At 40.4% G+C, this 1,153,433-nt stretch overlaps 20 protein-coding genes, 3 long non-coding RNA genes and 1 other non-coding gene across 61 annotated transcripts in view; 12 read left to right on the top strand and 12 right to left on the bottom strand.

The window, feature by feature from the left end:
• KMT2E (lysine methyltransferase 2E) overlaps window positions 1–12,534 on the bottom strand; it is a 53,785-nt gene extending 41,251 nt beyond the window's left edge. Inside the window, 2 exon segments of the mRNA XM_015885824.2 lie at window positions 3,399–3,458; window positions 11,202–12,534. The gene's annotated coding sequence lies outside the window, so the exon portion shown is untranslated.
• Window positions 12,535–13,479: 945 nt separating this feature from the next.
• On the top strand, window positions 13,480–37,329 carry LOC107325534. Of its 2 annotated transcripts, none has more exons than XR_004306056.1 (2): window positions 13,480–14,271; window positions 27,099–37,329. It is a non-coding gene; the product is annotated as an uncharacterized LOC107325534 (long non-coding RNA). The 2 variants fall into 2 exon arrangements; XR_001559711.2 differs by having other exon boundaries at window positions 13,480–14,422.
• Window positions 37,330–61,484: 24,155 nt separating this feature from the next.
• Window positions 61,485–281,138, bottom strand: LHFPL3 (LHFPL tetraspan subfamily member 3). Of its 3 annotated transcripts, none has more exons than XM_015886410.2 (4): window positions 280,510–281,138; window positions 133,316–133,552; window positions 92,312–92,339; window positions 61,485–64,027 (listed from the first exon to the last, which is right to left on the bottom strand). In XM_015886410.2, the coding sequence occupies exons 1-3, from the start codon at window positions 280,976–280,978 to the stop codon at window positions 92,323–92,325; spliced, it is 723 nt and encodes a 240-aa protein (XP_015741896.1). In that variant the 5' UTR covers window positions 280,979–281,138; the 3' UTR covers window positions 61,485–64,027; window positions 92,312–92,322. The 3 variants fall into 3 exon arrangements, with proteins under 3 accessions (XP_015741896.1, XP_015741814.1, XP_015741725.1); XM_015886328.2 differs by having other exon boundaries at window positions 92,292–92,339; window positions 280,510–281,137; XM_015886239.2 differs by lacking the exon at window positions 92,312–92,339 and having other exon boundaries at window positions 280,510–281,137.
• Window positions 281,139–328,427: 47,289 nt separating this feature from the next.
• ORC5 (origin recognition complex subunit 5) lies at window positions 328,428–386,882 on the top strand. Of its 2 annotated transcripts, none has more exons than XM_015885609.2 (15): window positions 328,428–328,525; window positions 329,384–329,567; window positions 329,824–329,916; window positions 331,419–331,616; window positions 333,908–333,982; window positions 336,255–336,366; window positions 336,714–336,844; window positions 339,729–339,777; window positions 340,293–340,383; window positions 341,812–341,861; window positions 343,461–343,573; window positions 345,539–345,586; window positions 352,944–353,054; window positions 382,618–382,730; window positions 385,199–386,882. In XM_015885609.2, exons 2-15 carry the CDS (start codon window positions 329,457–329,459, stop codon window positions 385,242–385,244), a joined length of 1,341 nt encoding a protein of 446 aa, XP_015741095.1. In that variant the 5' UTR covers window positions 328,428–328,525; window positions 329,384–329,456; the 3' UTR covers window positions 385,245–386,882. The 2 variants fall into 2 exon arrangements, with proteins under 2 accessions (XP_015741095.1, XP_015741016.1); XM_015885530.2 differs by having other exon boundaries at window positions 328,435–328,566.
• On the top strand, window positions 337,925–337,995 carry TRNAG-CCC. Its single transcript has one exon. It is a non-coding gene; the product is annotated as a tRNA-Gly (tRNA).
• A 26,262-nt stretch (window positions 386,883–413,144) lies between the features above and the next one.
• On the top strand, window positions 413,145–664,212 carry RELN (reelin). Of its 3 annotated transcripts, XM_015884245.2 has the most exons (65): window positions 413,146–413,492; window positions 453,033–453,143; window positions 483,974–484,109; window positions 514,561–514,631; window positions 523,102–523,134; window positions 524,117–524,195; window positions 530,917–531,013; window positions 535,738–535,789; window positions 549,348–549,444; window positions 551,476–551,716; window positions 563,508–563,653; window positions 568,286–568,437; window positions 571,021–571,133; window positions 572,178–572,386; window positions 573,160–573,288; window positions 574,357–574,466; window positions 576,760–576,826; window positions 577,771–578,004; window positions 578,622–578,783; window positions 582,866–583,102; window positions 588,493–588,685; window positions 591,200–591,312; window positions 596,059–596,196; window positions 596,807–596,993; window positions 601,130–601,335; window positions 602,540–602,711; window positions 603,070–603,270; window positions 605,839–606,074; window positions 607,855–608,012; window positions 608,958–609,165; window positions 613,917–613,993; window positions 615,567–615,725; window positions 617,029–617,217; window positions 617,456–617,729; window positions 618,818–618,958; window positions 619,050–619,227; window positions 620,722–620,806; window positions 621,717–621,899; window positions 623,217–623,388; window positions 623,482–623,584; window positions 626,108–626,337; window positions 629,872–630,092; window positions 631,171–631,318; window positions 635,059–635,317; window positions 636,591–636,840; window positions 638,010–638,178; window positions 640,701–640,841; window positions 642,192–642,369; window positions 643,585–643,778; window positions 644,736–644,992; window positions 645,233–645,387; window positions 646,203–646,417; window positions 647,045–647,222; window positions 647,917–648,092; window positions 648,470–648,576; window positions 648,996–649,238; window positions 649,712–649,887; window positions 651,435–651,508; window positions 652,179–652,340; window positions 652,692–652,849; window positions 653,679–653,898; window positions 654,893–655,090; window positions 655,479–655,577; window positions 660,165–660,170; window positions 663,079–664,212. In XM_015884245.2, the coding sequence occupies exons 1-65, from the start codon at window positions 413,264–413,266 to the stop codon at window positions 663,173–663,175; spliced, it is 10,389 nt and encodes a 3,462-aa protein (XP_015739731.1). In that variant the 5' UTR covers window positions 413,146–413,263; the 3' UTR covers window positions 663,176–664,212. The 3 variants fall into 3 exon arrangements, with proteins under 3 accessions (XP_032298227.1, XP_015739731.1, XP_015739809.1); XM_032442336.1 differs by lacking the exons at window positions 660,165–660,170; window positions 663,079–664,212 and adding an exon at window positions 660,035–660,164 and having other exon boundaries at window positions 413,145–413,492; XM_015884323.2 differs by lacking the exon at window positions 660,165–660,170.
• Window positions 663,628–671,032, bottom strand: LOC107324934. Its single transcript, XR_001559597.2, has 3 exons — window positions 670,512–671,032; window positions 666,102–666,201; window positions 663,628–665,750 (listed from the first exon to the last, which is right to left on the bottom strand). It is a non-coding gene; the product is annotated as an uncharacterized LOC107324934 (long non-coding RNA).
• SLC26A5 (solute carrier family 26 member 5) lies at window positions 670,439–707,377 on the top strand. Of its 4 annotated transcripts, XM_015884532.2 has the most exons (20): window positions 670,460–670,568; window positions 671,323–671,373; window positions 687,061–687,274; window positions 688,783–688,922; window positions 692,568–692,678; window positions 693,237–693,418; window positions 693,899–694,063; window positions 696,044–696,196; window positions 697,331–697,413; window positions 697,508–697,655; window positions 698,253–698,366; window positions 698,711–698,788; window positions 699,489–699,584; window positions 700,803–700,909; window positions 702,027–702,096; window positions 703,076–703,168; window positions 703,873–703,995; window positions 704,470–704,682; window positions 704,963–705,017; window positions 705,562–707,377. In XM_015884532.2, the coding sequence occupies exons 3-20, from the start codon at window positions 687,120–687,122 to the stop codon at window positions 705,702–705,704; spliced, it is 2,229 nt and encodes a 742-aa protein (XP_015740018.1). In that variant the 5' UTR covers window positions 670,460–670,568; window positions 671,323–671,373; window positions 687,061–687,119; the 3' UTR covers window positions 705,705–707,377. The 4 variants fall into 4 exon arrangements, with proteins under 4 accessions (XP_015740101.1, XP_015740018.1, XP_015739933.1 ...); XM_015884615.2 differs by lacking the exon at window positions 671,323–671,373 and having other exon boundaries at window positions 670,439–670,568; XM_015884447.2 differs by lacking the exons at window positions 670,460–670,568; window positions 671,323–671,373 and adding an exon at window positions 676,291–676,318.
• Window positions 707,378–707,817: 440 nt separating this feature from the next.
• On the bottom strand, window positions 707,818–713,719 carry PSMC2 (proteasome 26S subunit, ATPase 2). Its single transcript, XM_015885306.2, has 12 exons — window positions 713,506–713,719; window positions 713,367–713,404; window positions 712,576–712,657; window positions 712,307–712,406; window positions 711,484–711,615; window positions 711,027–711,099; window positions 710,789–710,884; window positions 710,404–710,568; window positions 709,828–709,915; window positions 708,829–709,031; window positions 708,186–708,282; window positions 707,818–708,102 (listed from the first exon to the last, which is right to left on the bottom strand). The coding sequence occupies exons 1-12, from the start codon at window positions 713,573–713,575 to the stop codon at window positions 707,945–707,947; spliced, it is 1,302 nt and encodes a 433-aa protein (XP_015740792.1). The 5' UTR covers window positions 713,576–713,719; the 3' UTR covers window positions 707,818–707,944.
• Window positions 713,720–713,852: 133 nt separating this feature from the next.
• DNAJC2 (DnaJ heat shock protein family (Hsp40) member C2) lies at window positions 713,853–729,757 on the top strand. Of its 2 annotated transcripts, none has more exons than XM_015884889.2 (17): window positions 713,853–714,008; window positions 715,573–715,763; window positions 716,070–716,145; window positions 717,122–717,220; window positions 719,428–719,569; window positions 721,208–721,288; window positions 721,908–721,973; window positions 723,413–723,504; window positions 723,601–723,722; window positions 724,347–724,496; window positions 724,787–724,875; window positions 724,966–725,035; window positions 726,338–726,522; window positions 727,800–727,900; window positions 728,643–728,750; window positions 729,361–729,515; window positions 729,639–729,757. In XM_015884889.2, exons 1-17 carry the CDS (start codon window positions 713,951–713,953, stop codon window positions 729,711–729,713), a joined length of 1,860 nt encoding a protein of 619 aa, XP_015740375.1. In that variant the 5' UTR covers window positions 713,853–713,950; the 3' UTR covers window positions 729,714–729,757. The 2 variants fall into 2 exon arrangements, with proteins under 2 accessions (XP_015740375.1, XP_015740463.1); XM_015884977.2 differs by having other exon boundaries at window positions 713,895–714,008; window positions 715,662–715,763.
• PMPCB (peptidase, mitochondrial processing subunit beta) lies at window positions 729,688–736,912 on the bottom strand. 2 transcript variants are annotated; one of them, XM_015885103.1, is made up of 13 exons: window positions 736,780–736,912; window positions 736,042–736,182; window positions 735,613–735,699; window positions 734,940–735,069; window positions 734,365–734,563; window positions 733,637–733,716; window positions 733,030–733,142; window positions 732,358–732,501; window positions 731,722–731,885; window positions 730,499–730,584; window positions 730,331–730,419; window positions 730,072–730,147; window positions 729,688–729,976 (listed from the first exon to the last, which is right to left on the bottom strand). In XM_015885103.1, the coding sequence occupies exons 1-13, from the start codon at window positions 736,867–736,869 to the stop codon at window positions 729,912–729,914; spliced, it is 1,464 nt and encodes a 487-aa protein (XP_015740589.1). In that variant the 5' UTR covers window positions 736,870–736,912; the 3' UTR covers window positions 729,688–729,911. The 2 variants fall into 2 exon arrangements, with proteins under 2 accessions (XP_015740589.1, XP_015740672.1); XM_015885186.1 differs by having other exon boundaries at window positions 731,722–731,882.
• An 8,474-nt stretch (window positions 736,913–745,386) lies between these two features.
• Window positions 745,387–774,871, top strand: NAPEPLD (N-acyl phosphatidylethanolamine phospholipase D). Of its 7 annotated transcripts, none has more exons than XM_032442334.1 (5): window positions 745,387–745,501; window positions 765,897–766,203; window positions 770,024–770,670; window positions 771,640–771,754; window positions 773,605–774,871. In XM_032442334.1, exons 2-5 carry the CDS (start codon window positions 765,910–765,912, stop codon window positions 773,728–773,730), a joined length of 1,182 nt encoding a protein of 393 aa, XP_032298225.1. In that variant the 5' UTR covers window positions 745,387–745,501; window positions 765,897–765,909; the 3' UTR covers window positions 773,731–774,871. The 7 variants fall into 7 exon arrangements, with proteins under 7 accessions (XP_032298225.1, XP_015739158.1, XP_015739477.1 ...); XM_015883672.2 differs by lacking the exon at window positions 745,387–745,501 and adding an exon at window positions 755,412–755,621; XM_015883991.2 differs by lacking the exon at window positions 745,387–745,501 and adding an exon at window positions 755,628–755,908.
• A 1,263-nt stretch (window positions 774,872–776,134) lies between these two features.
• On the bottom strand, window positions 776,135–782,737 carry ARMC10 (armadillo repeat containing 10). Of its 2 annotated transcripts, XM_015884115.2 has the most exons (6): window positions 782,337–782,734; window positions 781,591–781,739; window positions 780,498–780,632; window positions 779,246–779,422; window positions 778,268–778,339; window positions 776,135–776,957 (listed from the first exon to the last, which is right to left on the bottom strand). In XM_015884115.2, the coding sequence occupies exons 1-6, from the start codon at window positions 782,500–782,502 to the stop codon at window positions 776,703–776,705; spliced, it is 954 nt and encodes a 317-aa protein (XP_015739601.1). In that variant the 5' UTR covers window positions 782,503–782,734; the 3' UTR covers window positions 776,135–776,702. The 2 variants fall into 2 exon arrangements, with proteins under 2 accessions (XP_015739601.1, XP_032298226.1); XM_032442335.1 differs by lacking the exon at window positions 778,268–778,339 and having other exon boundaries at window positions 782,337–782,737.
• Window positions 782,738–782,794: 57 nt separating this feature from the next.
• Window positions 782,795–850,051, top strand: FBXL13 (F-box and leucine rich repeat protein 13). 2 transcript variants are annotated; one of them, XM_015882634.2, is made up of 21 exons: window positions 782,795–782,902; window positions 785,722–785,825; window positions 787,263–787,353; window positions 788,016–788,083; window positions 789,700–789,854; window positions 791,064–791,173; window positions 791,610–791,705; window positions 798,076–798,171; window positions 799,441–799,576; window positions 815,409–815,461; window positions 816,807–816,907; window positions 819,918–820,047; window positions 824,056–824,154; window positions 824,485–824,602; window positions 824,765–824,927; window positions 827,222–827,341; window positions 828,355–828,481; window positions 836,217–836,300; window positions 840,955–841,089; window positions 843,333–843,496; window positions 849,767–850,051. In XM_015882634.2, the coding sequence occupies exons 1-21, from the start codon at window positions 782,828–782,830 to the stop codon at window positions 849,921–849,923; spliced, it is 2,382 nt and encodes a 793-aa protein (XP_015738120.1). In that variant the 5' UTR covers window positions 782,795–782,827; the 3' UTR covers window positions 849,924–850,051. The 2 variants fall into 2 exon arrangements, with proteins under 2 accessions (XP_015738120.1, XP_032298222.1); XM_032442331.1 differs by lacking the exon at window positions 787,263–787,353 and having other exon boundaries at window positions 782,813–782,930.
• LRRC17 (leucine rich repeat containing 17) lies at window positions 805,473–820,176 on the bottom strand. Its single transcript, XM_015883077.2, has 4 exons — window positions 819,988–820,176; window positions 811,863–812,734; window positions 807,971–808,126; window positions 805,473–806,831 (listed from the first exon to the last, which is right to left on the bottom strand). Exons 2-4 carry the CDS (start codon window positions 812,614–812,616, stop codon window positions 806,428–806,430), a joined length of 1,314 nt encoding a protein of 437 aa, XP_015738563.1. The 5' UTR covers window positions 812,617–812,734; window positions 819,988–820,176; the 3' UTR covers window positions 805,473–806,427.
• A 1,082-nt stretch (window positions 850,052–851,133) lies between the features above and the next one.
• On the bottom strand, window positions 851,134–883,627 carry FAM185A (family with sequence similarity 185 member A). Its single transcript, XM_015883193.2, has 8 exons — window positions 883,185–883,627; window positions 878,921–879,030; window positions 877,406–877,498; window positions 872,922–873,060; window positions 868,616–868,657; window positions 862,131–862,226; window positions 859,900–860,034; window positions 851,134–852,786 (listed from the first exon to the last, which is right to left on the bottom strand). Exons 1-8 carry the CDS (start codon window positions 883,567–883,569, stop codon window positions 852,671–852,673), a joined length of 1,116 nt encoding a protein of 371 aa, XP_015738679.1. The 5' UTR covers window positions 883,570–883,627; the 3' UTR covers window positions 851,134–852,670.
• Window positions 883,628–883,657: 30 nt separating this feature from the next.
• Window positions 883,658–944,075, top strand: CCDC146 (coiled-coil domain containing 146). Of its 6 annotated transcripts, none has more exons than XM_032442329.1 (20): window positions 883,724–883,741; window positions 885,964–886,049; window positions 889,776–889,942; window positions 914,941–915,023; window positions 918,354–918,563; window positions 925,598–925,655; window positions 926,162–926,338; window positions 926,955–927,028; window positions 928,387–928,614; window positions 929,362–929,548; window positions 932,731–932,826; window positions 933,338–933,508; window positions 934,646–934,734; window positions 934,829–934,993; window positions 937,032–937,256; window positions 937,871–938,099; window positions 940,574–940,702; window positions 941,103–941,240; window positions 942,355–942,603; window positions 943,558–944,075. In XM_032442329.1, exons 3-20 carry the CDS (start codon window positions 889,787–889,789, stop codon window positions 943,759–943,761), a joined length of 2,868 nt encoding a protein of 955 aa, XP_032298220.1. In that variant the 5' UTR covers window positions 883,724–883,741; window positions 885,964–886,049; window positions 889,776–889,786; the 3' UTR covers window positions 943,762–944,075. The 6 variants fall into 6 exon arrangements, with proteins under 6 accessions (XP_015737610.1, XP_032298220.1, XP_015737538.1 ...); XM_032442328.1 differs by lacking the exon at window positions 883,724–883,741 and adding an exon at window positions 884,372–884,389; XM_015882124.2 differs by lacking the exon at window positions 885,964–886,049 and having other exon boundaries at window positions 883,658–883,741.
• On the bottom strand, window positions 896,436–902,565 carry FGL2 (fibrinogen like 2). The gene is made up of 2 exons (XM_015882966.2): window positions 901,851–902,565; window positions 896,436–899,022 (listed from the first exon to the last, which is right to left on the bottom strand). The coding sequence occupies exons 1-2, from the start codon at window positions 902,461–902,463 to the stop codon at window positions 898,316–898,318; spliced, it is 1,320 nt and encodes a 439-aa protein (XP_015738452.1). The 5' UTR covers window positions 902,464–902,565; the 3' UTR covers window positions 896,436–898,315.
• LOC107323954 lies at window positions 922,585–941,174 on the bottom strand. The gene is made up of 2 exons (XR_001559383.2): window positions 941,074–941,174; window positions 922,585–922,687 (listed from the first exon to the last, which is right to left on the bottom strand). It is a non-coding gene; the product is annotated as an uncharacterized LOC107323954 (long non-coding RNA).
• On the bottom strand, window positions 944,005–987,363 carry GSAP (gamma-secretase activating protein). 4 transcript variants are annotated; one of them, XM_015882336.2, is made up of 31 exons: window positions 987,192–987,363; window positions 984,852–984,925; window positions 980,776–980,832; window positions 980,049–980,118; window positions 979,617–979,682; window positions 979,411–979,499; window positions 978,929–978,998; window positions 978,198–978,247; window positions 976,911–977,015; window positions 975,964–976,023; window positions 975,271–975,314; window positions 973,253–973,338; window positions 968,997–969,074; window positions 965,679–965,756; window positions 965,154–965,246; window positions 963,683–963,900; window positions 963,315–963,384; window positions 962,527–962,609; window positions 961,944–961,997; window positions 958,347–958,472; window positions 957,878–957,933; window positions 957,460–957,491; window positions 956,015–956,076; window positions 954,398–954,493; window positions 950,951–951,021; window positions 950,331–950,425; window positions 948,947–949,066; window positions 948,012–948,085; window positions 946,274–946,378; window positions 946,072–946,165; window positions 944,005–945,191 (listed from the first exon to the last, which is right to left on the bottom strand). In XM_015882336.2, the coding sequence occupies exons 1-31, from the start codon at window positions 987,274–987,276 to the stop codon at window positions 945,091–945,093; spliced, it is 2,562 nt and encodes an 853-aa protein (XP_015737822.1). In that variant the 5' UTR covers window positions 987,277–987,363; the 3' UTR covers window positions 944,005–945,090. The 4 variants fall into 4 exon arrangements, with proteins under 4 accessions (XP_015737822.1, XP_015737988.1, XP_015737900.1 ...); XM_015882502.2 differs by having other exon boundaries at window positions 948,024–948,085; XM_015882414.2 differs by having other exon boundaries at window positions 979,626–979,682.
• Window positions 987,364–1,014,023: 26,660 nt separating this feature from the next.
• PTPN12 (protein tyrosine phosphatase non-receptor type 12) lies at window positions 1,014,024–1,071,843 on the top strand. The gene is made up of 18 exons (XM_015882843.2): window positions 1,014,024–1,014,330; window positions 1,039,520–1,039,628; window positions 1,042,852–1,042,928; window positions 1,043,787–1,043,882; window positions 1,044,570–1,044,608; window positions 1,045,345–1,045,416; window positions 1,046,858–1,046,917; window positions 1,048,590–1,048,732; window positions 1,050,153–1,050,219; window positions 1,050,794–1,050,871; window positions 1,050,970–1,051,068; window positions 1,057,616–1,057,701; window positions 1,064,858–1,065,822; window positions 1,067,223–1,067,300; window positions 1,068,283–1,068,371; window positions 1,069,010–1,069,040; window positions 1,069,827–1,069,943; window positions 1,070,511–1,071,843. The coding sequence occupies exons 1-18, from the start codon at window positions 1,014,232–1,014,234 to the stop codon at window positions 1,070,570–1,070,572; spliced, it is 2,367 nt and encodes a 788-aa protein (XP_015738329.1). The 5' UTR covers window positions 1,014,024–1,014,231; the 3' UTR covers window positions 1,070,573–1,071,843.
• Window positions 1,071,844–1,077,842: 5,999 nt separating this feature from the next.
• RSBN1L (round spermatid basic protein 1 like) lies at window positions 1,077,843–1,122,410 on the top strand. 4 transcript variants are annotated; one of them, XM_032442338.1, is made up of 9 exons: window positions 1,077,843–1,078,594; window positions 1,087,984–1,088,097; window positions 1,101,363–1,101,623; window positions 1,101,942–1,102,006; window positions 1,110,298–1,110,435; window positions 1,110,633–1,110,775; window positions 1,112,092–1,112,259; window positions 1,116,253–1,116,361; window positions 1,116,450–1,122,410. In XM_032442338.1, exons 1-9 carry the CDS (start codon window positions 1,078,015–1,078,017, stop codon window positions 1,117,086–1,117,088), a joined length of 2,217 nt encoding a protein of 738 aa, XP_032298229.1. In that variant the 5' UTR covers window positions 1,077,843–1,078,014; the 3' UTR covers window positions 1,117,089–1,122,410. The 4 variants fall into 4 exon arrangements, with proteins under 4 accessions (XP_032298229.1, XP_015737162.1, XP_015737238.1 ...); XM_015881676.2 differs by having other exon boundaries at window positions 1,101,363–1,102,006; XM_032442339.1 differs by lacking the exon at window positions 1,077,843–1,078,594 and adding an exon at window positions 1,083,808–1,084,194 and having other exon boundaries at window positions 1,101,363–1,102,006.
• Window positions 1,122,411–1,125,505: 3,095 nt separating this feature from the next.
• Window positions 1,125,506–1,129,654, bottom strand: TMEM60 (transmembrane protein 60). Of its 5 annotated transcripts, none has more exons than XM_015881309.2 (3): window positions 1,129,532–1,129,629; window positions 1,128,876–1,128,925; window positions 1,125,506–1,126,157 (listed from the first exon to the last, which is right to left on the bottom strand). In XM_015881309.2, the coding sequence occupies exon 3, from the start codon at window positions 1,126,114–1,126,116 to the stop codon at window positions 1,125,712–1,125,714; it is 405 nt and encodes a 134-aa protein (XP_015736795.1). In that variant the 5' UTR covers window positions 1,126,117–1,126,157; window positions 1,128,876–1,128,925; window positions 1,129,532–1,129,629; the 3' UTR covers window positions 1,125,506–1,125,711. The 5 variants fall into 5 exon arrangements, with proteins under 5 accessions (XP_015736795.1, XP_015736874.1, XP_015737025.1 ...); XM_015881388.2 differs by lacking the exon at window positions 1,128,876–1,128,925 and adding an exon at window positions 1,128,729–1,128,838 and having other exon boundaries at window positions 1,129,532–1,129,626; XM_015881539.2 differs by lacking the exon at window positions 1,128,876–1,128,925 and adding an exon at window positions 1,128,729–1,128,811 and having other exon boundaries at window positions 1,129,532–1,129,621.
• Window positions 1,129,655–1,129,878: 224 nt separating this feature from the next.
• PHTF2 (putative homeodomain transcription factor 2) overlaps window positions 1,129,879–1,153,433 on the top strand; it is a 53,960-nt gene continuing 30,405 nt past the window's right edge. For 2 of the 4 annotated variants that reach the window (XM_015881088.1, XM_015880838.1), the window contains exons 1-4: window positions 1,129,879–1,130,011; window positions 1,142,461–1,142,537; window positions 1,152,387–1,152,443; window positions 1,152,839–1,152,850. In XM_015881088.1, the coding sequence (XP_015736574.1) occupies window positions 1,142,493–1,142,537; window positions 1,152,387–1,152,443; window positions 1,152,839–1,152,850 (114 nt within the window). In that variant the 5' untranslated portion in view covers window positions 1,129,879–1,130,011; window positions 1,142,461–1,142,492. Of the gene's footprint in view, window positions 1,130,012–1,132,474; window positions 1,132,621–1,142,460; window positions 1,142,538–1,152,386; window positions 1,152,444–1,152,838; window positions 1,152,851–1,153,433 lie in introns of all 4 variants that reach the window. The other 2 variants (XM_015880919.2, XM_015881007.2) reach the window with 2 other exon arrangements.

Raw genomic sequence — 1,153,433 nt, 5'->3', positions numbered from 1 at the left:
ATACATTTTCCTACCAATCGTCCTTACCAGTCAACATCTGCCAAATAATGTCTACAAAGTGGAAAATAAGAAAGTAGTAGCATATTTTAGGTATCTCAGGACTTTAGGATTTCATCATAGAATACTTCAGGGTCTCTGTAAATGCTGGACAAAATTGCAAGGATGAAAAATCTAATCAGAATTCTGGCTATTTCAAGAGAAGAAACAGCACTAATTTAAGACAAATAATTTGGATTATACATCCATGCACGCAAATTTACCTCAAAATCTTGATCGAACGCCTCTGCAAAGATTAACACAAATTATTATCTCTGTTTTGTCTGCTCTGCATCTTCATAAGGTCTGTATACAATACCTACATAACTGGGGGAAAAAATAAATCATAACTTTCTAACCTAAACTCAGTGTCCCACATCCTTTAACTACAGGCAAAACATTAAGAACAATTTGCTGGAGCAAGGTTTAGGTTTCAGAATATACGCTGTGCACATATTGAGACTCTTCTTTGAGTGGCATGTACAAATCTGAGGGAATTAAACCGAAGCTTACTGGAACAAATGAAATTGCTGGGACAAAGTTACTTATCTGCACAGTCAATTCTATACCCCTTACGGGCCAAGGAACAGCAGGAAGGGTAGAGAAGAGTTATCATATTTTGCAGACAAAATTCAAACATGAAATACTCAGACTAGTTGTATGACAGTCTTGAGCCAAGCCAGATCTTTCAGTTCGACTACCACATGATGCTGATCTGGTTATAACTTTAAAGTCAATTTGAATGTAAAAGCAAAGTGACTATACTCATATTGCATTAAACCGAACAACTCCAGCTTCTGCTCCCAAGAAAGAATTCATCCCACTGTCTGTTCATCTTGGCTCCACACACTCATACAGGATCACTCTGAAACTAACTACAGGTTTTCACAGCAATGGGGATCTTGACAGCAAGACACAGAGACCGACAAGACAGCATTACTTTCATATCTCCAGTGCCTTGTGCTGACATCAGTGTAATTTGTTTACAGAAGACGTCTCAGGTTAACAGAGATGATCAAGAAACATTATTGTTTGATTTTCTTACCACATCAGGAAAAACAATCTCTATGGTATGCTGGTGCCTGCCTTCCCCTCAAAAATATTTTCTTTATAAGCGGAGGTAGATAAAAGCATTTCTGAAATGCTGGTACTCAATGTTAACACTCAGAAACTCAGTTAAGGGTCTTAAAATTGAGCCTATTGAATGTACTGCCAAAAGGCAAACAGAAAGCAGCAGAATTTAGAGGATAAACATTCTGAAAAGTCTCCTATACATAAGTTATTATGAGTTGATTGAATATGCAATTTGAACATTTTCTTCCCCCCTCAAGCCCAATTACATCATATGCTCATACATGTTTTGCAATTATTAGCAAAAGCAATTCTTGTCATGCCTGCCTTCAGATTTAGAGGCCAACAATTTTAACCTGCAGTCATGGGAACCACCCTTCTCACTAAGAAGTCAACAGGAACGTACCTAGAAAACGTCAATATGCCATTTACCTGTGCTTTAACATCATCTGTGCAGGAGCAGTTTCTAAATAACAATGTACCTATCATTAAAGCATGTCACAGCCCACAGATTCAATGAGGAAAACGTCTGTCCTGAACTGTCACCCAACCAACAGCTCAAGAACTTGAGCATCCCTACCTGCTGCCCTGTCTGCAATCTATTTTGTTTAAAATCAATTTTCTAATTGGAGGCACAGGGTGTTACTTTTTATCACTGCTCTGAGCACTCCGACATTAATGGAATACACTAAGCATGATTCAAATATGTAAAAGTTAACTATAGCATGTGTATATACACATACACGCATGTATGCATCTACACACACACAGAGTAATCTGGAAAAAAAGACACAGCATATTTATATACACAGACTAAATACAACGTATCAAAGCAAGTGGAATATTTATTTATTGCTGACTGCTTCCAAGGAGATAACACATCTTTAACCAGACCTATAAGCAGAATACATGAATAAATGACTAATCTTGCCCACAAGGAAGTTCCTTCTCCATTTCCCCCCCCAACAAGCTTCACCATAGTACAGATTTTGCTCAGAGATTAGGAGGGATATCCAGCTCCCAGGCATTACATCACTGAAGCTGCAGTCAGAAATAGTCACACTCAGAAACAGCTTCGACTTCAAATTCAGACAATTGCTGACTGCTGCTCTCTACAGTAACCTGATAGAGAAAGTGAGCAATCTATTTCAAATTTAGAACAAGACAAAAGAGGGTAGAAGGTAAAAAACCTAACAAACAGTAAGAAAAAACAGTAGGCACACTCAGATACAGTATAAACAACAGGGCACCATTAATGACCAACACACAGGTATACGAACAATTTGTTCTAGAAGAATCTGATTTCCCATGCACTTGTAGTCTGCATCAAAACATATAACATATCATAAGACCTCATGTTCTCTATATCTCACAGCAGTGTCCTCTTCCTTATCTTCCTCTCCATAATGTGAGCTAGTCTTGGTCTTACCACAAGCCCTTCAATTCCTTCCTGTGGCAGCCACACTGACCTACACATTGTTAGCAGCCAGGTCCACCTCAGCTCCTTCTCAAACGCTGTCATGCAGCAAAGAAGCAAAACATCCAAAAATGTACCTGTGCCGTTGGTTTGGAGTCATACACATGACAATTGCCAGGACACAGAACAAGTAATGGCTAATTATGCTGCTTTTCCTTAATTCTCCCAGGACAATGCTCATAACTGTCCCTTCCCAGTCCCCTCAGGATTTTCACTGAGATTCAACAGTGATAAGTTACTAAGTGCATCAAATTGCATTCTAAAGCTAGTCAACATTAAATCAACTTATTAAAGAATCGAGGCTTTTACAGCCAAACTACTACAGCGTAAGGCTGCTCTTCGTCCCACTTGGTTTTTAATCCAGCCACCAATACAGTCAAAGCATATGAACATCCTGATACAATGAATGCAAAACTTTACAATCAAAGACCTCAGTCCTGATTAGAATGACAAGCTGACTTCATAAATCAATCTTGATTTTGGGATACAGAACAAAGAAAACTGTCACTTCCACTGGACTTGGGATTCGTGTAACAAAAACTTGAGTCTCCATCACTGAAGTATCAATTCTGCAGTATGCAGACCATTACTTCCATTACATCAACTCTGGGCAGTGGAAATAAGGCTGTACTTTATGAACTCAGTATAAGTCCAAAAGCAGTCTGTAAGCCAAAGCTTCTGCCATATGACCAAGGGTTTCTGGGCTCTCCCCCCACCTTTATCACCCCATGCAAGAGCACTGCTCTTGTATATTCATAAAGAAGTGATGGTACTTATGCCAGTCCATTAAAACATATGTAAGACTTCCCCTTACCTCTTCTCTCTCTTCACTCCTTCTTTTCGTCTCTCAGTGGAAGTTAAACAAAATATGGGACTAGGGAGAGAAAAAGAATGAGTAGTAAAGGGGAAACAAAGGCAAATGCAGTTACAGAAAGAGCAAGAACTAATTTACTGAAATCTACCACAGCAACTGCAAGCAGAAGCAAACAGAAAACAGCATCATTGTACATTTGTTCTTACATTTACAGAAAACCAATCCCCCAAAATAAAAATGAGCTGCCAATCATCCAGTCTGCTCACTGAAAACTTGCCATAATTCTTAAAGTAAACCAGGCTCAGAAAGGCCCAGAAAGGCCCACCCACTTGAGCATTAACTAGTATTTGAAGGGAAGAGTCAAGGAATTAAAATATACAGGAATAAAAGCAGAGTGCGAAGGAACTCTAGAATAAAAACTACTTTTTGCTAACAATATTGCTTACTGCTTTGAGAACCATGCACTGATTTCAGCTACGTAACATTCCAGTGTTGCGCTGTAGCACCACAAGATATAAAACTCAAATATTAAAAAAAAACTCATAAATCAATTTCCCTGGTAAAATATTTCACTTTTAAGTCATTATTCGCATCATCTGTCTCCCTGCAAGCATTTTTCTCCATCTAATGGAAAATAATTGTTGATTAAACATGCAGGCATTTTTATTTATTTATTTTTTTTAAGTTACATGAGGATTCCTTAGGAAAATAAAATCTAAATCTGTTCCCAGAAGCTATTCTTCATTGTTTCCAGATACAAAGTGTTTCTGCAGGTATGTACAGTCCTTTTTCCACACACATACTCTGTAGGCAGTGTCCATAGGTGTAAGAGTGAACTGAACATAACTGTACAGATAACAGCGGGTCAGTCAGGAGGGCTGAACTCTAAGGGCCACTATTTCTCATAAGAAGGAAGTCAGGCTTCTGGACAGAGAGGGAAAGCGAGGCTACAAATACATCCACACAACAGTCAGTGGCTCAGTCTTGGCATTTTGCTGACATTACAACATCAAGGAAAATAATTCCTTTGTGTTTTCATGCTGCACAATAAGATTTGGAGGCCTACTATTAGATATCTACAATAAGTAAACTGCTAACAGTTTTGCGAAGTCTGACATCTCAGCCAAACTAATTACTATTTTGTTTTCACTGAGATAGATTAGAAAAAGAACAACAAAAACCAGTTCCCCCGTCTTATCAGTGACATTTGACTCACATGACCAGCACAACAGCGCTTCCACTTTTAATTCTGCAAATAGTTCGTAGACTTTCATCTGTCTGCTGCACTCGTGCCCAGGAACCCAAGCACAGGCCAGGCAAAGTAGCACTCTTCCAAACAAACCTTAATTCTTTCCAGTAGATAGAAAATCCTTTTTACACAATTTTAACCCACAAGTCAACCTGGACCGTATTTCCTGGCAACAACCTGGCAATATTCTGATGTTCTTTGCTGAGGTTTTGGGAGGGAGACGGTGGGGGGATGGAGGGGGAGATGACTACATCATGTTCCAGGACAGCCACAAAAAACATCAAAGTTTAACATCAATAATGAATAAAACCCACTTTATTTTCAATTGCAATCACCTTGCAAAAGTACACTGACTGATTTGCGTTAAGAAGTTCCACGCTTGTACCCTCACAGAGTTGTTTTCAAATAAGACCTCGGAGTGTATTTTAATTGCAGCAACAAAGATAAGAAATACATAATGTTGGAACAAACACAGCAAAGAGATTCTGCCCAGCAATGGCAGCACAGAATATAGCTTTCATCTCTGAATACTACTGCCACAGAGAGGAAATAAAGAAGATGCAGAGCTTCTTTTAATGCTTCCAGGGAAGAGAATGTAAGTGACTGGAAAGGAGAGAGCAGAGAACAGATGTCTGAATGTTATGTATGGTTTTTTTTTTCATCTTTAATCAAGGACAGTAACACAATTTTTGGTAATGGATATTAAGATTCCAAACAAGCCTTACTACTCCATTAAAAAAACAAACACAAAAACCCTACCAACCAACTCATTGCAAGTTCTTCACTAGGAGAGTGGTTAGGCCCTGGAACAGGCTGCCCAGGGAGGTTGTGGATGCCCCGTCCTTGGAGGTGTTCAAGACCAGGTTGGACGGGGCCCTGGGCAACCTGATCTAGTAAAGGTGTATGTTTGGTGGCCCTGCCAGGCAGGGGGGTTGGAACTACATGATCCTTGAGGTCCCTTCCAACCCGGGTCATTCTGTGATTGCTTTGGTGAGACACCTGAAGGAGTAACTTATCCTTACAGACAGGAAGATTGCTATTTTAATTGTTAAGTCAATTATGTATCATGTTAGTAGTAATTCCTTCACAGTTCTACACCACCTTCAGAAACAGATCGAGGTGTAATCTCACCATACCTTCCCTCAAAAAAACTTTAAATAAACTTGTAATTCTCAAGCTTTCACCTTCCGTTTCAGTGGAAATACCCCAAACATACTTCATTCAAAAAAGTTTCTTTAAACCAACAGTTAAGGCAGGATTAACTGTCTAGACTTGGAATATCAGCTGCCTTGTGATACTGAAACACAGTCCCATTATAACCATACGAACCAGGAGTTTGATCCTTTGTCTACTCAAGGCCAAATAAGAGCATCACCCTCTGTGGAAGGAAAAAAACCCAACAACGTATCTATAGGCACAGTCCTATTACAACAGTTAAGAAAGAATGAACACTGAATAGGTTTAAATATTCGGAATTCCTCCAGTTAAAAGATCCAACCCCACATCCCACATACAACCTTAGTTCTCATTCTGAAAATAGAGGACAGTCATTTAGCCATTTTCCATATCACGTATTCATGAAAAATCAACAGCGTGTGAGAGATTATAGGTCCTTCTTTTAAAGCTGCAATCCAAACTACAATAACGTCATTAAAACCTACTCATGTAATACCTTCTTTGAACCTGACAGTATTTCTTTCTAAGATAAAGATATGGAAGTGAATGATTACCTAGATTATGGGGGCATAAAACAATACACAGAATGTGACTACAGATGAGAATAAACTTAAAAATCTTATCTGAGCCCCAAATGTTACATTTTAATCCATACATCTTCCAAAAACTGTTAACCTAAAACTAGGATCTCTCTTATTTTGGCATTCCATCCTAGGCCTGATTTGCCAAAGTGCTGGTCCTTCGCAAGCCTCACGTAAGGTTTACAACACTGCATGTTAATCTGAGCTGCGTACAAACTATCACATGAAAGGAGAGATAGCACTCCTTCAATAAAACATGCAAAACTAGAACATTTCACTTGCACAGGATGCAATCTGCATGCTACCGCCATCATTCTTCATTTGGGCTTTTGAAGCAAACAACTTCAGTGGACACCAATTTACCGCAGGTCTTACAAACATTTTAATTTACAACAAGAATTAACAGATAAAACATTTAAGTCAGATGTTAGAAAATGTACTTTGTACAACAAAACTCCCTTCAAAGACTCACAGGCAGCCTCAATTATTAAAATCTTCTAACAACCTGCAGAGCTTCAAATGCTGCCAGTTTCATTAAGGCATTAAGATTTGCAAAAGGAAATAAAAAATAATCTCAGTATCTGCTAGCAAATATATGAAACCTTGACAGGGTTTCTTTTAAATAAGCTCTTTGTTATGCCTTAAAGGCAACAACCGTTTTGTCTTTGAACTTGATTATAGCAGGTTTTTTTTTGTAGGTCACGAGCAGAATTTTGGATCCTGAAAGAGATTAGGTCAACTTTGCAGGGTAAAGTTCTTTTTAGTGAGCAGATGACTATGAAACATTCACCGTGCACCCTTAAAAAGCTTTAATCCACAATCAACACTGTAAATAATCCAGAACTTGAAATAAGGAACAAAAAGTGTTTTTCTTTCCTTCCTTAATCCGCATTCTACATGTGCTGAAGCAGGTAAGGAATCTCAGTTAAAAAAAAGAAAAGGAAAAGAAAAAAAGCCATATTTCACTCTTAGCAATAGATCAAAACTACTACTTGCACTGGGGAAATATTTGAACACGGTACCTGCCCCTAAACACTGTCCAACAAAATTTGCTTTTGAGAGGAATTCACAAATGACCGTTTGTATGGAAGTCACAAGACCAGCAGCATAGCTGGACTTGCTTAGGATCACTCCGGAACTCTGAATCGGCTTTTATTTTATATCCACATCACTCTGCTCTATTTTCTAACAGTTTTATATGAAAATGGCAGAATACTTTCATTACACCTTCATTTATATTCATCTGTTTAGAGCAATGGCACGATTCAATGGTTACATACATCATACCTCAGCTAAATCCCACAAGCAGCCCAGCTAAAATTAAGGTTATTCTTAAATCCAACTGGGATCTTCCAATGGTATGGCCTCCATCCAGCATGACGCCCATTACTGTACTTCAGTTGTGTGCACTGAAACCTAACCAGAGACGTGAGGTAATGGAACTCCAAACAGTGATCTGAATTTTCATACTAAAAGAAACTTCCCCTAAGAGCAGCTTCAAAACTCACTATTTTTTTCCTCTCTTTAGCTTCTGAGATGGCAAAAAGCTCACCCCAAATGCACACAACTCTGACAGTTGAGCAGATTTTTCCTGCAGATAGGAAAAACCCAAAGACAGTTGTAAAACCACTTGTGTGACCCCTGCGTTATTTTAACACGTTACAATTGCTATTGTAACAGAACATCTTCAAATCGGAAATCTCTTGGAAAAAATCAGGTTGCAAATCTTTTCCCAGAACTTTTGTCAGTTGGCACTGGGGAACCTCTTTGATGAATATATACCTGAACAAATCAACATCAATGAAGGTCCAAAATAAAGCTGGAATTTCCTTTCTGATGTCTCCTTAACCAGGTCTGTTTTCAGATGGCAGATCTGTTTTACAAATGGAGAAACTGAGTCACAAAGTGACTCACTACAACACGTACAGAAAACTGGAAGACCTCAAAATTCCCAAAAAGGCCTCAATGCTTACAAACCTCAATGCTGAGAAATTTTATTGTTTGAAACCTCATTGCTTAGCATCCCAAATGCTTACAAACCTCAATGCATAGAAGTTACGTTTATTCCCATTTCTGAATTTCATTTTTCCCCCCAACAGTACGTTCTGTGAACTGCACAGAATTGTTTCTTTTAATGTTAATCTGGATTGGACATCTGCCCAAGAACATGACTGAGGCCATGAAACAGAGCAGCGCTGCCCTCCAAGTTGTAACGTTAAAAAAAGCAATCAAGAGAACACCTCAAAAGAGGAAATAAAAAAGGCAAATGTTTTTTTCAAGAGGCTCATACCTACAACTCCTCAGAACCATATCCATGGCCCTTTTAATAAACAGAGAGTAAGACGTGATTTAATATAAATAAATAAATAGAATTTGTATAATATGAGGAAGGTATCATTGGGAGCATGCATTGTTGGCCCAGTAACGCCTCGCTTGGTGGTTGGAAACACACAGCTTCTGGCCTCAAAGCACATGAAAGGCAAGTGTTAACAACACCAAAAGCCTTCCCACCTCACTGTCCCACTTCAGGTGTATCTTAAACCCGCATCTGCGCTGTGATACATGTGAGTAGTATCTAAATTAAAACCCTTCAGAGACTGAAGACGATTTTGCCATTTCAGTACTTCACTTTTGATTGTTTCAATCCAGAAGCTTCTAACGCGATACTGGAATATGAGCTCACACCATCAAACCGAGGGCAATGTTAAAGAGAAGCATACAAAAAACAAAAGCGACAAACACCAATTTCTGTTCTGTCGTATCTGGTTGAACATCCAGTTTGTAGTCTTTGTATCAAAGCACACTACAGCAAACAGCAAATCCTTGTGACTCCCCTTCCCCCACCCAAACGTATTTATAGTGGTGATACTAAAAGGTTCGTATTTCATTTTGGAAAAAAATTAGAGGTTAGGAATTGCACTTTCACTCAGTATTTGTACACGTATTATCAAACATAAATTTTATATAGGAATATACGAATTAAAGAAAAAGCCTAACAATTAGATTGCACGGTTGCAGGAGAAACTCCGTGTCTTAACAGAGTAACAGGTTATAATCCTGCATGCATTATTTCCCCAAGTATTAAGTTCTTTCAGCATTCCCAAATGATGAAGGCAGGGGATTACCACCCCAACGTCCAGCAAAGGTATTTCCTGGAAGGTGAACATGACGTTCACAAACGTGATTCCACCCAGAATTTGGCCGACTGAATTAGTGATCTGGATTTCCTTAGGTTGACAAACATTCCTGCTTTTAGGTTGGTAAGACGATGGACGGACACACGGTCCCCATTGCAAAGGCAGGAGCTTATCCCGATTACTACACGGGCAGACGCAGCACCTTACAGCAACCCATACACACCCCTCAGGGAAGCACTCCTGCCTCCCTTCCACCCCCCGCTTCCCCGACAAGAGTGGTCTCGTTCACTTGCCTTTCACACACATAACCAATAAAATTAATCAGCTGGAACACAGCATTTTTAAATTGCGGTAAAGTCAAGAGATGCTTTGTGTGTTATTTGAAGGGAACGGGCTTTTCATTTTAACAGAATAAGGCTGTAATACGCAGCAGACAAACGCGCTGCATGGGGTGTGGAGGACCCGAGCTGATTAGATTACCACAACATCAGCCTGAGGCCGCCATTTTTAGAATCTCTAAAGGACAAAAGAGGGAAATTAAGAAATTTACTCCACATTTTTTGAAAAGTAACTTTAAAAGTATGGTCATTGCAATCAATTAATTACGCATTATTACTACGGCCGTGGATATATCTCTCTTTTCTCCAAGCAAAGCCCTCAATAACTGTAATGTTTCATTATTATTCCTTCAATATACTGTAAATAGATTAAAACGAACCCAGCACCGAGTCCCTGCCCTCAGCGATAACGTGTGCACCATGTTAGGGACATCCCGGCTCCTGGCCACCGGCCGTCCCTAATGGCCGAGTAAGGGGGGAATACAGGACCCTAATAACCACGCTATATTATGTTTCTCTACCCTATTTAGAGCTGTACGGTGAGCCATTTGATTCCCCCCCTCATAAGTCTAGAGGGATAGGGGCTGCTCCGACAGTATTTATTTCCTTATGACTAAAATCCGCCAGCTTAGGAAGGCAAGCGCTGGCTACAGGCACTGAAGCAAGAAAGGGATGCGCCAATATCACTACTCACAACCCCGAGAAAGGGGGTGGGGAGAACGATCCCCTTTTAAATTGGCACAGAAACTCCTGAGGACAGCTTCCCTGCACCAGGTTACCCAGGAGCAGAGATAGGAGCGGGGGTCAGAGGGGAGGCGGGGGTGTGGAAGGCAGGAAGATTAGGCCTACAACGACCATTTTAGTGTCACAAAGCACAAACATACAGGATGGAGGAAGAGGAGAGATCTCCCTGAGCTTCATACAACTCGATACGCAGTCCCAATAACACACAAATCCCTTCTTAAAACCCACCCGCCCCAGGAAGGTCTGCCTTCACGTAACAGCCTCTCCCAGCTCTTTTTCCAAGCATAATGCATAAATCTGGCAGAACTGCCAAAAAATTCCCCTCAGCTCCTCACAGCTCCACTAACCCGCCATATTCACAAGCTATAGCGACAGTCTGCCATTTTTTTTTAGCCAAACCCCACAAAAAAAGAAAAACGAACGCGAGGCAACTCCGGGCAGAATCTAAACCCGTCGCAGGGGCAGCAGCCCCAGTGAGTGGGGCAGGGAGCCACCCCTACGGCATTCAGCCCCTGCTCCCAGCCCCCTCCCCCCCCCAGCACCCGGCAGAACCGCGGTGGCAACGAGCACGGACTCACCTGGAATGGTGACAGGCCCACAGCAGCACCCCTCAGCCGGGCCCCCTCCTATCCCAGCCCGCTGCAGCTGCCCTACTGCGGAGAGCCCTGCCCTGGGCAGAACCGACCCTCAGCACTCTGCTAAAAAGAAAGAAAAGAACGGGGAAGATCCCTCCTCCCCCAGCACCAGCTGAGTGCTCGGCGCCCGGCGGGGTCCGGCTGAGAAGCGCCTCTGCCTCGGGACCTGTGTACAAACCCCGCTGCCGCCCCTGCTCCGTGTCTCCCTCCTTTCAGCCTCCTACGCTCCCTTCGATGTCACTGCCTCTCTCTGGGAAAATGGCGTCCGCTCTCCCCTCCCTCCCCCTGCACGGGGCTCACCCGCCCCGCCTAGCAGGGGCAGGGTTACCAAGGCGAAGCCAAACAGCCGCCATTTTGCTTGTGGGCCGGTGCGCGGGCTGTGCCCGCCGGGCGCTCAGTGTCCATTTTACAACAGCTCTTGGAGCCTTAACAGCAAACGGCGGCGGCCTGGGAGCGGCCGGGGGCGCGTGGGGAGGGGGAGGAACGGCGACAAGGGTCCGGCGGGCGGCCCAGAACGCCGGCGGGAGGATCGACTCAGAGTGGCGTTCTGTGGGGCGCCGAGCTCGGCCGCTCCCCACAGCCCAGCGTCCTGCTGGCGGCCGACATGACGCTCAGCTGCGTCCGCTCGTCGCTAATCTCAAACAGGGGGGTAAATGTTCCTCACGGAGCGCACCAAGAGCCGCATGGAGTTGGACTGGGGGGGGGAAGCGGGAGGTTCGAGCGGGCCCAGTGTCAGGGCTCGGGGGCTGCGGTGACAACGCTCACGGCGTTCGGGAACCGCGCTCGTAGCCCCGATAGCCGGTCCCCGTTCTCCTGCAGGCAGAACGCCGGGCTTTGTGCGCACCGGGCGGGCTGCTCCCCCCCGCCACGTCCCCTCCCCGCTCTGCCCGGCCTCAACCCCTCCGGCGCAGTGAGGGAGGGGAGGCGGCGGCTGGGGTTTCATTCGACGCCCACCAGGGGCTGAGCGAGCCTCCTTCAGTGCGCAAACGCGGGGCACCGGATAAAAGCGGGGCTGGCAGCCGCTGCCCTGCCTCGATGGAGCCGCCACACGCGGGTGACCGGAGAAGCCGCCCAGCGGCCACGCCGTAACCTAAAGCGTCCCCCCGCCCCTCGGGCAGAGCTCGGGGCTCTAACGGGTGCTCTGCGGCAGGAGGGAGCCGAGGTGAAGGGATCCGCTCGGACGCAGCGGAGGCGGCTGTGGCGGGGCAGTGAGCCTGAGGGAGGAGGGGGGGGCGATTAAACGTCTTGTGACATGGCGGAGTCTATGGGTATTTTTTCCTGTCTAACTCTCCTGTGCGTGTGTCTCTTGTTTCTCTCTTTCTCTCTCTCCTCAGGGTGCTTGGCCGGGGCTGCTCGCTCGGGTTGTGCCTGTTGTTGCGCGAAATGGCGGCCGGCGGCTCGGTGGGTTTAGTCGTCGGTTTTTTTTTTTAATAGGTTTTTTTTTTTTCCTCCTTCCCCTCCTCTTCCCCTCCCCCACTCGTGCCTCGGCTGCGGCTCCGCAGCGAACCGCGGCGGGCGCTGAGGCGGGAGGGGGAGAGGGGGCGGGCTCCGCGCTCAACCAATCGGCGGCCCCGCCGGGCTTCACGGCGAGCCCCTATTGGCTGCCGCTGACATCATCCTGCAGCAGGGGCCGCCGCAGCCGGGCAGGGTCGGCGCTGCCGGGGGAGGTTGGTGCAAAGGGAGAAAACGGGCGCCATGATCCCAGCGCGAGGGAGGACGGAGCGGGCGGGGGATCCACGGCGACATGGAGAGCGGGAAAAGGCCGCGGCTCGTCCCGCCTTAGCGGGGCCGGGAGGAGAGGAGAGGAGCGGGGGAACAGAGAGAGCGGGACAGAAAGAAGCGGCCTGCGCCGGCTGGTGTAACTGCGTCAGTCCAAGATGGCGCAGGGTCTCCCTGGAGAGGGAAGGGAGCCGCACGTCCGCCGGAGGTCATGTGACCGCGCTGCATTCCTGTGGGCTTTGGCTGCCGCCCAACGCGGCTGGAGGCGGCGTCGGCGCTCGGGAGCTGCAGCTTCCCCTCCCCCAGCGCTGCCGTGGCCGCGTCGCTTCCCCTTCCCTTCCCCCCCGTAACCCCGCGCGAGGGCGTAGCCGCCGCCGAGGAAGGTTCTCGTCGCTCTCCTTCCTCCCCGCCCCTCTCCCGGGTGTAGTTGCGTTCTGGGGAGGCCTCCATCCGCCCCGCGCCGCCGTAGCGCCCTCCTGGGCCTCCCCTCCCCGATGTAAGTCAGGCTCCGAGTAACCGAGCGGAGGCTGTGGGCGCTGCGCTGTGACCTCATGCCAGTTGTGCGGCGTTGTGACGGAGCGTGTGGCACTGGGGGGGCTGAGGGAAGGGCCGGAGCCTGCTCACATTGTGCTGTGCTCGAGCGGCGCTGCTGGGTGGGAAAGGCAGCGCTGGTGTTCTTTGTGTGCTGGTGGATCCTGGAGCAACGTGGCACGCGTTAGTTAGGCCGCAGAGAGCCTGCACTGTGAGCACAGGGATTTAGGTGTGTGTGTGTAGGGAGAACGGACCTGTGGCATGCACGGACTGCGGGTGGCCCTTGTCTTGCTGCAAGGATTTGGTATCACTGGTCTGGCCTAGGATTTCATGGCGTTAAAATATACTTTCTGGTTCTGTATTTTACCTCAGGGTTCGGGGGGAGGGAGTGGAGGGGAGCGTAAAAATGTACATTTTCCAATTCTAACCCGTCTTTCTTAGCAAGGAGTGCGGCACATTGTACTGTTGGGGTGCTTATGTTTTCGGAGCAGTTTGGTGCTGGTTCCCACATCTCATTTTCATATGGTACGACATAAAATCAGCCTCTGCACCTCACCCAGCAAACAAACGTAACGGCTAAAATTGCTGAGGCAAATGATGGTGATTTGTTACATTTAGAAATGCTTGGCAGCACTTTTCCAGATCTTAATACGTTCACTGGTCTGGTTTGTTTCTTTTCTGTGCAGTGGCAACCTGGTGGGGCGTGAAGCTTGAATTTCTGCTGGCTGCGTTATGTTAAAGCAACTGGAATGGAAGTTACTGAGTATGTGACTAATGTAGAAGAATCCTGTACAATAGACGCTACTTAATGTGTTACATAAGTAACGTGAGGTGGAGTCTGGTTGCATAAGAAGCGGCTGGGGATGGGGAGCTGCTGTACGCAGTCTGTATGAGCTGCAATTAGAGCCTGCAGGGTATGTGTGCCGGGGAGGGGAGCAGTGGGCTTGGGAACATCTGATAGTGCTACATTTTTCCTTTGTACCAGGAAAGAAGTTGAGGCAGTAAGAAAGGATGACAGTGCGAAGCTTTTTAAAGTTAGGACTCTGGTCTGAGCTTAACTGCTGTGATGTACAATGTTGCCTGAAAGAAACCCCCCTTTTTTTGAGTGTCAGATGGTGGCTGTCAGCTGAGCCTTGCAGCAGCCGGTTCTGTGGAAGGTCCTACACAGAGCAGGATTCTTGCTAATGCTATTCAGACAAATGAAGCACTGGCAGTAGTGTTAGGAGGAGGCCATTGGTTTGTTGACCAAACATGTAAGTGACTGGATTATTGTTTCTTCGTGTGTAGACATACTGTAGCACAAGGTAAATAATCCCTTTGTAATAGAAACTTGTGGAGAAGCTTCTAGAGCACAGTGATTCTTAGGAGATAGAACAGATTTTGTTCGGAACCTGACATGAATATTTCCTTGAATATGTGCTTAGTGGAGAGCATTAATATTAACTGAAAATGACGAAAGACACTTTCCTACTAAATTAGCACTTGCATTTAGGCTTCCGTTCTGTGATTCCAGGGTGGGGAGCAGTTACCTATCTCACTGTAAGGGAACAATCTGAATAATTACATTCTTACATAAATAGCTTATATAGAATACTCAAAAATCAAAAGTTTCTCTGCGGTGGAGACATTTAATTCCTAAAGGAACCTTTTAGGCAGCACCTATTGATACCAGATTTTGTTTGAGGGATCAAGAGGTGAACTTTTAAGGAAAGCTTGTTGCAGAAGTGCTTGGACTCTGGAGTCTTTATGTTCTTATGGGACAACAGAAATGAAGGAATATTGTTATAATAATTGGTTTGAAGGCAGTCTTGTTAGCTGTTTTCAGGGAAGCGCTGGCTTCTTTGACAAGTGGTAACTCTGGTGGTGTTGGTGGTCTTGAAATGATGTCTGTGATGTTTTCTGAAATGACTTCTGCTGCAGATGAATAACAGCAAATGCGCATTACTGCTTTGAGGCAAACCTATGGGAAGGGGATTTGCTTGAAGGCCGGTCTGTAAGCTGTGCCTTTATCTGGAAGGTACAGGAAAGGAAGGGAGCTGTAGGAGGGGGAGGCGTTTAAAGAAAGGTTTGTATTTCTGGTAGCCAACCAGAGGGAAAAACAATTTCTATTTCCCTTTCTTCCCTTTTACTGAGGACGTTTCAACTGACTGTGTGTTCTCCAGCAGTCACACTTGTGGTTCTGCCTTGCTGCCGTAGCCTGTCTGTGCATGTGTACGTGGTTTGTGCTAAGATCTGTTATTTAAACAGTGCTGTTTACTGTGCTAGTCATACAAAGACTGACAAGAGTTCAAGGGTACGTAGAGGAGAAGGGAGAGGGGATATGAAGTGTAATGTATCCGAGAATGCATTAATGCCATAGTTGAAACGGTTGCAGCAGTGCTTATGCTGAAAGATGATCCGGTACCTCTTCCCAGCTGTTCATTCTTGCTTCTATGCTGCCCTTTTTTTTTGTTTGTTGTAGTGGCACAAGTGTTCATGTGGGAAGTGGCACAGGAGAACAGATTTAGCGTAAGCCTGATTATAATGGATCAGTTTTTAATGTGAACGTTGGCTGCGTGGTTTCACAAATGCTTCTGCAAGAACAGGAAGAAGCAGCTGCAGGGCTAAAGAACAGAGATGTGCGAGCTTTACCTGTATGTTTGTTTGGTTTTTCCTTATTAAAGAGACAGTTCTTAAGGAATCGAAGGGGTAAATCCTAAAGGCGCTTTTAGAATCAGAATCGTTTTTGCTTAAGGAGTTAGGCATATTAAAAACAAACAAAAAAATAGTATGTAAGGCATTACTAGGTTGACCTGCAGTTGTAGGACCTGCAGGTGGCAGGGTCATTACAGATGCATCTATAGGATAACCTACAAAAATGGCTGGGATAAAGTCGGGAAAGCACAGAATTCCTGTTAAGAGTTCACAGGATTTTGGACTTAATGAGCTCATTTTATTGGAACAGTGTGGAACTTGAGGTGGGCTTTCTTGCTCCTGAAGTGGCTGGTAATCTAATAACTGGACTGTTCGATGAAGAATTAATTGTACTGGAAGAGTTCTAAGCTAATCTTTAAAAAACCTTGTGGTCTCAGTGGGTCACAATAGTCTCTTATCAAATTAATATGTGTTAATTGCTTTTATGTCCAGTGACTTTCTACTGAGTAGAAACCAATCAGTGTCAACAGGCATTTCCACCTGGATTTGGAAGGACTTTTTGAACAGCAGCAGGACAGGAACATCCTTTGTATGTGCAAGGTAGTGCTCTCACTTGATTATATACTGCTAGCCCAGAAATTTTGTCAATAATATTTCTTTGAAGATGCTGAAAATCATCAGTAAGTGGATTATTCCTCACAAGGTACAAGTGGGGTAGGCACAGCAATGGTTCTTTCTGGCTTCTAGGAAGAAAACAGGGAAAATACTGCTGCTTATTGAGAGTTAGGCTGTGCTAGAGTGAGGAAATTACAGAGCTGTAAGGCTCCAGGATTCCAGAGCTGCAGCTCGTGGTGGTCCTGTCACAGGGAGACCAAAGCAAGTACTTCTCTCGTTTGGGAGCTTTGGGAACCAAACAAAACTTCTGTACTTGTGTGGGTACAAAGTGTTGCACCAAATGGGCTCCTTATCTCTGCTGTGACTCCTTGGAATAACTTGTAGGGAGGGAACTTCTTTCAAGAGAGTAGGGAACAACCATAGGAACAAGAACTCAGTTTCTACTCAGTTGACCACTCTTGTGGTCAAGTGTGAAAATACTGTTTAGGGCTGCTAACAGCCTCGGCATCTTGTTCTGTCTTGTTCCTGCCCTCCCTGATTAGATCACTGTCACGTGGTCCCTTACATTTAAGTGAAGTGAAAAATGAACTGGAGCTTTATAGTTGTGCTGCTTTTAGTGTAACCTGAGCTGTAGCTTTGGTTGGTCTTTTACCAGGATAATTCTCTTCTCAGCACTGAACTGCGGTTAGTTGTACTGCTTCATTTTGGGTCATAATGTTTGTACTGCTGTCTTATCTGAGATAGGAGGAGTCACTCCTCCAGGAAAAACAACAGGCCTTCTGCTTAAAAGACTTCCTAAGAGCACGTGTTTTAATATGTTTGTACCCCTGTAGTGATTTAGAAGGCTGCTTTTTGACAAAATTAAACTGTTGCTTTTGTCAGGGTAGTACTGCACACTGAATTTGTCCCATGAGCTGTGTGCCATTATCTCAGTACTCATACGCTGGAGCAAGCATATCGTAAGCTTATAAAGGCATGCTGGGCAGTTGTGAGATCCTATTTTTAAACTGCTTCTGAGAAACACTTCTGCCTACTGTCTCTACACAAGCATAGGAAAGAATATACTTCATCGAGGAGCCATGGTGTCTGGACTCAACTGACAGCGATTTTTGAACTTGAAGTGTCTCCTCTTTAGAAGAGATAATAAATTTGAATCTGTGCTCATTTCTGCTGGGGAGGGGAAATGACCGTAACTAAGAAGTAGCGGCAGTGGGCCTTTAAGTTCTTGGCTTCGACGAGCTGTAGCAAGAGACAGATTTGTGGTACCTGACAGACTAACCAAACATGAAGAAGAAGAAATCAGGTTGTCAAATCACCTGCTTTGCTGTGCTTAAAATGCAAGAAACGTTAATGGCAGGAATGATTTTGGTGGTACCTCTTGTGATGAGTCTGGAACGTAGCAGGTTTTCTTAGCCTGCTGCCAACTTATGGAAACTGTATTGCTGTAAATCTGTGATAGTACCATGTCACACCCTTACGTTTTCATTGAGTTTTGAAAACTGCATAAAAATGCAGCTAGGCTTTATATGCAAGCAAACTAGTTTTTTTAAGGCTTTTCTGTTTCCCAGATCATCTACTTAAGGCTAAACCTGAAGTATACACACTGAATGTAGGTGTTCAGCATTCTTGCTGTAGCACTGAGGGAATCCTGAAATTGAAGGACCTTTTTGGGGCATGTGTAGTATGTTGTTTGGGGCAAAAATAGGGGATATGAAGGAAGCATTTGGATTGTTGTGTTTCTTTTAAATTTAGTGAGCAGGAATATTTCAAATGAGGCTAACTACTATGAACAAGAAGGAAAAAATCATGCTGCTATAAGGTGGATTATAGAGAGCAAATTCAACATACTGAATTGTGCATGTCTTACAGCTTTTTCATCAGGTGACTCCTAAAACTACAGTTGGTACTGTAGACCTAATTAATGGGAGGGAATGGTTGTCACAGAGTATTATTAGAACTGTATCCTGAAGTCTATAGTTAAGTCTGCGCTATTTCTCAGAGCTGACTGTGAGTAATTCTGTTTAACTATTTTTTCTGGAGCAGGCAAGCTGCTCTTCTGCCATTTCCCCCCACATATTGTGCTGCAAGTATTGGCCTTGCAAGCAGCTGTTAGCTATGTTGGTTTATCTTCTTTTTCAGTTCAGTGCCATAACTCCTTGGTAATCGTGTTCAAGTAAACAGGAGTAGTTACCTGCTGTTCTTCAAGTAAACAGGAGCAGTTAGCTGCTGTTCTTCTTGGTGTTGGTTATGCAGATTCTGCCTTCTAGGCCAAAAGCTAGAACATGCATGGGGAGCTTTTTGTTAAACCTGTTCTAACTTCATTCTGCAGTTAGCAAAGCAAGGTGATGGGTTTTGGGAGTACGACACTTTTTACTGCTTATGTAGCTTTACTTAAATGTGTCTTATCATTTTAGTTACACAGTGATGCTGCAGCAATGTTCCAGCAGCTCTACCCACTTCAGTAACTTGGTGAGAATATTCAGGCAGCACTCAGGGCCTGTTCTGTTCACTTTAATGGCTCTGCTTTATCTAGTCCGATCAGAACTATAGGCCTACATCTCAAACTTTCCGCCTGACTAACCCTTCGATGTATTTTGTAAGTAGCACAGCACAAAGTTAGTGAAGATCAGACTGTCTGTAGTTGCTCATATCTGGATGTGACCTGCTGGAAGGGACTTCTGCTTGTCTTTAAATGCTACATAACATATGGATTTGTCCAATAGGCAGCCTGTGCATTTGACAGGAAGTGTCTTATGCTTCTCCTTTTTGCTTGAATAGCACTGAACAGCAATTATACACTGATTGTGCTCATTACAAGTAAATTCCACATCCTGTTTAGAATAGGATGTACATATGAACAAGCACAAAACATCTGTTGCATCTTCCTAGAAATAGCATTTTGCAAACTTAGATATTTCAGCTTCACAGCTGTTCAGACACTGTTCCGTATTTAAAATTCAAAGCATTTAAAGGTTGTGTGAAGTAACAGTTTAGAATAGGAAGCTCTTTTTTTCTTGTTTTCGAGCATGATGTAAAAATACTGTTCTGGAGTTGGTTCTTCCTACCCTTCTGGATCATCAGTCCATTCAGTGGTGTTCTCCACTCCACGTGGAATAGCAGACAGCAAAACAAAAGAAAACCCAAACAAACCTGGACTGGTTGTTGAAAAGTCCAGCAGACTGTTCTGTTTCTGCACCTTTCTGAAACCCTACATTGAATCTGATTTTTGGATGTGCCCAGTTGGCCTTGGAGCAAATAAGAGGTTTTACTGCTGTTCAGAAACACTTTTACTGTAGGTCTTAAAATGGATTCTTGCTCTCCTTGTGATATGGAAAGTCAATATGAGATGCTTTGTTGAACTCAGATCCCAAACTCAGTTTTTCCTTTACATTAGTTTAATGTGTGAGCATTGATATTTAGTTTTTTTGACAGTTCAGTTAAGCCAGAACATGTCTGATGTATTATTGGTTATAAGCTCCATTGATGTGTGGAATATTCCCTGTTCAGAGGAGGCTCCTGGCCTTGTCTAATGCAGGAAAGAAAGGATGAAATGCTTCTCTTGAAAGCAAACTAAAAACGTTGTTGGTATATGAAAGATGAAAGGGACAAAAGCCTGCATGTCAATACACATGAATGTCCGTGTTGACTAATTATGGACTGCCAAAGGGAGGATGATGAAGGCTTCTAGAAGTTAAGGCATCTGTTTAGAGGAAAGAGTGAAAGTAGGGATGGGTTGAAGCAAAGAGTGTGTTCCCAGTGTGAACTGGAGACTTGTTAGAAACTAACAAACCAAAAAAAACCAACAAACACCCAAGTGAAATTTCTCTGTCTTGGGCAGACAATAAGCAGGCCTAACCTGTACTTCTTGAACAGCATACAGCTTTTAAGTACCTTCAGGCTATGTCTAGAGTAAATCGTAGAATCGATTAAAACAGAAGCACTGTATGCAAAGGCAGAGTTTTAAATGGCTGAAAGAGTTTGGAGGAGGATCTTCTCTGTTTGGAGCACATCCCTATTTCAAGCACTTGTGCTGCATTGTACATTACATGATTACTAGTTGTTGTGTAACAGCAAAGCCTGTTCTTTTTATTCATCTTAGGGAGCTTGTGAAGGGAAACAGGTTGGGGTTGTATTCAGTTATAACTTCCTTTTTGTTGGGAGCTCATATCTGAGCTATCATGGATTTCTAGCACTTAATCTGCCAGGTGGAATAACTTGGTTTCCTGCCCATACAGGCAATTTAAATAAGCACTGGAGATAGGGAGCAACTTGAAGCCCTCTTTCCCTGGGGTGAGGAGGGCATTTCTTGATGATCTTCTTCCCTTGTTTTCTGGGTGGGTGCAGTTAGGTGTGCTTTGCCATGGGGTTAGCTGGTCTGTAGGATGTAGGATCTACTTAAGCTTTTTATTCTCAAGTTTAAGGACTCTTAATTTCAAAATTTAAGATAGTTATGTTGTCATCTGAATCACATTATTTCTAAATATCAAAGAAAAGTAACCAGACTGGAGACTTAAGTTCATCAAAGACCTGCAATTTTAGGTCCAAATTCCCACTTGCCTGCCAGACTTCTGCAAAATCAGCTCACAGGTTTCCTGTGCAGCGAATGGATAGTGTGAGGTACATAGAAACCAGCTGAATGGAAAGGAGGAAGATTGGCCAAGAGGAAACAAAAAGGGGAGGTGTTTAATTAGATCTGTGTTTTAGTTTAAGGGCTGTTTAGAAGCTAGAGACAAAACTGTCTCTAGTATTCTGCAATAGTAGATGCTCTAACCAGATCAGTACCTTTGTTACGTGCAGATGGGATGATGCAGCCTCTAAGTATACCCCAAGGTATTGTATGTGCTATGTATCCCTCAAAATTGTCTGTAAGATATAAGCAATCACTTGTTGTTTACTAGTCACAGTTTGTAGGAATTTAGCTTATGTTTATGGATAGAAGTCATGGAAAATCTATTCGGTGGCAGCAAGCTGCATGTGTTTTTCACTCATACTGTTTGCATTAACTTTGGGTTCTCTCTGGAGTATTGTACCCAGCCTAAATACAAAGGTGTTCGTTTTCTTTCTTGTCCTGTGTGAAAGAGAATCTGCTATAACTTCAGATTTTCTTTTTTCCCTTTAGTGCAAGAGGTGCCTGAAAGGTGAAAGTTGATGCTTGAGTCCACAACAGAGTCCTGTCATTCACAGTTACTGCTTAACTGACTTCTCAGATATGAACAAAAAAAAAAAGGAGCCGTAGTTTAAAAACGTAACAACAAGCTCATCTCTGCCCTCTGAGAGTAAACTTTCCTGTGACAACCTCCTGATCTGTTTGGATAAAGAGATTCTGGGCAAAAAGCAAGACTTCTGTGATTGTTTGCCCAGAGTATAAATATTTCATGCTTCTTTGAGTGCTTGTGTGGCCTAAATCTTGCAGTGATACCGGCTCAGCTATTAGGTTTGGGGACCAGGAAAAGTGCTTGTTTCCTGTTTTCCCTTCTCCCAGAATCTTGGTTACCTTTAACAAGGAAGAAAAATGCAGCCCACAGCTGCTTTATCTGTTCCAAATGAAGAACGCTGGCAGTCTGTCCTCACCTGTTGTGGCAGGAGTAGGACAGCATTGCAGTTATATTGCAGTACTCTCAGTGTTCTGTTTTCCAGCAATGCAAAGGCATCGCACTTCTCAACTAAAATAAGAATGCAGCTTGTTTGTGAATTATGCATGGTTTCTCCCAAAAAGTGGTTATTACAACTCATAACTAGATCTTCTTCTCTGATTGTTGACTTTGGAATATCGATGCTGTGCACAAGCCTGAGCGACGTGAGAAATCAGTGAAACCAAGTGTCATGGTATCCCTTAGTATAATGTGACTGGGTGTAGGTAACAGCCATTAGTGTGTTTGTCAGCTGCTGCTTCTCATCCATAGCTACAAATTACTTGTACATGTGGGAGTGATTTCTAGGTACAGGTAACAGCGCCTGTTCAGTCTGAGCTATGTCAAACTGCTTCCCTTCTGTATAAAAAACAGCACACCAAAAAGCCTCCACCAACAACCAAACAGATCTTAATTGCCTGCTTGAACTGTAGCAGTATGAAGAAATCCATGGTAACCCCTCTGATTTCCTGCTAAGGGAGAAACCTAAATGAAAAACTGTATCCTCCTACCTGTAGTTGCTGTTTTGAAAAGTAAAACAGTGTAATGACAGCTCTTGTTGCACAAGTTTATTGGCAGTGGTACATGGGTGTTAAAATTAGTGAGAGAAGAGTTTGGGGTATTGTGTTGATGTGATATTTGCAATCAAAGTGCACGTACCCTTAGTATTAACAGTCTCTCTTCTTGACAAGTCGATCTGCAGCAATCCAACTAAGGTGTGAAGCTTCTTGGCACTGTGGAGTGTGTGCAGAAGAGGCCTGGGATCACTTGGGCAAGAAGCAGGTAGTAGTTTTGCTGTGGAGAAGAGTCCCTGTGTGTGAAGCATAACTAGAAGCCGTAGGCTTGTCCTGGTTACGCTCCTCTGCAGCTTCTGAGTGTCACTAGTGGATATAAGGGATCTTTCATTTCAGTGTTAGGTGTATTTTCCACGGCGTATTTTCCTCTTACGCAGCAGTGCTGGTCATGCTCTATTTGGGGCTGTTGGTTTGCAGTTTCATTTGGGGTTTTGTTTCACTTAAAGTTTCGTTTTGAAAACTGGGTAGATCTCAGCTGCTGCCTGTGATTCTTTCTGCCAGAGTAAAAAATGATCATGCTCTTATTGGCTGCTTTAGCTCTCTATAGAAGGACACTGACTGAGAAAATGTTGAACTCCAGGAAGAAATGTCTGCTTCCTCAAAGACTTACAACCTGTTGCATCACTGCTTAGGCACTGACAGTAAAGCCTTAATCCTCTGGATCTGACTCATGTTAATTCAGTGTTACAGAGGCATGGCACTGTGGTCACTGGGCTACTGAGATTTCTAAGCAGTTCTGCTTTGTTCAGATAAATGTTTAAATTGTAGATGAAAACCAAGAAGGTTGTTGTTAGTTGAACACTTCCTACAGGCATGTGGTTTTAGGTTGCTCTGCAGTTCGTGCCCAGTGGCAGTTTTAATGTCTTTATGGTAATGATATAAGAAGTTAGTAATAACGTAACAGCTGTGTGAACGCCTATGAAGTGTGACATGAGTATTGACTACCGCTATCGAAAAAGATAAAAAGGCAACATTAAACGGTGTGTGTGCTACAGCAGTAAATCACCTGAAGGGCAGTGGCTTAAGTCAACATATGTGCCTTTTAAGCTGTAGGATCTGCTACTGCATCTGCTTCTGTGGGTATTGAAAGCTCTGAATGTAAGTGGGGCTGGTAGCACCACTCATGTTGTTCTGAGCTTTTTAGCTTCCCAGAAATCTTAATGATGAAGTTCCAGGTGCTGTGTTCTGTTTTCGAAGGCAGTAGAATCTGAGCAGGGGAAATCATGCTCCATTCTTGTTTACATGCTATAGAATAAAGGCTGTTGCTTATGAGAGCTTACCAAATGTTTTCCAGGCTGTGATCCTCTCATGGGAAAGAGTGTATCTAAGTAGTGGGTGGGGTTTAAGAAGCTTTTATTTCAAAATGAGCCTTTCACAATTCCTGATGCTGGTCAGATTATCCATACCTCAGCTGTATGAAATAGATGCAACTTAGCCATGTGTAACAAAGTCTTTTCACACGTATCTCTTGCAGGCTGGAAACAGCATTAACTAAATCTAGAAGAGACTTAAGTGAATTCTTCATATAGTGGCACTCAAGACTACTCTAAGCCGAATGTATGAACGTGTGCTGCTGCTGTTAATCATCTCTAATTACTATAATGTGTAGGCAAGAAAAGAAGCCACTTGGTTCAAAAGGTTTTTTTTGATGGAAGATCAATAATAAGCAGGAAACTAAGTGGTAGGTTCACGTATATGCATAACAAATAAGGGTGAAGGGCTGCATTAAGGGAAGGAATTGGTGAGATGATGATTTTGAACAGAGCTAATCTGGAAGTAGAGGGACAGTTTGTGAGGAACTCCCTGCAGCAACTGTGAGAGAAAAGTGAATCCTTTGGGGGGACCTGATGAGATTGTTGTCATATAATGGCATCAAGAAGTTAGTGCAGAACGCTGGGCCTGGAACCATAGAATTGACAAAAACATCACTAAGATGGTTGATGGGATTGTTTGCTTGGCCTTGAGGCTGGAGGTGTCATGGAGGTGATGCTAGTTGGAGGAAAGAACTCTGTGTCGGTACAGTAAAGTATGGAGTGATCGGAGGACTGAGCTGGTGGTGACTGCCAGCTTGCCTTGGTGCTGGGATGCTGCCAGCTCTCTTAATGAGCACTAACTGGGAAGTGGAGTGTCAAGGCATGTTGTGGATGTAGGAGGCAATACCAGTTTATGGCATTGCCTAAGCTGCTCTTCTCTGCTCATGTAGATTACTGTTCTGACATCAAAGCTCAGTCCTTCGTCACAGCGGTTGTGTTGATGGATACTGGGAGCATGCTCTGAACAAGAGACTGCTCTGCTCAGTCGATAGATCACTCTTTCCCACACCTTAGTTTTTGAGATGGGGCCCAGTGTAGACCCAACTGCAATCCCTCAGAATAGAAGGGAGCTGTTGTATGTTGTAGAACATAAACCTTCCAAGCTCTACAGAAACGTTTATTTTATTCACTTCTTTTCCAGCAGTGTAAGTGGGTTTTCACACATCACATCAGTGCCTCACATCAAGGGCTTAAGTAAGAAATTAATTGCTAGTTATTAATGAAGAAGGGCTTCAGGAATTTAGTCATTTTGGCAATCGAAGGCAGAGATAGGGGGCAAAATCTCAAAGGCGTATTGTTAAATATTTACCACAAGATGCTATTAGTTGTAGACTCATTAGATGGTCACAATTTAACGAAACTATTTCTAAAGCAAATATGAAGCAGGGTTTGTCCTTTGTTTATAACTTGACAAGGAAGAAATTAGGCAACAGCATGTGGCTTGTAATTATGAACTTTGTAAAACAAGAGGTCTGGTTGCTCAGGCAGCCTGTTCTGATACTTCTCAACTTCTTACTGTTTGATTTTGTAGTGTTACAATAGAGATGAGCTGAGCTTGATTTTCTGCAAATGTTTCTTCTGAGCTTCAAACATTTCTCACTTTCATTTCATGGGTTGAAACAATGCAATTAAAACAATGAGCTTAATGACTGAGCAAGTCTTGCTTCATCCCCCGCTCCTTTCCATGGTAGCTCCAGTCCTTCACAAGTTACTCGTAATGCTGGCAGAGAAGCTGCTGTTTACAGCTCAGTCTGATGCTTTTTGAATACAATCTTCAGTCTTCTCTAGCAAATTAGAACCAGATGGGAACGGTAGGGAGCAGAATGGAATTCAGTTCTGTTCTGTGGCTTGTGATGTTAACAAAACTCTTAGGTTTTTTTTTTTATTTTATTTTATTGTTATTTTGGCAAGAAAATGGCTGGTAATCCTTCTGGTCCAATCACTGTAATGTGTAGTTTCCTTCCAGCACACTGGGCTGTGTGCACTCACTGAGATATGTTGCTTTACTTCCACCAAAGTGGTGGACTGTGGTATGAGCATATTACGCAGATAGTTTTCTCCAAGTAAAAGGATCAAGAAACTGTACATCCAGACAGAAAAGTGTTTTCTCTGCTCATCTGGTGCTACTGATTCTGAAGCAAAATGCCTTTTGCAGCAATAAGTTTTTTCTCTTTCATCCTTTTCTCCCTTACGCTCCCCTGACTTAAAGTACTGGAAGCAGTAAAGGAATACAGACTGGAGTTTGATGAGGGAGATGGACTCCGTCCCACCAAACTTGTAATGGTCATGGGATCTTCAGTGCGGACAGGAAGAGGTTTTTTTCATGTAGCTACTGCTGTGCTGCTTACTCTGGTTGGTGCACTCTCTCAGGAAGAGATGCAAGCTGGTGAATCACAGAAATGACACTTCCTGTTGGGCCATGGGGATTTTCTTACAGCTTTCCCCTGTGTAGCCACCGGAGCTGGTTTAGTGCAGCCTGTGTGTCCAGACAAGAACTGCTCGGAGACAGAAGCCAAACAGTTATGCATAGACTGTAATAGTTTCTGACTCAAATTGTGTGATAATTGCAAAAATATTGTAGGGTGTGGTAGGAAGTGCTGTGTCTAATGTTGCTGAATATCTGTCACTTTGTAATTTGCCTAGAAGAACACAGCATGCTAATTCTAATTAATGTACAAAAATGGGGGAAAGGTTTGTTCTTCCCTCATTGTTTGGAACCTGTTAACGTGCAAGAAGTTGTTTCAGCATGCTGGAGTTGTATTGGTTTATTGGTTTTCTTCCAGTTGCTCAATCTTAAACTCCCTTATTTCTAATTTCCTACAGAAAGAAAGCCTGCATGCAGGAGAGAAAGTTAGAACTTCAGAAGGGTTACTTGGGACAGCAAGTATTGGAAGCAATGGTAAAGCCTCGAGTTACTATCACATTTCACTCGGAACTGAAAATATGTAATGAAAAAACATAGTTTAAAATAGTTCGTATCAACTGACTGTTGTGAGATACATACCTGGTCTTAAGCAGTTATTCTTAGAAACGTTCCTGACAGTTTATTACAGTACTGTATTCTGGTGTTACAAACAAGACTTATGGTGTTACCCAAAACACACTTGAGAATGTATGAATACCCGGCTTCCTTGGTGATTGTTCTTAATAAACTGGGTGTCACAGCTTCAGGAGGTGGACAGACAAGAAAGAGGTTGGTCATGCTATCAGGCAGATAACTTCAATACATGAGATCTTTGGAAAGAATAAACATAACTGATGCTGGTTTTTGTATTAATCCATTCAATTAAATCTTGTATTTCTGTAAAGCAATGGCCTGCTCTGCAACGCTTAGAAATATCAGCCTGCTGCTTTCTGGGAAGCATATTCCCCCGGGGCTTAAGTTCAGGGCTGAGTCTAAAGACTCTTAATGCCTTTATTGTGCTGTCTCTATGATACAACACAGGCGTTTGTGATGGAAATATTTCTGTGGTCAAGTGGAAGTTCTTTTTTTTGGGGGTGGTCTGTTAGATAAATGGGAATGCTTTTGATATGAATACAGAAGCTTTCTGAATGTGGAATAAAGAAATGATGCATTACTCCTGCATGCAATTTTGTTATTTCTCATCTGGTGTCTTTTTACCCCAGTACCAGGTGTGAGCTCTGGAAGAAGAATCCTTCCTCTCCCATGTTTTAACCTTTGCTGTACTTGCTCCAGCCCTTGTACAGCAAAGTGTTTACTGTGGTTGACTGTGTTCTGGTGCACATTTGAGGAAGTGAAAGAGTTAATGCGGGATTTGGATTAGAGGACTGCCTGGATTTCTCAATGTAGAATCTGACGTCCAGCTTCCAAAAGAGACCATTTCATAGGATAATCTGTTTCCCAGTGTTTTGAATGCAGGTATTACCACTGCCTTTTGAGTCTTCCTTTCTGTGCTCAGGTGATCCTAAAACATGAGCTAGTATGTAAAGCACTGCCTGAAATGCAGTCCTCACACCATTTTCAATAGGTAGAACTAATGTTTCCAATCCTAAATAAAGTTCTTGTTTGGATGAAAAGGGCTGTCTGTTTTAATTAGATACAGTTAAGGTCCGTGTACCTCATTTGAGATACTGAAATTTTTTTCACATATTTTTAAATGAAAATATTCCTTAATGGTGAATGACAGCCATGTAAACTACTGCTAGACTGTGAGTATTTGTTGGAGGAAAAGCATGTTTTCAGAGTGTGGTTTTTGGACTTCCAGACTGATTACACAAGCTCAAGAAGGCCCACCCCACATCCTGTGTAGAAAGCCAGTTCACAGAAATGCCCATTGTTCATCAGGATTATAAGTCACTGTACTTTCTGCCTAGTCCCTTTTTCAAAGCACTATATGGAAAATCTTAAAGTAAACGAATTTCAGCAGCTTAACAAGTGCTTGGTCCTGCCAGGTACTGAGCACTGCTCATACTGAAATGGAGGGAGGGGGGAATAAACACACTGTCCTCTCTGGCTAAAAAACAAAGGTGTTGTGCTGATTAAAAACAGCTGAGGGTGTTTTATTAGTTCTGTGAATCAATTGATAATTTACGTACTTTGAGCCTGAAAGTTGTGGCAGCCATGCCAGTATTTACTTTCTTGGGGACAGGAGAGGAGCTACAAGGAATGTAGTTTGCTATAAGCCTGGTAAATTTGTCTTGGCAGTGCTTCCTACCCGCTCACTTGCTAATGTAGAAGGAGGATGGGGTGTCTGGATCTCACACCCCACACTGCTGAGATCTATGCCACTGCCTCCAAGTTAACCAGACCTATCCATGAAGAAGGAACCTATTGACTACTTGCTCAGCACTTTTGTTTTTTTCCTTCTTCACCTAAACTATTAACGTGGAGAATATATTTTTGAAAGGTGAGGGGCAGTTTGATATGTTTTCTAACTGGAAAAAGTGTTTCAAGATAAATCTTAAATTTTATTCTGTGTTTTTATTTATATACATATATCTATTCTCTGTGTGTGTATATACATATACATATGAATAAAAACACCAAGTACGATAAACTTGGTAGAGTTCAGTATCTGTTTAGGACCAAAATATCGGTTACAATGCTGGTGAGCACAAGCCTGCCATGGGAATATTCAGGGCTGCATTGTGCTTTACAGCAGCCCTCTGAAAGGAATCACCTCTCTTCAGTTGTTGCCAGTCCTCCTGACTGTTCAGCATTCCCCAAACATGTGGCCCAGAAAATGGGATTATAAGGGAAGGCATTCAAGTAAACAGAAGTTCCCTCAGGACAAGATTTGCTTTCTCATGTGGAGCTGCTGCATGCTGCAGCCTGGCTGCTGCTGGCCCCATCCCTGGCCAGGGTCTGGCGCTGCTCCTCCAAGTGAGCCAGCTCTGATGCTGGCAGGGTGTGCAGCCTGCCCCTGTGCTGGGGGGAACAGTCTCCTCCTGAATAGCTGGCACAGCAGAGCCACTTCACTGTAGTTTTGGAAGGGCTCACCTGATTCCAAGTAAGGGGAGCTCACCCTTTCTGTGTCTTTTCTGTGTCTGCATGTAGCAGTAAATGTCTGGTCCCATGGTGCGGAGCTAGCTGCCAAAAATGTGCAGTGGGCTGTATCCAGCAGTGACTGTACAGTACTGCTGAAGTGGCCCAGTGTGTTCATGCAGTGAGTTCCTGGATAAGTGGCTGGTTTTTTACATTTGTTTCTTTGAACAACAGTTATATTGGTGGGTAATAACGCGATTATCTCAGTGATTGTGTGGTCCTGTCCAGCCTGTTTCTTGAAAGTGCTCGTCCTCAACCTCAGTCTGTAGTTTGAGCACTCTCGGGTTCTGTGTTGAGTCAAAACATTACATCAGCCTCAGCGAGGAGCATTCCCAGTCCTGCTCCCTCGTGGTCTGCATCTGGTGCTGGCCTTGCCAATTCACTCAGTGGTTTCTGCTCAGCAGGGTTATGCGGTGTGAGATATATCAAGTCACAGAGCCTTTGGACTTTGTACCTTTCAGCGTATTTTCTTTCACAATTAAAAATAAAGCTACAAATCTCAGGTGCCTTTTGTCCTTCTTTTTCTCCAAGAGATGTCAGTCACTGCAGTGATGGTTCCAGTGGTAGAAGTCAGCATGTGCTGACTGTGAGACTTCAGAATCTGATGGTCTTGTCTCAGCTTCTAGAGGTACCACAGCATGGAGACTTCAGTCTTCAGAGGCTACAGTCAGAAATGCTCCTTAAGACAACAAGAGTTCATCACTTCACATGCATGTGCTCCAGGCTGGCTGGCGTCACGTTGCTGATGGCCGTTAGTGGGGAGTGTTGATTTCGTGGTCTGTGTGGGACAGAATGCAGACTGGTGCCTCTGAGATTCTACATGTTATGTGTTTTTTCCATTACCTTTCTTCAGGGGTGACTGAAGAGAAACTGTTAGACTTGTTGCATTTGGCCTCAGTGTGAAGCTTTGAACGAATTCAGTGGTAAGAATTCTCAGTTTTCTGAAGAAACTGAAGCCTGCAACTTTGCTTTCTTGTTCTATACTGAGCAGCCCTGTGAGCAGAGAAGCCAGCCCAGTTCCTGCCCTGCTCAGAAGCACTGAGTTCATGCACCTGTGTACTCCCTACATTAGTCCAAACAAAGAATTATTTGCTACAGATTCAAAGTTAAAAATAGCCCTGCCATTTTGCTTGTTGCTAGAATGGGTTAACTTCTTTCCAAAGCATTTGAAATGTGTAACTCATTTATGAAATCAGAAGCGGTAAATTCAGGGCCTATAACTCACAACACAGATGACTGTGGAGTTGCCAGGAGTGACTGCACTCAGGAGTAATGTCAGCGTCACAGATGGGCACAGCTCACATGTCTATAGAGGGTCCTGTTTGCTGCGCTGGTGGGTATGCGGTGCATGAGAGAGCAGGCTGCCTTGGGGTAATGCTGGCCTACAGATGGGTCTACTGATGATTCTACACCTTTAATTCTCTTCCAGGTTGGAAAGTTCTGTACCAAAGTCTGTGTAAAGCTGAGAGCTGTTTGTTTCTCAACATATTTTCTATATAAATGAGTCGTATATTCATTATATTTCAAATGTACTAGTTAAAAGAACAGGATTGTTAGATCAGGTTTTCCAAAGCTTGAGATTAATTATATTTTTAATACATCCAGGTTTATAGGGTCTGCTGAATTATGAGGGAGAGTAATGACACATTTACCGTATTTTCCAAACATGAGGTAGAATGCATAGATCCAACAACAGGGAACTGAAAACGTCTTGTGAATAATAACAGCAACACCTGCTTGTATTTCACTTCATAATTTCTGTGTGGGGTTGTTTATGTTGTAGAAAATTATCTTTTATGAACAAGCTTTTGAGGGCAATGGTACGTTGCTAAGGCTGCAGCGTTTTATATTATGCTGTGCAGATTCTGTCTCGTAAATCAAAGGAGACAGATATCCATGACCTCAGCTCCAAGAGCTCTGTAGTTAGCATTGATTTAAATTAACATGGTTTATATGGGAAGGAGCTTTTTAGAAATCTTGGAAAATTGGAGTCTTATTCAGTGGAGGGCATGTGGCATTGAAGCACTGACTGGCTGCTGCCAGCTGCCCATTTGGCTTCAGCAGGTTGTGCGCTATTAAAACTAACTGAAACCTGCAGGTAGGGCATGCTGCTGAGTTAAGTGGAATCAACATAATTGCTTGGTAATAACGAGTTGTAAGCCAAGCAGATATCCTTACGGGAGTCTTTACCAATTCATTTCAACCTGTTCACTAATGTAGTGCATCATTTAATGATTCAACAAAGTTGATCATGTTACCCTGGTTAATGCGAGCTTCCTTTCCTCCTCAGTTCACCTAGATTGTGGCGCTGGCAGTCAGGTGAGAGAGTTCACCTGAGTGTGCTTATTAAGCAGGAAACTGATCACTTTCCTTGTAGCAGCCACTTGATGCTTTTTAGCTCTGAGTTGGCTTCTCATGAGGGTCACGTGAGTACCAGGGCTAGTGCAAGTGAAGCAGAATGGGGAACCTGCTGCTTTTTCAGCAGTCAGTGATAGTAGTAGTAGTAAAAAAAAAGAAAATGCAAGAAGTGCTGGTTAATATCACTGGCAACCAAGTAGAGTAACTCAGTGTGCAAACCCCAGCCAGTTTTATCTGGGTCATTAGACTGGTGTCAAAGTACTGAATTCAGTTTTTAGACTAAGTAAGACATTAGAAGGTCATCATCACCTTGGAAAAAACCTTCATTTTCCATGTGAAGTTGAAAGGCCCTGAGCACCCTCTCTGAGGACTGGGTTTTACTGTTACGAGTGACACTAGAGATTACTAAAACTGGAAGAAGTCAGATGAACCAATCACTATTTCATTTCTGTTTAGCTCAGTCGTTAGTGTTCTTGGCAGCGTTTCATATGTATTCAGTTTCAGTGGGGTTTTGCTTCCTGTCTTATTTATTAACATAGTGATGTCATTCCTGTGTACCGCTGTGGGGGAGCGTGGTTGTATGTTCTTCCTCAACCTCTGCAGGAAAGGCCTGGCCCTCCTGTCAGATGACTTTGGTTGTACTTTGGTGGGAGGGTCCCCTATTTTGTGACCCTCTGCATGGAAATGTAGAGCAGAGCAGGAGGAGGGGCCAGCAAAAGGATTTCATGCTTCTGTAGGAGAGACTTGTAGGACTGTCCATCTTCACCTCCTGTCAGTGAGCAGCCAGAACCTTTGTGATCCTGTGGGAAGGCAGGAATGGGCAGGGAAACCACCTAGCCCTGAAGCAAGCAAAGCAATGCAATCCAGGAGCAGGAGCGCCAGCTGTATCCCTCCTCCTTTGGCTGGGGACTGAGTGTGAGAGGAACATACTGAGGAGGCCCCATCTGCGTGGTGTTCTTTGGAGACCAGGAGAGCAGCAGGCACTGAGCAGAACGTGTGATTTGTTCCTCTGGCATGTCCTGAGGAGGCAGCAGGTGTGGGAGTGGTTTTTCCATGGGGATATCTCTGGGAGCAGGCAGGTCCCAGCACATCTGGGCAGGTAGGCTTGGGCCTGCTGCTCTTGCTGTGGCCTGAAGCGTGCAGCATGCACCAGCCTGGGCTGTACAACAGGAGCAGTCATTATGCAGAAAGCTTGAAATGATAGAAATCTGCATATTAAAATCACTTTGGAAACACTTCCGGAAGACACTTTGTCCCATTTAATCTTGTTGGAAGGGTCTCTTCCAGCATGAGTCATTTGCAGCTGTAGAGGACCCAGGGCAGAGCCCTCCTCTTCTTTGCTGAACAGGGTTGTCAGAGCTCCCAGGGTCAACGCTGGGAGAAAAATACCCTGATTCATTTCCCAACCAAATACACACAGGAGAACTCCCCACAGGGCTGCTGCTGGGGGGAGGGGGGAAGGAGGGAGTTGTGGCTTTGGTTTTTCAGTCACTCTGCTCTACATAAGCAACATTATGCAGCTCCAAGGTCCCGCCCAGAGGACTGTAACAGCCCATCTGCCCATCCCCAGGCAGCACACAATGGTGTTGATATGACTGTTGCTACAGAGGAAGTGGCTTCTGTTATAACCAGAGAGCAATCTGCCAAAGTCCACAGCCTGGGTAGCTGCCAAACTAAGTTTGACAAAAATACTTAACTTTGACTTTCATCTGAGCTTTCTCTGAAGATAATTCTCCTACTTCCTACCACTGATATCTCACTTATGCTAGGATTCTTATTTTTACATAAAATAGTTTATGCTTTTACCAAAAGAAAGTTAATTCACAACAGATTAAAATCTTTATCATGAAAATTGTGTGAAATGTTGTCAGTGCAGTAGCAGAACTGACGTTAGGCTATATGCAGCTCAAAGCGTTGCTCAAGGGCGTTTTTGTGCCCTCTGCCATTCCTGCTCCGAGCTGTTCCTGTTCTTGATCTGACTTGGACGCTGGAAATACTACAGGGGTACTACAGCAGAGAACACAGGGTGTGAAAGCCTTGGGATATTTGAGGCCTCAGGCGCCCCCTTGTGCCCTTTTTTTTTTTTTGTGTTGCAATGCCAGCAAATGCATGAGATGCAGGCTGCACGTACGAAACAGCTGAGCCTCAGCTGCACCATTGCGTGGGGCCTGGGCTGTGCTCTGGAACTTGCATCGTGCTCAGTGATAGTTTGGATGCTGGCAGGAGTGGCTGACACACCAGAATGCTGTGCTGCCATTTATTCAGCAAGACTTGAACAGGCTTGAGAGTTGGGTGGAGATGAACCTGATGAGATTCAATAATGGCAGGTGCACTTGAGTAGGAATAACCATATGCATGAGTACAGGTTAGATGCTGACATGCTGGAAAGGAGCTTCACAGAGAAGGACCTGAGTGTCAGCGGGTTGGCCATGAACCAGCAGTGTGCCCTTGTAGCCAAGAAGGCCAATGGTATCTTGGAGTGCATTAAAAAAAGCATGGCCAGCAGGTTGAGGGAGGTGGTCCTCCCCCCCTACTCTGCTCTGGTGAGTCCACATCTCAAGTACTGTGTGGTTCTGAGCTCCCCATTTCAGCAAAGACATGGAACTGCTAGAGAGAGTCCAGCAGAGACCACAAAGATTATTGAGGGCCTGGAGCATGTCCTATATGAGGAGAGGCTGAGAGACCTGGGGCTGTTCGGCCTGGAGAAGAGAAAGCTGGAGAGAGATATTGTCAATGCTTATAAATATTTAATGGACAGCAGTCAAGTGTATGGGGCCCAGTGGCAGAAAAAGGAGCAAGTTTCAAATGATTTTAAGATGCAAAAGCAATTGAACATAATGCATACAGTGTGTTCTGTGGGGATTAAAGGTGTAGCTTATTTCCGTCATACTGACCCTGAGAAGTTTTAGACTGGGCCACCTGCCAATTCCGTGGTGACAATTCTAGCTAAATAGCAGTTTCTATCAATGTACTTCTCCTGAGTTTGTTTCATATAGCAGTAGCTAGAATATTAAGCAAGAGTGACCATGGCATACTTAGCCAGGATCCATCTACTTCAGTATCCCATCTCCAGCAGACACTGTAAGTGAATACCATAATGAAAGCCTAAGAACAGGTCAAGTATAAATGCTTCTTTGTTCACTGTTCTCACAGCCTCTGACCATTTTCAATTCTCAAGCCGATTATGGGTTTTGTATATTTAGCAAACATTGAACAGATTACTTTGCAAGATTGTCTAGTCTTCACAACATCCTTTGGCAAAGAGTTCAGGAAATCAGCTGACCCCTGGATGAGGAGCCACCTCTTTGTGTTTTTTCTTTGTGTTGAACTGCCTGTTATCTTCAGTGAGTGTTACCTCAGCCTTCTGTTGAAAGAAAAGTGAGCAGTGACCATCCAATGCGCTCACAATTTTACAGTCCTCTGTTATATCCTTCCACTTGTCTCTTTTTTCAGTCTGAAAAGTCCTGTCTTATTTAATGGAAATTGTACTGTATCTGTAAATAATAAAATCTGTAAATATAAAATAAAAATCCTGACAGTTGCTTTGAGTCTTGAATTTCTACTGGAGACTGAGTTAAGGCTTTAGGAACTTCCTTATCATAACTTCAGTGTTTTACTTCTGAGTGCTAATGGTCAACTCTGAATACATGCAGGAGCAGGTATGTGCAAAGTTAGAATTGCTTTTCTTCCTGTACATCATTTTGCACTTAGCTCCATTGAATCCTACTTGCTATTTTGTGACCAGTTAATTCCTGTCTGGTCTGTTGCTCCTCATGCTCACTACACTGAATATCACAAAGCTGTCATAATCTTGTCCACCCCTTTTCCTAGTATGCTGAACCTGACAGCTCTATCATGAGTCTCCGAGGAGCTGTGCTGATGAACTTTGTTTACTGAGTGTGTGTTGACCAGATAGAAAAAGTTTTAACCACCTCTTCTGCCCTGCAAGGACCTTTCCTTAAAGGCTTTGTTATGGTTAGAAGCTGGCTGGCAACTCAACTATGTTTATCAACCAAGCCATTCTCATCCATGGACCTTATGAGCCCTTCAAAGAAGCTTGATAATTATTTAATGCAGACAGTCTTGGTTCTTCCAAGGTGTCTCATGTTTAATAATAGATGTTTAATAATTTTATTCCTTGTTAAAGTTTATACTACTTGCTGATAGGTGAAGTCACCAGAGATGACGAAAGAAACAGGTTTTTTGAGTAGTTAGACCTCTTGCAAAGTGCTGAGTGAAGCTCTTTAAAAGGCAGTGCAATTTGAATGGTTTGCATAGCTGAGATAGCTAATGTAAATGGATTCAGGAACAAATCTTAGCAGAATCAGCCATTCCCCAGCACAGGCTGTTGTCACTAATAATTTGATCAAAGCATGTGGATATAGTCGTTTTTTTTCATTACTACCTACTGTAAAATAACAGCAAAAAGCTCCTTGTGGCTGCAGAATGTAACATCTGTGTCTGAAAACCTGACAGTGTCAGGTCAGAGATGCAGCTGTTGATAAGAGATGATTTGCAGATCTACTCCAAAAATACCCAGTGAAAGACAAAATAAGAGGTAAAAAAAATTCTCCAACAAATCCAGCAACTTGGAAATAATTATTCTCTTTATGTTACAAGTCACCCAAATTATGGCTCAGTGAATAATGCAGTGACAGTTTCCAGAAGAGTGGCAGATGTTTCATATAATACAAGAATGCACTTATTAACATAGGCCTGTTAGATCTGTGTGCGCACAGTTTGTGTAAGAACTCACACTGATGAGGTACGAGGGCTACACAGTTTGTAAACGGATCAGTTCAAATTGATGCACTGTACCTCATTCATTGGTTGTTTTGCTTTGTGTGTATGCTTTTCTCTATAATACCCAGTAGTAAGTGTGACACAATTATAAGCATCATATCCTGCATTTACAGGAAGAAGGAAAAGCTGAGTGTGTACATAAATATTCCCTGCAGAACTGGTCTGTGTCAGTCCGTATTGTGCACTGCAGTGGTTAACTCTTCTTAAAAAAGAAGAAATGTTTGAATTCATCTACTTTCTAGATGAAAGGGGCCAACTCTGAGCTCTGACTATTGCCACATAGAGCTGTTGCATGCAAGATTATCTTTCCAGATAAACATGATAAGTGTTCGAATGAATTTATCAATAATCAGTGGAAAGGATGTCAAAATACAGTCTGTTACTGTATGTAAAATGTAATGGTCTTCAAAAATGTGTTTGTAAAGGAATTGCTTCGTTTGTAACCTAGCTGCAGGTCTGGCAACAGCTATTGAAGAGGTGTGGGGACGAGCTGAATAGATCCCATGCTGGCCAGCAGAGCTAGGAGACTAACTTCTCATTTCTAAATCCCTTTGGGTAAAAGAAGGAAAATGTTTTTGGACTTTTTTTCCTTTTTTTTTTTTTTTTTTTTTGTGCTTATGAAACATCAGGAGGTAAAAGCATTTGCTACAATGCAGAGTGCTGAATTTAAGCAGGATGTGAACAGAAGTGCTTCATTTTCTCTGAACACCACAGTCTCTCTCAGGACTCCCGTCACTATTGGCAGGCACATTTCTCAAAATCTACTTTCTTACAGCATCAGTGAAATCAAAGAATCACAGAATTGATGGGGTTGGAAGGGACCTCAAGAGATCATTGAGTCCAATGCCCTGCTAAAGCAGGTACCCTACAGTAGGTCACCCAGGTAGGCATCCAGATCAGTCTTGAATATCTCCATAGAAAGAGGCTGCAACCTCTCTGGGCAACCTATTCTAGTGCTCCATCACCTTTACCATAAAGAAGTTCTTAATGCATGTCAGTACAAAACTTACTCTCGTAAAGTTTTAGGCCATTACTCTTTGTCCTATCGCTACAGCCTCTCAAGCTACAGTACAAGCTATCTTTCATAAATTAATGATAAAAAGAATACTGACTTTTGACACTAAAAACTGCTTTTGTTGTTGTTTTTTTTTGTTTGTTCTTAGACAAAGTGAAACAACAAAGTCTCTTACTGAATTTGGCTGATGCCTGTGAAAGATGTTATTTGATTATATAAAGTCTTAGACAAAAGCCAGCTGAGAAAAGGAATGTCTTTTGTATACTCTAGAGTCAGTGTTATTTCCACGCAGTCTCTCAAAAGTGCACTGTTTTCTCTCCTGGATATTGCTTTTTTATATGTACAATCTGTGCAGTATCTAATGTCTTTGCAGCTTATCATTCCCCACCATCCTGGCATACATGACCTACTTCACTGCACTGACTCTAGTGCTCACGTAGATGTTACTCCGTTCTGGTCGAACACAAATCTTCTGTTTGCAGCATTGTATAATTTTTCAGCCAGATCCGTGGTTGTATAAACACCAGTGCAGACAGAAAGAAGCAAGTATGTTTGGCTGGGGATGGATGAACTCCTTTCATCATCGCTTCTGTTTTCAATCTTGACTCTGGAGACACATCCTATTCAATGATGTGATACAACATGAGTGAGTTAACAAGAGTATCACATTCCGTGGCATTTAGCTCAATAGAAAATCACTCACAAGCAGATACAATCAAGATAAGGGGTGCAAGAAGAAAGAATAAAGACAGCATTAATACATTTGTGTGAATTATGAATAATTATCTAATAATGTAGTCATTATTTACTGTACTTCCGGATTAGATACATACTCCCATTAACTGCATCAAGCTAAGTAACTCCTTTTTTTATTAGCACTATTCCCCCATGCCGTGTTTATGAGAGGATACATCTCCTCCTATTCGTGTCCTTTGCAAAACAGCCCCTTTGGCACAGTGTAGATCAACTAGCTTTTATGCATATATTCTCTTAGGAAAAACTAAAGGCGTAAACGAAATATTTGTTTTGACAAGATGCCTACTTTGATCATAAATCTTAAGGTCAGGAGATAGTAGTATGATATTATACTCACTGAGTAATACAATCTGTAGTATCTTTCTCCAGTGATTTCATCATAAACTCAGTCATTTCCCTTTGAACTGAAGTCTGTATTTTAGGAAAATACCTTGTCTTGATAGTACAGGGCCAATTTTAGCCACAGAAGAATTTGTGCTGTCATTCTGAAGTATTATTATACATCAAGGAAGAATAGAGTTTCTATACTAGCATTTGCAGCATTTGAGTGTAGATATGTTGTGCTTACAGTGCTTCCTTCTGGCCTGAACACGTGGGCTTTCCATTTTAGGAGAATAAACCCACATATGAATTCACGCATTTTTAGTGCCCCTCTGTATGTCTGAATGTTGTAGGAACACACAAAATGATTTTCTGTGACCATACCCAACCTTGCATCTCTGGCTGGGCTGCCATTTCAGACCTCTTCATCTGCTTCGGTTCTGGGTTGCAGTTAGAGCTGCCTGCTTTCTGTCTGCTGGGATGCTGCTTTTTTTCCCTGTCTCCTGCTACCACTGCAAATCTTTGTCCTACCTTGGGTACGTGGGCAGTGACTTCTGATGTGTCCTGCCATCTTCCTCCCTAAAGCAACTTACTTGGTTTTCCACTTAGCCTGAGTGAAGGATGGCTGTCAAGCTTGCTGCCCTGTGCCTCATCAGCCTGTGACTGATCAAAGACATGTTTAATGAGTTTCCCACAGTGTGACAGCCCCTGGGATTTACAGAAACAGCACTGGAGGGAAATGTTATTTTTTAATATGGTTGCATGACTTGTTGTGAATACTCTTCATTCTTACATGTATTCCGAGCTGTGCAGTACGTCTGTTAAGTAGTCTTTACTATCACAACACAGACAACCAGGTATGATTGTGGTGACCATTAGTTGGCTTTTTCTTTCATTTCTCCACCTTTCCTATCCTTTACTGCTGAACAAATGGGTGCAGAATGGGCTCTCAAAAGTAATGACCAAGCAAGAAAATAAAGCAAAGCATACCCTTCACTGGTAAGTTATTGCACAGTTGTCAAGTTATTCTTGCTTAGTACCTTGAGTAAGACCTGCTAAATAAACATATATTCTGTAAGGTCTTGGGGGATGGCTCTGAAGTTCTTCACTCTGGAAGTACTGTAAAATAGGGTCAAGAAAATGTGCCTCCTTGTGAGAGATCTAGGAACTCTGAAAAGAAAGATATTGGCTTCAGTTGAGCGGTTTGAGAATGCAGAACTAAAGAAATTTCACACCCCAGATAGATATAGAATTATTGCTACATCTCACTGATGAGAGGGAGTCTCCTGCCAGGCAACTCCGCTGACATGTTGGGACAGATGATTCAGCCCTGCAGTGGAGAATGTCGCCAGTGCTGCTTTCCTGGAAGCATCTTCACTTGCAGGTTTCTCATTGAAGAGTTAATTTGCTTATGGAAATGGATCAGTTGACAGAGCCTGGGGTGGCACAGCTACAGGCAGATTTCACTCTCACTGGTGAGGATGCAAAGCTGTAAGCAAGCCTAATAAGACCTCTGATGATTTTTCCAGTGAAACCATACCAGTGGTTGTCAGGATATATTAGGTAAATAAAGGTTGGTTATTCTCAGTCCTGTCTTACTGTTGCACAAGGTTGTAACCATCTTATCAGGAATGAAATGCATGAGGCATATTAAAGGAGGCAGTGTTTGCTATTCACTGGTGATTTGTTACAAATAAAAGCTTTCAGAAATGGTACAAGACAGGTCTGGCAGCAGTCAACTGACCTGTAATTCTAAGACTGAGGCAATATTTAGAGAAAGGAAGCAGAGTGAAGCAGAACTCAGAGCCTGTTCATTCCCATGAGCTTAACTGGAACTTGAACCTACTATAATGTGTGCAAATGAGATCCCGAGTATCTGAATCTGCTATTGAACTTTGCCCTTCTGGGAAATAAGGGAGAAGCCTATTTCTGTCAGAATCGGTTTTTTTCCTTCCATTACAAGAGACCAACCTTATCAATAGCACTGATGTTGAGATCTCATTATCTATAGGCATTCTTTCATCTCTTATTATTTTATGAAGGGTAATCTAGCTAGATAATTGTTGCAGGAAGTGGCTCTGTTATCAAGGCACTGTGGCCACACGCTTAACACCTGTACGGAAGTTCTGCCCAATTCTAGCTGCACAAACCAGTTTTAAGCCCGGTTTGAAATGGCTGATATTTCTAGAAGTCCTCAGGTTGCCTATGGCTGAAAAGACAGCACAGTCCCAATAGTTGCTAGAACGAGCCCAGCTGGTAACCATGATATAGGAGAAGCTGTGTGGAACGTGCACCTGGATGCTGACTTCACATGTGGAACAGGAGTTTGTTGAGCATCTGGAGTATCTGCTTTACTTGTCAGCCTTTCAATCTCCTATGCAAGAAAGAACAAACAGCGACACATCAGATTTGTGGGTCCCTATGCTGGCAGTTTGAACACTGTTCTGCATATGAGAGGGTGGAGTAGCAGAGTGATTAAGGGGTCCCCCGTGCTGCCAGATGTGCAAGTTTATGTCTTAGTTTGTTATTAGCCGCCATCCAAACCAGGTGAAAGTTATCTTTTGGGACTAGTGAAGTTAATTCCAAGGAATCTAGATGGTATGTTAAACCCTTCCTAATAAGGGTGTGGTTTACTACAGAAAATGAAGGGTCTTAGCCAAATTCACTTGATGGACTAGAGAGCTGGCAGACCTCTGAACTCCAGACTAGAGCAGTACCAAACCTTTGAAACCTCTGGATTCAATGAAACTTCTGCGTTGGTTTAGAAAAATAGGTTGGGCCCCTAATGTCATTAGGATGTTGCTTTATTTCCCAGAACTGACTCTCTTACATTAAAACTTTGAGCATGCCAACAGTTTTAGAGTGAGGAACAAACCCACAGTGATTTGCAAGTTGTGTGACTGCAAAAGGATGTTGCTTTCCTGGCTGCAGCGTGTATGCCTTGGAAAGTGTCAGATTTACAGGTATGGTAAGGCATCAGTGTGCACTGATTGAAGAATGTTCAGAAAAAAAAGGAAGGTTTTAAATTGCTTTTTCCTATGAGAAATTTCAGCCTGTCCTTTTGAAATATCCCAGAACTGCCTGGTTGCAAGAGTCATTTATTAGGAAGCCTTTAAAGTAGAATGAAAGTAAGAAATCCTATGAGAAAAACTGTTTGTTTCTTACATTGTCTCCACCCTTCCCTGGTCTGCCCCATATGCGTAAAAGGAAAGTCTTTTCAAACCCTTTCAATCTAAACTATCATCAGATGGAGCAAAAGGAAAGCAGAACTTGCCCCAGAAGCGTTCCCACACTAGAATGTTTTAGATGCTCCAGCCCCAGAGCTTTGGCTACCAAGAAGGTATGAGTATGGAGATGTTCAGGCTGTCTGTGGAGGGGTGGATCAGAGAGAGTCTCATGCCTCTGGCAATGTAGGGAACTATCTGACAGAGCAGAACTCCTGCTGCACTGTGATGCTGTGGGGACAGTGGTGGCAATAGTAGCTCACAGACTTCTTGCTTATTCTCTCTCCCTGCTTGCCCATTTCCATGCCATGGTGCATCATAGTTGTGGCTGTGTGAATGCAGTTCTCTATAAACTTACTGAAGCCTAGATTATTGTGAGAGCAGGGTGGGGCTGTCCTTTAAAGCCAGGGAAGCCCGACACTGATTTTACTTCCAGCAATTTACATTGTTTACCCTGAGGTGTTACTGAAGGCTGCAGGGCATGCAGGAAGACCAGAAGAGGAACATGGAGGTATGAAGTTTGTTGGGTTGTAGCTGCAGTTCAGTGTTGTCAAGACCAAGGGACTTGTATTAGAATTCCTGGGAAACTGAAAATCAGAAAGTCTGGTGTCTCTGTACTTCAGAGCAACTTGAGGGAGCTTAGGGGTATGCTAGATTCAGGTGGTAAGTTGTTGACTGAGCTCCACCAAAGCTGCTCAGTGGATGTGCTGTGTCACCTCTCCTCTTGAGATAATGTCACAGTGTTGAGTTCAGTAATGGGACTCTGAGGAAAGTTTAAATTTATGTGTGTGTTTATATATGTATATATATGTGTGTTCTACTAACTTTCTCTTGTCCTTGAGGACACAGAATGCATTCCAATTGCACAGTGTAATTGGGTCACACAATGACTAGGTGAGATAAAACCATCTCAAGTTTGTAACATAAGTTTGGGTTTTAAACAGATTGCTAAAAAAAAAGAAGTTACACTATTTTTCCTCTTACTATAACAAGTCAACTGCAAGGAAAAACAATTACCTAGATACTTGTTTTTATATGACATCATTAGAAAGAAAATGAGAGGAACTGCATGCCACATTTATTGTAACTGCATTAGGATCCAGGTAGATCTAATTTATATGGGGAGCCTGTTTCCATGTTGAGGAGAAAATTAATTTCATATGGCAGACAATTGAGTTACGAAGGCCTCACATTCAAACTCTTCTCCAACAGAATGTAAACAGGACACATTGTTTAATAGGATCAAACAGATAATAAGGAGCTAAATGATGGCAGGACTCATCAGTCAGTGACACGTACTGCTAGACCTCAAAGGATGCAAGTTAACATTCAGTAAAGCTGAAGGTTTAGCTTAACCCTAATACCTCTGCCTGTCTGGAGAGTGGAAAGAGGACTTAGAGGAAGTAAATTTATAAACCTTAAAGGTAAACACACATTTGTGTGGCAAATTACAAAAGCTTTAAGGTCTCTCAGAGATTTACAGATCATTTCCCTGCAGCACTAGAATTCCACTGTAATAATAATTTTAATATATATATATATATATATACTCTATATATATATACTGTAACCAACATTTGAGACTTAAAATTTGTGCTCTGTGGACTGACTGAAACTGCACAAGCAGGATATTCATGTAGCAGAATGGTGAAAGGGTATCCCTTTTAAATGCTCCATGGAAAGTGCTAAGCAGGCTGGAATAGTTCCAAAGTTTGTAGGTGGGATTGCTTTCTACAATTTACTCCATTATTGTCAGAGTGACTCAGCTGAAATTGTCCACAATATGCCAGACATATCTTACAGTCAGTATGTTTTTTCCTGGCCTTTCTTTTCTGTGGCTATGTGACCTTAATTCAACTAAATTTCTAAAATGGTAGGGTAAAGTGGTTCTGATAACAGCTCTGCACTTGTCCCTATCTAAACATGATGTAGACTCATCTGTATATTCAGGAAGGCAGTGTGCCATTGCCTTGTGTCAATGTTTTCTTGGTTAATCTGCTGACAAAAGAAAGATACTGCCTTCCCTGCTATTGGACTGAGCTCTATCTTCTATGCATGATGCTGCCAGTTGCTAAATGACCTTGAAGTATAGAAAAGCAACTACTGGAAGCCATGATGCGTAATTAAATCAACCAGCCAGTGAATCCTGTTTGCCTCTGTTTGGGGGAGCAAATGGACCATTTTCATTCTAAGATAGATTAGAGCTAAGTGAGTTTTGTGCAGATAAAAATTAAAGGTTTCCATGTGTATAACTGTAATCATCTGAAATCATCTGGCAAGATGGTTTCTCCTGATGTTGTAGCCCACAACACTTTTTAACAGAGTGCAGTTTGTGCTTCATGCCCTTTTATCTAGAATATTGCTTGCCTTAAATATGAGGCTTTATGAGGGTTTATTTTTTCAACAAATTCACTGGAGTTCCTGTAATCTCAATGGAGATTAAAATCCAATGCAACATATGGAATTGCAGCATCTTGTTTTTAGAGCAGTCAGTACCAGCTGTTGCAGAATAAGATTGAAGATCTGTAGAGGCCAAATGTGAAATCGTCTTGAATTCTGCCTCTGAACATTTAGACAGGGACTGAGCTGTAAAGCATGGGGGTAATTTTAAAATCCTGTCTAAAAAATGTCAGATACCCTCATTACCTGCTTACTTAACCAGTAATGGTTTGGATACTATAAATCTCAACACTAACAACTGACGAGGCATTTATAGGTTAACTGAAGGTGTCAGACTCCTCTGCTCTACCAAACCTTCCATTTGCAATTGTCTTGCTTCAATTTCATCATTTTTCACTTATTCAACTGTCATACCCTCCTGTCCTAAACACCCTCCAGCGTCCAGTTCTAGCTTCTTACCCCAGCAGTGGATGAGGTGTGTGTGTGCTAAATGTCCCCTGTCCTTTCCTTGTTCCCCAGGAATCCTGGCACAGTGGCTAAAAGGGAGACACTTTGGCCAGGTACCATTCAGGTCAGAACACTCATTTTCCCATAAGTCAAGGCACAGCTCTGTTATCTTTTCTTTCTGTATTCCTTCTAGATAAAATTATTTGTATGTAACATTATTTTCTTGTGTTTATATCAATTTTAACTAATTCAGTCTCATATAAATAGTTTATTATGCTCCTTAAGATGAAATAAAACATACCAGTGCTCTTTATTAAGTCTCCTTGGATATTTTACAATGTCAAAACAGCTGCTCTTTATGTTGGATGAGACAAATAGAACATAAAATTATGTAAGCACTTCATTCCTTTACATAAAAAATACAACACCAAAAAACAACCAAACAAACAAAAACAACAACCAAAACCCCCAAACAAACAAACAGTGGGATTTAGGCACAAAAACAACTCCTCAAGTCCTTGACCACTTTTATACACATAGGCCCAAGTGTCTCCTTTTCAGAGGAAGTTTCCTGAAACTTGGTTGTTCAGTTCTGGATTTGCAAGCCAAAATATGAGATTCCAGTTTCTACCACCCATCTCAAGGATAAGAAAGGCACTCCCTGGGGCAGGTAGCCAGAAAGTAACAGATAACACAGAAGAAAACATGTAACTTAACTCCACTTGTGCTAGCAAGCCAAATTATGGGGACTATGGTGATTATGTGGGGCCGCAGGAAAGAAATGAGTGGCTGAATTTTGAGTTACAGGAGGAAATAATATTGAAGATTCTCTGTTGCATAGGATATTGAGTGGCACAAGAGAACTATTGGACCTCAGGCTAGCACATTTCAAACTACTCATCTACTGACAGCATGTCATAACCAGACAAGAACAAAACTATAAATAACAGTAGGAAATGTAGCTACATCATGCCAAGACAGTGAGTCAGTCAGTCACCTGGTGCTTTTCTTAAAAATCGGGGATTTTGCCCAAATCCTACTGAAAATTGCTCCTCTACCCTTCTTTAATACCAGAGGGAGGGTATTTGGTTTATGTGTTTTTTCTTAGATTTTATGCCATTAGTTTGCCTGCCCACAGCATTTAACAAACATTTTAGCATCTTTATTAAAAATTAAATCTGTTTATTAAAATAAATTCCCTTAGAAATTTTTCTGCAAAACATCTCAGCCCTGTGCAAGGTAAAATTAGCACACAGGATAGAAAGATACCTGGAGACATGGGAGAACTTGTGCTGTTCCACCAGCCTGAATTCCTTTTGTCTTTAGACCTATGTGACAAATAAAATAGAGAAGGTTGCTTAATACTGATATGGCAGCATATTTTAATAGCAAAAATATGCAATATACAAGACAGTGTAGACTTAGACTTTCTTACCTTCTGTGACTTTTTTTCATTTCAGGCTTTTAAAGCACTTCTTTTAAAGCTTCTTATATATGAAGAAGTATCTTGTAGTAAGGTAAGTTTGGTCACACTGATAGATTAAACTGGATGTTTTAACTCACTTTGATCTGAGAAATCCACAAATAACTTACTTCCATGGGAATACTTTCTCCATGTAAAGGATGGTCGATTCACAGGGTCACCTCTCACTGAATTCAGGGTGAAAACTCATCTCTGTGGTCTTTGTAGTCCAGCAGGAAAGTAAATCTGTGTGGATAAATGTCCTGTGTAAACACTAATAAACTAAATAGTTATAGGGATGTTTCTTGGAGCTAAACCTTCTATACCAGCACAATGGTTCCTAGTCTTGTTTTGGCCTGAAGCAAACATGATCTCCCAGGCAATGCTCAGGTATGATTTGAGAATTAGCATATGCCAGGCCCCATTCCCAGTGGGCAGCCTGGTGAAACCACACTGCTTTGGAGACTAAGACTTCAATAGTAAGGGTGTGAGGCTTTCTGTGTCAGAGAATGGTCTCAGACAACTTTAATTTACTTTAGTACATTAATATTAATTTGTATACACTTTGCTACGGAGTGTGGGTAAAACCTCTGGGGAGAAGGGCATGCTGCTAGCTCAGCGTTCCCCCTGCCTCAGAGGGATGCTCTTCTGGCTTTAGTTGTTGAATGCTCTGCTGCTGCATAGGAGCATCTCAAGCATCCAAACACCTCTCTGTGTCTTCATTACATTGGCATAACAAGGTGGCAAAGGAGAAGGTGTGAAGAAGGATGTCCACTGTAGGAGTCATATCAATAGCAAAATGCAGAGACTATCAGTATTACCCTGCAGTGCTGGGTTTCCTATGGAAGCCTCTGCTACAGACAGCTCTTGGAGGGAAGGGAAACCTTCCAGAAGGGTGCAGAGCTTCATGCAGATACCCGCTGTCCTGTCCATCTGTTGGTGGTGACAAGCTGGAAGCTGAGCATCAACAACTGATAAAAAGACACTTATTAAGCATATTTCTGTGTTACCAGCAGGCAGTCGGGTGGGCTGCATTTCAGCTTTATTTTGTATTGATACATCCATCAGTACTGACTTTCAAAGGTTGGCACGATGGAAGACATGGTGGCATGGCCTAGGTAAGCACCTATATGCCAGGAGCAGAACCTCACAGCTGCACAGCGGCTGTTTTGAAACTAAGAACTCTGTTGAGGACTGGCATTTATTATGTAAACAAACCATCTTGCAGGCAGGTACTGGGGAAAACAAGATAATTGAACAGATAAGGTACCCGCATGGTCTTGAAAGAGTTGGGTTATGAAGAATGCACAGCTTCATTAAGGAGATGTGGGCTGAAGCATGTTTGAGCTGGTAACAACAAAAAGAGAGTTGGGCCCTGATGCCTGGGCAAACACCTGAGATCACTGTGCTCCTAAGGCAAGGCCTTGGAGCTGACAGTTCTGCAGCAGAGGGAGGCAGAACAGCAAGCTCTGCTCAAAATGCTTTAATTAAACCACAGGGGAGCAGGTGAAGACAGATGTTTCTCAGAAAGGTCTCACAGGACCTGGCTGAGGCATTCCAGTGGGCAGAGGTTCTTCAGCCAGGAGCTCTCTCCTGAGCGCCAGCTGTTGGCTCATTCCTTCAAAGGAGAAGTCAAAATGCAAAAGTGTTGCAAAAAAAACCCAACAACACAAAAGTACTTAAAACATGGTGTGAGGGTGGATTTACCATAGATGTTTCCCTTGGGCGGAATGCCCTGGTGAGCAGCTCCCTACCCAGGACACTTTGAAGGTCAGGAGGGAGCACAAGTCAGCTGCTTGCTCTCACCTCCTCATGGCCCTCCCTCCATGGAAGCCCACCATCACCCACCTTCACCTCCTCATGGCTCTCCTGCCATGGCAGCCCACCTTTGCCTCAGCACAGCTCCAGTCTCAGAGACCCCATTCTGCCAGGGCAGAAAGCCCAGTTTGGCTGGGCAGGACATCTGCATGGCCTCTATGGAGAGTTTTTCATACACTTATTATTTTTTAAGCATTAAATTGATTTAATGCAAACAGAGGCACAGAGAGCAAATGATTTCTCCGCATAAATCCTCTGTGTTCCTGCTTGTTTCCAGCTGTTCCCTGCTGTGGGCAAAAGGGTGCCAGAAGCTGCAAGAAGGAGATTTTTGAAGCTAATTATTTACTGGCTTATAGACTTTCAGGAATTTCTACCTGTCAAGTTTGATAAGAAAACCTGGCACTTCAATGAAAGCAATTAGCACAGCTTCTATGATGTGTTACTAAGTGATTGTGCAATTATTTATTTCCTGTAAAGTGACAGACCACTAAAAAGGGCTTTGTGTTTTCTGTCTGTAGATTATCAGGGTGGATGCAGTCACCGGGAGGATGGCAAGTAGGTGTGGGAGCACTACAAAGCCTCTCCCTACAACATTAAGAGGACATGTACTCTGCATTTTGTCTACTGTCCTCCACATCGTCCCTTAATTTTATTCAGTGATTATTAATCATGATGATGATACCTGGAGTCAGGTTTGTATTGGTGTTAGCTCTTACCCCAGAGAGGGACAAACACACCCTGTTGTGCTGGGTAGACAAGGGGACAGACCATGGATGGACTCATGTATCTGCTCTATTGGGCAGACTTGCTGGTGGAGGTGTCTGTGCTCACTATTGACGAAAGAAGAAATAGCAAGGCTCCATTTGCCTCCACTTAGAGGTTTCCTTTCCAGCTTATAGTGCTTCCTGCCAGGCTTGAAATCAAACCCCTTTGTATGCAGGAATAATTCAGTCCACCTCGAACCAGTTCCAATCCACTCTGCAGATGAAATATGAGAACTACTAAAAATAATCACCAACAGAGCAAGAAATAAATAATCCACGACTTTGTCCAGCGAGAAATACTTTCTGACTTGGTAATCAGAAAGTAATTATCCTTGCTGAAACTGCCTATGAGGTTAACGGTGCATATCTGATCCTGTCTTTGGGAGAGAATCGGATAGAGACTTTCTGAGGCCCTTTCTGGTATGACTGCAAGGATAGCACTGCAGAAACTGTATAACAAGGGAACGTTTGATAATTTGGACTTTTTTTTTTCTGAAACTCACAAACACTTTATAATTTTTCAATGCCAGCATTGAATTGTTACAACTCTTGGAAGCTCTGTGAAAGATAAAGGACAAAAGATAAACAAGGACCAGAAAGCAAATTTGCTAAAATGCTTTAGTCTAAGCAAATACATAAAATCTTTGAGTAATTGTGAGCCAGAAAATGAAGTAGAAAGGAAAATTGTACATGCTAAATAATATTTAGCTTGAAATTGGAACAGCTAATGTTTTTGAGAATGAGCCACAACATTTGAATGAGGTTATTCCTTTGAAAGAATACCTGTTATGTAAGTGAAAAAGAGGTGCTTTAAGGTCTTGAGGAAATTATTTAAATTGTTATGAAAACCCAAATACAAAAAAAAAAACCAACCCAGCTCCTGGGTCCTCTCAGGGCAATGATAAAGTGAGAAAAGTCTTACTGGGAAAAACAAGATTGCCACGGGCAGCACTGACCCTAAAGTCAATCTTGACACTTATTCTTAGGATGTTAATGCAAGAGTTTCTTGAAGCTCAGGTGGAATGAATAGCAAAAAAAGAAATAATAGATATGTATTTTCTGCATTCTTTCAGTGTGTGAGTGAGTGAACCTCAGCTGGGCTAATCCTTTGTAGCTGTTCAGGCAGAAAGCCAGACCTTTCAGGTGGTGAGTTACTGGCACAACAAGAGTTCTGGCACACATGCAAACAGGGCACTCCTGGGCAGGGGAAAGCCCAGAAATTATTGAAGTGCCCCATACTGCTCTCCCACGTGGGCTTTTTAAGCACCAAGATAAGAAGCAAACAGCAGGAAGGTAGCAGTGGGATTCCAAGAACCATGAGAAGGTGCAAAGAATGTGGCATGACTCCACTTAACTCACCTGGAACACAGCTTTACCTGTCTTAAAGGATAGGTTAAAAAAAGAAAAAGAAAAGAAAAAGAAGTAGGGAACTTTGATGTGCACGCACAGTAAAATTCGTATAGAGTTTTAATACCTCTTCTGTTCCATAGGCCTATCAGTGTACATCATTCCTCCATCCTCCCTCTCTCCCTCCTTCCCTCATGCTGACTAATCCTCTCATACTCTGCCATTTGAGTTCTCCTCTCTGTAATTGTATTTTTTTTTCTGTTTCAAAATAGTTGGAGCCCTTCTGATTTCCTTGCTTTGTTAGTGCATGTCCCTTCAAGTAAATGCTCCCTGACAGAGCCAGGCATTGGCACAGCACCATCCCTTCCTGTAACAGATTCTGCTTCCCTGTGGAATAGACCCTCTACTTCTGTGTATCCATTTAGGTGCCAGAGCTCACATGAGACCTGATGCTGTTGAAAGCTTCTTGTCCATCTAATTAATGCTCGCATATCAATAAATCTCTGCTCATGAACACAATGTGTATATCTGAGTGAATTAAGGTAATTTTTTTTCTGTATGCCATCTTCAGTTTTCTGTCTCAAATGTGTAGATGGTGCAGGTGGGATGAATTCAGATTATGAGAGAATGTTAGGTGCTCTCAAGTGAAAAAACAAACAAACAAAAAGCAAGCTAATGTCATCTTAAAAGCTAAGGTTCTTCCCCAAGAGTCTGTATCTAAAAATAACCCAATCTGAAATCATTATTTATACTCTGTGCTGCCATGAGTCACATAAAAACTCCAGAAAAATCTGAGCAGGTGTGTAAAATTTAGAATATCTCTATAAGTCAGATTGAACAGAAAAATATTTCCACCTCAACTGCCACAGAGCTGCTGTTTTGCTGTAGCTTCCCAGGACTGAGCTGAGATAATGGATCTCTCAATCTTTTACTTAACTTTGACGGCAGCAAGTGAGTAACACAAGCTCCAATGGGAATGCCATTCAGCTGGTGCTGGTCCATAACCAAACCCAGCCCTGCAGAAGGCAAGTTCCTTGCAGGAGGGTGGGGCTGCAGGGCAGGAAGGAGCTGCTGTTTCCTTTTCACTTGGCTAGTTGTTCTGTTCAGAGTGTTTGGCTAAAAGGAGAGAGTTTGGGAAAGAGAAGGGCAATTTAGACAGTTTGTGCCTTTGTGTTCTTATTGCATTTAAAAGCTGTATGCTGGTGAGTTGTAGCAGGAGCAGTTCAGGCTTGCCTGTGCCATAGTGAGATGGGAAGTGTGGGGAGAAGGTTGGTGATCCCTGAGGGATCTGCTGGGGAACCAGAAACTTGGAGAATTGTTTATGTAAGAAAATGGCATCATCTAGTTCAGAAAAAAGGTATCAACTCAAATGTGTGTGCTGGTGGCTGTGGGTAAAGGATATGGTTTGGTACCGTGAGGAGTCACTCCTCAGTTTTGAGGGACAGCTGAGAGAAAAGCAAATTATATCCCTTCACAAGTCTGAAACTTTTCACTTCACCCTTGTCATGCAGGTGACCTGGTGATTTATCTTCGCACCATCAAGGTGGCCTGTCATCAGTCAAGATCTATGTGTTATTTCTTAAATGAAAGCAAAAAGCCTGTCCTTTAACAGGAAGAACCAGCTGTGACTTCTTTCTCCAGCAGTAGAGCTAAATTCACCAGCCTGACAAGGCTGTGTTCAGCAACACGGGGGCAACGTCTACAGGCTCTGGCCCAGGGCCCCAGTTTGGAAAGGAACTCACTGGGAACCGTTCTGCCGAAATCTGGTGCGACTCTGATAAAATGGCCCAGCCCATCCTGTAAAGACTGTTACTCAAAAATCTTGAAATAATCACAGGGGAAACGACAGGAACTCAGGCCTCCCGTCCCACCCCGGCGAGACACTCCCTGTCTCTTTTTCCCTCCAGCCCACTAAGCACGCAAGGATCTGATGGAAAGGGCAAGAGTTTCAGCAGACCAGGCTGAGACAGAGCTGCCCCTGTGCCAGTTCCGAGGCAGGAGGGCAGCAGGAGGCTGAGGTGGGGTTGCAGCAGTGTGTTGAGTCCACACTAAACTTGTGGGAGTATGGAAATGTAGGATCAAGTTCAGGGATTGCAGTGGCAGGAAAAGGAGGAACAATTCCTTTGGCCTGAGTGACATTTCACTTATATGTGCTAGCTGTAAATCTTATCTGGAATCTTGAGAGGCTTTAATGTGGTTTTCCTCATTTACGTTTAAGAACACATCCAATTAACAGAAACACAGCAGCTGAAATGCCTGTTTTATAAGAGGGTGGGGCTGAGCAAACTAAAGATGTATAGGACGGGAGTATATCAGTGCCCGTTGATGAGGCTTTCAGCTCTGCTGTCCCAATCCATGTATCTCTTCTTTCATCAGTGGATTATATACAAAGGAACCACTCTTACTATTTTCATCAAGCAGGTGAAGCTGTTGTGTTTGATTTTTACCCTGTGGTTTCTGACAAGTCAGTTCCTGGTGAGACAGTCTGAATCGGGCTCTTGTTTGATATCAAGAAGGTAATGAGGCATAAGCTGTACAAACTGTACGTGCTCTTTTATATGCGCACAGAGTGGTGATCTGCGTGCATATATGGTGACTGTGTGGGAAGGGAAGGTTTGAGGAGCTGTGTTCCTTGCTCCCTTAGATTCACCTGGGAAAAACAAACAGGAAAACCTTTGATCCATGGAATTATACAGTCCAGTGGCAGGAGGATACAAATGGGAAGTCTGAGAGATGAGGTGCCCTCAGCAAGGCTGTTTCAAGGCATGTCAGGCACATACCCCCTCCTCCAGGTGTCCTGCTGGATGCTGGTGCCACCATCTCCCACACTGCCAGCCCTGCAGCCTCAGCCCTTGTCCCAGGCAGCAGTGGGCAGCAGGGCTTGGGTGGGTTTGCCCCCTGTACCTCTGCATGGCTCTGAGATTCATAGCGACATTCCAGACTCTGAAGAAGGCATCTAAAGCCTGTTCAGCCTGTATGGAGGAGCTGAAGTTGCCAGAGGGCAGGGAAGGGACCGCCAAGGGATCTGGACAGTCATGGGAAAAGCCATGGTGAGGAGCAATGAGCAGGCCTCGCTCCGGTCTGTGGGAGCCTGCACTCACTCCTGGCCTGTAAATGACTTGTGGCAGGAACTGTCATCCCTTGTGAGACACAGTGGGTGGTACCGGCTACATAAAATACATCTAAATCCCAGCTCAGTTCAGACAGTAAAACTGGCTTTAAGTGAAAACAGATTGAGACCAAGAGAAGAAGAGAGCTTTTTAGGCTTCAGACAGCCACCATTTAGCAGCTCCGTCCGGGCCTGTGTCAGTGGGCCACCCTCACTCCTGAGACCCAGTGCAGTGACGCAGCTCCTGTTTTAACTCAGCAGTGATGGGCAGCTGCAGCTGGGCCGGGAGCAGAGAGCTTTGCTGGCATAGCTTTGCTGGCATGGCTCTGCGCAGTGCCGCAGTCTGCAGCGCCAGGTCAGCGCCCGATGGAGACGTTGCCCCTTTTCAGCTGTTGGTTGCCTCTCCGATGCCAGGGATGCCCTGAGATCTGCTGTCAGATCAGGGCAGGCTCTGTGGGAACACGTTAATCCCCTTCAGGAAAGTTCCCGTGGCTCAGTTCAAATACCCAGTTTGAACTGGTTAATCTGACCCGGTCGGTCTGTCTGGCGGGGCACCGACACGCTCTGCGCTGCCGCGGGTGAAGGTCGGCTCTCGCTCAAGGGCGGTGACGGAGAGCAGCTGGTTCTGCTGCTTCCAAGAGAGACATCTGCTCGCAGCCTTAAAATCATTTAGCCCAAATCCCGTGCAGTTCAGGGCTGTTTCCTGTGCAGCTTTTAGTGCTTTTTGTCCTTCCTTAGTTTAAAACAGGACTTCTATTGTTTGTCTGGTGAGGCTGGTGAAAGCTAGGAGGATATTCCTCTTAAATTACCCCTTTATATCTGATTATACACCTGGGTAGCCAAGTAGTTTGTCCTAAAGGAGCAAATGGGGGGAATATGGGACTGTGTCTGAATTCTGCAGAGCGACTCACAGATGCCATTTTCGGCACGAGCTGTTTTTTTACTGCAGCACAGTTTATCTTCTTGCTCAGGAGAAATTTCAGGAAGTTGTGAGGAGCAAAAGGGTGCAGCTTGGCTTCTCATTGTTTTCATTTCTCCTACTCTTACGTTACACAGAAAAACAGGGGAAAAAATCCTCTCCCTGGGATTCATTCCCATGTTTCTCGTGAACTCCGAGTTCCTCTGCTTGGAATCAAACATCTACGAATTGAAAACTGAAGGAATAAAGAATGCATTGGGAAAAGACCGCGTTCGGTGCAGTGCACATTTTTCATGCTGGTCTGAAGTTTATTTCTCCTAATTCCAAAACATTTAAGGAATCTCACTAATATTTATGCATAAATAACTTTCCCCGACAAACAGCATCAAACTTTGGTGCTCAGGAAGATTCATCTAAAACTGTTTTCATGTAAAACAAATTAAACTTGGGAGTACTTTTTTCAGTCATCTAATGGTAAGTATCCTACATTCACATTTTATGCCCGATGAAAGCAGACTGCTTTATGAACTATTTGGAGGGCACTGGCAAGGGAACTATGTGTAGTCCCCTGCATTTGATTTAAGTAACCTTTTCCCTGCTGTAACTCCTCTTCCCTCCTGTCTGCTCTGCTGGTTTATGTGCTCATAGGAATCATTAGACTGAACTCTTTTTGCCAGGCCCTGGGTTGTATACCCATTTTAACTGACAGTGTATGACAGTCACTAGACTTCTAATGTGTTGGCAGTGAACTTCTTTCTGTCAGCCCTCTGATGGGCTTGGTAGCCCCTGGCAGCGAGGTGGAATGAAAAGATAGAGGCAATAGTTCCCTGTTCAGGACGTGGGTATACGTCTTGTGTTGGAGCACAAGGAGGAGGGGGGCGGTAAAGGCGCAAAGTTTTGGATGCTGCAGACAAAAGTATGGGTGCAGTTATTGTTGCCCTAAGTAGAACTGAGCTTCCCATAGATAAACAAGATCCAGAGTCTGGGGAACAAATGAGCACATTTGGTATGTGCTGTGTAGGTGCCCAGAATTGTCCTTTGCAGCCTGTGGATATTAGATAGAATTAGTAGTTTCACTGAGATGGACTTGAGAGCATGTGCCCTTCAAGACGGATGTGCTTAGAATGGTTTGGATTTCCCATGCAAATGTTGGGTGAGTTTCATGAACTAAATATGCCAGTCTACTGCAGGCTGTCCCCTATTGGCACTCCCCAACACACCATAGTACTGGTAGTAACCATATGGCCATAGAGTAAGTTGAATCAGCTTGCTGGAGTGGCTGACCATGCAGATAAATAAGTACTAGGACTGATACAGGAGAGGTGATGGGAGCAGGCAAGATTGATCCTTTGCACAGTAGCACATGCTTAGTTAAATAACAGCCAGCCCTGACACCACATGCTCAGTGATTTGGCAGGATTTTTAGCACATCAGATAGCCCAGGCAAAATTATGTCTGGGCTCATTCATTCGTGAAATTGGTGAAAACCTGACATCATAGAGGACAAATTCCTTTACATCCACCTGGTAAAGGGGACCTAACTGCGATACTGGGACTACTGCAGTTCTGGATAGGACTGGCTAGGGTGGACTAATCCCTGCATATATGAGAGCCAGGATCACCGAGACTACATGGATGGGCATACATGAGTACAGAAATTGCAGCTGTATTGAATAGTTCAGTTGCTTATCTTCTAGGTGAAAGTACTGCCCAGTCCCTGTAAAAGGATTATATTGATCTCTAATAGCTTCAGCTTACTGAGTAAATAAATGTTCCTAGTAACACATCTGCTACTGTGCTTCACTGTTTACTCAGACAGCAAAGTCTTGGGTCTTGGGGCTTAATCCCTATTGATTTTCTGTCAATTCCTTCTGTGATGACCCCAAATCTTTATTAAACTGAAGGAGATCAGTGTATTTGACTGTGATTGGCTCCTCTGGGGAACTTGGAGGCATTTCATCTAGCTGCCACAATCTGCAAATGATGAATGTTGGTCTGGGACTTTATGGGGCTCTGGTTTGCTCTGTCTTCAGAAATACTTCTGCAATACTCATTCCATCTGTAAAGTTTCCCTTTGCTTCCCTTTGGATTCAATAAACTTTTTTGCTTTAAAAGTCTCTTGTTGATACTAACCATCTGTTGTCTGGGGGGGGGGAGGGGGAAGGGAGGAGAAGACATAGGAAAGACAACTAAAGTAATGAATTGCGTGTCAGAAGTCTCATCTAAAATCCTGCCATAGAAGCATGCTGAAAAGGGAGCGAACAGGAGTAAGAACTGGGAAAACTTCTGCTTCAGGCCTTTGTGTGCTGGCACAGCGCCCAGCAGGCACCGCATTAGGCAGCTTGGACTGACAGCTTGTTTTCACGTCTGCATTGGCGCTTCATCTCCTGGCCTGGGACGACATCTGGCTGGCATGTTCTTCTCCACACCCCAGCAGAGGACTTGTCCTCTGGTTACCGCAGTTCTCAGCATTAAAACGTACTGAATCAGACTGCAAAGAAGCATGAGACTGATTTAAAAATAATGAGATTTGTGTATTAAGTTGAGCTTTGAGTTCTTTTTATTTGCTTTCTGGCTCAGAAACCTTTAGAATGTGCGATGGGTATATTTTTTTGCTTTTCATCACGATAGTGAATGTTTTAAACACACACACACAAAGCAAGAAGTCAAATGAAATAGACCCTTACCTTATAATTGAGAAATCCTGAATAAATGATTTGGGCTTTCACAATCATGTCTGTTATCAGCAACTTGCAATATAAAATAGAATAATGGGCAGTAATCTTGCCAAGAAGGGACAGGGAACATGGTGGGACAAGAAAAATGGAGAAACTGGAGTGAAGTCTTGTTGTCTTCGTGAGGCTGCTAAGTCCAGGAAGTAACAATAGTCTGACACTTATGGGCTGGTGTCCAGATTTTGGTCACTTTCTCTGAGGCTGGAAATATTCCCTTCAGCAGCAGAAAAGGAGTAATGGATAAACAGAATTCATGGTCTGGAAATGGACGCCAAGGCTTAAATGGAATACATCCACTTCAGGTACAACAAGTATATAACTCAGTACCAGCGACGAGTTAGCACAACAAGTATATTAAAATCTGACCTCTGTGCACATGTCTAACAGTTAAAGATCCCTTCCAACACGACTGTTCCTGTGATGATGTGACTCTGGGCCTCTAAAGGCACAAGCTTTAGTTTTTGAGACTTTTCCCTGCATTCCCTACATCCCTCACAGTACACTTTTGCTTACGGTTAACATATTAATGGCCTCCTCAGTCCCTATTTTGTTCCTCTAGGAGGAGGAACTTTAACTTCTCCCAGCCTGCAGCTCAGCAATCCATAATCTCATCAGATTATAGTATACATGGAGAGAACACCATCCACGATGGCCTGGTCCTCTAGTGACCATCAGTTTTCATGTTTTGTAGCCTCTGAAGATGCTAATGAGTTCCCATTGCATGACCACAACTCCTCAGTGCTGTGCTTAGTATCTTCTCATGGTTATTATTCCATCAGCCCTATTAACCCCTGCTGTTCAAACAAGGGCAGTCTGGAGGAATGCTGACTGATTGCAGTTGTCTGCTATAGCAGCTTGATATAGGAGAAACTGAAAGAACAGGGTCTGTGCAGCCTAGAGAAGGCGATGGAGGGTACGTATCATCAATGTCCACAAACATCTGAATGGAAGGGGCAAAGAGGACAGAGCCAGGCTCTTCTCAGTGATGCCCAGTGCCAGGTCACAAACTGGAACACAGGAGGTTCCTTCTGAACCCCTCCTCTCTCCTGTTACATCTCTGTACGAGTCACATTGCCCTATGGGCAGCTCTGACCCTGTGCTCCTTACAGCTTTGCTACCTTGCCTGTTTTTCCAATCTTCACCCTGCTGAGTCTGAGTGTTCCTTGAGCAGGGATCTGCCAGCCAAGTCGTTCTGCTGCGTGGAATATAAATCTTCAGGTGTGATTGACTGACAGATTCTTCTTAGCTGGCTGTCATGAAAGGCATCCCCTGGTGTTTCAGGTGATAGCAAGGCCTCCTGCCAGTTTCTTCATGTTGAGCTGTATGATCCGTGCAGAACACCTCTGTCCTCTGACCAAGCTTGAAGTGTTGTATTTTCTGCATACAGGATTTAATGAATTGAACAAAACACAAGTACAGAAATACCGAGAGAAGATGAGAGATGGGAAAGAAAATGGTGAAAATTAGCAACCATTGGGAAAAGAATATAAGAATGAACTGAACCCAAAAGCCATAGTTCTAGAATGACTGTATTCAGTCTGGTGTATGGATTACTATTAGGAAATCTACAAAAGATATATTCTACAAGGTCATGTTTATATGGAATTTAGAAAGAAAAATTTTAGGGAACGGGAAAGTGGAAAAAATAGAAAGCTTTTAAAAATCTATTGATGAAATTACAGGGTAGATAACAGCAGGACAAGGGGAAATGGTTTTAAGTTAAAGGAGGGAAGATTTAGGTTGGATATCAAGGGGAAGTTCTTTACTATGAGAGTGGTGAGGTGCTGGCACAGGCTGCCCTGAGAGGTTATGGATGCCCCATCCCTAGAGGTGTTCAAGCCCAGGCTGGATGGGGCCCTGGGCAGCCTGGTCTAGTATTAGACACCACCATATCTAATGTTGGCCCTGCATGTGTCAGGGGTGTTGGAGTTTGATGATCCTTGAGGTCCCTTCCAAGCCAAGCTATTCTATCCTATGATTCTATTCTACAGTAAACTGAGAGAAAAAGCCCATATGTGTGTCACTGAGTACACTGCAAAGCCTGCCATGTGCCAAGAGAGAAGAAAAGTCACGTTAACTGATTGTTCCCTGAGAAGATAAACAGGGAATTAGCGTCTGTTCCCCCCGGGGAATGCAGGAACCTGACCTGGGAAATGCTTTACAAACGTTAGGTGGAGTTCTGGTCCACATTTGTATATTCAAATAAAGCTGTAGAAGTTCTCACACGTTATGGCACCCCAGTGTAAGTTAACAAGCAGATTTTCCTCCACCTTCGAAGAGAGACACAGAAGAGACGCGTAACCTCCGCGCTGTTTTTCTTCCTTCGACCTCTGCAAAGGCAAACTCCCCCCGGCCGCCGCTAGGAGGCAGCACGACTCCGCGCAACGTGCCCGGCCGCCGCTCTCGGTGCCCCCGGGACCTTCCGGCTTGCTGAAGAATTTGTAATTATTTAATGCAAAATTAATTAAAGAATGTAAACGAGGGATCTCAAAGTGTATTACAGCAAATGAAATGAAATGAAATAAAGCCATGGTAGCAAGTAGCTCCCAGATTTTTAGGGCATCTTCTGGACTGCTTTCCTGGTGGCTGTGCTGAGGTTCACAGCTGGAGGTGGACCTGCCCTCCTGGGCTCAGTAATTGGAGTGCAGCAACTATAGGGACTATGCCAGAAGGATTTTTTGGTGTCTTGCAGGCAATTAGAGGCCACAGCTCCTTCTGGGAGTTAATGAGCACAGTGTGCAGCTTATGCCTGATTTCCTGGAAATCTCTCTCTCCTGCACAGACATTACTTCCCTTGCCATATTGTCAAGTAGAGAAGGTGTGTAACTGCCTGCAGAGGTGTTAGAGCACTCACATTATAAAACGTATCAGGCTTTTCAGAATGCAATATGGGGTAACACTAAGAAAAGTCTACCAGAGACACCTGGGGATTAGGAAGTGGCACTATGGTATCTGGTTGCTGCAAGCACTCAGGACTGTGGCTTTGTGTACTTCTGCAGCACTGGGTGAGCATTGCTCAAAGTGAAGGGAAGAGTGTGAGTTTTGAGGCTGCATACTCTACTTTTCTGCAGAAGTTTTGTTCTTGTGTGAAAGTTGCTTGTCAAATTAGTGATACAACACAGTGAGGATGTGATGTCAGTGTGGTGTGGCTGCAGGCATGGCTCAATGTTCAGTGTGTGCAGGTGTTGATGCTGCTGCCCCAGCAACAGACAAAGCCAATCCCCCCTGCACAGAGCTCCCTAGGAAGGAGAAATGGGTAAAGCTACTGACTAGTGTGTGAGAAAAAAGCCTTGTTACTTTGTGAGAACCAGCATGTATCTGGTTTTCAATGTAGAAACTACTCACTTTGTTATTGTTTTTCCTTCCTTCCTTCCTCAGCTGGCCGCTTCGCCGTGTAGGATACGCGGAATAGACCCTATGCAAACGCTCGTTCACCTCTCCTGCCTGTCCGTTCCGGCCTTCGCTCTGTCTTCTCTCCCCTCTGAGTTCCTAAACCTGTCCTTCTCCTCTCCTTCTCCGTCTTCCCAGTCTTCGCATCCGTCTCCGGTTCCTTCCGGTCTCTCCTTACGGTCCGTTTCTACTTGCGCTTGCCTGTCCACTTCCTTCCCTTCCTTCTTTTACCATGCCCCTTTCCTTGCCTTCTTCCTTCCTTCCTTCCTTCCTTTCCTTCCTTCCTTTCGCTTCCTGTTCCTTGCCTCTGTCCTTCCAATTCCTTGCCTTCTCTCTCCTTCCCTCTGGACTGTCGGCTTCTCGTCTTCCTTCTCTTCCTTCCTGGTCCTTCCTTCCTTGCACGCTTCCTTCCCTTCCTTCGCTTCCTTCCTTCCTTCCTTCTCTTCCTTCCTTCCTTCCTTCTTCCTTCCTTCCTGTGCCTTCCTTCTCTTTCCTTCCTTCTTCCTTCTCTTCCTTCCTTCCTTCCTTCCTTCCTTCCTTCCTTCCTTCCTTCCTTCCTTCCTCTTTATCTTCCTTCCTCTCTTCCTTCCTCCCTCCCTCCCTCCTTTCCCTCCCTCCTTTCCCTTCTTCCCTTCTTTCTTCCTTCCTTCCTTTCTCTCTTTTTCTTTCTGTTTTTCTCTCTTTCTTTCATTTTTGGCTGGTTAACTGCCTAGTTCTTAATTCCTTTTGAATAATCAGATAATCAGCTGAAAGTACTAAAGCTCTTAAATATTCTAGTACCTACAATAGGGGAAAACAGTAATCCCAACAACAGCAGCCGTTACCACATGTGAGCTGGAGAAAAGCACTATCACACTTTATTTTAGTATGCTACAAAATTCCTTGTTGGACTTTATTAGGTACTTTAATACCAAGCATACTTTAAAGTAACAAAAATTATTGTCGTTATTATTTTTACAGAAAATCAGGTATTCCAACAGTTTTCTTTACAGTTTTTTTTTTGTTGACTTAAAAAAAATTACAGTTGACAAGTTACAATGGAGTGTAATGGGAAAACGGTTACATTTAAAAAGGGAAAACATACTATTCATACTGAGCCAACATTTAGTGATGTATGTCCTTGAAAGTCTCCTGTTTGTATGGTACCTTTTGGTGGAGCTGTCCTGCTTGGGATGCAGGGTCTTGTGATGACACTTTTTGCAACGTTGTGTGTATTTATAAAGGACTTTTTCTTCACACAGTCACCATGATGCAAAACTTAGTGCTATATAACCAAATAAAATATGACAGAGAAACCCTGTTTCAGTGATTTCCGTCACAGCAGAAGTCCTGCGACTGCAATAATTTGGGGTAGAGGTAAACATAAGGAGCAAGAGGAGATGGTGATACAACAGCACATCCAAATAGCAGAGCTATTACTGAGATTATTACTGAGATGAGTGTGCGTCTGTGGGCCAACAGGATCAGTGACTGAAGGTGGGCTTTGCTGAGACACCACTGAGTAGGAACTCCTGAATGCACCCGGCCTTTGAGAATGTGCAGTTCCCAGCTGCCACAGGCTGGACTGACCACAGACTTAAAAACTTTTTGGTACCTCAGTGATTTCATACAGCCTCATGTCCAATTATCTGTTTTTTCCTTTGCATGCACTTCAGCGCAGCAGCAGGTGCTGGGATTGCATTTATGGGGGGCTGGTTGACTTGGGTGGCATTTTTGACCAGCTCTAACACCAGTCCTGCAGAGGTCAGGGTGTCTCCTACACACAGTTACAAGAGCAGATTTAGATTAAAACAACATTTATTTATATCTCTTTTTATATGCTCCCCAGATTCACATATAAATTTATTTGCAGCCATCCATCTACATCAGTGTTTGGTTTCTAAAATCAGCAGTGCCACACTGGTACCTCGGTGATTAGATAAGTTACCAAATTCCTTGAGTTTATTGGCTAGAAGATGATTTTTCAGTCAAAGATGAAACCAGTTTTCTGAGAAAACTGAATTCTTCTGAATTCTTGAATACTTTGTGTTGTGCAGCTAATCATTAAAAATCAGCTTTAACTCATGCTTTGCCCTGTCTTCAATGTATCATATCATTTAGGACTGACAATAGCAGTCAGTGATACTTTTAGCCATTTCTTCTGATACTCAGGAGAGGGCAGGAGGAGTGTGGGGCTGCTGCCATGTCATGAGGAGCTGCACTTGGCACTGGGTGCAGCGAGCACAGGCTGCTCTCTGCCTGGTGCTCAGACCCAAGTCTTTCTCAGTACCCTGTGTCTCCATCTGTGTTCTGCTCTGGGAGGAGGATGCCTGTTGGGCAGCCCCTGCGGATGGGAGCCTTGGGCTCTGCACACCCGTATGGCACAGAGCTGTCTGCAGTGGGCATTTGTTTGTGGTCTCTTCACTGACGTGTGGAGTTAAGGCCAGAAGGGACATTTAATCACCTATTCTGATTGGCAATAATGGGGCCAGATATCTTCCCTTGTAGTTGTGTGGCAGAACAGGGAAAAGAACAGAAATGCCTTTACAGCTGTTTAGTACATTTAAAGGGTAAATCACTTTTTTCTATGAAAAAAGAAATCAAATGCTTTTATTTTGCTACTTTAAACGCAAACAATTCTATGTTGCTTGGGAAATTATAGCATGATGATATTCAGTCAGACATATCTTATACTATATATGCTTCATAGAACTAGATTATAGGTCAGAAGTAATTTCTCAGTCTTAAATTTGTTACAGACATAGATTAATTGGAACACATATGCCGTAAAAATTGAGAAGCATTACAGTTTTAGTTAACTTATTATACACTGAAGTAAATGAAGTGCAGAAATGTAGCATTAAAAGTTATGCTTTTCCACTAGATGATGGAGACATTCATTGTCTATTTATAAATGCTTATTTAGGAGATGTCCTATCAGCTTCTTGGCTACTGGGATAGGAATAGTCTGGAGTTAACTGCCTCTCTACTGTGAAAGGTTTTAAAGCTCTTTGCTTTCTGTCTGAATAAAAAAAATGACATTTACAAACCTCCTCGATGCATATATTTTACATATGTTTGTCTAGCAACAACTACACCCCTTTGAATTTATTCCCCAAATGTGACTTTTCATGCATGTCTTCTGAATGCTGAATTCAGCAACAGTTTCTAATGAGCTGGTGTGTAATCCATGATTGCATTTCTCTTCTAGAAATCCCTTCCACGTCTGGCTGGTCTATGTTAGAAGGTAGCGTTTACCAATCAGGCGGTTTTGCTCTCGTCAGCGTTCTTCTCTCTCGGAGGCCCCTTTCCAAGCTTCTTCCCATTTTAATGTTGATGTACAAAAGCTGTTGTTCATTTTGTTTTGTGCTCATTCTAGTGAGGATTGGCTTAGAAGGACTGTGTAAAACAGAGAGAAAAGTTGGTTTACTGCCAGCCAATATAGAGACGTTCACACTGCGTGCACTTGGCTCAAGCCAAACATCTGAGCAGTATTTGCACACACTTCATTACTGGCATTTCCACTTAGCATGAAAAATGGCAAGTTTGGTCTTCAAATATAGCAATGATTTGTATTCTAGGAGTCTTAAATACCAGTTTTCATCAGAAATTAACACATGAGGTCAAAATAGTGGCATTGTTTCATTTAAATTTTGAATGATATGGAAATAAAGACACAATGTGTACAAGACCAGAACCAAATTTGCTGGAGGAACACAGAAATGCACATTTGTAACTGTGATAAAACAATATATGGTGATGCTGTAGGGAACGGTTGTGCTGTGCATGCCCTGTCAAGCCCTCAGGCGCTGCTTTGCGTGGTTGCATTTGGCTTTGACCAAAGAGTCCCAGTAAACTTGTAGCTGGCTCGTGTTCAGCCCAAGGGAGAGGAAGCAGTAACTCCATCTTGATGCCACTGGACTCATTCTAATGCAGTGCCCACCATAGGAGGCTGCTGGGATTTAGAACTTAGAGGAAAACACGGTTGTTTTTATAAAAATGAAAGAATGAATTTAACCATGGAATGACAGTGAATGAAGTGTTTCAGAACTAGAAGCTCTTAAACATATTGGAGCAAGAAAGCAGATAATTGATTCCCCCTGAAGTTATTCCCCCCTGGCCCTGCATCCTTGCTTCCTGCATCAACTTCCCACTGATGCTTGAATTGATGTCTTTCAAGCGAAGTTGATCCCGGCAGGAAAGTTCTGACTCCTTTTAGTCCACACATGTTCAGCATTTATTTATAATCCAGATGTATTTCACAAAAAAAAAAAAAAAAAAAAAGGACATTTTTATTGATGTTGCTGATATTAGGAACTAGGAAATAATAAACCATCCAAGAATCATAAGCATTGTTTCTTTTCTTATACAGTCCAAGGTTGGTGAAACAGAAAGGTGAGGAAAGCCATAGTTACATGGTGAGGAGCACATGTCCTTATATTGCTATGAGCAAGGTAAAACTAATAGAGCTGAAGGAACCATTTCACTTGTTTTTTAATCATAACATAATGTGCCTATGTTATGCAAATCCTTAGCAGTGTTCTTTGGATTTCCAGCAATACTCAGAGTTTGGATTGTAGTAGTGTCTGGGTTGCTAAGCCCTTTATTTATTCCTTCGATGAATTTTGCATACAGGTGTTACACACACAGAAATGACATTTAATAACTGCCAGAGGTGCCTAGCTGATAAAGCAGAAAGCAGTCATTCACATCCAACACCTTTCAGTCTGACTCGTACCACCCCATGGGCTCTTGATTGACTCCTTGCTGCTGCCTGGAAATCAGTTAATGAGAGCCATCTTTGTGAAAGCTCCATTGCCCAAACCACCCAGGTACACTGCTGTTAAATTCTCTATCTAAAGCTGTGAAGGACTGCCTGTTGGGCTGACATCCTGACAGGGTGTTACTTGTATTTGAGATGTTCTCTTAGGGAAGTCGCTCCTGTTGATGGCAGACCTGGGTTGCATCTACTCTGCAAGGGATTTACAGCATTTTAGTGTTCATGTAAATATTCAGGGACTCTCACACTGCTATTTCTTTGTTTTGAAGGTAAAAACAGACATTAAGATTTTGTGGTTGCTCCCTCCCAAGGTGTTGAACACACTGGATTTCATGGAATTAGTTACATCCTATTACCTTAAAGCCAGTTGGATGGTAAGTACATGGAAGAAGGCATCTTGCAAGTCAAAATACAATTTCTCTATAGCAGGTTTAACACTTCACCCCATTAATTATCATCAGCCACATTCAAACAATCTTCTTGCTGTTTATTTGACTGGTACTCTAGAAAATAGCAACTTTCTGAGCATTAATCTTTCATTGCTGTCTCCAAATACACTCAATCACTGTGGTCCCTCGAGCTATTGATCAGCTGGCATGTGTGGCTACACCAAAATCAGTGCTTTTCCAAATCTACATCATTTGGCAGGAGCCCACAGGTGAATGGACCAGTGGTTTCTCCCAGCACTTCTCCCACATTTCCCTGTGGGAAATGGTTTCAGAAGCATTCAGGAATTTTCTAAATGCTCTGAATGAAAGAACTCCCAGTCTGTTTTGCCCACAGAAGAGTCAGTTCATGGTTGCACAAGGGCCTTTCTAGCATCCAAGAAGAGAGTTTCAGGGTCACAGGGAGATAATGGTGGGAATGAACCACTAAACCAAAAGAATGGCATCTTATAAGAGACCCTTTCCAGGAAGAAGTACAAAAATGGATAAAGAGAATCGAGTCAGAATAATTTTGTTGACCTCTTGGTATCTGTGTACTTCTTACAGCCATAAACAACTCATATGCTGTCAGTCACAAGGAGAAACCTTGTGCATTGGCGGGCACACCGCAGACCTAAAGCTGCACTCCATGCTCCCAGTATCTGCCTTGTAGTTTCAAAATCCAATCTATTCTTACACTGCATTATGTTTTTCCTTTTTCTGCTGCTATATGTAGAGAATGACACAGAGCAGGAGAAAAATGCTGTGGGTGCAGAGAGGCTGTTTGGTTGCAGGCTCATTGTGCTCATTGTGCTATGGAGAAGGAGGGGGGAAAGAGTGGGATACATTACTTGGGGGATTTTTTTTTTTTTTTAATTTTGAAGATTTTTTGTGTGTTTTGAAGCTGTTATGAGAAGAAATGATAAAGTTTCAAGAAAAAAATGTGATTTTAAGATAAATTTGTTTGAAAAAAAAGAAAAAATAAAAGAAGTATGGAACGATTAAGTCCAATCATCTTGTGCCAAAGCATGAAAGGAGAGATATATTGGGAATTCAGGTCTGGAGCCCAGGGTTCAGCAGTCCCCCTGTTTGTATTCTTGATTTCTTCAAGTTCATTTTCTTTACCAGATGAAAGAATTGAGGAGCGTGTTTGGGAGGAGAGAGAAGATGGAAGATAGGAAGTGGGAGGTGGGCTTGGGGTGATATCTCACATAACATCAGCTCCCAGAGTCAGGCATTTGGGCAGGCACGGGAAACTGATTCCATCCTCTGATGGTTCCTAGCATTGGTGAGCACCTGTGGGCTCCTGCAGCACTGTAGACCATGGGAGGAGACTGGAGTCCATCTCAGGATGGACAGAGTGAGATGTGGGAATCCTGGACGATGGGATTTGTAATTGTCCTGTATGGAGACTGACAGCATGCATGGAAATGTGGAGAGAGAAACTGCTACCCACGCAGTGATGATCTTTATCCTGAAATATCAAATTATTAGGCAGTTGTGGATTAGTTGTTTGTAGCAGGTTGTCAGAGAACTCATGTCAGCACAGCTTGAGGGCTGGTATTTTTAGTCCTGCTGGGGCGTGAGGCTGAGTCTCAGGGCTGCCTTCATAGAGCAAGAATGGCTTCGCCAGAGGTGAGCTTAAGGCTTCACCTCCACAACAGTTGGACTAGATGATTTTAGTGGTCTTTTTCAACTGTAGTGATTCTACAGTTCTGTAATCCTAGAAGGGTGGAATTCATAGGATGAGAAACACAGCATAGGGGATGGTGGGCCTGGTGCAGGGGTGTAGGGTGCAGGGAGGGGGCTGGGCGGGTGAGTCAGGCTCACAGTAAAGAAATCTGTCCTCCCACTTGTGTTCCAGTTCATGCCATTGCCCCTTGTTCTGCCTCTGGGCACCACTGAAAAGAGCATGGTCCCATTCTCTTGACACATACTCTTTACATATTTTAAAGTGTTGATAAGATCCCCTTTGTCTTCTCGAGGCTGAACAGTCCCAGGTCTCTCAGCCTTTCCTCATCTCTCCAGCAGTTCCCTGTCTTTCTTTAGCTGGAGAGCCCAGGACTGGACACAGCACTCCAGTTGCAGCCTCATCAGGGTAGAGCAAAGGAGGAGGATCACCTTCCTTGACCTACTGTCCACTCTTTTTAACACATCCCAGGAAACCATTGGCCTTCCTGGCTACAGGGGCACACTGCAGGCTCATGACCAACCTGTTCTCCATTAGAACCCCCAGGTCCTTCTCCTCAGAGCTCCTCTGCAGCAGGTCAGCCCCTCACCTGTACTGATGTATGCGGTTATTCCTCTCAGGGTGCAAGACAGTACACTTGCCCTTGCTGAACCTCATCAGGTTCCTCTCTGCTCAGCTCTCATGTCTGGGCAGCTGGAGTTTGACTGCACTTTTTCAGTGCCAGTGTTAGCTTAAAGAAAGCACCTCATCCGAGTCTGACATCTTCTTTTCTTTTAACAGGATTCTCTTTCAGATGAACCTAGATAAAACCAGATGGCAATGACAGGCTCTGAAGCCCCAAGTAGAGGCTGATTTCAAGCTTCCTCCGCCAACCTGCCTAATCCTTGGCTCAAGTGGCCTTCTGGTTTGAAAGTGGCTCCAAAAGTACAACATATGAATGTGCATTGTGAGAAAGGCAGGAGGAGAGTGACAAGCAGAGGGAAGAGAGACCTATCCAAGAATAGAGGAACATCATAGTTGCTATCCCTGTCAGCTGTCAGTACCAGTCTGTGCTGATGGAAACATCCTGGGGTGACAGCTCTTCTGCCTTGCCACCAGCAGCTCCTGGGTTCCCCAGTGGGGCAGTTGGGGGCCATAACTGCCACTGCTCTGCTGCACAGCACTGAACAAGGCAGGCTGTGTGCCAAGGTGGGTGCTGGAATGCTGGGATGTAGGGACCAGATCCAGCCAAACAGTGGAAAGTGTTTTCTTCCATTTCAATATTTGCTCTGTGCCTAGTGAGAGAAGGAAGATTTTTATCATAATGAACAAACACAGCAAAAAAAGCCTCCTATTCTTTCTCCCAGAGAGCTTTCTTTTACTGAAGAACAGAAATTCAAGAGGCATCCGAGAGATGCTCCTTCCTCTGGTGGTTCCTTTCCAGAAGGCTCATCAATTTGTCTTTTGTAGTTGCTGATGTTGCTGGGGATTTGGGATGGCAGCCACGTCTCAGGAAAGGTTTGCTGGCATGGGGGATCTGGTCTGTTGATGGAAGGATGGAGAGGCTGAAATGCTTCCATCAATACCGCCTTTCACTTGAAGCAGCTTCCTGCTCCACAGAGTCGTAGGCTCAAGTCAAGCAGAATCAGTGTGTTGTTGTTCATCTATTATTATTTCCTCTGTGTGGTTTGCTGCAGTCTTTCTTTACCCAGATGGTCAAATAAATTGCTGTCACTGAACAGGAGTCCCTGAGCAGCGATTCCTAAACTCTTCCTGTTCCTTAGCTGTTGAATGAGAAAACATTGTACTTTCTTTGTATTCTACACATTTGCTGGCATTGCTTTTTAATTTCTTTCTTGGAACCCAGAGGATCTGTAGGTATTTTTGTTTGTTTTGTGAGTTTTCAAGCTGCGTGACCAGACTGCTCAGAAAGCTCCACATCAGCTTCATTTAAAAGCTGTTGGAATCTTTGATCTTACTTGTTTACTGAGAGCCGTGCTGAGGGCCAGGCCGTGTCGGAGTAGTACGCAGCCCTGAGGAGAGAGACCTGAAAACGTCTGGATTGTCAATGTATATTTGTCTGTTTTCCTCATTTTGTTAATAATAGATTGCTATTGAGCATTACTAGTTCTGTACGTTCCAGGAGTTGGCTGGTTCTGTGCTGGACAGCATTAGAAGCTGATGTCAGCGTACCTTCAGTACGGGAAAACAAATCTTACTGATGTTGATACAAAGCTCTACTTTTTCATGCTGAGAAATCAGAAAGGAGCCCAGAACCACCCTGTGGGGCTGTGAGCTTGGCTGAGCTCAGGGAGAGCTGCTCACCAGGACCAGCACCATGCCTAGGCTTAGTGATGTTCCAAACTCTGGTGAGGCCACAGCTTAATTGCTTTGTTCAGCTTTGGGCCCTTCACTACAAGAAGGAAATTGAGACCCTGGAGCATGTCCAGAGAAGGGCAACAGATCTGGGAGTGGTCTGGAGCACATCTCTGATGGGGAGCAGCTGAGGGAACTGGGGTGGTTCAGACTGAAAGAGAAGAGAAAGCTCAGGGGAGACCTTATTGCTCTCTACAACTGCCTGAATGGAGGTGAGCCTCTGCTCCTGTGTAACAGTGACAAGACAAGAGGAAATGGCCTTAAGTTGAACCAGGGGAGGTTCAGGTTGGATATTAGGAACAGTTTCTTCTCAGAAGGAGTGGCGAAGCATTGGTCAGGCTGCCCAGGGAGTCCTTGTTCTTGGTGGTGTTCAAGAACCTTGTGGCTGTGGCACTGAGGGATATGGTTTATTAATGGTTTTGGTTTTTTTTTTTTTTACTATGGCAGAAGAAACAGAGCTTGACTTTGTTTCAAGAGACTGTATTTCCCCTAATAATTTCCCACTTCATATAATGAGCTTTTCCCCCATTAGAAAGAAGCAGAGCTGTGACAATTTGCTGGCCATTCTGGCATGTTAAAAGGAAATTTTCTATGCATCAAATTTTCTGAAATAATTTGCTGACTATCCAATGTTATACTTCATTAAAACAACCGCAAGAAGTTCAGTGTAAGCATCTTGGAAACCATAGCAAATAATATCAGTGCTGGTAAATCTTTAATGCTGCAGAATAATAAAAGCTTTTAAACTGTCTTTTCTTTCTGTGAAATGAAATTTCCTCCTCCTTGGCCAGCGCAATCTGGGAGCAATGCACAGACCTGACCTGCAGCCTGCCCTACCTTGGTGTCTGTGGTACCAGGAGACATCCACCCTAAAACCTGTGCTCTTGATTACGTCTCTTGATCTTTAGCATATACGGGGACAAATGTTTCAGCAAAATGGAAGTTTCAGCAAGGATGAGTGTTTCAGCGAGTGCTTATTCATTTTGAGTGCAGCAGCTTTTTCCAGGTGCCTCTGACTGCAATCAAGATTTATATGAAACAAACATGAAACATATGCAAGGCTCATCACAGGGCTGTGTTCCCATGAGAAGCCATCACTCCTCACAGCCATCTCCAAAGCTGATGCAGTGTACGGTGTTTCCTCACCCAAGATAGCTCCTGCCTATAAGTGTGGAGAAAGCAAACACTGAACCAGGGCTGCAGGAACCTGGGGTCTGCATCCCAACCCCACTAATGAGCTGCCAGCATCGATCCACTTCCTGCCCTGCTAAGAGGTAGTTGCCAAAGTGTGTGTTTGCAGGAAGCAGGAAATTAATAATCTAGAGAAGCTTTAGTCCTAAGCTCAAAACCACAGCTTAATGGTTAGTTAAAGGCTTATTTGAGAATGACAATATTAATTAACTATCTATATATTCTTTGGGAAAAGAGGGGATATTTGGGGCCATGCATAATACACATGTATCCCAAAGCTATGTGGTTACATGAAAAACTCCTTACAGGAAGTTACCCTAAAATATCTCCATGGGGCTCAGTGAAATTCAGCTAGATTTGGGAATGGCAAAACAAGGATCTAAAGAGGAGGAGAGGCTTCTGGTGACCACCATCAGCCATAGAGAACTGCCTGGCAAGCAGCAAGGAGCACCTGAGACCTCCTATGTCCTGAGGGAACCTCTGGCAGCATCATTTTGCTCATCTTCCCTTTCAAGCTGTCCTGCAAGATTGCTGCAAAGCTGATTTGTGAAGGCAGAAATCCTGCACAGGGAATGAAGGGAGGGTTGTGTTGGGAAACTGCTGAAGAGCATGCAGGAGGGCTGTCAGGTTTGCTACAGCCCTGAATGGCGTCTAGAAGCCTCTCCATAAGAAGATGTGAATACAGAAGCTTAACTGATTGAACTTCACAGCAGGGTGGAGTCATAAAACCACCAGCCTGACTGGAAGGACTGATGAGGAGAGGAAACACCTCACTCACCACCACAAACCAACATCCAGTTTTACTGGGCTCCTCAGAACTCAGTGATCAGTCACCCTTTCCTCAATGACAGTTCAGCACTGCCCATTACGTAAAGGTGGCACTCATGTAGATTTTCTCAGAAATGAAAGTTATCAGTGAAAAAAGGGAGGATTTGGGAAAAAGACAAACTGAATGTTGTCTGTGCTGTTATACCCTCAGCAGCATTCACTGAGGAGCAGTGAAATTGTGCCCTTCACAGCACTATGAGCCCTCAGTGTGGGTGCTAATGCAGTAGCCTGCTGTGCAGCTCAAGCAAAGCTCTCCTAAGTGCTTTCTACCCTAAATAAGTGATTTTTGTCCAACGTTCCCTCTCATTTTCCTCCACCAGGGTATGGCACTGTGGTGAGTGCAGAGCCAGGACTGTCCTCTCCCACAGCCAAGGCTCAGCCGTGCCAATTGCCAGCACAGATGCCTCCTGCATTTTCTATCTGCTTCTCACTGAGACACCTCATAGGAGCTTAAATCCTAATGATGGATTTCTGCTCTGGAGTGACGGCTTGTGATGTGAGTCTGGGTTAATACATGTCAGCTGTCATCCTCCTTGTCAGTCGCTGCTGTCAGTGAGCAGTGGATAAGTAAATCTGTGATGATGAATATCCTAGAGAGAGCAAGGTTTAAATATTTCATTGCTTCAGACACCAAAACTTGTCATTTGGAGTCTCTTTCTTATGTCCTCTGAGATCACTCTGGCCCTGGAGAAGAGCAAAGGCTGTGTGGGACTCCTGAGAACTCAGCAGCTGTGGGACAGGGGGTGGCAAAGGCAAAATTCCCAGCACTTGGTGTGGGCTGAGCTACTACTTCAGTCCCAGTAAATGCAAAAACAAGCAGAAACTGAAGGAAAAAAGGCAAATCTTTTTCTTTTTTTTCATCATCTTCCTTGCTTCCCCTCTGCTGCTGAGCAGGGTCAGGACTACAAGCAACCAGCTTAGGTCAGACACCTCTGGTAGAGTGTTGGATTTCTCTGTGTGAGCAACAACAATCTGGAAGGCTTCAGCCACGGTTACAGTCTAGTAGGCATGGTTGTTACCAAAGTTGTGGGTCTCCAGTCCCTGGTGATGGACTTGTTGTTCATCTCTATGGCTTCTGCAGCACTCGGTGTTCCTTTGAGAATCATAGAATCACAGAATATCCCAAGTGGAAGGGACCCATGAGGATCACTGAGTCCAACTCCTGGCTTCAGTATTTTAGATACAGCTCTTTCTCAAGTCTCATTCATTGAAAAGAAGTTCTCTGAGCATGATGGTTGGAGTGGCAATGGAAAGTACACTGAAGTGTAGAGATATCCTTGGATTTGTCTTTGAATAATATGGCCAATAGTCCAATTGTGTAACACTATCAGAATTAGCCTAAGACATCTAAAGGATGACACCTTGCTATAAATTCAATTTATGACTTCTTAATCAAGGATAAGAACTTCAAAACGATCATGTCCACCTAGGGAGGAATTATTGCATGCACCAGTACAGGCTGGGGGATGAGCTGCTGGAGAGGAGCTCTGCTGAGAGGAACCTGGGCGTCCTGGTGGGTGACAGATTGACCATGAGCCAGCAGTGTGCCCTTGTAGCCAAAAAAGCCAATGGTATACTGGGGTGTATTAAAAAGAGCGTGTCCAGCAGGTCGAAGGAGGTGATCCTCCCCCTCTGCTCTGCCCTGGTGAGGCCTCATCTGGAATATTGTGTCCAGTTCTGGGCTCCCCAGTACAAAAAAGACAGGGATCTCTTGGAAAGAGTCCAGCGGAGGGCCGCTAAGATGGTGAAGGGCCTGGAGCATCTCCCCTATGAAGAAAGGCTGAGTGAACTGGGTCTGTTTAGCCTTGAGAAAAGAAGACTGAGAGGGGATATAATCCAGGTCTATAAATATCTGAGGTGAGGGGGGCAGAGTGGGGAGGCCAGACTCTTTTCAGCTGTGTGTGGAGACAGGACAAGGGGAAACGGCCAGAAACTGGAGCATAGGAAGTTCTGCACGAATGTGTGCAAGAACTTCTTTATGATGAGGGTGATGGAGCACTGGAACAGGCTGCCCAGGGGGGTTGTGGAGTCTCCTTCTCTGGAGATATTCAAGACCTGCCTGGACGTCTACCTGTGTGACCTGGTGTAGGGAACCTACTTTGGCAGGTGGGTTGAACTCGATGATCTCTGGAGGTCTCTTCCAACCTCTACAATTCTGTGATTCTGTGATCTCCTACCTGAGTTAATGCAAATTCAAATACTAGAAAAAAATCCAGACTTTCTGGCAATATACACTGAAAAAATTTGCTAAGATCATCAACACTTTATTGCTCTGAAGTGTTCTCAATGCCCTTCTGAGGGAACAGACAGTTAAATACATGCAGGTTTCTACCAGACACTTACATGTGAATGCTGCATGATTTTCCTTTTACACTTCTACCCCTTCTGCTACTCATTTAACCAAAGCATCCAAGAAGAAGGAAGTTTTCTTTAACTGTCCTGTCCTGTCACTCAACACCACTATGACCACAGAATATCCAAAAGAAGGAAGAGGAGCTGCCTGGAGGTGAGTTTGTTTTCTTCCTTCTCTGAGTGTCCCACAAAACTCATTGATAGCAAAGTCTCATTATTGACCACTAGAAGGCACAAAGAAGATGCAGTCATTCAGATTTTCGGTCTCCCAGGCTTCCCAGGCATTTTGCCCACAAGAGCTTTACAATAAAAGTTTTCTCAGTGCAAAATACCAATTTGTTGAGACTGAAGTTTTCTCGGGTGCTTCTTTTTAATCACATCAAAGATGTTATTCTGGGAAGGATGTGGAAAATGAAAGGAAATGCTCTGATAAACAAGTCCTTAGCTTCTTTGGGAACTGGCTTTTTTCCCTCTAACTACCTACAGGACCAAGTGAAAATGAAAACGTGTCCATTTTTGTTCCATGCCAGAAGAGAGAAGCACAATCCTGTCAACATTTCTCATGAAACAAAATCTTTGCTTTCCAGAAAATCTTAATGAGCCATGAATCCAACAAACAAGGGAGACCTGCAAACATCAGCTTCTGAAAATCTGATTTCTTTCTTATTTACCTTGTGTTTCTTGAAGGCAGGAGTTTTCTTGGCAATTATAAACAATAGGAAGGGTTATTATTTGAGAACTGATATTCAAGTTCAATGCAGGATTCACATGAAAAAGAAGACCTTGAGTATCTGCAGCATTTCTTAACCTGTAGGAAACAGTGCAGTCATTTCATCTTCATCCTTTCCTCCTTTTTATCTCATCTCATCTGTTCACTGTGCTTTTTATTCCTGGACAACAGATGAGCGATATCTTCCATACGATCATGCTCCTGTAAGTCTGTGGCTCCCCTGTCTCTGGTATTTGAGGACTCAGCAGTTAGATCCCAGCAGAGGACAGGTAGTACTCGTGGGTGGAACTTGCTGCTTCCCTATTATATAAAGCACCCAAATCAGTATTCATCTGTGCATTAAGTAGGAGCATTCTGCTTTTTTTCATGCAGGGGAAGTAAGTTTGTGCTGTCTTCTTATATCAAAATTGGAAATTTTATGAGATGCATTTCCCTCAGGACATGAGGAATAGAATTTGTTCCTTAATAACTAACCGATAGGTTTTAATTGCTTGCTGTACACTATTAACTGTTAAATTTATCCAAAAGTGTGATGCAAGCAAAAAAAAAACCTGCTTTACTTCCCTCTACTTTTCATCCATCAAGTCACTTCAACAACTTAGGATAAAACGTGACAGATGACTCAAGTCACATATGGCATGTCATAAAATATTGATTCTTAATGTTATCTCCTTGTGAAACACATAACTGCAGTAAAGTCTTTAATTGGGATTCCTTGCTTTTGGTTCTTAGAATCCTGGCTTAGGCTGCAGTCTAGTATTCTGGTTTGGGCTTGAAAGGTTGAAGCTAGATCTTTTAGTTAGATAGGTTTGATCTATTATATATATTGTATATAATTATTCCATTTTTAATGTGAATATGCACCCATTTCCCATTTATATAAGTCAATCTACTAATAGAATCGAATCATTCCTGCAGTCTTTGTGCTTGGTATTAACCACTGGGGCTACATGCTGAAGAGCAGTCTCACAGCATTTAAGAAACACTATGCAGATAAACTGCTATGAAAATCAATGCAAAACATGTTGGAAAAGCATAGTCTTAGGGTGGTGATCAGTGATTCACAGTCCAGCTGAAGAAATGTATTAGCTGGAGTTACATGGCAACTCCTCTTATGTCTGATATTGTTAAATGATTTTCATTGACCATTTGGATAAGGGAATAGAGGATCTCTTCTTCCATCAGACAGCCCCTGGGGCCGCTGTCCCACAGAGGCTGTTCTAAGCCAAGTGACAAGCGAGGAACAAATGCTCACTATTTCCCCAGCTAAAAGAAGGGCTGACCTTCACAGGGGCAAGGTGCTTTCTTCCCTGATGACTTACACAGAGGGCATCTCCACCGATGAGTGGAAGAAAGATTCCCCAGCCCTTATTTCTGTGCCAACTGCACTGTCTATTTTTAACTGCAGGCTCCCATTAGCATTTGTTTGCTAAAAATAAACATATTTCAAATGCAATTCATTACATAGCACATTAGGGTAAAGGCAATTTATGCTTCAGTCAAGAAGAAATATTTTTAAGAGACAAATTGGTTCATGCAAATATCTGTGTCTTGTACTCGGTGCACATGGTGCCAGAGGAGATGGTGCTCTGATTTCAGTGGGTTGATGGGATGGATCACAAATTGAGGAAGATGCTGAGGAGATCAGCTCAGCGTTTTCTTTTAACTCAATTAAAACTGTGATCATCATTATGTAAAACAAAACCAACCAAACAAACAAAAAAAGGATGTGGGTGAGTAGGTAGAAACAGCACAAGTGTAACACATGGATGGATATGGGTTTATTTTTGGGGAAGAGAAGGTGTCTTTATTGTACTGAACAGAATGGTGCCCTAAAACCTAAACTCCCCACACTGCTGCTTCTCACTTGCAGAACAGGGGAATATTACAGAGGCGCTATTTGAAATCTGAAAATGCCAGTGCTGAGGATTTTGAAGTGGGTGTAGATGAACTGCTGAGCAAGTTACTGCAGCTAGAAGGTGATCTCTGGTGGATCTGTCCTTCGGGAATCACCTTTTGAGTTAAAATACACAATCACAGAATCAGAATCACAGAGAAGCTGGACATAATCTCTGGAGATCAAGTCCAACCCCTTGCTAAAGTAGGGTCCCTGCAGTGGGTCACAGAGGAAGTGGGTCTTGAATACATCCAGAGAAGAAGACTCCACAGTATCTCCAACTTCATAAGAATTTTGTGAAAACAAGGTATTTTAAGCAGAACTTGTTAGTCCTGGTGGCACTGTTAGTGGGAGGGATTCTGGGGTGTGCAGAGAACCCCTGCTCTGAACTGAGACATGCAAAGGAACTGAGCCCCAGCCTCACATAACTCTCATAAGCACCCCTCTCTCCTTCCTGCTATAGTTCAGGACTAAAATAAAATGCCACAAATAACTCACAAGCCATAAAAAGACGAAAACAACTCACAGTCTTTGGGATACGTGGGGATAAAAGCAAAGCTTTCATTTCCAGCCAGCGCTGATGAGCGGGATTCGGCAGGTCCTGCAACACCGGGCTGGGCCGCTTTCACTCACTAGAGGGCAGTGCTGGACCTACGGTTACCATCTCCCTCATAGCATCACTGCTCATTCCAAACTAAGTGGCATTATTAAGAAAATTAATTAATGTTACTTGTAATTTAATTCAAAAAAAAATATAAAATTGGAGTGTTCATGAAAACGTTACTACATGTTCTAAATCAAAAAAATAATAGTTTATCAGATTTAGGATCCTTCATTAAACACCTATTTGGGGATAGCAGACTTCTTCTAGAAAAAAATCTCCTGATTTTTCTGAATAAGGTTCTTTTTTTGCTGTTTCTCCCCTATCCCCCCATACGGTTTCACAACACGCAGATGAAATACTTTAAATTAAAGCCCATTTTGTTTAGCCTGGGGACTGTATACATAAAACACTCCTGATGGTTCACAGTCATTGCTGTTAAATCTGCAAAACCCCGTGCCTCACCATCCCAAAATAATGTGGTGTCAGGATCTCAGCTGCTCACAGTCACCTGAAACAGAATGCAAAGGGGGAGGCAAGGGGTCCAGGTGTGCTTCCCACTTGGGTTGTGCTGCTGGGGGAATGCCACCTCCCCAGGTGCAGGGCCTGGCATCTCCCTGTATGCAGCTGCACAGGATCCCATTCTTTTATCTGCCCCACCATCCATGTCACCAATGCAGATGTGAAATGGCATTGGCCCCATTACCAATTGGTGGTGCTCTGGTAGTGACAGGCCTCCAGCTTCACACTGTGCCCCTGAACACAGCCCTTTAAGCTCAAGAGTTCAGCCAGATTTCAGTCCACCCCACAGACTGCTTCTCTAGCTCATACTTTATGAGCTTGTCAATGAGGATGTAAAGGCAAACAGTGTCAGAATCCCTGCTCGAGTCAAGATAAACAACTTCTCTTGCTTTCCCTTGTGCACTGAGCCAGGCGAGGCTCCCAGCTCTGTCAGCCCATGCTGACTGATCTTGATCACCTTCTTGGCCTTGGTGTATGGAAGTGGTTTACAGGATGATGTCTCCATCCTGCCCCCAGGGACAGAGGTGTCAGCCACACCTACAGCTCCCTGTGCACTCTGCCTTCCTGTGAGCAGCAGTTGCACTAAATGCTTTGTTTCTGGTACACCTAAAATATCAATGATTTTTCACAACATTTTTTTTGGTTCAGCTACGGAATGGAACAAACATTTTTCATGGTTTCTTCTCATTAAGGGAACGGCAATCTCTTCTGATGCCCCAGAAAGCAAGGCTTCCCCTCAGATTCTCCCTCATCTCCCCTGCCTTCTTGCTAGAGCCAGAGACCAGGACAGCAACCCAAGGCAGATGAGTCATCGAGGTGTTTCCAAACATGTGACCTGATGCACCACGGGCTCTAGGGGGCCACGTGGATTACAAGCAGTGAAATACAGGCTTTGCCCTCTCAGTGCTCCTTTCCTTCCTTCTTCATCCATCCCTGCAGTTCAACTACCCCTGTTCCCTCTCCTCCCTCAGTTTCTCCCCTTGTTTTGCTCCCTATGTGGGCAGGTGGGCACTTTTCTTTCATTACTGAGGTTTTTCTTTCCTATTTCCGTCACAAGTTTCAAGCTCTTCTCTCCTCATCTCCTTTTCATTCTCTTATTTTTTATTCCAAGAGGAAAAAGCAAGAAGCACCAGCATCCCAATTATTTATATGTAAATATTTTCCCCAGTTTTGTCCTGATTTAGCAAAACTCAGAGTCCTGCAGGAGCCAACAACAGTCTCTTTTATTCCCATCAGGCATCCTTGCAGCTTTCTTCTTGGCCAGCAAAGCAGTTTACGAGACCGACAGAAAACTGACATTCTTTTATCCCTGCTGCAAAACGTGTTTCATAATTCTTATTCTAAAATGTCTATGCAGCCTTAATCCCCCTAATATGTAGGGTTTAATATGTATAAAACGCCTGCGATGTACATCAACTCGGAGCAGAATTTCAATCTCCAGAAAGGCCGAGACCGAATTAAAGAGGAAGCACTGTGCATGGCAATGAGCTCATTTTGACGGGCTGAATTAATTTTAAATAATAAGGAAGTAATTTCCATCTCACTAAATGTCTGCGTTTTCCTGCAAAAATAAAGCAGTGTAGACAGAGAGGTACTCCTGAGAAATGAGCCTCGTACAGAAAAGTAAACCAGATAGTAATTAAAAAAGTAAATAAGTCATAATTGCAATTGTAAAAGGTAGTAATAAGTATTAATGCACTTCAAGCCCAGTTGCTTTGATTGCTTTATCTCATTAGCTTTATAATCAGAAAAATGTCATCATTTGAAGATCCGCAGATGTAAGCACAGACAAATACCTACAGCAGCCGGATCTGGTGTTGTGAGGATGCACAATCGTTTGAGTAGGAAAGGACTCTCAAAGGCCATCTAGTCTAACTCCTCTGCAATGAACGGGGACACCAACAGCTCAGTCAGGTGCTCAGAGCTCCATCCAGCTTGATTTTGAATGTATCCAGGGATGGGGAATCTGCAGCCTCCGCTGGATGCTCTCTGTGTCTCTCCTGCACTGAGGACTTTGATGACCTAAGCATCCCTATGCCTCAGGGGAGGGCTATAATCTCTCATCACCCCCACATCTCTCCTTGAACACCGAGTTATTTTCTGGGGGGAGTCTAGGCCAGGGGTGCCCATGTTTGTGGAAAAACCTGCTCTAGCATAGGTGAGCATCTGGCTCTGTATGTGGTTTGGGCGCAACATCTCCTTTTTATATGCAACATCCTGGTGGCTTTACCATGTACCAGGAGCTGGGACAGCCTGGCTCAACTTTAATCCTTTTTCCATCTGCTTTACTGTAAAGTCTCCTGTGAAATGCAGCTTTCCCTGTCCTGTAGGTGAAACTGGGAGAAAGGGAATAAAAAAATGAGATCAAAGATGACACTGTAGCCTGGTGACAGGGGCACTAAGCTGCTGGAAAGGTGATCTGACTTCCACTCTCTGCCCCCATTAATATTTAATAGTCATTAAATTAAAAGTCAGGAATATGTAGGATTAACTACAGGTCAGCATCCCCATACTTATATCTGAATGAATGAGATACTCTTTGTTTGGCTGGAAATAAGCTATTAGCAGTGAGCATGCCAGGATGTCAGCACCAAGCATAAATTTAAATGATTTAAACACTGTCTCCACAAGAAGACAGAAAAGTGAGATGGCTGCTCCAGGACAGAACTGCACAAACTTAAGCCTGATGAGTGCAGATACTCCCTGAGATCCAAAACCATTTGGCAAAAATCAGCCCTCAAAGCAGTGGTGAGGCTGGCACATAGAACAGTCATGAACAGCTTTTTGTATACTCAGAAGTAATGATCACAAAGCAGCAACCTTTGAGAGGTGCCACAGCCAAGCCCTGTGCCTCAGGAGGAGGATGCTTGGTGTGCCCACTCCCAGGCTGCTTTCTGCTTTGCAAACTTGAGTGGCTCCTGGCTATAGGGCTGCCCTGGGATATGCTGTGCCATGCCATACTGATGACACTGAGCTCATCCCCTCGTCCTAGGGAGGATGGAAGTGGGCTGGATTGAGGCCGGGTTCTTTGGGTTCCCCATCAGCTCTCCCTGTGCCTGCAGGCACAGCAGTGCAGCAACACTCCTTTCCAGGGATGCCAGTGGGCTTGGCCAGACATCTCACATTTCCAGTAGCTTCTTTTCCCATAGTTGCTAAGAGACCAAAGCAGTCCTCTCAGCTGCTAAAACAGATGTTTAGTGATTTCCTGCCCCTCCCCCCACACCCATCATAATTCTGGTAACGACAGCAGCTCTGAGCCCATGGGGGCTTTCCCTGTGTGGAGATTTGCTGGGCAAACAGGGTGCTGGGTGGGGGGTTTGACTCCAGAAGCATTTTGGGAGGGAGATAATGGGAAAGACTGCTTCCATGTGCAGTCATTGTCCAGCTTCCATGTGCTCTCCTTGCTGGAGCACCCACAGGGTGCCCACAGCTGGGAGCCAGTGAGGAGCAGCAATCCCACATGAGCTTACAATCATACAATCATAGAATTTTGAAGGTTGGAAAGAACTTCTAAACCACATAGTCCATCCATCAGCCCATCCCCACCATGCCCACTAACCACAATCCTCAGTGCCACATCTCCACATTTCTTGAACACCTCCAGGGATGGTGATTGATGCTGATGAAAACCCTTGGGAATTCAGTGATGAGGACTGGAACTCAGTGATCTTTAGGGTCCCTTCCAGCATAAGCCATTCTATAATTCTCTGATTTCTGCACAAATGGTTCCAGGAACATCTCTTGTTATTTCTCTGCCATTTTAGGATTTTTCTAAGTTCAGCTGTATGTGTTCACAATTAATAATGGGTCCAACTCAGTGGAGATTTGTTGTGTCTTGGAAATACCAACAATCAAGATACACAAATGCAGCTAAAACAACATCACAATATTAAGTAGTGTGTGTGTTTGCTAACTGTGCTGTGCTGACTGCCAGGGTTGGATGGCAGCTCTCAGCTCAGTGCCTGTAAGTCCCATTGGCTCCCTGCAGGCTTGGGTTGACTTTATTAAGCAGTTATGTGTCATACTTCAAAACTTCTTCCAGATTGAGCTGTAGCTAGGAGAAAAAGTTACAACTTCTCCTCTTGTAGCCTTGGTGAAAACTGTTCGTTGTATCACCTCATATATTTCCTAACTCTGGCAAATAACAGAAATAAATCTGGGCACACTTATAAAAGCTGAGATTTCTCTGCTCAGGGAAGGAATGAGGGTGGCAAGGACTGAGTGTTTGAGATGAGGAGAATGTTCTGCTGAATCAGTGCTGCTGCTCTGTGGTGAGATGTGAGAGATGGGGTGTGATTGTCCTGATATGAATACTGGGCTGGCAGAGCATGAGGGTGCAGAAGGGAACCAATTGCATGCAGCAGTATTCCCAGGTGAGCAGGTGTTCCCCAGGAAGCTGGGATGATGCTGGTAAGGGCTCATAAGGGTGGGAGGGAATGGCCTTATGTTGTACTAGGGAAGGTTCAGATTGGATATTAGGAATGATTTCTTCTCAGAAAGAGTGGTGAGGCACTGGTGCAGGCTGCCCAGGGAGATAATGGAGTCACTGTCCATGGAGGTGTTCAAGAAATGTGGAGATGTAGCACCGAGGAGCATGGATGAAGATGGGTATGTGGTTGAACTAGATGACCTTAGTGCTCTTTTACAACCTTAATGATTTCATGGTTGTATGATTTCATACCTGAGCTCAGTTCAGAGGCTCTATCAGCCCATTCCTTTTTTTCTGGCAGTGGATGCCTAAGGCAGAGCAGGGAGATCTCTGGGGGTGTATTAGAATATTGTGCTATCCAGCAATTTGCCTGTTGGTCTTGTGGAGTCTATCATCATCAAGAATCACTGACTGGAAGAACTTTGCTTATCCTTCTTCTATGAATACATCGAGTAATTTTGTGAACTGTTTTAGCACATCTAGTCTCAGGGAAATAAGGGAAGATGAAATCCAGGTTGATAGGACACGGCTGCCTGGCCTCAACCCACAGCCTGTGGCATGGTGTCAACTTCCAGGCCATCTCACTCACTGCAGGGCGAACCAGTGCTGACCTTACTTACTCCTCAGCAGGCACCATTCACCCAGTCAGTCATTAATTTTTGAAGACTGATGTGTGGTTACAGATATAAAGAAAAACAGGGCTGGTCCTCCAGCATGGGAGTTTTTGCGTGAGCTCCAAGATGACAGAAGAGGAGATGTTTCTACGGAGCATGGAAACAGTTATGACAAGCACATTTTGCTGCACCTTCTGGTGCTATCACTGACGGTGAGGAAAAATAGGAACAAGAGGATTTCTGATTAGCTGGGTAAATAGCCAAGTTACCTAATTGAATTCCTCCAGGCAGCTGCTATCCTTATCAAGAAACATGACTATCATTCTACAATGGCACAATCTGGGAAATCCTGCCAAATATATGACGCTCATTTTGTACTCCTCATAGCAAAATATTCATGTTTTTTTCCAAGATGTGCCTGTCTATCAGACAGCATTTAAAAACATATCTGACTGACTGACTGAGCTCCCAAAAAGAGGCAGGAGTAAGTTTTCAGTATGCTCTGATTAGAAAAAGAACTCCTATCCCAACACGTAGTAAGAGAAGAGTGTCATGCTCTGAGCATCACTAGAATGATGTACTTTTAGCCAAACTGGATGATTTTCCACTTGGGAAGTGATGCTCACTATTTACTGAATTAATATTAATCACCAGACCAGCACTGCCAAGAGTTACTATCTGGTTCTTAGAGTTTTCAAGGAAGCCAGAGAGCGGCCTGTGCTTTTGCTCAAGTGATAGTTTATAAACACTGCCTGTTACCTTTCATACAAAGGGCTCATCAAGGTTTATGTGAAGGGGGCAGCCTTTATAGGACTCGGTAAACTTTACCACTGTGAGTGACAGAGATGCTTTTAAAGCAGATGAGAAGCTCTGCATTTTTATAAGTCTCCAGACTGAGATCGTGGAGAGAGATTTATTACTAGGGGCATGTAATCTACAAATTAATTAAATTCTAAGCATGTGAATGGAGCATCATAACATTTTATACAAGCTATATTTAATTAGACTTAGAATGTACAATCATTGCTGTTCAGTTATGACTTGCACATATTTTGCAACATTGAAAACCTATCACAAATGATTTGACAATTTTTTGCTGCAGGACATAATGTCCATCATGGCTGCTATTGGTCAAATGGGATTTGCCCTTTCAAATGCTCTAATTTCGGATGTAATTTCTGTAGTATAATTATCCTGCCTATCTGGGCTCTAAAACCTTAACACCTAAGTTATGCACAGCACTCAAATCGCCAACCACTGTAAGCATTATGGGACACAGATGTGAATGAATTACCCCTATACACTGCCTGCATATATCATCAGTATATAACAGATAAAATAGTTGTACTCTTTTTTGTTTGTTAATTCTGATATGTAATTGCGAAGACTAATCTTCACTCTACAGCGATCCATTTAATCACAATTAATTCTTGTTACTCAGAAATCTTCGTGGCATCTCTGATCTTTCTAATCTGTTATCAGCATCGCCTTTAAGGAGACTCAAAATTCACTTCTTAATTACAAAACTCTTCAGAGGCAACTGACATCATGCAAAAATTGTCTGTAAATAACAGAGCAGAAATAAGGAGCTCAACTAAATGATCTAGGTTACAGTAACTATTTCTAAACCTCATATTCCAGCTTGAGCACCATAGGGTAAGGTGGAAATACTTAAAGAACGGATGTCCTCTGGATGGTGAGTTCTGCCTTACTTTGAGGTAAACTCATCGAGGATAACTTGGGCAAGAACAAGGCACTGACCTTTCCTCCAGCAACCCCACACATATTGTGTCTCCATGGGGCACTGCAGTGAGAGGGTATGCATCCGGTCATAAGGTAACACCTCTGTGCCAGAAGCAGGAGGAAGTGGGAGACCAAGGGAAGACCTGAAAATAGTGTAGATGGGCTTGATTCTCTGAAAACAGCTCACATCTGTGGAAAGCTTGAAAACTAATAGGATTTGAAGCTCATTGAGGTGGCACTGTGAGAAGAGATTCTGTGTCACACTGGGAAACCTCATGCAGAAGAAGGAGAAACAGAGAACCTGGAGTAAAGAAGGAGACAAACAGGAAGGCCCAGAAGAGTGGTTTTATGGAAAATTTTGAAAGATTGGGCCATGAACTTGACAAAGAAGATGAAGGTGAAGAAGTGAAAGCATTTAGTGTGCTGGGTTTTTTTTAAGAACTGAATCAAAGAATCAATTTTAGCTGTGACATTTTGAGGGAAGGCAAGGTGAACATCAAGAGGGCCAGAACAGAGAAGGTCACGAAGACTGAGGATATAGCTATCAGCCCCTACTGTGGGAAAAATAATAATGAATGTTTGTCTGTGGCACTGCAGAGGGAATTTCAGTGGGCTTAAATGACAGCATCAGCCTGGAAAGAAGAAGATGGTGAGAATGCTGGAAATAAAACTGAGGTTGTGTGCTGCCTGGATGTGGAAGATAATAGTTTTACCGACTACAGTCAAACAAGATAGATAGGCGTGTGAGGTAAGATAATGGGTCTCTTGTAGGTACAGCTGCATAGTTAAATGAAGCCATATGACATTGCAGTTGTGGAGAGTGGAGACTTCCCTACAGAGAAGGGACACAGATAACTCTGAAAGAAGGTACAGACTGATACAGATCCTAGGGCACTCGAGGTATTGTTCAGAAGCTGGCAGTGCTCAGGAGGAACAGTCTGTAAGATGGTGGATAACAGCTGCATCAAAATGTGAGGAAAGAAGAACACAAAATTAAGAGTATGAAGGACAGCTATGAAGGATTCAGGGAGTAGGCAAAGCTGGGATAGCTTTTAGTGGTGTCTCTGAATAGCCATCCCGCTGTAGCTCCCTGTATGAGTACTTTCTCCTTTCAGCAATGAAATCTCAGCAGTATTTGAGTTTTGGTGTATTTGCCCCCAGGGCTTAGCAGGTCAATGGTGCATATGCACAGATCCATGTAAGGTAATATGTGCTCTGTAGACACATGTTGCATTGCTTTCCCATCCCTTGAATATGTGCCTGGGATAAATCAGACACTTTAGTATCTGTGGACATGTGTGTTTACAGAAGAATCCAACCCCTCCTCTGCTGGCTTAGAGAGTGACTTTCCCACATGTCTGAGCAGAAGCAAATTTTACAGACTAAAGGGATTATGTGCTGGATATTGCACATACAACACACCGACACACATCTGCTGCCAGCCAGGGATAATTTGACCTGCTGGTTTTTGGGTGGTTGGGTTTATCGTGTCCTTCAGTCAAGCGCACAGACATTGTCCTACAGAGATCATACAATATTCAGCCGGAGGTGAGTACACTCCCCACAGAGATGTGCTATTGATAGGGAGATGTAATGACTTAGATGAAATCATTACTTATCCTTCCAGTAAGTCATGTCCTGATTTAGTAACAAATTCCATTTGTAGATCATATTGTCTCTGGTGAGTCTGCTTTACAGCAGCAGTGCAAACAAATTAAACAAAGTTTTGATATGCTTTTATCAAAGATTTGTCCCTAGTGTCCTTTGATTTACTTCTTAAGTTCTCCGCTGGCACGAACTGGATGGAAGCAATATTTTCTCCCATTCAAAGCCAATCTGAGCTCAAGCACCTCTGAGAATATATGAGCTCTGCTTTCAGAGCTGGCTTCGGGCATTCTGGAGAGTGACTGCGCTCCCCTTAATATATATTAGGCTGAAGATAACTGTATGTCTTCAATTCAGTGAAACTACTTATTTTCTGCATTTCATTGGCATCCAGATGGTGGTGCTCTTTGTGACCTGAGCCACTGCCAGAATCAGAACAACCTGCTGCCCTTTCTCACTGGTTGATGGAATCACAGAGGTGAATGCTCTCCTCGCCTTCAGACTCCTTTCCCTTTCTAGTGAAGACCAAATTCATGGACAGATCTCACTTACAGGGAAAGATTCCCTATTTTTCTATTTTTGTAGTTGCATTACAGAGGATAGAGATGGGAAAACCCTTTTAATTAGCATATACATCACTCAACGTCTGTTGAAGTTGGTTGTCTGTATCAGGAAGTATGGTTTCCAGTGAACATGCAGTGCAATGTGGAAAGGGAAAAGAACACCCTATTCCACTGGCAGCAGCATGCAGTCTTTGTCTCTAGTTTTCCAGAAAAGCATTTTCTGCTGAAAGTGCTGTGACTAAGAGATCTCACGACTTCTGGTGGGACTACAAAATGGAAATACATTTTAAGACTATGTTTTAAGAATATATTTAAGAACATACTTTTAAAGATGATCTCACTAGACAGCTAGAAAATCCATAATAGCCATTCACCATGAAGACAGTGTGTGCAACAGCATTCCCTGCTTCTAGCTCACTTTGCATATAATAATTTTCCAGGTTAATGCATTGTTAGGATAATACGATGCTAATGCTCTGTCAAGGTTTCTTCCCCTCTTGTGTGTCAGATTCTTTGGGCAGTCTCAGTGCAGAGGAAGGATACCACTTGCTGTCAATATGAAAGAAAGATTTTTATGGCAATGATATAAAGCGAATGCAGCCCCCATGACAGTGGATAACTTCTGATCATTTGGCCAGATGTGGTGAGAGGTTCAGCTCTGGTTCCTATGCCCCATGGTTCCTGTAGGGCTGACAGCATCCACCCAGCACAGGAATACCTGTGGCAGAACAAGCCTTGGATCTGCAGACACCAGCACAGCCAAGCCATGTGGGCTTCAGATGTGAACCTAACCTAACTGTCTTTTATACTGAGTGTGGGACAGGACCCTGCCCTTCTCTATAAACTTCTTCAAGACCTTGGTGCACTGATGGACAGTCAGCTGAATATGGTCCAGCAGTGTGCCCAGGTGGCCAAGAAGGCCAATGGCATCCTGGTTTGTATCAGGAATAGTGTAGTGAGCAGGAATAGGGAAGTCATCCTGCCCCTGTACTTGGCATTGGTGAGGCCTCACCTCGAGTACTGTGTTCAGTTTTGGGCACCTCAGCACAGGAAAGACATGGAGGTGCTTGAGCAGGTCCAGAGAAGGGCAATGAGGCTCGTGAAGGGCTTGGAGAATCAGCCCTGTGAAGAGAAACTGAGGGAGCTGGAGCTGTTTAGTCTGGGAAAAAGGAGGCTGAGGGGAGACCTTCTTGCTACCTTCCAGTATCTTAAAGGTGCTTACAGTGAGAGCAGGGCAAGTTTCTTCTCACTGGTGACAGGCGATAGGATGAGGGGAAATGGCCTCAAGTTGTTCCAAGGTAAGTTTAGGTTGGATGTTAGGAAACACTTCTTTACAGAAAGTGTAGTTAAACACTGGAATAGGCTCCCCAGGGGTTTCGAGTCACCATCCCTGGATGTGTTTAAGAGCCGTTTGGATGTGGTGCTCAGAGATATGATTTAGCAGAGTTAGGGTACTATGGTTAGGCTGTGGTTGGACTTGATGATCTTCGAGATCTTTTCCAGCCTGGGTAATTCTATGATTCTATGTGCTTCTTTTACTGAAAGATAATGGAGAGAGATGCTGGAAGCCAGGCTCCTAATCTGATGTGGGCAGAGCTGCATACAGCTGAAGGGTGAATGAAATTGTAGGGGGCAATTCTGATCAATGATGATATTCTGGGAACGACTTTCAGAGGAGTTAGCTTTCACGTGAGGGATAAAACTGCTGCAGGTAATAAAGAAAAACTAATCCTGTCATTTGCTCAGGATGATAAAACTGGAGAAGATAACTGTACTGAGCACTTTGTGAAAGATGGGTTTTCTGAGGCTTGAAAGGAAAGCAACCAAGGCAAAAGGGTTGCAGATGTGAGAGCATGGTGGGACTGGGGTATAACTCACTAGTGATTCTAAGCTGGAAGCACCAGAAAAAGGAAGATAGGCTGGTTTAGCACAAGGCTCTCAGCCAGGTGTAGTTCGGTTATACTCTCATGCTTTGAGAACACTAATTAACAAATGAATGGCTTTACTGAAAGCCAAGAGTATGAAGAAAATATGAAGAAAGGTTGAGGGAACTGGGCTTGTTTATCCTGGGAAAGAAAAAGTTCCAGGGAGACTTCATTGTGGCCTTCCAATACTTGAAGGGAGTGTATTAACAGGAGGGGGAATGGCTGTTTGCAGTGAAAGGACAAGGGGAATTGTTTTAAACTGAGACAGGGGAGGTTTAGGTTAGATATTAGAAGGACGTTTTTCACACACAGGGTGGTGACACACTGGAACAGGTTGCCCAAGTAGGCTGTAGATGCCCCATTCCTGGAGGCATTCAAGGCCAGGCTGGATGTGGCTCTGGGCAGCCTGGTCTGGTGGTTGGCAGCTCTGCACATAGCAGGAGGGGGGTTGAAACTGGATGATTACTGTGGTCCTTTTCAATCCAGGCCATTCTATGATTCTATGAAAAGCTCAGCAGATGATCTTTATACAGGTTGTCTGGCTCTGTGGACACTGTTGAAGCTGGCTGACTGCATAATGCCAACCTACACCCATGTGAGGATGTGCATAGAAGGGAGATGGTGACATTCAACAGCCTGCAGCAGTTCCACAGGTCTGTCCTCTCCTGCTGATGAGCTGGTGTCCTGGTGTCACCACTCATTGTGCAGGCCATCTGATGTGCTGATTAAATTCTGCAGCTGCAGTTGTTAACATGGATTAAAATAACACAATCATGAAAAAAAATCAGGAGATGACTTCAGGAGGTCATGCAGACCACTCCTTGTTCCAGGGCAGGCTAATTGCACTGATGGCACTTCTGATATGTTGTCCTGATTTGTCCTTAAGCCTCTACAAAAGTGGCAGCTCCCCTTCAGGGAAAGAAACATGATTTCAAGTACTACTGACCCCATACAAGTGCTGAAAGACAAAAATACCCTCTCTCCTTTATGGACCACTTCCTCAGACTTTTAAGATAAGAGGAAAGAGTTGAGGACATCCCTGTCATGCCAGGGATATCAGAGGGGAAACCAGGCTAGCTCCAACAGTGCCAGCCCATTACAGAGAGGGCCAAGTAAGGAGATGGCTGTCAAACACATGGATTATAGGTGTGAATAGGCAGAAGCATTGCACACATCATAGGCAGAAGCATTGCACACATCAACAGTTATCTGCCAGGCACTGGTGCCTAAGAGTCAGCTGGTGGGAGCAATCCTGCAATAGGAGGCCGGGACTGAGAGGAGGCAGTGGCAATCTGGGGGAACTAGCCCAGTTCAGGTAATGTGAACTTTGAACCAAGAGAAAACTAGGGGATGAAAATGAGAAGAAAAATGTTTATCTGAAAGCTATGGGAGGAGGGAGTATTTCTTGTCATAGGGGCACTGTGCAGCAAGACTTGAAGAGCTGAAGTGGCTGGCAATAGTAGAGGTCTACAGTGCTCCTGCGCTGGGGTCATAACTGAGCTTCAGAGCCAGACTGCTTGTGGGAGCTCACCCAGGAAAGAGAGGTGGTGTAATCGCAAAACAGTCCTTGTTTTTCTGCAACACATCCCCAGCATTAACTGTATTTGAAAATACAGCTTCCAGGCTTTTACAAAAAAATAATCTTACCTCTGTAGAGTCTTATCTTGTGTGCTCTACTTTTTCCCTAGGATTTAAGTTCACCATTGATGTTAATTAGGACTTCCTTAGCCTTGTTAGTCTGATGTTTTCCTTTGTCACTGAGGATAGAGAAGGTGACCTTGCTCACCAGGTGGATTTTCTCAGCTCTGACAGTCTAATCATTAGCGTCTTAAAGAACAGAGGTAGAGATCTTACATGAGAAAATTGGGATAAACCATAAAAACATCACATAGATGGTTGTCAGTGTCATTTGCCACAGCTCTGATAGTTCAAAAAATAATAGATATGTTTCTGGAGAGTCATTCTGTTCCCACACAACACCTGCTGTAACTCCACACGTTATAGTATAGTGTACAATGGAGTGAAGTGATGGTTTTGTGGCGTGATAAGAAAACACAGTGAATGCCTCTGAGTGTAGCTTGATAGCAAGAAGCTGAACTGGGCACACCGAGAAAAATAACTGACATCTTATTATGCAGAAAAGTGAAGCAGTGACCAGTGTATTGACCTTTGGTGATCTGGTTTCACACTATAACTTACAGCATAGTGAAAGATATTTTGGTGGCTTTACTGTACTCTCCACCAATGCAGACATGAAATCACATAAACATTGAAAAAATTAAGTTGAAAGGGATTTCTGAAGTCAGTGCAGTGTAATCTGTTCAAGGAAGATCCAGCTAGAGTAGGTTGCTTATGGTCATGCTTAGTCAAGTTCTGAATATCTCCAAGGATGGGGTTGACATTACTTTGCTGGGTAAAATGGTCAGTATTTGATCATATTCACAACAAAAACTCACAGTGCACTAAAAATATGAGTGGCAGCCCTGGGTGAACAGGAATCCAGACAAGGAATAACTAGGTTCTGCCTCTAACTACCAGACAGCACCTGAACACTCACGTGAATAAACGTATTTCAAGACACTGGTGTTACCTTCGTAAGTGTTATAAACACTAAGATTAAAAGAAATATATAAACACAGGAGAATATAATCTTTAGAATCACAGAATGGTTTGGGTTGGAAGGGACCTTGAAGGCCATCCAGGTGGGCTGGTTGCCACCCACTGGACCAGGTTGCCCCATCCAACCTGGCCATGGGTGCCTCCAGGGATGGGGTGTCAGTAACTTCTTTTCATCCCTAGCAGTCTTTTTTAAGAATACTGTGAAAATATAACATCCGTAATTCCAGCGTGGTACTTGTCTCATGAAGTAAAATGTTTTTTTTTTTGTTTTTTTTTTTTACAACAGAAGAGCTGGGACAAAGCATTCGCATTGCAAAGGCACAGCTGTGCGTAGCAGAGCCATACGCAGCAGGCAGCTGCACCAGTATCAAGCTTGAATTTTGGAGAAAGCAAACAAGGAGCTTCTGCTTTTCAGTGATAAGCACAGGAGCAATGTCAATACTGCTTCTGATCCATTTGGACGGAAAACTTAAATAATTCTGCAGCACGTTTCTGAACAGCCATAACCAATTGGGCCCTGATCCTCGCAGGTGTTTCTGAACATTAAGAATAACACACACGGCTTGCAGATTTGCCACTAAGCACTTGCCACAAGCTACTGAAAAAATACAAATTATTAAGACTATAAAAATACAAAGCTGGGAATATAAAAATCAAATGAATGCTTAAGCATTGCTGAACATGCTGCCTAACATCAGAAACACGAGACAACAGCAGAAAGCCATGCAACGTATTTGGGCAGAAGCGCGCAATCACTCCACAGCTCATCCCTTGGATGCCATGCTCACACTTACATTAGTCTGTGTCATACTACCTTAACTTGTTTTAAGCATTTCCATCATCTGTGAGGTAGGGAGGGAAAAACAGAACAGTTAAGGTATAATCAAATGAGATTATGCACATTGTAGAATGATTTGTAAACAATATTATTTGCTACAGTGGGGAGAAAGTGAATCATTCAGGTTTCTGCTGCTATTTAACCAGATATGGAACTTTCTGAAAGGCAGGAGAAATTCAGCAGGTTACTAAGGATGAAAGGGTAGGATTAACAGAGGGGAAATTGTGACAGAACTTCAATAAACGCAAAACAGCAAAGTAATCCTAAGGACTATTGTGTGTTGCTGATTTTTTTTTTGCTATTGTGTCAGAATCAAAACTCCAGGTAACAGTGGGCAATTTTAAGCACTATGTTAAACATACGACTTCAGAAGGATTTGAACAAAGGTGTAAAATTAAAACAAACCCCACAAGTCAGATCTGTTGAACACTTATTGAAATGAAAGATGAAAACACATCAGTTACTATGTCAGTAAATACAGATTTACAGAATTTTGTTGTCTGGATGAGAAGTAATAAAGATATACTACCTGACTCTTGTTGACCTGTCATTTTTGATTGTACTTCCAAAAACACTGGCACTGTCTGAAAGAACCCAACCTACCTGCAATGGCTTAGATCTGAAGGGCGGCTGTGGCTTGTGCTTTTAATTATGCACCCATGGAACTACACACTGGTGAGGTCCTGCACACCTGGTGCCCTGAGGAAGCCAACAGGAAACCTGAAGATACTTCAAGACTCAGAGCAGCGTACCTTCAGTCATGAACTCAGGTAATTTCTTGTGAGTCTGCAGAACTTTACGCAGCATTCTGTGCCCAGTGGGCACTGAAATCACCTACGAGCTAAAGGATTTATATCAAGAAAAAAATGTGTGCCTGCATCTCTGTATACTGCACTGCTGAGCACCTAAAAACCTGTAACAAGCTTGAGAGAAAGAAAAGAGGCTCTCCTGTGGGAGAAGCAGAGCAATAAATTGGGCTAAACTTCTGCTGTTCCAGAGGGGCCTCAAAAGAGATGCTAAACAGTCTCAGATCTTAAAGCAATCATTTCTCAACTAAAAACATAGCCCAGTGGTTCCAATATCACCCCCATATTGTTTGGAAAACAATTTAAGAATTTCAAACTGGACTTGATGTATGAATCTCAAATAGACAACAAAGAATAAGACATTTCCTAGCAGTTTCTAATGCAGAAGAACTGTAAAATAGACCAGTAGAGTTAGAAGGAAGTACCTACATGGAATGGTTAAACAACTGACACAATCCTGGTGAAAGTAATATTAACTTTTCTAAAGCTTCACAGCAGGCAGTAAGAAATCTATTTTTTTTAATACAAATCAGCTGGATTTCTGTCTGCCTTGGAAGCTGTGGCCGCACGTATACTGACACTGGATTGCCAACTAAAACAAGGAGTTGGACTGACTCCTACCTCTATCTGGGCAACGAAAGATGGAGCAGAGACACTGAAGGATACACACATTGGCTGATTACTGAGGTATAAAGCAAAACATCTATCTCATATATAATAATGGAAAACAACAACAAGAGGAGTAATAAGTAACCTGTGTTAGGTTGCTCCTTCTGCACTGTGAGACCAACATGGAAGCATCTGTATATATGTAATTGCACTTGGCTGCCTGCCTTCTTCCTATATATCCTGGACAGGTGAATGCAGGTTGGGTGGCAGCTCTTACAAGTCAGCAGCACCACAATGATTTGGTACACTTGGGAAATGTCCTAGGAAAACTATTCAAGCATGCACTGATGAAGGCTCCATCCTCCCTGGATCCTCCCTGCTTTTCCCCAGACACATGCACTTTCCCCAGGAATCCAAGGATGTTCTTGCTCCTCTTTCTGCCCCCCGTGACACACCAGCTGTCCAGCCATGCAATCCTACCCATGGGCACTATGGAGCAGGCCTAGGGGAGCCCAGGCTTTTATTGCCTAGGCTGAGGCTTGCCATCCTTGTGGAGCTGAAGACTTAGTTATCTCCCAGTCAGCACAAATACATGCAAGGGGAGCCATTGGGTCCATTCCAGCCTCAGGAACTTCCAGCACATGCTTCCAGCCACAGGCAGCTTCCCTCAGCAGGACATGTTCCTGCCAACACTTTAATCAGGCCAAGGAACATTTCCCCTCCATATGTACATAAGCATCACACAGCCATATGAAGAATCATTTCTGTCCCTCAACTGACTTGCTTTGCTCAGATGTAAAATTCTTGTCCTCCTTTTAGCTTCTTCTTGGCATTAGACTCAATGATCCTCACGTGTTATTTCCAACTCAGGATATTCTATGATTCTGTAAGTGATGTACCTCTCATTGTGCCAAAACTCCTGCATCAGTCTATATCCCAAAATACTGGATTTTATGCAGGCTAAATGCATACAGTTGGTGACTGTCTCCTATAGAAATTGTTCATAGGAACAATCAAGCACCTGGTGAACTGGAAAGACCAGTCCCTATTGTCATTTCTCAGGTAAAGGTACATCAGATACTGGCAGGCCTGAGGCCATCTAGGGATATGCCCACACTCATGTTTTGATTGGGATCAGGAGTATACTTCTGAGGTGAATTTCCCACCAACTATGCTTGTTCCAGCGGATAACTGGCTGATAACCACAGGGGCAAGAAGGAGGTTGGGTGGAATAATGACCTCCCTACACCGTGCTGCTGGCACAGACATGGAGCCTCCAGCATGAGCTGCACACCCCACAGCACTACTGCTAACACAAGCACTGCCTGGGAGAATCCTGCTGGCTTGACTGATCGTATTTAAATCAATGCAGTTGTCTATGTGAATAAAGTAGACAGACCTGACCTAAATGGCACTTAGTCTACCCTATTATTTGGTGCATAAAGGGACAGTGGTAAATATTTTGTCACTATTGTGAATTCAGAAAAAATCTATTAAAGTCACTGAAGAAAGTCCATACTTACACTGGCGTTACCAATTTTAGCATTTGGCTGTTTTTTATTTAGATATGTAAAGCAGCCTTACTCTGGAGCAAGTGTAAGGGGAAAAATTTGTCTTTTGGGATTGTTGAATATAGAGCTAGAGGAAGAAATAATCAATTTTGTGATAATCCCTTTCTTCTCAATGATCAATTTTTGCAGGTTACATATCTGTGTGCATTGCTGTTTATATATTCTTTTAACTTTGTTAATGTCGACAGTAAAATTCTCCATGACGTATATAACAAGTAATAAATTGCATCTAGAAATACAGATGATGTCTTGCCTTTGGCAACAAACATGTTTTAATACAACAGCATAACGTGCCATGTCTTCCTAATTAGCCTCCATCGATTAAACATGCAGATTATTCACAAAAAGCCTGACACAACTGAAAGCAAGGATAACTAATGGAATGGTTGTATTCCCAGAATCACATGCAATTCATCTTTACTAAGCTATCTGAGCCCCTATAATCTCAAAGTATTTATGAAATAATAGGGGGAGAGCTTTAAGTCAAGCATATTTGGTATAAAATATGTTTGTTCAATTTGTTTCTTACGATGAAATTCTATTCTTGATGGAAAAGGAGAGAGTTCAATGTGTTAATGCCACAGACATCTTGCAGCAAGACATAAAAAACACAGAACACTAGAAGTAATTTTTACAATACTGAGATTTTGTTCCATATAATTAAACATCTCAGTTCAGCCACAGAAACCTGTATCAACCTCGCCTGCCCTATTTTACACATCATAGCAATTAGAGAAGCACACTGTATATATTTAGACAAAGACTTCATGGCAGGAGCTGGTGATAGAGTGACTCAGCAAGGCATCATCAGAAGGTATTAGCAGCACTCAGGCTTTGTACACCCCTGGGAGGGCCAGACCTGTCAGATTAATACACGGGACTATTTTTGTATCACCCAGAAAGTTTCTGCCATACATCAAACTGCACTAGCTGCTTATTTTAGATGACAGCAATTCATATGCTTTACTCGAACAATAAAATCTTTAACGTTTTTTGGTTATGCACATCTACAATGAATCTTTCCTTTGAAGCATTTTTCAGAGGAAAGGTTTCTAAATGGAGAACATCAGAGACATTTTCATCAGACATTCCCAACGTACCAGTGAATTAACCACCCACGCACTAAAGGCAGGTAGCAGCCATGCTCACATGCTGATGCGGTACCAGAGAATATGCTGGGCACATACTCTGGGATGGACCAACATCTGGATGAGTGCCATGCTCTGTTGCACCCTGTGGGGGCTCAGCCCCATGCAGTGCCTCTTGGAAGAGTCTGGGCTCCTCAGCTGCTTGCTATAGGATCACAAATAACATGGCATTGAGATGAGGCCCTTTGGTAGTAACAGAATAATGCTACTTGTTCTGAGCTTTAGATGTGATCCATTATTTCTTTTCTTGATAATTCTTGAGAACTCTTTTAATTTCTATAAGCATTTTCCCTTCAAATTAGCTTTAAGAACAGCTGCAGCTATTGTATAGTCTGTAAATGCAGAATAATTAAATCTTGTCCCCTTTTCCTTCATTGGCTTTCTATGTCTGCGGTGAAAGATCTCCTTCCCTGGTCACAACCCTGGCATGTCACTAACAAAGCCCATTTCTCCTCCCTCTCCATTTCCTCCCTCTCCACTTCCACACTTCAACATCCTCCATCTCTTCCTCCTGCACCTTCACCACCATGATCATTCCAAGGCTGGAAGCTGGTTTTTTTACTTATCATGTTAATTTTTCACATTGCAATGGCAATCTCATCCTTCTTCCCATCCACTTTGTTTTTACTCTTGAAAACAGTTTGGCTGAAAACTGGTGATTTGCTGCAGGTGTTGTTGATGTTGGGTCATATGAATGGCTCATGTGATCCTGACTTGAGCAGCCTGGTACTGGGGGAGGGGCTGTGTTCTGTTTTAATTGCCTGTAAATATGCCTGTGGTGTTGGAGGGTTAGCCTAAAGATGAGCATTTCACTTCCTGCCTCCTTCCACATGCCTGCACTGGTGGGTCAGATCTCAACTATGAACATGTGAAGTTTTGGAAGACACCAGAGAGGTCCCAGTTTCTTCTCCATGGGTAGAATCAAGGATTTCAAACAACTTTGAAAGAGAGAGTGGAAATGGCCACAAAACCCAGGTAATTTCACAAAAAATCATTAATGTTCAGCTTTCACAACATTTTCCTTGAGTAAATCTCAGAAACGTATTGTTAAAGAGATCAGTTTTTAACTCTAACAGTACAGTGAAGTCATTCGGAAAAAGTGACATTGGAGCCATAAATAAAATAGAAGTGAGCTTTTCTGAGTCAGAGGCTGACTCTAAGCCCTCTTAGTGCCTTGATGCCACTGGATGTCTGTCTCTCCCATTGCCCTTTTGAGGTTCCATATCAGCTGTCCAACCTTGCTCACCAAAGCACTTACCAAAGTGCCTTCATTGGAGTACAGTCCCAGGTCACACTTGGTAAAACTTAGCTGTGTCTGCACACTGCTAAATGAGGATGAATTAATTACATGCCTAAAAACTTTTCTGGACAGACAGCTGCACCCTAAAGCCAGACCAATCTTCATTGCTTGAGGCTGGAGAGAGAAGAAAAAGGTGTTTTTCTCCTTCTCACATGCTGCCTGGGAAAACAGTGGACAGGGGGAGCACTGACTCTGTTTCTGCATCAGAGCAGGTGGTACACAGCTCTCAGCAATGCAGGAAGTGAAGTGTGAGGCTCTGAGCACTTGCCCTCATCCCTGGAGCACCCCCTGAGAGCCACCAGTAAGGCTGGCTGACAAGTGCGCTGCGTAGCAGGGGGTCTGCCGTGACTTTAATTCAAATGTTTGGAGAAAAGGACTCCCTGTTGGGAAAAAAATCTCATAAAAATATCCAACATTTTTTTGTGCAGGTACCTATTAAAATCACAGAATCATTAAGGTTGGAAAAGACCTCTAAGAACATTGAATCATACCATCCATCTACCACTAGTATTGTCCTTTAAACTATATTTTTAAGTACCACATCTACCCTTTCCTTAAGCACTTCCAGAGATGGTGACTCTACCTCCTCCTTGGGCAGCCTGTTCCAATACCTCACCATTCTTTCTGAGAAGGAATACCCAATCTGAACCTCCTCTGGTGCAAACTGAGTCTTTTCTCTTTTGTCCGAGTAGTAGTATACTAGGATAATTAACAACAATAATAATAATTACTGGCATAAAAAGCATTGTCCTTTTAATGAGAACTGGGTATTAAAATACTTTTAGTTAAGTGGCTCTTTTATGTGCAAAACATGTCAGGGACAGTGTCTAAGCCATGCAGTGTGGAGGTGCTGGAGCCCCCACTACGTCAGCTACTAAACAGCCTTTAAACCGTGGAACAAAAGAACCACGTTGTGTCTGTTCCTATAGGAACACATCATTTAACACCCTGGTAAAAGGAGAGACTGTATTTCTTACATCTTTTTTCCTGACAAAATCTTATTTCCAGAGAAACAACCGAGTTTAGACTTAATCAGTTTAATCACACATTCTATTTTTATCTCTTCGTGTTGTTATCATCAATGTGCAATATTTAAAATATCTATTCACAAATTTCTTTCTTCCTTCTCATGCATTATTTTTGCTTCTGAGTGATATGTAAACTCACCCGTGGTATTGGGGACAAAGATCTGTCTGCTGAAACACTACAGTTAACATAAATTTCAATATTTATTCTATGGCAGTTGGGTCAGGTCCCTTTTAGATCCTTTCCCTTTTAAGCTGTAGCTTTTGTTTCAGATCTCCCTGGACTTCCAGTATCGCTCACTGAAGCATGAGCACAGGGTCTCACTGCTGGAGCTGAAACAACCATTGGTTTTATTTTTAGTTCGGCAGCAAAAACCAGGAAAAAAAAAAAACCACACAAAAAAACCCCTTTCTATGAGCCTTCTGAAATGAAATCTGAAAATTTCAGATCAGCAAAACACATGATTTCAGGGACAGGTTATAAAAGTAGAGGAAAAAAGCCTGGCAGCACAAAGCGGAGAAGTTGGATGGCAGCTATTCTTCCCTGACCTGGTACTCAAAGGAAGGAGCGTTCACTGAGGTCAAAGCCACGCTCTGCTCCACGCAGGGATTTGAGCCAAGGCTTTTCTTTTACTGAAGATGTTCCCAAAGTCCAGCCAGAAGTCGCCTGAAATAAGATGTTCTCCAGCTCTCCAGTGGCAGCTATTTTACTTTTCATTGCAACAGCACAAACTCTCAACAGTCGCAAGGAAAAGAGGACGTGTTAGAAGTGACTGCAGCCTGGTGAGTATGGTACCGTTGGGTTTGTGCCTGGTGGCAATGACTATTGCAGCCCCTATTAAACCACAGGGAAAGAATACTTTGGTGGCACTTTTCCCCACGTTTCCTGACAGTGTGATGGATTAATAGGGACTTTCCTGAAGGGTAGACAGTGGTGGGTCCTCTTTCCTGGAGAAGGGGAGGGCTGGAGCCCCACATCCTGAATGTTCAGCAGTACATCTGGCAGAGAAGAGGGAAGCAAATACCAAGGTCCAAATTATCAGATAAAACTATGCTGAATTTGACCCAAATCCATAAATAATTGTGTTGCGACCCCATGTGGGATTTTTAATTAATAAAAGAAAAAAAGAACCAAATGCTACTGTTAAACACTGCTCACTATCTCTGAACATCATGTGCACTGAAATTGCCACTTTCTGTGACATCCTATGGCCACACACAGGAGGGTGTCATCAAGGTCTCAGTTGCACCCCTATGATCTCCTCACTTCTCTCTGAGCCAGACCAAACCTGAAGGACCTGCACACTAATACTATGTCACAAATCCCAGTATTTTAGGTTGGGAATTCCTGAGGCTGCACGTCAGCTCCATCGTACACATTATTATTTCTATATCTAAATCTTCTTTAAATATTGAGCGAGTTCTTTTCATAGCTGAGCAGTCACTCCAGCAAGTGTGGAGGTTGATTTACAGTTTGTACTTTGTACACTTTCTGTAGCAGAGCATAAAAATACAGGCTTACATCAAATTCATTCATACATGGACACATTCAAGAACAAATTAATTTTAAAGCACTTACACAATATATAATGATTCTATGTCATACCTTATAAATCTGTAAAGTAATTTATAATATAAAGTCTGCTTTAGAAGAGGGCTGCAGTAGAACAGATATGAGGGCAATTTAGACCAAAAATATCCTGGTGCTGTATTCCCCCAGATATCTGCAATTCAGATCTGATAGGAATCATGAGTAATCAGTTTCTAAAGCAAAAATATTATACAGGGAAAGGCTCTCATTACAATACCCACTTGCAAAACCAGGCTATTCTAGGACAAATTAAGTTTTCTAACCGTCATTGTGCAGCATACTAGATAAGGTGTGAGATTCAGATCTCAAACGAGTCTAAATCAGGAATCATGGATATGTAGGACTAGAATAAACTCATTTAGATGAGTACTGGATAAATTTCATGTGTCACTTCAATATCAGTGCCATTATTATTAACCTGAAGAGAGTTTCCACCCTGTCCACAAGATACTATGGCCATGGTCCTTCTCTTCTGAGCTACACAGCCCACAGACGGCAGCACTGCAGAGGATGAGCATCTTCTCTGCACCATCTGAGCATGGATCTCTCAGTGTCCCATCCAATGCCTTGTGTTTCTGGGGACCACTGGCTTCCTTCTGCTTTCTTCAGCACGCTCTGGGAACTGCAAACATTTCTGAGACCCAGGCACTCAAAGCAATATTGTACTTGTAAATTCCCCCATGCTGAGCAGTTGCCATTAGCAAATCACAGAATCGTAGAGCTGTTTGAAATGGAAGTGACCTCTAAAGATCAGCTAGTCCAATTCCCCTGCAGTGAACAGGGACACCTACAGCTATATCAGGTTGTTCAGAACCCCATTCAGCCTGATCTTGAATGTTTCCAAGAATGGGGCATCCACCACCTCTCTGAGCAATCTGTGTCAGCGCCTCACCAAACTTACTGTAAAAATACCATTTTCTTGGGGTAGGCAATCATCACAAATGTTCAAAGACAAGTAATGACCCAGACTCAACCCTAAGATGATCAGCTACTTCTCACCTGAAGTTGCAGGCTGGCACAGGCAGGATGGAGTGCTGAGCCTAACGAACTGGCAGCCAGCTGGTGTCACAGCTCCTGCTCCCTCGCACCTGTGTTTTTTCAGGGAGCAGTCTTGCTCTGTTCAAGCTGCAATTTCATGTACTAACAGTACAAGGAGTAAAATAAACAGCACTGGCTGAGAAGTTCTACCATGCTCCTCGTACCAGCACTCTCCCAGCTTGACTTGCATGAGACACTGTGTTAGCTGACTCTAATTCAGACACAGTGTAATCCCTCATCTTCTCCGGAGAAAAAAAGACATAATTAGATTGAGGTGGCTTCTAAAAGCTGCATATTTCAAATTCAAAACTGGAACATAATGCTTTCCTAAAATCCGTAAGTATAATCTGTGCAAAGAAGACTGAAGGAAAATACTGTTCTTCACTGCAGCCAATGTCTGACCATTCCTACTTCTCACACCAGAGGGAGAAAGGACAAGCTTAAACTTCCCACACTATGAATTCTAAGTTGTTTATAAAATGTGGTATAACAAAAGTCAGTGAACTGGGGAGAAACCTTGGTGACGCAGTGGCAGAACCCTCCCTGTGGACACACCAGTCATGCAGGATGGAAGAGCTGCTCCCTGATCAGGTTTCTCAAAAGCAATTAAGAATATTCGATACTTTTAAACTGATTTTAAATTGATTTTGTTGGATGTTTTCTTTACAGAAGCGTGTTTGAACTGGGTCCCCCATGAGCCAAAGGTCCTTAGGAACAGGCTGATCATTGCCAATGTTCTTGCAGCCTACAACTGCATTGTCGCTAGTATGCGTGATGGAGGAAAAGCCCTTAAGAAGGGTGCAGCAGTGAATGAAGAAGAAAGAGCTGAAATGGAACAGGAGGCAGATTTCAAAGGAACCTGAAGAAAGCTGGCATCCATCTCAGTGGGAATGCCTCAGGTCCAGACTTTACCTATTTCTGTATAGAAAACAAGCTAATGCTGCAACCTGCATAATGGCGTTATACAAAAGAAATCCTAAAAGGAGATTTGTTATCGGAAGTTGATTGCCTGCAGATGGGAAGCAGGAAGAAGCAGTGGGGTGCAGGAGGAGCCCCACTCTGCTTCTTCCAGCTGCTGCCCAGCAGCAGCTCTATTGAGGTGCATTCTGTTATGCATTTTGCTGAATGTTTTGCACACTCCCCTTTGTGGTTGCATATACATACCCACAGCCTTAATCATTTGGGCTGGAGTCCTCTGTGACTTCTTCCTGCCTCTGGTTGCATTTTTTTTTTCTTTAAAGTTTCAGTATAACAGTTCAGCAGTTTCTGAGAATCTGTATGATTGCCTAAGGAGTTCCTGACTTTGAGAAAAGACAAAACTCATCAGTTTTCCTGAGACTGTCACAGTAGTACTCAAATATTCAATAAAGAGTGTTTAGATGGAGTTTTTCTGATTTGCGATTGTGAAAACTAACCATAAAGATCTTGATAATTTAATGTCAGCGTAGACGTAGCCCACCATTGCACTACTACAGGGATCCAAAGTGCTCTGGGGCTATTTGTGCCCAATCATGTCAAGATGATGTATCATCCACTTTGCAGGGCCTAAGCTGCTCCATCAAGCATTCACAAAGCAGGAAATAATAAGCAGCAGTCTGCAGTGTAAGGGAGAGATGGGTGCCTAAACATGGGATCCAGGGAAGTCAGTGCAACACAGAAGGACCATCTACTCCAGATGACAGAAAATAGGAAGCATGGAACACATTGGAAACATAAGCTTGTTGAGCTCTGCACAAAATGCAGAGGAAGTACTCTGGCCTTTTGTGGCTGCTGGAGACCTGCTTATGCCTGAGAGTATTTTAGTGCAAACTTGCTGCTTCCTACCCCTGCATTCTGGGGAGATGGTTATTGTAAATCTTCCCTTTTGTAGTATTAAGGCTCGGGGAAACCTCATCACAGTATTCCAGTACTCGAGGACAGCTACAAAGAAGACAGAGGCTCTCTTCGGAAAGAGCCACATGTCATTCAGGGGAACCTTGGCAAGCTTGAGAGGTGGGACCATGTGAACTTCATGAAATTCAGTGAGGCCAAGTACATGGTCTTGCAACCTGTGTCAGGGAAATCTCAGACATGAATACAGGCTGCACAATGAGTGGATTGAAGGCAGGCTTGCAGAGAAGGCCCTGGGCAGCCTGATATAGTGGAGATGTCCCTGCCTAAGACAGAGGATTGGAACTAGATCATCTTTAAGGTCCTTTCCAACCCAAGCCATTCTCTGATTCCATGGAGAAGATGAGGGATGATGGATGCAAGTTGCATTGGAAGATGTTTTGCCTTGATATAGAATATTTTTTTTTTACTGTTAAAACAATCTCTGGAACAGCCTCCCCAGGGACATGGTAAAATCCTCATCACAGGAGACTATAGCCAAATTTGCCTCCTCTAGCCATGTAGATCTTCAGGTTAATAGTGTGCTGTCTGCAATTTCAGATAGAAGTGAAAGCTCCCCGAATATTGCCAAGTATTACTCTCATGCCTAAGTAAAATTCTGCTACAGGTAGATCCTTGCTGCGTGTGGATAAGGGAATAATCATCAAGCAAATGCCTCTGTTTGCACAGAAACATGCTTATTAACAAATTACATTTGTTTCTCAGTGTTAGCACTGTCATAACTTTCTTGGTGAATTGAAGTGGAGGTGTTTCTCTCTCTGGAACTGACTCTTTAATTGCACTGCTAATGAGGTAGGTAGAGTGCCAGGGTAAATAAATACACACAGTACTTGCTACTGTTATGGCTGGAGATTACCTCCACCTGCTGAGCTAACACAGCAATATTAAAGGCTGGAGGGTAGATAAACATTTTGCTATTGCCTCAGCTTTCAAGTTAGCTTATAAAAATATGAATTTATGTAATTAAAAAAGGATTTCAAGTTGTCTGACTTCATATTGCAGGGCATAACATTACCACTGTGTAGGTTATATAAATCCCATATGAAACAAAGATTAAGAACTACTAAAAACTAAGTTCTCTGAGCCCAACTTAACAACAAGCCACCATCATCAAGTAGGTGATTGTTTCTAGGCCTAAAACTATTCACTAGCAGTAGATGCTACCTTAGAGCATGGCTGATAAAACCTGTAGCTTACAGAAGAAATGTAAATATATAGACATGTAAAATAACAAAGAATGCAGCCATATGATCTGTCACTTGGTCATCTGGGTATGCTGTCTTTAAAAACAGCCAAACACAAAGTTAAAGTCCAAGAAAGGGGAAATATTAGCTGCTCTTTTTAGGTGCTGTTTTTCCTGAAAGGACCTAGAGGTCAAACAAGAAGATGAAACCTCAAGCCTTGTTGTAGCTGAGAAGGATAATGAGACCTTAGGTGGATAGATGTGGGTTGCTGGACAGAGGCAGCAGCTGGCTATCCTCTCCCTGGTAGTGTCCAGGCTAACATGCAAGTGCAGTGTGTAGCCTTAGTACTTGTGTTTCACCATGGAAGCTAAAAAACTGGGAGAGACACAGAAAACTGCAAAAGTGGGCCAAGGACTAGAGAAGGTACCTAATGTGAGAGAGAGATTTAGAAAGTACAATTTTTCTAGCTTATTAAAAAGAAAACTGAAAGATCTTGATTACAGTGAATAACCATCTTGATAGGGAAAAAGAGCCCTTTAATCTAATGGGGAAGGATGAATGGCTGAAAGCTGAAACTAGACACATCTGAAGAGGAAATTAGGCAAAACATGTTAATAGTGAGGGCTGGAAACAAGCTACTGAGGGAAGGCATCTGCAGTGCTTGAGAAAGATGGCATGATGCTTTTTTAAGGACTTTCACATACATGTATTAGGCCTCAGTCTAGTCCAAGATAGACAAAGCTAACTAAGATTTAAAGAGTAGTGATAAACCCAGTTGTCTCAGTCAGCACCTGGCTCTGTGGCCCCATGTGAGCTGTCAAAAGCTGCTGGGCCTGAGCAGGGAGAAAGGGACCCTGGTTTCTCTCTCACTTTGCAGCAGGATAGTTGAACTGGGATTTACCCCTGTAAGCTTGTCTGGCTGTTTCTTTGGCCTGCCTCCAAAATGCCTGGCATCACAGTGAGCCTTTTACTCATTTTTCTGTCTGAAACTCAGTGCTTTTTTTAAACTGAAACACATTTCCTCCCCCCGTTCCTCTCACCATCTCCCCATGTTCTACAGACATAAACAATTATATTTTTCCCCAGCATAACAACAGCATCCTTCAAATGCCTATTAGAGAGCTTCACCCTCACTTAGGTGGTGAGCTCAGCTGTGCACAGGCTTTCCATGAGCCAGTGCTTGCAGCCAGAACAGCCATGCTGCACTGCGGCTGAGCCCTTGCATCTGGCAAATGATTCCTAATACAATTATAATGTTTTCGATCTGCAGCAGGACTGAACTCAACAGGACTAAGATGCTCAAAATAAGATGGCTATGATGTAATCTGCAGTAAACCCAGAATCCCCATCTTCTTTGAAACTAGCTGTAGCTATTTTTTATTCTTTCATGCTGTCAGTCTCATGGCAAAACGCTGGCAAATATTAATTCCCACACTTGGCACTGCAGGAGGAATGGAACTGCATCACAGAATGATACTGCAGGCTTTAATAATTTTCTTTGATAAAATGCATCTTTTTAGAGAGAGAAAAGCTAAGCTGGAAATAAGCAGAGAATTCTAATATCCCAGCACGATGCTTCTAGACTTTTTCATGACGGTGATTCCCTTACTTAAAGATCACAAAAATTGTCAATCTCCATATGCTTTCTGTAGAACGAAAAGTGAAAATCTGAATGCTGCAAGGGTATGTGGCTGGAGCAGCTCCTGGAGAAGGCAGGAATGTGGTCTCTAGTTCAATTTGCAGTGCCTTCCGTTATCCTAAATTACATTTCTGGGAAGCTTCAGGATCTCAGCCCTTTGAGAAAGAAACTTTCAAATCGTGAATGGTTCCCAGTGATCTCTGCTAGTAAGGTGCAGATTACTGCACCTGGGCAGTAGGTTTTGCTCAGTGCTGAGCAGAGGAGCTGAGCAGAGCCCTGATGGTGGCTGCAGCTCCTCACAGGGAGTGGAGGGTAGCGCTGAGCTCTGCTCTGTGTGACAGCGACAGGGCCCGAGGGAACGGCACGGAGCTGTGCCAGGGGAGGGGTGGGAAGAGGGGATGGGGAAAGGTACCAGAGGGTGGTGGGCACAGAACAGTCTGCCCAGGGCAGTGAGCATGGCACTGAGCTGCTGGAGTTCAAGCAGTGTGTAGATAATGCTCTCAGTCACAGAGTTTGAATTTTGGGTGGCACTTTATGGAACCAGGAACTGGACTCAATGATTCTTCCAGTTCCTTCCAACAGGGGATGTTCTATGATTCTATAATTCTATGAACTTTTATATCATGTGATCTAACAACAATTAAACAAGGCCTGGCTTATGCGTAAGATAAAGAAATCAATAGAAAGGTCAGGATAAAACACCTGAAATTGTCAAAGAGAAATGGAGAAGTGGAAATTAATGACTTTTCATAGCAAAGAGCCTTCCAGGGCAACAACTCCTCAATAAAGAAAAGGAAAGCAAAACTTATGAAAACATTAATCAAGACACAAGTGAAAAGAAAATGAGGTGCTTTGGGGCATAGTGATGACAGGACATGTATCTATGGCAATAAAGGCTGATGGAAAAAGGAGAATAAAACAAAGACTATGTGTGGAAAAGGATGCAAGGGCTGCAGAACACCTACTCTGACAGTGTAGTCTCTTGCTATTACTAAAAGAGAAAATCAATAAACTGTGTAGGAAGAAAAGTTTATTAAATGATTGACTGTCCAACTGGATGCTCCTGTTGGCAAATACATTGCTCTGTGTGATAGATGGTCACCAGGGTCAAGATGTCATTCTCTGAAGTGATCAGGCTTCATAAAACATAGATTTGCAAGCAACAGAGGCAGTGGCGACCTGGTGGAGTTACTGCTTTCAGGTTGTTTTCATTTTTTTTTGCGTAGACACCAGCAGCATCACAGCGAGCTCCTGTACTGCACAGTGGAAGTGTTTCAGTCAGTGGGAGGATGCTTGTAGCTCTGCTGTGGGGTGCACCTAACCCTGATGGCCACTACCACCATCATCTGCTTGGCTTTTCAGCCAGAGGGAGAACCCCGGCGAACCTGGCAGTAGAAGTCATCTTGATACAGCTGGACCGCCAGCCCAGACAAATTGCCCCCCTCTAAGAGGAGAATGGACGTGATTTTGCCCTGGCCAAGCACCGCCTGCCCTTCTGCCTGCCTTAACCACTGGCTGTTACCAGCAGGTCCCCAGTTGCTTAGGCAAGTCTCAGAACACTGGTCGCCCCCTCACTGCACTGCCCTCACCCCACCCATGGGTGAGCTGTGCCTCTCAGGCAGGACCAAGATCTAGGATACTTATTCTAGACTGATGGAGTTCAAGGCTTTGAGGATGGGTCAGTGGTGTCTGTAAATCCCCAGCTCCCAAATGCCTCGTGTTTGCTTGATGTGGATTTTTATCTACTTAATTTGACCTCAAGGCAAAAGAAGTTTTTCTGCTTTTTCAGAGTTTAAGGTTGGGAAAAAGACAAAATGATTTTCACTTTTCCTGGAATAAAAAGTGCTCTATCAGGCTTGTGAACACTTGGGGCTGCTTTTGGTTCACTTCAGTCTGAGGAATGACAGGGGATCAAACTGAGCACTGGCCCCTTGACTGTAAATAACACACAAAAATACATTTAGAGATTGTTTCTCCTTCCCAAATTAACATCAAGAAAACCTTGTTGTTGTTCGTTGTTTGTGAGTTGAGGAGAATTTTTACATTCCATTGCATTTTTTTGCTTGCAATTTAGAAGAAAAACAAAATAATTATGTACATTAATAATAGCATGTAGACAGTAAGATAACCTCGAGGCATCTGAATCTGATACCTATTTCTCCAGACTGCAGTTAGCTTTTGAATGCGACTAGATTAAAATAGAGAAAAATAATGCAAACAAAATTTAAATGTAAATCCTGTTGTCTAAAACAAAGACCAAACAAACATTGACTTGTAAGTAGTTCTTATTTTCCACAATCAAAAATAATCTTTCTATCTCAAAGGAGTGCATTTCCAACCTTGAATAGTTAACAATATTCAAATTAGTTACAACTTAGGAAACTCTTTTTCTTCCTTAAGTCCTAAATTGTTTTATTCTAAAAGACAGTAAAATTCAATTTTATTTTGCTGTGCTCAAGCATCATCATCCTCTTAATACTCCACTTACTTAGAAAGAGAAAATGGAAGTTTTCTTTTGTTTCTTCTGGAGAAAGCTTATTTGCTTATGTCAGGGTTGGCAGGAGTCTCAAGAAGGGGAGAATATCTCCACTTACTATTTCTTTTCTTTTTTGCATTTTTGGTTGTGTTTAGAAGCAATGCTATTTACAGTCTGTGTGTATGACACACTTGTTGAGCCATGAGCAATGAAAAGCAGAAAGGTCAGCCGTGGCCTGACTCCCATACCAACCAGCCTGGCTGATGCGTGTTTCATAATTTAATGATCTGCTTCTTCAAGTACCAAATTTCCCCAGCTGAAAATCTTGCTGGAGGTAAGCTGACAAAACCAAAGACAGAAACCCAAGAAATATGGTTGAAAAACTTAGTTTCCAAATGTAGTTACATAGCAGGGATGTAAAAAAGAAATCATACAGTTACTCTGGAAGCAGAACCTTTCCAATTATTTGCCCACTCAATCATGTTAAATCAATCAGAGCTGTATGAAATTTCCTCAGTTAATAGGTCAAATAAATCACTGGGGCAGTTTCTCTGGAATTTGATGGACTTAATGCTGAAAAGGAAGTTTGACTTATGAAGTTACAGACAGTATTAGCTGACCAACTTGCTATCTGATCTGGATGTTAAATGGCAATGAAATATTAAGCAAGTAGCATGGTGTATTCCTTGAAGAAATTGTGTTGTGACTCTCAGGAATGAATAGGAGCAGAAGCCTAGTTTTAATGAGATCTGGGCAATCCAGAAGGTCCAGTCAAATCTGGCCAACCACATGGAGCAGAGGTGTACAATTGGAGTGTGAAGAAAGTGGGTCTTCAGATGTTGTCTGTGCATTGAAAATAGTTTGAACTATCACTGCCAGAGTGACAGATTAATTTAATTTTAGGGGCAAAGCAGAACTGACACTGATGGATGACCGGACTGCAGGAGGTGCAGAGAGCACCACAGGGCGGGTGTTAATGCCAGAATGGCTTCTGTGCAGAGAGAACTTCCTCCTCCAACACTGGTGACTCAGCAGAGGGCAAATATTTAAGGAAAGGTTTCACTCTGTTTAATTCAAAAGTTGGCTCCAGGAATTCATTTTGCATGAGGGTATGTCTACAAGATGCTATGAGCTCCCCTGCTCCATTTCTGTCCCTTAGAAATGCCCCACAGCAAACAGGGATCCCCAGGCGGAGTGCTGCATCTCTCCTTTGAAAAAGTGCCTCTTGAAATCTTTCATTTTTCAATTTTCTCTGCAACTATATATTATCAGATGCATTTGATGCCTAATTTAACTTGGTTTCCACATGTTCTTATGCTTATGAAATGTCTTTGTCATTCAGTGAAGCAGATGCAACTGCAAAATCTTGCTCTTAATTTCCAACTACTTTTCACATTTATATTTCTAAATCCAGGCCAGCCTACTAGACATACTTAATAATTTACTATTTTCAGCACCCATTGCCCTTTTCCAGAAGAGGATAACATGGGAGCCCTGCAAGGGAAAAGACTGAAAACAGCCAAGATCAAGAGCAATATCAGGTAAGTTTTTATGCTGTCAGGTATTTAAGTAAGGAAAGGAGAGTTCCAGCAGGAGGGATGAATTTAGACCATAAGCAGTGTGCATTCAGTGTGATGAAGTAGTGTGGGGTTGGAATCTTCTGTTCACATTGCTGGGAGGGCCTGAAAAGGAGCTGAACAAGAGGATGTGTAGGATGATTTACCGGAGGGTGCTGGAGTGGGTAATGAAATGGTAGAAACAACAAGAAAAGCCCAGCAGCAGTGACTGCAGCAATGCAGAAAGGATTTACACAGCCTGCCAGAGCAGGTTGTCAAGGTAGGACCTGGGGTTATGCCTACACAAGGAAAAGAAACAGGCCAAGTTCTGCTTTCTAGTCCTGAGGGCAAATGGTACACACAGTGTGTTCGTACACATCTCACTCAGCCTTGTTTCCTACAGGGAGCCCTCCATCCCAAATGACATCCTCTCTAATGCCTAATGGTTCTGACCCATGTCATATCACAGAACCACAGAATGGCCTGGATTGGAAAGGACCTCAATGACCATGAATCTCCAAATCAAGCCATATCCCAAGCCATTTCCCAGAAACTGGTAACCAGAATGAGCTGACCATGGGATGTGCTGACAGCACACTACTAGCCACCTAGACAGTGCTTCAGCCCCTTCCATTATTGCCATTATTATCCTTATTATTAATATAGTTGTACCAAGAGGGTCCAAATTAGAAGTGGAAGATATATATACCAGCAGAGTTCAGTTGGCTCTTTTCTGCTGGATGAGTTCGATGTGCTTTTGTGTTTCAGTTTCATGTATGCTCAAAGAAAGGTTGCAGTGTTCATTAATAGCTTAAAAGCTAGGAATCCAATCACAGTTAACCCTCTAGGTTCCTTTAAAAGACAGTGGATGAAAATAGGCATATTCAGATAGTAGTTCATCCCCCAGCTGCTTTGTGCATAACTCATATATTCTTAGCAATCTCAAGTAGCACTGGACAATTAAATGTGGGCACCTGAAGTGTGTCCCTCGAATGACAAGCTGAATAGCCTCTGCTTTCCATTGAAAAGTACTGAGTTGACAATCTGAGAGCTTAGGTACCTCACATGCATATGGGAGGTGTAGGTGCAATGATTCATCACTGTTATCCAGCATAGGTTTATGTTCTCTCATTTAGTGCTGTTGCATCTTTATTGTTATGCCTACACAAGTGAGGTTGAAGCTAACTCTGGCCCTGTTGCATGGAGCATGCTTACGTCTCCGAATCCTGGTGGTCTGAATCAAGGAGGTCTGAAGTTCCCACATTCTGCTGAAGAGCCAAGCACTAGCCACAATTCAAATCTGGTAACTTGTTGCTTCTGCTCAGGTCAGACAGAAAGAGAAGCAGTGCTGCTCCTGCTGTATGTGTGAAGTACCAGCCAAGAGAGACACAGCTGTCATCAGCTTACTAGTATGGTGTGCTTGAAACCAGCATATGAACTCCATTATTTGCCTGCTGAGTACTGGAGGCTGAAGTTACAGGGGATGAACTTTAGTCACTGCCAACAAAACACAGAATATGTGTTTGAACTGTAAAATGTGATTGAACTCTAAGAAATGAAGAGGAAAAAGAAACAACATCTTGAATAGAGCAGCCCTGCTGTTCAGGAAAGTAAAAGTAGAGAATGGAGTCAGAGATATGTATAAAAGGAGACACCAATATATTCATTTCAAAATAGCCTTATGGAGTGAATGAAAAATGAAACTGGGAAATGAACTGTAAACAGAACGAATTTACATGAAACTGAACAAAATGGAGACTCACTATCTTTATCTTGTGCCTTCAGGATAAAAAAAGAGAGCTTTGAAAAGGTTATATATCTCATGAAATACATCTACTGAGCTTCTAATGGTTGTGCTGCAGGTAGAAGACATTGCCTATCAAAGCATAAATAATGTTCTTGCTTTTTCACACTTAAAGAGGAACTGTAAAGCCTGTGAGTGGGTTTCCCCAAAGCAGGCTCACCCTGGAAAAACACCTAGTCAAGGATGGGAGCCTGTGATTAATTCTGCTTCAGTTAGGCTATTGATCTGTTGTGCTGTTAACATATACACAAGTCCTGTGGGCGCACTAATATCCCACAGTGCTTAAACCAAAATAAAGCAATAAAAACAAAACAAAAAAAAATATTGTTTTCCATGCACTGTATGCTGGCAATCATAGCAAGACTGCTCCTTGGAAAGGTGTGGAATAAAGGAGTCAGTCATGTTTCCTCTCACTCTGTAAATATCCTAGGGCTTGGAGTTCTCCCATCTTCTACAGATGCTCCTCAGTGAAGGAACAAAGTGACAGCTGCACTTTTTGCTGCAGGGCACCCAGGTGCTCTGTGGTTAAGACAAGGTATGTGCATGCCTGTGTTTGTGCTATGCTAGCAACTTTCCTTGCAAAACTTGATTGCACCACAGTAGCTACCAAAACCTTACCTCAGCCTTGTTTTTATCCTCTCCATCTTCCCTTATGGCACCAAATCCCATAGGCTGTATGTTTTCTGTCCAAAATTGTTGATATAATTCTGCTCTGTTATCTCCTTGCTATTCACATATGCTCACAACTGTCATATTTGGATCAAGTCCCTCCAATGGAGCACCAGACTAGAAAGTATCACAAAACAGTGGCTGAGTATATGGAGCCCCAGATGGTTTAACATTTACCTGTGGTATTCCACACTCCTATTCATTTGACAGCAAAACAGTGCCAAATAAGATGGAGAAGCATTTCTCTCATAGGACATAATGGGATGCTACTGTGATACATTTCAGCTGTGGTGATGGTGACACTGGGTCACCTCAGCTGGAGCAGACATTCAGGAACACAGCATGCAGGCTCTTGTGTGTCACTGGTGAGAATGCATAGCTAATGGAGGTGATGATGCTGAAAAATAGTGTTTTGTAGCTGAGAACTTGCTCTACCAAGCAGTGTTATTGTGCTCTTTGTATCTGTTGTAGTTTCCATGGAAATAAATAGGAGGCATTACTTTCGGAGCATAGTTTAATTGATTCAAAACATTCGCATAATTTCTATAATGGTTTTTAATTGTGCAGTTAGTGTAGAGACAGATAATCACGTAATTAGGCTATGTAATTACAATATGTAATAATATTGTAGTGTTGTTATACACATCCTTTCTAAACAGGAAAAAAGCAAGTGTACTATGCTGAAACCATAATTTGTGAGCTCCAGAGTGCCTGTATATATTTCCTTATGTACATCCCAGTTTTCCTTGAGCGATCCTTGTGGGATAGGACTGTTGGTGAGATATTGAGTATTCTTGGAAACTGGCTCTACTAAATTGTGTGGTACTGTTATGGAATGGTTGTGTTAAGGTAGGGCATAAAGACAGATGCTGAGGAAAGATGTGATTATAAAGCACACTTAACTCCTGCCTGCATCAAATGGATAATAATGTCCTTATGATGTGGCTGAACTCTCGGCTTCTTTGAGTGGAATTTAATGCTGACTTGATCCTGCAATCTTTAGTTCAATGAAGAAGCTCCCAGTGGCTTCAGCAGAGTATGCCTGCATTCCCTGCCAGGCTGTTCCCCCTCCATGAAGGACTTCAAGGCTCATTCCACCCTCAGAAAATCAGTGCCTTATTCTGCATCCAGCTCTGCCTCTGACCTGCTAAAGTCAAGTGTAGTTTCAGAAGTAAAGTGCTTGAATTCATGTACCTTTCTGAGACAGGACAGTATGTCTCATAAAGAAAGAATTATTTCTCTTGAGTTATGTCAGCTCCCAAGTGGATCAGACAATCTGTTCCATAATGCTGAAAAGTGTTTCACAACTCACAAAATTAAACTAAAATGGGATTAATAGCTGTAATTACTGACTTGTTTTGAAGAGTTCAAGTGAATGTCTCCAACATTCATCCACATTTCATTTATTTTAAGAAAAGGGCGGTAAATTCCCAAGCCAGACAGATGCTATTTGTTTGCGTATGAGACATTTTCCACCCCCAGCTGTGGAAACTGCATCAAAACTGTCACTGTTTTTGTACCAAATTAATGAACAGTTTGCAGAATGTATCATGACCTTGCTAGCTGATGGATGTGTTAATAAAGCCTTACTTAGATTTTGCAGAAGGATGACCTAGTTTCACTCACACATTGGCACTGCAGCTTTCAGTGCAAGCAGGTGCAACTGCTGGAAGGGGTCTGTGCAGCTACCTGGATGGAAGTCCGAAGTGCCTCATCTGAAACAGCACAGCTGGATAATACCTCCTTTGCAATTTGTAATCACAGAATCAGTGACTGTCACCAGTTCTAAGGGGCCCACAAGGATAACTGAGACCAGCTCCTGGCGTTGCATGGAACTGCACGAAATTCAAACCCTATGTCTGAGAGCGGTGTCCAAATGCTCCTTGAACTCCAGCTGCATCCCAGGGTATGGTTGGCCTTTTGGGCTTCCAGGGCACACCGTTGGATCAAATTTAATTTGCTGTCTATTGGGCAATGTTTGCTTCAGCCTGTAGCAAAGTGTCTGAGTCATGTTCTGCTCCTGGTCCACATGCAGCTGTGTAGATCTAATAGCTTTTTGCTACCAAGAGTAGGTTTTGCTCTCCCTTTCTCTTCTCCCCTCCAAATGTGCAGACCATGAGTTGTGTCATCACACTCTGAGTGTTGCTGGAGTCCGTGGAGCTCTCTGTGAGCTAACACAACTGGTACATATTCAATTTTTCTGGTCTGTGTGCTTCACTGTGCAGTACCACAGCCACAAAGCATGAAGACTGGGCTTGAATCAAGGGACAGAGGTACATGGTGAGGTGAGCAACAGAATGACCTTCATTTGGTACTAATGAGCTGTTAGACCAGCTCCAATACAATGTTCATCACTAATAAGACCATCCATGATAGCATCATAAGCACCTTACCATGCCACAACAAATTCACTGCTAATGGAGGCCATATATTTTGAGTGTATACAGAAGATAAATAGGCTTGTGGTCTATTATCCTTGTCTAGTTCTCTCACCAGAGTAAAAATTTACTTCTGCATTGCTGCTGTGTTAGGAAAAAGCAGCTTCTCCTCTCATCAAAATAAAAATAATATTGGTTAAAATGAATTGAAAATGATTGGTTTCAAACTATTCATATTTCCTTATCACTTAAGAAAATACAGATGGACTTACACATAACAGTCTCTGAAAACCTGAGTTTTCAAGTTTTCCTAAAATGCCAGCCATGAAGTCATCCTGCAGTGAAATCCAAGTGAATACACTTTGATGGAACTCCATTATTAGTGACAGACACTCATCCCCTTCATCATGGCACTCCAATGATCACAGCATGACCTATATGCTAAAGCGGAGCAGAGAAAGTGAGGAAACCTCTGAGTGAATGTGTTATTCAGTGAATTTATATCCCTGTTTTCTCTTGGTTTCAGTGTTGACAGGGTTTGATTTCTGCACGCGTTGTTCACAGGCCAATCTGCTGCTTCTGCTATTCTGATCTGCCCCATAATTTGTTTGCTATTCCTATTTGTTTTGAAAGGATGCCTCCTAAATTCCATGTGGCAAGAAAGTTTTTTTTTCTTCTAGATCAAACATCAGAAACTTTCAGAGAAAGGAGGAAAATACAAAACTTTGCATCTAATGAGGTGAAACCAGACAGATAAAACCTCTGCACACAGATCCTTGCAACCTTTTCTTTTGGCTGGACTTTCTTGAAGTGTGCTGTGAGTGAGCTGATGTCTGACATGAATGTTTGTAGCAAACGAAGACTGAAGTATCAGAGTGACTGCACAAATTTTACTTGTATACATCTTGGTGAGCACTCCTTGCTGCGGTTCTCAAGCAGCTCAGCCAAAAGCATTGCGACAGCAGCTGAAGTTTCACAACACGCACAGTCCTGCTGATGCTGCTGATCAATGAGATGCAGAGCTTTTTTTTCCCCAGTACAGCAGAGATTTGGGGGTTGCTGCTTGCATAAGTGAAAAAAATCAAAAGTCTGAAGCAGTCTAAAGAACAGAATCTGGCACCTTGACTAAAACAGCACTTCCTTTCAACTTTCTCAATTTGACAGACTTTTCATGAGAGTTATTTTTAACAAATTGTTTTTTATGGTAATATGCACTTTTATCATATCTTCCTCATAAGGAACTCCAACCATCTCAAAGCGTTAATTGAAAAATCCTTGCAGAAGATACTGGAGGCAAGCAGAGTGTGCCAAAGCCAATGCAGGATAGATGGGAAGACAGGGGCACAACACAGGTACGTGCTATGTCCAAAGTCATACAAAATAGACTCTCTTCTCCCCAGTCCTTTGTTCTGGCTTCAAGGTGAGGTCTGCTTCTAGCCTCCTCTCTTCTGCTTTTGGAGTGGATTTGAGGAGAATCATGCTAATACACTGTCCTTGTTTTGAGCACAGGCAATGGTATTTATGCGACCTCTGGATTGCTTCTCCCTTTCCTGCATGCAATGATATTTCTTTTGTTTGCAGATGGCTAGGCAAGATCTTGCTGGAGAAGAGTGTCAGCAAGGACACAAGGTTTTCTGTGTCATGCAAGGGGATGCAGCCCAGATAGCCCTGCAGAGATGCTTTTCTCTGAAAGGGCAGGCAAACCTGCAAAAGAGCATGGCCAGCAGGTTGAAGGACGTGATCCTTCCCCTCTGCTCTTCTACTGCTTAGACTACTGTGTCCATTTCTGGGCTCCTAAGTTCAAAAAAGACAGGGATCTCCTAGAAAGAGTCCAGCAGAGGGCCACAAAGATGATTAAGAGCCTGGAGCATCTCCTGTATGAAGAAAGGCTGAGTAACCTGGGTCTGTTCAGCCTGGGGAAAAGAGGACTGAGAGGGGATCTGATCAATGTTTATAAATATTTAAAGGGAGGTGGGAGGCAGATGAGGCAAGGCTCTTCTTGGTGGTGTGTAGCAATAGGACAAGGGGTAATAGTCTAAAACGTGGACATAGGTAGTTCTGTACTAACACTTATTTACAGTAAGGGTGATGGAGCACTGGAACAGGTTGCCCAGGGAGGTTGTAGATTATCTTTCTGTGAAAATATTCAAGGCCCGTTTGGATGCCTACCTGTGTGTCCTACTGTAGGGTCCTACTTTAGCAGGGGAAGCTGGGCTCAGCAATCTCTTGAGGCTCCTTCCAACCCCTGTGATTCTGTGAAATCCTGCAGGTCAACAGGGCTAATTAGCTCTGACTGCACTGCAGTAATGCAGTAATGCAGTTGTGTGGCTGCAAAGATCTAAGCCTTGCATCTGTGGGTGCTTACTACTTAAAGGGAACTATGCACCACGGTCTGGATGTACACACACAGAATGCTCCTTTCCAAGTGGAAGCAGCATCTCAGTAACAATTAGAGCAGGGAAAAAACACTCAGGAGTTGAAATGCTGGGATGAGGGCACATTCAGGCATGCCTTGTAAGTTCAATGCTGTACTGAAAAGCCTCACTGGAATAGCAGCCCATTGCCTCCATCCCTGGACCAAGCACGGACCTTCATGGAGCAGCATTTCCAAATTCCCCACCCACTGTGCTACTGTGTCCTTCCCTCCCAAGCTTGGGGACACATATAAGAGGGGAATACCCTACCACAAGCTAAGATGTATGTAATGTTTGTTTGTTTGATTTTGTTTGTTTGTTTCCCATTGGGTAACAGTAACGTTGCATTCAACCCATCTTTTTCTTGATACTTTGAGCTGGGGGTTATGATCAGACTGAAAGTCTCCAGGGTTTGTCTGCTGAAGAGAGGATAATGGGTATTTTCTTTTAGGAGGAGGAAACAGTCCTCACGTTTTCAGTGGGCACATTAAAGCAAGGATAACTGGACTTGATGCTGGCCTTGCTTATGCTGCTGCAGAGACTACAGTAACAGTCAGCAGGAGTTGGATGATGGTGATTTGCCTCAGACACTTCTGTGCCATGCTGTCTATGCAAGGTGCTGGGCATGGGCTTGGTGTCAAAAGTGGCCAAAACCCGGACAGAGCAGATAGGCACAGCACAGCCCCTGGAGCCCCAGTACAGAGTTGTTTGGCTGAATGTTGATGATCCTCCACTTTTTCATTGATTATAATGAGAAAAATGCTGCATCCTCTGTATTTTCTAGACAAGTTCTTCTCTATCTTTCTCTTTTTAAAAGGTAATTGTAGCAAAGTGCTGATTGATGGGGCTTATGAACACAGCTTTTTCTTATCTAAAAACCAGTTATACTGTGGGCGCTACTTGCCTAGTGCTCATTAGAAAGAGTTAATATCCATTTTCTGGAAGATTGAAGAAGTTCCCCAGGCACGGCCCATGGCCCATTGAGTTTGTCAGCTGCAGTAAACATCATGACTTCAATCAGTATTGTAGACTTTGTCTCTTGAAATCTGTCGCATAAGCCGTGGTAGCATTTGGCACATTCAAAATGTAATCTGCAGATGAGAATCGATTGTTTTGTATGCATCGACCTTCAGAAAAGTTTCTTACAGTGGCTGCTGCAATGATAGTATCTCCTAGGAAGATTACCATCTGTGGAGGCAGGTAGCTTGGTTCTACCTTGTTTATCTCCAGATGAACAAGGAAACAAATCTCTGAGGCACAGCCTGAGATCTTATCAGCCAGAACTTAATGGGCAGCTCTGGCTCCCTGGCACGTTTTGGGACACACAAGTTAAGCTTGTAGCAAAAGGTAATGGCCATGCCTGTGCTGCAGATATTTTAAAGTATAACTGTTATGTAAATAACCAGTTTTTCAGTTCTATGGCTGAAGCAAGCAGTAGAATAAAGTTTGGTACTGAATCAAAACAGATTTTGTACAGATTCTTTTGAAAAGTGATATCCCCATTTCTTCCTATGGTATTGTTTCCTTAAAGTTAATTCAAAATATTTCTTGAGCTACTTTTTGAATTATTTAGATGCTTGAATAGACTTTTTATTCTGCTTTAAATGAGCCCAATATTACAAAAGCAGAAAAATGGACTAATGGAATCTGACTGTCAATTAGCAGCTTGTATCCTCCTCCTGTATGTCCTGAGTAGAATCCAACTCCTTTGTCATGGCCTAATAACACTTCCATGGCAACACTGGTTCCACTAACGCCCATGTACCTTCTCTCAGTGATAGCTGTCTTATGGATTCAGATCATTCACTAGCACTTAAAACTGCCCTTGGATTCCTACGAGTTTCTGTGCTCCCATGCTCCCCGTATGTCCCAGATGTCCCTTCTCTCCCGCAGGACCCTTGGTTTCATTACATATTCCCTACCTTTTTATATACGCAAATACATACAGATATATATAGAATACATATAAATACTTGCAGTGTTTTTCATGTGCTCTGCCTAACTTGATTTAGCCTAAGAGCCAATAATGAAACAGCAGGCAGTGCAGTATATTTGAAATGAGATTTGTGCTGACTCGGCCAGCCAAATGCTGTAAAGCGCTGAGTCTCCTGGCTTTCCCTTCATGGGATCACTCATTAATGCTCTCTCTTTTATCCAGCCATTGATCTTCAGAACACTTCAGGGAGTTGAATGTTTTTAAGATGCTAAGCTTTTGTCAAGTTTTGTTGAAATTGCATGATGGGTTTAAAAGTTATTAGGGAAGAGGATTACTAACCAGGTGGAAAGATAAGCAACGTAATTCCATATGGAATTTTTTTCTGATGAAAAAATATGCTTTAAGATACGAAAATGAAATGAGCCAGCATAAAAAAAAATCCAATTAAGACACAGCATTACATTCAACATCCATCCATTAAATAGCTTTGTTTCTTGAAAGCTGTATTTAACTAGCATTTTGTTCAGAAAGAGTTCCATGCTGGGGTTCCTCTTGGTTTGAGATCCAGATGGTATCCAGTGTGCTAAAAGGAATCAATGAGATGTCGAATTGAAGTCAGACTTCTGAATTTGTTGATTATCTTCAGAATAAGATGTTGAAGAAGTTCTACTTCCCCGAGGACAGGAAAATATAATGATCAGAAATTCCATCCTTGCTACCAGCTCTGAAAGTACGTGAATTAAACCCCAGAAACTGGACATACTGAAAAACTGAATAGCTAACCACAAATTCACTGCTTTTCTTAGTTAAATGTGTGTGCAATGTGCAAGCATACGTCCTGCCACTGTGGTGCCTTGGCTCGTTTACCTGCCAATGTCTTTTTATAAGCAACAATAAAGATGCTATTCTGTAAGGATGAGAGTAGGGCCGGCCTTTTATTGCTATAAGCAACTGCTAAAGTACAAATTATTTCTTTAAATGAGAATGCAAATCAATTGTAATTGAATTACCCAGCTGGGAGAGTAGACCATTGAAGGAGGACTGTTTTTATCTTAAATATCTCATTATGGTCATTGGGAACTGGGAGCTAAACAGTTACTAGAAAATGGCAGACAAAGTAAGATTGTAATCACTAGAGACTAAATTTCTTGGACACCTTAAAGAAAGAAGTGTCAAATATAGGTTAATTCACCTAATTCAATAGATTTCAAATGCTTAGATGGAATGGAAATGCAGAGACTGCTGTACTTTCCAAGGCAGATACAAGTTGTTGAAAGTTAACCTTTGGCTCTACTGCATAGCACTGTCGAAATGCATCAGTTGTCTCCTAATGTATTCACAGTGCTCCAACCTTCACCACATGCTCATTCTACAAGGACAGCCTTGTCAGGAGCAAGCACTTACTGTTCTTCAGGGGAGACCTCGAGGTGATTCACTTTTTGGGTGTATGATATCCCACACTGACAACTCAATTTACAGAGAGCTGAATGACATGTCTAGGTGAATTCTGGGAATAAGTATTAGCTGTGTAAGGTGAGGTGTCTAAAGAATCTCAAACATATTTAACTTTGGATATGTAGATATATTCTTTATTAATCTCTGTTTCTTTCTAGTGAGAGTGTTTTTTAGTACAGGGTTAAGATCTATATTTTTCTGTTATTGGCATCTGTCTGCTATCAGCCGAGCAGAACCCAATGTTTTTTTTGGTTTTTTTTGTTTTTACATATTTCAGGTATCAGTCACTCTCTGGATTCAATTTTTGGTCATTTTTCATCAAATATGTGCATATAGAACTCAAAACTGATTATTTAGAAATGAAAAGTATAAAATATTTCAAACTGTCAAACCAGCATGTTCACAAATTTGATGGCACGATACATTAATGAGACTGGACAGGTGATGAATTACTGCATTTTTTTCTGTTGTTTAAAAAAAGAATTGGTCAGTCCAGAGTTCTTTGATATGAGAGATAGCTATAACAGCCCATGTGTACTTACTGCATGATAACATTCACCTCCTCTACCCAAGCAGGCTAAGAATGACAGTATCATAGAGTGTGCCATAGCAAGTATGGATGGATGTTCAACCAGCAAGACCACTTTCCATGACAAAATGAAGAGGGTGTTAGCTTGGTAATTTGATTGTGATCATAAGGTCAGGGTCTGATACAGAAATTGTTCTGAAACATGAAATCCAATCAGTTTATGCCAATGTATACAGTACCTAGCGGTTGGTTATGCAACATTTTTGTATCTAAATTGGTGTCTGAGTACAACTTCACCATATCTAACCTGTAGGAGAACTGGTTGATTGATGAGCAGATGCAGACTCAAATGCCAACTGCTCACTGGAGTATAAATGATTGATCTGCGTGTAAACCTGCTGATCTTCTGGCATTATTGTAAACATACAACTTCTAATCACAGAGCTTTTTTTTTATGGATTTATTTAAGATAAGGGTGTCAGTCCTCATCAGGAAAACAGTTGGGCTGATAGTTATATTAGGAAGATTTATTGTACTTCATAACATGTCATCTTTGCCCATATAACATCTACAGAACAGCAGGGAGAATACTTATAAAACTGAGGCAGAACATTAGAAGGTAGTTCTGCTCTTTTGATAGCTACTGCCTTGGCTTGGAAGTGCTGAGGCCACATGCCAGTGTATTCTCAGAGGTTTTCAGCTATCGTTTTAAATTCAACAACGAGATGCTGCAGGCTACTTCTGAAAGGGCACAGAAATGCAGCCTTAATACTAATACAATTTTTTATTTTCTCAAGGAAGGTTTCTCCTTAACCATTTACCATTACTTCTTTCCATTTGCCAAATCTAGCATTTCCATCCGGGATACAAAGCTGTTTTATTTTGTGGTTGTTCTCCTCTGTACAGCACTTTTATACCTTGCCAGCATGGCTTCTGTACTCAGTTTCCAATTAACTCTTTGACAATGTTTTCGTCTCCCTCATATTTGAAACACATTGACTGATTTCTAATACACTTCCACATTCTCTAGTAGACCAGTATTTATCTCTATAGTATATATGATGTCAGAACTTTATTGCTTTATCACAGTTCTATTCCAAGGGTTTGTTATTGTTGGAATGTTATGTTAGTTCTTCAAAGGAAATGTGGAACTATTTGATACATGTCAAACACCAAAACACCCAAAAAAGGGTTGTTTGAAGCTCTGTATTCAAGGATTAATTTAAGTGAGATTAGTGAACATTTAAAATGTATATGACTTACTCTAATGGATTCACTTTACTCCCACCCTCTAAAATTCGTATTGATTTATCAGGATGAAGGAAATCACTGCATAATCACATCCAACATGCCCAGTGGAAAAGCTCTGAGATTTTGTTTCAATATTCTACATAAGTATAAAAAAAAAAGGTAGTAAACTCTTTGCTTAAAGTGAGAACATTTTAGCTATGCCAGTGTAATCTGGGTTCTGAATTTGCTTTCTTTGAAGTAACCATTAAATAACTGAACTACTGCATTCTGCACAGTTTCCAGATGCACTCATTTTAGCAGGCATTTACATAATACCTATTTTTCTCAATACTTCTCCAATATACACCTTTCTTTCACATATGTTATTATGGTAGAAATGTAAAAGCATACAGCTGAATTACTGCATCTGTATTCAGGAAGCAAAATACTGTATACTTTAAAACTTCATCGTTGGCAGCAATGCCAGTGGATATGCTCAGTGTTTCAAGATGTTTGTCTACCTACTAGACCTTGCAAGTGGAAATTCTGTGTCTTCAGCTGTACCAAACAGTAGAGACTACTCATACAGCGAAGATTCACCTTTATGGACTATCCATGTGGAGTGGCAGCTTATGAAGCCCTTGGAAAATTGAGGAAGGAAAACAAAGAAAGACACAGGGAAGCACAGTGCCCTGACACTCTTTCTTTAGATAGTGTGGCTTATTGTGGGATGATTTTCTAACTGAATATGGTATACACATATAAAAGAAAGAAGTCAACACCTGTTCTCCTTTTCTTCAGATCTTTTCCTTTCCTGGGAGGGGAGAAGTGAGGAAGAAGGGGTAGAGAAAGGTACAACATCCAGTTTTTCTCCAGACTACTTGGAGCCAGTTCCAATGTCCATTTGATCCCTCTCATTTGCTATGGCAAAGAGGATCAAAGAAGTCTTCATTTGTGTCAGCAAATGGCTCATTCTATAAGCATGGCCTGATGGAGAATGATACACCATGGAGCAAGAAACATAGCCACACACTGACAGAGACCGTCTGGAAAGTCAATTTAACTTGAGCTGGAGTGGTGCTGGTGGACAGAAGGTCTATCAAGCATCTTGGCTGCAGAAAAGGAAACTGAGTAAAGTAGAGGTGTAATATCTCTTCTGGGTACAGCAGTTAAAACCACTCCTGGAAGAGTATTCAGCTCTGATTCTGCAGTTTAAGCAATGCTCATAAGGGGGATTTGGACTATCCTACAGCTTTTGTGATATCAGAGAGTAGCTTAAGAAACCACACTGAACTTTTCAGTCTCTATCAGGCAGAGCTGGTTCCAGTGTGCAGGTATTACACATGAACAACTCACTCAACCTGGAGGGAGTTCATTGGGAATATGAGGGCAGGACTAGGGGAAATGGCACTCAGAGCACAGAGCAATGGTCTGTCTTGTGTCAAATGCTTCCACCTAAAAGGGTGTAAGTACTTTGAGATGAATGACTGTGCAACTCATGCCATCTCATTATGATACTGACAATGTTTGGATTTACAAAACTAAGGTGAAAGTGGTTTGTAAAATCAAATGTGCAGTTGTATTGAGAATACGTTTAGCTAAATAGGACTGCAAGGAAAACCCTATTTTCAGTTATATTGTGTCTGTGAAGCATCTTTCAAACTAATATTCTTAAAGTAAGTGCATGAAAGTGTTTCTGGCAGCTGGAATGCTTGCATACCAAATGCTTGAAAGACAATACCTAATAACATGGGCCATGTGCTATGAAAAAAGTCATTTATATCATTTAAAAATACGAATTAAAAAACCCCTCTAGATACAAGAGGTATTAAAAACTGTGATAGACTCTCTCTGAATTATAATTTCACTTGTCATCGGTTGCATTCCTTTCTAACAAATGAAGTTACCATACACTTAAAGCAGCCTTGAGTGCAATGCTATTCATGAATATAATGTTTCTGTTTCCACTTGTACTGCTACTGACTGATACTGTACCAAGTAAAAATGTTCAGACAAGGCAAAGTAAATGACAAAGATGTTGGCAGCCAAGAACCCCATCTTTTAACCCCATCAAGCTTGGGTCTCATGAATCAACCCAGAGCCAAGGAAGTAAAATGCATGACCCAGGCCTAGGCTGCCCAGGCATACGGGATCAGTAGGAGTAATTATCCAGAGCCCACCAAGCTTGTCACTCAGGAGGAGATGACGGATTTAACAGAAAGCTTGTATCAACTCTGAAAGTGGCCCAGAAACAACATGAACAGTTTGAAGTTTCTAGAAGAAAGCAATATGAAAATCACTGACAAGAGGAATGCCACACTGCCAGAACCAACATGATCGAGCTTTTCCTTGTTACTGTAATAAGCTGCCTTGAATGTTACCTGTGACAGAAACCTGAAAGAGACAGATATCTCAAATATCTCATTAGTTACGTGTCTTATTGAGTATAACTCTGGAAAACAAGGCTATTTGCCTTGCTTTCATTTGGAGTTTTAGATAGCTCCTTATTCTAAAGGTTCTGACAAAATCCTTTGTTTCTGTTGACACTGTGATCACAAAGGGGGAGGTTACCTGAATTTATTTTCAGATGCCTTGTTTACAGATGGAAAGTTATCTTAGTTTTATGCAACTACTGAATAGGAGTCAAAACAAATTCACAGTAAAAATATGATAATGCATCTAATGACTTTTTAAACACTGAGAAAGATTTCCGAGAAAACTGCTGGAACTTACTTCAATGGGGAATAACTAGAGATCAGTTCTACAGGCTTCCTCTGTATACTAGAACAAGACATTAGGACTGCTATGAGCATATGGACAGTCCGGGAGGCTCTCTGAAGTGGTGGGTTGGAGTGGACAGCAAAATGTTCCCATAGATGAGTTGTTCCTCATTAAGTCTAGATTACTGCCATAAACCTGCCTTCATTATTTAGTCTGCACTGACACACTGGCCCAAAGCACTCATGCAAGAAGAACTGAGTTATAAGCTTTCCTGTCTTCCTCTGTTGTTTTTCCTAAAAAGATGGTCCCCATCAGCAGGGAAGGAGCATGGGTGGTGGGGTATGATGATCTTTCTATGTGACTAGCTCTAAACAGAATGCAACATGTGTCAGCTACTTCCCTTTTATATATCCATGCATCGAAAAGTAACTGATTTTTGTCCACATTTAAAAGCATGTTTTCTAATGCTGCTATTAGGCTTGGCACTCTCAGACTTTTGGCTGGCTGGCTCAGTAAATACAGTCCTTCTTGTAAAAGACCTGTGACACAATGGGCTGTGTTTCAAGTTAATAACACAGGTCTCCAAATCTGTTAGGCTTTGCTTAAACTTGTCCAGGCCTGCCACAATTCTGTTTCATCTTGTAACAGCACCTCCTAATGAGCTAATCTCCCATTCATATACACCATGCCACTACACTTTGCAATGCTTAACTGCTCTGTGGTTTGCTGCCCTACAGAATTTTCAAGCAGAGCAAAGATCCCATATACCGCATTGAGTTCCCCATTGTAAAGGGCTGACAGCATAGCATTTAAAAAGTGTTTCTAGCTAGCTTTTTGTGATCTAGGTGCCTTGAAGTCCTGATACTTGGTCCCTCATATCATGAGCTCATTAAATGTAAGGATAATTTCTTCAACTGAACTGTTGTATGCAATTCCATTCAGATTGTAACAGCAAGTGGGATCCATCTTTCTGAGAGACAGTTAACAGCTCACTGTGTTCTTCCCTCATTAATCAGTGGGGAAATAAGACTCTATTCGTGGTCTCCAGCTTCTTTGGTTAAGTAATTAATGCATATGCTTAGGACTAATTTTACTTTCTCATTATAGAATATAGAACTGTAAAGGAACAGTTAGATCAGCTGATATATCAATCAGCACCACTGCAAAATTGACCTTTATTTAATAAGGCATTTTAATCAACTTTTGACTTTTAGTTTTGATGTTTCATTTGACTCTTTTCAAGAGTGTCATCATTAAACACAATGGTAAAGTCATTCCCTGAAATAATACGTTATTTGGTACTTGGTTTCAGTACGTATACTTTTAGTAATAATATTTTCACTTCTAGTAATAATATCATCAATATTTAGCTTTCCTGCTTCACTTTCTATTTCTGAAACACAACATATATCATAAAAGTCATTCTCATTATCTACATTTAGAAAACTGAAAAATGAAGAAATCAAACAATATTTCAAGCTTGGTAAAAGGACTAGAAATCACACCTTGCTATCCTTGCTCCATGCTTTTCCCTTACTGCCACTCAACACTAGTATAAAAGTCTAAGTAACTTCTCATGTGTTCCTAAATGCAAAAGTATGTATTTTTAAATTAAAGATCTGGGAGTATTTTCTAAGTTCACAGTGAAACACCTTGACTTCTGGTCCCAATTCCCAAATTTCTCATCTCAGTTTCTACTAAAACCTCCAATATACTTCCATTTTCTGCCTGCCTTCTCTCATGTTTGAGATTCTCACATTTCCAGCTCTGCTCTCCAAGAAGTGTCCTACACAATATATTGAACATTGCTGTGAAGGAGGGGCTCGAAAACTCCTCTGACTGAAGCCGTTTTACTTTGTGTGATAGAATTCAATACATATTGGGCAAGAGAATGCATGACATTAAGACATTGCAAAGGAAGGTCCATGATTTGGATCCCATTACTGTTCATACAGTCCTTGAATGAAAGTTTATACCTTGGGTAGAGAACCACTGGCAATGCTACGAGGATCTTCTTCCAGGAGGTACAAAGTTCCTTCTGATGCTGATCACAGAGAACATTACATTTTTATATTTTATATGTAGTTGAAATCACTGGTGAATACTTGCTGTTATCTAGAGTTGGAAATTTTGGGTAAAAAGCTTCATAAAAGAATATGTTAATTTGGCACCTAGTTGCAGCCTTCAGTTGAAATCTATCTGGTACTACTTGCCTATCAAGAGTTTCTTCTAGATCACTGCGGTATGGTAGGATGTCATCAGATAAAGAAACTGAAAACTGGAACTAATTGCTGTGATGTTATGGTAAACAAACCATTTGTTGTTTGAAGCTGAAGGAGAATAGTGAACTCTTCACAGCTGTGACAAGGATTTGTTCTTGGCTGACACAGCAGAGAGTCATGTTTTGAAACAAGAATTAAGAGCCAGGAATTCCCAGCCTGGAACCCATGACTCTAGGCTTCAAAGACCCCAAATCTGCCTTTGAAAAGCAGGGTTCCTAAATATTTATCCTTTGAGGCAAGTCTATAAACCTTTTGACGTAGTTCCAGCTTCCTCTGGCCAGCTGCAGCCTGGTTGAGCACATGTGGTGGGCTGTCTACAACAATCCATCACACATCGCTCCCCAATGACTTCATCTCATTTTTCCATTCTCAAATGGAAATTCAAGTGGCCAAGTTGGTTCTGAGTTCAAAGTCACCTCAAATGTTTTGAACATAGAGCCATACTGAAGCAAAAAGAGACTGAAGTGGACACCTGTGGATGATCACTTTTGAGCTTCAGAAAAGAAGGACAGGAAGAGGCAAGCAGACACTAACATAAATGCCACTCAGAAAAATAGGGAACAGAAAACAGAGTAACAGATATGCTGTATTTATATTTGAACAAAAAGAAAAAGATAATTAAAATTGAAATGTACATATACTGACTTTTTGTGTGTCAAGAGAAGTGGGGTGTACACAACTTTACAAGAAAAGGAGCAATAGAATTTTTTATCAGATACAGAACATAGATACTGAGGAGTATGCTTAGTGTTCTGACTGGATTTGTAGTCTTTATTGCTAACAGAGGCTGCTGGCAACTCTTCTTTCATTGTAAATATAAGGGAAAACTAATATTGGGTATCAAAATTCAGATGTTTATTCACCTAGTTTTGAACAAGTTAACTTGAATATTCGGGAAAGTATGTCATGAGAACTACATGCTTCTAAGCAGGGCTTTGCAGTTTTGCAGCAGTTTGAACACATGCTGTGACCTGAGCTATTTTCCTTTCACAGAATGACTGCTGATGTACCCTCTGTCATATAGTACTTCAGTAGGACAAGCACACTGATGGCCTGTTGTCACTCAGCTCCACTGTCTTCTGAAGATAGTTTTCTGTTGCAGCTGAAACCATGTAGGCAGAATATTCTTGTTTACAAGGATAGTTCTCTTGCCAAAGACATACAGCTCTCCAGGAATGCTATTTTTTTCGCTCTTAGAGAAAAGTGCTTTGTCACTAGCAAACTCCTTCCTTCCAGTTGCTTCTGCCTTCAAGTATGTGTATTCTGCAGTAACCTCAGCACAAGCAAATGTACAGAGCTAGACTTCAACAACCTCTATTATGTGCTGGCAGCGCCAGAATGGAGAATAACCAGGGCACAAGTGTCAATAAACTGGTAAGTACTCTCCTGGGCATTCTGCACCATGCCCAGCTCTCTGCAGATTGGCTGCTGGGAGCTGTCTGGTGCAGTTTGGATCTGTCTGTCTGAATTGTAATCACTGTGAGGTAGATGAATCCTTCAGATCTTCCACCTAGCTGCCTAGGTCCTTTTAGCTATTTCAGCCATGGGCCTGTAACTCTGAGAAGTTTTTAGTGCAAGTTGCTTATCTGTGACCATATGGGCACCAAAGGTGAGTCAAATATCAAGCATACATACCTTGTAAAGCTGTTCCATCCATCAGAAAAGGCACTGCTGTCCACTAAGTGCACCACCACTTGGTCTGACTGGTGTTACTTAACTGGACTGTTTCTTCTGTATGTTCATTTATTTATCACACTTAATACAGACCAAATTACCACTTTCTACCATAAAAATAATTGCTTTGCACCTTCAATTTCCTTTGCAAACATTTTATTTCATCTCCTCACCCTTTGGGCAAAACTTCAGTTTTATGTCATTAAGAAGACATTAAGTTGAAAATGTTACATTCTGTCATTACACAAAGCATCGAGGTTTATGCCTGATGCTGATGGGGTTGATGAAGCTTAAAGCTAAGATGAATCCTGACTATTTTTGTTATCACCCTGAATGTCATTAGCTTAATAACATGCAGGCCTTTAGGTCATTCATTACATAAGACATTGCAATTATTTCTTATAAATTAAACGATGTAATACTGTTCTCACCTCTTCTTTTGCTAATGGCATAAACCTAAAGTGAAGGTCTTTTGGAAATACCTTTTTTTCTTCAAAAGGCAGCTTTTAAAATGAGGAAGGCACAGATTGTTGTGTAAAATTAGCATGATTAGGGAAATGGATTAGGTACAATGTAACCTGAAAAAAGGTCTGCTAAGCTTCAGCTTCAAGTGTGAAATTCACATGGTAGTTTACTCTCCAACCCCAGCAAATGAGAAATGAGAAAGCATTATTTCTATCATTTGGTGGAAAAGGAAACTTTCTTGTATGGCAAAAATTTGGATGTATTATCCCCTGAATAATTTTAGCAGTCAGATTCCTAATTTATGAGCATTCATTAGCCTATGTACATACACAGAACTCTAGTAATCAAAAGCATACAGCAGGTGGTAATTCACCATGGTAAGTCTACAGAGAAGTACAGCTTGCTCTTTTTTTCATCTTTTTCTCACCTTTTTGCCATCCTGTTGCATATTGTATGCTTCTAAATGTTTACTCATCACCAATGCTCAGAAGCAGCTGTGCTGCTGCATACTTGCTTCAACTTGCAACCCCCAGCAGCTCTCATTAATGAGACTGTGGGAGCTGATCTGCAACAAGTCCCCAAGACACAACTACCTGATTAAGAAAAGAGCTGCCCAGCTGTCAGATCGTTGCTTAATAATTCTTTCTTCTTGAGGATTTTTAAACAAATGAAAACAGTTGTAATTCTTACACTTAATTTATAATCTCTTCCCCTCTGCTGAGCTACTGCATAACACTGCTGTGCATGGAGCAAAGCCCTGCAGCAGAGGAAGTGCTGAGAGGGCAAGTGGAGTTTCATCTTGGTACAGTCGGTGTTGGTTGCTCCTCATATCCATTATTCCGAAAAGCCACCAAGAAACCACAACCTTCTCTTAAGAGGAAACCTTGCTCATCATGGACCAGAGGCTGTTCAGGCCTGTGGTCAGAGGACATCATCTCCATCATCAAGGTGGAGGATTTCCTGGACTCTCAGCCAGTGGATAGCCTATCACCATTGCTCATTGACAGTTCAGAGACATCTTTTTGCCCTTAGAGGACAGCAGCACTCTGGGGACTCCTTGAGAAGTGGATACTCGTGATCCAGCTGTGCTAACCCAGAAACAAGACTGCAAACAGATGGCGAGGTGGAAAGAAGAGATGGGTGGCAGTGTTCAGTGTTCATGACTGCTTCTTGTGAGAACTTTTTCTTCCCATTATAAGAGTGTCTGGGGAGGCTGAGGGTGGAATTACTTATAACCACAATTTTATTTTCTTGTCTGAGTAGGAGGCACATTAGTGATATTTGCATACTTCAGTATTTTCATACCCTGACCAAGAGATGCATGAGTACTTTGCATGTGGACTAAGCCTGGTGAGTGTTTCCCCAGCCTTAATGGAGCCAAAGGGGCACGTTTTATGAGATGAGTGGCAAATCTCTCACGCATGCATATTGTGTGCAGAGGGTACAGACAGGAGGTTGCTTGCCAAATCAAGGGCAAGCATTGTCTCTTATCTTTTGTAAGCATCTTCACTGCGGTTTGAAAGTAATCAGCACCCCCTCTACCCACAGGTCACTGCCCCAGACTGACCACCTGAGCCTGTAGTGACCACCAGAGGGAATTAAATGTTTGTGCCTTCTTGTCTCAGTAGGTGCTTCCCCAGCACCCTGAAAAGGTACTTAACTCTAGCCAGGAAGGAAGCCACAGATACCAAGGAGAGTGCTGGCCCTGTCTCTCAGTGAAGGTGCCAACCATGCTGCCCCAAATGCCCTGCCAAGAGTCAGCTCCTGCAAAGCAGAGAGCCTGTGTCAAAGCAGTGCCTGCCCTGCCCCATGTGGGAGATGCTGTTTGGCAGAAGCTTTTTGCGAAGAGGGAGATGTCATCTTTAGAAGGCAGGTTGTCTTTTTTTGCTTTTCATCTGAAGGACAGTTTAAAAAGGTGGTGGGTATTAAGCTTGACTATGAAGGACAAAATGGGTTGAGTCCCTCTTGGTTGAGTTCTGGTTTGCACTGTATCTAATGCTGTGGTACATTTCTGTGCTTTTTCTGAGGAAAATGAGCTGTTGAATGATATTGTCTGACACACTGAGGATCAAATGTTCTGGCAGGAATTTGTGCCAGCAATGTGAGAGGTGATGAGTCTCCTGAAGCCGTGTTTTGCTCGCAAGGTGCCAAAACAAATGAAGTTCTTTGATACAAACAGTTGTTGGGTTCACGAGCTTTCTATGGCATAGACAAGTTGAACACAATGCTGATGCTGAAGGCATTTGTGACATAGCTATAAATGTTTTTCTTATAAATCTTTTGATCTTCAAATACAGTTGAATTTTACCGTTGAAGAAAAGGGACACAGAGACTGTCTTCGAAACAAGTGCCCTCGGTATACCTGCAGAATAGATGTACATGGGCAATTGCAAGCAATATACGCTTTCCCTAACTCACAACGTTAGTAGGCTCTAATGAGGTCTGGAGCTGTATGTGAAGTTCAATCTTCAGGTCCATTTATCTTAGGGCTGAGTGTGCTGACTGTCTGCAAGTCAGCAGATTGGGGCCAGTGTGCTGGTGCTTTCAGATACATGGATAATAGTCAAGAGTAGGACTGAGACCAGCTATTTTTGTACAACACAGACTGCCAAACAGCTTTTGATTTCCAATTCAATACTGAAGAGCTTCTAATATCTCTGCTATTACTTGAGCAACAAAATTACAAAGGTGGTAGATGAGCTGAATGCAGAATCCTGCACTGCTGGACCTAGGGGAAAGTGATTAAATTAATCAGGGATCAATTGAAAACAGAGGTACTGCTTTGGCAGTTAGTAGTGAGCTTTGAGAACTGGTGGCCATGTGGTGTTGTGGGAGCTGAGAGTGTCAGCACATTCAGGAGGGATCAGACAGATTCGAGGACAACAAGTCCATTAAGAGGAGAAGGCAGGTGTGAACCCTCTGTGGTGTCTGCTACATCAGGTTCACAGCTATGGGTCCTGAGGTGCATGAGACCGCAGAAATCAGCCCAGCTTGCTAGTTGAAAGAAATACAATTAACAAAATCCAAGTTTCTTTTTCAGTCCTGCATCTGATCCTTGCTGTAAATCCACTAGTGCCCGCCAGTACAAACAGTACTAGTTCAGTGAGAATCTCCCAAGCCAAGCCCTCCTTCCTCCCTGTCTGCTGTGCTAATGCCATATTACTTACATACTATGCAATGCCATATTACTTACATACTATGCAATGCCATATTACAGTCATTCATATTACAATGCAAAATTCTAAAGGAACCAAATGAACAAATCTTGCATAGAGTATAGAAAAAGATGGAGACTATGAAATTTAAATGCTAACAAAACAACATACAAGTGGGAAACAAATACATCCAACCTACAGCTCATTAAGGATAAGTCACACATAATGCCGAAGTTATGTCAATTTCAGATTTTTTTGGATTTTGGAGGCTGAAAAGTAAAACTTCACCTGCCCCTTGCATTTCCTCTTTCCCAGCAAATTAGGAAGTTACCCAGCATGCTAATTCTTATGTATAAAACAAAATAAAGCAGACAATTATTTTAAAGCAATTACTCTTGAGGCCACCCAACAGTAGTGTTTCTAAAGTAGTCCTACCTTTGTTTTCCAACTTGAGCTCCTCTGCTAGCAAGCTGTCTTGTCTGTTGCCAAGCACAAATGCCAGAAATGAGAGGATCAGGGCATCCAAGATTCCAATAATAGCCAGGATATAAGCCCAGCGGACTGAACAAGCCCCCAGCGTGTACTTGTCTGTCTTTTCACCACACATCCGTTTTACCTCATCTGAATCCCAGCCATCGGGAAAAATCATACAACCCAGGATGAGACAGGCAGCTTGGAGAAAAAAAGAAAAGGAGAATGAGACCAAACTTTCATTTTGACAAGAACCTCACAGATATCATTAAAGCAACACACTTTTTCATCCCGAGCTTCAAAGCTAGTTTACTTAAAAATAAGTCACACAATTATATGCTGTGATGAAGTATTTAATATAAAACCCTGTGATATCACATCAACTTGGCACCTTGATTATTAAAAAGTTACATCCCAAGTCCCTAGACAAATATTGTACCTTTTTGCTGTAAGACTGAATTCTTTCTTTTGCTATGAAAGGCTCACACAAAACAAAAGATGAAAATGATTCTTAAATTGGACATTCAAAGGAAACACTGGATTACCCCTAAATGGTCAAGCAAACATGACAGAGAAAAATAGAGTAGAAACCCTATCTCTCATTCCAGGCTATCTAAGAGCTTGTAATACGCATAGGCCGCAGTCTGGTTTTTATATGTATTTTACTTTTCTTGGAAAGTCGGCAGTACCATTTTAACTGAAATATGTTTTATTCATAAGATTTATACTCAAAAACACAAGGAATGACACTGCTCTGCAAGGAAAAATAAGCTGTCAACATTGCTGTCAACTTCTGAACTGGCTTACCTGAGGAATCAACAAACGACATTTTGAACATGAAAAAGTGATGATCCTTTTAACACGGAGAAAAAGGTATGAGAAGCCTCTGCCCTCATGGAAAGCTAGCTGACATCAACTACCAGCCACTTTGGTGGGGTCAACTGAACCACGTAGGGGACAGGAGCAAAGGATGTGTGATTGGGTGCTCTTTTGTCAGCCTGGGTGACCACTAAACAGCTGACCTTAATTTTTAAAAAGCAGAAATTTGCTTTGACCCTTGGTTCCCAAGGGAACTGCCTTGCTGGGGGTTGAGGTGGCTGTTGTAGAGCAGACAAAATGGCATGACGGGCTTGTTTTATTCAGAAGCAATGAGCTCCTGAAGTAGTGCTGCTGTTGATTGCTGGCCAGCAGCTGCTGGGACATCCCCTGCCTGGCTGGTGCCAGGGTTGGGCCAGCAGGATCTCCTGTGCCCAGTCCCACTTTGGTCAATAGACCTCATGCACATCCCCAGGGGGCTCTGGAGCTTGTCACAGCCTCTGCTCCAGTGTCTTCTGAACATAAAATATGGTCTCCTCCTAGCACAAGGGAGCCACATTTCCTAACAGAGCAATGCACTTGAATGGTGCATGAATACATCCTGCTTCCTTAGTATGGTTGATGAGATATGATGGGTTCTAAAATGTCTTTTGTACATCTTATCATTACACTGGTGTGCTGTGTGCCATGTGCTGCACACACATATATACACATTTGTTAACATGGCACATACTTGCAGGTAGGTAGGCTAATAGAAAGTAGCACACTGTGTCTTTTGACCTTTTGAATAGTTACTGAAGCAGCTCCCAAGTTTGAAAACCATAGATTACACAAGTGGATTGTACAACCAATGGCTGCTCTGGGTTTGGGAACAGGAACAGGCAGTAATTCCACAACCTCAAAGCAAAAATATATCTACGCTGAATGGTGTGATGAAATACTGTAACAGAATCTCAGAGTGGCTGATGCTGACAGTGCCCTCTGTGTCCCCCTGCCCAACCCCTGCCCCAGAAGGGACGCTCAGAACAGGGTGCCCTGTGACTCAGCCAGGCGGCTTCTAGAGTTCTCCAAGGAGGAGATCTGCAGCCCCTGGGCAGCTGTGCCAGTGCTCAGCCTGCTGCAGAACCGTGAAAAAAGGCTTTTATAGCTACACAGCTGCCATAGAAAAGGTCTCAAAAGAACATCTGTAGAAAGCATCTGATGTAGGATAACACCTGCATATAGTACATTTGTGAAAATACAACACCTCATAATAATTTCAAGGACAATTAGGCATAGGAACAAGGACAATTAGGTAAGGACTGATTTACTCGGCATATGCAGGTTAGACAAATTGTACGCTGCCTATTGCTTTGCATTAACTCATTAACACCATTTCATAAGACCTTCCGAAGCTTTTCAAGACAAACAGTGCAATAATTTTCTTAAGCTGGCTATGCATAATTTCAAAGAGGTGATTTCTTGCAGTCAACACATAGGATTTGCCCTCCATTGTTGGGATCATCTATGAACTGATACATAAAATCTTCAGACTTCTGACATTCATAAAGAGGCCTGCATTTACCCACATAACTGTGGACAAATATTTATTATGGAACAGCAACTACCAAAGCCCCTTTATTTTTATCACTAGTCCTCAAAATGAGAGGAAGCTTGGTACTCAGTTAATGATTGATGGATGTGGGTTTTTTCTGTTATTTGTGTAAGAATAATTATGAACTACTGACATCTCTCTCTCTCTGTTTATTTTTTAATTACATACCGCATCAGACATACATTCTTAGCACTTCCTAAAAGTAATTCAACTTGGTTCTTTTCTACTTGTGCAATTAAAAATATGGCCCCCAATCTCAGGAAGTCACTATGCAGCCTCCCAGCTCCATTCCCAAGTTTTCCAATTAACTCATCTTTCCTGACTTCAGTTCCTTTGCATGTTGATATACTCCCTTAATTTCATGTCCTCATGTCAACTCACTCTGTCGGTTGCAGTTGGACTTCTGTTGGCAATAAGAAACACAGGTAAACAGTGTTTGGGGACTGGATCCCTTTGCATGAAGGCCAACATCAACGAGAGAATATTATTTTCTCCTTTGCCTATGTAGTTTAGGTACTTTCTACTAGATGACTGCTTGGTCAGTACTTCAGATGCAAGAGTCATACTTCACTCAGAGAGGTTAACCTCAAGGCTTTACTTGCTGAGGGAACATTTTGCACTGAATCCTTTAAGAATACAGACTTGCTCAATAATATGAAGCAGGTAATGATTCATCTATCAGCTACAAAAGCAAAAAAGCAGGTCTGAAATCCACCTACAGATCTACTTTGTATTGCAAGAATTTTCATCTTAATCTTTCAAAGGAGGATTAGAAGATTTTCTCTAGAAGGAAATTACTCTCAGTTTTATAAAAATTTGAGAAATGAAAACCATTTGATGTTGCAATTGCGGTTAAACTGCTAAGAGATTATTTTATAACACAGACACAGGTCCCGTATCTTACTTTGTCTGAAATTCCACTGACTCCAATGACATCATGACCAAAATAGAAATGTGAAAAAGGCAAAATGATGCACTGAAAGCTTGCCTACTGAATGAAAAGACTTAAATCATTGGCTCTTACAGGCTTTGTCGTTCAAATAAAGAAAAAACTAAATCTGTATTTGTTGAAGATGGACTTCTGTGTGCAAGCTGAATGCATTCCAGCAGCATCTCCTTCCCAAGCCTGTCAACAGGCCGCTGTAGTGGCTCTGCAGCTAATCAGGGCTTGGATGAGAAGCAGCAGGGGAAAATTGATAACAGGCTGATTAGTGTCATTGACACTGTTCAGAACTATTTGGGCAATTGTAAAACTTACAAGAATAATATCCACCTTGTTTTCCCTTGAGGAAGCTACTTGCAGGAATAGTACCTTCGTAGCGATGGCCCCAGACATCCCCCAGTCCTTTCTCTAATTCTCTTACAAGGTGAGTGCTAACAAATTGTTTCACCTATGTATTGAAGGCTGGTGAAAAAATAATTGCTAAACACTACGCAAGCATGCCTGATAAACATTTATTACTCTTGGTAAAAGCTTTTTTTCCCATATGAACCCCTAACAGGAACTGTCATACAGTTTTCCTTTACAGGCCTGAGTGACAAGTGAAAGCATTCATATTAAGCAGGAGAGCCCAGAGTCTTACCTCCTGGGATGTAATGATGCAGATATGACATTTTCAGAGATTGGAAACAAACCCTGAACTGTTTCTGGCACTGACATACTTGTGACCCTGACCAAGCTAATATTATCACAGCCTGTGCTCTGTGCATGAGCTCAAATGGCAATTAGCAAGCAAGTGGTTCATGATCCTGTTGTTGTGCCAAAGATGGTGACAGATGAATATTATATTATTGCATGGAATGAGATTCTATTTATAAAAAGGCTGACTGTTATACAGGAAACCAGTGCTAAGAGATTCCTGCTGGCACACTCCTCTCTCATCTTCATTCTTTTCCTGACAACAGACCCAATTTGCTTGTATGTAGAGTATGAAAATGACAGATTTCCTGATAAAAGCATAAAAAACCCCTGGAATTGGAATTACACTAGCCAACCTAGCCAACTATTTCCTTTCTATACCCATATATGAAAGAGCCTCCATGGTTCTAAAAACTGAAAGGCTTTTTCTTTTCAGATTTTTTCCTAAATGTTATTTACAAACATAATTGCTCGTTAAACTCCAATAAATTGAATAAATTGTTTTCCAGGCACGTTGGTGTGATGAAATGAAATGTAAGGTGAGGACCCAGGTGGAGAACATCTATTGGGACTGTGGAAACTCTTCAAGAGTTGCCATCTGGATCCCCATGGAGATGACACGACCTGTTCATTTGTGCCTTGAGCAGTCTGAAAATTCTTCCTCTGGCAGCAGGAAAGCTTGGAGGTACTCATATGGGGTTGCTAAGCTCATGGCCACTGTTGAGAATGACACAGTCAGTAAGCAACTAACATGAAATTCAAGAAGAAATTCAAGTCCAAGGATAGTCCCCTGGGTGAAGGAGCAAAGATTTTGTGTTAATCTTCCTTCAGAAACGACATGTATAAAGGAGACCTTGGGTATAGGAGACCGGACTAATTCTAATCGGAACTCAAATGCTATTAAGGCGTAAGGTGAAGCTTCAGCACTACCAGCTTTAGTCCACTGATTCTTTTATTTTGTTTCATCTAATTTGCTCATTTAGAAAAGCTTGAACATTCCCACAGGATTCAGTTTATTTACAGATAGTATTACAGGGAAGAAAAGGATTCTACATTCATGTGATAATATAAAAGACCCATCACGTTGTGGTCACTTGACTTCTTAGGACAATAATTTTGATGCCAAATCTGATAAGAAGATCAAGAGATATCAATACTTTCTATGCTATTTCAATACACAGAAGGGTGAAATAAAAAACACCGCCACATATTCAGTGACTGAACAGCAAAGAGAAAGAAAATGATATTATGAAAAACAGCAGTGAAATAGGTGCCACAGACAGGGAGGGAAAACTTGCCATGGCCTCGTGAGTTGACAGATAGCTGAAAGATATTTTGATGCTTGCTTTACACTTATACAACAAAACAGAAGAATTTGATCAATTATTGCAAATGGGAAGCTGGGTAACTGAAATATGTTTGAGCAACAGCCATCCCCAAAGACAGGCACTGAAGAGTGAGAGTTGATCAGAAAGGTGCAAATAATTGGAAAAGTCATATCAGATGTGTGGAGTGTGTTAAGTGAATATGTAAAGAGGAACAGCACAGATAGTGCAATCTCCTTCAATTAAGACCACTTGGAGGATGAACAGTAAGAGAAATTTTATTCTACCAAGGGGGGCTGTTTTAGATCTCAAGCGTTAGATTCATATATGGATAGAGATTTATTTTGATATTACAGACAGAAGTTCAACAAAGGGCTGTGTTATCATGAGACTCTAAGTTTTGATCATTAGGCATGATAATAAAGCTTTGAGATTAATGCATGTCTATGAATAATTCAGTTAATACAACAGCTGTCTTAGCTTGAACATAAAGATAATATAAGAATACCTCAGGTTTTATGTTTGCATGGCAGTTGACTCAGAAGTTGTATCCTACTGACTCTGTATGAAGGACCACAATTCTGGTGTTCCAATCACATTTACATGGAACAGGTATTTATAGCATCCTGTCCAGAACATATATGGAAGCTGGGGCTATTAATGGATACAGTGCTAATCATCATGTGGGCAGAAATTCCCTAGAAATGTCACGACAATGAATTGCTAACAGCTATAGCACAGGTAGATGACTAACTGGTGACAAATAGGTAAACTGAAATTATAGAACATAAATGATAAAAATATTCCCTTACAGTGCAGCAGGTGTGGGAGGTACTATAGGTAGAAGCCCAAAGGAAGGCATATGCCAAAAGTTACATTTATGCTGTGTTGCCTCTAATGGTGTTCAACAGCGCCTGAGATTTAGTAATTGTTTTTTCTGTTTTTGCTGCTGTTATTAGATCACAGCCAACTAATGCAGTTTTTACTTGGCTTTCCTGGTAAGAAGATTTACTGCTAAAAGTGTTTATTTTGAATAGTGCCATGGTGGAGTGTGACAGCCTTCTAATGTTATGTTAACTTCACTTTGTAAAACTTGGTCTTTAGCCAAACCATATCAAACCAGAGTGTACTGAATTGTGTTAACTTCAATTAATGAATAAACTCAATGTAAATATGTGTAGGCTACAGCAGACAGATGGGAGAATCAGTGCTATTTAGAATGGCATAGGCTAGACATAGCTTGATATTTATACAAGTAATGGTTCTTCATTTCTTCACAAGTTGTTCATTGAAGTAGTGAAGCTATTTTAAACTTGGTTTTGGTACCACCACCATCTGCTTCTGATGTTGTGGGCCAACAAAATAAAATAGAAAGCATTACTTTTGGAACAGCCGTGGTAGCTTGGCAGAAGTAAGCTGTGCTAAATCTTTCAAGAGAGGTTGAAACAAAGTAGAATAGTCTTAAATTAAATTGTCACAGCCAAAAATAACAGCAGAGCAGAAATGGACAGAGGCTGGGAATAGGAACTAACTTTTAACCTCATTTTTGATGAAGAGGAAGACAACAGGAGGACAATACTCTGATGCCTGATGGACATGAGCATTCAGAAATAGAAACTCCTGCCTCCGAGTCCATAGCAAAGCTAAGTTGATAACGAAGTGCTCAGATGGAAGGAATAGATCATCCAATCCCATGCATTGTTGCATAGAAATGCTTACAGTGCTGGTGCACTGAAGGATTTTATGATTACACTGCATAAACAGCAGAAAATGGATTCCAGAGAGGGGTAAGAGCTATTTAACTGGAAGGGCAGTCTTGGCACCTGAACAAATGGATGTAAAGTGTCCAGGAATACATTAAGGCTGTAAAGTAGAAGGTAGTTTTCAATAGTCTGGGGAGAAGTCTTGGCATGCACTCTCTGTGGCTATGGTCAGGCCAAGAAGTTTTAAGTTGTCCAAGTCGATGCTTTCAAATAGTTATTAAAAATGGAGTTTGATCCGTATATTAACAAAATATTAGGATGTATTTCTCTGTGAGGCTAAACTCAGCTACCTTGGACCTGTATAATAGCTTCAAGAACATTAAGGTCTGCTTTCCTCAGTCTTATGCCAGGTATTTTCAGTTACCAGGAACCTGGGATCTGGTGGTGCAGCCAGCACCTGCACTGAAGGCAAGTTCAAGTTTGAATGCTACGGACATTTTGCTGCAAAGCTTGAGATTTATTTTGCTTTGACAGTAAGTTGAGCAAAACTCTCTGCATAGATAAATCCTGCACTCTATTGAAGTTAGCAAAGCCTTTTGTTGCCTTTTTTCCCACCTGCATGAATCCATCTCTGCACAACTAGCAAGCTCACAACCAGCAAGTTTTCCTCATGCTGTTACTTCTGTAACCCTCAGCTTCAGGAACTGCTTGTCTTTCACACAGAACACCCAGCATCGTATTAGTAATGCATTAAGGAATCAGCCCACACGGACTGCTGCTTCTGAGAAACATCTGGTATGACATCCTGCTTGTGTTCCCAGTTACACTTACATGATCACTTAAAGGGATTTGATGGACACGACTGGAAAACAGGTTAAGTCACCCATCCACCTCAAGGAACAGCTGAGGTCAACAGCCAACGGCTGAATGAGCAACTTCAAAGCAACTACTTAGAGTCCCACCAATTGTTGTGCAGCCTCCGCTTCCCTGGCTCTCATGCCGTGAAGGAATCACAAGCAATTAAAACACTTGTGAGAGGAAATGAAATAAAAGGAAAGAAAGGAGAAAAAACTTTTCTGAGATGTGCTGTGCCTCATGCACCTGCTGTTGGTTAGTGGCCAGCCAGAGAAAGCTCTCCAGTGGAAGCTGGTCAAGGGATTCGAGTTGGTTGTTGGTGGGTGAGATAAATAGCCTCTGGCAAGGATCCTCTGCAGTAAGCTGAGATGTGAGCCCATGGGCACTGCTGCCTTCTCTGCCAAAAGCACACCTACGATTCCCAGAATATAATGCATCATGATGGGAAAGTGTGATCTAATGCTGAAATGAAAAGATAAATGTTTTAAATCTACCATTTATGAGCATCCAAACTGTTTCTGGGCACAGCTGTGCCATTTCCTTTGCCCTCACTTTGGGCTGTGCACTCCCTGTGTATGGAGTGAAGTTTCTGAGGAAGTGACTAGAAGGCAAGTGAAAAGATGATGTGATGCACAAAAGCAAGGAAAAAAGAAATAACTGAGTGCAACAGGGGGGAAAAGGGAAGGTTTTCCCTCTTTTCTTTTGTAAAATGCTTAAGTTTTCTAGAAATTACCAGCAGCTGACCATGTGACATACCTTTTTTGTCAAGCAGGAGCTGCACTCATCCCTTCTGAGATAGTGGCTCATCCTCCAAATATTAACACCTGCTTAGCATACACTCATTTCGTCGGGGCTGAAGGATCCCTGTAGTGTCTTCCACCAGAATGGAGATCAGCTCAGGAGGACCCTAGCCACCCCTTATGGAAGGTCCAGCTCAAAACTGTTCTCATTCCTCTCTCTTAGATCAGCAGCCCTCCCAGAGGCAGTCTGCACCTGTTCCCTGTCTCCTTAGAGAGTGGGGACCCACACCTGAAACTCAGAGCAGGGTATGGTATAGAAAAGATGGGACACAGTATGGATGCAAATTTGTGCTTCAGGTAATGCAAGGCTAAATGCCTTCAGGGAGTAACTTGGTATGTGGAGGAGATGGGCAGCTGGAAAGCAGTAGTAAGGGACAACTCTGTCTGAAGAAAGAAGTGGAATCAGCAGAAGGTAGCCTTGTTCTTGAGATGCGAATGTTAAGGTTTAACTAAAGCCACTACAGTCATTTACATCTGATTGCCAAAACACTGCTAGCCAATATTGCAAATGGACTGGCACAGATGCAAGACAAGCTCCAACAGATGATGAAGGCATCAACTTTGTTTAGTGCCTTCCACTGTCCCTGAGGCACATGCATATGTCTTTATGACTGCACAGCTTGTCATGTGCTATTCTTCACTTATCTCTGCTGCAGCTCTGCCTGATCTCCTAACAGCTTTGCTCGGGAGAGAAGAGAAATGGACAATAGGCCCTGAGACCACTCAGCCGCATTGCTTCTTCATTAAAGCTGACACTTGGCAATGGCACCTTCATGCCTCTCAAGAGCTGACATCTCACTGAAGCCAACAGCAGCAGAGGTCTCAGGGCAGCAGCATCTGTCCTGATGAGTACATGAGCTCTAGGTGGTGGGAGAGAGCCTGGAGGAGACATGTTTTCCTCCCTTGCCTTTTTCCTGGTAAAGCAAGAGTGTCCTTTTACCTAGGGCCAAGCCCATGAGGTTGCTGAACCTCCCAAATTCTTTGCTTTTGACAAGACAGAGCTGAGTAAATTTGACATCTCTGAAAAATCTCTGAAAAAAAAAAAAATAATCTTGTCTGGGTTTATGATATCAAACTCCAATACCTATTTAAACATCCAGTCCAGCATGTGTACTGTTCTGGTTCTACAATACCTTGATATAAAGCAGTCCTTAGTATTTCTAGCACAGCAAACCAGCAGGCTGGTGCTGATTTTCAATGCCGATGCCCAGAAGTTAAAGAAACTAGGTCTTTCTCCATTTAAAATCTCTGATATATGCCTATTAATATATTAATGCTAGTGATTTATGTCTGCAAAATTAAGATGTCTGTTCAGACATGGAAAATGCTGAGATGATGTGAGGCAAGGTGGCAATGTGAGGCGTATCTGCCAGTCCAAATGAGTGTGCATGAAAAACTGTGTACAAAGCATGAGGAGGCTGGAGAAAGCCCAGAGGTGCATGCTGCTCAGTAGCTCATCAAGAAGGATGAACCAGAAGGTGTGTTGTTTCCAAAGGGAGAAATCTGGCTCTACCAGCAAAAAAAGGAAGAAATTCCACAAGCTAATTAAAATACCACTGAATGCATAAGACAGCAAGTATTTCTATCAGCGAGTATTTCTATCAGTAAATTGCAAGCAACTGACATACAATGTAAGAACTACTTGAGCATTCCAACAAGTACATAGAAAATATAATGTTCGTCTTGCAAGCAATCCATTATGTTGTCATTCAAATGACACAATTGTTTTTAGATAAAAGTTTAGAGAAAACAAACGTTAGGATCTTAGTCCATTAGAATCACCACTGCCTGTAGTAAGTTAGCAATCTGTAATTCATGATTCCTGCATCTATTACTGGTGACACCGGTGAATTCATTTCTGTCTCACAGGACTCTTTGCTTCAGAAAGTGGTACTGTAAAGTGATGGGGATGAGAGCCCCTGACCTATGCTGAACAAGTGTTTTGAAAGTAAATCCAATTTAATTCAGAGTTCACGACATCTTCATTGGAAAGCTGTGGTTTGGGGACTCACCTTCTTTAATTTACTGACAAACACTGTGACCATGATTATGTAGATGTGGATATATGGAAAGTGGGTTCTGTAATTCTCTCCAGAAGTCCAAGTTCAGACTCTGAAGTAAAGGAGTATTTGCAGTGCCTGATTCAGGGGAAACACAGGGGCTCCAGAAATGTCCAGGAAAGCGGTCCAAGATACCATGCAGCTCCTGAGATATCAGAAGCTGTAAAAGCCATGGATCAAACCAGGAGTCCTTCTGCATGGATTCTACTTTTGGCATTAGAGACAATACCATGTTACAAACTGCTTCTTATTAAACCTCAGGGAAATAAAGATTGCAGAGAAAACCTCTGATTCATGCAGGAATATCAGCCAATACTTTTCATGTTAATTTTGCATAATTTAAAGAGTTGCATAATGTTTGTCTTTGAAAATTATCCTTTGACACCTCAAGATCCCTAAAAAAATACTTAAAGTTTATAAAAATGTGCTAACTGTTTGCTTACCATACTCAGGTAAGGCAAATATGGACTTGTTAAGATTAGCACAAATTAACACCAAGAGTACAGAGAAGGCTGCTGGTGAGGCATTCAGCTGCTCAGCCCTCAGTTACCTTAGTGCTGAGCCACTCAAAATAAGTTTTTCCTCATGGCCTTTCTACTGTGAGAATAACATTTCCCAACTTGGTTCATTACTACAGCATAAAGATTCACCATGCAGTCTTAATAACATATTAAATTCACGCTCACCCAGCCATGACCAGCTCAACGTGTTTTCAGCCTACTGAGAATCACATTTAACATTCATCCACACAACTGCTCAGACAATAATAAGACGTATTCTTGGTGAATGTTGAGCAACAAAGGCAAAGAGCTTCTCTCTGAAGCACAGCGGTGGCTGTTAGCCCACCTCTGACCATGCTGCTCTGAAGGAGCATTCGTATTTGGAATGCTGCATTTTAAATAAATGAATTTCTCCTGACTTCTCTATAGTCATTGCCTATGCAACACCCATGCTGGTTTCCAAATGCATCCATTCATATGCAAGTTTCCTTTTGACGCATCTGTGCACAAGGAGCATAATCCCAGTTTGGATGGCAGTTGATGACATGGTACAAATCAAGGAATCCTCTGCAGCAAGACTCTTGACTCTGTTTAGATGGGACTCTTTTCAGTGTTGCAGAAACCCCAGAGAAATACACATGCAGTGGCAGTGAAAATGAACTCAGTTGTGGGTATACTGATACATAACACCTCACTGATCAGAAAAGTTGCACTGACCTTGTGCAGTAGTTAAACTGGGCTGTAACAAAGTATTTTTGTTTGGGCTCATTATCAGAATTATTTTTCTTAGGAAGAAAATGCCATTTTAAGCTGTACTAGAGGTGTAACTATGGGAACAAAGTAATAAAGTCCTGATATAAACTTGCTGGAAGTCGTTTAAGTATCCAAGAATTATGCTGTCATGTGTTAACTTAAGTACTTCTGAAAATGGATGTATGAGATAGTTAAAAGGTGAGATTAAGGGCTGGTTCCTTGGAGCTTTCCCTTGAGCAATACTGGAACTCCTGTGCTGTTCCAGTACCAGCACAGTACCTTGCCTCTACCTGGCAAATAATTATTTTACCAAGTAAGAACTGTACTCTTCTTCCTGCTTAAGCAAACCATGATTTTTTTGGTTACGATTTCCTTGTGGCTAGGCATAAATACATTGCTAAAATTTAATCATTTTCACTATATCACACTGAATCTAACCAGCATGATCTGACAGCAAGCAAGTCTTCCCAGCAGATCCCCCACAAAGCATGGTATTTGGCAGAAAGGCCTGCCAATGGCCTCACTTGCTTGGCTTTCAGTCCCTCAGTATAGATTTGCTGCCCTTACATCCTTTGCCAGCCAAGGCTTCCCGCTGATGCTTTCCCTCTTGCCAGTGTCAAAATACCTCTCATTCTGCCAGTACTGAGGAAAATATTTCATCTGAAATATTTTTGCCAGTAAAGATAGCAGCAGGTCAATTCAGGCTAATCACTGAGAACTCCACCAGCTGAACACAAACCAAGAAATATTTCAGAAAAAACCTAGAAATTTACAATTTTTATTGAGATTCCCCCCATCCTCTCCGAGGTAGAAAATATGTAATTTGAGGCTTAGCCACAATAATATTTCTTGCCAAGTTTTCCAGAGGCAACAGCAAACTGACAGACAAGCTTTCCTGCACAGTGCCAGTGCTGGAACAAGAAGTAGACACAACACATGGCTCTAGAAACAAGATTTTTTTTCACATGCTTTGTAGCCTGCCCTGAGTCTTCCAGACCTGCCTCTGGCCTGGTCTCACCTGCAGATGTTCAGTTCACAAACATGCTCCTCCACAGGAGCTGCAGCTGAGAAGCAAACACTCACAGTAAGCTGGCAATGTTTGTACTCTGCACCTACTATATGTGCCTACATATGCTACAGCAGCTATAGGGCCTGCATGAAACACATATACACAAGAAAGAAGAGGGACCAGCCAGTGGAACTGCAGAGATAGAAGCTAATCAGTAGCTTGAATGATTTCACAGGGTGCTGATGGAGCAGTGAGTTTTGCTGTGACAGCTTCTTGAATAAAAAACCCATGAGAAATTGCATCTAAGGTTTTCCCTTGCCTTACTGCTTGTCAGCACTTTGAGATCTGCTCCCAGGCTCTCTTCTTTTCCTTTCTCATCTTCCACTCTGTTTAGCTTTTTTTCTTCAAGCATTCTCTCTCCAATCCCTCTGCCTTATTGCCTTAAGAATTGCCTTAATTCTCAGCTGAATGTTTCCACTGCTTCCTACAGGTATTTCTCTGTTGTCTTCCTCCCTGAACTCTTCAGTAAGATTTCCAGACTGATTGCTCCCTTGGTTCCATCTGTTGCTCACATTCCTTCTTTCTGTTTCTAGCGAGCTGTAGTTCTGCCTCTCCTGAAAAACTCAGATCTTCCTACTGGGACTTGGGTTTAGCAGTCTCTATTTAGGGCTTGCAAGGTTTTACACTTATCTGAATGCTCAACACGCCTGTAGGTTTGGGGCCTTGGCCCCCAAATGAACACTCCTTTGAATTATTAATGCATCAAAACAAACACATCCTCACGAACCTGCAGTGTATAGCGGTGCTAAAGACTTCATTGGCGCTATGCTGTTAGTGTTACATTTCAAAGAATTATGAAGGTTGGAAAAGACCACTAAGACCACCTAGCCCAACCATCAGCCCATCCCACCATGCCCACTGACCATGACCCTCAGTGCCACATCCACATGGTTCTTGAACATCTCCAGGAATGGTGACTCCACCATCTCCCTTGGCAACCTGTGCAACAGCCTCACCACTCTTTCTGAGAATAAACTGTTCCCAATATCCAACCTAAACCTCCCCTACCATAAGACCATTCCCTTTCGTCCTATCACGATTACCTCAGAGTGGAGGCCAACCCCCACCTTGCTACAAGGCACCTCAGTGTCCATATCCCCGGGCGGCGTGAAGGTGTCTGTGGGGATGCCTTCCTTCTACCAAGTCTCAGAAGTACTGCCCTATCCCAGCCCTGCCACTTACAGCACAGCACCCCATCTCTGCAGGGCAGAGCCCTTTGCTCATATATAGCTTCTTAGTGGTAGACTGTATCACTTCAAGATATATCAATTTGAACAAATTTCACTGTTCATGCTATTTTTTTAAAGTAAAAGAGCTTACTTAGATGTTAAATGAGCATATATTATTTACATGCAAGTACCATATGACTGTTTCACCTTTAAAAATCAACTGGCACGGGTAACCCAAATACCTCTACTGACCTCATCCTTCACATATCTATGTGTGATTGCATTGTTACCCCCTGTAATCCACAAAGCTCAGAGGAACATAACAGCATAAAAATACGTATCCCAGGTCAACATTTCTCCCTGTATTGCCATCATCACTCTCATTTCCCTACACTCTGTCTCCAGCCATTGGCAGCAGAAGTGAGCAAACAAGGTGCAAACATGCAGCAGCATTTTGTCAGGTTATTCTGCCAGTCTCAAACAATTTGTAGCTCACAGAGCAGTGGAAATATCTTTATCTTTAGTGGGACATCATGGTTTTTCCTTCCTCAGCTAATTGGCCAAGCTAAGTTGTATAGCCATGTAGGCTGTCAGTACCAACAACATCTTGAGGTAAAGGATTTTATAGCTCAGTTATCCGTCAGATGTAAAATAAAACACTGAATTTTTTCATCTTCATTTCATAGTACTTAAACCCTGTACTGGAAAATGTAGTGGACTGTACTCTTACACCAGACATACCTATGTACCTCCTGCTTTGATAGACCCTGTTCTATCTTTGCTGACGTCCTTTGCAAGGATGGAAGGTCCTGGTCTGTCTGTCCTTGTACAGGAGAAGTTCTCTGCTTCTCTCTGTTGCTCCCGTCTGAGTTTTCTCAGACCTGCTCTATTGAAGCATAATTTTTGTTTCTAAAATCCATGGTGTCTACTGTGTGCGCTAATTCAAAATTTCTACCAATTTGCCCAGGATAACTACTACCTGTGCTGTTCTGCTTTGAACCCTTGAAAGACTGATATCAAATTAACTGCCTCCCAGTCCTTTGGTATCAAGGCAGTTTTCAACAAGAAGTTAGGCTTTGCTGTTGAAATGTCAAGTACTTCATCCCTGTATTCCTTTAAAGTATTTTGGCATATCAGTTCTTGTTGCTGATCCTTCCAATATATTATCATTCATTTTCTCTATTTGTTCCATGATCTTTTCTATTCTCTTTTTAATTTGAAAAAGAACATCTGATAAGTCTCCCAGAAGGATGATTTCTGGTGTGTAAATTTCCTCGAACTCCTCCAAAGTCACTATGTATACAGAAGATATACATGTATGTATACATTTATTTACCTATACTCAAATATATACCTATTTTTCCTTGAATATCCATATCTTCTTTGAGATTTTTAACAGAGACTTTTCAGAGACTTCATACTTTGATCATCTTTCTGGACTTGTGGCAGATTTTGTCCTTCTGATGTTTCTTTTTTTCCAAAAGGATTAGCAATCTTTATGCCTTTTTCTAGCAGGTTTTGTTCTGTCTCATTATGCTTTAATTCAGAGTCAAATTGACAGAGTTTAAAGTCTTCTTTTCCTCCCTAGCTCCAGTGTTCACAGATTACAGTGGTAGGCCTAAATCTGAAGAAGCAATTTCAATTTGGTATGGACCCAACACTCCATTTGCTCTCGAGAAAAGTCATTGTGAATGTTTGCAGACTTCAAAGCTGCTGAACCTTTGCATTTCCCAAGATATATGGAAAAGAAAAATTAGTGAGTTTTCTATCCCAAACCCCATTACTGGAACTACCTTAGATTATGATTGCTGCTTTTTATCTCTGCTGATTCAGTAGCCATGCATTCAGTGAGTCACACTGGTAAGTGAAATGCTTACCTTAGAACATGGGAGAAATGATATATTTATTCCTTCTGGAGAAAATTATGCTATCTTCAAACGACACCTCAGCCTGATCACCTCTGGTGTTTAGGCATATTGTACAAGAACACTTCAGGGCCCAGTAATGAACTTCAAGCCAAGCACACAGTGTATCAGGGTTGTCAGCTACCATGATTTGATCATGAACCTCACAATGTCTTTAAACAGTTACTTTGATGTGAAGACTCTTATGTTTCATAAAAAGAAGTCATAGAAAATTTTTTTACTCAGAGGGCAGTGAGGCCCTGGCACAGCTGCCCATAGAGCTGTGTGTGCCCCATCCCTGGAGGATCTCAGGGTCAGACTGGATGGGGCCCTGGGCAGCCTGAGCTGGTGGGGGGCAGCCAGCCCATGGCAGAGGTTGGGACTGATGGATTTTAAGGTCCCTCCTAATGCAAGTCATTCTGTTATTCTATGATTCTATACATGAAAGGTGGTATGCAGAAAATAAATAAAAAACAATCCCTCAAATATTCTACTTCTTCAGAAATAAAGGCTTTGTGAACTTAAGCTGATCTGATAGAGGGATGTTTAATTTCTGAGACACTGAGTCCCACTAACCTCTGTGAGAACACCTGATGATTCTTCAGCCTTTCTCCTGTCAGACACACTACATGGATCCCATTGCACTTCCAGCCCTGTAAGCAGCCCCTGCCTGTAGCAAGCTCGTGCTCACTTGAGATGTACCTCGACCATCTTAATCAAGCAAGAAACTGCTGATTTTCAACAGTCACCTGCCTTTTTATACCATGAAATTGAGTTCCTTTCCAGCTGAAGTTCCTGTATACCTTACATATTCATCCCAATGTCTCTCAGTAAGATTTTGAGGCCAGGCCATTCAGAAATTTCCTAAAACTGAACAAAATTTAATTCACTTAATGTGCTCCTAACAATCAAATGGATCTGGATTAAGTAGGTAGGTAGCTGCTTGCAAGTGTAAAATGCCTACTGTTGTGGCTTCTTCCCACTGCCAGGCAGGGGACTGAGCAGGCTTCAGACTGAGCTTCCAACAGCATGACTTTCATTCATTGCTCTTTTAAAATGCAGCAGACCTCAGCTGACTAATTTCAAGCCCCATATATAACACTGTTTCTAAAGCTTTTATATAACTAGAAGTGTTTGAACACATGCCTTCTTCCTTTCTGAAATGTTAATCAGCCTTCTCCTGTCAGACTTCTAATTTGACGTATTTAAACACCCTGATAGGTTAATAACAGTGTCTAAGATCTCAGTGCTTGTAACAGCTTCCAACTCCAGGCAACACTTCTAGACGTATCAGTACACTTTACAGGCTATGTAGGTAATATTGTACGATTTGTTCAGGAAAGATTTACAGATTTATATTATGGCCGAATGATGAAATATGAACCAGAAATCTAAGATTTATAAACACATAGGAGCACAAGCTGAAAAGCTGTGAGCATGAAAATCATCATAAAATTTCCCCCTGTGCACTCCAGGTAGCATTCACTACTGGGATTATGCTTCACAGTGTTACACTCTGCACTTCAGTAATTTGGCTGAGAAGTTGTTTACTAAGCAAATGCACCTACAAACACCTCCCTCAACATCAAAGACTACAGCTTGGATATTTTCAGCCAGCCAACAGTACTGAGAATCCTGTCTGTCAAAATAAAGAAGCAAGGGATTTCTTTTTAACAGGAGGTACATTGCACTGAATAGCAGCTGGGTGTAATTTCTCCTGAATGTGCAGATATTGTGCTCCCATCTTTGCTCCTGCTGAAGTCATGTACAAAATCTCTTTTGATTAAAATGACACCATGGTCAGTTTCTCTGCACACCTTCTGAAGAAGTAGGGAGTTTGCTCTGTGAACTTCATATAGAGATTGTGAAAAGATACAATGGTTTTAGGTTCCTTGACTCAGAAATATTCAAAGCAAACAGTTATTTAAGGGAACATGTAGGACACCTTTGGTATTTGAGCATCTAGGTTCAAGTGTCAAATACACTATCCTGATCTCAAACACCGAAGCTTTGGTGGCTCTCACACAGGTATAGCCATCCTCATGTCCTCCCCATAACAGTACAGGGGGGTTAAATGCTTCTGAGATGCATTTGTTCTGTAAGCACAGTGTTAGCTGTAGCCGTAGCCAATTGTGGAAGGTACATGGTAGCACAACTGCATTAGTCTTCCTTAGACCACAACATAGATACATTTATTAGCATTTAAATGTGTGATTAGGATGCCTTTACATTCTCTGGTTTATTTTTCCTGTATCTACTGGTACTCTAATTACTTATACTCATCAGAGACTGAATATAGATATTCACTATGGTGCCTTAGACCCTTAGAAATGTAGCACTCACAGGAAAAAAGCCATGGAAAGACATAAAATTGGGGATGTTAGTTTTAAACAACTTAATCTCTGGGTCCTTCAAGCATGTCTGGTTGACCTGCCAAACTCCATAGCTAAATAAGAGGTACTTGCTTATGTTACCAAATAACACTGATATAATTCAGGGTTGTTTTATTTATTTATTTTTTAAGATCTGTTCAGTAATTCATTCTGACATGAGTAAGAAATGCTGGCACTTGTGTTGACAATGTACACAGAGATTAAGACAGCAAAATTGAACTGTTTACACTCCAATTGTAGTCAGTAGAGATGTAGTCAATACAACCAGTGGAGTCTAGGTGGCAATTCACCCATCAATTTAAAGTGTCAGATTCCAAGTGAACTGAATAACTCTCTGAGTTCCATCTCCAGGAGGAGTTACTGGACACTCAGTGCACATGAAGCCCTGCACATATGGGTATGTAAATCAAAGCATTCATGTGCAAGTTGCGTCCCATCTTATCTATCTCCATTGGCACGTGCATTGGAGCAAGTGAGGGAATAACACAGCTCTGACTGCATCTGAGGGCAGAATAAAATTTGGTCAAGAGAATGATAAACTGGAACTTATTTCTGCATATTATCTGAAACAGAACATAGGTGATTTTTAATTGGAGAAACTTTTTGAAGTGCTTTACACTTGCCAGTGAATTGGAAGACACTTCTAGAGCCTGCCAGGGTGCACTTCTTATTCTGATCCAGTGTTTCTAAAGTTCTTCTTCTGGTCCATCTAACACAATGTTTCTGCAGCATAAATCCAAACTGCATGATGTACCATACCTGTAGGTGAGGAAGGTCAGAATAGTCACGCATTACCATCAGCTCTGTCTTTAATTAGATATCTATTCTTCACCCTAAGAGATTTTGCCATGCCTCTTTTCTATCTGCCACTCTAGGGATTTATTTTTTCTTACTGTAGAAATAATAAACCAGAATCCAAGGTAGACCTTTTCTGCTGTAAATGAAAATAAATGCTGTGGTCCAGCTGTGTGAAATATGTTAACACTCCTCTGTTTAACAAACTGTATAGATGAGCAAGAGGTTGGATGCTGTTATGCTATTGATAGGCCACGAATATCCTAATGTGTAGCTATAATCATATTAGAAGGGATTTTGACTGTATTTCATTTGTAGCACTTACCTTATAGCATTGCCTTTTTTGATGGTTTACAATTTCTGAATGAATAATTATTCAGCATGTCTATTTAAAAAAGGAGGAAGATTAAAAATAAAGCCTACTTAAGCCTTCTTAAACACAACTGTCTTTATATCTTAAGAGTTCTTGGTTCCCTCAGCTGTTTCCTAAGTATTTCCATTTATACAGCAACCACAGGCAAATTCTGATCTCACACAGGGTAGTTACACTGCAGTTAGTCTCATTTTTTAAATTGAATAATGAATGTGCAATAAATCTAGTGTAATGTTAACAGAGTCCCGGCCACAGAAAAATGATCTGGCTGAAAGGAATTCCGAGATAGATTGCTTTAGAGACAGAAGATGACAGTTCATCTTATTCAGCCAAAGGACATTTCAGATAATTTTACTCAAAAATTGTATCTCTCTTTCTGGTCAAGGTGCTCTTAATCTGCAGGTAGATGCATCAAAAGGATTTTGGCCGTATCCAGTTTTTCATTACAAAGTGTGTGATAACCAGACAGATAATAAATTGCATGCTTAAACTCCTGAGTTAGATTGCAGTATCAACTTAACCAGATTTTAATATTTGATTTGGTCGAGTATACCATTTCTAGTATAGGCACGCTGTCCTGTTGCAATGTGTCTTAAAAGGAAAAGATTACTGCAGACATTGGCCAACTGTTTTTCTCTCGGCCACTTTCCAGAGTTTTGTGCCAGGCGTAGTTACACATGATGTGTGTCACTGTGGGCTTTATTTTAGTCTCCTTCAGCCTTGTTTAAATGCTCAGTTTGGCCACAAACAACCCCTTGCTTTAGGATAAGTTGTTTCCAACACTTAAAACATAAATACACTCTGTCTAACAATTCCAGATGCAGAAAAATCTTTGAAGTAGAAGTGAAAGAACTGTGAACTTTGGGTTTTTCTTCTTTAAATCTCCTCCCTTACTCTCTGGGTCATTAATAAGTATTACTTCTTTAATTAATATCAAAACATTGGTGGTATTTCACATAGATATTGGAGAAGAGGTAAACAATTAAACAAAATATACCAAAACTACAAGGATGATAAATTGCAACAGATTTTGAGCCCACAACCAGATTTCCTAATACTTTTTAACTTTAAATTCTCAGAAAGTGAAACTTTCCCCTGATAATCATTTTGATTTCTTTGAATGGGAAACTATGATTAGAAAATGATTTTTGGCTGTGAGCAACACATAGGTAACCCCCAGGAGTGGGATCTGAACAACGAGAAGCATAGAAAAACTGTTCTGAGCAGATGTACCCCTGATGAGAGTAGTGTGGGAGATTGTTCTTAAAACTGTAATTATATGTTCCTTACATCAGTTTCACTTTCCCACTGAAAGTATTGTTTTCTGTACACAATTCTTCTACTGATCAGAGGCGTTCTGTTTTCCAATTGGAAGGAATTATTTATTTCAGCAACAAATTGTGTCACTCCATTTGTCAAATTGTTGCTAGTTATTAACCACAATATTATCATTTGACTCCAGATTCAGAACTAGGAAACCGAAGATGACATTCAAGTAACGACTACAGCTCACCAACCACAACAGGCAGAGATGTTGGACTGCTACCAATGGGGCACTGTGGGCATTGTTTTGCCCGTAGCACATGCATCCACGTACACGTAGCTCTGTGATATATGTGCGGTGTATGCTTACTGACACAGTAACATCAACCTGTAGATTTAAGGATTTAGTGTTCCTTATGTATAAATGTTGATTGCTGGGCTATTACTGGCACAATCCTGTCATTACTGATCAGAACATAAAAGAACATCCTGATGTGGTTGATATATAAGTCTGGTGAGTTACTCAAGACATCTTCGTCTTATACTGTGAGATTGTGAGAAGTTTGCAAATTGAAGAGCTCATATATGATCTGAAATATTTTCATATAGATGTTCCAGTTAATGTTGTATGTGAAATAAATGTATGGAATACCCTTGCAGTTTATGTCATCTAATGGGAATTACAGATGCACTTGACTTCATACATCACTTCTGAGTTACTCACATTAGTGCTTTTCAAACGCAGTTTTGCACCAGACTTCAACAACTCGGAAACCTTGTTGAGTTACTGCCACTTTCTCAAGCATTCCTTTAGGTACATGGAGGTACTGCTTTCTAATATAGAAAACACAAACCTGAGCCAAATTTGCTCTTTGACTGAAAGACAAGAATTAATTCCTGTGTCTGCTGTGCTGCATGGCTGGCTTTCCTCCTGGCTGACAAAGTAAATGAAATCGGCCTTTGGTCCAACAAGGGTGGATACAGAATTAGCTTTGTCCTTGAATTCTAGATAGCTGCTTCCCTGTGCAGTGTGCTGCCAAGATGAAACGTGATGGCTGTTCACTGCCTGTTATTAAGCTGTTGATTAGAATGCAGGAATTGACAGCTGAAAATTGTACATAAGTCAGTTCATATGAGCTAAGCATCACTTGATTAAACAGCAAAATCTAAACACTCTGTGTGGGGAATAGAAAAATAGCGGTTTTCCCTTGTGTTGATTCATCATATTCAGAGCTTGTGAAATATGCAGTAGTTAGCAGTATGGAATATACTCTCACTTACTTTACTTGTCATTGAGCATTGAAATTGAAAGATACTTCTGCTCATCCAAAGACCTTGCTTCCTAGGGTTGCGTGTGGTTTGCTACACAAGGCGAGACAGACAGATGGTAAAAGGGAAAGCCACAGGGGTGGCAACAAGAAGATGATGGGATTGCTCAGTGGGGCATGCAAATGTTTTCGCATTTGTTTGCGAAAGTTCTCTTTTCCACTTTACATAGGCAGGGTAATAGAAATGAATGCTCAGATGGATTCTGAGCTGATTGCTGAGACTAGCCTTAGCAGAATGAGAAGGAGGAAGAATAGGAGATTCCCTTAACAGAGGTGGCTCTGTTGGAGAAGGCTTGTAAAAGAAACTCAGTGTATATCCAGAAGAACAGGGGGAGGCATGTGGGATGAAAGAAAAGCATAAATAAGTATTTTGCCAATAGAGGCGTCTCCTCAAGAACAGGAAGAGCTAAGTAAAACAGTAATGGGGAATATCCTGGCAGTATCATGGTTCATTTTTTTGATCAATGGAAAATTCCATTACAGACCAAAGAGAAAAATAATGGCTTACTGGAAGCCAGCTCACCATTTGGCATTATCCAGGACTCCGTTATATTATCCTGTATTTAACCCATGTATCATCATTTCTGTCCTGGTGGTTCCATCATTTCTTTTTTCCATGCTGCCTCATTCCTTTCATTTTCAGAGTTACAAAATCAAAATGAGAACAGTTTGCTTAAGATAATTAAAATATACTCTGTAAATCTGCAGACTTTCAACCATTTCAAACTTTCAAGATATTATTAGCATTTCAGTTTTACTGATGTATTAGTTTAAGGGCAGTACTTCAAATAATAATGTCCTGGAAGGATTTAAAATTAAGAGATTCAACACAAATGATGTGCACAGAGATACATGAGAGTTTAATTTCAAAATCCTTTAGAAACAGCTATTCACTTGTAATTATTTTGTATTAGTTTTAAGTTGCAAAGTGAAAATGTTAGTATTTCATTCAGAGAATGATAGAAAGTTTTTTTTGGGGGGGATCAGCAGAACAAGGTGTTATTGTTATGGTTTTGTGTCCTGTATCACTAGGTCTCAGATGCAACATCTTAATATCTCCAAGTCTCTTAACATCTTTCCTTCATGTTCTCTAAGGATAAGGATAGCATCTCCTTAATCCCACATCCTCTAACTGCCGACCAGACAAAAAGCAGCAGATGCTGTAAGTGGTTCTCAGCCTCATGCGTGCTAATTGTCCCTCACCAACCAAGCACGAGGGCAAACTGAGCAGTAGGTGACCACTGAGCTCACTGCCATTCTTCACCCAATGAAGGCTGTAAATTCAAACACATTTGTTAAACTTGAGTGTCTCAGGACATTAGTGCATTTGGGTCTCTTCTCTTGCATTAAATCTGACAGTATGCCCAAGTACAGAAAAAATTATTAGAAGGAATTGACAGACAGGGAGACAACATGGTCATGCACACCTCATTTCCAGAGAAAACCAGGCTAAAAAGCCTTGTTATACAGAAGAACCCATAAGGTATTTTTGTTAAACATCATACAAATCTAAACCAAAAGCTCTGTGTATCTCCTGCTTTATGTGGCACGTCTAACCAATTTTCATGTGTTTCTCACAGGGTCAGATGATGTTGACAAGCAGAATGCAACAGTCTAGCACACAAATAGGTCATTATTTCAGTGTTCAAGAATATCCAGTGGAGAGCCCTAGAGATTGGGGTTTTCTGCTTACAAAGCATGAGACATCCAGAGGATGAGTCACCTGAGACAGGTGTTGAGGACAGGCTGAATGAATCACCCTGCGGGTGTTGTCTTTCCCTGGTAATTACTGGGGAAAAGCTACCTTGTGGACAGCCACAGATAGGTAAAGGCAATTGCATCTAAACTGACTAATGTGGCTGAATTTTAAATATTTACAAATGTCTTCAAGGTACAGAAGGCTGTGTGTTACGAATGAAACAACTTTAATCACCTTTATTTGATGTGACCACTGGTTGTATTACTTACAAGGCAGCTTTTACCAGTAAGGCTCAGATCCTGTCAGCTGTACAACTCATTGGATGCCTCTTGAAAGAGAGCAATTACTGATAGGAGAGATTGCATTTGTTTCTACCACTGCCTCTTTGTTCCTCCCATTCACCCAGCTCTCCAGCTGCACCTTCCTCTTATCACAAGGACTAGAACAAGGTGAGAAGTTTTTATCACTTAATATTTCTCAGTACATGCTTTTACTAAATCTTTTTTTTCTTTCTGAAGAAAATGGAAATAGATCTACTCAGGCAAACATATATATTTCTATTAAGTAAATTAATCTCCATTGAGTTGAAATGGTTATTAATCAAGCAGGATATGCACGATGTGAACTGTCCCCATACTTTTTTGGATGTTTCTAGAAAGATTCTGTAATCACAGATGATTTATTCTTACAGACCATGTGTACAGTAAGAGATAACCCCAGCAAGTACATTCTGTCAGACTCCACAAACTAGGCAACATCTGAATGTAAATTCAGGCCACCATGGCTAGGCATGCACAAATTACTCAATTCCACTGTTCAGACTGCACTGGGGAAGGAAACAATTAGAGGTTCAGGCTTCTTTTTGGACTGGCAAGGGATGTTCCACATCTACATTGCAGCTTACATGTCAGATGGGAACCTGAACCTCTCCCAAGCCAAGTGCAGGTTGGTCTATAATGTGCAGTCCAGGAAAGTGCCATTTCTCAGAATAATGCTGACATAGAAAGCTTTGAAACTGGAAGCACTCTATCTTGTCAGTATGGACATGCACAGGGAAATCTGTAGTGTTGAGAAACAGAGATAATGAGCCTGGGCACAGCAATGGTCCTAATGTGGTTATAATGCAAGGAGCCAGCCAACACTTTGTGAAGCACTGGGCTCTGTGATACAGCAGAATTATGTGCAGAGACTGTGAGTGAGCAAGGGAAATCATCACATCTGCACTAGCGCTGGAGGAGAAGGTGGGGTAGAAGTATAAATACAAGAAAGTGCTTACACCTGCAAGCTGTCCCAATTGCTTTCCTGTAGCTGGCAAAGAGGAATCTGAAGATGCTTCTGAATCATTCCAACCTACTGGATTACAGATTGGAAAGCTGTCATCTATTATGCATTGCTGAAGCTGAAGAAACAACATGGAGTGTAGCTTATGATCACCAAAAGTAGATGTTTTGTGTCTATTCAGTTTATTCAATTGCCCTTGCTTAGGAGTACAAAGATGTAAATCAAGTATTCAACAATTGAATTTTGGTAACCACACTCACTTCTCTGTTGACTAACAAATACTCTAATCAATAAAAAATACAAACATGCACAGAGTGTAATTGCTGCCATTCTTGTGTAAGTTAATAAGGATGTGTTATTTTTACTCAGACAAAAGCTCACCCACCCCCTCTAACCTTTACCACAGCACAGAAGCAATAAGATGCTGTGTTAAAACATCAGCATCCACACCTGAATAACAGGAAGTCACTGTAAGCAGGGAAACTGAGCACTGACATGGACAGATTTTTATTTAAGTGTAGATGGAGAAGAAATGATTACTACAGGATACCGGCTTTTGAACAACATCAGTGCACTGTGACTTCAGTGTTATTTTTACTTGTGTGGAGATAAAGAGTTCTGGAGTAGGGGGAAATATTTAAAGGCAAGGACAGTACAGAGCTTCTAAATGGATCAGATTTGTTACAGTGAAAGGCTCTTTGTCACATTGTAATGGACAATCTGTGCTTGCCTGGTAAGTGTGTGGAGATGGTGCTTACTGCAGGGTCACCTGCAAACAGGAGCAGGAACTGTGCCATGGAGACTGCCTCCACAAGCCACTTTCCTTCCTATCTGTAGTCCTCAGATGTGACCTTATCAGGATGAACCACAGCCCTGCTGAAAAGAATTTGGTGGATGGAAGCTGGACATGAGCCAACAATGTGCCCTCAGCTCAGAAATGCAACTGTACCCTGGGCTGCACAAAAAACAGTGTGGTCAGAGACTGAGGGAGGTGATCCCACCCCTCTGCTCTGCTCTGTGAGACCTCACCTGGAGCACTGCTCCATATGTGGAGTCCTCAGTTCAGGGGAGACACAGACCTCTTGGAGTATGTCCAGGAAGGCCTCAGCAGAAGCCTTTTGTTGGTAACTGAAACTGCTTTGCAGGAAAGAGTAATTTGTATGGTCCTTGGCACTGTGGAAAACTCCAGCAAGATGTCAGCTGCTCAGTGACATCTGTCCTGCTTCATATAAAGGCATCCAGGAGCAGAGCTTCTGTAAGCCTGCTGTCTGAAACTCCATGAGAAGAAAGGAGCAAATCCAACGAGTGACTCATCCTTTATCAGAATGGCAAGATCCCTTTCTTGGAAGTACAGACTTCCTCTCTCTCCATTAACTATAGAGGAAGCTTAGAAAACCAACATGTACTGGATTAGTTTTCTGAAAGCAAATGCAGGGAGATGGCTATAGGCCTTTCCTTTCTACAGAGTAAAGCATCAGCTATTCAGCCCACACTGAAATACTTGGTATTTACAAGACTACACAGAGGACTCCCACAGCCTTTGCATTACATCTTCATTTTTTGGAGACTTTATTGCTGAAAGGTGCTCTTTATTGCGGCCTGTGGCAGTTGGCAGTCTGTAATTTAGTAACACTTATGAAGATGATAATCTGCATGCTAAAGGCTTTCTGCTTCATATGCCTCTTTATTGGATAGGTTAGTATATGGTTGTAAAATTTACATTACCTTGGAGGACCTTGCCTGTAGACAGCAGAACAAATGCTTCCTGGACAAAACAAGCTTTCCCCATTTTTTCTGAAGTGCTTGAACACTGATATTGCAGAATTTTCCAAAGAAACTGTATATTTGTGTCAACTTTAAACACTGAGAAAGGAGTACCATAGATAGAAGAAGTACTTGACATGGAACAGGAAGAAAGAAGTTTGGATTCCTTTTTAAAATCATTTGTGATGTTTTTCGAATGTGGGGACAGAGAAGGGAGAAAGAATCGTGGAGAAGAGCAGAGACCCTGAGCTTATAAAAGAAACCACGAATTATAGAATGGGAACATAAGATGCCACAGACATACCAGCAGATGCTGATATGTGATAGAAAGCTGAAGAAAGGCAACATATGAGCTGACAGCTCATTGCTTTTGCTGAGATTAGGCTTATTTTATTTTGTCTGAAAGTGTAGTTGAGATACAGACCTGTGTAATAGGCCTAACAAAGGGCTTTTACTATTATGTGTCCTGGCACCCAGGGAGCCAAGCTGCAAAGCTGTAGCAAACTATGGAAGCAGACACTTGAGAAGGGCCTGCAAGCTGTCTCTAGCACCAGGACACAAGAATTTGAGCCACAAAGTCTCAGCTTCCCAGGGGGATGCCCAAGGAGTTTCTGCTCCTTCAGGAGTGTGCAGAGCCCAGGCACCATGCCTGTGCCATGCTCAGGATGGTGGAGTGTTACGTGGCCAAGAGTTGCGACCAAGCACAGCATGGCTGTTAACTGGAGAGAAAGAAGGTGAAGGAGCTTTTGTTTTGAGACCTAATTCTTGGACATGGGAAATGTCTGCTTATGTAGATGGGCCCCATGGGGCTCCAGTCCCAGTGGAGGACTTTAGTTGCTGTTTGAAAGCAAACTATATTACTAAATTCCCTTGCTGCGAACACTCATTTCAGTAAAACTTCATAACTCAAATGTTTATGAAAAACAAACACTGGGAACAAGTCAGATTAAACTGAATGAGTTATTTGAAAGTACATACTGGCCAGAAATAATTTTCAGTAATATTTGACTAATTTCTATTAATTAGAGTAAGCTTAGATTTTCTCCATGAAAGGTAAAATGTCTTCCCTTATCCAGTTTCTGTGATGATAATGGGACCCAAATCTGGAAATATCTCCTTAGAGATAAGAAAGGTTTCTTTGTTATTCTCCATGCAGAAATGCATCTTGGTAAATTACTTATTTTTAGCTTTCTGTGTTCTACAGGCAATGAGGAGAAAAACAGCCTTTTTTCTTTCCCGTGTGAACTGCTAACAGGAATATCCTTTGTTAGCAATTCCCCTTGAAAAAAAAATGTGTAGAGGTAATTAGAAGAAAAGGTCTCTGAAGACTGAAATTCACTGTACTTCATACTTTCAACAACTAAAAGCTTGAAAGCATCCACCTTTATTACCAAGTTGTTCATTTTTTTTCTATCAGAACATTCTGAAAGTAAAGTAACAGCTGTGCAATTTGCCACCAAAAAAGATCTTTCTTCTAAATTAGTTACATTTTCTTTATTGCTTTATTCACCTCTTGTCTGCTAACTATACCTACAAAATCCAGCCAGTGATCAAATCTACTAAGTTCCTGGAAGTAATTGTGTGACATTTGTGGGTCTTCCATTGAGCTTCATGATGAAATTTACCCATCCAGTACCTGTTAATTGTTGATTACTGAACTGATCTTTTTAGACTGATGAATTCTCTAGGAGAACTTAACATATGTATTCATCTACCCAGGCCACCAATCAAGCTGGGGTTTATTTTCAATTCACATTTCATGTATGAAATTGGACCTTACACTTTTAACCATCTGCATTTGAAAAAGGGAAATTCAGACAATGTTTGTATGGATCAAAACTATAATATCTTCATAATGGAATATTGCAGTTTCCCCACAGAGAGTTATCTCTGTACTGTTGCTCACATTACTCAGTTGTTTGGATGTCTCTGTGTTTTCTTGTGCAAATTGTCATGCACTGAGTTGCAGCAGAGAAAAGCCAATCAAACATTTTTACAAAATACAAAATATATTCATATGCCACAAGATTATTACAGGAGCCAGAGAACCTGTGAGTCTGTTGGAGCAAAAACATCTCTCATACTTAGGAAGTAAAGGAGCCTTATAAAAGCAAGTTCTCATTCTTGCTGGTAGGAGCATAGCACACTTCATTGTCACACCAATCCCACAGCTAAATGGGAAGACATTCAGAAGAAAAGGAAAAAAGATCTCGTGTGACAACTGGACGTAGGAGCTCAAAATATGTGTTCATTTATTTTCTGATGTCACAGGAATAACAAGAACACAGTTTGAGTTGCAGGTAACTATGTTTCCTACTCACTATGCAGTGCCACTGCTCTGGCACTGGGAGAAGCCCAGTGACTCAGGATACACAGAACATGAAGCCAAATGCAGCACGTGGTTTACAGATAAGCAGTTAGGACTCCAGGCACCGAGAGCTTTCTCTCTATCACATTTAGCCAAAGACAGTGCAATATGGAGGGTTTGTGTCCAGATTCCTATTCATTTAAATGATATATTCTATATATTGTTTGTTAAATCAGCCAGGTAATTCTGAATTCAAACTGCTCAGATTGAGTAATCAGGTTGAATACAGGGTAACTAGAGAGCAACTATTTTGGTAGAGATTTCACCTATCACCTTCCTAGCCCTTCCACAACATTTGGAATTACACTAGGAAGTATAGAACAAGTCCATCCATTAGTGATGGACTCCACAGCTGGAATTCACTGTGATGTCAAGCATTAGCAGGCATATATTAGTGAGAAACTTCTCCTGCCAGGCAAGGTAGTAGAGGATCACTCAGATGGCAGAGAAGCACAGAATGCATTCAAAATCAAAATTAACAAGAGCTAAGATTTCATAAAGTGAAAATCTACCCTTACAGCTCCTCCTGTACAGCACATGATGGGTGTAATCTGGGCCTCACTCCTCAGAAGACAACTGGGGAGCGAGCTTACAGCATTCAGGGATACCAGCAAGAGGTAGGAGTTTTCCTGATAACCACAGATACACAACAGGAAACTGTGTTTCTTCCAGCCAAAACAAATCAGCTTTCAAGTCATGATCACTGCTTAGAATTATGAGCCTACTCTTTTTGGTTTTTTTTCTTTCTTTTTTTGCCTTTTTCTTTTTTTTTTTTTTCTCACAAACCATCTCATTAACTTGAACAGTGCTATTTCTATCTCTGCTTGGCTTACTAGGATGAGTAAGAGTTGTTGGATCAGGCTGTGTGTTTGGAGTGTGATTTTTATTTTAGGCGCGTGGGAGCAGAGCCCTGAGTTTGCACAGAATGACGCTGGTGTGAAATGCTGAGGAAAGAGCATCCATTGAGCCCTGTGAAAAGCAGATAAAGAAGTAAGTGAGAGAGAGAGAGGATGAATGGGCTGAATGATAAAATAGTCTCATAACAAGCCCCAGACATTTGAATATTTATTTTGATTTATTCAGGTTTTGATAGCCTCAAAGAGCACTTTTAAGTGCTTAATTTGCTTTGCTCCATTGATTTTAATTAATCTTGCTTTAGGCTTTCAAACTTGATGAGCATGGAAAACTTAGGGGCCAAAAAAGGGGAAAAGAAAAAAAAGAGGAGTGTGTTTCCTCACCCTGTTACATGCCTTAACCTCATAGCAATGATGGGTGCAGTGGGGCTATGCCAGCCCTGGGCACAAGCACTTACTAGCCAGGGCAAATCCTTCAAGGGGGTCCTTAGAGAGGCTCATCCATGTTAGAGCTGCTCACAGGGATGTGCAGGGTACTAAATTCGTCTGCTGAACTTAAAGTAGAAGACAAATATCTAACACTGAAAGCATCCATATAGGTAGAGGTCTCATTTCTACTGCAGCCAACAAAAAGCCAACTGCCTGTCTGCAGGTTCCATCACAGAAGTAGGAGGCAATGGGGTACCCAGTGTCACAGAAAGCTTTGGCAGTGGCTGATGCATCCAGCATCTACTGCTGTTAGATCATTTGGCTTGGGGAAGCAGCAGACCATCCTGCAATGTGAAGAAGTAGGGTTTCCTTCATACCCAAAGCCCTACAACACCCCAGAGGTACACTGGATATACAGACTTAACACATCTGTGTTGTGAAAGGCTCTGTGAGGCACAAGGACACATCAGTGGAAGAAAGAAATAAGAGACTAAATCTAGAGGAGTAGCTGTCTCCCTGGAAATGGTGGTAGCCCTTTTAGCGAAGTATCTTCCAGGATTTTTTAAAGGACTCAGTAATGAATAGCGACAACTGCAGCTTGGAGAAAGGTGCTGGCATCGAGTCTTCCTAATGAAGATGAATTTAACTAATGCCCAATAGTTAAGTGGTATTTAACTAGCTGTTAAACAGCAACTGAAGGATTCAAAGCTCTTGTTCCTTTACACAACCCCTCCAAAACTCTTGGTTCTTCAGTATCACCCCAGTGGGTAAGGCATACTGGGAGATGCAGGAAATCACCTCCAAGTGGCACTGTGGAAGGATATGCCAGCAGGGCTGGGCTGAGTCAAGGAGTTCTGTCCCATCATGCAGCAGGGTGGTAAAGGTCAGTCATCAGCTGGGATTTACATCCTGTCCTCCTAAATGGCAAGACACTGACCAGCATTAACTAATCGGTGATTAAATTGTTACGCAGAAGCCATAATTTGACATTTCTGACTTCTCTAATTGCTACTGTCTCATTCTGCATCTTGTCTTCCTGGGAAAAGTGATTAGAAGGTCATATGTTTTAGATAATCACAAGTTGAATCTCGTGCCTATGAATAAGCAACCTTAGATTTCTAACCTGCGTAATTCTGAATGAGTTTATCTGCATAAACAGTCCAAAAAAAAAAAAAATCCAAACAGAGGCCGTCATTCCATGGATGATCATTTAGTGTGTTATGAACCACAGCATGAATTCAGAGTCAGAAATATAGTCAATTTACAAAAAAATCAAAAAAAAAAAAAAAAAAAAAAAAGAGGAAAAACAATTTGCTTTAGAAAATGAAGGTATTGATAATGTATGTAAAAACCCACAAATAGATTAAAGTAATTCATTAAGAACATTAATTGGTTTCAGACTATCACACAAGGTAGTAATCAATCATTCTAATTAAAAGGAACCATGTGTTCTCTCACTGTTTTTACCTCAGCCCATCTTTTTTCAAATAGATGATTAAAAACATCATATTTCAAAGGTACTGAGTACAGTCTCTGTAATCTTTGTCAGAGAATTTCATGAAGTATCAGATGTCTGTCTGTTGTGAGAGCTTACTCAGGAGGAAACGAATCAGCTGACAACTCCAGTTGCTGTGCCTTGTGTAAAGGAAGAGAGATCTCCACCTCAAAATGAAAAGAAGTGAACTAAAACACCTGTTTCTTTCCTGGACAAACATAGCTTTTCATACACACATGGGCACATGCTGCCACTAACCCCCTCCCATATCTCTAAGGGTTATTAACAACTATCTGCCATGCTTCAGGAAGCTGTGCCTCATGCGTGCCTGCTGCTTGGCCCATGGAGATGCAAGAGATAAATGAGGGCATGTTCTTTCTAGTGTAACAAAAGTTCTGGAAGACCATAGCAATGTTCTGGAAAGAAATTTTAAAAAATAAAATAAAATAAAATAAAATAAAATAAAATAAAATAAAATAAAATAAAATAAAATAAAATAAAATAAAAAAGACAAACAGTAAAAACCTGGGGGCCTGGGGGGTGAGGAGCTTTAAGCAGCAGTCTTGGGAGTCTGCCACCAGCACTGGGTCAAAAAAAAAAAAGATGGAAAAGACTTATGGAAGCAGAAAAAAATCTATGTACTTCCCTATGGGGTATCTGATTAGAGATTCATTCTGCCCAGTCTGTTCTTCAGCAGTTGCCTATAACAGATTTCTAGGAAAAGAAGGAAAGATGACATAAACAGAACATATTTAAGGATATTTCCTGCATCTCACAGGTCAGAGGCTTCTTAAGCCTGAGGCAGCATTTAATTGCTTCAATGGGATTTTCATGCCATGCATTTATTCAGTCCTTTTCTGAATCATATAATGAGAAAAGGCATATTCTTTTTCTTGAATATAAGCTGCTTTGTTCTACAATTTACAAGGCAATCTACTACTAAAACAGCAGGAAGGAATAAAACATATTTGCACTTATAACAAGCAAGGAAACAGTTTTGCTACATTCATCAATGTGTTGCAGTCTCTTAAGATCAAAGAGTGCTGCAACTTGTCTTTCAGGAGCACAGGGAAGAATAAAACAACGGAAAATGCATTTATAAAGTGTCTATGTCCTCGCTTATAAAAGGTTCCTCCTGCAGCTGATCCCAGTACTTTAATGCTTAGATGGTATCTGCCTCTGTTTATCAGCATGAAATTTCAAAGAGTGCTTGGTTTCTGAGATGTCTAATGTTGATTTAATTTAAGATAAAGACAAGGCCGTAAAAGTGAGAATCAGTCAGCAAGAAAGGCGTAAGTCAAATGTTGTAGCAGGGAAGATTTTTTCAACTGTCCTTTTACTGAGTAAGAGGAACAAAAAGCAGATGGATTGGTCACAATAGAGATTCTTGCACTTAAACTGCTTCTTTGACAGAGAGATTCAGAAGGATCGTTTCATTTTTCACCACCCTGCAAGACAGTGGATGAAAATATAAGCAGTTGATATAGCTCAGTAGTACTTTCAAAAAGCCATTGGCAAAGTTCTGTACAAGAGGAGAAGTAAATCATCATGAGAAAGTGACATGGCCTGCAAACACTAGGATCAGGTGCATCAGTAAAGCATTGCCTCCTCAGTAGAACTGAAGGCTGCTCTCCGGTGTGCTGAAATCCGAAATTGAAGGTAGCCATGCTAAATACACTCATGTGTGAGAGAATTAGAAAAAACTGTATTTAGATTGATCAAAACTAGAGAAAAAACCCACAATTAACTCTTGAAGTGAGTGCTAATGTAGCTATGTTATGATGCTACCTGAGGAATACGACACAAGCAAATCTGAAAGAAATGGTTTGAGCTACTCTTTGGTATTATTCACTTGGAAATTTAATGCTGTCACAAAGAAAAAAGACCTCTGTGTGCTCAGTATGAATTTCCTTTCACAGGAGTAGTCAAAATGTTGGCATTCACAGAGAACAGAATAGAATTTTTTATTGATAATGTTCAAAGGTAAACAAAATTTTCAAATTTTGCCTTTATGAGTGCAACTGTTCATTTCTTGAAAGAATATAGTTGAAATAGAATGAGATAGGAAAGGGATGGCACAAATACTAATGGACATGGGGTAGTTAAGGTATAAAATAAGTTCTGTATTAGAGAGAAACTAAAAACCCTCTGGCTGTTTAGAGAGTAAGTGAACAGAACAGGACATACCAAAGATACTAAATGATTAATTACATGAAAGTCTTTCTGTTTCTTGCCCTTTAACGAGACAAAATCAAAGGAACATTTCAAGTATTTGGAAGGCCACATTTACCTAACTCTGAAACATGGAAATGTTCTCTTTTTATTTTTATTTTTTTAGAAAACAATGGTTAAATAACCCATAGACATCATTATTTCAAGGTATTACTGCAGCCAAAATCCAGTAGATGAATGAATATAAAACATTCATAGAACTGATAGTATTCACTGACCTTAAGTAGAATAAAATAAGCTGAGATATAAACTTTATCTTTCTAAGCCAGCTATTAACTTGACCATTGTAAGATTTTCAGTTTCAGGGCCCACCAGCAAGGCAGACCACATAATAGCATATAATGGCAACATGGCTGAATTAGCACAGAATTGAGTTTCAGTAGTGCAGTGCAGCATTTCTTGGAATACATTTATCATCTGTGATGGTGATGCAGTCCAGCTGCATCAGTGCATATATTCTATAAGGAAGAGGAGCAGTGCTGACCTCACATGAGCAAACTGTATCAATTAGAATAAGTACACCTCCCCAGTTCTGTTTTTCAAATTTGTCAATTAACTATTTTTTCTCCTAATCAAAACTAAGTGGCATTCCTCACTGATACAGTCCTCACCATAATACATTCAAAATACTTTGCAATTCAATTCTGAGCTCTAAAAATATGCTGTCTTCAAATGATCACATTTGGAGCAACCCAAATAATAGCATGGCTACAGTTCCTACCTTTTTCCTAATGCATTTTATTTTTCTTTTAATTTCTTTTCTTTCTCTCTTTCTCCCCACCCACCATTTTTGGGCTGGCAGCTAGCCAAAGCCATGCAAGAATGAATTGAAGTGTTGTGGCATTTAAATTATATCAATGCTGAAATGCAGAAAGGAATCTTTTTCTATTTTATTTCTAAATTGAATGCTTTCACAGAGAGGCACTGTTATCTGCATTACAATTTGAGAACTATATTAGTAAATCTTGAATGCTCAGAATTAGAGTATTCAACATTTTAGATGGATGGTTGAGCTCACCACAAAAATGCATTAAGATGAAGATATGGCTTCATTTAGGATGAGCATGAATTTTGAAGAACATCTGTGGTTCAGAAACATGCCTAAATTTCTTGGGGCACTGCCATGCAGATGTACGTTATCCCCTTAATTTTCAAAGTAAACCTTTTCAGATTTTCCTGTCTAAAAGCCATGCCTGCAGAGTGATTCTCCCAGTATTGTTTCTCTGTCAGATAGGAAAATATGTAAATGTCCACATTTACAAAATTATGGGAGCAGTCTAAAAATGCTGCCTGAGAGTAGAAAAGGTTCCCGTTTCTTATAAAGCATTTTATAAATGCACCAGTAATACTGCAAGCACATAGATATGGTGGAAACTTAGAAATGCTATGATCATGGAGAGATTAGTTCAATCTTCTGAGTACCTTAAAGGCTTTTTCCCTAGGTATACAATGATGCTGCAAACCCTCAGTACTTCACCATCATCCTTGTTCATTTTAGCTTTGATCTACTCTGGAAGGTTGTAGGTTTCACGTTACGGGGTTTGCTCTTGTTTGCCATTCCACATGTCTTTCTGATTCTCAGTCAAGGGGGACTGTTTCTGGAAGCACAGTGATTGTAGGGGCAGCAAAGGAAACATCTGCCATTTTCAGAAAACAAGCAGAATGAAGAAGTGCACTGAAGAGCTGTGTCTGGGGAAGATGTAAGGATTATGATGATCAAACAGTGTGATTTCCCTGTAGTAACTGAGGGTTGCTATTCAGAAACATGAGTTCCAAAAAGTAGTCTGTATTTTTGTTTTTCATTTGTAGGCAGTATTTGGTGGCAAATATAGAGGCAGCCCTTTACCTCAACACAATACAGAAAGATTATTCCACAGAAACATGGAATGAATTATAGAATTGTTTCAGTTGGAAGGGACCTTAAAGCCCACCAGCCCCTCCTGCCATGGGCTGCCTGCTTCCCACCAGCTCAGGCTGCCCAGGGCCCCATCCAACCTGGCCCTGAGCACCTCCAGGAATGGAGCACCCACAGCTCTATGGGCAGCTGTGCCAGAGCCTCACTGGCCTCTGAGTGAAGAATTCCTTCCTAATATCTAACCTTAATCTCCCCTCTTTTAGTTTAAAGCCATTCCCCTTGTTCTGTCACTATCAGACCTAATGAAAAGTCTGTCCCCTTCCTTTTTATAAGCCTGCTTCACAGACTGATTCCAGTCTAAATTATGTCACTCAGGTTCCAGTCATTATTATATTTGACCCAACTGGTAGTACAAAAGACAGGTATTCCTACAGTCAATACGGTAAAGTCAGGAAATGAGTATCGCAAAAGAAGTCCTTTGCCACTAAAATTATTATATTCATGAAATCAATAAAAGTTATCTGACTTGTATAAAATATGTCTCCAGCACAAGGATTATTTGGTTACAGGGAAGAAACTGACTCAGAAACATCTCTATGTGTAGCGAAGTCTTTTGCTCAAAGAAGCTAGAAAAAGGCTGAAGAAATCTGTGGATGAAAACCTGGAAAAGTTGAGAACTTCAGTGTGTAAACTTGAGATGAACACCAGAGAGATGTTACCATAGCTTTTAAAGACCCATCAAGACAGGGACCAGAGTCCCACCTGTGCCTGGGTAAGGAGCAAGGGATTGGTTCCAAACAGGGGACCAGCAGCTCCACTGCCCTCTCCCACTTCCACAGCAAGGGGCTCTGTCAGTATGTCTGGCCTTTTCCTGTGTTTTTGTTTCAGCATGTCTGTGGCTGATTTTCTCGTTGGTGGAACTGTGTACCTCGGTGCCTGACTGTGCACCTCCTGCCTTGACTGGCCCCAGCAGCACACCTTAAAAGTGTGTACAGCTCACCCAGGTCTCTCCCTCCCTGAATGTGCCAATGCACAGGGCAGTGTCAGATGCTGACATTCAGAACATCTTTTTTTTTGTACCTGTTGAGAATGTAGAAATACAAAACTTTTCCCCTTTTACTTGAAAAATACATATCACTTGGAAGGATTCAAGTTTGCTTTCCAGTTTAATGAAGAACCTTTTTTATTGAATTCTTTCTGCTCAGGATGCCCATTATGGAGCTGGTTAGATGTCTCTGGTGAAGACTTGATCTATTTGATCCTGACTCCCTGAGGATGAGGAACAGGTTATACTCCTTTGATCTGAAAAGGAATGATCCCATTTGTATACTCCTATCTACCTGTGACCAGAAACCTTGTCTGCATTTTTTTTTGCCACACCAGATATGGACTTATTTCCCCAAACAATTCAAGGGAACTACCCCCAAGAAGAAAGAGGTGGCCCTGCCAGGGTAAGGTTACAAGCTGTACAGTTTTTCTCAGACCTCAAGCCTCACCTCTCCATTCACCTGTTTGAGACAGCAGTTAAAAACAGTATTTTCACTTGCTTGTATCAGACACAGGAAGGAGAAAGAACTTGTCTGAGAGGTCACTGTCCTTGTGCACTCTTTTTCTGTATGTTTTCTGATGACAAAAAGTGCAGCTTTTGCTTTTGCTAATGGTATAACTACCTGATACCACCCCTGTGCAATGTGCCTGCAAGAGCACAGGCCACATGAGAAGAGCCTGAAGGAGCTAGGAATGTTCAGCCTGGAGAAGAGAAGGCTCAGTGGAGACGTTATTGATCTCTATAACTTCCTGAAGGGAGGTTGTAGTGAGCTGGGGGTCGGCCCCTTCTCTCATGTCATTAGTGATAGGACTAGAGGGAATGGTTTCAAGATGCGGCAGAGAAGATTCAGTCTGTACATTAGGAAATATTACTTCCCAGAAAGTGTAGTCAGGCACTGTAATGGACTACCCAGAGAGATGGTGGAGTCACCGACCCTGGGGATGTTCAAGAAACGACTGGATGTTGTGTTGAGGGACATGGTCTAGTGGGAGCTATTGGTAATAGGTGAATGGTTGGACTGGATGACATTTTAGGTCTTTTCCAACCTTGGTGATTCTATGATTCTATGATTCTAAGTATTTCTCTTATTAGCTGTGGCACTTCTAACCTGAGTGGATCCTGATGGTGTTGCCTGCAAAAGCACATGGAGGATGTGACTCATCATCATGTAGGTTCATTATTTGTCTGATTTGATTCTCTGTTAGTGGGGCAGACTGTTCTTTTAAAGCCTGACAACAGTTACAACAGAGCAGAGAAAGAGAACAATGAGGGTTAATGCAATGTGTGACTGCTAAGTATGTACCATGGTCCACAGGGATACACTGTTAACAGAATTTAAGGTGACTTCTGAAAGATGGAGATGATGAGACCATGTGCAAGAAATTCCAATCCATCTCCAGAAACAGGTATTTTTTTGTATTTCTTGGGGAGTCTCACAAAAAATCACAATATTTACAATTAATTTATATAATATAATATAATATTTACAATATTTATAATAATATTGTATTGTATAATATTGTAATACAATATTGTAATACAATAATATTATATAGTAATTATTATTATTAACAATAATTATTAACAGTAATTATAAACAATAATAATATTGTAATACAATATTGTAATACAGTAATATTGTGTTGTATAATATTTACAATATTTACAATTAATTTGGCCAAACCCTATTTTCTTCTTCCTCTCAACCATCTAATAAAAGATACAGAATATTGTTGAATTGCTGCAGAGACTGTGCTTACTTAATTAAATTGTAGATTAAATTGCAGAGACTGTGCCTTACTTAAATTCATCAATTACATCATAAACATTCTGCCTTCTAAGCAGTACTAATGGCATGCTTTCAGCTCTAAGATGTATGTGTAAATTCCATTTGAATGCATTTTATCAAATGTATTCTATCACACAGAGAACACACCCATTTTTTTTTTTTTTCCCTACAGAAATCTCTGATTTCCACATGGGTTACTTTGATTTAGAATGAATCTGCTCTTCTTTGTTTTGAGAATCATAAAGACAGAACTTTTTCCAATGTGTCTGACACTTATTTTGCTGTTTGGAGCTGAGAAGCCAAGAACAGAGAGAAATGTATTCATATTGAAGTATCAGGAGGTATCTGTCTTTGATCTTATTTTGGCTAGGATCAATGGTACCCACCAGCTTAATGACACCTGTGGCATTTATGAAGCGGGAATACTAGAGAGTCTTTTGCCTCCAGCACTGCTCTCTGATGCTATAAAATTCATAAGCTCCACACGCTACCTGGACCAGAAACACTCTGCTCTTGCAGTGTTAACAGGCTTTGCAGAAGTGCCAGACAGGAGTGAGAACTTCTGGAATCTTCCAGAAATTATTGAAATGCCAGAGATGTAGACAAACGAATCTGCAATTCTTACAGCCTTCTTTAAAAGGAAATACATTTTCTTCAATCAGGAATTATTGGGGTTCCCTATGGGAGCACCTAACTGAAATTAGCCCAACCATCTCACTCTAAAATTAGCCCAACAATCTTACTCTAAAAGGCTCCAGCCTGATGCAGTGTAACTGCCTGAAGTTATTAGATGTAGCAAGCTTCTTTTTTTGCCAAGATGGAAAACTCATATGTTAAGGATTATTTGTGATGAAAATCAATACTGAGTAGCCCTGCTGTTTCTCCCCAGCATCCCTCACTTTGAAAAAAAATTTATGATGAATGAATATAAACTTGATGTATGATTTGCCACAACTGTGGCATGACAATAACGAAACTTCTTATAATCTTAACTGGGAAATTTTTTGCCTCTTTACAGCTAGACTGTTGAAACGCAGTCATAGAGAACCTTAAATAGCAACATACAGTTCAGTTCTTATCCTGCATGCACCATATGATTTAGTGTCAGAGACAACACTGAAGTAATGGTAGGCATAACTCTGAAACCCATCCTGACTGTGAAACCTGTGAACTGATGGATGTTCAGGAGAGAGAAATAAATTAATATCTAAACTACTAATAAAGCTCTTAGTTCACTGAAAGCAAGATCTTGAAGAAAATTGAAAACTTACGTTGAATATTCTCTTAAATACCATTTTAAAATGTCTAGATTCGTTTTTAAAACTGAATTTAATATTACATTCATCCTCCCATGTGTTTGCAGTGGAAGAAGGACCTTGACTATATTTGGGGAAGGAAGCCTTCAGATGAATAAAGTTGTACCTCTTCAATTAGGTGCACTGGGAGTGATAGGGCAGCCAGGCTCGGACTAAGGCACTACTATACAACAAAACAGATTAATCTCCAGGTAAAGCTTATCAACAGACTTTCTGACTCCAAGAAATTGATGCAGGAGAAAGAACATATCTGGCAGGCAAGCTGTGGAGCTAATTACACAGAACACTGGCAGATTCAGAGGAGTGAGAGAGACATTCAAAGTCCTCAGCTTGGAAAATGGCGATGGGGGATAGAAAACATTTAGAGATAAGGAGAAAGACTGAGGAAAGAGCTGTGTCCTATCATTCATCTCCTATGTGCTAAGAAAGTATCTACAGGAGCAGCTCCCAATGGGCTGACCTGCAAACCACTTGGAAAAAGCCAGATTAATTGCCTCTGAGTGCACGGCATCATCACCAGGACAGCAGCCTCTGGAGGAGTACCAAAATTAGTAGGGGTGGTTGGGATCAACTGGAGATGCATAGCTTTGCCCTGGCAGGTCTTGTACAATGCCCCATGGCTTCCTACACTTAAGTAATTGATCCTAAATATCTCATTTACATATTTCCACTTTCTGGTGAACTTGGGCAGTATTCATGCTTGAAACCAGCTTGTGGTCATTTTTGCATCATACTAGAGTGCACATCTTCTATGGGCCCTACCTCCCTCATCTTCTGCTAATTACTTCCCAATTCATGAACTGGTTTCATCTATATCAGACAGAACAGCAAAGGTCTGTTTCAAAGACTACTAAGATTTACAGACTCTGTAGAAAGCTGCAGGGTACACTGAGGAGAGCCATAGTTCAGATACCCACAAGCTTATCCCACTTTTGAGTCTCTTGGCTGAGATGTGCAGTCAATGGTTGCCTGCATGTTGCCATCAAATTACTCTGCAGGAGAAGACTGTACATATATGCAGAGATAACGGAAAATCTCACAATAACTCAGTCATAAAGCCAATCAAGCAAGAGACATAAATCTGTAGGAAACTAGGCTTTGTAAGAATAGGTGCTTGCAAAACTGCTTGTTAGCAAATTAAGTTTTCTAGCTGTTCTCTACCTGCTGTTAACAGTCTCTGTGTGAATGTTTATTTTCTGCCTGAATCTGAAGGCTAAAACTGTAATTCAAAATGCTTGGGATAAAACAGCTATGTAAGTTCTTTGTGATGGTGTATTGTAGACTGAATTCTACCAGAGCATTCAGAACAATTTTTCTTCCCCTACTGACTCAGATGAGAGTTTCATCTATGCAAGACTTGATACTAATTGTCAGTAAATGAAGAATTGGTACTGCAACTCTGCAGAGAACTTTAGCCTCATGTTTAAAAGATGAAGACCTATGAGCATGGTCTTAACTGTGTGCTTAAGAGTTTTGCTGAACTAGGTTATAATCCTGAATTAAAACCTAAAAAGATTCTAATTTAAACAGTTAAAGAAAAAATACAGATCTACTTAGGTTACTTGGAGCTTTCCCAAAGCTAAGTCTGGCTTTAGGCCTTTGTACAACAAAGAAATACACAACATGTGCTCTTCACCATTGGGCTTGGCTTCATCTAAAAGGATATCTCATTCTAGTGAAAGGACCTCCTTCATTTGTGAACAAATCCTGATATACCGATGCAGACTCCTACTGACTTCCAAAAGCCAAACATTCTATGTCAATACTCAATGATTTTTGCTGTTGACCAACAGCTGACTACAGATGCTCCCTTAAAGACCAGAAATTAAAGCTTTTGTGCTCAAAAATAATCACTTTGCGGAGAGATAGGAAGACTTCTAAGTAAAGCAGGAGATGCTCATTGCCAAGTTGGAGGGGGGGAAATCATGAGGGTATAATTTTGAAGATCAAGTGAAAGAGAGACAGCTAAAATGTCAGATAACTCCTTTTGCAGATTAGCTTACTGTGTAATCTCATTCAGCTCAGTAGGAGTAATCCCGGTACAAGATAGCATTTCCCTCAGTTAAGAGTATCATTATCAGAATTGTTAGTCATAGATGAAGTTATGTAAAAAGAACTTGTAATTTCCCTTCCTTGCTAACTTTAAAAAATTCAAGGAAAGCTGTCAAAGGGTACTTCATCCAACCATTAGCTCCCACCGCAGCTCAGTTAAATCAAATGACAGATACAGAGAGTGTTTTTCTCATGATTACTTTAAAATAAGAGTCCGGTGTGATAATGTGAAAGCAAACTGTGCAAATATATGAAACTGTACATAATGTACATTGTCCTATAGAAAGCAAATTTTCAGATTATGCACATGTACCATTAAAGTTTCTTAGGATATACTTTAGGATCTTGCTAGTTCTTGATTTCTTCCTCAGTTTCTTCCTCTCTATATTCTCTGTAATTTAAATGGGAATTTTTAATTTAGTCTGAACTAAAATACTCATTAGAGTATCAGCTGCAGACAGTGGAATGAAAGGACCCGCTTCTGCAACACAAGATTTGCTTTGAGTTCTAGCGGAAAGCTCTATGTTGTTCTGCAGTATTTCACTGTATTTCAGACAATGGTGTTCTGCCATCTTAGCAAGGTTACAGTCACCAACAATCAGAAATCCAAATTCAAAAACCACAGAGGGAAAAGGCATCGCTATCAGATGTCCTAAAATGCATTCATTATGCACTTAACATCTATAGCACAAACCACTGTTTTCTCAACAAAGATTACATTTCTGCACTTGAAAAAATAAGGTAATGATGAATAAGATGAATAAATAACACTGAATGTCCAGATCTTCTATAAATGCGCAAAATCAGCCATTAACTTCTTTCTCAAACAATAGCTTGACATTAAATATGTGTTAGATGTGTGGAGAGATGCAATTACTACAAAAAGGATGTAACTATAGAAATGACTTTCTGTTGGGCTGTTGCTCCCCTAAAGATTCCAGTGGTTCCTTTTTTTTTCCCCGGTAATGGACCTGAAAGTTGACAGAAACATATTAGGCATAACAGAAATGCACCATTACGTAAAAACCTTGGAAAGGGAGATATGACAAATTTAATGGTCTAGTTCTAAACAGCGTAGAATCCCAGTGGATCCTCTGAAAAATGAGGCATGTTAATTGGCAATCCAGGCAGCAGAACGTGCCTTTCCAGGAATGAAGACTTGATCCAGATTTGAATTGTTTTTCTGTAAAAGAGGAGCACCTTAGTGAGGCCAATAGATGTGCGAAAACCAGTAAGAATTGGATCAGGGGGCCTGACTGTCTTACCCTTCCAGGAGAAATTCTGTGACCACAAATGCAAAAGTGAGAAGCTTGTTTCTTCTCTGGTACTGAAAAAAAACAAGGCAAAGGAAAATGGACTGGCTTATTCAAGATGAAATGAAGCATAGCATGGTAGCTTGTAGGGGAAGGGCAGCTTTCCCTCTAATCACTCATTTTGCTGCCTGCTTTTGGCATAGAGATGCACAGCTTCATTCTCTGTCAGTTTATGCTGTGAGATCTCCTACATTGAAATACAGCTAGAGGAAGGAACAATGGAAAAGACATGCTCATACCCTCGAGCAGTCTAGACAGAAATGAAAACTAATAAAAGCGATGATGATGTTAATAATAATATGGTATGTGAAATAACTACAGCTGACATATGATCTATTGATTAAAGTCTTTCATATGACAGGATGTCAGCCAACAGAAATAAGAAATCAATACCTAATTTAACAGCAAAGAACATATCAACCTTCTCCAGGACAAAGCGAGACTGTGATGTTTGAACAGAAACAATGTGGATTTTATTCTATTAATTTATTATTTTATTTATTTATTTATTTATTTTGAGCATTCATGTGAAAGAGAAAAGATTAGTTCTACTAAATAAAGCATTCCCTGAATTCAGCAGGGACGTGGGTTTGTCAGGTAACTGATGAGCAATTAGTAAGTCCAGACAAACAACATCTGTATTGATACATTTCAATGTATGTTCCTGGATGTCAGGATTTTGAAATAAATTGATATATTTCAACAGCTACGGACTCCAACAAACATGCATGTAATACATACAGCAAAGGCATGAAAGGGGGCATTTTGAAGGCTTGGATATTGTTCACAGACTGGGTGAAAAATGCAGATTCTATCTAGAAGGTTGGATGTTTGCCAGTAAGGCCCCAGTAGAGTATTACTCTTCCAAACTAATGCGAGTGCACTACCCTAGGGAGCAGATAGGCATGTTGAGTGTACCTCCTGGTGCCTGAGTAACAACAGCTTTCTGATCCAGGCTACCCTACTGACCCAGGCCGACAAGTGTTGCATGGAACTAGATGGTTGATGGTTGGGCTGGATGATCTTAGTGGTGTTTCCAACTTCTATGATTCTAAGATTCTATGAATGGAGAGATTGGAGAAAGCTCCCTGCAGATTAATATAATATAATGTAATATAACATAATATAATATAACATAATATAATATAATATAATATAATATAATATAATATAATATAATATAATATAATATAATATAATATAATATAATATAATATAATATAATATAANATATAATATAATAGAATATAATATAATATAATATAATATAATATAATATAATATAATATAATATAATATAATATAATATAATATAATATAATATGCAGATATGTTGAGTTGTTCATCACAACCAATTTTATTGAGGCAAATATTTTACTTGTTTTAGTTAAATTGTTGACCATTGAGTCCAAAGTTACTGGGATTCATAGAGAAATGAAGGGTGAATTCTCTGAATTATATCCTTATAAGGAGTCATACTGATGTTATTTCTCTTTCTAAGGAGAGAATAAAGAGATACAAATAAGGCTTGAATACAGCACAACAATTTGTATAACTACATGGGAAAGCTCTTCACCACAGCAGAAATATCACATTTTCATGCATATAAAACTGCAAGTGATCTGTAGAGAAAACAGATTCTTCACAGTTTCACCAAGAAAAGAGATTATATGTGCATTGTCATAAGAGAAATTTAATCATGCACACTCTCCATGAGTATTGCCACCATATTTTTATTTGTTGTTTTATCTTTGTTCTAACACTACTAACCCTCACGATAGTGTAGTTACTACCTGGCAGTCATAAGTCTGGTGGCCCTCTGGCTGCCACTCAAAGTGATGAGGATAGAGTGATGCCACCACATTTCTCTTTGTCCAGGCACGTCCCTGTCCTGACACGTAGAGCCCCAAACAAAGCCAGATTTCAGTTTTCTTTTCAATGGCTAGAATTAAAACCTTACGCTTTTTCTCCACTCTACTATACTCCATAATCTGTTTTAGCAGGTATACGATGCTTTTGAGAATTAATATTCAGATGAATTTTATCTAAGATTATGATTTATTACCAATACAGTGATCCTCTGAAAACACGTGCCCATTAGTGATGATTTCCTGTAGCCATGTTGACATTGTCAGCAAAGAGCCAAAGATCAAAAGAGTGTGAAAGCTAAATAAACTTTTAATCAAAAATACCAGAGCTAAAATTCTCTGGCGTTGCAGTTTGGGAAAATCCACACAGTCATTGGTAAGCTCTGTCTGTTCTCTGCTTCAAAAAGGCTTCAGTCTCCAGAGCAATAAATTGTTCACAAAAATAAATTAAAAAGCAGACTATAGAGAATTAATTAATTTATAATTTCAGTATGGAGAGATGAGGATAAAAGCTTAACATTATACAAGCATATGTTTTTATTATGCTGATTTTCGTAGCATATACAACAGTGAACTAAATTGTTCTTGGTTTAATCAATAAAATATATACATTCGAGCTCACATTCTTGAATAGATTTAAAGTTTTCCTATGGATATTACTGTTTTCTCTGCCTATCGCTACCAAGCATCACATCCAATTCATTACACATTCCCAGTGTTTGGTACTGCTGACTAATTAAACCCTACCATGTACCCTTAGGAAATGCAATAGTCCAGCTATGTAATAGACTCACAAGTTGTAAGGAAAACACCAGATCTTTTGGGACCTGGAAAACCTCCAATATCTAACTTGTCTTTTTTTCAACAACAAAATGACTACCTAGAATAACTGATAATCAGGTTAGATATTAGGAAAAATGTTTTCTCGGAGTGGAGAGGCATTGGAACAGGCTGTGCAGGAAGGTGGTAGAGACACTATCCTGGAGGTATTCAAAAAACATGGAGATGTTGCATTGAGGGATATGAGGGATGGGTTGATGTTTGGGCTAGATTATAGTAGAGGTCTTTTCCAACCTTGGTGATTCTATGATTCTATGAATGAATTCTCAACCTTTATCTCAGTTTTGTATCCCACCCAGCCAAAAACATGCCCATGTTCTGCCAGTTGAACATGGATGCCTCAGTCTCCTCCAGTGCTGGCCTTGAGAGTGGAAAGGCTCAACTCTGAAGGTAGCTTTGGAGCATCATCACCTGCATAATCATAGCTTGTCTCAGTGTTTTGTAGTCCAGTATCAAAGAATAATAGGATGGTTGAGGTTGTCAGGGATCCCTCAGTTCCTCTGGCCCAACACCTGCCCAAGCAGGGACACCAACAACAAGGTGCTTAGAGTCACATTCATGTGGCTTCTGAAGATGTCCAAGGAGGAGAGTTCACATCCTCTGCGCAGCCTATGCCAATGTTCTGTCACTATGCAGCACGGAACACTGCAGCAGGCACTGGTTTGACTACCAACAGACACCGGAAAGCCATAAATACTGAGGACATCCTTACCACAAAGTCTATCCACAGTGATGAAAGAAAGGCACAACCCAAGGACATTAAGACATGTAGGATTGCACTTTGCTTAATTCCACACTACTGTCTATTCAAGAATTTTCTACAGTAGTTTATGACATTATTCTTTTCAGGCATCTGGCTATTCATCTGTGGGATACAACCTTCTTCTGAGAATGTGAGGCAGTCATTCAACTCTGCACTGTGTTTCACTTGGGGCTGTCCAATTTGCCTTCCCAAAAACTGTCTGCAGCTCCAATGTGCTCCTTGGAAAAATAGTGCAAGTGCCGTAATACACAAAAGCCCAGCAGCACCATGTACTGCCTCAGAGATGTCCATGGTGGCATCAGGACAAGGGCGAAAGATGCACAATCTCAGTAGAGACCAAACTGAAACCTTCATGACACTGGTCACCACTGGGCTTTCTTCATGCACAGGTCATCAGGCTGACTGAGTGCAGTTATCACATCTCTACCGAAGCCCAGCCTTCACTCTGCAGAAACCAGCACCTGAAAAGCAATATGGGACTGCACAGTTAATAGCTGTCTCACTCCCAGGGCTCTGTGACTTTTAAGGACTGCTCCTGAAGCTATAAGATTTAAATATTTTGGACTGGGCCACACAGTATTTCAGCACAGAATGTGACATATCAGGAGGAATTTTGGGACTGGTATATATTATTTATCTCTCATGTCAATGGATGATTTCTTTGGCAGGCTTGGAAAATTTGTTCACTAAGTAGTGGGTAGAAAATACTAAATTTTTCCATTCAGAAGCTATCAGTTAATATTGTATATAATCATGTGCTGTTTAGTATTATTTTACATGAATTAAGTATTTAATTAAGATTCCTTGGAGTCTGAATTTCAAACATCAAAATTAGATATAACTATTTGACCCTTGGTGTGGATTTAAACCTCATGTGGCAGAAGAAACTGAGGAGCAAAGGAAAGCTGATGTTTTCTCTTAAATGTATGTTTTTAAGAAAGACTGATGCCAGAGGGTAAATCACAAGAATTTCTGTTTTAATTACCAAATTACTTCCTTGATTCAGCAAACAGAGAGACAGCAGAAGGAGCTAATCCCGGGGCAGGGCAGGGCTAGAATCAAACCCTTTCTGAAAATGAGAAATGGCAAGGCACGAAGTGTATGGGGTTTGCTTTCATCATAGGTTTAGCCCTGGGCAAGCCTGTCATGCACTGGTAAGCGTTAAAATAACCTGCATCGTGTTATACAAAGTGCACATGCTGTCGCAACCATGCACAAGTCGGAAATGAAACTGAGAAATTAATAAATCCATACCTGCACTGTGTCTGAAGGTATTGTAGAAACTCCCCTTCAGGGCTCGACCAGCACACTGAACTTTAATAACTCAGTGATTTGTTTCTGAGCACTATTTTCCAGTTCCAGCAGCTACCCTCTTCCATGCTAGAAATCTCCTAGTTAACCATTAACCTCTACTGATGTTGAGGTTGACCAGTTTTTCTCATAACGGATGTAATTGCCCTTTTCCCAAGTCAAAGGGGGGAATTGGCTGGATCCTCCCCAGTGAATTTTGAACCCTGAGGCACTATTTCTTGCTTGGACCTATGCTGATTGTCAGGACCAGATCTCAACACCCTTTAAAATGCCCTGGATGCAAGGTGACTCTCTCCTGAGAGATGGAGAGGACATGAGCAAGAAACATATGGACAAAGGCACCTCTAATCAAGATGTCTCTTCTTGATCATAGCAGGCCTTACACAATGGATCAGAAAAGACTTAAGCCTTTCAGGACATAATAGTTTAGGATTAGCTAAAGGGAAAGTAATGAATGGGAAAGGTATAAAATCCTACATGGTTTAGGATTAAGTTAAGACCTACTTGACTGCTCATTAACTTCGGTCTTTTCTAAAATAATCTCATGTAATGTCAGTGCTTAAAGCTGTAAAGCGATCTCACAAAGCTTTGCTCATCTATTATCCACATCAGTAGCAACTTTTTCTAAAGAGGAAGTAAATTAATGTTAGTTTTCTTCTCTCCCATGTTGAGAAAAAAGGGCTATTGAGCAGAATTTATGTGTGGGCTGGTGAACATCCTTGATAAAAGTAAAAGTCTTACTTTAATGCATTTACTATAAAAAATAATGAGAAATGAAAATCATTATGTTGAAGGCACTTATGAAAGAACACTGAAATCTAAAACATCCTTTAAAGCTGGTAAATTAATCGTTGTTTCTACAATACAGATAAAGAAATGGGGAAGTCTGTTGGTGACCTCTCTGCGTGACCTGCTCCAAAGCCACCAGAACAATGAGAAGAGCTTCTCAGGATGGTTTGCTCCATGAAAAGCCCTGTCTGGGAAGTAGGAAATCAAAGATGGACACTTCCAGATCTCATTTCTTCATGGACAGTTCTGTTGACATGATGGGAAGTGCTGGTATTCAGGCATCTCATGCTGTGTGATAACATCTGGAGCACAACACCAAACCAACCAGCACCTAAACTATAGCACAACCTCCTCCACTTCTTTGCTGAAGCAAAACACTGCCAGGAAGGAGTTGATGGAAAGCACCATTGAGGCTGGAAAAGGAGTAATTTCTTACTTGCATAAAGCATTTCAAGGGAAGAAGCATCAGAAATCTGGGTGTGATTTCCCATTTTTGGCTAAAACTTCTTCTCTGCTTAGTTTTTAAAATAATATTGTCTACAGAAAACAGCCACTTTTCACCAGAGTGTACATCTATGTAATAAGCTACTGGGAAATGATATGAGGGAAGATCTTGACCAGAATTATCGAGAGAAACAAACACAAGAGTTGCAATAGTGCTTTAATTGAAACCTGTAGCTCTCCATAGCACAATACATCAGGTGTTATTCAAGGCCAAACAAAGCTGGATTGTATTCAACATTCTGTTTCACAGCAATAGATGTCCTTACGTCACTTGCACAATGTAGAACAGAGACAGAGTATGATGTGCTCAGTTTGTCTTTTGGTTGCTTGCAAAACAACACTGTGAAGATCTGTGGAAGATCTGATAAAAGCTCTCAGGCTTTATCTTGGGAATATGGTGGAAGAAGAAAACCAACAACAAAAGAGTGGTCCACTAGGGAGGCAAGTGACACTAAAATAGCCTCAAGCAATGGGCCTGAGTTGCAGCAGTGGCACATCATCACAAGTTGGTGTTGCTTCATGACTGCAATATAGGATCTGTTCATTACCTTATGTCTCTGGAAATCTTCACTGTCAATGCAATTCCCTGCCTGCTGTGAGCTGAGTACTGCTGACCTGAAGAGTGCAGTATATGGTTACGCAGAAAGCCTAATTTACACCCTCACAGTTGAATAGCATAATCACATCTCTATGTAAACAGGATCTCTGCAAGGGACCCAACTGCCACATTTGATAATTCCTTCATACATGCAAACTAAGGATCTGAACTGCTGATGGGCAGCGATGCTTGAAATGTGAAAACAGCACATGAGAAGTTCAATATGCAATTAACCATAAAAGCAGCATTGCCTCACTTTTTGAGAACATTTACAATATGATGCCTGAACTTATTTAATAGCATGGAAGAGATAGCAACTGACATCGTCTCTCAGAGGAACAGAATGAACGCAGGAATATCTAAGTCACATACATGTGACAAAAATAGTAAGTTAGAAATAACAGTGGGCAGCCAGTTACAATTTGACTAGGCACCTCCTGCTGTCGGTGAAGATTTTCAGAAACAGAGAACAATTTTGAAGGTAGTTAGGGCAATCGAGACCTATTGTTCAAAACACACTGACTAGCCTTTCTCTGAAAGTAATGCCACTGTGCGGTGTTAATATAGGGCACCCTGGAACTGTGGCATCCTCATCTGTTAGCAGGACAAGGGGAAATGGTTTTAAGTTGAAAGAGGGTAGATTTAGGTTGGATGTCAGGGGGGAAGTTTTTTACTAGGAGAGTGGTGAGGTTCTGGAACAGGCTGCCCAGGGAGGTTGTGGATGCCCCATCCTTGGAGGTGTTCAAGGCCATTTTGGATGGGGCCCTGGGCAACCTGATCCAGTAAATGTGGAAGTTTGGTGACCCTGCCAGGCAGGGGGGTTGGAGCTTCATTATCTTTGAGGTCCCTTCCAACCCGGGTCATTCTGTGATTGTGATTCTGTGTGATTCTGTTAGCATTTTTTTGTGCCAGCTGCCAGAAGGAACAGCCTCACAAAGGTGTCTGCTTGTGCTGCCTCTCAGCTCTGGGTGAGACAGAGACAGAATGCCCATTGCACTGAAACCAGAGCATGATCTGAGCTTTCCCACCCCAAACTGTGTGGCTGTGGCATTATGGGACAAGGTTTAGGGATGAGATTGGGTGTGTTGGGTTGATGATTTATACTGGTGATCTTAAAAGTCTTTTCCAACCAAGACTGCATGATTCCAAGAACAGAGCTAGGAGAACATTTTACTATTTTTCAAGAACATTCTTTCAGGATTGTTTCATTTAAGGAACTATAAACTGCATGGGAAAAGACAGCTAAATCTCTGCCCTCACTGAATAATTAATCATTTCTGAAACTGCAAAAAAAAAAAACACCAGACGTATAGAAAAGGAAATCCAAAAGGTGGGAGAGCCTCAGGGTGAGAGAAAACTGTGGAAAAGCTTCTGTCCTTGAGAGTTCAAAACTTTGTGAGATAATCCAGATTAATCCATTCTCACCTTCTTTCTTCTTTTTCATATGTTTGTTGCCTCTCTCAATCTGCTGTCTGCTCTCTAGCAGAGCTGCAGCCTCAAAATCATCCATTTCTTCAAAATCTTACATGTGTGAGTTTATTTCGCTCTTCTGAATGGAAGTAAATGAATTTTATTTTCTTGGCTCACTCTTCCAATACCTTCTGCGTGGTCTGATACATTAATTCAGATTATAATTCTGTGCACTTTTTGCATTAATTCTCAACTGACTGACCCTCTTCATCTGTAATTATTACCATGAAGGTTTTGAATATCATTAAACTCTTCTCACCGACTGCATTAACTTTAAAAGGTAATTTGATTAATTCTGCAAACCACTGGTAGATGGAGATTTAACGCCTCATGGAATTTCTGCATTATCAGTATTTTGCAGCAACTAGATCTGAAAGATAAACAAAATCCTTGGAGACCAGATGAAAAAGGTTGGTTGTTTTTGTGAAAGATTTTAAGTAATTTTGTTAAGCTTTAAAAGCAGTGTTCTAAATTGTTTTTCCCAGAATTACAAACAGATCATTCCTCTGCATTCCCCTGCAGTACTGATTTAATAACTTTTCATTTCTGTGAAACGCATACATTTCCAGAGCTCAGCCAAAGGTTCTTCACTTGGGAAAACACAATGACTGTGAGGCAGCAAAAGTTATCAACTGATAAATTGTAGAACAATGTAGTCTGCCAAAATAGTCAACATGTAACGAATTCACCTAACTTCAGAACTTCGTGGAAACCGAAGAGGCATGCTAATGCTGTTTCAGTGACTGGTGTCACCAATCTGATGCTATCGTGTTTAAATAAAAGTGCCTGGGGATGATAATGGTGTAGAAGATGGTGCATATTGTTACTGAGCAGCAATGTACTGCATTAATGATCTGCTATAAGGAACTACAGATACTAATTCCCTTGCTGAACTTCTTTTCCTCCATAGCCATATCTGACTGCTGTGCTGGTAACCAGAACCTTTCTGCATGTGTTACTTCAGGGGAAGCAGAAAGATAGAAATATTCATTAGAATTTCATAAAAGTTAATAAAAGGTCAAATTAAAAAGACTGGAGTAGGAAATAAGGGCTACCTGCTTTCTTGCATGGCATGTATTGAAGAGCATGGCAAGGAGCATGTCATAAAATGAGAGGCAGCATCTACAGAATCTGCCTTGTGACCCACATCAGAGCACATCAGCTACAAAGACAAATGGTTAATCCAATAGGGCTGAGCTGCTGGAGAATGGATGAGATCAGAAGACAGCTGCTCTACAGGGAAGTATTTACACATCTGTCAACATTTCCATAGCATAGGCATGAAAAACATACTCTCTTCAGAGCTGCTGGCTAATGAGGGCACATACAAAGAGGGTCAACTGGTACTTGGGCAGTAGACATTGCAGAAGCAAAGTGTCTAGTCAGCCCCCAGAAAAGGCTCCCTACACTGTGTCTGGAAGGATTCCAGTAAGAGCTGTAAGGTTCTCCCTTGTTATGCTCTCATTTCTCACCATCCTTTCTTCCATCTGGGTGGCACACGGCAGACTGTTAAATGGATCAAGGCTGTAGATCTTTCTTGGCATGCAGCTGGTTAAGGAGGCAACATTTGCTTGGTTTGTTTTTGCTAAAGCTTCCTGCATAATTCAGTTTTTTGTTTTTTGTTTTTTTTTTTTTTTAAGGTTGTAGATCTTACAGGTTCAAATACATTCATCAGTCTGTAAGCTGGCTGTAGCAAGCACACTGCTAGAAGACTGGAACCCAACTCTCCGAAGAGTATGCTGTTGTATTTATTTCATATGTAGTTTATGGCTACTAATTGCAATAACCTCAAATGACCCTTTAAATTGAAAAACCTAATTAATGTGAGTCAAGGAAACAATATTTTGCTGTCTGTCAATGAAAATAATACAAACAGTGGTGAGAGGTTGCACTGGCGTGTTACTGTCCAACGTTCTACACTGTTAGTTCAGTCCCTAACACGGTTTTGCAACAGTGCTTGGAAACAGCATGGAGCTTAGCATGACATTCCCAATTCAAACAGCTTGTTAGATGTGGTCTGTTTTTGGCTGATGGGATAAATTTGTAAGTCCTGTCAAATCAGCTGGCCACAGGGCTATAGAATGGTGCTTGGCTCATTTTAGTTACTAAGCTGGATGCAGTGATTGGAGGACGCAATAAAGTGAACCGGTGATCCCCTTCAGAAGGACAGTCTGAAAGAAAGATTGTCCAGTATATGTTTCATCATCTACATTCCAAATGAGTAGAAGAATTTTATTTGTCTACCTTCGGAACAATTTGTTTGTCTCTAGAAAAACACTACTGCTTTCATGGAATCAAAGAATTCTTAAAATTGGAAGGGATCTGTAAAGGTCGTCTAGTCCAACACCTCTGCAATGAACGGGGACATTGGTAACTAGGTCTGACTGTCCACAGTGTGGTTCAGCTTGGCCTTGAAGGTTTCCAGGGATGGGGTATCCACCATACCTATGGGCAACCTGTTCCAGTGCCTCACCACCCTCACAGTATAAGACTTCTTCCTTATATCCAATCTAAATAAGCTTGAAACAATTTCCTCTTGTCCTATCACAACAGACTCTGCTAAAGAGTCTGTCCTTCTTCTCAAAACTTGTTCTTTCAGCCTAGTAGATTTTGTGGTTTTGCATATAAATTACAGAATTTGTTTGTTTAAAGGCTAGGTGTAAGTATATATTCAAGTCTTTCATGTCATACATAAAAGAAAAGAATCACAATAGTACAAAGTGCTGTGATACTATTAAACATTTATGATGTTGAGGTTGAAGCTGTCACTGAGATTTGGCTTTCCTCTCTCCCATTGCCAAGGTTCTGAGGACATTCCAATATTCCCAGGGATTTTGTTGCTCAGCCTCAGTGTCAGCTTCAACAGGCAGTCTAGTCTCAAAGAGAGTTGCAGGAAGCCTTAGCACAGGTCCCTGAGGAATTGCATTTAATCTGATCCTTTGGGAGTCTTTGTCTGTGTTTTTGACTGAGTTATGATGCAGGAAAGTCCATGCCCAGTCTCACAGCTCCCTGATGTGGACCCAGAGCTGCTGGTTTGACTCCTGTCAGATCCACCCCCATGCTACAGAAGCTTCATGTAGCAAAGTTTATTCAGCACTTGCTTTGGATTTCCTGGATCATGAGACCCAGGTGTGGAGGAAAATCCTGCTGATCTATCTGACTTCTGCTGGACTAGGTAAAGTAATGGGAGCACTCCTTTGCTGCCGAGATTGACGAGAATATGGACCTGAAGGGCATAAAAAAGGTACACAGGGAAGAATTTTTTGCCATTTGAAGTAGCAAAAGTACTACAAAGAATACAGTCAGGCAGGAAGTTTTTAACAAATAGAAGAAATGATTTTTTTTCACCATAGAACTAGTAATTGAATTGTGAATGGCACACTGCATAATGCTTTAGAGTAAAAAAGAAATAAATGAATTAGAAAAGAAGCTAGACAAGTTAATTTAAAGGATAAATTCATACAAATATTCTGATATTTTTTCTTCTGTTATAGAATACAGAGGGAAAGTCAGGCAAAAATCCAATTGTCATGTTTGTGTCAGGCAATTATTCAGTAATAACTTTGGCTTTTTGGGATAATGGGTATAAGTTGTTCCTCACAAACTAGCATTCTCTGCTGCTGTGGATTGCTTAGGAAAAAACACTGTGGGAGTGAATGCAGATCACCTGCTGAAGCATTAGGTAATGAAGCTGACTAAATGTGTGGATGCTTGCCCTGTGCACCTGCAGTTTGAAGTTCCCACACAAGCAAGTGGGACTCACAATGAAAGCTCTGATGATGAAAGCTCAATAACATTCAGACCTCTCTGTGCACTCCAGCCACTAGACCAGCCACTAGAAAAATCTCCACCCTTAGCCATCATCTGCATATGTTCAAACTGCATTTATGGTTGCTATTTCTACAAGACATAGAGTCAATTAAAGTCTACTAATGAGCCCTATTGTTAGATCAGTGCAGAGAGATTGATCTACAGAAATAAATCAAAATTTCTAACTGGGCACCTTGGCTTTGTTGTCAGCTCAGGATAAGGCAGCATATTATTCCATATTCCAAAAAAGAGTACCTTCTTCAAACTGTTCTTGTTACTTACTTAAATGTAAAAACACATCAATCACAACATAGCTGTGTATTCTGGAGCACAGCCTACTTAAGGCATTGAGAGAAATTCATAAACGTAGAGTGAATTAATCCTGACATCTACTCAGAAAGGTAAGAAATATCTTAAAGATCTCATTGTTGAAAAAAGCCAGTGATAAAGTGGCTTGCTGGGAAGTGTTCAGGTATTTCATGCCTGACTTTAAGCCCCATCTCACACCTGATCCCTAATGGCTCAATGACAGTTCTGTCTACAGGCTTCAGCATCTTCAGAACGTAGCATGTTATATTTATTTGTTTTACAATGTAACAAAAGCATAAGATGAACTCAAATCAGTAACCCAGAATGTTTATCACCTCTACACTAAAAATGAGAAAAAGTTCCCAAAGAGCAAACAAAATCTTCCAGAAGATGAAGCAGCAGTACACAGAGCAGTCAAAATGCAATAGCAAAAATGAGAAATACAAACATGGGCTCAAGCCCAGTGTAAGTAGTGCAAATGTTTAGTTTGCATGTGGACATGAACTGTATTTAGCTGCACCAGTTGTTTGCAGTGAGGAGGTAATGAACTCCTCCTGGAGCTGATGCCATGTTTCCTGTAAAATCAATATAGCAAGCCAGGCAGCACTGACTGTCCAGCCACTATCCTGAATGAAGCTGGAGGTCTCTGCTGAGGGCGCAGAGAACTGATGGAAAGTGTTCTTCCACCAGTTATATAGGTATCATCATGCTCTGAAGCTCAAGACTGAGCAAGAGGGCAAGAGCACAACTATGTCGATGGATCCCAGTAACTGAGACGCTTTCCAGAGATCCATCCAAGACTTGGTATTGTCCAACTCCAGGCTCTCTTGTCCAGCACAGAGCCCTAATGCTGGGCAGTACCAAGGACAGCGCCTGACTCAGAAAGGACAAAGTTAGAAGAGAATCGGGAGGGATCTTCCCTTCATTCAGAACTGAGCAGACCATGAGCACCTTGCTGGGGACCCAAGAACCTAAAAAGTGGCAGAAGTCAAGTGCTTGTTGGGTCAACACATTTATTGCTGGCTTTCCTCATTTTCCTCACTGTGTGACTTTAAGCATCTGTTCATGACTCCAGAGTTTCTTTCATAACGTTTTCTATCTCTGTAAAATCTGGCAATAAAATAGGGTGGGTTAATTTTTTCTTTTGTTAATAGATAATTAAACTGTCTAGAGATATCACACTGCAAATAGTATGAGTAGAAATACTGCCATTTAAGCTGTCACCTTCTCTCCTGTACTTTCTCCTCCCCATCCCCTTTCTTGAAGAAAGCAGCAGCTCCTGTCTGCTCTGCAGTCTGGGGCATGTCCTTCCCTCGAAGGGCCCATGGGCAGCTCAGATCTTCTCCAGTGCAGACAAGCCCCAGGCCATATCTTCAACACTTGGACGTGGTCTCAGCTGTCCACCCTTCAACCCTCCCCAACTTATTAACACACTTCCCAGAGGGCAGGTATCCATCCTTTGACTGACTGCTTTATGTGACCCTTGAAGGACTTGTACAAAAATTTTCAGAAAGATTTCTACCCCAGAGACACTTCACTCTCAGAATCATAAGAGAAATAACAAAGATTCAAAATGAAGAATAACTGCACCAGACCCTTTCTTCGTTTCCTCCAAAATTTGAGTGCTTACAGATTAAATCCGTGCTTTTATGCTCCTGGATTCCCTAAACACTATCTCTACTTTCATTTCCCATTTGCCAGCAAGTGAGCAAACCATCGCACTTTGTTCAGAGCTACTGTTTTCCTCATGACACAGCAATCCTGTCCTCATGTCACCTTTACAAGGTTCATGTTTTTCATATAAACATTATTATGGATATTATGTTATTATTTTGCTTTTTTAAATAGAAAAATAGGATCATAAAATTGCTAAGGTTGGAAAGATCCAACCCTCAATTCATGATGTTAACACATCAGCATGTTACTGCATGTTGCGTACAACAAATCCATACCTGCATTAGAAGCCATATAACAGCAAACCCAGAGTATGGGTGTGAGTTTGGGAAAAGTCACACAGTGCTTGTGATCCTGAATTTTTTTACACTCTTTGTGATACTGCAGCCCCAGGGGGAAGCCATGTACTTTTTGTTTGATAAAATAAGATTTTTATCATGTTGTTTTGGATCATCAATTTCCTGTGTCAGTGGAGTGAAACAGACCTAAGTCTTTCCTTGGCCTCTACTTCTACTATTCTGTAACACTTTCCTTCATCAAGCAAATTCTGGAAATACTGACACGTCAGGCATTTACAGACAAAAACTGTACTCTACATTTTCACAAATACAACATCACTGTCCTTAATTAAACATCCATTTTCTCTGAAATTCCTAATTTTTGAAAAAGGAAAAAAAAATGTGAGCTCCATAGAATTCCCCCCTGAGACACAGCTTATGCAGAAGTGTGATGCTCATGAGTTGTCCTCTAAAACCATTCTAGATGATACCCACAAGATCTGATTTATCAATATATATTCAGAAGAAGAAACAATAAGCACTTACTTCTTTTATAAGAAAAACTTCTTTGATAATATTTCTTGTATATCACTACAAGAACGAAAAAAATTGAAGTATGGACACAAACGTATTTAATGTTTGGCAATCAGAAGACGAAAGAGATTCAAATAATCCTTGTAAGAGAGATATTATTCAGGGAATCACTGGCAATAAGCAGAGGCACAAATACCTGATTTAATTCATACACAAACCCATCAGAAATAAATGCAGTATGTTGCCTTGGGTAAGAACTTGGCTGCACTATGAAATGACTGGAGTTAGACATCATCACATGTAAAACATAACTAGCTCCATTTATCTGTGCCTGGATGGCTGATTCAGTCCCACTCCAATGCTCATAAGCTGTTGCATTTTAACTACAGGTAGATTTTGATGGACCACAAACTGCTCCAACAAACCCTGAAAGCTTTTAATCTATACCATAGATTATATGGAATACTATTAAGCATAGTCTACTCTTTCTGAACATGATATACACATAAGATGGCATAAATACATGGAAAATAAAGAGAAAAAAATGACCTTGGGAAAGCTGGTTCCAGACACAACTCAGCTAGTCAGAAGTGAGAGCCTGAAGGTGATAGGGAGCATCTATAAACAAGAGTTGGCTGTATGAACACATGGGTGTCATGCTGTCATACTTATCTCTTCATATTTGAATGCTCTGAATGACACAGTGCTTCACCAAATACAGTAGTTTACCTTGAGAGCATGATTTTTTTTCCCCCTGAAAATTATGAAAAGAAACATCTTTACGTTCTGCCCCTCGCCAGTTACTGTTGCGGTTATAAGTAGGGTATTGCTATTTCTTAATGCAATGACTAAATGCAGTAGCTGTTGTCCCTTCACTCTTGCTTGAAAGCAGGGTAGCAAAAGTGCAAATCTTTGATTTCAGATCTCCCAGGCTTAGCCAATGGTGGAGTTGTTGTTTCAAAGACAAATGCAACCAAATTTGTCAGAATTTTGCCAGCTTTTTCAATGTTTTCCTTAGTGAAGTTTTGCCAGAATGGAGATCAGATTAAGTCTGAGGAAAAAAAGCACAACAACAGCTTGCTGAATTTTGTAGAAATCATATTTTTATTAGTTGTATCATTATTACAGAATTCAAACACACAGATGAGATCCCAATATAGATTAATTACTAACACAATAAAATATTTACAGCAGAGAAAAGTCAGTTAAGAACTTAGAAAATATCTTAAACTTCAATATTGTGGAACTTGTAAATGAATGTATGAACACAAAAATCATGTCTTAATTTAAAATTGTTCCTAATTTAAGTGTTCTGTACCTTTTAAATAATTTTTAAAAGTTAAATGAAAGCACAGAATATTTTAATAGTTTAAGAAGGTTCCTGGTTAATTTATTGGATTTATCTCCTTTCATTTTTGCTTTAAACTTTCATGCATGTGTGAGCTACTCCATGGATGAGGTTACAGGCAAGTTAACAAGGCGGAGAACAGCTCTTTTCTCTTGTCAGTAGCTTATTTCAGATTGCTCTGAAATGTTTTCTTAGTTGGTCCTCAGAAAAAGGTGGAAAACCTCCTGGAAGAGAGTGTCAGTGCCACCCTTGAAGCTCAGTGCCTGTTCTACTCCTGTTGTCTCCCACTGTTTTGTCCGTATCCTCAGTGCAATGGAGTAAGACTCTGTCTGCAGGGTTAGAAGATTTTATCTTTCAATTTAAAACTAATATTAGCAGTATATATCCACTGAAGTGAGAATTCTGTCAATGCTATACATCACGCACAGGATCTTCACAGGGAATGGCATTTTGGATGAGGTTTATATAATGGTTTGTACTCTCAATATTACCCTTTCATAGAGACTGACCATAACCTGAGTTTTCTTCCTGAATGATTTCCTAAACAGCTTCCACAAATCTGCTAAAGCTGTCAAAATGGGACACAAACAGTTTGAAGGCTTTTAAAAGCAGCTTGACCTGATCCCAGGGGAAAGCACAACCACGGAGCGGTGCTGGTTGTGGAAAGCCTCACACCAGCTCAGGAAAGGTCAGGAGTCTGCTCACACTGTTTCTTGATCTGGTTACTGCCTTCAACTGAAAAAAGAAAAAGTGGTATGGTCTCCTACAGAAAGCCCATCTACTTCAGTGAGTCTGGGGGCTGGACAGCTGCAGAGAGCAAAACCATTAGAATGTAGAAGCTCATGGCTTTTCAGTGGTCTTTGAGGGATAAGAGCCAAAAACCCTTATTTTCTTTTTCTGCATACCATGCCTGTGTCTGAAGAATAATGCAGCAACCTTTCTTTGCTTTCAGCAGTGAACTAATTATCCCCTCTTATCCCTTTTAAAAGGTTCCTTCACTGTGAGTTTCATTAGGAGTCTGTTAAAACAAAGATATCCATCCATCCATCCAGTGCATGCAGGAGACATTTCTGTGGTCTCAGTGGGGAATTTTTGACATTATTTCTGTAAATTCCACAGAAAACGAAACTTCAGATGAACTGAAATCATCCCATGGCTCCTGCATGGTGACTGCCACCAAAATGCTGCAACTGAGTGACAACCCTCCTGCTTAGGAGACAGGAAGGGTGATGGGTGAAAATACCATGACCAGGAGCACGTAGCATCCAGCACGACTCACAGAGAAGGCAGGATGGCTGCAAAATCTTCTCTCAACAGCTTCAAGATGGACCAACAGGACTGCAGGGCATGACAAACAACACATTTTGAGGTACTGACACCAGCTGGTGCCCAGAGATACATGAATACTCTGCATTTTTTCCACAGGTGATGACATCACCTTCTAATTCCAGCCAGGAATTAAACCTGCTGGACTTTGTCTCAGGTCCCAAGATGGAGTCCTTGGGAAGAGAGAGGCCTCTCTAGTGCCTGACCCATCCTGAGAGTTCCAACAGCAGAGAGAGAAAGAGAATTACACTCTTTGGCCTGTATCTCTTCAGGGATTGAAGGGTGTGGGTGACTAGCATGACAGCTACATCCAGTTCAGGACAAGCCAGGCAAGGTAATTCTTTATCAGGTTGACTTAAAAAATCCTAACCTGACAGCAGTAAGACATTTGATGAGCTACATCGTTTACCTGCTTTTAGTACTTCTCTGGATTCATTCATCCACTGTCTTCACTCACACTTGCATTACACCTGCTGGCCTTCATGCTCCATGTCTGTGCAGAACCCATTCCTGCTGTGTAGGGCTCCTTTGAACAACCCATAAGTAATAGGCTGTGGCAGAAACATGGTGCTTTACCAGGGTACAAATTACAGATCTCTGGGAGCATTTCTTTATGCTATAGAGATGAGCTCTCCACAGGCTGTGGGTGAACCTATATTAAGCATCAACCTCCCTGTGGCTGACTTGTGCCCTTTCCAGAAGTATGGCCTGATTTTTCTCTGCAGACAGCTCAAAGACCTTAAAACCACCTTTCAAAAGCTCCAAGGGGGACATTTCTGGCAGGATAGAATGAGCCTTGCTCACCTGGGTTATTATTGTGCTAGTAAGGCTCTGCAGGAAATAATGCTGGCTTGAAGAACCAAGGGGTTTTCCAAGAAGATGAAAGCAGCTCAGTCATTATCAGCTCCATTTCCTTGGGCTGCCAGCAGGCACGAATTAATGGTGCTATGCCAAGAGCTTCACATGGTTAAAATAACACAATCACAGACATACAGTCCTTTGCAACATGCACAGTCTGCACCTCATGTGGATCCTGTGCCCTGAGCTTGCACTTGCAATATGTACCATTGGGACAGACTTCACTGTAAAGTACACCCATGGGGGCTCACACTTCTGTAACTCACTCAGCACCCTTCAGCACCTCCACCGGGCTGGAGAAAGCAGGAAAATTTTGATGTTTCTCTTTACAGGTTGAATTTTTGTTAGCGCTGAAGAGTCCAGGCCAGTCTAAAGCTTTCTTAGTGATTGAAGGTGCTATAATATACTTGTCAACCTGCTAGCATAAGTGCATCTCTGAAGCTATGCAACTAATCTTTACTTTTCTAAAGTCAACTGGGAGCCATAATCTTAGGAAATGCGCAAAATTCATTTGTATTAAAGAAAAATTATCTATGCTTTGAAGTCCATCTTTTTTCAGTGCAGAATTTATCGGTTGGCCATATCTGTATTACTTATTTTTTCCAGAGATAAGCTTCAGTGTTTGCTTCTCAGGAATATACCACTCTTTTTTTCTATACTAACTCAGCAGCAGCTAGTTAGCAAGCTGAATGATACCAGAAAGCTGAACAGCATTTGAGTCTCAGAACAGCATGGTAAAGTGCTTTCTTCTTGGAAAAATGCTTTGATATTGAAGTCTGTTTTCAGAGGCACAGTCACAGGCTATAGTAAAATGAAACCTAAGGACAAGTGAGAAAACAGTGTTCTGGGAAGGGACAACATCAGGCAATGAGACTAAGTCCCAGGAATGAATGAATAGATGAAAAAAGCCTATCAAAAGCCTTGAATATGGCAATATTTTCCTTCAGACCTACCCTGTACAGATCAATATATTTGCAGAGGAGTTATTCAGGTGTTAGATTTCACCAAGAACAGTCCGATCCATTCACACTGCCTTTTGTCCGACTCCTGTAACAAGTATATATACGTATTCAAAAGGACTTTTCATTCTGCAGAAATACCAGAGAAAATTTAAAAAACAAGATTTGAGACTAATTGTGAGCCGCAGGCTTCCTCATCTAGACCTTAACATCAGTTGTATACTCTGTCATAAATACCACCATCATTTGAAGATTATCACCTTGCTTATTTTATTGTCCTTCACTTTGTACCTCCCCATGGCAACCAGAGCCCATTAGGATTGTGCAGTGGGGTGTCAGCCAGGAAGGTGGGTTAAATATTTTTGCAGCATGATGTGATAGACATTACTGAAGATAAAAAGCTAAATTTCTCTAAACTATCGCATAGATTGTGCTTCAGCTGTCAGGATGCTCTGCCCACATAGATAAGTTAACCACCAAACTCCACGATTTTCATATTTATCCTCCTGGAGAAGCCAGTCCAGGCCATTTCCAGGCAGTAATGCTGTGGATGATGGAATGACTACAGGAAACAGCCAGATATTCTTTGCAAGGATCAAATGATCCCCAAAGTCTGAATATGGTTACATTATGGGTATTCAGCAAGATGGAAATCAGAGGAAAGACTCATCTATGTCTCATCATGATTCACTGACATGTATCTTAAGTGCATTGACAAAACTGACTTTATAGCTTTGCCTTCACAAGGTCCTTCTTCAATTTATTTGTTTCCCCTTATTTTCTTAATGTTTTCCATTTGCTCCTATGTCCTTTCCTCACTCTTTTGTTTTCTTCCTGACTCATATGTACCTCTCCTTACAGTCCCACAGGAACCTCAGTTTCTATTCACTTTGAAGAAATACTCATTTTGGACTGGTTTGGATGGGATATATTCTAAACTGATTGAGACCCCTGAAAAACTGCATAAAAGCAAAAATATTCCTTAAAAAATATAGAGTGTAGGTACCAATTATGATCCTCTGCCCCATGAGCACTGATTATATCTTCCAGGAGGAGAATTCCCACAACCTTTTGCAGGGATTTGCAATTTTATTTGTTAAATTGGATCTGAATTCAGGGCGATTCTTTGTATAGAGACATAATAGAGCAAAGTCCCTGCAAAGAAGTTGGCAAAGGACAAGCACATAATGTGGAAATCTGTCAGCAATATCTGGTAGAATGGATAAAAAACTGTTTTCTCCATAGAGATTGTGCTGAACTTGAAAGAAAGTAATATTCTCAATCCTGATTTCAACCAATCACAGACAAATTGTTCTCTATTGCACATGATGTCCTCTCATCATCTTCTCTTTAGAGCAATGACAGTCCTGGTACAGCCCAAATAAACCTTCCACATTTTCCACAGAGAGGAATGACTCTCTGGGACAGACAAATTACATTTAGAGTCTGTACAGTGTTGAGTGCACCTATATCCGCTTGTGTCTCCTGACTTTGCAAGGCATTGCAGAAGAACCAGAGACAGATAACTCTGGGTTTTGGACAAAATTCACAGCATCAGGCACCCAAATGCTAGGCACTGCAGCACTTACATTAGAGGTGCCACTTCTTTTTTGTCTGTAGTCCAGACCTTTCATTACACTTGCTTCTTTCACTATTGGAAAAGTTTCTTCTAAGATTAAAATTTATCGCTTGCAAAAGTTCAGCCTTTAAAGGGTGATGATGTGTATTACCCTACTGACGGGAACTTTGTGTGTGTGTGTGTGTTGCAAGAGTAATTCATGAGTGGCAGGCCTCAGAGTTTTGGCAAACAATCTAGAAAGGTTTGAAGATTAATTATGCACATGTACAAAAGGTGAGAGACTGAATTTTATCTTACCAGTTCTGTAAAGAATATGCTTCCACTGTGCCAAAAAATACCCAATTAAAATCTCAAAAATAGATTTTAAAACAAGCATTAGTTCTGCCCACGGGTCAGTGCTGATGCTATTTCTATTCAAAGGCCTAGAAAATTTGCCTTAAAAACCTCCTGGAGATTAGGGTGTCTTTCTTCATGCACAATCAGAAGATTTCAGAGTACTTCAGAGTGGTTATGCAGAGGCTTTGTAATGGCTGTTCTGTGCACCCTCATACTCCTCATGCTGAGGAGTGGGGAAGCAGTCACCTTAAATATTCCCTTGAAAGTGACAGCTACAAACATGTCTCAGCTCCCTGTTACCAGTGTCATGATGCGCTTCAGGGCTGCAGAGATCTGTCTTATGTCCTGTGCCTGCTTCCTTAGCACCTTAGGGTTGTGGTGGTGCTCCCTGGTCAAATCAATTCTTGTTTCACTACATCAAATCAACATGGTTTCGATGGTGACTATGGTGAGTGGGTCACTCCTCCCCTCCTAAAGACATGAAATCTGGAATTAAGTCATCTGCGCTGGAAATTCTAGAAAATTCTTGACTGTTTGTGTATTTGGATTCAAGGATGGCAGCATCCTCATGCAAACAGCCATGACAAATGGGACCTGTGGGAAACTGTAGAAGTGGATGTGTGCGTGAAGATGCAGTACAGCTCTGCAGTCACTTTATGTTCAAGTTCCATGTAGGCCTTTTGTATTTCACGTTTTTACCACAAGATGAGCACCAAACTGCTGAACCCTGCTGAGACTGGAACAGTCATGGACACTTCCTCGCTCTGGGGAATCTGGTCATTAAAACTCAAGTGTTAGCAGACAGACCCATAAAAAAAGACGCAGTTGGACAAGGACATTTACTCGACATGGATATTGAGATTCTGTCTAAACCTCACAATGAACCCCTAGCTTTTACATGAATGTGGATCTACACATAGCAAAGCTAATCACTTCCAGACAAAGAGTGAGAGAAAGGAAGCTTCTGCAAGACAAAGGGTAAAGAGAGAGGATGAGGAACCAGCATGAGGAGACAACGTATGTATGAGAGAGGCTCCAGAGATCTGAAAAAGCTGTAAGCTGTACAAGTGGGACCTGAATATTGTAGAAGACATCAGCTTAAACTAAAAGGCTGCACTAAGGAAATGTTGGGAGCAGATATTTATAAACTGTCTTATGTCTGCATCTTGTAAATAAGGTCAGGTAAAGCCAAAGGTAAGGGATAGATTAGGTAAAATCAGTTTTGCTTCAGAGGAAAGTTTTAGTTCTAATAAAACACCATAGAATATTCTAGACTATCTAGAGCTGAAAAGGTTCCACAAGGATCATTGTGTCCAGCTCCTGGATCTGCACAGGACCACCCAAAATTCAAACACTAAGCCTGAGGGTGTTGTTCAAAAGCTGCATTTCTCTATGTTATATACAATCAGTGAAGACTGATAGTGTGTTATCAAATGCTGCCAATAGTCAGTAATGAAAATTGTAACAAAGACTGTGAAAGCTATTGGTGGATTTCAAGTGTTATCTGTTGTTTTCCGTTTGTTTATTTGGTTTCTTAAAATTTTAAACGAGAGAAAAACAATTCTGGAGGATCTTTCCCCAGTTTTCATCATTTTTATTCCCAACAGCAAAAATGATACGCTACAATGATTCTGTGAAGAATACAGAATAGCAGGAAACAGAAGAATAAGGATAGTGAGTCCAGAGGCCAGATATAATTTCAACTTCATAAGCAACAACCTTGTTTAAATTTTTGTAAGACTGATAATTACACACCAAACAATCTATTTCTGAATCTAACATCAAATCTTTTCACTTGGTGATAACTTCTATGAAACATGTCTAGAATGGTTGATCAGCATGACCAAAACTTGGGGATAAGACACATGTTCAAATACATGTTTTCCTCTGACAAATTTCTACATTAACTCAAACTAATTTTCAAAGAATGACTTTGCTGGTACCTGTTTCTTCCAGCGGGCATTATCTAATATGTATTTGCAGAGAACTGCAGTTTCTCCTATAAAAGCTACCATATCTGAGTCCTACAATTTTAGCGCGGGGATGAAGAAGAATTAGTTGCTTTAATAAAGTCTAAGATTTCTGAATTCTTTCAGAATAAATCATTTGAAATGCCTTCCTCAAATGGTATTTCCTCAAGACTTGCACTGTTCTTTGCAGCTATGTTTTGAGGTCCAATTGCTCCTGAACTTCAAAATTCTGTTGTATCTTTCATTTTGTGCACTATTTCCTACAGTATCTTAATTACTGTTCTTGTCTAAACTGGGATTATTGAGGTGCCTGGTAAGAAACAGGTTTTAGCTGAATCTCACTGCTTACTACTTATCAGAACACTTTCTAATCCTTGGTAGACTTACTCTCTGTAGTGTTTCATTGCTATTAAAGGACAAACAAAATTTGCTATTTCCATACTGCATGAAATGTTTTCTTACTTTTAACAGGGAATGATTGAAAAAAATACCAGAATGTTAAGCACAGTAGGGAAGTACATTTTAGAAGAGCAAGGGTAAGGGAAAGTCAGACTTGTGGTAAGCTTAATCCTGTACCTCTAAAAATCTCAAGCAGGAAGACTAAGACAGTTCAAACTCTGTGATCTGATCTGCTTTACTGAGATTTTTTTTCAGATCTTGGGGAAAGAATGCAACTCTGAGGTTGTCAGAATGCATTCTCCAACTTCTGCATGCCAGGATTCATAGTGTCTACCAGTTTATATCAGAAGACATAGATAAACTGGAGTCTGGGCCACCAAGATGGTCATGGCTGGATTATGTGCTCTGTGAGGAGAGGCTAAGAATCTGGGATTTGTCCAGCCTGGATAAAAGACAGCAGCAGTGAACTGAACAGCAGACCCCAGTATCTATGAGGAAGTATTCAAGGAGACAGGCACAGACTTCACATTGTGCACGTGAACAAGAGACAGTAGATATTAGCTGAAATATTAAGAGTATGTATAAAGAGAAATTTTTTCCCCATGAGGAAGTCAAGCAGTGGAGAAGCTGCTCAAAGAGATTTTGCAGTCTGTGTCTGCAGATATCTTTAAGACTTAGTTGGATAGAGCCCTGAGCAACTTGGCTTAATGCCATGATCTTACTTTGAGCAGGAGGTTGGACAAGAGACTTCCTGAGTTCCCTTTTAGCCTGAATGATACTAGAGCTCATCCTCTTGGATGAATTTCTACTGATTATAATATTTCTGCATGTCTGCATGGGTCCTTAACATGTGGAGTCTGAAATGTGTGGTGTGGATGGAGCAGGAATGTGGCCACAGTGGGAAGAAGTGTGTTAGGGTCCAACTCGTCAGGACTGTTGAGTGATTTCTATGCATGGAAACACAGGAAATTTTTTTTCTATGCATTGAAAACTTTGCACTTGAAACACAGCCAGAAAAGCAAGTGAAAAGTTAACACCAGCTGCAGTTTGTTTGTCCCCAGCATTCCCAGTGCATAGTAGGAATAAGCTCTGACAAGGTTACCCAGGGTTCACTGAATCAGTGAATTGGCTTAGATGGTTGCCAGTGTGGATCTAAGAATATCTGCCCTAAATTTTTTAGCACTCAAAATACTACAAACACTCAGCCCAATTGCTTTCCAAAGGGATTATTTCTCTCCATTGAAAAACAGCCAGCTCCACAAGGCTGCCTGAACTCAGTTATAGCCTGAGCCAAGTTGATTTTTACCATTAAATAATGTCTCTAAATTGCTTTGGGATCCATGGTTGACAGTTTTTATGAATTTGCAAAGAAGGGTTTAGCTCTGCAAAGACCGGAATCGTACAAGCAGTTCCTATTCAGTGATATCTTCTCTAATTTTCAAGGGGACCAAGGACATTTCTGTGTGACTACAAAGTATTAGATTACCTGACTGCTATCTACATTACTGTAAAACACGAGTAAGTCCCACAAAAAATAATGTCAACATGAAAATGATGAAATCTGAAAAATTCTTTTCATATGCAAATTTTCAGTTGTTAAGGAGTCCCAGGGATATTTAAGAATACTCCTGACAGGCAGACACCCTTGACTTGTTCTTAGGATCATGCAGTGATGAAGATATTTATAATATTCCTCACAAATTTCTTCTAGAACTCCAGCATTTTAAAATAAAAGCTGATTATTCATGCTTTCCATTTAAGCACAAAGCTTGTATTCATCTTACATAGGATGCAGAGATTCTCAGCCCTGGAAGAGGCAGCAGAAAAGGGGATAGGAGAATCTGGCCTTTAAGGGACATGTGGTGTCTATCAGCCATGTGGACTAATCAAACACTTTTCTCTCAGGTTTTCCTATTAGGCCATGTTTACTCCATCTCTGATTTGTCTGTTAAACTTTTTTGCTCTCTAGTAAAGTTTCTGGAAACAGGGCGCTGGAAACATGGCGCCCAAATCTGGACTGGTTACTCCAGTTAAGTTTTCACTAGTTTTCAATGGAACATTATCTATTTAATACTATATCATGGCTCTGCATGCCACAGATTTGGTTGGCTGTTTTGCTTATTTTGCAGGTGAATGAGCTGCTAGATGGTGCACAGACAAACCAGAAACGTGCAGCTTGAAAAAAGATGGACGGAGTTTAAACAAAACATTTAGCACTGTGTGGAGGGGAAGTCAATCAGGGAGTGTTCAAACAAAGCACTGGCAGACAAACTGGATGAGCTAGATAGTGTGGCTACTAGTAGGAGATAGTATGCATAGTGTATGAACAATGAAGTTACCCAGTCAAAATGTGCATGGGAGGAATGCATGAGATGATTTATATGAATCCCAACAGATGCATAGAAAGGGATCCAAGCTGTGCTTGGATTGGTTTCGCTTCAGACTGATGAACATTTGGGCTCAGCATTTCTGTTCAGACTCCTGTATAGCGCTCACCACTTGCCATGCAGTCTGGATAAAGAAATCCAAATGATGAGTCCAGCACCAAGACAGTTTTTTTGTGAGTAGACAGGTCTGCTACCTGTAAGGACTAGAATCTGAAACAGGATCAAAAGCAGCCAACTGTGCCTGGAGGGCAAACACTGCACTCATGGCACAGGCAATAGTACAGGTTGGAGCCAGTGGCTGCTGATAGGAGAGGAAAGCTGGGAAAAAAGTAACCAGAATTGATGAGTTAAATACAGCGTAATTCAGAATTTTTCCCCAGCCTGAATTTGAAACTTGTCCTTCAGCTTCTTTTAGTCTTTGTAAATTTAATAAGCACTTTCTTTAGTCACCAACTCATATTGCTGATGTTAAGACTGAACAGTTTTCGGTTCAGGACAGAGCCCTGTGTAGTTGCTTGTTGGAAATGACACTACTGATATCATTCTGTCAACATGGTTATGAAGCCAGACTAGATAATATCTTCTTCTTCACCTTGCCTTTGAAAACAGTATGCAAGACAGCACTGGAAGTCTTGCAAAAGGTACATGACACGTGCTTTCCTTCTGTCCACATCTATTGTCTTTGTTCTAGGAGGAAACTATTTTGTTTTGACATGATTCATTCTTGACAAATTGATGTTGGTTCTTTCTTGTCATTGTACTAACTCTCTGTAATCCATTCCAAACACATGAAAGAACTTTATAAATATATAAATGAATTAACTAAATATTTCCTTCCTAATCTTTAATGCAATCTACTCAGCTCATAAAAATATTTACGCAGAGGCACATTATTAACTTTATGTTTGTCTGATCCCTTCCACGTAAATGCCTAACATAGCTGCTCCCTGCACAAATTAAATAAGTTAATTCCTTGTAAAAGAAATTAAAAGCTAAGCTTTAATTTGTGAGGCCAGTCACTCACGGAGAATCCTGGAGTGGTCTTTCTCAGCAGCTGAGAAGGTTTTGGCTCCAAAAATTACAACTCTGATACTGTCCCTACATCTCTTTTGAATACATATTCAGGTGGTGAAAAGCATTTTAAATAATAAAATCAAGTACAATATTACACACCGAGGTTCATGAATCATTTTGGTGGACTTGGGGGGTTTCACGAGTCGATCTGCAAAGTACATAGGAAATATTTAATTAACCCATTAATTTATTTATAAAGCATTTTAAAGGGTCCTAGGTAGTTTATGAGCACGCAATAAAGAGAGAAATTAGTGTTAAAGTGGATTTATCAATTCAACCTTATCTCCAGAGAGAGGGTTTAATTAGCATATCTACAAAGTCTCCTGCTCTCTCTGCCATCACATCATAAATGTTACACTGTTCAGTGAGGTTGGGATAAGATGTAGTACTCTTTCTTAAGCATTTATAATACAGCAGTAAGTCATAGTTTGGATGCCAGGATGATGGGGCTTTGATAAATATAACAACATATTTTATGGTATCCCTGGCAGAACCTAAGAGAGATTACAATTTATACTGAAAACTGAAGTCAGAATTCTCATTCAGAGCAGAAGTCTTCGAGATAAATGATACAATACCCTATGGGTTTCTCACAATGGTTATTGATTGCACTGTATTAGGGAGTGGCGTCACTTGACCTTATGAAATACTGTGTACATTCAAGAGGCAATTTATTAGTTGTTTTATATATCATAGGGGAAAAAAAACCAAAACAACAACAACAACAACAACAACAAAAACTTGCCTACATTTAGACATTGCCTACCTTAAAATACTGTGCACAAATCACAGATGATATACACTGTCCCCTTGGTTTGCTCCTACATGGATAAGAAAAGAGAGTAGACCCACTGCAAGGAACAACACAGAGATACTGCTCTGTAGAGCACATGTGTATAACGCCCAGAATTGATCAAACAATTCTGTTGATCTCTCAGAGCTTTCAGCTCTTAAAAATGGATGTTGTCCCTCAGTAGAAGGACAGTGATGAGAGAAGGTGGTGGCTGGATTTGGGCACTGAGGCCCAGGCTGTGCTGAAGTGCAGTGACAACCACCTGCAGAAGACTTCTGGCAAAGAAAGGGCAGGGTTGGGTTGAGGTGGCCCATGTTGTGGAAGCAATATACAGAATGATGTTTCCCATCAACCTGCCCTAAGATCTGAGGAAGTTTAATCAGAATTCTCCAAAGCACTCGGATGCTGCATGAACATGAGGATCTGTTCTCCAGCCCTCTGCATAACTGTTGGCTTTGAAGAGAGACTTCCTGCCAAACCTTCCCATATTTGAAATTCACCATTTACCCCTGCTACGATGTTTTGGTAGGAAAGAGGAAGTCACTCAACAGACTATTATTCTGTTGCTGACACAGACTTTCAAAACCAAAATAAACTCCAGGCCTCCCTCCAACTTTCAAACCATTATTTTCTTAAACAGAGGAAGTATTTTGTCTTACATAATAACGCAAATTATAATTACGTAGTGCTTTTATCAAAAAACAACTAAACAGTGTTACTCACTGCCAAAGAGCTGGACAGTCAATGAAAACCAACACTGCCTATCATAAATTACTATTTATTGTAGACAAATAAACGACTGTCTTTGAAAATGGATCTACTTGTGTGGCTGGAGTTTAAAGCAGTGTTTATGGTAGCAATTTAAGCTCTTAAAATATACGCTTTAAAAATAAAAAATATACGCTTTAAAAATAAAAAGATCCATTGTAATGTCTCACAGCTGCATTTCTGCTGAGGAGTTTTAAATCATTCCAATTACTTAATATAGCCTGTAATTCATAGGCCCAAATAAGTTAGGTTTGTCAACCACTGGCTCAGATATATGTAATTGTTAAATTACGTAAACTTCATGTATAATATGAACCCTTCGTATATCAAAGGGCTGCCCTCAAAGTCAGTAAGTTAATTCTTACATGAAAAGAGCAAAACGATTCCATGTATCTGACTGTTTTTCTTACAGTCCAGTGTATTTTTGCATAGTCTGGGAATGTGAGTGAACAAAACAAGGCTTAGAGTGAATTAGCAAATCATGGGAAAGGAAAGAAAATAATGGAGGAACCTGTTGTGCTGTGTCAAGCCACATGTTGAAAGCCTGCACATGAACACTCAGAAATTCCAGTAAAGTTAGCAACTGTTGTATAGCTGAGTCACCACTTTGGCCAGTGCATGTAGACTCCACAGGCAGGCAAATTGAAACTGTATACTCCTCTTAGGCCTTTGGTAACATAAATAGTACTATTTAGAATATGAATGTCATTCAGAGGGACCTAGACAGGCTTGAGAGGCAGGCTGATGCCAACCTCATGAAGTTCAGCAGGAGGTGTGTCATTCAGCGAGACCTGGACAGGCTGAGAGTTGAATGGAGAGGAACCTTGTGAAGTTCGAAAAGGGCAAGTGCAGAGTTCTGCACACTGGGAGGAATAAACACATGCATCAGTCTAAGTTTGGGGGCTGACCTGCTGGAAAGGAACTCTGCAGAAAAGGATATGGGTGTCCTGGTGAACAGCATGAACAGCATGACTGTGAGCCAGCAGAGTGCCCTTGTGGCCAAGAAGGACAGTGGTATCCTGGGGTGCATTAAAAAGACTGTGGCCAGCAGGTCAAGGGAGGTGATCCTCCCCCGGGAGTACTGTGTCAAGGCCTGGACTCCTCAGTTCAAGAAAGACAGGGAAGTGCTGGAGAGAGTCTAGTGGAGGGCCACAGCAATGGCTGGGGGCTTGGAGCATCTCCTGCATGATGAAAGGCTGAGAGACCTGGGGCTATTCAGCCTGGAGAAGACTGAAGGTGATCTTATCAGTGCTTATAAATATTTAATGGCTGTGAGTCAAGTGGATGGGGCTAGGCTCATTTCAGTGGTGCCCAGAAGCAGGATGAGGGGCAACACATACACACTGTGACAAAGGACATAAGAACATGAAGAAAATGTTCTTTACTTTGACGTTGAGAGCCTTGGAATAAGCTGCACAGTAAACTTGTGGAGTTTCCTTCTCTGGAAATATTCAAAGCATGCCTGGATGCCTTCCTGTGTAGGGAACGTACTGTAGGCAACAAGCTTTAGCACAGCGTTGGACTAGATGATCTCCAGTGGTGCCTTTCAACCCCTACTGTTCTACAATTCTGTGTGATTCTGTGAAATATGATAATTTCTACATAGATCACTCCTGCCTCAAAAAGACAGCATCCCTGTAAATTGCCTGTGTAACAGAAAGGATTTCTAAGTGTGCCATAAAAAGTGCCATTGAAATTCAGCTTACATGAGAACTACTTTGCCCTTTGTAATGTTGATCAATGGCTTAAACTAGTAGTATGTGCTAATATGCTGGCAACAGAAAGGACATGTTTTTGGTGGGGAAATTTAAGGACTGTGGTGGTAAATAAAATTCTTATTCACTTATTTACAGATATATATATATCTGCAACAAGAGGAACCAAATGAAGCCTTTGCATGCTGTACCATCACCTGGCTCCATCCCTCTCCACATCCTTCTAGTCAAGGTACTTGGGTGGAGCAGTAGAAAGGGCACTGTATGCAGGAGAACAGTGCTGGTTCAGCTCTCTTGTCCTTACACACATGGGTCAGAGTCCACTCTTGTAGGCCAGGAACCTGCTTGCCTTGCACAAAGCAATCACAGAAGTTCTTCAAGATGATGGGAAATTCAGGTCAAGAACAATTTTATAAGTTCTAATGAGACAGATGGACATGTATTATTTTCACCACAGCATTTACAAGCAACTACCATAAGCAAGATCTGAAACTGCATTTCAACTTTTTCTCCAAACTGCATACTCTCATTTCTTGAATGCTCTTGAATCATTATGCACACAGGCTTTTTTCAGGTTTTATGCTATAATATTTGAACACTGGGTTTCACTGAAGAAGAGAATGAATTTCCAATTGGCATTATGAAATACAATAGAACAAATTATTTCTGTTGTAATAACAAGTTCTTACCAAAGTTTCCTTTGTGCATAAAATGCTTTACAGAATTTTAAGAAACACTTAATTTGATTAACAGTTTTCTACATTAATCCTTTGCTCAGTCATTCTCAAGAGCAGCATTAATTTAACAGTGCCTTTGCCAGGCTGCCTGCACGGACATGGATCAATATCCCAAAAGGCAACCATGCATAAGCTTTGATTTGTGACTTTATGATCAAGTAAGGAAGTCCATCCAATATGAATACTAATTGCAATATCCAAACCATTATGCTTACTTTTCTAGATTACAGTGTTTAAGATAGAGCTACCAACAGAGCTTAAAACCTCTTATTGCACTTTTGATATTACTTCTGATTATGATTATGTTTGAAAGTATTTTAAGACTTGGATGGTGTCCCAGTTTTTGGGCAGTACAGACCCATTCAGTCCTGGATGTCATTCTGGGTTTTCTAGCATACACAACAATAATGTGCAACCGTATCCTTTGCAAAAAATGCACCTCCACAAAGCCAGCCCTACTCTTTATTGATGGCGAGGGTAGCGGGGATATGATTCTTCCTCTTCCAAGATCCCTGCTGAACACTTCCCAAGAAGGAAGGGTGGAGGTGCATTCTCATCACATCAAATCAAATGACCTTTTCTGTTTCTCAGTGAATTGATAAGCAAAAGGGTAGTTAAACTGTGATTTTTCTTCCACAAAATGAGTCTTTTCACATAAGGAATCAGAAATGTATATTCACACAGCCAAACAGACATTACTAGGGCTGCAGGGTTTGTAATTGTTAAATTTAAACCTGTCAGCCCACGATAAAGAGAGTTCAAACCAACTCTGTTAGGTTAAGCACACGGTGAGGAAAGAAAATAATAGATGGTTGTTATAAGAACAGTAGGGAAAATGAAGGAAGAAATTAAAGAAGACCTGATGTTTGCAGAAGAGCATTTAGCTTCTTTACTGAAAAAGGCCTTGGGGAATATTTGCAAAACACAGATTAGCACTACTGCCACTGTGTGTGGGATTTTATTACTCAAGGTAACCTCCTTCTAACCAACATCTATTTAGTATTAAACTGTATTTCTTGGATGTGTTTAATGGTTGACAAAATAAAGTTATTTCAATTGACTTTTTTTGTTTGTTAGGTGTTGGAAAACCTGGGAGGTATGGGAATAGGGAGTGAGAGCGTGGACACACTGTGTCTGAATTTAATTCTTGGAGTCTTCTGCTGAGATGTTTTCCCATTTTATATTGTTCTAACACAGACAGAAATTTAAGCTGAAGCACATTAGAGATTGTAAAATATTACTGCAAAATGAAAATATTACATTTGTTTGCTGCAAGATTGTTCTCACACTACAGACAGCACAAAGGCACTCAGTTCCATGTCTGGAACCACCTGTTCATCTATTGCTGGATTTAAATAACATTTAAATGAGTTTACCCAAAATGATGCAAATCCTCGTGTAAGCATATATTACCCTGGTTTCTATCAGTTGCTTTTTAACATGTGAAGCTATTTAGGACATTAATTAGGTGCAACCAGGCTACTACTTCCTTCTGTTCAATCAGAATTGCTCTTCTCTGTTTTTCTCCTCTGTTTTTACTTCATGTTTTTGACTCTTTAACTGCCTTGCAGTGGCTCTTATTTTTTCCTCCTTCCCAGCATCATCTTTGGATTCAATTCTTCATTTTTTCATCATTCTTTCAGTTGCTCTTGCCAGTTTTTATTTTCCTACGTGATTTCTCCTCCCGGAATCAACTTCTTTCTCTCTTACTGGCCAGCCTCAAGCTTCTTCAATTTTCTTTCATTGCCTTTTCAAGGAGAATTCTGCCTGCACATTAAATGCCTTTGTCCCATCTCCATACGTTCTCCATCTCAGCTTACAGAGTGATAGACAATTGATAGTTAATCAGTGCCATTCGTCTCAGCTGTCTCATTTGCTTCAAATTGACCTCCAAATCAGCAAATCAGCTCCTCTGCTCAAGCAGACAGCTCTGGATGGATAGCTAGGGAGAGAAGTAGTCAATAAACTGAGCTTCATGGGCCAAGATACTACTTGCAGCAGAAAATAAAGATACTTGTAATTCAGAGGAGGAGAGGTAGAAGGGGAGGGTGTGACAGAATCTGCAGGCCATGGGACCTGTATGATAAGCTTTCCCTTAATGTGTCCCAGAAAAATGAAACTTTAAATCTGTAAAGCTCTTTAATGATTTGACTCCATATTTCAGTCAAATGCCTTTTTAAACTGCGCTATTTCTGGCTCTCTGAGCGCATACAACTTTTTAAAATGTGGAAGGGATAATTCAATCCATTAAGTTTTATTAGTAGACTTGGCTGAACGCCACTACGCTCAGTAATGAAACTAGCATGAAGATCATCCGTATCATGTAGTTCTGGTAGATAGCAGGGAAATTTCATAGATTGCTCCCTAAATCTTATTAAAAATACGACAGCTCTTCGGCAGTGCTTTCTAAAGTACTTGACCCTTCCATGGAGAAAAGTCAGATTCTTCTCTATACTTTCTGTTAGGTTAAAAAGCCCTGGGATCTACTGGAAGACAGCACCATTACAGAATACTATTTATCATCCTGGAGGGTGATTGCTCTGAACAGCAGCCTCAGAAGCTGGAGGTGAATGCTAGCTCACATGTTTGCATCCTTGGTCTACAGAAAGGAAGTACAAGTGTCTGTGGCTTCACAGATCCCTTCATTGAATTCCAATCTGAACTGAGACTATGGAAGTGCTCTTCTTTGGACAGAGGTGTGATTCACACTGACCTAGCTGTTACTGCTGGGGATACAAAAGCAACCTTAAAATAAAGTGACTCTGTTCAAATACACACAATGTTCTGCTGGCATGGGGAAGAGAAGCTGTAGTAGTAAAAACTGTTTGCAGTGTGTAAAGAAAGACTGCTGGTGTTAGTGGCCACTCAGGCTTTGCTCCCCAATTCTTCTAGCTCTGTCATTACTGCTTATTTATTTATTTATTTATTTATTTATTTATTGCTGCTGTATGAGAAACCCTCAAGTGAACTAAAGATTCCTGGAGGAATTACAGCCAGCATGTAGAAAGTTCATCCAGACACAGACAAACACTTGGAGTAGGTTAGCTCTTCTGGAAAGCTCTTGTTAACAAGTGGGCAATACGTTGCACAGAGGCAAAGAAATAGATCCTGAAAAACCGATCCATGCCTTCTAACATTCACCATGTGTACACAACAGGAATCATATCTTCAGAGCACTAATATAACTCAAGCAAGCTGACATCTTATGCTGGATATTTAAACATAGAAAAAGCCCTGCTCCTTATTTTGTCACCTAACATCCATTTGGGACGTGAGAGAAAGGACACCTGGAATCTTTCTCCTGGTGTAAATGAGTTGAAACATACCGAAGCATTATAAGCTTTCAAAACATAAATGAAGTGTAACATGGAAATATTGTTTGAGCTTTCCATCCACTGAGATAGGAGCTGTGGGTGTGGACAAATACCCAATGGAATGAACAATGCTCAAGTAGCAGTGCAGCATCCCACACACTCAGCAACGCCCTTCATAGGTCTCTGGGTGGTTCAAGCACTAAAAGACATTTAAAAAGGAAATTTTCCATGCAGCAGACTGGGTTGACAGTAATGAGTATTTGCAGAGAACAGACTATTGATGCATCTTTCTTACACATGTTTAGGTTTAGAAATCAATGATGGAGCCTGCATATTGTGTACCAACTGTTATTGTCTGTTTATTTGTATGAGCATCTTTAGACACTCATACAGCCAGACATGCCAGGCTGAAAAGACAGTAATGTAATGTCAGAACCAAGTCAAACTAGCATAAATAATTCACAGCAAACAAAACTACGTAGGTCTCTCTGAAAAAAATGCCTCCTATTTTTTTTCTGTGGAAATGACAACAAATAGCAAGAGCACAATAACACTATTTGACAGAGCAAAGTCTCAGCTACAAAACACAATTTTTCAACATACTCACCACCATCACCTATGCATTTACACTGGCAATGAACAAGAGTTTGCATGACATGCTCCCAAAAATACACACCAGCAGAGGTGACCCTCTGTTGCTGTCACTGCTGTTGAAATGCACCACCCACAACCTCACTGTACTTGCATCCACCGCTTGGTGTCCATAAACATTTAGCAAGCGCCAATGAATGTCAGTGGGTGCCACTTTTTCCACATGGAAGAATTTAATGACATATCTTCGCTTCATCCACACTTCCATGTCAGATGCCATTTTGTCAGATTGCCCTCCTGCTTCCATCTGTCACACAGCAACAAAATGTAATGTGATGCTGGCAGGAAGGTTAAACCCCTACTGCCATACCACCAACATCCACCTCTGCTGTCATGAGCCAACATTTAAAAATAAATAAATAGGAGGCATTACTTTCGGAGCATGGCTGTTAATCAATCATAACATAGTAGGGAGGAAAAACTTGGAGAACTCACAAAATCAAGCAGCTTTTGTAATATTTCCTATTATTGTGAGAAATTGCACTTCAAGAACACAGCCATTCATGCCTGCTGCAGTTCATTCTCAGCAGGTGTGCATGGAGAAAATCAGAGTAACCAATGCAAACACAGAACAGCAGCCAGCTCCTGCATTGGTCACCATGGGTTCGTGCCGTCTAGGAAGAGGCAAATACCACTGAAACTAATCGCTCCATCAGTTGGATCAGCACATTATTGAGTGGCTTCCTCAGAGATTTCAAAGCTAGTGTTGGTTCTGCTTGTTCACTGCTTGGCTCTGGGAAAGCAGCAAGTAACTCAGCCACTCAGCTACACTGCTGCCCATCCACTCACCAGCTATGCTGATGGTGTTACTCCTTACCCGTGAACTGCTTTAGCTGATGGAGCTCCCTCTCCAAAGCGACCAGAGTTGGAACCATCAGTGTTTTCTTCCTAGCTGTGGTGCAAACAGAGTAGGGCTTCTTCCCTTTAAAATAAATACACCTGTCACTGTCTCTGTCTTGCAGGGAGAATAAATGTTTTCAGCAGGAAGTTTCTTGTGCTTGGTTTCAGACCTCATGGCAATATTTTTTCTAAGCATCTGAACTTCAGGTGTTTTTGCTATTTTTGCTGGAAGAATGGAACGTGGAAAGACATTCTTTTAATACTGGAAAAAACACTTTCACAATGTTTTGAAAGGGAACAGCTGTAAAGCTTGGGGTGGGAAATCAAATTCTACCAGAGAACAATGTGCAGCCTTCAACTCAGTTAAAAATAACAATTAATCCTCTTCCTTTTTTTTGTAAGCGAAATCAGTAAGTTGACAGCATATTTTTCACACAGACATGGTTTGCTAATTGCGATGGTGAGCGATTCAGTTAGCTGCATTTATTCCTCAGTCTTCAAGAAGTATCTTTCTCACCATCAGTTTATTCCTCATCTGTCACTTTCTTACATGGTTTTATTGCATTGTCCACCCTTTGCTGCATGTTGGAAGTTCTCTTAAAAATGTATTTTTTTGAAGAAGTTCATTTGAGCACTTTAATGTTAATTATTTTGCAAAGTGAATAAACACTCGTGTTGATGGTGGTGTTATTACCATTATTACTGTTATGGAATTTGCATCAGCTGTTGCAGTATCTTCCTGCTTCTCAGTTGGATGATAGAGAATCATGCCATTATTTTTAGGCCCATGAGCAAAACCTGTGGAAATACCATCATTTTCAGGGAATGTGTTCCAGAAATCAAAGTAGGGAAAAAACTCAATGTGCAAAGCCCTGAAATATTCTTGCTCATCCATGCAATTGTGCTGCAGTGTAGCCACGCACATTTCTGCCCTGTTGTTGAGTGTCTGATGCTTTTGTGTTTCTTCCTCATTGTAAAAATGCTTCTTTTTGTCCTCAAGTTACATTTTCGTAATAATGAGAGAAACAGTTTTCCATGTTATAAAAATACTAACACTAAAGTGAAGTCTGCAGAGTGTCATAAAGAAGGAGGTTCCTAAACAGACAAACGACTACAATAAACTTAATCGCTGGACCAGCTACATACAGAGTACTAAGCTGGTTCATTTTCCTCTTCCAAAGCAATAGATCTCACCATTATTTTTCATTAATATCTGACTCATGGAGCTACATTACCCTGTAAAACTCAGCTTCTCCCATTCTCAACTTTGCTTCCATTTGAAAAGAGGGAAAAGAAAATATCTAAAGCAAAGAGTGATCATAGAATCATAGAGTGACTTGAGTTGAAAGGGACCTCAAGAACCATCAAGCTCCAACCCCCTATTCCCCACCACAGTCAGGGCCGCCAACCTCCACATTCAGTACTAGAACAGGCTGCCCAGGGCCCCATCCAACCTGGCTCTGAACACCTCCAGGAATGGGGCATCCACAGCCTCTCAGAGCAGCCTGTTCCAGCACCTCACCACTCTCTTGGTAAAGAACTTCCCCCTGACATCCAAACAGAATCTTCCCTCCTTCAACTTAAAACCATTTTCCCTTGTCCTACCATTATGTGCCCCAGACCTGGACACACTACCCCAGATGGGGTCTCATGAGGGCAGAATAGAAATGGACAATCACCTCCCTGTCCCTGCTGGCCACCCCTCTTCTGATGGAGCCCAAGATACCATTGGCCTTCTGGGCTACAAGAGCACACTGCGGCTCATCTTAAGTTTTTCATCCAGCAGGACCCCCAGGTTCTCCTCTGCAGTGATCTATTTTTTAGTTTTATTTTTTACAAATCTGTTATTATAAAATCTGATCTTGTTGCTTTTAAAAGTGTAATGATTTTAATGTTCACTCATACACCAACAGGGCTTGGCAGTCCTCAGAAAAAAATGGTATTTTTTGGAAAATAAACTATTTATCGGTGTATGATTCATCAAGGCATTAATTTTTTGAATGCACATCAGAATAAATCCCTAGAACTGTTCAGTACTGAAGTGTTTTGGCAGCGCATGATTTCATTCAACAGTAAATGTAGTTATGTATCTGAGTGCTATCAAGGGAAAGATGGATGATAACTTATGTTACTGTCAGAATTTTGGTTTGGTCCCTAAAATGTGCACAGGTACATTACATAGCTGGAAACAGAAAACACCACAGTAATAGGTCCCTGCCATTTCTTCTGGGACATGAGCGCACAGGGAAAATAGGACTGTTTATACAGTGGATGAGAGTGTGAGGGAAAGGCACTGTTGTTTTATTTGTTTGCTTGTTTGTTTGTTTTCCCCCCAAAACATTCTTTTTCCACATCTTCCTATTGTTTAGGGAACCACATGATCCGCTTCCTGCAAACTCGAGTCCAGTAATATGCATTTTAGGGGTGAAATTACATCTTCAGTGTTCTGCAGTTACTATGGTTACCATCCTACAGCATCCCTGCATGAACCACTAAAAGAAACACTGCAAATACAGATGTGCACATTTTAAAACAAGAGGAAAACCCTGACCTACCAAAAATAACAAAAGAGAGCTATATTCTACATGGTAAAAGAAGAGGAACTTACCTGTGGTCTTGTTCATAAACTCACTTGTATGGGCTTAAATAGTTGGAGTGTCATTACCCAATCTAGAATTGGGTAAGATGGATGAAACCTGGTTAATCCCCACACTTCAGAATTACCCAGCACCACAGCACGTCTGGGAATGGGAGGGCACCTTCTGCCTTTTTAACAGTAGGAAAGTAACTCATCACAGCAGTAGTCATGTTGGCTCCTAATGCCATCGTGGGCAGGCTGCCCTCCTCACAAGGATAGGTAGGATGTCAGGGGTTACAGTGAGAGCTAGAAGCTTTGGCCTGATTATGGATCGGGTCCACAGCAACAAAAGGTGGCTATGATTAATTCTGGGAGAAGTTATATGCTGCCATCCATGGATGAAATACTCAACATCAGGCCAAACCTTTTCAGGAACCCAAAGTTGTCTTCCATACTGAGTGCTCTTCAGGAACAGCTTGCTACCTCTTTCAGACCAGGACCCTCAGTCACACCATCCCATGCCAACTTCAGGAGTTTCTTCTCTGGCTGCCCCTGACCCAGACTACTAAGAGAGACTGTGGCTTAACATGGAGGTGTTCAGACACCTCACCCACAAACATGACTGAGCGTGATGGGAACAGGCACATTCCTGACCTTTTCTGCATCCTGAAACAGGGATGGCGGCAATACTCCTGGCCACAGTGGATTTGGAACATCCACCTGCATGAGTGATAGTTAAGCTAGTCCTTGGTTCATCCTTCTTTAGCAGGCACAGCAGATCTGCCCTGTGGGAGCTCTGACACTTAGTGGGACAGAACCAGAGACTAACTGGAATAGAGAAGGGGAGTAAAATGAAACCTGTCTCTCTGGTTAAAGTGCTTGGCCAGGGGTAGGAGACCAGAATTCTCACCTCTCCAAGAGGGCTAAGGCTTTATGTGACTGTAATCACAGGGGTGGAGGTGGGAAGCTTTCCTGAGAAGTGAGAAATGAGAGTTTGATTGCCCTGCAGGCTGGCTGGGTCTGTAGGCAGACTGGATACTCACAGTAATCACACACTCATCAACCATTCCAAGTTTAGATGAATGTGTATGTAACATTTCTAGGGAAAGATATCACTAACTGAAAACCTTGGTTACTGGGATTTGAAGGAACAACACAGAATTGAATACAGTTGTTTCAACAATTCAGCAACTAAACAGAAGAGAAAAGAAAGAAAGAAACAACAACCCTACAAGCAGAGTGAAGGTTTAAAAAAGCTATTAGTATTAAAAATGTTGAACTTGAGTATGTTGAACTTTAATAAACCAGATACCCCAGGGAATATATTGAGTTGGGAATATATAATAGTTGGTGGTCCACTCCTCAAGTACATAATTATCCACTCCCATAAACAAATAGACAAAGAACCAACTCCATTGCCACACCAGTGGCTTCCATTTCTGATGCAGGGTAATAATGCACTCACAGTGGTTGCTGATGTTGTAGAATAATCCAATTTATGTGAAAAATAAAAGCTAGTCTATTCACAGGACCTGATGGTGTCATTATCCTGCACCTTCTTACTCTTGCTTTTTCTGTCAGCATCGTTGTACTATAATTGACAGTGTTTTCACTGGAAAAAATAAATGCAAACCAAATACTACAACTTTACATTACATATTGAAAAACATTCCTAATTATTTTCTTCTATGTTTGTTGATTTGAGATTGCATAGCCAAGAAGGTCACTGCATTTCAGGGTCACCTTTTTATATCTGATCTATAAAGGTTGATTGAAAGCACAGCAGCATCTGAATAGCAAGTTCTTCCTCCAGAGTACATAGCAGAGGCGAGGTGAAATTTCAAGAACCAGCAACAAGGAAAGTTCTGGATGTTTCGGCTTCATTGTCCCTGTTCTTCATCAACAAATGATTGGCAGAGGGTGTTGTGAAATGTGAGGGAATAAAAGAGAACAAAAGTATGAAAATGCATCCTGTATTTCCCTGCACTTCCTCTGCCGTGTCCTTTGGACATTTCAAGACTTACCTTGGAAAAAGACTTTGCATAATAATATCTGCTATGATTAGATTTTTTTTAACCTTATATAATGCATAGAAGTCATGTGATATGCATTGCAAGAAGAATTACTTGCAATTAAAGTTTCAAAATGTTTCAGATTATAGGACTTCTCCCTCCAAACTAACAAAGCAACCCCACTAATTTTCCCAGAAGACCCACACTACAGCTCATTTAACCATAAGAACTCTCTTTTAAATTCCTTCCAAATACTTAGAAATTCACATCAACAACGATACCAGCAGTCCCAGGGCTACAAACAACTCACCAACGGTCAAGTGCTTGTCATCAAAGAATGGCAGCTCTGAGAGTGAGGTAAAAGCTGCTTTAGGAGGAATACAAAGACCAAGGACCAAGTATTGAACATATGTAAGAGATGCAGTGTGACGTGGACTTGCAAGCCAGTAAAGAAAGGGCAAACTGAAGTACGAGTTAGCAAAGAGAAAAACGATCCCCAGAGGATCTCAGAGGGAGAAGGAGAAAGAAATCATCAACACTGTGTGACTTGGCAGGCTGAGGAAGCTGTGAACCCTATCACTGAAGCCACTGACCACAGAACCCAGCAGAGCATTGGAAAGATAACACCAGAGAAATGGATGGTGTTGGAGAGTTCTACATATAATTTTAAGCATGCAGTTTGAACCTGTTAATATCATTGTAACTGTAGTAAAAATTCTTTCATTGGGTTCTTAACTTAAGTAGTCCAGATTCTTGGCTTTACATCTAAGGTGCTTTCCTTTGGCACCTAGAAAGATTTTATGTACACCAAACTAGGTAGGACTTCAGGCAACAAACTGTTAACAGTCACCCCGAGGTTATGTTACCTGTAGAGCTAAACCTGCTCCTCACACACAGCAGCTGTGCTCTCCTGGTGAAAGATCAGCATTAACTCTTCATGAATTCAGGCTCCTAGACTGCAGATGGACATGGACAAACACAGTATCAGGGTTCTGAGAAAACAAATGCCTGAAATAACAACAGCTAAGAATATGGGGCTTCTTTTTCGACAAAGGAGGCAGGAAAAAGCAATGAGACATAATCTAGGGTCCTTCTTCTTTCCCTTTTGCTGATTTATATTTGGCTGAACTGTATTTACAATTATTTATGTTCTCTTTGTACTTCTTCATGAAAAATAAGAATGTCCTTTGAGTACAGACCCAACTGCAATACTATGGCAGACTTAATCATAAAATATAGCTTTGCAAAACCTTCACCCCTGATGCAACTTGAGTGATCTTTTTCCTTTTTAGCAGCATTTATTCTACTAATTTAAAAGCTATTAAGCATGATGAAGTATTCACAGGCAGTAAACTGTAATTCTTAAGTCATTAGTGGATAGTTAGTGTTTAATGCAAATGTTAATGCAGTTTAAACTTGGTATAACCTTTCTAGACTTACAGTCATTGGCAAATAAAATGTTCATAAAGACTTCCTGATTGTATTTAGGTTATGTTTTCACATTAGGGAGTATTTCTGAGAAGAAAAATATAGTCAGCTGGATAGTAATATTAAATGCTGTATAAATGTTGAGAAATCCACAATTATGAGGTCAAAACAAACTTGGCCATATGTAATATATCAGTCTATTGGTGACACTTTGTATTTGAATCTACTCATACTGAATGTTAGTAGCCTCTAACCTCATTCTGGCCATTATACAGCATGCAGAAGTTCCACATTTAATGTTGAGTGCTCTTGTTTTGTTTTGTTTTGTTTTGTTTGAAGTAGTGACAAAAAGTATTCCTGTGGAGAACAAAAACCACAGCAGTAAATGTTGTACAGTTTGGCAAGCAAACTACCTTGGAGATGAGTGGAAAATGCTCTGTAACTTTACCAGAGGCTGCAGCAGAGCATTGCCAATAGCCTGAGGTGAGGGAAGCCCATCTATTTCTGTGCCTGCTCCTTTTATTAGAAAAGCGAGCTACATTTCCATTATGCTAAAATGTGCAACATATTTTGACATAAAATGTGGATCCGCAAGCCAAATAAATCATAAGTGCTTCCCAGTGCTGCACTGTGGTGGTCACAACCTGCAGCCCACAGCCCTGGGCAGCTGCCCCTGGAACAGGAATGGGTTTGATGGTAACCAGCCAGGGTGCTCTTAACTGAAAATCACTATAGCTTTTAATGCATTTTGTTAATGTAAAAACCTGAACTATAGAAGCTGGGGCACCAAAGTAAGAGTACTAATCTATATTCACACAGTCTGCCTCTTCCTCATCATATTACAAGCACAGTTCCAGCATTCAGAATATTCTGTTTGCTTTATTGAACAGATAAAGACTTCTATTACTGATATTTTTATGGTAGACTCTAACGGTGTCAGTCTTCCTGCAGGAGCAGAAGAGCCCTTTCAGGTACTTTTAATGACTATTACTGCATTCTCAAAAAACCCCACCGAACTCCTCATCCAGTCATATAATGGGGTCAGGATAAAGGTCTCAAGGAATAGTCATCAGGCAGTAATGCACAAGGGTTCATACGAGACCTTCAGGAATCTGGTGATACATCAGAGAGGAAGAGGTAGAAGGATGGGCTCTGCAATACTTGAATGAAGGACAGAAGCAGGGTAAATGACCCCATGGGATCAATAGAATCTTCTTGCACCTCCCTGACAGTGAATCGCATGCAGTGCTACGCAAAACCACCAAAATGAACTTCTCAAGTTTTGTATTGGCTGCTGAAGTCTGAGAGACACATTGGGTTTTTTGCTCATCAAATCAGGTAATGTAATTAATAGAACAATGGAAAAAAATAAGAATGAAACCTGAAAAAATATATCAGACAGCATGCTATCCACACAGAATTTGAAATGGACATATTACTGCTAAATTGCCATGCAGCTATTCTTGCGGCAGCACTCCTAGGCCTCCAGCCAGCCAAGGACTGCGCCGGTAGCGGTGGGTGGAGTGTGACGGAAGAGATGAAAGGTTGTCTTCCTTCTCAATTAACTGAGTACGAATTTAGAATAACCATGGTAAATCCTTCGAGCAAAATCACTCTGCCAGTCAATAGTCTACTTGCTAAGCATGAAATATCATTTATGAACACAATCTCTTATATATTTTCTTAATTCTAAATATGATGATATTTGTTACTGTTATAAAGGGAGACTTCATGCATCACAGAGTAGTGCTGACAGTCAGGAAGAAGTCAGGTTTCCCCCATGAGGAAATGTTTTCCCTTAAAACACTCAATTTAATTGTGCCCACAACTGTAAAAAACAGATTAGCTTGCTTTCATTTTGCAGCATTTGTTAGTATAATTTTGAGCCATTTGTCTGAAAACAGTACTCCATTTCACTGCCTCTTGTTCAACAAATATATTTGATTAGCAAGAACTATGTTGCTCCTGTGAAACTTAGAGCTGTATTTGGAATTAGGACCTTTTTTATTAGTATGCATTAAAATCTGCTATTGATCTCCTAGAAGTGCAAATATAAGTGTCTTCTGTAATGCAAAAACAAATTAGATTCTGATCAGGTTCAAAGTGTTCAATCAAGGACTACCTAGCAGCATTTTTAAATGAAATGCAGGTTGTGTTTGGCATTTCAGATCAGCTATTTGATTGAAAGTCAGGAAGAATTCCCAGCGATGTAGCATCTTTCTTCCTTTGCTTTCATCTAAAATGTATCTAGCATTCGGCAGCTGCATAATGTTGACATATTGTTTTGTTTGGTCCAGAGCACTTCGATATTTAATGTATGCTATGCTGGCTAACTTCAAAGGGACCACTGCAGTACATTATCTTAAAAAACATTCGTTAAACATTTTAAACCTAACTTCTTTATGGTTAAAGACTGCCACATTCATTAACAGAATGCAAATGTCTAATAGATCACCTGTTGTATTGATCCTCTTATGGTAATATTAGCTATCATAGGAATGCAGTGATCGAATATGGTGTAATGGTTTTAAACTAAGAAAAGGGAGATTAAGATTAAATATTAGGAAAAAATTATTTACTCGGAAGTGGTGAGGCCCTGACACAGCTTCCCAGAGTAGCTGTGGGTGCCCCATCCCTGGAGGTGCTCAAGGTTAGGCTGGATTGGGCCCTGGACAGCCTGGTCTTCTGGAGGGTGGCCCTGCCCACAGCAGGGGGGCAGAACCAGATGTTCTTTAGGGTCCCTTCCAAAAGAAAGCATTCTATTTTTCTATGAGATGAAGCTATAACACAGTGGTCTTCTGAGTCCTCAAAAAAGCTCAGGAAACCACTGCGCAAGGTGCTGTATATGGAGCCCTATGAGATAGACTCTGTCTTGAAACGCTTGTAATTTATACTTGAAAAGAGAGATGTAAGGAATATTATGACCCTTCTATCATATTCAAAATGACACAGGGATGTTTTCTTCTCCCAAGCTCCCTATCTGAGTAAATCACACTAGGCCTACAACAGCCAATGGTGAGAAAGGCAATTTGAGGATGCAGTTTATCTGATTTCTGCTTTAACAGAAAGCCATTCTCTTAACAGAAAATACAAAGCTATCTACTTTTGCCAACCCTAACAGTACGTCCTGTCTTTCCAGATGCTGTGAAGGGCACTCTGACCTCCATCTATACCAGCTCTTCTCAGACATGGGCACCGGTCTCATCTGTTTTAAAGGAAATCAGCGAGTCCACTCTGTGATGAAAGCCCAGAGACTGAGACTGTTGGACAACGGGCTATAATGAAACTGCATGGAGACAGCTGAGACCAAAATTCAGCCCTTTGGGATGCTTTTCATTAAACTGATGCGATTTTGAACAATTTGGCTTTGCTAGAGATATGCTCACAGCATAACACAAAGCCTCCAGGCTCAACACCACAACTCTGATGTGCGGCTTGGCACGCAGATATTACTGCAGCAAAATGATGTTTTCAGAGGTTTAGTCTGTTTATTCAGATTTAGACTAACTCAACCAAAAAAAAAAAAAAAAAAAAAAGCCTACGTGCTATTACAGCTAAAATACAAAATTAGACAGAACTGGCACAACATACTGCATCAAAATACCAGCAATTAACCTCCTGGTCAAGGAAGACCTCCAGCTGCAGCACACACCAGGTCCTCTCCTAGAAAGCCAGCTGATGCCTACAGGGACATCTGAACAGCAGGGTGCAGCCTCTGAGTCAACAAAGAAGCTGAGGCTACTCTTTCTGACTCAAGTGAATATCTTGTCAGGCCAGTCATTGCTCAGAGTTTACCATCCTTTTACAATAAATGGCAATTAAAGTTGTGGGTTTTTGGGGCACAGACCAAAGTGACACTGAGCTCAGTGTACCTCTGTTCAAAGTCCTCCTTCCAACCTGGGTACTGCCTCTTTTCTAGTGTTCCAGAGTATTTTTGCTGCCTTCTATCTTCCTAACTACCCATCAAAACTACTAAGAAGTGGACGTTAGCTCTCTTGGTGATTTGCTAGCATACCCCCAAAGTGGTGACTGCTGGCTAATAATACACCTTATGTCCATGAACTCGGTCTCCTGCAGCTCACTGGGTTTAATGGTTGTCTACTGCCTGTTTTCTTCCAGTTCTCTCAAAGGCTATGCATGGGACTGACAGGCAGTATTCTTGTGGAAAGACCTTTTGTGCAGTCAGAGGACACTTCTGCCCTCCAGCCTAGTACAGCTGTGAGAGCTCCTAACCTGGGTAGACCAAGACTGCAAGAAGAGCAGCACAGAGGATTATGACTCAGAAGCTGAACAAGAGGGAAAGCGTGTCTCATGTGCTGGCTGCTGAAGTGGTCACGTCAGCACACCCCTGAGTGGTGAAGTAGGAAGGAGGGATATGTAAGAAAATACAGCTTCATAACTGGTGAGTAACATTTCTTTTCTGTTGCCTTCTAATGCAACATGTGCTAAAGTCAGAAAGCGATGACCACATTGCCTCATCAAAAATAACCCCCTTTCAGCCCAACCTTTCTGAATGCTCTGGGATGATAGGAAAACTAAAGGACAATGATTTCTGCAAGTCCCTCTGAAAGGTCAAAGCACTAGAAGATTCTCCCTGCAGCTGACATCGCTTGCCTGCACCACACCAACAGCAGGTTCTGGTGGGACAGCACATTGTATTCAGTGCAGTTAGAGAGAAGCAACCCCTATCTCCAAAGTCACATCACTCTGTCCAAACAGCATGAGACAGATGCATCCCACAGACTTGGCAGGGCTTGGTATCACCTCTGTTTAACACTAGATGCTTGTTGCCATGATGCAGCACTGATGCTCTCCCTCCCATCCCCCTCCATGCTCCCAGCTGTTCCTACAGCTCCTCATCACCAACGTCACCAGCCACATCTGCACCTCGTGGTGTCCCTGACAAGCACACAGACACCAGCCCAGAACTTAACATTAGCATCAACTCATGCTCTGCCAAAACTGAAATACAATTCTAGCAGCAACTGCTGTGGGAACAGGATCCCACAGATCCAGATGTCTGCTTTGTGCACTTGCTCCTGGCTGCCGGGGATGAGGTGGTGGTGGGAGCCATGGAGCACCAGGCTGCTGGGAAGGAGGGCAATAAAGACAGGGAAGGGCCTAGAGTGCAAGATGTATGAGGAGCAGCTAAGGTCCTGTGGGGAATCAGGAGCCAGATTCAATGATGCTCATGGGTCCCTTCTCATAGGTGATATTCTGTGTCCTACCTTATGAGTATGGTATCAACCCTATTTTGCCTATATAGTGCCTACAATTTGAGTGAGCATCATTATTTAGGTAATAAATGATGCTCACACAAAAACTACTGGAAAAACTATCTTTTTTGAGTTACTTCAGAAATGCTCCAGCCTGTCTCTTAAAGGAAAGTGCAGGCTGCTGAAGCTGTCATGTTTAAACATTTTCAATTAGTTGATACACTAGCAATTTGCATGGTATCATCCTAAATAATAATACATATTGTGACTGAATTAATTTGGCAAGCAGCCAGCAGCTAATTAAAAACAACAACAAAAAAAAGTTAATTATGTACTTGTCATAAAATGTATGAAATGTACTCTATTTATGGCAAAACGTGTTGACTTTAAGTCAATCTTGATATTTACAGTGAATTAAAAGTTACCACAGAGTAGAAGTATTTATGTTGAGGATGAGTTCGCTGGAGGGGAAAACAAGAAAAGGAAGGAGGTGTTAGCAGTCTCAGGCTGGAAAGGCATGTGCTGGGCTGCAGAATCCCATTGGCTTCTCCCAAGTCACCAGCACAGTGGACAAGGAGCCAAGGAGGGGCAGCTGCTCTTCATCAGGTGCTAACACAAACAGGCAGACAATGTCTGAAAAGGCTCTGACAAGCTCTGACTGACATTGGTTGTGCCTTTGCAACAAGACCAGAGAGAAAACCTAAGCCCTGCAAACAAGGCACCTAGCTCTTGTGCTTTCTACACTGACATTTTAGACCAATCATAGCTTCAAACACAGACCTGTGTTTAGGAACAGACAGAACACCCGCTAGCAGCCAGGGATGTACTGCATGCAGAAACTGCATAATAAGACCCTGAGACCATGCAAAGGCTCCCCAAATGTGTGGCTACTCTTTTCAAGAAAGCTTGTACCAAAGTGAACACCTGTGGATAAGCAGTGCATACAGCAGTGTGTGGGCACTAAACAGACATTTAGACATAAACAGATTTATCTGCAGCAATCCCTGAAGTCCCTGTGGTGTGGAAAGGCATTCTTCAGCAGTGGAGGACAGGCCAACAGCAGCTTCAGCCAGGCAGTCTGATCACCCATCATTCTGAAGGGCATTTCTGCTCCTCAGTGACTTGCCTACATGGTAGTGTGCTCCTAACACAGAAGTAAAAAGAGCTTTTGTAAAACAAACCATGCTGTTCTTTGCTAAGACTCCTTACATGGGACAAAACCAGAGCGCAGTGCTGATAAGAATTACTGCATTGGAAAAGGGTTATCAGAGGATTTCCTCAAAGATTAATTTTTGGGATCAATCTCATTAGAGACTGTAACCAAAAGCAGAAGTGCAGTAATAATTTTCTGGTGATACCTAGTTAGGAGGAACTGTCAATTCAGAGGAGAACTGGGATTACACATAGTAATAACCAGGCGACCTTGAGGCCTGAACTAATAGAAATGGGTGGAAATCAATTGTGCAAAGTGCAAGGCCATACATCTGGGGACTAATAATGAGCACTTCTGGCAGAAGCGAAGAGCTCATCATTTGGAAATGGCAGAGGACAGACACTTGTAGACATCTAGAAGCATTGGCCAATAACAGCATCATTGTGTACAAACGCTGTAAGGTAGAAATGATAAATATGATTCTAAAGCACAACAGGAATATTTCCACAGAGATGGGAAACTCCCCACAATATTATGTATCTCCCCATAATATTATGTATGAAAGATGATTTCAAAGTGGATAAAGAAGTAGGACATTTAAGACATGAAATATTCAAGCACACGAAGAGACCAAAGGAGCATGGTTGGGTTAAAAAGATGATGGAAAGCAGATATGATAATCCAATTTAAATATGTGTTTGGTAAGAATTTGAATATGAATTATCAGGAAGGAAAAAAAGCTGGTTAAGCTAGAAGAGAATAAGAAAACAGATGGAAATAGGTGGATTACTAACCTATTTACAGCAAAAATAGGAAGAGGACTTCTAATCGATGTTAAATGAGTAGTGAGACCATTAAGCCAAGCACTTGGCTTAAGACAGATAGTTATACAGGTATGGAAAAAGTTGCATGTGACAACTGCCTGCAACTGTGGGGGGGTCTGGAAGTCCCTTCAGAGCATCTCTTAGGGCCTGAGGTGTCCTTCCAAAGCCCTGATTTCTGGTGTGACTTTTCCCTCGTTACTCTCTTGCAGATGCAACTTGCATCTAAACAAAATTCCCATGTTTATGATTCCATACAAAGAAGTTGTGTTGGGCTTTTTTTTCTGAAGGAGCAAAACCCCTGGCTTTCTGATGAAAGAACTTTACCATGTGCAGTCATTTTACTCATTCAGGGCATTTCTCCCCAATGTCAAACACAACAAGCCAGCTGGTTCCACCTCACACCCAGGTGACGTAAATGGATCAAATGATCACTGGTTCATCTGTCAGAGAGATTATTTAGCATTCACTTCTGGAATCCCAGAATAGAGGATATTCAAACATGGAGATTGCAGAACATTAGTGCAGATCCTCAGCTTTTATCATGATATTTAAACCCTGAAAATTCTCTATTGCCCATAACTGGACACTACCCCACAGTGACCAAAAAAAGTAGAGTTATTTGAAATTTTCTAAGCATATAGCAGAAAAGTATAATTTTCTGACTGCTATTATTACTAACATAAAGAATGGCTCTTTTTTACATGGTTACATGGTTATATGAAAAAAAAAACTTTTCAACCTTAACTTTAGTATATGTCAGGTGTTCGTCTTCCAGCCCATTTTGCCTCCAGAACGAGAACTACAATAACATAATATGTATTAAATCATCAAACCAAAAAACGTATCAGTATCTTGTGTTGTTGAGAGGTACTATACAGTACAATTTACAAGGTAATGGGCCTATTCATCATAGGCACATCATTCACTCTGCTTTCTCTGCTCGGATGATGCAGGGCAGGAATTTTGATAGACTATTTGTCCTTGATTTGATTAAAGGATGAAACATGGCTGGAAAACAAGAAACTTTGCCTGCCATTCTGAACCTCTGAAATACCATCCTTGTGTTGCCAGCATGGACTAGAAGTACTAAATATGCTGATCACAATATTATGAAATCAAACATTATACCCAAACCTCATCTTTTCTAAATTCTCTGTATCAAACTGAGATAAGAATCACACAGACATCAATTTATCTTCACATTTCAAAACTTCCCTACTTGGGCAGCAAGATAACTCCTGAGTTAATCCTGGACTCGGTGCACTTGGATCCGACTCCCTGCTGTGGCCCAGTCCCATGGGACCTTAGAGAGGTCTTTTAGGTTACAGAAAACGATGTGCTTCCAACCTCCCTCATGATCCTTCTGACTGCATCTACACCAAATCTCTCTCAACGTTTTTCATAATTAATGAAGATTGCAACACACATGGATATTGTGGAAATGAGCACCAATGGCACAGGCTTGTGCTTGTGGCCATGACAGATGATCAGCTGTGGGGCCTAGGAAGACTGCAGCACAATCCCTAAGCTGCACACTCTCCAAAGTGTAATTCTGTCCTGAAATATCATTTTGAATTTTCATTTCATGGTCTGCAGCATTTCAAGTTTCTCTTTCCATATTAAATACGCTTGTTTCGCAAAGTACAAAAGCAAACTTCCTTTCATAATCCTGTACCTTGCAAACTGAGGTCCTCACTGAAACCTGAGGACTGATCTGGAAAATCTCACAAACTGTCATCTAAAACATTTTAAAGGACAACATGAGGGTTTTTTTCCCCTTCTATCTCCCTTGGAGTGTCCTGATGCCAGGTCACTGTGTACTTCCAGTCCCAGCTGGCCCAAGAGTACTAAATAAGCTCTAGAGGGCATGTCTTCAATGTCACACCCTCTGACAATGCACTGGATTTGACCTCCTTTTTTTTTCCCCCAGAAAGCAGAACTGATCCAATCCTGTCTCTTAAAACAATAAAAGGTTTGTCTTTTATAAATGCAACGTCACTGTCATGCTGCAATGTGGAAAAGGCCACCTCATTTTCCTGGGGGGGTATCTGCACTTTGCTGCTTCTTTGAAGGACTTGCTGTGCCTTTCTTGTGCACATCTCCTCCCAAATCCTTTCCATCTCAATCACAAGCATTCGTTGCAGGCCTAAAACTGGTGTGTACAACTGCCTACAACAAAATAAAAGGTTGTATGGTTCCAGACCCACCACCCACTGGATCAGGCTGCCCAGAGCCTCATCCAACCCAGGCTTGAACAGCTGTAAGGATGGGGCATCCACAGCTTCTCTGGTCTGTTCCAGTTCTAGTGCTTCACCACCCTCTGAGTAAAAAAATTCTTCCTAACATTTTATCTAAAATTCCCTTCTTTTAGTTCAAAGCCATTCACTCTTGTCCTATCACTACCAGACCATGTGAACATTCTCTCTCCCTCTTATTTATATGCTCTCCTCAGGTACTGGAAGGCCACTATGAGGTCTCCCTGGAGCCTTCTTTTCTCCAAACTAAACAAGTCCATCTCCCTCCACCTTTCTTCACAGCTTCAAGCTGTGGTTGGCATACACTAACAAGAAGCAGGACTGCTGTATGGAAGGACTATGCTAAAGACAGCCCTGCTAAAGTCTAGGGATAAGACTGATTCTGAGCTCAAATGAGTTGTCCTAACAGGAGTGATGGCACACTGCTAAAGAAACAAGGGTGGTATTTGCGCATGCACCCTGTGAAGGCCTGCTCTTTACCATGTACCCCATTTTCCAGGCACTACAGGCACTGGTGCAAAGCCACATGCTGGCTGGTCAAAAGCAAATGTGCTCCATGTTGTGATCTGACGAGAAATGTCAGTCCATCAGATAAATAACGCACATTTTTCAAAGGATGTGCCCAAATGAATGTTTATTTGATGATTGCTTCTGAAGAGCATTTTGTACTAACAGCTAAATAGTATGACATGTTTGCAAAACAGGGTAATTATGGAGCCATCATATTTATTATTTTATGAGCCTGCCACTAAACAAGACAGACCTGCTGCAAGATTAAAAACCTGAATTTGTCCACAAAACAGTGGTAATCATCTCTGACTCCACCTACGTGTTCAGAACCATTGCAGGGGAACACAGAAAAGAGAACTGCAAGAGGAAGGACTGATAATTATTTTTTCTTAATTACGATTTGATCTTTTGTACATCAGGGGGATGAAATCACGCACAGATACACACACTCCTGTTCATCTGGTAATTCTAAATGACATGGAATTAAAAGCGAAGCGGTGAATCTCTCACTCAATATGCACGCACAATTCCCATTAAAGACAGTGGTTATTTTGCTGTAACCAGCGTGTTTTGAATGTGTAATGTCCATCACAGGTTTCTATTCAATTAGGTCTACTGGCAGCAAGACTTGAACACTAAGGAGGAAGGTGAAACGGAGGTTAAAACAACACACTAATTGCTTATGCGGTGTTTCTGGTGCTACAACATCTAAGCCTGGTCACAAACTCCTATCTCTCCATGCTTTTCAAATACACAATGCCCCACAGGGCAGCTGAGGAAACCACGTGCAGCTCCATACTTGTAATGGCAACCATGGAAATGAGGAGAATTTCTTAGCAAATGAAACAGAACTGGATGATTGTTATTTGCTCTCAGGACTTGGAAGTCAAAATGACCAGCAGGCTCCACCACCCACACAAGAAGAACACAAATGAGAGCCCCTCGGCTGCGGAGTCCCACACCACTGAGCTGTGCTGTACCACATCCCTTGTGTCATGGAAGAATGAACCCCCTGGCTCAGATCCCTTTGGCATTTATAGCACCCAATTTATGTGCATCAGCAGCATTTGGGGTTGTCACTCAAGGGGCAGTCTGCACTTTACCTGAAAAGAGTCATGCTGTGCTGGGGGAAGGAACAATGGGTGGAGATGAATTTTAATGCCATTTCTGGTATTTATGAAGTCCATTGAAAGAACACATGACAATATCTGCACCATCAGCTATTCTATATCACGTCCTGTCTCTGCATTGGTAAATACACCAGGGGAGTGTACCTGACACATGTCTTCAATAGCAAATCCGGTCCCTGATGATTTTGGGGGTAGCACAAAGCAGGTTAGCATCTGCAGGGCTGCAGGAGGATATGCCCACTCTGCAGTGATGCTGGGGAGAAGCCATCCTGCTCTGCAGAGACCTTTTTGCCCCCCAAATAACTCCCAAGCATGAATGAAAGCCTGGTGTGGTGCTACACTGCATCATGATAATGGACTGTTTGTTATTTTCTCACTTTATTTGTTGACATTTTGCTGAAGAAGTGTCGTAAACTAAACATATATTTTCCCAGCCATACCACTGTCCCTTAATTTTAATTCGAGGAATATTGGTTTATTATCCTGATAGACCTAATGTTATCCTGCTTCCTTCTGTAGCATTTTCCCAGACATAAAAATCAAGTACCATGTCACCAGAAATACACCCATCTGGAAGCTCGGAACTCCACTTTTTACTTTTGTAAAAAAAAAAACCCACACAAATAGCTGACGAGATCCAGCCTGCATGAAAGTATTTTCTTGGTTCCCACAGAAGGTGATAAGAAAGCAAAAATGAATACCTTATCTGTCATTTGTCTGCAGAACGTATTGACTTTATTGGATATCTTGTTATAAAAATCACAGGATTTCTAACAAGAATTACCTAAATTGCTCTGAAAGTAATGCCTCCTATTTATTTCCATGGAAACAACAACAGATACAAAGAATAACAGTATTTGATGGAGCAAAGTCTCGGGTACAAAACATTGTTAACATTTTTACCACCATTAGATATGCATTTTTGCTAGTGATGAACAAGACCATGCACACCATGACCCTTAAAGTCTGCAGCAGCGGACGTGACCCACTGTCACCACTGCCATTGCTGAAATGCACCACCCACTGCCTCACTGTGCTCACATCCACTGGTTGGTCTCCATAAATGTTCAGCAAGTGTCAGTGAATGTCAACGAGTGTCATTTTTTCTGCATGGAGGAATTCAATGGCACACCTTTGCTTCATCTGCAGTTCCATGTCAGATGCCATTTTGTCAGACTGCCCTTCTGCTGCCATCTGTCACACAGCAACAAACTGTAGTGGAATATTGGTGGGAAAGTTCAGCTTCTACTGCTGTACCACCAACATCCATCTCTAATGTTGTGGGCCAACATAATAAAACAGGAGCTATTACTTTCAGAGCATCTTTGGAGACAGCTATAAGCCCTGCTTCCACACCAGGATTGTGAAGACAGCAGAGTGTCACCCACTCTGATTTCATTTGTGACCCCGCTGCCTGGACCCACAGACCCAGATGACACTCCAGACACCACTGCCTTGGAACACTTGTCCTGTGGTGTTGCTGGCTCTCAGCATGGAGCTGCTGTTGACTAAATACCCTAATGCTGCCACACGAGTTGAAGGAGCCACCTCCTGTGCACTGATCTGTGGACAGGTGAGTACATGGACGTTCCATATGGAGTTCAAAGAAACAGAAGCGAAGGGGCAGATGGAAATTCACCCATTATCAAAGTGCAGTGGCTCTTCCTGGTATGTCAGGCCAGGAGGTACCTTTCATGTTCTATCACTTACACAGACAATCTCAGTGGAGTTGTTTCCAATCAGCCAGCTGTAAAACGGATTAGATTTGGTTCCAGTGCGTACTCATAAAGTTGTATAACTGTTTTCATAAGCAGCCAAGACAAATCACTCAACATTTGATTTCCTTTCATTAGAAGAGTGATCAGTCCTGGTGTCGAGCATTATATACTCAGTACCTTTCTCTGCAACACTGAAACTGTGATTTTTGTAAACTTTTCATAGGATTACATGATCACCATGGTGTAGATCCGATAAGACCAGGAATTTGATAGGGGAATTATGCAGAAGAAACATTCTGCAAAAAGCTCCTTCATACATCCTACAAATTTTGATAGCTTGACAAACAATTTCAAAGATAAGAAGTTTCCCTCTGCTCTTGAATATTTATGGAAAGACATAGAGGCTCAACACCCAACAAAGAATTAGGGTATGAGCAAAGCAGCACAATTCCCCTCTTCCTTTATCACCGGGGCCAATTCCGGCTGTGCAGGACTGGCTTCTTTGGCAGCATTGCAAAACAGAGGATACAGGGAAAGCACTAGAAATCCAAATCAAGGATTTCCAAAGATGTCAAATTAGGATTGCAATATAGTGTTTTGTGTGAGCACAAACCTCACTTGAGATGCACAAACAAAAATGCTGTGTTCAGATATATCCACACATAATCTGCCCTGTTCTGAGCACATTTGAGTTTATGACAACATAATACACACATTTTGTTGTAGACACAAGTAAATGTTTAGTAAGTAACCTAAACCCCCCCAACGACACAACCAATAAATCTAATTTAAAGCTCAGTGAGTACACTAATAAACTTTGCAGTACTCCAATGTCACTGTATGTGACCAGCCATGCTAAAATGTTACTATATGTGAATTTCAAAACTGAAAGTGAACTACTGTGGGCAACGGCATAGCAGGCTGATACAAAGCCATTATGATATACCATCTGTGCAAACGTCTGTCCATGAGCACATTTTATTTATAAAATAAAAATAATTTACATGGTGTGAAAGGTATAAGAAAACCTAGGAAATAATTAGGAATTAAAACTTGCTTTTATTAAAGGACAAACATTCTAAAACAAAAGTGCCTAAAAACATGTTTGTTAGGACAAGGAAAAGCACAACAATCTTGCACTGTAAATCAGTATCATTGAGATACAATCTTTTCCTAAGCAAGAAGCATTCTTCAGTGTCATGGGTAAGTAATAGTGGCTGCAAGTCAGAAGAAGTGATACAGGCAGGACGTGGCAACAAGATCCCCTACCACAAAGATAAGGGCATGTTGTGAAGCAAAGATAGGACTTTTTATATATGATCAATGATCTTTGTGGTGTTTTCCAACCTTCATGATTCTGTGATTTTTCAGAGGTTTTTGCTCCCCTCTGACTTTGGCACAATAGCTAACACAGGCCGTGGTAACATTCAGGAAGGACACCACAGTCTTCCTACATCAATTATGAGGTCAGCAACAAGGACTGAAGTTCTAGAACTACAGTTTTCTGTTAAGTATATTACAAAATTCAGGTTTTAGTAACCTGAGAGTAACAAATACCACTCCTTGTTTGCTGAAGTCCAGTGCTTTATTGCTGATATGGATCAAATAATGAATGCTGTTATGTTTCTAAGTGCCAGAGCAAGGAGATACATTTATTGTGTAATCAATCCATTACTTAACAATAGTCTGTTTCCATAATTTGGCTGAGTAATTTGTTGGCTTTTTTTTCCAGCTAACCCAACATCTCCAGCCCTGAACAGGAGAGGGGCATGAACTGCTCTTATCACTCAAAGCTAAGGCAACAAGATTTATTACCCAGAGGATCTGGGGATCAGCTGAGGGGTATGTGTTCCTCCCCATCCCTCTACAGACTCCTCCAGGAGTCAGCCTCCCAGCAGCAATCAAAAGAGATTAAAACCCTCTTACCTCCCAACTAGTTTTAAAAAAGAACTGCACTAATTGCAGTGGTTGGTATTGTAAAATGTGGAAGTGTCAAAAAAAACTAATTTCCTTTGCATCATCTGTTTTATGATTGCCCTGCACTCCCAGAGAAGTGAATGGGTCAGGAAGTGCCACTGTGTGAACAGAGGTTGGGCTTCCAGATGTGATGACAACAGTGCCGTCCCAAGGACATTTAAAACAGAACTGGGTAACTGTTTTATCAATATTCATGTTCCCTTGGAAATGAATCAAGACCAAGATAAACCCATATATCTGCAAAACGAAGCGTGCAAAGATATCAAAAGGACAGAAGATGCTCTCATAGAGCTCAGGTTCTGCATTTCCTCCCCAGAAGTAAAAGAGGATTTGCTTTCCCTCATATATATGGCTTCAGAAGCCAGTTCCTGTCTGGATAGAACTCACACAAGACTGTGTTGTTTCTGAATTAAAGCCAATCATTTCCTAGTCTGGCTTTGCTCCAGCCTCATCTCCATGATATGTCTGTGGGCTGAAGGCAGCTACACTCCTGCCCATGCCAGACACTTCCACGGGGAAGTTTCCCAGTAAGTGGCTGCGCAGCTCAGGAAGAAGAACTGTAGAGCTTTCTCACCTTTTTTAACTTAATTTCTGTGCATCTGCAAAAAGAGCAACATTCACTCCTGAAGATCCTGCTCCTGTTCTTCCGTGTTTCTCAGTTTCCAGTAAAGCAAGGAAGCTCCTTGCTTTGAGCTGACATTGGCATCCATTGGATGGAGCAACAGCCACAGAGTGCTGGTCTGGACCTCCTTACCATCTGCTGTCACTGTCAGAGAAAACCAATGTGAGCACAGGATGAATTGCAGGATGCTGACCTTTGAAGCCCGATGCAACCCTGGTGCTTCTTCTACATGCCCCTGGCAAGCAGCCAAGCTAACAATGTGCTGCTAATGATGCTGCACAGAGAGAGTGGGAAGGGAAGGAAGTGGGACCTGCTTTTGGAGCTCTGTATTCATTAATTAGGGGTACATGTAATTCAAACTGCGTTTTTTTATTCTATTAGAGACCAGAAAGGAGCTTCAAATTTGGAGTTAGATTTTGATATTTTTAAAGTGGAATATATGAACAAGGACTTCTAGCAAAGTGTCTCAGATACAAGACTTCAGCAATTTTCCCATTTGTTTATAGTTTTAATGTTTGACTGAGAAGAAATACTGACCAACAGACCCAAAGACAAATGGAGAAATGTTCAGAACAGTAATTTGTTACTTTTATGTTATCAAGCCTCTCATATTTCCAAATGATGGAGGTAATATTATAAACCTCTGCAATCAGAGAATTCTTTTTCGTATGAGCTACACGCTCTCCTTCTGCCTGCTAACATCTATTATTTTTACATGCACATTCAATGGAAACCCTTCTATGTATTTTAGGTTCCTCTAAAGCTACCCTGTAAATAACAAAGCTTTATGCTCTCCTTATTTTTCTCAACATTTTAAAATGTAACCAAGACTTTTTAAAGAGATGCCATTATGCTATGAATATTGTTCTTCATATGTGAGGATGTAAACTTTCAGACAACTACAACAACACCGCTGTTGTGCCTGCATTTTCAATAGGTCACATACAGACAGCTCAGGTAATTAAAGGCTTGTCAGCCTGACAGCAATCCCAGAGAAAATAATGAAATGGCTGAGAGGGACTTGATTAATAAGGAAATAAAGATGGCTAATATAATTACCGCCAATCAATGTGGGCTTACAGCAAGCAGATTTTGTCAAACTAATTTGATTTTTTATGGGGTTTCAAGTTGCTAAAAGTAACAATGATGGTATAATAGACTTCTAAAAGCTACTTTAGATGGTGCTTACTGCATGATGTTTTGATTAAACTGAACGACATAAAAATCAACACGACATAAAATTAAAAGGTTTAAAGCCTGAGTAATTGATAATTCATTAGGGAATTGTTCTTGAATATGTTTTTCCAGTGGGATTGTAAAGCTAATAGTTCTTAGCCCTACTCTTTACGTTTTAGCTCTGATCTGCAAGAGAACGTAAAATCATTACTACTGAAGATACCAGATGGGACAGAGATTGAAGGAGTGGCTAAATAACAAAGAGAAAGAATTAGCAGCACGGAGTGGATGGTATTGCTTTAGGAACTAACACGAACAACCAACATCAGCTCCAGTAGGGCCAGATGGAGACCATACTGAAGAAACAGGGCTCTCTTCTCAGAAAGAACAAATAGGAAAAGAGCCTGCGGACAACGTGAGCTTTTCAGCTGAACATTCATTTGAGTAAGATGTTCTGCTAAATGAATGAATGTCATCCATGTATGTGGATGCACCGAATGGCCCAGCAAGTGCTTACCTTAGCATTCGGTCCTGAAATACAAGCTCTGATGCCCACAGCCCAACACAGATGTTGAATAGCAAAAATAAGTTTAGAAAAGAGCCAAGAGAATGATGCAAGTATTGGAAAACATGATTCATACAAAAAAGGCACAAAGCGCTCCAGGTATTTAAGAACAAAAACTATTTGCTTGTAGCCCATGACTCAATGTGCTGAACACAACTTCAATTTAGCGGGTTCATAAGACATGCAAACATATCCAAGAACTGGAAACCGAATTTGGTTCAGATACACAATGTATACTTTTCATAGGGAGGATGATTTGACCCTGGAACAACTTTCCAGTTCTGAGATAGATGTCATGTTAGTAGGAATTTAATAAAATCACAGGATCTTTAAAAGCTATGCCTTATTTTAATCTGAGCACATGTGGCATGTGTTACCCAGGGGTTTCGGTTAGTTCATTATACTGTGTTCTTGGAGCCTGAGTATTTATCACTCTACAAAGTTTTCCATTTATCAGGCAAAAGTGCAACAGTGATGCAAATTTCCTTTGGAAAAAATAAATCCCTTTTCCTTTTTTCTTCTCCTGGAAAAGTTCCTACTTCGATATGAAAACCCCTTCAATTGTATTTCTTTTTCACCTGCTCCCAGAGTTTTAAGTAGTCAGTTTTAAACAAACGATTCTGAGTCCCAATGGCCAAAAGGGCTCAAAAGCCCTGATGAAAATGAGGACTTGGAGAAGATAAGGAGGGGGAATCTTATAAACAATTATAAATATCTAAAGGGAGGGTGTCAAGTAGATGGGGCCAGGCTCTTTTTGGTGGTGCACAGAACAAGAGGCAATGGACACAAACTGGAACACAGTAAGTTCCATCTGAACATAAGAACTTCTGTACTGTGAGGTTAACAGAGCAGTGGGAGCTGCCCAGAAAGAACACTGAGACTCTTCTGAAGATACTCAAAGCTTCCCTAGACACCTTCTTGTGTAACCTGCTGTAGGGAACCTGCTTTAGCACATTTGGACTCAATGATCTCCAGAGGTCCCTTCCAACCCCTACGATTCTGTGATTCTATGTGGCTTTTTAATAGGAAGCTGAGATAGTAATAGATGCTGTAGACGAGAGACGTGAGTTCTGATTCTTGCTCCCAGGCTGTTCTGAAAAAGACAGTTCTCCTAAGCAATTCTGGATAGGCTGACAAATGGTCACTCTAAAGCTTTAAGTCACTGCAGTGCTTGACTGGGTTTATATTGATAAACTGAAGATGAAATGCTTTTTAATCAATATTCTCTGTATTTGCCTTTTAACTAAACAATGTTTTTTGTGCATATGTGTATATAAGTGAAACTCATACTTTGAATGATAATTAGCAGCTGAAATAATTACCCCCAGTGCATTGTATCACTACAGAAATCACTGAACTGAGGAAAAAAAAAAAAAATCACTAAACTTTGCTATGTGACCTGCAGGAACTGAGCAGAATACTGATGGCTCACAGTATTCTTGCTCCAATTAATGACTAAAGAGAAATAGCTTACCTGGGGAAAATGACACTTTCCATTTAAATTAAAGATAACAATTTAGGGGAAACTCCAGAAGGCAATCAGCAACTGTTGTGAACTTTTCATATTTCAGAACTTGATCCTCAGAGGGGCCAAACCTCTATAACTGTGTGCTGCCTCTCAGGATCACATCTTTATTTTATGCTAAGTCCTCTTTCTCGTTCCCATTAAAGCCACTCCAAACCCAAAATCATGAGATAAAAAGGTAGTGAAAAAAGATATAAATAAAATGTGCAGTGCAGAATAAATTCACATCGAAATTGCAGGCCAAGATTAAAAACAGCTTCTGCAGAAGACTCATCACATTCACTGCCTTCCCTTTCATATCTATTTTTCTACCTTTATTCCTAGACTATTTACTGTTTAATAACACGTTCAAGGTCTTGCTTGAATGCTTTGATGCTTCTTGCTTGAATAGATTTTCTCAGGAACATACTCTATGAGCTGTATGCATTATGTTTGCTACGAAACATTTTTTGCCCAATATATTCGAAAAGAAAAAAACAACAGCAATTTCAGTCAAGTTTTTGGGACCATCCTTGAATTTAGTGCACCAAAATGTATCAGAATGATCCTTGCAGGGGTGAAGGGAAATTTCTGATATGTTTCTGATATATATAAGGACTGCTCTGAGAGTAATAGCTCCTGTTTTATTATGTTGGCCCACAACATCAGAGATGGATGTTGGTGGTACAGCAGTAGAGGCTGAACCTTCCCACCAATATTCCATTACATTTTGTTGCTGTGTGACAGATGGCAGCAGAAGGGCAGTCTGACAAAATGGCATCTGACATAGAAGTGCAGATGAAGCAAAGGTGTGCCATTGAATTCCTCCATGCGGAAAAAATGACACTCACTGACATTCATTGACGCTTGCTGAACATTTATGGAGACCAACCAGTGGGTGTGAGCACAGTGTTTGGTACCTGAGACTTTGCTCTGCCAAATACTGCTACTGTGCTCTTTATATCTGTTGTTGTTTCCATGGAAATAAATAGGAGGCATTACTTGCAGAGCAATGTACATTTATACCACAGGCCCATTTTCATTTATGTCACCAAGTTGCATTTCACATCCAGGCACATTCCATGTGTTCCTTACTTTGCATTAGTACAAATACTCTAAAAACACCCTACGTAACTGAGCAGCCCCATTAATTAAAAAAATTAAGAATGTTGCCCACGGAGTGAGAGTAAATCATAGCCCAGGAATGATTTCCTTGTGACACTGTTACTGATGTCTTTGTCTTATCAAGTTTTACTCCTACTGTGATTAAGGTTTTGTTTCTACAGCTCACAATGCAAGGAGATTTTATCCTCCTTAATTATTCCCAAGGATTTTTGTTTTGTTTTCACCACACTGGATTTCTGAATGGCTGTTTACTTTGTTTCTGATTCATTTCTCAAAGACACTTGAAAGCACATTTTTCGGAAGGCTTTTTTTTTTAGTTTCATTTTTCAGTCCTTTTTGGATGCTGTAAATATTTTTCTTTCCTATTGATTTCTGTCCTTTTTTCCTTCAACCAATGCTAATTATCTTACTGGAGTTAAATGAAACTTTTTCTTATTTCTTTTTGCCTAGCAGTTTTAATGCTTATATTGCTATTACGCCTCCATAACCTCTCCCACCCACTCTGGCAGCACTAACATTTCCACAGGAAAAGCAGTTACATTTGTTGAATTGTTACTTTAATTAAAGATAATCGTTTCTTTTGAAACCTTTATTCTTGTGTATTCCCTTATGACCTATAATGCTGATTACCCCAAGGTATAAATGACATGTCAAAAGCTACATTAAAAGAGGTCTAGGGTTGGAAAGTCGAGTAGCCCATAGTTAGGAAATGACAAAATAAACATATGCATAGATGCACTATTTGAGCTCTTCTTCACCATTTTTAACACAAATAATGGCAGTAATTAAACACAACAATGCATTAAACATGCAACAACAGTCCAATGTATTCAGCAACAGTCCTGTATTTACCTGTACAGTTTGCTGTGCTATCAAGTATTCCTCATAACAAGGGTAATTAATCTCAGAGACTTGGTTCACTTCGTTTGTTACAGACTTGGGCTTTCAAAGCGCAAAGGCAAGAATTCCTCCAGAGGCTTCAGAGAGAGATGAGAAAAGTAACAACTCTATGCCAACAGATGCACACAGTGAGTTTTATTAAGCAAATTACAAGACTCAATGCTATTTGGTGTTAATCAGAATGGAAGAATGAGCCGCAGAAAAATGTTACCTAAATCTTCAGAGTTGGTTTGGGGCTTTTTTTGTCTGTGGCAGATCTGGGGTGCCAGAAAAACCATTGAAACAAAGTGCTCACACTACACTTTGTGGCTGAACACTTCCCACCAGGAACCATTCTTACCAGTGCGCTTCATCAGCTTTACAAGCTGTGAGGAACATGTTTAGAAAACTGGAAGGACCGAGCTGGAAATAAACTGAAACAACATATGAAGCTACACTGCAAAGTAGACAGGCCCACAGCAAGGCCAGCAGCTGGCCTCACAGGGTGGTCAGGGACCAAAGCAGGGAAGTTCCATCCAAACTAAACTCAACTAAGAAGGCTTATGAGCTTTATCATCTTAACTTTTCAGAATAAAATTTCAGACTGTTAGAAATAAACCCTCCTTATGCTGGTCCTCCTCCTTAGGAGGACCTCAGGTCTCAGCATAAGCACATCCCAGGACTATATACAGACTGGGAGGAGCAATCCTTGAGAGGAACCCTGCACAGAAGGACCTGGGGGTCCTGCTGGATGAAAAACTTAACATGAGCCAGCAGTGTGCTCTTTACAAGGGTACATAATGGTAGGACGAGGGGAAATGGTTTTAAGTTGAATGAGGGAAGATTTTGTTTTGATGTCAGGGAGAAGTTCTTTACCAAGAGAGTGGTGAGGTGCTGGAACAGGCTGCCCTGAGAGGCTGTGGATGCCCTGTCCCTGTAGGTATTCAAAGCCAGGTTGGATGGGGCCTTGGGCAGCCTGGTCGAGTACTGAATGTGGAGGTTGGCAGCCCTGATGATGGGGATTTTGGTCCCTCTGATTGGGGATTTGGAGCTTGGTGATCTTTGAGGTCCCTTCCAAACCAAGCTATTCTATGAACCTGCCATCCAGACAGTCATTTTACAACCCAAATCCTATCTGCATGTTAAAGTTACAGTTTGTTAAAACACAGACTCAAAAAGTTGTTTCACAAAAATGAGGTGCCATAGGAGGGAGGTTGGAAAGGTTTTCCCAACACCATCCAAGCGCCTGCCCACTCTCCTCCCCAGGTGCTGCATTTTATTCCATAAATGATTAGTTTCCTTAAGTTAGTAATAATATGCAGCATAAATTTGGTTTGCAGTCTCAGCAGTTCTCACAACCATCTTTCCTGCTTCCTGGGTAAAAGTCTTAGAAGTGTCGAAACCACATGAAAAAAGCCTTATGACATGAGGCAGACAACTTATATGTATTTTATCTGCCTAGCCAATGAATATTTTATTCTAGATAGTAGGCTTTCCCTTCTGTGATCACTTCAGAAAACGAGAAATATCCAGTAATTAACTGCTAGATGAACTACATGTGTACTTAAAAAATCATTTTTGTAGTGGCTTATGTAGAAGATGAAAACTCTGAGCTTTGACTCCCTGCCTTCATCAGTATAAGAAATAACATTTCAAAGAAAAATCTACTTTACAGCTCAATACTTGGCTTAAATTAAAATTGTCCCAGAGAGGAGATGATGCAGAAGACACAACTTATATAAAATGAAGTAAAATGTCATCTAAGTAGAAGGTCATTTTATGTTGCACTTCAGTTTCAGATCATTTAGCAGACACACAAGATTTTTTTTTTTTGGCTAGTTGCACTATTAACTAGGCAAATAAAAGCTTTCTTAAAGATGTTCTTTGCTTTCTTTCCCTTTAAAGCAGATCTCTGCTAGAAAATTAGATCTCAGGGTGAGTCTAAAACGTTTAGATATCATTACACCAGGGATACAGACAGAAAATTTGAAAGTTAAAGAACAGCCAAAGAACTGAGACAAAGACCCGCTCTTTAGCAAGAAAATAAAGGGAAGGTTAAGCTGTTGCTTTTTTTCCCAATCTGGTAATAAGGCTGCAGGTCAATAAGTGTTATATATTTTCTGAAAAATGGCTCCAAGGAATTAACGCATTTGCAGTCTACAGCACTGGGAGGGGGATCGCTTGCTCAGATGCAGATATCAAAAGAGGGAATAGGTAAGGCTGAGTTTGCTAACTAGATCTTGTTAAAGGCAGTCAATTTGACAAATCAGACACTTCTGAGGTGCAATTTCCATCAAACAGCAGAACAAAGTGACTGTTCCCACTTACCTAGCTACATAAGAAACTCCAGATGGAAACAGCTTAACACCCATCTGTCTGGATGCACTCACAGAGCCAGTGGCCATTCTATTCAGCATACCATCACCATTATTTTTATTATTATTTTTTTGAGACAGTGGTAATTAAAAATCAAAATCTTAGAGGCAGAATTATTTTCCTGCGAGTCATCTAACAGTAAGTCAGTGCATGCTTCTACATAAGTATCTCTGTCAGACCTTTAGCAAAGACCTGATGTAATATACACATTCTCTCCAGATTTTACAGATTTTTTTTGACACTAGAAAAAAAGCGTCCTGTGCTTTTCCCACATTTTAAAACTGATTACAGCTCCTTTGGCCTCTGTTTAAGCTACCAATATCACTGATGTAATTACAACTTTCTGGAGTCTGACAGAACTCAGAATCCTACTTTGTAAATACTGCAGTAGAATTTCTTTTTCATGATACATATGTGAGGAGGAACACTGAAAAGCAGATACAAATAGATCTAGAATGTCTTATCACAGCCTTTTCAGTGATTATTAAATGAATTTCTTCCTTGTGATTTATCCTTCCAGGTAGATAAGTTGAATTTTTATCAGCTTTGATACTGTATTCATAAAACGTGGTTCAGTCCATTTCATTTGCTGCACTTTTCACTCAGTATATATTAAATTTTTCTTCACATTTAGATGACTTCAGCAGATTTTTATTCCTATACTCATATGACGAATCTCCTATCTTTGTGTCTTTCTAAAGACATCACTGTTTCCATCCTATTTTTCCTCCATCCTCCATTATCAAGTACATCAAGAGGAGGTTTCCTTCAATTACTACTTCGGAACCTTCTCTAGAACATTCTTTCCATCTTCAGAAACTAAGAACCATTACAAACTGAGTATTTTTTTTCCTGTGGGACTTGCAAGATAGTCAACAAATAGAAACAATACCACCAAATATTAGTAGTGGCAGTAGTATTTCCCTTCTAGATATTCGTTATTTAGAAATATACGAAGTGTCCTGAAATGTGAGTATTACCAATTAAAACATGCAGTCTTTTGTTCAGGATGGATCTATATGCTTTGTAAATATTTCTGATGTCTTCTGTGCTCTATAGTTAAAGAGAAATAAGATCCATCAGAATAATACTAACCTTGCTTTGTGTAATTTTCTGAACAAAAGTGAGAGGCAGAGATGATTGATAGTGTATATTCATCCAATCAAGAACGCTACTGATCTTCACTGAGGAAAAGAAAACAAAAAACTATGTTTATTTTCTTAATTTCTTACCTTTATACTTCTCTTTATATTGATTAGAAATTCTATCTTGCTTCTGAGGAATCTTCAAGTAATAAAAGATAAATGCCAACTAAAAATGCCAACAAGCTCCACAAGTTGACTTCTTTAGTTCTCTGTGCTTTTAGCACTTGGCTGTAAGCACAGTATACTTTACTATCTATGGACACAGTATTTACCACAGTATGGGGAAAACAGCACATTTCTTAAGTGCATTTGATAATATTACTGTTCTTTGCTACTCTAATTGTTATTTCCTAAAAAGTGTGAGCAATAACAGATACTACTGAATGTATGAATCACACAGAACATTATTATTCTTCTGAATTTTAAACTCCATTCCACAAAACTTTGGTAAACATAGAGTACCTATGTTATTTCCTCTCTTCCCAGATGCATGAGATGCAAACACTGTGTTATGTGCTTCTCTGTGTTTAGGATGAAGCTGCTGGTACATCTTACAAAGTAGAATTTACCTTCAAAATACAAGCAATTTACCTCTCTTTCCTTCACGACACATTAACACCTTCAAGATATTTTTCAGCAGACTGTCATCTGCACCTGTCTTATCAATCATCTTATTTTTGAAGGTAATACTAATAAGTACATACTAACTTCTGCTGAGATGAGTATCGGTATTTATTGACCCCAGGGTATGTATTTACAAAAGCAACCTGCAGTCAATAACTTCCTTGTGGAACAGTAACTCTTGACATTCACAGAAGTATGAAGACGATGCTGGGCGCATACACTGAAACCTCTCCAACTTATATTGCAACAGACTATAAACCTATGCAAAAAGTAGGTATGGTCTGTCAGAAGTTCTGCGCACAACAGTACAATACTTAGTTCTTCTTTAAGGGAAAATGCAAAACAAGCAACAAAAACAGCAGATCCTAACCTTTTTCCAGCCTCTGATTTTGGTAAGCTCTTCTATGGAGCTCAGTAGGATCAACTGGGGGGTGCTAATTTGCCTGTGCAAACAGATGTTCTCGATCTCCATGTTAATGAACTTGGACACAGCAAATAGTAACTTACTGACTCACTGCAGGAATGTTTACAACCAGTAGCGTAATCCAGAAAATGTACAACAATGTTTAGATAAATTATCTCCTCCTCAGCTAAAACAGCCTCTTCTGAATTGCTTCCATTGCCACCAAAAATATCACTGCCTACTACAAACTCTTCAGCTGTCACAATGAAGCCTTTTTTTTTGCTCACATTGGTCCTGATTATCACTTTGTCCTGCTTTGCTTTACTGCAGCTTTTCAAACTTCAGTTTGATACCTCTGGATTTACACCAGGATGAGCAAGGCTCCTCTCTATGGTTTGTATCCATCAGTAAAGCTCAGTGCTCCAATACAGTTTTATTCTTTCAGTCTCTCCAGTCTCCAGACTAAAAGAGCAAAACATACTATCTTAATCAGCAAAAAGTTTCCTCTTCTTACATCTTGTCATTTATTGTGCTTCTCATTTATATTCAAACCATCTTATTTATATCCTGATGTACAACTAAATTTTCCTCTGCGTTTTAAATTAAATATATCTGCCCACTTCTTTACTTTCACCATCTTTCAATTACTAGATGAGTCACTGTTTTGCTTTGCTTCCAGACGGATTATCTTCAGAACCTACTACTGTGTCTCCAAACACCTTTAGCTCTCCTGCATCCACCTTCTTGGTACTCGACCACTTCCAGTGCAGCTCTCAGTGTAAAATACTTCTTCCCTCTCAACTGGGGAAAGGACATTTTTTTTCTCCATCAGTCCACACTTGGCCTTTAAACACAGCTGGGCAAATATAAGAGCTGGTTGTGCCATTTGTCAGGATGTGGCTTGACATTCTCAAGTTAATTAAAATAGAGAGTATTTTTAAACTGGGTTAAACTTAATTGAAGTCAGCTACCACCACTCAAATAATTAAAGATGACAGAAATGCATCTGTCTAGTCAAAGTCTAGGCATGTTGCATAGCAAGAACTCCAAAAATTCCAAAAACAATGCTGAGTATTTTTGTAAGCAGGAAAATATGGAACCATATGGCCACACTTGGTTCAGGGAAAACATACAGAGGAAGAAACAGCCCTTGATCATGGCTGCATTGGATAATGAATGCAAGAGTAAAGCTCTGATAAACACCCCTAATACGAGCACTAAACATAAGCAAAGAACTCAGTAAACCTACTGCAAGCTAAGAGTTCTTCCAGCGAAAAACAAACAAACAAAAAAGACTTTGGTCAACCTGGAATGTGCCAGCAGAGATTAGCTACAGCAAGGATATTAGAAATCACACCCCGAACATCAGCTCTGAAAAGAAATGTGTGCCCTGGTGGCACAGTGGTAGCAATGCCACTTTGCAACACTGGGGCCCGGGTTCGAATCCCCCCTGTGGCGCAAGTGGTAGAAGTGCCGCTCTGCTACACAGGGGCTCGAATCCTGGGGGTTGGACTCAATGATCTCTAAGGTCCCTTCCAACCTGCACGAGACTGTGATACTGTGAAATCAGAGGGTACACAAGAGAGAAGATGGATGGCAGACACTGGATGCCCATTTGGGCCACTCTAAGGATTTATACTTTAGGAAGAGAAAGTGATACAGAATGGGATCCTTCCCTTTCTACTAGTTATGAAACTAGTTCCCATACATGAGAGGAAGAGGGTCCAGCCAGACAACTCCAAAGACATGGAAAATAACCACTTTACATCAGAACTGTCGAGGGTAAATTAAGAACAAAGAGAACTTCATCAGTAGCACTGAAAATTTACTGGATGAAGTGTCAGTGAGTCAGCATGAACTTCTTTAGCTGGGCTTGTACTTACTGGTGAGTATCAGAATTGGAAGCTCTGAGACGACATGCAATTTGTCAAGGGACTTCAATCCTTCCTAGTACTAGTATCCCATAATATGAAACAGGCTCTGCTGAGAAAGGCATAACATAACAAATGTTTATGATCAAAGTCCCTATTCTATTAAGGAAGCAGATGGATAAGAGAAGAAAGGTAAGGCATCAGAGCTGAGATACAGGAGAACCAGCTTGATAGTTTATGCTTTGTTTTACAAAAAAAAAAAAAAAAAAAAAAAAAAAAAAAAAGAAGAAAGAGAAAGAGAAAGATGAAAGAAGAGATCTACATTAAACACTGTTTTTCATTCAGTGGGGGTAAACAGATGAATCTTAAGCTGAGACTGAATTTTTACCATAAAGAGTTCATGTGATACCCAAAGTTCCTCTCTACTAGTTTACAAAAGAGAGAGCATTTGGCTTATGTACCAGAGTTTCTTTCCCATGCAAAACAAGGCATTTCTAAGTCCTATGCCAGTATGAGATCAAGAAGTGGCCAGGCTAAGAGAACTCAGAGCTCTTGCTCTGTGTCATTTATGATAGAGGACTTCTTCCAGCATTGATGGCCAAGATGTTTCTGGTTAATAGCCAGAAATTATTCTCCCAATCCCAATTCAGTTTGCTTGTAAAAGGGCAGTATGAGAATGACACCAGTACCCATGAGGTTTCCTTGTTAGTCAGCGAGGAAACACATACCTGAGCAGCCAGTCTGGTCTCACACAGAGCTCTGGCTAAGTCAAAACGTGGTAAAACAAATATTAGCTGTGGAGAAAACTAAACTATTTCAAAATGATTTATATCCTTTATTACAGATAGATGATGATCTGTAGCAGCTTCAACCAAAGAGGACACGAAAATGTGTCTTGGCAAGGTAAAGGAGACAGAAAGGATAGGGAATACCATTTTGACAGCTATACATAGGCTCTGGCAATGTATAGTGACGCTCCTGGCTTGGGCAACACACCTGCCATATCTGACAGGCTTACAGAGGGATTATGACATTGTCTGCCTCTCTCAGTTACTACATTATCTGCAAATGATAACCTAAGGCCAGCTAAAAAAATGTCTCTGCAAGAACTGAAATATTTAAAATTATTCTGAGATAAACTGACAATGGCTAATCTGAACCTGAAGCCAAAGAAGCAAAGGTTGTTCCAAAGTCAGTTTTCTGTAGGTATATTCTTAGCCAAACAGAAATTTCCTCTGATAGAAAGAAAGGAGGCTGTGCATTGAACTGCCCAGCTCTCCAAACATTCATGGATGTGTAGAGTTTTGTAGGGCTTTATTCCTATTATAATAAATTGCTTTTTCAAATAAATTATTATTACTGAAAAAAACTTTGTCTCTTAGATGAGAAGTAGGTTCTGTATCAGCAGACTGGGTTTTCCACTTTCCAAATTACGATGACCTTTGTAACTATCCCTGTCATAGCTCACTTATATTACCTATTCTTTTTCATAATGGATGGAATAAACATAATTTGGGAACTTAGCAACAATTTGGAAAAGCACTGACACAGGGATATGATGAGTTGAAGTGGATGGTAACTGACTACAGGAGAGTAATTCTACAGAGGAAAATCATTCATGACCTGAAACAAACCCCAGACAATGGGTACAGTCACAATCACTCTTGACCTGCAGAGGAGACAGTTTCTGATCAAGACTGAGCATCCACCTCAACAATACCTCCAACAGATTCTGTAAACTGAGGAGTAATTTGCTAAGTAGCAGTAAAAAACTGTACCACTAGGACTGTGCAACTTCACCCCAGCACCAGAAAGCAATGTTGGTGCCTTGTCACAATAGCCTCGTTTAAGTGATAGATTGCAAACACTGCCTTGAGTAGTAAACCAAAACTGATTTCTCAAAGGAGCAAGCACGCTCAAGAAAAAAAATGACCGTCTTCTCTCATCCTGTAATCTGCAGAAAGGGAAATACTGCTCATTTATCCACTGGCAATGAAGTGTGACCAGAAGAAGTTAGATGCTTCCTACCTACAAGGGCTCCAGTTTCAGAACTACCAATGACATTAAAAAACACAATGCAACCCCTTCCTCACTTCTCACAATACTGTCAAATTTTCTGCTTCAAACAAACAAAAAAATCACAGTTTTGGGAAAGTATAACTGGGTCGGGTTATCCTCAGACTTGTTTGATCTCAAAAGCAATTTAGTTTTATTTATACTTCAAATTTAAATTCTTAAACAAAATTCTTTATGTCCACCTGTTTAAAAAAATAGAAAATAAATTAAAAAAAACTACATGAAATTGCAAGCATTTCCTACCTGGGATGCCTGTGGTCAGTGTCCATAATCGGGCCTTGTTCCTGGATTCCCTTCACACAACTGAGAGTTTGTAGTACTACAAATTACATAACTGAAGTGTAGTATCTTAGGAAAGCAGTAGGAAGGAACTATGCTTAGTTATTCACTTGGCTCTTCACTGATCCTTGCATTGGTCTGTCCCTTTTTTGAGACCTCACCTTTTACCGCTGCAATGCTCTTGAAGAAAAAGAACAAAATTCCAGTTCTGCGTATCTGTTCTCAAACAGAAATACTAATCAATTGGACTTGACAGCTCCCTAAAGGTAAGTTCTCAGCCATGACAGTCAGGGTTATTTTCCAAGGAAATGGTTTCTGGGTTAGTATTTCTAGTTTCTGCCTCCTCGGATGGCTATATCTTTTCACTAAAAGGATGGAAACTGTATTTCCAATCATGATTAAATCCCCTGTGAAATATGTATTCACAAACTGAGCAGTTTTATCTTCCTGACCAGCATGTACCTTGAGATACGCATCAGCTCAGATGAATTTCAGCAAATGTGCTCCAGAGAGAATGCAACTAAAAGTTCTTTTGGTGTGAATAACAACAAGCACACAGAGCGCTTGGGAAGCAATTCCGTTTTCCCCCCAAAACCCACAGGAGTTGGAAGGTTACACAAACTTTCTCAGTGAAAAGAAGCAGCAGTCACAGATAATCAGTTTCCATCTTTTTTCCCAGTAGAAACTGGTGGTAACTGATGGTCAGTGCTGGGTGGCTGAGCCTGATAATCGTTGCTTTGCACAGATTCTGCCATTCCAGGTTTCATCCAGACAGTTCTTATCTGCACAACTGTTAGCTTTACTTAAACAAATTTTAAGAACACCCTACTGTTTTCTTTACTAAATATTTGATTTGAAGGTAATTAATATAATTTTATTGAGGACCAACCCTTGTTGACATTCGGTTTGCAAGGTGTTTCAAAATCTCAAGAAATAAACTGTGCTTGACAACTGTATAAATGGAATTAGCAATGTGGCAAACTGCATAATGAACTCATAGCCCACTCTGTTGAGCAAAAGAACACAAGACATCCAGTCTTTTCCCTCTAATACCAAAGTGCTAATGCATCTGGAGGTAGTAAGTTCTGACTGTGTTACACACACTTTCACTCAACCACACCTTTCAGAATTACGTTCAGATTTAAGATAACAGGAGTTCATTATCTGACACACTCATCACTACTGTTTGATGTCTTGCAGATAATTCAAACTGTTTTTAAAATATTCAGCCATGTCAATGATTTTATATAAAATTACCCAAGTCATGAATTGTGTATAATTAAGCTTTCTCCTGCCCGCAGCAGAAAGCTATTCAGCCCTAGCAGCAGAAATTATGATTGCAATTTTCAAGGTTGTAATGAAGTATAAGAATGGTCTTTCCCTTCTAATATTCAATGAAACCATACCCCTCCAAAGCAGCAAGTAATTATACTGTAGCTTGCTTTATTAGATAACTTACTTTAAGGTGGTCAGCAAATCATTCTACCACTGGCTCTGTAGCCAAAAAATTCCTTTCTTCTAGAAGAAATAGGCAAGCTCATCACCTAGATTTCTGGGGAGAAGAGATTTTCCCGTCCAACTGTCTTCCAGCCTCCCTGTTTCCAAAGTGCCTCTTCTACATGTAACTCACAGAATCTCCTTGCTTCTGCATCTTTTTTTTTTTTGCTTTAAAACAGAGTTTTACTGTCATTTCAAATTCATCTTGCTAAATACTTTTGTTTTCAATTCTAAGGCTCCCACTCACAATCACTTACAGGTAAAAAACAGATGAATTCAGATGAGTAATATGCACCGCATGTACATCCCAAGCTCTTTATTGTTTGTAGAAATGATTATCTGCCACAAAGTTGACAGTGTATCAGCCAACACAATATACAGAAAACTCATCAGTTACATTTGAATTGTTAGTAAAATCAAATGTTAAATGCAGATCTTTCACACAAAGAAAGCTGTAGATATTAAAATGTCCCCTTTTATCACTATTCTGTGGCTTCGTATAAAAGTGACAAAAATTAGCTGCATTCAGTAAAAACAGTAGGGATGGTTTAAACATAGAAATCTCTTGTTTGCTTTGGCCTCTCATTTCCTGGCTAGAGCTTATGCTACCTACCACTACTCAGGTTCTCAGGTCAAGGGATACAGCAGGCAATCATGTAAATGACTGCAGTACAGACCTTTTCTCCCATCTGCCTGCAAACAGAGAAAAAGAGAAATCAAGCTAGAAGCAATCACTGTTATTTCAGTCATCTAATTTATCTGGAGCTTCTCACATCTCACCATGACTGCAGCGATCTCACCTACTTCAAATATAGTCTCCGGAAAAAAAGCGGAGAGTGAAATAAGCTCAAAGGACTGTCAAGGAGCACATTGCATTGTCCTTTCATAAGTGAGCCTTGATGAAGATGTTAGTTTGTAAGTAGCAAGGCATTCCAAAGGAAAAATAAAGCTATGAGGCTTTTAGAAACCTTTCTGCAGCTCAACAAAAAAATCCATAAATGCTTATCATTACATTAGTTCTATCTTACAGCAGAAACAGGTTCAAATTGTTGTGATATAAAAAGATACAAATAATTAAAATGAGGCAAGTGTAATGTTGCAGAATTTACAACCAAAATGTACGCATTAATTAATTGTTGCATTTGGCTTTTTGTGGACATACCTGTGACATCCACAAGCCTTCATTCAGGCTTCAGTCTAATAGAATTAGATGATTTTTAGCCAAAGAAAAAGAAGTGAAAGGATCCACAGCCTGGTTAAGATAGGAAAGAGCAAGAGAGAACAGAAGACCTGGGGAAGCAATGTCCCTGATCCAAACTGGCTAAAGACTTCAACACGGTAATAAAGGTTTTGCAATAGACTGTGGCCAAGAATGAACACAGAACACTGGAAAGCTGAGCTCAGCCTGTCTGCAGTCAGTAAGGTCTTCTCTTAAATGGAATAATTCCCTCAAGAAAGATTTTGCTTGTGGATAGATTGCTGGATCTGGGCTATACTTCTGTGATTCATTTTTGCAACATGATTATTGCTGTTTCGCCCAGCCCCTTTTTAAGTCAATACAAGTGGCTCAGAGGTCTGCTGTCACAAAATTTCAAGGAAAGTTTAAAATAATTCTATGCGTAATGCTTGTGATTAAGGCACTGTCCTTAGGCTATATAGATTACGTGCCTGCTCTGTAAGGCTCTATTTTTTTCTTTGAAAACTCCCTAAGACTCATTTCTGCACTGATATATCTAAGAAACTTTGTCAAGCAATGATGCTGAAATAAGTATTGAAGTATTATTTTAAAAGCCACCTTTGGAAATACATTCTGTCCCTCTTGTGTATCTGCTGCCCGCTGACTTGAGAAAGCAAGCTATTCAGGGTAGGTACTGCTCATACCTAGCTCCCCCACTGAAAGCCCTCCTGGTGAAACAAAAGCAATGAATCACTGGGTTTTATAATCCTCTTCAAGCCAAAATCTTGCACGTCTCCAGGGTACAGCCCAGCATCAGTCAGGTGAATTCATGAACTGCATTGCTAGAAGAACTTCAGGACTTCCATGCCTAGGACAGACCATTATGTGCCACAATTATCACTTAAGTGGTATCAAAATTAGCTGAACATATGGGCCACATAATCAGACCAGCATTCATATTCATCATGTTTTCAAATGGCACGGGAAATGGGAGACTATTCCAATTAAATACCCTGTATCTGTATTCAGCCAAATAGAACAACATGAAATGTAGAAGATTATTAGGCTCCCATACTCCTTTTAAAACCTTCCATCTGATCTATTTATCAAGCCTATGGAGTAATAAGAAATGAATGGAAAAACTCCCCCAAAAATCCAACCTAAAGTCACACACCAATAGATAAGTCACTTCTGAGTTCCCCAGAGCCACCCTTAGTACATCTATTATGTCAGCAAATACAGTATATTATTTTTACCTGGAGTATTACAGATATTAATGTAAATGGAAAAGCACCAACTGAAACCAAAAATACTACCTAAACAAGTTAGAATAGCAGTGACTAAATCAGTTATTGAAAAACACAGCTGAACATGCTAATGAAATGGACATGACCTTGTGAGAACACTCATCAGCCACAATAGGATAAAGGACATTTTTCTTTAAAATTAATCTAACACAGGCTATGTTGCTGCCTATGTTATGATAGGAAAAGCTCCCTAAAATAGCCAAAGGCTGTAGCTTTCAGTCCTATAATTGCAGGTAATGGTACTCTCTCAGTGATCAAGGAAATTAATTTTCAGTGAGGAAAGTACTCACATTACTTTTTTTATTTTTTTTCCTTCAGAAGGAGACAGTAATGAGATTTTAGACAGACAAAATATGGATTACAGTGAGCTTTCATTATTATCCCCATACACAAAACAGCACTGCAATACGACACAATAATACCCACAGAAATACTTTGAATTCCTGCAGTGACCAGGAAGGACGGATATTGAATTTGGAAAAGTGTATGGGAATGTTTGGTCTATAATAAGGATTCATCCATTTATTAATGAGAACTGGTACTGAAGGGCTTCCTGTAAGTTCCAGAGAAGGAGGGAAAAGGATCCAAATATGATTAAAGAGCAATCATTGATACAATGCCTTTGGCCTTTTTCATTTATGTACTTGGTCTATTTATTCCCTCCATAAGGGGAAAACACAACAGCAGCCTTAAAATAGGTTCCTCCAAGCCATACACAAGGAAATTCCTTCTCCTTTCCTGAGTCAGCTGTGAGTAGTGGGCAGCACAGCAGCAGGCAGTGGGCACAGCACATGCTGCAGCTCAATTAAAAGCATACAAGGGACTCTGGTGGGCTGCCTCTAGTGACTCTGCAGCATGACACCCCCTTCACAAGCTGAGGTGCAATCAACACTTTACATTGGCTTTTAATGCTACAGGACTGTCTCGTGTGTGCTGTTAGGAGAGGGAATAGCTTTTCTGCAGAACTTGAAAGATGCGCACTTGTTACAATGTGATCAAGATCTTTGTTAAGATTTTATAGGAGGAAGTGCACCCTGAAACAGGCAACAGGCTGATGGTCGTGGCATCCTCTTGGTAAGGAGAAATGTCTAAGATTCATGAATGTGTGCTTTCAACCTCAGGGGAGAGATGTGATGGTGGCTGGTTGGCACCTCAGACCTCAGGCTGCTCTGGACTGTTCCCTCAGGTAGTTCTGATCCAGACACCTTTCCCACTGCTTTTTGTTTTACTGACACTGGCACAGTGCTACACATAGTTTTGATTCCTGCAAATCAGCATTTTGCAATGAAAAAAATCTTTTTGTTAACACTTACTATCAGCAATATGGATTATCTTAGAATCATTCCAGGAATTCAGCTCAGAAAACACCCCATTACTCCTAAGATGTTTCCTCTGATGAAACGGGAAACGTCTTTGCATACATCACTTTTGAACCAGTGCTGTCACTAAATCCTATAAGCAGAAGCCCTGGAAATGTCTCCACACTGCTGTTTACCACTGGAGAAAGCAATTGCAAACCTTTTATAACACGAACTGATAGCGGCCAGAATGTGAGTGATTCATGTAAATCAGCAACTCCCAGCCCTATCATTATGGATTAGGGATGTGAGATCCAGCATTACCAGTAGCATTTATAAAATGCAGAAAAGCTGAAAAGCCTCACCTCTTTGAGTCAGTCCCTCTGATAGCAGGCCAGATGCCCTAACATCTTGTCTACTCGAGCAGAGAGGACACTGCGGAGCACCATTAGTGGGAAGGTCTGTACATCTGAGTAACACTTGCCTATCTATAAATTCAGATGATTGCAGCATGCATTATTTATTTAGTTGTGCTACACGGTAATTAGCAGTGCTGGAGACTGGAGAGCTCAGTTAGTTTAGAGGTTAGATGTGCTCTGTCACAACACTGCTAACCCCCAGCCATCTGCCCCGAGATGTCAGTGCCATTTGCAAGTCTCTGTTGTGTGCTGCAGCAAAGTCGAGCAGCCATGAACCTGTATGCTTTTTAAAATGAAGTTCTTTTTCTCCTTAAGCAGACTTGTAATAGTCAACAGGAAGAAAACAGTATTCACATCCTAACATAAATAATCTGTAGCCTTTCTTCCATCACCTTTCACCACTTCTAGAAATTTGCTGGAAATGAATATATTGGAAACGGAGTCAGGAAAAACAATCAATTTTTGATTTGCAAATTGGATCTTCCCTTGAAGGCAGCATCTTATGTGCCAACTTTAAATGCCACTAACTGCAGAAAAAAACTCTTACTCTCTGAACAGGATGATTTTTTAATAGAACAACAAAAATTAAGGTTGGGCTCATTCTGTCTCAGCTGGACAGACCGACAGCCAGGCAACCACAATGGACAGTGGAATGAGGACATGATCACATCATAAATGAAAGCAGGGTGAATCAGAGATGCGGGCAGAATGAGTGAGTGGCTTGGAACCAGAGTGATGACATGAGAATTTTGACAGCTGAATGCAGTAAGAGAAAGGCTGGATTTCCACAATAGGTTGAACTGTAAGAGAAACAAAGTTCATCATGACCGATACAACAGAACAGGCACCCCGACCTCCTCGAACCTTTGAAAATTTTGTTTCTTTCCTGCTGGAAGCACACGCATCTGTAGGAAAATATAATCTCTTATATGGCAGTTAAGCATGTTCATACTGCAAACAACAGACAGATGCTGACATACTTATCAGAGACAGCTATCTCATCTCATACAGTGAAAGATCTTCAATGGCTTTTGTGCTGTCCGACCTTTGCTGCTGCTGTTTGTTAAGAGAAATCTGCTGCTTTCAGTAGCTGAGCCAAGCCAGGCATCTTGGCCTCATGCTTCAAGCTTGTGTGCAGCCCTGCCCTGAAGGGCCACTGAGACACCTTCCCCTGAGAAGAAGGGATGGAAAAGAGAAGCAGTGGGAAGAAGATCTCCAACTTTGCACACAGGCCAGCTGTTGTTGGCTCATTCATTCTATACAATGACAGGGCACAAACTATGGAGAGGTTCTGAGGTCAGTAAGCTTTGAGTTTCCTGCTCTGGAGCCCAGCAGGTACTGCACCAGAAAGTATCCTTTTCCTGATCCATCTCATCTGCTCACCAGCTGCAAAGCTTATTGGTTTTGAAGACAATAAGCTATTTATATAGTTTCCTTTGTTACCTTCAGGTCTTAAGGACAGGAATTCCAGCTCACCTCACTCAGAAAAAAACTGATCTCTTGCTTCTCACAGGTCTGAGTTCCCAGGTTTGTAGGCTTTGTTCCCATCCTCTCTCTCACATACACAACAGCCACACAAACTAGATTCTTCCCATCTCTACTCAATCCTACCATGTTTCTGCAGCGAGTCTTTCCTTACAGCCCCCTGCAAAGCCTTTGTTATGAATGGAAAAGCCATACACCTGCAGCATTCTGTAATCCAGATCTGAACCCAAAACTGGAAAAGGGAGTCATTTCTGGAGAAGCATTATAAAAATGTTTTGAAGTGCAGGTTGGTTCAGAATTTACATCTCAGCCCAAACAAACAGACTTCTCACTTCTCAATGCAATTCTGCACTGTTCTCCAGGCTCCTGCACTGAGGTGAAGTACCTTGTTCTTTGGGTATTATCCACAGACAGTCTGCTTCTCTTTTAGATGCTGTGCATTGGACTATCACAGAGTTCCCTGCCCCTCCGCATGTACAAGAGAGGACTGCCATTTGAGAGATTTCACAGTAACAGCCTTTCCATTCTATAGCTTTTCTGCAAGGCTATAATCAGCTGCAGCACAGAACTGTGACCTCAGACAAACCTGGATTCATTCCTACTTAAAAGTCACAGAAAGAAAGTAATTCAAGGAAAAGGTCACTCAGTACTAAATAATAACTCATCAAAAATACAGCACTGATTTTTTTTTTGTTAATCAAGGCTGTATTTACTTCCTAGGGTCACTGGCAGTGTTCTGGTGAATGCAGACCTCCCCAGGTCCAGGCAGTTTATAAGTGCAACATGGCTCCATTTAAAGGAGTGTTTGGCAGTCATTGCAGGGGTAATCTGCTTATTAAGAGACCACAGCAATGGCTACAGACCTGTGCATGCTGCAGCTTTCCCAGGTGACTCTGACCTAGTCTCAGAAAACATGTGTCTTCAGGCTTGGATTCTTGAGTCTAAACTCTTGACATTTCCCTGAATCTTAGTTTTCTCCTTACTAAGTAACCGCACTGCTGCCATTCTCCTGCTGAGGTGAAGAAGTTAATCCCATGGATGCTTGCAATGTGCTCCTACACTCACAGATGAGACAGTAATAGCAGTGCCTAGAAATCTTTCTGTTCCTGAGGGCCAGGAAGGTTTTTAGCTGGTTACATATCAACCTCTTGTTCTCCCTTAATAACTCCCAAGGAAACAACCAATATTGCTGTAGTCTATACAAAATGAAGCTATGGGTTATACCCAAACAAATCCATAGCGTGGCATGATATATCTAAGCACTTCTAAAAACATTAACTACCGTGTTTCTACAGCAGATTTGAAGTAAGCACATCTGGCTTAAATAAGGAGAAACTCTGTAATGTGCCCAAGGCCACAGTGAGTTTCCAAAGCACCGAAATTATGATTCTAAACTGGGAAATCCTCACTATTTGATCTGAGTGTAGGTGGCCTTCTTCTTAAGAGCTGAAACTCCACACGGAAGCAATTTCTCATTCCTACTCAAATTGCTTTAGCTATTTTTAGGTCAGATGAGTAGAATATGCATCATTTAGGATTTTTCAGGCATTTTTGGAATTGCTTCCTGAACAAAGAAAGAGATTCTTTTCACAAAAATGCATTCTCCAGTCATTCATCCATAAAGGCACTAAGACCTTTTGATATTCTTATAATCAAATCAAATAAAAAACCACTGAGTTAATCAGGTTAAAAAATCCAATTCTATATATACTTGGCAGCTATTCCTTACAAAACTTTTAGTGGGACTAAGTACAGTATATCAGAGATAGACAAGACCTAGAGCCAAGCTGTACCACAGTGAAGTAGAGAAAGAGATCAAGCAATTTGAAATGAGGACAGTGGAGTACGTTAATGACCACAAGTATCTCTCAGTGAGGTCTGGAAGAACATTCTCTAAAAATGGCTCTGTTCAGTCTGTGGAAATTGGTACGAACAGCCCTCCCAGCATCGCTTCTGGGCAGCAGAGCTTAGTGGCTGGGACTGGAGGTTGTGCTTGTGGCTCTGCTGGGGCTCCTGGCTGACATCCCCTCCTGCCTGTTCCTATTTAGGATATGAACTTTTCAAGACACAGCCATCCCTTTGTACCTCCTTTTGTATGCTGCTCAGCCTAGTGTGGCTCACATCCTGGCAGGACACCCTTATGTACTCCAGACACAGCTGACCTTCAGCTGTACAACTGGGGTTTAAGCATCCCACAAAAAGGTACCCCACAAAAGTGTACCCCAGAAAAGAAACAGAAACACTGTGCTCATGCATCCATGTGCTGTGTACTTACCCCTGGATTGCCTTGGGACTGCTACCCTATGCAACCAACCCACTGCAGGTCTAGTTCTCCCCCATACACAAATTCCTACCACTTTACCTACATGTTTGCTATGATCTGTAGTTTTGCATCATCCAGGTTATCCCAACACCCTCCTCACTAAGCTGCATAAATGAGTTTACCAGAACAACATCCTCTTCTTCATCCATGCTCTGCTGACTGCAAGGGATAAAAATCACAGTGTTAGTTTCCTGCAGTCACAGGAGGAATGCATGGCAGACACAAACCTACAGCTAAAAGCTTTTCTGACCTCTGCCATCACCAAAGAAGCAACCTTCCCTCAGGAAACATTCTTTATCTTGACAGGCAATAAGTTCCTGTAACTACTGCTGATTTCAGTAAGACCTGCCCTCTCGGGCATTTGCCACAAATTCTTTTGGTCAATTGGTAGAATAGTGTCAAAAGAGAGAAAAGACTTTTTGGAAAGAATTATACAGAGAAAAAAAGCTGGCAGGAGAGATCCGGAGAACAAAGGAGAAGTTCAGGGAGGAAGCAAGATATGAGATGTTGTCCTCTGCATCTCTGACATGTAAGCTTAGGCTAGAATGGATAATGCTGTTGTTTCCAGCTCCCGAAACTCCAGCAGCAGAGCCTTGTGGCCATTGCTATACATCTGAAATAAAAAACAGAGTGGACAAGGAGCCTTCCCAGACTGCAGAGTGCACCTGCACTGCTCTCAGCCATTGTCAGCTGTCTGTAGTGAGCAGAAGGCTATGATGCCATAGAGGAGAGACAATAGAGACAGAAGTTAATGTGTAATTAAATGTTCCAATCAGAGTTTCCCTTGCAGTATCACTCTGAGTACCCAATGAGAAGGATGTGCTTATCAGAAAACAGGAAGGAGTCACTGCTCTAATGAGCTTGAAAGCCTGAGTACAAGCAAAACTGGCCAATAAGCAGAAGAGAAGGAAATTCATTGATCACTCAGCAAGGCATATATATTTATCTATATATAGTTCAGTCAACTGAGGCACATCAGCTCCATGCTTAAGAGTGCCCTTCACAACAGCACTGCAGCAGAAACCAGTCCTGTGTGCTACAGTGCACCAGCAAATACTCAACAGCACCTCAGGAAACAAAGGAAGTCAGCCCCCAAAAAGCTCTCCCTAGGAATCTAAAAGAAGCAAAGAGACAGCACTACCTTCATCTCTCTAGTCAACCTGAAGTTCAGATATACATGCCTAGGAAAGCTATTTGATATCTTCTACATTTCTGCCCCATTTACAGCAATGGAGTGCAGTTTCCATCTTTGAGCAGAGTGTTTGGCTGGGTCACATACATGAAAACTTCCCAGCCTTGGAGCCCAGCAGCCATTTCATCTCTTTGCCAGTGAATCTCCTCCAACATAAAGCGGGGTGAAGAATAATCCCTAGCGAATGCTGGCTGCAGCATGGGATTTTCTGCTCCACTACTTCTGAACATCTCCAAGCAATCACTGGACAAACTGCACAAGTAAGGGGTCAGTGCCATCGTGAATATTTCATTTAGCTAGCACAACACAATCCATCTTAGAGAATAGAAAGGGAAAAAATAACTTATCAATTATTCTTTTACTCAATACCACTCGTTCTTCAATAAAATACTGCAGAGTGATTTCTCTTGCAATCAGGAGGAGAAAAAAACCTCCACTCTTGGCAAACTATTTTTGGAAACTGAAAATCTCATTCTGCTTTTTTTTTTTTTTTTTTTTTTTAATTCCTGCTTAGAGGAATTTTATGATAAGGATGTAAGCTTTGCAGCTTATTAGAAATTATATAATTAAGAAAAAAACTACAGGAGTTGGTTTTTTTCTACAGAACTTCACTTTTACAATCACTGCAGAGCCAAATTTATCTCTTCCAGGCAGGTATTTTCTCCAATTCGTATCACTTTCCTACATGCTGGCACTTAACTGTCCTGAACTTCCTTGTCAACACATTTACCCTTTCTGCCATTTTTTCTGCCCTCCATATAAAGACTCTTTTTTTAAGATAGGATCACCAAGCCCTGTCATTTAACTCAGATTTCAAAAGCATACTCCAATTAACAGGTTTTCTCTTTCAGGTTAAAAACCTGAATCACAGAATCACAAGGTTGGAAAGGACCTACAAGATCATCTAGTCCAACTGTCCTCCCTTTACCATACCTACAGAAAACCACTAAACCATGTCTCCTAGCTCCCTGTCCAGACGCTTCTTGAACACTGCCAGTGATGGCGACTCCACCACCTCCCAGGGCAGGCTATTCCAGTGCCTGACCACTCTCTGAGAGAAAAAGTTCCTTCTTAAGTACAGTCTAAACCTTATCAAAGAGTCAGCCAGCTCCTGGAGATCCGTATGTAAGCAAGAATGTCAGGCTAACCTTCAGAGTAGTAGACCGAACTCTGGAAATAAGAATCAGTATAACTTCAAATGGTAATTATTCCTTCCAAATGAACTAGTTGGCTTTTTAAAACATTTTATTTTTATGCAGACTTTTGTTTCTAGAAGGTCTCAACTCATGACTACTCATGTCTATTTGACTCACACTTCACAATCGGATTTAAGAATTCATGTATCATCAGTGGTTGCATCTGAGTTCATATTGTTGCTAATTTTGCTTTCAGCTATACAGAATACCCGCAGCCCTCATGATTGCAATGTGTTCTAGTCCTATGCTAAAGGAGTCACTGAAGCTATGGTCCTTCGCTCCTTTCAGCTCTGCTACTTGCAGAACCAGTGGTCCTAAAGAAAGCTAAGCCTGAATCATAGCAGTTTAGTTTTAGAGGACAAAAGAGTAGAGGAAGGGGATGTATTCTATTCTGGGCTCTGATAGTAATGTCAAACACAAGAATGGGCAGTCAGCAAAGCCTTTTGTCCTCAGTTGCTGAGGCTGAAAAAGCTGGTAGTGATAACCGTGCCTAACCTTATGCAGGAAATATATTGGAACAGTTGAACCACTACAAAAACACAAATTATTATTAGGTATTATTCTTACTTTGGGGCACTTTTGCATTCACAAACATTATGCACAAACCATTTACTAAATCAGCTCACACTACTGTTTTGAAATCATAGGCTGGAGGAGATAAGCTTAGTAGCCATCTCTGGGACATGAACAGAATGATCCTGCTTGGCAGCAAATGCTCACTGCATCTTATTACAGTTTCTAGCAGTATAAAGGAACAAATATTGGCATACCTAAGCTCTGTATAGCAATAGCTTGCTAAAACTCTACGGTGTGTGCCATCCAGCATAGCTGACCAATGGACATGTTCAGCCTAGAGTCTATAGACGTGTGAATTCTTTTTATGAAAAGACAAAGTCTCCCTAAGCACTTTCAGTGTAGGATGACAATTCACACCAAGATGCTGATGGTTCAGGCAACCCTCTGACTGGCACTTCATGCTGGAACGTGACATGGACCACAGAAGGAATAAGTAATCTCTGCTACATCTACCTACAAATTAATACATAACAACTGATACATTAAGTGAGATTATCGTTTACCTATCTTGGAATGACAATCTCAACAGCAAACAGTATCAGACACTTAGAAGCAAGAGAAATATGAAGTGTTTCTTCCCCTACCGTGCCATCCTTACTTCCCCCAATTCTGTTCCTCAGCAGGTAAGCTGGCCACAACATGCCAAGCAGTGAGTTCAACAGCGATCACTTCATCTCCTTTCTTAACTGTCTAATTGTCTTCTGAAGCAATCAAATCACAATCTGGGAGAAGTTTCTGCTGTTCAGACTAGAACACCAATACACAACAGAAACAGAACACTGCTCTGAAGAGCTAAAGTGCTTTCCAAGAGGCAAGAACACACCTTTCTACTAGTAGTAAGCTGCCCTCCCTGTTGAACATTTCCATCTCCACTTCCCAGACTCATGTGGAAACCCACAGAAGACAAGATCAAGTCATCTGGAGGTGAAACAAAGGCTGTCAGAGGGCTGCAACACTCACAAGCATCTCTAGAGGACTGGTACAAGCTGGGCTAATGTGAAACCCTCCATCAGGAAGAGCACTCCTTGCTGTGTTTCTTTATGGACAGCTGTTTTCCCTTCCTTCCTTCTTGTCACCTGTTAGCAAACAAATAGTCTAGTTTAGGTGCTGCTGTCACCCCAGTTACTCTTTGTGTAAGAGAGCTTATCTCACACAGTCACTATAGCTAAATGTATTAGGGGAGTATCCTGAAAGAAACCCTCGTGTTCTTCTGCATATGAACACTTTATCTACATGTATTTTAGGCCATAAATTGGAGATGACAGCAAAGTAATCAGGAGAGTATCATCCTGTGCCTCCAAATTCTCCTGGGCCTCCACTGATTATATAGGAGAAATCCAAGCAGACATGGAATTAAATCACTTCCCTTACGTTGGGCTAGCAGAAGCTGTTCCTTAAATGACAGATTGCTAACAGCTCCCTTAATGACATCACCCAATATGTCATAAAATTTGCTGCCAGCACGATGGACTTTTTTTTTCCCCAGCCAGAAGCATTCTCAGGCTGTAGAACAGAAGTTTCATTGACAAAATGTGGCTTGAGAAATAACCTTTAAAGAGTTCCAATGCATAAGGCAAGTGCCACCCAAAAAAACATTGAAGAATAAAGTTATACTTCTTGGCACGGCTTTCCTGGAACAGAGCCCCACGTCAGATTTCTCTTAGTGTCTGTGATTGAAATTATCCATCCACCATCTCTGCAGGTTGCACTAAACTCACAGCTCAGGAACAGTATCCAGATCTTTGCCAGATTACTATCTTTGGGTGAAAATTGTTATCTTCTTACTGCTTTCACACTCTTTGGAAGGAAACTCTTCCCAGGTGAGTATTAGCATTAGAGAAGAAACAGATACACTTGTAGTACAATAGCAAGGATTATTTACCTGGAGTTTCACTATTATCCCTTTACTTCCAGGCTCACATCAGTTTTTCTGCCAGAAACACAAGTAAAGTGACAAGCAGAGCACACATAAGGATGAACAGCCTTTCAGAATTTCTAAGAGACAATTTGCAGGTTTTTCTCTGTTCTTCAGACACCAGGGATTTACCCTGCAGCAGTGTACCACAAATTACTATATATTTGCTTTTAAAATGTTACAGTGAAACTCACTTCGGCAGCTACCAACCATGACTGCACAAAGGGTGCTTAATTACACATCCCTGTAATTCTGAGCTACCTGGTTTTCTCATGAGCATCTATGTCATGTCTTATACAAGAATTAGCTCAGATGAATAGGCTGTTTTCTAAAAGGACAAAGACTTTACTAAGAAAAATACTTAGTAAATAGAAGGAGAAAGTCTTCCCTCTTTATTTAGACTTAACCTAATTCCTGCTTTATACCGGAGAGCACTGAGAGGTTCTGAGCACTGGTCCTTCTGATCAAGGTGAGGTTGCCCCTCTCCATTTATTTGCAGAAAAATCAATGTTGGCTGCTGTTCCTCTAAGTCACTCGGCAAACAGATCCTCTTCTCTGCGTGTGCTGTCTTTCCTGCATGCCAGCATCTATCCATTCAGAAGCACATATAGTTGAACAACCAGAACACGTATAGGAAGGGAAACAGCGCAGTGCTGAATCTTGTGGGATCTTAAGGCTAGTGCATTCAGCTGAGTGGTCCTCAGATGTGGCTTGAATATCTTCGGTAAGCACTTCTGTTCTCTACAGCAGTTCTTGCCAACAGAAAACCCTTCAGCATGCCAGGATGCTGGGGATGCTGAAAAACAGGGGTTTGAGCAATCTGTCACTCATGGAAGTTCAGAAGAGAATTACTGCGATGGTACTCACTGGCACTGTGAGCAAATGAGCTATGACCTGTATTTCTGGATTTGCTACAGTTCTTTTTTGAAAGAAAAAGAAAATAAAAAACAGCAGTGTAGCACTCTGCTGAATGCTGAAATGATCAAGTAAATAAGATCTACAACACCTTGGTTATCTGTCACTCATTCCTGTCTGTATGACAACATTCCTTTCAAGTCCACTCATGATGGATGCAGCCTCAGTGCTTGGGTTCTTTAGTTGATGCATTTCAACCTATGCCATCTGCCTATGTTATCAAGTCACTTTGGTCTTGTCATACACACAAAAAGCCTGGGCTGGCTAAATGTGCTACAGTGCACATATTTCCAATCTGCAGAGCAAAAGGCTTAAAAACTGCCCATGGATTTCCTTCTCCAGCTCAGAACTGCTCTGCCATGATTGCAAAGCGACAGATGTCAAAACCCAGTGGAGCACCTCATTAAACACAGAGACAAACACACAAAATATGTTGTTTGAGATGACAACCCAGTGTGTTGATATACGTGTGCCACTATTTGTCATCCTACAGATGGTTGCTTACACTGAGGTACATCCACAAATATGTTTAACTTTGCTTTCCCCTGCTCTAGGCAGTCACCATTTCCCCTTGTTTACATTGACTCCCACTAAGACAACTTGAAGATCTCTGTGTTTTCACAAGGGTGAAGGGTTGTGTTGCTCAAAGCAAACCCACAATCTGCATGCCATCATCTCTGTGCACTGGTAATATAATAACCAATACCTGCGGAGCATTTTTTAAGGAATTATCTCACTCTTATTTTGCAGATGGGAAAACTCAGACAGGTGAAATGACTTACCAAGGTCACACAGCAGGCTACGCTTAGTACACAGTTGCTATTGTTGCAAATTGGCCAGCTCATCAAGCTCATGCTACTCACACCATTCAGATACAATTCAAACAGTAATTATTAGTTTTATTGCCATTTGCACTGCAGCCAGGGCTGGAGGTCACAGTCAGGATTCACCTATATTTGTCTCTGTGCAAACATAAAATCAAACACAGTCCCTGCTCCAGGGGGGGCTGCTGTCTCAGTAGGAACACAGTCTGGTGAGAACACAGAACAGTGAAAACGGAGGGAGGGACAGAGAATGGTGAAGTGAATGTAAGGTTTCACATTACTTTGGGTAACTGCAAAGTATGGAAACTTTAATACTTAAATAATTTAAGTGGCTAAGAAATATAAGCATGTTCCTGACAGCCATCTGCCTGGTTATTTACATAGCAGTTTATCTTCATAATCATATTTGCTCAAATACTTCCCTTTCACTCCTGTGGTCTTTGCTTACACTGACAGATGGAAACCAGATCCCAGAATTCACGCTTTGGGGGACTGACTCACACTGCACTAACCACAGACATACATCACACTGCACTTTCTATGGGATACGTTACAACTAATTTTACAACTCCTCTCTAATCTGCTGCAAGAGCACTTCTTGCTGAAGACCTCTTTATGTGATATCTGCTTAAACATTCTAGCATGTGACAGCCAGGAATACTAGCTACAAGCTAACAAAATCATTTCCCTTGTGCTAGCTTTTATTAAACTCTGTGGCAGTATAATCTGTATTAACTCCCACCTTACTGTCTGTTCTAATGTGGTTACATGTTAGCAACACATTATGCACCATGTAGCCATATAGCCAATCTTCTTTAGAAGACTTCACTGCATATAAAATTGGTTGCACAGTGATCATGTTATGTTTATATCATAAAGACAAACTTTCTCTCCTTGTAGAGTCACACTGGGTTTCATCTGATCGTACAGCAGGATATTGAACATTACAAGTGCGCAGCAAGATCTCACCATGATGTCATACAGTGTAAGAACTAATAGCTCTTCTAATCCTGAATGGCACCGACACGAGATTATATGCAAGAGTAAAATTGTTCAGTACTAAGCCAGGATTGCTGAGCAGTCCTTAGAAGTTAACCCATTATTTTTCTGGTGTGGACCTACCACTCAGTTATTCATTGTAATGTATTTATGTAACTCATGAAAAAGGAACCAAGTTTACAAAATAAATATTTGATGGCTGACATCTGTAATCTCAGACGGGTAAGTATTTTTTCTGCATTTCAATTAAGCCAAGCATTTAAAATGTTTCCAACCCATCAAAGCCAGAAGTTAAGCATGTGGATAAATCCTTTGCTCAGCTGATGCATTCTGTTGCAATAAATGGGCATCTTGCCATTGAATCTAACAAATTCTAGATCAGCACAATAATACCATAATGTACTCTAGAAGAGCTTGAGAAATCACTATTTAAATAGATTATGTTAGAGAACAAAAGACTAAGCAGTTCCTTGCTCCTGTTCTCAAATAGTTAAATCCATATACAAATTAATGGCCTACCACAATGCCAGCTGGGCATCCCCATCAAAAACAACGGCATTACAGAACTTACGTAAATATACTTACAACATTTCATTTCAGGCTATTAAAACTTTTCAGAAAATGCTGCTAGGTATGCATCACTACCTGCATTTATTCTGGTCTGACAGATACACTGAAGCTCAGCAGAGCTGAGATATGTAAATGATCAGAGCCTGGGTTTTTGTCCTATGACAAATGGAAGCAATAAATAACAACGGCTTTGTTTAGCAATTGTCAATAGCTATTTTGCAGCTCTTTAAACACTATCCACTAATCTTCTTCAGAATCGGGTAGCTCAAATTCCTTTATCACATTTCTGATACTTGAGATTTATAAAACCGGCTTTATTTTAATCCCAGGTAAAAACACATTGAGAAAGAACTGTGATTGACAGTATACTGCTAATTTAGAACAAAATACTTCCAGTAATCTCTAAACTCAGTGTATAAATACAAGACATAGGTAAATCTAAATTCGTGAAATTCAATATGTGAAAGCATAGCCTGTACGTTGACATTACGGTGTTGTATATCGCAACAGAGCGGATCAGAAAAGCAGAGCAGATGGTGCTTAGGACCTAATTTGCACTACACGTGTTCCAGAGGTTTCACTTTAGACCAGGTTTAGTCAGTCCCACGGGTGGCACGCACATTAGAGGTAGAAGTGTATTAGATGTACTTCTAGATGACATCTTGTTTAGTTCATTTAGGAAGAAATCCAGTTTGCATATCCTAAGGCAATGACATGAATCAAGGAGAGGTAAGCTGGGACAACTGGAAGATTTGTTTTAAAAATGCACTCCTGATCCAAACTAAAACACCATTTCAGTAACCCCGAGGGCTGGTTCTCCTGCAGATTGATGGCTGAAGCAGTTTTACATCAAGGTCTTTTACAGATAAGCCAGGAGTATAAACTAGAGTTTGATCCACTTGCCAGCATGCTGATGTCTAATGCCACTTGAGCTGTTCTGTTTGAGACATCCATGGGCAGATGAGAGACACGACAGAGAGCCTGTGGAAGACCTACGTCCTTCTGACAAAGCAGTCAGAGGTCAGACAGGATCCCTAAGGCACTCTAAGCACAGACAATTGGATGTAGACAACTGCCTGGAGGTTTGGCCTTTGCAGAAGGAGCGTGTCTCCATCAACCAGGATGAGAACTTAAATGTTTTCCTCTCAGGTTGACCTCTGCCCATATAGCAGACACTGTACTGCATCTGTACTGCTCCAGTCTCTCAAACTGTTTATTCCCAGTTTATTACAGCGTAGCAGTGAACAGAGAAAACTTATCTTCAAAATTATATCTTAACTAAAGCCATGAACAGTACTGAAATGCAGAGACACTTGTTTGGCCTTGCAAGAACCAGTTCAGGGCTGCCAAAACCTGTGATATCCTACTACTGCAGCCTGACAGGCCAAGACAGATCTGCACAGTTAGGTACCACTGTGCACATCCTCTGGCACATCCCCTGTATTGCCTGTATGCTTACCAATTATCTAGTGTCATACAGCTCCTCTGCCCCCATAAAATGGAGCTGTCCGTTGAAGCACACTTTACATTTTGTTCAGACCTGATTTTGGAAAAGACAGTCCTGAGGAACAGAAAAGAATTACACCCCTTGTGAAGAAACGAAGATGCAGTTCTATTTTTCCAGACAACCTCACTTCTGCCTTGGCACAATTCCCCCAACATACAATATAATTAAAACGAAATAAAACATTGTGTTTTGTGTTTAAAACTCAGCTGTTAAATTACCATCGTAGATTAATACAGAAACTCAGTGAATTCAGTGAGGCTAAATTTCAACTCAGATATTTGTATCTGCAGATCTGTCCCTGAGGGTGTAAAATCCTGATCAGGCATTTTTAAGTATGCACACTGCATCCAAAAGCTTTCATAGAAACGCACATGATTAAAAGTGTTTATGCTGAAGCTCAGAGGGTGCCTTTTTTCCACAGAGTTTATATAGAGTTGTTGGAAGCACTGAACACTTGTTTATCCCGTCAACAAAGCATTCCCTCCCCTCTATCCCCAGCTGGCTGCAGAAGGCAGAAAAGGAGGTAGAAGCAGCAAGGTGGTATGGAACACCACAAAGACAATCATTGAAATATCAACAAGATGCAGGCATTTTTTTCTCTTAACTCGGCTGCTCATGAAGACTGCTCGGGTAGCAGCACGGCATCACAAAACAGTTTTGTGAATGGAGAGATAACATGGGCTAACTTCTTTAAGAAACATGCTTAGCCAAGCTCTATCTCCGATGTGCCATAGAAATGATGATTTGTAAATGTCTCTTCCTAAAAACCTGTAAATGCAGGATATTTTAAAGATTTATTTTTCAACTACTCTCACTGTAAAACACCAGTTTCTACCTTTTAAGGAACTGTATTACATTTTCTTACAGGAAATTGAGTATCCAAGTCCTGTGAAAATGTTGAATGCAAAGGGAAAATGTGAAGCACATTACTGCAGCAGCTGGTGAGACTGTTTTGCTGTTTAGCAAGGAAAATCCTGGCTTCTTTGTTCAGAATAGTGGGCAGGAATAGAGCTACAGATGTTGGCTACTGTCTGTTTTTTATCCTAGAAGATACTGAGGTAGGATGTTAAAGAAATAATAATAATAACAAATGAGAATAGAATAGAATAGAATAGAATAGAATAGAATAGAATAGAATAGAATAGAATAGAATAGAATAGAATAGAATAGAATAGAATAGAACATTCACCTAGATGGAATTTGTTCTGAGGAATGAGAAATGCAGGAACAAGACACACTGTGACATACATCTCAACCTGTAACCTCTTCCCCACACTCATCTCTTTCCAGGGTACAGCTCAGTATTTTGCCAAATCCACTCCCATGAGAAAGCTGTTGAAGAGCCTTGGTGCTCGAGTAATTAGAGACTTTCTTTTAATTTCCAGGCTGAAGTGATTTATATCTAGGTTATATCCATTTGTTCTCGTCCCGCCATTAGCCACAAGTTTAAAATCATTATTTTTTCAATCTATGGTCCATGAACTCAGGAGGGGTATATAAACTACTTCTAAGAGAATTTTAAAATGTAATGAAGCAAAACAGACCTAACAGGATGTAATTTGCTCTAACAATGCTGCAGGGTATGCAATACCATCTCTGGAAAAAGTTTAGGAATCCACAAATCAAATAAAATTGCAAACCACCGGCACAAGCTGTTCCTTTGCCTTCCTCTTGTTTATTAAACCTCTGATAGAATTTCAGATAGAAGACACGGACCTTTTCTCAACATTTCTCTTTCTACACTAAAGACACCAACTTTTCCTAGGTATTCCTTGCAAGAAATGTCTCTGTTCTCATAACCACCCTGCTCAGCCTTATTGCAGCTATTGACATTTCTGACATAACTGGATGTGTTTTACCAGAACCCCACACTGCAGTCCCTTGCAAACACTGCCCTAAGTCAACTGGAAACACTTCATGTAATAAATCCCAGGATCACATATACCCTCTGTGCTACGCTGGGTCCTCACTGTCATCCTTTGGTGAGCTGATACACTCAGGTTCTCTCTTCACTCATTTTTATTCGCCCTCACCTGCATGGCCTCTCCTTCTGTACTACCAAGTCCGTGCAATTGCTGTCTCTTCTCTCCTCAAGGTCTGTGTGTTGTTCCACCTGCCCTTGTACAGAACTACGTGGGCACACACTGGACAACTGGTGATGTGTCAGTCTGGGAATCTGTGCTGCTACACCAGCTGGTGACACCACACCACCAGACACAAAATGTCTGACATGAATTAAATTAGTTAGAAAAGAGCATAAAGTCTTTCTCAGTAGTCCAGGTTTTACAGTTTTAATTAACTAACAAAACTTGCCTAACAAGCCCAACAGTCAGCAAATCATCTTGACTCAACTCCTCCTCCAATTTTACCTTTGTATTCTCTATCCATACACAGAGGAAGTCAGACCAGCAGCAAAACTCCTAGATGCCTAATGCAAAACCATATTTTTCTTGTCTAATGACCATGAATTGCAATTTCAGGATTTTTCTTTACTAATGTTCTAATTTTCCTTCATCAGTAATAGCAAGGCTAAATAGAAAGACACAGCCACCAAGTAGTAATTAACTTTCTTTAGAGGAACATAAAGCTACAAGGATGAATAATTTTATTGTCACGGAAAGTCTAATACTTCTCTCATGGAATTAATCTTAAAACTCTGAATTAACTGTTTGGGAAGCTACATTGAATGCCTCTGAAGCAGAGACTCAACACGCAACAGTTTTATAATGCGATGTTCAAAGACGTATTAATCAAGCTCTAGACACCTGGGGAAAATCTGAAATGAAGCACAGAGTCTACATCTGAAAGAAGGTTCATTAATGATTTTTGGGCTCATAGGTCACATTTTTGCACTCTCTAGGTCAAACACTTTCCTGGCTCAGTCCCACAGCATTCTGGATAACTTTTTGCTCCTGCCAAATATCTGTTCCAGCTAACTCTCTTCCCCAAAATTGTTAGGACACTCCAAGAATGGTTCCCAAGAGGTAGTTTCAGGTGGGAGAAGGTAAAAACACATAATAGAATGGCCACTGGCCATTGCACCAGCTGAGGCTGCAGCAGGGGCTGGCGCTGGACACACTTAATTTGCCAGTGTGGACACAGCCACGGTGTGCCTCTGCTGGGCTCCTACAAGCTGAGGAGATGTCCAGATAACAGAGCGCTCTGAACTTGACTTGGAAGGCTGTTAATCTCCACGAGTCCTAAAAGAGCACATGCAGATGCTTCATGCTCACATGCTGTCATCTGGAGTGTTGGAAAACAACCTCTCCAAGCCTCCTCTTGTCTACATCAAGAGACTCTGTGTTATAAAGGAGCTTGAGACGTGTTGGCTTTGCTGCAGGCAGGCCAGCAGCCTGTTCCTGCAGAGGAAAAGGCAGGAGGGTGGGCAGGAGGAGAACACGCAGCTCTGGCCCTCCTCGCTTCACCACTGAAATCTTCTCTGATCTTATGAAGCTTTGCTCTGTCTTATTCATGCTGCTGTGGCACAGAGTTTGTCATGACACAGTACTGTAAGACCAGGACTGAACACAGCCTAGGACAGCAATCCTAGGCACGTCACTCACATGAGATTACTGACCTCATTCGGTGAACTTCTATAGGAAAGCACATGATTTTTGACTTATAAAAGGAAGCAAAAAAATTCCTGTGGTTTCATAAACAGCATCTTCTAAGCATCTCAATTCAGAATGTCCATATTTGAACCCGTAAATACAGCACGTCTTATCTTTCTTCCCTATAAACTTTTCCTTTCTGAAAGGTAACCAGAAAAATAAGGGAAGAGGAACGTGTGACACCTCATCAACTGTCTGTAATAATTTATTTTAAACCGTTTATTCTGTAGCTCTCTCCCTCTGATGCAGTCTCAATTACTTGATTGAATAATATTCTCTGAAATAGCACATGATGTGCTTGTGTCAAAGAGGCTCTCCACAGAGGCCATCAGCTACCTTTTAAAATCAATGAAATTCATGAATCTGCATCTGGCTTCTCAAGGAGAAAATAAAGGAACCTTTTCCCCCAGTATGTATGACCTTCTCATTTTAAGGCCAGCTTATTTCAAGTTTTCTGTACCTCTGAATGCCGATGTGAAGATGGATAATATCTTTCTTAGAGGAGATAGATCTTAAAGTCTATTATATTCCCCTTCTTAAGGATTCCAGACTAATTCTCTCTTAGTAATTGGGATTTGCACACTGTTCCACACAGTAATGCACATTCTAGCTATCCACTCTGTCATGCTGCCACTGCATTTTTAACAATGCTGATAGCAAGTGATATTATCGAATTCTGCAGGCATCTGGGGCTCTCTCCTTGTGCACGTATTTTTTTCATTTCACATATCTGAGCAAAAATGCTTTTATTTTTCCCTCTGTGATGCTTCGTGGCTGTGACCCTGCCATTCTTTGCAGCTGGATCTTGTTAGTTTTCAAATACTGAGACCACACTGCCTGATCACACCACAGATTTTCCATTTTGATATGCTTGCTGTCTTTACGTTTGCAAGATCAAAGCTAATGCTGCTTACACCACAGTGCTGGGAAGGTTCACTTTAGAAAAGGTAAAAGAACTTTAGTGTTTGAAAGTCTAGCCTTGTTTTATGGTATGTCTCCTGCTACTGATAATACACGTATCTCCTCATTCTTGCTTCATTTCTTGTATAGCAATTTTCTTCATTAAACTTCTAGAAGGATTTACAGAAAGAACACAGCAGCAGCCTTATTCCACACTGTGAAGCCCCTTCTGCTGCAAGCAAGTAGAGCTAGACCAATACCAGTTGCTTCCTAAAATCTCATTCCCATTCCTTTTTCCCCAGCAGTATCTAAGTTCTCAGTTCACCAGACTTTAAGAAGTAAAATTATCCTCTTTTCAATTCTTCCATGGTTTCTCTCTTCCCTCTTTTGTTTATTTTTTCTTCCAATAAAATGGAATTTGTCCTCAAACTGCCTGGATAACTTCACACATTTCCTTTTATATCTTATCTTAGTGTTATCTTAGTGTTTCTCAGGCACTGGACCACAACCCCCAGGATGTTCATAAAAGGCACTCTGGGACAGTTAAAAGATGCTGAAATTTTTATTACACTCTAAAACAAAAAATATCTCTGCTCCATTCCCAAAACACCATTATCTCTCAAAATCAAGTTTTGCTATCAAATTCTCAAATCACTCATACAAATAAATGATACACACTTCTTAGATGATACATTTTACCCATGTTCTCTATAGAGACTGATGTGGATGTGTGACGATGAATTTCAGCTCAATTTGACTGATGGTAGAAAAAGCTGGTACGGGGGAGAGTGCAAAGGATCCCAAATTTCCACTAGCAGAAAGACAGGGAGAGTTTAACAAAACCAAGTGGTAGCTTGAGGACTTCAACTCACAAATAGCTTTCAGCCAGCTGTAGGACATACTGTGCCCTTGCCAGCTATACAGGTAAAGAGTCTGTGAGAAATCTGAGAGCTCAACTACAAAAATAGAACTGATATTCTCAGAGGAAGGGGATGATGGGATGTAGGAGAGAACTGGTGATGGTGTGGATAGAGAAAGAAACAGTTCTTTCTTTGGGGAAAGAAACAACTGTTAGGGATGCAGAGGAGAAGCTGAGCCAGAACATTTCTCCCTTGGTTCCGCTGTTCACAGAACACACCTTTTACCTCTATTTTTATAGCCAAAGCATGGAACTCATAAAACTTTTCCACAGAATGGAACTGAGCAGGCTGCACAGCCACAACAGTCTTTTCACCCACAGCTTCCCAATCCAACCCTCAGTTTTTCACCTTTCCAAACTACGCAAAGAACCCTCCAGCTCACCTCAGAACAGGAGTAATGCCCAGGCCAATATGGGAATGCCCAAGCTTGCCAAAGTTACCTCTGGAGCTGAACAGACAGAAGATCTTATTGGCAGCATGAATTCCCTCTGAGAGAAACAAGACTACACACCAGGCTCGCTTGAACTGCAGATGTCCTTACCGGCTTGATGAAACAGTCCTTTTGTCAGCAAGCCAAGCACCACAGCTGACTCCCTGCTCTATGCCCACTCACAGCTCCAGCACCCTATTTTCCCACCATGTGGGATATTTTCACTAACATCAAACTCATCAGCATTCTGCCAGAATTCTCTGCCAAAGGTCTGGCACCCATGGCTGCTCATCATTTCTAAATAGCCTCAGCCAGCTCACCAGGTAGGTCAGCATAAATGCTGAAACTCAGTTCAAAGCCTGCTGATGTTCCTGGACTTGCTTTCCTCCCTCAGCCTTCACAAACATCTGTCTTTCTACAGAAGAGGAACACCATGGGAAGAGGAGTGGGCAGGTACGGTGGTTAAGGACCACTGTTTAGTCTGACATATTAAATTAATGCTGAGAAGTACTCAGTACGGTGCCTCACAAGGTAATTTGCTTCTACCAAGTTAAACCACATCTCTTAGAAAGAGGGACTCAATCTTATCTAAAGACTTAACTGGTAAAAAAGACCCACCCTGTAAACATAACTTACAAGTGCAGCTTAAGTTACAAAGCCAGATGCCTCACAGCTAATGCAAATGTTCTGAACTTCAGATTCCAAACACAGCATTTGTCAAATTAAGGAACAAGGCACTACTTGAGATCTCCTCCTGTGGGTCCTCATACACCATAATCTGTCAATTTTTAATCTTCTTCTGAATAGCAAGAACACTCATCCCTTCAGATCTCCTTTCATTTACTTAAACCAGTCTTGAAATCTTTTTGTCTTTATACATGAAAGGGAATGATGTTGGAACTGGACAGAGTGTGCATGGGTAACACTGTGGGTGACAGAAAACCTGTTTTTGTCACACTGACGTTCAGGTACCACACTGGATTTCATGAATGCAGCAATGCAGTGAGAGCTCCCACTCAGATAATCATCTACCACAGCCCACAGTCCCTCTTCTAGTTAACTGCTTTCCATAATATGGTCTTCTATCAGTACAATGCTTCCCATGTTTTAAAGGAGTTTTATGCTACATTTGGTATTTTAAAACATGGGTTGCTCAAGCAAGCCCAGTGCACTGTGATATCTGAAACTGATTTGTGCCATCTGATAACTTCAGCAGCAGTTAATATACATTTCTGTTCTAAGAAACAAGAATACTTAGGAATTTGGGGCTGCAAACAACACCACTGTCTGACTCCCCGAGGCACCCTGCTCATATGCTGGCATGAGGCTGGGTTCTTCCAGCCTTCCACAACTCACCCCTATACCAACTTCCAAAAGACAACAGCAACAAAGGCTCTGAGCGCTTCAAGGTCAGGCCTTTTAAGACTCTTATGTAAGTCTCCTTGTCCTGCAGACTACTTTCAAATAAAAAGGCAAACAAACAACACAGCTGCCATGAAGAACTTCAGCTTTTCATTCTGAAACAACACTGTTTTAAATGGACTTCTAACCATGGCATGTAACCTCTCTCTTATATCTGCTTTGGCTCCTAAGAACTGAAAATCGGGTAATATGAAATCACTTTCTAAAGGAGTTCCAGGGAAAATGTGGATAAGTGTGGAAAGCCTGATATCTGCACTGTGCAAGTTGGTAACAACTCTAAAGGACAATAGATTTTGCTCAAATCAAGTAAGACAGAATGAACACAGCTATTTATTGTTGGGCTTTGCAAAATTAGAGTTCTCTGAAGAAGTCAAAACATTGGTGTCGTGGAAATGTAGCTAACAAAGTCCACTTGGATTTTGATAAATCTGTCATTCACAGGTCTTAAAAAAAATGAAACTCCCAGAGGATAAAAATAAATGTCCTTGCAAGGAGAAATAATTAGAAACAGATGGTAGGAGAATACTGTCAATTTTCAGAGTGGAGAGAGGTCACTGGTGGAGTCCTGCAGGGATCCGTGCTGGAACCTGGGAGCTGTTCACTTATTTATAAATGAGCTGGAAAGCAGGGTAAATAGCGAGGTGACAAAGTTTGCTGCTGAGAGTCATTCAGGGGAACTAAGATAGCGGCTGACTATGAAGAGAGATTTACAATACTGAGTGAGTAGGCAATAAAAAGGCAAATTAAATTCAGTGTAGATAAATAAATATGAGGTCATTTCTTTGAGGGGAAAATACCTAACCTCACCAAATGATGTGCTCCAAGGTGACTATTACCACTTCAGGAATGAAATCTTGGGGTTATAATAGGCAGTTCTACGAAAATACCAGCCCACTGCTCACTTGCAATGCAAAAGCAAGAATTAGGAATTAGTAGGAGAGGATCAGAGAATGAAAGAGAGAATATTATTATGGCATTGAGTAAACTGATGGGGTTTTTTGTGTCTTGAATGCTGCGTGTAGTTCTGGTTCCATCACCTCCAAAAAAGGCGGACATTGCAGGCTGGAAGTGGCACAGGCAAGGGCAGCAAGAATGAACAAGGGAATGGGACAACCTGAAGGCTAAGAAGCTAAAGATTCTGCAGGTCTGACAATGTAAGTGAGGGGAGACAACAGTCTAATTGAGAAAGGAACTGGGAAGGTGTTTGGGGATCCACCGTTCACTGCTTCTTTCAATACATTGTCCAAGGAGTTACAAAGGTTCAAAAAATGATTAGATAATAAATCATAGGAAAGAAATTCCGCCAGGAGCTTTGAAATACTCAGGCTTTGGCACAGGAAATCCCTGAACTGGAGTGCTGGAGGCAGGTAAAGCACCGTGAGGAAAAATTAGCTTCTTATACCCCTGCACTTTTGTAGCACTTACAGACAATCATGAGAGAAGACACTAGTCTAGACCGGCCTATGGTTTGGCTTGGGACACATGATTTAAGTTTCTTTGTTCAATCTTGGATTTGACTTAGGTATCTATTGAAAAACATTGGTATTATCCTACTCATCCGTGGAACATTCCTTTGCCTTTCTTTTTTTTTGCCTGCTTTTGCCTTTTCTGTAACTTGCAACTTCATAGCAAAGAAAAAAGTAACAAGAAGTGTCTAATGCAAAAATCACAGCAAAACCGACGTGTTTGTGTAACTTCTACATGAAGAAGTCAATAAAAGTATTTGTGAGCTTCCTTGCAAGCTTTAGATGCCAAGTATTAAAAAGAAATAATGCTTCACCTCTAACACCTTCGCTAAGCGCTTTTGCTCACACAGCTGCTCAACTTAGGTGAGCGTACATACAAGAATTCATACATATGACTTCGAAACATCAGAAGGGGAGAACCACAGAATCACAGAATTGTAGGGGCTGGAAGGGAACTCTAGAAATCATCCAGTCCAACTCCCCAGCAAAACAGGCTCCCTAGACCAGGTTACACGGGTAGGCATCCAGGTGGGTCTTGACCGTCTCCATAGAAGGAGACTCCACAACCTCTTTGGGCAACCTGTTCCAGTGTTCTGTCACCCTCACTATGAGGAAGTTCTTATGCAGACTTGTGCAGAATTCCTATGCTTCAGTTTGTGATCATTTCCCCTTGTGCTACTGCTACACACCACTGCAAAGTCTGGCCTCGTCCCCTTGCCTCCCACACCCTAGATATTTATAGACATTGATCTAAGTTGTCTTTTCCCCAGGCTGAACAGACCCAGGCCATTCAGCCTTTAATTAGAAGAGAGGTGCTCCAGAACCTTAATAATCTCTGGCCCTCCACTGTACTCTCTCCAGGAGATCCCTGTCTTTTTTGTACCAGAGCCCAGGACTGGACACGTTATTCCAGGTGAGGCCTCACCAGGGCAGAGCAGAGGGGTAGGATCACCTCCCTTGACCTGCTGGCCACCCTTCTTTTGATGCAGCCCAGGACACAGTTGGCTTTCTGAGCTGTGAGGGCACATTGCTGGCCTCTGTTCAGCTTGCTATCCATCAGTACCCCCCCAAATACTTTTTCGCAGGGTTGTGCTCTATCCTTTCATCCCCCAGCGTGCGCTGTTAGTGGGGGTTGCCATGACCCTGGTGCAAAACCTTGCACTTAGCTTTGTCGAACTTCATGAACCTCACCTGTGCCCCCAGCTGAAGCCAGTCTAGGTCCCTGTGGATGGCATCTCATCCCTTAGGCATGCTGGCCACATCCCATAGCTTGGTGTTATCTGCAAACGTGCACTACATCCTACTCTCATTGTTAGTGATGAAGACATTAAAGTGCATCCATCCCAGTACTGACCTCTGAGGGACATCACTTGTCACTGATCTCCATCCAGACACTGAGCCACTGACCACTACTCTCTGGGTACAATCTCGCAACCAGTTTCTCATCCATCAAACAGATGATATATTGTGTACCCTGACAGCATTAAGCACAGGGAAAAAAATAAAACAATACAAGCAATGGCAAAGGCATTAAGGAGTCTAATGTATGTTGTCCTCACATACACATAGGAATTCCTTTTGTTCTCAGATTTTTCTGCTTAATCATGTTATGGAGATGATTAAATGAAGACAGGGATCCAGAATGCATGTGCCCAAGACACTGTGCATCTTTTCCTTAATTAAAAACCACCTCTTCAAAACAAGAGCTAGATCATGCTGACAATTCACAATGACTCACGCAGTTGTGAATGTGATCGAAGTGTTTCTTTTAAAGAAATATGATCCTAAGCTATTATTTGTAACCCTAAATGAAGCATGACCCCATGTTGAAAAAGAACTTTTAGGGAGACTTAAATTTCATCAAGTATTACTACATGATCTAACTGAATATTAACACTGCTAAGGTATGAAACAGCAAGCAAAATCAAAGCCACTCTCACCCACTTGTTTATTTTACTACTTCAGGTTCAGTTTTGTTTCTGTACAATGCACATGTCACATACATGTAGTTGACATTACTATATCATTACCTGAGAGATAAGCATCGAAACCTTGCTATTGCTGCTTACTTACACTCCCCAAACAGGAAAACAATAACAGAAGCCAATCAGATAGCTTAGAGGAAGGCTATCAGAACTCATTAAAATTCCCTTGTGCTGCACATTTTGTTCCATGTCATACCCATGTCTTAATCCCATAGCTTTCTTCTTGAAAGGATGCAACACAAACCAATGCAGATTTTCCTTCCTTTTGAGGAAACTTCTTTGGTGTAACACAGAACAGCCAGGCCAATGCTAAATTAAGTTACAGCATACAGCAAACAACAAAATAATTCTCTATGAATAGGTGCTATTACTACAGTTCTTCCAGGGCATTCCCATACAAACAGGGAATGACAGACAATAATCACATGGCTATAAAGGTGTTCCCCTATTATTTTAATTGTGGATTTCAGTAGTTTGAAAAATGATCCTGCTACTGGTACAAAACTCCTTTTATTGACTTTTAATGCCAACAGCACATCTACCAGCTTCAGAGACTATGAGAATTCCATGTCATTTTGCCTGAAAATATATCTTCAGTGCTCCATCTAACACATGCATCATGATGTACCCTGGTTGGACTACCTGACCAGCTACATGCAGTGGTTTCGAAACATTATTATTTGCCTGTGCAGCAGTACAGTAAATAAATCAAATGATTTTTTATCTACCCTACACTAGCTTCTAGTGGCATAGAACAGTAGAACCCTGTAAGTAAAATATTATTCCTAATGTCAGTAAGTATAAGATAGCTGAAAACTGTGCTGTCCTACTGCATACAAGGCACGAACAGAAGAAGCTGTGGATGCACCAAACCAGTATATATTCATGCCATCTTTTACAGGTGGAGAAGTAGCTGAAAGCGAAAGTCCTTAACAGAGCAGAGGACACATCAGTGGTGCAAAGACGGAACACTTTGCTTTGCTTGCAGCCAACTGACATGGCTACATGCAATTAACAATGCTGTATTGAGAACACAGTAGCCACCAACCATAGGATTCCCAATGCAGAGATGAACCCAACCCCAACCTCTCACTGGCAAGGAAAGAAAATTTACTGATCTCAAGTGACTGCAGACCATCCCCCAGGTGACGAGAAACTGCACAGAAACTCAAATAACAAAAAAGAGCATAAAATACACAGAACACACATAAAAACAGGGGGAGATGGATAAAGCTTCCTCACACAAACCAGAAATTTCCACTAAGCCTCATGAACTAGGTGGCAATAAGCTGCTCAGGAAACGACTCAGAACAATTATTGCTCAGAAAATGAAATGAATGTAGGTCAATTTGGGGGACTGAAAAGTGACGGTGAGTCCATTCGGGAGACATTTTGCTCTGCCTTCCTGACAGCAACCCCCGAACTTCTCCTTTTGAGGGATCTATCGGGAAGACAAGCAGAAGTCATACTTTGACTTCAGATTTTTTTCCCCCCAAAATTATTCAAGAATTGATCTTTTCTATCTCACTGAAACTGATTTGATTGCTATCCCAACTCCTGAGACCGTTCCATCCTCCCTCTCTGCCTTTCCACTGCACACAAACTGCCACATCCCCACCAACTCAGAATGAAAGCAATGCTGAAGATGCGAGAAGGGATGTCCTGGTGTTCCCCCTCCTTTTTATCACGCGCTTTCCTCAGGGAGATGCCTGATGTGATAGGGAAAGTCAAACGAAGTCAGGCAACCAGCAACGGAGATGAGATTTTTGTACACTCTGAATGTACAGAGGGACATAAGCCTCGTAAATGGGGTGGCAGGACCCAAACCCAACCTCAGGCACGCGGACTCCAATGCCCTCAGCCGCCCTTCCAACCTCACCCCGAGCTCTCGCTCCGTCCCGAGCCCGGCGCTACCCACACCGTGCTCAGCCACCCCCACCTGCCGCTCCCACGTCCATTTTCTCCCGACCTCAGCAGCAGACCGAGCGCCGGAGCACGGGGACGCGAGCGCTGCGGGCGGGCCGGGAGCGCTGCGGGCAGGCCGGGACCGAGGGGCCGCCCGGGGCCACGGGACGGGGCTGGGGTCCCGGGTTGTGACGGGCGGCGCGGAGCCCCCCGGGCCGGAGCCGCTGCCCCACTCACCCGAGGTCAGCTGCATCCAGGCACAGATCTTGTAGACGGTGGCCGTGTTGCAGAAGAAGAAGAGGATGAAGCAGACGATGCAGGCGATGATGAGCATCATCGAGAGCCCGATGAAGAAGGAGGCAGCTTTGAAGGCTCCCGAGGGCAGGCTAGAGAAGTCCGTGAAGCTGCCCCGGCAGGTGAGTTCCCGGCTGAAGCCGTTGCCGATGCAGTAGTGGAAGAGCCCGAAGTAGCCCGCCTGCGGCGTGTCCACGCCGTCTCCGATCCAGTAGGGCTGGATGAAGCACACCACGTTGACGATGGCAAAGCAGATGGTGAAGATGGCCCACAGCACGCCGATGGCCCGCGAGTTCCGCACGTAGTTGGTGTGGTAGATCTTGGCCGCCTCCTGAGCCGGGAGCATCCCCGCTGCTGCCGCTCCCGCCGAGCCCGCTCCTGACGCCGCCGTCCCTGCAGCCGCTCCGGGCATCCTCGCCGAGAAGCTCCCCCCTCCCCTTCCTCCTCCTCCTCCTCCGCCCCGCTCACTCCTCTCGACGCGACGCGCTCCGCCGCTGCGTGCGAGATCCGAGCAGCCCCAACGCCGGGCTGCCGCGGCGCCGCGCCACCAACCACCGCCACCACCGCCAGCACCGCCGGCAGCGCGGCCCGCCGCCTCCTACCGGGGCTCGGCGCCGCCGGCCGCCGCGCACCGCCCTCCCCGCAGCCCGCCCTCCCGCCGCCGCCCGCAGCTCCTCGGCCGCCGGAGCCCCGCAGCCCTGCGCAACCGCGGCCCGCGGTGGGGATGTCGGGGCGAGACGAGGGATGGGGGGTATTTGTGATAACGGGCTGCCGGCCCTGAGGGCAGGGTCCGCCTGGGAGGGGGGCAGCCGGCGCTGCTCGCTCTGCGTGTCCCGGGGGGACGCATTGGGGAAACACCTTGAAGTTTAAAAGCACAGCGCTGCTCGCTTGGCTGTGGCTGTGGGGTGAGCGGGGGCGCGGGTGGGCTCGGCTCGTGTCTAAATCAGCCCCCAGCCGGGCTGAGGTACATCCAGCCCCAGGAGAATATCGAGGGATGCTTCCCGCTGCACGTGGACCAGGAGCGCCCTAAAGCAGCGGCGGTGCGGGGCTGATGCTCCTGGGGGCGGCGGCGGAAAAGCCGCTCAGCCGCTCCAGCGACTCGGGCCTGGCACGCTGAGCCCTGAACGTTTTGGCATGCGGCAGTAATTAGCATATATTAATGAGCAATTAGCATCTGGTAATAATCATTCATACTCCAATGACACTTGGATTCGCAGTCCCCGACCTATGCATTGAGCTGGAGTTAATAATAATAATTGATGGCGCATATATAGAGCTCTTTGAAGATTGCGCCCCTCGGGAAGCGCTGCAGCTGGAGCTCCGGGGACACAGGGAGCAGTAAGTGGGGCTGTGCGGGCCCGGAGCCGGCAGAGGGCTGCACGCAATTAAATATTAGCGCTGATCAGTCTTGGAAGTGTGGGAATTGTTCCCTCCGCCCCGCACAGTTTTGCTGCTCCTTCAGTTAAAGTTTGACTTTGAACACGAGCCAGCAGTGTGCCCAGGTGGCCAAGAAGGCCAATGGCATCCTGGCTTGTATCAGAAATAGTGTGGTCAGCAGGGCCTGGGCGGTGAAAAATTCTTCTCAGAAAGAGTGGTGAGGCACTGACATGCACTGCCCAGAGAGGAGGTGAAGTCACCATCCCTGGAGGTGTCTAAGAAGAGAGTAGATGTGGCACTGAGGGACTTGGAGATGGGTTGGTTGTTGGGCTAGAAAATCTTAGTGTTTTTTTCTGACTTTAGTGATTCTATGATTCTAGGAGAAACAGCCATGGAATGGAGGTCAGGGAGGGCTGGGCAAGGAGTTCTAAGAGCTCCAAGAAAGGAGGTGGTGAGGGGTACGAGTGGAATGAAAGGGTTGGGGATAGTTGGCCTGCGTGTATGCACACAAAGGTGAAACCTGGAGTCAGCATGGCAGAAGGAAGAGATGTGGAGCTGGGAAGGAGCCAGGAGAGGAGAACTGCTCTGCAGAATAAATGGATAAAGGGAAGTGAGGAGGTGGAAGTACTGAGAGTGGAGAAGTTGGAGAAAGAGAGTCAGATAAGAGTACAGAGAGAAACATGGGAGCCTGTCCGGGCAGGAAGCAGGGGAAGAAGGTGGGACTGTGCTGACATGCTGAATGTCGATCTGCCTGGGGGTAGCGAGGCCCTACAGAGGGATCTGGACAGGCTGGAGAACTGGGCTGAAGCCAATGGGATGAGGTTCAACAAGACCAAATGCCAGGTCCTGCACTTTGGCCACAACAACCCCAGTCAGAGCTACAGGCTTGGGGTAAAGTGGCTGTATGACTGTGTGGAGGGAATGGACCTGGGAGTATTGATTGATGCTCGGCTGAACATGAGCTGACAGTGTGCCCAGGTGGCCAAGAAGGCCAATGGCATCCTGGCTTGCATCAGAAATAGTGTTGCCAGCAGGAACAGGGCAGTGATTGTTCCCCTGTACTCAGCTCTGGTGAGGCCGCACCTCAAGTACTGTGTCCAGTTTTGGGTCCCTCACTTCAAGAAAGACTGAAGCATGTTCAGACTTCAAGATAAGACATCAAGGCCCTGAAGTATGTTCAAAGAAGGGCAACAAAGCTGTGAAGGGTCTGGAGCACAGGTCTTATGGGGAATGTCTGAGGGAACTGGGATTGTTCAGTCTGGAGAAGAGGAGGCTCAGGGGAGACCTTATTGCTCTCTACCACTTGAAGGGAGGTTGTAGTGAGCTGGGGGTTGGCCCCTTCTCTCGTGTAACTGGTGATAGGACTAGAGAGAATGGCTTCAAGCTGTGCCAGGGGAGGTTCAGGCTGGAGGTTAGGAAACTCTGCTTCTCCAAAAGAGTGGTCAGGCACTGGAATGCCCAGGGAGGTGGTGGAGTCACAAACCCTGGGGATGTTCAAGGAACATTTGGATGTTGTGTTGAGGGATGTGGTTTATTGGGAGCTATTGGTGGTTGGTGGATGGTTGGACTGGATGATCTTGTAGCTCTTTTCCAACCTTGGCGATACTGTGATTCTGTGAATGTTAGGGTGAGAAAGGAGGTAAGGTTGCGTGTGTCCAGGCAGAGGCTGTTCTGGGTGTCCTAGGACATCAGGGTGTCCTTCTCTGGTCTCTAGCACCAAAAAATGATACCTACTGGTCCTTCAGTTGAGTGCATCTGAATGGTAAAATGGTAACAGGTACTATTCTGGATGAACCTGAGTCACTCCAAATGTGTCCCTTGCTAGAACTTTGAATCCCCACTGCTGTTTAGTATTTGAAGTCTCTGTGAAGTTCACTCCCATCCCCTTCTAGTCTCCTCTCCTTCCAGCATTGATATCTACAGAATAATAAATAGTAAATCTTTCATCAGTTACTTCAGGAGTTTGAACAGCAGAAGCCTCTAAGTTCCTTCCAAGATAATTAACCCAGAGGTATCAATATTCTGTCACACAAAGAAGTAACACGTGTTTTTGTAAATGACAACTGGAAATATGAACACAACTGCAGAAGAGCTTGATCAAGATTCAAAACCAAAGGTTAAGAAAACGAAGAAAAAAAAAAAGATTATCTGTGCAATCCTTAATTGGTTCTTTCGTATTTGTTTACTATGATACTTTCTAATAACATAATTGCCTTTCTACCATCATCCTTGCTCACTTGTTTCACAGCACTGGCAGTTGCTACTTGATGAGAAGCCTCTCCTGAGGTTTTTCTTCTCTCCCTGCTCAATGTGCAGCCCAGATTTGCTTTTCTGCACATGGTGTTTGCAACTGCAGACAGGCTTAGGATGCTTTTTATGGTTCTTACCACAATTATATGAGTGCTTTGCGGCCTTGGAAAACATCGTGTCTCTGTGAGATATGATGCTTAGGATGCTGGTATATTCTGGACAGAACAGTTAAGGTAAAAGACAGCTGAGGATTCATTTCACAAAGCAGAGCTCCCATGGATTTATTTATTTATGTATTTATTTATTTTTTGTAGCACTTCTCCAAACGAGGCCTCAGTAGGAGCCACACTGAGCTGCTGCTCATCTACAAAAGGTTTTAAGCATCTTGCCTGCCAATGCACACATCCTGTCTGTGGCAGGAGCAGGGATAGTCTGCAGCTCTTCACAACAGCATTCATCATCTTAATCTTCAGAAGATTATCCTTTCTCTCCAACAACCCTGTTCATACTTCCACTATTTTCTTCTCCCTGGGAATTATCTGGGTCCCAGCTCTGTGGCTGCCATCTAGTTTCATCTAAAACAAACAAACTCTTAAACTGTGTTAGCCAAGATTTCACCAAGAGCTTCTTCAAAAGGTGAAGCAGGATTCTCATCAACATGATCCTTCTTGACAGCAGACACAGTGTCACACACCAAATAAGGCAGGATCCTGTTTACAAATTAGCAAATGAGCATGTAACACACAACAAAGGGAATGTGAATCATGTGGCATGGACAGCTCTTTTTTTGGCACATCCCATCAAGTACCAGACTTTACAACAATAATTCTATTTTTAGAAATGCATGTGTATGTGATTATAAAACATGTGAGCTTAAAGAGAATTTTTGCAATCTTTGTAGACCATACTTGTAAGCATTTTATCAAACCAAAGTGTGCTGATTGTTATATCCGTGTAGATCATTACACAGAGCAAAAAATAAAGGATATTATTTGCTTTGTATCTCCAATAAACTACTTGCAGCATCTCTATTTGGAACCTGTTATAGTATTTCCTGTGGTAGAGGAGTGGTAGAGAAGCTTAGGCATTCTATGTGTCTGGAGGACTCAGTGGAAGGACTACATTTTGTGGCAGGGACAACTTTTGATATGATACATAAGAACTACAGATGGATGCTGCTGGACCAGGGATCACATCTGGGAAGAAATGCACATAGAATTGCAGGATCAGAATTCTAGAATCCTCAACCTGTCTTCATAGGAGAAGTCCTCCAGCCCTCTAGTCATCTTCATGACCCTCCTCTGGACTCTCCAACAGCTCCGCATACTTGGTGTGCTGAAAGCCCCAGGCCTGGATTCAGTACTCCACATGGGGCCTCACAAAGGCAAGGCAGAGCGGGAGACTCACCTGCCTGTCCCTATTGATGCAGCCCAGAATATTGCTGGCTCATGTGAAGTCTTTCATCTACCAAAACCTTCAGGTCCTTCTCCACAGGGCTACTCTCAAGTTCTCCTTCTCCCAGTCAGTATACATATCAGGGAATGCTCTGACTCAAGTGCAAGACCTTGCACTTTGCCTTGTTGAATTTCATTAACTTTACACGGGCCCACCTCATGCTTGTCAAGGTCCCTTTGGACCACGCTACCCAAAGCATTTATGGGGCTTGATTATAGCTTGACTGGGTGCCAGTGTTGGTAACACCACAAAACATATGTCCCACACTGTGGTGCAGAACCAACCGCAGTGGTGGCTGGTGACAACCCTGAGCAGCAGTGTGGGCCTTGGGCCTGGCAGCAGCCATGCTGCAGAGGGGAGCAGCAGGCCCAGCGGGTGGCCTTGTCGCCATGACAACCCACAGTCTCGCCACTGTCGAGCCTCTGCTGTCGATCAAGAAGCATTAACTTTCACATTATGTCTTTTTTATTACTGCTTCTGCACATTTTGTCTTCCTTCTCTCCAGGGGCTCAGCTGTGCTGGTGAAATGTTCCTTCTCAGGGAGTGGGGAGCATCATTTCTTTCTATTTCAGTAGTGTTTGCAGCCATGGGAGAAACACAGCAGAGGGCTGGCTGGAATTACTGCTGTCGGTGTCAGGGAAACTGCCATTGCCACAACAGATTTGATCCAAAATGGTCCAATGTAGGTCTACCTTAAAATTAGAGAGCAGGTAACTTACTTAGAATGCTTTCCTTACTTCCCATGAATTTAATCCAGCTCCTGTTAGTGATAACAAAGTGATTCTTGCAGGGCATCCATGAATCATGGCCATGCTGAAGCCACATCCACTTTGGGATGCAGGACTAGATAACCCAAAATCTGGATAGGGAGTGTAATTGTCAGGAGGGCATCTATCCTAAGGCCCGCTCTGTACTGAAAGAATTGGCTGAGTGAAAGAAGTTATTTTTGACAGAGGGAGCTGAAAGAAGATGTGGTCAGACAGGGAGTGGTGGCTATAGTGACACAACGGGTATGAGGAAGGTGAGAAGTACCTCGGTTGTATGTGAAGCAGAGATTGAAAGGAACAAGAGGTCCTGCAAACTTGTAAAAGAAAGACAAGAGTGGAAAAAGGGTCAAGTATCAGAGCTCCTACTGGCAGCAAAAGACATGGAGTATAAATGATTGTGCTGAAATAAGAACAGGGAATGTGGGACCCCAAATCGTTACTGGCATGCAGGGGAAGAAGAAAAAAGCCCCCTCTGACACAGCTCTGCTTCCTTCCCACAGCCTGTGTGACTTAGAGGAGTTGTAAAACTGCTCTGAAACACCTTACGGTGAAAATAAAACACTTTATTCTCCCCAATTCTATCAGGTTCTAAGCTCTCCAGTTGCAGCCCATCAAGAAATGTTTCTTCTTTGGTCTTGCTAAGCTCTCCTACAATGCTGAGGATGTGCAGCACTGCCCAGTGCAGTGGTTTGCTATTGAGGGTTATAAGCAAGTCAGGTCGCTCTCTCACCATGCAGTGCTCTGCCTTGCTAGTACTTCCTGCTTGTCAGCACTGCTAATTAGCTCAGACAGAGCTTTCAGGTGGCTTGCTGTGTTGTGCCGTTCACACACGCCATCAGAGACTCCTCCTGCAATGATGGAAATTTTACCTCTCTTACTGTGGCAGCTGTTTGCCAGAGGGTCAGTAGCTTCAATACTAAAGGCGCTGTGAAATACCATGCTGCAGGCTATATCCTGTACATTTTCAAAGACAGCTGTGCTGTTAAGGCTGGTTTCTAGACATGTTTTTCCTATAGTAAAAGTTTAGTTAAGGTAAGTCACCTAGGCTGGAATTCACATGGAGGGGGAAATACATTACTATAGACCAGCCTAGTTTAGGATACGCACAAAACCTCCTCTGCCACCAAGACGCATTTAGGGTTTTCTTTCCAGATCCCCAGCATCACATAGGTGCCTGCAACTTTTCCATCTGGAACCATTTAACTGAAGACAACACTAATGCTAAATGTAACATTATGGAAGCTTTCAAAAAGTATATGTGCTAGTGCTGAACTACCATCTTGGTCCTTAGCAAAGCAACTCTAGTGCAATCAGGATGTGATCTATGGTGTTCTCCAGCAGAGAAGAATGTTTAAAAGTGTTTTAATTCACACCAGATCAAAATAATGTATTAATTTGTTCAACATTTGAATCCATCCAGATATATATTTCCTGTATTTCCAAATATGCCTTCTTGTGAGGCTAAACAGCAGATCATTCAGGATGTAATAGAAGGTAATTCTGATTTCCAGAATTTAAAGGCCAGCAGGACAGAAGCAGCCCAGTGACTTTACCTGAGTGGCAAGCCAGTTCCTAATTTAAGAACTATACAATAGTGAAGCACAAGTAGGTAATATTAGCTTCTCGACACTGATCTTCTCCAATCATAGATGCCTGTAATCTAATATATTTTTGGGAAAAGCAAAAGATTACCACTCTTCTAGTATAGGTATTAGGAACAGTGCAGACCTTTCTGATGTGCAGGCCCTGATCAATACTCAAATCTGCAGGAGAAGCTTGGGAGCTGCAGAGAGTGATTATCATGCTGCACAAGATGATATCGTAGCCTAGAGCAAGCATTCACCCTGGCACTACACAGCATGGTGCAACTAAGTCTGCTGTGTTTCCAGATGGATTTATGGTAAAATGGATAAACATAAGTGACCTGACAGTATACCAGCACTGTGACCTGAACCTAACTGTGGAAGGAGATTAAATGGGAAAAGCATGGAATTTATCTCATACTGAGTATCTCTGTAGCATAATGCAGTGCCATCCAGGGATATCACAGCTACTGCAAGCAATGTAGTCACATTAGCAGGATGTTAATGTGCTTAATTAGCCTGGATGACAAGCAGGTTATAGGAACCTGTGCACAGCATCATGCTTATGTACTTAGCCATTTAAATCTCCAGAGTGCTTGCAGCTCACTTAGGTTAATACCATCTAATGGATTAATAAGCATATAACCTATTTCATTGTTCAAGATGTTTATAACAGTGTTGAATAATAGCAAACCTAAGACAGATTTTTGTGGAACTGCTGAAGACACACACTTCAAGTATCTAAGTGAGGTAGGAGTAGCTATTGGTTTAAATGCTCCTTGCCACCTATTTGTGCATTAGCCTTCCAGTAGCTTTCCGTGAACCACATTTTCTTCACCTGGTTATGAAAATATTTCATAAGAGGGTATTAAAGAGATTTTTAAAGCCTCAAAAGTGCCAAGTTACAGGCCACCTATATCTTTGCCTTTATTCAGAGTTATTGTTATTATAATTATAATTTATATTGTTTATTTATTGTTATTATAATTATATTATTATTATTATATAAGTTGCATATAATAAGTTAAATTTGACTAGATTATTCCTTAATATGTCCATGTTAGGTGTTACTTATGCCTGTTCTATTGCATTCATTAAAACAAAACAAAAAAGAATGTCATTTCTATGTTTTTTCTAGCAAACATAGAAATTAAGGCTTGGCAGGCCAATCTGCAACTCAGTTCCATGTTCATACTCTTCCCATACCCTTTTCTAAACACAGACCTTGTATTCTTTATTTTTCTAATCTTTCTAATCTTCTAAAACTTCTCATCCCCCACAGACACCACGATATTGCCTCAGTCTTTTGACTGAAAGTTTTCCTCAGTAATTTCCACGAGCTCCCCTGCTCAACAAACTCTTAAGTGGCATCCAACCTATTCCTATTCCGTATCTGGACTCCTTATAACGATGCTAATGATCTTAACCGTATAAGCAAATTTGATATGTGTGGTGAAGAAAAACAAAGATTTCAGCACTGGTGTCATCTGTTATAAATTTTCCCTTTCCTCTGAGAGGCAGAACAGCGCTTGCTGTAGTCTCTTGGTCTTTCTCCTGCTGCTAACAGGGTTCCGGAATGTCTCCTTGTTTTTAGCTCCAGGCTGTTATTTGAATAAATGTTTCCTTCTTGTGTACTGCTGAAATAATCTTTGGCTCAAAAATGTCTCTGAAACAATTTTTCATTTCAGTGGTGACACAGGGGTAAAGAGCTGTTGAGTAGAGCCAACACTTTAATAGCTCTGAAAAAAAGTATCAAGAGTTTCACAGTGGGAAATTGGCAATAATACACACTTCTTGTATGAAGTAAGTGTGCCTACAATAACAAGGAAAATTAATGGACATAACCACTCTAATGAAGAGACTAATGAAACCAATGAGCAATAAACAATAAGAGTTAACACGGTGTAAGCTCTCTCAAACACAAATTTTTGCAGTTAAAGGGCACTGTGAGGGAAAGGAGATCACATTCTGATTCCATTGAAGGACACTGTATTGTGCTTTGGAATATTTTGTTCAAAATATGTCAGGTGGCTTGATTGGGCTTAGTACCAAGTTATTATGAAAACCTTTTGGAAGACAATAAAAATAATAAAAATCAATATTTAACCATGTGCAATCAATATTTATTCACATACCCAGTGGGTCCTTGTTAGATACAATTTTAATTAATTCATTAATTCATTCTTCATTAGCTGAAGAAGGCAATAAACGTTATGTTTATGAAAGTTGTAGTAGAGGTTAACTAGTTGTAATCACCACTAGCGGTAGAAAAAACAAATGGGAATTTACGTGAATGAAAATATTAGAAGAGATCATCTGGAGATAACCACAAATTACTGCTTCTGGCAAACATAGGTCTCCATGACAAAGGAGAAAGCTGTGGAGAGCACTGTGTTGGAAGAGAAGCACTTATTTATAGTGAATAGAGTTGTAAGAATAATTGATTTTTCTGTTTGGTGGCCAAACTGAAAATAAATTAGGGAAAACTAATATCCAGTCAGATAGATATATTGTTCCCTTTTCACATATTTCTACCATTTATTAGCACTAAACTTAGATCAATGTTAGAATGAAGCAGCGTAGATAAGAAAAAACAAGACCATTTCATTTTGAAAATATTGGAACAGAATGTTTCTGGTTGTTGTTGTCGTTTTTTCCCCAGTACTATTTCTCAAAATGAATTCCTCAGCTTTTGAATTGACTTTTGATTCATAATATATCTTTTCAGAGAACTGAATGTAATAGACTCTTCAGCAAAACACAGGTCATTACCAGTCACCCAGAACTTCTGCCTCCACACCATAAACTTGCAGTTGGTCTCTGGGATCTGTGTTTAGGAGAATCTCTTGACAGTCTGCAGGCTTTCTGTGTCAAGCAAGAAATCCCATTTGCTCTCAACAAAGTCCTACAGAAGTTAGCATGGGCCAGAGTGCCTGATGGATAGTATTGGCTTGGTCCTCACAAAACACCGGGACTGATGCTTTCCACTTCCCATGTCTGTACCTAAAGACCCCGATCAACATCTTACTCTTTCGAAAAGCCAAACTGCCAGAAATCCCTAATCACCACTATATGTATTTCCCAGATTGCAGATTACTCTTCTGTCTTGTTTCTAATCCTTTGCCTATTTATCAATGATCTTGTATAAGTTCTTATCATGGTCTACTGTTGTGTTAGAATTCTGGCAATGGCATTAGCCAGCTCCTCTTTTAGAACTGAACAAACAAAAGAGAATGGCGCTGGGCTAGTAACTCATCGCCACAACACCTTCTTACATTCAACATTTTCTTTAACAATTACCCCATAAAATATATCGGTTACTTTTTAATTCACTTTGCACCTGTACTGTTGCTACTGGATAGTGTTCATTTTTCAATCAAAAGGCCACACAATGGGAGGTTGAACACTGTATGGAATTCTCCCTATGGCACACAAATCTGGCCAAAAAAAAACCCAAAACGTTTTCCAATATTTTACCAGGAATTATTATAACATTGGCTGACCTACAATTACAATGGCCATCCATTTAGCATGATTAAAAAACGCCACGTGATCTTCAAGCAGCATTTCCATTTTTCCAAGATCTATAAAGAGAAATTGACATTAGTGGTTTGCAGAGTTTGCTGCTGTAATTATGTCGTCTCAAGGATGTTGGGAAAGTTTTGCAACAAATATAATTAAATCCTGATTCTTCTATAAATCAGACAGACTTGGAATTAAAGACTGCTCTGAAAATCACTTTCAATTGTTTGTAGTCAGCCCTTTTGTACACTTGGATTTTCATCTCTTTCTGCTTTCTCCCAGAATACTGGGTACAACACAAGGAATCAGGAGCTTTGAAGTCCCATCATATCATCTTTTTTCCCCCTTACCTTTCCACATTCTCTAAGTACTCTGTGGATCTCACTGTGAGTGCAGAGTTTCCCCTACCACCAAAGTCAATGTTGACAATAAGATGGATTTTTGTGCCAAATGGGAACAACAGTTAAAATTTTGAAATTCCATTGGAACTCAGTTCATGTGACCTTACTGAACTGTCCTGTTTTCACAAAATGGAATAAGAAAAATAGTAAACATAACATAAATTTCTAGCAGAGGTAATTATAAAGAATGAAAGGTAAGTAAGATCCTATCCCAATCTTGAGTCTTTAGAAATCTTCCTTTCAAATGTAACTGAAATTGATGTAATCTTTTAAAACTGCTTTCTGGAATTGCATTTCTAAGTGAAAACTGCTAAATTTTTATGTGTTTGCTATATTTTCTGCAAAATTGTAAACGTATGTTGTTGTTGAAAGTAACTGAAGAGACAGTGCAGCGCTTGTGTTCACAATCTTCTCTGCAGGAGGTTAAATGGAACCATTTGTCCACTTCTCTCCAAGTATGAAAACAGTTGTTTGCTAACCTGTAAGTTACAGAGCCTTTGCAAATCCGATCAGCTGCACGAAAGACTGAACACGGCGTGCCTTCCTTTCTCATGAGACATTTATGAATAAATTATGTTGCTCAAGTTGGCTGAAGATGTTTATCTGACACGTACCAGCACCTCTGCAGTCTAGCAGACATGAGAAGGAGCTGTGCCACACAACCCACCTTGCTGTTCAGTAGTTACATCTCCCATCTTCTTTGCCACCTGCAGAGCTGGCTGGCTTCCTTCTGTCTCTCACACATTTTGCTTGAGAATCTGCACTCTTTGCTGCCCATGCAGACTGCTGGGGCTAGAAGAATGTAGCATGTTCTTGAGACTATTTACCAGCAGTGCTGCACCAGAACATCCACCAGGCCCCAAACAGAGACGTGCACACAAAACCCCCAGCATTTCCAGCTTGCAGAACCATCAAAATTTCCCAAGGAAGGCACAGAGCTGATGTAGTAAGTTTTGACAGGTCAACAATAGACTTACTTTTCTCTGCCACTTTTTGCAGACAACTCATGTCCATGACCCAGTGGTTACCTGCAGACCACAGTCCAGCCTCAACAGGTTATAATGTTCTTAGCTTCTACCTTTGAGGAGCAAGCAGAAATCCCAACTGCTCTATTGTGAACATTGGGGTGCACCCAAGCTTCAGCATGCTAAACATCCTATCTATATCCCATAACAGACAGTCATATGCTGTACCTGAAACCTCTCAACAGAGCTGTCAGCTTACAGTGGCAGAGCTTAGGGAGCACTGGCTCCAGAACCATGGCCTAGTTAGACAGGACAGAAGAAGGATTCAAAACTGAAGTTGTTTACCAGGTTTCACACTGCACACAGAAGTTGTGCTTAGGAGCACAATGAGGCTTAAAAGCTTCCTGTAAGAATGCTGTGGATGGATCCACTTCTCAGTGTGAATGCCCTTGTTTCCTGATGAATATGCTGTTTGAGTATTTCCTCTTGCATGAGAAGGTAACTGAACCTCCTCTTGGTGCTCCTGTATTTTGTGCAGTGCCTGATAAAGCACAATTGTTGACATATAAAACATTTTGATTTAAAATAAATGTATACCTATAGCAAAAGATGGTAAACCCCACCCCCAACCCTCCTTACTAACTTTCACAAAGAAGGAAAAGTATCTGCTGCATTTATTCAAATATATAGAGAAGCGATCAAGAAAAGACTGCTCTTAGTTCCTGCATATCATATGACAGCAAAACAAGTTAATGTTTGCTCATCAGAAGCAAATTTGAGGGTATAGCAAATAAAGACTGAAATAACCACCTTTATTTATTTGTTTGTTTTTAATCAGAGCAGTTATTTCTCATTGGAAAGAGCAATACCAATAGGAGCTGGTCACTGCCATCACTGCCAGTTGCAGAATGACACCTCCTTGTTGAAGGACTTGTCTGCTCAGGCCTTCTGCCTGCTTCCCACCATCTCAACTTGTACTGAACAGACTGACAGTACTTCAGTATAATAATTACAAGTCTCTTAAATACTACTGAAAGTGTCCAACAGGTGCATTGTTACCAGCTGAACTGGTCTCTAGATATTTCATCTTTCTGCACTGGAAATCTGCAAAGAAGAGTTAGTATTTCAATTTTACATTTTATGGGATCAGTGTTTTGAGCAGTTCTGATCATAAGAGCTGTAAGCCATCTGAGCATTTGAATTCCTATTGTTCTTGTCAAATGCCTCAACACTGAATACAACAATTAAATCAATGGCATCTCCTTCCCGTAGATGCCATAAAATTTCTTCTCTGTCTTGACAAATAAACAAGAGAAGATGCTCTTTTTTTTTTTTTTTTTTTTTTTTTTTTTTTTTACATATTCAAAATACCTTTTTGGTATAAAAATACAAAAGTGAGTAAAAATCTTGAGGGCACCAAAATACGAATGATAAAGAGTAATGTCATTGCATTGGATTTATAGGGCTAGCATCATTAACTGCATTATGCCAGTAAAAGGAACAGTAATTTTCCATAAAGTCATTTCCTTAGGATCACTTCCATAGCGCAGTTTTACAGGGACTATAGACTCTGAAAGTCCCACTCAGAGAATTATAAGTTGTAATAATATAATTAGATATCCCTGAGACAGACAAAGCCTTAAGTCCAGATAACCATTTCCTGTGGTAGCTGGACCAACATTCATCACATTAAAAAGAAAAGAAGAAAGAAAAACAAAATTTTAATCGTGAATCTTTGTTTTAAAAGCAAATATTAAGTACTGAAACTTGAATTCCTGAATGTTATTTAATTTAGTACTGCACAGCATTTCATTTCCCAAGTTTAATTTATAAATAACCTACATTACATATAAATGATGGAGAACATCTCTAATAGATGTGATTTTGGGATGCACATGCAGGAGAAAATCAAATCAGAGTCTTAGGCAGTGGTTCAACTGGCATGTGTGATTCTTGTTCCCCAGTCAATGAAGGATACTAATTAGTTATAAATCATTCAGATAAAGGTCATAATAGCAATGAAAGGAAAAGACCGTGCTTCAACTTGAAGTATTCAACATCCCAAATATGTCTGATTAGGAAAGAGAAGGACACAGAAAGACTTGGTCAATAACTTCATACCAGTAGACAAAAGAATGAGATGATTCCCAGGCTAGGAAATGAAATCAGATTGGTTCCAGCTAGATCCTTAAAGCAGAGGCTGAATCTGAAGACTGTTTATTCCCATATCATAGGAAGCCCACAAGTAATGAATATCCTTCTAGACAAATAATCTTTTGAGTATAATTAATTTAAGTAAACCTTCTGCCCTTAACTATGCAGGTCAGGCAACTCCCACCCGGTTTTATAATGTAGAAAAGTCCAGGTTGGGGTTCACATGCTCTCTCTCAAAGAATGTATCCGCCTTCAAACACATTCTAATCTTTAATGCACACTTACATTTGAAATAGTATTGTTATATGTATATATTGTTATATGTATTATTAAATTAGTCATAAAGGTTCCAGGACCAGTGTGATTTGTGAACATTCCCCATCTCTGTATTGAATAAAGTTCATTTCTGTTTTTACTTTAAAAAGTGCAGGACAGGACTGCAATAGAAACCTACGATTGTCTCTTTCCAATCTTCATAAAATACTTCAAAACTTGAAGTAAAAACAGAAGAAAAAGTAAATAAAATCTTTCTAGAGTAAAGTATCAGCTTGGGAGGATTACTGAAGCCCAGCCTTGTTTGATACAATAAACTAAACTCACATGCAAAACGAAAAGACAAAACCAAAAGGAAAGATTACAGTTAAAAGGAAGAGAGAAAAAACTCCTGGCTTCATGTCTCTATTGCTTGTATTCTAATGCTCAAAACAGAATCATACAACAAAAATTCTCACTCTACCTATCCAGACCCAGCACTGCTGGGATGATACTGAGGGTGACATGGGATGTTTGCTTCCACTCCACTTTCTTGTTGGCATCCCCTGCCTGGGATGGCTCTCTCTTTTCTATGACACGAAATGCTGTAAGTCCCCAAGCCAAAACTTTCTAGACTGTGCACAAAACATCCTATTTGATGAAAATCCAGAGCTGCTCCCATCCAGAAGGTGTCAGCAAGTCCTGATCCTTGAATTCACAGTCCCTGAGTCCACACAACATCTTCATCTCAACTTCAGCAGTGGGCAAGTTTAGCTACAAACCAAGATAAATGGAAAAGCAAACGTTACCCTCCTGATTGCAAATCAAGCACTGGAAGGGAAGCAACAGCACTACCAACCTTCGGCATACTTGTCTTTGCAAGATTTCTCTGGGGCACAGAAGCCAAGGAAACAAATCAGCAGCACTGAGCTTCTTCAGCAATATCTCAAGGATCCAGCATCTCTCCTGCACTTTGGTCCCCCTGTGACAGTGACGGTTGTCGCGTTGCCTCTTGAGTACAAATGAAGTATCAAATGGTTTCCTGGGGACTTCACTTCCCCTTCCTCCTTATCTTTTAATTTAGGGGAAGTTAACTGTGTCACAGCTTTGATTAGCTCTTCTTCTCTCGGAGAATGCAAACATCTCTGGGCTCATCTGGGACCAGGACATATCTCTCTGCAGAGCCTCTACGCAACAATGATTTCTTATCTCTGCATTACCCTCCCAGGCAGTTGGACATGCAGTAGAAATCTTTCTGTTCCTTTTTAAAATATCCTCTAAAACACAGCAGATAAACATCTATTAATGGTGCAAAGCCCTGAAAAGGCTGACAGTACATGAAACTTCACGGGCTTTTTGCAACAATAATACTTGACATATTCACTTCAGGGAGACACAATTTGTTATTCAAAGTGCCATCTGCACACTGCTTTTCCGTCACATCTCCATATGATGTTAAGAAGGCTTCAGTACTTACATTGAGGCTGTATGCAGACTCCACGCAGTTGCTCCCTGGCCTTGGGAACATCAGTTCACCTCCGGCTGCCATCTCAGAGGTCTCCCATCACAGGTCTCTGTTATTGGGTGCCCTCATGTTTTGGATACCCTAGGGCATTTCACAATCTATTTGTAGGGAGCTGAATGAAGACCCCTTAATTTTCACTGATGCAGAAGAAACCAAATCAGAGCTTTTCCTGGCAGGTGTATAGAAATCCATCTGCAATTCATATCCACTCCCCCAAACCTGTGTTTCTGTAGGCCTTTATCCTGAAGACATTTACTTTCAGTGACTCTTATACCTGAATGAAGGAACACTTCAGTCACAAGAAAAAGTTCTTTTTCCTGTTCTATTGAATGAATTAGATGTGCTAATTCATTCAGGACTCTGAGGACCGATGTGCTCACTGGAGCTGCCACCGACAAAGCAGGAATGAGCTGGAGAAGCCGTCTTAGGTCATAGAACCTAACTTTAAACATTAGTTGTTACTGAAACTCTAGCTTATTTCTGTTTAACACGGAGCTGTACATTTTAAAAACCAAACCAAAGAAAAAGAAATGGTGATAGTCTTCTAATCATTAACAGTTATTTACAGTTCTACAAGCATTACGGTTCAGCAGCTCCAAGTCAGTTTTAAGGGCCCCAATTCACACACTTAACAACTTTACATCCAAACAATCACGTTATGTTTTAAAAGCACGGGCTTGATTTTTACAAGCTACTTGACAACTTAAAGATAGCATAAAATTTCCCTTAAGTTGCTCTTGGTAACATAAACCTTTGGTAGCATATAAGCATTAAGTAGGTTTTTGTGTTACCTTCCCTTTCTTCTGGCGTGGATCAGAGCTAAGCAAAGAAACACTGTTTCCAGTGATTTTGTTGGATCCATTGATTCAAGTAATGGAAGCTTCAAGGATCAATGCTGCCTGCTCTCATTTCAGGTGGCTTTTAGGCTGCTCTGCCTTGTGCTAGCAGGTGATACTAATAACTCTGGAGATAACCTTATCTAATATCTGCTTAAAGTTGTGCTGTCACTGACCTCATCAGCAGCCAAGAGCTGGAGCCAAACACTCAATCTATAGAGCAAATGGTGCTAAAGTAAGAAGCGGAGCAAATAATGAGGAATAATGCGGTCTGCTGCCAGAGGACATGGATCATTAGGTTGATTAGACCAGCAGATGGTAAAGGAAATTCAGTGTAGAATTCTGTAAAATAATTAGTTCAGTATCACAGAAACAGCCCAAGAAATACGTACTAAATTGAACAATCAAATGAGATCGGGAGCTTGTGTGAAAACAATAACTGGGATTTTCATGCCAACCAATGATTCAGAAAGAAAAACACACCTAATGCTGTACTGATAAAAGACAAACTACAACATGGTGATGTTTTTCTTACAAGACACTTGTCAAGCTCCATTTCAAATACCGAGTGCTACATCAGTCACTGCACACATCGATAGGTTATTATTACCTTGGAGTGGGTGCAGTCTGGGTCAACAAAGATTACAGTAGCTCTGCAAAACGGGTCGCAAAGAAAAGTTAAAGGAGCAGCGCTTCTTTTTATTGAAGTGTCCTCAAGAGAACACAGTGCAATTTTTTTTCAGGTTAAGATCTGGATCGATACAGTCAATCTAGTTAATGTTTCTAAACCAAAATGCATAGGAACGAAACAGCGAGCATGTAATTAAAAAGGGTGATGTACAGAATGAGTTATAGGAGAGGCTTTTTGGCATCTGAACTTAACACCACCGTATCCAAACAAAGGTGAATTAGTTATCTGGTCTCCTGAATAATAAATACTTTTTGAATAAAGCAGGGACTGGCCTTCTTACTCCTCAGAACAAGTCAAAGTCCATCTAATAGCTAATGATGACACTCACTGATACTGCATGGCTTACTCTGAAGAATTAAACATTAAACATGGGTTTGGGACAAACCCCAGGCATCAGCCTGATTAGTGAGTAACATCCATTGATCAACTCACAATCAGGTTCCCTGTCCAAGGGCTGTACATGGTCAAATATACCTTGTGCAAGTGTAGGAGAGAGCGAAGGTACTGCAGGTACTGCAGGACGCCTACAGCCACTGAAGCTCTAGGACAAAAACAAACAGAACTAGAAGCAGTGCTTGGTAGGATCCGGTCTGCAGCTGGCCCCGGTTTGAACACTATCAGAACAAATTCATGGGCTGTATCCGCACTCATCTGGTGCTCAGTGGGTGTAAAAAGACAGTGTCTCGTATGCTGGAAGGACAGAAGAATGCTGCGTAGGTGGAAATCTAGCAGGAAGACATGCTTAATAAAGCTGGCCCTTTGTAGCCTCACTGCAGTGACCCAAAACATTCTGGAGCATGAATTTGTGTCTAGCAAAGGGAGGCAAGAGCACTCAGAGCCCTTCTGCTGAAGGCAGCTGGGATCAAGGGATGATGAAAAGGGGAAGTTTCTTCTGAGCTGCTCTTAACTTGCTGCAGCTGATCCTGGTCTTGTCCTTATTTTGCAAACGTGGACTCCAGTTGAGGTCATTGGGTGCTTTGTGATGCCTCTCAGAGAAGATGCTTCTCAAAATATTCTCCACTGAGGCACAAGCCAGGCAGTGATGTAAGGGCACAGCTGGGTTTCTGATCCTGTGGGCTGATCAGCTCTGGCTTTGGCTTGATTAAAAATATCATGATGTAATTTATTCAAGAGATTGATAGGCACAGGATTTAATCAAGCCAAGTTTAAGGCAGCTCTGAATTCCCTGTTTGCACCTGTGTGGCACAGAGGCACCAATTCAGGAGAGGGGAGAATCTGTCCCATTGGCTGTGGAAGTACCCCAGCAGCACTTCAGTGAACCCCCTTCCTTCTCTTCTTCTTTGTACTCATGTTTCACAATGTTTGTACCTGGAAGACAGGTCATTTAATGAGGATCCCAGAGCCAAGAGAAGCTTTAGTATTGCCTTGGTTGATCTTCGTGTTCTCTGCTTCAGTTTGCAGGTTGATGTAAAGCCAGCTTTCCCACTTTGCTCACTGAGTATTTTTTTGGTCTCAGCTCTGTAGTCATGGAAATTAATTTAATAAAAACAGCACTACCAAAAATCAAATGGAGAACTTCAGGTTTGTTCAGAGAGAAATCCTTTCCATTTCTATGGCACTGCTATTATTATCTGCATGCCTTCGCTTGTGTTATTTACAGCAGACTCCTCACTGAGGGCTGGGGAGATTTAGGCAAAGGAACAACCCACACAGGAAATACATCACTTCACACACACTACTGAGAAAACTGCAGGTAATGGCTTGTATTTCTCCTGTTCAGTTTTGGCTTCTGTAGTGGGTTCTGTGACTGTGAGACTTAATCCACTAAGACTTTTATACGATTTAGTTTTGCATAAGCATATTTCTTTTTATATGATATGGACCAAATTCAGGCTTGGGTGAGCTACGTGCTGTTCCTTTTGAAGTCATTGTGCTATTAACTCTCACAAAAGTGACTGTAAAACTGATTTTGGTCTTTATCTCTCAGAATGGGCTCTCTGCTCTGAAGAAAATAAATACTGACGTATGGGAAATAAATAATGAAATTGTGTAAGTGTTCTCTGATTTATTCTTTGGACATTAAGATAGCCTGAACTCTGATTCTGGCAGTTCAGTTTTGCATAGTCCCATTAAAGAAGCTCTGTGCACTTCCAGTGAATGTTGCTGTTTAATGGTTCTGAACAGATGTGCAGAGAGCAATTCCTGTGGGTGCTTGGAGAATGGTCTCAGGATCCTCAGAAGGAACAGGAAACAATTATTTGTTTTCCTTAGCTCAGATGATTTGATAGTAAAAATATCCTCTATTTACACACCATTTCCTGTATTTTGAGTGGATTTAGGAAATCTATTGTATGTTAACCTTCAGAATTGTGTACTGTAACCTTCAGAATTGTCCCTTTTTCCCATCACTGCTGCCGCAGTCATCCTCCAGGTGAGGAGGAGCCCACAGATCCTTACCTGTTGTTTCCACACAGAAACCTGAAGATGATTGTTCATGTGTTCTCCACTCCTTGGTCGGGAGGGCTCAGTGCCCCATGGATGCTGGGATGAGGTGGGGGAGGAAGAAAGGACTTCACCATCAACTTCCCAAATCCATGGTGGAACACTGATGGGCCAAACCTGTACAATGCCATACCACTTTCCTGTTGAACCAAGTCTTCAAAGCCTATAGGCTGACCTTCCCATCATGATTTCCAAAACTCTGCACTGCTCCCAGAATATTAAAGGAAAGATGGGACTTACTGAAACAGTACTTCTGATAATATTTCCTACATAGGAAATAGAGATAAACCTTACTGAGCTCAGTAATCTCATTAAATAACACAAGGAATCATCTCTACTCATATTAGAGACAATTCAAATCTTGTAATTCACTTGAAGTTGTTAAAATTGTCACAGAGCTCATCTTTTTTCTGCCTTTCTGCACAAGTGTGACTTCAGTGTACTACAAACTTTGCGAAAGCAAAGGATGAAGGGTGGAAAAGATGAATTAATCTTCCAATCAGTCAAGCATCATAATTACTGTTAGTACTGCCATCTTCTGCAATTAGTACCAACCGCAAGTGACGTTGTACACAATCCCTGCTGTGAGAGAGGAAACGGTATTGACGTAACACCTCCTGGTAGGACTGCATTATGAGGAACTGACGTGGAAAAATATCATTTTATTTTATATAATATGGGATTAATAGAAAAACTGTGCACAGCTTTTCTTATTAAGGACCTCCACATCACCCTTCACTTCTGTGTAACTGTCCATTGAAATGCTTTTTTTCACATGTCACTTTAAGCATTGCATCTCAGATGGAGATGTGCAGAGCAAAGGGTTTGGTCTGGGGTAAGGAGGAATGTGAGCCACTGCTGTGCCCACCCAGGAGAGGAAGCAAAGCCCAGCACCCATGGGCACGGTGGTTCCACTAGTTCCAAGCTGCTGTTGTGAAGTGCTGAGGAATAATTGCTCTGGGATGTTACAAAACCAGTTGTCACTGAGGGATGCACAATTACTTTTTAATGGAGATGTCATGAATCTAGCTGACGCTCCACTGTGTCTACTGAACAGCACGTGGGGAAGGTGAAGGGGTAATAAATATCCGTGTGGAGATGATCATGCATATCTGTGGGATCTTATGAAAAATAACTGAAGATTCACTGCCTTCCCCAAAGTTTTATCTCTGATTTATGACTGGGAAATTTTTGAAAATCACTCTGTTTGACAAAGTGACACAAGCTGAAGGGATATATACACAAATAATTTCATTTCTAACTTTAATCTCCATATGCTTGGGAAAGGATTTCTCCTCCTTTGAGCAAAGCATCATCTGCTTCAAGCCTGAGGGGTTTTGACCTATTGCTGGTGCCCTCATCACTGCTCTTTCCTCAAGCAAATGAAGTATTTCCACCTGTGGCAAGAAAACAGTTTTAAAAACAAAGGATTCAATTTACTTTTATAAGACACTGTACATACATCATGCAGACCTTTGGAGGCACAATAATTGCAGCAAGGAATAGTGCTGTAAAATTTAGCAGTATGAAATCAGAGAAGACACAGGGCCAAAAGTGAGGGAAGTCTTTGGTAATAGGGAGGTAGAATGTGTGGCACAGCTGAAAGCTGTAAACAAAATAGGTTGGAGCACTCCTGAACTGTGATTTCGAAGGAGATTATGTGTTAATAAAGGAGGTGTATAACAGGCTACACAATAATCATGTTTGTAGCTGATATGACAGCAGCACTGAGCACTGTGTCAGGAAAGAAGGTACAAGGTGATTGCTCTTTGGTCTAAGCTGAGTCACAGCATTGTGATCAGTGGGAGTAAGCATAGAAGCATGCACAGATACCATCCATTAGGCCCATTTAGGGATGGTAAAATGGTTTGAGTGTTTTTGTAGCTGATAGGAAGCCAAGAGAGAATGTCCAACAGAGAAGTAAAGACTATACTGATAGCCATGCGGAAAGAGCAAATGTACAAACATGTTAACAGGGAACAGGAGGATGTGGTTTATTCTGCAGCAGATTGACAGCAAATTGTGCAAAATGCAGCAATTAGCAAAGATCACTTTCCAATGTGATTGACTCAAAGCGGTCAGCTTTTCTTAGGATGTGGCAAGGCATGACTTCAGAAGGTGATTGAATGTGGGCATTTCCCTTGCCAAACGTAATGCTCTTTTCTGGTTGCTCAACTTCAGGAAATGTTCCCAGTCCAGCCTGCAGCAAGGTTGGCGTGGAAGAGAGAACAGGATTTTCTGAAGAAGGCTTCAAATTGGCTATTGCCAGCAAGTGGTACTGAAAAGTGGAGGTGAAAATAGCTAAAATGATAAGCAATCTGTCCAGGTGGGAGGGGATGAGAAAAAGACACTAAGACACAGACTAAATGTTTTGATCTACCACATTCACTTTGTATTGCACTCATGCAAATAAAGAATTAAACCTCCACTGCACAAAGCAGTCCCTTTCAGAGAAAAGCAACATTTCTTGAGACAGAAGTATGGTATTCAAGTCACCACTAAGGACTTCAGGTTAATAAGAACATAATGATACTATTGTATAAATGATGAAAAATGGTTCACCTCTGTCTGGAGCCAGGAAAACCCATTAGCAGGTGGACAAGCCCTCTGACCAGCCTCATAGTTAAGTTCTCATCCCTAGAATAAGATGGATGGGGATGCAGTGCTACATCAGGAAGGATGCAAGAATATTTCCCCTGTTGTTCTGCAAGTGCACTCCATTAGCTGAAATGCTTTGCTCAATTTTGGCAGTTCCTTCTTTTGCCTTGGAAAGAACTGCAACCAGCCAAACCAAGGAGCCTATCTAACACTGAAGCAAGCCATGTTTGAGCTGGAAGTGGCAGATTTATGGATTACATGTTGCAGCTATAACTGCAGCAAGGATCTCCCTCTGAGCTGCCAATGTTACACAAAATCAGTGCTCACTGCAGAATAGGGAGATCTGGGTTTGCATTCTACTTCTGAGGACCCTGCTTTCTGCCCTACATATCCATGCTACTTCATCTATACCGTGCATATTTGCTAGAGAGCCAGGCACCATGGCAATTTCAAAATCAGATTTTCTTGTGAATTAAGGAGACATATGTGCTCTCATTTATGCGAGTGAAAGTTGGAGGGAATTCAAAGATGCGGGTTTGTCCCTGGGGATTCCCTGTTTATACATGTCTCAGCCAGGCAGGCTGTCACAGCCACAGTCTGGGAAGCGGCTCTCTGGATGGATTACCACTGCAGACGTCAGCAGTACAATTGGATTAGGTGAGATGTCTGCACACCTGCTCCTTTCAGTAACTGGTTCCTGGCACTAAACGACTCGGACGTGTCCTAAGGAGTTTTCCTTGTCATCAGACCTTTGACTTCATCAGACCTTTGACTTCTGGAGTAGAGGGTAGAGCAACCTGCAGCCGGGCCCTCAGAGGATGTGGAGACTGGCAGCCAGGGCTGTGCAATCAGAAAGGAACCCTGGCAACATGCAAGGATCCCAGCTCGAGAATACATCCAAACTATGCAAGACTTCTTTTCTCAAGGAGGATGAATAATCTTTGTGTAAACAGTTATCTGAAGGCTGTGGTACTGAAGACAGACAAGCTGACAAGCCAGTATTTATCCTTTTGCTTCTCTTCTGTAGCTTTTCCCTCCTCTTCTGTAGTGTTTCCCCAAATGTTAATGCTACAGAAATTCCACAACTCTGCTAGGAGAGGAACTAAATCTGTAATAGAGATGGTAGCCCTGGTTTCTGGATTGCTTCCACCCACCCCCAATAACTTCTGCCCGAGTCTTCCCCTTTGTTGTATCAGACTTTCTGTAGGCTCTATCATTCTCTCTTTCCTGGGGCATATCTTTCATCCTCCAGAAGTAAGATGTATCAGGGTCTCAAATTCATCTTTTCTTCCACAAAAAGAAATCTCTATACCAACTTTTAATACTCTTTTTCTTCTCCTGACCTCTATTTCTGAGTTGATTCTTCCTCCAGCAACTGAACTCAGCCCTCTGAAACCAGCAGACTGACTGTCTGTTTTTTATTCCTTATCTTATTTCTCATTTTTTATTCCATTTCTTCCATTCCTATCTCCTGTCCATTAACAGGATGCCCAGAAACAGAGAGAAGACAACTATGGTCTTTTTAGCTGCCAAAATAGTACCCCATATATTCATACAGAGTAGAGTCATCATAGTATACGAGACAATCATGCTGCTGAGAGAAAAGAAATATTAAAAATGTCATTAACTACATTGATAAATCTCTAATATTACAAATAAACTTGGAAGTTAAAAGGTGGAAGACAATATGGAAATCTGTACAGAATAAATGCTGTCCTGCAGTACTTACATCCAGTTGGAGTGTACTGGCAGTTGTGAGAAGACATGAATGTTAACTGTGCTCAACAACTGAAGTGGCATCTTCTCAGAAATACTTGGTAAGAAGCCCATAAATGTTTAGGAAAGGACTTTGTACAAAGTGATCAGAACAGTGAGAAGTCAACCAAAAAAGATGTTCATACATGGGCAAAAAATAGGCAGAAAGTTGGTGAAGAAGGGCAAAGGCAGAAACTGCAAGGAAGGTCAAGTGAGGTCTAAATTGTAATCAGGTTTAAGGAATGGTGGGGAGGAGGTAGAAGATGAGTCCATAGACTATTAGGGGCCCTGCTAAAATTATCACACCTTTGTGATACTTGTTCTGGTCTGTAAACATAAAATCAATCAGACTGGGCTGCCAGTGACACTGTGGTAAATAGGTTTTGAAATCTAATGAGAAATTAGATGAAATTTTCAACTTAAAGAGGTGCTAACTGCCACCACTGGGCAGCAAGTCATAACTGCAATAGCTACCTGATGGTTTCAAAAGATATCATGTAAGATACCAGGCCCACTAGAGAAACAGAGTGAACTTGGCTTCCCCACTTACAAGAGGTCTTGGCTGTGTGCAGCCAACTGATGGCAAAGCAACCCGCATCCACCCATGGTGCCTGGCACTGCAGCTTTTGAGTGCCTATGATTTCAAAATCAACAAAGGCTAACAGCAACCCTTCTGTTTCCTGTTTTCAAGCCTGTAGGTGAAACAACTTGACACATCTGTGAGGACTTTGAGGGAAAGCCAGAGCAGTTGAGTTTGAGCGGAAGCCAAAGCCAAGGCACTTTTCCTGTGAGGAGAGGCTGAGAGAACTGGAACTGTTCAGCCTGGAGGAGAGAGGATCACAGGTAATTTCACCAATGTCCATAAATACCCGAAGGGAGGGTGCAAAGAAGACAGAGGCAGGCTTTTTTCAGTGGTGCTTCATGCCAGGACAAGAGTCTATGGGTACAAACTGGAACACAAGAGGTACTGGGGTGTGATGGGGCACTGTCATAAGTTGCCCAGAGGCTGTGGAGTCTCCTCCTTGGTGATCTTCAAAATCTGACTGGATGCAGCACTAAGAAGCCTGCTCTGAGCAGCAGGTCAAAATAGAAAGCCTCCAGAAGTCATTATCAACCTCTACTACAAGGTGATTCAGTGGCTCTAAGATTTGGCAATTCACGACGGGTTTTTTCCTTCACATTTTTAATAGCTTTGGTTAGGAAAAGACAGGTATAACACAAATGTCAGCAAAATACTGCAGATGCTTAACAAAGGACAAAAAATATGGTTTTTTTTAGAAGTAAAACAATTTTCCCAGCTCCTTTTGGCATTAAGAAGAGCTAAGTTAGCTCGGTGCCATCATTTGATAGTTCTTTCTCAAAAGAACAGAAGTAATTCCAATTCAGATTTCTATCTGAAACACAAAAGAGTTGAATTTTCCTAGCTGAGTACTGATTTTAGACTGATTTTATATAAACAAGACTTCAAGAGAAAAGGAACATAAAAGAAGTTTTGCAAAACCAATTAACAAAATAACAGTACTTAATCAAACCTACACTTCAGTGTTCTGCAGTTCAAGTCCAAACTGAATTGCCTGATGCCAGCTGTGGGCAGCCACCCGCTGCCTCCCTGTATTGAGGCAAAGGAACATGTGGCCCAGAGAGGTGGTGAATGCTTCATCCCTGGAGATACTCAAGGTCAGGTTGGTCTGGGTTTTGAACACCCTGATCTAGCTGTGAAGGGGTTGATAATTGTTACACAGCTAAAATGGCTCCAGCTCCCCCCACAATCTGCAGAATGCAAAAGGGAACAGAAGACTTGGAGTTTTTTTGTTGTTAGAATGCAATAAACCTTTGTCAGCTTTTCTTCAGGAGGTTGTTCATTGTCTGTGTCATCTAACAGTGAGCTAACAAGCTCTGTACAGCAATTTAATATGTGCATAATATATTTCTCTAAGTACATAATATACTTTTATTTCTTTCTGTATACATACTCAAAACAAGAAGTAGTTCTTAAGCCTTCTCTATATCTGCACCTACTAACCAATTCCATATTTCCTATCATTTATGTTTGATTTTGTGCAGCAGGCCATGCCATCTAGTTTACTGCAGGCTGCAGATGCTACAGGTACTGTTGTTGCCGTGATGGATGTGAGTATCTGTAGGCAAAGTGCAAGCATTGATTTATGTGCAGATGAACAAGCTGTGCAGGGAGAGAAAGGCTGAAAAGATATTACTGTGACAGGTTCTGTGTGCATGACACGTGCAGACAGCACTGCTAGACACACCTGGTCACAGCCTTCCACTCCACTGTTAGTAGGGTGCTGCCTCCTCCTCTTTTTCCCTCTCTGCCTGTTCTCTTTGGGCTGAAGCAATCCTATCATTCTGCCATGTTTCATAAAGATCCCCCATCCCCAATGTAAAATAGTCTAAATACAGTTTTTAGCCTATATGCACACAAAAACAAGCTATCCTACTCTTTCTGGACACATTTTCTAATCAGACTTCTCATCTCTGAAGGTTTTATGGGGGTTTTTCTTGCCAAGCTCTTCCACATCAACTTCAAGCTGACTTAATCTCTGGCAGTCAAAGCTGCAGCTGTGTCCTGCAAGAACAGCCTCCTCACAGTGATGCTTTTATGAAGAAGCACTTATATTGCCGTGTTCTTCGGGGGCCACCAGATCTCATGCACACCAATACCCCATAGTGAGACCTTATAGCGAGGTTGCCATTGGCCTACACAATGCTGTGAAGAGATGATGTTCTTCTGTTGAAACCCTCAGTGTGGTCTGCATTAGGGACAGTTTCTTAATCTCTCACTTATGATAGCTTACATCGGGCTGTTTGCCATGAGCTGGGCTGGGCTGTCTTGATTCACCATTCTCTGCTGGCACTGTTCCTGTGATCACTAACTGGCCCTTCTATTTCGAACAGTGATTAGCTAGATATCCCTGCAGTGTCAGCTTTGTCTCATCACCTCATGTAAATTCAAGCTTCCTGACCATACTTAGAGCAGTAAGCCCAGCTCATATTTTAGCTCAAGGCTAATAAAGAAAGATGACTAGCTTCATCAGCAGAAGTATTCTCATGTGAGTAAGAAGCTGGCCTAAGATCACATCATGGCCCCCTAGGAAGCATGTACGTTACCAGCATCTGAATACAAGCAAGCACAGTGAGCTGGATTCTGGTAGCTGCTCATGGAGAGACTCACTCAAGGGATCTTTTTGCCACTCACTCTGACTGATGTTATTGCCTTCAAAATGACCTCAGAAAACATTTATTTCCTGGAAAATTGAAGGGATGTATTTGACTGTTACTGACATAGGAAAGTATGTTTATTTCATGGAATGCTGCTGTATGTAATGGATGGAATTTGCTGTTGTCATTCCTTTTTTCTCTTGTCTTTATGGATAGACAGCTGAATGAACATAGATGTCCAGACTTCAGGCATCCACATCTGAGCAAATGACCCCAGAGCCTCAGTAAAGTCAATAGAAACCTAGTCAATACAGATGATAGTGTGATTCATCCCACCCTAAAGCAGAAGCTTACTTCATATTAAATTAATTGCCCCTCCTATATTAATTGCTACTGACTAGCTATCAGTGGCCCTAGCAGGACCATAAACAGTTGGCCATATGTTGGACATGCAAAGAAACCCATCAGAGATTTCCCAATATCCCTGGGCTGTGCTGTCATATTTCATAGCCGAATGTCTCTTCTTTCCCCTGCTTGCAGTGCTCACCATCTCTTGTCTTTCCCTGACTTTGAGATCATTCTCCCCCCCCCCAGCAGTCTAACCTGCAGGACTGGGCTGTCTTGAGCTTGGTGAAAGCAGACTCCATTACCTCTGTTTAAGGACACAGTTTCCCTTGTTGATGTAAGCGTGGGGTTTGACTCTTCAGCTCCATGGGCCACAACAGCAGTTGAGAGCTCCACTTGCAGTGAAGGCACAAGGCTCCTCCTTGCGTGACCCATGTGCTTCTGTCCTGAGGCTGGAAGGCTGTGGGGAACACTCCAGCCCAGTCCATCAGCTCCCATAGAGTGACCTGTGGGCAGCATGGCCACTGAGATCAATCTATCAGGGCTCTTTTACTCTTTCTATACTAAAAAAATTTCTAAGGATTCAGGCTCTTTGGATTTTTGAGTGTTAACACAAGTCTACATTACATTGATTGGGTACATCTAATTTACACATAGAGTGTTACAGATTCAGCTATAATACAGAGCAGTGAGAAGTCAGGCAGAGAGCTTGTTTTTCTCTTCCAGCCATTTCATATCCATTTCTACTGACCTTTCTTCCTCAGCTTCCCAGCAGTCATTCTTTGTCTTCAGACTATATTTGATCACTCTTTACATGCAGCCTTGCATTTGATTTCCTTTTACAGAAACACATGTAACCTGACAGTGCAGATAGCTACTGCAATCCCAACTGTTTGTGCACTGATTTTTCTGTCTCTGAACTTGTGAACCATATTAAAAATTCAGAATCTATTGCGGTTGTTTCAAGAATTTCTGACAGACAGGTGAACATGATTTCAGAGGAAATAATTCCAGCCTTTCCTGTTCTCCCTTTGGCACTCCTTGGGATTGAGAATATTAAAAGTGAAAGAGAAATGGCACAGCTAAAGGGAATTAATGAGACTGAATGTCTTCTTAGCATGCAAGGAAACCACACTCAATTGAATACCGGTATGTCCTCATTAGTGATAAGCAAATCTATTTTGGGGTTATTTCTCTTGGAAGAACTATGTGAATTCCCCCCATACCAGCACAGACAACCTCTTCAACCTATAAAGGTCTTTCACTGCTTATTACTTGTTCTCACAGTACAGGCAGACAGCTTTGCAATTACTTTGGATTGCCTCCAAAGATTGTGATAGGGGGTGTATGTCTGCAACAAACTGCAAACTTTAGTCAACAAACATCCAGGGCTGTCTCCAGCAGAGTGCTGTGTGGCACTGCAGACAGCTCCTCAATAAAAGACTCTCTCCTTAGGTGCTCTTCACTAGATCAAGGAGGACCATGCTCTCTTCCCTCTTGCCCCATGCCCACGGGATGCATTTTGTTCCTAGTCCTGTAGGGAGGATTATGGCCACATCTCATGTCTTCTGCAGAGGTTCTTAATTCCCTCAAATGTCATTGACAAAAGTGGCAGCAATCCATTCCCAAACCTGTGTTTCTGTCTTTCCAGTGCCTGACGGTGAGGTGGGAGAGATGAGATCCAGACAGAGCTCCAAGAGACCACACGTAAGTGATCAGAAGCTGTTCTTGGGATATCTCAGATGTTCACTTGAGATCTTGGGCTTGCTACTTGGCAGATCCACCTGATCATATGTATCAGGATGAGAGGTGATGGCTTTCAGCTGTGCCAGGGGAGGTTCAGGTTGGATGTTAGGAAAGGCTTCTTCACAGAAAGAGTAGTAATGCATTGGAACAGGCTGCCTGGGGTGTTGGTGGAGACACCATTCTGGAGGTGCTCAAGAAACTTGGAGATGTGGCACTTAAGGACATGGTTTAATGGGCATGGTGAGGTGGGCTGATGATTGGACCAGATGATTTTAGTGGTCTGCCCCAACCCTAATGATACTTTGAGTCTATGAGTGTGCCATGCCTTCAGCCTGTCAATTACAGATGAACAGCATGTGCTCATGCTGCTCATGGCTATTTGCTGATATCACTTCCCCCTTAGGGAATGAACACACTTTTAGGGCAATTTCTAATGACTAGCTCTGTGCCTGCTGTCTCCTGGTGATGACTGAGGAATGAGAAGCACTTTTTCTCAAGTATTTTCTACTGATGAGCCTAAATTAGTTATCTCTGAGCCCTCTGCTGCTGTTACAGGGCTGGCAGATTTAGCTCTAAGCCTGGACCAGGCCTGATTTTAGTGAGTTGAGGGGGAGGCAAGGAAGACACAAACTTAACAGCTGCATTGCACTGCATGATGCCATACCTCACTATGCTACACTAATGGGTGTCACCTCACCAACTGCATGATCCCCCCTCTGCTGCTGCTAGCCCAGAGTTAGCAGGAGCATTTCTACACCAATCATCATTCCAGTGCCTGCAGCAGAGCCTGACTGTGCTGATGCGGCGGCACTCAAGCACATAGATAGGTCAGATCTCTAAAGTTCTTGACGTGGGAATTGCCAAAGGAATACTCTGCAGTTTTGTCAACAAATAGAAGAACTGGAGTTTACTGGAATAAATTTATTTAATCAAGTTTGGAAGCATCATAAATAACCATTTTCAACAGAAAAAATCATCATCAATCAAAGATATGTCTAATTTCTATGTGCACTTTGTATCAAGTACTTGAAAAAGGATCATTTTTTTTTTTTCTTTTCGGCTGTAAATTACTTGGAGGCACATGATGTACTTGAAATGCTGATTAGTGCAAAGGTGGCAGGTGCCTTCTTGCCCTTGCTGCACACTGCTCTAATTTGGGCTTTCTGCTGTTTCTACAGCCTGAATTAGGGCTGCCTCACCTCACAGAGGCAGGAATTTCTGGAAAATAAATGTGGGGAGAAGAAACCATCCCCTGGCTTCTTATCGGATCACAGTATTTCTCAGAACAGTGTGTTTTATCCTCTCAGCTGTGTCCCACCCCACTCCATGTTCCCCATTGTATTTCTGCTGGCAGGTTAATGGCATAAAACACTTCAAATCTTCTTCAACTCTGTTGGCATCACACAGTACTATGGTCTTCTTGAGTTCTATTGATTACTATAAACTTATTTTTGATGATCACAGCAGTGGATGCTTTATCAGTTTTTGTCCAGATTTACTCTTCACCATAACAGATATCTTCTCTGACAGGGATACAAAGACTGTACAGAGCATGCTTCAGCTTTCTGAAGGCTGTACAGCTTCAGCTTTCTGCGTTAAAGAAGAGCAAGGACAGAAAAGAAACAGAGGAGAGCTATGAGAAGACCCCAGCACTGTATTAGGCTGACCTGCAGGAAACTGAGGGGGCAGAGGGCTGGTCCCTGGATACACCAATCACAGAGAGCTGAACAGGGCTTGTGTCAGGGGACATTTGCTGAACGTGACTGCCACCCTGCTTTTACCTCAGCTTGCACTTTTAAATCCATTTCTGAGTCAAGTTTCTCTGTTGTTGTAACACTGATCAACAGATATGTGGGCATTATGTTACTCCACATCCCTGTGAAGCACCACCAGGCTGAGTTCCGTCCTGGGAGAGAAGGGTTGTGAATTGCTTTGATTTCCAGGGCTGGATTATTCAATTCTTTGTTTGCAGAAGTTACCAGCCATGTTATCTCCTGTACCCAGCTGACAGGGGATGCAGCAGCTCACATTCTCTTGGGCATTTTGTTGCTTCAGGAGGCCCAGCCACAGAGCCAAGGCCCCATGGGCAGCTGAGAGGACAGGGGTGCTGGGCCTTTCTGCTCTAAAATACACATTTTTTTCTCTCTCTAAATTACTTCCTGCTCTTTGTGGTGGAAAATATCTGTTGTTTTGAATATTTGAAAATAGTACAGAGCAGCACATGGCTAACACTCCTCAAAGTGTGGAGGACTGAAAGCTTGGCCTCTTGGTCCTGGAGCAACAGGGGAAACCTTGAGAATACTTCTGTATATATTATGATGGTGAGTTAAAAAATGGCTGTGGTGTCTCACTGAGGTACAAGCTATTTAATACAGCACAAAAATGCTTCCTTTTTAATTTTTTTTCTTCACATAACTACAGAAACAGCTTCTTCCTTCAGAGGTGTGGTTGGAAAGAGTGAAGCAGACACTGATGTGTGAGAGGCAAGAGCTGGGTGCCATGTATTGCCTTACAACTGGTCTGCAGTTTATGTTTCAAAGTTATCTTGAGATGATTCTTAATGCCTAGCAAATGACTTTCCTCCTGCTCCTGAAGTCTCGGACCTCCTTGTTGCAGACCTCTGAATTTTTGATCATGGGTGATTATCTATTTTATTTAATAGCCATTTGGCTCTATATCCTACCAGCACAGAAACCAGTGTTCTACATTTGAATGTGTATTCCTTATACACGAGTTATTAGAAGCAAAAAGGTGCAAAATGGTGTAAGATAAGAACTGCTAAGTGCCATGCTGGGGACCTTGTACAGAACAAATTTATAGTACAGACCAGGATGCTCGTCAGTACCTTCTTGGTGCTGTCTGTATTTTCTCTTTCTCCTCGCACTCTTTTAAAATCCTCTGGGTTATGTTTCAAAACATGCCTCTCTCTAAGCAGCTTGGCCTGCTTATAGATATCTTTTCTGTTCTCTGTTGTTACTTTACTATCTCTTGCTTTCTTCCCTGAGGACGCAAGGAGGAATTGAAAAGACTTTGAATATTTTTCATTTGACTTTCACTTGCATATTTATGCTATTGCTTGATACAGGAATTCAGCTCATAAGTAAGTGTTCCGCTTTATAGTTAGTGGAATTACACTGCCTCTGTGATCATATACAACTTAGAGATGATTTTCCAAACACCAATGATGTATTTACAGATACACGTTGTTATCCAATCCAACCACCCCTACAATGAGAGGAGGAATATCTCTCACTTTATGGATGAATATTCTATAGCCTCCAAATATCAGGGCCAGACATTCCTCAGAGCACTGGCATCCCTTGGGCAGGTAGAGAAATCAGAACAAAGATACCATCAGGGGAATAATGATTCTGTCAGAATAGACACCCACACATTCTCTTATACATCTACAGTAGGTTGCTAGTGATAAAACTGCATCACTTCTGAAGAAAACCACACTGGTCCATTCTAACTCCTTCTGATATAATTGCTTTGGGAACTGAAAGCAATGAAAGACAAACTATACTCCAAATATTTTCTGACAGCAAAGGTTTCTAATCATTCAGGAGAAGCGACAGGCATCACCATCTCCGATTATGCAGTTTCCGAGTAATCAAAACAACCCACTGGGGAAAAGAAGTCATTTCCCTCAGAGAGACACCTTAGTATCTTCTCATCATTTAGCGTGTACTGCTACATTTCCAAATTTATCTGGTGAAGAATACTAATGAACTTCCCAGAATACTTGTACCTACAACTCTGACAAGAGTGGTGTTGGGTTTTTTTATTTAATATATGAAGTAATGATGTGGCATATTAATGCATACTTTCGGTAGGAATGCCTTGAAAAGGATCATAGTTCAAGTGGATAAAATAAATAAATATATGACTTTTATTCTCTTGGTGTAGAAGTGAAGTTTGCTTTAATATCGAAGCATACTATTCTTCAAGCAGAAAATCTCTATAGAGAGAAACATGACTATGGAGAAACGTATTATTTCAAGCTTTCCATGACAGATTCAAACAGTGAGAAAAGTCTTCAGAAGAAAGTCAACTTCCAGGTGCCAGCATTCCACATCAGAGCCAACAGGGAGAGATGATATTTCCTACCTACAGAGACAAGGTGTATATAGAGAGGTTAGCTCTACTTTTGATTGCCTGATATAGATGGAAATAGGAGATCTTTCAAGCTTAAAAGCTCCTCAGGTAAGATGAAAAGAACATCCCTTTTACCCAACTTTCTGCTAGTGTCATAAGATATTGTCTTCCCCTCAAAGCCACACCTTGTGTATAGCCTTAAATCATCTCAGCTACCTTACTGTTTCAACATTTTCATACGTCTCAACATTTTACATCGAAGTATTGAACTCAAGTAAGTCTTTCTTAACTCTCAAACAATGGAATCCCCAAAAATAAGTAGATTCACTCAGTAGTGGATCTTAGACTTGAAGAAAAACAGAGCAGCAATATTTACTTTTCCAGACAGAGAAAACAACATGTGTTAGCTCTGAATATTCCCATTTTGTTTCTTGGCCTCCTGTCAAAGATGGGGGGGATGGAAGGCCAAAAAGCTCCAAAAGGTTCTACTGCTTCTGCATCAGGGATACAAGGATATTTCCCTCTCACCTGATGACCATGCTGTGTGTGAACCAGGGCTCTCTATGAATCAGAGCCACTAGGAGCCACACAAACATGGATGCAATGACTTTTGCTAGCACGAAAGTTCAATACACACAGAGGAAGTACTGAGTTTCTCCCATGTCCTTCAGTGGGAAATGAAGGTGAAGCCCAAAACACCCTATCACAGAGATCCTGGACAAACAGCTGTAGGTTTATGCAAATGCAACAGGTGTACTGTGAAACAGTGCCAAACCCAAATCCCCAGCTGGCTGCACAGCTTTAGGTCTCCTAGGGCGAGTTTTGTTCAAGTACTCACATAATCTCTTTTGCCAGTCAACATGACCTCCCATATACTTGCAGTCAGTGCATCTTATTATGCGTTTTGCATTGCTATTATTGCTCTCTTCAGATTATGGTAAAACAAAGTCAGCTAATATTCTTGCTCAGAGGCTGTTCAACATTCTTTTGCCCTAACACAGCATGTAATGCTGAGGGTTTGCTTAACTGAAACACACCTAGAACTTACATTAAAAATATGGAATTACTCATCCTTTAAGTGTTGTTTTGTTCTGTACTTCTCTGGAGCTGAAGACAGAACAGTCTGTATGGAGCTGTAGACAATTGAAGCTGAAGACAGAACATTATGCATCTGCATAAATATGCATACAAACGTCTGCTTTCCAATGCACATAGATAAAATAAATCCACAGGTAGGACTGCAGTTGTTTCCTTGGCAAAAAATCTTCTAAATACCTAATACCAGAAAACAAATATAAGAGAATAGCAAAGGCCCTTAGAAACATTCCAAATTCTTCATGGTCAATTAGTAAATGATGAACATTCCCTTGTAGCTGTAATACGTACCACAGATTTAAATTATTAAATGTGCAGTAGCAGTGAGCAAAAGCCTCCTCCATCTGGTTCACTGCTCTTGGAGACTCTTAGGAACAAGTGGCATCTGTGCATCTTGGGGGAAATCTGAACATTTCTTCAGATTTTTCAGACTTTTTAAAATCTAATGGTGTTGGGGCCCCTCCAGCTGCATTTGATAACATTCGGATAAGAGAAACACAGCCTTGTAGGATAGACTCTTTGTAAATTCAAGCATGAAAGTTGGATTAAGCAGGACTTAAAATGGCTATTAAATATTCTTGCTATACCCACCTGTTCTAATCTCTGGTTGTGTTCTTTGTGCTTTTTGTTCTGTGATGCTAACAGTGTATCCGAAAGAATGGGCTACCGCTGCTTAACTGTTGCTGCAAAGATTGGTGAATTATAATCTGCTGAGCCTGGTGAAGACTTCTCTTGCTGTGAGTAGAATGGAAAGTAGCCAAGGTTTCCGTTACAGAGATGATCTGGATAACACGTTCCCTGTAAAGAATTGCTGAAGATGTACACCTCATGGTGACAAGCAAGCAGATGACTGCTCTCAGGCTCACTTGCTTTTTTGAGCTCCCAGAGTGCTTCTCACAGCTGCGGAGATGTGCAGATGAAGACAGCATCCTTCTGGCCAAACTGCTACCAGGGCTTTGCAGGGAGGCTCAGATAGGACCATTGGTGTGACTGGGGCTGGAGGCTGGGCTCCATCCTGGAGGCTGAAGTTGGCAACGGGCATTTAAGTTGCTGAAAGAAATCAGGCACATTATTAGGTGAGGACAGTCAGTCTTTTCTCTCACCTTTTGCATTTCAGTTCATTTTAATTGTATTTGACGCTTAGTGCTTTGTATGCTTCTCCAGAGACTGGAGTGGATGCACTGACACACAATGGACAACAAAACCTGGAGTTAAAGGAGCGTGGCAGGGAAATCCCAAAGGAGATGGAGAAAAATTGAAGTATTTTCTCATAAAACCAATGCTTTGCATTGCTAATGATTCTGCCTTCTCTGCTGTGCCCAGTCCAAGTCTGTGTGGATGGATGGGTAAACCGAGACAATGGCATGGGATTTGGGGATGTAGTACATGATGTAAATGGCACAATTTTCAAAGATCCTTCTCATATTAATGCTAAATCATCCTCTTATGAAATAGTTCCCTCTTCGAAGCCATTGCAAAATGAGGCAAAACCAAGGAGGGTGGGCGCCCTGGGTAACCTCCTGCCTGGGAGGGATGGGGAATCCCAAGCATCTCATTGGATGGATGAGAAGAGAGGGGATGGCACAGTGCTAACAAATAGTCTCTGGTAGGGCACTTACTATAGCCCTCACCCTCTAAACAAGCAAAGAAACCCCCAAACCCAAAGAGCATAGCTTATTATCTGGAAAAACAGCATTAACACTTAGCGGAAAGAGCAGAGCAAGCTCTGATGGTTTCAGCAAGACAACATTAAGCTCATGTTTGTCTGTCAGCCGCAGAATTCACTGCTCCTTCCATGGTGACTTCAATCCTATTAAAACCTGCATTTGTAAGGAAGACAGGCTGAGCATAAATTTAGGCTCCTATTTTTGCCATCAGTAATGAGCTATATGAGCTTTTATCAGAGCCCTTACCTCTGCAGGAATATGTGGCATTAGTAACAGCCTAAGTGGTAGAGGCACGCACATTTGTCTTCCTTACACCACAGATACCTCCTCCCAGTGGCTTCCTTTACATGGGGTCTGGCAACTGATATGGTACATTAAAGCATTAGATGCTTTTTTTTAAGGCCATCACATGTGGTAATTAAATCAAACATGGATGAGAGTTACACTGTGAGTTCGTCGATGCATTTGAAACCACTGTGGTTCAAATACTGGGTGATGCTCATCAGTTCAAGCCAATTGCTTTTTCCAAGTTTGTTCTAGTGCAGGCTGTTCAATTCTGCAAAAATTTAGGTATTCTGGTGGCATTTAGGCATATGCTTTACAGTAAGTATGTGAATAGATCTCACTTCATTCACTAAAAATGAAGCATATGGCTGCTCAGTTGCTTGTCTGTAGTCAGATTTCCTGGGAGAAAGCCCTAGGACAAGGAGAAAGGAACATGAGGGAGCCTGGAACAGGCTGATCAGAACCCAGAGTTGAGGCAGGATGTTCCCCATTGATGGGTGGATGCTGTCAGTGTGCAGAAAGATGAGTAGCACTCAAGGCCCTGGAGCGATCCAGGTTAAGTCAGTTTTCCTCTATTCCAGGGGGTGAGAGCTGAGCTCAGTGCTCCAGTGTTGGGTGTGAGGAAGGCTTGGGGCAACACTGAATACAGCGGCACATTGCCTCCTGTCCTGTCTGGGTTCGTTAATAGTGACTTCAGTGTTAGCCTGGAAATACTGAGCAGTTGCTAAGGGGGCTGTCAGGAACCTGATTGCATTGTAAATGGTACAAAAGCAAAAGCAAAACCAACTACAAAACCACAAGATATTGGAATGCTTCTTACCTTTCCCTGTGTAAACGTAACTTGGGTGAAATATTAGCTTTCAATACTGACTTGGAAGTAGCTTTCTACTTCAGTGTGATGTTCTCAAAGTGTAACATGGCTTCAGGGTGACAATGAGAGCTCCCAAACTAATTTAATACCAAAGTAATAGATCTGTATTTTGTTTTAAACATGAAGCAAACATGCTTTCTTGAATGAAAGCCCCCTCATGATAAAAGTCATATCTTTTTAACACAAAGGCCGAGCAAATTTCCTTCACTTTTCTGGAGCTATAGACATGGATTCCTTGCATTATGAGTTAGGGTGGATGGAGTGACCTTATCCTGGAAGTTGCAAACTGTTCCTAAGGAAGCCATATGTGTGTTAGTGAGGCAGTACAAAGGACAAACCAGCACTCTCCCCAGAGGAGAATGGGAAAACAGCCTGCCCACGTGACGGAATTCTGTTCTCCTGTTCTGGGACTGGCCTTTTCTGGCTGCTATATGTGATGTGTGCTTGTGGGCCCTGAAATGATTTTAGTACAGGGACATTAGGATGCCTTTGTAACCCTGTTTTCATTCTCTTCTCTTTTGGGCTCCTTCCTGATTTTCTCAGTTCTTGTGGATTTTCAGGTTTTTTTTACTCTGTGGCCAATAGACTCCATCTGGACCAGCCCCAACTAACAGCTTCACTCCTGCCTCCTGATCTATGCCAACACACACTACAGCCAGCAGGAACAAAGTAGGGCCTCCTCTTCCTTTTAACCTTCTCCTACCTTTGGGAATACGCAGTTATTTATAATCCCGCCAGGTGTTCTAAGGAGGTTTCCTTGCAGCACGCGCTCTTCCTCTATCAGTAACTATGTATATAGATCGTAGGATTGTAGCCACAATCTGTACTGAGTATAACGCCCTTATTTTCTATTTCCTGATTGATCTCCATGCTGTTGAGTAGCAGGCTCCACCTTCCCAGTACAGCAGCCCGTGTGGTCAACAGTCCAAGCAGCTTCATTTTCACTATCACACCACCAGCCCAGTTTCACCCAGTGCAGAAACACAAGTAGGATATTCCCTTTTCCTTAACATCATCATGTTCTCAGGTAGGAAGGGGAAAAAAAAGGAAAAAGCAGCTCCTGGATTCACAAGCTTCTTCTAATGCATTTGTTGCATGACAGAGGATGCAAACAGATAGCAGTATGTGGCTGCAAACACCTCGTTTGTGCAGGGTTATGAAATCTGTTTATTTACTGTGGGCTGTCCACATGCTCTTTGCATTTAATACAGATTTCTTGGTGCTGTGAGATAGATCTATGTTTTAAAATCAGCTTTTGAGTGAAGAGGCCGTTAGGAAATTGACTGATTGGTATATTAAGAGCAGCATCTGCATCTCACTGCTTCCCAGACTGTCTCCTCAGTTACCTATCGCTTGAGGGAATGGTTCAGCATGCAGTATTGTGATTTAAGTAATATATAAGGCAGCTCTTTAAACATAAGCAGCAGAGAAGTGCCTATCAACTGGTAGGCAAAACGTGTCAGACATGCCTCTCAGATATTGGTAAATGTAGGGCTGAAGTCAGAAAGTGCACAACAGATGAAATCATAATTCACATTTTGCATATATAGTGCAGTGATATGAGATGATTTGAGTTGTGTGTATTTCAGGGTGCACAGTGCAAATCACTTGAGGCACCTGGTCTGTGTTGATGCTTTTCTGAGAACTCATTTCTCCTGGGATGTCACAGAGAAGTGCCATAAATACATTTGAATCTTTTTTATTTTATTTTATTTTATTTTATTTTATTTTATTTTATTTTATTTTATTTTATTTTATTTTATTTTATTTTATTTTATTTTTAATCCACACCTCAGCGCTGATCATAGGACGGTAAAAAAGTACACAGTAATTTAGCACAACTGAGTCTGTTTCCTCCCTCAGTCAGTGCAACAGTACTAGCACAACAAACAGCGGATTGCTGCAGCATTGCTCTGAATTGCATTTCCCTAAAAGAATTACAAAACTCACATAGCAAAATTGAAGTTCATTTCCATGTGTATAAAGCATGTTCTCTGGTAAGACTATCCTTGCTATTTTAATGCCACAGCTTTAGCTGTGAAGGACCAAAGAACCTGAAGGACCATAAGCAGAGAGGAGTGAGCAAAACTGAACATTAATTGCATGATAAAAACTACTACAACTCTATTAATCAAGATCATTCACCTACAGCAATTATATACTTACTAGAAGGTACATACTGCTGATTCTTAGAGCACCAGAAGGAAGTGCTCAAGAAAATCCAAGTGTTTTTCCACATTCTGCTGCTTCTGTTGTGAGAACCCAATGCATGAGGTCAAATCTGCTGAATAAATAAAGGCAGAGATGCAGAAATAAGGCTTCTTGTAAATTCTAACCCAACCAAAACCATATAATTGACCACATGACCAAGTCTCACTCACTGGAGGCTACAAAAAGCAATTGTATAAGATTTGGTTACCATTAAACTTGTAAATCTAGTTTTCTGAACTCTGCAGTGTGCTAGAATACAGTAGTCATATCAAACTGTCAACACAATTAACTGCTTGAAGTTTGAAGATAACTCTTAAAGACTTGATCAAAACCTTATTAAGTTACAGATTTTCAGTGTAATTCTAGGGTAGGTGAGATGGACTTATTCATAAGATGAACTGATACTTAATATGGTGTAAATTTAAAAAAAAAATAAATAAAAGCTTTGGCAGAATAGTTCTGTTGTATTTCGTATCTTGTTGGCCTGCAGGCACAATAGCACTGAAGTCTGTTTTGGGAAGCCCAGACATTGAGCTTTCCAGCATTAGTGGACGTACAGCTAATTTTTGTAGCGAGGTTTAACAGTGCTGATCCTCAGATGCAGCAGCTCACCAGACTCAGATGTTGGCACTTGTCACAGAGAAGAAGCTGGGCCAACTCTGTTGCCATTGAGCTGTGGAACTCAGGTCGTTGGCCACTGGGTGAAGTCTAGCATACAGATCATTCTTGCTCCACTCTTAGCTCTTCAGAAAGATGATGCATTTCAGCTTTCTTCTGTGAAAATGACTGAGATATGTCTCCTTGAATCTGTCCGAATTACACTTGTTTGAATATCACAGAATTAATATTTTCTAGGTCGAGACTATTTAACTACCACAATCTGAACTGTCATCAAAATGAGTTATATCTGCAATTATAGAAACACATGACATATCACACCTTTTGCTCATACTTGTCTCTGAAGTTGTGGATATGTCAAGATTTAGTCCTTTCTCACATATTATTTCACCCTGAATTCCAGCATAGTATCAGTACTCTGCTGGATGGTGCTCCATTCCTTTGCACATTTCCTTTGCATCTCTTGCATTTTTGTTATAGAGTGTTACAGACTGCTTTAGTAGATATCAAGATACATACTTCCTGAAGTAAAAAGCTAGTTACATTTCTGCTTCTTTAGAATCTTAATGTTAAAGGAAAGCACATAGGAAGAGCTGTCATCTCTGGTCAAACGGTCACATGAAACATCCCATGACATACAGCTGTGTCTCACCAAACCCATACAGAATGCTGTGATACCCTTTGACTGTTGTTTAACCACTGAAACTCACCATCAGTAAGATGAAGGACTTGAAAGCTGATCTTCAAAGAAGTTCTTAGAAGGGCTGTCTTAGGTGAAGCTGATTTATTTCAACTATTCACAAAATCACAGAATCACAGAATCACAGAATTATCAAGGTTGGAAAAGACCTAGAAGATCATCTAGTCCAACCATTACCGATACTTCCCAGCTAAATCATATTCCTCAACAATGATTGCAATGTGATAAAATAATCAAAAAATATTTGGCAGTATGGATCAAATTTAGACCAATTAATGGTTTGGCAGGCTAGAAGATTTTTAAGGGAGATTTCACAGAGAAACAATTCCTTCCACACTTGCTTTCGAATTATGGCAGTGTTTTGATCAAGCCACATTTAGTATCATGACTTGATTCATATACAGTTGATGTGGTTGTTACACCATTTTGACTTTGATATTTTCAGAATGAAACAGAATTCAGAGCATGCAATATCTTGATAGGTATGAACAAATAAAAGAGATATCAGCAGAATCCATATTGACAGAAAGGCAGGTTTTGGCAGCTTCATTAATTTCACACAGGAAACAATTATTCTGTGCTCAGCTTTTGAAATCATCAGCTGAAATGTCCTGAGATGAAAACTGTTTTTACTCATAGCTCAGAAAATCCTTCTTGATAAAAGATAATCAGACATTTTTTCTTTTCAATCTTCTTATCTTCCCTAGTGAGTACAAATACAGCTCCTATCTCTGCCCTATCTCAGTGATACAAACCTTCTCTCTTTCACGAAGTCCTTTTTGTATGAAACTAAAATTCACAGCCCCTCTCTCTCGCATCAATCTTTCAGAGAATAAACATCATGTTGAGTTAAAGGGTCTAAACTAGAGTTCTTGAACTTCATGATCTCTTTCTTGAATTTCTGTGGGCAACATCTTCATCCTGCTGGCCAATAGTAGCCCAGGCACCATCTTGGGTCTCCTTACTCTGAAATCGCACTTGCACTCAGCAAATGATTTTCATATACGTAGCCTATCACCACATACATCTTCTCACTCTTCAATGGGAAATATTACCTGCACCTCTGATCAGTTCATGGTGTCAAACAACATTGTCCTCCCAATCAATGTTTTTGTACTGGGAGCATATCTTAGTAAATATGGACAGAGGTGTCTCTACTCAGTTCCTCCTTAACACTTTTTGCTATGCTGCGTATCAAAGAAGAGGAAAAAATTGCAATAATTAGGCTTCTGCTACGCTATGACTGAAGCTTCTTGGGGGAAGGTGGGAAGATCCACCAAACCTAACGAGCTAATTATGAACTTGTGGCATGAAGCTGTATACTGAGGAGTAAGCAATTGCCAGACCTACAAACAGGGAAACAGACAGAGGCATGAAGGTGGAATCAGATCCTCAGCATATGATGTCATTGAAATGCTGCGTGTGGTTTCAGAACTGATCTAAATACCAGTCAGTAAAGAGAAAAGATAACATCTATAAGTGCATAAATTCTCAATGGCAGCACAGATTTGTCTTTACAAAAAAAGACAAGTTGTGCAGGTTAAGTACTCAAATGCTTTGCCAAAAACTAGAACTGTTATAAATGCTGACAATTAGCTCAAAAAATGAAGAAGAATGAGGTCAGTCCTAAATGGTCATTCACTGCTACACAAAGGTACTGTAAGGTAAAAAATCCTTATCTATCAAAGTTAGCATAGCATTACCCCCAATTCACGAATTCCTTATTGTAGTTGAGAGAAACCATATCCCAGTGATAAATATAATGAAAGATTACTACCTAAATCTATCTTGCATTTCTTTCTTTGATTTACCACTTACCAAACAGAGATCTTTTCATTAATACAGTAAATATGAAATGGGAGATTATTACATAATTGCAGTTAGTCTTACTGGTTAATCACTTTCATTTGACAAGTAAATTATTTCAGCTCCGTACAAACAGCAAATCAATTTTTGCCTACTGTCATTAACACTAATCAATAATTAATTATGATTGTTAAAAATTGTCAGCACAGAATTTTTCTGCTCTGCACTTAGTTAAATGCCAAATTTATTTTGCTGAGAAGCTGACATGAGACTGAGACAGCTGTATAGCCATGGAAAATAAGCTGAAGAAACAGCTCAAGCTGAGAAGGAGATAGGATTTCTTATTAGACTCAGTGAGCAGTCTATCAGCCAGGGTAACATTTAGCTGGGTTTTTTTACTATTATAGATTAAAATTGTGATATTATGTTTAGTTCACAAATGTGATGACACAGTTGCTGATTCCTCCTGCAGTGTAGATCTTTATTTGGTTTTCTATTTAAAGATTAAAATCATTTACGATTCTACAAGAATGTGTTGGGATCTGCCTCATAACTTACTGGAAACAAGAAAAAATAAAGGAAAGAAAGAAAGTAAAAAGAGCCTACCAACAAAAAGTCCAAAGCAAACAAACCAAACAAAAGCCAAGACAGGAAAGAAGCTGAGAGTGGTATGGCTTTAACTATAAAACAGTAACAGGCTCACGGTGAATGGTTCAGCAGTTACACACCCCAACCAAGGAACCGAAATATCTCCCAGCAGATTATACTCCATGCTAACGTTAATCCTGCATCACAGAGTGTGTCTGCAGAAATTGCCTCCTGGCATCACATCCTTCTGCAGAATGTTCTCTAACTGTTACCAGCCTCTGCTCAATGGTGCCTCAGGGTATGGGCAAAGGTAAAAGCAGGGTATTTCTCAGCACCATGGAAAGCTGAATATAAGAGGAAACAAAGTTTCTTTTCACTTACACTGGGATCTAGAGAGCTCCAGCCTAGCTCTAAACTGAGGGAAAGTTTTAGTAGTGGAATTAACTATGGAATTAATCAAAGAATTAAGGGGTCTTCAATAAAGCCCTTGTGTAAGCCACCCACAGTGGTACACCAGTTAAAACCTCATTTCATTCTATGATGCCGTGCTGCCCTTACGTTGCCCAGCACAGCTGAGACTAACTGCAGATTTGAGCATTAAGAATCTGATGCCATAGTTTTGCTTCAGATGATGCATGAAACATCATGATGACAGACTATGCATACCAGAAATGCACATCAAGTAACATTACCCATTAGCTACTCTCCCAGCCCAGATCCACGTGTTTTGTTTCTTACTAATTTCTTGTTAATTCGAGTGTCTGCTCTTGCAGACTTTTGTAAAGGAATACATATATTAATTAATACACTAATTTATTTGGAGAGATTGGTGCTAGGTCACCATTTTCCCAGAAAAATAAGTTGTAAAACAAACATTATTTGAATAGAGAATTAATGAAAATATAACTTTAAAGTAAAACCAGTGAAGTGAGTTTTCTTATTGGCAGTTTGAAGAAAGATATTTATTTACTCTTATTCTTTATGAGATTGTCCCTCCCCAGGACCTGGAGTAAATGTAATCATAGTATGCAACTGATTTCTGCCTGAGCAGCCAGCTGAAATTTCAGCAGTATTTGGCTATGATAATACTTCGCTCAAATCCCTTGGTGATCTTCAGGGCCAAGTGTCAGGTCCTGCACTGTGGACACAACAACCCCAGGCAATCCTACAGGCTTGGGGAGGAGTGGCTGGAAAGCTGTCTGATGTAAAGGGACCTTGGAGTACTGATGGACAGTTGTCTGAATATAAACCAGCTGTGTGCCCAGGTGGCCAAGAAGGCCAGTGGCATCCTGGCTTGTATCATGAATGGTGTGGTGAGCAGGATTAGGGAAGGCATCCTGCCCCTGTACTTGGCATTGGTGAGGCCTCACCTCGAGTACTGTGTTCAGTCTTGGATACCTCAGTACAGAAGGGACATGGAGGTGCTGGAGCAGGTCCAGAGAAGGGCAACAAGGCTTGTGAAGGCTTGGAGAATATGCCCTATGAGGACAGACTGAGGGAGCTGGGGCTGCTCAGTCTGGGGAAAAGGAGACTGAAGGGAGACCTTACTGCTGTCTTCCAATATCTGAAAGGCGCTTACAGAGAGAGTGGGGTTGGTCTCTTCTCACTGTGACAGGACGAGGGGAAATGGCCTCAAGTTGCTCTGGAGAAGTTTTAGGTTGGATATCAGGAAACACTTTTTACAGAAGGGGTTGTTAAGCACTGGAATAGGCTGCCCAGGGAGGTGGTTGAGTCACCATCCCTGGATGTGTTTAAAAACCATTTGGATGTGGTGCTCAGGGACATGATTTAGCAGAGGGCTGTTAGGGTAGTAGGGCTGGGTTGTGGTTGGACTTGATGATCTTTGAGGTCATTTCCAACCTGAGTGACTCTATGATTCTGTGAAACTCAAGATCATCATATATTTCTGCTTGCAAAATACTTTCCCTTAGATACTGTGGGAGTACTTCATCCACAGAATTACTGTTTTTCATATTAATGAGTTATAAATGAGAGCTTAATTACTGCTAATTGCTTGAAAATCCACTGTCGGCGATTATAATCACTAACGATTAGATTGTTAAGCATTCATTTTTGTCTATCTTTAGAAAACTTAATGAGACATTATGGATCAGATCCTCAGCTGTACCAGTGCAAGAGAACCTCTAACAGCTGTGAGCACAGCCATGTCACCATTGGTGTTATCCCATGGCACAGACATGGTGCCTGTTGTGCCTGGCCACCACAAAGCTGTACATAGAATGAGACATGAAGGAAATATATTGCATTCTTGTAATCCAATTCCCAGAAAGTTGTCTCCAAGGACTATTTCTCTGTGTGTCTTCTATTACAGTCTGTGTAGCATAATACCTCACCTTTCTAGTTTTGGAGAACGAGGAGGTGAGCTGATTTCTTGAAGATGTCTAATAACTCGTAGCTACAAATGGGATGTGAGCTTGTGCATAGATTTATCTACTTCTATATAATCTCATTTGACAGGAAATAATAGTTGTTAGGCTTCCTCTGTGTATTTAAAATGTGCTCTTACTGCTTTATTAAGAACCTGGCCATGTTTATGCAGCTGGTGCATACAGCCACTTTCACTAGGATGGCCTGCGGCAGAGTAGGTGCTCGTCAGCCAGACCAACGTTATTTGGTCCAACAGTCCTTCGCATTCATTAAAGATGTATTTCAATTATTCTCTTTTTAAAATAACACACATGTAAATCTATACTACGTGGAATAGTAGGCTTCCATCTGGGGAGAAATAAAGGAGTCTGCTTTTACGAGAGTATTGTACTGCAGTTAATGATCCTTCTTATTGAAGCACTGCACTTACACGATAGCTCTGATGCTGTTTAAAACTGAGAAGATTATCATTTCAGGGGCATTTCTGGCAAGACTTCTACAAATTCTGATGGCAACTAACCAATATCTATTTCATTTTGGTGATGCTTGTTCATATGAAAAACAAACAACGTTCGCAATCTCTTTCTTAAATAACCAAGAGTGCGACTCAGCATTAGTTTATTTTCTCACTCACAATACAGGGAAAGATGTTTGAAGACTTCTTACTATCAGTGGTTATAAACTATGTCACAATTTCTGTTATGACCCTTAATTTAAGCAGCTCCTCTCCTCTCTTTGATACCTGTTCTTCATCAAAGTTCAAATCCCATCCTTCTTTAGGATGTATCAGATATCCTTCAGCAGATTAAACTGCAATTACTTTAGAAGCTATTGTAGACATCTTTTTTCTTTCATTATTTAAGCTTTGTTTCTGTACCCTGGTGGGTACAATGAATCACTTGAGATCCCTCCGTCCACCTCAAAGAAAAATCACCCAGTTTATATTTTAAGTAGTCTCTGTCTGGGAATTTAAGTCAAATGGATGACTTGTCTTGAAGAGGATGATAACACTGTCCTAGCAAAGCAGGGAACATATGGGTACAGTAATTCCTTATACCACTTTAACTATCCTTTCAAGAGAATGTCTTTCCAGGGCAATAATTTCTTATCTTCCTGCTCTTTATGGGAGCCCTTTTCTGCACCTCTATCAGTTTAAAATGACTTTTCTGAATAGGAAGAGACTGCCAAGTAATAATCCAGATACAGCCTCAATGGCATAATGCACAACAGCATTACTGGTAAAATACATCCTGGAAAGACAGGGAAACAAAGAAGAAAATTCTGCAGAGCGTTTACACTTATAATAGCCTCTATATTGTATTATACTGAGCCTTATAATAGTCTCTATATTGTATTACACAAAGCCTACACAGGGTATGTATATGTCCGAAATGCAGTTCCATGTATTTACACGGTAAACAGCCTAATTCTGTACCTCACATGTTTATAAGTTCAACAAATCAGGAATCTCAGTGATATGAATGAAATCATAGAGTATTCTATTCCTAACAAAAGGTATTTTGTGTGAGATTAGAAGCTAAATGATGAAGTATTGTTGGTCTCAATTAATACCTAGTGTTGTAGAAGTGAGGCCATTCAATCCCCTCAGCCTCCACATCCCCCTCCCGCCTTTTCCCGCGCTGCCTCGGTCACACCGACGCCATCCACCGCCATGTCTCTACGGCGCATGCGTGCATGCTCCGCGCCTGCGCACTGCGCAAAGAAAGGGGGAGCGGTGGCGGCGTGTGTGATGGAGCGGGACTGAGTGAGGTGATGGTTGAACTGCGGCCGGGAGCGGGCCGAGGAGCGAGGTGAGGGGGGCGGGCAGGAGGGGAAGCGAGTGCTGAGGTGAGGACGTGGCGTCCTGTCCCGAGGTGCCCGCTGGGCCCGGGCTCTGCTTTCAGCCCCTTCGGTATCGTTACGGGAGGGGGGGGGGCTCTGTGAGCCGCTGTCCTTCTTTACTTATGTTATATCTTTACAGCAGTTTTAGAAGGTGCAGGAGAATGAGAACAGAGCTGTTCTTCTGTGTTTTGTAACTAAAATGAAGCCTTTCCAGGGAGTGGACAGTCAGACCTTCAATATTTCCTGACTTATTGCAGTCTAAAAGACTGTGATCAGTGTTACAGCTTTACCTGGACCTGATTGGTCTGGTAATTTAACTCCTACTATTTTTGATCAGTATTTCCAGACTTCATCATCAGATTGATTTTATTCATATGTTACTGCTGCTTTAAGCTTTAGTTTGTCCTACTTTCATGTTAACACCTAAAGGGCTATTATTTTGTTGTTCTTATCTTTCCTTATGCCCTACCTGTGCCCTGTTACTTGCAGATCCTAACTTACTGGCTGGCCTGATCTGTGACTGATCTGCTTTTCTCATTTTATTATCTTGCTACTTTTGAATGTGTATAAAGACAGATCAAAATATGTGTTTCTCCAGTTAAATGTGACCGTTCTTTACTATAGTGATTAGCTGATATATTGCATACCTTTCCATTTTTATCTGAATGTTTGCAATCTGCCATATGTGAAAATAGCCATATAATGCCTTATGTAGTAAAGCCCAATTTAGGCATGTCCTTTATAGTATATGACAGCAAATCATAATTAAAACTTTATATTTTCCAGATCACTTTATTTCTTATCTCCGCACCTCAGGAGGGACGTTCATGTTTAGGATCCTGACTACAGGAGCATCAAAATGCCTATTCTTCAACATCCAGCTTATCCACCAGCTACTCTCCTTTGCTTGGAAAGTTTGGTGCCTTGTCGAGAATCCCAAGTGTCCACGTTGCTGTCAATATTTGGAGAGGTAGTGCTTTCTATCTCGTGTTGATTCTTGGGACTTATTCTCTCAGCATTTCAGCAGTCGTGGTATCAATGTGATCAAGTTTTGTTTCATGTTAATTGATGTATTTTATACCTCAGTTTTGAAGATAACTCTTTTTTTTTTTTTTTGGTGGGAAAACTTCATTGGTAAATCCTCTGTTGCAAACAAACAACAGAAAAAAGCAGAACAAGTGTCAAAATAGCAACCATTTTCTTTTCAAACTTGTTTTTCTCCCCAGCGTCAGCAGTTAAGTTTTCCATCCATCTTTATCTATGGACATACATCTAGTGGGAAGACCTACGTGATGAAGACTCTTCTAAACACGTTACAGGTAAGTTTGTTTGCATTTGATACTGAATTTAGAGCTTTGTAATGGAGGAGTGATTAAAAGCATAATCCTCAGCTGTGTGTCTGATTTCCCATAGTGGTTTGTTTCCTCAGTCATTTCTGCCTTGGTTTTATTTTTTTCCCCCCTCTGCTTACTGTGAAATAGTATATATTAAGATATAACATATAGAAGAATATTTTTTTCTAAGAAAAGTTCAGAAGGGGAAGAAAAAGCATCCTATTCTTTTCCTCTTTCTGAAAAGGATTTAACCTGCAATGGGATCTCAGTGACAAGGGGTTACTTGCTATCTTGTAATTCTCTTTTAATTGTTTATTTGAACATTAAGAAAAAAACCAACAACTTATGGAAGCTTCACAAATGTAATTTTGGTGATACCTGAATGTCCCAGCAAAGTCAGCGGACATGTGTTGCAAAGCTGTTCCTAGCCTAAAATGTTGGGGACCGAGTGCTGGAGCAGCTGTGAGAGAAGATGAGTGACACTAAGAAGAGTTTTCTAAAGTAGAGTTTTACTTTTTGTTAACAAACTGATTTCAGTTCTGTTCAGTTGGGTGTGCGTAATCTCTTTAAATGTAGTCCCAAAAGCTTGAACATACTGTGCAGTCATTAGCATTCTGTGCAAAGGCTGCTGCCATTTGTCCTGAAACTTTTGCAGATTCAAGGAGATATGGTTTAGGGGTTTCCTGTAGGTATAGTAAAGGGAGGACGGTTGGACTAGATGATCTTATAGGTCCTTTCCAACCTTGTGATTCTATGATTCTATGAATCAACAACTTTTCTTCACAATAAGGAGCACACAAATGCAAAAGAAAATTCACATCAAGGATTCCTGCTTTCTAAGTAAAATCGTCTTGATTTGAAATTGGTTAATGTCATATAAATAATCACAGAAAATAAATATATATGCACATTTTTCAGATCTGTATGGAATATCCTGCACAAACCGACTTATTGTGTGTCTTATATAGAATCCTACACTTCATCTTAGGGTCATTTGTATGCAGTGAATGCCAAAAGCATTGAGTAATTTCTTTGAAGTGTGTGCTGCTAGCTTCTTTATAATACAAGTTTGAGAAGTTAATGCTATCCAGACACAGTGGTTTGTAATGGGTTATTTTATGAGACTGTAATGTGTTGTGATCATCTTGTCCTTTGATCAAAATGCTATTTGGTATTCCTTCTATGTTTTGCTATCAGAAGAGAAATTTTAAAACATAATTGGAAGGTACACCGCATGTTTTGTATGAGGATTTGTAGATCTCTCATCACCTTATGACTTGTGACAGTTTGACTGGATACGTAGGTAATTATTTGTCTACAGCGAGAGGTGGTGGTTGTTGTTTTGTTTATGCTCTCTATTATGTCAGCAGTGTTTGGTTTCTTTCAATGCTTCATATGGAAGGGAAACTTGATTGTGGAGTATTTATATTGAAAAAGCACTGTTCATAAAGTATAGTAATGAAGTTGGTTATTTTTATCCCCTCCAGCTCCCTCACGTGTTTGTGAACTGTGTGGAATTCTTTACTTCACGACTTCTTTTAGAAGAAATTCTCTTCCAGTTGCAAAACTATTCTTCTGAAACAAAACAAGCTTCTCATGTGCCTTGTGATACCTTCAATGACTTTGTGCGGCTGTTAAAACAAGCTCTTGCGAGTCAAAATCTTCAAGATCAAACAGTATATGTTGTAAGTAATTTGATTTTTGTGGGTAGGTTTTGTAAGTAGTTGCCGTAAATTATACTGCATAATTAAGTCTCTTATTATCTATAGAGAGGCTATATTTGTTTCATAGTTCTTAAGTCACAGCCAGGTACTTCTTCTTTGTGAAGAAGATAATTTCACAAATAAGAAGGCAAAAGCAGGAAGCAGGGATGAAGCACATTATGGTGCACACAAGTAACAACAATTTGTCGACTATTGTAGACTTAGTCAGAGGTCATACTAAGGAATTAAAATACACAATTTCCTCTATGAATGTTATCTTTAGACTGCTGCCCTTGGAGGCAAGGACTGAGGTTTTAACACTGAGATGTCAGAAATCCTGCAGTGATAGATTTGATGACATATTTAATTGGAGGAAACAAGCAGACTGCAGAAGAAAATATGAGAACTTAGATCACAGGTACGATTGAATCAGCATAGGACTTGTACACAGGAATTGTGCTAATCTAGCTACATTGACTAGTAAATATTTGCAGACATCATTAACAGCATTGATTGTGTCAACAGATGAATATTGAAATAAATATGAAGCATGCATTAGGAATTAAATAATTTGTTAAACGAAGTCAAATTGATTATTTATGAAAACATGAAAGTGATTCAAGATTGGAAGTTTGATAACCTGGGGTTGTCACTTTGTGTGTTTCTCAGACCAGTTGCAGAGCGCATTGCTTTGCTTTCTTGTAGTCAAACAAGAAGTTCAGAATTACACAGAAAATTCTACACTTTGTTTCACAGGTTATACTTAAGTATTTTTTTAATGGATATAAAAATATTGCATTTATGGAAAGGGATGCTAACTGGTGAAGCTCATGAAGTTGATAACTCCAAACCAATACTTATAATATATAATGAACTACTTATTGGTAATTAAATTTAATATAGAGACAAAAAAAAAAAAGTGGTATTGACATCTTTCAACAATTCCATAAAAACAGAATTTAGCATTAAAGCAGATTTCACAAAATATAGAGTAAATCCTTATTATTGATCTGGAAATCAGAATGTTCCTGAACAGTGGTTACAGGAAGCAGAGCATTAAATACTTAGAAAGTTTCAGTTGTTTCAGATAAATAGTTGCTGAATCAGAAGAATTAAGTATTAAATTAGTATTTCAGTTCTGTTCTGCTTGGGAGCAGACAGGAACACAGGAAAGCAATTCATGTATATTAATTAACTTGTGTCATCTGGGTTTATGATAGAACTGTTTAAATTGAGACTGATGGAAGACCAGTGTGCTGGTAACATCAACTGGCAAAGACAATTTATTCTATTTCACTTTGGTAGTAAATAATCTAATGTTTCAGCTTAATTAATTCACAGTGAATTAAGATAAATGTTGACTCTTAAGCAAAGGATTCTAAATGCTTCTGTTAACTCAAGCACGGGTGCTGTGTGCTTGTGATTACTTCCAAAAAATTAATTTATTCCTTATAACTATCTGAAATAAGTAGAACAGCTATAACTTCTGTTCATTTGTACATCTGCAGTATTCATCACTATCGAGAAGTAAGAATCTGCAGTTTTATTATTGCTCAACAATACGATTTTTTTAAAACTGCTTTTATTCTGCTGTTTGTTTCCCTATAGACTCAAATATTCAGTTGTGATGATCTTTAAGGTCTTTTCCAACCTGAGCAATTCTATGATTTTATGTTAGTGTTTCTTGTACAAGCTATACATACACCACATATCCATTATTACTACAGAGGGTTTGCATAAAATTCTGTAAACTTCTGGGCTATGAACTATGGTAAGAAAAGTTTATCTCAAAATTCAGTTGTATGAACTCTAGATGTTAGCTACTTGATGGTATTAAGTGGTAGCTCTTCATTATTTCGGAGTCATGACTTAATAGTGGTAAAAGACAGCTCTCCTACGGTGTGTTAATACAGAGTTGACACAGTACCCAGTTTTTAATAGAAAAATACTTTTGGAGAAAATGGAGATTTCACTGCTTATAAATGATATTACAGTTTTCTTGATCGATATATGTTCTTATTAATTCTTGCTACTTTTAGGTATAAGAGTGTAGCTTTCTGGAGGTTATATCTTTTGTTTGGTAGCCTTTCTGGAAGCACAGCTGAAACAATAATCTCTCAGATGTTTCTTACTTAATGTGACTTCCTACTTAGTTTCCTCTTGTCTGAGACCTATTGGTGAAATGTGTATCCAGCAGCTGAGAATGGATTTCAAGTCTGCTTGGGAGTTCAGGTTAATATTTTTAATGTGATGATCTCATTATTTTGTTATAGGTACTGGATCGAGCAGAACAGCTAAGGGAAATGGAAGCAAACATCCTGCCAGCATTTCTTAGGCTTCAAGAATTGGTGAGTATCTCAAGAAAACAAATGTATGATATGATTCCTACATTCAGAATAACCACACATGAGATATCTGTCTGTCTATGCTCATCAGGGAAAGAGATTCCTTAGGTTAGGAAAGCTGCAAAGTTGGTCGGTTTGTCTGTTTAATTTCCTGAAAATAAGCAACTGGCAGAGGTCAAAATTGGAAAGTAAACCAGAATTTAAATACTGGCAGGTCTATCTTATCCTTCAGTATGAACAAATAAGAGTGAAATTTAATAATACCTTCTGATAGAGATGCTGGTGCCAGAAATGTAGCAGCCTTTTCTTGAATCATTTTGTTTTTAAGAAGAATGTAACTTTTTTCTATACTTCGTTTAAAATTCTGTAATAACTACCTCAAGAAAGCAAAAAAGGAACGCTGTGGTCTATCAGGCAAAAGTTCAACACAGGTCCTACCTACTACATACTTTGTACCAACAAGAGATAAGTTAAAAAAACAGTCCTTCTAGTATTTCTGAATGTGAGTGTGGGGATTCTAAACCTACATCTGAGTCAGGCTGACTCAGAGCTCAATCAAACAGAGCGAGTTCAGCATCAGAAACATGGATTTGCAGTTCAAGAAATGTTTATTTTTCTCAGTTTTTTCCCATGTGAAACTTCAGGCCATTTCTTGCTGGCCTTTTCAGAACAGTATGAGCTATATGCTTGTGGCTGGACTTGTTCAGCTCAGCAGCTGAGAACGTGCTTGATGTTGACAGAAGGTTTTTACATTTCTACTGTAATCACACCATAGCAAGTGTCTGATTTGAAGTTAAACTCTGTATCTTATCCTCTTTCACTTCTGAACTATATAGTCGAATATGTCTTCTGTCCCTTGGAAGAAGTAAAACCAGGGTATTCTCTGGAAATAAATAGAAAACAAAATCAGAAAATGGTGGTATTTTGAAATGTCTGAACAACAGAATAGAGGGCTATTTTTTTTGTACCTCAAGAACTTGTCAGTAACCTTCTGGTGACACTCATTTCACTACTGACTGAATGAAGTCTCATTCAGAGCTGTGTTTTTAATCTGATAGGTTTTTGTGAGCCTTGTCTGTTTTGCCCATGTTGAAGAGTTTGCTGCCCTAGAGAAGAAACAAACTGGCAATAAATGAGGGAAGCATAGCCCCTAATGTTCAGGAACCAAAAAAGCATATGTTTTTTGTTTTAAATATGCTAAAGCAGCATCTTCAAGTTTAAAAGTGATCTCCAGATAAGTTTGGTAGCCTTTCCTAATGCTGATATCGACTTTCCTGTGTTCTGAATTGAGATGCTGTAAAACTCATGTGCAAGGAGATGAATGTCATAGGGGCAAAGTTCAGTTATCATTTACTTTCATGCTTAGGAGGCAAGGGTCTTCATTAGCAGTCAGGTATTTTGTGGAACAGGGCATCATTTGTGAAAATGGAATTTTTGATTTCTGTATGGGTTATGATAGAAAGTTGTTCACGTTTTTCATATTGGAAGGTCTGTCAGGAACTGAAATGGAAATAGCTTTTTCTTAGCTAAAATGGGTAGGAGGTCTGGGGAAGAAAATATAGAAAAGTGAGCTCATTAAGGGAAAATAGATGAATACAAGTAGAGAAACAAGAAACAAAGAATGTTGGTGGATATCATTTTAGCAAGAAGTGAAGGGGAATAGCACTTAAACTTTTCAAGTCATTCATAACTCACATTAAACGTCATTTTTAAACGCCAGAGCTCTTTATAGGTTTTTTCTGTAGACATTGTCTAGTTTGAACTACAAAACTGCAGCATTCTTTGGATGTAGTGAGAACTGCATTGAAGCACTGAGATGTGATACAAGGAAAGAATGGCAATATTCAAAAACCTGTTGTTCCTACTCTCCACCCGACCTTGAAAATAAAGTACTAGCTTGGTTTTAAAGAGATCTGAGCTTTCACTTGTTAACTCTTCCAATCTGCTTGGGAAGTCTGGGTTTGATTACCAATATAAATTGCTGCCTTAATTCTGCCATGACTGGATTGAACTTGGTATTGTTTAGTACTGTAACCCCAGAATGTGTACATGTCAATGGAATGGCAAGAGATGAAGATGAAAATCTTCGACTGTATGACTCTCTTGACTAGACTAGCCGAAGCTTTATTATGGTAGTGATCTGTTTTAAACTGTATATTTCATTTTTGTTTGCTTATTATTTTGAATAGAAATGTCATGGTATTTCTCATTGATGTTATAATATGTCATGTTTTTTTCTGTTCATCTGTTACTTTTTTTTTTCCTCTCCTTGTAGACTGACAGGAATGTGACAGTCATCTTGCTTAGTGAAATAGTATGGGAAATGTTCCGTCCAAATACTGGGTGCTTTGAGCCATTCGTCTTGTATTTTCCTGATTACAGCATAGGTAATGTCATTCTTGAATTGGCTTTTTGAGGTGGATAAAATAACACTTTGTCAAAAATTGTACAAATGTTTTTGACCATGTTTACCAATTTGCCTTTTTCTGATTCTGAAAAGCACGTTATGGAAGCACTTCTGGAAGGCAGAAGGCTATATTCATACTGCCTCTAAAATACTCATCTTTCTTCTCTTAGCAGACCATTGAAAAATTTTACTTGCTAGTTCTTTCAATTACAATGATTATTTTTATAACATTTGTTTTTAATGGGAATTATTTTTCTGCTTAATTTAAAATGTGTTCAGTTTTTAAAGCTGTTATTAGATTATCCAAACTTACTTATGTTTAAATAGGACACCTGCAGAAGATCTTGTCCCAGAATCATCCTCCCGAATATTCTGCGGATTTTTATTCTGCATATATAAATATTCTGCTTGGCGTCTTCTACATGGTCTGTAGGGACCTCAAAGAACTTCAACATCTGGTGAGACAAGCTCTTTTAGTTTTTTTGCTGTTGTTGTTATTGTTGTTCTTTGTTTATTTGCATGTTTCCTTGAAAAACTCTGGCAAGTCTAGATTTACTTTTGAATGTAGGCAAAGAGAAGATGTGTGAGGACAAAATGTGGTTTTCCTAAAGATGCATGACAAAAATTGTGATGGTTCTGGTGGCTCTAAAGGATTTCCTGTATTACACAGTGTCCAACCAGTCACAGAGAGGACAAAAACTGCATTAAAGGAATTCAGTCTGTATGTGATTCACCCAGCCTGGAATTCCTCTTTTATCTTGCCTGTACTGAAGCAATTTCACAGTATCAGAGTGGCTAAGAGGACTAAACTAAATATTTTCACCTGTTGTGATAAGGAGATATATCTCATCAAGTTTTTATGGGTACTTCTAAGTATGGTAGAAGCAGCTGTTGCAAATCCAGCAGTGTTTGAAGAACAGCTCTGTTATACACTTAGGTATAACAGTGTATCTAAGTAGTAGTTATTATTTTGCTCTTTAAACCTTCCTTACTCTTCAGATTCTTTTTGTATGTGGTTATGTGGATTTGAACTTTGCACGCTGCAGTTGTGGACTTTTGTTACTCTTAACAGATTCCATTGTATTTGTTTCCTGAACAATTCAGAATGTTCAGTAGAACACGAGACAGTTACTTTCGGTGTGTGACAGAAAGACTCAAGTGAATGATGTTAGATAACCATTGCATGTCCAGCTATAAGTTCTATGTTTTCTTATACTTATTAAGTGTAACTTGTCATCCAGCGTTGTTAATACTTCATCAGTATGGGAAATTTAACTTAAAATTTGAAACAGCTTCATGTACTTTTCAGTAGTAAAATTTCCCATTTATTTGCTTCCTACAGAGGATTTTAAGATACCTAAGCTGTTAAGCAGCAGCAGAAAGGTAGGGCTCTGTACAGTTTTGCATAAGCATAGCATATTAATTTGAATCAAAGGTCTAGAGAAGTTACAATTGACAGAGATCTGTTAACTTTGAAAGCTTTATACTTAGATGAGATTGTCTCTCCATCAGATGTAGTTTGTGCAGGGCCAGCAGTAGCACTGCTGGTGTAGTGGTATCATGCAAGATTCCCATTCTTGCGACCGGGGTTCGATTCCCGGGCGGCACAGGAAGTTTTTTTCCCTTCAGCAATAGCAAGGATTTACCAAGGGGAGGTTGTGCCTGACCAGCCTGTTAAGCTGCTATGATGAAACAACCCACCTGATAGATGTGGGGAGAACAGTGAATATTGTCTTTGTGGACATCAGTGAGGCCTCTGGCACTGTCCCCCATTGTGTTCTCATAGACGAGGTGTTAATGTATGGGCTGGGTAAGCAGAGAATGAGGTGGATCAAAAACTGGCAGAGTGGCTGAGCCCACAGGACAATATTAAGTGGTGCAAAGTCTGGCTGGAGACCATCTCCTCTCAATATTGGGTAAAGCCTTGTTTAACACCTTCATGATGGTTGGCATAGGTGATTTTGTAGGTCCTTTCCAACCATGTGGTTCCATGATTCTATGATTAATGATCTGAATAGTGGATAGAGTTTGCCCTCAGCACATTTGCAGATGAATGACAAAACTGAGAAGGCTGGCTGCCTGCCATCCCTCTACTCCACATGGTTCTGGTGAGGCCGTGCCTCAGTTGCTGTGTTCAGTTTTGAGTCACTCACTGCAAGAAAGACGTGGAGACCTGGGAGCATGTCCAGAGAAGGGCAGTGAAGCTGTTTAGGGGTCTGGAGCAAAAGTCTTCTAAGAAGCAGCTGAAGGATCTGGGATTGTTTAGTCTGGAGAAGTACAGGCTCAGAGGAGACAATATGGCTCCCTACATCTGTCTGAACAGGGGTTGTGGCAAGGTGGGAGTTCTCTCTTCTCCCACATAATCAGCAATAGAACTAGAAGGAATGTCCTCAAGTTGTACCAGAGGAAAGTTTGGGTTGGATATAAGGAAAAAGCACTGCGTAAGGCTGCCTGGGGAGGTGTCTGAGTTTCTATTCCTTTGAGATGTTCAAGAATTGTTTAGGTATGGTACTAAGGGACGTTTAGAAATGGTACTAAGGGACGTGGGAAAGCACTGGTGGTGGGTAGGCAGTTGGACTACATGATCTTGGACATCTTTTCCTTGTTAAGTGACTCTGTGATTCTCAGTATCTTATGAACCACTCCATAGTGCCTAGTATGACCTAGAAATACATATGTAACTATGCATGATTATTGATAAAATCTTCTGAAATGATTAAATGTATGTGTTGAAGACGCTGCCTTGAGTTCTGTGTGTTAGCACAGAGATGTAGAAAGATTCAGCAGGACAGGAGGCGAATGAGTTCTGAAGATTGTCATTTTACAATATTCTGTGTGCTATTTACTTGACCATTTCAGAAAAGCTCAAGATTAGATCCTTGTCAGAAGTCCCACATTTTTATCTTAAAGGAATTTGTGTGACTATATGGATGTGTTAGGACAGTTTTTAGTTCAGAAGTAAGCAACATGTACATGTTGAACTGCATCTAGACTCTATAGTTTACTTCCATTACTCACTTTTGTACTGAAGGCAAAGCTATTTTTTTAAATTCCATTTGTAATGTTTAGTTGTGTTATTTAAAAAAACTAAGGATTACAGCCTTTGAGTACAGAAAACAGATTTTGCTGCCAACAATGCTGATTATTTCAACTTATATTTAATCTGCAAGAATGTTGTGACACTTCACAGTACAATATTTGGAAATAAAACAGCATAATTATTGACTGAAATAATTGGTTTTGATTACAAAACCAATGAATTATATCATGTTCTCTGTTCTGTAGGTAGATCAAATGTATTGTCATACGTTCTTAATGTGTTGTACTTTTTACTTTCTGTAGGCAGCACTCAATTTTTCTAAGTACTGTGAACCAGTGGTCAGAAGAGAAGGTAAGCTTCTGTCTTAAACTTAAGCACATGCATGAGAGTGTATATGTCTTCCTGTTGACTTTCTGGAAGACTATTTTGACCCTTACTTTGTTAATTTTTCTGGTCACAGCAGTGTCACTTAGGCAAGTTGCACCCAATAGGTGACATTTGCAATAGAAGATTAAAGTTTCTGGTGTTGATGTTTTGAGAAAATGAAAGTGAAATACTTTGAAAACTGGCTACTCCCCTGTACAACTTTGTCCTCTCTCAAGCAGCAGCACTTCCACAAAGTAGTGACAAAAGTTATTTCTCTGTCAAGGCTCAGAAGAAAATAAAGTAGAGGTTCAGACTGTCCCAGAGTTCATCAGAATAGCCACAGAGAAACAGCCTTGCATCGTAGGATGTGTATGCAAATGCGTAACAGTGAGGCAGCATTTAGAGTCATTGTGTTCTGCCTGTGACTGTTGAGATGCTGTAGATGTGGTTTGTGTTCCACAAGTTAAACATTTAACAGAGTTTATTTTGACTTGGTGCAGCGAAAGAACGCGACACTCGTAAACTCTGGAAAAATATTGAACCTCATTTGAAGAAGGCAATGCAGACAGTTTACCTCCGGGAAATATCCAGGTAACCTTTGGTGGTTTCTTTCTCTGTTTTTGTATTAAACAAGCTTTCTCCATGAATATTTTCTTTGTCTCAGTGGACTTTTGTGAGCAGTCTTTCTTTTGTGCTAGATAGAATCTTTACTTATACTTAGCAGTACAGTGAGGTATTAATTGCTCTGTTTGCCTCAAATATTTGTGTATTCACTCAGTATTGATCTGTGTTAGTATCTACTTACAGTCTTAACTTTTTATATTCTCTAATGGTTCTTCTAATTACTGTGTAATCTAACATGATGATGTAAAGTAGCTTATTAATGGTTCCCAAATTACTAGTTTTCCTTCTTTACTATTTTTATTTTATTATAAATTTGAATTTTGCCAGTTTTTATTATAAATTTCCGCTTCTTGCGTAATAGTTCTAGGATTTACTTCTGCATATCTGTAAGCACTTGAGGAATAAAAATAACCATATTAATTTTTCTGGCTATAGAACTGTAATTACTCCTGGGTTTTCTTTTAATTTTAACTTACAGCAGTGGAATTTTGTTATATGCTGTTGTGCTGCCTGAACCAAGGTGAAAATGAAACTTTTTTCTACCTTTGAGGTAGACAGTGTATGAAATATTGGGTTAATAATTTGGTTGAACGTTCATTATGATTTGAGTATTACATCAGCTCTCATTAAGCTATTTTGTACGTTTTTAACGGCTCATGGCTGATAAGCCTAATATTTGATAATAAATTACACACAACATTTTAGCTTAGGGACTGTTGATGATGGTCTTTAAAAATGCAGTGGTACTTTGGTACTTGAATAAAATGTTATTGTTTGTAGTATACTAAGTGATAGTCTAAAACCATGACATGCTGATAATATTCCTCAGGGGAAATTATAAGGCAAAGATTTCAGTACTAAGTGAAACACCTACTTGTAGATGTTACTTTTCACTGTCAAAATGTTCATCTTGATTTTACTAAAGCTTCTCAGAGAAGAATAAAATCAGCTTTCTTTTTTCCCACTCAGACTTCAAAATTCCAGTGTGGAGTAATTACAGTGTTGTTCTTGTTAGGATAAGCATGTTAGGAATATTAAAAAATCGGAACTATCAATCCTTCATTCAATTTTGCTTTGTTTCAAAGCTTAAAGTGCTGTAGTCATTTAATGGAAAGGAATGGATATTTTATTATTAGTTTGTACTCAGTTTTACTTTTAAATCTTAACATAAAATTGTTTCCTGTATTATTATTATTTTCTGTCATATTATTGAAACCTATATTTGATATAGTAAGACTTGATATTTATAATTATTTTTTCATTCTGGCCTAGCTAGAATCATGTAATTAAACTACCTGCTTGGTATATGGTTTGTTTTTTTTCACTAAAAGATGATTTTATGTGGGAATAACAAGTATTAATTTACATATTTGCGTTTTGTTTTCTGTCTTTTAGCTCACAGTGGGAGCGATTACAGAGTGAAGAAGAACCTGGGCAGATTAAAGGTGCCAAATGTTGAAGCTTGTAATGTAAAATGTATACACTTCTGATTGATCGCTGTTATCTGATAAAGTGTGACTGGAATTAATGTGGACAGGGATACCTTGTGTTCAGTTACAGCTCAGGGAAGATATGTTTTCTTTGAGAAGGCCTTTTACAAAGGACTTTTCTCTCTTTTCCCCTTCGTATATCCTAGGAGTAATTTTTCCTATGATGCTATTTGGGATATAGGCAAATTTATTTTAATCTGTATTTCTCCATCTAATAATGCTAACTGCAAACCTATGCATGCCAGCTGGCAGAACAGTCAGTGAAGAGTGAAGTCTGTGTTATACCTGGTACATTGTACTGGTTTACCATATTCCTAAGCAAAACAGGTATCCTAGGACCATCAAATGCTGTTTACCAAGAGCTTAAAATGATATAGTATAACATGCTTTAAAACACTCAGATTTGCTGTGGGTGTAATTAAGGAGATGATGCGTGATGGAACACTAGCAGATCAGTTGTAGAAATAGACACTTCTTTATTAAATTGAATTGTCTGCATGTGATTTATTTTTTAGTTTGTTGTTCCATGTAATCAGTATGAAATACAAAACATTCTCATTTGTAAATTAAAGCTAAAACTCATAATTTTGTGAATACCTGAAAAGGAATTACAGGCTGTTGTCTGGGTTGCTTCTCATCACTCTGCAAGCTTTGATTCTCAATCTTTAAACATCTTTAATTCCTTCATCTTTATTTGCTGATGTTTGTGAATTAAGCCGTAAAGGTAGTAGTACTTTAAAGAGCAAGAAATGATTGAAGAAAATGAAGAAAGTACAAGAGGGACCTTTTAGTTGTCTCTTTACTTTGACAACTCATGAAGCAAGGTGGTTTGATGATTCTACGTGAGCTGTGTAAAAGAAACAACTGTGGTGACAAGAGTGAGGATACTTAAAAGGAAAAATTATGAAGTACATTAAAAAGAAGGAAGGAAAATACTCAGTAGACCGTACTACTTGTGTTCGTAATACGTGAGACTCTTATATTAATGAAGTATATTATGTAGCACGCTAGGTCAGATGTATTGTTTCAAGTCTTGTGAACATTTTCCTTTTTATAGAAAATAAAAGAGTAGCTAAAAATGGTGAGATGCTGAACTGTGGCTTGGAGATGCAGCACACATTCTGGTGTCGTGGCAGCTCAGTTTCTTGCTGAGCTGTATCTTTCAGAGTCTGGGTTGTCTGTTAATTTGTGCTGTTTGCTGGGATGGTGTCCTTGAATGGAAGTATCCTTGAATTATTTTTAGGGAGATCACACCTCAGTGGTTTTTGAATTGCTGCTGTTTTTAAATACTGCTTCTGAGAAAAGTCTATAAGGAGTTTGGAATGTGTATTTTGTGTAGCTTCATGCCAACATTCCTTGCCCTTCCCTGACTTTATATCCGTGGTAACAGCTTTGTCAAAAGAAGCCATACTTATTTATTTACAGGAGTACAGCTGGAGAGAAGGAAATCATATAGACTGCAGTATTGAAACAGGAGAATAGAAACCACTGTAATTTGAAGTCTGTGGATGTTCATACATCACTGAAATATGCTCTCAATTGTTTCTTTTACAGGACTTTCTGCACACGCACATGTGGAACTTCCTTACTACTCCAAATTTCTTCTAATTGCTGCCTACCTTGCCTCCTACAATCCTGTTAGGACAGATAAGAGATTCTTTCTTAAGGTAAAGGTGTTTTTGTTGATTTTTTTTTTCTTATACAGGAATCCAATTTTCAGCAGTCATGATTATCCCAGTTTAAAACTCTCTGACAGCTGAATTTTCTTTGTGTGTGAGGTGTATTTATTAACACGTGCCTGTGTACATGAATATACGGTATTCATGGCAGGTAAGGGTGAGCAACTGGAAAAAAAAAGAACATGAGGAGAAGTCTTTAAGAATATGCTTTTCTTCTCAAATGTAGACTGCGAATACATGTTTTGAAGTTTACTGCAGTTCCTAGTGAATGATAAGCTATTATGTTAATAGTTTAATGTTTCTGGGGCTGGAGGTTTTTCATCTTTCTGTCTAGTCCTTTATAAGGGTGTAGGTGTGCTTGTAGTAAGTTCTGACTGACAAATTATCTTTATGGGCATCTTTTGTTCTTTTTGCTTAACCAAACAATTTCATAGTAAGTGCTTTATATTCTAAACAAATGTTGTTGGCCAGATTTTTCTATATTAGTCCTGGAACACAAACAAGAAAGCCTACAAGAATCAAGTCAAGTAAAGCATATCGCCTAACGTGTTACATCTTTTCTTGCTTGTGATCACTGAACAACCTTCTCAATGTAATTTTTTCCTGTCTCTCTTTTTTTTTTTTTATCATTTCTGAAGTTGGTTTCCACTCTTGCATGTGAACCATACTGAGCTTTCCCACAGTAAATGCAACGTGAACTTCTAGGGTACTGACGCAGAAATGGAGTACCTGCTCAGTTGCTTTGAAACACCATTGAAATACTGAAATATACCGTATGGGGATGGCAGCATGACCTTTAAAATGCATAAAATATGCATTATGATCTATCACTATTATGCCATGTAACCTCAGGTTTGGTCACATTTCCCTCCAACAGTTTTATATTATCAGAGCAGTTCTCTTTTCAAAGACATAATAAAAAGATTACTTTGCTGACTATAAGCATGTGAGGTATGTGTTAACTGAACAAACTGCCTTTTTGTTTTTTTTGTCTGGCAAATTATAGAAATCTCAGAACAATATTAAGCTCTTCAAAAGTCAATCAAAGATTCCATGGTTACTGAGGTATTGACATGGTCAAATACTGAGCTCTATAAATGCTGAGTATGAGATTTTAATCATTAAAATGGACAGAAGATTCTTGTATTGGGGATATTTTTTTCAAAATTCATTGAGCATGCTAAGAAGATATACTCAGTAATGCTTCTTAAGGTAGTGGAAACACATGTCAAGTGATATTTTGAGGAATATTTATAATTAAAAAGCAATATTTGTATTTTGCCCTCTCATTTAAAAAACACGAACACTTCATATGAAGACTGTCATCTTCTTTCTTAAGGAAGCTCCTTTTTAAATTGTTTTTATTTGTTTGTTTCCCCTTTGTGTTTCTGTTTGTCCTTTTTCTCCTTCCACTTGAACTGTCTTAACGTTGCGTAGTTTGTCATTTCGCGACCTTTCAGATAGTCTGAATTCTGAAATGGAGGAGATAAAAAATGAAAATTCAGATGGGTGTATTTTTAAAAACCAAAGAGCCATCATTTGAACTTCTCTGGAGTGAAAACGAAATGAAAAATCTTTCTTTTCATGATATGATTGAGGGTTGGGGGAAGAAGGTAGTAATGAACCATATTAAAAACAGATTTTCATTTGTTCTCACCAGCTCTGGGTTAGATCAGAAAAAAATAAATTATGCATTCCATCAAAAAGTGTTAGAGTGTTGTTCTATACCACTTGGGACACAATGAAGTGTGATTTTTAGGACTTCTAGTAAGAAGAATTACTTAGCAGAATCAGAGCTATATATACCGGAGGCATAATAAAAAAGCAGAACTGTATTAGCATACTGCCAGACATAGCACATGATTCTTTCTGATTCATTTAATTTTGTCACTACAGTAAGAAGAGCAGAAAATGATTTGCATGTTGTGTTTGCTCTTGTCCATTGTTTTACAGCATCATGGGAAAATTAAGAAGACCAACTTCATGAAGAAACATGAAAAGGTATCTATTTTATTTTTCAAAGCTGAGCTTGGAAACAAAGATTTTCTTACTACTGCACTACTGATTTCATACTTTCATACTTTTTATTATTCTGTATTCTTTACTGTACAAACAAGCATTACTTGAATAAGTTACTGGTGTGTTTGTTTAACGTTATATACATTTCTGTATGATGCATATATTTTTATTACTGTACCATAAATTTGTCCTCCATATCTTTTTTTACAGCTCAGTGTGTTCAATAAAGCTGTTTAAAGGTCATTGTAGATTGGCTTGAGGTTGGAAGGGACCTTAAAGGTAATCTAGTTCCAATCTCTGTGTCATGAGCAAAGTACTCACCCACCAGCTCAGACTGCCCAGGGCCCCATCCGGCCTGGCTTTGAATGCATCCAGGGTGCCACTCTCTGAGCAAAAATGTAGATCTCCCTTCTTCTAGTTTAAAGCCTTCACTGTCAGATGGTGCAAAAAATGTGTCTCCTTCCTGCTTATAAGTTCCCCTCAAATACTCAAAGGCTGGAGCTTTCTCTTCTTCAAGCTAAACAAGCCCAGCTCCCTCAGCTTTTCATTGAAGGAGATGTGCTCCAGCCTTCTAAGGAACTTTGTAGCCCTCTTTTGGACGCATCCAACAGCTCCGTGTCCTTCTTATGCTGGAGGTCCCAGGCCTTGCTGCCCTACTCTGCACGTGGTTGCTTTTAGATGAATCATAGAATCAGGAGCAGTGTAGATAGTACTGAATCCATGCAGAAATCATCATCATGTCCTTCCTTCCCTGTGTCACATGCAGTGTGGGTGAAAAATTTAATTTGATAATTTCTTAGCTTAATAAAACTTCCTTCTGAACCTGCCCTCATTTTAATTTGGCCTTGCAGGAGATTAGAGTCCTTGATTCCCATTTCTGTAGTGGTGCAGATTATACTTAAAATCTGACTTTTAATTTTACTTCAACTGTTGCAGCTTTAAGTAGATAATGAAGTATACATAGGAATTTTTGAGTCTTTGAATACATATGTCCTGTACACATAGATGTCCATGACATCTTCTCTCTGGCATGTGAACTCCAGAGATCTTCTGGAGTATTTAATTATTTTAAGGGCTGCTATCTTCTTGAAATACACCCACATCTTAATTAGTTGATAAATCATTTTCAGGAGTGAAAGAGAGGAGAAATAATTGCTATACCTTCGACCAAGGGTGTTCTTCCTGCAGCCTCTGCGGGAGCAGTGTTTTATTTTATTCTCTCAGCAATAGGATTTTCAGCCTTAGTGATGAAATGGGAACAACTAAAGAGATGAGAACAGCCGGGAATGTGAAAGAAAGGGGAAAATAAGAGATTGAATGACAGAATATAGAGGTCACGGTCACCTCAGCTGTGCTGTAGAGCTTGTTCTGTGTAATTGTTAAATGCATTTATATCCGAATTTACTTCTTAGAGCTCAGAAGTGCTTCCGTTGATGATAAATTTCATTCATTTTGTTACTGTTCCTGCAGCATCAGACCATGCAGACACAGTCTTGGCCCTGTAGTCAATTTACATTTTTGTTGAAACAAAGTACTATTGAGTAGATATAAAAACAAAACAGGAAGAGGTACTGAGGTAAGAAGAGTAAATGAGGGTAGCTGACAAGATCCATGTAGTTATGTAAGCAAAATTAATATCCCAAAAGTTTAAGTTTTCAGTTACTTTTTTCTTTTTAATCTTCTTCAGATTAGTTCTAGTTTTGTTGGTTTTCCATTTAGCCCACTGCTGAAGCGTTGAGCTGTTGTTCACAAAGTGTGATGAGGTGTGGTGCATTTAAATAAGCTTGCTTTGTTGCCCACCTGTAAGTAAGTCTCATAATCAGCACAGCCCAAATTTGCAGATCTCATTCTTGTACCTTTGTTGCGTTACAAAATTAATGTTACTTTGAAGTTAATTAAATCTTTATAATCCTATACATCAAGTATACTGAACTGAAGGTATCTGCTATGTTACATTAAACTTATTGCAGGCAAGAAGTTGAAATATGTCTTGGGGAACGATTAGTATGATAGATCTTCGTAGAATTTCAAGAAGTCCTTCCCTTCTACAAGAGCTCTGGTTTTCTTTGTAGTTGACAAGTAAAAGGGCCCTTTCACTCCTAACAGTTGATGCTAGAAATTCCAATTTCTTGTAGGCCAGAGTCTGGTTTTGAAATCGTTTCAGGCACTGTTCCTGCAATAGTAGAGAAAAGGACTGCAGGCTCTATAGGGATCTTCCAGACCAGCATTTCTTTTACTGCCCTCTGACTTTTATAAATATTGCACAGAGATGCATTGACCTAGAAGTAACCTTGTGTATTTGATTTTACAGTGAAGGAAATGGAAATACAGAAATAAAAGATTGCATATGCAGTGTTACAAGTAGGGGCTGGTTTGCTTGTGTTTTACACACCAATTGTGTCTGCTTATGTACCTTTGCTTAGAAAAAAATTGTCTAGCATCATATTTAAAGTTCACATTCACTTAAATCCAGGTGGGTGCTGCACCTAAACTAGTCTCCTATAGACAGTGCAGAGCCAGTTGATGTGGGCATTGGAGTGCAGCGCAAGATTCATCTCATGCTAAAGTAGGTTCTGTATTGAATTGGATGAATTGCACCATAAACAATATTGATTAGATTTCTACTGGGTATAATGGGAGCTTAGGAAACTAGTTTGGCTGTACATATCCACTTGGCAGGAAGCTAACATTAGGTGAAATAAATCCTGCCTTAAGTGTTTAGGTACAGCCAGGCTGAAAATCTGGAGGCATTGCTTTCTAATTAGAAAAAGTAAATCTTTTGAATTCCCTGAGAGGGGAAAAAAAAGTGCCTGTATTTACCTTGTTGCAGATAAAAGCAGAATTGGTTGGGTTTCTTTGCATGGTTGATCTAGAACAATGTTTTTCCAGTTTAGTAAGTGAGATTTTTCCCAGTGAAGCTACTTTTGCAGGAGTATGCTTCTACAGGTGATCAGGTGTATTGGTGGTTGTTCTGCTTTGTTGGAGAAGGTTACCTTGACTTTAACCTGGAGTTTATTTAGTTATTTCCATCTCTAGCACGCACAGTGAGAAGTACAGCTCCATCTTTTAGGATATGATAAGGAAGGTTCAAAGTTCAGACAATTGAGGTTAGGAATTTTCACCTTTTTGTGCAGGTAATTTAGTTTGGGTTAAGCTTTTACTTTTTAAGAATGCATCTGATCCTCATTCTTGTTTGGTGTTGTGAAGCTGAGAAAGGCTTTGGTCATTTAAATGTTGGGAGTATGAAACTGCACAAGCACATGCAGTGACAACTGGGAAAGAGAATTATAGAATCGTAGAATGGCCTGGGTTGAAAAGGACCACGATGATCATCTAGTTTCACCCCCCCTGCTACGTGCAGAGTCACCAACCACTGGACCAGGCTGCTTAGAGCCACATTCGGCCTGGGTGCTTTTTGTAAGCCCTAAGCAAGAGCATGGAGCTTTGATAGCTCTAAAAACTCATGAATAATATTTCTGAATGTGGAAGATACCTTTCGTTGTGAAACGTTATGAGGATTCCGTTGGCTTTTTGCAAGTATTGTTTTATACAGTATTTTTCCTCAGCTCATTCCAGAAGATCTTCATAAATCTTATTCTTCACTGTCTTCTGTTTGGAAGAATTTCTGATCTGTTGCTGCTCTTACAGGAATTTATTTCTGCAAAAGAATTGCAGTAATGTGGAACTTCAGTAATGTTGAAGGATATGCTTCACAGAACTGCTGTGTTAAGAAGCAGAAGTTTAGGGGATGGTATATACAGTTCATATCTTCCACCTTATCTACATTCTGATTTGAGGGCTCTGTGCTAGGGTGAATTTGGCTTCTCTGTTTAGATGGTTTTAGAACAGTTTTGGTGACATACTTCTGATATTACTGCTTTCTGTCTTAGCTAAGAGATAGCTTTAGGGACCCCTCCTGGATTTTAGAAGCTAAAACATGTTTTGGAAATGTTCTTCCACTGAAGGAATGCATTTTCTAAAAGCCAGTGCCACAGAGGTGATGTTGGTATATTTTGGTGATGTTCTTTTCCAGAAGCATTTTAAACTATCTTCTGAAATTCCTCTTTAATCTTGGTTGCTTTGCTAGCTAGAATAGATCAATGTGCGCTGCAAAAAAGGAAGCTGAATGTATTTTGTTCTCTCTACTTCGACACACTTAAAAGGAAACAAGTGTCCTCCTTATCAGTCTGGGTTATGATTGATTACATATTACTGTGTATACCTGACAGTACTGCATGTGTAGAGGAGAATTTGTTATTATCTGGTTCTGTGCTCTATAAACTGTACTTTTTGTAAAATGGCTTACTTTAAAAATACTTAGAAAAAAACCTTTGCAAATCAGAAACTTATTTCTGTGTTTTCTTTTGAATTCACTGTTACTACATGCAGTAGTCTTCAGTGCCTAAAATGTCTTATTTTGTCTGGTAGCAGCTCCTAGGAGAAAAGGAGATGGCTTTGGGCTCAGCTAAGTGGGCTACTTAATTTAGGCAACTAAAGTCATGGGAAGTAGATACCTGCTGGGCCCTCATGCTTAGCAGTCTTTGGACTGCATCTGGAACTGTGTCCAGTTCTGCCCCGTCTCCAGTACAGGAGATCAGCGAGTTGACCAAGTTCATCCTCATGGTAGTCATGGGCTGGAGCACTTGACCTCTAAGGGGAGGCAGAGGGAAGGCCCGTCCTGTACCTGAGAGAGAAACACTGGGCATAAGCTGGAACAAGATGTTTGTATGAGATGTAAGAGAAAGACTTTTCACTCTAATGACAGTCATGAAGTGTCACTGGCTTCCTGGAGAGGCAGAGTGCACTCAGTATCCTTTGAGGTTTACAAGGCTGTGCTGATGTGGTCCTGGTTAACCCGTCTGGTCTCTCAGCTGACCTTGCTCTGAGCAAGAGGGGTTTGAATTGAGACCTGAAGCCCCATCTGTCTTCATGCTGGTAAGATCCCCACAAACCTTTTCTTCTCAGGGTTAAGCAGTTCAGCTCTCAGCATCCTCATGTGAAAGGAGCTTTGCGGCCTATTCAGTTTGTGCATAAATCTAGACGCCTTTCAGTACAGTAGCCACCAAAGCTCATGTGGTGTTCAGAGTGGATCTAGTCAGGCTGCATAGAGTGATTTCACAGAATCATCAAGGTTGGAAAAGACCTAGAAGATCATCTAGTCCAACCATTACCTGGATGTCTGTGGGAGGGTCCCTCTGACTCCATTGAGTGGATCTCTGGTGAGTGCAGTGGTGCAGACTATTAAATTTAGGTCTTGAAATCAGCAAGGTGAATCCTACTCTTACACTTTTCCACTTTGCTATGTAAAGAGTAAAGCAGTTTAGAAACTTAAGAGAACAGATGAATGGATGGAGAATTTGAATCTGTTACTGCTTAGCAACAAATTAATGCAGCAGTTCATACTGGTCTGCTTCAAAGAAGATTGCTGTTGGCTAAGTTCCTTAAATTCCAGGTGCTTATGAAAGATAGGAAAGGGATATGTTTAAGTAACTTAAAAGCAAGTGCACTGTCTATTATTTTTTGAAGATGAAGTTATGGTTTTGTCATTGTGACTAATCAGTGAAAGTGGCTTAATTATGTATATGAATTTAGTAGCTGTGATGAACTTTAGTCCTCATGCATATGTTCAGTGATATTTGGTTGTTGATGGTAAAGAATGCATTAGAGCTGTTTTGTGTATTCTTGTAGCAGTTATGTGAAAATCAGTAGGTCTGCATATTGGGTCTATATGGCTTGCTATTGTTCTTTGCCTGAAGTTTGGTAGATTCGTCTGAGTTCAGAAAGTCAGTTCTCTGAGACTATCAGCAGTGAAGCTTTAGTCTTAAATATAAGTGAACAAATCTTGTTGAACGGTGTGAGTGAGGGGTTGGATTGGATGACCTCCAGGCACTGCCAGAGTGCCTCAACTGTTCTGTGATTCTGTGGAATAATATAAGTAAAGTGTTGTCTTCAGCATCATTGTTTGACACCAGTTCTGAATCCATGAAGTTTAAATCTGGAGACATTATTGATTTCTAGAGAAGTTCATTATTTTAGAAAGTCTTAAATTGCCAGAAGAATGAAGAACTTGTCATAGAATCAGGTTTTTTTTAGAGCAGTGTTACCTGTTGTTTCAGTGTAGTATTCACAGGAGCCAGTGTATTTTCTGGTCTTACAGCAAGTTTTTACTCCACTGAAGGCCTTACATGAAGCACAGAGCAAGCAATTACAGTGCCCTTGGGTCCATAGTTTTCTTTATTGGAACTGACTAAAGTAAAAGCTATGACTCGGACACATGAAAATGTGATCAATCTTAATAGTGGAAAATCAGGTGATCTCAAACTATGAAAGATCTACTCTGTTGATTCACTATAATCATGTTGAAGACCATAAGGCTGCCTACCGGGGTGGTTTAATATGGCATTTAAGATGGAGAACTCTTGTTCTGAAACATCTGATGTTTTTTTTTCTGTAGTCATTTAGTCGATACTTTTCAGTTTGTTTTTGACAAAAATATGGTGAGAAGTAAAGCACTTCATGCTATTGTGTGTGATGTAAAATTAATGTGATGTGGCCTATTTTGGTAGGTAGTATTTTTGGTAGTATTAGGATTTCTGATTTCCAGCTGGCTTTCATAAGAACTTAATGCAACTGCCATCGGAACAGAGAAACTAGTGTTAGGTCTAAGAGAGGAGAAATCAGCTAAAATGAATCAAAGCAGATATGGTGATACTTTAGCAGAATCTCCTCATTATAAACATTTTCAAAATGAAACTATCTAGTAAAGCATTTGTTTTCTGTAGGGAAAACACCCAAGAAACATATTTAGAAAACATTTCCTGCAGATTTTTAAGAACTGCTGTGATGTGCAGTACTTGTCAGGTGATTGTGGATTACAGACTATAGACAACAGAATAAATCCGAACATTTTCATCTTTCACTAGCTAAAAAATTGTTAGTTTTTAAGAAGTCTAATGTGTCTTCCCATTATAAACTGAAGAAAACTATTGTACCTTGTCATAAAATCTGGTCTTTCCTCTTTAATCTATAGATCGGACAAGGTAATTTAATAGGACAAGTAAATCTATAAATCCAGTGGCAGGAAATTTGGCATCAGATTTTCTGTTATATATTCCCATTTATTGTGCAGTTTGAACTCTTGCCACGTTGACTAGAGCTCTCTGTGTTTTTATATTGATTGGAAAGCATGTATTTGTTTTCCATAATATATATGAGGCTATATATATATATGATTACTGTGAGTGATTATGCCTCCCTAGAGACTGAAAATTACAAGAATAGCATCTTCTGATACTGTGGGGAAAATCTCCTGGATTAAAAACTCTTGTTTGTTTTGCAGACCAGCAATCACCTCCTTGGACCAAAGCCATTTCCTCTGGACAGATTATTAGCAATATTATATAGTATTGTGGACAACAGAGTCGCTCCAACTGCAAATATATTTTCCCAGGTGAGTTCTTGTATATTGTGTGTGGAAGTTTTCAAAAGGTTTCACACAGATGTGTGTGGGGTTGTTTTTTTTTTTGTTGGCTCTTTTTTAAGTTGCTATTTTAATGGAATATGATAGAAAAATAAGCACATTATTAATTTAAGCTGAAGTCTCACAGTATCACAGAATCACAGAATTTTAGGGGTTGGAAGGGACCTCTAGAGATCATCGAGTCCAACCCCCCTGCCAAAGCAGGTTCCCTACACATAGTAGTATTTATCTATATAAGTAGCCATGAATACAAGCTTTATCTGTGTAGTGATCTGAAAGTTTATAATAGCTACAGTTTCTCTTAATTGTGGATTGTTATCTGTGTTGATTTGCTTGTTGGGTTCTCACTGAAGTCTCTTAGCCTTCTTGCATTTCAGTTTAAGCGTATAAGTGTTCTCTATCCTATGGACAGAATGAATCACTCATAATGTGTTACAGAAGTTGTAGTAGTCAAGATAAGAGCAGAAGGAGGAGTAAGGTCTTTGAAGGTGAAATATACCTGCTGTGGTATATGTATGTCATAGGGATGATACTTTCCACTTGGACTTACCTCCTTTCTCAGAGGAGAAGATTCAATTTCCCTTTTCACTAGATGGCAGCATAACTGTAGCATTGAGTGAAATGCAGTAAATGTAGGATTCTCTCTGTTCTCTCCAAAGCTCTGAGTTTATCAATCGTAAATATCTATTTATATCTAAATTAATTATTTACATCTAATAAATAATTTCCTAATGTCAGCTTAATTCTTTGAGCTTTCATGGCCACCTTAGGAGATCTCCCTTTCTGCTGCTTTCTTGCTTTCCAGTTGTGGTCGACTTTTATTTAGAAATATCTTCTACATACACTTGATAAGTCTCAAATTGGGGATTACTTAAATATGATGTTTGTTTTCATGCAGAGTTCTAGGAAATACACTTGAGATACCTAACCAGTTCTGCTGCGGTTTTAATCATCACTGTTCAGCATTCACATATGTTTAAGTTGGCAAAGTTCATCTCCCATATTTGCAGAGTAATCCACCACAAATAATAGACATTTTCAAATTAAGAAATGCAAGACCAAGTGAATTATAGTACTTTATTTAATCAGTGGTATGTGCATTTGTTAATAATGGTGGGGGCCTATGTGCTTTTCAGATGCAGTGGGCAGCTACATCTTCATGCAGCATTTTCTCTTGAACTCAGTTTAAGGTTATTGGTTAAGAGTTAAAGGTTACTATAGGATTTGAGGCACGTTACCTAATTAGACATGAACCTCAAACAAATCTGTTAATAAAAACATTTACTTTTCTGTATTTAGATCAGTGAATGTCAGCTTGTAGTCTGCAGCTCCCAGGGGAGGTCAATGCTTTACCTTTCAGAGGCATTCAGGAGGAGGCTCAAAAAAACACAAACCTCAAACAATTTATAGAACCATAGAATCCTTAGAAGTCCATCCTTTGGCTGGCTTCAGCCTTGTAGCTACTTAAGTGTTTCTTTGAAACAGAAAGAATTTGGTGATACTAATGTGAATAAAAGTACCTAATTTTGTGCAATGGTATCTATTCACTTTTTTTCTTCTGGCTGAAATGTCAGAGGTTGCCTGAGACAAAATGCTTTTCTATAAATGCATAGATTCTTTAATTCACTCTACTATGAAGTCTGTTGATCTGTCTAATGACACTGGATAGGGAAAGGGTTGTAAGTTATACCTTGACTGTTTTGGTTTGCTGCATTCAGTGCAATATATCTATTGATTTAAGACACAGTGTTGAAGCTGAAACTTAATACAGAGTCACAAAGACATTATCTCAGTTAACAGTGTTAGCTGATCAATGAGGATATAACTAGGGTTAGTTCAGTAAGAAATGAAAATGTGTCTTTCTTGTAAGGCTGTTAGAGTTGTATAAAATACAATATAATCCAAGAAATGTTTGGATTGGTTTCACTTGTGAACTGTCTGCTGTTGATCGGCCATATAGATACTTCTTGTATTAAACCTTTCTATCTCTTTTATTAAATATTTGAAGCCAGGTTTTGGTGATTTTAAACATGGAAGTTTCATTTTAAAGTATGAAATACTTCAACACTAGATGGCAGTGTTATCAAAGAATTGTTACAGTAATTTCATCTTCTTAAAATACACAGATAAAACTGTAAAGATACGTTGGAAGGGTTCTGTTGAATTGTAACTGTTGGGGCGAGCAGGTTGAAATTAAATTTGCTGAAACCAAAGTAAAGTATTTAATTTTTATTTTTTTTTTACCTCTCGAAACAGGTTTTGCATTAAATTTTAGTCTAAAATTCATTTCTAATGTGGAATAACATAGAGCAGAATTTTAAAGGATTTTGCAGTAGTGGAATTGTACTTCCACTTGAATAGCTTGAAACAGTTCATATTCCACTGATTCTTACTATTCTGAACAAGCTTCCAAATAGTTTTCCAAGTAATTATTTAGTAGCTTAATTACCTTACAGCATCTATATTTTTTACTGTTACATTGCCACAAGTTGTTTTTTGTCTTGTTTGTGTATAAAATAAGAGTAATTGTGCAGAAGTTTCAAAAAGCTGTAAATCAAACATCAGTCTTTTTAACTGATTCAGCTTTAATTTTGTGCTCTTTCATTTGGAGACCAAAAGGCTGTACATGAACCAAATGCTTATGAATTCTCCCCATGTGCTATCAGAAAATAGCATGCCTTGACTTTAAAGTTGATCAACAATCTCAGTCAGGATTCAAGGACTGGCAGCTGCTTTAAGATCTGCCATGCTGCTGATTTCTTGATGTTTCTTATTGCTTCTTGTTCCTGCGCATAATTTCTATTCATACCAAAATTGTGGTTATTAGCTTTTCCAAATGAAGCTTTCCTTGAGCAGAAAAAATGTCAGTGTTCTGCTCAATGCTTGAGTTTATTAACAGTGTTTCATTTTTACAAAACAGAATTTCAACTTAAAATTTCAGTCTTCATGCAACTTTTGCCTTTTAATGTTAATAACATTAATAATATTAATTAGTCATTGAACAATCTCATACTTTTTCAATCAGAAAGTGAATGCGCGTCTTTTAGCCGTGTGATCTTTACAGTTGATTCTTACTGTAATTGGGCTATATAAATCAGCTTCTAAAATTTGATTTGCCCCTGCCCTCAGTAATTAGCAGAGCAAACAGCACCAGGGAAAACAAAAAGATACAAATCTACACTTCTGCAAATGAAAATTGTTTCCGTTGCCACTTTAAGAGTTGAAAATTCTTCTGTGTTTTCTTTTTAGCATGTGCTATTTTTAAATAACGTTTTCACACATCTAGTGCAGAATTGTTTGAGAGGAAGCGAAGGTGAGGTTTTTAGACTACTGATATTGGAACATATGTGAATATTAGTCTTCTCCTCCAGAATATCCTATTTTTTGTTGCTGTTTTAGCAGTTCTAATTTATGTTACTGTTTTTTAACACATTTTGTGTTGCTGTTACATGCCACCAACTTGACTGAATTTGCTTGTTTTCCAATCAAGAGATCATGGAAGTTAAATCAGTGATTTCTGTAGCCATTTCAGAGGACAGGATCTTCAGCTGCCTTTCTTCAGGTGCACCTTTGTGTAATAATTTAGCAGATGAAAGATGATATTACCAGCATCACTTGTACCTCAGTCAGAGTTTGCACAATTGATGTGCATGCAATTAATTGGATGTATGGCGAGATTGAGCACGTGGCTGAAATATTTTAGTGGGAAAAAATGAAAGATGTTCAGCCATTGCAGTGGAGTTGTGTGCAGTCAGCGTTCTACAATAGCAGCAGAGTCACATATCTGGGTACACTGGTTGACGTTTCCTAGCAGCTCACCTTTGCAGCCCTAGGGAACCAGCAGGACCACGATTTGTGTCCACATGCACCCACTGTGCACAGCTGCAAGTGTGCATTGTGGCGAAGTGTAATTGCTACAGGATGGATGGATACCAGGACACTTTATGATATCTACCACAAGTACATATTGCACAGGTCTATTCAGTCTGGTTTGTAGGACAGTGTTTCATTTTAGATTTCTACTATTTAGACCGAAATACAGTGTTTTCTTTGTAAGAATGTGCATGGAATGTTGCATGAGTTATCAACATTTATTTAAATTAAACAAGCTTTATTTACATTAAGTGGGTAAGTGTTGTTCATTTAATATCACAAGTAGGTCTTTTTCTTATTGTGGATTATGTTGTGGATTGCTAGCCAAAATCCACCAATACTTTTGCCTCTACCGAAATGATTTTTCAGTTGCTTCTTCATATGAATTCTCTCAGCTGTTTTTCACATGTCCTGATTTCTATATCTTTTACTTTGCTTTGACTTTCTTAGAATCATAGAATCATTAAGGCTGGAAAAGACCTCTAATATCTAGTCCAGCTGCTCACCTTCTAGTGAAGTATGCTTTTCATAAAGAAGATTGCCTGGATCTACTTGTATTTGAGCTATGATGTTGCTTTTATTCTCTGAAACTGAACCATCTCTTTTGTTTTGCTTACTTTTGCATACTTCATAAATAGTAACACAACCCAGAACATCTGGAGAGGGGCCTATACAGAGAGATGCGACAACTTATCTCAGAGTATAGTAATGGCTGAAGTATGCTGATGGGTAACTTCACTTCTGCCTGCATTTCACTCTAATGCATTGAAGTTAAAACTGCTATGTTATTTTAAAATAGATTTGTTTTATGTTTATATTTCTATTTAAATAGTTATAATTTAGATGTATCTATAAGTAGTATACCTATATGAAAATATTGAGTATTACTTATATTCAATGTAAGTAGAATTAACTTAGAATTAATTTCTAATCACAGCGCATTTGGAAAATGAAATTTTCACAAAGGCTGTTTCTCTCTGTGGATATATAATGACGTATCTGCTATCTTATACTTCACAGCCTGCATTTCATTTAAAGATGTTTCTGATCTGTTTAATGCTGGATCCAAGAAAAGCATTTGAATTTCCTTAAGAGATCCGCGAACTCCTGAAACTAATATAAATATATAAGAATTTGGAACGGAGGTTAAAAATTAACATTTTCCAATTTGGCAAACCCATAAATGCAATTCCAAGTGATGCTGGTTACAGAGCAAGTGATTTTATCTAAAGGTGGAATAAGTCTACAGCTCTAAGATTTAGAGTAGTGTGTTAAGTACCAATCTGATACTGATCTATTAGAAATACATAAAACCCCTGATGTATATAGAACGCTCCCACCGGCAAGGAGCCAGAGGAATGTAATTTCCCTTGATTAAAATAGCCTTTCTTGAAGCATAGAATACTGTCAGGTTTGTTTTCTTTTTCCTTCCTTTCTTGACTGCCTCACATGGAGTAGATTAAGGAATAGCTAATATTAACGTATGTAAACTGGAACGGTTTATGGCAGTTTACCTACAAGATTTGTTTGCTTATGTTTTGCTAGCAGCATTCTTTATATCTTGCTATTTCGTATGATAATTTGTTATTTTAAATGACTGCTTTGTTTGTTGTTGCCTGCTATGGTAGAATTCAGATGGCAAGATGAGAGTAAGAATTCTGGTTTAGTTACCTACTTATTTGATACGGAGTTTGCTTTTTAGGCATGGCCTTTCTCAGACACCAGATACTCCTGTTCTGATCATAGTGCTAAGTCTGTTTATGCATTATGTTGGATCCTTTTGGTGAGACAACTTTGAGGAGTGCTGTCATTGTAGTGTTTCCCACTTGAAAGAAGTGTAATTGCTTCTACAAAGCTGAGATTGTGTTAATGTTTGAAAATACTCCCCTTTCCATTCTACACTTGAGAACTCTTGGCAGAACAAGAATTACTCTCTCTTTGCTCATTCAGCTGTTCCTGCGCGGTGTTCCAGCCTTTCTTGCTGTTGCAGGGTCTGCTCATAGGAACATTTTATGTCCAATCTGTCTGAAGCGTTTAGTTCTATGATGCGTGGGTTTCCAGAGGAAAAGGTTTAGTTAAAAATACATATTGTGTGCAGTATAGCTTCCTGTCTAATCATTCTAAAGATTTTTGCTTCCCAGTGTCCCAAAGATTGGATGAGTGAACATAAACTCTATACTCTGGGGTAGTTGTTGTTACTGGTAATTTTCATTACTGCTATAAATAAGCTTCCCTTTTTTTTTTTTTTTGCGGTGTCTGTGAAGGTACATATATATTCTGTGCTGGCTAAATGAGTATTATTCTTATATAACATCACTAACAGTTCTGTGTACATTCAGTCTCATGCAAGTTGTGCAACCCCTGCAGGCATCTTGTCCATATGGGCCCGTAATGTAGCTTTTTGATCCAGTGATGTCGTGACTACCAGTATTGTTAGAACAGCATGCTTCTCTGTTGGCAAAATTGCAGCTGTATTTTCTATGTCTTTGCTATATTACTGTTGCATTTGATCCTATCACATATGTTATTCTCTAGGTATATTATGCATCACATGCCTTATTTTGTTATATTTATGGATTAGGAAGTTTAATAATCTGCTGGTCAGTAATCTGTTCATTTTTAGTAGGTTTGGAAAGGTGGCGATAAGAGGTAATAAATAACTCAGTTTTTCTATTACTGGTCACCAAACTGATCTGATGGAAATTCACCACCTTAAATGGGAACTTGTGATGCATGGCATGGGAACGTAGGTTAGCACTTCAGCACTGGCTGTGGCAGCTTGAGAAAGCTTGCTTCTTTCAGGTGAGAAAGAAAAAGCATGACTTCTAAAGAATAGTCAGCTATTTGGTTAAGCATCAGCATGGCTGTGAATAAAAATAAATGTATTCCTAGTGCTTCATTCCATCTAGTTTTAGTTGGTGCAGAAAAGATCTTGTAGAGAAACTGATGTTTGAGCCACGCTCTGTTGTTTGACCTGCCTCGATCTTGTTTCATTTGGGGAGGGTATATTGTTAATGAAGCTTTACAGTTTCTTGGGAAGCTTTCTTAAAGTATTTTCTTAACCACCTCTGTTCTGCTCTACTTGAATTCTTTCTTCTTGGTAATTTAGGAAGAAAACTTATTTCTCTAAGGAGCTTCTGGTAACAGTACCCAGGTTTGCACTTCAGCNCAAATGGTTGTGAATTATTGAAAACCAGTTCAACAGAAGAAATTCTAGTTATGACAAGAGAGCCTACTGGGAGGGAGGGAGAGAGAGAAGGAGGACTTCAGATATGATTGAGTCTGAGGAAGATGAATGGAATTTCTAAATTTGTTCTGCCAGTGCTTTTAGTTAGAATAAATAAGAAGCTTTCTAGCTGTATTTGTTCTTTTTTTATTATTACTTTAGTAGCGTCTCTATAAGAATTTGCTGATTCTCATCAACCAGTAAGTAGCTATATATAATGCTCTTTAAAATCTGTTTACAATACATTTGTACTTTCCAAATATGATCAAATAAAAAGCGTGATTTTTGAGATAATCCTTATATATTCCTTTGTGTCCTCACATCATATGTTGTATGGTGTAAAATGGATTTTGTTGCATCAACCAATGCTTTCTTTGACTTCTCTTTTATCAGTGCATTATTTGTAAACAGTATTTGAAGTTTGAAATTTTAACTTATCTTTGGGAATGTGTTAGTGTATAAGGGAAGTAAATACGAATACATGAAAGTCGGAGCAGAGTCTGTCTCTTCCCAAACTCTGTCCTTTCCATCCCTTTCTTCACATGCTTATTTAGAAATGGGTTTCATGTACTTAATGGAACATCATTTAATGCTCCAGGAACAAATTCACACTGTGTTTACATCAAGCGGTTGCAGCTGAAGCTTGTTAGTGATTGCCTCCCAGATTAAAAAAAAATCTTCACTGTGGTACATGAACTCCTATTGTTTGGAGATAAATAATCGGCTCATCCCCTCTTTAGGGAAGAACAAAGAACATAATAGTACATCTGGTTCATCTGTTAAGACAGCAAAGATTAATTAAGCAAATACTGCACAACCTCGCTTGATAACATATATATCCAAAAACTGCTTGTATATGATAAGTTTTCTAATCACTTTCCTTTAACTGTTTACTGTATGCACATAATCTGTTCCAGAATTACCGTCTATTCGTCAAAATGACTTAGGATACAGCACTGAGATAAAGCAAATTGGAGAGTTAAGGTAGAGTTTATTACTTCTCTTGCAAATCTCTTGTATGATATGAGACTGTTGAACAGTTAGGTGACATCGTAAATGCTATTCATAAATTTTGTTGTTCTCTTTCTTAAAATTAACTTGGATGATTTCTTTGCTAATATGGATCACAGACTGGGAAAAGGAGCCATCTTCTGACTGAGAATTAGTATAGAACCTGGTTCAGTGAAATACAGAATTTCTGGACTAGAACAGGACTCAGGTCAAACATCAACGTAGCGTCCCCGTTTCTCCACTTCCTTGGTGACTAAATTATTTCTAATTCTGAGTTGAAGACTATCTACAACAAGTTTTATCTCTTTTAATTTGTACTGCCATTGTCTTTTTTTACCTAAATAGCTTTACTTTTTCCTTGGCATTTCCCTCAGCAGGGTTGTAAGGGCACAGATATTCTGACATGGTCTTCATTTTTTAAGCCTTAACTTATATATATGGGTCTTGTAGTTTTCTGCACATACAGTAATGAATACAAATGAACATAATTGCACATAAGTGGCACAAAAATGATTCACAATCACTGGTAGAACAGTTGACTGTAATGTTACCTTCTTTCTTCTGGTACTCTCCTCAGAATGGTTCTGATAAAGTCGCTGTCCTCCTCTCTTGTTTCGTGTGCTGTTACATCTCCCTGTCTAGATTATGTTCTCTTTAGGTTCTTACTCCTCATCTGTCATTTTACTACATGTTTTGTTGTATTACATGTGAAATAAATCTGTAGCATTCTGTCTGTACCAGGAGAACTCCAGTTTTTGATGTCTGGGAAGGTACCAAGGCTGTGTACTTGTATAATGATAGAGCACAAAGTAGCAAAATGATGTATTAAAGAATATGTTGGATCACACCAGTGAATACTTGTACTGTTTCTGTCTTGCCAACTGCAGTCAGTTCAAGCCACTGACTTTTACTTGACATCCCTCCTCCTCCTCCAAGGACCCTCTTGCTGCTTTCTATTCATTTGATACGGAATAGTGCAGCTTGAAACAGCATCTTGGATAAAAGAAGCAGCTGCATTACAGTTAATTTGAAAGGCAGGATTTCAAAATATGAAGCTTGACAAAAAAGAATGCCTCTTGATAGACGAGGAATAGTTAAGAATTGACATAATCTCTCTTCTCCATCTATGGAAATGAAAATTGACAAATACACAGGGGAAGTAATGTGGAAGACTGACAGCAGGTACATGTAAATCTGAAAAATATGGAAAGTTTATGTTACAAATGAGCATTACAAATACCGCTTCTTAAAACATGGAGGAGTCATAGAATAAGAAGCTAAAATGTCCTAATGTTGCTTAGACTTGCAAAGGTTTGATTCCATAAACGTGTTTTTTTTGTTTGTTTTTAAGAAAAAATCCCTGTGACTTGGTTAATGAACAGATGAATCTGCTGCTGCAAAAGTATTATTCTAAAAGCTGATAATAAGGCCAAATATCGAGAGGTACAATAGGTACTGTGCGCAGTCTCTGTCCCTGATCCTTGTGCATTCGTTTCTCAAAAGGTAAAGGAGCACAGAATGAAAATTAGATCTAATTAGATCTGCCTTCACTGTACTTTCACAGTACACACATAGATCTAAGCTAGTCAGTAGCATGAGTTTCTAGTTAATGGAGAGAACTGGTCATACAGAGAACATCACCTCATGCACCCTGCTGTAGATGTGATCTTCTGGAAGTTCTCTGATTTTGACAGTTTTTTATGTTTATTAGATTATAGTGACATGTGTCATTGAAGTACCAATTTACTCCATCAGCTAGAAGCTACATAGCTACAAGGTAAATATTTACATTTGTAGCTATCTTATATTCCACCCCTGAGGACTAAGAAGTCATACTCATATTTGGCTAGTAAGTACTTAAATATTCTGAATTACTCATAAAACAATAAAAAGAAACTTGCCACCAAATGCACTTTCTTGGTTGTCATGTTCCTTGTGAAAACTTTTGCAGAGCAGGAAAAACAGTTGATTTTTATAATCTACTGTTGACTTCATCGCTCCTGTGGATTGAGTTGTCTGGTTACACTGTAGTATACTTGGGGATATATAGTTACTTGGCTGGCAGGCTAGTGCCAGCTTTCAATTTGCAGAGCTGCTTTAGATTTATCTCTAAGAACAAGTGCTTAAGTTCTGTCTTTTTAATGCTGGGATTTTCCTGGTAGATACTTACTCTGCAGAATTCTGTGATAATGATCTGTCATTTTCCATCCCTGAATTTGTGTGTACCATACGTCTTTGAACCACGTTTCAGTAACAGCAATTGTAGCACAGCTTATTGTTTTGTGGAAAACATCAATAGTGATCTTTTTTGACATGAGAGAGCCAAATATGACAAGAAAGGTAGAATTTTCTGCTTCCATTTTGAAATATGGGGAGACTGGGTATAACCTCTGTGTGAGGAGCTTGTAGAAGAATTGAGGGGGGAAAAAAAGAGGCTGCTCATATATGAGTTCAGAAGGTTCTTTAGCGGTAAAATTTCAGAATGTGATTTAGCTTATTTAGAGGGGATTTCAAGGCACAGTTTAACAATTGAAATTAAAATTGAAATACTTTTAAGACATGCTTTAGATAAGCAGAATGTAGATGCTTATCTGCAAATAGGTTACACTAACGTATGATGGGGCGATTTTATTTCAATCTTATGAACTTCAATTACCCTACAGCTAGCCATGTGGAGAGTAAAAATATCACAGTACCAAAAATTTTGTATTTTAATCTTCAAATTAATGTTATCTCTTTTATTATAAGCCATACTCAATTCTAAATATGATTATAAACAAATATACTTTTCCCTTTCAAGCAGGGCCTGTGGCCAGTTCTTAGTAACAGCTCATGTGGCATGTTGATAGGTGTGTTTTTACATATATAATTTCTTTTCCACCTGTTCCTGTCCATATATATTTCTCAAAGTGTAACACAAATCAGGATTTTAAAAGTGAAGACCAGGGAGAGTATTAACTGGGGTTTTTAATAAAAGACATACAAAGAGAGATCCCTGTTGATTTAGTTTAATAATTGAGGACCAGGCGTGACCTTAACTTTTCCAGACTTCTTTATTTATTACTAGTAAATGGCCTAGGAAGATGTTTTGCAACAGATATTTTCTAGCCTGAAGTGACCTCTAATGGATGTGTAACACTGATGGTGCAGAGAAAAGCTTTTTAATCATTTGTGTGACTGTAGTACTTGTGAAAGATGCTAGACTGATAGTCTAGAAGGATGGATGACGGAAGTTATCTGTTCTGATTCAGTGAACAGGTATAGCAGTGACATCAACAGTGTGATTTCTCTGTGCTTCTTTTTAATTGTAACCTGAAAAATCTTTTATTTTATTTGTTGACTTGCTCTTAGCAGCATGAGATTCTGTAGCATAAAATACATCGGGCAACCAAGAGAAGTAGTAAAGGGGGAAGGATGAAAAGATGTAGTGACTGACTGGGGCTGTTGCAAAGTTATCTGGTCTGTTGATGAACTCATTTTTGACTCACTTTTTCCTTCCCTCCTTCTATACAAAGTAAACAGCATCAAGATCTCAAAAGTTTTAGTTTTATTCTGGGCATTTAAAAAAAAAAAAAAAAAAGTGGAGCCTGGAAAATAATAGCCAAAGACAGAAGTGAGTAATGTAAATAATTTCAATTTATTAGGCACTTACGTTTATAATGTTTTTAATAAGCTAAAATGTTAGTCTTTAGTACAGGTAATTCTTTTTTTCTGTGGTTGTTCGTTATGAACAGAGAAGGGAAATGTGAGTGTGATGTTTTATCAAAATGAACAACCTACAGAATAAATTCATATATTCAAACTAACATGCGTGAGTGGGAATGGCCCAATACAAAGCTGTTCAGAGAAAAGAAAATAATTGGAAGATACTAGCACTTGAAAAAAGATGTAGGCATGAAGAGTGGTAAAAATTAAAGGCCAGAAGGAAATGACTTGTGAAGAAAGATTAAAGGAAATGAACGTGTGTAATTATTACATATGGTTATCTGTGTGCTTGGCAATGCTCAGATCAAGAGGGATGATCCCTGTACTAATTTGGCTAAATAGCTACTGGGGGATGATGAAAATGACTAAAAGCATTTATAGCTTTCAAGTAGGAAGAAAGGATTCATTTTGAAGTCTAAAGGAGGTCTAAGTAGGAGTAATGAAATAAGATGAGGTGAAGCCCATCTTTGGATACTGTTTAAAAAACAAAGAAAGAAACAAAAACAACCACAACAACCAACCTAAATGTTGGAGATGCTGAAGTGTGTAATGCTCTCTGCTGAAGTTTTGGGTAGATTGTCCCATTACGTGAGCTATTTGAAAATTCAGTGAACAAAGAATTTGTAAATAAACTTGAGAAAAGAATTCGGTGTTGGAGGGAGAAGAGAGGATGATTACTTAATAGATACTTTCAGTCTAATTTCTATGATATCACTTGGTATAAATTGACAGTATAAGCCTTCTGGTGTACTACTGAAACATAATTTATGTAAATTCTTTTTAGAATAGGCATTAACCTTCATCCTTACTTCAGTTCTGCATTAAATCTTGCCTTTGATACAGTAATCTTAATTAAAATGGAATATTTCATGATTTAACTCCCTCTGCATCCTGAGTGGAACAGTGCTCTTATCTGTGTTACCTATAGAAGTGCTATCTATATAAAGGATCTATTACATCAGTTGATAGTCTTGCTTACGGTCATATTCGTATAAATAAAAATGCTGAAACTCAGAGGTTTAGCGTATTTTTAATTTTATTTTATAACCAAATATTAAAAAGCCAGTTTTACAACTTTTCCTGCAAATTATGTTAGGAAATATCTTAAAAATAAGCACTCTATTTGGTTATCCTCTAGGATAACCAAAAAATGGCAGAAATGAGAAAGATAAGTATTTGGAGATGTGATGTCAATCACTGTCACATTCATAGTACATAGGTAGTAAGAGGAAAAACTGCTCATTTTGATGATAAATCCTAATATGTTTTAAATAGGAAGAAGTTAAAGTTGGAAATCACGAGAATAAAAGTTTGCATACATATTTATCATCTGGTTGTTGGTGGTGGTTTTTCTTTTGATTTTTGAAAAGATGGGCAGATAATTTGTTTCAGTTATTTCATAATTGAAACAAATATATAAAATTTATATAATATATATAATATGTATATAATTATATAAAATTATTATTTTCTGTTTTAATCTGTAGGTGCTTACTGTATAATCATGGCTGAATACGCTGTATAAAATGACACATGGTTACTGTCTGAAATAGTCTTTACTGAGTAGCTGACTTTAGATAAGTCATGGTTTCATTGGTGAAATGTTCAGATATGACTTCAGATATGTTTAGGATTTGGATGACCCAATATAAGCTAATACTGTTGTACTTCTATAAGTCTAACCTCTTGATTAAATAAGGTTTGCCAGTCATTCCCATCAGTACTATGCATATATTTTCTTTTGTCTTAGCTTTTTTTCATTATTAGATCTAAATTATATTATTGGATTTTCCATTACAGACAATCTGGAGAGCAAATTTGAAAGTTAAGTGCATTTATTGGTTAGAGGAAAATGCAGAAAGTGAGTAGTAAATAAAACATATTGTATCTCTGGTTCTGCTGCTGAATCTTTACGGAAAATTTTAACATCTGTTCTCATTGAAGAAAATGAAACTATTTAATAACACCATTTCTTTGCTGTATGCCCCTGTCTAATGGTATTTCCAAATGTAGAACGTAGCAGTTACACAGAAGTTGGGAATTACTGATGCTGTATGTAGCTCTAGCCCAGGGGATTTTATGTAGCTGCTCACAGGGACCCCCAAGGGTTAAATTCAGTTAAGCCTTTCCCCAGCTTTCTGGGAACCTGGCAGTGGCTTTCTTTCAGTTGCTTTGTGTTGGGAGGAACAATACCTGAATTCAGCCTTGGGTTGTGCTGTAGACTGGAAGGCACTAGGTTATAGTGTCAGCATTGGGCAGTGCCCAGGGAGTGCTTCACCCTGTGGCTCAAAAAAAAAATGGAATGTTAACAAGGCAAGTCTAAGATAAGGCCATGTGTATGTAGGGTTTTGTTAGTTTTTAATCCATTTCTCTCTGCTTGTGGTTTTCTTTTTAGTTAAATTAATCATGCTAGCTTGAAAAGGCTCCATTCTGCTACTGGAAATTGTAGCCTAGGCTGCAGTTGGTGATGGGCCAGCCCCCAAGTAGGGGAACAGGGGATTCCCCTTGGGCAGGGCTTGCCACATGAAAAAAAGTTGCCACTTAGAGACTAAAATAGAACCTAGATGATGGTTATAACCAAGCCAATGAGAAATCTTACTGTCAGGTATTATTTCATTAGTCAACTGAATGGAAATCACATTTCTGAATGAGCAACTAGCAGTTGATTTGGAAAGTGGGCCACCCTGCATCCGTTAACAACTATTGCCCGTGCTTCATCTGTGATCCCCTCAAAGAGCAACTGTTTGTGGGGACCACCAGGAAGGTTTGGTTGCAGGAAGCAGCTTAGTTGTAGCTGTTTCAGTTTTTCTTTCTTTGGAAGAAGATTTTAGTATATGTCTGAATTGATTTATTTTTAAAATAAAGGATATGTGTTTAGTTAATGAATTGCTGTACTTCTACTTCCAACTGTTTTTATCTGGAGTATTGAAGTACTTCCTAAGTTGCTGAAGATAAAAATCAGGCCGTGCTTCTCTTCCATCCCCACCACAAGTCTGTAGTATGTTTCAATGTGATATGTATCAGTGTCTATTCCATATCTTCACAGTATCAACTTTTCAGAAAGCTGCTTATTTCTTGAGCTTGTCCTAGTCTGGTTTCCTGAACAGAGTCCACTGCACATCTGTCACATCTGTCGGCCTATTTACATCCTCCGAACATTTTTTTAGCTTATCTGGTTCTGGCTAAAATGGATGGAAGGACGAACATTACAAAGACATTAACGTCCAAAAGATGTAATGAAGGATGGTGACCACTGTCTTCTGTTCAGTGGTTTTCCAGTTTGAGCTGGTGCTGGCCATCCACCAGCAGCTAACCCAGACTCAGTCACAGGGTGTGTTTTCACCCATGTGCTTCTGGGCTATAGGGGGTGTGTGATGTGCCAAGGGTGTATAATGAGAAACTGAAAGGGGCTGTGAGTGGATAGAAGTAGCTGAGATTGTAAGAGCCATGGTCAAGGGAGAGATAGAGGAGTATTTTGCACTGGCAAAAGCTTATGGATGTAAGTTGTTTTTTTTTTTTTTCTTTATGGAACTGTTTCATATTTAATTCACTTGAAACGTGAAACATTTTATCACTTACATTTTATTATGTTAAGCATTTTAATACACTGAAATTCTGTTGCCCAGAAATTATAGCTTTGCATAGCTGCAAAATTCAAAGGCAGCTTTGTGGAGAGCATCTGGCCAGGGAAGCTACCATTTCAGAGACTGCCCCAGTAGATTGTGTGTATTTTTAAAACACGCAAATGTTTTTGTAAACTTCTTTTTAGTCAGATTGTGAGGCTTTTGGGACATTGTGCTGCAGAATATTGCTGTATCTAGCAGTGTCTTCTACTGGCTGTAGTTTAGTGTGAAGGATCGGCTTTATTGTCTATTGCAGGTTTAAAAAAAAAAAGGGATGGATATCTTTCCATTCTTTGGGGATACAGTATTTGTATTGCTATGGTTCATTTGAAACAGAACAAGTTTTATTTAAAACTTTTTAACCTATTGGAATTATATTTTCCCTTTCTGTAAGAGCTTCATGAGGTGCATTAATCACACTTTAGTGTGTGGCTATGTGTGGTTACAAAGGATATACACAACATTTTAGTATATCAGAGTAATTTGTATTAGGATGGTTTAAAGAGCTCCAGCTCCATGAAGGCAACATTTTACTCTAAGATTTTTCTCAGGTTATATGCTGTGTGTGCATGAATGCGCTTAGACCTGAATTGTCCCCAGTAATGGAAGAAATCTACCAGTTGCTGAAGTTGGATGAGGGTACTTCTGTTTCTACTGTTAAGTTTGTTCAAGTAGTTAAGGAAAAAAAAAAAGTGATGAAAGTCCCTGGCAAACAAGATCATTGTTTTAAACAGCACTTCCAAGTCTCTTCTTTATTTCTTCATTTGAGAACAGAAATTTAATACATCCCAAACACTTTGTTTTGGCTGTCCCCTAACTGTGAGCAGAAGATTTAATTAATTCCTGAGCATTTTGTTAGACAGGCAGATCCACTGCAAATGAAATAAAAAGATCAAAACTGGAGGTGAAATAAGAATCCAACTAATACATACATGCATTTAGTTTTATTGTGCAGGCTGCGTAATAATACTATTATTTTTGGTACAGTTTTGTGGTTGTATTGACAGTCACGTAAATATTTGTTGATAGCTGAATATGTCTAAAACTATCTATTTTATTTTTCTTTGGAGAAAACTGAGTTTTGGATAATACATTCACTACTTGTAAAACCTCCCCCACTGCTTCCAAAATGTCAAAGGCAAGAGCAGGGATTTAGCTATACAACTTCTATTGAGATTAATTGGATTTGTATGGCTTCCATCCATGCAGTTCTTTTGAAAATATTATGGGCCCCATGTATATAAAATGTAACAATATGGTCATGAACATGATATCAAAACAAATATTTGGACTGAACAGTAAAATCAGGTTTAATTTATGTTTGGAGATTAATAACTTTTGGTTTGCTATAAACGTAAGGTTCCCGTTTCAGTATACTGAGTGAATACTAAGCATGTGCTGTGCTGTGCTTGCCTTAGGGCTTCATTTTTTCTTAAATGCATGAAGCATTTACATAGGAGTCTTCTGTACTTAACTCAGGAGGGGGAAGAGCATTTCTGATTCATTAATCCCTTTTTCTTTTTGTAAGTAACTGGGTCCTTCACATCATGCCCTTAAGAGGTGTAAAATATACAAAGAAGTGGGAGGAACAAGCAAAATGATGCCTGGCTTGCTATAATGTATAAATTCAAAGTCTATCTCTCTTTGCAAGAAGAAAAATAGCAAGGAGGGAAAGGGCAGCACTAAATTTACTGCATGTGCTTGCATGATGCACAGGTTTGGGATAATTATTTTCTCTCTTGTTCAATAAAGTGAGTCGTTACCATGGTAGCATTCATATTGCACAATATCTCTGTTATAAAATAAATTGGGAATCGTTTTAGGGACAGAAAATCTTTTATTTTTTATGAACATTTGTTCTGTTTTGGTTTTTTTTCAGTGCGAAATTCTTTGAAATGCAGTTCAAAGTTGGTAGCTTTAAATTATCCTTGAGGTGAGGACGTCACAGTGTGCTTCCTGGATAAAACCAGCCATGTGTTAGTGACATGTGCCTTTGCCGGACCAGATATGCAAGGACAGAGATACTTTGGGGACGTAGTTTTCATAACTGTGTTAACTTTGAAAGAAGTCTTCACTAATACTTCTAAGATTGTTACTTCTTGTAGTGAAATCAAGTATAACCATTAAGGAGGGTGCAGGCTGCCAGGCACCTCAGAAGGAACAATTTGGATATCCTGATTTGGTAACTGGCTCCTGTCAGTGGTCAATTCTAATGAATTTCTTGGACATGTCCAGAACTTCAGGCAAAGCAGGTCTGAGTTTTCAGTGACAGAGAGGGGAGAAGGCCTTCGAGTTGAGTGTTTTCAGCCCTAGGCAACATTTTGTCTCTGCTGCTTGAGCTTCCCTTACTGAAGGGCAGCAGGCTAAAACCAGTACTCCCTGGTCCACTGAATCTTTGATACCAATTTTAGTTATAAACATTTATTGACTGCAATGCTAGTTCTGGCATAGATAGGTTAAAAGGTACAGAAAGAATAGTTCTGTGTGCTAAAGAGATTCCAGAAGATAACCTTGTGACTTATTTATCCATTCCATAAAGCTTGTGTGAAAAACCTTCAAGGGGATGGAAAAGTCTTCAAGATAAAGCACAGTCAATGGGAATGACAAGTTCATCAGATACTTATATTGCCTTTGCCAAATTATACCTGCTTCCCTTCTTATTTCTTTGTTTTCATTTTTCTCCTGTTTTTCTCATTGCAGTAGACAGTATATAGAGAGAGATAGTCTATATCTATATATACAGTCTATGTCTCCCTCTGTAGATAAAGTCCATATCTACCTCTGTAGATAGAGGGAGAGTGGCCAGTTTTCATTTATACGATGGAAAGACTTTGCTCCTTGCTTGATTCTTTCCTGTGTTTTTGCACCTTTTCATTAATATCTCATGTATATTTTTTTGGTTTGGTGATGAATGTAGTATTTTCTGGGATATAACCCTCTTTATGGTGATAACATTCAAAAACCGTGATAACATTCAAAAACCGTATTTTTTTTTTAATCACTGAACATTACAGAAAAGACTTGATACAATGATTAATACAAAGTACCATGAGTGGTACAGCCATCAACTGCAAAAATTGATGTTAATTAGTCATGGAATCTTTAGACTTACATTTTTTGATTGTTCTGTATCCCTCTGAAACTAAAGTAGGATGTCTTGTGCTGGATTTTCTATGTATTTAATCCTTTCCTGGTTACTTTTAGAAATTGCATTGTGCAGCATATCAGTATTCTAGACTCTGTTGCTCCATAAATGATAATGCAGTGATAAAGGAGCCATATAGTCAATGTTTACTAACTACAATAACTTTAATCCAAACTTTATAGTAAGATACTTTAAGATACGAAGGAGGATTGTATCTTTGAGTGTTTCTGTCAGTCTAAATAGTATTCTCCTTGTATCTTGAAAGCGCAGGACAAATACTAATTAGCTGCATACTGTTCTCATGCAATACTTCTGTTTTGCAGGTATTTAGATGGAATGCATGCACTGCTCCAAAGAGCAATTCAAAGAGCAATTTCAGTAGATTACTTCAAGTCTAACAGTACTTGGTACAAAGTTTCTCTTCCTCTATCCCAACCTGGACACTCTCTTCCCATTTTATTACTTGTCTGTAGATAAAACTGGATTAAATTCTTTGCCCTGTATAGTTAGCAGATATTACAGCATGCTAGTTCACTAGTTCATCTGTTTTCTTGGTTGACTGTGAGCTTTTCTACCTGACATGTGTGCTTGCCAAATGTGTTAGAAACTATTTTTTCCCAGGTTGGGAAAGCTAAGTGATACACGGTGTAACTAGCAAATTTGACAGTTGTGATGGAAACTGCATACAAAAACAGTGTTGTGTTTGCAGAACAGTTTATTTCCTTTCAAATTAATTGCTGACAGATGATGTGTTGTGCTGACAGATGATGTTTCATGCTCTTTATCTGATGAAACAGTACAGCTGAATAAAAGATGGAAAGGAAGTACTTATGACCACTTTTCAGGATCCTTTATCCAAGAGGCTTAAGGCTATTTATAGATGTATTCTGCAATTGTATCTAACAGGTATTTAATGGGTCACTGAAGTTAAATTTTTAATATTTCATGACATCAGTTCATGGATGACTGGAAGCTTTACTTTCTGTAGAATGATGAATACAAATGGATGTTACAAATTCACAGTCGCTTTTGTAGTGTAAACTTCCTGCATAGTTATCAATTATAATTTAAAAAAAAAAAAACCAACAACAAAAAACCAGAAAATTTTCTTATTGTTGATTATAGCCATCAGTTTCTGTGCTGTTACAGTCGGGTTTCTTATTTTTCAAGCAATTAGAGAGGGTGATTGACTGACTGAGTGTTGGTCTTCATTCTAGTATGTGCAACCTTATCATAATTTTCTCCTGCAATGTGTTGATTAGGTTCATTAATTTCCCAGTTCAGCAATCTTTTTAGGTTCTGTTCTACAATGCAAGAATAAAATGAAATGCTGTATTTCAACAGATCAGACCCATATGTGTGAATAATTTTATATGTAATTATAAGTCCCTGCAATAGAGATTACCCAGGAGCGTATGTTGTGGAATTTCTCTTGCTTACAGTTGTATTGTACTCTTTCCTAAGGATTTATTGCTGCTCCTTTCAAGGGGCAGCATACTGGGATAGAAGAGATCTTTGGGTTTTTTTTTACCAGGATGATGTATTTGTATGCTTCAGTGATATGATTTATTTCTATTTTTATTTCTGCTGCTATCTGTTTCTATTATAGAACCACTGAAACGTGCGGAGATGTATGTAGTCACAATGAATATAGTGTTAATTCGAGTCTGTTGCTCTGCTTCTCTTGAATAGTTGGGATGCATTATGTTATTGTGGGCAGTCTTTAAAGACACTGAGCTCTTACTCATGGTACACATTTGAGAGCAGGTTGCAGATTATGGAAGTTTATTAGAAACAAACCATTTATGAGGAAAAAAAACCAAAGAGATTTGTTTTTTCAAGACCAGGTTGGATGGGGCCATTGGCAGCCTGGTCTGGTACCAGATCTGGAGGTTGGTTGCCCTGCCTATGGCACTGGGGCTGGAACTTGATGATCTTTGGGTCCCCTCCAACCCAAGCCGTTCTATGATTTCTACCAGTAAACAATTTTTGATTTGATTTAGTAATCCCAAGATACAAAACAGATTTCTATAAATTGTCTTTTTTTTTTTCCAGAGCAAACTCCTACTTCAGACTACTGTAAACGTTACCATTTTTGTAGCCTTGTGGATAAAATGTCTAATTTTTGTATTTCAGAAGTATTTAGGTCAAATCTTCCTGGAGCAGTTGTTTTAATTAAAAATTCTTAAAATCTTATTTCATTATATAAGCTTTGGATCAATATGCTTTCAACACCTTATTATCATAATCATAAAAAAATAGACTGCAGTTAACACGCTTAGAAAATCTTTTTCTTAGAGGGAGCAAGGTAATTTTGTCTCAGACGATACCCCCAAATATCTCATCATGGGAATTATCCTTTTAATTTCATGAGTTCTGTTCACAGCATTGTGAATCAGTGAGTGCTGATTTCTGTCTTGGCTCAGGTCAGAAATCCAAATTGCTTTCAGTATTTTTTCAGAACAAAATTTTATCTGCAAACAAAACCAGCAGCAGTAAAAGGTTAACAGTTGTACAAAGCTCTATATTTTTTGTTGAGAGAACAGTATTAAATATTTAGGGACCTTCTACAAGGTGAGTATCAAGTCATGTCATTATCACACGTATTTGACAACGTATTTAAGGTTAGTCTTTTCTGTTCTGGATACAACTTATATTATCTAGAAATTTGCCATTGTGGGACAGAGATGCTGTAAATGAAGGGTATTAACAACTAGGTGAAAAGTTACTGGAGTTTAGCATTTAAGATTGTGTGCTCAGTATCTTTTTCATTAAGAGTTCTCTTCAAGGAAACAGTCTGTGTATGTGTGTATGTATATATATATGTATGTATGTACATGTATGTATGTAAATATACCTTCCTAAAAGGTTCTGGAAAAGCATCTGAAATGAAAGAGCTCTGATGCAGAAATGAATCTGGGATGATGGGGTTACAGTGAGGCAGACGGGTATTTCCATATTACCTGTGCCTTGAAAAATAGCCAGCCTTTGCTTGGTGTCCATGTTATGATGCTGCCTGACATAAGTAGAATCAGAGAATCACTCAGGTTGGAAAAGACCTCAAGATCATCAAGTCCACCAAGCCATGCTACCCTAACTAACAGCCCTCCACTAAATCATGTCCCTGAGCACCACATCCAAATGGTTTTTAAACACATCCAGGGATGGTGACTCAACCACCTCCCTGGGCAGCCTATTCCAGTGCTTAACAACCCTTTCTGTAACGAGGTTTTTCCTGATATCCAACCTAAACCTTCTCTGGTGCAACTTGAGGCCATTTCCCCTCGTCCTGTCACCAGTGAGAAGAGACCAACCCCACTCTCGCTGTAAGCACTTTTCATTTATTGGAAGAGAGCAGTAAGGTCTCCCCCTCAGCCTCCTTTTCCCCAGACTAAACAGCCCCAGTTCCCTCATAGGGCATATTCTCCAAGCCCGTCACAAGCCTTGTTGCCCTTCTTTGGACCTGCTCCAACACCCCAATGTCCTTTCTGTACTGAGCTGCCCAGAACTGAACACAGTGCTCGCAAGTAATCAGAAGAACCATAAGCGCCATTCCCCAGGTGTTCTTTGGACAGTCTGTTACCGTCTTTGTTTGCTCTGATTTTAAAGTACAAAAGAGAAAGGCAAGTACTTTTGAATCATCTGCCTACAGCTCGTCTCTGTAGACCCTGTGGTTAGGTCTGCTTTTCTCAGGTTGTTATGGAACAATTCAGATGTGTGTGCATCCAGCAGATTTTAAGAACAGTCAACTCTTGTTTTTCAGCGTTTTGGAGGATCAAAATAAACTGCAATCTGTTCTAAGACTAGTAAATTTCTGAAGAAATTTCCACATATATCCTCGGGTACAGAAATGTTTTCTGAGATAAAATTATTTAAGCAAATTTTTAGCGTGCCTTGCAGAGTAGATGACAGAGTACTTTAAGATGAATTGGTGAATTGCCTTCTGTTGTTCTCTTTCTCCTTGTGCACACTGAGTGAATGCTAAAGTGAATGTTAGGAGAGAAAAAGGATTCTTCTCCAAATTTATGTATTAAATAAAAATATAATTCTAAAGAACCATCTGATAACAGTTCCCAAATGAATAAATTATTGAATGGCTTTCAGGAAGTTTTGTTATTGCGACTACTACAGTGTGCGAGGCTAATCTTTTGCTGCTTTTGAGACATCTAGAAGTTTTCCAGAAGCTGGTAGGAATAAGCCCATTTTTATTTATTAATTTATTTTCCCCAGACTGCAGGCTATGGAGAAAATACAGTAATTAATATTGGGAAAATACAGTAATTAATATTGGGAAAGCTCCTGTGGAGACCCAAGAGAAGGGTGAAGGGGAAATACAAAGTAGAAGGATGTAGAAGATGCAGATTTTATTGATACTGATTGACTTATTATATAACCTCTGTTGAATGTGTCATAACAGCTACTAGTTAATATCAGACATGCAGGAAATAATATGCAATTGGCAAACATGGGGTGAATTTAGTCTGATGTACCATACAGCTTCTCACTCACTGTGGCTCAGCTATTTGCTGCGGGTTTGACAGTCTTTGTGTTTAACAGCCAGTGGTTGTATGGATTGTATTAAGCTACTTTCTTAACTTCATAAAACCTTGTATCACCTCACTGAACTTTCAGTGGCCAGGTGTGTCACAGACTGACTACGTATTTGAAGAAATACCACCTCCCATGTTTCTGTTGTTTATTGTTTTATCTTGCCTTTTTATTTTCCTGGGCTGTTTACTGGACCTTGTTTCAGTATTCATGAAACAGGAACTTTGTTTTCTGTGCATCCCAGTTGTGGATTTTATTTTGGAAGTAAAGATGTGAAGGGTAGAGATAATGAGAAAGTACAGGCGGGAATACAGTAAAGGAGAGATGAAAGGATGCTGCACTGATGACTCAAGATTTGCAGGTATCTGAGCCATTCTGTGATCCTATAAATTAAATTGTCACCAAACAAAAAGATGTAGAAGATGGGTTTGAAGAGAGTTGATTCTAAAAAGAATGTAAATTCTAGGGGAAGGTGAGGGCGTCTTCTTGAAGGAGAAAAAGTACATTTGCTTCACTTATGATCGAAGAGAAAAACTATCAAGGAGGCTGATTTACAGGAGGATATAGTAGAAATAGACAGCTTCTGGTATGCTGAAATGGTCTGAAAGGAGGTGAGTGATTTACAGGACAGGAGGAGGGGAGAAGGAAAAAAAGTGAAAGATTCACACTTACGCCTTAAATCAGCCTATGAAATCAGCAACACGTTTTGTCAAATCCGTAGCGTAAATGGGACACACAGAGTACAACAAGGCAAGTGATACACATTGTTTATACAGTGGGAAAAATACCATATGGGAGTGATGGTTATGACCCATATAATGGAAAATGAAGGAATTTTGTAATGTAAACATTCAGGATTCTATGCCATGGGCTTAAGAAACTTTCCTACTATGAAGACAAGGCCTTGAAAGAGCCAAAAGTGTCATTGGTTTAAATCTGTAAATGAAGCAAAGTCAGAGGAACATAATACAGAATTGCAGAATAACAAATGCAAAAGATTTGATTAAAATAAAGCAGTGTACTCATGTGAATTGGTCTTGAATAAAATGACTTAGGAACCTGAAGCAAGTTTCCTAGGATTCTGAAAGTTTTCTATGGGAGTTGTTGCGTTAGAGGGAAAATGTTTCTTGCTTTTATGATAAAATGTAGTGCACTCATGAAAAAAATGCTATGACATAATGGTTTTGGTCACACAGAATGATCATGATCCAGGAAATTCTTAAGACTGAAAGCTGAAAGTAGAATTGTAGGGATATTGCAAGGTAATTTTTAAAGTAAAGTGTGATGCAAATCTACCTGCCTGCTATGCTGTCAAAAGTACAGCCTGGTAACAGCACAAATATTCATAGGGAGAAAAAAAGGGCTTCTAAAGGGCACTGAATACCTTAAAGTTGCACAGCAATGACAGATATATCTGCCATGCACTTCAGCGTCTTATTGAGACACTCGTGTGTGTTACCAACAGAGTTACTCCCCTGGAGCTGTGTCTGGGATATCTGTCTGGCTTTGGCCAGGAACATCTGGGTTACATTCAGAAGATGATTTAAGAAGAGACGGAATAATTTAAGCTGAGAAAAAGATAACGACTGAAGCATACGGTAGTGAACCTTTAACTGTACACTTCAAGGCTGTGAGCAGTTCGACAGGTTAAAGAATAAGGCAAGAATGGTATTGTATAGTTAGAAATAGGAGTGCTACTGACAAAATACTTTATAAAGTATTCAACTGTGTGTTAAAATGCAAGCATTCAGAAAAAAATATTGATTTACTTTAAGTAGTTTTTATAAAAACATGTCTGATCAGTTGCTGGCCTAAATATATGTGATTGCTATTTCTATCATTAACTTCCCATTTGTTGGTTTTCCTACCAGGGCTGGCACACCAAACATACTCTGGATATAATTGTGATTGAAATCATTTTGAGCAGAGGTTTTTTTTTCTGCTCATGTAACTCATACTGGGGTCATTGAATTCAGCTCCAGGAGACCAGTTCTGCAGTCATGGTGACTGAAATGTGCTTTCTATATAGCATCTGGGATTCAGGCTGTCTTACGGAGCAGCAGCAGCTACAAGCAGCAGTGGGGTTTGAACAAGTGCATGAGCTGCATTTGTACTTGGAGAGTCATGTGATGGTGCTGCAGAGTACTCAGGTGCATATAGATTTTAATGATCATGAAATAATATAGTAATGTTGTCTGAGCGTTATAACTTAAATTATGGAAGTTCTTAATACCTTGATTGGTTTGAGGTTCGGAATTATAAAATAGGTTAAAGCTGTCAGTTTCTGAAAGTAACCCAGACTTAAGAGTTGCGGATAATAGTACATCAAGGTAATGAGAAATTGCAGGCTGTGGAGATGAAAAATACCTTGTAGATAAGTGCACCTCTGCCAGTTTGAGAGTTGTTCCTAAAGCAGTTGTTTTCAGTAGGATTTTGTCTAGTCTAGTTTAAAGTGTTCCACGTGGTGATATTTCAGTCGCATCTCTTATAACAGTCAACATCATTTTCTCAATTTAGTTTTATCCATTAACTTTGAGATATGCCGCATGATTTATCCAGACTTCTTCCTGAGATGGTCTGTAATGACAGAACCAAACCAAACCCGTGTGTGCCTGTACCTCTGTTCTGAATTCAGTTGTGTTCTGCACCTCTGTCAGTGCTTTCAGGCATGCCATGTCAATAGGAAGAGCCTGGCCTTTCCCCATGGACAGCTCTCACTTCTGGAATTCTTCTTGCCCCCTCACAGCAGCATGCTTACAAAGCCTGCCTTTGTTTCTTTGGGGGAATGATGCAAGGCCATCTGTTAGCTCAGGCTGATAGGAAAAAGGCAGCCTTTAAGGATGGCTGGTGGGTTACTCTGTGTTTTTTTTCCAGAGGCTTGACCATGTTCCATCTCCAACCAACCAATCTTCAGGAGCATTCTGAGGGGTTGCTGCAGCAACAATTGGCCTTGTATGTGTGGGTATCCCCACCTTGCAGCCAGGCCTTCAGCAGCAGGTTTCTCACTAAAATACATTCCAAAGAAAGCTCAATCCTGCTTTATTTTAGAACACAGAAATGGCACCTATTCCTTCTTCTCTTTCAGTTAATTTTTCTTTAGATTTCCTTGTTTTTCTTGTAGAAAATTCCACTTACTTATTAGTCTTTGCTGGTATTAAATTATTGCCACGTATAACTTTAATTTTATGAATAGCTTTAAAATATTTCTCCCAACTGTAATTTCCTTTGTTCAGAAGACTCTCAGTAAATATTCTTCTTTTATGTCACCCACACAATTCTTCTGGCTAGTTGCTAGGCTCTTCTTGCCAGATGTTTTTTTCTCAGCTTTTGTGACAATGAAATGCAGCCACTGTATGCACAGCGTTTAAAAAAAAAAAAGAAAGAAAAAGAAAAAGAAAAAAAAAGCTTTGAACGCTTCTTTGTGCTAAGAAGTATAATTAGTTTGATACTGCTTTTTTTGTGTGTTCCAAATATGCAGACATATCTTTATTTAAGAACAGGTTACCTCCAAAGTTAACCATGCCCCAGGGAAGTGCCAGATGCTCAGCTAAGGGGAGCTCAAATCCCTTGTGGCAGGGAAAATCGGGCCTTCTGTGACCTAGATGATATAATAACTATTTGATGAGGAAAATCATCTTTCCCGTGAATCAGATCTGGATTTATAGGTTGAGCACAAACTGCTTTCAGGGATTTAAATCTACTTGTATGAAAACTGAATCTTCTGACAAAACAACCAGAAGTGCGTGTCACCCAGTTCTTTTGCTGGCCTATCAGTGGAAGTGCTGTACTTCATTTGTGTAAAATGGGTAAACAAAGAAATAAACAAAAAGTTATTGCTTTTGGATGACAGGGCCCTTATACAACCCTTGGTTTTGATTCTTTCTGAACCTGTTAAGGAAGCTGTGCAAACAGAGCTCTGGGCTGGTGCCCGTGGAACAACATGGAGGCTCTTGCACGTGTCTTCCTGAGATCCTTGCCTGGCTCTGTGCGTGGAGGAGACATCTGTAGCTAAGATTCTGTAGGTCTTGAATTCTACTCTGAAGACTCGCAAGTTAGGCATTGTAGGATGTAACATTTGACTGTCTGTAGGTGGACCTGTCCCAGGACTGCTCCCCTGAGATACAGGCCCTGGTTTTGTCAGTACTGAGCCTCTTCAGAGAGAGCTGCTTCCTATCTGAATTAATTAAAAACATGCATGAATTGAAAACAGCAATTGTCTACCTCTTTCTTTTTAAGCAATCTCAATTTTGGAGCTCAGTGTTTAGACATTCATTTCAGTGCGATGACATTTTTATTAAGTTAAATAAGTGGAGGACTTTTGAAAGAAATGAGTAAAATGTGGCTTGCTAAGTAACTAATTCTGACATGATCAAAAACCTTCTGTCTGGTGATACTGGGTCTGAAACATTAATGAAACTTCACATGTAGTCTGACACTATTTTGGATTTATAGTGTCAGCCTTCAGTGAGGAATTTTATACTGCTGACCTTATGTTACATATGTGGCATTTGGTGATAGTTGGAAAAAAATCAATTACGATTTGCTGTTAAATCATGGCTGGAACATTTGCAATGCAACAACAAAGTCACTTGCATCCCACAAAACTGTGATAGCTCCAAGCTATCTCTGGGCTTTTGCTGGGCTCAATGGAAGCTTTTTTAGGAGCCTCCTGCAGTTCCTTCCTTGGTAATTTCTGAACATGGGGCCAGCTGCAAGTGCATATCGCAGAAGTGATTAGGCAGTAATGGGGCACTGGGGTGTAAAACAGCAATTGCGAAGGCAGACTACTACATAATGTTTCTTCACTAGCTAAATAAAGACTTTGTTGGATGAAAAATGTAGAAAAATATGCTCTCAAACTCATGGGTTTTCTAAGAAAATAAACACCTAACAAGTTTGAGATTGATTACAATTCAGTGACGAGTTCAAGGTGATTAATTATCTGTGTTTTGAGCTATGTACACAATAGCAAGTTCAGTTTTCTTAAATGCTTTCAGCACTAATAATTTGTAAATCATCTGCTTCTCTTTAATGTAGTTGATAGAGCTGGATTAAGTCTTTGCCTTGGTGAGCAGAGGGAGGCCTGTGTTCCTTAACCAGACTCCAAATACCTTGCAGAAAGATGACATCCTAATTACTGTTGCCTAATGCCATACACAAGAAAGTTAAAGCTCATATAAAAGATTGCCTCAGTCTTGATGCTTATTTCTTTTCCTGTTCTCTAAGCAGGTGCCATTTTCTCATATCATGTCCACGTTAGGGAAAATCATTTGTACCTCCTGCAAGCCATGTCACACATTTGAAGACAAAGTTCACTTCCAGTGGGGTTATTACTGAGTTAGGTTTCTTTTAATTGATGCTGATACTTGTTGTCTTTTATAGCAGTGTGCTTCCTTGATGTTTTGAATTGATGTTCTTTCTCGATACATTCAAGCTTCAGATATTCCTTACTATGTTATTATCTTTACAAAGAAGCAGGTTGTAGCCTTCTGTTTTGTGGTGGTGGTGGTTTGTTTTCTGAAAAGTAGGGCTGTGCTGAGATACCAGTTCTTATTCCACTGAGTTGTCAGCAGCATCTTTTGCAAAGGCTAGGGAAATATTTCCTTGTTTTCTGCTTTTACCTATGCGTGTGCATGTGTGGTGGTAGGGCAGCAGCAGAATCACCGCAGGATTTTTTCCTGAGGCAGAACAGCCTGACTGCATTCACTGCTGACGTCCCTTGACTGCACTTCGGTGATGCTGCAGTCATACCTGGGAAGAAGAAGACAGTGACAAATATGCTGGTACATTGCTGTACTGGTACAATAATCGGTAGCTCTGCCAAGACACTGCATGAGTGTTTATAGGCAAATTTCTGTCCTTTCAGGCACTACTCGTTTTATGCACAGGGTCTTCAGACCTTTTCCTTCCAAGCTTAAAATTCCTTTCTTTGAGCTGGAATACAATGTTACTATCCATCTCTTCAAAATGCGGCATGAGCTGGCACAAGAAAATTCAACTTTAGTGTGAAAATTCAAGAGGAGGTCTTCAGGTATAAAGGAAAGAGAATCAAAGTCTGTTCTGGCTGTTGGGCAGAGATTTGGAAGATGTTCCGTTCATGCCTGCTATTCTCCCCCAAGATCTTTCTCTGATCGCAGCTTCAGAATAACTTTGATATGAAGGATTTGACTTGTCTGCCTCACTACCAGTGCTGAAAAATGTCATGGAGAAAAGGTACAAACATTCCTGAGTTCTGTAGTTCCAGGACTATGTGAAAATCGGTGAGAAACCAAGAGTAACTTTCTGAAGCATGAGAATATTGTAACTTGGGGAATGCACTGATGACAGATAGGAAAAAAAGGTGGCCAATTGCTATTGTTGTTAGCAAAAATGATTAATATTACTGATGTTTCTTGTTCGTAGATCACCTCCCTTGTGACTCTCCAGTTGTTGTCTGTGGTTGGCAACAATGACCAGCTTGATGGACCCCGATACAAATGTACTGTATCTCTGGATTTCATCAGAGCTATTGCCAGGTGAGTTTACTAGAAACCCTTAGTGTTGTATGTGCCAATCTGAATGAGACTTAAAACCTGTATTTTTCCTAGTCTTTATGTTAGCTCTTTGCAGATCAGAGTGGAAATCTGTGGATGTTTTTGAAGAATGACTGAATGTGTCTTATCTATGAGAGGTGTTGTACTTGAGATAAATTTCGATCCTGTTTTGGAAAACAACTATCGTAGAGTGACAGGAGTAGGCCAAGGAACTGTTTCAGTGTGTCATAGTAACATACTGTCTTTGTGCTTAATGAAAGTAAGGAACTTCCTGTGAAAACCTTGATCTAAAACAGCAGCCCATCTTATTACCAAAGGCACATTGTAGTGTTTAAGTTCAAACCGATATTCGGTTCTTAGAAGTGTTAATTTACAACTTATATAAAAGCTGCCAAGGTTATAAGAAATCTTTCAGATTGTCTTCTGTGGTTGATATAGAGTAATTCAGTAAATCAATGTGAGTATGCCAAAGGTAGCAATTACCTGTTCTTTCAAAGCCTTCAGTTCCAGTTGCATCATGAGAGTTGGTTATAAATTACAGGTAGAACTGCATGCAGTATATAGGCAACAATCCAACTGATGTGAAATTCAAACAGCGTTACCTCAGACATGTTGCTGCAGCCAGCTCAGTTAGCAGGTCTTGGTTAAGGAGTATGTAACCAGACCAGAGCCCAGGAATGACACGTGGCAAAAAGGAGAAAGCTTATGAAGGCCACCTCTCCTCTCTAATACGGGACTTAGAGGAGTCTGTGTTTCAGACGATATCCCCTATTCTCAGTGCACAAGTTGCTTCCTTGAGCTATGAAATGTCTGATAGTCTGGTCAGTAAACCACACAGGCACAATGGAGCTAAGCTTCGTCTGGTTCAGGCCTAGCTGGGTCATAACTGCTACCATCTCCAGGGCTTTGCTACATCAATTTGCTGTTCCCAGCAATAAAGTCACGTGTGAATGATGCCCTGAAAAAGCTCCCACTGGTACCAAGTGCAGCAGACCATCTGTTTAGCAACATGGATCACTGTGTGCAGACATCCCCATGCTCTTGCTTCTGCTCTGACTCTTACTATGAGTACAGAAACCAGATTCCAAACTCTGTACACTCTTTCTGTTTAATACTATAGAACTCCACGTCTGTCTCTATTGCATACGTTCATCCTTTGCAGATAAATTGCCACGCTTTTTTACTATGTAGTATTTACATTTTCAGTTCAAGCTGGCTTAGGCATTTCTTTTTCAGAAATTGTTCATTTCTGAAATCAGATCTCAAACTCAAGTTCATCTTTCTGCAGCTGAAGTAAGAATCACTTAACGTTCATAGAATGTAATCAAGCTTTTCATGTAGTCTCCAACAATCTTGTTCTTGGGTCAGTGGTTGAGTTCCATTTAGCTAATACAGTTGGTGTTTGTTAGAACGTGATTTGTTTCTGTGGAAAGCCTTATAACTAGCATTTTTCTTCAGCAACGTAAGGTAATACGAATCTAAGAGTGGCATTTAATTTCCTTTAATTTTGTCATTGGATTATTAGGTAGACTCCAACACATTTTATCTCGTTAGTTATTGTGGGGGTTTCTGAACTTTTTCTCTGCTCAATGTGGTGTTCTGTAGAAACTTCTTGAAAAGTGGGTTACAGAATAGTGTGTGAGTAGAGAATATTAAATGATTGCAGCCTAGAAAATACGACATTCAGTCAGTTAATCTCACTTAGCATTGAGAACAGTTATTTTTGAATCGTTGAATACTTAAAAACACAAAAACCAAAAAACCTTTTAATTTTGTACTTGTCGTTACATGCAGTAATTTGTGTTATTTGTTCAGGCAGTAAATCTCAAAGTCTGAGTGTTAGATTGCGTGACAGAATGAGTTTGAAGACAAAAAAAATAATTATATGTTTTATTTTACTGCTGTTCGTTCTGCCTGCTATTAAAGTATAAAAGTATACATTAAAATCTTCTATCCTATTGAGTAGTGTTCTCAGATTTTTCAAATTTAGCTATGAATGTGGGTCAAGTAGTGTCAAGACTGAAAGAACACAGACTGCAAATGAGTGGAGATGAAGGAGTTCTGTACTACATGGTAAAACAGGTGGTTTGGAAAATGAACAAAACATTCAATAGCATAGAAGACTGCAACTTTGCATCACCAACAGGAATATCATATTTACCATGTGAAAATGGATTTACTTAGATATTTTTACTGCTTAATGGCTGGAATAAGAATCTTTCCATTGTTGCTAGAAAGCTCCTTTATTTTTTTCAAACTTTACAAAATTTGAATAAATAGAAGGTAGGAACTTAATTAAAAATTACATTAACAATTAATTCTTGATGGCTTTTATTTGGAGGTATTCCTTGATTTTGATAGTGCTGGGTCTGACGTATGTGTCTCCAAACAGGTTGAAGTCTTACCACTGTTACAACGATTGCTCCAATATACTGTGTTTTTGTTTCTAGGACTGTGAACTTCGACATAATAAAGTACTTGTACGATTTCTTGTGAAAACAAGCTTCACAGCCATATGGACACTGTGACAATGACTAAGGCAAGCTGTGTTCATCTCTCTACTTAGCTGGCCAGAAAGAAGAGTATTTTGGCTCTTTTGGATTTGTCCAAACAGGTGCTGGCCCAGCATGGATTCTGATGAAAATATTCTGATTGGTCTGGGTAGATCTGAGCAGAGGACTATTTACCGGGGACCCTGGAGTATTTGGAAGCAATGTGTTAATTATAAACAGCAGGGTTTGAGCACAATCTGTTCTACTCTTAATGATGTTATCTTAACACTGAAATTGCCTGAAACCCATTTACTTAGGACTGCATTTTGCTCTATGAACTCTCCCCAGTGCTTTGAACATGGCAGCAGCCCTTGTTTGTATGCCCAGTCTTTTCACTTCCTCTCCACAGGAATCTTTCCAATTGCCTGCCAAAGTAGCTTTTCCTCAGGCTACCATTTTAGGGGAGTGGGGTAGAGAAATACAATAAATGTAAGAAAATATTTAAAATCAAGCTGGTATAAATGCTTTCTCTTCAGTCATTCGTAGGCAGGCTGTTACACTGTTATATGGAGATCACAATGACTGGGAACTCCCAGTTAATCATTATACTGTCCTTTTTTCAGACCATTCATAAATGTTACTGCAAATCTATTTTTGTGATGCTTGCTTTTAAAAACTCATTGATTCATGAAATTCTAACCTGATGTTGAACTTGAAAGTTCTTGGTTTTTTTTTCTTGAACATTTTATATTCCCTTTAAGCTCGTCCATTTCTACAGAGTGCTAATTATAATGCTGTTTTAAAGAATGTAATTTGAGATACACACTGTGGTGGTTTTTGTAACGATGTCTGTCCTGTAGAGAAGTGTGGCCCAGCTGCCCTTCCATCAGAAAGGGAGAGGTTCAACAGTTGACAGAATATTACTGTAGCGGTTGCCCAAACAAGGTGTAATAGTGAATACTCAATGCTGTTCTGTAACAGCACAAAGCTTTGATTTTGGAAATACATGGTGGAATACACTGTAACTATATTTGTCTCTAGTTTACAATCAGGGGAGTCCCAGCTGCTGTTATCTTTATAGAGTATTGAAATCCACTGGCCCACTTAAGGATTATTGCCTTCATAAATCTAAAGTTTCTTTCAACATCTTAAAGACTCAGGGCCCCACAGCCTGTTATTTGGGTATTTTGTTCCTGAATGCTTGCCATGTGTTGACTGTTAGGGATTACTAAAAGGAAAAATACACCCTCGTGTTGATACTGAAGATGGTCAAATCCCCTGAACGTGTGTAGCTCTTACTCATTGTTTGTTTCAATTGTGAACATGTAGCCAGGCTTCTGCTTCTGGATTTGGACTCAGATGAAGGAGTTCCAGGTGAATCTAAGCAACAAAAGCATCCTTCTGGCCAAGCTGTCATTTCCCTCCTCAGGAGAATGTGAAAGGGCAGCAGTGAGTCATCTCTGTGATCCGTTTTCCTTCCGACTGCTGAGCTGCATCAAACCCTGCACCTGTCCATGAGGTGGCAACATTTGTCACGCTTGCTGAAGGGAATGGATGCAAATACATGACCTGTTTCAAAATGTGTATTGCCTACTTTTGTTTTTACTAATAAAACTGCATACAAGTTGTTCTTGGAACTAAACTTTACAGCTACTTCTTTTTTTGGAGCTTGTGATAGGCTGAGCTGAGCTCTTGTGCTTGGCCTGACTGCCAAGGTCTGAAAATTGGTGAAGGAAGTTTGAGCTGTTACACGTAAACTAGCCCATGCAGAGAGACAGCCATGCATCATAGCTTTTCCAGACATCTGATGTGGATTACACTGGGGTGTATGAAACATAATGTGATTGATGCTAGTTTATGAAGTCCTATGACTCTTTGAGTCACAAAACTCCCAAAAATTCTGCAGCTGACCTTGTTTACAGCTTTCAACAAAGGGAGATGGGGCTGTACTGCTGGAGAGGGATAGTGCTAGCTTATGGAAGTCCTGCTTAGTGGTTGCCAGGATGGCTGAAAACCAGAGCACCTACCAAGTCAGTACTCTAAGAAGCACTCCTTCAGAAAGCTTTACTACCAACAGCATGGTCTGAATAGTATAACACTTCCAATTACCCTGCATAAAAATATCAGAAATACTCAAATAGTTCCAGAGGATGCATGCAAACAGAAGAGAACATGGAATGCATCCTACTTGAGCATAAGGATGCGTAAGAAAACTTTGTCATCTTGGAGTCAGGCAGTGTTTATATCTAATATCCTACCAGAAGGAAATGAATAGGATTTTTACCACTTGGACTAATACCTGATCATTTCAGGAATGTTTTTAATGCTGTTGATGATGTACATTGATAGAAGACACAAAGTCTAAGGTTTCAAACAGAAAAATTAAAAACAAGCATAATGGTATATAGATAAATCAATTCCAAATTCTTAGTATTTTCAACTGTATGAATCCATAAACACACATAGGCATTTGTAATCCTACATGATGATATGCACAGTATTACTTGTTTTAAAGTTAAAATTCAGTTGGATATTATAAATCAGCATAGATGAGTGATGTTTCTTTTTTGTTGTTGCCATAGAGATCAAGAGCAGAACCAGTTGAGGACTTAATTTCTTATAGGTGCTAGGCAATACACAGGCAGTGCACATGAAAAATACTAAACATGCTATGTTTCATTTGTTTGAATGTGGGACAAAACTAGTCACAGTAAGTTCTGGTTTAGGTTGCTGCTGGAAAGGTGTTCCATTAGTCCTGCAGCCAGTGTGTTCATTTGGTTGTCCAGCCTTATCTGTATACCCACTGATCCCAGATAGAAGACCAGACTGTCAGAACTACCAGACTCCCTTTTTAGGACATAAAGAGTGGGTGACACTAAGTATTGGCCTTAGAAAATGAGCACTGAGAAAACGTAATGCTGGAAATATGTTTCGTAGTGCAATTTCTTCCCTGATAGCTTGATGACTATTGGCAGTGTAAATCTGGAGGCTGAGTCTATGGGTAGTTGTGGGAGGTAGTTAATTTGACTGAAACAAAGTTACCTGGAGAAGGAGTATTTACTGGGGATCCCTTACCCAGAACTGCTGTCCTTCACTGAATGCACTTCTGTGACCTTTTGAAAGATTCCTATCAAGTGATATAAAAGTTAAAACTGAATCAGCAGAATGAGAATGAGCGAAGTGACTGAGGTGTGGATGATGGATGTAAGCTATAACTATGCTGATGATGGATAGTGGGATTTATTCTAACAAAGTAGAAATACCTCTATATATTCATATCAGTGAGTTTATAAATTACTGCTGTTTCCTATTAGGTACCCTAGCAGTATTTCAGTTTAAGACCCCATTTGTTTGGTCAAAGTCTTGGGCTTCATCCTCCCCGCGGCTAGAATTGCACCCATCCTACAGGTGAGTTTGAGAGCTTCATCAACAGCTGCATTTTCATACCAACAGCCTAGAGATTTTTAAAAGAGTCTTGTAAATGAGTGCATCCTCGTGTAGCGTGAAGGAAATTTATTCTTTTTTGACAGCGATTTACCTTACTCTGCTTCTCCCAGAACTCGCTGTGCCATCCATAATAATCCCTGTGGCTCTTCTCTTATTATTTGTTAGTTAAAAGAAGTGAGTTGGTTATTTGAATGTTTTCTGACATCTGCTGCTGCTGTACACCATGGTTTACATATGTGAGCATAGATTCATTTTTACCTCAGTGAAATTTTTCCAGTATCCAAGTAGATTTGCCAAGCCCATTCAGGCGCTACCTGCTTCCCTCTAACTGGAACAGACAGCCATGCCAGGAAAATAGTGTGAAGGATGGGATTCCCAGCAGGAATGTAGGAGATATTACATGTCTGTGACCTGTAAGCAAAACACAGACGGTTGAATATCCCAGGATTAGATATTCCCTCTGCTCCTCCGTTGGCAGAGGTAGCACAGAAGAGCAAGGAACAGCAGGTTCTTAGGGATTGCCTGGAGTTGGGCATGCTATGTGCTTCAGTCTGCCCAGTTTGGAAACAGAAGATTTCTTCCATCCAGGGTTTGATGCTACTGACATGACAATAACTTCTGGTTTCTCGACATCAGTGCCTTTTTCTGCTGTAACAAACAGTTGGAAATCATACTGCTTGTCGTTCAACATTGGCAATACATCAGCCATATGTTTGAAAACACATGTATTTGTGAATATTTGGATTTCTAGTATTAAGAAGCTTACAAGTAAGACAAAGGTGATTTGTTGAGCAGCCTGTGCCCATTCATGTTTCCATGCTATTTAGGTTAAATGAGTAATTCACAGTCCAAGTCATCTTTGAGAAACAGTAGTGCACGAAGTAGCATAGGTGGATTCAGCATAGAAAAAGGGCAGTCCAGAGCGCCAGAAAGTGTCCCTAACTCTTCTTCTGCTTGGTTCAAAGCCTTCATTGAGCTGGCAAAGTGGGCAGCCTGCAGTGGGCAGCCTGTGCTGTGGGTGCACATTGTTGGAGCATCCTGTTGTCTCATCGTGTCCCTTGTCCTGCCAGCACTTGTGTGTCTGTTCATGAGTGTTGACTGGAGACTCAAGGGCAGGTGTTCAGCTTCAGCAATGTTGTTTTTTCCAAAGTTTGATTAAGCACATTGTGCCATGATGACAGTGTAGTTGTCTTGTTGCTGATGTTTGTTCTACAAGTCTGTTGGATTTTGATGAAATGTTGATGAAAAACAAATGGCAACAAGACCCAGCTTAGTAGGATGCAATTTTTCATGAGCAGCAAAGCAAAGGTGCAGTTCTCTGTAAATGCATTCAGAAGCGCATTCGGTACATATGGTCTGCTTTCCTGGCACACATGGATTTTCAGCAGAACAGGATTTTTAGTGTGCAGATATTTTCTTCTTGGCATTTGATTCTTGTTTGGGGAAGTATGTAAGTATATAAATTAATTCATAAGATGTTTAGTTAAATTTGAGTTCAGATGAAGGTATTGGGAATAAGAAAGAAGACAGCAGCTTTAGTTTTCCATCATACAATTAGCCAAGTCTTGCTAAAGTTTCTTTACCCTCAAGATAGAAATTGTGCTAAAGCTGACACAGCCATTATAGGATAAATTGTTTATTTTTGCAAAATTCTGTGAATTGCATCACAGAATCACAGAATGGCCCAGGTTGGAAGGGACTCAAGGACTATGAATCTCCAACCCCCCTCCACCACAGGCAGGGAGACCAACTTTCACATTCAATACTAGACCAGGCTGCCCAGGGCCCCATCCAACCTCCAGGGATGGGGCATCCACAGCCTCTCTGGGCAGCCTGTTCCAGCACCTCACCACTCTTGTAGTAAAGAACTTCCCCCTGACATCCAACCTAAATCTTCCTTCTGTCAACTTAAAACTATTTCCCCTTGTCCTGCTGTTAACCACCCTTTCAAAGAGTTGACTCCCCTCCTGTTTATAGGCTCCCTTTTAGGTACTGAAAGGCTGCAATGAGGTCATTGTGCAGCCTTCTTTTCTCCAGGCTGGACAAGCCCAGCTCCCTCAGCCTATCTCTGTAGGGGTGGTGTTCCAGCCCCTTGATCACCTTTGTTGCAAAATCAGATAGTCTTCATTATAGCCACTGCTGCTCGTGGCAGCTGTAACACTGAATAGCACCCACGTCCTCTCCTGTGGTTATTTTTCATATAGAATGAACACTTTTGGTGGCAGCCTTTTACATTCTCCTATGCACCTTCTTCAAAAATCAAACCTATGAGGAGACGAGCCTTCCTGGTTCGCTTGGGAAGCATTTGCAGAAATAAATTAATCTGTTCACTAAAATAAAAGTCCCTTAAGTCCCAATTACAGAGAGCTGCTTAAGGGTGCGGCACAACCCCATGAATCTTTGGTGCTGAAGGCAATTAAGTGCATGAGCGTAGACAGCTGTGGTCCATCAGCAACTGAGAACAGCACATCCATCAGAACGGAGCCCTGTCTCTGCTTGCACAGCCAAAGAGATGCAGGGATACTGGAGGAGGTGGGATGGTGCTGTGCTTGGTGGGCTACTTCCTTTGCAGTGTCCTATCCTGGGAAAGAGGGGGTGCTGGTAGAGCGCAGTAAGATCATCAATTTTGAATGACGCTCTCGGTAAAGGATGGAGCTTTGATGATCCAGAGTTGTGGCTGCTGTTGGAGCTGGTGCAGCCTCCTTCAGGCTGCTGTCTTTGTTGCTGCCCAAAATAGTGAATCCAGCAGGTCACAGAATCACAGAATTGTAGGGGTTGGAAGGGACCTCTAAAGATCGAGTCCAACCCCCCGCCAAAGCAGGTTCCCTACACCATGTCACACAGGTAGGCGTCCAGGCGGGTCTTAAATATCTCCAGAGAAGGAGACTCCACCACCTCCCTGGGCAGCCTGTTCCAGTGCTCCGTCACCCTCACTGTAAAGAAGTTCTTCCGCACATTCATGCAGAACTTTGTCGTGGGGATCCAGATCACTGTGTGGGACTGACCCGTTCTTCATTCAGCTTGTTTAAATGGCAAGAGAAAATCTGCCTCAATGTGGACCAGGATAACCCTTTGCAGGTTGTACGTAGCAGTCCTCACTCATTAAAAATGGGCATATCTGCATGGAATCAGTAAGACCATGTAGGCTGCTTTAAGGGTTCCAACTTCAGCTGCTGGGAAAGTCATTCTTTTATTTTTAGTAGGTTAAGGAGCATCATTTTTCTGCTAACCTTTTCTCTTTTGAATTCTTTTCTACAGATGCCTTCCAGAAATCTTTGGATGTTTGATATGTTACTATAGATATATAGTAAGATTCTGACAGTTCTCTTATTGCTCAAAACCTGTGGTTTCCTGCAGAGACCTTTTCTTTGCTGCAGCCTCATTGCCAAGTTGTCAGAGCATTAATTAAACCAGAAGAATAAGGCATTGCGTGTCATTTCCTATACTGGATGCCTCCATGTCAGGGACACATCTCCATGGCAAGAACCTGTACGTACACACAGAATAAACCTGGCAACAGTACAAAAGCTCACACAGGCTTTTGAGTGAGAAACGTGGCAGAAGAAAATATGGAATTTAAAGGCAGGCATTTCTGGGGAAATGAAGTGTTTGCTGGATGCTTAATTTCTTAAGCACAAATTGGATGGTTTTATTTGGATACCGCGTGTATTCCGGTGTTATTTTTAGTCTCCATATTTCAGATGTATTAGATACGTATTGCCTCAAACCTTAAAAGGCTTCTCATTTTACAACCCCTCATTCATTACAGGTGACGGGGTGCTCCTTTGTGGGATTACAGGTTCTCTGTGCAGGCACATAAAGTTATGTGGAATGAAACTTCATTCCGCATAAACTACCAGTAATTTGCATGTGTTCCATTTGGCAGCGTGACTCAAAATGTCTTCATTTTGCATGTTATGCATCACCTCGCGATTTTATGTACGTTTACTTTGCTGTTTGCTGCCAGAAAATACAGCACACATGTTGATACTTTTCCTGCAATAAAACGCTGGTAGTGTAATTGCAGCCCCCTGCTTGCCAGCACCGCAGGGAGAGCCACAATGTTAGAGAAACGTGAGTCTTTTTCATTTTCTCCCACATTTTGGGGCTGTGATTCTTATAGTGATGGACTTTGTGACTCTTCACAAGCTACAGTTATTCACAGCTGCCTGAGATCCAAGTATCCTATAAAATTATATATGTATTTACTTGTATGCATAGGTGCTGCTCTGAAAGTAATGCCTTCTACTTTGTTACACTGGCCTGTGATGTCAGAGGCAGATGTTGGTGGTATGGCAATAGAGGCTGAACCTTCCCACCAGCATCCCATTACGTGTTGTTGCTGTGTGACAGATGGCAGCAGAGGGGCAGTCTGACAGAATGGCGTCTGACATGGAAGTGCAGATGGAGCAAAGGTGTGCCATTGAATGCCTCACTGACAGTCAGCGGTTCTTGCTGATCTTTTGTGGAAATCAATCAGTGGATGTCAGCATAGTGAGATGGTGGGTGGTGCACTTCAGCAGCAGTGACAGCGACATGCACGCTCTTGTTCATCACTGGTGAAAATGCATAGCTAATGGTGGTGACTGTGTTGGCAAATGGTGTTTTGCAGCTGAGAATTTGCTCTATCAAATAGAATTACTGTGCTTTTTGTTGTAGTTTCCATGGAAATTAATAGGAGGTGTTACTTTTGGAGCAACCCACGTGCATACGTACTTGAAAGCAAAAAGATGTGTTGCTGCTTCCTGAACGTGGCTCAGCCTTTGCTCTTCCTGCCGGTACCCAGTCTGGGTGATGCAGTCCAGCCATCTTAGAGAGCTTTTGGCAGCAGCGTGGCTGCAGGTGCGGCATGGTCCTGCAGGTGGCCAGAATCAGTGGCTGTGCTGCCCACAGCTCCTGTGCAGCATATGCACCATGTTCCCCTTCTCTCAGCATCTTGACTGTCGCTGCTATTTCAGATGTGTGTGCAGAAGCACTATGTTGGTGCCAGTCGCAGAGTTACACTTCAGCAGAGCTTTTTCACACCTCTCTACCTATGATATGTACAAAAACATCACCCATAAGATATCTCTCATGACACCCGTCTCACTGCTTGCCATGCTGTTGGCACTAAGGCATCAGAGACAGTGACTGAGGCTGTAAGTGGAGCTGGGCAGTGAGGGGGACATATCCCAGGCCTGAAGGCCTCAGGGAGGCACCCTCTCACACACAGAGGGTCACAACCTTGTACAAGTTGAGACTGGAAAAGACAGCTAAGGTTGTCTTGTCCAACCATCACTCACCGTGCCCTCTAACCCATGTTCCTAAGAGTGATAGCTACCCTTTTCTTGAACACCTCCAGGGACAGTGACTCCAGCACCTCCCTGGGCAGCCTGTCCCAATGCTCCACCTCTCCTTCTGAGAAGAAATTTTCCCTAATATTCAACCTGATGCAGAAGATGCTGTGTGTCTTCAGTCTGTTCCAGGCATAGATGTTGCCTGTGGTCATGGTGGCCTGGAGAGCTGGCAGCACAACGATGGTGACAAGGTTGAGGGCACAGGTGATTTGCCCCACAGCAGCCTGTCAGCCATGGTTTGGATTTGGAGCAAGGAAGAAGTGTCTAAAAGTGGGAGCAGGAATAACCACAAGATTGTGGTGAAAAGCACCAGAAGGATGCTGTGATCCAAAGAGTTGCTCCAGGTGAGGAGCAGGACTGAGCCCTCTCCCATAGCTGTGGTGATGCTCAATGCCCCAGTTCCCTCCCCTTCTCTCCCCTGCAGCACCCTCACCATCACTCAAAGCAAGAAGATTTCTCCTCTAAAAACTGTTCTTTAAAATAATTTCTGATGAATAGCATTAATCCCCTAAGAGAAGAACACTCTAGATTGCCTAGCTGCAAACATCTTTTATTCATGAGCAGCATGCACCGTACGTTCACTCCCTCACTCGAGTCTCAGGCATCATTTCAGGAAGAAGAAAGCAAATCTTTAGCATCATAGGCTTGTGAACAATCACAAAATGTATAATGAAGTGGCAGCACCTCTCAGAGGCAATAACCTGCTGAAATGTTACAAGCCTTTATAGTCAACGGGCATTTAAAAGACGTAATGTGCAACCAACAGAACTTTGTTATTAAATCATTACTTTTTTGTACACCTTCAAAGCTCTCCGTGATTTTCCAAAGGATGATAAAGTACCATCCTTGTATTGTAGATGCTGGAGAACTTTCTTCCTTCTCCCGGTGTGTGTAGGGTGAAGTCTTTATTTGCTGGTAGTCCCAAGAAGTGCATGAAGGATGGATGCTAAGTTTTCAAGTCAACCTAAGATTAAAACAAGCTATTTCTCCTCTCAAGTCTATTATTTTTAAGTACAGGTGAAATGGAGAGCCTGAGGAGGTGCAGAAGTTTACATCATCATTTTAATACAATTTCTTCATGAAGAAATGAAGCAGCAGCACAAGTGGAAAAACCTGCTGCTGCAGCCTAACTGAGGCCTAGTAGGGTTGGCTACTAAGCGTGTTTGGTCATTGTATAAGTTAGTTCTTGTTGCTGGGATTTTAGCTTTGATTTCTCATTATAAGCTTCTGGAATGATGAGGACTAACAGCACTTAAGGGGCAGATCCAAAGACTTCATCTGACTGGTGGTTCAGGAGGGGCCCATATATATACCTAAGGTTAATGATACAAGAGCTGCCCTTTGTAGCTTGATCTTCAAAAATGCAATTGACCTTTTCACAGCTTAATTAGGGATGAATTTATAAAGATACGTCTTAATGTTTGACCCCAATCTGCTTTGCGTGCCCTGGTTCAGTTGGTCCTATAAGTAATACAGCTTCCTATCAGCAAAAGGAGAGATTTGTTCAAATATCCATCGTCAGCAGCCCAACAGAGATGGCTCAAGCTGGGGCTCTAACTGGGGTGACTGGAGGGCTCAGATCAGCTGCACGAAGCTGACCAAAGCTTTCTGGTTTTCAGCTTTGCTATTCAGCTCCCACTAGTCCTGCTTTTGAACCTACCAGTACTTTAACAACACTTTGTGCCCAAGGTGACGTTTTTCTTCCAGCTACTATTGCTCCATCAAGGGTAAGCCAGCACTCTTGTGCCCAACAAATGTGGTAGTCACTCTTGGTGGTGATAGAATGCAAGAGAAGGGCTCAGACAAGAGCCACCCTAACAAATACACTGTGCCTGGGGAATATCAGCTCTTGGGGGTACCTATAGACTTAGCACTCCTGGTGTGTGTTGAGAGAAGCCCCACATGAGCATCTCTCCAAGCTAATCCAAAAGGAAAGGGCTTAACTCCATGACGCTTGGTGAGTCATCTCCTCTTGCTAGTGGGTTCCTGCTCCCTAGGATAGACACTTCCATCATTTGCTTTCTACCACTTTCAGAGTAGGCCTTCCCCTCTGGGAGCCAAAAGCTAACACAGCAAAACATCTGGGGAGCTGTTTGCCTTCCCCCAAGGCAAGAAGGGCTGATGAGCACCATGACTGACAAAAGAGGAGAGGAGGAGTTCTCAGGTCTGACTTTGAGCAAGGACGGGAGCAGGGCGAGGACTGGCAGCATGTTCTTTGGTACCTACAAGCTGTTGGATCAGCCTGGCTGTTCTCTAAACCACATCCTGAGTATATGCAGCCCCTTGCAGACTGATGTTCCTTGCATTTGGCCTCTACCACAGTTTGTGCTCTCCTGGACAGTGTCAGTAGGTGGAAATGCTGCTGTAAAAGTGTGACTTAACTATCCTCCTATCCATGCAAAGGGGACACTCTGTGGTCAGGCTTGGGGTATTTTCTTAAGGTGCTGTGCAGAAGCTTAGGCTGCAACAAGCAGTGCTGTGCAAATGCCAAAGTTATTAAACCTGCCCTTTTCATGAGCATTAAAATAATTGACAACCTTTTTTTTTAAAATCACACTCTAATCTCTCAGAGAACAGAGCCTCTGCTTAGAGATAGTGTTCCAAGGAGAATCAGCCACCAAACGAGGCATCCTCTTGATTTATAGCTGCAGCAGCATGAATTTCATATAACATGATAATACCCTATAAAGTCTCAGAGCTGCACACTGAGTCCTGCATAGATAACTGGTTGAGCAGTACACGAAGTCAGGACACGATAATAATGTCTTTCCATCAGCATGAAACGATGCTATTTGGGATGCCACGCTTCTTGGATGTGGGAGCAGTAATCCCATTATCAGTCATCACCAATAAACGACACCACTGTAGATATCCGTTTGCTAGGTGATACACAGAAGCTATTAGGAAGCCGCCTGGCCGGCATGCTGAGCTTTCACCTGCTATTTCTTTGCAGATTGCCTCTACAGATAGCTGCCCATCCGCAGATATGTTTTATCACTACAAAGAAGAGGGTTCTTACTTCGTAGTGACTTGGTTATTATTTCCAGCCACCAGTTGTACTTCAGCAGTGATCGGGGCATCCCCTGCCAGGTCTCAGGGCCACCTCCTGGAGGGTGCTGGTCTCTGCTCTGAGACCTTCCAGAAACAGAAATCCAGCCCAGTGTTGTAGGTACAATAATGACTGAATCTCCTGGGGGGGGGGCATGGCAAGGAACAGCTGTGAGAGCTGACATAAGTTATTGGAGAGGTCTCTGGAACTGTAGACAAGTAACTCCCAGCTGACAGTTCCAAGCAAACAGATGAGTTTTCATCATCTTCACACCTTAGCCCAACCCTTCCCAATATGGTGCGCTTTTTGATTGCACTACGCTATTTTACAGCTTGCATGAAATATTTAGGGCTTTAAATTTACACGGTCTTGAGACGCGTCCTGGTGCAGAACATCCTACTCTGCAGATGCAAGAGCTGTATGATTACATACTTACACAAAGTTGTATTAGTGGGAGAAATGTAATTTTATTCAGGAACTTGGTCACAGCCTTCCAGGCTGCAAGTGCACACTGCTTGCTTATGTTAAGCACAAACATTTACCCACATACTCCACATCCTGAGGACACTTGGAGAACTGGTGCTCTTGCCATCAGTTTTGCAGCATTTTGTGCAGGGATCTCAGATTGCAGCTCCGTGCAGCAGCTCAATGAGGAAACGATTTCCCAGCCCGCCTCAGTGCTATGAGCACCCAGAGAAGCAGATAGGCCAATGTGTGTAAATCAGGGAGAAGTATTTTGCAGATGGAGGTGGAAATGGGTTTTATGTCCTCCTGGACACCCACATGGCAGCATTTCCTTCAGCCACGTTTCATAGGCTGCTGAGGTCTGTGAAACAGCAGCAGGATCAGCTGCTGAAGATCCTGCTGCGCTATGAGCAGTGCATGTTTTTATCCTTTTACACATCCACCTTTCCCCTGACCACGGCTGCCTTCTCTTGCTAGGTGGGAGCACTGATGCTGAGTGAATGTCCTTTTTGATTGGGAAATGAAGGTTGTGATTCCCTCAGAGTGGGCAGCATCAGAGGCCCCCCAGCTCCTGGTGCAGCTCCTCACTGCTGTTTGCTCCTCTAAACCTTGCACTGGACACCTTCTGTGTTGACACAAAGAATTCCTGTGTCACTTTTCAAGTGACTTTAGAAAAAAAATCTGCAGTTGCCAATCGCTTAAAAATACAGATGGGATCAAAGTTCTGTTTGCCACGAGTTTAATAATTACCTCAGCAGTGTGAGGCTGGGCCCAGAGACACAAAAGCCCGTCCTGTCCCATTTGCCATACTGTGTATTTAGATGGCATTGGCTCATGACTTCAGTCACTGCTTACAAATACTGGCCTGGGAGGTCACGACAGATCAAAATAAGGGTTGTCATCAGGAAAGAGGAGATGGAGGAATCCCACAAAACTGACCCTAATCTGTGCAGAAGATGTGAAAATGGTCTTCTGTATTAAACAGCTGGTAGAACTGAGCGTCTCCTGTAATGTTTTTTCTCCTTTGTGACATATCAAGAGAAGGATTTACATTTATCTGAGCCTAAGGATTCACTACAATACAATTTTTGAATGCAACCTACAGAGCACTAACAAGGGGTGAAACCAAGGTCACTATTTAACTCACAGATCAATAAATCTTTTCCATCCTTGAACTGTAATGTCAGATGTGATTACCTAAAAATTCCTCGCGCCATATCCCAATATGTATCCTTTATAGTTATATTCTCCTCTCAGAGCACAAACTACACGCACATCACCTCAACCAGACTTAGCAGCTGTGTGCACGAATTCTTTTATTTGGGGCTAAAAGCATACTCGGATTTCAACATATGCAAATAAATAAAAATGTTTCGATTTTAAACATCCTTGCATTTCTTTTTCCTATAGCAGTCATTATTCTGCAACACTTTTGTTTCTTAATCAAAATAAAATCTTTGCCTAAACTCCTTATTCGCAGTGACACCACAATGTTATCATCTTTGTAATTCAAATAAGCGTGATCTTCTATAAGAAATTCAGGGGGAAAATATGCAACCTGACAGAACAGCATGAAGCTCCCCTATGAAAATCCTGTGAGGAAGTGTCTACATATCTCAGAGTAAAATCAAAGGAAGCCATTAAAAAGGAGCACGTTGTCTAAAATGTGTTGAAATGAGACATGGATTTATTCTCTCCCGAGGTAAAAACCTGTACAACTTTGGGTTTACAACCCATAAATTATCAAGTCATTTCTCACTATTGGAATAAATAACATCTATAAGCGTCTTCATCCACACATCAACTGAAGATGGAGAGAGCTAAATTTACAAAACATTGAATCAGGAGGTAGGTAAGACTCAACAAGCAGCACAGAACCCTTGGCCCTCAGGAAACGCTTTGGCCAATCAGCTGTTGTTCAGCTTCCCAAGAAGTCTCTGCCAGATGCCTCCAGACTTGGAGGAGGCATGGATGCAACCAGGGGAATAAATGGTGCCAGCCATAGTGGAGCCCCTCTGACCTCCAAGAGCTGGCCTGGGCAATGAGCTCTTGGTTTGGCCACACTGTTGGGATGAAGTCTGGGGTGTTTTGAGGGCCTCTGAATGAAGGCTCCAGCCTGACACTGGGCTGTGTCACTTCTCATTTCCTTCCTGATGTCCATCCTTTCTGACAGCACCTCCTATTTTGGATAAATCAATGCTCAGGAAAGGTCAGGCAAGCTGTGATTTTCCCACTGGCTCCATGTCTCAGCAGAGAGGTGGGTGCCCATGGAGCTGCACTAGTGGAAATTCACACAAGTATTTCAGAACAGGATGATTGGGAGCCTTATTGCATGTTCCTTTCAGTTACATCCCATCATAACATAGATTTAGATTAGATTTTAAGATGTTTTTATACTAAGGGTGGTGCGGCGCTGGAACAGGTTGCCCAGCGAGGTGGTGGATGTCCTGTCCTTAGAGACATTCAGCATCAGGCTGGACAGAGCTCTGAGCAAACTGACTGAGCTGTAGGTGTCCCTGTTCATTGGCAGGGGAGTTGGACCAGATGACCTTTAAGGCTCCCTTTGAACTCCAAAAATTCTTTGTTTCTACAAGATCTTCCACACACATTGCCCTTTAAGCTTCAGTTTGCATTGGAAGGACTGATGAACATCCCTGTCACCCAGCCTACAGGCTGGGAATGACTTGGACCTTTTTGACTCCACGGTGAGGCACAGCCATAGCATCAGGTGTAAATCTGCACCGAGCACATCTTCAGAGCTTCCAGAATTACCTACCATCCTCTTGATTGATGAACTGCTGATTTATTTGCTTATTTTCAGGGCAGATATCTGGAATCTGTGCCACCAGGTACTGAGGAGGATCTGCTCAAGGACATAACCAGACCTCACCCAATGGGTTGGTGCTGGGATTCCACAAAGCCTTGAAATGGGCAGATTAACAGGAGCACAGGCAGGCAACTTGCAGGGAAAAAAAAAACCTGACAAAGATAAATGTGGCAGATGAAATGTAACCAAGTGTGCTAATGCAGGGTCAGACACAGATTTAAGAAATCTCGTACTCAGGATATTAAAATTGTACTCCCTGGTGTGTACCTACCTGCACCTCTTTTCTAAACATTATTTCTGCTACATTTGCCTTGAATTAAGAAAGAGGCTTTTCATCTTAGAAGCAGTCAGACCTGCAATTACACGAACCCAAGTTTTGCATGAAGTAATATTTTTTTCCTGCCTTAAACACACTTTGTGCTCAAAATGAACTTGTTAAATAGTCTGTCATCTCACGTTTCCTTCTCTAAAGACACAGACAACACCTGAATTGTTAATGAGATGCAGTGTAGTTTAATCTAATCGGAGTGGCAAAAATGCAATTTCAAACAAAGAACAAAGTCAGCACCTCCAGTTTCTCCCACAGCTTCAAATTCTCTGCACCAGTTCCAGTGTTGCCACCCTGTATGTGGTACCCACTGGGAGCACCTCTGAGCCTCAGAAGCCACACACATGTTTATGGAGACTGCTGCTCCCCCTCACATCCCCACACATCCATATATTTTGGTCACTGCAAAATGGGAAAGAAAAGCTGCTGTGCTGCTGCAATGCATGCCCAACATGTGCAGTCCTGCTCCAGACGTGTAGCCCCAGTGTTTCAACCTAAGTTGTGGCTTACAGAGGTTGGATGCCTTAAACGGTGGATGCTTTTGCTAGGACATGGTTGATCAGTGTATGAGTGCTTCAGTGGGTCTGCAGTCACAGCCCTGAGCCTAAGCATCCTGCTTGCAGCAGGCAGCACCGTGCCTCCCTTCTTCCTGCAGCAGCAAGAAGCTTTGGAGGCACACAGCTGAGTGCACAGTGCAGAGCTGAGCCAAATGCAATATTGTTAAAATAGATTTTCTTCCAACATATTGTGCACATAGAAAGAAAAATATGACCTATTAGTTGGATTCTATGTTCCCCTTTGTAGAAAATATGACAAGCATTTTTACCTGCGCTTGCAAAATGCTTTGTCTCTGGATACGGTGTCTGTACGCAGCCACAACATTGCTATTATTTATTACTTTTCTTAAGCGCATAGAGTTGTGAAAAGGCACTTTGCCTTTGATCCTTCACACAGCCAGCAGCCTGTAGGAAAAATACGATTTATCAATGGTTTCTTTATGTGTGTCACTGTAACAGAGGGCAGAAATGAAATGCAGTGCTCTTCTGCCACCTGGGAGCACCTTCTACCCAGCAGCATGGAGGCGGCTGGGTAATGTGCTCTCAGAGGGTGAAATGCGTGAAAATGTGAAGAAATAAAGTGTTGGTTGTGTCTGGGAAGCAGCCATTAGGGGGGATTTGACTGCTGACTGGTGAATAAAGATACCACTGATAGTTTCCATTACTGACCAGTGAGTTATTGCATATGTGATCTCCTAGATACAGCTCCCTAAGAACGCTGCTGTATTACATCTGTTTGTTTTCTTTGCCTTATCCCCAAAGAACCACAGAAAGGTGAAGTGCTGCTTTCCTGAGCTTCCTATGGTTGCAAATGGAGCTTCAGCTCCTCAGGGCTTCAGTTTGTGCGCAGTGAAGCGAAGAGCCGCGGCGGTTTCAGATGGAGCTGTCTCCCACCTGCCTGCCAGAGGTTACTGCTGCTCACATAGTGCAAGCAGAATGAAATGTGTGCCCGAGTCAGCTCGAGCTGAGGCACAAGAGTGGAGCAGAAAAGAGGCAGGTCTTGAGCTGATTCTGAGTCAAACTGGAGGGATATTGGAGCATTGGTGTGTGGACAGGTGGGGCAGGAGCCGCTGCAGGTGACTCTGTTAGGTTTGTGTCAGCAGCTCTGGTAGAGCCTGGAGGAGTAGGTGTGAAAACACTTCTTGTCACAAGATTATGCTTTGTTGCACAATAATCTACAAAACAGGGAGAAACAGAATGTTGCACGCGTGCAATTATCCACACAAAAAGTCAAGTCTTTTTGAGCCTGGTGTTAATTTCATTAGTAATGGGGCTTGGCTTTAGCAAACACAGACTGATGCTAACTCAAACAGAGGGATCTAGCTTAAAAGCTAACATTGTACTCCAAAGACTCCTAACAGCAAAGACTGGCGGAGTGGGAGCACTGCAGTGACCGAGCCCCTTTGCCTGGGGTTCTGTCCTTGTTGTATGTGCTGAATGTCAGAAATCAAACCCTTGAAAGTCGGCATTTTTTGTGTGGGGGAAGAAAACATAATAGACAATAGGGTGCCATGGGACATAACGAGACAGACGGGCATGGTCCTTATGACTCATGTGGAGAAGAACTCTCCTCAGGAGTGGGAGTAATAATCTACAACAAACTATTGTAACCAGTGAATGTTGTAAATGTCTGTGTCTGCGTTAACTCTTCGCAGCTGTGATTCCCCTCAATGCACGATATCACGTTATTCTGCACCAAATGCACTACCTTCACTTCCCTCAAGGGGTTCATTCGAGCTGTTCATTTCTTCTCCCCCCACCTCCTGCCCCTCCCCAGGACCCGGTGACTCTGTCTCCACTTCCACAAGAAATGACAGCGCCATTCTGCTCCTTGGAACAATGTTCTGCTTTATCTCCAGGAGACAACAGTAGGTGGTTTGCTTTTTGGCATTTCTGCCTCTTTTTGTTACTTTTCTAGGCTATTTGCCAAGGAAAAAAAAAAAAAAAGAATCCTGCGCTTTGCATTTCTATATCTTCTTCCAGTCGAGGCTCTCCAAACACTGGACAAACATCCTTTGATTTCACGCCAGGCTGCTGATGGCTGACAGTGCCGCTTGGGGCCTGCAGAGCACAAACTCCGACATATCCTCCTGGGAGCAGAGGTGGCACGAGGTCCAGGTAGGTCCGTGAGGAACAGGTGGGTCTGTGAGGCTTGCCTGCAAAGCAGAAAGCTGGGCCTGGTACAAGGAGGGTGGCACAGCCTGCAGCAGGGAGGGAGCAGCCTGCCTGGAAACCTGGGATTTCCAGCACCGCCATCAGTCTGTGTGCACAGCTCGTGGAGATAACACCTGTCCTGTTATCTGCTCAGAAGGATGAGTGAGGGGAAGGCTGAGGAATCACAAAGATGATAGGGTTGCCAGGTGTTGCCAGGCATTGAGCCCCAAGCCCCTTCCATCAGCTGATAAAGGCTCGGGTTTCTCTGAATACAGACACTGATGGCACAGGCTCTTGTAACCCACATCCTTTCAGACAGGATTCCGAAGTGAAAAATGACTAAATCTGAAAACTATCTAAATAGCTGAAGGGTTAGGAAGAAGGATCATGGTTACAGCAGCCAACGTGATAGTATGGCCACAAGAGCCAGCGCAGAATGATATGAAGCTTTGTCACTCAGGCTCCCTTTTCTCAAGGGACATGAAGCACAGGTTTTGAAGCACAGATATTTAGTCAGACGCAGCTCCTCCACTCACCTCGCCTGGAAACTGAGAGATGCCTCACATTCTCCTCCCATTGCCCTGAAGACCCTAAATTGGTCTGCAAGCCTGCTGGGTGTTTACTTTCATGTCTTTTGTGTACAGATGTTCCCAGGTAGTTTTGTCAGATGCTCCCTAGCCATTGAACCTTGTGCTTTAATGCAGAGACTCTACACGTGCTCACAAGCACTTGTGTGTTTTTATTGTAGAAGGAATTATCATGGAAAAAAAAGCAATCTGGGACTGGCACATTGATTTGCAGAAGTTCCTAAGAAGGCACACAAGCAATGGGGCAGTACTGGATATACTGATGTCCCCTGTGGATTTCAGATGGACTCTGTTGAAACAGAAGAAATGTCATGGCCAGCAAACATGAGAAAGCCTTTGCATGTACAAGCTCATATTTGTTCAGTCTCCATGAACACCGATTTGAAATCTTTAAACATGCTATAAGTCCACACGTGGTGACCCAGCAAGATATTTTAATGTGTAGGTTTCTCAGGTTCATCCCCCCCCTCCATGGCAGCTCTCCAAAAGCCTGTTCTGTTTTAGGAGTGTGGCACCTTTTCACACCGTTGTGCATCGTGTCATATGAGAGCAAGGAGGACAAGGCTGGTGATGTCACTCTCTGTGAAGTGCTTCTGCTACCGTGCAGGGAGCTTACAGAAGTTGATTTACTCAGCTTATTGAAGAGAGAGGTTACAGGAAGCTTGATAGCCGATGTGACTTCAGAAGGACATTTCCTCTGCCTTGACTTGAATCTGATATCTAACATTGGTGGAACAAAGTCAAACAAAGAGAAGGGAAACACAATTGTATGAAAAGTGAAAATATTTGATTTGGATCAAGTGGTTTTAAAAATGCCATTACATCATGCTGAATGAAGAGCAATGGATTTTCTGGCACTGGAAATCTTCAAGACCTAATAAAATGACATTGTGCCATGGCTGAAAGGTTTGAGCTGAAAAAAAGCTTCCCTGGTGGAGCCCTACAATCCATGTCATCAGACACCGAGATGATGACAGAAGCACCTCTGGGCTTAAAAGCTTGTAAAATAGACTCATGGTTTTACTAAGATCACATAATAATGCTTATTGTAAAGGGAACCGAGAAGCGCTGCAATCAATACTTAACTTAATAAAGCTGTACATTGTACAACCCATTATGGGCCAGTTGATGTGATCGTGTTGGAAGTAGTGATATTGAGATGCAGAGGGATCAACTTCCCTAAGAGAAGCAAAGGGCAGGGATGGGAGCCCAGCACTTTCCTCCCAAGGACCAGATTGTTCCTCAGCTGTAGAATGAAACCTCTTGAGGAAGAAAATCCTGTGGTCTCATTTTTACTTTATATTATACGAGATTCTCATTGACAACCACTCTGAGCAATCTCTCTGTGACCTTCTTACAGGGAGCTGGGAGGAATATTTGACTCATAAGTGATGAATTTTAGACTTCTGGTGAAGGATTTGGAATAATAATAAAAATATCTGCTTATTGTATAATATTCTGGCTTATCCTGACGCTTTGCTGCTAATACAAATTAAAACCTTTTTTAAAATTAAGCACTGAGTCTGATTTCTAAGTCCTACTTTGATTGAAAAAATCATTTTGTGGGTCAAAACTGAAGTGGAGATACCATTCCTAACATTTTTACTTCATTCACGTTGGCACTGAGTTCAGGCCCCATGTCTTACAGTGCTACCATATATATAGGATATGGCTTATTCTGAAACACAAGGAATCTGACGATTTACAAGCAAGTGAAATGAAGTGAAAGCAGTGCAATTCTGACAAGATTTTTTTCCATAAGTGAAGAGTGCTGGGAAGAAGAAAGGCATTAGCACTGGATTTCTTTCTACTCCCATTTGTTCATTCCCATTTCAGTCTTTTCACTTCCCACCTCTTATTACATGCATGTATTGTGACCTTTGGGCACAGACCCACATGTGCCTTGTTTGCAGAGTGCCTGAAGCTGTGACAGAGGTGGCTTTTTGCCCAGTAGTCCCATCCAGGATGAGGTCAGGCTCACTGAGCTCACTGATGGAGGTGCTGAGCTGCCCAAAATTCTTCAGCCATCCTGTGGGTATGTACCCCAACCCAAATGGTATTCTGTAGCTCTTCTGCCTTTATCTCATTTCATCTCATCTCATCCTGGACAGCTCTATCACTGGGAACTCCCTATTTATTCTCTGGTTTTCCATAAATCTGTGGGTATTTTAAATGGTTTTGATGCAAACACAGTTCTTGTTTTGCCTGGATTGTACTTGCACCTGCAGCCTGGAAAGTTTTGTGGTAGACACTTGGCAAACAAAGTTCATCCTTTCAGCGTGCATGTGGGCTCACAAGCTGCAGTGGTGTGTCTTAGATAAAAGTGCTGGATGTTGGATCTCCATGCAGAGCTATACCAACATTTGACCATGTGCACTGTATATTTTAGATGCAATTTAAATGCAGAAGTAATGAGAGCAAATCCTCAAAACCCACAGCATTGGGTGTTTCCAGGTCTTTGCAAGTTTGTTGATCATTAGGTAAAACAGAAGGAATATCTTTTATGGACTTCCTTAGAATTTACTGCTTTCCTTTGCAAAGCAAATGGTTAAATTTGACCTGTCCCGTTAGCCATGTGTATCTTGGGCCCTTGGGGTTATTCAGGTTAGAAGAGAAAAGGGGAAAGATAAATCAGGTTGTAAAATGGACTGAGTGTTTCTTTTGTGGACACTGACATTTAAAAAATTCTTCAGATAAAGACAACCCGTGATAAATATCTGCAAGTTAATGAAAGCCTCGGAAACTGCAGTAACACTTGTAAATATCCAGCATTTCTTCACAGAAATCCAGATCAGCAAACATATAGTATAGTAGGAAACAATAACCATGAATATTGGTTGAAGGAGATGCCTCTTCATATAAAACATGTTTATTTAACGTACATTGAAAATCAGATTTCCAAAGCAAGATTGAACATTAGAATTGTAAATAACGAGAGTCAAGTTGAATTTCCTTAAATAGATTTAGGTACGCTCCTCATGCATTGTTAATAAGGCACATCGGCTCAGTGGTTCAGACACAGAAAGAAGGATATTCCTGTGCATGTGTTGCACCCAAAATGATTCATTAAAAGAAAATACACCGAAGTTAGGAACGCATAAAAACAAAACTTGTAATGACAGTTGTGTATTTGTCATCAGGATGCGTTATTTTTATGCATAATAGATACTCAGAATAATTCCAAGCCCCAAATCCCTCACAGTATCTTGTTTTCTAAGCATGAGCATAGTTTATTCGCTGTAGGAGATTTAAATCTTTAAAGTAATTTCATAGAAATAAACAAAATACATAAGGTGTGGAAGCATAAAGGCTTCCTACACTTTTAAAGTATTCACACTTACACTGTGTTATTAAGCCAAACAATAGGAAGCTGTTAATCCTGGTTGCCTAATTTGAAGGTTTTTGTAATCTCATATTCTTTTTTTAATGATCAATAATAAATTTAAGGGCTTAGACTCACCTACTTGATAACATCAACACTGTAAAGAAATGCCTTTTTGGAAAAGAAAACCCTTTTAATATTCTCTTTTATATTCATACCTCATTAAAGTTAATAAGCAATAAATAGAAGTTTAAGGCCATTTGAATGAAACTAAATATGAGAGAATAAAATGCGTGCAGTTAAATATTCTATTTTCAGACAAAATCATGAGATTTCAGTTTACAGAAGATGCATATTGTGCCAGCACCCGGGAAAACAGCGCAGCCAAATAGTTGCTATTGTTCATACCCTAGAAAAACGAAAATCTCGTAATAACATAGGCATGGAAGTTGACTGTAATTTCACATTTAGGCCTTTGTTTAGAAATGGCTTGGGCTCTACTTAAGAGCAAAGTTCATGCAAGTGACGAGGCAAGGCTGCATTATTACACAGCTATGACCAGCAATGTGCACAAAAAAGGAATTCATCCCAAGGGGTTACTTGGCATGGCCAAGGCCGCTCCAGAGCTCCAGGCCCCTCTGGTAAGTCACTGTGGCAGCGGCTGCATAAATAGGAGAAAATGAGGAGACTTCATGAACGGAAGACTTTGTTTTGAAAGAAGGGACAAGATCAATTAGCTACTAATTACTTCTAACGTTTCTGTCCAGCGTTCACAAGGCAGATGCGCTGAGGCCCAACTTCGCTGAAGCTCCAACACTCCTGACAGACAGAAGAGAAGGGTTTTGTTTTTGGCCCTGCTGGACTCATCCTCCCAATTGAGTTCCCTGATACAGGGACCCTTGGGGTGACTGGGGAAGAATTTCCCAGCCTGTGTTGATGGTTTAATCAAAGAATCATAGAACCATGGAAATGTTTGAGTTGGAAGGGACCATTAAAGATCAACTGATTCAACCCCCCTGCAGTGAGCGGGGACACCTACAGCTTGATCAGTTGTTCAGAGCTCTGTCCAGCCTGACCTTGAATGTCTCCAAGGATGGAGCATCCACCACCACTCTGGACAAGCTGTTCCAGTGCCTCATCACTCTTACTATAAAATACTTCTTCTTCACATCCAGTCTAAATCTCCCCTCATCTTATTTGAAATCATTTCCCCTTGTCCTGTCACAACCGACCCTACCAAAGAGCATGTTCCCTTCTTTCTTACAGTCTCCCTTCAGATACTAAAAAGCTGCTCTCAGGTCTCCCTAGAGCCTTCTCTTCTCCAGGCTGAACAGCCCCAGCTCTCAGACTGTTCTTGTAGGAGAGGTGTTCCATCCCTTGGATCCTTGGTTTGCATTTTTTTCCAGCCCATACTTGAGACAAGGAGGAATGTGATGAGACACAGACCCAATGGCTCAATCTGTCTGTGTGCATTTGCTCAGCACATCACATTCCCCATATTCAGAGGAGTCACTGCCGCACAGCCAGGCTCAGCCCTGTGCTCCATAAGGTCAGAAACATGAGCTGTGGGGCCAGCTGGCCCAAGGGAACCACTGCATCCAGTAACACAACAGTACTTGTTCAAAGAAAAGTGCTTGTGAGCAGATCATCAACTGTATCAGCTACAAGGCTGTTTCTTCTGCACATCCATCACATCGTGCTCCTCCAGCCATCGGTATTCCTTTCTTCAGCAAAACCTTCCAAGCAGCAAAAAGAGCAGGTCAGCTCTCTCAGCCTGCAGAATGGACAGGAGGAGAGGCACACAGAGAGACACAGCTGCTTGCTTGGATGAGTGGACAGGAAAAGCACTTGGTGGAAAGATCTCACTTTGAAAATTCCACCTGGCCATCTTTATTAGCATAAGAAAATCAATAGAGCCTCAACTTGTTGTTCTTAAATGTGACATGCTGTAACACAGTGAACAAGTGCTACTTGCAGCCTTGTGGTCTCTGCTGTTCTAAGCCAATTATGAAGAAACCTTGGGCAGTCATAGAGAGTTGTTTTTAAAAGCTGGAGAGTTGCATCAGGACTTTCCATAGAGCACTGACAAGTGTTCTTCTGTGAAAACCTTTCCAGACACAGGGAGCTCTGGCAGAACTCCTTACTGCTGAGTATTGCTGAACTATTCCTGAGCCTACCCTGATCCTTGCAAAGTGACTGATTGTGGCCACGCTAATAAAGCAGCTCCTCTGCCGTTAGCTTTGCTGTTCTGCTTTTGGGGTGCAAGATCTCTCTGAATGAAGTGAGCATCTCCAGAGCCTAGACAATCACTGACATAAATTAATATGGACCACAGCCACGTCCATCTGTGCTGTGATTTCCCCCTGTCACACATGCCTGGGAGGGCCCTGTACCTCCTGGGTAATTATTTACGTTCCACCTATTGCATTCTCCATTGCAGACAGCAGTATTTACTCGTTTCTCAACTCCATTTACTCCCTGTTGTTTTCCATGCTAAAAAAATACTACACAGCAGGTGAAAGCCCGTGGTAACCTCTGTCCTGCAGCATTAGGTGCTTTCAGCTTTTAACAATGCATACTGGTAACCTGCACATGAAACTTGGTTCAGCAACATGAAAATAGAGAATATTATGATTTTACAAGCTTGTTTTGATACAGGCAGGTTGGTCAGAATTGCTTTTCTTAAATAGACTGTACTATTAATAATAACAGTTATTATTTAATCTTGCTGTCATTAGGAGAAGGATGAATGGGAAATATGGGCCAGAGGCACTGCAGGAGTGCCTTATCTTCAGTAGGCAGGTATCACACTGACCCAGTGCAGGGGACAAAATCCCCTGAGGGGATTTGCTGAGGGGCACAAGAGCTCCACGCGAGGGACATTTTGGAGGAGTTATGGGAAAACTGGGCTCACAGTGTTTCTTTTTTTTCCTTTCCTCTGGAGCACAGGGGTTGGCCACAGCCTTGGCTCACCTGAAAGTTTATTCAGAAAGTGTGTCCCTGCTGTTGCAGGATGGTGTGTAATTGTAACTTTGTGGTTTTTGCAATACTCCTCATCCCCATGTTTTGTTGATGGACACCATCAGCACTGCTCTTCTACACAAAGATGAACCTGAAACCTACAAGGCAGTTTTAGGAAGCACTCTTTGATCCTGATGATGAAGGTTCAGGAAGGCAGGGATCATGTCTGGTCTATGTATCTGTCACAGAGGACCCAGACAGCTCTTTGAGTCATGTCCCCTTCAGTATTAGCACTCTGGGGTCTCTCCACCGACAAGGCACAGGCTGTGATCTTCAAAGAAGGGGTGAGATGCCTGGAGGAACAGTAAAAACAAAGGAGAAAGGACAGAGAGAGAAAGGCATTAAGGTATGGAAGTGGGGGAGGGAGGTGACTAAGGCAGAGCATGAGGCTTCCAAGCAGAGACCCTGCCTCGTCCACATTGCTTTGCTGAGTTTCCCCCTCGCCTATAAGTGCCAAACACAGCTTTTAATGCCCAGCTGCCTTGACAATCCTGGCTACTCTGGGCACTGAACCACTAGCAATAAAGAAAAAAAGCCTAAAATTCATCACCACAGGGTGTATCCAAACCCCAACAGCTTCAGTGAGAAATCCCCTGGTTGATTAGATGCTCCCATGCTCCCAAACTTACTTAGAAAGTTCTCTCTCAGAGGAAAAATAAATAAAGGCATCATTGGCAGCTGGGGACCACTCTGGCAGCGGTGGGAGGGAATTGCCCCTTCCCCTGCCACTTCCTTCATTATGAAATAATGGGGCTGGCTGTGCCTGCAGACCCCGAGCTCTGTGGATAGTGAGTGAGCACTTGTGGGGGGCTGCGGGGGTGGGTGGGAATGCATGGGGCAAACATACCCCCAGGGCACTTCTGGAGGGAGCCTGAACAGCTTATGCCAGTTTGAGATTCTGGCGTGAGCAAATTATGTTAGTCCATCATTTTTACAAGCACTGAAATTTATGGAGGAGGCACAGATGTTAAAAAAAATCCAAAACAAACAAATGCCCGAAGCTGAAAAATAAATAAAGGAGCTAAAAGGGAAAAGTCGGAGCCAGACTGACGAGGAGCTCTGTTTCCAAGGCAGTGGCCCGGGACAGCCGCCAGCTGGAGCTGCATGTCCCCTGAACCCCTGTGCCTCTGCATCTTCACTGGGGAGTCTGTCCCCATGCTTCCCCCATCCAGGACAATGGGGGACATGGCCTCACTCCATCCCCCACCAAGGTCTGAGATGGGAAGACTGCAGCAAACTTCTGTTGGTGGTGGTGAGCTCAGCTCAGTGCACAGCCAGTGGCAGAGGCAGCTCGGGCAGATGGTGCGGATGTCCCCAGGGCCCCACGCGGGCTCCCATCAGCAGCGTGGAGATGGGCCAGCCCGGCAGCCTGCGCCAATGAAGGGCAGCTGCCATGTGGCTCGCGCCTCTGCGGAGGGAATCTTTCCCACTGGCACCAACACGGATCCAGGAGGGAGCCCCTGGCCCGTGCCAGTTCTGCACTTGACAAAATGCTGGCAGGTAGGCTCTGCTTTCCGCTTACATCATGTCACTGGTGCTCGCCCACACTGTCCCTGGGCACCAGCTGGCATCCAGCAGCAGCGTGGCACATACCTTACAGACCGGTAGGTTTGCTCCTGTCTCCTTATGCTGCAGTACCTCTGCTAGCCCTGCTCTGTTAAAAATGTACGTCTGTATGAACTATTCTTCTTGCCAGCGTTTCGTGTCCAGCTGCTCATCCCCCCTGCGGTCCACTCTGGGTTTGCTCCTCTTCCTGAAGTGCGGGGCCTGGGCACAGCTCCGTGGGGGCTGAACTACCCTCCTGGGGACCTGCCCTCCCTGGGTACCCTCACGCTGCCTCTCCTGAGCGGACGGGTCTCCCTGTGTATGTCTGTGGGGAGAAGGTTTGAGAACAGACCGACGTTTTCCCAAGCACTGGGTGCACATCTATCAGGGGAAGGGCTGGGGCAGGGACGGGGACAGGAGCAGAGAGAGGGGCAGGGACCAGGGAGGAGGGGTAGGGGCAAAAGGAAGAGAGCTGGGGCGTGCGCACAGGGCATGGGCTGTGGGATGGGGAGCTGGGGCAGGGTCGGCGGCAGGAGCTGGGCTAGGGATCCCGGAGCAGCGCCAGGGGCCGGAGCCGGGACCCGTAAGGCAGGGACCGGAGACAANAGGTTTGAGAACAGACCGACGTTTTCCCAAGCACTGGGTGCACATCTATCAGGGGAAGGGCTGGGGCAGGGACGGGGACAGGAGCAGAGAGAGGGTATGAGACAGGGATAGAGGCAGAGAGACAGAGGCTGGAGAAGCGGGACGGGGGCACAGGGACTCAGGTGTCGGGGCGGCAGCTGGGGCAGGGTCGGCGGCAGGAGCTGGGCTAGGGATCCCGGAGCAGCGCCAGGGGCCGGAGCCGGGACCCGTAAGGCAGGGACCGGAGACAAACAAAGGGCAGCGACAGCGCCGGGCCGGCAGCCCGCGGCCCCGCAGAGGCAATACCGCACCCCGACGCGCAGAGCGAGGAGCGGGAGGAGCGGGCGGCGCCGGCGGAGGAGGAGAAAGAGGTGGAGGAGGAGGAGGGTCCTTCCCCTCCCTCCCACCCCGACACCGGGGGAAATAAATTATTCCCAGCCCTCGCGCTCCCGGCTCCGAGCCCCGCACCCCGGCAGCGTTAGACGGGGACGGCGGAGCCGCTCGGGGCAGCGCAGCCTTCTGCGGGCGCGGAAGGGCCGCGGTCGCCCTTACCTCGCTCCGCTCCTCTCCGCGCCTCTCCCCGCTCCCCGAACTCCCGCGGGCTCCGTGGGGGGCAGCGCCCGCCCCGTCCCGCCCCGTCCGCCCCTCCCCGCGTCCCGTCCCGTCGCGTCTCGTCCCGTCCAGCGGGGAGCGGAGAGGAGCGGAGCGGCGCGGCGACCCCGCCGTGCCCTGGATGCCCCAGCGGCGCCGGCGGCAGCATCATGGAGCGGCGGCGGGGCGTCCCCGGGGGCTGGCCCTGCCTGCTGGCCGCGCTGGGAGCCCTGTTGGCAGCGGGACGGGCGGCCACCCCCCGAGCCCGCTTCTCGCCCTTCTTCTTCCTCTGCACCCACCACGGCGAGCTGGAGGGGGACGGCGAGCAGGGCGAGGTGCTCATCGCCCTCCACATCGCCGGTAACCCCGCCGCCTACGTGCCCGGCCAGGAGTACCACGGTAAGTGGCTGCCGCGCGTTGAGAGGTACGAGCATCCCCCGGGGGACTATGTAAGCTCCCTCCGCCCTCCGGTCTGTGTAACCGGCATCGGGTCCGGACTCTCCGAAGTTGGTGGCGGTCCGTCTCCTCCCCGCTTCGGGGCCCGGGGAAGGCGCCCCGCTGGGGGTGCCCGGTGCCGCCCGCGGTGCCCGGAGTTGGCCGCGCTCGGGGGATGCGGGAGCCGCGCTCACAGGTGGCTGCGGGGGGTGTATGTGTAGAGGGAGCGGGTCGGGCGGGCAGCACGCCGCAGCACCGGCTCTATGTGGGCATCCCGAGGTGAGAAGAAATGATAGAGCCCCATCGCCGCCTCTTCGTAGGGCAAACTTTCAGGTGCGGAACGTTTCTAATTCATGAGCGCGGAAGGCCGCTCAGAGGTGTACTGGCCGATCCTTCTCCCCCCCTCTTTGCATCCGCCAGAGGTTTTGCGACGCTATGTAATAAGCTCTGATTTGCAATAAACATTAAAAAGTCAGATAAAAGAAAGAAGTAAATATTTACTGAAAGTGTCCTGCTCAGAATAAGACACCGTGGGACGGCCCCTGGCTATGGATGGAGGAGTCGAACTGCTGCCTTTGATGCGTTCCGGCTCAGAATTTAAGTTTAAAGCAAATCAGAGAATCTCGGAGGGATGCGGGTGTTCTGATGGTTTCGTTCCCATTGTAAGGACGGGGAGAACGAACGTCACACACCCGTCCTCACCGGATTAGGAGCGCTGAAGTGTTTCTCTCCGTATAGCCTTTAACAACGCAGTTCGTACAAAATCCATATGAAACTTTGAATAAAAGTGTCGCTATCTGTTTTTGAACGATCCCCGTGTGTAAATTATGTGACCGTCGCTCTCGGTTTCCCCTTAGAGCCCCGTTATCTCTCGGACCGATCGCATTACATCCAACCCGTCCGACCCGAGAGCCTAAAAAACACCCAGTCCCGAATTTCCCTCAGCTTTAAGCTCTGGATTTTTTTTACACCGCGGCTCAGATGCTTAAGCGACAGAATCGCGCTGTGCAGGGAGAGAAGCCGAAGCCCGGTGCGGGGGGACGGCCCCATCCTGGGCACGCAGCGCTCGGGCTCAACTTGGCGCTGATGCGTTGGTGCAGCACGAGGTGTGGGGATACCCTGCCGTGAGCCCGCCCTGCCACAGCCTGTCACGGGAGCTTGTTTTGTCATTCACTGCATTGATGGAACACTTGGCTGTGCCAAAACAAAGGCGGAGGCAATGCCCGCTGGCTCCGTGCGACGTGGGGATGTACCCATGAGCAAAGCGCACTTACTCCGGTAGATACTTTGAAACGTCTCGTCTGAATATCTCCAAACAATTATCGGTGTTAAATGTAGCACCAGTAAACTAAATAAAATTATGACCTGAAAAATAATCCGCAGTAATCCGGGCTGTTCTGTCGTGCAGTTTAATGTTACTGGCAAATCCCAGTCTGCACTGCTTCAGCATTTACTGTTCAAAGCAGCAGGCTTTAAAGGCAGACTTGTGGGGTGGAGTTGCGAACGCAGTACAGGAGCACAGGACAAAGGGAGATGTACAGATGTGCAATGGAAATCCACCTGTACAGAGAGCACATTCTAAGTGTGGGATCCAGCAGGGCTGTTCTGCACTGGCTGCATCTCCCCTCGGTGACAGCAGAACCCACGAGAACCAAATTCAGAGATGAGGGAGTTGGGTGAAACCTCATCTCATAGGGCTGGAAGAGAAGAAATACCAAACGCAGATCAGCTCAGTGTTCTGTTAATTGGTTTACATGCAGAGCTGTGACACTGGCTCACATCTGTCTGCCCAGTGATCCTCTTGCTGCCCTGTGCCCATGAGAGGTCCCCGTGGGGACATGTGGGCATCAGCTGAGAACAGAGCTTCTCCAAGCAGCTTCTCTGTCGTGCTGGGTCCAGCGCTTCACTTCCCTGTGACACTGAACCTCATAAGTAAAGTGAGGACAATGGTATTCCCTACTTTGCATTGTTCAATTGGATACTTTGGGATTTAGCACTTCACCCCTAACCCCTAAAACTGCTCTCAGTTTGTCTGTCTTCCTGTAGTCAATAAATATTTAAACACACGTTGACTGAATAGAGACAGAGCCATGCTGCACGTGAACATGCTTTTTACATACAGGACTGATTAGAAACTGGTAAACAGTTTTATCACCTTTGACAGACTATTCCTTGAATTAGCTTTTTTTTCCCTTTCAAATCTAATTAAGCCCTTGAGCTGGTGAAGCACTTCTGCACTTGCTCAAATCCAAACTGACAAAGTGTGCACTTGTTTAATGCGGGCACCTGCTCAGCTCCCAGCCAAGTGGTGTTGGCGTGCTTGGAGCTGCATCACGGCTCGCTCATAGCTTTGAAGCAATCCCACTTCCTCTTGGGTTTCCCACTGCAATCTACAGAGCAGAAGACCGTTCCTTTAAGCAAAAAATTCACAAATCCATAATCTTCGTGGAAGTTTCTTTTTTGTTGTTGTTGTTTCTTCCCAATCTGTGCTCAGTTTTGGTTGCTCACACCAATTTGCCCTCGGTGCTGTGGGCACATCCCACAGTTTGCAGGCAGTTTTGTACTCTGGAAATACACAAAAAAAGCACATGCAGAAGGATCAACCTGATTGAACACCAAATTTTTACTGCCCATCATTATAGAGAACTTAAAATAAACATTCATATTGGTAGGGTTTAGAACAGTGCAAAGGGATCCTTCACACAGTATTTTTCCTTATCTCTCTCTCAAAAAAGGGTTTTGCTGTCACTGCAAACAGCGCTCTTTTCTCAAGGTTTCTTATTTAGATCTTTTAGGAACAACTTCGGACTCTTTTCCCATGATTGATGTCAAAACTCAGAATTCCAGCCTTAAAATAGTTTTCTTTAATGAGACTTCAGTTCCTATTTTACTCTCCATTGTTCCTATTTTTTCTTTCCAGAACTGATTAACCTTCAGTCCCCAAATGTTATCAGTTCCCATCAATGGCTGTTACTATTCTTGGCCACACTGTATATTGTGTGGAACCACTGCTTGGATAGTTTGCAAAGAAAAAGAAGAAAAGTTTTCAACTATTTTAAGTGGTAATTACACACTCTTCCAGCACTGATAAGAAATTGTTTAAAGTGTGGCCAAGTGCACCTTTGTTACTTAGCCACTGTATGTAAGAAATACAGGTTGTGACTCAGTACCTGTTTTCATTGGGAATGCTGTCATTTTTGATAGCAGGTTGGTCTGGTGGTTATGTGCATGGTAGAGTCTGACTGTTCACAGTAGGAAAAAACAAAAAGCATGTGTCAGAATCTGAGATGAGGGAGGGGGTGAGAGCAAATAACAGGAGTGTAAGAAGTGATGCTGCTTGAGGAACAGAGAAATAGGATTGTAAGAAAGGTCCAGACATTTGGTGATGGCATCTTCTCCATCAGTTAGGCCACAGTGTACAAAGCAAAAGCTTTGTGAGCTTTGTGAGCCACCAGGAGTAAAACGTGGGAAATGTGATGTGTGTTGGTAAAGGAAGAGCATGGTTTGGTCAATGTTTTTCAGCACCATTCTGTGAATTATGTCAGTTCTTGGAAACTTTTGCAGGATATTCCCTCAAAATTGGTCTTGTCTACTTATACCACATCATCATGTTTGTAGCAATGGATACTTCCATTCTTATTTTGTTCTGAATTACAGGACTGTGTAGAAAATTTTGTTCGTAGGATCACAGTTAACTCCTAAAGGATGCTTAAGTTAAAACCCTGAGGTTAGCAATAGGTAGCAACATCAAGGGAGTTATTAAGAATGGGACAGATCCCGGGTTTTCAAGTCTTTTCTTTCCTAATGGGTCTTTAGCAAAATCCTGCAGTGGTATAAAGGTTTCATAACCCATACATTTTTTCTTCTGGAGCACTCAGAGAAAAACCTTCATCCCCCAGTGCCCAAATTGTTCATCCCAGCTGTGCTCCATTCTGCTTAGGATCTTCTTGCATAAACCAGAGCTTGCCAAAGCAGGAATGACTTCTGAATAACGGGGTCTGTTCTCTACGGTTTGCAGTTTGAATATGTCAGATCTGAACCTTATTTATTTAAATCTCGACCTCAGACAACAGGTTCTATTTCTGAAGTTCCTGTCTGGTCCCAGAGTTAAAGTGACAAAAATACAAAAGTTTTATATAGTTGTGCCCTGAAGATCCCTTGACCACAAGCTGATGAAAGATGGTAACCTCAAAAAAAAAAAGGAGACAAAATCAAGGTATTTTCCTAGGAAAGATGTTAAATTTTAATGGGATCAGCTGCCATCGTTCTCATTCCTGGTCCAGATAAGCAGCCAGCAGATGGCTCAACCATAGATATGGTCAGACATGGGATTTATAAGAGGAGGTAATGGCCCACAAAGGCCTCCATGAATCCTTCTTGCAAATTTGCAAAAGAGATGTAATCTCTGCTAAAACCCTTTCCGCCCCCATCGGGAGGCTGCTATCCCCGCAAAGGAAAGTTGATTGCCCCAAATAACAGCAATTGCAGTCAGCACAGTGTGCTGGTCTGACCCACATTTGCCAGGTGACATCTGACTGCAGGACAGAAATGGCACTGTTGGTGTTCTTGGTCTGCATGGGGCAGACTGTGTATTAAAAATTGATCTGGGGATATTGCACGTACTTCCTTCAAGTTTAAAGGATGTAATTTTGAATACATTCAGTTTATCTATGGAATCCATTGCTTAAATCTGTCCACGGTAACAGCTTTTAATTGGATTTTTTAAAAGTTACTTTTTCTATAGTAAGTATAGCAGCTGTAATTATATATATGTATATGTATATTACATTATATCACCCATTCATATTATGTGTATATTTGTATATTTTCAGTATATATAGCAAGATATAAACCCACTTCAGGACCTAAGTTGACCAGTAAACGGTGTATAAGTAGGTTACTGTGCTGTGGCGAAACGTAGCTCATTTCTCTAATCTTTTTGCATTGCCCATTAGACCCAAGCCATGCTGGCTCATCAGGTAGGACAGAATATGACTGCTGGCTGTCAGCATTTCCAGTTTTCCTCTGTTGATCTGGATTTTTAAAGACCACTGCCTTTGAAATAATGTCACACTTCAATACAGCACAGTAATACAGCATTTGCACATGCACTAACTGAGGCATGATTTTCCATCTGATGACAGACCTGGTGGTACAACAGAGATGTGTTCCGACATAAACTTCATTAGCTCTTTGCCTCATGCTTTACAGCTGTGGTTTGGATTTGTCACGAATCTTTGCTGCATAAAGAGGAAAGGGAACGACACTGTCTTACCTCTGAGAACAAGCAACCTTTCCTAGTAGTCCTTGGTTTGAGAATGTCAATAGTCTGTGATGAAAGTTTCAGCCTTTTTAACATGCTTCCTTTCTTTGTGTTAACATTTCCTGCCTTTTCATCTGGCATAAAAAGTGCATGGAGTGCAAACGTGTTTCTGGAATATTTGTGTCATTCCCTTTTTTTTTTTTCCCCCCAGTTGTGAGTGGCCACTGGCATAAACACATGAATTCTTACAATGCAACTTTTAACATCCGTCACGGCCCAAGAATAGATTGCTTGTGGAAGAGGCCTTGGGAAGTTCTTTCCTGATTCCTTCTTGTCAAGCCCGCTGTCTTATCCATTCACCCTTCCCTGGAAAATGAAAGCCCAAGAGTGCGTCACACTGTCAGTGCAATATGGGATGTGCCAAATCAAAAGGTGATGACATTACAGGGGCAGAAACCCCTCTGACCCATCCTAAAGGGCAGATCTCACAGCCCCGAGCTGCTGAAGTTCAGGGAGCATTTGGACAACACTCTCAGACATGGGGTTTGAATTCTGGAAGGTCCTCTGTGGAGCCAGGAGCTGGACTCTGATCCTTGTGTGTGCCTTCCAACTTGAGCTATTCTATGATTCTATATATATGTACATTAACATGGAAAACAGGAGGGGTCTGTGGATGCGAAGGGTCTGTGGAAGTTGCAGGGTACCAGGTGAGGAACTCATAAACTTCCAGTGGCCTATTGCAAAGCAAAGGCTGATTTCCCAAGATCTTTGTAAAGTTCCTTTTCGCAGATTTTGGTAGGGAGCTGGGAACAAAGCAGGCAGTTCCCATCTTCTGTCTAGGCACTTTGATATTAATATTGGTTGTGGCATTTTTACAAGCATTGTGTTGGGGAAAAATCAGTGCAGCTTTTCCAGCTCACGTCTGTTATCTGTGAGAGCCTGGAGTGACAGCAGGCATCAAATCCATCTCCATTCAGATGCAAGCTTCACCCTATATAAAAACAATAACCATAAATAAATAAATAAATAAATAAATAAATAATCTCCACTTCTCTAGACCTTTACATTGGCCTCCTTCATAAAATTATGTGTACTGAAGGTTTCTCTCTGAACTGCACCATTGCTTTGGTGCCCCACATGAGTCCATCCGTGCCAAGGGTGACAAAGTACCTCAGGGTATACCTGGCAATGAGAAGTCTTATTAACAATTCCAGCCTTCCAGGTCTAGGGAGTCACTGGGTGTTGGAAACATTCACAAAGCCATTGCCATGCTCGCTTCTGACAAAGAAGCTTTAGGAGGTGCAAACCTGAAGGAGGTCTGCTCACCATCTCTGACGCATTATTCCTTGTAGCCCCTGGTGGTTGGGGCACTAGCACCCCATGTTTCATTCCCTTCCAGTTCCCAGCCTCTGCTTCATCTGGAAGAGATTTGTGTGTTGATTGCCCACAGGCAGCAGATGTTGGATGCTCCCTGGAAATATGGGGAGACCTTGAACGTTTACATCACAGTGAAGGGGAAGGAAGGAAGAGGGAAAAGAGAGTGCACAACACTCACTGGCCAGAAGGCTTAGAGAAACCTGGGAATATCTTTCCGTAATTGAGAGGGAATTTCTGGCCTCAGCATTCAACACGTCTGGTACAATAACTGTGAGTCACCAAGGACACAATCAGCTGATACCGGCTGAAAATCATTTTTCTATGTATATTGGCCATGCTATTGAAGAGGAATACTTCATGGCAGCACTGGGTTTGCTGTGTGTGTCCTGCCCCTGAGAGCTCTCTCTGTGTGATAAATGTGAGCAATGAGCAGGTGATCAGCCTTTTAACATTTGAAAACAGCAGCACAACCCTCTGTGGCCTCTCCCCATGTCAGGCCCTGGGATGTGAGAAGTCATTCATCACGTCATAGGGCTTGGCAAGGTCTCTTCCATTCGGTTCCACTTTTCCCACTGCTCTCCAGGACAATACAATAGATAGGAAAGAACAAGAAATATAGATAATGTTTATCTTTCTGACTAAACAAGTGGCAGTTTCCAGGCCAGAATAACCTTCCAGTGTTCCTATCTCACAGGGGAAATATGCTGCTAGAGAAAACAAGCCTCCTTCCAGAATTAGACACATTCATCTGGACAAAGGGTGAAATGATTTTCAATACCGTGAACTGCAGAAAGAAACCAAACAGCACCACTGACCCAGACAAAGATCTGGGTCTAACAAAGCACTGCCCAGCAAGTGCTGCAGCAAGCAGGCTTGTTTGTGGGGTGCCAGGTCACAGAGTCACTACTATCAAGTTCTGTAAAAACGCCTTTCTAGTATTTGTGAAAGAAAGGATGTCTGGTTAAATGCTAATGTTCAATGTCTTTGTAGAGTGATTGCTCTGTCTCCAGCCCTCAAATATGGCAGCGTGTAGAGCATCATTCTGGACAGTATCAAGAGCAAAGCCCTCTGGCAAATATGTTTTCCAGTTGTTATTGTTGATTTGCTCATTTGCTTTAAGATGACAATATTGTTTCCATTAGAAACAGGACTTTATAATTTGTTCATCTAGAATTGCCATGTTTGTAATGAGTAAGAAATTCATTTATAATTTGCTTGTGAGGAGGATAAAAACAATGTCACTGAATAGAAATTGGTGAAGAATTTGAAATACTTTGCAGGCGTTTTCAATGCAAACTTTTGATTTTCACTTTGGAAAAGTATTTCAGTTTTGGAACTGACTACGAAAAGGGAAAAAAAGAGAAGTTAACTGAATAATCAGGAAACAAAATGAGAACTTTATGCTTGAACAGTATTCTTTATCTAATATTTCTGTGTTCATTGAAGATTTTCATGTTGACCAAACTGATACTTTAATTTGTATGTGTGTGTGTGTGTGTGTGTGTGTGTGTTAAATGCCCCAATACTTCTCCTTTTATGTTAGCTGATCTTTTTCTTTCTTTTTCTTTTCATTTTGGTCACTGAACCAAAAATCGAATAGTTTTACTTTTGACAAGTTGACCATTTAATTTCCGGCCACTGAACAGATTTGATTCAAACAAGTAACCCTCATGACTCCTCTCACATTTGTTCCCAAAATAAATAACAGAATAATAATTAGCTCTTCAAGGCACCAAAGTGCAGCTGGTAGGAATACTGCCATTTCCAAGGTAACAAACTCTTGTTTACTGTAATGATACCTGCAGTTGCTATGGGGCTTGTGATGCATACACTGACCACATTTTCCTTTACATTCAGCCATTGTTCAGTTTTCTTCCTCAGCAGAAATCTTCCCCAGTTCAGTCTTTTGGTAAATAAAAAGCCTTAGAGGAGATCTATCACTTTGCTCCTTCTGGATTTCTACATTTAGAGGACATTTCTGCTTACGAACTTGAAAAACTCTTACAGTGTATCTACAGAACAAGAATCCATTTAACTAGATAAATAGACCTCCATGTCTCTAAAATTACCATTTTCTTTCTTCCCAAGGAATGATATTTACAGAGCTGCCCATCTCAAACAGGGGAAAACTGTTCAGAGCAGAGATAGAAATTGGCATTGAGAACTGCAGGCTCATCTCATTAAGGGAAATCATCTTTAATGTTCTTCATTAACCTGTTTTTCCTTCAACATATTGCTAGTGTGGGGTGAAAATTACGTCATTGTACTGGGGCTGTGATGTTTGCAGAAATTGCCTCAGCCAGAGGAGGTGAAAAGGTGTGGGTTTGGCCTGGTCCCTCTCCAGCCTCTGGCAGCCCAGATTACTTCATTAAGCATCTGTGGACCTTCCCATTCAAGGCAATGGAAGTTTTGTTTCATCAAGTGGCAGCAGATGTTAGCAAGCTTTCACACCATTCATCACTGAGGGAAAGCCAATGATATGGCATCTGGCTACTTTCTTAGTACAGATCATCTTTGTAAAAGTCCAAACTGTAATTGAGCAGAGGCACATTGGCTACTCCTCTTTTGGGTCTTTGCCTAAAAACCCAACGCCCAACTTTCCCCAGCCTCCTGTTTATTTCCCACTTGGTGATATCGGAGAGCAAATTCTTCTGCTATTTGCAGCAATTTTCTTCCAGGGAAAAAACAAAACAAAACAAAAACCACTGAAAAATTAGTTGCAGTGCAGTACATTTCCTGATGGGACATCAGTAACTGCTAAGAATCACTGCTGGGTTCTCAGTAGTGAACTGCTCCACAACTATTGACCTTTCATTACAGATTTACAGAGCATGCACTTATTACACTTACCAAATATACTTCAGTGGCAAATAGTCAGAAACAGGGAATATGTATTTACGTATGGTTTGTTGGGGATTGTTTCTCTAGAAACTGCTGCTTCAGGATGAGGCTGAGCCCAGGTTTCTGCTACAGAAAGGTGGAGGCAAAAGGGATAACCAAGTGCAACAAAGCTCAACATACATGCTGGTGTTTGCAGTCTTCCTTGTCTAGCCCTGACTTTGTTTCACCACTCTACTACCATCAGCCTCCACAACTGATATGGAAGTTTCTGCCTTTGTTGTAGTTTTCCTTTGTAAATGAAAGGTGTGCTCCTGGTTTTCTGAGGAAAAAGAAAAGCATGGCTTTTAGGGTAATGACTCTGATTTCATCCCATTCCAGGAAAGCCACTTTGGGCCTTCAGTGTTGTAAATTAATATCATTAAAATTTTAATCTAGATTTGTTAAGCAAGGCGTAAAAATAATGGATTATTGAATCTGCCCCAAGAAGCCTAGAAAGGGCAATTGGGCAAGGGAATGTATTTAGAAGAAAGTCTGCATGTGGGAAACAGTGAGTGCTGACACAATTAACAGACATTGAACAAAATAAGGTTGGGCATTGCTCCGGAAGGAACATTTCTAACACAAAACTCAGTGCAAATACAAGTTCATTTTTACTCAGGGCAGTTTAGCCAGTGTCATGTCTGTACAGACAAAGAGAACTTTACAAATGTATGTGTGATATTTACAGATAAAGTGAAAAGGGACTGAGCCCCTGCTTTAAAGATGCACAACACGCTGATTCTGAGCTGACTGGATTCTTCCCTGTGCCCTGGCAGCCCAAAGGGCCGATGATACCCTGGGGTGCAGCAGGCAAGGGGACACTGCCAGCAGGTGAGGGGAGGCCTCGTCCTACTCTGCTCTGTGCTGTGCAGCCTCACCTCCTGCACTGGGTGCAGTGTGGGTGCCACAACATCAGAGGGACATAAAGTTATTAGACAGCATCCAAACGAGGGATATGAAGAGGGGGAAGGTTCTGGAGGACAAGGCGTTAGGAGCAGCAGAGGTCCCTGTGTTTGCTCAGTGCAAAATAGAGGAGCTGAGGGGAGGCCTCATGGTGGCTGCAGCTCCTCACAGGGAGTGGAGGGCAGTGCTGAGCTCTGCTCTGTGTGACAGCGACAGGGCCCTTGCAGTGGAAATGTTAAGTCACGGCTTGAAGCAGCGATGGAGCACCTGGTGGGAAGGCAGGGCCAACCCAGGGGAGCTCAGGTGCATGCAGCGCACTGAGTGACCTGAAAGGGTGGAGCCAGAATCCACCCCTTCCCAGAGCACTGTGCATCAGTTTAAAGAGAGATCAGGGCCTTTGTAATGAGCAGGACCAGAACAGTTGGCCTTTATAGTCGCTGATGTTACCTGCTGCTTCCTTACACAGGTATGTCTAGTTGAGACAAAGTACAAATGAATGTAAATACCACATCACATTTCCTCTATTGCTCCTGAGCAATTTGGGGGTGTTTACATGTAATCAAAGCATGACAACATGATAATAAGTTGTTTGACCCTTCTTTTGGTTACGCATTTAAGGGCATATTGTATGATCCCCTTTGTTATGTATCTGGATCTTTTGTTGATTCTTGATTTTCTTTTTTTTTTTTTTTACTTTGTAGGCAATCAGATTGATGCTGGAATAAATAGTTACTTACATGTGTTGGGTGACTGATATTTACTGGGTTTTTCCAAATAGGAGGAAAGGGCAAACGAGGAACTACATGTGAGTGAGGTGGCAGAAATCTTCATATATATTTCAGGATTGTGGGTATTTGGCGGTTATTTATTATACTTACTGTCTGTATGATGGCAAAGCCTGACATAATTCCTGTCATATGCCAGAAGCCTGGTGTTTGGAAAATCTCCCCCCCGATATCTCCCAGCAAGAGCTCATTTTTGTGGCTTAGTCCTGGCTTAAGTTTTCTATCAGCAGGGTCACCTTTTATGTGTTGTGTAGCTGTTAATATGTGGGGAACTAGGAAATGCTGGGAGAACTCTCATTTCTGCTTAGAGGAAAGAGATCCCTGTGTTACACGTAAATATAAACTTCCTTAAAGGAAACAAAGTCTCATTTTAACTTTCCAAGAATACAGAGCTGTTGAGGAATGTGAACAGAATTTGAGGTTCTGTGACTCGTCCTGAACAGGAATATCTTTTGTTGAACATGTAGCATGCAAAATCCTGTGCCGTTAAAAAAAAAATCTATGGGCTGGAATATCTTTGGAGGGACGCAGAGGAAGAGAGCAGCATTGCTCAGAATTGAAGTAGGGTTTTTACATACTATAAATATCTTGCAACTGTGTGATTTGCTTTTAAATAAAATGAAGCTGCTCACTGCCTCTGCAAAAATGAATTGGGGAAAGGGATTTATCCAGGGTAATTCAGTCAGATGAATGGAGATATGTCCGTCACCACCAACGTGACAGTTATTCCTTCTAAATATAAACTTATAATATTATGTATTAGAAGCTTGATTATACTGTTAAGAAGATTAGAACATTTAAACAGAAAATAGCGGCTTATGTGCCCTAAATGTAAAACCAAAAGTAGAGGTTACATATACGGTGATATCACATTATTCAGTACTTCTGAACAACATATATTCCCCAGGAAAATACCTGTAAGGAGTAATTAATGTATGCTGCCTCTGGAGATAGATGAAGTGCTCTTTCTAAGTAGTAATTTAACGTATGCATGTATTAATTTCAGCATATTTTGGTGTGTTTGTTGGAGTAGGCATGGTGATTACATGCAACCATGTTCTGTGGGTTACCCATTCTCTGTGAAATGTTTGGGCTATCTATAAACTGTGGGGAATATGGTACAACTATTAAAACATGACAGAAGGGGGGGAAATGGCTGATGATGCTTTTGTGTTTTTTCTGTGAGATGGATATATGAATTTAAAATCTTCAACTCCTCTTAAAGATTTCAGTGTCTTACTGACTTACACAGCGCTGTCTCTAAGGACATGGCTGATTCTTTTGAAGGTATTGAATTTATGACATTGAATTTAAGACTTTTGTGCTCATGTCATGAAGCTTGTTAGGTAGTGTTTAACATGTCTCCTTTTTCATCTCTATTTTTTTGAAATTCTTATTCTTTATATGCTATTAGTTCTTCTCAGTGAAAGATTTATAGCAAAGATGGGGGAAGACTTGATCCTTTTTCAGTTATCTTCCTGATGGATAGCACTCCTTGATTTCCTTTTATACACATCTCAAATTAGATATTCTGCACCTTAATCATAACACCATCTTACTTATTTGATCTTTTAAGGGTGAAAGCATTACGATTATAAATCAACTTAGAAATATTATCAGATGTTCTGCCTCTGGGCTTGTCTTTGTTTCCTTCTCCAGTCTTGCTCCCTGGGTAAGGCCTGAATAGAGAAGAAAAGTCTTTTAATTGCACCCAGCTAAGGATCTTGAATTGAAAATTGCTGGGCTGCCCAAGACAGAGCAAGTGTTAACAGCTCTATCCCTCATGTGGACTGGGCTTGGGCTGATTCTACTAGAGCCTGCTGCTGTACCAGTGGTGCACCATGCCACTCAAGCTTCAAAACTGTGGGTAGATCCAAATAAAATGTTTGTGATTAGGAGAACAAATAAAGGATATACAAATGCCAGCGTATTTTGGGTGCCTGAGTCATGGGTAGTGTGTCCACCACTGGTGTTCCTCTCTGGGAGGAGAAGTCCCAGTGCACTGCCCACCTAAATTCTTCAAACCTGTACCTGCTAAAATGCTTTTTACATTTTTTAATTTTTTTTTAATTAACCTTGCTAACTTTTACATATCTACAACAGCTTCTATCCTTTAGATGTCTAAATTCCCCCTGTTCATATGATTAGGTCTTCTGCATAGTAGTGTCCGTAATATTAAAACATCTGTTTGTGTACTTATTGCTTCTGTTTCTTTATTGCTGTTTTTGTTGGCATAGCAAGGCACTGTAGACTAATATGCTAAATATTCTTTACATTGCTGTAGCATGGTTGCCTTTTCTGCTCACTTATGCTTGAAAATCAAGTTATTTTCCCTGAAACAAATGTAGGTGAACAGGCTCTTTTCTGAGGCATTCCAATTACATTGTTGGCCCTGCTCCCTTTTGAGCATATTGGTTAGCTTCAGTCAGTCCTAACATAAAGATGCTAAATACCTGAAAGCTTGATGGAAATAATGAGCTAGAGATCATCAGAAGTCAATGACTTTTAATCTAAAAGCTGGTCTAGTGTAGTGTTATGCTTTGCTCTACACTAGTCTATTTAAATATTAGGTGATTTGTTTTTATATTTTCATTTCTTCTCTGTGGGAATTACAAGGATTTTAATGTAGCACAGAAGATCTTCAAATTAGGAGAGTTCATTTGAAGAAGAGCATCTCTTAAATTTTTTAAAACACAAAGCAATTTGTTTGTGACTATAATTGATGACGTGCTCGTGAATCCCTGGAGTTAAATAAAGTGAAACAGGTAAACAAAGTACTTTGTCTTGCTCGTATGTGTTGTCCTAATAAGAAAAGTCAAATGTGCTTGCAAAGCAATTCATTTTCTATTAGTTCCACATGTAGAGACACTTGAGTGGTAATGCTTAAATTTTATGCATCTCTCTGGTATCAATTTACACTTAATTTCTGCATGACTTTTGCATTGGAGTCGTATTTTTGTGCTGGTTGAAATGGGATTGTGACTCTGATGAGTGAAATGTTAGCACAGTAGTCCTGTAGAGCTGGAGACTTGGCCTTAAGCTGAGTCTTTTTGGTATGAAGGAAACTTGGGCTCTCTTACAATTGTAGGAAAGTGTTCATAGGCAAAAGCAGTGATATCATGGAAGAACTCTGGCTTAGGTAGCATTTAATAGTTTCGAGTTCAGGCTGATCGAGATGCCACTTATCAATTTATCTTCCTGCAATCTGCCTGCCCTCCGCCAACCGCTGGCGTGTGATTAATTGACTGACACAAAGTCTGTTATTTACATTGCAGATATATTGTAAGTAGACTCCAGGTGAAGCTCACAGCACGCTGCATATTTACCACCATATGTTCAGGAGGTTGTGAACAGAAAAAAGTAAGTCTAAAGCCAGAGGAGGTAGTAGAGGACACAATAGAAAAGCTAATTATGAAAGCCTTCAAAAGCAGTCCATGCTTCACTGTTTGATGTCTCAGTATGTAATTACAGAGAACCAGGAAATAGAGAAGATAATAAAAAGAAGATAATAAAGGTAAGATATAAAAAACAGGGCATGGCAGTTTGTGAGAGAAGAGGAAAATGGAGCTCTTCACCCATTTCTCCTTTAGCTGTGGATGTCTGCGGGAAGATGGAATAGGCAGCCATCCAAGACCACAACAGGGGGAGGTGGGAGCTCAGGGTGAAGGCAGCCCTTGTCAGACCCTTTTTTCTGGTGTAAACTAGCATTACACTCTCCCAAGGGGGCTCTGCATCAGATGGGATAGACAGGAATGAAATCCTGCAGGTAGCAGCCATTTCACCCCAATGGGCAAGCAGTAGGTCTGTCCTTTTAAGCAAGGATAGCATGGGATGAAGTTACCTCTTGGGATGCCACCCTAATTTTTAAATCCTGCTGTGGGCTGTCTGTGTGAGTATAAATCCTCTGTGTGTACCTATGTTATGCCACTCTAGCCCTCACATATATATATTTTTTTTCCTCACTGTGAATGTCACTTCTGATCTAGACTCCCTCTGTGGGGATCTGTGTCTCCTATTGTTTTGAACAGTGGCCAATGAAAGAAATTTAGTGTTATAATTTTAGATAATGGAGAAAAATATGTAACTACAACTCAGCTTCAAACCTACAGGCGTATTACATCAACCTTTTTTTAGAAAAATAGAGGCGACCCATAATTCCATTAACTACACATGCAGCAGAGAGCTGGAGTGTGGGGCAGGCAGCCAGGCTCTGGGAATGCTGGTTTGCATTTTGCTGCAGTGCCTGGAGGGATGAAATTTCTGCTTGCACCTCAAAGGGCCTTCCCTACCACACAGCTCAATTATTTGGACAGTAAGCTGATTAGAGGATTTGAAACCAATCAGCCAAAAATGGTTGATGTAAGCCTCCAAATGACGCATCAACTTATTCTCAATGAGAGCTGAGTGCAAAGAGGAGATAATTTCAAATAACAGTCATATGAAAGTGTTTCAGGATGTCTTGAGGAGGTGCTTTGGAACCGCTGGCAGAGCAGTTGGCAAATTGATCTTTAATTCTTAATGTCTGGTAATTACCTTTATGTCCATTCAAGCTGATGGTGGGGATCAAATGGATGCAGACTTCGTCTTGGGTGCTCGTTCTCTGCCCTGCCCAGCTCCATATGGGAGGTGGAAAAGTTCTTCAGTTGAGAGGTGAGGAAAAGGGGAAGATGTCATCTCTTTGAATCAACTACTTGGAAAAGGTACCACGGAATCTGGATACTTAGAGTAGCTACTCATCTTTTCCCTATATTCTATTCATCTGATTCCTATGAAGAAACACCCAAAAAATTCCAAATTCCCTCATCAAAACATAATTCTTTGAAAATTTCAGTCTCCTCCAGCCTGACTTTGTGCGAGTTGCTTACACAGGTCTGGCCTTGGGGTCAAATGAGCATTGTGGGCTGAGAATCTGTGTGAAGGGCTTCAGGGAGTTGCAGTACCAGCAACGCCTGACAGAGTGTGCATTTGAGGGGGCATCCCTAGAGAGGCTTGTTTTCTTTATACCTGTGTACAGGCAGGAATCTTCTGTTTACATAAGTAAGCTTATCTATATATTTATTTAGGGAGTTTTCTTTTGTGATATCTCCCCTGCTGCTTGCGGCTCTTCTATCTGAAGGAGGAGAAAAGCAGATTAAACACTGCAAATGAGATGAAAATCATATGACTCACTTTGATATCAGACTGAAACCTCTGCTCTGGAGAAACCTCAATCTACAGCTAAAACCTGTGTGGGCTTTACCTGCTCACTCTTTCACACTTTCCTCACACTTGCTTTTTCTTTTATTCCAATCCCCACTTCTTGGTGAAATGAGTTTTACCTGCTTCTAATCTTATCGTTACTATTATTGATATTGTTATAGTCCATGTTTCTCTTGATAGTTTTATGTATGATTTTCATATCTATGTAGGATAGTGAGTTCTGAAGTGGTTATGTCAAGATAAAAGTAATTGGCTTTGTTGTGTATCGGTTTCTAGGTTATTTGTAGTGAAGTACCTTCACTTTCCAAATCATAGCTATAAGGAAAGTAGGTGGCCTCTAACACTTGAGATAGTTACCTGCACTATGGACACTGGACTGGAGGAATGCTTTGAAGGTTTCTGTTGGCAATAGTTTTGTGTTTTATAATGATGTGAAACCTGGCAGGAAATGAAACTTCCCAGCCCCATTTGTGAAGCCATCTGTACTTCCTGAAAAAGAGAGTTTCCTCTTACCAGCAGAAAGAAAGACTGCTTCCCTCTCCAAGTAGTTCATTGAGCAAATTGAGTACAAAGTATCCTAGAATCATAGAATGGCCTGGGTTGAAAAGGATCACAATGATTATCTTGTTTCAACCCCCCTGCTATGTGCAGGGTCACCAGCCACCAGACCAGGCTGCCTGGAGCCACATCCAGCCTGGCCTTGAATGCCTCCAGGGATGGGGCATCCATAACCTCCTTGGGCAACCTGTTCCAGTGCATCACCACCCCCTGTGTGGAAAAACTTCCTCCTAATATCTAACGTAGTAATCTTATTTGTCTTTTTACATGGAAGTGAGATGCATACAGCACAAAGTATTCTTTGCTTAAATGTCTCCTCTTAAATCAAGGAGAGCAGAGTAAACATAGAAAATGTTGTGTTCATAATTAAAAGGAAGCTACAAGTCAAAAGCAAGTAAATAAAATATTGGATTTCAAATGTGATTCTATATTTGTGGATCTGTAGAATCACAGAATGGTTTGGGTTGGGAGGGATCTTTAAGATCGTGTAGTTCCAACTCCCTTGCTATAGGCAGGGACACATACCTTTAGACCAGGTTGCTCACAGACCCATCCAGCCTGGCCTTGAATACTTCCAGGGAGCAGGCATTCACAACACCATTGGGCAACCTGTTCCAGTGTCTTGTCATCCTCACAGTAAAGAATTCCTTCTTAATATCTAGTTTAAACCTCCCCTCTTCCAGTTTAAAGCCATTCCTCCTTGTCCTGTTGCTACCTGCCCTGGTAAAAAGTCCCTCCCCAGCTTGGGGAGGGGCCCTGTAGGCCCCTTTTAGGTTCTGAAAGGCTGCTAAAGGACTCCTTGGAGCCTTCTCTTCTCCAGGCTGATGAGACCCAGCTCTATCAGCCTGTCCTTGTAAGGGAACTACTCCAGCCTTCTGATCACCTTCATGGCCCTCCTCTGGACCTGCCTGAACATCTCCAAGTCCTTCTTGTGTTGAGGGCTCCAGAACTGCGTGCAGTGCTCCAGATGGGGTTTCAAATGAGAAGTTTGGACTGAGCTACCTTGTATCTTAGGGCTTATTGAAACCATTTAAGGACACTTCCTTATGTCTGGGAAAATCATTTTCTGAGCACTTTTTTATCACAGTAAAAATGATTCCACACCATTTGAAATATTCTTTCTATCAACATATAGATGAAACTCTTAAAGTGCATTATAGTTTTAGCAGTGTAATAAAGTGTCAAATCATCTGTTTTTAAAGGTATTTCATCCTTAGGAGTCTCACAACTGGTAAACCAGTTGACTGCAGGTGGTTACATTTGCTAATCAGATGGATAATTATTACACACTGGTAAAAGAAAGACAGCTGCAATTGCTATAGAAGATTGTGAGGAGTATTTTAGCATAACAATGAACTATGGCACCTGCCTTTCCGATGTGCTTTACAATTACACCACTGGTATTATTTCTTTGGCCCCCCATATAGCACAGAAGAATCCAGGCAGTTCTCTATCTTCAGCTGAGAGGACAGCTTCATATCAAATATCCCTTTGAGTTTGCTTATAACTTACCAATAATATTACCTTTTGATCAGTGTTTTTTAAAGGTTTGCTTTCATTAAAATCGTGCACAGATGTTTGGCAGACTTATGTATGGCTATGTTATAATTACTGGTTCTTTTGAAACAGATTGTTGATGAAAGAAAATCATGTTTCAAAACAGTATTTTCAATTTTTCTGCTTTTCAGCTCAGTTGTGCATGTATGTACCTCACAGATTGCCCACGGGGACCTGCTGGTTTCCTCCCTTTTGTAATTACATTTGTGATAACTTTGAAGGAATTTGCTTTGCAAGAAAGAGACAAAGTTGCGTGTAAATCACTTGAATGTCACAGGTCTGTCTTTGTTGCTCTGCATGTAAGGTATTTATTACAGTATTAACTTAGAAATGTGTACGTCACTCATTCCTCATTCTCCCTTGTTTGATCTCTCCCAGTCCCTTCTTTAGGGTATCATCTAGGTGAGGGAGGGTTGCCTGTGCTGCCCCCCACGTGACAAGTGTAAATCAGTGCTCATCAATGCAAATTGCTGAGGGTTGGTGTATTTGTGGAAGCTGTGCTTTCCCTGCCTTTGCATTTACTTCCCCTAGATGTTAGTCATTCTTATGGGGAAAGCATGCTGAACCTGCTATGCTACCCAGAGTACTTATTTTAACTTTCTGTGCTTTGCAGAAAAGCTGCTTCTCCATATATTTTTTTTTTTTCTTGCAGCTTATCAGTGTAATGTGACCAGCTGCAATATAATTTTCTACATGTAATTATTGCTTTGGAGAGTGAATCCTGATTGCTGACAAAGAACTATCTGCTGCTTCTTCCTGAAATGTAAGATCATTGTGCTGGGACAAGAGTAAGAGTGGTCTTCCTGCAGCTTTTCCCTGCTAACATTTTCTACATCTGCTGTTTTACCTCTGCAATCACAGTTCCTATATTTTTCCTGTAAGCTTTTCAGTACCAGTTTGCAGATGGCTGGACTGCTCTCTTTAGCTCTCAGAAACAGTAGCAGCTACAATTCCCACTAGATCCTCAGCCTTAGAAGAGTGCTTAGGAACTCCTTGCCATCCCTGTACTACCCTCATGATTTGCCTGTGAAGGCACAAAACCATTGCTCACAGCAACCATCTTACTGATCTTGAAGGGCTATGTCTCAATTCACTTAATTTTAATACATTTGGCTTTTATTGCCTTCAGGCTTGTTTGGTTTCATGGGTTTTTTGGTTGTTTAGGTATTATTTTGCCAGTATTAAATCTGAACAGATTGTTAGACAACTATGTAAGGGAGTTACAGGAGTATTTTTCTTAAATTCCTCTCAGTTCTAATCAAACCTCTTCCCCATGTTTCAAGGGGACAAATGATCTCCCTAGCATTGTTAGTAAAATATGCAGTCAATAAGGGCTTTACTTTGGTCAGTTTTGTAACATGTTTCTTCTATCTATTGAACATATATAAATATAAATAAATGGAAAATGAAGGTGTATGTAGGAGAAATATAATTACATTCTTATATAGGGATTTTTTTCATAAAATAACTGATTTTTTTTTTTTAATTTATCTTTACATTATTAGATGTTATTTTGAACAGATTCAGATTGTCCCTGCTCAAGAATGCCCCTCTAAAAATTGTTCTGGGGTTTATGTGGAATGCACTGAGTTTCCCATTCTGGGACAGCTAGGTATGCAATCAGGGTAGAAAAAGGTGGCGGATGTTTGGCCAGTTTGGATGTGACCCTGGACAGCTTGATCTAGTGGGCAGTAACCCTGTCCACAGAAGGGGCTGGAGCTCAATGATCTTTAAGGTTCCTTCCAACATAAGCCATTCTATTATATGTTTGCTGTTAGGGAAACCTTCTGGATGATTCAGTTCAACACCCAGGTGGCTGGTGTCCCTGTGGTTTGTAATCTATAAATAATCTATTTCTTAAAGCAATTTCTTACCTTTTCAAGTCCATTTCAGAGTTTCTCTTTGTAGGCATACGTAGTCCAAAGAGATATGAAAATGAGCGCAGGCTTTGCTATCCTCCTACAATTTCTATCCAGCATCAAGTTTCGTAGCGTGGGGTGATTCTTATCATTTTTTCTTTTAAGTAGGATTTTTCCAAGGAATTTTGATTTTATTCATTGAGAACAGGCAGGAAATCTTATAATTAAATTTTATGATCAAAACATGCATCTCAGTAATTGAATCAGCATTTTATGTCTCAGCCTTTTCTAGGTAAAGTCTTTGTCTGCATTTCCAATTTTAACGTTTTAAGCACTTTATTTTAAAACTACAAGCAAATGACTAAAACATCTCCCATATTGTTTTTAAAATTACCCCCATTGCTGGAATTGAAGACAGATTTCATTGTGCTCTCTCCTTACAGTCAGGGAATTTGTGGTTGGATAAATATCTATAAATATTTTTGCTTACCACAGCTGGTGTTTTTGAGAAGATTTACTACACTAACACACTAACACTAATACTCTGCAATATCTGCAATGCCTTTAGCGTGCCATTTATACTCATCTGAGCGATTTCATGGGAGTACGATATTAGTAAGCCTTCATGAGTAATCCATCATGCCTAGGAGACTTAATCAGATTCCAGATGTACTTACCCCTAGCTTAGTAATTGTTATTTTCATTATGACTGCCCTTATTCCCGTTTCATGATGTGGTGGAAGTGCTGAGAATTTCAGTTGCATTTCAATACTTTATAATCGTGGTTCTTCCACAAAACGCAGCCTAATGCAAACCCTACAACACCGATTCAGATGTTATGGCTATTCCTTGTAAAGGACTTCTAAAAAGTTTAATATTTCTGCAGGACTGTTGAGGTAGTGGCATTAAATATTAAAACTTTTAAATGTGCAGAACTGATTAATTCAGAATATATCAGAGCTGCTCATAAATGTTTAATATCTGCATTTTGCCTGATTGGATGTAATTTAAGCTATGTGGCTCTTCCAGCACTGCAGGACTAGGTACTCATCTTTTATTTCTAGGAATCGTTTAAACATCGTTCCTTTTATTACAGGTTAATATTAATGTCTGGACCTTCTGCTGTTATTGTTCATTCTTTCATAAAACCTACTTCAGAACTAATCACTTAAAGTCTTGGAGTGGCTGTCAGAGGTCTTTAATAGAACCTTTCACGATAATACACTCAAGCTGGAACTTGCACAAACTAAGGAGGCTGAAGGTTGAAATTCTCTCTTTCCAAGAATAATGTACATCTGTAGAAGTGCAGAAATATGTTGAGGAATTAGTCTGAGGTTTAACTTGAATTGGCTTGGAGATGCGCTATTTTATAATGAATAAATTAAACTAAAGATCTCAAGAATGGTCTTAGAGTCTTTGGGAAAGGTGAGATAGTCCTGACAGGCCTGCTGGAATCGGCTACTGAGCCTGAGGTGAATTCCAAAACATAGCTGTAGTGGTAGGCAAGACAAGCAACTGATGATGGAGAGTTTCTTTTTGAAGACTATGAAAAAATTCAGAATTTTCCAAAAGGATTCTGTTCATTAAGTTTGGTTATGCCTCATATGTGAATAATCTGTCATCCCAAAGAAATCAGACTTACTGTGTCCAGAGTCCTGGGAAATGAATTCATAGTGCAGCCTTGCCAACTGGTGGGGCTGAAAGTGGCATTGGTCAGGTTGAGTTTTACATTACAAAGCTGAATATTGCTTACTGTTCAGTTTCTGTGAAAGTTTCTGCCTTGCTGGTTTGTTCTTTTGCAGAACAAATGGCAGAGGGAGTCAGCAGAGGGTTGTGGAGTAGATGCCATGCCCTCACAGGGCATCCTTGTTCTTTCTGGCCCACACAGCCTTAAGGCTGCCAACTTCTTCCTGATGCTTCATCCTGTTAGCAGTTTCTCCTTCTGCTGGGCTGGAAGGCAAGCAAAAACTCATAGGAGAGACTGTCCCAATGCTTACATGATCTTCCAGCATCCATGGAAAGCAGGCCTAGCATACAGCACTAGCAATACTCTATACTGTTTCATTTTCTTGCTTAACATGCTTTAAATTATCTTCATTGCATTTAATGCTTTATCATGCTCTCTCCAAAGTTAATGGCTAAAGCTCCATTGCCTATAATGAGGCCCAGCTGTCTGAGAATGCCTTGAGTATAATAACAGCCTGGCTGAGTGATTTTCTGAGGTTCAAGGTAGGAATCTTGCTTTGATGCAGGCTTTTTTATTTTCCTTTTGAAGAGAGCTTCTCTCCTGCACAGTGCATAATTCTGGCTGCTGCAAAGAGCAAACATGAAGTTTAATGGAGAAGGGAATGAGCATGAGAAATGTTACAGGTTGATAGGCTATTCTGCATTCACAAATACCAGTTGCAAGATTCCTTGCTTAAATCACATCCATGGGCTATTCTGCTGTTAACGGCTTCTGAAGTAGTTATGTGTAATCCAGCTACTCCACAGAGTATACTTCTCTTTACTAACGGAGAGACTGCATACTGTCCATCTTAAGATGAGGACAAGGGTATGGTTCACACCTTTAGAAGTTATCCTTTTGCGAGAAAGTAGTAGCCCAAAGCACACTGTAAAACACATAGCTTAGCTCCTTGCCAGGTTATTTGGAGAAGGGTGCCTCTAGAACTCTGAGGTGAGCCCTGCAGCTCTACACAAGTCTGCTCAGTGATGTTGCCAATGGCAGCTCACTTTCATTTTGACTTTATTCTTCTGGAGTTGAGAAAGTGCCAACTCCTCTTGGTTTTCAATAGGCTAATATAAACAGCAAAATGAATACCTTGCCCAACCTACTTTTGCAAGTGGGCTCACAGGAAAGCTGTGTTTAGTCATGTTTATTTGATTGTTGGCAATAAGGAAAAATATGTCAGGCATAGGAGAGGAAAAAAAAGAGTTATTACAGTAGAGAAAAAAGTGTACGTGTGCCCTCTAAGAAATGAAATAAAGCCAACTCCAGCAGAAATAGTTTGTATCAGAATATACAGCTTTTGCAGAGTGAAAACAGTTGTAGAATCAGTTTTTCTTTTTTCTTTTTCTTTTATTTTTTTAATTTGTAAAATAGTTTTTGAAAGGGAGAATTTGACTCAAGTAAAAATAAATTTTCATTAAAAGTGTAGTTATTTTGTTCTTTACAACTTCAAGTTTAAATTGCATTATATTGCTTTGGAACATAGTATTATGAAGGCTGCAATGAGGATCTTGCTGCTTTTATGCTTTTGGTCAGTTGGACACATTAACTAGACTATAAAGCATGATACACAGCAGTAGAGGTTGGGGGACTCAGCACAAAATGTTTGGAAAAAACAGTTAAATGTTGATGCATATTAAACCTAAGGGTTTTTTGTTTGGTTAAAAGGAAAAAAAACAACCTGAAATATTAATTGCCAAGCTAAAATAATACTTTGGAAGATCAAAGTATCCAACTTCCACAGAACTTCAGTCTTTTAAAAACCCTTCAGTATTTCAGTCTACATATCTAAGATAATAAACGTTGAAATAGTATTAGCATTTCCATAATTATTGCTAATGATTATGGACAAGTTTTATTTATCAAAAGTACAAAGTCCAAATTCTTAGATTGTTTAGGTAGAAGAATGCATTTGTCTTTGGGGATTACTGGAACACCTTATTTTTTTGAAATTTATTTCGGAGGACTGTTGTTATTTATTACATGTTTTGTATGTAAATTGTAGAGAGGATCCCAACTGATGAATAGGCCATGCTCGAATCCAGATATCTCTTTCTATACCAACCTCTGCTTATCTGATTCTCCTTCCTCATTCTTCCTTGTGCAGCACTGAGAAGATTAGTCATATGTCAGTTATTCCTTTAATCAATTGGAGAATTTCAAAGACAAAAGTGGAAGAAAATATTGAGTTTGTAGTTTCCAGTATTCAGGCTACTTATATTTATCTATAATTAATTCCTTCATAGATAGGTCTTTGATCTGTGAAATAGTATAACTACTTTTAATGGTCTGCCATTTCTGCGCATTTTAACTATTGAATTAGGACACTTTGAAGATGTCCCGGGGATTTCTGCTGTTTTTTTCTCAAAACGTGGCTTCTCTAATGGTCCAGCCTCAAGTATCTGTGGTAAAAACAGCCTTCACATAAGTAGAAAATTTCTCTGATTTTACTCAAGGTAATACACATTCAAAGAGAACTTCTTTACTGAGCCAAGACTGGGGAGACCGGATCCTTTTCCGTATTCAATCTGTTCCTACTGATAAGTTGCTCAGAATTTGCTGATGAAAGTATGGCAGGGTATTTCTTCCTGGTTCATTTTGATCACAGAATCATTAAGGTTGGAGAAGGCCTCTGAGGTCATCTAGTCCAACCATGAGCCCATCCCTGCCATGCTCACTAACCACATCCCTCAGTGTCACGTTCACACAGTTTCCTGAATGCCTCCAGGGATGGTAAATCCTCTGCCTCTGGGCAGCCTGTGACAATACCTCACCACTCTGTCAGAGAATAATTTTTTCCTAATATTCAATTTTAACCTCCCTTAAAGTTGTTATGTTTAGACTGCTATTTTCTCCCCTTCTACCTAAGCAGTGTGGTTGTTTTGTGAAAAGAGATGTTGGGGCTTAGAGTCACTGCAGCATAGTGGTTACCCTATCTGAACTCTAATAATCCCTGAGATGATAATGATTGCAATGGCTTTTTATGTTTTTACATTGGGATGGAGGATTGGAAGGATGTCAACATTTAGCTAAGATGTGGACCAGCTAGTATGCCTGCATTACCACTTGTATGACTGTGAGTGGCTGATGTCCCTGGGAGATTTTTGTAATGGTTATTTAATGGTGCAAAGAGCTATCACTTAAATGGAACAAGGAGCAAAGGACTGAATCTCAAATAACCATTGGCCAGTGTGGTAACAGAGAATGTCCCACCCATTTTCCACATTTGTCACAGACATCATCAAACTCTCTACTGTCAAAGAACACGCTTTATACCAAGCCCTTAAATATGAGGTATACCATAGCTCCATTCAACCCCTCTGACTCATGTTACCACCTAAAACAGGTGTACTCTGAGTAATATCATTACAACATACTATCTTGCAGCTGATTTGTTGCAGGAAAACTATCAAGGTTACACTGGAATGTTAGGGTTGGCTTATTTATGGCTTCAGCTCTTGCTGTTCTCCTGTAATAATATGCAGAACATCACTTATTCTGGAGGTACTTCTTAGTAATTGTCTCCTGTGGGACATGAAGACCTCAGTGGCACAACCCGGGGAGCTGCAGGCATGCAGAAAACCAAGCCAGGCGGCTGTGGGAATTTTTTTCCACAGAGCCAAGAGCCTGTCTCTGTTCTAACAAGATATGAGTCATAGCAGGGACATGGCTGTGAATACTTATCTGTTTCACAGGGATGCGCAGAGCAGAAAGAATTTCAGCATGGAAAGAGAGCATGAACTGATTTGTTAAAAATCTGTTAGTTGCTTGGGGAATTTGTATGGGTGTTACACAGAATGGTTGTGTACAACAGGGACAAGAACCAGCTTGTGCCATTATTTTTTACTTTTGTTGTAGTTGTTAAGAATGTAAAATGACGATTTGGGAATTAGCTGCGTGTGTAAAGTATTTAGCAAACAATTAAATGATAATGACAAATTCGTCCAACAGAAGTTGTCATGTTGCACTTTATTTTCTTGACTGGTTACTTTTCCAGAGTGCTGGGCTCAGGATTTTAAGTGGTAAAACATCTGTTAGAAACTGTCTAGAAACAGGAGCCTGGGAGGGACCCCTTTTATCTTCAGATCCAGCCTTTTGCCCAAGCAAACTAGAGGAAAGGCACTTTGTGGACTTTCCCCCAGAGCCCTGCCAACTTCTTCCTAATCACAACCTGCCACAGCTCTGCTGTTCTGGCCCTGGTTCTTTCTTGCTCAGTAGTTGACCATTATAACAAACCTAACACAAAGAACAAACCACCCACTGTAAAATGATATACCTACAATCCTACCATTCATGAGGCAGCCATTAATTGCTTGGCATGCCCAGCAAGCCATGTTGTGACTTATACCGTGAGGGATAGGCGTATGTATTGTATTACTGTGATCATGTCTGCCTCTGACCCATTTAGCCACATATCCATAAAGATAAAAGAAACAGATGCCACTGAGCTTTAATATTGCTCTCATCTTAGGAATTTCATTTCTTAATCACATTATTTTTGTCACTTTGACCCAATTTTCATTTAGATACTTTTTGAAGTGCCAAGGGACTAATAATAATTTGTTATGTTTCAGATTCTTCTCAGTGTTTTTCTGATTTGAACTTTTAGAAATAAATATTTTTAATTGATTTGATCTGGAAAAATTAATGTGCCATATATAGTCAAAGGATTATGTAACTGTTTGTTATGCTCCATTCATCACTTGTATGCCAAAATTCAGTAAAAATATCACAGTCTAGTGCTATGCTATATCTTTTCCCTTTGTGAATCTGCGTTTGTGCCACCCTGTCCATGCTAAGTTAAATTGCCAATCAACCTCTAGGTTGTTCTGTAGTATTGTTTCTGTCTATAGGTGCAGGTGGGGACTGTCTAGCTTTTATTTGTCCTCTTTAAATAGCATTCTCAATCAACCGAGTGGGAGATTCTGCATAAGTGGAGTTACTTTGTTGTATGAATCACATATTAAATTATATTTTTAAGCTCTTGTACCCACTTCCCTTAATAATCAGCATCACGTATTTTGGTCCTACTCATGCTTATGAATCTCAGCAACTCACTGTGTGTCAGTCATTACTCTCTTTTAAAGAAGATAAACAGAAATGCTGTATCTGTGTCTTGTTGATAATCTATTTGTAACAGTATGCCAGGTTTTACCTGGGTTATTGCACTCAAGGAATCCTGTGTGAGGAGAGAGAAGTGAGGCTTATGTCAGAACAGTCCTTGTCATGGCCTCTGGTGTTTGAAGCAAGTGTGGTCAAAGCGATCATGGGAGCTTAGCAGCAAGGTAACAGCATTATGTACCACACTGCCCATGGCTCCCAAATATAAAGCTTGCTGTGACTGCAAAAATTATGAGGATATGGTGAAAAATAGTGCTGAGCACATGGGACAGGATTCTGGGAGTGAATCTCAAAACATGTCACCTCAGTGATGAGCATGAGATGAGTAAAAAAAAAAAAAAAAGAAAAAAAAAAGTAAAATCTTTAGAATGATGAGAAAAGGAATAAATGATATGCTCACATTTTGCTGTTATGCGGAGATCTACTTGCCTAAAACTAAGAGCTGGGAGAGAAGGAACAACTTTCCGTGTCACATGGAACTGCAGTTTCTTCAGCTTATGAAAAGAAAGGGTTAAAAGAAAAGACATCCATGAGTGTTAAATGCTGTTGACAGAATGGAAACATTTCACTATTACTGAAATTTTGGGAATTTAAAGATAAGAGGGCATGAAAAAGGAAGGGAAAGGGAAAACATCTTCATGTATTGAAGAGCTAAATAATGGAGTTCCTTGCTATCTGTGGCTGTGAAAGTGCAAGTACAGTTATTTAAGTGGACAGTTTGATGGTTTCTTTGTGACTATAATACATCACAAACCACTTACCAAGGGATGGGAGCATACATGGAGGGGATGCAGGGCTTGTTCTCTGTTTGCCATGTTTAATCATAGAATCATAGAATTACCCAGGTTGGAAAAGACCTTGAAGATCATCAAGTCCAACCACAGCCTAACCATAGTACCCTACCTCTAACAACTCTCTGCTAAATCATATCCCTGAGCACCACATCCAAATGGCTCTTAAACACATTACACAGCGATTCAACCACCTCCCTGGGGAGTCTATTTCAGTACTTAACTACCCTTCCTGTAAAGAAGTGTTTCCTAATATCCAACCTAAACTTGCCCTGGCGCAACTTGAGGCCATACTTGTACTTCTCCACAAATACCAGCAGCCAGTTGGATGGGGCCAGAACAACGAGCTAGAAGGGACTTTTGGCCAGCTCTGTGAGACAGTTCATCTCTCTAAAAATAAAGATGCCATTTGTGATACCATACAATGTCCATACAGAAGCCCTGCATGGCCAGATGGCCTGTGTTGTACTTGCTGCCTTTCTGTGTTATCCTCAGAGTGCCTCAAAGGCACTTCTCTTTAGGTAGCTGAAGTGAACTTTGGCATCCTAGCTTGGTTTTTCACACTGGCTAAGGATGCACTGACTCTCAGAACTTCTGCTCTGCAGAGTGTCTTCCAAAAACCTGGTGCTGGACAAAATTAAAAATGGCTGGAAGAGTTCTCATGGATTTACAACCACTGCTACATTTTCACTGGCACCAGACAACAGTTATTTAATGTTATGATTTACCAATATAATGTTTCAGTATACTAGGACTTGCATAAACATTATTTACATGCTTTAAGAGTAGCAAGCAGGCCCTAATAGGAGGGTTATGTCTAAGGTTTCAATGTTTCTAGGGCAGGTTAACAAAGTTCTAAAGCAAGGATGAAGTTGGCATTTTATTGCTTTTAAATCCATATGAGTATGTAATTGGAGGAGGCTATGTATGGAGAATTTTTTTTCAGAATAAGATAGAGCTCTGTCATATTTATCTGTGCCTACGCTTTATATTGCAGATGAGTGTTTAAGAAAGGACACTGCATGCATATATTTTAATTTAAAGATATTTCCTAATTCTCCAGTGTCATTCAGACTCATGCTCTTCCCTGTTACTTGCTTATGATAACCATAATTTGTGTGTCTATATGAAGATTTGTATTCTTTTAGCCTAAGGTAAACATGTTCAACAGCTTGGTTTTGGTTGGCATGCCTCCCTAGCTAAAATTAAGAAGGAAATTCTTGCAAATGCTCAGACACCGCTGAGTTATAATAAATTCCCATTAGAAAAGAATACTCACTCTCTTTCAAACAAACCTTAATTTTTTATGTATTTTTTAATACTAATATTAGTTGTGTATTGAATGGTTGTTTTTTCTTTTGAGAACGGCAGAATAAAGGGATTTACCGAACTCTCTGAAAATCTGAATGCTGCAGTAATATTCAGACCTTTTAAATAATTTATTGAGAGCACAGCCAACAATATGAAATTTTCATGTGTGAGTATCAAACAGGCAACCTCATAAACTTGAAAGGCATGAAAAATAAGGTTGTGCTTCAAAACAGAGGTCAACATTCTCAAGCTAAGGTAATAAATAAGTATTTTTAATGTGTTTTTAAGAAAAACCTTATGTTGGCATGTTGTAGGATCATGACAAAATCTGAATTCAATGTTTGCTAAGGAGATAAGTGTTTACTGAATAAGGGCACAGAACTCTTCCAACATAGATTTAGCTTTTGTTATGCACAAGGTGTTATCATCTCCAGAATATTTATCTTGATTAGCATATTTGACTGGTTTTTGCCTACACAAACTGCACCAGTGTCATTGGAAGTCTGTTGTTCCTATTCCCATGGATGTAATTAGATGTCGGTGAAGAACTGTCCTTCTGTTTCTACAGTTTCTACTGTAATTCTACTGAAAAACTAGTTTCACATTGAAAGCTGAAAGGAGAATTTTTTTTGAAACTGATTTATATTTTAAAATCATCAAGCCGCTTTCAACATTTAAAGGGCTCAAAGCAGTGGCTTTTAGTTGGCTGCTCCAGAGAGGTTGCCTGTGGCCACTGGTACGATGCGCCACCTCTGCCCTGGGAGCAGCTTGGGCTCAGCTCCTGACCAGTGTCACACTTTGTAGGTCAGGATGTCTAGGAATGATCCTGGTGAGCTTCCCAGCTGTCACTGGAGCACTAGGTAACAGAAATAATGTGTTATGACTGGCAAAATACATGTCATAATTATTTTAGTTCAGCCATCATTCACATACAGTTGCAGTGTATGTGGCTGGCTGTTATGTCATGCTACAAACTCTCATATTAACATTTTGTTGTGCAGAGGTGCATTTTAACAAATAATATGATGTGTTGAACTAGACCTATACGTGACCATCCTCATTAAGTCTTACAGAAAATAGTACTTAGACAGTCCTTTTTTTGGTTACAGCACGCAGTGTAAGTCAGTGTTTCCATTTTGACTGTTTCCAGCTTCTTCCAGACACCATTTTTAGAGACATCATAGCTGATGTATGCTTTTGTTAAATGGATTTGGCTTCACATCCAGATTATTCCTTTTACTGCCCCAACATCATTAATATTGTTCAGAGCTCTAAGAGCTATCAGATGGAGTATTAGTGTTTGCTGATATGCTTTGGAGCTCCTCAGTATTACAACAGTGCTTGTGCAGTTGCTAAGCATTGATGATATTGGCATAGCACCAGAATGAAGATAAAGATAGTCATTGACTCTGGTGTCCTCGAGTGAGCTCTGGGCATGGGGGTGCTACTCAGGCTCCCACTCTTCTGGGCAATAGTTGGACATATTAATAGATGTTGGGTAATTAAGTTACCCTCTGTGTGTGGTTCTCGGTGGGACTCATCTCAGTTGGGCGTCTTCAGAGCTGGCATCTAGAGCTGAGCTTTACAGTCTAGGCTCCCTTTACAGTTGGAGAGAAAAAGGCGTTTCTTGAGTGTGATTCATCTGGTCTGTTTTAGACATCTACATTAGGGTGAGATTTACAGGCTAAACAGGGTGACATAAATAGACGTGATGTTCTCAGGAGTTTTATATAGCAGTAGCACATATTCACTGGTCCACTGACTGAAACCTCAATCTCCTCCTTCTTAACACGGCTGTCCCTACACGGGAATAGAAAACAAGCCTTTCTCTGCGGCTGCCAATAGGAATTTTTCCAATACAGCATGCAGTGTTTGCAGCTCAGGGGCAGTGGTTGGACCACGCTAACAGTGGGGTGTAATATGTTTTAGGATATTCACCTGGTAAATTCTAGCTTGAATCCTCTTTCCTAAATGAGAGCCTTAATTACCCATCTGCTGGCTAAGAATCAGGCTGCCCTGGCAGTGGCTGGCCTGATCTCTCCTGTCAGCTCTCTGGGTTGTGCTGATGTATTTGCTTTTTCCATGCCAGCTGGAATAAAGCACCTCACTGCTCAGCCTGGCCACGTTTCTGGTGGCTTTGGATATAGTCAGAAACAGATCTTCAGGTATTTATTGTCAGAGAAGTTTAAGCAAGGGATTTTGATGCATGAGAACTCAGGCTCTTCTGTCTGATTTTGAACTCACCTGTTTTGGACACCTGTGGCTGTTGACAGGTCTCAGCATTGAACTCTTCATTCCTGGAGAAATGTGGGCTCTGAAGCATCTCAGATGCTTTAAAGAATTTGACCAATCCTTTGTAGTTTAGGAATATAAGAATAAACTTTGCTCATATTGCTGCTGGTGTCATTAGCACTGTCTTGCTAGGAATGTTGAAAAGGATGTTATAAGTGGTGTCTCTGCAAATAGTTCTTTCACAGGGCTGATAGGCTTCTCTGTGCATTGTTGACAAATGATGTCTCCATGTATCATGTTACAGACATCTTGCCACACATCTGCAATCTGTTTTCAGTTCTCTGTTGCTTATTACCAATTTAGGGAAGAAATTGAGAGAAGGAGATTTGATGGAATATTAGGAAGAACCACTGAAACCAGTAAAGTAGTGCAAAGCAGTACCGGTCCTGATGTTAAGATGTTTAGAGGTGCGAAAGCAGCGTAATTTATTTCCCTCCTCCCCAACTCAGTTGGTAAACGGAGCCATTGATGAGTCATCACAAGTCAGAGGTGCTGCTGAGTTTGACATCAGTCCCACTGCCAAGGAAGGTTCACTGGGCTTCTGCTGGAACCTCAATTTGCTGCTGGGTGGGAAACCATTACATAAGTGGGAGCATTTTCTCACGTACGAGTTCTGTCACTCACCTGGGTCTGTGCCTTTCGCCATGCAGAAATGACTTTTTTACTTTCTCCTACCTATATGGGGATAATCAGAACCAGTATAAGAATCCGATGGCTTTTTCTGCTTTTGTTTTTGCTGGATGGGGTCGAGGTCTGTGATTCACACTGTCCTTAGGTTCTGTCTAACTGAGTAACTGGATTTGGGTTACTTTTGAAGGCAAAGTATTCCTGTTGAGTAAAGGTTAGTTTAATGTCAGTACATCCGTCTCCGTCAATTTATTTAATTCCTTCATTTCTACTAATAAAGTTCTGAGAGGAATAATCTGCATAAAGATTCTTTATTCTTGTAACAACATACACTCGACTATTTATTTACAAATGCCTTCATCAGCACACTGTTTGTAAGGCACACCTTGAAAACTCTACCTGAGTATAGATTGCTTGTCATTGTAATGTCTGAGCATTGTGCCTCTGAATAAGGCATCTGAGCTCATTCTCTTCTTCTGAGCAATTTCATCTGTAATTAATGTTTCAGAGGGCGGTCTGGTATTTTAAGGATCTGGGCTCAGTGTTATCTGTGCCCCTCTAAGGCAGTATGATGTGTTGGGATGGGTTTACACTTCGGGCTGTGCTTGCTGTCAAACGAATCACAGAACTGTTGAGGCTGGAAGGGGCCTCTGGGCTTTGTGTGGTCCAATGCCAGCTTCACCAGGGCTGCTGTCTGATAGAAGGAACCCACTTGAGCAGGGAGGGAAACTCTTCTGCAAGCTGCACCAAGCTGCTGCCTTTTGCAGCCAGGAGAACATGAAGTACCACGTGTTCTTGTATGAGGTAGTAGCACATGATATACCAGGTGTTTTCAAGGAGGTGTGACCATAGCTGTTGCTAAATGCTAGGAAGAGAGGTGTTGCTTAGGAGTGCTGGCTGGAGAAGGTGTGTTAGATTTGGTGTGCCTGTTGTCACCCTTTTGGCATGCAATGTACCCAGTGCTTACAGGAGTGCCATGGGCAGAGTTTAGGCAAATGTTGGATCTCCAGTGAGGCAGTAGAAATGAGATTTGGAGGGTGGAGTGTCCTGCTGTTCTTGTCAGTGAATCCTTTAGCTTGCTCAGGAGCTTGTTCTTTTGAGCCCTTCAAGTGAGTCAGTGTCTGTACGCAAGCGTGTGAGATAGGGTGGTTGTATGCCCTCAGGTTGCTTTCCCACTGCTGACTGCTGCAGGGGTGTCAAGCTCTGCTTGGCTCTACATGCTCTGTGGCATTGGCAGCTTTTGCTGGATTTGATGGAATTTGATGGAAGGTTTCCAACCATGACCCAGGTATGCAATAGTCTAATGTTACAGTATTACAAGAAAATAGTTTTGACCTTTCTAAGAACCATCTCCTTGCTTTCACGCAGGAAAGTCTCATTTTGGGAAGCATGTTGTTTGCCGTGATCCCATTTCTCATAGCAAACTTGCTTTCTATTTTCTTCATGGTCTAGAAAATAGCAGTTTTATACGTCATGCAGTAAAGTCTGTATGACTTCACTCTCATAAGCAATATAGGGGACTATGAATATACTTGTCTTTTTTAAATCCATGTTTGAACTCTGTTAAATCTTACCTGTGCTGTTTTGTGTCATATCTGCATTGCACATCTATTCCTTTTTAAGCTTGGTGATTGTTATCAACAGGAGCTGCAAATTCAGTTGAATTTCTGTATATATCAGCCCTCTCAAGTGGCATTTAGCTGATGTCAGAGACCAGCGAAATTCAGTACAACTTATCAGCACCATGTATCTTTTGGGATGATCCCCGTTGTCCACCTAGCACTTTTTCTGCCTTTACAGTTTAGATACCTTCTCTGTATTTCAAGTATTTAGAAAATCAAAATACAGCCACATCTTAGAACAGACGCTTGGTCCCTGAAGTGATCAGAAGGCAAGTATGCAATTGCTGACGCAGATTAATAGATTTCAATAGTACTATGTAGTATGTGTAGCATGTAACACTGAAAAGGCAGCAAACGTGATGTTTGTAATAGCCTGTGCTTCTTAGAAATACCTGAAAATTATGGCAATTCAAACCTGATTTGTTTCTTCCACTGTGCTATTCCCTCCACCTGTGGTGCATTTCCTGCAGCCTCTCTGCCAACCCCCTTCCCCTGGCTGCTTCCAGAGCCATGTCAGCCCATGGCATTGCCTCTGGCAATGCTGCTGCCATCCCATGGGGCACCAAGCTCACGCTTGGCAGGAGCCGGCCACGGGAAGTGAGGAGTCTGCAGAAGGAAGGGGCTGCATTGCTTTCCTCCCCCCACAATGAAATACCACCCTGCTGCTTCCCCAGAGGCAGGACTGGGTGTGCATGCTCACTTGGCTGGTGCATATGCCTTAAGGAGTGCACAGCAGTGTGTATGTGCTGAGCGTTGAGGGGGTGCATTCAGCAGTCTCCTACAGTGTGTGTGTGGGTAGGAAGTTGGGCAGGGGTCCTCACTGTTCTCTGAAATACCATTCTCAGAAAAGGCTGTAAGGCCTCAGCCATTTTGCAGAAAGAAGGGCAGGGCATGGGAGCACCAGCTGATGCTTGTGTGGTATTTCTCCTGAAATACTGCTGTTTTCATCGAGCTATTTTCTCAGCTTTTGTAGAATAAACCAAAGTCATCCACCTAGCCCATGTGTTCCTAACTGCATGATTCATGGACTCAACATTTTTTATCCATCATTAGAATCATGGAATATCTGAAGTTGGAGATGGCCCATGAGAACTCCTTTCAACTCCTGCATCCACACAGGACCACACAAAATTCAAACCCTATATCTGAGGGTTTTATCCAAACACTCCTTGAACTCCGGCAGCTCTGGGCTGTGCCCACAGTGCTCTGGGGCAGACCCTTTTCATTCAAGCACTGCTCATGTAATTTACGAGGTGGAGCAGCAGGTAGCATGGCAGGCTGCCAGTCAATGTGAGAGTCGTTCATGCTTTGCATGATTTTTTTAATGATTATTTGTGTCCTTGGTCTCTTTGAGTCACGTGTGAGTCCCTGGAACTGAACCCAGGCCACAGTTCCAGATCCCATCTTCTCCTTTCTTTCACCTTCTCTATGCTGCATTGTTCAGTCATAGTCCCCTCTTACCCATCACTTTTCAGTATTTCTCCAAAGAGTCTTCTCTTCCCTTACAGTCTGCACTGGTCCCACTGTCACCACCATCCCTATGCCAGTTCACATGCTGTCCTCCTGCCCTCAGATCTGCTTTTGTGTTTCCTGACTTTAAGTTATATGGGACAGTGTTGGTCAAACCTTGGAGGCAACTTCAATCTTGAGACATTTTGCACATTTTCCAGCTTTTTGAAGAGTGAGCTTCTGCTGAACTGGTATCTTCTCATTAGAAGGTTTAGACTTTTGGTTAAGGTCCCTCCCTTTCCCAGTCTTTTTCCAACCAGCAGACATCACTTTCTGCTTTAAAACGCTAAGAAACTTCCAAGATCAAAACATGTTTGGAGCTGAAATCTGCAGGAAGATCTCCTACTCCTACAAGGCAGCATGGCCAGGCTGAAATATCTTTCACAGATATTTTTTTTTCCAGCATCTGTTAATCAGCACTCAAATCAGAAAGTGTTCTGAGAGTTCTAATGAGGACAGAATCTCCAGAAATATTTAGATGCTAAAAATGAAAAGGCCTCTGTTGAGTCTGTATGAACTCTGAATTTTTCCCTATGTATATAACTTGTCCTAACTTGGAGGACAGATCATGCACTGAGGCCCTACCTTTTCAACATGTCAGTTCCCAGCTTTGGGGAGAAGGAGCTGATGGGAATGAAGGACACTGCAATTTTTTCTATCTGGGGTAGCACAACCTGTTCCTCTAACCTCATTTCAGAAATGAAGTGTTTTGACTGAAGATTCTTCTTCAAGTTATTAAATTGGTATGAGGCAGACACCATTAAACATTATTTAAAACAACAACAACAACAAAAAAGCTTGAAAGGATAAAACTGGCAGAGATCTCAGGATCTGAAAATAGAGCCTTATGACTGGAATTATCGGGTAACTGTTAAGTAGTCATTATCAGTACCACCTCTGATATTCGCAGCATGCTGTTGCCTGATCTGAGCCTTGAGATCATCATTCGCAGGAAGATTTTCTCAGTCCCCATCACTGGTTATGTGAGGGCAGCCATTTCACAGAGCTGCTTTTGGAGTCCTGTTTGGGGCTGCTGAAGCCGTGTGCCTGCAGGTGCTGCCGGATGGGCAGAGGGCTGTGCCAGCCATCTCCTGCCCACTGAGCACCCAGAGCCGGATGCTTCTCCAGATGTTGCCCTTCCATATGTTGTCCAAGGTCCAGGTGGGCATTGGCATCGCTCCTCGCTTCCAAAGCACTGGATATTGGGGGTCAACTGCATACATTGTGAGCTGGGGTACAGGCAGAAATAACGCCTGGTGGAGGAGATCTCACAGGAATATTTCTGTGCATCTTAAAAGCGAAAAGAAAGAGCCCTCAGTCAAGCCCTACTCCCAGCATAAATCCTCAGTCCTGTTGCTGGGCTGTGCATTAACACAGCTTTGCTGCTCTTAGTCATTAGCGCTTGGCACTGTGTGCGCTTTCTTTCATTTTATGGGAACCTGATGTATTTCACCACTGGATAGAGAGAAAAAAAATCATCATTGAGATTGTCAAGATTAATTTTTTTCCTCTTGAGGAACTATGAAATTATTCTGAAATGTATGACACGTGTATAATAACAGCCTAGTGCTCTGTTTTTAAAAACTGTGCTAGAGGCATTGTGTAGTTTCCCAGAGGCTTAATGAGGGAGCCATACTGTGTTGGAAATTTTTCAACAATAAAAATTGACCTATTACATGCTCATGTAAAATGAGGGCTGACAATCACACAAATATGTCCAAAATCAAATACAGGCATTGTAAAATATCACTTCTTTCCTGGAGAGAAACTGGTCACCTGTTCCCAGTAGGGTTTTGCATTATATCCTATTCAGTAAAGAATAAGATGCTTCCCCATGGGGAAACGAAATGGCCGCAAAGTACTGGCCCAGTGCCCTTCTATGAATGCTTTTTGCTGACTGTTTTGCCAAGTCTTCAGAAATAACGCATAGGCATATTTTTTTCAGCATATGTTTTGTCTTTTTGTTGCTTCAAAAGCACAGAGAGAAGAGAAAGGATTCTGCACTATTCACCCCTTCATCACTGAAGAAAGGAAGAATTCATTGTTTGCTTGTTTGATTTTCTTCTTCCCTCCATAATACATCTTTTATTTTCTAAAAGTCTAATTGCTTTTGCTGCTCTTTTAACATTCACCATAGAAGAGATGATTTTGTAAAAAGAAAATGGAGCATATGGCTCTGAAGCTGCTATCTGCTTTCAGGGGAGATGTACATAATAAAACACTGAAATTTGGAGTCATGGCCGCAAAAGGTTGGATTTGAGAATTATTCAGAATACCATCAAATAATAAAAAGAAGGAAGGTAATTAAATATGAAGAGTTAAAGAATAAATTAAATGTGGTATATATTGCTCTTCTGATCGGAACATATTAAGGCGCCGTCAATGTTAGCATGTACTGTAGATACGTAGTAGTAAATTTAAGCCAACATGTAGCCTGGATGAAGCCCTGTATGAGTGTTTGGGCCAAGAAAAAGTTTTCCTGATGCATGTATTTCATTGTTTCTTGAATGCATATGTTCAAACCACAGCACTGTGAGTCAGTTCCTCATCCAATCACCAGTGTGTGATGCTCCAGAGCACAGAGCAGTATGAGGGGGGGGCATATGATGTAGGGAGAGGTTGGAGTTTGCCAAAAATCCTGTCAGGCACTTATCTCTGTGTGTTAGGAGGAAAAAAAGGGGGGGGGAGGAAAAAAAAGAAAATGAAAATATGAAAGCAGAACCATGATGCCAAATATGGTCTTGATGCATCTTTGGTGTACATGGCTCCAATTTGTGGGACACTTCTTCATCAGGGAAATGTTTTTGTGTGGATTTTCTTGAAAGTTCTTTGACCTTACTAATTTATATATTTTAACAAAAAATAATAAATCAGATAGGATAGGCCTAAGATTGGCAATGCAGTTTATCTGTATTTAAATCAATTTGGGTAAAGGTTTATAACAAATAATGTAGAAAATGATGATTTTAGATAGACAAAAGTCAAGAGGAAAAGAGAAGATAATGTACGTAATTGTAAAGCTACCCCATCCTTGTTTTGTGTAAATATTCCTAGTTTTGAGGTAGATAGAATGTGAGAAACATCCTAAATAATTATGGATGGGAGATTATTACAATGTGAAAAAGGTTGAGTGCCACTGAGGGAAGTCAGAGAAGTCATTCTGGCCATAGAGAATATTGTCTTTATATTTTGGGAAAATCCATCACTTAATAATTCAGATATTTCCAGGATGGAACTACTGAGGCTGGTGGTATGTGTACAGCTACATGACATGAAAGACAGTGAGATAAAAACGTGAGAATTAGTGTTTACAAGAAATAAATAGGTATTGCAAGCACTGTCAGTTTTAACAAGGAATATCTGTTGTTGCTTGTGGATGTTATCTGGATTATTACTTTACTGTTACTATATAAGAATTTCTTTGAAATACATTTGTGTTATTTAAATGCATATAATTTATAATGATTAAGCTTCTCAAATAACTTATGCGTTCAATCTCATGTTTGATAACAATATCAGTAACAAGCCAATCCAATTTAAAAGCTTTTACTATAATTTAACATCTTGACAATTGCTTATAATCCATATGTTACAATGATGTTTTACTAACTTATTGTGCAATTAGTCTATATGTTATATTTAGCTTATATTGTAGTTTTTGCTCCTAGCAAAGGGAGCTTCCCCAACAGAGATGGTCGCCACCACCCTTCAGATATTCAGATGCTGTTGTAATGCTCAATTTGTGCCTGATTCCTGCTGTAGATGATTACTGGTACATGACTTATGATTCATTTAGGAACAGAAGCTGACTCAAGCACCAATAAACGCCTATCGTTTACCTCTAAAACAGTCAATTTTCTTTAAGTAAACCCCAAGGAAGTTGCAAAAGTGCATACTGAAATGTGGTACTCACAGCTTGAATGCTGAGCAAGTTGTTTGGGAAAATTACATGGGAAAGCCAATTTAAAGTCACTGAAGTGTCGTAAGTATTGAGAGAAATAGGCAAATTTGCTGTTCAAAAAGTGTAGCCGGTATCTAATTCAATGACAAGAGTCTCTTCACAGTAAGATTTAAAATAGTACTTGTAAATAATTACACGTATTTTATTTCTCTCGTTCCAGTGACTATTTCGACAAGTACCTTCTTTGATGGCTTACTGGTGACTGGGCTCTACACCTCTACCAGTGTTCAGGCTTCCCAGAGCGTTGGTGGTTCCAGTGCTTTTGGATTTGGTAAGTCTGAAGTAATTCATGATCTGCAGCCAAAGATAATGAATGCCTGATCATCCAGAGTTTATCAGTAACAACACAATTACTGACACAAGTTAATTTAGGCTCAGTAATCAAGAATACATGAAAGCCAGCTATAGCTAGTGAGGTAAGTATCCAAGTTGGCTCTTTAACATTTTTGCTTGTATTTCTTTCTCTACTTTCTCCATCTTTGGTCAACTCTGGTACTGACCAAATTATGATAATTTTAGGAGACAAAATTTCAGCAGCTGTTGTGTGTAGAACAGTCATTTCTAAATGGAGTGACGTTTGGTATAAATTTAAACATTTACCTCCAGTTGTCTAACTATTGAACTGCAAAAGTGATTCAGCTTAATGTCACTTTACTTTTTCCACTCACTTAAGAATAGTGTCTTCCTTCAAACCAGGATACTGACCAATGTATTTTGTATAACCAAATCTTTTCTGTGTGGAAAAAACAGTCATAGTACAAGAGGTAGGAAGGATTTTTTGTGGTACAATTATACACTTCAAGTCCTGTTCAGTGGCAGAAGACAGGCCAGCTGCATTAGGGACAACTGCTTTGAAAACTCTCTTCTGAATTTCTGCAAGTTATCTGCCACTATATATTCTGTAGACAAGTCGTTATTTGGTAGTAGTTTTTATTAGCCCCACAGAGCTGTTATCATCTATGCTGAAGGAGGAATGCAACATCAATAGATCTAGACTGCATGTTTTCACCTTCTACTTTGGTCTTCTTGTCTAGATGACACTTAATGATACCCAGTAGTGATAATCCTTCATTGTAATTTTCTTTGTAACAATTCATATAAAACTTTCTAGGGCCTGAGCGTCATACATCAGATGTACACCTCCTTGTAAATGAAATAGTGTGATGTAAGTGAGCTCGTGTTGCAAGTAGCACATTATTTAAAAATGTGAAGAATAGCTTGAGAAGGGCTCTGCCCTGGCAAATGCAACATTTTAAATAAAAATCTCAGTTGTGTTTTTTTTGTTTTTTTTTGTCACTAGCTCCTATGCTTACATATATATTGAAAAAAAATGGTCTGAAGGTTTCAGAAGAGCTTATGCTCTTGTGTGTGTCTTTGCAGCCACAGTAAGAAATAAACAGTGAAGGAAAGATGGCAACAGCTTTTGAATTTAAATTTCTATGCATGTACAATGCATGATGTACTGATGGCTCCCAGCATGGAAAACTACGCTCTGCAGTGAGAGCTGAGAAGGCTGGCCTCTTCCAAAGAACATTCAACACACATATGATCTGCATTTAAAATAGTCTGGTAGTTCAAAAGTTGACAATATTTTAAAAGCTACAATTTGCATTAGAAAGAGAGTGTAGTTTCCACCGTATGTAGCAAGTAGTTTAATATACTAATAGGTAGAAATGGCATTGTTTCATTTTCTGACACAAACATAAAGTACTTTTTAAAGAAAGCCTGGATCCATCTGTTGTGTCATCATTTCTAATTAGCAAAGAAGCGGCTCCTCCTTTCCAGCAAGTGGTCATGATGTTCAGGTTAGATTCAGCTTGCTGGAAATGATTTTTATTTTTTATTTATTTATTTTTTTCTAAAGCTGATAACTGTGTAAGATTCAGAAATCAGAAGTGAAAGATTTATGTGGCTTAGCATGGAGTTGGGGGGTGGGCTAAGATGGGCCTTTAAAAGTACGAGGATGGCAGTACTCTGAAATTGGGTTGATTGTAGCTGCTTACAGTGTAAGGAAGAAAATTTTTTCTCCACTGCAAAAAACAGCACTGGAATGCTCCTGTCCACATTACTCAGGAGGTCACATGAGATTATCATCACATTCCAGTCTCTCTCCACTCTATGAAGTCTTCCCAACATACACAGATCTGTCCTTTTTTCCCTTAAGTAGCTACAATTATCTTTTAATTACCTTATTTAGGAATTCACTTAATGGAGACACAATCACTCTCAGTTAACACAGTTAGTTAAACACATCAAGAATCTTTGAAGAAAAATGATAAAATGTTAATACCAGCATGTTTAATTATAAAGGTTGGGATTTTTTTTCTTTTTCATTAAATATTATGTAGTCAAAGAAATAGTCCTTGGCTTCCTCTGGAGGATTATACTAACATGAAACTTTTTGAAATATTTATTTGGGAAACTTTCTAACAACTCTTCTAGGGGGAAGTGAGTCAGCTTTTGGGGGATGGAACTTAAAAGTTGTCTTAATTATTCATTTTTTGTCCCAAGCTATATCATTATCTGGGTTCAGACAAAGGTAAAACTAAAATTGTAAAGCTAAAAGTGGAACCAGGATAAATCATAAATACATACCAGAAACCTCACCAGCCAAGCTGTGATGATATTTAGCAAATAAATAATTCTTAAATCTAACTTCTAAGAACAGTATATCTATGTATGACCTCTTTGATAAAATAAATATCCAAAATGACAGCTCTCTGGTATCATTTCCACTCTCATGTCCTGATCAGTGGGGTGTGTATCAGGGACTCATTGCCATGTCCTTAAGTGTTGCCCTTAAGGCTTAATTCCTGCTCATTACCTCCATCTTTTGTAAGCCAAATCCTTGCTGATACCCTCATCCCAGCTTTCCCTGAGACATTTTGGAGGAACTCTCCACTCCTGTGCACTCTTCTTTGGATTCTGAGGGCCCTTGCTGATGTTTTGCCTCCTTTCTACTGCATGGGATGTGTGGTAGCTGCACTGGGGGCTTACCAGCCCACCAAGGCTACTCTACCACATGGCTGGGATGTCCATATGGTCACTGCCAGACTTTTTGCAAAAATATTATAGAAAAGTAGGAAAGAGCAGCAATTGAAAACATGCTGGAAAGCTCCAAATGCAGAATGATGGCTTGCATATGAGATTAAAGCTCAGTGGTGCTGAGGATCAGTAGAGGAATCTAGCCTGGATAAGTGCAAGAATGCATCTGGGTTCCTCCAAAACTATGTGCACTTTAAGGCAAGGAGCACAGCATCATTTCTTCTACTCAGGGAGAAGATTACAGCCTAATCCCTCAGCTGAGAACCCAAATCTGTCCTTGTTACAGAAAATATAAGCCTGTGTAGTTAAGCCAAAATATAAATCTAATTTTATGTGAAATCATAACTGAGCATTACACTGATGTTTACATTTTAGTTAGTGTAGAATAAACAAGTAATTTTATAATAGCACTCATATACACTGTAACCTCTTAAGCTAAATTTAAAAGGACCTTTAGACTGTATGCAGGTTCTGTGATTTGTGGTAGAGACAGTGGATTCAGAGCTCTCCCTGCTCTGGAAAGCATTGCCACGGGCCTAATTGACTAACAGAAAGATTTGGGCTTATTTTCTGCATAAGTTTACACCATTTGTAAGTTACTACCTTTTAAAACAGATGTCTCCTATCTAAACCAAGATCATAAACTGCTGATGGATTTTAGGTTTTGTTAATTCTTCAGTCTACTTCGTAAGAGTCTATGAAAGCGATGTTATCTGGAAACATTTTAGGGCCTGAACAAGAGAATTCCATGTGCTAGGAAACAAACAAAAAAGAGCATATGAAAGATCATTCTTTAAATATTATACTGTATTTTTTCCTGTTTTGCAATTCCTTGCTTCTGTATTATGAAGTTCATCACAAATTCTGTAAGTAATACCTTGAGTCTCTGGAATTGTTTTTCTTGTTTTGTTTTAATTTAAAAGAGTTACAAATATTCCTTAAAGTATGTTGAGAAATAAATGTCCTAGAAGAATTCCTGGGAAGAACAATCATCATAAATAATTTCTTGCTATTACATTCTATCTTATAGAAAAGCATATTCTATTTCTTCTAAATTACTCTGTTGCCTTTTGACAGGATTAAGGTAGTCTTCTGACTGGTATTTTGGTTATGTACATGTTTGCATTGCAGACCAAAACCAAAAGCCCTTTAAGATTTTTTTTTGCTTTGCTTTTTTTTGGTTCACGTGACACATGCAGTCTTAGGGCAGATTTACTGCAGGTGGGAGTCATCAGCAGTGCTGCCAATTTTATCCCTGGAGAAATAAGGGCAATGGGGTACTTAGGTGGCTGAAGGGCATTTGCACTGCTGTCTCCAAGAAAGCATCAGGATGTGCTGTGGCTGTGCCAGTCAGTGGTACATGGGTCCAGAGCAAGCACTGAAGGTGTCAGGGGTGCCCATGCTCTCCCTCTGCTCCTGCACTGGTTACATGGTTTTGAGCCTCTGGTGGCTTGTTTTTGGCATCAGTTTATGCTCACACACTGTTGGGTCTGGGGTAATGTTTTGCTTTCAGATTTTGACAGATAAAAGAAAATATCCCCTGCTAACATTATGAGAGAGAAAAAGACCAACTGTTGGATTTTTCTTGTTAGGTGAGTCTACCAAGCTGCTCAGTCTTTGCCTCTCCTTGCTTATCCGCAGCTTTAAAAAGTAAGGAATAATCAGCAAATACCAGTTCTTGAGAAAAAGTTTTCAGTTACATACTTACAACTGCTCTTGAAGTGCACTTCTGTAACATGCTGAAATTGCTGTGGATCCCTGGTTTACTTTGTGACAAGCCAAATGGGCTCCCAGACCCTCCCTTCACACCGGAGATACTTGCCAGAAACCAAACAGATGGTAAACTAGGAAGAAATGACCCTTGGCATTCTCATTAGAACAGTTGGGGAAGTTTTAATAGGCCCCGATTTGCCTTGTGCTGTATCTAATACCCTTTGAACTGCCACTTTTTCTTTCCAGTTTGTTACAAGTCAACTACTGCCATGTATATTTTAATAGGGATTATCAAATACAATTTGCCCAGAAGTTGTACCAGCCCTCTGCTGCTAATTAGCAAAGTTTAAATAATCACTGAGTTCTGGAATAATTGGAAAGAAACACTGTTTTCCTTGCCAATGCATAATTACCAATTAACAGGGAGATAAAATATCTGTATAGTACTCATATCTTGGAGAATTTGTTAACAGTCAATTAAATAGTGAGTTAGTGCCAAGCTGACACTGGTCAAGAAAGTTTACGTTTCAGTTTAATTTCGTGGTACTCCCCTCTGCCAAGAGTATGTAGCAAAGCCATAATGAAACTTTCAAAGTTTGTCTAGCGAGATATTTAATTACTGTTTAAATGCATTTATGGCAAAAAAAAAAAAAAAAAAAAAAAAAAAGTTTCAGTTTTCTTAACGTATTTATGTTACCATGGTAAAAGCAGTCATTGCTGCACACCTGACAAGGAAGTTTCCATCTGTTGAAGAGGAAGATTCCCCACGTGTACCTGGATGAGGCAGAAGAAATGCCCTGTGGGTGGAGGATCATGATAGCCAGAAAGGCAGTTTCTGCAGAAAATGCTTAAATTGTCCTAGTATGGGTTTAGTGCCACCCAGTTCGATCACCTGAGCACCGTCATCCATTTCTGTAAGTACTCTTGTACTCGCCAATTCCCTGCCATGGAAGCAATAGCTCAGCCATGCCTCTTGGACATCAAAATCCAATTTACCTAATCGGCTGAGAAGCCCTGAGTTATTCTGCAATTTAACATACATAAAATTGAATTATGGTGTCTGCTCCGTGATTTATTTCAAACATCCTTGGAACATTATGAAGATGACAGTAAAATAATTCAAGGTTTTAACCTCACAAATATACCTGCTGCTCTTATTAGTAGTGACATGGTCAAAGTGGCCAAGCTAGAAAAGGAGAATGAGCCTATATAAAATGTGATGATACATGTAACACTGTTTATATTTGTGATTGCAGGTGGAATTTAATACTACAAGTACCACTTAATGCTTGCAAATAGGGAGACAGGTGAACACTGCAGTGGAGGCAGAGGGAAATTTTACAGCCCGGTACTGCTTTACAATGGGCATCTGTACTTTTTAAATAAGAAAATGCCTTTAAAGACAGTTTTACATTGCCAAAACTAAATTGCTAATTGATATGTTGAGGCTGGTCCAATTCAGCAAGTACATTTACTCAGCAGTAATAGCTTTTCAGGTCTTATATACATCTGTTTGTCTCCCCTGAGGTGGCTAGAAAATTGTAAGGGAAGAATTCAGAGGATCGTTGAATTTTAATGGATTTTTTTTTTATTATTGCATTTTAGTTTTTAATAAAATGCAAGTAGTAAAAAACCAACATAAAACTTTGTGAAGTAATCAGTTTTAGGGCTGCTGCACATCCCTAAGAGAATTCTGATCGTGGTAAAGTATGGATTGCCTTAAAAATAATCTGTCAGGTTGGGGATTTTTATCTATTATAATACCTATTGAAAACTGTAACTAATGCTTTTCAGGGTGTACAAATTTTAGCTCTTGTTAATAACATAAAATATATTCTTCTAAATAAGTATACATTCATGCACACATTTTTCCATACGTAATTCTTTCTCCTTATTTCATCATAACTTCATGTACCATCTTCATTTGGTGCATTTTGAAGGTTGTGAGTCACCATGTTCTGAATTTCTCACTCTCTCTCTCTCTATATTTTACTCTCTCTCTCTCTATATATATATATTTAAACAAACAACTGCACATATGATGCTGCTTGTGGCTTTACCACCATTGAATTTATAGCAATGATTAAGGCTTCCAGTATCCTGCAATTTCAGTATCACCTTAAGAGAGCCGTGGTTTGTCTTTTGGAGATTTCCCATGCTGCACAGCAATTTGTGTGATGACAAGGCCCAGTTAATTTTTGCATTATCAGCCCTTACATGTCAAACTTGGCACCAGACAAATGAGAAAGGCTGGAGTAGTGACTGCATGGGAAAATTTTGTGAAAGTGAAAGATGTTCAGAGTTCCTGGACTGGGACAAAAGTAAAGCTGAGGAGCTCAGTGCAGCTCCCAACACTTACACCACACCTAACCCTCAGTGTAGGTAGCATTCAGGCCTCTGAATCTTAGAGATCAAATCAACTTGCCTGCTTTCATGAGTGACCTCAGAAATAAGACACTTCTGGTCTAGCTTGAGCCTGTAAGTGCACATGGCAATCTAAAATACAATTGCTTTGAGAGCTATGTTCAGCTGGATTGATAGGTTGGAGTTGGCAATTCTTAATAACAGAGAAGTATCTGTAATAAAGTAGGGGGAAAAGGTCATCGCCTAGCAATTCAGGGCCATCTTAAAACAGCATTGTGTGTGAGTATGCCTCAAGAATATATCAAGCAAATATTCCTGAGGCTGCATGAACATCACCCTGCTAACATGCCTTGTTTGTGTTATTTCTTGTCCCATGCTCCTTTCTGTGATGTCTGGCTATCATGCATTGTGTTGCTACAATCAGCTGGAGTCCCCTCTCCTGACTCCCCTGTTGTGCCAGGACTATTATTGTCCCTATATTTTGTGTTTATTGGGAAGTGATCACGTATTCAAGCTGAAATTACGGGGTAATGTAAATGTGAAATGATATTGGGAAATGGTTATTTCTGTAATTCTGAAGACAAGTTTGTAAACTAATTTCTGGCATATTATGGCAAACAAATGTTGTCATCAGAATGCTTTCCCCATAGCTGCCAACATGTTTTATTTGGAAGTGGAATTGATGAGGATTACAGGAAAATGGAGATGGAACCTTCATGTTCTAGTTTGTGTCTATCACCTCTTGTCCTGTCACTGGGAACCACTGGAAGAGGCCTGGCTCTGTCCTCCTTGCACCCTCCCTTCAGGTCATGAAGGTCCCATGCCTTCCCTTCTCCAGGCTGAATTGACTCCACTCTCTCAGCCTTTCTCACAGAAGAGGTGCTCCAATTTCTTCATCATCTTCATGGTCCTTCATTGGATTCTGTGTTTCTCCTTACTGAATTTCACAAGGCTGCATCAGCCTTGTGGTTTCCCCCTTTCTGCTGAGGACCCTCTGGATGGCAGCACAACTTTGGCATGTCAGACGGTCCTACAAGTTCTATGTCATTTATGAACTTGCACAAGGCAGAACATTATACCTTTGCATTGGCACAAGGTCACTATCATAGCTTGTCCCACAACATAACAAGAGTTTACCATGACACAGCAATGTTGCAGTACATTGCAGAAGATGGAAAATTCAACGATAGATTGAAGTGAAAATTACCAAAAGTCAAGCCAGGCACCTAACTTTGTCAGGTTATTAGAAGGAGAAAGAAAAAAATAACCTTTTTTTTTTTTTTTTTAAACAAAACATGTTCACATTTTGTTAGCTTACCTACTGATTGCTTTTAAATACTTCGATGAACTCTTAGACTCCTCTCATATGAACACCAACTTTTGCTTGTAAAAAGAAATGATGATCTTTAACTTAATAATTTTAAGATGTTTGTCTCACTCCAATTTATAGCAGGGAGAGGAGGTTCTTTTAATATATGTGTACCTGATGGCAAGGTTAAGACACAGTGGGTCAAATGTCACCCCGACCAGTTTATTACAAATCCTAGTTGCTTAGGGAGATGGGGGAGGGAAGTCAGGCAGTGGAAAAGAGATAGAAAACAGAAGGAAGGAGTCTTTGTAGAAAGCAAGAGTCACCACTGTGGGTCCAGAGTGACTCATAGTGCATCTGTTGATCTCAGGAACTCGTCACTGCTTGAAATGGGAGAAAGCTTTGCAGCGAGCAGACCAGAGGGGGTTCTTCTGAAGAGGTTTGAAGAAACATTTATCAAGCAAATTGACATACTGTAATCCTGCCCCCAGTTAGGAAAGATAAGGCAGTTATTAAAATCTAGGGCAGGCTATAACTGAAGCATTTTTCTTCAAAAACCCAACCCTAAGCTGTTGAATGCCTGCAGAAAACAAATGTTAGGAGAAATAGGGTCAATACATAAATATAGCATTGTGGGATGGTAAAGATGTTTTGCAGGTGCTTGAGATTGGCTTGTTTTTTGGTTTTGTTTTTTTTTTTTTGTTTTTTGTTTTGTTTTGTTGGTTTTTTTTAATCATATCAAATTAAATAGCAGAGTGTTGAAAGATCTTGTGGTGTTTTGGGAACTCATAGTCTAAGCACTCTAGTTGTGTTCTACTTTATTTAAAACTGATTAAATAATTACTTGGTAATGATATTTTGCTAACATTACTGGAAATAATGAATCTTTTAAAAGTAGCAGTTTATTCATAAAGTCAGTTTTTTGCTTTTCTAACACTGATATTTGTTATATGCTTGTTTCTGGACAAAAAACTGACACAAATATGTTGTGACATTAGAGTCATACTCCAGTTGTATGGCATCATAGTCACCTTGACGTCCTGTGACATGCTGAAAAGATGAGGTAATTATCGGAAGATTGAATCAATAAATACTGACAGCAATAGCTGTAAAGAAGAATGTAAGTGTTAATGAGGTATAGAGTAAAAAAACCAACAACTAAGAGTTGTTTTATTCTGCAAGTCTTAATTTTTAGAAAGACTAAGCTTAATTTTTTAATTTTGATGTGAATGGTGGATCTGTTGAAATATTCCATCTGCTTGCTCAGCACATACAAAAGGACTCATTATTTTCTCTCTAGAAATGAAACTTTACTAGATTGCGTAATAAAGGTCTTGATTAAGACACTTCCTTGTTAACTACCTATTTAAATTTATCACTGAAGATGTAATAAATGGTATCAGAGGGACTGGTGAGCACACAGTAGTTATAATTCAGTCATTCAGGCAGCTCTGTCAAAATATTTGCTTACGAAGGCAAAGATGTAATGAACTCTTTAAAAACCTTCAGTCATAATTTGCCAGAGTCCAACCAAAATAAACTCGGATGTACAATACAGAAGAAAGTTGCTTTAGCTGCAGTTTTCTCTAGGATTATGAAAGAGATGCATGGTAGCTTCTAATTGAAGTTTGGCTGAAGATTTTGCATGAATATGAAATTCAGATTAGCACTGAAGAATTTATCAAATGTGTGATAATCTAAAGTACTTTTTGCTTAGCGCAGTCCAAATGTTTATTTGCTCCACTGAAATACTCGAACTGAGCAATATATGCAAGATTCAATAACTTTTCTTTTTCTTTCTTTCTTTCTTTCTTTCTTTCTTTCTTTCTTTCTTTCTTTCTTTCTTTCTTTCTTTCTTTCTTTCTTTCTTTCTTTCNTTTCTTTCTTTCTTTCTTTCTTTCTTTCTTTCTTTCTTTCTTTCTTTCTTTCTTTCTTTCTTTCTTTCTTTCTTTCTTTCTTTCTTTCTTTTTTAATTTATCCTAAATAAATATTTCTGGAAGACTTTATTATTACAAGTTCACATTTTTAAAGCCAGGATTATTTTTAAGATTTTCTTCTGTATTTTACTCATAGAGGGATCTTCTCATTCAGTTCAGAGGATCCCTTCATTCAGTACTTTTGTGTAGGGGATTTGGGTGACTGGCTGGAAGCTGAGGCATTCACACACGGACGTGCCTTAAAGTTCCCTATTTTCCAGTGGCTGACACTGACATGCAAAGTACTTCTGAAGGTCTAATTTTCTGACACTAGCTGCTATTCATTCAAAGGAATGTTGAAAGACATCTGTCATATTTAGTTATGACAGGGAGTTGTGGCAAACAGCTGAGCTGGTTCCCCCTAGCTGCCTTTCTTCACTGGGGACAGAAATGGGCATTCTGGGGACATTTGTCATATTACCCTGCAGTGGCCATCTAAACTAGACAGATGATTTATCTCCAAGTCATTATTTTTTGTCACTGATTTCAGTAGATCAGTAGAACACAGTGATCTCCTGTGTTTTAGTGAGCAGCACCAGAAAACCTTGAATTTGTGCCATAGTTGCTTCTTTACTTGACAGAATGATGTATGACCATAAAACACATGAAGCATTGGGAATGCAAATGCTGTAAGGGCAAATATACAGTTTGGTATTGGTCATATTGTTCATTCTTGGACTAGCTGTGCTTGGTGAAGCAAGCTCTTGTTCTTTAGGGCCAACAGAGCAGTGTGTTACAGAGCTGACCAACTACTGAAGCAGTTGAGTTGGTGGACAGCTTCGCTCGAGGACAAAATTGTAGTCTCTTTGTGTGGAAAAAAAGTTAGCTAGATTCAGTGAACATGAAGGGATGGAACAGATTGGCTTGCAGAGTCTGAGGGACTCCATAATGTTAATAATTTTGTTACAGACAATTTTGATTTATTGGCATGTGAAGCATCTGAAGTTTAAGTAAAAATACAAATTGGGGTATTCCTTCAATAACTGACCTTTGAAGATCTTAACTGTCCTCATTAGAGATGTGTAAAATTTGTCAGAAGTGAGCAATAGTTTGGGGAAATAATAAACAAACAAACAAACAAACAAACAAATAAATAAAGCTGTTACAATCAACTTTGATTATGAGAATATTAAAAGTTTAATACACGTAAATTTATGGCACAGTATGTCTGGCCCATAGCAGAGAACTTCTTTCTACCAAAATTACTGCAGCTAATATCCAAAGCATAAATCTACCAACAAGCCAGAAGAAATGGTATGTGTTGTTTGTCCTTGAAGTAAAATATTTACAAGGCGCTACAGCTGGTTATTTCCCTTACCTTTTCATATGACTGAGCTTTATGACATCATCATTTGCCAGTAATATATGGAGACTGATATTGTACACTTATGAAAAATTGTTTCAGGAATCATGTTAATAGTTCCAACATATATTTAGTTAAATGGAAAGCAATCACTGAAGAATAGATTTTTAAACTTATGAAGGAAATCCAAAATTTTGCTCTCTGAGAGAAACAATTTGCAAAAGAATCTCTTGATCTACTGACATTTGCATTGAGTTCCTCATCTCTTCCTTTGTACCCTTCTCTTTAGGAAGGTGGGTACTGCCTAGTTACAAAATGTCACCTTGAAGAGATATAAAAACACCAGCCGGGCCAGGATGTATATCCACACATCTGCACGGTGTGCTCTGTTATGATCAGTGGAAGCCCAAGGCCATTGATACCTAGCCACCTGCCAGAGGCACTCAGGGGCTCCCAGTAGGTCTTGCATCCTATCTGCCCTCTACCCAACATGCCACACATTTCAGATATCACTGAATGTTGCTGTGCAGTTGGTACAGCTGGTGAAGCATGGGGAGTTAGAGTTCCTTTAGGCAAAGGGACATCCCGTACCCTGGGCCCCATGGGCTGGGCCAGGCAGAGCTCCAGCAGGGAGCCAGGTGCCACTGGTGGAGCACGTCTGCAGTGTCTCAGTCTGGACCCCTGTTTTTCACCCTCTGAGACTCAGGGCATTGTCTGGTTTGGGTAACAAAACACTTCACAGCTCAGCCTTATAAGCAGCTGAAGTGCAGCTGTGGTTAAAGTGTAGCTTAAAAATTACAGGGAGGAACTTTATTATTTAATAAGTAAATTAATTTATTAAATGAAATTCTATTTAACATAATCTTACTGGTAAAGGATAAGAAAAGGAGAAAAGGTTCTTGTTAACACTGTCTGATTTTATGCTGGCTGTGGAATTTGTGCTATTGCAGACCCTCTGAAGTACTTTCTCAAAAGCTGGTGCAGAAGAGTCTCGCCAGGACGAGTGGCTTTTCATGCGCTGCATTACTGACTCACATTTGATGGTTTCCCATGTGTATTTATAGGCTGAATTCCAGACTCCAGTGAATGACTCCAAAAGCATTTAATTTTAAACTGAATTCATTTGCAATTTCCAATGGAGGCATCTGCAGATCAGCGATGAGAGGGCCGAGTTCTTGAGTCCTATCTATTGTAATCTATTTACAGTTGTGCTTTTGTGCTTATCCCATATATTTCTTGAAAGGTGAAATGAAATATAAATAGTGTCAAAGAAAACAATGCCTGTAATTTTAAAAATCCCAGCCACAGATCAGAATGTGTTAAAACTTCAGCTAACACTCACCTTCATGAATCACTGTCTAGTACAAAAAAGACATTGTGCTTCATCTTTATTCTCCTTGACTATTTTAATTGACATGAAATTCCTCCTTTCTTTAAAGGAAAAAGTACGGTATTATCTTTATTTATCAGAAAATAAAACCTCTTAACACTGAGCATTTGCACCAGAAAAAGAAACATGAACTCTGAACTGGTAAAAATGAGATTTTGTTAAGGGATATTTTCAGGGGAAATAATTGGAGACATTGTAATTTTAATTGTAATTGTAATTTTATGGATTCTCACAAACCACATGAGCAAAAGTGCCTTGTTTTACAGAAAGGATTGTTCTAGACTTTGAAGGACTTGCTCTTCACAGTAAATCCTAGTCCATCTTGCTTGCAGTTATTTCTTGAGTTCTTTTTTCAACCTGTGGTTCTGTTATAGTTTTTGGAATAAGAAAGGGAGAAAATATCACTCTAATTAGAGCAGCCGTGACATGCTAGGAAACAAAAACTGATAGTAGCATAGGAAGCTGCATGTAGTTTAAGAATCATTCTAACTAAGGGAAAATGGCTTAGACTCTTCATAAGCAGATTTTATATTTTTTGTGCCCTGAGGCCAAACAATAGATCTGAAGTGTTTCAGAAAGCCAGTGTAACGAAATGGCTTTTTTTTAAAGGCAGGCTTTGGAAGGAAAAAATCATATGCAGCTGGAGTACTGCTGTTAGGTAAAACACTACTGTACCACTTCACATGCAATAAGAAGGAAACTGCATCAATTAAATGAGTCAGAGGACTTAAAATTGAAATGTTATCAATAAATGCTAACTTGACTTTTTGTGACTGAAGCAATGCTTCCCACTCCTGTGAAGTACAATGGAATTAGAGACCATTTTTTTGGTAGCTAGATTTTTAATTTTTGGCCAGCTTAATCTAAATGCTAAATATTTGTATATGACCTTTGCTATGAGTCTATCCAACTGTGAAATCTTCCATGGAATTTGAGCTTTACTTTGAGGACATTTGTCCTGTTTTAATACCTGAGTGCTGTGGTGCTCAGGAACCATCCCCAGGAGGGGTTGTCACAATTTGTCTCTGATCCCCACGACAATGATTCTGGAGACTGGAAGCCTGGATTTAAGCTTTGACTTAAATCTGCCTGAAGTCTTTTTATTGCCCATATTCCTATTGCAAAATTGTTTCAATACTTCATTTGCCTGGTGATTAGGAAGGTTGTAAGTTACAGCAAATGTATTCAAGTCCAGTTTCTACTCTTTGTTCTTATACAAAAATTTGGCTTAAACAGCTTCTTTACAACTCCATTATATATAGCAGTAGTCATCTTCTCTCTAAACAAGACAAGTTTATTTTGACTTCTTTTATAGAATCATAGAATTACCAATGTCTAAAAATCCTTGATGAGTCACATTTTCCTTATGTTAGGACACCTATATACTGAAATCAAATCACTCCTCAATTTTGAGAAATAAATCATAACCTATAGTGACTGAACACTAAGTTTTTTAGTGTAAAGAATCTTCTTCATGTCTAAGCAAAAAAGTATAAGGCTTATTAACCTTTCACCAGGCTGTGGCAATTTTCAGCTTCACTCTAAGAATATGAACCCCCACCACAGGTATTTTTGCACCTCTCCATTCCTCATTCCTCCAGATTAGTGTGCAATCCCTTCTGTTTTGCTTTGCTTTTAAAGTAGACTCAGTTTACTGAAGAGTCACATTCTGTTTGCCATATCTCACCTGGCTAACGTGAACTCCCACTTACATTTATATAACTCAGAAAGTGTTGCTATTGGTGATTTCATATCTGCTTTCACGTTAATGATGAAAATGCTAATGACTAGCAACACTCATGGAAGTGCTATTGAATGGTCATTCATAAGTGGCAGCTGGTCTAAGTGATTTAATTTCTTAGTGCCATAAATGTATGGTTTGATGTGATAGTGGATTAATTTGAATATAAGAGTGTTGTGTTTTTAAATAAGATGCCTCTGGAAACTCTAAAAGTGATTTTTTGATACTTGTCAGAGATTTTTCATGACCTCTCTTCCAACTTGTTTTTTCTGTCCTTAATATTATTCTCTAAACAAGTCAATGTGTATTGACAGTCAAAAGAAAAGGTTTCAGGATATTTACAATAGAAAAGCATTGCAGCAGATTCTATCATTTTCCTGCTTTGCTAATTAACAACGGAGAAGTGTTATTATATGAAATTCAAGCAGTTCAACAAGAATTCACTTGATTAATACATGCAGAAGAATGCCTCTTTTAGTCAAATACCATTTTCCTCTGAGATCCCATTAAAAATTTGATCCAAGTTTAATTATAACATAGGCCAGTTTTGTTTAAATGACACTGAAAACATCAAGGTTCTTCACATAATGGATTTTATGAAATAAAGAGAATTGGTAATTGTCATGAACCAACTGGAAGTCTGCAGATTTCATTTTCAGCCAAATGCTTCACAATGTAGGGAAGAATTCTCTTTTGATGATGTCGTATTGCAATGAGCGTGAGGTTTTTCATTTACTTTTGGACCTATAATCCAAGTCTCTTTAGTGTTTGACAGATACGTACAGGAGCTTTAGGATTTTGTGAGCACACCTTTCTATCTAAAGAAATCAGAGACAGAGACCAATGTACGCTGGGTTTCAAGAGTCCTGGTTTTGCTATGGAATTTTTTGATTGGTAGTTTGTTGTGTCTACTTCTCAAGAAGAAAGATGAAGATAGCTCTATACTGCAGGTCTTCAGCAAAACTAATCTGAGGTCTTAAGGAAACAGCTCTAAGAGATATGTTGTAGAACAAATCCATATGGGGATATTCTAGGTCTACATTAAGTGTGGAAGCAGGGAGAGTGGGAAGAAGATAATGATGGAAAGGCTGGGAATTAAAGGTTTGCTGAAGCAAAACAAATGAAGGAGAAATGGGGGATGAGAATAGAACCAAGGGAGATGAGACTGTACAAATCAAAATGCATCTTCCTTGTGAAAAATTAATCCAGAAATGAAAACGTAGGTTTCTGGAGAGTTAAAACAAATAGCTTGTACAAAATAGATAAAAGCTTGTAAGTCAGCCCTTGGTGGTCAACGTGAGACCTCCAAGAATGTACTGCAATGTGTGACTTAACTGTATTCATGGTGGTCCTGTAGGAATGAGTGAAGAATGGGATGTTCTTTCTTTGAAAATTTATAAGGAAAAACAAAAAAAACCCATAACCACATCTTAGTTCAGTAATGTGCTATGGAGAAAACATCAACCTCAAAACAGGAGTTCTGTTGTTCCTGCTCAGGTCATTGGACCAAAGAAAAGCATTCTTCAGGGAAATCTCAGCTGGGCAGAAGTTTCAAAAACTCTAAAATAAAGTTTTCTGCAACATCCTGTGATTTCTGGATTTTAATACATATTTTATAAACAGAAAAATTGTATTGGTATAACACAGAAATTCAAGAAAGAAAATTATGATCAAATTCTCATATCTTCTAGTAGAGATCCTGTAAGGATCATAGGATGGCTTAGGTTGGAAGGGATCCCAAAGATCCTCGCCAACGCCCCTGCCTCAGGCAGGGCTGCCAACCTCCAGATCTGCTACTAGACCAGGCTGCCCAGGGCCCCATCCAACCTGGCCGTGAACACCATCCACAGCCTCTCTGGGCAGCCTGTGCCAGCACCTCACGGTTCTTTTGGTGAAGAACTTCCCCCTGACATCCAAAGAAGACCTATGCTGATAAGAAGCACAGTTATAAGAAGTACAACTATACTTATAGGGATGCAGGTAATTACACTTTTTTTTTTGTCCAAGTGCTCTGAGGCACTTCAGGTACAACTCTGAGCAGAGCCAAGCAACTCAGTGATCTCATGCTTTTTCAGTATAATGCTTCATATTAAAATGATCCACTTCACCAAGAGAGAATTTTTCATTTCACACGGTATTTGTGGGGAATGTTGGAGATAGTCTTCAAATTTCCTTTTACTAATACAGCATCTTTCATAAGATATTGGTGAAAAAATTGAAGTGGGAAAGGTATCACTGTCATTTTATGATTGGAACAAGAAAGCTTTGATGCTTCAGTCTACACTTAATTGTTAGCTTTGTTTTGACGCAGACTTCTAGGAAAAGTACAGTAAACTGTTCTGTCTTTGTGAAGACCTAATTATTCACAGCAGTGATTTCAGCATGGACAGACATAGTAGTAAGGTAGTTCAAGCAGAAGTGGCTGGTACCATTTTGACAGCTCTGGGCTTAGCTCAAACAGTGTGTGAAGGAACAAGAGAAACAAAAGCATGCGAAAGTTGGAAGATAATATTACTTGACTTTGATCTTTCCATTGTTATTCTTACCTTATAACTATAAAATACATTTTGTGCTTAGATAATTTCTGAAGAGCTATTTGTATTCTGTGCTATGCTGCAGAGTACCAGCAGCCCCTGAGCTTTTGACATATTCCACATACAAGCTCCAGCTCAAATTGCACACTACTAGTAGTTCAAAATATTCACAAGAAAGATAGATGGAAAACTAATTCTGCAAATTATTTCCAAGTGAATTCTGGTGATTCATTAAGATAGGCTGCAAAAATAAAGACTAGACAGTGCTACAAGCATGAATTGTATCAAATTCATTACAGAACCAATTAGGAATCACAAATGTTCTGTCTCAAAAATGTTACATAATGAAGTCATTAGGAGATATGAACAGCTGTACATTGCAGTTAGAGTTAATATTTGGTGATCTCAAATAAAGGAATGAACCTACATCTGCCTTTATGACAGAGGAAATCTCTATTCTTGTAGAAAATAGCATATAAACAACAACATTCCAGTTGTGCTGGATTGCACAGACCTACATGATTCATTGTTCTGTGGTCATTGCCAATGAAACCATTGGTACTTCCCTAAATTTTCTGATTATCAAGTTTCTTACCAAATTAAAAAATAAAAATAAATAAATAAATATTTTTTTTAAAAATGTATTTTGTACTAATCTGAGATTTTAATTTTTTTCTTGATAATTTTCTTTTGACCCAAGCAGAAAAGTTTAATTTCTGCCAGCTGAGAGAAAAGCAGCCACATCACTTACTGAACTCACAGTCTGGGGGAATGTCTCCTTTTTAAACTAAGTCTCAGTGGCTGAAGTGGTCACCAAGGACATGGGAGTCAATTTTCTCTTCTGTCTGAGAATATCCAAATTTATATCTCCTACTGCTCCAGAAAGTATCCTAACCAATGGGGAATGATAGAGAATACCTCTAACTGGCAGAATTGCTCGAATTTGAATTAGTAATTAAAAACTAACTGGCAAGGGGAATGTCAAGGGTTATGAAATTCCCTCAGTCTGCGTACATGGATGGGAGAGGAGAGAGTGGTCAGCTCTCAGGGCAGCCTGCTCAGACTTGCAGCATCCCACTGGTGTTGGTCAATCTTAGATACTCAGTATGGTTACCCAGCTGCCATTCCTGGAAGGGCACAGCCTTGGGATGTGGGATGTGGGGGCATTCCTGGCACTTTCCAGTCTTTGCATATCTGTAGACACTGAGCAGCTTACTCAGGAGGCCACCACAATTCCTTCAGCTCACTCCAGAGCAGTTTTGTCTCCATCTGGGTTGACCCACATGAAACTGTCAGTCTTTCCAAGCAGCACAGTTTATTCAATACAGTGTACTTTTTCCAGCTTGTTCTGTTCACTGCATTCAAGGAGTGCTGAAATACCCTGTGAGCAGTCATTTCATTTTTTCCAGACTAAAATATCTGGTGTGTTTGGCCCGTGTTGGTACGTCAGCTGGAAACTCCCTAATCTATTCAGATGTGACAAGCTTGTTATTTACCAAAAAGCATCCTTTTGGTTATATACTAGTGCCAGAAGCTCTAATTGTGTTGATAAACTCATAGATGTTTTCCACCAGCCCCGTGCACCACATGGATGTCCAAAGAGAAAGTGTGCATAAAAAGAAGGGTTAATATCTGTGAAAGCTTATGGTACAGTGTGAGATCACATCAGACCTGCAAAGTATTTAGAAATAATACTGAGAAAACAAGTCAATTGTTGTACATAGCAGGGCTGATTAATGGAAATTAGAAAACCTGCTCATTTTCTGAATTATTAATCTGCCCTGAACAAGAAAAAAATGTAGTTGAGACCTTGAGACTGAGAGTTAATTTTGTCACTTTGCCCTCACACTTTTCTGTTGATTTCATTATCTGCAAAACAACAACAAAAAAAAGGGGAACTTCCTTGTAGGGCTGCAGCTATTTAGGCTATTTTTCCTGCAGATTTGCAGATAAAAAAGCAGGGCCATGCCTTGATCTTCATATTTTTATCCTTCCCCTTATATGTCAATGGGACTGCTGCTCCCTTGTGCAACTCTCTGGTGTGTTGCTTTGACTTACTGTACTTTTTAAACCTTTTCTAAAACTATAAGATCTTGGAGTATTTAACCCACTAGGGTCCCAGTTGGGCTTCATTGCTCAAAGCAGAAGGCTTGCAGCTAAGCGTTCATTCATGGAACTGAGTTACGTTTCAAGTTTGAATATAGTGTCCAAGTGTAAACTTGCATCAGTGGGAGTATCCAGGATCCTCCCGTGTCACTGACCCCTATGTGTCACAGACCATGTATTTTTTCCTAATTCTGTCCCAGATCTTGAAATACAATCCAGACCATTTAGAGGTGATCACTTGCTTAGTTTTGTCCTCATAATCCCATAGCACTACCTGTAATTTTCTTCTTGCCAACAATGCCATAGGGTTGGTTTGGAGGATGTGTAGCCTCTGTACTCTCTTTCTGTTGCACACAATTTTTTTCATGAGTGTATCATTAGCTGCTTCCAAGTGAACACTGACCAGCCTCTAGATGTGAATATATTTTACTGGTTTAAAATTTCTTTCTGTAAGTTCTTTTAAAATACATCTTGTCTTCCAAAAAGTGTAGGCCCAGGTGCCTGATCAAAGCTGAGGTAATCCACAGTTTCAGGGAGATCTTTTGGACCATGAAGGTGATCAGAGGGCTGTAGCACCTCCCCTATACAGAAAGGTTGAGGGAGTCGTGACTGTTCATCCCAGAGAAAAGAAGGTTCTGAGAAGACCTCAATGTGGCCTTCAAGTACTTAAAGGGATCTTACAAACAGGAGGGAGGCTGAACTTTCACGTGGTCCAATAGTGACAGGACAAGGCATTAAACTAAAAAAGGGGAGATTTAGGTTTGATGCTAGGAGGAAATTAATTACTCATAGAGCAATGAGGCACTGGCACATCTGCTTAGAGAAGTTATAGATGCCTTACCCTTGAAGACATTCAAATCCAGGTTGGTTGGGATCCTGGACAATCTGGTGAATGGCAGCCCTGGCCACAGTAGAGTGTTAGAGCTGGACTTTAGGTTTCCCTCCAACCTAAGCCATTCTGTGGTGATTCTATAATCTTTGGCAAGTGGAAAGTATATTTGAGCCACAAAGCTGTGAGGTCTGTAGGCAAGACGTGCACAGGACCACCACCCCTCACTGTCTGTGCTGGGACACTATTGAGTTCTGCATGGTATTATAAGATCCTTGCTTGAGGATGAAATGTCTGCAGTTCAGCCTTTAAGATTTAGTAGTAGACTGGTCTTTCAAGGAAAAGACGTCAAGAACAGCAGTCTTTTTTTCCCCAGAATTACTGTTGATGTTGAATGACAGTTTACAAGTGGGTTTCTGGTTCTTGGCAACCTTTATTTGCTTTGTTCATATCTGATTTGAAAGTGTTCTTGCCTATTTGTGATTGATAGTATTTTGTCTAGAAGGGGTAATTTCCAGGCAAAGGAATGAAATGCAGAATTACTTTTTTCTCTATTTTCTCTCTACTCTTAACTGTTACAGTATGTGTTGTCAGATAGAAATAAAAGCATGGAAGTACAGTATTCTGTCTGCGGTATGTATGTATAAATATATATACCATTTGGCTGAAGGGCACTGCACCAGACTTGTTCTCACTAGTGATTTTTTTATCACTGAAGTTAGAAGTATTAATATGGAAATGAATGTGTAAAATAATTTTTTAACCCTTTGGCCCTACTGGCTGTAATTATTCCTGCTTGATTTTGTGTACAAAATTTTGTGGTTTTTTTTTTTTTTTTTTCCCTGATGGTTTTGCTGCTGTTGACATTTGTTAGCTTGTAGCATGTATTCTGACGAGTTTGCTTCTTAATGTGACCATTCTGCTGGCCCCGTGGAAATTCAGGCTGATGGGAATGCTGCTCTTTCCATTATTAGCTGCTCAGTGCAGTATTCTCAGCATGACAGTGCCTTGTTGGTTAGTGGGGGAGATGCAGCATAAAGTGACAAAGGGTGGGATCACAGCAGTTTTAAGATAGAGCAGTAGGAAAAGTAAACTGTTGCCCATTTCACAAGGGAAAGGGAAAAACGACTGCCACATTTTGCAGTTATCCAGTTTCCGTTTTCTGTTTTGTCCTGCAGACATTATAGAAAAGGATGTTAAAGATAAATAAAGAACCTAAACGACTATTTGGGAGTTCTTAGATTGTGATTTTTAGGTAACAATGATTGGATGAGAGGTAATGGCTTTAAGTTGTACCAGGGGTGAGGCATTGGAGCAGGCTGTCAAGGGAGATGGTGGAGTCACCGTCTCTGGAGGTGTTCAAGAAATGTGGAGATGTGGCTCATGGTTAGTGGGCATGGTGGGATGGGTTGATGGTTGGTCTAGATGATCTTAGTGGTCTTTTCTAACCTTAATGACTCAGCATGGAGGGGACAACTTGCTTGCTGATCAAAGCTGTGAGTCTAACGGATTAGTCATGATATAGAGGTGAACCCAGCAGGTCTTTGTTAGCGTCACAGTGCTTGTGGAGTGTGCATTCAATGAGCAAAACTGTACTCCCATCCGTGGTTAATGTGACCTGAGCACTGATAGTGGTAGCTTTTAGCCAATGGTGCTGAATCTCAGCATAATTTCAAAGAAAGAACTCCTGAAGATCGGCAGTTTTCATTGAATTCCTTCATGCAACCCACAAAAAGATCTTCTGTGTCACTGCTAAACTACTCAGTGAAACGCATTTGTCAAGTCATTCGGCTCCCTACAAAGTCCTGCTCTTCACTGAGTGCTGCAGACACTATAGCTGGTATTTTCACACTGTGTGTACTGTAATGGCTCTTCGGTTTTGTGCGTAAAAAGATAAAACCAGATTCTTTTGTTTGTAGCCAGCTCTTCCCATGTAGATGTGTAACTACAGCACACAGTTCTTGATGAACTGCAAGACCAGAGGGAGTCATAGAATCGTGGAATGGTTTGGGTTTGAACTTAAAGCCCACCCAGTCCCAACCCCTGCCGTGGGCTGGCTGCCCCCCACCAGCTCAGGCTGCCCAGGGCCCCATCCAACCCGGCCCTGAGCTTCTCCAGGGATGGGGCACCCACAGTTATATGGGCAGCTGTGCCAGGGCCTCACTGCCCTCTGAATAATGACTTTCCTTTTAACAACCAACCTAAATCTCCTGTCTTTTCTTTTAAAATCATTTATGGAGATGGGAAACCTGGACAGTCTCTCACTGGTGAGGAACACTTTGGGGTGCCTGTGAACAATTCATATTTATAGGTTCACTTTCAGATATCTGCATAACGAATTGTGGAACAGAACAAAACAATTTGCATAATAGCATCACTGCAAAGCAACAAATGATGTCTGCAAATGATAAATTCTCCATCTGTAGAACAATTTCCATGGAGGTCCCTGTGGGTTCATTAGGAAGGCATCCTTATTGATTGTTTTGACTGATATAATTTGCTTTGGAGGAAACTATCAATTTTAAACATCAGAGTTCACTGCTTATGTCAATAACAGAGATAGAAAGTATAATTAGGGACAGCGCAAAGAAGATACTGACACTGAGTGCGTCCTTCAGTGACTGAGACAGTGATGGTAATGTGGGCATATGCAGAAGATGTCTACAGGCAAAGGATCAAAAAGGAGGAAATGCGTTACAAGGCAAACTGCTGCTAGCAACTATTAAGTTCATTAAAAATAAATTAAAAAGAGTCTTAGGGTTTTGTAGGTAAAACCTTGAAGCCATTATCCCAATTAGTCACACCAGGCTGTGGAAAAGCAACCAGGATATCACGATGTGTTGCCATCAACAGTACAGCCAAAGACTGGGTGTTGTCCTATAGAAATCACTCAGCCTGGCACAGCTGGACTCTGCTGTGAAGATTATTCTTTTTTTCTGGAAGGTAACACTTTGTAAAGGATTGTAGATGTAACCAGAACTTACCAACGTTGTAAATGAATGTTGGGCAGTTACATTGGTATTGAGGTGTGCAGCTGTTTTCTTGCTGTTGCACAGTGATGTTCCATTGGATGTTACCTTGGCCATGAAGTGGGGTGGTCTGGTCAGTGTGAGGCTCTGTGTAAGAAGGAGATCAGGGCTGTTCTATCAGTTTGCAGTTTCATTTCTACTAGGGAAAATTTAGAGCAATTTCTGTATCTTAAGCGCTGCCTTCTTGAATTGTCACACGGCCCTGGGAATAAGACAGGTGGGAGCAATGCCTGACAGTTCAGCGTGGTGGTCCCTTGTCACACCAACTGCTGACATAAACCCAATCCAGTGATGAGTCCAATGATTGGCTTCTGGGATGCGTGCTGGAGTGGAAGGATTCAGAGCAATGCAGTAGCTATGGGAAGTTGTGCAGGAGTTGTCTGTATGGATGAGACACTCACCTACCAAACACAAAAACATTTTAAAAAGAGCAGGTGCAAAGCAGGGACAGCTGCTCTCCTGCAAGAGGGTGAGCTGGAATGCATTGCTAAAATAGACCTATGAAAATCTAGTACAGGATGAAGGTATCAGCCTAACAGCTTCTATAAAGAAAAATACAAAAGTTACTATTATAAAATATGCTAGAGCTGTTAGTGAACATTTAAAATAGATTTTGGCTCAAGCCTTTGAGAAGGGTTTTTTCTTCTGTACTTCAGCAACACAGAAGCTTATTAGCATTTTCTATTTATATTACTGCTGGTCCCTGTTTACTGTTACTAAATCTACTTGCCTTGGAGCACTTATTCCCGTGTTGCTCTCTACGGAACACTTGGGCTTCAGCTGTAAATTGCCCTCTTCTCCCCCTCCAACGCCACCCAAACCCACCCAGAGGCTGCAGCCCCACCCCTGCCTCTCACAGCCCATAGCTACACAAGGGGCTCATTCAGCTTCTTGGGGAATTATGCAAATGAAAGGCAATATTCTCCTCCCCGTGCACCAGAATTTCCATATGTGTAACCTCTGCTAGGTTTAATGAGACTGGCGCTCATAAATCCCCAACATGAAACGGTACCCTTAAGTGGCTTCTAACAAAAGGCTGCTCAAAAGTTTTGATTAACAATCACTTAAAAGTAAAGCATTAAAAGGGAGATTGAGCAAAATATATATATATATTCTCCCTTTCAGAGCAAGTTTTGTAAATCTGTATATTAGAGGCTAATTCCTGCAAACCTGCACGCCAAGTGAAGTGTTCCCTTCAGGAAGTACTCAAAAAACATGAACATAAAGCACTGCTCTCGCTGGCATCTAAATAGTCCTGACCTGGGTCCCAAATTGTGAAAGTAATTCAGATGCAAACTTGCAGAAAATTGTTGTTTCCAGGACTATGAAGAAAATACATTCAATATTTTGTAAAATAAATACTTCCGTCCCCAGCTGCTCAGCACAGCAGTGCCCCAGGGGTTCTGTACACTGCATTCAGGCTCCACTTGGCTCCTGACCACAAAAGGAGTTAAGGATTTTAGTGACAGCCTTTATTAAGTTGTTATATGGCTATTTGTTCTTTTTCTACTTCTAGTTTGTGGATGGTATTTTCCCCAACATAGGATGAAATAATCTATTATTTAATGATAAAGCAGTAATAATGACAGTTAAATACATGCGTGACTTCAAGAAAGATGAAGGCAATATATTGCTGGTGGAAGACCACAGCCTACAGTCTTTTCTTTCTTCATACTCTTCAATAATTTATCAAATCACCCTGACCCTTAACTGATCACAGGGGCCACCAAGCGCTTTAGCAGTCTGTTGCTATCAAACAAGATGCGTTTTTCCTGTGAAGCAGAATGAAATCAATCAAAAAAAATCAATTGGTAACTTCATCTTTTGGCTCAGTGAGCGCAGCTCACTTAGGGCCAGACTTTGCACCATTACTCACTTTGAAGGGACTTTTGTGGGTAGTTCAGCTGCCTATAGAAGGTTGCTTGACTTCTGTACAGGTCACAGAATGAGCTCATAATTGTGTATACATATTCATCTTTTAGAAACAACTGGATATTTGCCAACCCAAGATAATTCTTTACTCCCAGTCATCCTTTTAAGTGCGAACTGCTGATGGTTTTCTTAGACACACACATATATTATAAGAACATATATATATATTTGATTTTCTTTATACCTATTCTTCTACACAGAGCTTTAGAACTTAATTCAGAATCCTGAAAAGGTTTCAGAATAGTTTAAAGACACTGCTGAAATATTCTTCCAGCAACCAAAAATAAACCATTGCTTCACTTGCTAGGGCATTTGGTGAAAAGACATATTTTGTTTTTATGTCTGATATGCAGGTGAGGACCAGAAAGGACATAGGAGAAAGGGAGGTGTCTGGCTCTGGAAACATGGTCTGAAATCTGCAGCCCCAGAAGCTGTGAAATGCACTCAGAGCCTATATACATCCAGTGCACCGATCCTAGCCTAAAAATTTCCTTAGGGCCTGCACTTGGATTGCTGTGAGTTCAGGTTTGACAGCTCACTGCTCAGCTGCTGCACAGCCTCTTCTGCTCCCAGATGATGCAGAGAGGTGCAGGGCTCTCCATTGGCCTCCAGAAAAAGCCATGTTCTGGGCTGCTTCAGGAAGACCCTGATTCTGAGGTGTCTTAGAATCATGGAATGGCTTAGGTAGGATGGGACCCGCAAGGTCAATTGGTTCTAACCCCCCCTGCCATGGATGAGCTTGCCAACCACTAGATCAGATTGCCCAGGGGTGTCCTAAGGACCTGTCCTGCATCCACAGCTCCTTCCTTCATATTATGAAAGATCATTTGAAGATGTCTATTTTTATTATCTGTAAATCAGAAATGATTACTTTCCCAAAGATCCTGGAGTGATTTAGCACTTACAGCTTTATTTTCTTGGTATTTCATAAATATTTTATGTTTGGCATTTTACTGTCACCCTTATGCAATACTTTGAAAATGGAAATGTGTAGCAGATGATAATCAATTTAGAGGCAGCAAAATCAAATTGTAGTCATTCATCTTACACCTGTGTTTAACATTAATCCTCTTTCCTACTATCATCCTTAATTCGTACAGCAAATAAGAAATGGCTGGCTACCTACCATCTGGTTCAGTGCAGGAAATCCTATTGAGACTTACCACGGATGTTAAGCTGAGGACTTTGACATGCAGATGAGATACTTGTGTAAATTATTGGTTTAGGAAACTGCTTTCTAAATAAGAAACCTCATGTAGTTACATCATGTAAATCAGAATTATTACAAGATCCACATTTCTCAGATTTAGGAAGCAGAAAAGAATGTTAATTTTACTGCATTTGTCTGCACTATTGGATGCTTCCCAAGCACTGCCAGAAGAAAAGATTATCTTTTGGCTTCCAGGGGTCCAACTGAGAGAACAGTTCCTATCCTCTTTCCCTCCTCTTTTGGGGAAGGCTCACACCAAGATTAAAGTTCTCAAGAACTGAGGAACTGCCTGGATGTCTGCTGGCCACTAAAACAGCATCTTTGTATCTTGTTCACCTTCCTGCATACCACCTTCTGAAAGAGGCACAATAGTTTCCTGAATTAGCACTAACACTCTAATAATGACTGTGATTACCAGTAGAATAATTTTTCACATGCAAAGATTGAAGCAATGGACTTGTCATCGGACATAACATTATATTCGCTATTCAAAAAGCTTTCTCTGCGTCTGGATTTCTTGTGTTTGATCTACCTCTTGAAATCTACCTCTTCACATAGAGGCTTTTTCATTCAGGGACTCTAAAGAGTGGGTTGAATAGGGCTAAGCACATTTTTGAAAATTTATGCAATAAAAACAGCTGCTGAGTTAAATCTTGAGAGGGCTTGAGCACGTCTGGTTCCTCTCCCAGCAGTGTTGTTCGCAGGTACAAAACATGTCTGGGACTGGAATGAATTTACTGGGACTCCTAAAGGCTCAGAAATTTTAGGGGATGGAGTAGCTGAAAAGTGCAGGCGTCTGGAACACCTCAGTATGATGAATATACACCAGAAAAACAAGGGAGAAGGCACTCCAAGAGATCTTCCTGGTGTCTTTGCATGTAGCACATTTCAGACCTGTGGATATGGCATGGTAACTAGCTTTTGAGCATTCTGGGATTAAGTGAGCTGGCAACATTGGTTATTTCCAAAAGGCTTTAGAGTGTTTTATACAGACAAATCTTAAGATGTTACCTTAAGATTCTTACTCTTTGAAACACCAGACTGGAATGGATATGGCAGCACTGGCACGCAGGACATGGTCCATAGGACAGTGTGGACTTGAGCCAAATACCTCAAGAAGTCATGCTCTGAGGTACATGAAGGACATATTTGTTCTGAGAGCTGCAATAAAACCAGGGCTGTCATTTCTCAGTTTCTTCTTTGTGGAAGAAGCTCGTTTCACATTTCTCCTAAGATATGTTTAGGGCCTAGCATTCAGCCTAGGAAGCAGCTTGCCTGGTTGGAGGGGGAATGGAGAAGGGAAGTGCTGCTTTACATAGCAAGGTGCTTCCAGAAAGCTGGTAGCAAGAAGAGGAAATAACAGTTTCTCTCTCTTTTTTCTTCTCTATTTAAATAAGTTCTTGGCATTAATTGCATTCTTCCATCTTTCACATTTTTATGATGTTTTGTTGTTTTCATGCTCCCCTTTTCAGCATGAATCTTTTGGTTTTAAGTCTCATTCAGAGTAAGGTTTTTTAAGCATCTCTGTGTTCTTCCATGAAGTATCAATACTTCATTTTCATGAAATACCCTAAAAACACTGAATCGAAAGTAGAGTTTGACATTCCCAGTAGAGGTCCAACAGATAAAGAGTGATAGTTTTTACTGTAAAAATTATCGTGATAAACTGTTAATAAAATATAATGCCAAAACTGTGATGCAATTGTAACACAGAATTTTGAGTATTCTCTTTGCAATTCATTGACATTTTTGTCTTCAAAAATTCTGAATGAGTTTCTTTTCATTGTTTAGAATTTATTCTTGTCGCTGAAAAGTTGTTCTTTTTATAAACTGTAAGTCAAAGGGAAAATAAATTCTCCACAGATGTTGTGCATGTTTGATGTATTAGACACATTTTTGCAGTCTACTGCCTTGAAACCTAGGGAATTCATTAACTCACGAGTTGCTGCCAAGGAAAACAGTCACATTTCCCAAGCTGGTGTGCCTGTCCCTGGCTGCAGGATGTGGGTAGGGCAGTCTTTGTCTTCTCTTGTACTTGGCTCTGAAGAAAGGGAGATTTCTTCAGTCTGAAGTGCTGTTCCTGTTTCTCCCCTCAAAATATCTGTTATTTAAATTGCCTGCTAAAGCCTTTAGCTGGTTCTATTTCCCATTAAGCAACCAGGGATGCTGCTATGTATGAGCTTGTGCCCTATATAGGTTCTGGAGATAAAGTCCCACACTCCGAAGTCACTGGGTATTGCCAAAACTTTAGAGAGAAGTCTAAGTCCCCCAGCTTCGGGAAAGAAACAGATTTCATCTTTCACTCTCAGCAAATCAAAACAGTTGCCTAAGTACCACATGCTCTGCAAGGGTGTATATATATCCTTGGGCATATTTTTTGACACATCTGTCTCTGTATATGTTTTGTTTGTTTGCTTGTTTGTTTGTTTGACAATGCCACCACCCCAATTAGTCAAGGGTGGCAAATAAAACCTTAAAATGTCAGTGTAGACTGACAAGAGATGGTCATGCACCTGCTATCATGCAGTAAACTAGAATGAGTCAGTAAAAATCTATCACCCTGGGTTTCCCTACCACTGCTCTCCAGATGTGAGGCTCCCATCCTGAGAATCCTGAGCCTTCACTGTGGCCAACCCAACTCAATAAGATCTATCCCCACTCATGACAAGCACTTGGAACTTAATATTTTTAAGTCTCTTCCAACCCAAATTATTCCATGACTCCATAATTCTGTGATTCCATTTGCAGGGAATTTGAGCTGAGCTGTGTAGCATCCTGAATGACGGAATACGTTGTGTATGCATCAGTGGGGAACTAATTGAAAAAGCCTGCGTGTGAGGGCTGTGTTCATTTGTAAAAGATACAGCCATCACTGCCATCACGCACTCCTGTCATTCCTGGGACAGAATACTTATACTGGCTGTGGCTTCATTTCTCCCTCAAAACTGAAGCAGGTTTAGAATGTAATAGCCCCCAAGACGAACAATATATATAACCTGAGCTATGGCTCTCACAAGCCTAAGTGGGATTTCATATGTTGCTTTCGATCTGTAAAACACTTGGCAATTTCCTCCCAAGGTCCCTCCCAATTGCTTTGGCAGCCTCTGGGGGAGGCACAGGGGGAGCAGATTCATCTGCCTCTGCAGTGAAGGGCTTCTGTGGGCAAACTCCTCCACTCGTGGAAGTGTTTAAGAGGAAAGGTTTAAGAGGATCTGCTGGGTTTGCATTTCAGAACAGCAGTCAAAAACAGTTGTTGGGGATTCTGAGAGGCAAAGAAAGGTTTGTTTATCTATTGTTTGAAGTACAGCAAGGGACTGTAAGAAATCACAGAATCATAGAATTACAGAACCATTAATGTTGGAAAGACAACTAGGATTATCTAGTCCAGCCACAAACCCATGCCTGTGACAGCTCTAGAGCATATCACTCAGTGCAACATCCACCCTTTTCTTGAGCAGCTCCAGGGATGGCAACTTGACCACCTCCTTGGGCAGCCTGTGCCAGTGCCTCACCACTCTTGCTGAGAAGAAATTGTTCCTCACACCCAGCTACTATAAACTTTCCAAGCAACATAACAGCTAACAGTCACCTTCTGGAGCACGGAGGCACCTGCTACTATTTGCTCTTCCTCTGATCCTATTAGCAGTGTTTTAGCCCATGGAACTATTCTTTGAACTGAAGGATCAATATTTGAAGTCACTGGGAAAAAGGCATTTTCTTCTAATATGCACATTCAAAAGAATAGTCTTAATATTTATTGTTTAATGTGCTGAGATTAAAGGTGTAGTAATCCATTTAAGTAAGACTGCCTGACTTTAAGCCTGGGGGTGCTAAACAAACAACCATGCTTTCTCTGATCTGTAGGAAACTTCAGAAGGACTCCAAGGGGGAAGAAGATTGGTGTCATAATTGTTGTGTTGTTGTTGGGGGGTGGGGAAGGTGTTTGTTTTTTGTTAGTTTTGTTTAAAAAAAAATACAGTTCTTTTATCTAATGATGAACTGGAGTGAATTCCAGAGAGGATGATTAACAGAAGACATTTACATTCATCCATATATTAAAGGCCAATTCAAAAACAAAAAATTCAAAGGAGAGCATACTGGTAAAGCTGTTGAAAGCTGCTGCTTTTATTTCAGATCAGAAGAGTAAATTAAACAAAAGCTCATCTGCTTTTTTTTCCAAGTAGATGTGCCTGTCTACTAAAAGATAACACCTTTCTCTATCAGCTTCATTTTGCTAATTAAAACATGAGATTTCTCCTTCAGATTTTATTTTCTTTCAGATTGATAATATATGTAAATCAGTTAATGGAGTAACACTGATTTACAGCAGCTGCAGTCCACCTTTCTCCTTTAAAAATGCAAATAATTCCTCTGGTATTGGGCTCATAAAGAATAATGACAGCAAGTACATGAAGCCAAAGTCAGCCTTGGCTCAAGCAAAGGCCAGATCCAGTGTTTTCATTGGCATTAATTCTAATTAGTCTGTGGCATACTCTTGGCTTTTCACATTGCATATTGCCATGATGAAACACATGGTAGATGTATTACTCTATCTGTTAGCACCATGCAAAGAGCCATTAACATGTGTTACTGTTTATCTCCCCTGTGTCTTTCTTGTAGGAATTATGTCTGACCACCAGTTTGGGAATCAGTTCATGTGCAGTGTGGTCGCGTCACACGTGAGTCACCTCCCAACCACCAATCTCAGTTTTGTTTGGATTGCTCCACCTGCAGGGACGGGCTGCGTGAACTTCATGTACGTATATTTACAGCACATATGATTCCTATAGCCAAAGAAGATAACCATTTTGGAGGCAACAAAATGATTTTAACTCATTTGTACTAGGAGTTTACGCTTGCACAATGGTCCTGTTAAGAGTAGACTTTACTTGGAAGAAAAACTACTGAGTTCTTTCTGATTGATAAGTTTGTGTGTACTGGGACTTCATATGTCTAAACGTAGAAGAAGGAGACAGTGTTCTATAATGTAGTGTGCCATCAGAAAAATAAGGTATAAGTGCATCAAGACTGGCATTTCAATAGAAAATGATTCCGCTTAGTTATTAGTCATATCAATGAACTTTTCAGAATACAGCACATTTGCATTGACCTTTTATTTTTTTTCTACTTGTTGCATTCAGTAAGAGTTAGAACCTCACAAAGTTCTCATGATGTTGTTCAGATTGTGAGCCTCACCATAAAGCACAAGCAGTCAAGAATACTCACATTCAAATATTAACAGTTCCTGGTGAAAAACACTTTACCTTCTGCTTAGTTCTGCTCATTTACAACCTCAGAAATAAAGATTACTTTCAGGGATTTATTGGTAATTTTTTTAAAATACCCAAGTCAGCATACAATAATTTAATTCTTTATCAAGTGCCCACAAAATACACAACTTAATATTATTACAATATACATATTAGTATATTTTACCTTAAATTCTTTTCTACTTCTCCCAGAATTTTGGTAGATATGAGGTAAAAATACGTACGTAGAATAGAACTGAAAGCAGAAAATACTTCAAACTTGATCCACTCACAGACAAAAAGCCAGGGTGCTCCCTAGTTAGAGAAGTCAATGGTCACAGTATTTCAGTGTGAGACCTGTGCACTTTGGTGACCGCCCTGATTATCCCAAGAAATCTTGCTCTCAATGTGCGTTTTTTCCTTTCTGTCTAGGAAGCCGCAGGTAAGTGTCCCAGTATAAACAAGTTGCTTTATTGTTTAATGTATGGGAAAACACAAAAAGTGAGTTTCTTCCTTCTTTGAGGAGATGAGTTGCTGATAGTGATCACAGAACCTGCTGATTGACTGATCTATGTCTGATATTCCCCTTTTCCTCCACAATGAAGTTTTGTTGCTTGTTTTGTTACAATATGTTATTAGCGGCAATGACAATGCCAAGACATTTTTATCTTTAGGTCTCGTTTTATTCTAAATGTCCAACAGTGAACTGGGAAACAAATATTTGAGATGAGTGACAGAATTTTGTTTCTCATTAATTTCTACAACGCACCAGATAAGCTGTTTATGTTATGTAAGATCCCCCATTCATTATTTGATACAAGTCAAATCCGTGGAAATTTTGGAGGAAATACTGCCACTGCTTTGTGTGAATTCTGTATTAGAAAAGTTAGCCTCAACAAAATAGTTGCACTTGGACTAAGGAAATCCATCAGCTCCCTTATTAAGATAGAAAATGTTTGGACTTTACCTATTTAAACAGGAATTACAAGGATGCATAATTAACTTTGTTGGTCAAATTGTAGTAACTAAATTTTGTTCTCATAGGTACGTGAGAAAAGTGAGATGAACTGCAAATCTTTTCTTCATACTCTTGGTCATTCCCTTTCTTTGTTGTTGTTTTGTATATTCAAGAAACAATTGTTGGTCCCAGAGTACACAGTAACTGTAATAGACTTTTTTTAAGAGATGTGACCTTCTTTTGGAAGTTTTAAGGCCAATTTATAAACAGACATCCTGTGACAGAAATGCAGTCACAGCATGAACCAGTGATTGAGCACCTGGTGGGAAGGCAGGGCCAGACCAGGGGAGCTCAGGTATATGCAATGCATTGAGTGACTGGAAGGGTGGAAACAGAATCCACCCCTTCCCAGACCTCATTTAAGGGCTGGCAGTGGAGACTTTCTTGCTAGACATCCCTGTGTGAGGCTTTCTAAGGGTGAGCAGTTTCTTTCTTTTGTTTCTATGGCTGCCACATTTGAAAATAACTGCACTTGCTGCAGCCTGGGACTGTCATTGCTGTGCTTTCTGATACGTTTCAGCATTACACCTACACTTTTGAGCAAATGGCTTTCTGCTTGTTATTGTGGAAGAAGAGCTTATGGACAGTTCTCTAGATGTATGAGTAGTGCTGTGGGTGCTTATTCACACGTAAGTGAAATTGAAGGAATGTTTTTTGAGGCAGTAGGTGTTTGCCTATGTTGAAATCAATTGAATGTTCATTACTGGCTCCAGTGAGGGTTAGGTTAGCACTGAACTGCTTTGGAATCGTAGTATAGTATCTATAGTATAGAATCATAGTATCGTTTGAGTTGCAAGCAGCTCTTAAAGGTCTTCTAGCCCAACTCCCTTGTAATGAATGGGGAGACCTACAAATAGGGCAGGTTCTCAGAGTTGCATCTAGCCTCACTTTGAATGTTTCTAAGGACAATGCACCCACATATCTTTTGGCAGTCTGTTCCAGTGCTTCAATACTCTTATAATAGAAAAATCTTTTCCAATCTAAATCTTCCCTCTCTTAGTTTGAAACCATTTCCTGATTGCCTGTCATAGCCATAATGTGCAGTTGCACCTATTTGAAAGCAGTGTTGGTTAGACTGTGTTGATACAGTTTTTAATCATGCTATGGTGTATAGAACATACACAGAAATCTGGATTTACCTGAGGCTATAACTTGCAGCACTGGTGTCAACATAAGGATGTCAGCAGTCTGGGTAAAGAGACACCAAAAGTGCCTTTCCTGGCACTGCAGACAGTCCTGGTCAACCTGTCCCAGCCAGCCATTGCTCTGAGGCTTTTCAGACTTCCATCCCATAAGGATGCTCTTTGTTGCTCATTTCTCCTTGAGAATATGCAAAACAGTGCAACCCATATCTGTTTGGTGCTTCCCATGCCTACCAAATCCCTGGCTACAGAAAACAAAGCTACTGCTTTGTGCTGTGCTAGGCTGCCTGCCTTGCATGGCTCTCTGACTTCAGAGAACTGCCTTTTCCTTGTTCATTTCCACTCGCTTCTCCACAGAAGATTAACTTAAAAAGACTTTTTAACGCTTGGCACTAACTACTTGTCTAGTTTAAATATAACATAAAGGTATTCACAAAGGTACCTGGGTGATAATTTATGAACTCTGTCAACAGTGTGGCAGAGCTAAGAGCCTCCTATGCTGTTGCAGATGCGTCTGTCATTCAGCTCAGCTTGTTAGTCTTTGACCTCTCTCAGGATGGATAATAAGGTCATTAATTAGTGCCAGCTCTGGCAGTGCAAGCTTTGCCATGCTGACACCTCTCTCTGGATACTTCCCAGGAGGCGCTGGACAGAGGTCACCAGGCGAATCTCCCTGGGCCTCTGCACAATGAGCTGTTATGGAAGTGCTATTGACTTACTCCTGGAGGGCCATGGACAAATAAGCCCAAAGGCTAAAATACTCGGGGCTCAAGTTAGTCATTCATATAAGTTAATGTCAGTGAGAGCATTCTAGCCTCTCCCTCCAATGTAGATGGATATCTTACATGTTAGTGCTTGGTTTGGGATGAGGAAAGTGTAGAGCTGGAATATTTTATTTTCTTTCTTTTCTGAATCATATATTGAAGTGTCATTTCTCACTTATTTGGTCTTGGTTATGATTTCTTATTTTTGTAACATTCTGTCAGAAGCATATTTATTGCTGACGTGCCTAAACAAAAAGGTCTGGGAAAGGAAATAACAGCACATTTAGTTGTTAAAGTAGACTTAACAGATTATATTGCTTAAATTTCTGGTAATCTTAAGCAACTTGATAGAAACTGAAGATTTACAGTGTACTACCAATATTAAAGAAAATCTTAATCCCTACGGGGATGTCAAAATCCCATAGACATCATTGGGAAAATTCCCATTTAATACATCTATGCTTCTCAGTCAAAGGTGAGACTGTCAGTGAAGATGGACTGAGGGAGCTGGGTTTGTTCAGCCTGGAGAAGAAAAGGCTCTGGGGAAACCTCATTGCAGACTTCCATTACTTAAAGGAAGCTTATAAGCATGAGAGAGATTGACTGTTATTTTTTTTTTACATGGGTAGATAGTGATAGGACAAGATGAAAATAGTCTTAAACTAAAAGAGAGGAGATCTGGGTTAGATGTTAGGAGGAAATTCTTTACTCAGAGGGCAGTGAGGCCCTGGCACAGGGCCACCAAAACAGCAGGCCCTCCTTTGTGCTAACAAGGGATTTCTCTGATTGTTGGAAATCTGTAGAGCATTATCTTCATGAGCCTTCAGCTTGGTCTCACTGTCTGCACTTTCTACTCAAAGCTCACCCTCACCCAGTTAAACCCCATCCTGCTGTGGGGATGATAATGACAGGGTGATATGCAGCATTGCATCTGAGGTTGTTAAGCCCATATGTTTATAGATGGCTTAACTTCCTTGTTTGTGGAAGTAATGAAGCTGACCCAAATTTCAAGAGCATACTGTGTTTTGAGCACCAGCATGGCTTACTGCAGAAGTTCCAGCTATTGTATTAAATACAATAGGTTGCTATAGAATTTACTTTGGAAAATAAGTGCTTTTTTAAGATATAGCTTTTTTTTTTTTTTTCCTTGTCATCAAACAAGTATCTTCTAATTCCAGTTATTTATATGTATGTACACTGCAATTTCTAGTAGTAGTAGAAAGCTTTTGAAATATACTTATCAATTTGCAAGATTTAAATTCTGCACAGTGTAGCTTTTTAGGTATTTTGATCTTTAAGACTGTTTTATATCTGTTTGCCAGAGCTGAACTGAACTAGACTTGTGTAATGGCATCTAATTAGTGGCAGTGTCCACCTATGCAGACAGGGGTAGGAGAATTGAAGCAAGGTGTATCACTTCTGGAGCAGGAGCATTAGTTCCCAGCACAGCTCGGGGGCACAGACTGGGCCTCAGTACTGTGGCGAACAGCTGAGCTATTGAAAGATACTTGGAAGAAACATCCAAGGAAAGAGCTGTGTTGTTACTGTTTGAGTACACCTTTTTCCCCACAATCACCTGATGATACAACTCCTTTCTGGGAAATTTTAAGTACCCTCTTCCCAAACCAGTCTTTTTGTGCCCATAGGTTTAAGCTGGTTTCTAGGAGCTGGCAGCTGTGCCAGTGCATGTACTTGAAATATCACGCTACACAAACACTACAGAACATAAAGACTGTGATTGAGAGGCTTGGTTACCTATTTAAAGCATTTACAGAAAACCCATGATAAGAATTATGGACATCTTGAATAAACATTCAAGATTATATAGTCTTCTATAGTATACCTACTACTAGGGTGGGGAGAGGAATATATTGTTGGAAGAAGTCACATTCTCCCGGTAAACCACTTTGCTAAACAGACATTTAAGGCAATGTTTGCTGTTCTCTTTCACTTCTTTTAAAGAAATGAAACCCACAACCTAAAACCCACCCTCAAATGAAAGAAATGCAGAGGAGTAACTTCAAAATTAGGTATATGACTGTTTATACTCAGTGGTAGTACAGACAGGTATTAAAAATGTAAATAGAAAATAGGAAATATCAAAACAAAGGTTGCTTGTATTTATGTATCACTCAGCTCTTGAATATACGATCATATAGATTCTATTCCTTGCATTCTTAGGAAGAATCAGAGTTGTTCATAGCATCCTGTTTTTCTGCTATGATTTGTAACATTTGCAGTCACTTAAAGAACATCTCATAAAGCACATGGACACCATAACTTATAGGTGGCCTTGGCTCTGGGTTCTGTGAAGCACCAGCTTGCTGTGTCAGCATCTTCCTGACGTTTATTGCAAGGTGGTAGTGAAGCAGGGTATTTACCATCAGTCTTTTTGCTGTTGCTATATCAGTAGCCCCGTCTGAGACAAGGATTGTATGAGCACAAAGTAACAGTGCTTATTTGCAGTCGAGGTAGATATGATGTATCCATATTGCTTATAAAAATCCTCATCAACTGTTCCTTCTGGTGTGCTGGTGTAGTGGAACTGTGGAACTATGAAGAAAAATTGCTCCTTTGCTGTATTTTCCACTTCCCTGGGGAGAGGCATTGTTGTCATGTCAATCAGCATTATGTGTAACATTCTGAAAATCACAAGCCAGTGTTTCATTCAGATCTTGGCTCTGCTTGTGTCCTATTTTGATGTGGTGCCCAGATTACCTCCTTCATCCTCCACGTTTGTTAATTTCCCAGTGAAATCAAACACTATGCATGGAATCACTGTGACTCATTCTGAGTATGACCCCAAGCAACATAGACCCAGCTGATTGTGGAGAATTACAGTTTCCTTGTCTATTTTGTCTCTCTTTTGCCTTTTTTATGCAGTGACAATGCAAACAGAGAAGACCAGTGAGGAATTCTGTGTATTTTCAGAAACATCATTATGTTCTAGCACAAAGTGTACTGTAATGAGGGAGTATTCAAGAGAGTTCAATGTAAAAGAAGAAAACTATGATGGACAATGCTAGCTGATTGCACCAATTTCAACTCCTCAAATGCTTTTTCAGTTTCAGCTTTGGATAGATATATACATATCTCTCAATAGGTATCTATGAGTGAACCAAGTATCTCTAATTCCTTTGATAGTTAGTTGAGGTGCAACCCAGTTACAGAACTGCAGGCGTGTGAGACCTGACAGCCAGCTTTATTTACATTTAGAGGGAGTTACCTCTAGTAGTTTCCATTGGACATCCCAAATGGTTCCAGATATGCTCAGGATGCAGAATCAAACCTTAGGTCTTCACTAACTGTAGTGGATCACTAGCTAACCAGTTTCCACACAGACCTTTCTACAGACTCCTAAGGGTTTTGTCTGGATCTGTATCCCACCCAGACAAACTCAGCTGCCTAAAAGTAATCAACAAATACCACGTGAAGAAAAAATAGTCCTTCCTCCCCATCTCTGTCAATAGTCAGTGTGTTTGTCCATGTCAGGAATTTCTACTGGGTTGGCTGCTCAACAGTGGAAAAATGCTGAAGTGAGTAAGTAGAACAGGCAGCTTTGTGAAGTTCAAGTCTTGCTTTTTTTTCTTACTGTTTGATATCATCTTAGAAGAGTGACAATCCTACTAAATGTTCATCAAAACAAGAGGAATATCCAGTGCTTAACACTTTTTCCAATCTTGCAGAGAACTGGCCTTTTGCTATTGCAGGCCCTTCATGCTGCATGGATGCAAGAAAAGCAGAATTAACAAAGCCAGGAAGAATGAATAAATGAGTGTGTGTTTAAAAGAAGAAAAGCAGGTGACAGTTCAGTTGATAAGTTGGGTTCAATTCAAAAGATGAGAGAAAACATAAAACTTTCAACACTGAGTAGTGTCAGAATAGAAAACTGCAAGATGGTTCAATATTAGGATTCAGTTTTAATATATTAGATAACTGTAGTGTATAATAGCAGAAAGCAACTCAGTATGGCCTTTGGCTACTCTGTTAAGAATTTGGCATTGTTCCATATAGGGCTCTTCCACTTTCTTCGTGAAAGAAAATGAAATTCATTTCTGCTGGTATTATCTAAATAATAAAACAAGCACTGTAAGAATTACTTCCCCTTCTTACGAATGTTCATTTGGCAGTTCTAGAAGCTGAGATTAGATTCTGTGCAATGTACCCATTATTTTCTGCACGAGGCCATCAATTTGCAATCTACAATACAGTTATCAGTAATTGTGTTTAGAATTCTCCCTTGAATTTTGTTTTGTTCTCCCTTGAATTTAACCTCAGGGTTATTTTTCAAACATATTTTAGTTAAAGAGTATAAATGTTTGTTTCACTGAAAGGGATGCTTTTTCTTCCCTTCGTCCCAAGATGCTTTAATTTTGAAAGCATGACCAGAATATAAAATATATTACACACACTCCAACAATTTGCTTCTACTAGTAGGTTTTCCTCTGTAATATGAATTGAGTGAAACATTTTTTGACAGCCAACAATTGATTGATAACAAACCTTTTAAAATGAGATCTCAGAAGAAGTATGTTTAATGAAATCAGCATGAAATAGTTTTTGTGAATTCTTCTGGAAATGTTGGTTATGTGAAGTGTAAGCTATTAACACACACAGAACCCTTCTGTAGGAATAAATATACAGTGTATAAAAGCCTTACTTGCAGGCAAGGGAAAAGAACAATTGTAGTAGATGTTTTGGGAAGCTAAATTTAAGTACTGTAGGCAGTTCCTATGAACAAACATTGTGCATGGAAGCCTTTGTGGCTCTGGAATGTCCCCCTGGGTGACAGGAGAGAGTCTGATCATTTCAATGCTGTCTCTTGAGTGGGTAGTACAACAAATGTCTAGTGCATGAGTGAGTTTGAGATAAGTGTATTGTCTGTATAATTCTTTGGAAAGAACTTGACTTCTTGCAAGGGACTATTACTGAATAACTTAGTGAAGAGCTCAATACTGCAAGATACTGAGCACTGGCCTTGACCCAGCAGAGCAATCAGGCATGTCCATGCTGTCATCAAAGGCATAGACAGAATTTTTGCCTTTTGTTGTTGTTGTTTGGTTGTTTTTTTTTAATGTCTTCAAATTACTCGTATACACAGAAGCCTAATTTCAAGCAGCAGAGGACATATAAGGATGCTCTGTCCTTATTCCTAGTTCAAGCAAGCTTGACTCACTTTTCTCTCCTTGTTCATCTGGATGAACTCTAATAGAGAAATCTACAAAGTAGTATTTCATGGTGTGTAGTATCCAGCAAGACTTTCATGTGTGTATAAATATGGAAGGAGAAAACTAAGGAAGCAGGTAACTGTAATACAACAACATGACAAGAAAAATTGTTTTCTCTCTTTTTCAATACTGAGGTATTATCCTCAAACCTAAAGGTAACAGAAGTCTAAAAACAAACAAGAAACAATTCTTGAAGATATCAAAAACATTACATCAAATCCCGCTGTACATATGATGGGAGAAATTGGGTTTCAGTAGTCAGAATGACCATGAACTCAAACTAAGTTACAGAGTAGTTTGTTTTGACAGTCTTACACGATTATTTCTTTAAACTGTGCTCAGCAACAGGGCATATACTTCCCCTAATCTGTTACTAATGATTAGACAACAAATAGTAACATGGAATAAATAATAAAATATAATTATTCTGTAACATCAACATCTATATTATAAAAGTGTTATCAGGATAGAGCTTTATGGGGTAGGGGTAGCACTTCAGCAGTAACTTTTCCTCCGCAGCTCAGTCATAGGAGCAGAAGTCTCAAATACAGCGTGGCACCCACTTTTCATAATGATGACATACTGCTGGCAAAGTGGTGGATGTCGTAATGATGTAATTATTGTAGCTGCTCATTAATTGTGTTCCATTTGCTTGTGATAGAGAAAAGCAGTCACCTAGGAGAAGGCTTGGAGAAGTTGCACCAGTACAACTAATAATAAATTTAATTCTAAAAGGAAATAGTTGAAGTACTTTATGTTCTGTTTGCTGGCTGTTGTTGCTGCTTAAAGACTCTTCTGGTAACAAGTATTTTACAAACATACCACCACAGCTTTGTGAAAGTGCTTTCCAAACTGCCCACTGCTTTCCTTTATCCTCTCAAGTGGCTTAGGTCTTTCATTTCTGATAGAAATGCAGAAATCTAACATGATACATTGCACCCCTCTAAATATGTCTCTTAGCTCAACATAAGCTGTTTGGTCAAAGTTGTGGTGCATGTTTCATTGTGATGTTTTCTATGAAATAATGCATTTTTGAATCCTTAAACAATAGGCACTTGCAGCACTCTATGTCATTTCCAACCAAAGTTGGGAAGAGTTTAAAATAGCAAGTTCAAAGAAACACATGGAAGGAATCCAATAATGTTTTCTTTTTTTCCAGTGCTTCTCAAGACTCAAATCTTGCCCACATACAACACAGACCAAAAGCATGCCTCTAAAAGCTCACCCAGCTCCTATGTGTTAATGTTTATGCAAAGGATTATAATTGATATGAACAAATTATTTTGCAGAACCTACTTACACATTCAAAAAGCATGTTCTAAATGCCTTAAAACACAAAAGATAAACAGTAGAAACACTTTCAATCAGTATCACAGACTGCTTTGCAAAGCAGGGAGGACGTTAGGGCTGTAATTTGACTGACAATTTTAACAAGCATATATGGAGAGAATGTGTATGGTGCGTTAAGCTGCATAAAGCCTTTCTTCTAAATCCAGATGTAGGCATTAATGCACATATTTGAGATGGCATGCTTATTTGCTAAGTGCAAAGATGGTTAGAAAAAGGCTTTCCTGACAGAGGATAAAAGCTGGAGTACTCTTTAATTTTGGTTACTGCCAAGCTTATTTCAACAACCACAATAGTTATTTGGCTCCATACCAAAAAGTGGCAATACAGTACTTACATGTCTATGGATCAAAATTAGATGAAAAATTGCTGTTTCTCATCTCCAAAGCCATTTGCTGCACATTTTATAGGCCTCAAGATGCCTTTTGTAATATGTGATAACAGAGCCAACTGAAGCATCTGCCCGGGAAGAGATTACTTTAATTATGGACTCAATGTCCTATTTTCTGCAAGTGTTCCCCAGAGAATTTCTTACTGCTGGATGAGAGGTGTTATGATGCACATTAAAATCTGCAAATCAAACAAAAAAGGTTGTAAAAGTGAGACAAGGACAGTCATTACGTCTCCAGTCTTGTATTCAGTGGTTTAAAAAAAGTAACCCTGAATTCTGTAATGATAACTTCCTAATTAATCTAACAGCTGTTAAAATAAAATTCTCAATAACATGGAGGAAAATGAATATTAAAGAAAGTTCTCCTTCTTTTGTAATCCTATTATTAAATGCTGTAATTTGATTGATCCACAAGTCTTTGAAATACTTGTTTTCCTTTTAATTTTTTTCAACATAGCGGTATTTACTAATGATGTAAGATGAAAAATCCAGCAATTAGGTTTTTTGTTAGCTCCTATTTTTGTGGCATGTGAAGTTTCTTGTCATTAAGAATTCATCTGCTTTTCACTGTGGTATCATTGATCACAATTAACTCACTTGATATTAAAGTGGATGTGCTGTATGCTTCTATAGAAATTGTGTAAAATACCATTGATTTAGTACTGTTTAATGGCTATTGAAAATATTTGTCCTTCTCTCTTTACCAATTAAAATAAAAGAAAAGCCCAGAAATCTTCATTAGCAGCTGCTGTAATGATGAGCTGAAAGTTTTTTTCTTTACACAAAGTATGATGGAAGAGCTCTAAAGGCAGCTTGAAGATGCTGTGACAGCATGTGAAGTACTGGGAAACTTCCCTAAAATTTGTAAGATTGCCAAAATTAAAAGGGAAAATGACATTTTCTGAAAATCCCGAAGTTAAAAAACATGATTTTAAAAAAAACCAAAACAAAACAACAAAAAAAAAAAAACTCATTTGAAGTGCATCTTAGTCAGATGGTTGTATAAGATGATAGCATTTGGAAGTACTGTCTCTTTGATGTGTACAAATACTAGAAAAGTTAGCTCCCTTAAAACAGTGGAGTGAAAGCAATGCTCATCCTCTATAAATAGTACTAACTGATATTAGGGCTTTTCCAGTTGCTAATAAGCAACTTCCTTTACTGGAGCAAAACCAAGTATGGCAAGGATGTAAGAATGTAGGTAATGATACAGCTCCCAGACCCAGGAGGGGCTCCTTGGAAAGCCAAGCTTGTTCTCTCTTCTTTACGGTGTCCAATGCCATTTGGGATGCCCAGGAAATACCTGCCCCAAGTTGTGCCACTGCAATCACATAGCCTAAGCTTGTAAACCTGATCACAGCATGATGCGTTGCTAAGTATGTCTTGGCAACCCTGCCCAGGCAGTGAGGTTGGAACTACAAGATCTTTGAGGTCCTTTCCAACTCAAGTTATTCTTTGATCCCATGTCTGTCGATGTCTGATCTGGATGTGCAGAACTGAATTAGGCTTTAGAAGTGATAGCACCTACTCTGTGTGGGCTGTGGGTACCCTCATTATCCTACATGACAAAGGTGGAGAAAGCTGAACTACTCAAGGCTGGCTTTTGGTGGAGCCATCCTGGGCTAGATGGAACTAGTGCAAAAAAGCAATTGTAGAGTCTTGCACCTAGGGAGGAATAATTGCATGCAGCAGTACAGGCTGGGGGATGACCTGCTGGAGAGGAGCTCTGCAGAGAGGGACCTGGGTGTCCTGGTGGACAACAAGTTGGCCATGAACCAGCAGTGTGCCCTCTTGACCCAAAAGGCCAATGGCATTCTGGGGTGCATTAAAAAGAGCATGGTCAGCATGTTGAGGGAGGTGATCCTTCCCCTCTACTCTGCCCTGGTAAGACCTCATCTGGGGTACTGTGTCCAGTTCTAGGCTCCCCAGTACAAAAAAAGGACAGATCTCTTGGAAAGAGTAAAGAGGAGGGCCACAAAGATGGAAAACGGACTGGATTATCTCCCCTATGAAGAAAGGCTAAGTGAACTGGGTCTGTTTAGCCTTGAGAAAAGAAGACTAAGTGGGAACCTGATCCAGGTCTATAAATATCTGAGGTGTGGGGGGCAAAGTGGGGAGGCCAGACTCTTTTCAGTAGTGTGTGGAGACAAGACAAGGGGAAACAGCCAGAAACTAGAGCATAGGAAGTTCTGTACGAATGTGCACAAGAACTTCTTTACGGTGAGGGTGATGGAGCACTGGAACAGGCTGCCCAGGGGCGTTGTGGAGTCTCCTTCTCTGGATATACTTGAGACCTGCCTGGACACCTACCTGTGTGACCTGGTGTAGGGAACCTGCTTTGGCAGGAGAGTTGGACTTGATCACTGGAGGTCCCTTCCAACCCCTATGATTCTGTGATTCTCTGCTGCATGTGATGTAGTGTGACATCCTGAAGTCTGTGGGCTGGAAGCATCCATGCAAACACATGTAGACTCCAGCCTCATGGGGGAATTAAGAGTTGAAACTTAGATATCTAATCTGTTGGCTAGGTTTTGCATTGCAGTTCTTTTTTTTCCTGGCTCCTTCCTCTGGCTGTGAGAAGTTGCCTGGTGCATGGATGAGGGGCAATATGTAGGAAAATTCCTTGGAGATCCTTGGTCCCGGGTGGGAACTTAATCACAAATACTTTCAGGCTCCTTGCTTTGCCATTTGGTCTGTTACTGAACAGGCAGAGGAAAGGATCACTAACAGCCATAATTTACTGAACTGATTGTGGAGCCAGTGCTGGAAGCTGGACACAGAGTCAGTGGTGAGAGGCAGGGGCACAGTAGTATGACTGACTGGTCTGGTACCTGTGTGCCTGGAGTTTTGGAGGGACCGTCTTCCTTGGTTGGGCTATGGAAACTCTATGTGCCTGAGTCTTTATGCCTAGGAAACTTTCAAGTGAGGGACTCTGGTGCAGCTGGAGCTCACTGTGCTGCTCTTCTGGGCTGTTGTGTCCTACATACCACCAGATTCCTTGTGGTGCTCAATTCATACTGGATATCATCTGAAATTTTGTAAGAACAGACATTCAGCCTTAAGCATCTTTCTTGCCGGCAGCCATGAATCTGTTTGGGTATTTTCCTGCTTGCCAGAGATAGCTGACCTTCCCTTTAGGTGAAGTGCCCTGCTGTGGAGCCCATGTCTCTTCGTTCCCAGAGCTGGCACCATTCTGTGAGTTGTTGATGTTGGCCAGAGATTTCTGTTTTAAATAGCATGGGCAATTAGGTCATCATTCCAAATATCTACGTGCAAATTTTTGTCCTTTAGTTTTATTTTGGCAAATCTATTTTGAAATGACCTTACAAATAAGGTCCCCTGTTATTACTTAACACGATGAAAACATCTTTGCTTCAAAGAATGGTGGTGTGTCTGCCACTGCTTTTCAGCAATAGGTTTCCTCCTCTGTGGAGTCTTTAACTTGTTAGTGGAATTTTTTTTTTCATCATTCTCAGCAAGCAGGAATCCAAGTCAATGAATAAATTGACTGAAATCTCTCCATACTTCTAAATTGTTCTCACCCTATCATCTAATCATAGAATTATTAAGGTTGGAAAAGACCACTAAGAGCACCAAGTCCAAGCATCAGCCCATCATGCCCGCTAACCTATATCCTTCAGTGCCACACCTCCACATTTCTTGAACACCACAAAGGATGGCGACTCCACCACCTCCCTGGGCAGCCTGTTCCAATGCCTCACCACTCTTGCTGAGAAGAAATTTTTTCCTAATATCCAACCTGAACCTTCCCTGGCACAACTTAAGGCCATCACCTCTTGTCCTATCACCATTATCTGGAAGAACAGGCCAATCTCTGCCTTGCCACAGTCTCCTTTCAGGCAGTTGTAGAGAGCAATATAGTCTCCCCTGAGCTTCCTCTTCTCGAAACTAAACCATCCTGGTTCCTTCAGCCACTCCCCATCAGACTTGTGCTCCAGACCCTTCACAGCTTGGTTGCCCTTCTCTGGACATGCTCCAGGGCCTCATGCCGAGTAAGGGAAGAATTTAGTCTTCTGCTCTTTGCTGTCTCATTAGTTTCAAGAAGTTATGAAGGGCTGGACTGTGAAATCTGTAAGGCCGTGACTACATACTGATGTCACCAGATGCTGCCCATGTGGAACATAGAAGGTTTTCATCCCACACAAATTCACACAGGCATTCTCCTGTCCCCCATGTAACCACGCTTCAGAGATCCCAGCAACCTCCAGCCAGTGAAGAGCAGGATTTGGACAGATAAACATACTTAAGCCTGCTACAAGTAGAACGTAGTTTTGTGTTCTGCTCTCTGGTGACCCAGTTCCCTCTCTTCCTTTTCAGTGCTACATGAGGGGCTCTTGTCTGGGAACTGTTGTCCGTGCAGACAAATGGGTTTTATTTCTTAGGGGAGTGCTCCCCAAGAATAAGGCATGATTTTTAAAAGTGCAAATTAATGCTAATTTCCTGAAAACTAATACAGCTCTCATGTATCTATTAGTACATTTATTTGTGCCTTTAAGAAGAGGACCATTTGATTATGGAAACCGAGTTTAAATCTAAATTTACAATGCCATATGGCACAACCTTCGGGCACTAAGACTCCAGGAGTTCATGCATTAGGTTGCCAGACTGACAGGGTGGATAAGTAGATTGTCATAAAAGTCATTAGTTTCAGTGTATATAGATTGCATTCGTCTGTTTTTACTGTTAAGCTTTTAAGGGCTGATCTTTTAATGCTTTGTTTGATGCAAAGACTAAGCATCTCAGGAGGACACTTGATGAGTACAAATTGTTAGCATGTTTTAGCTGAATGAAATGCAAATGACGAATAGATCTCACTCTTGTTACTATCTAGGATATGTCAGGAATGTTTACTTACATTTGTAAGGAAATTTCCGTGGTTTATTTGTAACCCACTGTGGATCTAAATAGTAGCTAGGATTACTGTTTGTGGCAATGTTCAGAGCTCTGGAATAACTTTGTTGTCTTGGTAGTTTTGTCCATTGGGACCAAGAGAAGAATTAAAATAGTAATTATATATATATAATCAGAAACAAATATTTCTGAGACTGACGGGAGTTTTGTAATTGTAATCTTAAAGATGATGTTTGGATTACTTGCATTTGTCATTAAGGATAGTTTAGTGATAGTGGTTTAAGTTGGTAAATGTGGTTATTGGTAAATGGCTATTTGCTTCTGCGGGCCATGGCCCATGATGTTCACCCATATCATAGGCAGTTAAGCTGTAACTCAGAGCTGGGGTTTTGTCCTTTTTTTGTTTTCCAGCAGCAGGGCTGTTTTACTGCAAAATGTGACTTGCAATGTAAATTCTCTGGTGCAGAAGGAGAGATACAGAGTCCAAAGTCCTGGTACAGTAGCTGTCATCCCTGGACAATGAGCCTGGGAGCTGTGCCTGGAGCTGTGCATGCCCCAGACCCTCAAAGGGTTTTGGTCCTTGTCTGGGAGCTCTTAGCTGCACAGGAGCTTTGGTGAGCAGCTCATAGGTTGAGAAGCACTGAACGTCTCTAACACCTGAAGAGTAGAAACACCAGTGGAACTATGAATGTTAAAATAAGTTTATGATATTTGCATGAGCTTCATTGGTTTTTTCGATATAGTAACAAGATCACTGGGCAGGTGAAGCCCAGTGCTGGAAGTTTTCCATGACTCTTTATCAGAGATTTACCTTTTAATTTAACTTTCCTTTTATAGTTGAAAAAGTTATGGATAGATTTTCAATAAACCCGGCTAGTGGGACTTTTTGTGTTTGCTTTAAATTGGCCAAAAAAAACCAAAACAACAACAACAACAAAAATGCTATTAGGATGTATTCTTCATGTGAGAAGTTAAAGCACAGAATACATTTCACAGTTGATTTATGAACCCCTCTGAAATTATGGTTTATAGTGAAATTCTAACAGCCCCATAACAAAATTAGTATGACAAGTAGCAATGCAATAATACCTTTCATGCTTCTGCATTCCTGCAGACTTTCTCTTGCTAAGCACTTGCCAAAGTCTGAGAGAACTTCCAGACATGCTGGGCAGCACAAGATGGAGAGCAGCTGAAAGCTGGCTGCATTCTGCACGTGTGTGGGGTGTGCATGCAGGGTGTCTGTATGGGTGAAGTTAAATCAGCAGTAGTGTTATCAAAATAGCACCAAACTAAGAATAGCTGTCTTCAGCTACAGGGCGAGTGCTGGTCTACTAAGGCAAAACGTGGGAGGTGTAACTTTTGCTGCTGGCAGTACTTTATTTTAAGGTTTTGTTAGAATCAGAAAATACAGCTGAGATAGCTGATAGAAAAAGCAGTGATTGTTTGGACTGTCATTGTTCATACGAATAGCCTATATTTATCGTTATATTTTAAAGCCTTATTATGATTACTTTTACAGCTGAACCTTGCAGAATGAAACCTTGATGCTCTGCCTGTATCTAATATTTGCAGTATACAAGATTAGATACTGCTGCTGTGTTCCTTTGGGACCATTGTGCCAAAGCTGGATAACTGGGTCAGAATCGGGATTTTTAATATGGAAAAGTCTGGGCCTTGGCCATCTCAGATTTAATGCGTGTAACACCAGCGGTTTGACACTAGGAACTTTGAGGGCATTATGCTGACCTCAATCTGCTCATCTAACTACTGAAACAAAGAGCGAAAGCACTCTACAGCTGTTAGCATGCAAAGGGCTGTTGGAGGTTGTAGAGAGGAAAGAACAAGGGGAGACCCACAAAGATGAGCATCATCTTTGGTCTTCCAGAGACTGATACACAGTTCTGGATACATGAAACTGAATTGAGGCTTATATATGTAGAATATAATTATATCTTTATCCTCAAAACATAGCTAAAACAATGTTAGACTTAAGTGGTTTCTTTTCTAAGTAAAAGTTAAAATAGGAGATATAATTCCAGAAGGGATAGTTAGAAAGGGCTGTTTGCTGTATTGCCCATTGGCAAATTCTTAGGGTTATTTTGGAAAATACAAAAAAATGTCTGGGAACGGAGAAAACAACCTGGGAAATTAAGAAAGAAAAGAAAAAAAGGAATGATCTTGTGGTGAGACAGTGAACTTTGTGAGGGTGTGGGCTTAGCCAGGCCTTGGGAGAGCCTGTGTGGACAATGAGCATTCCTGACCCAGGCTTGACACAGACCCTATTCCAATAGCTCCAGCGATTTTACTGCCTATTTAAGCACTGTTTGTTAATTAAGATTAAAAGAGATTATGAAGTGGTTTTATCGTGATGTGTACGAAACAGCGGCAGTGGCCTCCTTGTGCACTCAGCCTCAGCTTCCTCACTAAGATTTAGGAGTGGAATTTGTCCTTGCAGTTAATAGATTTACAAAGGAATAAAGCACACAATTTGTCAGACTGCTGTTTTTCCCTTTTGACCAGTTAGGCTAAGTATCATGAAAGAGCTCTATTTGGGCACCAGCCAGTACGATTGGATGCATGGTACATTAACCAGATTTCTTGGGTTTACAATCTTGCTCTTTTGAGCACAATTACTTTTCTCTGATTGGGTTCTCCGTTGCTATTAGCAGGTCCAACAAGGACCGTGAGGCATTTGTGCACAGCTTTATGAGAGGGCTTCCCTGTTGGGGTCATATGTCAGGACGGGGGTCCCAAAGTTCCTGGGAAAGCAAATTTCTTCTTTTTATGGTCATTACATCTATCGTACCACTCCTGGCCTGCACAATAGGGTCACAATCCAGCTCTACAGTTTGTACCTCACGAATTGTGAAGGATATGAGATTGGATCCCTAAAGGATTCAAAAAGTTAGAATTGATAAGTACAATTAGAGGCGCTTTCATAGCTTCTCAGACATAGACAAAAAGATACACAACTCATGCTATGTCATTACAGAAGACTAAGTTCTCCCTGGAGAAGGGAACTACTGGAGACCGGACCTTAAGAAACAGCTTATCTGGCTTTCTTACTGAAGACTTGTACCTTCTGCGTCTCTTGACCACCTTTAATGCCAGATGTTTCTGTTAACTCATCACTCATTGTACACCCACTGAATGAGCCCTCCTGGGCCCAGGCTGGTGGCTCAGGTGCTGCCCACACTTTATGTGCAAGCATTTGGGCAGATGCCAGCAAAGTCACATCACTGATCCACAGCAGCAGAGGGATGATTCAGAACTGTGGGCACTGGGGAGGGTTTGCTGGAATGTGTGAAGCATTGAGGACAATGCAGCTGCAGTATTTTCTTTGCAATTTGCTTCTTGCTGTGAAGAAAATAAGTTCTCAGGTAAAAAATAATAATCTTAAGTTTGATATATGCAGTATCACTTGATAAAATCTCTTGATCAGAAGTTTCACTTTTTTCTTTTTTTTTTTTTTTTTTTCTTTTTTACAGAAATGGCAGGCATTTATAATTTGCTGTACAAGTAGCTTAAGAATTTTAGCATAATTTAGTGGGAATTAATGGCTGGTTATTCATTGCCTTGTGCTCTATGGGAGTGATTTACAAAGCCATGCTCTTCCCTGCTTGTTACTTTGCATTCCCTGTGTTAGCTATACCATCAATATCATTAAATGAATTCCCAGTGACATTGCTCTGGAACTACAGTTTTTGATACAAGGGTTACGGAACATAAATCAAGGATTATGTTTAATTCATAAGAGGCACCAATCTCTCATTTCAGTATAGGTTGGGCCTAGAAGGTGTCAAAAATATACTTTACAATGCCTCTTCTGATTGCATTCAGACTCTCCATATATGCCCTTACTTTCCATGTGAGAATAAAATATAGCAAAACAGGGCAGTTTGTCAAATGAATGACATTCGTGTTTTTATTTATTTGGGTATAAATGGTATCACTGTTTTCACCACAAACCGAAAATTAATATATTGACATGAATAAAATTAACATGATTAGTAAAGGAATTCATAAAATTAAAAACAAATATTCTCCTATTCTGCATTACAAATGCTATTGTTGATTATTTAAATTACAATTTAAAAATCTAATGCTTCTAGTATTATTTGCTGTTACATTCATTTCTCTCTACACTGAAATATAAACACTCTCCTCATTGTAGCTTTTCTTTATTGTCTCTTTAAATTCCTATTGAATTGCATTGAAATACAGAGCACTGAAAATCCTGTAAAAACATTTATCTACTATTTATTTACCTTTTTATTAATTTTATGTAAACATTTTTGACCCCATTAGCTCTTTATATGTGTGTATATACATATACACAAAAGCCTACATTTAGGATCAGATCTTTGAAATGTGGTTTCGCCTCAGTATTATTCAAAGCGTACATGAACTCTTGGTGGAATCGCTCACATATAAAGCTAATTTTGAAGCAAGGTTTAACTCTTTGTGCTGTAGAGGCAGTTAATTACCAGCGTGGGGTATGGGTGACCTGTGGATGACTCCAGGGCTGTCACTCACTGTGGGTTTGTTCACCTCCTGGCAGTAAGAAGAGGGACATTCTCTCTTGGACATTTCTCGGAGTCAGGAAAACAGCCATCATGTGTTTTAAATGTGTGAAAAATCAGTTCCTGAAGGGAAAATGAGTTTCAGAAGATGAATGAGTAGTGCTGTACTTTCAGTATTTTAAACTTGAATTGAAAAAATTCTTCAGAAACAAAATACTACGAACAAAACTGATTATCCACAAAAAAAATCAAAAGCTGAAGTGTTCACGGAACAGCCAATTTTTGACTTGCCACTGAGATTAGAAGAACATTTATATTAGAATTAGGAAAAAATAAATAAATATACTAACATTTTGTATAAAAAGCTGGAACATTTTTTCTCAATTTTCATTTCAATTTGTGCAGGAATAAAACTTTTTGGAATAATATTATCTCTGCAAATCAGGCTATTCTAGCTAATTTGTCAAAATGACTTAAGACGGAACCAAATGTCGATAGGTGCAAATTAAAAATTACTTTTAGCATCTGTATGCTTCCAAATTTTCCATAAGACTTCATCTGGAACATCTCTTTGGACCCTTCTTCCCTTCAGTGGTTGTCTATTGGCTACCTGACACATGCAGCCCTTGCTCCCGCTGTTGGTCTGGGTGACACTAAGTATGTGATGGGTGAGTTTTAGGATGATCTGTGGACCTTGAGGGATCTGTTTGTCTCACAGGAGGGGATGGCCCGTGTATTTCTAGGCCTTAAAGTTATCAAACTGCAGCTTGGGATGATTTGATGGCAGATCCTTCCAGGAAGGATGCTAAGAACTTGAAGGGAGGGAAAGTGGCTTTGGTGCCTGGTGACTCCAAGGAATGAGGCTTGTTCATTTTGGTATTTTCAAGCAGGACATAAGAGTGAAAGCAAAAGAGCTATCATGGAGCTATGTAATGACATCAGTGCATTCAAGACAACAGAATTCCATTAGGATCAGGGGTTAACAACTGCAGGAACTAACTTCAAGCTCAGAATTTCACCTTGTAGCAGTTCTGAGATAGCATGAGTAGGGTAATTTTTCTTCATTATTTTGTGTGTCATTTGGTTAGGAAAGTTATGTTTTAAAGTGGGATGGTGACATAGTACAGAGCCAGTTCCTGGGCAGCTGTCCAGTTTTCAGACAGCCAGTAACATTAAAATTTGCCATCACTGGCACCAAAATTGCCTGTACTAATTAAAAGCAAGTAAAAGAAAAACATGCAGGGAAACTGAATGTAACATAGGGATGGTTAGCTTAAGATACATGGTTAGAATGATAACGCTGTCTGTCAATCCATCCTTCCCCCTACACAAATTATTTTTGTACTCATAGATCTGTTTCACTAAAAGCTGACAGCAGTGTGTTTTCAGTGTATTCACTCGTGTACTTGAATAGGGAGGACTTTGCTAAAGGAAGATCTAAGAGTGCTGTCAAGTACAGGATGAGTTTCAGTTGGGAGATCAGAGATATGATGCTGGTGTGGCTGTAAGGGAGGACCATGGTGTGGCTTGGAAATTCAACCAACAGATCAAAAGTCTTTACAATATTCTTATTGGTAAACTTTCTGAAAGATCAAGTAACAGCATAGGAAATACTGAAGAGCAATCCTCTGTAACACTCCTGGCAGCTGCAAAACAGGGAGATGTTTCTCTATAGCAAGGCAACATAAAATATTTTGCAACAAATATGGCAAAAAAGATTCATAAATGAACAACTTCTGTTACCTAAATGTATCTGAAATATTTATGATAATTTGTGTTTATTTCTGTTTAGGAAGTCTCACAGTTTTTCATAATATTTTGTTCAGAGTCAGTAGTGTAGTAGAACAATGTTTACGTTCATTATATATTGAGAAATAGAAATAAACATATCATTTTAAATTCTGAACTTAAAAGATGCATGTGGGCATGTGTCCACTGAGTGTGATCCATATATAAACATATCTTTTGGAGCAAGGGTATGACTTGAGATCAAAAAACTCAAAAAAGAAGATGTGCAGTAACTTCTTGCAAGGAATCCAATCTCATGATGAACCATTTAATTGAGGGTTCCCCAGAGATGGATGTATATTGAAGTTAAGAGAGGTGGTTTACCAGCTATATTTTAAAACATTGTTTTTATTGATGGCAATATATTGTTTGTCATGTACTAGAATAGCATAGCAGAGTTAATCTCTGCCAAAGACTGAAGTCTGTTTCCTCAGCATTGCCAAACAAGTGCTTCTGCACAGTTAGAGCTGCTATTTTTACAGCATTGTTTTTAGATGCTGTTCACAGAGATGTCTTATTTTCTTCTAAATTGATGATTGTATCTCCATCATATATCTGCCTTTACCAGTTTACAGTTTGCTGTTATTTCTGCCATCTGTTTGATGGGTATTGCTTCAAGTCTTTTGGCTCCCAGCCACATCCAGCTCATCTGTAGGGGCAAAGCACCTTATTGTACACTGTACCTTATGTTACATCGTCTCTTCATTGTTTTAGTTGTTCAGGATTTCAGCCATTCTCTGTGCAAATGTGAGTTTCTCTTTAGGTGTTCAGTAACCACTCCAAAAAGGGACAATTCCATTTAAAATGGGAAATTATTGTGTTATACGATGTTCCATCAAATCTGGTCTCTGTTTTAAATCCATCCACCACAGTGATGCTCAGACATTTGATGTCTGGTCATTGTACACTGAACAGGAAAACCTAACTTGGAGATGGGATGTTACTGCTTACCATTGCCAGAGACTCCAATGGAGCCAGTACTCAACATATTTCTTCCAAAGGATCTGGTCAGAAGTGCTAGGAAATGATTGTCTGATTTATCCTGACATCCTGGAATTTGTCCTGAGCAGCATGTGGAACATCTTCCATAATGGCTCACAGGGCTTGTACCTAATGCAGTGGTGGACCTATTGCAGAAGATCCTTAGGCAAGAATGAGAGATTCGCAAGAACAAATTCACCTTTTATGTTGTTTATTTGATGAAGACACACACATATATATATATGTATTTTAAGATATATATATCTTATATATCTATCTACCTATCTATCATATATATATATATATATATATACACATATAATAATATATATATTAAACACTGTGGCTCTCTCAAAAACCATTAACACATTTCTTTTGAGATGAGGTCTTATTTAATCACAAGTGTTAGCTCAATTTCGCTGCTTTATTAATCAGCCATAAACAGATTTACAAATTAGCCAAGAATTTCCCTTTCTGTTAGGTACACCACCAGATGTGCAGGTCTCCAATGAATGCCTTCATCTGGAATCTTCAGTATTTGGGATTCCAGGCACAGCAACTTCAGAACCCGAGCAATATTTCATGTAATAGAGCACTGATTATTTGTGCGTATTTGAAAAGTTTACTTTCCTGGCTACATTGCTGAACTGAATTCCCAACGTTTTCTTTTTTATTAGAAACTGCCATTAGCAAATAAATGAAGACTCAAAGGCTGTTTGCATTTTACCCACTATCGCCTTTTTTTGTTGTTCATTTGGAACACAGGGAACTCAGAATTGCAAGTGTGCTAAAGAGTCTCAGAATATCATCAAGGTATTTTCCTGCTAAGACTCATTCTAATGCTGTGCTTACTCTGCCAATAATTTCTGAAAACAAATCTGTGTTCAGAGGAAGAATGAGTCAGTAATAAAGCACTGACACCAACCATCTCCCCTGGAAGTACGTACAATATTGCTTGCAGATTCTCTGTTACTTTGACTTCTGTCAAGGCAGTGGTTATGGATCCCATCATTAATACTCCATTTTAAGAGAAGGGCTGTTAGAGTTTGATATCCTTTTTTTTTTTTTTCTTTTTTTTTTTTAATAATAGGTTTAAAGAATTATTACCAACACGGTATCAAAAGGAGGTATTATGGCCATGTAGCTTAGTGGGTAATTTATTTACAAGTGAGATAAATCATGGATTGCTTCCTAGTGAGAAGCATGCGCTCAGACTCATTACTGTTAGAGCACTATATTACATGGGATGTTGCTGTCCAAATGAGCTGTAAATTTGAACTGTTTATGACTGTGCCAAGTGACTGACCAACTCAAGTTAAATTCACATAGTAGTTTTTGTTTAAAATAAACTTGATAACTTTAGCAGTATTTTCTTATGTAAAAGCATTCACAGATACCAGTGCTGTGAGTCTGGACATGCTGTTAAATGTTTTGGGGAAAGCCAATGCAGGGCTGTGTGTATTTGATTAGTATGGCTGATTGCTCTGAGCAGGAGGTTGGCCTGGGGAAACCCCGAGGTCCCTTCCAGCCTGGATTTCATATCCTCTGATCTTCTCTGGGGAGTGATGATGAGTCTGTGTGGCCAGACATGGGCTCCTGGGTGGAGGAATCAAAAACTCTGCCTGTGACTCAGAAGCAGCGTTACATAAATGGGCATCTCTAAAACAAACGTGTTTGTTGAGAAAGACCAAGCTGTGCCATGAGCAGCAGAATCCATAAACCTGTTTTGTGCCCCTTTGGGCAGTGAGTTCCCACAGCACCCACACCGTGGTGCTTGCAGGTGCTCTCACAGCATATCTCAGCCCCTCCTGCAGCGCCTTCCGGACATCCTCCTACCCCTCCTCTGTATACCCAGATCCTATGATCAGTGCCAGACCTCCTCACTGTAGTCTCTCCAGTTTATGCCATATTCCTGATGTCCTTCCACCTGCTTTTTTTGGCTAGAGTTCTGCAATACTTAACAAATTTGTCACTTTTTTTTTCCCGTGGCTGACGGAATTAATTTCTCCTAAGGCAGTATTTCACCTGCCTATTTCTGTTTGTAAGCTGAGATGGTCTTAAGGGATATGTGCTTTCTTCCACAGCATAAATCTGGTTGAAAATGAAAAACCAAGGAGGAGAAATAACTGTCCTTTGTGTGATTAGTGACCCTGCTTTTTTATTCCAGGATATCTGTTTTATTCCCCTCATGTAGGAGGCAATAGGGGATGTAATTCCCTCTTTGAAAAGCGGTGAACAGTTCTTCAGTAACGACTGTGGCAGGTTCTACCATTATGTGGTTTGTGCCAATCTGTGAAAGGTTTGTGTGCTTCATTCATTTCTCAGTCCTCTGAAAATATTTAGGACAGTGGGAAGTGTACAGAGACACATAAGTATCCATTTAAGCCATAGGAATAAGAGTCGTGTACCATGGACCTTGCATTGCAGCCTGTGGACATCCTGTTCTTTTAGGCAGTTTCCTAGCTTTGTAATCTGCCTTACATATTGTGGATGCACCAGTTGCATCTCTGTAATTAGTGCTGATTTGAGTGCTTGTTAAGAAATGGGGTTAATTTGGCTATGTGAGGATTTCCCTGTGTGGGTTGTAAAGCAAATACAAGGCTGAGGTTCCAGAATCTCATATGGTCCAGCTCATCTGCAGCTGCTGGCAGCGTCTTTTGGGGACTATAGGCAGAAAAAACAGGTTGCTGCTAAAAGAGCAGGCTGCTCAAAACCTAACAGTGAAATCACAGAATCATTGCAGAATCGTAGGGGTTGGAAGGAGCCTCTGGGGATCATCTAGTCCAACCTCCTGCTAAAGCAGGTTCCTTACACAGGAAACTGCCCAGGTGGGTATATTCTGTGATCCTATGAAATATAGGATCACAGAATGGCTTAGGTTGTAAGGGACAATAAAGCTTAGAAAATAAATTTCTAACCCACTGCTGTGGGCAGGATTGTCATCAGATCAGGCTGCCCAGGGTTTCATCCCATTTAGCCTTAACAAATGTTTACACTTTTTGAGATGCCGGGTACTTTGCAAATCCACAGTGAATTGTGAAGTTTCATTCAGTGATCCAGGAAAACACACAGGTGCTTGTTGGTTTTTTGTTGTTGTTGTTCTTGAAGGATAATTTAGGTGATTGAAAGACATTTTTATTACATGTGCACTTTAGAAAATTATACAAGCAAAATTTGGTGTAAACACTACATTTAATCTCAAAAAGATATAATACATTAGGCTAGGGCTAAATATAGACTTCAAGTGTTTATAAATGCTCTACACATTAGCAGCCTAAAATACATAGAATCAATGTTTCTCTAGATAATTAAGCACAATAGGCTGGAAAGCCTAAGACAAGGACAGAACCCTCTCCCAAACACAGGAAAAGGGGAAAAACAGAGACCTTGTTGTTGGCACTGTGTCAATATACAGACAATGGATGCTTGTTCTACTATTTATATGAACTGACTGCTTGGCAGATGCCACTGCAAAAAAACTCTGTATTTAAAGTGTAGAAAAAAAATAGAATTTGCTTTCCTTTATAATCACACAATGCAAAATACTAATGAAAATGTTGGATTTCCTGTAGCTGGGAAGAAAGTATTGTCCTAATCTGCTTTCAGTCAATAAGAGGCTCTAATCATTCTAGTCACATCAAAGTAGATAGAAGTGAAAAAGCATCTTTTTATTCTTTGAGATACAGGGGAAAAGAGGATGGAAATGCTTGCATACAGTTGAAAATGGTAATTCCTAATATTTTCTTATTTGATAATGCATACTTAGTGTTTTGTTGTTACTCCATTCTGCATTCAGTCCTTGCAGCCAAACAAAATGTGGTGTGTTTATAACATTACAAAGGAAAATTCTCATAAATGATAATGTGTTGGGGCTGGGGCTGCCTGCATACCCTTCTGCTTCCAGCGCTGTTAAATGTAACTGCATTCTCTGTAATATTCAGGAAATGCAACTCTAGAATTAGATGTTCACTTAATTTATTTGTCTACTTGAAGGCTTTTTTCTAATTCAAAAACTTGGTTAAAGAAAGCACTAAAATATGTATTTAAATCAGCCTCTAATCAGAGCAGCACTTCTTAAGTGCATGCAGTGTAATACAGTTTCTCCATGTTAAGAACTTAAATCTGCTTGATCTGCTTGAACTGATGCTACCATTTGACTGTCATATTATTCCTTTTGTATTTTCTTCTGAATTTATCTATGGGAAATCATCATATTTCCTCTCTCTCTCTCTCTCTCTCTCTTTTAATGCCAAAGACAGCAATAAAAAACCCACCTTACCTCTATTAGAGAAATGGAAATTGTTTCCAAACTCAAAAGTCATGTCTCAAGGTGGAGGGTGGCTTTCTCAGCTCTTCCAGCTACAGTAGAAGAGACTGAACATGAAAAACTAATTAGTACTTTTGAGAAAAAATAAAATGGCAAAAATGAATGGCACATTATATCATTATTTCAACTAATCTATTTGACATAACCAGGAGGGAATTTTGCATGTTTAGGTGGTAGGCACATTACAAAATATATGCAGAAGATGCTTGGGGATAGATCTTGGATCCCTGTTCTCTACATGTCTTGTAGGTGTGCGCTGGACCATGTACACAGTTGGAAACCTAATGCACATATCAGGCCAACACACAGAAGGGTGCATGGACCACTGCACATTTTGGAAGTGCCTCATCTGGAGTGTGGTTGAAGTTGTAGGTTTAAAAATGCATATTTTGCATGGGGTGTGCTGAGAGAAAAGTCCTGCAGGACTGGCTGCATGCAGGCTGGGGCTGGCAACAGGAGAAGAGCTGCAGTGAGCCCCTTAGAGTGCACAGATGGTGTGTGGGAGGAGGAAGCAGACCATGCTGCATGCATTGGTTTGTCCCAACAAGCGAAGGTTTCCACCAGCCTTATCCGCATCTTAATGTTTCATTAATAGCAGAGCTATCCAGGATTCTACAGCTGTGGCCTATAGACTTCAGGTGGGTACAGCTGCCCTGGCTGGGTTGGTTGCTCTTTGGCCTCTAGCACACACCGCCTTCTGCTGGCCATTTTAATCTGTTCCCTCTGAAGATTTTTCACATCTGATCCAGGCTTTTAGAGCAAGCATGCTAATTTCAGTCTCTCACACTAACGCTGACATAAATAATTGCATCTTACATGCCAGATTTCCCTGGCAATTCCCACTGAATATGGCCAGGACAGCTGACTTCATAGTTTTGTACCCTGGGGAAGAAACAGTTGGTTAAAGTGGGGGGAAAGTAGAACCAAAACTGTAGTTTTAGAATGCACGCATCTAACTCCTGCTCTTTAATTAGAGTGTGTTTTTATGTCAAATGGAAGCTGAAGTGACCAATCCTTGGAGGCATTCAGGGCCCTGGGCAGCCTGATTTGTTGGGTGAAAATCCTGCCCGTGGCATGGGATTGGAGCTAGATTAGTTTTAAGGTCCTTTCCAACCCAAACCATTCTGTGATTCTATGATTCTATAAGCGTGTTTTCCATGATCCTCTTGTAAACCTGTCTGAACCATCTGTCATGAAATGGGGTGGTTTACTGCAGGAAATCTACATTTCCAGATGCTTCCTGAAGACCTTTGTGATGGTACTTTCCCCTCTGAGGGAATGATGCTGCCAGCCCCTGTAAGAGCAGAGTGACTTCCCATCTTCCCATCCATTTCTCTTTTATTATTCACCCCTTGGGAAAGACTGGTTCATAGCAAGGAGTTGCCTTGGGGCACAAGGAGTGTGTGTGTCGCATGTTGGCTGTGCTTCGTTGGTCAGTTGGCCATATGCTGGAGGAAGTTACCATACAGTGACAACAGGACTACAGGTGGTTGGGAGGAACACCAATGAATGGTACATAGTTTTGAATGATAAAAATCCAAATTCACGATCCCTTTCTGTTAAGCTACCTGTCAGGGAGAAATTAGGTCTATTCTGGTCTACTCTGTGCGGTGAGACCTCACTTGGAATACTGTGTCCAGATGTGAAGTCCTTAGTATAGGAGAGACATGGACCCATTGGAGCACATCCAGAGGAGAGCCACAAAAATGATCCAAGGGATGGAACATCTCCCCTACGATATGAGAGAACTGGGGCTGTTCAGCCTGGAGAAGAGAAGGGATGACCTCAGGGAAGACCTTAGCACAGCCTGTCAGTATCTGAAGGGATGGAAGGCTATAAGAAAGACAGGGACAGGCTCTTTAGATGGTTCTGTTGTGATAGGAAAAGGGGAACTGGCTTCAAACTAAAAGATTTAGATAGGATATAAGGAAGCAGTTTTTTATGATAAGGGTGGTGAGGTACTTGTGCAGATTGCCCAGAGAGGTGGTGGATGCCCCATCCCTGGATACATTTAAGATCAGGCTGGAGTGGGCTCTGAGCAGCCTGATTTAGCTGTAGGTGTACCTGTTCATTGCAAGGGAGTTGGTCTAGATGACCTTTAATGGTCCTTTCAAACGATTTCATGATTTTATAATCACCAACAGAGTCAATTCAATGCAGGAAAGGTACATCTTGAACTCTGTTCTGGAAATATCTTAGTTGCTGCATAATTGCACCACATTGCTGGCATTTGCTCCATGTGTAATGCATATACAAAGAGAAAAGCAAGTATTTAGCACTGGAAAACAGACAGAAGCAGTGCCCTTCATAATTCTCTGAAGTTGCTCTGGCTCTGCTGCAGAACTCATGCATATGCTCATTACAAAAGCGGAGCTACTGTGAATGCGTGCTGTAGGAAGTGGTGCCTGTCCTGAAGAGCACTGCTGCCCCTGGGCACAGATTGCTCCTGCTGTGGAGCAGCAGTAATTGGCTCCTATCAGCTATCAAGCAGGGGATAATGGACACAACAAGATTCAGACCGTACTGGCTGCTGACTCTGTGTTTGAAATCCTAAAATAGTTCCATAATGAGCATGGTAGGGGCCAAAACTTTACACTAGGGACATGATCCCAGCTCTGTGCTCAAAGTACTATCACTGCCTGATGAGGCTCCTCTCCAGATTCTCCTATGGCTCTGAAAAGTCCAAGCTACAGAAAAAAACAACATGAACAGAAAAGAGAGTTCCCTGAGTGCCCTAAAAACATCAAGTGGCCATAATATTATTTTTCCAGACATAGGAATAGGGGTTAATAGAATTTTCCTAATTAAGCAAGATACAAATTAGATCCCAATGGAGTTTTCATTTACTCTTGTTTAGTAGCTTGGAGATGAGTTTTACCTTGAGGATCCACTGCATCTGAAATACATAAAATTAAATGTGCTTTATTGCTCTTCCCTGACAGTGTAGCTGGCCCAATAGTTGAGGAAAAAACATTGTATGTTGAGTTCCCTCTACAGAACAAGATCTTATGCTCTTTCCTGATAGTTTCATAAGCAAGCCAGGTGTGATCTGTTAGAGGTGGCACGCAGTTGTCTGAGAGATTGTACTCGTAAAGCTGCTTTCAGTATCTTACTGTTGGACTGGGGCCGTTTCAAGGAATAATCTGTTAATTATTTCCATTACTGAGTTGGAAAGGGTGAAGAACATGTATGAAGAGTGCGTATGAGATTTGGAAAAAACTTTGGCTGCAAGAAATTGGAAATCAGGGTCAACACTGATAAATACTGAAATGTTTTGAAATCAACAAGATGCCTGCTCTTACTCATGTCTCTCGCTGAATGCCTGTGCAAGTGCTTTATATTACAAACATAGCCATTTTGATTTAGGAATTTTTTTTTCTTTTGCTACATACAGAAAAAAATCCTGATATTTGTTCTATAAGTTTAAAAACAAAGAGTGCAGAAAGAAGACCACAGGTAGAAAGTAGAATGGGACTTCTGATTTAATTACTCATGCATATAGCAATGAGTATACATATGCATATATAAATGAGTATGCTACATTATTTATTGTTGTCTTTTTTTTTTATGTCCACAGGGCTACAGCTACTCATAGGGGCCAAGTTATATTCAAGGATGCCTTAGCACAACAGCTGTGTGAGCAGGGAGGTAAGAGAAGCCATTATTTTAAAAATATCTGGTAAATGTGGTTTTCCATTGTACTTGCATGTCAACGTTACTTGTCACAAAAGGAATTCAAGACAATTTTAGTCAGGACCTTCCCTGTATTCTCAAAACCAACTCTTGCGGTGGTTCCACATCTCTGATTATTGATCTGGGAAGCCCAGAATTCTGTCCTGTCTGAGCACTGAAGAATAACCAGAAGTTGAATTACATCCTATTGCTTTATACCATTAAAATCAACCTATAAGAACTGTCTTTTGTTTACTGCCAGCACTACAAGCTGAGTTTTAACTATAGCTGAAGAAGAAAAGAATGCAGTATGCCTACAGCAAAAGCTTCAGTTACCATCCTGCTCATGAGCAGCTTTGTAAAGAACCTGCCTTCCCATTTTGTGAAAGTAGACCGTCATATTTTTGCCCTTCACCAACAACTTTTGATCACTTTTATAGCTAAACAAAATGTTTGACTTACACTGACTTTAAAAATCTAATTGTTTGCACAGCTTATCATATATAGGCTTTTGATGAGTTACTTCAAAATAAGTGTCCTGTTGTGCGTTGTTGCCTAGCAGTGATGCATGGCTTTGAATGTGCCTCATTATAGCAGTGGGAAGTACGGAAGGTATCCATCACTTCTGGTGACTACTTCCATACTCTCCATGGATAGGAGAGAAAGGAATATCTGTGCTGTGTGATTTCTGTGATCCAGTTTTCTCTGCAAAATTTCACTGGTATTTCCATGTGAAGGGAGACATGGGCCAAATCAGTCTAAAATAACCATTTCAATATTACAAATTTGTTGTCATTCAAACAAGCGTGTGAAATTAAAATACATACTTTTGGGCCTACTTATTATTTCTCTTTGTTCATATAAGCTTGGGAATATCTGTGCAATTGTTTTGTAGCAGAAAGTTCTTGAACATTATTGAGAAGCATTTATCGAGGTGTCAATAAAGTATGAATTGTGCCTCTGTGATAGTGAGGACAAAACAGTTCAGCTTTAAGTTTCAGCATGTGAGTTTTTAGTATTTTAATATTTCAGACGGAAATAGGGGAATTCAGAGAGGTGACTGAAGATACCAACTAACAAGCTCAGAAGGTAGAATTAAATATATTTTGAATAAATTAGAGCAGTGTAACACAGATATTGGCAAGGAAGGGTGATAATGATCTGGATGGAAGGTGATTGGACGCAGCAGGTATCAGTGTTTTACTGTGGAAGGAAGTGAAATTACAAAAAAGCCTTTGGTATTCATAATAAGAGATAAATTGTACAGGCATCATGTTTGGTGACTGGTATAAGGATATTTGGGAACAGGAGTACTGTCAGGAATGCCATTTGGGATGTGTTAAGAAGAGTGGTGAGCATATCTCACACAGGCAACTTGCTGGATGACATGAGAGTGGAAAAATACAATTAGCATAAAATAGTAAAAAGCCTCATACTGCATGCAGTGTTGCAAAATGAAACCAATGCCAAAGGCAGAGCCTGCAGTGGTCAGAACAGGGAAGGAAAGGACACATAAGTAGAAGACATACTGAGGGAAGAGTGAGAGGGAGCCAGAGAGCTGGCAGTTATCAGCACAATGAAAGCTATAGGCAAACAATACAATAGGAAACATATGACCATCAGTATCAGAGCTGGCAATGTCGTCAAGGAGAATATAGGCAAAGCAACGGGATTCCCCCTGCCAGAAGAAAATACCTTGATAAGCAGAGAGTAGTGAGTAGAAATCCTTCAGTATAGGCTTTGACAGTCCCTGTTTCTGAGATGCTGTACAAGGAGTCTTTGCTAGCAGAGCTGGTAGTGTATATTGTAATTCTTTCCCTCTGCTGTTTTACACCACTCCAATTTTGGAGCATAATTCAACCTTAAATCAACAATTTGACAATACTTGTGTGGATTAGAACAATAACTCCTGATGATACTACATGCAGTCTCAGAGCACACAGGGATTCCACAGCATAAAGAGAAAATGGGATTTGTTTATTGTCTATGTGCAGGGAATAGAAGATGATGAGCTGTGACAAACCTAGGCTTCACTGTTGCTGTCCCTTTGCCTTCTCCCTCACACAGACACAGAGAACCATGTCCAGCACCATATCCCTCAAGAGGCCTCCAGCTTCCCCATCTTGTGGTCATCTCCCAAATCCTCAACAACTTCTGTTCTTTCCATAATGATCCCACCAATTCTCTTTACTTTGTACAGACGGTACTAAATAACTGTGGATATGTATTCTCCAAAATATTTGAAAATATGGTGGTAACTCCACCATCATCAATAATAAAAGATATTGTCTTTGAAGCAAATCTCACTTTAATTCCATGCAGACAATCACAGTCTCAGCAATACTAATAATATAAACAAAAGATTATTGCAGAAGGAATTAGTGTGTTTCTTTAAAAGTGAAGATAAAAATGCAAAACAGCAAGAAAGATTGACGGAAGTGGGGTCTTAAGGTCTGTTTCTGGCTCTAAACATTACTTAACTGAATAACTGAAGTGAAAAATGTGGCACATAAAATAAAGAAAATAAAACCAAAGGGAAACTTTATAGATTTATTACAGAACATTTTTATAATAATTATTCACCAGAGATGATATCAGCCTTCATAATAACTAGTACAAAGGATATACATGAAGACATGAAACAAGAACAGAATCTCAGAAATCACAGTTGCTGTTGCTGTCTATCCTTAGATGTGCATTAGTAAATCCTAATAGAGTTAATGGGATTTGTGCAGTGAAAGGGAAGTGTATTTCTTATTTGGAAGTGAATTAGAGGATGATAAAGGGTGGTGTTAAGGAATGGCAATGCCAAACCAGCAGCCCTGTGTATAATGTAAATGGAGTAAGGAAAGACGCCACAGGGAAAGACAAAATCACTTGAAAAGCTGTGTATTCAGCATACAATAAATATTTTAAGAAGCCAGAGAGATCTTTGAGAACTGATGTGTGCTTTAAAGTTTATATGAATCTTGAAGAAGATCTTGAAGAGGGAATGAAACATAAAAACAGGCAAGAAAACAAAAAAAATTTACAAGACAAAACAGAAAAGGTGGATGTCTTATAAATACTGGTAAGGAAAAGTAAGTGTGTTAATGACTAATGATAGTCATAATCATCAGAATACCATTAATAATATCTTTAACAATACATTTCACTTGTTCATCTAATAGTGAAATGAGTGGAAAAAAAGGTAAACATACAGATTGATAAGGCAAGTGTGCACAGATTCACTCATATTTATTCTTGTCTTGAATGGAACAAAAATCTTACACTGAAAAAACACTACTGTAATTAAAATGGAGCTGGCAAAAGATCAGACCTGGTTGCGCTGCACTGTAAAACTCAGGGGAGACCATCAGCTCTGTATGAGAACAGTGATGGTGTTGTGGTGGTACTGGACTTTCAAAAGAGCTCATGGTGCAGGGATGGAGGCAGTTGGCACCCACATCACAGTGGCTGGTGTGAAAGGGCTAACAGACTGTTGTCCCAGGTCCTCTATTTACCTTTGGGCTAGCAGTACAGTTCTTTGGCATAAGGACCATGCTGAGAGATTGTGAGCATGTTATAGAACCATATCATAGAATGTCATAACTTGTGATTTAGCTGTGCCTGAGCAGAGGAGAATCAGAACCGTAAAACTTAAAAGATGGAAATGATGAAATGTGTTGTTGCTCCCTTCTAGTGCAGAAATATTCCTTTCAGCAAAGTACCCAGAATTTTATATAATCTTGCATATTCAACCTTCAGCAACACTAACTGTAGGAGTGATGTTCCTTTCATAAGAAACCACTGCCTGCTCTGACAGATGTCTTCATGTGAAAATAAATGATGAGAACTGGCCCAGGTTCCCTTTGATTTGAGAGCTTCTGCCTGAATGTTTGTGGAAGATCTTTTAGGCATGTTTTGTACCTTGTAAATATGGATTGAAGAACACTTTGAAAAACAAATATGAAACAGATTGCAGGCTCTCCGGCCTGACCAGAGTAGTATTTTACAGAAGAATGAAGTTCAGAGCTGACATATTGCTCCTTGGCTTATGTGTCAGCAAGAATAATGCAGCCCTCAGGCAACACACTGACTCTCTCTAGGGGAATGCTCAGCCTCTATCTTTCAACAGCAACTTTATTTACCAGTGGAGAGAAAGTATTGGCAAGATTCTAAACAAAAAATATCTGTTTTCCTTTTCATCTTCATCTGGCTGCTAATAGGGAGATTAGATTTTTTCATAATCTGCAAAATACATACCTTTCTGCACCTTTCATTTATGATGAACTGCTGAGTAACGTCCAATGGCTGCTGCTTGTTGAAGTCAGTGTTTGATGCTTGTCTGGGAGCATTTGAGTTTCTGTAATTAGCTTTGTATTAAAAAATAGTCCAAAATATTAAATATATACATATATTTAATTTGAAGTGAGTTTTAGGCATGTTTCCAGAATATTTTCTTAAGCTGTGTTCCCTGCCTATCCCTGTACACTAGGTTGACCAAACAGGTCTGTGGAATATGAGAGTCAATGGTACAAAGTGATGTAACTGGAACATATGTTTAATTTGTAATATGTTAGCTATTCTTTTCAGGTTGAACATTCTTTTTGCTTAATCATTAGTCATTATCATATGTCAATATTTTTGTTCTGATTTTTCTATTAGCATCAGACCCATCAAAGAATCTTGTTTCCTTCCCTATATACCAACCCCTCTAGAGTGAGCTGACATTTCCTTGCAAATTCTTTCTAATTTTCCTCCCTTCTAGTTCATTTATACTAGGGCATACTTTTGTATTATTTTAATCATTATTAACCTTTCATTAGCCTTACTTCATCCACAGAATATCTTAACCTTTTACTCCAAAAGATGCCTTCATTCTCCCTCATCTCATGGACACGGAGCCCCACAATGACCTCATTGACTTTTGCATTCCCCATTACTTTGGGTTTCTCACGCTTCCAGTTTGACTGTGGCCTTTCTCTCTCTGAATCACTTTGTATTGTATACTTTTTTTCTGTGCTTTCCTTACCAAAGGGATTGCTTCGCCTTACAAGACAAGCATCCTACATTTCCTTACATTTTCTTGTATTGTATTTGTTCATGCCTCTTAGACTATAAGCTCTAGCCAGCTCAGTTTCCATTCTTTGCCCAGTACAATTCACCGCTTGTAAAGCTCTGTACATGCCCTGCGTACTGGTTTAAAATCTAATAATAAATTCTTTAAAATTTCTTAAAGGCTACAAATTCTCATTTGAGCAATATACATTGTTAAGCCACACAACTACAGATTCTAAATTTCAAACCACCCAATTGTGTATCGCTATCTAAGTGAATCATGGTTTAAAAACGTATGCTATGATTGCCTTTTTTCTTCTCTCAATCTGAAGTGCTGTAGTTTTTTCTTTTAATTTTGATCTTTGCAGTGCATGGTTACTCTGCAATATATTTTTCTAGCTTTCTCATTTCATGCAAGGAAATTCTGTTTTACTTCAGTCATATTGTATGGCCCACTGTACAGTCTGCACTGTTTTAAAGTAAGTCATTCTGTGAATGGATGATAAAAGACAAAAGAAAATACTCTTAATTTTCTGTGATATTCTATATTTATAATATTTTGAGGACCTTAACTACAATATTTGAGGACCAAAACAGTGGTGTTATGCAATGAAATGTAAAATGTAATACAGGAACTATTCTTAGGGAGATTAAAGTCTAAGATCATGACTCATTAAGTGGTAACTTCACAGTCTTTTGTTGTATTCAGCTCTAGAAATTGAATTACAAATTAGATGGAGGAATACCTGGGGCAAAAATGCTTGGGCTTCTCAGATCCTATAGAGGCTTGGGGAACAAAATCAACCTCCTCATCATAAAAAACTTTATTTGTAGGAACAGCCTTTTGTCCAACACCAAGTGTTTGCTTAATTGCACATGTAGTTTTTTAAATGAGTGGTTAGTAGTAATATTAGATATGTGCACAAAATTCTTTCATTTCAGTCTATTGGTAAGCAGTTTTGTTTTGCAGTATTCTGTGCATATAATTGAAAAGGCCTTTTGGGAAAAATCAAATGCTGTATAAATGGCTAGTTATAATTAAAAAATAATGCTGAAGACAAAGAAATTTGTAAATATAAAAAAACAAGTTTGTCCTTTACCTGTACCTTTTGGATAAATAATGAAATTCTGCATGAATTCAGAAAGTACCACTGGTAATAGTGAGTACTCGGGGCTCGACTGCCTTCTGCAGAAAGCTTCCAAAAAGCAATACCAAGCAACCTGAGATGAATGAGAATATAGTCTTTCATTTAATTTTGAGGTCTGAATTGCTTTTGTTGGAGAAGAACGTCTCTTTCAATAGAGTTTCTCTCACAGGCTAATGAAATTTGCTCAGCCAGCTAACAAGTCTGTCCGTGACCTGGCCTGACACAACCATCCTCCTAGACAAGCACCAGCAGCAGCTCACAGCCATGCCTGTCCTTACAGATCCCCCCTTGTGATGACCCAGAACTAATGAAAAGGGTTAATGCAGAGCATCAGAGACTGAGGTCTTATTTTAGGCTTAACCACTAGCAACATCAAGAGTCTTTCAAATCCCACACCACAGTGTATTTCCTTTCCTGCAGGCAAAAAAAGACAGAGCAGCTATATTGTTCTACCTAGGAAACAATTCAGCTAATCCAAGTTAATCCATTTTTTTTCTATGCAAAGAGTTTCTAAAAGTCTTCTAAGACGTATAAACATGCCTCCATGGAGAAGAACAGTATTGGGAGTGCAAGATACAAATGCTGCCTTTTCTTGAGCAGTATCCACTGGCATTACCACAGAGACAGTGCCAAGATCTAGCTTGCAGTTGGAATCCAATTGCTTCAGCTTGTATATAGTTATGATGAGAAGTCTGGGCCTCTGCTAGTCATAATTAGCATTTCTGCTCAGGAATACAAGTTTAATACTGTTCACACCTTTACGTGAATCATTTTCTTCCATAAAAATACAGCATGTCAGAATCATAAAATTGCAGAATGTTTGAGGCCTTTAAGACCCTTAAGACCATCAAATCCAGCCATCACCTGACACTGCAAGTCCACCACTAAAACATGCCCCTAAGCATCATTGTCCAGACATCTTAAATTCCTCCAGACCGCTTGCCATCCTTTTCTGATCTACAGATACCTCACCTGTTTCTTGTTCCATCATCTTAGTCACAGGCATTCCCATGGAATGTTGCAATTTCTTTACAAAATGTCATACCTCTAAGCAAATCAATCAGTTCAGGAGAAAATAGGCAGATAAAAAATGAAATGTCTGAGATTTGTTTTGGACGGCTATGTGTGAGGGCCCTACGCAGCTGGCTGCATTCATTCCTAATTTTTTTCTAAACTTTTAAAAGCTGGTCAAATGTTGTGACAGAAATTGCAGTATTTCAGTAATCTGTTTTGCTATATTCTGAAGAAATCAGGGCTGTGATATAATTTAGGTCAGTGCCCAACAAGAAACTTGGAATCATCATTCTTTGTTTTATTCATGTTCTGTTTTTTGAAGTATGATACACAACTAGAAATATAGCCACTTTTATGAGGTACCGAGATGCAAACAAGATGGCTGCTTCCCACGAGCTCACTTGTGTGCACTCTTGGAATGAGATGTAACATATTTGGGACTTAAGACTGGGTGACATTGTCAATGTAGTAGCTACTATGGGGTATCTAACACCGTGTTCTACCATCCCTGAATTCTTTGTATATGTGTTTATGTTCTGTTTTCATTTTTGTAACTTTACACCAAGATTCCCATTTCAAAGTGTTAAGAAACGACTAAATCAAGTTTAGTCATTTCAAACACACATACCCATATACAGTGTGTCATTAATATATTCTACTATTTTGTGGAAGGATCTACTAGGGAATCAGTTCAGCAATGCATGCAAAATTGTGCTCAAAAATAAGTGTTTGATTCAGTGATATGCTGAGATAATCCCTTATTTGTTATGCTAGGTGAAGTAGGATTTTTCCTTCCAGCAATGTACCTAGTAAAATGTTTTCTTGAGCAGCATAAGTGGTCAAAATGCGGCAATTTTTTTCCTCTCCTAGACTTTATTTCTTTTATTCAACTTAATTTCCACTCTGCTTGTAAATTATTAAATTACTGAATCTCAGTCTGAACTATTTCTAACATTTTGTAATCCTTAACTAGAAGTAATCTTTCTTACCTTGCTGTACAACAATTTATGTATTGCATTTATTGTTGGTGCTTATTTTAATTAGAGAATATTCATTTATTTTTAGCTCCTATTATATTTTTATAACTCTGAACGTGTCATATTTTTCATAATTAAAATGTCTGAAGAGTTGACTTAGTAGAACACACTGCTACAATTTGTTTTATACCAAACTGATCTTTAATGCTGCAGCTAAGCACTAATCACAGCGGATATTCATGCATTGTATGTCTTTGTTCTCCACAGCTCCAACAGAAGCTCCATTGCATCCTCACCTAGGTAGGTGATTTGTCATTCTTACTACTAAAACTCAGAAACACTATCTTTGTTATAATAAACAATCCGTAAGGTCACATGAAAGTAGATCTGGGGAATTCAAATAAAAATGAAACTCATATAATACAAATTGAATTATGTCTAACTCTGATCAGTTGTTTTTTCATTCTGATTTTTATTGTTGTTTATTTATTGCCTTTGAGCCTTTGCAGTGTGAGTATATCAAGCTGCAGAGATTTTCTTTCCAGCTTTGCATTAGAGCATGCATTTGAATAAGGACACATAAACTCCACTGTGGGAGAACGCTGCCACACCAGCACAGGGTTACAGGGAAGGTTTTGTCCTTGTGCACCTCCAGCGTGCACCCAGCAGCAGGGCAGTCCCACAAAGCACTATCCTGCACCCATCAACAGCTGAGCTGCAAGTTCGTCATTGCAGATGAGATTCCAGCACCTTTACTCAGTTTGAATAGCGGGTGATAGTCACTTAATCCATTTCATACAAGCATTTGTAGAAAAAGTGTCTGTTTAATACAACTACTGGTTCAAGTTTCAGGGCTTGGATGTTTTGGGCATTATATATAAATGAAACAGTAAACTCAGGGCAAAAGCTGAAGTCCAAAGTTTGCAGGTTAATGGTTGGAAACACTTATGTAGTCTCATTCACAGCTTAGATATCTTGAATGAATTGACCTTTCCTTCCACCTTCACTGACACGGCAGAAAAATCCCAATGAACTCCTGGCTTTTTGCTTATGAGTTATCAGAGTGGGACCTCCTGACTTTTAGAAACAGCAGAATGTCTCATCTCCCTTTATGCCTGTGTTTCCAAATTCTGGATCCGGAAGTTGTTTTTTTCTCATCTTTCAGAAGACACAACAGATGTTAAAACATTAAGCACGTATTTGATGGCAACAATTGGTCAGAGCTGGAAAAGATGAGGTGATTAGACAGGATTTTTTCTTAGGGTGTTTTCTTTCATTCTAGCTGAAATGCACAGTGACAGCATCATCTTACGAGATGACTTTGACTCTTCCCATCAGCAAGAATTGAATCCTAGCATGTGGTGAGTTTCAGACTTTTTACACACATCTTAGTAGATTAAAACATTCTGGTTATTACAGTGTATTATGTTACACAGATTGCTGTAACCTTATGATGTATGTCTTTGCTCCATAAAGCTCTAAATATACTAGCTTATTAATTTACTGATTAATGATTGAGTGATAAATTCTAAGTCCATTGAAGCAAGCAACAAATTCTTATTCAGTTCAAATTCTGAATTAATAAAAAAAGTGCAAGGAGTACAGCAGAACTCCCTGAATGTTTTTGTGTGAAAATGTTGATTTCTTCAAATCAAAGCATTTACTGGAAAAGATAATGAATTTGAATGCTTACGTTTTGATTATTTTTTCATTTCCTGTTGATGTAATACGTATTTCTAGTGAAGCTAACTATAGTAGAACTCATTTTAAACAGAGATAAAATAATTCCAAAACGTTCAAAGTAGAAAATCAACTGGAGTTGAAATTTATTTCAGTTCATTTCAATTTATTTCATAAATGTAACTAATTTTATTGATTTCATTCATACAAGACAGGAATATTTTAGTGAATTACTTTATCACTTTCAGACAAAATGTGCCTTTTAGCATTTACTGCATTTGTGATTTAGGAATAGTTTTGTTCTTTTAAATCTAATTTAGTCTTCCTTTTCATTAAGGTCTCTCACAGTTTCCTATGTGTGCAGGTCTTTTGCATGTGAAAAGATTATGGTTTATGAAATGCTATGAAATGCAGATATTTTTCTTTCACATATATTTATTGTAACAGTTTTTAGTATGCACCTACTATTTTTCCTCCTTTTGTTCCCTTTGTATTTTCTCTTTAAATGTTTTTCCGGACAGACACATTAAGGACCTGGAATGCTGTAATATTAAAAAAAAAATAAAAAAATAACCAACTCTTTTTTTAATGGGAATGAATAGATCAAGGACTCTTAATGGGTTACAGAATAGCTGTCAAGGTAGATAGCTTTAGCAGCAGCGTGTTAAATGGACTTGAGTGGAAGGAAATGAGAGGAGGCATTATTTCCCTGCAGATGTCTCATAACTCACAGAGAGCCTGTCTGTTGGGAGCCTCCATAATTTATTTATTCATTGCTCTCTTATCTTCAAATTCATCCTTGCTTTTCAGAAGTCTCAACAGAGAAATTTCAGTCTAAAAGAGACCCAAGTCTCCTGCTCTTTTTGTCTCTGAGATCTGGATGTGATCCCTATGGAATAACCTTGACCTACCTTGGCAGGTGCATCAGTGCATAGAGGTGTGTGCTGTGAGAGATCCCTAAAACTCACTGCCGTCCTGCAAGGGACACCTTGATATTCTTGTAATGACACCAGAAAGGCAACATCTTCGGCAAGGCTCAATGGAAATGGAGCACAAATAAAACTATAATGAGGTGTCATGAGCTTTTCTGCATAAAGGATTTCTACAGTAGCTCTCCCTCCAGTGAAGAGCTGCTTAGTGGCAGAAAGCTCACTCTCATTTGGTTGTCTTGTGGGAGTTAAATCAGGGATTATTAGCAGTTTACACCATCCCCCCTAAAATTGCATTTTTCCCCTGGCAGCTGCTAAAATCCCATCTTTATCACAAACAATTGCAGTGAGTGCTGGATCAGGATTTCCAGCCCCACTCTGGCCCTGCTCCACTGTGCTCTGAGCGCAGGAGCAGCTGCCTGCTGCACCAACCCTCCAGCAGTGCCTTGTCACCAGGGGCCAGTTAGACTAAGCCCCTCTAATAATTTCTGAAGCCATTATTTGTGTAAAGATGAAAAGAGAGGAGTGAATATTTTCCTCCGGCCTTTTCTTCCCACATCCTATGCAACATTGGCTTGGTGTGATTAGCATTGTCACAGCTCCTGTACCACTCTCTGCACGCACAGCTTCAGCAAGATGTGTACAGTCCAAGTGCACAAGCAAAGCCTTGTGTAGCTTATGTGTGTGTCTACTTCTGAGCCCAAGCAAAGCCACAGTGCCACCCCACATCAAATAGCTATTTTGCACAATGGCACTATATGATTGTGAGTGTCTGCTTGTTTTAGTATAGATTTCTGATCTTTGAAATGCATTTCAAGACACATCCTACTCAGCAGCCATTTGTTTCTTCAGAGGCTCAGGAAGATGAGAAAGATACCCATGGGTGTTTTCTGGAGCTGTGAGGTGAGAAGAAATGAAGGGATGGGATAGGACTCTTTGTAAACAGAAAAATCACAGCGTCTGGGAATGGGCTCCTGATAAAAATCACAGTTTGGTAACAGAGAGAAAACAGGAAAAAAATTGAAAAGAAAGAGGAAAGGAAGAGGCAGCAGGTGAGGAAACATCAGGTGAAGGAAGAAACAGGGAGAGCTTCTGTACTGGGAATGCAGGAGCTGAAATGTCTTTCTTCTCTTTCATTTTCATGGGACTCAGCCACCACGGAGATTTCCCTGTGGAGTGTGTCCAACTGAGTTTTCTACTTCTGTCTTCCAGCAAGCAATACTGTCAGAATGTGACTATTTCTAAAGTTACCAAACTTAGAAGCATACGAGCTTGTTTGTTTAAAGATTTCCTCGCTTTTCTAATCACATTTACTATGTACTTTACAAAGATCTCTCTTTCTACTGAAATAATATGACTCTTGGATTCATAAATACCCATTGTATTTCATGTCTAACATATATTTGATGTGTAAGATAGTTTAAGTGAGTCCCACTCTGTGGTCAACACACCACATACTAAGCAGTTCATAGTTGACCTGCAGAAGACCGTATGAAAAGTCTAGTAGTGCAACTGCTTCATGGTCTATATGCTGTAAGCTGGCAGGAGTGTGTTTGTTTGGAAAGCCCAGAAACATTGAAAGTAAATGATTTCCTCAGTATAGAAAGGAAATTTGCATCGTGTAAATTTAATTACAGGAAGCCGTTGCAGAGGGAAGCCTGTTCTCTAGTCTTTAGGGGAGGTAAGGCTTAATGAAACTTTTCTGAAGGCAGAACTGCATGTTTCTGAGAATGTAATTTGCTTTTATGATGCTGTAGTTGATACATAAGATGAATACTTTGTAGTAGCAGCAGAGAAAGAAGATATGGGGCATTTCCTGAAATGTGGTCTGTGCCTTGGAAGATAAAAGGCCAAATGGTATTTGGATGAGAAAAGGGTGAGAGGAGTAATATAGGTGATATGTGAAATATAGCCTAGTTCATTGGATACTTGCTTCTATTACCACCTTGACTCTATATAACCCCATAACAGAGAAGAGTAATAAATGATGCTATATAACAACTAGAAACAGTTCAAACAAGAACAAATCTAGAAGAAAATATCTTTATACTGAATGAATTAATCTTGAGACAAAGACAGGGGAAAGCAGATGCATAAATTAATAGCAGTTCTGGCATTAATTCATGCTTCTAGATAGAACTCCATGCTATAAGAACAGGGGTGTAGATAACAAGGAATTCAGTACATTTGGAAAAGAAAAACTCTATGTGGGAGCTGTTGCTGGCTAAACTCTCAGTTTAGTGCCATGTTTCATCTCGAAGCCCATCGACATTCCAAACAGCAATCACTTACAAAAGATAAACTCCTCAAAGGCTATTTGAAGAAAAGCTGAGCAAGTAAAATCAATCAGTAAGAAACAGACTCCATCACTTCTTCCTAGCATATGAGAAATGAAGAGGTACAGTGGTACAGTGGCACAGAAATGGCAGAGAGCTTTGTGACAGGGGAGAGAGATCCTAAAGGGATTTCCAAATTGCACTAAAACTGTGGGATTAAACTTCAGAAAGATTTATGTTTTAAAACCTCATGGCAGTTTGAGATGTTTACCTTCTTTATAGTCCAAACATCACAAAAGTCATCAGTCAATATAATGTCCACAAACTCAGGTATTGTAGAGGGAAACGAGATGACAAATAGTGATGAGGAAGCGGCAGATGTTTCCCCTTCAGCAAAGTGAAGAACAATAGCTGAGAGAGATAGGACTCTGGGCTGGGGATGAGAGTGATGGCAGTCTGCAGAGAAGACATCCAGATGAATATGACAGATGTCAACAGCACCAGTAAGAACCAGCTGTGAAGAGAAAGCTGAAGTGAGTTTAATGTGCTAAGACTTTATGCCAGGCAGGTGAGAAAGCAAAAAGCTGCACCTAGACAGAGCAATTAATACTGTCTCCTGGTTATATGAATCGAAAAGGAATTAACTTTACTGTCTGCATCAGGAGAGGAGTAAATTGGGTCATTTCTAAATATGTAATACAATGATGATGATGATCTGAGGAACACCAGATCAATTATCTTACTCTTCGTACATTCCTGTCAAACTGCTGGGCAATTTGTTGTCAGAAGTGATACATTTCAAAGAGAGCACAAAGGTTTGAAGAAGGATTACCAGCAGTCATACAATTTCTAATGAGAGGAGTCATCCTAGAGCAGATGAGTGGTGATGAAAGAGCTGTAATATGTTTGTAGACCACATTTGAGGAGTAGAATAAATTAACAGCTAAATCACTTTATATTTATTGATATATGATAATTAAACAATTAGATTATCACTTGGCTTAAGTGGTATGTCCTCTTATTAGGGCATAAATGTTCCTTATGTAGTATTTGTAGGTAAGGTTTTCCTGCTGTGTACGTGTCTCTGCATATATGGAGTTTTCAGGCAGTTACTTTGCTATAAAACCCAAAAGCATAGGGGTTCATAATATAAATAATAAAAGAATTATTATAAGCAGCCAGAATACTACAGAATTCCAGGTTTTATTTCTGTTCCTAAGTTCTTCAGTTTCCAAAGTTTTGAGATCAAGTGAAGTTTAGATCATTTGAAAACACACACACCATAAACCCTGTTTCCATGCATTCTCCTAAGGCACACTTTAGTTCACTCATATGCTCTCTTCTTGAGCTATATTGAAAAATAAAATTGTGGGCCAGCTGTGGCTTATGTAAGTAAATATTAATTCAGTGAAATCAAAAGGAACTGCATTACTTTATTAGAAGATTCAGTTTTCCTACTTAAATCCAAAATACTAAGTGCTATCAATGTGATTTGCTAAATGACCTTAGTTAAATATCCATACATGGAAAAAATCAAGGATGTTTTAAATCTGACTTTATTCTGGGAACTGGAAATGAAATTTAATAAAATCTTAGAATAACAGAGTGACTTACAAAGTGGGAAGAGACGTTCATCTTTGATTTCTGTAATGGACTTGGGCACATTAGAGCTGGCCCTGCATTGAGTTGACCCTGGATCAAGTGAAGAAACCCAAAATAACAAGTGCAATCAATTATTCACTACATCTGTGCATCTGAAAGTCTAACATCTATCCCTCAGCCCCAGCTCGCTGGGTAGATTTGACCCTCTCACAGTGCTGCTGGACCACTCACAGCAATGCAGCCATAGATTGGATTTGTCCTGTCTGTGCCCATGGTGTGCTGATGGTTTTCATACACTCAGGAATAGAAATATCCTGCTTTAAGATGCTTACAGAAAAACTTGACAGAGGTTTGGCACAACACATCAATGAAAAGACTAACAAGTGCCATAATTTAGGAAAAGAAGTGAAAAAGATCAAGGAAATTTGTATAGGAATTAACTGTGATCATTGCTATGATCATTTGTATCAATAAGTCCCTATCTTGTTGAAATCTCTTCCTTTCCATCTGATTTCTGTCATCCAGAAATTAGCTATGTAATTAAAAGAATGAAATCAAGCCTTTGCAAATTACTAAACCATAGGAATGTGTATTTCTGTGGCACTCTGCATCAGAAAAGGTGGCCAAGCCAGAGGCACTTTGTGTGAGAGAAGCCAAAGAAGAAAAGGTCTAAGCACTGAAGTCCATTTTGCTTTAGACTCTAAAAATGCCAGTTATCAGACAGCAATTGGGAAGAAATGAGAAAGTTTGGAATGAATTCACCATTGCTTTCAATGGATTTGTCCTTAGAGCAAATATTGTCTTTACATTTGATATTAAAGGGGTTGCCTGAAGACAGTACTACAACAACATGGATGGCAGACATTGAACACTCCAAGCTCTCCTGCAACAGTGCTACCTCCCTGCTTTGTTCTCACCTTCATCTTTCCCTTTAGAACAGATAATCCTGCAGCTGAAGGGTTCAGGGTTTCAAACCTGCAGGGTCCATTCCTGCTCCTGTTGGAAGAGAATGCGACAGCCCTGTCAGGAGGAACTCAATGAGCTGCCTGAAGGACAAGCTCTGTACTAGGCCTTGGTATCCATCCATGTTGCATGAGGGCAACAGAGAAGGCATACTAAGGCTGGTTTTAATTCCAGATCAGTGTGGTTTATTCTGTTCATTTCCATGAATGAGGTTTCTGTGCCAGAGAGAAAGGTGGTAAAGCCATGCATGGCCAAAGCCATGCAGAAGCGATGCAGGAAAGCAGGAAAGCGGTTTTTCAAGTTTTGAAAACTGGAACACCCCTGAATTACTTACTGTCCCTGTGATATAAAGTGGCATAATAAAATGACTCAGTTGCACTGGTTTGTTCATCTGACCTGATCCTACCCATGTTTTGAAGTCAAGAGCAAGTACTTATCTACCTATCTGCATGCTCCTTTATCAAGAGGCAGATTTAGCACACTGGACTTAGGGTGCTTGACCTTATGTTAGCAAAACAGTCTGATTCAAGTGCCATAATATAACATTCTTATTTTACAGTCTTCATACCTGATGCCATCTCCAGTGTGTGGTTTCTTGTTTCCATTTTGGATGTGTTCTGTTCTTCCTGCAGGTCTGAATGCAGCAACTGTGAGATTGGAGAGCAGTGTGGTGTGATTATGCATGGCAATGCCATCAATTTCTGTGAGCCATATGGTCCCCGAGAGCTGGTAAGTGCTTTGCAGGTTTAGTGTTCAGCAGACAGTCTCTTTAGCAAAGGTGACAAAGCCACGGAAAAACACTACAGGAACATCCAAAACAGTAGATGACTGATAACCAAAAATGGTTGCAATCTTTTGCAAAGGAATCTCTCTTGAGCCAGTATATAACTGTTATTTAAAATATCTGTAACGCCAGAGGGGTTGTGGATGCCCTGTCCCTGGAGGTGTTCAAGGCCGGGTTGGATGGGGCCCTGGGCTGCCTGGTCAAGTATTAAATGGTTGGTGGCCCTGCCTGTGGTGGGGGGCTTGGATATTCATGACCTTGAGGTCCCTTCCAACCCAGGCCATTCTGTGATTCTGTGAAAGGTGATGTAAAAGAGCTTTGTTGTCAAATTGTCATCATCATCTTTTTATTTCCGACAATGAAATAAAGACAAGGTTCATTTTTCTTTTTATATTCTATTAGCTCTGTCCCTTTTTTTTTCTTGTTGCTGTTGACAAATGTTAATTTGGTTGTAAAACATCACTTGCAAACAAGGCATCTTAGAGATTTAAATGCAGCCCAGAGCAAGCACCTGCCAGTCTAAGGAAAGTGTTTGTAGCAAATTGAGTCATGATGAACATGACAAAATTAATTTCATTGGGGTGTAGTTTGGCCATAAAATTGCTGAAAGAAACAACATGGTGCAACTTGCATTAACTTGGGATCATCTGGGTGGGGGAAATTAATTGAAAGATATATAACCAATGCCCACATGCTGCAGCTGACACCAGTAGTTAGCTGCAGTGATGTAGATAAAATGGGAGTTTTTGAAAGAACTGAAAAATTGCAAGAGCAGCTCAAAACCTGTTTAATTCAAAATTAATTTTCATGTTTTCAATAGTATTCTGAGTGGAGGGAGAGGCTAATGAGAGCTATTTGAAGAGGATAGATGGAAGAGTGCCATAAAGCAGAAGAGGTTTTGGCCAAGAATCTTCTCCTTGTTTTAGACACTGACAGTTCCTTGAATGGGTTTAATTTTATGTCTTTGACTGAGATCTAAATTGCACAAATGCAATGTAGATGTTGCTGGTGACTCAAATGCATAAACAGATTTAAAAGCAATTCATTCATTTTATGGGTAAAGGAGAGTTTCAGTCATTCCCTCCATAGCCAACTCCAGCAGGGAATCCTGACAGTGCTGCTAAATTGCCTCTCTGCTACTTTGAATCCTATCTGAACATGCTAAGCTTCATTAACTGCCTTGAGAAGAAATGTATTGTTTTATGCCCTGTACAGAAACTAAGTCACACCACTAGGATGCTTTTTCCACATTTTTTTACTCATTTTAAATTCCAGTATTGCTTGTAGGTAACACTTCCTCAAAAATAACTTTCTTGCATTTAGCAAACCAAGGGTCCCAAGTAGTTTAAAATGTTGCTAATTAGATGTGTTCTTCCTGCTGATATGTAATTTAGCCTACCTTTATTAATCACAAATTGACTTCAAAATCCAGCCTTGGACTGTATCTATTGTATTGACACTTGGTAAAATGTTGCTGTCATAACATCAGGAACTTGGGAAAAAATTTATTATGATGCCTAAGTGGTGTGATTAAATAATCAACTGAAAAAATAATTATGCTTATGAACAGCTCTAAGCGTAGTAATGGAAGTATAAATATTACAGCAATGTTGCCAAAAAATCAAATCGTTATGAAGGGTTTTGTATTTGCGATGAGCACAGGATACTGCTCATACCACAGGTTTGACCTGGGTTCATTTTTAAATATGGACACAGATTTTAATCCTACTTTTTGTTGAAATGATTTGATATACACATGTAACCATCTTTCAGCATCTAAACAATTTCTCTCTTCCTGTCAAAATTTGTAAAACCTTTTTTACTTCTCCAATCTATATTTGTTTTTTGAGACCCACTCTTGATATTGCTCTTGAAATGTTTCTGTTCACAACTCCTTTTTCCACATCATTGCTTTAAAATACTAAGTGAAGAGGAGTTGAATTTGCAAAATGTATTATATCAACAACTGTGACAGCTATTGGTTTTCTTCTTTGACCTCCATCTCCTTTCCTTACTGCCTGTAGCTGTCTGCTTCTGCAGGGAGAGGCTGTTTAATACCAACTGTCTGCATCTGTTGGTGAGAATTAACCACTGGTAAAATCCTGGAAAGATATTTAGTGTGAGGGATGTTGCAGAGAAAAATAGCTACTAAAGACTCCCTGCCAGCTCAGAAAAAAGAAGTAGGTTTCCTTTCTGGAGCATCTGAACTTAGCAGTCCTTTACAAGGGTTTTCAAAAGGTTTTTGGAAGTTTTCATTTTGTTTTTGTCTTTTTCTTTTCTAAAACATTACCTGAACAACTCTCAACATATTCTCTACAATTTTTTTCTGAATGCCTTTTGTGATAAATGATAGCGTTTAATTTCTTGGTAATATGAGCTACTGAACATTGATAAAGGGTTTCGTTTTGAAATTAGAACTTGCACAACATAACATAATTAATTGAAAGTAAGCTAATATAATAGGTGCTCATAACTCAAGTCAGAAAGCACTTTATTACTTGGCATGATAAATGTGATGTGTAATATTGAATCAATCCTGACAGAATGAACATAAATTGGGACATGAATGCAATTTTAAAAGAGTTAATATAAATGCAACTTCCTTGGTTTTGCTTAAAGACTATAATTGCCTTTTAGAAGTATACCAAGGAGAGAAAAATTTTATTTTCTGCTAATATAATGTACAGATAATGGAAAATTTTCAAATAGATTTGAAAATTGCTATTTGAGATTATTGCAATGGTTGAGAATCTGTCCCACCAAATCTGTTCACAGATCATTAATAGCTGTGATTAATTACTTAAATTTTCATTCATCCTCCTAAAGCACTTGTAGCCATATTATCAGCTAATCTTTAGTGCATTTCAGTGAAGATCCCATGTGTTAACACATAAGAAATTTTCTTCTGTATTCAGTGTGTGTGTGTAGAAAAAAAAAAGACATCAAAAACTCATGCCAAAACAAGCCATTTCATGGACCCTTTTCTTCTCAGTGTGGAGGAAGGAAAATAAAGATCTCTCTGATGTTCTTTGTCATTCAGTGAAAAGTTGCTGGTGACTCAAAAGTGTAAACGGATTTAAAAGCAGTGCTCCCCATCCTCACCTACACCCACTAGAACATTCCCAGGACCAGGTCTCCATCTGTTACAAATTCACAAAGACCTTAACTTGGTGCAAAGGAGCACTGGACAAAGCTCAGCCCTTTTGGCTGTACTGCACCATTGCCTGGAGGCAGAGATACTGTCCATACAAGAGCTAATGGACAGCATAGTAAACCAGGTTATTTATAAATGAGTTCATTTAAAAAAACTTTTAAAAGTTTTTTTAAGAAAATGGCAGTTTTGTGTTCACGAGCTCAATTCTGTATTTTGCAGTTCACCAATTTTATTATTGTTGTTGCTGATCTTCTATTCAGTTTCCTCACCATCCCTCAGATCACAGATTTCTTAATGGAAGTGTTTATCACTACTCTAATGGAAAATAACATGAAGTTTTGGTCTGTGGGTTCTGACATGGGAGGACAATTCCAAGGTCTTCAGATCCAGGCTGCAGGCACCACTGGCAATAAATATCAGATGAATTTACTTAGGGCGTTTGCTGTCACTGTTCTTCTAATTAAATGACATTTTTAAGATTGCATAAACTTACTGTCTGATCAATTTGTGCCTTTTTTCCCCTTTTTTCTTCTGTTTCTTGCTAATGTGATCTTTCATTCTGTACATTTTTCCTTTTTCACTCTAGCCTGCAACGTTTGCTTATGGTGATAAATCATATCTCTGCCGGGTCTTTTGCAAATGGGAATGAATCAAATGTCGAGTCTCTTCTTTTTGGGATGATGATCCATTAATTCTTGGCTAAACAGTTGCTATGAGTTTTCAGCTCCTCAACAACTAGATCAGGCAGTGTCTTTGTAGCAGTGCTTCTGGCTTCCTTCTTATGTAGCAGTATTGTTAAGCTTGACTTTCAAAATGTATTGAAAACAATTTTAAAATAATGCAGGTGGTTTTATCTTCTTCACAGTACCATAATGCTATAAAACTGTCCTAATTTGAACTACTGAAATATGAAGGTATTGAAAAAGGGAGAAAGAAAAGCAACACAGGTGGGCAGTGTCCTGAATACAGAGAGAACTGCTGGGAGTATTTTGCCCGTCTTTAGGTCTAGGTTGGATGGGTAGATGCTACTACAAAATTTCCTGGTGTATATTATGCTGTACCACCAAGTTTTTGTTTGCTTTACTGATGAAGACTAAGATTATATTATTTCCTCTAAATATTTAATTTTATTATTTTCAATTTATTTAATGTTATTTTTGTTATTTATTTATAATCATTTTTGTTTCTTGTTCTGTGCAAAGATAAGTAAATAAAAACAATTATATATGCACATGTTTATCGTAGCTGGCTGTAGATGACAGGGTTGCCTCATTTTTTAGATCTCCTATACACTAATCAAGTACTATGACATATGATGAGATATCAATAATCAAAATGACATAACAGCAGTGTCTCCACAATCACTCAACCTGAAAAGATAGGAAATTAATAGTTTTATGCACTGGAGATCTAAGTATCCAGAGACCTTCCATGCTTTCAAAGAAAAACAAGTGATGAATGTACTGTTTTGCTGACCTAACACAATCTCTCTGCTGTTTGCTTTTCTTCCTGTAGACCACCAATGGCCTTAACACAACTACTGCATCTGTCCTTCAGTTTTCCCTTGGTAAGTTTGGCTTAGTCTTTCACCTGAGAAAGCATAAAAAGTCATTGTTGCAATGGAAAATGACCCTCAGTTTCATCTTCACTGTTCTTTGGTGTGGCACTTGACATGAGAGATTAAAAACATCTTGTAAAAACTACAGCACATTTATTCATCTCTTGATAATCCATGAAACTCACAATATAAACTTTGAAAAGGAACAATTCCAATGGATACTCTGATGGTGGGAGGTGTAGTCATCGATTAATCTTTATTGCATCTATTTTATAAAGCAATGGCAAATGGTATAATCACTCTTCCTTTCTCTTTCTCTATTGTGTGATTGCTGTTTCTAAAATAGAACTAGCAGAAGTGGATTTTTCTTCTTTAATATTTAAAACCCTTGATGTCTTCCAGGTTATGGTTGGATAAAGCTGTTTTTAACACATCTATACAAACAGAATAGGTAGCAGGAGAGAACTAAAATAGATGCTATTTGATTCTGATTATTTACAGGGTGGTGGCATGCTTTACCACCTAGAATGCCTGTTGTAAGTTATTGCAATGTGTAGTCAGGGCTTATTGCAGAAGCTGTGGCTTGGGCTGAGGGCAAACTTGGAAAACACATAATTCCTTAAGTTAAATCTCAGTGTTCAAAGTACGAAGGAAAAATGTTCTTATGACACAAATAGTTCAATAAAAAAAGCAAGAAAGAAATATAGCTGCTTTCTCTGTGGACTCCTGGATATGTATTTCCAAATTATATACCTATTTTTAAAAAAGTAAATCACTACAAGTATCTCAGCAAATGTGTGATTAAAGTCTGGAAATCTCAGTTGGAAATAAGAGCTATCAGGCAGCTTGGCAAGCTGCTTCTTTTTTTTAATGGATCTGAAATCTATATCCTAGAAGGCTCAGAAATACATCAGTTATATTTGTTTCTACCTGAAGTCATTCGTTTGACTATTTGAGGGCAAAATTACTTGTCACCGTGCAGCTCACAGCAGTGTTATTAGTACTGATGATTGGTATATATGTTTTTATATAGAATTACCATTTTTAAAAAGGTAGCAAAATGTGTCTGTTCCTAAGCTGAATTACTGCACAAAGATCCAGCACCTCTAGCCAAAAAAACAGCCTGGAGCTGCCCTGCAGCTTCAAGCAACCAGTGGAAGGGCAGCAACTCACTTGCTTTGTTAGGACATGCCATTCACCCTCAGAAGCAGTCCTGGGGTTTTTAAAGTCACACATTTCTGTCTCATTTCCACACCTGTGGCTGTACCATTCATAGTCAGTGAATGTTTGCTGGTCCAGCTTGGCAGCTGGGTCCCACTGCAGGTGGCATACAGAGGATTGCATTTCCAAAACATGTAACAATTAGATCTAAAATTTCATTTTGGTCCTATCATCTGGGAAGGTGAAATTAAAAAAGGTCAAAGAATGGCCGAGTAGGAAATATCATGTGTGGTAACAATATCCTGAACTGTACAAGTAGAAGCTAGTAAAATCGCCCATGTAATAGAGAAGGAGGAGAGTGGATATGCATCTGAGTAAATAAAATTTCAGCCTAGGTTCAAAATGTATCACATTACCTGCATGCCTATGTTGGGCTTGAAATATAGCACAGATTGGTTTTGTAACTGATAAAAACCCGTGTGAGCCAGGAGACTGCTGCTGTGCTCAGCAGTACTTGGCTTTACAATCATAAAACTGAACGAGGCATTTGCCAGTTTCCATCTTATTCCCAAATGTCCAGATTAATCATAACCCTATTTAGAGATTCATCCAAGAGAATTACCTTTTCTTAAAGAGGGTTCAACACTTTCTATCTACCACTGAATAGCTTAAGCTGAAGTCCTTTGGGATTGCCTTTATATTAGATTTCTCACCTAGCTGTGGCCACATGAAAGTGCGTATCCTTTGATTTCTCTCATCACTAATTATCAAATGGAATTCAGTATTTGCAGCTACATAAGCAGGTTAAGACTGGAAAATGAAGCACAAAAAAAATTGGCTTTGATTACATCATGACTCTCTGTATGGTCAGAGAGGATAAGATCCTAGTGAATTTTTCATTACTTGATATTCTGTGTAGTTTTCTTAATGTGCTATGCATCTGGTAGCCTTGTATTCTGAAGGGCAATAGAGTTCAAAAGGAGCACTGAAGATGAAGCCTTAATTAGGATGGAAAGGTAGTTAGTAAGCCCAATTCAGCACACAGGACAATATTAATGCACTGTAGCTTTTCTGAGCAAGAGCTCATGTCTCTGCCATGCTACAATCCACTCAGAGTTGCCGGAGCCAGTGGCATTGCCTTGTTGTCCAGGGCTGGGATGATGCTTACATTCATGCACTGTAGGCCCAAGTGTGCAGAAAATTTCATTTCCTTCAGATATCTTTAATCACCCATGACTACATATCTACAAGACCAAGCACAGATATGTGAAAGAAAAAAATCTAGCAGTTTCCTCAATACTCAGTAGGATTGTTGATTGAGATATTTAAAGCAATACCTTCGGACTCCCATGGGCCAGAAAGTCTAGTTCAACAACTTGGGACTGCAGGATATTACACAGATGTTAGCCTGAGTTGTTAGCTGAAATATTCTCTCTTACTCACTCCAAAGCTCAGGCTTTTCCCCTTAGCTAAGCCACTAGATTTCTCCAGGGATGAATGTGAGCTGTCAATCATGTAGGCCCATGTGATGGAAGGTGACTAGATAGTAATGAGAGATTAATAACAGAGGTAGACGTGGGAAGAAAGCTACTCATGGAATCCTGTAAGGGGAAGAGAAAAGACTTTAAGGGAGCAATGCCAAGGTGTCAGGTGTGCAAGTGGCACTGTTCCTTGGGCATCCTCTTCAAGCATATGCTCCCACGTCTGTGATACATGTGGCTGTGCATGCTCTACGTGGGCGTTCAGAATTGTCAGACTATTTGCAGCCCTCCTTCTTCTGCGGTGCGTGTGTCAAACACCAAGCGGAAGCTGATGAGCACCAACACTTAGCCTGTCCTCCCATGCAAGTGCTCCTTGGAGCCACGTGTGTCTCACCATGAAAACTGTTTGTAGGGAATATTAAATTTCCTTGAAAAAAAAATATTTCCATAGCTCTTTCTTCATGCTTCAGTATTGATGGGTCATTTTTGACTTCTGAACAGTATTGGAAAATTGGACTAACTTGATAAGGAAAGCACTCATTCTTCAGCTTTGTTCGTGAAAAATCTTGAGCACTTCTCAACAAGCAGGGTGAATTTGACAGTGTCATTGACTGGATAAATGCAAAATGTTTGTAAGAAAGGATTATATCTTAAAATTCTTTTTAACTTTTATGGTATTATCCAAAGATGCTCAGTCATTATTAGAGCACACTGTTAACTGTTCCCCCTCTATTTTCTAGCAATATTTACAAATTGTTTGTCTCTCTTAATATCTTAATAGTTGTCTGCAGAAACAGGAAGTTCCATTGGAAGAGGCTGCCCAGACAGGTTGTGGGGTCTCCTTGTCTGGGGATATTCAAAATCCTTCTGGACACTTTCCTCTACCACCTACTGTAGGGAACCTTCTTTAGAAGGGGTTGGCCTAGATGTTCTCCAGGGGTGTCTTCCAACCAAACCCAACAATTCTGTGATTCTCTCTATTTTTTATTAATTTATTTCCTAAATGAAAGTAACATGTTACACTTTCTGCTTTCACATGCATAAATACTTCATTGACAAGCTCATCATTTAATCACAAAAACAGGTAATAGAGCTAATCATTTCTCCAAACATGCTCAACAGTGAAAGGTATTTCACTCTTACAGTTTTATTTCCTGGTAGAGCAGTCACCACTGTCTTCATTTTAAAAGTCTTTAGCTTTATAAATCAATCAGACTATGAACACTACTTAACTGAAGAGTAATTCTGTTGACCTTTATATTTATAGCATCATTTCTTTTTAAGAGGAAAGCTCCCTGTGTAACTCACATATCAAGAACTTCTGTGTGGTCTAGTATATTTACAACCTATTTTTAATGCTTCCTCTTTTCACAGTCTTTCACAAGTGCAATAGAAAAAAAACAATTTAAAATATGCTATTGATTGCTTTTGATTAGCGTATGAGTAAGGGTCATTGATTTGGATGCAGATCTTTGACATAATGGTTCCAAAAGGGTTTTCATGTCATGCCCTGCCTTGCCTCAGACAGCAGGTTAGTGAATCATTAACACAGAAGCCTCTATTACTCTTTTTGAACCACTGAGGTCCCTAGGGTTAACACCAGAGTTGATTTACTCTGTAAATCTACGGACTAAGGATCTCACTGATGTTTGTTGAAGACAAAGCACAGATCGTTTTCATCACCTTCAGTGAAATGGTGCATCTTTCTCCAGGCTTAGGTTTCTTCCTTCATTTTTGAAGTGGCAGTTTGTTACCACTCTGAATCTTAGAGAATTAAACTACAAGTAATTGATTCTGTAGATAAGGGAAATACTCCTATTTTACTCTGATATGTGTTCAAGCTACAATAGTAATAGTCATACTAGTAGTTTTTAAAACAGAATTTATGAGTGTGCCTTTTAGATTAGTAGTGACTGCCAAGATTTGATGTTTCAGAAACACATTTGCTTCCTTATTAACCTCAGGAAAGAGAAGATCATAATGGACATGAATTACTTTACAAGAATAGCCTAAAGACTTATTTGACTCCATGCAACAGTTCAAAGACTCTTGTCATTTATATTTTTATTATATTTTATTTCATTTCTAGTGGCAGCTGTTATACTGACAGTACTGCTTTTGCATCATTTATTCATCTTCTGCTTGGATTCAGACAACCCAACAGAAATTCACACATCCAAACATGTTTTGTTGAATGCCACAACTTTGGCTGGGAGGAACAAGTGCTGACTACTTCCTCTTAATTTTCATTTTTGCTTAGTTTACAACTAGCAACAACTATCCCATGACTGACAAATGCTGTAGTAGCTATTTTATGTGGTAGCACTGGACCTGCCCTCAGCTGAACCAGGCATACATGAGAAGTTTCTTTTCAGAATTGCTATGAAAATTCACTCGTGTGTCTCTAGACAAATAAAGTGAAAAAGAAACCCCTTCTGAGGACTACATGGAAGAGTATTTCATCTTTAAAATTTCTCACTACCTCACTGAACACAATTTGTGGGGCCAAATGTTTTGGACATGTTGAGCCGCCTCCTTCAGCCGCCAAATGAAGTATGGATGACTTCCCTCAGCACTCAGGTTTCTCCTTCTCTGACGCCTTCCAGGAAACACCAGATTTGTGTGCTTGGTGCATTTACAAGGTCATGTTGACTGTGGTACAAACAGGGAAGGAGAACCCCTGAGGCACACGGTGGAGGAAGGGAGATGGTGGTCCCAGGACAGAGAGATTATCTTGTCTTAAGCAAACAGAGGGCATTCCTGGACTAGAATGTAGTTTTTGAAGGATTTCATACCAGGTAACTGACCAATAGAAGTGTTAGGACCCTGCCCGAGCTGAGCTTAAATAATGCATAATAACAGCATTTAAACTAGGCAATTTGAAGTACCAATTCTATAAGCAATCAAAATTATAAAATGAAGCTCAGTTATTGCTACGTTGCAATCCATTCCTTTCTTAACAGTAAAAACATTTTACATCTGAACACCCTTGTTTATTTCCTAGCCATTTGGGAAAAGGTTGGAAATTTGATATAGTTAAATGCAAAAAACAATATAATTTGCCATTTGTATTTCTTCTGTTTGCTTCATTTCCTATCTTCCACTTGATAAAACAACATTAAGATTTTTTTTTCTTTACTTCTCAATTTGTCATCTTCTGTTACCTGACATGAAACCCAGTAACTTTCACCTTTCTGGCAGAGAAGTCCTTTATGTAGATACACAGGCTATAAATTACCTCTAATGTGAAAGAGGAAGACAGATAAGTAACATCATCTAGCACACTTCACATAGCATGAGAGGAGATGTGAGGTGGTGTTTATTGATTTTGCTGAGTTATACAAGAAGGGCTGCCTTGATAATGCCTAGGTCAAAAAAAGGGCTTAAAGTTAATAGTATTTGAAAAACATTTTAATGGCCTTGTGGTGAAATGATTTGTGTTGTTTTGGCCAGTTCAAGGTTACAATGAAATATTGTTTTTATTACTTCTTTACCACGGTTTCTCTGCCACTGCTATGAATTAAACTGTGAGCACTACAGATTTATTGTGCAATGAAAAGCAGCACAGATAAGGGAGCTGGGTCGGACTTGGCTCTGGCCCAGGGCAAGTGCCAGAGCCAGCTCCACATGGTCAAATGTGGGCCATTACCAAATTGTTTGCTGAAAATAATAAATACCGGATTACAGGCTGACTTTCATCTTAATCCTGCTCATAACATTGTATTAGGATAACACTGTTGTATGATTAAAATTGTCCATTTTTGAATTAATTCCAAAACAAAGCATCTGCAGTTCCTGAGGGGGAAGGGAAATGGGAGAGCAGGGGCATCACTGAAAGCAAAAGCAGAGAAAAATATAGAAAAGCCATCAAGCACTGAAAATAATAATAATAATAAAAATAAAAATAAAGCTTTCACCCAACCAGTTATAACTCACCTACATATAAAGTTAACAACAGGCAATTTGTTTTCTAGGCTTTCAGAAATGAACAACACCTTAACTGCAGACTTGGCTTGAGAAAGAAATATTTCCCAAATTTTCCTGGTGAAAGGGAATTTCATTAAAGCAGGAAAGAAAACTACTTTCAAGTCTTTATATTCAGGTTGCCACTTTTCACACAGCAGTTATGAGACCACTCTGTGCTTTTGGTACAGCCCTTCTGGAGTGAACTACTATTGGGATCTAAACAAAACACTATATACCCTCCTGCTGTATTTTCACATCCTTGTGGTTAAATTTAGGATAACTGACCTTTGCTCAGGTTGCTAATCAGAGTTAAGCAATAGGCCTCTTCTTCTTACCAATACATGTTAATTTGCCAGTTAATAACTACTTTAATATTGAAATGATATAATTAAAATTTTGCCCTGCTTCATTGAAAGGTCACCCTTTCAGGGGACCTCTCCATAATCTGACATTAAGCATTTAATGGCACTAATATTAAAAAATACAGTATGGGTATGTGATCAGAAAATACATACTTACTGTACGGCTTACTATTTGGTCAGACACAAGGACCATGGTAAGTGTCTTTCTGGGGAGCTAATGACATTATTGTTGCAGTAGCTGTAATTAATGGGTGTCCACATCCAAATATTAACAGCTTTACTTCCTTTGCCTTCAGCAAGGAAATCTAAACATTATTAGTGCATTTAAGAATGTGGTTAAATTTAGAAGCATCACTTCATTATTTATTTGACAACACATACCTGCTGGCTGTAGCTTAGAAAGTTGTGCTATAGATTGCAGAACATCAGAATAAACTGGAAACTGGCAGAAGGGAAATACAGCCTTCTGCTTAGCTTATTTTTCTCTTAGTGTTCTCAGCACAAAAAGCAACATGAACTGTGGTCTATCTTGTTCACTAGAAGAGAACAAATTTTTGTGAGTGCAGGAAGCGCATCGTATCTCTGAACATAAATAGACCAAGAGGAAATTGAGGCGGAGAAGTATTTCCTCAGACTTTTCATACTTAATAGCTGGATTACTTCACGAAAAGTACATTCACTGTTATTGATAACACTGTCAGGATATGGGTGGAAAGGGGTAATGGGAGGTTCCCTGCTCTGAGCAAGGCCGCCTTTTGGGTGGGTACAGCTTGATAGGGCTTCCAGTGGGGCTTTGACCTTCAATTAATCTTTAGGACTTCAGTTCCAAAGGCCTTTCAATTAATGCATTTACTAATTGAGAATGTATTTACTAATTTTAAACATATTTATTAATTTCTCTTTCAATTTACTAATTATTCCTCCAGTCTTATGTGATTTTATGACGGAGGCTAAAAGCACGTTCATTTAATTTAGACATCAGCCCAAATCTGTCAGTAGAATAAAGTTAGCTGTTCTCTGAATTCTGCTGAAATGAGCAGCTGAGACACTGCATCTCAAGATGCATAACTTTCACAGAAGTTAGAGTAGCTCTGATTTTTACCAAGGGCAAACACCAATGACATTATTGTTCCTCTGTTCACTTGCTTATTCTGGATTGTTTGTCAAAACATACACAGTGGCACAGAGAGCTAAAATCTTCTTGAAAGGGAGAAACAAGTAGTCCAATAAAAGAATTCTATTATTTTCAAGTAAAAAGTAGACTAAGATTACAACATAGAACCCAGTTCATCTTGCAGTTCAAAACTGTGGCTTCAAGGAAAAATAAAAATATTCATGTGACCTTCTGTTGAGAAAGTGCTCAGAGGCAGTATGGTACGAATAGTGAGTTTCATGTTTTTCTATTAGTGTTTCCTGTGTAGTCAGAACAGAACACTCATTTTTAAAATATGGTTGAAATCATTTGGCTCTTGATTAGAGGCCAACATACACATATTCCTAAAAAAAAAAAAAAAAAAGCCACCTCAGTTTCCATTGATTGCTCATTCTACCAGACTGTATGGTTCATTAATTTGGAAAAAGACTATTAGCGAGCCAGCCAAATTCGACCACTGTATTATCCTGTTCTGTCTGGCTTAATTCAAGTGATATCAGCAAATCATAATCCTTAGCAAACACTAATCACTATTCAACACATTAACAAAATGAATAAAAACAATCTTCTGGTATTAGATAAACAGGAGTCTTCTGAGCTCCCATTCAGACTACAGTTAGGACATAATCAAACCCTTCTACAAATTTTCATGTGAGTTTTTCTTGCACAGTTGCACATTAGACTCATTCTTCTCAGAGCCAGCATTAGATATCTCATCTGCTTATCCACTGAAGCACTTGCAGGAACTATCAAGAGGTTGTCAAGAGGCAGAGGATGTCACAGTCTATAAAGAAGCAAAATATTGCTTCCCTTGCAGATGGCACCCAGTTTTATCTCAACAAAACACCAGCTTCTACACAGCGCTGTTAACAAATCTTAGAGACCAACAGCCATGTGACTCAGATTTATGCAGATCTGACACAGTTGGAGGCAAAGATGCAGTGAGTCTTGAATTAATTTTGCCTGCTATTGTCAGCCTGGATACAAATATACCAGTACATGTTTGCAAATACCTGTTATGAAGTGCCCTTGTTACATTCCTCCTTAAATATTCTTCATACTTTACCTCTATGATGTTTTAAAAAGGTAAGGTGCATAAAATATTAACTAATAATGGCACTGAAGCCATCGAAAATTAACTTAATGAGACTTACAGGAAATTAAAATATCTCCATCTCAGGTGGACATGTGGTGAGTGCTAGTTGGGTCCTGGCTACAGGTTATGAATCCTCCAGCACATGTAAGAAAGCAGTTGGGAAGCATAGTTTTGACTTAGGTAGAACTAATGAAGCAGCAGGCAGAACCTGCTCAGTTTTATTACGCTATGCCAGACAAAATCACCTCCTATCAGTGTTGGTGCCAGGATTCAACTTTAAGTAAATTTTATTTTATTACCCTTAGGGCAAAAGCATATGAAGCGTAGGCAAAATAAATTAATGTTTCAGATTATGCAATGTGTGGAAATAGTTGGGTCTTAGAACAGAAGCTGTTTTACTTCTTATAGTTTTCACTAAGTCAAAAATTATTGTCAGAGCTTCAAATGTATCATCTAACATGATACCTGTGAAGGTTGTCTCTACATCAGCATTTTTCAGAAGTTTTAAAAATCTGTGGATTTCAGCTAGAAGCCTATGAAAAGGAGTAAAAACATTGCAAAAAGAACAAAATACTTAGTTCCTCACACGCAGTACTATAAATATAGAAATTAAAAATGGGGTAATCTGCACGTGCACATACCTTAATATTGAAAGTATGACTGTAAGTCTTAGACAGTTAGATTTAGCTGACTAGCTGACTAGCGAAATCTAACTGGATTTAGTTTGATTTAGGCAGTGAACACAACAGAGCATCAGACTTACTTGCTTGAAGAAAGAGCCAGCATCTTGCTTTCATGAGTAGTTAATTAATATAAGCTTCTTTATGGTAATCATTCTACATGTTTTCTTACCTGTTTTCATGATTAATTTGAAACCGGAGCATTGTGGGTTTAAAATGACTATGGCTCATTCACAAGGTCTGAAGTCATTTTGTGCAACTTTTTATTAGGAAGACGAGAGGTTGTGAAGATTTACAGTGTCACATACTGCAAGGTAGTCTGTGCTCAGAGCTGGGGCAGCATCTGTTAGCATTTATAGAAGTAGGGTAAATTATGCCTCCCTTTTTCTGGGCAAATTTGCCTTCCGTTTGTGCTGTTTGTGCTCCTCCGCAGGGAGGTGGTTGAATCGCCATCCCTGGATGTGTTTAAGAGCCGTCTGGATGTGGTGCTCAGGGATATGATTTAGTGTAGGGTTTTTAGAGTTAGGGTACTATGGTTAGGCTGCGGTTGGACTTGATGATCTTCAAGGTCTTTTCCAACCTGGGAAATTCTATGTAACTGCTTGCGTTTTGATCACCTATTTGCTTGTGATTCCTTTGTTGGTCAAGAGAGAAACATAAATTAAAACTGCAGATTTAAACAAATAAATAATATTTCTATTTTAGGATTACTCATATTACAGTAAAATGGGGTAACAGGAAAAACATTAATAATAATTTTGGAAGTAATATTGAAAATAACGACATACTGAAAACTACATGAAAAGATGCTGTTTTTCAGTGACACCTCTATAAATCCAGTTCTGGAGAACAGTTGTATTTCATCCATCTCCCTTTCCTTGGGGAGAAGCTGTTAATGCAAGCTGAATTAATACTGGTTTTGTAAAAGAAGCAAGCAGTAGATCCTTGTGGGTTCCAATGTATTTTAAAAGGGCTGTTTTAATGGCAAAGAATGCCTATTGTTAAAGTTTTACAGAATTTGAGGTTTAAATAATTAACATTTTACTTTCTTATGACTTTGAGGAAAGAATGTATATTAAAAAAAAAGAATAAATTGATAAAAGCATGTATTTCATCATGGTAGTAACTACTGCTTCCACTGATGTTGATCACATTCCCAAACTAATTTACTCTTAGTACAACCAGACTGATTATTAAAATAGGAACAGAATGCAGCGCTTGTCATTCCTTTTTGCCTTCTGTGTCTGCTCCTCTCTTTACAATAACATGAGGAAATGCCACATCTGCCTTGCAACTTTTCAGTGGTGTTTTTTCTTTAAAGCAAGAACTTTTGCCTGAGATTGTCCAGATTTAAGAGATAACATTCTTCATAATATCATACGGATGGTATTGTCAGCAAATATGTCTGTCTCCACATTTCTGGCAGGACATTTTGATTTGGCTTTCTTGAAGAGCACTGTACCAAGAGCTGATTGTAACCATAACGGATGGGGCACATTATTAAGTTTATATTGCTTGTTATTTTTCCTGTTTATGTTCCTGTTGTTTTTGTATGAGAGAAAAGTCAGTATGTTGCAGCTTTGCCTCACAGCCTCCTGCCAGCCAAAGTGGTTAAACCAGCTGAAGTTCATTGGCTTTGATGAGTGTGATTAGAGCTTGGAACTCCTAAAAGCCACAGAAGTAGAAACTGACAGCAGATGCCACTCAGTGGAGTAGACCATCTCAGCAGATGGGCAAAAATGAAATGTAAAGGCTTTTCCTGACATCATTTAGTTTTAATATGATAGAAATAAAGTGCCTTGTCAGTAAATTATACCCAGAGAGTTGCTTTGTAGTCATTTTGGGTATATGGTTGGTAATTCAGAGTCCTGCTGCCTTTGCAGGATTAATTATTCTGTGCCTCGTTACAGCAGAATACGTTTCAGAGCAGCTGAATGTGCCCCACACAGCTGTAGTGAGTGGCTCGGAAGTATCTACTGCTACATTTGCAATATAACAGTAATAAAAGATACAAGAAGTTAACTTTGTCGGTCATTTCCAGAGTGCTAGTTGATGTATTAGCTAGAATTACGGAGATGAGATGTAATCCCAGCTTTTGGTTATTTTTCCCTCTGTATGTGATGTGTGCCACAGAGTGGAAAACCAGATGTGCAGCATGGCTGAGCTGAGAGCTATGATGGGAGCTGCCTTGGGGCGCTGGGGCTGCAAGCAGTGTGTGACATTCCCATTCAAATGTGCAGGCTGTTCCCTCATGCAGGTGGTTGGCATCTTTTTAATCGAGCCATTCCTTTCATTACAGCAGTAATGTACCCCAAGTTGCAAAATTTTATCTCCAGAATTTTCCTCATTTATATATTTTAACACATATATACATGTTCCTTGTTAATGTACATTTATATTTTATAAAATTTCTATTAATGCATTACCTTTTCTATAATATATATTTGCATTTATGTACACGGATATGCAAAATTTCATTGTGACCAAATATACCTGCAATACACACAAGAATAACACACTACATGTACTACCAATAATTCATACCCCTACTGTCAGCAAAGCTGTGTTACACACCCAGCAGCAAAATGATGCGATCAGAGGTGCTGTTTAATTGAGAGCAGCTTCTTTTAATTTGGAAGGTAGCTGCTATCTGCTGCCTGGCGACCTTTGAGTCTCATATTTCAACCTGTCTCTGAAGTAGAGATGCTGATCTCTGAAGCACAGCTTAGGATTTATCTGTTTCATTGGGTGTTGAATTTCCTGAGAGGGATGAATTACTTGATATTTGAGGGGGGGAAAAAAGTAGTATTTTTAGTGTATTTAATTATCACTCAGGCTGTTTATCAGTTTGGTAGGTTGCATTTTTCAATCCCAGTTTTTTATTATTTTGACTGTCCCCTTTATTAATTGTTAAGCTTATCATTCATGACAACATCCACAGGCGCTCTTTTATAAATCAAAAGTAAATATATTACCCTACCTTGCAGGGGTGCCATAGGGCTTAATTAGTTCATTTTTGTAAAGTGTTCTGAGATTCCCAGATCAGCATCAAATGTTTATCATTAATTATAGGCTCTAGTGAGTCTATGGGATGATATCTTAATTTAATTCTCTTTGGGCATCCTTAAAATAACTAATTTTGTAATATCTTTGTTCTTTCAAATTCCTGGAGAACATTTGCCCGTGCCTCAAGTAATTCCAACCTCCCTATAGTTTACTATATTTTTGTTTCTGGTTGTTTTTTCCTATGTACCAGTATGCAAATCAGTCCTTTACTATTTTCCCTATAAATACTGTTAGGTGGATTATATTCTAATAAAAAGAATTTGTTTATATATTATATGGTGTTTTTTTGGTTTTTTATTGTGTTTTTTTTCCTGCAGTGGGGGAATGTTAAGCAATTTACTTTGCTTCCCTTGGGAAATCTGCAGAGATTACACAGCACGGCTGTGATTTATCATTCCCACTTTATTTCTGACTCATAAGGCATGCATTATTTTGTGTTTACCTGCAGCAACACATTCCAGGGAATCACATCATCAACCAATGCACTTTAAAATACAGAGAAGTGATGATCTGACAAATGCACAGACAGTAGCGATCGTTACTGGAGGATCATTTATTGTTTAAATGTATCATAACTCTTATGATTTCATCACCTTTCCCAGGATCAGGTTCGTGCCGCTTTAGTTACTCAGATCCCAGCATCACAGTATCCTACAGCAAGAACAGCTCTGCAGACTGGACTCAGCTGGAGAAAATTAGGTTTGTTACAGCTTTTTAATCACTTTCATGCTTTCTGGATGAGCAGGTGTTGATTAAGCTGGAGTCTTTTATAACTTTGTTGATTGCTAACTTTTAAGTTCTCACTTGTTTAGGCATATTAAAAGCTGAGGGGGTGAAATTATGGCCACTAATGTTAATTGCAGATCTGCCACTGCTTTTGGCAAATCACAGTTCCATCCACCTCCTGCGTGGGAGGTCAGGAAGGTAATGACTTCTGAGCTAAAATGCAGCTCCAGTAACCAAAAGGCTCAGTCTGTGCTGTAGGCACCGTGCTGTAAGCTTGTGTTCCTGGTTCTCACCAGTGACCGTGCCAAACCTTGCTGAAGTGAGGAGGTGAATACTGGGGTGGGTAACTCAATGTTTTATTTTAAGGGTGGATTGACTGTTAAACCACTGGACTGTTTTTACATCAAAGGTTAGTGAATGCATTGACATGCTTAAGAGCAAACCATAAGTTGATTAAAGCAAAAAATAAAGCACTTTTCATAGTCATAGACACAACAACTTGCATTACACAGCAAACACCAGGGAATGGGGCGTGTTGTGTTCTCCTTGTGATTTCTTCATTCTAAACCAGCACCTCAATGGCTTTTGCATTTCAGCATCATTTTTAATCTCAGCAAGAACAATAATTTGTACTGTTGCAAGTTTCTAATTCAGTAGGATAAAATGATCCATAAAAATATTTTATAGTTTGATGTGAATGTTTGGCTCCTAACAAAATATTTTGTATTATGCCTTGTTTTTTAACAAATTGATTTATGTGAAATCACAAAGGATTACAAATGAGAATCTTATAATCTTTTCTTGTGGGGCTCTTCAGCCTGGAGAAGAGGCTCTAGGGAGACCTGAGAGCTGCCTTCCTATATCAATTGGAGGGTATGAGAAAGGAGAGGATGGACTCTCACAAGGCCTGTGCTCAGACAAGGGGAAATGGTTTCACATTAAAAGAGAGGACATTTCACCTGGGTGTAAGGAAGAAGTTTTTTTTACCATAAGAGTAGTAAAGTACTGGAACAGGTAACCCAGAGGTGCGATGGATTTCTCTGGAGATATTTGAGGTCAGGCTGGAGGGGGTTCTGAGCACCCTGATGTAGCTGTAGGTCCCCTAATCACTGCAGGGGAGTTGGACTAGATGGCCTTTAAGGGCCTCTTCAAATTCAAATGATTTCATGAGTCTACTGTGATGGAGCAAACACAAGCCTTTGAAACCCCAAATTTGTGAAGTTAATGCCTGTGTTGTTTGAACGGTGTTGCTTTAACTCTGACAGCTGGAGCTGGCAGCAGAAAATAGGTCAATAGAGCAATGTCGTGCAAAGCAGAGAGGAGGATGAATTATGAAAGGATGCTCATCTCTCCTGTGGTTCCTATGAGTTACAGTGTTATTGTGAATGTGCTTCAGCAGCTTTCTCTCCACCGCGAGCATCTCCAGGGAATGGGAGAAATGGGGTAGGGTGGAACAGGGATGCTGATGGTCAGTGCAGTGTGCAGGGACAGTGCCATGGTGTTGTGCTGAGTGTGCCATGCTGGTGTGGTTTCAGCACAGGCAGGGGAAAAATATCTAAAGGGCAGGGTGGGTGCTGGGTGTGAGTAGTCCCAGAATCTTGGGGAGATGTGGCACATAAACTGTCGCTACCTTATCATTTCCTTGTTACCATACCTGCAAAATACCAGACATTATCCAGACACCTTGGAAGTGTGATCAGCATCAGGAATGAATGTTGCCACGCTGTGTGCTTCTGCTCTCCAAACATCTCATTGATCTGTTCCTCACAACCCCAGCCTGCAAGGTCTCTGCAGTTGGGCTGCCTTTGTTTAGACTGTACATACACTACTGAGGATGTCAGGACTCTGCCTCAGGGCAGATATTTTCTAATCTCTTTAGAAGATTTACTATCATACAAGTGATATCAGCATAGCTGTGTCACATTTAGTAAACATGTTAAATGACTGAAAAGCATTCCTGGTTGTGGCTTATGCTTGGTCTAATTCCATATCTCTGTTTTTCAGTGCTCCTTCCAATGTCAGCACAATCATACACATCTTGTACCTTCCTGAGGATGCTAAAGGGGAGAATGTGCATTTTCAGTGGAAACAGGATTATCTTCATGCTGGAGAAGTGTATGAAGCCTGTTGGGCATTGGACAACATCCTGATCATAAATGCTGCTCACAGAAAAGTTGTGTTAGAAGATAATCTTGATCCTGTGGATACTGGCAACTGGCTTTTCTTTCCTGGGGCCACAGTGAAGGTTAGTTTGAATACATATGTATATAATGTTTTAATTTCATTATTATTTATGTGGAAGGACTCAGTGATTCCAATGAATCCCTTCCAACTCAGGATATTCTATGATTATAATCTAAAACTTAAGGACAGTTAGGCCTCTCCATCTGTTTGCAGAACTGGGTTCTTTTACTCTGTTTTTACCTATTTCCTGTCCCACTGGAGCTTCCTAAAACAATGCAACTTTTTTGCCATTACCAAAAGCAGATGACAGTTTGTAACTACTGTCATGTCAAAGATCATACAACAGAAAATGGGAAATGGCTTCCTTTTGGGAAAACAAACAATATTTTTGAAACAAATTCAAGTCAGGTATTTTGAAATCTACCTGTTTATTTATCTCAGTGTTGTTTGGTACTACGACTTGGTGTTATTCAGCACTTTCTTTCTCACAAGCCATCATAAGAAGTTCTACTTCCTCTTTTTGTGTGAATATCACTTCTGTTGCAGCACACATTCAGGTATTGAGAACTCATTAAAAGTCTCTGTTGCAGTGAGACCCTGATCTGATAAATGGGATTTAGCAAGATCATACAATCTTTGGAAAAGTCCTAAGGAGACTTGCAAGATCTCTGTGCATAAAGTTCCACCAAATGCAGAGTTCTTCTACATCCTAAAACCAGTTGTATCCTCACTTTTTATGTTTCCAAGCAGACAGACATTGAACAGTTGATGGCGTTCAGTTTTCATCCTATTTTTCATTCACAAAAAAGGGCAGCTTTGTTGTCAGAGTTCATTTATGAAGCTGATAGTTGTTTTGGCAGTCATGCAGGAAACAGGTGTCATGTTATGAGGGCAGAACAATTTTGACTGTGACTTCAGCCTTTTCCCTGGCCTAAGGTTAATCTTCTTAGAAATAATCTCACTAGTCTCCTCATAGCACCAGTGTACCAATTTTTTTAAGATCACTTGAACTACAATAACAACTTTTTTTTTAATGAGATTTTAGATCAAATAATGTCCTGACTACTTAATGATTTTCTATGATCTTTTCATGTTTGTTGTGATGTCCATCTTACCTATAGATTTCAAAATCCAGTCCACAAGTGAGAAGGTATGAGAACAAAGCAGTGATTAATGTGCCATATTTGCATCTTCCAAAATGTCAAAGCCCAGCATTGCTTGCTCCTTCTAAAACATGCACAAACAGCGTCTATACTTGATCGAGTAAATATCTCTTGGTTTGGTTTGGTTTGTTTGTTTATTCAAAAGCCATTTTAGTGTCAGTACTCAAGCACACTTGAAAGATGAGGGGCTTAAACAGTGAGATCAGGTAGTTCTTCCAGGCAGAAATATCTTTCAAACTCCAACCTTGTGTGACATACAAGCAAGGATTCACAAACCTGCCATTCCTCCAAGGCTGTCTTCTGTTCTAGGGAAAACTGGAATGAGTTTTCTAAATATGTTTCTATACCTACAACTTTCTGCTACACTGAACTCCATTTCAAGCTAATGAGACCTTACTCTGACATCCAGGACTGTTTGTGCCATACAGGTTTCAATTCATATCCTCCTGTCCTCTGTAAATTAGTATTTCACACAAATTGTCTTTCTTGAGATTGGTGTTAATTTCTTCACTGACTTCTTTTAATGCTTTTTCTTGCACGTTTCCTTGGCAATGCTAACAAATGGTCATATTTCTGGATGTTGTTTTTTATCTAATTTGGTTTTAACTGATGCATACAAAACTGTGGGGCATAAGTTCCTTTCCAAAATTGTGCTATAAAATAATGTCATTGAATCAAGGGAATTAAATGTTCAGAAAAACATAAAGAAACAAGGAAAAAAAAAATCTTGTTTTTCTTTTTTTTTCATTTTCTTTCTTTTTCTTTTTTTTTTTCATTTTACTGGGTTTATTTTTTACACTTATCTTCACTTGCACACATTAGCTGGTATGACACTCCCATGCTTGAGTTTGGCTTGTGCTATCTCCCAGATATTATCTTCAAGGAATGCACAAGCATGGATGGGCCGAGATCTGTTCCCACTAAGCAGAAGGAACGACTCCACTCTGCAGGGAAGAAAAATTTTACCCAGCTGGATGCAAACTCTGCAATGTCATTTGTTGTCAAGGCCAGAGAATGGTCCCTGGCTTAATTTGGTTACTGTCACAAACCCAGCATGTTAAAACTGCCCACCTCATCAGTCCCTTCAACCATCCCAAATCTTCTCAGACAGTTCTCATTGAGTACCATTTTATTGCCTTAGTGGATTTTGTTAAGCACTTTATTCATAAAGATAGGCATTTAGATAGAGTTTGCAAACTGTAGTTTACAATAGTTGCTGCTGCTCACATTAGTAGTGGTGTTTCAATGAGTTCTTCCCCAGTCATTGCTCAGAAGGCTTTGGGTAAGTGCTTGTTCTGTATGTTACAAGCTCATGTTGGATGCTTATTCAAGCTGCAAAAAAAGTATATTTTTTCTGTAGGAATTTTTCTTTGGTAGTACTTGAGGTCTACTAAAATTAATAGCAAACCCTATAATTTTAGGATCTCTGCTGGTAAAACTACTCTCACTCATAGCTACTCAGACTAAGTAAAAAGGCATTGAAATGAAGAAATGTGATATCATGAAGGCTATTATGTAGGTTCTGATTTAAGTTCTCTGGTAGATTCAGACACTGGAGAGGACAGTACAAGCAGTGTAATTATGCACTGATATGCTCACTCCACTTGGGTGTAATCAGGTTCATCTCCTCAATGAGCACTTGTGGGAATTTGCTTGTGTCCAGTAAGAAGCGGTTCCTGTTCCTCCTCCAATCTTTTTGAGCTTTGTCAGGATTTTTGTTCTGTTTTGTTTCTTGCTGCGCTCCAGAGTGGTTGTTGCTCGTTTGAAAGCACATGGCTGGTTGCAGACGCAGCTGGAGCTGGCTATTGAGATAGGTGGCAAGCTGAGAGATAAGCCACCAAATTTGTGTGTTTCAGTTCCAAAGAAGACAGCAAAAGACAAAAAAGATGCTGTTAGCAAGGCCAAACGCCCCTTAGGAGATTAATTGGATCCACTGGAACGTATTTATCTGTGTTGGACTGTGAGGAAGGGTGTTGAAGAGGATAAATTCCTGACTGCATTTCAGTCAGGAATTTATACAGTCAGGTCACTGTATTTGCAGTGACAGCTCTAAGTGTGAGCATGGTGTTCCAAGTATGGCTAGGGTATGACAGTGGTGGCCAAGGCTGCTAAAACACAGAGCACTGCTGTGCTCTGGGTGCTGTTAAAGGTCTGTGGGCCTCAACAGCCCACAGCTAATCAGGAGGAGAGATGGAATCTTCCTTCAGTAATGTTTCTTGGATCTATTCTTTTTAAAGCAGGGAGCCGTTTCTTCTTTCAGTGGTTGCTTCATATATTTTGTAGATTTGACCATAAATTGTTGTTGTCTTTTGAGGTCCACCTTCTGCCAAGTTTTCTTTTTTTCCCTGATTGCTCTGGTTTAAGTTTGGATGTGCAAGCACAAAAGCCAAAGTTGAGACAATAGTAGTCTTCAGTAGTCTTATAGTTCAAATCTCTGCAGTACTTCTGATTAAATAAAGATAGCATTGAGACCAAAGCATCCATAATGTTGGGTGAGGGAAAAGGAGGGAAGAAGGTGTGTGCCAGACTCACTAAGCAAGTCAGTTTCAGGGCCAGACAGTAGTATCTGATACGTGTTATTCACCATCATGGGCACTGCCAGTAATTCCTGAAAATATCCCAATGCCAGTATCCTGATAATGTCAGCCTCTGTTATAAAAGATGTGCTGAGGCTTGTAAACTCATCTTTTTCTTTTCTTTTTTTGCTTTAATGATTCTCAAGTGGATTCCAAGTGTGTTTTGTCTCCAAGACATCCAAGTCAGTATGGTCCATGTTTTAGCTGTGTTCTCTCACTTTTCAATAGATTGATACCATGCAGTCATGCCTACTTTGATAGTTAAGTAACAGGTCATTGCCACTCATTTCAATTCCCCAGAAACACAATAGAACTTAGTAGAAGAGAAAGCTTACAAAGAAGAGAGTTGGGGAACTCATCATTCACATTCAGAAAATACTCTGAAAATGTGGCCGTGAAACTTTGTGACCTTTCATCATACCCTGAGCACATCAGGGCTACGAACCTCCTAGCATGTGTTGCTGAGGGTGACTGAGCACAAAAGACAAATGGGCAGGCCTAGGAGTTTGGCAAAAAGAAATGTTAAGCCATTCCAAACCTCCAGTTCCAGAGTGGATTTCCAAATTTCTGAATACTGTTATTAATAGGAATGGCATTGGATGATCTTCTTTCAAAACAAGTATCTTTATATTCCATATATATCTTTGTTGGTTTTAATTGCTTGTGCTGAAATGAACTGTCTCTTCCTTTTTTGATTTTATCTTGTTCTTGAGCAAGTCATTGGCTGAAGCAAGTGAAGAATATTTGTCTGCAGAAAGGTAATTCTCTAGCTATGCTAGTGTGAAAATGACAAAGGGAAATTGCTGTGTCTCTATACTGGGCAAAGATACATGAATGTAGTTGTTTCTGACAAGACTCCTCTTTTGGAATAAGATACAGCGAGGCAGGTTTTGGTTTGTGGGCCAAACCCAGCCTTCTAGCCAGCTGCTTTACCTCGCAGGAGCCACTACCTACCATATCTTCCAGGGAAGAGATGAGCTGGCTTCCAGCTGCTCCTCAGCTCTGAGCCTTTCCTGCTTCTCTGCAGGTGGGTGGAGGTGTGTGAGAAGGGAGGAGAGGTGAAGACAGCAGAGTAGGGTGTACTAAACCTGTCCACTGGCTCCATTTAGTGAGAACGTGATCACTCCATAAGGAGGCACCTGAACCTCTATAGGACTGGACTTAGCACATGTGTGGAACTGCTTTTTTTTTTTGTTTTTTTGTTGTTGTTATTATTTGTTTGTTTGTTTTTAATAACCACCATTGCAGTTAAAATAAAAATAACTTAAATTCAATGGGTTGGAGTTCCCTGGAACTTAGGTTGACGATTGTGCTGAGTTGTTTGGGCAGCTGAGCAGACCTGTGGGCAGCAATGCTGAGCAGGCAATTTTCTTCATGCCAGTTCCCCATGGCTCAGAAGTGTGGCATAGTGGCAGGGAGCCAGATTTAGCACTGAACTCGCATCAAAACACCAGGGGTGTTTCCTGCCTCCTAGAAAGAAAGAATTTGGTCTTCACAGGTCACTGTGAGATGCACATTAGTAAAAGAAATGTGGATTGACCCATTAGATGCCAAAGAGTAGAAACAGCTTTGGCTGATTCTTTCTTGTTTGGATTTTACACTGTTGTTGATACAGGTCATAACAGGTGAGGTTATATCATGCTCACTGCAGAGTACTAGAAGTATCAACAGTTTCCAATAATATAGAGGAATAGCTCAGTGCATGCAAGTTAAATAAGTCAGCCAAAGAAATCAGCCATCACCTGAGTAACTGATTTTATATAAACATCATGAAATGTCCCAGAAAGCCAACAGCCATACAAATTATACCAGTCAGTCAAAAACAAGCAAAGTGTTTTGAGCACCAGCCTTTGGCTATGAGTCTGTAACTGGAAATGATTTGTAAAAGCACACTTTATAGACTGTTCCTACATCGCAGGACAAGTTTCATCCTATTGTGTTTTTTTGCAGAGGGAAGGTGCGCTGTAACCCTCCTTGCACCTGGCTTGCTTGCACAGGAAAGCAGGAAAGTTTTAAGCCCCATTTACTTCATGGGAGATAATATTCTAATCTCACTGTAGTTTTTCCTTTGGTGGAAGAATGGATTTCAGACCAGAAGCCTCAGAAGCCAAATCCACAGAATTTAGAATATTGTCATTGTCCTTTCACTTGCTAAGAAACTTCCTACAGGGTACAGTTCTATCCAGACTGCATCTATCCCTCTACTTGCTATCTTTTCAAAATCTAAAACCTTGGAAAACCTACAAGACCCTTTCCAGAAAGACACAATATCTAATTTATGGCTCCATTGAAAATGCTGTTTTAATTAATTTCCTTCATTTTATTTCTTGTTCCTCTGCTTCTCGTATTTCATCTGTTTGCATTGCCTAGATTTTAATTAAACAAACCTCTCCTCTCTGAGGAGCAATATGAAGTGGCAAAAATAATCACTTAAAATATTACAGTCATTAAAAAATTGGCTGTGGTCAAAGCCATGCATTTTCAATTTGCCGACAAAGTATATTTCTGTTTCCTTTTAAAGTGTGTTTTGTATGTGGATAGCACATGCCAACCAGCCTGGCTATCAGAGATGCTCCTCCAGCTGAGTGGGCTGTGTGACAACTCCTTAATGGGGGAAATTGATGGCTCTCTGCTCATGTAGAGGTGAAGGCATACTGGGCAGATTTCTTTCCATCTGCCACCAGCCCTTTGCAAGCTGGCACTGTCCAAATGCCCAACACATTCATTCCAATGCAAAAAAAAAACTGTTGCCAGAAAATAAATTGTGAGGCTACAGCTGTCCGGAAGAATCATCGGGGCCATTAGGCTCAGGAGAGATAATATGAAGAGGTGCATCAGTGTTTGCCTCTGATAAAAGCCTAATTAAATGATGGTAAAGATGACTGTAAATACTTTGAAGGCACAGAGGTGAATAACGTTTTCATGGGAATGTGTATGAACCTTGAGAGATGCAACATCTCAGCCAAAAACCCATTACACCAAAGAATTTCATACGGATAGTTCCTGTTGATGCCTTTCTGAATTGCACAGTTGTATCATTTAGTTGCCCTCTGTTTCTGCTCTCTGAGTTCTGTACTGCAGAGCCAAGAGGTATTTAATGATTCAAAAATTTGACTTGAACACTGGGACAGAAGCTGATTTTAATGAACTTCAGTGCTTCTTTTTACATTCCCAATCTTTGCCTTTTAATTTTCTAACAGTATTTAGGTCCGCATCCCCAGCTGTGACTGTGTTAATGTTCTGCTTGCAGAACTAGTTTGTGCTCACATGGCAGAGGGAAGTGTAAACCTCCAAAGGTCCCTCCCACCCAACAGGTCACACAGAGTACAGCAGATGTCTCCTAATGCAGTGCTCTCATGCAAGTCTTTAAAAATATGGACATTCTTTGAGCATTCCAGCAGGATATGGGACCTCAGATCTTACTTAGGCCCCTGAGAACATTCAGATGCTACCGTAAATTAGTCTGTTTTTATTTATGAAAACATAAATAGGTCCATTTGGCATCTGCTTCACCAAATCCAGTTTCCCTGCTTTTGCTTTCAGAAACCCAATGGCTTTGAGCAGTCCTAATTAACTCCCTTCTGTGTCTCAGGTGATCAGCAGGCTTTCCTAAAAGCAACTATAGAGAAAAGGTGAAAGCTGGAGGTAGAAGATGTAGAATTTAAAGAGTATAGAGTATGACAAAGAAGGTGAATCCAGTGCAGACTTTTGACAAAAGTTAGGTTTTGAAAGCATGCATCAGTATCTCCTATAGTATGTATCTTCCAGTTACGAGCTAATACCCTCATCCTATACAGTAAGAGGTTCACCAAAATATTGTACCATTGTAGCAACAAGGAACGTTGAGCAACGGATATACAATTATTGCCTCTTTAGACACAAAACAAAATGAAAGCGTGTGTTCCAGGAAAAACCACCATCCATTTGTAAAGCAGGAGATCAGCTGAGGCTGGGAAGGTGAGGAAATAAAAGGAAACATGCAAGAAAGAACAGTGCCCATGCTGGTAAGCAGTGTATTTTTAAGTGTAATCAGTGATAAGGTTTGTTGTGGAAAGTGCTAAGGAGATGCCTGAAGGACATCATCAGGTGAGGAATTTTCCAGGCAAGATGGGCACCAGTAGATGAAGGGGCAGGTAGCAGCAGTCAGGTAAAGGTGAGCTAAGAGGTGGTAGAGGCAGGTGAAGATGAGATATCACAGCGCTTCCTGAGCAGGTGAAAAGCAGTAATACTGTAACTATACAACAGACAAACTTTAGAAACAGAAAATTCAAAGTGAATATTAGATTGAAAGCAAGTCCAAGCATGCTGAGCTATGGGAATGTGTCCAGACAGTTTTCATTTTGCTCTATTCATGCTAAGCAATAGTTTAACAATTGCAGCTAGTGAATAATAGTACTGGTAGTGCCAGATTAAATTAAACTGATTTTTTTTCCCTTGGGATGACCACAGTCCTTGAACAGTTCTTGGCTTCTTTCCATTTGGCAGCAGTGACTGTTGTTTGCTTGGTATACAACAGTGTACTTACGGCAGGCTTATAGTTCCACTCTTGTTGCAAACAATAGGAAACAGCTACTGTTGTGAAGTGTCAACACTGAAGCATCTCAAGGATCGTGTGCTCTGTTTTGAAGGTGATTTGGAAGAAAGCTTTGTTTAATGAAGGTTATCAGATTTGTCAAAGGATTTTTTCTCTAAATTAATTTTTCATCACAAATTACTTAACTTTTTAGTGTTGTAATTTGTGCAAGGACATGTTAAATGTTCCTTATGCTTATAATCCCTCATTAAATACAAAATTGAACTCTGTTGTAGTACTGGACCTTCAGCTGGTGCTTCCACAGTAACAAGAAGAGAAATATGCTACAAGTCGCTGCCATTTTGCCTTTTTAGTTACTATATTTTATTAAGTAACTTAATTTGTTCATATCCTTAAAATCATTTACGTGTAAATAAAAATGAAACAGAGAACAAATTGCATCTGATATTCATAAGAGAGAATGCTGCGTCTGCATGAGAGAGATCTGCAGTATCTCCAGTTTAGGGAGAACTTAATTGCATTAGTTTCAAAAAAGAGTACGTGTTAATTTCAGATTTTTTATCACCTTTATAAAAGAAGAGAAACCTTTAAAATTCAGTCCTTCAAAACTGAACATTCTATAGTTACCACTGAAAGTGTAAAGTCATTAATTCAGGAAAAAACACAGTACTTGAGTTCTTCGTTTCTAAAGGCTTGGATTCAAACCCTGGGTTGAACCCAAGAGAAAATGAGTCTGATGGTTTCAATTCAGTTTCTAATCTGTTCAAACCCTGTTGCAAAACCACATAATAATCCAGCAATCAGCAGCCTCTTGGATGCTGAACAGGACTGATGAGGTAGTTGGGAGTTATGCCAGAGAGGAATAAATTCTTGTGGAGTTTCCTTTGCCTCTGGAAGATATGTCTGAGCACCTTTTAAGGTTGTTTGCCCCTCTGCAGCCCATTGGGTGAAAAAGAGCAGTAAAAGCAGCAACAGATAGAAACTGCTTGGAAAATGAAGAGGAAAATATGGAAGCAGGAAGCTAAGTGTGATGCAGGGGGTGGTGTTATAACCATCAGACCATAAAGAGTGCACCAGGGAGAATCATAAAGACAGGGAGATGCAGCTGGCAGCTGGAAGAGGATGAGAGTACATCTTATAGAGGTGGGTGCTTCTCTCTCATGGATGTGCTCTTGTGGTCCCAAATGGTTCTACTGAGCAAAAAGAAAACAACGGCCCTCTCTCAGAACTTTGATAGAAGCTTTACATATATTCTGAGCATCTTTTTTACCTCCTTTAAAGATAACAAGCTTCTATGACCATTTTTGTAGTCATGTAGAATAACAAAAGCTGTTAAATTCCAGTTTGAACTTTCCCTCTGCAGAACTGTTTCACATCAGGTTCAAAGCTAACTTGGTCAGAGTCTGATTTGAGCCATATGTTAAGTAGTTCATTAACACATGAAATCAGCATAAAATACATATTCATTGATATTGTGTGGCTTTTGAAAAAACATAAAGGTAGTTTTATAGAACTAATGAAATAAGTGATGCTTCTGTATCCTTTGGAGCATTCATAAAATTCTGATTGTACACAACTATGCATAATTTCATATTTGCCCTTTTGCCAAGCTGCCCATTGATTTATCTTGACAACCTAAGTGGAAACTCTACCAGATAGACTTTGGTAAATATTCTCTAAGACAGCAGAAGGACATACAATTGTGAAATGGAAACAGGCCTGTATCTGTTCTGTGTATTTTAATAGGTGGCTTTAATCAGCAAGAGATTAGTAATGACATGTCCCAGTATCAAGTAAGCACATACATATAGCTGAGCAGCTGAGAAATAAGTACAGCCTACAAAGGACATTCCAAAGCTTGTATGCAGCTGTACATTGCTAGTTCCATAGGGTCTATCTGTCTGTTTATTAAGAAATGATGGATTACACATAGATTTGAATTATTAGAAGTTTTAGCCTGAATATTTATTTCTAGTGTATTTACTTGGCTGCTTGCAGGTAATAGCGGTTTTGTGATAGATTGATTGACACATGAAGGCTATTTCATTTCTGTTCAGCAAATGAAGCATAATTTGAAAACCAAGGAGCAAAGTTATTTTTAGAATTACGATACTGGCAATACCTGGGAGCATTAATGCCAATTAGGGAACAAAAGCCATTCCTAAGTATAAATTTAATTGCTGAGTTACAGGCAAACATATATGACAATTATCAACATAAAAATTTCAGTTGTGTTTTTTGCACTGATAAATTAAAAGAGGAATAGGGATAATGCAGCATTTTGTACTTTTCTCTTAAAATCGCATAGACAAAGATGCACTGGACAGGGTTTTTTTTGCTCCTTGCCACCTTTCTTTTTTACTGAAAATTTAATTATTAACTTACGTGGCACTGCCATGACCTTTTTAAGCACAGATGAGGTGATCATCACACTTTCCCTTGGTGACTTCTGAAGGAGTTCAGAGACAAGAGCAGACTGCATAGATGATGCTGAAAAGGTCAATGCAGTTTGGTATTACTGTATTTCTTTTTCAAATATTGAACTGTGGCAAGAAAGGAGAATTAGTCTAATCAGTCATTTCTTATTGCAGCTCATAATTCTAATGTGACCAGATTTTCCAAAGAAGCATTTGAGCTAATTATTACTTTTATCAGTATTTGTTTTAATATGAACAATTCAATATAATACCAAGTTGTCTGCGTTAAGGATGGGTAGAGCTTCTTTAGAAGCTTCCAATATTCCTTTCAGCCATGCAAATTCCAGAGACTTAACAATTTATCAGATAGATGCGAGGGCAAGAGTAGTACAGGCAGAAGACAATCCATATTGTAGCCTACATGTCATTTTGTAGTCTGTGTGCAATATGACCTGTTCAAAGGCTCTGTATGGTCAGGACTCTTTGAGCAGATGTGGAACTTCATTTCATGCTGCTGAGGTGATCCATGCAGAAATGCAGGATGAAGAGCAGACACGTCGTTCATGTGGGCAGCCTCAGCACCCTGCGATCAACATGTTACAAGAGTTATTTGCCTACATAGCTATTTGCTGTGCTATTTGCATAAAATTATAGCAAACAGCCTTTTCATTCATACATGTCAGCCCTGAAGTTTGCTATGTGGCAGTGCAGAGCAATTTTGCCTTCAAACACCTCTGCTTGCAGAAATTCAAACATGAAGATCTGACATGTTTCTCAGCATGAAACTCTTCTACCAACAAAATATCCATATCAATAGTGCTGTTAAGGTGAGCAGAGTTGTGATTACTGGTCCAAGGCAAACATAATGGCTAGGCTTTAAAATAGGAATAAACACACAAAGGTTTGGTTTCTTTTCTAAACAAACACAATGACACAATGGTTTGAAGTGCATTTATAAGGAAGCTGATATGAGGTTAGGAAATTGGGGTATGCCAAGAAAGAGGAAAGGTGATGGTCCATTCATTACCTGTATTTCATCTCAGACAGTGGTAAGTCATATGTCAATTTGCAGCTTGCTCTGAACTCAGGCAGCCTGTGAGCAGGATAGCTGCCCTTGTCGACCACAGTAACATCCCCTACTCTGTGCTCCTTTTGTCTACAGCACAGCTGCCAGTCAGATGGAAACTCCATTTATTTCCATGGGACAGAAGGCAGTGAGTTCAATTTTGCCACAACTCGGGATGTGGACCTTTCTACAGAGGATGCGCAGGAGCTGTGGGCAGAAGAATTTGAGAGCCAGCCCAAAGGGTGAGTGCCTGGGTAGGGCTGGGAGCTCTGTGCTGGGGTAAATATTACTAGGATAAAGAAAAATTTCTTCACGGACTCCTTCACAGTTTGGCGAACCAAACCATAACACACTGGATGCTGAATGATTCTTGTGTCCTTTTAGACATTTCAGGCAAATAAAAAGCATACGTATGTACTATGCGTTAGGTGACCACGTGGGATGGATCTGAGATGTTGTCTCAGTCTGTTTCTATCTTGAAAAAACAAGACATCTGCCCTGCCTTTAGCTCTGGCTCTGCTGGACCAGGTGATCAGTTAATTGGAGCCAGGCTCCTCCTCTTCAGTGATTCTAATCAAGGCTCCTCCTTCCTTGATAATTAATAAGCTATTAACAAAATTACAGTAGTGAATTCTGCACTTGAGTACAAATCTTGAAGTCAATAATTTGTACCATACCCAGTAAGAAAGAGCACAGTGTCTGCAAATAATACAAGAAAGCAGCCTCACCATATAGAACTGTAATTAACATTGTCCCTCCTTGCACCATATCTGTGGGGCTTTGCTTTGGGAATTGTACAATACTGCAAATATAAGCGCTTCCTTAATTTCTTCTTAAAGAAATGTTTCTGAATGCTCTTTGAACTGTATTTTAAATATTGTTCTGCTATATTGAGACTGTCACAGGAACATGAAGGACAGATTAAAGGGTGCAATTATCCACAGCAGGCCTGAACAGAAAATAAAAATTCTCTTTTGTGGAAAAAATGTAAGATTTAGAAGACTAGAGGTTTGTTTTCAATATGTCAATTGCCTGTATTTCAAGATGATGTTCAAAATAAAAGGGAAATACGTTAGCAAAGAGAGCAGATTCCTGGGGTATGAAATATTCCATTTCCACCTGTGCTGGCAACAGGGTGGAACAGAAGCAGAGCATCACTCTCTGACATCCAAGCTGGATATTCAGCCTCCTGCATCTCTGCTCACAAACTCCTCATGGGACCAGAAGATATTTCCTCAGAACTGTGTCTTTGCAAAAACTTTTGTTAAAGATTGTCAACATTTTCTGACCCAATTTCCCTATTTCTATGCCATTTCCGATACAAAAGAATTGCAGAATGTATAAAGGCTGCTCTGAAAATCATGCCCCCTATTTTATTATGTTAGTCCATAGTAATTTTGACCAGAAGTGGTTGTTGATGATATGGTAGTAGAGGTTGAACCTTCCCACCAATAATCCATTACGTGTTGTTGCCATGTGATAGATGGCAGCAGAGGGGCAGTGTCTGACACAGAAGTGTGGATGAAGCAAATGTGTTTTATTGAACTTCTCCATGATGTAAAAATTGCACTCGTTGATATTCATCAGTGCTTGCTGAACATTTATGGAGACCAACCAGTGGATATGAGCACAGTGAGAGGTGTGTTTCAGCAGTGGTGACAGTGATGTGAAAGACAAACCACATTCTGGATGGCCATGTACAGCTGTCACACCACAAAATGAAGATCGTTTTGATCAGCTCATCCACAAGAATCAGAAAATTGTAATCATGGAACTGTGTACAGAGCTGAATGTCAACTTCAGTGCACTAGAAATGATGGTGGCAACATTGGAATACTGCAATATTTGTGCCAAATTGTTCCCACAAATGCTAACATGGGAACAGAAAGAAAACCATATGCAGTTTTTCAGGACCTACTGAACCAAGACAAGGCTGAAGGTGACAGTTCTCTGGATCTCATCACTACCAGTGATTAGATGTGGTGTAACCACTATGAGTCAGAGACAAAACAGTGACCCTTTGAGTGTGAACTCCCCATCAAAAAAAAAGTTCAGGACACAACCTTCAGCAGGAGAAGTGATAGGAAAGGGGTGATGCTGACTTTCCTGGAACATGGACAAACCATCAGCTCTGTCTGCTAGGCCGCAACACTGTCTAAGCTGAAGGACCCAACTTCCAGAGTCAGGCCAGAGAAGAAGACAACCTTGCAACATGATAATGCCAGGCTTCATGCCCATTTGAAGATTGTGGAGCACATTGCCAGTCTTGGCTGGATCACCGTATAGTCTGGATTCAATGCCTTTCGTCTTCCATCTGTACAGGCTGGTGAGAGTTGGACTGAGTGTGCAACATTTTTCTAGCTACAACACAATCATAACATCATCATGGGTAACCTCTGGTGAAGATTCTGACAAGCATACCATACAGGCTCTTGTTCATCCCTGGCAAAAATGAATGGGTGGTGACTATGTTGAAAACTAGTGTTTTGTAGGTAAGAATTTACTCCATCAAACAATGTCATTGTGCTTTCTGTATCTGTTGTAATTTCTGTGGAAATAAATAAGAAGTGTTGTTTTTGGAGCAATTTAAATATGTTTACTAATCATAATTACTATGAGGTGGAAGTGGCCTTACTGTCCAGCAGTGTAAGACTCCAGATCAACCTAATACAATGTGTTCCACTACTGACTTTTCTATCTACAAGGTTCATTAGTAAGTAAAGGTTCTTTTATTCTTTGGTATAAATAACATGGTGGCTTGGCGGACTGCACCTCTCTTCCTTTCTTTCATTTTGGAAATGTAGGAAATACCAGTCTCAAGAAAAGAATGTCATTGAGGTCATTGTGTATGAACAGAGACAGCTGCTGTGTCAACCACATCTCTCTTGGTGTGGTCAGAAAATTTGCTGAGGGTACACTCAGTCCCACTGTCCATATCACTGACAAAGATGTTGAAGACAACCAGTCCCAAGATGGATCTTTGGGGTCTCTTGTCACTGGACTCCACTTGCTCATACTGCCACTGACCACAGTCCTTGCTGTGGCCATCCAACCAATTCTTTATCCATTGACTAGTAAATACATCAAATCCATATTTCTCCAATTTAGAGATAAGAATATGGTCCAAGTCTACATAAAAGGCTCTGCACAAGTCCAGGTAGGCAACATGAAGCAGTAGGCTTCATAAATAGAATTTGCTATTAGTAACATGCATCTTTCTACTGTTATTTTTTAATCACATAAGTTAGGGCCTGTTCCTTAAAATGAACACTAAAAGTGATCTTCATATCAGAGGATAGAGCTATCTCTGGTGTCTCTAGCATATGTACTACTTTGAATGTCCTTGCTTGTTAAATCTAATTTAGATCCATGTATCATTCTGTCATTTTTTATGTAAAGAAGAATTTCAAGAGTCAGATGAGTGATAAATGTATACAAATGTACTGTTCAATCAACATCTGCATCTCTGTCATGCCATCACCAAGAGATATCTATCTTTACAGATATTGTTTTCGTTTATTTTTCTTTAAGTGCCAGTTATTTTATGTTGTAGAACTTTCTAGTTTCCATTATAATTCTGCCTAAAAGGAAAGAATCCCTGGAAACCTCCATGATCTGCATCATTCATGACCTCAAGTTGTTTTGTGGGTCATCAAAGAGACTGTTTTAATTGAGCTAAATAGAGCATACAAAAGATCAATGGAGCATTGCGAGATTTTGTCATGTAAGTTGAAGTAAGCCTAACCATGTTGTTCTGTGCTTGCCTTTGGCCCAAGAGACCCATTTTCAAAATTGTATTTTGATTATATTGCACATTACCTTTAAAAGATCTGCACAACTAAAATAGGGTTAGGTTAAACTCTGCTTCCATTAACATATTTATACTTGTGTCATAAAAGCTTTTCAGTGACGCTAATCTTGCTAATTCCTGTGTAAATGACTGACAGTTTTAAAGGAGGATTTTCAAGCAGGCACATTGTTAGTCTGTCACAGCTTAGGTCAATAAGAAAACTGGCAGCTCTTAAGAAGATCTAAAAATACATTTTGAAATAGTGTGAATGGTTAAATTGATAAGCAGACTGCTAAAGTGTTGAAAAGGCAGTTTTTGAGGTTTTCATGCTCCACATTGGTGGTAGAGATTGTTTCTGCTAGAAGTGGACAGGAAATGGCTTTGTCATCCCTCAAAGACTTCAAATCTTAAACATCTTCTCATTCTCTGATTCGCTCTGAATGATTGGATTATTGGGTATTAATGATTCTAAATATTGCATTGCTTTACTGCCTTATGACTTTCAAATACTTCATTATGAATAATTATGTATCAGACCAAAATAATGTACAGTTTTTCAAATTTCTAATCTTTGAAAATATTGTTTTAAAGGAACCAGTGTTTTCATGCTGAAAACATATTTTCAGTAGAAAAACTTAATTGAAAAATTCTGCAGGAGCTCTTTTAATTATCACTAAATAGAAAATAAGAATAAAAAAATCTGACAAAGATCATGTCATCATACATTAGAAGAAACCCAGCAATTCCTGTTTCATTCTTTGCTCATGTATTTGTTAAAAGTGTAAACACTCAAGAAGATGAAAAGAATATTTTTGGTTATTACCTTTGTATTTAATGGCTGGCATAGTAGATATGGAATATGTGCTTTTTCATGTTTCATTCATCTGTAAACATTCTATTACACAATATGAACAGAAGGCAGTTGTGTATTAATCATTTTCACGCCAGAAAAATAATGAAGTACTGGAACAACAAAGCACTAAATATACTGCTTTCTGTAAAAATGAACTCCTAGAACATGTTTTGTTTGAATTTATCAGTAACGTGCTGCTACACTTTCTCTGCCCACTGTTGACCTCTCCAGGTGGGACATAATAGGTGCTGTCGTTGGTACTGAATGTGGGACGTTGGAATCTGGCTCATCTATGGTGTTTCTCAGAGATGGTGAAAGAAAAATATGCACTCCGTATATGGACACTACTGGATATGGGAACTTACGGTTTTATTTCAGTATGGGTGAGTGTGTATTCCCAATAAATCAGAAGTGAGATATGTGAGATTCAGATTTCATAATGCACATAGGAAATATTTTAAACATTCCTTGGAAAAGGATGGCTCAGATTCATCACAGTTATGCACCTACAAGGATGTAAGACAAATTTTGGACTGTGAACTCTTCTGATGTTCACAGAAATGTGAAAACATGGTGGGCACACAAATAGCCCTCCTGAAAATATTCTTTGAGGTATCACTGACTTGCAGATTTTTCTTAGCCAGATGGGGCATTCTGGGTTTAGGATCCCTTAAGAGACTTTTTTTTCCCATGGATATATCTAGCCAATTTGATTGGTTTAAACATTTAGTTCCAGATTAAAACTGCTACATGAAGGTGTGTCCATGCAAGGTCAGTGTCTAATTTTCTTTTGTAATTAGGGATGTGATCAGTAAAGTTACTGAAAAAATGCATTTGGTTCAACATGAGACACTTGTGCTAGACTAGCTAAGCTATTCTCTGGACTCCAGTGACTGCATAGGTTGGATATCCCTTGATATAAAAGGGAACTTACACACCTGCTGCACACATAGTTTTGGGTTTACACTTGTCAGTCCTCATGCAGGGTTCACAATGCAAACACAAGTGTGCCTTAAAAGTCAACATAGTGCTGGCAGATATAAGTGGGGACTTGGACAGCCAAAGCCTGCTGGAGCACCTTCTGCTCAAAAGTTCTTAGTTTATCACTCTATTCAAAATCATTTTTACCCAGGGTCAAATTCATCTCTCATGCACAAAACACACCATTGACCATTATAGCCTTGGAAAGAGTCTCTGTGTCTCATCCCTTGTGGAAAGAACTGATGTGGTGTCAGCATCTTCTCTGGACCTTCCTTTTAGAATGAAGTGCAACTTCAGATATTTACTAGGGCTAAAAAAGCATTTAGGGGCAAATTTGTGCTATCGTTGATCCTTCCCACTGTTGTGATCAGTACAACTGCATTAGTTTGTTCTTTTAACTAACAAGAATTGCTATGGACACTGTGGCTGCCATTCAGTACCTTGCAGTGTTTTTCCACCACTTTTATTTTGCACATAAAGGAAATTGCATTATGTTATTCTCTCAACACCATGTTTAGAGTAGGTGAGGGTTTTTGTTTAAAGGTAGAGAATAATAAAATAATAAAGGAGGAAGCAGATACTAAACTTATGACCTCCAGAAGCTACCTTCTGAATCAACAAGAAAAAACACCCTGTATTTAATGAGTGGAAGGCCTCATGTTATGGCTCTAAATTGTTGCACATCTCCTCTGTGGTATGTGAATTACCAATAACACGCAGGAAGAAGAGGATGCAATTTGCCAGTTCTCCCAAGCATTACAGCACCTGCAAGAGAAACAGGAAAGAAATTTGCTCAACCTTCTGAACCTAGGGGAGAAGTTGTCAGCACATACAGGCACAGAGAATAGTGTGTTATCATTAGAAAGTGTATTTTGTTGTATTCATGCATTAAGTAGATCACAGTTTAAACACTCCAGCAAGCAGAGAATTTGAATGAACACGTGGATATTTCTTACTGCAGCATAATAAGCATCAAAAATGCACATCTTACCTAGCTTTCTAGATTGCTTTGCCTATCCCATTCCAGGAGCTGGGCATCTTTAGTGAAAAGATGTAGAGAAAGTACTTAGTTTATGCAACTTTCCTATTATGGGTAGTTCAGAGAAACTTCCTCATCCTGTTTTCTGCTGGTTTTTTTTTTTTTTCAGTACCTGTGGTACCCATAGTGTACAGGAAAATGACAGGTTTCCTGTTTTAGTTACAGATATTCTCTTAAAAATCTTTTCCAGAATGCCAGACTAGTTTGGTGATGTCCATTGTATAAGTGTTATGTCATACTCATTCCACAAACTTGCCAATATATCTGCTCTTCCAGAGAAGAATATCAAGTGTTTTTAGATTCTACCAAATGAAGATACGTGAAATCCTGCCTCATTCCAGTGAGATTACCGTATCACACACATGCTGTGTGGTACAGTAGATTCAATTCATCCTATTTAGGATATGGTATAGACAATAGAAGAAGTAGCACAATGAGTAAGATTTGCAGCAGTCTCTCCCCCTTTCCTACTGAGAGCAAGTTCTCAGCAGCAAAACTATCAGATGAGTATTATTTGAAGTCCTCATTTACAGTGTGTTGCTTCATGGGGTGAGTACCAGGTAACAGTTTGCTGATCTCCTTCAAAGAGAAGCTTCAAAGAGAACTCAGAAAGCAGAACATTTCTATGTGAACAGGATTTGAAACATGCAGATAGAAGTATTGTTCTAGCCACAGCATTTTCTCTTTAATTTGTTTTTTTTAAGCAGATTAAGAGAGTTGCTTGAGGTTTTCATAATTGTCAACTCCCTTATCTCTGACGTAGTAGATCAGATCAAGTAGTTCTTATATAGTATGTCCTTAGGGCTTGTGTTCTTTTCTTTCATACCTTAAGATAAACAGTGTCTGATAGTAGTTATTTTTTAAGTTTGTCTGCGTAATATGATCCTACTTTCCAATAACAAGAACCTCAGTTAATTTTTTTCTCCTTTAAATGTGTGTTCTACAGGGGGAACTTGTGATTCTGGGGAATCCCATGAAAATGATGTCATCCTTTATGCCAAGATTGAAGGCAGGAGGGAACACATAGCTCTTGATACCCTGACCTACGCTGCTTACAAGGTAAATCACCTTAAATAAAGTAGATGGATAGAATGGATAGATCAGTCTTAGGAGTGTGTAGTGGTAGGACAAGAGGTAATGGCCTAAAACTTGAACGTAGGAAGTTCAAATGTACAAATACACATGTGATGCATACACATGTGAATGTGTTACAGTTTCAAATGCAATATGTTTATATATTGTGGAGGAAACTTGGTGGTAAACATGCAGCTGATTTCAGCCACAGATCCATGTGCATTTTCGCTGTAACTGTAGCATTTAGAGAAGTGATGTTTATAGTTACAGTAGGGTTTGACCTGAATTTGGTTGAGTCATCTGCATTGTTTCATTGTACGTAGTTTTCCTCCTCTCCTGGTTCTGTGTGAAACACAGGGTAGGACTTTTTCAAAACTGAGGAAACTGTAATTGTAAAATAATAAAACATTAATTGGAGAATTCAGGGAGAGACAGGATCTGAAATTACGCTGAATTCATTGTGAAGCTTTTTTTAAAGCAAGCAGTTTTAAAGCTGACATCCTCCTTCGACATAATAAAGGTCTAATTGCATTCCTTTCGGACAAAGGCTGGGCTTCATAAAGCAATACTTCCATTTATTTCAGCATTACACCCTCCCCACAAGTCTGTGAACTCATATGGTTACTCTCTTCTCACGTACTCAGCCCTGCAGCTACACTGCATTTGTTCTCTGAGCTGAGAGACTGCAGGACAAGTATCTTCTTCCAGCTGAGCACTCATACAACAGACCCATTTGATTCAGAATGCAGAAGATACAGTCTGTCCTACTGTGCCTTTATAACCAAACTGATCCGACTAAGCTGATAAGCAGCACTTGTACCCAGAATGCCGGTAGCTATGCTCATAATGTAAAATAAGTTTTATTTGACTTCTACTGTGGAAAACAGGTGGCTAAAAGAAAAGTTAACATACAAGGAGAGAAAGGGCATGTTCCATTCAGCATATCTGAAGCCACTTCTTGTAACTTTTCCATGTAAGCCTTTTTCATATTATTTCTTTTATTTATGCTAGATTTCATTTCTTTTAAAGGTTCCATCTTTGGTTTCTGTTGTCATTAGTCCGGACCTGCAGACTCCTGCAACCAAATTTTGCCTGAAACAAAAGAGTCACCAAGGCCACAACAGAAATGTCTGGGCTGTGGATTACTTCCATGTCCTTCCAGTGCTCCCTTCCATAGTGACTCACATGATCCAGTTTTCCATCAATCTGGGTTGTGGAACATATCAACCTGGTAACAGGTACAACAGGCGAGATTTCTCTTTCAATTATCAGCAGTTTGGTGCTTTGCTTTTACAGAATCTGTTTGAGTATTTGTGGGTTTTTGTTTTTATTTCTCCAAAAGAATGAAGCCAACTAATGACAAGTATAAGCTGCTCAAAAGTGTATGTTTCTCCTGATTTCCACGGGCCCAGGCTGATATATATCCCATGCAATAAAGAGTATATTAAATAGCCTTCCAGATCAAAGTATACTTTGGATTCTTTTCTTAATGAAGGTGGAAAGTGTTAAAGACAGCAGCCTACTGACCTCCAAAATATTATTCATGCCAAAATATTATTCATTATTCATATTCTTACAAGTAATTCTTGTAAGAGTGATGATAAATAGCATTCATCTTTGAAAGGCACCAGTGTGAGAACCTCACTGCTTGCAGACTGACCACAAAATTCTTTTGTTGGCTTCACTTCCTTCAGACATTCATTAAAGTTAAGGGGAAGTAAATGGGAAAGAATGAAGTCATTTGCTTTTTTTTGTTTTATAAGATCATAGAAATGTTTGTGGAAAGTGACTTTCTCAGGTCATTTAGTGAAACCTAGTGAGATTACTACCAGTATATAGGTCAGGTCACACAAGGCACTGCCTATCCGTGACTTGAAAACTTCCATGGATGGACATCATCTAACCTCTCTGGGTTTCACTGTGTTTCTCTGTAGTAGTATTTCCACTTGCCAGTCTCTACCAGGTATGGTCACAATGCCTTTCTTCTTTCTTTCCTTCACTGTGTTACCAGTGTCAGCTTGGAATTTTCAACCAACCATGGCCGCTCCTGGTCCCTGCTCCACACTGAGTGTTTGCCTGAGATATGTGCTGGGCCCCATCTTCCCCACAGCACCGTCTATGCCTCTGAAAACTACAGCGGGTGAGAGTGTTCTCTGCAATCCTAAGTGAGATGCAGGATTAGAGAAGGAAGTGAATTATGGGTGACAGGAGAAAGAAGCAGAGCACACAACCTTGTATCATCTTTCATTTTTGACCGGCTGAACACACCAAGGGAGGAGCGTTCTGGTCTTCCTGGCTACCCAGTAATGAAATTTGAAAAATATGAGACTGCTTCTGTTGAATAATATATATATATATTTTTCCTGATGCTATGGATAAATTACAAAAAGAAAAGGGGAAGGGGGGAAGGGAGGCTGCATGCTGGTAATTAAAAGATAAGTTATACTGTGTAAAAGCTACAGAAGTTTTCTTTTTAGTCAGAGGAACCATCAGTCAAAGCCATATTTACATCCTCAGACACCTTTTCTCACCTGGAATACTGATGTTGGGTTGCAATGAGGTGCATCCTCTGTGCTTCAGCAGATGAAGTATCTTCAGTACTGCTCTGACTGTGCCACCTTGTCATCCCATGGCTTCCCAACTTCCATAAACACTTCACAGCCATGGGTATGACCATGAGAAGAAAACGCAGCTGAAGCACAGCATGATGTGGTTACTTCATTTTTGTATCATCTTCATAGCAACTATTTAGATCTGGTGTGTGCAGCAGGTGCAGACCAAGTGGATGGCATGGGAAACAAGGCCCAGCTGGACAGTGGGTCGCATCCTCCACGCCCCATTTCCCGTTCCCAAGGGGTTTCCACCCAACCGAGTTCAGCTGCACTGAAAGATTGAATCTAATACACAATTTAGGTGATATTCACTGGGATGGAGAAGATTCTGTAGTGATACAGGTGAAGAGCCTTACTGACTTCAGATATTCATAAAGGGGAAAAAAGACTACTGGGCTTTATAATCTAGTAATTAACATTCATATATTGTGTGAAAATATCACAGGCCGTGCTCTGTTTATACTTTCTAAAGCCAGAGTAACTTGATTCATTGAACAGATTTTAGAATTAAAAATTCTCACCAAGCTTTTGCAGTGTAAGCAAACACATTCAATCACTTAGATTGAACATTAGAATTTGTGTTATATGTATTTCAGGTGGAACCGAATAACTACTCCTCTTCCCAATGCAGCACTAACAAGTGACACCAGAATTCGCTGGAGGCAAACAGGACCGATCCATGGCAATATGTGGGCAATCGATAACAGTCAGTATTCTTATCCACAATAATGCTACAACAGAAGAATACATTTTTATACGCTGCTCCAAGTAAATATTTTCCAGAATCAGAGATCACATGACTCTCAGTTTGTTAAATTTGTTTTCTTCTCATGCTCAGTAGCAAGTGCATTTAAAGCCAGAGGGAAATTCTCTCACTTGAAAAGACAATAGACTAGTAGATCGTTCTTTTTATTATTATTATTTTAAGTGAATGCTTTCGGGGAAACAATATTGCTGGGAAGCACTTAATACATAGTCCAAATTACATGTATAGGTACCATGCTGTACTATTAAGGACACATACTGTGCTAGCCTAAGCAGCAGTTACAGCATCTGAGACGTATTTTTTCCTTCTGGATATGGAAGACCTTCATAAGGCAGCACTGCTACCAAAGTACTGATAAAAGTTACATTGCTTTTTAAGGTCTTCTTAAGGAAGGACCATCTGTTACATGGAGTATATCTACTTTAGGAAATGATTTTTCCCTTACCTCTTTTTTAAATGGATGTAAAGAACTGAGAGGATCTTATAGTTATTCATATAATTATAAAACTTAGTATAGAGAATAGTATAGGGAAAAATTGAAGCACAGATAAATACTTAGGAATACATGATAAAATGCATAAATTGTATTAAAACCAGAAATCAGTGTGAAGGAAAGGACTAAGTGAGTAGGTGCAAAGTTGTTAGCCTCAAATGTTTTGGGACCATGGCAGAGTTTGGTTGAGATCTAGAACTACTTTTAAGGGAATGGAGCATTAATGATGAATGCCTTCCTGAGTTTCTGCATGCATCTTTTGGTAGATACTAGTGGAACTGAAGTTTTAGCATGCGCTGTAGAAAAAGACTTCATAAATATTGGCAAGCGACTGAAATTCTTGGAGAGTAAAAATGTCAAGGATTCTGCACTCTGACTTTTAGCTTCACAACTGTTTCTTCTGTGAATTAAGTTTTAAATGAAATCTGGAAGCTGGCCATCTTTTAGAAACTCTGGAAAACTGCCAATTTTCATAAAGATTTTTTAATAGTAAAAGACGTAATTACATCTTTAACACTTCTACTTTGACCGCCTTCTCAAAGAGACCTTAAAGGAGACAAATAAATCAAACAGAGCAGAATTTTTGCACACTGAAAAGTGAGAAAATCTAGAAATTGAATGAAGTCCGACAGGGAGTTAGTTACAAGGAGTGACTAATGGAGATTTACAGAGTGTCTGCCAGGGTGTACTGACGCATTGCTATCACAGAGTCGTAGAATGGCTTGGGTTGGAAGGGACCTCAAGGACCATGAAGCTCCAACCCCTCTACTGCATGCTGGACCGCCAACCTTCATATCTAATACTAGACCAGGCTGCCCAGGGCCTCATCCAACCTAGCTTTGAATGACCAGGCATGGGGCATCCACAGCCTCTCTGGGCAGTGGAATAAGTATTGTTTGTTAAAGATTATTTCAAATTGGTCATTATTTGGGTGATGTTTCAAAAGTCACAGTGCGAGTAGGTAACTCCAATGCTCATTATTCAACAGGAAGGATAAGGCTGAGTCTAAGGCTTGTTTATCACATCCTGATGAAAGAACATTGCCCCCAAGTTCTTGTTTTGGGCTATACTCAGATTAATGCATTTCTTTGTAATGAGATGCAGATTATACTTAGATTTGCTAATCCCTCATATGATTCACAAGATATCAGTTCTGTTGATTAGGAGTCATTGGAGGAAAATGAAATAAAAAACAAGTCTGAAATGTTTCTGAATTTCATTGCATTTGAAAGAATCGGTGAAAGTGCATATTTCCTTGTTACTTAAGACACATCAGGGCAGATTCTAATTCTGATAAATGCAATGAGGTTAAAGGAGTTAGTTTCACTGAAAGAAGCAGTGGCATGTTTTAGAAAATTGATGAAAGTACTACTGGGATATATTTCTGAAACAAAATGAAGGTAAAGGGAGGCAAGAAAATGGTCAATACATAGCAGGTCATCATATGTTTTGACAATCCTAGAAAAATCAGGTACTTGATTTAGATCACTAGGGACTGAAGCCACAGGCAGACTTTACCCATTAAATAGTAAATTAGCCCTTAATACCCTATACAGAGTGCAAAATTCCATTACTTGCTTCTACAGCAATGTACAGTTAATTGCATTTTGTTCTTTTGTAGACCTCTTTCAGTTAGCAGGATTCAGATAAATGCAATACTTTTATGACAATACTTTCTTGTATTCATTATATTCAATTTATCATGTAATCCTTCATCTGACTAATTTCTTCTCTCTGCAGTTTATATTGGTCCATCTTGCCTCAAATTCTGTTCAGGCCGAGGACAGTGTACTAGAAATGGCTGCAAGTAAGAGATATAATTCAATACTTGTGTTCAGTCTTTGTCACATAGCTTGCTCAAAGATCTGAAAGTTGAAGTGATTTCCATCTAAGCCCTTACTTTTTGAGATGACTGAGTATAATATACTTCACAGAATGCATAGAAGTCACTCGAGTGATACAGATCGATCTTTCTAAACAGCAGCATATTTAATATTTTTTCATAATTTTCTTCTTTGAAAGAGTCTGAGTTCCACTTCACCTTAAACTGTGCTACAGAGCCCATTGAAATGGCAGTGTTGCATGTTTTATACTGTTTCTTAGAGGTGATTTGAAGCTGTATCATTTCTATATTAAAGTTCAGAGAAGAATCTATGTAATATCGTATAGCCCAACAAACTTCAAGGACAGAAGGTCAGCACTCCACTTTTTTTATTCTTTTTTTCTGGAATTATGTTTTTTTGTGTTTTTTTTTAAGTGTTTCAGCTGAAAAGTAAGATCCAGAAACATTTTCCAAATTATGGCGTCACTATTTTTAGGTGTTGCAGAGAGTGACCCACAGGGCCTTCTGTTATGTTGCACAGCTGCTGGTAATCACATCTGACGTGCTACAGATAAAATCATTTGACATATGAACAATTGTAAATTAAGACTGGAGTATTTTTGGTCTAAAAATGAATAGAAACTTTTGTATACTACTTGTTATATGTAGATTTTGAGCGGTTGGTGTTCAAAACTTTGATATTTTTAAGAAATGGAAAGATCAGTACTAGCTAGTAGAAAGGTGTTGGCTTCCTAAATAAAGTATAGAGACATTCTTGGTCCTCATATTTTGGGGGGGGGACTTTGTAGGCACGGTATCATCTGTTCTTGAGAGATTTCAGGCATGTACTGGGCTGCTAACCACCTCTAAGAGAAGATGGGTCCAGGAAGAAGGCATTAACTACACCATTGGATCTCCTTCACCCCCAGATGTGACCCTGGCTTTTCAGGGCCTGCATGTGAGACGGCATCGCAGACCTTCCCAATGTTCATCTCAGAGAGCTTTGCCAGCTCCCGCCTCTCTTCCTATCACAACTTCTACTCCATCCGTGGAGCCGAGGTCAGCTTTGGCTGTGGGGTTCTGGCCAGTGGCAAGGCTCTGGTGTTCAACAAGGATGGGAGACGGCAGCTCATCACTGCCTTCCTTGACAGTTCCCAGTCCAGGTGAGAGCAAAAGGGTAGCAGTGTGAGATATGGAAACAGGGGAATTGTACTGTGACAGGAAATCCCCCCCTTTCAGAAATAGCCTTGTGTATTATGAAGGTGATCATTTAGCAGGAAGAAAAGTTTTTAAAAAACCTTGTAATGCCATAGTTTAAATCTGAGTTCATAGCTGTACAGCCTGTTTTCATTCCCTGCTTTGTAAACAACAGAGCCCAAAATAGACTGGAGGGAAGTTATTGTACAGTGAGGCTGGAAAATATTAAATGTTAATATCAAACTTGAGTGTCAAAGCCAAGTGCTAATTAATTATTTATAAGGATGTGTTTATTTGACAGCTTGTGGCAGCTGATTAGATCCATTCACTATCTCTCCCTCTTCTTCAGTGCCTAATAAATAATTAAATGCTGTACTGATTGGCATTTTTAAAATGTGTGTGCCACATTGCATTACTTGATAGTAAAAACAAAATCCACTCACAAAGGCGCATAAATGATATTTATCAAAATTTGTCTAAATTGAGAAGACCATAAATGAGCTGGTTAGGAACAACAACCAAAAAAAAACAACAACCCATGATGTAAACGTTACCCTCAAATATATGTGTAATTCTGCTGCAGGTTCCTGCAGTTCACGTTACGCCTGGGAAGCAAGTCTGTGCTGAGCACCTGCAAAGCTCCTGACCAGCCTGGGGAAGGAGTGCTGCTGCACTACTCCTATGACAATGGCATTACATGGAAACTCCTGGAACACTACTCGTATCTGAACTACCACGAGCCAAGGTATAGGCATGAATGTGATGAAGGGTGTTATCTTCATGCAGTTGATGCTGGTCAAGTTAGTTGCTGCAGTGCTGAGTGAAGACATCTGTCCCAACGTGGGCGCATGGTGCAGGAGTGGAGTGATGTTCTTCTATTGCACACTGGAAGTTACTATTTCCCCTAAATAAGTGCTACTGTTCTGAACACGACTAATTTTTGTCTGCTTTTATAAAAATCGAATGCATGGATTTGGCAGCAGCCAAGTCTCAGGTGACACAACAGAACAAGCAGTGAGGGATGAGGGGGAAGAAATTTACTTGTGGGAAATAGGGATGTATCTCATCCCATGAAAGCATCCACTTGTAAAGAAAAATTAACATAAATTATTTGTAGCTTTGAAGCCATAGATACCTTCACTACAGCATCCTCTGGGACTAGGAGTTTGCAGGCAGCATAGGACAGCTGAGAAGAAATCCAGCCATAAGGGTCTCTCTGGGTCAGCAGGGAAGTTGCTCCTGCTCTGTTTAGGAATGGGATTACATGACTGAGCCCGTGCTGGGGGTTGGGCACAGGGCCCTGGGAGGAGCTGATGGTGACTGTTCCTGGGAACTGTGCAAATAATAAACAAGCCAAACAAAGGGCTCAGCTCATCTAGCAGCACCTGTATATGGCACCAGATTAGGGGGAAATGTATGGAAAATATAGAGAAGAATATACTCTCTACTGTTACATTTTTGAGACCATCCAAAACTTTTCATAAAGCACATGCAAAATTAGGAGTTTCTGTAAGCATTACTGTATTACAAACCTAGAACCACCCAGGCTGGCTCTGCTCAAACCTGCCCTAATCTGGAAGCAGCCACCCTCAGCAGCAAAGCCAATACATCTCAATGAAAGAAGATGCTCTCTGAGTGGGCAAACAAAAGGAAGAAGCAAAAGTGGCATCACGGGGCTCTCCCCACCACTGTGCCCAGATACAGCTTTGTACCAGGCATTGCCAAAGTAAGCTATCTCCATTTTGTTAAGAAATCTATTACAAAAAATATTTTAAGAATATTCTATGAGAAAAAACAGAACAATCAACATTCTAATTTTTTGGGATCAATAAGAAATATTCAAAAATCTGAGAGGAATGACTGTATTTGGTAAAACTATACTATATGTGGGCTTTAATTTCTGTTCAGTGTTTCTGAAGGAAAGATCATCCAAAACACTCACAAACCTTCAAAAGATCTTTTCCCCATCTTTTATTGTAGCCACATATATATTTTATATGGCCCTATTTCTAATTTGTAGATTAAAGATTAAAACTGTAAGGCCTTTATTTCCCTAAAGGTTTTTAATATATAGCTCTATTAATTTTTTATAACAAAAAGGAAAATACACATTCTAGTGACTGATTTTAATGGAGTTTAAGGTATCAGTGTAGTAAATTTTACTAGTGCCAAACACTTCTTTTTCTCTTTGCTCTTAAGTATTAAAAAATTTATGTTGTTCTCACAAGGCAAAGAGCTAAGCACAACACATGCAGATTAGAAAGGTTTTGCTATGGGATATGTAGAAAAATGGCAGACGTACAAATGCGAAGGTAGAGCTGGCAATAATTATGATGAAGAACATGAAGAGCACTTCACCTTTTTTGTATTATGTTGTCTAAAAATATCAGCATTTTTGGTAACGTAGATGAACTGCTATGAAGTTTGGCAATCAATCTGTATCCAGAAATTTAATTAATCTTCAGTCACACAAAAAATAATTACACATTTAATGTTCTGCTGAAAAGGTGCATTTAATCTGCTAACATTTGACAGCTGCATTTTTCTTCTCAGTAGAACAGCAGTGGCTTTTCAATATTAGGTATGCGCATAGCTTGAAAGAATAAGATCAGAGCAAAGGTCTCCCAGCTGGTTTTTAGGAAATCTAATGGTAGCTGGTAATGTTAGTGAGAACACTTTTCTTCTCTGCAGCAGAGTAGTCATTAGCAAGGATCCCCCTCCCTCTCCATCTGTCTCCAACAAATCAAAGTCAGACAGGAGAAGCTGTTATAACTGGAGATGCAGTGAGGTTCTGCATACTAACATATGTGCCATATATGGTGGTTTGCACCAGTGTTTTTAAATTGTTTCTTTAATCCCCTGGGATGAGAAAATTATTTTAACATGCTTTAAATATTTTAAAGTCCAGTAGGTTTATTGGTGGTGTATGTCAATTTAGGATTTCCTGCAAATTGCTGTCAGCGAGAATTAATGTCCGCATGGGAGAATTTATGAGGGCGTAAGAGTGAAAAGAAAGTTGCAAGCATCAGTGACAGTAACAGTTACAAAGATGTATCCAAGGTTATAAGAGAGCATTAGCTCATGAGAGTGCCAGCTGCCTCCTGGATGCCACTTTCTTGCTAGCCAGGGTGCCAGTTTCCTCAGATTTGCCCTACTTACTGGCCAATGAAAGGCAAAACCAGCAGCTCCTTTCAACATCAGTAGCAACTTAAGTCAATGGTGCCTTTAAAATCTGACCACAAAGTTGGTAGAGTTGGTGCTTATTAGGGAATCCTTGAGAGAAAGAAAGGTTGGCCTTGTGGATTATTCGCATACTGGAGAGAATTAGGATTTAGTCTTTCTCTTAGAAGGATATGAAATAGTTCAAGCATCTGTTTGTCTGAGTAGCAAAAGAAAAGCATTTGCTGCTCACTAAGCTTGTGCCCTGCTGGTCCATTGCCATGGAGGCATGGCAGCATCTTCTCTGGCTGTCCCTTGACATTTCAGCCTATGAAGAGCAGGAAGCAGCTCCTAGAAATGCTGGTCAGGACTTCTTGAGCCCTTCCCACTTGATTAACCAAGCCATTTAATTTTTCTTGCTAATTGCTTAACATATTCATATTTAAAATCTATGTGACATTACACAGGAGTATTATACACTTACTCTTTAGAAGGCTAGATTAGGAAGCCATTTCAAGAGTGTGATTTTGCTATGAGTGCTGAAGGGAAAAGACTCATAGGCACAGAACATAGCATTACAGCAAGCAGTTTAGGAAGCATTAAATCTGGAAGAAAAGAAAAAAAACAAAAACAAAAACAAAAACAAAAACAAATAACAACTTGGTTTTAAAGTATAAAATGATTTTTCCAGCTTACCTGATCAGTCATTTTACTCACATTTCCTCTAAAAGAGAAAGGAAAATATCAGCTACATGATGAGTTTGCCAATACTCCTTTTGCCAGCATGTAATTGTACAGTGATGGAGACAAATGTCCCTCTTGCCGTTCTGTTTTACAGCTCACGTGCATTGCGTGGGGCAGTCTGGCCCTGGTGATTTATGGAGCTTTCAAGGAAGTGTCATTGCTGTAGCAATTAATGCACACTCCCTGCTGCTGTGTATGATAATTGCTCCTGGAAATCAGATATTACTCTTAATTTTCTTTGCAGTTTGTCAATTATAGGTTTGTTGACATAGGTGCCATGACAAATAGGGTGGCCTTGCATACCAGGAGAGCCTGTCCCTCACATCCAGTAATATCTTTATGCAACCACAAAAGAAATATGTGTGCCATAAAAGACTACATGAGATCACACTGCCAACAAGATGAAACTTTTCCACTTAAAAACTGACAATTTATAGAGATGGGTTCTGCTAGGACAAGAAAAACACAGGCATGACATCAGTGCTGTGCAGAAACAAGCACAGATGTAAAGATGCATTTCTTCAGATCAGGATAAAATCCACTGTGTCTAAGAGGGTGGATGCAGAGTTTGTAAATCTTGGTTAGATGATCATTCCTTTGTCAGTCTATACCCCTGACCTGCAGCTGGGTTTCTTTTGGCAAGGAAAATCAGCTTTAAAATGTGAACAGAGCTCTGCTGTAGAAGCAGAATTTACATCATTTTTTTGTAAATTCTTTTCTGTGGCTTTTTCATATGGCTCTTGCTTACCAAGAGAACTGATGATCCCCCTGTCCCTCTTACTATGCCAGTGACTAAGGTATTTATAGGCTGCATTTAACCTATGATTTTTAGGATTATTAGTAAATTAAAAAAAAAAAAATACATCCCCATGAAGTTATTGCCAATAGCAAGACTTTCCACAATGATTTTGTTTTGTTTTTCAGAATAATTTCAGTGGAGCTGCCAGAAGATGCAAGACAGATTGGCATTCAGTTCAGATGGTGGCAACCGTATCACTCTTCTCAGGGTGAAGATGTGTGGGCAATCGATGAAATTGTTATGACCTCTGTGCTTTTCAATAGCATTAGTCTGGACTTTACCAACCTAGTTGAGGTCACACAGTCTCTGGGATTCTACCTGGGAAATGTTCAGCCGTACTGTGGCCATGACTGGACTCTTTGGTGAGTGCTAATTCTGTTCTAATTTTGTTTTCTTTGTCTGTTTGTCCTACTAAGAACGAAGTTACTGTTGCATGTGAGTCATTTTGGCAGCTATTCAGAGTAATTGTGTTTCACCATCACATTATGGACAAAACTATAGTCACCAATCTAATTGCAATTAAAAGTAAGTTTTTACACATCACTGCACAGAGATTTAGGTTTGGTGGGAACTGTGAATGTAGCATAAAATATTAAAGAATCTCCAAATAGAAACAATTTGTAAAATTTCTATAATCATCACTTAAAATCCAGTTGGATTAATATAATTATAGAGATTGTAGAGTACAGATGCTGACTATTTTTTATGTGTTGTTCATATCTGTTTATATGGCCATTATATTACACTATGGGGGTTGGTACATATGAGGGTTGGCCTCTTCTCCCCAGTAACAGCAGTAGGACAAGAGGGAATGGTTTTAAGTTGTGCTGGGGGATGTTCAGGTTTGATATAAGGAAAAATTTATTCTTGGAAAGAGCGGTGAGGCACTGGCACAGGCTGCCCAGGGAGGTGGTGGAGTCACTTTCCCTGGGGGAGTTCAAGAAACATGGAGGTGTGGTACTAAGGAACATGGTTTAGTGGGCAACATTGGAGTTAGGTGGATGGTTGGACAAGATGATGTTACAGGCATTTTCCAACCTTTATGATTCTATGATTCTGCATATTACAGTGATATCCAAAAATGTGCTGTTCATTTAGAAATATAAAGGCAAGAAAACATCATTTACCCCAAAGCAATTAGTATGTTCCTTTAACAGTGAGAAAAGAGAAAAAAGTGAAAAAAAAATAGAAAATGATGTGAGAGCTGTTTAAAAATAAAATTTTTTTTACTAAATCATGAATCTGTTTCAAAAAAATAAAAATAAAAACCTGGAGTACAGAAGTGTAACATTAGGAATTAATACCAGATAAGTCCATTTAACTTCTTTGTTTTGATTAGGAGTTTTTTGCTAGTCTGACCAACATATAAACCCGGTATTGCTTTAATTGGCAGCGGTATATTTATTTGGAGAAATTACAGCTGCAGTAATCACAGAAATCCTCAAGCAAATATAAATAATATAAATAATTTTAGCATCCCCATGGACACTGGGAGAAACACCGTTGGAATTTTATTAACAAGTACCTCTGAGCAATCTGATTTGACTTTCTGATCATCTGTCAAGCTAAAGGGAGTTGGTTTAGCGGTAGTAACAACACAGAACCCATTCTGGCGGTGATAATGAGGCGGTAGAAGCACCATTAACCACTTTAATAAGGACAAGGAAGGTACTCTCTGCTCATTAAAATGAAACAACATGTTAGGGCTCAAACTGTTTACGGTTTCTTCATCAAAGAGTTGGAATGGAAGCATTTTAATGACAGTTTTCCTTCTGTTCTTCCAAGACTGGCTTATTACTGGGCAGCAGGTTATTTAAGATAGCAAAAGTTCCTATTTTCCTCCTCTGGCTCTCAATCAGACTTAGAAAAATAAACACTAAGATAAATTCTCAATGCCATGTATTGGCTAGGATTTGCAGTGCTTGATCATAAGTGGTAATGTTGAATTTTCCATGCATCTAATAAAGAAGTGATGCCTGTGTAATATTCCCTTACTAGGTGTGTATAAGTATTTCTCATTATCACTGGAAGACATGAACTCTATCCTTCACTGACCTTGTTTCTCTCAAGGGAAATTTTTGAACTTATACAAAGTCTCTACAAATGGATGATAGTTAAATTAATTATTGTTGGCTTTTCCCAGCTGTGAGTCCATTTGGTTCTCATTTTCTAACTCATGACTTTATATGAGAAGAGTTTGCAGTAGCACTGACACCATCCTCTTGAGAAAAGTCTAACAACTGCTTTTTCATTAATAGATCTATGGTAAATACACTATGAATCATTCTACAGTGTCATCTCAAGGCCTATTTTTGCTGGATTGCCTTTAATTTCTGCTCAGTCTTCATTTCTGCCTCAGAATCTGTGAATCTGAAGTATTTATGCTTAAAATTGGGGAATATTCTTGAAGAGGGAGGTTGTTCTTTTTGGTATCTGGTTTCTTTCAGAAAAAGGGATTTGTTGATAAGTATGTATTCTGAGCAAGGGTGGGTTTTAGTTGTTGTATAACGATTGATTTATAATTCAAACAGTCGCTTGATTTGATTCTTATTGTCAACATTTGGCTTGACTTTGGCTCTAACTGCAAGTGTAATGTGTGTTCTGAAAGCCTGAAGAACACACTTAAAATGAAGTAATGAATGGTGTACAATAATTCATCACCTCTCCAAAATGCTCATACACGGGCTGTGTTTTGACCCAAATGAAAATACATCATATAAATAAAACAAACAGTCTTCAGTCAGACTATGGCATTATGATTGAACTTCGTGTTATCGATGAGTGTCCTGTTACTCCTGAGCTATCAGGGGAAGAGACTGTAAATCTAGTTCATAGTAAACTACCATCATGGAGCAGTACAGCAGTACCTATTCAGCATGATAGTTTGTCTTTTAGTTTAATTACTATTCTGTAACATGCAGAATTTTTCTTTCAGGTAATTAACTCAATTAAAATGCATTAATGCATTTAGGAATTGTCTAATGAAATACGTATGAAGTGATATAAAAAGACAAAAACTTCTGCCTTTGATGGGAGCAGAACTGGGGCCGGCATTAGCGTTTGGCTGGCATGTCAATGTCCTCTGTTAGCGCAGCTTTACAAAATAAGCTGCATCCATGTGGCTTTTCAGTATTCCTGAAAGTACCGGCCTTCAAGATGTGGTAACTCTGGGAATCCCAGAGCAGTTTGGAGAAATGCAGACCGGCTGACATTCACTGTGATATCATTCCCAGAAGTACCAATTAGTTGGCAGTGCTTGGAGGGAGAGCGATTGTTCTAAGGGCACCTATGGGTATTGTGTTCCTGCTCCTCCACAGGTCTAATTATATACAGGCTAGAAAACAATTCACAACTACATATTTATATAAAAAAAGTGGCCTCTGCATTCTCAATTCCTGGAGAGTTGGGGGTTTTTTTTTGTTTTGTTTTTTGCTAATTATTGCTATGTCAGGGACATTATTCTGTCCTCTACAAAATCCAGAGATGTATTCCAGCTCTTTGACTCCTACATTTGGTATTCCATCAGAAAAGCTTACTCCAACTACATGCACTGAAGAGCTGGAGAGCAAAGAAGTAGCAAGTAGGGCGGAGGACCCACCTTTAATGCTACCTTTGTTCAGCTGGAGGCAATTTGTGGATGATAAGGGCCTTTGTGAACACATAATGTGATTTCCTCCCCTGAAAAGAGCTCCATATGGAGCATCAGAGATTGACTTCATCTCCTCATTAGCATTCTTCTTCACATTTCTTTAATATTTATTTTCAAGAGCTGTTTTGACTTTAATGCTCACTAAATGTACTGTGATCCACTGGCTAAATTGTTGCATTAAAATGAATGCTGAACTTAGAAGGCACTAATCAAGATTAGAATTGCCACTAGAAAAAGAAAGATACATTTTCTTATTGTTTGTTTGTTTGTTTTTTGGTTTTTTTTTTTTGTTTTTGTTTTTGTTTTTTGCCTAATTTTATGGTAGTGTTATTGAATGGGGGGATTTTTTTGTGGTGGCAAAGAAACTGAAAGCTTTAATTCTTTTCACCTAGGCTGAGTACCACTCCCTCACTTAAATCACTTTGAGAAAGACAGCTTCTAAAGAGTCTTCTTATCAAACTGTTTTGTTTCAACTTTTTCATTCTGTTTAGTTGAGCTTTAAGTAACTTACGCATTACCTAAGCACAGCTCTGTTGTTTGCAGGACTGCAATGTTAAATCATTATCCAAATCATGGTCATGTGTAACTTTCAGCTAATTATACTGTGTGCAGCTGACTGATACCTGAAGAGCAGGGTTGTTGTACTGGCTTTTGTAGAACTTTGATTTCCAACATCAGCCATGAAGTTCCAAACTTCATGTGTTGCAGAAATTAATAGCAAGTCAGCTTTAATTTTTAAATTTCCTATATTTGTCATTTTGAAAAATGCAAGATAAAGTTTGGAAGAAAAGGAAATTAAGATGGTACAGTGCTGTAATTTATTCCTTAACTGCTCACTCTGGATAGGGAGCTATAGAAAAAAAAGATGTGGTGGGTGAATTTAGTTCAAAAGAGTGCTAAGTAACTTGTTTCTAATCCTGTCTTTACACCAGCACGTTTAAGACCTGAAATCTTACAGAGGTGGAAGCCACTAAGTTTCACTATACAGTACTGACAGTTCAGGAGTTTCTCTTTTCAGATGATAAACTGTAGTTCACTCAGCTGTAAGGACATTCCTTAACTAGGTTATTGTCTTTATCTTCTCTATGCAGTATGTCTCTATTTATTGTTGCATAATGCGTGTAGGGATTGTCTTTAAAAGATGTCTGACCCAAACTGTTTACGTTTAAGAAAGGGCTTGGAAAATGCTGAAGCTGAAAAGACTACAGTATTTCTGAAGACACTTCTTAAACATCTTTAAGTGAGGCAGGGCAGGCTATTTTCATTCCCTCTAAAATTCTGTCTTGTAGGACAGGGTGCAGGATTGAGCATTTACACCATTATCACTTCCTCTTCATACATCTCTTGCATTTGATTTTTTTTTTTTTTTTTTTTTCCCTTTTCAATGCTATATTTAAAACAAATAATAATAGCAATAATAATAAAAGGAACTCTGCATTTAATTTGAAATTACTTTATAATTTTAAACTATATATTGGGTTACCATGAATGTGATAACTGGGTACCTTGTAACATATGTGAGGCCTGGTGTATTTCAAGTACTGTTAATAATTATCCCCAGTCCACTGGATAGTGTGTTACAACTCTTATATCCCAAAGACAAGAAGCTGAAAATAGACAAAAGTCAGTGAAGGCAATGTAAATGGAATCAGTTGAAAATCAATAAAATGAAAAGTCTAGCTAATAAGAATAATTTAAACTAAGTTCAGTGTATCTCTACTGTACAGTGATTGAATGAAATTACAGCTGTTAGTGTGACATGACTTTAGGCAATGGATGCTCCTGGGGAACGAGCTTTGGTTTTGTTGTGGGGTTTTTTTTGTATGTTATCCTTTGGTTGATTTTAACTTGATCCTTCACGCAGAGAGCGTAAAGTAAGAACTAACAGAATAATTCAGTGTTTCACACTCTGGGATACATCAAGACCTTCCTGGTAATTTACAGAAGTACCAACAGAAAGATCCTTCTGTGCATTGCCATAATCCCATGTGCTAATCCACAGAACAAAGAAAATAGTAATGCTATTTAATACATAACCATTCATAATATTCCCTCCTGACTTACTCTGGAGATGCATCCTTATTCTTTCCTTACATCTCTCAGTTTTACAGGAGATTCGAAGTTAACTTCTAGCATGCGCTACGTGGAGACCCAGTCTATGCAGATTGGAGCTTCATATATGATACAGTTCAACCTGGTAATGGGATGTGGCCAGAAGTTTACTCCTCATATGGACAACCAGGTGAAACTGGAGTATTCCACCAATCACGGCCTCACGTGGCATCTTGTTCAAGAGGTGAGGCTGCGAGCGAGGACCTTTGTTTTCCATAAACACTGCTTATTATTATTATTATTATATCATTTATCTGAAGTATGCTTGTGGCATAGGACAAAGGAAGATGTTTCCGTCATTCCCTTTTCCATTAAAAATCCTTCAGTTGGAGTCGGTAAAAATGACTAATAGAAGTGCTTAAACTGTTATTCATTATGTTTGGAAGAAAATACCTGAAAGTCTGAAACATAAAATTGTGACAGGAGTGGACTGGGTCTGGGAAAAGAATTGGTGTGCTAGACAGAGCCACAGATCTTTCCTGAGCTATTGCTTTGTTTTTCAAAGTAAAATGCGTTTACTGCTTCCTGGAATTTAAATGGATAGAAATTATTTCTGCCCCTGTGCTCAGCCGTTTCATAAATGGAAAGCACATTCCTTCTGGGGATTGTAATGTAGAGCCTTTCATCTCCCATCCCTGGTTCAAACACAGTCCAGGGCAGTAATGACCAATGGTTTTTCCCCTTCTCAGGTGAAGTGCAAATAGCAATGTTCAACACTATTTCCCTGTGTGGCATAGCCCTGTCTCAGCACAAACACAAATAGCACATTTGGCTGTAATTTGTGCTTTTGTCTTCCACTTAAATGGGAAGCTGGAGTTTATCTGACTTCAGCATGAACTAACAAAAATCTTTCAGCTACCTCTGAGCAGGTTCAGAGAGTGTCAGGGAGCTGGTCCTAATGCCTTTTCAGTGCCGGTCCTGTATGTTCACAAAGGCATTTGAACGTACAGTCCAACATGTTTTATGAATAATGAAACCATTTCCTGCTTCATATTGTTTAGCCTTATTTACTTTGGTGTGCAAAGTCAAGAAATGTCAATAACTGAAATGTTGAGCTTTACAGATCAAAGTAATGCTTTCTTTCCTTAAACAGAATTAAGAGGAAAGCTATAAATACTATATTTCAAATGATTCTAATGTTTTTAAATCTAGCAGGCATCACCATGGACCCCAGGAATAGTTCATAGTGTTTGGGGCTTTACTCTGTCGTCAATGAAAGATCAGTTGCCTTCAGATTTTAGAGCTCCTTTCCTGTCAGTGGAACTGAGTTCAGAAAGAAGGACTTGCAGCCAAATCATTTTCCTAATACCACCCAGTTCATTGTGATTAAACAGTAATAAAGAAGGCTATTTGTAGCATGCATCAAGGATGTAATCTGGCCAATACACAAAACACTAACTGAGATGTTTGAAAGCCTTGTTTGCTTCATACATGCCGATCAGATCCAATTTTCTAAGACCTTTTATGGGAGATGACTTAACAAAATATGTTTGAAAATTGCTGGAATGGAAACCAATTCTTTAGAAAATCTACTGGGGAGGAAAAAAAAAACAGCAAAACCAACAACAACAACAACAAAACAGAATAAGATATCAGATCTCCTTTTAACATTCTAATATATTTGAACAATAAAATTTTCACTTAAATAATAATATATTCTGTTCTTCCTTATATTTCACCATATAAATATTCCCAATTGCCTTAACTACTATAGAATATCATTGCTTTATTAGTAGTTTCTTAGCAAAGCGTAATACTCACGCGGAAAAGTGAAAGTCCCTTGTGTCTGACACACCTCGTGGGTTGGAGCCTGGCAGAGAAGTCTTTGGGAGAGCTGTAGATGATCTGGAAGCAGCTACACTGAGACAGTAATGGTAGAATGGATTCCCCAAATGGGTAGCCAGAAAACGTACACACAAGCTTAAATGCTTTACTAATACCTCATCAAATCCAAACTACAAAAATGTGGGATGCTATTCAGGCAATATATTAAAAAAGTAAATGGAATATTGAAGAAAAATGGAGAAACAAGGGAAGAACAGTTTAAAATGATAAGAAAGTTGTATAATGTACTGTGTTCATGTTTATTACAAAAAAAAAAAAAAAAAAAAGCTGAAGGAGCAAAACTTCATCACTTGCTGTTGGTTTACAAAATGAATACATTTGCAGAGCATGGTATAGGCATTTAGGTGCAGTTTTAGTGGACTTCAGCTGGGTGCCTAAAACTGATGCTCTTGGGTGACCCTGTTGGTTCCTACTGTTCCTGCTGCAGTAGGAAAGAGCGTAGCCCCAGATGAGGCTTCACATGTAGGTCTCTGACATGACTGGTGTAGTGGTAGGGAGGTCAGTTGTGTAGACTTCTTTATCCATTATCTTTATTTATGCTAGGTGCTAGGGTGAGAGTAATATAAACATGAATTAGATGCTCTGATGGCGGAAAATAGAGTTAATAGATTAATAGACACTATCATGAAGCATAGCTCTCTAAATGGGTCATATGGGTTCATCCTATCCTAAATTGTCCATTGCTAGTTTTTTGAGAAATTTCACTTGAGCATCCCAGGATTTTCCTTTTTCTGGGTTTTTCACTCAGACATCTGGACCCAGATAAGCTCCCAGATCAGTGAATGCTTAAACATCACTTTTGTTTCTAATTCTGCCTCAACATTATCCCGGTTTTGAAATGTGTTATTTCAAGGAATGTCTTCCAAGTATGCCGAGCTGCCAGGAGTTTACCTCAGCAAGCATTTACCACTCCAGTGAATTTACTCAGTGGAGGAGAATCACTGTCCTTTTACCGCAGAAGACTTGGTGAGTCTTTTTCTCTCACTCTCTCTCTCGTGTCCTTCTTTCCTTCTTCCCTTCTTTCCCTTATTCTCTCTTTCTCTCTGTCTTTCTTTCTGTCTTTCTGTCTTTCTTTGAAGTCTTTCTTTCTATCTGCACTTTGAAGTGCAGATAGTTCATCTCCTTTGTCTGCTTGTTGCTACAATGATCAAGTCCCATGTAGATCCTTCTGAAGACAATGGGTGGTATAGGGGCTAACTCAGTGTCACAGTATTTAACATAAAATGCCTTCCTCATGTCATTGGAATGAAATGTTGCTGAAGTCACTAGAAACTATTGTTAAGGACTGTTTTTAACATATACTGTGACTTCTAATAAAGTTTGGATCGTTTCAAAAATAGTGGCTTCTCTTTAAATGGGTCACTGGAGGAAGTGTTTATTTAGATCGTTAATTTTTATTCTGAACATTCTTTATTGTTTACATTTCCAGACCAAAGCCTTGCATAAACAATAACTAATTATTCATTTCTGGGAATTTTTTTACCTTTTGTTTCTTTTTATAGCATGTCTTCAAAAATAGCTTTTTTAAAAAAAGAATCCTATTCACCTTCATGTAATAAAACCTTTATTTGCCCACCCTAACATTTTAACTAAGTTATTTCTTCTGCTATTTGTTTTAAAAGCTTTACAATAATATACAACTAGAAGCTTGTTGTAAATCTTCACTCACTTCCTGCATTTGAGGATTAAATTATTCCAATTAGCTACTCCTTGCTTCTGTTCCATCTAACAGCAACTACAGTGAGAACTTGCACAGATTAAGCTATCTTTGTGTTTTCCTTCTGTTGCCATTTTTTCTGCACTCTCCACAGCCTCAGCATAACAAGCAGTGTTACCTTCCTCCACAACACATAACGTTCTTTCAGAAGAGCCAATTTGCAGAATTTCATGTTTATAGACAAGCCACTGTGGACAAAATTTGAATCTTTAAAGCATGTCAAGTCAGATAATACCAAATGGCACCCATTAGCCTATAATTATTATGTACTAAATCTTACACAGTGATCTCTACCATCAGCTGTAAAACCTGTGGATCATGGAAGCACTTGGAAGTGTTAAAAAGTGTCTAGAATTTTTCAGGATCTATTCCAAAGTAGGCTATTATTTTAAGATTAATCTGTATAGTCAAAGTTATTATACATTTTATAATTGATGTTAATATCAATGTTGTGGAGCTTTTATTCTTTAAGATCTAGTAATTTTCCTTAGCATATAAGTTGACTGAAGCAAATAATTCCATTTTAATTTAGGAGACTGTGGGGAAAAATTATGGTGGAATAATAACCAGGTTACCATTTTATACTGTGTACAAATCATAAATATTTCACACTTTGTCTTGTATCTGAAAGGATTCCCATCTGTTTTCAGAGTTTGTTTGTAATGAAGGTACAAATTACCACTGAACACTACTTTGATTTCCATAAAGCGCATTTTCAGTATGACTGTGCTGTGCTACTGATTAGTCAGGGTGAGGAGGAAGAATGGCTGCATAACCCCCACCAGAAATAATCTGATTCACGAAGCTGATCTCTGCTGCTCACCAGCAAGGTTTGGTCAGTCCTTGGGTTGTGACTGGAAGGGGAATTTTTTGCATTTTTGAATCTACTGTATACCACATATAACAAACACTGGGCAAGTAAGTATCTGCCTAAGATTTGCGGGTGAACGTGTGACAGTCAGATTCCCTCTGGTACATGGCTTCAGAGCTACCTCTCATCACCTTCTGTTCCCTTCCTGCCCACTGCAACAAGCACCAACTTGCAAAACATAGGTGATGGCCAGGAAAAGCAGTGCAGAGTTGCTGTCAATCATGGACCTGGCCTAGATGTCTTAATCATCCCAGTGTGGCGTTTAGCAGCCTCAGTATACCCTCACACTACAACCCCCAGTAAAAAAAAAAAAAAAAAAAAACCTCTTTAGTGAGGGTTTGCACCTTTGGTGCATTGGAAGTATCAGGTTTTGTTACTGTGAAAGAGAAAATGGCTTGTATCAGTAACTAGTTCTGTTGTAAAACTTTCTGTGTGTGCTGGTATTTTTGTGTGTTTGTAGGTGTTCAGCATCTGGCATACACGAGTTTACATGGTCCTTGTGTTATCCAGAATTTGGTGCAGTAGGAAATCTGCTGCAACTGTGAGAGTTTTGTTGGAGAAATGAAATGTATGCACCTGCTCACTGAAATTGTGTTGCACTTGAACTGAATATTTCTAACACTGATGAAAAATAATTTCAGTTTTATGGAAGACATTTACATATGAACAGGCCTTAATGAGATACAAGCAGCTGTCAGTTGCTGACTTCATAAACAAATCAACACCTAATGACTGAATGAGAGTTTCAGGATAATTGGGTAAATGTAATTATGGTAACTCAGAAGGTAGCAAATGTAATTGTATCAACCACAAATTTGCGTTAAATCTTTAGGATTTTTAGTATCAGGAGAGAAGACAATGATTTTATTTAAATCACGTATCTGAACAAAAATTATAGTAGAAAAGGCTTCATTTCACTTGCGAGACATCTGGGACTCGCCACCATTTCCTTTTGCTCATGTAAAATTACAGGCAACAGTAGTGACTTCCATTTGGCATCAGTCCCATTTAGATGTGGTGTCATCAGAAAGCCGGAGAACCTTCCAGTAGCATTTTAACCTTGTAGAAAAAAATGGGACGAAATAGGCAATCACAGAATCATTCACATTGGAAACAATTAAAGGTCATCTACTGCAACTCCTGTTAAGTGTTGGAGAGGTTTATTTTGCTTGTGATAAGATTGTTTTATAACTCCTCGATACAGTGCACACCAGAGTTAATACCCACTACCACAGCTCTCCAGGGCGCAGTCTGTGCAGAGCCCCCTGAGGCACTGTTGATGCACTGTAGTGAACATGAGCAACACCACTAACGCAACGTGCTGGCTTCAGAGCAGTCAGAAATTAATTGTGGTCAGTATTTACTGTACTTTGTGCCTACTGCATGCTTAGGAAGTCCTTAGTGGGCAGATTGCTGAAATTGTGCACTTTTAATGGATAATTCATAGCTCTTGTAATGTAACCCATCAGTGCATTGTATCCTGAGGGAGTGTTTAATCTGCAGATCTGCCCCTGCAGATTAGCTCTATAATGCTGTAAAAATGCTTACAGTACTTTCAATATCAAACGGGTACTGAAAAAAGAAAACAAAGGTCATTGCAGTTGAACATCAAGCCCTTGGGCAGCCTTGTTTTTTGTTTTTCAAAGAAGTTCGTGTATTTGAATTCTAAAAAATTATCCAGGCATAGATTAATTTGATCTTTGTATGCTTCTAGTGTGTGACTGGCTGGGTAACTTCTATGCCATACTGTCCATTTTAGCTGCCCAAGACTCCTATATTCATTCTTCCGCTTCCAAGCATATGAGCAGGTGACTCAGTCACCTTTATTTATGTACATCTTAACATCTTTCTCTATATGATTTCCAGAGAGCAAGGAAGTGTCTTGTTTTTTCTTAAGTTAGAATAAGAGCATTTTATCTCATGCCGTCATATCATAGCCATGTGACTCAGAAACTTGCTTGGAAAGAATCTCCTACTTGCAGAAATTTCCTGCTTCTCCTCCTTTCCCTGTCCTGTCAGCCCTTGGCCAGACAAAGCCCCAGGCTGTGTCTGAATTTTGTTTTTGCTGCTGTCAGCTTTGCCTTCCCTAGCTATCCCCTCTATAGCTCTATAACCAAACTTCTCTTCCCACATTGCCTCAGCCATCCCTTTCTTTCCCCAGATCCACAGTGCAACTAGCATAGATCCTTGTACCCCATCATAACAGTTTCCCATTTTTGTTTCACTTTGTATGTAATATTTTTTCTCACTCTGCATGAGTGTGGACAAGATACTGCCCATCCCACCAGCTGGTTGGCATCACATTGTACCAGTTGGCAGTAGAGCTTGGGAAGGCCTGGTGGTGACAGTCTTTTTCAAAAACTGATGACTGTAATGTCACCATAACGTCACTAGCATAATCTAGTTTAGTATCATTGTCTGTATCCAATAAAAATCTATATCAGGGATATGAATTAGCAGAGGGTTGTTACAGTTAGGGTACTATGGTTAGGCTGTGGTTGGACTTGATGATCTTCGAGGTCTTTTCCAGCCTGGGTAATTCCATGATTCATAGAATCACGAAATTCATGAAAAATCATGAATCATTCATAGATTCAATAAAAATCTGTCAGCTTTTTGAATGGAAATAGCCATTATTCAAAGAAGAGAAATGCTTAGTTGCAAGAAGTTTAATTTCAAAGATTAATTTTTGAATGTATATCGTATGAAACCTTTTTTACATGCATTATACCCTATTTACTATCCAAAAATATAAAAATTAAGGTCACATTCTTGATCCAACTTTCTTGTTTTGCAACCTTTCACCCTCAAAGGATAAATAATCTGATAATAAAAATCTGATAATATTCATTTGTCCTGAATTAATGTCGCCATTAAGCATAAAGTTTCTGCAGCATCTCTGTAGTCTTCCACAGAAATGTCAGTATTAACAGCAAAGTATTTTATGTAACCCTGTGCAGTAAGCAACATCATATAGAAAGTTCACTTGTAAGACTCTGTCTTTGGCTGTGTTAGTTTTAACAGGCTGAGCAATGACTGCGATACCAATTTGACTTTCTATAGTTGCATTTTTTTTTGCAATAATGTAAAGCATCCACATTAAATCATTGTTATTGCTTTTAAGGTCCAGTGCCACACGTTTCCGATGGAGTCAGTGTTACTACACAGCACCAGATGAGTGGGCCTTAGACAACATCTACATCGGACAGCAGTGTCCCAACATGTGCAGTGGACATGGCTGGTGTGACCACGGCATTTGCAGGTACAAAGCATTTGCCAATTTGACAGGTTACTGCTATCTTAACACTTAAGTATTCTGTTATTTTGTGGTTGTTGGTTTCTTTGTTTGTTTGTTCGTTTGCTGTTTTTTCTTATTTTTAGATTAAAAATATAAAAACAAAACACAAACACTGTGGGGGCTAAGCCATTAAAGCATCGTTATAATCTGGGTGTTCCACACCAAAGAGCCCATACCCTTGGGAGGTGCAAGCAGTAGAAGGATTCTCAGTGGCACAGGGATGCCCTGCTGCAGGTGTCCTGGTGGCTCTCCATTCAAGGGGCTCTAACACAGGGCTGGATCTGTTTCACTGGGTCAGAAAGACATCAAGAACCAGCTCATAGATGCTTTGCAGACTCAGATTTATGGCAATACTGCAGGCAGAGTGCTGCCTGCCAGCTTTAAACTTTCTGGACCATGCATTGTTTTTTTAAAGTAAAACATAGCTTATTTCCAGTTATCCAGGTATCCCAGCTTGTTTCTAGCATCCAAAACTCCAGTTCCTGAGTGATTCTTTTACATGTAATTTTAAAAGGTCTTAACTAATTGTGAGTATCAGTTAAGATCTTGAAAAGCTTGTTACGCTTCCTTCCAGGTGTGACTCAGGGTTTCGGGGTACAGAGTGTCAGCCTGAAAATCCCCTTCCTTCAACTGTCATGTCTGATTTTGAGAACCCAGATGTCCTGAAGACAGAGTGGCAAGAAGTCATTGGAGGAGAGATTGTAAAGCCTGAAGAAGGTTGTGGGGTCATCTCATCTGGCTCCTCACTATATTTCAACAAGGTATTGATAAGGGACAGGAGACTTAGAAAGGCATGTGGTCATGTCAGTTCCATTAATGGAACAGGATGGGGTTATAAGGAAGCTAAAAGGAAGGTAGCAGAAGGCTCTGAGGCATAACAAATAGCACAGCTGTGCTCTGAAGGTAAAAAACAAAGCAATTCAAAGAAATGGAGTGTGGCATGCATTGTATATCCAATACCAAATGTCATGGAAGAAAAGCAGATTGTCAACATGCTGAAAAGTGCACATATTAATACTATTGTTAATATTATGCATGTTCTGCCTTAAGACACAGTTCTTTCTCAGCAATCTCAACTCTATTTTTCTGTCCTGTTCTGGATGAGGCATCAAGAAAGGTTGGCTTTCAGGAAGAATGAGGAGCTTACTTTGTGATCAAAGAACCAAAACTAGTGAAAATACAACTCCTCCAGCATTTAGAAAGTGCCTGGTTAGCCTGCAGGAGAACACTCTTGTGTGACTTGGATGTGTAAGAGAAAAAAATAATACAGCAAGAAAAAGATATACAGAATTCTGCAAATTGATAGATTTGTAGCATAAAAAGAGATCTTTATGATCAGATGTAAGATTATGGGTTGTAATCATGGACTTGTTTTCCATTGTTGCTCCCGAAGACTAATTCTGTTGGGATGGATTTTTTTGTGGTTCTCAATTGAAAGGAAGGATATAAGTACAGCTTCTCTTTCAAGGGTTTGATCAAACCACCACTGCTGCCATGAGAACTGGATTAGTCCCAATAGAATAACCCAGTGTGCAAAGCCGTGTAATCATGTGTTGTTAACCTCATTACAAAAATCTAGCTCATCAAATAATTTTCAACACTCCTACATAGTCTCACATCTACCTTCCCTGGAAATGCGGCTCTGCTGAAAATTTCACAATAAACCAATCAGTCTAACTAGCTAATTGTGATAATTGGATTTTTTAATATAATTGTCTTATCTATTAGATGTTTCTCCTTCTGGCTCAGTTCCTTATGCCAGTTTCTCAAAGAAGTTTGCTAAATTGTAATTAACCTGCTATGATCTTTCTTCTGGTTTCTGCTAAGGAGGAGTGAAAATCTCATTTAGAAATTCTTGGCTTCTTTCTATTGATCTCTAAAGATTAGGTTATCTTTCATTTCTTGAGTAGTAGCAGTCTGTGTGCCATCAGCTGAAGGTGGCTTATTTAATTTCTGTTTAGGTCTTTTTCAAGATGTCTAATGGTCATGGTGATAAACATTACAAAAATTGTTTTCATAGCTGCCCAACAGTTCTATATTGTTTTGGAAGCTTGTATTCACAGGTTCTGTTCCTTTACAGTTGCTCAGCTAGCCACTTCCTATTTGAATGTCTAATGTTTACTGCCATAATCAATCACTGCTATCAGAATTAATGTTGCCTTTGCTCTGCCAACCTTTTGTTTCACCATTAACTGTAATCAGTTATAGGTGTGTTAGCAGTTTGCCCCTGCAATTTCTTTGAGGTTTTTAAGTAACTCATGCCCTTTCTTAATTAACCTGGTTTTGTGGATGACTCTTTAGTAGTCGGTGTCAACTTGGAGCAGGGTTGATGGAGATCTGAAAATCGTCCTCAGAATAGTTTTACAGCCAGATCTCAGGCACTCAGATGGGACATATTTGTCTGTGGGACCGCAACAGTGTCGGAACCTTTTGGAAAAGTTTGATTAAAACAATTTTGAATTGACGTGGGTCTCTGAAAACAAAGAAGTTCTGAAAGCAAATTATCAGTGTCACATCACAGTGCCCTGGGACAGTATTAGCTATGTTGGCCTGCACAGGGAAGCTCGGGACTGTACCTGAGGCTAAGCCCATCTCACAGTCATGGCACCATCCAGGATGGCTTTACTCAGCTGGGAATAAAAAAACAAAAAATGAACTATGGCTGTAACACCAGCAAAACAAAACATTATGTGAGAAAAGCAATTATTGTGTCTTTGTTCTGAGTTTATCCTAAGCTGAGTAGGAATGAGAAATAGTTAATAAGTGGAACATAATTTAAATTCATCTATCATCTTGTAAGAAATATAGATTATTTTTTAATTCTCAGCTCATAAATCTTGTTACTTATGTCCAGGTAGATCAGTGCTATTTGTTTATTTCAGACTTGAAATCTGTAGGAGGATCATGGATATATGAGACTGGGAAACACATAAATATTACTTTAAACAGAAGCATCATTTTTACAGCTTAGTTCAGTTGTATCTTTTTAATGCCTTTTTGCATTTGAAGACGGAGATGACATTTTGGCAGGGTCTGTTGTGATAGGACAAGGGGAAGTGGCTTCAAACTAAAAGAGGGGAGATTTAGACTAGATATAAGGAAAAAAAAAATTACTATAAGGGAGGTGAGGCACTGAAACAGGTTGCCCAGAGAGTTGGTGGATGCCCCATCCTTGGAGGCATTTGAGGCCTGGCAGGATGGGGCACTGAGCACCCTGATCTGTCTTTCAGTGTCTCTTTTCATTGCAGGGGGGTTGAGCCAGGCGATCTTTAAAGGTCCATTCCATCTTATACTATTCTGTGATTTTTAGGCAATTCAAACCAGCTGGTGCTTTGTCAAGTCTGCTCCATTCTGAGAGGGTGTTTTCACTGTCAATGCCATGCCAGGTTGCAGCTAGTTTTTATGAATGCAGAAAGATGATCCCTGTAGCCTCTCACCAACTGCACAATGCGCTTTGTGGTGGCACAACTGGAGCTGTAGTGGGGCATGGTTGTGAAAGGTGGGGTTCACGTGGAGCACTTTTGTAGGGACACTGCTTCTGTCCTCTGTCCTGTCTCACCATGGGCAGCACTGTACGTGCCTGTTGCTGTGAAGCCCACGAGATCAGTCTTGAGCAGGGAGTATGAGGGGAAAGGGAGAACTGGAGTTACAATAAAAGATTTTTTGAACCTTAGAGAATTTTCTAGCTGAATATCCTCTGTCTTCTTTTGTTGGCAAGTACAGAGTGACCACATGAACCACCCTACAGGTGCTCAAGAGCTGTTCCCCACTAGAACTCAAAAACATCTCTGGAAGTGCTATTCACTAAATTTTATGAGGCTATTTTTTATCTCTGCTATGCTCACGTAAAACTGGAACTAAATCCATAGGTTTTAGTTGAAAGACTAGATTCATAATGCTAGGAGAAGAATGTTGCTTTGTGTATGAATAAATCCTACTCACATGAGGAATTAAGAGAAACTGCCCCTCCTTTGATATTATTTAGGAGATGAACTACACTGCTGCAAATCTTCCATGCACTGCTTTTGTAGAGATAACTGGAAGGAAAACTGAAATGGGCTGATGCCAGCATGTGGGAAGGCTCCATGCAAATAGCACTGGGTTAGCAACCAGAGAAACAAATGCCACAGAGACAATCACAAAACAAGTGATTGTCTCTAATTAGTGAGTGCCACTAATACTAAAAGATTTTGAATAGAAAGTGAAGTCACCCATCTGTGCCAGCAGATCCCTGGACCAAAGGGAGAGTAGAGAGAGGATGCTTAAGTGAAACACAGAAAAGTGTATACTTTTGCATGTTGTAAGGGTCTTAGGTTAATCAGAACCTAAAATATATGAGGATATTATAATACATAAGGATCTAATCATAATTGAATTTGACTGCTAGACAAATACAAAACAAAAAATAAACAATGGTCAGGCATCTGAGACATTAGCTGTACTTCTCTTCCCTGAAACACAGTAGGCATTATTGATGGTATAATTCCAGGTGCCCCTGTAACACTATGCAGTGCAGGAAAAATGAGATGTCAGAAATGCCTTTTTATTGCTCTATACTTTATGTCTCCTGAAGGCATTTGGTACCATGAAGGAGTGAGGGGGAAAAGGAATGATGAAAGTGTTGTGTTAAATTTGTGACAGACAGTTGTGTTGTGTGTTGAAATGCTGCATCTGCAATAGTAAAAATGTTTGTGGGAATGCACCAGAGAGATAAAGACCTGAAGGATGGCCAAGGAGAACCATAGATCCAAGAACAAGGAAAGTCATGTTAACACAAAATTCAGTCTTCTCTGTTCCTGTATAATATTCGTCTGTGCCTGACTTTAAAATATGTCAATTTGGAGTGAAGGTGTCATACTTAATCTTATTTTTTCCACCTCTTTTCATTCTATTGTAGGCTGGAAAAAGACAGCTGGTAAGCTGGGATTTGGACACTACCTGGGTGGATTTTGTTCAGTTTTACATCCAGATAGGAGGAGAAAGTTCTTCGTGCAATAGACCAGACAGCAGAGAAGAAGGTGTACTGCTGCAGTACAGCAATAATGGTGGAATCAACTGGCAGCTGCTAGCAGAAATGTATTTCTCTGATTTCAGCAAACCCAGGTAAAGCTTTTGCCTAAATTAAATCAGTTATATCCATATTGCATCATTCTTCAAGAAAACTGTTTCTTAGTCTATGTAGACATGAAGAATCATTTCAAGCTATTGCGCTTAAAAGCCATTCTTATGTGGAAACCCTTTCAGGCTGCCACAGTAAACCCTTATCATTACGAAGGAAAAATCTTATTAAAGTGGGCCTTAAAAAACCTGAAGAGAGCTTACCAGTGGAAAATGAAATTGCAATTGTCTGTGTAGCTATTAACACGATTTCTATCGCCATAGCTCACTTCTTGCAGTATGTAAACATGTGAATAGTTTTATCCTCCAAGCCCCTCATTTTGCCCTCAGTATACAGTGGTTTCAGAAGAAACTTGGAAAACTCTTTTTCTAAAAGTAATCTTCGAATTTGAAAGTATAAAACTGTTTACTTTGCCTCTACTTTGTCAAAATTACAGGAAGCTTCCAACAAATGAGGATATCCCCAGCTATGCACTGGAGTCTTCATTGCCTGGCTATGCAATGCATTAGTTTCAGGCAAAACATTTACCTCTCTGGAATAACCAAGAGCAATGGTCCTTATGGAGTACGTTGCCGTGTATATCTATTATTCATATTGCTGCTCCAAATCGTATTTTCCAGTTCCTTACTTTCTGACACATACAGCTAGGAACCCTCTGAAAAAGAAGATTCTGTATGGCCCCAAATGATTTCTTCACTTCTATCTGCCAAAGAAGCAAGATCTAGCAGGTTCAATGACACAAAGTAGCATGATATTCAGAAAGAACACGGAAGGAATATACACATAAATGCATATATTTAAGTTGTGTGAAATAATACTGAAGAGGTATCTGATTGTTTTGGTTTTATACCAGTAGGCAGCTCAGCACCACATAGAGACTCACTTTCCCTAAGTGGGATGGGGGAGAGAACCAGAAAGGTAACAGTGAGAAAACTCATGTGTTGAGGTAAAAAACAATTCAAAATGCAAAGTAAAAGCTAAATGGACAAGCAAGGCAAAATAAGGAATTCATTCACTACTTCCCATTGGCAGGCAGATGTTCAAACATTTCTGGGAGAGCAAGGCCCATCGTACTTAACAGTTTCTTGGGAAGAGAAATGGTTTTCCTGCCTCTTTTTCATATTCAACGATATTTCTCCCATTTCTCTATGATGTTTCCTTAGCATTCCACTGAATTTCTCTTCTCAGGTTTGTCTATCTGGAGCTGCCAGCTGCAGCCAAGACTCCTTGCACCAGGTTTCGGTGGTGGCAGCCTGTGTTTTCAGGAGAAGGGTACGATCAGTGGGCCATCGACGACATCATCATTTTGTCAGAGAAGCAGAAGCACATAATTCCTGTTGTTAATCCCACGTTACCACAGGTAATAAGCAAGAACAGCCTGTGGACATCACTGTAAAATGAGAGTCATCTTCTCTGTTGGTAGAAATTTCTTTGATTTTCTTTCAAAATATTGGGTTATACTTAAACATTTGTAATGTTTGCAGCTGTGTCTCTCTCTACATGGTGCAAACCTGGCTCTTACCATACCACTATAGGACTCCCCATTTTTACAACAGGGCATGTATGCATCTCTTCACAAAGTCAAAAGTTACAATTTTGAGGCAATTACAGAATATATAAAGGGCAAAATTGGAAAACTCATAATTTTGAAAGCATCTGAAATCACACTGCAAGGAGGTACTACTTCTTTGTGTTGCTTTTCTCTTCATTTCTAACAGAACTTTTATGAAAAGCCAGCATTCGATTACCCTATGAACCAGCTGAGTGTGTGGTTAATACTGGCCAATGAAGGGATGACCAAAAATGAAAGTTTCTGCTCTGCCACCCCCTCTGCCATGCTCTTTGGTAAATCGGATGGAGACCGATTTGCAGTGACTAGAGATTTAACACTGAAGCCTGGATATGTTCTGCAGTTCAAGGTATTTCTTAAATATAAGTTCCTCCAGATCATAGTGTATCAGTGAAACTCATCTTATTCAGTACTTGCAAGATGCCATTGGGTCACCATAGAAAGTAAGGTAATACATTATAATTCTGTCTTGAAAGGTGTGTAGAGTGCAGGTGTGAATTCATACAGTATAAAATATGATGCGGGCAAAACCTTGGTGCAGGAGAGCTTTGTCCTCCTCCGGAGAAACTTCGAAGGCTTAATGTTCTTTAACTAGTTTCACAAGTGGATTGAAGTGACTGTCAGTATATTTGAGTCAGCACTAGGAAATGGTAGGAAGTACCTTGCAAGGGAAAAAGGCTCTGTCTCATCTGGAGCTCCACGACTACAGAAGCTCCAATGTGGTTTGTGTACATTTTTTGTACATTAAGCTATTTAAGGATTTACAAGCTCCTCTGTACTACAGTGTGTTGTTGTGGGTTTTTTTTTTTCCAAATAATTTACTTTTATTTTGTCAAGACATATAGGTTCCAATTAGCATTCTTATTTACAGGGCTTACAGGAAGTTTAGTGGTCTGAAAGTACATCAGAATATGGGCTCCAAATAAAGTATACTTGCTTTCACAAGCTCTTGTTTCCAAACTCTAATCAAAATTTTATTGAGTTTATAGTGAAATCCCATTGGTGTATTCTGGAGGTTGGTTGAAATGCAATTTTAATGAGCTCACCACAAATACATGGTCTTTACATAATTGGCGGATACAGACACTAAATAATTTACAAGTGGAATTATTAAGGAGATCTGATGTTTACAGGCAGCTTTTCAAATATAATTCCCACACTTCTGTAAATACGGAAGTTAGTTAGAAGTAATAGGATTTATCAAAAAAAAACTCATTTAATCCAAACATTATTCTAGTGAAATGCTATACAAACTGAGAGACTGCAATACAATTTCTGGATGAGTATATTGTTCATAGTTTTATACCTTAAACTTGTCTAAAACCCAAAATACTGCCATATAAAAATACTGTTTAGCTTGGAAAATATGTTATTTGCTTCCGGACCATTTCCCATTACTTATCATAGAATCATAGAATGGCTTGTGTTGAAAAGGATCTCAAAGAACATTTAGTTTCAACCCCCTGCCACAGGCAGGGTCACCAACCCCTAGACTGGGCTGCCCAGATCCATATCCAGCCTGGATGTGTTACTTCAGTGACTTAAGTCTTCATTCTTCAGGTTTCATGATCTACAACAATTCAAAAATTGTTTAGTCTAAAAAAGCAGTGCTTAAAAACACTTCATGCACCTTCCATCACTGAAACCCTTGGCAACATAATGTAAATATACGAAACAACAACAGTGTGTTTTGGAAAACAGGGAGTTCTTCCATTACTTAAGGCCTTAATTTATACTCCTCTCTTCTTTGGAAAGCACAGAAATGTGTAGTCCTATTTGCATGCTTTAATTTTAAGCATATGGTTAAATGTTTCCTCAGTTTGTGAAATTTCCATTTTAAGTAGATGCGTGGAATAATTTTGCATTGATAAACTCAGAGACAGTAGTTTGTTAAAAAATGTTTCATTTTACAGGAATCATTTTGTTCTATGATTGTTCTACAGCAGTAAAACAAAACTAATGTTTTTCTGAAAACATAAAATGAGAAGCTGATTTTTGTCTTAGTTATGATCTCATTTCACATTTTTATATTTCTACTGCATCCAATTTTGCTCTTTTCTGGGGACAGAACTGCAGTGCCAGCTCTCACAAACATTATTCTGCAAATGACTCAGCTGTGGTCAGGAGTTGCAGCCCTGAGGCAAGGGATACCTCAGAGTCAGACTGATCCTCTGGGCACATCGGGGTGTACTGCAATGGGCTGTTTCTGTAATTCCCTGAAAGGAGGTTGTAGTGAGGTGGGAATTGGCCTTTTCTCCCAAGTAACTGGAGGATAGGATAAGAGGTAATAGTGTTAATTTGTGCCAGGGGAGATTTAGATTGGATTTTAAGAAAAAATTCTTTTCAGAAAGAGTGGTGAGGCGCTGGCACAGGCTGTCCAGCAGGGTGGTGAAGTCGTCATCCCTGGATGTGTTCAAGAAACATGGAGATGTATAATTGAGGGACATGGTTTATTGGGCATTTTGGGGGTGGCTTCATTGCTGGACTATATTGACTTAGTCATCTTTCCAACCTTTATGATTTTATGATTGTATGATTCAGAGGACACAGCTCTTCTCCATCTTCCTTTAGAGTTTGTTCTTTGCGGCCTGCTACAGAACAGGACCTTTGAAAAGTGTGTTCTTTGTATGTTTTACTGAACCCATCAACTTAAATGAAGGGACAGTGGTAATTTTTAGAGATAAATATCATATGTGTGTGGGACTCAGACTTTAAGCATCAGTCACTGTTTGCCAGCAGGGTGCAAAGGAAGTGCTCAGAACTAAGCCTTCCAAACTGAAAAGTCAAAGATAATAACCAACAGCAATTAAAAACCAATAATAACCAATTATAATAATAACCAATCACAGTCAATAGCTGCAAATAACAGCACAGGGTTGTTTTGTTCATCTCATCTGATACTCTGCTTTTTTTGCAGCTGAATATTGGCTGCACTAACCAGTACAGCAGCTCTGCTCCTGTTCTGCTTCAGTACTCACATGATGCTGGGCTCTTCTGGTCACTTGTGAAGGAAGGCTGCTATCCTGCATCTCCAGGCACCAAAGGGTGTGAGGGGAGCTCCCGTGAGCTGAGCGAGCCAACTGTGTATCATACAGGAGATTTTGAGGACTGGACGAGAATTACTATTGTTATCCCAAGGTCTCTTGCAGCCAGGTACTGTACTATATGAGCTCGTGATGCCAGTGGTGGATGAGCTGCCTGCCCTTTGTGGCTATGTTAGGAAAAAGTCTCAAGCTGTGACTAAAATCAGTGTTAAAAATCTGCAGGTCTGGGAAAAATATATTGTGCTCTCCAAAACAGGGAGAAGCTTTCCATTTTAAAGGTGTCAGAAACACGTATAAAATTAAATTACAAGAGACTACAATATGTTCATTTGACTTCAATCTCTTCATCATAGTGCTCTTTCTTTAGGCATATCAGTTAGGTCAGAGACACAAACAAGAGAGTGATAGTCACTTGAATCAGATAAGCCATTTCAACAGGGTTAATTTTACAGCCCATCCTGGGCAAGGCCCTAGAAGGTTTGATTTGCTGTCTGCACCATCAGCAGTAGCCATACCCCTGTGCCTGCTGGTTCCTGTCCATCTCTCTCTCTGGGCATAAGTTCACATAGTACCCTAAGTTTTCAGTCCATCTTCCTGACACAATCTCCTCATCTCTAGGTCCCAACACAGAGTTTCATAATGTAGCATATTGCATAGAGGAGCTGGTGCCTCTGCTGCAAGGAGCTGAAATAGCAGCATGTACCATAACAAGTTTGTCTTTTCTCCAGTAATTAGCCAATAAAAGCAGGTGCCAAATTGCACAGATCTGACACCAGCTGATTTGATTTCCCCAAAACAAGCAGTACAGAATCAATAGCAGCAATCTGTTTGGCATTATGTTTTGTAACGTGATCAGGAATTAGAAGATCATGGTAATGTATTAAAAATGTAAGTACTGGGAGTATGATGAGTTGCCCAGCATGTTGAAAACTGTATTCATTTTGGCTCATTTTGAGGATCATGGTTATCTTGAGAGCATCCCATTTTATCTGTTGGTACAAATCACTTAGCACGCTGATCACCTTACCTACCAAATCCCAGTGAAAAGTTTCGTTTTTTGTTTTTGTTTTAAGGTGATAGGTATATTATACATAAGGCAAAGCAGAAGGAGAAGCAGAAAGGAGGATCTTGGTTAATCCATTGGAGTGACAACCAAATTTCAAGCCAATTCACCCCTCTGAAACACACATAAAATGATTTTTCTCTAACAAATTCCCGGTACAGTGAGTGGGACAACTGTAGTAACTTCGTGTTGGTTCATGGAAGTCTCTGGAGCAGTTTCAGTTGCAGAGATTAAAGATTAGATCACTGTTTTTAAGGATTTTCCTGTTGCCATCCAAGCATATCGTTGTATTTCTGTCCACATATTCTATAGGACCTTTTGTGTGACATTTTTGTAGATGGCAAATGATTTTTCTTACATCTAGTTTATTTGGTGTTGTTTTTTTTTACTCCTTTGAGCTGCATCATTGTCATTATTGAGTTATTTTCATAAGTACTGTAAGGAATGTATTTCTGGGATTTTAAAATGTTATTAGCAGTTTGGGTTGAACTGAGTACTGAAAGTCGTCTTCAGAGTCACATCTAATCTTCCACTCTGCTGATAAAACCGTGTAATCTGCTCTTTGCGTCACACCAGTGGATACAGGCCAGAAAAATAGAGGAAGTCAAAATACATCCCAAAAAATGTGGAAAAAATATGCATAAGTGAAGTCACGCAAGCTATGGGATGTCAGAAATATTTTCCAGGCATCCACCTGCATCTTATTTGCACATAGGCAATTTAGAATAAAAAAACTCTTTTTTCTCTTAAACAGTGAGCATAAAAGGTGTGCAGTAGGTTTGAAAGCTGGGAATAGTGATTCCATGTCATTATTGTCCCTTTGCAGTAAGACTCGATTCCGCTGGATCCAGGAGAGCAGCTCCCACAAGAGTGTGCCTCCTTTTGGTTTAGATGGCGTTTACATTTCTGAGCCTTGCCCCAATTACTGCAGTGGTCACGGGGACTGCGTCTCGGGGGTCTGTTTTTGTGACTTGGGCTACACAGGTAAGATGTTTTTTAGATAGGACAATGGTAAACACGGGCTGTGTTGCTGTTTGTAAGTCTAGCATCGTGTTTTTCCTCTCCAGTATTCTGGAAAAATACATGTTGACATAAATTTCATGGGCTGCCAGCAAGAATATTTCTGTTGAATAAAATTTAGCACAGGAGTCCAGTACGGATAAAATAGAGCAGCTGAGGACAGAAGACATCGGTGATGTTTCTGGCAACCACAGACTATGAGCATGGCCATCTGTATGAATGGAAAGGGACTAGCAGTAGAAGAGAAAACAAAATAAAATATTTTAAAGTAAAAAGTCTGTTTAAAAACCCTTGGACCATCTTCAAATGAATTGCTTCTGTTACTGAGTCCCCTGGCCATCAGATGGCATAGGACCAGGAAGGAACATATGTTCTGACAGGCCCTTCTGTGAAAAATTCTGCTCACTTATGGTTTCCGGGGCTTTTCTGCTGGAAGAAAAAAAGAGGGAAAAAAAATCCAAAACACAGAAACCACAAAAAACACATACTTAGTGAAAAAAAATAAAAAAAATAGAGATTGACACTGTCAGTTGCATACTGCACTCTTTGCAACCCTCTATACCAACAAAGCAATAAGCTAACATCATCTGTTCAATTTATTTAGGAAGGACTCTAAGAATTATATTTGTCTGTTTACATAAAATGGCTTATCTGTATAAGGCATGTGTTTTTTACGCAGTGAAATAAGCCATCTTAGAGTTTAAAGGATGAGGATTTACTACCAAAAAAAAAAAAATGGAGGGCTTGAAAAGGTACAATCCTCCCTTCTTGGTATTTTCTCAGGGAAAAGCACAGTACTTTCTCTTGTGTGGGTGCAATAGGACTGTCTGCCAGTTTTCTGTATCTGACCTTTGCTCTCTTCAGCACAGTTTCAACAAAGCATCTCCTGTATATTTCTTTTTCTTTAAGCATCACATGGGACCTGTGTACCTAATGTGCCTAACCACAGCGAGATGTTCGACAGGTTTGAGAGGAAGCTAAGCCCTCTCTGGTACAAGATAACAGGAGGTCAGGTTGGAACAGGCTGTGGTGTGCTCAGTGATGGAAAATCTCTGTACTTCAATGGACCTGGCAAAAGGGAGGCAAGAACTGTTCCGCTGGACACCACAAATATCAGGTCAGTCATCAGTGCTGCTTCTCATCTTTGTGTATCTCTGCTATTACAAGCATAGGCAAGAGGGTGTGAAATATTTTTCTGGCAATCACAACCTATACAAGAAATCTTAGAATGATAAGTTAATTTTCATTCATTCTGGGCTAGTACTTCCTTTTCTGGAAAGGGAAAACTTGGGTTAGAAACAGAATGCAGTAGCAGTACTTGTTAATCTTTGTAGGATAAAGGCCTTACAGTGTATTCCAGATGACCAAGCTGAAGATGTGGTCTTGAGACTGCACAAAAACTGAGAGCCTGTCAATAGCTGGACAGAAAAATTCCCTTTCCACTGGCTGCATTGAATTGCAACATGCTGATAGTGGAGCAAATGAGCTGCTGTTTACTTGCCAGATGTGAATTAGTCCACTTGTAAGAAGTGTAAAAAAACCGAAATATGAATTGTTTCTGTGCAGTCAAGAGGCTGACAGTCTTTCACCTCTCTCTGTGCTATCGCTGAATCCTGTTCCACTGGTAGTAATTATCCTCTCTCTCTCAAATTGTCTAATTGATTCATGTAATTAGGATAAACTAAGGACAATTATTTCTAACCATTATTTATCCTGGAGTTTGCTGCTCCTTTGTCCAGTCTCATGAAGGATCATGCATCTCAAACCTTGGCCACCCCACAATTATATCCATTAGTTTAGTAAAACATATGTCCCCTGTCAAATCCTGCTCCAAAAGCAAGTGATGCGGTGATTTTATTGCATTACATTATTTGTGGAAACATTCAGCGTGGCCACAAATTAGTATTCCCCCTCTTCAGCTCAGCCAAGCAGGGCTGCTTAGGGCAGGATGGGTGCTGTGGCTCACAGGGCATCCTTGGCTGCTCTCCAGCACAACGTTACACAGCAGCTGCTGCTTTTCTTCTTCTTCCTGCCTGACTGAAAAAGTCTTCTCTGACAAATATTTGATTCTCTTATATAAAAATTGCTTAATAATTAAAGTAATTTATTGTTTGACAAATACACTTTTGACAAGCGTATGTTTGTGTTTAAACTCTGGAAAGATCTGAACACATTTTCTGTTCCACCGTCCTTTTAACTCTCATGTTATTAGTACTGCAAAGTGTCATTCTAAAGTAACTATGCCATCAAGAAGTCTATGTTCACATGATGGTTTGAGGTTATTCCTTCATCCCTGGAGAAAGCTGTTGTACAAAGAAAAGTATTTTCTTTAGCTTTCAGATTACTTTGAAATCATTTTCAACGCCAGTTATTTTTATTAATAGATTTGCATTTTTATAGAGTTTGAACTACTTAAAACACCAGCAAAAGTACAATACTGAGTGATGCTTTTTCTGGACTTCCTTCAGACCATTTCCATTTTGCACAAGCACATCTAGGGCCAGATAGGGTATCAAAACTGCCCCCAGGGCCTAAATGACCAGAAATACACCTCCTGATGAAAGAAACTAAGATCCCCCTTCTGAGCATATACTCAGTGTGCTCAGAAGCTCAGTGACTGAGCTTCTCTACTGCTAAGACTGGTTGTTTTAGCAAATGAAACCAATGCTGATCCTTTCAGTAAGTATCACAGTGAATAGGCTAATTTCCTTCAGCAATTGAAATTTGTAGATGCATCCCTGAGCTGTTTGCTAGGGAGAAAAATCATCTCAAGCACAAATGGGACAAACGTGATTTTGTCAATTTTTTCTCAGTTTTCTTGAGCACAAGCTCTCAAGAGTAGGATCCACCTCATGTACATCATCCAGAACATAGGTACTTTAGATTACTGCAATTTCCCCATACTTCTTACATACTCAGAAGGGATAAATAACTACTTCAAAAGAGTAATGGAGTTAATCCCAAAATAGCATCCAGCAAAGGCCACTGCTTTGTATTCTGCAAGTTTGTATTTTTCCTTACTTATAAGGGAATAATGGGATGGTCATGTAAGGCATCGATATCCAGCCTTTAGACACCTTGTTAAGAAAACGTGAGTTCCACTTTAATGTTTGAGGCTGTCTGTAACATTATCTGGATAATTTCTCCTAGAAGCAAGAGCAGACTATGTTTGTTAGAATGTGAGGGGTTAACTGAAAAGCCCATATCCTAAAAGAAAATCATACTCCAGCCTAGAAATGCTTTCTGTTATTGGAGCTAAAATTAATGTCACTTGAAAGAGGAGATTAGAGTGAAGTACTTTTTCCCTTTTGGGTTTTTCTTTTTCTTTCTTTTTTTTTTTTTTTTTTTTTTTTTTGCATTCAGTAAAGCCTTGCGTAGAATTAGGTTATAATATTAGGGGTCATCTTAGCCCATGCAGAGTTACTTTTTACTTGTGAGTAGGTTTTTTGGCTAGGGGTGGTTTGGTTACTGAGTAAACAGGAGGAAAATATGACATACTGTTAGATATGTGGATTGAAGATTGTGAATAGGAGTGCTGAAACTCCTTCAGTAGATATTTAAGCTGCTTATTTTTGAAGTTAATAATGTTTTCCCAGACCTTTTAAGTCCTTGTGTCATAAAATCACGTATGGAATAGCAAAAAATAAAATAAAATAAAAATTGGAAAATGTTGCAAGACATTAAAGTTCTTTTTTCATTCTGAATTCCTGCACTCCCACATTTTTTGTGTTTGTATCATTCTGTTATGATTTATGTAAAGAACATAAATAATCTGATTCATTTTTGTAGGAAATGTTAAGACCTTTTCCTTCTCACCGTTATCTTCCTAATGGAGCAGAGAACACCAGGGCACAGTGCTCCTGGTTTACTCTTCTCCAGGGGGGTCAAGGTTTGTCAGCTCTTGGTGGTACTGTTAAAGGAGCAACCTAGAAGATAAATGCTAAACTCAGCTTTAAAGCTAAGAACTTGTAATCTAAAACTGAATCCCCAAAACTAGTGGCCATTAGCGTGCACTCTGTGCGTACACTGCGCTATCATATTCTGAAGCATTATGTGCCCTATCATCTTATTCCTTATGTAATTGATTACACTTTTTATAACAAACATAACGTCCCATAGTGCTAAGAGAAGACTGTCATTTTGCCCAAAATAATTTCTGCACCAAGCTTCAGAAATCCAAGTCTCTCCTTCCCTTTTGCATGGCCCAGTGCACTAAAGACATGATTTTGCCAGCAATATTGCAATCCTCTTGACTGACAGTACAATACCTGGATAGATTTTGATTATAGATGCCTCCCATTTTGATGGCCTTTTCTCTTCACTATCTATTCAGTGAGAGCAATCACACACATTGCCTACCTGGCAGCTCAAAAAAAACTGTGCGATATATATTTTTCCAAACAGCAACATCTGGCTTGTTAGCTGACTTGGCTTCCATCTGCATTACAGGCTCTGTTGCTAATGACCATGCAACCATTTCAGAGAGCTGTTTTGGGTCAAAATCTACCAGATCAGATGAACTGATTCACACTTCTGCAGAAAGAAGACTTTTTTTTTCATCATAGAAAAAAAACATTTTCAAGCTCTGAGACCACATCCTACTATTTTATGACCTGAATGCTGTCTCAGACAGTAAAGCTGCAGAAAACACAGAGACACTGGCTTAGCAGTGTAACACTGTGCACTATTCTGTTCTTGAGTTATGGAGTTATATTAAGAATGAGACTGATGAGTAAATTCTGGCTTGTTTTGTCCCTGTGGATATATGAAACATCTAACATAAGAAGCACCAATCTCAGTAACAGAACTGCAATGTGGTTGACTTTAGAATCAGAAAAGGGTTGTAGAAATGTATACATAGTGGTGAGAGATAGAAATTGGAATCATAGTTGCGTGTCACTGGCTCTGTCTGTAGTCCTGTGGTCTGTCTGTGGTTTTACTGATGTCAATACAAATCAGATCCAAATACTCTAAAGAGAAAAGAGTTTTCCTTGTGAGGAATTTTCTGAGTGACAATTCAAGCCTCATTTTTTCACACAGAGCCATAAATCCACCTTGAAAACTAGTACTGAAAATGAAGAAGCCATCTGCAAGTAGTGGAATTAACAAAACCTAGTTTCAGTTCATATTCTTCTCTTCCTCAAGCTTCTGCTTGGCAGTAAGCCCACATCTCCCCATGTGCTCCACAAAGACACCCCCCAGCACAAGAGACAAGCAATTGCTTCTCAAAAACATCAGTGAGTACTACCATAACACGGCAGGCAGGCATCAGTACAAGTCAAAAACTGGCTAGGAACCAGGAAGGAGAATGGCATTGCCAACTTTCAGTGTGTAAAAGCTCAAGGTGGAGATGATTCCAGAATCTCTGCTCAATTCTGACCCTGCTTCAGGTATGCATCGCAGATAACCCATGAAGAAAAGAAGTGAAAGGGTGGTGGCTTTCTTGGTCATCTCAATGCTCTTTACATTCATTATGACCAGACATGACTCAGACGAAGGTCAGAGAAACATAGTGAAATTTGATGAGTTAGCAACAGGACATTAATCAACAGAAATTGGTTTTATTAGCAAAACAGTGCACATCTAAGAGAAAAATGTGAACTACTCTGACACCACTGAGTCACAATTAAAAGTAACAATTCAGCAAGTGTAGTAAGGCATCATTGCAGACTGTGGTAAAATTGATAAGATTTTGGAGCACAAGGATGGGTTAATCATTGTTTTTAGGAATGACCAATGACATTGTCTCAAGGGATGTTGCAGCTTTAGAAGGATTTTAGAAAATGGCTTTGAGAAAAATCAGGGGCATGGAAAAAGTTCTATCAGTTGATGATTGCATTTCTCTTCTACGCTGATGTTTTTTAACAGGCTGGTTCAATTCTATGTACAAATTGGAAGCAAGGCTACTGGCAATTCCTGCAATAGACCAAGATCCAGGAATGAAGGTAAAGCTTCTTTTCCTTATAGTAAACGTTTTGTATCTAGAGTCTTCTATAGTGATTTCACATTTTACTGCCTTTACAAAATCAAATGATTGTTTCATTTGATTAGCTTGTCATTTTTCATAAACAGTAAGTCAACTTTGAATTTAAAAGTGTAATAATAATAATTTGCTTTTAACCCATATTTGCATTTGTATTTATTTTCAACATACCCAATGGTTTTATCAATAGCTATAGCTCTTTTGGATCTCCGTTGGTTTAAGAGAGATTGACAAGAATAGGTGTAATCACTTTTATTAAACTATTTGATAATGTTGGAAAACAGGTAAATTCACAAGTACACAAGTCTTCAGGTAAGAAAGAAGTGTGTATGAAATGAAATACGTGTGAAGAGATGTATGAAGAAACAGAGTATGTATGAAGAAAGTAAGTATGAAATGAAATGTGTTCATTGTGGAGAATGAATACATTTCAATTTCAGTATAAATTTTGCAGCTTCAGTTTCTGGCTTGAAGAGCCACGTGCCTGAAATTTTTCTTCATCTTTTCATCTCCATCAGAGGGTCTGATAAAAATTGCCTTTCAAACCATTCTTGTGCATAATTCACCTGAAGCTCAAAATTATAAATCTGCAGCTGAGAATTTTAGTATGAAGAAGTTGATCTCTTCCAGCTGCATCCTCTCATATTTTACCCTCAATCATAGAATTGCTGTGATGGAGACAGGACTGATATCTGGATTTGGGAGGAATTAGCAGAGTTTTGGGAGCAGTAAGGGGGTCTAGTTGCATGAAGAAAGATCAGTGGTGTTTAGTAGATATGTCACTTTGTTTTCCTCTCAGTATAAACCATTTAACATCAATGGACTGTTTCTTGGTGCATGGCATTTATATTGATACCAATTCAGAACTGTCATCATTCTTCTCTAAGTTGTATATAAGACACAAGAAAATCTGTTATTTGAAAGCACTCCAGAATTTCAAGAGGTGAAATATCCATAAGAAGTGCTTATTTCTTGCACTGTCCCCTGCAGTGAGCTCATAAATGACTTCAAAATTCTGCTACGCGCTGGTATTTACTATGCTGCGTGTAAGATATGAAAACTGTCTTAAATTATCTAAATATTAAGACAAATCGCTCAAGAATGCTTTGGGCGTTGTGTGGTGCTCCTTATTGGGAGCACAACTATCAGAATTACAACTTAGTGTCCCACGCAAATGGTGGGAATACTCCATAAAAAATGAATACTGATAATATTAAGAAAGTCACGTTATTCCTGTGGTTTCTGTGGTGCAACTATTAGTTTCACTGAAGTTGCAGACCCTTCACTAAGTTAGGGATTTTATCCTTTGGGTTTGGTGAAGACAAGCAATGTTATATGTGGCAGATGGTGAGACCATGTCATCTTCGCAATAGGACTTTGTTCACAAAATGCCTTTGGACCAGGAAATGATAAATGAAAATGGAAGGCACTGTCGCATCAGTGGTGTACGTTGGATGAGGGCTGGCAACTCCTGAGGAGCTGCCCTCTCTTTTCCACACAGCCTGACTAACTGCCTTACTTACTGTTAACTACAGGTCTCGTCGTTCAATACACAAATGATAATGGGATCACCTGGCATTTACTGAGAGAACTGGACTTCATGTCATACTTGGAACCCCAGGTTGTTTCAATAGACTTACCACGGGAGGCCAAAACCTCTGCCACAGCTTTCAGGTGGTGGCAGCCACTACACGGTACGCAACACCATCCTGCAGCACCATTCATTAAGTGCCTTTACCAACCCAGAAACATCAGTACTTCTCAATGTGGGCATGTTCTGCAGAAACCTCTGGTTACAGAAAATAAACTGAGGTGAACAGTTTGGATGCTGTAAGCACGTATTTAGACATTCCTCAGTCATTCTACAGACATGATTTTCTTCTATAGCACCTGAAAGTGCTAAGATATGAGGACTTACCTGAGTATAAAGTGGCCTGGCATGTAAAATGGCCTACACGTTTTCTCTCACTTTTTGTCTAATTTGGGAGGAGAAGCATAAATTGACCTTGAACTTCCCTGCATGGTGGCTTGCCATCTCCCTGAATTAACATCTCTACACCCTCAGACTCCTCCTGTCATCTTTTGTACCTTCAAAGCCCACTCAAGTATTTCCTGCATACTTAGATGAAAGTAATGCCATGGTGCTTACTGGTATCAACAGCTCCTCCCTTGCACTGCAGCACATTATTACAATTGTAAGTGTCCTTATTAAATTTTTTACCTCTGTGAAAGGCAGGAGCTCTGGATCCCTGCAGGTGTTACTCAGGCATATAGCAAAATGTATTTTAGCAGCAGTTCCTTAGGGGAAGAAAAGAACACATCTTACATTCATGTAATTATGGTACAGAGCTTGGCCCTATCACTCATTACCTGTATTCCTCACAGTGGCAAGACAAAAGTCCTGGCACGTCACTGTAAACTCACAGGTTATCAAGAAGCTCCTTCCTTCTTCTTCTGTAAGAGCACAATAATGACTGTACAGTAAAATGACATTTTCAGCTTGCTAGTAGGAAGGTGAATTGAGATGAAAGACTGGAGAAATGTGTTGAAGATTATGATTGTAGGACAGAAAGATGATTCCAGGAAGGAGAAGGTGAACAGCATCTCTTTGATTGTCTCCTGTATCCTCCTATATCAAGAGCTTTTAATATTTTCCCGTGTGCACAACCCTTTTCCAGTCAAAGGGTATTTGGGGAGCTAGTCAGAGGCCTTTCTGATTTAACTGTGAGGAATGGCAGGAAAGTTGTGACCCATAAAATGAAAATCTTCAGTCTGAGGGCTCATTCAGGCACAAGGACAGTATGTGATGATTAAGGCACTGAAGCTGAAATAGAAACATAATTCAGACTCCAGGTTCCTCCTTAAGAAAGGTGTTAAACATGTTTAGCACTGGTCGGAGTATGTGACTGACCACAGTTCACTATGTCAGTGCAGGATGTGGGCTTAAAAAAACCCAGATCTATGACTCCACTAACTCACCCATTCTGCTTTTTACAGGAAAATATTCAGCTCAGTGGGCTTTGGATGATGTGCTTATAGGGATGAATGACAGCTCTCAGACTGGCTTCCAGGATAAATTTGATGGAACTGTGGATTTACAAGCAAGCTGGTACAGAATACAAGGAGGTCAGGTAGACATCGACTGCCTATCTATGGATACAGCTCTCGTGTTCAGTGAAAACATTGGTATGTGTCACCAAGTACTGATAAATTTGTATGTGTTTATTTTATAAATTATGTATGGGCCGTGTTTTGCAAGATGGGAGGTGCAGAGAAATGTGAATATATTCTTATCTGCAGGACAGGGAAGCTGAAAAGAAGGTGAAAAAGCAGATAAAAAATCTGAACAAAAGTACTGGAAGCGTATGCATAAGGCGTACAATTTTATATATATATGAATATATTTTGTTCTCTCTTTTGTCAGAAAAACCTCGTTATGCAGAAACTTGGGACTTTCACGTGTCAGCCTCTACTTTCCTGCAGTTTGAGCTGAGCATGGGATGCAGCAAGCCATACAGCAATTCTCATAGCATCCACCTGCAGTACTCTTTAAACAATGGGAGAGACTGGCACTTGGTGACAGAGGAGTGTGTGCCTCCAACGATTGGCTGTCAGCACTACACTGAGAGCTCCATCTACACTTCAGAAAGGTTCCAGAACTGGAAGAGAATTACAGTTTATCTTCCACCCATAACCAAGTGAGTCCTGTTCTGGAGTTTAGCATGAATACAGAGTTTGCTGTTCTAATTTGAGTGAACATCCGCCATCTTGGGAATTTTCTGCATGTCTTTTAAATTATTAAATGTGTGTTGTCACGCCATCAGAATTCTAAATTCAGCTTCAGAATATTTCATCAGATGTAATGTGAGATGCAGGAACTTAGTAAGTAACAAATTTGGATTAGTGAATTTGTAAGTCTTGCCCCTATACTATGGCAGCAAGAACAAGATTGCTAAACCAAGCTTTTCTAACATCTATCCAGTAAAAAACAAGAATTAATGCATTTACCCATCCTCTCATATAAAGGTGTTTTCTGTTATTGCACATAAGTAATAGGGTTATTTGTCATTCAAGATTTAGGCACATTAATCAGAGTATTCAGCAAGTCAAAGTGCTTGTTACTGGATGTGCCACCTTCACACTTTTAACTAGAATCAGAGTTCTGCCTGCCTCCTGGTGATATAATCACATCATTGTAAATGAACACGGCAGACAAGCTGGCATCCGTCTTTCTGATTAAAACCATGCGCTTGTTCAGAAATAACAGATGACAATAATCTTACTTACCACTAGTCTGCGTATTTCTATAATTCTTGACAGGTCTTTCCCCAGCATTGTATATTCCACCACCTAGAAAATAAAGTGGTTAAAATGGACACATAGTAGAAAAATTGGGACTAGGATTCACATCTTAGTTTCTAATCCCATAGTTCATTCCTCAAGGTCATCCTCATCTTCTTCCAAAGAATCTTACAGATATAAAGATATCCTGACCCTGTAAAAGTCAGTGGGTATTTTGCTATGCAGTGGTCTAGGGTCAGCTCCACAGAAAGTCATAGAATCATAGGATCTTGGGCATCTTCCTTTAGATCTGCTGGATTTTGACTGAAAAATCACCTGAGAAATTGAAACTTCAAATTTCAGCTAGGCTATAAATGTTCTGAATGCAAAGTGTTGTGCTTATTAAAAAGATTTTATTCTCCTGAAATCTACAGGACTTTATTATTTATGACCTTATGGAGCAACATTTTGTAGCCTGAAATGCATTCACTCTGTTTTCTTCTAGCTCTCCCAGAACACGGTTCAGATGGATTCAATACAACTATGCTTCTGGTGTTGATTCTTGGGCTATTGATAATGTGGTGTTGGCTACAGGATGCCCTTGGATGTGCTCAGGCCATGGCATCTGTGATGCAGGTCACTGTGTGTAAGTAGTGACTTGCTTTACATGCTTTATATAAAGATATGTTTTACTTAGGCCAGATGGATAATACCTTTTCCTCCAAATTTGTTGCTAGGTGTGACAGAGGCTTTGGTGGTCCGTACTGTGTCCCTGTCATTCCTCTGCCGTCTGTCCTGAAGGATGATTTCAATGGTAACTTGCATCCAGACCTTTGGCCTGAGGTCTACGGTGCTGAGAGGGGAAACCTGAATGGTGATACAATCAAGTCTGGAACAGCTCTCATTTTTAAAGGGGTCAGAGATTCATTACATTGAGAAAAAAAAAAAAATAAAGAAAAGTTGTAAACCAATAGAGTTAAGAAGAAAGAATAAATTTTTTTGTTGTTTCCCCCAAAAGTTTATTTCAAAGTCTTTAGGCTAGAATTTGCTATTCATTTTCCTTGTGTTTTTCTGCTCTAAATGTGCACAATGTTTGTCCAGGTTGTTTTTATGAGCTTTTTGTTTTGTTTTGTTTTTGTTTGTTTGTTTGTTTTTACTATACCTTTTATTCATGTTGTAAATTCCTCCTTACCTTCTGAAGGAAAAGAATGAAACTGTGCAGTTGAGTTTCTTGAGGCCAAGTGAGTGATACGGAAATACAGTACACATTACAATCAGTAATGTCTCTGTCCTGAAATAATTTGACTGTCTTTTGAATATTCTGAATGACATTACTCACTGTAGACTGTGTAGTCAATGTGTAGTTAGAATATGTTTTACTTAGCTATATTTTTGTGAAGTTTTCTTTGTGTTTTTTTCTTTTTAACAAAAGGTCTCAAAAATCAGGAAATATTGTGTTTTCTGAAATTATCACTTCTTCAGCAAACCAGAGAAATATCTGTATCCTTGAAAGGCTTTTGTTCAAATAAGTACACAACTTTTAAGTTCCCACGTGAGATTTTTCACTTGACACGGTAATTTTGGGTGGCCCTGAAAAGCAAAGTTTAAAAACTTTAGGTGTAGAAATTATTTCTTTTAATAAATGTCCTTATGAAACCTAGAATCCAGTTCAACCTTTTTAGCTATTCTAAATCACAAATCAGAGGATGTGAATTGTCTAAAACTTGCATTGGTTGTTCCTGCAGGTTGTTCCCTGGGGAAGGGGTCTGAGAAAGAGGGAAGCTCTGTGAGGTGGAGTTTGCTAGATTTCTGCAGAACAGGGATCAGGTCTGTCTCTAGGATCCATAAAACACTGAGCTCATCAGTAGAGATGGACAGGACCTTAGGGGTCACTATGACATATCCTACCTGCTCCCTGTCCTTACTAAGGGAAAAAGAACACTCCCTCCTTAACTCTAGAGGTTATTTGTACAAAGATATTTTCTGAGGTACAGAAAAGAGTCTCCTCCTAGAGAAGATACTTACTACCTGGAAATTAGAGTGCTTGGCTGCTGTGTAGTATAATGAAAAAATGTTTATATGGCTCAGTGTCTGAGTAAGTCAGCTACAGTGATTGCAGATCAGAAGACATCCTGGTGGTTAAGAGCATGAGCTGAATGAGCTGTACCTGTGTCTGTACCTGAGCACGTAGCTGTGTCTCTGGTGGTTGCAGACCCTTATCTAGCACCTGCCATTATTATACTGATGCTATCACTATCACCATTAGTAGCCTGAGAGAAAGTGAGGCACAGAGAGCTCTTCTTTCACTGACACAACAGTCAATAACAGACAGCATCCAAAAAACAGTAAGCTGCGGAGAATCTTTGATGGTGGGAACTGTGATTCACACTATGCATTCTGTATTTGCAGGAGGGACTGAGAATGCTGGTTTCAAGAGATCTAGATTGCACTAACACTGTGTACATCCAGTTTTCATTTAAGTTTATAGCCAAAGGTAAGATCACTGTTGATCTCTTCTGTTTCCAATGTTGATGTGGTACTGATGCTTATTATAATATCTGGTACCTTGGAACAACAAGCAAATAAAAAGTTAGTTTATAGATGACAGCAATCTGAGAGGAAGCGTCATTCAGTCTGGGGATAGGAACCCCCTACAGAGAGATCTGGACAGGCAGGATCACTGAGCTGAGGCCAATGGGATGAAGTTCAACAAGACCAAATGCCAGGTCCTGAACTTCTACCATAGCAGTGCCAGGCTAAACATGAGTCCAGGTGGCCAAGAAGGCCAGCAGCATCTTGGCTTGTATAAGAAAGTGTTGTCAGCAGGATCAGCAAAGTGATTGTCCTTGTGTACTCAGCAATGGTGAGGCTGCAAATTGAGTAGTGTGTTAAGTTTTGGGCTCCTCACTACAAGAAAGGCACCGAGGCTCAGGAGCATGTCTAGAGAAGGGCAACAGAGCTGCAGGGGGTCTGGAGCACAACTCTTATAAGGAGCGGCTGAGAGAACTGGGATTGTTCAATCTGGAAGAGGAAGCTCTCTACAACTGCCTGAAAGTAGATTGCGGCGAGGTGGGGTTCAACCTCTTCTCCCTGATAACTAGCAAGAGGACGAGAAGGACTGGCCCTAAGTTGTGCCAAGGAAGGTTCAGGTTGGATATTGGGAAAAATTTATTATATAAAACAGCGGTGAGACACTGGAACAGGCTGCCCAGGGATGTGGTTGAGTCATACCTGGAGGTGTTCAAAAAACATTTAGATGTTCTAATAAGGAACATGGTTTTGTGAGGAAATATTGGTGGTAGGTGGATATTTGGACTAGATGATCTTGGAGGTCTTTTCCAACCTTAGTGATTCTGTGTTTCTATGATTCTAATTAACATAAATATATGTCCTTCTCATTCCAGGTACCCCTGAGAGGTCTCATTCTATTCTACTGCAATATTCTGTCAATGGTGGCATCACTTGGCATCTGATAGATGAGTTTTACTTCACACAGACTACAGATGTTCTCTTTATCAATGTTCCTCTGCCCTACACAGCCCAAAGCAATGCAACACGTTTCAGACTCTGGCAACCTTATAACAACGGTAAGGATCAATGCCTGTGGGTTACCATATCTACTTGCAAAGCTCATGTCTGTAATGGGCTGGACTTTTGGACTCAGAAAGAATAGAAACTCTCAAATCTTGTTGTCTTATATTTCAAGTACTTCAGTTAAAATTGTCGAAAGATTATATTTACAGTTCTTCTAGAGCTTCTGTATGTTTTAAAGTTGAAGTGCCTTAACCTAATACCTTTGATGGTATGCAGCTTTGGTTCTGAAGGTCTTGGGAAGTCAAGCAGCAGCAATAACGTTCACACATCCTTCTCATTATTTTTAATGCACCTGATTTTCATTTACACTTAGGCTTCATTACAGTGCTCAAATTATAAAATGTGTCCCAAGTGTAAACGGGAATTGGGCCTACCTTGCTTGGAATTAACTAGGCATTAAAAGCACATTTAGAAAGAGAATGCACCGAGCAGTTAATCTTTGGATTAAATTGTAAAGGACTGTAGAAAACCACGAGAGGAACATAGCTAATTTCTCCTGATTAGAGGACATGTGCCAGCTGAAGAAAACTCTCTTCTGCTCTCTGTTCTTCTGAATATCTCTTAGCAGAAGCTGGCATTAAGGACTGTTAAGAATTCCAACAACCATTCAGACCTGGTGATAGAGAAATTATTTATGCCACTCAGGCAAATGCCTAGTGCAGCTCTAACAAGCAAATTGAAATCTAGGCCTGAGAATCCAGTTCCAGTTCATGTTTCCAATGGTCTTACCTGAAACTTTTAACTAATTTTTTCTTGTAAAAAGGATTTTCATTTAAAAGAAGACCTTTAACTTTCTCTGAGCAGCACAACGATTTTTAGACAGATTGAAAAAAAAAAAAAAAAGAAAAGAAAAGAAAAGAAAAAACACCAAAAAAATACAGTGCCACAAAAGATCTGGCATCCAATCATTCCACTCCAGTTTGAAAGCACCAGTTCTGTAACACATTCAAATTCATGATCCATTTGAAAAAAGGTCAATTGGAGTTTTCCTCTCTCAAAGAGCTCTTGGCTGCCAAACATGGCTCATTTAGATGATGACACTGATGCTATGATTTCAAAACAAATGTGATTTCAGCAGAAGATTGACTCAACGTAGTTTTTTCAGCCTTCAGTTAGTTGAGACTTCTATAAATTTTAGAGGAATAAAGTTTAATTTGGTTGAGCAGTATGGGGACTACGGAAAGACTGCATATGAAGTCTCTCCTTTAGCACCTTTATTTTCAATTTATTTCATAAATACAGGCTATTAATCTACTTTTTAGTAGTAGTTTTATTAAGTTTTAATGGAAGTGTTCTCCTTTTCTTTGTAGGCAAAAAAGAAGAAATCTGGATTATAGATGATTTCATTATTGATGGAAATAATCTGAAGAATCCTATTATACTTCTGGATACCTTTGACTTTGGTCCCAAAGAGGACAACTGGTTTTTCTATCCTGGGGGAAACATTGGGCTTTATTGCCCATATTCATCTAAGGGAGCTCCGTAAGCATCTCAGCAATAAATTAGGGGAAAAAGAAAAAAGAAAAAGACTGGAATAAACTGATTCTAAGATATTCCTTTCTTCTTGTTTCACAGGGAGGAAGATTCAGCTATGGTATTTGTTTCAAATGAAGTTGGAGAACACTCCATTACAACAAGGGATCTGAGTGTAAATGAAAACACTATAATCCAATTTGAGGTACTTGTCCTCAGAAAGTTACTTTGCATTTTAGTCTAGGAATTCTGGTTGTCCAGGCTCAGCTCTTTGGTGTATTTGTCCAGCTATTATGATTACGAAGCAGAGATGTCTCTCTAATTTTCTTTGTAAATGCTTTGATATTACTTTCCCTCTTGTAGATGTATCACAAAAATTTATCACAGAGGGAAATTTCTGCCTCAAAGTCTCCTGTTTTCTTATCTAATTATTATTTTGTCCATGCATATATACTTGCACTGTTAACATAACACATACTACATGCTGGAAATTCCCCACTGGTAGACAAGATGATGAGCACCGCAGTACAGTGAAGGTGTAGATTGCCACTTCACAACCTGCTCAGGATAAGTGTAGTTGTAGTATTTCCATGATCTGACCCAGTGGAGAGCTACAACTTTATGTCTGTCACTAGAAATTATTTTCTTACAGGCTGGCTTTTCTGTGCTGGCTGTACTCTGTCAGAAAGCCAAGCTTCAGCTTTCCTTTTGCTTCCCCCTGTGCTTTCATTGAAGCTCCCGTGGAAGCTGTTCTTTGCCACAACAGTGTGAATTCATAACTTCCTAGGAAGTAATCTAAGTGTCATGAATAAGGAGCACATTTTTTGTGCTTCCCATCAAGCCATTAGAAATCAGAACATCCAACGACAACACATAGTCTAAAACTGTGTTTCTGGTTTATCCTAAAATCTAAACTGCACATTGGTTAGAACAGATACTGATAGAAGTACTCTTTTAGCCTATCCTGTACTTGTTTAGGGAAGTCATTATATTGTCATTAAGATATTGTAAAATAATATTTCATGTAAATCACCAAGCCATAATTATGAAGCTGAATTCAACAAAGACATAGCATGCTGTAGCATTAAACAGCAAATTATATTGGTTTAAAAACAATTACTGTAATGATACTAGTGGTTATCCAAGAAAACTTGGTTTAGCTGTGTACTCATGCATGCTTCAGTTTGTCATGCAACTAATTCATAAATTATTGAAGGCAAACCATTTTCTGTTTTAAAATATAGATTACTGCCTGTAGAACAAAAATGTTTGAGGTCAGTTTAAGATATTCATAAGTCTTCAGAGCATTAACTTCAGCAAATCTCCATGCATACTTCCATATGTGATAAGAACAATGTTTTAAGAAATTTAAATGACTTTAGCTCACGTTTTTGAGGACATCAGAGTAAATGAAGAAGCTATGCATAATGCAATAGAGTTTTTTTCTGTGTCTCAAGAGTCAAAAACTATATGGGGTCAAGCACGTCCCTGAGCTTCCAGATGAGTAGACAAATCTTCTAGTCAAATGTAGGTTGATGCCTCTCAATTTTGCTGAAGAGTGACAAGGGATATTCAGTGTAGGATAGATATTTTCAACATTAGTGCACAGTTCTGAGTATTCCTAGGCTTTAGAAAAACATTTTTGTTCTGGAGCAGTATATTAAAAAGATACCTATTTTCTACTGCAAAGATGTATAAAGGTACAAAACGTTTCATAGGCTTTGTATTTCAGCTGCAATAGTTTTTTATTTATTTGATGGTATATATAGTACATTTTCCTGGTATGGCATAGCCATCCTGCAAGGGAACTAATTCTTCCTTTATAAAAGCAATCTGAAACAGAAACAAACATGTTAATATCATCATGAAAGAAAAGGAGACCTTCGCAGTAACGGCATGCAATAAAATTGTCTTAAAAGTTCTCAAATTCTGCATAAAACGTGTTATTTATTACAGGCAACCAGTATTAGTATTATATTTTACTGTTCTGGACATCAGGAATCTTGTCACAACACCCAACACCTGAGATATTTGATGCTGCCAAACTATGTTTTGGTCTGACACCCAATTTAAGTCTAACCCATCTATGATACTCTTCCCAATGCTGTCTCCTTCGGCAATGCTGCTAAACATGAGCAGAAAAGGTAGTGAGTATTGTAAGCTAAGGAACATATTGAAGTGAAAAAGCCCACAGCCTGAAGGATAATCTCTCTGACATAAACATTTTTTTTGGAAGTGTAACATAAAGGAGGACTGCAGTGCAGCTCACTAATTGAACAGAAGTTTACATTTGCACATTTTGGTTTAATATTTCTGTTTTTAAAAATGCATATTCTATTGGTGGTGTGATAATTCCATTTCCTGACAGAGAACTGCATGAGCCGATGCATTTGTTCCAACCACATTATCAACTTTCCTCCTTTGGAATTTTCTCTAATTAAGTTTTGGTGGGTTTTTTAGTGGAAGTATTTCAGAATTCCCTATCACATTCATTTTACAAAAAGCCAGAGTGCAATATGCCCATGGGCAGGCAGGACAGTGTTCAAGAGTATATGTTTATATGCATGGCCTGAGTTTGTCATCACAGTTGTTAAATTAATTCCTAAACCACCACCTTCTGAGCTGAATATATACAGTACCATATGCCCGAGGCTGACTAAGACGATGAGTGATTAGTTGTCCCAGCCTGTCTTATTTCATCTTCTGCATTTCATGTCTTGGACTCCAGATCAATATTGGCTGCACCACTGACAGCTCTTCTGCTGACCCAGTAAAACTGGAGTTCTCACGAGATCTGGGAGCAACCTGGCACCTCCTTCTGCCCTTGTGCTACAGCAGCAGCAGCCACCTCAGCTCCCTGTGCTCCACTGAACATCACCCAAGCAGCACTTACTATACAGGAACAACTCAGGGTTGGAGAAGGGAGGTCATTCACTTTGGAAGACTGCACCTCTGTGGGTAAGTGTCTAGCATCTGTGCCACCCACATGCATGTTTGTTTGTGTTATTTTCTGGTTTCCATTCAAAGTATTCTCCTGGTATTAGTGATCCATAAGAACTGTGGCATTAAGCAAACCAAATGACAAGAGTTACTCTACTTTTGCCTTGAATGGCAGTTAAAGTTTAGCCAATTCCAAAGAACATGTTGGGCCTAATGCTAATATTGAATGCTAGCATTTCCCATTTATCCTTATATCTGATTGGTGTCATTTTTATGGAAGTGAATTGCATAGTAAAAAACTCACCTGCTTTAAAGCTCCTTTAATGGTTTTACTGAATGAGACATTTGAATTCAAGGATATATTTAGTTATTTATTTATTTGCATGAAATCTGATATTCATTAGAAAATATAGTAAAAGGTAAGCTAGTACAAACTAGATTCTACTTCAGTGTAGGGATAGCAGACCTACCTACTACTCAAGGTTTCTTATAGTCACAAAGTTCTGTGATTCTAATTAATTAACTGCTGCTCTCATTTAGGTACTTTTATGTTTGTGGGACAAGCTAGGTTGGATGATGAGAGGTATACAGCATGGAAAATTAATATGTGCTAGAAGGACTGTTAATACATAACTTTTCAAACTATATAACAATACTGTTTACTTTTTCCAGAGAAAACTATCTTATAGCGTCAAGACAGTTTGTTTAAAAGATCACATCGTTAAGGATTAAACTGTAGTATGTATGAATGAAAATGAGCTATGCAACTATGAGACTGTATTTATGAATCTACTGCATGCAGTGGTTCTTTCACTAAATGAGAGGCCTTACAAATGCCTCTGAAAATATGAGACCTATATAAGAGATAAGAACCAAATTTGGAAAGCCTGGATATTTAATAATTGAAGAAAATGTTTAATTTTTAAACTTGAATATTCTATTTTATGACAGTTAACATTTCAAACATTGAATAGTTAGACATCTCTTGCAGCACTTAAGCCATCTTTCTTTTTTAGCCTAGATTTATTCAACCCTTTACCCAGTTACCAATGCAACCCTCCAAATGGGAGTGTTGACAGTACAGACTCCCAACTCATGTACATTTTCCAGTTATTTTGATTTAGTTCTCTGTCTCATTTGCCTGACTGTATTCCTATTCCTTCCTTATTGGTCACAGAATCACCAAGGTTGGAAAAGATCCACAAGATCATCCAGTCCAACCATCACCAATAGTTCTCACTAAATCATGTCCTTCAACACAATGTCCAAACGTTCCTTGAGCACATCCAGGGTCAGTGACTCCACCACCTCCCTGGGCAGCCCATTCCACTGCCTGACCACTCTTTCAGAGTAGTATTTCCTAATGTTCAGCTTGAATCTCCCCTGGCGCAGCTTGCAGCTCTAGTCCTATCACCAGTTACACAAGAGAAGGGGCCAACCCCCACCTCACAACTACCTCCCTTCAGGAAGTTATAGAGAGCTATAAGGTCTCCCCTGAGCCTCCTCTTCTCCAGACTGAACAATCCCAGCTCCCTCAGACACTCCTCATAAGGCCCATGCTCCAGACCCTTCACCAGCTTTGTTGCTCTTCTTTGAACCTGTTCCAGGGCCTCAATGTCTTTGTGGCCAAAGTGCAGGACCCATCATTTGGTCTTGTTGAACCTCATCCCATTGGCTTCATCCCAGCTCTCAAACCTGTCCAGATCCCTCTGTAGGGCCTCGCTACCCCCAGGCGGCGCTTTTACCCTAGCTGCCAGGTTGACTTCAAGCTGGGCTTTTGCCTTTCTGATTTTCTCTCTACACATCTTAACAACTTCTCTGTACTCTTTCTGAGTCGCCTGTCCCTTCTTCCACAGGAGGTAGATTCTCTTTTTCTCCCAGAGCCTCAAGAATAGCTCCCTATTCATCCACACCAGTCTTCTTCCCCACCAGCTCATTTTGCATCTCAGAGGGCCAGCCTGCTCCTGAGCCTTTAAAACTTCCTTCTTGAAGAGCGACCAGCCATCTGAAATCAGTTGCTGATAATCAGCTGAACTCAGCATCCATGGAGCACTTAACGCCATTAAATTCTTGGGCTAGAGGGCTGAAGAGGAGTTTTCTCTACCAAAATCCACCAGAGTAACAAGAAAAAATACCAACCATGGCTCTTTGTGTAATGCTTAAAAGAACCAGTGTTTTCATCCCCAAGATGTCAAATGATTTATTTAAATGAAGATATTTTCAGTTATTTCCACTACATGTGTTGTTTCAGAAATCAATGTGTGTACCAAGCAGATAGCTGTAACTAAGAATCAGTTCTCCAGCTGGGCCCTGAAGGAAAACACCTGGACATGTTGGGTCAGTGAAGAAACTCCTGCTGGCTTCATCAAAACCAGCATTTAACCCTCTGCTTCAGTTACAACGCACACTTCATTCGGACCAGCAGGGAGGCTGAGACAAGAAATTTACATGGGTGGAATGAATCCAACCCAAGGGACAGAAATTTCCTCTAGAGAAGAATCTGAAACATTTCCAACTTCACACTTACATCCTTAAACACTGGGCATGATAAAAACAATGTCTTTTTACTCCCAGCAGGATGCTGGTTTATGGGTATCTCTCTTGAAACTGCTAGCAGTATCCTCACTGATCAATTACCTCGTACCACCTGAATTACATTGTCAAGACTCCTTTTAAGCAAATAAAAAGCCAAACTCTTGTCAGCTGCCTGTGCTATTGATTCATCTGCAGCATTTGGTTTCTAACAAGCTGTATAAAACATGTAATGCAATTAAGATCTTTTCCCTTTTTACCCTTTTAGTTTCCTTCCTCCTTTGAAACATTTCCTCATGTGGGAATAATATTAGTCTCTCATGTGCTTTTCCCCTGCTCAGTTTGTTTTTCCTCCTTCCCCTGTCTGTTCCTCTTTACAAGCAGCATTGGTGCAAGTAGTACTTAGGCAGCAAATTAAAAATGACAGGCCAGAACCCAAAGGAGAATATAGTTTAAATTAACATCTTGCACTATCAGTCTGTTTTAAGATTAAGCTGCCTGAAAGCAAGCTGAATACCCCGTGACATGGCAGATCATGTTTTCTGTCCATGTAACTGAGGTTGAGATTTTGCCAGCCCAGTTCCACAGGTAGTCCACCCTGGAGGCAAGGTAGCAGTGTGAAGCAGGATTTCATTCTCCGGGAAAGAATGGAAGCGGCCTGGTCTGACCCAGATGCTGTAAACCAAGGCAGAAGGAAATCCATCTGACTGTAGCCAGTTATCCTCCCCAAGAATGACAGTGAGAAGAGTGGCTGGATTTCAAATCCCATTTTCAAGTCTGACATTCAGTTTTGGAATTACAGCAAATGAATAATGTTTGGGTTTTTTTTTTCTATTTCTGTTGGTATTTGCACTGAATGTCAGCATGAAGATGACAAGATGAAGGAATTGGATATAGCAGTTCATTTCTAGAATTAAATTATTTATCAGGTCTATATATGGTACAGTGTATACATATGGTATACAAAGAAAAAAATGAAAACCCCATCGCTTGAATTAAGTACACTTTACACCTTTTCAGGTTGGCAAGGTTCAGATGGTACCAAGGATTTTATCCCGCTGGATCCCAGCCAGTGACGTGGGCCATTGACAACGTGTACATCGGTCCGCAGTGTGAGGAGATGTGCAGTGGGCACGGCAGCTGCATCAATGGCACAAAGTGCATCTGTGACCCAGGGTACTCTGGGCCAACCTGCAAAATAAGTACCAAGAATCCTGATTTCCTTAAGGATGATTTTGAAGGTATCTCTTTTCATTTTTAGCATGAATTTTGCCTGTATGTCTTAGTGGAATTAAGGGCTGAAGGGATGAAATAGTACCATCTTCCTCACCTTCTGCATGCTTCTCAATTTGATTTACTCTGTGAAACTATGAACTTCTTTAAATGTAATTCTTAAGCATGGTTTCTGAGCATCTGATGGCTATCATTTGCCTTTTGTGGAGTATCTGACTCCTTGCTTAGTTTTTCATGCTGGAATATAAAATCTTCACTGAAATGGATTTTCTTAAAATTCTACACGTGAAAAAAAATAATTGTAGAAGGAAGTGTTGGTATACAATATTTTTTGAAAGAGGTATGTCAGTCTAATTCTAACAAAATGTATATTTATTGTTCAAGTACATACAGTTGGGTGGTTTGACTTCAGCACAGACAGCACACGTGCAAGTGAAGGAAATAGAAGGGCATCAGGGCTATGCAGTTTCTCACTACAAGGGAAATTTGAGTGGCCTTCACACTGCAAACATTGTTTCAAAGCACACCTCATACCTCTGCATTGAACAGCAGAGCAGGACTCTGAGTGGAAATAGCCAAGAAGAAACTCAGAGCCCCTCAAGTACCCGAGTATAAGCAGCATCCATGCAAATACCTCTAAAAACACCTCGAGGATTCCCTTACAAATAAGCATTGCAAGAACTTTGAATGAAGTAGCACCTGGGAAGCAAAATCCTCCATTCATAGGTGCTACTGTTCACTTCAAGTTTCACCAGCCCTAGATCACATGCTAGCATATGGCATGCAAAGTTTCCCTATTGAGGTGGATGGATACGTTGCTGTCGTCGTACAAAAAAAATGAAGAGAAATAGGAAATCCTGTGAAAAACTGGAGGCTAAGGTCCCAAACTTAATACTTCTGTTTACAGTTTATTTTTGGCTTTGAATTGTGGCAGTTTTCTAGAAAGCATTGACTCAGAAACACTGGCATGAATGTTCGTTCAATCTGCATGTTATGTTTAATTTAGCTCTCTTCCTCTGGAAATAGTTCTCCTGCAGTGGGAGCACTTCAGAGTAAATCATAAATATGTATTTACTGTGTATTCAGGTCAGCTGGAGTCTGATAGATTCCTGCTTGTGAGTGGTGGAAAGCCATCAAGGAAATGTGGCATCATGTCTGGAGGAAACAACCTTTTCTTTAACGAGGAAGGCTTACGTATGCTGATGACTCGAGACCTAGATTTGTCACAAGCAAGGTAACACAATTTTTAAGTCCTTTCAGAATGTCACTGAAGAAATACTATACTGAGGAATAGGACATATGTGATACTTCTGTGGTAAGGGCAAGCTGATACAGTCTGCCTTCTTTACTCTAGCACATTCTCCTTTTTAAAACACTGTTACCATTTTAAATTTAACTTGAACTTGAGTGGGATTAACCATTTAAATGCTACTTTTTTTCCTTCAATCATCTTCAATAGTTCATGTTTTATTTCTTAAATGGATAACATGGGCAATTGTTTGTATGTCATACGCTCTGCTTGTCATATTTGTTGTATTAAGAGCCATTGTGGAAACAGGAGGATCTGCTGCCAGTATAACTGTTACATTCATCAGCTCATAATTCTTTCATTTCTGAAGCTTAATTTCTTCTTATTGTGCACATTTGTTTCCAATAATTCACTGAGAAATTCCCATCAAGCTGTCACCAGCTATACAGCAACTGAAAAAACAAACACTTCTACTGTATTTAGAGACCATGTGGACCAGAGAGGAGGTATTTAATGAGAGAGACATGCTAAGCAAGCCACATAAAAAATGTCGCACTCATATAAATTCAACCACATCCTAATCACATCCTAATTGTGTGTGTGCTGACAAATAGGGGTTGTTTTCTGATTTATTTTGTATCTTAGCTTCTATCCTTAGGTTATTACTTTTTACCACGGGTACCTTGCAAGCTCCCTTTTCCTTTCTAATGCTGTGTGAGAAACACTTTAACAGGCAATTTATCTCTTTTTGCCTTCTTGTCTTAATTAGCATTGAGCCTCTAAATAATGGTTTCAATGAAGAGCCTCATGATCGATAAGGGAGCCTAATTTCAGACCATTACATTTTTAGATAAGCAATTAGCTGACCTTCAGTGAAGTGCGATAGTTGAGATCCCTGTATTGAATTTAGGAGATTACTCAAAGCAAACTTCTTTCAGAACTTAGTGAACACACACATCAATATGCTACAGTAATTTGATTTCCTAGACCGTTCTGATATTAAAAGATTGTCTAATAAAAGAGACAAGGGATCCTGTAAGTTGCTCCATTAGACTAAATGACATGATTTTGTAATTGCTCGTGTTCAAAGGGACGTAATTTATCTCTTTTCCATGAAAGTATGTAGCTGGATTTGCATATGTTGACCTCAAGGTGTTACATGGAGATAAATGGCTCCTGTCCCAATAAAAGAAAAACAGAGCAGCATGTTTCATTTCTTGTGTATGCCATGAAAAATAACAGTTATCAACAAATAACTGTATGTCCTCCTCTGAACTGCAAGGCAGGCTGTAAAGGCGTTGCTGTGGACTGCTCTGTAGAAACCTAAAGGAAAAGCAGTGGGATTTACTTCATTTTCAGGCTGACTTTGTCGGCCACCTGCAAAACAGCTCAGCAGATTTGGCTTTGATACAGATATGCCAAGTTCTGCCTGGGGCCTGGGGAAAGGTTTCTATTTATGCCAGGAATGACAGAAACCAGCAAGAACCAGCATTTCTAACAGATCTTTTAAAGAGTGCCGGACTCAGTAATCACATTAAAAGCCCTTCGCTTTTCTTCTTAGAGATCTCCTGAAATACACAGCTGAGCAGTGCTGTCAGTGCTGTGTGCCACTCTGCATGGGGGAATTTAAATCAAATGGACTCCCCAGTCCAGTATCCACCACCATCATCTCTACATTTTAAAGTATTTAAAATGGGGGATAGTATCTTGCCATTACAGTGATAACAGCAGCTGAAACTACACAGCGTGAAGTATCAGTAGAGATGGTACATTTTAGGTATCACATCTGATCAAATATCGGTTCTGAATTGCTGGAATATTGATGCATTTCAGCATTATTAGATTGATAAGAAAACTTTGCTTATCCTTTCCAAAACAGGCAGAACCTTTGTGAAATAACTTCGGGGTGAGACAAGAGATATTTAAATCTGCTATCTTTTTAATGAAGATGGTTAAACATTATGTTACCTATTTTGGAGTAAGTTGTTACTACACTAGTAAAAATGCAGATGAAAGAATATTAACCCACTGGGAGCAGATTCAACAGAGAAAAGTCCACCTGGGTTTATTTCCATTAAATAATGTGTCAGTCAGAGAGAGTCTGAAGAGGAACAAAGGCTTACCAGCAGTGAGTCCAATCCACTATAGATGCTATGTCGATCCATGAGGGTCTGCAGTACTGTTTTGCAGCAGAAGCAATGTGTTACGTCTGGGACGTGGAGGTAGATTTAATCTATAGCAAAAGAGGATATATATAGCACCAAGAGAACGGTGAGTCGCAGCGAACACTAGAATTAATTGACTTGTGGATCTGGTGTTTTATTGAGGCATTGTCTCCTCAGCACCTCTGCAACTCCCAATCCCAGGGTATCTACCTGCAGATCAAAACCAAACAGCACTTTTGATACAAAACTTGCGTGCAGGGTTTCATTTAACCATGAGCCAGGCAGCTCGAATGCAATCATAATTAGAACAGATAGAGCGCTTTAAAGCTGAACAAGAGCTGTGCAAACATGAATTAAAACTTGTAATATCCCTGCAAGTCAGATGGGTAAATATCATTGCAACAGTGGTTCCCCCACTCCAATTGCTTTGGAGTGCTATTTATAAGCACTAGCTAACAGGAAGAATTTCACAGCTTGATACAGGTCTATCTATTGTACCTCTTTGGAGTAGCCAATTAAAAAGAGGATGAAAGCATTCGTGTCCCTGGGTGTCTACAGCTGGCTTCAGGGAAGGCAGCACATTTAAGTGGTGTGATTTAGACAAATTTCCCATGCTGACTAAATGGACAAAATGGTCCCTGAGTGAAAGATGCTTTGTTGTCCTATCCTGATTCTTGCTAGTTTGTGCTACTGAAAAATTGAGGATTTTATTTTACATTAAAGCATTTCAGCAAATTCATAGCAAAATATGATCTATGAGGGCTGCTCCAAAAGTAATGCCTCATGTTTTATTCTGTTGGTCCGAAACTTCAGAGACAGATGTTGGTAGCATGGTAGTAGAGGCTGAACCCTCCACCCAATATCCCATTATATGATGTTGATGTGATGGATGGCAGCAGAGGGGCAGTGTGACCGAATGGCATCCGATGTGGGAATGTGGATGAAGCAAAGGTGTGTCACTGAATGCCTCTATGTGGAAATAATGGCACCTATTGACGTTCATTGACACTTGCTGAGCATTTATGGAGACCATACAGTGGGTGTGAGTACAGTGAGGTGGTTCATGGGGCATTTCAGCAGTGCTACAAGTAACAGTGGCTCATCTCTGCTGTTGCAGAATTTTACAAGCACAGCATGTGGGCTCTTGTTCATTGCTGGCAAAAACACGTAGATAATGGTGGTGAATATGTTGAAAAATAGTACTTTGTAGCTGCGAATTTTCTCTGTCAGATAGAGTTAGAGCACTGTAGCTTTTCTGCCACTAAAATCTGTACTCAGAGGTTACAGGATAGAACTTTCACCCAGGATTCCATTTCTGGTACTTGCAGCACCATCTGCTACACAGACAAAAGCTCACAACATGAATGAGCAGCTTTATTCAGCACCTGATAAACTACCACACAGACAAAAGGAATTTTTGCCATCCCACCTACCTGTCTAAAATCATAAGGTGTCCTATGGCTAACTGTTATTCCAAGGAATTATGAGGCTTATCACTCTGGTTTGCTGTGTAGGATGTTGAAGAAAAGAAACCTTTACAGTAATTCCTCCCACTGTTAGGTTTGTGCAGTTCTTCATGCGATTGGGATGCGGTAAGGGGGTGCCAGACCCCAGAAGCCAGCCTGTTCTTCTGCAGTATTCTCTCAATGGTGGTCTCACATGGAGCCTTCTCCAGGAGTTCCTCTTCAGCAACTCCAGCAACGTGGGACGATACATTGCCCTGGAAATCCCCATGAAGGCTCGTTCCAGCTCCACTCGACTTCGCTGGTGGCAGCCATCTGAGAATGGGCATTTCTACAGTCCCTGGGTCATTGATCAGGTAGGCACTCTTTTTTTTTGTTGTTGTTGTTGTTGTTTTTTAACATAAACTTATTTATATAAATATATACATGGAATGCATATATACTTATGTATATAACACAGTTATATGATATAACACATACTGTGTTGTCTCAATGTTTCCCTTTTGTTGCCTTATGTCATTTCTCTGGGTCATCCAAAAATGAGTTTTACGAATATATTCCAAGATTATACTAATCTGTGGTAGAAGCACAATTACTGTTTGCTAAGTTTGTGTTTTTAATGCATTGTTGGGTACCATATGTCTATTTTGGAGCTAGGAAGGTATTTTATACATAGGTAGAGCCACTTGGTCACATTGCAGTCATCCTTAGCATGCAAAATCCAGGTCCAGTAAGAAAATATCTATTATTTTGAATCTATATGAAAATGGAATTTCCTTTGCAGAATGTAATAGAAAAAGCTATAGAAAAACTTCAATTCACATCCATGCAGTAGAAGTTTGCTTTCATATTTGACTTCTGTACACCAGATTACATTGCTTCGTATGACTTGGTGTAAATCTCAATAAATTCCACTGACGTCCTTGCACCAAAAATAGTGTTCTTGGACTGTCTCAGTTGAATTTGTTTAAATATTTATGAATATTTTTCACAGCATTTAGTTAGGAAGAAAACAGATGCTGACCTTCTAGCCACATTTAATGGTGTTTAATTTTACTTCCCATTCATCCATTTAAAAATGAAAAATAAAGGCCTTATTCTTTCATTCCTCTGTCTTCATTGAATTTAGTTAGTTATATTTGTTCAGGACAATCAGTAATCAAATGAAGAATTGCAAATAAGAATTACTTCTGCTTTACTTATTCAATAGTAAAAACCTCATCTCTGAAAGCCACTGCTAAAAGAGAATGTTTCCCCATTTCAATCATCAGATGCAATCAGATAATAGTGCCCCAGATTATGGTAGAGCTCAACGGTCAGAAGGAAAAATGTCAGTGTAGTCATTTTGCTCCTACCAACATTCACTTCGGTGAGTAGTTTTTGCCTCATCCAGGATGAATTTCATTTCCCTAAGCTAAGACAATCTCTTTAGGATCCCTCTACAGGAAAGGTCTATTCCCTTCCCTTACAACCTAAAACACAAAGTAAATCTGTCCATTTTGGACCAACAGAATACATGTGCATAGATCACTAAATCTTTACCTCCCACAGGACTTTCTGTCACATGCATTTGCGAAGACTTTTAAACATGGTTTCATTTCAGTAACAATTCATTGTATGACGTTTCAGATTCTTATTGGAGGAAACATCTCTGGCAATACAGTATTAGAAGATGACTTCACTACGCTGGATAGTAGAAAGTGGCTGCTCCATCCTGGTGGAACAAAAATGCCAGTCTGTGGGTCTACTGGAGATGCTTTGGTATTCATTGAGAAAGCCAGCACCCGCTATGTTGTAACCACAGACATCGTTGTCAATGAAGACTCTTTCTTGCAAATAGATTTTGCAGCATCCTGCTCTGTCACAGACTCCTGCTATGGTAATTAATTCCTAGTAGATCCTGCACTTTCTCTTCTTCTCTTGTACGGGAAAATTCACTTGTGTTCTTGTGCCATTATCCATCATAACAAGAACTGAGAAACAAAGGGAAACTACATATTTCTGTCAGGAATTGTGATCAGCATTTATTGCTGGTGTCAGAAACCTAAGTCAAAACTAAGGTGTGTTTTTCCCTCTGGACAGTTAAGTTGCAGTTCAACTCATGTATGAAAAAGACTATCAGCTGTCTTACTCCAATCCCACTGCCACGGTGTTGTATCCACTGCTTGGGAACAAGTGATTAAGTGTCATTCTCTGTGCATGAGAGTAATGGTTCAGTAGCAAATAAAAAGAGATAACAAATTTACCACCCCTCTCACATGCAATCACATTCCATTTTTTACTGAGCCAGAATGCCTGGCAGCTGGAACATTCACTTCAAGTTACAGTTTCGTGCCTGTTTTTATTTACTTTTTAATGTCTTCATAAAAGTTTATCTTGAAGTATTTTGTGAGCTTGACTAATCTTTGTTTTTCATAATGAAAGTTTATAAGCAAAACAAAGAAATTGCTGATTCTTGCTGAGAAATGAATACATCAGTTTAATATGGCTAGGCTGTGTTTGAATGAAAACAAGCTCACTGACTAACAAACTCATTTAAAAATTGTTTATGTCAGATACTGAAATGGTCTGGTCTGGAGCGGATTGAAAATGTGACTAAACCATCTTGTTGAAGAGTCAGAAGTTTGAATTTGAGCGTTGCTGTGCTTTACAAAAGATTACAGCCATCTGAGTCTCATCATTCAGACTGAAAAACGAAGAAGTTTCTGGTCATTATGCTGTCACATCACTTTCTTGTACAGAGCAGCTACAAGAAATTGGTTTGAATTAATTCTGGTGACTTGACAGATTATCTTTGCACCTGCAGTCCTTTGCATTGGGTGGCTGCTGTGTACTGCAGCCTTCTGAGCTGCACTTGCTCAGCAACATGCAGCACGTCCACTGGCACAGCCACTGAAGGGGTTACCTTCATGCTTCTGACAGTGTTTTGAAAAGCTTTGGGTTGTTGTTTTGTCAGTGTAGTCTTGTGACTTAAGATCTCTGGGGTTACCAGCTGACCGGTTGATGGGGGCCTCTACTTCAGCTAATATACCAACTCTCCACCTTTAGCTATTGAACTGGAGTATTCCGTGGACCTTGGAATTACCTGGCACCCAATTTTGAGAGACTGTCTTCCCACTAATGTGGAATGCAACAAATACCATCTCCAGAGGATTCTCATATCAGACACTTTCAACAAGTGGACCCGGATTACTTTGCCTCTGCCTCCCTATACTAGGTATGTCTTTCTGGTTTACTGCAGAATAAATCCAAATACATGACTGTGTACTGCAGAATGAAACATTCTAGTGTTAAAATAATTGTGCCTTGCCATTTATTTATTTATCTATTTATTTATTTATTTTTGTAGAGCTACTTTTCCTACTTATTCTGAAATAGGAAATTCTTGTATGCCTTGTCCTGTGAAGGGCAGGAGCAGAGGGAGCTCTTGAAAGAGTCTCGTGTCATCAGCATCCTCACTACACTTTGTTGTTTTGATGGCTAATATGGATTATCTGAATCCCCACCTACATCCTGTGCTTGCTGTTGTTGGCTATGAGTTGGTGTTTTAAAAGTAATGCTTTGCAGGCCTCTTGTTTTTCTGTGCATTCCTTGTGTCCTTTGCATCTCTCTCAACTTTGATGCTCATGTTTTTACACATGCCTCAATTTCACCTCCTCTTCCTTGATGTACATTCTTTTGTCTTTGGGGTAAGAAAACTTAGGGATTTGCTGGGAGGCTTCATTTTGTGCAGTGAAAGGAGCACTGACTGCTGCTGTTTGCAGTGCTGCCATACACTTCACTATTACACCCTGGAAACAGCTTGATAATTTGTTCTTGTCAGTTTTGTTTTTGCCAGGAAGATCTATACAGAGCTAACTTGGTAGTTCAGACTTCCAGTTCATGTCCTTCCTGATGCACTGTTTTGCAGTGCTAGCTGTGACTGTCCCCCATGCAAGCACACCCGATAAAACCAAGGCAAAGCTACCCCGAAGTAGAGCCCTGCAAACAAAGGCAGTATGGATATCAGGCCATCAGCACAGCTTTGTTTTCCAGCTTCTCTCCTAGTGCTGAGCCCGATTTCCTAACATTAGGCTAGGCTGAGCTAACTGCACTCACAGTGCAGGCATAGCTTATTCCTGCTTGAGAAGTTACAAAAGGTGCCAACTACTGCGTATACAGGTTTGGAAACAGAGACGTTTATTTTTCAGCAATTTTACTGAGAGGATCTATACAGTTGCTGCAAGTTCTGAAAGTGGCAGCCCATGTTCTGTTCCTGTTTTGACATCTATACTCTTCCCTATCTCCATTGCAATGCTTTATGTCAACTAATAGTACATGCGGGGCTTGTTCCCAGCAATGATCTCCTCTGCTAACCCACTTGCAGTGCTTCACTGTGTACTGTCTGTAAAATCCATTAACATGGCACTCTTTGTATGAAGTCTTTAAATCCCACTCAGGGAGGGTTTTCTAGGGCTTCATAGGATAAATAAAAACTGGGGCTGGTGCTCCAAACCAGTTGAATTTGGACCTGAAGAGTATATCCCACCTGAGATTTACTCGGGTTTATGCATAGCTGTGCTTTAAGGCTGAGGTTTTTTGACCACCGTATGTCAAAGAAGTCTGATGCCCTTCTGAGGGGGAAAAAAGAAAAAGCTGTTCTCTCCAGTCCAATGACTGCACATCTTGGCTCAGCTAATACCGTTTCCCAAAGATTGTAAGATAGGGATTGTGTGAGAGAGGCTATTACAGCCTTAGCTCTCAAGCAAGAAAGAAGTTAAGCTTTAGAATAAGGAATAGTGCAGCTAGTAGTAATGTTAAGTACACCTTTAGTAAGGGCACAATATAATTTTTATGCTACTTAATTACTTCAAGCTGGGAAATTGCACATGTATTTCTGACTACTTGTATCTGCATATTTTAGGGACCTGCAGGCTACCTGGTGAACAGCTTGGACTGGCACACAGCACCCATAATGGCAGAGCTTTTTAAGGCCCACGTTCCCCCAAGTGCTCTATAAACTGTGGCCTGCAGAATACAATGAACGTTTAGTTATATCTTAGAGCTGATTTTAAAATGCAGATGCAAACACAAAGCTTCTCCCAACAGCATCAGTTCTGTAACCTTAGTGAAGTGCAAAACCTAATGCAAAACCTCAAGGAATTGTTCATGATTTAAATATTTCTTTTGAAAACATTATTTGGTAAGCGCAGCAGTAGATTTCTTTTAGGATAAACTTGTTCTCCATTCACTTCACGTAGTAAATTTATTAAGAAATAATTCATAGTGTAACATTAACATTACCGTAAAGGGTCTACTTTTACACTGAATAAATCTGGGGGATTTTGCTGTTTGTTTGTTTGGAGGTTTGCAGCTGAGATTAGAAAAAGCAGACTATATGAAGTTCAATGCCGCCATCTAGTGCTGCATGGCGAATCATTGATTTCTTTGAATTAAAACTATCCTTGAAAAGTTTCATAAGCTCGTCGCTTCAGAACTATTCACATCTATAGTGTAGGAGCCAGCCCTCTGTCTAGAGCTGCACTATGTGACTGTAGGCATTCATCTTTGGTGCAGCTCAGGAGGAGCCCTCATCTTGGCCACTGGGAGACCTTTCTGCTGTCAGGAATCAGCCCTAGGTTATGCTGATACCAAATAAATCTTCCAGGAGCAGTCTAGCCACAAGATAGATATTTCTCTTCAGTTAAAATAAGAGCTACCTAGAAATATTATCCTTCTGTTTTCCTTTCTCTCCCAAAGGTCTCAAGCAACTCGTTTCCGCTGGCACCAGCCTGCTCCGTTCGATAAGCAGCAGACATGGGCAATTGACAACGTCTACATTGGAGATGGTTGTATAGACATGTGCAGCGGCCATGGGAAGTGCACACAAGACAACTGTGTGTAAGTGTACTTTTTTCCCTGTCCTACACAGCACTGCAGCATCTCTGTAACTATAACAAAATCATAGAAAAGGTTTTGATACAATTTTTAAAGGAAAGTGGACTTAGTTAAAGCTGAGCAGGGTGTTTGACCACTTGGAAACAGAAATTTTAGGGGGCTCAGTAAGTGCTGGGGTTAGCTCTGGCAGATCTCTACCTGTTAGCACAGCAAGAGCAATGCTGCTGGTCCTTTCCTTACACACTGCCTCTGCTGTTGGCTAAGTTGCAGTTTGACTCCCCTCTCACAAAGGAGGGAGAAGGGCCTGCTTGAAGACATATACCCTGCTGGGGTCGTACAGTCCCAAAGCTGCCCAGAAGTTATCTCTGGTTCCCAAGGGGGCTGTCCCGTTGCCCTCCTCCTGCTCCTTCATCGTCATCCTTGCTGGTGCTCCAGGGCTGGTAGTGGAACATGTGCTAAGCAGAAGGATACATGCCAGCTCTTCACAAGGCCAATTTTTGCCTTGGGACTAGTTGGCTTGATGGCCTGATGCCTTTGCTTCGTAAGTGTATTTGCCCATGGCAGCAGGCTGGTTTGATCCTCAATCTGTTGATCTAGAGGCACACATAAAGCCCTGCAAATGTACCAAACAGCAACCAGACCTCCCCAGATTTTTCTGTTTGGCAACAGAGAAATACCTTCCAGATGGGTGTGTTGCTTTTCCAGTCACAAATGGTAACAGAAATGGGAAAATGGTGATATAATTTTATTGTGACTGTGTTTGCTAGAAATATATTCCATAGCAGAATAGATGTGTTAACTGTGTTATCCTCTATCCCAACAGTACTGAAGTACGAAGGCATGATCTCTGTTGAAATAACATATAGTAGCAAAACACATTTCTGTGCTTTTATCCAGATTTTAAGACGTTACAAGGTTTTTCAGAAAAGGAAAAAGAAAAAATGAGGACTAAAGGAACAGCAGGAAATTATCTGTCCATTAGGATTTTACAGAAACTCATTCAAATTTAACATTAGTTGGACATTCTTAGGCTTGGCACGTCCTTTTAGTTTTGTCTATCAAAGTAAAATGTATTTTACTGATGACATTGTGTTGGAGTACTTTGTACTATAAGATAGAATGAAAAAGCATCTACTTAATTCTGTCTTTCCTAAAATCGTTTTTGTTTCATACTCGCAACTTCAAAAAGTAGCAGATGTTTGAAACCCCCATATGCAGGTGGTGAGCTAGTGAATGATGCAGACAGAATCTGTGTGGAACAACATTTCACCTTGATGTGGGATAACACGACGTGGATCAAATCTCTCTGCATTGCCTTCAACAGCTGAATTTTGCATTTGTTTTCCTCCACAGCTGTGATGAGCACTGGGGGGGGCTCTACTGTGATGAGCCAGAGACTCCCCTTCCAACACAACTGAAAGATAACTTCAATCGCTCGCCGTCCAACCAGAACTGGCTGACAGTGAATGGGGGCAAGCTGAGCACGGTCTGCGGAGCGGTGGCCTCTGGGATGGCTCTTCACTTCAGCGGGGTGTGTATTCAGCACAGACTTCTTGCTTTAGCTCTAAGAACTTAAATAAAGAGCAGTGTGTTAAAAAATATTAACACAGTAAACATAAAACATATTAAAAAATTATACCCTGTGGCTAGATTAAGTGCAAAGTCAGATAGGTCCTACAGACCAGCACCAGCCAGAGGGACTCCAGCAAAGCAGATACCATGATCTGGGCATTTCCCAGTTTTCCTGCAGCCAGGGAAATGAGTAATGGCACAGAGGCCTCCTGAAAGTAGCTGTGGTGGGGCCTGATGGATCGAAGCACTAAGTTTGTTGACTTTCAGACCCACCCACTGATAATGGCCTCCTTGCAGCACTTAATTTTCCACAGAGACTACAGTTTGGTGCTGCTTCTAATCAGCCCACAGGGTTAAGTGCAGAGGGGAAGTATTCGCATGTGTCTAACGTGCACTTCCTCCATGAAAATGTGTCCATGTGTCAACTCATCCTTCAGATATTTCTTTGTTTTTTTTATTTATTTTCAGCATAAACTTGGAGTAAAATTACTAGTGCTTTAGCTGCATTCATAGCTGCGTAACACAGACTGCTGCTGAATTGCAGTTTGCTTTGATAGCCTTGGGCTATAAAAATGACTGGATGGTATTTTAGAAACATAAAACTTATGCTCTTTCATGCACATTTATAACTAGGTGCAAATTGATGCAAGTTTTCTGGAGTATAATGGAATTAGTGCATTTCCAGTTCTTTCCAGTAGGTCTGAGTAGGCACCACTAATTAAATGTAAGCAAAGTATGTGAAATATACAAAGCATTATTGGAAAGCACATGTATTAAAATTGCTGTGCTGTTTGACTATTTGCATCAGCTGAACCATTCACACACAATCAGCAGTTCGTCCACTCTGTGTGGAGAACCTCATGTTCTATATTGGAAATGTGGATTTTTGTAACTCTTGTATGCAGTACAAAGGTGAATACAGTTTACGAGGCTTAATATTATAAAGCTGTACGTGTGAGGAGCAACGTGGGTGGGTATTTCTAAGATGGAACATAACTGAAACTGTTCTCAGAGAAAGTCTTTTGCTGTTTACTGCTGTTATAATTTGTAGAAGTTGTGCTATTCTGGAAGATGTTACAATATGTAATTTTATTAACAGTGACCATGTAATCTAACATTTATTCTAAGTTTCACCAGAAAGCACCAGCCAACATAACTTTTCGTTGCTTTTAAGGGCTGCAGCCGTATGTTAGTTACAGTGGATCTGAATCTCACCAGTGCAGAATTCATCCAGTTTTATTTCATGTATGGATGTCTGATAACTCCTAACAATCGCAACCAAGGAGTGCTGCTGGAGTATTCTGTGAATGGTGGAATTACCTGGAGCCTCTTGATGGAAATTTTCTATGACCAATTCAGCAAGCCTGGGTTTGTAAATGCTTTTCTTCTGCACAGAGAATTTCCTATACTAGGTCAGGTGGCTTTGAATGTTTTGTCACAAGTATTTCTTTTATTACTGCTTTGGTTTGGATGTCAGGTCTTCAGGAGACAGACAGAGTCTATCCAGTGCTGCAGGCATTTCTGAATGGCTTTAAACCATGTGCTTGAGCATCAACATTAGCTCAACTACAAGGCCATGAGTGTAGGAAGATAGCTGCTGCAACGATCCTGTTCTGCAAGTTCCTTTCAATTACAATCATGCTCCTTACTGACTAGCTCCTTGAACTTGTTAGAAAATGGTGTATTCTACAGATACCCATCAAGATGTCTACATTATACTCAAGCACTCTTTTCAGGCATCTCTGAGTTTCAAAGCATGCATAGATATAGGTGAACCCTTTCCTCATTTATTAGTTTAAAAGACTCATAGAAATGGGGCTGGGAAGGACATATGGCTTGAGGTTTAATTTGAATACACAAACAAATCATTAGCATTTTAATTGGACAAGTGATTTAAGTGTGCCATTGACTACTATTGTAATGGAAATAAGAAAATTTCACTGAATGGCTTCAGGCTGAAAATAGTAATTATTGTTCAGCACTTCCCTTCTTAACATTTCCCTGGGATCTTATGTTCATAGACCATTGCATTTTGTTCCCTAAGGCAAATTTGAACAACTCATGCCATAGACTGGCTGCTGACCCTCTCCACCTTCATGTGAGTCTCTGTGCAAGGGATGGCATTGGAATTTATGAGGGTTCTTTATTTTGGCAGTCTCTCATGGGAGAAGGCAGGCTACATTGCCTAACCTTCTCTATTTTCCCAGTTTCCACATGCTTTAAGAGACAACAGGAGTGGACCCGGTCAGAGTACCCAGTACAGGGCATTGAGAAGTGTCCTTCCCCTGTGGGTTTCCTACAACTAATTTCCACCCTGTATTTCAGTTTTGTGAACATCCTCCTTCCCTATGATGCCAAAACTATTGGGACGCGCTTCCGCTGGTGGCAGCCTAAACATGATGGTCTGGACCAGAACGACTGGGCTATTGACAACGTGTTGATCTCTGGCTCAGCTGATCAGAGAACAGTGATGCTGGACACCTTCAGCAGTGCTCCTCTGCCACAGCATGAGCGCTCCCCTGCCGATGCAGGGCCCACCGGGAGGATCGCCTTTGATATGTTTATGGAAGACAAAACCACAGGTAAAAGTTCTACACGGATCTAAATTAAAGATGATGCTACGTAAGAGAGCTCTAAGAGCAATGAATGTAATAAATGCGTACAAGGGAAAGACAAGACATTGACATTCTCAGGAGCAGTATAAAATAATTTGCATGTAGGCTGAAAAATAAAATATCATTAGTGTTTAACCACTACTTCCTGATTAGTTTCTTAACCCATGTGGTCACTGGAAACTACTCATGTTCTCATTTATTTTCAAGTGAATGAACACTGGTTATTCCATGATGATTGCTCAATTGAGAGGTTTTGTGATTCTCCTGATGGTGTTATGATCTGTGGGAGCCATGATGGCAGAGAAGTTTATGCAGTCACCCATGACCTGACTCCAACAGAAGGCTGGATTATGCAGTTCAAGGTAAAATCCCAGTCTTCTAGATAAATATCCTAAAACTCATTTTCCTCCAAATCTAAGTAGATTTATCAGGAACTAAGATGATGTCTATACCTATTCATGAGCCATTCCCTGCAGAGGGAAGTGTTAATTAGCTGCCTTCATTTGTCTCAACTGCTACTTGTTGGCCAGCTTTAATACTTCAAACCTTCTCAGAGATGGCACACTGTTCTCTTCCAGCACAGAAGTTGTATGGACATCATGCAATAAGGCTATTAAACATGTATGAGGTCCTGTTTTGTTATAGCTGCTTGGTGAAGTGAAAACAGATCAAAACTGGCCACAGCCCTCCTGTGTGGGCATGCATTCACATCAAACTTGCAAGTAAACCAATCTTCATACCTGCCTTTACCTACAGAGAGGAAATAATCCAGCAATACATGAAAGCTGTAAAAGCTTTTTGCACATCTCTCTTACAAAGAAGGTCTGCTGGATGTAACTGACCTGGGTGTCCTCCTCTGAAATACTCAGATCTTAGACTTTATGGGAGAGGAGAATATCAGTTACAAGGTACGGGGCTTTGTGACAAAACCTGGATATCCGTAAAGGTGAACTAGCTAGAGAAAAATAAAACAAAAAACCTCTGAACGTTATGAATGTTCTCAATCTTGATAATACTGGGATGAGATCTGCAGATGACAGTAGCATACAAGAGCTGTTACCGCCATAGTTTCAAGCAAAATTCTGCAGCCTATTTTCAGGTTCAAATATTTTATAAACTCTAACTCTACTCACTACCGCAATTAATTCTAATTTACTTACGCTCTCTTCTTTATTAGGTTTCTGTTGGATGTAAAACCTCAGAAAAACTTGCACAAAATCAGGTCCATGTGCAATACTCCACTGACTTTGGTGTTAGCTGGAGTTACTTGGTACCTCAGTGTTTACCTGCTGATCCAAAATGTTCTGGGAGTGTTTCACAGCCATCTGTCTTCTTTCCCACAAAAGGGTGGAAAAGAGTAACTTACTCACTGCCTGAAAACCTCGTGGGCAAGTAAGTATCAGCTACTCATCTGAGATTCTTGGATTTTCACCTCCTGAAAAACACAACAGGGGACACATCTACCTATTCATTTTCTTCTAAGGATAGTACAGAATAGAAACATTTACATTCATCATGTGCTCTGCCTGGTTTTATTTCCTGTCAAGACTGATCATGACCCTTGTTCTGAACAAACGGAACGGTTAACCTTGCTTTTCTGAAGCCTACTTCAGTATAGCATGTTCTGCTCTGTTCAAGCAGCTGCATTCAATTAGAGAGTAAATTTATGGCCCTACTGAGTGGAAAAGTTCCCCTGTTGCCTGCAGTAGTCCACACATATGCAGACTATTTCGGTTGATTTTTTCTGCAAAAATGAAAATCTCTTGTATCTTTGAGTAATCTGCAAAGGAAGTAAAGCCAAAAATGAATTCAGGGAGCCAGAACAGATTTTTCCTGCTTCCACAGTGTCCACTTGTGAGAGAGAAAACATGGGTATGTAATTTCAACATAGACTGCCAGATATTACTTTTGGAAGCTTGGGTGATAGTACAGTCATAAGTATATTGCATTTCAACTACCTTTTTTTGTTTGAGCAACGTTGTTTCACATGTCTGTTTTAATTTGTTTCTGTACATGTAGTCCTGTGAGGTTTCGGTTCTACCAGAAATACTCAGATATGCAGTGGGCCATTGATAATTTCTATCTGGGCCCTGGTTGTCTGGAAAATTGCAGAGGACATGGAGACTGCCTGAAAGAGCAATGCATCTGTGATCCTGGATATTCAGGTCCAAACTGCTATCTGACCCAAACACTGAAGGTAATTTTACTGCACGTTATAAAGAGTGAATTTTGATATGTGTTTGACTGAGAGAAGAAGGTTGATCACACTGGAAACTGAACTTCCATTCCTATCAGTCTGAAGATACTCAAGTCCATTTTCATCTTTTATCACTTTTAAATGAAACTATTACTGCAGTATCCCAGAACTGTTTTGTTCATTTACACATAGCACTGCTTAATAAAGCTGTGATAAAATTCATTTTTAATCCTTAGATTATCATTAGATCACAATTGTCCATGATTGCAAGTGATCAAGGCCTGTAGAAGAATTGTCTTTATGATGAAAGAGCTATTGAAGCAGAGAATACGAGAAGAATCATGACATTTCATCGCAATACAACTTTTGCTGGGGAGAAAATGTAGAATAGCAATATGTACACATATACTGGATACATACTGGAGTGTTGTTATATAGTTTTAAATGACCACACTTATGAAATAGACCCATTCATTTGTACGTGCAAATTCTGGTGTTCTGGATTGGCTCCCCAGTATGTTAAAATTTGCACATTTAGCCAATTCAGTCCTCTTCTGCTTATTCACAGAGGAGAAAAAAATAATCTTTACAATCTTCATGAGCCTTTCAAATATGTTTTGAATTTCAGTTCTGTTCATCAGAGAGGCTTAAGATCATAACTACTTTTCCTTTGTGTTAAATACCTTTGTTACAGACTTTCCTGAAAGAGCGCTTTGACAATGAAGAAATTAAGCCAGATTTATGGATGTCCTTGGAAGGAGGAAATACTTGTACAGAGTGTGGGATTCTAGCAGAAGACACAACTCTGTACTTTGGAGGTCAAACTGTGAGGCAGGCTGTCACTCAAGATCTGGACCTGAGGGGTGCAAAGTATGTCACATTATGTCATTTCAGTGGGGAACTCTCTTAAACACTCACAAAGAAGCAGGCAATACTATTTGTGGCTCAAGGAATTCTTAAGCAACTACAAGCTTCTCTTGGCCAGTAGGTGCTCAGCATGTACCATTGCAAGTGGTCAGTCTTTCCCATACGGAGGACTTTGTGTTTGTTCTTGTTGAATTCCACGAGGCTCCAGTGGGAATTATAAAACGCTTTTTGAAACTCTTTTTCTACTTTTGCATCAGTGTTACATGCGTAAAAGTTTTTGCATTTTGAGCATTTTCAGCATATCTGCTAATAGAAAGCAAATCTCTAGATCTGTGATACACTTTACTAGTTATAACTGTGTACATTTAATTTACTCTTAGATTTCTTCAGTACTGGGGAAGAATTGGGAGTGAAAACAACATGACAACATGCCACAGACCAACGTGCAGAAAGGAGGGAGTGCTGCTAGATTATTCCATAGATGGAGGCAAGTACATCTAAGTTTCTTCTAAACTACAGCCTTGTTCAGTATTCAAACACCATAAATATCTGGGAAGTCATCAGAAAGATACAAATCGCTAAGGCTGTTTTTCATTGAAAAGGCATTTTTCTCCTTTTGATGTTCTTCCTCCATCTAAAATTTCCATCTATTGCTTGGGAGAAGTTTTCCATCATCCTCCTGCTTGATTTTATTAATTGGTGGCTTCCAGCCAATTCGTTGTTTCATACAATTACAAGATTATTCTTGTAATGAATAACAGTTACCAGCCACCCTTAAGAAGTTAAGATTTGTTTATTAGAAGACCATAGCTGTTATTCCTGATTTCCTATTATCTCCCTTTAATCTTTTAGAAGATTCTGTCTGTTTCTTGTTTTTATTACTAAATCTGCATCTTTTCATTCTAGGAATAACTTGGACTTTGCTTCATGAGATGGATTACCAAAAATACATCTCAGTCAGGCATGACTACATCCTTCTCCCCGAACATGCTCTGACCAACACAACCCGCTTGCGCTGGTGGCAGCCTTTCACCATCAGCAATGGCATTGTGGTTTCAGGGCCTGATCGGGCGCAGTGGGCTCTGGATAACATTCTGATTGGTGGAGCAGAGATCAACCCCAGTCAGCTGGTAGATACGTTTGATGATGGTAAGAAAGGCTGTGACAGCTATTCTGTTGTCTGCTGTGGTTTTATTTGCGAAAAGGTCCGTGAACTTGCAAACACCTTTTTTCTCTTTTTTGAGCTCTTTTTTGTTGTAGACAACTACTGTTTATATCCTGGTGTGTAAATACGTATTTGCACATGAATTCAGGTGTATTTGTGTATATGTATGGGTATACCTGTAAGAACGGCATTTTTTTCAGTCTACCTCAATTCATGTAAATTTTTGAACAGGGAGATTTTATTTAATCATATTTTTGGAAATGCTGTTATTTTAAAATTTAAATTAGTTGTCTGGAGCTGACGTTTTTACTGTGTCTGCTAGTAGCTTAACTTACTGCATGTCACAACAGCTAGCAGAGATGTAGAGTTTATATCTAGTGATTCTGTGGATTCATAACTAAGCCTTGATATTTACCAAGACAATGCAGTAATTGTATTTAACTCTGTATGTTAACAGAAGGCATCTCTCACGAAGAAAACTGGAGTTTTTATCCTAATGCAGTCAGGACTGCAGGGTTCTGTGGAAATCCTTCATTCCATCTCTACTGGCCGAATAAGAAAAAGGACAAAACACACAACATCCTGTCCTCCAGGGAGCTCATTATACAGCCAGGGTACATGATGCAGTTTAAAGTAAGGAATGTTCTCTCTCTACAGCGTAAAGTATGCAATGAAAAACGGTCTAGTTTCTCTTCAGAAATTCTCCTTCTTCCAGCTATGAGGCATAACTGGATGAATAAATTATGACTTTAATTATTAGAATTTAAGAGAAATGTTGAAGTGTCGGTAACGAGTACCTGAAAAGTTACATGAATGCTAAATGATGGGTAATTCTGATTGCCTGCATCCTTCAGGGGTTACTGAGAAGGACTGGAAGTCTAATCCCTTTCTCCACAAATTACTGGATCAGCAGTGAGAATTATTTTCTAAGGTGAAAATATAAAGCATGCAGAATACAACATTTCCTCCACCTGGTGAATAAACAGAAAAGGGAATACAGAATTGGGCTGGAAACAAGCTGGCATATTGAAAATGCAGGAGAGCTCAGAGTAGAAGAACATCTCTGCTTATTTGTGTAATGAACAGTATTCTGAATAATCAGAGTAACATTTCTGGGTATTTTACTTAGTTAAGGTAGAATTCCGAATAGAGACAGTGGCAATCAGAAAATGCTTACGTAGTTGTTGCCTGGAAATGTTCTCGGTCTTTCCCAGAGCCAAGAAATAACATGAAAGCCAAGTCATACAAATAGTTGTCTGTTTTCTTGTTATGTTTCTTTCTTGCTATCTTTTTTATTTTTTACAGCTCTGGGATTTCCTGTTTTCAATCAATATTTTCTCAACACAGTTGCCTATTTTATATTGACTAATATACTCCATGAAAGCGATGCTGTGACCATTTATACACAGTATGCTGTCTTTAAAGAAATGATATAAAAGTGGAGTCTGACATGCTAGATCCTACTGCATGCCAAGACCTCTCTGAGCTGCTGCTACTCTTACCCGGCATATCATCATTTTCCTCTATTTTGAGGGCAAAAAGTAAGATAACCCATCAGCATTGGATTTTTCACATTACTGAGTAAGGTGTTTTTTCTCCAGACACAGCAAAGATTTTATTTCTAAACTAAGAATGCAGCTCTAAATATATGTCTGCCATTTTGTTTTGAAGTACTTAAAATTTAGCTTTGCGTTACCTCTTCAGTACTCTATAAAGGACGCTGTAATCTTTCTATTCTAACATGGCACAAATATGGTTACTGCTTGATACATGCAGGATAATTCTGTTCCTAAATTGGATTGACTTGATTTGACGTTCCCATTTTAATTATTATGATTCAAATATTTCATGGGCAGTTAATATGAAGTTAGGTGTTTCTCAAGTGCCAAGGTGCGCCCACCTCTCTGTGTCTCAGATTCAGTTTTTGTTTAGATAGCTAATTTGAAATTTGAGATAGCAGTGTTAGGATTCTGTTTGAAAATAACAGTGAGGTACAATTAAACAGTACTTGAAGTACTGTGTCTTTTGCTATTCATCCACTTCTGATGGATGTTTTTCCATGGTCTAAGTTTCTCTTTTAGGCAACCTGTAAAAAATAAAAAATAGAGCAACACTTCATCATATATCACATGAAATGTCTACCTGACCTGTTACAGCTGCCAATTTTATTTGTGCTATAGATCGTGGTTGGCTGCGAGGCATCATCTTGTGGGGACCTCCACTCTGTGATGCTGGAGTATACTAAGGATGCGAGGTAAATGAGAGCAGAATATACAGACTTAAAAAATAGTGTGCTATTAAAAACTTCAAGGGCTTTTATTTATTGAAGCATTCGCTTTGATGTTCATCTTGTAACAGGATCTGAACAAATTCTGTTGGCAAGTGCTGGGATTTCTGTACATAACTTCCATAAATTAACTTTATAATTTATCCCAGATGTTGACAGAGCTTGCAGTTGCAGTCATGCCCTTGTTACTGTTAAAAATGTGTTCACAGAAAACCACATTCATGGGATACTGTTGTTTTAGTATGGTATAGGAGTGTATATTTAGGACCAAACAGGTAATCAGGCAGAGGTTATTTAATTCTGATTTGGTCTTTAACTGACAAACAATAACATTATTTCTTTAATAGCACTGTGCTGTAGTATAATGGTGCATTATAATTTGTACAATTGAAGGCATATTTTGTACTTAAATGCTTGTAGGTAAATACGGAGCATGGAAAGTCTTCCATGGCTGCACCAGACTTTCATCCTCTCAACTCTTGTCTTTCTGTGGCTGCAAAGCATACAAAGACTATTGCTGGCAATCCTTTGGATTTGTTTAGTAAGATTGGTGAAGTTGTGACCTTTAGAGATTTCCTGTTTCCCTTTCATTATTCCGTCTGTAGTTCTAAGAACATAATTTTTTTGTTTCTTATAGGACAGATTCGTGGCAGCTCGTACAGACGCACTGTCTTCCTTCCTCATCTAATAGCATTGGCTGCTCCCCATTTCAATTCCATGAAGCTACCATCTATAACTCTGTCAACAGCTCCACGTGGAGAAGAATAACTATCCAGCTGCCTGATCATGTCTCTTCCAGGTAGGCTACCAAAAGGTCATCTCACTCTGGGTCTATAAAATGTCAGCTGTCTTGCTGGCACTGTTTGCTTTGGAACAACTGGTGGATTTAAAATGCTTCTTTATTGCTGGATTTAGGTCTGATGTAGAACTAATGTTTTTGAGAAAGCTTATTTAAATAGAAGTGTCTACTGCCAATAATATGGTTATGACCTGTTCAGGCTGGGTCTTTCTAGTTATTAAAGTCACAACACTCTAATGCAATTATTATTTTTTCTAATTACATCTTCTGCTGGAAAATTTGAAGTTCTCTGTACAAATGTGTTTAATTGTTACATATCATAATATCGTATTTGGGTTTTGACATTTGCAGTGCAACTCAGTTCAGGTGGATTCAGAAAGGAGAAGAACTAGAGAAACAAAGCTGGGCAATCGACCATGTGTACATTGGGGAAGCGTGCCCAAAGCTCTGCAGTGGTCGAGGATATTGCACAACTGGAGCTATTTGCATTTGTGATGAAGGATATCAAGGTTTCTTTTCTTCAGTTTCTTTCATATACAACTGCTGCAAACTAATGTAGCTCAAAGTTAAACAAAAAGATAGAGTGATATATCCTGTCTTAACTCATCACTGGAGTGCTTGAGTAACAGACTTTAAACTCATAATTTGACAGGGCTGCAGCTAACAGCTTTTCCTTCCATTTATTCTTTCTGGATTGAATCACTAGTCTCTGCTGTCTGGCACTGTATTTAAAGCCCATTCAATCTTTGTTGGAGCCAGGAGGTGGCTACCTTCTTAGCCAGATATGGCTTTCAGCCTTCTACTCCTTCCAAGGGTGCAGTCACTCCCAGGGGAAGTGTACACAGGATCCAGAAGTTGATGGCGCCTGTAGGGGATTCTGCTCTAATGCCTCAGTCCAGATAAGCACATATCTAACGGTACCTGAGTGTCCTCATTACATCCTAACTGCTTTATGGGAGTGGAGCCAAAGTGTTTAGAGCCATCCAGGGCAGTCTCGTAACTTTATGAGATCAGATTCCTTCCCAGTTTTAAACACATTTCCCCTCAGGTGTCAATTTGAGGTTTCTTATGATGGCACCAATGGAAAATAGGGGAAGCTCTATTGCAATCCTTGAAGTTGTACTGATGTAAAAAATAACAGATTGGCAGCTTCAGTTTCATAAAACTGAATGCTGTGCAGCAATGTGCACACTATTAATGGATCTGCTGAAACATATTCAGCCTGTAGTCACTCCGTTTATTGAGCCACTGACTTGAATGCAATTACAATGGATTTAACTGAATTTTCCCAATTTTTTCATTTCTTCATGTTTTATAACTTCACTGTTTCATTTTTAGGTGATGACTGCTCTGTTTTTAGCCATGATCTACCCAGTTATATTAAAGATAATTTTGAATCTGAAAGAGTCACTGAAATAAACTGGGAAACCATTCAGGGGGGAGTGATAGGGAATGGATGTGGACAGCTGGCACCCTATGCCCACGGAGATTCACTCTATTTTAATGGATGTCAAGTACGACAAGCTGTGACTAAGCCTCTGGATCTCACCCGAGCAAGGTAATACTTTAAGCATAAAATGTTCCTTCAGCAGCTTATGAGAAAGGAAATTTTTTCTATGCATGTGAAGCCATGTGAGGCAGTATTGAAGAGGATAAACTAACTTGGCTTTACCATGCAGTCAGATGTGGTTGGCAGATAAACAAAATGCTTTGTGACTTTCATTTGGGAGATAGAATGAGGAGGAAGCGATGTCAAATGAAAAGGTCAGCTGTTTTCATCATGTCCAACAGAGAGCTGCCTTGTAAGCCAGAACTGACACTGAAGCCATTGGCAAAGACTGGATACCAGACTGTCTGGACCAGTGCCTGATCTGATAAAACAAATGCCATGTTTGCATGTGCCTCCAATGGCAGTCATGAGTGAAGATGCTATCAGTAATTACGGACTCATTTTCCTGTTTCAGTTGTCAAATAAAATTGTATTCACCTGGAAATGAAAATGAGCATCTTTTTCTTCTGTTAAATCTCTTTAGCCACAGAAAAACAAACATAACCAGCCTGTGCTGACCCTTAACAGAGTGACAGCTTTCTGGACTGGTTTTGTCTTTAACTGTCTAAAGAATTATTAGAAACAGAGTGAATCAGCAAATGGGCCAGATATGAATCAGACTCTTTGTTTCTTATTTGAATGCCTAGGTAGAATATTAGAAATCTTTTCAGTACTTTGTTCAACTTTTATTTGCCCCTTTTTAGCTTTTCATATATTCATTTGCATGTTTGTTCTATCTGTATATCTCGTTTGAGTAAAGGTACATTGTAAAACTGGATCTGTTGCCTTCAAATATATGGATATATGCTGTACACAGCGAAATGTTTACTTTGAAAAAGGAGCTATGTTTTAGATGTGAGAACAACTTATTTTACGTGTTAAAAGTAACAAAACTTGAGAATCCTGAAATTTTTAATAACTGTGATAAATGTGGAAATACAATCGTTCTTGTCTGGATACTTATTTGCGTATTGACAATACCTTTTCTCTTGGTGTTTTACAGCAAAATCATGTTTGTTTTGCAAATTGGAAGCATTTCACAAACAGACAGCTGCAATACCAATCTAAGTGATCCTAACACTGTAGACAAGGCAGTGCTCCTCCAATACAGTGTAAATAATGGAATTACATGGCAAGTAATTGCACAGCATCAGCCAAAGGACTTTATACAAGCCCAAAGAGTGTCTTATAATGTTCCCCTGTGAGTACCCAGTCACATTTCATTACGTCTAAATGCACAAGATACATTTATTGTAGGAAGGACTCTATTTTTGCATCACTGCAAGAAAAATAAGGTCGATGAGAGGGTAGGCAAAAGAAGGAAGTGTAAGGGGAAGGCTGATTAAGGAAGAACAGGAGAGTGCTTATCAAATACTTTGGAAAAAGCATAATTTGTGTTTAAAGGATAAGAGGAAAATATATTTAATTCTTCCTTTTGTGTATGCATTTTTCACCTTTGAATGTTTTGTGCTTACAGCCTGCACAAATAGCGCTTTGGCTTTGCTCTCATTTCCTGATGGGGGGAGACAGAAAAGTGCAAGCCTTTGGTAGTCTGGAGCTCTCATAGGATCTTGTGTTTGTGATGACAGGGAGGCACGAATGAAAGGAGTCTTACTGCGCTGGTGGCAGCCCCGTCACAATGGAACAGGTCATGATCAGTGGGCTTTGGACCACGTAGAAGTTGTTCTGTGAGTATCAGCTTCATCTCATCCCACCCCATCTCAGAAATACCTCCAGCATGGCACAAGTGTTAAACTCAGTAAGAATCACTTTGGCCCAGGGAAACCTTTGAGAGTCAGTCTTTGTTAATGCCTTGCCCTGACTGCAACCAGCAGCAGTTAAGATGGCAATGAAATATGTGGCACAGCAGGGGTAGGTGTTGTGCTCTTGGAAGAACACAGGAGGGAAAGCGGGGCTTTATCACCAAGTATTGGTGTGTTCCTGTAGTGTAGCAATGACTGTGAAATATATTCTGCTGGAGCATAGATAAAAGGATATTTCTGTTCAGTACTGTGCTACCATGTAAGGCTGATTTATATCCTTTCAAAGATACAAGATGCTGTATTGCTCTTTGCACAGAGTGTTGTTGTTGTGCCTCTGAAAAATTTGCATTAGCAACTAATGCCTTATTCATTTCCTTTTTTAGTAAGAAGGATACTGTTCAGAAACAGGGTTCACTATATCAGGTTCCTATGGTCTGATCTATATTCATCCCCTTGACAAGATTTTACCAAGTAAAGTGTCTTCACCCTCCCGGTTCTCCCGCTATTAAGATGGGTTTTGCTCACAGCTAACCCATTTTCCTGTGTTACGTCACAAAGAGATGACCTGCTTTTTCTCTAACAATTTAGTTCCAGTAGAAGTGAAATGCTAGTGGCTTCACGGGCTGGAACTCATCGCTGACAGTGGTTGGCAGAGAGAGGCGTGCCTGCTCCATAGATAGGTTCAAACATTCCTTTTATTGAATAATTTACAAACCAACAATGAGACATCAGGCTTGGATAACATCCAGAATGTGTAATTATAAGGATTTTGTCTTTAAATTTGAATTAGCAGAGAAACTGCAAGTAATATTTTGTAAAATTAGAAAACTGGATTATCTGATTGCAAGTTAGCCCTGTACTTTCCACCAAGCAGCACCAGCTTGCATGGCACTCATATCAACCCCAAGCCAAACTGGTCCCCACACTGAGTAACTGTACACGCTCTGCTGCTTTTACACCCTGCTGGGCTCTGCTTCCATAACATTAAGCTTAAAGCTAGAAGGAACAAAGGGATGGATGTGATTCCTGCCTTAGTTAATCAGTGGCTGTGGGATGCTGCTCCATTAAGGATGGGAAAATCATAAACCTGCAGGAGGTTTCACAGTGTTCAAGAAACCATAGATGAGGGAACTGCTGGTTATGAAAAGTTTTCATTTTTTTCTGCCTTGCAATCAAAATAAAATAAAAAGGGAATAAGCATGTGGGGAAAAAATAGAGCCTAATATTTACCCATTAATCTGGGAGGCATAAGTAGGAATATAATAGATTTATAGAAAGGAATTCTTAGGCTGAATCCTGAAGAACTTATTTGACAATGAAACTGCCAGGTTATAAACTAAAGAGACTAACTGAGGTGTGACAGTTCAATCGTAAGGTATGTTTTATGCTAGAATGGAAAAACCATTGAAATGCTGCAGCAAGCAGTTGTACCTTGCCTAGGAAAGGAACCAGGTGGACAAGTAGTGCCTCTTCCCTTTTATTTCTTCTGTCTGTTAGCACTAGCTCCAGGTGGTCCTGCACACAACAGGGCTACCAGCTGTGTTATGACATGTCCTGAATCACAACGATAGGACTTAGCTTTAATTCTTAACATCAATTCACTTTCCAATGACCAGTGTGGGCCTTAATCTCAGAATTTCCTGGGATTTTCAATGGTTGTACAAAAAAAGGGGGCAAGGAAGAAGAATCATGTTAGAAAACCCACTAGAGGCAGCCTGAGCTTACAAGCAGCTGATGCTTTGCCACTGCCAGTCTCTCTGGCTCTCCCCATTGGTAGTATAAGGGCCTGAAGGTACCTAAAATATAAAGTAAGATGCTGTTGAGTAGCAGCGTCAGCAGTTTTGTATTTTCTGGGCACATTAGTCTTCCTTGCCTGCTGTCTTTGGCTTTTCCCAATCAAATCCCCACTCAATTTAAAATGGAAAAGTATAAAAACCAAACAACAACAAAACAAAAAAACAACAAGAAAAAAACAGAGGCTTAGAAAGGAAGGTAATGGAAATGAGAATCCAGCTCTCCATCTAGAGAGGAGGCAGTGGGTGCTCCTCTTCACCCACAAGGAAAAAGAGCTAAGAGGCATGGCCTGGACTAAAATCATTTAGCAAGGTGATGTCATTATGTAAATTTCCATTGATTTCATAGGGAGTCAATAAGTTTCTGCCTGGCTTACTTTTCTTAAAATTGAGATACCTTAAGAAACTTCTGTAGTTCTCAAACTGGAAGTTACCTCTGCTGGCAGTTACCTTGGCTCTGGGAGGTGTTGATGCTCTGTCCTCTCCTAACCTTGCCACACCTCTACCCACCTGAGGGACTCCAGCTCATGTACACGGACATGCCCCCCTCTGGCCACCATACAGATTATCCTCTTTGGCACCACGTTAGGTCTGCTCATAGATGATGTGCTCTACGAACCCATATCACCACAGCAATGGTGTGTATGGCATTATAGCAAGAAGCTGACCTGTAACAGGTGGTATGGTTTTGGCCACAGAGAAATTCCTTGTTTTCCATACAACTCATCAGCCCAGAGAGTAGTGGAGGAATCACAGACATTTTCCTGTACTCCCTGTACCTGTTTGGCTTGGCTGCCTGCAGACCCAGCAGCGTGCAGAGCTCCGCCAGCTTTCCCTCAGCCCATGGGCAAGTTAGCTGTGCTTTCCTTGGGCAGGCTATATGTTGGATTAGGAAGGCAAGTAAGGAAAGCACCTGCCTGCAATTAGAGGGGGTCAGTAGGGTTATGGTACTGCCCAGGATTTTCATGATTTTATTCCCCAGTCAATGTGAGGAATGTCTCTGCTCCTCCTTACAGTCCTCCCCAAAGACTGTCTACCCGGGGATAACTATGTGATACCTGTTTACATGCCTCAGCTCTTCTTAGCTGTCCAGAGATTTGAAATTAATTCTGCCATGAGCCCAGCTGCTACACCATAGCACAGGTGCAGCCCACAGCTGTTACATAGCCAGGGTCACAGCACTGCTCAGTCTAATTGATTTCTGAATCAAGGGACATCCTCCTTTTACCAGCAAACGCATTTTCAGGAAGCAATCTATTTGCTTCCTTTTTTTGCTGGGGGAAAAAATAGCCCGCAGAGTATTCGTCCATGCAAAATACATAGTGATGATAAGAAAGGTTGAATGAGCACTTTTGTGCATTCCTCAGAATCACCCCACTTTTTAACTGTTTGAATTGCTCATTAAAGATCAGTATTATTAATGCTGTATTGCAGCTGCAAATAGAGCTCACAATGAGCACCTCTTTCCAACACAGTACCTGCTTTGAATATGGGATACATTAAGTCAGTCTTGCCAACTAGCCACTAGCCAACCTGTTTTAATAATGGCTGGTATCTATCATGTGATGGAAGAAGATATAAGTTAGCAAGAGGTCCAGTCCCTTTAAGGCTAGTGCTGATAATTCCTTTTTAGTGCCACGTTTTTTCTCTGCAGTTGTAAGGAAAGCTTTGGGCACAACCTTCACGTGTTCCATGACTGTGGCTCTTCTTAGGATGAAAAAATCTATTTTACTCCAGACTTAAGAGTGGGGTTTTTTGTGTCCCTGCATTTCTGCCCTAAGAACAGCCCGTTTTCAACTCTGCATTTCATCTGCACACTGTTCCTCTCTTGAAGGAGAGCTCACAGCCTGTCTGCTGCACAGATACCACTCACTACTTTGCATGTGCACTTGAACTGCCATTTCTTTGTGTATAGGGAAGGCCTTTATTGACTTCTTCAAACCTGAATTCTGATAAAAGATACTGAGAATAAAAGGGCAATGAAAAAGTGAATACTAATGGTCTGGTGTTGCTTTCTTTGTACCCCAAAACTCATGATGTAATCCATGGGAATTGGAGCTGTGCAATGAATGCAAGTAATATTACCCCACCTACTTTATTATGGTTAATTGTTGGGAAACAGAATGAGTCTCCCTCCATGGCCATCACTCCATGCTCTTCATTGTCCAGATAGTCTCACACTTTTGGCACAAATGATTTAGTGAGGAGCTCAGGTTGTATTTGGTGCAAAGGATGCTTATCCTTATTTTGCAACATTGAACTACAAATTATATATCTCAGCTCTAGCAAAGAGTGTTTATGTGGAAAAGCATTTTCATCTGCTTTATTTTTTAATAAAAAGCAATTATTTGAAAAATGCATCTAAATTAAAGTACAAACACAGTTATAACAGAACAGAAATACTCAAACATTGGGTAATTATCTGAATATTCACAACATTTATGCCAAATTTAATCTGATGCGGTCTGTGCTTTTATGACATTTTTATTATGTTTCTAAAAAGTGCATGCTGAATTTTATAGAAAATAAAAATATAAGAATTTATTTGAAATATCAGGAAATAATTTGTTCAATTTTTATTTTCAAAAGAGATGAAAAATCCTATATTGCCTCTAAACCTCATCAGGGTTTTATGACTAATCACAGTGCTGCATGCATTGAAAGGCATTTTCTAACTTGTGTTGTATTTCATTGTTTGCTGTCATTGGTTTTACACTAGAATAAGGTAAGTACTTTCCCTGAATAAATATGAAATATAACTCGCTGCTACAGCTACAGTACTTTCACAAAGTTTTGTGGGTGATGGGTCCATGGAAAAGCCTTTGTGTTCTCTGAGATGTGCCACTCAGCTCCCTAGGGCCCTGATCCTGCAGCTCTGCCCCTGGCAGTATCAAGGAAAGCTAATGTGTCTCAGACACGTAGAAAGATTGTGCCAGGTAGTTCTTGTTACTTGTAGCTATGCTGCTGTGTGCTGCCCTGGTTAGATACTAGTAGCCAGCACCATGACTGAGATGTGGGTTCAAGTCTTGATCTCACTAGAGCCAATGATCACATCACTTTTCTCTTGACTCTCCTAATGAATAATTTGTAATTCTGCCACAAAATTCAACAGAAGCATGGCCCTGAGACCATGTCTTTCCTGTTTTCCTTTCATATTTGGCTTTTCTATCCAAATACTGTTGCTTCTGTTTGGTTCCTACTGTGCCCTGTCAATCAAAAATAAAGACCTGAGAAATGAGAAAAACGTGAAAAAATGAGTGATGTTAGATATATTAATTTTTTAATTTATATTTTTCATTTAATTTGGCTATGTCCTATTTTCATAAATTTTAAATTGCAGGCTTTAGTTCAGATGCTCTAGGAAATACACAGTAGTCAGAATGATCTGCTGAAGAGCCAGAGTGGCTCCTCCTCATAAACTGTGCTACCAGTCTTTGTAATCCAGTGCTTCTTCTCCTACCAGTAAATAAAGATAATTCAGAAAAATTATATAGAAATTAATATAAAGATAAATTAGTATAGTCTTATTTTGTGAATATCAGCCTACAGCTACTATGCAATACCATACGACACTGTACTGTATTTTATAGGATACAACGATTTATCTCTAACAAGATTGAAAACCATGCTGCTTTCTATAGCAGGCATGAAGTTTTTACGTATGTAGTGTCCAACCCAGCAGTTGGGAAGCCAACCTCAGCCTTTGGTGGGAACAAGTTTGAACCACACCAGTACAAGCAGAAAAACCCACAGCATTTAGTTCTTGGGAGTTGAGATTTTTCATGTTTTTCACACATTGCACTGCTGAGGTGTTCCATGCAAGACAAGGAATATATATTTTATTTGTTTGTAACATTTTGATCATCTCATAAAATAACAAAAAAAGACTGAATACACATTTAAAAAAATAATAATCACTTTTAAATTTTAGGTAACCCTTTCTTTATTCCTTTTCTCATATATTTCTTTTCCTTTCTTTTTTTCTGTTGTTTTTGTGTTTCTTCATAGTTTTAAATGTCTTCATCACAACATGCGTGCCAATTACAAAATGATTAAGCACTGGAAGTGAAATATAGGCCAGGCATACCTAGAAGTATCCAAAATGGTGAAAACCTCTGCTGAGCTGCAGCCGAATGTGAGCAAAGAAAGGCAGCAGAGCATCACGTAGGGCCAGGACCAAGGACAGCAACTCTTTGTGCCCTGGCTGCTTGTGGGTTGTTCTTTGACTATGCTGAGGATCTCACGGCCAAGCTCGGTCCTGAATTTCATTACTTCCAAATACGGCAAAGGTTTTAGCCAGACACATTGCCAGGCTCCATTCTGTCCCACAAGTCTGGAGCAAGGCCATTTAGGGTTGGTGTGTGGGGCACAGAGCACACTGAGTATGAGGTTAGAATAAAAGCTGGCCTTTGATGCTTCTTTGACTTAAGCTACCAAGTAGCATTAAAACCAGATGAAGTGACTGCTGTCACTCTCTCACACAAAAGTTACAAATTAACATAGAACCTCTCAGTTGAAAAAGACATGTGAAATTCAAGGACAAGTCCAACTCAGGTGCTCTAGAGCATTAACTTAAACAAGAGTAAAAAAAAAGAGACAGCTTGCAATTTATGGGCCGTTTTTATTTAATTTTATCATTGAGATTCTAGAGTAGCTGTAAAAAAGGGTATAATTTTGTTACTCAGATTTGTGTAGATGACATTATCATGGTACAAAGCATAAGCTATCTTTGCCTTTGAAGGATCGTACTTATTTTGCAAAGCATGTAATTTCTTTTTCCTGAGGGCCATATTCACTAAAAATAAGCTTATGCACTTGAAAGTGTAACCAATTACAGCATGTATGTTTACTTTTCACGGACTGGGAAAACTCACAAATGACAGCCTACCTGAAGGCAGGACCCAGCCCTTTGGTGTTAGATATGTTTCAGGTACCGAAGTCCCAGGCTGAGCAGTCTTGTGCACTGCTGCCCTCTCATGGCTCCTTCTTCCCTCATTAAAAGCAGAAACCTAAACGAGACAAGCTGAGTCTTCTCCACACAGGTGTAAACACGTGTCTCTCCTTTGGTCAGGATGCAGTCTCCCACCTGGTCTCTCCCTGTGTAATGATGCTGACTTCCCAGATCTTTCTTCGATTTGAGATGAGGAGTACAGGGGAGGGAAATATTAAATCTGCATAAAAGGATTGTACTTCATTTCCTCTATGGTAAAGGTGAAAGATAATGAAGTAAAGCTTTTCCTCTGTTCTCAAGATACAGCAACCGATGTTCTGAGACAGAAGGTGACTGGAGTATAAGACTGCAGTAGAGAAACACCCTATATTGAGAGGGCATGAAGTGCATATAGCTTTAGTGAATATGGCCCCAGACATCTCAAGCTTTAATGAGCTGAAAACTCTTAACCTTTCCCTAAGATAATGAACAGTAAATAAGAAGCAAAGTGGGACAGATTCTTTATTGCCTTGTACCTTGTTGTACCAAGGCTGTGCTTTACACTACTTTACACAGGCTTCAAAAATTATTATGCAAGAAACAAGAAGAATCTGTCCCACTAGCTCTTGCTCCAGTAGAAATTTAAGTACCTACCACAAACTGACATTCTTCTCTTCTTCCCCTCGCCCTTTGATTTTAACAGCACTCGCAAACAAAATTACATGATGAATTTTTCACGGCAACATGGGCTCAGGCATTTCTACAACAGAAGACGAAGGTCACTTAGACGATATCCATGAAGAAATGAGAAATTTATTTTTTCCTCCCAACATGTGATGTGTTGCTTTCCATTCTTTAAACCTAGCACTGCATCTGGTTTCAGGACTTTTCTGCAACTGGCTTGATGAATAACTGAAAGCCTTTCTCAAGACAGAGTGTACACCACTTTTTCGCACTGTGAACTAATGAGAAGTGACTTATTTTCTCATAGGTAAATGTTTTGATGTTGACATGTCTGTGAAAATTGTGATCTGTTGTAATATCAGTTACAGTGGCAGTATTGGAAGTAAGCAACTAATTCTGTTTAACAGGAAAAAAAAAAAAAGTTGAAGCACAAAGAAAGACTTTTCAGATTTTATGTTTAAAAACGTACATACTAAGTACAGAATTTAACATTTTTTGTCACATAGGTATTTAAGTGCACTGTATTTCAGCTCTGTGTCATTTTATATGATTAAGTTATCATTGTTTGTCCTCTTTGTATTCTACAACATGACACATTGGCACTGTATTGACTTGTTTTGTTGTTGTAATATTTTTGCTGCTGACTTTTGGGCTATTTACCTTCTGACAAAATGTATTAAAAAATCAAAGTACCTAATGAAGAAGATAATTGCAAAAGTAGTTGTAAAGACGTTGATATCTTTCAGTCTTATTCTTTTATATGTCTGTTGGTTAGCATTGTTTTGTGGATAAAAAAAGAATGCTTGACATGAAACTTTTTTCTACTAAGCAGTTGTGGATGAAGCCCCAAACCGAAGTTCCTGTTCCCCTCTCTAAATGTAGTCAGTTCTCTGCAACTGATTTACTTACAGTAACTGCCATTTGGTGTCTGTAGTAATGAAGTGATTCGTAAACAGTGAACGTTTCATTGTGTTCTCTTAGGTGTTTGTTTCTCTTGCGGGTCATGTTTGTATCTTCTGATAAAGTTGTATTTACACCAGCAACGTTATAATGCCCCTATAGCCCTAAACTGTCTATTATCATAAATAAAATGCTTCACTTTATGGTGAACCAAGCTAAAGATCCATGCTTCAATAAAAATAATGTCAACAAATGACTCTGATATTAGACTTCTCAAGTCACATAGGCTTTCCAAGAAATCATAAATCAAATTATTTTACTAATATCTGGACTGTAATGCAAATGTTGCTGGTATTTTTTCATATGTACTTAGTACATCACATCACTTTGAAAACAGCAGTATCTGCAGAAGCAAACTGAGAGACATTCTCAGGCTTGCTGGAGTTTGTCCCAGTGCAAGGAATGAAATGGGACCACAGGCCAATAGACACACTCACTTTTCTTTATCTGCAAACCCAACACAGAGGTGTCATGCGTCTATGGCATCAGTTTACACATCACAGCTGTGTCCAAGCATAATACCATTCAGGATATAAATATGTCACAAGTCTGAGGACAGATACTGGTACAAATCAGTGTTTCCAAGCTCTCAGTACCATGCAGCACAAAAGGGGCCTGTCTCAAAAGAGACAGAAGTCGCTATTTCTTCACACAGTATTAAAGTTTACGTACGTGGCAGGCCTTACTAAATTGTGTTGTACTTAAGAAATGTTTTCCTAGATTCAAGAGGAGACTAACAGGTAATTGGAAGAGAAATCCATGCAGGTTACTAAGTAAGCAAACCACAACACATTCAGGCAATCTTCTGAACTAACAATGACAGGGAATGGGCAAGTGTCAAAGCAAAATATCATACACGTGTTATGCCCTTAAATCTTCTTGCACATCTGCTTCTGGCCACTGGTTTTGACACTATACTGGTTTGAACCAATACTGCATATGTTATAAATCCTTGCCCAGATACCTAAAATGTGTTTAACTTTTGAGAGTTTTTTGGTCAAATGAACCTGAGAAGTACAGGAAAAAAAAAAAAAAATTAAAATTAAAATTAAAAAAGCAGGTCATTCAGTGACCAACAAGTCAAAACCTTGGCTTGGTCAGAATTATGCAACCAGCCTTTGGCAAAACAGGAAACTTGCTGCAAGAGCCCAACTCATGTGTGCTCTCGGGACTTGAAACAAGGTAAAGGATCTATTCAGGGAAAGAACAGGAAGAAATAATTGATTTTATTAAAGGACATAATATCTTAATATTTGTGCAAGAGATTTTAAAATATTGTAATAGAAAGTTTCACCCATTAAACAAACAAAAATGCAAGATATTAACAACAAACACTCATATTTTTTAAGATAGTCTTATTTGTCCTAATATGCCAATACATGAGTAATATTTCAAACTAAATTCATGTGCAGCTACTGTGTTGCTAGGGCAAGGCATTCATTTATTTTACAGACAGCAAGATAGATACAATGAGGCAAACAGTCTGAGTTCACTTTCCAGAGAAGAGACCAGCATAGCCAGATAAGCTGCTTTTGACAATTGTGTTTGTTTCTCTTGAATAATGTTTGCAGTCGTGACCACAGAGGAATCCCCCAAGGCATCTCACTAGGGCTGACTACAACCTATAGACAGGCTTATCTCAGGAAAATCATCCCCACTGGTAGATTTCCAAGTGATTTTGTTGTTTGTCCTTTCCAAATTCCATAAAGTATCCTCAGTTTTCTTCCATTCCTATAGCACACAAAGCAGTGCACACATGCGGTGCATTCAGTATATGCACTATTTTATTTTTCCTCCCACATAACTGAAAGTAATGAATCATCTGATGCTAAATAGCTTGCGAAATAGCAAGGGTGACACATCACATAATCAATGGCAATAAACCAGTGACAGTGTTATAAAATGTACTGACAAGCTTATCTACTGATATAAAACTTTGCCATGTGTAACTATGAGCACTGATACCTTTAGTATGCCTTATGGTCTTTCCCATTTCCCCAACAGCACATGAACCCATGTTCCAGGAGAATAAGGAAAATGTAGGAGAGATGAAATAAAAATATAGAAGAATGACATTCTTACCTGCTGATGTTCCTGGAACAATGGAAAACCATAGTTACCATCATTTTGCCTCGAAATCATCTTTTCTTGAGCTTGCTTAATTCAAAGCTGGTGACATTACCTGAACCTTAAGAAAAGAGCGGAGCACAAGTTTTCTGAAGGACTGAATCAGGCCTTGCATGAAAAGAACACTTTATATGAATGGACAGAAACAAAATAACAAACCAAATACAATGAAGGACAAAGAGGAAATGAGCTACCCACGCACCAACTAAGTAAACCCCTGGCTAGGCAGCAAAGCCAGGGGAAGGGAATCAACAGTATCAAAAAAATGGCATTTTGCATTGTATCTATAGAAGCATTTACAGTAAAACACAGAAAACATGCATGCAGCTGTCAGTGCTGCTAAAGCAGACAGTAGTTATCGGCTGCTGAGCCCTTCATTTAAATATAGATGTAAACAAACTGAAGAGACTTCGGAGCACAGTGGTAAAAACAAGACCCATAGGATCACAACCTTGTTGAGTTTGTTTAGTCTAGGAAAGAAAACACTTGGGAAGAAACACAAGAGCAGCTATAAACATAGTTCTATGTTTCAGTCAATTGCTAACCTTTCAGAGCAAATGCCATTGGGTAGACTTGCTGTCCCAGCACCATCTCTTTATTTATCCATCAGTGGGTAAGCAGGATCTGCATGAGGCTCTGCTACAGGATGCTCAGGAGCAGCCACACTACCAGCTACCAGCAGCCATGCAAAGGGCTGCAAACTACAGCATCTGGCAGACAAACCCCATGTAGTTCAGCTCTGGAACCACGAGTTTTAAACAGATGCGAGTTCAACAAGGGGTTGCATCAAGAGAAGTGTGACAGCAGGTTGAGGGAGGTGATTCTTCCCCTCTACTCAACTCTCATGAGACCCCTCCTGGAGTACTGCATCTGGGGGGCTGCCAACACAAAAAGGACGTGGAGCTGTTAGAGCAGATCCAGAGGAGGGCCATAAAGATTATCAGAGGGCTGGAGCACCTCCCCTATGAGGACAGACTGAGAGAGCTGGGGCTGCTCAGCCTGCAGAAGGTGCCAGGGGGTTCTTATAGGGACCTTCCAGTACCTGAAGAGGGTTTACAGGAAAGCTGGGGAGGGAGTTTTTGTAAGGGCAGGTAGTGAAAGGCCAAGGAGAAATGGCTTTTAACTGAAAGAGGGCAGATTTACACAAGATATTAGGAAGAAAGCATTCACTGTGAAGTTGGTGAGATACTGGAACAGGTTGCCCAGAGAGGCTGTGAATGCCTCCTCAAGCATTCAAGACCAGGCTGGATGGGGCTGTGAGCAACCTGGTCTACAGGGAGGTGTCCCTGCCTACAGCAGGGGGTTGGAACTACATGGTCTTAAAGGTCCCTTCCAACCCAAACCATTCTATGATTCTATGAAGGAGTGTCCTCAAACCTGGGCTGCTGAGGGAGCCTCAAGGCCAAGTTAAACCAGTAAGGGGCTGATCTGGCAGCTGGTCTAAGGATGTAGGCACAGCTCATTGTCACAGAACCTGATGAGAAGAGTCTGAGCCAGTACCCATCAAGCAAGGTGCCCAGTAAAAACAGCATTTCAGGGATGAAGGAGTGCTAACCAAGAGGGCATCAGTAACTGCTGGATTAATAGTCTGAATCTGTATTTATTTTGAAAGAAACAATTTGACAAAGCCTCTTCGGTGAAAAGAAAAGAAAAAAATAAGGAGGGAATATAGGCCTTGTGCTTTGAACAGCTCAGGGGAGGTCTGCCAAAGAGTTTGTGGCAAAGAAATGCTTGCAGAAGGGTGTGGCTTCTTTCCTGATTGCTGCTGGCCCAAAGGCACTGAGCAGAGTGATGGATTTAGTGGGTGCTTCTATGTTAAGCTTCTGCTGACAGCATGAGCTGGCTGGTAGCCCCAGGTCCTCCTTTCCTTATGCACTGACAGCATTCTGCTAACACACTGCTCCAACTGTTTAGAAGCAGCACATGCAAAGCTACTCATCTGGTTTGTATCCATCACTCCATACAAACAGGTGCTCAGCTTTGTTTAAAAAATCTCATGGGACATTTTAAAGCATTTGCACTTACATGCTTTCAAGGAAGTTCTCATGGTGAAGAGGGAAATATCTTCATGATCAAGCTTCCCCTAGGATCCCTGCTATTACACACAGTGATAAAGCCTTGACATGACTAATGTGTCTGTACAGGACACAGGTAGTTGTTAATCAACGGGAGCGCTTGGAGAACCCAGTCAACTGAAATCAGGAAAATCCCCATCAGTCTCAACATGTTTTACTTTAATCTGTAAATATCCATCTCCACTTTACTAGTTTAACCTGTACTAGGACATTCATGAGATTCCACAACCAAATGCATCTGTGTTGTTCTGCCTTATGACGTTGAACCAAGAAAAGACTCCTGGGTCTAGAAAAGGAGAGGCTGGGGGCGACTCACTCCATCTGACACAGTTTGCCATCTGTCCTGTGTGGGAAACCCACCCCACTGCAAAGTGCCAGAAGTCTCCACACCCACCCACCAGGCTCCCAGGACCACAGTCCCTGTCACTGTTTGCTTGAGGAAAAAGGAAACTGAGAATGGCATGGCCCCATGCCTGAAGCTCCAGACAGTAAATGCTGAGTCTGACCTTCAGCCAGCACCTTGCAGCTCCCTGTGTCCTCCCAATGCTCCGCAGCCCTTGGTGCTTGCACTGGGGCCCTGTCACCACCCAGTGCAGGCAGTGTGTGCCATGAGCTGGCAGCCCACAACACTCCTCCACAGGAATGTTTCAGCATTTCCAATTGCCCATGTTGTTCCTCTTGCCCTGACTTCCCCTCCCATCATCTGCTTTGACCAAACATCCACTTTTCTTGTTGTTTCTCCCGAGTTCAGCGCTTCAGCATCGAAGTGTCTTTTACCAGTTTACCAGACAGTGCTGGAAAGAAGCAACAAAAGTTATTAACTGTTAACATTCCTTTGGGTCATGATGAAATGCACATAAGAAATTAAAACCAGCTTTAGTTCATGTATTTAAACACAGCTATTGACACAATGAGTTGAATATAAACCTCACTATGGATTACTGTGAGGTTTAAAATGATTTATACCCTTATGGATTTTCTAGCAGGAAATATTTTACACTGCTATTTCCCTGTTGAAGTTTTCTACTTTCCCTCTTCTTTGTGCAGTATTTATTCTGTACTAACTCCAGTTCTACAGCACTATCTATAGTGTGGTACTGCAATGCATGCGTTAATGGTAATAAAGCAATTCAGAACTTCAGCACATCAAAGGTGATGCCGCACCTCCCTAAGCCCATCGCACCTCTGCTCTTACACATTCTACTGATGTCCTGGTACAAAATGATGGTGATCTTCAAGGTCTTTTCCAACCTGGGTAATTCTACGATTCTATGACAACAAAAGATAAAATTTTGGATAAGTAAAACTGCATCAGGAAGATGTCTTTCCTAAAGCATCTCCACTTACCCAGCTGTGCATGCCCAGCATCCAGCACCACCCTAAGTGAAGTTTGTTGGATGTGGTGCATTTCTATCACTCTGATTTTTTTCTTTCAAATTGCCTTCTTGTCACTCTTCTGGAGAAGACTGCTTATAACAAACCTCTTACTTAAAAAGCAGCTTCTGAGCCAGCATTGTACCCAGATGGCCAAGAAGACCAATGTCATCCTGGCTTGTGTAAGAAATAGCGTGGTCAGCAGGGTAAGGGAGGTGATCGTTCCTCTGTACTGGGCACTGGTGAGGACACACATTGAGTGCTGTGCTCGGTTTTGGGACTCTCATTACAAGAAAGACATTGAAGCTCTGAAGGGAAGGTCAATGAAGCTGTGTAGGTTCTGAAGCACAGGTCCGATGGGGAGCAGGTGAGGAAAGGGATCGTTCAGTCTAGAGAGAAGGATCAGGGGAGACCTTATGGCTCTCTCCAACTGCCTGTAAAGAGGTTGTGGTGAGGGGGGAGAGTGCTGCAACTCTTTTCCTTCATAACAACAATAAAATGAGAGGCAACGGCCTCAAGTAACACCAGGGGAGGTTCAGGTTGGATATCAGGAAAAACTCCTTCTCAGAAAGAGTGGTGAGGCACTGGCACAGGGAGGTGATGGAGTCACCATCCCAGGAGGTGTTCAGGAAAATGGCTCCTCCAGTACCAGCCGCTCACCACAGCCCATCCCGTTACCGGCTGAGGCTGCCGGGCGCTGCCGGGCACCTCTGAGGCGCCTGAGGCCTCGTGCCCCGCCCGCCCCGCAGCACGCCGGGACGTGTAGGCCGCAGCGGGAGCGAGCACGGCCGGGCCCGGCGGGGGGTGGACTACGAGTCCCAGGCGCGCCCGCTGCCGGCAGGAGGAGGAGGAGGAGGGGCGGCAGGGGCCGGAGTTGGCCGCTCGCCGCCGCCCGCCCCGCGCCCCAGGCGCTCACCTTGGGTGCGCGGCGGCTGTGCCGGGCCGGGCGGCTGCGAGGAGGTAACGGACGGAGGTGAGCGGAGCGCGGGGAGCTGTGAATCCCAACTGAGGGGCAGCGCCGCCGCTCGGCGGTCGCGGAGGGGATGCGGTGTGCGGCGGTGTGCGGGGAGCTGCGGGACGAGCGGCGGACGTGAAGGGGAGAAGCGGCGGAGGCGGAGGGGGGTCCGTCATTTCCTCGTGTGGTGCCCGTCAGCGGCCGTGCGAGGAGACATTTAGCCACATATAGCTGCTTCACTTGGTAGCTTTAGTTTCAGCCCACACCTCGATTGGTCTGTGCTTTATCCCCTGTTATGGAATAGGGTAGAACCGTGCCTTTGCCTCACTCAGCGGCTCTCAGCTTCCAGTGTGAGAGCTGTGGGAGCGTTCAGACCCCGTTGAAGGGATGAAGGGAAGCGCAGCCGGGACGAACTGTGCTGCATGCACCGCAACCACCGTGCCAATGGCCCAGCAGCTGCTGCGGCAGGACGTGAGATAATAGTAAAATAAGGATTGATAATGATGAAAAAAGTGCTCGTACTGTTGTTACTTAGTGGTGACTCAGCAGAAGGTACCTTCATAATTCTTGTATCTGTTGCAGTCACACGGTGTTGGTCTGGCTGGGGAAGGCTGAGGTCGTTGGGGTTTTGTTTGTTTTTCATTATGTTTTCATGAAGGAAGACAGCTTTTCAGAGAGGCTTTTAAAGCATCTTCCACCCAACGTGTGATAGAATGTGTTCTGAGTGATAGAATGTGTTCGGAGTGAATAGATATCTTCATTTATCTTACAGAACTTTCATAAGTAATACGCTGCTTCACTAGCTGCTGTAGGAACAATAAAGGTAAGGTGGTTAATGGTACAGCTTCAGACATGTGGCTTATGCTGAATGATCTCGGTAGAGATCAGCTCTGCGCTCAGGGTTCCAGCAGTAGACATAGTTATATTTTATAGTTATATTATACTTGGATTATGGCAATTCCACGTGTCCTTAGGATACTTGTTCCAGTGCTGCTTCTAGCAGTGTTTCTGAACTGAACTGTTTTATTGATTGATATGCTCAGCATTGCCAAGCATCTCTGAAATGGAAGGAGTGTAGGGAGAGAGTGGAGTTTCACCCAAGCAGAGCAGCTGTTGGTAGCTGATAAAGCGTGTTGATTTGAGATAGCATAAACCACCTTGTGTAGACCTGAGGGCCTTGGCTCAGCAGTATCATGCTAAAAGCTTCATTAAGCTTAAAATTAGATTTGTGGAGGGAGCTGGGGCAATGTTGGGATATTAATGGAATCACATTTCAGCAAAGGAAAGCTCTAAGTCCAGCAGGAAAAAAATCTACCTATTACTTCAAGGCTGCAGCTCTGATCACTACACCATCCTACTGCTGCCTGAGTGATCTGCCCAGAGCTGGTATGCTTTTATTAGTCATGCTGTACAGAATTCTGTGGGCAGGGTAAGTTTGCTTGAAGTTGTTTAGTATACTTGCAGTTAGAAAGGCAAAGATGGCCAAGCGCAATGCTGGGAATTCTGCAGGAAACACTGAAGCCTTCCCAGCCTTTACCGCAACTGAACCTGGTTCTCTTAGCTGGGCACTTGCTCAGGGGCTCTGTTGGGTTCTGGCCATCAGATCTTAAAGACTTAAGGCACTAAGCAACCATCAAGTGTTTCCATTTGTGTGGCATTTCTGGCCTCTTGCTGTGATTCAAATAATATCTTTAGCACGCTGCTTTCCAGAGGTGTAGCATTTTGTACCCGAGGGTGCTGAAAAGTTCCAAAAGCACATGGTTTGCTTGCTAATCTCCTTAAGCCTCTCACTACAGAGGGGTCTGGAGCCCACTGCTTTTCTGTGTCCCAGGAGACTTTCCCCTATGGAACATGAGCCTTAGTGCTAGGTTTTAATGTTCTGGGCTTGTTGTTGTTGTTGTTCTGATTTCCCTACACAAGCTGACCTAGCTGAGCTGGTTGATCAGCTTTCACTGTGGTTATGCCGGTTGTTACTGAGCTGGGGCTGTAGCCCTGTGAGGCAGAAGCAGCCATAAGTGGCATAAACTTGACAGGCTGCAACTAGAATGGTTTGGGGAAATGCTGAGGCCTAAACTGTGTCTGATTTATGTAATGAGTAGCTAATAAAGCTTAAAGTACCATTGTCCCTGAGTCTCCAGTTTGAATACATAGTGACTGAAGTGTTTATGCTGTGGTAACTTTCCTGGCTACTTCTTGAGTGTATCCAGACAGTCTGTGGTAACATCAGACCTTTAGCTGAGTAATATAAAAACAGTGGACCTCAAGGAATAACGCAACTATAATGACTGTGTGTCTGTGTGTGTACAGTAGATATCAGTTTGACTATTGAACTGGTAAATCAACCTGTTAGTTTGAGCCCAATGGATTTCAGTGAAATAACTGCCATCCTTATTCTGATTTAAGTGCTCCTCAAATAGTCTTTCAGAACTAAAGCATGGACAGAACTTTCCACTCTTATTAAATAAGAGTCTGCAGTGTTTGTTGCTTGAAACATCATTGCTGGAGTCCAGTTCACTGGGGCTGGATCAGATTAAGACATTACAGGTTAAGGCTTGGCATTATAAAATTTGAATTCTGGGCACCTGGTTTTCATGGAACAGAATTAAAGCCTTCATATGCTGTGCAGCATAGAGCTTGGATTGCTGTCCTGAGGTGTCTGTTAGGGAATGCTGCCTGCTCCAGTTGTGGCAGGAGCTCTGCTGGGCTCAGGCATGTCTGAGGAGACACGTGTAAGTCGTGGCTGGAACAATGCCACAGGTTGTTTTCATAGATGAGGCATTTGTAATACCTTCTTTAAATGCTTAACTTTTGCTGCTGCTTTCAAACCTGTTTGACACAATGTGCTTACAGGGCTTTTCTAGGAAAAGCTAGAATTAAGTCCACTCGCTGCTTCCACGCATTGAGGTTTAGCCCCACATGTCCTGCTCACTGCAACAGTGCCATAGCTACAGAGTTCTGATTCCAATATTATTTTCTAAGCCCTTCTTATTTCTGTTAGTTTCTTTATCTCCTGTCTCTGGTCTGTTTCACAGTTCAGTGTGGAATTTTGCACTGTACTTATTTGCTCATTTTCAGATCTGTGTTATTTTTATGGGTTTTTTTTTTGTTCTGCTTTAGTTTCATGTTTAATTGATACTTATGATCTTTTGGTATTACAGTACTCCCGATCCTGCTGTACTTGTGTCCATATAGCTAACAAGTGACCTGGGGCTTTTCTATGTGTGCTTGTATCGAAGGAAAGTTCTTGTAAGAGGAAGTCACGCCAGAAATTAACTCAGTGAGCCTTTCTTCTTTCCCTTTGATGATCCTCACCCAGGCATTCATATTGCTTTTACTGTCCCTTGGTTATTGCGTCCTGTTTGGGTTATTTCTTGAAGGAATCCATTTATGCTGGGAGTCAGTTGGACGACTCTTGTCCCTGCAGACTGACATCTTTACTGATCTGGTATGGATGATTTGGTAGGTGAATTCCTGGCCTTCCTGTGTGCTTGAATAGTGAGCACCACTATTTCCTTAATCTTCTTCTCGCAGTATATGTATCTTCAGTTCTACTGTATAAATGTTGCCAATTAATGAAGACCTCACCAATGCTTCTGAAAAATCAGTGCTTCAGTAGCATCATCAAGTCAAAGTACGGCTGCGAGTGCAGGATTCTGGCAGGTTATTTTATCCTTTTTGTTCTCTTCAGTAGAAAACTCAACGTATGAAGCTGATCATCACAAACTGATAATGAGTCAGTCTGAGACAATTTCTGTATGTTAACCCATCTTAACTGCACTGTTGTGATTGTGGAGCCACTTTTATGTGAATCATGATTAATAGACATAGAACCATCACATGCTCTGTGACATGCTTGCTATGTGTCAGCTGTTGCTTAAGCTCCCAGGAAGCATTAGACATTTCTTTTTCTATAAGCTATGTTATCAGCCACAGAAAAATGCTAAGACATAAGGTGAGTCTGCAGGTGCTGGTGTGAAGCACTGAAAAACCTCTGTATATTTTTGTTTTACTTACTGTGAATTTTAAGTATTTCAGCAACAAGCAGTATTGGCCACTGCACACTTGTGACCTTCGTGCATAACCCTGATGTCAAAAAGTCGAGAAAAATCATTTCCACTGACTGGCAACAGAGCATGAGGCAACACCCTTAAGTACATAGGAGTCAGGGAGACGCTATCGCTTGGAAAATAGAATCTCATCCAATTAGCGGTTGCCTAAACTGGGGCAGGATGCATCATAAGTTATGTCCTTCTTGCTGCTCATACAGGATTTAGTTTGGTACCTAGCGCACAAACAACGCACCCTGAAAATCTGTGTTATAATATCAGCTGACAAGGAAATGTCCATTTCTTCTGAACACACACCCTCATGTGAATGCAGAAGTTGAACTTCTCTCTCAAAACTATAGGAAGAGAATTACAGCTTGATTAAATAGCTACCAGTGCCACTCCCCAAGAGAATATCTACCCTGTGCTGGAGCTCCCTGTTGGCTTTTTCAGAAACAGCGGTTCTTTGGGAATTTCTTCAAGCACAGGAGTTGTTGTACCCTGTTCTACAGAGGAGCAAATCCTTTCTGAAAGCCCTAGGGAGGGAGACTCCCTACAGGATCCTTGGAAAATTCAAATGCTCTGTTAATTAATAAGATGGTTACTTCACCTTGTTGTCTTCAGTGAAACTGGAATATCAATTTATACATTTGAAACCCTCTGTTTTCTTCCCTCCTTCCAAGTCAGTCATTTATTCCTGTAACCTCAGTGTGATTTGCTGTCCTTCAGCTTCCCCAATGGCTTCAGACATTTGCACTGTAAATATGATCACTGAAATTATTGTGGTTATAAACGGCAACCTTCTGCTTTTTTATTTTTAACTTGATGCAGCCAGTTGGGAAGCAGGGTTGATGAAGCAATCTATGATTGGAGGACTTGTGAGGTGCTTTCTCCACTAAAGAAAGTGCAGCATGTAACTGTACCTCGCTACATGATCAGGAACTTGTTTGTTACGTGCTTGTTCCACTTGGCTAGAAGATGGATGAAGAGTTCCAGGTCATGAACCTTTGGTGCTCCAATGTTACACGCACTGTAGAGGTGATTCTGGGTTAGCTTTGTATGTATGCTTGATCTTGATCCATGTTTTCTCTTCTGATCAGCACCTGGGTGGCCACAGTGAAACCTGCTCCAAAACAGTTTTTGGCAGTGGATTTCCCCCACAGAAGTGAACCTTGCTAATGGTTACCCAACCTGAGGTACACAGAGGGCTGTGCATCCTTATCAGTTGGCTCAAGATCAACAAAGCAGTCATTGGCCATGATACCATTATGATTAACTCCTCTGATTTTACTGTCTGTAGCTACTGCTTTTGGAGTTCAAAGGGAACATTATGAAGAGCTGGATATTGCAGATTCATACCCAGTGTCACTAAAGCCACAACACAGAAATGAGAATGATGTCCTCAAGAACCCATGTAAATATGAACACAGTGTCTGCAATGGAAACAAGCCATCCCTTATCTGTATCTGGCAGGGGAGACCAGTGTTTGCTGCTCAAAGTGCCACAGGTGTCTGTCTGCCTTATGTGAAACTGATTAAATAGCTCAATCACAGGCTTTCGAAATGTTATCTTGTTGAAAACAAACATAAGATTGCTATTTGATAAGAGATAACATTAGATTCTAATAAATAAACCATGAAATAAATATTTAGATGCAAAAGTACTGAGTTTTATTTATTTATTTTTTCTCTAAGGATCATGAAGTACACAATGCCTCTATGGGTAAGTTTCATAGTCCTTTTTTCATTATCTAACTAGTTACTACTTTCTGAGACAAGGATCTCAGCACTTCACGTCTTACATCATTTTCAGTGAATAAAACATCAGTTTGTTAGAGGAAAATAATACTGAACACGAAGTCTCAGGCAGGTGAGGCTGCTGCTGCTGCTCTGCCTTCCCACGTCCTGTGAGTACCAAGGCTAGAGATGCATTCCCAGCAGGCGCACAGAGCATATGCAATATATTTGTGTGCATGGCCAGCCACATGGATTAGATAGGCAACATCTTGTTCTCCTTCTCTGAGTATGGAAGGATGGAGGTCCACATTGATAATAGGTATAAACTAATAGATATGTCCATATGCATTTGTATTTCCAAGGTGAATCCCTCTAGCAACTGCACTTAGACACTGAGGCTCCTGCTGGTAGCTGGTGCATCTGTATGTCCCCCCACTGGTCATGTATGCTCCTGAGGCCTCCTCTAGTTGCTGGGATAGTTATTTGTATACACACATGGTGGATCAGGATTCCCCAGCTCCTGATAGCCATCCTGTGCCAGGCTCCAGTGCTCTTGCCCACAGAGTAGAGTGAGGCTCCCCTGGTCCCATTGTTGATCCCTGTGCTGCTCTGGGCTTGTGCAGATGGGCTGATAGCTTCTGTGGTGCAACTGGAGTGGGTGTCTGAAGGAGCTTTTGTTACATAAGCAACACTGTCTATGCAGGCATCTCAGCCTTTCATGTGGAAAAGAGTGGGAATTTTGTCTGAAAGCTGTGCCAGGATTGGTCCCGATTATTAGATTTTTTTTAAAGGTTCCCATGAAGGCCTCTGCATTTCTTATCTTACTACCTATGCAGCAAAAGTTCTGTTGGGTTCACAAGTTATTTCTGAAGTTGTGAAGCTTTACCTGAAGGCTGCAGTTCTAAAACGTCTGTTCAGTAGTGTACTTAGTGGGAGTAACAAAGGAGAAACAAGGGTGATAAGTGCAGTCCAAGGAAACTAAGAAAGCTCATTCCATGTAACCCCACCCAGTCATTTTACGTCTGCTTTGTGCTTGTTCAAAAAATAATTCAATTCCGGCTTGGTATCACTTTATAATTACTTAAGATGATAAGTAAAAGGGCACAAGAGCCCTGAGGAATGAGGTCAGAGAGAAAAGAAAGAAATGAGAAAAGTCATGGTTCTGAAAATTGGCTCTCGGGATGTTAGCAACAGACCTTGCAATAGCTCTGCTTTTCAGTGTACCTTTGGTGGAGTGTATTTTCTGAACAGTGAATTCCACAAGCCCTTTGGCTAACGGCCGCCCCCTTTATTTGCAGTCTTGAAGGTACTTGAATACTTGATAAACTTGCAGTTCATGATCCAACTTGGAGTTCAGCACACATGCATTTCTCTAGCATAATGCTGGATTAGAAACTTCCACCCTTGCATTTCCAACTTGTAAGGCATTCTGTGCTTAGCCACCAGGAGGAAAGCTTTCTGCTCCTTTAAAACAGGCAGGTCAATGGATCTGTTGTTGAACCCTTTGAGTTATAGTTGTTCTTTGTGTCTCCATCTTTACTTTTTTTTTCCTTCATACATCATATTTTGAATATAAGGTATATTCAAGTGTCCACTGTATGTGCTTGAATGTCCACATTAACCAAATTTAGACCCTTATAAATGTGATGACTATATTCTCATTTATATAAACTGGACCAAAAATTACTGTCATCTGCAAGATCAGTATAGGTGGCTTTACAACTGTGTTTTATCACCTACGATTGTGAGGAGAAAGTGCTTGATTACTAGTGATGGTGTTATAAAGTGATATTTGCTTCCCTTTTTCTCTGACACCTTCAATTTGATAGTAGCAGTAAAGACATAAGAATGGGTCTTTATCAGTCAGATAAAGAACTGCTAACTCTTAAGTCTTTTGCATACAGCTTCTAGCTACTTTAGCTTAACTTTTATCTGTCTGATAAGATTAATGGCAGTGTTTCTTAGCAGCATGTTAATTTTATCCTTGCTATGAAGTTCAAAGGTTGTCCAAGAACAGTATTCCACTATTAAATAAGACTCACAAATGCTGGAAGGTCGCCTTTCTCTTCCTTTAGCTGAGGGTCTGGGAGTTGTCAGAAATCACTGTGTTATGCTGTGTCCTCATGAGAATGACTCTTGCTATTTTTCCTCTTCCTTGAGTGTGCTGACAGTGAAGACCGAGTCTGAATTTGTATGTCCTGTATATCTCTATTGGCAAATCACAATGCTGGTGGTCAACAGACACTTTGGAGGGACACAGAAGTAATCACAAAATGTTTCTCTCTTTGACTCCTCAGCTACTCAGTGGACAGTGTATATTATCTGTTGTAATATTGTCTTTATCTGCACAGCTTCTTTCCAGATGATTAAATCCCAGCATTTACAGGTACATGGAGTAATTTCTCCCACAGGCAGGACTTTGTGCTTCCCTGTGTTGAACTCAGTGAGGCTCCTGCCTGCCCATTTCTCCATTCCATCAAGGTGCTTTTGATTAGTAACACAGCTATCTGGTGCATCCATCTTGTATACTTTCTTACATAGGAGCTCCTTGGTCATTTACACAGAACTTCTACCACTCTTGCTTGAATTCCTGTTCATTGGGGTAGACAATCCTTGGAGGAGATGATCATTGACAGTCAGTCAACCCTCTAGGATCCTTCTCTCTGTGACCATATCCCTTGGTTCTTCTGAGGTCTGGGACTGTGATTCAGCTGTATGTCTTGTTCCACCCAGGATTCTTTTAGTGAAGCACTTGAACAGATCACCCAGAGGGATTTTTGATGTCCTGTCCCCAGAGACATTCAAGGTGAGGCTGAACAGGGCTCTAATCTAGCTGTAGGTGTCCATGGTCACTGCAGGGGAGTTTTTCCAGATGACCTTTAAAGGTCCCTTCCAACTCAAATGGTTCTATGATTTGATGATCCTGAACTCCCCTATCTCATGGACACTGCAGCCAAGGCTTCTCCTAAGCTTCATGTTCCTGACAAGTTCTTCCTTGTTGGTAAGCATCAGGTCCAACAGGGCTCATTCCCTTGTCAGCTCCTCCATCACCTTTATTAGGAAGCTGTAATCACTGCACCCTGGAAAGGCTTCTGGATTGCTTGTGCTCTGCTGTGTCACAGTAGGACAGTTAACATTTCAGGTACTTTAGAGTTCATGCCTGTCTCACTGTCTGGAACAGAGCAAGATGCATAATGGGAAGTGGTATTTGTGGGCAGGTAGACTTCGGTGCAAAAAAAGAAGTGTATATTTGGCTGCTAATATCTTAATACAGAAAGTAATTGCTTGCAGTGTGCAATAAAATGCAACTGGTATCGTGAAGATGGTAGAATAATGCTGTTCTGGACCCAGATCTGAGAGTTACAGTTTGCTAAGCAACAATGTGAGAAAATAAAGTGACATTCAGGCTTCTCAGTGACTTGAAACTATGTAAGGATGGGAAAGAAGCTTAAAATGCATTTCAAGAGTAAAAAGCTAACAAGCTTTGATAGCATGTTTGATGGGCCACCATTCCTGCAAACCTGCTTTTGATTTCTTATTTGATGCAATAAAGCTGAAGTAAATCTTAATTGTTGTGAGAGTGTTTATGCAGAATGGCTTCATGAGAAAGGACATGAAGAGATTCCACTAGTTAAATTGTAAAGAATGAACGTGATTAAAGACAAAGACAGTCTTATCCTAGGGCCGATCACGGCTAGGCAGCTGAGAAGAAATCAGTATGTGAAAAGACAGGGTATGTAGCTAAAGATGAAATATGTATCTAGAAGCAAGGACGGCCTGAGGGAAAAGCAAGATGTGTAAGCAAGGTGTAGACAGAGCTGCAAAGAAAAAGTATCCATAAGACTAACCACAAAGGTCGATGAAGTAATGTCTAATTCACCAATCCTGAGCTTAACTTTTGCAATATGCATGAACTTATTACTGATTGTATAAATGAGATGCTGTAACACCTAACTAAAAACGAGGCTTGTTGACCATGATAGCATGAGACTTGTCTCCCGCGGACTTCCAACAAATGGTGACCCTCGACGTGATAAGGAAAAAAGGGCTGCCACGGGTGAAGAACTGCGTTGGGTTCGGGTCCGGATTTCGCAGCTCGACGGACGACGAAAGAGCTAAAATTGGAGCTCCGCGTCTCGAGTGACCACACAGGTGGGCTCGACCGACACGTGCTGCCGAAGCCTGGAGGGCTGCAACGGTACCGACGTGAGTAAAAATGGACAGGCAAGCAGCATATAATTTATTTTCCGCTTTTCTTAGGCGGAGACAGTTTAAGGGGGTAGACTTGGAAAAGGAACTCCCTAAGTTATTAGTGTATGGGTATGCTAAAGGGTTATTTCAGAATCCGCATTTAGTGCATGATCTTGCTGAGTGGCGTAAAATTTGGAGATGCAATTTTTTCAGGGAATGATAGATGGGGAGAAAATGGCTAAAAAATGCGGGAAGTGGTGGCGTGTTGTTTATAATGATTTGTTGCAATATCAGGCAGAAAAGGAAGCGTAGAGCAAGCTAGTGCTGTGCAGGGAGAATAAGAATTATAATGAATGGTCCAGATTGCCCGGGGCCCCCTGCAGTGTCCACCGTAAGTTGCCGCGCCGGCCGAGCCTGCATTGCCATGTGGCGCGAGGGCCGAGTGCCCTCTCCGTCTCCCTGCACGTCTGTATCAGACGAGCCGCCTGCATTACCATGGCGCTACAGCCGGCCCCCTCGACCCCCCTTTGCAATGAGCCGCTCCCTGGGCACAGAGTGACCTGGCGGAGCCGCTCGCGCGGGGCGGGGGGGCTTGGGCTGCGCTGGGCGCGGCTTGTTTAGAGACGGGAGACGGTGAGGCGTTGGAAGCGGTGCCACAGATGGTGCTGTCGGTGGGGTATTCGCCTAATGCTGCAGGCGGGACACAGGCTGCTATCAGTGCTTTAGATTGGAAGTTGTTGTTACAAATTGCGGTCGTTACGGTCAGTCAGTTTGGAGTAAAAAGTGAGCCAGCGAGGACAGATACTGGATTATATCTGGAGTACTCAGGTTTTGTTGCCATCTGATTGTCGGGCTATAGCTAGGTTGATTTTTTCGCAGCACCAACACAACTGCTATTTAATGCTTATTGGGAAGAGGATGTGCCAACAGAGAGTTGTGATAGTTAGGCCAGGCCCGGAGATCCCTTGTATAATGTCACCGTTGAAAGAATTTTAGGGGTGGGTCCTTTCATCCGGACGGAGGCCCAGGCTTTATTAGGACCAGTTAAATGTAGGGAGTCAATGTATCTGGCCAGGCAGGCTATGGATAAGATCAAGGCACCAGGTGGGTTGTCGTCTTATATGGGAATCCAGCAGGGAAGAAATGAGGATTTGGAGCGTTTCTAGATAAGGTAGCTGGAGCCATAGAGAAGGCTGGAGTACCAGAGTACATGAGGGAAATAATGCTAAAACATTGTGCACTTCAGAATTGTAATGCTACAGCTCATGGCATTCTAAGTACTTGAGAGTAACTGGACAATAGAGGAGGCGTTAGACAGACTATCGAGCGTGCCCACGGGGCTCAGGCTTCATAGTTGAGGCTATTAAAGAGTTAGGGGCAGGATTAAAGGCTACAGGCTAAGGCTTCCCAGAATCAAGTGTTAGCACAGCCCATGCAAACCCCTCCAAACTGCAGTCGCTACCACGCCACGCTTCGCAGAACAGCTTCCTCATTGAAATGTTTTCCGTTTTAGTGAAAAAAACTGGCCCACATCCGTCACGAGTGCCAAGCCACCTGGGCTTTGGCGCAGCAAGTGTCAATCCAACACCACAACGCTTGCTGTGACTTAGGAAGTCGGGAAACGTGAGAAGCAGCGCACAAGAAAGAACAGCGGCCGCGCTCCGATACAAGCTGCCGTTATCCCAGCCAAGCGGCCGCTCTGCCCCTCCGCACACGTCGTTCGTCCGCTTGTCGTCTCTACAGCACCCCGCCCTCTGCTCGCCCCACGTCGTTCCTCTGCGCCTCGGCCAGCCGCCCTCCCTCGTTCCCCTGCCGCGGCTGTGTCTCTCAGCCCGTGTGTAACGTGGTTTAAAGACACGGATGGACTGAAACGCAGGGGATTGGGTGTGACCCAGGTCCAGTAGAGTCAGAAAAGGCGAAGTCGGACGCATTTCCTCCGTGATGATAACTTTGAAAGGGAGCAGGAAGACAATTTTCCCTACAGCGTACATGTGATCTTGAGCAAATGCAGAGAAGAAACAATATAAAGGGAGTATGCTGACACGTTGCCAAAACTTCATCCTAATCAGGTCCCCCATTTGGAATCCCTGCCTTATGAGTCAGGTGAGGAGCTAAGGGAGTCATGAGACATACAGAGTTCAGTACAGCCTTTCATACAATCTTTTGGTTGCAAAACAGTGACAGTTACGCTATGACCCCCAAGAATGGAAAACTGCGTTAAGACATGATCCTCTCTCCTATGGCAATAGCACCGTGTTTGTACAGAATATTCAGCCTACAAAATTTGACTCGATACTCTTAGCCTCAGGACTTCGACAAATCGTCATGTGCACAGCACCTCTTCAACTGTGTCAGAAAAGTCACTCACGTTCCTGAATTGGCCGTGCTAAAATATGCACATGTAACAATAAATACTCATGTCTTCTTTCTACCTATTAGCACAGTCACCTACAGTGAATGCAGTCATGACACCCGTAAACACTGGTTAATCTGCTTATGCCGCTATGGGAATCCCACATACTACAAAAAACGATAATGGGCCTTGCATATAACCTCGGATAAGCCACTCAAACTTTCCTTCCAAGAGAGGTCGTGTTTAGACATACTTACAGCCATTGCTCATTCTCCCACTAAAGAACAAGCTATCACTGATCACATTTTCATCAACCACTGAAACCATTCTTATTATTAAACAAAAAAAAGGGGAATATGGAGACACACTACATAGAAATATTATCAAGGTTTGCTTGTGCTTGTTGATGAAGCTTTTGAATTCATGTTCAAATGAGATATTGCAGCTCTATGTTGGATCGTCATTTTGAGGCTCCCCCGGTGCTAAAGGACCCTATGGGTTTAATGTTTGAAATATGCCCACAGGCTTGGGACTTCCTCTACACACTGACAACTTGGGGCAGTGAATATGCTCTTATTGTTCGCACAGGATGGCCTATGGTGGTTCCAAGCATGATAGTTCGGTCTCATTCTGGAAGGCAAAAAATAGACTCCAGCCTTTATAGTAATTGTATTGTGGTTTTCTTACTTAATGGTATTTGCTTTGTAACTATGCTGTGTTATAGATAAATACTAATAGTTTGAACATAGTGTGTGATTTTTCCTGTTACTACTCAATGCAGTCCTCAAGATTTAGAGTTTAAAGCATGTAGCTAGGATGTTGTTGGTTCTTCTATTTTAATAATAATCAGAATGGTATAAACAGATTTGATGTAAGATCAATGCTAGAATCTACATGGAATAGGCGTCTATGTAATTGTTTTAGTACTGTTTTGGTTCATGATATTATTTAGCCATTAATTACTTTTTTTAATTTTGCAAGACAAAACCTGGAAAGGAATTTAAACAAGAGATGACCCTGTATATATAGACGGATACCATTTTACACCAATTAATTGGGGATCTGAAAATGAAACCATGCTCATTTTAGACAAAGTGCACGCTACTAGAACCTAAACTTATGATCAGTTTATTTTTGTTTTCTAAGCAGCGTGTTCCACTTGGGCTCTATATCACGCACTGGCCACTGCGATCGTGTGTACACACTGGAAGAAATCCTTCAGACCCTGAAATGCGAGAAATCTGTGATGGATTGAGAGGAGGAAATGTGCACCTTGAAGCAGGGGATCGCGCCTGCTTGCACTACCTGTTGCATCGACACCAACCACTCCCACAGTTTGCTGTTTCCGGGTCAAAAGTAATTAATGCCTAGTGAGACTCTAGTACTTTGCCTCATAAAATTGGTTTCTATTTGACAGCACTCTCATAAAAATTGCAACATCAGTTAAATCAATTATATTAGCCCGGAAACTCAGTTGGTAGAGCATCGGTTATGAAACATTCTTAAACATTTATGCACAATAGTTAGTGGCCATTAAAAATCAATATATCAGAGTATATAAAATTGAAAGATTCTTCCTGATCAGTTACAGATTTAACACAGATGGGACCCTCACGGATTTATTTTTAGCGTTGGACAGAAACTTAGCGTTGCAGTACAACATGTTTGTTTTTTAGTAGTTTACACGAGATATGTTGTTTATTTTGTACTTTGATGTCTCTTTTTTTCACTTTAGAGTAATTGTCAAATCGAGGTCTTTGATTGAGTTATAAATAATAGTTATTTATTAATATAGTAGTGTTGTATTACGCTATAGGCAGAATTCTTGGAATCTGTTGTAATCAAGAAGCATTTTTATGGAGCACAGCCATGGATCAAGATAAGGAGTTCCACAGAGCAGCAGCTTATGGAGCAGATAACAACTACTGAGAAGACTAGACAAATGAACACAATGTAATAGGACTGCTTGTTAAATAATGACTAATACGGCTCGTTGAATCCTGAGCTTTTCCATTTAAAAAAAACGGGGATTGTGGAAGTGTTTATATGGCAGAATGCTTCATGAGAAAGGACAGTGACAGAGATTTCCCACTAGTTCAAATTGTAAAAGAATGAACGTGGATTAGAAGAAGACAGTCTATCCTAGGCCGATCACGGGGCTAGGCAGCTGAGAAGGAAATCAGTATGTTGATAAAAGACAGGGTATGTAGCTAAGAGAAATATGTACTCTAGAAGCAAGGACGGCCTGAGGGAGAAACAAGAATGTGTAGCAAGGTAGGACAGAGCGCAAAGAAAAGTAATCCATAAGACTAACCACAAGGTCAGATGAAGTAATGTCTAATTCACCAATCCTGAGCTTAACTTTTGCAATATGCATGAACTTATTACTGATTTTATAAATGAGATGCTGTAACATCTAATAAACGAGGCTTGTTGACCATGATAGCATGAGACTTGTCTCCCGCGGTTACTTCCAACAAATTGTGGTGTAAATAAAAATTGCAATTTCAGTAAAATATTGTTCTGTAACTGCATATGGAAAATCTTCTTACAAAATAATGAGAGCTGAAGAGCTGCTGTGTTCCTGAAGGTAGAGAACCATGAGCCTTGAGTGGAAAATTCTTACACCTTTGTCAGACTAAATGCTCTGGGAATAATACTGATGCTGGGCAGACTGTATTTGCTGAATCAGAACATTGGCCCAGTCGTGGCTGGCTTTGAGTGTTCACGTGGAGCTTGTTGAATTTCTGTTCAGTAACCCTCTTCTAGGAAAGTATCGATGTACAGTCAAAACTATGCACCTCTGGGTTACCTCCCTTGGTTAAAGGTAAACGTGCTTAATCACTTTGCTGGACTTAAGCTCAAAGACCTTGTTCACAATTAGGGCTTTTTCCCTTTATTTAAAGGGATCAAACTGTAAGTAACATCTTTACCCAGATTAGAATAATCGTGGTAAGATGCAGTTTAAAATATGTGTATTTCTTCCTTAATAATTCACAGTGTATCAAAAGCATCAGTGTCATCTCAAATTCTGGGTTACAGTAATTTAACTGAAATCTGTCTTTTATTTTTAAGGGCAGTTTGGAGCTCAGTTTTTCCTGGGCTTCACTTCACTATATTCATGTGCACTTTCTGTTGTCAGATGTAGTGGTAGCCAGCATCCCTGCTTAATGATGTAGCGGTTCTGTTGTTTTGTTCCCACAAACATGGGGTACAAAATGACCAGGGAGACTCTCTCTGGAGAGAAGGAGTCCTGGAGAGCTCTGAATTATGAGTCAGAGTTCAGGTTGTGAATAACTGTGATTCAGAGTAGCATTTATAGAAGTAGCCTCCACAGGGCTAAGTAATGAGCAGAGCATGTCCTGAACATGTTCAGTTCTTTATGGCAGTGGCACCTCATTTTAGTGGGTGTGAGAGTGAGAACAGCAGTATCATAGAATCATAAAGTCATTAAGGCTGGAAAAGACCAATAAGACCATCTAATCCAACTGTCAGCCTATCTTCACCATGTTCACTAAACTGTGTCCCAAAGTGCCACATCTGCACATTTCCTGAACATTTCCACCACCTCATTGTGCAGCCTTTTCCAATGCCTCACCACTCTTTCTGCCACCTGAGGAAACCGTGCCTTTGAACAACAGTTCTTTGATAGCAGTGCATTGTATGTCCTTCAGATACTTGCTGTCTGTAAAAAGAAGCCTCTGAAAGAGGGAAGAGGAAGTAGGGTGGGTTGGTGCAGGAGTCACTGGTTATCTGGAAAAGGAAGTGGCTTTCTCATTGTTAGAATTGAAGTTGTGTTCTGGAGATGGGCGTTACAGTTTGTGAGCAAGCAGCAATAAAGTAATTTCTCTTCGATATTCACATTTCCTTTAGAAGTTGAAGAGGAAGAGGGCAGATAAGCCTGAACATACCCTTCCATTTTTGCATTTCTGCAATTATTTACAGAGTAATTAATGCAGAAGCTTTCTTTACATAGGAAAAGCATAAAAATAATGGTTTCCCAGTAGTAAAGATAGTGAGTGTAATTTATTTATTTACTGTTACTGACCATCTAATTAGTGCTTCTAAGCTTTAATCATAATGCTGTTACCTGGCTCATCTAAGTGCACACTTAGAAAGGAAATTTCAAATAAGAGGTTCAAACAGCGACACCCACTGATCAAACCTTTTTTCTCTACTGCCAGGTTTTGCTGTGGAGACTGTAGAGCTGTTCTTCCTTGGCTCCTGTTCAGTGAGATCAACTATGGAAGATGCTCAAGAAAGTGGAGAGTGTCTTGTGCAAAACCAAAAGTATCATGTGGAGAGACCAATATATAACCAAGAGATCTTGCAAGGACAGCTGCACAAACGAGAAAGAACACCTCAGAGTTTGAGGCAGAAAATTGAACACTCTTGTCGGTAGGGTTTTGCATCTTATGTTTGTTTTATTAGTTAGAACCATTCTGATTCTCTTTTCATACACATATGTGATAGTTCTTTCAAAGAAACCTACAAGATAGAAGCAATAGTTCTGGTATGATTATTCAGCAAGGCTGTGATAAGGTTGTGTATGTGTTTTTATATGTAAGTATGTAGCTGTATTACAAGCTGTTGGATGAAATAGTTGAATTACCTTCATTCAAGTGAAAAGGAAAAATATGCAAGATAGGAATGCATATATTCGTGGGACCCAGAAAAATGTCTGCTCTTTTTATGTGGAAATACTTATGGTCAAATTGCATTTCACATGAGCATGTCATGTAAGAACTGAAGTAAATGACTGCTGTGTAGAAGTTAAATTATTAGCCAAATGAAGATTTAATAGAGGTACTTTGTAGCTTTTAACTAACTGCCTTGAAATCTAAAGTATCAGGTGGTTACATGTAAAATGCCTTTAACTGTGCATCTCTAGCTTCTTAGTGCCAGAGGATAATGAAGAAAAGCTTCTTATAGTATACATTTTTATTAGCTTTACATTTATCAATGCTTCATCTGCAGAGTTGACTCTGTTCCTTGCCAGAATGTTGTTCTGCCTGACTACTTGTCTGTTAAATGTTTGTATCCCTGTGATTTGTTGCTTAGGGATTTGCTTTGGTTGACTGAAGGACTATTCTAATAGTATCAGCACCTAATTCCACTCTGTCGTGTCATCAACTCCAAAGAATGTTCCAAGTAAAAATTATGTACTTCATAATCTACAGAGCAGAGGGAATTGCAGGAAGTGTGCATGACTAGTTTTTCCCTCACTTTAACAATAAACTTCTTCACTGTGCCATTTAGTCCTGTGTCAGTTTGGGATCATTAACAAATTTCTGCAGATCTCTCATAGTTCCTCTCCACAGAGAAGCATTTGTATACTTCCAATATTGTATTTTTACACAAGGGTAAAATTTCCTACCACACTGGAATCAACATATGATGCATAGCAGTGCTGGATAGAGAGAGGTATTTCTTGGCTCTATTAATTTGTCACGAGTCAGGGTTTCAAAAGTTTAATAACTGCTAAAAGTATTGCTAACTTCAGTGCCTTTCCTTTCATGGTAAAGGAGGACTATATTCTCAAGTAGCCTTAAAATTACCCTATTGGTAACAGTGATAGTAAAAAGCACTAGTAAAATAATTTAGGGGAAAAAAAAGTGTAGTGATGTCAAAAGATATAATAAAAAGTATAAAACATCCAGGCAGTAAGTAAGAATAGGAACAAGCATTACAAATTATCTTGAGATCTATTAGGGAGAAACGCTATCTGAAAGCAAGTTATCCTCAGGGACTGTTATTAAACAAATGATCTCATGGTTTGTTTGTACTTAAGCTTTGTACAGAAAACACTATAATGAGGAGTCTGAGTCTGTTATGCCGCATAGAAAATAAAGATTTTTTGTGAGCTGCTAGTATATAACTTTTTCTTTCTGCTTTGTCTTATTCAGCTGCTCCTCTAAGAAAGCCAAGTCTCATCTTTACAGTTTCTTACCAATTTTAAAATGGCTTCCCCGTTACCCAGTGAAGGAATACTTATTAGGAGATATTATCTCAGGTATAAGCACTGGAGTTATGCAGCTTCCTCAAGGTGAGTATCTCTCTGGATTTATTCATCCTCTGCTTTTCTTTTTCTGTGTTTGCTTCCTGAATGGGTGCCCATGAAAATAGCATGGGCCTTTCAGATGCATGTCTGGAGGTCAGCACAGCATTTGTCAGACCAGCGTATAAGGAGGATTCCCTCAAAACTGCATGTCACTGTAAAGTGTACAGTGCACTCTGAAAGAATAACTGTTTAGTTTAAATGCATGTTTAAACCTGTGCTTAATGCATCTAATTATCTTCATATCTCTTCATCATGAAAGTTGTTGGAAATTCCCTACGGAGTGTAGCAGTATCCAATGGACATAATAGGAACCATACTTCATCAGTAGTTCTGGCAGGATACTTCGTAGGATAGCAACTGTTGCAGGGTATTCAAACTAAAATCATTCATAGAAGAATGTGCAAGAAATCAGAGACTTCTGTCTTAAGGACAGAAGCCACCAGCTTACGGTGTAGCAGAGTCACAGAGTCATAGGGGTGGAAGGGACCTCCAGAGATCATCTAGTCCAACCCTTTGCTAAAGTAGGTTTGCTGGAGTAGGTCACACAGGAAAGCATCCAGGTGGGTTTGGGGTATCTCCAGAGGAGGAGACCCCGCAACCTCTGTGGGCAGCTTATTCCAGTGCTCTGTCACCCTCAAAGTAAAGAAGCTTTTCTTCATGTTTGTATGAAACTTATCTTCATTTGTGCTTCTTGCTGTTGTTGGGCACTACTGAAAAGAGCCTGGCCCCATACACCTGACTCCCACATATTAGATACTTATGAGTGTTGATATTATCAATCTGAAACTCTGAGTCTTCTCGTCTTCAGGTGGAACAGCCCCAGATCTTTCACTCTTTCCTCATGAGGGAGATGCTCCAGGCACCCAGTCATCTTTATGGCCCACATGTTGGCAACTACTAAGTGGGCATCTCTGTGCTGACGTAGTAGAGGACAACAGTTGGCATGGTGAAAAGCAGTCAAGAGTAACTTACATAACAAGAATGAAAATCTTTGGACTTTCTATTAAGTTAGTTGGAAATTTGACACTTAGTAGAGCCAGGCTTTGAAGCTGGAGCAGACTCTGTAGAAGAATAAGAGAGAAACTATATTCGTTATTCTTTTCAGTTCTTGGTGACTGGGCTAGTGAAGCCTTTTGTTAAGCCTGACATTATCAGCAATTTCAGAAGTGCTGCAGTGTTAAAAACTGGCATCATTTTTACTGTAGTGTCATTATGGGGTGCCATTACTTTTTCTGGGAATGGCAGCTTCATGACAACAGCTACTGTCCCAGTAGTTCTCAGAGTAAAGAGAGTCCTTGGGTTTTTTTACAGAGCCCAGTCGAGAGGGATCCTCATGTTAAGGGTAATGAAGCATACATAAGTTTACTTACATTTAATTAAGCTTTGGCTTATTTCCTATTTCTGCCTCACTCATTCCTCTTTAGGCTGAGGCAGGTCTGAAGAATGAGTCTAGATCTCAGAAATCTTGATTATTATGGGATGACCCATTAAGATAATGAAATATCCTAACAGTGCAGTTGACCTTTTTATTTCTACAGCTTACCAGATTTATGCTTTTTTTTTTTTTTCTTTATAATTAAGAATTCTTCCTTACACAAACATAAACATCACATAGCAGGGGGATTGAAATTAGATGATAATTATGGTCCTTTCAATCCAGGCCATTTTATGGTTCTGTTCCATGATTCTGTCTTAAACAGATCAGTGCAGTGGTAAACTGTAAGAGAAATATGTCATGCTTTAGGCACAAACATCGCCATGTGTATACTGAGGCACAGTTTATGTGATGGACTAGATAAGGGCACTAAAATGTAAGTGGTCAGCAGTGAACTTTAAACTTAATGTTGTAACTTTGCTTTAAACTAAACATTATTCTTTCCTTCAGTGATTGCAGTCATACCCTTGAACTGCTCTTGATCTTTCCCTTTCTGAAAAGGCATAAGTTGAACTCCTGTTTTTCTGGAAAGGAGGTCATTATGGCAAGAATGAGGTCAAAGAAGCCTGGGAGTCTTGCCAGGTTTGAGCAGTGAACTCCTCTCATGTCAATATCTCTTTATTCCCTTGGCACTGACAGTGTTTTAAAAAATGCCAGTACAAGTGAAAAGGAAAGAGAATAAAAGGGCATTCATAGACCCACCTTCCTACTTTGACACTTTGACACCACTGTTTTTTAGTTTTAATCACTTTCACTGGTAAGTTCATTGCGATATTAAAGGCCAGGATGTTATGGTACAGGATGTTCTGCTGATGCTCTTGGCGTGATATATCCCCTGGGATAGAGAGTGCATGTGAGGTGAGTTTCAGAAGTACTTAATTAAGAGCTCACTGGTGCAAGAAAATAACAGTATCATCAGTTCAGTTCTGTTAGGAATATGAATTCTTGGATAGGTTAGATCTTGGACATTTTGGCATCAACAAGTCCCTGCATCGTACAAGACTTCTTGGATGACACAGAAGATTCTTTCCTGGCCTGTTCTTTTAGGATAACCTCGTGCTTTGTCTCTGGATTCAAAAATAAATTACTAGAGAGAGGTGTTGTAGGGTTTCACTAACTCTCCTTTATGGGCAAAGAACCGACTCCTTTAAGTGTGATGGACTTTTGAGCTTTTCAGACTGAGACTGGAGCAGTCCGCCAGAATGTGGTAGCAACACACGGCTTCTTTGTGTGTTGTGACTCTGCACTTGTCTAGGTGAACTGGAGAAAAAATAAAGCCAGGATACAGCATTCTCTTTAGTGCAACTCATGTAAAACTACTGGACTTGCTGAACTGCTCAGGACAGTTACTCTCTGTATCATGTAATGCACGCTGTTTGTTACTAAATACAGTCCCATGGTAAGCACCTGTATGCAGTGAGTGTAAGCACCATGGAGTGAGAGCACTGTGGGAGGTGTCCCTCCCTGGCTTCCCTCAGTGCTGTTCTCCCACAGCTTTATCCTCATGCTTGCGAGCTCCATCAACAAATGGGAATAGGGTGGACTGCACTTAGACTGCATGGGACTGCATGTCTTAAGAACAAAGCAATTTCATTTACTGAATATACTGGAAGGAATACAGACTGTAAGCTCTTTGTCTTAATGGATTGTAAACAACGCTCCCTTGTTTCTTATACACTCAGGAACACATTTAAAGGATATGTGACGTATTATGTAATCCCACTCATTCTGGGAAGAAGTGAGGAAGGGAGGAAGAAAGTGTTTGGTCAGATGTAAGATGCCTGATTTTAATCATGTCTGATTAAAAAGGAGGAGAAAAATCAAATGTGTTCTGGATTAGTGGTGGTGGAGTGTTCACTAAGTTTTTGAGAACAAAAGACACAAAATATGTTTGTTAATTATTTTGAAATACTTCCAACCACAAAGACACGTGCACACAAACAAACATATCCATGCACATCTGCAAGGCCTGTAGTTACAGACTTGTGGTTTCCTGAATTAAATCACTCAAGTGTCTGGTCACTGCCTTACAGTATCATATGTATTTATTTAAGGATATTCTCTGCAAGACTTCTCTTTACCTGTGATAAATCTCTAATGCTCACATTAGATGAGTTCAGCTTTAGTAGACTTGAATCATTTAGCTTTAAATTGTTTTTTTCTGCCTAACATATGTATTTGTGTTTGTTTTCTAGGTTTAGCTTATGCTTTGCTGGCAGCTGTTCCCCCAGTATTTGGCCTATATTCTTCATTTTATCCTGTCTTTCTGTATACTTTTTTTGGGACCTCCAAGCACATATCAATAGGTACAACTGCATGGATAACTGAAATTCTTTGTGTGTTTGTGCCTAACAAAGCTCTAATAATTAAGTTGTATACATAGAAAGTGTAGTGGTTTTCTGTGAACCCACGTTTATGTGAATAAGCAATACAAAAATGTGTTGGGCTTGAGCAAGTTTTTTTTATTGTTAATTTATCTATCCTACTAAGGAAAGAATAAAGAGCTGGGGGCCAGAGGGGAGCGGTTTGGTCTAGAAACGTGTGCTATGAACTTCTGAACTATGATTTAGTCTCTGTTGTGAACCATCGGTCTGACCATGAGTCTCTAATTTGCATAATAGAAACTGAGATGGAAAAATGGATGATGTTTACTTACCATAGAGGTCTGTGTTCAATATCTAAATAGCTTCTGGAACTAAAAAAATATATAGTATTTAGATAGAATAATCTATTATCAAATAATTCTGTGGATCTGTGCAGTAATGAGGAAGCCTAGAACTGTTCCTTACAGGAACAGGATTTTAACTTATTAATTATTTATTAATTATGTATTAATCGATTATTTTGTTTCCCCCTTATTTCAGGCACTTTTGCTGTGATTAGTATGATGGTTGGCGGGGTTGCTGTGAGACAAGTGCCTGATGAGGTGATCTCTGTAGGCTATAACACAACTAATGCTACAGATGCCTCAGATTACTACAGTCTTAGGGATGACAAGCGGGTGCAAGTAGCTGTGACCCTCGCCTTTCTTTCAGGAATTATTCAGGTATGTGAACACAGTTTGTTTAAGAGCTGCTGACAGGCTTGCAGCTGGAAGGCACAGCGGATCTTAGTCAAGCTTCAGCAGTGTGCTGTGTAGAATGCAGGCTGCTTTATGGCAGCCACATAGCAGAAGTGACTTGCAGGGAGATATGTGGGAAGCAAGTCTGTGTCTGGGCATCTTGGCTTGACTGGCAAAAGCAGGACCTCCCCTTTCATTTTTTCCTATTTTGTCAGAAAAGAACTCTATATGATGCTCTCTAATACGTCCATAAATGCACACAAGCACCTATTTATGTGTGTCTAGTGTTGTACTTGCCAGTTGAATGGAAGATTTGGTGCATTGATGGCTGCTTCCTGAATTGTGGCTTCGGAAGGTTTGGGGCTGCCTGATTTAGCTTGGGGATAAGTAGATATGTCTGTGATGTAGTGCTGAGATTCAGATTACAATGAGAGTCACACGGTTCCTGTTTCTCTTCTTCATTAGTTGTGTTTAGGTTTCCTTCGATTTGGGTTTGTCGCCATCTATTTAACAGAGCCTCTGGTGCGAGGGTTTACTACCGCTGCTGCAGTTCATGTCTTCACTTCACAGTTAAAGTATCTGCTTGGAGTAAAGACTAGCCGATACAGTGGACCCCTCTCAGTTGTATATGTAAGTAACTACCTTCACTAAATATACAAATACCACATTGTCATAGTCTAGTACTTAAGCCTTTTTCCATTAAAAATAAGTATTTTGGCCCTAAGTAGAACAATTCCTCAGTATTCAAAACTGGGTGTCAGATCCTCAAGTGCTATAGCAATATTTGAGCATCAGAACAGTCCAAGGTGGGCAGATTTTAGGATTCTGCTAAATGTGGTTTTCTAACATGAACAGATAAAACTCATTGGAATGAAACTCTTGTAGGAAAACATCTGTCAACCTAATGAAATAGAAGCCTGAAGCTTTGTATGACATGTTTTCTGTAAACCAGAGATGTTTTGCAAAAGTAGGAAATGTTATTCTCAGAACCTTGTCCGGTCTGTATTTCATTAATTTCACACATGGTTCCTGATGGCTGTAATTCTTCATTTCCTGCCTGTAAGCTGTTTTGCAGTTTTGCAAACTGGACATAAAGTGCTGTGCTATCATCAATGTCCCTGTTCTTTAAAGTAATGGAAGAGAACTATTTTTAAATCAAGGCATTCCATGTGTAACACTGCTATTTATTAAGGACTAAATCATTAGAACTTACTGTTCGGAGCATACAGTGATCCAGTGTTTGGCATAGCTCATAGCCTTATTTTCCACATTAGAATAATTGAGAGTGAATGAACACTGGCACAGGTGCCCAGAGTGGTTGTGGTGTCTCCTTCTCTGGAGATATTAAAAGCCACCTGGACACAATCCTGGGTTATCTGCTCAAAGGGACCCTGCTTGAACAGGGAGAATGCACTAGATGACCTCCAAAGATCCCTTCCAACCTCAGCCACTTTGTGATTCTGTGAGTGGTTTTCTTCTTGTTATGAACAAGCAGATCTGATCCACCAACCATTCTAGGAAGCTCCAAGTTTACATAATCAGTGCTCCAATTTTGCAGACAAGAAACCTTGAGTAGAAGAATAGGGAAAGTCTCAGGTATCTATGAGAACCAAAGCTTTTAAACAGATTGAAGCTTTTTTATTGCTGAGCAATCAGTATTTCAGTTACAGCCACGAAGGCTGTAGAAAATGTTTCTTGGAAATCTTTCTTGTGTAATTGCACAGATTCAACAAACCTTTTGGAAACAGGGCCACACAGGTTTGCTAAATCATTATTTGCTGGATTTATATATATATTATATATATATTTAGTTCAGGAATATAGATATGAGAAATACTGACTGCCAAACAAATCAGAGGGGAGGTGTGCATTCAGGATGAGCTGCCAAGACTTTGATAATTTTCTAGTAGTTGCTGTAGTTTTCCTTCTGTCTAAAGTAGGGTATGTACATCTTCTTTCAAAGACCTCTCCAGGGGTCATTTATGTCATCTTTTTAAAATCCTGTGGAAGAAGATGGAGTAATGATTAGAGGATTTATTTACACTAGAGTATCTATTGTGTTTCAGCAAGCTTTCTTTTCTAACACCATTTCTAATAGTGTTTTTCAGCTGAAAGAAATTTGCAGTAATGGCCAGTTCAGTGTTGTTGCAAGATAATTATTATTTAATCACATTGCTATGGTAACTTTAGTGGTGGTATCAGCAGCTTTATCCTTTGGAAATGTCTTTTGCAGCTCTAAATAGATGTGACTTACCAAAGAATATTTGAATGTATTAGAAGAGATTGGTATTTTCTCCTTTCAGGTTGATGCCAGTATATATGTGTGAAAATGCTGAGCATAAAAGATGTGATTTGGACTTCTTTCCCCATTGTAGCAATTTTTCTCCAAATTTTTGACCATTTTCAGTAAGACTGATATTATTATGGTTGCAAATCTGCTTCCCTCATTGAGATACTCTGAACTTTTGTATTTTATTGGAACTGTGGGGATTTTGGTGAAGCAGTGATTAGCTGCAGCTATAAATATTGAATAAATCAGCAGTGGCAAATACCCTAAGAAAATAAATTTGTGTAATTATGATCTTCATAGAGATACTTCTGCTGTTACAGAGCCTAGCTGCCGTGTTTTCAAAAATAACAACAACCAATATTGCTGCACTGATTGTTGGATTAACGTGCATTGCTCTATTACTGATTGGCAAGGAAATCAATCTTCGCTTTAAGAAGAAACTGCCAGTTCCTATTCCTATGGAGATAATTGTGGTAAGTCAGTTGTGAAATTCTGTAGCTTAATTATATACCTCTTCTAAAGTAATAGAATTGATCTCATTTTTATCAAGTTTTGTGGGGCTTTAGGTTAACTTCTGTGGAATGTAATTTGTTTGAGAATTGGTCCAGTTGAGTGTTTGGGTGCTCGTGAGGTTTAGGCACTGATATACCCAAGTTTTGGGCATGAACTCCCAAATAAGAATTGAGCTTTGGCACCTGAGTGAGTCTCTGCATGACATACATCTGAGTGGCATGGATTACAAGAGCTCAGAACCCCTCCTGAGGACAGGTACATATGGATGCCTGTTCCAGAGGTTCTGCAGGGCTTGCTTTCTTTTTAAAATGCAGTGGTAGAAAGAGGAGCAGGAACCAGTGGGACTTCTTCCTTTTTCTGTTTCTGAGACTGGTTTATCCTTGGATTTTAGTGTAGTCTTTTAAAACACAATTCATCCTGCAGTCAAGTATCAGACCATCTCAATAGTCCACATCTCACATGAACTTTCACCTTTAAAAGTGTTTGAACTTAAAAATGAGTTCTCAGATAACTAGAGCTAGCAAACAAGCTGCACAAAGTCACAGCCAAGGGAGCAGCTGAAGGCATGGATACAATCTGTATGTGAGGAATGAAGAAAGGAGGTGCTTCTCAGAGTTGATGAAGAAGATGCTCTAGTGTATTGTTTAATAGTCAGGCAACAGCAGCACAATCTTAGACCTGCAGCTTTCATTGCTTCCGCACCAGTTATTTTTTGAAGATAACATGCATACTCTGCACAGGAAAATATGGCAGTGGAATCCTTCTGTTGCACTGAGTTTCCTAATACATCCTGTTCTGTGGTGCTGTTTGCATTTCCTAATACATGCTATTCCACCCAGGCTTAGCTCAAGTAAAGAGTGTTTTAGTGATTTGGATCATACCACAACATGCTCCATTTAACTGTCTCCAGCAAATGAAATCAGCAAGAGTTGAAGGTGATGAATGGAGTCCTTTTATCTGCTTCTATACCCACTAACTCTTAGAAAACTGATCGATGAATGAATGTTATCCCTTGTGTATTACTTATAATAAGCCGCTATTCCTTCAGACGTATTCATCTCTTCTTAGCTCTTGATGCATTTGCGGGTTTTTAGGTCATTATCGGCACAGGAGTTTCAGCTGGAATGAATCTGACTGAGTCATATGGAGTGGATGTTGTTGGGAAAATTCCTCAAGGGTAGGGGTGATATATTCTCATTCAAACTATACCTTTTATCATGTAGTGTGTATCTTTTATTATAGTAATTGTACCCATTTATTTCTTCTCCAAGGTTAAGTGCACCAAGAGTTCCTGAGATTCAGCTCATCCCAGCATTATTTATAGATGCACTAGCAATAGCGATAGTTGGATTTTCAATGGCTGTATCTATGGCCAAGATCTTTGCCCTTAAACATGGTTACACCATTGATGGGAATCAGGTAAAAGTATTTGAATTACCCTATGGAAATTGTTCACTGTCACCTTCATTTCTTCGTTAAAGCAGAAATGTGTATTGGGCAAGAATGGGTTTTTCTTTCACTGTGGAATCAAGTTATTGGCATAATATAATTATTACACTTGTACCTTTGTTTTGGAAAACTTCAGTTGGAGTTGGATGTGTGCATGAATAATAATTGTTGGGACAGCCATTACTTAGACTTATCTTCTGATAGGCACCTGCTTTACTTCTGCATCCTTTCACAGTGAAAAACAGAGTTCCCATGTGATTGGTGTATTGTCTTCTGTACCAAAACAAACAATTCTGTCATTCATTTTAATTTTCAGTCTCACTGACCACATGAACATTTGAGAATGAGAAATGTCTCCGTTGCTTTATGAAATACTTCATTTAACAGATGATTTAATGTCCATTAACTTGTGCTTGTGGTTCTCTCACATGCACAGGTTATGATAAGGTCGCTATAAAAGCACTGTAAATAAGAGGTGATTGTTCTTATGTATGGATAGCTCCACCTTCATACAGTTGCTAGGTACAACTGCCTTCTGTTTTGCTCTGTTTTTGCTTTTTAACACAGGAGCTTATTGCCTTGGGAATATGTAACTCTGTGGGGTCATTTTTCCAAAGCTTTCCAATCACTTGCTCAATGTCCCGGAGTCTCGTTCAGGAAAGCACTGGTGGGAAAACTCAGGTATGTAAACCCAAATTTGGAGCCAAAGTTTGCTTTCTTTTTCCTTTTTTTTTTTTTTTCCTTTTCATTTTTTGTGCTCCAAAGCTGAAGGCTGGAGTTCCACTAGTCTGCTTTATATCTCTGCCTTGGCCACCAGAAGTAACTGCAGTTTCCCCTGTTTCATATCCTGTCTGGGCCAGAATAGGAGGCTGCATGACAGTGAGAATGGACAAATTGAGTGGGAGGGATCAGAAATGACTCAACCAGCCTTTTGGGAAGCGCAGGAAGCATTGGCTCATGAGTAAAACTGCCCTTTTGGGGCAGTTCTGGCTATTCAGATGTCATTTCTTGCTTATTTTGTTCAGATTGCAGGTGCACTCTCTTCAATTATGGTTCTGTTGGTAATTGTGGCGATTGGATACCTCTTTGAGCCACTTCCACAGGTAAGGTAGTTTTGCCTGCTAAGCACTGCGTGTCAGTGACCAGAAGACAGCTAGTACTGCTTACAACAGAGATTATGGAGTGGTTGATGAGTAAGCAGACAGTTAGGGCTTGGTTCAGAAACCCTTAAATTTTGTGTGGATTCTTGCTGTAAGTTAGACTTACAATTAATAAGTATTCTGCAAAATACAGCGTGCGGTTGTTATTAATATTAACCATTCTGGACTCAGTTTTTAAGATATAATATTGATATCTTCAAATGATTCAATGAATGAATCAAATGTGATTCCTGTTCTGTTGTTTCTTGTTTGTTTGCTTTCTTAATAAGAGATGTATAGTGGTTCACACCCGTATGACTGTCACTGAATTTTTACAAGGTATAGCAGAGAAACTTGAATTTGAGATTACAGTCCAGCTACTTCAAGTACTGCAGGCACTATAAATGCAACAGCCTGAAGCTCAGCAATGCATGATTTCTCTTGCCAGGAAGGAGAGTAAATCAAATTGTACTGATTCTGGGTTGCCATTTCTGAAGCAGGAAGAAAAATATATTTCTGCTGAACTACTTGAAAAGTTGTTTTTTAAGCTGAACATCTGCAGTACACTTATATAAGTTTTATGAGCACAGAAAACAATTATTTTGGATGCTTTGAAGCAGGTTTCTTTTGCTTCTGAAAATAACATTTTTTGTAATATTCCTAGACAGTGCTGGCTGCAATTGTAATGGTGAACCTGAAAGGAATGTTTAAACAGTTTGGAGATGTTGCACACTTCTGGAGAACCAGTAAGATTGAACTGGTGAGTAATGCTCAGCTCAGAGCATATATTTAACTGTAATAAATGTGTTGCTTCCCTTCTCCCTATCCTTGAAAACGGCATAGGAATTACAAATCGGGTAGTAAGACATTAAATACCCTTGGAGAGTGATCTGGCGCAGACAAGAATGTTTTTGTGCTTGTTCAACAGCTTTTAGCTCAGGTCAGAAGTAGTTTAGTTGTGGCAAAAGCAAAGCTTTTGCGGTGTTGCTATAGGAACTGTACTGAGGGCTGTAGAAATGCCTGAGAAGAATGTGAAATACAGAGTAACAGAAAACTACATGAAACTATTTGTCATCTTTTAAGACAGACCAAAAACCTGTCCTAGTGATTTTCTGGATTCATGTTAGTTTGTTATTGACCCGAAGTAAGATGATTTGCGATTTGCAGCAGTGTCCTTACTTCTGGGGGAACGTGGAAATGTGACAGAGATCTCAGTGTACTGACACATAGGTAGTCCTTGGCCCCATGGATCAGATACCCAACCTCAGGAGTTAACTGCAGCCATATATATATATATTTCCAAAGTTCTAGACAACCAGAGAAGTAAATCCTTGAGATCATCAGAATGAAATGGTATGTCCCCATTAATGGCTTGAGCTGCTCTTTGAGATCTGTGAAATAATTCTGCTGGCTTAAAAGTGGAGCTAGTTTCTATATGGTATGGCACAGAGACCTTAGCACATTTGAAGCACTGAGTTCTCTCTTTTTCAGTGGCAAGCTCCTCAGTGTATATATGGAATCAGGTGTCTCATCCAGGCAAATACCATTAATTGTCCAGAAGTTCTTAGGACAATCATTCTTTGTGTATTTTATTTATATAGCTAAACAATTCACTCTGCAAATAGCAGGTTTTGCAACAACTGCTCAGTAAAAGATGGAAATAAATGAGAGCTACTTTTGCACACCTTATATGTTTCTTAATCCTTCAGAGTTGGGAGTCTGCTGTTAACTCAGCATTCCTTGGAGAACAGGACTTGATGCATTGATTAATAATGGGGCAATTTGTCAGATGTTGTTAGTGTGCCTTGAGCTTTTACACCTTTTTCAAAGGTTAAGGCAATTACAGTCTGCTATCATGACGAATTACATCATAGCCTGTTCCTGATCAGAAGAGATTCATAGGCTTCAGGCTGAACTATGCTATTGTTTTTGTGTTAACAGAAGATGCATATTAATTCAGAGCTTTTCTTTGTTTTAGGCCATCTGGGTGGTAGCTTTTGTGGCTTCTCTTTTCCTGGGACTAGACTATGGTTTGCTTACTGCAGTAGCATTTGCAATGATAACTGTTATTTACAGAACACAAAGGTCAGATTTCTTCTTTATTAACATCAGTGTTTGTTGGACTTCTGTGTGGTTTTGTTTGTTTAAGGGATGTAAATAAGCGGCAGACCTTTCCTCTCCCTTCAACTGTGTACAGTATAGAATCTGCTTCATAATGTAGTTCACAGAGGACATGACTCATGGCCCTGATCTGGGGTTCAAATTGTATCTTTCTGAGAAAAAAATTTCTAAAGAGCATGAGAGCTGCAATTTCAGTCACAGATGGCAGCTTTGATCTCTTATTCACTTAATCTTGTGTATATTGTTTTTAATGTCTGAAATTCGGAACTTTTGGTGCTAGGTTCAGTAAATGATTACCTTTTCTGTGCACTGTCGCAGTCAAACTAAAGCTGTGTCAGATTATCACTAGCTAAATATTTACGTATTTTATAAAGAAGTTATAATTCATCAAAGTATCCATGCCCTTCTAGTTTTTCACATCACTTCTTCTTGCTCTCGGTTCAGAGCTTTTAGTTGACAGTAAAAGTTGTCTTCCAGATCTAGAGCAGGATGAATTCTTGCATGTGTGAATATTACTTCACCTGTTACATGAGGCCTCTATGCTCAAGGTGTTGGTTATCTAGATGGAAAATCTGTAAAAGTCTTCCTTTCCATCTGTGTTGGCATGAAATTAAATCCTGAGATTTCTACTCTGTATAAATAAGCGTATTCTTCTGCCAGCTGCACGTGGTTTGATCCCTGCAGACATCATGGTACTTTGTGGTCATGCTGACTCTGAGCTGGGAATGTTCATCTTCTCAGGCATGCTTGTCCTGGGAGCAGGCTTTGTGGAGTTGCAGTATATTTTGTGCCAGTCTGAGCTGCTGTACTCGTAAGATAGTCAATGAAGTTGCACCAGTTTAAACCAAAGAAAATTTACTCTGTAACTCCACATGCTGTGGCCACTAAATATCACTAAGTAGCCCCTTGATGGCGCCTTGGTTTGGTTTCTTCCACAAACTACTCACTGCATTTGACCACATTTAGATAAAATAGTGGCAGACAAAATGACTATTTAAAATAAGATGCAAAATAATTTAAGTACTTGCTTTTCTACTTTTTAAGTGATAATACTGAAATGTTTGCCTCTATTTCCCTCCAGACCTCAATACAGAATCCTTGGTCAGATTCCTGACACAGATATCTACTGTGATGTGGAAGAGTATGAAGAGGTAGGAGTGTTTTTGTGCATGGTTTTACATATTGGAACAAAGATGACTGTGGCAATTGTCTGATGTGCGCCTGCAATATGCTTTCAGGAAGCAAATAAATGTTAATAGGAAAAGCCATATTGCTTAAAATGCTATCTTGTCCTGTATGTATGTCTGACTAGGAGATGATCAGAAGTAACCTTTACACAAATTATCATTGCGCTGGCCTAGTACAGAATGGTAAGATTTGTAGAAGTACCACTGCTGAACCTGCTGTGTATACAATTGCAAACAAAGCCAGCTTCTTTAATTGTGTGACAGTATTAAATGAAATCTATAAGCAACAGGACTGTTATTTAGGACTGAACCACAGAATGGCTTAGGTTGAATGGGACCTTGAAGATCATCTAGTTCCAAACCCCTGCTGTGGGCAGGGCTGCCCCCCACCAACTCAGGCTGCCCAGACCCCCATCCAACCTGGCCCTGAATGCCTCCAAGGATGGGGAACCCACAGTTTCTCTGGGCAGTTGTGCCAGGGCCTCACCACCATCCGAGTGAAAAGTTTCTTCCTAACATCTACCCTAAATCTCCCCTCGTTTAGTTTAAAGCCATTCCCCCTTGTGCTGTTTCTATCACACCGTGTTAAAAATCAGTCCTCCTTCTGCTTGTAAGCTCCCTTTGAGTAGTGGAAGGTTGGAATGATGTCTTCTTGGAGCTTTCTTTTCTCTAGGCTGAACAAGCCCAGCTCCCTCAACCTTTCTTCACAGAAGAGGTGCTTCAGCTGTATCTGTCTTTGTTATAAACAGAAGTGTCACAATGCATTGATTCTGTGCAGTATGACACTTGGAGGGATGGAGGCTCTGATCTTCCAGTTGGCTTTGCTCACAGCACTGCTGACTATCCTTGATACATGGCTTTTGGGCTACACACTTACAAGTATCCTAATGTCTTGTACCTATGCAGGCAATACTTAACACATCAATGCTTTTTCTTACCTTAGGTTAAAGAATATCCTGGAATAAAAATATTTCAAGCTAATACATCACTTTATTTTGCCAATAGTGAGTCATACACAAGTGCACTGAAGAAAAAGGTGAGTAAAGCAAAACCTTTAATACCTATGTTTTGAAATTTCAAACTTTTTTTTTATCTGAAACACATCCATCTTTCAGGCCCTTCAATGTAGCCCCTAGTGCAGTGTTTCTCTGGTGCCTCCCCAATCATTAGTAAAATAGGAGGTGATCCTGCAGCCAACTGCGTCACCTTAACAAGCAGCAACACGGCGGGGTGGGGAATAAACAACATACAGAGTATGCTTCACCTCCCGCCTATGTCTGGCTGAGTGGAATGGCAGTAACAGAACTAGCTGAGGACAGAACTACCTGACCCGCTAACAATTACAACCTTTCTAATTTCTGAACTGTTTTTCTGTAGCTCCCTTGGCGAGTCTTGCACAAAAGAGGTGGGTGGTGCTTCTTCAGAAAGCAAGAGCTATTAGCGAATTATGTCCACATGCACTTATCTCCCCTTCACTTTCTGCACTCAAATCAGCATTCTGTTGAAATACGGCACTTCTGATCTCAAGAGAAGAATGTTATGCATCTCTTCTTCATCTTAGCACAGTGCTTGCAAAGATTATTCCTTCTTCCTTTATACTGTTCTCACTGCCACCAAGGAACACTGAATAATGCAGGCATCTTCAGCATTTATGACAGTGATGAATTCAGTGCTAATTGATACTTCAGTGTCATCCTAACAAGCCGAATCTTGTCTGATCCTGCTTTCTTTTCATGCCAGACTGGAGTGGACCCTTGTGCCATATTAGCAGCAAGAAGAAAAGCCCAGAAGAAGCACGCCAGGGAGATAAAGAAGGCCAACAAAGTCAAAAAGAAAGCTGTACTGAAGCTAGTGAATTCTTCGGTAAATATTTACCTCTGCTTTATCATGATGCTCTCTGGTATTACTGTTCTTGTTTATACAAGATACTGGGTGCTACTCAGGTAGGAAAGCTTGGAATACAAGCATTGTAAAGTGTGGACAGACTGCTAAGGAATAGTGTAAGTGTCAGAGGATCGTGACTGGAATGGATAACCGTGTTGAGCCTTAGTTACATTCAGGTGCAGCGTTAGTGGGGCAGAGCCTTTCACACTGTCAGACTGTCTCACCAGTGCAGTGAGCAAAAGATGGAGGGATCCCACACGTTTGGAGTAATCATTCAGAAATAGGATATCATAAAATTAACTCAAATGGGAAGCTGTAATAAAAAAATGCCATCCATGCTGTTCTGTTGATTCTGGAATGAAAGGCTAGAAGAACATATGTGTGTGGAGACCAAGGGGATTTACACTGGCTGAGTCCTGGCTATCATTTAATTGTATTTATCTTTTCTCACAGTCTAATGATGTGGAAGCGAGCGTAAAACATGAGATAGCAAATGATGGCTTACCTGTAAATGGCAAATTTGCACTTGTGGATGCTGATGTACAAGATGGGTCTCCTGATGAGCTTGAACACTTTGTGGAGCCCAAAACAAACATCCACTCTTTAATTCTGGATTTCGCCCCAGTGAACTTTGTGGATTCAGTTGGAGCAAAAACATTAAAATCAGTAAGTAAGGTCTCTTTTTTTGTTTTCTTTTTCACAAACATAGATAATAAGTAAATTAAGTACCTACCAGGGAACCTGTCCTCGTGGGATATAAATGTCAGCTTGGATACAAGACAGTATCTCATATAATCATGACTTTAATTCTGTAGCACTATAAGTTTCAGCTGAGTACTGGGGAATGTGGAAAGTGCAGCTCTCATGGTAACCAGCTTACATCTTCCAGAACTGCTATGTGCACAATGATATACCCGTGTTTAACTTCAGCTTGACTCTATTGCAGGTTATAAAAGAATGCAAAGAAGTTGGTGTCTGTGTCTGCATTGCCAGCTGTAGCGGTGAGTTGAGCTTTTTGTGTTACCTTTTTAGGAATGATTGTATTTCATCTCTTTTCCTCTGGCCTTGAATTTTCTGCTGCCGGATGCCTCAGTGGTATCAGAGCTGATTTTGCATTAAAATTGGATTTGGGGAAGCACAAGTTCATAGTCTTCACTTTGCTGAAAGCAAAGCATTGATGTAATGAGTTCTCCAAGGACTAGACCTTGCTCCCATTTATTTCCAGCGGGCAAACTGTGAATGGCACACACATTGTAGCTTGCACTTGTTCTAATAGCACAATAAGAAAAGCTTGAAGTGTTCTCAGCTTCAGTATTTAGAACTGCAGCATCTTCAGCCAATAACAGACCTCTTTGTATGGCTAGAAAGGAGGATTACAGTATTTTGGAGTAGAAGAGTAATGATTCACCTGGATGTTTTAAATGTTTTAAGTAGTGACAAGTAGGACTCCATGACTGTTGTGTCTTTCTGAGATACTGTTGTTTTCCATCTTTGTACTCTGCTTTGTGCACTGATGCTGTGCTTGTGGGTTTTTTTATGTTGTAGGCCCGGTTATGAACGAGCTGACAAGACTGAATTTTTTTGATGACACTGTAACAAGAGAGCTGCTGTTTCACAGTGTTCATGACGCTGTCCTTGCTTGCCAGGGGAAAGACAGGTCTGCTTCACAGACTGCCTTAGACCACTGAAGAGTGGCAACTGCAAAATGGACGTTGGATTTATGCTGATAGAGACTTCCTTTTGAATATTCAATTTGCACAGGTTAAAGAGCGCCTGTATAAAGGCTGTCTGTATCTACGGGTATAGAGTGGGGCTTACTTTCTGTAGGAAGAGTGGACAAAGAATTGGAAGCCTTCGTGCTCTTGATGTATTTTTTCCTTCAATCAGGGTAGAGCCTTTCAGTGACATGACCTTACAATTATGCAAGATGAGAAAAGTTGATGTACTATGCTACAATCAGAGTCTGATAGACAAGGTGACATTCCTATTCCTGTTGAGAAAATGGGCACTTTAACTCACTTGCAGAAGGTAACTGTTCTGCAGTTCCAGTGTACTGTACCGGTGTCTTTACAGGATTTTCTTAAACAACTTTTAAAGCCTGATGTCCACATCTGCATACCACAGTTTATATTATATATATAAACTAATACTCTGCCGGCTGGATCAATGAATTCACACTGGTGACATTAGCTGCTCTTCTTTTTTAGTTTCAATGGTACCATTTTGTTTCTTTTACTATCTAACCTGTCCCAGAGGTACTGATCCCTTCATTGCCCAAGTATTTTCACTGTGAGTTTCATACTAGAAAACCATTGTTTAATTATGACGTTGTCAATATGGTACTTGCACTGCCAAAACCCATGTATATCTTCTAGAAAATAATACAACTCACTTTCAGCAAAAATTATTTTGTCCTCATGTTGAAGACAAAACTTGTTTACGCCAGGAATGAGGCCTGTTAAAACTGACTTAAGAACTGATGCCCCACGTGCAGTCTCTTAAGCTGGAATAGAAGGTTGCGCAAAGACTGAAGTCTCAGAGGTCCAAAAGAGAAGTACTTTTCCATTGCCTGAGATGTCTTTCTACCTACCAGCACAGCTGCTTCTGCCTCGGCTTTTAAGTAAGTGTTTGTGAAATAGATTTCAGTAAACTCAGAAATGCATTTGGATGTTTTTAATGGAAAAGTAGGTTCTTTTGTTTCTTTCATCTTTACAACCTGGCCACTGTAGTACTGTTTAACTTCAGGGTTAAAACATAAAATATGGAAACAACGCAGGCAAAAGGATGCCTGTTATTCCCCAAACTATCAGTATGAATCTGGTTAGAGGTAGGAACCTGGAAGTGTTCCTCTGTGAGCTATTTCAATAGCACGTGGGCAGTGGAGGAGGAGGGTCAGTGCCGTTTCATTTTGCACCCTCAAAGCAAAGCTCCTGTGCATACAGAAATTCAGATGACTTCCTCTCTTCTTAGTTCAGAAGTTGCTACTTTTTATTTTGGTTCACGCTGTTGCAATTATGGTTTGCTTCAGGTAAACCGAGTTTCCCAAGAACCAAGGGAAACAGGAGGATGTTTTCTTCCCTTCAAATCCCCTGGCGCCAGGGATAGGAAGCTTTCTGCATCAGAAGATACTGCTTAGCTGGAGTTTGAAGTATGAATGCACGTTAACACAGTGTGCGTTTACTTATTAAACAACTTTGGGTACATTTTATAATGTTTACTAGTTTAACAAGCCTTTGTATCTGCATACAGTATATATTTTTCTACTTTCAGCTTGTTGCAGCTTTGGTTTTTAACTACGTAGTCTCTCCTGTTCACATCAAAATCCTGTCAGATTCTAAAATAAAGTGATTATCAAGACTTGTCCAAACTCTCCACTTTGTCTCAGCAAGACACTGCATGTGGGACAAGCCAACACTGCAGGACTGGTGTCTGTTGTTAAGGGGTGGGCTGGGAAGGGTCACCATTGGCAATGCAGGCCCTTCCAGGCATCAAATCCAGCATGCAAACATCAGTGCTTCTGAAAAAGAAACCTAACAATAAAAAATTTCTCTCCCCTCTCTCTCTCCACCTCCATGTTGGCAAAGTATCTTGGAGGTGGTTTGGTACAGTTCATTTTAGCAGCCACGTACAGTCTAAAGTTGGTCTTGAGAAGTAGTTGGTAGCATTTTTTCTTTCCCTTCTTTCCCTTTTAACGTTGTCTGCTATGAGTGCTGTTTAACTGTAAGCTATGAAGGATGAGTACCTAATCAAGGTCACCCTCTGTGTAACAACATATCAAAACTCAGGAAACAATGCAGTCACTTTAGGAATGTTTGGAATACCTCATTTATTTCTAGCTTGCAAGAACAAGCCAGGAGTTACCACATACACACAGATTCTGGTTTCACAGAAAATTTAACTGCAGGAACAGGTAAAGCACTCCAGGATATCAGTTGTAGGTCATATAGCGAGGAGTAGCACTGAATTTTGCGTAGGATTTAATGACTTTGTTCACTGCTTCTAAGAAGTCTTTCTCAGTTGCGATTTTCCGGCGCGCTCGGATTGCAAACATTCCTGCCTCTGTGCAGACACTGCGGATCTCAGCTCCTTTCATAGAAAGGACAAACAAGTTCAACACTGACCACCAGTGGGGGTGAAGCATACAATGGTTACATGAAAATTCAGCTTACCTGTGCTATTCGGACACAGCCGAGCCAACAGTTCAAATCTTATGTCCCTTTCAACACTCATTGAGCGAGCGTGTATCTTGAATATGTGAGTCCGCCCCTGGAAGAGCACAGAAGACAGAAGTGTTCACACTATGGAAAAGGACACAACCCGACCTGCTCTCAGTGCAGCTGTCCCCTTCCCCAGCAAGGGCAAATGGAAAATAGAATTCTTACTTGGTACCTGACTACTGCTTCCTGTGTCTGGACTAGAACACTGGAGCAGTAGAATACTAACTGTCCATGAAACTGAATTACAGAAATAACTTATAGAGTTCTACTGGGACAAGTATTTCAAGAAATCTCTCAGAAAGAACTAAATAAAACACATTCCAACGTAAGGACTAAATTACCAGTTAAAGGATTATCTATTGAGATAGAAATATACAGCAAACATATCTACAGGTTCTCTGCCAGGGATGAAATCTGGGCAGTGTGAGAGAACTTCCCTTGGCACATCTTTAATCCCCCAGATTTCTATGGAATTTCACTTAAGTCAGGAGTGCTGATTTTGGTAACTCCTGTAAAGTGCTTCCAGACAGCAATGTCCCAACTGAAGAAACAATGGTATCAGAAAATATTTGGCAGTGAAAGAAATCATTCTGACCTCAAGATCAGGCAAGCTAAACTCTATCTTCCTATCCAACCTCCCAGGCCTCATCAGAGCTGGATCCAGGGTATCAGGCCTGTTTGTAGCCATCAACACTTTGATGTTGCCCCGTGGGTCAAAACCATCCAACTGGTTGATCAGCTCCAGCATCGTGCGCTGCACTTCGTTGTCACCCCCAGCACCGTCATCAAAGCGAGCACCTGGCAGAGAAAACACAGAACAGCAGAGAGACCTTCAGAGTGGGCAGATATCAAAGCTGCTGTGTGTGAGAATGCAGGAAAAGAGTATTTAAATTACACACAAATATTTGTGATGAGTTGAAAGAAGACGTGAAGGGGTTAATTGGAAATGACACACACAGTAAAAAGTGAGTGGCAGTATCTGTCAGCTATAATAAACATTGTGTTTAATGGGAAATATCAGTGATAGGTGGACAGCGGGACTGGATGATCTTGGAGGTCTTTTCTAACCTTGGTGGTTCTATGTTTCATCCTTAATATTAAAGGGACCATTTCCATGCCTAATCATGGACCAAATGCTGAGATTTATGAATGGGTTGGATTTCTGTTTTAACATCTCCCTTCAACCAAAGTCTACTATTTCAAGACTGAAGTACTTCTTTATCTGGGGGAAGGAGGGAAGGAGACGTGATTTTTAGGCAGCAGTACAGGTTTGGTACGTAGTCTAAAACCTGAAGGGGGTTTAAGTTAACAGTACTTTTGCCAAACACAGAGACTGTAAGCTAAAGTTTAAGTTATCTGGGTGTTTCAAACATGTTGAGATAACTTCTCATCTGGGCTAAATATGTTCTAAAACTATACAAACCACTTCTTAACACCTTCTCATGCTGGTAGTAGTTCTGCTAAATACATAGAATATTTAGGTATTTACAAGCATATTTCTTGAAATGCAGCAAGCAGGATAAAAAATTAAGGCATGAAAGGAAAATCTGCAAGTTCTCCCATGAGGTCAGAGCTCCGCATGCTGCACACATACCTCCAATGGCATCAATTTCATCAAAGAATATGAGACAAGCTTTTTTAGTTCTGGCCATTTCAAAGAGTTCACGAACCATTCGAGCTCCCTGAAAGCAAAAGGAACGAAGACTTTGTAACAGATTCAAAGCACATTAAAGGAAATACACCAAACTTTTCATGCCTCCAAACAATTCTAGTGTCCAATGATGAAACTCTTTTATTAGTATAAATACAACCAAATAAATCGTATGGCAATTTATACACAAGAGACAGATTGCTACTGCTGAACTCAGAAAAAGAACAGATGACATCAGGGCCAACTGAAAAGCAAGTGGTGGAGCTGGGAACAAAATCCTCATTCCAGAGTCCTCCCAAAGTACAGATTACACCCCACACTGCAAAATCCATTGGTGACAACATAATTCATGCGTTTTAATTGACTGCCCAATCTACACCCATCTGTCTGACAGTCCCTCTGCCCCCCTTGTATCTCCAGCATGCTACTATGTTCACTCATCAGAATTAGTAGGGTGCCTCATCCCCAGAACTGGAAACTTCAGATTTACTCCTCATTTCATTAAGAATTGGCTCTTACCTCTCCCACATACTTCTGCACCAATTCAGATCCAATCACTCTGATGAAGCAGGCATCAGTTCTGTTAGCAACAGCACGGGCACAAAGTGTTTTGCCTGTACCAGGTGGCCCAAACAAAAGCACTCCTTTGGGAGGCTCGATTCCAAGGTTAACAAATCTTTCAGGCTGCAATGGTGAGAAACAGAAGGCATCAGAGATTACAATTTAGAAAATCATCGGGGAAGAACAAAACAAACCAGGCTAGACTGGATTTCATCAGTCAGAACTAAACCTCTTTTCATTTGACATTTTACATACAGCTTTATCTTTTCTTGCTTTTCAAAATGCTAAAAGATGATCAGCGTCACTCTAAAACAATTAAAATTCCAACCTGAAGGTTACTTACGTGAAGCAGAGGGGTTTCAACCACCTCTCTGAGCTTTTCAATCTGCTCTTTACAACCACCAACATCGCTGTAAGTGACATCTGGTTTTTCTTCCACCTGCACAACAAGAAGACAAGTGAGCAGTTAACAGCTTGATGCTGCATATCTCTGTAGGCTTTCAACAGCTGAGAACAAAACTGTAAGTAATCAAAATTAGCGAAGTAAAATAATAATAGCAATAAGTAAAGGCAGTTCTTACTTGCATCATGGTGACAGTGGGATCAATCTTTGGAGGCAAGGGAATGTGGATTTGATACTTGTTTCTATCCACCCTGGTGAGAAAATATACAGAACAGTTATTTTAACACCAGTTAATAAACCTGTCATGAAGAAATAACTGCAAATTAGTAGAAGCTGAATTGTTAAACCATTCTTTTCTCTGGCATCAAGATAACCCAGCCCTCAAAGCTAACAGAACAACCAAAGACTAGAATTCCTTCTGCAGAGGATCTTAATATTTCAAAAAATATTATATTCCAAAAATACTAATTCCAAAATATTTTAAAGACTAAACTTCAAAATATCCCAGAGAACGAATTGGCAAAATATTGATTCTGAAGATAATACCAAATGGCAGCTGCTGATCTGTCGAACTAATGGATCAGACGAGAAGGCTTCAGCCTTCAGTACAACTTAACACAAAAGATTTTGCTTACCCAACTCTCATGCCTTCCTCGATGTCAGTAGGTGCCACCTGGTCACTGAGATCCACCACAAATTTGGCAAACTGCTTGACATTGATGATGTACTTGGGATCCTCAGAGTCTGCGTTGATTATCTTTGTACATCTAACACACAACATACAATTAACATCATCAGGAGAAGAATTCACTGCCCTGCTATTTGTGTAAGCATCAGGATAGAGATGGTGGATATACTCTCCAAACACACTGAGAGAGCTACAGAACTTGTGATTCTAACATTATAGCACCGTACAACAATAACAGAAGCACAAGTATGAAAGACATCTGTATGGAAATGGTTAGGTCAGGGCTTGAACTGGTGACTGAGCACCCAATGAAGGTTTGTGGCTGGCCCAGGGAGCATAGGCAAATTGTTTGCACCTGTGCTCCCACATGAGCAGAAGGGGTGGAGCCACCCTGGGCTCATATAAGGGCTATAGTCACTGAAGGAAGCGCATCTCTTAGATCTAGGCTGCTTCCTGAGAAGGGCCACAGAGCCCCTTCACCAGTCAGGTGAGTTCAGTCCTTCTTTCTGTATGTGACTATCAGTCTATCTGCAAATGCCTTGCCTGGTATATGCCTGTCAGAAGCAATTTCACTTCTTCATAAGCATAACAACATCATATAGCATATTTTACATACATTTAGTATGCTTTTTTTGATACAGTGGTAAAAAGTACTTTCAATTTGCACAAAATATGACCCTTCTTCAATAAGAAAAAGAGTACGTGAGTTATAAATGGCATTTTTAACACTATGCAACTCTACCGCAAGGACAAAGAAAGAGTCCACCCACCTGGCAACCTGTAAAGGCTGCTCACTTTGCAGAGTTTGCTTGTCTGCAGCCAGATCCCAGAGGGCAGGAGGAGCCAGGCCAGTGTCTGATTCCTTAATTCCTGGGTACAACACAGACAAAGTGAGGAGGAAGAAGCAACTGGTGTGTCTTCAAACATCACCTTACACACAGGTTAGGAGGAAGCTTTCTGAGATCTCTAATTAAACACAAACATCTGTAATGAACTTCTTACTTTCTGTAATGAAAACTAGGTTAAGAAAGAAAGATACCGGTGAGCTCATTGATTTTCTTAAGCAGCTGCTGAATATCATCTTCTACTTGCTTGATCTGCCTGGAGTACGTGCTCTGACCCTGGAAAAGAAACAGCACATTGATTTTTGCAAATCAATTTCATGTTTGGGAATAAGTGCCAATAACTGCTGAGCATTGAGATATTTGACAGAAAATAAAATTCAGGCTTCTGCCAAGCATATTCACATCCCAACATACACTAAGTGGCAAGTTTCTTTATTCTGAAGAGTTCTTTCACTGACCCACAGTGGAATCATTCGAGGTTGGAAAGATCTCTAAGATCATCAGTCCAACCTATGCCTACTAAACCACATCCCTCAGTACCGCATCTACATGTTTTCTTAACATCTCCAGGGACAGGGATTTGACCACCTCCCTGGGCAGCCCGTGCCAGCATCTCACCGCCTTTTCTAAGACGAAATTGTTCCTAATACCCAACCTAAGCCTCCCCTGGAGCAACCTGAGCCTGTCCTATCACTGTTACGTGAGAGCAGAGACCAACTCCACCCTCCTCAGCCTCCTTTCAGGCAGCTGTAAACAGCACTGAGGCCTCCCCTGAGCCTCCCCTGAGCCTCCCCTTCTCCAGACTGACCCACCCCAGCTCCCTCAGCCACCCCCATCAGACCTGTGCTCCCCACCCCTCCCATCCCCGCTGCCCTTCCATGGACACACTGCATGGCCTCCATTTCCTTGTCGGGGGCCCACAGCCGAACACAGCACTGGAGGTGCGGCCTCAGTGTACAGCGAGCAGCATATACGCTTTACTCACGTATGTCTTCAGCAAGGCGATATCTCCTTCATCCAGCGCTGAAACGAGACAAGAAACACTAAAGTTACCAATTCTAAAAACAAAACGGGAGCTCGTTCTGAGGCCGCGTTTGCGCTTTGTTTATCCCCGCTCCCCTTACCGCGGATGGGTTTGTCCTCCTTCTCCTCCTCCTTGGTCTTGCGCTGATCCGCTCCCAGATAGTCCGGCATGATGAACCTTATCGCCACCACCGCCCGCTCCGGAAGGCCGAGCTGTGCTGCGTAACGCTTCCGGGCCGCAACGCCTCCTTCCTGCGGGCCCGGCCCGGCGGTTCCTCCTCGGAACGAGAACCGAGGGCCGCTCACAGCCAAGTAACGCACCGAACTGCCGCCTCCCCCTGCGGAGGGCGCTCCCCTCCGGGCCCAGCCCCGCTTCACGCCTCGCACCGCCCCCGACGGCCACACGGAGCTCTCCGCTGACCCGGAAGAGCTCACGGGGCGCCTCCATGCGCCGGCTCCCGGCAACCGGCGAGGTGAGGCCGGCGGAACGCGAGGAACCCGAGGAACCCGAGGTTGAGGCCCGGAGCGCGGTCCCGCCGTGCCGCCATGCTGCGAGGGGCGAGCGACGGGCAGATGACGGCGGTCACAGGGGCGCTGACGGCCGGTACGTGCGGGGGGGCGGGTGGAGGGGCCAAGTGGGGGCTGAGGGGGCGGAATCGGAGCGGACAGCCCGGGGAAGAGCAGAAGTTGGGGTTAGAACCGAACGGGATCCTGGGCTCCATCAGGAGAGGGGTGGTCAGCAGGGATAGGGAGGTGATTGTCCCTCTCTACTCTGCTCTTGTGAGGCCCCATCTGTTGTACTGTGTCCAGGTGTGGAGCCCTCAGTACGAAAAAGACATGGAGATTTTGGAAAGGGTCCAGAGGAGGGACAGGAAGATGATGAGGGGGCTGGAGCACCTCCCCTATGAGGACAGGCTGAGGGAGTTGGGTTTGTTCAGCCTGGAGAAGAGAAGGTTGCGGGGTGACCTCATTGCAGCCTTTCAGTACCTGAAGGGAACTTACTCCCAGGAGGGGAGTAAACTCTTGGAAAGGGCTGATAATAGCAGGACACGGGGAAATGGTTTTAAGTTAAAAGAGGGAAGATTTAGGTTGGATGTTAGGGGGAAGTTCTTCATTAGGAGAGTGGTTAGGTCCTGGAACAGGCTGCCCAGGGAGGTTGTGGATGCCCCGTCCTTGGAGGTGTTCAAGACCAGGTTGGACGGGGCCATGGGCAACCTGATCTAGTAAATCTAGTGTATGTTTGGTGGCCCTGCCAGGCAGGGGGTTGGAACTACATGATCCTTGAGGTCCCTTCCAACCCGGGTCACTCTGTGATTCTGTTACGGTGGAGGGTTTTTCTGCCGGTTACAAACTCCATCGCTCGGGGCTCAACGCGGGGTTTTGTGGAGGCGGTGAGGCAGCAACAGGTGGGGCCTGAGGAGAGCCGAGCTGGGTGTAACTGGGTGTAACGGCGGCTGCTCTGACTGAAGGCGCCTCTCAGGGGCTGGGAACGCGGTGAGGGCTGTGGGAGGGAACACCTGGTGTGTGTGCGATCCTTAGAGCTTGTACAGCCAGCTGGGAGCTCTGTGTGTCCGAGCCTGGCAGGATGTGGGCTGTTGGAGTGGGTGCAAAAGTGTGCTGTGAGATGCTCAAGGAGTGTAGCACCTCTGCTGTGAAGACAGGCTGAGGGAGTTGGGGTTGTTCATGTGGAGAAGGCTCCCAGGAGCTCCTCCAGCCTTCCCTTGTGTGATCTTGGAAGCGGGAGGGGAATAAAACTTTTGACATAGATAGCTGACTAAAACTATGAGAGTAAAACTATGAGAAGGGAGATTGGGGATAGTGTTCAAAGGGAAATCTTTAACAGAGTGGGCAATGAGGCACTGATACAGTGTGACAGTGAAACTGTGGATCCCCCAGCCCTGGAGGTGTTCCAGGCCAGGTTGGATGGTCCTGGGCAGTCTGAGCTGGTACCTGGTATAGTGCCTGATTCAGCAGATACCAACCCTACCTGCAGCAAGGGGGTTGGAGCTTGATGGTCCTTGAGTTCCCTTCCAACCCAAGCAACTCGATGATTCTGTAACTTGGCAATCTGCGGCGTTGTGTTATGTAGCACTTTGATCATACTTTAATAGCAACAACAAAAAAGTAAACCACAGAAGGTGAAGTTGCTTTTGTGTTTTTGCTTATAGCATCAGTGCTCTGTCAAGTGGAACCTGTGGGAAGATGGTTTGAAGCATTTATTAAGAGGAGAAACATAAATGTTTCTGCCTCTTTCCAGGAGTTAGAAGATGAGAAGGAACTTTCTGAAGAATCAGGGGATGAAGAATTGCAACTTGAAGAGTTTCCTATGCTCAAAACCCTTGATCCCAAGGACTGGAAGGTATTCAGTTGGCAGAGGCAGTGTTGTTTTGGGGTTGGTGTTGTTGCTGTTTAGTTTGTTTGTGGTTTTTTTTTTTTGCTGGAGATCTGACAGATTTACCTGCAATTCCCAGCTGTTAGTGACCCCCTCCTTACCCCAGAGTCTGTCAGCATTAGACTGATTTTGTGTAGTCTGATTGTGAGAGAGAAGAATCCTGCCTCTTGCTTTAAAGATATACTTTATTAAAGATGTTGCTCTACATGTGTTGTGGCTTCTTAGATCACGTATATCAGTGTTTACTAGAACTCTTTGTTCCTTGTTCCTCAGAATCAAGACCACTATGCAGTCCTTGGGCTAGGAAATATACGATACAGGGCTACTCAGAAACAAATCAAAGCAGCTCGTAAGTATCTTTCCCTCATAAGCATATTTTTCTTTCAGAAATACAGCTCTGTTTTCTACATATAAGTACAGAAATGTCACAAAGAAGTTTCTTATTATTTTCACAGACCTGCTCTTTAATTCCAACTTACTTACCAGCCTGTAATTTCACTTTACAGTTCTGAAATCCACAGGCCCAAAGCGAGCGATGTGGAAAATTCCACCAAGTTCACATCTTGTTTTCTTATCTCAAGACTTCTGATTAAAAACAGGCAAACCACAACAAAAAAATACTAGCAGACAAACAAATCCCAACACAGGCTGTAACTGTGTATTTCTGCATTTTGGAGTCTGCAGCCAGGCTCAGTGAAAGGCAGAGAAATATGTCTGGCCCTGCCCTGCCTGTTTCAACAAATTGTTACCTTCAGTCCCCCTAATAATTGTTAACTGTCATGTTAATGCTACCGAGTGCTTAAGAAGTATAGATACAGCTTGGTTCCGTTACTTTATGTTTGGAACTGGCTTGGGCAGCACACATAGCAAGTTACTGACTTGTACAGAAAATTATGTTGCAGTTGATACATGGTCGTATGTTGGAGTTCTTAGCAGTGCCGCTATGGGTCCTGTGTTAGTACTGCATAGAGCCAAACCTGGCCCCACTAATGTTCTTGAGCAAGAACTGGGGTATCTCTCTCCTGATGACTGTAGAGCTCTAAGATAACTCCGATAACAACTTCAGATGACCCTCTGAAGATAACCATAAGTTACCTCTTAGGATTTAAGGCCTGAGTAGAGAACTAGACCAGAAAGACACGTGTGTGTGCTTCCTTTATTCATGTGTATTCTGTATTTATGCAGCAGCCTTCACGGGCTTGTGGATGTACTTTACTTGCAGAACCCAGGTAGAGAAATGATAATTGGAATTACTATATTATTTCTTGCAAATTACAGAGCGTTTGAGATGAAACATTTCTAAATGTTATGCATCTGCTTGCTAGATAAATCCATGGTTTTGAAGCATCATCCAGACAAACGAAAAGCTGCAGGGGAGCAAATAGGAGAAGGTGATAATGATTATTTTACGTGCATAACTAAAGGTAAGTCGTTGACCTCTTCTATTAGACTTGTCTCTGTTGCTACTTTTAAAGAACCGTACAAAGCCAAAGAAGTTGTTTTGGCAAACTTCTTTACTCAGCAGCCATCACCTAAGTGTAACTTCTCTTTGGGTGGAGGCAGTATGGAAATACAGCTGACCGACCTTTGCCTCTTGGTGATGATGCAGAAGTTATTATGAACTCTTATGACAGTGTATGCAAGGGTGAACCACTAGAGGTTGCCACACGCCTAGAATAAATGAAACACTGTAAAATAATTCCTGCAAGACACCAGCAGCGGTAGAAACACTTTTTAAGTGTTTTTAAACACTTTCAATCAATAAGGTCAGGGTAGGGGAGAGCTTGGAATCTGTGTCTTCTAATCCTTCTTCTAAGTGACTTTTTCTTGTTTGTTAAAATGTTAGGAAGCGTTACGTTAGACAAGCTAATGACATTTACAGTCTTCTATAGAGCTGTACTAAAACTTTTCAGATAAACACTTGTGATGTTGAAGCTATAACAAAGAAGGAGACAGGCTCTTCAGCAGGGTCTGTTGTGACAGGACAAGGGGAAATTGTTTCAGACTGAGAGAGAGGAGATTTAGACTGGATACAAGGTGGAAGGTTTTTTTTACAGTAAGGGTAATGAAGCACAGGAACAGATTGCCTAGAGAGGTGGTGGCTGCCCTGCCATGGAGGCATTCAAGATCAGACTGGACAGAGCTGTGAGTAACCTGATCAGTCTGTTCATTTCAGGGGGGTTGGGCTAGATGACTTTTAAAGGTCCCTTCCAACTCGGACAATTCTATGAGCTGACTGAAACCAGACCTTTTTGAGGCTATGTTAACAAATATCAGAATATTGTCACTTTGTTTCAATCTGAATATTTGAAAATCAGTAGGGAAACCTGTTTCTCACCTCTTCTAGTTATTTACTGGCCTGTATTCAACTCCAGCTTCAAATGGAAATTAAGATCTTCAGGCAATAGAGAATTGCATGCACAGTTCTGCTGTTGCCTGGTTAGCCCAAGGAACATTTTATCTATTTGTTCAGCGTTATGGCCAACTGACAGATGTTTGAGATACTGCATATTCCTGAATTCAGCTACAGGTGGCACTAGGGAAATGGTCTGAGAGTTGTTGAAGCTCCCATCTTGTAATGCAGAAGACAACTGATGTTATTTAGAGTACTGGCAGAAGCAGTTCCTCTTCCTGGGGGCAAAGGAAGACCGGCATGCAGCAGTTTAGTGTTGTTTCCTTGCATTCATTCATTCCTCAGTTTACAGAGCCACAAAGCATCCAGGTCACAGAATCACCTGGGTTGGAAGGGACCTCAAGGATCATGTAGTTCCAACCCCCCTGCCTAGCAGGGCCACCAAACATACACCTTTACTAGATCAGGTTGCCCAGGGCCCCATCCAACCTGGCCTTGAACACCTCCAAGGACGGGGCATCCACAACCTCCCTGGGCAGCCTGTTCCAGGGCCTAACCACTCTTCTAGTAAAAAACTTCCCCCTAACATCCAACCTAAATCTACCTTGTTTCAACTTAAATCCATTTCTCCTTGTTCTGCTATTATCAGCCCTTTCAAAGAGTTTACTCCCCTCCTGGATATAGGTTCCCTTCAGGTACTAAAAGGCTGCAAGGTCTCCAGCTTATCACTTCCAAGATGTGACCTTCATGATATGGCGTTCTCTCTCCAGGGAAGCAGTCAGAGAAGCCCACTAATAATTGCAGTGTGAATTTGATTTCCTTGAATTTCTGCTCCTAATGAAAAATAATAGATATTGTGGAGCTGACAGACAAATTCCATGCTTCCTTGAGGAAACAATTTGAGTTTAGTGGAGCTGCAGAGTGTGATTTCCAGGTTATAATGTTGTAATGTGCTGTTCCCCAACTGCGGGACTTAAAAGACTTAATTTGTCTGCAAGGGTTTGGTGCAGGATAAAAGCCAAAAGATGTCATGCCCAAACTAAATCTGTTACATTTTAATAGTTAAATACGTTGTTTTTCATAGATGTTTTCTTACTGCTTAGTTAAACAGGAATTGCCAGCAGTACAAGTTGAGATGCAACCAAAATAATTAAATTTCAGGCTGTGCAGAATGATAAATCAAACACAAATCTGTGTAGAGTTTGTTCTGTTAACACTCCCACATTGCTGGGAGAACTCATTTCAGTCTCATGTTTGATGTCTGGTAATGTTTTCCAGCTTATGAGATACTGTCTGACCCTGTGAAACGACGAGCGTTCAACAGCATAGATCCTACTTTTGATAACTCCGTACCTTCCAAAAGTGAAGCAAAAGAGAACTTCTTTGAAGTTTTTTCACCAGTTTTTGAAAGAAATGCCAGGTAAGCCATGTCCTACTGCTTTTGCTGCACTGCAGAGTCTGTATTTGCAAACTCTTCTGGCACTGTGTGTAGCAGGTGCAATTTTTAAGGGGTGCTGGGTATTGTTTTGGGACGCTCACTGCAAGAAAGACATCGAGGCTCTGGAATGTGTTCAGAGGAGGGCAACAAAGCTGGTGAGGGGTCTGGAGCACAGGCCGTATGAGGAGTGTCTGAGGGAGCTGGGAATGTTCAGCCTGGAGAAGAAGAGGCTCAAGTGAGACCTCATTGCTCTCTATAACTTCCTGAAGGGAGGTTGTAGTGAGCTGGGGGTCGGCCTCTTCTCTCATGTCATTAGTGATAGGACTAGAGGGAATGGCTTCAAGCTGCGCCAGGGAAGATTCAGGCTGGACATTAGGAAGTATTACTTCTCAGAAAAAGTGGTCAGGCACTGGAATGGACTGCACAGGGAGGTGGTGGAGTCACCGACCCTGGGGGTGTTGAAGGAAAGACCTGGATGTTGTGTTGAGGAACATGGTTTAGTGGGAGCTATTGGCTGGCAATAGGTAAATGGTTGGACTGGATGATCTTCTAGGTCTTTTCCAACTTTGGTGATTCTGTGATTCTGTGTTAGTTTGATGATAAGCACAATACAATCAAAGCAGAGCATTCTCAATGATTTCTTTTTAAAATAACTTCCACTGCCACACCAGTGACTGAGTTTGACTTGTGAGATGTTCATAAAAAAGAGAAGGCTGTTCTCAGTTCCATATTACATTCTGTCCTGTTTTTACAACACTTTGTTTCATCTTAAAGTAACTTACTACACCAAGTGTATGCAACTTACTAAAAATTCCTTTTTTGTGTGTGATATTCTTATGAGGGTGAGACATTAACAATAGTTCTGTTCACAATTTAGCTGGTTATAAGAGAAGATATGTGTAACTGTCAGTATTTGGTGATTCTCTTGTAAGGTGTGTGACTTGTCCTGCATTTGATCCATGCTTACCAATTAACTTTGTATTAAGTTTGTCACGAGTCTAAATTCAGTTTCACTTTTTAATATGAGAAAGTGTTTTATTGTGTGAAGCACATTACAGTGCATTCTGAATGACCTGCTGCTTATTCTAGGGAGATTTATTGATTGTCTTAGTAAGTGACCCAGAGATTTAGGCTGTCAGATGAGTTGTTCCCTTCTCTGTTTGGATATGGATGTCCTGTCATGGAATAACAAACTCTAGAGCCTATGGAATAGAAATTGAATAGAGGCAGAGCATGCATTATTCTCTTGTACTCTGTTAGAAAACATGGGAAAGTTGCTGTAGCCTCCCACAGAGCTGAGTTACGCACAGAGCACCTTTTGTTTGCTCCTCTACCAGGAGGGTGTGTGTGGAGAATTGAGACCCTGATACTAGTGTCTGTAGCTTGTGCTCCATCAGATCTGCTTGTATATGTTCCAGACCTGGAAGAGCTCCCCAAAAAAGGCACAATCTGGAGGATATTTTGAGCAGACAATCGTGATTTCTGTCTCTTACCTCATGATCCATTTGTGTGGTGGGAGGGAAACTCAGTTTTGGCATTTTGATTTGTACTTAACACGTGTCATTTTATAAAATAAGACTGCATATATATTACTTCCTGAATATTTCCATTTATTTTCAGGTGGTCAAATAAGAAAAATGTTCCTAAACTTGGGGATGCGAACTCTTCATTTGAAGAGGTAGATGCATTCTATTCATTTTGGTAAGTTGGATGATGACCTCAGCTGCTCTTCACAGTATTCAAGGTGTACAATACAAAGGGTTTGCAGACCTGTTTGTATGTAGATTGTTGCCCTATGGTCTGTTCTGGCTGTGTAAGGTCATGAAATTGCTTCACAGCTGTTTGGTGCCTTCCATAAACAGGGCTAAATTTATACTTGATAGAACATCTGCAACTGTAAATTTACAATGGAGAGGAATTTTGGACAGTGCTTGGCCAGAATGGCTGCAAACTGAGCTGTCCCATACGGTAGGAGGGGGGTTCATTTCACTTGTGTTTTCAGTGGAGGGATCCAGTAGGTATTTAAGCTCCTCTAGTTAAAGATTAAATGATTTCTCTCATACCACTGCTGTACATCTCCACTGCCTATACTGGAAGCTTAGTGCACTGTGAGATTGGTGGTCCTGCAGAAAGGAATTATTAGTTTCAATACAGAGGCATCTCTGTAGGTACAGTATAATTATAAATGATGCCTTTTAAATTGTAAAAGCTGTGTAAATGTCTACCAAAAAAAAACCCTAATATTGAAGAACATTGTCTATTTCTAATAGTTTTGCTGTTTTCTTTTCATTAATTCTTGTTATTTTTGTGTTTAATTTAGGTATAATTTTGATTCCTGGCGAGAGTTTTCTTATTTAGATGAAGAAGAAAAAGAAAAAGCAGAATGGTATGTAAGTAAGAAGAAATCTGGTAGGAGAGTGAGAGACTAATGGCAAGTGGGAAAATCTTGGTGTGTTAAGGCTATAAAACAGACAGGGAATGGCTGCTGAGCTGAGATGGAGTTCTGCTCTCCCTGCTCAGTAGTCACCTGTGGAATTGAACTGGACTGTGAGTTTTTGGGTTTGGTTTTTAGATGAGCAAGCAGGTATTGTTTCTTTCTCCAACTTTGTGTTAAACTGTGCTGAGACAAGCAGTGCTTCCTGGAATATAGAAGGATTATTTTTGATGGCTTGATATTCATAAAAATGGCATACTTCTTGGTATTGTGATAGCTGAATTACCCAGACCATTTTGCTGTTGGAAAATACATTCTAATTCTGTTCTTGTAAACACGGAACATTTAAATTAAAATAAAGCACTGAATCATTTAGTCTGACCTGTATTTCACAGGACACAACCTTTCACTCAGTCACTCCTGTATGTCCATAATTACATAAACTTCCCATTGCAAGTCTGAACAGAAACCAGTTTTGTAGTTAGCTGCAGCAGTTAGCCAGTTCTGTGTCTAATGCTGGTGCCATACTTAGGCTCTAGCTGGACATTTGTTTCTTTTATACCTTTTTCTGCACTTACTTTGTTTTTTAATCTTTCTGGGCTCAGTGTTCTCCTGTGAAGGTTCTGTGAAGGTGCTGTAATCAATTCTATGTCAGTTGTATTTTTGATACATTATTTTCTAGGCTTCTTATTGGAAAGCTCTTGAATTATTTGCATAGTCTTGTATTGTACTTAATTCCAGTCATTCAGTGTCTGCTTTGAAAATGTTTAGAGCAGCATTTCATAGAGAAGCACGTTTTGGCTTCCTGTTCTTTTTGTGATTCTTGTCATCCCTTCTTGGAAAAGGTTTTGTCACACATCTGTTCTAATCCTTCAATCTGTTACCCACTCCCCTATGGGGATTTTCCTTTGTTCCAAAGGATATTTATCTGCATTTGATTTATGGATGAGTAATTCATGGAAAGAGTTAGTTCTGTACACACACATTTACTTAACACAGCCTATTTTGTGTGAAATGGTGATAATTGGCGTTAATTATTCTGCTGCCCTTTAATTAAACTGTATACTAGCATTCCAGTTGTTTTGCTTGGGCTTAATGTTAGGTCAGCAAATGGATTGTTTTGGAAACGGAGCCCACGGTGCCATTCCCTGTAATGAGAGGTGAGATGCCTGTTTTGTCAGGTGCTTGGCAGGTTTGTTTGCTTGTTTAAACACTTGGCACTTGGGACAGTGTATTGGGACCTGGAAGTTCTTTTTTTGAAGTTTATTGTTGAAGTATTCACAGGAAAACATCTGTATGGCGAAACTGGAATTGTTTGTTGCTGAATTTCTGACGGTTACAGATGCTGCGTTGTGTCTTAGTGCTGAACTAACTACGCTCTCCCTTTGCAGTCGAGATGAAAGGAGATGGATTGAGAAGCAAAATAGGGCTGCCAGAGCACTGAGAAAAAAAGAGGAGATGAACAGAATTAGGATACTTGTTGGTGAGCATACAAACTGCTCTTGTAAAAGAGATTTGTTAACTGACAGCAGAAAGGCCCTGTTTTTCTTCTGTACGTGATATGTCTTTCCTCTGCCAGACAATGCATACAGCTGTGATCCCAGGATAAAAAAATTTAAGGAGGAGGAAAAGGCAAAGAAAGAAGCAGAGAAGAAAGCAAAGGTAGAAGCAAAACGAAAAGAACAAGAGGCGAAAGAAAAAGTAAGTTAATCACTTAGTTTATTGTGTTGAAAAAGCCTGGTTCATTCACACCTGGTCTAGAGGCTCCAGCTTCTAGATGTGTCAGAAAATTACTGTTGAAATTATATTGGGCTTTTCAGATGTGTTGTCCTTGATCCCAGTGTAACAGGCAGTACAAGGCTGAGAGCCTTTTGAGAAAGAGATGAAAATAAGGAGCGTGGATCTGAAATGAAAAACTTACAGCACTGGGTTTTGTTATTGCATACGCTCCCTCTGGCTTAAAGGCGGTCACTAACTTCTAAGACCTGCCTTCCTCTAACATAAAGCAAGCAGCTCTATCCACTTCATGGATATGGTCTGTGAGCGGTTGTTTGGTGTGAAACACTTTGAGGTAATATTACCTACTTGATTAATATTAATAGCTTGGAAAATATGTCCATGGAAACAGTATCCAGAATGAAAGGCTTGGGAAATGTAAGGTACTAAAAAGTACCTTTAAAGACAGTGCTGAAGTATTGCTACACTCCAACATATGGGAACAGCAGATGTTAATATTGAATGACCTTATAACTGTATGACTTTGCTTTGTGTGTATTTTTGTGTGTTTGTTTTGTGTTGGTGTTTTTGGTTCTTTTTTGATTGCAGCAAAGACAAGCAGAATTAGAAGCAGCACGGTTAGCAAAAGAGAAAGAGGAGGAAGAAGTTAGGCAACAAGCATTAGTAGCAAAGAAGGAAAAGGAGATCCAGAAAAAAGCAATCAAGAAGGAAAGGCAAAAATTGAGAACAACGTGCAAGGTACTTCAGTGTTACCATAGTGAAATACAGGTGATGTGAGTGAAATTATTATGCTTGCTTAGATCAGACTTTATCATGCGCTTGTTCTTGTGGTCAGAGATGGGTATGGAAAGAGGGTTTGCTAAACTGCAAGATGCTAAAATGCATGTTTACCATGCAGTTTTGAGTAAGGCTCATCAAATGGGCCCAGACACAGCAATGGCTGAAGAATGCTGTGTGTTAGGATTTTGTCTGAAGGGACAGGACAATAATGTTCAAGAACTTTGCAGAACATGTATTTCTGCTTCCAGAACTGGAATTACTTTTCTGATAATGAGGCAGATTGTGTTAAAATGATGGAGGAGGTGGAAAAGCTTTGTGATCGTCTTGAGCTAGCAAGGTAAGTTTTCTCACTCCCTGTTCCTGCTCATTTTGATATCCACCTTTCTACTAGCAATGCATTGTAACTTAATCATTTATTTCTTTTTAGTCTGCAATGCTTGAATGAAGCACTTACGTCCACAACAAGGGAAGGAGGAAAGGCAGCTGTAGTAAAACAGGTAATTATATATCACAGAATCACAGAGTGACCTGAGTTGGAAGGGATCTCAAGGATCATGAAGCTCCAACCCACCTGCCTGGCAGGGCCACCAAACTTCCATGTTTACTAGATCAGGTTGATCACCTAGATTTCCCCTAGGTGGGGAAGGAGAGTAATCTCAACCAATTCTTTTACTCAAGAAAAATCCTGCCTCTACTATCCATGACCTGGGACTGGATCCACAAAAGGGATTACATGCTGTAGGCACGTGGAAGGGCCAGCGGGTTGGATGCCAAAGTATAGGAAAAGTAAAACACTTGTGCTCACAGCTCATGAACCTCCACAGGGATCTGCTTCTATTTGCCAGGAAAGCAAATCCATTTGGAGTAACAAGGCTGAACCCATGTCTTGCAGAGAGAATAAGCGGAGGGCCACTAAGATGGTGAAGGGCCTGGAGCATCTCCCCTATGAGGAGAGACTTAGGGAACTGGGTCTGTTTAGCCTTGAAAAAAGAAGGCTGAGAGGGGACTTGATCCAGGTTTATAAATACATGAGGTGTGGGAGCCATAGTGGTGAGGCTGGTCTGTTTTCAGTAGTGCGTGGGGACAGGACTAGGGGTAATGGGATGAAAGTACAGCATAGGAAGTTCTGCACGAATGTGCGGAAGAACTTCTTTACAGTGAGGGTGACAGAGCACTGGAACAGGCTGCCCAGGGAGGTGGTGGAGTCTCCTTCTCTGGAGATATTTAAGACCCGCCTGGACGCCTTCCTGTGTGACATGGTGTAGGGTGCCTGCTATGGCAGGGGGGTTGGACTTGATCTCTAGAGGTCCCTTCCAACCCCTACAGTTCTGTGATTCTGTGTGATTCTGTGATTCTGTGATAAGATGCTTTCTCTCATCTACTTTCTATTAAGTAAGACTTAATAAAGAGATGGTGGGCATCCTTCCAACAGGTGGAAGTGTGCAGCGTTTTAATGTCATCAGGACCATACTGTACATCCAGTTATCTACTCAGAAGTAGATACATGAATGGCATTAAACTGCTGTCTCCAGGTGTGATTGCAGTTCACAAAGTTGTGTGATAGATAAATTCAGTCCTGCTTGCTGACAAACTGTACGTATGGCCACCTAAGCCCGAGTAAGCTGAAGTCTGTGTTGCTGCAATCAGTGCTAATTTAGCCATCCTACTAAAGGTTTCACTTGAATTATATCATAATAATTGAGCAAAATTCCAGGCTCAAAGCAATTCCAGAGGGGGGTCTGTAGCAACATAAAATATTTCTTTTTTAAAAATTAAAGTGTTCGTTTACAACCCCTCAGATAGAAGAAATAAATGAACAAATAAGGCGGGAGAAAGAAGAGGCAGAGGCTCGAATGCGTCAAGCAACAAAGAGTTCAGAGAAGTCGACAACAGGTGGCGGAGGTGGGAGCAAAAACTGGCCAGAAGATGATTTACAGTTATTAATTAAAGCAGTGAACCTCTTCCCAGCAGGGACTAATTCAAGGTACTTCTTAGTTTTGGTGTTAAAAGCTAACTAATAATTGTAAGTATAATATTTTATATTATACAAGAATAATATTTTATTTATAATATTATTTTCAGACCATCTTAAAGAGTCAGTAGGACTCTTTAAATGTCCTTGTGTATCTTGACTGTTGAATAGCCTCTGGTTTCTCCTGTTAATACTGTGCTGTACATATGTCTGGAATTACTTCTGGCTCTATTTGTTTCACTCAACTGGGCCTCAGTCCATCAGCAGGATTGTGCCCTGCTGCGTGTTTGCATAGGGCTTGTGACAGGTGACAGTCATTAAAGCCCAGAACAAAACTGGAACAGTGACTGTGATCCAGCTGGGTGGGAACACAAGTGTGTAGGCTACTTGCAGTAGTTCCACAGTGAATGTGCTGCTGTTTCTCTTCTACATGTTACAAAGAAAACATACAGGAAGAGCTCAGTGCCTCTTCTGTCTTTGGGAGAGAGCTGGGAACAAGGAAAGGTGGGGATCGACAGAAAGCAGCACTGGTGTTCAGCTTCCTTATGCCTTAAATCCTGATCTTTCCCAGGATTGAAGTACCTTCTTTCACTTAGGATTCACAGATTTGAAGCCTCTATTACCAGTTTTGGATGCCTACATTAAACCAAAAAACAAACAAGTCCAAGCCTTCATACTTAAGGTAGTGATAGATATGGCATCAGTATTTGTTTCTGCACTGTGTATCAGCAGACGAGAACAGCAAGAGCCACAGCCTTGATCTGTGACCCTCCTGTCTGATCAGGTGCACATCTTCCTCTCCTTTTCTAAGTTGCACTATGGATAATTCTGGGCCGGGTTGGTCCAGCTCTCTCCTGCTGAGTCTCCTTTATCTGGTATTTAGGCCCTTTTTCAAGGGGCATTGGAAAAAGTGTTAATAACATTCCTGCCATTTCAGTGCCGGTGCAGTATTTTATATTGGAGTTGTTTAAGGAATTCAGGTAAGCTACAGCCAAACAGTCTCAAGGACTGTAGTTTTGCACTTCCACACCTACATTCTACCCCCATGCCTTTTATTTCTGAGAAGCCAAGAGCCTCACGCAAGCTAACTGAAGGTTTAACAGAAACATAGTATTTAGTGACTAAAAACATTCCGTATCAGTTAGGAGAGTTTTCACATCTTTAAGTACTAATTAATTTAATTTAGGAATTAGTATATGTTCAGCTGCATACAGAAGCTTGATTGTAGCTTGTACAAGGATAAGCAGCTATAATATGTGCTCTTTTTCCCCTCTCTGTCCTGGCTTTAGGTGGGAAGTTATTGCCAACTACATGAACTTGCACTCTACCACTGGAATAAAACGGACAGCAAAAGATGTCATCAATAAAGCAAAGAGCCTCCAGAAGCTTGGTAACTGTATTCGCTTATTTTTGTACTGAGATGGTCTGCATGTTTCTGTACAACTCAGTCTTCAAACAACACAGTGTCTGAACTATGACTGAATCCCTGAAATCTTCTTTTAATCTAACTCGATGCGCCTGTAAATGTCTAGGCCCTATTTCTATACTTGGGGTGAGAGGAACTGTCCACCCAACTGTGGGGTTCAACACCAGTCAGACAGTTAAATTAACATGGCTTTTGTAGTAAATGGAGCCTAGAGAGCTGGGAGACTGAGAAAAGGCTCCGGATTATGTTCTCAAGGAAAAGCAAAACGTGCTGCTGTAGAGAAAAAACAAAACAGCATTAGAGTTGTTTCTCTGTGCTGTGTATCTATATAAGGAGGCTGGAGGCTGCCTGTGTTCCTGACTGTCCCTGTGACACAGGTTGGCTGGGTAAGGCAGGAGATCTGTGCTGCAGACTTTAGACAAGACAATCCCTTTTGGTCTCACTGAAGCAGTACGTTCAGGCTTCAGTTTATGTGGAGGAAGTATTTATTTCAGCAGCATAAAGTGAAATAGGAGTTGGAGGGTCTGACGCTTTGAGCAAAATTTATTGGGCCCCGAACAATATTTGTATTGACCAACCTCCTTGCCATGGTTGTAAAGGGGCCGGGGCTCTTATTTGTTGTTATTCTGCACCTGTTACCTGCTACAGTGTTTTTATTATTACAGCTGGCTTCTGTTTTGTTGCAGTAACTATTCTTTTCTCATAGACCCTCATCAAAAAGATGATATCAACAAGAAAGCATTTGACAAATTTAAAAAGGAACACGGCGTGGTGCCTCAGATGGACAGTGCTGCCCCCTCAGAACGATTCGAAGGTAAAGGTGGAAAGGGAGCTCCTTGTGCAGAGCTGCATCCTCTGTGCATCTTGATAAGAACGTAATCTATAACTTAAGACTTGCTTACGAAGAACCTTTAGTGAGTAAGAAGGCGATGCAAGCTCAGTTACTAGACCTATTTGATTTCTCATGCACTTAGAACAAACCAAGGGTAACTTGAACAGCGGCAGAATGAAATGCTTCTTTGTGAGGCAACGTTAAATCTAGTTTTGAGATCATCTGCTCCTTATTTTCAGAAAACAGTAGGCATGAGGGGATGGATGTCTTGAAATACAGGATCATCCTACAGCTAAGCTTTGTTTTCCTGCTGAAGCCCAAACACCTCCCATCAAGCCCTCCAGGGTCTTGAAACAGACTCTTTCTTTACTGAAAAACAAAAGAAAAGCAACATCGCTGCCCTAAGGATGTGATTTCACAGGACAGCTCTGGTTATCTAACACCTGCTCATCTGATTAGCATCCACAGATTCTGTGCCACTTGGCCAGTTCTGTGAGGACTTAAAGTCTGACTTTTTGAATGGTGTTATGCTTATCTCAAGAAGTTCGTTACTAAACTCTTTTTTATTTGTCACTTTTGCATTTGAAAACAGGATCACCTTTAGATTCATCCCCTTGGACTACAGAAGAACAAAAACTTTTAGAACAAGCATTGAAGACTTACCCAGTAAATACTCCTGAAAGATGGGAGAAAATAGCAGCAGCTGTCCCAGGCCGGTCAAAAAAAGACTGCATGAAGCGATATAAGGTAAGGTTTTCTTACCATGTAATCTAGGTCTCATTAGAATCTATAGTGTTTCCTGTTGCCCTCCCTCCTGGGCACAGTACATTTCAGTAAGTTGTGTCTTTTTTTTCCCCCCCAACTCTCCAGGAACTCGTTGAAATGGTCAAGGCAAAGAAAGCTGCTCAAGAACAAGTGATGAATGCTACTAAAGTCAAGAAATGACTTTTACTGACAATCTTTGTTTTATAATAAAAATGCAAATACTATCCATTGTTTCCTTACTTCCTTAAGTAAGTACTAACACACAGGGCTACAGTTGGTGTTTGAGTCATGTTGGTGTTTGAAGCCATAAGGAGGAGATAGTGGTATCCTCTTTATTTTTCCTTTTGAAGGTCAAACATACTGAAAGTTCTTGTCGTCCTACTCACGAAGCCAATACATCCCACTGCAGATCTTGTCATACTCTGGAAGTTGTTCAATTGGACCTGGAGTTTAAAGAAAGTTGACCATGAGAAGGCACATTCTACACTGTTAAGGAAAGCTGTAGAAGGAGTTACAAGAGGGGAACTTGGCAACATACCCAGGGCAGCGACTGCAGGACGCTTATCATAGATGTACTTTGTGCAGACTTCTCTAATAGTCTGGGCATTGATAGCCTAAAATAATTAGAGAGACGTCTTTATTACCAACCCCGTCCAAAAAGTTACCAACAGGCAGAACAGATAAACTATCTGACAGGTACAATCCAACCTCTATGCTGTTACATCCTATAACAATTAAGAAACTTAATTACTACAGTAGGGGCCTAATTAAAACTTTACAGTGGGGGTGCCACTTACTTCAATTCTCGCCTCAAGTTCTGGAATTGGAATCCTGCGCTTATAACACAGCATTTGTCTTCCGATGTCTTCACAGATTGGGGTGGAGCCTAAACCAGGAGCAAATGAGCTTCAGTTACCAGCATACAGGTGCAGGAAGGAAAGCAAACAAAGCTCTGTAAGTCTCACCATCGAGTTGTAGCAGCATGTTTGTCTTCAGAAGATTCTTTGCTCGAGCCACTTCATTTTCTGTGATGCTGGTACAAAGTCTTATCCTGAAAAACAGTTCAGATCCCAAAGCATTACTTAAAGCTGACCTGCGGCGTGCAGGAAGGCTGTGTGCCTCATTACTGCAGGCAATCTACCCAGGTACATCTCTTCTATAGGCAGTGCTGATAAGAGTACTTGATAAGAAAACAAGCCACAGGATATGCAGAAGCAGCATGATAAAAGTAGGGGAGGTTTTGGCAGCATACCAACATTCAGCCTAAGATCAAGTGTTTCCCCTTAGATGAGCTGTGTTTCCTTTTATTAAGTGAATGTATTGAGCCACGTGTGGTCCATACCTGCCAGTTTGAGAATGGCTGCTGGTAATAGGAGCCAAGCAATTAGAGGTAATTAGCTCAGAAGGCATCCAGTACTTCTGGCTCTTGCTAAGATAGCAAACTGTGTAACTGCATCACACTGCATAGAGAAGACTTTATTAGAAGGACAGAAGGATGCAATGCCCTTCACCCATTACTTAAGCACAAGAAGGGCTCACAGCTTCTCTGGTGTGAAGCTGCAGCATATGGACAGCTAAAGCAATGATGTGTTTACCTACCAGCTATTCTCAGAGATCTCAGAGTAAGGGTATGTAAGTAAGTGCTACATGATGGGGAAAAAAAACCTCTTTTTGTTTCCTTTCAAGTTTACCCACTTCAAGTCCTTAAATAATGTATCCATCTCTAATTACATCTTCAGTTCAAGCATTAGAATTGCACCTATATCAATTTAGATATGAGGTGTTACATGAATTAAGCCATCTATAGTCCCAGATTTCAAGATTCCACATACAACAAACAGCCCAGCTACTTTACACATCATTCTCTTATGTACTCCTACCACCTGCTGTTGTTATGTAGGACAGTAACTGCAGATCCATTAACACTGCTAACAGTATTTAAAGGTAACTATGTTTATCATGCTCTTTTGTTATGCTGAATATTTTCTCTTTCAGTTGTCAAACACGCAGTTGATGGCGCTGCAAGCTGCCTTAGCAGCATTCTAAAAAGCCTGACATACATTCCCAGAACTGCTGTCACAACAGTCTAAAAGAAAATCACTGTCGTATCTTCCTTTCAGAGAATTCCTATTTGGTTAAAGTATATTTGTCCAAACATTTTTTTTTTAGACAAAAGTTGTTTGCTTACCATTCCCTCTGAACAAAATGCACCATGTCCTGTACAGTCGATGGCTCACAGACCATATAGAGTCCCCACAGCCCCGTGTCAGTGTAGCAGGTGTTGAAGGACTGGAAGCTATGGCACAGGTTCCCATGGCAGGCGATCTGAGCAAGTTTACTGGATAAATTCTGCTGAGGCAACAAGAAAACACATTTGATGAATTTTCGGCAGCCTTGTCAGTGTCTTGTTTGCATTTCAGTCGTGGCAGAACATGCAATGTTCCAAGTAACAGCCCAGATTTTAAGCCGGAATCATAAAGCTACGCAGGTTCATGAAAGGGGCAGCTGGCAGCAGCCACACGTTCTGATAACGTTCAAATATGAACCGTTCCACTGCCCATGAGGACTGGCAGACCGCAAGTCTCCTCTATTTTAGTGATCTAGAACTAAAATCCTAAGATTTTCTTAGATCTTGGGCAACAAATTCTCTTTGACGTCCAGCTGGGTTTCCTTTATGCTGCCTTAATGAAGAACCTTCAGAAATAATATCATCAAGTAACAGTAACACCCCCAGATACGCTCACGTCCACCTGCACTGGCAGAACCCCGTCAGGCAATTCTCAGCAGCCTCATTATAAGCAGCAGTGCTTGCAGGTCCACTTACCACTCCTCCTCCAAAGGAACGATCCCAGTTACCTATCAGAGTGTTTGCTACCATAAGAGGAATGGTGTCTGGGTCAGACCAGCCAGCTGCTTCCACAGCGATGGCAATGTGCGCCAGGGGCATCTTGTCATCTCTGATACGAATCTGTGGGAGCACATGAAAGCAGATGTAGCACAACCTGCACGTGGTAACGTACATGAGAAGTTCAGCATTAGGAGACAGGCATCTCCAATGCACCAGTACCACAAAGCAGGCACACACAGAGCCAAAAATCAAAGTTACATTTATCAGCCTTAACCGGTTGCCACATACACCCAGAGGGCACTACAAGGTGCTTTATGAGGTAGAGCAAGAAGGAAAGAGAATGACTTTCCAGTATCTGAATACAGTTGGGGATGTAACACAAATACTCCCAACAAGTGGAGATGTTCCAACAGTGAAGGCAAGGGAATAAAAGGAAAGCAGCAGTGGGAGCAGGGAGGTATTCTTCCAGGAATCAATGGGGCAGAGAAAGTGGTGGAAGCAAGGCTTGCCAAAAAGAAGTTGGTAAGAAAGTCCTGCTTTGGAAACGACATACTTCTGTTACTGTGACTGTGAGCCAAACAACTGAGCTCTCATCTGCACGTGTCAGTCGTGCTCCAAGCAGATGAAGGGCAGCTCAGAACATCTTACCTCACTGCCCGTGAAGCTGCAGGGTGGTAAGGGCGGCAGTCCTCCTTCTGGAGCTGATGGCAAGTTCCCAAAGTGGCATTTTGCCAGCTCAAGTAGCTCGTCGTGACAGACCCCTGACAAAGGTTTTTCACATACTACATCATGCTGCTCTGTAAACAGTTCCTTAAATAGCTACATCAAGCAGTGAGGTTCCCCCCTATAACGCCACATTGCTCACAGTGCTGTTACTCAGCATAAAATCACAACCATATTCCAAACCAAACTGCTCTCATTTTCAAGCCTAAACATTTTTTCTCCCTCTTTTTTCTGCTACTCCCTTTTCACAATGAACTCTTCCTCCCAGGCCCTTCTTTCCAAGCTCACATGGAACAACGACCTCACCCTCCAATTCAGTTCTACTTATTGATTTAAGAATGCTTCTGGAATTTTACTGAGGGGAAATGGGAACGGAAGTTCAAAGGCTACAGAGGCACAAACTGAACATGCAGGGCTGACAATGAGCATCTGGGACCTGCTGAACAATGGGCAATTCATCGTGTTGTTCCCACAAACTTCCACGACTGGTTTTAAGCACAGTTTCACATGATCCAGGGAAACTCATACCAACCTCCAGCAGCAGCCAGGACTATTCTGGGTCCTTTGTAATGTGTTGTTATGTACTCCACCAAGTCATTACGGTTTATGGATCTGCAACAGTCAAGAAATCATCATTACCACATCAGTAAAGTTTATGGCAAGGTGAAGAAATAGAAGTACAGAATGATGCAGTATCAAAGTAATTATAAGTTCTGCCAGTGTGCAGAGCAAAAAGCTACAATAAGAGTGACCTAAAAAGGAAGCAGGAGCTTCATACATTTTGTCTTGACAAGGAGTAAGAATTACAGCTCTACTCCGTGTTGACCTCAGTCAGGCGGAGCCAGGATCCACCAATTATATAATGTCAGCCTTAAAATAGCACATTTGGCGATCTCCTCAACTGCACTGCTGTAAACAAGTGCAGAAAAGAGCAGTATAAACACAGGTTTATTTACAACAGCACCTACCAGCTGACTGATGGGAAAAAGGAGCACTTCCAATTTACACCAGGTATGTTTTAACCAGTAACAAAAACAGTGGCACATAATGAAGACGTGCAGAAGACACGTGAAGTTCACGTACACTTCTGTGACTGCATCAAGGGGCAACAGGGAATTTCTTACAGTTACATCCAGTGCAACTTCATGTATCTTCCAAGGCCAAAACTTAAACTGAAGTCATCCCCTGCGTTTTCACAGGGATCTCTTAAATATGGAAAAGTTACCACACAACTGAAGATGGCCACAAACTTGGACGTACTTGATGTTCTCAGTAGGTCCTAATATTGTCCTTCCGAGGGCAGTTTTCTGGTAGGCCGTGGCATGAAGGTAATCAAAGACAACTTCCTGTAAATTGGTTTCAACCTCTTGCATCTCGCGGAGTATAACTCCTCGCTCACGCTCAATCTCTGCTTCTCCCAGGGTGCTGTTCTGGATGATGTCAGCAAGGATTTCCACAGCTAATTGGAAACAGAGATGGGAATGGAAATCAAATCTTCAGACTCAAGCTGGTTCCAAAAGTAAAACTCAGCTCAAAGCAGGGACGGCCCAACATTCATTAATAAGATCTGTGACTTGAAACTTTAAATGCTTTAAAAATGTATGAGTTCAAAAGGCACTTCCAAGGGCGAGCCTAGCAGAAATACTTCTAGTACCAACATGGCTTCTGCCACCCTTCCCAAACCTGCACTCACACATTCCTTTAAGTTTAAGAAAGTAATTTTAGCCCAAGACAGAAGGGACTGTCAGGCAGCAAAGGCATCACTCTCATGCTTCACCAGGAGCTGGGTAAGTGTTCTGCTCTTTGCTGCTCTTCAGGCTAATAAAAGCAGTTACCTCTTGGTAAATCTTTGGAAAAAGCCTTTGCATAATACACTGTTTGTTCCCTTGATGTATAGGCATTCAGATGAGCTCCCATGTTCTCAATCTCCAGTTCAAGGTCTAACTGAGATCTCTTTTTTGTACCCTGAAACAAAACAAAACAATAAGGAAGTCAAACTAAACCTTTGAATCCACTTGCTGACTATTAATACTGCCTGTCTGCAAAAGTCAAGGTCAAGAGAAAGAATCTCCTGAAATGAATGTGTTGAAGGATATGATTTAGCTGGGAAGTATTGGTGATGGTTGGACTGGATGATCTTCTAGGTCTTTTCCAACCTTGATAATCCCGTGATTCTGTGAATACTGCCTTACTGATCTCTCCAATATTTAGGCAGATCTAAATTCTACTATGCTCACAAATTAAAATAAAAAGCTGGATTCTGTGCCTTCTAAGGGCATTTTAAACTGTCAGAAAGTAAGTTAAAATTAGACCTGGTACCAATCTACAGTTCCGTATCAGCTACACAGGATGAACAATTTGGCTTTGCTTTCTGATTGGAACCCAAATCCAACCCGTTTCATTTGTAAACTGTATTGAGACAATTCTGACCAAGTTTCTATCACTGATCTCTAAAGACGCCTAACTCAGCAATCTGTTGTAAACGTTAAGGCAACACTCAGTGCTCACCTTGAAAGCCATATGCTCCAGAAAGTGAGCAGTTCCGTTGTTCTTCTCATTCTCATACCGGCTTCCAGCATCAATCCAAAGCCCAACCTCAATGGGGGAAGAAAGAAAACAAATAGTAACGTTATCACTCAATAATATTATTGTGACTGTGCTGTTTCTCCTGTATGAAATACACTTAAGATTTTTAAGACCTACTTTTAAATGGCTTTTTTTAAAGTGAACTGGATTTTTGAGTTGAAAAAAGATCTTCACAAAGTCCTAATCACAAAACACTCAGAAAAGCCTTACAAATCCTAAGTCCCTGCTCATTTTAAGAGCGATTGCAAATAAGCATTTACAGACTCCAATGGAGTTCCATAAAGAAAAAGACAAGAAGTTATGAAAACATGTACAAAGTTAAGAAAAAACATCCCCTTCCAGGTTACCTACTGTGCATGTTGAAAGTCCAGAGTCTTCAGAAGCCACCTGCAGGCCATTCTGCAGAGGACTCACACGAGTCTCAGGTACATTTAAGACGACTTCCGCTGCTGCCTGGGCAGCTCTGAATCTGCCTCTTCCCACATGTACACACTGAAAGAAAAGGACATCGGTCATACTTAGATTGTAAGTTAAATCACAGATCCGGATGAGTTGCAAGGGGCTCTTAAAGGCCAACCAGTCCAACTGCAACGAGCAGGGACACCTGCAGCTCCATCAGGTGCTCAGAGCCCCATCCAGCCTCATCTGGAGCATCTCCATGGACAGGGCTCCCCCCCATTCTCTGCTCTGAACAAACCAATGCACTTTAACTGCTCTTCAGACACTTTAATACAACTCAAACGGAGCAGGCTGCACTTGTTTCACTCAAAGTGAATATTCTGCCATCAAGTTACATTGCCACCATCAGCCAAACACCCCGAGTGCCACTTGTTTCCCAGCTCTGCTCATAAGGGCCGGCAGGAAACTGAATGTGTCCTTTGGCACCTGAACTCCTCTCGAGTCCTTGTTTGCTGAAGCGATTCCACAGGCCTGTGCCTAAGGCTGCAATGCAGTCACCTGCTGACTACAACCCCCAGCGTGCACAGCGACATGCGGCCTACAGCTGCCCGCCCCTATTGCGGCAGACAGAGCCCTTGAAGCTCCAATACTCGGAACCTACACCCTCCCCACCTTCGCTCCGGTTCTTACCCGGTTCCCCGACCCTGACGGACCAACGAGGCGAGCGCACCAAGGCAGGAAGAGCCGCCGCGCCGCTGAGCGCCCCGCAGACGCCGCCATCTTAGAAAGCGGGCAGGCGGGACTGGGGCTCGGTTCCGGCGGGCGCTGCGCAGGCGCAGAGCGATGACACCTCATCCCCTCATGGGGGCTGCGGGCGGTTTGTAATGCAGGCAGTGCTATGGAGATGAGTGTAAGGGGGGTTACAGCCATCAGCCCCTCTGCTCCATGCCTACCCCTATGAGGACTGTGATTCTGTGATTCTGTGACAGGCTGAGGGAGTTGGGTTCGTTCAGCCTGGAGAAGAGAAGGTTGCGGGTGACCTCATTGCAGCCTTTCAGTACCTGAAGGGAACTTACACCCAGGAGGGGAGTAAACTCTTGGAAAGGGCTGACAATAGCAGGACTAGGGGAAATGGTTTTAAGTTAATAGAGGGAAGATTTAGGTTGGATGTTAGGGGGAAGTTCTTCACTAGGAGAGTGGTTAGGCCCTGGAACAGGCTGCCCAGGGAGGTTGTGGATGCCCCGTCCTTGGAGGTGTTCAAGGCCAGGTTGGACGGGGCCCTGGGCAACCTGATCTAGTAAATGTGTATGTTTGGTGGCCCTGCCAGGCAGGGGGTTGGAACTACATGATCCTTGAGGTCCCTTCCAACCCGGGTCATTCTGTGATTCTGTGGCTGTCTCAGGAGCTAACGATTGGGAAGGCTATTCTCAGTTACTTATACTGCCAGACTCCAGATCATGGGGCAATACCAGAAGTCACTGTGTTTAATTTATTGTTGTTGTTCTGGAATATGTTTGTGTGTAGGCAGACCCTTATTTCCTTTGGAGTTTGCAGGAATATACACTGAATGCCCTAAAACCTTTGCACTGCACGTGCCGTGTGCTCAAGCACAAGCTTTGATACTGCAGAGGGGATCCAGTTTCTGTCACAAGGACAGAAACGCACAAGGGATGCATCATAACAGGAAAACCAAAAGCACAACGTGCTGCATACATTTCAATGTGGAAACTGTTGTTAACCCATTTCTTACAATACAAACCTAAACACCAAGAAACCAGGTGTTTCTGAGTGCAACAGGGAGCCCTCGATTGCATTTGTAATAGCAGATCTCTGTGATGTAAGTTGTTCTGTTGCTGTTATTTTGCTGCCCATACTGCTGAGGCACCCACTATGGCAGAAGGATTTCCAGCTGCAGTGTAGGCACATCCTTTCAATAGAGAATTTGCATTGGAGGCAAATTAGTTTCTGTGGAATAGAAAATCCACCTCTACATGAAGCCAGCCACACTTCTGTTGTTTTCTGTTTGGTTTCTCCCTGTTTAGTTGCTGCATATTCAAAAGACCCTTCCAGTTCCAGTGTTCCTTGTTTCAGATGCGTTTCTGTCAAGCTGTAAAAGAAAAAAAGCCTCAAACTGTGCATTTGGAAATGAGAATGAAGCTTCCCCTGTTTTACAGTTAGATCTAACTGATCTCATTATGCTGGGATTTATCTCACAGACGTTTTACCAGACTTCACTGAGCCATTTGCTCTCCTAGAAATTTGAATCCTTGCTAGACAGAGAATTACAGCTTAAGATAAACTGATTATCCTCATATTATGTCTCCTACTTAACAAAATAGCAATGTCTCATATGTAAATGCGATCTGCAATTTAGCATTCAGCAAAGGTCATTAGAGAGATGCAGCTTCAAATCAAGCAATGTTGTTATTCAGCTAAAAATGCACTAAAAGAGAACAGATACTGGTGCTTTAGCTGTATGATCTGAATATATAAATACAATCTAAGCTCCTCTGGAACACTACTTTTCAAATGGTTTTAACAATATCTTTTTATAATTAGACTATTTAAAAATGGGCTATTATAAAAAAGTGCTCACAATATCCCTATGGTTGAGGTAAACCTGCAGCTTCCAAGTGGAGAAACTTTCCTTTATAGCTCTTAATTCAAGCAACAATGAAGGGGGAGGACCAGGATCAGCAGGGGAGGTTCTGAATAAACAACATCCTTGTAATTTATCCTACATTTATCTACGTGGTACATAAACAGCTCCATGCCAATTCTGGGATGCCATGTAGCCTTATGAAGTGGGTAGATGACAGAGATGAGATTCTCAGAATGACAGTCTGGCTCCTTCAAATTCAGACCACAGATTTCAGCCTAAGAAAGAGCAGCTTTGCATTTTAGAATAAGTAGCTCTTCTAGATCAGCATTCCTCATTAACAGTATGACACTTCTGGTTTTTAAGCAGGCTTTAGTGTCCAAACTGATAGGAAATGCACCAAAAGCTGTAATAAAACATGGTCTGAATTATACAATTCCAGCTATTTTTTCTGGGGAAATGAGGTTTCTGTGCTCATTACTATACAGTAACAACCAAACTGGACACAGAGTACTCAGAGATAATGCCAGTCCTGTGTTTCATGGAAATGAGTGGCCAGGAAACTGCAGCTGAGGAAGAGTCTCTGGTATCAACTCACATTGTTTTAGAACCCACAGTGGGGAGAGACTGTGTTATAAATACCCAGTTACAACAGCACAAAACAAAAGGTGCAGCTGCTCCCAGTGCCCATATATCTGACTGGTTGATCACTGAGTAATATTTCAACCTCATAAGAAAAATGCCATGCAGTAGCAACGAAAGTGAGATAAATCGGAAACCAACATGTTCCTACCTGGTTCGTGTAATAAGCGGGTGTCAACACAGAGGCTGAACACCACGCTTTGAAACCAGCACTGCTTTACTTCTGAGCTAGAATGACAATCTTGATATGACTAAAGTCTGATCATATCAAAGGGATTTTCTTTCAATTGCGTAGATAAAACACTTCTTCCAAAATAAAGAAGTTCCTGTCAGCGGGACACGCTGTCACCATCAGGTTGCTATGGAGGTAATCTGGAAGCACTGTCCTGACTTGCAGATTGATTCAACTTCAGTCAGCAGGCAACAGCAACTCGGCATCAGAAGGGAGAAAGACCTTCAAAACTGCTGAAACCAGCACGCAGTAAAAGCTTTAACGATTGAAATTGCCTGCAGCTAAACTACTGGTTAGTGCTGGGTTTGCTTCTGTGGAGTCATCATGTTCGCTGCTTATTTACAATTCACTGTGTGTTTAAAGCAATGATATAGTATTGCACTTAATGAACATGCTGAAATGCTGCTGCTGCCAGGAATCGCATTTAGCTTAGCCAAGCAAGTAGAAATCAAACAAGCCTAAAAACTTGGGCTGAGAAAATGATACTTTTTTGGAGAGGAAGTTGGTTTTGTGTGTGTGAATAAAGCTATGCTGAGTGTATAAATCAAGCTCCATGTACAGTTTTCATGTCAGCTTCTCACTGGCATTGAGCTGATTACTTTTATCATTACTACCTATGGGTTATCCTCCAGCTCATTAAATTGCAAATAACTTTTCAATCCCGTGGCTTCTGGGCAATAAGTGCAAGTGCCTACAGGCCATTAACATTGACTCCTGAGCTGTAAGGAAGTCTGTGCAAATTCAACGTGAAAATCATTGGCTGAATTTACAACATTTCGTTTGCTCATTAAGAGAGCAGCTCCTTTGAAGCTGCTGATTAAAAACTTTCTTCAGGGAATATTATTTTATCTGACTGCAGCTCTCTTAATAACATTTGTGCTCTGAAATAAGAGGGGAGGAGCTGTCACCAAGTACTGAACAACTCAGTGCCTGAGTTCTGAAGACTTTTATCAGAAAGATAAATGGGAGCAGTTTGGATAGTTAGTAACAAAATACTCCTTCCAAGAACAGTGTGCCAAATTCAGTCTGATACAGAGTCTCAATAGGAAATTACTGTGGGTAAGTTGATCTGATTTAGCAAAACAGATGTGTTTCTTCTTAGCTTTTAGTAGGCTTGATACAGAACAAGGATCTTAGAAAACAGTTCTTTTTGTTTCGCCTTTGTTGGCATTATATCCAAGTGTCGCTTCTGCACCTTCCCTTCGCTACAACCACACTTTTATTTAGCTACCACAGTTCCCCATCACGACAGAACTGGGGAAGCACCGTATATAGGCATTCAGTTTTATAGCTCTATCCAACTTCTTAGCTAGTTTAAAACCTGCACTGATTTCCATAATGTCGTAGATTCTCTGAGGTCCTTGATGCCACTATGGACTAGCTGAATTTAATATCCTTATTGATGATCTGAATGAGGGAATTGAGTGCACCCTCAGTAAATTTGCAGATGGCACCACGTTGGGAGCAAGTGCCTGAGGGCAGGAAAACCCTACAAGGGGATCTGGACAGGCTGGATCACTGGGCTGAGGCCAATGGGATGAAGTTCAGCAAGACCAAGTGCCAGGTCTTGCAACCTCATTCATTGCTACAGGCTTGGGGCAGAGTGGATGGAAGACTGTGCAGGAGAAAAGGACCTGGGGGTGTTGGCTGATCCTTAGGTGAACACAAGCCAGCAGTGTCCCAGGTGGCCAAGAAGACCAATGGCTTGTGTAAGAAATAGTGCTGCCAGCAGGACAGGGATTACCTGTACTCAACTTGGTGAGAGCACATCTTGACTACCGTGTTCAGTTTTGTGCCCCTCACTACAAGAAAGACATTGGAGCGTGTCCATAGAAGGGCAACAAATCTGTGAAGAGTCTGGAGAACAAGCCTGGTGGGGAGCAGTTGAGGGAACTACGATTGTTCAGTCTGGAGAAGAAGATGCTCAGGGGAGACCTTATTGCCCTCTACAATTACCTGAAAGGAGGTTGTGATGAGGTGGGGGTCAGCCTCTTCTCCCAGGTGGCAGTGATAGCGTGAGAGGGAATGGCTTTAAGTTGTGCCAGGGGAGGTTCAGGTTGGACATTAAGGAAAACTTCTCATAAATAGCAGTCAGGCACTAGAATGGGCTGTGCAGGGAGGTGGTGGAGTTGCTGTCCATGGAGATGTTCAAGAAATGTGTAGATGTGGTACTAAGGAACATGGTTTAGTTGGCAGTATTGGTAGTAGGTGGACAGTTGGATTAGATGATCTTAGAGGTCTTTTCCAATCTTAATGATACTGTGAATTGAAGTTCTCATTCATCCCTTTGCACTGGACTAACCAGCTCTTTCAAACTAGTTCTCCACACTTTCTCCGTAGCCAGTAAGACAGAAACAAGACAGCTCCAAGATGTGGTTATTCATTGTACTCTGGAGACCTCTGTTAGGATGGTTACTCAGAAATGTCTGCTGCTGGCACTTATCTCTAAACTAATGAATAGTTCAACAGGTAAAGATACCCAACTTCAAGGCAGATGCCTCTGGGCAAAGCAAATCTTATCCTGAGCTTCAGGCTAGTAGCACATTCCAGACTTCACTTATCTGAAGATCAGATCCGTACATTTTATTAAATTATTAGGAGGCATTATACAGACTGTAAATGTATTTACTTAAGGGCACAACAGGCTGAACTTACATTTTGTAAGGATCTCCAGCAATGTGCAATAAACTGGAAATTCAGTGGTATCTTTACTTAAAGCTCTTGTCATTAATTAAATATAAATTAAAACAATTGAGTATTCTCTGTGCTACTTATTTTTACATTAAGTTTATGTGTTGATTCTTGCACATATTTAGTATTCAAGATGATATAGCAATGATATTTTTTGCTTGTGTTTGTGTGTGTGTGAAACAATTAAGCACAATGTACCAGGAGAAAAGCTGAGTGTTGACAGATGTCTGGAAAAGAAGGAATTGAGATTCTTATCACTTGAAAAGCCAGCAGAAGGAGCATGAGAATGTGGGATAAGATTGGTTAGATGTTTCTCACATAATCAAACAGCCAACTCATCGAAGTTGATATTTCTTTCAGTTAAGCAACCAAATCACACTGAGTTTATTAGTGCAAAACTCCTAAGGTCTTTTTGAAGGTTTATTTCAGATTCACTGGCATTTTTATAGCTCTCTGAAAGAAGAAAAAATGGAGCTTCTATAACGTGCCATGCTCCCATGTCCCAGATTGATGCCTTTCTCAAACCCTATTACAGCCCCGAGTGCCAGTCCAACCACTCATTGTGGGACATGGCTGCTTTTGCTGTTTTTTTTTCTTCCCTACCATCTTTCCATGTCTTTCAGCTAACTCCCAGATGTTTGGCAGCCAGTGCAGAGCAGGAACAGCGAGCAGGCTGCCAAACATCTACGTGTCCCAGGCACTGCATATGCAAAGGTTTGCTGCGTATTTTATGCGCACTGCGGTTCTACAAAATACATTCCATCTTCTCAGAATCCACGCAGATTGAGCCGCGTATTCTCATTGAATTATCAGGTCTGCAATGCAAGAATTTCAGTGCCTCACGTTACTGAGTTGAGCTGTAGACATGCAGTAAGCCTGAAATACCCAGGGCACATTCAAATAGACATACATGGCTAAAGATCCAGCATACCTTAAGAACGTTTGTTTCTTTCCATCTTTGGAACCTGAGATAGTGATTGGGAGGTAGGCAGAGTATCTGTGTATCCCTGGAACATACATTTCTTTCTTTGAAAATCCCAGTTAACTAAGTATACAAGGAAGAACTGGGTTACTAAAAGAGGCTTAAGAAATGTACCAAAGAAGCATTTCCAAACACGACATGGTCTTCACGGCAGATGAGCTGCAGTATGACAACAAAAAGAGGCTTGGAGTAGGAATCCAAGCGACAGCTACTAAGTAGTTCAACAGAACAAGGGGATGGGACTGACAGTTATTCTCTGGCTGGTTTCAGTCGTTGATTGCATTGATTCCATTCCACCAAAATTCCATTACAATAGCGGTTGCGCTATTTTAAGCTTTAGCGATAATCTCGTGTGTTTCTGGCTATGGCTATCAGTCATCCTGCTAGTCTGTTAATGGAGGCAGATCTTTTTTCCTATATTATGTCGCATTCATTTTATTCTGAAACAGTTGCCCACAGTCACATATAAAAAATAACACCAGAAAGCCTAAGAACTCACTGCCAGATGCACAGAGCACAAATCTCACTGCTGTTCCTTTTCACTTCCCCACTTCTCTTTTTTTCAAACTATAGAAAGTATAAAACCATGGAAATATTTTCTTGTCTTGACTTTATAGCAGTGAGATCATTTACGTCTCTTCTTTTTAAATTACATGTTAAGTATCAGGATTAGTTTTTAGTATAACGATAGATATGACATGATTCTAAAGTATTTATTGAGAAACTCTGAACTCTCCAGAGCTTCTTGAAACTATTCATTTTTACTATTTTTCAAGGTCTTTGGCAGACTGTGTATGAATAGTAGGAGTATGTGGCATTTACATGCAATTTTTATTTCATCCATATAAGGTCCTCATAAATGTTTCAGGAATGTACGCATCAGCTCTCTTTTCCTACCCCAAATCATGCATACTTGAATATGGAAAACCCATCCACCCAGTTTGCAATAAAGCATGAGGATCTATGTGCAGAGTTAGGATTCACTGTCTGGTCTTTACAGGCAGAGATTTTAAAGGCATGAATCAAAGTTCAGCAGAGTCAATGAGACGCTCTGATGTAATTCAAAGTACCCAGATTGCATAGGATAGCGGCTGACACTTACAAACCAAGCCATATTCCCAGTTCCCAAATTACTGATTCACTTCCTACTAAACCCCAGTGTCATGTAAATTTCTTTATTTTTATTTTTATTTTCCATTTGTGCTACTTTAGAATACTTCATCCTCATCTGGTGTCACATCTTTATTGGGCTTCTGCTGTTATATTTTCAGTGTCTGAAACTGGTACTAATTTCTTCCATTACAAACTTTTACAGACTTGAAATACAGAGAATAAAATTCTGCCCATAAAGTCAGTCCTTTTGTATCAGAGAGGCTGCAGATTTTTATCCAGTACATCTCACTTCAGACTCCTAATTACTTCATCTTAGACCATATGGACTAGCAAGTCATTTTAGTCTAGCTGGGTCTGTGTTTATTTTACCTGCCTGCCTTTGAGACATAAATGGAACATAAGAGCTCTGTGTAGCCAGTAACAGTCTTCAATAGTCATTGAAGAGAGAAGAAATCCTCTGTTTCACACATTAACAATTTCCATTTATACAAAATGGAAGATACAGTCCTGGAGGAAATGCCCTGCAGTGATTCTGACACTGCGTTGTGAAGTCCCAGAGATCTGCATTTTTCAGACAGAACAAATTACTGTTCTGTAAAAGGCAGAGGACCATTGACACAGCTTGCACCTTAACCACACCTTATAATTGAGGCTGTTTCTTTCTTTAAGGACTAAGCTGAAGGTACATTCTGTGTTGCCCTTCATATATGTGTTTTAGCAAACATGTTTTTTACCCCAAATATGACCATTGTTTAAGATAAAAGAAATATCAAGAAAACCTATAGTGAATCATGTATAAGACTGTGACTGATTTCTTAGTGTGAACTAGCCCACTATCCTCTTGTCTTAGTTTCAGATGGGATGGAATTTTTTTCTTCAGAGTGCCTGCTATGATGTTTTGGTTCTAGGAGAAAAACAATGTTGATGACACACTGATGTTTACAGTAGCTGCTGAGCAGCGTTGTTCAGAATAGAGGCCATTGTCAGTGAAAGGCCCAAGGAGCTGGGAGGGAACAGCATTGGGACAGCTGACTTAAACTAGTCAAAGGGATATTCCATACCACACAGCAACAAGCAGAAAGAGTTTTGACAGGAGTGGGAGTTCATCTCTCACCTGCTGCTCAGGGGCTGTCTGGGCACTGGCTGGGCGGTGGTGAGCTTCACTTGTTATATACATTTATACACATATAATATAATATAATATAATATAATATAATATAATATAATATAATATAATATAATATAATATAATATAATATAATATTTCATGTTATACGTTGCATCGGTATGTAAATTAGAAAAGAAGGGAATAAGACTTACAGATAGAAAATGAAAAGAACACGTAAGGACATCATAGATCAATTAAGTGCTCTAAATTGTGTTGAACTGATATAATTCACCTATTCATTCTCTATTATTTCTTAGATGTAGCTGTTTCATTCCTGCTCTAAGTAAGAAATGACTAAGAAGAAAGGAGATTAAGAGAAAGGAGCCTTCCAAAAGTGGTAAACAGGCTCTGCAGATTACAGAGAAGCAATAGATTCTTCATATTATTATGCCAGAAGCAGTTGTGGATAGCTAAAGAATACTCTAAGGATCTGTCTAGGGAACAGATTCAATTTTCATTGCAAATTCCCCCAGCTTGTGACCCAGTGCTGTTGAGCTCTCCTGAGTGTCACATAGAAGTGGGCAGAGAGTGGTCCCGACATACATGGATTGTTCCAGTTCTGTGCACAGCCTTTTCTTGGGGGACAGGGAAATGAACATCTCACACTCTCAAACGCTATAATGCACACGTACATCACATCCATGGATCAACGTGTGCTCTTGTGAAGCACTTCTACAGGGAAAGGCTAAGGGAGATGGGCTTGTTTAGCTTGGAAAAGAGAAAAAATAGGATGTTGTTCAGAATGGAAGGCACTGTTTTAAAACATAATCAGCTGCACAGAAAGATGATGAAGTGTTACTAACATGCCCCTCAGAAACGTGTCCTGGGTATTATTGCACCATAAACCCAACAAGCCAACGCTGTTATGACACCACATACTGCTGCAGCTGCACAATGAGAGATGTAAACAGGTATAATAAAAGACACATGAAGCAACGTCCTGCTCTAATCAGCGCTGATAAGAAATGGAAGGCGTTGGGGGTTCTTTTTATTTCATGATATCTGGCGATGCAACTCCATTGTCCTCTCTACTAAGCTGGAATGAAAATGAAGGGAAACATGTACCAATGTCATATGTCCAAGTTTTCTTAAATTAGGTTAGGTTTGTGGGTTTTTTTGCTGGCTAAGTCAATATTGTTTTATCTAGTGCTAGTTTATCTCTGGTAGAAGTGAAACATACACGAGGTTTTGAGAACAGCTGTTTAGCTTAAATCCCATAAGCAGTAGGGATAAAAGAACCCTTTGATTTGTAACTACTCGTTTTGTTTAAATGACAGGAATGGCAGAGATAAGAGAACCCTCTGTTTATCTTTTTCTGTGCTGGAGAGCACATCTTACTATTGCTCTGTAATCATTTTGTCCGGGTCAATTTATGCTTTCTAACCTCCCCAAAGTTCTGCTCATGATGCAGGTGTGCTGACATCAGGATTTAATCATAGAATCATAGAATTATCCAGGTTGGAAAAGACCTTGAAGATCATCAAGTCCAACCGCAGCCTTTAGATTCCTTTCAGCCAGCCTTGAAAGCAAGATCACAGCCTGACTTCCCTATTTCAACTCGACTCTTTGTAGAGGTGTTGGTGAAACTAGGGGAAATAGCACTTGAAATTTCCAGTACCTCTATGGTTAAACAAATGGTGGAGTTAAACATCAGTGAGAGATCGCTCGTTACTCACTACTTTTCCACAAAGAAGTAAATCACTTGTTATTCATCTACATTCAAATCCATAACATTGTGGTTTCTATCAGCTTCCACCTCAGGAGGTAGAAAGCTTAGAAATCATTTTTGTTTCCATTTTACAGACGGTTTTATCACCTGCTTATGTTGCCTAGGTACATTTAATACCAATTCTTATCATTCACTAATTATCACAATTATTTTATAATCTGACACCAGAAGAATTTTCATTGAAAGAAGCTTACCATTGTGCAACACAGTGCTCTATTCCTGAGTCAGTTATCAAGTTTTTGAAGAGAATACTATACCAGAATACTAAAAGAAGCACTCACAAGTTACAAATAAAACACATAATAATTACATCCCTTTAAAAAATATAGAAATAGAATGCATTTTAAGGAACGACTGTGTGCTTCTGTTCTTGTTTTGCAGATACTAAATGACTCAGTTCAGATTCATCTGTCCTCCAGTGAAATCTATGGTTGCTTTCTTTCACTTATTCTGTGAACCAGCTGTGTTGACTGATGTCTGAGAAATCAAGTTCACTCCCAGAATAATTCCATTGTCATCAATTTAGTTGCAGCAAGAACTAGTTTGACCCATGGAGCTCAGTATATTCTAGAAGGTCATGCAGCCTGTCAGTAGCTCAGACAGGATTTAAATAGAGGATCCTCCCAAACTTCAACTCAAAGGAGCCTTTTTTGACATCATCATCGTGTCTACACATAAAGAGTGACATTTGGTCAAATACCACTCTGAGCATTGCTCATCTGTTGGCACACCAAAAAGTGACCTTCCTGGCTCTTGTCACATGCCCTCATTCTCCGTTTGCATTTATTTATAACCCCCTCCTCTGTTCAGTGCCAGCTGTTAAAGCCAAAGCGGATTTCCTTTCCCTCACCCTCCTGGGAGCTGAGGATGAAGGAGTGGTTTCAGACTCATTTCAGTAGGGAGCTCAGCCTGGGAGCCCAGCAGTGCCACAACAGCTTCTTAGCAGCTGAAAGCAGTTCCTGCAGCACGCAGTGTGCCTGTGTGGTGTTACTGGCAATTATAATGCTGAAGTTACATGAAAGAGCCTTGCTGAACGTAATAGCTTGGATTACAGAATGTCTTGAAGTCTCTTCTAGCCCTGTATATCTGTGATGTAAAAGATGTTTAAATTCCTATAATTTTCTTCAACATCAGTAGCTGGACAGTGGAAGGAGACTCAAATTATTCTCTGAATATGACAAATGCAGGTAGAAAACAGCAGTGTGTGTTATGCTTAGGGACCAATTGCCAGTGGGCTCATGCAGCCAGTCAGTCTGCACGTGTCCAACTGGATTGGTCACAACTCATGCTCTCTCTTGCCCAAGGAGATGGTGAGTAGGGCATAGAGAAGGGTGGGCTTGTATTATTGCATTGGCAGGGAGAATGTACAGAGCAGTGAATAAAAATGAACAGAAAATCCAGCTTCCCTAGCTTCATTCTTTCTGAAATAGCCTACTTATATAGGACTGTATAGTTTGATGTGACACTGGCTTTCTACAAGTGCTCTAAAAGCATACAAGTAAAATGTAGCTCCAGTTCTTCCACGAACATAATTGGTTTTATTCTGTTTGTTGCCAGAAGTACTAAACAGGCTCTAAGCTCAAAAAAAGAGGAACAGTGTATTCAAGTAGTTTCAATCCTAGGCTCCTAGAATGGATATGTCACTATTTAGCAGGAAATAAACATCTGTGAACCTCCAACAGGGACTGTCCGCAAGACTTCAAAGATGTTATGTTCAAATGTGAGAAAGAAGAGAGTTCCAGTGCTCCACAGCTTTAAAGGCAGCTCCTATAAATCATGTAGAATCAACAGCTCAATTGACCTGTCTCACTCCCAAGATCAGCTCATTCTCTTGGTCCTCTTTGGAAATCATCATGAGAGCAATCTATTTAGGACACTGCTGGTGAAAACTCAGGCCTATGCACTCTTAAAGCATCTTCCTTGGTCAGTACCATACTGTGCCTCCTTCCTTTCCTACATATCTGCATTCTGTCCCTCCCCAAGCACTTTGTAGCCCTTTCAGTGCACCTACCCCTTCATTCTGCAGTCCAGCCAGGATAAGCTTGGCAGGATGGATTTTGCTCCCACATCACAGCAGACTTTCTATGGGCCAAAGAGCATTGCCAAGAGTTACACTCACAACCACGAAGGCAGCCAGACCATCTGAAGGACCCACACTCCTCACTCCTCTGCTGATGAGGGTGAGGGATGACAAATGTCTTTATTTACCACTTGTAAATAGAAGCACAGAAGTAAGACCAGATATTTCTTAGAGCCACACATCAAAAACAAACAACTTAAGAAAAAAAAAATAAAACAAGCAAATAAATAAATAATCCCTGCAAATATGTAAGTGACATGAGAATAAGGTTCATTAAATGTACAGGCAGTGATCTGATCATATCAGAAATCCATCTAAAGGGTATAGTTAAGATCTTAGCAATTACTGACATTGACATTCAAGCCATGGTACTATATGTAAAAAATATTCCCTGTTGTAAAAGATAGATACAAGCTCAATCCATTACAGCATGAGTTTAAAATGAATGCCAGAAGGGCACCCTCCAGTAATGCATTTAGACACAAACAGTTTGTCATCATCTTGCCTACAGTACAATGATCTGGGATTTCTAATTCATGATTGAAAGTCAAGTCACTCATAAAAACGAAACCATGTGAGGAGCTAATCTATATATTCTCAATGTTTTGTTTATTTTTCTCCCCCTTTCATACCAAATGTACTTCTTCCTATTTATTAAACCTGTTAATATATCCTGCTCTAGCTACAAATTCATTCACAGAAGGGCAAGGATTGTTCTTTATGCTCAGTGACACTGAAAAAAAAAAAAAGAATGCAAATCTGACCAGGCCTTCTAGCCCCTGTAATTGAATTTCCTAAATGAATTTTAATCACAGTTCTTTCACAAAATGTTATGCAATGTTACAATTCATTACAGGCACTAACCGGAACAGAATCCTCTCCTAGTGCTTCATGTTTGCAATGAAGTTGTCAAGCTTCACTGATTTTGGAAACAAATGCAACAGTGTTAATTTCCTCTAAGATACAAGGTTAAATTTCAAATCAGGAATTATCTAGGGCAAGATGTGTGCCAGTAAAATAGGGCAAGACTTCAATCCACATAAAGTTATGTTTTATAGAGTGTGAGTACAAACCAAAACATCTACAAGGCCGGCTTATCTTTAGACATGCTGATAGAAAACTTTTCAGGCAAAGTCAGGTGAGAAGAGTCGAAAGGAATGAACTGGGATTTTCCCACTAGTAAATGAGCAGCAAATCTGCTTGACCAAAGGTAACTGATACATACTGGTCTTCCTCATTCTGAACAAGATAACGTGGCAGTATTAGCCTTCCCTACCTTACAGAGGTTAACGGAATGGCAGATTAAGACAAGATAAGAAAGGCTTGTGTTTCTCTTCCCCCAAGATCTTTAGACCCTCACCTCTGTTCCTACATGAGATTTTCCTACAGTCTCAATTCCTGAGCTTCCAGATAAGGTGCATATAAACATATCTGAACTCCAGGTAGTCTCAGAATCCATACTGCCATTACATACAGTCTCTTTTGTTTCATATGTACATAGCTGTGTTCTCTGCCTTCCATTGTGTTGGACCCTTAAGAAGGTATGGATAGATTTCAGAAGTACCCATTTTACTCCTCTGAGCTGCCCATTTCTCTGGCTCCTCAAAACCTCACTCTTCTCACTGGAGCCAGGTATGAGCTGTTCACAGGGGTGGACAGGTGTGAGGCAGTGGACTTCATCCACTGTATGAAGAAATTATGTCAGGAGAGGAAGGAACAGTCCTGAGAGCTGCTCTTTGAGATGGAGGTCTATGTGGCTGTGCTCCTGCAGTACTGGGTTCAGGGAGTCCTGGCTCTCTGTGATAATGGTTGGCACTACTAACAAGATACAAGGTTAAGTTGCAAAATCAGTTATTGTCTAAGGCCAGATGTGTTCCAGTAAATAGGGCATGGACCTTGAATTCAGCTGCACTATCACCAGGGATTATTAAATCACTACCAAGGTTTAACAACCTGCATTTTGGCTCGTGCCAACAAACACTCTTTCATACACTAATCACAGCTGAGGCATCTGAGGGGGGCAAATGAAGCCACCAGCTCTTCTGGGCTAGAATAAGTTATCTTTATGAAAATATATGCTCTGTACAATTTGGCTTCAAGGCTGAAGAATGTTCCTGGACCATTATTAGTACAGATACAACCTAAATGCATCTATTATAGTCCCAGTTATTGTCTTCCTCCAGTTATAGTTTGGCAGCCCTGCCTGCAGCAGAGGGTTTGGAGCTTGATGATCCTTGAGGTACCTTCCAACCCAAGCCATTCCATGGTTCTGTGCTATCCTCTAAGTAGAAAGTAGAGACACTGGCTTGTCATTAGAGAGTATTTCACTTAATATTTAGAAGCATGGTGATTTTCTGGTTTGGTTTTGTTTTTTAGTAGTTCTCTAAATTTCTTCTCTGTAGTCTGGTCAATTTCTTTACCATGCAAGACGTTTGGATCCGAAACAGTAAACATGACATTTACAGTTACTTTGTTAAGTATTGTATATTGATTCTGTATCAATGTTGTGAACATGGCAATTTAAAGCTGCCATTTAAACTACAAGGGGCTCTTTTGCCAGGTCTGTATCCACTGATCATTCTTGAGCCATTTTTCATTCTACTCCCCGGAACATCCTTCAGCCATCAGGCTTCTGACATGCAGAGTAACTCACAATGATTCTCTAAAACAATAACACATCTTGGAGCTCAGCAAGAATGTTGGCTTAACTATTTTTTCAAGGGCTATGCCTTGATTGGAGAAATATTTTATGGTTAGGTATGTTTTAATTAAACGTTCCGGTGAAGCACTCATTGCCTTTATGTATATGCATTAGCTGGCAGTGTAACCCTCCTTCACAGGAAAACTTATCATCCAACATGCTTTGAAACTGCTTGTCTCTGCCTGCACCATGCCATGTCTTCTTTGACTTCTTTCCAAAACAGCACGGATACCATGAGAATGGTTTCCTCCCCATGTTACAATTAGAAGGGCAAGGTTGCCCTACTGGAAAATGTTTCCATTTTGTCCCAGCATGGGACTGTTTTACCAGAGTGACTTTTACCAACCTAGCAGACTTCCTTTTGGTTCAGCATTCATATGCCTTTAAAAGATTTAGTAGGGACACTATCAGAGTGGTGAAAAATGTCTTTGCTGGGATAGTTTATTTCACTGAGAGATCCAGCTCAGCGAGTGTGCTTCCCAATGCTATAAACTGCATCTGTGCTGACAGAGAAAATGTTGCCTAGTATATAGTGAGCCTAAGTCTAAACTAAGTCTAGCGGGGTTTGATGATATTGATGTTCTAATGTTAGCAAGAGATGGCAGAACATTTAATATTTTATTATCTTGGAGGATTTTCACAATCAAGACAAGACAGCTCAGGTACAAAGCTAAAAAAATCTTTCATTATAAGAATTTTGTTGGGTTTTTTTGCCTTCTTTAGATCGTGCTTCAGTTACTGTCCTGTCCAGGACAGTAGGTACCTTCCTCTGACACAGCTTATGTCAACTCACTAAATTACACTTTGTAAATAAGATATTAATTCCACACTTCTAAGTTCTAAACAAAATAGTGACAAATCTCTGTTGCATTGAAAGTGAAACCCCTCATCAAGAGATTTTTGGTCAAGTTAGTTGAGCTGTGTTGCTCATGATTAATTCACACTTTATCTCTGAGGGAAATACACCACTGTGGATACAATTCATGAAATACCAACTGCGTGATTCTAATTAAGGTACAGGTAGCTGTATTAAGCAGTTTAAGCTACGTTAAGGTATATCTCCTTCCAAAGGGTTAATGAAATGATACAGCATAAAAACTTCCTCAATAAAACAGGATTCTATTTCAACTGTTAAATTTCACTGTGAGAAAATAAAACACACCGACCCAAGAATATTCCATTTGATTGATACAGATGTACCTCTCTGCAGTACAAAGCAGATTCCAAATCTTTTTCATTTCCATTTGTAGTGGTCATATATAGGGCCAGTCTGAACTGTACCATTAGCAGAAATGCGCATCACTGAAGAAAATAAAATCATTACAGACCAGGTGTCAAGAAAAACTCCAACTTCATTCACAGATGGCTGGAATCTCCCCATCTGTTAGTTACTTCTGGCCCTCGGCTTCTGCAGAATCTGAACATCAGTCCTCTGAGCACAGCAGCATGTCTGTGGTATTTTACAAGTCAGATCTCTGCTCTGGGTTTGCCCAACTTGTTGAGCACACATTGGAACTTTTCCTTAGTTTAAGTGCATTTGTGCACATAAGACATTGAAAGATCAAAACATAGCAAAGCAGCAGGACCAGCCTGAGATCTTAGCTGGCTCATGGGAATAGTGAAACAGGAAATTACTTAATTTTAAATTCTGGTTCTGCTGTGGAACACCTCTCAGACTTGAATTTTCTCATGTTATGCAGAGTGCTGTGGCAGAGTAGGTAACACACATTAGATACAGACTTCTAGCTGTGCCAGAACGCACTTGAACAACCATGTAATTCTTCACTAGAAAAAGAGATGTTTCCCTTTCAAATTAAACACTGTGAACACTGCGTGTTGTACAGACACCAGTTGTCTTTACTTACAGCCTCCAAATGCTGACATCTTTATTTGCTATATAGACAAAACACAACAAAGCACAACCTCCTCCAGTATGGCTTGTGTAGCACTGGTGACATACAAACAACTTCCAAATGACACGTGCATGCAGCTCTACCTGCACAGGGACATTCAGCTGACCTTCAGGATAAGCATCCCAAATTCCTTACTGTTGGCAATCAGATACTACTGGTCTGGAGGTGCTTCCCTATGCAAAGTGTTAATTATTCCTAACCTAACACAGGCATTGATTGTAGCTATGAAGAGCAGCTTTATCATCCAGCTCGTGTAGTCAGCCTTGGATTCTATACAGTAAGAGTAGAAATAACTTCAATCCATGTAGATTTACGCTGAATGAAGTGTGAGTACAAATCAAAACAACTACAAGGCCTGCTTATCTTTAAACATACTGATAAGAGATGAAATGATTGGGCAAAGTCAGGTGAGAAAAATCAGGAGGATCGAACTGGGATTTTCCCACTAGTGAATAAGCAGCAAATCTGCTTGACCAAAGGTAACTGATACACACTGATCTTCCTCATTCTGAACAAGATAATGTGGCAGTATTAGCCTTCCTTACCTTACACAGGTTAAGGGAATGATAGATCAATAACGAGAAAAGTAGGGCTTACATTTCCATAGAATCATAGACTGGTTTGGGTTGGAAGGAACCTTTTAGACTATGTAGTCAGTCCCCTTGGGGCCTTCTCTTCTCTAGGATGAAAAGCCCCAGCTCTTTCAGCTCGTCCACATAGGACAGGTGCTCCAGCCCTCTGATCTTTTTTGTGGCCATTCTCTGGACCTGCTCCAACAACTCCACATCCTTCTTGTGTTGGGGGCCCCAGAACTGGATGCAGTACTCCAGGTGGTGTCTCATAAGAGCACAGCAGGAGCAGAACCACTTCCCTCAACATTCTGGTCACCCTTCTCTTAATGCAACCCAGGATATGGTTGACCTGGGAGGTTGCTGCCCAGGGAGGTTGTGGATGTCCCATCCGTGGAGGTGTTCAAGACCAGGTTGGACGGGGCCCTGGGCAACTTGATCTAGTAAAGGTGTATGTTTGGTGGCCCTGCCAGGCAGGGGGGTTGGAACTACATGATCCTTGAGGTCCCTTCCAACCTGGGCCATTCTGTGATTCTGTGATTGTGATTCTGTGACCTTCTGGGCTACAAGCACACACTGCTGGCTGATGTTGAGTCTTTCATCAACTGACACCCCCAAATCCTTCTCCTCAGGACTCTCAAGCCATTCTCCACCTTATCTATAGCTGTGCTTCCCGCAGGATCTTTAGACCTTCACCTCTGATCCTGTGTGAGATGTCCCACTGCTCCCAGTTCCCGAGAGAACCAACTTTAGGAAACTTTTCGCCACATCCCCAGTGAGTTAAGAGCACACACGGGCTCCCACACGGGGAACGCTGACGAACTATCGGGGCCATCCACAGCTCTTGGCCGGCTCACAGGGCTCCACACCCCGCCGCCATCTTATCAGCCCCATACACGGCCGGGCGGGGGCGGTCGCACCGCGGTGCCGCTGTGGCATGGTGCGGGGCCGGGCGCTGTGGAGCTGCTCGGCGCTGTGCTGCGCGGGCGGGAAGCCGCAGCCGTTCAACAGCTCCTGCCGGAGAGCCGGGGAGCCGCCGCGGAGGGGGTGGAGCGGTACCATGGAGGAGGAGGAAGAAGAGGACGGGACTGCTTTGGGGCAGCGGACCGGGAGGTGAGCGGCGAGCCGGGGTGGGAGCCGCTGCCCCGCACTTTCCTGTGGGCAGGGAGGGTGCTGCGGGTGCTGCCCCGTCCCGCCGCGGGGCTGCGGACCGCGTTCGCCTTGAGGACGGTGAGGTGGAAGAAGGAGTCCTGCTTCATCCCCGCCACCCCCCTGGCCGTGCCCGTGTTTGCCGTGAGCGGACGGGAGGTAACGCTGCAGCATCGCTCCTGGAGCGGCGCGTTATGTAACAGCCCGGCGAACGCGCTCCGTGCAACTGACGCTTCGGCCGCTGATCCCGTGTAAGGGGGGACTGGGGGTGTGTGAGGCCGGCGTTCATCCTGCGCTGCGGGTAGATATGAACGGAGTAATGTAACGTAATTAGCTCAAATAATCTCAATGAACAGTCTTTATCTCTGCTAAGGGTTTAGGCAAAGTGTTCCTTGAATATCTCGGCTGCATGCGGTTATGTCCGTGTTGGACTAAAGCTGAAGGGATTTTTCTAGCGATGATGGTGATGTATTTTCCAGTCAGCAAATAGCAAGTCTGAAGCAAGTTCTCAGCTTCTCTTTTGAAGTACTGTTTGCATTTGGGCGTTTCCTTTTTATTTTTCAAGTGACACCGAAGGAAGCGACACCAAACATTAAAGGTCAGAACACAATATGTAGTTTCATCACTTTTCTGACAAAAGACTTTTGAAAATGGCCGTGGATTTTTCTTCAGAGTAGCTACTTTAGCAGCTAATGAGGTAGGAATCCTGATTAATTTTATAGATACAAACCACAAGTGCTAATAGGATAAAAACCATTTTGCTTTGAGAATTGCTGCAGCAGTTGCTTGAGAAATGCCTGAGATGGTCTGAAAAAGGAATCCCTGTCACAAGAAGGTGATGGTCAGACTGAGAAGCCACTCTGCTGTAGCAGTGTGGTGAAGAGGAGGAAGGAAGGGTTGGAAGTGAAACCGATACAAATAGCATCGAATGGGGCTTTGGCTGGGCTCAGATCGAAAGTGATCTGCGGCCATTTGAAAAGCATTCCAGAACTTATTTTCTTCCCTTGTGAAGACTAAGTGGATTTGAGGAATTACCTCAGCAGAAACCTACTGTTTCCTTAACTCCTGTAAGCCCAAAATGTTGTGTCTGCGATGAAGAAAATGCTGTCATATTAATTAGTACCTTTATATGTAATGCATGCAGTGAAGTTATTTTCCTTTTGGTCTGTAAATCCATTCCTGATTTCAGTTTAGTTTTTTGGTCTATTGCGGTATGTTTTAAGCTCATAGTCAGGATCCTCGCTCTAACATGCTCAGAGCCCGGCTGTGGTAAATCACTTGCTCATCCAGCCTCTACGTGCAGCTGGAGGCTTGAATGGAAGGGATTTTTCTGTGTGGCAGATGTTGTGCATGGTTTGAATATTCTTGGAAAACCTTGGAGGTGAGTCATGTTATTTGTTGTTTGCGTGTAATATATTAGTGCTTGGCATCTATTAAAGGAGGTATAACATGGATTTGTATACCCATTTTGGTGCAGGTGTAGGGTAACTCTCACAGAGCTGTTCAGCAAAGACATATATGACCAGGTGACTCCATGAGGACACTTGACTGCAGTCCTCGGGTGTCCCTGCTGTGAGAAATAAGGTTTGGTGTTGTGCAAGGGAGCGGGCAGGTGGTGAGGAATAAGGCTGTGGATGTATATGGAGAGACTTTTCTTGGGTAAGACCTGTCAGTGCAGTTGGTGCTGGTGGAACTATCTGCTGAGCAAGGGCTGTTGGAAGGTGTCGATTTTTCATTGCTTACAATGTTTGGAAGCAATTTCAGTTGTTTATGCTGAAGGCTCCTGTGTTGTGGGCTGTTTTTTAAAGGAAGTTTTCAGTGCGGTTCAGCTATTTCTGATGATGAAATTGTGGCAGTAATGAGTTGTTTGTGAGCATCTATTTAGACTTGTTTAAATGAAACACTTTGTCTCCTGAAACACTCCTACCTATTTAGAATCGTGCCTTGAGAATTAAAAGAAGGCTCACATTTATGTTGGAAATGTGCCTTGCCTCCTTCAGAGGGGGAAAACAAACAAACAGCCTTAATGTGAATGCTTTTGTTAGTGACTAACAACCGAAGCACTTGGCCTTTCTTTGAGAGTACTTGGGGAGGCCTCCCAGCCTGTGGTTGTGGGGTTAGAGAAAAAGGCTGTTTGTATATGGGAAAAAAGGGTGATGCCTTGGGACGTTCCCAGTTTCCTTCCGTATTTGTGTTCTTCTGTATCCAGTGTTCTGCTACTTATCGTTCAGAAACCTTGTGTTTGGGAAGGCTGATGGTCTCATAAATTAACTCATGTGAAAGCTGGTCTTTGAACAGTTGCATTCAAGAACAACATTTTGTCAATAAAGAAAAACTTCAACTTGCTTTCATTAAGTTCATTAAATGATGTGAGGATGATTTATTTGGATTTCAGCACATCTGAGGTCAAATGTTATAGTTTTGTCAGATCCATATGGCTAAGGGGAACGTGTGTGTACATAGAGAGAGAGGATGTTGTTTGCATAAGCAGGAATTGAGCACATGTTGAAATCCAAGTGTGAAAGTAGATTAGAAAAGAGTTTAAGGAAATATTTTTATATCCAATTGCTTTGGATACTGTGTGCTTAGACTTGGAACTGAAGAGAGGGAATTAAGTGAACCTGCTCTTAAATATGTATATAAACAAAAATGTGTGTTATTGATTTAGCAATGAAAACTTGTATAATGCTCCGGCATTGCTGCACTTCCTGGATAACTGAGGCTTTGCAGGCTTTAAAGGATTATTTGCAGTGTGAAACTAGAGAACATTTGCATGGCAGTTTGTTCCTTTCTGGCATGGAGAGAGAGAAGGAAAAAAGCAAATTAAAAGGCTTTGTAAATGAGGTGGAGATAGCGACTGAAGAGCTGCAGACATAAAAAAAATACCAGCACTGAATAGAAATGAACCGCTTCAGGTCCTGCTTTGCCATGTGGATCCTATGGATGAAGGTGTTCAGCTTCTCTGAAACAGTTCTTACCTGCCTTTCTTTCAGTATGTTCAAATAGAGCCTTAGTCTCGTCAAGTGTGGTGGTATTTTGTTTTAGTTATATCTCATTGATGTAGGATGTTGGGCAGGGAGCCCTCTGCCCTTAGGACAGATTGCAAGATGAAGATTACAACTTCATTGTAGTTGAGGAAAAACCTGAGCTAACAGGACAACATCAGCATCACATAATGGCTTAAAATACTAAACCTGAGCTGTGTTGTATTTTAATGCATCTGACTGGCTAAAGTGTGTTTGTAAATACTGGGCTTTAAAATTTGATCATTTCTTCTAACTAAGCTTCATGCTGGAAGGGTTTGTGGCTGTGATTAATTGTATTCACATCAGGAGTCCAGCTAATGAACAGCTCGTCCACTCCAGCACGAACTTAAGCAGAGCTGATGGCAGAACACAAAGCTGGGCTCCGGATCCTGTGGCTGGCTGGGTACCACTGAAGGGTTTGCTCTTTTAGAACAGCTTCATTAGAATTCCTTGCAATTGTGAGGGGCTGTCCATGGAGATTATCCTTGCTGCTGGAGTCCAAAGGTTATCTGTGCTCAGCTGTGCGCATAGTCCATCTTCTGGTATTTTTCTGTTGACTTTAAGAACTGTCTGTGTTTTGAGTCACCACCCAGTGGTTGTGTTGCATGCCATACTGCAGCCATACTGCACAAGCTTTGCTTCTGTGTGTGGTCAGCTGGAGGCCCGTGTAGCACAGCAGGCAAGAAAACTTTAATTACAGCTCCAGAATATGCATCCCCCATTCTTCCCCGTGCCTTAAGTGGAAATAGGAAATGGGTTGTTTAGAGAGAGACAGTAAAGCACTTCACAGCGAAGGGAGAATTGATTCCTGCTGTCCTGCCTTCCCCAAGAACAGCACAGAGCAGTGCTGCTCTTAGGCTTCATCTTAACAGCGGTCCCATGTGTCCAACACAATAGCTTTATGTTTTTGTTGCCCTCTATTTTTCTATATCTACATATGTATGTATGTTTTAATATCTAAATATTGTAACTATATTATGTGTTTTATACGTGGTCTAAGACAATTCCTTTGCACTCAGTGTGGTCCAGGCAAGCCATAAAGCCAGGCACTCATGGTTGACTGAGCTTTTAAATGTGGTAGTCATATGCCTGTTTTTGCAAACTGAGATTCAAGCCTGCAGTAAAAGATGAGGATATAGAAGGAAATTATCAGGTTTAATAGGCATGTATAGGTAAAGACATTGGAGGTTGGGTCTGTCATCTGTTTATATGCATGGTTCCTAAAGGTAACTGCTATCATGTAGCATCATAAACTATACAGAATACACGTATTGCAGCAAAACTCTGTAATGCTAAATACAAGGCATAAAAATGTCAGGGGCTATAAAGCTGTGTCCATGCTGGACAGGGACAGTTAATCAGCTGGGGCATTCAGATGGCAAAGGGCTGGTTGCTGTGAGTTATTCCAGTTCCAGGAAGAGGCGGCTTCGTGAAGTCAGCGCAAGTCGAGAGCTGATGACAGCACTGAGAAATAGCTGCTCCAGGTACTGCTGGTGGGTCTGACTAATGCCTGTTTGCATTTGTATCTGAGGGCGCAGGAGGATGTAGCTGATAGCACCTGTAATCGCTGTGAATAACTTCCTGTTGGCTCGGCACCCTCCCCTGCCCGAGCCAGTTTGTTGGTGTAAATCCTTGAGTGCTTACACAACGATCTGAGTGGAAATAAGGGCTTCTGTAGGGGACGGGATGGTAAGGAGTGACTGTCTGCTGCATCAGCTCCTTGGGGGAATTCACTGTGTGGACACACGTGTTTGTTTTCAAGCTGGAGAAGTACTGAGGGCAGAGGTGGGTTGGCTGGCAGTGGTGGCTGCTGAAGTAATACTGCTGTTGTAAGATTGCTTTATTGGTAATTAATTCTTTTTTTCTCAGTAATGACTAAATGAAGTTTTGTATCATTGGTCCTCACATCTAGATTCATCCCAGTTCTCAGAGGGCTATTTTTGCTTTTTTTTAGTTAACTCAGTTATCCACCTTCCTGTAATATCACACAGAGTCATGGTAGAGTCAGGATACTCGCAGGTGATTTATAAGAGCAGGGAAGGAACTGCTGGCAGCTTACACCAGTGCATGCAAGAAGGGAAGCAGGCTGTAGTAGCACGGGTTTGGGGAAGGATTGTGGTTGGGTATGAAGATAACCTGGGGAACAAGATGCCCCACAGAATCTCTGTCTGGCTCTTAAAATATCAAATAGTTTGAATAAAACTTTTGCAGTGCTTGTTGTTGCTTGCAGCTTTTTACTGGAAATCTCAGATAATAAAAGTATTCTTAGATCACTGGTTGAAAACTTGAGAGCCTCTTTGTGTGAGATCTTAAGACCAAGAGAATCTGGAATAACTGCCGTTGCAACTGGCCTGGACAGCCTGAAGTACTTAACAATAAAGGTTGAAAGGCATTCAAAATTTTCCAGTCTTGGAACTGTTCATTAATTAATGCAGACAATTTCTTCAGACTTAAAGGAAAAATAAAAGCACAGCCAGAATTTAGCTGGCAATGACTTGATACTTTAATGTTAAAAGGCTTTTTTTGTTGTTTTTAACTGGTGCGCTGCCTAGTGTTTGCAAATACCTCTTAGCTGAAATCCTTTTATTCAGTTTTGAGCCAAAAGCGGGATTTTTGCACCCATAGAACATGTATATTGAAAAGCATTTTCTGAGCTGTGTAGCAATAGACAGCTTGCAGGAAGTTCTCGCTTTGATAAGACTGTAGTGATATAATAAAGGCAGAAACCAGTTCTCCAAGTGCCATGCACTGCTGCACTGTCCCTTTTAGGTCATGCACAGTGCAACCCAATTCTGGGTGTGATCTATAGGGAAGGACAGCAGTTAGAAATGAACCGAGCTTGAGTCTTCAAAAACAGATTAATGGGGATATTTGCAAAGCTGGGGAATGTTTGCAAGATAAATATGATGTTTTGTTGGACTGCAGTAAACCATGGTTTCATAGTAACTCTTTCTTTTCCTTTCTGACTTATGAATTTGTTAAATAAGGACCACGTTTCTGTGTAGAAAAGGATGAATTTGTTCCAGCAGCCTTCACAGTTAGCGTGTCAGTGCACATGTAGCACCTTGTCAGGTAGTGAGCAGTGACTGCTAGGGAAGGCTGCTGGAAGAGGTGAAGAGCTGTGCACTTGTTTGTGCATTGATGCTTTTCTGCTCATCAATGCGAAATGATGTGGCTCTTAAATCTCTATCTACAGAGAGCATTTTAAAATGAAGGTTTTAATGACAGTGCTTCTTGTAACTTCAATGCATCCTGCTTTCAAAATGATTTTGGAACCAATTTGAGGAAGTATTAGAATGTTTACATAAGCTGTTAATGGTTTTCCTAAATATAGAAAAGGCTTAAAGCCAAAATATTTCCATCCAAGCTTTCAGTTACACAAGTGATGCTAAACTAAACAAACTAAACAACTGACACCAAATCTACTGTGATAAAAGCTGTCCCTTTTTCCAGGAATAAGCCTGATTATCAGAATGTAAGGCCTGGAATTTCCTTGCCACGTCCTGCCTCATCTACATCTTCCTTTGCTTTGTGGGTTCCCAAGAGCCCCTTCGTGTTTGCTGCTGGAAAACCAGTTGTGTGAGCTTTGCGTTTTGATTCATGTTGTGTTTCATCCTGTTCATCCAAAAGGCTTCTTCCCCTCTGTCTAGGGTACCTTCTGGCACCATGGGTTTGGCATGACTCATGGGCTCATACACAAGTTTGTATGACTTTAAATACTTCTTTACACTGAGGGTGACGGAGCACTGGAACAGGCTGCCCAGGGAGGTGGTGGAGTCTCCTTTTCTGGAGATTTAAGACCCGCCTGGACGCCAACCTGTGTGACGTGGTGTAGGGAGCCTGCTTTGGCAGGGGGGTTGGACTCAATGATCTCTAGAGGTCCCTTCCAACCCCTACAATTCTGTGATTCTGTGTGAAATACCATGTAGTTCCAGCCCATTCTGATGGGCAGGGTTGCCACCCACCGGGTCAGGTAGTTGTGGGATGGTTGTGTTTCTTCCTTTCTTAACCTACTGTGCCAATCCCTTTACCCTTCTTTATGGTAAGTCACCTCATCTAGGGTGACTAGGGTCCTTCAGGGTACTTTGGATAGGCTGTGGTTGGACCTGATGATCTTCAAGGTCTTTTCCAACCTGGGTAATTCTATGATTCTATGATCCCAAAGGATGATTTCCATATGTTAAGAACTCAGTTCAGTGCTTCTAAGTAGGAACTTTCCTCTTCCCTTAAAGGTGTGGAAAACAAAGATTTCTCATAGCACTTTACATGATCAAATACTCACCAAGGGCACAACCCATTCCTCCTGCTTCCTTCTGCCTCCACAGCTCCAATCCAGTTTAATTTTGTAGTACCTCTGTCCTCGTAATTTGGCTGGTAATACAGTGCTTAAATTCTTTGAAGCTATTTGCCAAACCATTATTTTTCTTGGAGAAGAAGCCATAAAAGCTGGTTGAAATATCAGCTCATTCCTGCCTGCTTAGTTTTTAGTGTTTGAAATATAACTTTGAAATCTCTTTGTTGTTAGAGGGTTTCTTTTGCAAAAAAGGGTCAGAGTCTCAAACTAATAACTGGTTGAGTCTCATTTTAAGCTAATAGTTGAAACATACTGGCTTTCTAGAAATGAATCTATGTTTTTAATATGAAAAATCAGAGTTCTTCTACTGTATTCCTTAAATATTCATCTTAAATGAGATGAATCTGTGGTTCATCAGGAATACTTTGTCAGTTAATAGTTGGTCAATCTGTCCTTATGCATCCAGAGGAGTTTGAAGTCTGTGAGCACTGGTTTCTTTTCTCCCTTCAGTTGCCAATGGAATACTAATGAAAGTAATGTATGTGCATCATGTGGAAAATATCTTGGCAGACATATACCTGCAGTGCCTTAAATGCTTTGGCATTGTCTTTGTTTAATCAGCGTAGTTGATCCCTTCTTCCCCTCAAGGCTTATTCTTTCAGAATAAGATCAAAGGTTTTTATAAAAAATGTAAGCAAAAGCAAAATTCACCTATTTCAGAGATGAATGAATAGATAAACAGAAGCTTAAAAATAAAACCTTAGGCACTTTGCTCTCTAATATGAAAAGTCTTATAGGAATAATAATTACAGTAGTCATATATATTTAAAAATCAGACTCCGAGATGTTAACAGCAGAATTTCCTGGAATTAAGTGTCTACCTGATTAAACTTCTTTGGGTTGTTTTCACCATGTCTTGTGGAAGAGCAGATGTTTTATGCTGTGCCTGTGTGCTCTGCTAAATTAATGAGTTGACTGGGCTCTGGAAATGCTCTTTGAGGAATGGCACAAAAAACCCTCCCAAGTTAAAGCAATAGCTAATGTATCCATTACAGTTTTCTTTTATATTTCAGTTATCAGTTCGTGCTTCTTAGCACTTATATCTGTTTAAAATGGCACAGAGCAACTTGGGTGGCTGCTGAAATGAAGGCTGATTCCAGCAGGTATTTTATGGAACGGAGAAGACAGCTTGGGAACATCAGTGGTTACAACTAATATTGTGGGGAAGATATGACGTGCTATTGCCAAATAGAAAACACATAATGAAGTGGTTTCAGTGAAGCTACAGGGAAACCAGAATAAAAGGCAAATTAGTTAAAAAGGGGTTATGACCAAGAGTGTTAATTCTCAGAAATGTGACCAGGAATGTTTTCTGAATGTTGACTGAACAGTTGTGCATTCACAATTGACATTTCACCCACCTGCTGCTTTTGCAGTTGGTCCCTGCTGAAGTAGCAGGGAAGAGCTCTGCATTTGAAGCTGGAGCGTCACAGGAAATGGATTGGAGTTTAATTTGATGATGCTTCTGATCAGTTTGCAAAAACCAAGGTGAAATATTGCAGTAACAGTCTATTTTTTTTCTGTTATTATGAACTTAAGAGGGATGCAGTGAGTTCTGCCTAATCAGCTACTTAAACAATACCACATTAAGGAATAATTGCTAAGAAAACCATCTGCTGTGTTTACTTTTGCTCTCTGACAATTCTGAGTGAAGTGACTTTGGTACATCTGACCAGTGCTTCACATATGAGAATACTGCTGAAGTCTGAATAGCTGAGTTCATGAGTTGTTAGACAGTCTAAAATGTGTATGGGACAGTTTTCCCCATAACAGACTTCACAGTTTCTAATTAAAACTTATAAACTTCCAACGTGTAGGCAGCATATCCTACTGTCTGTCCATTGCTAGTTGTCTACTAGCTGTTAATAGATAGAATTTGTAAGTGCTTGAAAGGAGATGACCTTTTAAAAATAGCAACCTGTTTTGTAAATACTGGAATGTTGACATTAAATATAGAAAGGGAAGCGTTTAGCTTTGACTGAATTCCTTTAAAGGAAATCTGAATATTTGTCTTCTCCACCTTGGGCATACAGAGGTCAATGGGACTCTGTACTCCTATGGTCTCCAACAGTGCAGTGCAGTTTGGAATAAGAGCCTCTGATTGCCAATGTGAAAGTTTTCTAAGAATGGCTTCAGAAAAATATTCTTTTCTCTGTTATTTTCTCACTTCTTTTTTCCCTTCATTTCACACTGGGATTAAAAACAGGCACTGCAGACATGATTTGTGATATTCCAAGCTGTGTCCTTTCATATGTCAGTTCAGTCAATCTTTTATGTAACTTGTCTTTGAAAGGCGAATCTTGCTGTTACTCCACTGAAGTTCAACTTTGTTTCAGACAAGACAGGACCAAATAACTCGTGTGGTTTTATTTTCCATGCATGCGTGTGCATGTGTTGACACATCTTGTAGTCAGAAGCGGTGTCATCAATGCTACATGAGGCTGCTGCTCTTACTACACAACAGTCGCTATGTGGGCAAGTCCTAAGGTGCTCCGTAGTTCCAATGTTTCTTGGACATGCTTGAAGGATCACGTTACATTAGGCACTAAATGTCATAAGTAAGGACCCCTCCCCCTCACTCTTGCAGTGGGTAGATAATAGCACTCGCATCCCAACCGGTGCATACCAGGGAGTGAAATTCTGCCTGAACTACAAAGAGATCTGATGTCTACTTGCCACGGCATGTTTTTGATGTCTTTTGTGTAAGAGCAACAGTTAAAAAAGCTTATTTTGTTGAGAAAAATACGGTAGATCATAAAATGGGTAGGATAGATTTGTTTCTAATGGATGAGAACGTTCTGTCTTACAGACACTGACGTTACTCCAGAAAAATATTGATTAATTTAAAATGTATTTTAGTTCTCAAAAAAATATGGATAAGAAAACAGAAGAGCCTGCTCCATCCGCATCCAGCCAGTACCCTAAGGAAGCAGTGAGGAAACATCACAACTCAGACCGAGGATCCAGGGGCAGCGACTCTTCCAGAGCCTCCAGGAAAAGCTTCAGGCTGGACTACAGGCTGGAAGAAGATGTAACGAAATCAAAGAGAGGCAAAGATGGGAGATTTGTCAACCCATGGCCAACGTGGAAGTCACCAACATTGCCCAATGTTTTGAAATGGTGCCTCATGGAAAAAGATAACAGCAATGTGCCATCTTCAAAACAGGTGAGCGCTTACATGTTGTCTGCTTGTGAGTTAGATGGCTTTTTCCTCAAGCGAAACATCCAAAGCAGGACAATTTCTAACTAAGCAATTGGACAACTTCAGGATACTCCTCATTGGTGCTGTTTTTCTGATTTTGTAATCGCTTTCTTTGTACTTTTCAATAGGAGAGATAATCCTTCTTGCTTTTTCAAGTTTTTGCCTTTCAATTAGTTTCTCAACCTTTGATTTAGTTAGTTCAGTTTATGTTTATGAAAAACAAAAATAACCTGACTCAATCATGAACTGCATAAACGAGTATCCTGTTTCCATTTTAATGGGCGTTGCATTATGAATCATACAATAAAACATCATTTATATTGGACAAAGTAGCTGTGGCATATATCATTACCATTTTTTTTCAGACTATCGTGAAATATATATATTTATTTATATATGTATATGTTTAATATACTTAATAGTTCCTGTCTTTTACTTATGGAAGTGTTTGCAAATCTATGTTTCTCTTTCAGTAAACCAAGAGGGGAAAAAAAAAGCATATATTAAAACTAACAGGAATAAGTATTTATACTGAAATATTAAAGATACAGTGCCAGTTTACTGGGAGACATCGTTATTTGTTTTTTATGTGTGTTGCTTCTGTCAGGTGTGGTGTATAAGGAAGGCCTTAAAAACCAGAGGTTGGAGAAGCAACCTATGAGAGATGCTTCATGTCCATGAGGAGTACTGGATACTGGAAAACCGCTGGTTATCTCTGTAGCCACAACAGTGTTAAGGTTCACAGTGTTGGGCTAAAGATTTGACAGGATTACTTCTTTGAGTATTTTCTAACGTGTTTTCTTGACCTACAGAAAAGCTGTGCAAAAGGGTATACAACAAGGGAAAGTGTTTTTGAACCAACAGGAGTTAGTAATGCTTTTAAGCACCCTAGAAAGCAGACATAAGCTATAAATCTCACAGGCAGTGTTCAGCAAGTAGTTTACATTTTTCATTTGTTATCTGACATGAATTACCTGTGAAGGAAGTTATCTGATCAGGTTTCTTATTAACGTAGCCCTGAGAAAAATTGAGATTTCTTGAAGGTTATGTAGTACAGAGCTTATTTACGGGAGAATTAATCTTGGCTGTAATTGTTCTGCAGTAATAACAGTTCAATTTCAGAAAAAAAGCACAGCAAACTTATTTGTTCTGGGATTCCCTCCAATGATTTACTGTTTAAAAATGGTATCCTGCTTCTATATGTTATGTCTCAGTGTGCTTTAGTCACGTTTATGTACAATTCACAACTTGGCTGGTTTCAGTTGCCTTTGACTGCTGCCCTGTTCTGTATGTGTGCAGTAGCTGTAGTCATTGCTTCAGCTCTTATCAGCACAAGTGAGAAACCTCGTCAGTGACTGAGCTACCTAGAAGGCAGTGCTCAGCTGTAGTACTGAGAGCAGAATGTACAGCTTTGATGGCAGCGGAGACCTGCAGTGCTTCTCTTTAATTTACTGGTTATCCCTGCAATAAAGCATGATTACAAAGAAATCTGCACTGTCCCAGTTGTAAAGCTCACTTGTTCTCTCTGACCCAGCTGGGATTCATTTTGGACTAATTTTATTGCTTTGCATCTGAAATTGTAGGATTAAGTACCTCTAATTATTTAGTAGCTTAGCGAAATGCATCAGAAACAGAAAAACTCAGATAGGGATCAATGAAGTGCACTGCTTAAGCTCTCACAGCCATTTTGATGCTTGTTCCAGCTATGTTTGTTCCACACCTAAATCAAGCTTTAAAGCTCTTCTGAGCTTGTTTAAAATTCAAACTAGGTGCTCCATACTTTATTTAACACTGCTAGATAACAAAGCCTTAGAAGATATTCCTGCTCCAGTTTCCAGCTTTAAGCATGTTTGGTGCCTCCTGTACTGAGCAGGTTCAGTTTATCTGTACCAAATGCTTTGCATATGACTTTTTAAAAGTAATAATCCAGGTACTTCACTGTTGGGAAAACTGTGTATTCATGCTTTCTCAACAGGCCTTTAGCATTATCCAGAATGAATATACTTTTTGTACATTTATTACAGGCTTTATTAAAAATTTGTTGCTTTTTTTCCCCCCAGTGCTATTGAAATGTCTTTTAAGTATTTAGGTTCTGGATCAACAGTATCAATTGTTCTTATTGCTGTAAAATCCAGTGGTAGTCCAGTATGCACTAAGTACCAAAAATCCTGAGCTAATTAGCTAGACTTACTGAGGCCAGTCATGTGTTTCTTCTTGCTTTGCATTAGGAAGGAAGAACATGGGCTGGGGAGTACAACACAATGTAGGTAGAAACGTTTTCTTTTTCTAGCAATGAAGACAGGATGGTATATTAAGCACTTCTGCCTCTGCTGGTAGCTGATTTGAAATCGATGCTATATTTTGAAGTTCTGTTATAGTTCTTGTAATATCGCTGTTCCTGGTTGGTTGGACAGAGGATCAAATGTTCTATAGGAGGATGAAGGTTCTGTAAGATTATGTACTTTGTTCATTATCCCATTGCACAAGTTTTAAGAGTTTCCTATGAAGTATACTGCTAATAGAACTTGTGGTTTAGGTTGTTCTTATGATTTGGGAAGTGGTTAATTAAGGAGGAATTGGGTCTTATAACTGAATCTCATCTTGGTTGGTTCAGAATGAAAGTGAAAAAATTCTACAGGCAAGCAGCTCCTTGCTTAATAAAAATACTGTCAGGCACTATGAGTACTAGCCAGAAAATTGGCTGATATAAATACTGCAGCCAATACATAGAATGACTTCACTTTTACTCATCTGATGGGAAAGCCAAGTAGTGAAACTAGTCTTGCCTCCAGTGCAAAGTAATTTGTAGCCCAACTTTAAAAACAAGTCCTTAAAAAGAATGTTTTCCATAGCAATGCGCTTACTGACATAAGTTGTGTTATGAGAATTATTACATTTCATACCTGACTTTAATTTCCTTGACATAAACAGACTTATTGACTTAACCACATCTAATTTCACGATCTAATTTCTGTTCTTGAGACTTATGCTGCTTCTGTGTACTTAGAAGAAAATGTTTCTATTTCATTCTTAGCTTTTTTTCATTCTAATAATAATACTTCATTCATTCTTGTAGGAGTTAATTGATTGTACTGCACTAACCATTCAGCTTTGGAGAAGGTTATCTGTACAGCAACTTAATATGTGTCTCTTTCCTGAAGGCAGTAGTGAAACTTTTTCAGTAGACATGTCTCATCCATTAGTGCTCAGAAAAGCAATTTCATGAATACTTAATTACTCACAGTAAGATTTCAGAATCTTCGCCCCAACATACACTCTCCAAATCAATAAAATATTGCAGGGGATGTAACTTCCTTGAAGCTTTCAGGGCTGTTTTAGCAAAAGAAACCCTAGACTCCTGAACTATCACAACATCAGCTGGGCTTTTAAGGGAGCAGGAACTTAGCTCTGTGTAACCTATCTGATAGTGTTAATCTAATGCTAGAGGGAGAGGGCAACAACCATCACAGGGAGGAAACTAACGAGGAACCAGAAATGCTGGGACGTCAGTATCAGCATTAGTTCATTTCTCAGCCTCTCTTGAACTCTCTTCTCTTGAGAAAGGAAGTGAAAATGTGACCAAATAAAAGATTAATTCAGGAGGAACTTGCTGGGAAAAGGGCCATTAAAAAGACATCTGTGTTGCAGTTCTTAAGTTGCCTAAAAATATAAACAAATCTCAAGTCTTGACTGTGATAATTTGTGCCTTGTATGAAGTTCTTGTTTCACAGCCAAGTACATTCTGGTATGTCTCATGCATATTTTGTTCTTTTTCTTCTGATAGGAACTTGACAAAGAGCTTCCAGTGTTAAAACCATACTTTGTTCAGAACCCAGAACTTGTTGGAAAAACAGGAACTGGAATGCGAGTCACGTGGTTGGGACATGCCTCAGTTATGGTGGAAATGGATGAACTGGTATTTCTTACTGACCCCATCTTCAGCCAACGAGCTTCTCCTGTGCAGCTGATGGGCCCCAAACGTTTCCGACCACCTCCGTGCACAGTTGACCAGCTCCCCAAAATAGATGCTGTCGTCATCAGCCATAACCACTACGACCATTTGGACTACAACTCTGTAAAAAGTTTAAACGAGCGCTTTGGCAGCGAGCTGCGCTGGTTTGTGCCTCTGGGGCTTTTAGACTGGATGCAGAGATGTGGCTGTGAGAATGTGATTGAACTGGATTGGTGGGAAGAGAACTGTGTCCCTGGTCACGATGCGGTGACTTTTGTCTTTACCCCTTCTCAGCACTGGTGCAAAAGGACTGTGACAGATGACAACAAGGTTCTGTGGGGCAGCTGGTCTGTCTTGGGACCTTGGAATAGATTTTTCTTTGCAGGAGACACCGGATACTGTGTTGGTTTTGAACAAATAGGTAAAAGATTTGGACCTTTTGACCTTGCAGCCATCCCCATTGGAGCTTATGAGCCAAGGTATGAAAATGATGTTTTGGTCAAAATAGGCAAAAGAGACAAGTTGCCCATTTTTCTTAGTTTTTGTCATTCAGCAACCAAAAGATGGAACTGAAATGTCTAGTTCACTTCCCTGTGTATTTGCACTGTTCAGAGGATCTCGGAAGTTTTATTCTTCAGTCTTAAATATAGCAAGGATGAATTGGCTGACTTCCATGAAAAACACTGAGTCAAAAACTAGAATTACTTTGTGGCTTTTTCTCTTAAATAGCATTGCTCAGTCCATGTCATTTAGGTGCATACAGGTTGCTGCATTTTTTTTTTCCCCTTGCTGAAGTCCTTATGTTGCTTTTGCAACTTATCCAGAAATGAAGATGAATCCTTTCTAGTGTGTGAAAGACTTATTTGTTCAGAAATCCATATCCTAATTACCGTGGGGTATCTACATATTTTAGATGATAACATTCATATAATGCTGGAAGCACAGCATGCATAATCTGGGAAAAGAAGATAGGAATCAGACATGGTAAAAAAAAAAAAAGAAAAAAATATATATAATTAAATATATATACATTTTTTATATATATATATATAGTGTTTTAAAAAATGCCTAGGTCCCCTTTCTCTGCTTTCTCACCACTCCCTTTGATTATCTTCTGAAGCATATCTTTTATGTTATGTTTTACTAGCATGAAGTTAAGTGGAATTTAAATCTGTGGTCTTAATGCCTCCAGGTATCACTAATATGTCCTTATGCTATTAAAATTATAGGTAAGAAAATAACTTTCTGAGGAGTGAAAATACATGAGCTGCTGTTTTGCGTGTTGGTATTTTCCAGCCTGTTGATTTTGAATGTTTGTATATTCTTAAGGCATTTATGCTCTAACCTTTTGATTGGGCAAGTATATATTTTTAGATTCCTTGCAACTTACTCCATGAATGTAAAGAAGAAATCTGGTGACACAGAAAATTCACTTTGTGTTTTGATAGGTGGTTTATGAAACATCAGCATGTGGATCCTGAAGAAGCAGTAAGAATCCATATTGATGTTCAAGCAAAGAAGTCTGTAGCAATTCACTGGGGAACCTTTGCTTTAGCAAATGAGGTAAATTTAAGCACTACACGTGAACTCAGATCTTCTGACTACACGGTCATTAATGATATTTCCTTCATGCAATTTAACCCATGTATCTATAAATATATGATTAAAATGTAATGAGTGAGAAGTTGTTACTATATGTACTGTGCATCAAAACAAAGTGTAGTTTTATATAACTGACGTGTAAAATAGTTAAGATTAATTCTAAAGTATAGATACTAAAACACCTGGAGATCCATTAGCATCTTGTAACTTCAGCAAAGTTATTTTTTAAAGGCTGAATTTCTTTCTGGTAGAAAATCCTGTCAGACAGAGAAGCATATGGGGAATGTTATGTTAAGCAGCATCTTTAAGGCCCCTTCTTTGTTGTTGAAGGAATGAGATACACGGAAATAGTTGTAACTATATTCCTTCTGAGTTAGAGAAAGTAAATATTATGGGTAGTAGATTTCTCCAGTTGAGCACCTTATTAGTTAATGTATTTGCCTACCTTTTATCTAGCATAAGTTTAAAAACAAACAACCAAAACCACTAAAATGGAAGTCACGGGGTAAAGAAAGATTGAACCAGACAAGAAAGTTAGTCTGTAATCTGGCATTTCAATAACTTTCTCTTCTCTGAAGTTTGAACCTTTGAGTCGTAGACTGATTCTTATGACAGCTCCTCTGTGTCCTTTCATCTGAAATGTGGAAAGAGAGATCAATGCAGCTGACAAAGCTACGAGTCTTTGGTTCTGAACATTCCATATTGAAAATAAAGTAGACATGATAGTGCACCAGCAGTCGTTATACTCAGAAAAACAAAAGCAGCAACTATCTTCTGAATAAACAGTGTTTGTATAGGGATTTAAATAGCTAGAATATATCCTGTAGAGTGAATAATAAACCTGATGTCTGATGGTTGAGGAACATGGTAGACAGGGAGATTCATTGTTAAGTTTACTTGTTTATTGCATACATTCCTTGGAAGCCATACGAATTGAGTGCCCCTACTTCAGTATGGATTTTATGCACCATGTCAATATAGTAAATGCATTGAATGGTATTTTTGATTTATGATTAAATATCAGCTTCTTTTACTGGCAAAACATGGGAAAAGTTGGTTATCCTGAGTTGTTGCTGATTTCCACTCTTGCTCTGTATCACTTGTTGTAGTAATTAGTTATCTGAGTACTGTAACAGTGACTAAAAATGAAATGGAAGGCATGAAGTCTATATATTCTTGGAGGCACCTTGTCTGGAAGCCGGTTTTCAACTTTCTTTGCAACAGTTGCACTATTACGTCTTGTAACTTCCTTCTGATTCTGTTTATTTGACTCATAAGGTTTTCTATCTGAGATGCTTTTAATGCTCTGTCATTAACGCTTAAAAAACAGGTCAGTTACTTCAAAACACCAAAAACTGGAATATTCTTCCATAAGATGCCTTTTAAAAAACATTACAAATAATGCTCCTCTGAACGTTATATTTACTATATTGAAATAGCACTGTTTTGTAAACATTAAACTTTGTTTTACTAATGTGAGAAAGCGCCATCTACTGCCTGTTCGCATCTCCTTCTCTGTGCTAGGAATGACTAATGACTTTCTGCTTCTAGGAGATCTTGTTTACATTGTAAAGGACCGAATTTTGGATAAGATACTCTTTATTAGATACTGGAGGAGTGTAAATCAGTGTTCTTATTCTTTGAAAACTAAAAATGAAACAAAACATTTTGATTCAATTTGACAAATGTATTCCCTTTCCTTTTTTAGGTAATAGCTAATATTTAAAGCGGTATTTTAGAGTGATAATACTCCTTTCTATTTTCTTGCCCGCTAAATGTTATGTTTTTTCCTTGTGTTGTTATTTTTCCAGTATTACTTGGATCCTCCAGTTAAACTGAATGAAGCTCTTGAAAGATACGGCTTGAAAAAAGAAGACTTCTTTGTCTTAAACCACGGAGAGTCACAGGACTTGAGTACAAACGATGGGTCTGAATAGTAAACCAGCAGTAATTCCTTGTAAGCCTTGTTTGATTTGAACGAGTATTTAATATTGCAAACTTTAATTTGATGTACTTACAAAGTAGATTGAGTTAATTGAATTTTTAGATTCCAGGATTGTCAGCTTCATAACTGAAGTTCTCATACAGATTTCATTTTACTGATGTTTTTGTTTTCATTGTTCAGTTATATTCATTTTATTAGATTATTTACAAATTTTGGGAGGTGATCCAAACACTGGTTAATATGTGCGATACTGTTTGGATTTAACCTGCAGTTTCATCTCTTACCTACACCAGTGATAAACATTTTTGTTTGTATTTTTTTAAACTCTTCATCTTGCCTATGACAGCAATAATACCTTCAGAACAGGACACGGTCTCCTAATGAATGGCTGACAATTAATTCTTCATTGTTATGTCTCACTCGTTAATCATTGATTTTTCAAATTACATCCTGTTCCTCGGTAGCTTCACAATATTAATGGGGCATCTCCCAATACATCTGTTATTAAAGCACAAGCACAGGAAAATTGTTTCACTGTGTGCTCCTACATTTTCATTTACTGAGGAACCACAAAAGTGGAATTTTAAGATGATCTCAAGAAATGTGCCTTTAGCAGAGAGAGAAAGCGCCTCAATATTGCAATATCCATGTGTAACGCTTAACGATGTCCACAGTATCTGTGCACTTTCATTGTTAATGTTTTTAAGTTAGGCCTAAACGTGTCTAAAATAATTTCCTTGTCAAATACTGTACATAAAATGGAAGAATCCATTAGCGGCACTTGTCTTTGCATTGACTATTAGCCAATTAAATACTTTTCTTAAATGAAAAGTCTTAAGGGCTGTGGTAATTTTTCTTATAGCTTCCTTATAATCTTAAGGTTGAATAAGAGACTACAAAACTACTTGCTATTGTAAAACTTGGCTAAACGTGTCTGTATCAAATTGCCATGCTCACTTACAGAATTAAAGCCTATTGTTGCCAAAACCTAAAAGTAAAAATTGTGGTTGTTTTGCTCCTTAACTCATACGTAATTTGTGATTTTTTAATTTCTTCTTACTTTTGTGTGTTACGTTTTATGTTCGTACTCCACCAAGATCAATAAAAACAATAAATTCCCTGGGATTTTTAGGCACTGACTTCTGTCAACTAATTCAAAGCAGTCAAGGAGATCTCATGCTGCAAGTAAGCTTCAGTTTTCAACAGTTACCTTTTAGAAGACTACAGTATTAAGTGCTAGAAATCTTAAAGAACTTAATGGCAATAGAGAACAGCACAAGGAGGCAAAGGTCAATTGGTGTAAGTTAATGCTGAGGAAGTCTTCTGGAGTAGGTAATTAAACTATATGTAAGCAAAAGTAGCTTATATTCCTTTAGTGTAATTCATATTTAACAAACATCAAGATTTCTTTATTTGAAAAGGTATTTTTACAATGAACGAAATAACCAGAACGTGTTCAGAACTGGTTTAAAGCTACTGCTAGTAGTACAGTGTTGATTTCTGCAAGGATGTTTCAGAGTCTGTTGGGCCTTTTATTTACACAACAGCTTCAGTAATGACCTGGATATGTAGTGTCTATTATGTGTAATATTTTAGAAGAGATCAAGTTGCTGGATATCTTCGGAGGACATTATTAAAACTCAATTTTCATTTAAAAACTATTAGACTGCATTCTATAAAATTCTGTATTTTAGAAAGGAAAAAAATGAAACTGAAGGAGTACCTGTTATATGTAGATAAGCAGCAAAATATCAGAGTACTATGTTACAAGGATCAGAGCCTTAAATGTCAGTAACAATATTTGTATGTAGAACAGTGACAGCTGTTTTGCTCGGTGTTGATAAGATTCCACCAGGTGTGGGGCAGGAGATTTAAAATAATTGGAACCCTTCCATGAAGACACATTAGAGTCTTGCATTATTTCAAAACACCTCAGCAGTATTATTCTGTGAAGAAAAATATTTAAAATGGATATAGACCAGAAGAAGGAGACTGAAGCAACAATGCAGTGTTTTCTTGTGTTTTAGATAAAGAGGACAATGGTCATTTGAATTCATTCGTATCCTTTGGCAGTTGACAGAAACTAATTATTCAAAAGATGTCAACTGATTTTTAGGTTTTTTACTCTTGTATTAAGTGATCATAATATAACTTGTGTATTGCAAAATGGATTGGTTCCAGTGGGAAGGAGAAAGAAAAGTTCACTGTAAGTGCAGTGATTGACAGAGTTCTATTTGGGAATCATGTTAATTTCTGCCTTAATGGTATTCCTATTGAGTTAAAACTACTTGTATAGATTCATTGGCCTTACCCATTCATTGATCAAGACACAGATATGTTGTATTTTCCAGGTCATGGAATAGATGTACTAAACACATGAAAATATTCTGAGCAGATAGGTGGAAACGCATGACTACATAACTTTAATGTGCATTATTTTCATTAATAGATTATATTACATAATTTGTATTTCTGACAATACTGTTTCTGCAGGAAGTTGGTGACAGTTTGGTGCTGTTCTTCAGATTTTCTAATATTTGCCTGCAGCTTTTTAACAGGTCTCAGAGTAATATAAACAACTAAGCTCTGATTGCTGAATCTTTAATGCATTATTACATAGAGGCTTATTCAACAGCTGTAAATATCTAAAGGCACAAAAATTCTGGCATTAAGAACATTTAGATGGGCTTTATTCATGAATTTTAAATGTTCACTGTACATGTAAAGCTTTCATGCTTTAAAATGTGCCTCCCTCTATTTACACATGCCAGTTGAATAGTGGTTTCTCAGTGCTAAGTAACCCGTTCCATATCTCACTTTTTACAATAAATCTGTTATACTCTGCACAGTATCTAATATAGAGTCTCTTGCAATTGATTTGTGCCAAGTACTACAGCAATATTCAGAATTGGTTTTTTTATATCTAATCTTGAGATTAGATATTTTTCAGTCACTAGTGAATTACTACTGTGTTAATATTCTCACAACTTGCTCTTTCACATCTGTGTCAGGGTGATGCAGTAACGATGCCAGCTTCTGAGCAAATGTCTTAGAATCCCTGCAGAGCATGCTGAAAACCGAGTCTTCACTGTATTCATCCTCTGTCATGATGCTATCTTCATTATTCATGTTCCTTCTCAAGTTTGCTGCAAATACCAGGGCTCTAAGCAGAATATCTCTGTTTATACAGTTGTCAAAGAGTAACGGCAGTGATGGCATCTAGGATGTTAAATAAATAATCCATACTTAATCATCAGCGCTAAGTACATCTAGCTAAATTGAGCTTTAAAAAATGGAAAAGAAGAAATCTGTACCTAAACAACATAGGTCAGAAACCTTATGAAATACCAGATGCTGAGATATCATGCAGGAAACCTGCACAGCATTCAGGTTTACTCTTTTGAAAAGATGTGTGTCACAGGCTAATTAATACTTACACTTTCAGTTTCTAAAGTACAGTGGTCTGGAAACTTTCTGTCTGTAAAAGAGCCTGCTTTTGCCTTCTGTGGTGATCTGAATGTTTGTTAACATATCTGATAGAACTGAACAGGATACACTTTTAACAGAGGACTGAACATATGCCTACCCTAATCTTGTTTATTTGTGAATATCCAGTAGTATCTAGACTAGCTCAGCTTCTGGGAAATATCTCAAAAATAAAAAGAGAAGTTTGCTTTTTAAATCAGCCACTGCATATTTTAATTAACAGATTTTAGTGAGGAGGAAGAAGATGTAGAACTGTTCCAGCCTCAAACCTTTTGTTTTTGGTATGAGCAAAGGATGTAACTGAAATAAATGTGTATTCTAAGCCAGCAGTGGGAAGTGTCAGATAAAGTTATCCATGAAGATAAGTAATGCATTGGAAAAGTTAATTTACAGTGCCTAGAGAAAAGGATTTATGGACGCATTTGAATAAAGAGGTGGGGATTACAGTGGAATTTGATTTTCTGAGTAAAGCAGTCAAAAAGGTGAAAAGGGAAAGTGAGAACGGGCTTTTCTAACTTGCCACTATTAGGCTCTAAACTAAAAGAGGTTTGGATTAGACATTATGAAAAAAATCTTCCTTCTGAGGGCTGTAAGATACAGGCATAGCTGCCCAGAGAAGCCGTGGATACCCCATCCCTGGAAATACTCAAGGTCAGGCTGGATGGGGCCCTGGCAACCTACTGGTGGGTGGCAACCAGCCCACAGAAATGGGGCTGGAACTATTTGTAAGGTTCTTTCCTACCCAAACTTTTCTGTGATCCTATGATCTGGAATGTTGCACAGGAAGTATGACCAAGTGCCTTCAAGTGCATATGCTCTGTATATTTACAAGTAATGTAATCTGTAATATACCACAATGTAGAAGGCTAACCTTTGAAAGAATGTATACTTCTAATTACTTATATGAACCAGGTACTTGCTAAAGTTTTAGTTCTGAGTTACATGTATAATTGGATTAGAAAAGAATTTAAACGTATTACGCATACACACCTACATATGCACACATAAGTAAATGCTAAAAAACAAACAAACTAAAACCTTACTTGCGCTTTAAGAAAATGTCTTGTTGTAGCTGGGTTTGCAGACAAATTCACGAGGACTTTCAAAACTTGTATCTGAAATGAGGAACATGTAAGTGCATTGCAGTCTCCAGAACCAGAATGTGTAAGCAGACATTAGCACTCCCTGGCACCCTTGTCATGTTACTCTACCGCACAACTTTTTAGTGTAGTCCACTATCTTCTGGTTTCCTTTATTCTGATAAGTCTCCCAACACAAATTCTCACCTTCTTTCATAGAAGCTGTATTTTTCACTAAAGCAAGGAAAGTCATAAAAATCATTCTTTAACATGGTCAGCAGGAGATTATAGAGTATGGTTTTTAAGCTTTCACACAATTACATCAGCAAGGCTTATATACGTTTGAAATGTAGGACTGAACTTTCTTAGTATTTTAAAGATGGAAGGTGAGACTGTGAAAGGAGATGTTAATCTCAAGAATAAGCAATAAGGAGCAGGATTCAGAGGAAAAAAATAAACAACAAGCACTTAAAATGTGATCAAAGCACACACAAACACAACTTTGTTCTTTCCTGGACCTTGTGGTACTAATCTTTTATATAAATGCTGAAAGAAACCAATACTACTTATTATATTTCACTAAAGTATGTGTAGTAACTTCAGTGGAAATTTGTATTTCTGAAAACTATTTTTGATCTGGTAGAACAGTTCAGTGCATTAATATCAATGGAATACCCCATGACTTCATATATCCATGCAGCCTTTCAGATCTAGATCTTCCTTGCCCTGTTGTGTGATTGCAGTGTTTGGTAAGCAGAACTCTAGAGCTGCTGTAGCAAATGAAGAGAGCAACAGCTGTGCACACAATAGGGTTTTGCTTGCTGCAGCTCTAGCCCAGTGACTGCACTATCAAGATTCTCTTCCTTCCCTCTCCCCATTCTTCCTGGATTTATGTGGAGAAAGTAATAAATACATGCATTTCAACAATACAGTACCCAATACCTGTGTCCTTTCAGATCCTTCTGAAAGCAAATGAAGTAAACATGGAATTTGGTTTATCATCTTATCATGATAGTCATTGGTAACAGATATATTCGTCAACAGTCTGAGTCCAGCTAGCTGCAGATCAGAGTTCAGAGGAGCTGATTCAATGTTCTTACAAACATGCGTAATATATACCTTGGGAAAAAGAGGAGATGAAAAGGAAAGACGTTTATTTGAGACAAGCAGATTTTCTATTCACAAATAGCATCAACAGTCCAGCAACAGGAGTGTAAATACCTACTGAACACTGCTTGTTGAATACATAATCTGATCAAGGTACTTAGAAACAAGCCCTTATGTTTTGTTTCATTTTTAATGCATACAAATACTGTGGGCTGATAGAAGCAGGCCAGACGTACACTCCCTAACTCCTGAAGCATCAATTACTCTGAAAACTCAAATTGCTTTGACACCATCTCAGAAGTGGTGCATTTACTTCAAGGAGTTATTTTAAAAATCACCTACTTAAAGCAAGTAAGGTCTTAAATGTTCAGAACAAGCCAAGTAAGGCTTGAAATGAAACCCTTCCTTCCAATTATGTGGCCCGTTCACTGGAGTAATTGGGAATGGTGATGACAACTGACGCTTACAACTATTATCTACCCAATTTTCTTCTGAATGACATCACACTGTGAACTTTGGAGCTCTAAGAAAAAAAATCACTTTGCTTTCATCAAAGGCGTTGTTTTCTACCTACATGCCTATATAAATATGTGCCATGGGCAAGCAGTAATTTAAAAAACATTGCTAAGCACTAAAGATGCTATAAATGACAATGTGTAATCAAAGCGTCTTTCTATCAAGCTAATGAAGAAGCTTCCCAAAAAATCTCACTGCTTGGACACTTCTTGATCAAATAATGCTAGAAGAGGCTTTTTTTGACGGCTGGTCCCATCTCATCTGTACTATCTACTGTATTTATCAGCAGGACTCAGCACCGTTACTACAGATGGTTCTTCTAAGAGTAAAGCACCACAGTGAGAAGTGGGTCACAGACAAGCCCAAGGGATCAATTAACCATTTTCTCCAGTTCCCTTGCCTAGAGTGTCATGTGAGGCTCAGAATGCTGCCCATCTTATTACACGAGCTTACTGATGTTCTAACCTCAAAACATTTTAGCATCCTCCCTTGTACTTTAAAAATATACTGGAAGCCCCACACTATTTCCCGCATCTCAGCTACTTTTATTTTTTCCCTGTAATAAACTTACCTGTATCTCTTCCTGATTTTTAATATTCATACTCAAATTATTAAGTGCATTTAATGCTTTTTCTTTAACTGCGGGAGTACAATCCAAAAGCATCCCTCCAATTACAGAAAGGCCATCCAGATTTCGAATTATATCCTGAAATATAAAAGGTATTCAAAAAGATCATTGCAGATTTTCAATTAAAATGCTGAAAGCTTCACTCAAAAGTTTGTTTTAGTGCAAAGCGAATTGTGTGAATGAAGACTTTCAGAACAGGCTACTCTGTTTAAAGCGTTAGTTACCTTTTGTATTATGACTGCATTCAAAAATGAACTGTGGCGCTTCTTTTACAACTGCCACCAGCTCATAGTATCAAAATCGCATTGGGAAGGAATTTCATCTGACAGACACCAACAGGGTACATCCTTCTGAAGAGCTGCTCATAAAATCAGAATTTTGAAGAGCTTGCAAATTAAGCAAAGCTCTTAACGCAGGCAGAATAACATCTGTTATATTTTGCTTGAGCTAAACTGAAAAAGGATTCGATACAGTTTGGTAATAGTAAGACATGTAATCACTGCGTTGCACTTTGACTTGGAATCTTAATTCAACTGGAATTATGAACAGTCCTGCTTAGGGCCAAAGCTTTTCTGCATCATATTTCCAGCCGAATCAAAGAGAGACAGACAGCAGGGAAGCTGCTGCAAATGGCACATAGCTCTGTAAACATAAAAGCTACTTTAAAATATTTCAGTAGATTTCAGATTGGATCCTGAGATTATTTAACTTGTATCAAATTCAACCCTTTAATTAACATCATAAAACCAAAGGCAAGAAAAGATACATATTTAGAGCACTTTGAAAATACAGGACACTGTACAGTGTTTAAGTACATTTAATGTATACAAACATGAAGCACAGATAAATCTTGTGAGGGTGGTTAATTGCGTTCCTTGGACTAGCAGGAAATTAAAGCATAAACATAAAACACAAGATTTAGAACACGGGTTAACCCAGCTCTCAATCTTGTGACACTCTTAAGCAAAACAGCACCCTTCATTTTCCATACTGACTGGTAGCGAAATGCTGTTGTTTTCTACAGAACAACACTTACTTGATTTACAGAGAAGGCAGCACTGTTACTGAGAGTGATTAAAGCTTGCTCCTGAATTAATGGATCATCTGTGGCCTTGAGCAAATGAATAAGCTTCTGTAAAGTATCTGCATCCATGCTGTGGGGTGATGGAGGAATTTCTTCCCTCACTGTTAAAAAAATTAAATAACACCAAGTTTGAGATATTTCACTTAGTTACCAGTGAATGCTTTTTTAGCAAGTTGAGTTTAGCAATTCTGCTGGTTTCTCCCCATTGCCCTCGTTCTATTGCTGCATGCCACTGAAAAGACTTTACCCCCAGTGACTCGACTCCTGTACTTCAGACATTTATACACAGCGCTGAGATCCCCCTCCAGCCTTCTCTTCCCCAGCTCTCAGCCTTTCCTCCTACAGGAGGTGCTCCAGGCCCCCACTTCATGACCTTCCACTGGACTCTCTCCACTAGTTCCATGTTTTTTGTGAACCACATAGCCCAGAACTGGACACAACACTGCAGATGGGACCTCACCGGGGCAGAGCAGAGGGGGAGGATCACCTCCCTCGACTTGCTGGCCACAAACATGAACGTGTTCTATGTTTCACAGGATCACAGAATTAAAGGGGTTGGAAGGGACCTCTAGGGATCATCGAGTCCAGCCCCCCTGCCAAAGCAGGTTCCCTACACCATGTCACACAGGTAGGCGGCCAGCCGGGTATTGAATATCTCCATAGAAGGACACTCCACATCCTCACCGGCCCCTCCTCACCTGAGGGCGGCACACGAGTCTCTCCCCGCCGCCCCGCTCGTCCCTTCGCCCTGTGCCACCGGCAGTAGCAGTAATAGGCGCCGGCTCCGAGCACGACCCCCAGCACGGCCGCTCTCAGGCCGGGCCGCTCGTCCATCTTTACCGCCCGCGGAAGCCGATGCAGCATCCGGCGCCGCCCCGCCGTGCTGAGGGCTGCGGCTCCGGCCCGGCCTGTGAGCCCGTGCAGGGCGGCAGCGGCTCGGCTCTTCCTTCGGCTTATTTTTACAACAACAAAGTGAAAGTACCGACATCTTAACAAAGCACAGTGCTGGATATACACCACACTCCCTCCCCAGTCCCTCTCCGAGCACAAACAACCCCCAAGGGCTACTCGCTGCCTTCACTTTTTCACGGTGAACCAACGCGTTTGGAAGGGGCGGGGCGGGGCGGGCAGGTCCGGGGCAGCACCTCCGTCTCAGCCTGTTGCTACGAGACCGCGACGCCTTGCGGCCATGGCGGCCCCACGCGGCGGCGGCCCCGAGCTCCGCGACTACCTCAGGCGGCACGGCCTGATCCGGGTGTACGAGGTAAAGGCCGCCGAGCAGCCGGACTCAGGTGGAGTGATGGGACAGGAGTAAAGGAGCTTCTGTGCAGCGCTGAGTGGGGCTGTGCCACAGCATGACGGGCTGGGGGCTTCAGGATACTTCCCCAGTCTGTTTCTTAAGGGAAAGAACCAGTTATAAAATCACTCTATAAGATCCTTTCATCCTTTTCTTTTCACGTTTCTTAGGTGTTGGTGCTCAATGATGCCTACATTGTTATTTCTTTGAGAGGTTTGTATGGAGATAAATGATACTGGCCTCAGTATTAAGGCACACCGAAGCGAAGCTGAGTTCTATTAACATCTATGTCAATGTTCGCAAAATTAAGAAGGATATGAAGTTCTACAGTGGACATTTGCTGAAGTCATTTATGGTTATGTTGTGGTTTGGACATGATCCACACACAGTTGGTGCCCAAATAGTCATGTCCAAATAACTCAGGATTCCCGGCTGCGTAGGATTCTTTCATTCCTGTGTGATTTCTCTCTTTCAGATCTCATCCAGATTTACTTTAATCGGTAACCATAAAACATCAGGCAAAATGAAATAAATGGCCCAGATTGGAAGGGACTCAAGGATCATGAAACTCCAACAGTCCCAACCCCAGGCAGGGAGACCAACCTCCAATTTAATACTAGACCAGGCTGCCCAAGGCCCCATCCAACCTGGCCTTGAACACCTCCAGGGATGGGGCATCCACAGCCTCTCAGGGCAGCCTGTGCCAGCACCTCACCACTCTCATTGTAAAGAACTTCTCCCTGACATCCAACCTAAATCTTCCTAATTCAGCTTAAAACCATTTCCCCTTGTCCTGCTGTTAGCCACCCTTTCAAAGAGTTGGCTCCCCTCCTGTTTATAGGCTCCCTCAAAGGCTGTGTTTAGGTCACCCTGCTGGCTGTTGTGTATATTCTGTGTTTTAGACCTTTCAGGATATGAAAGGGAAAGAAAGCTGTTGTGTTCACATCCAAGGGAAAAAGAAAAGAGCGTAAACGAAGCCTTATACAGTAACTGGAATTCATATGGCAGACAGATACTGGATTGATCCAGGAGGGGGAGTAGCTGAGCAGCGTTAGGCTTGGCTTTGGGAAACCTGTCTTTAGGAGAGCTTCTGAGGAAAGTTATTTAAAAGCTTAGGTATTAATTAAAATGGTGTTTTTGTCATGAATGACAACATTACTGTTAGATTCATAACATTTTCTTAATATAATCCCCTATCAAGGTATACATAGAAACTTGTGTTTGTATTAAGAACGTTATGTTAAAGTTGTAAGTAGTGGGTTGAGAAGTATTACCAAATATTCAGTGTGTGTAAACTGAAGACAGTTGTCCTTCATTGTCTGTGCATTAAAAAACTGTTTTACATTGCTTTATTGTAGTGGTCTTGTAGGTACGTAAAGAAACAGCACATCCTCATGGCCAAAAATCTCCATTACTGTGCTTCTATGTTATAACTGTTAGTGATCTCTCTCCTGACGCTGCTCTGCAGTTACAAATCATTTGAGTCAGCACAGTGAGAAAGCCATTACATTAAGATATTGAGTTGATCCAGCACATATGAAGAAGTTGCTTCAGATAATTCTTTCTTTTATATTTATTTAAAAAAAAATTTTGTTATTTATACAGGTCCATTGTTTCATAGTAATAACATGAGGAAATCGACATGGATGTTGGAAAATGAAGTATTTTTACCCATAGGATGCATATGTATAAATAAATGGTTTGGAAAAAATAAAGATAAGTGGCAGGGATTTGGAACCTGATGATCCTTGGGGTCTCTTCCAACTCAAGTCAGTCTATAATTCTATGATAGTGAGTTGCAGTCAGAATCTGAGCGATGAACTCCCAGAGGTCAGCCCAGACTCTGAATGGCAGAAATTAGACATAGGGAGTTAGCACCATCCAGCTGCACCATGGAGAACAGCTGTAGGGGGAAGTGGGTTGAGACAAAGAAAAGCAGGTTTTTAAAGGTCAGGGCTGGAAGAAAATCTAAAAGTTCAGATGCTGCTTTTGTGCTGTTAAGAGCTACTTTATTGGTAACCAGCAGAGGGAACTATAAACAAGAGAGTAAGTCCCAGGATAACATCTTTTGCTTCAATGTGAATTAGTATCTCATTAAAGATGCATAGTCATGTTCTGAAATCTTTACCTGGAAATAGAAGCTTTCTAGTTTATAATATTAATTTAAATAACCAGAGTTTACCCGTATGCTTTTAAATATCAATATAATTTAGAAGTTCTGTAGGTGAACTCACAATCCAAAAGTAAATGAGCTATAGATTTTAGATGAAGACATCTGAACACAAGTGAGAAAAACTGCTCATCAGTTATTCTGCAGCACTGCTAAAATGTAATGCAAATTCGTAAATCTTATCATCAGTATCTTGTATTGGTTACAGGATTGGTATCTGGTCATGCTTCCTAATTCAACATACTCTATGCAGCACAGAATTAATCTTGCTTTAAATTGTGTTTTTCATTAGATTAATAAAATTATCTTGTCTTATGGATGCTCTTTCTTGGATGCATATTAAAAATGGAATTCCTAGTAGGAATATTTGTGGAGATACCATGTATTTAATTACTGTCCTAAACCTGATTCTTTGAAGACTGGCAACTGAAAATTCTAATGTATGCAACATTCTATTAAAGATATAAATGAAATTAAATATAAGTGATAAAAAAATTGCTCTTATTTTACAATATTTTTAAAGTAACTTGTAATCTTGAGTTTATTTTAATGGTTTCACATTTAGATGATCCTTTACTGTTACCACAAAGGCATTAATTTGAAGTGTCTTTTTCAGGCTCTACTTTGTGGTGTAATTGTTATGCGTCCAGAAGACCCACTTCTATTTTTACAGGAAAAGCTCAGAGAAATAATGGAAAAGGGAACAGATGCTGTTTTATGGTATGTATTAAATGTGTGTGTGATGGTGGTTTATAATGTTGAACCTGGCCTTTTAAACATCCTAAGGTCACAGTATCTACTGCGTAGACAGCAAGTAAAAAGTAAATACTAATGGCCTATGATACTGCAGATGCAGTGAGACTAATATTGGCAGTATCATGAAAACGGATTTGGAGTTTTGAGTTAGTTTTGAGTATTTAAGGTTGTATGTTCTTACTCTTTTTTTAAGTGAATGCTCATGCACAGCTCATGTGGAAGCTAGTTTCTCCTCCTGGTTTAGCTTTCATGTATAAGTAATTAATTTCATTGTTCAGATGTGTTTACAATCTCTGAGATTACAAATTCTAAACTGTTCAAGGTTTTGAATATTGGGAAAAAGTCTTCAATTGGAGTAGAGGAAAGAGAGCAAGCTGTGCTGACACTTACCTTGACGAGTCACTAAGAAGATAGAGTACCCTCTTTTTTTACTAGCTAGAATGCATCCAGTAATGCAGTTTTGTTTGTAGGTGTCAGAGCTGTGCAGTAATTGAGTATGGTATTGTATGATATCATCAGGATTAGGCCATGAGAAAAGCTTTGAGTTTTGAGAAGAACCTCATTTCAGGTTCATTTTAGGAAGTGGATCCTTAGTCATTAGGCCCACCTATGAAGGGATCTCAGGCACTGCCTGGAGCCCAGCCACTCTGAATGCTTTCAGACTGACTTTGGTACCTTATGGTCACAGATAAAGTCATTGCAGGGAGTGATGCAGATTTGTGCCCTTACTGTGTCCTTTCCACAGTGTATCAGAATTCCTCACATCACAGGGTATGTCAGCAGCCTGAACCACAATGATGAGATTTTACTGCTAATGTTTATGATGTCTTTTCTAAATGTTGAAACAGGACTTGATTTATCCTTTAACTCTGGTTAATACTTTTCATTCCTATGTTTCTCATGAACACATAATAATGAGCTGTGGGCTTTTAAAATTTATTTTCATTCTTGAATGTGTCAATCTGTATTTTAAAATGGAAAGATGGTTTACCTACCTAGACATACCATCATATGTAACAGGAGACATTACTCCAAGTACTGAAAATTTGAGATGTCTGTTAATTCAATATTAAGAAACAAAATAGTATCATCTGACTGAAAGTGGTTGACGTTACATTGAATGTATTAAGCTCTGATTTTTGCAGTATTTCAAAACTGCCCTAAGAGTAACAATAAAGCATAGTCATTTGTTTCTGTGTTCTGTCAACATTTTAGAATGTTTTCTATAGTCAGTTGTAATTAAAGTGATACGGGTCTTAATCTTTTTATTAACAAATTGTATTTTGTAACCATTTTAACCACAGAGAAAATATGTATTTTCAGGATACTCATATGTTCAATGTAATTTGATTATGCTTGATGTAATGGTTATACTTAATGTAATTTACTTCCTTTTTGAAGGTATCTGTGTATTGATCCATCTTTACACCCAAAATTGAAGAGGATTTCAGAAACACACCTTGACACGCTTCTTGGAGTAGATGCACAACTGGTAAAAATCATTGAATATATTAAATGCATTAACTCTGTACTGTGAACAGACCTAATACCAGATAAATTCTGTTTCTAAGATTTTCTCATGTTATTTTTTATATCTGATGTTAGAAAAATGATCCTTTGTATCTCTTTCTACTGATACTGATCTGTAGTCTTCCAAAAATTAATTTCATCAAAGATGAGCATAGCATCTAGGGGAATGTTCTTAAAATAAAAGATTATAGATCCAGTCTTAAACAACTTTGATTTTTTAAAAGCTCAAAGAGGATTATTAAAATAAGTATGGATTAAAGTCTTGTAACAAAGGGTGTACATAGTAATGGATCATGAGGAGACTTACACAGAGAGTATTTAATTTGCTCAATTGCTGGATAAAGTTGATCAATTGAAGAGAGCATATGAAGGATAGAAGATCATTTCAGTTCCACATCAAGAACACACATTCCTTTAATTCCATGTATAAAAACAGAGGTATGATTTGGCAGCAGAAGTACTTCTAATTGTAAACAGAAAATAATACATGAACATTCATCTCTTTAAAATACTTTAATTTGCACGTGGACAAAATTAATGTAAGATTTCATATTTTTGTCTGATTTTTAAATACTCATAATTCAGAACTGTTTTGTGTACTTATGACTTAAATTAATTGTTTAGATGACTGAAGAATTATGTACCAAAGCACGGAACTTTTACAGCAGAAACTTAATGAAGCTATATTTTGGGTAAGTATTGCATTTTACATACAAGTCAGGAACATCTTATGAAACATCTTTTATCAAAGGTATGCCTATGTAATTCCTTTGGATGAGGAAATGATTTTCATTTTAATGGAACAAAATAAAGAGAGATCAGAGACTTCAGTTTGGTTTCACTTTTCTTCAGCAAAGTTATTTTATGCTAAAACTAGTAATTTCATTTCAGACAATATCAAAGTCCATTGACACTTCTGCATTTTGATTAACTCTGTTTGTTAGGGATGTGTTAATGCACCCAAGAATAAAAGTATAGTTTGCGTTTCAGTCTGACTGTAATAGATCTGGGTTCTTTTCTGCTTTTTGTTCAGTTTCCTTTGTACTTGGTGGTAGGTAATTAATACTATTGGTAACCCTTCTTTTCCTCTCAAACAATGAGAATAATATGTAGGAATCTTTTAAAATACAATAATCACAAATAAAGATATTCACTAGTTTCTTTGTTACAGGCATGTGTATCAAAATTGAATGATCTTTCATTTAGAATAGATTAGATTAGAGATTAAACAATGCCATTTTATTTCTTAAATCAAAGACTACTAATAATACCTGATGTACAGCTCTGTTAGAAGCACTAGGGTAAATTCTTACTACGAATGGCAGCATCATAGGATTAGAAGGGAGGTCAACATTTTACAAGCTACATATGGGTTAGGCTTGGTGAGTGTTTTTCTAGGCTGATTTTAGTGATCTTAAAGATCACAAGTGTTGGAGGCATGACAATCTCTACTGGCAGTTTATTCCAGGACTTCATAATCCTTTCTACTGGAAATATTTCCTCATAGCTGAATTTTCCTTGCTGCAAGGAAATTTTTGTCTTATACATCAGAGACATGGGCAGTTATTCCTTTCTCATTTACAGCAGCATTTTGAAGACTGTCTGAGCTAACAGCTCTTTTTAAATTATAACAGAAGCTGGACAAGAGCGATAGAATGTTCCATTCATTAATGCATCCATTATATATTTTAAATGCAAAATGAGAGGGATTTTGTCAAATGCAAGTGACCTGGTCAGATTGACCTAGATAACTCTATGACATAAGATATAATATTTTCAACAGCCCTTTCAGAAAATCACATGAGGAGAAATACTATATTTTAATGTATTGGTGACATTAAATCTAATCACATCTTGTAACTTCATATGGAAAAGAAATGAAATTTTTAGCAAAGTTCAAGATTGTTAAGAACAAAAAATAACCCTTCTGGTTGCCAATTTAGGGGAGCACTTAAGCAAATGCTTGCATTTATAAGTTTATTTGTATAAATACTCAAAAATCGTATCTTAAATATGGGCCCACACATTGAAGAACAGTGGATGACAGCATGGTATATGATGATGAAAGCAAGTGGGTTTTTATTGTATGATAATGTAGAAAATTAAGAAAAAAAAAAAGAAAATGTATTAAAATGAATAACCAGTAGATACTATATTTAAATTAAATAAAAAACAACTTTTGTATCCAAGTATTTGTGTTGATAAGCTTGACTGCTTTGTGTTTCCAAGTAAATTGCAGTTTTATAGATTATGCTGCATTCAAGTTGGGTTGGCCATGTTAAATTATTCATTCTGTTTCATAATTCAGAGAATGGATAAAATACAATCTGCTGAAGAAGAACAAAAGAAAAAAGTCAGAGCAGAAGATGGCTCTGGCAGTAGTTCATTATAACAACCAAATATTAAAAACAGTCATACAGAAGTGGAACATGTGGGTTCGGATTCACAAGGAGAAAATTGCATGTAAGTCTACACAGTTTTCTGCATATGAGAAAATACATACTGAATAGGAGAATATCATGGTGCATAAATTAAGTATTGTTGGTCCAATGATGTATCTGTCTTTTTGCTGGGTTGTATTGCAAGATGCTGTTTGTTGGCTGGCCTGTTGCTGCTTGGTTCCACAAATACCATGAAAGGCAGCATTTCCCTGAATTGCTTTGCTAGGACAAGTGGTGGTGATACACTCCTGTATAGATTGAGCAGCAATGCTGATGAAAAGCAGGCACGGGAGGTGGTAGGAAAGAGGAGAGTATGTCAGAAGTACTGGATGGTGTGGGCCAGTATTCTTTTCTGGGAATAGTGCAGTGATAGGGATAAAATGGGAGGAATCACAGAGTCATAGTCTTGGCTTCAGCTACAGGGAATCTTCATGGGAGGTGGAGAAGGAACGAAGACCAAAATTAGAAGTCATAAAACAGAAAAAAATAAATGCTTTATTTGCCCTGCCTGTGAATTTATGTTCTACAGATCCCATTGGTATGCCTTTTTATTGATTGATTTACTTTTAATGTTTTCACACAACAGCAACTCTGAAGGTAGGTACTATTAACATGAATCCACTCAAACAGAAGTTCTGTAAAAGTAAAGATATTGGTCCAGAAGTGCTATCTATGGGTTTGTGCTCAGATAGTTGTGTATGGCTCACACATTGCTTTGAGTGGTTGATAGCTCAATAGCTGGAGTGCCATGATATTGTGTCCCCTAGCCAATTTTCAGAACTTTCCTGTTCTTTCCTATTACTAACTTCTTTCTTCTCTTCTAAGTATTACAGAGGAGAAATGCTACCTGAAATATTATTAAAGTTTTCTTTGTAGTATTTGATTTCACAGATGTCTCTGTGTATCTTGCAGCTCCAATATGAAATCACTGGATAATCTGGTAGTTCAGCCTGTAGATCAATAACATCTTACACACAACTCTGATAAGCAGGGATTATGTCATGTTTGTGCTTTGCAAACTCAAAATCCTATTGCAAAGGTGTTAGTTGTTTCTACTGTTGAGAGTTGTTAATTATTTCCTTACAAAAGCTGAACTGAATGGTTGTGGGTTTTTTTGTTTGTTTTGTTTGTTTGTTTGTTTTTTGAAATACAGTTAAATAGATTGCCATTCATCTAAAGCATTTAAATGATACACTTCACTTATCTTCAAATTGATTATTTATATTTTTAGTAGCAGCAAGCAGACTGCAAGATATCTTTAATAAAATACATCTACGTGCTGTCTTGAAACTTTGGCGTGCAGAGGCCCACAGTTCTTCAAAAACTAATGCATATTTTGCGGTAAGTAGTGAGCATATTTTAAATATAAGTTCAGTGATTAATTTTTACCTTCATTAATTCCAACGGTTACAGAAAAGCAGCTAAATTATTATTAAATGAAGTAATTTACTTTACTACTGCTAATAATGATGTTTAGTAATTATGATGTCAGGGAAACAGGACATTACCTCCATGCAGATTGTTGCCTGTGTTTCTATTCTGCATTGCTACAATGCAAAATCATGAGGTGTGCTCTAGCATTGTAGTTATTTTCAGTAATAGCAGTTGGAAATGTTCACAGTTATGTAACTATATCTAATCATATTTAGTTAATTAATTGTATCTAACTTATCAGTTTTCTTTTTTTATTATTATATTTCTGAATATTGAGAAGTATTCAAAAGTTTGAAGCTGCGGTTACTATAAAATTGTACTTTTCTTGTACCATCTTTTTCAGAACCTCACAAAGGAAAGTCAGAAAGGCTTTTCTGATTCAGGTGGTCTTACTCTCAAACACAAAACATACCGTTTCCCAGAAAAGGCCTTATTACAGGTTTGTGATTAAATAGAATTACTTCTGATGTACTAATTAATTTTTATGTGTATATTTTATTTTTTGTTGACTTTTTTTATTTTACTCTGTTGATATGCTTATGTGATGGAAACAAAGCATCCTGACTACATTGTTCTAGCTGCTTCAATTTTAGTCAGGTCCAACCTCTGAAGGATGGAGGTATTCTTTAATGTCAAGTGAGTATGTATTGCACGCCCCATTCTGACATCCAGGAGCTTCTACAAACTAAGGAAGAACAAGAAATCAGGAAATTTGTCAGGGAGATGGGCACTGGAATTCTTGAGAGAAGTAAAGGGCTTTGTTTACAGTGTACCCACTGGAGCTCTTAATCCAAGCCCTGAAGATGATAAAAAGCAGTTTATTTTCTCAAAGATAAGACTGTATGGAGATAATGCAGCTCTGTAACACTGTGTGAGCCCTGAAAGCAAGACTAGAGGAGGAGAATCTACTACAAGGGCACAGCAAGCAGGGAGAGATTCCTTTCCAGACACTCTAAACCAGTTTGTTTAAATTTGTTTCTTTGTTGGAAAGGTTGCCTTGTTCATTATTTTTGTGCCTTTACAAAATGTAGCTTGTTAATATACTAACTTCTGGAAAAGGAAGTAGTTCTACCCAGATGCAAGAAGCTCCAGATAAAAATGAGTCTTTGTCTTTAGACTGTTAAAAAATATGTATAATCAGTAGTGCTTAATCTGTGTCAATATTTAAGAGAAACATCAAAATTATTAAACATTGGATGCAAGGCCTTCAATTTTAGAGGACAGTTTAGCTACGTTACAGATTCATTACTGTAAGTAATTGCTGTTGGATGATATACTGTAAGTGCAGGTAAAATGTTTTCTTCTGTAGCTTAGGTAGAAGCTTTTATTTGTCCTATCACGTCTCTCTTCTAATTTAACACTGAGAAAACATTTAAGTGGAATTTCAGTAAAATACAATGTGTTTTTCTTTTAAATATTGTGGACTGCGTTGTAGGGTGAGCTCAAAATTTGTTTTTTGTCCAACAAAGCTTCAAAATCAAAAATATATACTTAATTTTAATTGTGTGTCTAATGCCACTGAAGTCACAGGAAGGTTCAATCTGTAAGTCTTTGCTAAATCGTGTACACAGTTCTAGAGCTCTCATGCACATAAAAAAACAGGGGGACCTTACCAAATAACAACATACTTTAAGACTTGTTGATGTCATCTGTATGATTTCCACTATTGGTGCATATGGTTTTCATGAACATGAGATTGGTTTATTTTGGCTGGGTCCATCAACGGGGTCTGTCTGTGCTATTTTATTATTACAAGCTCATTCAGTAACCATTATTATTGCATGTTTCCATACCTATCAGACTATTCCTAACTGTAAATAAGTATTTGATCAAATTTTCAGTAAGTCTGAGGTCTGCAATATCATTCTTTCTTCATTAATAAATTCTGTGGCAACATAATCTTTCTCTTAGTTCCATAATGAACAATATCAACAGTAGCCCTCCTTATTTTCCACTGTGGGAGAGAGTTGTTTCTTCTTAATTCTCAAGCCCTGCTTTTTCTCGAGGTGTGTTATACTTGTACCTCTTTTGTTTTGACTTAGAGGCACTTATCTCAAAGCAAAATTGATAGCAGTTTCTTATGGCTTAAAGTTATTTACAGCTATATTGGCCAGTGTATGTAAATCTCTGTCACACAATGTGGGATTCAGCTTGTAGGCTGAGAACTCGAAAGACAAAATTCTATTAATAAGCTGAGAACTAAGTCAGCTGAGCAAGTACAGCTGTTGGTGTGACCTGCAAATAAGCAGCGTGGTGTAGCAGTTTTAGCCTGCCAACTGCATCTCACTTGAGAAGTAAAATTATTGTTATTAATAGCTCAAAGAAGAAAGAATGGATGTTTATCATACAATGCCTGTAGTTCTTCAGAGAGGGTAGCATTGATGGTGCATTGTTTTTCTTAGTTTGCTGGGATTCTTGGTACTTGTGGACAGGGTGGAGGAGTGGTGAAGACTCAGTCATGTGTGGGTGCTGCTGCTGCAAAGATTCAGATCTCACATACATAATATCTGTTCACATAAAATCCAGAATCCACACAAAAATAATTCAAAGAGTGACAACTGTTTCGTGGTATGCAGCCGTTCTTTTTGATTAATGCTACAGAGCAGCTGTAAATGTACAAAAAATAAGATTTATCTTCTGTTTACATATGAAATTAATTTTATAGCCATTATAAATCAAATATACTGTCAAGTGTTACCTCAGTGGCTTAGCAGGAAATGTTAATGTTTTCCACTTCTCATGCAATTCCAACTCTGAGGTCTGGATCTGAAAAGCAAGGTAGTTTGCCAGCCTATACAGTGGTCCCAATATGGAGAATGATTTTATGTGCATTTGTGAGAAGAATCAAGTACAAGATGAGAACAATACTGATTTCTGATAGGAAATAACAAAGTATTAGATAAAAAGTTGAATAATTTACACAGTTTTAACCCATGTTTCCATGATCCATATATAAAGATGTAACTGTAGAAAGAATAATTATTTTTGTAATTATTTAAATAGTGTTTGCATATCCAAAATCCAAAAGCAATACTTAGTAAAATTGTATTTCATAAAATCATAGAATCATAGAATCATTTGAGTTGGAAGGAACCCTTAAAGATCATCTGGTTCAACTCCACTGCAATAAGCAGAAACATAAAGCAAAATTACTTCTATCAATTGGATGAATTAAGATTCAGCCTCTGAATTTAAAATATATCAATGCAGTGATGGTTTAGTATTTCTTAACCATGATCAATCAAGTTTTCAGTATTCAGATTCCTCTGAATGTTAGGTTTGCTGAGGATCGTGGACCTGCAACTGTAGTTGGAAGGAAACTGTCTCATTTTACCCCTTAATCTTATTCACACATTCTTGCCCCAATACCATTCTCCCCTTTGTGTTCATTACAGACATTATATGACTTCATAGTGTACCGCATTGGGGAACAAATCTGTTAGAAAAACATCCATTTTCTCCTACTGAATCAGCTGGTTCAGTTGCTTAGTCCAGCTGCACAAGCACTTACTTGGTACAGGGGAAGAGATGGGGGATGAGTGGTGGGGAAATTGGTGAAGGGGTGAATCTGTGTCTTATGGCAGCAGCTTCAGATTTTGCTGTTGGAAAAGTGTTGAACTACAGCGTGTTAATAATCTAAGCTTATTGGGATCCATCAATGAGGCATTTCTTAGTCATGAGGCATGCTGAGCTGTAGCGGGATGTGCTGTGATGCGTGGGAGCACAGCTGTAATAGATCTTTCTAAGTGCTACCCCAAGTGAAGCTGGGACGCTGGGCAAGGGAGCCAATTCTCTCAGATTGTTTTGGTGTAGAGAGGGTTAAGGACTGGAATGAACAAATACAAAGATATGGAGGCATTCCAGCTAGGTGTGCCAAAAGGTGGCTTGGAAGTGTGAAGCATTGGGTTGCATCTTTTGCAGGTTGTCTTAGAGCACATATGGGAGAACAGGTGGGGACAGCTGTGCTGGAAGTGTTTTTGCAAGTACTTTTTGTGTCTTTGATATGAAATAAATGGTACAAGCTATTACATAAGTGCACTTCAAGGTGCCTGTGCCAAAAAATAATGGCTTTATTTATGCGTAAATTGCAGTGGGAACAAAAATTGTTACAGAATTGCTGGGAGATACACTGAGAACTGTTGCTATGGAAAAAGAACACCAAACCCTTCTAACCTAAATGCTTCCATTTTGTATTAAAGAAGAAGAGAGAAGTGCAAACCTGTATTTCTGTCATCTAGTTATTCTTTCTTCAGCTGTCACTGCTTTGTTCAGTGTAGTATTTACAGAAAGGGCTCTTCTGCTTAGCAACAGTTTCCACTTGCTAAATACTTGTGACTATTTGCTGCAGAAAGACAGAGAACACTTTTTTTCCTGCCCCCATAAATTCTCCTGTTCTATTTTTGGTAGATCTATTTACTAGATACAATCTCATTTAATGAGAGGTTTTTATTGGGTACCATCTCCACCAGCCTCTAGTCATTAGTTAGGACATCTTCCTTAAAAGCGGTAGATAAGGTCCAGCAGGGGAGGAAACAGCGAAGGTGAGACATAGTTGTTGAATTTTGACATAAGATCTCAACAGTTTCCATTTATATGAAGATTGTGAGATCCTTCGTGTTCAATAACATTTTTATTCCTCGTTTCTCTTTGGTAGCTTCCATAGAATTTGTGCTTGAGCATTCACAGGCTGTGGAAAATAAAGCATGCCTGAGTTTCTCAACATTTTGGACCTTATGAGGAAATATTACTGTATCTAACACTGCAGATGTATTTATCAGTGGATCGTTTGAAAACCACAGATTGTTTTAGAAATAACATTTATTAGTATGCTGTCATTTAGTGCAACTTTCTGTTCTGATCCCATGTAAGAAAAAAAGAAGTCTTGTCAGCTTATATTGAATGCCCAGATAAAATCTGAGTTCAAAGCCATCTGGAAATCATTTGCTTTCTAAATGTCATCGTTTTATGATATAGTTTCCTAAGAATATCACTGCTACAACAATACCTTACTGCTGAATTACTGACAGAAAATTATGGCTCTATTATTTCTTTATGGCTTTAGAGCTGTAATAATGATCTTGACTTCACATGAAGCAGATACCGTTTCAGAACTGACAATTTTTAAGGTTGAAAAGTATCAAATCAAAAGTTTGTTTTTGTTCTTAGGCAATAAAACTAAACCCTAATAATAAATAATAATAAGCAATTCATTCTGTCAAATACTTCTTGTAAGCTGTATCAAAATTCCTTAGAGTTTTATGCGAGGCTGAATTTTGAAGTTAAGGAGATAATCCACATAGAATCATATAAGAACAAGGTTGGAAAGGACCTACAAGATCATCTGGTCCAACCGTCCTCCCATTACTGTTGCTACCACAATCCACTAAACCATATCTCATAGCTCCTCATCCAGACAATGCCATGAAACAGAAGTCTGTGATGTGTCCAACTGTAATTATCATGGGATTCCAGTCTTTGAAGGCATGAGGTGTACAAGAGGAATTTACTATTCAAAAGGGGCTGCATATTTGTGTAGTTTTTATTTAAACCAAACTTTATAAGTGTCTGACTGCATTCTGAATCACATACATATCTTTACAATTAGTATGGCTGTATCAAGCAAAGGTTTGTACTTGAATTCCTCCATGCAGAAAAAATGACATCCACTGACATTCATTGACACTTCTGAGTGCTTATGGAGACCAAACAATGGATGTGAGCACAGTGAGGTGGTGACAGTGACAAATGAACATTTTAAACATTGAATTTCATTTCAGATATTTTACTGTATTTTGGCACATGGTGTAGTACTTCTGCAGATGATTAGGGTTGTGGGATATTTTACTATGTAAATCATAGAATGGCTTGGGTTGGAAAGAACGTCAAGGATCGTCAAGCTCCAACCCCCCTGCCACATTTGGGGCGGCCGACCTCCACATTTAATACTAGACCAGGCTGCCCAGGGGCCCATCCAACCTGGCCTTGAACACCTCCAGGGGCAGGGCATCCACAGCCTCTCTGGGCAGCTGTTCCAGCGCTTCACCACTCTCTCTGTGAAGAACTTCTCCCTGACATCCATTCTAAACTCTCCTTCCTGCAGTCTTATATAATATTCAGTATATGGTCTTACTCTGAGTCTTAAATGCATTTTGTATTTTCACGTGATTAAAATATAAGGCATATTTTCTTCTGTAGCAAAGGTATTAAAATTTACTGTATTATCTCTCATTTTGTTTATTGAGTTTCTTCTAAACTCAAACATTAGTATTATATTGGCACAAATACTGTTTGGAACATGGCCTTTAAATGATAGGTGCAAAGCTATGGAAAAAGGTTTCCAAATATGGTTTACTTTTAGTCTCTTATGGCTTGAGCTTGCTGTATCCAATATTACCTATCTATCAGGGCATGATCTTTTTGGAATAATTAGGTGCCACAATTATTTAATGTTTCATAATGGTGCTTGTGGTAACAGTATTTTATATGCTAAACTATCAGTATAGCTTTTACAAGTATTGTTTTAATGCAGACAAAATGAAATGGCTGAAAGTCTGTGGAAAAACATCGGTTTAGAACCTCATACACATCCTCCTCCATCACAGTTTAGATTAAAGCCATCTTCTCTTATTCTTTGTTAAGGCTGTTCATAAGAGCAATTAGTGACATTCTGTCCACATTTAAAGTGTGTATTTGACTTGAAATTAGCTCCTGGTTGTTTTTCTTCTTTTTAGAATAGTTGTATGTGTATCATTTACTAAAGCTGTGATGAATAGCATTCAATATCATGTTTGTCTGTTTTTCTGACCTAGATTTTCCGTTATGTAAATTTAGTTGATCTAGCAAGATGTGCTCAAGTTAGCCAAACCTGGATGAAACTAACTGAGAACAGTTCACTATGGAGTGATGTAAGTAATATTCTCAATATTTTATTGTAATTTTATTTTAAAAAGGAATGTAAAAAGGAGGCAGGTTATTTTTAGAATGCTAAAGACCTACGATATAAATTTGATCCCACAGTTTGACCTATTCTACTTGGCTTAATGAATAAAAATAGTTGGAGCAACTGAAAAGAAGTTGTTTGTGCAATGTCATTATGAAACCAGTGGAACTGAAATTGGCTGATAATTCTTGGCTACAGCCCACTAAATTGAGACTGTTAAGTGAAGTGTCACAAGTTCCATCAGTTGTCTGAACAGCTGCTTACCTTTCCTACTTCCTGCTTCAGGGCAGCTGCCTGTTGTCTGTGTGAGGGTTTTCTTTTTAATTGAACTTCTGATGTGTTTTATTTTTGTGTATATTTCGCAAAGTGCCTGCTCAAATTTGAAGCACCAACACCTAAAAGACACTGCATTGCCCAGCTTCTAGGTGCATGTAGCCCTTATTTGGTCTTGTCTTAAATTACTGTGATGACTTCGTAATCTTAATGAAAAATATTAACATTTCTTTTTAATGTAAGAATAACAAATCCTAATAAAGAAGTGGCGAAAATTCTGAACTCCTTTCTTTCTGACCTGGTAACATCTTCTAAGTATTATACACAAAAATAATGGTGATTAATTTATTGAAGTATTTGGGTAACAAGCATCTATTATAAAATATACAACAACCAGATGCTGTGTAGCTTTAGCAGATTCTACAAAGAGGGAAGAAAAAGTTCTCCTTTTTTTTTTTTTTTTTTCAATGAAAAAGAAGACATGGAAAAGTCACTTCCAAAAAAAGAGACTTTTTTTTTCTTAAACTTTTTAATGTTGATTTTCCCACTACTATTTGGAACACATCGTAGTCATTCTGTTAAAACAATTTTTAGATTTTTTAAAAAACTTCTTCAGCTTGAACTTTTGATAGATACTATGAGATATCATGGTTTTAGTCTTTGATTGCAGTTTTTAGTCATTGATCGCGGTTATTACTAATCTGCAGCCTAAATTAATGAAGGGTTCTTCTGCTAAAACTGAGATAACAGCTTACCACTTTTTGATACCTTGATATATCAGTAGGCAAGTAACTAAGAAAAATCATAAACAGCATTGGGATTTTTTGCATCTTAAAGACAAAAGACAGAGTAACAATTCAACTTCCTATTTTTGTTATTGATTTTCATAATTATGTATATTTTGTATATGCACACATATATTTAATTCAATACTAAAAATATGAATTGCTTAAATTTTTAGATCAATTTTTCATCAGTAAAGCATAAAGTTCAGGACAAAATAGTAGTAAATATACTGCAGAAGAGGCGTCCTTGTGTACTGCGCTTGAACCTTCGAGGTTGCTATTCTCTTCACTGGCCAAGCTTTAAAAGCATCAGTAAGTACTACACACACACAAATGTATTTATTTTCACTCTTTCTTCAAATTAAGTCTTCACTTTGGATTATGTCATTTTGCAGTCTGTATTCTTTTCTAGAGGTCGAGTCACAATGAAATGATAGAGCATGGGATCTGTAAAATTAATTTAAATTTGTCCCCTTTCCCTCACCATGGTCTGTAAGCTCAGAACTATCCAAATGACTGAATGATAGAATGCCATAGAGTGATTTCTATTATGTGTGAAATGCTGTAACATGACAAGTAAGATTGAAATGCAAATGTATGCTTAAATATATCAGAGCGCCAGAATCTGGCTACACTGAGATAACAGAACTGCAGATTCTCATGTTGCCTGAGGTTGGCAGGGACCTCTGAGTCCATCTGGCCCAAACCCTGCCCAAGAAGGGACACCCAGAGCAGAGTGCCCAGAGCCACATCCAGCAGAGATGTTTTACAGCTGTGTGGCCCTCAGCATGTCCTGGTGCTTGGGGTTGTTCCTTTCCAGGTACAGGACTTTGCACTTCTCCGTGCTGAACTTCATGAGATTCTTGTCAGCCTCTTTCTCCAGCCTCTCAAGGCCCCTGTGGATAGCAGCACAATTCTCTGTTGTATGCTTGGGGAGGAGTGGCTGGAAAGCTGCATGATGGAAAGGGACCTTAGTGTACTGATGGAAAGTCAGCCGAATAGCTGACTATCTAGCTCTGAAAGTGTGCTTGGTTCATCAGGAATTACCTGCATCCTAACCACTATTCAGCTATTTTATGATGAACAGTGTTAAAACATCTTTATGGTGTTTCCATGGGAAAAGTCATTCCTCTCTTACAACTGGCAAAACCCTAAGGGATGTTTTTGATTCCCCTTTTCTTCAGTGTTTCTCTAGCAGTAATTACCAACTGACTCTTTCCTAGACTGTGGGTTTTTGGTTTTTTTAATGCATTAAAAAAAAGGAAAGAATTTATTTTTTTTTTTATTTTCCAAAAGAAGTAATTTGATGTTTTGAGATTACACTGCATTTATTATTCCATCAGATAATTCATTATTTTAATTGTTGATTTCAGTGTGTTTTCTTTTCCTTTAGAGAGTGATTGTGTAATTGTGGATGAGAACAATTTTCTCTCCAGAGTGGTGATGGAAAAGAACAGTTGGCCAGGAATAAAAAAATATTTGATCATGTTTTTGGCTTTTAAATCAGAGGGCAGAATAACATTCTCAATGATATCAGCATGCAAGTTACTTCGTAAACTAATTGATTCAAATATTATAATGAACTTTGGCAGATAATGAAGCCAGAAAGCCAAAATGAATTATACACAGCCACACTATTTCCTTTCTGTGCACTGGAATTTGAAATGTTACATCCTTTTATGATGATGTTTTCGTTATGCATTTGAGTACAATACTAAGCCATGGTAAAGTTTATTGTATGACATTTCCTTCCTGTTGATTTGCTTTCTAGAGTGTCTTCTGGAAAACATGTCCATTAATATCCTATAGTAATATATTCTTTTAAATTTGGTGTATCATTTCTGAGTTCTCTGTGAGTTAACAACACTGTTTCATACTTCGCCTACATGAAGTTCTGGGAACTAATTCTTTAATGTTTGTCATAAGAAAGACAACAATTTTTTCGTTTTCTTTTCAACTTTTTTTTCAGTAAAGTTTTCATGATGAGAGTAGGAGAACTTCTCTTATTCTATTGCTATTTTAGGACACTGTTCTATTGTTTACAATAAATGTGTTGATATAAATCTAGAATTTCATGACATTACAGTTGTTCACAAATGTACGTACTGCCAAAAAGCAATGACATGAATAAGGTGTGGCTGTGAAGTGAGGGATATTTCTCTCTGCTAAGAGAAGGATTATAAAAGTTTGATAAACAAACAAGTTCAGATTTTTTAGTTGAATACCTGATTGTGATTCTATACACTGACTTTGTAAATTTGCAGGTTATATATTTCATAGAGTCATAGAATCATAGAATGATTTGGGCTGGGAGGAACCTTTAAGATCTAGTTCCAACCACGTGCTGTAAGCTGGGACATCTCCCTCTAAACCAAGTTGCTCACAGCCCCATCTAGCCTAGCCTCGAACAGTGTCTCACCACCCTCACAGTACAGAATTTCTTTCTAATGTCTAGTCCAAATCAGCTCTCTTCCAGTTTCAAGCCATTTCCCCTTGTCCTGTTACTACATGCACTTAACACCTGAGTTGACTGAAAATGGAGTCACAAATAATCTATTCTCCAATTCCTTCATCAGAATGAGAAGCACAGCTGCATGTTTGCTGTTCACAGGACTATGATTAGCCAGTGTGTCAAAATGCATAAACTTACTTGCTGTAACTTGGTTGGATATGCCTGGTCTAACGTGAGGTCTAATAAAGGCCTGTATTAAAACCTGCTCTCCTCAAAAACCAGATGCTGCCATAGCATTACACTTTATTTATGCAGTGCCTTTTCTATTACATGGTTTAAGTGATTCATATCTAGATAAAATGACTGAAATTAGAAACATCAGCATGTTGGCTGTATCAGTTGGAAAATCAGTATGGTGGTTGCCATAACATACGTGGATCATTATGTACTTGCATCTTCAATAGGTTCAAAATCAAATATTATGTTTATTTTCATCTACTCAATGCTGTTTGTTGTAAACTAATCACGGCGAATTGTGTGATGGTCTGCAGGGATTTTAGAAAACACTGAAGCTGTTTCTTGTAGCTTTGAAGATATGCACTAATTCCTTCTAAGAACTAAGGATTATTGTGTCAGTGTGCTATTGCCAATTATTGTAATAGCATATTTCTTCCATTAAAAAGCATTCATATGGATCATACAGCCTATTTAATGCCATTCTTCTGATGCTGTTGTGGGTGACTTAAAATTGATGCACAATGATTTCTCTGTTTTCTTTTAATGATTGAGTATCATATTGAAATTCTCTTCCTTTGACATTTCTTCAGTTCTTGAACTGTCTGTTCAGTTATATGCTACAGATGTTATAATCCTTTCCATTGGAGCATCCCTCAGCTACAGTTCTGACCTCATGTTTCTGAATAAATCCAAGATTACACAGATTTTGGCAATGGGTTTTTATTGTTAATGGTAAAATCACAATGATGTTAGCTGCTTTTCAGGTCTGTTTGCCCTGGTAATCTTGTTAATATTTTTCTGTTCATAAATTAACTGTGATTTTTTTAAACATTGCTTGTATTTAAAGCAACTTTGTTATGTAGTGTATGCACAAAATGGTAATCACTATTTAATGTCTACATATGAATGTTCTGTGATTCCAGCCTAGACTGTCTTTGGCAAATGAATGTGTTGTTGAGCCAAAGAAACATGAGTACATGACATACGTGGGTTACAGCTCAGCTGCTTGTGGTGTTACTCCACCCACCCAGGGATCTTAGAGAATCATTTCACCTCTGTGCATGACTGGGAATTGTGTTTAAAAACTGACATTCATGTTCAGAGTGCAGGAGCTGGGATTTCCTCAGAGGGATGTGAAGTGCTTTATCCCCATTAGTGGTCAGAGTATTGACATATGAATTCATTTTTCTTTCACCTTGTCATGGCCAAAAGTGATGCAAAATAATCCTTTTTGTGTTTAATGTGTGCTATGCAGAGAAGGGCCGTACTGCTTTAGAATAGTATAGTTGTTCCATGTGGACAGCACTCCTAGTGTATACTGTGTTTCAAGATGACAAGCAGCACTATAGTGTAATTATTCTCTGGGTATGGATAGAGAAAGAAGAGGAATCAAGAGAGATTACTGAAGTAAACTTAAAAGCATGCAAAGGAAGAAAAAGAGCCTTGGGTTGCTTTTAGATACGGAAGTGATCTTGGAGCCCTTGTAATTAACGAGTACAGAGATAAAGAAATTTCAAGATTAATTTGTGGCTTGTGACTGTTGTTTCATGGAGAGTATACTTTCATTTACAGTAGATTCCAGAGAAGCTCAGAGGAGTAGAAAATAAGCCTGTAATGCTGACTTGCATATAAACTGTTAATTGCTTGTACTTTTTTCAAATACATCTTTGTTTCTTACTGTGGGGTGTTTAATTCTCTACTGTCTTCATAGTTCCTATATATTTTTCCTGTTCGTGCAGTCTTTTGTCCAAGAATTTGCTACAAGGCAATGTCCAGAGAACATAGTACTCTGCATGTACTCTTGCTCTGCTCTAATATTTCCATTTCTCTATTTCATTAACTGTCTGTTTTGACACTTCCTCAGTATGAGTGTCTGAAAATGTCAACATATGGAAAACTTTTTTTTTCAGGCCCTCTCCCTCCCTTAGTTCTTTCTGTTTCCCCAGTGGGTTGTACTTAAACTTGTATAAATGCCAAATACTTGTTTGGAGCTCTAGAAGCCATCTAAGGAAAATAATGGCTGTGATAGAAGTTCCGTATTCAGTACTTTAGTCCATCCTTTGATCCACTCTATGTACTTTGAACTTCACGTTGGTGTAATTGCATGAGTCTTTCTCTATTATCCTCCTGGAGCTTGTGGGATGACTGATTTCACAATTCCACACTGAAACTGTTATTTGCAAGATAGTTGTTGAACCATGATCCCTTGTTGAACCACGATCCCTTCCTGTATGCATTGATATGTCCTTCACTTACACACTGCATGTGTCTGAGGCACCACTGAACATCTTGTTCAGGTAGATACAGACAACGTGTTCAGTTGATCACTCTCTTGAACTAAGGATCAGCAGATGCAACATTTTCTTGTGCCAGTGTTTGAGAACTTGTTATTTCCAATTATGATACCAGTATTTGTGGTCTTCAATCTTATTTCACTGCTTTTCCAACCACAAACCTCCTGCTGACCAAAGATCAGAGAACTCACACTCAGCTTTCCTCCTATACTCTTTTCTTGGATTGCCTTTCCCTCCTCTGACTTTGGCCTACCTCAAGCTTGTTGGTTTTTTTTCTCCCTTAACACTGACTCTGTGTAGAAATGATTCTGACATGGTCTTTAAACTCATTTTTTCCTACTCAACTTTTCTCTCTTGGCTGTATTGCTGCTAACAGATGTTCTAGTGGTTCCATTGTCTGTCCTTTTCAATCATTCCCAGTAGTTCAATTCTGTACTGAAAAAATCCTCCAGAATTTGAGGAGTTTGTTAGTTAATGCTAACCATGATAGATTTCCTTCTTTTGGCACTTTTAGAAGTTTCTAGAAAATGTCCTATTCAGTGAATATTATTGCCCAAATGGGAATTTCAGCAGTGTTCTATCTTTCTTGGAATATTGTTTAAAAATTTGGATAATGCTTAGGATATTCCAAGGAACAGAGAGGGAAGTAATATATTGTTGCATTTTCTATGCAATTTTTTAAAGGTATACGCAGATGTAAGGTCTAAATTATTCAGTTTATCTCTATCATTAAATAGATTTAATCCCAATAATGGAGAATATGAGCAAATACGGTTAAAACATGCTATTATTTACTTAAGAATTTTTTAAAAAATTTTTACCACATTTAATTTTTTTCTAAATTTTTCCTTGATATTGTGCTTTTATTTCATGGAAGCTTAAAAGTACTGGGTACTTTGTATTACACTTCTAAACCAAAACATCTGTCTTTTTGGGATTGTAGCTGGAGAACCAGAGGAACCCACAAACACTGCACTTGTGTGAAGAGCTTTAAAAGAGCAAGATTTCTCCATGGAATGTTCCAGAATTTATTCCATGGTGGCCAACAGATATTTAAAGTTTTGACCCCGAATTTCTATCCTGCACTAAATATTTATTGCTTGATCTAGGATTTCATTGAGCTAAGAATACTAAAGTTTTAATCCAGTATCCCCTACTTGTCTGGGGAGTAACTTATCCCTTCTGTGTGTGGAAGAGTTTATATCTATCTTTAACAGGCATTAGGTCTAGTTCAACATTTAATGGTGCAGAAATTGTAAAAAGACAGAAGCATTATGTAAAAGCTAGTAGGAGTCTTTCAGTAAAAATAACTCTTTTTGGTAAAGGAATACATAGCAAGGAACTTTAGAAGTACTGACTGGTTAGCCAGGGCATTTCTATGGCTTTATACTACAATAATCACAGGTTTTTAAGAATATATGTTCATATAGACAGCTGTGTGATGAAGAGATCCAGCTCTTCTACAAGCACTTAGATGCATACTTACCTTCAGTTTGCATGGACATCAGCATGTGGTATGAATACCACATGCAGCTCAGGTACAGAAGAGGCAGAAGCTGAATTGTTGAGTTAGGACTGAATAGGAACACAGGTAAATCAGCAAATAGAACCCAGCTTCTGGGTTTGAATGTTAATCAGTATAACAACTACCATTCTCGTTCTTCTAGAACTGTATTTAAGTCTTCAGTTTTTTGTTTTTTATATACAATAAAACAACAGGTGGCTGATACAAAATCTTAAAAAATGTTTTCTGGGAATACTTTAGGAAACTGATAGATACAAAGAACTGGCAATACATTCATGAAAGTTGTGTTGGTCACAATCCTGCAGCAACTCCATGTCAACACATAAACTGCATTCATACATAATGTTCATGCACAGCTCCTCCCCACCACATGTCTACATTTGGGTCTATCTATTTTTACTGCATACTTTTGAATTTCTACCAGAATATTTCACAAGAGTGTGCAGAACAAACAGTCAGAAACAACTACTTATTGAAGGATTCTGTGTAACTAATGCCATCCTGTACTAATTAACTGCATTAAAATCCTTGTAGGCAAATAGTCTAGCAATCCGTATCATTAACAAAAATGTAAACAGCGTGTTGGGTTCCTTTTTCTTTTTTTCTGTCAGAGTACCAAATATTTGAACTTACTGGGGAAAAAAAAGTGTCCTTATTAACCTAGGACAGTGACAATTACACTGTGTTTTTTAACTGTTTGAACTGACTTTTCTTTGTGTCGTTCCCATTCCTCATCGTCTTTGTCCAGATCAAAAGTTTCCGGATAAATGGGAAGCTTGTCTTTAGGGCACTCCTCGTAATAACTCCGAACATATTTTCCAACAGACCACCCTTTGTATTCCTCAGGCATTTTGCATTCTAGGCCATTGTAGTGGACGTTGTAGTGATGCTTCAACCAGTAGAAAAGATAATGAATGTTGTAATCACATCTCCAAGGATTCTCTCTCAGCCACAGAACTTTCAGAAAGTAAAGATCTTCCAGTACTCCATATTCAAAATTCTGCAAGCTGTTGTTAGATAGATCCAGCTCTTCTAAGTTATTGAGCCCTGAGAAAGCAGCTTATCAAAAGAAATATATTTATTTGTAACTTGTAAAGGTGAATTAGAGAAGATTCACTTATCTGCAACAAGAAATAACTTTTTCATAAGTTTGTTTGGTTTTAGTAAGGGCTACAAAAAGACTTTTCAAACACAGATCTTTATAATATGGTTTATACCCTGAGTATTGACTTATATTGCCCTGAAAATTTCAACATTAGAGTAGTTGTATCGCTGATGAAGTTGTAAAACACTTAAGAAAATGCACGAGTGTGGTATAGTGCCAATGGAGATGAATGAATATTTGATTTACTCATAGAATTCCCGTGTTCTTTCAGTGACACAGAGTAGAATTCCAAGAGTTGACTGCATATTAGACAAAGTGGAGGACTAGTTGTTTAATATGTATGTTTGTGTTCATGTAATAATAAATCAGAAGCATAACAATACTTTTTCTGAGTCATATTTCAGAGAGCACTTCATACTTTCTGCAAGTTTTGTTTCATGATACAAGACTAATTTGAATAAGAATGTTGCTAAACCTCAGAAATACCCTTTTACTGATAGTACCACTTTGTCTTATTAAACCTCTAAAATACTACTAGAGAAGACTCTATTGCTTCATTATTTCTATCTGTCCTTGAATCTGCTTTCATAATGAAAAATCGAATACACATTGGCAACCAGCAAACTGCTAAACTGGGTCGCTTGAGGTCTAATAATACATAAAAGCAATTATGTGTCGCATTTTTTAATCAAAAAAAGTTTGAATTCTTTTAGTTTGTCTATTACTTCATATCCATTACAATTTACAAGCAGCATTCGTTATATTACAGCTTTTTTTCAAACTGGAAATCATAATAAAGGGTATTTAACTATTTGGTACTTTGGAAAATGGTTAGCCTTCAGTCTGCAGAGTTCTATTTTTGCATTGGCTGACTTAGTGTTAACGGGCTGCTGAAATTAGTCAGTCTGCATCGACTTGATGATTTGTACATTTCAGTATAAACTTTTGTGAATTGGATGCTACAAAAGGTTAAATTTGCACCAACTTCTAAATTTTTAGGTCCTTTTTTCTTGCACTTTTGTATGGCAGAGACTTACCAAAGTTTACAGTCTATAAAAGACAACTGTAAAATGATAGTTAAAATTATTCTTACCAGGATCAATGTAAGTTATTCCGTTACTGTTTAGGTTTAATATCTTCAATTCACTGACGTCTTCAAACTCTTTGGGTCGTAGTTGTCTAATTTTGTTGTTGGACAAATCAAGTTTAACTATATCTGGAGGTATGTTACCTGGGACTTTCTTTAAATCTTAAAAAATGGAAAAGAGAGAATTTGTATTTTAGGTTATTCTCACTGCTTAGGTTTCACAATTACACACAGAGCTTTGTTGTTCTCACATTATTTCTTTCCCCCTTTTCCCCCACTACTTCTATCAGTGTTTTTTTCAGTTTCTGACTTTGACTGCCTTTTTCTTTTCCACCTTTACATTTCATATGAAAGTTGCTTTCTTCACTATTGGTTATAGTAAAGCCTCATTCAGTGTTTTATATTTTTATTTTAGTAGTACCATATAATTCATTTGCATAGGAATGGGGTAGGTAGTAAAGACACTAATGAAAGGTGTGAGTGCAACATGTGAATAAACAATATGCAGAGTAAACAAATGTTCAGTGCTATGGGAACATGTTCCGTAATCAACTTACAGTGTGCACTATTACACCTTCTGTGTTGCCAAGCGGTAAAATTTTGTTAGCAATCAAAGTGGTAATAATCACAGTATTTAGTAATATATGTAGTTATAATTGTACTTCTATAATTATAGATGTTTATTATTTATAAAAATATATATTTTGTTACAATGCTTGTAATTATTATTTGACCACGCAGCATAGTGACATTTATAAGTATTCTCTCTCTCTGATTCTTTACTCTACTTGTATCATTGTCATTTCCAGAGTAGACAAGCATGTCTCAGTCATTATTTTTAAAAGTTCCTTTTAAAAGAGTTACAGAAAGGACAGCTTCTAGATTGGTAGTAAAGGCATGTTCTTGAGATTTGCCAGCCGTGGTCTGATCTACTCCAGATAAAGTTAATAAACCACATTACCAGGCTTTCTGTCTACTAAATGTAGCATTCTAATCCTGAGCTGTTAAGAGTAAGATGAGTGGTAGTATCCCTTCTTTACCATCTTTAGATAAAAGATTAATTCCTGGTCTGTGCTGAAACTGGTGTCATCAGTACACTTCAGGATTCTGAAGATGTCTCAAGCATTCTTGAGACTAAAGCAACACATCAGAGACTTCCTGCCTTATATTTGAATTTCAGTAGAGCTTTGGTATGATAATACCTGTATTATAAATGTGTAAATATTGTAAATGCTCCTGTCTGCTCTAGTTGGAATGTTTCCTGCTTGTGCAGATGTCAAAGTTTATAGTCTATCTATTGCCAAATGAATGAAAATAATGCATGAATTTATAGACATTAACATACTCTTCATGTCTGTGTTCTAGAACGCAGATTTTTTCAGCTGTTTTTGTAAATCCTGATTATTTTGAAGAGAAGCAAACAACTTTTTTTATGTTTGTTTCTTTTTCTTTTTTAATCAGTAAAGGACAAAGGATGTTTCTGTTCTGAAGTGCTGTCAGTTCTGGTGTATCACTGTTCTGATGAGATACGAATAAAAAGTTCTTCAAAAAGGAGGAGATATATGTATATATTTATATTAACTTTAAAGAAATATTTGCATCTTTAAGATGTTTATTCCATGAGCTTTCTAGCATCAACTAAAAGATCATTACCTGAGGGACAAAGTGCTGGCCTTGTCATTTCTTTATAGAAGTGCATAGTAATGCTATCTTGCTTGTCACTCCATCCCCTCATTTGTAAAGAAATAATGGGATTCAGCTTCTGGGGACATCTTACAGGTAATAAACTCTCCCCCTGCTCTGAAATCTTGTTCACATGGATATAGAAGAAATTTTATTTTTTGCCAAGAATTTGAGACAATCATTCTCCTCTTTCTGATGAAAATTCCAGTGAAATTGTGTGTCTGCTGCACCATAATCATATGTGGGGACAGACAAGTACGGTGTTTTCATCAAAGATTACCATATGTTCAGAAATCCCTAGTTTTCATGAGATACGTGCATCCAGCTGTCAAACATATGCACAGTAGATCTGGAACTTCCTAAATGAGACTTACTCAGTGTGTGTGTATGCTAGACATTCAGGAAGTCCAGGGGTGACAGAGCTAGCTCTTGACCTGAAGGAAAGAGTCCTGTACCCTGTAGTACCCTTCTGTGGGTGTTGAAGTAACTTTATTTTTTCCTTATTATTACTGAAGCCAGTAATTTATTTTTCAAATTCTGTGAAGCTCCCATGAAGAGCAGACGCAACTGAAGGTCGCAATGGAGTTAGGGAAAAAAACATACATAACATTTTTCTTGCTGAAAGTTTTTTAGTATAATAATGTATTCAGCTCATCTCTTCTATACCACTGAATGGAAAGAGATAAAAAGTCAGTCTTACATAAATATATTATAATAAATATATATGCATAATATATTTATTTACATAAATATATTATAATAAATATATATGTATAATATATTTATGTACATTTATAATATGTGTAGACACATATGTAATCATATATGTACATAATAATATACACCACTTTTTGCTCAGCTTTTGTTCAGCACAGTTTTCTAGAGACATGAGGTAACTGATGATGTAATTAAGACTGTGTGAAGGATAGTTATGATTATAATTTGTGTCTAATAATTAAGTTCCTATTTATAAGGAGAGGAAATACAAGGGAATATTAAGAAACTAATGTGTTAGCCAGTAAAAACATAAATAATTGATTAAAAAAAAAAAGGCAATAAAAAAAAAAAGGAATTTAGTAAAAGGTATGTGTAACAGACTAACCACATCATTAAATGCTGGAATTTCTAATTCTTTATATTTAGGTAGTGTCTCCAGCATTAAAGTTCAAGAGTAAGAACTCAGTAAGATTTATATAAATATAAGTCACTGTTAAATAAAGAGAAGTTTAGCAAACACATTGAGAGATACAAGTAGACAAAACATACCGCAGTGATCTAGTTTTGCAGGATATACTTTACCAAAGTTGGGAAAATAGTTCTCCCAGTTTGGGCTACTTCTGGTAATGCTTTTTAGTTCACATTTTATAATGTTAAATGACAACTCTCTTCAGAATTGTTCTGTTCCATGGTTTTGGTTGTTGTTTTTTTTTTTTTTTCCATTGTGGTATAAAATATGAGAAATACAAAGAATGAATAAATGTGCATTTTTGTATTGATACACGCCACAGCTGGTTTACCCTTAGGGCTTAACTATGGCTTTTAGGAGCCTGACATGCATATGGGAATGGAATGGATCCAAGAGTCTGAAAAACTTTTCTTTAAGACACTTCAGATTTGAAGTGTTTGCTGAGTACTGAGAGGAAGAACACAGGGGAGGTATTTCTTTATGAAGAGAAGCATACAATTTCTTCCTTCAGAAGAAGAGATCTTGCAAAGTACATGTAAGGCTGTGGTGGCTCTTCTTTGCATTTATGTTCCTATGGGGTTTGTTAGCACAGCTGGCTGGCCCAATCCTGCTTCACAGTTAACTTTTGTGAAACCTTTGTGTTTACACACTGGGGGGGTGCAGGGGGGGAGGAAAGGAAATTTGCTCCATGCTTCTTTTTGTCAGTGCAGCAATTTTGGGTCAGCTGCAGTATGACTGATTAGTATGCTTGACATTGTAGTATCAGTTGAGGTGCTGATGGTTCAGTAATTTAAGCATAGACTTAATTTAACTCCTGTTGATTTTCTTTGGATACATTAACAGAGAACTAAGGAATATTTGTGAGAAAAATATTTGTGGTAAAGAGACAAAAATTAAAATATTTGTTAAAGAACATCAAGCAAGAATTGTTACTTGGATTTGATATGGATTTGTCGTAAATAACATGTGCAGCAGTAAGGTGGCTAGAATATAAAAGTAACTGATTCAGTTAGATGAATAGATACAAACCTTTTCTCTTGCAGTTCAGAGTTGGTACAGGAAACACATACATGTGGCACAAAGAAGAATCAAATTCTGGTTTGGTAGCTTCAGGCTTCTGTTTTATGTTTTGGGGATCTTGCCTGTCCTCTTCGCTACATAGCTGTTCAGCTTTTATCTGTTTTAGCTTCTGATTTTTCAGTTCAATTGGATGCACACACTTGGCATAGTTTCCCAAATTTCTGTTTGTTGGAACTTGTAGCATTGCAACAAGAGTTTCCAGTTCACAATTGCAGTGCCAAGGATTATCATAAAGACGAAGGTAGTTTAGACTGGGCGTATAAATAAAAATCTCCTCGGATAAGCTCTTGATTTGGTTATGCTGGAGTAGGAGTGTGGTAAGTTTGTTCAAACCAAAGAAAGCCTGGCTCTCAATTTTTGATATATCATTCTGCTGTAGATCCAGACTTTTCAATACTTTATATTTAGAAAACATATTATTCTTCAATTTACGAATCCTGTTTCTTGCTAGCAGCATGTGCTTCAAATCCTCAGGCCAATCATGTGCCACAAAAACCAATTTTCTTTCCTGACAATCTAGATATTTCTCATGAAGGTAAACATATATATCGCATGGTTGGCCCTGGGCATTGCGCTTAACGGTGCTAGATGCTCTTCTTAAAATGCTTTCCCTTTCATTTTTTCTCAGATTCCTATTCCTTGTTTTCCTAAAGTCAGCTGCTTTACAAAGAAGAAGTAGCATTATAATAGTAATGACTTGCATCCTGACATTCAGCTTGCCCCACTTGTTTTTTTGTGACAATTGGGAGAGAAGAAAATGTTTGTTGTCTTAATCAGTGTCGTCCAGATCTGAATAGGCCCAGCCGGGGTATGTGGTGTCCCTGTGTTGGAAGAAAAATAAAATATTAGAACAGATGAAATAGGCTTTTTCAAGGAGGCTTATGCGTAGTATGCATCTTTCAATAAAGTACTCAGTCATTACTTGGAACTTCACAGTTACTTTGAAAAAGTATTGTCCTTTTTCATTGCTTTTACTATCTGTGATCTACTGTTGTTTGTTAAAAAATGGAAGATTAGGCAAACTGCTTGACAACTGACTTTTGTCCCAGGTTCAGGTGTTCAAGAAATGCCACCAGGCTGAATCTTTGTGTTTAAATTCATCTTGGTAGATAAGCTTGAAAGAGGACCTTGAGGCTGGTATTTTCCAGCTTTCTGGGTACTGACCTACTCAGTGTTCCAGTAAGAACAACATCCAGTAGGATGTAGAAATTGACCTCCATCCAGTATTTCTATCAGACTCACAATATTAAGTGCATTTGTTTTCTGGTTGACTCCCATTTTATCCCAGCCAGCTCTGGTACTACCAGGTGTCTCTCATGGCCCATGTCAGGTAGGTAAAGTTGCATAATCTGCTCCATGAAGGACCAAAATGTAGTAATTTTCAAAAGCATATGAGGTCATTGTGCAATCTGAGGGTAGGCAGGATGCAAAGGAACCTGAGGAACCTGACAGTGGTCTCCTCCAAACTGCTCCCAGGTCTGCCCACTTGCGAAGACAGAGGATAGAGAGGTAAGACAGGAGCTTTTACCCAGGGATTATTTCTAGAGGAAGATAAGAACTACTCAATGCAACCACATCCAAAATTGCATTATTAAGGGTTTAGCCTTTGTTTGCTCCTGTATTTCCTATAGTGGTCCCATGCACTGCCTTTAATGCCGTTGTTTTCAGAAAATTTTGGCCACAAAGCTGTTTCCTCAGAAACATTTTCACTCTCTAAAGGTTTGTTGTTGTTGTTGTTGTTGTTTTTTGTTTGGTTTCCAATTTTTCACTGTTTTGGGTTGTGTTCTCATTTTTTGTATGCCTGTATACATCTTTGTGTTATGTTCTATCTTTTTTGACCTTAGTACTTAAGATGGTAGTAGATCCAAGTCTTGAATGCAGACGGTATCCCAGATGTTCTGTTTCTGAAGCAACATTGTTTTGGTCTCAAAAAACTTGTCTTTATCTGGTAGAAAGATTCTATAATAAGAAAACTAATATTAATGTGACCTGCTGTCAGTATCAACTTTGAAAACGCCTTAATTGGATTTCTAATGCTCTACTTGCCAGTTCTCTGTTGGCATTCAGTTTCTGTTAATTCATAGCGTGCATTACACTAACGACTTTATCCTTCACATGAAAAATGAGGTTTGTTACTTTTCAGAAGTTACATACTAGTGTATTGATTCTGAGTTTTAATAACATCAGTCATAACGGGGATCCTCTGTGTTGTTTTGAATTTTTGAACATTTTTCAACATTCAACATTCATTCTGTCCAGGAATGCTTGGAACTGGAAAAAGATAAGAATTTGATGATGAAAGATAATAACTACCTGTGAAATGTTCTTTGTTCTTCTTTTCCATCTCCTGAATCTGAATAGGCAGTTATTACCAGTATTACTCTGCCATCGATTTCTATTATGCTCAGCTGTAATATCAAAATGAGCGACTCCTTTCAGTAGCGTTTACAGGTTCACATGTGAAATCTGTCTCATTTAGTCTTAGGGCAAGAACCATATAAGAGGTTTGTCATTTCTGCGGCTTAGCATCCTTAATTATGATTTTAACTGCTTAGATGTTTTTGAGTTGTGCAGAACCCTGTCGGGGATCTTGGGATTTCAAGATCCTACCCTTGTAGAACAGACCTCTGGTTGGACTAATACTTGACTAGAATTGAAAATCTGTTTTTGGCTTACAATGTCAGTGTTTCTTTTTAATGCTTTTTATGTTCTTCTTTTAATTCTATACATATTTCACACTGCATTTTCTATGTTAGATCTGTGTACCAGGCCTACTTTTTATTTTCATTTCAGTTTAGTCAGATTGGTTATTTTTAAAGGTCAGATTAAGACAAAAAGCATTTTTACATAATTACCTTTGAGAATAGGCTAAAAATTTGGCAAAGAGAGTGGTTGAAAGGATGGGTAGGGGCTGCTCCCAGTGTCAAATGTCCACATTTCATTATTTAGTTGCAAAATTGCAAAGATCTCTGCAAAATAGATGTTATAAACAAAAAATTTAAAGGGACACAGAAGTGAGTGTCTCAACTAAGTAATCCTGAATTCTATAACTAACTGCAGAAGATAAGCATAGCATTTTGTATATTTAGTCTAGTTGCTGCTCTTCTATTTGTCAAAGGAAAAAATAGTTCATATATATAGTCAAATAATGATATCATCATGTAACATTGGGATGGAACAGACACATTTTAGATAACTTAACTCCATCATTTCCTAACACTACATTACTTAACTAGAGAGCTTTCTCATCCTTTGGTAATGTAAGACAGAAAGTAGCTTGATTCATAAGCCAGATATTAGTTGATGATGTGTTAAGAAGACATTTTTCCTCTGGACAACTTCAGCTTTGTATACTACTTCTCAGAAATCTGATACTGCAATAGTTTCAAGTAGGATATTAGTCAAGATGGACTGAAACTGTAATGAAATACTTAAGTTTCTATGGTACTCAGAGAATTTGAACTTTTAACCTTCAAAATGCCTTTGTTTTTTTAGGTGAATGTAGGAATTTGCAAGATTTAAATCTCTCTGAATGTCAGGGATTGAATGTAAGTAACAAACTTTATCCACATACCTATTACAGATGAATCTGGCAAGTCAGCCTTCCACTGTATTTTTTTCAAATGAATAAAAAAATAAGAAACTTTTCAACAAGCCTCAAAATTTGATGGTAATTATTTCAGGATTATGTTGCTTGTCTTGACCTATCCAATTATCCAGAGGCTAAAACTTATACTACATGAACCTTGTGAATAAATATGTTCTTGTCATGTTCAGAATGCTCATTTGGCATGGTCTTAAAATTACTGATTATATGCAATTCGCATGTGAATTCACATAACATAGACCTGAACCAGCTCCTAGATATGATTAATTTCAGCACGTCTCTACAAAGAGCAGAAAAAACGTGCAACCTGTGTATTAAATGTACTTGCTTATCTGGGTTATATCAGATGCTTAGTTTGTAATAGAATTTGGACTATTTATTCCAAAATATTGTTAGAATTTTAATTATACCTTGTAGGGCAGTGGCTTCTGGCCCAACCATTACATAGTGAATTTTTTGGGGGAGGGAAAAAAAAAAAAAAAAAAAAAAAGAGGGAAAAAAAAAGAAATCAACAGTAATGACATAACCACTGTAAACTTCCTAGTGTCATATTTTGGCAAACTCGGAGGACTGGTGAAACTGGAGAACTGTTGACATTTGGAGGTAGTAGATACTTAACAATAATTGCAAGGAGGAAGACATGTTGACCCTTGAGGGATGTCATTTGCCACAAGACAGCAATGGCACTATCGGTGACAGTTCTTTGGCCTAGCAGTCCAGGCAAATTTTCACTCACTTTGGAATCCACTTATCCAGCCTATATTTTACCCATTTGGCTATAAAAGATACTACGTTGAAGGCCTTGTTGTAGTCAAGATACGCAAACTACTTTTCTCCTCTTATCCAAAGATTTTGTTATTTCATCATAGAAAACTATTACATCAGCGAGGAATGCTTTGTGCTTAGTAAATCCTTGCTGGCTGTTTCCTGTCACCTGTTTATCTTTCATTTGCTTGGTCATGGCTTCAAGGACGATCTGCTAAATAAACTTCTCAGGGAGTCTGGTAAGGCTGAAAGTCTCAGAGTTTCCTGGATCCTTCTTTTTCCCCTTCCTGAAGGTGAATGCGACATTTCCTTCCTTCCAGTCATTTGAAATCTCCTTTGTTACTTAGATCATTGAAAAATGATCTATTCTGTCAAATAGTGTTACTGCACTCTTTGTAAAAGTTTCCATGGAAAGAAATAGGAGGCATTACTTTCAGAGAAATCTACATACATACAAATATAAGATAAACTAATGCAAATAGAATTTTAATGTACATCTGGATTTTTTTATTAATATGCAGGATGAATCAATGAGACTTATATCTGAAGGCTGCAGATCTCTTCTCTATTTAAATTTGTCATATACAAATATTACCAATGGAACACTACAACTTTTGTCAAGGTAAAGTTAAAAATAGATGTTACAGTATCTTTGTTTTACTCATACAGTAAGCTCAGAGGCATGTATTGTAGAAATACCCTTTTAAAGAGATTTATCAGATTCTGTNAACTTACAAAAAACTCAATACATTTCACTTAGATGACAATTCTTCTTTCTTTTTTTTATGTTTTATTATAATTAAAAATATATGCTAGGCTACCCTATGTATTCCACAGATTTCTGCAGAAAGAGAACGTGGTAGTTAAAAAATTTCTGTGGCGTATCCAGCTATTCCTGATGATACAAGAAGTTTGCACAAAGGAATGTTTGTAAAAATTCTTTTTTTATTTTTAAAGAAGATTGTGGGTGGGTCTATTGTGAGAGCCAAGTAGTTGTGTGCCAACTGCGAAGAGTTAATTCTAAGATCTAACTTGGAAGATCAGTGTATGGAAGACAAATAGATAACGTTGTTAGAAGTCTGTCATTCCTGTTTAAATGTGTCTCTCTATGAGACATGGAGATTTGGTGAATTAGAGGTTGGTTGATGCACTAAAAGCTGACATCACAAAAAAAAAGCATGATGGTCAAGGATGTGCCTCCACAAAGATGTACATAGGTTTTGAAGATAGATGTACATTATTTATCTTTCCCATGAATAAAATTAATGCCATCCTTTCAGCAACACCCCCACAAAGTCCAAAAATCTCTTTTTCACTGTCATCACAGTTTTTATTCTTAAATCTGTGTGCTGTATCTTCGTATTTGGCAAAAATTACTGTTGAGTGTCTTGCCAGTCACCTCTTCATCAATATGATTCTCAACATAATCTGTGTTTTGTCCTTGTTGGCTGATATTTTGTCTTTTTACATTTCCACATATTTTTGTTGTAGTTTGGAAAAGCTGTTCTATAGGTAATACCAGCTTTTGGTATTCTGATTATCTAAGTCTCCTATTACTACCAAGAGTCAGAACCATGTATGTTTTTTGATGTGTAAATTACATTTACAAAAGAAAAATGTCTCCAGAGTAGAGAAAGCTTTCAATGCAATAAAATGATTAAAATGAAAAAAGAAAGTTCTTCACTGGTCACATACTAGTATATAATTTGCAGTTAACTTCTACCTCATAAATACTATATTTTCCTTTTCGCACATGAGGCTTCTGGTTAGAAAGTATAAAATACCACTCTTTCTAGAGGCTATTTTTGGACAAAAAGCAAAGCTCACTGTTTCCAAGTTTACAAGGAAATACAAAAAGCTGCTGTCGTGTGAAAGATTTGCTAGAAGACACGTTTCATAAACACTTCATGTGCCATCTGAAAAGGCACAGCTCACTGCAGGCCTTGTGTAGTAGTGGGAGTAGTGCAGAGTTCTCAAAGGTGGCAGTATTGTATTTTGTAGTACTGCACATGAGGTTTACTATTGGATATCAAATGTCTATTACTGGAACAAGGAACCAGTGTAGGCTGAATGTGCTGAAAGCTATTTGGTGATTTTTGATTCTCTCCTACTTTTCCATACTTTTCCTCCATACTGACTCTGATTATTGGGTACATTTTCCCTCTGAAAAGTGCTTCTCTTTATGATAGGCATGAATATTAGCTATTAAGAATAAGCATGAGATGGTGATTTTCAGATTGCATTAAAGAAACAATCCTGAGACTGTTAATACTAAATTAATTAAATAAAAAAAAAAAGCTGCTATGAGAGCATTTCTGCAGATTTCATGCAAAACAAGGATTGATAAGGAGTTTCCATTTAATGAAAAAAAAAAAAAAGCAAACAACAACAACAAAAACAACAACAACAAAAAAAAAAAAAAAGCAAAATGAACACATAACCTCATATTCTAATATCTGGCCTTGATTTACACTGCCTGTCTTCTTTAGTGTTCTCATTAAATGTAACCTTACATCTATTTTTAAAAGATTTGTTAATATCATTTTTAAAACTTAACATTATTTTCCAAATTCCTATACATATGTATATATACATGTATGTACATATATATGTATATTTGCAGTTCAGTTCAAGTTACTATGTTTCCCCACTCTATGTGGAAAGTATAAAGTCAGCTCTGAAAATCAATACCACTGCTTAGGTAGTTAACTCCTCAGTGGGTGTTCCTGAATTTCTTCAAAATGCTAATTTTTGCTGACTTGCAGAACTGCAGCACTGCATGCCTCCAACTAAATATCTACCAGAGCAGTAGGTTCTAATTCTAGGCTCTGTTTTTCTGTATACTTTCATTTGTGGTGCTTGTGGCAGTAGTTATTTATTCCAGTTAGAAATTAACTTCAGTAAAATGAATGGTTTTCAGTGTGCTAGAAGCCAAATCTGCAGATGGAAATTTAAATAAATTCCAAGTGTAGATTCTTAACTTTCACAGAGTGCTGTAGATTAACATTTTCCATTTATACAGTTTCTCTTAGCTGACATTTAGTATAATTCAATGTTTTCCAAAATAACTAATTGAAACTTCAGAAAGCATTGAAAGATATAAGGTGTAGGTATTTAATTCACTTTTGTATCTCTATCAGTTTTTCAGGTTCTTTTAGTAGTACTCTTCTAAATAACTGTAGGAGCAGAGAAGCTCTAACTGTACGTTTTTGTTGTTAATGTCTTTTGATAGAGCTCTGGTTTTCATTTCCACCAGGCACTGCTTATAAAATCAATGGCAACGACAGTCCAGCTAGCTCGCATTGAAAAGCCTGTTAGTTTTCAAAGTATGCACACAAGAATCACAGTTAATTAAAAAAGTATGGTTTTGTAGTTATTCAAAATAGCTTTAAAATGGTATTGTTTTTATACAATGCAGTATGTTATATGATAATGCTATTCTCCAATACACCGGAGTAGAAAGTGCAGTGGAAAAAAAGAACCTTTTAGCAAGAAGAGAATTCTATTAAATGTCTAACACAATTTCTTCAGAGTAATTTTCAGAGTAGTTTAGCTCCGCTGTTTTGTCTGTTTCTGATTCTATAACGTACTCTTCTGATAATTTTCTCTCTTTTCCATTTTATCCTGAAAAGGAACTTCCCCAATTTGCAGTATCTGAGTTTAGCTCACTGCAGAAAATTCACAGACAAAGGTTTACAGTACCTGGGCACTGGCACAGGATGTCACAAGCTCATCTACTTGGACCTTTCAGGTTGCATTCAGGTTTGTCCTTCACGTCTTTCTTCCATTCTGTGAAGAAGAGAATCCTTTATATGACTGGCTGCATCCTGCATTCATGGTATACTGAAGTAGAACAAGCACTGCAGCAGCCTTCCAGGGTTTTGAATTACACGACTACAGCTGTTTAAATTTTACTGAGGAATAATAGCACTATAGGTTTGGATCGCATCCAACAAACTGTCAGATCTATAAACAGCTAGTGCTTACTGCATAATGAGAACAAGGCTTGCTTTTTGTGGCCATAAATAACTAATTCTATGTTATGATTAGTTAGGGTTTTAAATCAGGAGATTTGAAAATGCAGTTTTTACTAACGCGTTAAAAATAAAGCCACTGTGTATTGGAAAAAATGCAAAGCTACACTTGACTTTCTGAAAAGGAAAGTAATTCATAACTAATCTTTCATTACTACTTTATGATGGTTTAAAATACACTGAAGTAGTGTTTATAATGGTAATCTAAAAATAGTTAATGTTCTGGATTATTTCAGTCTCCTACTAAAATTCTAAAGATGCCCAATGTTTTAGAATCTGGTACTCTTTTAGATACTTTCAAATATATTCCGTATCTCAAAACATAATACAAAAGCAATATGAAATACTAAACTATAAGGCAGTAAAAGCCTGCCAATGTCTTAATAAAAGCTCCCACATATATTCTTGTTTACACTGATAAGCTTCTCCAAAGTACAAAATACATGGAAAATGGTAAAGAGACAGAGTCTCACAAACAGAATGGTTTAGCTTCCCATTTGACAGAACCTTTCCAGAGCCAAGGATGAGGGCAGAGAGGGCAGTAGCCTCCTTCTGATTGCTTTTTGCTCTGAGTGTCTCTTTCCTGCTTTTTCAAAAGTGCAATCATGAGCTGTAAGGATCCGCCTTTAGAAAGCATGATCTAACAGCAGTCAGAGAAAAGTGGTCATCATTGAACTAGGAAAACCACAACCTTTCCACTTTCCAGAGGAATGAAGTGGGTTTGCTCACCAGTGTATTTGAGAGCTCTGAAAGTCATTCCACAGCTTCCTCCATTTTGGGTTTCCCTCTGACTCTGGAACAGTATTTAATGATCTTGACTGAGCAATTAAGTAAACAGCCAAAACCAAAAAAAGAGCATCAAATTGCACCACTGTTGCTGAAAGTCTTTCAATAGGACAGAATGGTGGGTGGTTTTTTACCTCATTGGGTTAACTAAGTAAAAGGCAACTTCTGTGCAGATAACATTTCAGAATTAGGAATTAGACCAGAAAATATGTTCTGTAGAACCCTGTTTTTTCCTTCATTTTAACATCACTGTTCTTTTTAAATGAGTTCTTATATTACCCTTACTATTGTAGTGCTCAAATAGCTGTTTGGAAAACTCATCTGTAAAATGAGTGATGACGCTAATGGTCTTAGAGGTGGCAATCTGGGGACCTGAGCATTTAAATAACTCATTACAGCTTAATTAGGCAGAAAATGTAGGTATTAAGCAAGCATTTTTTAGACTATTGTAAAACATGACTACTTTTGTTCTGATTGACTATTATAATTCTTGGTAATAATACAGGGCAAATTTCAGCTATGGCTTTTTTTTTTTTAATAAAATTTCAGAAATTAAGGTTGTGCCTTTATGACATGTATGGTAAACATTTTTGTTACAAAGTTTCACACTATTGTTATAAAACACTGATTTCCTTATGTATGTCCAACTCAAAAGCGTCCTAATATAGCACTGGTAGACTTAAAGATGTACTCAGAAAGCCTTACTGCTTTGTCCTGCTTCTGGAGCAGAACGGTATAGATAGAATAGTTTTGCTATTAGTCACAAGACTAAGATAAAAAGTATAAAGGAACTGCATGTCATTTACTGATATATTATACAATGAGAAAAGTTTAGTAAGAGGTATTTTCATTTACATTAGAAACAGATTTTCAAAGAAACAGACTTATTTTTGGAGCCAGGATCTCTGGCTTACTGATTTCTAGATGAACTATTCTGGTCCAAATTGCAAGAGCAGCCTATCAGTTGCTGTAGTTAAATTCTGGTCCAAATTGCAAGAGCAGCCTATCAGTTGCTGTAGTTAACAACAGCTGGCTAAGAGATTACAAGACACTGGGGAAAAATGAATTTGACCTCTTCATTTCTTGACATGCTTCAGTGTCTGTGGGGATAACAGAGAAGCTGCTAGCAAACATAGAGGCTTCACCAGATTTCACTGAGTTCTTTCTGCTCTCAGTTCACTGAGAGAATTATCTTTCTGGCTGCTACTGTCAGATTTTGCCTTCTTCAGAAAGATCAAGCAGGAAAATAGACCAATGCTTAAGAAGAAAATCTGAACTGTGTTTATTAATTATCAAAGAAGAGGACTTGTTTATATTTCCCAACTACAACACTGTGTAACTGAAGAATAAGTTACACATGCACTGTTCTTTATTACTGGAAATGCGATTGTTTAGGAGTACATTAATATAAGCTATTTTGGATAGTGAAAAATATAAGGGAAATAACATTTTCATCAATGTAAGAAGGCAAACATCAGAATGTATGTCACAGTTTGTTTTATCATTCTTGATAAATTTAAAATAAAATAAACAAATGATAGCCCCTTGTACACTGCAGGAGTACTTCCTCAGTGTGGAACACTGATTTTCAAGATTCTTCATTCACAATTAGCTGACAATTCTGGAATGACAGAAAAATGATGCTTCAAAATGCATTCTGTGCTGCAGAGAGCATTCTGCCCTGCAGGGTGGATTCCACAAAAACAATCTTTTCAGTGTGAGAACGTAGGAATTTTAAAGCAGTGATAGTATGTGATAACAAATAAACCAAAAGCCAAATAACATTTCTGTGTTCCCATTGTTTGGAATTAAGAAAATATTTTTTTAGATATTAAATGAAATGAATTTTGACATTCTCACAAATATCTTTTGCATTTTGGTACATTTATTTTCTAAATCTGTGAGGACTGTTTATTTGCTCTTTATATTTAGCTGTAGTTTGCTCCATGTTGGTTTTACCATATTGTTTTAGATAACAGTATATTAAGCATATAGTTAAGAAAAAAAGTCAACCAATCGTTTATATATCAGACTGAGAACTTGCAGGCAAGGAATTATGTTTTATGTAGGATCACTGTGTTGACTTCTGATCCTATAAATGATAAATATATATATATATCTTACTGAGTCAAGCAGCAGAATTCTGTTTGCAGAATTTTATAGCATCTTACACTCAATAACTTCTTTAACTTCAGAACATCATCCTTCACAGTTCATTTGAAGAAAAAAGTTTAAGTAGGATTTTCTCATCTAAAGCAAAAAATACAGTATTAAATTCCAAACATGTTCTAGTGATGATTCCATGGTCAACCTGCAGTTCTTGAAACGATCTTCTAAACATGAAATTCCCAGTGAGCTGAGAAAGCAATTGTTTCACTAAATTGTCAATTAGATTTCACATTATTTCAACATCTTATTTTCAAGAGTGCCTGAAGTTTCTTAGTTAATCCACAGTGGCTTTGGAAAGTAAGTTCAAGATTAATATGCATGATATTGCAACAACATCTAAATACTGAGTAATGTAATTGAATCTTATCTGAATGCATGAGATCTGTTATATAGTTTCAAATTAAAAAATAGTTTAAGTGAAAAAATTAGAAACAATCAGTACAAGAGTTTTATTAGCTGCTTCAGTACAATTGTTTTTGGCTTACATGGAGGAAAACACTAAATTGTTGCTATCTGTGGTATTAAATTGCTATGTTAAGCAAGCAGTGTTTCTCCAGACAAAGAAATTCAAAATTCTTTAAACTACAGTTAATATTTGCAGTCTTTACTGAATTTCAGAAACAGATACACTACATCTGTCCCTAAGTTTGACCTGATTACCTGCTACCTACTATCTATCCTTTAGAGAATGGGAATCCCACTTAATTTTAGGTATCGTACAAAGGGAAAATGACCATTTTGTTATGCTTGTGATGAAAAAAATACTGTATTTCTTACTCAGATTTCAGTTGATGGCTTCAGAAATATTGCCAATGGCTGCAGTGGGATTCAAGATTTGCTAATCAATGAAATGCCAAATCTTACAGACAGATGTATTCAAGTAAGTAATTGAAATATGATTTTGGGGGGAATATCTGATGTTAGAACTGGATTAACCTCTCACGTGATTTTGAAGAAAGTATACAGTTAAAGATCAAAACTTCTTTCCTAAGGCATTTTTGAAAACTATTGTCTGGTTATGTTTTAAAATCTCATAACCTCTCATTCACTAACAGAAAAATTCAGTAGTCTTTTTTTCTTCTGCTGCATGGGTAGAGCTGAATTAAAATCTTCTGGTTTATGTAGTTTTTTAGTGTTGCAGGAAGTATAAAATATGGGAACATACTGCTGCTAACTTAACCCATATTTCATTTCACCTTTCTCTTCAAAGGCTCTGGTTGAAAAATGTCGACAAATAACATCGGTAATGTTTCTTGATTCTCCGCATCTTTCTGATACAACTTTTGAAGCCCTTACTAAATGTAAACTTGTTAAAGTCAGGATTGAAGGTTAGTATAATATTTCACAAAATTATTTTGAGTGATTTTAAATATTAATCCACTCTAAGATCAGTATAAGTAATCAATGAGAATCTTTTGACAGATTTTACTATTTGGATCCGGCCCTTAATGTTTGCCAGATGTGTAACTTTATCTTATGTGTTTCAACAGGAAATAACCAAACTACTGATCTGAGTTTCAAGATGATGAGTAAATGCTGCCCATACATCAGGCATATTCATTTTGCAGGTTGCCAGAAGATAACAGACGCTGGTCTTAAAATGATTTCACAACTAAAATATATTCTTGTCTTAAACATGGCAGACTGCTTAAGGTACTATCTCAAATCCAGTTTTCTATAAACCACTCTAAAGAAATTTTAATAGCTTTAATTGTACACGTAATAAGTCCTGTTAACATATTTTCCAGTTTTAAAAATATATACATTCTTATGATATTAATATAAATATATTAGCAAGTAAATATATATACATATAAGTAGGGTTTTTTTGTTTTTGCATCATGTTTTCAAAAGACCATCCACTATTACTCCAGCTCAAGCAAAGTAATTAACTGTAGAAGTAATATTACTTAAAAATTAAGGCCTATTTTAATGGATTATGGTAGGTGTCACAGCTCAATATTAGAATATTATTTATTTTTGTGAATATTGAAATAGTACATTATATTTTACTAATAGATAAGCAAAACTTCCTGTTGTTGACAACTATCAGGACAATATAGTGTGTTGTCTTGTAGAGGAATAATATAGTTGATATGGAGACTGTTTTGTATTTCAGGTGTGTCATGTATCAGCAGAAAAATGACCAGTGATAAACCTCCTAAAGTTGAGCACATATTCCCAGTCTATGGCATGGTGATGGAGTTAAGGGTGGATGGGAACAGGAAAGGCAACCTCCCCAACATTTCAAAATCAACAGACTTATAAAATATTAAGAAAACAGATTTGCTACTGCTCTTAAAAATTCTATTATCATAGAATCATAAAATTGCTCGGGTAGGAAAAGACCTTAAAGATCATTAAGTCCAACCACAACCTAACCATACTAACTCAGTTTTAGGGATTCTGTTTTAATACATAAAAATGTGTGTAGAAATCTGATAGTGTTGCATGTAGATGTGCTGCTGAGAAGTGCCAAGTAAAACTGACATCACATTGGATGTTCAGTTGTGCAGATGGAACAACTGCCTGAATATTCTTGTTTAACGTTTAGAAGGCTGGATTTCCAGTGTTGGCTTCCTGTGCTGAGAGTTTGTCTGTACACCTGCCTATAATACAAAAAATTTATTAAATTACATCAACAAAATTCCATAAACAATTATAAAGCTATTATGAAACTGTATTTTTAAAATAATATTTGCAGTTATTTGTGAAGAGTGTTTCTAAAGAAAAGAGAGACGATACTATAGAAAGGAAATATTAGCATTTATTTTTCTCTTATTTGGACAGTATGTGGATATAAAAATTCACTCTGAATCAGCAACATTTAAGGATTTATCACAGAAATCAAAGGGAACACCATGGTGGTGGTAAAAAGCTGACTAAAAGTCAGCATAGGCGATGCGGTGATGCAAACTGCTGGCATATTTTCTCCACTTACATATGTTGTCTTCTTGTATGTTAACCCAAGTGCAGCAGTGCATGATTTGTGTTCTTACATGATTACTCAACTGACAAAAAACTTGACATATGTGTTCACTGCACAATTATTTCAGCAGTGCTCTTCTTGCCCATATGTTTCAAAGACTTTGGGATTTGCTGTGATTGCTTGTGCCGCAACAAACTGTACGAGCTAAAATATGATCCCGTACCACATACATTTTGAATATCTTGCATGTCTGTCAGGGAACACAGAAGAAATACTGAGAATGAGTTGGAACGCTAAGTGTGCAAGCAGTATTAAACACATCAAAGACAGGAACAGTACTGGGGAACTAATGAAGTTGTAGTTAGCCCTCCAAGCCTCTCAAGTTGAATGAAGGATTTTCTGCTTACCTCATCTTTCATAACTTACTTCTGTGCTATGAGTGGAGTGAAGCTGTGTGCCTGGCATACAGTTGATTGAGTGGAAGACTCAAAGAAATAACTCTTCAGTCAGCACGCATATACATAATAGCTACTACATGCGCATACATGTAGAGCTTGTGTCTTTTGCTTCTGTGCTGGAAGATCATTTTTCATTTAAATTATTTCCATTACTTAAATTTAAACAAACAAACAAACAACAACAACAACAAAAACCTCTAATACTAAATATTATATCAACAACAAATGTTTAAACAGGTTCTGATACCTCCCAGATAAGTTTTCTGAGCTCTGTCTTTTGGGGTGCTATCATATCTGAAAGACAGAAGTAATGGAAGTTCTCATAATTTCCAACAGACTTTATTTCAGCAAATTCTCTTTTTCAGCAGTCACAAAAAGCTTCTTAACCAACCTATTAATTATTTAGACTTTTTTTTTTTTAAATTTAAAAAGAAAATTTAAAATTATCAATATTCATTTTTCCTTATTTATTATGTAGGCTACTGAATTTAAATTAAATGTTGAATTTTATAGAATGGGAAAAATACTTTCCATGGATATTTTTTGCGTTTCTCTTTTAGAATCAGCGATAGAGGTGTAAAGCCATTTGTACGAGGTTCTTCAGGAGCTAAGCTGAGAGAGCTGAATTTGGCTAACTGTATCCATGTCACTGATGCTTCTGTCAAAGAAATAGCACAAAGGTACCATAGTCCAGTACAGTATTTTTCTGATGTGATTTGACTTTCAATATATTTTTAATGTCAAAGTTCTTAATACGTTGATAAATTGGTAAAATTATACAACTGATTATATACAGAAGTATATAGCTAGTTTGCACTAGTCCCTTGCACTAGTCCCTTGCTAGTACCTTTTGTTATTGTGAGTCTCCTAAAATGACCCATTATACAATGAATAATTCATCAATATAAATATGGAAACCTGAGACATCTTAATTTTATGAAAAAAAGGCTTAAGAGTTTGTTGTCAGTAATAAAACGGCATTAAGTGATTAGTAAGTCTGAGTCTCATTTTTTTTAAGCTCAATAAATAACAATGTCTGCACAAACAAAAAGATTTCAGTTGTTAAAGTTCTTCATTTCCTGGTTCTCAGAAGGAGTATTGGTATTGGCAATCAAAACATAATTTCTGAATCTCAAGTGAAAGTTGGAGTCAGTCTTTCCACTCATTACTTATGTCTCAGCCGGGCCCTTGTTTATACTTTCATAACATTAGTTGTGAACAATTATAGCATGCTTGCTTGTAAGGGAATGCCATCTCTGTTGTGTTTTTTTTTGCTTTTTTGTGGTTTTTTTTAATGGAATCTTGCCCCTAAGGCTCTGAGCACAGATGTATTAACTGTTTGAGAGGGCTTATTTCTTAGATCTTTTGGTTTTGCAATGGGAACACACCACTTAATTTAGTTATTGAGGAAGTAAAATTCTGTTTTCCATGTGTGCTGATTTGCAGAACCTTACAGTGTCTTCATGGTTTGAAGCATTTGCAATACTTGTATGTTATGAATATGGTCTCTGGAATTACCTACATAAGATAGGTGTCAAGAGTCTGGTACAATCCCATGGGTCTAGCGAGTTTAGGTACCCTTAAAAAAATCTCAGGGCTTATTACACAGATGTATTTGTTATACTACACTTTTGTTTAAAAGATGGAGAGCCAACATTTCTGGTTTGTTTGTTTGTTTTAAAAATTAATTTAGATGCCATCAATTGACCTACCTTAATCTACATCACTGTGAAAATGTGACTGATGCTGGAATTGAAGCTTTGGGAAATATGTTGTCAGTGATATCCATTGATCTCTCCGGAACCTGCATCTCAGATGAGGTACTTAACTTCTTCCTAACATCTAACCTGAATCTCTCCACTTTTAGTTTTAAGCCATTCCCCCTTGTCCTGTTACTGTCAGACCATGTGAAATGTTAATCCCCCTCCTACTTGTAAACTCCCTTCAAGTATTGGAAGGCTGCAATGAGGTTTCCCCTGAGCCTTCTCTGCTCCAGGCTAAACAAGCACAGCTCCCTCAACCTTTCTTCATAGGAGAGGTGCTCCAGTGCTCTTACACAGGGAGGGATTTTGCTCCCCCAACCCTCACTTAGAAGTTCCAAGACACAAGAGGCCGGGAAAGCCTGTCTGGACATGAAGACAAAGGCAAAGAACCTGTAAAGTACTTCAGCTTTCTCCATGTCTGAGGAGGCCAGCTCTCCCTTTTTAATTCTCTTGCCTGTCTCTTCTATCCAATGTATCTAAAGAAACGCTTGTTGTTTTTCACATCCCTCAACTCCATCTGCACTTTGGCCTTCCTAATCTGATCCTTGCACAAATGGACAGCATCCCATCCCTGCTTTCATTGCTTATACTTTTTCCATTTTTTCCCCTCAGCCTGACCAGCAGGTCCTTGCTCAGCCATGCTGGTTTCCTGCCTTGTCTGCCTGATTTCTTATTCTAGGGGATGGAGAGCTCTTTTGCTCTCAGAAAGGCATCCTTAAAGTGCTGCCAGCTCTGTTCTGTTCCTTTGTCCCTAAGGACAGTTTCCCAGGGGATCTCATCCAACAGTTCCTTAAACAGCCTGAAGTTTGGTCTCCTGAAATTCAGTGTTCTGACTCCGCTCTTTGCCAGGCGTCTTCCTTGAGATCACAAACTTAACCAGCTAAAAACTCACATGTATATGAAGCAGAGTTCCAATATCATTAAAACATACATTAGAAATGTGTAATAAAGTATTTGCCCACGCATAGGCAATACCTAATAAAAGGTAATTCTCACATTGGACATTTTTCACATTTGAAAGAGAGAAAAAAAAACAAACAAAAAGAGATTTGACAGGCCTGAATCTGATCTGTAAAAAACCTTCATTAAACAGATTTTTTAATATGGTTTTTTTTTTTTTTTTCTCCAGGATGATTAGACCTGAGGAAAGCTGCAAAGTTGGGTTTTTTAAATGTTAAATTTTCAAAAATTGTATTTTGCACAAGATAGATTTTATGATTAAAGTGTTAGTTCTTATAGAGGGGCTGCACTGTGCTGTGGTCTAGAAAAATAATCGCTCGTGAAAGAATTGCAAACAAGGTGGCTTCAAACTGTCAAGTTGCTAAGACTCTGGAAAGCAATATAGCAAGTGCAGGAGCCAGGCTAAACATAGCAGGCCTCCACATAAGATGTTCTTGGCAGATCCTGCCTTGTGTGCAGGGTTTAGAGCCAGCTCTGCTGTTACTTTTGCGTTTCAGACAAACTCTTCACTGAGCACTGAAATCTAGCAGAAACTTCACGAAGAAGTGATTGATTCTATGACTTCATAAGAAAACTGTTGCTATATTCGTTCAGTTGCTGTTCAATCAGAACTCTGATCCAAAACTTTACTGTTAGTGCAAAGTGAAGGCTTTTCTTTGTTTTGTTTTTAAAAAGCCCTCATCCCTCACAGGGGCCTAAAAATAATTTGAAAACAAAAACTAAGCTAAAAAAAGTGAGTTGAGAAATCCATGAAGACTTAATTTAATGTGCTTATTTTAAATATTATAAGATATGTGTGTATGAAATTTATAGCGCCTTCACAGGCCTTGAATTACTGTTCCACAGTCTTTTGACATAAATGGTTTCTTTCTGCTAGCCTCTTAAAGTGTTGTTTCTTCCTCTAGTATTCACACAGCACAACCCATGCTGTCGGCAGTAATCCAAGCTCTTCTGCTTACACTGCATTTCTAAGGCATTCAGCTTCCTCCCTCCCACAAGACAGATAAACTAAGCCGGAAATTGACCATTTATCATACTTGTCATTTCTGATCTCAGTGCGTGTGCTAAGTGGAAATCTGTTAGTTTGTCACTGTTTGTTGTGTTTAAGTGTATGGCTCACATTTAGGGTTGATGGAAAGAAATATAGCAATCTGCTTTGTAAAAAAGCTATTATTTGTATGTTTTGATTTTATATTATGCATTTTATTAGCATATAAATGCAGTTGTATTAAGATTCTTTTGCAAGTACTGTGGCCAAATTGCTTGAAAAATGTAGTAGAGAACAGTTACTTATGTTCAGTAATTGACTCCATTACATTGTGCTGATAAAGAGGAGTAAGACTCATATTCTTTCCCATTGTCTGTGCACTTGATCTCTTGTTTTTGCTGTCTTTGTGAAGCATGCAGACTGTACAACTTAAGTCTGCAACATGCAAGAGAATGTTCCTTTTTTTGTTTGTTTTTCAAATGATGGCAGAATCATTCCACCCACCAAAGCCGAGCAGAATTTACTGTAATGACAGTACCAGTACGTATTTAAGGAAGGGTAGGGGAGAAAAGATGCATTAGATTTTCTTCCAGATTTGTGCCTCATGTATGACTGACTTAATTAAGACCTTAATCAAAATGGAAAGGTTTTCTTTTCCACTGTTGGTGCCTTTCTGTTCAGTACTTTCTTTGGTTCCAATAAGAGTAATGTTCCTGCTAAATTCTGTCTTTCATTCAGAGAATTTGTTGCATTTGGAAGAAATACATTGGCTCAAACTTCTGCCTGACAAGAGAACTTGTTAATATAGAAAAATACTGTAGAGTCATTGTAGACTCACAGCAATAATAAAATATAGTGCTTAGAAAAATACATTGGTAGTCTCTCATGTTTGCAGAGAATTATTATATTTGTCCAGAATCTATCAGTCGATAGTAGGAGAAGTCAAGTCATTTCATCACATACTTAACTTTGTATGTATGCCTAAGTGTCTTGGTAAGTCAAAGTCAAAGACCATCATTAATGAAAACAAATACCATCCACAGTAGAGGATGTCAGCCTTATGTGTGTAAGGGACTGCCTATTCTATATTACTGTGATGGAAACACTCTCAGTCAGCTACAAAACCTATTTGTCAGATAAAATCGGGTCCAGTGATTCATTGGAAATGCAGTTTTAATTACAAGATTTGTTTTGTTACTCTCCATATTTTTATTAAAATGTTGGAAACTATCTCTGATGTTCAATATGATACAGCTTTGGCAGTTTTGCTCCAGTTGTGAGTCTGAAAGCGAGCAGCTGCATAGTGTTCATCTTCAGTCTGACACAAGTTGCTAATGCACATGGCTTGGACCACCCATCTCCTTTTGATAGAAAAAAAATCGTTAAATATTGAAATATTGGGACTTTTAAGGAGAATTGTTTAAGTCAAGGAGGATTTAGACAGTTAGAAAAAGCATAACAAAGGATAAAAAAGGAATGGTTAAAGTAAATCAGTTGATTCCTGACATACACATACACTCTGTCAAGCAAGAAAAACTGTATATGCCCATCAGGGAAACTTGGTGTCCTTGGTAAATTACACACTGTGTAGTAATGAGAGGGAATAAGATAGCATTAAGTATAGAACATAGATAAAATACTTTAAAATTGAAAGTATTCTGATACACTTCTAAAATTAGAAGACAAAAAGTAAATACAGAGTTTGTGAAGTTCTTTATCACAGTTGTTTCTATATCCTCTTCCATAGTGGCTGCTATGCATGAAAGTCTCTCTTTGTAATGATCCAAGGTCCCATTATCTCTTCTGGCTGACATTCCCCCTCAAGAATCATAAGTGACATCAAGTCACTTAATCAGTCACAGGCTTTTTTGCATCCTGGCCATGTAAAATTGGTCTTGAAATTTGAGGGTAATTTGTAATCCTTGGGAACTATGCAGTAGTGGTTACATGATGGTTGTATAAACAATTAGTTCTGCTTTCTTTTCCTATGTGTTTGTACTTAATGATTTTCAGAAACTGGCTGTGCCTGAAGGCCAGGCTGCAACATAAATATTTAATAATATATTAATAAATGTTTCTAAACAGATCACAGGGAGGAAAAATACGTCTTGGCTTTATGCAGTTATTTATAGTAATTTTTTTGCAGTCTTCGTGGGATTCTGGATTTATGGTGTCTCGAATCCATAGCCTGGCTCCACATTTTGTTCTGTGAGAAAGAGTGTTAGGACAGAGGAGGAGCCTTGTGAAGGTCAGGAAGAAAATATTACCCATAAGCAGCAACACACTGCAAATGAATTGGTTGCATTTGACTTCTAGAGAAGAGGAAGTGACAAATCACACATCCCTAAGGCAGGCAGAAGGAAATGATAAATATTCCAAGCTCCAAATTCAGATGTTAGCAGTCCAGTTCAGAGGAAGAGAATTTGGCCTGAAGAATTAGTAACATAGTTCTGCACAGAACTGGGAGACATTACCACAGGGAGATATTGCAGTCAGTTTTTTGGGCTCAATATTTTGACAAAACATTTAGTCACAGTAGGTGGCCTTTAGTCTGGACTTAGTAGCTAGAAACATTAGCAGCTGTATTTCACAAGTCAAGATTTTGTCTAGCCACAAATGGTGTTAGGTACAGAAATTAAGTAATTAAGTAATAATACATTTAAGGAATGTATTACACATGAAGTCATACAGGGAGATTTCTACGCTGCAACTGAAAATGTGTTTGCTGCTCCTCTAAACAGATCTGACTTGCCTTTATAGTAGCTCAGGTACTGGAGACAACATAGCTACATTTGTTGTGAGCTTACCAGGTTTCCAGAAAGTGTTATCTGAAACAGAACTCTGTTTTGCCATTGACATATTTTTATTAACGAAATGATGCTTTGAGGTCTCAGTTACGCTCTTCTCTACTAGTAAGCATTTGAAACTGATGCTAGAGCATGGTTAGTATGTGCAGAAATCAAAGCCTTTTAGACAATGAGCTGAGCCATTTCAAATTAAATAGCTCTCAAATGGAAGGTGGGAGCTACTTCTTATGAGCTCTTCCAGGATAGGGGTGACTTTGAAGTCAGTCTCTTTGATTTAGGGAATGCACAGGAAGAGACATCTGTGTGACTCTGGAACATGAAGACAAGGATACATTACAGATGTTGACCTTTAAGGTTACCGAGAGATACGTGAACAGAAATCTCAGAAGTTGAAAATAGCATAGCATGTTCACTGCACTCCGCAGTCAAAAGGCACATACTTGCATTTGGTGAATATAAATAATAAAGAATTGTTCGCTGGTAAGACGTAGGTGACTTTCATCACAAACAAGAGAAGACCCTCACCAGATGCTGCAGTAGATTCTCATCTTTTCATCAACATGGTGAAATGATAACAAGTGGTGCTCTGCAAGTGTTTGTAGGCCTTACATAAAGAAATTGAAATAGAACAATGCTATAAAACTCACTTGCTTGAAAAAAACAGCTGTTGGAGAAGGGCGAAATGTTTCTTATAGAGCTGTTTTCTAAATAGAGATGTTAATAAATATGCTATAGAAGAGATGCGGGACAAAATCTTCCCTTTCTCTGTGGCATTGGAGCATTGATCCAAGAGATGTGAGATTTATGTTCAAGAAGGATGGTTTTGGAAGCCTGTAGAGTGAGAGACATATTCTGTGTGATGCATTGTGTCTGTTCTAGCATATGTTTCCAGGAGTTCTGATGATAATATCATAGCTCTGACCATATATTGTAAGAATGTCTGGAGGCTTAGTGTAGGAGATAAAAGTCTCAGAAATAGGTCAGTATCCCAGATAGGAATCCCTGATGTTGTTTTTCAGAGAATGCTGCTGAATAAATCAGGAATTCTAGAAAACTAGGGATAATTAGCTACTCTATACCTCTCATAGATTTAAATCTGATAGTTCAAAACTTCATATAGATTCCTGAACTGAACTCACTTGAAGAGGTTTATTGTTGGAAATGTCAGTTTCATAGTTTCTCTGTGTGATTGACAGTCCGTAATGACATTCGTTGTATTCCATATCTTCAGCCTTTTTTCTATCTCAAATCTGCTGTTATTAATGAAACCCCTCAGAGGAGACCTTGATTGTTTTTGTAAAAATAGTTTTATTGGGACACAATGTTAGTATCGTCACATAAAATTTTAGTAGATTAACTTTGAAGTAATGGAAGCATTTGTTGTCTTTTAGCAAAAATAATTATTTAATATTTCATTTCCAAATGCCATAAAGTTGTGCCACTTTTAGATCAGGAGAAGTGGATGAAGAAATTACGCTCACAAGGTCACAGCTATCACTGTCAGTCTCTTCTGTAAGGAATTCACATTGTGACATAAACATATTTGGGGATAAAGTACATAATCTTTTGTTGCCTTGAAGAGAACTGGTCTGGTCAGCAAAAAAATGAGATCAGTAGATTTTCACGAAGCTGTTGAAAATAATGGTCACCATATAAATGCGTCTGTTGAGGAAAAAGGCAAATTTCTCTGTTTTCTTATGAAAAGCAGCCAGGATTGGAAATCTATTTCGTTGTTCCATTTTTGTTTTGTTTTGTTTTTATTCAGCCTCTGAGATTTCAGGCATTTGCAAAATTTGAACTCCAGACGCACTCTCCCAGCATTATCATTACAGTGTCCACATCTGGATTCCAGACACTATTCACATGTGCTTAGTTTTCCAGTATGATATTTCCTCTGTGCAGCTCAGTTCACTGTCTAATTGTAGTTAATTTTTTAACCATATGGATTGAAGTGATAACTTTTGTTTTTCAGTAGAGTTTGTTTAATATGAAGAGCACAGATACTCTGCTATGAATATAAAAGTACATTTTACAGAATCAACATTTAATTTTCCTTCAGATGTAGAGCTGAAATTCAGAACAAGGTCCTGTGTCCTGATGTATAAGCAGTGAAAAAAACAAAGCAACTTCTGATCCTTTCACACTCCTGAAGTAGGAATTTACTGAAGTTGCCATCTCTCAATTGTCTTCCATATGTTTTTTTCGTTTTATTTCTTTCTGAAGTAGAATGTACCTATTGTTGTGACTCCACCATTTCAAGCAGTGTCTTCTTGTAGTCAAAATTTCTAGCTCTAATCTTGGCTGTAGCCAAAAGAGCTCAGTGATGAGCAAATCCTAAAGGGAATTTTAAGATATTAATCTATTCTGTTTTAACGTTGTGCTGCATCCCATGGAACTATTTCACATTGTGCTATTTTTCTTCAGTTTCTTTCTTTCTGAGCAAAATTTTTTAAATTATTTTTTGCTTTCCTCAGTGCATTATTTCTGTAAAGATTTTTTTGACCTTTTTGTGTACTTGAAGAAAAAATCAGAAGATAAACTACATGCATTCTGCTGAAGATGCTCATAAGAACCCAGCATTCATTTGTTCCCAATAGAAGTGGATAAAATAAAACTGGCTCTTCTGCTGGACTCTATTGGATCCATGAAAATCCTTAAGAAATGCTTCAGAATCAGAGGTTAACTAGACAACAATTAAAATTACTTTTATTTTGACTTAGAAAATAATTCCAGCCAATAGGAAAGTTGTTTTGAATATTTTAGAATGGAAATCCAGACTATAGTTCTAAATGTGTGAGGATTTCTGTGTGTAACTTCAGGCGGCTCATGTACATAACACCTCCAATCCTCTTCGTAAAAAGTAGTAAAGTCCTGTGAGGGTGTTCTGTGGGATTATTTTTTTGAGTGTGTCTTAAAAGATGCTATAATTCTTAGACAGAACATTTAATATACAAACATTGAATGTATTAGCACATTAAAACTAATTATATATAAATGCATGTTTTGACTTTTATGTTTTTTTCTGGAATTTTTTTAGGGCTTGAGAGCCCTTGGCCGCCATGGAAAAATCACGCAGCTTTCTCTATTGGAATGCAAAAACATCAGCGACACTGGGATTCAGGTAAAACTTCACCTCTTGGTATTTCCTGGAACCCTCTCTATTCTTCAAATTAACAATGTCCAAACAGATCGTATTTTACTCTGTGCAATTTTATGCATTCTTCATTACACTATTCTACACTTTCATAGAATCATAGAATCATAGAATGACCTGGGTTGAAAAGGACCACAATGATCACCTAGTTTCAACCCCCCTGCTATGTGCAGGGTTGCCAACCACCAGACCAGGCTGCCCAGAGCCACATCCAGCCTGGCCTTGAATGCCTGCAGGGATGGGGCATCCACAGCCTCCTTGTGCAACCTGTTCCAGTGCGTCACCACCCTCTGTGTGAAGTGATTTTCTTCTTACAGCCCTTTTCATTTTATTTTTCTTTACTTCCACGAATTTTAATGAATTTCAAGTTCTGCCTTCTGCATTGGCTCTGAATGAAGAGAGCTTTACCTTTTACTGCACTGTATTGTGCAAATTACAATCTAATTTGCTACTGTTATTCTCTTTCCACTGCTCTACAAATCCTTTACTGATTTCAATTTAATACGTATTTTTCCTGCTGCTATTGTGGGTTTTCAGGTAACCCTTTCTGTGTCATTAGTCAGCCTTTTGTTGAATGTCATACTTACATGACCAAGCATGTCTAGCTCAATTGAACAGTTAAACTTCTTTTATTCTATTACATGAGGTTCTTCGTGTGCTGCTGATATATTGCTGTGTGTCATTGTCTCTTAGTGGCACAACAATATGTCCCAATGTAATTCTGAATTAGATTTCTTACCAGCAGAAACCCTTAAAGATAACAACTTTTATGTTTCAGTAAGATACGCACGTGTGCCTTCTCCAGACTGAGCAGATTCCGTAGCTGCTTTATGGAAAGAACAACACAAATTGTACTGTCGTTTTTCAGAAAAAACAAAAAACCAAAAAACCCTGAACCTTTTAAAATGTCCTATAAAAACATCAACTGAGTAATTTGTTAATATCTAACGATGAAGCTAATCAGGACTACGTGTATTTTAGCTAGTTATTGTTATTCTTAAGTTCTCGTGCTCACAGTGCAATATCTGTTGGATTTCTGTAAACTTCATTTTTTACATTGTTTCTCTTAAGATAATTTCAAACCTTGGTTTGAGAATTTAAACAGGGGATCTCAGCAATATAAAGCCAGATGTCGTTCTTAAAATAAAAGAGGTTAGTCTGAAATATACATTGTTTATTATGCTGACCTTAAACTTAGCCTATAAACTTAGAAATATTCCAGGTCAATAATAATACAGGAAATTACTTAATTTGTTAAAAGACATACAAATTAATGTTGTCACAGAGGCAGTTATTTCATTGATGATAAGTTAGACAGTGAGACAGTATCTCCTCTTTGGAATAATCAGTAATTGTAGAAACTTTTAATACTAATGTAATATTTGAACTCCATTTACAATGCTTGTAAATTATTTTGTATTTATGATTTACCAACTCTTGCTTTTCTAATTAGTTGACAATGAGATTTACCATCCAAATATGTATCCTACTTGCACTATCATTACAGCAGCAACTACGTACTAAATTCTGATTTAGTTGTACTCATCGTCTTATTTAGTTACAACCAGTTATGCTGTTTTACTGGAAGTCTTTTTATGGGTAAGTCATTGACTGAAGACTAGAAGAGAATTGGAGGGGGAGCAGGGATGATCAGATGTACAGACTGCTTTCCATAAAAGGAGCAAATAAGCAAGCATGGAACCTGTGGTCTGGAAAGGAGATGGCTGATGGAATACAACTGAGATCTGTGCAATCACATGTGGCACAAAAGGGGCATACAAGGGTCAACGTTTTGCTGATTGCTTCCATATGTTATCTGTTGGGCATGAAATGAACCTAGTTTGAGGTCTGAGAGTAAGAAAAGGGGATGTCCCCTAAATGTACTGCTAAGCTGTGAAGAGCCTTATCAAAAGTTATATGCTTGAAGCTTACCTATATACTTAAGGAGATTTTACAGATTGAGTATGATTAAATAGACTTATACCTTCATGTTTCAGAACAGTGCAAAAAATAAGCATTAGTTAGTTATTTGTCAGTGAAAGAAGGAATTATCTATCTTGAGGGAAAGAAGAGATGTAGGATTTACATCCAAATAAGAGCCCTTTCTTCTGTAACTGAGAATTGATTCTAACCATACAGAACAGAAATACTTAAATCTTGTTGCTCAGTGGTACTAATTTCATGCCAATAAACCCTTGCAGATAGTCAGGCTGCAGGTACAGGCACTGCCTTTGTGCGATCTCAGTCTCTGCCTTCTACATTTTTTCCTTTATAAGGCTCCAACATCCGTCATTTTATAACCATATATTATATGCATGAGTCAGTTGTTGCACCACAAGGGATGCATCTGGTTTGAATCTTCTAGGGGCACATACATCAGGCCACTAGAATTTGCTTCTTTAGGAATAAATCTTACTGACCATTCATGAATGTTCCATGCGAAGTTCTGCATTTTCATGTATTTGTTTCCATGAAGCAATGACCAAGTACGTACACCTTTTCTATTTCATCAGAATTTATCTATTTATTCTATTTCATCACTACATATTCCAAAACAAGAATGTGGAAAAAAGGAAGTGTTTACACTTTCTGTATCTGCAATATGAATTTGACTTGAGTCAAAGTGATCCATCAGCACATGAAGATGTAGGTGTAACAGAAACCATGCGGTCATGGATGTAGGAAGGGCAGGAGGAAGAAGGGATAAGAAAGTAACTCAAAATGAAATGGCACATTTTTATTTGAAGATGGAATCTAAGAATATGTCTTTATGGAAAAAAACTGTAGAGAGTAACCTCACTGTATGCTGCACATTGTGATTTTTCCTTGATTATATAAATTATACTTAAATTATGTGAGAAAAATGTGTATGGAGAGGGCTTTACTAACACAGTCAAGGTAAAATGCTGAGGGTTATAAAATAGCAAAAATAATGTTGACCTCACAGTGTAACTTCATTTACTTTTCATAGGCCTTATAACAGTAAATTATCATCTGATCACATATTTTGTCAATAGGATTTCTGCTCATTCATAGCTCAGACAATGCTCGCTTTGTGTGCAGCCATTCTGCTTCAGATTTTCATTAATACTTGCCTGCTTATTTACACAGAATTAAAACACTGAACAAAAAGATAGAAAATTATATTTTCTTCTTAAGCTATTCATTTATTTTAATGTTTAGCAAACATTTATTTTCACAACCTCTTCTGGAGATCTTCGGTAGTAGACCCAAAGATACAGAGATGAAGATAATAAGCCAAGCTCCATTCCCTTTGGTTGAAAATTATATCCTAAATGCTATTTGCAAAAAAAAATAATAATGCAGGGGTAGACTTTAAGAACAAATACAGATCCTAACTGTGAGGGATATATTAAGTATGGATGTGGCAAACTAAACTATGCCAGTATAAACAAGATAAACATATCTCTCAGGCATTGAAATCTTGGCTGCAGCTCGTGCTGCATACCCTAGCTGAGAATGCAGTGATTAGATCAGCATGTCTGAGCCTAATTCTGAAGGGAGTTCAGTTTCTCTTGCGCATGGAAAAAAGATATATCAGTTTTGGTGTTTAGAATATTTCTGTATTGCTGTTAACACCCTGTAAAGCCAGGATTTAAATATGAGAGGTACAGAAGCCAATTCTTATAAATTCTGACTTGTTGAATCGAACCAGTTCTATTCTAAAATATTCACAATCAAATATTTTGTACGACAAAACCAGAACCCCAAACCCAAGAAGCATCACATTGGTACAGCTGTGATTTGGTCCATGAAACAAATTTTAGACTTAATAAGTTTTTTTGGATCTGTTAATGAATGGCATTAAAATCGCACACCTCTTGGTCATCAAAAAGCCAGTGTTTACCACTGATTTACCAGGCTGGTGCCTGGGTTCCTGTTTAATGCAAGGAAAAAATGTCAGTAGTAAAATTACTATGGAGTTTTTTTTCACAATGATAATTAAGGGGGTGCATTTATGCATCTCTGTGTGCAGATCAGTTTACTCAGTCAGTTTACTTCAGAACTAATTCTAGAAAGTTTTGAAAAGCTTCAAGCAGCCAATATTTTCTCTATAGGAAGATTCTACCCACTGAGGTAGAATTGCAATAAATGCCAAATTGCACTGCCTTTAGACCAGGCATGGAGGATCAGCTCAGTGACAAGTTTGAGTTGTCTTACCATGGTTTTAGGCTGGAAATGATAGAAGAGGAGAGATATTCACTGAAGCTAATGCCACAACAAGTTCTGCTGCACTCACATTGTGGAATTATTAAGTGAAGAAACAGTATTTTAGGTTACTCTGTCCTTGAGGAGACAAATCTACAGGCTCATAAAACAAAGGTTTCAACACACTGAGTTAGAAGAAAGGAACAGAATTTTATTGTAATGACCACATAGTTCATATGAGCTTCAGCAGTGGAAATAACCTCTTAATGAAGGTCTTCTTTTTCCAGTGAAATTCCCAGCCTGTGGCTGAGAGTTCACTGCTATGAAGGCTACATAGAACAACTAAAGTACCTAAGGTCGACCATAGGATTGATGCAGATGTGTTGTGCATTAAGAAAAGCAGAGCAGGCACGTTTCCAAAGAATGATTGCTCTGTTTGTTACTCTTTCAGGCGTTCTGCAAAGGCACTAAGCACCTGGAATATTGTCATGTCTCCTGCTGCCATCAGCTGACAGATGAAGCTGTGAAAGCTTTGGCATTTCACTGCCACAAACTAACATCTGTCAGCATAGCTGGTTGTCCAAAGGTATGTATTAGAACTGGGGCAATAGTTTTGGAGTTGCTAAGGAATACATGGTATTTCATTCAGTAATTTGGTCTGCTGCCTTCTATATCTTATCAGTTCTACAATGCATTCGTTTAATTTAAAAATCAGAGCCTAAGTTCAACTGGGTTACATTCTGAGACTTGGTTCGTGAGCACGTTTGGCATTCTTCTAATGGCTGCGGTTAGAACATAAAGATGCCTGCACTGGATCAGACACAAACCTGTCTCAAGGAGCTGATGTCTGGAAATGAATAAAGAGAAGGGCTTTTGGAGATGCTTCCTGCAGATACTGTCTCAGCTTCTGGTGTTATGGGTGCTCCCAAAATAGGGAGTCTGTTATAACAAGTCTCCATGTTTTCATGCTGTTATTTCTCCAGTGCTCTTTCTGAAAGAGAATGCTAGCCTCTACCTACTGAAACTTGATACCATCCAAAACCTCCTAATGCAATGTATGAGAAAAGCTAGACACAGAGGAGTACTTCATCAAAAGTTGGCGTTTAAGTGGAGAGCAAGCTTCATAACCAGAGATGAAGCACTGGTTGTACCAGATGAGTCTGTAGAAACCGGCTGCTGAAGCATGGTGAAATGCCTTGTGGACGTGTTGTGGTGTAGCTTCATATCCTCTCTAGGATGTAGACCAAGGATGTTGCTCCATGTCTTAGAATAGCCCTTAGATCCTATCTTAGGGATATCTACTACACAACATTAATAGTTGTATACATGGTTCCCACTCTTCTGTATTCTTTGCTTTTTGATACTAAGCAATTTTTTCAATAATAAGAGTAATAACAGAAATTATGGCTGCTTATCTTGCCGAAGTAGTTGAAGTTATATATTTTTGCAAGCCACGCGTTCCACTGCAACTTTCAGACACCTCACACACATCAGAATCAGCTTAAAATATCAGTGGATGCATCTAGGCTGAAAATTGGTTAATTTTCTGATTATCAGAGCAATGAATTGTAAAACAGAATCCTGGAAAGGGAGACAGGGACAAAGTGTCATGTAATGTTAGGGTGGCTCTTAATAAGGGAATGAGCTGGGTCATATTTTGTAGGTCTTTAAATAGGAGCAAGAACTAAACTCAGTGTCCCAGTAATCCCTTTCTAGTGCTTCGTTCCTAGATGATATCTTCCTCCTTAAATGGTTATTAAGCCAATCTGTTTACTATCCTATTCAGAAAAGAACATCAAGACTTTTTCAAATAAACTTATGCATAAGTTTACAAGTCTTCTTTTGACCTGAATCCAAATTGCCGCTCCATAAAATGAAATGGATACACCTGCGTTAAAACTAATGGGTCATTCAAATCCTTTGGCAACTTCTAGTACAAAGTGAGGCAGTACAGATGCTAAGTAAGGAAATATTTTCCACTCAGAGACTATTTAAAAATGTCCAGGAGATTAAAGTAAGAATGAACCTTTTGCAAAGGGTAGATGTTAATACATCTGACAGTCATGTCCTGCAACATCAGCTGTTTTAAAAACACAACACCAAACCCAAATGAATTGAAAAAATTAACAGCCAAAGAACATTAAAATACAGTATAGAAATATGTATCCAGTAAGAGTGTTTTGGCATGTGGTTACTATAAAATTAGAGTCGTTTTTCACTTCAATCATATTTTGGGGGCAAATTAATTGTCTTTAAATAAATCCCACTGGCTTCAGTGAAGCTTTCTGTCATGTATCTGCATACTCTTGGCAGATAAAATTTATGCTGATAATATAAAATATTCAGCAGTGCAGTTCTGAGTCTAGCTCAAAGAATGAGCCTGATTGAGAAGAAATTCTTAACTTACTTCATAGGAAAAAAATGAAGTTGCTCTGGGAAACATATACGTGAAAAAATACAGACAGAATTGAAACTAAATCTCTAGCTGAATGATTCAGGTATTTAAATAGCAAAGTTCTGAAGATGCTGTTCAATGGTCAGCAGATTCAATTATTCAGTCCTGTGGTTGGGTTAGTATTTGGAGTTTGACGAATGTGGATTTCCCTTAAACTCATCTGACAGCAAAGTTCAGTCAGCAGCTTCTGTTTATTTCAGTAGGAGTATTAGTCTATTTATTAACCTCTATATCTATTTGTTAACCTATTTCAGATCTTATCACTGAGCAAATATAGCTGAACTGCAATTTTCAGACACTGAAATTGTGTGCTATGAGGTGGGTTTTTTTCCAACTTTTTTCTAACTTCAGAATCCCTTTTGCTTCATTTACAGATGACTGATGCCTGTATCCAGTACTTGGCCACATCTTGCCATTATCTCCACTTCTTAGACATCTCAGGTTGCATTAATCTTACTGACAAAGCACTAAAGTGTCTTTGGAAAGGGTGTAAGCAACTCCAGATGCTCAAGATGCTCTACTGTAGAAATATTACCAAGTAAGAGAATATTTCCTAATCTTCATTTAGTTTTAGACCTCAAAGCATAAGATCTGTCTTCGCTGGTATTTTGTTGCTCCTTTCATCTCCATCTTTCTTCTTTATCTGAGGAGTGGGAAGGGCGGGCAATGCCCACGTGGCTGCCTTGGGATTCTTATGGCTCACTGTATGTATCTACATGTCCTAGTGGCAGCCTGAAGTGAAGGGAAATAGGGACCCCATCTATCTTTATGGCAGAAAATGATCTGCTAGGAAAGTTTACACAGACATGAGGTATCACATGAAGGAAACGTGGAACGTGAGGGATAAAACCAGGCTGGGCCTCCTGCTTTCAGTGATTATTTTGCGTACGTATTTGAGCTCACTCAGTGGGTTTGTGGGAGCCTGTGGGAGCCTGTATCCCAACAATTAAATGTCTGTGCAGGTGTGAAGTGGAAGTGAGCACTGATGTGGGCCTGTGCTCATAATGTGGCATAGTTACAGTGAATGAATCAAGTTATCATAAGCATAGTTTCATGAAGTATAAGTGAAACATACTATAACTGGACAAAGCAGGTCACTTACCACAGTGTAATCCAGTTTACCCCCTGTTCTAAATGGACCTGCTCTGTTGAATCACTGTGGCATTCAACACCAGTCCATTTTGGTGCACACTTCTATTGTGTTTAAGAGCCTCTCAGTGTAATCACCTCACACCTAGAGCTGCAAAGTGACCAAGACACGCCAAAGGTACTGACACTGCTTGGAAAAGAGCTAAAATCTGAGTATGGTTCATATTTCTGGGTATAAAATTTTTCATTTAATAAGAATAAAAAAATACATTCTAGATTATAGAGAGTATCCATTAAGAAAGAGTGTTAACCCCCACATAGAACATTCACAGGACTGCTATAGATTGAGCACTCCCAGCTAAATCATTTCATAGTTCAATAGTTACTTTATAGACAACAAAGCCAATGCAGATCCTTAGCAATTTAAAAGATATCTAATGTGCTTCATGCTTTCCAGACTCTCCTTGGTTTATTTTCCTCTATCTGTTTCACCACAAACAATTCTGTTCTCATTAATTCTATTTTTTAACTTGTCAGGCCTCATTTTTGTCTCTCTGACTTAGTTTTCTTAATGTCATCTTAGGATTTCATTCTCAAAACCTCTACTTCTAATTCTGATTAAATACATCTTAACTATGGAGAGTGTCTCGAAGGACTGGTTTGCAACAGTGGTGATTGAAAAAAACAGTCTAAATGAATTAGAATTTTTTCAAAAAAAAAAAAAAAAGAAAAAAAGAAAGAAAGAAAGAAAGAAAAAAAAGAAAGAAAAGAAAAGGATTTGAAATAGTTTTAATTTCTTCATAAGTTTCCAATTTACAGTTTTTCCCATGTTAAACCTCAGGGGGTTTTTCTCCTACCCACAGATTACTGTGGACTTGCTTTTTCCGTCTCTTGATATCTCTCTCTGGAGCACTAAGCAGTCTATCAGCCCTCTGGGGCTCTGGTTGCTTCTACATCTTTTAGTAAAAACAACATGTAATAGGAATGGAAATTCAGTGCCTTCCAGTTTGTTTGGTGAGCCACAAACAAAAGGCTGCCTTGATTTCTCAGAAACTCACTTGCAGTGTTGTAGCTTTTGCAGGATGACCAGGACTGTGGCTCTGCCTCAAAGTCCCACATGCCATGGCTTCACTGACTGTCTTGATTAAACTCTCCTGACTAAGCCAAGGAATTTCCCAATTAGTTACTTTTACTGTAAAGAAAGCCCTAGAGATACAGATTTTTACAAAACAAAAAGCAGCCATGAGACAACGAATCTCCACCCAGTGTCATCTGCCTAATTTATGTGAGTTTTAAAACCAGGAAAAACAACAATTTTATTTGCTCGATCCTGACATTTTGGGGTGTGACAGCACTTGGTTCTTTTCTCAGCTGCCCTCAGTCTCTGATCCTTTGCACGTACATTCAGTGATAGGAAAGTCTTACCCTGTGCAACTTGAGTCAGGCACAAAAGCTATCAAGTGGCTCCACGATGTAAAATAATGCAGAACGCACTGAACCTGTTGGATTGGAGTGTTTTTTTTCACTTGCTTTTAGATGGAACAACATGCAGCACATAGAAAGGGGATCGCGGTTGAATTTAGGTATTTTCCAGATCCTGTATGTCTCACACTTTCTCAAAAATATTTTCTTTTATCATAATTCAAGGTCAATATTGGGAAGATAACACCTTTCTGCCAAAACCTACATCAAAAGTATAGTAAAATATAACAGTGATTCTGTGCTGTTAGTCATCCTGCAGCAGGTTTTTACTGGTGACATCAAAAGCAATGGCACGACTGTCACTCACCTGTCACCCTATATATGTATAAACTGTGGTTTTTAGTCACCACCTGTATGTTTTAATAATGACCCATAAGGAACCGATTGGCATCGGAATGAACAACGCATCCCTGTTCCTTGTTTTCAGACTGACTCTTAAAACCTTTGAGTCTCACACAAGGTATTGGAAAAGACTATTTCGGGTGTATTTTGTATTCTGTTGGTGTGAAACACACATTTCAAAGACATTTCATTCCGTATTCGAGGATTCAGAAGAAATGAATCTGGAGAACCTGCTAAAGCAATAGAAAAAATATGTCTTCAATTTGAAGCTGCTCTACAAAATTTATAAATCATGTATACTTCATTTTGCCAAAGGAATTCCCCTTTATTAAACACTAACCAGTCCTAGCAGACATCTCTTAATAGACTGAGCCATGCAGGCATTGAGGCATATCTCTCGTACTGTGTCACACACTTCTTCAGAGCTTTGTTTTCACTCTTTCCTGAGGTTTAAATAGAAAACATATGGAGTCACTCTATATGGCTCTTGAAGCTTTGCAATGCAGCTTCTTTGGAAACAGTTACGAGCACAAAGATTGTCCGTTCTTTCCAGCACCAGATAGTATTTGAGATTCTGTTTGCCAGCAAACTAGTCTTTGGTGCCAAGTTTAAAAACATCCTCTGAACTGATAGCCTGCAGCAGACTTCAGTATCCGGAGGGTAATGACCTTCTGATTAATGCCACAGAGAATCATGGATGATCTACCTGTGGGACGAAGTGATGCTGGTTCTTCTACCAGAGGAAAACAAAGGTAACTCACTGCTCCTTAAAACGTGGCTTCTGTCGGAAAAGGCCATTCCAGCTTTGATGCGCTTAGGAGTAACGCTGGGGAAAGTCATTGGTGTCTTCAGAGAACCACCACTCTTCGCTGTAACAATCTCCTGAAACTATCTGCAACTTGGCAGCACCACATGGAGTCAGATAAGTGCTGAGGAAGCTGCAGGTCTCTATTAACCCTTCTGAGTGCAGAACGAATGAGGAAATCTGCCATTGCCATCTGAATTCCATGCCAGCCACTGCAGTGCTCTGTGCAGAGGGCATCTTGTGTGTGACAGAACAAGATTAAAGGCTTCCTTCTTTCTTGTCTGTGCTGCTAAGGAGCCAGTTACATTTCTTTCAAAGTCATGACCATTTTGTTAACAAATGACTCACCAACAATTACTATTACATTCTTTTAGTCTTTGAAATGGAAATAGCATTGGTTCTTAATAGCTGCAATACATTTGACACTTGGAGAACATTCTGGTTTTTGTTTTGGTTTGGTTTGGTTTCCTATGGTTGCTGTTGGTCCGTAAGCAGATTGCAAGAGCTCTATTTTCTTGACAAAGCAAACACTTTCCAAACGCTATCCAAATATTCAGGTCTAGGGAAGGATTTGGGCATCTGATGGCCTTGTAATCAGAAATGAAGGCAGCCTACACACCAGTTGGTGATGGACTAAAAGTACTCTCCTACTGACCAAGCAACCAAAAAATACTATAGTGCTGTCTTCTCACTCACTGTAAATTGGTTTTCAGCTGCAAACTGAGTAGAAACTTCACTGTTTCTTCCTGGAAAGCCACATTTCAGCTTTTGTGTGCACTGGAACTGGATACCCCAAAATAACACTGCTGCGGCACTGACACAGACCTCGCAGTACTCTGGAGTGCATGTAGGTTTATCATGTTGTGTAACCTGGAGGATGCTTTCCGCTTTTCTTGCCTCCACCTGCTTCCGTAGCTTAGTTTCTCCTGCATTTTCACTACGCTTTGCCCCTGTTTAGGCTTTTCTTTTCCATCACTTTTTCTTGTTTCTTTAACCTTACCTCATTGCCTTGAAATCTCTGCCTTTAATGGACCCAGTCAAAGACTTCTGAATCTTGGAACAGCTCAGAATGCAGACCATGAGGAAGAACCGTACAGCTAACTAACTCCTCCTAGTAAAAGGGACTGAAACCTTGGGTAGGCATTGAATGATGTCTTCCAGTGCTGCTCGAGCCATGTCTGTGGTCTGAGTTTTATACCAGGAGACATTTGCTTCCAAAGATAAACATAATTATTTACTGAAAAGATTTTATTCATCAGAGCATTCATTTAAGACTTTATATGAATGAATAAAGAGGCTCTATCATAGTACAGCACATCTTAAGTAAGTGATGCCTTTTGCCATGTGTTGGTGATTAAGAAGTGGCTGTTTCTGGCAAACTAATCAGCTGTAGCTCCAGGCATGGGACGGCATAAGTTTCCAAAGAAATAGTAACAGCTCCACTCATACATGCTGCAGCCAGCTACTATACGTTGCAGTTTCCATGAAAAACAGGAATTTGGACTTGGATGAGTTGATTTTGTTTTATAGTTACAGCTTATAGCTCACATAATTTGTGCACACATTCCTCAACAGCAAAGGCCTCCTTAATAGAAAAACAGTTGAGCCTTGTGTTCACGAGGCTCATACAGCGCGTCAGTCTTGTTTTTCGAAACACACATCCTGCAGTGCTGGGAAAGGAGCCCTCCTGCCCCACTGCTCCAGTCCCCTTTGCAGCCCTCCTGCTTCCAGCCTGCTGCAGGGATGTGATGTGAGCACCACAGCTGTGCATGGCTGGGGCTGCTGTAACCAGCTTCATGGGTTTCACTTTGGAAAAAGAAATACCAGAATATTACGAATATTGCAACAGCATTAGTCAGATAATTTTAATTATCTGCCCACTTCAACTGGGATTTCTTTTTCCTTTTGCTGTCTAGATGCTGCATGTTATATTCTCTTACAGAGCTCAGTGGGGAGGAAGGCTGCTGTACTGTAGCCATGACACAGATCAGTTGAGCTGCCTGCAGGCGACGCAGGGCTGGCCCTTCCCCAGCAGCACATGAGCACGCTGGGCCCCAGGGAGCTCACTGGCACGCAGGCTGGGAGGGGGAAGCCAGGGGAGGGAGCTGGGGGGCGGCTGCTCTGTGCAGCTGGGAGCAGGCCAGGAGCCAAGCTGCAGAAGGGATGGAAAGAAATGGGCTTTCAAAAGACTGCAAGCATTGGGTCGAGTTTCTTCAGCTCAGGAAGCCAGTGGAAGCTGCTGGGCCGATAGACGCTGTGCGTGGAAAGGTGGGAGAGTTGCTCTTGAAGCTCCATCAGTCAGCAGTCCTGATTTTGCCCCGTATCTGTGTCACTTTGTTCATCGTTTCATTGTTCTAACAGAACATTGCAGAGGGGCATGGCCATAGAAGGGACAGATGAGTAGGAAATGAGTGACAGCCAGGGGAAAGGAGGGACGTGACACAGCCTGTGCTTTTGGATGCCATAACACTCCTGGTTCAGCTGCCACTGGCTCCCCAGCCAAGCCAGATATGGGCACGCCAGAACAAACTGAGATGAGGGCCACCAGGACTGCCGTAGGGTGGAAGCACAGGCTGGGAAAGGACAGGCTGGGACAGTCAGGCTGGTCAGTCGTGGGAGGACTTGGATCAGAGTAGGAGAGACCACACTGCTGTCTGTAACCCCCTGATGAGCGGATATGAAAGAGAAGACAAGGCCAGACTCCAGAGCGTGTACTGCTGGGACAAAAGGTTACAACCACAAGCTGGCACACGGGAAGCTCTGATGGCACAGAAGGAAGCCATCTTTCAACCAGCAGGCTGGCAAATGTTTGAAGAGGCTCCCGGAGATCCTTTTGTACAGCCTCCAGCCGTGGAGCTACTCAGAGCTCACCGAGCAGAGCTGTACCCACCTGGATCTGTTTTGAAAAGACTACAACTACCATGACCTCCATGGGCCTCCTTCAACACGATTTATTCCATGACTGTGATCTAACCAACTATTTCTTTTCTAGTTACCAAGACACCCAACACTGAAAGGTTCAGTTAAGATAAGGAAGTTTTTAGTGTTCTTTGTAGAAACAAATATCATTATTTTCTTCTGTTATTGCAGACGAGCTGTCTTGAAATATACAGCCAAATTGGAGCAACACGACTATAGTGATGCTGACCCTCCTTCCTGGTTTGGCTATGACAGGGATGGTAACACACCTTCACCAAAAAGCACAAGTGAGAACCTGCTGGAACAAATCCCTCCAAATGCCAAATGAAGCAATGATGGGACATCTAGAGCTGGAGGTTTGGGTTGGTTGGTTTTTCACATGAACATGAAAAGAACGTCGCGTTATTTTTCTTGAAATTAATCAGACTTCAATAAAAGACCACGTTGGATTAGTAAGGATGCACTGTAAATCTTTCTCACAGGGACATGTCTGCCTTCGAGCAAGACAGCTGTGCTGAAACAACAATGCTGACTTTCCCATGTTGATTCAAGCTGTCTTCGTCTTTGAATATTAAGAGGTTTTTGTAGTCTCCTGCAGAGGAAGCAATAAATAAATCTGTATATGTTTGGGGCTTATTTGCCATCAAGGTTCTGCAGAACATAAACACTCAGGCTTCCCACAGAACTTCTCCCTTGACACGGCTGCTACTCACCAAGTGCTTCTTGAACACGGGAGAGAGGTGAGGAAAGGTGTCCAGGTAGCGATGGCCTGTTTGTTCATACCCATCTATATGTGCACATTTAAGCACTCCTCTACTTCTCAGCAGTCAGTTGCATGCCCAGAGCACTGATTCTTATGAAGGCCTCTCAGGCTGAGTTCAGCTCTCTAGGCAAAGCCAATGCCTGCACTTGCAGTTCTGAACTGCAGACTAGCTGGCAGCTGACAAAGTCAGGAGCATCAAAGGAAAGGGAGCACAGATGGGAAAAGTGTTACAGCATCATTTTTCTCCAGTTCTAAGAACTCTTGTCTTCCTATCAAAAGGACAAGAAAAATGAGCACACACAGGGCCTGCCATTTAAATCCCCATTACTGATAACCCATTAATGTTTTCTTGTCCAGAGGAAAAAATATAAGTTTCACCTCATTATGTTAGAACGTTACTCGGATGTCTTTTGGGTAACCTCCCAAACATTTCTCTATCCTTGGCTCATTCTTGACCTTTATGTTAGAGTTCTAGTGGTCTCAACAGTTACTGTCTTATAAGGAATACCACCACAGTAGCTCTACTGGTAGCACTGTTTTTCTAATGGCTTATTGACACTTCTTTAAGCAGATACCTCTCTCTCCTACCGTTTAATCACAGCAAGTTTTAGAATGCATTTTTCTGCTTAATTTTGAACGTGGGGGAAATAACGTGCTTTCTTACCACGCTCTCCATTAGACAGCTGATGCAGCAGCACCCCAAAACAAGACCTTAATGGCTGATGCTGACAGCCTTTGTAATTAAGGCGAATAACTGAACCAGTAACAGACTCTATTCTGTGAAACATTGGCTACATATTTTATTTCCAGATACAACAAGAATTTAGGAGCGCTTCTTTCACTTTTTGCCAGCAGCTCAGAAAATAGCAGTGTCAAAACTTCTTGAGGAAACCGTTACACATTTACGAACTGTATATCTTCTAATAGTATAATGATATTTAGTAATAATATATTCCTTTTAGTAGTGACATATAGTAGTTTTATATACTAGCTATTAAATATATACATCATTTGCCACAGAACAAACTGAATGCACAATGGGAAACAGAATGTAGAATTTTTAACTCTCTATTAATGTTAAAAAATCAACCCTTGATTGCTGCAGAACATCAACGAGGGGCAACTGCAGCCCTTGGGGAATCTCATTGTATAACGTTACGGTCTACCAACACATATACACAATTTAAAACCTGAGCTGACACTCTGAACCCTTTGTGGTTCTCTCCATCCCCTCAGCTGGCAGGCAGTCCCGCACTTCAGCTGTAAAACACAAACTTCAGTACTTCTGTTCTAAGGGGCCATTTATAAACAGAAAGGCTTTTAAAAGCTCCTTTTAGTTTACTGTGTGTTTGCAATACAGTAACAAAAGCCTCCACAGGAATCACTCTCTTGTGCAGGGTGTATAAAATTCCCTCACCTTCCTCCTCTGCCTTTCTGCCTCTATGAGCTTACAGTCCTGTCATGCAAGGCTGACGATAAACCACTGGAAATGTAGCAAGGAGATTACAGTTCTCATTTTACTTTGGGGAACATTGACATGGACTCTTATCCCAAGTCCTGCTTGGTGGAGTGTTCTTCCTTGGAATCAGCCACACCTGTTGCACTTTGGAGTATTCATACTGAAAGCATTTCTTTGTAGACAAACTGCAACGTACATTGAGTTGCTAACTCAGCCTACAAGGAAGTGGTTCAGGACAACACGGAACAAGTTGCTTTGTTTCACAGAAGCAGTTTTACACATACAGTGCCCGCTGACAAAGCAAAAACCGCTGAGGGGTTAAAAGCAGACAAGAAAACCAGCAATGAATTAAAGACTGAAAGTGGTTTTATCCACAATGCACATAATTTGTTTGAAAAAAGAATTGTAGGTTTTACATAAACAACAGTCCCACAGTAGAAAGAGATTTTGCTAAGAAATACAGAACAGTTGGCAGAGCACAGCTCCTTGGAAGTAAATTCTCATGTTTCCAAAGACCAGGAAGTGAAAGTGCTTTTGTTCTTTGACTTCTTGGTTTTAAACGATGACTCCAAACTTCTGTTTGAAAGTCGACATCTTTTAAGACCAATTTGGTGAGTGGGTCAGGTCATACAAACTCTGCATCTGTAAGGCCCCGTAGTTCCTAAAAGGCACTAAAAGTAAACCAGACCCATTAACCGCCAGCCACCGTCACCAGCAAATCTTGGGTTAAAAAGCCCTCATTTTTAATATTGTTTCTCTCATACATTAAGAATATGTATCAACTAAGTCTCATAATTCCAGATAAAATGTTCCTTTACAGTTTCTTGATGTGACTGTTTTGATGATTTCACCTTTAGGAAACCTTCAGCTTGACAGACTGAATCCAGCTTTGGCTTTTAAGATACACTTTGCCACTCTGTGTGTCAGCCTTAATCCATTTGTCTGTTTCATCCCTTTGATTCATGTGACCTGGAAAAGAGAGTTCTGTTTAGTTTAATTTGGCACACGGTAAACACATCACTTTCACACCAAGCTCCTGGAAATGCTTCAAATGGTACCCAAATAGCCTTTATGTATTTTTAGCTGGGGCTTCTAACATTTCCTTTTTGATACAGTTCTTTGTAGTCATCCCATTTCCCATAATTTGCTACATTTTTTACTGTTATCTATAATATAGTATCATAGACTAGGAAGTATGTCTACATTCAAGGTAATTTGAAGTTGACATCTCTTCTGTAAACATGGAAGAGAGACGCTGGTAAGACCTGATGACCCAAAGCACAAAACACGTTGCTAATATCACTGCTTTCTTTTGCCAGTGGGTTAAAAACAAAACAAAGCTGAGATGTCTGTTGTCTTCTGTGTTTCATCTAAACTCAATAAGAAGGGTCACACTCTGAAAAGCTCACTCTGTAACAGACAAAGAAGAAAGTTGAACGTAACCCCATTTTACAGATCAGAAATTGAGGCCAAGAGGGATTAAGTGACCTTCCAAATTTATGCAGAAGGTCTGTGACCAAATTGGGATTTAAACTGAGATCTTTTGGTCCCAAATCAGCGCCTTTATCAGAAGATCAACCTTCATTTTGGTTTATTTTTACAAAGTGCCTTTTATTGTTATTTCAGTGTTCGTGTGACTGAGTGAATTCTAAGTTTAGAACTAATCTGAGCTTGGAATAGCATGCGAGATGGCAGGGAAGCAGATTCTGAAGCAACTTTGCAAACATGCTCCGCTCTGACCTGTAACGGAGCTGAAGTAAAATCCTGGCCGTGTCAAAAGCAGTGGCAAACCTCCAACTTACATCACTGCATTGGTTTCTACAGCTCAAGCCAATGCGCAGAGGTTTTCAATAGCATTTCAGCTTTTTGGTTCAGCTAAGTGGGATTACTTGATGGCTCTGGGCCAAGCAGGATACTAGCAGGCTGAAGCACGGTTCAGCAACACAAGATTCTCAGAGCAGTCCCATGCTGACCAAGTTCTCCCACTGAATGAAGAAGGATTTCAGTGTTCTTTCCTAACAGACTGCAACGTGCCTTCAGGGATCCCCATGTGGATGTCCCAGAACTTCTGCCCTCCTGGCTGCACAAGGTAGCGGAGGCCACAAATGAACCAAGAAAGTAACACAGAGGAGAATTTCACCTGATTCCTTCGCAGAGTTGTGGAGCACTGACAATGCAGCTGTTTTTCTAAGAGAAGACATCACATTTACAGGACATTTTCTCACAAAGCTCCTATTGGAGAGCCTGGCCGCAGCCATTTCCTCTCTGGTGTTTTTGTCACCGTGTCAGTTGTGCTGTGGAGGGAACAAAGGCTGAAGCACAGAACCAGCCCTGTAGATGATTTCACCCTGCTACGCTGCTGCCATGATTTTAACGGCGAGTTTTGGAGAAACAGAAAGAAATTAATGAGTCATTTCAGAGCTCAGTTGTAGCCCGAGCTCTGTTTCTCATTTTGTATTTGCTATGTGAACTTAGAAAACTGTTTTCTTTCTTTATGCTTCTTTTGGAGATTTGCCCATGAAGGGAATGCAGGAATATAAAACTGCCCGCAGCAAACTCAGTATCAAACTCCATTCCCTGAGGATGAAGATCTTCAAAGTACATTAAGGTTATTAATCCTATCGCCAGTAGCAAGTTCAAATCAAGCTTAAGATACTGGAATTGTGTTGTGTAGGAGGTGCTAATCGAGCAACTGAGCTTAGTTGGACATTGCACCAATACGCTGCATGGCCACCTTCTCAATATAAAACTGAGGAAAAAGGAAGTTTTTTTCCATACATGCCAAAGGCAGAGAAGGTCTCTGCAGAACTTCATGCAGTCAAGTATTGATCATCGATGCGAATGCCTGACTGTAGGCCAGAGAAACTGAAGTAATTCTACGTTCATATCATAAGACAAAGATGAGCAGATTTTAAATGCTTTTCACTGCTTTTGTAAATTTTTGCATCCCAAAAATGCTGCGTACAGCTTGAGTTAAACGCAAGCTGAAAGCAATAAAAATCAGTGGGATATCATCTCATCTGATGCGCTTTTTAAAAGTTGGATGAACTTCTTATTTGACTTAAAGGAATGTAATCTGTCCCAGATACAACCTGGGCTTTTGTTTGTTTTATAAGATATTGGTTAAGGATCAAGGCTTCACAGAGGGATGCCCTTTAGAGGGACACTGTAAATCTGTACAACAAAGCTCTTCCCACTCAGATCTTGTGGCAAGGATTCAATAAAAAGTGCTTCTAGAAAAGAAGGGAAGTATTAAGGAAGTGCCTTGAGAACAAAGAAAACAACAAAGGACGCAGCAGCTAACAGGGTTACTCCTGGGATCAGAACCGAAACTTCGGATGCAACAGAGACAAGTCAGCTGCAAAGTGGGGAAAAGGAGCGCTGTGCTTTCACAGCTGGTAAGTTTCAGAAGAAACTCAGGTTCCGGTTGAGGGCTGTGATACACGTTCTTCCAGTTATTTCCCTTTTAAAGGCAAGTTGCTCGCCTCACATTATTCACTGCCCCTTCTACTGTGTCTGTGTTTAACTCTGGAATTCACTGCAGCAAAAAAATTATCTTAAATAATAGGAATTTCTGATAACAAAAGCAATAAATACATCCATAAGGATTTGCACGTGGTGTACAAGGCTGATGGAACTCATGCAGTCAGCTCTCTCCGTGTACATTGGATAAGCCAAACCTCAAAGCAAAACTAAAGGTAAGCCCACAGTACTACATAGGCTCTCCCATTAGTACTGGATGAGGAGCCATTCTGTGAGTGGTGAGAAGATCTAGGTAGGAAACAATCTGTCTAGATCCAAGGCCCAGACAAGAATCCAGTCCTAACCTCAAGCTGACATTAAATCCTTATTATTACACTGCATGCCCAGTTGTTCTGAGGGTAAAGGTACTTCTCACCACAGTCTTGGAGAACCAGGCAGGGTAGAAAGACATGAATTAAGTTATTGCAGAAACCTGTGCAGTCAGAAATAGGCTGGTGGTAGCAATGCCTGTCCCACCACAGGGATCTGGTATTCAGACTCTCTCTCCAGAAGCACATGAGGAAGAAGACCATCTAACGTGTTCCTAGTGATGAAAGAATAACAATGCATACTGTAGAGGCAGCATGTATCTGGAAACCTTCACAGGAAATGAAGATGGAGATTCCTCTCCATCACCAGAACAGATACAGTGGGAAATGCACAAGTTAGCATGAAGGAAAGAGTCCTGGTTACTCGTGTGTGTGGTCAACAGGTGACACGGCTCAGAGAAGCATCCTTCAGATAAGGCTAAGCAAGGTGTTAGTGCTGTAGATTGATACAATTAGAGCCCAAACTACAAATCTGTTAACTTGCAACTGTTGACACGTTAGCCAAAATAAGGAAGCAGATATGCGTCTTGACTTGAGAAAAGACAAGCGTTCACAAAGAATATGTTTGTTATTAGTAAGAGAACAGAAAAGTACAAAGGGACCGGCTTGTCAACTTGAGAAAGTAAGAACAGTAGGATGTGGTAACATGAAAATACAAACATCCACAGCCACTGAGGAGCACCTGTGACACTGTGGGACTTGGACCAAGGAAACTCATGCCAGTGCTGAAAACCAGATGGAGCAACTGACCGCCAAAGTTAAAAGCTCACTCAGCTCCAAGTAGATGGATGGCACCATGTCAAAGGTTGCACTTGGCACTAGAACTGGGCCAGGGGAGAGGAAGATCAGGAATCAGATGAGTCGCTGGCACCACTCAGAGACAGAAGATTTACATCGTGTAAAAGATGGATTATATTCCAGACCATTCGATTAGGAAATTGACACCATCAAGGAGTGACTGCAAGACTGTTTTTTCCAGCAGACTTGCAATTGTCAATGCATAAGCTGGCAATGTAAGCATGCCCAATAGCATTACAATTCCTTTATAAGTCTCCCTCCCATAAGTGACATTTTCAGCCTCTGAACGTACGTTCTCTTTAGGAGTCTCTACAGAGGCTCACATCCTTTTTGAAGTGGACTACTCGAAACTGGACGCATTCCAGCAAAGTATTACTAATGCCAAGAAAAGCCAAAGGATTACTTTGAGTTTTACAGAACAGTCCTGTTAATATACCATTACATTTGGGTGGTTTTGTGTTTTTTCAACTGCATAACTGTTTACACAAATACTCCTCATCTTTGGAATACATACATTCCTACCTCCATACTTTGAAAGTAAAAATGATATTCTGGAATAATGGTTTAAAATGGAAACAAATCAGGATTATTTAAATGCTCATCAGTCCTTTTAACATGTTTGTAACCTTCTTGGCTTGAGAGTCTCCTAATTTCCTGATCTGCTTAGATTACAGAATCAGTTACTAGCCTGCCACCTTCCCTGTTACCATATGTAGTTCCGGGTGTGGTTAATGATGTCTGCAGGCTTAGGTGAGCTGATTCCCAGGTAAAGGCAGACCTGGAGCAATGGGGAAGGCACACACACCTGAAGGAAGCTTCAGAGCCTACTGACAAGGAAAGTCCTCTTTTCCTACCCTATTTGCTCTGGGAAGGAAGAAAAGATATCTTGACATGATCACTATTGTAAACTACTGAAATTACTTAAACGTTCTCAAACTAGGCAGGAAATGAAATGCTTTCAGAGATGAAAGCTGGACCAGTGCATAGCATGAAAAATCTGTTTTTATAACCTTCACTGTACCACAGTACAGGAGTGCCTACTAAGGCCAATGGAAACAGATGCCTTATTCCCGCAAATTACTCTGAGGAATAAACTCCCTGGCATGTTCTCTGGTTCCATCCCTTCCTTAACAAGCATGCCGGCCTTGCAGGCAAGTCCCTCACTCTTCTGAAAGAGGAAACACCTTTTGACAGTTTCATCACTCAGCTCCTTTTATCTTTTTGCTTTGATGAAATCCACATCCTTTCTTTGGCTGCCTTGCAAAACCCTGGATGTGACTGCTCACAGGGCCACAGTGTGCCACCATCCTCACTCCTATGGAAGGAGGAGCCTTGAAGCAATGAGATGATACCTGCCCTAACAGCAGGAAGGAAGGCTGTGTCACATAGAGCTGGTGACAATCCGGGTGCACATTTACTCAAGTCACACAGCTCTCAGTGGAGAACCCCCTCTCATCTCTCACACAGCACTCCCAGATGTCTATGATCTCCGTACCTAAAACTTCAACACTAAATAATGTTTTCAAGATACAGAACCAGCATTAAATCCTTTTTAATTATTTGAGAATCTACATTTAAAAGAAAGTTCTCAAATATCAACTTCTAAAAGAGATTGTTGAGAATGAGAGGACAAATACCTGGCTGAAGAAAGAGCACAGCATCCCTATAATGAGAAGAACATTTCCCCCTTGCCATATGAAAGGAACATTGCTGGCTTGGCAAGGAAGGGAAAGTAGTATTTTTGAAAGAGTAAGAAAAGGAACCAAGCACACCTCAAAACCAACTAATTCATCTTCCTTTAAGCTCGGTTCCTTTTACAGGTGAGAGAAGAAAAGGGCAGAAGAAATCTGCTAAAAGTCATTGGGTATATTAGGAAATATTTAAGAAAGCTAAATACCCAGTGTGAGGCAGATGAAGATGTGTCACTTCAGCCCAGCGCTACACCCTGCAGGGTCTGTTTTCCATTTACCTGTATTCTGACAAACTTAAATGTACGTTTAATAGACTTTGTGTGCAACAAAAGCCATTTGAAAGCAATCAATAAGCAGTGGCTGTTGCATAATTCCTGATGATTTCTCTGGCTTTGGGATACTTACATCTGAGAATTAACTGATTGGAGCCCATCTGCCAGGATCATTTGGATACGGTATGGTAGGTTGAAAAATTGCTTCTGCTTCAGTGTTGATGGCACTACAGAAACACTGAGTGGTTTGCAAAACCAGAGAAGCCATTAAGCCACGTGTATCTGAAGCAGTAATTTTATCCTTAACGCTGCCAGAGTAGGAAGATGATTGGCAACAAGGAAATGCATCGCTTGGCTGCTGAGGTGCTTCATCACCCACAGCCCTGCTGGAATCCACAGCCGTTCCATAAGTTACTGAGGAGTTTTAAACATGGTTTAAAAAAAAAAATCATTTAATAATAAATTTAGATGCACATTACTATTCAGTGCAGGAAGAGATATGTCCATACATTTCAAGAGTACAAGCAGGTTATGTACTCTCAACATACACTTCTAATCTTTCTGAACTGTGAGAACTCAGGAGTTGTTACTTTACATGGGGAAGAAAAAGAAATCCTGAACAGATTTTCTTAGTTTTCAAACAAAGGAAGACTCAGAGCCTCACCCATCTGTTACCGTATCAGGTCACATTGACATAACGCTTTCAAAAACAAAGCTGGAGCCTTCAAGACACTATATTAGCATTGACTCTTGAGCAAAATGAGTAATTGGCAACAGTAAGAGCCTAGACTTGGAGATGGACGTGTCTGGAGAAGAGGAGAGATACGCACCCAGACAACGAAAAGTGTAACTGTTTTCTAAAGTGGGAATCAATAAGACTTGGGATTCCCAAATCCAATTTTAAATCTATTAGAAGAACGTTCTCAGTAACCGCAGGCACCCTTCCATGCATCCTTTATTCCATTCTCCAGCTTCTGTTTCTTTCCCAGCCATCTCCCACCCATCCCTTCTCAGACTACTCCACTCTGTTTAACGTTCATTCTGTACATTTATAAACATACTGTACACAATTTCTAATTCACCCTCCTACCAACACAGAGAAAACTTTCCAGTGTATTTTTAATTGACACTCTCTGGCAATTTATTTCATGAGATTGTTTAAGTCAACAAAGCAATAGGACAAATTCAGCCCTGGCTTACGTCCCACAAATTCAATGGAATAATGCTGAAAGTGAGTTTGGCAATAAGATTTTTGTCAAAAAAGCGGTTGTTTGCATTCAGTCATTTACCAAACAAAATGAAAGAGCCATCCTTAAAAACATGAAGAGTTCAATGGCACAAGCAAACAACTGAAATCTGAAACAGCTGAAACAAGAAGAGGCCAAGAGCAATAAACTCATAAGAAAACGTGGATGTCTTTGACTGACGCCAGGCAGACATTCAAGGGTAGCCAAGATTAGTAAGCCTTACCACTCAAAATTACGTGATCATCTTTGGAGGCACTCTGTGTTTCTTTTAACTCGATCTCTGAGCTCACATCCACTTTTCTTCCAGACAACTGTAAGTAGGCTTTGAGAGAGGCAGGTACCTTGACCGTAATAGAACCTGACATAAATTTAAATGAAAGCTCATTAGATTAACATTGCGATAAAGCAGGAAACAGGCCATTATAAGCAAAACGTCCTTCAGACACTGTAACCTCTTTTTTTCTGTCGAAAGATTAACAAAGTTAACTTCATTTCTCATAACCAGAATACTGTATGTCACATAAAAAATAGATCCACAGTATTTCTTCAGATAGCAAGAGAATTTACATTGACATACACTGCCAGAAACAGCTCTTGCTAGTGGACCTTATTATTACTATGCCTTATTATTGGCAAGGAAGGCCAAGGGAAGAAAATAAAACAGATCTCCCAAGTATTATGACTCTGGTTTCATCTTCCAGTTGTGTATTTGCACTCCCAAGCATGGCCACAGGCTTTGATTTAATGACTAATCCAGCTACTGCATGCAGTACAACACAAGGATGTCACAGAAGAACTGTTCCTCTGCAGTGATGGGATCCCACTTATGTACTGTTAACACTACCAACAAATAAAATAAAAGGGACCTATATGTAGGAATTCTTTTTCCTCTGAATAAGTTCTTCTGTGCAGCAGATTGAAGGCAAATACTGGGCCCCCAGCCTGCCCATGTCCGTCATATTTGGAATTACTCAATCACAACATTTGGAAGCTGCACACTGCACACTAAAACAAAACACCAGCAATAATCAAAATAGATGCTCTATATAAATACTTCTTAGTTTCTACCCAGCTCTAACATTCACTTTAGAAAAACATAAAACCCCTTCCTTTAGTTACATTCAAAAAGCTGAAGCAGATCACAGTTGTAAAACTGATGTAATAATTGCGTAGCAGTCAGAAAGCAACCCGAGATGCACAGTTTACAGTCAGATGAATCAATTGCCTGTCACACTCCTGAAGAACAAATAACCGCCAAGACTTTAGGCCTAAATTTCGCTGGATACACAAAAGTGTTAGGATAAAAGAGGGGAAAAGTCTTTTCTTTGGTCCTCCCCTCTGGGAGCAGCTCAGTGACGTGACTCATAAAATCCAACACATGCAACTCATTTATCACAAATAGGACATTTTCTACTCGGCAGCTGTCAGCAGTTACTCCAAAGTTACAGAGTAAATGAAAACAGAACTTTATCAACTTTGCCTTAACTAAACTGTGCTGCCAGATGAGCCGTCAGGCAATGTTTGCAAAATAACATTAACTAGCTTTTGTTAAATACATTCTTCTATGCTACTACATCAAAGAGACGTAACTTGGTGATTCAAAACTTAACTCAGAAATAATATAAATTTACTCGAAACAATGGAGCCAGAGCAGCTTAAATGATTCCAATCCATTCTCTACATTATTTCCCTTGTGATTGACTGCCACATGTAATAGGGCATAAGATTATCTCTCAGATAACCAGAGGAAGATAAAAAACACCACATTCATTTAAAACACCTCAACTGTGCAACATCACAGTAACCTAAAGAGTGCTGTAGTTTTGGATTTCTTTATTTGTTTTGCAAAATCAGGGCTAACAAAATATCTCTAGTGCTTAGTTACGCACAACATCATCCCTTCGGAATGGCAAAAGTGACGAACTTCAGGAGTGAGCAAAGTTAGTGAGTAATTAGGAGGGAAAAAAAGGGAAGAATGGTAGAGAGCACTCTCTGATTTATTGCTCTGCCTTCCTGTTTCAATGACATTTCATCAGGAAAAGGCAGGGAAAAGGAATGTCAGTGTATGGTGGTCATCAGTGGATACGTGTGTAATGTACGCCAGCAACATGGATTACACTGTACTCAAGACAAAGATCATCATCCAGGTCAGCTCTGCAGAACTCCACTGAGTTGATCCCCAAGAAGAAGTATTTTAAAAAGTAAAAAAACAAACAAAAAAATCCTGTAATCCATTTTAAAGCATCGTTGTACCTTATGGAGCTTACTGCATTATAAGTATCTGTCTATCTATCTATACAAGTTTTTTTAACCATGAGGTAAAAAAGAACACAAATAACCAAAAATCACATAATAATCATTTTAAATAGGAAAAAAAAAAAAAACCCTTATCTTCTTCATTTTATATCATAAATTGCCATATTAAAAAAAAAAAACATTCTGCAGATTTCTAACCTTTCTGGGATTTCAGATCCACTTCTCTTAATTGACTGACGTAAACATCTATTGCCCCATGAAGCGTAGAAGCTTTTAGACTTCCATCTGATGAATCTACAAAAGAAGAAAAAGAAGATGACAGGATTTGTGCATCATCTACTCTTTTAATTTAGAAAAGTGCTGTTGTTCACTGTTAGAAAAAATCTTTTCAAGAATCTTTTTTTTGATCTTCCAATTAACTTTATCTGTTCCTGTATGTTTACGCAACATTCGCTGTTGTGTTAACGAATCATCATAGAAAGGCTTGGGTTAGAGCAGCCCTCAAAGCCCACCCATTCCCACCTCCTGCCATGGGCTGGCTGCCCCCCACCAGCTCAGGCTGCCCAGGGTCCCATCCAACCTGGCCCTGAGCGCCTCCAGGGATGAGGCACCCACAGCTCTAAGGCAGTTGTTCCAGGACCTCACCACCCTCTGAGTAAAGATTTTCCTTGCAACACAGAACCTAAATCTTCCCTTCTAGTTTAAAACCATTAAAACTGTTTTAAACCTTATCCTATTGCTATCTAACCATGTAAAAAGCTCCTTTGAAGCACTGAATGTCAGACTTTGCTGAGAAAAACAGGTTTCTGATCAAAACTTTTCTTCCCAAACCAGAATGATGACATGGACTGGACCCCAGCAATTATTACTGGAGTTGTAGGATCTACCAGGTCTCAAGAGCACTCTTTCTTCCTCTGTATAAGCAAGATGCACCTCCTTCTACAAGTTCTACGTTCATGTTTGTATGGAGATTGAGCACAAACTCTGAACTATTTTAGTTGTCCACTAAAAAACTGCTCTAAAAACCACTCTGTGCAGGCAGAGCTTTACCCTCAGAAGATACCATAAGCAAAGGACCAGCAGTTGTGCATTGCAATGTGATGACAGAAGAATTTCTGAAGTAACTGCTGCAGTATAACATATATAGAAAGTCAGCATTCGTTCTTTGCACTGGAAGGAATAGGATGTCCACTGTTAATGCCTTAAACTCACATCCAGAGCAGATGTGGAAGATTAGTGTATTATAAGCAATCATGGAAAGGGATTATTATCCCTCAGCTAGAGCTGAGATCTTTGGAGGGCAAAGTAACAAAAAAGTGGCCAATCCTGATTTAGTCAGCTTAGTTTAAAATTTGCATCTCTGTATGTAAGTAAGTGAGAAGCAGGAAGATGGACAGAACAGGAAAAGGGGTTAAAAACAGAGATGACACAGTTCTACAACTCAAACAGGTGAATTCAAATAGATCAAAATTTTAACAGGAAAAAATTACCATACATGAAATAAGAGAATCGGAAGGACAAAAAATAGACACAATATACATTTCACAATTTTGACTGAACAAAAGTAAGGCAATCAGTTTTGATATTTAAGTATATACCCAGTGTATGGGAAATTGGTAATCACAGCATGAACCTCTGATTAATCAGCTGAGGCAAGTGTTGGGTCAGCTGTGGGAGCACAGGTGAGGGTAATTCAGCTGTGCTCCCAGAAGGGGCGGAGCCTGACTCCACTTCCTCTAGACCTCATTTAAGGGCTGACCACCACTGAAGCAGCATCTTTTTGAGATTGCCTCAGTGTTTTTCAGCAGACTGAAGGCCTCTATTGGGTGAGTCTTTCCTTTAAATAACCTTTTGGATACTTATTGCCACCTCTCTTGTACCATCTTTGCCTTATCATCACTGTATGCTCATCATTAAGCGGGGTTTAATGCAAATAGAGTAAGAACAAGGGGGAAAAAAAAAAAAAAGCATACTTTAAAATTCAGTTTCCTAGGGACTCAGGAGGAAAGACAAGGCTGAATTGCTCTGCTGCCTAAAAAGCAGATGATTACTCTTGAGCAACTTCCTCTATTTATGTATTTACTACTACTACAAAAAGAAGTTAGTTGTTAAGCTTTCAGAAAACTCACTCATGGAGGCAACTCTGTTGCTAAATTACCCAGGGCATCCTTCAGCCTCTAATTTCCACACAGATTTTATAACTATAACCATTGCTTTTAAAGGTCACAGTCTGTTGTGAATAACCTGTTTTGTTGGCAAAAAAGGAAAATCATTGCATGCTTCAATCCTGCATCACAACACTATGTGCCTAGTATGACTTCATCTCGATAAGCCTCTGACCTACTGTAGGTCAGGTAGGATCTTCTTTCAGAATATCCAAACTCATGAGAGAAGAAAACAACTTAAAAATATCAACTGTTTTTTCATTTGTGACAATTATGAAAAACTTTCAGACATCATATCTGAAGGAAAATATTGCATGTTAGAGGTTACCAGAATTGGATCATACTTGGATGTCTACTTTTATTTTTCCTGCCTGGAATTTAGACCAGTCAGCTCTGCATTGGAACAAAAGCATCCATGTGTAGGTGAAGTGATAGGACAAGGGGGAATGGATTTAAAGTGAAAGAGGAGAGATTTTGTTTGGATGTTAGGAAGAAATTCTTCACTTAGAGGGCACAGCTAAGCAGAGAAGCTGCAGGTGCCCCATTGCTGGAGGTGCCCAAGGCCAGGCTTGATGGGCTCCTGAGGAACCTTTTCCAGTGGGTGGTAACCCTGCCCATGGCAGGAGGTTGGAACAAAGTGATCTCTGATGTCCCTTCTAACCCAAGCCATTCTATATGATTCCATGAAGTATGCAGTATAAATACTTCATTTTTCACCTATAAAGACATGAGTTATTGACAAATGCTACAAGATGTACATTCCTCAAGAGCTCTAAAGAAATACTGCTTCGAATACATTAGGTACACTCTGCATTCCATAAGACACAAAGAAAGGGAAGGGGAAAGAGAAAACAGACTGATGATGAAACCAGGTAATAACTCAGTAAGTGTTAATTCATAGCAGACTAAGTTTGTAATTTCTATTATTTAATTCCTGCTTTTTTTTTTTTTTTTAATAACTTGGCTTCAGAGGGACAGGAAAATGCAGCTGACTCCAGTCTCTCTCCAAAGTGCAGGATACTTTGTATAAGATGGTGTGAGGGAAAGCATGGGCACAAAGGAAAAAGAATTTGCCATCAACAGAACCAAGGCCAAATTCTGAGATACGAGACTGTAAGACAAAGGCTGCTTAACATGAGGACAACCACATTAACACATTTTGTTTAGATGGCAAAGACTAGATCAACTGAAGTACTGAGAGACAAGCATGTGCATGGCTAACATATCTACTTTAACGTATATATGAATAGTTCTTAAGGATGATACAGAAATGAACTCAATAGAACTCTGAAATAAGATTCTTGATTTAAAAATTCCTTAGGGCACATTTTAAAAACCAAATGCTCAAGGAGAGCAAAATAAGCGAAATCAAAAAATCAGATGCAACATTGCTAAATAAGCGGCTTGTTGTTTAACTTTTCAGTTGTCCAAAACAATAAACATAGTTTTTCACATTCAAAGCCCTCTGAAAATAAGATTCTGGTATTCTGCATCAATGCTAGAGAAGAGAACTACCTTATCAGAACATTCTTAAATCAGAAGTCTTAGACACTTCAGCTCGCTTTCATGTGAGGATCATTCACAATTAGTAAGCAGCTACTCTGTATGTTCTCAAGAGAACTGAAGCTTTGCTGTAATTGCTGGATTTCAGTTTGTTTAAGACAGTGAGTCCATACCACTGGAAGTCACCATTGCTTTCTGGGCTTGGTTGCTTAAGACAGAAACTGGCAGAATAATGCCAATGGATGCTGACATTCATAAAAGGGAAAAGAACAAAAAGATAAGGGACTTCTTGGAGGTTTATACACATTTCTGCTCTCCAGAGTAATCTCCTGCTGCTTATAAAGCTGTATCAATTTGCCCTCAAACCTGCAAGTCGTTTTCTCTGAGTTAAGTAAGTAATACCAAAAGAATTTTTCTTTTTATTTTAGAGCTGGTAGGGGAAAATTTGGCCTGTTGGCAGAGCAGAGAATACATAGTCAGACAATAACAATGAAAAATAAACAAGTTTTAGCTGGAGTGAACACAAGTCAGCCTTGCACCTTGGCATAAGAGAAGGCCAACAGTAACCCTGACTGCATTAAGTGCAGCATGGCCAGTATACCAAGGGAAGGGGTTATCTCTGCTTCTACTCACTCAGTACTTGTTAGACCATGTCTAGAATACAGCACCCAGTTTTAAGGCTCCCAATAAAAGAGAAACATCAATCAACTGGAGAGAATTCAGTGGAGGAACATCAGGAAGTTGGGGTCTGAAGCGCTTCCCAGTCAGGAGAGGCTGAGGGCTTATGCAGCCCATAGAACAGGCAGCTTCAGAATCTGATGGTAGCCCTCTATGAACCACATGGAGACAATGAAGATGAAGACAATCCTCAGAATGGAGAATGACAAGAATGCAAGAGACAAAAGGCTTTACGTTAAAGATTTCATCTGAATATATGGAAAATCTTTTTCATCCTGAAGGCAATTACATTCTGGAACAGTCTGCCCAGAGAAGGTGTATGGCCTGCATCCTTGGAGACCTTCAGCACGACAAGATAAAGCCCTGAGCAACCTCACAGCCAACTCTGCTTTAAGCACTTGGGTTAGAAGAGACGACCTCCAGAGAACCCCTCTAACCTCAGCCATTCTGTGACTGACCTCCTAAGGCCTCTTACAAGCTAAGTTCTTCTAAGAATGCAGTAAATCAGAGTTTTAAAATATCAAACAAATTATAAAAGAAAAAAAAAAAAAGCAGTCCACATTTTTTTTTTGTAATTTAGGTTTCTGATGGTTATTTTAAGTAGTAACATGCAGTAGAAGTAAAAACAGTTGTTTCACATTAAGTAGTCATTCAAAATCCATAGAACATGCTAGAAGAAAAGGGCTTCTACTGAAGGGTTGGCAAACAATTTGTCAGTGACTAACAAAGCCCCATGTATGGAAAAAAGGCACTGCCCCTACTTCCCTATTTTAACACTAACAGCGTAGAATGCTCACACATGGCAGATACCTAAAATTACACTGAACGCTGGAGAGAATTTGTTAAAATAAATATATTTATTTTACACAAACATTCCAAAATAAGAAAAAATACATAAACTGGGTAAAACTAATCTAAAAACAACAACAAAATTAGAGTGAAAGACCAGACTGGTTTACTGTTTCAATATAGGAGCATAAGAGATTACTCAAAATTGTGTTGTATTTTCCCTTGAATAATTTGAAATTAAATTCAGCATTCTCAACTATGCTTTGCCTATTAAATAAACCTCCCAGAAGGATCCTCAAGATCCATAAAGGGTTGTATTTTTCAGTTATCTGATAGAATTATTACTGCAGATAATTAAATAATTATGTATGAAAACCCAACTGAGGACATCAGAAGATGCAAGTTTTTCTTTATATTTCTATCAGCAAATGTCAGCTTGTTGGACAGTCAGAGTTATCTTGTGGCACTGATTCCTCACGTGCAAAAATCTAGCACTTAAACTTTACATTTCCAAGTATTCAGAGTTCAATCACTGAATCTTAAAAGCTATTTGCCTTTAGAAAAATTCATACAAAATTAAGGGGGGTAATCCTATTTAGGAAAAGATTAACTGTAGCCAACGCTTTCAGAATTGAAATCTGAGAAATAAAGTTAGTTCAACAATCACAAGGCTTCTAAATGTTTAAGCTGAACCATGTTAATTAAGGGAAAATAATCATCTGTTGGTGGAAAAAACTAACTCCTGCATTAAGAAACCTTCAAACACTCTTCCTATTCTATGAGCTTATTTTAACTGAAGGAAAAACAGACTAGCAAGCTTGATTTAATTCTGTGGTTTAATGACTAACTCATGAGAATGTGTACTGCATTCATTTTCCAGGAATATTAATATAGATTGCTAAGGAACATAAGAGGACTTGTAGCAAGACAGCGTGTCCCTGCACGATGCTTAGTGTGTGACTCTAGCAACCATCATTAAACCTATTTATACCTTCTGTTATTAAAATAATGCAACTGATAACGTGTAACAGTTATTAACTGAGAAGAAATTTAAGAGCTACTTCAATTTCTGAAGGGAAAAGAGAGTCATCAACACAAAAGTTTGGAAACACTAGGTTCTCATGAGCTTTTTTCCTACCTCACAATACATCAATGATTAATGTTACGCGATATGAAAATTAAACATAGCTAATCACTGATAACAAACATAAGACAGAAGTAGGTTAAAGGCAAAACGATTACACTTGATGTGCACTTAGTATTTTCTCATGCCCTTTGTCTAGTCTTAATCTAAAGACATTTAGATTCAGTCTAATGCCTAAAGCACAGGGGGTATGGCAACTTGCCTGCTCTGCAAAAGGCTCTTAGAGCCAAGTTTGGAAAATATCTTGCTAATACACACGAGTGAATGCTATTCCTGAAAATAAAAGGAATGAAGGCAGAAACACATGATTATAAAAAAACAGATATTTCCTTTGTGTGATTTATACTTAAAAAGGAAAATGGAAGAGTGAGAGAAGAAACATTATCTTAGAAGACAAAACGTACCTACTGTGATACTCCCTTTTTTTGTCTCAAGGCTGGTGTTACCTAGTAAGGAAAGATAAAGTGAGATTTTAATATTAAAAGTGGATTATTTGACTGGTATCTCAAATCTCAACAGAGATTAAAGTAACGTGATCTCATAGTGAGATATAAGCTTTGCATTAAAAGCAAAAGAGTATAAACCAGTTATATTGCTTCAATACTATTGATTTACAAACAAAAAATTCTCAGTGTAGGAGAAACGTCTGAATAAAGCAGCCCACTGATATTTATCTTCAGCAAGAGCTGAGTGTGCAGGGCAGACTGGAGAATCAAACAAGAGTATAAAAGGCCTACAACACAGAATGGTCTCTTACTGACCTTGCATTACAGAATCAGAGAATTGCTTCAGTCGGAAAAGACCTTAAAGATCATCAAGTCCAACCACAACCTAACCTTATTACCCTCTGCTAAATCGTGTCCCTGAGCACCACATCCAAATGGTTTTTAAACACATTCGGGGATGGTGACTCAACCACCTCCCTGGGGAGCCTATTCCATTCCTTACTTTAAACTGGCCCTGGTGTGTTATCAGTAAACCTCAAAATAAACACTCCTTCCACATCACATAAAGCACCAAGAGAATCTGGAAGGATGAGGGATGTACCACCCATGCTGTTAACAGTCTATGAGTTGGTAGAAGCCCTCGTATTTCCATTTATGCCAAGCACATTGCCTCAGAAGAAAAGCTTTAAGTGCAAAAACCAAACCATGACAGTTCACTCTTGTTACTCCCTCATTGTCCCAGAAGGATAACTAAAATTAAAAAAAAAAAGCTGATCACAGTAATTTAGTCTAATAATGTATAGCATTCACAAAGGTTTCCAGATCCTGATCAAGTTCTGCTCCTGTCTTCTGTAATTACACAGTAATTATACAGTCATTAGGGTAGAATGTGTTCCACTGTATGATCTGTAATGTTTTCTTTAGCAGCCCACGAACTGAAAGCCAGAAAGGAAGCCTATCATCAATAGTCTTGAATTCATTGTTTCAAGCACATACTGTATGAAATACTGAGCTGTTCTGCAAATTACATTTGAAACAAAACAATTTTTCAATAGATTGGAAAGAGGTTTGGCTTCATTTTGGGTTTTTGTTTTGCTTGGTTGTAGTTGTTGTTTTAAGGCACACAGTAATTACTCCATCCTTCTCATCTTACCATTACTAAGATTTATTTTTATACAATCAAAAAACCCCAGGATTTCATCAACCAGCAGCTCCCATAGATTACACACAATCTGAATAGAGCTCTCAGGACTTGTGGATTTGCTGCTGTTTGTTTTCACGGTTTTTCTTTCTCCCTTCTGTTTTGTTAAACAGATCCGTGAAGAACATTAAACATTTAGAAATCAAAATCATATCAATCACAAACACTGCATATGACTAAAATTGCATAATGTACACATATTAGAGCGATAGGCTCATTTCAAACATATCTCTAGAAGTTACTTTTAAAGCAGATGGGAGTTTCCTGCTGTGTCTACAAACAGTGCAGGGAAGCATATTTTTGGTCAAATAATTGTTCAGCGTAGACCAACACTTAAAATTGAAGCTATTTTATGGGTATATCAACAGCAAAGAAAGGAAAAAAGATAATTATTAGCTTGTTTTTTCCATTCTGTTGAATTCAGTATGGTAGTGCAACACTGGAAAGTCTAAGGCCTAATAGTTTCAACAGAAAATTAATTACAGTGGCTTAGCGGTTTTTGAAGAGCTATATTTTCTACCACATATGAAAAGCTTCAGACTATAGTTTTGTAAGACAGGGTCAGTACAAATCCAAAGAGAAAATACAGCTTTGGGAACATAAATAAGGGCATCACCTTACGCTATTTCCATTTCTCTCAAGGAGTCTGGGTTATGCTTATGAAGCATGCAAAAAACCAATTAAGAAGGCTGAGGGGAGACCTTATTGCTCTCTTTCAGTATCTGAAAGGTGCTTGCAGTGAGAGCAATGCAAGTCTCTTCTCACTGGTGACAGGACGAGGGGATATGGCCTCAAGTTGCATCAAGGTAAGTTTAGGTTGGATGTTAGGAAACACTTCTTTACAGAAAGGATAGTTTAGTACTGGAATAGACTCCCCAGGGAGGTGGCTGAGTCACCATCCCTGGATGTGTTTAAGAGCCGTTTGGATGTGGTGCTCAGGGATATGATTTAGCAGAGGGTTGTTAGAGTTAGGGTACTATGTTTAGGCTGTGGTTGGACTTGATGATCTTCAAGGTCGACAAGAACAGAGGATGAGGATACACCCAATCCAACCATCCATGTGGTCAACTAGAATGCTAAACAGCACAGTTTACAATACAAACCCCTGAGGAACACCATTTGTCATTGGTCTTCAGACATTCAGCCACTGACCACAGCTCTGAGCACAACCACCACGCCAACTCCTTACCCTCCAAATAGTCCATCTCTTTATTTTGTAATTTTGAGGCAGTATCATCCACATACCTCCCAGCACAAGTGAAAATACACACCACTTCAGACAAGCATTTTTATGTTCAAAGCTATGCTTGGGGCATAACTAAGTAAAATCTGAAATTCTATTTATTTTTTTTAATAGCTAAAAAAGTACAAACAACAGTTTGGCACTGAAAGAAGGAATGAAATCTCACAGACATTAAGAAATTGAGCTAATAAATGAGAAGTCAGGTGCTAAAACTACTACCTGTATTCATCCTGCAAACAGTGATACAGGCACTCGGTAAAAAAGCAGTAGTTTTCATTCTCTAGCAAAACCACCAGGTAATTCCAGCATTGTAAGACGTGGAGACATAATACACACTCACTTTGCTTAACAAGAAAAGGCCAAGACAGTCTTTTGCCTGCTGCTTATTTGTACTATTCTGGCAGTGTAGTTTTCTTTTGTGTGTGTTTTTTGTGACAGGAAGTTGTCTTCTGACAATATGCTCATGCCTCCATAATCTGAGGCACTGGAGAGCAGAAGTACTGAAGACAGAAGTACCATTACTTGAGGCCTATAAGAGAGAATCACAGTGTTTCTTTAGAATCGTTTCTAGTCTTTCAGTTCCAAATTTTAATTCGGTTCAGGCCCTTCCAGAGCCAAGGTTTCCACTCAAGCCTGGGCACCAACAGAGCTAGGATTATGCAGCCCAAGTTTCAACTACAAAACAGGACTCATTTGTGTTCCCTTCACATCAGAGTTCTGTGTGTGAAAACCATATTAAAAGGAATGGCTAAAATACTGTTAGGTGTTCCAGATCCATTTAGTTGACTGCTCATGAAAATAAATCTGAAGTAATGTTAGAAATGTCCGTGTAATTTTGAAACAGCTGATCTTGTTTTCACACTGTTCCTTAGTCAAATTACAGTGAAGCATTACTGAGGAAGTATGTCATTAACAACAGCTGTTATTATTTTATTACTATCAAGATAAAAAACTTCTGGATGTGCAGAGAGGCATGAACAAGCACACAAAATGATTCTTCCACAAAAGCATAACTGATAGAAGTCAGAAGAAAGAGCAAAAACAAAAACCTCAACAGCTTATTGGCTAGAAGTACCAGCAGCAGAACAGCCTACGCGTTGTAAAAATACAACAAAAATCACTGTTTCTGTCTATGCATGCTGAGATGAACTTTGCCTAATGGGTTTAGAAAACAATCTTCTGTCTAATATAAATGGAGAGTGGAGAATCGTATCTGGGACAAGATAGCAGAAAACTGCTGAAAACTGCAGCAAATTGCTTATAAAGATGCAGAGCTAGAAACTTGAACTTGGATGGGCCTGAGTAATTTTCACAGCTTGTACATTTTCCACTTTGCACCTAAGGACAGATGGATGAGAACCTCCCTTCTCCATCCTAAAGTTGTTACCACTCTGTTACTATAGAGCATCAGTACACATATAGACTATTTCTACTAAAATCTTTGACATACAGCCAAGTTCTACCTTACCTATGAGTAAAATAAAGCAGTGGGGTAGAGTCTCTTTCCTGTCTTTTTTAGTATAATTGTCACTGCTTCTTCTAAAAATATTTTGACCTCGTTAGTATGTGTTTTACGTTTGTTTCCTATTTTATATGTGTGCTTACAAAATTCTTTTCAAAAATAAATACAACATACTATGTGGTAAGTTCGCTCTCCTCAATTAAGTACCTTGCAAATACAGGATTGCTTTGTTCATGTACCGTGCACAACTGATTATACAGAGACAGACTACAGTGTTAGTCCTTTTGGTACTGTGAACGTTAGGAATACCTTCAAAGCAGCTAAATTTTGTACAGAATTTCCCTAACTCAGCTCTTACCATGAATACATCCCAGCATAATATCACCAGCTACTGAAGAGAGAGATGAAGTTTCTGCATAGAGATATTTAGTCTTCAGGAGCCCATCTTCTGTGGATATGTTGACTGTTGTCCCCTGCAGCTTCTCTATGTTCACACTCTAAGAAATAAAAGTAACAGAAAACATCATTATGGTTTGAAGAAGCAAAGTGAAATAACAGCATTAGGAGAAAACAAATGGACAGTTGTTGGTGCAGAACAAGCAAAGTTCCTCATTTCAAATATTTTCATCTAAGAGCTCTGACAAACAAGTGGGTAATTCTTTGGTAATCGTTTACAACAGTTCTATGAACTGTTGCATCCATCAGACAAGCAAAGAACTGAAACAGACCCAAAAAAACCCCTTTGCTTTGAAAATTGCTCTTGTTATTAAAGCCGCTACTTTAATGTTCATGCACCACTAAGACACTTAAGGCACTGGCTAATCAGTTTTCTGGCACCAAATACCAAAACACCCACTGGCTTTCTTGTTAACACAAAAATCTGCACAAAGAGCTGTAATTTGTTCACTCTGTAGGCCCAGCTTTGGTGAATGTTTGAGATTACAATAGAGCCACGGCTGCCATTAGCTGTGGCTAACAGTCAGCAAAGCCATTCGTTTTACCATTGGTTATCCAGGCCTCTATATTTGGAGGTAAGCCCCAAGCTATACGAAGCCTTAAAAGCAAGTGACAGCACCTGTTTCTTTTCAACAGAAACAGAGGAAAAGGAGACCATTTGAAAAGCTGCACTGTGGATAGATTTGGGGAATAAAAGGCAGTAAGTTACCTACGTCCAAGTAAGCAGTTATGTGGCATAATCTAAGCCCATTTGAACAGAACAGAATAAGTTGCATCCTCATGTGACTACTAAGTGAATTTACTTCTACTTTTCCAAAGTTAAACTTGATTCATGATGGAATCACGTGACAGGTCATACTTAAACCTCATTCATTTTGTTATTACTTTGCTTATACCAAAGTCAAGTGAATTGCACAAAATTATTATCGCGTGGAATGACATGTGGCCTTCTTGATCAAGCTGTGCCTTAAGCCAGTTGAAATTCATTTTGTCAATTTAACATTAACATCTTGTGGGGAAAATGTTAATACAAAAAACAAGTCTGCTGTCCCTTTCTTTGTAATGTTATATAAAGAGCATGCTCTGGATGGAGTAAGACGTATTCTGACAGACAGCAACCAGTATTGCACAGATTCCACACAATACTGTGTTACAAGAGATTAGCTAAAGAAACTGATTTGGCATGGGACTGCATCACAGCCAAACTATACTGTGATCTTAGCACTCCATACATAAAAAGCTTCATGGAGTCTTTTTGCCTGAAGGAAAGGTAACAGAATGAACTCTTGCAGTAACACATTTTACATTATATAATGCTAGAATACACAGCATATCTCAAACAGTGTAATAAACAGCATTAATCCATATGAAATTCTGATTACAGAAATGCAGTGCTAGAATTACAGATGTGACAACCTCTGCTGCTATACCACCAACATTAGACTCTGTTGTGGGCCAATGTAATAAAAATAGGAGGTATTGCTTTCAGAGCAACCCTCATAGTTTAGATGCAAACTGACTGCCAAGTGGCAGTCTTGAGCAGGAAAAGGAAAGTTGGAAAAGCAAAAAGCTACATCTATTTCTAAATATTAATATAGCTAAAACCATAACATAGTAAGGTAATACCTGATGAGGCACCGTATTATAGACGAGCTCACTGACCAACTGATGGATCAGTTGTAACTACCTTTCTTGACGATGCAAAGCAATAAGCTAAGTCATCCATGTACATGAGAAAAAGAAGCAATTGCACAGCAATTCACTGAAAAAAACAGATTCACTGCTCAAATAAAAGACAAAGAAAAATATTCCAGATAGGGAAAGCATGGAGGGGAAAAAAAAAGGTAGGTCTGCTTTTTACTGAGACTAAATATGTTTTCAATCTCAAATTATTCACATCCTATGATTTTTTGGCAGAACACAGATGTTTGACTCTGTTAAATAAGTGATAGAGAAAGGTCCCTATGGCCAGATTAGCTAATGACACCCCAGTCAAACAGATTTGATTATTTTTGTCCATTGAGCCGCCAGGTTTTCTGGGAAATCTCCCTCCCTTCAGGGTAAAGCCTTGGAAGTTACAGTTACTGACCACATGCTCAAGTCCCATCTGTTTCTTAACCTTTAAAGAAAAGTCAGACTATCCTCATAAATCTGGTTGAGTATGTTTTCACACCTGAACATATTTTCAAGATGAAAACTAACACCTTGCTATCCTAAAATAAAACAAACAATCCCTTCCTCACGTATTCTGTTTTTCTTGGCTTTGCTTTTTTGCACTATTCTTGGTCAAACACTTTACAAATATCTTCTCCTTTTCCCCACCTTAAGAATAGTCTCACATGTGTTCAGTGTCTTCCACCACATCCTTCCCTCCCCGGCTCCAGGAGGGCCTGGAAATGCTGACAGAGCCATAGCTACACAATGACTGCAACTGATGGAAGAAACATCTCATACAGCCACACATGGGAGTTGTAATCTAGGCTGATTATTAACTGAAGTGGCCAAGTGAGAAAAGAAATCCTGATATCCTAAGTATGCAACCTTTTTTTTTTATAATGCGTTCAGTAACACTAACTTAAGTTGTTCCATAGCCGCAAATTCCTGTTAAAAATCACTCATTTCACTCAAGTTACTTCAGTTTTGCAAACAGAAGAATAACTTCTAACAACACTACTTCCTATATGAACATTTATGATCACGAATAAGAATTTCAGAGTAATCTGCATGAAGTTGTTTATTTTTTCAGGACAGTGAGCCTGAGGAGGAAAAAAGGAAAATGAATGACGCTAAGAATTAAAAGCAAAAGCATTACACATACTTCCACATAGCTCTAGATCTCATTTCCCTAAGTATTTTGATCAGTACCATTAAGCTGCTATTTGAAATGAACTCTATGGATTCCAGTGGCGTAACAAATTAGTTTGGGGACAAATGACCAGGCAGCATGTACCTAATTGAAAGATGACCACCCTGCTAGTAGGTTGTGAGGAGCATGAGTCCACAGTGGCCAAAGTACTTCCTAAATAGCATGAAATACTTTCCACTGGTAGAAATTAAGTATTTCTGGTTTCAAATCCTTCCAACCCTCTGTAGGAAAACATAAGATATATTATGAAGACTGTAAACTAATTCTGTCTTCTTCCAGTGGTCACCACTGGCTTAGGATGGAACCTAACTCCACTGATTTAGTAAGAAGGCCCAAATGGACTAATAACTGATCTTCACTGATCAGTCCAATAGTGGCAATGACAGAGCACACTGTAGTCAGAACCTACCCATGCTGCTTTATGCTAAAAGGTTTTGCTAGGACAAAATAATGTTCATAAAGAAATGAGACAGCTCATTCAGAGCAGCCTTATGGCTCCTTTCTATGTAACAGGAAGCCTAGCATCCACTGCAAAGAAACAGATAACTTAATGTTGCTAGTCTAGTTTTGGACTGTGAAAACTTCCCAGCTTGGTCTCAATTTTACCCTAGGCTAGCAAAAGCCACCCAAACTCTTTCTGATTCCTTTCAGTTCTGCTGGTTATAAGGGTACTCACTGAATTTGACAAGAGTCCTAAAGTAACCAAGCTATTTCCACAATTGGCTCCATGTCACATAACAGTGCTTCAGATCTAACGAATCCTAATGCAACCAGTTGCACAGATATTATAGTGGCTGAATATCCAAGATGAGCCTAAGAACCAGATCAGGTGTGAAAACTGTACCACCGTGTAAGGGATCCTAGCTCTGCATTATCCTAAATAATGAAGAATTGACTACTTGTGGTAAGAAAACTAAATTAGTATAGTATCAGGCTTGTCTCATGCTGCCATCTGCTGAAAATAGCAGGTTATTTCTCTGAAATTTCCTGCTCTCAGGGTTCTTCTCACTGCATGTCATAGCAAGATCACATGCGATTGCTTCCTCTGATGCAAAGAAATATACAGAACTTTCCACTCTTCAGTTCTTATAAATCATATAATGCTGGAGGTGAAAAGCATATGCACATATCTGGTCATTATTCATGAGACACTACAATAAATGTAGGTGCCTACTGCAAAATCCAAGTGCCTAAACACCAGCCAACTAAAAAGCTCTAGACTCCAGCTTTAATTTTGTAGGCCCTCACAGATGTGTTGTATCAGCCAGCCCAGCCTGAAGAGCTGATGGAATGATTGCATGTTCATTATTCCTATTTCCACAGAGCCTTTTTATAGAGCCTTATCCAAATTAAGCATAATATCAGGTAGTATATTTAAACAAATATAGGCTAACAGTGAAATGACGATCAGCCAGTGGCAATCATTAAATATTCCTCAGTGTATGCCCTTCAAAACGTAATCATTTAGCAACAGACAAGCTGAACAAGGAACTCATGAAAAAGCCTCAGTTCTTACTTACGCCCTTCTCTGTTGCATGAATATCTGTATTCCCATAAAGCGTTCCAAGACCAATTACTTTCCCACCATTTGTCCGTATATCAATTTTATGGCTCTGAAAAAAAATAAATACATTCACACAGTTAGGACAACATAACTAGAAAACAAGTTACCTCCTTTTTCAAGCTGTACCACAATCACAAACTTAAACTTCCCTTTTACTGGTTTCCTCGGAACTAACTGCCAAATGTGCTGCTTGCTCCCAAAGCAGTCAAACCCAAAGATACCATCACAAAACTCTTTTGGACAATATATATATTGTGTATATATAAATATATATATATATATATATATATACACACACATATCTATATAGAGGTCATTCCTCTGATCTGAGAGCTAAAGGAGCCAAGAAGCTTATAAAAATTTGTAGCAATTACAATTGTATCCTGTGATTACTATCAATAATGCTGTCTAAAATTGCTTTGTTTCTTACATTATCCAGTTTCTCATGTATTTTTTTGTTGTAAACATACAGTCCTTTTTTTTTTTTTTCCAAACCTTTAGAATATCTCTAACATACAATACTGTTGGCTTGTCAGATTTTAGTTACTTTCAAAGATTAATATGGTCAATTAGAATTGAGAAGATACAGGTAGAGTGTAGTTCACTGAATATGGATTAAGTCTGGCTCTGTAGTATTCTGAATTACCATGTACGCTGAACTTTACATTTATGTAGCTGCACATTACAAAACTACCTCTTAATGTACAGAAAAAATGATGAAAGGCTTCTTATATCTCAGAAATGCTTAAAGGGGAAAATAAATAAATAGGGGAAAGGTTCACCTGGTCCAACTCTGCTGCAATGAACAGGGACACCTACAGGTGCAATCTCAACATATTCTAGACAGCACTTAAGTTGGATATTCTTCGATTACTTCCACAAAAGCAAGTCAGCAAACATGAAGTTGAAAGATCAAGAAAATCAAGGTCACATACAGTATTTATCAGTATATTCAGTTGGGTACTTCGGACATGTAATTTCAAGATCAAGTTATACATTAATCTAAGCAGTTTCAATAGCACTGAGGCACCAGAATTGAGAAAAAATATCCCACGGAAGAAAAAAAAAAAAAAAAAAGAAATGATGATGCATACAGAGAAGTACCTCATAGTGCCACCTAAGGAAACAACTATTCAGTTCAGAGAAGGGAATGCCCAGAACTTTTATTTTGGAGGGGGAGTGCAGCAGGGGAGGAGCACAGAAGAAACCAGGCTCACTGCTTCCACCACTACAGTAGCTTCAGCTATCAGAGGTGCCTGGACTTCTTACTTCATGTTATTTAGAGTCTTTGACTTTGTGTTGTAATGGTATGCAATAAATGAAGGCACAGTGCTACCCACACACACAGAAACACTTAGAAATACCAGAGTATTTCTCACCTATACAGCTGGCATTCAGCACTTTATTATGCTATACTCCATCACACAGTTCCTTTCGAAATTCTGACAGCATAGGGAAGGATTCATCATACCTTTATTGACTGCAAGACACTAGTCCCCTTCTCAGTTTCTATTTTGCAGTTATCACATTCCATTTTCTGAACCTTCACACAGCCAGTTCCTGATGTTTTGATATCCAAATCTGGAATCAAAAGTTTTATTAGCAATGGAAGAGTAAGAACCAGGTGTTAAACACAGCACTTAATCACAATAGAGCAACCATACACAGTAAGATAAAGATAGTAGCTTCTTTAATATAAAGAATCTGATAGCTAAGTTCAGCTATCCTTTCAACTGCACAGCTAATTACCATCAGCAACCAACAGTGAAAACTGGCTGAACATTACAAATGGCAGCAGTGACCGGCAAGGAATCAGCAGTGTGTGGCCCATTAGTGAAGCTATAACTTCCCATTCATATACACACACACAAAGAACCACATTCCCGCACTCCACACTACCATATAGCCACCCTCACCACTGTATCTGTTAACAATTATACCCTGACACGAGTGTTGGGGTGGGAAGGCTGAAAAGTTGTTCAAGACCATACATAGAGTAACACAACTCAGCTGCACATGCTGTATTTGTACTGTTAGTCTTCTTAGACCCATATTGCTTCAACAGCATAACATAAAAACAGGTATAAAAGAATTCACATGCATCATTCTTCCCTATCCTTCTGGAAGGCCTGACTTATCCTCCTGGCACGATAGACCCTGGATCACCTTGCCTTACTAATGTTTATAGGTTTCCATAAAGAAAAGTTCCCAAGTCTTGTAGATAATTTGATTATCAAGTGAGTAATCCATGGGCTCAAAATGCTCTAGGCAGGACAGCACTTTTGTGCCTCTTAAGATCAAGGATTAACTCAGAGGGAGAAATGTGAGAACCTGTAGTCAGGGGATTCTGACTGTATTAACAGTCATTTACATTAGTGACCACCATAAACACTGGCAAGAATTAAAGCCAGAAGAAGATAAAGAAGTTTATTTTGATCTTCTAAGGAAGAGAGACAGAAGAAAAAAAGAAGTGAGAGTAAAAAACATGATAGATTTAATTGTCACAGCAAACTAAGAGGTTAAGTTCAGTGAAAGATACACATAGTATCTGAAGGCCACAGTTTCATTAGAGTAGGGCCAGCAGAGCTGGACTGGATAGGCAGGTTTCTCAGAGAGCCTTTTGTTTGTATACTTTTCCCTTAGCTTCCTCACAGAGCAGGGAGATGGACAGACCTCCAAAATAGAAATACAGTGACTGAGATTTCATCTAGTTGAACATTTCTTAAACTTCAGTTTTAAAAGAGGTTTTGAGACACGTAAAAGCACAAAATCTGACAAGTGGGATTGGTGACTATTGTCAGAGGCTGGATGTTTGTATGGCCAAAGCCTAGACAGTTTCACTGGACTAAAAATATCAGAGCAGTATTTGAGCTACTTTCATCTGATCAGTGCTGATCTGCTGGTTCTCAAGTTGCCAAGACAGGCAGATGAAACTATTCCAGGATGCTGTATTTCCTGCAGAGCAGTTGGATTGTTTAAAGGCAGTTCCCAGAGAGACACCAACAGAAGCACTTCTCAGACATCTGAACTTGAAACAGCATGTCCCTGCACAGCACAAACCTGGAGACAAAAAGGAAAACAATATGGTTTTTGAAATACAAGCTGTCTTGCTTGATTTCTTTTTGATTTGATAAAATTGCTCAATTCACTCACTGGAAAACAACAACAAAAAGACAGGCTAAGAGCTGGATAATATTGCTAACGAAAACCTAAATAAGGAGAAGATACAATTTCAGTGCCAATGCTCCAATAGGGTGATTTCTCCTCAGCAAAGCTGAGGGCTGCTGCCAACTTCCACCACACAAACCTTGAAGAACACAAAGATATCTGAACTGCAAACAAACTGAACCTGGAAATAAATGTGCACAGGGAAAAAAGCCCACTAGCACAGGAAGGTAGGCAGGGGTACCCAGAAACACTACCTTTAGCTATCGTGCTCAAACACTTTACCAGCCTAATTTGAAGTGACTCAGCAGCATCCAACCACTGGAAGTACTTGATGGTGATCCAATTCTCAGCTCACATAGGAAGCTTACCAGTACATGCACATACACGTTAAGCTCATTCAGCCCCTTTTACTGAGGTTATCACATTGCAATGTTTGCTACTCTGAGGTTACAAGTCTGCCATGTTTAGTAGGTGTGGACAGTCTTTGCTTCCCTTCTCAATTATTGTTTATGCTTAAGAAAAGTACAATGTGGATAAAACATTCATATCTGCTTTCCATTAACATTCATGGAAAATAGAAAGAATCTGTTATTTAGCTAAAACTAAAAGCGATCTTATGGGCTTTCATAAAACTAACATGGAAGAGTTAAAATCTCCCAAGGAGAGAACTGACACCAGAACAAAAACACCCCAGTAGCTTATAAATTGGCCTGGCCCCAAAATGCCCTTGGGGACAGAGCTGGTATTCTCCTCAGTGAAGCTTGGCCACCAACTTCATGGTTCTACATGACTTTGGCATAAAAGCCTGTATTGTAAGCAGTATGTAACATAGAAAAGCATCAGTACAGTCTGCTGAAGGAGCCTGTATAATCTTCAGCCATGGAGATTTTCAAAGCTTGGAACTAGAAATGTCTGAGGTCCCTTCCAACCCGAATTATCCTATGATTCTAATAACAGAATAACTATACAGGAAGAGAAGACAGCTTGTTTACCTGAGGGTATTACACAGGAAGAGATGATCTGAAGGTTAAACAGCAGGTGCAATTGTAGACACCAACACACTGGGTTCTCTTCATATGCAGAGCAAACTCACAACCTACAGCTATATACCCACACTGCCCCTGGAATAAACAACTAAAATATAGATAAGCTGAAGTAAAATAAATCAATACACATTCTGCTAAAGGGAAATTAATTGGCATCTGTCATCTACGCAGGCTAAATATGTCAGAGAGGATGATCAGATTATGCATTATATTGAAAGACTGTGCCTAGCACAAGTCTAGACACAGAGACAGAATCAGCGGGTCATTCAGGAGTCAGCCCAGTCAAATACAAGTTGCCTTTGGATTTAAATATGTACTTAAACATGTAATCTAGCACTTTCTGCCCATGCTCTTTGGGTTCTGTGTTGGAGTTTCCTGGATAAGCTCCAATCTGAACTGCTAAAGCTGTTATGAAATACCTCCAAACCAGGAAGCTGGAACGCTGGGAAGACATGATGTAAAGACTATTCAACTTCTTACAGCTGACAGATGAGAGCTGAGATAAAAGAGTCTGAACAGGATGCTGTCAACACCCTCATGCACTCAAGGAAGGACAAAGAAAAGCCTTAAGGTTCAAATGGACTTGATGATCTCTAAGGCCTTTTCCAACTGAAGTGATTCTGTGAGTCTAGAGTCATCTAGGATACATTCTAGATTGAGGCACACTTTCCAAGGAGTAAGATCTTGTGCTGATGCAGGGATGTCTGCTTATAGAACACATATTTCCTAAACTAAGGAGAGAAACAACCCCAAAATAAACTCAATGGACCCCAGAAAATCAAACCAGAGCTGAGAGGACACAGAGTAGAGCCCTACTGGCAAGCAGCAATTCTAATTAACAGCACAATGAGACCACACTAACATCATGCTAATTAAGATGTGACCAACAGCAAGTAGTAGAATTGGACTATAATCCAGGCTGTACAAAACACTCGAGTTGCATGATCTGACTGTAAAATTAAGTGGAACAATTTGCTTAGAGACCTAAAAGTTAATAAAGAATGTCAAAAGTCAAGGATGTCAAAAGGAAAAAGACTCTCATATGACACTGTCTGCAGAGCTGGTGACTTTCCAAATATAATAAGAATATAACCTCAAAACAGGACAAAAGCTAAATGAATTCTGTGTATTAGGATTCATCGTTGAGGCCTTTGGGGAGGCTTCCCACACTGAAACTCTTCATCAAAGCTGAGATTCTCCAGATCTTAACACAATGAATTCTCTCCCCGCGCTCCTCAAGAGTAACAAGTAAGGAACAACACAAAACACCCTGGAAAAAATGAAGTATAAGCAATGTCTTATCAAATGAAGGGTCTTGGTTTGACCACACTCCTGGTGATAGCTGATTTGTTAACAACCAACCAACTTGGCTTTTCAGAAGGCTCTGTTTGACAAGGCCCTTAGTTCCACATTTGATCTCTTTCTTTCAGCCGCCAGCCCCAGGACAGAGCCGTGCTTCAGGCCGGCACCCGGCGGGCTCATCCCCCGCCCCCGAGGGAGCCCGACCGCCCCGTCACGCACCGAACTTCCCCGGTGTCCGGACGTCCACGGCAGCCTTGCTGTCCATGCTGCCCTCAGCCGCGATGGCCAGCAGCTGCAGAGCCTCATCGTAGCGCACCCGGACGTGCTCCAGGTGGCGGCGGGCGCTCCGCTCCACGCCGCTGACGGTGACCAACACTCGGTCCGAGCCCGGGTAGCGCTGCGGGTCGAGCGGCCTCACGCTCACCTGGCACGGCAGCCGCACCCGCAGCCTCCCCTGCGGGCCGACCACCAGCGTCCATTCCTTCAGCGGCTTCGAACCGCCCGGCTCGGCCGAGCTGCTGCAGCCGCGGCACCCCGAGCTCACCGCCTTCAGCGCCCAGGGCACACAGCGCGGGGGCAGAGCCCGCATGGCGCCCACAACCATCCGCTACCGGCGCGGCGCTGGTAAACAGGCGGCGGCCGCTCGACAACGCCCCGCCCGCTGCGGAGGCTCCTGGGAGCTGTAGTGCTGTGCTGGATGGAGGGAGCTGAGGAACCGCCGTGCTGAGGAGATCCTGGGCTCCATCAGGAGAGGGGTGGTCAGAAGGGATAGGGAGGTGATTGTCCCTCTCTACTCGGCTCTTGTGAGGCCCCATCTGTTGTACTGTGTCCAGGTGTGGAGCCCTCAGTACAAAAAAGACATGGAGATTTTGGAAAGGGTCCAGAGGAGGGACAGGAAGATGATCAGGAGGCTGGAGCACCTCCCCTATGAGGACAGGCTGAGGGAGTTGGGTTTGTTCAGCCTGGAGAAGAGAAGGTTGCAGGGTGACCTCATTGCAGCCTTTCAGTACCTGAAGGGAACTTACTCCCAGGAAGGGAGTAAACTCTTCGAAAGGGCTGATAATAGCAGGACACGGGGAAATGGTTTTAAGTTAAAAGAGGGAAGATTTAGGTCGGATGTCAGGGGGAAGTTCTTCACTAGGAGAGTGGTTAGGCCCTGGAACAGGCTGCCCTGGGAGGTTGTGGATGCCCCGTCCTTGGAGGTGTTCAAGACCAGGTTGGACGGGGCCCTGGGCATCTAGTAAAGGTGTATGTTTGGTGGCCCTGCCAGGCAGGGGGTTGGAACTACATGATCCTTGAGGTCCCTTCCAACCCGGGTCATTCTGTGATTCTGTGAAGGGGGAGGGCGGAGCGCGGCCATGTTCGGAGAGAGCGGGAGGAGGCGGGTCCGTGTTGCCATAGCAGCGGGACGCCGCGCAGCGCAGGTAGGGCTGGCAGGCCGCGGCAATTAGCGGCTCCTGAGGGGATATTTTACTGAGTTCTGTACAAATATGCCATGAAACAGTTATCCCGAGAGGGCTTACAAGCAAGTGGGGAGCTGCGGAGTTCAGCTTTTAGGGATTCAGTGCCTGTAGTGTCGGATAGTTATAACCGGGATGTGGGGATGGGGGCGTTGCTTCTTGTTTCGCCTCAGAAATCGTTAAAGGAGGCACAGAAAGGCCCAATCTGACAAATGCTGGTGTACTATAGAGAAATAGGGCACTACCGAGACAAAAATACAGCAATGATCGTGGGGCAGAGCTGCAGTGTGCGGCAGTGCCGGCAGGGGGCAGCAGACGCAGCAGGTTGGGCGCCCCTTACTGCGGGGACTCGGCTCCACACCTTTGCTTTAACACTGATTCCATTTCACATTGAATGCTCCCTGTATCATTATTCTTGCTGGTGTTGCTCGTGCTGGGGTTGCTCTCTTCAAGAACCCATCCTTTGAGTTAACACCCAGTGCTTGGGCAAGGTTAGCCCCGCTCAGAGCTGGCTGTTCATTTGTGTTTATTCAGCTTAAGAACTTTAGAATCATAGAATCATAGAATTACCCAGGTTGGAAATGACCTCGAAGATCATCAAGTCCAACCGCAGCCTAATCATAGTACCCTAACTCTAACAACCCTCTGCTAAATCATATCCCTGAGCACCACAATGTCAGGATACATCTTCTTAAGTTTATTCAATATTCCATGTGTTTCTACTGTAGAATATTTACATGGCATTACTGTAATCTGCTTTTTTGTGGTTGGCAATTTAAGTTGTTCTGTATCTTACTGAACTGCTTCCTTGAGCCCTCCGATTTTTCAGCTCATAGTAGGGCTTGGTGGTTAGGTAGAGCTTGTTTTGTTTTGTTGTGGTGTTTCGGTGTGTGTGTAGCGACGGAAACAGTTTCTTCTCGGGGTACAGAGGGCAGAGAGGCTTTGATTTCAGGGCTGTTTTTTGTTTGTCATGCTACAAGAGCTCTGAGGAAATCAAGTTCCTCATGGAAACCAAATGAAAAGGGAAGTGACAGTTCTCACCATTCAAATCATCCGTATCTAAGCCCTATCTCACTGTGGCTCCAGCAGATGAAGTCTGTGGGTGGCTCAGGGTGATTCCATCCTAAACAGCAGGGACTTGAAAACAAACAGAAACAATGGAATTCATAACAGAATTATTAAGCAATTTAGGTATGCAGCGTGTTATCATCTCCCAAAAACAGTTGTCTGTGTAGCTGCGTGTCTAATCAAACAAAGTACTCTGAATTGCTGGAATAATAACCTATTGTAACTATGTAATTTTAATTTCAGCTGTTGCTTAATGTTGGTATAGCTTTGTGTTTTAAAGACACAGCCTTTAGAGCTGAAGCTTTGCCCAGTTAGTACAGAGGTCTGGCTATTTACGAGACTTTAACTAACTTTAACTATAGGAAAGAAGCATTAGGAAATACGATGTTAGGAAATGAAAATCGCTGTGCCATTGAATAAATAGCCAGTAGCCCTTTGTTACCAATAGTACCTCATCCCTCTCTTTGAAGAGGAAATGATAGAACTGGAAAGGACTTGGAGAAGGATGACAGAGACAGCAGAAGGCAGAGAAGGACTTTATTACCAGTAGCTGCAGGTAGGTTGTTTTCTTCTGCCTAGAGAAAGGATTACCAAACAAGGAGACTGTGCTGGAAAACAAGTGGCATAGAAAGGTTGAGCTTATTCAATGACCCATCCAGTAAAAGAACTAGGAGACATCAAGGAGCCAGATTCAAAACAAAAAGAACTGATTATGCATGTCTCAAAGAGGTAAAATGAGAAACTCCATTGTGTCAGATTTTGCAGATACTGAAAGTTTTGCATAAGTTCAGGAAAACACCACTAATGGATTCTTCTGTCTGCCCCCTGGCATCCAGTGCTGGCTGAAGGTGTCATGAGCTAAACCAGCTTTGGGTCTCTCTAGGTATCAATGCTCTGATCTTCCAGCTGAGTTGTATGACTTTTTTCTGACTAATCCAGTGCAAAATGCTAAGCCAGTTGTCTCATTCTCAGAGGCCATGTTTCTTATTTAAACATTTGTGTGCAAACTAGTCAGCATGGAGATGCAGATAAATATCCTGTGTCATGCTCAGTAGTTTGGCTGAGGTTCTGTTCATTGTCTCCCTGCTCTGGGTGCTGCCTCCCAGCCAGCAGGACAGATGGGAATGTGCTCTTTGGCTAACTTCCATCAAAATTAGCCTCTTTATCTCATACTATTGACTTAAAAATAGTAAGCTTCCTTAGCTGATTTTGCCTGAGAAAATGGTCCTAAAGCCATTCCTCCTGCAGATCAGCACTGAAGGAGAAGGAAGGTAACATCCTCCTGCAGAGGAAGGCAGTGATACCCAACATCCACTAATGTCACTGGCTTGGGAAGGAGATCTGTGTCTATGGCCTTGGTTTATCTTAGTGTGGATTTACACCTATTAATTTAAACTTGCCTAAGCTTTAGCTTTGTGCTCCTGTATGAAACAAGAAAACCTTTAGTGGTTTGGAGCATTTATGTTTCTGCCCACACCAATTCAACTAACTTGGCTTAACTGTAATGGATCTGTTTTCTGAGGTAACCCAATTAAGACAAAGTGTAAAGTGTTAATGAAGTGTAGTTCCCTCAGCAGAGACTTTTATAAATTCAGTGCTTTCTTAATAAGTCTAGCTGATGCATCTCCATACGTAGAGCTGTATCTCTTCGTGTTCAGAATGAAATTTTACTGCTTTTACTTATGTTACCACTTACTGCAGTTGTCATTTTAGACGGAGCCAATACAACGACGCATGTCCTTTCTGTACTCTTCACTGGCTTTTGTATTAACGCTGCTGATTGCTGGAGAGGAACTGAAGTAAAGGTGCTGGAGTTCACCTTGGGAATCTGCATTCAGACTTTTATTGCTGTCCTGAAGCAATTTCACAAGACATGACCTGGGTTCTAAAACAGACTTGTAATTCTTTTCCTCAAAAATTCACTGTGTTGGTTCAAGGCCTTGCTGTTGTTTGCAGTTCTGCTGTTTAAGAACATCCATATTTATTGAACTGCTCTGTAAATATAGAAATCATTTCAGCTTTCATTGCTATTTGAATTAAACTGTTTATCAGATGTGGCAAAAATACTATTTTTCCAATTTGTTTTTTTGAACTGCATGTATGTGATTTTCTCTAAGCTGGATTTTAAATGTACTTGTGTAGTGGATAGTTGAAGAATGCTAAACTTCACATGTCTTTTGTTATGCTACTGCTTGCTAAGTGTTTTGAAAAGGCAAATCTGTTCTGTTCCTTCTTAAAGAACAATGGAGACTAGCATTTATCCCAATAGCCAAGGCTGTCTAGTTGTTTTCCTCTGTCTGATGGGTCTATATTTGTGTCTTATCATCATATTACAAACATTTCAGATTCAGGGGACCTTGTTCTCCTTTTGCTCAGCAAAATGTAGTCTCTGGTGAAAACATTTTTTGTGCTGTCATAAGGTGAAGAAGTGTTAACCTGGGTGTTTTTTTACTCCCATCAACTCTGTTTCACATACAGTTATAAATAAAGATGCCTACACAGGTGAAGCTCCCAGTTTTTGGCATTGCTCTGCTTAGAGCTTTTATTCTCTTGTGCTTTTCACTCTTCCTCATTTCTACCAGAAATTTGTACAGAGACACAAATAAAGCAACAGCAACCATAAAGGTGAAATGCATATTCTCAAATATTCAGCAATACTGTAGATGAGAAGCAAGTCTCCTTTTATAATTGTGTATATGTAACGGTGCTTCAGAGTTATTTCTTGGCCTCGGTGATGTTTACAGCTGTTTCACAATGTTTTGACTCCTTCAGGAGTGATCATGAAAGTGCTTTTTTTTTCCATAAGCAAATGCAGCTGCTAAAATCTCTCTAAAAGTCAGACTGTTCTTGAAGGAATTCCAAACAGCACTGAACAAAGTGCAGTTTATAGACCATTTGTAGGCTACCTTTATAGACAATAGATTTTTCAGAAAGTGGCTATGCTAAGCAAAACATTTTTATGTCATTTGCCCATCACAGCTGTAAAAAGAAAACACATTCTGCTGTCTGTCGGTTTTCTGACTTTGGAATGCAAAACTCTTGTTCTTTCATTGGAGAAACCTGAAGGATACTATTAAAATACTCACAAAAAACTTCCCTCGTTCTTACTGTGGATTTTTGATTTATAATATAAAGGATATTTTTGATGGAGAATAATGATAAGAGTAGATAATTTATGTGAGTTCAGCATTTTGGTGTCAAGATCCTATTCTATCATTATTGCAGCAGAATAAGTTACCCTAAAAAGAACTGGAAGAGTCAAGTGAACATTTGCAGCCATCATCAACATTTCTCCCCACATTTTGAACTAAAATACCAAGATAGTGATTTGTCTGCCCACTGCATCTAAAGCCAACTATAGAGAACTTGTGGAGAAGTGCTTGAATTCCTCTATATATATCCTGTCTCTTCTGCCCTCTATGTTTTACTCTACAAACAGTCTCTGGCTCTCCTTTCTTGCTATGGCACGGCAAGACGTGTGTGCCAGATTTCGTTATATATCTACCTCCTGTTCTCAGACTTTATATCATATTTTTGCATTTTGTATGGCTTTGTTGTTTTGTTTTTTCTTTCTTTTTTTGTTCATTATGACCATGCAGTGGTTTAAAACAAATGTTTTAATGATATTACACATGTCAGACAATGTCTTTTCCTCAAGAACTCTACATTCTGCAAAGCAGCTCCCTTTCTATATATAGGTACCTCACATGGTCAGAAAGTGCAGCAAAGGGTGGGCAGACATGGTTGGAGAGGAGAGGAGGCAAGTTCTTTGATTAGTACTATGACAGATGGAAAGTCATAGGAGTTATACCTGTGGTAATCCCACCTACCCAGGGATTTTCTTTATAAGGCAGAAGCTGAAGTCTCCACTTCAATGAATTTTCAAAACTCAGATAGTCAAAGGCCTAAAGAACTTGATTTAGGTTTCAAGTAAGCCTTGTTTATGTGGAGTAGAAATGACTCCTGAAGCATTTTCCAACTTTTATTCAACTTTTTTTCCCAACTGTTATTCAATGCCTGATCTTTAAGTACTGTTTTACGTATTCTCAAATGCTTATGTAAAGAGAACTTAGCCAACTGTTTGAGGATTCTTAAAATACGCAAACAGTGCTAGAGGGATAGTGCTGTCTCCTAGAAGTCTTTCCTGAACTTACAGAGACATCCAAATTGCTAACATTCTGGTTTTTATTGTTTGAATGTGGGTCTCGCATGTAGACACTGTATAGTCACGTGTATCCCAGGACCTAATTAATCAAATTCTGGTATTTTTGTTACTTCCTAGATCTCCAGAAAATGAGTGAAGTTGGTGATGAAAGTTCCAGTTCTGATGAAGAAGAATTGGAAGTCGAGAAGGAGGAACCCATCTGTGCTTTAGCTCCAACAGTCTATACCCGAGATGAAGTATCCACTGATGTAACATCAAGTCCTGCATTTCAGTGTTTAGATGAGGTATCATGTACTCTAGTTTCCTTAGCTACAGCAATGCAGATTGTGTCAAAATCAAATAATTGAAAATGTATATATTTTTGTTAATAGTTGATGCATGTTAACATCTGTAGCTTTCCTATCTTCTCTAATTTTTGTTCTAAGGCATAAGAATGTTTTATGAAGAAGGACCAAGCATATACTTCTTGCTGGAGATGGTGCACGTAACAGAAACCCAGGTTACTCTTTTCAGGGGGTGTGGCTTTAAGAGGTCACAATAGAGGTTGTTGTATTGATACTAGATTAAATCTTGGAATATCTTTCAAAATTTTCCATGTTAAGTATTTTCTATCATATTTTCTCTGAATTACTAGCTAGTCATTTATACTCTTGTAGCAGTAAATGCTTATCAGAAGGAACACCTTTTGATATTAAGATTTATTTGAGAACAAATATAGCCCTTCTGGCAGTAAACCTCCCAGCCAAACAAATCTTGTATTTCTCATGAAAATAGCAGAAGTTGCAATAAGTCAAGCTTGCAGAACTTTCTCCTTCATTTTTAATAACACATAGTAGCAGCGTTTAGTCATGTGGAGTTGGGAAAATCATTGAAAGCTGACTAGAGGTTTGAACAAAAGCCCCTCAGTCCATCATGAGTTGCTTCTTTTCATCAAGCATTTTTATTTATCACCAAGCTGACATCAATATATAACTCAGTACTTCCACTGCTGTTGGTTAGAAAACTGTCATACATTCAAAAAATGAACTTTCCACTTCTTTTTGCCTTTGCTGCTATGTCCTTGAAATAAAGACTTCTGCTCTAACACTTCTAATTGATTCTCTTGTCTTGTGTATCTTAACTCATAATCCTGTTCTCTTCTATTGTATGCTTTTAGAAATAAATAAATTTATATGATGTGAATAAGTTTAATGGAAAACTACACATTCTAGTACTTATTTGATGAAACAAATATGCCACTCGGATAAATACTACATAAAGATTCAATACATTTTGCTAGTTACTTTGGATTTTGTGCATTATGGTCTAGATGTATGCAATTTTATTCTCAAAAGCAACATGAATATATTGAATTTTGTCATGTCCATTATCTCAATTTTAAGATATATTAACAAGTTCATAAAATAAATATTCTACTAGAAACTGGCTTCAAAATAATGATGTCAAGCTAGTCTGTCTTTCTTTGCTTTAAAATTGCTTTCTTTTCCAACAGATCATAGAATCATAGAATTACCAAGGTTGGAAAAGACCTAAAAGATCTTCCAGTCCAACCGTTCACCCATTACCAATAGCTCCCACTAAACCATGTCCCTCAACACAACATCCAGTCATTCCTTGAACACCCCCAAGGTCGGTGACTCCACCACCTCCCTGGGCAGCCCATTCCAGTGCCTGGCCACCCTTTCTGAGAAGTAATATTTCCTAATGTCCAGCCTGAATCTCCCCTGCCTCATCTTGAAACTATTTCCTCTAGTCCTAAATGCTGAGATGTTACAATTATACATTTCACCTCTGTCTGCAACTCTCTTTATCCTTATGTCATAATTGTTACTTTACTTTCACTGCTATAACAACACAGAAGATACTGAAATTGCCATTTGCTTAGATAAAATGATGATCTGCTTACAAAATTGGTTGTTTCATCTTTCTGCTTTCAACGGCTATCCAAAACTCAGTATTCTTCGGGTTCTTTCAAGGAGAGATAAGTCTGAGAGACTAGTATCTTTTTATTCTGTCTAGTTAATACTGTTTGTTTATAAATACATACAGACTTCCTGAAGCCTACCTTTTTCATCTGTCAGCAGTTCTTGTTAGGTTTTGTTCAAGAGCAGTGTCTCTAAGCTTTTCTATGTTGTGCTTTCTCTCTCTTCCTTTTGCTGGTGTACTCTTGGCTTAGAAAGATGCATTAATTCTCTCAAGGGCATACATCCATTTTTAAAACAATTGTAGAAAAAGTATTCTACAATATTTATCTTGCGTATCTTTGTAGAAGACACTAGAAGAGAGTTATTCATTCTGTAAAATGCTTCTGAATAAAAATGACTTTATTATTTACTGCAGGCAGTGAATTGGTACCTTATTTGGAAGTTACCACAGTGATCCCTTTCTGCTAATGAACACAGTCCATTTGTGTGCTAAATCTGAACCTGCAGAAGAGCAAACTCCATTGGGAGATTTCTCTGGTTGGTCTGATGCAGACTGGTGTACTCTGTATTGTAGAATGATAAAATGAATTCTGCACCCTATATGAAGGCATCACCATATCTTCCATTTGCACTGCTTTTTTAAATGGAAATTGTCGCTATCATGAGATGCTACTTTTTGCCAGTGTCCAAGCATCATATTGCCATCATCCATCAGGAAGGAGAAAGAGCCTTCCACAATGCTGCTAGTGACTAGCAAATATTTTTCATCACTATTTTAAATCTTTGAAGTCCTTCTGAGGGTAAGGAACTGAACAGTCAGTTACCCCTGACTGCCAAGAGAAGAGAACTGTTATTAGAAGTGTTAATATCTGTTAACCAGATTCCTGGCTCTACTGGAAACACAGAGCAAAGTCTCCATGCTCACAGAAGTTGGAATAATGTAGTGACACAGAATTCTCAAACAAGTTTCACTTCTGCTGATGTGAAGCTGATTCATGTGGGTCTGTTAGCTGGAAGAGCTTTAAAGTCACAGAAAGACGCATAGGTTCAGTGCTTGAGTATGCTTCTTTTTCATCTGTTATTTGAACTTGGCTACAGCTTTCAAATATGAAGACTAAGATCTAATATTTTGCATATTTTTTTCTGCAGTATTCTAACATTTGACAATGCCACTCTAGAAAATGGAACATTCTATTCATTTGTTTATTTATCTTTGCTAAGAAGTTGGTTTTCAGTTCATTCTTACCTCAGGTTAAAAGGCAGATGTAAACAATGTATTTTTAGATTAAAATGTTATTATAACTTTAAATGGAACTTTTCCTATAAAAGCTGACTTGGTAGACTAAAATAGATTTCAGAAGTATATTCTGTAACCACAGCAGTGACTTATTTGTTTCAGTACTCCCCAGATGTGTATGTGCAATTATATATACATGTATACATAAATCTTAACACAACCATTGAACGCAAACAACATTTTATAACTTAAGCTGATCCTGGCACACTCCACATTACGTGCTTCAAGGGCTTCTGGCACTGCAGAGGAGCTATATAAATATGCTGGCACAGACAGCATATTTAGGGAGGACAGATGTTGTCTTCACCTCCAGCCACAGGAATCTAACCGTTAATTAAACAAACACTTTTTACTTTGTTGATATGGTCACTTAGAAAGTCAGTTAGGGACGATAATGTGGCTGTGAGCGTTCAGCTAGTAAGCAGTGTTCTGCATAGTGAATGTTAAACTCTGATTATGTGATGGGAAAATTGATTGATTGCTCTAATTGCTGGTAATACTTATCAGAAGCTGTAAAGGAGTGGGTTGGATTTACAGATGCCTTTAACCAACACAAACAAGAACAGACTCAAGGTAGAATGCTCTCTCTATAGAGAAACTCTTTTTGCCAGGTGAAATTGAGCATAAATAACCCCAGGAGGCTGTTGAGTATAATGAGGCTATCACAAAGCAAGTAGTGTTTCTGTTGATTATCAAACAGCATGTTTGAAAGTGAATGCCATTGTCAGTGTGTTCTTATTTTTTGCTGTCAAGTGCAGATCCGTGCCACACAGAGGAAATAGCTCCTGAAGGCACTAGGCTGGAGGAAATAGCCTGTAACTGCATTCTCCTCCTGCTCTTTCACCTTTCCACTGAAACTTCTGAGACTCTTGAGACTTAAAAAGACAAGTTCATTATTATCTTTTGTTCCAAAGCTATCTCCTTCTCCTTCTATTCTCACTCTAAATATGCATTTGAGACCAGATATCCCAAACTAGGGCACCCTTGTGTTAAAATTGGGAGCCTTTCTGGCCTTGGCTTAGATCACTGCTGTCAACACAGCTGTGTTGTGAGGAAACCAGAGCAATACTCATTTTGCTTATGTGTCCAGCCATGGAGAGTCATCACTTTTATAGATCTGGTTACTTACAATGTTAAAAAGTTGATTTCTAGTTTTCTAATTCAAAAAATCTATGTGTCCAAATGCTCCTAAATGAGTAGAACCTTTCAGATCTAAGCACTAATTATCTTTTGGTTTATAGAGGCTAAACTGCAGAGGTATGCACAGGGGCTTTTATTCTCTGTCCAAACAGAGGGATGGGAATTCCTGTTTCTCAGGGTGGATCCTACTTCTCTGTAAAAGTCATAAGTTCTGTGTAATTCTTAGAAATCAGCATGTAAAACATAATTGTCTATTGCATAATTCTGAATGCTGGCATACTGTTTGGGTAGAAGTGTACCTCTAGTTAGACCAACAGTTTGTCTTAATTGTATGAACATCGTTAGGTAACACTGAGAGCAGAAATAGATGGTAAACAAGGACTTCAAAAATAACTGATTCACATCCTAATCTCATGACTTGTTTGAGCGTTGGATGTGACACATCATCTTAAAACATCTTCTGTTTCTGGTTAACTCTGAGGCTGACGGCCAAATTCACTTCTGACAGAAATATTATAACCCCATAAAAGTTTCATTAAAGCTGTGAATGCATCCTGGCTGCTGAGTAGGTGGAGTGTTTGCATTTATCAGGGACTGTGAAAGGAATTTTTCTTTTAAACATATGTCAGCATTTTCAGGCCCGTGTATACCATATTGCTTTTACTTTATCTCTTGGGGAAAAAGAAGAAGACAAAACACATTTATAAGAATAGATTTATATATATATATTACTAGATTTATATGTATATATATGTAGATATAATTTTTTTTGGTAGGTCAGTTTTTAGTTCTTCTATCTGTCTCTAGGAGAAATTAAACACCTTTGCTGTTTGGTTTTGTTTTGTTTTTGACTTTCATGACGTAGAAATTAAGTTAACTTGGCGCTTTTAAAACTGATTGTGCTTTAGGTCATAAACATGATGTTCCAGGTATGTGTTTAAGAACCGTCTGAATTTCCTTCATACATAATTGTACGAATGCAAACTACAAGTTGCTCTTAGATCTTGCAGAAATATCTGCTGACTGCAGTGCTCTCCCAAAAACACAACTAAGGGAATATATTTGCAATAAAGGGACAGGGGAAACAAACAAACAAACAAACAAACAAAAACACATTAAAAAACCATCATTTCAGATCTTCAGCTCTTCAGATTAGGTTTTGCATCTGAGTCAAGGTAATCCCAGATCTCTATACGAGCTGGGAGAAAAGTTCCTTGAGAGCAGCCCTGAGAAGGACTTAGGGGTTCTGGCTGATGAAAAACTGAACATGAGCCAGTAGTGTGCTGCAGCTCAGAAGGCCTACAGTATCCTGGGCTCCATCAGAAGAGGGGTGGCCATCAGGGACAGGAAGGTGACGGTCCCTCTCTAGTCTGCCCTTGTAAGACTCCCCATCTGGAGTGCTGTGTCCAGGTCTGGGGCCCCAGCATAAGACTGTGGGAAACTTTTGGAGAGGGTTCATAAGAGGGCCATGACAGTGATACAAGGGTTGAAGCACTTCTCCTGTGAAGATAGACTGAAAGAACTGGGGTTGTTCAGCCTGGAAAAGAGATAATTGCAGGGAGACATCATTGGAGCCTTCTGGAACAGTTTACCCATAGAGGTTGTGGATGCCCCATCCCTGGAGGTGTTTGAGGACAGGTTAGATGGGGCCCTGGACAGCCTGGGCCAGTGCTTGGTTTAGTGGCTGGAACGCTGCCTGTAGCAGGGGGTTGGAATTGGAGGATCCTTGAGGTCCCTTCCAACCAAAGCCATTCTACGATTCTATGATATGATTGATTCTTTCCTGTTTTTCTCTGTTGTTTGTTGTTGTTTTTTAAACATTGCATAGAAGACAAAGACATTTACAGCTTGTTTGGATAAATTCACAGGCGGATTTGTGCTTTTTTTTGGGGGGGGGGGTGGAACTCATATGAATTTTGCTAAAAACCCACTGTTATTAATCTTCATTACTAATACTCACATTTAAATATTAGCAATATCAAAACCACAAGGTTTCCTTGTTATAATCTTTGTTACATAGACGCTTTCTGTACACTAAAATACATGTTTTTAATTATTAAGCCTCAGAGACCAAGTGCTCTGGTTTGTATATAAAATTGTATGCTTTAATTTTGTGTGTTATTATCTATTCTCACTCTTTCCTAAAACTTAAATGTTTTCGAAAATGTGCGTAATTAAAATAGCAGGTTAAGTTTCTGTCTCCTGTTTCATGACAAAGATACATGTTGTATAAACACTTGATTAGGCAACCAATTTTTTCCCTTCCAAAATTTGAATAACCTCAAGAAGAGACTATGCATTATCTGGCAGCTGGATGGATCCATTAAGAATTATTGTTAACAGCAATTCAAAAAATCAGTAAACCATTTATGAGAACTTTTTTCTTAGTCCCCATAAAAATTTATGACAAGTGTATGGCTTTAATAGAGTGACAATTTTATTTACAACAAGGAAAAATACAAAATAAAGCTTGCAACAAATAGATGGAGTTACACTTTATAATGCTAATACACATTGCTGGAAATTCAGCTACAACAGTTCCAGGCAGACTTTCTTTCTTTTTTTCTTTCTTTCTTCTTTTTCCTTTTTTAATTTTTTTTTTTAATTTTTTTAAGAAGTTTCTCAAGTCTTTGTAGTTGACATCTGTCACATTTGTTTATCCTGATGAAATCCCTTTTTTACAATTTTTCCTTTTAGCATGATAAAAAAGTAATAGTTTCTCTCTCAACAAATTAGCAGGAAAAAGACATTTTCAAGTAGAAGCTTATAGATAGTGTAAGTCATACAGAGCTAGTTACCATGTAATGAATAGGAGAAAATTGTGCATTTCGTGCAAAATTATTAAATATAATCATACACAATTACATATCTGCTCTTCTAACCAGTATTTCATAAATTGCTTTTTTATTGATTTTTTTAGACAAAGCATTTTATCACAAAATAAATATTCTATGACTTCAAAACATTTTCAAGCACAGGTTATACATCTTACAATTAAAATCTTCCATTAGTCTTTAAAACTGAAATACAATAAACCAAATTACACTTCACACTGAAATATCCTTCAAAGTATTTACTCTCTCAAATATATATATTAATACTCTGCTATTTAGTAATCGCCACTTTTCTCATGTCCATAGCTTATAACCATGATAGTTCTGGATATTATCTTAAAAACAACTAAGGTGTGATTTGTAAAGTTTTAGGCCAGATGTGCACTCATGGGTTTGTTAGCACAATTCTGTTGTTTACAAAGCCAACAAATGACTCTTATAGCAAGAAAATGCTATACCAGTAAAAACCATACTTTTACCAGCAAAGAAATACAGTGTTTGCATATTCTATCTGCATCTGAGAATTGCTATTAGTTATATAGCAAGATACCTCATGCTAAGATAATTAGTATCTACTCTCAGAATATTAGTCACCATAATTATAAACCTGTCTTTTCTATCATAGACAATAAGTATGTGTAGGCAAATTTGTGCTTGTATCTACAATAGAACTAGAATAACAGTTTCTTTAAATTGCACTTCCCAGAGTACATGAAAAGTGCATTGTTTCTTTCAGTATGTTTTAGAAGAAAAAAACCCTCTGCATATTTTCTTTTCTGAGTCTAATGGCCAGTGGTTTACTCATGTTTCTTAGATTGCAAATCAGTACTCAGAAAATGGGAAGAATGCAATCTTGTGTTACAAAATATAATTTATGTATAATTTAAGACCTTACAATACGTATAGTGAGAAGTACTTAAATAAGAGCTTGAGTCTCTACAGGTGTCATCTTGCAATATTTGGCTCACCTAAAAGATTCAGAAAGGAAAGCAAAATGTATTTCTTGTAGGTATTTAAAGGAATTAATAGAAACACATTTTTGAGGTTGTGAAGGAATGATAATAGAAAGTGTAGGGCAAGATCAGAGTTACAATGTTTCATACTAAGTGTTTAACAAATCAGTATGTTATCAGGGTACCTCTGAGTTATATCCAGGTAAAAATGCAGGTGTTCATTCAGATACAGTTTGTAGATGTATCACATACAGTAAAAGCACCAAAAGCAATGCTTAGAATATTTATGTTACAATACCACAACTTAACCTATGCTAATTTTTAGCATCAATTGTCATCTTTCATACATTATATGGAAAACACCATCTCTAAAAATGCATGTGGAAATACATTACTTTGTCTAGAACTATGTTATGACAAATACGACTAAATATTTGAATTCTGAATATAATACTGAGTATGATCTTGAGTGCAACCCAATGCAAACTAGTTAAGAAAAGGTTTAAAATTATGGTGCAAAACTTTTGGGTCTGATCATGATTTTTACTGATTTAAAGGATTGCTTGTATCCACTGGGAGTATCATCAGAAATACCATGCCACGTGCCCCAGAAAATTCCATTGCGAACGCCTTTGTATTTCTTGTGGTAGTACTTGCCGTTGAGGTTGGCAGACAAGCACGCATCGAACCACCAGCCAGAGCTGTAGAATGCGCCACAGTTCCCTGATGCGTACCTATCATTGTCCTTGTCAGGAGTTGTGAAGAACTTCTGGTCATGGTTGTAATGCTTGCTGTAGTGGAGAGCATCTCCTGCTGTGCCGCTGTAGCCGTGAACGCTGAGACGATACTTCAGGTACTCGTTGGCCACATAGAAATAGTGGTATTTGGCATATTCTTTGATACCATTGAAATCTTCAAGGTCAATTCTCAGCTGCATTTCCTGGCTTTTTGTCAGGAGGTGAATTTTGTCGTTCCCCAGCCAAAACTCCCTGCTGAGGTTACCAAAGCCATGTTTGTAGTCATTCCATGTTCTGTTGAAGTTAGTGCTGCCATCCTGACGCCGTTGCAGCACCGTCCAGCCGCCTCCCTGTGTTTCCATGTCACAGTAGACTTGGAAGGTGCCATTTCTGGGGTCAGGGGTAATTGGGTAGATACCACTACTCCTTTTGCCTGCTGCATAATGATCTGCACAGTCTCTCTGCATTACTTGTATAACTGGTGGAAAAACAGAGATTTTCAGATTAAACACAGCATCAGTTAAAAAACAAGCAAAAATTTTATCCAGACTGATGTGGCCTACAGAATATGTGGCTCTTTTTCTTACAAAGTTTATTATTTCCACAGCCATGGTTAAATAAGAAAAGTCAAATATTAACTAAAGTTGTCCATTATTTTGCCATGATTTTAGACTTGGATCTACCTTTAGTACATCTAATCAGTGAAGACCAAGAAATCTGTTTGGAAGAGGTAAAAGCATATGTTCAGTCTTTTGGATTGGACTTCTAGATAGGAAATAGTGTTACCACAGTTTCAGTTCTAGGAACATACTTTTTCCCCATCAAGTTTACTCTGTAATAGATATCAGTTAGGATCTCTGCATCAAATGACTACCAGAAACCATTTAAATGGCGTTCTTTCTTTTAAGTCAAAACTGGCTAATTGAGTGTCACATCTTTGAGTTCCATTGTTCTCCTTTTCTCTACCCTTTTCCTCATCCTTTCATCATCTCCAATAAATTCATACCAATGTCTTCAGTCCATATTTCTAAAGCTTGCTCCTTTTGTTTGATAATATTTCACTGTATACCATCACACTGTGTCTATAATTCAAATCTTTATCTGGCAGTGTGTCAGAGAAAAGCTTTGTTCATACGGTAATAACTTTAAGCTGGCTGTTTTTCAATAGCCACAGTTTGATTCAGAACACTTCATCATTAGGAATCTTTCATGTGTTAATATTACAATAATTAAGGAAGCAGGAGAAATGTTATAGAATTATCTCATCTATTGTAGTAATACTGGAATTCCTAGAAAGATGAAGCTACAAAAGTTATGTGCTTTCCTGTGTATGTGGCATTGATGGCTTTAAAGTAAGGAAAAAGGTTTGGTATCTGCCATTAACACAGTTTTTCCCCTTCTCAATGATATTTTTTACTCACACGAAAAACAACCCCAGATGTTTCCTGCAGAGTAAAAATCCACTTTGTTATCTACTAACTTAGTAATGACTTTGTGTTCAGTGGCATTCAGAATGCACTGTACTATAATTCCGTGTTCCTAAACAAATGATGGAGACCTTTCCATCTGTCAGTTCTGAGTCGAGTCAAAACCATTTAGACACTGTTCCTCTCTGTTGTAGCTTTGAATTTAGGAATATGCTCATTTGTAGAATTGAATACTGTATTTTTACAGGAAAAGTCAAACAAGCCAACTGCTTTTTGTAAGGCATAAATATTGTCAAGCTGCAGCAGGGGATGAGGCTCGGGGCTCCTTGTTTGCTAGTGCAGAAAACTGGACATTTATGAAAGCATAAAGTGTAGGAATCGGAGAGTTAATGACCACATCTGAGTTCACAATAGATTCTCATTTATTTCACTGAACTTTGTGTAAAGTGTTTACTGAACTAAGGTGCAGAGCAGATATTGACAGGGAGTATTAATTTCAGCTAAAATGCATTTTATAACCCAATTCAATTCCTATTAAATAAAGTTATGCTGCTATTTTCAGAAGAGGTAGGAAAAACTTTTATGTGTAGCTAATTTTCTATTTATTACATCAGTTGCTGTAAAATGTAAGGAACATCTACATGAGTGTGTGATACTGAATAGTACCCAACAGCTCAGTAAGAGAGATGAACATCTAAACTACTGCGCCTGAATGTGATTCACTGCCCATTATCAATAGACTAGATACCATTCATTCCTTCTGTTAATGTTTTATATCTGAATTACAGTAATTAATTTGTACTTATTTGTATCTGTTTGAATCTGATCGTTGCTATAGTTAAAGCATTACTTTTGTTATTATTCATTTGCTCTTATTGCTCTTTTGGGAAATTCAGATGTTCATACACTGTAGCATCTGCACAGGCTTCAGTTTTCAGTTTTTCAGTTTTTTAAGGGCAGACAGAAGAACAGTTTCATTTTGAAGTGGAAATGCTAAACCACAGGGACTTAAAAACTGAAGTGCATTCTGTTATGTCTATGTTTTGACTGTAGAGACCCCTATCTTCACATTTTTGATATCTAAGTGCTAGAATGCACTTATAATCTTGTGGATATTTCTTGTTTGCAGTAGTTCTTATATGTTATAGAAAAACTACATGACCTTGCAAAAGCTATTTTAGTCGTACTTTCTGAATGGTGAACATCAGGAAGATAAAAAGTGAAAGAAAAAGCACTTGTCTGTGTTGACACTTCTTGTTTGCTATTTTATATTACTTAAATATCAGCATCATACTAAAGGTTAAGCATTAAAATGGTGCTGTGTATATTACCCACTTGAGAAGTACTGTTAATAAGCTTCCTTAGGGAAGCCTTTTTGATTTTTGCTGTGATGTTAGAAAACTTAATTTTCCATCTGTTATGAACTAAACATTTTACTAGATTCACTTGATATTTAGTAATGACTTGCAGACCATTTCAGAATAGCTGCAGTTTCACGTTGAAAAAAAACATGCAGTATTATCAGGCATACCTAAGGAGGAAATTTTCCCCTTGACAGCCAAAGAGAAAATACAGGTAGATTGCTGATATTTGATATCCTTAATAAATGATGTAACCTAATACCTTCATTTTTCATGTTTGCTCATTAGAAAGGGGGAAAAAATGCCATAGCAGGAACTGAACACCTGTAACTCTCAGTAACCCTCTAGTGGCAGCTGGAAAGTTGCACAGGAATATAAACTGTAAATGCAAAAATACTTATTTTGTAAGGTTAGAAGCACAGATATTTGCTTAACATATAGTTGATTTCTTTACCTAATATTTGTAAAATGCACAGAAAGCGTATGTTGCAGGTATTAAGAACAAACAGGTTACATACCAGGGCTTGGCTGCATTGCTGGACATTGAGAAGAGCACTTGTTATCAAGACTGTTCACAACAAACGTCAAATTAGCAACTTTGCTGTCTACATAATGTTCTACATTGTTCATATTCACGAGACTCATCTTCTCTAAGCGGCCCTGCAGCGTCTGAATCTGGTTCTTTGCATTTTTTAGGCTGGTTGCCATTCTGTTCACTTTGCTTTGCAGTTCCTTTACTCTGTTATCTTGGATTTCTGCTGGAGTTTCTGCATTAGGTGGCAGGAATTCATTACTGCTGTCTCTTTCTTGGTTGTCATCTGCCTGCAGCTTGCAGTCCTGGCAGCACTTCTTCAGCTTGTTTACTGCTTCTTTAAGGGTCTGTACTTCCTTGAGAGTCTTCTCAATCAGTCTGAATTGTTTGGGTAGCTGGATGGTCATTGGCGGCAGGTTTATCTGATACGGACAGTCCTCTCCTTCATCACAATTCCCATTAGTTTTCAGCTTTACAGGACAAGTACCGGTTGTTTTTTCTTCCTTAGCATCCTTTTCTTCCTCTAAAACAACTGCAAACACATTTGTTAAAGCCAGGAGAGCTGTCTTAAGCAAGACTAAGTAAACAAGCTGCTTCATGTTTGCAGAGAAACTCGCAGTATGAGGAAGTATGCAAAAGTGGAACAACTTTATAAGGGCAGCTTGAAGCCTGTGAGTTATCAGACTGCCTGCACTGTTCTCAGAAATGGGTGGGAGTTCTTGCATCACAAGCGATATTAATAGCAGAGCAAAGTAGGTAGTACTTGGCAAAAGTAGCGTGTTTCAGTGATTGCTTCTGACTCAGAACTTGTGCATGTAGGCAAAATGATGGAATGCATGTGTGCTGATCATTTATGCAGCGTAATTTCTCGTATGCAGATTTGTTTGTTTGCTTGTTTGTTTGTTTAGTGGGTTTATTAGTTCTGTGTTATAATAGTCTCTTAACATCTGAGTCTTAATATTTGAGTTTCTAAAACTCTTTTAGGAAACTGGACTCTTGTTCTACCACAGCAGGTGGAGAAGGTGAGAATCAACCCCTTTTCCAGTCTGAGCCTTATTACAACAATAGTTTCCCTTACACTGAGCCCCCTTCTTTCTAAACTTTTTTTAACTGGTTAAAGTATTCAAGAAAATTAAATTCCATAGCATGTTGAAACACATCTACTTTTGGTTCCAAGTACTTTTCAATACAGAGTCACTATGAAAAGAGAACAAGAAGCTTTTTTTTTTTTTTTTCCCCAGTTCTGCCTAGCACTGTCTAGAATATCTGCAATATTCATCATTTGTATGGGGCCTCACAGTTACAGTTCATTGTTATCTGATTCTGAGAACTGCTGATTGAACATTTATATGCAAAAGCAAGAGAATTTTAAACCCACAGCACCTCCTTGGGGTTCTAGATGTTGGCTTAGATAGCGAGAAAACCCAAAACAAAACCTGGTGATCTGAACGATGCCCCAAATTCTAAATCTAAAGTCAGGCTGATTGCTGAGGCAGGAGCTCATATGGGCCCATCAGTCTGGAGGATTCCTTTCTGTATTCCTGCTTTTTTTTTTTTTTTTTTTTTTTTTCCTTTTATTATACCTTGTATCAGCTTTAAGAGTTATTCATGTACTTCGCCTGACTAATCAAACCAAACAGGATATTTCAGCTGCAGGTGACACTTTACATCTACTTCCTTATTTCTGTTCTACAACCACCTTTACAAGTCTCACATGGCCCTTACTCAGTTTTAATGATTTAGGACTTTTTCCTTGTGCCTGAAAGTAGGGCTGAACGGACACGTCTTTGTGCTGTCATGAGCCAAATAACTTGCATGAGTAAAGGATATTTACACCAGTTCTTGTTGAATTAGTCCAACCCAAATAATTTTCCTAAAGCCTATTTGCATTTACTCATACTACAGATTAATTATTAACCAGACAGTCACACACATACTCCAGAAGTTCATGATCTCTGGAATGTTACTCATTATTATAGAGCCCACAGGCAAATATTGACAATACAGAAGGGAGGCTTGTTTGGCCTTTTGTTTTGTTTTTAAGGCACAAAAGAACAAACAAAAAAACCCAACTAATTGTCTTACTTGCTAAAGCAAGTCCTTCCGTTCTCTGCATAATGTAATCATCTGTGCATTCTGCTGGGAGATGGGCTTTAAACCTATCTTTCTCCAGTTCCCCAGCGGTGAGGTCTCTGGACAGCAAGATGGATGTAAAACAATGTCATCACTTTGATTTTGTTAAAGATACATCAGGCAGAAATGAAATGGAAATATACATAGCAGCTGATGAAATTAAGTTTTCTAATTAGTGAATAAAATTTTAGAATTTTCATTTGCTTGATATGAACCTACACTTTTCTCTGCCAGACTAAAATCAGGTTAATAAAGCCTTACTCTCCTGCATGGCTGCTATTGCCAAACTAAAGAAAGCTACACCAGCCTGTTTTGAGGAGCATGAGAAATACAAGAGTCCCTAAATCCTTGATATTTGGTATGTTATATTTCTTTTGTACATTGCTGTGCATTCAGCTTGCAGTGAGTTCTACAGCCTGTTGTGTGACCTCAGATTGGACAAATTTATTTGTCTGTAAAATTAATAATAATTATATTTGTAGGCTACATCTTATGAATTGGCTTGAAATGTTTACATAAATATTAAAGATTATTACAAGTCTATTATGCTGCACTGAAAGTGTCATCAGGGCTGAATAATTTCAGGAAGGGCAGACATTTCTAAGCAATGCTGAATGTCAACTGTAAGAAAGATCAGATAGTAACACGGTGGTATCAAACCCTTTGAATATCTTTGTCTTAAGACATTCATTCCTTGCTCCCTTACATGCCTTCATTTTGGGATGTTTACTTCCTCATTCAGATGAGGTTTTTGTAATCCTGAGATGCTTTGCTGTCATCCTGATTTTATTGTTAGTTTGGTGCTCTCCTGCTGTATTACCAGCTGCCTGTTTGGACTGTGAAAGAATCCTTTCCATCAGGTAACTGTATAGTTCTCCTACTTGGAAAGCACTTGTTATTGAGAACCAGACTTTCTTCCCATTGTATGAGGGAATGTCCATTTCCAACAATTTGACTGGCCTCGATTCTTCCTTTAGGAATTCAAAGTACTACATACAGACTTTTATTTGTAATCCATGCCTCTTATTGTCCTGGATATAAATGAAACAATCTTTAAAAATTGAGATTTTCTAAGTCTTTGCCCCTAGAAGTGTAACTTAGCAATCTTACACTGTAAAGAGCTGAAGTAGCTTAGCTAATGGTAAAAGTAATTAATGAGCGAAATAAAGACCAGATCAAAATAGAACTGCAGAGTTTATTTATGAGCAATGTTCTTCTCAGACGGGGCTTTTCTAGATCCCTAGAGTGTTCTGTATAACAACTACAGCTTCAAGTAGTTAAGCAATCACAAGGTCCAAACAAGAATCTTTAAGACATTTTTTCCAGCTGTATAAAGATCCAGCAGAAAAAGTGGATGATCACAAGTGAGAATTTTCTATCAAGGTTTTTTGTCTGGTAAAAGGTCCTTTGTGTAGCTTTTAATTCCTTTCAGTCTACCTTTCAATAATTTATTTATCTTTCTGTGTACTGAAAAGAGTTCCTAATCTTACAGACATATATTCCTGAAGATAAGGGAAGTAGCACAGAGCTCAGGATATTTTTAAATGCTACTGAAGATTTTAATTCCATTCCCAGAGCTGCCCAATGGTTGTGAGGTTAAAGCAGTAATATATTTTGGTTTGATGAACTTGTCTTACTTAGGGCTGTTTATTCAATATTTATCAAAATAGAATAGCCATTTCCCATGGTTTTTTGGAGCAAGTTTTGTTGTATTTTCTGGCAGATCATGGAATGTAGGTCTAACAGAAAATAAGAAAGTCAAGACTGCAAGCAGATGTTCATTGAGCCAGTGACTAAGGCAATTTTAAACACTACAGCTTGCCATGTGACTTCCAACATTATGCTGGGAGCTACCATCTCCTGCAGCAGAGCTGAAAAACACCCTGGTTTGTTTAAGCAGTGTGAATGAACAAACCTGAAGCACATTTGAGCTCATTCACATAAACTGTTTCTGTGGCAGAGGTGGGAGGTGTTGAGATTCAACTACTGCAGTAATGTTTTGTTGGTTTTGTTTTCAGATTTCAGTGGTTCTGTTTTTGCAGGATACTGAGAAACGCTCTTTGGTGGTTTATTTTTCATTGAAGGATGTCTGACGGATCCACACATAATAAAAATATTAAAGCTGTAGAAATCCTGCATAATGTAACGTAGTGCTTTACCTACCATAGCAGGGTATATTAATGTATTTCATTTATGCCTTTACATGACCCCAACTTTCAGTGTTGTCTGGTTTATGCAGCAACATCTGTATGTAGCTTGTCTGCATGTAGTACTTTGCAGCAGACTACGAGCCTTTCAGTGGTGTATTGCTATAAAAGACTCCATATCAAAACAAAGAATGTAGCTATTAATCTTTTCTTCAGGTTCATCTTTCTTAGCATTTGACTTTTGTCTACTGGGTTACTGGGTTGTTTTATGGATAACCAATGTAATTCAGTCACATGGATAACCAATGCAATTAAGTCAGTTTCTTCTAGACAGCAAAGTTCAAAGAGACATAAATTCTGTGCCTTCTCTTTAAGAAATAACAGTGCACCACATTTGAATGCAGCTATATCATCTTATTTGTTGCATTTAATTTTTTAGAGAAATAGAAAAGGGCAGAATTTTTAACCATTTCATAAAATACCAAAAAAAAACTTCTTAAAATACTTACATTATTTTCAGCTCCTCAGAACCTGAGAAGAAAGCTTCCAGTCACTTAGTGTGTTGTAATGGGCCCAAGCATTTGTTTAAATTATTTGGAAGTATCAGACACAAACAAGTCAAACACCAGCAAATATCCCTAGCTCTCCTCTTCTAAAGGATGAAAGTGATTCTCTGGAGACTATTAACCAGCACTGTGGATAGAAATTCAGGAGTCACAGCATGGTTTCAGCATGCTTGTACCTGTTCTCACCCTGCGGTGTAGACATAGTCTCTGAAAAATCATTAGGAGACAGTGCTGCTTTCTCCCTATGCTAATACCAACTGTCCAGTAAGTGTCCAAACACTGTGGGCAAAGAGGAGTTGACAGAGATACAGAGCTTTCCTTTCAGTGTTGAACATTTGCTCTTTTTCTTCTCTAAATGTTTAAACATTTAAATATTAAAAGCACTAAGAGGAGCTCTTCAAATAAACAGCTTAGAAAATTCCAAGCCTCACACAGCAGGTTGGCACCAAGAGCCACTTGCAAAGTGGCCAATACTGTACTGAAATCCTGTGTGTACACAAACTATGAAAGATCTTGATCCCTGGATTTTTTTCTGTTGTCTCATAATATAAGACAAAATACTTGTTTGAAGAGACATTTCAAATGTTTGAAATAAGAAAAAAATAATATCAAGCGCTGGATTATTTTATGCGATAAAAGAACAGTAAGTGTAGTCAGAATGCCTTGCTGTAACTAAACAACCCTCAGCTTGGAAGGAAGAGGTGGAAAATGGTATTGTCTTGTTTAAGCTTGGAATACATGTTAGTTATTTTGCAGTATCTGCACGCTTAATTAGAAACACGTGTTGGCTCTATCATTTCTCTGAAATGCATGAGTTTTAGGGAATATTGAAACTAAGTCTTTTCTAGGAAGCTTGCAAATAATTCCCTTTCCTTATGTTATGAGTAATCGATATTACACTATTGCCTTTGTGACTGATATATTTAACCTCCATTCTTTTCTTGATGTATGTTTTTCAAAAGCATGTGAGGAATTAGCTCAATATTCAGACTGCAGAATCTTAAAGCATGGCTTAGTTTTATTATTTACAGGGAGTTCTGAAAGAAGTTTAGAACCCTTGAAATTCAAAAGTGGGAAAGTCAGTGTTCTTATAGTTCTTATTTACATCATCTTGGAGTTAAAGAAAATGCATTTTAAAATCACAGGTGAGTTTCTTGATGTACCGCTTTGAGGTAACTCACAGAAACATTGAATAAAATCTACTAAAACTGAGAAAGTAATTGTGGACAAATTTGAACGTACTGAGAGATGGATTTCTCTGGTTTTGCTCACATGAAAGTGTACCTTATTTATCAGGTAGGTGCTCTCCTTTCTACACTTTTATTTCCCATTCGTATTCTGATGTCTGTTTCTTATCAGCATCTTATCTACACCTGCCTACTGCCTCAGAAAAACTAGAGTGGTCCCATGTGAGGAGCTAGTGAACCTGAAGTCAAGCTGTTAGCATACGAAAGAACTCCCTGAGATCCAGTGTATTCTTGGATATTGCTCACTTTTTCCTGGAATTTTCTGCAAGAGATTTTCAAGAGATCTCTGATGAAGAACTGTTGTTAGAAAGCTTATTGCTAGTAAGGTTATAGGAAAGAGTTATGCAAGTGTACGGAACAGCTATTTAAGCACAAGTGATTTTGGTTTTTGGCATAAGTATTCTTCCGTTTTACTCATGGATTCCTGTACCTAAAAAGTTCTTGTCCTTTTCAGCAAAATCTTTATCCACAATCTTTATCGTAGGGCAGGTTACGCAGAACCGGTATTATTTCATTAATTCACTGATTGAAGGAAACAAATCTATTGCTTTTTAATTTGTTCAGTTTTGCTCCCAATACAAAGTAACACAAAAACAAAACAAAACAAGCAAAAAAAAATAATAACAAAATTGGAATATCCCACTCAGTGCTGTGTAATTTATTTAGTTACATATAAGTAAAAGAAAGGGAACGTAATAGTATAAAATTAATATAACATAAAAATTAAGTTAAAAGAGAAAGGTTAAAGTAAATCCAGTAAAAAGATTCATTTTCCTATTTTTTTATATAATTACTTTTATGGGAGTATGAGGATAAAAGTAAAGAAAAATGTCCAGGCAACCACCTTCAAGCAGCAGCCAAATCTTCATCCAGTTTCCAATAATCCTCTATTCAGATAAGGAAAATGTATTTTAGCATACCCAGACTATCCAGCAAATTTGGGTCTCTTTAAAAATATCTGAAGTCCCGTTGTACTGTATAATTAGAAAGAAAAGCTGAGAAAAGCAAAATACAGTTTAGATTAACTGATACAAACAGGACTGGAAGGCTCAACAGTTACAGAACTGGCTGCACACCAAACTGCAGACTTCAGATTCACTCCAGCCTGTGTAACCGAGTGATGTCAGTTCTTTCCAGAGCAATGTAGTTAACACAGGACTGAACAAAGACACCTTCAGTTGTCATTGACAAGCTCTTTTTTTTCTCTCACTACTCGAGCTTCTCACTCACTTTTTCCTTGTTTGCAATAGAGACCATTATTAATTCAGCAGAAGACAGCTACTATATTAGTTAGAAATGTGTGATCTTATAAGCAGCAAAATGAACTATGACTGCATCTTGGGGAATGGGAATATTCACTATAATCTCTTACTTAAACACTGGACTTTTGTCTTGTATGCACCTTCTTGCTTTTTTTTACCTTAAAGTGGCCAATGCAGATCCAACAAAGTCAGAGAATATTATCACAAACCTTTGTTTAGAAATGTTTGTATGTGTGGAGGAATGTAAATATCATAGGCTGTTTTATCCTTAGTTGCTTTAATTGTGTGTTGTTGAATGATGACGTTCCTTGAACTAAGTTGTGACCTTACTTCCCTGAAGTTAAAACCTGGAAACTCACCTATAGTAATTACTGCTGAAGTTCACTGCTGTTTTTGTTGTGTCTGTTGTTTATAGAATCATGGTTTGGGTTGGACCTCGAAGACCATGTAGTTCCAAATTCATGCTGTAGGCAGGGACACCTCCCTCTTGGCCAGGTTGCTCACAGCCCCATCCAGCCTGGCCTTGAGTGCTTCCAGAGAGGGGGCATCCACAGCCTCTCTGGGCAGCCTGTTCCAGTGTCTCACCATACTCACAGTAAAGAATTACTTCCTAATATCTAGTCTAAATCTGCCCTCTTCCAGTTTAAAGAGTTTAAAGTTTAAAACCATTTCTCCTTGTCCTGTTACTACATGCCCTGATAAAATGTCCTTCCCCAGCTTTCCTGTAGGCCCCTTCAGGTACTGGAATGCCACTATGAGGTCTTGGAGCCTTCTCTTCTCCAGGTATAAAAGCCCCAGCTCTCTTGGCCTGTCCTTTTGGGAAAGGTGCTCCAGCCCTCTGATCATCTTCATGGACCTCCTCTGGACTCTGGGGTCTAATGCCAACTTCTATAGGAGACATTAAGGCACTCTGGGAAGCATCTCTCCTCCAAACCCCTAGGGTGTTAGGCACCTTGTACATCTATTTCCACATAGCCTTCTTTCATGCACACTTGTAATGTTTTATACTATATTCTAACTTAAACATGGTCTTGTTAATGATTGTATATGCTTTCTATAACAGATATGGAAACAGTATTCATTTTGTTTAATTGTTGATAGATAGAGTATAACTTTATATAATGTTTACAAAATTAATATAATCAGATCAATATCAGATGCAGATTTTAATTATGCAGCTGAGATAGTCTCTATTTACATTGCTGCAGCAATGTGTCAGGTTACATGTAATGGTTCTTAACGATCAAATATACACTAATGGAAGTGTAGATGCACTTAGAATTGCACATACATGTATATTTAACTTATGTTAGTTGACTGACATTTTTACCATGATACATAATCCTGGCTGGGATAGAATGATGTTTATACTCCATCTATCCCCACAGCCAACATCAGTTTGCTATAGAGAAACAACATTATTATGCTTAAGAGTTAATTTTCTTACTTATCATGTGTTAAAATACGCCTTTTATGACAAAAAAGACAAAGGTGACCCTAATACAAGTTAGACAGACTCTCAAAGGAAAATATGACTCATCCATTGTCAACATTCAAAAATAGAAGTAAAAAGAAATATTTATGAATTCTAGTTCCAATTTAGCTTTCAGTGTTTAAAAAAAGACATAAAAGAAAGAAATCTAATGCTGAAGTTGAGTAATAAAGCTGTACAAATGTTTTATATTGTGGCATCGGGTTATAAAAAAGACTTTTTATATACTTCTCTGAGATCCAAATGCAAAACCTGTAGTTTACAGAGGCAGATGGCATCCAGGAATTCAGTATATGGGTTTAATGTTCCTGGTTGAGATTTTTACTGTTCTGACTTAGAAAGAATTACTGTTATACCTCGTATGGCTTTACAGGTTCTGTTAGAAATACTACCCATGTCTCTGATTTCAGAACAGAATCAGTCTGTAAGCCAAGGAAAGGAAGACTATTTATACAGAATTAACAAGCAGATTAAAGTATGTCAGGACTCACGGCAGTGAGTTTTTTTCCCTTCCATGGTTGTATTTGTACAGTCCATACAAATAAAATGGTGGAAGCTTTTCTTTGACTTTATTCAGAGACAGGTAACCATTCCTAGCACAGATCAGTGGAGTTTGTGAGGCAGGGAAATCTTTCAGTTTTATTACAGTTCTTCTGGACTTTGTCTACAATGTACTTCTTAAAGCTGTATTCTGACTAATCAGTTCAGAGCTTAACATTTCAGCTAAATCAGTTTAATTTATTTTTTTCTACTGTTAATATTTATATTGGCTTTACCAGAATTCAGATTTTTTTTTTTTAAATGTTAAATAGAAAAAGAATGCTGATTACATCTTATATACTATATGGGATAAAACCTACTGAAAGCTTAAACACATAAAGTTACTGACATGACTTAAATTCTGATTCCAACAGCTTCTTTTAAGGCCAAATGAACATAAGCAGAAAAGCAAGATGTGAATTTGTGTATGTTTTGATTTGAAGGTTGTGTACTAAGAGTCAGTGTTTCGACAATTAGCTAAGCAAATAATGCTCACTCTTTCTGGTATCCCTATTTAGGTCAGTTCATAAAAGTAAAATTTCTCCTCATGAGTACAGATTTGTCCTGAATCATTGCCCTCAGATTTCTCCACATGGTTTTGTTTGTTTGTTTGTTTTTTGGCTAAAAATTAACTTAGATTATATTGTTCTCCACCATAAAATTTTTACCGTTGTAAATAAAAATATGGGAAAGATAAGTGATGAGATGACCTGGAACGGAATGTCAGGGCCAAAAGCATGTCCCCGCAGAAGAAAATATGCAAGGTCTGCAATTACAAGCCATAAAGGAAAAATGTATTTCTGTTCTATGGAATAATAAAATATGCTGAGGAACTCTGGAGAAATACAAAAGCATAGTTAACATACTTTAAATTTGAACACTATGTGAATCCAAGGTCATTTTCAACTTAAGTTAAACCCATGAATTGGGTCTTGTTATGGGGTAAATCAAATCTTTAGCAATAGCAGTGCAGAAGACTAAATACTACTGGAATGAAGAGTAACTCAATATCATATGCTAACGAGGAGACGATTTTACATGATTTTACTTTCCTCAGAAAGAGAAAGCAGTTTGTTAAGAGTGAATACTTTGATAACTTGGTGAAGTTAGTTGACACCAAGTCACATCTGAAAATTCCATTGGTTAAATGAAGGTAATTTGAATTTGTGCTATTCCTGTAACTCAGTAGTAAATCCTGTATCTATATATATATCATATATATCTATGCCTATAATGAAGAGTATATTTAGGTTAGTGTTTTTCTTTCTTTCTATTCCTTGGTGTTTGAATGAAACTCATTGCTTGAAAAAGTCAGTCAGTCATTTTATGTCATCTGTCACGAGTTTCTGAAGAAAGAATCACAGATGTTCAGTCAGACTAGCAAGGTAATGAACATGTGACTTTGCCATCTCATGTTAATTGCAGGAAACACAGTGAAAATCATAGCCTAAAGCAGTTAAGAACACTGTGATTGACCCTAAAAGACAAATATTTATGTTCAGACTGGCTGTACAGTCTTTCATGACTGTGTCCATACTTATGTTTGTGTTTCAACATTTACATTGGTACTTTAGAACGTAGCTCATCCTTGGTTAAACCAGTGGCATCCACCTACATTTGACAGAAATATTCTGCTGTTTTGTAGCTATTTTATACTTCTTTCCATATCCCATGACAACAGTTTAGTACAATGTGTATGCTCTTCATGACTATGTACCATGTACAAAAAATATATTTCAGCCTCCTTGTTGCCTACATGATGCTGACATTAAGCTAGAGTAAGTCCACAACTGCAAGAGATTTGCTTCAGGGCAATTTTACCTTAAAAAACCTTAATTGTGATTACTAATAGACCATGCTTTTTACCATGATTATAGAAAGGTGTAAGGAAAACAGCCTATGCTTTCCTCTTTCTGGACATTCAGTGAATTTTTGGGACTAACCACTGATTTAGATAACATAGTTCCTGAGGTTCACTTCATGCACACATCATCCACTACCACAGATGCAGGAAAAGAAGTCTTGAAGGCAGTGTGTATCAATATATCAGGGCATCATCCCTCATCTGGTTTTATCACCAGATAAATTTTCTTCTGCTTTTCTGCATTTATCACCAGACAATTTTTTTCTGTAGTTGACTCACACCCTTCTTCCCTTCTTCAACAAATATTTTTCTCCTCAAGCTGCACCATCTTTCCTCCCTTTCTTTCCCTGCTTTCTTCCCAAGACTCTTGGATAAAACATATTGCTGGGATTCAGTAATAAATCTTTGGATCCCAGGTAAAGTGATGGTAATGGGAACTGTATGGTGATGACAGTTTCCACAACTATAACCCCATTTTGACATGGTGGTTATGCTATCCTTACAGCCTGCCTTATGAAGTTTTCAATAGGTGTCTCCACACTGTGTAGGAACTTTTTGGAACAGACTTTTTACCTCTGAACTGAAGTGTGAAATTAAGTGTAAGACATGTAGAGAAATGATGCGTATAAAGGAGAAAACACAGACTCAAGGATGTGTAGATTTATACCTGAGGAGATGTTCATGACCTGTGTCTGCAGTGAGAAGCTAAGCGGGAATTAAAATGGAACTCAGAGTCATAGATAAGTTGTACATGAGGAAAATACAGTAATGAGATAATACCTAATTAGAACAATGATACTTTCACATGAGGCTAATGAGGGGGTGGAGTTGGGGGAATATTTTCTTTCTCACAGAAGAGTTAATCAGTACTGTGAACCCAAGTGAGCAGCATCTTAAGCTTGAAAAAGATGCCAAAATAAATATCTGAGGGCTGCTTATCTTTAATCTTGTGCAAAGAAATGAAAACCAGATTAGATCTGCTTTCCTTTTCTCAGGGCTATATAAAATAAAGATTGTCCTTGTTATCCTGAAAAATCTTAAATAAATAAATAACTCAAACATCTATCAACATAATATATGCTTCCTCTGGTACATTCACATGAGGTCTGCTGCCCGACTGGAGGACTAATTATGGACAGTTTCTCCTTGGTATTCAAGAAAAAGGCTTCTACAGAATAGGCCACATGTGAGTCTTAGCTCACTTTGGGAAAAGGCATTTCTCTGCGAGCCTGAAGGACTAAGGGACATAGGGACTTTTGGGCTTCTCTTGCTGCTGCATCAGAAGACAATTAAGATTTGTTTCTTATTTCAGAAAACCTGCTCAACCACAACTTTGGCAGATTTCTGTGAAACTGCAGATCTGACTTGCTGCCCCAAAAGGGTGGCCATGGCCTCCATGAACACAGTACCACTTCAATAGAGCCAGATCGGGTGGCACTGCACTGCTGCTGTGGTTTCTCTCATTGTCAAAATTGGGCCCATAGTCTATTTCCTACTTATATTAAGCATTGGCTCAAGAAGCCAAATTACTGCTCTGAAGACACCTGAAGAATCTTCAGGAGATGGCTAAGATGCAGCTCAGATCCATGGCTTTTGTAGCATGGGGTAGGTGGAACAGTTTGCTCTTGGAGTTTGCTGAAGGCCTGCATGGATACATAAGGCAGCATGTTCTGTGGCCTGGCACAATCTAGCTTGAGCCAAGCTGCTCTTTTTCATAGCCAAAACCTCATTAAATTAAGGGAGTCAATTATGGTCATAAAAATTACAGCATAATGAAAATATTAGTGCTTAACAGATTGCATAACTGTCTGTTTCTCTTCCCTAGCTGTTTTCTGCTGGAAAACTCACCAACTCCAGAGTAGCTGATCTGAAGGCAAAGTACACCCTGCTGCATGAAACTGTAAGAAGGTACAGTATTTACAGTTCTCAAAGCATATCTTGTGCAAATTCTGTGCAAATAATGGATTTGTCAACTTATCCCTTGCCTTTTTTAGACTTTGAGTAGCCAAAGATTACATATTTAAGGTAAATTTCTGGTTGAGGCCTAGTTATTACTTATAACTTTCTTACAGTGACTACTTACACTGTGACAGAGAATAAAAACCAGTATTTTTAATATGAAGATTCAAGGGGCACTTGAGCACTCATTTGGACAATGTATTTTTTAACACTAACATAATAATAAAGGCAACTGAAGGAAACACAAGCTTTAAGTGTTGTTTCTCCAAAATATTTGATATGCACTGATCTGAATAAAGTCAGATGACCTTTTACACAGCCAAAGCCTTATTCTAGATTCAGATTTTATTAGGATGAAACTATAAGACTTTTAACATTGGGATCCTGTGCTTTCAGGATCAAGCATATTAGTCACAAAGACTATTGCAAATATTGGAGCCCTGCTGCTCTATTCATCCCAGTAACACAGTACTATCTACTCTTCTTTTCCTTCTACTCAAGGAAGTGCTCAAGCCTGGTATAGAGTTAGAACCACAGTCCCTTCTCTTGTCTCTCCAGAGCAGGGCAGACTCACAGCTACCACATCTATATATATTTCCCGAGAGAAAACAAGACTTAACTCCATTCAAATATAAAACTACTTTAAACCGTCCAACTACTGTAAACCATGCACCAGAAGTGTGTTGGATGATAGATAATAGCCCTTGTTCTTTTCATTGTTCTCACAGAAGTATGCAGTTGCTGTACTTCTGCAAGAAAGTCAATTGGAGGGAGTCACAAAGCACTTTTTACTTGGATTAGCCATGTGTCAAAGCAAAACACTAACACATGAATGCACTAATGCTAATTTCCACAGATTGATTTCTCCTACTGGAAGAAAGCAAGAGAAATCAATAATCAAAAATTCAGAAAGAAAGTGCAGAAAGAAGTGATGCTGCAGAAAGAAGTGATGCAAGTCTTCAAACTGACTGTAGTTTTTTCTTTTAGCCAGTGATTTAACCTAAGGGAAGTTCAGACTGAATATTAGACTGGACTAGACTAAACTAGACTACAGTAGAATAGTTCATTTGGAAGGGACCTTCAGAGAGCTCAGCTATCTCCAGCGCTAACCAAAAGTTAATGAGGATGTTATCCAAATGCCTCCTGAACACTGACAGGTATGAGGCGTCAACCACTATAGGAGGCCTGTTCTGTTGGTTGGCCAGTCTCACAGTAAAGAAAGTTTTCCTAATGTCCAGTCTGTTCCTCTCCAAGTTTGTAACATTACTATGCCTCCAATCATTGGTTACCAGGAAATGGTAGCTAAGAAACTTTGTAAGTTCTTCACCAGAGGGAGGTGGGTATGGAAAAGGCCCCCCATAGCAGTGGCCATGGACATCTCTCCCTAGATCAGGCTGCCCAAAGCCCAGTGAGGAACCAAATGTAATTTTATATAACATTTATGTTTAAGAACTATTTTATAAATGAGAGTGCATTATTGCATCCGATCATATTTTCTCCCCACATCAGTTTCACTCTTTTTGTCTTATTTAAGAAAGATCTAAGCATTATTTAGGATCTTCCACAGACATCTCAAACTATTTTCCCCTTGAAATATTATTATGTAAATACATCAAAGCACGAAGTTCCTGATAAAGACACACTCTTGTATCCTGTCTGTCTGTGGTTTTCTTATTTTCTGGTCTAAAAAAGGAAGTGGTAATTTAACTAGAAGTGTTACACAAAACAAAACTCTTCCTTCTTTGTCATTTCAGCCATGTTTGTACTGTGTAGTTAGTTGTGTATTTTACGCTTTACAGTTAACATCTTAGTTCTGTTCTTTGGTGTGATATAATTTTGTTGTTACTTAGCTTGTAATGTACTCACAATTGCCATCTTTGAGCTAGAATTTGGTATAGAGATTCTCAGTAAAGAAGATTATAAATTCTAAAAAATAATAAATTACTTTTTTTTTTTAATTAATAAAGGGCAAATGATTGAGTTCTTTATTCTTCCTCATTACTTCTGACTAACTGCAGCATACCATTGTACAGAGCTTACAATTTAATGATATTGAGAAGGCACATACAATGATAGTTAAAGCAAGAAGACTAAGTTTGCCTGTCAAACAATGTATAAGAATTTTCATGCTGCACTTCAACAAGACTCTTCCATAATTTCCAATGCATTTTAATATCAGCTCTTAAGCTACATTATTTGGCTTTCACCATGCAGGCTCATAAGCATATCATGAGTACCAGTCTCTTAGCACTGACAGAATAATACAGTTTGTTGTTTCTTCGAAGCCAGACTTTGGTGGCACAGATGATTTCAGATAGCTGATGAGTTTCACTAATATGTTTCCAGAGAAGTCCACAAATGCCGTTGCAGCCTGAGATCACCAGGTGAGCTGTTTCAGCAGCTGGTAACACTCCAGTGACAGCAACACATGGCTCAGCACTGGGTACGTGTCCAACACTGAGGTGCTGTACAGCCCAGGCTGGGCCCTATGCTGGTGAATACCACCCTGATAGTGGTCAGCACACTGATGTGATAAAACATTTTGTATTGTAGGCCAAATCCCTTTCTGCATTCTTAAGACAGTAACTTGTGCTGAAAGGGGTGCATTTACTCTCTGTGAATGGGAATTTTGCTACTGAGTGTCATTGCTTAGGATTTAACCCTAAGACTGGTTATCATCTTCATACTTGTCTCTGCTGTAAAAGGTCATGTAGGAGAGAAAGTGCATTTTTTGCATGCCAGGAAAGAAAGGTTCCAGATTTTCACTTCCGTCCTTTTCTGCACACTGTGCAGTTACTGGAGCTACGCAGTTAAATGTTGCTTATTCCTCCGGAGTATTTCAGTTATTCAGAATGCCTGCCATGCAGTCTGTGAGCTGAACCACTAGCTGATACCACACACCCCTTAGGATAAAAAGAATTGCTGTCTCTTCACTGTTTCTAGGAGGTGCTAGATGAATAGCTTTGAATAACTTGGACTAACTGACCATCTTTCATCTGGTTAAAATTAGAGGTTAGAGGCAGAAAATCCCCTTTCAATAAGCCTCAATGTTCTCATGAGACAACGGAACAACCTAGGTTTGAGTTGTTGACCTCAGGAGGTCTCTGGTCCAACCTCCTGTTTGATCGGGGTCAGCCATGAGATCCAACCAGATTGCATGGGACTTAACGCAGTCTCATCTCCAAAGCATTGGTTTATATGCTACAGAAAAATAAAGAAATGTAAATATAAAGTTTGTGCTTCCTATTGCTTAGATCTAAGTTCTTCTTCTTAATGTAGTTTACAGGAATCTGAGATCCAGCTGTTGCAGGAAGCCAAACGTCTTAGTGTAGACCTGGAACAACAGCAGCATGAGCTGGAAAAAGCAGAACAGTTCCCTGAAGATTCTTCCAGTGAAGTCTGGCGAATAAGGCAACAGCTTCTTAACTGCCAAAATGAGTACAACGCTATTAAAGAAAGAGAGCATGGAATTCAGTTAAGGATAAAATGGTAGGTGATAACAGTCAGTCTCTGCTTGTTTTGTCATAATTTGTCTAAAAGATAACAACATAGAACGTAATTCACTTTCCTCTCTGCCTTACATGGATGTATTTCTTGACACCTGTTTTTAAGCAAATTGAAACAAACTTGCCTAGTAACGACATTTCAGTGATGAATAAAATTACTCCTGTGTGTGGTTTGTAGATAATTTTCATTTTAGAAGGTATCCTCTGAAATGCAGCTGGACTTTTATCACATTGTACAATTAATGTTTAGAGAGGCAAAACTTTCAGCACCAGTTCTAGTCTAGGACATCTTTAATACCAATGGCTAAAGTATTTCAGAGCTCTGGTGACTGGGATCTTATGGAAATGATGTCATAAATAGACTCAATGCTATTTTTAACATCAAAAACACATTTTATTCAGGATTTTCTACTCAGATATTTAAAGTAGGAAAAGCACTTCTGTACCCTCACATCTGAGAAATGAGAAATGTGCTGTGAAAGATGTGAATACTTGAAGTGTTTATAAAAATTTATTACACAATATTGTATTGAATCATTTACACATCAGTGTATTGTACTTTGTCGCTTCTACAGTAAAATTACAAGCAATACTATTGTACTTTAAAAAAGTGTAACAGTGGAGATGAACTCCTATTTCCACTTTGTGGAGTGTTTATATTTTAACCCATCTTCTAACCAGCAATACTTCAGTTGGCACGTAAAGCTGGATAAGTAATGTCAGCAACTCAGCAGTTAAAACCAATTTTCTACAAGGAAATCAGGAGCACTGCATGAGCTGCATGGAGTAGATTTTTCTGGCAGCTCTTCCTTGATACTTTTTGAAGAGCCAAATGTTTTTTCTAAGAGGGAAACTTGAGAAGGAAGCAAATTGGGAGTGGGAGAAATAGAGAAATCATCTGGAAAAAATTATTTGCTATGAGATAATTAAGCATCATGAGATTTCCTGAAGTCATTATTAAATACAGAATGTATTGAAATCTACAAGCAGTCCAGAAACACACTGTTCAAAATTTCATGCTTTTTGACCCATTTCCCCTCATGCATTACAAACATTTCTCATAAGTTTGTATTACATTTCCAAAGTAATGGTGGGCTTTGTATGATCAGGGGACATCTACTCATACTCTATTTTTTACCTTTAGTCAAAGGATTTCTATGTCCTGCAGAAACACAGCTTAGATATTGAAGAATTGAAGAACCCTTGAACGTTTACTTCATTGATCCTTAAATATGAATTCAAAATCGTATAGCGTCAATTAAAAATGTATGGCCCGGGTCAGCAATACTGTGAAAAAATGTTCTTTTGCTTTTACAAGAAGCTTCCTCTATTGGTGTTATGCTTTGCATGAGATCAAACCCAGCCGTATGGTCTGACGCAAAGTCCATATGGCACAGTATCTAAGAAGACCAAAAGCGCAGCAGCCAACCATTTGTGAGACAGAGATTTCACGAGCCAAATACATTCCTCTTTATTTAGGAATCCTCAGTTGATCCCTCTTCCTTCAACTTTTCCTGTCTCCTCCTAAGCCAATATAAACTTCTGGCACTGCAGCACTCTGGGCAATGAGTTCCACAGATTAACTCCACAAGCACTTCCACCACTTATCTCTTTTGAGCCTAACTCATCTGTTTTGACTCCTAGCAGCTTCACTTTATGTCAGTAGTTGTACTGGATGAGGCCAAACATCTGGACCCCCATTCATCTTCAGTGCTGCAGGATGGTTTGATGGATCTCAGTTGCATTCCCCCTCATTTATCCACTTTCTAAAGTGAAGAGCCTCAGGGTTTTTGAATGTTCCTTATTCAGCATCTGTTCCATGCATGGGTCTTGTGACTGTTACGGGGTTGGTGTGAGGAGAACACGCCTCATTTATCCACAGATTTGCATTCTGGGAGAGAATGCACTAACCTGCCAGAGAGGAGAGGGATTTTATTGTTAAAGAAGGGTAGAATGAATAGGACTGTCAGAGTTACATATCAGTATGAGGAATGAATAAATGGCTATGGAGAAAAACAGAGAGCAGATGTGAATATGTTTGTAAAGAAGAAATGTGTTGGTTCAAGTAAAATAAGTGAAACTGAGGTTGCAGAATAGTGAGTAGCAGGTTCTCTAAGAAAAGCATTGACATAAAATGAAGAAGTCTGTGCCTGATGGTTTTCTCCACATAATAAAATTATACCTTCTGACAGGCACAAGCAGTATCACAGCCTGGGGGCAAACCTCACCAAAGATACTGTAAGGCATCTGAGAGTCATCTTAAGGTGTTAGGTGCCTGCTTGGTTCCCTTCATTTCTCAGAAGGATGGAATCTCATCTCGTGGTCTGACCTCTCTTGGCCATCGATCTCCCTGGAGCACAGTTTCCCTTGTTGTCCAACTGTGTTAACATAACACTCCCAGCTGTGTTTGGCACTTACAACAAAACTTCGGGAATTATGACTAATGGCTGTTTAGCCTAAAAACAAACATACTGCTTATTTACCTTCTTGAATGGAACGTGAAGGAGGAAAGACTTTGAAGGGAATCCATGTCTGTTATCTATTGCTTTATCTATTTCTAGGAGTCCTGAATAAGATCTTCCCTGCTTAGACGGGAACAAGTGAGAGCCTCTGTAGACTTTCTGTTTCCTTGTTTCTGTAATCTCTTCTTTTTCACCTGCAGAGTGATAGTGATAGAGTGATAGCACTGTTGGGGTTTTTTGTCATTTGACTATCTTGTCCATGTTCCTTAGTGTTCTGTGTTCTCGCTTCCATCTTTCATTTCCTGTTTTCTTGCCTCTGTAAACATTTATTTTTTTTTTTCAGATCAGATACATTTTTCAACATCTGAAATTGGTATTTCATCTTTTGCTTTAATTACTTATTGTTTTGTACAACTGGATGTGCCTCAGTAAGAATACAGACTTAAAAAGGATCCATATGATCAGCAAAAATGGGTTTTGTCTTGAAGAAAAACTTCATTTAAGTGCCCATGTGAGATTTGGAGCCCTGGCTTTTGAGATAAATTAAGGAAGTGCTGCTTTGCTGTATTAGACGATAGCACTAATTATAGCTTATTATTGATAAATAATGAATTTGTCATATAAATGAACATATGACCTAAACTTTGAGAAGTATTTATACACAGTATATATACAGTATACAAACACAATATATATACACCATCTGTGTGGTTAAGGGTACCTGATTCTTGAAAACAACTTTCTCCCAAAGCCCCAGTCTAATCTACGGCCCTCACAGCCAGTTACCCAGCATGAAAAATGGCTACTCACTCAAGTCCTATGTGCTATTGCAGGCAAATTGGGATTGCAAAACAGATTTTGTCCTTGTACAAGCATTACAAGTATGGAAAATTACTTCAGTGCTTGCAATTATTTCAGTATTAGTCACCCCATAATTAAAAGGGGGAAAAGTTTTTTATCCATAGTTTATCTAGTAAAGCATTACAATTAATAAATAAATTAGATTACAGTTTGAACTTGTTACCAGCTAGTCTTGCTACTGCATTCTCCGGTGTGTGCAAACTGAACAGCGTTAGGAGCCTTACAGGAATGCCTTGCTGGCACCTTGTCAGCTCTGCTATCTTCCTGCAGTCCCTTGTTGGGGGGTTTTTAGCTGTGAAGTGCTGAGCACTTTCCATGGTACCTCGGCAGTCCCCGCTATGTGTAAACCTAGTTGAAGGAATGAGTTCACTTCCTCGTGTGTTGGGATTCATAACGTTGAGAAGGTTCTGGCTCTTTTGCCTGCTGAGGAACTGAAATAGAGCTCTGTTGACAACAAGCACTACATTTCTTAATCTCTCTGTCGATTTTGTTTTATTTCTGTGGTGTTTGCAGCTGTAGACATCTCTGAGGGAAAAGTCTGGAATGCGTTTTCATTAATAGTCCAATTTTCCACATGCTTTTTTTTGTTCTTAACTCATTACATCTGCATCCATGATAGCTTTGAATGCACCTTACTGCTATTGAACTGCACGAAAATGAGTAGAACAAGGTGAGAAACACTCACAAACACTCCTTTACTGCTGCCTGGTATGTGCTCCTCTTCCCCTCCATTGCACGAGTCCACACCCATAATCACTTCAACTCTGAGAGCCAGTTTAACTCACTAAAAGAGAAAAAGAAGTAAAAAGTCTGATTTGGTGATTTTTAGCTGTTTTAATGGCTTATGTTGGCTCACAGAGTAGTTTCTTAGGAACCCTGGAGCTGCCTTGAGGGTTCTGTGGCCAAGAGATGAGGAGAAGCCTGGAGATTTGAGATGCTCAGTATTAGTGGTAATCTATTAAACTATTTAGCTAACAACTCATGAAACCGTATAAGTGTAAGATAAATCGCACCAATAGCACTCATCAAGTGCACACAGAGCTTTGTTTTAGCACCTAACTTAAGTTCAGGTTTGAAACATTCATTTTAAACTTTAGATGCAACTTTTAAAGGATGTTTTTCTAAAGGGCATCCAATGGAAACAACTGTCAGAAACTAAAGTTTCTTTAGTTGTTGTTTTGCCAAAAAACAACAATGTCAGGGAGAAAACACGAGTTTTAGGAAAGCAAAATGTAAAAAAAGTGAATGTGAAGTATGCAAAACTGATGTAGTAAATTGTTTAAACATTCACATTTTTTGAAAGTATTACATGGTAACATTCAAAATTAATCTTTCCCTTCTTCATTTTTTTTTTCCATTCTTTTTACCACGTCTTTCACCCCTTCCTTCTGCCCCCATTTTCTTTTTGTCCCTTTGCTGTTTTCTGTGTAAAAGCAGCCAGTAAGTCAGCTCCTCTGGCAGCTTCACTTGGTGCTTGCAGTTTCCTTATGCCCTTATTTGTGTCACAGAAAATGAGGTGTTCAAATCGTTTTACTTTTGAGGGGTGGCAGAGTCTTTGTTGTGAGGCTGGAATGGCTCTGCAGGAATCTGTCCTCATGAGTGAGGAATGTGACAAGAGGAAAACAGTGTCAACTGTGTTGTCCTCCTGATTTTTGGGGTTGTTCTTTTGATAGTCTGGCACCATATAAAAGAGGGCACAGTGCAGACTGATGACGAACACTGCAGTACCTCTTTAATCCATTTGAACAGGGCTTATTTAATCAGGTTCTGTGGCAGTCAGACGGTTGTGGGTATTTGTACAGAGTGGACATTGATTACAATTAGTGTGATTATGCCAGTCCCAAGGAGTCCTGCTAGGAATCCTGCCCAAACATGCTGGGAATACAAATTGTCACTATTAACTTATTAATACACTCAGACAACCTGTCGGTGGGTGGAAATATTGAGTTTGACCAGCACAGCATTCCAACATGGGCCTCAGCTGTAGCTCAGAGGCACAGTGCACAGAAACATGCTATCGCCAAATCAAAGTAGCTCAATTTTCAGTGTAGTTTGATCCCTTTGTCTATAACCAGTGGGATATAAAAGGAGAAACTGCTGAACCCACTTCAGCAAAGAAACCACCTGATGTTTCTGTCAGACATAACAGTTCCCATGGAGGTGCACTTGCAGTCTGCACAAACAAATATATATATGTACTGTAATCAAGAAGTTCTACTCCGTGTCTTTATTTCCTCTTTGCTCTTCATCTGAGTCAGAACTTGTTCTTCACAAGCATTTGGATTGCAACACTGTCAGCTCAGTTCTCTTTTAACTGTTATATTCCCTCGACTGTTTAAAGAGTCTTTATCTGAGGCTTAGTCATGTAAGTTTTGCTCTTTGTGTTTGAGGTACAAAACATAAGAAACCAGTTATTGGAGGGGAGAAAAACCCAAAAACTAAAAATGTGAGGAGATCCAGGAGACTTGACCAGCATATCCTCATGTTGGAGGAACAAACACAGATTAAGTGTTTGAAGTTGATTCTTTTGTATATCTGGGACAAAGAATTTTGTTTCACCTGCTCCTTTGTTGTAATCATTACTCATTTATAGCTTGAGACTCAAAAATTGTCATCACAAACACTACTTGCATTGAGAGAATCTGCTTCATAATTGCCCCACCAGTTCTATAAGGACTAAAGCTCAGTTTGGTTGTGCTAACGTGAGAGCTGCTATAGACCATATACCTCATTTAGGATCAGAGTTGTTCATTGTACGCACTGGGGTTGTACTGATGTATTCCTTCACTATTCCCAAAACTAGTTTGTGATATTTGGCAGGTCTGACCTATCTGCCATCAAGAAGCTCCTGTTATAAGTCTGACAGGCTTGCTCATTCAGCTCCATTTTCATTGCCACTCCTTCGACTTTCTCAGGGTAACATGGCTAAAAACATGCCCAGAGCTCTCCTATATTTTCCTGTCCCCCTCCTGCTCTCCTTCATCATCTGTCTCTGTTGTCAGACATGAAATTGCAATGTAGTTTTGGACATAGATAATCATTAAGGTCCTTTTCAACCCAGGCCACTCTATGATTCCATGATCACCTTGGCTATTTGGTTTAGTTTGCTCCTATGTCCCATTGCCTTAATCTACATCTCCAGCCACTTTTCAGGAATATTTTGTCACAGGAGCCCATTTTAGACTTGAGGAACTTTACTTACAATTGTTTACAGTGTGAATGTGAACAATCAAAGGAAGAAAGTTTCATACCCACAGACTCACTTTCATTGACATGAGATCTCTTTGTGGACATATGTTCCCCACCTACGCTTTCCTTTTCCTCAGCTCCATGTGGAAATGCTGTGTTCTGCAGCAGGGAGGACCTGTGGGTATAGTGTGTTTCTGATCCTCTAACTTTGCTAGTGTAAGCACAGGGGTGAAGGAGGCACAAAAGCACAAAACCCTACAGGAGGTGGTAAGGCTGAGAAAATCCAGATCAAAAGTTTAGATATGTGAACTATAAAAAAGCAATGCTTTTGTATGACCTGTCTTTCAGTTAGCAGACAGCAATCTTTGTTTAAATCTGAACACCCTTAAGCTGTTCCTGGTGATAGCTCACCATACATGTTAGTCGAGCAGTAGACAGGCTTCAGCACTTGTTCCTTGTTTGGTATATGATGTATACAAACAGCTCTGCTTTGATTCTCCTGCAGTTTGCAAGAAGAGAAAAGACTTCTGGAAAAAGAATATGAAAGAGCTCCGAAGCAAGGGGTAAGTATGAAATGTGAGAAAAGCCACGATTTCGGTTCTGTTTGCTATTATACCAAAACATCCGTGAAAATATTTTCATGGTGCACGGCTCTAGAGCTCTTTAACTTACATAGAAAGATCAATAGCTTGATATTATAAGAGAGATGATAGTAAATCATTCAGGTCTGATAACTGCAGGGGAATCTGTGCTCATATGGTACATAAAAGATCTGGGTATTCCTAAGTTTACTTAGTATTATTTACAGCATGTAGCAATTGAGTAACGTGCAGATAGCTACAAGTTACAGAATTTGAGTATGCAAAACACATTTGCAGTCATAAATCCTGATGAGCACATACATATTTGTTTGAAATGAAATCCTGCTAACTATCAGTGGAAGAAAATATCATATTTCATACCTTGTTGTAAAAAATGTTACCATCATTCAACATCGGTGAATTCTGTAATATCTGAGGCCTGAAAAATGCACAGGGAAAAATCTCAACTTTTACTTCATTTTTTAAAGGAATCAAATAAGGCAATGAAAAAAATGAAAGAAGATTGTGATGAGCTCGACAAAGAAGTAACCCAAAGGAAAGCAGAAGTTAATGCAGTGAAAGAAGACATTTTATCCAAGCAGGAACTGGCGTTAATAGATAAGAAAGAAGTGGAAAAGCTTCAGGAGGTCCAGGATAGTTTAAAAGTAACACGCAATTAATTATGCACATATCTTTGTGTTTGTGCATGCCTGTGTGTGTGGGTGCCTGCTTTTGTCTAAGGATGCAGTGAATCTACTGGATGTTGTCATTCCAAATCATTTAATGGCATTACAGTGTTTTTGATAGTTTTCCAGGATTTGATAGTTTTCCAACAAGCATGAGATATACCGCTGTCCCACGTTCGCTATTATTCCTGTCGGAAATAATAGTAGTCATGTTTTGATTACAGATGCTTTCCAAAATGCCATGTTTGCTATGTCGTGTGCTTGTAAGGCTCCTCTAACACACCCAACTCTGTACAAACTTGTCCAGAGAGTTAAAAAATTGCACCCAGGTCTTTGCATCTTTCCCTGGGGTAGACGACATACACAGACACATTAACTGCATCCGAGTGTGAATCTTGCTTTTCACACATAACGACATGGTAAATAACACCGTAATTATTTTCAAAAGCAGCAGCTACAATTCCCTGAGATAAGCTCAAATAATTCCAAAATACATTTCTTGCCAAGTTTCACAGCAGTTCCAAATGAGTATTAATTCTGTGAAATCACCCAAGATTGCAGGACTACAAACCTAACCTCTCTCTTTTGTTGCTAGGATGAATTAGTCAAGATCCTCGGTGTTCCAATGCAACTTAAAAAAGAAGCTGAGAAGATAAATCAGAAAAAAATGTATGCTTTTAATGAATGAGATAAATATACGTATTTATGTATGCCTTATTTTCATCCACTTGTTACAGAGGCCTTAGAGTTGGTTAAAATTAAGATAATAACTTAAAACAGCGTCGACAATCCACTCAAAATCCATGCACCCTTCTGAAAAATGTGTATGCAATGAAATACTTTTCATTTAAATACTTTCCTCTATAGGAAGATGTCCCTGTCCATGTCGGGGGGCTGGAACAAGACAATTTTTAAGGTCTATCCAATCCAAACTATTCTATATTTCTACATAATTTCAGCAAAATAAAGAAAAAAAAAAAACGAGGACAAAACTTAGCTGAAAATTATTTAACCACCTTACTGCACTACAGTAATATATCTCAGATCTGGTTAGTAGATTTTCAGTGGTTAATAACATTAAACTGTTATGTATATTGTGTAACATAGCAATTAGCCAGCTTCACATGTTCCTGATCTCAGTGAGTGCACATCAGTCCATTTACATCAGCCTCTGTGAAACTGCAGCAGTTCTCACACAGGTGGAGGTCTGGCCCAAAGGAAACCTTACATAGCGGTTTGTCAGGCAGAGGTGGTTTGCTATAAGCTCTCAATGTGAACTCTGTCAAATATTTCAGCCTTTTATCTCTCTGTTTCTGTGGCTGTTCTTTCCTCCAACAAAGTATGTCGTGCTGCTTTCTGCATGTGTAAAATCTATCTGGTACCTGCAGAGTCAGCCCGGTCTCTCCCAGCTGCTGGAAGCCAAGTGCCCATCCAGCTGCACAGTGCATACATGCCCTGCTAGCACGTGGGGATACACAGAAGGTTTTGTGTTGCCTGCCTGCAGACTCTGCCAGAAAGTTTCTGGTTGACTATGTTAAATTCCTAAATTTTAAGATCTATATGATAGTTTTCTTCATTTTCTGCTCAGTACTTTGCTTAATGCTTAATGTAACTCTGCTATTGTAGATACAAGTTTTCCCTATTGTGTTACAGAAAAGCAGTTTTAAAGAGTGAGTGCACTGGGTAGATTATTAATGGAGTACTGAAATGAGTCCTTCTACCTGAAGCCCTGGAACGACAGCTAGAAGCATCACAACCCTGTATCCAGTGATGCTGATAGAGCTCCATTACCATTTTATAACACTGTCCTGATGCCAAGATCCCCATGATCATTTGTAGTTTGATGCAGAACTGTTTTGAATGTGAAGATTTTCACTGTCTGTAGCTTGCTGTTGTACATATTGAGTAAATAGCTGTGGCTTTGAAATAATTTTCTGCTCCCATGAACACTGACAACCTAAATTTTCTCATTTAAATACATATATAGCAATGTCAACCTCTACTCTTTTGTTAACACATATCCACAGCAATGCAGAAAAGACGAACGAAGACCTTAATAACCAAATGCAGGAGTTAAACAGCACCCTGAAAGACATTGACAAAGGGACAGAAGAGATTTTGCAAGAAAGAGAAGTTGTAATGAAGGAACTGGATGGAAAACGAGCTTTGATGGAAAGCAGAGAACGAGAATGTGCTGCTTTGACAAAAATGCTAGAAACTGGTAGAGAAAAGGAAATGGCCATCCTGGTAGAGAGGTAAGAGCAGTAGGTGTAAGCCGTGTAGAGTGAGGGAGAACTTTGTTTCTGAAACATCTCTTTTTGTATTGCATTGCTTATGTTTTCAAGTTCTATGCTGCAACTGAGATGGAATATCAGGGTTGGTTTTGTTCTCCCTCCAGTGAAAATGTCTTTTTGTCTATGTACACCCAGAAAGCAAACTGAGTTCAGTATTCTCATTTTTGGACAGGAGTCACGGATTTCTGCCCCACAAACTCCATAATTTCAGTGGGAGTTGACCACTCATACCTTTCATATTCTCTTTGAAATTATGATCTTACATGTACCTCGTAAAGTAAAATGAACAGTTTGGTCAATCACAAGCTTCAAATGACTCCTCCTGAGGAAGAAGTACGGGAATAATCACAGTCATATCCCCAGCATAAATGCTTTTGCCTTTGAAGTTTTATGTTAAAGGATCACAGCACTGCGAACTGAAATATCTGGGGGAAGTGGCTGTGCAAATACACTAAAAAACGCGTCTTCTTCCTATAATAATTCGTTTACAGACTTGTAGCAGATTTAGAACAGGTTGTGATACCTTGCTGGCATAATTAGGAATATTATAATTTCTTAAAGTCATAAAATTGTGAGGTGATGATCACAATTCATGATTTTGTCTTACTGCTTGGAGATAATCACACTGTACCCATTAAAATGATTGTGCCTGATGCAAACACGTCTTGCTCAAATTACCTGTCTCTGAAATTCTCTGTTTATCTACAGAGACTCTCTGAAAACTACGTTAAAGGAACGAATCCTTGAGAACAAACGGCAGCGGGAAACTCTCATTCGCATGCAAATACAGAAAGATAAAGAACTGAAAAGTCTGAAAAAGATGGAGCAACAGCTGAACATTATTTATGATTCCTTGGAACAAGATAAGTCACATCACAAAACCCTCAAAGTAGAGGTCTGTATAAACACACTGATCATAAGAATTCCAAAAGCTCTTGCAGCAAATATATCCGTGTATGATATATTTGGACTGATCCGAGCAGAGGGAGTAGGATAAGACTTTTCTAAGTCTTATGCACATAGAAGTGGTAAAAATGCCACTGCTACTGATTAAGGATGTTCTCAGTTTTACGGCTGTAGTGAGAATACTGTGTCAACCCATGCTGGGACTCTTATTAAGAAAAAGTAATTAAAGGAGCATCCTAATCAGAGATGGCACTGACTGTGTTGGTACTGTGGCATCATGTCTTCCTTTGAAGCCCTGTATCATTTTCTATGTGCAGTAGCGTAGTAGCTTGCCTGCTGGCATCAAAGAAGTTTTTATCAGGCAAATAAAGCCACAAAACTACATATTACCCAGGTCCTGGGTTTTACATCAGGTAACAAACAAAAATAATCTATATTAAGTTTGAAGGTGGCTTGAACATTGCTGCATATTTATGATGTATTTAACATTATTCAGGGGGTAGGAAATGAGCATTATATAAAGTCTGGTAAAACCTAAATATTTCCTTAAGTTTCCTTAATTTCCACTGAACTTTCTCTTTTCTCAGCTCCCTCCTCACTTTAGTGCATCAACCATTACTCTTACACTGATTTACTCTATTTATTTGTGCCTTGCACTATACTGCTATTAAAGAGCAGTTTTAGTTTGCTTGTCTACTTGAAGCGCTTCATTTCTTTTCTCCTTCCCATTCTTTCTTAAAGCATTATTTTGTCTGCTTTTTCCCAATACCTTCCTCTGGTATTTCCCCAATACTGGTCCTTCCAGTCCCTCTTTCTCAAGCTCTTTTCCTACATTTCTTCCTAGACTGCAAGTCACTCTCATAAAATTCTCCTTGCTTAGTCAATATTTTTCTTGCAGGAGAATAAATTATCAACTATCTGATTTGGAAGTACAAGGAGTTGATGTTTCTCAACATGACTCTGTGTCAGTCAGCACCATTTGTCTTGGTCCTAAGCAAATTCTGGCAGGAAAAGTAATTCTTTGTTGCATCACTGTAAAATAATCACATAACTTTATGATATTGGAACCCATGTATGATTGGCTTTGCTATTTGTCCAACTCTAAACGTTACTCAGTAATATTTGATCTTCATCGATCAGACTTTTTGTTTACTGTCTTCCTCTATACATCAATGAAGGTGACATTTTCTCCTGAATTCACACATGCTGTGATTACCTTGCAGCACATTTGGGAAGAGGAAAAAGCTCTACATAACCACACCCAAACTTTTAAACTGAATTTCTCCAGCCATTGGTTAAAGGTTTGCACATACTGCAGACTTGGATCTTAAAGATCATGCTCCGTTTCTGTTTGCTATCAGCTCAGAGAATCTGGAAAGCTGTATTTAGTCCTCTGTTGCTGTAGAAGAAAGAATTCTGGAGGGAGGATAACAATTGTTCAAAGTCATGTGGTGTTAAAACCAAGCCCCATAATTCACTGATAGCTGTGGTTAAAGTTCACTGAGCTGGGTGAGATCCCAGCCCAACCCATTTACACTGTGTGAAAGGGCCAGAGACCTTCAATAGGACCATAGGTTTAGTTGTATTGCAGGGGATTCCCTCAGTGCTAACACCAGGTTATACTGCAGGCTTGAATTTATGTTGCATGTTGCAGCACCGTGAGGTTGTAGGGAGAAGGAATGTCAGCAGAGGTAAAGGTGGAGCTCAGAGTAGAATCATATAGTCCAGGCGCTGTGGGACGCTGCTGTGTGATAACATGAACAGGCTGGGACAATACAACCTTTTCAGCTCATCAGTCTCACTATCTGTGTTTCCTCTGATTGCCTTCTTGGCTTTTTGAGATGCAAAAATGTGAAATACCTCCCCCTTGAAGCACAGTCAGCTCACATGCAGCACTGGAGTGAGAAGGACTGCAGTGATGAGCTCAGTTCTGCTCTCATTTGCTGTCTTGAGATGATTTTCATTTGAAAGATTTGGGAGCACAGAAGTTGACATGCTTTAATATTCAAGTGGTTCAAGCAAAAAACTCACCAGAAATAACAGCTAATACAAGAAGGTGATTGCAGAAGCAGCAGTCCATCAACGTGCTTCCCCAGATCTCTCTTAGTTTAAGTGATGTGCTAATTGTAGAGCAATTGATTTGTAGAATAAGGAAATCGCATAAACACTTCCTTCAACTTTTTTCTTCTCAGTAAGTGTTTTTCTTCTCAGTAAGTTGTGAAAGGTCAGCTATTGCTAAAGTGACATTCTGTGTGAAAGAGAACTGGAGGCCCTGGCTGGGCTGCTGCTCTTCTCCCTGGCTGTGTCTCCTGCTGCCAAAAGCACCAAACTTGAATCTTGTCTGATGCCGACAAAAGCCCTGAATGGATGAAAGATGTCGGTATGAGCTTTCTGCTTTCAGACTCAAGAGCCTGATGGCACCTTTAGAATCTCATCTTGGAAATGTGGAAATGTGCATCTACATCCACCACAGCCAGGAGTGTGCAGCAGAAGTGGTAACAGTGCAGCAGAAGTGGAAACCGATGTACGCTCTGCAGAAATGCTGTGTTGGCTCCCTCCATGAGAGTGAAAGCAATTTGCTTGGTGTGGGTTACGTTGACCTTTTAGCAAATCTAAGTCAGATCCGACCTGTCCCAGAGCTGGCATCAACAAGCAAATAACCTCAGAGCTTGACCTTTACCACACCACGTTAACTTTTCCTTTAGTGCAAGTGAACAGTATCTAGTTTTATAATATTACCACTGAATTGAAAATCATGAGTGCAGAACATGTCCCTGTCTGTGTGAAGGTTTTCTAACATCTGGCTGTGATCTGAGAAAGGTACCACGGTGCTGTAAGGCCAAAAAACCCAGTGCCTCACATGTCCGCCTGAACTTCCTGGAGCTTCAGGAGGAAACGGGAAAATCCTTCATAACTTAAAGGCAAAAACATAACACTTATACATGCCGTTACTTCAACTGGGCTTTGTAATGTTTAAGAAAACGTTCAGAAACTTGGACATGTTGCTGAGGACTTCTACTTAACTACCACAGCGGTTCTTGGATTAAGAGTTGTAAGACAGAAAAATAATCATTTCATTGTGTGTATAAGTAACTGAAATAGATTTTCTGCATTTCCCATTTTTCACACCTCTCGTTGTCATCATTCAGAATGCCTGATTTATTTTTGTAGGCAGAAGCTATCCCCAGAATTAATGCAGTATTACTAGAAAGAAGACGAGAACTGCAGAAGGAAATTGATATGAAAAAGAGATGTTTAGCTGAACAGGTGATGAGTTCTTCATTCTCATATTAATTCCCTGTAATGGTTGGTTTTCTGTCATGAGAATAAAGGAAACAATATTTGAACTGACCAGCAGGACAGCACAAATCATGGAAGTTCCCTGAATAAACTCTCCTTTGAACTACAGCAAAGACTCGGGAAAGTCCAAATCTTGATTTCAGAATTACCACATCTCTTTGAGGTTCTTAGCATAGAAGGTGTTTTCCAAACCTTTTGTAACACAGTTTATTGCACGCTCTGATTCTGTTGCTTTTATATTCAGCAGCTGGAAGTGCTGCTGGATGGAGGAACAGAAACTTTGCATGTGCTAAAATATTTTGATGTTACTATGAGATCATGTGTGGTGCTTCAGATGGTATTTTTAAAGTCAGCTTTATTATTCATTTATTTTTAAATCCGTGCGGTTCTATATAGGCATGCTTTGTAAATAACACCAAAGTGTTTCAAACGTTGGGTTTTCCAACACTGATAATACATCAGCACTGATTTCCTTCAGGAGATGATATCAGACACGGATGCCCGCACATTAGAGGAATGCATTGCTGAAGAAGGCCGGTTGTTCAAGGAGCAGGAAAAACGCCGCGATGAGTTATCCAGACTCGCACGTCTGACTTGGCTCAAAGTTGAAGAGAAGGAACAGAAATCGAGGGAATTTCAGAAAGTCCAGGTACAATAAATCTCACATAATTGAAAGTCTGCTCTAAAGCAAAAGTTCCTATATGAAGAAAATAAATCACTGATGAGAGGAACCTCACAGACTCTCATTTCCCATTTTACCTCAAAGTTCCATCGCAAACATTCATCACAGCTGTCCTTGTTCATTGCAAAGGAGTTGGATCTTTAAAGAGATGAGCTTTAAAGGTCCCTTTCAACTCCAAGGATTTTATGATTAACACAGGAAGCTCATAATACACTGTTAGTTTGGTGGCAATTTATAGTGACATATAACAGTGCATTGAAATATCATGCTACAGTTGAACTAAGGTGTTTGAAAGGACTTTTTCTTTCAAGCCTACAGGATAAAATGAACAACCATGGAAGAGGCAGAAATGCAGATAGCCTCAGCTGAGGTCCTTGGAAGTACAAGAAGGTTGTTTTGTTTTGCAAACATTGACATCAGAACTATTCACTCGAAGGAGAGACACCAATTCTTATTTTCCTGATACACTTCAATACATAAATCAGTCTATTTATTTGAAGGAAGGGGGAAAACTTCCCTGTTCTTCTGGCTAAATATCGAGAACAGACTATTTACACTTCCACAACGTATGTCTGCCTTAAAATAAATTGGACGGCTACCCTTATAGTATGCTGTGAATTTCTGACTGTCTATAGAAATAGATTACAAGGAGCAGTTCAGGCTTTGCAAATTCAATAAAAATAAGTCCATAAACAGACAAAACCATTAAGAATATAATTTTGTTAACAAACACTCCAGCCTAGAACTGCAACCAGACATCCACCAGCTTCTCTAATGGCCATATTGTCCTCTTGATATCAGTGGGAGATGAGAGAAGGTTTGTCCACTGAATGTAAGGCACACAAACTAGTAAGGACTGAACAGAACTGAAATCCCTATTGAAATGTAAGTGTTCTGTGCTACTCAATCACCAGAGACTGCTGAGAAGGCAGAGAAAGTTTTTTTAAAAGTGTTATTACAGTAAAAGCATCTCACTGTAATTAGGATAATTTTTTTGAAGAATTTTGACCGTATTTTTCTCATCTAAAAGAGCTGTTCTGTTTCGCTTTGAAAATATTGCTTTGAAAAATCTAAAGCGCTTACTGAATTCTATTTAAATTTCAGATGCAGTTTCAAAATATTATTAGAGAACTAAAAAGAAAGGATCTTGAAATAGAACAGCATAAAAAGAGGAAAAGAAGAGTTCAAAAACAGTAAGAAAACAATTACACATTAGATAAAGTTATTCTCATCCAGATAATGTGTGCATAAACTTGTAAGAATTATTTCTTTCACACTTCTCTTCAGACTCCGAGGAGCTGCTAAGATTTGTGAAGTAATCAAAAATGAAAGGAATAAGTGTATACATTTGCTTAATATTGCTCAGCAGAAAACTACTGAAATTAAAGAGCAGATAAAAGTAAAAGCAAGTGAAAGTGAAACTTTAAGGAATACTCTTATGACCCAAGAAAGGTGAGTTTTAACTAAGCTGTAAATCACAGAGACAGAAATGGGAAAGATTTCTTAGAAAGAATCCTATTCACAGTTACTACCCTGATTTTTAAAACCTGATCCAAACAAAGAAATACTGCAGCACCCTCACAGAACCTGCTCCATTCCTAACAATTTACAACTAGTTTGGGCATCACTGCATGGGAAGGAAGTGCTTTTGAAGTTTGTCTGCCCTCTTCCTCATTTTCCTTTTCTTTCAAGTGAAAAACTGTCTTTATACTTCATTCGTATAACTGTTCTAAAGCCTCAAGCATCTGAATATGAACAACTGTTGTACCCATCCTTTGGCAAAAAGAGTTCCAACCCACACACAACTCCACTACAGACTGGATGGTACCAGTAAATGAGTCGCTAGCTAGTAATATGGCCAATTAATTATTAAATTAGAACTGAGTTTCTTGTTTCAAACTCAAATTGTATTCTGTTGGATAATATTTATTTCAGATCAAGCAAAACACAGTTTCAAATTCTAGGCAGTCCTCATCAAAATGAAAGCTTACACTGACAGCAAAGAGGATAACAAGGTGCAGCTGGTGTTTGCGATTCTGTTTTTTCCTTCATTGTTACTTAGTGGAGATGCCTTTTTGCCATCTTTTTGTCATCCTAATGGTGATTTTCTGCTTCGCATATATAGACAGTGACAGTATAGCTGAAATTAGTAGTTGGGAAAGCAGGAAACTAGGAAAGGGTTAAAACTGTAAGCAAAACAGTGCAGTCAAAACTACGTTTACAAATAATTTGTTTTGCACAAAACTTTGCTTTCTGGTGCCAAAAGAAAAACTGCACAACCAGATGTAAGACTGCAATCAGGATAAATTCAATCTATATACATAGTGAATCTCCATGTGCCTTGACTTTGGAGCCATGCTGGAGCAAGTTGGAAAAGAGGTGGAGCTTGATGGACTGAAGTGATTCTGAGGACGTGCATTTTGTGCTCAATTTTTTGAGGCCTTCCCAATAAATTACTTGTGAGAGGAAGAGGAAAAAAGAAACAAAAGGGTAAAAATCCATCATGGTATCCCTGACTGAACTGCAAACTACTCGCTTTGGAAGACAGAGTACCGGTTTGAAAGTTTATTTCATATTCCATTTAATAATTAAAAATAAAAATAAAAAATGCTGCATTTCTCCTATACCTCCATTCTGTCATTCTGAGACTTGATTGACAAAAGCGGAAACGAACCAGAAAGAATCTCACAGCTTTGCTCAGAGTAATTCAGCCGCCTCATGACAGAACTGAGAATGGGAGGCAGGGCATCTCATCTGCAGCTCCGTATTTTAATAGGAGACAGCGCTTCTTCTTTCACTACCTCTTTTGTATGTTGTAGACAAAGCGTACCAGCATAGATAAAGTAGTCTCTTAATCCACAAGTGACATTTAGTGCAGTTTAAATGCGATGAGTCTGAATTCCTGTTGTTATCAAAGGAAAGCTGTCTTCTGAGCAAGGTTCCAGTGGCCAGCAGTCTCTGGACATAACACCTTTTCTTCTTCATTTTTATGCATTGTTGTGATCTTGTCCCTCACCTTTTGTTATGAAGTGTTTCCACATCTTTCATACGGGAAGATTAATAAAGTTCTGTCTTGCATGAATGCTGGGTTACGGTGTATTATAAGCTTGGAGACCTCAGAGTCACAACTGTGTTATTTAAATATTGAACTGTAAATGAAGAGAAGGACAGGCTTACTGTGCGTTAAGAATTTGCAGTCCACGTTTCTACTCTTTAAGTTTTTTTCCCAGGGCAGAAAAACAGAGTGCAGGCTCCAGTTATAGCATTTCACTGGGCCATAGTCCAGATCTGCTCAAGTTGGAAAGAGCTGATACAGAGGCGGCTCTCAGAAAAGGGTTCTACCTCTTGTCATGCTTCCTCCAAGCTGAGTGACATAGAAGATTCTTTGTGCAAGTCAGCAATTAGTTTAAGCTCTGCTTTTTTTTTGTGCTGAAATTGCTTTCAAATTGAAAGGACTCAAAACTTTCCTACTTTTCTGTTTACATGAAAGAGAACTGCAGAAACAACACATGAAGAATAAAAACAACATAGCAATTAATGAGAGTCTCAGAAAGGATTGTTCCAAAGTCGAAAAAGTCATGAATGACATGAATGAAAAGAAAAAGCAGAACGTTATGGATCTTAACGGACTTACCAACATAGTCACCCATGTTGAAGAGGAAATTGCGCAACTGCACAATAAGTACAAAAGAGCCATAGAGGAAAAAAATGAGAGGTACATGTGTAAATGCGATGCAGTAAAATGGGTCATTCTGAAATTCATGAATCAATACTTTTTAATTTCGTAGCGAAGTCTAACCAAGAATGCTATAGGCACCTTTCCTCCGGTGCCTCGCAGGCAGTTTGCCCCACTGCAATGCAAGTGCTGCAGCATGTCATGTATGTGCCTGTTGGTTCTCCATTGCTGGAGCCATTCATTCTTCAGAACTCTTACAGAACAGCACGGTGCCTTGCCTGCTGAACGCCTTGGGAGCTTGTAGCCTCTGCTCTCTGTTTATGCTTCGTGCACTGATCTCATATGGAAGTGCAGAGAAAAGCTCTCTGATCACATTACTCCATTTTCCAAATGAATGCTGTACAGGGCACAAAAAGCTACAGTACGAAGCACCCAAGTAGTCTTGGTAGCTGTATTCTCCAATTTTCAGCTCGTAATTCTTTTCTTCCCTTTTTAAAACGCTATAATCTTCAAATAACATCTGTGAAATCTTGCCATGTTTCCCAGATTATTGCTATCATTTGAAAAATTCATCTTCTATGTTCTTGAGTGGAATACATTGAATACCAACCAAGGTTTAATACAAGTACCTTTTCATTTTGGACTTATTGCAGCGGCCTCCTGCTTAGAAGTCGAGAAGAGGAAGTATGCATTTTATATGAAAAAATAAACACACAGGAGTTTCTGTGTAGGAAAGGAGATATTGAGTTGCAAGCTATGGATGAAAAGATCAGTTTTCTGAAGATGAAGGCGGCTGAGATAGAGACACAGATTAAATTCTGGCTCAAAGCAATCCCAATGGAGAAAGCCCTGGATGCAGAGCTGGTCGTACTTCAGATACAGGTTGGTGGGAAAGAAACCCTTATTCCCCCCTTGTTGTTTCCCTAATTGTGTATTTAAAAACAATTATCATATAAAGTATAAGTCTGCATGTACAAGGCTTATTAAAATAGGAAGTTCACCAATACACCTGACCAGGAAAGCGCTGATGTATATTTGTAACTTGAAATGTGTGAGTTTCTAGCTTGTGTGTAACTGACCCCATTTGCCATGCACATACCCAACGCTCCATCCCAGCCAGCCCTCCCAGGGCCATAAATGTCAAGATGACTAAGCTGGAGAATAGCAGTCATGGGGAAAATATGGGAACAGATAAAAATTGTTAGAGCCGCATTGATGGGGTAGGTGGAGGGCTGGGGAATATACTCAGCTCTTCACATTTCTAAAATAACAGCCCAATTCAACCTTAACCCTGAGCCTACTCTGGAAACTCTGCTGCCCACAGTGATGCCACGTACATTTCCTTCTACACAAAAACAGAGTAAGTTTTAGTTGTAGTTACAACATGACATTAAACAATTAACAAACTGCAGTTCTCGTCATTGTTCTAGGCATTCTTTCCTTGCTTTCTGAAATGGCCCATTTACTTTTGACCTTATCTCCAGATGGTAATTTTTTCCACTTATATTCTGTCAACGTCTACAGAAAATTACGGTGTCCAATTGCCATCTGTAATTGCATCGATGGAGCTGAGCCTCACTGTTAAATAGTGCTTGCACTGTTCTCTTATTTCTGGTCTTTTAAAGAGATCGTATGCTCTGGTAATGAAATACACTTTTGTGCAATACCTTATGCAAATCATACCTCAGAGAGCTTCACACTGCAATTACAGACTTAAATGATGAATAAAAAGAGCATAAAAACAGATGTCAGACTGAAGAAAATAAGAGATGCTTCCAGATAAGACTTAGAATGAAACCTACAGTCACAAATGCAGTAACAAAGCACAGATGATTTCTGTGTTGAGTTTTCCTTTCTCCATTCCTGAAACCTTCTCCTCTGTGATTATGGTCTGTGTTAAGAGCAAACCTGCAGCTGAAGGGAGGCTGCTGTTATGGGCTTTTAAAATTATTGTTGATACGGTCTCCATGCACAATCCCAAGTCAGGGATTTTTTTAGCAAACAATGACCAATAATCAGTTGTCACCTTTCCAAACGTAACTAGATATTGTGGTTATGGAATATTACATGGTTAAAGCTGGCTGCCAGCCCAGCCACCTCCTTGTGCTGTCAACTATTGTAGCATTAATACTCTTTCTTCTGCTGGTAATAACCATTACGACTACTGAGAAACAGTTTTAAATCATTTGGCTTTACCACCTTGATTTAATAAAAGCCATGAACCCTACAGTGAATTCTGGCATTGATAAGATCATAAATTCCTGTCCTGATTACAGATCTGGCCCCATGCTGACATCCAATAGCATCACTTGGTTACAGTGGGAAAGTCTTTTACAGCAATGCTTATCTGCATATGGCCTTGACTTGATGTGGTCAGTACAGCTCTAAATCTGTCCTTCCTGTGAACCCAACCTCTGAAGTAAAGCTGAAGCCTAAAGAGATTGTAACAGGCACTGCAACCTGAAGGTAGAGCCCACTGGGCAAATTGTCCAAATCAGTGAGTGAGGGGTCTGTATTAACAAAAAGATGACTTTTCCCAGATCAATTATCCAGAAAGTGATTTATTAATTATATCTCTATATATTGCATCTATAAATATTAATAACATCTATCACCTGCAGCTCCATTTCTCCCCATTTTAAAAACCAGATGTGACATTTGCTCTTTTCTAGTACATGAGGTACCCCCCCTACGTACCCTGAGGTTTCCAGAATCAGCCCGAGCCCTTCCCTCTCCAAGCAGCCCTTTGCCTGCTCCATGTTCCCTCTCATCTTTTCATTCTTCAGCAGTTCCTCCTACCTACAGCCAAGCACAGCAAAGCAATTCCTGTAGGGCCTTTTCCCATGCCCTGTATCAAACACACTCCAAGAAAGGGCTTTTCTGGTTTTAAGACCTACCTATCATTACACTGCTTAAGCAGACACACGATATCATGGTTACCTCCATAGTGCTTTGCTTTCCATATTTTTGGTTTAGTTTATATTTAATTCCCATCACCAATAAGCCAAGCATTTATCAAGAAACCTGGATTTTATTTTTTTTTTCCTGGTTTGTACAGCATTTGTTCTGCATCCGTCCTTCTCTAAAGTAACAACTCAAACCTGTAAGACACAGCCCATGGAGCTGTGCTGATCCTATGGAGGTACCACCGCCTCCACTGTGGTGCCTGCAGCTGTGCCATCCCTATAGCAACAGCAAAACATTTGGTTTGTATTTGTGGTGACTTCCCGGAGCTGTGAGCACCGTTTCCTTCACAATGTCACCGCCCACAGTTGCAGGTTCCCTCATCCTTGCAATAATGGTTTTTTTTTTTGCTTCTGGTCAGAAAAGTAACCCTGTGTGTTGTTGTTTGCCAGTATTCCCAGTGCAAGGACAGGATTAAAGAGATGGAGGAAATCTTCGTTGACCCCAAGAATGAGAACAGAAAGCGAGACCTGGGAGGGAAGGACCTGTCTCCACCTGAACTGCGGAAGAAGATTGAACAGGTACTACCAGGTCTCACTGCACAGCCACTAACACTGTGGGTTGAGTTCTTTTAGAAAAAGCAAATGGTGTGCAGAATAATAACCTGCAAGCATGGTGCAGTTCTCACCCACATCCTCTTACTGAAGGGCAGTCAGCAGTGATTCAGCACAAACACTCCCTGGGGTCCCTTGCATTGCTCAAACCTTTTGCTTTACATCCCTGTGTCCTGTGGCAGAGCAGGGATCTCAGCAGGGCTGTGTGGGCACAGGGTCACAGCCCACCTGTACAAACCTCACCAACATTACAGAACTGGCTTTCATGAACTTGTGACGTAGGATTTAACATTCCCACTCAATCTCTCCTCATTATTGCACCTTCCCCCAGCGTTTACCTGTGCTGTGCATATTCTTCCCACTGCAGCTGGAGGAGGAGCTGGTGCAGAAGGAGGAGAAGCTGCTGGAGACAGAGATGATCTACGAACACATCGTCCGGCTCACAGACAGGATCCGCGCCACAGCAGAGAACGGGCAGCAGGGCACAATGCTGCTGGCAACACGGGTAAGGAGGGCACGCTCTGCTCACTGGCCCATAGGAAACAAGATTCTATCTGGGCTGCAGCTGAGATGACTTGCTTGCAAATTACGAAACTAGCAGCTGGAATCAGTGACAGGCAAATTGTATGTTAGTCTTAAGAAAGGACAGATGTAATAACTGCAAAACATGGAAGGAGAGGAGGCCTGATCCTTAAGTAAATAACTTGAGGCTGCTTGGAAAGCGTATAACAACAGAGAGGAAATTGAGAAAGCAAAAGAGAGAAGGACAGAGACAGGAAGTCATCAGCATTGGCCATAGCACAACAAACACAGCAGCAGCCAAAAAAAGAAATCTTCCCACCTCCACCACACTGATGAAAAAGCTCCAAATAGCTCCAAACCCAGTGAGAGATAGAGAGAAAACAAACAACACAGTGATGTAATAATGTACAACAAGGCCAGGGCTGACTTTTCTTTGTTGTTAACTCTGGCGCTCAGGCTTAAAATCAGAACACATCTCTTCAGGAGGAAATCTTTCCTTTTCTACAGAAAGAAATAACACGGCTGCCATTTGCCCTTGTGAAATTACAGCCATTGGCCATTTACTGCACAAAGGGCAGTGTGCCAGAAGTTACACACTCAGGCTCTACCAATTCTCTATCGATTACCTTAAAAACAGCATTGGAGCTCTTTTACACTTTCTTTTTTTGTTAATGTTAATTTTTAACTTCTGTCCACTCATAATCACAGATTCCCACCCTGTTCCCTTTCTGTCCACCTCCCTGCTAAGAACAACTCAGCACCTCACAGAACAGCCGTGTCCGTGTTTTATCACTGAACTACTTTGTGAGGCCTGGACTTAACGCACTTGTTAGTAACGCAGTAATTGTGCGCAGGCTTAATCAGAATCCAGGCTTAATACCTTCCTTTGTGGTAAATGGAAGTCTTGTTCGTCATCTGTAAGGGGCAGGATAGCATTACAAAGATGATATTTTCCAACCATTATTTTCAAGAACAGAGTTGTTTTTTGAAACACAGCTGATTTCACCAACCTTACTTTCCCATACCTGAGCACCACTAAGTGTCTATAGATGTAATTGTTACTAAATATGCAAAATGCACTTGGTTTCTGATTCCAGATAAATGAACTACAGCAGAAGATAAAAGACAGGACCAAGAAGATGATGGCTCTTGTCGCAGAGTTATCCATGAAGCAGGCCCTTGCCATTAAACTCCATCAGGAAATGAGAGACAGAGAAGAGTTTTTGATGATTGTTTCGTCAAGGATAGAACAAGGCCTTCCTCCTCCTAAAGAGACAGAGATTGAATGGTTGAAGGTTTTACGCAACGAGAAGATGCACAAAGAAGCAGCAGAGGCCAGAGCTAGAGTAAGTTTTTGCTCTGAGTTGCGCTTTGGCTCCTCCTTTTTTTACCGCTCTAACTTGTCCTTCTGAAAGAGCAGCAGATCTCACACAATGCACAGCTGCTCACTGACAACCACGGGGCTCCAGGAGCTGGTGGAGATGATGGGACAGACAGAGGCAACTACAAAACCAGCACATGGTGGATTTTTGGAGCTACAAACTGTAGTTTGGCACACTGCTCAGATAGAACAGGTCTCAGACCTTAAGTAGAGGATATGTTACACTCAAATTACTTTAATAATCAAAGGTAGATCTTGCTTTATGTGACAGTGCTTTGAGTTAACTGATAGATAGACAAATACAACTGAGATGAGTATAATTGAGGGAAAACCTGCAGGTAGGAAACTGGCCTTGCTATATGATTCCTTCTCCAAAGTAATCCGAAATGAACACAAAACTAGGAGAGGAATGCACAGTGTATACGTTTCAAGAGCCTGAAGGCACAAAGAACTGTTGCAGTTAAACTGGTTTACAGTAAGAAACCTCTTGTCATTGACTCTTTTCATATCATATTATTAGTACAGTGATAGTATTCAAGAATAGCTGCTGTCAGCATAAATACAAACTGGGCTTTGAAGCATCATATCTATTATCTTGTTCCCGAGATGGTCTGTGCACACTTATTGTAATTACTGCAAGTTCATCTCATTTTCTTTCTCAACAACAAAAGTATTACAGGCTCAAACTACACAGTATTTAAAAGGACAAACTCATACCTATGTGGTCAGTACATTATGCTTTCCCTCAGTGAACAGTTAAACACCTGCCTGTGTTTTCTTGTTTTTTGATTTGCTAAGAACTGGGTGAATAGTATTTAGTATTTATACATTGGGCATCCTCCACCTTGGCTCAGAAGAGTACTGACTGCAGTCTTAAAACAAGTAGGCACGATGTGCTCATAGTGTGTTTCTTTTACAGCAGGCTGCAGAAGAGGAAGAAGCTGCAGTGCTTGGCCATGTCCACACAACAGCTGAACCGCGGCCAAATGCTTATGTCCCAGATGATGCATACAGCCTGCCACTGCCACGGCCCTATGGCGCTTTGGCTCCTTTCAAGCCAAACGAACCTGGTTCAAATATAAGACATTTCAGAAAACCAATTATAAAGCCAATTGAAATCTAAGAAGACAGCACATGAAGGAAGAGAAGCCCTTACCAGCTGCTGAGTATCACAAGTTGACAGCACTTATCCTACATGAAATGCACATTAGAGTATAGCCAAATTCTACACAGCAAACAAAGCAGTACATAATTCCAGAAGCGCAGCTAAATACTCAGTGATACAAGTTCCTTCCTTCTGATTTGGTGGAGCCTGATATGCCAAATGCACTGCAGTATTTTAAAATGAGTAATCATCAGACTACTCTTTTGTTTTTTCAGGTAAAGTTTTATTACATCTATTTTACCGCACATTTCAATAAAAACAATAAGGTAGAAGATCTTCTCTGGTTATTAATAGCACATGAATGAAGTCTCCACACATTACACAAATACAACATCACAGCTTTCCACAGCCCAAGACTGAAAAAAAAATATTTAACTGAGAAAAATTTATGCCAACCTTCAAAATATGAAAAAGTGCACACAAAAAACCAAACCCACTTTGGTTACTCATAAATAATAGTCAAAATGAGGAGAAAACAACCTCCAGCCGTTCTTCCTGAAGCAGTTTTGAACTGTAATACTAAAAGCGGGAAGGAGAGAATTGAGTAAAACTCATTCCATGCTGCTGTGAAGGTACATTTCCGAAGAATTTCCTTCTTGCCCTGTATTGCATTCAATATATCATACATGTCTTAAAAAAAACAAACATAACATAAAATCCCTCTCCCATATAATTTAAGGAGACTACATTTTGTGCTAATTACATCGCTGAATATATTAGAATCCCACTCCAAAGGCAGAAGTACCATAAGGCAATATATGGCCACCGCAAGGAATGAGTATCATTATTGGTGCATTATATACAAAGACCGACTTGTCATTTGTTATTCTTACCTATTTTACATTATCGTATCAAGAAAAGCTTTTATTAGTCTAAATGAGTAAACAGTGGCCAGTTTCTTGTTACTGTACAGCTGGACTACCCTTTCCAGCATTGTCTGTCTCGTTAAAACTGTTAAGAGTAATACCATATTTCACAGCATGTTTTAATACCCAATAGTTCCATTGATTTGACCACTTCAGAACTGAAACCCCAGATGTGCTGGGAACCCAGGTCTGCGTCAGATGTACTTCTCTACAGTTTACCTACAGGTCAGTAATTTCAGTCTTAGTGCACTGGACAATTGCTACTTTGAGTAGCTGATGTCAGTAATGGTGGCTACTCAAAACTGCTGAGTAATTAGCAAACAACATGACATTTAAGACTAAATAACGTCAGAGTTGGCTGCACACTTCTGTGTGAATGATTTTGAGTACCATCATTTACATGCAGTTGAAGAAAGTCGTTTCAGGAATATCTGAGGCCCAAGAGCATCATCGTGTGTTTCAGTGCTGCTTCCTCCACAAACCTGACATTAATATGATCTTGTTTTTCATACGGATGCACACCTAGAAAAACACCATTAAAAAAAATCAGTATTTGCAAAGCTAAGTGTTGCTGTACACTAAGTCCTGAAGTCTACTAAACATCCTGACCCACAATACCAAAAGATAAGGTACTAGATGGAACTGTTTTCATCTAAATAAAATACAGTGCAGTTATCTGATGCTCATCCATGGCATACGCTTTCCTGTTAGTGGCATATAAGTAAAGTATGACCCATATGGAGGAAAGCTAGACTATCTCTGGAGGCTGCTAGGAATTTCCATAATTCTACATTGGAAGGTCAAGTAAGATTTAAGCACGGCAGTATGTTTGTGCTAGTACATTCTTACATGCATCAGTATGGTTTAACTTTCCTCCCCCAGTTGGGCTGATATCCATAAATGGAGAATACTGCATTAACACTCAGGTCCCTATCACACTTCTACTTCATTTATTACTAAATGTACATCCAACTACACTAGGCAATGTAATGCTTCCTTAATGCAACTACCATGACTAATTTGAATTTCACTTCACTTTCACAGCTTTGAAATGCCCCCCCTTGTCAGAGCATTCTTCTCTGAGGTGGAAGATCTGACTTTACCTACCTCTACTTATTGGACAAAAGGCAATTCTTTAGCTACCATACTGTATAAGTAATGTAGAAGCCCTTCTCCCCATTTAAACACATAACAGCTACCAACACTCTGTATGCCAGTTTGGCAACTGCATTCAACACAGAGAGGATTCTGAATGAGAAGATATGCAGTGAGGAAGAGCTCTGATGATTTCTATCAACAAAAAGACTAAACCAACACATTTAGACATCATTAGAGTTTTATAGCAGCGTGAGCATTAAAGGGTAGCCATTACTGGTCTTTCAAAGTATAGAATTGAAGTTACCTTGATTTTCTATCTCTGCCAGCACATTAGTCAGGTAGTTAAGAGGCAAAAATTCGACAGGGACTGGGTGTCTCTCAGGGACAGGCCTGCTACACTGTAAGTGAAAACATTTCAGATTAGTTTTTGCATGGTACCAAGTTTCAGTGTTACCTTCAGTGCATTATGGCGGACAGCAAGGTCAGGAATCTCAACCATGTCTTACCTGCCTATTCCCCAGCTTCTCAAACAGAAGTTTCACATACTTCCGTGCAAGAAAATTAGCATTTACTGGATGATCCCAGAACTGACGGGCCTTTAGACCAAGAGCCTAGTAAGTAAAATCCCAAAAAGATCAGTAACAAAACAGAGAACAGTGGAAATACAGTGGGAAAAAATAAGAGGGGAGAAAAAAAAACCAAACTGAAATCTAGGCTTTAACACAGACTACCAGTAACAAAGAAATTATCATAAACCCCCAGAACACGGGGAACAAACAAACCTTTGCTACTCAGCGCCCACTGAGCTGCTCACTACGTTTCAATCAGTCTGTCCTATTAAGCCTGTGTATGTGTACTGAAACATCAACTGAGGCTTAAAATGTCTATTTGTCTTTTCCCATGACTGTGGTTTAGAATCATTCTTCTCACAAAGCAGCAAAGATGCCCCATTTGTCAGTGCTGTGTTCAGAATAGGCTCAATGGCAGAAAGCTCACAAAAACAGAATGCCAACAAGGAGAGATACTGGGAACAGAATTTACATCCCATTATTTAGGGCACTGTCTGGGAAATGGCAAAATTGATTCACATTCTTGAAGGCAAGAAATTCAAATTGAATTGTTCCAAAGCTTCCAATCCTAATCAGTAAGAAAGCAAATATGAACACATTGTGAAATTAGCTTTTCTTGCTCTTCTCTCAGTCTAGATCCTTCTTCCTCTCATTTCCAGTTGTAATGAAATACAGACTATTGAAAGTGTTCTTTTAGGAAATGCTGAAGGGTTTCAGAAACACTTGCTTCTGAAGTCATCTAGTGAATGTAACCTGAACTCAAAATAGTCCAAGTCACCCCAAAGCGTCCTTTTAAGCAAACAAACTATTCTCCGCATTTTTTCCCAAAGCTGTAAATAGACACAATAAGGCACTGAGCCTACTGTGTGTACAGCAGTACATTTCCCCCAAAGCAAAAGTCAGAGAATTTGGAATGGTGTTCCCCACCCACCAGGCCTGGGGGTGACAGCTCAGAGTCCCCACAGTGACCTCAGCTCAACAACCCCTGCCCAAAACAAGATACAGACAAAGAACACTTTGTGAAGTTCTCCTTCCCTACCCCTTCTCAAACCACTGCCAAATAAAGAAGCCCTTGTTAGATTAAAACTGAAGCACCACTTCTGGCCAATTGAACTACATGTAACAGTCCATAATGAACAACAATAAGCAATTTATGGCCAGAAAAGCTTGTTCTACAGCAAGGCACTCCCAGAGAGGGATCCCTGGTTTTCTTCCACCCACAGATGTTGTTCTTCCTCCGTAGTACTGATAAGGGAAAAGAAAGAGGCAATCTCCCACTGCTGTAACTTTCAAAGGACCATCAACAGCATGTGCCCAAACACCTTACCAATGGGCAAGGCCAAGACCTTGTAATTCAATCACCACAAATAATATCCAGAAACTCTCTCTAAACCCTGTAAAACTCTTATTGCTACTTTATGTGTATGAGTACTCAGAACAGCATTGGTTTTGTCTGTTTGATTCCTGCAAGGTACTGGACACAGTGAAAACACTATGGACAAACCTAAAAATTTAAGTTACCATGGTACCCTACAGGTTATGAACAGCAGAGGGAGAAGCGTTGGAGATTCAGGCCGTTTCTGTGCCCTGTGTGAGTCACAGCTAAGTCTTCTGTTGACTGGATCCTATGCACAGGGAGGAATTTCATACCCACTTCCAAATTCCAAGAACTAACATCCAAAGTCACCTCAGGAAGCCTTGTCACAATACTGAATTTCAGCTTTTCATTCTTCTCATTGTCATCCAGATCTGCAAGAGAAAGGTAAAAAAAACTCAAACTCTTTATTAGTAACCACATAACTTCCAAATTCCGCTGAAGACATACTGAAAAAAAATACAATTTCTGTGATGAAAATGTTCATTTTACATAAGGGTTAGTAGGAGTGTTACTTTTACAGTTTATGAAAGTATTCTTCTGTGATTTTGCATATGACTTCACTACTTTAAGTAATGATTTGTATAATAATTCAGATTATTTACCTAAATCAGGCATAGATTAATATAAACACTGTGTCCACTGTGATCCTAACTGCCCCAACAACTGCTACTTTATACCACTCCCCATTTTGTTCCAAAGCTTCATGCCCCAATTATTCCTACTGTATGCTAGTTTGCTCCTAAGCCTCATTTGTGGAAACAAGCTGCTTATGTCCTGCTGAGAGGAAAGTCACAAACAGCTGCTCCTGATGATACAGAACTGGTTTTAACCCCTGCCTTTAGTTAATACATTGATCATTTAGAACAGATCATGTTTAGAGTACACAAGCTTGCTACTTACTAAAAATATTGGGATGCTAAGTCAGGTTATGCCTTTGCTTATTTTGCTATTTAACTTCCTAGCATAGGGCTTCTAGTTGTAAATGATCACAGAAATCTCCCAATACTTCTTTGTTTACTATGGTAAGAGTCAATCATAGAGTATGACCCTTAATTTTCTCCTTTCAGCCGAGCAGCACCAACAACCACACTCCTCACTGTAACAGCACTCTCGAAGAAGAGGAGCTGAGTGTCCTGGTCAGTATAAATTGCAGCTGTATCTGAATGGCTGAAAGGACATCACAGCCAACAAGTTGGCTGTTAAGCAAATGAAACACAGGAAACACAATGTACCTTTCAGCAGTTTCCTGACGCAGGTTTCTGTCAAATGTAGAACCCCATTATCAATATAGTGCAGGAGGGTATGAAGGGGGAGACATCGAACTCCAAGCCCCAAGTGTAGAGTGTGAAAACCTGTGAAGGAAAGACAAACTGGTTATGGAAAAAAGAAAAATATTTCTTTCAAGGTCTGTAGCACTGACTAGCATTACTGTAGCTAAAAGCCAACACTTCCCTCAGCTTCTAAGCATTTCAAGTTAGTAAGGAAATGAGTTTATCTTTAAGTCTTGTCAAGCACAACCCTGTCAGAAAGAGGAAAGCTTAGGACTTGAAAGCAATCATTAAATGTCTCCAAGCTTATTGCTGGCTTACATCCGAGCTGTGTCATTAATTTATCTCCCTCTTTCTTCCCAATTTATCAAAGATGAGGCCTTGCCACATTCAGTATATTGCTGCTACCTACACATTCCCACAGGCCACGTTAAGACTTCAGTTTCTCACTGAGCATCACCCATATGAAAGTCTTGACCCAAAAGACACCATCACATAGCAGCATTTGTCCCTCACATAGTGTAGGTTTGAGGCACGGCCTCACACCAAAGCCAGACTGAAGCCAAATCAGAAAACACTAACCAGAAAGAGATTCAAAGAGAATCAGAAAGCAGAAGACTGGAAGGTATTTTTCTCTAATAACATTCATAACACACTTCTGTTTCTGTCATTCAGTAGTTACAGGCAGGCCAGGCCTCAGTCCTACAGCTTAACAGCAGGACAGCAAGCTCAATGTTTCTGTAAGAGCATTCTTAAAAGGATTAGAATCCAGTCCAAATCTAAAGCTTGGCTGTACATTCCCTGTCTGTATTGGCAAATTCAGCCAGAGAAAACCTAAGCACTCAATGTTAAAAAGCCTTTTCCTAACAAAAATAATCAAGTGTTTTGAAAAGACTGTAAGCAATTACAGATCATCTCCTTCAGAAAGACCAGGGGCAACTCATTCAGGATAAAACTGAAAAATATTAACAGAGCAATAGAATGAGAAAAAACACTCTGGTTTTGTTCCAGGATTGCATTTTCTTTTGTAGCCCTTGACAGCTGAGTCTAGCTGCCTTATAAAATATAAGGGGAAGTCATCTAAACCTTAGTTCTGAGCTATGGCTGTGCCCACATGCTCCACTGGAAACTGAAAACACTGAACTAAGCCACTGATTTGTTGTCTGCATTTGTATACAGTACTCAGTTATGTTTCACTTCACTTGCATACATTTACAGAGGATCTTTCCATCCACAAATGTCTTAAAGAGATTTAAATACTGCCAGTGCTAACCTGACACGCATGCTACAACTTGGACTCTCCTGGGAGGAATCGATATGCATTACAACAGCAAAACATAGCACTTACCAGGAGGTAAAGGCATACACATGCCATTTGCAGCTTCCAGAATTCGACTCATGATGTGAAACACTCTGAACTCCGCTTCACTTCCTCTCTCATCACTATTTAACAAAACAGGAACATATTAGGAATTGAAATGCCCACACACCAGAGTATTACGGTCAAACAACATGTGCACTAAACATGCATTTTCATTTAGTCACTATGGAATGCTATCTTTCTTACTTCAGCATCTGTCACCCAACAGCACTAGATGTTCTTCTAAATGTTCAAACACAAAGCCTCTGTGATGCCTTCTCCTCCATCCCTCACTACCACATACCTGCAAGGCTCTCAGTAATACTTGGCATCAGCAGGTGAAATATTCTGGGTGCTGGATGAGTGACTTGGCTTCCACAGCTGTTCAACACCCACTACCCAGCTGGGGAGCACTTTGAACCCAACAGCTTTGAACTCCAATCATAAAACTGCCTGCATGATTAATATCCATGTTGGCTTCGATATGGCCAGCAGGATCATTAGCAAGACTAAATTACAGTCACATTGACATTCACAGCACTGACTGTTCAAGACCAAAGTTATTATGCCCACATTTTAAAAGGTTAAAGAAAAAAAGACTTGCTTACAAGCAGAAGATGCAGGAATGAAGTTGATACATCTTCCAAACTTCTTTCATTATTCGATGTACCAGATTCAGCTAAAACAACAACAAAAAAGATCAAACATTCCTAGCAGCCTGTAGAATAACAGCAGGTCCTCAGCTTTCATTTATTCCACATACTAGTTCAGATTGTGAACTTACCATAGGACGACTCCCACTAAAACTTCGGCATTTATATTTTTATTTTTCTATGGATCTTAAAATGGTAAACCATTACATTTGAACTGTACCTGGATTGCCCCATTCCTGAAGTTTACAGTAAGTGCTCTCAGCCCATCGGACCATTATGCAAGATATACAGCATCCTGACACATTGTGCTTCTCAGGAATCGACTGATCTCACACTCCTGCATCAAATTCTTAAAGATCAGTTTGCCATGGAAGTGAAAACCACATGCCCAACTGACTGAGCAACTGGCAAGGAAAGGTGCCTATGGCCCAGACAGCACTGGATGCTGCTGAAGGTGGTAGAATATTCAGTCTGCTGAAAGAAAGTCTACAGGGTGAATCATAAATCTAACCCAGGTGAGGAGGAAACATGAGACAAGCAAATGCTTATCTGGCTCCACTGAGTTCCTTTCTTGTCGTCTGCGAATTTGAACAATCTCTTGGCCTATACTGTCAATCCTTGTGCTCCTAGGCTGGCTTCCAGTGCAATGTCAGCATGCAAAAGCTACAGACTTGGATTTTCTAGTGTTCTGCAGCTGAAAGAGTTGAAATAACTTCCTCTAGCCAGCCCCTTATGGCTGTCATATGTAATGACTTCCACATCTCACTAACACAGCTGAGACACTTCCTCCACGCCTTTTATCTCTGGGCCTCAAAGCGCTATTAATCAACCCCAGGAAACTCTCAGGAAACAAGGCTGATCCCTGTTTTGCAGACAGGTGTCACAAGAAGTAACAAACCTTCCCCCTTCAAGATGGCCAGAATCCAGGAATCCTTTTTCCCATTTTTTTTATTTCTTCTAGAGAAAAAAAAAACCCTTTTTTTCTTTTCTCCTTCTAGAGGAAAAAAACCCTTTTTTCTTTTCTCCTTTTAGCCCACTCTAACCTCTAACTTTTCACAGGCTCTGAGCAAGATGGTGAGCTTTCACACAAGAGAAATCAGCATGGAAAAGTCAGAACAGGAACACTGCTCTTCACTACCACTCTCAAGTGCTCTCCTCTGCAGCACTGGACAGAAAACTTAACACCTTTTCCCTCCATCCTTCAGAACTCCATCCAGCCTTGCACAGCAGGCACTGAGGTGGCTACCTTAGAACAACCACCTGATACTTTCCATACTCAGTTTCTAGATGCCATGGAAAGCTCCCATTTAATACCGCCGGAGAACAGCAGGTTCTCTCCACTCATTTTCCAGGAAATGAGTGATTTCCACTTTTAAGAGAAGGGTCACAAGAATCAAACCTGCTGCCAAAATGACTTCCCTCTCCAGCCAGTACAGAGTGCAGCAAAGGCCTCTGCTGGAGTCTCACCTAGATCTGAAGATAAGCATCTGAGGTGCAGGGAAAGCTTCTCAAACACCAGACTCACTTCTTATTATTTGCGTAACAGAATTATTTTCACAGTTTGCTTTAGGACACGCCAATCATGTAGGTTTTACAGAGTGCAGAAAGAAAGCATCTTTTAAAATCATAGTCAACCTACTTATCACAACTTGCTTAAATCTTAAATGCTAACAACCTGTGACATGACAAGCTCACCAAGAGCACAGCTCACTGGAATCAGCCACAACTGACACCACAGAGAACAAGAACACATATCCTGAACAGTTTTCAGCATACTACCCACAAGATAATGTACACACAAGAAAGGAAACACTGTCTGTTTTAGAGAAGGAATGCAGGCTGCATTTCCTCCTGTAGAGAGACAGCAGCAGGTCTCTGGAGGAACAAAATGAAGATCAATCAAAGCCTTTATGGCAAAACCATTTTTCAGTCAGTAAGGAGGTACAACATGAGGTTTTTTTCCAGGCAAGTATCAGAAATCATTTCCCTTTGACTACTCAAAACTAGCAAAAGAAACCACGATCAACAGTGAGACTGGGCATGCAGCAGGCCCTGAGCTGACGTTTGCAGAGTATCTTGCTATCTTGAACGTTTATATTTTCAGGTAAAGGTGCTGAGTGCACACAGAAATGAAAGAATTCTTGCCTTAAGAGAAATTTAAAAGAAAAGAAACAATATTAATCCTAAGATTTCACTGATGGTGGGGCTGAAGGGCTGAAATTTGTTTTGACCATTAAGATTCAGCCCACAATAATTTTGTCTAGCAGATCAAGGTTGCTGAAGTGTTTTAGCAGGTTTTGCTTTTCATTTTATTTCTCTTTAGATAAATAATAAACATATGATAACTGAAAACCAAATGAAAGGAGAACGAGTATTCTAGTTCTGCTTCTTTCAGCACCACTATCAGCTATGAAGCTTTTGTTCATGCTGTTCAGTTCCTATTTCCATCAGTCACTACGTTTTTCTTTTGTTACTAAGATAGGGGAAATATACTCCAGTGATTGTGAAGCTCTAGGGCAAGGCCTGAATAAAAAAAGCCAGTAACCCCAGCAGAAGTTGCTATGGTTCAGAGAACACTGCAACACTCACAACATAACTGGTCTGCAAAGGACTTCACAAAAGACGCAGGCACCACAGCATCCTGAAAGCTTCCTGAGCTGCACGGATCAGATTCTGAATCTGATGACAGGACTATCAAAAAGACAAAGAACGTGATTTCCCTGCTGCCACATGAACTCTTATGGAGTCTGCATTTTGTACATAAAGGATTTGGTGCTGAGTCAAATAAAAACAGGTATGATAATTTTTATACACGACAGTTTTTACAGCTTTTTTTCCTTAAGTTTCTCTTAAGATAATGAAAAGCAGAGAATCTGGAAGGTAAGTTTTAACTACAGTTCATGTAGGTTCAGGCAAAACTGTATCTGTTACACAAAAAGCCTAATGAAGTCAATAGGCAGGAACAATGATAATTAACTCTCATTTCATATTAGAATGATTTTTTTTTCTTAATTTCTTTTTGACCTGATCACATTTTCATTACTTAAAGCATTCATCTGTGTATTGAATAAGAATCAAAATGAATCCAAACACTGTTCTTACAGCTTTCAGGATAAGTTCAGATTTTCACTTCCAGGAGCAGACTATTTCTACGAGCTGCAAAGGAAATTCTCTTTTGTATTCTGAAAGTCCAAACCAACTCTTGTTTAAGTATTGTTTACCTTATCAATACTCTATGTATTATTATACGTTATTGAGCAAAAAAGGTACGGTTTAACATCTTAGAAACAATCCCTTCCCAGTCAAACACGCAAGATACACACACAGCACATATCCAACACTACACATCCTTACCCAGCAATTCATGTTTGCTCACATCAATAGCAGCAAAATAAAACTAACCAGGTTTGCAACATAATCCAGCACTATTTGGTCAATCTTCTTTTTTCCTACATACTGCAGATGTCTCATGAGATGATCCTTTAGCTGAGCAACCATCTAGGAAGAGAAGCCAACAATTCAGTGTCCTTGTGGTCTCTTCAAGAAGACGCAAAAGCCCCACCAGTTGCAGGGCCTGACTAACAGCAACAAGCACAACCCCCTCCCTGTCTCAAAATTCCTGCTTGGACTGGCAAGATTGTGTGAGAGTTTTGGGGTTTCAAAGTCAATAGCAGATCTGAATATTCAATATGGCTACCCGGTGTAAATCAGGAAAATGGGTGCTACTGTCAGTGATGTTGAAGAGAAAAAGCTAACACTTCTTAAAACCCTCTGGGTTAAATCAAGCAAACAGGGTGAAGATTTTAACATGAACACTGACTTGTATTTATTACATATGAATAAATCTGAAGGATTTAACAATAAAGAAAGCTAACACAAGTACAGTTGGTACTAGCGGTGATGGAACACAACTTAGAACACGAGTGAACAATGATAACTTTAGGTTAAATATTCATTGCAAAGCATTTCAAATCAGCTACTTGCATACAGTCAGTGCCACTACCTACCTTCTCCTTTCTGAAACACTTTCTGACCTCACATAGCTTGTTCATTATGTGGTCTTTGGCAGCTCTTTGTTGAGAATTACAACAAAATGCTTTTTTTTTTTTTTTTTCCCCTCCCCAAAGCTGAAGGAAATAAAATCTCAGTCTTGAGAAATTTTCAAGTAGATTAATCTCCACATGTCAAGAAAACAATACAGGTGACAGGAATGCACAAAGGACGGCAATGATCTGCTTTTTTGGATCTCTGAATTTTCTTAAGGTAAGAGATGTAGAGAAATTTCAGAGGATGAGAGGCAAAAGTTGGGAAAAAGATAGCAAGACTGCAAGGAATAAGAACTTGCCTTAGATTTGGACTGATAGAACAGTGTTGACACGCTCTTCACATACAAAGACCTTCCAATGCAAGCTGAGGAGCTGTATTTAGGTCTGACAGCAAGAGATAAGCAGATGCACATTTAAACAGACAGAGGGTAGACAGCAATTTAAGAAAGAATTTAGTACCCAGAAGCATAAAGATTATAAATACCTGATGGAGACCATCAGGGGGGAAAAAAAACAAAAGAGGAGTGACCTCAGAATAGCCATAGCAGTCCTAGTAGTGAGGCATAAGGAAAGGGAGACAATAAAAAGGTGCTGAGGAGCAATAAGATCTGTCATATTTTTGAGGGAAGCAGAAGGTGGAGAAAGTTAGAATGATGTAAAGAAGTCCCAAAATAATGGACAGATTAAGATGAACTTCAGGAGGTACTGAAAAGCAGTTCAAAAAAAAAAAAAATTGTAGTGGAGAAAATCACTTGGACAGATTAACTTCCCATTCCCGTTATTTCCTTATGCCTTATGATACCAGGACCTATTAAGATCATATTGCAATATCATGATGATGATTAGGAAGCACAGCTTTTGTCCCACTGCTGCTCTGAGTGTGCTTCCACTCAGCACTGGAACTGATTATCTTACTCTTTACACTTGTTGAGGTTGTGCGTCCTCTAGTGCACACCGTGACAAAAGCACATACCAGTCCCATTAGTAATTGCTGCTGATAATCTTCCTCTTGAAAGAGAGGTACCAGCCTTTCCTCTGAAATAAACAGAGCAATAGTCACTCAAGGGCATGACACTATATTACAAAATTCCAAACCACTTCAAACATACTGAGAAACACAGATCTCCACCTTCTGTTAACATATCTACTAACTTACAGAACTAACACACAGTGACAGACTCAAGGACTTTGTAAGAGAGAACCAAGGAATGGAACATAACCCTGTATTTGCCATCTTTGCACTCAACACTGAGCACGGAGGAACACAAGCCTGTCAAACTGTTTTACCCTTACGTTACTCTTTTCCTTGATATTTAAGGGAGAAGTATTGTATTGTGGTGATTTTGTAGAGGAGTAATACTAGGAGAATCTCCTGGCCACACAGTGCAAATGCATATATTGCTTAGACCTTGTCATTTACTAATAAAAGGCAAAAGAGCTGCATGGCTTTTTTAAGGAAATGGATAGACACCAAGTAGAAACACCACAGAATCACCTCCCATTTGACTGGTTCTCTCCCACAGTTGCTTTTGTTACTCAGATTTAAAGAACACAACCCTCCCGCTACACTGGGGACTATTACAACTACTGAAATTTAGTATGCTGTATTTCCTCACCATTGATGCTTATTGCTTATTGGCAGCTACCTAGAAATTCTTTATTTCTAGCTGCACATCATCATCGATATACACCTTTGGAAAGCATGCCAGTAGTTTCAATATGAGGATACCAAAGTTGATACTGGGCCCTAAAAATCAGAGCCCACTGCAACAAGCAGCACAAACAACAACTGCTAGGGGCTGGCAATGAATACACATAAAAATTCTTTGCAATAAAATATGTGATCAGCACTTAGATCAGTATAATTTCACAGCACACAGTAGCAGATCACATAGAAGGCACCGATGGATGAACAGGAATATAATTCACCACTGGATTTAGTTTTTCTAATTTGTGGCAGTGGAACTGAACAGCACTTATAATGTCAGGTGTTCCTGGCTTATGTAAGTCCATTTCATGCCTCCATCCTTCACACTGTGACTTTCACCAGCCATGTTCTCCTATCATGCACACATTCCGTATTTGTAAAGACAGCTCTAAGTGGACAGGATACATCAGCAACATCGTGTCACTGATACTCTCAGAAAAATCCTGGAGAAGAAATTCTTAAGCAAACAGGGGCTTTACTGCTCATATTAAACTAGATCCACTATGAAAGAAGAACCTCATTTTCAAAGCCAGTATGCAGCCTTAGAGGAAAACTTTATAGTAGTGTTAATTTAACACCTGCTCATACTAATGCCTCAAACTCTTCAGTGCTGACAACACACACTATTTAGTTTTAGCTGAGAACAGCTAGATGGAAATATCCTAACAAAGACTAGAGGCTAAAGCCTACATCACAGAAGTTTTACTTACCAGAGTCCCAAGCATCCAGATGAGAAAGCACCCTGGGGTTTGAAACAAAAATAAGTTTGTTTCACAACCATTCCTCTAGTGGGTTTTGTAAGGACAGTAAAAAACTTAAACAGCACTTTGGTCTATGAAAGGCAGCTAAAGAAATTCAAGAAGTCTACGCTTGGTAAAGAAAGAACTCTATCCATTTGGGTAGTGCCTTCTCACATTTACAATAAATTCCTGAGGTCTAGCAGCCCAGATATTTCAGGTCATCCAGCAGTGATTACAAGGATTGTCATGAATGATCTTCAGCTGTATACTTATATTCAGAGCTAGATAACTGATCAGACACCAGATCAACTATTTAAATGACACGTTTAAATCCTTCAGCACATTTCAACAAAGTAAGGAAGGGTATATATACAAAAATGGTACCTACTTTTTGGCATTTTCAAATATATTCCTTAAATATGCTGTGGCTCTTCTCTCTTCTGTCTGTTTCATAAAGAAATAAAAAAACAAATTAAGCAGAAGGTCAACCAAAATAATTCTTGATAAAATGCAGATAAGGAATCATGCTGACTTTCATTTTGAATGGAAATAACACAGTGATTCTTCAACCCACCTCCCAAGTACCAGTGCCCACAGACACACATAACTGACCTACCTAACAACACAGGTATATTTAAATTCTGCTTTTGTTTATTTCCTTGTGTTAATTTCACAAAGAGCTACAGGCAACCGCCTTATAAGTAAATGACTGAAAAGGTTTGCACTTCTCAAATCAGATTCCCATACCTTTATCTCCATAATAAAAAACAAGAAACCTTTCTGTCTTTGGGTTTAAAACATCCACTCTTCAACAGCAGCTCTGGAGACTGCTTCAATGCACACATATATGCACACACCTCTTCTGAAAGTATACGCCATTCCCTCCTGAGCACATTATTGTGGTAATGCAGCTGTGGCTCTGCATACTTCACACTCTCCAAGTTTGAGTCGAGTTTCTCCCAGAAGCCTTTAGAGTTTTGGATCTGCAAAGTATAGCAGGGAAAACATAAGTACATTGTAGCACTGTTAGAAATATCTATGAGAAATATTAGAAACTATTAGAAATATCTAATCACTGTCCCACAAAGCAATTGGAAAGAACTGCAGTAAATGTAGCTTTACTGTAACTGAAGTGGGAAAAAAAATTAAAGAAACAAAATCATTATTTTTTTCCAGCAGTTTTATTTCCTTAATTGGACAGCAGCAGTAGCACTTACCTACTTGAGCTTATGCCTGCAATACACATACTTAGCTGCCTTAGGATTCTATTAAGTCACTGAGAAGACATGGGTACTTCTAGGTCCTATATCATCTGACCTACTTCAGACAGCTGGTTTTGGGTGGGAAGAACTGTGCCACAGATTACACTGGCTGCACCGTCCAGAGCTCCACTTGACTGTAAAAGGAGCCTTAGGCACCTGACTCAGAACAGGATTGTTTATGTTTGGTCAATAAAGCCCCACTCTGGGTTTCTGTTCATTCCCAACAGAGGAACAACACCATGACTCCGGCATCTGGATGGAGGCTTCTACTATCTTCAGTCTGCTCTAATACTTCAATTGCCAACTCCCATTTGCTAGCCTCAAGTAACAGAGCCTTATCCTCAGAACAGAAATAAAATCCCAACTTTTCCACAGCAATTCCAAAGCCCTTGACTGTAAAGCTGAAATTAATTTAAAGTCAACTGTAAACAAAGAGGAGGGGAAAAAAAAACACTAAATAAACCTGCACTGTTTATTAGATGCAGAGACTCAATTTTGCTAACCACTTCTCTCTCGCTGCCAGAGCTCACTGTTGTTTTAATTGTTGTAGATGCAGCAGAAAAATAAATGTACTTTTTGCTCTATGTCATACTTAGCAGCTGAAAACTAGGAATGCACCCTGACGGAGGCAACTACTAGAGCAGCACGTTGCCTACATGCTACCAGTACAAAACTAGACAAGTATCAAGAATACAGTGTAAGGGTATCATCTAGTGACTGACTTATGCAATTGCAACAGCAACACCACCGCAAAACTGCATTCAGACCACTGTGAATTTTGTTTGGTGCGTGACTGGACGGGAAGTAATATAGTGTATTTCTTTAATACACTGACTCTATAAGAGAAAGTGATAAACTTTAGAGTTAAAAGTAGACACCAATGGAAACCTGCACTGTATTAGATCTCATTAAAGAGTGAAAAGTTTAAAATACAAGATTACTTTAAATCTGTTTGCTCTTGAGGATCATCAGTCCAGAAGTTGGAAAGAGAAGGTCCTTTTGTCTTTGATGGTGCTTATTTTGCAGACATTTCAAGAGTCTGAGTTAATACCTACGCATGAACACCTTGAAGACATTGTACTCTCAGAAGTCAGTCAGGTCTTTCCAGTTTGCAACCCATGAAAAACTTCCATGAAGCCTTTTTATAAGCAGTGTTGCTTCAGCTGGAGACAGAGCAGTCTGCTCTACATCAGTGAGGGGCTGAAAGATGCCACTGACCTCTACAAGGCACTGGGGAACTGCATGGACATACCTACCTAGCAGCAAAGGTACTCAGAGCCACATAACTAATCCTTTATAGTGTAGCTGTCTGTGCTGTTAAAGCTTCACTCAGCCTCTGCGGTTCAGCTCATCCTGTGCTGATCTCTGTGACAATTGCTTGCACTATACATCTTCACTCTTCTAGACTTCCTCCCACCCACTTCTTCTCCCCTTGGATAAACATCAGGCTTGTGTTAATCATAATCTTTACATAAAGCTTTCTGACAATCTTATTCCAACTGCTGCCCCTTTAGAATCACAGAATCATTTGAGTTGGAAGAGACTGTAAAAGGTCACTTACTCCAACTCCCCTGATCTCTTTATCTTTTGCTGAACAGGAACTTAGTGATAAAAAACACTTTCACCCAAATAACAAAACTTTTCTGTTGTGAATATGGATATAGACCTCCCAGAGTCTCTGAACAATTCATGGGCTTGAGGATACTAAAGAGCTTTTCAGGTCAACAATTCATCACTGTTTCTCTGCAGTACCAGAAGATCTGTGGCAAAAGAAATAATACTTGTATAGAATCAGATTCATCACCAACAGCTGAAGCCCCATCAACCGACCAGCTATGCTGGCCCTGGAATACAACACAGCCAAAGCATTAAGCCTTACTGTGTGTACTACCATAATTGTACTTAGCAGACAGAGCAATCTGCAGTCAAAAGTAGCAGGAAATATTTGTCTTTAGTTCAACTCTGACCTTTTAAATCTGTTTAGGTTTCAGACAAATAGGAAATGAGTTCCAAAATCAGGAAGCATAGCTGCTAAAGGCAGTTGCTCCCAGGGGCTTGAGGTTCAATCTCAGACAAATTAAACACATACTAACTTTGACCTCAGCAACTGACAGGGATTATTTGGCAACAAAATTTCCCAAGCCCTGATTTTCCCAGGTGACCCACCTCTCAGGGCAGCCTTCCCAAGCAAAACACACAATGCCCAATTCCCTGATAGCAGTCACACAAATCTGCAGCAGGACAGCTGTGGCACTGTTGAAGAGTGAGTAGGGGGGTAATTTTACCAATTTTAAAAGATATTATGAAAACTTAAGCTTTTTGAGCTACTTACAAGGGTCACAGAGGAAACAGTCTCTCACCTCTCTAAAGTGCTACAAGAAATAGAATTCTCGTGTATTGTTGCACGTTGCCAGTACTGCTGGGTTCAAGCACTGACTCTTCGCATTACCCCTTCCCCTCCCCACCCCACATGCTGCTTATTAAAAGCATTTTTCAGATTTTTTGGGGAGCACTGAGGAAGATTTCAAATGTTTCTATAAACTGGATGTGAGAGAGTGGAATGGAAGTTGGGAAGAATCATTCATCTTGTTTTCAATGGAAAATACAGTTTCCTACACACACAGAATGCACTCTCCCCATCCAGCTCAGCACCTTTCCCACACTGCAGGAATTTGTCTACTTTTAGATAGCCAAAGCCCTGACATCACTGCATTCACTGCATTCACAGGATGCTCTGGACAAAAAGTCAGAAGGTCGTGGACCACTGGTACCAATAGCAGTACCTCTCCAGCACATCAAAGTGGGTCTATGTAATTCTACACATCCATTGCGTCAGAGTTGTCACAAATGAAAAGGTATCAATTGAATTTTAAAAGAATTAATTTTTTGGAGAATCTTCCCTGGTGAATGGAAAGTTTCTATTCAGAATAGTAAAAAAACAAAAGCAAAAACAACCAACCATTTTGAGTAGCAAACATCATCATGGCTAACCAATATTTTAGTTAACATATAAGTCATTTCAAACAGCAAGATTCTGCTCACCTCTATTTTATCACATGGCTGTGGTGACACTACTTCATTAGTATTTAGCCTTTAACCACCACCACCATCATCTGTTCTTCCTCCCCACCCCCAAAAAAGCTGCTCATAGCCTGAAAATATGAGCAAATATGGTTTTGTACTAGAATTTACCTCTAACACAGGTAGAGAAATAATGTCTGTTGCACATGCTACTCCAGGGATCACCTATCAATACAAATGATGAAATATAAATAATTTCAGACATACATGCACCTGTACAGGTATATAAGTGAATGTCCATTATTTGATTCCTTTGCAAAACCATCTAGTTAGCTAAAAGTGTACATTCGGTTTTGCCAAGAAGAAGAAAGGAAGGTACATCTCTCATTCATCCCATCTAGAAATAGGTAAAACTATTCATCATAAACTTAACAAAATCATCCATAAATTAGTATTTCATTATGAAAACTGATAAATTTAATTATCCATTCCATCATGGTAGCTCCTCTCATTTTATAAACGCTGTTTTTATTGACAAAATTGTTATGCTGTTCTCCTACAGTTAAACCACCCATAGGATTCATGGAAAACATCACTGGGGTTAAGACTTGACAGTGCAAAATATGCATAAAACGCAGATGTGAATCAGATCACATCTAAGAAAAGGTGATGAATACAAGTAAATTACAGGTTTATTAAAGCAGGAAAAAAACAAAACTTCCTCTAGTTATTATAGTGCCAGCTGTTGTCTCACCCCAGTCCAGTCAAGCAGTGATGTGTAGGGCAAGAGTTTATCCAAGTTGTTGGTTTCTGGACACATTTTGCAGTACAGGGAGGCTAAATGCAACACAAAAAGATTGAGAAGGGTGAGATTTGTATGAACTACCAGTTATCAAGAAGAAGCTACACAGTCAGTTCCTTATCTATGTAACACTTGTTCAGGGACAAATCCTGCTGCTGTCTCTGAAACAGCTTCCTCCATGGTGGAACTCATCCCATTCTCTGCACAAAAGGAGGAAGGGAAGTCCAGATGGCTGCAGGGCCCAGTCAGCTGCTTTGGCTACAGCTCAGCACAGCAGGGGTTCTTTGTATGTAGGCTCAAGGCACACAATATACACAGCAGATAGGCTGACAAATCAGCTATTACAGGAGAATGTCATGATATGCTAAATCCTTATGAAAAAAATGGCAAGCTGGAAGAGGTCTGTTCCTCCTCTCCAATCCCAGTTATTTACACCCCAGATATCAGACATAAGCCAGATGGAGAATTCGCTCTCCAGTGACCTTAAATTTTGATAAATCTATTTGCCTTGATAGACAGAAAAATGCACTTGAAAAGTTCTACTACCATTCTCATTTTGAGAGGATCTGTGTATCTTCTAAACTACTGAAATTGCCTCCAACACTACAATATGCAGGTCAACAAACGTAGACTATAACAAACAATTTGGAAGTGGGTCAGTTTATGACATTGTGGCTTCTCCTTATGTCATAATTTGGTTATGCAGGAAAAGTTAATATGCAGGAAAAGGAACACCTTACCAATGATAAATTCCTGAATAGGATCAAAAGAATGACACGTTGATAGGTTCTCAGAAATCCACCAAATAATCTGTCAGAATGAGAACAGAGGAAATTCTCACATTTCTCTGTTAAACCACCTAGGAGACTTGAAACAGACTGCTGAAACCTTGTTTCATTACTAACACTTTGCATGAAGACATGATATCAAGATAAATGTTTTCATGTCAGCTTTGACCAATAAAGCACCTTGGATAGCCTGGATGACGAGCCAGCAAAAGGTACGTACGAATCAGAATTTTTCTTCTTTCACTGATACCATAACCCTGGCCTGGCTCTGTTTGAGACCATCAGTCACTAAAAGAACTCACTGAAAATTCTTTTCCCACCTTCGTTTCCAAGTCTGTTGTACTTCTGACACACAGAAGAGCACAGTGTAGAGCTGCCAACCTCTCACTGTCTCGTTCGCTGCTCTGCAGGAACTTCAGTAAGGCACTATCACTGATGCTCACTGCATACATTCTTCCCATGCAGCAATCCAAGACTGTTGACACAAGCGGGGACTGGATGGAGCAGCTTGGCAACATGTCAATTCTTGCATCCTCACCTGAAAAACATAGGTTTGAGAAGAAAAAGGACTAAGAAAATAAAATTTCCCTACCATTATTATTTTTCAAGACTCCCAGATCCCCAGTAGTAACAGTTTGCTTCTTGTTCTAATTGCCCTGATACTGTGCTACAGAAGATGGAATGGTGCTTGCTAGGTAAGGGAACTAAATTAGGAGCCCAGTCCACACTGAATCCTTTATTTCCCTACTGCTGAAGATGCACAGATTTCAGGCTACACCCCAGTCATAAGACAAATCAGAGTGCACAGAATGGAACAGAGTAGGGTACAAGGTTAGTAACAGGGATACAATGGAATTGGCACTTAGGCACAGTTCAGAACTGCCTAAATTCAGAATCATAATACAACCTTGTGCTGGTAGACTGCTTACCAAGTCTCCCAGTGGCCAGAACAGGAAAGTTCTGCACTACAATTACTTAATGAACCATCAGACAAAGCCATGTCACTTATGCTAGCTCCAAGGTTCACCAACACAGCACTATAAAGTAGGTTTACAGACCTTGTTCATCAGAGGAACTGTGCCCACCACACAACAGTCATGCTCTGTACTCACCTCTAGCAGAATACTTTTTAATCAGGTATTTACAACAAGTATTAGCTCCATGTGATACCCCTGTGCCAGTCCCCATTACTTACCTTTCCTTCACCCAACTAGAAGAATGCATTTCTGTTTCCAAACAAAAGCCCTCCATTTCCAAAAATATCCCACTTCCCATAAAGATATGTTTATTGGAAATGAAATAACATGCCTCTCAGTTGAAGCTCTAAATCCAATTGCATCAGCCTGATCAGGTGAAGGAAACACAGATTTCCTTTCCCCACATCCTCCAAACACACACATTTAGAGCAACTCAATTGGAGGAAGGAAATGTAAAATCAAATTTACATCTCCATGAGAAATTTGAGAACAGCAGAGGACAGAGAATCATGTGCAAAGATGGGGGAAGGGGAACTATGCAACTAAAGCAAAGGATTTCTAATTCAGTGAAAGGTCTCCTTTCATTTCATAATAAGCAAGTATGTAATCAATGAAGTATGAAATGTCATTTCAGAAACACTTTTTAAAATGGAAAGTGGCAAAACGTCACTCTTAATTTTCAGTCTCCCTTTTTCAGAATGCTGTGCAATAAAGTGCAATAAAGCAAGTCTTGACTAAATGCAATTTACCTATAAAGAGATTTAAGCAAGTTTCCTCTACTACAATAAAATTTCACATAGCAGTAGTACTATACCTGTCAGAAATAAACTATAGCACAGCAGGTCAGGATGCTGAATATTCAGGAGGTGGAGGAACTGTCCAGGCAAATAAGCAGCCACATAGTAGTCTATTTAAAGAAATCACAGAGGTTAGTTTATCTCTTAGCTTCTTAAAGTAAATAAGTGAATGTTTCACTTGATTCTCATCTTAGCCCATTTCTCCTTTATGGATTGATTACATCTAGGAAATATGAAAGGAATTAATTAGAAGCTGCTGTTGTATTAACACAGGAAATATTAGCAATACATTCGGATTTCCAAGGGGAACCTTCAAGAGGCTCAAGACACTCAAGAACTCAGCAGCTGATCTCCTGAGCAGAAGTTGAATCAGTTTCAAAGGAAGTTGCTTACTAACAGTGAAGTAGTGCAGTATCAAATGATGAGCGATATAATTACTAAAACGTAAGGAAAAAAAATCCTTTTCTGGAAAAGGTTTAGTCCTTTGTCTCCCCTACTGGGGACAGACAATAACAGGCAGGGAAGTAACATGAGTAGCTTACCCAGATTCAAAAAGGCCACTTCCTTCAATTGAGGAGTTTCTGGTCTTTCTAGAGAAACTGTAAAAGTTTTGCTAAACCCTGTGAAAAATAAGTAAATAATTGGTAATAAGAAACACCATCTGTTACAAGCCAAGAACACACAACTTTACAGATCGAAATTTCAGCAGTGTCAATATATCCAAACAGCGATATTTTAAGACCATTTTACAGACTTATCTGCACAGATGGATTTAGTTCATACTAAACAGAGTTGCTGCATTCTTAGTAGACCTTCACCCACACAACACAGTTCTCTGGAGTGAAGAAACTGGCCACACGATGCACAGCCTGTGCTCATGCTTAAAGAAGCATCCCAACCCAGAGCAAACCTGTGTAAGGAAACCACCCTCTGCAAACAAAAAAACCCCATCAACAACAAAAAAGCCCCACCACCAAATACATTAAATAGTTGAGCTTCACATTTTGGTGACCTTTCAATTGTTTTTAAAAACTTCCAGTTTGATTGTGCTCTATTGCTACAGTTTACTTCAAGATTTGTTTCAACATTTGCAAATTTCAGACCCTCCATGATTGCACGGGCTTTTCATCAGCACAATCATTTATCTTATTCTACGCTTGCACCAAACCTCCTCTGGCATCCAGTAGGAAGGACATACATCTCTTCCATCCTCTCAGTCTCTTAAAAAGTTAGAGATTAAAACAGTTAAGAGAAAATGACTGATCTCCATGCTGTGACATCCTAAATACTGAATGGTGTCATGATCAGGATACTACTTAATACTGCATGAAAGTTCACGAAATGCTGAGAAAAAAAATGAGCCATCAAGGGGACAGATTTTTACTCCTGATGATAGCACAGAAATATGTTTTCTCTCTGCTGAAGAAAAAAAAGTGAGATCTCCAATATCAACACTGATGCTAAAGGTGAAGGGTTATCCAAGAAAAATAGCTTGTCTCACAAGATACCAACTGAAGTTTGCTTGAAATGAATCGGCATACCTCACTGCCCTATTCTGCTGCTTGCCAGCCTGAACACACATGCAAACTAATAACACCACTGCAGAACCTGTGGCATCACTTCTGTGTTTATTGTACAACAAGAAACTGAGGGGACTCCTGTGGGTGCAGCATCCTCCCCCCAGCCCTCCCTGACCTGACCTTTCACTCATCACCCTGCTCAGATGACAATTATCAGCAGCGTCTGCTATGGATACGCCTGGTTGTGACTGCTGAGCCAGGCTGAGGGTTGCTCTGTGCACACACCACACACAGCTGGTACACAGATAAGGCCGGTAGTCAGACATCTTACCCCTGAACAGGGGACAGTCTGTTAAGCAATCCCTGCACAGCAGCCATCTGCATGCCAGGACCTTCCCCTGGAGCAGGGATGCCTCTCAAAGTTACTCCTCAAGGTCAAGAGATTCCTTACTTGCCACAGATATGCATAAGTAATAGCCAGGTCCTTGAAACTTTAATCTTGGATGCCTGAAAGACTTATCTGCTAATAGCTTGCTAACTTGTTATTCAGTATTGAGTGATATAAAGGAGTTATTGCACATATAATGGGAGGTGATTCTCCCCCTCTACTTGGCCCTGCTGAGATCACACCTGGAGTACTCTGTCCAGTTCTGGGCTCCCCAGTTCAAAAAAAAGACAAGAATTTCCTAGGAGTCCAGCGGAGGGCCACAAAGTTGACGAAGGGCCTGGAGCATCTCCCTCGTGAGGAATAGCTGAGTAACCTGGGTATGTTCAGCCTGTGGAAAAGAAGACTGAGGGGGGATCTAATTAATGTTTATAAATACTGAATAGGAGGTGGAGACAAATGAACGAGGGCAGGACCTCCACAGTGGTGCACAGCAATATGAAAAGGAGTAATGGCCTAAAACTTGAACATGTAATGCTTTAGACAGAAATAATTCATCAGAGGGTCCACCCTAAACCTCAAGACTCAACAGGAGATTTTTCCTAACTATTTTGTCAGACTTTGTTCTCTGTTCAGCACATAATCAAGTAACCTTGTTAACAGCAATTAGTTAAGTTGAAAAAGCTTTGTTAAATCACTACTTATATTAACAAGAAACGTTGCTGCACCTCTCCTACAAGTGAAGTGTATAGCCTCACCTGCATCACCTCCTCCAAGTGAAAGAGGGAAGCTTCCAGAACAGACTAAAATTGCTTATATCTTCAAAATGCTCTGATATTCTGCTGCTTGTACACATCACCTCAGGAGCAGTCTTGTAACTCCCTCCATGACTGGTGATTCTTACATGAATCTACAAACAGTAGATTGTACCAACAACTCCATTTCATGAAGATCATTTCAGATGCAGCTGGTCAGCATCACTGTTATTTATCCTCGCTCTGTTCCTGATACAGATATGGATGCAATGAGGGCCATGACTGACTCCAAGCAGTGCAATGCCCCTTCAGCTACATGAAGTACATACACCTGAAGAGGCCAATCCTTCACAGGAGAAAAGCAGCAGCAATAACGCAGAGTACCATCACACACCAAATGGACTGTTCCAATTCACTAATGCCTTTGAGAACCAAAAAATGCAGTTTGCCCAATCCCACAACATTCCAGCAGCTAATAATGTGTTAGTGCAACTGACTCATGGAAAGTTTCCTCACACAAGAGAGCAAAAACTTAAAGTAAAACAGAAGCAGCATGTTTTCCACTTGAACACGGTTACCCCATACTATGCAGCTTCTCACTTGAGATATAATTCACCTTTCTCCTCCACATGTCAAATGAGAAAGAAATCTTGCCAATCAGAAGTCTTATGCTCTGGTCAGAATATTATTTTTGAGGGAAAAAAAACCAGATTTTAAAATTAAGAGTAATTAATAGCACTTACAAACCTACTGTTCTTAAAACCAGTGGGTGTTGCACCTCTTGCTGTGAAAATGATGTGCTGAACTGGAACGCTAAACACACATTCAAGCTAAGAGCTGCTGGTTCTGTTTCCCATACAAATGCCTCGTGGCATCAGTACAACACACCTGCAGCTTCAACAGATTTCATTGATGCTGTTTGTGCTCAGCATGTCAAAAAATCTGGCTAGAAGTAAGGAATCCAACTAATAACCAGTCATGAAGTCACTGGTTTGAAGCTATTAACTCAGCATCAGGCAGGAAGTCTACAGCAGGAAAGATGAGTCTGCAGACAATCGCAGCTGCAGTCTTTAAAACATCAGCTACAGCAGTTTATTGTCTGCAGACTTCAGTGGTTGTTTCTCAAGGCATTCTGCCACTCTTTCAGCAAAATGTCATTCTCCAAAACAAAGTAAGCATAAATTAACAAGTCAATTTTACCTTTATGTAAAAAATATATGGAGTATGTTATTTCTCCACGAATATCTGAAGCAAGACTGCAACACACACACAATCCTCCTAAAAAGACAAAAAGGAAAAGGAAATTGATTGTTTACGATGCACAAAACTAAAGCAAGACTGTTTCAAATTAAAAACTAACAATAACACCTCTCAAAAAGAATACGTTACAGAAATATAGACCACGTGTCTATAAGCATCATTTACCTAGTGAGAAACAGTAAGGGAAAAGAGAGGAGGCAGAGAGGCACAATGGAATTCAGAGCTGTGACATGACCAGATCTTTTTTGAAGTAGAACATTTTTAGTGTCCTTGTCAGTTGAAACCTTGTTTGAAGCCAAAAAACTGACCAAGCCTTTCTCTCCACAGCCTGCCTTAATATCTAAATATTTTCTGTTAAGTGACTGTCAAATATGCATGGAACACAGCAAAACACAATTTGTTTACTTTCTTAACAGTAGCTCCATATTGGTAGCAGCATGGTATGCTAGTAGAGCTTTCTCACTAAAAATCACTGGCACTTCTTCCCCTTCCAGTACAAGGAGCTATCACTTTTTTTTTTTCTTTCTTCTTTTCTTTTAGGGGAAAAGACAAAGTTTGTCTCAATTTTGTTTCAGTCAGTATTTCAGTACAGTATCCTGTGCAGGACAGGTTCCATCTACTCCATCTACTTTAACTCCAAATCAGACTGACAGACTGTTTCGGTTCCATTGGTTGGTGGCCCTTCACCCATCACTTATGAAAACTCTGATTTTCTTTCACTAATGCTTGGCAAGCTGCTTTGGCATTCATACCAGAAACAGCTCCTTAACCACATTATCCCAGTACAATCTGTTAGCTCTTCTACTACCTTTGCTGAAAGTTTATCACTTAAAGACAAAATAAATAAATAAAATTAACAATAAACAAATACACTTTTGTGAAAAATAAAGGCTTGTATACACAAGGAATACACACACACAAAAAGGCACAAGAAAGAATAAGCACAAGTACAGAAGCACAGTTACCAAGGTATTCTACTTGGTTAAATGCCTAGTACTTCAGACCACAGCCTTGATACAGCTGCAGAAACACACCACACTTCTGGGGAAGGTAAAGCCTTTCCTGAGGTGTCATTTTTTCACTCTTACCTGACTGAATATTGTTGGGAAGCTTGATACAGTTTTGCTTGAATATCTGAGTCACTTAAACAGACAGGGCGTGCTGCCAGAGCACTTGGCACTCTCAGAGAATGCATAATTTTTAAAATAGCAGCATCAGGACTCTTCAGTAAGACTGGAAAAGCTCCAGCAACCCACAATGCTGATTTATTACCAGCAGCTCCTTCCAACTGCAAATGTCTTTCTTCCATGCAGGAGGCTACTGTATACATTGTTCTCTAAATTGTACAGCAACTGTGCAAGTCAGTCTGTTCAGACCAAAGCGTCAGTGAGTGTATATGCAAGTTGATCACAAAAAACAGTGGCTATGGGGAACCGTTAATGAGACGTATATATTCAACACCAGAACACTGGTGAAATATCAATAAGTTGAACTACAAACAATAGGAAATACCAAATGGTGTTTTGTTAACACAGATGAAAACATAAACAACTCAGACCAGCAACTGTCTAAGCAGTATTACATCTGATACTGTCTTGACAGTCCTGTTAGTGCAAAGACTGAGAACGTGAGACAAATTCCTTTCTCGCTCTTACCAGTGACCTCTGCAAATGAGAGTTGGGGTGTGTAGATGCACGGAAGGCTTGTTTTGTAATCCTATTGCACCTATATGGTAAAAGCTTTCTGCCTTTGCATAACCAAGTCTCCTATACTATCAACTTCAAAATCCACTGCAAACAGGAGAGCCACAATGTCAGAAGACTCACATGAAGACATATTTGGACAGACTCGCATCTTCTCAGAAATAAAATGGGAAAAATAACTCAATCACAACGAAGCTAAAAAGCAGCATTTAAAACTAATGCTTTGGGCAGCAGCAAGGTACTGCATTTGGCAGTATTAAGAGAACAACAATTACAGCTCTGCCACTGCAGAAACAAACATCATACCACTGAAACAGTAAGTCTCACATGAAGTTAACATGAAGACAGAGAGTTTTCTGTAGGAATCTTAACTTCAAATTCCTGATTCTGGTTCATGCAGAACAGTTGTAAAGCTGTACAAATTTCTCAACGTGGCATTTGAGCTCCACAACTCGAAGATGGTGCTGAACTTGCACATTTGCCTACTTGTAGTCACAGGAGTGACTCGCTTCACCTAACTTCAGCCATCCGTCAGCTCTCATATAGACTTCTACACAGCTAATGAAGAAATACGGGAGGAAGCAACCATCCTCTGGAGATGCCTATTTCTCTCCATAATTATAGTCCAGATGCTTAGCTTTTAGGCAGGTAAATGTTGGTGAGAGTAATTCTCAGTTTATGTCATCTTACTTCCTGCATCTTTTTCAGAACCAAACAAATTTAACTGACAGGTACTTCTAAAGTGTTAAAAGAAAACTTTACCATCCAGCCACTGTTTAAATAACAACTGAACTCTGAACACACAAAGTAAATTGTTTGATCTCAGTTAATCTGGAAGTACATAAGAGATCTTACAGGGAGACATTTTGTCTTGTGTGTGCTAAGGAACAGGGCTACTTTTCTGTTACAGCATAAGTTGGAGAAAGAGTGATTTCATTAGGAGTTCAGCTTGGTGGTGCTCAATAACAAAGGGAAAATCACATTGAATATTTCATTATGAAGTTATGCCAGTTACCTTCTGCTGGGGATATCTAAATGATACAAATAACGATATCAGCATTAACAGTTGAAGAAAGCTAGCAGCTCCACAGAAGGCACAGTTCGTGCCTCAAAGAGCCTGCAGTCATCTTGTAAACTACCACAAATGAGAAATACAAAAGGGAACTTCAGTGTGATTACTACACTGTCCTTCAACAACTAAACATGGTCTAAGTGTCAAAACCATTTTTTTTTCAAATTGTCATTACTCAAAACGAATTGTACAATGCAATCCTCGCCTTCAAACAACATTCAGCAAAGAGCTAAATGCAATGAAGTGACTCAGGAAGTGTAACTGTCAAATCACGTTTTATATTAAGCACAATGTTCTACTTGTGAAAGGTTCCACAAAGAACTTAAATACGGTGTTGCCTGGTGGAAAAAAAACAAACATTTTTAACTTCAGGGTAATCAAACAATAGAATAGAGGGAGGAAGACTGAATTTCATCCTGATCTAAAACGTAGTGCTTGAATCTAAAATAACCTTAGCAAACCGCAGCTTTAAAAGGAAACAAGTATACACAAATCAATAACTTCTTCCATTATTGTACATGCGGTTTGTACACAAAATGCAACTGAGAAATACTTTGTCTTGCTAGCGGTACAAAATTAGCCTAACCTGTATTTGGTAAATGGAAATGTGGTTTTTTCTTACCTCTAATTCCTTCCCTCTAATCTTTTAACTGTATCATCTGCCTTTGTATGAGAAAAGGAAACCTTTATTTGCATTAACAGGCACTTCAGTTCAGCCTCAGCAATTCACCTGCGTGCATAAAAGCATCCTTAAAAAGCAAGATGTGAAAGCATTTCTGCAACACATCACACCTCTAGATAACTCCGCAGACCATTTAAAGATTAATCATATACAATCTCTGCTTGGTCGTATGGACTAATTTAGAAATAGAAATTGCAGGCATCTGTGATGAACAGATGTCTCTTGAGTCCAGTTTTTAATTAAAAAAACAAAACACCAACTCATAACATGCAGTAGGGTGCAGGGGGAGTCCTACATCCTAAAGGTTTCAGGAACATCACTACATACACATAGTAAACCATTAAGTATAATGCCCTAAGTTTCGTATCACATGCTTGGACCTGTCTTGCTGTATGAACACACTACATCAGTTTTTTGGAGGTAGGCTACCAGAACATTTCTGGGTGACTGCTTTTTTATTAGTGTTAACATATAAAACCCAAGTTAGTCTCCAGCTCAACTTGCCACGCAGTTTTCAGAGGGTAAATAAACTCAACAGTAATAAAGTAGTGAACAACTGCCACCTTCTCCTCAGTTTTCTGTCAAGTATAATCTATGGAATAAACAAGTCTCACACTTGTTTAAAAAAATGTATATCATGTCTTAAGAAGAAATTCTTAGTTATCAATTATGATTACATGATGTAACAATTACATGTGGAGATCAATGTAATATCACAAAATTTGAATTTATTCATTACCTGCTTTACTTGTAAAAACCTGCAGATTCAAAGACTTGGATGCAACATCTTGGTCTTTACAGTCATTGTATCCAAAATTCACAAATCTAGGAGCAAATAAAGATCACTACATAAATCAATTATTCATCCAAAGGGATTTATCACAACACAAAGACCATGACAACAGCCATAACAATCAAAATGTATTAATTGAATTATAATTAATTCTAATGCAAGTTAAATCAGGCTTCAACCAAAGATCTCAGTGTTGCCAGAAATGAGAATCATAAAGCTCCTCTGTTAGTAGAAAATGCTTTTAATACAACTGCATGATTTTATATTCATTTATTGCAGTATAATCCAGCCATTCCTATACTTAAATGTAAGTCAGCTCTGATGAAGCATCCAAAACCCAGTAACTCATCATGCCTAAGAACTCAGAAGGTTTTGCAGCCCAACTGAACTATTCTTGTATCTCTAAAGCTAAATTTAAATCTGCAAGTAAGCACACCACTTTCAGTGGGTGTACTTGAAAAAGGAAGGATAAAATCACTCTCATGTGGATCCTACATTACCACAACATTCTTTTTCAATCTTGTGCTGGCTGTACTTTAATTATTTTTCATGAAATAACAGAACATCCCAAGTTGGAAGAGATGCACAAAGACCACCAAGTCAAAATTCTGGCTTCACATAGACACCTACCTAAAAATCAAACCCTACATTTGACAGGGTTGTCCAAACACTCCTTGAACTCCAGCAGCTTGAGGCCGTGACCACTGCCCTGGGAAGCCCATTCCAGGACCTGAACACTCACTGGAGAACTTGTTCCTAATATCTGGTCTGAACCTCCTACCCTGCTGCAGTTCCCCAACATTCCCACTTTCATTTCTTTGAAAGAAACAAGTACCATGTTTCCTATACAGAACATGCAATAGGAAACAGCAGCCCATCCGCTGTTGTAAGCGTTAACGAGGCAGAACCCTCCTTGGGTTGGTTTTTATTTTTGTTTGGCATTTGGGGTATTATTGCTTAGTTTGGTTTCCCTCTGCCCCTCCCAAAATGATTTTGCTCCTATATGGATACTTACCCTAGGTTTCCTGCAAGAACTTATATATATAAATATATATATATATACGCACACACACACGTATGTAAAAAAATACATGCATATATATAGTGTTGAAGCCCTTACAAGACTTGGATTTTTTTTCAGTACTAACTGCAAAAGTATACAGTACTCATTCAGGGCAACCTACACGTGAAGCAGCACTGTACTGAGCTTTGTGAGATGCTCTGTTCAGAATGTAAGACAACTACCTTCAGTTCCTGACATCTGAACTTGTAGCTTTAACCTCCATTTTATTGATGCAGAAACACAGGCCCTTCTGAAACATAAATTCAACTGCGTGTAGAAAGATGAGAATGAGACGAATACGACTGAGTAACTGTTCTGACTAGATCTTCCTCACTTCAAAGGAAGCTTCAAGGAGACAAGCTCAGATGCACTCATGTGCACTGCAGACACAGAATCAGATGTGTCTTAGCCCTTGAAACTGCAGGCTGCTTGGAAATAGAATACTGGAGAATAAAAAGAACACAGGCACTGCTTCGTGGACAACAAAAAGGAGCTACCAATCTGGTTAACTCCCCAGTAAAACATGTAACATGACAATTAAAAACTGACAGCTTCCCTTGATAAGAATCTCAACATCACTACTACAGCATGTCCAAGAATGAAGCAAATCCCTTTTAAATAGGTACCAAATACTCAGAGAAAGGGCTCTTTAACTTAACCTAACTCTCCAGAAAAATTATTCTCAAAAATAGTACCAAAAAAGCAGTCAAGGTCAGAAATATATTTTACTGCTACCCTTGAGGAAAGTAAGAGGTTTGGATACAGTGTTCCTATAATTGTTATGTTCCAGTCTCACGCAGGTAACTCCAAACACAGATACATGGTTCTAACAGTAAATTTACCAAGGTTTATAAGGTATTCAACATACATTAAAAGGAAAACAAAAACAAAACAAACTTACCTTATTTGTTTGTCACTTACAGAAATATCCAGTTGTGATTCCAGCTGTTAAAAAAAGCCACCAATGTAATTTACCGAGATCAGTATAATTATTGAATTATGATTAAAACTTCATCCCAGTGAAACGTGTCATACACATTTCAACAGATTGAACATTTTAACAAAGAAGTTTATCTGTCCTCTAATCACCACCAGAAAAATCAATCTGAAAAGAGTTTCTTTAAAACTATATATATCAACTGCAAGTAATTTGCATTAGAGATAATTACAGCTGCTGGGATGGAAGTATATCAACAATTATAAGTAACTGTAATTTTTATGTTCTACTCTCTGCCTTTTTATAGCTAAAACTGTCACAGTAGTCCAGTTTTTGTCAGGTGGGCTTGATAACCCCAATTTCAACACTTAGTATCAGCATAATGGAATGAATGTCACTTACTTCTGGGTCAATAGCTGTCTAGTGGCACTGAAATTACTGTGGCATAATCTGAACCTGAATGTATTTTTGAAAATAACGTAGAACAAGAGCAAACATCCTCCCTCCCAAAAAGCAAATCCAAAAATCAGTCTCCCTCTGCAAAACATCTACTATTGGAGATTATACAGACACTGAGATTGATCTCATTATTAGTGTTAGGAATACAAAATTACAACCAGCTCCTAACTGTCGCTTAGTAAAATACTGATGACTTACTGTTGAGTTAAAATTTTCATCAGGGTAGAACTGGATACATTTTAAAGTACTCCTTGATTCCTACAATGAAGAGGATATATTTTGTAGCTTATAAAAAATAAAAGTATATCTCACAGACTGAAGACTGACTGGACAAGTTCTACATATTTGCTAACAAATATGTAGAAATTAGGGGACAAAAGACGACATTAAAAACCACATATAACCCCCCACAATAACACTCTGACAAGCTTCCTTCCTGTCCTAGATCATTATCTACCAATCACTTCTAATTGCGTGGGCACTCACTTCAAGCATATCTCATACACGCTCTCTTTCTCCAGTAGTTTAAAAACACTTTCCCACAGCTACCGATGAGGAAAAAAGAACCATTTAGTCAGTTCAAAAAGGGTATCGCAGAAATAAAACCAGGAATATGTTTTGCCATCACAGTTTGCTTTCTGTTATTTCCTAACACACGTATTTGGTGGTTAAGAGGTGAGAAAAGCAGATTTTCATGTATGCAGAATACATCAAGTGCAAACAGTCCTTCAGAAAAATTGAAAAGAAAAAACAAAGTGAGAAACCAGAGTATTTCTAGCCATGAACTTGCCCTCATTTGGTGTACTCAACAAGTCCACGTACAACATACTTTGTGTACAACTCTATAGAAAAGAGGAAATATATTCACCAGTTTTTAATAGATTTAGATCCTTTAGAACAAAACTTCTTTAAAGCAAAGAAAACTACCAAATTGACCAATCTTTACAGAAACCACTGAGACAATCAGACTTTGTGCATGCACACAAATGGCAGTTAAAGCAAGTGCTGCTTTTGATTTGGATTCTTTGAGACACTGACCGTAAAGACTGCTGTAAAGAAAACCCAGCTCACACTATTATTACCCCATACACTCAAAAGTTTGCTGCCATGAGACAGGAATAAAAACAGAATGACATTTGGTTCACCTTTGGAACAATGTAGAAGAGTCTTTGTTCTGTCATATCCCACTGTGCCCAAATGAGATCATCTGCAACTCTGACTCTTGGAAGCTGACCTAAGTTCTGAATCACCTAAAAGGAAGAAAAGAACATTAAAGGTCATCAAGCACAGTTCTGTACTGATGGTTACACACAGAGTTTGCTTTCAAGAGAAAAGCAATGACAGAACGGCTCAAATTCTATGGTGCTTGAAGAGAACACACCACTTGTTAGCAGCAGCAGAACCACCTCTGCTGTGTGCAAGATGCTCAAGTCCAAGATCAGTTTTCAGGGTGTTCCAACTGCCAGGTATTCTGAGATATCTTTGACTACAAGAAATTCACCGCTTTTACTGTGCAAAGTACATGGAAAAAAACAGATGTCACCCTTCATCAAAGACAAGGGGTGAAGAGTGAAATACCCCAGCCAGTTTAGAACCAGCTCCATTAACTATTTAGAGAAAATGGCTTAGCTCTGAAAAGGATTCCTTAAACCTCTCCTGTGACAGAGAGGACTACTGGGAGCAGAGTACAGGCTAGAATTTTGGACAATTTTTAGGATTGTATGAATCTCCACTTGGAAGACGAAGGGAGATGTCATGTCAACGCAACACAGATTCATTATTCCACTGTCTACTAGCGTGCAAAATTCACCACCTCTAAAAGCAATGATACACGTGTAGAATACCATGAAAGACTAAAAAATCAGGACCTTAATATTTTTCCATCCAAAGACTAGGTTTTCTCCATAAAACGGAACACTGGATTTTATGATGTGATCTGTCACTATACTAGAAGTATGCTGATTAATAATTTAAGCAGAATATCCACTATCAGTTTGCTGGAAACCAACTGATGTTTAAAACATAAGGAAAAAAAAAAAAGATTATAGGGAAGAAAAAAGCCTGAAACATTCTCAGTACTTAAGAGTGTATTTAAGTTGTAAGGGTTTGTTTTAAATCAGTTCTTTCTTGGGATACGTGGGCAGTCAGAAGGAAAAATAATTAGGAATTTGATTTTACAAATATGTTGAATGATTTAAAAATATATATACACTATTTCTTCTTCCAAATTCTAACATCCAGTCAAGTTTAGATCAGCAGCAACAAAAACCCCTAACTCTCCTCACAAAGCACTTGTTACATAGTTTTTTTTAAATCAGCTTTGTGGTTAGTGGAATACCTTGTCAAATCAGCTAGAATAACAAAACAGACCCTTAAGCTGCCAATTAAAGCAAAATAAAATCACCCAAACCCCAGGATTTTTCAACACTTACCACTCTGTGTTCCTCTTCTGCAACAACGTGAATATCAAATTGCTCGATGTCTTTAAAACAATACAAAACATTGCCTTAAAGCCACTCATTTTTGTATGTCTTATATAGTTAATTAATCTAATCTCTTAAAACCTATAGATGGCATCTAGGTTAGCAGCAAAGATGGGTCTCTCCAAAAACTTGTGAAAAGCCATCTCATCTTTTTTATAAGAAGGGAAGGTAAGAGGGATGAACTGACTTTTGCAAGTGCCCCCCTCTACCTACTCACTCTCATTAGGGTGAAGTTCCCACTAGATTAGGCTGAACATGTACAGTTGCTGAATCCAAAGTGCTTTTGCCCCTTTCTTATCCCGTCTGTTATGCTATTAAATCATAAACCATCTGTTATAATGAACTGGGCTGCTCTGAATTTATACAAACAGCTACAAAAGTCTAATTCAGCTTTCCTAAAAATTAAGATGACTGATGAATGTACGACCTAAGAGGAAACGAATGCGGAGTTGGCCATTCTGCTAACACTGGAAAAAAGCCTCAATGTAGCACACAGGTTTTGAAATACATTCAGGATACCAAGAATGGCTTTTCTTCTCATTGTTCCCCTCCCCCCCCCACCCAGTAAAAGGTTTTGAAAAAATAATCCATGATGATCACATTAAAGTAAAAAATAATAATTATTATAATAATTATTATAATAATAAAGAAGACAATGTATTCTCAAAACATTAACTCACATTTATCTTCTGAAACAAGCAAAAGATGACTTTCCGGAGAAGTATTTCTGCATTCCACTGGGTAAAGAAACTATACAGGAAGTTTTACAGAAGTAGGTAAATAATCAAAGTTGTTCACAGCACTCATCTACAATACTTATTTAGCCAAACAGTTTTATATGTTTAAATAAAGCCATGCACGTGCATGATGTTCTACTAATAAGAAGATCTATTATTACAGACTACAAGCTATACATCACTATTACTGAAGGCATAGGTGGATTGCAGAGAGAGGAAAAAAAACAAATAAAGAAGCAGGCTTCCTGTTAAGAGGAACATTTGAAATAGAACAGTTTATGATGTTTCTCATCCTTTCAGACTTATGAACACATTGGCAAACCATCTCTGTAACAGTTCCAAGAAACATGAGGCATTTCTGCACCCAATCGTTTTTGCATAGAGAATTACAAAATTTTTGTATTTAGTTTATTCGAATGATTTACCTGCACTCGAACACAGCTATCCACAGCCTTTAGGACTCTCACATTATTAATGGGATGAATTTCAATTAGCAAGGTTAAATACTTGGACACTGCAAAAAGAACATGTTTTAGGTAACTATCTTTTCTTACAACACAAAGTTGCATTGCTAAGGGAGGAAAAAAATTAAAGGAAAAAAAAGTACTTCTAACAGTTTAAAACAACGCACTTGCAGTACCTGACTGTAACAGCTGAGTCACTCTTTCTTCCTCTGTATACTGACGGAAGCTGACCGCTAAGCAAGAGAGAAAATACAGTAACCGTGCATGTTTGCTGTTAATCTTATTGAACAAACTTAAAAAAAAAATAATAGTAATCTGTGTTTTAAGCCCCACTCTGTGTAGGAGGCATATTTAAATGCAAGCGAGGGAAGTAAGCAAACGGTATTTTAGATTTTTGTTTCAATAATACAACAAAAACAACAGCTGTACTGACTGTACATCAACTACGCTGTTCGGTGATGCATCCATTCAAACGCACAGACCACTGTGAGCTACGTATGGTTCAAAACAGACTGAAGTAATTCAAGACACAAATACAAGATACTACTAAACTAAATCATCTTTGCCATGACAAAAAAAAATGGATGAAACATATTTACCCAGTAACGTCATTTCACTGTTGATTGAACAACTGATTATGCGTAGATCTTTCTCAAACGTATAGAGATGCTACAGAGAAATACATTAATGATGAATCATATTTTAACTGTATCAAGAAAATCTTTTAATTACTCCTCCCTAGGAAAATACTGCTGACCAGTTCATCTTTTTTTTTTTATTGCAGAAGCAAATAATTCCAAGGCCAGAAGATCCATATTTTAAGCCTCAATCATACCATATCTTCTTCTCATTTGTTTGTTTCTTACTAACTCCTCCAAGCTTCATGTTGCCACTGGAGCTACCCAGCAAACTTTTACAGCAATATGAAATTTAACCCATTTGCAAAGGACCACTATCATGGTTCCAGCCACTGAACTGTGGTACCTTCCACTTTAGAACCATTTCTCATAAACAGAAGCACCAGACAGACTGAACAGGTACACAGAACAAGACAGAACAACATTAATTTTTAAGGACATATGCTCAGAGAGATGTCTTCAATTAGTTGTATTGAAACAAAGACTGTATGACACTGCATGACACTGCACTCCTCCTGAGCCATCCAGAGCTATTTACTCTTAATAGTACTGAGCAAAATTTGAGAACCTTCCCATTCTCTTCTCTCCTCTGTTTCAAACAAACCTAAAAGTCCTTATGGACATAACACACTGTGCTGTAAGGCATCAAAACCTAAAATGCTACAGCAGGCAACAATATTGGTCTCACCTCATTTTCTTTAGTTTGAAGGTCATACAATCCAATATGGGTACTTCTCTGATTTCCCTATGAATGAAAAGAACACATCGTCAACACTGACAATGAATATACATATTTAAACACAATTTTTAACTTTTTTTTAAAAAATTTTAAATACATTTTTTTCCTACTCCACTCTCTTCTTTTGTCTCCCCTTCCATTGACACACATCCACTTATACTTCCCTGGTAGTTAATTACCTCATTCCAAGAAGAGGAGGCAAGAACGAGAACAACTACTAGTCAGTCTCCTGCCCACAAGCTGTGCCATATGCCATGTGCCCCTCTCTCACTTTGGTTCTCAGCTGTTTTCATTTATAGGCAGTATGGCAAGGAAAAGATAATACTAAGAATGAAAGGGGACCACAGGACGGCTTGAGTTAGAAGGGAACTTAAAGATGATCACACCTGGTGAGGTGTGCCTCATGCTGTGCACATAAAAGGTGCATCTGAGATTACAGAACCCAAAACCCTGAATGTAGCACCAGTCACAATGCCAACCATCCACCTGAGAATATGTTGGCCCCAGGAAGCCTGCAGGGTGGGAATCCAAACCTCAGTGCACCAAAACAGAGCACAGAAACATCACCACACACAGCTTCCAGTGACCTGGCTGCAGGTTGGGAAAAAAATTTAAGCTCTACCTTAGGAAACAATTATTTGAAGGCTAAATATATTTCTTAAGTGCAAATTACACCATTAGCCTGATGCTTATTGGTAAAAACATACAGTGATTTATTTTTTTAATATTCCTAAGGCTTTACAGAAGGCAACTTTCTTCCTGTCACATTTTAGCATGCTTTAAATTTTCAAACTATGCTTTAATGGGAAAAAAAAACAAAAACCCACATTTAATTCTGCTCTATGGTGCACATTTCATATGCAGCTGAAATTCATTTGCATACTCAAGGTACATGTGCTAAATTGAAATTACATCCATCTACACAGCCTTGTACTCAAACAATAAACATCTTTGTTTTTAACTACTGCTGGAGGGGTAGGGAGCAGAAATCTATGGTTATTTACAAAGCTGTGGCATTTTGCTTTATGATGTTAAAACAAAAGCGTGAACATTCTCTTTCTCAAAGGTCTATCTGCGAGTATCTCATTATTGCTGTAGCAATGACAAAATTCTCTGACTTCTAACTTAAACAAGGAAAACAAAACGTCTTTATGTTAAGACACAAGCCTCGGGTCTACTACCTCAATATTAAGCAAGTGATTTCACAAGCAGCCATTCTTTCCAAAAGTGTCTGAAACTCTTACCCACAATACTTAGCTACTGAAAAATACTCTTCACAAGACTGGTAGCAGCACTGTCAGTGCATAAGCTAATACACTTGTCAGCTTCTCGGCAAAGATTCTTGCTACAGCTTTGCAAAACAGAAGCATATCTGTTATAAGTATCTTCCTTTAAGCCAACTTTCAATGCCAGGAAAGACAGACACTTTATGGTATCACGCAATACTCCAAAACATGCTTGACAATAAAGCTCATTCTCCACCTATTCCTGGTTTTAGGGGAATGCACTTGGTTTTCTTCCATTTGGTAAAGACTGCTTTCCATTTGTGTTTATTAGGAGACAAGCCAGGACAGCATTGTTTAGTTAACATCCTTGTTTGTGCGCTGTCCTCACCAACGTCACTGAAAGTTTGCTGCCACAAAACCTAGAGGAAAGAATCACATATAGCTGCTCTTGCAACAGTGGTAGCTCATGAGTTATAAATAGTTTGTAGAGAAAGGGGAGAGAAAGAAAGAAAAAGAGAGAGGTTGAACTTCATTCAGGAACTGAGTAAGATCTGTAGTTTGCCAGAAGCAGTAGTTACAGTAATGGTGATTTCTCCACATTAAGTTTAAGGAAACAAGCTGCAGACAGTAAAATCAGTATATTTTCTCCAAGTATGCATTCTAGTTCAATGATATTCATTAGTAGAACAAAACAACCAAGTGCAATCTACAGTTATCACTTAGAATAAACTTATAACAATCTGAAAGAAACTGGGGCCCAAAGCTACTCCTTGTTCACAAAGATACATACACCAAGACTCTTTTCCTTTATTGAATTCTTGTTATAGTAAAGAGTAAAAAAGACAAAGATGGACACAGCCCCACCAACACCTGCCTTCTGTTTTTTCTCATGAACAGATTCCTTTTTATAGAAATACCACTCTAATCCTGAGAGGAAAAAATCAGCCCTGGTATTTCAGTCCTGCGTTAAAGTATCACCATCCCCAAGGTGTTTCTGCAGCTAATTTAAGAGTGCACAGGCATCAGAGAAGGCTGTGTTAATAACTCAGGTCCCTGTCTGTTCCAGTCAGTGGCTGAGAGCTATGCAGCTACAGACTGGGCTGCAACATGTGCACTCCCAACTCCTTCCCAGTATGAACCTACATGCTGGTTCTTTGGTCAGCTGATTCACTTGAGAAAGATCTGACTACTTCATAGCAGTAAAAGAACAGGAAAAGAAGCAACAATGGCAAATCCTTCAGGCTGATGTGTGAGCGGTAACAACTGCAGCACAGCTGTGCACTTTGCTACCTTTAGCCCTGGGACTTTCTCATCCAACCACACGTATCACACCAACTGCTGAGATCACCTTCTTCCTCAAATCAGGAAGCCACAGCAAAGATGTCTGTACCTCCTTGTGTGTGTGGACTTCGCTTCCAGATTTGAGGAACTACATTTACACATTTGAATCCTCCTCTGCATCTCTGGCACTTCAGTCAATGAAGCCTAGTGAGTATTTGTTCACCTCCTCCACTTTGTACAGCTCCTCCCAAAGGCTGTGGGAGATGGGACGCTACAGGCAGCCGTTTCTCTAAATTCCAGCTTCCATCACATCTGCACCAACTACAGCGGCAGTTCAAACACCTAGATGCAAGCAGACACCCACACTAAGATGGAGTATCCAGCTACATCTCGCCCCTTTTGCCAGCTGCAAAAGCCCAAACAACACTCAAGGCAGATGGACTCATCTGTCAAAAGCCCAAGAAAGGAAGGAGTCACCCAAAGCTTAGTGTGAGATTTCACTGGCATTGGAAAGCAGCAACACCACACATACGCAGGTCTCCTGTAGAGCTAGATGGATCAGTTTCATTAAATCTTTACAGAACTTCGAGCAAGGCAAAACATGACACTTTCTTCAGTATTGCCTTTATGATGATTGTTGTCTTGCAGACTCTCCTCCCTATGCTTGTACTAAAGGAAACATCCACCCACAGTTAAAGTCTGTTATACCTTGATGAAGGCCTCGCCTCTTCCCTTAACCCTAGGTAAGCTGGACAGCTGAGACAGAGTGGAATGAAAAGCAGCTCTATTCTGCAGTCTGCTACCTCCACTTTGTGCTTTCCAAGAGCCAAGACCCTCCAGAATCCACCCAGGTTATCAGATTGCTCTGAGCTGCACAGCAAAGAACCACAGTCAGGAAACCTTAAACCATTCAGAAATTTCTTGGAACTACATGAGTTTCAACCTGATATGAAAAGGATAGCTCTAGTACTTCAATACATCAAATAAGGTAAGGTGAAATGAGACTACGTGCAATAACGTGCTACAGATGCATCCTAAAGCAACAAAAAGCAAATAGCAGAGTTAGAGTTACAAATATGGCATCTTAGCATACACACTGGTAGGACTCAATATTTAATTTTGAATATTGAGTTATTTAATATTGAAGCAGTGCATACGAATCTAGCAGTCAGACTTCCTTAAGAAATTCTGAGGGCGAAAGAACATGCTGCTTATGAAGAGCTGAACTGTTGTGGAAATGGCTTTTCATTCAAGGAGAGATTCTGGCCCCAAAAAATCAACAGCAAAAGCCTGACAACCTGATGAGGTCAGTGCTTTACTCCCCACTTCATTACTCTTAATGTTTGACTGAACTGGAGATGGGTATTTTCTCATTGCCCAAACCTCCAATTTGCAACTTAAGTTCTCGTGTTCTAATTCTTGTTGCAAGAGAAATAAATTCACGTGCAAGGCCTACAGTATAGGCAAACACAGTAATATTCTCAGGAATACTTTCACAAAGCACCAAGACAGACTTACCTTCCAGGTATAAATAATCTTCCCATTTCTTTCAACATTCACAACGTGAAGTGCTGATGAATTCTCAGAAGTATCTGAAATTATAACAAAAGACACAAGATCTTTGCTTGAGTTCGCTCCTCCCACACAGACACATTTGAAGTGAAGATACCAGGTACATTTTGTGTATTAATACACAAATAATACATATGTGTATTTATACATGCCAGAAATTACTACCTTTTGAAAAAACAGATCAAATATTTCTTACACTGTGATTTAATTCTTGGACTTCAAAACAAAAAGATCCTCAGAACACCACACAGAGGTAGATGGAGCATGAGAAGTGCCAGCTGCCTCAGCTCCCTAAGGAGTGCTTAGAAATAAATGATGCCTTCAGAGATCAGCTCTACAACAAAAACAAGAGCCACAACACCAAACTATATATACATGCAACATATTGACAGGTACAAGAGAACTAAGCAATGCAGAACAAGAGAAAGGAAAACACCGGGGAAGGAAAAACAAAAGATATTGTACCACAGGTGACAAAAGTGCGTCTTTTCTCAAGTCTTTGTATTCTAATCACTGTAATCACCAGAAGTGTGTTTACCTTGGATGGAACTTATATTTAAAGAAGAAATTTTGCTCTTAATAAGCCTGAGAGCTGCATGAGTGGCCTTGATTTTAAGATAAAGGTAGCGTGTAAATAGGAACAAGAATTCTCTGCAACTCTAGGCAAGCATTACTTTGCAGTTACCACAAAGCCGTGACTGGAGAAAGGGAGGTGAAACTTAGATTCACAAGCCTAAAACAATGAGCCTTGCCAGTACAGATTGTGGTGGTAAGAAAAAAAACTGCTCAGAAATATTATCAGAGGTGAATAATTTTGATGTGAGAGAACAGAGAAAATCCTCAGCATATATCTAACAATAAATCCCTTTCAACTGGCTTGGTGTTTGATACAAATTACACCTAGCCGTACACTGTCCGTGGGAATATGTAACCAAAGGAGAAGAGGCAATGATCCCCAGCTTGGGGAAGTCCTGCAGTAAAGCTTTGCATGTAGAATTACAACTTCTTCCTCATCTCACAGCTTCACCCAGCAGATGAAGGGCTGCAAACAAAGCCAACCCAACCTGCCTGCCCAGCAAACAGCCCTTATCGACATGCACAAGAGAACACGTTTTGATTTCCTGAAAGCCATTATATGGAAATCATACAAAAATGAGTGGAATTAAGAGAGCTGTGCTGGTTCTCTTCACCTGCCACTCCCCTCCCTCGATCACAGCTACTCCCAGACGAACACCTTCCTGCTACCTCCACAATGAACACAGAGATTACTTGATTACACGGGTTTTTATATTTTTTCCTCAACACCCTTCAGGGGAAACCCAATACCTCACAGCTAAGTAAACTTTCTGGTGTACGTGAAATAAACATTATCAGATCTCCCATCTGGCAGTGTGGGAAGCACCTTGTTTTATGAAGCCAAACTTGCTGATATGCTCTGACTTACAGACAGGTTTCCTGTGGGACAGCAGAACTTTGAGGTAGAGGGAGGTAGGTTAGTTAACTAAATACAACCAAAGGACCTGGATGCAGCACACAACCACCCTGTGTTCCTACTACAGCCACAATTATGCTGCTCAAATCAACGCCCAGACGAAGGCTTTCAGCAGGTTCTGAAAAGCAGAACTTGACCAGCTTGCTTGTAGACAGATGAGAGCAACCACAAGCACAATACGAACACCACAGGGCAAAGAACATGGCATGGTCCCTCTTATTCCAACCACCTGCTCTCACCCTGCCAGGACATCCAACACCTCACCCGATTTCAATTAGCACTTCTTTACCACACACACACAAAGGGGAGTTTGGGTTGTTTTATTTTCAGCTGTGTGGGTTTTGTGCGTTGTTTTGTTGTTGTTTTTTTTTTTTCTTTCTTCTTCCCCAGAAGGGCTGTGTGGTAGAAGAGGCACACTAGAATTCTTTTGGGAACAAACTGGAGAACAGGGCTACAAATGAAGAACCTAACAGTACAGGAGGAGCAACAGAAGCTTCTCGGGACTCCGCCACCCCGGTCCGCAGTGACCGAGGGCAGAACCCCGCACAGAGGCGGGCTCTGTCCGGCCGCTCGCCCCGCCGCCATTTCCCCGTCCCCCTGTGGCCTCGAGGCGGCCCGTCCCTGGCGGAAGGAGCGGGGCGGCCGTACCGGGAGCGGCTCGCGGGGACTGACGCCCGGCTCGGCCTCTCCGCCCACCGAAGGGCACCGCACGGAGGCGGCTGGAAGCGGAGAGAGAGGGAAGGAGGGAGCGATCTCTCCTCAGCGCTGCCCCGCGCCCGCCAGCGCAGCGTTACCTAAAGCCGAGGCCCAGCCCCGCGCCGCCAGCCAGGGCACCACGTCCCTCTGCAGGTCAAACTCGGCTGCCAGGTGAAGCAGCATGACAGCCCCACCACACAACACTGCCAGCTGCCCACCTCACCGCGCCGGCTGCTGCGGGGCGGCCTCCGCCATGGGCCGGCCCCTAGATCCCGCTCGGCGCCTATTGGGAGGGCTGGGCGTCAATCAGCCGGCCCCGGGCTCACATCGCATCTTACCTCAGGAGAGGTAAAGCTTAGCGAGATGCTCAGGGTCTTCAGGCTGAGTTACCGGGTTTTTGTTTGCTTTGGTGGGATTTTGTAATTATTTATTTATTTTTAGCAATTGAAAATACTCGTAGCACCGATAAGATGCTGTTGGTGGCTATCTATAGTCTGACTGTAATTACCGTTTCCCCTCTGACGCTGATGTCAGCAGCTAAAAGCGGCCCAGATGTGGACAGGCTGTAGTAGCACGTACCAAACCGCAGCACTGCAAGGACTGAGCAGCTTCAGCCACTTCTAACTGCATGTACTGGGTTTTTACCCTCACTGCTAAGCTTGGAAGCTATATATAAAGATCAGACCGGAATCAGGTATGTCATCTGAGTGCAGGTGAGAAGCAAGTTGTTCCTCAAATATAAAAAGGCATGACATTACTTAAGCCTGTTTTGGTTTTTGTTCCAGTGACAGAGCCCATCTTTCAAGTAACAACAGACAGTTGCAGATTTGGGGCTGTACTCTCTAATATGTAACGTGGGGCAGAGCAAGCAAGCTTTCTTTCAGGAGGATTTGCAGTGCTGCAAATGAAGCTACATGTGCTCTTTCTCCTCAGGATAATCACTGTTTGCTGCAGCAGCTGTCACCTGAATAGTGCCAAACACTTTCAGCTGGGATGGAGTTTCTTCTTTCTCTGCCAGCATTCCCCTTCTTATCTGATGCCTTTTTTTTCTCTCACCCCCACCTTTAATGTTCAGTGCAAATATCTATTTCCTTTACAACTGTAAAAGACAACTCACAGCTTTAGATCTCATTATATAAAACTTGTGATTTCCTGAACTGGCATTCTGGCTATACATGTTATAGGCTGTATCTGCAGGAGCAAATATCCAGACTGAATTCCTAGAAGCACAACGCATTCCTTGGAAACCACAAAACTGACTCATTCAGTGCACTTCAAGTAACAGTGCAGTGTGTGATACCACTTCAGTCCACATACAGAAAATTAAAAGCTTGACACAAAAACCATAAACATCTAAAAAACAGCCCTTGACATTTTCTTCGGTGAGCTTTGCATTCAGGCAGAGTTCTTGATGTAGTCTTAGTCACTTCAGCTTTGCTAGATAGAGGAAGAAGCTCTTGCTTTTAAGAAAGAATGCTTATTCTTATCACTGCCGAGTGAAATTAGTGCTATAATCCATTTCAGGACTTTCTTCCCTCTTATTTGCATTGTGAAACCAAACAAGGAATTTCACTTTCTATTTCTATTCCATTTCCCTTTCTGATGATCTCACTCAGTCAGTTTGGATTTCTACAGCCAGACTGGATATTTATGTAGGTAAAGGAGGTGATTCCAATGGAACAATATGCAGTATGAGGATGTGAAAATAAAGCTCTTATATATATGTGATATATATATATGTGTGTGTGTTATATGTTTATTTTAATCAGGAATCTGTTCCTTTCCTACTAATGGGAGGATCTCCCTGGAGTTTTTAGCTGCAGTGGTTCTTGAACAAATTCAGCATTAATAGGCTCACCTATCATCAAAGGACAGTGGCCCTGCTGATCACACTGCATCCTGCATCAAGATTTTCTGCCGCTGGCAAAAGTTGTTGTGCTAATTGCACATGTGCCTATCATCACTTTACAAACAGTTCATGGGGCAGGAATTACAAAATCATACCTTTAAGCAAGTGTGAAGCTGATACGATTGACTGCCAACTTGGCATTAACCAGTCTAACATGCCTTTCAGCTCTCAACAGAATAAAGACTCGTTCATGCCTATCAATGAGAAGGAAAAGATTATATACAGAGCCATAAATCATTGATGTGTTCCACATCAGGAAATTATACTTAAGCCTTCTTATCTTAGTGGGAACCGACAGAATGAATATCTGAAATAATTATTTAAACTCATGACAGCCTGGCAAACAGCTCATAACTTCTTTTGAAAGTCCTGCTTACCAAGGCCACCCTCTTTTCCCACCGCTTGTGCAACAGAGGATTTATTGTGATCTTGTCTAGACAGTTGTTTCCTTGAGGAACATTTTAAAGCAGTTGAACACAAAATATGTCAGTTGGTTTCCTCAAGGAGATGGTTGCTATGTTTATTAAATCATCTAGAAAAAAAAGCAATTAAGATACCGCTAGTATTTTTGTAGGAAGAATGAAAGCTGTGATTCAAGAGTGGTAGAGTAAAACGTCCTTATCTCAGCATATGAAAGACATCTCGCTCGTTATCTTTCATCACAAGATGTCAACATAAAACAGTAGATTCACGGAAGTCAGTCAGTATCCATTACAGATCCAGTGCTCCATGGACATGTTTTTCTATGCTTTGTTTAATAATTAATCATAGGATATAATCTCCTAACTACTAATGATAATGTTTCTGTTGTGCTACTCATGCTCCTATTAAACAATACTTTATTCTTTAAATAGTTCAGCTCAAGTCCATTACATGCTCAAGCCAATAACGTGTTTCAAGTCGAGGAGACTTTGAAAACAATTAAGGTCTTCCTCAAAGTGAGGGAGGGAAACAGAGCAGAGCATAACGCAGCCTATGGCCATATCCCAAGTGGCCTTTTTTTTCCTACCAGTTCTCTCCTTATGGCCCAGGCACTAAAGCTCCTTTGTTCTTCACATGGAATAACCCCTGCTAACACTGATGAAAGCTCTGTGAACACACATGGTCTCAACAGCTGTTGAAGGAACTCTTTGCTCTGTTTATTCTTCCAGCTACAGCCTTATTAGGTCTAATCAGTAGCGGTTTTTGTAACTTGCCCTTTTTTCCTTTGTGATCTTTCCGTTTTGACTTCATTTTGTGTTATAAGAGAACGCTGTCAATACTCTGCAATAGATTCATCACTGTTAAGGAACAGATGCAATAATTCATTTGTCAGCACATTGATTCCGATTTGCTTTTAGATATGATTTTATTTTCAGTGTTATATAAAATATATAAAAGAAACTCTTAACACAGGCTTTCCAAAGAGGTACATTGGGGACTACAAACATGGACAGCACAGGATGAGCATATTGGTTGAATTTATCCTTACTGAGCTTCAGCCGTCTTGAAAATAGGATTCTGGTGTGACATGTTTGTTTAGTTTCTTGCTAGTCAATGAAGAAAGATAAGAATCCCAGAGAACGACTGATACAGCCCAGGACTGGCACTTATTTTAGGGCACATCTTATAAATCCAACCCAGATGTGGATGGGCCTCGTACTCCCTCCACCTGCAGTCATACCCACCAGCCACCTGCAGCTGGAGGAAAGCAGGGCTGCAATTAGAAAATCTGCCTGCAATTAAATCACACGGTGTAATTTGAAAAGAGTCCCTGAGGGTGTGGTTTGATGAGCAGCTGATCTAAGGACTCATGGCCTTGAAAGGAGGGTGTCACACCCCCTTTCTTTCCCCCCCACCCCCCAACCTTGCTTGCTTTTTTCTTTTCCTCCTTCCCTCATCCACAGGTCATCCCTCGTCTATGTTTACCAGTCCTGCTGCACATCTGGTGTCTCTGTGATCCAACTCTAGTTGCTAACCCACAAAGTCTATTGGTTTTTATTTAATGATTTAATTTTCTGCCACGTGATTAAGGTGTCTCAGGTCACAGAAAGCTTTTACAAGTGCCAGTTATTGTAAAAGGAAGTACTGTTAATGTGCATCTGGCAGCAGGGAAGGGAACAGAAGAATTGGAGACCTCCCTGTACTGGCAGCAGTGAAGAGGCAGAGCCGCACAGCACATTCAGAGCCTTTGCTGGAGGTTGACAGACATTTTCCTTTAGCTTTTGGTGTGAAAGAAACAGTCATTTTCACCCCGCATTGCTCTTGGCCGTTGCCTGGCCACCACTTGTATGGCTTCCAAACCAGAGCAGCAATCCAACTGAAAAATAACCCTGAGGGGAGAGAGCAGAAGGTGGTTTCTGTAATATCATCTACCCATCAAGTTTCCTCCATGATGGAAGAAACCCTTATACTCACCAAAATCTTGTATAGAAGTGGGAACAAGACATTGGTGCTTGGCAAAGGGCCTTTGGGCATTGCAGGTCTCAGTGCTGCAGCACAGCTTGGACATCTTCTGTTTCTGCCAAACCACAACCTGGGGATGGGGTTAGTTGTCCAGAGGACATGTGCTTCTTTCCACTTACAAGAAGCACAGTCCAGGTACTAACTGTTAGCTGATCTAAGTTAGATGACAAAATCCCATACTTGTATCATTTACCCGATTTCCTGTTTCCACTGGAATCCATAGAAACTAGTTCTTAATACCTTATTTGTATCTCATAACAACCCTTCCTTTGATGCAGTATAACAATTTAAATATATTCAGATTAGTCCCTCAAATCTGAATGCTTTTCCCTGGCACATGCTAAAAATATCTTTAATTTATTATACACATTAGTTCCAATAAATGCCTCGTTAATAAACAAAGGGGGTGTACTTCCTTAGTCACGCAGCAGTTTCTTTTCCAAAATACATTCAAAATTCTATCATCTGACCTCCTTTAACAATGAGGTATTTATAGGATCCGTAAGGCCCTTATCCTCCAACCATGACTCAGCCAAAACCCACAACTGACCTTATCACCTCCTGCAGTCTGTTCATATAGCCTTGTTCATGTGAAGAGCTTTTATTCACCAACCCGGCCTGGGGAGCATATTCTCATCAGTATGAAGTTGCAGGCTTGATGCCCGGTCCATCTGCACTTGGGAAATGTCACAGAATCAAGTCATAAACATGCATATATTATTTTTACAATGTTATATATATACAAAACAAGGGAAAAATATACAGTCAACTTCTGCGTCCAGTACCACAGGGATAAACAGAGTCTATGTACTTTAGATTTTCGCAGCTACAAACAAAACAATTGAATTCTCCCTATTTTGGAAGAGAGTGTATTTATTTTTAGAAGAAAGCAGTTACCAAATTTCTGAATCATAGCAATTATTACTAAATGCAATGGTTTTCAATGATACATAATCATTTTAAAGTAAAATATTGTTTCAGTGTTAGGCTCAACATGACAACAGTAAATTGTATTGTTTAATGTCATAATTATGCCAATATTCGTACATGAGAAGAGCCAAATCTTCTGAAAAAAACCACAACAGATTACATTGTGAACATGCATAACAGCAAATGATTGTAAGTGCTTAAAAACACCGTGTATCATGTGATCATGAATTAGCCAGTAAATCATACGTAACATCATTAGAACATTTGTGCCACGATGGTTTAGCTCAGTTATCTACACATGATGGTATCACAGACATGGATACAATTAGATGTTCAAGAAAAAGATGCGAAGAGTCCATAGCGAACAAAAAAAAATAGCCCTCATGATCTATGACTACTATTGCTGTTCCTAACAGTTATTTTCCTTTATGGTACAGGCTGATAACCTTTCTTGAAGCTAATATCTCATCATTAGTGAAGCTGAATAGAAAGATGGGTCTGTATCAAAAATACCCTCAACCGTCTACTATCCTTCAGTTTGTATTCTTCCATTTATAAAGGTTCTAAACAGATAAAATTGAGATATTTCCAAAATATATTGTTACATACCTATCTATCTCATTTTCTTATTTTGTCCTTTTAAAGTGAAAGAATCCAACATTTCAAGTGCTTTTCTAAGTCCCCAGTGCTTTTTTCCACTCAGTTCTGAAACATTTCATTTCCCTTGTATTGTATTATACTCATAGCAAATCTATATTTATTGAATATATGAATCATTAGTATATCATGTGAAGGTGTTTTGTAGCTCCTGTATTTTATTTGTTCTTTCGAATATGGGTGAGCAGTATAACAGAGTCTTCAGTTAGCTGTCTGTTACAGTACCTAGGCCTTTTTCTTGAGTACTTACAGTAAAGGTAGAATCAGTTTTGTTTATGTTGAGTTCAAGCAGTCCCTTCAATCAGCACTATTGTGTTAACCAGCCTTTGACATCATCTGTTGATATTGCCAGTTGGGATACTTTTACAAGCCATTGGAGCTTTTTTGTTTTCTTTTATAGTTCTAATTGAACTTAAAACCAAACACTGGCTACCTGCAAATGTTACCAACTTAGAACACACTTTCTTTTCTAATAATTTTAAAATTTATATGGATATCTCTCCAAAACTGCATAGTAGCACTTCATTCTACTGTAGTTACCTTCTTTGTGTACTTAGTGGGATGTATTTCCTCACTGTGATAATAAAGCAACATCTTTGAGGTTGGCTTGGAGAAAATGTATAGGATGATTAAAGGATATATATAGTTTAACATCCTTCCTCCTCTTGTTTTTCTGTTTGTTTTTTCTAGTTTCTTCACATTTGCAGTTCAACTGCCACTTCCATGAAAGAAGGTTTGCAGGTACATACATCTTTCCTTGATTTGAAGACATACAGCTCGGAGCAGCGGCAGAAAGGAGCAGCCCCCAGTCAGCCATGCTGCAAGTTGAGATCGAGCATCTTTTCCCTCCCAAGAACAGTCCACAGCCATAGTGGAAAGCACACCACATCTGCCCTGGCCATTGCATTACTAGCATTAGAGATCTCTTACTGTACCCCAGGACGATCTTTTCAGCTAATATTAGCAAGTTCAGTATTTGCAAGCAGTACCTACAAGAGTACCTGTAGTTTTATGAAGGTTACATGTGTATAAATGCTAGTTCTAGATCTGGTTTCAGCTCTTTTATTCATTCCAGCTCTCTTATATAGTCCTGTTTAATGATTAATGTTTAATTGAGCCTGGTGTCCAAGAGGAGTAGTCCTTACGCCTTGTTGTTGTTGTTTTTTTCCTCCTAAGGTCTCCAGGTTCACTTCCTTACCTCCAAAGCACTGCTGCTTTACATAGCAGTGCCAGTTTCCCTACGAGCGTGGACCATCCAGCTTTCTCCTTCATCTGCTCTTCTGCACTCCACTCTTTGTGCCTTCAGAAAAGGTCAGTTCCAGATGCTGCAGAGAAAGCTGCAAGAAGCACTGTGGTTGTCAGCTAAAGATATTCTGCAACTGTCTTCAAAGTTAAGTTTCATCCTGATCTCTAAATCTGTCAGATTTCCCCAGAAACAGACAGATACATGGCACAAAGATGAACATTTAATATTACAGGATGTTTAGATTAATTAGAACTCTCTGTCTTCTTATAGTCCATAAAAATGTATAATTCCTTTTTAAATTTTGGCCTCAGTGATCTTTTTTATCTACGGCCTAATTAGTGAGTATATGAGAAGTAAGACAGAGGTACAAAGGGAATTATTTAAGAAACTGCCTTCATTTAATTGCTTTGAGTTAAAGTCAACTCCTGCTCTAACTTTCCTACATAGCATTTTTTAGTCTTCTAATGCTCTTTTCAATCTTTTCTAAGTTAAACACAATCTTTTAAAGCTGTCTCTTCTGACTGGAGGCTTTTTGTTCTTATAGCCTTTCCTGGATGACTTCTGAAGAAACATTTTGGAATACTTTCTTTAAAAGACAGAGATAAGGTATCTGCTTTTGATCTTCCATTTCACCATCACACTCTGATGACAAAGAACATAGTTCTTTCTGCAGATAGAGCTGCTGTCCTATCACGCTGTGTTTAGGCTTGTTTAAGTCTGTCATTTAGAGACCATCAGCAACTTGACCTTGTCCTAAAAAACTCTCATTGTATAATTCCTACGAATCCTTTTAGTGTTAATTTTCTGGATGCATACACACACTACACAGCAGACTTATGATACTATTAGAAAATTAACTCATGAGTTTTTTTCTTCTTAAAAGTGAAGTTGAATGTATAATGCCCGTTTCTCATATTAACTTCTGTGTTATTTACTTTGTAATCCTTCTGCCATTGCCTTATTTGTATTACAAGAAAAACGTGATTTTAGCCATTGCTTTCTCCTGGGGCAGGGATGGGGCGGAGGGCTAAATGGAAGCAATTATTTGTGTTGCATAAAACTTCAGATCAACTGAATCTGAAGGTGTTAAGTTAGATCTAATTCCATCTAAGCAGCGTCTTGCTTCTGAGAGTGGCCAGTGTTCAATGCTAAGAGATAGCACACAAAAAACATGAAAGGCTGCATCTACTATCTGCTTCTTTTTCAGAAGGGATCGAAACAATCTGGAAGCTGTTGATTATTTTAACATCCAGAAATTCCTGTAACAATTAGTTTCATGATATGATAAAAGTACAAAAGTACATCTGTCTGTTTAATTCTCCCATGTGACAATCCTGTTCATTGTACTCTTTAAGAAAAATAGTGCATAATCGTGCTTTAATCGGGATTTTATATATATGTATCACAATCTCTTTACCTGCCATCTTTCTTTTAAGGCAAGGAATCTTCTTAATGTCTCTTAACAAAACCTATCCTCTATTTCTTATCCTCATTACTCTTCTCAGTGCTTTCCTGTGACTGCATATCATACAGAGCTTTTATCCTTTGTAGTTGTTGGTTTTTATTTTGCTGGGAGATTCGTGGATCCAAATTTTGCATCTTTTCCATTGTAATAAGATTCCCTGTGACTTGTCTTATAACATTGCCCATTTGCTTGTCAAATTCTTTCCTAAGACTTCTAATTTCCATTTACTACTCTATTTTCCATAAATATCTTTTATGAAGGCATGTAAATGAGCCATTTGTTTTTCACAGGCACAAAACCCATCTAAGGTTAATTACCAATTAGAGATCACACACTGCATTTGTGCTGCAGTTCCTGTGTCAGGAGCTGGCAGGAACTGAAAGGCAGCACTTGCTAGGACAGCAGGCTGGTGTGAACAGCAAAACCACTGCAGAAGCAGACTGCACTTGGTGCCCTCCACACTGAAGGCTTCAGAACACTGACAGGAACCGATTTCATCAGCCCCAGTAGGAAGCTGTATAGCATCACTGCTTGCCAAACCCATTTTCTTGCCTGCTTGTTGCTCATGAGGAAGAGTGGCCACACAGACCAGTTGCACCTGGCAGTTACAACAGAATCACAGAATATATTGAGCTGGAAGGAACCCACAAGGATAACTGAGTCCAACTTCTGGCTCTGCACAGCACCGCCCAAAAATCAGACCTGGAGAGCAGTGTCCAAACGTTCCTTGAACTCCAACAGCTCTGAGCCATGCCCACTGCCCTGGGCAGCCTGTTCTGTGCCCACCACCCTCTGGTGCAGACCCTTTCCCCAACCCCTTTTCCCACCCCTCCCTGAACTAAAGCCAGTGAAGTCAGTGGAAAGTAATTCAGCCCACTGCCAGTATACTGACTGTCATTTCTGGAAAGGTTCAAAGTTGTTTGATGTATGGAAAGTTTGTAGAGGAGTAAAACTGTTCTTAAAATCAAGCTGAAAGTCAAAAACGTGCTGTTGTCCCCACAGTACAATGTGATGAAGCCACTCAAGGGCAGGCAGCATCCCACAGAGCCACACTGCCACCCCACAGATTGAGCTGTGCTCATGCAACTGAGGGGTGACCTGAGAGCACTGAGCAAACACACAACGTGCAGACCAGAGTTTTATCCTATGTCTGCTGATCTGAAGATGTGATCCCCAGGGCATCATGTTCCCCAGGCCACAGAGATCCCCCCCAGTGCTTCATTTTAAGATGTAGAGGTCTATAACGCAGTCCCTTCTCCAGCACGCAAACAGGCTTACAGGGTGAGCACTGTATACTTCTCATTTTGAAACCACCAGTGTAAAAATATCTTTCAGTGGACAGAAAACACCGTATGAGTATATTTGCTCCTACCTGCTAGCTTCAGTTTTGTCCAGTTCTGCAGATCTGCTGTAATGATTTCTCTCTGAGCACAGCTTTGATAACAGCCATCACGTGCAGGGGAAGCTGTTCTTGGAAGACAGGCTTTCTCAGAGCAGACTGGCTCTTTCAGGTGAACTGGCATGAATTCACTTGTAAATTTTGGACAGAAGAAGTTTGCAATAGCTATTTGGCTGCTTCGGAGAGCAAAGTAAGAAGCAGTTCTGTGGTTAAGTGGGAGGAAGAGCTCTGTGGTTAATGTGAGGAGGAAGGCTTTGTCTTCTCCAGTGGAGGCTAGAGAGGAACTTTTCGAGTAGCCAAAGGCTAATGAAAGCATCCAAGCAGTTGAGAATTACCTAAGGAACTAAACCTCTGAGGCTGCTTAACTAGTGATTTCATAATGTAAAGCCATGCAAGCAATGTCTGCAAGTAATGAACTAGCAAAACTATTGAAGCCATGAGTGGGGACTGCTGCTGAGCTAAACTGGGCTCAGTAGTTCACTGGGGGAGTGATGTTTGTAAAGGTGGAGGGGATCTCATTCTTCCTATTTCATTGGGATTGGGCTAGATGGGGGTACAAGTGGTGCCAAAGCAGACAAGCAAAAGAATTACTACTGGCCTGATGGATAAAACTGCAAGTTTTAGCACAAACTTGTGTGTAAGGCACGTATCAGTTTTGCTTGAAGCAGGTATATTTGAACAGTGAGATGTAGCTGTGTTAGGATCTGCAGGTACCACATTCTCTTCTCTTCTTACATGTCCAACAGTGAAGCCAATGTCATAGTAATTTAGTTGGCTTCTTGGTCTCAGACTGTCCCAAATGCTGTTGTCCCACAAGTATGTAGCTGCAAGAACTTAGATTTTACAGCATGAATTTTAAATGCCGCAATCAGATCTTTCTTTAGATTTTCATCTTTAAGAACTCATCTAGAATACAAAATAAATGCAAAGAGGATTAGAGGCAGGTATTAAAGTCTTGGAAATACAACTAATAAGTATAAAAGCTGGAAAAAAATTATATGCAACAAAAATAATTTAGCATGATTAGTGCAGTATATGTATGCTTTCTTTTTTAATGGAAACAATGCCAGAATTAAAGTCACTTATGGCTCGTCTTCAGGCCAGACAGACTGGAAAACGTTTCAACTTCAATAAAATGCTGTTTGGTTTAGTCTAAAACTGGTAGGACGTGAAAAAAAAAAACCCTCAACAAAACCTCATTTAAATATAGTAATGTCCAATTTCGGTAATGTAACATGTATAAACAAGATGTCCATCAATTTGGTTGGCAATTGTGAAAGATTTCCACTAGATGCTCTGCAATCCTCTGAAGCATGTGAGAACTACAAATACTATGCACTTATTTTGCCTGCTATTTAGAGGATAAATGTAGCTCCCTTTTACTGCTTTTTTTGTGCTAGTGTATTTTAGTCCTGCTTCAGTGCGGTTGGTGCAAGCTTTTGCTCAAAGCTCAGCTAGAGTCTTCTATCCTCACGGCTACTGCTTGTGCTTTTGACCTGCACCGGGGATTTTCTGGTGTGAAACTGGCACGTAATTCAGTTTTGATGTGGATCAGAATTTTCATGTAACGTTTGTAATGTTTTCAATCCTTCTTCACATTTACAGGTTCTACTTGTGGCGAAAGTATGGATGCACATTTAAAATCAGCTGTTAGTTATCCGGAGCCCAGACAGACAGGTATTTTACTGATGGCAATAAAGCCATATTTTAAGGGAACATGACTGAAATTTATACACCGCTTCCTTTTTTTTTTTTTTTTTTTTTTTTTTTTTTTTTTTTTGTGGTTGGGCTTTTTGCTGATGGTTTTCCTTATTGGTGCTGTTAATTCATCTAACTTAGAATAACTGAGTACTTTCAAATATGTCATTTCAAGGTTTGGTTTTCAATGTTACCGTATGTATCAGTCAAGACAATATTTAACTTGAAAATTGGGATTTTTACCAAAAAAAGCTGTAAATCTGTGAAAGCTGAAGAGAGCAAAAATCAGGTTTACACAGCAAAAGAGTACCACCAAAGTGAAGACTTTGGTTGAGAGGCCAGGCTACTTAAAGGGGTTTGTCCTGTCTAAAGAGTGATGCAGACTAAATAGCTGCAGTGGGGAGGCTGCTTTCAGTTTTGTTCATTTCAAGCATGTATTTACCAGAGCTGTAGGCAGTTGCCATAAGTGGACAAAACAGGAGTGTATTGTTCAAATGTTTGTGCAGTCAAAGAAAACAAGCAGAAACCCTTCTGCTGGCTTGTCCCCCTTTGTAAAGGTCCCCTCAGGTCTCACAAAGATGGGGTGGTGTGAAATGTGTTGAATTTGCAATAAAGCATTCCCTGAGAAAATCCTGAAGGCATAAACCGCATTTCTGAAAATTGCAATGACTCAAATGACCTCTTGCTCTGACAACTGCAATTTTAAGCCTCTGCTGCTCAGATCTGTAATCAAGATAGGGGGAAAAGAAACAGTGATGTGGGCAACAGGCAGAACTGGATTGCATCAGAATATGGTATTTGTTTTCTTGGCTGACCCAATATAATACGCAACCTTGAGATAGAGAGTAGGAACAAATCTATAAGGGCATTTCCTTCTTCTTAAATTTGTTCACTTACATAACCATTTTGAATTAGTCATTTAATTCCAGGATTGATTGCAGTGCTCCGGTCTGTGGACAGTCCTACCCCCATATAGCTACAGCACAGCAAAGCAAAAGCAAAGGTCAGATCTTGTCTGTCCCCCCACACTGTGCTGGTCAGCTCTCTCCTAGCCTATCATCAATAAAAATGTGCCCAACTGTTCTTAAAACTTCTGGTTCTTAAATCCTTCCTCAGCTGTAGCCTCTTGAGGTAGCCTGTTTTGGTGGAATTTACACCGGAGTTATTTTCCTACTGTCTATACTAAGTGTTCCATTCTATAAATTAAGTCAGTTCTTGTTTTTCCTTTTGTGAACAGAAATAGTATTTCTAGTTGGTGGCAGAAGGTATTGGTGACACCACCCAAGGTCCAGTCTCACCGTGACACAAATGGTGGCTCTTCCCAGTGGCTGTAGTTATGCTGCAGTTTGTTGTGGGGATATGGCATGGGCATTCAGGAGAAGAATTGCTCAAAGCAGCTCAGCAGGGGCAAAACTAGCAAAGTGTGAGTATTCCTGCCTTTCCTTAAGCCTCCTTTGTGCCACTTCTGTAGCAGGGCTGGATAACTGTCTGAATACTTGGCTTGATCACTGTGCAAATCCTTCTCCAGTATCACCTGAGATGAGGCTTATACAGCTGCAAAGCACAGACTTTCAAATTCTGCATTCTCTTAACCTTTCTTCAGCTCCAAACCTCCCTGCTGAGATGAAACGTCGTGTTCCTGAATGTGAATTGGTGATGGCACCTTCCCTGAAGGGACACAGGCAACACAGTCTTCTCTATCTGTTTACCACAGATCTGAGCACTCTGTTTAAAATATAGTGGGATTTTTCCAGAAAATTCAAATTAAGTGCATATTTTCATGTGGGCTGGAAGAACAGGAACAAATAAAAAGTGTTAATAACTCCACATCTTGCATGCAGTTCTCTAATGGAAAACCCAAGCACTGTGTTTCCCAGCAAAATTTCTTGGTGCTAATTTTCCTGCAGACAAATTAGTGCTCCGAGTGATAATGTGTGTTTTGCTGTGACTTGTAATATTCTTTTGTAGGTTCAGTAGCAATGTATTGCCTACATAAGAATAACATCTTCAGAACGTAGCTTTTTTTTTGTTGTTGTTTGTTTATGCACCATTATTCTTGCAATTTGAATTGCAGAAATTGTACAGAAATTAGGATGAACTTTTGCATTGTAAATTGGCTCCTAATGTGCAAATTATAGTGCATGCATGCATGACAGTTTTTAGCTAAAACATTGGGAAAATAGACACGTACGGTGCATTTTTTTCAAATGAATCAATAAGGAGTATGTGAAATATGCAAAAATATGTAGATGGATAAAGTAGGTAAAAAAGATAAAGAGATAGATAAAGCCTTGACATTTTTGACACTGATCATTTCCATTTTTCAGAAATGAAATGAAGATCACTAAAATGCCAGACACACTCTTCCTCACTTTGAAGAACTATTTTTAGTGGTTAAGCAACATTTTAAATAGTTAAGCTCAGGCATTTAGTATCTGGAGAAGAATGGTCTTCTGTGGGCCTAACTTTAAGCAGTTATTTTCAGTGAGATCTTCCCAGAGCAAAGACTTGGAGATTTGCTTCTCCTAAAACAAAACATGCCATAGGGCTCATAGAAAATTTCTTACTGCTTGGGATGGGCTTTCCTTCTCAAAACAAACCACCAAGTCTTGAAATTGAGGTATCATATGATAAAAGAAACTATTTTCTTCAGGGTTCTCAGCTTCATAATGAAGGATATTATGAGCAGTCCATGAAATGGAGATGGATACTATTCAACAACAGCCATAAGTCTTGTATGAAAAGATTGTGGCTCTCAAGACTGAAAATGGTGAAAAATTGCTTAAGATGGCCAAGTCTAAAGATGGCAGCTGAAACTAAAGGTACTGAGTGGCTAGGATATCTTCTATATGAAGAAAGAGAAAACAGATTTGGTCTCTGCAGCTTACGAAAGAAAATTTAAGGAGAGATTTGAGAGAACTCTGAATTTGTGAATGAAGTGGAATCTCGTCATCATATTCTGTTATGCAGAAGAAAATCAAATTGTATCTATTATGTAACAGATTTTAAATGAACAAGTTCATTTTAATCTTTGCATAATATAATTATACTGTGGAACTCAAATTTTGGACATGAAATAGCATCAAGAACAGAAGCTGCCCAGTTCTCAGATGCTGGTTGGTAACCACAGCACACGATGGTCTCAGAGTAGGATCCCCTTCAGCTGCAGTGTGTCAGTGCCTGTGGAGGAGTGCTCCATGGAGGTGTCCCAGATGGACTGGGATCTGACCAGCTGTGGCTGTAACTACAAAAATGTCTTACTGTTTTCTTTGCTGAAATTTTAGAAAGAAGCACAATTAAATTTAATATGTTTGTGTTACTGATATTCTTCCTTTGATCTCTGTGTCTACCAAGTACCATTACAAAAGATAATGAAAGGGGCATAAAAACAGACACGTTGATAATTTTAAGGCTTTTAGTGAGTATCATTAGCTGACTGTTACTAACCATTGTGCTGGGGCACCATTATCTATAGCATCTCCCACGTGTTCAATTTGAGAGGAGAAGGAAATGGAGAAGAGTATCAATAGATGTCACCTGTTGTTACACGTACACTGATGTATAACAAGTGCATTCAGCAAAGCTATACTTTCTGCACTTGACTGAATTCTTAATGCTAATTTTATCCCATTCCAACCGACATCACTGGAAAAACTCTCTGTTAACTCTTTCTCCTGGTAAAAAAATTGACCAGAAGATATCCTCTCTTCCTGTCTTGTAAACAGCTGTTTAAAACCTATACAGTAAGACACAAGCTTGGCTCTTGAATCTTATTCAACTCATAGACTTGAAAGCTCTTCATGAGTGAAAGGCTACATTTAGTTACCATCTAGCATAGTCCATTATGAATGATCAACTCAAAAAGTGGCAAGAAAATAGTAACAGAAAGTGTATTATCATAAGCATTGCTAAAAATCAGCTTTACTTGTGAAAAACATCTGAGATCACTGTCAGGGCAGAACAAAGAAGTTTGCATTGGACAAGTTTGTAGTAAATTATGCACACAGAAAGACTGAGAGGATGAAATCTTTAGTGTTCATAGGCCACAGCACACACCCAACCAAATGAAGTAATGACATTCAAAAATATTCAAAATAATTATTAAAAAATAATTTCCTTCAGAAAAGGCCATAAACACTATCGTGAATGGAGTAAATGGAGAATGCCAGTGCTGAGGGAACAAAGCTGTGCTCGAGCAGAGAAAGATTTAGTTCACCTCGTCCCCAGAAGGTTTATCTGTTGTCATGCAGCGGCTGGCAAAAGCATCAACCTCCTCACAAAAGTAGGAAGTCGTATTAGGAACAGTGAGGAAACTTTCCATGTTTGGTGGTGAGATGCATGAGGATCACAGTGCATCTGCGAAAAGCTTGAAGTCAGACAGAATGAGAGTGACTGCAAGGGCTGTCTGGGCCAGCCCTGGGTAGGTGAATTGTGAAACAAACATCTCAGAAATACTCTGGAGGAAGGTTTGATTTTCAGGCCAAGTTTTCATGGAGAAAGCTTTAAAGATGAGAAAGTACAGCTTGTAACCTCATGTAGGCCTAGAAAAGAGTTTTGAAGAACAGGCCTCAGTGACTCAATTGTAGATGTAGAAGATATGAAGGCAAGAGCACAGTGCACTTACCTTGATCTACAAACAATCCGTCACAAATAGACACAAATATTGCTAGAATTTAAATGCATTAAAAAGCCCAAGCTTCTGGATGGCTGGTAGAAAGCTCATCAGTTCTTACAGACACTTGAGAGAAAAGAGAATGAGCTGTAGGAAGGAGACCGGGCCTGAAAGAAAAAAGTGCTTTTGTCTGAGGAAAATGCACGTATCTGGGGAAAATCCCACAGAACTGGTGGGATTGCGCTGACAAAAAAAATATACAAGAATAATTAAAGGGAAATACAATATGTGGCAGAAAGAAAAAGATTCCTTCACTCTACAGAGAGTATTAAAGTCCCACTAAGCCTATGCTGATATGTGAGGCTAGTTGAGCCTGAAAGTGTTTGGTAATGAAATTATTTATGCACACTTGTGACCAGGAACTGCTCAGAGTGGACTATTGCACTCCTTTTATTGAAGAAATTCAGCTAAGTAACTTGTTAGTCAGTGAGGAAATGAATCACAACAGGACAGTGTTAGCGAATGACATCCGTGATAAATGTATTTCAGATAACAGGACGCATTAAATACCTCGGGGATTTCAAATATCTGAAAGGCATGGAGATTTCATAGACACACATGCATCCTGTATTATTCAGAGGTCAGTGGACTTTGAAAACTGTGTCGAAATAAAAAGCAAACACTAACGACAGCAAATGAAGATGATTAAGACCCTATCTTTCTTGGCTTACTTCACTACCAAGCCACACCTCTACCTTTCACGAGCCTTGTTCACATGTATAATGCAGACTAGAAAGATCAGTTTGGCAAAAATGCAGATGTATGAGAAAAGAAACCAAACCAAGCCCTAGGAATCTACCACCAAGCAGAGAAAAGACAGCTCATTTGCAGACAATGAAAACAACCACTAAATGATATAAAACCTGTCTTTCAAGTCAGAGAAGCCACATTCACTCCAGATTAAAGACGATATTCCAAGCAGAACTACCATCCTTCTGTTTTCTCATGAATATATCTTCTTTCTCACTTAGAAATCTTGTCAGGTCAGATATGGAGTTATATTCATCTAGGATTTTTAAGTGTGCAGCAGCCCGTTTCTTGGTACATCTGATGAGCAGCATGCAGAGCTGTGCACGTAGGGTTGACACGGAACTTCACAGAACACTGTGAAACTTATTATTTCTTAGAGGCTGGAATCTCACTTTTACTTGATTTTTCATATTTTATACAGAAAAATATCTATAGATATTTTAATATATAAATATAGATATTTTAATATTTAAAATATTATATATAATATAATATAGATAGATATTTTACTATATATATTATCTATATTTACTACAGATATTTTAATATTTAAATATATATATTTTCTACTATTATTTCCAGAACAATCCTTATTTTATCATGTCTGTTTAGTGCTTTTACTGACAAAAGCGTTCATCTAGTCAATTGTTCTTTTTGCTGTACCTGTTCTGTATCAGTAATCACACTTGCTAATGCACATTCTTGCACTAATTTGCGTATTTTACCATACTTCTGTATCTTTCTTCAGATGAATGCATAACTATAAACACTCTGGAAGTTGTGGGTGTGTCATGTGTTTTTACAACAGCAAAAGGATGTTTTCTCACATGTGCTTGATTCCTTTTCTAGCGATTACTGGCATCCTGTCTGCATTCCCTTTGCATCTCCTGACAAGGAGCTTTTGTTGCCGAGTCATTAAGTGACTATGTCAGAAGTTCTGAGTCTGCAGTCATCTACAGTCTGTATCACTGACTAATTCACTGTTATCAGCAAACATTTTCATTCCTTTTCTACAGTTTTTTGATCACTTGTGACCTGTGTTGAGCAATGCAGACTTCAGCACAGAGCCATGTGGAACACAACACGTGATTCTACTGTGAGAGGCAATTATTTGTTCCTTTCCCTTCTTCCTATTCTCCGACCATTTCTTCATGTCTGATTATCTTCTATAGCCTCTAGGGACACAACTGTTCCAGTGCCTTCTGAAAATCTAGGCAGATGGTATTAAGCAGATCTATGTTGCCAACATGGTTTATTAACTGTCTGAAGACTTGGGTAGATTTGTGAAGCATAACCCCTCTTTACAAACACCACGGTATGTCTTCTTCATTGTACCGTGCTTATCCTGATGCCTGCTAATGCTGCTTTTTGGATGTCTGTTTCTGCGAACAACCTAAAAGACCATCCACATTTCATTTAGAATGAAACAAAGGGGATAAAAAAAAAAAAAGCTCAGGCAGCATGCAGATGTGAGTATATGAACTTAGCCATAGATCAGGCTTTTCAGGATCTGCAATTTTACAAAGCTTATTAAAAAGCAGTTTATTTTGTTGTACTAGTTTTACAATACCATGAGTCTGCTGACTTCCCTGTCTTTCTATGATGGAAGTAAAGGATGAAATTAAGTGCATGTTAAAGCCGTTAGTCAGTGCAACCATCTTCTTTAACGTTCTGTCTTAGGAGTTCCTTGTGGATCTGAGAGAAGTTTGGTTCTCTGAAGCTTGATATTCAGCATTCAATGCATTCAGCCACGATATTCCCTATTCATTGCCTCTGCCAGACAGAGTAAAAAAATAATTGGATTATTATGTTACAGGCTCTTGAGTTCTTACTTATTTGGGAGGAAAAGAATGTACTCTGAAGAGATTCTAATGGATTCTGCAGGTATTTCCAATTTGAGAGTCTATATGGATTTATAGCAGATTCAATCTGTGAAATGTTTGCCAATTATGTGGCTTATTGCAGGAGACCGCCTTCCCACTTATTCAGTGGATGCATCCCTCCAACACGCAGAACCCATGGCCATGTGCAAATAAATACCAACATTCCAGGCAGTGTATCTGTCACGGGACACATGCTGAAACTTCAGAAAAATATTAATGGAAAAGTCTTGCTTCTTATATTTTGTGTATATAAAAACACTGCCATCGTTAAGATGTACTCAGGTGTGTTCTCTATCATGCACACCTTTGAATTGGGTTTGTTGTTTCTTTGACATATGAAAAGATGCTGACTGTACAAATGCATAACTTTGTTTGCTGCTCTGCCCCCCTGTTAATACTGAAATGTAGCTGCTACACTGGATTCTACCCTCATTCTTTGTGCAAATATTCTTTTATCACAGCTGACTCGTTGCTTTTTTCCTCTTTCTATTTTAGTTCATAAATTTATGGATTTTAGCATCTATTTTAGTTTGCTATAAAATAAAGAAGCCAAAAGTCTCTGTACTCAGAAAATGGAATTATATTTAACTGCTGAACGTTGTATAGGTCATGTTAATGTTTTTAATTCTACTAATTATTTGATTCCATCAAATGTAGTACGAGTGTCAATAGAATTGCCAGCAGACAGAAATCTGCTTCTTTGAAAGACTGTTCTGTCGAAATAGTCTGCTTACAGAAGCAAACATTTCATGAGTTTTTTTAAATGATCACACATTTTAGTACACAGCTTCAGTCGGGGGTGATTAGTTCAAGGAAGGTAAGGTAAATATGCAGATCTCTAAGTCAAAGAAAGCAGTGGGCTGTCCCTAAGAGGTGATCTCCTGGGATGCTGCCTACAAAGGGAATCTCTCAAAATGCAGCCTTGGGCACTGCAGCACTCAATAGTTCTGTTCATTAACGAGCAAAGGTAATAACGCACTAATGACATTTCTGATGGCAGAACATGAAAGGCTTATTTAAATCAATAGTACAGCAAGCAAGAAGAAAGTCAGTCCTTGACAATGAGAATAGAAACAGGCTGGAGGTTCGATTGAACTGCAATGTCATGGAGTCTGCATTTACATCTTACATTCATCTTACCATCATCTGGGCTGTGTAAAAACCCTTGTCCTCTGCGCTTCCACACCCTCGGTTATGTTGTGATTCCTCTTTCTAGTGTCAACTGCTGAAATTCTGCCTGTGCCATCTGGCTGCTCAAGGCAGATTCAGAACAGTGGTTCCAGAACCAAGATCTTCAGCTTGCATCCAGGTTTGTCTCTGTGTTCCTCATCCCACAGGCTCTGTCTTCCTAAGAAAGCTCTCTTGGACTCAAGGGGGAGAAAATACAGGATAACTTGCTTATGTACTTATCCAGCATTCCCACTGGGCCTGAGGGGCCAGGACTGAATCCACTTTCTGAAGTGGAAATGATGGATCAGTTGGCTTCCTTGGCTAGCATGTCCTACATGAGTGTTGCAAAACTCACATCATTGCTAGCGTCTTGATTAGCTGCTAATGGAATGTGCTATGAATGTCTGTGGTTAATTGAATCCTGCACCATACTGCTGGTTTAATATAGGTTTATGGTGGGGATTATGGTGGCGGCCCATTAGGGTGACTCACTTTGCTCCTGTGACCATTCCTTGTTGCTGTTTTCAGGAGTCATGAATGGTCCTCCACGGCCATGCCAGTCTCTTCTTGCTTACAATTAAGCAGACAGGCTCTAACCTTCCTCCTGTGTTCTCTTCTTTTCCATCAACATTGCACCTGTTCGTGATCTTTTAGCTTTCATTCCTGGCAAGCAGGCATAGATAGTAGGAAAATATTTCAATACAACACAGTCTGGAACTTGGCACATATCTAATCATCCTTATTCAAGAAAGATTGATTCATCTTAATGAATTAATTCAATTTTCCAGATAAGGAGGCAGCTTGTTAGAAGCAACCAGAGGTTTGTGGCATTAGAGAGTAGCTTCTCTGCTGTAATATGACAAAGGTGATTGCAATGGCCAGCAGTGGCAATAACATCATTTATTTTGAGATGAAGCTCAACAGTGTTACTAACTGGATGATGTCCAGGTACAAATATCATGGCAGGAGCCTGAACTTAATGACTTTTGCTAGTCCTTTCCCATTCATATCCTATGTCCATCTATTCCTGAATCTGAGGGACAGTTATGGCTCAAAACTTCAGTTCCACAGATCTCACCTATATGCGAGGTTATTTTCTCTTCTTTTTGCTCTGTCACTAGTAGTTTGCCATGCTCCAGATGCATCTGGCCTATCTGATGGAGACAGTTTAGCAATAAAGGCTGAATGAATTGCCACATGCTTTCAGTGCTTCCATTAAAAACATTATATTCATCAAACCAGGTATCTGGGAAAAAAAAGGGAAATCTGCAGAAATTAATCTTCATTAAAGGTTTGTGTGCGATGTATTGCTTAAATACATGCTGCAGAGTTACTCCTTTCCTGAAAGACTTGCCTTCTGAGAGGGGCATGGCCAGAAATCAGAGAGCTCTTGAGGAAATAAGGACTGCAGGGGATGCCACGAGCTCTGTGTGATGCCATTCTGCACGGGCTGCTTTAGATCTCCTCATTCCTCTCGGAATAAGATGCCAAACCATTTCTAGATTTCATACTCAATGGACTTAATTAGCCTTGTGACAACGTTGTCTTTCAGATGAAGTAGGATCTTGTCTCCTTTATTTCTTTATAAAACACCTTGATGTGTGAATAGGGCAGCCACGTCCGCCTTCAACTTCTGTCTCCAGGGCCTTGTTATTCTCTGAAAAATAAAACAGACTTTCTCTTCTCCGTTTCATGCTATGAAGCCCCCCTGGATATAACTGCAATCTCATCACACAAATATTCAGAGATCAACACTAAAACATTTTTTTTTTAATATAATTTGAAGCACTCTGTCAGGCCTTGAAAACCTTAATTTAAAAAAATGAGTTCACAGCGAGAACTGGCTTTCTTACCTCTATTCAAGCTGTTTATTTTTAGCTGAGCATTACTGAATATGGAAGCGGTCCAGTTTACATCCTGGTTTGATTTCCTGTTTACTGGAGCCAGCATGGTGTCACCACTGTATTTCTGGACCACTCTGGAAGCCCGTGTGCAGCCTTCCTTCTGCATCTGAGCAGTGCCGCGCTGCACAATGGAGCTATTGTTGTGCTCTCAGATAAAGAAATATGAATATCAATGAACGTGGAATACGTTGGGTTTATGTCATTTTGTTAAAAAAAAACATGTATCTAACTCTAAACCTCTGCTCGAAATGTGTGGGAAAACATGTTACAGAGTCAGAACCACAGCCGTATTTGTTTGAAGTTATTACAAAAATAGATCTGATTGCACATAGGGAGGCTCCCTATAGTGCAGTTTTACTGGGCTGGCAGGGAGGTGTGTCTTTAGCTTTCTTTTCCTTTCTTTTTTTGCTTTAGTCTGCTGTTGTTTCTTAAATTATAGGGCTCACTGCTTCCCTCAAGAGAGGATTAAAATATATATATATTTTAAATCTACAGACTAGCTGAGAATCTGAGCTGGCCAGTATAACTACTAGTGGTCACAACAACAGGCAGCTCACACCAGCAACTCTTGGGGAGCTCAGTGTCCCCAGCAGTTCTGATGCATTGATAGTAGCAGCCTCAGACCTCATTATTAGTCTATTTTATTAGGATTATCAGAATGGAATGGCACAGTGTCTGTACAGAGAATGTCACTGCCAGCTAAAAGAGCAGCGTTCTGTCATTGTGGCTCAGATACTGTCTAATCATCAGTTTTACTTTAGTCAGATACTGTCTAATCGGTTTTACTTTTGTTTTAGTAAAGACAAGTTTTAAAGAAGTGAAAATATTTTAATTTCTATCATTTAATCTAGAAGAACAGAGACAACCATTAGCCTGATCTGTATTTAAGGACGATACAAACTGGATAAAAACCTTGAAGGAGGACTGATAAAAAACACATTAATTCTGTTGTGGTTGAAGTTGATAAACAAAACCTGAGCAATAAATGATGTGAAGCATATTTGCTTTTTACACATCTTTCAGATTCACTGAAGCAAGATTTTTGGATTCTCTTTAAAGAGGCAATTAAAAGCTATTTTTCTGTTTAAATAACCCATTTCAGAAATAATTTTTGAGTGAGTGCCTCCAATTAGAACACCCAGATCCTTTCCCCATGTCTTTTTAAACATGCTGATTCTGTTAATGCTTATTTCTGCTCCCTGTAGGTAAGGCTTTGGGAGCACTAACACCTACCATGCGCTGCTTGCAGGCTTCCCTTCTGCTGCTGGTATTTCCATTTCAGATTTGCTGCTCCTGTGCCTGGGGAATACCCCTTACAAAGGCTTTGGCAGAAGCAGGCAAATGAGGTTCCCCTGGAGCAGCCCCAGAGCAGCCTACAGCAGCACACAGCCACTGGAGCAGAACCGACCCGTGTCAGGCCAGCAGAGTGCATCTTTAGTTATATGAAAACCTGCACATGCTAAACAGAAAAGTTCTGTGTCCGGACAGTACTGCACAGCTGTTTTCCTTTTGTAACACGTCCTGGTGGAGGATGAGGCTGATGAGCACGATGCACGTGCTTATTTTAGTGTAGATGGTTTCAGTTGCATGTCGAAAACAACGTTAGACTCAAATGCTGTTACAGTAAGGAGCACAGCAAGAGCAAGGTTTGTTTGATGTATGGAAGCTGCATACATATGGGGGAAGGGGATGTTGCACTTACAGGGGAACCCAAATTATGCACTGGTTATGAATGTCAGTAAATATGATCTAAAATATTTATTACACATACAAGAAATCTTGTATTGAACATGTTTTTGTAATACTGAGCAATGAATCCCAGAAGAGCTGTAGTAAAGACTGCAAGCAAATAATTAAAAGCTGAGCAAGCCAGGTAAAATCCAATCGTAGCTGCAGTAATTTCAGAGGTAATCACAGGAGTCTGTCATTGTCTGACTGAAGGTTACAGAGGCAAATGTCAAGAAATTCAAGGGTCACGTGGAACTTAATTGGTATGAATGGAACATATTATAAAGAGACGGATCAGGACTTTATGACTCATTTAAAAAGTGATTTGCTTCAGACTTAAATCTGAAACACTATTTACTTGTTGTATACAGAGGTTACAATGCACTGCCCTCAGGTTTAACGTTCTTGGTGTTCTTTGTGTTCAAGGTGAGTGTTTCAAGAATCAATGGGGAATCCCATTGGTTAGTTCATTGCTTAGAGTCTAAACAGTTAGAAGGTAAATTGGCCTCAGACAGAAAACCTGATATGATTATTTTTATCCTCGTCAGAAACAAAAGTGACTAAGAGCAAAGATGTTCTGAGGGTCAGGCTATACAAAAGGCTCCTGATGCCAATATTTGTCATTGTTTCATTTAACTATTTTCAACCAGCACGCAGCATTCTGACATTTGTGGACAGGCACAGTGCCTTTCAGTTTGTCAGATCAAAGACAAATGTTTCATTTGGACTTTGTTTAACATTTTATGTGTACCCTTGAGCTGTTGAACGGCTTCCTGGCATTCATATTCCATGCTCCACTTCTTTCTTTCATGTGTTGGGTCCCTGTCCCAAACTGTGCTGTCTTCAATGGCAGAGACATTTCTGCATCTGTGAATGTGACAGTGTGTTGCTTTTGTCAGAAAGCAGGAAAAAAACGGGGGAAAATTGTTTCCTGTGGGAAATTTAACTTTTACAGAACAGCATTTGCCACTGAAATACCACAGTTTTACAAAGCTTCCAGCCAACTGTACTTTTGCATCCCTTTTTGCACAGCACAGCCTGGACACCAAGCATTCACTCATCAACACACATCCCTTGTGGGGACATGGGGAGCTGCCTTGAACAGCAAACCTGGATGTGCTCCTTCCTCATGGCAGCCAAAGCAGTGCACGGTAAGGCAGAATGTGATTTACAGCAGGTCGGCTGTGTGTGATCCATCTGACTTCCTCCAAGGACCACACTTATATGGATTATCAAGACAATTGTTAAGACAACCCGATTTACTTGTACAGATCTTATTTGCAGCTTCCTGTTCTGTCTGCAGCGTGAGTAATTCGGCTTGTGTCGTGCTCTCTTTTTCCACCTCTCTCCTACGGTTACGCAAATACACACTCATGCACATATGCTACATTGGTCAGATGTCTGGGTTTAACCCAGACGGTTTGAGTTTCAGATCAAAAGTCTCTGCTAAAGCATCGCTTCTGCTGCTGAAAGTTTAGGTTTCTGTGCTCATAGCAAAGGGATGAGGTGGATGAACACTAGCAGGGCTGAGCTAAGTAGAACTGGTGCTGTTGGGTTTGTGCACAGGAATAGATGGCAGCTGGAACACTTACACATGTATATGCAAACAGTGCTGAGCAGAGGTCTCCACCCAGGTATTTCTGATGGCTTTGTTTTGCAGAAGTCTGTTTTGGTTCATGACACATGCCTGGATGCAGGATTTTTTTCTGAGACTCTGTATGTTCTTATCTCTTAACCCGGAGGAAAGGTCACTGCTATACTCGCTAATTTAAGAGCTTATTACAAGGTGATATCGTGAACTAGGCCAGGCAGATAATTTGGATCCTAGCCGCAAAAACTGACGTGAGCTCCAAACAATAAATCATGACCTTTCTCTCTCTCCTAATCAAGTCTTTTCCAATTCTGCGGCATAAATAAATGAGTGAAGACCACAACACGCTCAAGACTTTCCATCAGTTGGTTGCTTTATCCCAGATACCTCTTTTCTAAATTGACATGCCATCTGGCACGGTGATCAAGCCAGGAGAACTGCTGAGCAAACACAGCAACCTTCCCTGAGGCAGAAGGGAATCAAGCAAGGTGCCACATAAGGGTTGTGTGATGGCACCAGTCGCAGCTCACCGGTGTGATTAGGTTAATACAGAGAGCAGCGCCAGGGACGTGAAGAGGAGCACAGCTGACAGCCCATGTGCTGTGTGGGTGCTCATCAGAGCTCGCATGCAGTGGAACAGAGGTTTCAGCACAGCAGGGAGAGCTTCAAGCCTCATTGCTTCAGCTCAGACACGACTCCCTTCCTCAGCTCCTTGATGCATCTTTCTACCTGCCATACGTTGGCCCTCATGAACATCAAATGCTTCAAATAACCCTTTTACAAGAGGCCGCAGCCTCTGGCGAATCGTGCAGGAACTCCAACCCTCTGCATTTCCCAATGCCAGAGATGAACTGTAACTGCAGCACATGCAGCGGGAGGAAACGTGTCCGAGCACAGCAGCCAAAGTTCAGAACCACAACTCTGCTGTGCTGAAGTGCATTGCAGCATAAGTCACAAATGCAATCAGGGCACAGACACGTCGTTTTAAAGAGGCTGACCAACTTTCTTATGAAGAACTGACACACATCTGTACACACGGTGGAAAACACGCAGCAGCTTTATTCTTAGAGCACAGTAAGTCACAATTCCCAAAGAACTAACTTTAAAATCTCTCTGCTGGAGAGCAATTATCGTCTTTATAAAACCGAGACTCAATGTTAATTGTTCCTGTTTCTCGGACGGCTCCACGTGCAGCCGCCGTGTCCCCAGGCAGCTCGGAGCTGCCCCATTGTGCTCCGGCCGGACTTCCAGCCCCCCCCTCCCCCGCCTCCCGAGTGGTCCGTCCCAGCGGCAGCGCTGCGCCCTGCGGAACATCCCATCCGTGGGAAACGGGAGGGGCCGGCACCGCGGGGCGAGGCGGGGAGCGGAACGAGGGGGGCCGAGTCGGACGGTGACGGGCGTGTGGTGCAGCCAATAGGGCGGGGGCGGGGAAGGCCGGGCCGGGGGCCGCTGCGCCTGCGCGGGGGGAGGAGGAGGAGGAGGTGGGGACTTGGTCGTGTCCCTGTGGCGGCGGCGGCGCCTGGGGAGGGTCGGGCGGAGGCCGGCAGGATGCGGGGGGCGGCCGGGCGGCCGTGAGCGGAGCGAGCCGAGACAGCGGGGCGACGGGAGAGACTGCGGGGCCGAAGGGGCTCGAGGCGGAGAGCGGGCGGCAGGGGCCGGGGCTCCGCACGGCGGGGCGGCCGAGGGGCAGGATGAGCCAGGAGGAGATCCTGAGGAAATTCATCAAGCGGGTGCAGGCCATGAAGGACACGGATCACAACGGGGAGGACAACTTCGCCAGCGACTTCATGGTGAGGGGCGGCGGCGGAGCGGCGGGAGCGGGCCGGGGGTCGGGGTCGGGGCTGTGCCGCCTACCGCGGCCGGAGCGGGTGAGCCGGGCGGGCTGTGGCCGCGGGGAGGAGCCCCCGGTTTGATCCCCGGGGGGTTCGGCCTCGCTTCCCCACCCCAGGGCTGTGGCAGAAGGCAGCGGCACCCCCCGCCCCCCTTCCTTCAGCAGATAAAGGGGGCGGCGAGCTCTGTGTGTGTGTGTGTGTGTGTGTGAGGGGGGGGGGGGGGCTCAGCCTCCGCCGCGCTCCTTGTCCCCGGGGGGGGATCGCCCTCCCTCCCTCCATTGGCCGCGGTGCCGCCCGCGGAGCCGTGCCGGGTGTTCCCGCGGGGATATCCATCCTCCATCCTCCTTCCCACCCCCCGCTCCCATCCCCCACCGCCTCTGTCCCTTTCTTCCCGGCCGAGCTCGGTGTTGCCGGGTGAAGCCATGGGGAGTCTCCCCGTTCCCGGCTCGTTCTTCCCGTGCTGTTAAAGGGCTGGAGCCGATCATCTCCTCGGGCTCGAGCTGCCACGGCGGCGCTGACACTTCTCAGCATTGTTCAGACAATGCCAAAACGCGCCGTGACCCGTCGCGGAGGTGAAGCCGAGCGCCTCGTGAGCTCATCTCCGCCTGTTGTCTCTCTGTTACCCGCCGATATTCGGGGCGATCCCGCATCGCCGGCCCTTGGCAGCTGTCAGAGCCCGGCGGGAGGGGCCGCGGATGTTGCGCAAGGAGCGGGCGGTGGGAGCGCGGGGCGGAGGGCAGCGCCGGGCGGGGACCCGTGGGAAGAGGCTGGTGGGGCCGGGAAGTGAGAGGCTGTGGGAAAGGGAAAAGGGGGATGGAGGGCAGGGGATGGGATGGGATGGGATGGGGGAGCGGCCATGGGGCCGTGCCGCTGGGCTGAGCCTGGCGCAGCGTCACCGCGGAGCGATGTGAGGGTTAAAAGGCTTTGGCCGAGCCATCGTTCAGTGATAGTTGGTGTATAATCGCCGTTGGACGCGGCCCGACTCCTCGTGTTGAGCTCTTCGCTCTGCCTCGTTCACACGGGCTGGATTCGCTGTATGGAAGGGGCAGCGTAGGCTGCTCTGGGTGGCGGCCTTTCTGCTCGGCACTGTCTGCATTACAGCTGTAATCGGCTTCTGCCATCTCAAAGCTGATCGACAGCCTCATGCCTGAGCTTCCTCGCTGCGCACAGCAGCTGTGCCATCCTTTCTTCTGCGTAGTGACACCTCTGCGAAGTAGATTTTGTTTCCAACGCCGCGTTTATTTTGCTTTCACTTGAATAGCCCAACCCTGAGCTTTCTTATTGCTCGCATGGAGCACCAGGGGACAAGTACTGCTAGAAAGGAATGGTGAGAAAAAGGAGCTCCACAACCAGTTGTTAAGGTGTCTCAGGAAAAAGGTGTATTGCCTGAAATAGCGTTAAATGCCCAAAGGTGGATTACATCCGAAATATCTCTTGTGCGTTTTCTATTTCAAACTCTCGTACTTTATCTCTGCACAATGAATTACAGGAGAAGCAGGAAACCAGGATGCTGCTCCTTGGTGTGAATGCTCACGTTAGTCTCAATGTTCACCTGCGTATATCAGAGAAGATACGAGTTACTGTGCTGACAAGGATCCCAGTTACTGATTATTTTCAATCAGCTCATGCTCAGGTTGTGGTGGTTGTTGCGCTGTTGGGATTTTTCTTGTTATATTTATTCATTATTTTTGCAGTGCGGTGCTTAGGTGCTCATTGAAATGACTGAGGAGGAAAAAGGAAGAGAGCTGAAGGCTGTAAAAGGCTCCTGTAGTGTTTCCTTTAAGATTTAGCAATGATTCTGCGGGGAGGAAGAGGAAAGCGTTATTTTCTAATGTAAGCGCAGGATGTGTTGTTGCTGCAATGCAATGGCATGTTTGTAGGAAAGGAATCGCTGTTACTCATCCTTTCATTTCCAAGTCAAAATGGGATCTAAAAATAGGGATGGAGTAGTGGTGAATGCCACTGAAGGCAGTTCTTTATGTCGCATCTTTATTGCCTTTGACTGTTGACTAATGGGCTTACAGAATTACGGCTAGGACACAGTGAATGAACCAAATGTGTGTGACAGGTGGGTGCCAGCGAGTTCTGGAGGAGGTGCTGGAGATGCTGGAGCTGTGCTCAGGTAGGTTGGGTTTGGCTGGAGTCACCTGCTGGGTCTGGCTCAACGTTATTCAAAGTCCAAAGTGCAGATCAATACAGCTGCTATTCAGTGATGCCCTGGGTGTCCCTCAGAGCTGGTTCTGCTTGAAAAGGGGGAGGGCTGGCATATCTATTTGTATTTCTGCTTACAAGGTAAATTATGTTGTTCGGGCGTCAATAGCAACTTTTACTGGCGATCAGATGGGTTTAATCTTAATTGCTTTGCATTCGTAAGTAAGTAGGACTTTATTAGGAGATCTCTTGAGTGTTTTGGCTGTGTGCAGTTGGGTTTAAGTGAAGCATGAGTCTGACAGCAGTAGAGGTTATGTGCAAGCTGATGCTGATTCCTTGGCAAGACGAAGAGGGGATTGCTTCCTCTTGGTGCTTTGTGTTGTATGAATACATCCCGCTTGGCCTGGATTCTCATCTCCTGCAATGAGTGTGTCTCAAACAAGGATTGTAAGTCAAACATTCATAGTGAGAAAATGGTTCTTCTGGCTTCTACCTTTTAGGAAGACTTCAATAAATACCATTTTACTGATGTTTGTTTAGTAAGTCCAGAGCTGTTAGATTTCTTTTTCTCATATGATATTCCAAGCAGGACTGTTCTGCTGCTGTCATTTCTCTGATATAGGTTGCCATTGTAACTGCAGTATGAGTGATGGAACTGCATTTGATTGTTTGGAGATAATGCTTTACAAATGTTTTGCAGCATATCATTGTTTGACAATATTTTGGGTTATATCCCTGACTGATCTGTTCCCACAGGACACAGTGAGTGGCTGTAAGTCTCTGCTTTCTGCACTGGGTGCTATGTAGGAGACCATCACCTTTTTGGAGACAGTGGGATTGAGACAATCCTGTCAGGGATCAGCAGACTAAATCCCACTGATGATATTGCTTAATGGTTTTGAGGAGAGTTACTGGGTGCCTCCATCTGGTCTCAGGTCTTCTTACACCTCTTGTTCAAGGGAACACTGGTAGTTAATTCATACAGGTGAGCATTGCCTGCCTGTCTGCTGTTCAGTCCATCACAGCTCAGACTTCTGGGTTTGGAGATATCAAAGAACTCATTGTGCTGTTTTCTAAAGTACGAGAGGGATCTGGAATAAGTTGTTCATTTGAATTTAATAAAAAGAGTTTATTATAATTGAGGTGTCCCTCTTAATCTTCTGATCTCTTTTTTTTTTTGTGTAATTTAATTTTAGATCCTGCTCCCTCATTACATCACGAAAAAAGAGGAGGTGGGATGTTATTTACTGCTGAGGAAACTGCATCACCTCAAAAATAGCTGAGACTGCCAACAGTGGAATGACAGACAGTCCTGGCTGTTCTAAATCGCTGCTCAGGACGGCTCAGATACACAGTGAAAGTCCACGTGCTAATGATAAGAGTGCCATTGATTTTTTTTTTTTTTTCCCCTAATCCTTGTGCAATTTAATGTGCCATTAAAGAGAGGACAAATAATACATTCAGCTGTAACCATAGTACTTAGGGAACGCCCTTCTTAAAAGCTTGTATGTACGTTGATGTGCGTTTGTGTGAACTTCCCTGATTCAAATACCACTAACAGACCTCTGGGGTACCTGTGAATATAGTTGCTTTAGAAGACATGTAATAAGGAAAGTTAGCAGAGAGGGGTGAGAAGACTAAGACAAATTCTAAGCAGTATAATTACGGGTTGTTAGGAAATCCATGTAAACCGGGGGCTTTTGGGGAAGCATCAACGGTTCTGAGTGTTCGTCTTCCTGTAATTGTGACAGACAGATGTTGGCCTTGGAGAACATGCCCATAAGTTGCTGATTTGTCATACGGAACTCTGCTTTTAACGCGTGTCAATAGGTCACAGACCGCTGGGTCACGATGAAATAGACTGTGAGCCTTTCGGACATCTCAGCATCAAAAATGACTGTTCTTGTTTGTCTCCCATGTGAGGCTTTGCTTGGAGCGTTAACATATTCTTTAAGCTTTATTCCCGTTAATTGTGTTGCAGTTAATGCTGTTAATTCGATCCGGGGCGTGTGGGGGAATGGCTTGTTTCCTTGTGAGCAGTGGTGAGTCGTGCACACCATTCACAGAGCTGCTCTGCTGTGCAGTGCTTCTGCTTGGAGCTGTATGACTGTCATACACTCAGCGTCAGGGGCTTCTGGAATTTTGGGACCTGCTCTTCTGGAAACATTACATGAAATACAACGTTCTGTGAATGCCATGAAGCTGAAAGCTTTGTCCTCTTGTGAGTGCTTCTCCTGTTGTTTCAAAGATGCCATTCTGAGCTCTTGTGTAGGAGTGGCTGAATACAACCACCGAGCTCCTATAGACACTCTGGGATATAAGAGCTTACAAACTACAACTGCAGTAGTTCTTTCCAGCAAATGAAACTAGAACAGCTCAGTTGGGCGATGCTCTGGGTTTTATCAGAGGGCTTGTGTGGTAATAAGTTGTTCGTTCAGTCTCTTAAGGCAGCAGCGTGTGAGTCTCCTGTTTTATGTACTGAGGGTTTGTGTACAGCCTTTGAATACTGAAGTAATGTCCAGGAGGAATACATGGTAGTCTCATCATTGCACTTTGTGGCATGCAACGTGCACCCCAGATAATTCAAATGGCATGTCAGGTACTGAGCTTTTATTTGGATCTCAAGCCTACGGTGCCTTTTGGTGTAAGTACGTATGCATGGATACATACTATCTAAGCAGATGCTGAGAGAGATGGATGTCTGAGATCACCATAGATCATCTGCACTACATCCTAATCTAGAGCTCTACATAGCCCCGTATGTACACATCTATATGTATTAGTGCATGTCTGTGTATTTCTGCATGTGTGTGAGTGCTGTAGAAACAGTTCCTTGTTTTGAGGTGTACACAACTTACCTTAAAACTATGATATGTTCAGGGTAGTTTTTCTGTGTAGAATTGCTGCTAAATAGGAGTTGGCAGCTCTGCAGCTGAGGAAAGTTTAATCAGAATACCTGCTTGTCTAACACATTTGTTAATAGTGAGTGCAACAAAAGTCCCACACTTTTAGAATTAAACTCAAAGCCATAAATGTGTAGTAAATAGGAATTGTTTCATTTTCTTCACTGCTGCTATTTAAAACTTGTGGGTTGTGTGCTAAGGAACTCGTGGTGCTGCAGTTGTGCTGTAATACGTTTGGTACGTAGGAAGCTTTGGCCCACATTGAATAGCAATGCATTTGTTAGTGCTGGGAGCAGCACCACGGGTACATGTGGTAGAACTGAAAGCAGAAGATAGATGACAATTTTCTTCTTTATTTTTCTGAAACAGTTCATTTATGGAGAGGCATTAAAGGTCTGTTGTGGAACCGAGTGGAGCATAAATTGAGTAAAGCAAAAGCTCTTGGTGCTTTTGGGAAGTGCAGGATTTTCTTTAAGTGAAGCGTGGATGTTCAGTTCTAGTTCCGCTAAATAGCAGGAGGATGTTGCAGAGAGGTTTAGCTCCTGGTTCTCCTGCTTCATCTGATTAAAAACTTGGCAGTATAAACTCATCTCATGAGCAAACATCAGATTTGGTCAGAGTATATTCCTGGAAGGGGAGCGCTGTGGGGCTTTGGATCCAGAACTGGGAGTCGTGGGCTGTGGCTGCACTGTTGGGTGTCTGTCTCAAATCCTGCACCTCCCAGGCACCGTGTGCTGCTCTGGCCCAGCGCCACTGAGACAGTGCAGGAGATAATGAGAAGCTGTGCCAGGGAAGCAAGTTCCTCAAAAGGTAAGAAGGGAGAGAGGGCAGTGATGGACCACTGTGCTGAGTTGGGAGCCATTGTTTTAAAGTCTTTGAGTAGTGATATCAGAATGATTATGTCATGTAAGAGTTGGATAGGAAAGTTACAGCTTGTATCTCAGAGGGCCTCTTCTGGCTTCCCTTCTGCCACCAGCTTTAGCTGTCTTAGGAGTTACATTCTAAAAAAGATAATATGGAAAGAGACCCCTGAAGATACTAAATAAGAGGTATAAATGCATGACCTAGTTTGGTTGACCCAATTTTTCTGTCTTGCTACAGATGTGGATATTTTCATTTCTTAGGAAGTTGATAATCAATGTGTGGGGACGCTTATAAGCAATGTTGCTGTAACAGAATTGTATTTTGAAAGAAAACTTTGGAAGAATTGACTGAGCAGCTTAAAAAACAAGTAAAAAAGAGGCAAGATGATGTGGCTACTGACCCCAGTGAGGAAAAACAGCTATTGTAAGAGGTTGGAAGCTATGAATGATGTTCTCTCATGGACAGAGAGGTCCGTGAGATCAAAAGAGCAGAAGCAAATAAAGATAAGTTTCATTCATTAGGATTTTTAGAAGGAAGCATCAGCAGTTCTGAAGGAAATTCTGCCATTATGCTCCTGCCAGTTGTTTTATTTATTTTACTTCTGAACTCCCTTAATCTAGTAAAAGCAATCAAATTGGCAAGTGTTATTAATGTGCCATGGGCAACTGAATGAGTAGAGTGAAAGTAGTAAGTGCTGTGTATGCATTAGTTGTCTTGTTCAGTTTTTAGGTCTCTATCACAGACTTCCTTACACAGTTGTTAAGTGATCATATGCTTATCCATGTAATTTAGATTGCCCTCTCTTTTAGGGGAAGGGCTATTCCCTTCCTTCTGTGTATGTTGAGGGCAGGCCTTAGGTCTTAAACGTTACTGAAATGTATTAGTTTTAAGCAGGTAGTCTCAGTGTTATCAGTTTCGATGTCTAAAGTGGCGGACTGGAAAACATCAGTCTCCCGAGGGGTAATTAACTTAGTTAAAGCCATACTTCTTTAAAGAACATATGCGCTACTTTCATCTCTTATTTAGTTACAATTCTGAACTTGTAAATTTTAAACAAACTTGTCTTTCATTAACTTCCTCCTTATGCAGTCGTGTAAGTTCTGGCTGGTTTTGTTTATTTTTCCAAGGTCAGTGCTCAGTGCTGTTCTCTCAGTTTTCCATCTTGCCGCATTCGTGTAGCGAGTCTGTCTTATTGCCTTGTCATCCTTACTGGCTCATGAGGATGACATCTGCTTTTTGTTTTTATCTAAAAACACACAGATGTTTTGTACCCTTTGTGATCGCAGGAAGAGCAGCTTCTGCATGGATCAGTGAGATTAAGAGCAGTGCTTATTTTGGTTCTGGAGAGGTACTGACCGTCTCTCCGTTGTGCAGCAGGACTGCAACAGGAACAAGTGGCTGAAACTTCTTATTTTAGACAAAGCTAAGCAAGGAGAGTCAATGTGAAGCTGAAAAATGAAGTGGCACGTGACTTGACATGGCCTATTCTTTGTACTTTTGTTGAGGATGGGCTGTGAGCAGTGATAGCAGAGATGTGCTATGTGTCTTATCTGCTGCTGGGTGAATAGTGTGGATGAAAAATCAATTTCTTCTGCTGAGCTGGGGAGCTGCAGCTGTAGGTTCTGGTCCCTGCAGGTTTGGCTGCACTTCGGAGCCCAGTAGGAGTGGTTCAAAGCCGCTCACCACCTCTGAGAGCTTTGGGGGGGCTTGTTGGGCTGGAATAACGAACTTCTTCCATTGTTTGGTTGCTTTTTTTTTTAATAGCTGTTGCCTTTCATTTATGTTAGTCTGGCTTAATTCTTACCAGATACTTCCTCTGATGGTACATGATAGACACAGCTGTGTGGGTTCCCATTTTGGAGGATGTTACGTGGCTTTCCTGTCCATAAGTGCTCAAGGGACTCAGCAGTGTATATTATACATCATGCTGAAGTGACTGATTGCTATGGGAGCTGTGCAGCTCCTGAGAAGCATGAATGGACTTCCACTCTGTCCTAAACATTTCGCTTCTCGTTGGACTGTATTTGACTTTCTAATGTATAACCCTGTGATGGAATAGTGTCTTTCCCCCAAGGCGCTTGGTGTCCTGGTAGCATGTGTGGCACTTGCATGTAGCATCCTACTTGTACAGATGTTCTTAGGTTCGTTGCCCACTGTTTGCACGGCCTTACTGAGCGGAACTGAATAATTAACAGAACCAGCTCAACAGACAAACCCAAGTGATGGGCACAGGGTGCTGCACTTTGATGGGGGACATCTGGGGGTTATAAGGTGATGACAGGCTGCTGCGTTGGGAAATATATTAGGGTTTGCATTTCTGCAGTGCTCAGCTTCTTTTTACTGCCTTTCTGTGTGTAGAAATCAATTTTAAAGCTTTTATTTTCTACTTCAGTCTTTATCTTCCTGTGTGGAAAACAGAATTGCGAGTTGTAGCTGTGCTTTCTTCGTTAGTTACTGCCTCCTACCTCTCATATATTCTGATCTTTTTAGCAAGTAGGTAATTGTTAATTGAAATGAATACAGCTGTCCAGAAGGAGTACTCAGTGGGATCATTTAATTCAAAAGAAAGCTGGAAAATGAAAACCTATTCCGGAGGGAAGGATCTATGTAGGTTAGCTTATCTGCTTCAAGAAGCTGGGAATTCCTGCAGAAATGAATTCATTATAAACTGCCTCCAGGGCAGCACCCCTATTGCACAGACTGCGAAAGGAAGGAAATAATCTCTTAGATACGGTGAGCCTCCCCAGATCACTGACTGTTTTGTCATTTGCCTTTTCTCTGAGACTTCCATTTTTAGCAGTGCAACAACCAACAACGTACCTTTGTGTGTTACTTTTTTGATGACCAAGCTAAGGTGTAAAACTAATTTTGTTTCCTGTGAGGTAGCATCAACATAACCGTGTGGTAACGGTAATGGAGAAGAATGACTGTTTTTAGGCACATGGAAGGGTCTTGTGAAGTGCTTTAGGCACTCACTGGAGTTGATTGTTCATGAAGAAATGGTCTTTTTTTTTTATGGACACTGTACTTTTCTGTTCCTTCCAGTTCATGCAGTGTAGGCCCAGAAGGGAAATGTTACTTGGTGCAGTGTGTTTTCCAAACTCAGTGCTCAGGGTACGTTGTCCTTAAGCTGGACAAAAGTTGCTCACAAATCTGCATTCTCAACGTTTTTATATTTTCCTTTACTAATGGAGGAAGTTTTTCAAAGGCTCTTCCACAGAATTACCATAAAATTGCCCTGCTGTTCCAGAGAAACATTGCACCGGTTGCTTCTTAAACTGGTGCCAGATACTTTTTAAACATTTTAATTAAGATGATGAAATTTAACCTTTAAATGATCTTTTAAAACTTACTTACAGTGAAAGAGCAGCCTGCAAGTTGCTTAGAACTTCAACTTGCTGTTTTTCTATCTGGAAAGAACAGATAGAAACCTGAACACATCAAACTATGGCTGAGAGAAGCCTACCTACTTATATATACCTACCTATATATATATATATATATTTACTGATTTAATGAATCTGTAGCCTGTAAATAAATGATTTGAATCAAGAGACCATTAACAGTGTCATTTATAGGCTGCCATTTCCTAAAGGGAAATATTTAATGCCAATATTGCTCACTAGTTGCAGTGGTGGTGAGTTCCACTACAGAGCGCCCTGAAAGAGAGCAGTGTACATTATTAAACATGATGGTGCTTTTGGTGCAAAGCTGTAGCAGCACTTAAAAAAGCACTGTGCTGTTTAAATGGGTGATTGTGTGAAAATGAAGCCAGCATCCTGTTTGTACAGTCTTATAGCATACATAATAGGCTTCCCTTCCTGTATTCATAGAAAAAATGTTCCGTGTCTGGTAAGGTAAGGCTGTGTGACCATCCAGTGAAAAATGTGCGTGAATTAAAGAAAGTTTTGGTGATTATTGTGTTTTTAGCTCATAGAGGTGAAGAGAACTTCCAGAGGTTGAATGTACATCAAGCCAGGATGTGCTTGGGATTGAGGAAAAATAGTAGGCTAGTAAAAAAGACAGTTCAGTCAGGGATATAACGTAGTGATGAACTGGTGTATTTCAGAGATACCGATGGTACTTTGGAGTTAAATAGGAACATGGATTTAGTCTGGTAGGAGGATCTTGTAGGGCACGTCAGCACCCACTGGAGCTAGTTTGAGAAAGCAGATGCAGAAGTGAGATCCTCCTATTCTCCCTTTTCATTGCTGAGTCCTTCAGGTGTTGTGGGCTCAGTGAAGTAGTTGCTGCTTAAAAATCTCCAGAACCGGGTCCCGAAGTGGTGAGTTCACTGGATATTGCTCACTGTGTATTTTCCAGCTGCTGTTCCTTGCAGCCTGTTCCAAGAGGAGCGACAGTCACAGAATAGACAATATTTACTTTAAAGGCCTCTGATTTTATTTTTTTTTCCTTTCCCTGTTAACATAACAGATTCCTGCTCGCGTGGTTCTGGAATTTAATGTTGACAGGCAGCAACTGAAAACATGAAACCCTCTCTTCATAGGAATTCATCTTGCTGCTTTTATATCCTTGCACTGAAGATTTGTTTGGAGAGATCACAACTCTTCGCTTCCTGTGTTAGGTCAGCTTAATGTGTATACAAGTGTCATACTGAGTGGAAAGTATAGCAAACCTTTAAGCTTGTGAACTGGGCCTGAGAATGCATCCAGAAGGAGCTGTGTGTGTGGGGGGACCTTCAATGCGAGGTGTGTGTGTTCAAGTAAGTGTCCTGCAGAAATCTCCCCCAGCACTTTGCAAGCTAGAAGAACCTCATGTGCCTGTGGGCTTCCTCCTGCACTCGTCTGTTGCTGTCTCTTGATTGGTCTTGAAGTTGTTGGATCTGTCTTCTGAGCGCTGCATAAACACTGCAGCCTTTAGGAATTCTCCATTTGTCAGCTAGTAGTTGAATTATCCCCCTCGAGTGTGTAGTTTTCCACTGGGCTTAGTACTTGTTTCAGATCTTATGCAAATTGCAACATGTGTATTTGATTGAGCACATATCAACAGCGATCCGTTTTGGATGTTTTATTTCCAGTCTGCTTCTGAATGCTTCTTTTTTTTCTTCCCTTTTTACTACTATTCTCCTTAACGCTTCTGGAATGGTTTCCTTGTTTTTAAACCATCAGCTTTTACTCCTTTGGGAATGCTGATGACACTGTGCTGAGCGGAAGGAGGAAGTGGAAAATTATGTGGACAATGTGTCCGTCGTCATCTTTATATTTCCATAGTTGGGAAACTTCAGAACAAGCATTAGGTTTATACAAATTATTATGGATCGAACGAACTGGAGGCAGGTGATTGTAGTGTAGTTTGGTACTTTTTAAGCCTTCCTTGATTGGCATTGGAATTAGTCTTGGTAAGAATCATCATGAGTGCTGCTCCTTACAAACTGCCACATTCATTTCACTAGGATTAATGTTCCAGGATAAGTATTGGGCCAGTTAATATTGCTTACGAATCTGTCTCTGCAAACAGAGTAAATGCAGTCTCAAACCATAGAACTATGGAATGGTTTGGGTTGGAAGAGACCTTTAAGATGATGCAGTTCCAACCCTCTGCTATAGGGAGGGACACCTCCCTCTAGACCAGGTTGCTCAAAGCCCCATCCAGCCTGGCTTTGAATGCTTCCCCTTGATGCTTATTACAGAGGTTCCTGGAGATCAAAGACCTACTTTGAGGACCTTGGAATATGTTAAGTCCTGACAACTGCAAGGATGCAGTCAATACAGAGAGAACAGCAGTGCAGTTTGCACTGGGATCGTGATGCAGTTTGGAACATAGTGCTTCCTTGGCCATACTTGGCCTTTCTCTCATGAGATTCCATTCCCTATAATGTGTGCCATTAGGGATAGGGATAGGATCCTATAATGTGTGCCAGAGGAGACACCTGTGTCCTGATGAGACAGTGTGGTACTTCAGTGCACCTACCAATGGATTCTCATTGGCTGTAGAGTGTATCTGTAGTTTGCATTTTAAAGTCAGAAGGCAGTAATGCTGCATGGCTCATCCTATTACTTGTCATGCCCTTGCTGTCTCTTAAGGACAAATGTGTATTCCTGTCTGGACTCATTAGCATTCACAGCCATTCTTGTTGCTCACTGGAATACTGATGTGCAATGCTAGAAACAGAGTGAGGGGAAGAAGCCTTCAAGGGGAGGCATCACGCAGGGATTAAAGGTGCCAAAGCTTTAAGAAAATTCCTACAAGTGAAACTAAAGCAGGTTGTCACTCTGAAGAGCAATGACCAGTGGTTTCCAACCTGCTTTTCCATTACCTTAAAGTGTAGTTAAGCGTCCATTCTCTAATTTGAAAGCTGCGAGCTTGGTAAGGTGCTATAAGCTATAACCGTTCTTGAGGGAGGTGAAAAACTGTTTTGGTGGAGAATAAGCAGTGAGCAGTTTCAGGAGGAAGATGCTCAGAAGCAGGAGGTTCCCTGGGGGGTGACACAGCGTTGCAGTGAGCTCGGCCAGGAGGGTGTGTGCAGGTTAACGAGGTTAACGGGCTGCCATCCCTCTGGCTGCGGGGAGGGCACGGCGTGCAACGCTGAGTGAAAGAGGCAGCGAAAATGAACGAGCTCTGTTTATGCCAGGAATTGTCACCAGGATTTTACCATCGAATAAGGCACAGCTCCGGTTTCTGCAGACACTGAGCTTTGTAATGCTAATCTCCCCCGTGTCTCTTCTGATTTGTTGGCAGTCAGAGTTGCTCACCAAGACACCTTGTTAATTCTGTCTTTGTCTTCTGTTTCTCCTGTACCAGAATGTGAATTTTACCTCATCTGTAGCACAGTCTCAGAATTTATTGAAGTGTGTCTGTAAACAGGGAAGAGCCATTTAGCACTGAGCAACTTTCCTGTTCCTAGATGGGCAATTGTGGGCTGCAGCCAGTGTCAGTAATGAGTTACTGTAAAGACAGCCTTGGGTCTGATATGGGGAAGGAATTGCAATAAAGGAGATTAGTGGCTTTGGAAAAAGAAGATGAAAGAAAAGAGAAGTGAAAGAAAAGTCTAAGAAAATGTTTAAATTGTCTGGGATGACTGTGAAGTGATTGATATGAAAACAATAAATTGATTGTGTAAGAAGCTGTTGTCACTTGTGTTAACTGTTCCTTCCCAGACAGGAAAAGCAGTCAGACGCTCTTTGTCTGCAGCTGATGGGGATGGAGCTCCATCCTAATGGCAGTTCATTGATTGCACAAAGGGGCTGGCAGTCTTGAAGAAGCTGCGTGGCTCATTCCAAGCTTTAACACCTCCAGAACTGCTGTAGTAGGATATTCCTCTGTCCACGTTTTAGAATCATGTTGATCATCAAAAACTGTTCTTCCCTGGGTTCCATGCATTACCTCCCCTACTGTTACCAAGGAGAAATGTGGATGAGTGCAGGTTGTTCACTTCCAGCTGTAGCCAGAGAAAACGTGGCCTAAGTCTGAACTGAGCCATAAGAATTGCACACAAAATACTCTCTTTTAGGTGTTACAGCTGTGATTTGCCTTTGAAATGTGAAGGCCTAGAATCTACTTTTGCTGTCTTGTGTCTTTGTTAATGTCCAAAGAAACTGAAGGGTTGTATCAAATCCCATTAATCCATTAGCATTTGTGATCCACAGGGTTTTCATAGCATCGAAATATTTAATACGGAATTATTAATTCAAATTTACTAATTATTGAACCAGAAAGGAAATAGATGCAGGTTAAGCATAAATAAAACTTGTAGGAAATGTTGCTGGAGTTGGGGCGTGGTTGGGATGCTCTCCTTATTGCTGTTGCTTTCATGGGCCACTTGTTCATTTAAATTATCAAAATAATTAACTTTGGACAAAGACAGAACAGCAAGCAGAGTATTTTTGTCACATGTATGTGCACAAGGGAAGAAAAACTTAACATTATTTCCTTACTGAGCACAGTTGAGTGGTTTCTTTGGATTCTCAGCCAGTTTCACAGAGCTGAAGATTCCTTTTCATATTGGTGTTCTTCTGGGCTCACATACAGTCCATATGAGTACTTAGGGTTAGTGCAAACTCATAGGAGCACTCATTCACCTGTCTCTTCCTGCAGCAGGTACATGTGTCTGAACTTTGACTTCAGTTCTCTCCCTCTGTAAGTGTGGTGTTTCTATGTCTATGTTTCTTTCTTTCTGTCTTTCGTCCAGAAGTGTTTTGTGTGCTGGTTTAAGTTTTATTAACAGGGTTTGGAAGCAGAAGTGTCTTTGTCTTTCAGCCTTTTTATCACCAATTCTCAGTGCCTTAATATCTGTTGATATGTGCTGTACGTTTCCTCCATTGTGTTCTCTGGAGCAGCTCACGATCTTCAGACTTTCCTCATAGTCCTAGTGTTTGGAAGGGACCATTGGAGATATCTAGTCCAGCTCTAGTCTCAGCAGGATCCTGAGATAGGTCGCACAGGAAAATGTCCAGGTGGGTTTTGAATATCTCCATGGAAGAGGATTGCACAGCCTCTCTGATCAGTGTGTTTCATTGCTCTGACATCCTCTCAGCCAAGAAGTTTTTCATTACGTTTGTATGGATCTTAATGTGTTGCAGATTTTGCCTGTTGCATTGTGTTCTGTTACCGCACATCACTGAGAAGAGCCTGTCCTCATCCACTTGTCTCCTGCCCTTTAGCTACTTATAAGCACCGATGAGATCTATCCCTACCCATAGCCTTCTCTTCTCTAGGCTGAACAGCCCCAGGTCTCAGCCTCACCAGGACAGGGTGGAGGTGGAGGATCACCTCCATTGACCTGCTGGCCATGCTCCTTCATGTGCATCCCAGGACAACAGAACCCTTGCAGAATTGCTCTTTGAAACTACTTAACACAGTACCTCAGCACACATAGCTGTGTCAGGGAACAGGTATGTTCTTTGGAAAGCAATGATTTTGAGTCTGTCTCGATGGTTTTGAGACTTAGGTTGTGCAGCGAGGAGCTCTGCAGAGACAATTCTCAGTAATTCTAAGTTAATGGTTCCATTTCAGTGTGCACTATTTCAATAATCCAATTGAGTTGATAGAACAAAACTGGTTTGTAGGAGTAAGTGCTTATTTGGCTGAACCTTGGGACCAGGGCTGTGTCAGTGTTCTGTGTCTGACAGCCACAAATATTACTTTTGCTGCTGGTGCTTCTGTGGGGGCACAGTTCACCATAGGGGATGCTTTGTAAGGATTTTCTCCTTAACAGTTGAGCCGATGAGCAGGAACTGTAGGTTGCCTTCTTTTCGTTGGCTTCCAGTGTTTCCTCTGCCCAAGAGGACACTGACATCTAGTGGATGGGTTCCATATGCACGGTGCAAGCTGACTGCTGTTCTGTGGCTATCTGTTCTGTTAGGCTCTTGCCTAGATTATGCTTTTGTTCAGATCTTTAGGGTTTTTCTCAAAGGGGAATTAAAAACAAACAAAAAACAACGAGAAAGCAACCTGGCCAATGTCAGATAATTTCTTTTGGGGCTTGAGATTTAGGGGTTGCACTGTCATACCAGTTGTTGCTTGTTGGGAGCGTTTTGTTCAGCCCTGTTGAGTGCATGTAGGTGTTTGTAATGCAGTGATTTTAGACACTGAGTTCCTCATTCATCCTCCCAGTCTATGAAGAGCAGCTGTTACCTGCACTGCGAGGAGAGGCAGATGGGACAGTTTTTTCACCTCTGAGACAAAGAGTCCCTCTGAGCTGCCTTCAGGTCAGGTCCTCTCCTTTCGATGAAGCTCAAGGCCTAATGACACGCAGTAGTAGTTCTCTGCAGCTTGTCCCATGCATCTGGTGGCTCAATTGGGAACTGAGTGGCAGGACAAGTTTTAGCAGAAGCACATTTTCTCCTGAAACGTTCCTAAGCATTTAGGAAGCTTTCATTTTAATGTTAATATTGCTTAAAGATAAAAACAAAATACTTCAGGTAAATTAATGAGATCCAACTTTAACAAAGGAAATAAACGCTGCTTGACAATGGATAGTTCAGTGTCCAGGTGTGATACCTTGTGCTGCTATTGAGCCATTGTCTGTGAGCAGTTGGCCCTTCTGCTGTGGGTTATTGTTTCACCTCGGGGGGTTTAAGTCATTCTGCACAAGCTTTCTAGCTTTGTCATCAAAAAGTCTATTAGCATCGTCTGCTATTAGTGATAAGTCATTCATGAAGCTGTGTGACAGGACTAACACAGAGCTGTGTGTGTTGTAGTTTTGTGATTATTATTATTTTGTTGTAAAGAAGCTCTGCTGGTGAAATCATTTCCATCAAACGATTAGTTTGGGGTTTTTTCCAGTGTTTCTCTTCTTAAAAACAGGCTGAAGAGCCCCTGGTCTTGCCTGAATCCTTATGAAAATTCACACGCTCTCTTTGCAGTTGGCACCGAGTCAAATACTTTGGAGCTCAGATGAGAACAGCTTCCTTTCCCAAGAAAGGAAATGGGCTCTTCTTGCTGTGTCACTTACTCCAGAGTTGAGAACTGCAGATAAGAATCTTGAGGTTAGATCTGAAAATATTCCTGTACGTTTCTGAAATTCCTGAAAGTAAACCTGGCATCCCGAACCTGCCTGTGCTGAATGAAGTTGTTTGTATCCCAGATAGAGGCTTTGGCTGTTATTTACCAAACAGGTGATCTTGTTCTACCTTCTGGATTGTAAACACGCAGCTCTGGAAAGCAATAACAATTGAGGTTTACTTGAAAAACACGATCGGCACCTTGACTGACAGGGCACTTGTTTGAACCGTGTTCGTTTTACTTGTTGCCTTGAGAAGCTTTATTTTTTTTGAAACTTGGTTCTTAGAAGGGCAGTGTTTGACAAAGGAGTGGTGTAAGAGGCCGCCTGCAGCTTATGGGTATTGGGGGGGGGGCTTGTAGAACTCTTTGCAATGGGGTGTATGCCTCGTGTGGGGTCTGCAACACAGAAGAATTTCTGAGGTATCCTATTAATTATATTATAGTAAAGGCAACCTGCAAATTCTTTAACTTTGGACTTGCATTTATATAGGGCAATATAATATAAAATCATTGACTCATTATGCAGTTGTTTTTCTACTCGAGGTTGCTGCTCTGCTTTCGTCTGAGTAGTTTCTTTATGGCTTTCTGCTCTGAGAATGGCGTTGGCTCCTAAACACCCTGTTCTTTCTGCATAGTCTGGTGGAAAAGTGAGCTTTTTCCAGCAGATAGGGATGGAGTTCTTAACCAGAAATGGGAAGGTACAACAGATATCCACAACTAGGATGCAAAGTTTCTTTGCCTATCGGTAAGTGCCGTGGTAGTGATTAGCTATAGCAGTTGTGGTTGAAGTCTTAGTACAAGTTTGTATCTTTAATGAAACTACTTCTTTCTGGCTCTTAAAATGCTATTGAACTCCGTCATAAATGGTCTCTTTATAAGTCGCACATTCCTTGGCTTCCAAACACAGCCTTGAAGAAGGGGTGAAAATAGTTCTAAGCGTGTTTTCTGCAGTTAATAGAAATGTATTTTCTACTTGCTTTTCATGCCAACTACAGACTTAAGTAAACTCAGCTGTAATATATATGTTACTGTATGGATGTGCTGATGTTGGAAGGGTGGTTCTGTGCTTAAGTCTGGGAATGTTATTGAGTTAGTTTGTTTTTTTTGGGGGGGGGGGAGGAAGGAAACAGTCCTTAAAACCTTGTGGCTGCTATACTTGCCAATTGCAAACTAACCTAACTAGTGAAAGGTATCCTTATCTTGCCTGCTGAGTAATAGGGCTTCTAAAGAACTTCCAAAGGACTCAGCAGATGGTGTATTTTTGTATAAGTTCAAGCCTGTTTCTGGGAAAAAGAGAAATTAATTGTTAGACTTCTGGTGAGAGAGGAAGCCAATGCCCTTTTATTGCTCGCGTATCTAACGTCAGCGTGTTTCACACTGAGCTCATGTCATCACATAGTAATTCGTCTGTGATTGAAGTTGAGTCACAGTTACTGAAGAATGTCACATAAATAAAAGGAGTAGCAAGCTTGAGTTCAACAGATGTTTCAGGAAGGTAATTTGGCCCTCAAGCTGGATTGTAGTTGCAATGCTTCTTGAGCGTTTACAGCTATGCTTTATACTGGAGGGTTTGTTAGGCTCTGGCTTTTCAGGATCGAGTTGTTCTCAGTGAGTTGCTGGGCAGTGCCTGTCTCAGCTCCATGGGCAAGAAGCAGCTGATAAGAGCCATAACAACCACAGCTGACTGTGCTGCAGGGGCAAGTGGGGACAGGATGTAATACAGCTCAGCAGCGTGGTAAAGGCAGTTTGCAGTTGGAGACTGACTCTTATGTGAACCCTGTCCAAATATTTGACTGAAGATCTTTGGAATTTGATGCCTCATTCTGCATACAGTGAAGCCAACAGCAAGGGAGTGGTAAAGGATGTTGGGAAGAAGTTTTAACAGCAAGCGGTTGTTTAGCCGTGTTAATTCTCCCTGAAAAAGTTCACAAACTAAATGTTCTCCAAAGAAGGAGGTTCAGGTGATACCTACTTAGTTCCTAAAGCTTCTAATTTGTCTGGGCTGTACTGTATTTTTATTGTCTGTTAGAGCTCCTGCTTGCGGTGCTTTTTGCAGTTTGGGGATGTAATGTGCAGTAAGGCAGAAACACTGAAATGAAGGAGCTGTGGAGTTGCTGCCAGTGGTGACCTGTGGAGTTGCTTAGCCAAGTGGTTACTGGCCTGTGCCTCTTTGTACAGTGCCTGAGCTGGAGTGAAGCCTGCTGCCTTTGGGGTGTTCTTTGTGGAGAAAGTCTGAAGTCAGGCTTAGGCGCTTCCTTCTATGCTTCCATGGCTTGTTTGTGGTAATGCTGCTACTCTGGCATCTGTTTTTATTCCATCGTACCCATCAGGTTTAGACTTCCCCATCAAACTTTAAGCGTGATGTGAGAGAAGTAGGTGGGACAAGTCTCTGCTTTGATTTCTGTTTCTGCTGAAGGGCACGTTCCTTAGAAGTGGTCACACAATTCATGTTTGATGCTGACAGTGTCAGCATCATGTTCAGGACTGTCAGTATTAGACTTCATTAGACTTCAGAGCTAGGTCTGTCTGGGTGCTGCTCTGTGCTGTGCTCTCCTCTCCTGGTTGAGGGAAGAAAAAAGGGAGGCATTGAAGACAATGCTTACCTCTGCTTATAGTCACTTTGGGGGTTAGAAATGAGCAAAACTGCTCCACCTCTGCTGTAGGAGTGGAAAGCACACCCCACTTCTCTGAGGTTTGCTTTGGGCCCAGCTTCTCAGCAGACCCTCCTCTCTGTTGGTGCTGCGTTCTTCTCTTTGCTGTTGGTGACTGAGATGAGGACATTGTTGAAACTGCTGTATAAATCTGTGTATTTATGGGTACGTCTCTGCTTAATGCCAGTGAAACCACTTGCAGTTACGTCGTATGAACAGCTGAAATCACTGGGACCATAACAAGACTGAGCTCTTGGTTCTGGATGCCATACAGCAAGATACTTGCATTATGATTCAGGGTTTTGGGTACATTCCCAGCTGACCTGTGGTTGTGCTGCTGAATCCTGCAGTGGTTCTGAGGGCTCTGTAAATGCCTTTGCTGAGTGCTCATGCAGATGACATCTTGCAGAACAGCTACAATAAGCAGCCTGTCCTGCTTCCCCCCCCCCATAGTGTGCCTGAACCTTTTCTGTAGGAAGCTGCTGAAGGTGGGAGAGTTATTTCTTTTTGTACCCTTGTTGTGCTGTGGTACAGGGCTTCCTGCTGCTGAGGAAGTATGCACGTAATGAGAACTGAGCAGTTAGCCAATTTAGCCAGTTATTTATAGGTATCTTAACGATAAGACCTTATATTCCTTGCTCAGAACTGAACGCTGATTCAGCTGAAATAGACTTAAATGCCTGTTGGTTTCTTGAACAAATCAGCTGAGCTGTTGGAATGCTGGCTGTAAAACTGGGTAGCACTGATAGAGTTGGCATCTGCAGACTCCCAAAGAAAAGGCTGCAAAGAAGGTGTGGAGGTGGGAAACTTTCTTTTCTTCTTTAGCGCAAGATCCGTGTTGTATTCAGTAGGTTGACATGCGTAGCTACGTAGCAAGTTTTAAAGTTCTCACAAAAGAGGAAGTCGTCATTTGTTTGTGCTAACGGGAATGTGAGTTCTTTTAAAAGCTTGCAGAAGGTTACATGGAGGACAACTCAAGTCCTTACTGTCTTGACTCAAAAACTGAACTGCTTGTGGAAAAGGAATTGGTGAGAAGATTGGTATGGAAAGCTGACATACGGAGATGGCGTATGTTGTATGTTACAGTGAGCTCAGTTTTGAACTGTATTTAGTAGCTGTTTTCAGTAAGAAGCTCTTGGCTCTTCTTGCAGCCCTGCTGATAGATCCATTGTAACACTTAATCAACTGGAGTGCTGTAAAAACCTTCTCTTCGAAATTACTCACTGTAGCTTTCTGTAGGAACACGGTACCTTTGTAATCACACAGAGAGGTGAGATGGATAAAAGCTGTGTGTGTTCAAAGAAAGACTTGAGGGGAAACTCAAGGTTAAATGAGAAGTTTTTAATACACTTCTGCTGTCAGTGCACACACATAAACTGAAACCTGAAGGCTAAAGGAATAAGAGGATGGTAGCAAATCCAGTCACCTGGAAGTTATGCTCTTAAGCAGGAGGGTTCTCTGGGTATCGGTTTTGTTTCCTGGTATGTTTTTATTTTGTTTCCTTATTCCGTTTGTGTTTGTTTTCAAGAACTGAAAATCTTGGGGCCCATTGGACAAATGTGAGGCTTATTTCTGTTAGGAATTATTTCTGTTAGGAATTATTTCTGTTAGGAATTATTTCTGTTAGGAATTATTTCTGTTAGGAATTATTTCTGTTAGGAATTATTTCTGTTAGGAATTATTTCTGTTAGGAATTATTTCTGTTAGGAATTATTTCTGTTAGGAATTATTTCTGTTAGGAATTATTGCTGAGCCCCTTTGTACTGTCAAGCAGCATGTTTTTTGTGGGATGTGCTAACTATAAATGCTTTCTCTGTTTTTGTATTGAGGTGTGTTTCCTAGACTTCTAACCAAAAGTCAGACTGCTTCTTCATCACATATTTTCACATTGATGGAAATGTTCACATGAATGAAATCACAGAATCACAGGGGTTGGAAGGGACCTTGTGAGATGATTGAGTCCAGACCCCTGCTAATGCAGGTTCCCTACAATAGGTTGCACAGGTGGGCATCCAGATGGGTCTTGAATATCTCCAGAGAAGGAGACTCCACAGCCACTCTGGGCAACCTGTTCCAGTGCTCCATCACCTTTATCATGAGGAAGTTCTGTGTGTTTGTATGGGACTACCTATATTCGCGTTCTAGGCTATTGCTCCTTGTCCTTGCTGGCCATGCTTTTTATAATGCATCCCAGGATAACATTGGCCCCCTTGGCCAATTGATCACTCACTGTGATTGCTGTTGTTCTGCCAGCTTTGTTGTCCTGCACATTTTCACTTGATGCATTTGTAGCAGTAGATGGTGCTAAGGAAACCACTTTGTTCAGGAGCAGAAAAATCACACCCTCGGTTTGAACATGTGAATGAAAATGCTGCAGAGCTTGTAAAAATATCTTAAATTGTATGTTAGTAACGTAATGCAGGATAGTGGAGTTGAATAGCTCGGTGTTTTGCTTTATCTCCTTTAAGCAGGGAGTTTCCTTGTGTGCACTGTCTGCCTTGACTAATGCTTCTTTACTGAATTTAAATCTCTAAATGATGCAGTAACATGAACTCCTCTGGAAGAACAACCAAGTTAAGATAACACAATGCAATGTGCCACCTGATACTGGAACAGTGCGGATCCCAGTTCACTACCTTATTGTAGAGGGACTTTTATAGGGCTCACACAAGCTTCTTTGAACACACTGGTAGTTTCCAGATGTCTTCCTGCAGTGAGATACAGAAGTCTGAACTCCCAGAAGATTCTCTATGTCAGTCCCGTCTATTAATCACTTCAGCAGAGTGCCCAGAGTTTAAGTGTCAGTGGGTATTGCCAGAAGGGAGAGCTGAGGTAGGATGGGCTCCTGCAGAAGTTTGGTTCTTCCTATCAGTTTGGTTTGCAATCTGTCTTAGCTGCCTGGAACCACAACACAATCCTGTTTCAGGGCTTCATTTCAGAGAAATGGGTTCAGTCTGAACTATTCCTTGCAGCCAAAGCCACGCGGAAGTGTTGAGATGCAATGAAACTTCTTTTTTTAATAGAATTGGATCATTTTCCTGTCATTGTTTATAGTTAGTGTTTGGGAAAGCTTTTTCCTTGCAGCACAAAGTCTAGAAATTCTCAAATAGTTCTTTGCGAGCTGACAGGAATAACTGGGAAAACACTGACATTTGCCATAAACAGGGGCTGGTTTTGAAATGCTCCCAGGACTCGGTGGGAACAGACGTACTCCCAGAAATGCCCCATGCGTCCTGTGCTGGCACTGACAAAAGGCACCAGGTCTGTGTGTGTGTTTGTGCCTTCCTGTGCACAGAGCTGCAGAGGTACCCAGGGCTCTGCTGAGCGTCCAAACTGCAGCTGAGTTCATTCATATCACCTTGCCATGGAGTTTCCCAGAGCACTGAGTGGTCAGAAAGTGATGTGGGGAGACAGCAGTTAGATTTGGAAGGACTGCAGGCTAAAATACTCGCAGAACCAGGATGGTTTTGGGAGGGTTCCTTACAGGTGTATTTTCCAAGGTCTGGCAATTCTATTCTGCTCTAGTAACATGTATTAAATTACTAGGAGGAGAGCACAGCTGAACATATAATGCACGTGTTTTTCTTCCCCTGCCTGCCAGTAAGCACAAAGAAATGTTAAGCTTATGCTGGAAAGAGCTGTCTTAGGAAATGAGTGCGTTAATACATCTCTTCAAGCGTGTCCTGGTGTCATTTTATGCTTCGACTATTAAGAGAATTATTATAGAAGATTTTCTTCAGTGTTCAAATTTTTTGAGTATTTGATACATTGAAGTGAATTCTGAGAAGCAAAATACGTTCTTGTGTGATCAGTGCTGCCACAGATGTCCATACAGAACCTGCGAAGCCTGTGACTGTTGCTTGTTATCATGTGGCAAATGGGCTGTGGAAGCCTTGGAACACTCTGGCAGCTGAGTTTAACACTGTTGTGTGCTGTTCCTTAGGTACAGTCAGAACAGCAAATGTTTGGTTACTTTTTGTCAATTTTATTCTTAAAGGAAGATGTGAATGAAGGTTTCTGAGGTGCTGGAATAGCTGTTGTGGTGAGCGTGGAAGGGCTGCAGGGCTGCTCTGTGTCCCTGTGTGTGTCCTGGCAGTTCCACTGCCTCACTTAGCCTAAGTGAACGTTGCTTTGTATTGCAGGCAGCTCTGTATGATGAATTAGCATGAAAGGAAACCGTGACGGAGCTCGTTGGATATCTTTCATTGATTTAACGTAGTCTGAACAAAATTCTTTCTTTCTCTGCCCTGCCATTACCCCGTTCTGTCACCGAGCACATTCCCCTTGCTCTGGTCACTCCAGGCTGTAGCCTAGGAAGCGCTGCATCTCTCACACCCTGAAGCAGAAGCAGGCAGTGTGTGCTCGCTGCGGTGCCTTTGTGCAGGAGCCTCCTTTTGCATGCAGTGTGAATTCTGCTGCTGTGGTCCAGCACTCCTCCTGGGTCGGTGATTCAAGGCTCAGTTTTCAGAATTCCTTCCTTACTTTTAAGTCAAATCTTCCCTTTCCAAAGCGTAAAGTAGGTACTATTCTGTGTAGCTCAGAATACTAAAGAAGCATGAAGATACTTATTCTTTTTTGGTTGCTCTCATGACTGTGTTTACTTACCCTGCTATTAGCCATGTCACAAAACAGCAGACAAATAGAAAAGAATGAATCCAAATAGGAACAGTGATACATATTCTGCCACGTTTCTTTCCTGATGTTTGCCTCAGAGCTGGCATGTGCTTGTCCTGCTTTCCACTCTGTTTTGCCTGATCCAATGGGAGTATCCCTGACCCATGACAGAGGGCTGGAACTGGGTGCTCTTGTGAGGTCCTTTCCAACCCATGTGGTTCTGTGATTCTATGGTTCACCATTCCCCTGTATTCTTTGTCTGTACCAAGTTATAAACTGGGGTTCTCCAATTGTTTACTGTATACATACAAGTGGTGAAGTTGTTTTTAGTGTTGCAGAGGTTGGCATGGTCTGCATGGAATCTTGCCTGCCGCTGTTAATATTCCTTCTCAAGAATCAAGTCTTTCTATTTGCTGTATAATCTTTTCAGGTAATATATTTAGCTCTTGGATCAGCATTTGGTCAGGCTTTCTGTCCCACCTAACATTACAAAAGAAAACAACTCAGTGTGCTAATTCCATTCCTCTTCCTAGCATTCAGTGGCTTCATCTGCCATCAAATACTGGAAATATTGACCTTTAAAATCCTGTCTTCCTGAAGCCTGTTCTGTGTGCTGCTACCCTGGCAGTGATGATAGTGACTGTTTAGCAGCTACCCAGTGTTAGCTGGAAGCCAGCATTTTCTTTTCGAGGCCATCAGGTTCCTTTTTAAATCTGTATGTCAATTCAGTATGAGATTAAGTACTTTCTTTCCTCCTCAGTTTAAGGTTGTAAGTGTGTAACTTGAGTGGGATGAATGAATCTGTATTGCTTTTATTTCCTGCGTTGCAGGAAGGGATAGGCAGGTTTTTATTAATAGAGGCTTTGCTTGTTTTGAATTCGGAGGGTTTGCAATAGATGCAGGGTGAGAAAATTGGACGTAAGGTTGTGAGTTCAGCAAACTTTTTGTCTGTCGCTTCATTGAGAATAGCGTATAGCTGAGCAGCAGGGCCTTGCTTTGAAAGGAGGACCAGAGAAACCTGGATGAGATTGAAACTCAGTGGGAGTCGAGTGTTAAGAGCTGAGAGCTGCCCAGAGCTGGGTTCTTCCTGCTCAGTTGTCAGCGTGTGAGCTCAGTAGCAAAATAACAGCTGTTCTTAAGCCAGCCTGATCTGTGATGTTCCTGCGTGAATCCTGGGGAATAACACATGTTTGTTTCTCACATGTATTCTTGATAATGCAGCCCTTATTCCTTAACGTGGCAGCGTGCCTTGTAATTACAGTATGGCTGTATGACCATCGTCCAGCAGCTTTTTCACTGTTCCGTATAGAGTGTTTTCAAGTTGGTTGTAAACTGCTGCTGAGCATGAAGTACCTGCCAGGTAATTACGGCTTAAAAATTGGTGAAAACTGTAAAAGGATAGAAGAGGTTTTTTTGGGTGATCTATTTATCCATATACATCAATGAAGCTAAGCCATGTCTCTGGTGCCTTGAAAGTATAACTTAAGTGTTTTATTTCAGAGATTAAGAAGATTATCCACAAAATACAGGACGGAGAAGATCTATCCAACAGCCACTGGTGAAAAGGAAGAAAATGTGAAGAAGAACAGATACAAGGATATATTGCCATGTAAGTCTGATTTGTTTGTTAATGGACGATAAAGGATAAGGCTCGTTACTCTGAATGTACTCTAAATTTCATTATTTAGTTAACAACTAAAAACAAAATTGGAGATACTTTGAAGGATCATTTTCATGAAGTTTCCATTTTTAACTTGGCAGGGTGGAGATGTATGTATTTTGTTGGGGGAGTTATCACCCAGGTATACAATATTTGCTGGGTCTCAAGCCATATCAATGGTATATATCAATAGAACCTTACTGGGTCCTTAACTGTATGCATTTTTAAATGTTCATGATAGAAAACGAATGTCAGCATAAGATCTCGAAATTTTTGAGGAACCCTTGTTTGTGGTTGAAGTAAAATAGATCTGTTCTTGCTGGTTCATACCTCGCAAGCCGTGTCTGAGAGCTGTCAGTGTTGAGTCTCTTCTGTTGGCATTTTGCTGTGGCCCAAGTAAAATGGTTTCATGTTCAAGCATATAAAATGTGACTCAGAGCAGAGTTTTAAATTCTAAAACCAAGTGTGTAGTTAGCACAGATTTTGTTGTGACAGGATGGTGTGTTGCAAGTTCGCTTCGTGCATCTCGTGAGGCCACACATCTCAGCAGTTCTTGCTGTGCTTCTCAATACAAGTAACTGTCAGCAAGATTAAAGGCTGGTCCACTGACAAGTGCCATTTTTCATATCCCAGAAGATTAATGACAAGTCTGTTCCACTTAGCTCTCTCAGAAGTGTTTGAAGGCTTATAATCCATTTGAAGCTGAAAATGTTCTTAGGCATCATTAGCTTTCAGCTTCAAGATATATTCTAGTAATAAACTCTGCCTTTCACACTGTGATGTACCTGTGGGTTTTGTTTCTCTAGTGATGGAGTTTTTACTGCTTTCCAGAGCTAGGAGCTGTGCTTCCAGAGGTCAGCTTGGCCATAGAGCCTTAGATTGTTTAACAAGGTGGGCATAATGGCTGCTGCCATGGTGAGAAGGGAGGACATGCATGGCACTGGACTCAAAAGCAATAAAGCAGTGAAACGTCATTGGGCTTTCTTTTAATTTGTGAGGAAAGATGTCAAATGGTTACAGTGAGAGAGAGGAAGTTGTTGTTACAGTACCTTTATTCTGCTTTTTCCATGCAGGCTTATTGATAGATAAAAATACAAGAAAAAAGTCAGTAGCACTTAGGCTGACTCCATGGGACACAACAGCCGCTATGGCAGTAAGTGGCTGTCGTTAGGGAGGGGGATGAGCTTTAGTACATCTGAAAAAATGAAAACATGAGGCATTAGGATCTGAAAGGATGTACAGATCACAGTGGAGAAAATGAACAGACCTCAAAGCTGGAGGTGAGGAAAATTGAAGGTAAACCTGCAGTTGAAGTGAGAATATCTTTGAACGCTGAAAAGTTCCAGCAGTGAAGTTATGGGAGACCAGACAGAGAAATGAAAGCTAGAAGGTGTTTTTGAGGAAGAATGGGTATGGGTTTTTTTGCTTATTTTCGTAAATCCAGAAGGTAGCTTACAAATGCAGCTTAATTGGAGATTTACCCTGTATATCAGAAAAGATTACAGCTAACAGAAAGATCACTACTTCAATACTAACTTGATATGGGCTTCAGCTTAAATGCAGAATGACCGTGTGCACTCTTTTACTAAGCTGTCCTTAATGATGCTCAAAGTAACCGTGGTGTTCACTGATTACTTGAAGGCACCAATTTGTAATTCTGAGCAGAGCCTTTAAGCTTTGTATAAAGCTTAAAAAAAAAAGCCAAACACACAGTTAATCTCCTGAACCTGGAGCTTGATGTAGAATTTCCTTTGGAGAATTGTGTTTTGGAGCTAAAATGGGAGAAGAGCTGAGCTGCGGCAGCTGAAGGGAGGCTGCAAGTGCTGATATTTGGCAGCTGCTTTAGAATTTTGGATCTCCTGTGCTGGGAAGATAGGAGCCCTCGTTAGCCTGCAGTTTTAATTATTTTAATCTATCATTTAAGAATACTTTTTAGGATTACGTTTGTGACATCAGTGAATATTTATAAAGATTTCATGCTTTTATGCTATACCTATGGTAGTGTACTGTGGTGTAGTATGTCATAATGGTTTATCTGGGTATTTATTTTAGGGTTGCCTTTGCATTCATCGAGCCCTGTCCCTTTGTAGGAAGCAGCACATACTGACACAAATGTTTCCTGCATGTTTTCAGGGCTTTGGAAAGGAATCCCTTCCCTTGGGCTTTTTGGAAGAGATTGCAGTAGAGAATTAACACAGCACATATTTCTTGAGGGCACTTATTACCAGTGATGTTTTGTACCAACAAAGCATCCCAACATCCCAAAACCACTCACATTTCCTCTTTTTGGATAGGCTTGCTCTTTGTTTTTTATTTAATTTAGACTCTTAATAGAGTTTCAGCTGCTTTATGGCTTAGGAATCAACCCTGGGAGCAGGAAGTATTAGAAACTGCTTGGGCAGATGCTGTTTCTGTGCATATTCCTGTTCCCCAGTTTAAATCTATTGGGTACTTTTTTCATTCTTGATTTTGACTTTAATTGTGGTGTTAACTTAAATCGTTCCTTATTGCAGAAACGGTTTGAATGACATGTTGGTTCTTTCTAGGAAGCAGTGGTACCAGCCAAGATGTTGTCGGAACAAATTAAGTTGTAAAGGATATTTTTAAAAGATTTCTGAGAATGTTGATCTCCAAAGATGTGTTCTTACAGGAAATGTTCTCCAGCGTGGTCCCTAATGGCCAGTGTGGAAATTCGAAATGTCAAGGCCTTGTAAATGAAGGACTCAGATGCTTCTGGTTTGAGCAGGGATGGGTTCTGTGCCCCAGCCAAGTGCCCAGCCCAGTGTTTGGGGAGCAGAGGTCGGGCTGTGCTGAAACAAGAAGCCGCAGTGCATGTTTCGTACTGTGATAGCTGATGGACTGAAGCCCTGCCCACGGCTTTTACTAGGCAGTCAGTTGTGCTTTACTCTTTCAGCTTCATGGATACAATAAGCATTCTCTTAATTCAGACTATCATGGTCTGTGATAATGTTGTGTGACTGCCACTTGGCTTATCAATTGAATTTCAAGTTGATTTCATTAACTGATTTGTTTCTGTGATGTAGTTTTGAGGAACACTTTCATTGCTTAATTTGTCTTATTGATATTCTATTTATACGTTCCATATGTACTACTATATATTGATTTGCACATTGTAATTCCTTACTTGTAAAAATATATTTTCTTCTTTTAGTTGATCACAGCAGAGTTAAACTGACCTTAAAAACTCCCCCCCAAGATTCTGACTACATCAATGCAAACTTTATTAAGGTATGAATTATTATCCTTACAGTTTTAAAATCTGGTCTAAGCTTTCATTTCAAGTGAACACAGCTTTAGGGTTTTAGCCTGAAATCAGGATTCAGAGCTGAGAGGAAAAAACGTCTTTTACTGTGGCTTAAATAAATTTACAAATTTATTGTCATTTATGGGGCAGTATTTTAACTTATATTGTTTTAGGTTTAAACATAATATTGAAAAGTCTCATTTTAAGGTGACAGCCGAACTGGAACTTTATACCATAGGAAACTTCAGATAGAAATATTTTTAACAATTGATACTGTTAGATATTATTACTGCTAGATATTAAGCTGTTTTTAGAACAGAAGTGAGGCGTGGTGTGTGACAAACTGCATGCTTATATGCACTCTTGCTGTTCATGGCAGAAGTGGAATTGGACCTAACGCTCTTAAGACCAAGACTCTGTAAATGTCTTCAACCTTTTTATATAAACACTTCAGAATCTTTGGTTTATGAAATAATTGTATTCCTTGTATTTTTCAAAAGGAGTGCTAAAGGAATGTTAAAACAGAGAAAGAAGTATTCCAGTGTTGGTCATGAAATATGGAATAAACAATGCAGACTTATAGGTACCTTTCAGGACTGCAGCATAGAAAAATGGTTAACTCAATGCTTTCTGTTGCAGTCTCTGCCAGTACAGTAGCTGTTACCTTAGGCCCACTTAGAGTCACCGGCAAAATTATGACTATGTCAACTGGAATTTCACGTTCACCTTCCCTGTTGGATCAAAAATAGAATTCTAATTTTACGTAGTTTTCAATGAAAGATTTTATTCAGTGCAGATGAATTTCCTTTGTAAACATTAACGATTCCTTTGTGCAATCCTAGGGAGTACATGGGCCGAAGGCGTATGTTGCTACCCAGGGACCATTAGCAAATACAGTAATAGATTTCTGGAGGATGATATGGGAATACAATGTGGCTGTAAGTACCTGCTTAAAAACAGGAATTGTGTATTACCCTATTTCATGGTACATTGATTGTATTTTACTTGTGCGAGCCTGCTATTAACAAGAATTTTGAGGGTGATTTAGCAGAAGTTTGTCTTAGAATGCTACTTAAACTACAAAATAAACATCTGTGTGTCATTATTCAATATAATAATGTAATAAAATGTATAAATTTCGATTATATATGGAATATATATATGTGTGTATATATGTGTGTGTGTGTATATATATATATATATATACATATATATATATACGGGTCAGTGCTTAATTCCATCCCCTGCAGGAGACCTTACCGTTTTGACTCCTAATGTGGGCAGACAATCAGATGAAGAATCAGCATTAGAAACAAAATGAACATCCACCTTTTAGTTATGCTAATTGTGGGTGCCTTGTTTTGCTGTATTTTCTGTATCTCTTCAAACAGTTATTGTCGGGAGTTAACTTCTAACTACTATTCAAGTTGGATTCAACAAAGAAACTGTTGTTTCTGCCTTTTTTTTTCTTGTTTTTTTTTTTTTTTTACCCAACCCTTTAAATGTATCAGCCCTTACAGTAGCAGCCAGTTAAGGAGTATCTGTGTTGTAGTAGCTAGAAGCGAGCAGTAAAGTATTTGTGATGTTTCTTTTACCTAAAGCTGGCTAATATTTGTTTTTTTCAGATAATTGTAATGGCCTGTCGAGAATTTGAAATGGGAAGGGTAAGTGTACCAAATACTAAACTGAGTGAGCAGTTACTGTGTAGGACAACATGCCGTTACCTGTAAAGCTGTATGTGTGAATGTCATAACTAAGTAATCCACCAGGACTGAAGGAAAATACACTTACGCACAGAAGAAAGAATAAATGACACTGTTCTTCTCTGTTCTTAGTGTCATGTTATTATCTAGGAGTTCTGTCAGAATACACATTATATCTTTGTATACAGAACTGAACTGATGGTCTGCTTCTGGTCATGTTATTTTGAGTTAAAGAAGTGCATCGTAGTGAGGTATATGCCAACTATCAAAATACCAGTCCCTTCAGAATTTCCTTTCAATTGATACAGCTGTGTAAACAATCCATCTTTTAAAATCTCTTAAACTTCTTAAGACCCAAGAGGAAGAAAAACATTTTGGAATTCTTAACTCTGAACTTGGGCAAAAACTAGATTAGTTCTTGTTGCCTCCTTCTGTATGATGCATGATTGTACGTGTGTAGGCAGTACTGAAATTCCTGTTTTCCCCAGGCTGTATTTATTGGTTTAGTTGTTTGTGGGGTTTTTTTGTTGTATTTGTTATACCAAAACAAAGGACACCTTACTTTCTGAAAAGACAGCTTCAATTGAAATAGAATAGCGAACAAGGCATTAGAAACTGCCATCTTGTCTGCTCTTTCTGTTGTTAACCATCTTTCAGTATCATGTACAAACTAAATTAGGATTCTTTGCTTCAACAGAAAAAATGTGAACGTTACTGGCCATTGTATGGAGAGGCAGCAGTAACTTTTGGACCATTTCGTGTTTCATGTGTAAGTATTCAGCTTTATAAAAGAGTTTTGTAGAATTACTGTTCCATTAGCATACAGTAGGTACTCAACTTGTGTCAGGCCTTGTATTACAAAAGAAACACTCAATTGTTCAATATCAAATTTTAGCAAAGACGCAAAAGAAAATGATGGAAAGCAATATGTGCATCTGAGTTTTACAGGATTTTTGAATTCCTTGTGACTTTTTTTTTAAGAGGGGAACATGTGCATTGGCTTTGCTTCTTTTTGTGCCATTTCTTTAGTTTTACATCATGTCGTTTTGTAGCTGATCAGGAATGCAGATAATATTCAAGTAGCTGTTTCTTTCCATCATTGCTTATGCTTTCTAGATGTGTAAAAGAAATGAAAGTAACACTGGGCTGGTTTACTTTTTTTGAGGAACAGGAAGTTAGGTATCATAAATAGAGAGAGTAGAAACTGGACTTTTGCTTCTCCTGGCAATGTCTGTAGGTTTACAGTGTTATCCTGGCTTGTACCAGAAGTAGCGCTACCAGCAGAAGAAGGGAGTTGATCATCCCTCTGTACTCAGCACTGGTGAGGCCTCACCTTGAGTACTGTGTTTGGTTTTGGGCCCCTTACTACAAGAAAGATACTGAGGCCCTGGGATGTGTCCAGAGAATGTTGGGAGATATGGAGCACAAGTCTCATGAGGGGCAGCTGAGGAGACTGAGGTTGTTTAGTCTGGGAAAGAGAAGGCTCAGGGGAGACCTTATGGCTCTCTACAACTGCCTGGAAACAGGTTTTGGTGTGGTGGTGTTTGACCTCTTCCCACATAACTAGTGATAGGACTAGAGGGAATGGACTCAAAGGTGTCTGTGCTATTACTGATGTTTTAAGTAAAACAATATTGCCTAGTATAGACAGTATAAACCTTCTTTGGTGATTCAGCAGTGGATTTGAAAATTCTGACAGGCTAAAAGACTTGTTTTTTTTGGCCACAACCAAGATAATGACAAGAACCCGTTCAGATGCCCCTCTCATTGAAAATAGTGGATATCAAAAGACTGAGGAACGGATATCAAAAGACAGATTGATAAGAGCTTGAAGTTTACACAAGAGAAGTGCTACAGAAGAATAACTGGAAGAGGAATACTAGATGAACTAAATGTATGGAGAAATAAAGCAAAAGTATTGTAGTGCTTGTACTTACAGTTTCAGGTGCAAGTTATTCACTTGGAAAACCCAATTCTTATTTTAAGTAAAAGCGAAACCTTTCACAAGTATATTGTTTACAACAAGCTGTGTTGCTGTTGGTTTAGAGTCAACGTTTTGATTGCCCATCTTTAGGAAAATCACAGATGTGAAAACTGTAAATTAAAATATGAAAACAAACCCCGAGTTTGGATTTCAGTTATGTCCTGTATGTGTACTGTTACATCTCTTTGTCTCTTTTTCCTGTTCATTCCTGTTTTATCTTATTTAGGAAGCTGAGCAAGCAAGAACAGATTACTTCATTAGAACATTATTACTTGAATTTCAGAATGTAAGTACATGAGGAATTCTGGTCTTATCTGTGAATTAGTGTTGCCTAGAAAGTTCTCTACAATGATACAGTGAAGGGAACTGATGAAAATCTCTTGGCTTTTTTTAGGTGATGATTCTGTACCTATATAAATTATCAAACATAGAAGTGTTGTTAAAAACCACAGTACATAAGAAAAGAGTAGTGAAACTATCTTTTTCTTGGTTAGACAAAGTCATGTGGTCTCTAATATGCATTTACAACTGGAAAGCAACTGCGAACCTAGAAGTATTTTATTCTTTATCCAAAGTGAAAATATGACTACAGACTGAATTAAACTTGTCGAGAGAGTGTTTCCTGTTAGCTTCTTTTGGGGTTGAGTATAAGTACTTGTTAGAATTAATTCCATTAACTTCCATTTTTAATCAAGTGGGCTTTGCAGTGTTAAAGGATACTTCTCATGCCCACTGATACTCTTGTCTTGCTAAATAAAACAAGAATAACAAACGTGGAGCACTCCTGCAAAAATGGAGAGGTTGACAGTCTCTTTTAAAGAATACCTGTCATCCTTTTTGGTGGGATGTATTAAGAAATAATTATTATAACACAACTCATGTTTATTTTCCTTAGCAGTACTTTATTCCATTTAAATAAGTGATATCACAACAGTTGTCAAATCTGATTATGAATGTGGTGCTGTTTGAGCGGTAATTTGTGCTTGCTGTGGCTTCCTGGGTGTTTGCAGGAAGACGCACTTCTGAGCAATTCATTTCTGTTCTTGTTTTCTGAAGGCTCATAACTGACCATGCTATGAAATTTTTGACATAACAGCAATTAAATACATAACAGTAATTCTGGTTTTTGCAGCATTTGCTGGTATGGTGAATTAAAAACAAAACCGAAAAGATTAAAAACCCCAAAGCAGAATCTACGTTATTTTTGTTACCCAAACTTTGAGAACTGGTTACTTCAGAAACTGGAAGGGGTTCATATTTTGCTTGTCCATACCATACATGCAAATCATATTCAGCTGCTTAACTTCTGTATTTTTTTCAGGATTTCTTTGAGGTTTTATCCTCTCTATAGTAAAGAATATATGCTGTATATGTAAAACACACTGACAGTGAATTCAGACTTACCCTGAAGAATTCTAAATATGGTCTTGAACCAGGGAGGTAAATGTGCATATGACTGCGTTGCAAGTATGAGCCATCTTGGATGTGGCCTGAATTATTGTTTTAAGTTATGTTAATGCAATTTTTACTTGCATTCACACTTTACTTTGTAATCTGTCTAAGTGACGTGACAGAAAATTTCCAGTTACTAGAGCACGATTGGAAAAGGAGGTGGTTTCCTGATGATCTCTGCCTTTCTTTCAACCTTTCAAAGCTTAAGACTGTAGGGACAGAGAATTTCTGAGTGCAGCATGGTGGGTCCTGTATCCCGTATGTTCATGGGGTGTGTTCACTCCTTCAGCAAACTGTCTTGCAGTGTTTTCACCCATGCAGTAATAATACTCAAACATTTCAGAATTTCCTGTTTGTTTTTTTAGCCTCTATAAGTTGTAGGGTTTTTTATATACCAAAATGGCTTTAACTGCCCAGGCTATTAAGGAGCCTCACCAAATTATTTATTTCATACAACCTCCTGAAAGAAGCATTATAATTAACAACTTTCATTCCTCCTCCCTTAGGAAACTCGTAGTGTCTATCAATTTCATTATGTTAACTGGCCTGACCATGATGTCCCGTCATCTTTTGATTCTATTCTGGACATGATCAGTTTGATGAGAGAATACCAGGAACATGAAGATGTACCAATCTGCATACACTGCAGGTATCAAGTACATTTAGTATTAAAGTTTATATGCATTTTAGAAATTCATACTTCTAGTAGGAGATATGCTAATTAAATTCCAAATAGCAATTGTTATTTTGGTTTTCTAAGGAGGAATATTACCTCATGTCAAAACTTGGCTCAGACTGATGTAGCATTATCCATGTGCTTCTTACAACGTTCATATCCTCCTTAGGACAAACATTCTGAAGATCATTAGTTGTGGTCTTACCTGGCAGGTGATTATTCACTCACACTGCCTCTTCCTGGGGGATGCGAGAGAGAATCAAAAACAACAAAGTAGGACTCGTGGGTTGAGATAAACTATTTATGAAGATAGAGAAAAGGAAAACATTTATATACATCATGCATACACACACACATATATATTTTATATATATAACACAATTTATATAATAAACATATCACTTGTTTCATATATATATATATATATAACATATATGTGTGTATAATATATAAAAGCAAGTGATGCACAAGTAATTGTTCTCCACCCCCTAATCAATGCCCAGATAACCCCCCAAGCAGCAGAAGAGGGAGAGATGAACTCCCCCCTTCAGAACTCCTTCTGCACAATGTCATATGGTGTGGAATATCCCTTTAGCCAGTTTAAGTCAGCTGTCCTAATTCTGTTCCCTTCCAGCTCCTTGGGCCCTTTGCTGTGAATGGCCTTGGCTCAGCAGGCAACAACAAACGTATTTAGGGGCTTGTTAATTCTGGTTGTCCTCTAAAAGCGTTACAGAAATCATCTGTCTCATCTGCATGCTGCTTTAACTTGTCTTTCTAAGGATCTGGGTCTAAACCCAAAATGAACTTCTTTAGCATGGAGAGTAGTTTCACTTTGTTCTGTTTTTCTTGAATGCCAGTACAACTTCACAACCATGTAATAATACGTATTTATTGTACTATATCTGTAAAAGAGGTGCTTATGCCATTAGGAAGACTAAATGCTACCGATCAATGTCACTTTTTTTTTTTAAACTTGTTCGTTAATAAAAAGCAAAAAACACAGATATGCTGCTTAAGCAGAAAAATGTGGAAACTCTTTAAATGTGTTCCATTCTTCCACTTAGCGATATCTGTCATTAAACTTTGATAAAAGTCACTACTGTTAAAGCAGTGGTAACTAGGAATAGTGGGAGGGAAGAAACACTGAGAACGTCAATATCAAAATGTTTTTCATGACTGCAGTTCTGGTCAGCCACGAAAATCTCAGATTGAAAGCTTTAATTTTGCTCTACTAAATTTATTTGAAAATGTTGCAGGTTTAGGTGGAACAAGCTTCAAATGATAGTTGGGGGAATTAAATGTTTTTGGTTTTATATGGGTTCTGAAAATACAAAGCTTGTAGCACCTTTCAACCATTTAAAACAGTTTCTAATGTACCTGTTTATGTTCAAAGTGCAGGGTGTGGAAGAACAGGAGCCATCTGTGCCATAGATTATACATGGAATTTGCTTAAAGCTGGGGTAAGGAACTTTATAAGAAAAAATTGTGGCATTTAATCATTTCATAAGCAACAATTGATTGAGCTTCCAAATTGTTTAATGTCTGTGTTCTAAAATTCTTATGACAGTTTGGATTTATGCTTTGGTGGGAACTTTCCTTTGACATCAAGTTTTTATTATTTTGGTGGGGGAGAAACAAGCACTAAACTATATTCCTCATTGGAATATATTTCAGTATTAAGTGATTTTGAATGTTGTTTCCAGTGTCTCCGTTTTTGCTGCTTTTAAATCTTGATATTTAGAAAGATGGAGATAATATCTTCTAGGGGTTTCTAGCTTGTGAAATGTTAATGTTCAGGTGTCATGTTAATGCTTCCATTGAATATCTCATTTCAGAATGCTCTTAAATGCTCTCAGTGGTCAAAATGGAGTGTTAAAAACAAGTTCTGGAGAAGAATTGCTTTATAAAAGAATTTGAAGTAGCTACAAAGTGAAGGGAATAGATTGCCCGCACTTGCAGAAGTTAGACATCCAAAAGCATACTGAGGTAACTGCCTGTAAAAATAGCAATAATGGATTTCTTTCTGTATTTCAGAAAATACCTGAAGAGTTCAATGTATTTAATTTAATACAGGAAATGAGGACGCAAAGGCATTCTGCAGTGCAGACGAAGGTACGGTTTGTTTTAAAGTGCATCTTACGATAGTTAATATACCATTAATTCTTTGTAAAGGTCTTGTGCACTAATTTTTATCTGCTAAACTACTGTAGGAGCAGTATGAACTTGTCCATCGAGCCATAGCACAACTGTTCGAAAAGCAACTGCAAAAATATGAAAGTTGTACAGACTGGAAGATTGCAGATGGAGTGGTACGTGCCTTTCCCGTATGAGCTTCCATTGGTTGTAACTGTTAAATAGAGGTTGAGTTTTTGTTGTGAAGTCTTATTTTTAACTTTTCATTCCTGTTGAGGAAGATGAATAACTTGGTTTGTGCAACAAGTGCTTTTTGCTGGGTAGGGAGTTATTCTGTACTTAGCTTACACTGAAATTTGATTGTAAGATTTAAGTGTGATAAATAACAGGATAGTTGCCACATATATGAAATGCCAACTGCGTTGGGAGAAGTAACAGAATGGATGAAATGCAAAATTTAGCACTTACATTGATTTAGATTGAGTTATCTTGGTGAGGTGATGGTAGTTGACAGCTGAACTGTTTGGTATCTTGCTTTGACTAGGATTAGTTGCCCAAAAACTGATGATAAAATGAAAATGTCTGACTTCCTGTGAGTTACTTGTTAAAAGATATAATGGAGAGCTTGTTAAAATGAAACGCTCAGTTTTGATGTAAGTTTGTGTGTATGAGCTCAGCTTAATCAATGTTGTTTAACTTAAATTCTGGAAGAGCAAACACTTCATCCAGATTTATTCTCCCTTCCTCCCCACCACCACAGCAGCGCTGGACCCAGTTTTAAACCAGTAGATTAGCATTTATCTTACTACTGCACTTTGCTGCAAAAAAGTATCTAATTTTAGGGATTTAGCATTTTTACATGGTTCTTTGTAGGAGGTCTGAAACACTTTTCATTCCTGGACAAAAGGGAGACATTGTTCTGTTAATTCTCTTGAGTTTCTGTCAATTCACGTTCTGAGGTTTGTAGCCATCACTAATAACCTCGTGGACTAACTACAGTATGGGTAGGGCAGGTTGTTTGAAGTGAGTTGAGTTTGATATTCAGCATAATTGGAGTGGGAATTTTCATTTTACTTGTGATAAATGTGATGGCTTTTGGATTATGTAGAGTTGTTAGGTTTGTACAGAACAGATCCCTAATGGCATTACTTTGTCTTAAAAAATAATAATAATAAAAAAAAAAAAAAGAGGCAGAAGAGTCTGCAGTATCTTCAAGCCATTTGACTTTGATCTGACCTGCATCTGCACTCTTCCGAGAATCAAATGTTTCATGTTATTGACATGTGTTCCTGAACATCTGTGGTCTGGAGGAAGTGCTGAATAAGTAGGTGACATAGATTTTAATGCTGTGTCTTAGTGCCCTGGAATGCGAATTTACTTTGAGATGAAACTAAGCCTGCTGCAGAAAGCTTTCAAAACACTCTGTTAAATGTAGTGGAATATGTGTAGGTTCTGTCTTAAATCTTAGTCTGCCCATAAGAAGTGAACATTTATCCTTTATAGCGACAGCGGAGCAAGTGGGAAGCAATAGAATGGGTATATAGAAATAAATGCGTTAAGAAGTGATTGGAAATGAATAATGAGTGAAGTTCTAGGATGTTTCAGTTGTGTTTTGCCTTCTGGCTTTGAGCAGCTCTTAAGCATGGACAAAAGTATTTTTTGTTACTAAGAAAGTACTTTGCTATGGAAGAAAAGCATTATTTTATTCTTCTGGAAAGTATGGATGCTACAGCAAGAGTAGAATCCTGCTTATGTGAAGGGTTTAATTGTGTTCAGTGAAAACAGTTGCAGATAAGGGAATGATCCTATTTCTGATATAGTACTATTATAGGATGCTGAAAGGTGTTCTCTTATGTCTGCTTGTTATATGACAAATATTACGTATTATCTGAAGTTTTGGAGTACTCTGTAAGGTTGGCTTTGTGGTTTTATTGTCCTATTGTTTTTCTTGTTTCAAGCATCTCTTAAAACGAATAGAGTTACGCTTTGTAAGCAGTGTTAGCCAGCAACATCACAGTAAAAAGTTTATCTGATTGGCAATGAGTGGTAGTATTCATAGAGATGGAGCTTACATACAGTGCTGAACGTGTGTTCCTGTGAACTTGCCAACTCTGCCCTGCTGGAAACAATACTGTACAAAGTCAACAAAAATGCACTCAGTGTTTAGAGTTCAGTTGGGGTTGTGTCTTAATTACTACATTTTGAGAGAAGAATTCAGAGTCTTATAGAAAATGCATGTATGGTATAGTATAATTACTACATACTATTGCAGCACAGTTACACTTATTGTGAGTTCTTAGAACTCACTACATGTGCTTGAAGTAATACAGAGTATCTAAAGCACGAGTAAGAGGAAGGAAAGGTTTCTTCAGACACAGACAGTATTTTCAACTGTCCCAGTACTAGACTAATTCCAGGGCAAATACTTCTCAGAAGCAGGAATTACCTGTTACAACCAGGTAAGAAGAAAATGAGGTACTAAATTTGATAATCAGAACTATTTTTTTATTCCATCCTTGAGTAGTTGAACTCTTGATGTCTCAAACAGTTAACTGGGAGCTGAGTCTTAAGACTTGGTATCTTGGTTTGAAGCTTCAAGCTGAGTCTTAGATTCAGCCTTCCTTACACTGAAGCTCTTGATCATCCTGTTTGGAGCTTCCATCTGTTTTTTGTGCTATCTTGAGATATCTTGTTGTGATCAGAAAATTGTGTTTAATCTGAATCATTTGAGTGTATTATTGCAGTCTAATTAATTTCTTTTTTCTGCTGATGCACTGTAGTTCAATGTAGGCAATAAGGACAAAAAGAATACTTCAATTCCCTCTGAAGGAAACCATGAGATTACTTCTGGAAGAGTCTTTGCAGTGTATCTTCTAGTAATTTACTAGCACAAAAAGCTTCTGGCTGAGATGGCATTTTATCTACTGTAACTTCTAAAAGAAAATAATGTGTTGCAGTTACTGGGTGGATTCCTCAGTTGTAGGTGATGCCTTGGAAGTCCTGGCCTAGATCTGCAATTCTCTATTTAGACATTGAGTGACAGCTGAGTTTTATACTTCCAGCACTGGAGGTTGCAGATGAAGAAAGAGACTTTTGCTTGGGAGATGATAGAAATATTTAGGCTGTCATACCAAGTTGAATTCAGAAACTGCCTCTACTAGGAGAATTCCTTGTTTGTCTTCATTCGCAAAGGAACATGAATTACTTTGCACATGTTTATATGGACTATATAACCCATGCTTCTTGTCCAGGTGATTACTGTGATACCATTGGCTTTCTTGGCCACCTGGGCACACTGCTGGCTTATGTTCGACTAATGTCCCCAGGTCTGTTTCTTCTGCAGTCTTTCAGCCAGTCTACCCCAAGCCTGTAGCATTGCCTGGGGTTGTTGTGGCTAAAGTGCAGGACCCACCACTTGATCTTGTTGAACTTCATCCCACTGGCCTCAAGACCATTGACTCAATATATATATATATATATATATATATATATATACACACACACACGTGTGTATATATATATATGTGTGTCTGTGTTTATATATATGTGTGTGTATATATATATATATACAATTATGTACAGAACTTTAGGATGTGTGTATAGGAGCACTTTAACTGTTCAGCATCTGAGTAATATTCTTAGTAATAATTCCTAGGTAAACCTAGGAAAGGTTCCTATTCTAAGTACTATAATATTCTGTATGTTGGCCTTTGTAAAGTATGTATGTTGTCCTGTGTTTTCCTGAGCCGATATTTTCTTTTCAAAATAATGTTCTGCCCTAAAACAACATCTGTTCAGACAACCTGCAATGTCGGCTGATGCCAATAAGCTGCGATTAGGAAGGCTGGAAGGCTTTTTCTTAATACTGCCATCTGCTCTTTGTAGTGACGAGGTCATCCTGTGAGATACCCTACATTTGCTTTTACAGTTGTACTTCTCAGTCTAGTTGTTCTGCGTGTTTACCAATGCAGTTATTTGTATGATGACAAAAGGTGATATCTGTGAGTTGGTATCACTCAAGGATGCTTAAGATGCTGGATCTTTGCACCTCTCATGACAGCTGAGAATGAGTAACAGACTTGCTCCAAGAGCTCAGTAAGCAGTGTTTACTCAGTTAAAAGTAAGAAGAATAGGTCCAGCAGTAACTGAACACAGTTATTATAAATGCTGCAGCAGCTTAAGGTTAGTGCAAAGACTTTTCTCCTACATGGGTTTGTGCATCTGGCTACTGCCTCCCTTCTTGTTGTTATCAACCTTTTAAGTAAAAATCCTTTACCCCCTGGGGTATGAGTTGTATAAAAGTGAATTGATTTCTCCTGAAATCTTGTCTGTTCAGCACAGTATTTAAGTTCCTCTTTTTTGGTGGCAATCCCTTTAATGTTCTTATTCTTGATTTGAAGCGACTAAAAGTGAACTGATCCTGATTTATAAGCTAATGCAGAACTGAAACCTCTTAAACATGTAATTAGCTGCCTAAAGTCTTCCCATTGTATGGCAGAATACTGCAGTGTCTCTTCAGTTACTGTTGTTTGTCTCAAGCAGAAACTGAGCTATTCACTGTATGCGTGTAGAACCCTTAAATATTATGTATGTTAGCTTCTTCAACAGGCTTTTCCTTCTGCCTGGGAGGAAAGTGTATCTCATGCAAAATTGTATTCGCGAATGCTTCAGTTCACAGAAGAGCAGGGCTGCAGCTCCTGGGTTATGTCCTAGATAAGTCAAATTTTACAGTGTAGGAGACCTTTGTCAGTAACTCTTTGAAAACCAGGGCTTAAATGTGCAGTCTCACTTTCTGGTATCTCTGTCTGATGAAGCTTTGAAGTGCTATGTTAAAAGAAGGCACAATAGCCTGCACTCCGTGTGCTGTTGAGTTCATTGTTTCTAACTCTGGTTGCTAGTTCTTCCAATTAAAAGTGCCTTTTTAGCCTTAAACACATCCATATCGATGGCTACGCACAGGAGACAGTCAGAGAATTTTCCACAGCCTGGAATGGAGATGGAGAGACATGACACAACTAATGAGCTGAGACCCGAGTTGATGTTGCGTGCTGTAACCAGCTACTTCTTTGGCCCCAGCCTTCTGAGTGGTTCAGTGCCTGAACGCAGGCAATGAAGTTTGTTTTCGTGTATGTTAAGGACAAAATCAGTGTGTACAATCATCCAGTGCATGAAGCCAAAGACTTAGAATTTGTTATTCTTGGTATTTGACAGGAGAGCAGCAGAAGAATCAGATGTCCTTGTTGTGTGGTAATTTTTCTTTCCATCAATGTCTGGGATGTTACAATAGATTTTTCTGAAATTTGCATGGAATAGTTTGAGGCTAAATTTAAGAAAATTAAGGGCCCAAAACACTTCTAAAGTGTTGTGGGAAAGCTGGGCATCAAGGTGTCATGTTAAAATACAAAGTCCTGCATTCAGATTACAGATACGGCATTACGTTGCTGTTTGTTTTCTCTTACTATTTCAGTTGCTCTCCTTTTCTGGACAGTGAGTTTCTGGATGGTGTGTTGTGTTGTCAGTGTTTTGCGCTAAGTGTTTATTGAGGTTGTGCTGGTGCAGTAAATCTCTGAAGTTGTTTGATTTGCAACGAATGTTCTCATTCCAGCTTCTTAATAGGTACAAAAAATAGTGCGTTAAGTGTGTTTAATCTGTTTCACAGCACATTCCAACATTATTCGCTGGGTATCCTTATTCAGAGTGCAGTTACATGCAACATCATCAGTTGGTCAGATACTCTTTATTTTTCTGTTTCTTTGGGAAAATTGCTATTTATATTTTTCAACTGACAGACTTAAAGAGAAACTTATATAAAGACTGAGGCTTTTGGGCAGGTTGGGTGAGTGTGCTTTAACTTAGGTGCTGTAACTTAACAAACTTAGTTTGGAATTCAGGCTTTGCTTGTAACGTAGGCTCAAGATTAAACTAGTATTGCTGACTGGTCTGTTACTTTTAAGTTTATCATACTGACTGGTCTCTGATTTGAAACCGGTCAACCTCGGTTGACAATAATGGAAGCTTCAGTTGTGGTTATCTAGATGTGAGTGGTTTCTATCTGCTTAACTGCATTTCACTCCAGAATACTTGAGAATTACAGCAGTGGTCAGCAGGCTATGAACTACCTGTTTAATTTTTCAGAAAAGAATAGCACAATCTGCTGACACGCAAACAATAGCGCATCTCTGCTGGTGTGCATGTAACGTGTTCAGTTGGAATTTATGTGAGGGTAGTTAGCAATTGAGGTGGCTTAGTTATCACCTGTCTTCCAAAGCAGAAAATTTTTGTCACACTTGCATTTGTTTGACAACATTATTGACAGACATTAATTAACAGGGAGTTTTTTGATTGTTTTGTATAAGCAGAGGAAGTCAGTCTCAGTCAGCCCCTATGAACAGATGGTTTATCAACTTTAGACTCTTGCATACTGTTTTTTCTATGTAAAAGTGTGTGTGTGTATATATATATATATATATGGATATGGATGTGTGCAAATCCATGCATATCTAATATATATCTTACGTATTTATGGTTTTCCTCACATGATTTATCAAGTAAGCTAAACTTCATTGTAGACAAATGGGGGATGATTTGAAAATGTTTTAAAACAATGCATTAAACCTTACCAGCTCGTAAGTTAAGTATTTCCTTGTGCTGTGGTTCTTCAGAACTTAGTTATTTTGCTTATCAGCTTTACAGCAATGAATGAAAATGTTTTCCTTTTATCAGGATGAAAATAATACAGAGAATGCTGTGAGCTCTTCAGACACTCAGAAACAGGATTCTCCACCACCAAAGCCTCCACGGACCCGCAGGTAACACTGTATTTTAAGCTCTCAGATTAACTTGCTTTGTGTATTAAGAAGTAGAATCAAACTACTGATTCTACAAATACATTAAGATGGGTTTTTATGTATAAACATAAATATGTATAATAGAAGTCTTGTAATAAGTTCTGTAAACAGAAAGCTTTGATATCTTTGTAAAGTCTGTGTTTGAGTTTATCAGTCTAGCAATAATGAAATACAAGTAGATGAGGACATAAGATTAGACCTTCCATTCAACAGAAGAAATATAAAATCCACTCTAGTTTTTGAAGTACACAGACTTTGAAGGAGTTAGTTGTCTGTCAATTACCTTCACCTAAAGTGGGTACCCAACCTGAGCATGAGCTAAGAAGCACTTCCGTGCCTAGTAAGTATCTGAAAGGATGTGGGGGCCTTTGGCAGGTGATCCTGTTTGTTCTCAGTTGTCTGTATTTGGATGGACAGGAGTTCCTTCAGTGATTGCCAAGCACTGGGGCTTCAAGATGTGTTGTATGACACAACCGTTCACTTAACAAATTCTATGCAAGAATACTCATATAAGGAAAGTAATCAGCTTTAGGACTATGATCTAACTGGTATAGTGCAAACTCAGATCAGTAGCAGGATTTTTTTCTTTCCAGCCCTGTATTTGGCAGGGTACAAGCATTGCCAGAAGTCTAGTCCATTTTTGAGGGGCCGATAAGAGTAGATCAGTGATTATATAATAAGACAAATGCGAAATACTAAAGCAGTTTAGGTTTGGTGAAGAAGGAAAATTTACAAATGTGTCTCGCTAAAATATAATCAGACATAAGGAGCCATTTGAAAGTTGGCAACTCAGGATGGGTAGTAGTGTGCATGTCCATTCAGAACTGCAGCATCATCTTGTTCGAGAATAAATGTAGTTTAAAACAGGTATCAAGGTGTTGTACTCTAATACTAATTAATAGTTTGGACCAGATTTGGAATACTGTATGGAATTCTATTGCCTACCTACTGAGGATATCGGCAAACTACCACACATGCATCTGTCACTCAACTTCTTCTGCTGTCATGAGACTGATATTTGCAATATGATAACATTGGAAATAGTATTGGGTAATAATGATTAGTGATTATGTAAGAATGTTAGTAGTTATTACAGTTAACTCATTAATAATTACTTGAAGCAGAAGTTAGAGAAGATGTCATTAAAGGAGAGAGATGGAGAAGAGTAGTAGCTTTCTACAAACACAACTCAGTTTGTGCTGTGTAGATAACACCATTTAACCTTGCTTAGATCAAAGGTGATGTGATTGTATCTAATTATGTAGATAAAGATGGTGACAGTGGAGCTTTGTAATCTGTGTTAGTGGTGAAGTCTTAAATCAAACTATTTATAGAAGAGATGATTCCTACCCAACAGGTAATTCCTTTACTAGTTAATATTTCCTGAAATAATTTTAGGTCCCTACTTACTGTTTTCTATAGTTGTGTAATAATAATGTATATAATTCATATTTAGGCATGCATCTGCTCTCTTATCTGCAGTTCATTGTTCTTTACTGCACGATTAAGTTTGTATCTTTTCATCTGTGTTACAAAACCTGGTCTTTTTTGGGCTTTCTTCCATAAACTAATACTTTCCTATCTGCCAACAATGGCAGGAAGGTTGGTTTCTTGTAGGTGAATAGATGGAAGTGTTTAGCAAAGCTGCTGTCCTTTTAAAATGGAGATAATTTTTTTGAAAAACCATTAACTGCATCCTTCATGGAAGAAGCTTCTGAGGAAACACTTTGTTTTCCAGTAGTTGTGTGTACACAAAATACTAATAAACATCTATTTTCTTGATGTGGGAGCTAATTTTACAACTCTGTACCAAGATACTGCCTGTCATCTGGAGCCAGGTTGTGTGTATTAAGAATGTTTTGGAACAGGTCAATACTTTATCTTTTCCATAGTGAGGACAGCAGTGGAAGACCTGAATTTATTATGAAACATGTAACTGTTAAACATGCATTTCCAGAAGATCTTGCATCTCAGGGCTACATTTCATGATATAGTGATGATTCTGACTCCTGTTCATTTTGACACACTTCTGGTTAATTATTGAATGAAGTTGTGACATCTTTTCTGTGGCACTTCCCAATGACTAACCGCTACAAATTGTAGAGTTTTTGCCAGGAAGGTGTTTTTCTTGCCTCTCTTCTCCTTTATTACCCCCACATGTAGTATCCTACTACATTTTTTACTGAGGTTCTGGAATTGTGTTGCCTTCTGGCCTTTCATCTTATTGCTTTGTAATGCTTTAGTGTAATTCATTTGCGATGTGACGTGTGAATATAGCAGGTTCTGTTAATGTGTATTTGCATTCAATGTTAACCTTTTTTTTTTAACTCAGTCCTTTGGCCAGGTGGTAGCTTAGAGGTGGCACCTGGTTCATGGTTCACTGGCAGCTGAAGGATCAGTCACTTTATTTGAAGTATTTGGCAAGCAGGACTTGGCAATAAGATGCTGTACTTGCTGTACTTGCTGTTCAGATTGTGGCAGCAAAAACAGGTGAAAAAGCTGTCTTGATTTTGTAGGAAAATCCCCAGATGGTTACTTCAGTGGAAGTGCAGAGGTAGTAGAATTACCAGGTACTCAGTAACAGCTGCATACAAACAGACGTTGTCAAGGTTGAGTTATAAGGAAGTTTTCTATTTTTTAGCCCTCTGATTTTACAACTGAACTGGAGAAATTCTTGCTTTAGTGGTACGTAAAAGCGATGCAGGGTTAACTTGGATCCAACACAGGAAAAGTATTTTCAAATGGTTTGACATTCTTCAGGTCACTGAATCTCTTCTGTCTCAATATTTCATGGGCTTTCCTGGAACTTTCAATCAAGCTATTTTTATTATGCCGTCTTGTGTTTCCTGTTGTTGGAATAATGTTAAGAGCTGAGATAATTTTCTGCCTTTTGTGGGAGAAGTGTCTGTAGAGCGCAGCTGTTGAAGGAAGTGCCCAAAGAAAGCATAACTCATCAGACCATAATGCCCAGGACTGTCTGGCAAGAGCTTCAGAAATAGCTTCTGCTTAGTGAAGAGCTTTTAAAGGTATACTTATCCCAGTGTTTCTGCTTTCCATAAAGAAACAAAAACGTTATTTTTAATGCGGAGTATGTGTAGTAATAATCCTGTGACGTTAGTAAAGTGGAAAAATCTTGCATGCTTGGAGAAAGCCAGGAAGTCCCGGGTGACATCTGCTTCCTTTAGTACAGAAACTCCCAAGCTCTGGTCACCTACTTTTTAGAGAATGTATATTCTTCAACATTAATATGGTAAGGAATGATTTTCTTTAATGGAGCATTTCCCATTTGATTACTCTCTGCGCTCATTTATGAGTAGAATAATTAAATTTATTTAATAACTTAACTCTGTTAAGCAGTGTATGAGGGAGATGACTAAACAATGGTGTGAATTTTGAGTTGCTGACTTGGATAGTATTGCCTGTACGACTGATGTATGTGTAACTTCACCAGGGCAGTTTAATACAGGAGAATCAAATGGAGAAGAGATTTCATTAAACAGTAATCAGTGAAGATCCTAATGAATTTTGAGGAGTATTATGAACCTGTGGTCTTGTTGTATCTGGTTTACTACTAATCTGTTTGTTAGCTAATTGTAATGATTAGCGGTATAACTGCCAGATAAGGATTTAGTTTTGCTGATTGTAAATGTAACAGGGGGTCAGGAAAATGGGGTCAGTGGGGGCAAACCTTGTTCAGTAGGAGGATTCAGTGGTGATTATTTAAAAGAATCATTGTTGGTAGAAGGGGAGCACGTAACCATTTCTGTGTGTGAACTCTTCCTTCTGGCACAGGAGGGGGAAAATGAAGAGAAATTTCATGTTGTCGCAATGTGTATTAAGTTTGGGTAAGAGTCCATTTGTTCAGCTTATCTTTACTAACTCAGACTAACAGCTTATTCTTGATCATTTTTCAAGAACATTGAAGCAGCAAAACGGTTCCCAAATGATCTTTGAAGTTGTTATTTATGTGCTTTGTGTTCCTTCTATCTTAACATAAGGTGAGATGGTAATATATGGTCACATGAAGAGGAGAAGCTATTTGAGGCCCAACCCTGTATGATCAGGCAGAGAATGGAAGGAAGTACCAGAAAGTACTTGAGAGACCTGCAGGGGTTGGGTCTGGAGATTTCCAACAAATACAGTAATTTAGAGAGAGAATCTGGAAGCTGGAGAGCTTGCAGCTCTTCAGTGTGTGGTGATATTGATAAATGAAAATCCAAACAATCTCTCTTCAGTTTGGAATCCCTTATATGAGGGTCTTGGTTACCCACCCCACATTGCTATACCCTAAGAAAATGCTAAGAAAATCACAAGGGTGAAATTCAAGCTGTAGTCTGCCCTGGTAAACTTTCAGTACTGCAGAATATGCAAGTGGGATAACAGTCTGCTGTTTCTTACATAGCTCCTGATAGTCTCAGCAATTTGCTCTGTTTAAATCCTTTTCAGGCCTTATTTTCAAAGTTGGGGAGTTGGTAGCATTGCTTTGATTTTTATTGGTGACATGTGGGCACATGATGAAAGTCTGCTTGATATCTTTCACTTGTGTACAGACTGTCAAGAGTTGTTGTGCAATGCTGTGGTCTTGAGCCTTGAGTCTTTTTTATTCTGCTGTAGTAGAAGGTATGTTTGATGCTTTTTAAGTGAAAGAGAAGCATGTCCTTGGGGAAGAGGTAGAAGTTCAGTTTTGTAGCTGTTGGGGTTTTCTCACTGTCTGCTGTGCTTTCCAATAACCTTTCTGAAATTGCCATTAAGATTTCTGAATCATTCTTCCTTCTTGTTTTGCTGGCAGACAAAGATAGACTGATGTATGTGAGCAGTGTGAGAAGAGACCTCACCATAAATTACTGGGTAATACAGTGCTGAAAGGACAGTGAACTTAACATTTACCTTGTGATTTCCATATAAGCCTTTTACCTATCTTTTTAATGAATGCTTTCTTAATAACCTTGACTCAGGAGGTAAATATCCTTTGGCCCATGGAGCTGACACTAGCCTGCTTTCTCTCAAGTGAGAGGAGAAAGAAAAAGAAAGCTTTTTCGGTTGTCTGATTGCAACAAAAGGGAAGTGGAGACTTGACTAGAAAACCCGAATGCCTTGATCAACAAGACAAATGTAACTGTTACTAGCAGCCCTTTTCCTTGGTCTGGTCCATATTTGGGCAGTTCTGATGGTCTCACTCTGTACAAGTTATTGTCTGGTTAAAAAGAACTTCAAAAAGATGCATCTTATTTCTGATGGCTTTACATGAGTGCCTGACTGAGATGATCCAGTTGAGTTTTTTGAACTTCCCTGCAGTTGCTGAAATTTATTTATGTTAGACTTCAGACTTCAGTCAGAGCTCCCTCTATAGAAGATATCTAGATATATAGAAGATAACTATGTTTAGATATATAGAAGAGATCTAGTGGTAGAGCTGTATGTTTCCTGGCAATTGAGTGGCAGCCTGTATTTGGATACCACGCTTCACTTACAAAGTCCAAAGGCTTGGTTTCTTTGTTAACTGATGGCACATCATGAAATTTTTCTCTTCCACAAAATATGTCAAGTCTCATCCTTCATCGACGGGGGGTTGGACTCAATGATCTCTGGAGGTCCCTTCCAACCCCTATGATTTTGTGATTCTGTGATTGAGAGGGGCGGTTCCATGTAAATAGCCTGAATGCACAAAGTCTGGGCTGCGTAATCTGCCCATCATCTTGCTGGTCCTTACGGCGTGAGATTTGTTATTGGCACACCTTCCAGGTCTGCTAGATATGTTACACTCTTTCAGGTTTCCACAATTGCAGATGCTGTCATCTAGCAAGTTAGTAATGAGTTTTTGCCATTTTGAAAGCCTCTGCTTTTTGTCTTTATCATTGTTAATAAAAGTATATTTCACAGAAGTACTGTGATGGGTTTCTTTGAATGGGTTCAGTTCTTCAGGATATTGGATTACAGAAGGAAGCCTATGGTCTAGCAGTAACCTGACTTTCAAGAGAAAACAATGTTCTGTTATAACCTTGTCTGCAAGAGAATGTTCCATGTCTCCTGCTGCAGAGCTGGGTTTGGATGATTTATAGTTCCTCTGACACAGTTATCCCAAAAATCTTAAGGTGTATGGGGGTTTAGCTGGTTGTTGCTTTACTCAAGGTTACTCTGATACTGGGGCCACCTGAACCAGTCAGTAAAGACCCTGGGAACAACCTGTCTAGCACAGGGGCCTGGGGTCTTGTTTTGATTTTATGTACTTGAATCAAAGCTGTTGTTTATTTAAAATACTAAATTGCATTTCTGTTCTTTTCACTCATTTGCTTTGCACATCAGCGCATCACCTTATGTGATGAAAGGAAATATTTTTAAAGGCTCTGAAGTGAAAAAGATTCCTATTTGTGGACAGGATCTTAGTTGTGCAAAATAATTGATAGTTAATATTCTGTATTTAATGTGAAAGTCAATTGACCGTATGCCTGTAGAGCTTCTTTGAAGAAGCTGAAAACGAGCTGCAATAATTGCCAGTGATCTTGCTAATATGCACTGTAAATTGAATCCTACTCTACTGTGAATGTTTTATAGTGTTTATCTCATGTCAGTTAAATTTGATCTATGCTGTTAGCCTTAAATCTATGGTGAAACAAATACACAAATATAGTGAAATCCTTCTGGACATGTGAAGGAAAATAAGAAAGATGTTTGGTATCGGACGAGCTGTATTCTAGTTCATATAAGGCCTTTTAAAAGAATTTATTTCCTAGCTCTGTTGAAAATTGTATTCCAAATGCCGAATTCCTTTGAGCTACTTCTTAAATAAGAAGAAAGCCAAGAGTACTGGAATGCTGCCGCAAGAGGGCCTGGCAGACATCTGTGAAGGAATGCTGCTGGGAAAGGATGTGAGCAATCCTTAAAGCATCAGTGAGGATTAGCTTTGGCTTGAATTTATACCCCTGTGATACTGAAAAACTTTTAGTGTGTGTTGACATAATTCTTGCCGGTTCCATTAGTCATATTTTATAAATGTCATTTGTATGCAGTGGAAGTGCTTCTTGGAGTTCAGTATCGGTGTCAGAGTATTACTACAGCGGAGACAGGTTATCTAAAATGTTATCAAAATACAGAAAACTTACATCATTGTTTCTTGCAGTTGCCTTGTAGAAGGAGATGCTAAAGAAGAAATATTGCAACCTCCGGAGCCTCAGCCAGTACCGCCAATCTTAACACCATCTCCTCCATCAGCTTATCCAACAGTCACTACAGTGTGGCAGGACAATGACAGATACCATCCAAAGCCAGTTTTGCACATGGTTTCATCAGAGCATTCAACAGACCTCAATGAGAATTACAATAAAACCACGGAACTTTCAGGAAAGAGTGAACCCAGTGAACGTATGGAGAAAAGGCTGGAGCGCAACTTGAGCTTTGAAATCAGGAAAGTACCTCTTCAGGAAGGCCCACGAAGCTTTGATGGAAACTCCCTGTTGAACAGGGGACATGCAATTAAAGTTAAGCCCGCATCATCCTCTGTAATTGATAAGAACTTTAAGTCACAGGAGCAGACTTCAGGGGATTCATTTGTGGATGCTTCTAAAAACTCGTGTATGGAATGCAGTGTGCCACAGTCTAACACAGCCTTAATACCTTCACCAGAAAGTCCACAGGGCCAACAGGTTTCTGATACCCCACCAAGACCAGATCGTCTGCCTCTAACAGAAAAGGGACATGCCAGGTGGTCACTGCACGGGCCTGAAAATGCACTGCGTGCGTCAGTGCCTGAGGACGTGTCTTCAGACGTCTTATGTCGTGGGGTTAATGCTCTGTCTCTAGTATCGAACACCACAGTTGAACTTCCTTCCAGTGATAAAGGTGACCATACTGCTATTTCTTTTCGAGCACCCCTCTGTTTTACTAATCCTCTTCATTCAGATGATTCTGACACAGATGAAATGAACTTTGATGGAGCCATGAGCAGAAGTGCATCTAATATTTCAACCGCAAGTGCCACTGTTTCTGCTGCCACTACTACCGAAAACATTTCTGCCAGAAAAGTATTGCCAATGTCAATTGCTAGGCAAGACTTAGCTGCTGTAACGGGTTCTGAAGATGGCAAAGGTATGTGTTAGTGTGATCCTGGTTACATCTGTAGAATGGGGCTGGTTTCTTTGCTGCACAGACTTTTCAGTGTGAGTTTAAATGGCTTTGGGTAGCTGAAGTCTGGGTGATTTGGTGTATGCGATGTTCCTGGAGAAATTAATGCTTAATGGTTGACGTGCTGATCTTAAAAATGTAGATGCAATTTGTTCCACTGCAGCACTCTTGGAAGTTGCTCCTCTTTCTTCCTCTTCTGTATATGACCTGGAAGACACAATCCTGTTCATGTGAAATTAATCCAAGTTCTGCTTCAGTAATGATTTTAACCAATGAACTGAGCAGTGCTTTGAAAATCTTACTGCTTTTTGGAAATTGTTTGAGCATGGAAAGTTTGCACAAAATGAGGCAAGAATGTTCCTGTAGGGTGCCAGAATGCTTCATTAAAGATAAAAGGGTCCTAAAATGTCCAGCTTTGGTTTTCAGTCAGGCTGGCACAGTTAAATCACATGGTGGGCAGAACTGGGGAGAATATTAGGCCTCAGAAACTGACAATGCAAAATCCAAGAAAGGAAGTGGTGAGGCTGTGGAGCTGGAAGGTGACAGTGCTTCTGTATTTAGATCAGACTCTTGCACTGGGCAGTCCTTGTAGTGATGCCCTTGTTTCAGGACTCTGTGTACACCTTGTGCCTTTTTCTGCAGCAAGAATGAGTTCAGTTGATGATGCACAATGCAGCCCACTGCATCAAAGCTCACGTGTTCAGGTGAATTATTTCCAGCTTTAAAAACAGTCTGTTTCTATAGATTCTGTAATTGTTATTTATACACACAAATCAATACAAGCCTATAAATGCGCTTGAAGCTCTTAACTGTGAGGCACATTAGAATTATTCTATAGAGCAAAGGCAGAGAACTGTGTCACAGTTTCTTTAACATTGAACCAAGCAGTCCTTATCATATAGCATGTAGGTCTTCCAAAACTAAGTTATTGCAGCAGTACTGACTTCTTTCCTTATTGCCCATGGCAGTCACTGTTTATCACTGCTGGAACACTGTTATTTCCATACATATCTCTTAATATAGGTACTCTAAGAACACATAAATATAAAACATGTCAGGAGTAGGATAAAGGATGGGAGAAACATCACACCGCATCTTTTTCTGTGTATCTGCATATCACAGTTGTTCTGAAGTAACAGTACAGCCTTTGTGCTGCTGGTATATTGCTGAATTCACAGGAATGGCAGAATTTTGTTTTATTAAATTTTTATACTTTGTTACTTGTTTTTCGGGGACAGTCTGTTCCTTTTTGTGTTGTATGGAACTACTATTGAGCGCATCTCATTTTAGCTTAGGGTGATCTCTCATATCAAAAGATTGACTTCAGAAATGTGTTTGTTAACTAAGTGTTGTGTTTGATTTAGATGCTGATAACAGTGAAGACTCTTCTCCCCCACTCCCAGAAAGAACACCGGAATCATTTGTATTAGCAAGTGAACCAAGTGAGTTTTGTATGCTCTGTGATAGTTGTGGAGAAAGTGTGAAGTGCATTTCAGTGTTGTGTTTAGATGCTGCTGCTTTTTGGTTAGTTTTGTGGTGTTAGAGCAAATTGTAAAATGGAATGAGATCTGGCATATTTAGTTGCTTATTTTGAGCTTGCTTGATAACTTCCACAAGCAGATGAATACAGTCAAATTGCTTCTCAACTTCAGACCAAGCAGACTATACTGTGATATTTAACTATGCTGGAGATGTCAGCATTGGTTTTAGTGGAGCTGGTGTTCAGTCTGAACTGTATGGAAATAAGGTAGATTTTCCTTTTGGAGATTTTTCTTAATATTTAAGGTGGCATTGCTACTTCAGGTAGGGAACAGGAAAACACAGGACTGCTGCTGATCTGATTCTGAGCAAAGAAAAAAGGTGCAGAGGGAAGAACAAAAGATAATGACATTCCATAATGCAGTGCCTGTGGTGAACAAGTCCAGTTATGCTAATACAGTTGCCTTTTGTCTGATACGCTGTGGTAGGGAAATACATAACTTTAGGACTTCTGTAAGAACACAAGAAATATGCATCTCTTCAGGCCTAAAGCCACTAGAAGTACTTCAGTTTTGATTGTACTTTATCATTATTTCAGCAGAAGCTGATAACGGTGCCCTTTCTTGTGTGGGCTTTTTTTCTGCTTACTGTGCCTTTTTCAGATCTATTATTGCTGAGCGAAATTATAGAAACACTATTGAAAAATTCTTGTGTTGGGTAGGAACCCTTGTAAGAGAATAGAAGTGTAAATAGTAAATTCAGTGCTGTGTTTGGCTGCTGCTGTCGAGCCTTCCTGGAACTTGAAAACTCTTCATGGAGAAAGTTTCAAGTTGTACAAGCTTTTGACTAGAATTAGTTGCTTTATATCACATTTCTAATGCTGTGTTCTAAGGCCTCATCATGCAGAGAATTCAAGTATGAAGATTTTCATTTATTTCTTCCTAGGCACACCCTTACCGAAGTCAGCTTCGATTGCACAGTCTGAGTGGAGCATAATGCGTGATCAGCACCTCCCTGAACAAACAGTCTATACGGTGAGCAAAGGAGATGAGTCTGTGCTAATTATTCATTTTTAGTTCGGTTTGGAGCTACAATGAAAAAGCAAAATATACACAAAACAAAAACTTAGGGCTGTTGAGCATCTGCAGGCTGCTGATTGTTGCCCTGCCTCAGCTGCTGAACTGATGTGTGAAGAGCGAGCTTCCAAGATAACTGCTTTCTCAAAGCCCAGCAATGTCATTATTGGCATGCCTTAAATCAGATTAAGTAAATTCTCTTGGCATTTCTGCCTTTTTCTACACCTCCCCCCGAACGCTTTACAGCTGCCTTTGCGCACTGTTTAAAAGATTGCCGAAAAGGTAGATGTGAATTTCCAGGATCTTTACATTTAGTTTGAGAGAGAAACTACTCAAGTTTGTAAATGGTCTGTGATGTGATCCCTTCAAGTTCTGATGACATTTTAAGTCAGTAGTTTTGATAGTCCTGATGGTAAAGTGTTTGTTAGCTACTGTAACGTTTTGTTTGTCTTATAGCAAGTATTAAATGCTGGAATAAGCAGATATTCTCACAGATATTTCATGTTCTTTGAGGATATTTTAATCTTAATATTCTTATGTCTTCAAACTACTGAAAAACATTTAATAGAACCATTGTAAATGTTTCTCATTTACAGGGTTTGAAAACGGCTTCGCCTGTACTACCTGGTAAGTGATGGAAAAGGTTGTGGCCATTTTTATTGTTTTTTTTTTTAATATGAAAAAGAATGCTTTTTCCACTAATCAATTTGTCTAGCACCCCTGTAAGAGGAGACAGTTCAAGGAACTTTAGAACTGATAGGATGCATTGGGTGTATTTTTATTAGAAGATCAGAAAATAACTATATATAAAGGTTTCAGTGAGGAGAGCAGTCCATCAGCTGTTGCTCAGTGGTGCAGGAACCTGATCAAACAAATGGATTCAGCTGTGATCTTACTTGATCTGCTACGCACCTTCTGTGTGTGCTTAAATTAGCTGCTACAGTCCATTTGGGCTTGTCTTATATGCTTGGTAGAACTAATTTTAAACAGTGAAATAGTTTTTCAAAATATTCCAGGTTAGCTAATAGGTGATTATATAAATAATGCAATACATAGTTACTGAATGTGGCCTTAAGCACCTTGCATTCAGAAATGACATGGACAGATGAGTTTGTATTGATGTCCTAAATGGTACGTTGTGGCCTCTGGGGATTTTTAGATATCCTTTCAAGGTTCATTAAATGGAAGTTTTGTATTTGGTGAGCAGGGACGTGTCACTGGAATTGCTGAGCATCTGCATGTGAACGATTTTGAAGAGTGTTTTTAAGAGATTAGAAAAATGTGCTGCTTAATCTTTACTTTTGTAAACAGTATTTGATGCACTTAATGTTCCGGACTGAGCTGTACTTAAAAATAGCACCAAGTGCTGCCTGGATGAGCACTGCATTCAATGGCTGCGTCTTTGTTTTCCAGGTCGTCCTGAAATAAGCAACAAAACGCCAACGGATATTTTACCTCAGATTCCTTTTTCTGGTTCCAGTGATCCAAGAGGTCCAATTTCAGATCTTCCCACAGATGTAACAGATATTGGTAATTACAGTTCATTCAAAGCTGACTGCTTGATATTGGAACAGGAGATTTCATTAGCAGTGCTGGTTCAGAGAGCTGCTGCTGCCTTCCTCCAATTTACCAGTGTGCAAAACCCAACCAAATCAGCTGGCTCCGGCCCATCAGTGCCACTAACACTTTTACACAGAATGAGAACTGCAGGCGTTGGTGGGCATTAATCACTTTATAATTCTTTTTAATGAGGGTTGGGTTGTTTTTGGGCTTGATGATCTTTAAGGTCTTTTCCAACCTGAGCAGTTCTTACGATTCTATGATGTAACCTCTGCAGAGCATTGAAAACTTTCAGAAGTAACATCTGGAAAAACTGCTTTGGTTTAAATAGCGACATACAGACATGGGCAGTTTGTATATAATTATGTTTTCTATGGCTTTACCGCCTTTAGAGTTCTTGGTACCACAAAGCATTATCTTAGCCCTGAGAATAGAGCTGCTGGAGCACATCTTACAGCTCTCTTTCTGACTGCTACCAACACTTTGAGGTTGTGTTGTTGAAGTGCACAGCAGTATTAAACCCCTGTGTTTCTTTAGGTTTTGGTAACCGCTGCGGAAAGCCCAGAGGACCGAGAGAGCCGCCTTCAGAATGGACATGATCCAAGAGCTTACGGACACACTATCAATAAATTATACTGGAAAACTCAAGTGCCACTGAACTAGAAAAAATAGTATTCCACTTTTCTGGGGGGCAACTAACACAGAGCAGAGTAGATCTAACTACCAGATGGTACATCTTTACTGTACATCCCACGCAAAACCTTAAACATTGTTCACAACAGTGGATTCCAGTATTACAACTTAACTTCTTGCTGGGGCCATCTACCTGCCTTATTACACTTAGGAGAAAGTATTACATACGATTTATTTTGTAACTTCAAGTATTATTGCCTTAATGTCTTTTAACCCTGTTACACGCTGCTTGTAGACATATGTTAATATAGTAATACTTGGGACAGATTGTGTTTATGGACTACTTTTTGCTAACGTTTGATTACCGTGTATGCATTATTTTGTATATGTACAGGGCAAGTAAGTATATAATTTGATAAAGTTGCAATCATAAAATATTAACAGAAGATGTAAGAAATCTCTGCATGATCTAAATTTTTGTGTACCTTATTTGTAAATTATTTGCCCTGAAGTTTTAGAAAATAGTTTCTGGGGTTTTTGTTTTGGTTTTGTTTTGTTTTTTGTTTTTTTTACAAACTTGCTGGACACACACAGCCAGAATTGCAGGTTAGCAGAGATAAAGATTGTAATACATTTTGTAAATTGTAAGCAAAAGGTTATTTTTATATTATATACTGTTTAATTGTCAGACCTAATTTGTTCTGGTTTTCATCTAGTCACAGAGATTCAGTAAGTGCCTTGGAACAATATTGAATTCTCTTAGCCTGTGTATGTTACTTCAGTGTTTTGAGTTCATCTGGAATTAGATGATGGAGAATATTTGTATGTTTCTAGTATATTTGACCTGCCAGTAAAAGAGAAACCGTTCTACATCTTCAACACTCCTTAGTTTTCATTTGAATGTTTCATCGGCTGCAATTTGTAGAAAACTCATCTCTGGCAACTTTGTGTAGAATAGTTTCACCATTTGAATGTGGCGTGTTTCTAATTTGGGACAAACCAGAACACACTGAAAGGACTGTTAAATACCGCTGTCTTCTCTCTCAATGGTAAGTACCATTTTTGTCCTTCGGAGACTCTGTATGTAAGAAAGCAACTTATATGAAGGTTCAAGTAGAGCCCTTGCAGCTACACTGTATCTTGGCAGTATGTTACGTCGAGAGTTAATCCTTATAAGGATTCCTTACTTAAACTTTTCTGTAATAGAATCTTTAAATTAAAGAAAGTAAAAATTGCAGTATGGGTGTTTTTACTTTTAGGAAAACAGCTGTATTCAGAAGCAATCTAAAACAGATGGAAGGGTGGCAGCCTGGCTTAGCTTGTAGCTTCTGTGTGTGAATACAAATAGCGATCCTCAGGACTTCATCTCTGTTAATGACTTAAAGCTGTGGCTTGTAGCAATGCCTGACATGTTCAGAGTAAAAATGTTTATTTAGGTAGAGGAGCCGTCTATTAATGTGAACGTTAGCCGTGGAAATGCTGTGTTGAATTGACTGTTTGTGCCTTTAGGGTCTCTTTGCTAAAGGAGAACTGCTGCCCGGGTAGCAGCCCTGCCAACCATGTCCAAAAGATTCGTAACCTGCAATAACTGTTTTGGACTGCAGAGAAATCCCCGTGTTTCTCACCACTGCCTGCCTGGGGAGCTTTCAAAGAGCTGAATGTGCTATAAATCCTTCACCTTAGCTCCCCCTAGGTATGATTTTGCAATTACTCATTTAACAAAAAATCACTCACAGATGCTGTTGGGGCTGACCTGTAGCAGTGGCTGCCTGCTTTGTAGCAGCTGGCACAGCTGGGCTGTCCTGCACAATGGAGGTGGCCCGAGCTGTGTTACACTCCGTGCAGAGAAGATGAGCTTTGCCTCCCATGGTCTCACAGACCTCCTGCAGTTCTGTGATGGGCTGTTGTTACCTCTGGACAGTCCAAAGCACCGACAACTTGAAGCAGCTGCTCCATAAGAAAACTTCTGAATATATGTTAGCTGTGTGCTTTCAGAGTCATTTCCGTTTCTCTCTACCAGGAATATACAGAACTGTACAGATTGTGGATAATCCACTTTTCACATTAGACTCACTCAGAACCATGGCTGACAGAAATCACGTGTACTGTGCAGACCATCTAGGCTCATGTTTTCCCCCTAAGATTTGTGTGAGTTATATGGTATTTGAGTTTGTCATGGGAGATCCTCAGCTTCACTTCAGCAGCTCTGAAGCTGAAAGCCTCCAAGCAGGTTCCCAACTCTGCACTGCCACAATAGCTGCCTTTAGTCCTTGGCTGTACTGCCTGGAAGCAGCGTTCTGCTGCTTTAACACTTGTGTATGCACTGTGTTGCAGGCGGTAGATCCCAGTGGGCAGAAAGCTGCTTCACTTTCTCAGGGCAATTCTCCTTGGTTTGAACACGTTGGGCAGAACGTGACCATGGGCTGATTTAACTTCAGTTTGGGGGCTGTGTGCTCTCAGCTCCTATGTGGCATTATGAACATCCAGGGAAATACTTCTTTGTTTGAGCACTTCTGGGAGCCTGGGCCTGCACAGCCTGGGGCAGAGGAGGATCAGCAGTGCCTCATCCATGTCCCTCAGTACCTGAAGGGTGGGCACAAAGGAGCTGGAGCCAGGCTCTTTTCAGTGTTGCCTAGTGCTGGGACAGGAGTCATTGGGCACAAACTGGAACACTGGAGGTTCCATGTAGATACCAGGAAGCACTTCTGTGCTGTGCAGGGGGCTGAGCATTGGCACAGCTGCCTGGAGGCTGTGGATCTCTGCCTTGGAGATGTCCAGATGGCGTCTGGCCATGGCCCTGTGCACCCTGCTCTGGGTGAGAGATCAGAAAAAGGATTAAGGGGTTTTTGGGGGAGTGAGGAAGCATCTGGAACTACAGCAATTGAGAAACTGGTACCAGAAAGTCTGAGAAGAGCCAGGCTGACTGTAATCCAGAATGAAATTTCAGGAGACAGACTGAGGATGCAAGCATGGAGGTGAAAACGAGCAAATACGAAGTGTTTTGAGAGGCAAAAAAGCTCAGGCATTACATAAACACACCCCCATGGGGCACCGAAGCATCTGAAGCTCTGCTGGGGCTGGATCCATTGAGGTATTAAGGTATGTGTGTAGGAGCCACATCCTGCTAACCATGTGTGTATATGTGCGTTCATTGCAGCCATTATTAGCTCTCCTGATGCTGGTGGAACAGGAGAATGGCATTAACCCAGTTATCTGCCTGGAGTGGGAGAGTAACATGGATGATGCTGGTGTGCACAAGCTCAGAAGCAATGGGTTTTACTTCTTAAGAACTTCTAGAAGTGCAAACTGTTTCACAGTGGTCTGAATAGATGAAGCGTGTGTTGAAGCCTTTTACTGAGCCATGTAGGATTCATTTCCCTCTGTCACGGGGTCTGCAGGGCAGTGCAGGTCTCCTGAAAGTCACGTGCTGAGCGTTGCCGGGGTTCTGCTTGTTTAGCAGAGTTGTAATACAGTCTAAAAGCCTTTAAAGCTGCACGGGATCCCATGCTGCTACCGTAGGTGTGTCCTGGCTCAGCTGGATGTGCCACGGGCCAGCAGGAGAGAGCTGTGCTGCAGGTCTGTCCCTGCCCACACATGTTCCACCTCCAGCATATCCGGCCTGACAGCAAAAGGAGAAAATCAGCTTTGTGAATCCAAGTTTAAATCTTCTGCTTCCCTTGTTTCATTTCTGTATCAGCTCCTTCTCTCTTGCTGTTCCTTTTTTCTCCTTGCTGATCTCCACCCTACTGCATCTCTGGAATAGTTCCGTGGCTTGCTGAGAATGCTCTGTGCTGAATGCAGCTGGGTGATATCACTTACATGGTGTCTTACTACTAGTGCTGCCAGGCATGTTTCTCTTTGGGATTCCACCCCTATTCAGTGTCTGTCTTCCATGCCCTGGCAACCATTAAGTGAGGGAAGGTTGGGGGCTGGTAGAGCCAATTCTGTATGTTGCCATGATATCTGAATAGCACTGAACCCACCAGGTAAAGGCTGGGATTAGACATAAAATAGTTCATCCAAAAGATGGAGGTAACACATCCTGATCTCTGCCTGGTGCGGAGTGAGAGGTGGGTGCAGCTGGAGGAGCAGGGAGCTGGTGCTGGCTCAGGACGGGGTGGTGCTGGCTGAGGGCACAGGGAGGGAGCTGCCGGTGCCTGCGGGTGGTGGAAAGCCCAAAAGAACTTGCAGAACAGGTTCCCAGCTCTGAGAGCTCCTTGGAGGGCAGGAGAGGCGTGGTTGGGCAGTGGGGGTGCAGCACAGGGAAGTCTCTGCTGTTAAACAAATTGCTGGGGGTTGAGTTTTTACAAGATCCACGTGTGGGGATGGGCGTATCTGTGCCTGAACAGCTCCTGGAGAGATCAGTGCCCAGGTGGGAGGGAAACTGGTGGTGGCATCCAGCAGGGATGGTGCTTTGGGACGTCCTGGGGAGGTGGGGAGACCAGGGATGAGCTCAGCAGCAATGGCTGGAATGGTTTCAGGCTTTTAAGTGACACCCGAACAGTGGCAATTTGAGGTTGTTACCGTGCAATGAACGTGTATTTATCTGAATAAACGTGCACTGTACTGATAAGAAGGAAGCAGTACAAGTCATTATTTTGATCATGCAGATCAACTGTTACTGGACTGAGAGTAGTGCAACTGCCAGCAGTTCTCAGCAGTGTTGCTGGCTGGTTCTTTCCCCTTCTGTGTCCTTAGGCAGCAAATTAATACAAGTTCAGAGAGGCTGGAAAGAGCAGTGGTAGATTTTGGAGTTTTTCTACTCCACCCCACAGAACTGTAGGTAAAACTGTAGGTGGGATGCTCCTGTATGAAGTAAGGCCTTCCCAGTATCTCTTCTTCCTCTGATGAAGCTCCATTTTCTGCATGAAGGGTGGTCTGGCTGCTTTCTGGCCCCAACACTCACTGCAGGCTGGGGCTGCCCATGGTTTGTGCAGCATTCCTGCCTCTGAGCAGGGCAGGGCTGTGCAGGTGTCAGCACGCGCTGCCGCTGCAATGCAACGTCAGCAGCTGGGGAGGAGTCGGGTTATTGCCTGTGTTCAGGCTCCAGGTGTGGTCATTCTGTGGTAGGTTTGCTTTAACATCATTCATTCCATCGTGGCTGGATCCCAAAGCCCTTCCACGCCACCCAAGACGTACATTTAAATGTTTTGGATGTTTTGGTCAACTTTCCTCATCTTGCTACTTTCACTTCAGTGAAGCAACCATTGATTCGATTGAAGGACATTCTGCTATGAGGGTGTTGGTATAAATGGGATTTACAGCACTATTCACTCTAACAGCCGTGATTTAAAACAAGTTAATCAAAAACAAACCAGAGCCAAATCCAGTTGTGTAGCCCACAGCTCTCCTGCCTCAAGGCTCCTGCAGAACAGATGAGCTGCTATTGAAAGACCAATGAGCTACGGGGCTATTTTAAGTCCAGGCAGATAGAATTCAGCTTATTTGTTCCTGGAAATGTGGCCACAGCAGCTCCCTGTCCTGGAGAGCAGATACGGAGCCCTCGGTCACATCCAGAGCTGAAACTCCAGTCACAGACAGGCAGCTGTGTTTGCAGACAGTTCATTTCTAAGTGAATATTTGCTAGAAAAGAAAAGAAAAAGGGAAAGGAAAAGAAAAAGGGAAAGGAAAAGGAAAAGGGAAAGGAAAAGGAAAAGAAAAAAGGGAAAGGAAAAGAAAAAGGGAAAGGAAAAGAAAAAGGGAAAGGAAAAGAAAAAGGGAAAGGAAAAGGAAAAGGGAAAGGAAAAGGGAAAGGAAAAGAAAAAGGGAAAGGGAAAGGAAAAGGAAAAGGGAAAGGAAAAGAAAAAAGAGTAAGATTTATGTTCCCCTTTTCCTTTCCCTTCCACTTGATTGGCCTGTGTGCATGTTCGGATTCCTGATCCATTCCATTCGCTCTTGATACTTTGTAATGATTTTCATTACAATGGCAATACATTTGTAGTGAGCACTACTCTGCCAAGCTTATCCTTAATGAGGGTTGGACACTGAACTGATACACGTCTGGCATTTTTACTCTTATGTCTTTGCCTCTTTTGTTTCTTATGGTCTCGAAAATGAGCCCAGATGTCCCTCAGTGTGCACAGAACCACAGAGAGAAGCACGTCCATCGAGTTCCCACAATCCACTTAAAGTCTGTTGTAAAAACCCAGCTCCCATTGTCCGTGCACTGCAGGCTCTGGATCTGGCTGCAGCCCCGCAGATGAGCGACTCCCACTGAGGCTCTCACAGAATCACAGACTGACCCGGGTTGGAAGGGACCTCAAGGATCATGTAGTTCCAACCCCCTGCCTGGCAGGGCCACCAAACATACACCTTTACTAGATCAGGTTGCCCAGGGCCCCGTCCAACCTGGTCTTGAACACCTCCAAGGACGGGGCATCCACAACCTCCCTGGGCAGCCTGTTCCAGGGCCTAACCACTCTCCTAGTGAAGAACTTCCCCCTAACATCCGACCTAAATCTTCCCTCTTTTAACTTAAAACCATTTCCCCTAGTCCTGCTATTATCAGCCCTTTCCAAGAGTTTACTCCCCTCCTGGGAGTAAGTTCCCTTCAGGTACTGAAAGGCTGCAATGAGGTCACCCCGCAACCTTCTCTTCTCCAGGCTGAACAAACCCAACTCCCTCAGCCTGTCCTCATAGGGGAGGTGCTCCAGCCCCCTGATCATCTTCCTGTCCCTCCTCTGGACCCTTTCCAAAATCTCCATGTCTTTTTTGTACTGAGGGCTCCACACCTGGACACAGTACAACAGATGGGGCCTCACAAGAGCAGAGTAGAGAGGGACAATCACCTCCCTATCCCTGCTGACCACCCCTCTCCTGATGGAGCCCAGGATCCCATTTGCTTTCCGTGCTGTCAGATCGTACTGCTGGCTCATGTTGAGTCTCTCATCCATCAGAACCCCCAGGTCCTTCTCAGCCGAGCTGCTCTCCAGGACCACTCCTCCAAGCTCGTCAATCTCGGAGCAGCCACTGTGGGTCCGCTAACTCAGTGTGAGGACTTGAGGGCGGGCTGGGGACAGCACCTGTTAGTGCACAGGAGCTGCAGGAGGATCGGGGGACACTCACACAGAGATCGTGTGTCGTACCCTGCTGCTGTGAGGCGCAGTGTCTGAGGGAGCCCCTTCCCCTGCACTCCCCTGCGCTGTGGTGCCGCTCTGGGCTGTGTCTGATGCTGAACCTGGTCCCGCCCCGCGCTGCAGCGCCCGCCGCCCTCACACAACTACGCACTCAGCCGAGCTCCACCACCCCCAATCCCCTCAGAGCCCGCCCCTTCCCCGCCACGCGATTGGTCCATCGCGCTGTCTGTTCGCCACCGCCTCCTCCGATTGGGCGAGGAGGGGGCGCCCCTGGTCCCTCCCGGTTCTGTCGGTTGAGGCGAGCTGAGAGTAAATAGAAGCAGGAGCTCAAAATGGCGGAGCCACCGAGCTCGGGTCGTGGCGCCGCGTCGCCGGAGCGGGAGCTGTTCTGCGCCAGCGCCAGGCCGGGCCCGGACACGAAGGTCTCCCGCGGGTCGCAGCCGGCCTCCAAGAAGCTGAAGGGAGCCGACGAGAGGGGCCTGAAGGGCGCCAAGCGAGTCAACGGCGAAGGGGGCGGCGGCGGGAGCAGCAAACAGCAGCAGCAGCCGCTGCCCGCGGCGGTGCCGGGCTACGGGAACCCCGCGGCCTGGGGCTTCGCGGCGCTGCCGCCCGGACCCTCCGTCAGCGCGGCCGGCTTCGCCTTCCCGTCACCGCTGCCCCGGAAGCTGCTGCCGCCCGCCCTGCTGCTGCCGCCCGCCGCCTCTCCCTCCCCGTCCTGCCCGCAGCACCGCCACCACCGGCACCGCCCGGCACCGGCCGGAGAGGCCGCTAAGCCTAAAAGGCCGAAGGAGAAGCGAGACAAGGAGAGGAGGAAGCACGGAGCGCTGCCCGCGCTCGGAGATGGCGGCGGCGGGGCCCTGAGCGCGGCGGGTCGGGAGGAGAACGGAGACGTGAAGCTGCTGCTGCAGAAAGGTGGGAGCAGCGCCGGGAGAGGCTGCGGGGGGTGAGGGGCACAACGGCACGGCATAACGCGGCATAACGCGGTATAACGCGGTATAACGCGGTATAACGCGGTATAACGCGGTATAACGCGGTATAACGCGGTATAACGCGGTATAACGCGGTACAACGGCACAACACCGAGGCCGCTCCGCCCCCGCGGCCCCGCACGTTCAGTGTCGGGTGATGGGGGAGCGCGGTAACGTGCGGGAAGGCGGCGGCGGCCCGACAGCCCTGAGCGCTGTCAAAAAAAGGGGGTGTGGAATGAACTATGGCGTCAGGAAGAAGCTGCCAGAGCCCTGAGGTTTTCTTACCTATTAGGGAAGTCAGGGTGTCTGGTGATCGCGTGGGGATCTGCGAGCGGGACGGAGTTTCTGCCGTTGCTATGGAGAAGGCCGCATGTTTACGAGAAACATATTTGTGAAGAATTAAAAGCCATCTCATTGATCGGGACGTTCATTTCACGGGTGCAGTCATGATTCACATCGTGCCCTTTGCGTTGAGCCGCGCTGACCTGTGGCTCTGGGCTGGTTGGAGGCTGCTGAGCGATGCTGCGGGGCTGGGGGCTGCGATGGATCCTAATGGGAATCCTAATGGGAAGGATCCTGATGCGATGGATCCTAATGAGAATCCTAATGGGAAGGATCCTAATGGGAAGGACTAGAATTGCCGTTCAGGTGGGATAAGGCATTAGGCCTCACTTGGTGCTGGCAGGGACCGACAGTAGGTGCTTAGAAAGGCAGCACATGAGGCTGTTTTTATTTCCATTGTATCTTCTCTTGGTCTTCTTATCTTCTTCCTTAAGGCTGATGTTGGCGTGATTGTGTTTGCATTAAATACCAAACAACTTGAAACGTTTGCTCCGGCAAAGTTTCTGTCAAAGGAAAGATAAATTCTAGCACTTAGGTAGGCCCAGCTTGCTTTGGTTTTGGCTTCTACATTGTGCTTCCAAGCTGAGCTAAATAGGTGAGGGTTAATTGTCAATAGGCCACTTCTTGTCCAGCTGCATTTTCTGCTTGTTCCCACTAGTATCTGAGTCTGGTTCAGCTTTAGGTGTTCAGGTTACGTTTGAGATTTTCTTTTTTTTCCTCTTTTTGAATTATTAGTGTTCTTTTGGTTCAGCACATTGTCTGCATCTTCCCACTGGGGTCTCGATGGCTGCTGCACAATCAGGCTCCAAGTGCATGGCTGTGATCCTTTCACATGTTCCGATTCTAATATGCTTCTTTTTCCCCATTCTTATTTGAAAGATGAATTGTGAAACATCTTTAGAAGCAGTTTTCATTGCACACCTAACGCTGGTGAAGCTGTTCTATTGTCCCCGATAGCTGCTGAGAAACTGTATCTTCCTTGCCAAAATATGGAAATAATAACCATATTCACTTGGATGTCCCACTAGCGTTACAGCTCTGTGCTAATAAATCTCTGAGAACAATATTACAGTAACGGGATGAAATATTCTTGAGAGCTGCTGAGAGAAATGATGACAGTGGTGGTGTCAGTGGAGTCATTATTTACCCTGCAGAAGCCTGAGAGAAAACATTCTGTAGCAGGGAACGATGGTTTTTGTGACGAGCACGAGTACGTAACGTTTTAGCTGCTGTTTGCTCAGGGCTGATGTTTTTAGCTTTAGTTTGGTTTTGGAAGCCCGAGTACAGGCAACAAAGAACGTTTTCCGAGGCAAACGATCCCTTTATGGCATCAGGGTGTCGAGGTTTGTTTAGAGGAAGCTGTCTGTGTAGCTGTAACTTGGTGACATAGTTCTGTGAGGGGCTGGAAATCTCCCTATTCATTGAACTGTTCGTGTTTTTCAGATGTGAGGGGTGTGCTGCATCCTCTGTTGTGGGCATCCTGCCTTTTCCAAGTGGCTCCGTGTAGATTAAAGATCAGGTTTGTGCTGTTGATAGTGTGAGTAATTCCCTTTAGGGTAGGAGGAAGGCAGTTATGATGCAGGGAGAAAAAGAATGACCCTGGGGAAGGAGGGAGGGCACTGAGAATGCTCACTGCAGAGGAAGATGAAGAATGATGGTAAGGCAGGGGGAGGGTGGTGTGTTCTAGAAGAGGATACCAGAGGATTTCAGGGTGCCACGATATTTTGGAGCGAGTGAATTTAAGATCCTTCCATGAAGGAGGGAGGAATTGGCATTCAATAGCTGTTCAATAGGGAGGTGATTCTGATGTAGGTGTGGGGTGTGAAGCTGGTAGCTAGATGCCATAGGAAAGCAAGGAAGGATTGAGGAAGAGAATGGGAGAGAGAAGTGCAGGCAGCCTGCAGGTGTGATGATGGTAAACTTAAAGGATTGCATATAAATAGAAACCAAAACAGCCACAAAACCAAGAAATGTGAGAGGAATGTGTGCACAGATTGTGCAGGGAGAAGGTAGGAATAAAATGTGTCCCTCCGAAATGAAGGAGTGTGTAAAAGCTGTCGTACGTGCAGCTGGTGATACGTTGTGAAAATCAGCCTAATGCAGGCAAATGCAGCCTGCTTTATTCTGCAGTCTGTGCTTGGACAGCCGCCTTTGCTTGCAGTGCTGTGGAAAATGAGCAGCAGCATGGGACTGGCAGTACTGCTCTTCCTTAGCATTGACAACTGATTGATAGATCAGTTTCTTGCCTGCCAGAAGGAACATCGTGCAGCTTCGGAGGCTGCAGTCCAAAAGAAATGAAAGTGATTGAAAAATAAGCAGGTGGAACAGGTGAGACTTCCACGGGTTTTATGCTGTTCTGAAGGTGCAAGAACTCCTCTGTCTCCTTTGCAACTGAAGTGGATGTGGGTTGCATGTGGGTACAAGAGGTGGAGTGGCATTTAGCAGTGAGCTCAGTGCTGAGGAGCTGTGCATTGGGGGGAGCTGGGCTTCTGATCAGTGAGCTGTGTGTGAACCTTCTGCGTGGAGCAGGTATTGAGATGGGAGGAAAAGCTGGTAGAGGAGGAGGGGCCTGTGTGAGCTTAGAGCTGGGAAAATGAGGAGTGCTTGGGGGGGGGGGGGAACAGCCAGATGTGTATGGCATGAGGCTGCTGGGGCTGTGGGGCAATATGAGGCATCACGGTGGGGAGTGAAGGGACATCGGGTCTGGACTTAGAAAGCAGTCATCACAAGGCTTGCAAATGGAGTGGTACCCGTAGCATTCTCCTATTTGTAGAGGTGATAGCACAGTGCGGTGACACAGGAGAGGAAATGGTGAGGAGTCTGCACCTACCAGTTTATCCTTTGTGGAAGAGCTGAGGATGAGAGCTGATGTCCTTGGCCTGCAGTTCTGAGGCAGCAGAGCCTGGCTGTGAGGTGCCCAATGTGTTGAGCCTGGTTATGGCACAGATGGATGATGCCTTTGGAAGCTGTTTTTCTATTTCCTTCCTTGAACAAGTGTTCACTTGATGATCTTTCAGATCTTTTCCTTCACTGGAAGGACCTCGAAGTTGCAGAGTCATGGCCAGGCTGCCAGCCTGTGGCTTGAGGAGGTGAATGGAGCAGAGCGAGTCCTGGAGCGATGGTCCTGCATGCAGAGAACTGGGAGGAGCACTTTGCCATCTGTGTAACTTATCTTGCAAATGAGAGATGGAGTTTGTTTAAAATAAGCTTAAATTGTACTTGGCCAGTCCATTTTGGGTGGTGGAATTAAAAGTTACGTAACTACTTTTGTTTTGAAACGTGGTGTGAATGTGATGGAAATGTCTGCATTACCAGTTTATGGCTCCACCAGTTCAGTTAGTTATTTAACCGATAGTCTGCTCGAGCAGTTCATAGTTGACATAGTTTTGTTAGCAGTGCAAAGCTCAGATGAGCCACTCCCCACTTCATCAGCCTAAGGCGGCCTGTTTTTGTGTTGTGTTTTGTTCCAGGCTTACTGCAGGGCCCGAGCCAAATTCATCAAACATCTTCTCTGTTTCCTTGCCATCTCTGCACACAGCTTCCCTCTCCCTCCCTCCCTCCTTCAGTTTCTTTTCTTTTCAATGATGTCTTTGCTGATAAGGCTGCCTCAGAATGCAAGCAGTGACAAAATGAGATTGGTATTTTTAACTTGCTGATGGGGTTTTCCCATGTGAGCAAGAAGGCAAAGCTGAGCACCGTTCTGTAGCTCTTGGTCTTATTTTTCCCCTCTCCTTCCTCCTGCTGCCTTTGAAACTGAGATTAAATAGTGTTTTAGATGGACAGTTGCCAGTGATTCTTGGGATAACTTTGTGTCTTTCACTTGTGTGACACTTCTGGTTCTTAAACCTGTAAAAAATAGCACTTGAAAAGTCTGAAAGGCTTCTTGAGTTCAGCTTGCATCTGGTAGAGGCTCTTTTCATAGTCTGAATTGGGCTGGAGAAAGCTTTGGATATTATTCTGTTTCCCTGCTTAAGATCTGGGTTCACCATCTGATGCAGTAGGTTGTCTTTTTCCTTCTGCTATAAATTACCTTTTTCTGATCTCCTTCCTTTTCCCTGTGTTTTGTTACTGTCCTGTTTAACTCAAACACCACCTTTCCCCCAGCTGCTCTCAGTTCAGCAGTCACATCCTTGTGAGGCCTGAGCGCTCTCCTCTGAGTTCTTCATTCCTGTCTAGATGCTCCACGTCCTTTGGCTGTAGAATCACGGGTCATTTTTCTCCCTTGAAATGAGAGGAGTGGATGGAATCGTCAGACCCGAAGCTCTGCAGGCCGCGTCTGCAGCTGCCACGTTCTCTGCTGCTGATTTCTGATGCAACTCCCCAGTGCTCATGCTTCACATTGGCTCGTGTGCTGCCGTGTGTGGAAGGTCTCCTTTCAGACTGCAAAGATCCGAGGAATGGGGGAATGAAGTTGAAACTAATCGCAGGGTTTTTTTGACTCTGAAAAAGATCTCCCTTCCCTCCCATTCATGGAGGGGTTGGGGAAATGCAAGGGGGTTTCTTCAGTCATCTTGTGCGTTTTAAACTTGAATACTTGACAGATATCCCATTCAGTAATTCCTTTTCCCCCCCCCTTTTAAAATAACTGTAAGGGCTTTTTTTTTTTGTCTCAAATCTGTTAAGGGTTTCTTTTTGTATGACGAGTCAGGAGTGTGGTACAACAGTACAGGAGTTGTCTGACTGGATACAAGTGCAGATGACAAAACTGCTACTATGGTTATATTAAATGCATGTAATATCTGTACTGCACTAAGGTGAGTTTTGCTGTTTTGCTGTTTTATTTAAGGGATATTTGCATTCAGAATAGGAGAGATCACTGGAAAGATGACTGAAGGATTGCCCTCCTCATCCCCTTTATCTTCGGCTCTGGTACTGCTGGTGTTCACCATACTGATGGTGTCCATTAGCGGTAGTTTGTAAATATTTTGCCTGATGTGCAATGACAGCCCTTAAATCAAAGGGAGGAGGGAGAGGCAGGATACTTTGAACATAATCTCTGGCTGACTGCTAATGTGGGTTACCATCTGGAAAGCTGATGCGAAGCAGCTGCAGCTTTTGGCTCCTGACAGGGTTCTGAAGCTCGTCTCATAATGCACAAACGGACTTGTCCAAGCTCCAGCGTAGGCCTGAAGGTGCAAACTTCACGACGTGACAGCTGCTGCTCTGTGCATAATCCACTGCACAGCATTTTTCACTTATTCGGTATGTTCTTGATTTTCCTTTTTCCCCTTGAAAGCTTGCAATGAAGAACTGACCCCGTTTCTGAAATCTGAGTGGTGTGATCTGTCAGCTTGTGTTTGTATTTACTGTTAGCGAAGGTGTTACAATCATGGTGAGAAGATACCAAGTTAAGAAGTGGAAAACTCCTTTTACAGCCTGAATTAATTTGGTTAGTCGTGTGCATTCTTCTAGAACAGGAGGTGCAAGAAGTCTTCATAATGGATTATTTTCTGCCTATATATAGCACTGTAGGGCACGCTGCTGTTGCTGCATTTAGGTCGTGGCTGCGCTGTTTCTATGCCACAACTGTTCTGCGGTTGTTAGTAGACAGTGGCCAAAGTTGCTGCTGTGGTATAATGTGAGCAAGATCACCTGCTCCTGGAGGCAGACCCTGAAACGCATCCAGCAAGATGTAAGTCGGGGTTTTGTGGAACCACTGGCTTCCTGGAGTGCCGTATGTCACAAGGAGGTTATTGTAGCAGAAGTAGGCGTCGGGCTAATGGGAAATGGCTGTCGGCTGTTCCCTGTTTCAGGATCCCGTGGTGAGCAGCGTGAGGCAGTGATCGTCCAGCTGGGTTCTCACCATGTGCATTGCGTTGGCTTCTGGTTGATGTTAGGGTCAAGGCCTTTGGTATGAGTGATGTGCAGATAAAGCAGTAAGCGTTAGTTCAGGTGTCCAGCAGAAGGGCTGCTATTTTCCCAGAGGCTTGTTTAGTTGCTTTTTCTCTTTTTAAATTGGGATCATGTATGGTTTATCTTTTTCCTATCACGTCCAAGGTGATGGATGGCATTGAGATTGTCTTCTTCCCCTCAGGGCCCTGCCGTGGTGATATTTAAGGTTTATTTTCCATTTTCCAAGCAGGCAGAGCAGAGTTAGGAGGATTTTTTAAATTTATTTTGATACACTGATTAAAAAAAATGAAGTCAAATCTTCCTATTCAGTACCTGAATAATCTTTTGGTTATCCTCTACCAGAACAACTCTGTTAAAAGAGAGAAAGAGAGCACATAAATCAGCTTAAAGAAAGCTGAGGTTTGCATTGTGAAAATACCTGCTGGAGTGGGAAAGGAGTTGTTAATGTGTAGATACGTTTAGGTGGCTTCACTTAATGGTAACCCCCATTTGGTAATCCCAAATGGTAATCCCTTCACCTTCCTTTGAACTCAAACGATCTCCTCATTATACGATAATTCATTAATTGCCTTTGTGAGTGTTCAGTAGTCCATTGTAGTGAGGACAAACCATTCCCCTGGCAGTGCTGTGACGTACCAGGGTAGGTGCTGGTGGTACCTGATGTTCTCTTGTCCCAGGTTGCTGCTATTTGTATTACATTATCACCTGGGGGACTGTCTCACCTGCTAAACACAGCAGCTCCAGCCTTTTCTTTCTTCCCCTTACTTCTGTTTATTAGAAGTGGTATTGATGGGAGATCATTGCAATTGTGAACAGATATAGGTTGGCAGGAGTTTGTGTGGAGATTGCTTGGAGAACTGTGCTTGTCTGTCCTTGTTAATGCCAGATGTGTGTCCTGATTCAGTTCTGAGGGAGGTGATCTGACAGTTTGTCTGTGCAGGATGGGATTCTCTATTATTTTTACCCACCCCAGGCTGTGCCCTGGTCCTGTGGTAGCACTGTCACCTCTGCAGTGGAACGAGTTGCTTTCCAACCTTCCTCAGCTGCCTTCTGTGCACCTACAGTCCCCTCAGGTCCGCTGTGCTTGTGGCTGTTGCTGGGGGAGGTCACGTTGTTTGTTGTGTCTGGAACTTGCTACCATCATCCCTGCTAATTGCTTTCTAGATATGAAAATAACGTGGAGATTCTTTGGATGGTTTTGGTTCATTCTTGGTTCTTGCACATTGCTTCTACCAGAACTGCAGGATTCCTCTGCCTGGGATGCTCGTCACACGCCTACAATAAAGGATTCTTTCAGTCTTTCATCCTCCTTCAACCATGCTCAGCATTTGTATGTGCTTTTCAATCTCCCTTTGATTTCTAAGTGATAGAAGTCAAGAGTACCTCTTAACAGCATGCCAATACTGGGAGAAAACTTTGATTTTTTTATTTTATTTTATTTTTTTTTTCCATGATAATGGTAATCCTGGCAGAGCTGAGCACTGATGCCAGCTCTAAATGAAGACAAATCTGCCTCCTTGCAGGAGTCAATGTCTGCTTTCAGCGTGCTAAAATCTGTTGTATAATTTATTGCCTACTTTATAGTTCCGTGTTGCAGGGATTTACAGTTTGGGGGTTTGCCTGTGTGGGGGGTGGCAGCGATTGGAGAGGAAGATTAATGTGTGGTTCATCTGTTCCTAGGAAATACAGATTTGTGCTGCTGAGGAAAATGTCTGGGTACTGCAGCCTGCTGCACAGATCAGTCTGATTTGGCATCCCCTGTCATGAAACCATTGGAGTCTGGGTCTAGGGCTTGTTTCAGTAACTTAGAACTGAGACCTCCAGACAGTTTGAAGCACGGCTGCCTTATTCCTTTGTGTTTTATACCATCAGAGTTGTTCCTCTCTCCTCTGCCCACACTGATCAGTGCATAGGGGCAGACATGTGTTGCCTTCTCTCTAGGAGTGCTGTGAAGTTGTCATTACAGCGTTTCTTTATGTAGATTACTGTCAAATCCTTGCACTTCTTAACCACTGATGTGCTTCATAAATTGTCTGGTTATGTATTGCATTACAGAACTGAAGGCTCTTGTTTGGTTTTGATAAATGTTTCCAGTTTGTTAGTTTTTGAAGATACCTGCTTCTGTTTTCTGTGAACATGTGGGGTAAAGTCAGTAGGTTTCTCTTTATATCCGTGTGTTACGAATGCGAGCACCATAAATAGCACATCAGCATTGCCTCTCAGCTGTGATACTGCCAAAGCATTCTGAAACACACCAGCTCTTTTCCTGTGGAGGTTAAAAAGCCCAATAAAAACCCATAGAGAAGGTACCTGGCTTCTGTCTGAGAAACAAGAACTGTGATGTTGGTTGTGAGGCTTAAATGCTTCACCTCAAGGGTGATTCTAAAGTCAGCTTGAAAAGATAAGTCCTAGAAAGCATTTTTTGTGTGTGGGTCTAGTATTTTCATGTAGAAAGCATGCAAAGACCTTCCTAACAGCAAAGACATGGAAATGTGGAGAGACTCGGCAATAAAGTAAATGAATAATAACTGCTTGAATTAGATCTTCTATAAAAACATGGATCTTCCGACAAATAGCAAACTGTCATTCCTTTCCATATCAGGTCTGATTCTTGTAGTTGCACCTTCCTGCTGTTAACACGTTACGGGTGTGGCTGGTGAACTCGACAAAGATTTATTTTGTCAGCTGTAAAACCTTTCGTATTTCGACCTATCTGTGGAAGCCTTAAGTTACGTGAGATTTCTGGTGCATATCCACATCCAGGGAAATAGAATCCCCTCACTTCTCCTGTTCCTGATCTAATGTGTGTAACTTGAGCTTCCAGAAATAAGAGCTGCATCCGGATGACAAATAAGAACAGAGAGTAGTATGAGTAAATAAAAATGGTTATAAACTGTGTGGAGCTGACATGCGAGTTGCTGGATACAGTTCTGGCATAATAGGAACAAAACTGGCCTGGGTTCTATAAGCTTATGTTGAATTATTCAACAGATAAATATTAGCTTTTCATATTAAAAGTCCTGGGTTTTCCTTGTAACTCCTTTTATCCTCTTAATAGGACTTGCATAATATTAATGCAAAATGTGCACGCGACAAAGCTTGCTGTTCCCACTTAATCATAAAATGTTTGCATTTCAGCTCAAATCAAAGAGAAAATGAAAGAAAGGGAGAAGAAGCAAAAGGAGAAGAAGAAGCACAAAATAATGAATGAAATAAAGAAAGAAAATGGAGAAATCAAGTTATTGCAGAAAGGTAAGTTAAACTGCACAGTGTTTTTCTTTATGGTATTTAAAACCTTTGTAATTGGATCGAGTGCTGAATCTTAATACTGAGATTTTTTACTTTAATGTCATTTTCTCAGCATAGCTGCTATAATGCTCATAATTTAAAACCTTAATTATAAACTTGTCAACTGTGTTAGGTACTGCAATTAAAAAATAGGACTGTTGCCACAGTGCTTCCTGCACAGTGGTTCCTGAAAGGCACCTGAAGGACTGTATGGTTGTTGGTCTCAGCCAACATGGGTTCATTAAAGGAAGGTCCTGTTAACTACTTTTATTTCCTTTTATGACACAGTCATCCATCTATTTGACCAAGAGGGGCCAGCTGATGTTGTCTTTTGGGATTTCAGTAAAGCTTTTGATACTGTTTCTCACACTGTCCTTCTGGGTCTCCTTCTGCAGCTGGACAAAACCATAATGTGAGCAGCTGGCTGACGGGTAGGGTCGAAGGGTTATAGTTAATGGAGTTATGTCAGACTGGTGGCCAGTCACTAGTGGGGCACCCTAGGGCTCTGTCTTAGGGCCAGGTCTCTTTAATGCTTTCGTAAATGACTTGGATGTAGAACTGTAGGGTATTTTGAGTGGGTTTCCTGGCAGTACTAAGTTGGCAGTAGCTGTTGATTCTGTCGAGGGTAGAGAGACCTTGCAGGGAGAAATCCTGCTTCTCTCAGCCTCTCTTTCTGTGTGTGATGCTGTGCTCCCATAGTCATCTTCCTGGCCCACTGCTGGACTTACTCCAGTACGCCCATATTTGTCTTGGGTTGCTGACCCAGAGTTCTCTGTGATGCTCCAGATGTGTTACACCAGTGCTTAGTTAAGTGGAAGAATTGTCTGTCAGCCTGCTGGTAGAGCTCTTCCTAATTCTGTCCAGGAGACTGTTAACTGATGGCTGATGGTCAGCTTGTTATTTGTGAGGACCCCCAACTCCTTTCTTGCCAGGCTACTTTCCAGCCAGTCTTCAGCCTGAATGGGGGCTTGGCTTTATTCTTCAGCTCAGAACTCTATGCTTCCCCATGTTAACTGTGTGAGACTTCTGTTGGCCTGATTCTCTGCAGCCTGTCAGGGTCCCTCTGACTTGGCAGCACAACCTTCTTGTGCATCAACTGCTCCCTTCTTCTATTTTAACACTGAACACTGCAGACCTGCTGAGGAGTGTGCTTTGTCTCATCATCCCCATCATTAATAAAAACGTTGAGTAGTGCTGTCCCAGGGTGTCAGCACCCGGGATTCCCTGTTAGCGACTGTCCTCCCACTGATCTCAGTGCTGCAGGTTACAGCCCTTTGAGTACATTAGTAAAGCCAGTTCTTGATCCATCTCTCGCTTTGTTGAGGCCGTGCTTCACTGCTGAGATGATGCTTGTTTGAGTAGCTCCACTGGTTTTTATTTCCAGACTCCGCTTTTGTAGTTTGAAAACAAATCCCTGGTAGATCTTTGTTCTTATACCTGCTGTAGGATTTCATTTACAACAAGAAATAAAATAAAAACCTCCAAATCAAAACATTATCTTCAGTGCATTCGTGGACATGCAGTTGTGTAATTACTGTGTCACAGTTCAGAGTATGAACGCAGCTCCAAGTAATTGCATTAGCAACTGACAGCTTATAACCTGTACCGATCAGATTTCGCAGTATCAGCTTAGACGCTGTGGAATATTTAAGCTGGTGACTTCCTGTGAAAAGATGCAGCTTGTCTTTGTCACCATGGAAGGAAGTTGGTGGTTGAGATACTGAGCAACGGGAAACTGCCTTAACAGTGACAGTGTCCAGGTTGTGTTTCTGTCCTTTCCTACCTCGTGTGCTGAATGGCAATAGAAATAGGGCATGGGGGAGAATTTGCAAAGACAGCAACTCTTGTTACACAGAACTAATAAAAGACACCTAATAAGGGTGTTGCACCTGAAAGGGTGTTCCATTGTTTAAAGTAGGTGGGGCAACAAACAAACGCTGTGCCACAGGGGTTGTATAAGATTACTTTGCTCCCTAGAGCTGGTTGAATAACAGAGTATGTTGTCCTCACATAGAATGGTGCTGTAAGTGGGTTAAATGCTTGGTCTGTGTTTCACAGTCTCCTGTATCTATTACCAGATATAAATCATATTTTAGGTTTCCTTTAGAAATTGTACAGAATTGTATTGTAGAGACAGTGCTTGGTTTTGCTGTGTCTGCGGTGTCCTGCAGAAATGGCCCATATTAATAAGGGGAATAAAGGAGAGCAGCTGTTACGAAAGCAGGCAGATCCACTCCACTGGGTTTATATCCTGTTCAGAACAGCAGTTCTGGATATGTCTGTGGGCCTCCTGAGATCAGTCTGGGTGCGCTTAAATGTTCTGCAATGATTGTACAGCATTTCCTGATTGCTTCTGCTGATGTCGCTTTATGTCCTGTGAGCTGAGGGCTAGAGAGCAAAGGCTGACGTGCTTGAAGATGCAACTTGTGTGTGTCTGTGGTCAGCAGCTCCATGACCTTCTGAAAGGTTAGTAACTCTTTGTCTAAGGATATCTTCTTCCTGGAACAAAAGTAAGCTCTAAGCTCTCTTATTCTCAGCTCTGAATTTGCTGTGTGGACTTAAAAGCAAAGGCAGACTTCAGTGCCAGTCTGTGAAGACCATCATTTTCTCCTTCTAGGTGTTAGGTCCAGATCTTGTTCTAAAACTGTCACTGACTGTCGGCTGAATGCTTTCATTGGTAGGTTGTGAAGGTTGTTTTGATTTTTTTCTTTGGCCTTTTATTTGAGACATTCCTTAAGGCGATGGTGGTGATAGGCTATGTAGCTTCAGACAGTTAAACCAGGTAGGTGTCCAAGATAAGGGTGGCTGGCTTTGTGAGGGAAGTCAGTACTGAAGGTTTGGTGCTTTTTTAGGGAGCTGCTGTCCAAGCCTGATTTCGGTGCTTCGAGCTGCATGCTGGCAGAGTTTGCTGCTGCTGTTTGAGAAGCTTAGGGATGTAGGCTGTTCGTCTGCCTGAATTTGTGTTGCTGTTTCTGTTGAAAGCAACTTGCCCTAGTTTGGAGAAGGACAACTCTGAAAGGGGTTATTTTTTCAGCTCCTGACTTTCTAAAGGAAACGTTTGGCTCTTTCAGTGAACCTGGTGGCTCTTGAATGCATCTAGAGCTTAATGCTTTTTTGCTCATTATTTTGCACTAGCAGGTATGTTTTCTGCAGAACAAGACAGTGTGGTTGCTGCTGCTTCTCTCTGTAGTTTTCTATTTGGAAGAGAAACTTGTGTATTTCTGGAAAAGAAGAAAACCTTGCACAAGCCTATTGTTAAACATTAAGGAAATATAAGCAATTTAATTGTGCTCTTCCAAAAATCTGCATGGGGGGGGGGGGGGGGGGAGGAGGGGGGGAAAGAAACGTCTTAAAAATGGCAATATTTTATAAGGGATTTTTAGACTGCTTTGTTGACATGGTTAAGGGATACTGGAAGACCTACCTGAAGAGGGGGGCAGGGGAGGGGGAAAAAAAGGCTTATTTGTAAACAACACCATTTTTTTTCCTTTTAAAACAAAACAAAAAGGCAGCCATATTTTACTGATATTTGTTATTTCTAACAATGCACTAGGAGAAATTGTCAGTGTGTCTCTACAAGGTTAAACGTGTTGGCTCATGGAGTGTCAAAATACAGGGAAGAGCTGAGAATAAGCATCTTTATCTTTTGGTATTAAAGTCTGTCTGTACAAATGATGTTCCGAAGCTCTCGTTTTGTTCTGGGAAAAATTACATTTCATCGTACTTTATGAACCTTCTAGATTTTTTCCTTTATAGATGGGTTTTTGCACAGAAGTGATTATAAAATCTGTATGCAAGCGACCTCCATGTGAGTCATACTGCCTGTTTTTTTTCCCACTTGCTATATTTGGTCGTTGTGTTCCTCTACAAATCCTCAAGCGTTTTCCTTATTTAATACACTTCAGTGGATGGGGATGGAAGTGGCTGAGGTAAGAGCACAGGAGGTGCAGCCCACCACAGTCTGTATGCAGCAAGTTGCTGACTTCTACCTGTAAAATAGATGCATGCAGAGTAAGACATGTAAAATAACAGGTATAGTGTGTGTGATGAGATCATCTGAGAGCAGAGCTCTCGTTCCTGTGGGCCTCAGATATTTTTCAGAGCGAATGCGTGTGCTTACCTTGTGTTGCTCAGTAGATTGCTCTTCTGGTGTTTGATGCAGACATTTCTGCTTCCACTTTCCTTTGTTCCTCCCCTCTTCGTCTTGTTTCTCCTGCTGAAGTTGTTGCTGCCGGTGTTACTTCTGTTTAACTAATGCCTTCAGTTGGCATGGATTGCTGGGAGCCTGAGTGGGTCCAACAGTGGTGGACTGGGGTGATTCTCCCTGTGGTACAGGGTGATACCACGGCAGCAGCTCTCAGCTGGAGGAATAGGAAAACTGCTCTGGCATTGTAGGAGGGGGGAGAAAATCCATCAGAAAAAAACAAGCCAAGCCCACATGCTTCTGTCTGTGGAACCTGTGCAGGCTGACAAGTTCTTTGTGTAATTTCTTTGATTGAAAAATATCCAAATAATTAGTCTGAAGGATGTAAGTATGAATTGCAGACAAATGATGATAGGCTGTGGGAATAATGCACACATGTATCACCGTGAAGTAATCTTAATTTTTTTTAATGATTCTATTTCAAATACAAGGAACTCAAAGGCAAGATTTGCAAGAGAATTGCAGTGCTGTCATACCTATGGAAGGCTCTTCCTTTGAGAGCAGTGCTTCTGCCCTCAGGCTGTTGCTAGTAAATTGTTTTGGTTAACTTGTGAGGTGAGTCCATGCAGAATGGATGCATACAATACAATCAAGGGCAAAAGGCAAACATTTCGTAGGTGTGAAGTGGGCTTCGATTCTGGAGCTACTGGAGAGAGCCTGATGTAAGGCCATGAAGACTCATCAGTCACTGGACTGGAGCACAGGACAGAGGACAGGCTGAGGGATGAGCAGCTTGGGGCAGAGAGGCTCACGGGGATCCTAAATACCTGAAGGGTGGGCACAAAGGAGCTGGAGCCAGGCTCTTGTCAGTGGTGCCCAGTGCTGGGACACGAGGCAGTGGGCACAAATTGAAACACAAGAGGTGCCATCTGAACTCCAGGCAGCACTGCTGTGCTGTGCAGGGGGCTGAGCAGTGGCACAGCTGCCTGGAGGCTGCTGACCTCCTCCTTGGAGATGTCCACATGGTGTCTGGCCATGGCCCTGTGCACCCTGCTCTGGGTGCCCCTGCTGGGGCATGGGTTAGACGGAGGGACAGAGCTTCCTGTCAGCCATAGCCACTCTGTTTCTGTGGTTATAATTTTTATTGATTTTTATTATATTTATACAGATTAATTTAAATATTTTCTTCCCTGAACTGGCCAAAATTTGCAAGAGGTCTGATGTGGTTTACGCTGCCTCCTCTGAAAGTGTGCTGATGTTTTCCGTAGCAGGGTGAAGGAAGTGTGTAAGCTTCCTGTGCTTCTTGAAGTGGAAGGCTTCATTGACTTAAGATAATGAGATCAGCACTTCCCACTCCATACTGTACTTTTAAAATCCAGATGTGAAGTTGTACAGAACTGTGTCATTATCGCCAGTGGGGATTTTTGTTGTTCTTATTTTTCTATTTTAAGCGGCACCACTTCCAATAACACTCCTGCTCTCTAGGACTGCGTGTTTTATTTATTGACATGTCAGTGAAAGGGGTCTTGGCTACTCCTGTTCGTTGCTGTTTTTTTTTTTTTTGCCTGTGGCTGTGAGACTTAAACTGTCTGGAAGACAAGGGGTAATTCATCTTTCTGTGGCTCAAAGTGGAGTTTCTGTGCTTATTCTTTGAAGACACATTCTGAAGAGGTGGAGTGGAGCTTGATTTCTGTATGTCAGTACCTTATGCCGTTCTCACTGCAACTCAGACCTAAGGTGCTTGAGCCGTGTGAATGACTGGCCACGTGGCATGTAGGAGGAAAGGAAAAACCCATTAGTGAGTGTCCTTCTTACCTGTCCCCCTACTGGAGAGTAGCAGGCAGAATTTCTTGGTGGTGCTGCAGTAGGAGATGGTTGGTACAGCATCTAAGACTTAAGTAATGTTTTGCAGCTGTGACAGGAGTATCAGGCTGATGTTGAATTGCAGAACATGTAGTTTACCAGCAACTGATTCATGCTTTTTGTGCCTCCTAAAGGGAGGAGTCAGAAGACTCAGTCTTCCTGTCTTTGAGTTGAATTGGAGAAAAGAATATGGGAAGAATGGTCCCTTTGAGGCTCTTCTTCCCTTATATGTTTTTCCTTTGTGTGGCCTCCCACCAAGTGCTCTGTTCACTTTTGGTGACTGAGTTCTCCCAAAGTGGGGAAGTGAGAACTGACTTCAGTAGCTGCCTGCAGCTCTGAATGGTTATTCCTTGCTGCTGCCAGCAGTCAGCTGGAAGGCTGTGGGGATAAAGGAGCAACTTAGCGTTATTATTGATGTCTTCTGAAACTTCTGATGTACTCCCTACCCTGCTAATAATTTTGAGGGCTGTAAACTCGAAGTTGAAACAATTGGATGAAATAAGAGCTTTGTGGCTTCTGCTAATGTGCAGCGTTAGATCAAATACATCTGTGAATAAAACAGAATACTTTAGGTAACTTTGGAGTTCTTTTACTTATACAAGCTTGCATTTGGAAGGAATTAATCTGCGGTTACCAAAGTTGAGGCTGTTTATTGTCATCTTCAATTACAAACTAGTACTGTGTAATAATAACGGTGCATTGGAATATTTGTAAAATTCCAAAGTTTTGGACCTCAATCCAGCCAATAGATTATGTGCTGTGTGTGCCAGGGATGATGTGGCTCTGCAGTAAGTACAGTTTAAGCAACCTTGAGAAAGAAACTGCCTGTGCAGGTGTTTGTGGCGGGTTCATAGAATCACAGAGTGACAAGGTTGGAAATGACCTACAAGATCACGCAGTCCAACCATTACTGTTGCTTCTACAAACCACTAAACCATCTCTTGTAGCTCCTCATCCAGATGCCTCTTGAACACTGCCAGGATTGGCAACTCCGCCCCCTCCCTGGGCAGCCATTCCAGTGCCTGATCACTCTCTGAGAGAAAAAGTTTTTCCTTATGTCGAATCTAAACTTCCTCTGGTACAACTTGCGGCCATTTCCTCAGGTCCTGTTTGTTGTCTAGGAGAAGAGGCCAAACCCCTCCTTATCACAACCTCCCTTCAGGAAGTTGCAGAGTGCAATGAGGTCTCCCCTGGGCCTCCTCTTCTCCAGACTAAACAATCCCAGCTCCCTGAACAGCACCTCATAAGCCTTGTGCTCCAGACCCCTCACCTGCTTTGTTGCCCTTCTCTGCATTAGTGCTGATTGTCCAACATTTGTAGTGTGTTAGGCCTGATTTGCATGGAAGGTGGTTAAGAATTGTCCAGAGGGAGTTGTGTTATTTCTGAGTATATGCCTGCATGAGAAGAATGGAAATCTGTATTCATTCATTGACAAATACAGTTGAAGTTCTATAACTCTCTAATCATGCAGATATTGTTTGCCAAGCAGTAACATGACAATAAAATGTAATTTTCTTTGATCTTTTGTACCCCAGGGAAGTGTGAGCTCAGTCTGCTTCTTAACACCAGGTCAAGGGGAAGGGTTCTCTAAACATCTGGGGGCACTGAGTTTTTCCTTCCCTTTTATTGTTTGTTCCTGGAGTCCTAGAGGATTTTTGTGACTCACCTTAAGTAAGAAAAAGGCTTTTTTAACCACAGATGAAGACTGTGTCTTCTTTCTTGTGTTTCTGAATCCTTGTCAACAGTTTACAGACCAGTGGGTTCCATGATGGGTGGGGCAGGGGGGGTTTCACAAAATCTGTGTCTCTGGAAAAGGGAAACAGGGGACCCCAAAATAATTAAAAACAGCAGTAACGATTTGAGGAGAAACAAAGTAATTTTACAAAGTATGGTATTAGAATGTAAGGTAACACACTATAATACAGTATAATTAGAACTGAAGCTAATAAATCAAATATAATGGAGTATCTGAAAGCTGTAGGCCTTACAGTAATACTGAAGTGATGCACGCAGTCAGGATGGGCAGCAGTGAGGAGAGGCAAAGGAGATGTGAGCAAAGAAGAACCAAAGAGCCTGATCAGGTGAGACCTTGCTAGGAGTTCTGTCTCCTCTCTGACCACAAAGCCCCCTGAAGAATTTAGTTCTTCCAGGCAGGTACCCGGAACTGGAGCATTGCCACTTTAACTCCCAGCGCACTATGTGATGTTATGATGTGGAATACCAGTAACCAAAAATCATAAAACCATGACAATCAAATAAGTAGAAAACGCATTTTGTTCATAGGTGCTTGCTTAATGCATCTCAGAGTACAGAGACGAGATGCTGTCATGCAATTCAAAGTGTCCACTAGCTCAGGTGATACTGGATTCTTGCAGTTCTGTGTTTATGTATCTATGTACACATATGTTGTGATTGCTGGAGAGGACTGAAACAACTGTTTTGAAAGCTTTGGGTTGTGAATTACTGCCTCAGTAGTACTTAGCTGAGAAGTGAAATAAATGATCTTGCATCAAGTACTGCATTCATATTGCTTAAACCAAAGCTAGTTTGGATACGTCAGTGTTAGTGTTGAGATCTTCATTTTGCCTTTTGCTTTGCTTTCTTATGTTTTCACCAAATTCTAGACTGTCTGCTGTGAGACAGCTTCTGTAGTGTCCTAGGGAAGAGACACTGTGTGTATGCAGCTCTTGTTTTTCATGGCAATGTTCCTCCAAGTGTGAAAGTAGCACTATAGGTTTTGCAAGAAGCAGCACATTTCGCTTTATAGCACTTACATATATACAGCAGAGGAGTGACTGAATGGATGTAGTTCTGCTCCTCTCAACAAATAATGCAGAAAGAGAATAAGATGGAAGCACTATATTAGGTGTTGCTGATAGAAACTGTGGTATTTCAGCAAACTGATTCCTGTCACTGTTGAAGTCTTTGCAGGTTCTGAGCAGTTATAAACACCTACTTCACAGCCTGTGTTTGAAGTTCAGCAGAGCAGAAGCCTGAGGCTAAAAGGCTGCTGCATTCTTCTTTGAAATTCTGTTCGGGTTTTACTAAAGAATCCTACTTCTAGAAGTCATTGCTTTCCATTTGATGTTTATATTCCTCAGGAAAATATCAGCTGTGTGCCGTAATAACTGAATACAAGTACTCTAAAGGTGGGTATAAGTAGGTGTCAAGACAGTATTAATAACAGACATAGTGCTGTTGTAGACAAAAGAAGGAATTTCCATCCAAGAAACTACAGTTAAATGTACAACTTCAAACAAGACTTCAGAATCTGAATCTTTGCAGTGAGGTTTGCTAGGAACTTCTTACCTTCTCTTGTGTGTTGAGGCAGAATTGTGTGTATGGGGTTTCTTCCACTTAAGGGCAGCCTCTTTCAAGGCCTGGAGAGGGCAGATGAAGGTGGGGGGTGGACAGCCTACCCCAGCAGATCATACTGCTAGTGGCAGGAGCTGGTTCTGCTGCTCCTTCCCTCATTGCATGCTGTCCCTGTTGTCAGTGCTTTAGCTCCTGCTGGCAACACCAGGTACCAATTCTGTTCACTGATGTAGCAGCAGACAAACAAATAGTTTTCTGCTGAGCCGTTAAGTCGAGTCAGTTGTTTTGCAATCAGATGAGCATCAGTCAGTACAAGGAAGAGGTGCTGTGGAATTGTGTGCCAGCAGCAGGAAAGAGATGAGTGGGGAGTTGGGCTCTACTTATCCATGGCCATGAGCCATGCTCAGCTATGCCGTGAATCCATATTTGAAGGCTGAACAAATAACTGAGGATCTGACAGTTTTCTCATCTGCCAGTGCTCAGTTTGTAATATAAAAATCTTTCTCTGAGAAATGTGACATCTGGTGTATCAGACTGGTGCATGCTCTAAAAATAATGTTTCCTATGTGCATCACTGCTACCAGTATGAAAATAAAATAGGGCTCTTAACAGAACTGCAGTCTTGTGTAGGCAGTAGCTTAAGCCTGTGTGAATTTGAGGGAGGCTCAAAACAGCAAACCAGCTTTCCAAGTAAGGCTGTCTTTCATTTTCTGCTTGAAGTGCCTTTGGAGAGGTAGCTTTTAGCTTTGTTGGTATGCAGTTTTTTTCAGATGTGTTTGATTCTGCTATTATTTGGAGTCCTATCTCTGACTATTCTTGTGACTTTTGTGTCTCAAGGTCTTTTTCCTGTCCATTGGCACTGTTAATGCACACTCTTGAAGAGAGCATTCATACAGTGTCTCCAAGGATAGAGGTGACTATTGCGATTTCTTTCAGTAGCTCAAGCAGCACTTCAGGCAGCTCTGTTACTTCCCATCGGAGTTGTTCTGGTGGGTTTTTATTACAGCTGTTTGATCTTCCTGCAGCTGTTGCTCTCTTGGTTTTCAGTTATTTCAGAGTTGAAAATGGCTCCAGTAAAAGATCTGTGGGAGGTGTTTGGAGATGAGAGGTTGCCAGCAAGTATTTATTTGGCTCAGTATTTTTTTTACCTGGGTAAGCATGTCCAGATGAACTTTTAGTACTTGATATGTGTAAGAAAAACTGCAATCTGTGAGCAAAAGTAAAACAAACAAACAAAGCCAATGAGTAACCAACTAAAAAACCCACCCCAAACAAAATAACCCTCCCCCGCCCCCCCCAAAAAAAAGCAACCACAACAAAAACAACCCCCCAACAGAAACCCAGTCTGTATTGTTACTGTATTTGTACTCAAACTGAACAGAACATCCTTAAGGCTGGACGGGCAGTTGTGTTGGATACCAGGTTTAAAAAGAAAAATGTCCTGTGGTTGGGTGTTTTCTTTCCTTCTGGAAGCTTCGTGGCAATGGTATGAAAACAAACCCAGCGAATGATCGATGTTCTTCGTGTCAAAAATGCCTTAGTGCATGTAATCCCTCCTAAGAAGGTTTAGAGTACTTAAGTAGGTGTAAACCAAGTTAACTAAACTTGTTTTTACAGCTGGATTGACTGCAGACCTTTTTGGATGCGTTTAGACCAAGTTGTTAAGTTTGGTAATTTATGAAGGTACTGGCTTGCATTCAAGCTATCTAACTTTAGTTGTGTATGTGAAGTCGATGTTTGCTTTTAGCGTGTTTTAAAGGCACCACTGCTGTTAAGGTCTTTCTTACTTAATTTAAGTGCTGTTTTGTAAATTGAGAAGTTTCTATTTTGTCATTTATTCCTTTAGCTGCCACCCACAGCTCTACCTTGCTCCAGCATTCGGTGCTCAAATTCCATACTTTATATATGCAGATAGCAGCACTGTTTGGGAGAATTGGACTTGAAGTATCCCCCAGTGTAGCAATGAATGTTGTTGTTTAGAGTGATATAAATTAAAAAGAGTAAGTCCAAGCACTTGAAATAGCAGTAATTTTTTGGATACTCTCTTATGGTGTGTTGTTGCAGTCAGGTTGAGGGAGAAAGCCTAATTCTGTGCTCTGAGGTTTGAGTTGAGATTTTATGATATGTAGAATGGAACTGTCCTTTTGTCATAGGCCACTGAGTTATTTTTGTTTTTCTCACATGAAGGTAGTGCCATAATGACTCCAGTACTGTATTATAATGTGGGTTGATGTTTGTCGGGTGATGATGTTTCCCTCAGGTACCTTGGCATCCTCAGTGTGTTACTGTTTATTCCTGTAAGGATTAGGTAGCTGATTGCACGTGTTTCTTTCCTTCCTGGTCTTCCCATGCCAATAGATTTAAAAAGTGCTGAGGCAGAAGATGTTAACAAAGAAGTAGAGACTTGCATCTGTTGGACTATGCTGTTTTTACATTAAATGTAGTCTAAAGGAAGGACAGATTTTCATGAGGATCCTGTGCCTCCTGGCAGTTGAATGTGGTTAGCTAAAAATGAGATTGTGCTCCTAGTTTGCTACATGAAATCAGATTTAGCTGGGAGTCTTTGTAGCTCTTAACTGTGTGGATTAGGTTAAGAAATCCTGGAGCCCACTTCCTTGTTTAGGCTAAGTAAGCAGCGAGTGACCCCGGGGCACTTCTTCCCACTACAAGATGAGAAAATAGAAGATAGGGAGATAACGAGCTTGTTGCCTGCACTTCAGAGATCCCGGAGGCATTTGTAACTGCTGTTGCAGACCTCAAGAAATTGAGGCAGTGGCTTAATTGCTGCTGCTTCTTTCCAGTATCTGTTTAAGCTCCAGTTGCAGACCTTTTAATTACCAGCAAGAATGTGCGATTCCATTCACCAGAAGTTGTGATCTTTTTTCTTTTTAAGGACTTTTTTGTAAATTATTTGAACTGAGGATTGCAAAATTAGTCTACTCTAACATAGCTGGCTTGAAAATTAGTTAGCTATCTAACATTGGCAAATTTGAGGTTACTTAGAAATTGTGTATTTCATTGTAAGACTTCTCCAAACTTCTGTGTCTGAATGTGTGTATTTGGAATTACTGATTGTGAATGCAGCAGGTTCAGTAATTGGATTCTATCAAATCATGATGTGAGATTGTATCGAATGCTTCATTACACTGTCCTGAAGTACAGAAGTTTTTGGGTTATCCCATTTATTCCTACCATTGGTACCCCCACCCATAAACACTGTGAGAACAACACTGAGCATGTTTATCAACTGAGGATGTTTATCTTCAGTATTGCTTGAACTTGATGTCTACTAATGACTACTTGCATACACAAATGTGACCTTACATCTTATTTTCAATTTAGCTTGCATGTTATGTAAATTTCAGTGTTATGAGGCCTTTATTTATTTATTTTTAAGAAAGCATGTGGTCAGTTTTTGATATTTCCACATGTATTTCAATCAAACTCTATCTTGTTTCTCGAAGAACACCATGTAAAGCCATCTGACAAGGTAGGTCATAGCAGCAGTATTTGTAAGCAGTTTGCTGATGGTTGATATTTATTGACTGTAAATCTCTTGTTTGGCAAAGTGTATTGACAGCTGTTGTGTAATTGATCTAACTTTCTGGTTTAGTAGTTGCTGATGACCACTGAGACAGTATGGTCGTGGTCTGTGACCAATTATGAGAGTAGACCTAGAAATCCTTCTACTTTTTTGCTTTGTTTTTCTTCCCCTGTATGTTAGTGAGCAGTTGTAGCCTGATCATGGTGGTTGTGCCTAATAGTCACTTTCATTTAGATACGCATTTTGGGATGCTTGGTGTTGACCTCTCTGTGTACCTTAATGCTTTGATAACTTAATCCCAACCTCTGGATAAGTATTCTCTATTCTGAAGGTGCTTACAAGGTCTTTTTTTTCTTTTGACAGCTGGGAAGGAGAAACCAAAAACGAATGCAGAAGAGCTACAGATAAAAAAGGTTAAGAAGAAAAAGAAAAAGAAACATAAAGAGAATGAGAAGAGGAAGCGTCCAAAAATGTACAGCAAATCCATTCAGACTATCTGCTCAGGACTGGTTTCTGATGTTGAGGATCAGGAAGCCAAAGGCATCATAGATGATCATCTTAAGGATTTCAGTGGGAAAAATATGGATCCCAAGAAGGACTGTGAGTCCAAGATACCAGAGAACAGTGAGTTTCCATTTGTCTCGTTAAAGGAGCCACGGGTTCAAAATAAACTCAAAAGGTTGGACACATTGGAGTTCAAACAGCTGATTCATATTGAGCACCAGCCTAACGGAGGTGCATCAGTTATCCATGCCTACAGTAATGAACTCTCCCACTTATCTCCTGTGGAGATGGAGAGATTTGCAGAAGAGTTTGTGGGTCTGGTTTTTAGTGAAAATGAAAACTGTGCAGCTTACTATGTAATGGGTATTGTTCATGGGGCAGCTACTTATTTACCTGACTTTTTAGACTACTTTTCATTTAATTTTCCCAATTCACCAGTGAAAATGGAGATTTTGGGAAAGAAAGATATAGAGACAACGACTATGTCAAATTTTCATGCTCAGGTAAGAGGTTATATATTTTACTTTCTAAAGTCGTATAATGGTTTCAAACAACTGTGAATGGATTTTCTTAGAATACAGTGTGGGTGAAACAAGACTGGAAGCAAGGCTGTTCTTTGTTAGCTCTGCAGTGTTAAGGAGCTTGTTAACTGAGGAGAAGTTGCATTTTGTGTGGGAGGGAAAATGTATGCACGTGTTTGTAGGTTTCTTTGGATTTGTCACTGTCTGAAGCCTAACTGAGTTTTGGAGGGCTAAAGTGATTTAGCTGTAGCTCTCTGGGCATCTAAACTGTAGCTTTTCTATATGAGCTTCTCAGTTAAAATGAAAGTATTTTAATACATCAGAATGACGTCACTCATAAAACCTTTGTAGGGAACAGTTAAGTAATTTCATATGTAGTTTGAGTCTTCTAAATCTGTTTGTAAAGGGGAACTTGACAGTGGTTCATACAGCTGTTAATTTGATCCTTCATGGTTGCATTTGCTCACAGTTAGTTGTATTCCCATGAAAGCAGTTAAACTGTGGCAAAATGGCAGGCAACTTCTGAATCTATTTCTTTCTGTTTTCATTTTCAGGGAGAGATGACTGTATAGTCTCATAACAGTAACTACTGGTTAAATGCCACCTCTGCTATTTATGTAGATGTAGATGACACAAATATTCTGTATGCAACAGTAATGTATTTCAGGTCCTAGAAGTTGAGGGAAAAAAGTACTTTCCTAGATTGCAGCCTTGGTAATGAAAGCATTGTGTAAAGCTCTTAGAGATAACCTGGTACTATTATGAGGATAACTCAGTCCAATTTTCTGCCTGTATCAACTTCAGATCATAGTTAACTGTTTAACTTGGTTCCAAATAGTTGCCTACTTGTGAATATTAAATGTTACTTGAGACATTTATTAACTATTTTAGTCTTATTTAGACTGCTATGAGGAGCTCAAATGTGAGTCACACTGATTCAAAAAGATATGCTTTTGTTTTCACTACCTAAATATTTGTATGAAACGCTGCTGAATAATGTCATGCTTGTCACCTGCAAGTGTGTGTAGAACTGAGTTGTTGCTGCAAGGGGATGCTTGTGGCCCTGGCTTAAAGGCAAGAAACAAAAAACCCATCCACTGCCACAGAATGTGAATGTTCTGTAAATGCACTGCAATGTTCCTGAGTTTCACCAACACAGCAATGGTTCTGTTTACACCGTATTTTGTGGGAGCTCCCTGGAGCTGTGCTGTCTGATGCCATCTCACATAAGGAAGCTGGATCTGTATGTGTGTTCTCTGGGGCAGCATTAGTGGAAACATAACCGTGTGCTAATATCCATCTTAAAGACATACTTTAAGAAATGCCTGGACATGATTTGTGTGAATTGTAATGGAACTATGTTACCGGTTAATCTGATGTTACAATAGTAATATCCACAGCTCGATCAGTTCTGTGTTTGAGACTGTTTTCCTACCCTACTGTGAGTGAAGGAGGAACAGAAAATTTAGTAGATGAAAGAAGCTGAACTTTACATTGTAGTGCTCAAATCATTGACGTCGTAGTCTTGAAGTGCACATTTAACTTGTCTGGAGGTTTAGTTCTGTTATCTTCCTTTTGTTTTCTCTGCTTTTCAGCAAGTCTTTGTATCTTTTATCACTTGTCAGGATTTAGTTGCATGACGGAATGCTTGGCTCCTGTTACAGTTTTGCTCACATAAAGGGTGTTGTGTGTATGAATAATGTATATATGCGTATGCCAGACTTCTTCATACAGTCTTTTACACAGCATTACTCTTACCTGGAATACAATGGTCAGTATCTTGGTTGCCTGGGTAATGATTCTGTTTTTCCTTACTGCTGTTATTTTAAAGTCTTCTGTCTGCCTACATTCTCCGTGTTACCAGGTGATTTGCTGCAGCTTAGGCTTCCTTAGCTCTGTGTTTCCTTTCTGACTGGGGCCAGGGAAAGAGTATGGGAACATACCAGCCAATAGTGGTACTGTGCCACAGGTCTCACCCTCCACAGGTACCAGAGACCCTTCTCAGATCTGAGGACTATGAGTTATGTTTTGACCTCCAGCTGTGCTTTTGTTGTGCGAGTCTCATTCATTAGTATCAGCCACCTCTTTTTTTCTTTTCAGTTTTCTATATCTGAACTGTAAAAGAAGTACTACATGATCACGTAACTTGTTATTTTTTGGGGTGCAGTTTGACACTATTTTCCCTTCTTGCTGAATTCTTTGTTGAACTTGAAGAGATTTAAGTGTTGTTGTACTGTATTTCATTGAAATTTAAACGTAGTTTCCCTTCCTGCGTTACAAAAGCTCTGTACTCATGTGTTATGTGGTGTTCTGAGCTGCCTGTACAAGGTGAGTGGATTTCTGATGCCCAGGTAGGAACTTAGTGTATCTGGTTTGCTTTGAATATGTCTCAACCTTCTTCAGTATTAAACTCAGCTGCACTGTTAATTTAAGCTAAAACACTGAAATGAGGCTGACATTAGTGGGTGAAGTTGTTTGTCTGTTTTTGAGACTTCTTTGTGATGTGTGTAACCAGTCTGACAAACCTGACTTGTATTTAGAGAGACTGAAGTGTATGAAAAGAATAATCCAGAGAAGGAGGAATGAGTTAATCCTGGAGCAGAAGTATCAGAGTGGTTGGTGTATCAGAGGTGACTTCAATTTTTTTCCTCTGCTGGATTCTTTCATTACTACTCAGTCAGCCTCAACCCTGTTTTATTGATTTCTTTTTCCCCTGCGTCAGATAGAAGTGATGTATTTTCTCTTGTTGGGAGATTAGGAAATGGGGTGAAGCTTGTGAGACAAGTCGCAGTGGGCGCAGGAGAGGGAGGTTTGAGTTGGGATTGGTTCTGTCTCATCAGAATGAGCTGTTAAATTTCAGAGAGAGAGAAACTGGAGAGTTGTCCATCGCCCATCTCAGGTCTGTACTTAAGCACTGCAAAATAAATCCTTTTTTTGTTGTTGTTAATATAAGTTTTGTTGTGAAGCATTTCTGAGGCTCGATGGCTCTATAACTAGACAAAGTGGAATTAGTTTGGATGTCCATCCCTGGATTCCTGCATCCTTGTACACTGATAGCTGCATCAGTTACCCAATAGCTTTGAATCTTGTCAAGTTCTTAGGCGCATTACGAAGAGTGCTCCTAAATGATCAGCTTTTGCCACCTGCTTGGAGCTTATGTCACTTGAAATAAGCTCAGTAGTGTTGTTGAGGTGAATTACTTGAGGTTTTGAAACCATGTCTGTGTCCTGGTGTTGGGTAAGTGTAAACTTTGTGTTCTGCTAAAACCTCAGAGCTTGCGCTTCACGTTTAATTGTAGCAGTGCTTACTGGGTTGATTGATTTATTTATTGTCCTGCTCTTCAGTCTGGTTGGAAAGAAAACATCATTTGTGCAGGTAGAAGAAATCCTGAGCAATACAAAACAAAACAGTTCCTGTGCTTCAAGGCAAGTCTTGACTGTTTGAAGCCTTATCTGACAAGTGCTTATCTGATGTGCTGGCTGAGATATCTAGGTGATTCCGTGCTTCCCAAGGGAACCTGGTGAACAATCTTCTTGTTTGTCCTCTTACCTTAATCCTCCCTCTAGTCCTTTTATTTGCATCAGCAGTGACAAGACAGCCACCGCATGCCTCTCTTTTAGTGTTTTCCAAGTTTGACACCTTATATCCTTAACTGTGATACCCTCTTACTGCTCCCTCTTTACACTCTCTTCAGTCAGCCCTTTTCACTATTCAATTTACAAAACAGCCAAACAAAACACCAGTATCTACCCGGTATATTACTGTTGTAAAGGAATATGAGGGGATTGCTTCAGGTGGCTCCAAGTGATTGCTCCTGGCTGTTCACTCCTGCCTTTTTCAGAGCAGCAGCTCTTGCAAAGTGAATCACTCCATTATTACATGCAATCAAATGTGTGTGTAGATGCATCCAAGTATAGTTCTTTGCTTTCCTTCAAATTGAATTACACCCTGTGCATTTAGATCCCTGTCAGAGATGTTGTTTTGATCCTTTCCTGTCGCAAGCTTGTAGCTTTTGTGTTACCTGCAGGTTTGATAAGCGTACGCTGTGCTGAAAGATCCTTGGTTAGTAATGAAGTGCAGAGCCCTTTGTATTGATGTTTATGTGATTAAATGGCTCTGCTGTTTGCAGTTACTAGATTCTATTTCTGTCCTTTGAAAATGCCTATCCTGTCATTGAAAGAAAGGTTTGCTTTTGTTTGGCTTGATTGTTTTTGATTTATCCATACTTTTCACCATTTTATCTTTAGGCTGAAACACCTTGTTACCCCCGTCCTCCCAAGAGCATCTGGGATAAGTGTTTGTGTCTTGCTTCTCTCGCCACCTGTTTGTTTCAGGTGGTGTGTTTATCCTCTTACAGCTTGAAGAGCACACTTTGAGTTCTCACTGAATTGCTGCAGCTTGCTTTCTTGGTTTGCTACCTGCTTTGTTACTCCATGGGGGGTGAGGATCATCATCCTGTCCCAGATCAGATGGGCTTCAAAGTCTGTATGTTTTGCACCATTTGAAGTGTGGTCATACAAGCTGTCAGAGCCCATCTAACACCTCTTGCTGCTGAAAGAGGATGTCCTTGTTATTGCTTCCAGCTGTTTGCTTATCTCACAATGTAAGGTTCTGCAGGAGGCTTCTTTGATGGAAACAGAACTTTTCTCATTTGTTAAATGGTGTTGAACAGAGAATCAGTTCATACAGAATGTCATCAGAAGTCTGCATTATGTGTTCCGCACATAAAAGTTACCTTTCAAGATTGCTTGTAAACAGTGTTACCAATGGATATCAAATGAGATGTATGTTGCTTGTTTTTATTGGGGTATTTTGTATTGAGGGAAAAACAAACCAAACAAAGCCCTCAAGGTATGTACTGGAAACCTGGAGAGAATCCAAGACTGAGTGTTGTCAGAGGTCTTCTTGAGTTACAGGTGTGTGATAGATACTTTGTCTTGGCAAGATTGTTTTATGTGAAGGTTAGAGTTCTTTGTCAACTACTGCACTGTTTTTTGTATCAGTGGAATACAGAATATTAGGGCATCTTGCTTCTTATTACTTGGACTGTCTGTCCTTTATTAATTAAGGATTTCAGCTGTGATGTGAATGAAGTACGTGTGGTGATAGTATTGACTGCAGTTGTAAAAGGACACTGGTGGAGCTGTACTCTAATAAAGATGCTGGAGGGCATCTCCTGAAACTTGTGTTTAGGAAGTGGTGTGTACCGTGTGTGTGGTGTGAGGAGGTGGATGATCGTCTCTGGTGGCTCAGCTGAAGGAGGACGTAGAAGGATTTGGGAGCATCACGGAGGGAGGAGATGAGTGGAGCTGCTCCCTGCTGCTATAGCTGCAAGAAAAGCAAGTAGTGGTGGATCCCCTACTTTCTTGTCATTGGAGGAGGAGGGGACCTAGGAGATGGGGAGGAGTGGAGACAGGTCCCTGTTTGGGGTGGCAGGGAAATCCCCCACCTTGTCTTCCCAGGTGCCCTTACACAATAGGTACAGGACTCTGCGATGTGAAGGACAGCTAAGTGAGGATGCTGAAGAAGATCTGTAGGGTTGTCTGGGGCTGACAAGCCACCTCCTCGTGTCAAGACTGCCAGTGCATGGAACAGAAAGGTGATTGTCATACATGGTTCCCTCTGAAGGGAGCGGGGGCCGAATAGGCTCACCAGACACACAGGGGGAAGTCTGCTGTCTCCCTGGGACCTGGGTCAGGTACATTACTAGTAAGCTCTCTGGTTTGGGATGACCTTCTGATTATTACCCGCTTTTGGTAGTTGGCAGCAGTGAAGTCATGGTGAGAAGCCTGAGGGCCATCAAAAGGGTCTTTAGGGCTGAGACTCTAGGGGGAAAAAGAGTGTTTACCATACTTGGAAAAAAGAATAGCTGACTCGGGAAGAGTACACATGTGTTGCTAGGATATGCAGAAGGGATAGTAGAAAGGCAGAGACATAGACTCAATCATGGACTCATGTCATAGCTGTGTGCAGGGCTGCCAACCACCAGATCAGGCTGCCCAGAGCCACATCCAGCCTGGCCTTGAATGCTTCCAGGGATGGGGCATCCACAGCCTCCTTGGGCAACCTGTTCCAGAAGCCCAGCAATGACTTATCTGGCCAGCACTGTTAAAGGTAATTGAAAATGTTATTACAAATACATTGACAACAAAAGGAGGACCAAGGAGAATCTCCATCATTTATTGGATGTGACAAGGAACATCACCACTAAGGCTGAGGTTCTCAATGACTTCTTTAGTAGTCTGCCCAGTGATCTTCAGAGTACTCAGCCCATGCCCTGAGTCTGGAGTTCAGTCCTGCAGTTGGGCTAAACGCTCTTCCAAGGTCCTTTCTATATGAACTTTTCTGTTCTAATTGTGTCACGGGAGAGAGATGAGATAGCAGATTCTCAAGAGCAGCTGAAAGTCACTGTGTGCTTCAGTGCAGCTCTGAACCACAGAGCAGGCGTGCTGCTGCAGGAGGACACAGTGGAAGAGAGTGAAGAGCTGGAGCTACTTCAGAAGAGAATGCTCACTGCCAGCTTCTTCCTCCGTTGGCAGACTTGGTGTTCTTTCTGGCCAGGCATTCATTGTTATGGCATGCCTCTTATTTATATCTCTTTCTTAAAATAAATAAAATCCAAGGATGTTAATGCAAATGCCAGCTCAGTATTCTGACATAGAGAGGCAGAATGCTGAAAATGCTAAGCTACTTATGCCAGTGGAAGACCCATCCACTTGCATGTTAGGTTTATCAATAAACTGTGATTGATACGTTTATGGCTGTCTGTACCTTCAGAAAGTGTTGTAGTATGGATCTGTCCAGTAAGCCATAAATGGAAAGCGTCTTTATCTTATGTATCCAAGTACCTTCATCCCGTGAGCTCCTGCCACTTAGTGCCGGTGCAGACAGCTGAGGACTGACTGGTGGAGGCTCAACAGAAATGAGTATTTGCTGTTGTTTTGTAATGAAGGCAGCAGTGTCAGCGCAAGAGAGCTGCAGGAATTTATGATGAAAGATTCGGGGAACGGGGGAACGCTGCTGTTCTCAATATGGCTCTCATGGTTTGCCATCACATTAACTCAGACATTTTGTAGAGTCTTACTGTTTGTCTGTCCTCTGTGGCCTGTGTGCGTGTGACCGAGTTGATTGGAAGAGGGTTTGGCTCTCAGTTTGTGAGAGGCATCTTGTTACATCAGTGTAGCTTCTAAGGAGGGCACAGTATTGTTCTGCGCTGTGTGCTTAGTCTTTTCTGGAGTCGCTGCTAATTATCCTCTGCCCTGCTGTAGTTACTGGGAATTTTAGTAGTCTGTTTGGGTGAGGACCATAATTAAGCTGTTCTTCATTGTTTTCCCTGCGCCTTTTTTGTTTCCTTGCTTTGGATGCTGAACGCGTGGAGATGCAGTGCAAGAGAAATGCTGTACTTGTTTGTGCAGTAATCCATCTGCTCTTCCCTCTGTTTTGATCTCGGTCATATTTCATCTGATAATACTGCTGTGTTGTTTAGCCTGTTAAATAGGAAACCAGAAGAGGAAGTGATCCTGATCAGTCTTGTGCTTAAGTATTTTATTCATGTAATAAGGCAGATAAGATTACTTGAAAACAAAACGACCTTAATGCTGTGTTTCTGTTTGAGTTTTAAGAAGTTTCTTTTTTGTGAGTGGTGAATGCTACGGCCCTTAAAGTGGGAGGAGAGAGGAAGAAGTCTTAGCACATAAATGAGTGGTTGTCATTCTCTCTTTTCCTGTATCAGCCCTTTGTGGGCCTTGACTTCACTAACTGCAAAGTTAGTCCAGTTAGTGGACTCACAGAGTGGCTGTATTGGAGAGGATGATTGGCAGAGGAACTATTCAGAATGTAATGATCTCATATCATAATGATCTCAGGATGCTGCATAACTTACAGGAAAAACTAAAAATTGGATTAGACCTCAGTTAAATATGCAGATCAGGTAATCAAGGTAAGAATGTTTATTATTTAACTGGTTAGATTGTACTTGAATAGTCTTTCACAGTTACTGCTTTTGGAATATTATTTTCTTGAAAGATAACATTCACTCAGCCTTGCATTCAGACTTGAGATATGGAAAGCACGATTGTCATACATCTTTAATAGGAGCTTTTCTTCGCTGACTTTTAGTAATTGAATTCTTAATAATCTTAGGTATAATGAGGGTTTGTGTAGAACTTGATATCGATCAGAAAACGTAAGCACAGATTAAAGGTGTTTGTTGAATGCGGACTTGAAGTGATACTGACCTCAGTGTAACTTTAACTGTCATATTCTACTTATAGGTAAAAAGAACATACTCTCATGGTACGTATAGAGCTGGCCCAATGAGACAGATCAGCCTGGTTGGAGCAGTTGATGAGGAAGTGGGGGATTACTTTCCTGAATTCCTTGATATGTTGGAAGAATCACCCTTCTTAAAAGTAAGGACAGAAGGGAATAGGGTGGGTGAAGGGGGACGATGCTCTGGTAATGTTAAAATCAGGTGATTGTGCTTTGAACTTCACTTAGATAACTGAGTTGCGTAATAAGTCTGTTCACTGTGACAGATAAAGACTACTTGAATTACTTTAAAATAAGTATACTTAACTTCAAAATTGTGCCTTGTATTTCCCATTAGTGTACACTGCCATGGGGAACACTTTCTAGTTTAAAATTAGAGAGTCGTAAAGACAGTGATGATGGTCCCATTATGTGGGTACGTCCAGGAGAGCAGATGATCCCCGTGGCTGACATGCCAAAGTCACCTTTCAAAAGGAAGAGGTATGTTGAAATGTTTTGCTTGTTAAGTGTTTGGTTGGTATTCATTGGTTAAAATTCATTTTACTTGAAGCATTTTGCTGGCTTATGTGTTATCTTAATGTAAGTTGCTGAAAGTGTTCATCTCATAAGATATACTTCTAAGTTGCTTTGCTTTACAAGAGTTGTTCTGGTTGGTCATAGTGTGGTTTTTGGTTTTTTAGTATTTTTATTGTTTACTGTCTGGCCAGTCACACTGCTCGTTCTCTCTAGAGCTGTAAGAAGAATTTAAGGTTACCGTCTGAATATTCCTCATTTTCCTCATGCAATGAATTTACAATATAGTGAAATGAAGGTGATAGAGACACAAAGAGCAAGCTAACTCAACGCTTTCTTTGTGCTGCTCTTTGCTGATAAGATTGGTCTCCAGTATTCTCAGGTCCCGAAGACAATTGGAGGGTCTGGAACGAGGGCTGTTTGCCTTCAGTGGAAGTGAATTGGAATAAGGAACATTTTGAACAGACGGGGCATGCAGGAGCTCCTGGGGCCAGGCAAACTTCACCCAGAAGAGCAACAGAACCAAACCCCTTTACTGTATGGGCAGTTGAACCCTGGAAGAGGTTCTCCAGATCTTGTGCAGTCTCTGCCTTCGGAGTTGCTCAGAACTGACTGGAGACCTGAGCAACCTGCTGTAGTTGTGCATGGGAAGGCAGACCGCATGCTCTCTAGGTGTCACTTCCAACCTGGCATTTTAAGTAGCTCTTGAAAGAAATATTTTGTGGCACACAGTGCAGACTCAAGCTGGACACAGGAAAAGGCCTTGTATCACTGCTCACCTCTGTGTTGTGTCCTCCATGTTCATTAAACTTTGGGGAAATAGTCTTTTTGCTTCTCATTCCTAGTTCTATAATGTGGAATTAAATACGCATACGTGTTTTCTAACTGTTCAGTGGAATGGTAAAAGCTGCTTGAGAATGGGTTGCAGTGTTTATCAAACTGTTGCAGGCGTTGTTAGTGGAGTAGATGAATGCTCTTATAGCATGGCTCAGGTCAGCCTGAAGGCCCAGGCCTAACCTTGAATATGAAACTTCGGGGTGTTTTGTCAGGGCATGTAGATGAGAGAGTCTGAGTCATCGGGGCCTTTTGATGTACTTAGGAACCTGGCTAATTTTATTTGCACCACATCCTGATTTTTGCTCAGCTCGTTAAGTGTTTTGTTTGCTGTAAGGGTTACTGTCTTTCTCATTTGCCTGTATATTCTCACTGTCCTGTTGGCTGTGGGTAGATATCAGGTAAGTAAGGGAAATTTCTGTATCACCAACACTATTTTTCTTCTATAGAACTACCAATGAAATAAAAAACTTGCAGTACCTACCTCGAACCAGTGAACCACGTGAAATGCTGTTTGAAGACCGGACACGAGCCCATGCAGATCACATAGGACAAGGTTTCGAACGACAGACTACAGCTGCTGTGGGAGTGTTGAAGGCTGTGCACTGTGGAGAGTGGTATGTGTTGACTGACTTACTCAGCGAGGCATCTGGAAAATATTTGCATCGATTTCCATTTATTATCAGGAGATCGAGCACTGAATAGGCTAATCTAGTGTTAGAGGTATTTAAATAATACTTTGTAGATAACTGGGTTTTTTTCTGTATCTCTTTGCACAAGCTGTGCTTGTCTGCCCTTCAAAAAGTTGTGTACAGCCTTGCAGTGTGGCTGAAACTGGAAAGGTGCCTTGCAGCAGCAGTTTAATAGCTATGATTGAATCGCTGTAATTAAGTTGATGTTGGGTGTAAATGATACTTTGCACTTTGTTTTAATTTAAGTAATGTGCACATTGAGGTGGATTTCTGCTTCAGAGGTGCAGATGGAGGCCTTCGTTTTGGTGGTTCTGTGTGTTGTCTGGAAATGAGCAAAACTTACTTTTCTTACTTTAAAATTATGGCTGCTGTAACTCTCATTCATTAATGGTAGATTTCCTAAGAAGAATCTTCTTGGAGGCTGTGTGGTGGTCTTGAGCGTCTCTGTGAAATTCCCATGTGTGATTCAGGAAATAAATGTATCTTGTTAGAAGCTATTTACATTTTGACTGAATAAAGAAACCCCAAAAGCACGTGGGCTCCGTCGCCCAGAACAAAGAGTCATTGTTTCAGGAACTTCTGACCTTGGTTTGGGGGAATGACCTTAGTTTTGGAGGTTACCTTTGTATACTTAAATAGAACCACCTTCTGCTCTTTCTGTATTCCTGCCCAGAACTCCCTTTGGATGAGATCATGCAGATTTGTGTTACAGTGCAGGAGTTAATTGAGATAGGAAATAATTGTTGCTGGGAAAGAACTTGATTGCTCAGAAGTTAATGTGTTTTCACTTCAGACTCTGAGATTTTACAGTTTACTTCCTTGTCAGGTTCATGACGGCTGGAGCTTCAAAATCCCAGCTTGTTCTGGTTGTGAGAAGCCAGAGTGAATTAAGGCTGGGGAGTGGCAGCAGAGCAGGAGTTGGGCTACAGGCTGCACAGGGGGATGGTGGAGTCACCATCTGTGGAGATGCTCAAGAAACATGGAGATGTGGCACTGAGGGACATGGGTTAGTGGGGGAATATTGGCGGTAGGTGGGTGGTTGGACTGGATGATCTTAGAGGTCTCTTCCATCTGTGGTGATTCCACATGGTTCTCTGTAGAAGAGAGAAAAATATAACACAATTGATGGAATAAATATGATTTATTTGACCTACATGGTAACTTATTTCCCTTTCCACCTGTCAGTAGAGTTTTGAAAAGGCACCACGCCGCACTTATAAGCCCTGTTTAGTTTCTTTTGTATAATGAGACACCATTACTTTAACGCAGCACGTTAAAATAATTTCAGCTGTTATCTTTAGTAGCTTGTAAACTGTGAGTGTTTTATACTAAATGAAGCCATTGTGTGTGGGAACTTTGAAAACTGTATTGACAACAAAAGTGGAACTTGGAGATACGCCAGGAGTGCTGAGGGCGCTGTGGAAATAAAAACGCATGTTGTAACAAGCAGATACCTTATATTAACATATTTTCTTTCTCGGGAGAAAATAAAGCAATTCCAAGACTTGCTGAACTGAGAGGTTAGTTTGTATTTAGAGTAAGAGTGAATTGAGCGTGGAAAGAGCTGCTCGCTGCTTGTAGGGGAAATGTGTAGAAAAGCATTTGAAGCATAAGAAATTGCTTCCCTCGGCTGCTGAGCTGTTTGGGAAGTGCTGGCTGTGGTTGTGATGTGAATCCTTGTTCTAATAGATGTTAATGTTGGGTTTTGTGGTCAGAGGGGACTGAAGAAGAGGAGTCATGCTTTATGTTGTAGGTGCAGAGCTAGTAGGGGTGATGTGCGGGCTTGTTTTGCTTGGGTACTTCTTGGGCGAAATGTGTCTGTTTTAGTATTTGAGGGACTCTTCAGTGCCTACAACTGGACATTTATGTGGACAGATTACCTTACCATGAATAATTTTATATAAAACTGTGTTTGCCAACTGCTTTGAGAAGGAAAATAAGGATAATATGTCCGTATCAGTTTTATGAAGGGACTGCACTGTTACAAGATGGACATTCTTTTTCTTTCTCTCTGGGCATGCAGCATCAGTTCAATTCCTCCTGCAAGTCATTAGGACTGTAAAACTGTTGTTACTACTCAAGTGATACAAGTGGTAATTACATGTCTGGCTTACATGGATGTTTTTAAAGGATTTAAGCAGGAAGCCTTACAACCCCTTGTACTCCTGGTCTGACTATGGAAGTGGTGGCTGACTGTGCCCAGGGCACCTCTTAGTTTGGATTAAAAGTCTCTTTGGACATATGAGTGTTTTATGATCATTTCACTTGCTTCAGGTTGTACAAAATGAAATCTCACAGTAGTTTTGCTAATAATCATGTTTACAAACACAGAATTAAAAGTTCCCTGGCAATTTTCTGTGTTTACGAGAAGAATGCCATGTTTTGTGGTAGGATTGCAGTACAGTGTTGATAATGCGTTTTGTTGCTTGTGTATATAGGCAGGGAGAAAAATAATGATTAGAGAAATCATTTACTGTCCTGTGTCTTGACTTAATGCTTCAAACACTGAGTAAACTGCTGGGTATCTTCAGCCCGCTGATTAGAACTGGTTCTTCTAAACTTTTTGCTTTCAGTGCTGGAAACCTCTTCAGGAGGATATAGAAACGGGATGTAGAAATAAATGGAGTGAGAAGTTTCTGTCTTCCTAAAACTGGAAGTAAAATATGTGATGTGAAAAATTTCCCTGTAGTTGAACCTGGCCTTTTTTTCTCTGAAAATAGCTTGAACTGTTAGATGGTTGTTTTTGTTTTTGTTTTTTTTTTTCCCTTTATTGAGGTCATGACCTGAATCAAATGAATGCACCTCTTCAATTTAAAATCCCAGTGAACTTTGCATCACTGCCTGCTTCTTAAGACAAAACCAATACCATACATATGCTAAAACCACAAACGATTATCTTCTTGTACTCTGAAAACATGGTCAGCAATCGCTGTGCTGTGCTCAGAAATGCGTGGAGCTGTCCTGCCTTAGGGAGCACATCCCACTCATGGCCCAGCTGAGAGGTGAAGCTCCCCAGGGACAGGCGGCTGCTGTGCTGTCCCTGCATGGCAGCCAGATGGAAGGGCATCTCATCAACAGATGTTTCTTAAAATCTTTTTTTTGGGGGGGGGAAAGATAAATCCCTCAAAACCCACATGCAAAGCTTAGTTTTATGTGTTTACATAGAAAAACTGAATTTGATTTTTAGATTGGGAAGTGGTAAGGATTGTAGCTGGTCTGGCACGTTGTTAACTAATTCTAGATAATTCCTCTGGTGATATTATTAGATGAATGGTGCTTTTTTCAGGGAGGTGCTCTGGGATTGGAGGTGAATTCCTGTAACAGTTGGAATACTTGGGGAAGCTGTAATTCAGATCTTGCTCTTCTGTAGCTATGAATTCAGTACAAGCACTGGTGTATTTCCAGGGGGTGCTGTGTGTGTAGGGTGCTGCTCCTTGCTGCTCAGTGGTGTTGGGGCAGATGAGTGTAGAACCAGCTTTATTCTTAAGTCTGAACAGAGGCTGTGAGGCTGAGATACTGAGCAGTGCTTGCAGCAGTCTCACTACTGTTATGGTGTGCTTTGAGGTACCTGATGTCTGTATCACACTAAGAAGTGCTGGCAGAGTAAGCCTAGCATATCTGAGCCACCTGTCTTTTGTCAAGGCAGGTGGAGGTCAGTAGAAGTGTGGAGCTTTGACTGTTCATTGCTTCTCATACTAATACTTGTTTAAAACGTGAAAAAAGTGGATAATGCATTTAATCGGTATCGTTGACCTCATGATTGAGAACGAGCCATTTTAGTCAGCTTTTATTCTCTGAAATGTGGTTTATGTTAGAACTGCTAAGTTTATTTTTAGACCATTTCCTTTTTCCTTTATTACTGTTCTCTTTACCATTTTAGTTTCAGCCTCTGACCGAGCAATTCTTGCCTTCCTGTAGGTCTGAGCAGCCTCGTATAACCAAAGATGTAATTTGTTTTCATGCTGAGGACTTCTTAGAGGTAGTTCAGCGCATGCAGTTGGACTTGCATGAGCCTCCGCTCTCACAGGTAAGCATATTGTGAATCATTAATTAGAGGACTTGCAGAGGCCAATTAAGTTTTCAACCTTAATTTATTTCCTTTTTTTTCCCTTCAGTGTGTCCAGTGGGTTGATGATGCAAAACTGAATCAGCTGCGAAGGGAAGGCATTCGATATGCCAGAATTCAGTTGTTTGACAACGACATCTATTTCATCCCGAGGAATGTTGTGCACCAGTTCAAAACAGTGTCAGCAGTGTGCAGCTTGGCGTGGCACATCCGGCTCAAGCTGTATCATTCGGAAGAAGAGCCTTCCCCAAATGCAAGCACTCTCGAAGCAGGGACCTCTGCAGACCCCAAGTCTTCGGTTATGGGACTTCAGACTGACAGCAGGATTTGTACAATAAGCAAAAATACCTCCGAAGACGCCAAACTTTCAGACGCTCTGCAGCAAGAATTTGCGCTGATAAAACACGAACCTATTGCATCTCACCGAATAAAAGAGGAACCCATGAATGTTGATCTTACTGAAAAGACTGTGGCACCCCATGACAGCAGGGGTCAGAATGTTCAGACTAGATTGGATCAGGTTGAATTGACGGCGTTTAAGTTGGAAATGGATTCCAAATTTGAACCTGGCAACAAGGACTTACAAGGCAAGTTGTGCTCCGGCAGTCACGTCCATCCGGATGATACGAGACAACATAGTTCATATCCAAAACTGCATGGACAAAGAGAGGATGATTTTTTGCGCTAAATTTGTATATATTGTTTTAAAATTCCTTTTTAAACTTAATGATGTAATAATGTAAAGATTCATAAGTTCTGTGAGGCGAGTTTGTGACTTGCCTTCGCATCTGTTACAGAAGATAGTTATGTAGCTTTGTAACATTCCTCAGTGCCTGTCCATAACTGTGAAGTATCAAAGCACTTAGGGCCAGATGCACTGTAAACACTGCAGGTTTAACATAAAGAAGTCTTTAAATAATTTTGAGTTGTAGGTTTTAGAGTAGAGCTGACATTTAACATATATATTTTTTGTAAGATGAGCCAGAATTCTTTTTGACAATTCCAGGCTTTTCCATAGAGCTTATTTATACCAATTTTTTCATTTTAAATGTGTCAGCACTGTAGTGTAAATATCTTTTTTAAAAATCTTTTTAGTGTGATTTATACTGAAACGTGAGCCGCTTAATAAAGGTTCATAATAACAGATTGGTTTTATTTTTGGGTCTGCAAAAATAATTCAGTTAAACTGCCTCTGTCGATGGTTCTGTTCCTACCTGCACTAAGGCATAGGATGCCCTCACTCTGTTGCAGAGCGAGGAGCTGCAGCAAATGGAGGTAGAGCGGAGGCATTCTTTGTCAGCCGAGATCAAGTCAGAATGTGAGATCAGCCCTCCCTGCACAGCTGCTCATTAAAGGCGCTCTCCAGAGCCTGTCATCAGATGTTAAGGTGGAACAGACACAAACGTTACCTGCAGCCTTCCTGTGTCAGGAGGTTGGACGCCAGCTGGCTCCAGGAGCGCTGCCGGCATCTGTGTAGCTGTGCTGGGCAGGGTGGCAAACTCCTTTTGTGCTCATCTCCTCCCCTTGCGCAAGCCACAAGTCATAGGTTCCTTTCCATGTTTTAAAAGCAAAGCTCCTGTCAGTTATCTGACTAAATTAGAACAAAGAATGTTCTTAATTGGTTTCTCAAGCTATATTGGCTTCAGTTTGAGCAGTGGCCTGACGCTCACTCAGGCAGGTTTGGATCAGGATTGTTCCACGTGCTGATAGTGCAAGGCAGTACAGGTAGACTGGCCAGTGTGTCTGGTAGGAAGATTCCTCGAGTCCCAGGTTAGAAGTAACGATTCATCAGGAAAATAATAGTGGTTTCCATGTGTGACTGTTCACCTCTCTCTGCTCTACAGAACTCTGTAGTTTTCCTAACCTGTGTTCTGAGAGAAGAGGTTACAAGGCTAGCTAGCGTCTGATGTGGTAATGGCAAACACTCTGTAATTTAACTTATTTGTGTGTAACGTGTTGCTGTGTAGTACAAACACATCTGAACGCTGTTTCTTTTTCAGGTAGCTACAAACAGCAGTAACCTGCCCTGCAGCCTGTCCTTCAACTAAATATTTAAAACTTGAGATTCTAGGCCTGTTGTTATTTCTAAACTCCTCAAGTCTCCAGGTGTTTGGGGGAGAATTTTTTTTTTCCCTACAGCTTCTTGAAAATTATACATCCTTACAGGCACAAACCAAGACCTTTGATATGCTTAGTGATCACTTTTGCTTCAATTGTAGCAATAGAACGATGTGTTGTTTTCTTTCCCAGGTGTTGTCTACTTCAGCTATCCCAGGGCCTTTTGGTGCGAATGTTTCTTGCTCATAGGTTGTTAAACTTGTTACTTTGTACTTATGCCTGGCACTGAAATCAGCCATTTACCTGTTGTGTGCCCTGATGTGTTTAAATCTACAATAGGTCTGTTGAGGAATTACTAATTAAATCAGCATTTGAATTGCTAAACGTTACTCCTACGTAGCCATAATTATGTATTAGAGAAGCAATAGAATCATGAATCTCTTGGATGTGGCAGAATCTTATTGCTGTTTTCATGACTTCTGGCTAAGGGATGACTACCAGATCTGCAGCCTCAGGGATCTCGCTTCCCCTCACTCCGTAAGCAAATGGTTCATGTGTGATGTGTTAAGTTACTACTCCAGCACGCTCAGATTTGAGGTGTTAATTTGTTCCATGTAAGGATTTGAGCCTTTGTGACGATTTGAAATGTGCTCCCAGCTCCCATTGTGTTCTCTGGACAATCTGAAAGTTTCCACTCACAATCTCCCGGCTTTCTGAACACGGTGCCATTCTGTAGCCTTCCATTCGCTTTCTCTGTGCCAGCCATCACAGAGCAGGGAGGAGCTGCAGGTTGTAGCTTCTACCAAGCACGCAGCTTTTCAGATCTGTTAGTCGACAGCTCCAGCTTTATGAAAACCAGCCGGCCTTGATAGATGCTGCTTTTTCCCTCCCACTTTGAATCTCATTTGTATTCTGCTGATCCATATGCTGAGCATTCATTCTGGTTGAAGTATTGTTTTTTGGTCAGATCTTAGTGAAATATGTACATCACCTCCTTGGTGGCCGGCTGTTCTTTTCTCTGCGGGTCCTCTCTGCACTGAAGGAATCAGTATTGAAAACAGTGCCGTGAATATGACTTTACACTTACAGTAGAGCTTTTTTCCACTTGAAAACCTGCCCTCTGGTCTTGGCTGGTGTGCTCTCAAACTTCTGCTCAGGTACGTCTTCATCCCGACATTTTGCTTCTGAACTGCCCACGTTTTAAGCCCATTTTTTGTCACTTTTGGAATTTCAAGAGAGAAGTAGCAGCAGTTCTTACAATTTTAATGTACCGTTTATTTTTGAGATAAATTAGATCTTGGCTGTTAGGCAGAGCTTGAAGAGAGGACACGAACAGTACGCAACCCATGGCTGTTGGAACTGCCACTGTACACAAACGTGCAAGGGTTTGCATTGAGTGGCTGCAGCGGGATACACCTGGCTTGCTTTGAAAGCCAAACTTTGTCCTCTAGCAGTGGTGTATTCATGTTGATGTGGTTGCTTTTCAAGAGGGAGGATGATTTCTGAGAGTTTCAGCTCCCGTGTTGTTCATTAGTCTGGCAAAAGTCTTTGGTGTCAACTGGTCCTACGCGATAACTTCTGCTCTTATCGCATGCATCAGCTTCACATCCCGACTTTTGCTCCAGCAATAAATCTTCCCTGCCCTGCGATGTACTGAAACCAGTCTTTGCTTGTTGCTTTTTCCTTCTCCCTGGACTTCAGTTTTCTATAACTGTTCTTTGGCTGAAATCTCTGGTGTTCGAGTTCTCTTTGGCCCGCGTTCTTCTGCAGATGGGAAAAATCCGTGTGAGGCGCAGTGTGCATACTGCAGTGGTGGTCACATCCGTGTGCTTGCCGTGCTGTCCCAGCTAACAACACGATGTGCAGAACCTTAGAGATGCTTCCCTACATCCTGCACTGTTTTTGTGGGTAGCGAAGAGCTGCGTTGTTACTGACCCCACCAGTAGCTCTCCAGGTGGTCGTCAATTACTGGCGCTTTTGCATCTCACTGGCAGCTGGCTTCATGTGTTACATACAAGTGTTACTGGTGTTGTGTCACCCCCCCGGCCCTCTGATGCCTGCAAATTGACTCCAAAACAGCCTTTTCATTACAGGTACTGCTGGCATGCAGATTTCCCCTTCCTTGTTACTCTAGTGAATATTTCAATACTTTAATGGAAATATTAGTTCTATCTAGTATTAGAAATAAAGTATTATTTCAGAGGGTGATGATTTAAGTATTCATCTGTGAAAGAATTCCTTGGTGATGAATAAAATTGATTTTTAAGCAAAAATACATGTGCGCAGTAAATACGTTGGCATTGCAGATAACGTAGGGAATGGAAACGTGGAACGGTTCGCTGCTGTGGAAACAGATTGGCAGAATGTTATGAACTTGGAACCTTGAAGAAGTCTTCCAGGAAACATAAGGAAAATATTTGTTCAAACAAGACCATTTTCTAATATGTGCATGTGAATAAGAATGCTGAATTGATGGGAAAAAAAGTAAATCCATATTTTCTTTATTCTTATGGGAAAAAGACCCATTCTGAGAGGGGTTACCACCTGATCCTACTGATGAAAGCTGTACTAGTTCTGATCAAATGGTAAGACATCTCTGTGGGCTTCTCAGCTGCAAATGCGTTGTCGTGGTGGTTGGATGAAGCTGAGTTCACTTGTAGGTAGCCAGCGCCTCTGAGCCCACTGTGAATGTGTGCGAGTCATAAATGGGAAGGATGGCTTCTGATTTTGTTTGCTGTGTAAGACACTGTTCAAAATGCTTTCCTGGGTTGTGAGTACCTGTAATGCTCGTTTATTTGGTACCTTACTAGGTGGATGAAACGCACTTTAAGAACTGTGTAGTCGGCAATGCTGATGATTTGTGCCGATCCCACTGAGTTTCCACACATGAACACTTGGGAACCTTTGACTCCCATTGGTCAGTCATTTCATTTTGCTTAAAGAATAGAAACAATTCTGCTGTGTGTGCAGCTTCTCACCCCACAGCAGTGGTTAACTTCATGGTATCTAGGTGCTAGTCCTGTTAGACTCACTGGGATATGGACTTCCCCAATCTCGTTATTAGATTTGGGCCACTGTGTTCCTTTGTACTGTGATGCTGTTATCGCTTCTGCTTTAGAGCTGGTCTGTACCCAAGTGCCAGGGAACCACTGGTTGCCTTGTATTCTGGTCACGCTGATAGACAGCCTTCTGATGAGGTCATTAGTCCTAAATACTCCTTCAACATTTGGTGTATGGATGTGATTCTGATGCCGTGATTAAAGGAGCAGATTAAAGTTCTATTTTTATCAAGTTTTATTTTTCAGTAACTATTTTGATACGTTTATTTCTACTGACTGATTTCCATTTCACCTGAACGAGAATGTGGTGTGTTGTAGAGGACAGGCTTGTGTTTTAAGGGCTGCTTTCCATGGACTTTGTGTGTTTTGGACCTGGCTGTATCATAGGGCAGTTAGCTGAGAATGGCGCTCTGCAGAGTCTCAAGAAGAAAACCTTGCCAATTAGACCTACTTTTCTATTGGGCAAATGTGAAAATTTCCCTGAGATAAAGATTTTGCTTCTGTACTACTGTGTTTATTTGTCAGAAATAGTACTGCTTTCATCCCTTAAATCATCCCGTAACTCAGCCCTGTGCTATCTTGCTTTGAATGTTGTCATCCGTGCCAAGCAGTACGTTTGGAATGCCTGTATGCATTCAGGTTCAAGTTGGGGATGTATGTTGCACAACTGTATCTTCCAAGTACAAGAACAGAGAACTTTGTGCTGACAAATCAAGAAAAGCAATATGAATAAGTAATGGGAAAACTTAGTTTCATGGTCTTTTCCACGTGTGCATTGAGTATTTATTTTCCTGAATCTGACAAAAGCAGATACTCATCTATAATGCATGCTGAAGTGTTCAAGCTTGTATGAATGATTTGAATAGAAATAAATGATCTAGAATGTCACCATATATATGCTATCAGTATATATATCATCTATATGTCAGTCATCAGCATGTGATCAGTAATGCTTCATTTCAGAAGACAAAACTTTTCAGTTGCCTTCTGAAGCAGATCTGTCCCCCGGCTCCCCGTCACAGCTGTGACACATAACTGGGATAGGCGTTGTCATCTGTACCACCATGTAACTGGGTGTGACTTGTGGCAATTCAGGATGAGCCATTTCAGCATCAGCTTTCTGTGCTCCCTGATGCTTTATCAAATCTGCCTTTATGTTTCACTTTATGATGAGGAGATAAGCGTAAATGTAAGGAAGTGTGAGAAGTGCTCATCCTGGTTCAGTGCTGTAACCAATGCCTTTGAGAAAATGGTGATTAGAAACAGCTGCAATTCCCGCAACAGCTTCTGAAGAGTCATGGTGAGCTTTGTATTGGATTTTTCCGAATGAAGTTCTGATAGCAGAAAAAGGCAGAAGGGTATGAAGGTATCGCAGCAGCAGCTCTAAATCAGCGTTAGAACCAATGTGAAGTACCAAATCAAAAGGGATATTCCTCTCATCAAAGTACCTCTGACAGGACCAAGAAGGAATTGGCAAAACTCAGTGCTTCCAGGTGTCTGCATCCTAAGAATGTCTTGTGATGAATTAAGTTGTGCATAAGCTATGCAGGACAGCGGGAGGAAAGTGCTGCTCCAGCATTTCGAATCAGAAATTTATTTCAAGGTTTTTAAGTAAACCCTTAAAAATGCATGAAGAACAAAATCTCCCCTGAAACAATAAAAAAAATGTGTGAGTAGGCAGCAATTCTGAGATTTAGAATCATAGACTCGATCATGTTGGAAAAGACCTCAAAGATCATCGAGTCCAACCACAACCCAACCATACTACCCTGGGTGAAAGCCCTCTGCTAAATCATGTCCCTGTGCACCACATCCAATTGGTTTCTAAACACATCCAGGGATGGTGACTCAACCACCGCCCTAGGCAGCCTGTTACAGTGCTTAACAACCCTTTCCAAAGTGTTTCCTGACGCCCAACCTGAACCCCCTCCTGATGCAACCTAAGGCCATTTCCCCTCGTCCTGTCACCAGTGAAAAGAATTTGGAACAACTGTGCTCAGTCCTAGTAAACTGGAGATGCCAAACTCCAGGTAATAGTAGGTGCATCTGTGAGCTAGAGCGGATTTATTAAGGAGGCACAGTCACTTTTGCAATTCACCTTGTAATATAGCAGGTCCTAAAGAGGCTGGTTCCTGTTCTTCCATCAGTTACAACCATCTGTTAACATCAGAAGCTTCAGTGAGGAAAGCACTTCCGAGCAGGAGGGGTTTTGGCTTTTTTGCTGCTTGTGCTATCTTCAGATGTGGAAAGGCTGTGTACGCTCGCTCTTACACTTGGTGCCCTAAGATGCTGTATCAAGGTGATTCTGTCATATTCTCCATCAAGCCTTATTCAGGACTGAGACCCCGTCACCTAAGTTCAGATGCTGGTTATGTGTTTGCAGCAAGCGGCACATACAAGTTTACCATGATTCGGAGGTTGGTTGGTCTTAGCATAATTTTCACCTTTTCCATTATTTTTTAAGGCATCCAATAAACGTTTTTGTATGAAGCCTCACTTGCCAGCCATGGGACATAACAGAGAACGCATCCCAGCCATGGGAGCCAGAGAAGGTGCACAGACTGCTCCGTGCATCATGTATGTATGTGCACTTGTTTCCCATAGCAGGCTGGCTGGGGAGCTTGCGCTGAGGTGAATGCCCTTCCTCCTGCCCCCAGCCTCCCTCAGCTATGCCCAGCTGCGGTGCTGTTTTCACTTCAAACTCACAAAGATGCCAAAGCCTGTTCAGGAGTGGGCAGGACTTGAACACGCAGGCACTGCTGAAGGTTTTTTCAGAGCTTAGTGGGAAACAGGGATACCTCCCAAAGGGGAACGCCGCTACCGAAGGAATGAAAATGTGTTGTTCAATTGGTTTTTTCCTTCTGAAGGGAAGAAAAGTTCTTGGCTTATTTCAGCTTCCCATGTATTTATTCCACGTCTGTCTGTATGACTGAAGAGCAAGCAAAAAAATCTATGGGTGGAAGATGACCTTTCCTTTTTAGAGGACACTTCGTTGAACACAACTAGTTAATATTTTTCCCGCGAGGCATTTTAATGTCATTGATCGCTGTTACCTCAGCAGTAACGAGCTCTTTTCACTCACTGAAAACTTTTTTGTACCCAGAAAATGGATCAGCACGTTCAGTGTATGATGATGTCCTAAGAAGCTCTTAGATTTGAATTTGATGTTATCCTGATTCCTGGAAGAGCATATAGGATTCTTGTTCGGTTCTTCCCAGAAGTCCCATTCATTGTATTTGTTATGTGAAGAAGTACTTCTGCTCCCATTTGTGTTTGCTGATGCTCCAAAAAGACATAGCCTCACCTCTGCGTATTTAATACACCACAACATTAAAAATCACAGTATCACAGTCTCATGCGGGTTGGAAGGGACCTTAGAGATCATCGAGTCCAACTCCCAAGATTCGAGCCTCCTGTGTAGCAGAGCGGCACTTCTACCACTTGCGCCACAGGGGGGATTCAAACCTGGGCCTCTGGTGTTGCAAAGCGGCATTCCTACCACTGTGCCACCGGAAGCGCCAAAAATAACATCTTTTTCCTTAAAATACCACTTCCTGCAGGTAGAAATGAATTATTACAGCAGCTGCAGTCTAATCTTAAAGCACAAGTGACTTCTCCCTAGGAGCGCTGACTGTAATCATCACAGTCTTCCTCTTCTCAATGTTAGGCTGCTGGCGTAGTTGAGCTACTAACTTTTTCCCTAGGTGAATGTATTGTTTATGTTCCAGCATTTAAGAACTCAATTTAGTTTCAGGTTTTTTATACTAAAAGAGGATTCTTATGTCAGAAAGATGACGCTAAGTTACTTTATTCCTTTGTTGCTCTTTTTTAGTGGCTTCCATTTGTTGCTGACTCTTAAATTTAGGACATCATAAAAATGAACAGGGTTATTCAGTGGTATAGAATGGCTGTGGTTCCTTCTGGTACCTGTCTGCATGGGAAAAGACTTAACTTTATTCCATATAACGAACAAGCATGTTAAAACACCTTATTTGGAACAAATACTTTTATTTACAAGAGAAGGTTTGACCATTTTAAAATAAAAAATGGTACAAGTCTGGTCTTCAGCCTGGTACAGGTCACGTCTCCAGCATGTTTCCTTAGGAGGCATTCTGGTTTAGGGATCACATCTGTAGCAAAACCAGTAATCCAGCAAATCAGTACCAAATCTCCGACGGGAGAGCCACGTACAGCTTAGTCTCTTCTTACATAGAAAATATTGTAGCCGAGTTCAATCATACCCCCAATAAGCAAGGCCCACAATGGGATAAATACATAGGCTAGTTTCATTGTGGTGAATTGCTGCAGCTTAGCACAGAGTGCAAGGCAGAAGGCTAATTTAAGCAGCATTGCAATGAGATACCAGGTTTTCTTCTTGATGTTCTGGGAGCCATTGCGAGGGTCAAAGCCAGACTTGCAACGTCCAGCCATCTTTACAATTAACATAACTAAAAGAATAGTATCAAATATCCAGACTGGAATGAAAATGAGGAACCAGTTCCATGGTGCTTTCTCATCCAACTTCAGCACCAGCATGATGAGGAAGAGTAACGTAAAAAGCCATGTCAGTAGTACTCTTTGTGCCAGGGACATTCTCATTTAAACAGCTTGGAGAGGAAGTCTGGCAAGTGGTCAGCAACCTAACAAAACAAAACAGAGGAGGGCCATCAAAAGCTGTCACTGCACAACCACCAGACGTACTCTGTGCACAGGCCAACTGGTTTTCCCACCGTCTGCATCAGTGCAAACTGTGTCCTGGCATTTCCTTCAGAGCTCCCCTTCTCAGTGACATGCTCTCTGCTGGTTCCCCAGTCCTAGTGCCTTAGCTCAGCTGTGTCACCTACCTCTCACTTAGGTTAGCTATCAACCTCACTTAAAGGTTTTTCTATATTGAGCACATGGTTCAGAGCTGTTTTCCTCCTGTACCAAAGTACTCTTAGCTCATACTTGAAAATAAAGCTAACAATTCCCTTTCTGTGGTAAGCGATCCCATTAAAATACAAGCCTGCTAATAAGCACAAATAACAAACTATCTGAACAATCCTGCAGTCTACAGCTGAAATGACCCAGTAAGTGCTACTATCACCTCCTTCTGTCAAACAGCATTCTTAAAATACTGAGGGTTATGGAAAATGCTTGTTTTGTGGCAGGTATCTAAAGCGTGCAGGCACTGGCTGATAGGAATACTTCCATTCATTGGCCTGGTAGTATGTTTAAATTGCAGTGTAGTCATGATGAAAGAAAAACAGGAACAAATCTTATCAGCCATTGCACTCATAAAGGTTTCTGTATTCCTAAATGAGATTTTTAACCACTGCAGCTGCAGGAAGACTTTCACTGCGAGTCTGAAGTACCAACTTTAAAGCAGGAACAGGAAGAACTATGATCCTCCTTAGTCATCCAAACTACAAAGATGAATAATTACATCCCAGTGAAACAATGCTAGAAAAGGCTTCATAAGCAACTGTTTTCAACATTTGAGATTTAGAGATGTAATAAAAATTACTTCTGTAAAACCAAGATCGTTTCGCTTGAGATAAACTGAACTTTGTTTTGTTCCAGCTGACAGAACCCAGCACCTGACCTTCCCTGCCAGCTCCCAGGGGGGCAGATGAGCCCCTGTTCCTTGCAGGCACTGCTGGCTCCTGCTGTGGCTGCTGTTCTTACTGATGTTCACCAGATCCACCAACTAAGTCTATTCAACTCCCTGAACAGGGAGAAAACTATTAGCAACATTTCCCTTCTAATTAGGTTTTTGTTTTCCACGTTAGAATACTGAACTAGACTAGGGGACAATCATTCTGTATGCCACTAAAATCATCCCTCTGACACCTGTTTTGTGATTCAACAAACTTTCTTATTTGCTCTGACTTAAAGGGCAAAAGTGGGATTTGTTCTAAAGAACAGATCTGGCCAAGCCTAAAATCATCTCAGTTGGAGTTACTGTTAGTGCAGCTCCTTCCTGACCCTCGGGTCACCCCAGGCCAGCTTCTTGAGCTGAACAACTGAAAATAAAGTTTTAAATAGTATTTTTGTAGCTTGCTCAGACTGCCTACGGGTGTGATGAAAGCCAGTTACTGAAGAGCAGAACTGGCACCCATCCTCAGGGATGTGGTGGAGCTGAGCAGCAGCATTTACATTGCTAAGCAGGCAGAAAAAAAAAACAGAGGGCAGTTCAGTTAGCATCGCTCTGGCTGCAGGAACACACATAAACCAGATGGGAGACAGGACTACAGAACAACTATTAAAAACCACCTTAAGTATTTCCTGCTCTTTGAAAGTATTTCCAGTATCCTCAAGTACAAGTTGATGGCTACAGTGAAGACTGCAGTGATCTGAAACTTTCAACGTTCCCTTCATGAAAATATTCCAGAGAACTCGCTCTGGAAATCGTCGTGACAAACACTACAGGGAGAAGAACCTCTTATTTGCAAACTGAGAAACCAAAGAAGCAGACTGGAAACTTGTGCCTGCAAGGCAAAAGGAAATTCAACACTCTTAGAACTATCAGGTTATTGGATACTTGAAGAAGGTGCTATCAACTGTCTCTGGAGAAAAGAGAATGTGAATGGGAAGGGACCCTTTGAGTCATCTAGTTCAACTCCCCTGCAATAAACACGGCCATCTACAATTAGATCAGGTTGCCCAGAGGCCTGTCCAGCCTGACCTTGAATATCTCCAGGGATGGGGCATCCACCACCTCTCTGAGCAACCTGTCCCAGTACCTCACCACCCTTATTGTAAAAACAAAATAAAAATGAAAGCTACAGAAGTTGGATGGGGCTTCTTAGTTAGGAAGTTGCTCACTTCATGAGGTTCAGAACCACCCTGTAACACAATTTAAACAAGCAGATGAAAACCTCAGCAAGGGATGTGATGCTGCCTTTCATTTACGTAGTTAAGAGATGTACCTGCACGACTGGACAAGGACTGCAAGGCTCCACTCAGTTTTATGAGTGTTGTAGGGGTGAAAATTCAACAGATCCAAGGGTACCTCTGAGATCTCACAGTCCTGCACTAGTACAAGCACAGGAAGCCAAAAAAACCCCCTAAAATCTGGCAGCTGGGTATACAGACAGCAGTGATGGAGGGTTTGATGACAAGAAGAATGTGGCCATACTTTGTAAGGAAAGAAAGAATAGTATTTGCAGGCAGCTGGAGGAGAGCTATCACATAGATCCCTATGAAAGGGGTGTGAATCTGGTACGCACCTGAACTAGTTCTGTGAAAGCACTGAAGTAATGTCAGCGGCAGAGTATAAAAATAAAAACGCTGTTGGCTCCTAATAGAACTGCTGTAATTAGCAGGAAAGGAAAATTATCTGTGAGGAGAGACACTGTGTAAGTAGTGCTACTGACCTCAGTGGGATGAGCACAATAATTAGAATATTGTGTTAGCTCATTGTGTCCTGTTTAGAAGGAAAACACAGGAAAGTTAAACACAGCATTCAGCTCTGTGTTAACAACGTAAAGCTCACATAAAACAACGTGTGTTTACACGTAAAGCTCAAAAGTTACTTCAGTTCTAAGAACTGAAGCCCAACTCCATATAAATCTAACGACTAAATGTCATTTGAAGGCTGACTCGGTGGGTATCTGAGCAATGGGACACGTTCCCGTAGGCCCATTATAAGAACGCACTTACTTCGTTGGAGGCTTCTTTCACGGCTTCTTTCAGTGCCTCGCAGCGCAGCAGCAACGAGCGCAGGGGAGAACGAAGCCCAGAACCACGGGATGAGCCCAGCGGGTCCTGGGCCCACAGGGAGCAGCAGATCCGGACCCCACAGAACACTCCGAACCCAGCCCTTATGTCTCACAGTGACTCGGGCAGCCCGGGGCCCTGACCGCCCTCAGGCTTTGTGTTCTCACAGCGCTCAGCACCACAGGCCTTTCCCTCAGGGCCGGGTTGGAGCGGCCCGCCCGGCACGGCCTCGCTGGGACTTCCCACGACCGAACCACCCCCTGACGGGCCCCGATGGCGCTGTGTCCCCGGACCCGCTGTCCCCGCTACGTACCGCCCGGCCTGAGGCCTCCCCGCGGACCGTCCCGGCGCATCCCCGGCGAACCCGGCTCCGCGCAGCAGCGCGGCTCCGCCCGCTCCGCTTCGCCACAGAAAACCCCGCCCCCTTCCCTCTCGCTGCTCTCTATTGGGCAGCAGGGAGGTATCTCTTACTGCTCTCCCTCTCTCATTGGCTCGGCGAGACGCTCATCAAAACGAGTTTGCCCCTCCCCTCCCGGCCGGCGGTTGGTGCAGGTTCAGCCTTCAGCCCGCCTACCTCCCTTCCTCTCGCCGCCTATTGGCTCAAAGAGCCGTCAATCACTCCATCTAAACCCGCCCAGCACGGAGCCCTCAGTGCGCGCTCTCGTTGCTTGCGGCTCGTTCCCGCTCCGGCTCCTCCCCGTTGTCAGTTCCCGCCCTCAGCTGCTGCCTCGCGCGCCGCCGCCGCCCCCTCACAGTCTGGCGCTCCCGCGGCTGCCCGTTGTTTGCGGCAGCGGTAAGGTCGGGGCGCGCGGGGGGAGCGGGGCAACAACTTCACCTCAGGGGTCGGGATGAGGGGGGCGGGGAGGGGCTGAGGTGGGGCGGGGGGGTACGGCAGCACGGAGCCGAACGGGGGAGCCAGGCCCTCGGCCTCCGCGGCGCGGCGACCCCCGGCGCGGGGCGGGCGCGGCCTCGGAACGGAGCGGAGCGGAACATCGCGGGGCTCCGCGTGCGGTGCGTGCCCGGGGCCGGGCTCGGTTCTGCCTTCCTTCACGGACGCTGAATTTCAGCACCCTCAGCCCCGTCCCCTCGCTCCGTGTGTGTTCCACACCCGCCCCTTCTCCCTCCCTCGCCTCGGTTCTCCCCACGCCGACCCGCTGTCAGCCCTGCCCGCACCGCGTCCCATCGCTCCGAGCCTCGTGTTGCCCCGTGCTCTGAGCGTTGTGCAGCGCTGTTTGCAGCCGCTCTGTCCCGGTGCCGGCTCAGGTGTGCGGGCTGTGCCGCCTCGCACGGCCCTGCCCAGCGCCCCCACACGTTACGAGAGGCTGCCTCGCCTCTCGTTCCCTGTCTACCCGTGTCTTAATTAATCCCAGCAAGTAATTAATTAATTGCAAAACTTGTTGGGATCGCTTCAATTAACGCTCCCAAATTCTTTTTTTTTTTTTTTTTTTTTTTGATGAAGATGCAGCTTCCCGCAGAAGACGCGGCTTGTTTGACACTTTTGGCTCTCAGCTTCTCTAATAGGAACGATGTGTGTCATCAGCACTTTGCCTGCTTCCATCTTCCTGTTGATGCTGGCAGCAGCTGGCGGTGGCTGTTGCAGCAGGGCCTCCTTTCAGGCAACCTGGGGGGATCCCGGTGCTCTCTTACGTCTCTTAGGTCGCTAAGGGCCGTGTTCCTGTGCCGGGGCTGGGTTGGAGGCTAAAAGTGTTTGTGAACAAACCTCAGGGTTATAAATAGCCCCGTGCATTTGGCTATTCCTGCGGCTCTGAGGGCTTTAGTGATCATCTTTGATTTGCCTCCTTCTTTGTGGCTTCCTGGAAAGGATAATCCTTTCCTTAGAAGCCTCGTTTCTCCCCTGGTGAGGTGTTCACACACTGATGGACTTAAGTCATTTATGCACGTCGCACTTGTGTCAGTTCCTCTATTTCTTTTTCCTTTCTTTCCTTCTTTCTTTCTTTTCCCACCCTGAGCTCACCCTTATGATATTTATAAACACTCTTCATTTCTGAAAGCAAAGGTTGAGAGCAGCATTCAGACCTGAGCCATTTCAGCTCCTTTTGAAGCGAAACGTTGGTGCAGCTGTATTTTCAGTTGCTACGTTTTAGTGCCAGTGTATGTTTGTATTCTGGCCGTAAACATTATAGAGGCTAAAATACTCTGAGTCATCCGAAAAAGAGTTTGGAAACCTGGTTTGTTTAATTCACTGTTTGCAGAAGGGTATTTTTTCCTTCTTGCGTTATGTGGAATGCGCCGTACAAATAAATTGCCAGCGAGGCTGAGCCCCGTGGAACGTTTGGAGCATTCCAGCGGTGCTGGCCTTCTCCCAGAGCAGACTCAGCTCGCCTCGCCCTCAAAGCTTGTCCCAGTGACACCCGTTGCTGCACATTGTTACCTCTGGGAGAGCATGGAGGGCTGTGGGCTGCTCTGTGAGCTCTCAGGCTGCCTGTGCTGCGATGGAAATGGTGTGTAGTTGCTTTTGGGTTTCCACTGGGCTTTGCTTCAGCTCCTTCAGCTGAGCTGTGTGGCTTCTCATTGAGTTGGCAGGAGTCAATGGGAAGCAGGGATGTGATTTCGTTCCCAGTTCTCTGAAGCTCTATATCACTCCCCATACTTTGTCTACATACTGTGTCTTACTCTTTGTTTATGGTAGAAATTGGGAAGGAAACAGTAATTTATTATCCTTTTGTCAGGACTCTTGTGAGTGAGAATGCTGAAACAGTCTCTGTTTCTGTGAGGATGCTGGAACAGTCTTTCTGGGGCTGAGGAAGTTCTTACCGTGATTGATGCTCTACACATTCATGACCCAACAGTTTCTGTGAACTTTGAGCTGGGCAAGAGCACAAATCCTGTGCAATTGATCAACTTTTTACATCGTCTGATAGAGATGGGACAAAGGGTTTAAACAGAAAGGGAAGAGTTAGGATAGATGGTAGGATGAAATTCTTTACTCAGAGGGCACAGGTGAGGCTCTGGAACAGCTGCCTTAGAGCTGTGGGTGCCCCATCCCTGGAGGTGCTCGGGGCTGGGTTGGATGGGGCCCAGCTTGAGCTGGTGGGGGGCAGCCAGCCCATGGCATGGAATGGGGCTGGTGGGCTTTAAGGCCCCTTCCAACCCAAGCCTTTCTGTTATATATAAATCTTTGTCAATCTTCGCCCACTTGAGTGACTTCATCAGGCATTCAGATGACACAGCCAGACCTCGTGACGATGAAAGATGTTACCTACACAGTGACTAATTTGTGTGAAATTTTTGACAGGTGGTGGCCCAAGGTGATATTCCCAGCTGAAGGGCAGCCCCGTGTTGCTTCAGGAGAGCAGCAGCTGGCAGCGCTGTGTGTTGAGCTGGGAGCCATCCCGCTGTGCTCCTTGCTCAGCCCAGTTGTTTGTGCAGCGGGTAGTGCAGGTGAGATGGGGCTGGTAGGAAACCTCATGGAAAAATGACAGCAGGTTTAAATTAATTCTGCCCACAGGGCAATGCAGGCCTGTGGTTTGTTTTTTATTTCTCCTATCTTTATTATTATTATTTTAATATTGTTTTCTGTTTTGTGAAGAAAACAAAATAAAGCTTTTCGGTTGCTGTTTAATGACAGCTGACCGCTGCTTACTCTGAGATATGGAGCAGCACGATAAAGAAAAGGCTTTGAATGCTTTAAATGTTGTTTTCTTGTTTGAGTTTCCAGTGTTCATAAAAGGTCTGACTGGTTACAGAGGAAACTAATTGAAGAAGTCAAGCTCAAATTTTTGAAGGGAATACAAAGAGGTTAATAAATTGCCGATGGAGGAGTCCTAATTACAGTCCCTGGTTGTAATTAGTGTTATAATGCATTGCTATGTAATTTTTGGGAACGCTTTCTATGTAATCATAGAATAATGCGAGTTGAAAGGGATATCTGGAAGTCACTCAGCTCATCTGAACTTGGAAGCAGGGCCAGCTTCAAAGGCAAATGTTTGTACATATGTACAGATACCCACTGTGTTATCAGTATATTTGGAAACATATTTTTGTTTTGTGATTGAAGAGTTTATAGAACTGTTCTCTTTTTTTGCTTAGTTTGAGTATGAAGGGGATTTATTCAAACTCCCTCCTAGTGGGACTAATGCTTAAATGAGACATGTGCTGTTCAGTCTTGGTTTTATTCTTGTGCCATTTGAGGTGGGCTTGGTAGGTGGATTCCAAAAAGTCAGGGTGATGCACTTGCTGGATTGACTCCAGGTGTTGCACTGACTTCTGTTTGCAAATAAATCTGTGGTTCTTGCTCTTAATTGCAAGGTGGGAGAAGAAATTAAAACCACGTAGCATCAACTATGAAGTCATACACAACTTGTGTTCAGGAATTGGCCAACACCAGATGCTTGTTGGGGCTGGATGGTTTGCAGACGCCAGCCTTAAGACAGCTGAGCAGTGCTCTGTGTTTTGCTGCCCTAAGGGACAGTGTGTTCTGTGCTTGCCGTGTTGCTTGTACTCTTTCCTTGGCATTTGCTGCTGGGCTCTGTGGGCTCAGCTAGGTGAAGTATTTCTATGGTCAGATGGGTAGATCTCGATGATCTATTTGGATGTTGTCTGACATTCTGTGCTGTGAGACTTTAGATTCCTTTAGCCGTGTATGTGTTTTTGTTCTTGGTGTTATTATGTGTTTAAATAGCTGTTTTCTTCTTGAATCTGAGTGAAGCCCTTGGCTTCAGTGACTTCCTGTGGCTCTGGGTTTGTCAATCACATTGTGTTGCAATATAATATTTCTCTGTTCAGAGTTTGGCTTTGCTTTAATTTAAGCTCAGAGAGAAGTTCCCTTTATTATTAGCCGCTATTTTCTTTACCGTGTTTTCTGAATATGTCTAAAATCTCTATTTAGAATTATCTCTCTGTCTGTTCTTGCTGATCTCAACAGGAGAGATTTTAAATTGTTTAATAATTCACAGCCCTTCTCAGAGTGTCCTCCTTCCTTTCCCCTACATCTCAGTATTCATCCTCATACCAAGTCCATTCATTTCTGGTCAGGTTGCTTAACAGTACTGGAGTGTTTTCATTCTTCAGGGCACTCTGTGCTCCTTTGGCTGTAGTGCACAGAATGGCAGAGCTCAAGGAGCCACCGAATTTCCTTTTCAGACTTGAGATGCTTGATTTTAAACTGTAGTGTAAGTAGATCACTTTACCCATCCTATAACATGCATTACTGATATTAGATTCTGTTTATATTGCCTATTTATTGTTAAATTTAATCTATTTTCTTTAGTGTTGGTAATGCAATTGTAATAGCCATCTGGAAATATTACTACTTCACTTTTCCTTTTCTCCAGTGCGTAAGGAATGAATACGGTGAGCATCCCTGGGCCTATTTACAGCAGCTTGAGGCTTGCAGTGGTACAGCAGGTCTCAATTCACTCAATTTGAGGGCTTAGTACTTCACTACAATTCTAACTGCTGGTGTAAAGGTGGGAGGAGGAGAGGGGAAATCATCTGAATGGGTTCAAACGATCTGCTAATGACAAGCAATTGGTGCTTGGGAAGGATGAGGGTGGAGTTTGCTGCACTCAGAGTTGCCTCAGTCTGTGCAGTGACATCGGTCATGGCTTTTGCCGAGTCGGAAGGTTTATGGAACTAATTTGGGTGAAAACTAGGCTTTTATTTAGTCGGGGCAGTGAGTTCCTTGAAGCGATCTGCTTTGCAGTGAACTCCAGTGCTGGTAAAAAGAGCAGTGGAAATGACTGGGCAGAAAGGTGGGCTATGGCAATTCTGCTTCAGGATGGTTTAATAAGTGATGAAGACTCACTAGGCTGCAGTGACCTTATCCATCTGCCCTAGGAGCACCTAGATTGTCTTCAGGGAGTGATTTCTGCCTCGTGTTCCCTTGTCAGAGCTCAGGGAGCCAGTAGGAATGTGGGGCATCTCTGTTTATTCAAGCCACTGCCAACACCTGCTGGAGCAGCTCTGTGATGGATGGCTGTGGATATTCCTCACAGAGGTGTAATGGTTATTTGGGAGGTGTTGGTTTCTGAGTGCTCTCATCCCCAGTAACTTGGTGTCTCCAGAACAAATTCCCCACCAGGACGTGTTTGTACTGGACCGGATACCTCTGTCATTGCAACATGACCAGAAACGAGGAAGCTGGGGGAGCATCAAGAAAGCAGATTAGGAAGACTGAATGTGGTTTTGGGATTAGGGTGCTGTTATGTGAATGAGAACTTGTGTTCCCAAGCTAGAATTTGTATGCACTTTGCATTGGAGCTGAGCAGGTGGGCTCTGTGGGATATAAGTAGCTTCTAGGCACCTGAATAGGCAACAAATGGGCCATTTTATTCAGACTGGATGCTGCTAATTAATCTTTATTATCCAATTAGTGTGTTGCAGTGAAGAATATTGACCTCAAAAATTTGTTCAGTTTCCTGGCTGTTTTTCAATCTGTAATAGTGTTTGCTTTTCACAAGCAGCAGCCTCCTTACAAGTCTTTGATGTCCTTGCAAAGGCTCTTAGATAGTCTGTGTATGTTTTATCACTTGCCTGTTTATCAGTTAGACACCCAAAAAATACTGATAGTCTTCAGACATAATCTTCATCTGCAGAAACAGGACGGATTGCTGCCCCTATCAGATGGTCTTTCAGGTACAGCCGTGTTCCATTTTTAATGATGGTATTGAGGAGCTTGCCAGATACACATGTAGGGCTTGTTACTTTGCCATTCCTCACTCGGATCACTCAGGCTTCTTAAAAAATACAGGCTCAGCATTCCCTCCTGTATTCCTGGGGATGGGTGGCTGTTACAGGAGCTTGCAGCTTTCTGACAGCTCAGCTGCTTCGTGCCTGAGCTGCTTCAGAAACTTGCTGGGTAGCTATTTGTGGAACGTGATGCAAAGATGGTTATTGAGGAGTGGTTTTTCACTTCCTGACTACGCTCATCGAGAAGCCACAACTCTGCTTTGCATTGCTTGGTGACAGAAAAACACTCCTTACTAAACAGCAAGTAGATACTTACAGTGGGTAAGATTTATTGCAGGAAATCACCGGCGTATTTGGAGACACAAGGAGGAGAAAAGCAGTGCTGCGTTTTACTTCCAGATGGCTGCTGTGTTTTGGAATTAGTTTTGAGTGTTTCTTAAGAAGAATGCAGGTACTGGTGACATGATAATGTTTACAGGAGTATTTCTTAACGGGGTTGCCATAGTTCTCAGATAAAGATACATCCTTGCAGCATTTCAGAGATTTCTTATTGTAAGACTACAGATATTATTAATGGTGTATGTGCGTGTTCAGTATACAGCACAAAACCCAGGCATTAAAGAAGGGCAGACCTTGACATCAACCATATAGAGTTTCAGTATTTTTTAAAGCCTTTTTAGAGTTGTCTTGTAGATCTAACACGGTGACAGCTATTACTACATTTGGACTGCAGTTTTTTAGCTAGCATCTCTCATAAGAGGCAAAATTCTCTTGATTGTAATCCCTTATAAGGGCTTGAATTTTCTCCACTCTTTATTGAACAGTAGAATATGTTGAAATTGTAGGAATGTTTTGCTACTTAAAATACATTGCAGCAGGCTCAGGAGCTGCTCTGGGAGGTGTAGAATCCCAGATGTCTCTGCGCTGAGACCTTCTCCGCCCTTGTTGTCAATGGGGCAGCTATGAAATAGCATCACGTTGTTTCAATGGAGCCATTTAAAGAAGCCAGTTATGGAACAAAATTAGGAAACTTACTCAGACCTTAAGGCTCAGGACAGAAATTCCAGAAATGGCTACAAAATTGCAACAACTGCACTCAATGTTCTTTTCCCAGAACCTAAAATAAAAGTCAGAAATCCCGACACTCAGCATTTTGCTGCTATTTCACACAGTTTTGTAATTCCCTGGTAAAACAAGCATTCCCTGGGCGGTGGTTGTGCCCTGTGCTATTCCGCTGCTTCTTTGCCCTTCAAGTGCTGGAGGTTTTTAACTGTGGGAGTGAAGATGCCAAAGCCGAGCCTCCTTTCTATCAGAATTCCGTCTCACTGCTTTCTTTGTGCTATAGCTGTATTGTAGAATCATAGAATGGCCTGGGCTGAAAAGGACCTCAAAGATCATCTAGTTTTAATAGACTGTGTTGGTTCCAGGCTACAAGCACATGCTGCTGGCTCATGTCCGGCTTCTTGTCCACCAGGATCCCCAAGTCCTTCTCTGCAGAGCTGCTGTCCAGGGGTTCTTCCAGTTTGTATAAATACTTGGGATTACCCTGACCCAAATGCAGCACCTTGCACTTGGCCTTAATGGTTAACTTAATGCATTAGGTTTTTACGGGCCTACTTCTCTAGCCTTTCCAGGTAATTCTGGATGGCTTCCCTTCCCTCCAATGTATCAACTGAACCACACAGCTTGGTGTCATCTACAAACTTGTTGAGGGTGCACTCAGTGCCATTGTCACTGATGAAGGTGTTGAAGAGCACCAGCCCCAAGACCCCCAAGACCGACCCCTGAAGGAGACCACTTGTGACCGGCTTCCACCCTGACACAAAGCCATCAATCATAACCCTTTGGCGGCATCCAGCCGGCCACTTCCTTATCCACTGAACAGTCCATCCTTTCAATCCACAGCTCTCCTATTTAGAGAGAAGGATGTGGTGAGGGACCCTGTCAAAGGCTTTGCAGAAGTCCAGGTAGATTACATCCATCTCCCTTCCCCTGTCCGCCAGTGCTGTCACTGCATCATAGGAGGCCACCAGATTGGTCAGGCACGATCTGTGCTTGGTGAAGCCGTGCTGGCTGTCTTGAGTCACCCCTTTGTCTTGTATGTGCCTTAACACGACAACTAGAAGGATCTGCTCCATGATCATCCTGGGCACAGAGGTGGGGCTCACTGGTCTGTAGTTTCCCAGGTTACCCTCTCTCCCTTTCTTAAACATCTGTGACTGCAGTAACTTTCTGTTATTAATGGTGATAAAGGGCGTGAGCTTCTAGGAAAGAATAAGCATGTAGTAGTGAAAATGGGATCAAATACCGTGGCTTTGGCAAAATAGAGAAGCCTGAGGGATTATTTCTCTTTTTAACACTGATGCTTTACCTGAGGCACAGGCAGGTGTGGCTGTGCTGCCTTGTGTCACAATAAGTGACGTTTGTGAGGTCTGTGTTCATCAAGGGCAGGGCTTGATACGCAGCCACGTGCATGGAGCCTGATTCACATCTTGATGTTACTCGTGCACCCCTTAACTAAACAAGCATCTCGGGATGTTCAGTGCTTTTTTCTCAGGTTATTATTATTGTTATTGTATTTTTTAGCTCTATTTTAGATGGAGTGAAAAACAAGGCTTGAGAATTCAGTTCATGAACAATATCTCAGGAACGCTGGTATCCAAATTTAGCAGACTTGATGTTCTGTTGGGAAAGCAAGTATGTTAATTCCTTTTTGTTTACAAACTAGTCTGACCTTGGATTACAAGGCAGCGACTTGGGGGGCCTAAGTTGGCACAGCAGCAAGAATCCTTCTCCTGCTGGCTGCTAGATTGAATCCTTAGGTTAGCAGTGCCTTGTATTTTGTTTTCTTTTGTTTTATTTTCTTCCTTTTTCCTTCCTCTTCCCTTTAGCTGGTTGGGATTCTGTTAGGACTAGCTGAAAGCAATGTGATAACGTTTCCCCTGAAAGGTGTGACAAGTTTCTCATTTGTTTGTGTACCATTTGCAATTCTGAAATGCTGTTTGGAGGACGGTGCCGCATAGATAAGGTACTTTAACAGAACACTGCGTGCATTATATGGTATTTGATGGCCCATTTGAAAAGGGAAATGTGGGCCTAATGATTTATTTGTGATGCACATGAAAAGAATGTCGTTTTAAACATTGAAACAAGGGTGTAGTCCCCTGGATGGTGGCAGAGGAAGGATGGCTCTTGGTGAGTGCCAGTGGTGCAGCCGCATTACACTGATGTTGCTGTTGGTTTGTTCCCTCCTGACAGAAGAACCTTCAGAGTCAGTGGGGGCTGCTCAGTGTGAATTAGCTGTTTATTGGGCTTACGTATAGGATTCTATATATATATATACATATATATGCATATATATGTATGCATCTAGGATTCTATTCTCTGATTTAGAATAAACCATAAATATGAATTTGGTGGTTCACAGTGCCTACAGACAAGAAAAGCAGCCATTAGCTACTACTTCCTTGCTTGTGTTGTACTTTCAATGATGTTGTGCTCACTGACGTTGCTTAGTCTTGTTTAGTCTTCCAATATTTCTAAGTTGTTCTTTTGGCCTTTCCCTTTGGTATGAGGAGCACAGCTTTATTCAGAACGTCTGAGTTCAAAATAGAATTCAAGTGTTCAAAACAGAGTTTGTTGTCTGTGGACTGTCATTTAGGAAGGTTTGCATTTGTGTCTGACTGGGGGGTCCAAAACATTTTGGTTATGAGTAAAATATCTGGTGTCTAATCCTGCGTGACACAGTAAACACTGTGTGCTGCTTGACTGAGCTCTAAATTGCTGGAAACATCTAAATACGCATTTTAGTGGCTTTTGAAAATGTGTTTCTTTGATTGCAGGGTGTAGTGTGTACTTATTTAAAATGGAACATGATTATGCTGTGAAATGGAACAGAAACAGCTACAAAACCCTACATCTGAATAAGGATCAACAAAGAGACATAGTTGTCTGCTTTTAGTTTCAAACAAGTAATGAATTTCATCCAGACCTGTTGCTTGTTGCTAATTTTAATGGTGAGTTTGATGAAGTGGTAATAAATGGCTCAGTTAAGTGTTGCAGTGTTGGTACCTTGCTCATGTATTTGGGTGTTCCATCCGGAGCTGGGCTGTGTCTTTAATGTTGCTGTTAAGCCTCCAGCTAGTTAAGATGAAGCTAATCTTGCTGTAGTGACTTTGCACAAGGCGAACAAGTGGATGTGGTGCAGCTGAGTGTAAAAGCAGCCCCTTGTCCCACGTGTGTTTGATGTGTGACATGAAACAGACTCAGAGAGAATCAGATGGAGGGCAGGTTAAAATAGGCAGTGCTGTGTTGTGGATCAGCTGCTTTGATGTGCTCGTTTTTCCCATTTGATGGATCTTAAGGCCCAGCACATACAGTCTGGCTTCAGTATTGATAGCAGTAAAATTGTTAGCTGAATAAAACGTTAACGTGCAGAGTTCTGAGCTTGTTGCAGTCTCTTGTCAGAGACCTTTTGTAACGGTCCCTTCCAACTCCTAAGATTGTTATATATCTTACCTGCAGGCCAAACATTAAACTCATTATGCAGCCTTCAAAAAAGGCAGACAAATCTCAGCCTTTTCAAGCTGAAACACTGCCTGGAAATAATTGAATGCATTTTTTCACTTTTTATTTCAGTGTTGCATCAGAAAGTGCTGTGTGTCTATTGAAGAAAGCCCGTGATATCTCCTGGTGGAGGTATTTCCACACAGGCATTTAGCTGAGGTTGGTGAGCTGGGACATCAGTGCTGAGGCCTTGTGCTACCTCGTGTATCTTTGTGGTTGCGTACTGTGGAATTAGTGCTTTAATTAACACTAAAGTGGACTACATGAAAGGCTTAATGGAGAAAGTTTTTAAAGCCATGAAAACCGTGTGTTACCTCATTAATAAAACAATTTCATTTTACTTGTGGTTTTGTGATGTGATCACAAAGGCTGATGCCTTTAAAATGATTCCTCCAGTTACAGTTGTATTTCATGCAGCTGGAGGTCTGGGATTCTGAAGTTAGAACTGATTCCCCTCTGTGAAGGACTGCTGTGAAGGAAGATGGTCTGTCAGCTGAGGGAAAGGCTTCTGTGCAATGAAACAGTTCTTTAAATCACAGCTAGTAATGAGGTTCTGCAGCCTTTTTCTTCTTCTGTGGCTGTGGTGGTAGGAAGCAGGTCATGTTGTGTATGTAGGAGGGGCAGCTGCTTTTGGAGAAATGAGGAGTTTATGACGTGCACACACTGTATTCACAAGGCGGGGGATACAAGTGTGATCAAATCCTGCATGTGTTGTTGGTATGTGGATTCTTCCTTGAGCAGCAGGGCTGCTTTTGTTGTGACTGAGCAAAGGTAGGTCATGTTGTGTGTGAAGGCTGTGCATGTCAAAGGAGGTGGCACTGGTTTGTATGTAGTCATGTAACCAAGTGTTTTATATTAAAGTTTATGGGAATGTTTGCAAACAAGAAAACAAAACCTATTTTAAGCTTTGTGTGGGTGAGAAAGAAGGGTAAGCAGTCTGCAATATGCCAAGGTATAGCTGGGTCTGTTAGATAGAAGTTTGTGATGGAAGTCTTTATTGTGTTGATAAATTCTTAATTGCTGATCATCACTCTTAGTTAAACTTCCACTGTTATTAGAAACCCAATTGCCTTCTTGACACAAGTGATGGCTTGATGTGGCTTCTATGGCACCATTAACCACAGTGGAAGAATGACACTGTTCTGCTCTGAAAGCCACTGTTGTGATAACTCTGAAATGTTCACATCAAGCTCTGAGATTTGATTTTGATCTATTGCATAGTTTGTTTCCATCTGTAAAGTGAGGAACTCTGGTTTGCCCCGCTGGCTCTTTTTTAAACTGGGCTTCTGCTTGGAATACTTGGGAATGTGTGTATATAGATTAAAAAGGAATGGTCGGATTGTATGATTGTTAAACACAAGTACTGAGATGTTCTGGAAAATACTTGTTTATCCAATTCTTTCTTCCTTTTGCTTCACTGGTTGCTTCCTGCTTTAATTAACAGCTTGGAATACGAGCACTACATACACCTTACTGTTACTAATCTCTTCTTAAGTAGTCTGTGAAATATTTGGTTTTGCTTTCAGTTATAAAAGTTCATATATGTATATATACATTCTTATATATATGTGTGTGTGTGTATATATATAAGAATTTGCATATTATTATAAAACATCTGGAAAGTTTTACTCAGGCCAAGTTCCTCCTTCTCATATCACTGTCATTTGGTTCAGTGTTTAAAAAACCCCAAAGCCTCTTCCTGTCTGTTACCATCAAAACAAGCGTGCGACTCTTCCGTAGCTTCTGCCTTAGTTTTGGTCTCTTCCTGGGTGGATTAATTCTGTAATCAGAACAGGTACTTTTGTGATCAGTGCTGTTCTCATTGTCCCCCAAATACCTAATAGTTTGTACAAGCTTTTCTTATATTATATAATGCATTGATCTCTTAGCATCAGAATCCTTATGTGGTGTTCTGGATTTAATGGAACTTCCCCGAGGTTCTCCTGAGATAACACAGCACCCTCTATTTGCCACTTGTATTGCACTGGAAAGTGGAAGTAAAGTTCTGTTTCTTTCTGTTAACAGCCTAAAATGACTGGGTGAATTCAGTGGAATAAATGGCGTCCAAAGTAACTGATGCTATAGTTTGGTACCAGAAAAAGGTAAGCTTTCTGTTTGTTTTTATGGTGACTTCAGGGGGAAAAAAACAAGTTGACTTATTGCATTTTATGTGTCAAGTATAATAAATATGAAGTAGTGCTGCGTTGTTGGTTGGTGTTCCATGAGAGGGAGTAGCTTGGAACTCTGCTTCTGAAAGTAACTTAATGCCTAACGGCAATGCCTTGCAGGATAGAACTGCTCTTGGTCTGGCTATTGATGTCATTGTAATGTTGATTAATGTAATCGTATGCAGGAGAATGCTGTTTCTATAGTACATAAAACAATCACCGTATTTAAGTAGGAAGTAAGAGTTCAAACTTTCTGTGTTAGTATTAAGGACTGATATAATCCATAGCCTAAAGAGGTTTCTGTAGAAGTCAATTAAAAAAACAGAATGGGGAGAAACAGGAAAGAGAAAAAAGATCCCGCTGGGACATGTGCAGTTACAGTGTCTCTTGTTAGCGTATATATTTTGTTTCATATCTGTACAAAGAAATATTGATGTCTGACTGAAATTATTTCAAGTCATTGAATCCTCTTGACATTCCTGTACTGCTTGACTTACTCAGCTAAATTGCTTTTAAAAGCACGGAGAATTTTGCTGAGTTTGGATGTAGGATTTCAGGTGTGATGAGCTTGTTCTATTTTTCCTTATCTCTCCGTGCTTCATTAGGTTCCTGTTTTCCTTGGTCCTGTGGCTCTCTCTAGGGAGGACATGCTGCTCTTACGGGGAACAATGGCAGTGCTCTTCAAAATAGAAATCGTGGTTAACTTCTATTGTAAGCACGTGTAACTTGTAGAAATCTGACAGTACTGACAGTCTGTGTCATCTTCTCAACTGTGAATTAAAGGTGCAGTTGGAAAGGCAGAAAAATAAATTCTGCTTGCTTAGTTTATGCTGTATATTCAATTATGTATTAAAAACGTGGGAATCATTGAGAACTTAATGAGAATTTTTTTAGTACTTTATACTCTCTCCCTTCCCTCATTCAAGCTTTAGAAAAACTATTTTTGTCCATATTAAGAAGATTATATGGGCAGATTAAAGCGCAACCATCCCTGTGGGCGCTCATGAGAAGCTCCCATCTCTTCAGTGCTTTCTAGAGTCGTAGATGGGAATTTCCTTATTTGTGCATTTAAAATAATAATAATAATAATAAAAGCATATTGCTGACTTTCTTCAATAACAAAGTTTGGTATTGCTGTCACATGGCTTTACTTCTCAGATCTGTTTACTGTTTCTGGTATGTGCACACATTGCTGGAGATCCTTGATGGTGTCCTGGTTATTCCAGTGGTAGCACGGATGAGGTACATAAAGGCAGACATGTGCAGTGGAATCGGGTGGTATGTTTGAATCATTTCTTGAGTTTGGGTCCTTTCAGTTGTTACAAAGGCTTGTGGGGTGATTTGGAGGAAGACTTAAAGTACTGAAATTCAGTGGAAAGGAAAAATGATGCTTAATAGAAATCTTTAGAATTAGAATAAGCTGATTTTACCCGCTCCTGCCTTTGAGGCAAGGGACTGTGGTGTGTGACCACCATTACTCCATGAAAGACTGGGCTGTCTTCAGGAGAATCACAGAATGACCCGGGTTGGAAGGGACCTCAAGGATCATGTAGTTCCAACCCCCCTGCCTGGAAGGGCCACCAAACATACACATTTACTAGATCAGGTTGCCCAGGGCCCCGTCCAACCTGGTCTTGAACACCTCCAAGGACGGGGCATCCACAACCTCCCTGGGCAGCCTGTTCCAGGGCCTAACCACTCTCCTAGATAGGAGAGATGTGATGTCACACAGAACCGATGTTGGTGTTTTCCATGGTGTGAACAAAGTTGAATTGCAATCAGTTGCAATCAAAAAGCTTTCGGAACTTCTTTCTGAATGAGAGAGCGATGTCTTCTTTTGGGACAAATTCAGACATGTTGCATCTCATGTCAGTGTTGATGATCATTGGATGGTATCTGGGTCCCAATGTAGTGAGAGCCTGGATCAGGCTGATAACTCCTAGAAGCTGTTAACTTTGTAGTGCTGCGTATGATCCTTTCCTAAGAAGATCTTGGACTTTTTTATCCATGTCCCTGATTTTCTTCCCATCATTTACATGGCACAGTATTTTTTCCATTGGATTCATTGTTTGTACTTAGATGTGTGGTGTCCCTCCTGACACGTTTCCATTATTTGCTTTCAGTTCTAAGTGTATCAGGTCCGATTTGTCCCTCTTGCCTTGCTTTTTAAGTCTGCTCAACCCTCACTGCTGTAGCTGAAATTGAACGTGGGGAGAAATCAATACTTTGCAGTAAAACATTGTTTCTGGGTCAAGAGAGAACTGGGGTTGCAGTAATGGTTGCTCAAACTAGTGGTTGCCTGTGTGATAAAGTGAGGAAAAAGAGCTATCATTTTGTAGGGTTTTTTTTCATGTAAATGAGTTTTTACATTTTTACACTATTTATACATATTTTACACTAGATTTCCCTCCATTGAATTTCAGTGCTGTCTTCTCCAAAGTCAGGCACTTCTAGAGTTACACGGTTGAGCTCTTCCAGCTGCACTGGCTGCAAGGAGCGGCACCCAATGCTCCTTACTGTGACTCATTCTATTGTCTGCAATGGAGCTCCTCACTCGAGGTGATTTAGTAATGTGCTTAATCGTTTAAAAGGTCAGACTTTTTATTGTGTCAACTTGTGTATTGCTGTTGCAATACATGTAGTGCACTTACAGTGCAGGGGAGCTCTTTATGTCCGCCTTGTAAAAATGCTTAGTTAGTTCTTAATTACTTTTGTTTGGATTGTTGGGTGTGTTAAAACCAGTTTGTTATCTGAGGTGTAGGGCAGGGATGTGTGCAGGACGTTGCTTTCCTGCATACACTGGTAGCGTGAGCTTCCCCGCTGCTACAGGGACATGCAATGTGGGCATGCTGGCTGTGTAGGGAGGTCCATTAATGAGCTGCTCCTGGTCATACGGAGGAGTGTCGAGCTGAGATGTTTGTGTATCTCAGGGAGGTCAGACAGGCGTGTGCCGGCTTCCTGTCAGCACGTGGCTGCCAGCAGCAGCGGGTGTGGTGGGGCTGTCTGCTCCCTGCATCGGTCCCTGGCAGCTGCCGAGCTCCGAGGTGCCTGTCTGTGCTTTGTTAATAAACAGCCTTAGGATGATGTGTGTGTATTCGAAGTGCTGTGCCAATAACAGCACCTGAGGTTAAAAACAATAAAACCAGTAATGAACATGAAATACTGCGTAGAACTTAATATCTTTGCATTCACTTATTATAATACTTTCAAGGCTTAAAGATATGTACAATTTCTGCTCTGATTTCTGATTTTACAACTAAACTAAGGGCATACCAAAGAATAGCCAATGGTAAGCCAAGGAATTTACCATTACAGCTTTTTGATTTTTAATGTTTGATACAAAAATGGAGGGCTTGGCTCACATTTGTTAACAGTATTGCAGGAGTGAATTAAGTTTTCCCATCTCTCGGGGGTGGTTGTCAGTGAAGGCAGAATGGAGCTTAATGAACCCGAATCCTGCATCTAATTGCTTATCATTTAACTTTGCCAGTGCAGCTTTATGCTGCTTTGGGTGTCCTTTGGGTACTGCTGTTAAAGTTCACAATAAAACAAATGAGATGTTTTCTTTGCCATGGCTTTAAAGGGCAAAATTAGAGTTGTAATTGCATTAAGATCTGTAATGTTTAGTGCTTTATAGCTCATTAGCCTAAGATTATTCTTTCCAGCTTAATAAAGAAACAGTAATTATACCATACCCTGAAACAACTTGATTTCCCTCTTGGTACTGAATTAATGTGATGTGGTGGTGACCCTGGCACACAAAGCAGTTTTCACACAGCAGTCTGGGTATGTGGCTGTGTTGGGATGCTGAAACTCTCAAAAAGGCCAATCTTCAAGTACCGAAATTTGGCAAGAATCAGAGCTGACTATTTTGAAAGTGATGTTCCCCAGGGCTCCGTTTGGGGCCAGGTTTGTTTATGTATCAGTGAACTTGATGAAGGGACTGAGGATCAAGTGTGGCCTCGATTAAGGTTTGCAGATGACACCAAGTTGGATGGGTGTTTTGATCTGCCACTGGGAAGGAAGGATCTATGGAGGGATCTGAGCAGGCTACGCTAATGGGCAGTGTCCAACTGTATGGCATTCATCAGGGCTACTTGCTGTCTGTTTCACTTGGGTCATAACAACCTCAGGCAACAGGATAAGTGTGGGGAAGGGTGAAGAAAGTTGCCTGACAGAAAAGGATCTGGGGGTGCTGGCTGACAGCCAGCTGAGTGTGAGCCAGCAGTGTGCACAGGTAGCCAAGAAGACCAGCAGTGTCCTGGCTTGCATCAGAAGTAGTGAGGCTGACAGAAGTGGGGAAGTGAATGTCCTTCTGTACTTGGCACTGGTGAGGCTGCACCTCAACTGTTGGGTCTGGTTTGGACCCCTCACTACATGGGGGATATTGAGTTGCTGGGATGCGTATAGAAAAGAGCAATGAAGCTGTTGAATGGATTAGAAAGCAAGTGTTAATAGGAGTCACCGAGGGAACTGTGTAGTGTGAGGAGGAGGAGGCTCAGGGGAGATGACAGGCACGATTCCATTATTCTATGAAAGCACTGGGAGAAAAAAAAGGTATTTAGCAAAGTTGCTTTCTATGTAGAACTAAAATTGGGTGCTCAGGATGTCAGCTGACCCAGTGATGGGGATTTCCTTCAGTAACTTGTTTCAGTGAGTCACAATTCAAGTTGCTGAATCTTATGCAGTTGATCAGAATCACTCTAACCTGTGTGGCTGAACAAAGCAGCTGTATGCTGTGCCTGGCTGCTACATTTGTGTACTTAGTGAATTTGGTTAGGGTGCCAATGCAGTTTAAACTGTAAGAAGCTGAATGTATCTGTGAGAATGAGCTGCAAATCCCTCTGTTTATAAGAGTGTTTAGCATAATTTAGCATTTCTTTTCCCAAGATAACTGATTTATCTCTCGGTCACACACCAGGATGTTGCAAACACATAAAAGAGAAAAAATAATGTTGCTGAGGGCTTAAGTCTTGAAGAATGACTGGGCTGTAGTCATAGCGTAGGCAGTGGGTCAAGGGAAAAGACTGTCCCTCTCTGTTCGGGTTGTGATACAGCATGTAGGGTGCTATGCCCAGATTGGGGCTGTGTAGTATAAGAAAGGCATTGGTGCTCCTTGGAAGGCCAGGAAGGTGGTTCTGAGGCTGAAGTGTGTGATGTACAGTGAGTCTGAGAGACCATGGTTTGTTCTGCATGAAGAAGAGAGGGCAGAGGGAAGAGCTCACTGTGCCCACAGCTGTCATCTGGGTGGCCATGAAGGGACATGTTAAAAATATTCTGTTATAGAAGTTGGTACAGATTTGAAAATGTTGGGCTGTAAAAATGAATAAATTGTAGTAGCTAATAGATTAATTCTAAATATTTTAAAAATATGTTAAAAACTTAATTTGCTTGGTAGACAGCCTAAAGAAGCAACATCGCTTTTTCTTCACCAGGCTCTGTATCTTTCGGATTTGCAGTAGTATGTTGATATTGCTTGTTAAAATGTGTAGCAGTTTTAAGGGACAAAGCTTAGCGTGCAGATTTCATTATGGATAAACATTAAAGTTTTAAGATCCAGCAGGAAATGCGATGTATTCTTAGGATTATAATCTTCATTAGCCGCCTTTGTCATAAATTATAAATGTCTCCTGAAATATTGATCGATTCCATTAGAATCCGAAGGCTCTGTGAGTATTGGGCTACATGTTGATACCATCGCTACATTAGCTTAAAGTGAATATCAGTGTCATTCACAAAGCTCAAGTTCAGTCTTCATGCACACGTGGCCTATTGATCTGTTTATGAGAAAGACACAGGGAAGAAATAATTTGCAGTGCAGAAAGCCTTAGTGCTGGGCTATATTTGAAACCAGAATGAGCTGTTTCCAATAGCTTTACTTACTTAGACAGATTGTGTTTAGTTGTTATAAAAACTAGATGTAAAAGCATCAAACAAATTTTAGATAGGCAAGGAAATATGCTGAAATGTGCTCTGAGCTGGTTGGTTGGGAAGAAAGAAGTGCAAGTGTTGCTGACCTCCTGAGTTTAATGCTGCTTTTCAAGTTATGTGACCTTCCTCTGCGCACTTGAAGAAGTGCAATCTGTGAGGTCAAAGCTGAGCTCATCTTTAATCTTCTCTCTGAGGCATTTATTGAAGCAAGGTGTCAGAATGTTTTAGAGGTAACTGGTTTGGGTAGACTGGGTAGAGTCTTGTCATTGAAGAAGCCTGTGGTGCATGATTTAAAGTGAATTAATAGAAAATATCTGCTCCAGTTCTGCTGCAGGTTGTGCTACAATTTATTCCATCTATAGCGTGCTATTGGCATGTTTCCTATGAGGGGGATGTGCTGCTGCTCATGCTTGGTGATGGAATCACCACACTTGGAACAGACCTAGAAAATCATCCAGTCCAGCTGTCACCCTATCACCAATAGCACCCAGCCATGTCCGTTAGTGCCACATCTGAATGTTTCTCGAACATCTCCAGAGACAGTGACTCAAATACCTGCCTGGGTAGCCTGTTCCATCTCCAGCCATTCAAGAGGAATGTTTGGGATATAGATATAGGCTTACCATGTAACTTTAGTTAACAAATTATTAAGGAAGGAAGGATTGTTTTTTTTTTTTTCTTTAGGTTGTTATTATTATTTTTTGCTAAATCCTTAAACAAACAAAAAGGCTGTAAATGCAGTTTATGATCCTCTTTTGATTAGCTCTTTTGTAAATGAGGGTAAATTCTGTGTTAAATTAGATAAAAAATGGGTAGTGTTGTGGACTTTGCTTCATTAAAGATACCACCCAGTTGTTGGTTGGATTAATGGCTTGAAAATGCCAGTGTCAGACTATTTTGCCAAGTCTGGCACAAAGTTTTGAACAGATTTTAAGAGCTTTAGTTGTTGTACAGTTAAAAAATGGACATTTTTTAGACTCTTTCAGCTTTCTTTGAAGAATACTGCAGAATTTGCAGGTGTAATGGGAGAGAGTTGGGGTAGAGTTGGGAGCTTCAGGTATATGCAGGTAGTTGCGTCTTCATATCAACTTAGTGATTCCACACATAGGAACCTTGAGCACCTTTGTAGCCCTGGAGACAGTTTTCCTGTTGTTGGGTAGAAGAAATGATTGAATGTCTCTGTTTTTTACTTGCCTTTTCTGTCAGTAACACTGGGTCTATGGATTTTTGTTTAACGTGGGAAATTGTGTTCCAGTATGTAACTTTACAATGATGCCCTTATTTGCTTGTGTTTCCTTCTGAGAGAAGTATAGATGGATGTTTGTGCTGTTGGAGAGAAGGGTGATTGAAGATCAGGTGTGAATTTGATGGGCTGAGCTTGTAATGTGCACTCCCAAAGGTACCTCAAAAGGCTTCCTAAAGCATAAAAATGCACAATTGGGTGGATTAAAAAGAAATGAAATAATTTGCAAGAGATTGTAGTGATAATTGCTCTCTGTAGCTGTGCCTAGATCTCTTGTCTGTTTGCAGCAGTACGCCTTTATTTAGCAGCCCTACACTCAGATTTTGATAATTGATAGTGATCAGAAAAGATTGGTCAGGCCAATACATACTTGTAAAGACCATCTACCTGGTCCTTTTCTCTTATTTTACTTACTGCTGAAATAATTATGTTATGGAATAACATTAAAAGAAAAATGTCAATGGCAGAATCCCTGCTTTTGGAGACAGGAGCCGCCACCCAGTATGTTTGTAGGGGAACATAAGTAAGCCCTACTGAAATTTGGTCGACTGGGATGTCTTCTGGGATCTGTATTCCTATAACAAATCATCTATTGTTTCTTTATGTGAAGAACTCTTAAAGACTCTTTTAACTCTAAAATTGGTCATGAATGTGATTAGAAGTACAGGATTCGCTTTGCAGTTTTCTTGGCACGAGGTCCTCCGCCTTTGTTTCTTGCCCTACGAAGTGGGAGGCAGACTCTTCTGTCTTTGTAGAAAGCTTGTTGGGAAGTGAGGGGGGAAAGACCCAATATTATGCCATGCAAAAAACTCACTTGGGATTCTTCTTAGTAAATGTCATGAAAAACAGGAAGATCTGAAATGTCATTTAGAGCGTATTTAGGAAGAAGCCAAAGCAATTTGATATAAACATCTGGGTGGAGTGGTTATTCAACATATTGACTTTTTAATTGCTGGCAATTATCCAGATGGAGTCAGCTCTTAAACTAGCTTTATTTTAATTAGTTTAATTATGGCAAGTGTTTAATCTGCTCAGTATAGTGCCTGACTTCTCCATTATTTTCCATGGTCTGTGTGCTTTTTCTAGATGCAAGGTGCTAAGTATGTCTTATTATTACTAAAAAGTCAGTAGGTTTTCTTTTGGTATTTTAGGATAGTGTTTGGGTGTCTGTATCTTGTGAATGCGAAGTACTAAGCAGGCATGAAAATGATCCATAGAGTAATCAAGCAGTGGGTTTTTTATTCCTTCCCATCGGGTTTTAGATCTAAGCTGGTTCTATCAGCTTTCTTTACAGTCAATTAAGAAACTTTGAGTAAGTTTCCTTCCATACATGCGTCTGCCTTACTGTTGTGACACAAAATCAGTGCTATGCTTCACTGGTCAAGGCTTGTTAACAGGAACCAAGGTTCAGGTGTGAGGCAGTAAATGTGGGTGCGCGTGTGTCTGTGTATATATCTAAGGAGAGCTGCTGGGATGGATAACTTGAAAAACGTTTGGTGAAGGCACTGGCTGCCCATGGAGCTGTGCTGCCCCATCCCTAGAGGTGCTCAAGGCCAGGTTGGGTGGGGCCCTGAGCAGCCTGAGCTGGTGGGGGCAGCCAGCCCAAGGCAGAGGTTGGGAATGAGTGGGCTTTGAGTTCCCTTCCAACCCAAGCTGTTCTGTGTTTCTACATAGTAAAACAGATCATTGCTGAGAAATGTCTAGAAGCTGTGTGCACTGTTCAAAGCAAGCTGGTTCTCTTTGGTAACTTCTTAGAAAGATGCATTGTCTCACATATTGACTTATTCTTGTCTCTTTATCTTACCTTCAGTCTTATTAATACCTGAAGTTTTCTACAGAAATGCGATGAGAGTAGAGCCTGGAGAAAACCAATTCCTTTTTACTACAGATTTTTAACTAAAACCTTGTTCATATTCAGACAAAGCTAAGATCTTTAGAAGAGCTTCGGGGATAAATAGACTGGTAGCTTAATGAGAGTCTTGGAAGCCTTAGAACTGACAGTCTAATAATGCTTGTACTCAGGGAAAGAAAGTAGTACAGTATGGTATAAGGAAAAGATGCATTACGTTTTGAAATAGGTTTACTAGGAGTGTTATTTCATCAGTGATTCACTAGGGAAAAGGGCAGTTTCTTGATATCCATTGAGTTTTCCCTGACCTGGAATCCATCTGCTTCCCAGCCTGTTGGTAACTTCTGCTGTGCAGTCTGAAGAGATGGAACTCAAGATGATGGACCTGTAAAAGTGGGTGGTGAGGAACAGGAATTGTAGAGGGAGCCATTCTGTAGTAACGAGTGGAAGTTCTGGCTTCAACTAACTGTAAATTGTGTTTTCTTTCAAGTTAGCTGGCAGCAGCTGCACTGAGGCTGGGCAGCCCCGTAGTGAGGCTTTGGGCTGGCTGGCCTCAGCCTGTCAGGCTCAGCAGAGTTCTGGGTCAGCCAGGTCTTGTCCAGTGAAGATGGAGTGTGGAAGATAAAGATTACTTTGACAATAAGTCTCCTTTAGGAGATAGCCCATCATCTTTATGTTTGACTGAAAGATAGATAGGTTTTGTACAATCAAGGTATTTGAAAACCTAATATAGATTCTTTCTGTTTTGTGTTCTTTTTAGATTGGGGCATACGATCAGCAAATATGGGAAAAATCAGTGGAACAAAGAGAAATCAAGGTAAGACAGTATATCAAGTGGTTTTTTGTTTTTTTATCAGTTATCAGTAATGCTGTAATTGTATGTGCTGATGTAATTTACGACGTATAGGATGTTCTTTAATGCTGGTGAAGCAAAAATAAACTTCTGGAGTGTAACCAAATGAAACTGGCATAGTATACTCTATTTACTTTATATGACTGCTAAATCCACAGCACTTAAGTTCTACATCCATCTGTACATCAGTGCTTCTTTTTCTTTTAATTATCTTAAGCCAGAGCTTAGTTTGTGTGTGCCTCTTTCACTCTGTGATGAATTCTAACGTCGGTTATCTGAGCTCTCCTTACTTTCAGTTAGTTACCTTATCCCTCCAGTTCACTTTTCCTCCTTTATGATGCTGTCATTGTTTTGTACAGTTTATTAGACTGGTAAGTACTTCAGGCTTTGTGTCCTGAGTAAGCAGTTAACAGCAGTTTTTTGCATTTTGGTTTAACTAACAGTGCCATCAATGTCTGCCGCATCGCTACAGCGTTCTGGGGAAAACAGTCAGTCCCTTGTGTCATATTTCTGCTCACTGTACATTGTGTCATAATATGTAATGTTAAAATTAGTTTCTCTGGTGTTTTCGTGCAATTAACCTTTTCTCTTCAAGTACTGCATACAAGAAATATGCTACTACTGCATGAGCTTAAAGGCTGTGTTAATTCTTAGCATTAGCAGAATACACGTTTCTTCAGTGTTCCTGTGGTTTTTTGATTATTCTTTACTACTTCAATAGCTAAATAGCATATGTTAGGGAGGTGATTACATGGGAGCCTGATCTCTATACTAAATCTACAGATTTGCTTTTAAATCAGAGATAATATTTTCAGAAGTGTTTCTGAGCCTGATAAGGAACTTTTGAGACGCCACAGCTCCACAGTTGTGCGATGTGCCCTGTTAGGCAGCACGAGGAGACCTGGGTTGCTGCTGGTGCTGCAGCTGCAGGGAGACCTGGGGATGGAGCAGCTC

The sequence above is a fragment of the Coturnix japonica genome, chromosome 1 (assembly GCF_001577835.2).
Source record: "Coturnix japonica isolate 7356 chromosome 1, Coturnix japonica 2.1, whole genome shotgun sequence".
NCBI lineage: Eukaryota > Metazoa > Chordata > Aves > Galliformes > Phasianidae > Coturnix > Coturnix japonica.
The sequence above is the reverse complement of the archived record's forward strand: the minus strand, read 5'-3'. Positions and strand labels throughout refer to the sequence as shown.

Coding starts and splice junctions, on each gene's coding strand:
- LHFPL3 (XM_015886239.2), bottom strand. CDS start 280,978: ATGCCCGGAGCGGCTGCAGGGACGGCGGCGTCAGGAGCGGGCTCGGCG. Junction 133,553..280,509: donor CTGGATGCAGCTGACCTCGG/GTGAGTGGGGCA, acceptor TTTTTCTCCAAG/CTGCCTGTCTCATCCTGGGT. Junction 64,028..133,315: donor GCTCAAGTTGGAAAACAAAG/GTAGGACTACTT, acceptor TGTTTTACACAG/TCCTTCTAAGCCAATCCTCA.
- ORC5 (XM_015885609.2), top strand. CDS start 329,457: ATGCCTATTCTTCAACATCCAGCTTATCCACCAGCTACTCTCCTTTGC. Junction 331,617..333,907: donor AAGATCAAACAGTATATGTT/GTAAGTAATTTG, acceptor ATTTTGTTATAG/GTACTGGATCGAGCAGAACA. Junction 336,367..336,713: donor TTTTCCTGATTACAGCATAG/GTAATGTCATTC, acceptor ATGTTTAAATAG/GACACCTGCAGAAGATCTTG.
- RELN (XM_032442336.1), top strand. CDS start 413,264: ATGGAGCGGCGGCGGGGCGTCCCCGGGGGCTGGCCCTGCCTGCTGGCC. Junction 606,075..607,854: donor CCAAGGTCTCTTGCAGCCAG/GTACTGTACTAT, acceptor GTCCCTTTGCAG/TAAGACTCGATTCCGCTGGA. Junction 609,166..613,916: donor CTGGACACCACAAATATCAG/GTCAGTCATCAG, acceptor GTTTTTTAACAG/GCTGGTTCAATTCTATGTAC.
- SLC26A5 (XM_015884447.2), top strand. Junction 697,414..697,507: donor GTTGGGAAAATTCCTCAAGG/GTAGGGGTGATA, acceptor TTCTTCTCCAAG/GTTAAGTGCACCAAGAGTTC. Junction 702,097..703,075: donor ATGTGGAAGAGTATGAAGAG/GTAGGAGTGTTT, acceptor TTCTTACCTTAG/GTTAAAGAATATCCTGGAAT.
- PSMC2 (XM_015885306.2), bottom strand. CDS start 713,575: ATGCCGGACTATCTGGGAGCGGATCAGCGCAAGACCAAGGAGGAGGAG. Junction 712,407..712,575: donor GAAAATCAATGAGCTCACCG/GTATCTTTCTTT, acceptor TGTTGTACCCAG/GAATTAAGGAATCAGACACT. Junction 709,916..710,403: donor TGCAGAAGTATGTGGGAGAG/GTAAGAGCCAAT, acceptor TTTTGCTTTCAG/GGAGCTCGAATGGTTCGTGA.
- DNAJC2 (XM_015884889.2), top strand. CDS start 713,951: ATGCTGCGAGGGGCGAGCGACGGGCAGATGACGGCGGTCACAGGGGCG. Junction 723,505..723,600: donor CAGAATTAGGATACTTGTTG/GTGAGCATACAA, acceptor TTCCTCTGCCAG/ACAATGCATACAGCTGTGAT. Junction 724,497..724,786: donor AATTGAGAACAACGTGCAAG/GTACTTCAGTGT, acceptor TTCTGCTTCCAG/AACTGGAATTACTTTTCTGA.
- PMPCB (XM_015885103.1), bottom strand. CDS start 736,869: ATGGCGGCGTCTGCGGGGCGCTCAGCGGCGCGGCGGCTCTTCCTGCCT. Junction 731,886..732,357: donor GTTCCTTTGGAGGAGGAGTG/GTAAGTGGACCT, acceptor TTGTTGCCTCAG/CAGAATTTATCCAGTAAACT. Junction 730,148..730,330: donor AACTTGAGGCGAGAATTGAA/GTAAGTGGCACC, acceptor TAATTATTTTAG/GCTATCAATGCCCAGACTAT.
- NAPEPLD (XM_015883672.2), top strand. CDS start 755,446: ATGGTGCGGGGCCGGGCGCTGTGGAGCTGCTCGGCGCTGTGCTGCGCG. Junction 755,622..765,896: donor TTGGGGCAGCGGACCGGGAG/GTGAGCGGCGAG, acceptor AATGTATTTTAG/TTCTCAAAAAAATATGGATA. Junction 766,204..770,023: donor ATGTGCCATCTTCAAAACAG/GTGAGCGCTTAC, acceptor TTCTTCTGATAG/GAACTTGACAAAGAGCTTCC.
- ARMC10 (XM_015884115.2), bottom strand. CDS start 782,502: ATGCTGCATCGGCTTCCGCGGGCGGTAAAGATGGACGAGCGGCCCGGC. Junction 781,740..782,336: donor GACTCGTGTGCCGCCCTCAG/GTGAGGAGGGGC, acceptor TTTTTTTAACAG/TGAGGGAAGAAATTCCTCCA. Junction 776,958..778,267: donor GACATTTTCTTAAAGCGCAA/GTAAGGTTTTAG, acceptor TTAACATCCTAG/ATGCCATCACTGCCGTTACT.
- FBXL13 (XM_015882634.2), top strand. CDS start 782,828: ATGGCGGCCCCACGCGGCGGCGGCCCCGAGCTCCGCGACTACCTCAGG. Junction 820,048..824,055: donor ACCTTTCAGGTTGCATTCAG/GTTTGTCCTTCA, acceptor TTTCTTACTCAG/ATTTCAGTTGATGGCTTCAG. Junction 824,603..824,764: donor TGTTAAAGTCAGGATTGAAG/GTTAGTATAATA, acceptor GTGTTTCAACAG/GAAATAACCAAACTACTGAT.
- LRRC17 (XM_015883077.2), bottom strand. CDS start 812,616: ATGCAAGTCATTACTATTATAATGCTACTTCTTCTTTGTAAAGCAGCT. Junction 808,127..811,862: donor TCTGAACTGCAAGAGAAAAG/GTTTGTATCTAT, acceptor CCATTTTTTAAG/ATTTAAAGAAAGTCCCAGGT. Junction 806,832..807,970: donor AATAACTTACATTGATCCTG/GTAAGAATAATT, acceptor TCTTTTGATAAG/CTGCTTTCTCAGGGCTCAAT.
- FAM185A (XM_015883193.2), bottom strand. CDS start 883,569: ATGGTTGTGGGCGCCATGCGGGCTCTGCCCCCGCGCTGTGTGCCCTGG. Junction 877,499..878,920: donor GTGTCTTGCAGTCAATAAAG/GTATGATGAATC, acceptor ATTTTTTTTCAG/AGCCATAAAATTGATATACG. Junction 860,035..862,130: donor GGATCTGAAATCCCAGAAAG/GTTAGAAATCTG, acceptor AATTTATGTCAG/GTTCTATTACGGTCAAGGTA.
- CCDC146 (XM_032442326.1), top strand. CDS start 887,367: ATGACCTGGGTTCTAAAACAGACTT. Junction 934,994..937,031: donor ACTCTTATGACCCAAGAAAG/GTGAGTTTTAAC, acceptor TTTACATGAAAG/AGAACTGCAGAAACAACACA. Junction 941,241..942,354: donor CAATGCTGCTGGCAACACGG/GTAAGGAGGGCA, acceptor TTCTGATTCCAG/ATAAATGAACTACAGCAGAA.
- FGL2 (XM_015882966.2), bottom strand. CDS start 902,463: ATGAAGCAGCTTGTTTACTTAGTCTTGCTTAAGACAGCTCTCCTGGCT. Junction 899,023..901,850: donor AGCAATGCAGCCAAGCCCTG/GTATGTAACCTG, acceptor TTTTTCCACCAG/TTATACAAGTAATGCAGAGA.
- GSAP (XM_015882336.2), bottom strand. CDS start 987,276: ATGCTGCTTCACCTGGCAGCCGAGTTTGACCTGCAGAGGGACGTGGTG. Junction 963,385..963,682: donor CAACAGACTTGGAAACGAAG/GTGGGAAAAGAA, acceptor TCATTCTGACAG/ATTATTTGGTGGATTTCTGA. Junction 961,998..962,526: donor CACTGCTTGACTGGACTGGG/GTGAGACAACAG, acceptor TTGTATTGATAG/GTGATCCCTGGAGTAGCATG.
- PTPN12 (XM_015882843.2), top strand. CDS start 1,014,232: ATGAGCCAGGAGGAGATCCTGAGGAAATTCATCAAGCGGGTGCAGGCC. Junction 1,044,609..1,045,344: donor GAGAATTTGAAATGGGAAGG/GTAAGTGTACCA, acceptor TTGCTTCAACAG/AAAAAATGTGAACGTTACTG. Junction 1,046,918..1,048,589: donor TATTACTTGAATTTCAGAAT/GTAAGTACATGA, acceptor CTCCTCCCTTAG/GAAACTCGTAGTGTCTATCA.
- RSBN1L (XM_015881676.2), top strand. CDS start 1,078,015: ATGGCGGAGCCACCGAGCTCGGGTCGTGGCGCCGCGTCGCCGGAGCGG. Junction 1,088,098..1,101,362: donor AATCAAGTTATTGCAGAAAG/GTAAGTTAAACT, acceptor TTCTTTTGACAG/CTGGGAAGGAGAAACCAAAA. Junction 1,110,436..1,110,632: donor AAGAATCACCCTTCTTAAAA/GTAAGGACAGAA, acceptor ATTTCCCATTAG/TGTACACTGCCATGGGGAAC.
- TMEM60 (XM_015881216.2), bottom strand. CDS start 1,126,116: ATGAGAATGTCCCTGGCACAAAGAGTACTACTGACATGGCTTTTTACG.